The 1,153,433-nt window shown below is 36.2% G+C and overlaps 1 protein-coding gene and 3 long non-coding RNA genes across 6 annotated transcripts; 2 read left to right on the top strand and 2 right to left on the bottom strand.

The window, feature by feature from the left end:
• The first annotated feature begins 19,063 nt into the window (after window positions 1-19,063).
• On the top strand, window positions 19,064-973,784 carry CDH12 (cadherin 12). 3 transcript variants are annotated; one of them, XM_072825028.1, is made up of 14 exons: window positions 19,064-19,198; window positions 350,412-350,491; window positions 567,589-567,720; window positions 726,560-726,976; window positions 795,265-795,559; window positions 885,601-885,720; window positions 899,378-899,545; window positions 922,512-922,699; window positions 935,506-935,759; window positions 948,297-948,433; window positions 960,451-960,572; window positions 964,212-964,329; window positions 968,586-968,837; window positions 972,379-973,784. In XM_072825028.1, exons 4-14 carry the CDS (start codon window positions 726,746-726,748, stop codon window positions 972,876-972,878), a joined length of 2,385 nt encoding a protein of 794 aa, XP_072681129.1. In that variant the 5' UTR covers window positions 19,064-19,198; window positions 350,412-350,491; window positions 567,589-567,720; window positions 726,560-726,745; the 3' UTR covers window positions 972,879-973,784. The 3 variants fall into 3 exon arrangements, with proteins under 3 accessions (XP_072681129.1, XP_072681128.1, XP_072681130.1); XM_072825027.1 differs by lacking the exon at window positions 567,589-567,720; XM_072825029.1 differs by lacking the exons at window positions 19,064-19,198; window positions 350,412-350,491; window positions 567,589-567,720 and adding an exon at window positions 610,213-610,455.
• A 56,439-nt stretch (window positions 973,785-1,030,223) lies between these two features.
• Window positions 1,030,224-1,079,488, bottom strand: LOC140632727 (uncharacterized). The gene is made up of 4 exons (XR_012030420.1): window positions 1,079,252-1,079,488; window positions 1,073,760-1,073,841; window positions 1,042,662-1,042,844; window positions 1,030,224-1,031,342 (listed from the first exon to the last, which is right to left on the bottom strand). It is a non-coding gene; the product is annotated as an uncharacterized lncRNA (long non-coding RNA).
• Window positions 1,042,670-1,054,978, top strand: LOC140632726 (uncharacterized). Its single transcript, XR_012030419.1, has 2 exons — window positions 1,042,670-1,042,809; window positions 1,054,576-1,054,978. It is a non-coding gene; the product is annotated as an uncharacterized lncRNA (long non-coding RNA).
• Window positions 1,079,489-1,114,369: 34,881 nt separating the features above from the next.
• On the bottom strand, window positions 1,114,370-1,125,376 carry LOC140631639 (uncharacterized). The gene is made up of 3 exons (XR_012029171.1): window positions 1,125,301-1,125,376; window positions 1,123,739-1,123,895; window positions 1,114,370-1,114,471 (listed from the first exon to the last, which is right to left on the bottom strand). It is a non-coding gene; the product is annotated as an uncharacterized lncRNA (long non-coding RNA).
• Between the last annotated feature and the right edge of the window lie 28,057 nt (window positions 1,125,377-1,153,433).

The raw sequence follows: 1,153,433 nt of genomic DNA on the forward strand, positions 1-1,153,433 counted from the left end.
ACAGGAAAATAGTTTACAATTACTGGTATCACACATCACAGAAAAAATGAGAAACTCATTATTTTAGTCTTATTGAGCAGTATGTTATCCTAACAAGTTTTTAGAAGAAAAGGTAATAACCTTGTTCTTCAAATATAGGAATTGAATTTATCTTTCTTTTTATCTGAGACTGCAAGGGGCAGGATTCTCAATAAAGGGCACTTCATTAAGCAGAAATATCAATAGTGCTGTTTGGCTGTGATGTATTAAAATTCCAGGTATGCTATCAACCCCGAGTGGAAGTAGAGAAAGCTTCCTGCCAGCCAAGGGAGTACTGTTCAAACATTAGCCATTCTTATTTTATCTTCCTAAAATGAATGCAGAGAATTTTTGTCATTGTGATTTATTCTTTTATTCTATCCCACATGTATCTTTCCCTTCTCAGGACACAAAAGACACGTCTAGGTAGTCTGTTCCATTTCACACAATTTAACGCGTATTATTCATTATCTTGTATACGGGTTTTTGTTTTTGCCTAGCCATGCTCTAACTCTTTAGGGTCAGAGATTGTAAATCTTTGATTCCATGTAGAACCTATGATACTATGCTCAGATAGTGCTCAGAATAAATACGAAGAATAACAAATTTCTTGACTTGGGAAGGATTATGAAATAAAACTGTTTATCTTCCCCATGGAAAGCCTGAGACAGGTAAGTTTAAGGTTTTTACTCAAGATTTGTGAGTTTGTTTTCTGATTATATTCTTGCCAAAATAAAATTCAAATATATTTTGCTTTCACTGAAGAGTTTGCCCACATACTTTAAAGGAATCATTTCTAAAATGTCCCAGATCACAATGTATCAACAAGACAATGTGTGAACGATGCAATGAAATGATGCATCATTTACCTCATGATGCATCCAAATGCACCATGAAATATTTACTGAAACATCCAGAATTTTCAAGAATTAAAGATCTGAAACAAAATTCTCCAAGTAGTCCTCATTAAATAGCTATTGCTCAAAAACATTATTGTTTCTGGCATTCATTTGCACAGTAGTATTATTATTACCATTATTATTATTATTATTATTATTATTATTATTATTGAAGTATAGTTGATGTACCATATTACATTAGTTTCAGGAATACAATATTGTGATTCAACATCTCTATACATTATGCTATGTTCACAAGTGTAGCTACCACTTGTCACCACACAACACTATTACAATACCATTGTTACATGTTCCATCATTTCAGTCCCCACACAATTTGAATATTCATTAACTGCTGCACTTGTCCCTCACTCACAGCACCTAGAGTCATCTAAATATATCTCAGTATCTCAGTACCTCCAAACTTTTCATAGCTGTACCAACACAAACACAGGCACTTAGTAAATATTTATTGATAAATACTCAGATTGTACTTATTTAATACAAAAACTCCACTTGAAATTATTATTTAACTATAAGGATAGTTAAAAGCAATAGCCTCAGCTCATATTTCCCAATAAAATTTACAATGATGTAATGAGACTTTGACAACTTTCTGGATTTAATCAGCATACATGATTTTCATGAGATTTCCTTCAAAATGGATAGAAAACAGTAAGATAGATCACTGGGGGGAATATTGGCTTGAATGACTCATATTTGCCTCTGCTTGTCACCATTATTTCATTTCACAGCAGCTATGTATTTATTTTACTATTTTTGAATCTTTCTAAGTGTCAGTACATAACTTACCAGATTTCACTTTGGAAGAGACTGATGTAAATTTTAAGTGTAACCATGATGTAAAAAAACAAACACTGTGGGTCAAACCAGGTTTATAGTCAACTATTACCTTTAACATTCCCATTTCTATTCCAGAATTAGAGTAATCAATTATCTAAGTGTAGTTTTAAGTATATAAAGTAACATTGTTTTTTTCTTGTTTAGGACATGATTAACAATAGATATGCTTTTAGACTGCCATAATGATATCATTTACCCCTTTTAAAGAATGTTTCCTAATTTATCTTGCAAACATTACTTATCGGCAATCTCTATGCAACATAACTCACAGGTACGCACACATTTTTTTGGTGTAGCTGGTTTAGTGAGGTTACATAAGGTGAAGTAAATTCCATAGTTATGTTTATATTGAAAACTATTAACAAATAATCCTGATATATACTGACCCATAAAATCAATATCATTTAAAAAAGGCAAAAGCAATTTTCTAGAAATCACATTTTTTTTTTAACTAATTTTCATCAGTTAGCTTTTGGTACATTGTGTTATGCTTAAAAGCAGTCCCAACATTTCAGCGGCTTACATGTTAAGTGTCACTGTTACTTCTAAATCAGTTTTTTTTTTCTCTAAATCAGTTTTAACTCTGTTTTGTGTCTACAAACCAGAAAGCAGACTGAATTCACAGGCTCTATGTGGATCATGTGATGTGACTCTCACTAAGAGAGGGAAAAACAAGGACAAAAACACGTGATGGCCCCAAAAGCTCCTACTTGTATGTAGCACACATAATTTCTACTCTAATCCCATTGGCCAAGAAGAATCACATGAGCAAGCTTGCTATCAATGGCATGGCAAGAGATTCATCCCACAGGAAGCACCACTTGTCATATTGCAGTGGGCAGAAATGTATGATTCTTTGACATCTGAGGAAAGAACAATTTGGAACAGTTTGCCTATAAATTTAAAAAAAAGTAGACTTTCATACAAGCCAAATGAAAAATGGCTTCACAATAAAATAGCATATGGGATATTTTATGTTCAATGTTTGTTCTTCAAAACCTAAAGAAACTATTAAGGTATTCATATGAAACCGAAGGTCTTACAATTGACTTCATGGGGAAGCTTATTTTGAAAGCTTTTAGGATTCTTTTAGTTCTTGAGGTCAAAAATTGAATGACCTGAGAGATATAGATTCCTTGTAGGGCTCTGGAACACTTGCTATATGGATTTTATAAACATCAAAGATGTTAGAGAAGTTCATTTTTCCTCTTTTCTATTAGATCAAAAACATAGAACTCCTATGATTTTTGTTCCATCAAAATCCTACTGAAAAAAACATAAGTTTGGGTTCTTTGCACAGAAAGCTATCCTTTGGATACTTAAGGAGAAAAATCTGAACTATGAGAACTCAGACATCTCTCTAAAAAATACTATCAAAGATAGTAACACTGGTTGCTTTTGGAGAGATAAATTTGAATATTAGAATTCAGAGTTGGAGATAATGTCCTTTTCTTGTATACTATTTTGTGCCTTTTCAATAATGCCCTGTATATCTGTATTACCTGTTTAAATTATACAAACAAAAAAAACAAGTTAACATCTACATTGAATTACATACTTCCAGAAACTCTTTTTTTCCCCCACATCTCCCATCATTCTATTCATTTTACCTTTTTTCCTTTGATAGAAGAGAATGGATATTTAGTAATCAGTTGTATTTCTTATTAAAATTCCACCAAAAATGTCTTTTTATTTTTAGTTTCTGTTCTTTTCCTATTCTCTTTCCTTATGTCTCTTCTGCTATTTTTTTTCCTAAAATTATTTTATTCCACAAGTATTTTCAAATAGCTAATAACTGATCAGGATAATCTATCCTAAGATTCAAGAGATTGAAAATGATTGTCAAGGAGGCACTTCTGAGTGAATGTAAATAGTGTGGGAAAATGAAAGAAAAAGGTACATTCTAAAGAAGGTGATTTATTGCCAAAGTACAAATGTAAACTGAACGTGACCAGACTTGAGAAAAATATAGCTGCTATTTCATAATACACAAATAGATTATTTGTTTTGATGCAATTCTACACATCTAAAATAACTAGTGTACCAAATATACACTGTCATTCTTTACCACTCCCTCTCACTTTGTAAAAACACAATTTTTCCCCTTCTATATAATTCTAAGTGGCTGGAAAAATTCAAGTAATAATTACCTTTTCAATATGTGCATCAGTATGTGATTAAATAAAAATGATAATGATATATTTTCGGGCTGAATATAATTAAGTTGATATTTAAAACTTACAAAAAGGAACAATGTGGTATATAGTTATCACCATTATTGTTTTGGGTCATGTATTTAAAGCCTGCCAATGGGAATTCTTCTTCAAGCTAATTTTGCTTGTGCATGGAATCTTATGATTGCTTGTTATTGTTATGAAATTATTGTTGGTTTTATTTATACAGGAGCTGAAATGTTCTAAAATAAAACTGCTATCTTTTCCTCTTTGTATATTGACACTATGCAGTCAATATTAAAATCATCAATCAAGTTATCAACTACATAGATAATGTCAATAATGACAATTTCTCAAATGTACGAGCTACTGAACATTGCTTTGCAAATACCTTCAAAATCCTTACATATTTACCTAAAATAAGAAAATCATGTTAGCATTTGCTACATAACAAATCTTAGTGGCCTAATTTTATTACAGTGGCTTAAAACAACAACTATTTATCTATATCATGGTTCTGTAGGTCAGAACGCTGTTCCGGAGTAAGCTGGGGGTAGTTCTTGGTCCCTCTAGTCTAGGCCAGACTTTGCTCATCGTGGTCAGGTTTGCTCATAAGTTTATGGTCTCCTGGTGAATCAGTCACAGATGGCAGGTCTCAGATGATTTAGCTAGGATGGCATATGTTTTCCTCATATGGTTTCTATTTACCGGAATATATATATATATTCTTCACATGGAAGAGTTGGCAAGAGGCCCCAAGAGCAAAAGTGAACAATCTCCAACATGGAAGTATTTTTCAAGCAATTATCTGTGTTATATTTGCTCTTAACCATTGGTCCATATCACGTCACATGTCCAAGACAAGAATCAGAGTAGATGGAGGCTACTGAAGGAATGGATACAGAAAGATGTGAACAAAATGGAAACCAGGACTACCACCATCTACCACAGTTGTAAAATTAGTATAATTGTCAAACATGATAGCTTTCATTTCTCCTTCCTTCTTCCTTTTTCCTTTCCTTTCCTTTCCTTTTTCCTTTCCTTTCCTTTCCTTTCCTTCACTTTCTTTTCCTTCCTTCCTTCCTTCCTTCCTTCCTTCCTTCCTTCCTTCCTTCCTTCCTTCTTCTTCCTTCTTATTTTTTTCCTTTTTTATTTCTTGAATTTTATTCTCTGGTTTCACATAGCTTTATTTGGCTTCTTTACTGATCTAACCCTAACATTTGATTCCACATGTAAATTTTTTTAATAGTTTTATTTATTTGAGAGAGGGAGAGAGAGAGAGAGGGTGTGCAAGCAGGAGGAGGGGCAGAGGGAGAGGGAGAGGGAATCTCAAGCAGAATCCCTGCTGAGCACAGAACTACTCTGGGGGCTTTATCCCACAACCCTGAGATCATGACTTGAGATGAAATCAAGAGTTGGAAACAGCCTACTGAACCACTCAAGCGTCCCTCACATGTAATTTTTTTAAATTTACCTTCTGTTTAGAATACTAAGATTTCAGCCAGTGAAACTCAGTCTTTATTTCTCTCCTTAGCTGATTTTTATGTATAGCACTCAATTTATTCTCTGTACCAGTGAATGACTTATTCTGAACAAGTTCTTTACACCTGACATGGGTGCAAGCATGACTTTTCCCAAATCAGCATGTGCGAAATAAATCCTGTAACTATCTCCCACTGGGAACCATTAAGCTGCTGTAACGGTAGTTCAGAGTCAGCTTTCTCGCCTGTAATATTAAAGATCACCCTCCATTCCCTGAGGAATACTTTAAGTTGGGTACTATCTCTCACTTGGCAACATAAGTAGCAGCTCTTAGCAAAAATATTTTAAAAGGCACTCTCCAATATAGCCTGTCCTCCTATTACCACGTGCACTACAGCTCTTATCACAAACTGTGTCAACACATAATTAACCTACTGAATGGTAAATGCAGGGAAGGAAATATAGTGAAATACAGTATAAACTCTGACATTTTAATAAAAGTATACTGTAATTCTAAACATTGAAGTAGCAAAACAAAATAAAACAAAACAAAACAAAAAAAAAAGTAAGAGAAATTTCAAACTAGATTATCCATCCAAAGGGACATTAAAAAGATCATGCCTTGGGGTGTCTGGGTAGCTCAGTCTGTAAAGTGTGTGACTATTGATCTCAGGGTCTCAAGCGCCATGTGCGGCACAGAGTTTATTAAGAAAAAAAAAAAGAAATCCCAGGTTCCTGTGCCATTAGAGGAACTGTGGATATGGGAGAAATAAAATTACTGATTCATTAATTTTCTTCATTTGTTCCTAAAAGAGCTTATATTTATAGCAGAAAGTAATGCTAAGACATTTGTAGTGTGTAGAATTTGTCCTCTCTTACTTTAATTGATTTTCCACCAAGGTGCCAAGCCAATTCAATGAGAAATAGATAGCTTTTTCAACAAATGGTATTACACAGACTGGATATCCTCACGAGAAAAGATTAATTTAGCACTTACTTAATACGACAAATTTTTAAAACTCAGAATGGATCATACTCTAAAGCGTAATATCTAAAACAATAAAACTGGGGGATCCCTGGGTGGCTCAGTGGTTTAGCGCCTGCCTTGGCCCAGGGCCTGATCCTGGAGTCCTAGGATCAAGTCCCACGTCGGGCTCCCTGCATGGAACCTGCTTCTCCCTCTGCCTGTGTTTCTGCCTCTCTTTCTCTCTGTGTGTCTCTCATGAATAGATAGGTAAAATCTTTAAATAAATAAATAAATAAATAAATAAATAAATAAATAAATAAATAAATAAATGATTAGAGGAAAATCTAGGAAAAATCTTTGTTACCTCTATTTAGGTGAAAAGTTCTGAGATGGTAGTATCAATAGCACAATCATGTTAAAAAAATTAATTGGAATTCTTCAAAATTGAAAAGAAAAAAAAGTTCTACTTCGTAAGACACGGTTAAAAATTAAAATACTGAGATAAAATATTGGCAAATTACATTCCTCTTAATTTTCTGAATATGTAGAGAAAACTTACAATGATAAGAAGAAAAATTCCAAATAAAAATAATGCAAGGGATCCCTGGGTGGCTCAGCGGTCTGGCGCCTGCCTTTGGCCCAGGGCGCGATCCTGGAGTCCCGGGATCGAGTCCCACATCGGGCTCCCGGCATGGAACCTGTTTCTCCCTCTGCCTGTGTCTCTGCCTCTCTCTGTGTGTCTCTCATGAATAAATAAATAAATAAAATCTTTAAAAAAATAATGCAAAAATTGAAACACACGTTTCATACACACACGCAAATATATACATATGTAACCATTTATATATATACTTATACATATATATTTACACACATATATACACAAATGGTTAGTAGTCACATGGAAAGATGCTCATGCTTAACATTATTAATCATTAGATAAATGTAAATTAAAACCACAAAAAGATACCACTTCTTCCCAGTAGAATAGTTGTAATAAAAATGACAGACAAGACAAACCGCTGACAAGTATGTATGGGAAACTGGAAACCTCTTACACTGCTGGTGTGAATGTAACTGATACAATCACTTTGAAAAACTGTATGGCAGTTTTTTAAAAATAATAACTATAAGTGTAATATATGAAAAAAATGATTCCATTCCTAGAAATATTTTTAAGAGAATGAAAAAACATGTCCACATGAAGACTTGTACTTGACTTAGGAGCATTATTTATAATAGAAAGCAAAAAAAAAAATCTAAATGTTTATCAACTGGTGAATGGATACTCAGAATATGGTACATGGAACCAATAAAATACTATTTAGCAACATAAGTGGAATGAGTTACTGATGCTATAACAATTATGAAGCTCAAGTATATGCTAAATGCAAGAAACCAGATCAAAAGACCATATATTGTAGGAGTCCACTTCTACTAAATCTACAGAAAAGGCAAATCTATGTAGAGATAGATAAGTGATTGCTTGGGATTAGGTTGAAATTAAAAATTGGTGCCAGGGAATGCAAACTGGTGCCAGGGATCACATCAGGTGATTTGAATATTTTATTAAAAATTTTATTTATAAGTCATCTCTACACCCAATATAGGCTTGAACTTACAACCCCAGGATCGAGAGTCACCTGTTCCACCCACAGAGCCAGCCAGGAGCCCCTGATTTGGATATTTTAAATTTAGCTTGTGGTAATGGCTCCATGACTGTACAAATGTACCTCAGTTCATTGAATTGTACATTTCAAGTGAGTGGACTTTATGGTTTGTAAACTGTAATTAATAAAGGTACTAAAAAGAAAGGATATTGGGAATTGTGAGGGTTTCTTCAAAATGGAACTGTCAAGGAAATGAGAACTGGCATCAACGTATATGTGATTAATCTGATATTAGAGGAAAGACCAATCTTTTCTCCTCTAAAACCAACCATAGTTCCCACCATGTATAATAGCAACAAGAGAGAATAACACTTTTTCCTTCAGTCATGTCAATTTGGCACGAGTATGTTAACTTTTCCCTATCATTCTACCGTTTTGTAAGCATAACGATGTTCAGTTTCATATCTACGGATTAGGTACTTCTAGTGTCAGGGAACTTTTGTATTTTCATGCAGATGACTATATAATACCCGCTATTAAAAAGTTGACTTCTAAAAAATATATTTATTTATTTATTTATTTATTTATTTATTTGAGAGAGAGAGAGATGGAGAGGGAGGATGAGGTGGGAGAGGGAGAAGGGGGAGGGTGCAGGGGGAGGAGCAGACTCTCTGCTGAGCAGGGAGCCCTTTATGGGAGCATCCCAGGTGCCTGAGCTGAAGGCAGATGCTTTACCCACTGAGCCCCGGGTGCCCCTAGAGGGTTGACTTTACACTCCAACGTCTGCCACTAGCTACCACTTTGCCCTTGAAACCGAGCAGAATTAGTTGGGTGCTTATTCAACTTAAAGACCCATAAATTAAAAGCGCTTATTGTCTCAAGCTTTCCCCATGTTCTCCATCACAGTCTTGAAACTCTCTAAACATGCAGGATTTCTTTTTATCTTTTGGAATATTTTAAATATTTAACATTTCAAATATTTTTGAATATTTTGTCCTTTTGAATCTTTCTGTCCATTATACTCTAGGTTGTTTTCATTTTCTTTGGGCAGTCATATCTTACTTGCATCATTTAGAGCTTAGAGTGCAAGAAAATGCTTGTTTCTATTCAGACATGAAGCTATGTAGACAGGTTTTCATCACCCAGGACTTGGAGATCTTACTTAAGCAAAATAAAGAAATCTGGTATCCTAAAATTTGTCATTTTGTATCATAATGATATTCCGTATCCCTCAGAACTTTGCTCTAATCATCATCTTATTGCAAATGGAATGAAATTTGCTTGGCCATTTATCAGAAATTGTGCTTATCTTTGGGTTCCCTTGAAAATTATGCTAACTTTAAAAATAATTTTTTATCATGTGGAGCCCCCAGACATCTCAAAGGAAAGTAGGTTTGGGTATTGTCTTATTCGACTAAAAATCCAGTATGTGCATTCTAGCACTGAGTAGAATGATGCTCTATCTTTGTATTGTGCTGGTTTACTTTTATGTCTTTGTTTTGTTGTTGTTTTATGGTGAGGTACAATTATCCATCTCTCCCTCCTTCAAGAATTTATTGTTTTTGAAAGGAGTCTTGGGACGGTGGCTTAGCCCTCCTAACACAAGGCCGAGTGGATAATATTACTAAATAAAAAAAAATGACCTTTACTTGCCCAATGCCTTCATATTCTTTTTATTTATAAATGTAGCTTTATCCAAGATTCTTTGTTATGGAGTCACAACCTCAGGAGTTTCCTCAGTAAAATTTGAAACTGACCCCATACACAGAGAGCAAGGAGAGACCTAGGAAAGAGGCCACTCCAGATTGCTAGCTGGCAGGTTTAAAAAGCAAAGGAACTTAGAAGAGGCTCATTTCCCTCGACTAAAGAGTGGATCTTGGCACCTGCTGGCTCACCAGAATCTTAGCAGTTTATAAAGAGGCCTTACCTGGATTTAGCCACATACATCCTCTGATGGTCTCAATAACACACTCTCTTGAGGTCGTGCTTGCTCTCCGAAGGTCATGTTCTTGAAAACTGATGAACTGCATTCTTAAAAAATTGTGGGAACTGTGGGCAGAGCACCCATTCCAAGCACACAGAGGAGGTGAGGAACTGTTGATTGCCGGAGTCTAGCTCCCAACAGACCCAGAAGTCACCTTCCCTCTGACCTTCTCCAGCAACTATTTGTAGGTTTCTGTAGACTGGAGTCCTGCAATTGTTTAGTTGTTATCATTCAGAGTCAGCCTGAGTTGCAGGACCAAATAAGTAATATACATAGGCTGATGACCAAATTGATGTAGGTTTCGTGGTATGTATGTTTGACCTCAAACACCATTGCTCAGAAAGAAATCTGGAAATAACAGAGGGTTTTAGAAATGTCACAATCTCTTTTCATTTCTTTTTGCCTGTTTTTCCCCCCTCTCTACTTGCGTGTGGTTTTGAAAGGTATGATTTCTCCCTTTCTGATTGTTCCATTTCAATGGCAGACACTGACCAAAAACCCAATGTCACAACAAACAATAAAATATGTTTTTACTTAGGTATTTTTTATATATTTTTTAAATTATTTTATTTTTTTAACTTTTAAAAAAGATTTTTAATTATTTGTTCATGAGAGACACAGAGAGAGATAGAGAGAAAGAGAGAGGCAGAGACACAGGCAGAGGGATAAGCAGCTCCACGCAGGGAGCCTGTCGTGGGACTAGATCCTGGATCCCCAGGACCATACCCTGGGCTGGTGGTGGTGCTAAACCACTGAGCCACCCAGGCTGCCCTAAGTATTTTTTTTAAAGAGGAAAATGGTAAAGACAAATAAATATAATGTCTCCAACCCAATTAAAAAAATAAAGGGACTAAAAAAATACATATAGAAAAGATTAAAGAGCTGAGATGTTTACTGATAGATGAATGGATAAAGAAGATGTGGTAAATATATATATATATTTCATAAATATAGATATCTATATATATAATGGAATATTATTCAGCCATTAGAAAAGATGAATACTTATTATTTACTGATTGAATTTAAATTTTAAAAAAGAGAAAATATTAAAAATGGAAAACAGGATATTGATACAAAATACATTTTAGAATTATACATTAAATATGATTATATTAGTATATTCAATTTTGTGTATTTATATTCTTAGAGCATCCATTACCAGAGATTTATTGTAAAACCTACTAACTGAAAAATAGATTTTGTTTTGAAATAAGTAGATTTTGGGGATCCCTGGGTGGCGCAGCGGTTTGGCGCCTGCCTTTGGCCCAGGGCGTGATCCTGGAGACCCGGGATCGAATCCCACGTCGGGCTCCCGGTGCATGGAGCCTGCTTCTCCCTCTGCCTGTGTCTCTGCCTCTCTCTCTTTCTCTCTGTGTGACTATCATAAATAAAAATAAAAATTAAAAAAAAAATTAAAAAAAAAATGAAATAAGTAGATTTTGTTTTAAAATCAATGTAATATCTATAAGGGAGCAATACTTGTTAAACTAAGCAATTTTTCAAAACCAAAGGTGTATTTATTCAATAAAAATAAGTTCTATAGATTTTATAGAAAAAACATAAAATATGTTTTAATTTCATTTAATTTAAAAAATCTCAAATGTTTATCAGCTTACAAAATTTGAATCTTTCAAATTTATTATAGATGTAACTTGTATGCAACCAGAACATAAAGGTGTCAAATACAGATAATACTCAAATTTGGCGATTTATGATGTACTCCTAAGCTATTAACGTGTGCTTGAATTTCTAGAGTGCATATTCTCTGATAACTGTGAAATTTAATGTATTTATATGCTTATCTTATAATTTGTTTACAGTTAATTTGTGTTAATGTTACTATTTTTACCATGAAGTTGATACCCAGATATATTATTATATCATGGAGTGCCACAATGTTTTTCTCACTTAAATTTCCTTTGTAAAAGTGAATATTAAATTGGACTCTTCTTCCAAGTAGATAAAAAAATCAACTTTTGTTTTAAAGATTATAGTTTTAAGTAATTTCTCCACCCAACATGGGGCTAGAACTCATAACCCCAGACCAAGAGTCACATATCTACTGAGTCAGCCAAGTGCCCCCAAAATAAACAACTCCTAATTTTATATTCTATCTAACGTATATTGATTTAATATATATTTTTTAAAATTTTTTACTTATTTATGATAGTCACAGAGAGAGAGAGAGGGAGGCAGAGACACAGGCAGAGGGAGAAGCAGGCTCCATGCACCGGGAGCCCGATGTGGTATTCGATTCCGGGTCTCCAGGATCGTGTCCTGGGCCAAAGGCAGGCGCCAAACCGCTGCGCCACCCAGGGATCCCTGATTTAATATATTTATAAATTTTCCATAACACAAGTCCTATACTCTGACTAGGCTGGGTTTACAGAAGCTTCAAGCCTGAATATGTCAATCTTTCTTCCTAGCCCAGTCATACTCATCTTTTAGCACCTAGTTTAAAACAAGCTATATTTTGTGGTTTTTCCAAGTAACTCCTGGACATATGACTATTATTCACATTTCTTGTGTTTCCCACTTTCACATATTCAATAATACCCATGGCTGTTTCTAAAATATACCTAACTAGAGTTTTCCCATTATGGGAAGTAGAAATTTGTAGGAAGGTGAGAGTCGGGATTCTACTGACTGATGGTAGCCCACAGGCTAAGGAGACGTTATTGAAAGTAAATAGATAATTCAATTTGAGTAGGTGTCATTTTGAGAGAAAAAGAAAGAACGACTTTAGAGTGAGATCCACCAAGTATGAATCATGGTCCTGAATCCTGATACTGATCGTCAGTGTGACCCCGAGAGAAGGAAATTTCTTCTCTGAGCCTCAGTCATATCATCCATAAAATGGCAAAAAAAATATCTTCTTACATTATTACTGTGACACTTTAATAATATTCAATGCCAAACATACACAGGGTTTTAAAAATTAGTTCCTTCCATATAAGGTTAAGCCCCATGTGTGTTTCTAATCAAGACAGTGAGAAAATTATTGAAGCGGGTATGATCTCTGTTTGCAACTCGGCTGAATCTGAAGTTCGTTGTTTTGTGACAAAGCTTTCTGTATTTTTCCTTTTCAAATGTAACATTTATGTCTGTTCCTAATGGGGATGTATTTATAATCTTGAGACAAAACACTATTTCACTGTAAGAATACTCAGTTAATATACAGATGATAAAATATGTAGTTGCTGTAGATTCCTGAGGGCTGGAGCCTTTTTCTTTTGTCTCCAGAGATTATAGTGTTTATTATTTTGCCTTCACCATTCACCTCAACACAAAATAATGCACACTGTAGGATTCAACAACTGTTTGTTCATGGATTATTAAAATATCAGTTCATGAAGTAAAAAACATTATTTCTTAATAATCGAGATTTTTTTCCCACCATTGATATCAAGAACTACAGAACTGCTATATTCAGATTTTGTATTCATATGGCAGTAAAGAAATATTAAAGGCAAGCATTAGAGTTTAGTGATTATTAAAGTGATCTCTGGAGTTCAGCCACCATGACTCAAATCCTGACTCCACTGATTACCATCTTTACGATAAATACATGATACTTAACTTTTCCGTGACTGTCTTCTCATTTCTAAACTGAGGAAAATAGTATTATCACCTTCACACTATGAAAATATAAGTGAAGTATGCAGCCCTAATTCTGGCATCTAGTAAGTGCTCAGTAAATATTAATCCATTTATTAGTACTAACAGTTGTCGTAGCGATGACTTGCTATTGGGTGAGTAGCTGAGTCTCTTATTTCAAACTCTGTGGCTGTAGTTTCCCTCCAGTTGTTTCAAATCATCAGCTTACCCTAGATGATCTGGGTACTCTGCCTTAATCTGAATCCTGAAATATTTGGCACCATAGATTAGTAAATTTGCCTTCTTCTTCTACCCTTGGTTATTGACATAACTGGTATCCCAGGATATCAGACGACAAGCTTACATTTCCTTAGGCCCTCTGATTTCAATTGCCGCTGAGGACAATCCATGTGGATGTGATCTACTTTCATGTACACGGTGAATCCCCCAAGTGACCGTAGCTTATCTTCATTTATAGCTCTCAGTCTCCTTTTACATTGAAAAGAATGGTGGGAGTGCCTCCCCTGTGTATATATCTCAAAAGAGGGGTAGGCTAGAGGGATAAGAGAAAGGAGCTTCTGGCCTTTGGATTGGAAAATTCTTGGAGGTATTCTGTATACGTTTCTAGAAATCCCAGTGGAATCAAGCCATGCTACTCACAGTGGCCACTTTGATCAGGCCCATTGACCCTGGTTCTGGTGATCAACTGGTACACAAACCATGTACAAACGAAACTTTGATTCATCCTCTGCTTTAAAGAAAAAGCAAGGAAAGATGAATAATCTCCAAGATTTAAAATACTGAACGCTGATGTTTTTCTTCTTTCTGCTTGTCTACATCTATAGCCTCACTCAATAGCCTAATAAAGTCCTCTAAGTTTTTCCCATGTGATTTTTTTTTAGATTCTTTTTGTCTGTTTGAAACCATTTCAATTTAACAGTAAGTACTACATGTGAAATGGCAAAAGAAAGATGAAAGAAATACGATCTTTACCCTAGACATGCAAACTACCTGGTAGGCAACCTCATCTTTTTGTTGGTTTAAGGTCAGAGAAGTATGAGGTAGATTATAGGTTATATTTTTCCTCAAGATAATCATTGGCCCTTTCGGTTCTTTTCCTCTAGGAAGATTATACATCTTTGTTGTACTGACATCATACTTAGTAAGGTGTCTGTGACATTCTTTGGCCGAAGAAATATAAACAGAAATGATTTTCATCACTTCTGAGCAACAGTTATTGTTGTTTGAATGAGAATCTCCTGGTATCTCTGTTCTTTCCCTCTTCTATGAGTTTGGGGATGTCTCATTGGTCTGGTTGGGTCCTGGATTAAGGAAGCTGTGAGGCAAAGCTGATCAATCATTGTTGACCAACAACAGATGTATCGAAGAGATACAGATACGCGTTAAGAAATGGATACAAGGGATCCCTGGGTGGCTCAGTGGTTTAGTGTGCCTGCCTTTGGCCCAGGGCACGATCTTGGAAGTCCTGGGATCAGCTCCCACATCAGGCTCCCTGCATGAGGCCTGCTTCTCCCTCTGCCTGTGTCTCTGCCTCTCTCTCTGTGTCTTTCATGAATAAATAAATAAATAAATAAAATCTTAAAAAAAAAAAAAAAAGAAATGGATACAAATGTCTAGGGAGGAAGGATAAAAGCCTGAACCAAAGCAATGACAGTTGTGGATAAGATAAATGATAAAATGATGACTTTAGGAAGTCGAGTTGACAGAACTTGTTAACTCATTAAATATTGGTGTAAGTATGGCAATGCTTGAGTCCCTGGCCCATATTACATCGTATTTTAATTTTTCACATCCTTGTGATGAATTTTCCTTTCTCTTTATTTCTTGCCAACAGAGTAATCTTCCTACTGTATAATTTTGATGATGTCATTCCTTCTCGAAACAGTCTCCATGGCTCCCCATTGCTAAAGAATTAAGTTCTATCTCCTTAGCCTTAATTGTCTGTCATAATTCTTTTAAATATTTATTTCCTACTTTTCAGGCCATTCTTTCCTTAAAGAAACTCTACTAGTGTTATTGTTCTTTCCTCAAAAATGATGTTTGGGTTTCCAGTTAAATGCCTTGTTCTAGTCACTGCTTTTGCTTTGGCACAGTTTATCTCTAGTTACTTTAAATTTTACCTACTTATTCGAGTCAAGATAGACTGGGTTCCTATATGGTAACGCATGACCCTAAAATCTCAGTGGCTTACAAATCAAAGCCTTATTTACCTCTCAAACTACATGTTCATCCTAGGATAGCTAGGACTCCAATGTTCTCTTCATTCAACAGCCCAGAGTGATGGAAAAGTTTGTGTATGAAATGGGTATAAACTTATATTTATTCTTCAGTATTCGGCTTGAACATGATAATGTCCTCTCTATCTATATTTTGAAGCAAGACATATAACCAAGATTAGAAAGGAGAGGTGTATCCCTGCTCCAAGGTGAAGTAGCATTCAATTAAAAAACATATAACAATATAAGTTACCTCATAATTTGCAATCGATTCCAAATCCCATTGATTCCATTAATCTCATCCTGTCCATCCCATCTTCAATTGTTATTTCTTTCTCAATTCTTGCCAACAATACTAATTATATAGCTCGTCTTATAATGTGTTTGATAGGGGTCAACAGAGTTTTCCTAATGGGGGAGAGTAAACATTTTCAGCCTCAAGTCATAGGTCTCTGTGGCAAGTACTCAGCTCTGCCATTGTGGTGCAAAAGTAGTCATAGAAAATATGGACAAAATGGGTGAAACTGTGCTCCAGTAACAGTCTATGTACAAAAGCAGGTGCTGGTCAGCTGCAGTAATTTGCAGACACCTTCCTTAGAGCAATGACTCCCAAACTTGAGTGTGCGTTGGAATCACCTGAAGGGATGTTAAAACATAGATGTTTGGATACCACTTTTGGAGTTTCCAATTCAGTAGGAATTAGAGAAGGGCTTGAGAATTTACCTTTTCAGTAAGTTCCCAGGCGAAGCCTTAGCTAGTGGTCTGGAACTCACACACGGAAAACCATTGACCAATAGAACAAAGACAATGTTCTATATTTCAGTGACGTGTTCTTTGTGATCCACAAATGAATTCCAATAAAGGAATGCATGTTATTATAAAACTAAGCAGTAAAAAAAAAAAAATTGTTGATAATGATCATTTAGTTAGCGTATTCTTTCTTCACAAAAGCCAGGTGACTAGTTAACCAGAGAATGGTTCTGAATAAAATTTTACTGGCTACACGAGTGAATTAAGATAAAGTTAGCTTTCACCTTTTTTTATAGCAACACAGCCATACAGTGCTGTAAATATTACACTTTTCCATGGCTCCTTCACATGATGGACAGGTAACAAAATTGTTTTGTTTGTAAAGTCTCCCCGAGCTATTTCAACTTGTCACGACACACAAAGCTTGGCTACACCAAATGCATCAACCCATTTGTATTACTTCAGTGAAATAAAAAGATTTCAGAAAGACGCATTAATTTTATTCCTATTCAACAGTGACATTGAAAAGACATTCTTATTTGTGCAGTTGTTTGAGCTACCAAGCCTGCTCGTACTCACACAGATTTCTAAAACTGTGGAGATTTCTGTGCTCTTGAGAGTTTTGACATACTTAAGATTAAATGATTATCCCAGATTTTGCTGCATCCTTGACATATAAATGATAGTGACTTGGATTCTTGGAGAGAAAACAAGTGACTCCCAGGAACTTGTTTAAGCAAATTTCAGTACTTAGTAGCTCAGAAGTGAAACTGTTGGAGGAGGTCGATAAGAGGACGTGACCTCCAGTTGACCCGCCTGTCAGACCCAGGTCATCAGAGGCTCCTTACCCTGTCCTTGGGATGTCTTCAGGGGGCACTGTTCCCATATTAGGAGCCACTTCAAGACTTGAGAGGGTAAGGTGTTCTTGAGAGCATCTGGACTACATACATGACTGACCCCATTAAGAAATCCATATAAGCTTTTAAAAGTCTAGGGGGCAAGTGTCTAGATTTCCAAGTCTTGGGGCCACCAAACGCAATCCTCATCTGTAAGTTCCCTTGCTTATTAAACCTACCTCTGACCCACCTGGAGCAGCCTGGCTCTTTCTTTGGTCTCCCCAATCCCTCACTCAGCATACAGGGCCAATCTTCGAATTTCACCCACATCACGAATCAACAGAAATTTTGAAGGAAGATCATCACAGATAAACCATGCATGCATTTTTGGAATTTGGGAAGAGGTGGCAGTACTGCGTCCAGCAGTGTCACTTTTCACTGTGGGATCTCTTTAAATCACTGTAGTATTCTGTACTGTGGCGAGTAACCACTAAATAGCTTCCCTCACAGACATGAACGTTAATTCTAAAAAGCTTGTAACACATTTCTTCCCCCTTCCCTTATATTCCCTTTCACTATTATTTATATTCCCCAAATGAATGAGAACATATAATGTTTGTCCTTCTCCGACTGGCTTACTTCACTCAGCAGAAATGTGTGGGAAACATCAGAAAGGGAGACAGAACCTAAAGACTCCTAACTCTGGGAAATGAACTAGGGGTGGTAGAAGGGGAGGAGGGCGGGGGGTGGGAGTGAATGGGTGACGGGCACTGGGGGTTATTCTGTATGTTAGTAAATTGAACACCAATAAAAAATAAATTAAAAAAAAATAAAATAAAAAGCTTGTAACATATATATATATCTGTGCAGAAATTAAAGAAACCAGACTAACACACAGCCTGGACACATTTTAGCTCCTTAGAGAACCGGACCAGGTCCCAATGGCAGAGAAACAGGTAAATGGATTAGTAGAAATGTTTTTTTTTTTTTTTTTTTTTCTTTTCTTGATTGAAAAGAGAATTGACTGCTGGACTTGGAGATTCCCCCCCCCCCCTTATTTTTTCAGTTTAAATTCAGTACTTCAATTTGCCAACCTTTAGCATCACACGCAGGGCTCATCCCTTGCAGGGAAACCTCTTGGCCAAGGTTAGCCGCCAAGTAGCAGCGGAGGCAGCGTCTGGAGACCGAGACCCCTTGCAGCTGAAGGGGACAGAGCGACACGGCGGTTAGCAGCGGGAGGGGGGGGCTGGAGCGGCGCAGCCCGGGTGCCCCGCAGGCAGGTGCCCTCGCCCCGCCCCGCGCCCTGGGGCGCCGCCCCGCGCCCCCCGCCCGCCCTCCCCTCCCCTCCCCTCCCCTCCCCCGCGCACGCACCTTGCACCCCCGGGACTCCGCGGCTCTCCGCACGCGGCGGCTTGTTTGGGGGGCGGGGCGCGGCCGGGGGCGGGGGGGGGTCCCGGGCCCCCATTGGCTGCCGCCGGCCCCGCGCAGGGTGCAGGGGGCGCGGGCGGGTGCGGGTGCGGGCGGGGCCCAGACGGCGGCCCGCGGCCCCGAGCCCAGAGCGGGGGCGGCTGCGCGGCGCGAGGCTCCGGCGGCGCCCGAGGGGACGGGGACGGGGACGGGGACGGGGACGCTCCAGTGACTGGGGCCGGGCCGGGGACGGGGACGGGGCCGGGGACGGGGCCGGGGCCGGGCCGGGAGGGAGGGGCTCACCTCCGGGCGAGCTGGCTCCTTGCATCTGCTGCCGCGTCTGCTCCCGCCGCTGCCGCCCGGCCGCCAGGTAAGGCTGCCCTTTCCTTTCTCCGGCCTCTGGTCTGTTTCCTGCCAATACGGGCCGCGGGCTGCGAGCCCCGGGACGGGCGGCCGGGACCCAGCCTCGCCGCCCGCCGTGGCCCCGCGCACCCCGCACCCCGCACCCCGCAGCCCGCCCGGGTCTCGGTCTCGGTCTCGGTCTGGTCTGGTCTGGCCCCGGAGCGGGCGCGCGCTGCGGGCCCCGGGAAACTTCCCTGAAGTTCTCAGCGAGCCCCCGCCAGGCTCCCCCAGCTCCCCCAGGTCCCCCAGCTCCCCCAGGCTCCTCCAGCTCCCCCAGCTCCTCCAGCTCCCCCAGGTCCCTCAGACTCCCCAGCTCCCCCAGCTCCCTCAGCTCCCCCAGGCTCCTCCAGCTCCCCCAGCTCCCCCAACTCCTCCAGCTCCCCCAGGCTCCTCCAGCTCCCCCAACTCCTCCAGCTCCCCCAGGTCCCTCAGACTCCCCAGCTCCCCCAGCTCCCTCAGCTCCCCCAGGCTCCTCCAGCTCCCCCAGCTCCCCCAACTCCTCCAGCTCCCCCAACTCCTCCAGCTCCCCCAGCTCCTCCAGCTCCCCCAGGTCCCTCAGACTCCCCAGCTCCCCCAGCTCCCTCAGCTCCCCCAGGCTCCCGCAGGTCCCCCAGCTCCCCAGCTCCCTCAGCTCCCCCAGGCTCCTCCAGCTCCCCCAGGCTCCTCCAGCTCCCCCAGCTCCCCAAACTCCTCCAGCTCCCCCAACTCCTCCAGCTCCCCCAGGTCCCTCAGACTCCCCAGCTCCCCCAGCTCCCTCAGCTCCCCCAGGCTCCCGCAGGTCCCCCAGCTCCCCAGCTCCCTCAGCTCCCCCAGGCTCCTCCAGCTCCCCCAGCTCCCCCAGCTCCTCCAGCTCCCCCAACTCCTCCAGCTCCCCCAGGTCCCTCAGACTCCCCAGCTTCTCCAGCTCGCCCAGCTCCCCCAGGCTCCCCCAGGCTCCCTCAGCTCCCCCAGCTCCTCCTGCTCCCCTAGCTCCCCTAGCTCCTCCAGCTCCTCCAGCTCCTCCAGCTCCCCCAGGTCCCCCAGCTCCCCAGCTCCCTCAGCTCCCCCAGGCTCCCCCAGGTCCCCCAGCTCCCCAGCTCCCTCAGCTCCCCCAGGTCCCTCAGACTCCCCAGCTTCTCCAGCTTGCCCAGCTCCCCCAGGCTCCCCCAGGCTCCCTCAGCTCCCCCAGCTCCTCCAGCTCCCCTAGCTCCTCCAGCTCCCCCAGTTCCCCCAGCTCCCCCAGTTCCCCCAGCTCCCCAGCTCCCCCAGCTCCTCCAGGTCCCCCAGCTCCCCAGCGCCCCCAGCTCCCCAGCCCCCCCAGCTCCTCCAGGTCCCCCAGCTCCCCAGCGCCCCCAGCTCCCCCAGGCTCCCCCAGCTCCCCCAGCTCCCTCAGCTCCCTCAGCTCCCTCAGCTCCCCCAGCCCCCCCCCAGCCTCCCCAAGCCTCCCTCAGCCTCCCACAGCCCCCTCCAGCTCCCCCAGTTCCTCCAGCCTCCTCCAGCCTCCCCCAGCCTCCTCCAGCCTCCCCCAGCCTCCCCTAGCTCCCCCAGGCTCCTCCAGGCTCCTCCACGCTCCCCCAGGCTTCAGAGGCACAGGTTCAGTTACAGGGGAAGGGAGAGGCGCGCCTTGACCCAGAGGATCCTTACTTTGTGGGGCTGAATTTTCCAAAGGAAAGCATTTTGCAGGGGAGGTGTTGCACTGGTTGTTTTGTTAAATGGCTTTATCCATCTATTTTTTAATGACAAAATTCTGCTTTATTTTCAAAAAGCTTCTGTAAATATACCCATCCCCACTTTTTTTTGTTTGTTTGTTTAACTACAGTAACATCCCCACATCCTTCTCCACTGATGTGTATTGAGACATGTGTATTTTAAAACTTCATTCTCCGCAAGAGAACTGTAAAGCTATTTAAGTACTTTGATAAGGAGTCTCTCAGCATCCAGCTATCCAAGTTTCCTACCAAAAAACTAATTGGAGACAAGTGCAAGAGACACAGATGACCAGATCTGCTGTGGGTTATATAATATGCATTTTTTAAAGAATCTTAAAGGTATCAATCATTTGATCATACACTTAGAAAGCAAGACACATGTGCAGTATAGGGCATGCTGACAAATCTTTTTTTTTTTTTTTTCGAGACCTTCAGTATTTTGCAAACGTTTTCTCCCTTTTAAACATCATTCTTTCTCCGTGGAAATCACAGTGGCTTCAGAACCTCTGTATTCAGAGTGCTTGATGGCTCTTAAGACCTGTTTCTCTGTATGTACTCTCTGGAGTGAGAACTGACATACTTTTGGGTGATTCTGTGACCATTTCATGATTCTCAATTTCTTATCAGGTATTTTGAAACTCATTCACAAACTCCTCAGCTAGAAAATTACCTTACGTACTGAGGTGTGTGTGTGGGGGATTAAATAGAGCAGGTTCTGAAAATGTGTTTACAGCTTTAAATTACCCTAAACATGACCAAAACATGAAAATCCAGCCATGCCGACCAGGTATTAGTTGGCTCCGTCTTTTCAGCATACCCGATTGGTTTTTAGATTTATAAAATCCAGATGCATAGCTGAAGCTCATCATTCAATGGCATCATTTATTCATTAAATCATCCTAAGCAATTTGAGAATCACTTTAACTTCTATGTCTTTATTATTATTTCTAAGAAGGAAATTAACTGAATGGGTTTTTCTTATAAATATTTCCATGATTCCAGCAGAAAGTCTTTTCAGAATTGAAAGGCAGATGGTTACTCTTCCCAAGCCATAAGCAGTGGATTGACGAATTGTTTTGGAATGCTCGAGAGCTTAGCCACACACCAAGTAGAAGCTTCCACTTAACTGATTTAACTAACTGGCACGTTAGCTTGTTCAGTGACCAGATCTAGGGACAGTTCCTCTACCTGCCGTAGAAACTACTGTAGCAAAAAGAGGTTTCATGTTAACTTGAAAATCCGATTCCAGAATATATTTTCTCTTTTACTAATAATTCTTACTTCAAAGACTGACTTCCTCGTTTAACCCTGTAATTGTTTAGTGCCTTTCTCATTAACATAAAATAATCAAAAACAACAACAACAACAACAACAACAACGTATTTTCCACATTTTTTTTTCTTCTGTTGTGTTAAGCAAATCTCCAGTTTCCGGATTCTTAACTTCTACTGCTATGTACCATTTTCAAGCAGTAGGGGGTAGTTTTCAAGCCAAGAATGCTTTTTTTGCTACTGGACCTGATTCTTTCCAATGATCTGCTTAGTGATGTAGTGATGTGATCATTTTAGATAATTCAAATAGAGCCGAATTACAATGGGAGGGAAGCATCGTTTGTTTTATATGTGGGATCATACATATTAAGTTCTTATCACAGCAAAAGCAGTGCTTAGTTGATGGGGAAAAAAAAATCCCTGCTGATGCCTCACGTGACATACTTACATCTCAGTATGACTGCGTCCTTAAAGGATGGAGCAAAAACTGATCTCCTTAGACTGAGCATCTTTCGCATCTATTTTCGAAGAACATATTTCATGTAATAGGCTGTGATATTGATTGAGATCAATCTTTTATCATTTTGTGGTTAATAAGAATATCTGTCACTCACCTCTTAGAATGCTTGGTGATGAACATCAAATCACTCTTGCTGATGAAATGGTACTGCAAATAGTCTGCCGAAACTGTTCTTACACGAAATGTGAAATATTACTGTGTTTTCATACCTATGTCATTTAGATGTCATGTCTTTAAATCTGCCTAACAATTGTGATAGGAAGATGCATACAGTGATGGTTTTCTTCAGAAGTGAGCCATGTTTTCATGTAAAAATATCAAATCTAAGGACGGTGTAATAAAATGACTTACTAGTAGACTATTAGACGTGTCTTCATACTTCCAGAGGAAAAGTGTGATTGCAGATGTCTCATTTAAGGTAAGATATCATTTCTTTAGTCTCTTAACAAAGCTGTGTTTAAAGTCATTATGTCCTGTATTACCATGTCCGTGTTCCCACATCAACAGATAGTATTTTGCACCAGTTCGTGACTCTGTTTGTATTTAACTGGAAGTGGAAACTATTTTATCTTTCCCGTTTAACAAATATGGAATTTTATGTTGATGAATTGGCTCAATTTATATCTTGAAAAGTAAAATAATGAATGAAGATTTATGATTTTACTGGGAAATTTCCTTTCACTTTACTAATACATGATAATTGAGCAATTTGCACTCTTATGGCTTTTAAAAGCATTTTAACTTTTGGCTTTAAGGTAATTGCATTTTTTTTTTTCTAAATTACTATGCTAAAAGGGTGAGATGTCTTTACCAAACTTTTAAAGGGAAGTGCCTTGTGCACGCGCGTGTGCGTGTATTTATTTGTGTGTGAATGTGAATAATTCCGTCTGTGTTGAATATCAATAGTGGTTACTCAAAGCTATTTTTAAGCATCACATGGTAAGATGACTAATAATATGCAGCAAGTCACATTTTTAGAAAAGACTAAGAAAATTATGAGTACTGTAAAATTGAATAACAGATGGATTTCACATAGTGTTATTCTACTTTTTTTGAAATTCTGGTTAACATCCTAAGAATTCATTAGTTCAGTTATTGATTATCACTTAATTTAATAAGCTTTTGTTAAACTATGGGAAACAAGCCTTATATTTACTATTTTTGTGAATTTAGCTCCATTCAGGTTTGTATCACTTTATTTTATAACTCGTGGTATTAAGGGATCAACTGAGTCTTCAGTATGCCTCAGTTATTTTTTTTTCGCTGAAGGGTTATGGTTTTCTTTCATTACCCTTGCTCTGTGAACATCTAAGTCATTACTCTACAAATGGATTTATATCACCTAGAATATAAGGAATGTGCTATTTGAGCAATGTAAAAATCTTCTTAAAATATGTGTATCTCATGCATAGAGGTATGAAGATTCTGGTCAGAGAAGGAGAGGGACCAATTTGTGCACAGATACCCAATGGAGAAATCCACGACTCGTGTATCAACTCCTAAATCTACATGTTCAGATAGCTGAATGATGCATACTTAATTCCAAGTACCAAAGAAGTAGATATTGGGCACAGGCTGTGACTGTAGACTAACGCACAGAGTAGGATGCCAGTTACAGGCATGATTGATTATACTAGAAGTGTACCCTATACTTCGTAAGTTCTGTAACTTCTATTGACCGGAAAGTTATTATGATATCCAAAAAAAATGTTTTTCTCCAATTAAAGATGAGAATCTTGATTCACTGTCTGCGTGATGATGTGGGAAGATCAAAACTTGGGAGTCAGACGGTAGTATGAATCCAAATTTTGAGACTTATTCTGTAGGTACTTTGGGGTATATGTTTTACTTAGCTTTTTGATCTTTGGTTTCTTCTCTTGATTTAGTACCACATAGACAACATTCACTAATAGGTCTTTCTCTTTAGAAATTTCCATGACTATAGCAGTAGATTTGTAGAGATTAACTGCAGCCAGAGCTGGCTCCGTGGGTTAGATGAAAACATATAGTGGCCAGCATTTGTTATATGCTGTAATCTGTTTGCCATGTTGGGATGGAAGTGGTTCACAGGTCATTTTCTAAAAATAATTCCACTTATTTTTTGGCAAGAATGCTTTTTAATGAATAGGCACGGATGTTTCTGGTAGTTTAAATAATCAGCGAGTTTAGATTGTGATAAAACTGTTACCACCATATTTGGAGAGGTTTTTGAAGTCAAGAAAAAGGCGGAATAGATCGCTAAATAGAAAATACAGTCAAAAAAGAAAAAAAAGAAAAAAAAAGAAAATACAGAGTCAAGGGAAGTTTGTGGGATTACTATTTTTTATAGAGACTTGAGCATGTGACTAGGTGAGATGGAGATCATTAGAAAGAGAAAACAATATGAATGATGGATCAAGATCCTAGAGTGTGGGAGGAGGTCATCAAAAGGTTGTGACCTCCTCTTGAGCCTTGAGCCAGATCTGGGCAATCAGCGGCTCCTCTTCATCCTCTCCCCTGTCCTTGGAATGCACTCTCTGCCCGCCATTCTCACACAAGGAGCTATTTCAAGGGCATAGCCTTAAGAAAGTAAAGTATTATTGAGACCATCAGACCGAACATGTGATTGAACCTCATGAAGGCCTCTACAGAATCTTTTAAGATTCTGGTAGGCAGATGCGGAGATCAACTCATCTTGTGGGCACCCACAACAAATCTTGTATGTAGGCTCTTTTACTTGTTAAAATCCACCACCTACCAATCTGTCTTTTCTTGCCCCTTCATCTCTAGGAATTTCAAATTTAACCTGGAAAACTCTGAGTTTTTGAAACAATAGAAAGAAGATTAGAATTTACAATAACCAGGGCATAGGGGAGAAGATACAATTAGAAGGTGTCATTAATTTTAATAACACAAGTGAAATAGTCTCCAAAAGCCAAATATCAAATAAGCTTAGCTGACATTTCAACATTTATTAAAATATCTTGAATGCCAAAAAGGATTGTTAGGAGATAATCAACCAAAATGTGATGCTAATTAATTTATCTGAAGTAATACTTTTAAATTTAATTGGCAGAGATCAGGTGCCTGGTAAATGTTGAGAAGTAGAGGAAATTAACATTAAAAGACTGCCCATGGGGAAAAATGGTATTATGTATTTAAAATTATTTCGGGGCGGGGGAGCGCCGGGGGTTCAGTGGGTTAAGCAATTGCCTTCAGCTCAGGTCATGATCCCAGGGTCCTTGGATGGAGCCCCGCGTCAGGCTCCCTGCTTAGCAGGGAGCTGGCTTCTCCTTTTCCCCCTGCTCATGTGCTTGCTTGCTCACTCTCTCTCTCATTCTATCTCAAATAAACAAATACAATTTAAAAAAAAAATTCTGAGTAGAGAATATAGGAATACTTGGAGTAACAAGGAAATAATATTGTATCCAAAAGGAAATGTCCTCCTACAACTTTGTGAGTCAATATTTATTTCCATGAAAGGTAGCCATTACTCCAAGGGATGTGATTTCAGGCCGATTTAAAAGTAAGATTGTGCTGAAACTCTACTCTTCTTTAATTACTAGCAATAAGATTGTGAGTGGAAAGTGAAAAATAAGCTCTTGGCAAGGTTTTATGTTATATTTTTACTTAGGCAAGAATGGGAAGCCAAGAAGACTTTTCTGAAATAGAAGAGAGTCTCACACTAAGACAACTCATTATCTAAATCAATATCTGGTATTTGTACTAAACGGGCTACTAGAAGGTCACCCCTTAAAGGTCCTTACATAGAAGGAGGTTCGGCATTAGAATTGTGGCTGTTGCAACTAGAATTAGAGTTGTAAGTTGTCATCAAGTAATCTTGCATATACAACATATTCTTGTATATACTAAATATAAACAAAATAAATTTTAACTGCAGTATTAAAGAGACAGTTATTCTTAACACATTCTAATCTTCAGTATCTCACATGTTTATTTAACAAGGAATTTTATATGACTATCATTATGTAATACCAGTGATGAGGGGAACAATGGTATAAATGAAAATTTATACGTGATCTGTCCTAGCCCCGACGTTTGCACATACCTCCGGACCAGCAATATTGTAATGTAGGTATTACTTTTGAAAAACAAAAATGTCAGGCATATTCAAAATACACAATCATACCACGAGAACACCAGCCCATCTCATAGATTTTTGGCTATGTTATAAACTGTGGAATCTTTTTGGAGGGAAATTTGGCAGCATCCATCACATTTCAAAACCTAGCAGTTTGGATGCTCGCATTATCTTCTGCAGAAATATTTTCACGTGCTTGTCATTGTCTTCTGATTTTGTTCTTTTCTCACTGACCACTTTTTCTCATTTTCTGCTGAGTTCTCTTGTCTTCAGATCTATGAATAGAAACTATCAGGGTATCCCTGCTCACCTCTTTAGAAACTTACTGAAGAGGTAGTCCCATCCAGTAGCATAGGTTTTAATCCATTTTAATGACTCTTTCCAAATCTATGTCTTTGTCTTCAATTTTTGTGCTGAGCATGAGACCCTAACCTCCAGATGCCTACTCAGTATTTCTACTTACACGTCTGTATTTGGCTGCCTGGGCCGCCAGAACACAGTACCACAAACTGGGTGGTTTAAGCCACAGAAACTTCTTTTCTTATGATTAAGGAGGCTGGAAGTCTAGGATTAAAGTGCTGGCTGATTGGGCTCCTGGTGAGAACTTTCTTCCCGGCTTGTAGATGGCTGTTTTTCCACTGTGTCCTCATGTGACTTCTTGGAGCTCCTACATGGAAAGCATGGGAGTAAGTTATCTCTTCTCTCTTCTTACAAGGGCACTAATCCCATGGTGAGGACCCCACCCCTATGACATCATCTAACCCTACCTACTCCCCAATGGCCCCACCTCCAAAAACCATCATATTGGGAGTTGGCAATTCAACATATGGGCCCCCCCCAGAATCACATGCAATTCATAGCAACATGTAACAATCATATGACACATTTTTTAAAACCAAGCTCCTAATGTCTACTCCTCACCACAACCCAAATATATTCATTTTTCTAATCTGCTTCATCTCAGTTAATTAGGTAATGATTTGTTCAATTTCTTAAGAATTTACGGTGAGCACTAAGGCTCTGCTTTTCTCTCTTCTCTCCACAATCAGCACCAATATTAAATCCACCGGCTTCCTGGTCTTACTGTTAAGTACATCTTTAATCCAGTCACTTCTACTTGTACCTTTTATCCAACCACTATGTCCCAGTTTCCAAATAGGTCTTTCAGCTTCTATTGTTATCTCCTCCCCTCCCCCAGTTCATTGCATAGTAACCAGATGCAAACCCTTCAATATCACTGTTAAAGTACTTTCCATGGTTTAAAGACAGTACCTGGCTTAACCCTTTTCTTTTCATTCTCATTATGCTGAGTTTATCCCTGACACAGGGACTGCATTCACCCAACTTATCCTTCCCTTTACATAGATCTTGGTTTAAATATCCCTACTTCAGAGCTACATTTTTTTAATCGCTGTCTATATATAGCATTTCCTTCCCTAGAAGAAATAGCTCCACCTTTATCCACACTTAATTTTCTTTAAATAGGACCTGCTTCAGCTTACATGATGCTACATTATATTGTCTGTCTTCCCTAACAAAATGCAGACCACATGAGGAAAGCCATACAATAGTGTCTGTCACTTAGGAGCCCTCTAGAAGTGTTTGAGTAAATGAATAAATTAATAAATGAAAGAATGGATATGGGCACATAAATTTACTTAAACATACACATGCATATAAATAGAATTTGAATGATTTACATGATGATATGTTAAGAGTGGTAATCTTTAGGGAGGAGAGTGAGGCATTCTTGTGAATTAATGTGACTTTTTATAGTAATATATTCGTGCATATAACTTGGCCTGCAAATATAATAATCACTAACTGCTGATGCCGTTTGTGCCTGTGTTCAGTACTGAAACAGTGTTCTGTTAAGATTATTGAGGGAATAAAAGAATATAATTTGAGTGTCAGCCTACCAAAAAAAAATGGTCTTAAACTTAAGGCAGAATAATTTGGACAAGTACTAGTTATCTTTTCAACTCAAGATTCAATACTGTCCCGGATTCCCCATGGTGTCCACAATTAAAATAAACCTCCCAGGATACACTAAAAAGGGGGAAAAAGGGCCTTTAAAGATTTGTCTTAATTGGCTCTGAGATTCAGTTTTGTTATCTGGAGAGAACAGAGGAGAATCAGTATTAACACCTGGACTTGTGTCTGTGCAAAGTCCAGAGCTCCTAAAGTAACAATTAAATGGCTTAATCTCACAACCCTCCAAGGTTTAATTCAGTAGCTCTCTTCAGAAGGGCATTGCTAATTCTTCCTGAATTGCTGCTACTTCTAACCACACTGCCTTAATTTGAACAGTATTCAAAATTCCATTCTCCCTAATGGAGTTAATTGCATTATGAAAGTCGGTTTAGAGTGGAAACTTATTTCCTCTTGTGGAGTATCTCTCCACAGAGTCCTTTCTTTTCCTTTCAACTTGACACATATCCACATTGATGCAGGATAATCTCACAAATGCAGCACGCCCTGTTTAAACCACGTTTCAAAGAATATTCTTTAAAATATTTATATACACACCAAAGCGTGTTAGCTGTCCAAAGTGCCTACAATTTTGTACATGCTCAGGCCATCTTATCTGATAGACTCTTAAGTCCTTGGAACATTAACGAATCTCTGAGCTTTTGTACAGGTTGTGACCTATTCATTGAGAGGGCTGCTTCAATAAACGGAGGCCCACTTAGGTTAATGATGGATCATGGAGCTGTTTGATTTGCAGGGAGCTAAGTTGCCCATTATCCCCTAACATGCATGTGGGTCATGTTATCACAACCAAATAATGAGTCAGGCCCCTTCCCTTGCTCCTGTAGATTTATAAGTCATTACAGGAAATCTTAGTGTGCAAGTCCAATGAAGCTTTATGCCTTATAACTCCAGATGAATCATTTTTTGCCAGGAGTATCAAAATTTCAGCAAAGGCTCAATTTCTTCATAAGAATATCAGCTGCTTATTCAGGAGTTCAGCTGGGTATCTTCTGGAACAGAAAGGCAGACATTCTCTTTGTTTTTCCCCCTCCCTCAGTTAAGCATCCCTAAAATTGTGTTCACATTCACTGTCTGTCTTTGCTCCCTTGCGCACATTTACCCAGACATGCAGAGAGACAAGACTGGGACATTGAATCAGTCTTTCACTTAAAAAAAAAAAAAAAAAAAGTTAGGTCAATTATAGATGTCATATCAAGGAGCCAAAGATCTGTTATATAATGCCAACAATGGTGATTGCTTCCTCGATATGTCTGTTTTTGCTATTAATTATCGTCTCTTTAGAGGCACGTCTCTTTCTATGCTAAGAAATCTTGAAAGTTAAGGAAAATCCACTGGAAATATATTGTAAATGCTTCTCAAAGCATTTCTGTGATGCCCTCACATTGCATGTTTATCACAGTGTTTGCATGTGTGCATACAGACACAAATGTTAAAAGCAACTTCTTCAGTAACATCTCTACAGCTAGCTAAATGTTTCTGATAGAAGGCAATAAACCCTTTGGCATTAATCCTTCCTAAAAATGAAATACTTCTACGCTATAGAGAAAGCTGTATGAAATATGAATGACAGGAGAAAAACAACTTCATTTATTCTTGCTCGGTGATTTACGGCGCAGGGATGACAACCATGGGGGAGGTGAAGAATGGTGAATTCTTCTGGGTTTGATGCTAATTTTACAGCACTACAGAAAAAGAGAGCAGTGTGCCATATCCTGGATCTCTAAGTGAATTTATTTAAAGATGGTCCATTAGTTCATGTCACCATGGAGAACTAGTAAATTATGAGTGTTTTTACAAATAAACTTGGGAAAAATTCCCCAGTATTGTGGATTCACAGAGAACTACCCTGAAAAATTATTATATTCTGTGTCCCAGTCACAGAGCTATGACTGATAACTTTAACACAGAGCCAAGATATTTTTATTAATGGTTATTACTTAACCAATTTTTGTAAATGTATTTATTCTTCCATTTTTTAATGCCAAGGAAAGTTTCAAACTCCATGATAATAAGAGGCTAATTTTAGGCTGAAGAGGTAGAGACCAAATTCTCTCTACAATAACAAACACACAAACAATGTACCCGTCTTTCCCTGATAAAACTTAAAGAAATGTAAAAAGATTACAAAATGTATAAAGGCATGCATTTTTTACTTTTCCTTTGGCTTATTACGCATGATTTGAAAAGCATTTTAGGAAATGGCATCAAAAGGTTTTTATCATGGCACGAATCAGTTTGAGGATTTTTGATGACTCAGTACAAAAATATCAAGACTTCTAGTCTCTAATTCCCCATCATTTAATTCTTGAAATGTTTTCAACCTTCTCTGGTCCCATACTAAAACCTTCTGAAATGTTTTCAACCTTCTCTGGTAATTCAGCACTTCCAGTTTTATTATGAGATTCCACGTAGAGTTCTGGGATGACCGCTCACCTTGTAACTTACCACTCTAGAGATGTCTTATTTCTGACTTACCTTGTACCTTTGGCCTGAAAGGTGGTGGATTATTGGTTAGTACTGGATTCCGGGTTATTTACTTGACCCGAGCTGGTCCTTAACCCTTCTCAGTCTCAATAATGGTCAATACCCTTGAGGACTCCTTTGTGTGGGGCTCTTGTGGGCCGTGTCCTTCATGGACAGCCTTGTATTGGATCACACGGCCCTCCTATAACCCATCCTCTTCGATGTTCAGTGTCATAGGACGTTCATTTCTCTGATGTTACAGACAGCTTTCGCTTAACTATCTGTGTAGATATAATAATAGTTTTAGCCATCTGTTATTTAAAATATTTTTGAGATGACTTATTCAACATCTATCGCGAGTGACATGTTTACATTTTAAAAGAAGCCATCTGAAGGTAATGTTTAAGGATTAACAGGAGTTTGGGTTTCGATTATAGTTCCATGGATACTATTTTTGAGGATTTATGTTTCTCTTTCCTTTTTTTTTTTTTTACTCTTCACAAATAACCTCTTTGATGTTTTCATCAGTTGTCATCTAATATATTTTTTTCTTATAGATGGCGATTATTTTTCTAGCATTAGTATATTTTTATATTTCATTAGAAGTGAAATGCATACCCATGGGGAAGGAAATCAGTTATTGCTGGGTGTGTTAAACTGAAGTGTTCTCCCTTCCTGCTTACCTGCTATCTCACTTCCTAGAGATAACTGTTCACGCCAGCAGTTTCCTATGTATTCTTTCAGAAACTTTCTGCCAATTCATAAAAGCATGAATATAAAGAAGACTATTCTCTATATTTAATTTGTATCGTGATTATTTGGTCCAATTAATTTCTCTCTCTTTAACATCATTTCTCTCTCTTTAACATCATTTTATTTATTTTTTAAAAAGATTTTATTTATTTATTCATAGAGACAGAGACACAGGCAGAGGGAGAAGCAGGCTCCATGCAGGGAGCCCGACATGGGACTCGATCCAGGGTCTCCAGGATCACGCCCTGGGCTGCAGGCGGCGCCAAACCGCTGAGCCACCGGGGCTGCCCCTTTAACATCATTTTAAACTAGAATCCTCAGATGCCCATACACCTTTGGTTTTATCTTTTACCTCCCGAGCCATCCCTTCATAGTTTTATTTGGTGGTTTCTTTTCCTCTTCCCTTAATACTGAGGCAGCTTTCATTTTCTCCTGTCTGTCTACACCCACACACACGCAGTGATCTAATCCAAGTTCATAGTTTTAAACACCATATGTTGACAACTCCCAGATCTATGGCTACAGCTCGGATCTCCCAAATTCTAAATCTCTTCTACCCAACTGCTTTCTTGGCATGTGATACACTTGGATACCTAATAGACATCTGAAATTTACATGTCCAAAATGAACTCTTGGTCTTCACTCACAAGTATATTCTATTCTCAGATTTTACCATGTCTATTGATAAACTCCATGCTTTCATTCAAGCTAAAATTTCTCAAGCTCTCTTACATCCTCTCCTTCTTTCACATCGCATATCTCCTCTGCCAGGAAATCCTCTCTACTTCCAAAGCTGATGTAGGATCTAACCCATTCTCAGCAGCTTCACTGTTGTCCCCATGATGCTGGTAGTAAACATTGCTTACCTGGATACTGCAAGAGCCTCCCAACCCGTCTTGCTTCTAGTCCTCCAACGATTAGCCTCGACAGCAAGAGACATCTTTTGAAAATATGTTAGATCATGTTACCATTGTGTTCAAAACCAACTGCCATCTCCCCATTTACCTCAAGAGGAAATGCCAAGGGTCTCTCTGATCTGTGCTGCCTCGTTTTATTTCTGATCATTCTTCCTACATTCTTCCCCTTGTTCATTTCTGCTCACACAGTTCTTCTCTTGGCTTTTCCTGAAACTTAACAGGCTGACTCCCACCTTTTCCATCCATTCCTTCTGACTGGAATTTTGTGTCACAGATGCCGACTTGGCTAGCTGCCTTCAAGCGTCTTCAAGTTGCCCCTTCTCTATGAAGTCTATTCCTACTATTCTGTTGAATAGTAGTGCCAATTGCACAAAACCCTTAGGCAGCACAACCTGCTGTCTCCTCTTACATTGTTCTTTTTCCGTGTCATGATTATTGTTTATTTCTATTGCCTCTATAAGCACTTGGAGAACATGGATCTTTACATCTTATGTACTAATATATCTCAAGACATAAACTAGTGTCTGGCGGGCTAGCACATAGTAAATACTTGCCATCTTTATAAATAGATTTTATATACATAAATAAATGAATGACTAAATTGCTCTAGATTTCATATATGACTTTTGTGTGTTGTAAGTATATGTGACCATACTTTAGAGTGAGCACACATACTCAGTATTATTTTTAAAGAAAAGTAAAATCACAAATAATCTTACATATTTGCTTATTGTGAGATAAATGTTGCTCTGAGTTCTAGAACTAGGAAATGAAATCTCTGTGGTATTTAGTTCTGGTTTGTGTGTGTGGCTTTAACTTTGTGGTCTCAATTGTACTTGATGAATTGAAATCAGAGTTTTTAACTTGACTGTTCCTGAAAATTCCTTTTCAATGATACCTTTCAAACAAGGTAAAAATTACCTTCATTCACTGTTTTCTTTCATCTAATATCCATGTACTTTTAAGTGTTCAGCAGCTTACAAACCAAGGTGAAAGTGTGGATGTGCAAACAAGTGTCTCCTTATGTGTCCGTGTGCCCATGTGTTTGTTACTAAGTTGACTTAAAGCAAATTGGAATTTGCAAGTTCCTGGTGGTATAAGTCATTTCAAGTGTAAACTAGACATAGAAACACATATGTACATATACACATATATCCAGAGAGAGACAGATGGGGGGAGAGGGAGAGACAGAAATAAAACTTAAATGTTGTTTATGAAGGATAAGAATTATGTGCATTTATATGAATTGTAAACATTTTCCATTTATAGATATTTTATATGATATTTGACTCCTTAATTTTTCTAACTTGTTACAAAGAACTTAGGATATATCAAGAAAATAAGAGAAAGAATAAAGAAACCAACAAATGTATTTGGCAAAAATAACAAAACAAAACAAAACAAAAACATCATGTTGTGTTAACATAAAAACAACCATGAGAAACCCCCAAACTTTTTTTTTTAAAGATTTTATTTATTTATTCATGACAGAGAGAGAGAGAGAGAGAGAGACAGAAACACAGACAGAGGGAGGAGCAGGCTCCATGCAGGGAGTCTGACGTGGGACTCGATCCTGGGACTCCAGGATCACACCCTGGGCCGAAGGCAGGCGCTTAAACCGCTGAGCCACCCAGGCTGCCCCAACCCCCAAACTTTTAAATAGAAAAATTGCATTAAAGGCCAAAATATACATTTCAGGAAATGTCTTTTGCCTTTAGGCAAATTTCCCTTTATCTGCCTTAGTCCATTTGGACTGCTATAAAGAATTACATAAACTTAGTGTCTTAAACACCATTTATTTTTCACCTTTTTAAAAGCTAGGAAGTTCAAGGTCAAGGTTAGTCAAGTCCAAGGTCAAGGTGCTGGAAGATTCTTTGTCTGGTAAGTGTCATACTTTCTGATTCATGGACAGTGGTCTTCTTGTCCTCACAGGGTGGAAGAGAAAAGAGAACTCTCTGGGGTCTTCATAATAAGGGCACTAATCTCATTCACGAGAGCTCCACCCTCATTTCCACCTTCCGTTTCCCAAAGGCCCCACCTCCCATTACCCTCATATAGAGAGTTAGGGTCTGAAGATAGGAATTTTGAAGGACACAAGTATTCATTCTATATAGCACTTTCTTTAATGGAGGTGTTGTTATTGTTCTTTCAGTATTGATAAACTTGAATCAGTGTATTAATTATAATTAGGCTTCAGTCATGAAAGCAGAATGGACTCTAAATTTCATGAGAACAAAGGGTTATTTTTTAGCATGAATTTATGCAATTGACAGTGAGCTGGGGAACTGACAGTCTGGAAGGTGAGTGATGAGGATCAGAGAGAAGCGGCCTCCACCTATTCTGAGTGAAGCACTAGTAGAGATGGATCCATCACAGGTGCAAGGAAATCTGGGAACCCAAGCAGTGGGGCTATTGAGGAGGGAGATCATGATGTGTTGCTCCTATAGGGTTCTACAAGAAGGCGTAGTCTCATCTGAGCAACTACCTCTATGAGTCGATAACCAAGAAAATAGGGGTCGTTGGGCCTGAGGTTGCTATGTTTCCTTATGGCCAAGCATCAAGAAGAACAGCTAACGGAGGGATGACGAGGACCAGCCAGACCCACTTGTTCACCTCTGGGTCTGTTCATCAAATATCTGTCCACAATGGTCTTTGAGAATAATGGTTGTCGTACCCTGGGTCTTCCAGATTGTGCTTCGAGTCGGTTCTCATGAGAACCATCTGGAAAAGGAATCTGTAAAATCTATCCCCAGCCCTACAAAGTTGATAGAACCCAACATAGCAGGCATTCCTTATCAAGTTGGCATCCAAACATACCTCTTTAAACTTCGTTTAACTTCCACATAAAAAAGTTAGGAAAAGTGGGCTTCAACCTAACATGATAGTTCTATGGTTGAACATCTAAGTGCAATTTCCATGTAAGTTGTATTTTAATGTTTAATTGCTTATTATATTTAACCAGTCTGTTCCTACTCTGGTATAGTATATATATTAATAATGAAAAACAACATGTAATAAAATGCCCAACACTGCAATTTACCCAGAATGTACATGGAAAAAGATGTGATCTTTCATTTCTCTTTTCATGACGATAAACATATTTTAACATGACTAAAATGTCAATAACCTAATGGTATTCTCACTTATGGGTAATGCAAAATGTTTATCTGACATATGGCGGCAGGCTGAAAGGCTGAATAATATCCCTGAACCTTCAAAATATTATCATCGTGTGTTTGAGATTCTTTTATATTGAAGCTGAGGTTCTGAGGCTTTATTATTTTTCATCTCAGTTTTCCATTTAGTGAGCATTTATTTAGTGATTAATATATGCCAAATCCTGTTCTAAGTCGTATACATATAGCTAGAGAAGCAACGAAGTCCAGTTATATAGGACTTCATACAATTGTTTCATTATTCTTTACAAAATTTTTTCTTTAAGCAATATTTGTCCCTAATCCACGTATCCCATTGAATGATGGCACTGTCGGAGTTACAGAAGTTCAGATAAGGAACTTAAGAAAATTAGCTGGTGCAGTTCTGGATTACTCACAATCTTGAAGTTCCCATAAAAGCAGTGGGTAGAGAGATAGTGACCATTGTGGGGTAACTCCGTCAGTTATTTGGTTACTTGTAGTTTCTAGAACTTCCTATACTAAGAATTGTAGCAGTTTTGTTGCAGAGAAAACAAAACACTTATTTACTGTTTTTGAATAATCACCGAATCCGAAAATGAATTCCCATCATTGTTTTTGTTCACATTGCTATAACATTTTTAATTGAGATATAATTGATATAACATTGTATTAGCTTTAGGAGTAGGATATAGTGATTTGATATAGGTATATTAACTTTAGAAATAGAACTGCCAATTATTTTACCAGAAAAAAAAAATGGGCTTATTTGGGAAAAGCAAGAGATTGGAATCTGGGACAAGGCAGTCTGGCAAAACCATAGGCAAGTCCAACAAAGAAAACATTTTTTTTTTTTTAATAGAGGAGGAAGAGGAGGACGTTGGGATGGTTGTTTTGAACAAAAGCCCCTTAGAGAGAATTAGAAGAGCTTAAGGTGGTGACTTTTTCTCGTGGCTGAGTTGCAGGTGTGGTCAATTCCTTGTAGAAGATGAGGTATGCATACATTTTCCTGTTGGGATTTGTCATAGATGATTCTTTCTTGTTGAAAGAAAGAAAGATTCTCTACTGTGTCTGTAATTGACAGTTCTTGTAATTGGCATTGAGTAGTAGAGCTCCCTCCTCAGCCTCCCCTTTTAGCATTCCACAACCACTTTAGAGGGTTTCCCTTTATTAATTTTCACAATATATTGCAAAATGCTCACCCTATGAAGTTAGCATACGTCGCCACACATACTTACAATTTTGTATGTGTGCGATGAGAACCTCTAAGATTCACTCTTGGCGACTATTAAACATACAATATTGTATGGTTACCTGTCGTCAGCATGCTGTACTTTACATCCCCAGGTCTTTCTTATTTTATAACTAGAAGTCTCTACCTTTTGACTAGCTTCACCCATTGTTCTGAGCTGATCACCCACCTGTCTTTGGCAACCATTGATCTGTTCTCTGTATCTATAGGTTCATTTTTTGTTGTTGTTCATTTGTTTTAAGACTCCACATATGAGTCACATTATATATCGTTTGTCTTTTTCTAAGTTATATTACTTAGCATAATGCTGTCAAGGTCTATCTATGTTGTTACCAATGGCAGGATTTATTTCTTTTTTTATGGCTGGCTAATACTCCAGTGTGTGTGTGTGTGTGTGTGTGTGTGTGTGTGTGTAGCACATTTTGGTTTATCGATTCATGAGCAGATGGACACAGGTTACTTTTATGTTTTGGCTCTTACAAATCATGCTGCAGTGAACATGGGGTGCATATATCCTTTCAAGTTAGTGTTTCCATTTTCTTTAGATAAATACCCAGAAGTGGAATTGCTGGATCATATGGTAGTTCCAATTTTAACTTTTTGAGGAACTTCCATGCTGTTTTCCATGGTGTCTATACCAATTCGAATTCCCGTCAACAGTGCACAAGAGTTCTCTTTTCTCTACATCCATGTCCACACTCATTATTTCTTGATTTTTTGTTTCTTTGGGGTTTTGTTTTTTGTTTTGTTTTGTTTGATACTAGCCATTCTGAATGGTGTGAGGTGGTACCTTCTTGCACTTTCTATTTGTATTATTTGTATTTCTCCGATCTAGCTCTTCTCTGCCTAGTTCATGCAATGGTCTCCCTTTAGATTAGGCATCTATTCCTGGTCTAATTCTTGATTTGACATTTTTATCACACAAAGCACCTATGTATGTAACCTCTTTCAAAGGAGAGAATCGCACAATTGTTTGACAGACATTGTTACCATTGTCCAACAACTCACCTCCCTTCCTGGGAACAAAGGAAGATTGTAGTTTCAACATTGACGTTAGCTGGCCTCTGACTCAGTTTACCAAGTGAAATTTGACCTATAGGGACAATTACTTCTCTCTGGGAGAAGTTAATTGTTGCTGGGTTTTTGCTCTCTAGTTTTCCTTCAGCTGTCAGGTCCACTAGCAATTAGGGAAGCATGAGCTCATTTGGAAGAGAACTGATGAGCCATTGCATTGAGAGTGCTGCCCTACAGACTTGCCCACGTCCACAGTTGACTTTGCATGGGTGAGAAATAGAGTAAAGGGCCTGATCCTGGAGACTGTGGATGGAGTCCCACATTGGGCTCCCTGCATGCTGCTTTTCCCTCTGCCTGTGTCTTTGCCTCTCTCATGAATAAATAAAATCTTTAAAAAAAAAAAAAAAAAAGGAAGGTGAGACTAATGGTTTGTTAGTGAAGATCCTATAGTACGTGCAAATACAGTCCCCTTGACAGAAATAGGTACTGTTGAAATAATGGCTTTGAAAATTGTTACATTGAAGAGAGATAATGACAACTGAAGAATGATCACTGAGTAAACCCATCTCCTTATTAGTAAGATAGTTCACCTTGATCTAGTTCTTGATCTCTTAGGACAGTCTAGTTTCCAATAATTTATAGATCTATTAATAATTTGATTGTTTTACATTTCCAGAATATTTTCTCTGTTCAAGAATTAGAAGATATAACAGGCCTAAGAATTTTGGTCCTGAAAAAGCAAAAATTAAATATGTGTGAATAGAGTATGGGTAAGAATAGTAATAAGATGATAATTAGATACACATTGAGTGTTCCTCTAAAAAAGTTGTGCATTTTAACAGAGAACTAACAAATTCTTGCAGGAAAAAAATCTTCAAAACCCTTTCTCATTGCAGTATTTTGTTAAATAAAAATGCAAATTTTATTACAAGATTGTGAGGTTTTATTTTATGAGCACATTTGGTGCTTTTTCATTTGTTGAAGTACCAAGCTTTTATTCCATGGTGTCTTTATCTCTTCTTTTTCCTTCCATCCCTCCCTCCTTCCTTCCCTCTTTCCTTCCTTCTTCTAGATTTTCTTTTGAAATAAAGTATTCTAAGCTCTCCAGAGGCAGGATTCATTTTGTTTTTCTAATAAATTTGTCTTATCATAGCATTGTCATCCCAGTTTAACTTGGTTCCTGAAAACACCTCTCCATACAGTGAATAATACTATTTTTAAAGAGTCTTATATCTTAATCTCTTATTTAAAACCCTACCAAATTTTTACATTTTCCCTGAAAGTGTTTGTTACCATTTATCTCCATTCTTTCAGCATACTTCTTATTCACATTTGTAGATCTACTGTACAGTTTTACTCACATAATAACACACTGTCTTAACCTTTTTCTTATATAATGAATCCTTATTTATTGAGTGCTTACTATTTTCCATCACTTATTCCGCAATGAAAATAAGTGATGAACAAGATGGACGTATTTCGTCTGTCATAACTCCCCTTTCATCCCTTTCCCACCAGTTTATGGTGAATGACTCATTCTTTATAGAAGTATGGCATAAAAATGTGATCATTTAGATTACTTGCCAATAAAATGTTATATGATATATAGTTGAAAATAGTTGTAGTTTCTTATAGTGTCCCTAAAATACCAGTAATAATTTAGTTGGCTTCCAGGATATTTGATCTACTGAGTGGGTAATTTCTACAGAATGAATATAACTTCCTTTAATCAGGGCCATATTGAACTTTTTCTTGGCTTTGTGCTGAAAGGGAATAAGATTAGTAAAAAGAACTTTTAAACTGCACCTATTTTAAAATAATGGTTAAAAGAGTGCATAATTTTTGTAATGGATGTGCTCATTACAATTAACATACTTCAATTACTACATACCTGCGAGAGCTGTACTTGGAAACATTTTTTGTTAGTGTTGAGGTCAAATTAATTAAGCACTTGAGTTTTCTCAGTATCTCGTCATTCTTTCTTGTCTTCTCTATAATTATTATAAATTAGTTATTTTATTTCCCCATTGTGTTCTCTGAAAGCTACCACTCTGGCTTTCAAACACAGGATATGAAAAAAGGAAAAAAAAAAAAACAAAACACTTAACTCTGTTCCCCTCTCTCCTGGCACAGCTGAAATGGTACTAATGCTGACCACTCTGTTCCAAAACATAAGGATAATTCATTAATGAACGAAGAATTTCGCAATTATAAAGTGCAATCGACGCAGCAAAAATATTTTGTGTTCGTAGCCAAAGGTCAAGGATTATTAACTATAACACCTAATAGTCGTGCTGTCCAGCATATCTCATGGGGAAACAGTGAGTGCAGACTTAATGGAGGGTCATGTCCTTTGGTTCAAAACAACACTGAAGAGGATGATTATATGTTTCATAGGAGTGGTTGTATTTAGTGGAAGTTTATTTCCTAATGACTTTACTTGATTTATGAAAATAATTATGTATTGTAACATTGACTATTTGGTCAATGAAAAAGTGATTTTGCAAAAGTGACAAAAAAAAGTACTTGGCAATTATATGTCCCTGAAAGAGTAAATTGTTACCATAGAGAGTATTTAAAATATTTAAAAGTTTTGAGTACATTAAATCTGATACTGTGGTCTACAGTTCCTGCTATCTGAAGTAAGAATACTTCCATGTTTGTACTGACTCTGACTTTATAAGTTCTTGATAATTTAGTGAAAATATTTTGTCATGCAATTTGTAATGAGGAACTTGATGGTCAATCCTTTAACAATAAGAGGGATGGTTTGTCATTGTTAATTGTAATAGGACTTTCACATCAGTTTTGCATACTTTTAATTTAATTTAATTTAATTAATTTAATTAAATTTAATTTTAAGGATTTATTTATTTGAGAGAGGGAGAGAGAGAGGGGAGGGGGGAGAGGGAGAGCGAGTCTCAAGCAGGTTTCACACCCAGTGCAGAGCTCAACATGTGGCTTGATCTCACAACCCTGAGATCATGACCTGAGCTGAAACTAAGAGTCAGCCACCTAGGAGCCAGCCAGGCATCCTTGCGTAGTTTTCATTTTAAACAAATCATATAATTATTAAAAATCTGGCATACAAGGCATTTCTGCTGAGTCTCATCCATGTGGCAAGCCCTGTGCTCTGGTCTGAATTGATCCCCATGAAGGCAGTTTATCTTTATTTCCTTTGCCCTGCTCTCCAGTCAGTGTCCTACCAGCAAAGTGCATCGTGACACTGTCAGGAACATAGAGAATATTCTGGATCTTGTTACAGTGATTGTGTTGACTGCATTCCTTGGTTTTGTGAGACATTCCCGCTAGATTCTAAAGCTGAAAACACAATCCAAACTGTCAGATATCTAGTGTGGGGAAATATTAAAAAGTAGTTTATCCAGACTAGGACAAAAAAATTAGTCACACAAAGCCTAAATCAATTACTGGTTATAGATAGATTGCCTGGGAGATATCTTTTCAGGAGTAAACTTTGAATTTTGTGAATCAAGTGTTTGCCGATTAAAAAAAGACAATGGTCTTGAAAATTAAAATAAAAAAGCCTGAATGTTACTAAAGATGTTCATCAAATATGAAAGGATAATTATCATAGATTTAATTAGGATATTAGCTCTGAAGTCCCAGACCAAAAATATTTGTATAAAAAAATGTTTGTTGGTAATTGAGATGTTTGCTCCTTTCATCCTATCCCTGGGTCTCCTGCAAAACCATGTAGTTGTCAAGTATTGAAATGAATTACAGAATAAAGGAAGGGAAATGTATCATTTTAAATTTTGTCCTTATAACAAATATATTTAGAATATTTTATTGTATTCTATTAAATTTTTCAAAGTTCTTCACCCTTTTGTACCCATTTCTTTTTATTATCTTTCACAGGTATTTCCCATTGGGACCGTGATAATAACTCCGATTCCCATGCCTCTTGCTTGTCTTACCCCATACATTCTTTCTAAGAAAAATCACCAATCTAATAATTTTGATGAGCATATATATGCTATATATTCCTCAATGGACATCTGAGTTCCTTTCCAATGTCTTGAACTTCAGACTTTGCTGAGACCTAGGAATGAACCTGTGACTCCTTGTATTTACTCTTGTATTTACTCCCAGTATTTTCCAAAATATTGACTAATGTTTTTAAATGCTTATTTAATGTCAGATACTATATACTAAGTACGTATATTATCAGAGTTAATGTTTGAATAATCCACTGAGTGACTACATTTCCCATTTTACATTTGAAGATACCAAATCCCTGAGAGAGCTAAAGTTAATGGCAAGGTCACAAAACTATTAAGTGCAATAGCTGAGGCTGGAAGCCAATTGTGTCTGGTGCCAAAGTCCATCTTCTTAGGTATGATTTATACCTCCTCTATTTTTCACCACAGGCAGTAATAACATCTCTCATCCAGTCATACAAATCTGTAACCTGGGAGTCTCCCCTATCCTTTCTTCTCCTCCAGTTCCCCATCTAATCAGTCACCAAGACTAGATAAATTAAATTCTAACTATCTTTCAAAGACAGTCCTATTAATGCTTTCATATGGGCTCTAATAATTTTTTCTGCAAAATTAGTTTGTATTTTAGTGGGTCTTATTTTCTATTTTCATAGCTCACTTTTGGAGAAATTGATAAAATAATCTGTCCAGGAAGGATTGACCATGCCCTTTCCCTTGAGCTCATTAGTTTACTCTTTAGCAGCTTAATGGTGAAGTTTGGAGGCCCAACTGTGGTATCTAACATGTTCTATCCCCTATTTTTTCAGGCTTATTTGAAGCACACACTCACATGCACACCTTTATTCCTTCTCCTCTTCTATTTCAATTCTCAAGATGACTCCCATTTTTCTTTGTAATACTCATATTTGAATACACAACTTAATTATTTTCTAAGAAGCCTCCCTTGAGTTCTTCCCACGTTCAAAAAGAAAGGTGACATCTCATTGTTTGTGGAAATCTGTTCTTCCTTTATCTTATAACATTTGATTTATTGATTTGTCTCTCAACTTAGATTATAAGCACTTAAAGGAATCAGTAGGGACTGATTTATCTTTGAAACAGAATGTGGTATGAAGTAGGCATTCAGTTATGCCTGAACCGAACTAAAATATACTATACCAGTTAGGTAAGGTAGGTAATTTAAGGAAAGTTCTGTTGACACAGTTAATTAATGAAATGGAACTTTTGTTGATTTCATTTTTGCTTTTAGTATGTTTTGGTTATTAATATTTAATGCCTATCATATACATTACACACCAGTGGTTCAGTAAAACATAGTCCATACATATTTAAGAGGAGTGAAGAATAAGGCTTTTAAAAATTCTCTAACAGAATCCATTAAAACTAAACTAATACAAAATTAAATAATTGGACTTGGATTTTATTTTATTTTTAAAGAAGATTTTACTCATTTATTTGAGAGAGAAAGAGAGCCAGAGAAAGAGAGAGCACACAAACAGGGGGAAAGGGCAGAGGGAGAGGAGAAGCCCACTCCCTGCCTAGCAGGGCTTGATCCCAGAACCCTGAGATCATGACCTGAGCTGAAGGCAGATGCTTAACCAACTGAGTTACTCAGATGCCCCAGGACTTGGATTTTATTTGTTTTTTATTTTTATTTTTATTTTTTTTACTTTTTTTGGGACTTGGATTTTAAAATCAAATATGTTTTATATTAAATTCAATTCTATGGACAATTTGGAAAATCATTCAAAATCTCTGCTCTCTTTGGAATCATAACTAGGAAGATGAAACATAAGGGTGAATATAAACAGAATAAAATTATTTGAGAAGAAGGAGACTGGACTGACAGACTTGAACATGAAGGAAAACATTAAAAATAGATACCACCTCTTTTTTATGTAGAGTTTTTCTTTTTTAAAAAGATTTATCTATCTATTTTAAAGAGAGTGCAGGGGGAGGGAGAGAGGGAGTGAGTGCCAAGCAGATCTGCTGAGTACAGAGCCCGATGTGGGGTTCATCCCATGACTCTGAGATCACCACCCCAGCCTAAACTAAGAGTTGGGCATTCAACTGACTGTGTCACTGAGACACCCCTCCTCCCTTATTTGGTTTAAATTCCAGTTAGATGACACACAGTTCAATATTGGTTCAGGAGTAGAGTTCAGTGATTGATCTTTTACCTATAATACCCAGTACTCATCATAACAAGTGTCCTCCTTAAACCCATCATCCATCTATCCTATCTCCCACCACCTCCCTCCATCGACCCTGTTTGTTCTTTATAGTTAAGAATTGCTTATGATTTGTTTCTCTATCTCTCTTTGTCCCCATCCCAAATGTTCCAATGTTTTGTTTCTTAAATTCCACATATGAATTAAATTATATGATATTTGTCTTTCTCTGACTTATTTTGCTTAGCATAATACACTCTAGTTCCATTCATGCCATTGCAAATGGCAAGATTTCATTCTTTTTGGTAGCTGAGTAGTACTCCATTTTATGTATGTGTGTGCATTGTCTTCATCCATTCATCCCAAAATACACATTCCAAGGAGTACATGCACCCTGATGTTTATAGCAGCATCATCAACAATAGGCAAACTATGGAAAGGGCCCAAATGCCCATTGACTGATGAATGGAAAATGAAAATATGGTATAGTGGTCCCTGGGTGACTCAGTAAGTTTAGTATCTGACTCTTGGTTTCAGCTCGGGTCATGATCTCAGGGTCCAGGGATCAAGCCCCATGTTGGGTTTTGTGCTTAGTGAGGAGTCTACTGGAGATTATCTCTCCCTCCCTCTGCTCTCCTTTGCTGGTGCACACCAGCGCTCTCTCTCTCTCTCTCTCTCTCTCTCTGAAATAAATAAAATCTTTGGGGAAAAATGTGATGCACACACACACAATGGAAAACTGCCTCTTTGTAATGGGATATTTTTTTCAGTTCAAGAGAGAAGAAGGAGAAATAATGATATTTCAAAATATATAAGTAAATACCTCTGGTCAAAGTTCTGATTAGGTCTCATTTATACTATGGGATAATATTCATGTGCTAGACTATAGCCAGTTACTATTATATGTAAATATATATATGTTTTATATATATATAATATGTAAACATATAATATATATATGTTCTATATAAACAGCTAGTTTTGAAGTTTTTTAAACTATGTAAATAATAATTATACCGTTTTTACCATACCTACAAGAAAGAAAGAAAGAAATATTTTTTAAACCATTTTTCTAATACAATATTTAGAATAAATGAAAATTCGCTTTGCAGATTTACATGACGAAATTCATGTTTTATCAGAAATTAATTTTTTTTGCCAAATAAGTCTTTGATTTAACATTAAAAAATTTTTAGTAGTGATGTAATAGCTACATTTTATATCCTAATAATTGATACATATATTCTATGCTGATATAAATGCAGAAAATATCTAATGTTACAGAATATTTGGTTTTTCAAATTCATCCATATTAGCCATCTAGTGTTGTAATATTGCTGTAAAAGAGACCATCCATAGCAGGCATTTATTCTCATGCCCTTGTGTCTACCAGTTGAGTTTGAAAAAAACTATTTTTTTTTTTATTTTTAAGATTTTTTATTTATTTATTCATAGAGATGCAGAGAGAGAGAGAGAGAGGCAGAGACACAGGCAGAGGGAGAAGCAGGCTCCATGCAGAGAGCCTGACGTGGGACTCGATCCAGGGTCTCCAGGATCAGGCCCTGGGCTGCAGGCGGCGCTAAACCGCTGCGCCACCGGGGTAGACTGGCCTTGGCTAGGCAACTCTATTTCAGGTTCTAGTTAGCTAGGTTAGGTCATTGTAAATGTTTTCATCCTGGAGACTTGTAAATGACAATGAATACTTGGGTCAGAATCTTCACTTTATGAGAATAGAAACAGAAGAGGGCCATACTAAAGCAAAAAAGAACATTTAGCATGTCTCTTCTCTTCATGGTAGCCAATATCCCATTGGTGAAGCAAGACATATGGCCAACCCTAAGTCGGGTTGTAGAGAAGAACATCCCTCTTACCAGGAGGCCAAGACAAAGCCATGGCTATATAATTCCATGACAAGAAGGTATAAGTGGGACCACTAATTCAATCTGGTAAATCACTTCAGTATTTGGGTGGGAAATTTAAAATACAACCACTCCAGGTTTCTCATATTTAAATATTACGTATCTTGAAGATGTTGCAATTGTGAGATACTGTGAATTATATGAATTAGTTTTGATAATGTGTCAAATAGTTCTGAGTTTACCTGACCCTGAAAATAATTAGTGAAGATTGTATATGATAAACTAATTTCCCCAAAGTCTTCTAGCTAACAAAAGATGGAATTTAAAATCTACTTATGTTTGAGTTAAAAAATATACCTCCTTCTTTTCCAACAACTCATCTATTGTTAGAATTCCTTTTTCAGCAAACATATTATGAAATTGACCAAACTTTCTTTGAGTCCTTCAATAATGAGAATTCTTCTTGAAGCTGTGCTTGGACTTACAAAAAAATTGAAAATGGTCTTTGTCTAGTTTCTTTTTGTTACCATTTGTTTAAGCCCTATGAAAATTTACGGGGGAAATCCCCCTTTTTCCCATCAGAATATTTGGGTAACCAATATAATACTTGTTCAAGGAATGGAAATAGAGACACCTCTCAATTTCACTCTTTGCAGCTTTTGGCTTTCTAGCACAGAACACAGTGAAAATTATGACTTCCATCCACTGAAGATATTATGATCTAATAGCATCTAATAATTTGTCCTCAGATTATATTAGTTTGTCTGGTAACCATAAATATTTATTTCTTTACCTGCTATTCTTACTAATTTCTAAATCCTTAGGTCTTTCTTACCATACATTGCTGTTACTCACTCATTGAGATGAGCTTTTCAATTTATTTTAGGTTACCAACTATTCCTTCCTACTTTATGTTAACCAGAGGCATGTCTATAACTTCTAACCTGGATACACAGATTAGTGTTTATTTTTTATTTATTTTAGTTTTTTAAATATTTTATTTATTTGAGAGAGAGAGAGAGAGAGAGAGAGAGAGAGAAAACATGGGATCGGGGGATGGGCAGAAGGAGGAGGAGAAATCGACTCCCCACTGAGCAGGGACCCCTATGGGAGGCTCGATCCCAAGACCCTGAGATCATGACCTGAGCTGGAGGCAACTGCTTAATTGACTGAGCCACCCAGGTATTACCCCCCCACACACACCATAGATTAGCATATAAATAAAATAGGATTGATGGCATATCCCAGTGACATTTCGGTGAAACATCTAACACGTTTTTCTTTACTAAAAATCTATATAATTTTGGTAAGGCCATTTTTTCAGCTGCAAATTATCTAATTTAAAAAATACATTTTCCCAAATCTTTGAATTTTGTTCACTGATCTCTAATTTATATATATATATAATATTTACAGATAACTCTTTTTTTTGCAGATCCTCTGGCTTATAAGCCTTATGATATTTTTAGGATGAAGGTTTACTCTTTTTTTAAAGATTTTATTTATTTATTTATTCATGTGAGACACACAGAGAGAGAGAGGCACAGGCAGAGGGAGAAGCAGGCTCCGTGCAGGGAGCCTGATGTGGGACTCGATCCTGGGTCTCCAGGATCACACCCTGGGCTGAAGGCAGCTCTTAACCGCTGAGCCACCTGGACTGCCCAAGGTCTACCCTTATTTATGTCCACTGAAATGAAATTGTTTCATATTTCTAACCAAATTTCTACTATATTTCATCAGAATTTCTACTATATCTACTATTGCTGGTCTGTAGAAACACAATTATTAAATGTTAATAGTACCCAGAAAACTTGTAAAGTTCTCCAGTCTCCATAATATATTTAGAATTGTTATTATTTCCTAAAACTTAATTATCCGTGAATTACAAGTCTTTTCTTCCAGTGCTTATTCATTTTGCTTTCTCAATTGACTAGGAAACAAAACTTTCTGAATTGACTAGGGTCAATATAAGTGGCAATGGTGGGCTTCTTTGCATCTTGCATCTTGCCAGAATTTATATGCTTACTCTGTTTAATTCATCAGTCAGTGAATCGGACGTGTCCTGCAATATGTATCCAGACCAACCAATTGTTAGCACCTACAGATCACGTCACCACCATCTTTATTATGGATTTTTGCAGTGTTCTTCCTCCTTCTGCCCTTTCTTACCTATAATCTATCTTCAATACCACTGCTAGATTGATCCTTCATGATATGAGAGGTCACTTTCTTAAACCAGTCTGCTCAGGACTCTCCAACGGCTTCACATCTCATTCACAGTACAAGCCAGGTGTCTAAGAGGACTTACAGTGTTTAGAAGACTCAACATAAGGAGCACCTGAGTGGCTAGGAGATAAAGTGGCCTCTCTTAATATGAGCCCAGGTCATGATCTAGGGTCCTGAGATGGAGCCCCGGGTCTGGCTCCATGCTCAACATGGAGTCTGCTTGAGATTCTCTCCTCTTTTTTGCCCCTCCCTCCCGGCCACTCTCTTTCTCTCAAATCTCTAAAACGAAACAAAACAAAACAAAACAAAACAAACAAGCAAAAAAAAAAAAAAACACCACACACCCAAAAAACAACTTTACATGATCCACCCCTGCCCACTTTCCTTTTTCCCCTAAACCCCAACTAATCTTACCCTTATTTATTCACTGACTCACTGACTCTCCCATTTAACTCACTTCCAGCCATATTGGTCTCCGCTATTTCTTAATCAAACCAGAAAGACTCCCAGCTCACAGTGTTTGTACTTGCTATACACTCTGCTAAGAACATATTTTCATCAGATATTTGCTTGGCTTATGCTTTAACCTTCTCCAGATCTCTATATAAATATTATCTTTCTGCTCAGGAAGACTTACCTTGATCACCCTGTCTAAAAGTGCAACCTTAACCCAGTCACCAAATCTTTCCCAGGGATTACTTAATATATCAGGTCTGCTGTCTCCTCTTACCAAAAAATAACGTCTGTACCCATCTATCTATCCATGCTTGTCTGTGTACATGTACATGCATACCCTAAAGGTGTTTTCTTTCATTGCTTCTTAAATCATCAGTGGTCTAGAACTGAATATGGCTCTTGGTGAACTTTAAAAATAACTATTGAGTGAATGAAGAAAAATGAATGGGTGAATATATAACAGTAGATAGATCTCTGTCTGTCTGTAGTTGTTTTATAGCTTGCTATGTACATGATTAGAGTTCAGAACCTCTTAGTAGAAGTAAAACTTTTTTTACTGTAGCTCTCTTTATCAGCTAGTTCTTCACAAAGCCTTTCGACTGACCAACGTCACTACAAAATTTCTTTGTATTTTTCAATCCTTTAACTTTCATATTATTGTATAATTTATTTTAGGTATGCATCCTGTAAACATTACGGGCCAGTGTTGTGCTGTTGCTATTTTATTTATTTTTTAAAGATTTTATTTATTGGGAAGCCTGGGTGGCTCAGCGGTTGACCATCTGCCATTGGCTCAGGCTGTGATCCTGGCGTCCCAGGATCAAGTCCCACATCAGGTTCCCTGCATGGAGCCTGCTTCTCCCTCTGCCTGTGTCTCTTCCTCTCTTTCTGTGTCTGTCGTGAATACATAAATCAGATCTTAAAAAAATAAAATATATATATATTTATTTATTTTAGGGAGAACAGAAGTGTGAGTAGGAACAGAAGGAGAGGGAGAAGGAGAATTTAAAGCAGACTCCCCGCTGAGCACAGAGCCCAATACTGGGCTGGATCACAGAACCGTGAGATCATGACCCCAACCAAAATCAGAAGCTCAACCAGCTGAGCCACTAAGGCTCTATATTGATATTCTAGAATCCAAGTTGAAGGCCTTAGATTTTAATTGCTAACATAATGTCATTTGTTTTTCTATCTTATGTTGTGATTTCATTTACTCAACCTTTCTACAGTTTATTTCTACTTCCTTGCCTTACTTCATATTGATTCCTTTTAAAATTCATTTTCCTTTAGCACCATGGCATTTTTAAAAACTTCTCTGTAGTTTTTTAATGATTAATGGTAGGAATTTATCATATATACATAACTTAAAATATCTAAAATTATTACATGTTTATCTTCCTCCTGAAAAATACAGTTCTTTAGAACACTTTATTACTGACCATATTAATTTTCATTTATATTTTTTGTTATTACTTTTTAAAAGACATCTATTGTGATCTTTAACCTTACTAGAAATTATTATTATTTTTCTACATAGTCAAATTTTGTTTAAATTGACCCCCATATTAGGGCGCCTGGCTGGCTCATTGGTTGAGCATCTGCCTTTGGCTCAGGTCATGATCCCAGGGTCCTGGGATGGAGTCCCGCTTTGGGCTCCCCTCAGGGATCCTGCTTTTCCCTCTGCCTGTGTCTCTGCCTCTCTGTGTGTCTCTGATGAACAAATAAATAAAATATTTTTAAAAATTGAAAAATAAATTGACTCCCATATTTGCAAATTTCTTAGCTCATCATTCTTTCTTGTATGACAGATACTCCATCTGGAAAATCTTTCTTTCATCTTAAATATATCCTTGAGAATTCCATTTGAAAGGAGTTAACAAGTTTCATGATCAGTTACTCTTTGCTTGAAAATGTATTATCGCTACTGAAAAAAAGTTTTGCTGGATATACAGTCATGAATTACCATCCTATCTTAATGCTTTGAGGATCCAGTGTCTTGTATTTTTTTACTGGTGCTATTATTAGTCAGCTCTAATTATAATCTCTTTGAAAAGGATTACTTTTTCCTCCTGGAGTTATTCTAATTATCTCTATCTTTTGTGTTCTGAAGATACATCATTACACAAATTTATTTGCATTGGTTTTAATTCATTTCACTTGGGATTTATTTTACTTTGGATTATTTGGATTAGTAACTTTTATCAATTCTGAAAAAAGTTACTAATTTTCAAATGTTTCTGCCTCTGTTTTCTTCCCACTCTTATTGAATCTTCAATTACTCTCTTGAAACAGTTTTTCCCATTTTTAAATTTTTGGTCTCACTGTGTCACATTGCATATAACTTTAGCTATATGTTCTTGTTTGTTAAATTTCTGTTCAGTTTGTTAAATTTATGTTTATTAAACATATCTGTTTGCTGTTAAATTTCAAAAACATCTGGCGTTTGTATCTGGATACCTTATTTGCCCCTTAGTTTCCTAAGATTTTTTTTCCTGTTTTTTGTTCTTATTTCCTTTTCCCTTTGTATATTTTTAGAACATTGGACATATATTTTATATTGTATTTGATAGTTCTACATTTCTTTTATATATTTGATTCTCTTGTTGTGTTGCCTTACACTTACGGTGGTTTATTTCCATGTAGGGTGCATGTGTGTGTGAGATGTTTTAGTTTTGATATCCTATATCTTTCCATATCAAATGTAGGCATTTTCTGAGGTCTATGTTGGGGTAACTTTGCTCCAGAGAAAATTTACATTTCCTTGTTCCAGATGCCCTAATGGAACTCTCAGCCTGGACTATGTCATAACAAATTCTCAGTTGCAGATTTTTTGGATCACCCAAGTTATTATGGGTGCAAACATATATAAAAGATGCCTTTGGATACATTTATTTAAAAGAGTTTTCTCTCTTTTCTTTTCCTTTTCTTTTTTCTTGTTCTCTTTCCTTTCCTTTCCTAGTTATACTTAGCACCAGGTCTCAAGACAGGACTCACTGCTGAGTCTGAAATGTTGGGTTAATTTCCAGTTCACTTTTATGTAAAAAATTAAATTCCTATCAAACTTGTAATGTTAAGCAGGGCCACTTTGTCACTTGCACCTTTAGACCTATGAGCTTCAAAAAGACTTAAGTTCAGCTGGTGGCAGTACCACCAGGGTATAAACCTGATTCGATTTTCTGCTTACATACTACATATTTCTTGGTCTTTGATTATTTCTTGTTTTTCTTTTTCCAACTCACTGATTCACTTTTGTAAGACTTTTAATCGAGACTTTAAACATATTTATTAAGTGGGCCAATCATGTTTCTGTCATCTTTCTAGAACATATAAGTAGTAACCTTGAAATCAATCTCTTTTCTTACTAAACAACCGTTATTTCCCTTCCAGTTGACAAAGTATACAAATAGGTTACTGAAAGCAAATTACTAGTGATATATAATTCTGTAAAGCAGCGAATGGATTGTATTTTATATATATATATGTATATATATATATATATATTTTTTTTTTAAGTTCATTTACTTTTGTAGTAATCTCTACACCCAATGTGGGGCTCAAACTCATGACTCCAAGAACAAGAGTTACGTGACTCTTCCAACTGAACCAGCCAAGCCCCCTCTGAGCATATTTCTGAAACATATCAAAGTACTTTAAAACCTCACTTAACTATTGCTTCTGTTCAAGTCTCTGGTGGTAAAGGGAAATTATCCTTTATTTCAAAGAATTTTATTGTTTACTCCTTATGCCACCGTCATAAGGAATAAGCAGAGAGACTGCTAATGTGGCATCTTCTCTGGCTTCAGCACCCTTCTCCATCTGCCCTACACACAGAGATGCACATAGTCCCACACATACCTACATTCCCATGCACACACATATACACACAGTCATATGAGACTTAGGGAAATTAAGCAGAACTGTTTCAATAGAGAACATTTCTTGGATGTGAGAGAAAAAGATAGAAGGATGTTGAGAATCAGTGGATGGCAGTGGTGGTGGGTTGGAGGGAATCTTTGATGTGTAGTAGACAATGTGAAACAAATGGAACCATTTGCTCATAAAACTATGATAGAATAAAATCATAGTCTAGTAGAGCTGGCTGGGACCATGAGAGAATGAAGAAAAGGACACTGAGTCTGGACTTTGCAGTGAGTTTGAATGGCTTCCCCTACAGTGTGTTCTTACAGCTTCACTAGGACTGCAGTGTCTATTCTAATTGAAAACACGACTTTGGAGGGGCACATTGCTATTTGAGGAAGGTCTTTGATTCTGGTCTAGTTTCCTGATATTTAAAAGGCATTGTTGAATATATGCCACGCTTTGCTGCTGCTTGATTTTTATGTTCTATTTTAAAGCACAACCCACATACTACACAATCCTTCCACTCTTCATTCTTCAATACCTTTCACTTTCCATGGTCCACAAAATCTATTTCAGGGTTTACTTGGAACATAACTAGCAGTGTGCCTGCTATGAATTTAAGATGAACAGCCCTAAAATTCAAGAATACCAAATTTGTGCTTCACAATTCCTTTTATGAGTAAGTTATGATATTAGGCGATACATTTTTACATTTTTATAGGATAAAGGCTTAATAAACTACACTTATAAGAGACTTATTCAGCATATTATATGGCTGTTTCTTCTCGATTGTAAGTTTATTAAGATCACATGACTTAAACATAAAACATTACATGTGGACTTCTGGTTTATATTATTATAATTGAAATAGATTTTTACTACTTAAGAGAATGCAGTAACATCCAGAATTTTCTGAACCAATGTATAAGTAACAATGTTGAAATTAATTTTATTTTATTAAAACTACTTGAAACTCATTAATTTGACACTTAGCATTTTTGGCTTTTTAATACATTTTTCAGGAACAAATATATAGCTACTCCTCTAAGATAATGAAATCCTTAAAAGTAAGGAATAGCACAGGTTAGTGCATGTATTGCTCTAAATTCTAATATGTATTTTATCCAAACTCATATTTGTTTAAATATGAGTATTTGTTCAATAGTTTGTTAAAGTAAGATTGCAATTTTGTGTCTGTTTCTGTGTATCATACACTGTGGTATATTATTTTTATATATACAAAATATAGCTGTGCTAAAGATAAAAGGTATTTACTACTTCAAAGTAAAGTGTGTGGTTTTTCTTTCATGTTATTAACAGAAGCATCAGAGAATTCACAGAAGTGTTAGGTGAAATTTCTACAATTCATATCTTTTATTATTTCTTTATTATTATTTTTTTAAAGATTTATTTGTTTATTTTAGAACAAAAGAGTATGTACTGGTTGGGGAGTAGTGGGAGAGGGAGAGAATCTCAAGCAGTTTCCCCACTGAGCATAGAGTCTGACATAGGTTCAATCTCAAGACCCTGAGATCATGACCTGAGCTGAGATCAGAGTTGGACACTTGATGGACTGAGCCACCCTGATGCCCTGCTGTTTTATTATTCTCATTCCTTTTAGGGTTGGTGAATGTTAGCTCAGTCCTTGAATTTTTTCTGTCAATGAATGGGCAAACTTAATGGTTTAGATAAATTTCATGGTGCTATCCATGCCCTGAAACACAATGATCATTAGCATAAATGTAACATTCAATAAGTTATATCCTATCGTCCTACTAACAGTATAAATGGATCCAACGTTAATACCACCAAATATGGGCATAAGTAAATTAACAGGATTCTTTTGAAGGAAAACGAGAGGAGTGTTCCAAATTCCAAACCATTTGCTGTTTAATATGTTATTTTATAATTCTTACATATGGACTTTTTGGTTACTATTTTATGACTGCAGATACTACCTCTCTGAAATAATTCCTGGGGGATTCCTAAGGATATCAAGCCCTTTAATTTTCACGGCCTATGCATATTAGTCAAATAATCCTTGGCTTGAGTAGAAGTAAGGATTTATGTTTAAATCATGACACGCAGTTTTTATGTTCTTAACCAATGAAGGATTTCAAAGTTGAGATTATATTTATATTTTTGACTAGAGCTAAATAAAGATGGACTAGCTAAATAAATCAACATATCTTACAGAAATTAGATTAATACATACAAAATTACAATTAAAATGTCAACTGACAAATATTTGAATATTTGCGATCTGTTTTTATAATTAACAGGTGTTTTAATTAATTTTTCATGTAATCAAAATGTTTGTCAAACTACTGAAATTTTTAGTTCAACAATAGAGGTGTCTCTGATGAATGTAAAAGAAATACTTGGCTTTGCAAATGTAATCACATCCTTTTATTTTCAAAGATTGTAAGTCGTAAATAAAGAGGCTCATGTCATGGGTTTCTGATGTGAATAAAACATATTTGGACACCTGAGCAGAAACATTACGACTGGTAGCATTTTTCCTTTCGTGTAGAGATCACCTGAGAGAGAGGCTATTGGGAGGTCGGGAGAGATCGGATTGGATATGAATTTGATAAGTTAGTTTTAAAAGAGGGAAGTTCCTCCAAGTAGAAATGTTGAGCATGGAGAAGAAAATAAATGATTAAAATTGTCATGAAAAGGTTCTCCTCAGAGGAATCATTAATCATATCTCTCCCTTTCTTGCTTAGGTGGCAACTAGGTAGAGAGACGCTTGCCTTTTATAGTAGTTTGCTGTTACAGAGGAGCACCTTTCGCCCAAATAGCAGAGGATTGTTTACCCCCGTTGATTCCAAGTGTGGATCCATGTAGAGCTGAGTGGGTTCGTTCAGGGACTCAGGCTGAGGAAGGCTCTGGTGTAGCTGTGGCAGGCAAAGTTGTGTCAGTCTGTTGTCTTGGGCACATCTAATCGGTGCTAAAAGTGTTTGAAAAATTAGTATGTGAATGTAAATGTTTTGCATGGCAGCGAGTAAGTGGTCTTACTCAATAGTAGCTATATTGGATTAATCATCCAAGACGAGTAGATGCTTTCCTCCATGGTTCATGTCAAAACTGACAAATTGATCTTTCCTGGACTGTTGGCTGAAATACTCTCATTCGCTTTTTCAGCCTTAGTAATTAGGCAAACTCTCCACACCTAAGAGGCATAGCTATTCTAAAGCTGTAAAAAGGAATTCAGCACTCCAAAAAGAAAGAACCCTATAATTTTATGGATGGCCCTTGATTTGGAATCCTCCTGTCAGGGTGACTTCCTTGGGAGGGTTGATTGACTTTCCTAATTCTCATTTTTTTTTTCTTTCTGTTAATTTGGGATAATAACAGAACCACCATCACAAAGCACTAAAATTCAATCTGGTTCAAGTCTCTTAACTTTAAACAAATTTAAGAATTAGAAATGAGCTTTGAAGTAATGTTAGCAGGGGAGGAGCATGGAGTTTATGGGAGATGAACCCGATTTTATTCCATAGGAAAGATTTCTCACAACCCTTCCTACTGTATGCTCTGCCCATATGGGACTTCTTTCAAGTCCGTTAACCACTTTCATAACTTTAACATCTTTTTTTCTAAGCCTATAACAAAACTTTGTTCCTCTCCAAACTATAACCAACCTAATTTCTACTCTTTCAGGTTACAGCTTAGTCAGGTTTTCCTCTTAGAGGTCCTCTCTCCGGTAGGATATCTCCATGTACTTTTTCTTAGAGATCTCCCTATTGACCCTCTCATAATCTCCATCATTCTTCTTTTTTAAAAATTTATTTATTTGACAAAGAGAGAGACAGAGAGCACAAGCAGAGGGAGCAAGCCGAGGGAGAGGGAGAAGGAGAAGCAGGCTCCCCCTGAATAGGGAGCCTGACACAGGGCTTGATCCCAGGACCCTGGGGTCATGACCTGAGCCTAAGGCAGATGCTTAACTAACCGAACCGCTCGGGCGCCCAGTCTTCATCATTCTCAGTTATGATCACCCACTGAAATTTGTATCTCCTCTATTATAATTTACGTAAAGGAAAAGACTCCAGAAGTCACATTCGTTTTTGTGACTATAGTTTCTGTGCTGAGACCTCTCAGATAATAGATAATAGATAATAGGCTCCGAAATATAAGTAGTGGCAAAAGCAAGCATGATCTATTTAACTACTACATTGCAAATTCTCAAATTTCACTGTTGATTAAGCAGTTGCCCCCTGTGTGACCAGCTTCACTGGTGACGAATTGTGTGCTGCTTTCTCGTAGCTGGACCAGAAGCTGAATATGATCATCACCAACTTATTTTAGCATCCAATGCCAACCCACCTCTAACTGGCTTTCATTTTCTCTTCCTTAAACAGAAGTCAGACCCTCTCCTCCATGCCAGAAACCCTAGTTGGACAGTTAATATTTTCTGACAAGCCTGACATCTCTAATATTTTATTTCTGTATCCTTCTTTTTCCTCTCCCGAAAATTATCTGGGCGAAGATCATGTAGAATTGGTAGGGTTTTTCATTTATTTATCCTTACCGTTTTCATTATTACCATTCTTCTACATAAACTTTATTTGTATATTTAAATGATCTACTAATCATTGTGAGAAGTATTTTTTTATGTTTTTGATTTTTTAATTTTTAAAAATTTTATTATTTTTTAAAGGTTTTTATTTATTCATGAGAGAGAGAGAGAGAGAGAGAGAGACAGGCAGAAGGAGAAGCAGGCTCCATGCAGGGAGCCCGATGTGGGACTCGATCCTGAGACTCCAGGATCACACTCTGAGCCGAAGTCAGATGCTCGACCGCTGAGCCACCCAGGTGTCCCAGGAGTATGTTTTTAAATTAGACATATCAGATTAAACTTTAAAACTCTGTAGTTAGACCAGGTAAACAAAATCTGAGAACAGCCAGTGAAAACACAGTAATAATCATAATAAGCTGAAAAAAAAAAGATGAAAATAATTATGCGTTAGCTATGATTGAAACTAAATTGAATTTAGACTTTTTTCTTTTCTTGCAATTTGTATTTCCTTATGTTTAGGTAGTTTAAGAATAATTTCATTTTGGGGTCCCTGAGTGGCTCAGTTGGTTAAGCTCTGATTTGATTTCAGCCCAGGTCACAGTCTCAGGGTCATGAGATGGAGCCCTGAGATGGGTTCCATGCTGGGTGTGGAGCCAGATTAAGATTCTTTCCATCCCTCTCCCTCTGCTCATGCATGCACACTCTCTCCCAAAAGGAAAAAAAAAAAGAAAAAAAAAGGAATAATTTTATTTTACATCTATTGAAATAAGAAACTTTGCAAAGTGCAGTTAATAAATGTGCAGTGGTTTTTATGAGTTGGTTTGTAAATGCCAAAGCAGAGATATTCATAGAGCTATAAATCTTTTGGTAATTTTCTTATCTGTATTCCTGTAATAATTGAAATAGCACATACTGAATTCTTAGTAGCTATTTGCCTGTTTAATATGTAGTTCTTATGGCAATTTCTTTTTATATTTAAATTATCTTGGTGAGGCAGATGAGGCATTTTAATATGTGACTTAAACGTATGTTTATTTTTGACATTCCAAGCTGACGATGTGGCAATCTCTGAGTGGATTTACATCTGGGACTCTGTTGGCCAAGCATTTATAATACTTAATATATTTAGATTAAGAAAGGAATTAGTCTTTGTTCCCAGACATACTTTGTTTTTAATGGCCAAATCAGCAACTACTCAAGCATTCTTTAAAATCTCTGCAAACTTCCAAAAAATAAATAAAATAAAATAAAATAAAATAAAATCTCTGCAAACAGATTAATGTGGAAAAACAGGCTTTTGTTGAACGTATATATAATTTAGGAGAATAGGATTCTGAGAAACCTATTGTCTCTTGTTCCTTAACAGTATTTCCACAGATTTGTATACTTAATGCACACTTGTGGTCTCAGAATTTCTGTGGGTCAGGAGCTAGGGTGGGGCTTAGCTAGGTTCTCTGCTCCAGAGTCTCACAAAGTTCCAATCAAGGGTTTGGTATGGGCTTCAGTCTCATCGGAGGCTTGACTGGGGAAGGATCCAACTCTAAACTCAGGTGATGGTCAGGAGCTTTCAGTTCCTTGTGGGCTCTTTGACTTAAGGACTCAGTTTCTTGCATTTGAACAGTTGATCAGATTTGGCTCTTAGCTTCTTGCCGTGTAGACCACTTCATCGTGGCTTTTTGATTCCTAAAGGCCAGCAGAGAGCAGATTTTCTTAGAAGGATTAGTTAACATTATGTAACATTATGACAGAAATTATATCCTTTGTTTTATTCTGTTGGTTAAAATGAACTCACTGGTCTTGCCCCCACCAAAGAAAAGGGATCACCAAAGGCGGGAAAGCCAGGATGTGGGGATCATGGTTACCACCCTCGTGTTTTTCCACTACTGGAGGATAGTAGAGATAGAGATAGAGATAGAGATAGAGATAAAATTTCATGGTGGTAGACATAATAAGAACAGCTTTTTATACTATAGGTTCTAAAAGGTGTAGGATGTTTTGAGACAGAATACTTATTATTGAACTTCAGTATTTTTGCAACTTTTTTCACAATATTTGAACCTCACTTCCTGGGCATAATTAAAATTTAGAATCTGTCCATGTTACTACAATTCTATTTGTTACTTATGATATAGGCTGACAATTTCCCTTGATCTCCCAGACCACAGAACCAAGAAGATGTATTCCTATCCTATCAGCTCCATTTACTCACTTATGATCTTGCAAATAACTATTTTTCACTACAGTATGAGCTCTTTCCACTCAATCTCAATATTCTTGCTCATTTTTCCACTGAATTTATAAAGAAATTTGGCACCTGAATCATTGCCTTCCTCATTCTACCTAAGTAATTCCAAATTAGTGAGATCAGCAGCCTTGTGATGGTAGCCCCTTCCCTACTTTTCTTCAGCCACAGGGATCACCTTGCCTGCCTCCCTCATGGTTCTTCAATCTCCTCAGCCACAGGCATTCACTGTCAGTTGTCATCTTTGCTCTGTTTCATTCCACAATTGTTAGTCTTTGAAACCAGGATCTCTAAATTCTATATTTGACTGTAAATTTTATTCTAGTCTTTTTTCTCCCCAAATTGGTCTCTGTTCTTCAACTTCATTGAGATCTCCAGTTCTTTGCATCCTCTTTATTGCACTTTTCCCAGACCCCCAACATGACGCTTTAGTTGGATTACAGAAACTAATTTGTGGAAGTTACTGCTTCCTTTGCCAAGTTCAGACACTGGCACCTCTTGGTTAGGTAAGCTTCAGGGTGTACAATCTGTATGGTCACATTGGGCTTCCTTTCCAAAGAGAGGCCCTACATTTGGTTTAAGTCTTTGCTGTTCCATATTGAAATTCTTTTTTTTTTTAATTTATTTTTTATTTATTTATTTTTATTTTTTTCATATTGAAATTCTTAATAACCTTTTCTTTGAACTTGAGCTTTGTAATTGGTATTTAGCGGGGCAGTGGAACAGGTGCATTTGCAAAGGAGGTGTGCTCGGTGGTAGTGCACACATAAGATCAACTCAAAGACTAAGTGTTATAACTTCCACTTCTCAAAAATTATGCACCAATCTAATCTCTACACTACTTTGTAATGGAGCTCAACACTGCAGTTTACACAAGATGTCCTACTTTTTCGTGCTTTCATAGCCCTTTGTACAAGGAGTTAAATCCTTCCTTATCCCAATGGAAGCTAAGTTCAACTGAGAAATAGTTCCTTTACAACCAGCCCAGCAAACAACTGTGGATTGGGGTGAGTACTCACCATTAGCCCCTTAAGAGCCACTATCTTCTTTTCTTTTCTGTCATACTTTCTATTCCAGAAGGCTGACCTTTATGGATTATGCCAAGGATCTTCTCATCTTCTCACCGAGTACAACCAGGAAGAGCCCTGACGATAGGGAGTTTTCTTTCCTGTGTTTCCTCCTGTGGAAGACAGTGGTCTTATAATTCCTCTCTTCAGGGTCTCAATTTCTCCCACTTGTCGTCACAAACTGCAAGTGACTGCAACTGCAAGTGACAGTCACTTGCAGTTTGTGACTGTCCTGCTTCTGCTCACCCCAGGATCCTGCACTACCTACTGTGATGACCCTACACCCATCCTCAGTAAAATAGTGCCTCTGAAAATAAACATTCCTCACGTTGTTTACCTAAAAACAGTAAAAACATTTCCTTTTTGTTTTAGCCACCCCCGACATCCTCCATCCCCATGAGGTAAGAGAACTCATTTCTCTCTTTGTTTCACTTGAGTTCCTCATAGAAGCCTCCATTTTATCACCGGGTAAATAGTTGCCATAAATCATGGTAGCGGCAGTGGTGTGTCTCTCAACCTCAGCTCACTCTGAAACTCCTTCTCTGACCCTGGTCTGATCTAGTCGGAATCCTGTGTTATCCCTCTCTGCACCCAGGGCCCGTACAGGATGCCTGTGGCTCATGACATCAGCTTATTTGGGGATTTACAATTGACCAGGAACAGTGAATAGCAGATTCTTAAGACCTGAAATCTTAAGACCATTCCCCTCTGTTCTTCTGTCTATATCTAAAAACTCTCTTCCGCTCCTCTAGTTTTTGTATTGTATAACTCTTCAAATAAACCCGCCTCTTCTGTTTCTAATTGCTCTCATCTTCTGTCTCCCCTTGTCTAGGTTTTAGGATAAAATACTGCTGAGTAAGAAAGACTCCATCTCTCAATGGGCTTGCAGTGTTCTTTGAATTTTTATTTCTGCTTGAGTTCTCACTGTGAGAATAAAATTGTCCCTTGGAATATAAGATTTTTTTTTAAGTAGAAGATGGGAGAAATAATACAGCATTCATATTAATAACAGCCAACACAGATTTCTACATTTTAGTTTTACCATTAGCCTGAAGCTGCTTGAGGCTTAGGACTGTGTTTTATTCATCTCTGCATACTGAGGAATTAACAGTGTGTTGACCTTTGGGTATGCTTAATAAATCTTTGTTGAATAAAAGATACTAAAAAGATTATGAGAGATTCTTCATCACTAAAATCTGGAGCTTATCCCAAAGGCGATTCTTTCCTTTTGGGTTTCAACATTTTCTTTGTCTACTGCTGTTGAATAAATAAAAGCTAATGATTCGGGAAATACAAATCTCATTTGGTTCATCCTATGTTAAATTAAAGGTACAGAAGCATAATATAAAGTGTTTTAAAATATCCATTATAAACAATACTGGTGTTAACTCAATCTATCATTGTAGGTGACTTTTATAATACCAAATGTCATATAACAGTACAAAGTTTAAGAAATATATTATGGATGTTCTTGAATTGACATATTTATACTTTGATCAACTTTTCACAGAACATTTTAACTGTTTTAACAGGAAATATATTGGTAATTTTACGTAAATATTTTCTACCACTACTCTGTTGAAAGACACCAAGTAATTAAAATCTTTGGAAGCATTTTTTTGGACTTTAAAAAAACAAGTCATATTTTCTTAAATGTAAGAATTATTCTTCCTCAAAGCACAAGATTTATGTTCTGTAGTTCCTACGCAAGTGCTTCCCTGTAGCTTTTTATTTTCAGCAAACTAGAGCCATAGGTACTGAATTTTGGTCTACTAAAGAGATCACTTGTTTTAAACATCTTTTTCTATTTAATATTAAATATTTCTATCGATGTAAGTCTGCCTATATTCAGTTGTGCTTAATGTTTTATTTACCTTGAGCATGAAATACATGAATATGTATACTTCTAAAATGTATATGCACATATATTTAAAACTGTTTTATACACATATGTTTCTTTCAGAAGAGGTACTTTATAAAATCCCCTTATTTTATATTTTTACTTTAGACCACGTGTTTAGGTTTGACAGAAAAAAAACATGGAATTATTTTGTAATCAGAAGTCAAAATATACTTGTGTCTGGCATCACATGACTGACTCTTGTAATAGAAAAAGATAAACTTGTGATAACTTCAAGATAACAAGTGACAATTGATATGTCTTAATGAATAAGATATTAAAATACATTCTGAAATGTATTTACAAGGTTATTACTTCAAATTACATATACTTCAATTTCAGAAATCAAATGACAGAGGTATAGGATCCTTGAATTTTTTTTTTTTTTTGCAGTTTCTTTGCAATCAGATGGCTTTGCACAATTTATCTTACATTATTATTGTTTAGGTGTTTATGGTCTTTTATGACATATTTCCCATTGCAGCTACATGCTTTAAAAAAATAGCCAAGCTAATATTTTATACATGTGCCTCAACCTGGAGTTGAATATTTTGAAGATTTGCCTTTTTTTAGCATATCTATATAAGTTTATGATATTTATAACGAAGTAACTACTCTCTAATCCTCGTTCTGTAGCATGCAATAATAAAAAATATACTAAAACAAGCTGTTGCTTTTAAACTAAGTCCATTAAAATCTCATTTAACTCTGTTTTTTAATGTTCAACAATGTGAGCCTTTTAAAACTTCTGAAAAAGGACCATAAGGATATCATTCACCTTTCTTATTCATCAAGCATGATTTGAATCCATTATAGTATATAATAAGGTAGTTTGTAAAGCAGAGTTTGGTCTCTAAAGTATCATTTACCTCTGCCTGAAATGACTTCATTGTGTTTACTAGACCATTCAGTATTGAATAGGGAAACCATGGAGTAGATAGCATGAATGTGATTAATTCTTATAACACTGAAATGAATTCTTTATGCAGATAATGTGAATCACTGTAAACAATTGTGTGGAGTCTTTTATTTAATTTAGTGTTTTTGAAATTGTATTATGTGTACACACTGACGCAGAATGTTTTCATCCATTATGGTTTAAAAATTCGCACCAAAGTAACTCTTTCTGTTATTATTTCTTATTTTTGAGATTTATTTAACTATGTGTGTATATATATATATATATGAGTTAATAGTCTAAAAATAGATAAGCATTAATATGTACATGTATGCACTTTGAAGAATGTTTGAAATTTCAGAAAATAGAATATATGCCGTTTGTCATCACGTCACCGAGTTAATCCCTCTTAAAATTTTGATACAGTGTCTCCATCTTATTTCCTCTGTGCATATAATAATTGAATATTTAACAGCTTTGGAATTAGACTGCTATATAATTTCATGTTTAGCTCTTCTCATTAAAGACTTACCTTAGTGTTTTATCTTACACACATAAAGACAATCTAGTAAAATAATGTAATTGCTAATTTTTTGAGAGTTTTCATTTTGAAATATATAAGCTATACCAAAAAGGATATAATAATATAAAATGAATATATAATGCTCGAAAATTAACCAACCGTAAACCCAGAACTCATGTTAAAGTTAGAAAATCAACAAATGCCTTTTAAACTGTTGTCATGCCATTTCTCAGTTGCATTCTAGATCCTCTCCTTTAGATATAGGTATTCTGATTTTTAGATAATCCCTTGTGGTGTTTATTTTTTGTGTGTAAATTTTACATTTCATGTTGCAAATAATCTGATTGTGAGGTCAACTGCATTGACATGTGAAGGTATAGCATATTCAATTCCATGTTGTATCTTACATTATTATACAAATATATCTTGGTTTATCTGCTATTATGTCAATTTACATTTGATTCCTTCTGTTCTATTAACATAATGCTATGAAACTATATATGAAAAGATTCTCTAGGACTGAAAATTGCTACATCATGAGTTTGCACATTTTAAAATGTGTCAGGTCACATTACATTGTTTTCCCAACTTAACAGCATTTTACATTTCTACTAATAGTGTATAGCATTCCTACTGCTTCATATTTTTGCCTGTACTTTATAGCTTTAACCACTTCTAGGCAACATTTTGAGATTTAGTGTCATAAAAATAAATAAATAAAAACAAGAACAAGAAAGAAAGAAACTTCTCTTACTTTCCCTATCTCTATTCAATGAGTTAAATTTCAGTGTCTCATAAAATAGTGTATGTGCAATTTCACGACTATGTAGTACTAAATCGTATTCTATTTGTGACAGTTTTGTGTCAACTTGGCTAGCCTATAATACCCAATTATTTGATCAATCATCAATCTGGCTGTTTCTGCGAGGATATTTTGTGGATATAGTTAACATCTATTATCAGTTGACTATGGAAGATTACCCTTGACAATTTGTGTGGCCCTCGTCCAATCATTTGAAGGTCCTAAGAGCAAAAACAAGCTTCACAGAGTAGAGATTTCTGTCTCAAGACTGCAGTAGCAAATGCCTGAAATTCTAACCTGCTATCCTGCCCTACAGATTGGATTTCAGACTCAAGATTGCAGCATTACTCCTTCTTCAGTTTCCAGCCTCCTAGCCTGCACTATAGATTTTGGATTTGCCAGCGCCCAGGTGCATGAGCCAACCCTTAAAATCTCTTTTTCATTTTCCCTCCTCCTCCCCCTCTTCCCCTTCTTCCTTCTCCTCGTTCTCTTTCTTCTTCTGTATCTTCTTCTTTCTCTTTCATACACACAGTTTTAATTTCTATCTATTCAACAAATTCCAATGTAGAAATTGTAACGTGTTTCTCAGTTTTGCTATAAGAATTTTGTTTCTCTTTTAGTGTCATTTGATTATCAGGAATAAAAAAGAAATCCTTCTGAAGTAGGATGGATTTCAAGCAGGTCATATAAACTTTAAAATATAGCAATAAAAACATTTACTTTTCATAGTTCAGAATTATAAAAGCAGGAAATTTTTTTCATTTTTATTTAAAGTTTTAATAGCTCTTGATTATTTTTTTCTGTAAGAAACATGGACTGATAAATAGCTCTCAAAAAGTCATAGCAAGATTTACATGTTATAGAGTTTTGCAGATAAATACTCTGCTGTTATATAGCTACGACACAGAAATTTAGTTTGTATGTCAGGACTGATAACACCACACACATACTGTGAAGGGGTTTGAGAGGTTTATCAGTCGTAGTATGACGCTTTCTGGGGATAACAAGGAGGCTCCCAAGCACATTCAAAATAGCTTGAGAGACCAGGGAAATGAGTTTGGCTTCTGTGTGTTGGGGGGGGAGGGGCGGTTATGCAGTGTGCCCGGAGTGTGGTTTATCTTGTGTAGTTTGAACTTGCAGTGAATGTTAAAGAAGGTTGCATCAGAGCTTTCTTATCAGCTCTTGCAGTTGTGGGACAGAAGGAGAAGAGTTAGGGATAAGGATTAAGAGTTCTTAACAGTCAAACATAAAAAAAAAGTATAGTCCCCCTCTTCATTACATATGTGTTATAAGAACTAAGCATAGGGTGAAGCCATTGTACTTCATTTTAGAGGGATTTTCACTATCAGTGATTCCTGTAGCCTTAGCTACTCTGGAGTAATTGTAGTACCAAAAAGAACAGACACTCCTTTATTATCAAATTTTGGGAATTTTACTGAACTTAGAGTACATGGTTTTATCATTAGGACCTTCATATTCACAGGTACCATTTAAAAGAGTAAATTCTACAGGTTGATTCCTTAGAAAAAAATTGTAGCTTCTGTTCACGGAAATCTGGCAGACTAAATAATTTGAAATGATGCCTGATGGAAATTTTTGTAAATACAGTCATTTAATACAAAATAATATTATGAGTACAGAGAAGAACTTGACTGGGGAAACACCCATTTACAAAAAGCCATTTGAGGTGGTGAGAAGGTTGTTGATGGAGCTTCCTATAGTAGGGGGTTGTGAGGAGCTGCTGATTTTTGAAACCTAGAGACTTGGGATTTGATGCCCACTTAAAGCGCAGAGCTTGGATCTTTTTGATGAATTTCTATTTCAAGTTATACATAAACTTGTAGCCTTGAAGCAGCTGACAAATTAAAAGAAACCATAGACTAGAGATAAATTTCTTAACAGTACTTTCTAGTATAAAATTCCAAACTTTTCATTCTCCATAAATGTCGGTTATGTTAAAAAAAAAAAGTTTATTTTACGAACTCAAACTTAGATTTGTGTTTGTTGTGTGTTTGGGATTCTCATTTACACTACTCATTGGTCTGGTAGCCAACAAAATGAGAAATTAACACAAAATTAATCTAGAATTGATTATATCCCTGAAATGCCTGGTATAAACAAAGGGAAAGACACTCTAAAAATATAAACCCCAATCTGTTATCTAGAGATTGCTCCCAGAATAAATCTGTCTAAATATTGCTTCACAATTCAATATGACAAATACATGAGAATAGGAGAAAATATCTTATGGTAACTGAGGGTCCATGATGCGATAAACAGAAATAATCTAAATTATGATAAAATAAAACAAAAACAAACTCTTCAGAATTAGAGTTTAATATTCAGTTTGACTAGCACATTAGATAAGGGTGAAGAGAGTACCAATGAATTAGAAAAAAATAATTCTAAGAAATGACTTACAGTGTTGTCTAGCAAAATTAAGATACAGAAAATGAAAAGGATATTAAGAACAGAATTTGATTGTACATATATATTCAATAGAAATACAGCATAAAAATTTCAAGGAAATAAGGAAGAGGTAGTATAGATGGTGTAAATGAATAATAATTTCTCAGAAATTGGTTGAAAAATGGATCAAGCAGAGTGAATTAAAATAAATCCACATCTAACACATCTAAACATCAGATAGTATGACTGCAGAAGGACACAAAGAGGGACCACCAAAAATCACTTATTAACTAATAATAAGAAATAGTATACAAAGGACGACAACAAGGATGACATCAGTCTTCTAAATGGAAGCAGTTGTGGCGGAGATAAATGAAAACCATCTTCAGAATCTGAGAGGTAATTGTCAAAAAGGTTCACATTTATAGATAAATAATTATTAAGACCGCAAAGAAATAAACTTTAAAAAAATCAAATTCTGAGTGAAGTTACTACTGACATTCTGAGTGAAGTTACAACTGAAGAAAATATGTTAAAAGATATGCCTCAGAATTGCAAAAACTGAAGGAAAGATAAAGGATTCAAGACGTTTTGGTGAGCGGAATTGAGAAATACACAGGTAAATCTAAACAGGCAATGAATATTTAAAACAGCAATGGAATTAAAAGTTAATATGTTTCTCACTCTGTCCTATCCTTCTCAACTGCCCTGCCTTCAAAAACATCTTCATGTAAAAATAAATAAATAAATAAATAAATAAATAAATAAATAAATAAATAAAAATAAAATCAAGAAGGCTTAGGGCTTTAGTCTTTGAAACCTCTTTCTTTTTAAAGGCAGGAATAACAATTGGAATCACAAGTTGCCTTTCCATTAAACAAGGTCAGTAGATGAGAAAGATGGATATGTGTACATATAAACGTTGTAGAAGGTAATTCTATTTATAAATGCTATTCAGAAAGTGAGACACTGTTTGCTCAGACTAAAAGCCAAGACAGGATATCAACAGGATATTAAAAGACAATAAACTTACCAGCCGGAGGAAATCAAAGAGAACCAGAAAGCAGCCTAAAATGGACAGAAAATACTCGCTGACTTAAAACAAAAACATCTTTTTAGAAGTTGATGACCTGAAATCTTTTCAAAGGCTTCCCCAACCGGGCCTGTTGCTTGGTTGATGAAGGCCACGTTGTTAATTAATACCTTCGGCAGAAGGGGCTAATTCCTCTGACATGCTGAAGTATTGCAACTAGAAGTCTATGGAGATCAAAAGGGAAGAGAAACCTGACCTTGACCCATTCTAAACAGAAAGGAAAAGAACAATGTCCTTTAATCAAGACATTTCAAGTGCATGTGACCAATAGTTGCTGCCATAGTTTTCCTGTATCATTGACAGCAGAAAAAAAGAATACAAGTCAAAATTGAAATTATGATTATGGTAGTATTTATGGCAGACAGCTTGCAAAGTATAAATATAGCTTCTTCCCCAAGCTCTGGATCCTTAAGTCCTCATAGTTGAGTTAGCTACTACCCCCAGCGATGACCAGGCCATTTCTCTAGACCTCTCTCGGAAACCTTATGTCATTGTGTAATTACCAGTGTATCTGCTGTGTCTGACAATAAAATCTATTCAAATATTATTATGAATCAACATTTAATTACATTAAAATGTTCTCACTGTAAACCCATAGTTATTATTAAGTAGTCTTTCAGTTTGTACATTTTTATTAAGATTTCCAGAGATTGAACTCTGAGAGCAGAAATTATGCTTATTAATATGTTTTTGTTGTCTTGTATTTTTAAATGGCTATATTTTTAGTAGTTCAAAATATGTGAACTACTATTTTCTAGCATAAAATTAGTGTTTAAGAAATATTCACTAACTGAATGTACAGGAGCACTTTATAATTAATGGATAGAATTACCTGTTGGGGATTTCAAAAGATAGTTGTTTGGAATTGCAAGAAGTCAATTAAAGATAAAGATATTTTTTAAAAGTGTTTCATTACCTGAAACAATTAGTGTTTTCTAATAGTAACATCTCATCATCCCTAGTTAGAAATAAAACTTCAACAGCTATTCCTCTCTGCCTACTTTACTGTATTAGTTTTCAATCCATTACTTCTAACAAATTAATAGAAACATATATTAAGCGAAAATATTGAAAACACTCTATATTATGAAGTTAGAAATTATAAATTACTTACAATGTTTTTATATCTGGAACCTCGGAACTAGCCTATTCATTTTGGGGAAGAAAATGTTTTATTACTCTATAATTTGTAATGTTCCTATAATATTTTTATTTTCATCGTATATATTCTAAATGCTTTATCAAATGCTAAGAACTGTTCTTATTACAAATTCATTTTCCACAGAGAGAAGAAATGCTTAAGCTACTGATTCCATGAACCTAACATAGGGAGACAGTTTTTATCATGGTCATGAAATTTTTAACTGAAAAGCAAACAGAAGGCCTTTAGAAAACACTATAATTATTTGATAAAGGTTTCCATTATTATACTAAAAATATTTGTATAGAATATGTAAAATTACCAACTTGTGCAATAGTGTAAAGTTGATATTTAAGTACAGATTATATTGGACTATCTTGTGAATATTTTTTTTAATTTATTTTTTATTGGTGTTCAATTTACTAACATACAGAATAACACCCAGTGCCCGTCACCCATTCACTCCCACTCCCCGCCCTCCTCCCCTTCTACCACCCCTAGTTCGTTTCCCAGAGTTAGGAGTCTTTACGTTCTGTCTCCCTTTCTGACATTTCCCACACATTTCTTCTCCCTTCCCTTATATTCCCTTTCACTATTATTTATATTCCCCAAATGAATGAGAACATATAATGTTTGTCCTTCTCCGACTGACTTACTTCACTCAGCATAATACCCTCCAGTTCCATCCACATTGAAGCAAATGGTGGGTATTTGTCATTTCTAATAGCTGAGTAATATTCCATTGTATACATAGACCACAGCTTCTTTATCCATTCATCTTTCGTTGGACACCGAGGCTCCTTCCACAGTTTGGCTATCATGGCCATTGCTGCTATAAACATCGGGGTGCAGGTGTCCCGGCGTTTCATATTTTTGAGGTTATTTTGTTAGGGTGAGTCTGGTTATTAGGTTTTATATCCCTATGATTATTCAGAAGCATGTTTTATGATAAAAATCAAGCTCAAAGTGTGTGTTTGTTTATATTTGTACTTGTGACAATGTGTGTGTATGTATAGATATAGATAAATATTTGGATTTTAAACAATCCACAAATTAATGTTTTTAAACTATTATAATTTTTAAGTAGCATATATTTACCAATGATGTTTTCATCAAATTAATGGTCAGAAGATAGTTTATAGGCCTCGGAGGAAATAAGCAGTTGAGGTAATCAGATTTAATTGAAATTGAGTAGGAAGACTGAATGTAGAGGAATAATCTTAAAAAGATAGGATGAGATTAAACATTATACAGTAAAACTGAGCATGACTTGTGAATTTTTTTTTGAGGGAGGAGATTAGGAGAATATATAAGTGTAAAGTTAGAAGCAAAGTAGGAAAAAGTAGGAGGATAGAAAAAAATATTTTTTTTCATAGGTTTGCCTAAGGCTTCCTGAACAAACCTGGTGAGAAAAATGTTACTATTCTACAAGGAATAACACTGAAATAACAATGTGTCTAGCACTGTATGGAGAGAATGTATCATGTTATTTATTCCTCAGAAGTAGCTCTCTGATCCAGGACTATTATTCCCACTTTATATATGAAAGAACAAAGACTCACATTTTCTAAAACTCACTCAGGTTAAGGAATTCAAAATCTCGAACCAGATATTTCCATCTCTAACTATAAATTATCATCCAGTGAGACCTGGGAGATTAAAGGTTAAAGGAGGTAAAATAGTAAAATCCTCTAATATATAAACTAAAAGGATTTTTCCTGATTGTAAGCATTGCTCAGAATCTTTAATTTCTATACAGATGATAATTCCTTCTCAAATTTTTCTCTGATGACTTCCAGAAATCTTTTTTTTTTTTTTTTTTTTTTTTTTTTTTAGTTCTTGTTTCTTGTTCTGCTTTTTAGGAGTATATTCCAGGTATAATATTATCTGATCCTTTAACTTCACTCATGCAATCTTTCATTATTAGACCTAAAAACCCATTAATATAGACCAAAGTTTTCTTGCCTGGTTAAAATAGAACATAGTTCCTCCAGGGTATCGCCTACTAGTTACTAGTTTTCTAGTGCTCCAATAGGCCTTGCCCGTTTTCTGTGTCTGGCATGAATGATTCCAGCCTGTTCTCTCTTGCAGTGTCTTGTGTGATGAGACATCAGGTCAGGTTTAAATAAAAGGTATTGTTTTCCAAGACTTCTTCTGAGATATATGGATGTCCTCACTGACTATTTTACATACATTTAAGACACAAGGAACAGCATGGGAATTTAAAACGGAGGCAATATAACTTAAAGTAAAGATAAATAAACACAAGTAAGAAGTATATCCATGGAAATATGTAAAAATGTGATGAGTGTCAAATATAGAACAATATCTTTTCTCAGACTTAGATCCAAGTTTCATGTTGGTGAAGAAATCAAGACTGTGTGCAGTTTTAAAATGTGCGTAGAAAAATATGCTTGCAGAGACGCTGTAATATATGTGTGTCTTCAATCTCTCAGTCTTTGATTTGGCTCGGCTTCCTTTCCCACCTTCCAGCTTCTGCTCTCTCTGCCTACTGGCCACACCTTACGGTGTCATTTTCTCTTGCAGGGTTGCTAGTCGGCTAGGATCTTCCTGTGTGTGTAGACCAATTCTTTTAACCTACTGGTTTTTGAGATTAAGCTGGAGTCTGAGTTGGTGAATATGATCTAACTCCATATGGATTTTAAACGTGCCCCTTCGTGGTGCTTTCCTACGGCTGCTGTTACGAATTACCAGAAATCTAGTGGCTTAAAACAACACGTATTTCACATCTAACCCCAAACAACATCCAACTTTCTACAAGTCCGAGGTTGTAAAATAAGGATACTTCATTCTTTCAGATCAGAGGTCTTAAATCAAGATTTCATTCCTTCTGGGGTCCAGTAGAGAATCCATGTGTTTGTCTTTTTTCTTTTTTTTTAAAAGATTTTATTTATTTATTAATGAGAGACACACACAGAGAGAGAGGCAGAGACACAGGCAGAGGGAGAAGCAAGGCTCCATGCAGGTAGCCTGATGCAGGACTTGATCCCAGGACCCCAGGATGATGCCCTGGGCTGGAGGCAGATGCTCAACTGCTGAGCCACCCCAGTGACCCTGGTCCTTGTCTTTATTTCAGCTTCTAAAGGCATCGGCATTCCTTTGATTGTGGTCCTTTCCTCCATCCTCAAAGCTTTCACTCCCTTTCTCTTCTCCTTATATCTCCTCACTGACTTTGACTCTCTGGCCTCCCTCTCATGGGAAGTCTTGTGATTTCGTGGGGCCCACCAGGATAATCGGCCCACCTCAAGATTCTTACCTTAATTACATGTGCAAAGTCCCTTTTGCTATGTAAGGTAACATTCACAGGCTCAGGGCATTACATGGACATCTTTGCCTGTGTGTGTGTGTGTGTGTGTGTGTGTGTGTGTGTGTGTAGGATTATTCTGTTTACTGCACCCTCCTCTGTGTTTTTCCACAGCTATTTTTTTTATCTTCTATAAATTTTTGTCCCTTTCTGTGAATCTTGTGTTTAAAATAAATAAAAAGATGGATCCTTTCTTTCAGTAGATAAGGGCTATCCTTATTGTTCTGATCATCAGGTGGATTTCTCACAAGTCATCCTGCACAAGGCCTGTTAGACTCAGAACCCAGGCCCTGGTCCAGTGATATTGTGGTGAGAGGAGACAGGTCACGGTGATACAAAGCAGTTAGCCTGTAGTAACCAGAGTTACGTTAGCTACTTTCTTCTGATGGAGCTGGGAATTATGACACTTTCAGAGTTTAGTGGGTTCTTTTCAGAAGCTTTCATTTTGTTGTTGTTGTTGTTGTTGTTGTTAGTGAAATTGGTCAGTCACCTGCTTATCTGTCCAATTGCTTCTGGAAATGAAGATTGATTTGATGGGGAAGCTTTTGGGCAGGGAAACAAGCACTTGTGAATTGTGTGGACCTTTCTGGGACACATGAACTGTTTGGTACAGTTGTCGTTTTGGGACGTAGGTGATCATGGCAAGCCAGATGTGGAGAGTTCAAGAGGTACAGAAATTAGAGCTAAAGAGACTGAGTATGGTAGTGACACCCTGGAGAGAGTTAAATCATGCACCATAACAGATATCAAGGCCTGATAGAAAAAGTGTGGTAGTACTTAAATGCAGATTATCCAATCAGTGCACTAACAGCCATAGGAAATAAGTTGTAGCCAGTGTAACAAGTTGTTAAGAAGAGACATTGCCAGGACATAGTTAGCACCTATAACTTTTTTGCCTTTTTTTTTTTCTTTTGTGTGTGTGTGTTTCCATAAATGGGAAATGCACAAGAAAAGCAGGTAAAGGGTGAGGGCACATAATGAGTTCAGGTTGTATGTTTCTTAGAATTAGTGAGCATTTTTTAAGACTGTGTCGCAGCAGTTTACCCTCTTTTTCTCGACACAATGTTAGACAAATTGATCAAAGACAGGCTGTTGATGGATTTTGATCAAAGCATTGCCCTTGAAGATTCTGGTGACTAGGACACAAAGATGTGAACTAGACGGTAAAAAATATGGATTTATACCTAGGTGAAAGACCATACACAGTGGAGTCAGTTATCTAAAGAGAGGGTCCTAGCACATCCCTCAGGATCTTAATTCAGTCCTGTCCATTTCAGTCATCGTAACCCGTCATTTGTCCCTTAAACACTCTAGAGTAATTGTAACCACCAGGTTTGAGTGTGACAAAAGCAGGGAGGCTTGGTACGTACTTGGACTTTATATTACAGAATAAAGAATCCACAATGTTTTGGACAAGAAAGAGGGAAGGACCAAAACAAATAAGCATTTTAAAGTGATAAACATAAGGTATTGTCCCCAGGTCCCAAAAGCCAGCCGTACGAAGGATAGGATCACTTAGCAATCGCATGTGTCACAGAGATTGCGGATTGTAGTTGATGGTGAGATCGGTATGAATCAATAGCGAGATTAATTCCTACAGAGCTAATGGGATCTTCTGTTTCATAAACAGAAATGTAGTAACCAGAGTGAAGAAGTGATAGCCAGGCCGTGCAGGAGTCTTATCAGTTCTGAGTACCATCCCACAGGTGCTTGGTGAAATGAGAATGAATTAAGAGAATGACAACCCATGAAATGAAAATAATTGTTTGAGGGCCCTTAGATACCCAACGCTTCATAACTGCTTCATAGATGTTACCTCCTTTATCTAAAAGGAAAAAGTGGCATAAGTAATGAAGTGTGTGTGGGTGACATCAGGCAGAGTTATCTGCTTGTCCCCCCAGGGGCCTCTTTGGTACAATTACCCCGATGATCCTGACTGTGACTGGGCCAGAGTGGATCCGATCACAACAACAGTGGATCTATCTTTCAGGGCTGATTCGAGTTCACTAATCTCATGGACCCAGATTTTACCCAATTTGGCAAGGCCGGGTGTGGTGGGGGGTGGGTGCACGGGGAAACCATATCACTTCATCAGCACCTAAAACTGATAAGGGACCAGGACAGCATATTTTTGCCACTATCAACATCATATACCAAATTGCAATCAGAAGGTAACTTGATGCATCTATTGCCTTAATGGGTCTAGATTTGACATAAAACTATATAAATAGGGCACCCGGGTGGCTCAGTCGGTTAAGCGTCTCCCTTCGATTCAGGTCATGATCCCAGGGTACTGGGATCGCATCCCACATCGGGCTCCCTGCTCAGCGCGGAGTTGGCTTCTCTCTCTGCCCTTCCCCTTGCTCATGATTCTCTCTCTCTCTCTTTCTCAAGTAAATCCTAAAACAAAACAAAACAAAACAAAACAAAAAAAAAAAACAAAAACAAAAAAACAAAAAAAAACTGATTTATCACATCCTCACTTCTAAAGGTGCTTCAGTGGACACCACTGTTGTTTATATGATTACAATTAAGGAAATGCTCCCTGTTAATTCTGACAATACCATTGATGAGAAGATGCAAATCAATTTTAGAATACGAATAAAATGATGTGTCCTAAGATGGATGAACTAGGTCACACATAGGTCTTGCCAGCCTGAAGAAATGTTCATTCACATTAAAGAACATTTTCACATCTCTTCTCTGAAGCATTAAATCTGGATTGAACTCTCTGGCAGTGTTGTTACCTGCCTATAGAGATATCCCTTATCTTTGATGGTAGAAGCCCAATGGTTGTGGCCCCAAATAATGCCTAATAGCATTACTGTTTCCGTTCTACCTGTAAAAGCATAGACTTTGGTGAGGAATCTTTTCCTTGGTGACAGCCTCACCATCTATCTCTCTTCGGGCCCTAGGCCTCTTCTCTGGACTATCCCTTGTTGCTGTGTAACTAGAGGGCAAGGAGGAGAGTCAAATGCAGCTTAGACTTCCAGTTTCACCAAATTTGTATGAGAACGTAATAGTTAAGTCATTGATATGTAATGTTTCTAAGTGAATTAGTCAAGGTAGCTTACAATTTCCTTGTTCCTTGACTAAAGTGCCTGTAGACCTCAAGGCACCATCCCGGAAGACTGAAGGAAAACTAACGTTGAGGATGATTGAGGCTCTCTCTATAGGGTTAAGAGTCTGACACACTTACATGGTGTCTATCGAAGAGCGGAAGGTCCCTTAGATTTCATCCATTATGGTTGCCATGTATGTCCTCTCAGGAGAAACTGGCATGATCCCTGCCAGGAGAAGCTGGCAAGTGGTGTTCTCTTTGAGCCCGAGCAGGACACACCAGGTCTGTAACTCCTCTTCCTCTCCATCCCCACTAATCCTTGACCACAGGCCATGGGCCCTGGTCGTTGACACTTCGCATAATGGCTCAATTAATTTAAGTGTTCACAGAAGACAAGTGACGGTATGCTCAGGCAAATCTTGTTTGGGCCTGTGAACTTCCTTACCCACAAAAGTCTGACAAATCTTGAGAAACAGATTGCGGGGTAAAGAGAGTCCGAGACGTGGTGCAGAGAAATCTCAAGGGAGTGTCTCTTCTGCGTCTCTGTAGAATAGCTTTCTTCAGATACTTGAAAGATTGCCACGCAGAGGAGGGATTCACTTTTATTCCACACATTTCCCAAGGAGTGATATGAACCCATTGGATAGACTTTCTCTAAAGACCAGATCGTAGTTCACCCAACAAAGAAATGGATAAGTTGAAATTCGCAGTAATGGGCGGCCTGCCCTCTGGGTAGTGATCTCAAGATCGGTTCTATAAAGGGGTCTTCGGGGTTGGATTTGTTGGTGCAACAGAAGTGTGCTGAGCATCGGTCTGTACTAGATACTCTTTTAGGTGTGGTGATGACAGCCGAGGAAATGTTTTCACCAAATGGTAGTGACGTGGATCATTTTGCTAGGTTATCGTTCTAACTCGTAAGTCCTGATTTTTAGGTGGACAGATCTGCTTATAGGAAGGCTATTTAGAACACCTTTGCAGAATTATAAGGTTGTTGGTCCAGAATGGTTTTCTTCTCAGGTGTTAAGATATCAAATTCATCTTTAACCCGTCCTTGATTCTATTATCTGTTTTGGTCTTTGCTGTCTCTACCCTCCCACTTAAACCAGCCCCTGCCCCCTGGCCCCATCCTTTCTTTTTTAGTGGGAAACTTCGCCTCTCTTACATGTCACCTCCCCAATGTAATGCATTTTGTTTCTTCTTGGCAATGAAATGAACAATCATTTTACCGCAGTTTTAGCATTAATTTGTAATATTAATTCTTTTGGAAAATGCACCTCTCTTGTGGGCCATTTAAGTGCTCACGTAAGAACAGGCTGTTGCCTCTGTATGTTTGTTAAAAGTTCAGGAACTGCTGTTGCACAAAGCAACCGATATTTATGTCATTTCTGTGTCTGATAGAAGAGGGTAAGGATTCCTAAATTATTGATTACTTTGCTGTCTGAGGTTTTAGTCTATTTTAAATAAGTCCACTAAGTGAAAAAAAAAAGTAAAATTGGAAACTATTTAATATTTAATTTTTATTTTATTCTTAGAAATGAATATATTGCCATTATAGTTATGCTATCACTGGTAAAATGAACTCACTTAAAGGTTCATTTTTCATATTGAACCAACCAAACTTCCTTGTTATATTTAAAAAAGAAATCTTCTTTCAGTTTTAAAATTTCTGCAATTTGAGAGTTTATCATCCAACAAAACTAGCCTGTTGTAAATCAGGGATATAAAATCACAGAGCCTATGAAAAGTTGTGTCAAGCATGAAATTAATACTTCTGAGACACTTTTATGAGAAATATATTAAATCCAATAAGTTGCTTTGTTCCAGAACCCTGCAGACTTTAGTGAAATAACTGTAAATTTGTCTCTTTTAACTAAAAAGAAATATTCATATTAACATTTGTGTGCAGTAAGTTTTATTACACAGTACTGTTACATTTTAAAGAATCTAAATATGATTAATTTCTGTTTACAGATCTTGTATTCCTGAGCTATGTGCAATTAGGTCTTGTAATACAAACTTTTTTCTTTATTATATCACTTTAATTCTTAAACTTCAGGGTGTCTCATTGTTCTGTGATTTAACTGTGTACAGTATATGACATACAACTGGCATAAAACATATCCCAATTCTTTAACTGTAATATCAAATTAAAACTAAACTTCTCCAAAGTTTTATTTCCTCTCCCCTCCTTTTCTTCTTTCATTCCTTCCTCCTTTTCTCTTTCCCTTCCTCCAAAATTCCTGCCGAAATTTTGTAACTTTTTTTCCTTTGTCTTTTTCCTTTCTCTCTGGACAAACTAAGTCCCTAAGCTTTGACCTTTAAAAAACCATTTTAGGCCAATTTCCAGAAAACTCAAAATCCACTAATTTCTTTACTTATTCATCCAACAAATACTTGCTGATTCCCTGACATGTGCACTGAAGATGTAGTCCCTTATTAGTGTTTTGAAAATATGTATATTAATTGAGTTTTAAGGCATGCTGTTGTCCATGTTTGAGTCCATGAAGGGAAGCATGATGGAGCTAGAAGTATGAGCTTCATAACCAGACTCTCTCGGCTAAAATTCTGGTTCCGACAAGATTAATTTAATACTTCTTCATCTTCAGTTGCCTTATCTGTAGCAGCAGAATAAGAGTATTACCTTCCTCAAAAAAAGAAAGTGTGTGTTTATATGAATTTATATTTATAGAATTTTTGTTCTATGCAGTCTTATATTTGTATAATTCTACATATACTTCTAGATAAACTATGGATAGATGCTTAGACTAGTATATTGAGTATTCATTGCTTTTATGATAATGACCTGTGTTTTCTTTAACTCCATCTCTTCTCTTCCTCTATCCCACACCCCCTTCTGCCTCGTTGTGCTTGCTCTTTCTCTTCTTTCCCCTTTCTCTTTTCCTCTTTCTCGTCCTTAATCCTCATAGCTCCAAACACCTTAATAAATTTGTATCCCATAAAAATGAATGTAAATGTGCCTTCGTGATACAAAAGCAAGATAATTATAGCAAAAAATATTCATGGCTTTATGGCATGTTAAAGTGGCTTTCACAGCTAATAACTGCCTTCGAGAATAAACTGGCAGCTACCAAGAGTCTTTTGCATAAAGACTATGGTAGGTGGGGCATGCTAAGAATCTTGTAAGAAAGGAAATAAGAAAGTTTAGAGAAGTTAGAATAAAGCAGGGAAAACGGCCATGTGGCCTGGCAAACATCTTACAACTGTTTTAGCTTCATCCTCTTTCTTTCATTCCTTTGGATTGCAGTGGGCAGATTTGAGGTTGGCCCTCAGAGATCCTCCCACCATTCGTGCCCTTGTATAATCCCCATCACTTGAGCTGTGGATGATGGATTTACTGACTCACTTCTAATGAGTACAATACAGTACAAGTGTGGATATATCGTTTCCAAGGTTAGGCTCCTGCTTTGCTTGCCCCCTTTTGCTCTCATGCCTGCCCTGTGAGAAGTCAGCTGCCATGTTTTTTTGTTTGTTTTTGTTTTTTTAAAGATTTTCTTTATCTATTCATGAGAGACACACAGAGAGAGGTAGAGACATAGGCAGAGAGAGGAACAGGCTCCTTTGAGGAGCCCAATGCAGGACTCGATCCCGGGACCCAGGGATCACACCTTGAGCCAAAGGCAGACATTCAACTGTTGAGCCACCCAGACGTCCCAGCTGCCATGTTTTGAAGTGGTCTACGGAGATGTCCAACTGGTGAGGACGAATGACTCTGGACAATAGCCAGGGAGGATATGCTTGCAGCCATGTGAGTCCACTAGATTTTCCAGTTGGGCCTTGAACTTTCTGTAGATAACACCTGACACCTTGATTGTAGCCTAGTGAAAGAGACCCCGAGCCCACAGAAACCACAAAAAAATAAATTTTTGTTGTCCTAGGCCACTACATTTTGACATAATTTGGTACGTAACTGTGGATAACTGACACTCTCATGCTCTCTGTGGTCTTTCTTGGCATCGATTAGCACTAAAGTCCTTAAAAAGAAAAGATTCTGCTTGTTTCTTGCAAATGATAGTAAAATATGTAAGGTATATGGGTTGGGATGACAGCTCGGTGGGCTAGCAAGAGCAGTGTTACATTAGCGGATCAGGAGATCATCTAGTAGATTACAAATGGCTTTTAATTCACATGTAATGGAATTGATTGCATTAACATTAAGTGCATTAGAATGGAATGTCGTAGAATAAAATGGAATGGAATGGAAGAAAATCAACTGGAGAGTCAACAGAATCAAAAATGCTTGTTTTAGAAGTAGTCCGGCCGAGTACTGGGAGTGTGTATGTATGTGTTCAAAGCCCTGAGAACGTGTATACATTCAGTGATTTGCTGGAAGGACTTTCAGTACTCAGAGGCACTTGTACCCACAGCCATATTTTATTAATACAGTCAACAAGAACAGACGGGTTAGGCTGAGTCTGGAGGAATCCAGGCCCACACGTCCTGTGTTCCCTCGACCCCGACTCCCACTCCACACTCACAGACAAGTCACACAGGCTGTACTCCTCAATCCAGCAGCAAAGTAGAACAACATGTGTGCAGCCCAGGAAAGCCTGCTTGACCCTCAGAGTCCGGGGTTTTTACTGGGGACAGGTCATGTACCAGAAACTACCAGCCTCAACTCTTGTCATTTCAGACTTCAGGAACGGAAATCAGTTCTTCAGCAGCCCAGGCTGGTGAAACAGCTAGGCGCCCAGCTGCCGGCCAAGGGCCGACCCACAGTAGGCGAATAACGACTTCAGGCCTGCCGTGGTAATGCTCTCCTGCACAGGGTGTGTATACCTTTGCATATTCGATAATAGCAGCCCTTTTCTTATATCAGGCCTGAAGTAAAAAGACCCCTATATTCATTTTTGAAGAGTCAGTCCATGGTTTATCTCCCAACTTTTTCTAAACATCTGAGCTTCCTCATGGTATTATTTGCACCTTGATGAGGGGGTGTGTTAGAGTCTTACAGCCTCATGGGTTTCACTCTTCCTGCCCTGACAACCCTGTACTCTGTGGTCATAGGCATTAGACTCACATCTGCCCAACGCTCTGTTAGAACAGACCATATCATCATATATGCTTTCCCCTTTTTTAGGTATTAGCAAACTGTGGCTTGTGGGTAAATTTGGACCACTGGCTGCTTTTGTAAATAAAGTCTGAATGGAACAGGGCCACTCTCATTTGTTTAGCTATTGGCAGTGGCTATTTTTGCAATCAACCAGACTGGAGTAGTTGTACTAGAGACGTCATGGCCTTCAAAGCCAAAAGCAATACTAAACAAAATTGCCAACCCCTGCATTCAAAAAGCAAAGTGGCTTGCACAAATATTGAATGAATTATTCAACACCCTTAGATAATGAAAGATTGATAAAAGAAATAGCGATGACAGTTGATAATAAATTTTAGTCCGATACTGTTGTTTGTTTTCCTCACGGATATTTGTAAAGCAATTGTGATGTAATGACATTTGTTTCTCTCAAAACTTCGCCAGAAATATTAATTACTATTTTGTGTAGTATTGACTTAAGCCTCCACTAAACCTAAATCTATTAAGCAGCAACCTTTATACTGAGATCATAAGAAATAAATATTAAGAATAAATAACTAATGATCTGTTGGGAACTATTTTCTCAGAAATTTTATTATTTCCAAATGTCAGAAAAAAATATTTGGCAGATATGAGCAGAAGTAGCAGAAAATAACAGATTAATTGGAATGAAGTTTCAGTAGCAGTGGGCTCACTGAGAATTCAGAAGATTTTCACCTTGTCACTGTCATCTTATATTTAGTAAATAATAGGAGATTTGAAGTATGAATCAAACTTATAATTAGTAGCAACCAGCATGGTTCACTATTGAGAACTACACATTTTCCACAGGTAAGAATGAGCCATTTCTGAAGCAAAGAAAATAATCAAAAGCTCTTCTACCCATGTGAAGGATCATAGAATTTATCTCCTACATGCTAGTGTTTCATAAATTGCATAAAATCCTATTTACTTCCCTTTTAAAAAGTTTATTCACATTTATTTAAAGAAAAACTTAAAAAATGCTTTTAGCAGGGGCGCTGGGGTGTCTCAGTTGGTTGAGCATCTGATGGATGATTTTGGTTCTGGTCACAATCTTGGGGTCATGGGATCAAACCTCGAGTAGGGCTCCATGCTTGGTGTGGAGTCTGCTTGGATTCTCTTACTCCCTCTGTCCCCCCCCACACACTCATGCTCACTTTCTCTCTCTCTCTCAACAGATAAGAAAATAAAATCTTTTTTAAAAATGACTTTAGGGGGTGCCTGGGTGGCTCAGTCTGTTAAGCATCTATCTTTGACTCAGGTCTTGATCGCAGGGTCCAGGAATCGAGCCCCATGCCGGGCTCCCTGCTCAGCGGGGAGCCTGCTTCTCCTCCCATCTGCTCCTGTGTGCACCCTCGCTGTCCCTCCCTGTCAAATAAATAAATAAACTATTAAAAAAATAAAATAAAATAAAATAAAATAAAATAAAATAAAATAAAAGACTTTAATAGTACTGTGAAATAAAATTATCACCACAGAGGGCATACTCCAAAATGAATACACTGAAGCAATATTTCAAAATTTTAATTATGTATTGCTGCTTGCTAGTGCTTCAGAGACCAAAAAACTTTCTTTTTTGGTACTGCAGTTGGGGTGCTATATTGTAATGGATCTAGGAAAGCGAATAGATGAGAATGAAGTGGGATGAAATAGAAAATGATGTTTTCTTTTTATCTACATAAGATGTGATAGTTTTAATAGCAATTTGAGGAATATTTAGGAAGGAAAAATTAGTAGCACTTGGTGGTGACCAATGAGGGCGAGTTGATGAATGAAGGAGGAAAACGATTGGGTAGGGAAGTCTTTGTCTGAAGAAGGAAATGTTTGAAGTGGAGGAAGTTAAGAGAAGTATAAATATGAATTAGAAAGTGGCAAAATATAGTGAGAAAATGGAAAAACAAGTCTTTGGAGTCAGGACAGAGGCTTGCATTATCAAGAAAAATACTAGACTCTGGAGAGAAGCAGGTACATTGTAAATCATAGCCATAAATCTGCTACTAATACAACACTATTTGTACAGGAAGATGAATACAGGAAAGTATATTGCTGTTTATATAAGAAAATTATACAGAAAATGGCTATATTTATGAGGAAAAAAAGGCACATTAAATACCAATAGCTATATTGGCAATACATAGGAGATGAGTTATATTTAATTCTTAATAAAGTTATATAAGAAAAAGTTATCCTCCCCCCAACATAAAAAATGGGAGAAAATCTTGCAGGGAATGGCACATACATATGTGCTTGTGATTTGAAAAGGCTTGAGAGTAATTTATCAATAGAGAATTTGCTCTATTCTGATGAATAAAAAAAGGAGGAGGAACACTATAAAATGACAAGATGATGTCACTTCTGCGTGGGCACATACATAGCTTATTCAGATGAGTCTTGGAGACTCAACTCATCAAACTGAGGTTCTGAAGATGTCATTTGCTTCGCAATATTTCACAGGCACATATATTGCTTGAAAATGTTTCGTTCAGATCAGGACTAGTTACCGTGGCTGCTTTTTCTCTTCTTTATTTATTTATTTTTTGTATTGTTAGCAAATTGGGCACTTTTGTATAAATTTCTGATATTAGGTGAATAGTATTAACAATAGCAGCAATTCATTTTCATGTTGCACTTTATATTTTCCCGAGCAATTTTTGCGGTGATGTCATCTGCCTTTACCCTCTATAGAGTTCTGAGTTCTTAACTATAGAACACTTTTATTAATATCATGGTTTTTAGTTCCTCTCTCTGAGAAAACCCATTTTCATTGAATCATCTGGTTTTAATGAGGCCTACCTAACCCAGTTTTCTACATGGGTTAACAAAGCCAGAATGAGTCATGGAACTCAGCAAAGATCTGAGGGAATGGAGTTGTTGAACTTGTTTCTTTCTTTTTTTTTTTTTTTGGAAAGGGAAATGGGAGGAGAGGGACAGAGAGAGAGGGAAAGAGGGAATCTTAAGCAGGCTCTGTGCACAGTGCGAGCCCCACGCTGGGCTGGAACTCACAACCCAAGGTCATAACTTGAACTGAAATTGAGAGTTGGAGATTTAACCACCTGAGCAACCAGGTGACCCTGAACTCATTTCTATTAACTCCCAGCTTTGTCTTCACTTCAGGATAAAATTCACTGGCCTGGGTCTCTCGTATATTTATAAACAGAAATGAACTTTTCCATGGTATTTTATGAACCTTACTCTTGATAATAACATTTAAAGTGGCAGATGTATATTTATGAATGTGTTTCAGATATTTAAAAGGTTGAAAATGTGGGTGTAATTTCAAATTTTGGTGCTAAGTGAGAAAAATCTATCCATTTTCACATGAAATTATTTCCCGGACATAGTTTTTGCATTATATTATATGTAGTCAAATGGTATTCGCTATTTTTTAAAGCATGGGAAAAGGGCATCTGTGTCTACCTCAGTTGTATTCTTTTTGTTACAGAGTGACTCTGTTCTTGTCCCTGATGCACCAAAGAATGGGAGACCTGAGACCAGAATGGGGAGATGGGGTTTACCAGGTAGACAAGTATAGGCCCTTCAGGAGGGAGAGTGGGCCACTGTGGGAGCAAGAGGGACAGTGGCCCCGAGTAGTCAAGCTGCATCCTTTTAAGCCTGCTCTGTGTACCTGTATGTTTGGCTTTCATTGACATTTTTGATCGACAGCTGGTGGACATAAAAACTTTGGCCTCTGCACATGCACCTACTGATGATGCATTCTGTTACAGTTGTGTTTATTGATGTATTGTGCATTTATGAGTGTCTAATGAGCTTTTGTTGTGACCTTAAAATGTAGTAAAGGACAAGTTGCCCCTTTGGTGCACGTGCTCAGTTCTCAGATGTCCCCTGTGGTTTTGCGGCCAGCTGTGCCTAGGCCTTTCCTGCACTGTTAGCCCTTAGAGGTGGCCCTGAAGGAGTGGCTGTTATCCCCCGGGGGTTAGCACCGAGGGGGCGGCCAGCACCTGCCTCGTCCCTCCTGGCGTATGCCTGCCTACCTAACTGCCTAACCTGTTCATCCTCAACAAGCGAAAAGATCCAGCTATAATCCTTTTTTAGTCTATGTGAATGTTACTGGAGTGAAGTCCACCAGAGAAGTAACCGGGATGGCCTACAGCAACTACTGTGAACGAACATGTGATTGGGCCCACGTGTTTCCTTCACGCTGAAGACTTAAAGCGTGTCCTGTAACACATGATCGACACGTGCTGCTCCACCAAATCCAGCCCATACTTGCCCAAGTATGGGAAGTTGCCCAATTAGAGCAGTTAAAAAAAAAAAAAAAAAAAAAAGCAAACAAATGGAAATTCTAGAACTTTATATGCCACAGAAGGATATCAACAAATAGCATTCAAATATTGGACTGTCAATGAATAGGTAACCTGGATCATAGATGAAAATCTAAAGGTTCCAAGAAAAACATTTCTTTCAGCATATTCTTTACAGTAAACCGTTTTCAACGTCTTCTCTGATCCACATCCTGACGTTTGAGAGCCATTCTAGAACATGAATGTTCCTCACCTCACCGTCTTCCCCTGCAAATACATTATGGCTCAAGAAGAGGGGGAGAAATTAATAGGTTCGATTACTGTGCACTAAACAGTACAATCACACTCACTTATTTCCCAAGAAAAGCTGCCCATTGCTGCTGAGAATAAGAGCTAACAAAGGAAAATAGGTCAGTATAAGGGAAGAAATGAGAGAGGAAGGATTGGTTGGTGGGAGGAGATTTGAGGAATGTCAGTTTAGTAACTGCAGAGCCAAAGAAAAGAAACAGACCAGAAGGAGGAAGAAAGGAGACATGTGCAAGTCTCTGCATATAAATTACACTTACCCTGTGCTCCCAAGCACTTTTCAGTTTCAATTCTTGTTGCTAAACCAGAAGATTTGTATCAATTCCAGTCCATGCAAAAATATTTAATCTTTGGAATGATTAATGAGATTGAATGTGACCAAGCTTCTTGCCACAGTTTTGAGCAGCAAAGCGTTGCTTAGAAAAATCAAGCCTCATTTTTTTTTTGAGTGCAGCACTTTGCATAACATCATACGAAATTGGAATGCACACTTTATATTTATAGAGGATTCAAAATATATTTAAAAATGGAACAACTTGAGTATTTGAAATAATCAGCTGACTGATCCTTGATCATGCACAGTTCATCCAAAATTCACTCTTTTCATCAGTGTGTCACATTTATAGTGAAGAGAAAGGATTTATAGGAATGAATAAAGTTACATAGAGTTTGCTTTGCCCAAAGAAGTCTTATTGTGTCAGTAGTGATTGTGTGTAAGCTGACAGCGAGCTGTTTCTATTCCTGCTAAAATTACTGTTTACAAGCTGCGAGAGCAAATATTTCTACTAAAAATTTATGGAAAAACCTTTTTATAAAAGTTATAAACACATGTTTGTCCATGGATCATATATTTTAAAAGCCAAAAACCATCATTATAATTTTTTCTATAAGTGATTTTTACTTTGTTATAGAGAAGATAGATTTTGACTACATAAATACAATAATTTAAAAAGTATTTGTGTATTATATACCAGGATCCAATTTCTGGGTGAGGCCCTGATGTAGAAAAGTATATAAAAAAAAAAAATTGTGTCTGTTTTCAGCGATAGGGTTAATTATCATCTGAAGGATTGATAATGATTTTTTAGTGTTTTCATGAAGTTCTGTGATCGAATGGGCAACTCAGCATAAAACAAGTAATTAAGTTTATTTTATATGGTTGTGAAACTAAATCCATCTGACCTAAATCTCCATTTAATCTGTTCTCAAACATAGGAAATGTTCCTTGAGAAATGTGTGTGTTTATTTTTTTAAAAGATTTTATTTATTTATTCATGAGAGTCACAGAGAGAGAGAGAGAGACAGAGACAGAGACACAGGCAGAGGGAGAAGCAGGCTCCATGCAGGGAGCCCGGTGTGGGACTCGATCCCAGGACTCCAGGATCACGCCCTGGGCCAAAGGCAGGCGCTAAACCACTGAGTCACCCAGGGATCCGAAAATGTGTGTGTTTATAGTAGAAATACTGTCTTCCATTTCTCTGAAACATTTTTAAATATAAATAATGGAGATAGACATTTCTGCATTTCTTCGTTCTTTGTTTCACGACTAGAAGGCTTTGATAAACATCAAAGTGCTGCTGCTAAAAAATGTAAAATCATTTAGAACCCAAAGCAGACAGTAATTTAGTTCCTCCAGGATTGAAGCATATATAAATCATTGAAACCCATAACCATAAGACAAACTCCCAAAATGCATAATAGTTTGTTTGTTTGTTTGTTTTTTAACTATCATAAGTGTACTCTATTATTTTAATGAGAAGAAATTCTGGACTAACTTTCTGTCTTTGACTTTGAAGATAATACTCTTTTGTAAAATGTTTTTGTTCTACACATAAAATTGTAGTTTAGTGACCATTCAGTAGTTGAAAGACATTGTTAAGTAAGAAAATTGAAGAGAAGAACTGATTTAGGAATGTACTCTTAAGTACTTTAGTTTTTGAACTTTTGATCCCTTTGGGAAAATGACATTGTAACCAAATTATTTCAATTCAGCAAAATCTGTTAAAATTTAGGATCTCTAGAGAATGATTAAAATTTTTCAATCTGTGAAAGTGATCTAGGAGTAGAGATGGGTTCTCATGCAAAATGAAAATAGCCTATCTTCTTGAGTGAGAATAAAAATTAAAGAAATTTGAAGGTGACGAATATTTTCACTTAGATATATCTTACCCTGAGTGATGCCAAACACACTGTATAACTCAATCCACTTGTAATTTTTTATTTACTTACCTTGTATGTTAATTTTTTGGAGCAGAATACCAAAGCCTTCCCCTTGGAGTTGGACTTCTCCAAGACAATAACTCTGGCTTCTTGGGTACTCCCATTTCCCAACAAAGAAGAGATAATGCAGGGGGTAGATAAGAATGACCCAAAGGTGCAAGAAGTGTAAACTATCCTATCTCAGCCTATCCGTCATTTCCTCATTTCCTTTTATGAATATATCTGGTGCTAGCAATTGTAAATTCTCTGTTTGCCATGAAGAGCCCATCCCCAGGACAAGTGCCTCCATTTTGGAATTCTTCTAGTGACTTTTATCTTGTAAGTTGATTATTTGGAGCATGGAGATAGTAGCAAACCTGCAAGGTCGGAAGACCAAAGGTCCCTGACTCAATCACAACAACACCAAACTGAATGAAAACGTGTATACATATTTTTAAAATTTTGGAATTGTGAAAAATTTTCCAAACATGTTAATTAGACTCATAAAGGAAACTATTTAACATCTTTATTAATATATTTATGGTAAAATAAACATAAATAAGTTGAAGGGGAGTTCAGCAGTTGAGAAAGGGTTTTTTGATTCATACAAGAATTAATGATTTCCTTAAAAATATAAAGCATTCATGATTTCCTTATACCCAAGAATTTTTGGCAAAATTACCTGAGTCTCTACCACCAGCAAAAAGGGTAAATAATTTAAACAGACATTTCACACATACACAGTCAATAAGCCAATGAAAGGGTGTTCATGCATAGACACTGAAAATTTAATTCAGTGATTCAAATAATTTAAATGAAGTTATTTTTAATTCATATGCATGTCTATTCTGTAATAATAACAACTCACCTCATAAGACTTGACACCAAAGAAGAAACAATCCCATGAAGTACTATGTCATAGAAAAGAAAAATTGTAGTCTGTCTTAGTGAAAACACCAAAAACAACCTCTATAGAAAAAATACATCTATTGAGCAAGAAAAAAAAATGTTTATGTAAGTAACGGACGAATTAATATTGATGATATATATATTCAATGAAATGCATTAAAAGTTTATATTCATGGACTGAAAAGGAAGAGAAGACTTGATGGGTAGTAGCTGGTGGGAAAAGGAGAAGAGGATCTTTCTTTTCTTTTTTTTTAGGATCTTTCTTTAGAAGATTTTTTTCTCTTTCTATACTATTTCTTCTTCTCCTTCTTTTTCTTCTTTTTTTTTGTTTTTTGTTTTTTGTTTTTTTTTTTGTTTTTTTGTTTTTTTTTTTTGCTTCTCCAGATGGTAGGGTAACTCATGGCTATCCAGCACTTAAACTACATCTAAACATGAAGTTACTAGTATTTCTTAAGTAGTAGATGCTAAATACTGATTTTGTTGAATTAATTATTATACAATAAATAGGATCAAAAAATATAATAAGTGGTAGGGTACCAAAAACTTTATTATTATTATATTTATTTATCTGTGGTAGATTAATTGACTTACTACTTATTTTTAACTAGTCCAGATTCTGGGTAAATATTCTCACTGTTCTGTTTATATTCTCACTGTTCTGTTTACTTGCTGATTGTCCATGAACTTGCAAAGCCTTCCTGGAGAGAATGAGCACTGGGGTAATTATGAAGGAGTAATGGGGCCATGTGATGAACAAGTGTGCATGTACTTTGTAGCATGTAGAGACTATGCTATTGACCTTTCACTTTTCCTTTTCTTCCTTCCAATGTCTGCATAGGTCTCAGGAAGCAACTTATACAGTAAGTGCTTCTATCAGTAAAAGGAAGAAAATGTAAATGTTTGCCTCAATGATACTCTTATCCGCAGTTTCCTGTTGTCCGAGTACATTGGTTTTAGTTCAAAATCACTCTTTTAATAGTTCAATATTCTAATTCTCTAAATTAAGTCAAAATGAATGTATTAGGAGGAATGTATTAGATTAGTTAAAATGAAGTTTTCAGTTTGGCTTAGTGGCACGGCCGACACAGGCATCTTCCCTGTTCCTGGAATGAGATTTTCAAGTATATCTTTGTGAACCACCATGACCCCAAGGTAATGTTATGGGTTGTGATTTTGTGTCAGTGTTATATTGATTTTAGAAATGACACAAATCTAGTTTTGATTGTGGCATCCTTTAACCTGTAACTTCTATGTAACAATGATAAATTTTAACATTATAATGTACCCCATGCTGTCAAGGCTAATCCATCCAAGCACAACCAATAAGGATTTCACTTTACCTTGTGAAAAAACAAAACAAAACAACTGTGCTTCTTCAATTTAATTCATTGGAGTAATAATCATCCTTGGGGAAAGAATATATAAGTGTAAATATATAATCATATTCTCTCTATTTGCATAATATACGTATTAGCTATACATATTTATAAGTGCATATGTGTAGTATAAAATTAATGGACAACGTAATTATTTTTTGATATTTTTTACCTGCATACAGATTTTTGATTCTGAATTTCTCTTTTTTAATCCACAATATTATTAAAAGCAAGCATCTTTACATGTCATTAGGCTTCTTACTAGGCACTAGTATTTTTACAAGTCATCGCCAAGCATCATTCATACTACTAATGAAGTATTTTGAGATTGAGCTGTGAAATATATCAGGACTAAATAAATTTTAAATAACTTTAAATATTATTTCAATCTGTTTAAAGTTATGAATAACTTTAAATTAATATTGTGCAGGATATACTGGCTGTGGATCCTTAATCTACATTAATCAGGCATGATTTCTGCCCACCTTGCATGGCATTTTGCTCTCACATGCATTTCTCCCTTTCAGCTAAGTTTAAGTTCAGATTGTCATAGAAATATGTGTAACAGGTTTATTAAAAGATCTAAGATTTGTGAGCTACAAACAGAAATAGTCAATATTTTTCTTTTCCAATGGGGTTTCTCCTGCTATGGATCTTAGGGTTGAATCTTTTACTCTTAAGTGAAATCAGTGGAGAATCCACAACTCTTATTATGCATTGCTTCCCTTATTTGATCATTTTCAAATGAACTCTCAACCTTGACCCCTTACTTCTGGGAGTCCACTATACTTTTGAAGAAAGACACCTTGTTCTTCTCGGTGGTCGTTTGGAATGGGGTAAATTTCAGAGATCCCAGTCTTTGTTCCAGCATTGTGGAACTAGAGCTCACTTCTGAATCAATCTTCCTCATGCACTGTGCCAAAGGCCACCCTATTTACTTGATGGAATACATCATTAATAACTCCCTACGCTGCTTTTCTTCCAAATGTATTCTCTCCCATCTTCAAACAACATCCTCTTGTCAAATCACAGCGGCCTTCTTGCTGTTTCTTGAGTACAAACGACTTAGGGACTTTGGACTTTGTACATAGTTCCCTATGCCAGAATGATCCCTCAAACCTTCCCATGTAATTCTATTTCTTGTGTCAGGTCTTTACTAACATATCACTTTTAAAAATTATCCTCCCTAAACTAGCACCCCTACCAAACCATATTATACATTATTCCCTTATTTCTATTTTCTCATTTTATCTCACTGCTATTTTTGTTTTACCTATCACTATTTAAAATTATGTTATAAAGAATTGTGTTTACCTGTTAGTTTTACGTGACTCTAGAACTAATCATTTGTTTCCCCTGTATAATTCAGAGTTCTGCCAAAAAACAAAAACAAACAAAAAAACAAAACAAAACAAAATAACACAGAACCTGTGTATACATTGTGCATGTGTGTGAGAGAGAAAGAGAAAAAAGGGACTTGGGGAGGGAAGGAAAAGGGAATTAAGGAATTTAAGGAATTGGCTCATGTGACTGTGGTCACCCAAACTCAAAGATCTAGAGGGTAGACCAATAGGTGGGATAACCAGGGGCTTGAAGTTGCAGCTTGAGTCCAAAGGCAGTCCAAAGACCATACAAAAAGTGGCCTAACTTCTGATAAGGATGTATGCAGCTATATTGTATAAGATCCTGTTTGGTCTATAAATGAGAAATAAACATAATTGAAAGTTGGAATATTTCTATACCAACTTAAGTTCATCTTTACTATAATTTAAGTTGTACTTCCTTCAGTTACAAATAGGTGATATTTCTGCTATGCTTATTGTGACAATAGCGTTTTATATTATAATAAATAGAAATTAAGAGAATAGTAAAAAATGTTTCTCCAAGTTTACAGGATCATCAAAAACTGAAGTTAGATCAAGTCATTTATCTTCCCTTGTCATATTTGGTGTCCTCTATTCATTGAAAGAAAGAACTAAATTATCTTCGTTTCTTAAAGATCAGATATAATAGGCTTTTGTATAGACAGTGTCTTCTTTCAGCTTTGCTTTCCTTTTACTATAAAATTCATATACTCATTATTGTTAAGGCCCATCAGCCAAAGACCTTGAGGAATACACTTGGCAAATTTGAGTTTATTACTTGCTGCTGCAAGAGAGACTACACATGCAGAAAACACTGGGTTTCTCAAAGAGTAAGGATTGTTAGTATTGAATATTTGTATGGTTGAGGACATGGAATGAGTCCTAGAGTTAATCTTTTCTTTTTAAAAGATTTATTTATTTAAGAGATAGAAAGAGAGCATTAATGGGAGGAGGGGCAGACGGAGTGGGAGAAGGAAACCCGCTGAGAGTGAAGCACAACTCAGGGATCCATCCCAGGACCCTGAGATCTTGACCTCAGCCAAAGTCAGACATTTAACCACGTCAGTCACTCCTATTCTTATTTAATCTAAAGATGTTAGTACTAGCAAGATGTCAATACTGTGTGCCCTGTGGAAATACTAGTCTATTTTATTTTTTTTTATGATTGGAATGGACAAAACCCCAATTATAGCCAACTGAAGCCTAAAATAAATCTATATATATTCTCAAACATGAGAAATTTGTAGAAGTTGCTGACATAATCAAAACTTGATAAAAATAGAAAGTCAGAGATTTAGAGCTATCAGCCTTCTTTCCCTGCATGCTAACTCTGATTTCGCTTTACTTTACCTTATTATCCTGTGGTAGACCTCATGCACACATGTCTATGAGAAACAGAGGGTTTAGTCTTTCTTTATCCCAATACTGTTCATCAGTCTGTACTCAGGGACATGCAAACACCTGTGGTACCAGCGACCACAGAGGAGTCAACTTTTGTCGATTACCTTAGTAAGACAAATGAAAAAAGACAGTGTAACTCAGTGAGTGTATTATAGTTTATATGTTTTCTATTATACAAGGTTCGGTGTGTCTGTCTCTGCCTTTTTAGGCAAAGAAGCTTTCAGAGACCATGGCTTTCAGTTGGCTGAAATATAAGCCATAGTTAAGAGCTAGTAAATATACAAATTACTAGGTGTTCTTTCTACAACAAAAAAAATACTAGAGCCGTATGTTGAAATTCCATGAAATAGTGTAACAAAATACTAGAATAGTTTTGACTACTCACTACCTTTGTACCTAAATCTGCTCATTTGACAAGCAAGTGTCTAAGGAATCGGCTCATGATATTGCCTGCTTAGCCCTTCACTTTCTTCTTCAAGAGATATATTGAAGATATATTTCATGCCTATGGAAATTAGTCAGAGGTCATAAGAAAAAAATATTTTTACTTAGAGAAGGCTGTAAGGTTTTTTTTTTGTGGGTTTTTTTTTCTTTTTTTTATTTGCAGGGTGGGTGGGGAGGAGAGGTGCTGCTGAAAAATCATATAGAATTCTGATGTTTAAACAGCCTAAACAAAACAGAGTATATAGTTCTTTAATAAGTTATATTTCAAATATTTTAATTTTAGTCTTTCTATAATTTTTAATCTTACTACAAAATAGTGATATTGGAAAAAAATTAGCTATCCTGAATTGTGTAATTTTATACTGGGGAATTAAGTTTTCTAATAATTATAGGACAACAGGTTATCTCAATTATCTCCTTCATTTTATACATAGACAATGAAACAAAAAAATGAAGCCCAGGGAATATAAGTGATTGTTCATGATTAAACACTATCAGTGGCAGAGACTAGGGTAGATCCCATGTGCCCTGACTCCCAAAGTTGGGATCATCCCACCTATTTCTAGATACTCTCTTGTTTTTTTTAATAGGTGAGGTTAATTAAATGTAGCTTCTCTCAGTTTCTACTGAAATGTTTATGTTCTGAGTTCCAGTCACGTTGAATTCTGAGAAAAAAAAACAAAACCAAAAACACTTTATTTACTCTACAACTATACTAATACAAAATCACTACCATATGGAAAATTCACATTCTACATTTCAAACCCATTTAGGTAGTAAATGCTCGAGAGCTGTTTCCTTTCAAAATTGTGTCCCTCTGTCTTGGCTCAGTTCCTGGAACATAGTAAACACTCAATAACGATGGTTTTGAATGGAGTTTTTGAATTCAGAGTCAGTTCTATTCATTTCAGAATGTGTTATGATACATATTTTGTTTCCAGATGATAGAATTATCCTAACTATATTTTCCTTAGAATTGAATTAAGATTTTTCCTTTCTGAGGTTGTCTTGACTAAAAATTATAGAAGCAAATAAATTATATGAGTTTTGTGGCTTATATGGAACACAACCTGAGATTGAGTAGTTTATAATATTATTTTGAGTTAGTCTTTCACTATCTCCTTGGAATAGTGAACACAGGTTACAATTCCAAATACCGAGATCAAATTTTTATGTAATTTATTCACTAAATTTATAACTGCAGTACCTGATAATCACATTGAATTACATGATGAGCCCATTAAGAATACTTTCCCTTTTCTAATCATGGACCATAGTTTAAATGACTATGCTCTATATAGAAAATGTGAGGTCAAAGAGAAATACTGCCTTTAAAGATGGCAATATTCTAAATCCCCAGGTATAATTTATTATTTTTATATGAAGCTTTGATATAAGAGGAAAATAATATTTTCTGTAACTATAGTAGATTGTCATTCCCCAGCCTCCAAACGATATATTTTTAAAGAAATTGTAGGTATAATTTTGTTTAATGCTACTCATTGCAGGTGGCTGGATATAATTAGTGTTATTAATTTTGGTTCACAGCTCCTTGCAAAAAGCAGGAGAGGTACATTAAAAATCCATAAATAAATGTTCCACAGTGATTGTGTGCTTCATATTTTAGGTGGTTATTATATTATAAAATGTTCCTTTTTTAAAAAATAAACTCTGATTTAAATAGGTGGCTATTGTTGGCATAATCTGTTTTGCCATTCAGTGGACCTACTGTTCTCTTGAGAAGCTGCATCTTGATTTAATTTGTTTTTTCCATGTTTAGTTGAAAATGCAAAAGAACAGTTCTATCAAAATCAAAACATGATGTTTTCATGTTGAATTGCCATTGTAAAGGAGTCAGCTTAAAATTACTATTGATTAATAATGTTATGTTTACATTCTATTAAATGACATTCAGAGTCCAAGCTAATTTCAGTGTTTGATGCATTCACAGACTTCAAGAAAACAGGGTATTCATTTTGCCTTTTTACCATGCAATAGCTTAGTATTCAAAAGGCCCTGTGTTTCTTTTTTTTTTTTTAAGGCCCTGTGTTTCTATATAAATTATATTAAAGATAAAATCAATGCCTAGACAAAATGAATTATTTTAAAATCCACAAACACTAGACTCAGTATAGTCTTATTTTTTCAATATTGCAATTGTAGTCAAATACATGCAATAAGTATAAAAGTATAAAGTGTATTCTGAAATTTCTTGTGCATATAAAATGATAAAGACATTTAACAAGTACTGTGTACCTACCACATGTCTTGAGGAATAAAATACTACATATTAAGTTGAAGTCTCCTAGAACATATTTCATGTTCTATTTCTTTTCTCATTCCATCAGAATGTGTTTCTAGAGTGCCATTTTAATATATTAAAGTTTACAAAATGAACGTATAATTTTCCTATCTTCCTTCCATCTGGTTTTATAATTTAATATTATAGTCTAGTTATTGACCCATACTTACAGATGTAGTTCAGTTTTAGACATTTTGGCTGTTGGATAGTGCCATTGCAGGTAGTATGGATTTAGCCATTCCCTTGCTGATTTATTTCTAACTGCAAATGAAAGTGCTATAAAAGTTATTTTTTAAAAAAGATTTTATTTATTTATTCATGAGAGACACAAAGAGAGAGAGAGAGAGGTAGAGACACAGGCAGAGGGAGAAGCAGGCTCCATGCAGGGAGCCCGATGTAGGACTTGATCCCGGGTCTCCAGGATCAGGCCCTGGGCTGAAGATGGCATTAAACCGCTGAGCCACCCGGGCTGCCCTGTTATAAAAGTTCTTATACGTATCTTTCTACACCTGTGCAATTATTTTTCTAGGATATCTAGAAGTAGGATTTTGTGTATGCATATATACTGCAAATGCATATATACTGAAATTATTCCCTAAATTGGGTATGATAATTGACACACTCACTAGCATTGTTTAAGAGTTCCCATTGTTGTACATCCTTGCTAGCCCTTAGAAATTAGGTGAGTTTTTGGGGTTTTTTTTTTTTTTTTTTGGTTTTGCCAGAATTAAGGTTAAACTGCATACTCTTGTGATTTTAATTTCAATTCCCTGACTATAATGAGATTTAGCATTTTCTCAGGAGTTTATTGATGATTTGGCTTCCCTTTCTTAAATTACCTTCTTATACTTGTCCATTTTTTTAACTTTACTGTCAATTGTTTCATTTTAACTTTATAGGAATCCTTTTTATATTCTGTTTAATAATCCTTTATTTTAATGTTTAAACTTTAGTTGATCTTATGAGAAATTTTTTTTGTACCTTCATGATATGCGTATCTTGACAAAGAATCATAAATACTCTAAGGACATAAATGAGATATGTTATCTTTGCTTCCAAAAGTTTTGAAAACTTAGTTTTAATGCACATAGGTTATTTAAGGGATGTGTAATTGCAAAATGTATTTTAAATCTATTAAGGTGGAATTATCTTATAAAATGTTTTAGAAATGAAAATCTGGGGGCACCTGAGTGACTCAGTCAGTTAAACATCTGCCTTTGGCTTGGGTCATGATCCCAGAATCCTGGAATCAAGCCCTGATTGGTGGGGCTCTGTGTTCCCATCCTAGTACATGCATCACCAGAATTAAAATGATGAAACATGTGGGTAAAATATTTAATATTTTAAAATAAAGTACATGCAGTAAACTAGCCATGAGTATGTATGATATGTTTTGGTGAGGATGAATCTATCGAATGTTCTGTATTAAAATATGCCTCTTGTAAAATTTACCTGTCAGAAGACTAACTTCAGAACCATCCTCTCAGAGCTATAAATTTTACCTGGTCTGACCCTTCCAGAAGGAAGTTATGCATTCACACACCCAAAGTGAAAACCAAGCTATTTTCAAAAAGCTAAGTATTTGAATGACAGCCCAAAAGTAGTCAATCTGACATATTTCCTGTACTGTAACTAGTAATAATGATCTTACCCTAGAAAATACTGGTAAAAGTTACTACCTCCTGTCAAACGGTCTCTCACAGTCTTCCATAATCCCATGGATTATGCAGGCCCAAACAGCAAACCTCCATATTTAACCAGATGAGTGACTCTCCACTAAATCTATAACAATGAAGACTTTTTTACATAATTAATTACTATGGGAGATTAGGCATATCATTCTTCTCTACAACAATAATACCTTCTGGGAATTACACTTAAATTCTGTAAGTAATAGATATTTCAGAATTAACTCCTTAGTGTATCATCAGTGTCATTCAGCTGCTTCGGTTTCTAAGGGTATGCACTTTCTGTGTGGGCTTCAGTCAGTCAGTAATGGTAAACCTGAAGCAGTCTAAAACTCACTGATTAGGCTAGCAGAGATGGACCTCTACTTGAGCACTGTTATTAATCATGAGAATAACAAAGTTGCTATTCTGTACTTCGAGATTGATTGCCATGGATCTTAAATGTGATATTTTTATCAATAGTGCTTTTTTTTTTCTTTCAATAGTGCTTTTTAACACAAACAGAATTACCCTAGTGTTAGTTTTTATGGTATGCTAATCCCTCTTTCTAGTATTAATGCATTCAGTTTCATATATTTTTAATACTGTTTAATCTGTACCAATTTCTCAGACTTACTTTGCCTTTCATGATCTTGATATTTGTGAAACATACAGGCAATATATTTAGTAGAATTACCCCCAGTTAGAGTTTTCCAAATACTTTTTCATAGTTTCAAGTTAAACACTTTAGGCAGGGAAATCATGGGAGTGATACTGTCTTCTCATAGCAGCATCTCAGGAGGAATGTGGTTACAATTTGTCCCATCAGTGGCAATCTTCACTTTGATCCTTCATTAAGAGTTAAATAGTGCTTGATTTTAATTTTTTCAGTAGTTTCTCCAGTCAGTATTTGCCTTTATATTTAACTAGTAATTTAGGAGGAGTTTAGTTGAGATTTTATGTCATGTTCTTCATTACACCTTTACCCTCTAATTTCATTGTAGTAATTGCATTTTAGTAATTCATTCTACATTTATTATAATTCTACCATAAGGAAAAGAGTTTCTTCATTTCCTATATCTATGGAAGCTCTATATCTTAGTTATTGTCCACTCCTAAATACTGTGTGTTCTTTGTGGCTCTCAGATATTGTATTATATAAGTATTGAATTTTACTTGGTGAATGAATGTAGCTGAAACTTAGAAATGAAAATGTGTGATGAGTGATTAGAAAAATAAAAATATTTTTAATATTATTGCTCAGTGATTAGAAAAATAATAATATTTTAGCTACATTTGGAATCTCTAGCCAGTGGCTTACAATTCTTATATCATGATTAAATTATGAGTATATGATTACCATTTTCTTTCACATTATTTCACAAATTAATACTGTAATTCAAGTAGGAAGGTAGAAAAGTGTGCTTCCCTTTATATTTTGATACGGATAGCTTCTGATTAATTGTGTTATTTGAACTAGAGGAAAACATGTCATATTATTATTATTGTTTTGAATTGTGATGCCTGAGAAGGTGGCAAAGTAGGAGGATCCTAAACCCACCCTGTCTCATGTTTATAACTATATATCATGCACATAATTGTAAATAAACAGAGAACAATCCAAAGGCTGACAGAACAAGCTCCACAACTAAATACAGAGAAGTTGCATCTGCTTGATTAGGAAGGGCAGAAATGGTAGTCAGGACTAACTGAGGAGAGAAGGAGCTGCAGACATGGAGAGGGTGCAAAAATGGTCCTTTGCATCAAGGAGCCCACACAGGGAAGACAACTCTCCAAAACAACTGGGTTTGAAAACCAGAAGGATTTAGTTCGTATAACCAGTGGGACTTGGAGGCTGGAGCTTTGAAAATCAGCTGACTGGGCAATGGGCTAGCAGGGAGAGTCAGGGATTGCTGGGTCCCTGCTCTTAAAGAGGCAGAAACTTGCAGAGAGCCAATGCAGGAGCTAGAGTTTGCACAATGCATGGGGCAAACAGGTGAAAGATTGGTTTACGCTGCTTTTGGAGATGTTGGGAAACTTTTTTAGGAGCAAAGCTTTTCCTGCCTGCTCCTTGGCAGAAACAGTGTACATGCAGAAGGCAGGTCTGCACGGACACCTGCTACTTAACGTCCCAGCAGTCTATCCCACACATATGTTCCCCTGAGGACTCACTCAGTTCAAGCCTGCTGGCCTTAACCCTGGGCTCAGCACAAATTGTACCAGCACTATGCATGTCCTGCTCCGCCACCTCACACAGACACGGTGTATACCTGGTTGCCACTGCACTTCAGAGGATCTGGCCTAAGACAGGGGCTCAAAACATATTTTACTAAAACCACCCCACCCTGGCCCTCTGGTCATGCTCCTTCAGAACTGGCATGCGGGGTCTCACACCATAGGTAGCAGGCACAATCCAGAACAGGCAAAGAGTCAGTGCAGACATTTGGACTGAAGGAAAAAGCAAGTCTGATGCACAATAGCAGGATGCAAGCAACACACATAGGAGGCTCCCTTGAAGTGCCAGGTTCTGGTAAACGGGGACACTGCACTCCAAGGCACTCCAGGATTTCTTCTTCATAAAGGAGAAGACATAGCTGACTTTACAAACACAGAAGCAGACACAGAGAGGGAGTCAAAATGAGGAGACAGAGAAATATGACCCAGATGAAACAAGAGGACAAAATCACAGCAGGAGATCTAAGCAAAACAAAAAAGAAAAATTTGCCTGCTAGAGGATTTAAAACAATGATCATAAAGATACTCACTGGACTTCAGAAAAGGATGGAGGACATCAATGAGACCCTTAACAAAGAGATCAAAATAACATATCGGAGATGAAGAACTCAATAAATGAAATTAAAAATAGACTAAATAGAATACATAGTAGGCTACAGGAAGCAGAGGAATCAATGAGCTGGAGAAAAGGTAATGGAAAACTATCAAGCTGAACAGGTTAGAGACAAATACTGCATAATGAGAATAGACCAAGAACTCAGTGGCACCATTAAGCATAATAACATTCACATAATAGGTATCCCAGAAGAAGAGGAAGAGAGAAAGGGGGATAGAAAATGCATTTGAAGAAATATTAGCTAAAAACCTCCCAAATCTAGGGAGGGAAACAGAAATCCAGATTCAAGGGACATGAAGATCTTGTAACAAATTCAACCTAAGTAGATCCACAGCAAGACACCTAGTAATGAAAGTGGCCAAAAAACAGTGATAAAGAAAGAATTTTAGATGTTGCAAGAGAAAAAAAAGACAGTTCCATACAAAGGAAACCCCATAAGGCTATCTGCTGATTTTTCAGCAGCAACTTTGCAGGCTTGAAGAAAATGACACAATGTATTCAATATGATGAATGGGAAAATTCTGCAGCCAAGGATATTCCATTCAGCAAAGCTGTCATTCAGAATACGAGAGATAAGGAGTTTCCCAGACAAACAGAAGTTAAAAGAATTCATGACCCCTAAACCCTAGAAGAAATATTAAGGGGGACTCTGTGAGTGGAAGATGAAGACCATAAGTAAGAGTAAGGGCAATAAGAAGAACAAAAGAAAAAAAAAAAAAAAAGCACACCTGTACAAATCAGTCAAGAGAAGCATGTAATGAAAGAATGTAAAATATGTTACCAAATATCTGAAAGGTGGAGAGAACAGTAAATAATGAGTTCAAAGTTCCGTAACCATTAGCTTAATATAGACTACTATATGCAGAAGATGTCATGTATAAACTGAATAGTAATCACAAATCAAAAAACATTAATAGATATGCAAAAAATAAAAAAAAAATAAGGAATCCAAATATATCACTAAAGAAAACCAGCAAACTATGGAAAAGAGAGAGAAGGGGCAGGGAAAAACTACAAAAACAAGCACAAAACAAGTAACAAAATGGTGATAAATACATGTCTATCAATGATTACTTTGAATGTAAATGGACCGAATGCTCCAATCAAGAGACATAGGATGACAGAGTAGATAAAAACAAACAAACAAACAAAAACCAAGACCAATCTATATACTGCTTGCAAGAGACTCATTTCAGACTTAAAGACACATGCAGATTGAATGTGGGATGATAGAGAAACATTTGTCATGCAAATAGATGCCAAAAGAAAGCCAGGGTAACAATACCTATATCTGATAAACTAGACTCTAAAATAAAGTCTATGAAAAGAGTCAAGGACTTGACATACTAACAAAGGAGATAATTCAACAAGAAGATATAACAATTGTAAATATTTATGCACCCAATATGGGAGCACCTAGATACATACAACAGTTAATAACAAACATAAATAATCAAATCAGTGGTAATATAATAGCAGTAGAGGCCTTTAATAATCCACTTACATCAACGGACAGACTATCCAAACAGAAAATCAACAAGGAAATAGTGGCTTTGAGTAATTCACTGGACCAGATGGATTTAACAGATACATTCAGAACATTCTATCCTAAAACAGCAGAATACACATTCTTTTCAAGTGTACATGGAACATCACGTATTGGGCCACAAAACAAGTCTCAAAAAATTCAGAAAAACAGAAGTCATACCATGCATCTTAGCTGACGACGTTATGGAACCATAAGAAAAAATAAGGAAAAAGCACAAATACATGGAGGTTCAATAACATGCTACTAAACAATAAATGCATCACCCAATAAATCAAAAAATAAATTAAAAAGTATATGGAAAAACACAAAAAAAATGAAAGCACAATGCCCCCAAACCTTTGAGGTACAGCAAAAGTGGTTCTAAGAGAGTTTACAGCAATACAGGTCTACCTCAAGAAATAAGAAAAATCTCAAGTAAACAACCTAAATTTACATTTATTTATTTATTTATTTATTTGTTTGTTTATTTTTAAAGATTTTATTTATTTATTCATGAGACAGAGAGAGAGAGAGAGGCAGATACACAGACAGAGGGAGAAGCAGGCTCCATGCAGGGAGCCCGATGTGGGACTTGATCCCAGGTCTCCAGGATCACGTCCTGGGCTGAAGGCAGGTGCCAAACCGCTCAACCACCCAGGGATCCCCTAAATTTACATTTAAAGGAGCTAGAAAAAGAACAACACACAAAACCCAAAATAAGCAGAAGAAAGAAAATAATAAAGATTAAAGCAGAAATAAATGATACAGAAACTAAAAAGAAAACAAAAATGAAAACCAATAGAACAGATCAGGAGACCAGGCACTGGTTCTTTGAAAAAGATTAACAAAATTGCTATACCTTAGCCAGACTCAAAACAGAACAACAACAACGAAAACAAACAAATGTATAAATAAAATCACAAGTGAAAGAAAAATAACACCACAGAAATACAATTGCAAGAGAGTATCATGAAAAACTATACACCAACAAATTACACAACCTAGGAAAACTGAATAGATTCCTAGAAATAGAACCTACCAAAACAGAAGTAGGAAGAAATAGAAAATTTGAACAGATCAGAAAGGAGGTTGATTGAGTAATCAAAAAAACTTCCATCAAAAAGTCCAGCATCAGAGAGAGCTTCATAGGCAAATTCTATCAAATATTTGAAGAATTAATACCTATTTTTTCTCAAACGGTCAAATATTTTTTCTCAAATAATAGAAGAAAAGCTTCCAAATTCATTCTATGAGGCCAATATCACCCTGATCCCCTAACCAGATAAAGAACTCAGAAAAAAAAGAACTACAAGCCAATATCTCTGATGAACATAACTGTAAAAATCTATAGCAAAACACTAACAAAGTGAATCCAACAGTACATTTAAACAACAACAACAACAAAACATTCACTATAATCAAGTGAGATTAATTCCTGGGATGCAAGAGTGGTTCCATATTCACATCTCAATCAGTGTGATATGCCACATCAATGAGAGAAAGGATCAAAACCAAGTTTCATTTCAATTGATACAGAAAAAACAGTTGACAAACTACATCAATCCATGATAAAAGTCCTCAACAAAGTAGGTTTAGAGGAAACATACCTCAACATAATAAAGGCTGTATATGAAAACAACAACAACATAGCAAACAATGTATTCAGCGGGGAAAACCTGAAAGCTTTTCCTCAAAGATCAGGAACAAGGCAAGGATGTCCACTTTTACCACTTTTACTCAACATAGTACTGGAAGTCTAACCACAGCAATCAGCCAACACATGGAAATAAAAAGCATCTAAATTGGTAAGGGAGAGATGAAACTTTCACTATTGGCAGATGACATGATAGTACGTATAGAAAAACTAAAGACTCCACCAAAATCCAGAACTGATAAATGAATTCAGTAAAGTCGCAGGATACAAAATCAATATGCAGAAATATGGTCCATTTCTATACAACAGGATAATGGAGAATATACACTAATAATGAAGCAAAAGAAAGAGAAATTAAGAAAACAATCCCAAATTAAGAAAACAGTTACACCAAAAATAATAAGATATCTAGGAATAAACCTAACTGAGGTGAATGATCTATACTCTGAAAACTGTAAAACACTGATGAAAGAAATTTAAGATGATGCCAAGAAATAGACATTCCATGCTTATGAGTTGGAAGAACAAATATTATAATTAAGTCCACAGATTTAATATAATCCCTATCCAAATCATGACAGCATTTTTCACAGAAATAGAACAAAAAATCCTAAAATTTGTATGGAACCCCAAAAGACTCCAAATAGCCAAAGCAATTTTGAAAAAGCAAAGCAAAGCTAGAGGTATCACAGTTCCAAACTTCAAGATATTACAAAGCTGTAGTAATCAAAACAGAATGGCAGTGGCACAGAAATAGACCTAGAGAACAATAGAGTAGAAAGCCCAGAAATAAAACCATAAGTATATGGTCAATTAGTTTTTGACAAAACAGAAAAGAATATCGAATGGGAAAAAAAAAAAAAAAGTCTTCCCAACAAATGGTCTTGGGAAACACATGCAAAAGATTGAAACCGACCACTTTGTTACACCAAATACAGAAATAAACTCAAAATAGATTAAAGACATAAATCTAAGACCTAAAACCATAAAAATCCTGGAAGAGAGCACAGACAGTAACCTTTGACATCGTCTATGGCAACAATTTTCTAAATAGGTCTCCCAAGGCAAGGAAACAAAAGCAAAAATAAATTGTTGGGATTTCATCAAGATTAAAAAGCATCTGCACAGCAAAGGAAACAAAAACTAAAAGGCAGCCTACAGAATGGGAGAAGATATTTACAAATGATATATCTAATAAAAGGTTAGTATCCAAAACTTTAAAAACTGATATAACTCAACACCCCAAAAATGTATGATCCAGTTTAAAAAAAAGGGCAGAAGACATGACCAGACATTTTGTCAAAGAAGACCTAGCGAAGTCCGACAGGTACATGAGAAGATGCTCAACATCACTCCTCATCAGGGAAATACAAATCAAAAAGACCGTGAGATACCACCTCACACCTGTCAGAATGGCTAAACTCAAAAAGAAGAAACAACAAGGGCTGGCAAGGATGTGGAGAAAAAGGAACCTGTGTGCGCATTTGGTGGGAATGCAAAGTGGTGTGTCCACTCTGGAAAATATTATGGAGTCTCCTCAAAAAGTTAAAAATAGAACTACCTTATGATCCAGTAATTGTGCTATTGTGTATAACCCAAAGAAAAACACTAATTCAAAAGGATATATGCACTCCTATGTTTATTGCAGCATTATTTGCAATAGTCAAATAATGGAAGCACCCCAGTGTCCACTGACAGGTGAATGAATAATGGATAGAGAAGATGTAATATCTATCTATCTATCTATCTATCTATCTATCTATGGTGTATATGTACATATGTGCATATTTACACACAATGGAATATTCAGCCATAAAAAAAAAAAAGAATGAACTCTTACCATTTGCAATGAAATGGCTGGAGCTAGAGTATAAAGGCTCAGAAAAACAAGTTAGTCTGAGAAAGACAAACACCATGTGATTTCATTCCTAGGTGGTATTTAAGGAACAAAACAGATGAGCAAAGGAAAAAAAATGGGAGAGGAAAACCAAGAAACAAACCCTTAACTATAGAGAACAAAGCCCTGGTTGCTAGAGGAGAGGTGGGCGGGGCGGGGGAGGGATGGGTGAAACAGGTGATGGGGATCAAGGAGTGCACTTGTCATAATGAGCACTGAGTGATGAATTACTGTTTCACTGTATTGTACACCGGAAACTAATATAATGATGTGTGTTAGCTAAACTGGAGTTAAAATGAAAAATATGGTATCTCACTGAGTTATGTGAAGCATCAGTCATATTTTTATCATTCTATAGATGAAGAAAAGTAAGATCTAGAGAAGCAGTTCTCAGACTTTTGTTCTTTTACTGAGACACATTCACACTATAAGAATGTCCAAGTTTTCAACCTAATTCAGAGACATTTTTGGATTCGTAGGTTGCCACACAGACAAAAAGTAAGTTGTCCACTCTTGGCTGTAGGAAAACACACACATACACAAACACAAAGTGAGTCTAAGTTTATTGGACTTCGAGCAGTAAAATTGAATAACGATGTGATGATTCTTATTAGTGCCTTGGAAGTATAGACATAAACATAGATTGTTTTTTTTTAATGTCTTATGTTTTTAGTGTTTGGGGATGCGGGCTTCAGTGGGTTTTACTTTTTATTTTTAAATTTTTATTTATTGTTTTTCTTTAGTGGTTTTTAGAAGATATTTACATTCAGGGAAGTGGTTGTGAGTGAGTAAAGCTCATAACATAGTAATTTAGAAATGGTGTGTGGGAAAAGGTATGAATATTGAAGCAAGTCATGATAACTAAACTGCTGTTTGAGAAGAAAATTGTTTGCTCAGGTAAGATAACTGATATCCTAATACACATTTTGTTTGCCTAAATGGATAAACTCTTTGTCCAGATAAATCTGTTTACAGGGATTTCCTGAAGTAAACAGTAAAATTATTAATTTATACCCTTATCTTCTTAGAAAAGAATGTTCTGGACAAAGTAATTATGTCAGTTTGATACAAATGATCTAAGTTCTCAGTCCTGATCATTAAGCTGTGTGGATTCAAGGGGTCTCATCTCAATTTTCAAGGTTATAAATGATTCCCTGGATAAAAAGGTGATGATAAAACATTCTGCTTCACTCAGGAAATGATATTGCAATGTAAATCATTGAGAATGATGAATAACTCTAATTTTTAACATAAAATGAATTATTCACCAGTGTTATTTTAAATGAAAAATGCTATTCTATCAAATTATTTATAAAAAAACTTAAAACAAAATGATGTAATACTCTTTTTTAAGAACCATTGCCGGAGAACCAAACTTAAATGCCAATAAATTTGCATGATGAATTAAATTTCCTCTTTTCTAACATCAAGGGAAAGATCTGTTTTATAGAAATCTATCCTTACAATTATTATTACTCCTTCTACATAAGAATCATGTACTTTAAAAAACCTGATTTCCTGTATGTACACATATCCAAACAATTAAGGTTAAACACATATGCACACATACCTGGGCATGTGCACATACTCACCTAAGAACTACTGAGGCAGAGGTGCCTGGGTGGCTCAGTCGGTTAAGCATCAGCTCTTGATTTCAGCTCTGGTCATGATCTCAGAGTTGTGAGATGGAGCCCTGTGTGGGCTCCACGCTGGGTGTGGAGTCTCCTTAGGATTCTCTCTCTCTCCCTCTCACTATTCCCCTCCCTTGTCCCATTAAAAAATATATATATATTGAAGTATAGTAGGCTGGGTTTTGCAATTTCATTGCCAATGTTTTGGTTTAACTTTTCTTTTAAATTTTTTTTTGTTTGTTTTTGATGAAGTGTTTGACAAATTCACTTCTCTGAGCATACCTTTTTTTTTTTTTTTTTTTTTTTTTTGGTTTGTCAGGAAAATTAGAGCATTGAAATTTATAATCTTTAAGATTCCTTTTCTACCGTCATCCTTTTGTAAAGCTAGATTGTGTTTGGGTGTATGTGTCTATATGTGTGTGTTTGAAAAACTGTAAAATCTGAAATTCTGTAGAGGCTTACAGTATAATTATCATTAGGACACAGTGAGTCATAGACATGTTTTGTTTGTATTCTAAAACCTTTTGGAAAAAAAAAACACTACTCTTTCCTTTTATGATTTCTCATGAATTTTTTTAGAGCTAACCATAAATTCAACATTTTGCAGACATTTTTGATGACCAATTAAAACATCAATTTTACTGATATACGAGTTTCTTTTTCAGATGAGCAGACTCTAGGTATAGATAAATTGGCTTATACAAATTTCCTGAATCAAACAATAAAATATTTATTAGTTGCCACACATGTCTAATGTCAGGTATAAATAGTAAAGTCTCTTTTGACTGGCAATGTCATAGGACATTTGGCACGTAAGGTACAGAGATGATACTGTTGTTAAATTTGTATCATGGATCTCTGACGTGTTTCTTAATATATAGATTGGAAGATGGATGAACCCAGAAAAGTGCCATTTCCTTATGTAGTCATAAGTAGAGAAGGTTTTAGTTCAGTGAATCTTTTAAAATGTTTCCCAGGAACTTTAATTCAATCTGACAAATATTTACATAGCACTTAATATTGTAGATAATAATTCATTGTCATTACAGAGTCCTAGGTGCTTGCCTTGGGATGCTGGTCCTTCATAAAACTCTGCCAGGGTGCCACTTTTCCAGGGAGTTTCAGTTCTTAACCGAAATAAGAAAAATGCGTTGCTTTCAACAATCTTTATAAAGATTTAAGAATGACATATGTGAAAAATCTTTTAAATATGAAATGCTATGAATATAAAGCCCGGGATATAAATCAAGGAGCAGAATAGTTCTTCAGTCTTCCTGAACACGACGGCATCAACTTGATGCTCAGTTATCTTTGTCACCTGGAGCTTTTTGAGATGGACACCTGTAAACACAAGTGGTAAGTCTAGAATCTTGAAAATGTCATTAATTAAGAAATGAGAGGAAATATTAAGGAGAAGTATGAAAAAAATATATTTAAAGGATTACAGCATGCTGGAGCTCTGTTTGTGAAATGTGAACATGCTAAACAAATCACCAAAGCAGCTGATATTTGCATGAATAATGAAAAGAATTTTGAAAGAATGAATTTCTCATGCGAAACGAAATTATTGTCAATCATGGTAAAAAGATATTGAGTGGCTTCTGTGTGTTTTGTGGGTCTAGATATTTGTTTTACACACATAGTAGTTTATGCTATAATTATATGTCTTGTACATATTGAATTTCAATTACTGAAATGCAAGAGAGTTTCCACAGTACATATGTTTACATAATGAGGTCATTTTGAAAATAATCTTTTCCTGCTCTGCAAATAATATACCAGGATGTCTGACTTATTAATTTATTTATTCATTCATCTATCTTTCAGTTAGTTACTTGCTATCAGTTACTGTTTTAGGCATTGAGAATATTACAAAAGTCTCCATTCCTGGGCACTTGGGTGGCTCAGTCTGTTAAGCATCTACCATCAGCTCAGGTCATGATCCCAGAGTCTTGGGATGGAGCCCCGCATTGGGCTCCCTGTTCAGTGGGGAACCTGCTTCTCCCTCTCTCTTTGCCCTTCCCCCTGCTTGTTCTCTCTCCCTCCTTCTCTCTCAAATAAATAAAATCTTAAAAGGAAGAAAAAAGCCTCCATTCCCTCTTGAATCTTATTCTTTCACATAGATTCTGGACTTAAGAAACTGGGTTCGCTTATCAGCTGTGACACTTCTGCATATTTGCATTTCTGCAAATGGTGTGTCAGCTGCCAGTTTCCCAGTAGACCACTACAAACATTGTTGATCAAGCAAAACTTAAGTTTACAGGCATACCTCGGAGATACTGCAGGTGCAGCTCTGTACCACTACGGTAAAGTGAATATTGTAATAAAGAAAGTCAAATAAAGGTTTTGGTTTCCTAGTGCATACAAAGTTATGTTTATACTACACTGTAGTCTATTAAATATGCAAGAAATATCATTATGTCTAAAGAATGTACAGACCTTGGTTAAAAAAATACTTTATTGCTAAAAAATGTTGTCATCTGAGCTTTCAGCAAGTCCTAATCTTCTTACTGGTAGAAGGTCTTGTCTTGACGCTGATGGCTGCTGACTTATCGGAGTGCTGGGGTGGCCGTGCCAATTTCTTAAGATAGGACAACAGGAGTTTTGTTGCATCAATTGACTTGTCCTTTCACAAATGATTTCTCTGTAGCATGCGAGGCTGTTCGGCAGCATTTTATTTTATCCACAGTAGAACCCCTTACAGCACTGGAACCAATCCTCTCAAATCCTCCTGCTGCTTTATCAGCTATATTTATGTAATATACCAAATCTGTTTTTGTCATTTCAATATACTTCACAGCATCTTGACCAGAAGTAGATTCCATCTCAAAAAAAATTTTTTTTTCCTTTGCTCATCTGCAAGAAGTAACTCCTCATCCACTAAAGTTCTTTCATGAGATTCCAGCAACTCAATCCCCTCTTCAGGCTCTGCTTCTAGTTCTCTTGCTATTTCTGTCCCATCTGCACTTACTTCCTTTACTGAAGTCTTGCCACCCCTCAAAGTCATCCATAAGCAGTGGAATCCACTTCTAACTCCCATTAAGGCTAATATTTTGACCTTTTTCCATGAATCCTGAATGTTCTTTTTTTAAGATTTTATTTATTTATTCATGAGAGACAGAGAGAGAGAGAGAGACAGAGACACAGGCAGAGGGAGAAGCAGGCTCCATGCAGGGATCCTGATGTGGGACTTGATCTCAGGACTCCAGGATCAGGCCCTGAGCTGAAGGCAGATGCTCAACTGCTGAGCCACCCAAGTGTCCCCAATCATGAATGTTCTTAATGGCATCTAGAATGGTGAATCCTTCCCCAAAATTATTCAATTTAATTCACCCAAATCCACCTATGGAAGCTGACACCTCATGAAATGTGTTTCTTAAATAACAATACTTGAAAGTCAAAGTCACTCCTTGATCTACGGGCTGCAGAATGGAAGCCGTTCTTAGCAGGCCTGAGAACAACATTTTATCTCACTGTACATCTCTGTCAGAGCTCTTGGGTAGTCAGGTGCATTGTCAATGAGCAGTGGTATTTTAAAGCTTTTATTTATTTATTTATTTTGGAGAGAATGAGAGCCCACGTGGGAGGGGCAAAAGGAGAGAGAGAGAGAGAGGGAAGCAGAGGGTGACATGAGGCTCGATCTCACCACCCTGAGATCACAGCCTGAGCCGAAACCAAGAGTCAGGTGCTCAACTGACTGCACCACCCAGGCTCTCCAATAAGCAGTGATATTTTGAAAGTAGCAGTAGATCTTAACTGTGGGCTTAGAATATTCGGTAAACCGTGTTGTAAACCGATGCACTGTCACCCAGGCTTTGTTGTTTCATTTATGGAACACAGCATTGCTTTAGCATACGCTTTAGGGGTCCTTGGAGTTTCAGAATGGTAAGTGAACCTTGAATTCAATGTGAAGTCACCAGCCACATTAGCTCCTAACAAGAGAGTCTGTCCTTTGAAGCCTTGAAGCCAGGCATTGACGTTTCCTCTCTAAGAAAGTTCTAGGTGTCATCTTTGTGTAGTAGAAGGCTGTTTCATCTACATTGAAAACCTGTTGTTTATTGTAGCCACCTTCTTTAATGACGTGAGCTACACCTTCTGGAGAGCTTGCTGCAGCGTCGACACTGTCGCTTGCTGCTTCACCTTGCGCTTTTAGGTTAAGGAGATGGCTTCTTTCCTTCAACGTCATAAATCAACCTCTGCTAACTTCAGACTTTTCTTCCGCAGCTTCTCACCTCCGTCAGTCTTTGTAGAATTGAAGACGGCTGGGGCCTTGGTCTGGATTTGGTTATGGCTTAAAAGTGGAATGCTGTGGTTGGTTTGAGCTTCCATCCAAGTTTTTTCCACATCAGCAATAAGACTGTTTCCCTTTCTTATCATTCTTGTGCTCACTGCAATTGGACTTTTAATTTCCTTCAAGAGCTTTTCTTTAGTATTCACAACTTGGCTAACGTGTTTGGTGCAAGAAGCCTAGCACTTGGCCTATCTTGGCTTTGGAAGTGCCTTCCTTAGTAAGTGTAATCATGTCTGGCTTTTGATTTAAAGTGAGAAGCATGAGACTCTTCCTTTCACTTGAACACTCAGAGGCCATTGTAGGGTTACACACTGGCCTAATTTGTGTCATTGGCCAATATTATTGTGTCTGAGCAAATAGGGGGGACTGAGGAAAGGGAGGGAGACGCAGGAATGACTGTTGGTGGAACAGTCAGGTCACGTACAACGTTTATTGACTAAGGATGCTGTTTTATATGGGTACAGTTCATGGCACCCCAAAACAATCACCGTAGTAAAAGACCAAAGATTATTGATCACGGATCAACATAACAAATATAATAATGATGAAATTGTTTGAACTCTTACAAAAATTACCAAAATGTGACAGACACACACAGAGTGAGCAGATCCTATCGGAAAGATGGTGCCGATAGGCTGGCTTGATGCAGGGCTGCCGCAGACCTTCAATTTGTAAAACAAGCAGTGTAGGGAAAGAGCAATAAAATGACATATGCTTGCATTTAATTTGCTGCTGTAAGACATGTGACGTTAAGTTTATGTGTCATTTTGGCGAGGCCACAGCGCCCAGGCATATGTTGACATGCAGATGTTGTTGGAGACCTATTTTTAATGCGAGTAACATTGAATTAGTAGACTTGAGTAGGCAGATTAGGTCCCATGATGTGGGTAGGTCTTACCCAAGCACTTAAAGATCTTAAGAAAAGGACTGTTTTCCTCCGAGGAAGGGGGAATTGCGCTAACACAATGCCTCTGGACTTGAACTGCAACTTCACTTCTTCTCTGGCTTTCTAGCCTTGTGGCCTATCCTACAGATTTTAAGCCATGGCAGGCTCCCCACTCACATGAGCCAATTTCTTAAAATAAAAAACTCTCTCTCTATAAATACACATCCTATTGATTTTGTTTCTCTAGAGACCCTGATTGGTACAAGTGATAACACCATCTTGACAGAGTTTTTTTTTTTTTTTTTTTTTTTTTTTGACAGAGTTTTAAGAACATTTTGGAAAGGAGAAGTCAGGGACAAATGAGTACAGCATTTCATTAGAAATGATTTCTTAATCCGAATAATTTTAAGCAAGTCTTGCAATTCAAGGAACTAGTTTTCAATGCTCAGAGTTTATGGCCCAGTAGTCCTCTATCGGTGGACGTGTAAATGAGACACGTACTGGCAGGCCGGACACCTGCTAGTGCTGATAGCTATGCTATTTCAGTTAGTTCAAAGTCTTCAAGGAACACATATCTCTTAGAACAAGCAACAAAGTTTTTTTGCCTAATCTCAGGGTTTGTTGTTGTTGTTGCACAGAAACAGGAGGGAAAAGAAGTTTTTCCAGAATTTGTTTAGAACTAGGACAAGAGAGTGTGTCCTTTCAGTTCTAAGATTTATATGTGGGTATAAGAAGCTGGAGATAAAATAAGTAGATGAGTACGAGGCTTTGGAAGAAATAATCTGTTTGTGGTGGCCTCTTAGAAATCAGCCTGAGTATTTACTTCTGATAATTGCAAAGCCATCTCATCAGGGAATTACATGCTGGGTCACCAGTCAGAAAGCCAGGTTGCCAGTTCTGATTCCATGTCTCACCCACTGTAGGATTTAGTGAAGTCTCTTAACATCTCTGAGTTAGAGTTTACTTACCTTCATTATGGTATCTTGGCCCAAGGTCTTATTCAATTTTTCACATGATAGAAGTAGAGAACACATACTTAAGTGATGTCTCATGGAATGTTACGGAACGGAAGATTTGGGACACACCAGACAATAATAGCTTTCTCTGTAAGTAGTGACTGAAGCATATTGAATATAGAGATGCTTATTTGAAGCCACCATATCCTAGTCATTCAGTATACAGTTGAGTAGCCCTTCCACTGGCCACTATAAGTGAGGAAGTAAGCAAATGCCAGGCTCTTGTGTCCATGAAAATTCAGCCATTCAATGGATGAACAAACCTTTGCAATTGGAAAAGTTGATGTCAAATTCCAGGATTGTTAAATAGCACAAAGCTTACCCTGCTTGGCTAATACTACTTCTGCCTAATAAGAGAATACTACTTCTTATTTATTTATTTATTTATTTATTTATGATAGTCACACAGAGAGAGAGAGAGGCAGAGACATAGGCAGAGAGAGAAGCAGGCCCCAAGCACCGGGAACCCGATGCGGGACTCGATCCCGGGTCTCCAGGATCTTGCCCTGGGCCAAAGGCAGGCGCCAAACTGCTGCGCCACCTAGGGATCCCCAAGAATACTTCTTTTTATCAGAAAATAGGAACATCAGGTTCTGGCAAAACCTGAAAATATCTGTGTACTAAATGGTTGTTAGAGAACACGATGTTGAAATAGAGAACACGATGTTGAATGTTGACTTTTATAATTCACAATTTTCTCTCTCTCTCTCTCTCTCTCTTTTTTTTTTTTCATTCAGGACAAATTTTTGTTTTATTGATTTTCTGCGGGCTGGGATGCAGGGCAGCAAGCACGATATTGCTGCTACTCACAGGGTCTGTGGGCGAACTTGTTTAGAGATACTTTGTCAGAGTGGCTAAGAGATGGGCCCGTGCAGTCTGAAGTGTTTTAGAGACATTCTTCTTCATTTCGGTTATATGCTAGATAAAGAAAACGCTAGGCTGCTTGCTATCCATAATGTAGTTATTTGGTGAAATTAAGGTTGCATTGCACTGCATGCCCTTTACCTGTACAGGTCGATGGCACGTGGGTGACAGGGAGTCCCTGCCGCAGGAATCAGCGGCTGCCTCTGCTCTCCGCCTCCAACAGTGGTCCTGTTAATTATCCTGCCTTAGTGTCTGAGGCAGATAGCAATCTCTCCTAAAAAGCAGACAGATTTAAAGAGGCAGAATTAATTAAAATTGATTCACACACTCTGTCATGTGCAGCTCTGCTGGGGACCTTTCTTTCAGACCCCCCTCCCCGTTTTGTGATGTTGTACAACAGGGTACAGGTGGGAATCCCTGCCTTGGGATACTAATTATGGAGCTTGAATGGGATTAGCCACAGTGATTGGCAGTGTGATGCATGAAAGGATTTTTAAAATTTACTTCATTTAAGGGATTTCACGTGGGACCAATTCTTTCTTCTAACTTTTATAAGTGGTTATTGAGAAGTTGACAAAGCTGAAAATCCAAGGTCACTAAGGATTATCAGAAAACTTACAAACGAATTACACATTTTAGTAGTTAATTGTTCACGATCGTATGCTTTAGAAAGGCATAGGAGGTTCTGGGAAGAAAGATAACAGAAGTACAAGTGGACCGGTGCATATTATAGTTTTTTTTTTTTTTTAATGAAGGAATGTGTCCTATAGAATTTATTATACCTGAATATAGAAACTGGCTAATAAGAAAATAACTTGATGACCACATAAACTTTTTTATGCTCCATTACCAGTTTCTATCAAAAAAAAAAAAATGAAGCAATATCACCTTGAATCAAAACAGTCTAATCCTGAACACCATGGGTTATGTTTTCTTCCCCAAGGAAGTGGTTGATACACAGATTTTAGGCTGCTGTAGCAACAACAAAAAAACCCAAACAGGTAAGCAAGATAAATACTCTCTTACATGTCTCCAGTTTGAAGGCTTCAAGAGCGTGAATACTATCTTTGATAGCAGTCCAGAAGAGGGGTCCCGGGGCTGATAGTGTGCCATCCTCAGCACAGCTTTCATCTAGGAGCCCAGATCCTACCTTCACATCTGCAGGGAGGAGAAAAACTAACCTGTGGGAATATTACCTCCAGGAAGGAGGGAGGCATGCTTTGAACAGTAGGGCCCTATACTGGCACGTTTCAACTTTGTTCAAATACCATCAACCAGCCATTAGCCAAGTGCCGCTGCCCAGCCAGACGCCCGTTTTGATGAAGGAAGCAAATGGTGGATATCCAAGAACAGACAACATCCGTAGGAAATGAAAAAAATAAATAAATAAAACAAAATAAAGGAACAATTAGAATCAACAAGTTGAAAGACTTTGTAATGGCCTGAGTTTTCATTATATGCCCCATTTAATATATTGGTACCCTAATAAGAGTTAGAAGTTTCATAAGGAATGTAAATCATGATTTGGGTAACAGAATAAATCATGTGATATCTTTCTTTCATGTTTCACTGATGTTGAAATAGTATTTTATGTAAGATGCGAAATTAAGTGTAGGAAGACCTAAGGACTGGAAGAGGCCATTAGTCATTACGTTTATCTTTTCAAGTATTCTTTATTCTTAAAGTTGACTGAAACGTGTCATTCCTTATAACCAAATGAAGGTTTCTGAAGAGAATTTGTTCCTCCTTGAACGTTAAAATTATCACGTGTGACAGTGTTATTGCTATACACGTAATAGTGCTTCAGTCACTGCTTACCATCTGAACATGTGCTTATTCTTTCAAGAAGCATGTCTAAACTACTGAACACGTGTGAAAATCCGGTTAGGAACTTTGAGTCATACACAGGAAAATAAAAGCAGTAACAGGACCTGTTACTTCAGGGCACTTAAAAATCTGTCATTTTAAATTAAGGGGTTTTTCCGATGAAATTTACAGTATCAGATTTTCTTAAGGAAGTATTAGCGGAATCATTCCGTTCAAGAATCACAATTCTAATAAAAGCAAAGATCTACTATTACCTTATAAATATTGCATTTTTTTTGTGATTCTAACTTGCTTATCCCAAAACATAGCATAACAACTTAGAAAAAATTAAAAGAGTTTCTTCTCTTTTTTTTTTTTTTTTTTGCAGGCTACATATGAACAAGTATATGCCCAAAAAGTGAAAGGAAAAACAAAGCCTTGATATTTTAGAAATATAATCTTATCTAATTTCCTATACATCTGGATAATCACAGATTAATAATAGGAACCTTGAGAGGATCCTATATTTGATACAAAAGGGGAATAATGTCAACATGGCTCTGAATTTAAAACTTTTGTTTCTACCAAAAGTGGTTTTATTGTATAAATTAATATATTTTGGCTTTATTTTTTTACATTTTAACTGGATCTTTATGTAATATATTTGGAATGAAAGCAATTGGATATTGGGATTTTTTTAAGATAGCCATGAGTTAGAGAATGGTAAAATTTGCATTTATACCTCCTTGCAAATTGGAGCCCTGTGCCGAAAAACAGATGTGGAGGAAACGTTTGTTAGCTTTTCCTCAAAGTAGTATTGTTTGGGGGGAATTTTATATTTCCATACATACCCCTGACTTGGTTTATTTCCGAAGCAAAGAAGATGGATAGCTCTCTCTTCAAAGCAACCTGAGGTGGAGACTAGAAAACAAGAACAGATTCGTTGATCTTCAGAATGGTACTTGGGGGTCCAAAAGTCGAGTTCTGCAATGGAATCAGTTGTAGCTACATGACTACACGATTTGTAGCCACATCAATCGATCATTTGTAGCTGTAGGTATATACGAAGGCCGATTTTTCAAATTCACTCATTATTTTCACTTATACCACTCTCAATCATATAAAAACATGTTCCTTGATTATAACCAGTTAATACATTTAAACCACTTAGAAGGAACAACTGCTTATTTTCCACAAGTCCTATATCCCATAGCACACATGTATGGCAAATCACAGTGGTTTAGTAAAGTTAGTTATCAGCATTGAGAAAAGGAGGGCAGGGCCTTTGTGGTTCTAGTCTTCTGAGCAAATATGCCAGGAGGACTGAGGTCACTGGAAAATGTCAGAGAATGGACTTGAGGGTGGGGGTAGAAGCCATGTTTTGCTAACATGGGGAACTGGGGAACTAATTTTACAGTTTGCCCCCTCTGCTTCTCTCCCCCGCACACTCACTAGCTGGAGGATGTGACTTCCTGAATGCAAGCTGGATCAAGAGCAAAGAATGTCCAACATCTCTCACATTCACTAAATTGGGAGAACTCTGTAACAGGAAGCTTCTTTCCAGTATCTGGAAAACCAGACTCTATACCCAAATAAAAATGTGACTGTATGATTTAATGTGTCCTATCATTTTTTCTCATGGCACTATGCTATGAGATCATTTTACTTTTTTTTTTTTTTTTTTGATCTCCATCTATTTAGCCTCCCCACCCCCACCACCTCCCCTCTGGTAACCATTAGTTTGTTCTCTATAATGAAGGGTCTGTCTGTCTGCCTCTTTGTCACTTACTTTCTCTCTTTTCCCCTTTGCTTGTTTATTTTTTTTTTTCTTAAATTCTACATATGAGGGAAATCACACAGAATTTGCCTTTCTCTGACTGACTTATTTCACTGAGCATGATACTCTCCAGCTGCATGCATGTCACTGCAAATGGCAAGATTTCATTCCGTTTTTGTGACTGAATAAGATTCCAGTGGGGTGTGTGTGTGTGTGTGTGTGTGTGTGTGTGTGTGTATCACGTCTTCTTTATTCATCAGGCAGTGAATACTTTGGCTGCTTGCATACCTTGGTTATTGTAAATAATGCTGCTTTATAAACATAGGGATGCATGTATCCCTTTGAATTAATGTTCTTGTATTCTTTGGGTAAATATCTAGTAGTGTGATTGCTTGATCATAAGGTAGTTCTATTTTTTAACTTTATTTTTTAATCATAAAATATCACATTTAAATTTTCTAGTTTAAAATATAACAACATCCTTATGAAACATTTGTAATTATTCTGATGATTAGAACCGTGATATTGCTGTAGTCTTAGTCCCTTTAGCATGTAAGACTGTTACTGAGAAGGGAAATATTTGATTAACTGAGAAAGAAATTCTTTTAAATATTTTATGAAAGTACTTAGTCCTGCTTTCTACTATTATTATTTTTTTAAATTATAAAGAAGGCTATCATAATTGGATCATTTATTTTGTTAATATTAAAGTGTGCCTTAAAGGTTACTATTCAGTAATTCATGTTCTGTTTTTTTTTCATGTTCTGTTTTTAATGCTTGTATTAGTTTTCTATTTGCTACTGTAACAAATTACTACAGATTTAGTGGCTTAGACTAATGCAAATTATATATTTTTTATATATAGTTCTGCAGGTCAGAAGGTTGACTGTGGGTTTCACTGGGTGAAAATGAAAATTAAGGTGTTGGCAAGGCTGTTTTCCTGTTGAGGGCTCAGGGGATGAATATTTTCTTGCCTTTTCAGCTCATAGAGGCCTTCCACATTCCTGGGTTCATAGCCCTCTTCTTTCATTTTCCAAGACAGAACTCTTTCATTATTCTGTCCCAGCTCCATCCTCACATCTTTTTTCTGTCTTGTTGTTCCACTTTTCTGCCTTGTTGTTCCACTTATAAGGCCCTTGTGATTAGATTGGTTGGACCAGATAATCTAAGGCAATCACCCCATTATGAAGTCCTTAACTTGATCAAGTATATCAAAGTGCCAGGAGCAGTACATTCAATACATATTTTCAGTTTATCAATCAATATAAAATTTGGAAGGTTTATTTTTTTTAACTTCAAACAATAAAATCATTTTAACAATGGGATGATTATGTATCTAATAATGAAAATGACATTAGAAAGCTGTGCTAGGAAACTTTGATTTTAAATTTGTCACACATTACATATGTGGTGAGTGAAATGAGCAGTCATGAAAGAGGAATCGGTACAACTAACCTATTTAAAGGACAAAGAACAAAAGGCACTAGAAAACAGTACTAAATACCTACCTTAGATTCAGATTTGCTTGTTCTTCCAGACAGATCTAACTCCAAACCTTGCATTTTTTGGTAGAGATTATCCTCTGTAAATAAAGCAGAAGAACACATGAGAATGGAATATACATATATTCTATATCTGGAATATAATGGTCTATATATTGAATATAATGGGATATAGATATGTAGAGAATGGATATACATACGTAAGGGGGACCTATATTCACAATGTAGAGAGGAGTCCTCTGGGCCCCATTCCCCACCTGCTATATGCAGCTAATATTAAAGGGTCTCATGTGGGGAATCCCTGGGTGGCGCAGCGGTTTGGCGCCTGCCTTTGGCCCAGGGCACGATCCTGGAGACCCGGGATCGAATCCCACATCAGGCTCCCGGTGCATGGAGCCTGCTTCTCCCTCTGCCTGTGTCTCTGCCTCTCTCTCTCTCTCTGTGACTATCATAAATAAATTAAAAAAAATATTAAAAAAAAATAAAATAAATAAAGGGTCTCATGTGGGATGACAAGATGTAAGTATTTATGTAGATATATAACTTATCACTACAAAGTCCTGATCAGTGTCTTTGACTTTTCCATCTTCTCCCCTCCAGGCCATTTTCCACATGGCTGGCAGACGTGAGCAGACCAACTGCTGTTAGCTCTGTGCCCTCCGCCTCTGTGTCCTCCTCCTTCCTCCTCTTGCTCTGAATAATTCCACTCCTTCAGGTCTCACCTTAGACTCTGACTGCCTGGATTCCCTAATCCTCATTCTGCCCACCATCTGGCATACTCACCATTCTGTGCTGTTCTCGCCTACTGACTTGTCCAAATCCCCCTCGAATGCATAATCTCTGTGAATCCAGAGACACTGTTTTGAGTGAAGCTTGTTTCTAGAACAAGCTACCCTAAAAATTCACTTAGCAAACACACGGACATCCCCTCTCATTGACCAGTACACAGTGTAATGGCTTGATTAGTCAAATTTTAAAAATGTCTACATTGTTTACTAGTATTTTTTTACTGGTTCAATTGCCTCCATAAAATGATTTTCATTATTTTGGTTTGGTAATGGATGGTTGCTAGATTATTTTTGTCCTTGAGATCAATCACTAACTCATATTCAGTGCTTTTGACCTTAAATAGTCAATCTGGTTGGTTATATTTGAATTAGGCATCACAGGCTTAAGGACTGCTTAATGATACACTTGAAGTTTATAAAAAGAATGTATGGATGATGGTAAACATCTGTTTCCCTTTTCATTAGGGAAAAAAATTAGAAAATGGATGTAATAATTGCAACAGGCAGGATTCAAGTTAGATAATAGGGATTATGATTTCTCTGGTCTTTTGTTAGCAAAATAAATTGTTGTGGAATATTTAGAAGAGCAAATAGAATAGTGATGGTTCTTAAAGTTAAAATTCAGAGGACAGAAAGAGAATTAATCCAGGAGACATCATCTGTTCAACAACAAAAACATATATTCAACTATTTCTTTACCTATCTATTCCATCTATTTCATTTTTACTCCTGTACCGTGCACTATGCTTCTAATAGCAGTTGGCTTCTACACTTCCTCCACTTCCGTTTACTCAACACGTAATGTCAAAAAACATTTATCTTTTCTTTGTAACTTACTAGGTCACCCCTCCCCCCACTGCAAATGTTCTAATGCCTTTGTTCTGCATTTAGAATAAAATCCAAACTCCTCACCAAGGCCTAGAAGACTCAATGGGATCTTCTCTTTGTTTCACCAACTCATCTGCTGTCTTACTCCTTCAGCCCATATATTCAACCCATTGAATTTCTTTATCTTCCTTGAATTTATCAAGCTTGTTCATATCTTAGATTCTTTGTAATTGGTATTTATTCTACGTGATTGTGCACCACCAGGTCCTAACATGCCTGGCTGGGTGTCAGTCTGACCTTTGCCAAAACACCACCTCTTAATGAGATATTCGATGCTCATTTTATTCTAGCCCAGGCTGTCTTCCTTTGTATTCTCCCTATTAATTTCTTTGTTTATCTTCTCCACAGAAATTAGCACTATACAAAACCCTCATGTGTCTAGGTATTTGTGTGTTTATTGTTGTCTTCGTCTGTCTCCTTCAGGAAAATGTGTTCTCCAGGAGAGATGCCTTGTCAGTTTTTCTTTTACTCCTTCATCTCCAACACCTAAAACAAAGAGCAGGCCTAGCTTGATAAATGATACGTGTGGAGATTCTCATGTGTGGAATACCACTGGATTGGAGAAAGAAGATACAGAAGGAAATGGCATAATGTTTCATGAAAATCATTGTTAATACAGCTGTCATACTTTTTGGTTTCTTTGGAAGCCTAATTACTGAAGTCATTCTACTGTTAATTAATTTACTACATGGTACATTAAGGTTCCCCCCCCCAACATTCTATATTAACAGATATTAGAAGAATCTCCGTGGGTATTTGACTGCAAACATTTTCTCTAATGGGACTACCCATGGAGAAAATTTTATAAATCTATGCCTAAAACAATATTAATTATACCTGCCGTGAAGCAAAAACAAAATAAATAGCAGCTGTTGCTGTACTATAATACATTTAGTTTTTAACAGCTAGTACTAGGTTTGCTGCTTTTTCTTTTAAACATCTCTAGGTGGAAATGATAGCAATTAACTTCAACTACACAGCGTCTGTGAGCTGACTTGGTTTAGTCTTGTAGCTGATCACCTTTCCAAAGGGGAAAAAAAAAAAAAAGGATCTAGCATCTGCTAGCTAATTGTGTAGAGAAAACTATCCATGTAGATTTCAGTGTACCAATAGTCTTCAAGCAATGGTTATAGAATGATTATATACATATAATGACACTTTATTATCCCACAAACAGTAACTGTGTCTAGTAGTATTTTATCATAAGTGTTTCGAGTAAAATATGATCAAAATATTACTGTGAAGTCTCATAAGATTATTGGATGGGTTTTGCTAACTGGCAATATAACCAAACCGAAGAAACTTAGAATTATCAGTTAGCGCAGGACACTGGTTTGGCAGCAGGTGTATTTGAATGATAAGTGAAACTGCTTGCAAACACCTTCCAAATGGGTAGAGGAAACATTAATATTCTATGCGATTATTGTGTTCTATTTCCGGAATGATGGTAAATCTTCCAGAGATAATAACTAACTTTTTCTGTAAAATAACAACTTATATGACATCTAGAGAAGCGATGTTAGTTAACTTAATATGTGAAAATAGCCATGAATATAAAAGACTCTTAGCACTGTGTGGGCATGACAGAAAGAGACCAACTGAGACCATGTATTCTGGGAAGACAAAATAAAGTACTCGAAAGACTTTATATATCTTGGTCATGATGTAATGATGTTATCCTTCTAAATTTCCATGCTATTCAAATATTCTCAAAAGTGGACCACTAAGTTGTCTTGATCTATCTTATAAATATTCTTAGATGAGTGCTATCTTCAAGAAATTATATTTCCTTCTCATTTCTTCTTTGAGCTCTGACCCAAAATTTCTGTTTTCTGCAAATTAAACCATTTGTCTCTCCTTCCTTCTCCATTTTTAATACATTATTCTCAGCACCTCAAGTCATTTATTATCCTTTGAACTGAAATTCAAAGGTTTATTTATTTATTTTTAAGTATTTTATTTTATTTATTCTATTTTATTTTATTTTATTTTAATTTAATTTTATTATTTATTTTATTTTATTTTATTTATTTTATAGGGAGAGTGTGCATGCAAGCAGCAAGGTAGTGGGTGACTGATGATTAACAGTATTATCAGTATCCCAGATTGGACACTCTAGTATATTTTACATTATTCCATCTCTTCCACTGCCCTATATAGATTAGTCACGAACTCCTTCTCACTCTGACCTAGAAATATCTGTTTGGATGTTGGCTCTTTTCTGTATCCCCATTACCACATCTTGTGGCTTGTATGTTTCTTTTTAAGATTCTATTTTTAAGTAACCTCTACACCCAGCGTGGGACTCAAACTTACAACCCTTGAGATCAAGAGTTGCATATTCTGCTGACTAAGCCAGCCAGGCTTAGTGTGTATATATATATATACACACACACATATGTATACACACACACACACACACACACACACTTTAGTTTTATTCCATTACTATTGTCTTAATTAGGTTATCATATCCTCTTATCTGGAGTACTGCATTTTTTTCTAATTGGATTCTCTGCCCATTATTCTTGCCTATCCAATCTAATTACTTTGATGATATGGAAAGTAGATCAAGTTATAGCCATAGCTTAAAGACTTCAAATGACTTGTATTTTTCCATAGTTTAAAGCACAATTTCCTTTACGTGGTATTGAGGATCCTTGATAATTTGAACACAGTCCTTGTTTTCAGTGTTAGCTTCTGTGGTTCCCCATGTTACAGTTTAAATAGTGTTCTTCTATAGTTGCTTTCTTATCTCTGCAGGGAAAAAAAAATAATGCATGTGCCTTCCACTTTGCTTCCACAAATTAAATCAAATACATCTAGTATATATTTAAATATGCAGTTATATTGCAGTATACATTTTTCTCCATAGGAAGAATGTGTCCCGTAGGTTAAAAATAATGGTTTACCAGAGGGCTATGTCCAAGACATAAAACAGTCAAGGAGTATATGGTGAGTGAAAGAGTGAGAAACTGATAATTCTTATGAATTGGAAAATTGCATGTATAAGTCAGTATATGTATGTGTGTTTATGAAACTTAGAAACAGTGATACATAACATAATGACTAAGCACTATTTGTAATAGGATGTGTGTATATGGTAGGAGAAAGTATGTATTTCTGAACAAGAATCAGGTAGAGAGGGCTACTTCTCAGTACTCATTTTCATGCTCTACAGAATTCAGCTTTGCCTTTTGTTTCATGAAGTAATCACCCTAAATGTTTGGAGAAAAATGGGTACCATAGACACAGTGGATATTTAAAATATCTCCTCTCCCAGTTGGATTTCCTAGGGTACTAAATGTATTCTACTCATACTAGTAATACCAATTTGATCAACTTAAAAATACATATATCATCTTGTCTCTGCATAGTAAATCTGTAACATTTCTTCCTTCGTTTTATAATCTGGCCCCTATTTTGGCATTTGGAACTTTAAGACCATTAAATCATTCCCTCTAAACTAAAGAGAATTTGGGGAAGTATCTAGTACTCCAATTATGTTATTTTACACTTCATCAAAATGTAAAATGCTGCACGAGCTTTGCAAAACATTCATTAGGCATTCCATGAATCAGAGAAATTCAAGACAATAGGAAATTTTCAGACATCATCACCATATGTCCCCTTCTATTCTCATTTCTCATGTGGTCTCAGACGTGTCTCTCACTGAACCCTATTAGCGCTCATGCCTCTGTGCTCTGGATTATGCTATTGCTTCTGACTATACCTCCAACCTCCTAGCAAATTACAACTCATGTGCCAGTGTATCAGTTGTCTGCTCTAACACACCCACCCGAGCCAAATACTGCACAATTAACTACTTCTCGCAAGTATCTTAAAAACGTTCTGCTTAAAACCAGTAAATCGCCTTGCCTTCCCACATCAGGTATGCCTTCACCATGGTAATTCTGTGCTAAATCTCTCCATGTCCATCTCCCAAACCAGTGGATTTCAGATGCTGTAGCTCAAGCACACGGAACCTAGTGTGATGGCAATCAATAATTGATGAACTGAAATCAAAACACCCCCAAAAACGAAATCCTTGGGAGAGATTATTTTTGTTTTCTTTTATTTTTCCATTAAAATTCAATGAAACAGCATCTCTAGAGAAAATATGGTGGGAGGCTCCTAATGTAAATGTAATATTAAAATTTTGTCACATCATTAAAATATCTGCCGTATCTACTAATATTTCTCTAGGATTTCATTTCTGTATCTGTAATACTTGCCATTGAGTCTTTCATATATTCTAAAAACAGGTTGCTTTTGATCTTAAAAGTGTGCTTTTCTCCTTTTGAATTATAAAAGATAGCCCAAGCCTTTCATTAAGTGTCTGGAAATAGTGTCCAAAAGACAACAAAATGCATCTTTATTTCCATTCACACAATATTCTATACTGAGCAGGTCAAGGTTATGAGGCCTTGCTTTTATCTTTATCTTTTTTTTTTTTCCTCCTCCACTCAGGTCTCACAAATGTTTTCCTTGAGTTCTCATTTTCTGTGCTGCCAGTGTTATCTATATTTTGGGAGCACTTTGCTGTATCCAATCTACCCATTTATGTCTCTTATATTCCATCATCTTCTTTTATACAGAGCCACTTCCAGCCCTGCAAGTGTTTGAGCACTCTCTGATATTTCATTTAAAACAGCATGACACTGGAAATCAATTTGTCCAGTTTTATACAGAAAATAGAACTTATGCTCATCAGCACATTTGTCCATTTTCTTAAAAAAAATCTTTTTGTGTCTTGTGGTTTAGTTTTACACACATGTTATTTGAAGACAGTTAAAAAATAGTTTGTTCCTTGAAAAAGTTTTAAACATTTATTTCTTCTAAAGCATCCCAATGGCAAGGATCTTCATTTCGGCATTTCATCAATGTTGCTCTCAATGATTATAGTATATGAGTGGTTTTTTTATGGGAAACTGTTCTTCTCTTCTAATTTATCTAGATGGAGACAAATGCTTCTGAATTACTAGAATACACGAATATGGAAAATGGAAACGTATCCTCCTGCCACAGCTTGTTACAACTTTATTACTGAATTAATTTCAAAAAACAAAACCATAATTAATAAGAAATTATTGATTCATTACAAGGCAAAGTTAGAAACACTTGGGATTATAGATGATTTGAGTCATCTAATTTGTAACGCTCTTTTTGAAGAATAAGTAAGAGGACTAAACATTTTGAGCCACAAGACCTCTATATGAGGCTTCAGTTATAATTGAACAGCTGGTAAAGGAGGAAAGAAAGCCCACTTAAATACAATATTCATTTATTTAGACATCGGTTTTGAATGCTTAAATGTCACCATAATTCTAATAATTGCAAGTTACCAATTATGGATAAAGCCTCCCTGTAAAAGAAACTTAGGATGACAGACATTTTCATCACTTTTCTATTAATTTTCATGTGACCTTGCATTTGGAGTTTTAACTTATTCTTGCCTCATACTTAATGTTTGAAGTACCCATTGCTTTAAAGATTTGGAAGTATCGAGAGACATAGGATAGGACATCAGAATGAAGGTAGGTATCAGGTGATGGAGGTGAAAACAAGTTACCCGGTACCTCACCCCAGTTAAGCAATCATCAATTCTCAAGTGGTTCTGTGGAGAGCTGCATTGGGTAGGTTGCTGCTATCAGTGTCTATCAGATAATGAATATATGGTTCTGTTTTGTGGACTCATAGAAGGAGTTGTAAAAATTCTTTATTTTAAGATATTATTTTATTTAGAGAAAGAGTGCATGCACAAGCAGGGAGAGGGCAGAGAGGGAGAGAGAGCATCTCAAGTTGAGTACATGAGCACAGACGACTTGATATCACAACCCTGAGACCATGACATGAGCCCTGTTTAAGAGTTGGACACTTAACTGACTGAGCCCCACGGGTGCCCCACTGAGTCGTAAAAATTCTAATGTAAACATCTGAAACTAAATTTTCTTATTGAAGCCTACTATAGAATTCTACAAATGTACTTTACACAGAACTAGGTAGCATGCTGATTTGACATATTGCCTTATAACACTGGGCTGAAAGATGTTAATAATAAATAACAATTTAATCCATTGCAATTGTCAACCCATTAATAATTAGAAACTAAATGAAGAAGAGTAGATACACATAATACTTATGCTTATTAAATTTCCAAACAATAATGTGTGGCTTTAAGTATAGGTAGCCCCCTGCAACAAGTTGGCGTGAATTGACATGTGCACTCTTGTAATGTTTAACTGTTCTTGTTGGTGTCCCAAAGAGAAACAACTACACTAAATTCTCTACTTTGGCAAAATTGACAATATATCCATATTTACACCATTTTAGACAAATCTCTGTTAAATCAGGTCTAAACATAGAAAAACAGTGATATTTGCTCTATCTTCCTTATGTCACTTTTTTAGCACTTACTCATTAGAAGAAAGGGAAGATGACCTTATTTATTTTTAAATTGTTGCTATTGTTGTGGCGTTTGGTGGAGTGATAATTGGATATCTCCAAATAGCCTCTGAAGACCAATTAACAAAAGGAAGATATGCAGTGTGCCAGCCTGTGTTTCAATTAATTGTCCACTTTAGTGATACTCAGGAAACATATAACTTCCATATATGCAAATTGTATTCTTGCTATATTCTTACATCATACTTCGGAAAATATACTAAATATATAAAAATAATATACTAAAATATATTTATATCTTTCATTTGACAAACCAATTATTCTATTTCACATTTAGGTCAATTATTTTATTTCACACACTGTAAATAATTTTGACCTTTGAAATTGCTCTGTCCTTATAAGAATACAGCTTTGTTTCTAGAACAACAAATTAAACACTATTTTAAATTGTATGACTTTGATGTTGCTAGGTGAAAACATGTAATTTTGAAAACAGATACTCACACACGGATCTTTACTTTTAACGTAATTAAAATTAATCCCAGTTTGGTGCTTATTAGTTTGCTTGCCTAACTCTTCATTTGAAAACTTGATGTAATGATGCTAAATTTTACCTATGGAAGAACAATGAAGAGATATTTGAATAATAATGGCATGACATTTGTGATCTTATGATTTAGTGAACATGCTGCAAAGCAAAAATAAAGTTTCATTCTAGATAGGTCAAGGAAGGGTCAGTAATTCTAGAAGAAGATCCAATATTTAAATATATTTAATATTAGAATATATATATATATTCTATATATATATAGAGAGAGAATCTATATATATATATATATATAGAGAGAGAGAGAGAGAGAGCTATGCAGTAGTTAATTACTGTGTTAAACTATGCATTAGGTTCTTTTTAAGTTTTCTTCATACACAGATTAACTTATCTTTAATTCCTACCCCATCAAGTATATACTATTACCCTGGTTTACAGATGACACAGAGCCCAGGTACCTCTGAGCTTTCCTGGGGTCACACAGACAGTAAGTGATAGAACGCTTGCTTCTTAACCCTGCACACTTCAACATTATGGTGAAGGGGACTTTTCAAGGCCATGGCAAAAAAAAAAAAAATGACCAAATTAACAAGCATTTTTTAATTGACTGAGGGATTATGTGGAAAACCAGAGATTAAATGCTTACCTAAGAGCATGTGCAGAGATAGATGCTTAAGATTTAAATATAAAAACAAAACTATGGATGGTTATCTATAAAGTTTCTGGGAGACACATGCCTTTTAGGGTGATACCTTTAAATTATAAAATGTTCTCAACTATCAGGAAAAAAAAGAAGATTTCTCAATAGAACTATGGACTAAAATGTATAAAAAAGATGACATTTTTAAGTACCAATTGGAAATAACAACCAAATTCAAATTAACAAATATTTTTAAGGACAAAAATGGATTCGTAAAGTGTTAATTAAGAACATTGGCCAGAAGTTGATGACAAAGAGTCTGTTTTATAATACTGGTGTGATCAAGGCAGTATATGCTCTGGGAAGGCAGTTTGTCATCTAATGTCAAAACTATTAAAAATTACACAAATTCTTTGAACCATAAATTCTACTTCTAAGGAAGTATTACAAACACACTTCAAATAAGGTAATGTCTAACAGTAAAAAGTTGACTTAACTCCCAAACATCACATACCATGTAAGGAATACTTCAGGCAATAAGAGACAGTTACTAGAGGTTAGCTATGGTTGTGGTGAAATAATGTCAGCTATTAAAGAGTTTGATTGTTTTAATACAGATATTGTATTTTTTCATGAGTTGAGATAAAAATCACTATAACAGGGTAGGAATTTAAAAATGTATTGCTGCCTTTAATATGTTAATATATACTTAATATATAAAATATAATAAAGTTAATAATTCAATATGGAACTACTACGGACCATAAGTTAAATGTTCAGTTTAATGCTTTATGTATAATTATCTTAAATAATTTATCCTCCCCTCCATATTAACCTGAACACATAGTCTTAGAAATAAGAGTGCTAAAAATCTACATGAGTACAAACTGAAGAGAATAGCATTTTGTGTTAATGTATTAGCATTCAAGGAAGACAAATATGTCTGACATTTTTGCATTGTTTTTGTGACAATTTGTTAAGGCAATACTTCCACTGCCCAAGAGTATTATCTCGTAAGATTCTATGCCTAATGGAAAGAGAACCAACAGAATGTATTTACATGGGGAGATCTATGTATTTACATACATATCTGCATTTGCACATATATCTGTATAGACCTCTATATTTCTATATTATATAGAGAGATATAGATAGATACAGATGGACAGAAGGATAGGTAGGTAGATAGATAGCTGAAAAATATTTAGTATGAGGAATTGGCTCATGTGATTATGGAGGCTGACAAGTCCCAAGATCTTCATGGTGAGTCACTATAATGGAAATACAGGGGCCAATGTGTAGGTCTGAAGGCCTGAGGAACAGGGACACTGATATGGTTCCATCCAGAAGGCCCACGAGCTCAAGATGCAGGGAGAGCTTACGTTTCAGTTCGAAAACAGGCAGGAGAAAATTCTCTTTTATTCAACAGTGGATTAGCCTCTTTGTTCTGTTGAGGCTGTGAATTGATACGGTGATGCCCACCGACATGAGGGAAAACAATGTGCTTTACTGGGTTTACACATTTAAAACTTCATCTTATCCTAAAACATCTTGACCCAAAAACCCAGAACAATGTTTGACCAATATCTGGGCACCCTGTGGCCCAGTCAAATTGACACATAAAATTAACCATCTCATGAAAGAATGTAAATGTGTGTTTCTGTATATACGTATATGTGTGTGTATACTATGTATATATAAAATAATATAAAGGTATAAAATATGGAAATGTCATTTTCAAATTGGGCAATAGATTCTAAATATGTTTATTGATATGCCTGTGTTATTTAGTTTGAGCAGCCTGCTGTGTAGTTTTGGTAGTTCCTTTATTTAAATGTCCACAGTAGAGATTGAAGGCTTCCTGAGTAGAGAATTTTTTATAAGTTACCTGTCTGGCGGTCCTCTATAGAGACATGGCCAAGGAATCAACTTCTTATTCTTTCTTGAGAACCTTTACACAGATTCTCTGAACATCAGACCCACTGTGTTTCTTTATTAGCTTGCTTTCTTTAGAGCAAACCATGTGGACTCTTACTTTATTTTTTTTTCTTACTTTATTTTTTTGTTTGATTTTTGTTACTTTTCCACCTTGGTTTTCTTACCCCTTAAGACAGAGGCAGAGCACACTCTGATCCCTCAGGTTCTTAAGACCTTGATCACAATGAAGATAAACTTCTTGTGACACCTGGGTGGCTCAGTGGTTGAGCGTCTGCCTTCCGCTCAGGGTGTGATCCTGGATCCGGGGATCAAGTTCCGCATTGGGGTACCCGTAGGGAGCCTGCTTCTCCCTCTGCCTGTGTCTCTTCCTCTCTCTCTCCGTGTCTCTCATGAATCAATAAACAAAATCTTAAAAGAAGAAGAAGATAAACCTCTTATTTCTGCTGTTGTTTCTGTTGTTAAGATTCCCAGTCAAAATAATGAAATCTTATATGGAGGTCTCTGTTGGTGACTCCCCGATACTCATTCCAACTTAAGTCATGGTGAACCCATGCATCTGCTAAGGATTGGCATATATCTTTGACACAATGGTGACGAGTGTGGGTGTAGAAGGAAGAGTGTTAAGAGAGCTATGGGACAGTGTCACTACTTTTATGGAGGAGATACGCGAAAGTGTTGCTCCCTTCTTCCTCTGAACATTGCCACATCGGGTTATTACTCTTAACATTTACTGGTGTCATTTTTATCACACTGAGGGAGGCTAGTTAAGCATCTTTTACACATGGAGGCTAAGAAGCAGCCCAGGGAGTTGTTAAGATGCTACATCAGTGAGTTCTGGAGCCCACCCTACCTCTAGACATCATGGTTGGGAATACAAACCAATAAGACTTCAAAGATTCTTATTTCAGCAAGTTTGATTTGAAATTTTCTGATATTTGCTAATCCTCACAGATGTAATGCTAATAATAAAAATAGCAAATACGGGAAATAACCTACTTTATTTCATTAAGTGTACCTTAAATTTCTGTAAGCATACAGATTTAAATTAATAATATAAAAGCAAAGTCTCTATCTCATTGTTACAGATTTTCAAAGTGTAGACAATCCTTGGACCTAATCTTGGGTGTGTGTCAAAGCTTCTTTTTATCATCAAAGGTCCTCTAGAAATTCTCCTTCAAGTGGGCTTAGTTTTAGACGGGATGATACACTCCAAGGAAAACAATGGATGCTTCCTACATTCAAATATATAATTCACTCTTCTCAAAACCTTTCGAAATAGATCTCTTGAGTTACACTAAATGTCAGATTCAAATATTCTCTAAATTCTTTTCTTCTACATAAAAGTCATATTGTAGGTGATTTTGAATTAGAGTGGAGAAGGCACTTGAAATCTCATTGTTTCTGAAGTATGTTATACTTTGCTTTTATAAATAGGGCTATTTAAGAATATAGCAATATTTATTTAATGTGTTAGTTTTAAGACAGACGATCTTTCTTACAATAAGTCTCATATATTTCATTTAAGAGACCATTTAGGTTCTATAGATAATACAGTTTTAACCTAGCGAATGGTAATATACAAATGTTCTTTGAATTACAAAACTGTTCAACTAAATCCTTTAGCCTCTTAGCTCTAGGGAGATGAAATATTAAAACATCTGCTTAAGGAATCAGATTCCAGGATCTAGATGATTGTGTTTGCCATACCTTTGCCCCAGTTAGAATATATCCCAGGTATGTCAGCTGTAAAAATAATAATTTATATGGAGAAGCCAGTTTTGGAATCTATCTATATATATTATATAAATGTTACATTTGATAATGGCCAAAAATAATCAAATTAATAGAAATGTTTCCATTCATAGAAATCTTATTTTACTGTCACTTTGAGAATTTCAATTACAGCTAATATCTTTTGTGATTCTTCTATGTGATGTAGGTAGTATGCTTTGCCTCTGAAATAAAATTTCAAGGAAACCTACTATTTAGTGCATTACAAACATCAAATAAATATTTAACAATGACTTCTAACAGTCACTTCTATAAACAGAATGAGAATCACAAACAGTAGCCTCTAGAACAACTCACCGTAAGACATAATTGAAGTTGAGTTTTTCTTGTACCTAATGAATATGTAAGTAGAGATGGTCTATTCAGCATAACTACATGATTGTGTGCATATAAAAGAACAGCACTCTGATCATGTAGGAAATGAGGTTAATGCTGAACAAATTAGTGAAGTAATTCAAGCAAAGAAAATCCCTTAGAAGAATAATGAATGAGATCTATGTTGTATAAATAAGTGGCAAAAAATTAGGGAAATAGGAGCTTCTTTTCCTGAGAAATACGGTGTTACTTCAATTTCCAAGTACGTAAGACTGCACTGCAATGTAAGGAATCTGCATATAAATAAGGACATTTTGTTTCCTATTAGAGACTGGAAAGAATATTAATATCAATTATATATGAACCCATTCCTATTTGCCCAAAAGCAAATTATTTAATATTGCAATTGAGAAATCATAAATTCCATTTCATTTGACGTCTTAAAATATATTAATCCACGATGAAGACATCCAATTTAATGTCTACATGAGTTTCTACATGAAGCAAGGTCTAGTAGCATAATTTTATCCCTATTTTATACATCTGAAAGACTTAAGGAACTTTCTTAAGGTCGCAGAGAAAGTAAATTTCAGCATCATGTTGGGAACCTAAGTGCGCATAATCGCATTTTACAATTTCATCCTAGTACAAAATACTTAGTAACGGAGGCTAAACTGTTCTATTGGGGCCCTGGGGGAAGGGAACTTAAAACACTAAATACAATTTGACATGGCAATCAGTTGAATTATAATTTAGACAATATGGCATATCCCTTGGTAGGATAACTTCAGTTGCACTATCAAATCTGTTTCTTTTACCTTCTAAATTATTGTTTTCATATAAAATAGAAAAAAAATCAGGTGTATAATAATTTGTACCCTAAAGCTTTTTTGGTGCTTCAGTCTTCAGGTCCGACCAAGCACCTATTTAGTGATTATCCCCCAAGAAACACTCTTGAAGCATCAGAAATAGAAATATTTCAAAAGACAACAAATCAAACAGCAACAACCACAACCAACAACTGACAGGGGGAAAGAACAGCTATAAGCTCTGATGCATTTTAGGAAGACAGAACTCAGGGGGAACCACACTGTGGGATAGGAAGGATCAAAGGATCCCACTCGGAACATTTACAGGAGAAGGCTCTTCTAGAAGCAGGAACTGTTTATTGCAGAAAAACCCTGCCCTGAACAAATATGGACAACTCACCCAGGGAGAGCAGAGAGCAGAGGGATTTTTCTAAAAGTCCTTGGAATGACATTTTACATATTTCTCCACATCTGCCTCTGCCTCCCCACTCCAGTGTCTCCACCCAAAATGTGCAGGAGAATACATTTCCTCCAGATGAATCAAGAAAATGCTTTTTTTTTTTTTCTTAATGTTTGAAATTTAAACAACTTTTATTTAGGGAAAATGCTTCTTAATGAATTGATTTACGTTCATTGGAGTAGGGAGATTGGAGATTGGAGCTCAGTATAGGAACTTAATGTAAAATGGGAGAAAATGGGACGTCTGGGTGGCTCAGTTCGTTGACCATCTGCCTTTGGCTCAGGTCATGATCCTGGGGTTCCGGGATCGAGTCCCACCTCGGGCTCCCTGCATGGAGCCTGCTTCTCCCTCTGCCTGTGTCTCTGCCTCTCTCTGTGTCTCTCATGAAAAAAATACATAAAATCTTTAAAAACAAAATAAAATGGGAGAGCATGGAGTGCTTTTCCGACTCCACCTCTTATAAATACTCGAAGGTAGAGCCACTAAAGCAGTGTGCATCAGCAACGTAAGACCCTGGATGTCACCCCTGACCACCAGTGACAAAAGACAATGATGATTAAAATGCAAGACAGATTAAGATGATTCCAAATATATATTTCTTCATTAACATAATTATGGAATTAAGGTTCATCAGAAAGTTGAGGAAATTCAGCACTAAGAGAAGGTCATGAGGACCGTGAAACAAAGATTGGATCCCTTAGGGAATAACTAATATAAACAAGAAAAAAGAATCTTAAAGAGATTTGAATACATGAGAGGCAAGATGATCCAGTAATGAAATAAGAATAGGCTATTTTGAAACATGGTAATCTGAAAAAATTAAAAAATAAATAACATTTTTTAGAATTTTATAGATAGGTAGAGATAGCTAGTTATAGCTATACTTGGATATAAATATATAGATATAGGTAGTAAATAGGTCAGTAGGTCACTAGCTAGCTAAGTAAGTATGACTGCCAAAATTAAAATTAAGGAAGAATTTTTAAAGAAAAAGGCAGTCTTCAAATCCAAAGACTCACCCTACCCACCTCAAGAAGGACAAAATAAATAAAGTTCTTCAAAGTGTTTATTTCTTTGAGATTTCAGAACATATTATAATTTTGTACACAGACCTTGAAGTAGAAGAGGTATCTTGAAAAAAAAAAAAAAAAGAAGAAGAGGTATCCTGAGGATTTGGGCTGATGAACATTATGTTAGTTGCTAATTTAATTTGAAATGGGTGGCTCAGTGGTTTAGCATCTGCCTTCAGCTCAGGGTGATCCCAGGGTCCTGGGATCGAGTCCCACATTGGGCTCCCTGCATGAGCCTGCTTCTTCCTCTGCTTGTGTGTCTCCCTCTCTCTCTCTGTGTCTCTCATGAATAAATAAAATCTTTAAATTTTTTTTTAAAAATTGAAATGTAATCCTTAGTTTGCTTTGTAAATTTTCATAATGGTCTATTAGTTATTCAGAACATAAGAACAAAGGGTTAAAATAGAGTTATCTAATTATTTTTTAGCATAGTGTTGTTCAGAATATTCCCTTCTATTCATTTGATTCCTATAGGCAGTGGTGTCCCCTCTTTCATTCCTGATTTTAGTTTTGAATCTTTTCTTGTGTTATTTTTGGTCAATCTATTTAAATTATTTTTCAGTTTTGTTTCTCTTTTCACAAAAACAACTTTTGGTTTTGTTGATGGTCTCTGATGTTCTGATCTCAATTTCATTAGTTTCCTCTCTAAAATTATTTTCTTCCTTCTGCCTGCTTTTTCTTTAGCTTATTCATTTTTCTGTGTCTTAACATGGAAGGTTAGGTTATTGATTTGAACTATTTTTTCTTTCTTAATATAATCTTTTACAGCTATAAATTTTCCTTAAAAACTAGTCTGACTTCATCCCACAGGTTTTGTATGTACCTTCACTTTCATTTTTTAAAAGTATTTTTAAAACTTCCTTTGCTATATTTTCTTTTAACCATTGGTTATTTGGGATAGTTTTGTTTAATTTGACACATCTGTGAATTTCCCAAATTTCTTTCCCTTATTGATTTCTAATTCCATTGTGCCGAGGAAACACACTCTGTATTATCCAATCCTTCTAAATATATTGGAGCTTGTTATGTGATATATCATTTATTCTGGGCAATATTTCCTGTGCTTTGAGAAGAATATTCTGCTGTTGTTGGGTGGAGTGTTTTCTACATATCTGTAAGTATAGTTAATTTTTAATATTGGCCAAATCTTCTGTTTCCTTTGTATGGACTGTATAATTGTTTTCTCCATGTTGGATGTGGGGTTTGGAGTTCTTGTGAAGTATGTACATATATGTAATTGTTATATGTTATTGATATATTGACCTTTTTTAAAAAAAAAATCTGTCTCTGGCAAAAAGTTTTTGTTTTAAAGACTAAATTATCTTTTTTTTTTAATTTATTTTTTATTGGTTTTCAATTTACTAACATACAAAATAACCCCCAGTGCCCGTCACCCATTCACTCCCACCCCCCGCCCTCCTCCCCTTCTACCACCCCTAGTAAAAAAATAAAAATAAAAAAATAAAAAAATAAAATTACAGTTAAATGTAAAAATAAATAAATAAATAAATAAAAAATATAAAAAAAGATAAATCCAAAAAAAAAATAAAGACTAAATTATCTGATACTAGTGTTACCTACACCTTTCACATGGTTTTTCTTTTTTAAAACTCGTTTTTCTATCCTTCTGCTTTCAGTCTATATCTTTGAATCTTAAACATGTCTCTTGCAGAAAGCATAGTCTTTGAATCCAGTCACTTCTGACTGTTGATGTTGTTTAATTCATTCACACTTAATGCTATTATTGATGTTAGGACTCATATCTGCTATTTTATTTTTTTCTGTGTGTTTTAGTTACTTTTTTTTTGCTTTGTCTTAATGATTTCATTTTTAATTTATTATTATTTTTTTATTATTTCTTTAAATTTATTTATTTGAGAGAGTGAGCAAGTGATAGAGCATGAGTAGGGGGCAGGGGCAGAGGGAGAGGGAGAAGCAGACTCCCCCACCAACAAACAGAGTCCCATGCAGGCCACATTCACAGGACCCTAGGACCTGAGGCCACAGCAGTTGCTTAACCAACTGTGCCATCTAGGTACCCCGATGCTTTCATTTTAATTAAGTGAAGATTATCTAGAATATAATTTTAATTATTCAAGTGAATCTCACTATATTTTTGAGTCGTTTACTTAGTGCTTGCTGCATACCATATATATCCAAATTTATCAGAATCTACTTTAGATTTATTCCCATGTTGGGATGCCTGGGTGACTCAGCAGTTGAGCACCTCCCTTCAGCTCAGGGCTGGAGTAATCCTGGGGTCCCGGGATCGAGTCCCACATCGGGCTCCCTGCATGGACCCTGCTTCTCCCTCTGTCTGTGTCTCTGCCTCTCTCTCTGTGTCTCTCATGAATAAATAAAATCTTAAAAAAAGAAAAGATTTATTCCCATGGTAATAGAACTTAACTTCTCTGCATCCTTATTCCATATTCCTACTTTTTAAATATTACTAGTGTTATGGAAATTGTATCTGTATATCTTGAAACTCAAAATACATTCTTCTAACTAAATACTTTGTATAACTTTAAATCGTTTTCTAAAGCTGAGGAAAGGCTAGCAACTGATTGTTTATAGGGTCTGTTGTATTAACCTTCTATTTACCACTTTTGATTCTCTTCATTAGTTACTGTGAATTTGGGTTACTATTTGATGTTATTTCCTTACTTCTATACAGCTTAGCTTTCACCTTTTTATTTTGTGCTATAATTGTCAAATATATATTATGTATTATAGTCCTAACAATGCAGATGTATACATATTGTTTTATATAATTGTTTTTGAGCCAGTTTAAACAAGAAGGAGTAAATCTGCATGCATACTCTTTTTTATGATTACACAATCCCCTGTTCTGATTGATTCCTCTCCCACCAAATCTCTGCCTCTGCTGCCGAGATGAGTGTGGGGATAATGGTATGCTTTTCTGAGAATGCCCTTGATTGGTGAGCAAGAAATTGAGTGAGGGAGGAGCCTCTGGTTTCCTTGGTTTTGTTATTGTTGTTGTTTGTTTGTTTGTTTGTTTCTCCTAACATGGAAATTTGATGCTGTGAGTGAGTGGGAATGAGGGCCTTCTGGGCCCCAGTATTCTCAGCCTGTTGCCTACTGGGTAGAGCTTCCACCTTACAAATTGGAACTGAATGGAGGAAGAAATTCCAGACCTCTTAGCCACTCTTGTCTAGAATAGAGCCTCTGCTTGAGATGTTGAGAAGTGGGAATGTCTGTTCTGCCCTTTCTATGGAGATCCTGTAGCCCTGGACTAAAAGCCAGGGGGAAATGAAGCCATGTGTTCTTGGCTTCATGAACCACCCAAAATATATCTCCTCTTATGCTAAACCAGGGAACCGAGGAGGGAGTAGAGCAGGTCTTGGCTCAAATGCCATAGATCCTGGCTTTTCTAACACAGATTTAGTAGATTTTCTAGAGTTTTTTTTCTTTTTTCCACTTAAAATATGTCTTTAGGAAATTTTCCCACAGATTGTAATATTTTTATTGTTTTTCACCAGTAATAGTCATTTTATGATGAAGTGAAAGTCTACAGAATTCCTCACATGACCAGTCTGTATTGTTTTTCTAGAATTAGATTGCCATATAGAAGTTTTATGCTTGTTTCATCATATGTTTCTGTCTTTGCTGTTCAGAAACACCAGAAATATTTTTGTTTTCTTTTAAAATACTTATATATAAAGTAGTAAATTAGATTCTTAAATATAACATTTGCTCAGAAAATAAAGTGGGAAATGGCTATGGATACAGATTGTAGTGGTATTATGAAGCTTAGGTTTTTTTCTTCATTTTAAGAGAAATTAAATTTCTTAAGTTTAAATAAATTATAGTAAGTGTATTTTGTCGTAGTAAAAAAAGTAGGTCCTGGGGATCCCTGGGTGGCTCAGCGGTTTAGCACCTGCCTTTGGCCCAGGGTGCGATCCTGGAGTCCCGGGAACGAGTCCCACATCGGGCTCCCTGCATGGAGCCTGCTTCTCCCTCCTCCTGTGTCTCTGCCTCTCTCTCTCTCTCTCTGTGTCTATCATGAATAAATAAATAAATAAATCTTTAAAAAAAAAGTAGGTCCTGAATAAAGGTATTTTATGCATAAAATCTGCAATCTTTTTTTATGAAAGTGATTGTAAAATAAAATTACATGTGAAAAATCTTTCAAACCAAACTAATGTAATTATATTTTATTGACATTTGATGTTTCACTTTAACCTTAATTTCTGCCTTAAAAGATATATAAAGAGTAATGGATACTAATGTATAGTTTTCCTTGTATAAAACAAACAAGGGCCCAATAGAATTGGTGAATGAGTAGCTGAGCTTTTCCAAAATCCCCTATAATTATGTATGGCAGTTGTGGAACATGAAGATTTTTCTTCTTCTTTTCTCAGATTTGAAAAAAAAAATAATTAGAACTAGGAAAAAGGGAAATGTATTAGAACCAAAACCTTATTAGCACTCTGATATAGAGTATAAGGTGAATTTGTAACTTACTACTTTTGTATTACACTTTCACAATAACATACACATTCATGTTTTAATTCCCTATTTTGTGGAATGTCATGATTTTATTCCATTTAAATTTATATCTTTAACACATTAACATATCGTGGCAAAAATGCATTGTTTTTATGTGAGTTGATGACATTTCAAATGACATGTCCCTTTAAAATTCTATATTATTGCCTGTGTGTCATAATTTAAGAGATTACCATCCTCCAAAATCTGTAAAAGTTCTAGGATCTATGTCTCGAACAACAGCAACATTTCTCTTAGATGTCCGGCATCTACTTTATCAACAACCTGTAGGGAATGGTAGCAGAGAGAAATGTTGCTCTTCATTTTACTGGTTCAGTTATTTGGGCATAACAGTTTCAAGGTAGCAGTGTTGAGTCTGAGGAAGAGTCGTTTTTCTCAGGACTAAACCAGACATTGTCAATGTGGCTGTACTTTAAGAAAATATGTTTTCTTTGAAATTTATTAAGGCAGGTGTCCATAACCATGGGATGCAATAATAAATCAAACTGGAGTAAAGCAAGCAATAGACAAAGTAAAGTATTACCACTGACCTTAAATAATGTAATGTCTGCTCTCCTAAATGGGCCACAAGGCCCATAGCCATGGGATCTGCTGAGACACCTTGCACCACTAGACCTTGCTGTGCTTCCTCTTAGATCTTTTCTACTCTGAGCAATTTCTGGCTTCTACTCGATATTTTACGTTCTTACTTCTGGCTGGGCATCTCTGGCCGAGTTCAATGTATTATTTCCTTGCAGTACAATTTTCAGACTCTCCAGAACCATTTCTTCGCAGCCAATCAAAACTAATGCCCTTTATAACCATTTAATCCATTCCCCAAAGTATCTCATTTTAGCTGGAACTGGACAAATGCTTTCTAATAACTTTAAGCTGAATGTGGAGAAAGGAAATTAATGGGAAAAAGAAAAAAGATACGTTAAATTATACTGTGGCTTGGCATTTGTATGATTCTCAGTGGACTGAATGCATATATTTTTCATTAATTATAAATATTTCTGAAATAAAACTAAATGTGAACTTTGAATTTCATAATTGTATGTTCTCCTACATAAGTTTTTGCTTATTATTTTTGTTACTAATTTGCTAGCCAAAGATTAAGTAGGTAGAGCTCAGAGTATGAAATTGGGTTGTGCATGACATTATTAATTTTTTGGTATATCTTAAAGTGAAAATAGGGATATCAAAAGATCAGAAGGACTCAGAATTAAACATGTAAGATAAAATATATAATATTCACTGGTAAAAGAAGATACATAATACCAGCTGCTTTTTATAAAAATCAGAGGAAAGCCGCTGGGAAATAAAAGAAACATTTAGTAAAACCGTGGAATGGTTCTAAAATTTTACTATGAGACGCTTCTGTCTTTGCGTGTCTTGGAAAAAAGCAAAAGTGTAGTCTTAACTATACATTATTTCATAAAGAATGTATTGCTAGAAATCTCCCTAAATGATTATACTTCTTGAATTAAATTTCAAGTAAAGTGTTGCTTCTGCCTGAAGATGGGCTGTATTAACAGTACCTTAAAGTTCTATATTAAATGCACACAGAATTCATTCCCCTACAACTTGGACCAACTCTATGGAGCTTTGAAAATTCTTCTTGTGTGGAAAAGGATAATATGAATATAGCAAGATTATGTTGCTATGACAACTATGGCTTCTCTATTTCTAGTCTTTCTTGCATTTAAACTTTCAGCCTTCGGGTTGTATTGCCATTTTCCCCCTTAATCTATCTGATACATATGTGAAAATGCTGACGAAAGTATAACAAGGAAAAAATATTCATAGCAGTTTTTGAAATATTATCCCTCAATAAAAAGAAACTTTGAAGTAAAAATTGCTGACACCAACAGACCAAGTACTTTATTTCCAATAATATCACAAATATGTATGTGTATATAAGGAATATTATTAAAAGTATACCCTTTTGTTAAAAAACTTAGTCTTGGAAAAGAGCAAAGGCAATAACAAAATTAAATACAATAATTTGGCTTGTAAATACATTTTACCAAATAATGCAGGAAGGATTTTGTTCGATTCAACCAATAGATTATCTCATTTTGCTTAAAAAATTAGCATACATATATACACACATATTAATTGAACACATAATAATTGAACTAAATATCTTTATTTGTGGCATTCATATATATATGTATATATAATATATAATACATATATATAATATATACATGCACAGATAAATTTTAAAGTATAAATTATGTTGCTAGTACGTTATATAATGTGTCATATATAATCTCTACAATCATGTTTTGGAATGAAACTACTCAAATTTTTTAGACAAGGAGTGCCAGGCTCAGCCAGTTTAAGTAATTTATATAATTTAGGTAAAATGATTAAGTAATCGTTAGGTAATAGAAAATCAGAATTTGAGTCTATTATACGTATTTTGTAATTATTCTACAAAAATACATTTGAAACTTGGTTTAGTACTTCTGTCATTAATTTTTTGGAGATTTCCTGATAACTTTTCATATGGATATTTCTTCAGCTTGATTTTTAATAACTTAACGAATAAAAATGTTTATAGACTGAAGCCCAAGCTCATTTCTGAGTAATACATTGATTTTTCAAATAAACTAGAAATAAGTAATATTTTCAGTCACAGATACTTGAAATTCACGGATATTTAATCCATTGATTTTCTTATAGGGATAGATGGGTCAATTTAAATTTCTTTAGTAGTTCTAAAAATATTTCTTCCTTGACATTATTTATAAAGAGAACAGTTCTTCTATCCACTGTGTGTGTGTGTGTGTGCATGTGTGTGTGTGTTTACTTGAGTAGAAGACTACTGTAAAAGTATACATTCTGTTCCCAGGAAATTTTAGGACCAAAAACTAGAATTCAAAAGTGTATTCAAATATGGATTAAATATCTATATTTTAAGCTTCAGTGGTTTTCCATATAAATTTATTTTTTCTCCCCATGATTCTTAAAGATCTGTGTTTATATGTGTATGTGTGTCTGTATATACATACAGACACACATATATACATATTTTAAGAAAATCTTAAAAAAAAAAAGAAAATCTCATATAAGGTTTTAAGTAAGGCATTCTAACAGGTTAACCCAGTATCATTAAATGACAATCTCTCATGAAATCTCACCTACATTGTGCGTGTAGAAAGAGGTTTAATATAAAGATATTGTTCACATGCAAATCTGAAGGAGGCTGACAGGTTAAAAGCTCAAGAAAAAGTCATAGTTGGAATCCAAAGGCAGTCTGCTATAGAACCAGTGCTGCAGGGGAAGTTCAGAGTCAGCCAGGGAATTCAGTCTTGTTGGGTAAGGTCGACTTTTTGTTCTATTTAGGCCTTCAATTGACTGGATAAAGCAAACCCACATTATGGAGGGCAATTTCTTAATCTAAATCCACTAATTTAAATATATATCTCATGTAAAAACATTATCATAGAAACATCCAAAAAAAATCAAACAAAACAAATAGGCACCATGGTCCAGACAAGTGGACACATAAAATTAATTGTCACAGTTACTTAATATATTTATACCTCATATTTCTTATCTTTTAATGCTAAGGGAACATTTTTTAAAATGAGATAAAAGTCACATAATATAAATTAACCATTTTGGATTAGCAATTCAGTTGCACGTAATACATTCACAATACTGTACAATCACCACATCTGCCAAGTTCCAAAGCATTTTCATCACCCCACAAAAATGTGAACCCGCTAAGCACTTAATCACCTTACCTTAGCAACCGCCTATCTGCTTTTTGTCTATTCTGGATTATCTATTCTGAATATTTCATAGAAGTGGAATCATACAATATGTGATGTTTTGTGTTTGACTTCTTTCACTTTACATGTTGTTTTTTTTTAATTCACTCACACTTTAACATTGTAGCATGCATCAGTACTTCATTTTTACAGTAAATATCAATTGCAGAGCATACGTATATCATCATCTGTTTTTCCATTCATTTGTTGATAGGCGTTTGATTTGTTTCTGCCTATTGACTTTTGAGAATAGTACTACTATAAACATCCATGTACAAGTATTTCTTTTACTATCTGTTTACAACTTTCTTGGTATATACCTATTAGTGAAATTGCAGTCATATGGTAATTCTGTGTTTAACTTTTTGAGCAACTGCCAAACTGTTTTTCTAATGGCTGTACCATTTTAGCAATGCACAGGTGTTCTGATTTTCTCCACATCATCCCCAACATTTGTTTTTTTTCCCATTTGTCTGATGTAGACAGAATAATAGCTCCTCTCCAAAGAAGTCCATCTCCTAATTCCTGAAACCTGTATATGTCACCTTACATGGCAAAAGACTTTCAAATGTATTTAAGTTGAGGAAATTGAGATGAGAATATTATCCTGGATAATTAGGTGAGCCCAATGTGAGTGACCACAAAGGTCGTTAAAAAAAAAAAGTCAGAGAAGTGTGAGGACAAAAGCAGAGTGTCAGAGTCAAGAGAGCATTAATATTAATTACTGACAAAGTAGGGGCGCCTGGGTGGCTTAGTCAGTTAAGCATCTGCCTTCAGTTCAGGTTATGATCTCTGGGTCCTGGGAGCAAACTCCACGTCAGGCTCCCTGCCCAGTGGGGAGCCTGCTTCTCCCTCCCTCCTCTGCTCATTCTCTGTGTCACTATCTCTCTTTATCTCAAATAAATAAAATATTTTTTGAAAATTCCTGACAAAATAGATTTCAGAACAAGCAAGATAGGAATAAAGAAAGGCATTACATAATGATTATGGGATAAATTAACCAAGAAGAAATAATAATTTTATATATATATATATATATATATATATATATATATACCTTGAAAGAGAGTATCAAAATATGTGAGATAAAAAATCAATAGAAATTAAAGGAGAAATAGAGAAATATATGATGGCCATTGAAATATTCATTACCACTCTGTTAGAAATTGATAAATCAACAGATAAGAAAATCAATAAAGGTACGAATGGCTAACACTCTTAATTAACTTGATCTAATTTAAATGTGTAGAATATTCCAACGACAGCAGAAGGCATTCTTTTTAAACTCAAGAGAGTACATTCTAGGCTAAATACCTTAACAAGTTCAAAAGAATGAATACCTGCAAAGCATGTTCTCAGGCTATATTTGAATTAAACTAGAAATTAGCAAAAGAAAAATAGCTGGGAAGGAATCCCTAGTATCTGTAAATTGAACAATGTATTTAAAAATAACTCGTGGGGACGCCTGGGTGGCTCAGCGGTTTGGCTCCTGCCTTTGGCCCAGGGTGTGATCCTGGAGTCCTGAGATCGAGTCCCATGTCAGGGTCCCTGCATGGAGCCTGCTTCTCTCTCTCTGCCTCTCTGTGTCTCTGCCTCCCTCTCTGTGTTTCTCATGAATAAATAAATAAAATGCTTAAAAAAGTAAAAATAACTCGTGGATAAAAGATATCCAGAGAGACATAAAATTAATTGATGATTAAATGAAAATGCAACTCTTCAAAATTTGTGGGTTGTATCATCAGCTATCTGTATTAGAAAAAAAAAAAAGAAAAGAAAGATCTAAAATCATTCAACCTTAGGAAACTAAAGAAAATTAAATTGATCCTAAAGCAAGCCAAAGAAGAGTAATAACAAAAACTAGTGCAGAAATCAATGAAACTGAAAACAGGAAGACAGTAGAGATAAAAACAACGAACTGACCATTCAAATAATTAATACAATTAATATGATGCTAACTAGGATAACCAAGAAAAAGATGAGAGAGAAAGAGATGACTGATGTCAGTGAAGTGAAGTGAACATCCATTAATGTGGATTCTGTGGAAATTAAGATGATAGTAAAAGAATGCTGTGAGCAAATCTGTGGTTACAAATTTGATAATTTAAATGAAATGATCAATTCTGATAAATACGAACTACTCAAATTTACACAAGGAAAAATAGATAACATGAATAGATCTATATCTATTAAATAAATACATAATTAAAGACTGTACAAGTAAAATACCTGATACAGAAGGTTCCATTGGTGAATTCTATGAAATATTTAAAGTATAAATAATACCAATCTTCAACAATTTTCTTCAGAAAATAGAAGCAGAGGGAATACTTCCAAACTCATTCTGAGTCCAGCATTACTCTAATGCAAAATCAGATGAGACCACCACAAAAAAGATTACAGACCTATATCTCATGAACATAGATATAAAATCCTCAAAATGTCTTTGCAAATCAAATCCAACGATATAAAAAAAAAGAATTAGCCACCATAACCATATGTCACTAAATCCAGGAATGCGAGGCTACTTTAATATTAGAAAATCAGTTAATGAAATTCAAGATACTAGCATGAGAATTTTAAAAAAATTGTGTGATCATAAATATTGATGCAAAAAGAATTTGACAAAGTCTAACATCGATTCATGATAGAGGAGACTTCTTCGACTTAATATAGTTCATCTACAGAAAACTATAGATGGCGCCGCATTTAATGGTCAGAGAATGGAGGCTGTCCCCTAAGATCAAGAACAAGTCAGGTGTATCCCTCACTGCACCTACGTTGTACTGGAAGTATGTGCTGGTACAGAGCAGCAAAGGGAATAATAAGGTATACAAATTTGAAAGACGTAATAAAAGTTTTTGTCCCCAGATAACATGATAGTTATACTTTAATATTATGATTACCCAAATTGTTCATTTGTATATGAATTTACCCTTTTTTTCATGTATTTGTTCCCATGTATTTATTTAATTAAAAGTCACTAATGGACTTTGCCAATAAAAATATAATTTGTGAGTTTGGGAGACTATAGAGTATCTGTTCCTCTTCATACATCCTTTGTTTTTTTAATATAATTTACTAGATTATTTCAGAAACTCCTGCTGATCAGTGTGTGGATTTCTCTAGCCAAATGATTTTTTTTTAATTTAAAATCAAATGCCACCATATAGTATGACACCCAGTGCTCATCCCATCACGTGCCCTCCTCAGTGCCCCCGTCACCCAGTTACCCCATCCCCCTGCCCGCCTCCCCTTCCTCTACCCTTTTTTCGTTTCCCAGAGTTAGGAGTCTCTCATGCTTTGTCACCCTCTCTGATTTTTCCCACTCAGTGCCCCTCCTTTCCCTTATAATTCCTTTCACTATTTCTTATATTCCATATATAAGTGAGACCGTGTGATAATTGCCTTTCTCTAGTTGACTTACTTCACTCAGCATCGAACCTCCAGGTCCATCCACGTCGAAGCCAGTGGAGGGTGCTCGTCATTTCTAGTGGCTGAGGAATATTCCATTGTATACAGAGACCACATCTTTATCCATCATCTGTTGATGGACACCGAGGCTCCTTCCACAGTTTGGCTATTGTGGACATTGCAGCTAGAAACATCGGGGTGCAGGTGTCTTGGTCTTTCACTGCATCTGTATCTTTGGGGTAAATCCCCAGCAGTGCAATTGCTGGGTCATAGTGTAGCTCTATTTTTTAGCTGTCAAATGATTTTTTTTTTTTTTTTTTTTTGTCAAATGATTTCTTATGCAGTAGTATTTTCCTCTCCTTTACCCCCAGACTAGTGCATAGGTGCTATAGGAGGCAACTCCATAATGGGAGGAACATTCTGTTTTGTGGTGATGGCAAAGAGTGATTTCTGCATCCTAAAGCTATGAATTAGCTATATATGGGCAGAAGCTGTATACAAATTATTCTGTATAGTTTATAAAACAACTCTTCGATCCTGCCAAAACTTGAATGGAACTACCACCCTTCCCCAAACTAAAGACTAGAGCCAGGCGTTTTATTGCACTTCATTAGATAATGTGTGAAAAGCTATGAACACAGGAATTGATCTATATGTAGCTCCTTTTCTTCCTATAGATTAGGATTTCTCAACAGTTTTTTGCAAATGTCATCTTGGGAGTATAGTTTCTCACTTTCATTTTTCCTTATTTAAAAAATCATGAAAAAATTTATGATGTTGCTCTAAAAATGTTGGGAATTCAGGCGTCAACAAGTAACTCTACCATTTCCTATACCTAAATACAGAATAATTAAAAACACACAGAAGATCATCAGGGATCCATGACTATGGATGCCATGCACTTTCTAAGCATTTTTTAAAGGTTTTATTTATTTATTCATGAGAGACACAGAAAGAAAGGCAGAGTCACAGGCAGAGGGAGAAGCAGGCTCCATGCAGGGAGCTTGACATGGGACTTGATCCCGGAACTCCAGGATCACGCCCTGGGCCGAAGGCAGATGCTCAACCACTGAGCCACCCAGGCGTCCCACTTTCTAAGCATTTGATATTTTTTATTAGATCATTTAAATTTTACAAAAACTGGAAGAAGGACATCATAGTGTCATTTTCATCTTAGATTTTAGGAAACTGAAAAACAACGTGTTTAAGAAACTTGTCTAAAATCACACAGCTGTTCTATACAGGAGCTAGAAATAACACTCAGGTAGTGTGTCTTTAGAGATTTAATTTTATGTCTGCTAAATCCTTCACTGGAGATTGGGAAGCCCGTGTAGCTGTTGTCAAATGGGCATACCAACACTCTGCCAGTCTTCAAACCTGGATGGGGCGCTCTGCTTCAGCATATGATAGCAACTAGAATATACCTTTTCTGCAGGCTGGCCAATTCTGAAACAAAAACAGAATATGCTAAATTAAGTGTTCTTTGGTTGCTTCTACCGATCTTACTAATCAAAGTCTGTCCTTTTTAGGAAAGAACCAGTTAGGCCAAGAGTGTTTCTGAAAAACAAGTGTCTCCATAAGTAAATATGAGAAATTTGGGAGGAATGCCCCCTCAATTAATAACAAGGATATCTTATAACTTGTTACTGTATTTCACATGTGACTTTGACCATGCTACACAATGAGCTGAGTTCATTTTATAGAGTTGGGCTTATGAGAGAAGAGGAGAGGTTAACTTTACATGGAAATGATATGTAGTTCATCAATTTAAAGTTTTGTATTGGCAAAAAAATATGACATCATGTGTGCATAAAAATGAACCAACACAGCACTCATAGACGTTAAAAGAGGAAAAAGTGGGAGAAATGAATCATAACTTGACACACAGGATGAATATGCTGAACTAAAAAAAATAATGATTCACAAAGAAAATGACAATTTTATTTCAATAAAAAAAAATCACAGTTCATATAAATATATGTATTTTTAACTTTACTGGTTTTGTACACATTTCTTTCGAAAATATCCATAGCAGTAATGAATAAAAACTGAAGATGAAACTCATGCCACATTTTCTTTCTGAAAATATTTAATTGGTATCATAAAACTAAACAGTAATGACAAATGATTTAACCTTTTTACTCATTAATGACACTCTGTGAATAACTCAGATAGGAATGAACCTAATTTCAACCTTATTTGAAAGTTCATTTAAGGTCTACTGGTATTTAAAATTGTGTTTATTATTTACTATTGGTTCTTAATAGGGGTAGCTTTAGTTATTTCTCAGTGATTCTGTAGCCTTGCCAAGATATATCTGATACACAGATTATTTCAGATGATTTTTTAAAAGATTTTATTTATTCATGAGAGACACAGAGAGAGAGGCAGAGACACAGGCAAAGGGAGAAGTAGGCTCCGTGCAGGGAGCCCGACGTGGGACTCAATCCTGGGACTCTGGGAACATACCTTGAGCCAAAGGCAGATACTCAACCACTGAGTCAAGCAGGCATTCCATTTCAGGTGATTTTTAATGATTTACTTAATATTCACTTTGTAAGTCTGAAACAAATTGTGTTTTGTTAACCCCTTTGGAAGACTATTTTGAAAGGGGACATACTGGTTTCCTGGGGGTCCTGTAACAAAGTACCATAAACTGATGCCTTTGGACCTAAAATGTATTGTGTCACAGTTCTGGAGACCAAAAATCTGTGCTGACAGTGTCATCAACTTGCTTCCTTATGAGGGCTGTGCTGAAAGATGTGTTTCATGTCTCTCTTTTAGCGTCTGGTGGTTTGCTGTTCAGCTTTGACATTCCTTTGGCTTGTAGATGCATTACCCTGACTCTGCTCATTTTCACTTGGCATTCTCCCTCTGTGACTGTATTCAAATTTCTCCATTTGAGAAGGACACCAGTCATCCTGGTTTATGAACCTAACCTCCTCCATTATGACCTTGTCTTCACCAATTAGATCAGTGATAACCTTACTTGAAATAAGGTCAGTGTCTTAGGCGCTGGCACGTAGGACTTGATTGTGGACTAAATTGTGTTCCACCAAAAATTCATGTTGAAGTCATAACATGACCTCAGAATGTGACTATATTTGGAGTTAGGCTCTTTAAAACAGTAATTAAGTTAAAATGAGGTTGTAGGCTGAACCCTAATACGATATGATTAGCATCCTGGTAAGAAGAGTAGATTAGGTCACAGCTATGCACAGAGAAAAGACCTTGTGAAGTTGCAAGGAAAAGGTAGCCAACGACAAGCAAGGAGAATGGTTTCAAAAGAAACCAACCCTGGCAAATACCTTATTCTCTTATTTTGAGCCTCCAGAATTGTTAGAAAATAAATTTCTGTTTTTCAAGCTACCCAGTCTGTGGTACTAATTAGCAAACTGATATAACAAGCTAATACAGACTTAGCAAAGTAATACAGAGGTCAACATTTGAAATTTTGGTGGGTACAATTCAACCCATAAGAGGGAGTTAAGAGTTAACCTCTCTCACATTTTTCCTGTTTTTCCTTCATTATTGTTACTACGTATAATATATATGTACTTATATATACATATATAATATATATGAAAAACCATATTAACTATATTAAAATCATGTTAATGGTATTAGTTAGCTTATCTCATAATTTGTTTTTCCTTTTTTCCTTCAATATTGTTACTATATACATTTATATATAAGACATATATATAATACTTATATTTTATAAATATAATATTTATAAAGCTATATGTAATATATGTGGTTATTTATACTGGTTTACCTTTAGTTATGGTCAATACTAATTTCATGTATTAGTATTAAAAAATTGTATTAAGCTGTATGAAAACAATACACCTATGGCATTTTAATTGTTTAAGATGCAGATTATTTTAGTTGAGCAGTGTCATAGTTGTATGTAAAAACTGAAGGAAGTTTAAATTAGCAAGTTCTTATTGCAAATTGATTCATAAGTCAAACACAAAATTAGCTATTGCAATTTAGAAGGACATTTAAGTTCAGTTCAGTGTAAGACCCTCCAAGACCTGAACAGTCATAGTCCTTTTGCCTGTCACTTACAGAAGCAAACTTGAAATAGTAAGAGATCATTGAATATTGATTGACAAAAATTGTCAAAGAATGTAACTGAGATTATGCAGAAAGTTAAATTGGACCACCTCTGCTCATTCTCCAAATCAAATATTTTAGCCTTTTGACTTAAAATCAATGAAAGTAAAATGTATGTTTTAATGTTTATATTTGTATATATTATATATTGACAATCACTACTGATATATTTATTTCTCTACCTAGTGACAATACTATATCATTAAACATGCTCATAAACATAGCTATATGCTTACACAAAAATATATATACCCTCATGGTAGGATTTAAGTTATTTGGAATTGGTATGTTTATTACAACAGCCATGTAATACACATACAGGTGCTCAAATCAGTTACACACCAAGCTGCCGTGGGCTGGATTCTTGCCTGAGGGCCATGTAGGACATTTTAAAATAGTTGTTATTAAATAAGTTTCAGGTGTACAACATTATAATTCAACATCTGTGGATACTAGAAAGCAATCATCCCCAAAAGTCTGGTTACTATTAAAATCCTAATATTTTAATGACAATAAGATGCTTCCTGATTTCATAATCTGTACATCCATATTTTTTTTATTTTATCCCCATATTTTAAATAGACTTGACTTTCATACATTAACTACATTTGGCCTACAATAATTCTTAAAACATTGGTTCTCAAATCTGGTTTCACATAAGGATCACTTGTGGAGTTTTAAAGAAATTGATGACTAGAGAATTGATCCTTCTTTCTAAGGATTCTTGATTAATTAGTGTTTCGTGAAGCCAGGCAGAGAATTGTGAAAATATCTCCTAAGGATTATAAAGTGTATCAAGGTTCAAGAACCACAGTCTTAAGGGATGCTTTTGATGAAAATGAGTTAGAGGAGGATGGAAACTAAACAGATCTATGGGAGGAAGTGAGACCACTTGATTCAGGAGAGAACAGTTCCCAATTCCTAGCACCAATATCTTTTTAATGTTTTAATTATCAATTGAGCCAATAAAAAGTAAAGAATTTGACTACACATATATGAGAAAAGGATTTTTAGTGGCTATTTCCTCTATGTTTCAATTTTTGTCTTTGTCTATATTAGTGTATTTTTTTCCTTATAGAGAAATTTATGTGTAACAGGAAGAAGTTACTTCAATTCTAATAGAAAACTTTCAGGTGATCAAAATTATACAAAGCATCCTTCCTACATTTCATTTTATTCCCAATGATTTTTCCCCCATTGTGAGTTTCGACTCCTCTGAACACCAATTACTTAAGCTTTAGAATTCCTAACTATAAAATGAACGAAATATTTTCAACAGCTTTGTTCAAATCTCACAGATGGCCTTTTGTGCTTTTTTCTGAGTTCTTTATAATTATGTGTGACACTCTTCTTTGAGGATTGGTGTGAATGTACTAAAACATTATATTTCAACTTGAAGTCAATCATGTTCAACACGATTTGCCTTAAAAGCTGTGATCACATCCTGTGTTTACGTAGCTATACAGCTAAGAGTAATTTTTCTTACATTGTTTTATGTCTACTGCTGAAACATTTTTATAAAAATATTTTTATAGACTAGCAAAAAAAGTATAGAGCTTACCAAAAACTGACCCCAGGACAAGACAATTTGTCTCATTTAGGATAATGATTTTCTAAATATCTACTCCAGAGTTTTAAGAATAGTAAAAGGTAAAGAATGATAGAAAGGTATAATTTTGTGTGTGTGTGTGTGTGTGTGTGTGTATGCACTTGCTTTTTATTTAAATATCTGGTCATAACTCATCCTTTGGATTAAAGTAGGCAATATACAATGAAGTCTCCTATTTCTAAAGATGTGTGTTCTTTGGGAATTAAAATATAGATGAGTAGACTGCTTTCCATTTATCTGCATTTTTTAAATATAAATGCCTTTTTTTCTAAAGTTTAATAATAAAAAATAAACATTCTGAAAGTTAACTTTTATTATATATGGTATAGTGGTCAAAGCCACTGTATATATCTTAATTTAATTCTCACAATAATTCAGTATTTTAGATAATGTAGTTACAAATTAATAGATCTAAAAAATTAATCGTAAAGAAATGAGAAACTTTGCAAGAATTCATAGAAGAGTAAGTGGAAACCTGAGATTTGAATCTAATTAGCCCATTACACAAACTGATATTCTGATCAAATGGGGAAAATTGTGAGGGAAACTTTTAAAGTACTGAACAAAAACTTTACCTAAAGGAGTTCTGCCCTCAGTAATGAAAGAGTAAGTGTTCAGGCCAATGATTCATCTGAGGATAACTAGAAAAACTAAAAAAATATTTAAAAAATAAAAAAAAAAAAGTCTTTCTGAAGGCATTGATGGGTGGGGTAAAGTTACAGCCCCTGAGACACTTCCTGCCACACCTGGTCCCTGAGACTGTCCGTATGAGGAGATATCTCCTCATGTGTTTGCTCAGGTAAAATGGACATAATTAAGATGTAATTGAGATTAGTAAACATTGACTTTGAAGCAGGGGGATTATCCAACTGTACGATTTCATCATATGAGCCCTTACATTAGCCCTTCTGCAGAAGCAGAAAGCAGAGAGATTTGAAACATAAAGATAAATCATCGTGCCTTTGCTGGCTTGAAGATCCAGAGGACCATGCGTAAGGTATGAGAGGAAAATGACCTCTATCAACAACCACGGAGTTCGGAAAGGAGCCAGAAACTGAGAACCAGAGCCTCGCCAACACTTTGATTTTGGGTTTATGAGACTCATGCTGTCTCTGAACTTCTGACTCACAGAAACTCTAAGAGAATAAAGTTTAAGACTGGAATAAGTAAAAGAGCCACCCTGTGAATTCTAGCATGGCTTCAATCAATTTGAGTGTGCCAGTGAATCTCATTCTCTAAGATTGGGTTAAGTTAGTGGATCTTAATGGGTGGCAGGTTATTGTTTTCTATTTTTTGCTTTTCCCAAGGGACATTTGGCAATGCCTGGAGATATTTATGGTTGTCTCAACTAAGGGGATGATACTGGTTTCAAATGAGCAGACACCAGTGAGACTGTCCACTTTCCTATAGTGTATGGAACAGCCTCCAACAACAAATACTTATCTGTCCCCAAATGCTAATAATCCTCTGTTCATAAACCCTGTTTTAAGTTGATCCCATATAGCTACTGCCTGAGATGCCCAGGAGAAGCAAACACAGAACTTCTCTGGAATAATTTAATATTATGCCAGTCCTCAAGATATTACTACAAACAGTTCTGTGAATAAAATATCCAGCCTGAAGTAAAAATTAATAAAGCAATTGAGAAGATAAGACAATATGAATGACAACAAAAAGAAATATGACAATCAAAAGAGACCAAGAGAATTTCTTGGTGAATAAAAGCATGTAGACTTTAACTTCCTTATTGTACTCAAAAGATAAATTAAAAGATTGAAAACTTTGACAGAGAATTAGAAAATATAAAAAAAATCACATAGCAGAATTGTCAAATAGAATAATAGAGGTATCAAATAGAATTACCAGAATTACAATATGGTAACTAAAATTAGGAATCCAATCAGTGGGTTTAAATGTAGAGTGGAGAAGATAAAGAGAATTAATGGTGAGGAAACCCTGTATAAAAGAAACGTGGAGGTAACAAGATGAAATTCATGAGAGATATAAACTATACCGAAAGTAGAATTAAAAGAACTTACATATTTTTTTGGAATCCCATAAGGAGATGAGAAAACAAATGGGGCAGTAGTTGTGTATGAAGAGATCCAAGACTGAGATTTATTTGATATGAATGAAATAGTAACTTAAAGATTCAAAAAACTTAACTTTTAAACAGTATAAGTCCAAGGAAATTCACAATTACACAACTACTACTAGCAGTATGAAAATGCAGATAACAAAAATAAAAGATAATAAAAAAATACATAAAAATGATTTACCACATTCAGATGAACCATTGAGAACTGACTTCTAATGAGAAACAATGGAAGCCATAAGACCATTGAATGTCTTCAGTGTGATGAAAGAAATGAAAAAAACAAAACAAAACCCAAAAACAACCAACCACTTAAAATTCTCTCCCTATCTAAAATACCTTCTAAGGATAAAAGCAAAATAATTACATTCTCAGACAATACCAAAAGGAATTTATTACCAGGAGACACAAACTTAAATAAACATAAACTCAGATAAACATAGTACTGTTTTAAAGGAACACTTGGTTCTGAAGATACTTGAAGCAGTGACAAGGCATGAAATGGTAAATACATGGGTAAATCTAAATGAGTACTGATGAGATAAATAATGTTTTATAAATAATATACTCAGAAAAATGACATGTAAGTTATGGATGCACTAGATAAGTGTTCTAATTTTGCTGTCTTATCTGCCAGGAAGAGTTTTAGTACCAAATGAATTAACTTGCACTATCTTCTTTTTTAGGTAATTGTGAAAAGTAAATAGGGATTAAAATCTGAATCTTCCAAGTCTTTCAGAAATATTTAATCAAGAAAAATATGTAGGGGCACCTGGGTGGCTCAGTGGTTGAGTGTCTGCCTTTGGCTCAGGTCGTGCTTCTTCTCCTTCTGTGTCTCTGCCTCTCTCTGTGTGTCTCTCATGAATAAATAAATAAAATCTTAAAAAAAGAAGAATATGTACTAAAACAGACTGATCAGCAGTCAGATAATCTAAGCAATTGATATTCTCATTGATGTTTTGTATAATTCTACTTAGTACTGAATGGAAACACTTATGAAAGAACTTCAATATCTATCCATTGAGTTTTCTATTTTGCAAGTTTCTTTTTTTTATTTTTTTATTTTTTTTTATTTTGCAAGTTTCATCTTAATTCTTAGTAACACCCCAGATAAAGATCAAAATGATAAGCCGATGCTCATAATCCACCTAATGAATAATAGATATTTTCTTAGGTGCAGAATGATGATAACGTCTCCCATTTATTCATTTCATTTATGTTAAATTATATCTAAAAATTACTTTGAGAATGCTAAAGAAATGTATATGAGCATAATGTTATTTATTTTTAATATAATAAGTGTTTATAAAATAAGACAATGAATGAATATTAATGGAGTTTTTATATGAATGCAGAGTCTACTGCTTCATCAATCCGTATAGGTCCTGTTTGCCCAGCTTCTAGGATGGTCTGAAATTCTTTGTGGTCCTAGGAAGAAGGCTGTCCTCAGTATCTCCAAGAATTGGTTCCGTTATATTGAAGTAAGCATAGAACTTTTACAGGCTTTGAAGTGTTCTCTTCTGTGTGTCTGGATATCACTACACATCAAATAGGATGGTCAACATGCACAACCCCGAGACCACCAAATGCTGGTGAGGATGGGGAGCAGCGGAAACTCTCCTTCATTGCTGGTGGGGATTGTAACGTGGTGCAGCCCTTTTGCAAGACAGTTTGCAGTTTCTTACAAAACAAAATGTACTCTTACCATGAGATCTAGCAGTAGTGCCCCTTGTTATTGACCTAAATGAGTTGAAAAACGTAGATCCACACAGAAACGTGCACATGGATGTTGATAGCAGCTTTGTTATAATTACCAACACCTGGGTGTAGCCATGATGTCCTTTAGTAGGTGAATCAATAAATACACTGTGGTATGTCCAGACAATAGAGTAATATTTCAGAACTAAAGAAAAAAAATGGTATAAAGTCATGAAAGGCATAGAGGAACTTGAAATGTATAATATTAAGTGAAAAAAGCTGATCTGAAAAAAACAATATACTATATAACTACAACTATATGACATTTTGGAAAAAGCAAAACTATGAAGATTGTAAAAGCAATAGTAGTGGCCAACATTGAGACAGGAAGGAGTGACTAATAAACCAAGCAAAGAGGATGTTTGGGGAAATGAAACTATCCTATATGATGCTGTCATGGCAGGTACATGTCATATTATACTTGTCAACACCCATAGAATACACAACACCAAGAGTGAGCCCTGCTGAAAGACATCAGGGGACAATGTTGTGTCAGTAGAACGTTATGCTCAATTTTGTTGTGAACCTACAACCGCTCTAAAAAAATAAAGTCTACTAAACAATAAAAATTAAAAAATATATATATCATTTCTAAAATGAGTACATGTTGTATATGTCTTTACCCTTTAAAAGAGAATCAGAATCTGGGGTGCCCGGGTGGTTCGGTCTGTAAGCACCTGACTCTTGGTTTTGGCTCGGATCATGATCTAAGGATTGTGAGATCAAGCCCCACATTAGGCTCTGCGCTGACTGTGGAGCCTGCTTGGGATTCTCTCTCTCCCTCTGCCCTTCCCCACCACCTCTCAAAAAAAAAAAAAAAAAAAAAAAAAAAAAAAAAGAGAGAGAGAGGGAGGGAGGGAGGGAGAGAAAATCAAAATCTTTGGAAGCAGGAATTATAGACTTTGTGTATTACTTCATAAAATTCACACAGAATGAAGAGATCAGAGCCAAGAATGAAGCAGAGAATGAGCTACCTTCATAGGTAGCTGCTGTAGTAAACACGATCAGTGTTTCAGTTTCTTGTCCCACACTTAAAAATGTAATTCATCCATTCATTGTGGTATCGACAGCCAAGAGTGGAGGTTTGGATAGAGCTTTGCAGTTGGGAGAGCATGCTCACATAATATTTACTTATTTTTTTTTTTTACCAGAAGCCACTGAATTTGAGGGTGCAAGTCACAGACCTCTTAGGGAGGTGAGAAGATCAAAACTCAGAAAGAATTCATGTGTCATGTCCTATAGCTGAGAATTGTGCTCACATCTGGAATTTCTGTTCTGTCATAGAAGAGTCAGAGATGTTGATATATGTCTAATAAAAATTGCCTTAAAGATCACAGAATCCCAACACACTAAAATTAAGTTGGTACTATTTTATGTTACTGAGAATGATAAGCTGCGTCTTTTCATAGGCTCCCGATGAAACTAAAATGGGTAAAATTCTATCAGAAATCATTTGAAAATATCTATAGAAAACATTTTTTTAAGTTCAAAGTCATTAATACAGAAACAGGATTTTTTTTTTTGCAGCATTATCAAGGCTGAATTAATGATAGCAAGAAAATACAGTAACAGGATTTTTGTTTTTTTGCAGCATTATCACAGCTGAATTTGTGATAGCAAGAAAATATGTTTAAAAAAAAAAAAGAATGATTGATTAGGTGAGCCCTAATATCTCCAAAAGATAGAACGTTATGCAGCCATTTAAAGTTATATTTTGAACAATTTGTTGTGGCATCAAATTACGAGTTTTTGGTGGGGGGATGGGATACGTTAACAATGGATGACTGTAAATTCTCCATTGCCGTGATTATGAATTCAGACCCCAATTCCAGAGTGCCTGAGTTCACAGTCTGTCTTTGGCAGTCGCTCCCTATGTGATGCCAAGGAATTTACATAAATTTCTCTGCCTCAGTTCGCTCAACTGTAAAATGGAGAAAATCGTGGCACAGACTGATCATGCTGGTGTGAGGATTGAGGAGAAAATAGACAAAAAGAGCTTAGAGATGTTTCTTAGAACATGGTATGTTTAATGCTTTCATTTTATTGTCATCACCCTGTGGACTGAATACGTGCTTATTATATTTCTTTTCCGTCAGATTTCATTTCCAGAAACTATACTTTGAAAAACCAAAGGAAATAATCCCTAAGATTACTTCCCTCCTTTCCCCTTTCCCATTTATAATTATCCAAATAAATCTTGAAAAAGAACATGAGAGGAAAAGCAAACGACCTTTTCTTAAAGTTAAAGTCTCTGAGTTCAGAATCCACGGTGAAGGTTTTGGGCTTCGAGAACAATGATTGTGTCAGGGAGTGTCCTGCAATTGTAGATCTTGGTCTATGATAGAGGGGATTGTGTTGTCTCATCTGTCCATGGGGCCTTCATGGACACCTTCACTCTTTGCCCCAGACTCAACTGTTTTATATCTAGTATCCTTGCAGATGTTTTGTTTTTTTTTTTTCTTTTCTATTCATTACTAGACCCCAGTTTACTTTTTAAAAAGATTTTATTTATTTGAGAGAGAGAGAAAGTGAGAGAGAGCATGAGTCGGGGGAGGTTAGGGGAGAGTCAGAGGGAGAGGGAGAGGGAGAAGCAGACTCCCTGCTGAGCCAGGAGCTCAATGCGGGGCTCAATCCAAGGACCCCAAGATCATGACCTGAGTCGACGGCGAACACTCAACCACTGAGACACCCAGGCGTCTCTAGACTCCAATTTAAGATTAAACGTTTAATTAATCCTCCCTTTTTTTTTTAATAGGAAAGCACATAGACTACAATCCAGTAAAAGTTACTTTCTGTCTTCTACTTGTAATACAGTATAATATATCCATGAGGAGTGTGGGAAGCATGTGTGTTTATTCTTTTTTCTTCCAACAGCTTTCCACCTTTTGTATTTTTGTAAATTTTCAGGATTTTCTACAATGAGCAATAAGAAAAAAGGGCTATAAAATGAGAGCCGTGGAAACTTTTTAGAGGAAAGAATTAGCAATTACCTTCTTTGCAGTAGCGTTATATTTTCTGATCTCCCTCAGAGTTATCATCGAGATATGTTGAATTAAATTGCCCCTCAAACACGAAGTGCTTTTCAGTGTTTACAAGCTATTTTTAAGGGATGCCCCCAGTGAATTTCAGCTTCATTTAGGGTGATATTTTACAATAACTCTGTGCCAGAAATGATGCAACAGGAATAGAAACATCAGAATTATACACTTTGCTCATATACGACTCAAGGTACGTAAACACATATGGGCAGAAACGCAAATCTAGCATCAATTTAAGAGTTTTCCCTTCGAGAGCAGCTATTTTCATCTGTACACTCATTCTTCTTTCATACTTGATATGCAAGCACACACTATTTCCTGAGTGAATATGGATATACATCTGCTTCAAGAGGACATATGTATGAAGAAGCTAAAGACAGCAGCTATGTGTACTCGTATTTGGCAAGACATCTGGGTGGATTTATTTTACCTAATTTGACTGCAAAATTTATATGTTTCACTTGAATTTGTGAATATTTAAATCGATTGCAGGCTCTTGATTCTTCCCTGCCTTAGGATTTATTACATTATGCCCTATTTTCTGTAGTTAGAAATGAAAAATATACAGGCGAGTCCTTGTGTATTTTAACTGTACACATGTAAAGAAACCTCTCTTATATTAAGACCATGGGCTTTAAAATAAAGAGTGGTTATAAAATAGAGAGGCCACAACATAGCATCCTTATGTGACTCCGGAAGGGATGGCATTGGACCTAGCCCGAAGGTGAGCATGATACCACCACACACTCTTTAAGTCTTTATGTTTCACATCGTTTGCTTAAGACAGAACCATGATGACTACATGCCGGGTGTTGCTGGGGGTGCAGAGATTCACGAGATATGTTCGGGATTTCTAGGAGCTCACAGTGCAGGAGGCAAACAGATAAGTACAGCCCAGTCTGGTGGGTTCTCTAATGCCTGTTACAACAGGGTCACAAAGGTGAGAGGAGACACTCGGTATCATCCAAGGGCTGCTTTGATGGTGGCACAAAGATAATTGTTTTATTTTATTTTACTTCAAAGATAATTGTTTTATTTTATTTTACTTGGTCTTTTTTTTTTTTTTTCTTCAAATTGTAGTGCTGGGATAACAGCACATTGGAAGAGAAGGCACATGCGTAGTGCATTGTCCCAGTGTCTTGTGTGTGGCAGAAAGTAAGGCTGCCATGCTTGGTTCAGCCAAGGTAGGCTTTGAAAAGATTATATGACACCAGTTTCCCTTACAGGAAGCTCTAGCACCCAAGGAGCCTGCTGTCCATTATAGGAAATACACATGCAAACAGGTTATTGGATAAAAAACAACAACAACAACAAAAAGCTGAAGTCGAAAGTATTCATGCAGAGGGCTGGGAGAAGCACAAAAGATATAGTTGCTTCCCTCATGGGGTGGGGGTGAGGGTTGTCAAAGCACAGTTTAAATATATGATGTCTCTTGGTTTTACACACATTAATGTCCAAAAATATATATCTTAGGATTGAAGAAGTGGTGAAATTAAGGTTCCTTTTAAAGAATGTGAAATATCTTTGCAGGTAGAGAGGATGAAAGGTTTTCTGGGGTGGGGTAATGGTATACGCAGAGTTGTGAAATTGAAGAAAGAATATTGGACCTTTCTAAGAAAATTATTTTGTTAGTAAATTGGGTGTGTGCATGTGTGTACAAGACTATTGATAAATATGAAAGTTTAATTATGACACCAAAGGTTGTATAATAATAATACATTTTTTCCAGAAGAAAGTCATCTAATTGTTATATATTAAAGGTATCTCGAAGTTGAAACATCTATGAGGTTTTTTAGACACTTTCTGAATTGCAATTACACACAATACCTCTAAGTATATTCTATTTATTTTCATTTTTTATTTTAACAAAAACAGTCATTATACCTACCAGGTGTAGGAATGTTTTGGGTAAGAACTACTGATTTAGGCTTCTATCTCTCTGTTATTCCATCTGGAGAAGTTCACAATCTATAGCTATTTCTTCCCATCCAAAGTGAGAAGAGGCGAAGGAAGGTCACAATCAGAAAAGTTGTCTTTTCAGAATGAGAGACCACGTTTCTTAAACTTAACAGAAGTATTAAAACTAATACGTTGATTGGCAGTATGACATTTAATCCTCAAAAAAGTTATTTGAAATAGATGCCAATATAGCATTCATCAGGATGAGGATATGAAAGCTAAGTCGAAGAGAGACTAAGAAGCAAGTTCAAGGTCAATTGGTTCAAGCCAATAAATAGGGGAGGGAAAAATCTCAGATCTTGATGGAAACCATAGAGAGTCGGCTAAGCCTTTAAAAAAGAATAGTGAAGATAACATTTTAGGAAATATAAAAAATTCTCCTTTTCCCTGCCCTGTACCCCTCCCCTTCAGAAGAGTAGGTAATGCGTTGCCTCCTTTTGCACTAGGCAAAGCAAATCCAGAAATGATGGTCCATAGGGAGGAAATTTTATGATCCCAGTCCCCCAAGACTGCCCTCATTTTGGATATAGCAATAAGTTTGGGGGCCCCGAGATCACTCTCACCTTAGAAAAGCTGGATATGAATTTAAGAGTCCCTGCTAACCATCCTCAAGTTTGAGAATTCACTACTTGGACTTATAGAACTCAATGAAAAATGTATTTTTATGCTCAGACTTTATTATGGGGAAAGGGTACAAATTAAATTCGGCCAAGGAAAGAGACTACCAGGCAAGACCCAGAAGGGATCCAAACTTGGAGCTTCCAGTCATTCTCTCTCTGTGGGGTCATGGGAGCTTTTACCCCTTTCCAGTCATGATATGTGACAATATGTGAAGTACCACCAGTCACAGTCTTTGGTGTCTGGAGTTTTAACTGGAGCTTGATCACACACTGCCTTCTTGGCTGACCTGCACCTTCCAGCCTCCCCCAAAAGTTTGGGCTCCTACCTTTAGACTTTAAAATCCCGCATCAAATTAAATAAATAAATAAATAAATAATAAAATCTCGCACCATAAATTTAAATTTATTAAGACTTTCTGGCAGCCAAAGTTCTAGTAAAGCAAAGCTATTCCTATCTGGCAGGACTCCTATCTGGGAGTCTAGAAATCACTTCCTGGTAATCGAGGGCCAGCGTTCGTCACTATACTCGATGTCCCAGGAATTTAACCTTAAAAAAAAAGTAATATTTATAATGCCTTTTAAAAACCTTAACTTTAATTCCTTGATCAAAACCCAGTGAAGTGTAACCTGCAACAACAAAAATATCTGTTCCCAGTAGAAGCAGCACTAGAATTTCCAGGGTATTTTATTCTACATCTGTGTAAAGTGCTTCCATCCACAAACTACTAGAGCTCTCATTTTATTATACAGGTGAGAATGGGGGTGGATGGAAGGAGAGGTATGATTTTTTTTTTTTTTCTTTGAGAAGAGGGGATCAGAGGGGGAGGGAGAGTGAATCTTAAGCAGGCTCCAGGCCCAGCAAAGAACTGGATATGGGGTTCGATCTCACAACCCAGAGATCCATCATGGCCTGAGCCAAAATCAAGAGTTGGATGCTTAACAGACCGAGCCACCCAGGTGCCCCAGGAGGGGTACGATTTTCAAACTTAGTATTTACCAATTTATTTTTTTTCAGGACAAAGCATGATATAGCTCCCTCTAATCTACACTGAATTACTGAGTATTTATATTATTTTTTTAAAGACCTAAACCGATGTTCTTCCCAGGAGATGGAAATTGAGGACTTGATGAATTTGAGTAGTTTTCACAATAAATGTGTATCCAATAAACATCTGTTAGCTAAAATAGCCATTCCTAAAATGCAGGATGGAGTCAGAAAATGAATGCATTGTTTGGGTCTAGGGTTTTGCTGTGAATTAAACATACCCATGATTTAGAAAAAGCCCGCATAGTAGAAAAATCTCTCTGTCTAAAAAAAAAAAAGGAAGGAAGGAGGAAAAAGAAAGAAAAAAAAAGAGAAACTCTCTCAACTTAAACAGCATTCCATCTAAGGAAAATGCTTATGTTTTCTCAATGGAGATAGACACTAATTTTTAGGCATGACAAGGAAAAATGTTAACATTTAACCCAAAAGGTCTAAATTAGAAGACTATGAGAGTCCTGTATAGGGCAGCACAGGAAGGAGTTCCTTGACTGGAACCTCCAGGCAAACAGGTCTCCCTAGAATACTAGAATTTTATTACCCCCCACCTGCCCCTACACGCACCTTAGCAAATAATTCAAATATTTACCAGAGAAAGCACCAAGAAACATATTCTAGAAAACACTTTTTCCCCCCATATTATTTATCTACATCCCCTTCCTGAACTTGACAGCTGCTTTCTGTGGCTTTGCACATCCTTTCTTTTTAGGGCCTGTGTTCCCGCTACCTGTCTCCTCATTTCCCCGTCACCGTCCATCAGTAAAGGCTCCGCTACTCTCTTCCCTCTGATTTTGATAATACTTTGGTTTTCCATCCTCGTCTTCAGCTCACAAAGTTGTCCACGGAGCCGCCTCTATTTTAAGGAGTCAGGTTCTGTGCTCTGTTTTGCACTGGGAGAGACAGGCACCCTCTCTTACCCGTTTCCCCGGGCTCCACTCAATCCCCAGTCACAGTCTGGTAGAGAGTCTCAACCCAGGATGTGACGGGTGAGCCGCTGACTGAGGGAGGTAACCAGTACCTCCAAATAAGTTTTTCTCAGGGGTGCAGATGCACTCTTTGGATGGAACCGACTTAGAGTGTTCTTCAGTGAGCTGAAGAAATGCTATCAAATTATAATTCATGAAAACATGCTTAGGCAGCTGAGGTCATATCATCAAATTATTTTTCGGGGAGATGGAAAGGGTAATTAACAAGATTTCTTAGATTTATCCATTAATATCAGATGTCTGAAGGAATACTGTGATGTTAAGGCTTAATTTTTGAAAATCACCTGAGTGCCTGTGCTGATGACTAAGGAGGAATAGAACTTTCTAGAGAATAGATATACCGGATGGCAACTCTAATGTTATAGCACCCGAAAATTTGGAGACACCACTTGCACTTTGCCTAAACAGAAATTCACTTCTCTCGTGCATGGAATAGGCTTCTCAAGGGCTAGTGGTTAGGACCAGCATTCCATCTTGTGATGCACTTTGAATCCATTCAAGTACTCAAAAAATTCCAGATTAAATCCAAGAATTTAATTCCAAATAGCGTGGAAAAGAAATTATTTCGGCCTGAGTAGTTATTTTGGAACAGGTTTCCTGAAATAAATGCATCTCGATATGATTACCAGAGAACATCTGATTTAAAATATTATTGCAATATTAGATGGGCCTTTTGAGATAAATTAGCCGTTTATTTATTTAATTTTTTTAATTTTTTTAAATTTATTTATGATAGTCACAGAGAGAGAGAGAGGCAGAGACATAGGCAGAGGGAGAAGCAGGCTCCATGCACCGGGAGCCTGATGTGGGATTCGATCCCGGATCTCCAGGATCACGCCCTGGGCCAAAGGCAGGCGCCAAACCGCTGCGCCACCCAGGGATCCCAAATTAGCCGTTTAATGTGTGGTGTGGTGGTAATGAGTTCTTCACTAGGGCAGGGTCATTTAAAAGTTCATGGATTATCCTAGTTTCAAATTATCATTAAACTTGTTTTTTTTCTTCCTCCACTTCCTTCTTTCTTACCCATATTTAGCAAAAAGGTCTAAATGGGCTCCTCATGACCCGTCATCAGATAACAAAGTTTATTTCGTGATCATTTTATTGAGAAATATATCAGTACCACAAGTGTATACCAGTCATATGTGGAAAGGGCTCACGATTAAATGAGGAGAGATAGTCTTGCCCTGTGTGCAGATATCTGATTCCTATGACACACTCAAGGGCCCTGAGATCATGACCTGAGCCATAGTCAAGAGTCAGATGCTTAACCAACCAAGCCACCCAGGTGCCACCGACATCACATTTTATGTCAAACATTTAAAAAAATAATAATAATTGTATTTACCATTGTAAAATGTCTAACCCACCCAGATTTCAGGGGAAAGAAATGGAAGCCTTACTGTCAATAAGAACCTAGCGTCACTTAGCATTTACTGTGTGTTTTGCACTGTTTGAAGTGACATAAGGTTAAAATACTGATGCAGACATAGACACATGTGTATGTATACACAAAATTTATGAAATAAAATTTAATTTGAACTCAAAAGTTCTGCATAATAATGTGTGAATATTAGAAAATGTAGAACTTGCATAGTAACTTTTTCTTCAATAATTGCAAGTTAACCTAAGCCTTAGATTATGGATTTGGTTATGTGATGAATGGCCCTCACGTTTTCCTTTCAGAGAGCATGAAGTGATTTTTGTTTCATCTCCGTACTTAGTTCAAGTGTTTTTGTTTTTTAAATCAATCAGTTATTAATTTTTCCTTTGTTATGTCACAAGCTTTTTTTCTTAAGTTTTCTCTAAAGAAAAGGTTGACAAATTATTTAGGGAAACCAATTAAAAACATCCTCTACGAATATGTATATGGTAAATCCCATATTCCACTTAGTACAAATTCATTTACCAGGAATTCTTAAACATAGAGTCAGATTTACATATTATTTTAATGATTTACAACAAAATCTGCTTATTAGTGAATTTCAGAAATTTAATACAAACTTATAGAACTTAAATGCAAGACATTTCACACCCTCAAAAACAAAGAACTATACATTTTTTATCCCTTAAGTTTGAATTTTGTTCCTTAAAGAAGAACCTTCTTGAAGTCTGTGTGTGTTTTTTGTTGTTGTTGTTGTTTTGTTTTGTTTTGTTTTCGGAAGAGGGTGTCATTAAGCCTTTTAAAATATTGTCAGGTTACATAAGGAATGGAAAACCTTGTAGGACTATTTGTACATCCTTTGATTTCATATTAACTCCTTGCTGTTTTGTTTAATCACTTAATTTTCCACCATGGTTTGATGTCTAGAATCCATTGCAGATTTCTCTGTCATATTTCATATGACACTATGGCATATGTTTCTATTTCTTATTTTCTCCTATATTAAAGTTTTGTTCTTTGTCATTCATTTTTCCCCTGGATTTTCTTAATTTTACAAATAGTTGTTTGGGAAAGTACAATGATAAAGAACACTGTGTGATGCTTTAATGGATAAGCAAACAATTTAGAATGAAGACCGTTGATTCTATGTAATAAGAGCCTAATTGACACAAGATATTCATGCATAGTGACCAAGTAGATATTAAAGAAATAATAATAACAAATAAAGAGGGGCATCTAGGTGTCTGGGTCAGTTAACCTGCTTTTGGCTCAGGTCATGATCCTGGAGTTCTGGGATGGAGCCTCAGCATTGGGCTCCTTCTCAATGGGGAGTCTGTTTCTTCCTCTCCTTCTATTGCTCCCCCTGCTTGTATGTGTGTTTTCTCTCTCTCTCTCTCTCTCTCTCTCTCTCTCTATCTCTGAAATAAATAAATAAAATCTTAAAAAAAAAGATAATAAATAAATAATATTTCCACTTCTTGATGAGTTATTCCACTCCAGTAAAATTTCTACTTTTTGATGGGTTGTTCATTTTTAATTGTGCCAGTAACTTTCCAATATAATTTTTAGTCCTCGCAAGAATCCTGTGAGGTTATCATGAATTTGGTTTTGTTTTGTTTGTCTTGTTTTGTTTTGTTCTGAGGCCACGAACAGAATCCAAATAGGCACAGTTTTTCCAACCCCAAGTACCATGTCCTCTCCGTCAAGGTTGTCAAATGGAAAAGGCAAAAGGCCAGCTAACTGTGAGGTAGAATTGAAAATTCTCTTATTCTGTGATGGGAAGGTATAAATCGCTTGCACCATTCTGACTGTGTTTCCTCCTTTGCAAATTTTTAATGTTCATTGGGAGCCAGAAAAAGGCCATGACTACACTGTTTATATTAGGTAGGAACCCTACCCACCAGAAGGTTGAGATAAATACTATTAGGAAGGAATTTCACAAAAACAACTTCTTGATCCTAAGTAGAAATCTTATTCCAGAAATCTTTATGTAGCTCAATTGTCCACCGCCCCTCTCAGCTCCTCTGGCTGACAGTGCCCTTTGCTCCTGTGTTAGAATCTCAACAGCACCACATGTGGAATGATAATTTTATTCATTGTGATGAATAAAAAAATGTTTGGAAAGTCAACCCTTACTTTAAATAAACTTAAATGTATTTTATTTCTCTTTACTCAAATGAAGAATACGCTTAGAAGCAAAAACTAAGTATGAAACATACTGACTGACTCCTGGGTGGCTTAGCAGTTGAGCATCTGCCTCTGGTCCAGGGCCTGATCCTGGAGTCCTGGCATCAAGTCCCACAATGGGCTTCCTGCGTGGAGCCAGTTTCTCCCTCTGCCTATGTCTCTGCCTCTCTGTGCGTCTTTCATGAATAAATAAATAAATAATCTTAAAAAAAAAAAGAAAGAAACATACTTCTCAAAGTCAAACTAAGAGCTTGAGGATTTCTGAGGTAGACATTCTGTATTCTTGAAATTAATTTGAGTTCTGTGTTGATTGGGAAGTAAACTTGGCAATGAAACGACACAAAATAATAGGAATTTGATGGAGTATTCTCTTTCCTGTAACAGTCTAGGTTTAAGTGATCCAGTGGAGGTAGTATTTTAGTTCAGAATTGTCAGGAACCTGGGATGTTCTACTATCTTCCATGTGGTATGACTTACATCTTTGTGATATAAGGTAACTCACCTATGTCAAGATGCACTGGCCAGAAATCCTATATATAATCACACCTGAGTGCAAGGAGGCTAGAAAATGCAAACTCTACTCCAGTTGGCTATCTCCCAATGAAAAGAAAAAAGAGAATCAGTGTTCCTGTAAGTGTCATAGAACTACAGTTCTCAGTTTCTACCATAAACTAAGTCATCTGAGCTCTCAGTGTTCTGAAAAAAAATTACATTTTAAACTTTATGACTACTTTGCTTCAGTGGCAATTTGTCAGCACTATGTGGATTTTCCCTTTTTGATGGATTGTTCCATTTTTAACGTACTGACTTCTCTTCAGTGAAGGTGGAGTCTGTACATTTGAATTTCCTTGCAAATGCATTAAGACCTAATAGAAGATTGATTTTCATAAATAGTTCACTTATGTAAGAGAAGAATATGCATTCTTTAATGATGTGGTACAGAAATACACATTAGGTCAAGATTGTTCATATGTAGTTTAATGGGCTCACATTAAAATCTCTATAATTTTTTCTTATTTGATTACCAAATGAAGATGTGATAGATTGCTAAATCTGATGAGGTCAAGGATGGCTCAATATCTCCCTGTAGGGCAGCCCGGGTGGCTCAGTGGTTTAGTGCCACCTGCAGCCCAGGGTGTGATCCTGGAGACCCGGGATCAAGTCCCACGTGGGGGTGTGTGGAGCCTGTTTCTCCCTCTGCCTGTGAGTCTGCCTCTCTCCTTGTGTGTGTCTCTCATGAATAAATAAAAAATATATATGTATATATATATATCTCCTTGTAATTTCATCAGTCATTATATATTTTTCTAGGCCATTTTTTAGATGCATGCACCCTTAAAATTTCTGTACATTTTGGTCCAATTTTACACACTTCCTTCTGCCAAATATAGCTTTTTAAATTAAAGACTATTTGGCTTCTTCTGGTTATTTGTTTGAATTGTCATTTTCCATTCTTTTTTCTATTTTTTCCACCAAATTTCATGAGGATGGGGCTACATTTAGGAGCTTGCAGTGTATCCATCTGTTCTCCTCCTCTCCATCAACACTGGGGCCTGGCAAAGGCTGACCAGCTTTCTTGATTTCCCCTTTATTGGACAGAAAAATTTCCCCCAACCCACCATTTTTTTTTAAATTTTTTTTTTCATTTATTTATGATAGTCACACAGAGAGAGAGAGAGAGAGAGAGGCAGAGACACAGGCAGAGGGAGAAGCAGGCTCCATGCACCGGGAGCCTGATGTGGGATTCGATCCCGGGTCTCCAGGATCGCGCCTTGGGCCAAAGGCAGGCGCTAAACCGCTGCGCCACCCAGGGATCCCCCAACCCACCATTTCATAGTTGAGTGCCCCTTAGTGTTTTCTTGGTCTCAGGTCAAGCTGCCTCTTGCTGATGCCAAAGATTTCACCCCTTTCTTCTTTTGGCCAAGGGTCCAAGGCCCATGATCCTGGCCCTTGACTGTGAGTGGCCAGCGTGGCAGCAGAGGTAGTGGCAGGTTGCACATTCTGTTTCATTTTGTGTTGTGGCAATTTCCGGAATTTCTTGCGAATTAGTTATATAAACATACTTATCCAGAATTTCTAGGTGTTTTTGAATTTTCATTTCCAAGGCATCTGGTCATTTTCATGTCATGAACAAGAATCCTTGGATTATTTAGTGCTTTTGCTATTCTCTGATATGAGCAAACTCTATTCTTTATCTAGAACAATTACTCCTGCATTCATGATACATGTTTTTGTTTTGTCACCCTTAAAATATCTTTACTCAGTTTCCTTTACTAAATTCAGAAATAAACCTAGCATAGGTTTTGATGTAGGATGGCATCATCAAATTACTCTAAATAACTTCAGTTGTGTACCTCTGGCCACCTCCACATATTGGGCCATCATCCCTCTGTGATCCAGCCACACTTCCCTTGACTGTAGTGACTTTGCACATCCTGTGCAGCTGGACCTTTCCCTTGGAAATGACATCCCTTCCCTTTCACACATTTATTCAACCTCATTGGACACAATACTTTCTCAGAAGAAACATCTTTGACCTCCCTTTCATGATCAAATTACAACTATAATTTCTCAGCACAATTGAAGAGATCTTAGAGTAGCCGTTGATTCACGTTTACATGTGTCTGCATGTGTTTGCTCTAAGTGGATGTTGTGAAGGCATAGGCCCTGTGTGTCGGAGCCGTGTGTCTCCCTTACTCACCACGATGTCTAATGTGCGGTGAATCGTATATATGCATCAGTTTCAAAAACGAAATAATGTATGAATCTACTCGAATGACGAAGTGAGTGAATAGGCTTTGATAATATTTTCATCTTGAATGAGTAGCATATTGTGCTGTCACTCTCTCAGATGTATTTGTTTAAGGAGACTAGCTGTGAATACATCTAGCTTTGCTACTTCAGCATAATTTTGCACCAACCACCCAGTCATTTTGTTAAGAGTAGATTGGCCTTATTGTACCAGTGTTACAGCACCAATTAATAATTGGAGAAAGACTAGGTTATTTCCCCAATTATTAGTTTCCCTGAACTAGCAAAAGGTTTTTTGAGACTATTTGTTTTAGCATCTACCATACTTTTACGATCTAAAGATAACCCCCCAAATAAAACTTACAGCTAATTTTAACCTAGAAGGAACCAAGCTCTAACATGAAATATGAAATAGGATATAAAATTAAAGCAAATGTTCTGGGTTTTCATTTTAGAAAGGATGGGCACGTTACATTTCAGATTTGAGCCTGGAGCAACTAAATCAAATATTTTATATGTCATAATGGAAAAAAAATCAATTCTTTTCTATGAAATTTTCAAGAAAGATTAATTTCCTCACCAAACAGTAATTTCTTTTAGAAGGGTCACTTAATGTGATGGTGTTTTTTCTTGGTGATGTTTGTTTTATCAAGAATGACGTTGTGGTACAAAGACTTAGATACACCATTTCTTCATGGAACTCAATATTTAGAATATAGATGAGAAGTGGTATACAAAAAATGGTTAAAAAGTAACTTAGGAGGACATGGTAAATGTGGAAATAAGGGCACAATCATGGTTAAAACTTAACTCTCATTTCAGTAGAGATGTTTCTTTCCTATTAGTATTGCACAATGAAATTTCAGGGAAAAATTTACAAAGAATTTAATTTGCACAAATAATTACGTTAGCGCAGTAAAGGAATATTAACAATTAGTCTGCATGTTCCACATGAATATGACCCTGCAGAGTTTTAATTGAAGGGATTTGTGCATATTTAGTAGGCTTAGTGTTACGTCTTCTTCAACAACTTTGTTGTGTAGTATGGGTGGGTGTGATTAGGTTGTCATATGGCCAGTTCACACTGGTGCATCCACAATGAGGGTCCAGATGTGTGGTAGGTGCAAATGGGATATACTACCGAAGAAAAATATTATGGTTGTAGGAAAGACTGTCTGCACTTGGAAACTTGGATCTGGGAGGTATTTTTTTAAATGAGCCTGTCTTGTTCATGCTTAAACTTGTTTTGTTTTCCAGACACTAATGGGATATTAAAGTGAGATTTTTTTTTTCCCTTTCAGAATATTAGTGAAAAACCGTATTCACCAAGAATATAATGAGATCATATTATAAAGAAATTAAAGCCTTAGTTTCTCTGGCCTTGATGCCTATGAACAGCATTTAAAATGCCAATAACTTTTGGCCCAATAATTCAAATAGTGGAACTTTAATGTAATGAAAATTTATATGCAGAGATGCTCATTATAGCAATGTTTATAGTAGCAATATATTCAAAACAAGTATTTATCTGTGGACGAAGGACTAACTAAACTATGATGCATTAAAATAGTTGAACCTTATATACTCTCTAGTTGAGACATATAGCATTCTCTTATGCATGAGAGAACTTACATTACGTGAGAAGTTGAAATATTGAATGGGATTTGGAAGATAAAAGTGAAAAAAAATAAATTATAGAAAAATGAATAAAGTATAAAAAATTTATTTTGTTTACCAAAGCATCATTCATTATATATGATTTGCTTCCATTCCTTGAACTTTTTAGTTTGTGTATATGTTTTGTAATGACTCCATTGCTCTTATAATATGGTATATACATGAAAAATTATAAAAATCAGAGTATATATTTCAAATACTAAAATTGAAAAATATAAACACACTTTTTTTTAATTGAAGCTACCCAAAGGAATAATTACAAGTTAATGTCGTGTCATTATTAATAGAAAAATTTAAGAGAACACCCTATGTATACATACTTTAAAAGACATAAAATATGTAGAAATTAAACAGGATGGACATCTGTATCTGCCAGCCAAAACCTACTAATTTAGTTATTGCTTTAGAACTAAGCAGCATAAGCCAACTATACTTTATCTCAAAAGAAGTTTCTTTTTGCCGAAAGCGCATGTAAGGCTTTGAGATACCAAGTTTGCAGCAGACATTTCCCAGCTATCTGAAGCCTCTCCAAAATTAAATGACATAAATAACACACATCATATCAGCTTTTATGACAATTATTCAAGGAAAGATGCAAGTAAGCCATAATGTATGGAAATACCTTTCCATTCACCATATTACAGCATTTTGATAAAGTGTACCATTAGAAAAGGAAAAAAAATAATGCTGAAGAAATTTTCATCATTTTTAGTCTTATTAACAAACACATAAAAGTAATGATTAAATACCAAACAATGTGGTAATGTTTACTTTTTCTGTTTTATTATATCTCTTTATCCCTCTGTGCGTATTAAAAACAAACAAAAAAAGTAATTATCATCTCCCTTGGTGGCATACACAGCCTTATTTTTTCCGCTGTGCCATTTATTGAATTTAAGGACTGCTCTCTATTTTCCTTTCCCCAAATGCTTTAATATTGGAAGTGTTTTAATAATTCCCATTATGCGTTGCACAAATCGAGAAATATATGTGTGTGTGTGTGTGTGTGTCAGTATTTTTGTAGCGTAATCCTTTTTTCCTCCAAAGAGATTGTTTTGACTTTGTTTTATGAAATGGAAGCTAGAGAGTTTATATTGCTATCAATTTCTTGATAGCTGAGAGCGAGGTGACATGATTTTGGATTTGTTATAGAAAAGCAGTATGTTTTACTGACCTTGTTAATATCCTTGCTGCTCAACCATTCATTAACTTTGTAGCCCTGAGCAAGTATTTTTAAACTTTCTGCATCTCAGTTCCTTCTGTATTTTGGGGGGAATATAAATTACTACCACAGAGAACTGATGTAAAGGATACACACACACAATATATACATAATATATGAATATTCTTTTTTTTTTTTAATATATGAATATTCTATCAATATATAACATACATAGAGTTAGGCGGATCTATGCATTATACAAAGATTAATAATTTATTCGATTGGATTTTTTTTTTGTATAAACCAAGGAGACAACCTAAACCTATCTTCATTTCTAACATTATATATATTTATACGTGGTGTAAAGAATATGAAGTCTTGTGAACCCTAACTACAATATGTGAGACAAAATAAACCTGTAACAAATGCATCAGAAAATTCAGTTCTCCTAAAGGTGAAAGCCACAGCATATATCACTCGTCTGATAACGTGAATTCAATATCCCCTTAAAATACTTGGATTCCTAATACCCCGAAGAACATAAAAGATGTTGATCACCTTATCATCAATGATAAAATATCATTTCCAATTTTTTCCAGAATATTAAATAATTCTAGTCTCTCTCTATGAATGTAGGTGATTCTGAATCCCCTGTTATTAAAAATTATAAATATTCTAACTTTCTGTTGTTGTGAAGTTGCCATAGGTACTAATATTAGTTCTCCAAAAACCAGCCTTGAGGCTTACTCTTTCCCAGTCTCTCGCCGGTGAATTTCTCTTGCTGGACCTTTGGCACTTCAATAGCATAACCCTAATAATTTATGTAATTTCCCTGGGGAGTATTTCCAAATAGTTCTGCTTTAGCTGAAAGCACTTTTGATTGCAAATAACAAAGTAACTTGAACTGGATTAAGCAAATGGATTTTACCACAAGGAGATAGGACTATTTTACAGTCTCCAAAGGCAGTAGCGCTCCGTAGTGACATATTACTCCCCCCACTTCTCTGGGTATCCTTCTTGGCATGATCTCTTATGGCTTCTCTTTCTGCTGCTTTCCCCGACTTTTCTATATACGTGGCAAGTTTGTTTCCCATCTTTGGAGGAGCTGTTCTATTCAGAGGTGCTTCAGACAGAGATGTGGACGCAGAGTTATTTGGTGGGAAAGGAAATGGGGAGAACATGTTGCCTGCCTCTGTGCATCCAGAAGCTTGAGTGGCTCTGAGCTCTCCTTCCTTCCCTTCCTTCAGTGTGGGGGGGGCGGGGGGGAGGGAATGACCACAGAGTTTCCATGTTTAGAAATCCTCAGTTGCAACACTTTGGGAATCTAATGGTGAAAAACGTGGGGCGCCTGGGAGGCACAGTCAGTTAGGCCTTTGGCTCTCGGTGTAGGCTCAGGTTGTGACCTCTGGCTCATGAGATCCAGCCCCATGTGGGGCTCCCTTCTTGTCGTGGAGTCTGCTTCAGAGTCTCTCTCCCTCTCCCCCTCCTGCTTGTGCTCTCTCTCTAAAATAAGTAAATCTTTAAAAAGAAAAAAAAAAAAAATTGGGATCCCTGGGTGGCGCAGCGGTTTGGCGCCTGCCTTTGGCCCAGGGCGTGATCCTGGAGACCCGGGATCGAATCCCACGTCGGGCTCCCGGTGCATGGAGCCTGCTTCTCCCTCTGCCTGTGTCTCTGCCTCGATCTCTCTCTGTGTGACTATCATAAATAAATAAAAATTAAAAAAAAAAAAAGAAAAAAAAAAGAAAAATACTGTCAAGTTTCTAGAGGAGGAATTTTAAATACCCAAGATTAAACCCCCTGTCAGTGATGTGGCGAGCACCTGGCATAAAGAAAACAATTTTGAGACTCTATGTGTCTCTTTTTTGGTGTGAGGACAGAGAAAGGAAGGTGTGTCATGCTGAAGAGCCACTTCAGAGTATTTCTGCTCTATTAATCATAACTATTTGTCTGGGAGTCTTAATTTTAAAAAAAAAGCATATATACGTATTGCTTTGACTTTATTTTCTTTGTGAAGAACCGTTCCAAAGACAAGGGGACATTTGGGATAGAAAACCAGTTCCAGCTTTTCCTATGAAAATCATACTTTCTTAAAGTAGCATTGTCTTTTCTGTGATTCTCAGTCCTATCATTTCTCTTTATATATATAACTATTAAATATGTATAAGTATATGTATTAAATATCAAATATATATATATATATTATTTTGATTCATTTATGTATAGCAAGAATACCAAATTAACCCCCTAGTGGGGTTAAAAATGGCTCAAAGAATTTCGAAGATAAATTTTTTGCCGTAACTTTCTTAGCTTTGACTATCATTTTGAGGATATACAGCATCATATATTTCACAATTATAAAGGCTTGATTTAACTTTCCACTGAGACACCCTGTCAATAATTAATTTCGAGCACCTGTTCTTTTAGGAGAAAAAAAAAAAGATGCTAGGTATTGTAAAATCTCATTTTAAAATAGTTTTCTATTAACAAGGAGTCAGAAAACTCCGGTGAAGGCCTGTTATCATGGGATAATGTCAGACGGATGCTGTAGGATGTTAGTTCAAGTAAAATTCAGAGAAACGAGAAATCGTGCAAGGCTATACTGCTCAGAAAGGGAGGGATGGTATTTCCAGCTGGGAGTTTAGATAAATAAGGATAATGTGGTATCCAGGTTGGGGAAAAGATTATCTGAAGACACACAAAAGCACAGTGTGTATTCGTTTGAAGCAGAAAGATCCCTTTGACTGTAACACAGGTGCTTATACACAAACTGAGGGAAGAAAAGCTGGAAATGTTAGTAAGGATTAGAGCGTGCATAGATACGTGCTTTTAAATGGCAAAGATGTGGGAGGTTATCCTGTAAGAAATGGGAAGCTAATGAAAATCTGTGAGCAAGGGAGTGAAATAATAGGAGAGATACAGTAAGTTCATCTTCATTCTTTGGCAAGTGAAGTTGAAGCAGGGAAGGGGGAATAAGTAGAAAAAAGATTGTTGACAAAGAAAAGGTTTATATGTTTCACAAGGTTGTTTAGTATTAATGCAACAGGAAGTGATAAGGTTTTAGGGGAAAGATGGTGAAGTTTGGAGCACTACTGGAGAGTATTATGTCAAGGGACCAGGAGTCCCTTAACTCAACCCAGATGAGGTTCAAACTGCTCCAAAGATTTCTATAAGGAATTGCACAGAAAAGAAAAAAGAAAGAAAGAAAGAAAGAAAGAAAGAAAGAAAGAAAGAAAGAAAGAAAGAGAAAGAAAGGCAGGCAAGGCAACTTTTTGCTGTTATCGTGCTTGTGTCCTTATCTGCAGGATAAAGAGCTTTGATAAAACTGGATTGGGAACAAGGCAGATGGAAAAGAAAAATGTTTTCTTACTCCGTAGTCCATCCTCAAGGTGGAAAGGTGTCACATTCTCACCAGCTACATAAGTCCAAACAGATCTATGGGAGAAAGAGATATTATTGGTTGATCATGAGAGAGGGAGAATTCTTAGGCCATTGCACCATTTAGTCCTTATGAGTGTAAAGAAAAGAAAGAAAAAAAAAAGAAAAGAAAGAGAAAGAAAAGAAAAGAAAAGAAAAGAAAGAAAAGAAAGAAAAGAAAAAAGAAAGAAAAGGAAAAGAAAAGAAAAGAAAAGAAAAGAAAAGAAAAGAAAAGAAAAAAGAAAAGAAAAGAAAAGAAAAGAAAAGAATAAAGAAAAACAAACACCAGAGAAAGAGGTTGTGAGTGGTAGTAGAATTTGACGCACTTGACCAGGCAGGAAATGCAATCTGGGTGGTGGGAGATTGTCAGAATTTGCCTTGTTGTTCCTATCAAGATGTCGGGTGGAGGAGATGGAAGTTCTTAAATCTCTCTCTCTCTCCTGCCGTTGTCAGTGGGTGCAGGCCTTAGGCTGGAGAAAATATACGGCTAATAAAATAACCTTCAGCGTAGCTTGAGCAGTTGGCGTGTGCCTGCACGACCTAATGGTGACTCATTCAGCTGTCACTGTGCTATCATGAATTGTATGGGAAAATTGAGGAACGTAAGTGTCATATAACTTTCCATAGATCGCAAAGTTAGTGGAAGAGGCAGGATTCAAGGACAGACCTTCTAGCCCAGAATGTGCACTAAAGCCTTGATAATTTATTACATGACCCAGAAAGAACTGGGGAGAAAAACAAGAAAACCCTCCTAAAGCAAACTCGAATGAGCTAAGAAACGCCGAGCCCAAAACAACCTCTATGGTCAAATCACTATCAAAGAAATGAATTATTCATACATCCCTACACTCATGATGTTTATTTTGTGCCAGACAAGAGTCCTTATACTGAAGATACTAGAATGATTTCCACAAGCCCGTTTCTTGTTCCCAAAGACTTCGTATTCTAGAAGGAAGAAGTCCAAAAATAAATTATTTCAGAGTGTTAAGTACTGTGAATAAAACACAAATTTTATTCATTTATTTGAATATATGTATTGGTCACCTGCTATGTTCTTGACACAGACAGAGGTATTGCGACAGTGAAGGAAGAGCGACGAAATCCAGGCCTGGAGTAGCTTGAAGTCCCGTGTGAGGAGGTTCACAGTGAACAAGCAATAAACGTTCTATCTCAGACCTCAGTAATAAAATGGCAAAAAATAAAATAGGGAGATTTTAGGAAAGCTGGGAGCACAGTCAGGGAGTTGATATTTTAAACAGCATTTCCCATCAAGCCTCCACTAAAAACATGACATTTGCCTGCTAACCTCTAACATTTGAAACATTTTATGAATTTGCATGAGCGATGTGACAGAGGGTACCGGAAACAGATACTGTCTTAGGTTGGGTAGTGAGGGAAAACCTTTTCAGAAGATAATGTTTAAACTGAAATTGAAATGAAAAATCCTGGTAAGATCTTCGAGGAAAAGGCTGCTCCTAGACTTATATGGAACTAGCAAAAATAGGCAAGTCTTTGGGACATGAAAGGCATGAAGAATCTAGAGCAAATCCAGAGTGGCTGGATTTTACTTAGGGAGGATGAATGCAGTTTTAGTTGAGGTCAGGGAGAGAGGCAAGTCAGCTTCTGTAGGATTTTCCATGATACTGTAAAAAGTTTGATTTTTGTTGTTAGGACAATGAGAAGTCATTGAAAATTTTAAGCTGGGAGGTGACAATCTGATCTGGTTTTGTTTTTTAAAAAAACACATTGCTCTAGAATGGGGATAAGGTGATGGTGCTTAAGACAAAGGTTGTGGATTTGGAGAGCATTAGGACAGCTCAGGTTATATTCGGAGATGGTGGTATTTATGGGTTATAAATCAAGGAGGTTGTCAGTAATAAGGAACATTTGGGGAGAACTTGGTGAATAACATTAGCTTTGTTGTACATGAAGCACCTGGGTGGCTTAGTCAGTTTAGCCTCTGACTCCTGGTTTCTGCTCAGGTCATGATCTCAGGGTCATGGGACTGAGCTCCACATGGGGCTCTGCAACCCGCATGGAGTCTGCTTGAGATTCTCTCTCCCTCCACTCCTCCCCTCTGCTTGTGCTATTTTTTTTTTCTCTCTCAAATAAATAAATAAAATCTTAAAAAAAAAAAAAAAGTATATTGTATATAATCAGTTGAGTTGACCATCAGACATGGAAATGGATGTGTCAGCCGGGAAGTTGATTATGGAAGTCGGGAGACTCTAGAGAAGTCTGGTTGGAGAAATAAATCTGGAAGTTTGGGGTAATTGGATAGAATTATATCCATGGAATCTAATCAGATCACCTATAGAAAGAGTGCGTCCAGGAAAGGTTAATAGATCAATGACTAAACCCTAAAGGAAAACTCATAAAAGGGAAGAAAGGAAGGGTATTCAAAGGAAAATGGAAGAATGTGAGCTACATTTCTCCTCCTTAAGTGGAAACAAGTGAGAAAAATGTGGAGAGAGATGTCCTGAGATTATTTTACAACTTCCTATTCCTTAAAAAAGTGTTTTCAGCGGCAATATCAATACAGCTTCAAATTGGCTCACAGTTAAGGGCTAGTTTATGTCTCATGCATCTGGGCATCCAGACGTAGCACTGCTGCATTCAGTAGGTGAATGATGCCATCGGAGGCGTTTTTATCCGTTCGTTACGACCAATATTGGCCCAGTCCTTAGTGTAGTAAAAAAGGAGATGGCTTATAAGACAATAGCTGTAGCCGTTCCACCTGTGGTATCCGGATTCAGTAATACTCAGGGACAAGCAGCCCTTCTCTTGTGATTTCCACTTAGGAGATAAGAAACTTCCTCAGAACACACTCAACCTATTTCACTGTGCATTTCACAGGCCAGAGTTAATAACATAAACACATTTGAACAAATCCCTGGTGATAGCTAAGGTAATAATACTGAGAGCAAACCCAAGCCCTATTTGAGTTGAAACTGAGGCCAGCCACCCTGAACACATCCCTGGGTGGTGTAGGGGAGGATTCCTAAGCAACGTCACAGTTCTGGTGGGAAATCCGAATGCGAATCCGGAAAAGGATGCTCTCGTTCTGGAGGGTTCAAAGCAGATCATTTGTCCACTGACGTTTGAAGGTCACAGGATCATATTTGTGTATTTTGGCAAAAGATCTCTGACACTCTTCTTGGGACCAGATCACAGGCATGGAGCCATGAGTTCCTTCCATATGGGCCTATGTAGTATCTACACAAGGCTTCCCCAGGCACCACTGTCCTCCTGTTTGGTGGAGATTTTTCAGCTTTTTGTTTTTTTTTAAATGCCCCAAGTCACGTGTACTTTGGAGATTTTGGATGGCAGGGCCTTTTCAATGTTTTAATATGTCCGTAAATCTTAGATAGGACCCATGGGGAACTCTTTTGCACTAAATTCTACTTGCCAGTGAACTGTATTCATACAGATTCATTGATATCATTTCTAAATAATTGTTCTTAGCTTAACCCTCTGTGACAAAGATAACCATGATTCTAAAAATATATTTTCAAAATTTTTTTTAAGATTTATTTATTTATTTATTCACGATAGATGTAGAGAGAGAAAGAGAGAGGCACAGGCACAGGAGGAGAGAGAAGGAGGCTCCATGCCGGGAGCCCAACGTGGGACTCGATCCCGGGACTCCAGGATCACGCCCTGGGCCAAAGGCAGGCGCCAAACCGCTGAGCCACCCAGGGATCCCCTATATTTTCAATTATTAAATCACTAATGAGTTGTAGGATCTAGAAGATAAATACAATTGGGCGATTTTAGAACTCTTTGTGTTAAAGAAAACAAACAAAAAAACAGCACCAGATGTATAAATAGGTCTGAATTGTCTCCTTTTATTGCTCTTTTAGCTTTTGATGCACATGAGAAGAAATATGTAAGTGCTCACAGCCTTTTATTTCTTTCTTGGTCGCATCACTGCTTTGGAGGCAATACACCAAATTATTTTTCAGATCAGCACACTCGTGCATTCCATCCACAGCATACACCACTTACTTTCTGTCTTAATAAGCAATGCATATCAAACACAGAGGAATACAGGTGTCACAGCAACCACTGCCTGGCAGTCTTCGGTCATTATTCCTTTTCTCTCATACTCTTTCTATCTGTATTTTTTATATTCTCAAGATAAAGAGGCACTACATTCAGTGGGGATAGATAAAATCCCTCTTTCTTTTTCCAACATCAAGTGTGTACACAAGATTTAGTTTTCCTAATTGTTGATTTTTCTCTCTCTCTCCCTCTCTCTCTCCTGCACACATACTGCATATCTCTGCATCTAGAGATTCTGCGCAACTAGACGTGATGCTCTTCGGTATCATACTTTGTAGGTGAGAGTGATGATGATTAAAACTTGTGTGATTGACATAGTTAGGCGGATCCGTCCTTTGAGTCAGCCACGAAAAAAGGGTGCGTGTGATTGTCCCCGTGACTGCTACAGCTACTGTCAGGCTCCGGTGAGTTAGCATGAATAAGAGTCTGGAATTACGTAAGTCAGTAAAGCTCTGTTTTCCTGGCAAAATGCTTTCATCTATGTGGCCATTAAAAACGTGTGACCTGGGCAATAGTTTCCAAAATAGAAAGTGAGTTCTATCGTGTTAGTCTGCTCCGTTGCCACACACTGTATGGCCTAAAGTACAGAAATTCATTTTCTCTCAATTCTGGAGGCTGAGTCCAAGATCAAGATGCCACCTGGATTAATTTCTGCGGAGGCCTCTTTTCCTGGCTTACAAATGGTTGCTTCTTTCTTTATCCTCACAGGCCTCTTCTCCTTTGTATAGAGACATCAATCCTATGGATTAGAGTCTCACCCTTCTGACCTAATTATCTCCTTAAACACCTTATCTCCAATTACATTCACGTTGGTGAATGTAATTGGGGTGAATGCCCCAATTCACAGGTTGCTTCCACGTGTGAGTTGGGGCAGAGGGGGCATAGTTCAGTCCTTAATACCAATGTTTTGCCAAAACAATGGGACTTCTTTAAAAGTGAGTAGGTGATTAGATGAAACGCTCCTCCGGATACGTTCCCTCTTCTATAAAGCAGGGTCTAGCTCTGAACTTAAAATGCAATATCTCTGCATCAAGCCCTTTACACTGTCACCTGAAATCATCTCTTCTCTATAATTTAATATAATTTGCTTTAACTGTTCCGTGTGAAAAAAGCGTAATAAGACCACAGGAGCATGATGTGTCATCCAATGAGTTTTTATAATAGTACCCTAAAAAAATTCCCCGGCTGCCTGCCACATGGATCTGACTCTGGGTTCAGAATTAGTAGTCCAGCTCTAATGAAAAATGGTTTTTAAGTCACTTCAATCTGCTGCATGAGATGGGAATTATTTTTGAGGTTAACAGTTTTCTTTGAAAGTTATGTTCATGCTTTGCCAGGAAGGCCAGGGATCTGGTGTGGACTTCCTGCTAGTTTCTTTCAATAGCAATGGAATTCCTGGCATTTCAACCTTGCAATATTATGGAGAAGATGACATAAAACACCACATGCATGACTATTTTGAAGACACTAAAATGAGATGCTGATACTGTTGGAATGTGAAGTAAAAGATGTATTGGACTGACAGAAAGGACAAGAGGAGAAGTCATTCTAGCTCATAGAAGGGTGTACCTCAAAAAGAACGTCGCTTTCTTTTAAGAAATATTGTTATTAAGTTACCTATAGTTATGTGAGTGGAAAATATGTACTCATCTCCACTCTGATGATGTAAAAATGAATATGTTGAAAAAAATCAGCCTATGAAGAGGACTGAATAGGAAAAATAATGTATTGACACAAAATAAATGCTAATGGATATTTGACAGAACTTGATAGCTATGCCTGAAAGAACAGAGAATTTCTGTTCTCTCAGTAATATCAAAGGGCTTTTACTTTGATGCAAAAGAAAATGATAGTGAAGTTAAGGGGAAAAATAGTTTTTAAAGGACTAACCCTGGAATGAATTTTTTTTTTTTTTTTGGTGGAAGTAGAGACTAATAATATTTACAGATAAACTTATATAATTTAAAAACCAACTAAAAGAACCAGTTTTTACTGAACAAGTTTGTTAGATACAAAATTAATAATCATAAAACTATGGCCAATTAAAAGAGTAAGTGGACAAATTTAATTCATAAAACTTTCTTGAGAAAATAGGGAGAAATAAAACTTCACTTTTATATATATATATAAAATTTTCCTGAAGATTAATGAAGAAAATTTGAATTATGGATAGTAAGGTTTTAGATGTCACCAAAAATATTATCCAAATTTCAAATATTGCAGATTTAATCTCAGAATTCTAAGTGACTTCAGTTAAGTGTCAACAAAAATTGTTATTGTTTATTAAAAAGAATAAACAAAAAATTGTCAAGAAGTACATAAAAAACCTAGAATAGTGAAGATTTAATTCTGTATTATACGTAATTTAAAAAATATATTAAAATATTCTAGAGTAATGAATGATACTAATAATGGGAAATTGAGTTGGGGGCATAAGAGGTATAGGAAATTATACTGTCTTTTGATATAAAAATAGTGAATATAAAATATGAAAATATAAAAATCATTCCCTGAGACATTTATTTGAAAACGTGTTATAATTCTTCAATAATCTAATTGAAGAAGTACTGAAATAGAAATACTGTTCTGCACAAAAATGATAAGAAGCAAGTTTTAGAATTCGGAAGAAATGATTACATAGTAAGTGTACCATCTAAACAAGTAGGGGAACAATGAAATAATTAATAATTGTGTTAAGCAATTTATTATTTAGAATTGTTTGGAAAAATATTCTCCCTCTTAACATATCAAAATTAGCTTTAAAATAATTTTAAAACCCTAGTATAGGAATGAGGCCGTATCAATAGCATGATCAAAGTAGGTAATATTTTATTAGGTGTTAGGATGTAGAAGGATTTTCTAAGGAGAAAGTCATGGATGGAAGTTGTAAAGAAAATAAAATCATTATCTCAGCAATTTGTCATTTTATGTCCAAGCTTTAGCAACATTTCTTCTAACTTCTCTGGTAATTCTAATTTTGCAATTTATCCTTAGGTAAAAATATCCATCATATAGTTATTTTATTATTGAAATAATCAAGCATTTTAAAACAATGAAGTAGATAAGTCGTGGAACAGTAGACTATTATGCTACCATCAAGATAGTATAAAAATGTATTTTGTAGCAAAACAGATACATAAAATGTGTATAGGCCTACATAATATATATACTGTATAGCTTCAATAAATACATTTTGTTTGATCAATTATACAGTAGAAAGCTTGTCCTTTGGGGGCACCTAGGTCAGTTAGCTAAGTGTCAGACTCGATTTTGGCTCAGATCATGATTTCAGGCTTGTGAGATCAAACCCCATGTCGGGCTGTGTGCTGGGCATGGAATCTGCTTGGGATTCTCTCTTGGTCTCTCTCTTCTTATGTCCCTCCCTCTGCTCATGCCCTATTGGGAAAAAAAAAATGTGTTTTACTTAATAAGATATCATATTTTATCCATATATCTGATATATATATATCATTGCTTTATTTTATATATATCTATAAATTTATAGACAAATTGCATATGTGTACATATAGAGAATTTTTGAAGCCAACTGTATATTGGGTTTATGGAATTGTTTATGAAGCACGTTCATTTATTCTTTTTGCTCCAATTTCCTAAAATATTTGTTACTTTGGAAAAAAAGAGAACACAAAGTGAGGTGTTTACCTGAGATAAAATACAACTTCAGTCTAGGTCCACTTGTCCTGTCCTTCTTTTTACTATTCCCACGGCCATGGCATTGTGGCTGGGTAACTGGCATCCCCTGCCACTGCATGGCCTACCCCCCACACGCTGGCAGGGGAGGGGCAGTCATGTTTTTTTTGTCTGGTGCTCTCTGCCTTGCTCTTACCACTGTACCTGCCTTGTGAAAGGTGCTAGATGAGAATATGAAGAATAAATGAAGAAAGGCAAAATGACTTGGCCTGGGTCAATTAAACAGCACCAGGCTAGGATGTTTCCAAAAGGTAGAACAAACTTTGATAAGAAATCAAAGCATGGAGTAAGCCCAAAAGCAGAGACATATTTCGTGTTTCGAGTAAATTCCAATCTCAAGCTCACTTTAAGATACTCTCTGTAGGTGAGTATCTGCTATTAATCTTTGAGAATCCAACAACCTGAAAAATGACAGAACACAGGAGGCAGTTACTTACCTTGGGAGAAAAAGGTTAAGTTTAACCCTAGTTTCTATTAAAATTTTACAAATTTTACAAAGAAAATATTGAAACACATCACGAAACAGCAGGGAAAACACGAAGCAATCGTTAGAATCACAGTTTTCTCGTACATCCATTTATTTTTTCATAATGTTAGACCAGACCACTACTGCCCATCGTGGTGCGGCTCGCAGGGACCAATGATGCCTTGCTTGTTGCCCCCCCGCACACCATTTCGGGTTCATGGAAATCATCAACTAATTGGGTTCAAACCAAATCCCTCATACAGACACTGTTTTTTTTTTTTTTTTCCTCTCTTTCTTTCTTTTTATTTTCCTTTCTTCACTTTTTTATCCTTTTAAGCTGGCATATAAACTATTTGCTGTCTTTGATGTTTATTTCATTTTTTTTCCAAACTCTTTTACTATCCTACACCTGACATTCCCCTGTATTGGGTTGAGAAGGTGAAATTAAACAAAAATCCCACCTTCAGTAGCCTCAGGATCTACTCAGGAGCCAAGGAAACAACTAGCTGAAATGCCATTCAAAAAAAATATGTTGTTATGATAGACAGTGAAGAGGGAGAGAGAACATTTATTTATTCCTTCCTTTCTTCTTTCCTTCCTTTCTTCTTTCTTTACCATTTGTCTTTTTCCCCCTTTGATCCTATATGTAGTTTCTACTAATATATAATTAATTATAATCTCACTAACTTTTCAGGGTTTTAGGAGAAAGGAAACCCTCTCTGCTGAGAGCAGGAAGGAAAGCCAAGAAGTGATGTTTCCAATTTGTCTTTAAGGAAAAAGTGCACCACAAGAGATCTCAAAGGCTTTTGCCTGGAGCTTTTGAGGGTTTGACTTCTTTGAGGAAAGATTTGTTAGGTGCTCTCATACTCTGTGTAACGGAAATCATTATATTCAAAGTTTAAAATGTTTTTGTTCTATAATCGAAACAAACCTTTCATTGGGTATTATGCTCTAGCTTTTAACAGGAGTAATCCAGGATTCAAATAAGTGTGATGTTTGAAGTTGTATTGAAATAAATTGTATTACTACTTGTGCATCTTGCAGGTACCGCATGTCTGAGCCCAAAGTCAAGGATTTCCCCAGCAAATCTCATGTGGTGTGAGGAGCTACGCTATTATACTGAGGGACAGACTTCTCACCGTGTCTTGGTGAAAAGATAGTGAAGTGTGAGCTAGACGATAGTACTGTTAGCTAACATGGTATGTAGTGGGTTTAACAGGAACTAAAGAACACAGATCCACATGAAAAATCACTATTATGCAACTAAAGTATGTTTTTTTCTGTCCTAGTTAAAAAAAAAAAAAAAAAAATGACACTCAAAAAATGTCCTAGCCAAAAAATACAGTTTTTAAAATTTTCTTTAAAACATGTTTTATTTATTTATTTGACAAGGAGAGAGAGAGAAAGAGAGAGAGTGCTCAAAGGGGGGGTTTGGGGGGGTAATAACAGAGGAAGAGGGAGAAGCAGGCTCCCCGCTGAGCAGGGACCCCAGACACTGGGCTCCATCCCAGGATCCTGGGATCAGGACCCGAACCAAAGATGCTTAACGGACTGATCCACCTAGATGTCCCAGGTTTTTGTATTTCCACTTAAAATGTTATATGTTCAGCTACACACATGTAATTTTAGGGCATTTCCTGACCTTATTGAGTTTCTCACAAGTTATTTGTGTACTATTGCTAAGAGAAACAAGTACCCAAAACCTGACATCAGTCCTAAGAAGTTTTAGTAAAATACTGTGTGTAGCTAAAAGGAGATGAAGCTCACTGTTACGGGAGAGCTTGGTTCTTGCCTCACGTTGTTGAAGAATGAATCTCGAGGACACAGGATAGTGAGCAAAGGGTTGAATTTATTAAGTAAGGATACAGAGAAGGCTCCCAGGAGGGAGAGGGGTCCCAAACAGGCTGCCACTGGGGGCTTGTAGGGCTGGTCTTTTATTGAGAACCTAACCAGGACATTTATGGCCTTGAGATTTTTCTGTGCCCTCTTGAGTGAATGACATGTGGCTGGTTTTGGGTTGGTGAGTCTGTGATTACTTGGTGGCCATCAAAGGAAGATACTCCCTAACATTTTGGAGCCAGGGGGCCAGATTTACTTCCTCCTCTCTGTTTTTGTTGCCTTATCTCTGTTTCCTTGGGATTTATAGGAGCCTGACTCCAGGGCCTCTCAGTGTCCTTTTGGGGTCTTGGAGAGGCCAGAGGTATAGGAGAGCCTGACTCTGGGTCTTTCCTTTATCTTTCCCTGCCCAGCCCCATCTGTCCCTCATTCGTCAGCCACTGAGCAGGGCTTCAGTGGTGTTGAGTTAAGGTCTGGTCATCACAGCTTGAAAGACATTAACAGTGTTGCCCAGTGGAGAACCAGAAGGATCTTGGGTGATCTGGAAGCTGTCTCTGAGAAACAGAGGGAAGAAGGAGACAAACAGCAGAGGCCAGTGTAATGGGGAAAAAGAACACAGAGAAGAATCAAATTATAAATATTGACAATGACTGAACAATACCAGCCAATGATCTCTAAGAACCTTATAAAGGCCCCAGAGGTAAATATCAAGCTCAGAGGGATTAGATAATTTGCCTGAGTGGCACAAAAGAAAAGTTGCATGACTTTCCTAATCTTACAAAAAGGTTTTGCAGATGGCGTATCTTTGGACTCTCTGTCCATTTGGATGCGGTTTGAAGCAGTGGGGTTCGGAGCAGACAGCCAAGAAACAATCCTTGACACATTTTAGATGCCAAAAGGTGGTTTTATTAAAGCACAGGGAGAGAGCCTGTGGGCAGAAAAAGCTGCCCTGGGGTCATGAGGAGTGGTCCATTATAGACTTTCAATTTGGGAGGGGAGGGATTAGCACAAGCCTTCAAGGTATTTTAGAAGCAAGGCTTCCAGGACTTCAAGGGGGCTAGCTGTTGTTCGGAAAAGTCATTTATTGCTGCCTAATACAACGTTAGTCGTGAGACCCTCCAGATGTATACCAGTGGGCCATGTGCTTGGAGGATGGCTGCCAACATGTATCTTGGGGGAGTGGTAGAGATAAAGGAAGCTTCCAAAGGAATCTTTATATGTAAAGTAGACTCACAGGATCCTGGGGGGTTGGGCTAAGATTATCTTTTCCCTTTAGCAAAGTGGCAGAAGAGTTCCCAGTGGAAGGTCACTCTGACTATTTCAAGGACTTGTCAGTGGGCTGTGAGTAATAAGGAACTTTAATTTTTCTCTTGCCTTTGTTTCCCACAGCACATTTTTTCTTTCCACCATACTATTTGGTTCTTCTCTCCATGAGTTTATTTATTTATTTTTTCTCTTTTTTTTTTCTCCATGAGTTTATATCTACCCAGATAGAGAGATGATAGATAGATAGATAGATAGATAGATAGATAGATAGATAGATGATAGATAGATAGATAGATAGATAGATAGATAGATAGATATAGATGATAGATAGATAGATGATAGAAGATGATGATTGATAGATGATAGAGAGATAGATGATAGATGATGATAATAGATGATAGATAGATGATGATGATAGATGATAGATGATAAATGATAGATAAATGATAGATGATAGATAGATACATAGATAGATACATAGATATAGATGATAGATGATAGATGATGATGATAGATAGATGATAGGAAAATAGATGATAGATCATGATAAGAGATGATAGATGATGATGATAGATGATAGATAAATGATAGACAGACAGATAGATAGATAGAGAGATAGATAGAGAGATAGATGTAGAGCAATGGGATGTCTCTCGACCAGGTGGGAGCCCCCAAGTGTGGGGCGATGATGGAGTGGAGGCTGGTCGCACAGGTGGTGAAAGAATTCACCTGAGACCAAACAAAGACATCGATTGAAGACACCACGAGCGATCGGCAGGCAGGACAGCAGAGGAAAGACTGTCTGTCACAAGGTAGTGGGTGGGAGCTATTTTTAAAGGAGGAAGACGAGGAGGTATGGCAACATATGGGATTCTCTCTTTTTTGGTAATTTTGCCTAGTTGCTAGCCTATGGATATTTTGAAGTGGGTCGCCTGATGGGCCTGTCTGTATTCCCTTGCTCAAGCCTGTTTGCCTAAAAGTAGCCTCTACTATATATATGGAGAGAGTCATAGGATATAGGTGAGGGGAAATAATTTCCTACAAGGATATACATATGATATATCATACATATTGTAGGATAAAATAGAGTATATTATACACATTATATGCACTGTAGTTTCTTGTCTGGAGAGCTCTGGTACAGATATAGATGAGATGTATCTATAGAGAGGGACAGAAAGAGAGAGAGAGAAATGATAAGGAACTGACTCATGTGATGATGGAGGCTGAGAAGTCCCCCGATCTGCCATCTGTAAGCTGGAGACCCATGAAAGCTGGGGATGTACTTTGAGTCTGAGTCTGAAGACCTGAGTCTGAGTCTAAAGACCTGAGTATGAGGCCAGGAGTGCCAAGAGTGTGTGTGATATTATGAGGCCAAGAGGAGACTCATGTCCCAGCAGCTCAAGCCAATAGAGAGAGAAAATCTTCTCTTCCTCTGCTTTTTTGTTTTCTTCAGGCCTTCAGCAGACTGGAAGGTGCTCCGGAATTGGACAGGCAATCTGCTTAACTGCTTCACTTAGTTTATTATGATTAAAATGCTAATCTCTTCCGGAGAGAGGTACAGATATACTCAAAAATAATATTTAACCAGATATCCGAGTATCCCATGGTCAAATCAAGATGACGTATAAATTAACCAGCATGTTACAGGAGTTAATGAAATCCATTTCATTACATTTATTTGTACCTGTGACTTTGCTCCTGTCTATATGATATTGAAGAATCAAATCCGTGTTGTACTTCTACTATGATGCTAATCCCCAAACCCCATCGCTTTCAACTTGGCTCCTAATATATACAGGCAGCTTTTTAAATTAAATATTATTTGAATAGAACCGAATATTTGCAAACTAAAGTAAGATTTTTGGCCTGTGCCTGTCCAGTGTGAATCTCATGTATTATTCTAATTAATTCAATCTTACTTTGAGTGCAGAGTTCTTGCAGTTTATACAATAATCCCTCTGGAGCCAAACATATGGATAGAATTCTTAGTTATGTATTTCCACTTAATGTGGGAAAGTATCTTCCAATTTTAATGACTTTTATTTTGTTGTCTGTTAGTAAATGACCTCAAAGATATACTCTGAATGCTGTACCTATTCACATATGCCATCTTTGTAAGGCTTCTAAGAACAAGTATTTTCTTGGTACGTTAATTATAATATGACGTGCATCTATCCATGGTAAGCTGAGGCCCACGGGTCGTAAGGTGGCCATATGGATACCGCTTAACCATTTTCCATCACACAGTCCTTGATCCAGATATTCTTGTTCAACCTTATGTGCCCATTCCAGAATCTCTGTAATATAAAATGTTTGAAACCAGGACATTTTGCAAGTTCTCTCAGCACATTGCTGAATATTCTGAAGGGGGAGATATGTATTGTGATCTATCCTAGCATGTTAGGGACTGTCCGTGGTGTTAACGTCATTATGTATAAAGTGGTTGTTTTTACTTGTATCTGGGCTACCCTTCTTTTCTTTTTTGTAAACACTTATTTTAGTTTAGGCTGTGAATATTTTTCACAGCTCTAGTTACAAAGCAGACTTGTATTATTGCACTTTGAAATCAATCATTTAACACCTGCTCCAAAAGTAAATAAATGTTAATTGGCAGTTTTGTTATCATTCAAAACACCCTCTTCCTAATTAATTCAGGGTGAGAGTCTCAGTCATCATCCAGTTCTAACCCAAGTGCCAAGAGCCTTAAAAATACGAGATTTTAGTAATTAATAGCATAGAGCATTGACATTGTTTGTGTTTATGTGTTATGGTTTTATATAAAGTTATACAACATCCCATCATTTTGGGCATTATTTTTTCATCCAGTGCAACAAGAAAATATTTCTTCCATTTGCTTTTCTTGAGAAATCCCCTTTCAGTGGGATAATTACACACTCTTCTGATTTTCAGTGATGAGAAAAACACGCAGGTTGGCAGATGGTATTATTGGTCATTGAGAAAAGAATATATAGAAATACTCCATTCCTGCAGGATCCACTATTATTAGCTGACCAATGGATCCAAAAATCTGCACAAGATGAATTCAAAGTAGGGGGGAAAAAGAGTTCCTGGTCCAAATAACTTACTATTGTTTTTATTTGAAAGCTGTGAGAATAATTTAAATATGCATGCAACTCTATAATCAGTTTACATTATTTTAATACCCATAGAATTTATTAGGACATTTGATAATATTCATCTAGGGCTTTACATCTTGCTAGCATTTCCACATACCCTACCTCACTTAATTCTCAAGAAATTCCATATGGCTTTTGGCACTCCCATGCAACAAAATGGGCAAGCGTATGTAGGGGAAAACAATTCAGTCAAGGTCACATAGCTGGATACTTGGAAAGGCTACCTATGCCTTTGATTGAGTCACTTATATCTCTGATTGAATAGCTATGTATTAGAGGTCCCCAGGACTGCCTCCTGAAGTTTGATAATTTACTAGAATATACCACAGACCTCAGGAAAGTGCTTTGCTTACTGCTACCAGTTTATTAAAAAGGATACAACTCAGCAGCAAGACAGTGGAAAAGATACATAGGGCAAGCTGTGGTGGGGTGCTTCCTGGGGTGATCACCTGGAGGTGTTCTGTGCATCTCATCGTTCAGGGGGCTTTATGAAGATTTAATTACATAAGAATGTTGATTAGATCATTGGCCATTGATGATTAACTCAAGCTTTAGCGTTTTCCTTCCTCCCAGAGGTTAGGAGGGTAGGCCTGAAAGTTATGAACTTCTCACCTTTGTGCTGATGTGTCCTCATCCTGAATTGATCATGGCTCCAAGAGTTGCCCCATTAAAACAAAAGATGTTCCTATCACTCCTATCACTCAGGAAATTCCAGGGATTTTAAGAATTCTGTGCCAGGAACCAAGACAAAGACCAAGTATCTTTTTTATCATATCACAGTATGGGACACTGGTCATTTAGGAGCCTTCAGTATGCAAAGAAATAATGTTAGTGTTAGGCTACTATATCTATAGCTACAAAGGAACATAGTTCCATTAAAGAGTTGCCTTTTTCTGATGTTACAATTCTGATTCTTTTTAATTTTTCAAATTATTTATTTATTTATTTTTAAATATTTTATTTATTTATTCATGAGAGACACCGAGAGAGAGAGAGGGAAGCAGAGACATAGGCAGAGGGAGAAGCAGGCTCCATGCAGGGAGCCCGACGTGAGACCCCATCCTGGGACCCTGGGATCATGCCCTGATTCCGCAGGCAGATGCTCAACCATTGAGCCACTCAAGCATCCCACAATTCTGTATTTTTAAGTATGAATTACCTTATCAGGTATTTAAGTGGTAACTGAGAGACTCACAGGGAGACCATTTATTTGTGCATTTATTTTAGCAGGGGTCAGAAGATAAGAAAAAGCACATTTTGAGAACCAAATTCTTAAAAAAAAAAAAAGAACCAAATTCTTTCTACAACATCAGGTGACATACTGAGGAGACAATGCAGGGGACACGTCAATCCCTGGAGATTTGTTAAGAGGTAAAATGCAAATACTATATGTTAAACACATATAAAAATAGATATTAGAAATTTTATATGCATTACTGAATTCAATCCTGAAAATTACACAGGCACTTTTATCTATCACCGCATCCTGCTAAGGAAGCATAGTGGCATAGAAGAAGCAAATATCTTGTTCTTAATTAACCTGACTTTTTAACACATGTGGAGTAACTGGATGCTTATATGCAATATGTAAAGATGGACTCTTCCTCAAAAGTCTCAAAATATTAACTTAAAATGGATCATAGACCAAAATGTGAGAGCTGAAAAATGTAAAACTCTTAGACGTAAACATAGGAGTAAATCTTCATGAACTTGAGTTAGACAAAGACTTCAAAGACATGATATGCAAACAAAAAAAAAAAAGCAAAAGAAAAAAATAGCTAAGTTATATTTCATAAAAATTAAAAATATTTGTGCATCAATGAACACTAACAAAGTGAAAAGACAACTCCCAGTATCAGAAACATATTTTCCAATCAAATACATAAAACGTATATGTGGAATATAAGAAGAATTCTTACAACTCAGTGATGATGAGACAACCCCTTTAAAAATGGACAAATAATCCTAATATATTACAATGCCCAATAAGCAAATGAAAATGTCCTTTTTCATTAGGTGTTAAGGAAATTCAAATCAAAACCATGATGAGAAAACATTTCTCACCCACTAGGGTGACTATCTGCAAAAACAGAGACGATAGTGTTGCAGTTTTGGCAAAATTGGAATTCTCCTACATTGTTTGTGGGAATAGAAATTAGTATGCTGCTTTGGAAACCTAAAAGAAATAAAAATATGTATGCAAAAACTAGTTCATAATTGTTCACAATGGCATTAATGCTAAGAGTCAAAAAGCAGAAATAGTCCAAACTCATGCAGACTGATGAATGGATCAAGAAAATGTGTTTTATCCACACAATGGAATATTAGTTGACACTAAAAAAAAATAAATACTGAGACATGCTACATATGGATGAAACCTGAATAAAGCAATCACTAAAGACCACTAATTATTGTATGACTTGATTTATACAAAATATCTAGAATAGGGAAGTTTTTAGAAACAAAATAAATTAATAGTTTCTTAGTAACAGTGGATGGAGCATGAGGATAGGAATGACTACTAATGAGGACAGTTTTCATTAGGGTGATGAAAATGTTCTATAGTTCTACTGTGGTGATGGCTTCACAACTCTATGGATATATTAAAGCCATAGAATTTCACATGTTGTTTAAAAGCCATAGAATTTTGCATTTTAAATGGGTGAATTGTATGTTTTTTAAACTATGTATAATAAAGTTTCTTGAAGCAATTATAGGATATGAAGTCAAATTTTCACTTCAAATAACCAGATAAAATATGTGTATAGAGGGACCACCAAATACCTATATTTTTCATCAAAGGTATAAACAGCCTCATTGGCAAAATTATTTTTTTTAAGATTTTATTTATTTATTCATGAGAGACATAGAGAGAGAGGTGGAGACATAGGCAGAGGGAGAAGCAGGTTCCATGCAAAAAGCCTGATATGGTACTCAATCCCGGGACTCCAGGATCACACCCTGAGCCAAAGTCAGAAGCTCAACCACTGAGCCATGCAGGCGTCCCTCGTTGGCAAAATTAATTTTGCATTTTGGCTTTTGAGCCTATTGGAGGAAAAAACTGATGTGTTATGTCTGGTGTTATTCACTGAGAAACACTGTTTGGCATTGATTATGATTGAAGGTTAAGACGTAGACTGGTATTGATTATGATTGAAGGTTAAAAGCCATTGACTGGGGGTATGTATGTATATAGGCACATGCGTGTGTGTGTGTGTGTGTGTGTGTGTGTGAGTTGCATTGTTTATGTAGAAGTCTAAACTGAATGAAAGTCAGACATAACTGTTAAAAGTCTAGTACCGAGTGTTGTACATACAACCTTTTACATCCAGCCCTTCAATCAGAGCATAGGGGCTGAGTTTTCCTACTACAAATGCATTGACACTTTTTGAAGATACTTAGTAAGTCCAGCTTCTTGCAGATTTTTGTTTGTTTCTTTGTTTTGGACTCTTCCAGATTCTTGAAACCAAATAATAAGTTGCAGCCCATATTTTGCATTTTACCTGCAGTGACATTGTTTAGTTAAGTAAAAGGATCAACAGTTTTCACTTAGCCTTCGTGATACTTTGATGGCCGGGCCCCTGTTAACGAGCAAATGTCTAGACCTTCAGCTTTTAAGTCACAAGTGTTTCTTCTTTCCCCTGCTTTCCCCTTCCTCAGGCAAGGTGCTTATTCATCAGTTTTGCTGGTCGGAAACGGGGGGCCTCAGGACACTATGTGTATCAGAATGTCTGTGACTGTTCCTTGCTTTCTGTTTGGAGATCGTTGGAACAGTGGAAAATGGAACTGTTAGTGAAATACATGTTGGAGGATGTACGTTGACATCCTCAGCGTTGTCGTTAGCTGCAGTCCTGTCCTTGCTTTTTATTGACCTTGACCTCATGTTGACACAGAGGGATCCCATTGAATGACTGGAGCGTACCTTCCTCCTGCACGCCTGGCCTTTAGGGCAAAGGGACTCAAGGTTACTTCCTGCGGCTCGATGCTCCGCGTTGTCTCAGGTAAAGAGAGGCTGGCTCCCCAGGGCCTGGGTGGCTTGCTTACTGTTGGAACTCTATGGGCTGAGGGTATAGTCCTAAAGGAAACCTTCCCCTCTACTTTAAACCTGTGGTGCACAAGTTCCATTCCAAGTTGTTTGTCCAATTTCTTCTTGAGCAGGGAAGGTGATAGAAACCAAAGAAGGGAGGGAAAGATGCTGATTTATTTTAGGCACTTAGCTCAATTTGCTTTTACTTGTTTGGGAAATTGCTTTTTCGATGCAGAAAAATGTGTTGCAGTGAAGTAATTCCATGGGTTTGATGACACTGCAGTGTGTTTCTTCCCTGTATCTGTTATAAGGGTAAATGAAATGCACGGACAGCAGGATTACCATTATTTACTTCCCTTTATTGCCTCTCTCTTTCTTACCTTCTAGATTACATGTGTGTTAACTGAAGTTACTGTTCACACTTATTTAACAGTATTGACTGAAATAACCCTGAATCTCCTCCAGTGAGGACTGATTTAGCTACAAATCACTGTTCCAGCTCTAAAATCATTAATCAGCCTTAGGCAAGATCCATTATGTGGGATTTCAGCGTAGAAGAAATATTAACAGCTCCCTGGAAGAAACGTTACCTTCACATTGGCTGCGACTCCCTGCTGGAGCAGCAAATTACCCTCAAGTAATAATTATAATACATTAGTAGAGGTTTAATTTCCAATAAGTGCTGTCTGTTTAAGAAATGGCAATCTCACCATGGCTCAGAGAACAATAGATCATGTTATCAGCAAGAATAAACCTACATGGAATTAAATGAAAGATAATAAAAAATTCATTACAGTTTGAAAACTGTAGAAAAAGAGACGCCGATGTGAGTTTCTCAGTTGCATTTTTATAGAAAAACTTCATGTTTATAGATCATCTCACTGGATGACACTAGGTATGACTGTGAATTTTTCTTCCTTATTTGATAGCAAAACTGTTAATTTACTAGTTAACATCTAGTAGGATAGGTTAGCAATAGCTTTTTGCTGAGGGACAGAAGCTTTTGAAAAGACCAATAGAACTCCAGGGAAAACACATTCTTGAGCTAACTATGAACAGTGACCCACTTTTTGGATCTAAGTTAATATTTCAGTAAAAATTTTCAAAAGTAGAGAAAAATTCGAATTTTATAGGAGAAATTCTTACCGAGAGAATTTACTTAACAGGCAGTAGGCTATTTCTATGAAGTTAGACCTGTAAATAGTTTAGAAATATCACCGGTTCCTATGAGGTTTTATAATCATCTGTGTTCCAGGGAGGCTGCAAATTTCCATTTAAAATTTTGAATGCAACCTCTGCTGTGTACAGGGTTCCAAATTAGGGATTTTTCAAGTGTATGTTGCCTTCTACCTTTTATCGTGAATTGTAAAACAAGCGTATATATATTAAGGAGAGTTGCTTAACTTTAAGTGCAGTGAATTTGATTTACGGTGCTGTTCAGGTGTTTTTTGTTTTTTGTTTTTTTTTGTTTTTGTTTTTGTTTTTTTTTTTTTTTTTTTTACTAAACCTCCGTTTCTTCCAAGATTATTAACTATCTAGGCAATGCCTGTGAATACTGATGTAGTGACAGGGATATTCTGAAGTTTTGATAATCAGAAGTGTCTCGTGCTGAAGGGGTCCCTATCGTAAAGGCATTTGTATTTTAACAGCTGAACTCCGTTCTCATATTGGACAAGCTCTAGCACACTGCATAAACCAGATTATGTAGGTGCCAGTGCATGAAAATTGTTCACGTTCAGCGAACTATTGATTAAAAAAATTCAAAAATTAAAAAAAAATCCAAGATGATTCCATGACTGAGTAAAGTGATTCATATTTTCTCAACACAGTAAAATCTGTAGTTTGATTTATGTGTCCATGAATGTATGTGTTTGGAAGGTTTTTTTTTTCTTCTTTTTCTCTTCTACTGTTTGATGGATTTCATGTCATGCCATCACATATGGAAACCAAATATAAAAGAAAACCATCCTAAGGAAGCGCTGCCCTCATTCTATAGTAAATAATGCATTAGGATTGATGCATATAAAATTCACCAAAAACAAGTGAAAAAAAAATACACCTCCTCCTAGTTCTATCTATAAATCAGACTAGAAACCTAGCATAAGAATGATCATGTATCTCAAAATCTGAAACAATCACAATGTTTCAAAATGTGTCTTTAGCAGCATTTTTGGAAAACACACCTTGTGCCTTTAGTTACAGGTGTCTTTAGAAAGAAGAGTGTACAGAATTTTGTAGATGATTTAAAAAGTTGAAGTCAGTCTTTAGCTCTAAAACACCCACAAATTGCCCCTTTTATAGTTAAATATGCATCATCCCTTAAAAAAAACTCTCCCTAAATTCATTAAAATGAGGTGATGTGACAGGTCATGATTTTGCAGCCCCTGTTTCACCCAGCGTGTGATGATCCCCACTAATTACCTGAGAAAATATGAGTCAGGCATGCAGCTTATCAAAATGCTTTTACACCATGAAATTTTTTCCTTGGGTGAGAAGGAGATGAAACACAATTAAAAATGAACTTTACTGCTTCGTGCTCATTGTTAAGCTATGCCATTCAGGAATAAGAAGGAAATATCTAGATATTTTATATATGTATGATTTTTACCCAAGTAGACCCCTAAAGGCTTAATCCTTTTGCTTAACAGTTATTGCTGTTGTAAAACCGAGTAGCACAAAAATGTATAATTTCACAGCACTCCTGCATTATATGTGATGTTAGAGGTTGTCTACTTAGAAATAATTCAAGTGGTTTAATCATGCAGTAATTAATGACAATTAGCGGATTTCTTCGACACCTTCTATTTGAATGCAGTGCACATAAGCATATATATTTTGCATGTGTGTAACAAAAAGTCAACCTCAAAGTTTTTAAATTTACATTTTTTAAAATGCAATGAGTGCGAAGGAATCATACTTCTCGTAGAGGAGCACTAAAATACCATGGATCAGAGAAGGCATACAACCTTTGGTGTATATTAAATGTGTAGTGATGTGATCGCGCTCTGAAGCTCATGAGGAGTACAGAGGGTGAGGGTCAGTGAGGGGTGCGTTCCAGAAAGAATGAGAAAGAGATGAGATTTGATTAGGAATGCAGATGAAGAGTGAGAGGTACACCCTGTTTAACTCCAAAAGGCTCGCCGTGGCCTTTCAAAGTGTCTTCTGGAAGAATAACTGAATCAACCAATGTCCTAACCCTCATATCCTAAAAACTGGCTGCCAAGGACTCCATGCTGTCACAGGGTACAGTTACGGTTGTCGAAAGAATGGTAAACCTACAGTTAAACAACTGGATTTCATTCTAGATCCTGCCATTTTCCATCTTTGTATCTTCAGGCAAACTGTCATCAAAGTGCCCTGAGCTTGGTTCGTTCTTTCTTTCTTTCTTTCTTTCTTTCTTTCTTTCTTTCTTTCTTTCTTTCTTTCTTCTTTCTTTCTTTCTTTCTTTCTTTCTTTCTTTCTTTCTTTCTTTCTTTCTTTCTTTCTTTCTTTTCTTTCTTCTTTCTTTCTTTCTTTCTTTCTTTCTTTCTTTCTTTCTTTCTTTCTTTCTTTTTCTTTCTTTCTTTCTTTCCTTTTTTTTACTTTTTACCTGGAATAGTAATACTTAAACTCACAGGTGTTTTTTTTTTTTTTTTTCTAACTCAAAAGAGAAGAAATAGTGAATAATCATATGAATAATGTTAAACACAATGATGAACAATAATTACAATAACGGTAGCAATCATTTAGCACTCATTGAGCTGGTGTGCTAAGCCCTGCTCATGTATTTCACTCATTACATTACCAAAACTGTGTGAGATATTTAATGTAGTCAATGTTACTGTTTTCGTGTTAGAGAGAAAGAAATAGAGAAAGATTAAATTATGTGCCCAGGTCATTCAGTTAGTGAGTAAGGCAGGTCCAAGTCCAGAATTTAAACTGGTTGCTAAATGGTCCTCTCCTTGTTGGTTGGGTATTGTTTACACACTTGTAAGCTAGACCTTATAGGGCAATGTCATTCCCTGTTAACTGTCTACTCCTGAAGGGGCTTGGTTCACTGGTTAGGAAACATCAGCTGGACGAGATGAGATGGTGAATGCTTGCCACCTATGCACACGTGCGGCCTGGTGTTGTATTGGACCTGGCACATGCAGAAAAAGATGTTTTTTGTTTGTTTATTTTAGATGTAAACAGCTTATTTAACAAGGATAGCTCTTATTTTAATTTTTATATGTTAAGTGGATGGGTCTTCATAATTTTGCCTATATTAACATCTCAATGTGATGTCTTTCAAGATAGTAGCACCTAGAAAATGTATTATCATCCGGAATGTCAAGTGCTAGGGTGACAAATGATTATACTTCATATATATCCATGATTTTAAGTTATTATAATTATCAATTAAAGTAAAATTGGTATCATATGATATACTCTATGGATTCTTTTTTTTTTTTTTTTTTTACTCTATGGATTCTTTTTTGATTCAAATACTTTGCCCAAGAGGTCTGCCCTTTGCCCGAAGTAATATGATCAGTATGATCAGAAAAAGCCAATATTAGGAGACAATATACTAGGGGAATTTAGTGTGGTAGATAGTCTGCATATAGATTGACCCCTCAGTCGCACGTCTTTTTTACTAGAGAATCTTGGAAAAGACAAATCCAAGGTTTAAATTTTTTCTAGTGTTAAAACTTCGTGGTGAGAGACTATAACATTACATTTCTTAAAATTCATTTTCTCTTAGAGGAAGAAAAGAAGCAGAAGATGTTTTTGTTGTACGTGAAATTCCTATTTTTTTTTCGTAAATGCAAGATTCCTATAGGATTGTACATGCATAATAATTTCATTTCACCAGTTGTCCAGTTTTATTTACCAATAAATCTCTGGTAGTTTCCTAAAATTATACATAGTAGTTTTTGGTTAAAAGAATGATGACATCATTGCATTCATTTAGGAAATGAATTATTGTCATATGCTTTTAGAATGCCTGGGGGCATATATTTTAAGACACTGTGGTTATGGATTTTCATTGTAGCACACAGCTAGCTATTACTGTGAATATGCCTTCTCTGATTGCCCTATGGATAACCTCAAATATACTTCCATAAACTTGGAAAGTTTAACAGAGATATATTGATTTCTTAATTTAATGGAAAATGTCTGTGTAATATAAAATAATGGATTCATTTAATGTAGTTACATCTAAGAATACAGATCTCTAAAACTCATGCCTTACATGTACTTAAAGTGATTAATAATCAGAAAAGAGGTAGAAAGAACCTTCCCAGTTTGTACTGCGTGGTAAGACTTTAAAGAATTAGCTCTTCACATTTGGAATTCCTAACTACGGAAACTGTGCATTTTTATTGTTCTCTCCTTCTTCATTTGAAAATAATCTAATTGTAAACAAGTTCAAATGTTAGAAAAATATATTTGGTTTTTACTTCTGGGTTACCCCCTTTTGATCCCCCCCTTTTGTTACTAAGCAATAAAAGCAAAGTTTTTAAGGTGAGTGAAAAGTACGTTTTCTGGTTTAATTTTAGAGCTTTCTTTCCACACTACTTAGAATGGCATGTTTTGAGTGACTTCAGAGGATAGAACTAATGGTCTCATCATACATCATCAATTCATTCTTTATGAATCATGGCTTCATGTGATCTATAAAGGTGGGGAGTGCAGAGGATTAATTTGCCTTAATCTTTAAATAAAAAAAGAATACTTTTAACCTTAGACAATTTTATCCTTTTATTAGTTACATAATATCATGAAGGTTATTATTTCTGTCTATTCGACAGTAAGGCTAACGTTAAACTAAGATTTCATTACTAAAAGCAATCCCAAGAAAATATCTGGGCATCAAAGTTGCTTCTATGCACATTAAAGAATTTAGCACCTAAGAAACCTATTTAATAGAGTTTTTTTGTACAGTAGCTGCTGTTTTGCTGAAGGTTTTCTAAGCCAAGTGTATCCATTATGATTGGTTCGGGATTAAAGACTAACACCCAGTGACGTGTGGCTGCCTAAAGAAACAGTAATGCAGAGGTGTTTGCAGGAATGCAGAGTTTTACAGGCACTTCTGGGAGGCACAACATCTGCAGGTTCTGTTGGGGACCTCTTCTTCCTATTACTCTCTCTCTCTCTCCTTGTCTGTGGCTCCATTGAAGTGTCCACAGTCTCTGATTAACCTCGCTCAGAACATTTGGCTCAGGAATCTGTGGTTAGGGCACATAGTGAGGAGTAGCAGTAAAACCAATCCATAAATCAATATAAATCTATCACCCAACCTAAGTTTGCATCCACCATCAACACTCAACTCAGCTGCATTTAGCCACTCTGTTTTTGTGGTCAGTTTCTATTTTTAATCAGGGTTCTGAGCTACCTCAGAATCATTGAGGCGGAAAAAAAAACTTTTGATTACCTAATCTCTAATCTATGTTAAGATATCTGATAGGTTGTATAGACGCACTTATATCGGACGAGTCTAGTGTCTCAATGAGAGAACTACTATTATTTATAGTTAAAAAGAAGTAAAATATATACTGAGCCAGTAGTTTAAATTTTTTGAAAGTTTTTTTGTCCCCCCAGAAAATATTAACCCCAACAAGTTACCCTTGTGATATTCACCTAGCTAGTATGGGACTCACAACGCCATGGATGTTTATGCGTCTTGCTAACCTTCTAGAATCTAGTACAAGGTCTAAATCTGAGGATGGCTGTATTTCTTCTTTATATTTTTAGTATTTGGCAGGAGTGCTTCACAATATTCTGAGTGTCCAGTCTATATATGGCCCTGTGGGGGGTGGTAGGGGTACAGGGATAAGCAAATGGGTGTGGCCCATGCCCTTAAGTATGGGGGCAGATGGATGTTGACACGACAAAGCCCTACAAATAAACGGGAAGTTAGGTATACATTCTCTGACCAAAAGTTATATCATGATGTGAGCATTCATGAAAGGGTCTTCATAGTTCTTATCTAATCACTCCTGACAATGGTAAACATACTGCTTATAGTACTTTAATTTTCTGATGAGTTTTGCCTTCATCAGATTGACTCACTGTTTCAGATTATCTGGTTTGTCCCATATTATAAAAGTCGCACACCTTATGTTTCAACAACAAAACCAACAGTATTGAGGACACATTAATTTATGAATTTGAGGGAAATAACCACCAACTTAAAATTTGGTATAAAATATAATTAATGCACATAGTGTTATCTCTAAATATATTTTGTTTGGTGGTTCTGTTTTCTTATACTGCTTTTCTGTGTTCTTTAATGCATCTGAAGATCGTGCTTTAATAATAAAGCAGTACAATGTAAAATTTAGTAAAACTGTAATAATTTAGTCTCAGTGTCCCCAAAGCATGTAAACTTGCTTGCTTGAATTTTAGCCTTGTTTGGTTATAAGGAAATGAGCTTTTTAATAGGCTACAGGTATGTCTCTATGTTCGTCAAACCACATAAAGATACTGTTTTGCTAGTGTCTCTACAAGGAGAAAACTTGTTGAAACAGTTTTCTGCTACATAGACATGGGCTCCTAGACCTGATATTATTGGTTATGGAGATTCTGGGTAAGGGAATCTTACATTTTTCTTTATTTTCTATGAACTTGTTTACTCAAATGTGTTGTTTAGTATCCATCCAATAATTGACCTTTTCAATATCAGTTTCAGAGTGTGAGTATGAGAGAACTCTTTCTTCTGTATTAACACGAATCTTTAGAAGGACCTTTATGGCAAGTGATCAAGTTCATGGATGGAGAAGCGATGAAAGAACTCTGAGGATTAAGTCCATATTCACTTATATAAATGATTTCTAAAGCTACCTTTAATAAGTATATTTAATTATCTTTGGTTTGGGGGCATCTGGTGAACGTAGGTAAATTAGATACCCAGGTAATCTACACATTTCATTTTTCCATACAGTTAGAAGTAACCTTCCTAACAAAATCCCTGCAAGGTCTGTTATTTGCAGTGGATTTGCAAAATCCATTGCATCAAAAGTACATTAACATGAAATCTGTGTTAAAATTGCTCTTGGATACAAAATTTACCATTACTCAGTGAAGAAATAAAACTATACAAAGTTAGTATTAATCAAGTAAGCAGTAATGCAGGAAGCATATTTACCAAGGGCAGCCTTTTTAAGACTATATCGTCTTTTACAAACCAACAAGATAAAAAGGAAGTGCAAGGACTTTATATTCATAAAGTATTCCAGGAAGAACTTTGATTTTGCCAAAAGTTGTCACTCTACCTAAAATTATGATAGGTGTGTGGAAACAATATAATTGTATTTGTTGAAAAAGGAATATTCGAGTTTGTTTTTAGTGAGAACACTATGAAATGTTCTTAAGAAGGAGTTATCCAATTGACATTATAAAATCAAATTATATGTTGCATAATTTACACTCTAAGTACAATTAGGATCACAGAACTGGAAGCAGCACGATGAGAGCTGAAGTATTGATAATTGGCTGCTTGTGTAAAGAATTCATGAAATATGAAAGACTGGTTTATAATGAAGATTCTATCAGTGCAAGGAGGAAAGTAAAGCAATGTCCAGAGTCCAAATTATGAAGATTTTAGCTGTTTTGGAGAAATTGACGTTGGTTTTAGACAATGGTCAGAAATGGCATTAGTTATCGAAAATAATGCAACATTTTCGAAAACTTGGAGAACTAGGGAAATACATTCAGGCTTCATTCATATGATTAAAATTGTGTTTTAGTGAACAGTCGTGGACTATGGCAAAGTCCAGACCCCCACACATTTAAACTGGACATTGACCCAGTCATTTTCAAACTACTATATCTGTCCTGCCACACACGTGCTTGAGAAGCAATATCTTTATTGACTAAAGGCAGTCTTCGGTTGTGATAACATACACACCATCTTAGATGGTGAAAAAACAAAAATCGATAGTGGCTAATTGTCTAGCTTCATTTGTTGCAGGAAGAAGGGGTGGATCGCTTGTATACAAAAAACTATTGACAGTGAAGGTGTGAGATAAGGAAGCTCCGTAGATGGAACCCATAAAGTGGGTCCAGACAGTGGCTTTGGCAAAATAGACACAGAGCATGGGGTATGATTTTTGTTTGTTTCCTAAAAAACACCCACGTGTATCACAAAAGAAAAATAAATGGGGAAAATGAGGGTGCTTTGTAACAGTCACCGACCAAACACTTTCCTCTGCTTCCTTGACTCACAGTTAGCTTCCCTTTCTTTGTGGTCTTCCTAGAATGTTGCCTCTTGGCTGTATTTTGGCCTGTGGAATTTAAGAATGATAAGCAGTATTTCTGAGCTTTGCTCATAAAACCTTCCTCTATTCAAGTGCTCCTCAACCTGGGGAGATTTTGCTTCCTACGGCACATGTGGCAATATCCAGAGGCATTTTTTTTTTATTAGTGTATCTAATCTGTAGAGGTTAAGGATGCTGCTAAACAACCTACAGTACAAAGGACAGTCCCCACAACAGAGAGAATCTGATCCTAAATGCCAACCGTCCTGAGGCTGAAGAACCCTGCTGTGTTCTGTTTGCCCTATTGCTTCCAGTGTATTTCACGTCTAGAACAAACTTGAAAACCAGATATTGGGATGCCTGAGTGTCTCATCAGTTAGGCGTCTGCCTTCCGCTCAGGGCATGATCCTGGAGTCCCGGGATCTAGTCCCACACCAGGCTCCCTGCATGGATCCTGCTTCTCCCTCTGCCTGTGTCTCTGCCTCTCTCTCTCTCTCTCTCTCTCTCTCTCTCTCTCTCTGTGTGTGTGTGTCTCAATAAATAAATAAAATCTTAAAAAAAAAGAAAACCAGTTATTAAGAAAAGTGTGAGAAAAAAGTAAATTTCTGTCATTATACAAAAATATGTTAATTATGGTAGTAACCCTACCTTAACTAAAAGAGAAATAGGGGCACCTGGGTGGCTCAGTTGATTAATTAAGCCTCAGCCTTTGGCTGGGGGCGTAATCTGGGTCCTGGGATTGAGCCCCTCATATGGTTTCCTGCTCACTGGGGATTCGGCTTCTCCCTCTCCCTCTGCCTCTCCCCGACTTGTGCACATATGCATGCTCTCTCTCTCTCAATGTCTCTCTCAAATAAATAAATAAATAAAACCGTTAAAGCAATTTAAGAAAAAAAAAGAGAGAGAAATAGATTAGCTTACTCATATGCACATGAGTCTCATAAGGAACTTCCTTCAGTGGAAGGCGGCTGGAGGAAGAATTTTAAAATAAAAAATATAAACCTACTACAACACAAAGTGAAGATTCTACTTGATTTATAACATTGACCATTTTAATTCTTAATGATATGAAGAGTATTGTATGAGAGAAATGGAAAGAAATAAACACCCACATTGAGGTGAGTGCAAATTAAAATAAAAAGTCTAAAAAATAAAATAAAAAGTCTACAGGTTATTTTAAAAATATATAAAAACTTGAAAAGATATGTAGTCTAGATGGAATTCATATCAAGGAAAGATTTATGATCTATACCTTTGTAATATTTATCATGGAGAATACCCGTAAAATACCACAATTTCTGAAAATAAGATAGCTTAATAACCCTGTGGGGAATATATCAATATGATGAAATATTTTCTACCATTAAATAACATTGTTATTTAAAAATGCCATGCCAAAAAAAATAATAATAATAATAAATAAATAAAAATGCAATGCCTTATTATATAGAAATATATACATGTCCACTAAAAAGGATTTATAACCCAAAAGGAGAGCAGTGGTTATGTCTAGGTGATAGAGTAGTGGGAGACATTTTTATTGTTGTTTATAATTCTTCTTTGTTCGATGTTATGAAAATTACCATTTTGATAATCATAAAATCTTATTCTAGAAAGTAGCCTTTAAAAAACTCTGCTGAGGGGATCCCTGGGTGGCGCAGCGGTTTGGCGCCTGCCTTTGGCCCAGGGCGCGATCCTGGAGACCCGGGATCGAATCCCACATCGGGCTCCCGGTGCATGGAGCCTGCTTCTCCCTCTACCTGTGTCTCTGCCTCTCTCTCTCTCTCACTGTGTGCCTATCATAAATAAATAAATAAAAAAATTAAAAAAAAAAAAAAAACTCTGCTGAGTCTACATCCTGTTCCAAGTATGAGGCCTCAGAAAAGCACTGCAGGAGTTTCTTGCAGTGCCCACTAGTATTTATTTACTTACTTACTTACTTATTTTTGGAACTTTTTCCTGCGTTTTACCCTTGCTTAACTCCTGTCACAAACATTATGGCTGATGATCCCATTAAGAGGCCAAGAAAAATAACTTAATCAATAGTGAAAATCAATGCATGGAAGAATTGGAGAGGTGATATAACCAAATATATAATGTACAGTCTCCTGCACTTCATGATTCTGACCTTTTTCTGCACCATTAGAAAATTACTGTACGTTAGAAATAGGCTTTGCTGTTTCTAGCGCAAGACCCAAATCACATTGGCTCACGCTATAGGGAATGTATTTTGCTCATATGAGAAAACATCTTATTCATCTGTGTTGTCACCAGTGGCAAAATGGCCTTTTAAAAAGCTAAATAATATTCCATTGCATTGCACTACATTTTCTTTATCCACTCATGTGTTTATGGACACTTGGATTGCTTTCCTGTCGTGGCTACTGTGAGTAGTGGTGCAGTGCACATGGGAATGCATACATATCCCCAAGATCATCTTATCTATCTATTATCATCTATCTATCTATCTATCTATCTATCTATCTATCTATCATCTATCTATCAATCTATCATCTATCTATCATCCACGTATCATCTATTTTTCAGTTCTTTTGGATTTATACCCATAAGTGGAATTGTTGGATCATATGGTAGTTCTATTTTAATTTTGTCTTAGGAACCTCCACACTATTTTTCATAGCTGTTGCACCATTTCTGTTCCTCCAACAGGCCACAAGGATTCCAATTTCTCCATATCCTCATGGCTAAGTGGAATAAGCCAGTCACAGAATGACAAATACAACATGATTCCACTTAACGTGAGATATCTAAAAGAGTCAAATTGTATTCTCTAGGAGCAGAGACTACAGTAGTGTTTGTCAGGGGGTAGGGGCATATGGAGAGTTGCTGCTCAGTGGGCATATACAATTTCTCTTATGCTGCCTGAAGAGGTTCTAGAGAACTGCTACACAATATGGCATTTACAGTTAGCAATATGGTTTTGTGCCCTTCAAAATTTGTTAAGAGGACAAATCTCATCTTCAGCATTCTTACCATGCACAAAGAAAAACCCAACATATCAAGAAATAAAAAGCAGAGGGGCACAAGGAAACTTTGGGAGGTGTTCATATATTTATTATGATTTTGATGATGGTGTATTTTTTCCTGTGCCCAAACTCATCAATCTGTACACCTTTAATATGTGCAGTTTTTTGTATATCAAGTGTATCTCAATAAAGCTGTTAAAAAAAAAAAAAGGAGGAGGACAATGAGGAAGAGGAGAAAGAATAATAATCAGGAAGGATATGGTGATCCAGTTTTGGTTCTGGGCTGCACATTGAAATGAAAGCCCAGCAATGTCCACATGTTTTTACCCTTATTGTTAATCTACAGTATCAACTCTTCCTCTGCAATCAGTCTGTGGGTGATAAGGGAAAGACAAAAAGCAAAATGTTCATGCAGAATGAGCCTGTGCCTTTTAGAAAAGCTTTGCTGGGAACCAGCCAGACTCTGTTTACATTTCATTGGTCAGACCTGAGTCACATGCCCATTTTTAGTTGCAAAAAAGACCAGGAAAAATAGCTTTATTTGTTGCATGGATTGTCATCTCTAAACTTGCATCAGAAAGAAGGGGCGAGCAGATATTGGTTGGGCCACCAGCTCCATCTGCCCCAAATACACACTCTCTGATTCTCTAAGAACTCTTTTCTCAGCATTGTCCCCCCGCCTAGCTTTGCCCTTACAGAAAGTGTCTCCAGTCTTGACTTGGGATGTGTATTTAACCATTTAAAACTATTACGGTTTCCTTCAGTTTTGAATGAGCAAATTTGTCTAGCACTAGTTCCTGAGTTGTAGCTTCATCTTACAGGCTACATAAATGTATTTTGACCAATCCACAGATCTGTTTAAGGAGAAAAAATTAGAATGCTGTGTTTGAGAATTTACTCTTAATGAAAAATGGCTAAAAGGGAAAATGCAATTTTATATTCATCAGCTAGAGGAAAAGAGCAAGTGTTATGATAACATATTTGAAGACCTAAACCAGTAATGAATCCTGGTGCTTCAAGTTAAACGATAAACGCTGGCATGATTGAATATTGAGATACTTAAAAACTCTGAATAAAGAATCAATCTGTGTGTGTGTGTGTGTGTGTGTGAGAGAGAGAGAGAGAGAGAGAGAGAGAGAGAAGCAGGGAGGAAGGGAGAGGGAGGAAGAGGGATTGAAGAAAGGATGAGAGAAAGCACAAATGACACAGAAAAAAAATATAGAAGTGAAGTGAAAACAATTATACAAAGGTTTACTATTTCTATAATAAAAAGCATACGCTGATAATAAAATAAATTAGATGAAATAGCAGAATTTAAATGGGGGGTAAAGGGTGGAGGGAATGTGCATTTTTATGGAAAAAAAGACCAAGTAGTATTTCCATATTTGCTGAACCATTATGGAATTTTAAAACCCTGCATGATTTGAGCAATTAGAATGTTTTTCTTAATATAGTCTAAATATTCTCTTATAATACCCAGAATGAAATAATCCTTTTGACATTAAGTGCATTTCTTTCTCATTTCTTGGTACAAACCCAAAGGCACATTTGAATGGGAAAAGAAGTAAAAGCAAATGAAGCGAGTTGCTGGCAGTGTTTATTGTCAATATGTACATCAAGCCTGGGACATATTTATCCTTAGAGGACACTTCAGGTCTTCAGAGCAAATAGGTAAAAAGTTTCTTAAGTTTCTAGGAAGCCTTTTAACCATTATGTTGAAGGCTTTGACAAGAGTCAGTTCATTATGGACACGCTGGCACTCATCCAGCTCAGACCATAACTGTTCATTGTCACCTAGTTGCAAAGCATCACGTAGATCCGTAGAGCAGAAACCAGAGCAATGCAGACCAGATCGTTCTCAACACACAGAGCCTCAAGTTTCGGAGCGTGGACAGAAAGAGGCCCGAGCCCAGTGAGGCTACAACATCAAATCACTGTTGGCCTGCGTATTCCTAACAAGGGGTGGTGAAACGGCTGCCCCAAATCTCACACTAATCCGGTCGCCTGAGGCACCTGACTGTTTAGGATACAATCCCAGTGTGTCTTCTTATCAATGTATACTTCCACCACACACACACACACACACACACACACACACACACAAGGTTAGAACACAGAAATGGAAGAGGAGAATGGACAGTGATGATTCGTTGAACATTTGAGTTAACACAGCAGAAACCGTACTGCAAGGGATTTGGTCCCAAGGAAGATGACAAGATAATTATTTTCTTTAGAGAGACACAAAGTCCCCCTTGGAGTGCTGTAGAAAACAGAGGAAGTGCATATTCTTTAATTCTGCAGTTTCTCTTGCACATTCTGTGCAGAAGGGCCACGCATGCCAGCTTCCCGAAGGAGGAGTGAGCGGAAGAGGGCGAGGCATGGCCGGTGCCTGCACTGGATGATCCGCTCCAGTGCAGGCAGAGACAGGGAGTCCGGGGACAGCATCTGAAAGGTGGCCTAGGCCATGCTAAGCATTTTGTTGTTTATCTTTAAGAGCTACAGGAAACCACTTTTTGCAGCGTTAATAAAATGTTATCTCTTTAATGTGCCTGCACACATATAGAACTGTAATGCATGCATTAGTTATTTATTTTATTTGCCACTGAAGCGATTTAGACAATGTGTGTGGCCCCATTTCGGTTTGGAAAATTTCACACCTGGTGATGTGCATAGAACGTAGTGAAGGCAAGAAGGAATCCATTTTTAAAGAGGACCAATTAGGTGACTTTTGCAGTAGCCCAGGTAAAAGTTGGTTGAAGTTGGCCAGAGATGGGAACAGTAAGAAAGGTATGGAAAGCTGATAATAATTATCCCAAAAAACAAAAAACAAACACCCAACCTGACTTGAATATAGGCCAAATATGAGCGGTACTGGAAGGAGCCATTCAGAAAGGGTCCCAAGTGTGTGACCTGCATAGTCACATTTGTATGGGTTTCATTTTCTGAGATAAGAAATGTAAAAAGAAAGCAAAATGTAAAGGAATATCGGGTTGGGAGGTTTGGTAGGGGGTTAGTCCTCAAGATGCTGATTTTGAGGTTCCTATAAGGCATCTAGGTAGAGATGGATAATATGCAATTGAAGGATGAGTCAGAAGACACGTGGGCAGGCTGTTGGGAATGGAGTCAATTTCCAAGGAGGAGGAGATCACCTCAGGAGACTCTCTAGGACCAAAGAGAACTGGCTTAAAGATTAAACTGGCAGGATCCTCAGCATTTAATACCTGCTTGAAAGAAAAAGGGGCAAAGGTCGAGAAAGGTCTTCCTGAAAGCTAGATGAAAACAGAAATACTGTGCCAAGGAGAAATATTTTGCAAGAAAAGGAGATGGTTCAAGTGGTCAATGGCCAGCAGAAGGAAGAGGAAGATGGATGAGGAAAAAAAAAAAAAAAAGAAACAATTACAATTTCATGAAATGCGGCAAAATGAGATACCAGATTGTCTTAGTGTGTAGAAGCCTTTCTAAAGCAGAAGGAGTATGTCCAACTGATAAAATCCTATCAGCTCAAACACCCCCTATGTGGTGTTTTTATTTAAGGACACGGGCAAGAGGGAGAAAGATGGGTCAGAAAAGGGGATACTTGTTGAAAGAGGTTTTCACTAAGATAGGGATGAATGAAGCATTAGAAATACTGACAGGAATCACCCCCTGAGAGGAGGAAGTAGAAAATACCTGAGGAAAAGGTGATAATCCCATAGCCTAATGTTGCTGAGAAGATGGGAAACCAAAGCACAGATGAAGGAGAAACGTCTCCTTCCAGACACCATTACTTGCGTAAACAGAAGATTTCGAATTAAAAACCAAATAAAATAGCAAAACAAGACTCGTATGGTATATTATGAAGACCGTCAGAGTGCCTCAACCCTGAGACCTAGAGTGTATCTTAAATATTCTGTGTAATTGTTATTGAATTAAATATATTTAGGGCATATATATATATAAGTAATATATACAATTTAGCATAATGTGTATAATAACGATACATATTTAAGATGCATGGTTTTTTAAAGATAACTTTGGGATAATTGAATGAATCACCAAGTAATATAGAAATCCAGTTAGTTTTTAACAGTTATTTGGCCTACAGTAAAAAAACAAAACAAAACAAAAAAAGACAAAAAACCTTTTTCTTATTTCTGAAATTTGTGACCTGTATCGAGCTAAATTCTTTTTTTATTTTTCAAGTAATACAAAATGACTGTCTAAAAGTGCTTTTCCTCATTTCCTTTAGGCAAAATTATGTATAAACCCAGGTCGAAAAAAAAAAAAAAAAACAGGTCAAATTTCTCTGGGTTCAGATCATGAGTATGATCCCCAGTATCCTTGATCCCTGTCCCTGTTAACCTTAAAAATAACTGAACACTTCCCACATGCATCAGATACAAATTCACTCATATTAAAAACAGGGAAATTACTGTTGATTTCTCTCTTGACAATTCGAAGAAGGGAAAAAGCCCATGAAGCATATTTCATGACATAGAACAACTGTGAATCCCATTAGACATTTCTTTCTGGCCAATATTTCTAATTTGGCTTTCATCCTCTGATAGTGGTACCATCTTCTGGCCCTAATCTTTATACTCCTTTCCTCTCCATTTCTCGCCCCCTTCTCTTACATCTTTCTCCCAGAGACTTTGGGGAATACATTTTTCAACCAGAAGAATTGCTTTCCCTATGAAAAGCTTGGCTAAAATAAATTCATACAATCAATATGTTGAGAAGAATATAGAAAGACATCCTCTTGGTGGGCTAATTGTGGGACCAGGAGCTATGGGTTGGTGGGTGATTGTGATGGGAAGTGAGCCACCACGACTTATTTCTCTCCGTGCTGTATTATTGCCCATAGTTTCATGGAAAGAGTGTGAGCTCTAAAAAAACTGTTCTGTGAGGAATATTGCCATCGCATGTAGACATTTAGTTACATTCAAATTAAATCCATTTACATGAAATCTGAGATATTCTTCCTAAATTCCTAGCAAAGTGGCTAGAATACTTATTTGAACTACCTTGTTTTGCAACCTGCTTACATAACCTTAGACAAACTGTTTAACTGGCCTATTGCTTGGTTTTCTCATAAGTAGAATGGAGACGCAATGTTACACAGCTGTTAGTGGTTAAAGGAAACAAATGTGTGGGGGACACAGTAAATATCCAATTACTGTCATTATTACTGTTGTTGAGAATAGAGTGTCCCCATACAGATAAGGCAGTTATTTTAAAAAATATTTTATTTATGTATTCATGAGAGACACAGAGACACACAGAGAGAGAGAGAGGCAGAGACACAGGCAGAGGGAGAAGCAGGCTCCATGCAGGAGCCCGATGTAGGACTCGATCCCAGGTCTCCAGGATCACGCCCTGGGCCGAAGGCGGCGCTAAACCACTGAGCCACCCTGGGATCCCCAGATAAGGTAATTATTAATAACAAATCAGTGCCTATAAGCAAATGCTGAGATTATGCTGTATGTTAGAGGTTAGATGAATTCAGAACTCAACATTTACTGTTGAAGTAGAAAATTCATTAAATATTTCAATTGTATTTTAAGGCCTTTTTTTTTTTTAAGATTTTATTTATCTATTCACAAGACACCCAAAGAGAGAGACAAAGACATATGCAAAAGGAGAAGCAGGCCCCCTGTGGGGACCCTGATGCAGGACTCGATCCCAGGACCTCGGGGTCATGACCTGAGCTGAAGGCAGACGCTCAACCCCTGAGCCGCCCAGGCGTCCCTTTAATGCCTTTTCAGACTATGTTAATGTTTACCGAGCAACATATTACAAAGGATTTTATGTCCTACGGTTCTACCTTCTTCAAAAATGAACACAATGAAGCTTGTGTCATTTGTGTGACTTATACACCAGGCTGCATGTGTGACAAACATTGTCTAGGCTAAGAAAAATGTAGCAAGTTTTTAAATATTCAGATATGACCAAAATGAGTAATTACCTGATTAGTTTGGGGTTTTATATATAATTATGTTACTTGAAAAAAATATTAAGTAATAAAAACTCTATACCAAAAAAAAATTTAATGTGATAGACTGGAATTTTTTATTCTGTAAATTTGCTATACTAAGTAATTCTCAAAAGTCAAAAACTTCAAATAATAGGAACAAATAACAATTCTCTTTTAGTAACATTTTATGTGCCTAACACACTGCGCTATGCACACTTTACATGTGTACAGCGAATGCCCTGGCCTCACTGCTGACATTGAATTTAGTTTCTCTCTCTCTCTTTCTCTCTCTCTCTCTCATTACTCTTCCCCAACGCCCTCTTTTTTACTGGAATATTACCCATATCTGTTTTTGCCTTCTTTCAGCCAGGTTCCTGCCAAAAAAAAAAAAAAAATCCAAAATATTTGGGCTTAATAACTGATTATAATGTGTTTAATGTTGTAACATTTATTTAATCTTCACTGAATTAAACACAATTATTCTTATAACACATCATGGCTCTTTATGTGTGACCCTAAAATTTATATGGATGAAATTAGGACTTCAAAAGAATTATACACCAAAGTTAAAAGAAACCTATGGAGATTTTACTATATTAAAGTAGGTAACCAACTGTCATGTTAATCAAATGTTCTGAATCAGCAAATGTTATTAATGGGAAACAAAACATTATTACGGTGATCACTTATATGAGGCACTATACTTATTCTCAGAATAAGTAACTTTTAATTGTGAAGAGTAGTTTGCTTTGAAGAATATAGATTATTTACTACTATTCTTCACAGTAGACAGTGACAACGTAAAGAAGAAATTTCTGATAAAAAGCAATACTCAATGATAAAAAGAAAGTAAAAAAAATAAGTGTGGGGTTTTAGGACATAAGTGAGTTGTCATCATTACCAGTTGCATGACTGTCTTTGATCATGGCGAGAACTAGCTGTCTTATTTGTAAAATGCAAAGACTAACACTCAGGTAGTTGTCAGGAGAAAGTATGTGAGATTTTTTATGCATGAGATGGGATGATTGAATGAAAAGCATGGAATATGTATGACTCTGAGAAATACTTCTTTTTCTTTGTGCCATTTCACTGGTTCTCATAGTTTAGCTAAACATATTGTAATTTTTTGTTTAGGTCCCCTCCAATTTTTTAAATTTATTTTTATTTTTTTAAATATATTTTTTTATTTATTCATGAGAAACAGAGAGAGAGAGCAATCTTTTATTATCGTAAAGTTGAAGTGAGCATATTTGTCCATAATTTTTTTTTTCCTGCGTTTAGAATTTTTCGGGCTGAGTTCACAGAATAAAAAACCTGATCCCAGGTATGTAAATATTTTTTTTTTCAGGATTGTTAATGTAACAATAAATTACGTGTTATTTAGTAAATGGACAGGAGATTACGGTTGGTAAATTTTAGAACAAAGACCAAATGGGTTTTTGCCATTGTTTTCCCTGACCTTGTAAAGAGATTTACAATCTGTGTGTTCTCCCAATGGGGGAGAGTGACTATCTAGTTATAATTATGCAAATATTGGCAGCATTCAGAGTTGTTTCTCCTTTTGTGCCCAACAGTCCGATTGCAGCACATGAACAAACACTTCCCTGTGAAAAGATACGGAATCCTGTGCCAGAACTGCATCTTCAGGGAACAACTGACAACAGATTTCGTGAACTTTTTAAAAGATGTACTGCCAATTAGCGACATTAAAATAACCTATTTAGACCTTGGCTTTATGCAACCGCCATACAAGTGAAACATTCCTGTAGGTCAGCCTAATATTTATTATTTTCTCTCTCTCTGACATTTGACTTTTTTTTTTTTTAACAAAATGTTGGCCAAAGTATGTCATTTTTTCTTTTATAGGATTCATGTTAAGGTGCTAGCATCTCTCTTCCCTTTTTTTTCATATGTCTCCTTGGTTATGCCTTCCATGCCCACATAGTTCCCAGTGTCTGCAGGATTCCTGCACATAAAGTTATTCAGGCAGCCTCTCCCCTCTCTTCCCACTTCCTCTCTCTAAATTTATCTCTCAAAAAATTTTAAAAAATAAAATAAAATAAATTATCTTTCCCTCAATTAAACCTTGGGCTCCTTTGCCTTCATCCCTTAAGGCTCTGATCTTCCCTGACCCCAAATGACAACTTCTTCCTAGGTGATGATGGTAAGACATGGCTCAGTGTCTCTCAAACCTAAGTTTTAAATTTTAAAGATCATCTCTCCTCAAACCAGAGGAGTAGTGTTGACAATTGATGTCCATGTGGATCTTCAGCCTTTTTCATAATCCATATTCAGAATTCAACCAAAAAAAGTGTGAAGAGAAAAGAAAACTGTTATAGTTTATTCTCTACACGTGAAAAAATAGTTCTTGTTAAATATTATTTTATTTAAATGTCCATTTCTTGTATAAGTTGAATCAATTTGCCACTGCTAGTAATTAAGTTTTGGGAAAGATATCAGGGAGAGTCAGCATGGTGTGGAAATGAGTCCCAGAAGCCCAGGAATCCACATTTCTGGCCAGGCCTCTTACACTACATGTTAGAGTGACCCAATTCCGTATTCTGGTTCTTTGATCTATGAATTGAAGAACGGGTGATGTGATTTCTAAAATTATTTTAAGATCTTAAGTCCACAGCTAGGACGTACTTGAAAGCAAACTCATCTTAACTAGTTTCTAAGGTTAAAAACTGACTCTTGCATAGTTGACAATGCAATACAGTTCTTCCTTAAAAAAAAAAAAAATATATATATATATATATAATTATCTGCACTCAGAATGTGTACTTGGAAATTTTCTTAAAACTCTGCATTAGGGTAGCACCAAATAGAATAGTCTTTGATGAAAGCTTTAAGGAAAACAAAAGGGATGATGTTAAAAGAGGGATGGGTACTAATAATGAGGTTCTAGCGCTCAACCCAGATCATAAAAAGACAAACAAGGAAAGAAGCTAATTTCGTTCAGTATATTCACTTGGCTGCATCTAGTTCTTTGTTAAGCATGAGATTAAGTGGTGGAGTTGTAGCTCTGAAATGATCATGTATTCACATTGATTGTACCGTCTCATTAGCTTTCTATTTGTATAAACAAGGTTTCTTTACTTCCTCTAATTGCACATTAGAAGAATCAGGCTCTACTGGGAAGCAGAAATCCAAATTCTAATACAAGGTCTACAGAGATGTAATTGCAAAGAATTTAGAAAGCTGCCCAATGCAGATCCCTCAATTCCTTGAAGTAATAAAAACTTGAAGCTGGTTGTTTTTTTGTTTATGTTTGTTTTTCCTCCTGGAAAAGCAAAGTTCGTTTAATCAATGCATTTTAAGCAGTCATGACTACATCAAAAATCGTATTTAATTTTTAAAGGGCCACTGCAAACCAGTGGTATTATTTAAAAACTCGCGTTTTAAAAATTGCCTAAATGGAAGCACCGTATTTAAATCTGTGAGTAAATGAGGTGCAAAATATGTTTAAAAAATGAAGGCAATTAATAAAATAGCGAATTAATGTGAAGTGGTATTGAAGCCTGAAGGAGAAAAAATTCCCTCTCCATACTTTTCTGAGTTCGCAAACAAATTTGCTAAATTTTGTTGGCGTGTGTGTGTATGTGTGTGCATGGTTTGTAACATTATTTTCCCAAAGGAAATATTATCTTAGAACTGCTAGTGTCTTGGTAGATGACACTGGCACAAAATGGGTCAGTATCAGTTGCAGCTAATATTTATCATTTCTAACATAGCACTCTGATGTGAGAGAATTAAAAAGTAATAATTACTGCCAGTCAGGTATCAATCTTTAAATAAGAGACCAGGTTGCAGTTTTAATGTAGTGACGAATGTGAATTCTTGTCTGTTATACATCCTGCTCCATAATTTAACTGTCAACTCATAGTAATAAATGATTGGACCTATGCCACGCTTTACAGTTAGAGTAACCCTGAAATAGAGCAACTTTCCTAAATACATTTTGTGTGTATTTTTATTTTTAGTATACGTGCATTTGCATATAAAGGTGTGTTTACTTTTTCCTATCCAGTTTTTGTGTTAGTGATTGTAAAATGGGCTCTAAAGATCTATTTTTCAGGGGATCCCTGGGTGGCACAGCGGTTTGGCGCCTGCCTTTGGCCCAGGGCGCGATCCTGGAGACCCGGGATCGAATCCCATGTCGGGCTCCCTGCATGGGGCCTGCTTCTCCCTCTGCCTGTGTCTCTGCCTCTCTCTCTCTCTCTCTCTGTGACTATCATAAATAAATAAATTTTAAAAAAAAGATCTATTTTTCAGTGCTTTTGAGACATATATCTGATATAACCAATTATCTTTTCCTTGAACCAATTTAACTCTAGTGCTTTTTTTTTTTCCCCATCTACACTGGATTAGATCCTGGTCAGCAGTAAATTCCTATAAAGACCATTACTGAAACACATGGCAATATTTCATGATAGAATTTCAATATTAACTGTAACTTAGGTCACAGTGCAATATCATGTTAAAATTTCTGATTTGTACAACTCCACAATTGTAATATAAGGGGATATTTCTGTTTCTAGAAAATCACTGAAATTTAAGGATAAATGTGAATGATGGCTGCAGCCTAAATTTTAGTAGCTCTAAACAAGAATATATGCCTAGACATATATTTGTGTCACATGCGTGTATTTAGAGACCCAGTATGTATGTATACGTGCACACATACCCATCATCTATCTACTCCTGAGAGAGACAGAGAGACTATGAAAACTGCACAAAAGTTAGCAGTTGGTGCAAATGTGGTGATAAAGTGTCCACAGATATTTTTTGTTCCATTCAAGCAATGCATTTGTTTAGTTTTGAAATTATGAAAAAATTGCATATATATGAATAAGTACATATGTATTTTTATCCTGGCTCAAGTTTTCAGACAGCGTGTGCATAGTTAGAAAATCCCACGAGAGCTTTTTCCCAAGTATAAAACTTCTTTCCATTAAGCAGATACAATCCAAACTATCACAGTCTTCTCTAATTTGCTGACTGTCTTTGATAACAACACTGTGAATCAAGCATTATATCTCTAATCATGTGTCTGATCCACACTTTGAGATGTGGGTAATTTCCCCAAGTTCATAAATGGCGGAAGTAGACTTAATAGGCAATTGTAGATTCCTGTATCCTCTTTCTGTGCTTTTTTCCCATGTGTCTACTGTGTCAGACTTCCACCTCAAACAATACAATTAAAACATGGCTGAGGTTTGTTCTGTTCAACATATGGGGAAAAATTCTGTTTCATGATGAATGCAAAGGAAATTAAACAGATTTAGATCTTTGTTTAAATACTTTGTTCCAGTGTTATTCCCACTGATGTTTTAATTCAAGGACCTAATGTGAAAATTGCCCCTTTGGGTACTAAAGAAGCTAGATAAATTCATCTGTTACCCTCATTGATGATTTTATTAATAGAGATATATTTGAACTGCTGGACTCTAAATGAAAATATAAAATAATCGCCTCTTCACAAGCCTTTGCTTTGGAGAAAATAATAGTATCGAGGAAGACCATTTCCTCCAGTGAAATGTACCTAATTTATGGAGAAGAGCAACTCCCACTTTTGCTACATAGCAAGAATTTTTTGGTTTTTCCCTGACTCTGACTCATTCAGCAGATCTTGACAGAGCTATGAAGGAGTTTTATTAAGGGGTTGGGCAATAAAGATTCAATAGAACTCTTGAGACACGGTGATTTTTTTCTGATGTGGAAGGATGTCTTCTTTCTTAGAGACTGGGACCAGCTGGGATTATCCTATTTGCTGCCTTTGCATTACCTCCAAGACAAGCATAAACTAAAATGAAAGATTGGTGAGGATCGCTTTATTTCTTCCAGAATAAGGACATTTGTTTTATTATAAATGATTTCTTATCACACTTTCTTTTAGTCAGAATTGTAAATTCTATTGAATTTCAGTAGATATCTATAATATATCAACCTTCTACACACATACTACAGAAGCAAATGTGTAACTTTTCGCATTAATATCACAAACTAAAATTACATATGCAAAATGATTATTGTAGATAGGGTAAATTTGCCCCATCTCAGTGGTTCAGAACACCTGACTGAGGGACATAAACCCAAGTGCGGTGCCAATAAAAATATATAGAAATATATATATTTAGCAGGGACTCCCTAACTCTTCGTTAATCCACAGATAAGCAGAGAATCATGTAATAGGCACATGCTCCCCTAGGGGATCTCCTGCAGTAAAGGAGTTTTCCAGAACATCACTTTATTGCTGTGTTTATTTTGTTCACATGTCTGTATCTAGCTTATTTTTTTTTTTTGTATCTAGCCTTTTTTAAAACATAATTTGTATCTCAAGAGTGTAAAGAAGCTTATCAGTCCTTGAAATTCATTATGGATCAAAGAATATAATTTAGTGTTTTTAAAGAAAAACAAAAATAAAATTAGATTTAAGATGTGAAAAAAAAAACATTCACAGAAAGCAAATTATAGTGATTTTCTAATCTACATAGGAGATTCTGAAAATTTCCTAAGTGTTTTAAATTTTTCTTAGTAGTTGTAAAATTTTACCCAAGAAGCTCTGGATACTGAAGACTTCTACTCAAACGACCCCTAAATTTGATTGAGATTTTAGGGGATAGAGCCTAAATTGTTTTCTAGTGAAGTAAAACAGTGTGGAATGAATAAAAGTGTGATTTTATCTTTAGAAACAACATTTATACAAATGTTTGAGGGTCAGCAATGTTCTCATCAATTATCTTACAGGTAGGAAAAGCAATTTGGATTATTCCATTTTTAAATGAGGGGGAAAACCCCATTGAGGGCCAGAGATGCAGTGATTCAGAGTTTTTCATTTATTTACTTATTGAAATCACACCATACAACCTACTGGGGCAGATGCAAAAAAAAAAGTAAGAGATGGTGCCTCTCCTCAGGGCATATATCACAGACCAGGCATTAGAGTTGAGATTTTCATTCCTAATCCAGTGTTCTTTCTTCCAGAATCACAGATCCCTATTTTTAGTAACAAAAATCTATGATACTTCTCAGCTGGGATTTTTTTTATTTACTGAACTTTTATTTTTTGAAATTTATTTTTGAAATTTTATCAATATGATAGGAATATAGCATGAACTAATTCTATTACTTTTGAATCTAAAATGATTTCCCCACTACTCACATGCTTTTAACATCTATTCATGCATTAGCCCAAGGTGCATGGTGCTATTTCTTTGCCTCTCTCTGAAGCTCTCAATCTTTTAAAGTATGGTACCAAATGGAACGAGGTAGGTTGTCGCTTGTATTCTGGATAATTATATTTCTGACCTTTGCAGTGGAAGACAAGGGTAGCTCTTTGGGCAGTCATCTCCAATTGTAAGCGTCTGTCAACCCTGCAGTGAACTAAAACACCCATGTGTGCATGAATGCATGAGTACATGTCAATTGTGTCTCTTCATATGGATTGTGCAATTTTATAAATTTTAGCTGGGCACATGACACTGCTCAGTAATTATCCACCATTTTTGTGCTGTCCCCTTCTCTCTCGACAATTGTCACAACTTCTTTATTTTTGTGACATCTCTGATTCTTTCTTCCCCATTCTCATTTTCAGCTGTTGCCTTCCTGGCTATTGTCTTGTAGAAATTAAATCCATCAGGATAGATGAAAATATCTAGCCACTGACCAATATCTATGTACATTTCTTGTGTTTTCTATATTTTTTCTAGATGAGCTTTCTGAGTTTTCATCTGAAGCTGACTTCTCCATATAGGTTTGAAAAGCCAACACTTACATACTCAAGGACATTGTTTCAACATTTGTCTCCTTTCTCAAAACTGTTTTCCACTTGTGCTGAATGATTTCATTGACAGGTTTACATGCTATTATTCACTTCTTCACAACATAAAATGAACTAAAGGTGAAGTAAAATTATACAAAATAAACATTTATGTCCCTGTCCGATGCCACTACATTTCTTCCAACTCCTAAAACAGTTGCTTTTTTATTATTATTATTTTAAAAACCGTTGCTTTTACAGATTGCTCTTAGTTCCTCTCCTCTCATGTTTTTTCTTTTAACTTTTTTTTTTAAGATTTATTTATTTATTTATTTATTTATTTATTTATTTATTTATGTATTTATTATTTATTCATGAGAGACACGGGGGTGGTGGAGAGACAGGCAGAGAGAGAGGCAGTGACACAGGCAGAGGGAGAAGCAGGCTCCATGGAGAGAGCCTGACACGGGACTCGATCCTGATTCTCCAGGGTCAGGCCCTGGGCTGAAGGCAGCGCTAAACTGCTGAGCCACCCAGGCTGCCCTGTTTTAACTTTTTAAATAAATATTTATTTATTTATTATTTGAGAGAGAGAGAGCTTGTGTGCAAGCAGGGGAAAGAGCAGAGAAAGAGGGAGAAAGATAATCTCAAGCAAACTCCCCACTGAACCCGGAACCTGACTTGGGGCTTGATTCCAGGACCCTGAGATCATTACCTGAGCTGAATCAAGAATTGGACGCTTAACTAACTGAGCTACTCACTTTTTCTGATGTTTTTCTTTCACTACTTTCAAACTATTTTCATCTCCACAATCCACTGAAATTACTCCTGAAATGAATATCATAGTTCTTCACCACGTGCTGTTACCAGTTCTCAATACTCATCCCAACTTGGCCAACGAAATAGTAGATCACTTCTCATCCTGCCCCTGTCTTCACTTCGGGGTCACCAGAGCCTCCTGATTTCACTTCTCCTCACTTTCTGAGCTCTTTCATCTCCTGTGCTGATCCCTTCCTTTCCCTGATATGCTAATGTTCTAATGTTTTAACGACTTGGTCCTCTTTTCTATATATATTTCCTTTATTGGTGATGTCAGCCTGTCTCCAGGATATAATACCATCTGACCTAGATGATTCTTATATAGTATATACGTTTTATTATATACATATATATACACACAAACACATATATACCTTATATATATAAGGTAATAAGTAATATATATTTAGTATATATTAAATATATATTTATATTTATAAAATGTATTTTACATTTATAAAATATATATTTATATTTATAATATATTTATATTATATTTATATATACTTAAATTATATATAAATATAATATATATTTAATATATTTATATATTATAAAACTTATATACTATGAGTATATAAGTTATACATATATCCCCAGCCAAAGTATCTACCCTGAATGTGTGCCCCAAGGATTCAATGGCTTACATATGTTATCACTGAGATGTTGAAGAGACAGTTCAAAATATGTGTATGGTAGGCAAAGCAATGACGCCTCAAATGTCCACATTTTAATCCTCAGAATCTGTGGATATGTTATGGATATGTTACCTTACATAGCAGAAGGGATTTTGCAGGTAAGAAAAACTAGGGACATTGATGGGGAGATGATTTGGGATTATTTGGATGGATTCTATATTAAATCATATGGGTCCTTAAAAGGAGAGAACCTTTCTAAGCCGCACGGAAGTGTGACTACTGATGATCAGAGACACAACTTTGTTGAATTTGAAAATAAAGGAAGGGGGGGTCATAAGCTAACGAATGGAAGTGCCCTCTTGATGTTGAGAAAGGCTGGCAAATGGATTTTTACTTAGAGCCTCCAAAAAAGAAAAGCAGACCTACTGACACCTTGACTTCATTCCAGCTAGTTCTGAGGGTCTTTTCCCCTCCATAACTCTAAGATAGTAAGTTTGTATCATTAGAGTCATGAAGTTTGTGGTGATTTTTTTTTTTTTTTTTTTTTAATGAGAGCCATCAAATACAAATACAAGGGGCAGCCTGGGTGGCTCAGTGGTTTAGCACCATTTTCAGCCCAGGGCCTGATCCTGGAGACCAGGGATCGAGTCCCACATCAGGCTCCTTGCATGGAGCCTGCTTCTCCCTTTAACTGCCTCTCTCTGCCTCTCTCTCTCTCTCTCTCTCTCTCTGTCTCTTATGAATAAATAAATAAAATCTTTAAAAAATACAAATATGATATATAAAATTAAAACTTTACCTACAAATTGCTACTGGAATCAGTGACAGATAAGATGACTCATTTGCAAATCCTATTAATATCCTGAAATATTAGGTGTTATGTTTATTCTGTTTAGACTATGAGAGTTGAATTTATTTGAAGAAAGTGAGCTCTCTTTGAGTTTTTGAGCCATTATGAGTCTTCATTGTTCATTTTTCTAATTTGTGAGAAATGCTCCCCATAATTCTGTTTAATCAATCTAAATGTCATTGTACTTGAAAGATAAGTTAAAAGAAAAATTGTACACACTATTTCTTGCTTTTTTCATCAAATAGTGTTAACTTCTACCTTCAAAATATTGCTTTATTTCTTCTATATCTTTAATTTGCCTTATTTTGAATGAACTTCAGTTTGTACTTTGGGAAATTCTGTTACAAGGCATCATGGAATAAATTTAGATATATAATTTATTTGTTGATAATAGCTGCCTTATATGGCCATTTCCAGTTAATACTTGCACGCATCTCATCAATCAATATAATCATTACTCTGAGACTTTTTTGTTCCAGTTTTTAAAATTTCATATGAATGGAATTCTAATTACAACATCTTTTCTCTCTGGCACGTTTACTTAATAGTTTAATCTGTACTTTTTCATCTAGAAATAGTTTATTTTATTGCTATATAGTAATTAATTGTTTAAGAAGAGAAAAAAATGTATTCACTCTACTATGAATGGACACTTCTGGTTATTTCTTGTTTTGTCTGTTATAACTAAAACTTCTATTATCATTTGAATATATTTTGGAGGGCATATATGCACTGAATTCTCTTGGGTTTATTTTAGGAATTGAACTGTTCAGTCATAGGGTAAGCTTATGGTTAGCTTTGGTAGATCAAGCCAAACATTTTCTTTTTCTTTCTTTCTTTTTTTTTTTTAAGCCAAACATTTTTTTTCAAACATTTTCTTGAAGTGATTTTTTTTTACCACTTTACACTTCTATTTGCAACATGTCCAAGTTCCAGTTGTTCACATATTTCCTAATATTTGATATTGATAATATTTTTAAAAAAGTTAAAATCAGCTACTCTTTTTGTGTTTTTCATTTGCATTTTCCTGATGATGTAGTGATGTTGGGCATATTTTCATATAATCCCTGGCCATTTGGAATTTTTTTTCTGCATTGCCCATTCGTGTGTTTTGTACATTTTGAGTACACTTTTAAAGGGAAATATCCAATTGGAACTCCGTTTTTCCCTCCAAATATCAAGAAGTTATTAGCATAACCACTTTTTTTGAGTTTAAAATTATTCAGAGAGAACAAATATACAGAATATAATATTTGAATTAATATCATAAAATAAAACTCTTGAAATATAAATATTTCAATTAAAAAAAAACACACAAAGTACAGAAGAGCCATGGAGTATAGGAACAAAAAGCACACACACACACATTTATATTTATTTATATTTATATTTATATTTATATTTATATTTATATTTATATTTATATTTATTTATATTTATATTTATACAGAGGCTTGAATATTAAACTCCAATGTATAAAACAAAAATAAATTTGACTGGCTTTGGTTGAAGTCTGAGGAGATAGTGATCAGTATTTGCTTGACTTCTCTTCAATAAGTGATACTTGAGAAATTTCCAAAGCAGTAGTCTGTGTCTTGGTGATTGGTATATTCACCATCACTGCAATGTCCTGTATGAAAGTAATTAAGTGTAAGTAAGTCATGCATGAGAACCATGGTTAGACTTGTTTAAAATTCTGGTTCCCACATGTAGAACATGTTCAGGGATTTCTGTGTGGCTGAAGGAAGGGGATTGTGAAATGAGAGATGATGCTGAGTATAAATAAAGGCAAATAACAGATCATATAGATCATGTCCCATGGTAAAGACTTCCAGTATAATTCCTCAGTCAAAAATGCAAAAATAATTTCAGTATCAGGTCAAATATTAGGTCCTCCTTGAAAGATGGAGTAACATATACAAAAACAAAATGGATCTCATTTGCTTGGAGAAATGCAAATAATTCAGTATGGCAAGATACTAGTGGAATATGGTGGGTGGATTATAAGTGAAGTAATTATATGTTAAGTAATGAATGTTTTGAATGAACTAGCTATTCTGGTGCCTTTAAATATTTTTAGAGGTGAGGGGAGTATAAAGAAGGACCATTGAAGTTTTTGTAAGGAAGTGATAGTCTCTACGTTGCATTTTAGAGTGATCATACTGGCATGGCTTGGATGACGGCAGATCTGAACAGAGGGGTATTGGTGAGGAAGCTGTCACTAGCATCTAAGGAAGAGGTGATATGGAATTATCCACAGTGTTGTCAGGATAGAAAAAAAAAACTAAAGCAAATTGAGATATATTCATGAGTTATAAGTCTCTAAACATGATGAATGGTTAGTTGGTTGGATAAAGCCCACTGACATTAACAGTTAATCATGATACTAGTAAAGAAAGACAGAATTTTTGGCAAGATAAGGGGGAGATTAGAGAGGGTTAGTCAATTTTTAAAAGATTTCAAGACAAATTGCTCATTAGGAAATTTAATATTGTAATCTGAAGCTTAAAAGAGAAGTATTAGATGGAAATAAAAGCTTGGAAATAATACATTGGTGATATTTCAAACCACAAGAATGGATAAATATATCCAAGAGAGATTGTGTGTATGCATGTATGTACTTAATACATAATGGCAAATATGATCAGAATAAATTCAGCTGTTAAAGAAAAAGCAAGATCAGAATGGAGTACAGTGAGTTAAGTGAGCCATAAAGCCCAGAAGGGTTAAAATATAGCCTGATTACACAGCTACATGGGGGCCATGGTATAGATTTTGGATTTTATCCACAAACTGTTAAGGAAGTTATCGAAAGATTATAAACAGGGTTCTGACAGTATCTAATTTGCATTTTTAAACAGTTATTCTGGTTCTGGCTGCTTTGTGGAACATTGGAGGCAATGGGCTGCATCACAGGCATCCGGCATGTTAGGAAAGTATTGCTCTAGTGGAGGTAAGAGATGACAATGGAGGACAAAAGGGTTAGTAGTGGATTAATATGAGATTCTGGGTTTATTGTAAAGGTAAAGCTAATAGGACTAGTTGTTAGACCTGTCAGCACTTATGAATTCTGGGGTTTTTTAGTTTTTACTCAGAGTTACTATGTGAATTGCAATTGTACTGGGGTGGGAGGTGAGTACTTAAGAAGAGCAGGATGGTTGGAAGGTGATATAATTAAGAATTTAATTTTTAAATTCCTATTTTTCACCTCAGTGAAGATGTTAAAAAGGTAGTTGAATATATACAAATTTGGAACTAAATGAAGAGCTGTGGGCTGGTGATATTAATTGGAGACTACATTTAGGAGTTATTTAAAGCCTTAGGTCTGGGCAAGGTGACCCAGGTAATGAGTATGCATCGGGATGAGCATAGGTAGGCATGCACAGCTCTGGCGAAGCGAATAATGATGATTTTGGCAACGCTATAGGATATAGGAAAAGATCTACCAATCTGACAAAATCTATCGTTTTCTCTAGGATCTACAAGTAAGCTCTCTTTTCTGAATATTTGTTGGTTTACGGAAGTGAGTATATTGCCATATGTCCAGTGTCTCCCTCATAAAATTTCCATCTGATATTTCGTTCTACTTTACTTTTTTGAGGAGGGCATAGAGCCATTCAGCCCCCTCCCCACGACCTCTTCTGAATAACCAGTCTTAGTGCTCTCACGTACAGAATTTTCTAGGTAGTTCTCAGGAAGATTCAAATTTCTCACTGATTATTCTGCAGATGATTGTCTTTTGCTTACTCTCTGACCCCCTTAGAATTTCTTTCCTCACCCAAAGCAGTTTATCTAATTACTTCTTGCAAGCACATACATTTTGGAGGAATGATTGTGTATTTTCAGACATATATTTTGACTAAATAGAAATATGATTTTCATTCAAGTTTGTGCTCATGATATAGCTGTGTAACGGACATACAAAGTTTAAACATTAAATCTAATAATATTTAATTTCAGCTACATTCTTTAATGCATCCGAGGAGTACTGCAAGATGAAATGATAGAAAATGGTGAGGGAAGAAGAAGTAAGAGGTGAGGCAGATTTTATGGAGTTACTTGGGAGTTGCTCTAAAATGCAGCTCCTCAAAATACTGCCTCATAATTCAAGAACCAATTGTACGGTGTATAATTCAGTTTGACTGATAGAGCTGGAGATATGCCTCACTTACTCTTTGATAACAGTGAGCTAAAGAATGTCAAGAAGGAGGCTCTCTTTTTAATATATCACATGTAATTTTAACTCTGGAAAACACAGGTGTTGATTACCGTTGTACTCTTGGATGTTGTTATTATATCACCTCTTAAGTGCAGCACAGGAGACCATTTACATAATGAACTTATTCATCTATTCACTCTCAACCCTCACTATGTTGTTACCTTGTTACCGTCTTATCTCAGAATATCTGTTGCATCCTGTCTTTATCATCTTGGCCCTACTTCACATTTTAATCTTTCTCTATTTCATGGTTTCCATGTATATATGAATTTCAGCCTACTCAACAATCATCTGGAGCCTAGATTTTTGCCATCTACCATTTTCGGACGATAGCTTACCTTCACTCTTGTAGCTCTACTTGATTGATAGTTTTAAAATTCTCATTGCAATGGACTGAAGTTTGTGTTTGCCCAAGTTTATATGTTGAAACCCCCCAACCCCAGTATGATTGTATGCATAGTGAAGACTTTGCTGGGTCATTAGGTCCTGGGAGTGGGGGCCTCCTGATGGGATTACTGTCCTTAAAAAAAGAGACAGTAGGAAGCTTGCTACCCTTCTCTCTTTCCACCTCATGAAGATACAAAAAGAAACCAGGAAGAATGTCCTCAGTAGACACTGGTTCTGCTGGTGCTTTGATCTTGGACTTTCCAGATACCAAAACTGTGAGAAAAAAAGATGTTTTTTGTTCAAGATACCCAGTTAATTGTCTTTTGTTATAGCAGACCAAACTCAGACACCGATGCTTCAGTGTCAGAGAGCGAACTTCCCTATGATCTTCAAAACTTGGAACTTAGATCTTGGAGATATTTATACCTTCATAATTCTTAAATTCTTTTTGAGATTTCACATACTGTATGATTCATTCAAAAATGTGCGTGTACCACTTAAAAGTACACTACTCAGTGGCGCTTGGTATATTCACAAAGTTGTGCATCTGTGATCACAGTCAGTTTTAGAACATTTTATTTGCTTCCAGAAGGAACCGTGTACCACATTGCCATTGGATATTTTAATAGGAGAAAAAAACTAAATCAGAGAAGTAATAACAGAAGTGTGGTTTCTGAGTGGGGGGGGGAAGCAGTGTGCAATTATAGAGAGAGTTGTCAGGGAAGGCTGAGAAGGCCACATTGAAGTCAAGACTTGAAAGAGCTAAGATCATTTTGGCTTTTACACAGAGTGAGATGCTTTCAAAGCACTCTTCCATAATCTTTTAAACCTCTTTTGGGTGTGGTGGGTCTTGATGATGTAAAGGAACCAAGTCTCTCTCTCTCATCTCTAAGGAAGATGTCTTTGAACTAGAGTTTTCTGCTCTAGAAGGACTCACCTGGTAATAGATATGGAAATCCACTAAATATAAATATTAATTGTAGTAACTCTAAAAGCATACCATGTGGGTGTTGGCAGTGATCCCTCCTCGTCTGTCCTGTTCAGATAGGCTAACATCCCAGGGCTAGTTATGCTTGTAACCTAGTTGCAGTGGCTGATAAGGACCTGCCATTTCCTCCTCAGGAAGTTCTCATGTCAGTGTTGGAAAGTAGTGGCTCAGTGATGGGTGGGTGGCCTGCAGAGAGGGATGGCTCGTTATCCCAGATCATCTCCTACTTATTTCTCTCATTTGTGAATGGGGGGTGCAAGATGAAAGAGGGGTAACAGGCACCATCCGCCCGGGGTAGACAGAGTGCAGTGCTTAATAAGCAAAGAAGATTCCTTTCCCTTGAACTTCTAAATGCTTGTAGCAATTATCTTACCCTCGTAATTATTCTTTGGCAGGTGTCTACGTATGATTTTGTGTGCAGAGCACATTTCTAAAGGAGTGAGGAATTGATGAGCAGTTGCCCCTCTACATGGCACTATGATCATGAAATATTCAGCTTAAACATCTCCGATATTCCCAAGTACTGCTTTATTGTTTGTTTAGACAACGCCATCACAAAATACGCATTCAGAAACTATATGTTGTGATGCGTACCTAAAAACAGCACCACCAAGAACGTAATAAAAGGAACAAGTGTATACCCGGTGCCAAGCTTAAGATGGAATAGAAACCCCTCCTTCGCAGGCCCCTGAGCGTGTCTCTGCTGTGCTGTCCCCCCTCAGTGGCAGCCACTAATCCTGAATGTGTCATGAATCACTTTCTAGCATTTCTTTATAATTTTTATATGAAGGTGTGACTATCACTCAGCAATGAATTTTTTACTTTTCACTTTTAATTTTTAATGTTTTTATACATGGAGGCATACTAGAAGTACTCTTTTATGATTTAGTTCTATACACATGGTCTTGATATTTATCTGCTATACAGATACACTCACACACACACACATATGTATATCTAGGCACTGAAATAGACCGGAAGAATATAAACAAAGCATTTATATTTTGTATATGTGGATATATTATATATATTATATACATATATAGTTATATATATATTATATATATATGACTTCTATTTATACATTAAATATTCATGCATTAAATGCATGCAATAAATATTCATGCATTTCCATGGTGAGAATTGAGGTTCTCTTGGAGTGAATGTCTGGATTTATCATATGATTCCTCTTTAGTTTGACTAGGTCACGCCAAAAAAATGTCCTCCAAAGTGATTATAGCAAACTTGTACCATCATCAGTTCATGAGATATATACTCTCTAATTTAGCATTTTTATGTTGTTTTCAGATAAACCTAAGGTGTTTTGTTTTGTTTTGTTTTTTAATTCTGTTTAAGAAAGATAGTAATAAACTAGGCAGTCAAATGTCAAATTACCTAAATGCCATATGGTCCTTCTTATCTGTGAGATCTTAAGTTTTCAGGATGCTAAATGACACAGAGATAAAACTCAACTCTGTTTTCCTGCTACGCCCCATTCCTTTTGTTTTGCTGTGCAGTTTGGATTATTCTGTAAAGAAATATGAGTTTCTTTATTCTTCTACTCTCACGTGTGAGGCTACATAGTGCATGGAAGGAAGATGGTCATTGGCAAAGGAAAACATCCATCCGAGTCAAAGTTCTTCTACCCTTGGGCCATCACCTGACCTTTCATTGACTCGGCCAGTTCATCTATAAAGGGAAAGTAACAAGGCCTCTCCATAATAATGGTTGTTGTAAATACTGGAAATATTATATTCATAAGCCTGGCAGCATGCCTGATTCATTTCCAGCTGTTAATAAAAGGTAGTTAACATTTTTATTATGAGGATTTCATGTCAAAGACCTTAGTCCTCATTTTACCTGTTAGCTTCCTTGCCAGTCTCTTTTTTTCCTTGCCCTTCATTGTCTGGTTTTACTTTATCCTTCCACAGATAGCTTCACAATTGGGTAAAATTTCCACCTTATTTATTTATTGTTAAAGATTTTCATTATTTGAGAGGAAGAGAGAGAGAGCACAAGAGTGGTGAGAGGGGAGGGAGGGGGAGAAGCAGAGTCTCCCTGAGCAGAGTGGAATCCCAGGACCCGGGGATCATGACCTGACCCGAAGGCAGATGCTTAACCAACTGTGCCAGCTAGGTGCCCTAATTTTCCATATTTTCTTAATAGGCCTTCCTTTGAACTGTCTGTGCAGCCTGATTCCCACAATTTGCACTTTGTCTTCTTTTTCTGAGCCCTAGATTTTTTTTTTAATTTTAATTTAATTAATTAATTAATTTATTTATTTTATTATTTTGTTGTTGTTAAGCTAAAGTAATTGGCAGGAAAAAGAGTTCTCATTATAAAATGAGAAAAATATCGTGGAAACATTATGTAATTCTAGAAATGGTAAAAGATAGTTGTCAGTATTTACCATCTTCTACTGGGTAAACAGTGGACTCTGCATTGACATGGTGGGTAAAACAGACCCCTCAAGAAGCAACTCTAACTTATAAACTTGGCCTCAGAATACGTTGACCATTGTGTTTGGTCAAAATCATATGGTCTAGCGTGTATCAACGTGAAATGAAACCAGATTACTAGGTTTTAGTTACACCTGAGCATGTCTGAAAAACTACTGGGGAGGGTTGTAAAAAAGGCATTGGTAAGGACCCAAGGGATCTCTTAAAGGGTAATATGGCCAGATTTTTCTAAACCCAAAACAATGACCTCAAGAGAACATCAAACCCTAATTAATGGGGCAAGATGGAGGTGTTTACAGTCAATACTAGTTGGTATGCAGCCCCTTTGATACTGGTGTAGGTTGTAAGGTAACAGAACAGAAACAAAATAAAAAAAAATGTATAATAAATGTATACGCAATCTGTAGTAAACCCCTATAGGAGATATTGTTGTGTCGTCTTGTGTATATTAGACCTCTACTTTATGCATCAGTAGCACTGAGCATGATAGTAGAAAAGCAGCTGAGAATACTGGGTGAAGAATTACGATATTTGAGTTAGATATGCTTCACGTGGGCACTTCCATGGGCACCTGGAGAGGAGTGTCTGTCCTTAGAAGGGATCAGAAGTTTAGGAGCAAGTGGATGCCATAAGCTAATTAAATTTCACTTTTGAAAATAACTACAAGAGCACCTACGTGGCTCAGTCAATTGAGCATCTGCCTTTGGCTCAGGTTGTCATCCCGGCGTCCTGGGATGGAGCCTCACATCAGGCTTCCTACTCAGCATACAATCTCCCTCTCCCTTTCAAACAAATAAATATTTAAAAAGTTAAAAAAAAATCACTACATTTATATACATAATGGAGTCTACGAAAATTCGTCTTAGACTATGAAGATTAGTGGCATATTATATGGCCAATTCATATACAATTAAAAGTTAGCTGTTACACCAGTATCCCTAACATATAATTTTGATTTTAGGTGAACAGTTGCACTGAAATAAAAAAAAAAAAAAAGCACTTGCATCAGCACTTGTCAAAATTTATCCTCTGTTTCTACATTATGGTGGCAGGTAAAATAAGCTTCTTAAGAACCACTACAAATTATTCTAAAGTAAATTATTGGCAAGTCACAGATATTTAGTTAACAATACAGAGTTAAAGGGGCACCTTGGTGGCTCACTTGCTTAAGCATCTGATTCTTGATTTCAGCTCGGGTCATGATCTCAGGATGGTGAGATCCAGCCCCACAGAGGCTCAGCGGGGAGTCTGCTTCTTTCTTTCTTTCTCTTTCTCTCTCTTCTGAGAGAACATTCTCTTCTTCTGAACAATATTTCTGTTCCTCTGCGTCTCCCCCCACACTCTAAAATAAATAAATAAATCTTTAAAAAACAATCCATTGTTAGAAGTGAACTTTCAAAATGTTGATTAATCAGAGACTGTGATGTACTTAAGCCAAAGTTTATTGTTAAACCACACACACACACACACATTAATATGGACTCATTTTCAACTTAGAAGAAAGGAAACCCTTATAAGATAATATGGAGTGAGACCTTCTATAGAAATATGAGTGCAGGGAATCTCTAGAAATGAAATTTGGTAGACTGTTAGAACTAGTTGACAAAGAAATATGGTAAGTATAATAGAAAATAGTAGCATCAACATTAGAAAATTTAGAAGGAGCTTGATATTTACTAAGTTGTGTCTCTCCCAAATTCATTTGTTGAAGTTCTAACTCCCAATATGACTGTCTTTGGGTACAGACAGAGCTTTTAGAAGGTATTTAGGGTTAAATGAGGCCACAAAGGCAAAGATCTAATCCAACAGAACTGTTGACCTTATGGGGAGAGAGAGTCACCAGATATCTGTCTCTCCCATCCATGTGATGACACAGGGAGAAGGCCGCCATCTATAAGACCTGTCACCAGAAACAGACTATAATGCTACCTTGATCTTGGATTTCATAGCTTCAGAACTGTCAGAAAAAATTTCCATTCTTTCAGCCACCAAGTTATGTTACTTGTTACTTATTAGTCTGTGCATCCCGCACAGACTAACAAGGAACCCAATTATCACTTTAAAAAAAAAAAGTTTTAAAAATTTTACTTATTTATTTGAGAGAGAGAGAGAGAACATGAGAGTGAGAGAGAGAGCATGAGCAGGGAGAGGGGCAGAGGGAGAAGGAGAAGGAGAAGCAGACTCCTCACTGAATAGGGAGCCAGGAGGGATGAGGGTTGATACCGGGACCCTGGGGTCATCATGACCTGAGTGAAGGCAGATGCTTAACTGACTGAAGCACCCGGACTCCCCCAAAGTGCCAACTGGTTCATTTAGTTACATAGCTCTTCACTGTCAGGGCATGGTTATAACTCAGAACTGTTTTATTGCTCAAGCAGTTCTTCTTCAGGAATTGAAAACATATCCAACTTATGCCTGGCTGCTAACCTACCACTTAATTCTTAGGGCATGTATAAGAACTGGAAGGTTGGATTGATCGATTGATCAATTGAGCAACTGAATGAGTTTCATTAATTGTATTCCCACCTATCCTATCCCTCTTTTCTGACAGAATAGACCAGAAAGTAGAGTCTAATGTGGATTTTTCCACTTCTGTAATTAATATCTTTTATTTTTATCAATGGATGCATAAAAGACCTATGCAGGACATCTCCTTGACTTTGACAATTACAAAATATGTCTCTCTCGGTACAACAGTCTATTCCTTTAAACCTAGAAGGTTTTTTGTTTGTTTGTTTGTTTGTTTGTTTGTTTTTACTTTATTTCTTTTATGTATTTCCTTTTACAAGTTTGCTGAAGCTATTTGAATCATTGGAATGCTTAATGTGCTCAACTTTAATTTTTTTTGGCAAGAACTTAGAATTGACTTGTTTGTCTACATCACCAATAATGTACTGAATAAGTTGTAGAGCATGACATTGCCCACAATCCTGTGCCAGATAAAACCTACATTTCTTGTATATTCACATATAAGTATTCAAAAATGTATTATTGAAAAAAGAGATTTTATTTTCCCTTCTTCCAAGTTGTTTTACTGATTTATTGAAATACAGTGTTTGCAGCAAAAGGAAGCTCTCTTTTTAATCAATGATAGGCAGATCACACAAAATTCAGGGGCTCAATCAGGACACAAAAAAAGTAAATCACGATAGCAAATAGACATTAACATGAAACCAGGTAACTTCCCAGAGTGAATAATCAACGTTATTACAATATAGACTTATGGGCGGAGAAGACGATTGGGAGTCATCATTAAATGCTGGATCTATTTCATGGAGTCCTAATATTGTTAAATAATTGCAATCCCTTTCAATCTCCCTTGCACTTTTTTTTCCCCAATGCTAGGAAAGTCAGGTATCTCTGTGACCTTACTTTAATTTGATTTAAGCATCAATACAAAAGCTTCATAGGCACATTGTAAAGGAAAGTGATTTATTTTTCCATTATTACCTCTGGGAATTATGGGGCATCCTGGACATAAATTCCAATGAGAGTCCTGTTCACTTGGACAGTAACAAAAAGAAAAGTCAATTCTAGAGACAAAAACTCAAATAATAAGGTAGGGATGAAATTGGATTGTGTATAACCATTAAGTTATCCCTTTTAAGGTAGAATTTTTATCTGTACTTAGTTTTATATAATCGTTTCACTTTAACTTTGGCAAGTTCAGTAAATAGATGTTTTCTAGTGACCCTTAGGAAGCAGTATTTTGATGATGTAACTCTTAGTAAATTACATGCATTTCAAAAATTGTTTTTAATAAGATATAACAAAATGATGAAAACTTTGACTAGCTCTCTTGATGAACTCTCTACTGCTCAACTTATATTTCTGGTATTCTCATATTCATATATATCATGCTCAAAACTAAGATTAACCTGGTACCATAAATATCATGAACTTTCTTCTTTTACGAGTCAGCTATCTTTTTTTTTTAATACCAAGGTCATGGATTTCACTCTTAAATCATCTGACTCTTTTTTCAAATGAATGTCATTCCAAGGTCATAGGGAAAAGAAAATTTACGAATCACAGAAAATCAGAGCAAACGAAGCAGAAAGATATAGAGATCATGCCTCCTAAAGAAACTGCCCCACATGCTTTATCCTCATGCCAATGAGCAAATTGAGTTATTCTAATAGCCTAGGGACATGAAATATTTATACATCATTTAGCTCAAGAGTAAGCCATGAATGTCAAATCACTTATTTTTTATGTAATATTTTATTTATGAATGGGGGAAGGGCAAACTACAAATCATCATCCTTATAAAGTATTAGAGATTATTTACATTCACTTATTATTTTATTGATGTTAAGCTGATAAATGATATACTGCTTTTTTCCTATTGTGAACAGCGAGTTTACTCAGCTATTTAGGTGACAAATATTTGGGATCTTACTGCATCCCAGACCCTGTGCATAAAGCTGGGCTGTGAAGATGGAGGCCACATTTGCTTCTGGTCTAGCAGGAGACAGTGCTGTATAAATAAATAACTATATCTATTCATTCACCGGAATATGTGTTACGTTCCTCCTGTGACAGGATTCAAGGAGAAGCAGCAATGAACAAGGCTGAGAAGGGCCTCCTTCTTCTCTCCTGGGTTTATAGGTCAGTATGAGGAAACAGATAAACAAATACATTTTAAAATATGAGAAACAAGATCATGTGGCTTTGGAAGGCATCATTCTGGAGACGGTGCTTTGCCTGATACCTGAACTACTAAAGTAACTCTCAGTGAGAAGAACACCCTAAACAAACAAACAAACAACAGAAAGAAGAGCAGCCTAACAGAAGCTTTAGTTAGTGCAATGATCCCGCAGCAGGAATAAAGTCTTTAAGGAAAGGAAGCGAGTCCAGTATGACTGAGACAGAACAGGTAATGGTGAAATAAAGCAGTGGGGAGGCACATCAGAAAGAGCTTTAAAATAAGAGATTTTAATCCAGTTTCGAGTGGAGGCTACTTAAAAGCTTTGAACTAGGGGTGAAATGATTATCTTACATTTTACAGAGAAGATTCTGGTGGCTGGTGGAGGATGTGTTGAGCGATGACAAGAGAAAAAGCAGGGAGACTATTATTGCTAACAGCCCACGCAAGACATAACTTACGTGCTTAGATGACAGGAAAGATGAGAGAAGCAGCTGGGTTTTGTATGTATTGATCATTGATAAGATATGGGTATGTGAGGTGAAGGGGAAATTTAAAAAAAAACATATTTTTCAATGTTGTTGGTATAGTATGGAATGCACAGTTAATGTTGTGGGAGGAAAATGAAAACACTTTTCCATTGAAAATTGTAATTGGGGAGATGCCTGGGTGACTCCATCCGTTAGGCGTCTACCTTCTGCTCAGGTCATCCTGGGGTCCCACGATCAAGTTCCTGCATCAGGCTCTCAGCCCAGCGTGGAGTCTGCTTCTCCCTCTGCACCACCTCTTGCTCATGCTTTCTCTCTTGCATGCACTCTCTCTCTCTCTCTCTCAAATAAATAAATAAAATCTTTAAAAAGAGAGAAAATTATAATTGAACTATTGAAAATTCAACAGCAGCAAAAAATAGGATGTTAAACTATAGGTACAGAAATGAGCCAAAGATGGAGATACTACGGTCATGTAATTCTGGGCACTCCAACGTGATGAGAACCAAGAAATAGAGATGAGACGAACACTATAATTAGAACAAGTCTGTGATTATGCTAAGAAGTTTGGACCTAGCCTATAGGAATTCAGAATATAGAGAGCACATGTTTTTGAGATTATCAAAATAACATAAAAATAATATTAGATTTTTTTTGGTAATTATTTATAGTTTTCAAAGGCTTCTTATATATACTATTACATTGCATGATACTGTGGAACCAAAAAAGAAGAAATGGCATGCTCTCTCACAAGGTTTGCCAGCAAGAAGAGAAACTGCCATGGAAGTTGGCAAAACTATAACGAATTTCTGGGCAAAGTGTGATGGAGACGATCCATATCAAAAGCATCAAATGGAGATATGTTTTCACTGTGTGGCTGTCAGCCACAAAGCAGCATAATATTAAAGAATATTTTGTTACAACTCCCTTTGTTGTTGATTTTCTGCCTCTGCATCCCCCTTCCTCCTGGAATATAAACTAAAGATGGTGAAAGTTTTTACACATTTCGTTCACAGACGTATTGCACGCATCAAGCACAGAATCTGATACAGTGTTGATACTCAGTATATTCGATAAATTAGTCAATGTCTTTATCTGAGAAGAATGGAGAAGGAGCAGAGGAAGATGGTTTTATTTGCAGAAATTAAGTAAAAGAACGACCTCAGTTAAATCTTCCGGATTAATAAGTCAAATACATATGAGTCATATTGGAGACCCGGGAATGACATATATTTGACAACTGATGCACGATTTATATTTATTATTATTATTATTATTATTATTATTATTATTAAAATTCTGAGTTAGCTGTGTTGAGATGAGTCAGATTTAAACGATTCATGTTCTAGTACTAATGCAGGTCCTTCTGGGCACAGAGAGCCAACCAGAATGGAGGTACTTGGTGAAGACAGAGTCAAAATACTGAGTCTAACAACTGAAAATGAGAGCATGTTCACTTATAAGGATTTCAGTCCTTGGGAAGTGAAAAGCAGAAAGTTATTTCTAAATCCCACACGCTCACCTATGCAGAACACCTGAGAGCCTGATGACAGCTTGGGTCTCCATTGGCTGTTGGGGAGTCTGCGGGCTGCCTCGTGATAGTTGTGGGCCATGGCAAGATGGGTCCTTCCATGTGATTTGTGGTTCAATGAATAGGAATTTGAAAGAAAGGCTAGATGTCATCTCAGAAAGAGTAAGATTTTCCTCCCTGCATTAGTAATTATTGGCAAAGTTGGAACTAGAACTTAGGTTAAATGACTCTGCATAACTCTGGGGGTGTGAATGGGAAAGACTTTCCCTGCCTGCACTCTTCTCTGCTTCATGTGCTGTGCTGGGCTGCTTGGAATTTCTCTCCACGTACATACTGCTCAGCTTTCTATGGTGGGTCGTATTATTTTCACTCCATGAATCATTTTTGTGATTTTCATCTTCTTTAAAGATAACTACTACTTGGTAGTGGACAGTTTGGCTGAGCCCTCTGCTTCTCCAGGCGTCCTGACCTGACAACCATCACTCTTGAGACGGTGGGTCCTCAGTACTTCTTGTGTAGTATTTTGAGCACATCTCTAGCACCAAGATATATTTGTGTACGTATTAAGCTTTCCCACTAGACGCCGTTTCTTCATGATGATTGTATTGGCTAATCTGAATCTAAAACTCAATATAGTTTCTAATATATAGATGATTTATGTTATTGATAATTATCAATAATATTTGATTTATATTTCATAAATATTTATATTTATTATTACTATTATTTGCATGTGTGTGATAGAGAAAGAAAGAGAGAAATCAGTCTGGTTCTACCCTTTCGTGGTTCCATCAGGTCTTATTTCTTAAAATATAATGTTTTTTGCCAGAGGTATTTTCAAGAAAAATAATAATAACGACAATTTGAAGGTGAAGGAAGTAGTAGTATACAGTCTCCATTTGGTTTATATAGTTGATATTGCTGTTATTTTTTTTCCTCTCTGAATGCCATAGTAACTGACCAAAGAGGAATCCGTTTTCGCTAGTATATTCAATATGCTCTGATGATTGAGAGTTTAAACCAAGTGCAATTAAGAAGATAAACAACTTTTATGTCAACTAGAAAGACATAAAACATACCCGTTTGTTCATTTTTTGCAAGAAGCTTTGATGAGACCATGCTCCTTAATCATCTGCTGATTATGAGAGAGGAAGCACAATCTGCGCCATTTTGCTGTTCTGGTGAGGCAATTTGCTGCACTTCATCCCCCGACTGTGAAATTCAGTACTTTCGTCCCATGCTTATGCCGCACTTTATTGCATCTGCTGCTTGTCGTAGTGGATGTTTTAGTTTCTGTTTTGGTTTCCCATTCTTCATTCTTTGAAAGGATTATCATAAGCGTAATGAAGGATTTTTCAGGGTTAACAGGTAGCTGGTAACCTGTGGTTGGCATCCACCTCAAGGGTTGGGGAAGGTTGGTAGTGCCTGGAGAGGAGATTAGCACAAAGAGTTTTCTGATGCACAGAGCATCAATTAGCAGAAAAGTCATCGTCAATGACATCAACTTTTATAAAGATTACTTTCATAATAATAGTAGTAATAATAATTGTAACCTTGTGTTGTTTACTCAGCAATGGGTAGTATGTGTCTCAATACCTTTTTTTGATTGAGATATAATTGACTTACAACATCGCATTACATTCAGGGGCACAACATAATGATTCGATATTTGTATATATTGCAAAGTGCTCGCAATAAGTCTAGGTAACATCTATTACCACACAGAGTTCTATTTTTTTCCCCTGTGGGAACTTTTAAGATCCATTTTCTTAGCAATTTTCAAATATACAATATTTTGAACTATAGTCACCATGCTGTGCGTTACATTCCCAGGATTTCTCTATTTTATAGCTTGAAATTTGGACCACTTTTACCGTTTCATCCACGCTCCACTCCCCACCTCTGGCAACTGCCAGTCTATTCTCTGTGCCTGTGAGTGTGATTGCTGCTGCTGTCGTTGTTTAGGGTCCACATATAGGTGAGATCAAAGGTATTTGTCTAACTCCGACTCTTTTATTTCACTTAGTACAATGCTCTCCATGTAATTTTTGCATTGGCCAAATGGCAAATGGCAAAATTGCGAATGGCAAGATTTCCTTCTTTTTATGGCTGAATAATATTCCATCCTTCATCTCTCCTTTTTTTTAGATTTCATTTATTTATTCATGAGAGACACAGAGAGAGAGAGAGACAGAGACAGAGGCAGAGGGAGAAGCAGCTCCCTGCAGGACTTGATCCCAGGACTCCGGGATCACACCCTGAGCCGAAGGCCGATGCTCAACCACTGAGCCACCCAGGTGTCCCTATTTAATCACTTTTAAAAACAGCTTTATTGAGACATAATTCATACGCCATAAAGCTAAACCGCTTATAGTGTACAATTTAATGATTTTTAGTACAGTCACACAGTTGTGTGGCTGTATCACCACAATTGAACTGAAGAGTATTTTTATCACATTCTCCCAAAAAAAGGCAGTCACTCACCATCCAACCCTCCATCTGGCCCCTCACATTCACTAGTTTTATTTCTGTCCTTCTAGATATACTTCTCCTGGACGTTTGATATAAATGTATTCCTACAACATATGACTTTTTTGTGACTGGTTTCTTTCACTTAGCATCGTGCTTCTACAGTGGAGCATGTCTTAATACTTCATTTTTATTGCTGAATAATATTCCATCATAGAGGTGTGCAACACCATATTAATCCATTGATCATTTCTTTGGACCTTTGGGTAGTTTATGCATCTGAGCTGTGATGAATAATGTTAAGGTGAACATTCACAGTCCAGTGTTTTCTTTGGACATATGTTTGCATTTCTTTTACCATATTTAGCGGTGGGATTGCTAGGTCATGTGATAATTCTGTTTAACATTTTGAGGAACTTCCAAAATATGTTCCAAAACTGCTGTCCTATTTTATTTTCCCATTCAAATGTGTAAGGGTGTCAATTTCTCTACATCCTCACCAGCACTTGTCATGATCTTTCCTTTTGATGATGGGCACTTAATGAGTATGAAGTGGTTTTGATTTGTGTTACCTCAGTGTTAATGACGTTGAGCGTACCTTTATATGCTTATTGACAATCGTTACATTTTCTGGAGGGAAATGCCTATCAAAATTCTTTGTCAATTTTTTTTTTCTCTAATTGGGCTTTCTTTTCATTATGAAGATGGAAACATTTTTTAAATATTTTAGATAAAATTGCCGTACTGGATATATAATTTGCAAACATTTTCTCCCATTCTCTGGGTAAACGTTTCACTTGATGACGTCTTCGGACACAAAGGTTTTAATGTTGATGAAATCCAAATTATCTGTTTTTGTTTCTTTTGTTGCTTGTGTTTTGGTGTCCTATTTAAGAAGTTCTTGCCTAATCCAAGTGCACAAAATTTATTCCTGCCTCTATATGTTTAGGATTTTAGCTCATCTGTTTATGTCTGTGATCCACTTTGAGTAAATTTTTAAATATAGTTTGAAGAAGAATTCAAACTTCATTTCTTTGAATGTGAATCATTAGTTATTACAGTATCGTTTATTGAAAAAAAAGCCTTCTATCCCCATGAATTGTCTTGGCATCCTTTTCAAAATCAGCTAGCCATAAATATAAGGCTATATTTCTAGATTCTCAATTTTATTCCATTGGTCTATATGTTTATTCTTATGACAGTGCCATGCTGTCTTATGTTCTGCAGAGTAATACTTTGTGAAATGGAGATGTGTGAGTTCTTCAACTTTCTCTCCCCTTTTTAAGTTTTTTTTTTTTTTTTGGTCTATTCTAAACCATTACGTTATATGATCATCATAACAATTTCTGCAAAAAAGCCAGCTCCATTTTGATAGGTATTTTTTTTAAATGTTTTGATAATTCAAGAAGTATAATCTTCATATTAAGTCTTCTGATTTTTGAACAAGAGACGTCTTTTAGTTTACTCAGGGCTTCTGTAATATCTTTATGGAATATTTTATAGTTTTCAGCATATGAGTTTTATGCTTCTTGGTAAGATTATTCCTATGGAATGTAATCTTTTTATGTTATTTTAATATTTCTGATATTTATTTCCAAATAGTACAGTGTATAGAAATATGACTTATTTTTGTACACTGATCTTGTATCCTATAAACTTGTTAAACTTTTATATCAGTTCTAGTAGATGAGTGTGGATGTGGGTGCGTGCATGTCCATTCCTTAAGATTTTCTGTATAAAAGAAATAATTAAATAACTACCTCAATGCTTTTACGTGTAATAGTTTATTCCTGTTTCTGTTTCACATTGAGTCAGTTTTGGTAGATTGCAGATTTTTAAAAATTTCTTCATTTCATATGGGTTATTCACTTCAGTGGTATACAGTCCTCCACAGTGTTGTCTTATGATCCTTTTTGTTTTTAGAAGGTCAGTTGTAATGTGTCCACATTCTTTTCCTGACTGGTAATTTGAGTCTTCTCTTTTTTTTTTTTTTTTTTTTTTTTTTAAATTTTTATTTATTTATGATAGTCAGAGAGAGAGAGGCAGAGACACAGGCAGAGGGAGAAGCAGGCTCCATGCACTGGGAGCCCGACGTGGGATTTGATCCCGGGACTCCAGGATCGCGCCCTGGGCCAAAGGCAGGCGCCAAACCGCTGCGCCACCCAGGGATCCCGAGTCTTCTCTTTTAATTTTCTTTGTCAATCTAACTAAAAGTTTGTCAACTTTATTGATCTTTCCAAAGAACAATGTTTTGGTTTTATTGATCTGACTTTTTTTTTTTTTAGAAATAATTATATTTATCTCCTCTAATATGTCCTTTTCTGCCTTTAGCTTTGGGTTTAATTTGCTCTTTTTTTTCCTAGTGTCTGAAGATGGATGATTAAGTTATTTGAGATCTTTCATTAACTTTAATATGGGCATTTGTAGCTCTATATTTCCTTTGAACATGGACTTGACTATATCTCATAAGTTTGGATATTTTTGTGATTTTATTTTGATTCACCTCAAAGTGATTTCTTCTTTTATTTACTGGATTTTAGGGAGGGTCCTATTTAATAGGCTCATGTTTGTGAATTTTCCATCATTAATTCCTAATTTTACTACATTATTGAAGAAAAACATGCTTTGTATTGTTTCTATGCTTTTAAGTTTATACAGTTTTGCTTTAGGGCCTAGCATATGATCTGTTTTGGAGGAGGATGTGGGCATTCTTGAGAAAAATATGTATTTGTGTTTTAAGTGGAGTATTGTAGGATATCTGTTAGGTCGATAAGGTTTATAGTGTTTGAGTTCTTCTAATTCTTGGTGTCTATCAAATGCTGAAAATGGGTTATCAAAGTTTCCATCCATTATTCTCTAATTGCTAGTTACCCTTTCATTGCTGTTTGTTTTTGCTTGGTGTATTTTGTGCCTGGATTATAGTTCCACATAAGTTCACACCCTATGTTTTCTGGATGAATTGATACTTTTATCATCATATTCTTTGTATCTGTAATAACTTTTGTCATAATGTACATTTTGTCTATTCTGTTTTCTTCTTTTAAATTTTTATTGGCATGGCATAATTTTTTTTTGAAGACTTATTTATTTATTTGAGAGAGAGAGGGAGAACACAAGTGGGGAAGGGCAAAGGGACAGGGAGAGAGAGAATCTCAAGGAGAGTCCCCACTGAGTGTGGAGCCCAGCATGGGGCTTGATCCCAGTACCCTGAGATCATGATCTATGCTGAAATCAAGAGTCAGACACTCAACCAGTGGAGCCACTCAGGGACCTTTGGCATGGCGTGTTTGTTTGTTTGTTTGTTTTCTATTCTGTTACTTTGGATCTATTGATTTCTTTAAATTTAAATCGTATCTAAATTGTATCTCTTACAGATAAATAGAACCTATAAAAGTATTTTTAATGCACTCTGTTAATCTCTGTGTCGCTGCCTTTATATTGAAAGATTTACAATCTATATTTAATATCATTACTAATAATGTAGCACTTGCTCTGTCATTTTGCAGTTTGTATTCTATATTTTTAGAACTTTTTTGTTCTGCTTTTCCATTCCTTCCATCTTTTGCATTAAAATATGTAATTTCTAGCATAACATTTTGATTAAATTTTTTCATAGTAGGCCTGGGGATTACAAATACCATATTAACTACAGCAATCTTGTTCAAATATATGCAAACTTAATTTAATAGCATACAAAGCTTTATTCCAATAAAGCCCCTTCTCTTCCTCTTCTTCTATGGGATTATTTTCGAATTACATGTTTAAATACTATGAATTCATGCAATGATGTTTATAACTATTGATTTATGCCATTTTTTCAAATAATAAAATATTTACAAACCTGCAAAATCATTTGCATAGTTTTTATGTTCCCATGTAGTTACCATTACTCATGTTTCTTATCACTCTGTGTATTTGTGTTAAAATCTAGTGATTTTTGATTTAAGTATGAATGATTCCCTTTAGAGTTTTTTTGTAGGGCAAGTCCATTAGCAGTGACTTCTCTCAGTATTTAATTGAGATTTCTTCATTGCTAAAGGTTAGGTTTACTGAGTATAAAATTCTTGATTGACTACTCTTCATTCATTTTTAATATATACTCCCACTGCCTTCTGGTATCCATTCTTCTGGTGAAAAGGCAGTTCTTTTTTTTTTTTTTTTTAAGATTTTATTTATTTATTTATTCATGAGAGACACAGAGAAAGAGAGAGAGAGGCAGAGACACAGACAGAGGAAGAAGCAGGCTCCATTCAGGGAGCCCGACGTGGGACTTGATCCCAGATCTCCAGGATCATACCCTGGGCTGAAGGTGGCGCTAAACCACTGAGCCACCTGGGCTGCCCGAAAAGTCAGTTCTTAATTGAGGATTCCTTATATGTGATGAATCCTCTCTTCGGCTGCTTTCAAGATCTTCCTTCCTTTCTTTCCTTCCTTCCTTTCTTCCTTCCTTCCTTCCTTCCTCCCTCCCTCCCTCCCTCCCTCCCTCCCTCCCTCTCTTTCTTTCTTTCTTTCTTTCTTTCTTTCTTTCTTTCTTTCTTCTTTCTTTCTTTCTTTCTTTCTTTCTTTCTTTCTTTCTTTCTTCTGTCTTCTTTCTTTTTGCCTTTAATACTGTTTATTTTGCACTTTGGTTTCTTTATGAGTTTTTCTTTTTTAAAGTTCATTGAGTTCCTTGAGTGTGTAGATTAATATTTTTCACCATATTTAGGAATATTTCAGCCATTATTTATTTATGTATTCTTTCTGACTGTTTCTCTTCTCTTAAACTGAGACTCTCATTATGCATTTGTTAGTATAGCTGATGGTACCTCACAGGTGTCTGAGGTTTTGTTCATTTTATTCATATTTCTTCTTCCTAGTTCTTATCCTGAATACTCTCAATTGCCCTGTGTTCATGTTCATGGAGTCTGTCTTCCACTGGCTCAAAACTGCTTTTCAACAGATTTTTTTTTTTTTTAGTTACTATACTTTTCAACTCTAGATTTTTTATTTATTTTTTCTAGGAAATGATTTCTAACTCTTTATTGTTATTCTGTATTTGATGAGAAATTGTTTATAAACTGCCTGCTAGTTCCTTAAATATATTTTTATTTATTCTTTGAACATATTTATGATATCTCATTTGAAATATTTGTCTAATAAATCATCATCTCATAATTTTCCTACCCTTGCTAAATGTTTCCTTGACATTTTAAGTTTAACAATTTTACAATTGAACTTCACTGAACTTTCTATATAGTCTTGCATAAGTTTGCTCCTGGAGTTAAACTTCACTTGGCCATGATGTCTTATTTTTAAGTACATTTCCAGATTGGTTTGATACTAGATACAAAAATCTTAACAATGTACTCTTCACTGCAGTATTTCTCTCTTAAAATCATTTGGCTACTTTTTTTTTTTTTTTCTTTTGTAGCTAACAGTTATTACCTGGAAGATAAATCATCTTTTTTTTCTATTCCATAGAAGTGTTATATAGACTGACACTATTTGAACTTTTAATCTTTGGTAAAATTTTGTTGAAATGACTGAATTAGCACCTGAATTATTTTATGGCAGTTGGATAGGGGCTTTGCTATTGTTCCTTTTTATTTACCATTTATAGGATCATTCATATTTTATAATTATCTTGAATCATTTTGATAAGCTGTGTTTTGAGTAGCCTACATATTACATTTTAAATTTTCGAATTTAATGTTACCAAATTGTTCATTGGCATACATTGCAGTGATTGTAGTATGTCCTCTAAAAAAAAAAAATATATATCCTGGTATTGCTTATGCACATATTCTCCATTTTTCTTTTTTTTTACGATTTTATTTATTTATTCATGAGAAACACACAGAGAGAGGCAAAGACATAGGCAGAGGGAGATGCAGGCTCCCTAGGGGGAGCCTAATAAGGGACATAATCCCAGGACCCTGGAATCATACCCTGAGCCAAAGATAGATATTTAACTGGCTGAGCCACCCAGATACCCCTAAATATTTGTTTTTGCTGAACTTTGTGGGTCCTCTTTTTATGTTACAATTGTTTTTCACATTTTTTGACTAGTATTTTATTCCTTTAAATTTTTTTTTTTTAATTTTTATTTATGATAGTCACAGAGAGAGAGAGAGAGAGGCAGAGACAAAGGCAGAGGGAGAAGCAGGCTCCATGCACCGGGAGCCCGACATGGGATTTGATCCCGGGTCTCCAGGATCGCGCCCTGGGCCATAGGCAGACGCCAAACCGCTGCGCCACCCAGGGATCCCTATTCCTTTAAATTTAAGTTTAGTCTGAGGTTCTTTTTAAGATTTCTCAGATTGCATGTTTAGTTAAGTAGTTTTGAGCCTTTCTTACTTTCTAAGGCAGGCATTTATAGGTCTAATGTTCCTTTGAATTCTGCTTGCGGCTTGTGCTAGGCAGAATAATACCACCCAAAAGATAACCATAAACTGATTCTTGATACTTGTGAATATGTTATCATATGTGACAAAAAGGTGTGGCTGAATTAAAGACTTTGGTATCTAACAATCATCTCGTATTATCTGGATTGACCCAGTGTAATCAAAAAGGTGCTATAAACGGAAAATAGAAGCAGAGACTCAGAGACTTGAACATGTTATGTTGTTGGCTTTGGGAATGAAGAAGGGTCATAAGCCAAAGAATGCAGGTGGCCTCTAGCAACTGAAAAAGTCAAGGAACAAGATTTTCTCTAAGAGTCTTCAGAAGGAATGAGGTTCTGCTGACATGTTGATTTTATCCCAGGAAGGGTGATTTTAGAATTCTGTCTTCTAGAACTTACAGTTCTGGAAAATAAATTTGTGTTACTTAAGCAACTAAATTTGTATTAATTTGTTACAGCAGCAATAGCCAACTAATACAGTCCATTTACTGTATTCAAAAAACTCTTTTCCCAGTTGTCACCTTTAAATATTTTGCAATATTCATTCAAATATCTTCTTTTCACCATATGATTTCTTTTTTTAAGATTTTATTTATTCATGAGAGACAGAGAGAAAGAGACACAGGCAGAGGGAGAAGCAGGCTCCATGCTGTGGGACTCGATCCCGGGACTCCAGGATCACGCCCTGGGCTGAAGGCAGTGCTAAACCACTGAGCCACCCAGGCTGCCCTTACCATATGGTTTTACACTGTTTTTAATTGAATTATTGCACAAATAACATTTTTTTTCAAGTATAATTAGATTATGGTTAAATAATGGGCCTGTATAACACTAATATTAATGACACATATGATCTATAATTTGATCATCTCCTATTAATTTCATGGTTTATCTACCAGAAATAGAATATTGTACTCTAAAATAGGAAGGATACAATGTTCTATAAACAGGAGTACATTGAGTTGGTACTATTTTCTATTTTGATTTGCTATATTTTTGTTGACTTTTTTCTAAAGGAAGATTTTTTTTTTGCTCGAATAATTGACAAGAGAGTGTACTAAATTCCAGATAATATAATTATTTTTGTATATGATTTTATGTTTCTATTTAAGCTCTATTTTTAGACTATAATATTAAATGCATACACTTTTAGAAATGTTGTATCCTTCTAATAAATTAAAATTTTAATCATTATGTATAGCCACCCTCTCTATTTTTCACTTATTATTTTTTCCTCATTACAAAATCTCATTATGGTTCTCCTTCATGAGTAAATTCAGTGATATATTTTAAAAGTATATTTCAGTCCTTAATTTGTAGTTTCATGTTGAATGACCATTCATTCTGTGTATCTGTTCTTCTATGTTGATGAAATAAAAACTCTAATTTGTGGCTTCCATTCTGACTATCTCATTTCATTTCATAGCATTACACTTAACTATAATTAAAGGAAAATAAAACAAATATTATATTATTATATCCACCAAAATCTTGAAAGAATATTATATCATATATTATATTCACCAAAATCCTGACTGAGTAATGAATAATGAAAATATCATCATGAGAAACATAATTTCCTAGGTTTTCCCTGATAACATGATTCTGTTCAATATAAATATTGCAAAAATAACTATATGATAGCATTTTGCTTCCATTTTAAATGTATACAGTAAATTTGAAAAAAAATAATTTACCATAATTTCCTTGACAATTTAAGAAGTGCTTTGCTGTTTCTAGAGCATGCCATGATGCAAACAAGGATTAATTTACAATGTTGATAAAGCAATCCTGTATACAGTCATTAGGGAGAAATAGAACACTAGTAAACAGAAGAGCAATTATTTGTTCAGAAAATGCTGAATTAATTTGTAGTAGGTCTCGGTGTTATCAGGGGAGAGCTCACTTCATAGGAGAATTAAAGACCTGGTTTTAGTGAGAAGCATAAAATAAATGTTGAAAATTTGCTATTACATACAAGTCAAATAAATTGAAGTGTATGTGTTGGTATCATAAAAAAAGGGATCAGAAAAAAAAAAAGATTTAAAATATTAAAAAAGGAATTATACAAATCCTGGTTAATTTGTATAAGATACAAGATATAAAATTGTTACTCAGAAATGTGTATTCAGGATTCAGAGACAAGATCATAAAAGTTAAATTGAAAAGCCAAATGCCCATGTAGTTATGACTCTGGTCAGTGTTTAATATAAAATCAGCAGGAGCTGACATACTTTGGATCAAAGTAACAGAACTTGCTGTGTGGTCTAGGCAATCTGCTCAGACAAATGAATTTGTGCCTCTTTTTATAGCAATTATGCAGAATCTTTTGGTAATGTTCAACATATAAAATATATATTCTTTCTTCATCTGAAAAGCAGCACAATATATGAAAGGCAAAGAGATAGAACAAAGCAAAGAACCCCTCACTGATAGAAATTGAGTCTTTTCTGAGTCTGCCATTAGAAATCTGGCTCACCCAAATAGGAAAATCAAATAATGGAAATAGAAGAGGGCTTTAGATTTCACGCTTAGGATATTTTTTAAAAACATATCTTTGAATAACCTACAGAAGCAAGTAAAACACCTCACTCACTGACCCCTTAGATATTCAAGAAATGTGAGCTTTTTTTTTTTTTTTTTTCAAAACGTGGAGTAATATTCAGACAGCAAGGTACTCAGTTACTGCTACCAGTTGGGCAGCACACAATTCAAAGTTCAAGTGTAGTGCCACAAGAGTTTTCTGAAGGATGCCCTGGGTATTGACAGAAGCTTTGCATTGGTCTCCAGTGTAAATCCAGAACTATGTCTACAATTGCCAGCAGGAGCACATCCCTGACTGAGGCTGCTGTAGGTGTCAGTAATGCAGATAATAGGGGATTCCTAGCCCTGGGGCCCAGGCCTTGGAAAAATGCTGATAAAAGTCTGCAGTAGCCTGAGGATATAGCTATTCTTAACTTGCAATTGCAACAACAACAAAAAAGTAAAATGCTGTATGAAAAAGTGAATTTATCTATGTTCTGGAAATCATATTGCAATCATTAGTCTAATGGAAAATGATATATTATTCTGAGTTGTGCAAACTATTTTTTAACTTAAAATAGAATCTGGGATGTAAAAAAATAAAAATATCTAAAAATATATATGAATGAATGAATGAATAAATAAATAAATAAATAAATAAATAAATAAATAAATAAATAAGGCAACCCAGCTCAGATACCTTTTAGGAAATTGACCTGGTCAGGTTAAGTTAGTTTACATCTGATTCTCAGTGTCTGGATCTGTGATATGAGCATAATTTGTCTTCTACGTTCAGTTTAGCATCAATAACGCGTTGAGTACTTATGAATAGTCTTAGCTATTGTTGTCACCTTTAGGTTCTACTTTTGGCAACTTATGGAAACAGTGAGAGTAAGTTCCTGTAGTTGTAAAACTGTAGTATTAGGCCAAAGCCTGTGCTTTTTAGGAAACACAGATTACAACTGAATTTGCAAGTTATCCTGTAATTGGGTTGTGCATAAACTACTTCTCCCTCTTGCTCTCCTCGCGTGAAATGAATTATGTTCAGACATAGGTAAAGAAGGGCAAAGCCTATTTAGTGGGTATTGCTATGAGGAACCTGGATGTTGGTCAATATCAGGTTAAGAAATTGAAACCAGAAGTTCTGAAAATAGTACCTGGTGCTGATAAGATATACCGGGATTGGGCAAAGAGTCAAAATGTAGGTACCAAGCAGAGAATGTAGCTAATAGGCCGACTTCAGATAATCTTGCAACTTGTGTACCAAAGAGGAAAAATGTTAGGCATTTTAAAGGAATGTAGTTTCCCTAAATGTCTGATCTTCCCTTTCTTTCCATTCCTTCCTTTTCTCCTTTACTTCTTTCTGCCATACCAATAAATATTTATTATTGCTATTCTTTGACAATTTCTCTATTTTTGTTTTGATTTGTTTTGGAAGACCTAAAACATACTGAAGAGTAAAGAGAAAATATTTTAAAAATTCATAAAGTTCTTATCAGATGTTCGCTAGATATACTTTACTGGTCTTTTCCTAAGGAACCCTAAATATAATCACAAGCATCTTGATTTTGCATCCTCAAGTACTTCAGGATTCACTTCTAAAATACAAGGATGACCTCCTACATGTCACAATTACTTCTTACACTAATTCCTTAATGCCATTTAAGTCATTGTTCATTTTCAAACATCCCCTGTTTTTTTTTTCTAAAATACCTTTTTATACATTTTTATTTAAAACAAAACACATGGGGCATTTGGGTGGCACAGTCAGTTAAGCGTCTGACTCTTGGTTGCAGCTCAGGTTGCGATCCCAGGTGGTGTGATCAAGCCTCAAGTCAGGGTCCGTGTTCAGTGTGGAATCTGCTTAAGATTCTGTCTCCATCTCCCTCTGCCCCTTCTCCCCACACTCACACACTCTCTTTCTAAAATAAATCTTTCAAAAAAAATAAGCAAGACACAACTGAGGATTATAGATTATATTTTGTTGCTATGACTCTTCTCTTTTCTCCATTTTTTTCTGTAACATTGAACGCTGAAAAGAGCACCTCAGTTGACCAATAGATGTTTACTCAACACAGTGTAAATATATTTGACACTCATACTTCACAGGTGATGCTGTGCCTCACCTATTATTTCAAATTACAAGGCATCCAAATCTCTGGTCATCCCACTCATAATATTTACAAGACTAGTCATCAGTCAAGACAATGGCAACCAGATCCCTGTGAAACCTCACCTTTCAAAAAATGTATGATCTATGAGCCTATAAATAACATGTGAACATCCAGTTCCTCATTAATGCTTTACCCAAAGATTTCAGTATGTGTGGATGATCCACTTCCTCAGAAACCAAAAATGAATTTCAAACTTGCCATTCACCATACATGCGTTCATTAGCTGGCGTCCTTATATAAAGAGCATTTCCTCATCAGTTAAGCTGTTTGGTTAATTTTAAATGTAGTTTGTACACAAAAGGCAGTATGAATCTTTATTTTCATTTACAAACTTTTAGAGTAAGAAAATAAGTATAATAGCCATCTTTAATTGTAACTTTTTTTTTTGCTAGTTTATTAGTTTGTTAGTTTATTTTATCTTGTTTTGTTTTGCTTTTCTTTATCTTTATTTGGTTGGTTGGTTATGTCTTTCTGTTTAATCCATGAAAGGATATAAATTTTATTCAACAGGGAACTCAAGAGTAGCATAAGCACCCATTTGTGAAATCTCTGCTACTACCTAAGATTTCCAAAGCACTAGAAAACTTTCTTTTCCCAGTATTTCCAAATATAAAAGTAAGAAAGGTTTTGACCATTTTTTATGCATAATGAGTGGCTAGGTAGATAGGTATATATGGAAACAATATAGCACCACAGAGAAGGATTTTACCTGGGCCTGATACAAGTAGTGAAGCAAAAATATATTGTTTTCAGTGATTGATTGTGATTAAAAACAACAACAATAACCCAAAACTGTGGTTAGCGAATTCGAGATACATGCGACACTTTAATGTAAGAACCTAATCAAATAAAGGTGATGAGAGTCATGGAATTTTTGTTAATTGCACATGATTTAGAGTGTTGGTTTTCCATTGTATCTAAATGAAACTCTGTAATGGATTAGCCAGGAAAGGAGGTTCAAACACCAGAAGTGCCCACAGCCCTGTCTGTTTACTGCATGATCTGGTCTTTGCTGCATCTCCGTCAACTCCTTTCCATACCTCTCTTCCGCACTTAAAACATGCTGACATGTTTTTGATTTTCTTAAATTAGTGTCTTCCCAATTGGATTTTCAGTTATTTCGAGTTAGTTTATCTCTTTGCAACTGCAGAGCCTTCGCAAGGCTGTTTTTCCCCTTCAGATCATGTTTCCACATTCCCCTTTCCCACTGTCTTCTTTACAGTTGATTTCATCCATGATGGCTCTGGTCAAAATAAGTCCAAATAGGGAAATCTTTCCTGATTCCGTCAGGTGAGGTCAGGTTTCCAGCTTTATTAACAGCCTGGTGTTGTTCTGCATGGCATCCACTCAGAACATGCAATTATATAGTTAGTACATTTGAATAATGTGTGCCTGCCTCTCTCAGTTCTCAGAAGACCTGTGCCAGTTTCACCCCCCCCTTTTTTTTTTTTTGCAAGAAGCCCAAAAGAGAGCCTGTTGTACCATAGACATGTAATAAATGTGGGGTGAATATATCAGTGGAACCTGAATTCCCCTCTCTATTAGTAGCATCTATACTGATTCCTACTTTATACTTTATACTTCACAAAATATGGGAAGAGCAAGATTGGAGAGGAGGCAGGCTCTCACTTCCTCTACGTCTGCGTCAGACTTGTTTAAATCAAGAAGTATATTCTGTTTTATAATTAAAATGTAAAATAAATCTAATAAAAGATGTTGAACTTAAGTTTTGTAGCTATACTCTAACATTCTGGGAGTCTGTCTATTTCCGCACATGTGATGCATACCGTCCCTAGTGAATTAAAAGAAGATATTTAGCCAAAATATACCTCACCCTTAATCAAAGCAATCGCCTCTCTATATCACTCAGTATTGCGTTCACACTCATCCTTGCCAAGTTTTATTTTATTTTGTCATGTATGTATTTTGATCACATTTAATCTTTTCTGGAACAAGTCAAGACATGAATAAATACATACATAACACTTTGGAAACAGCATGTAAAGATGTTTTGGCAATCGCAGATCTATACTGAATATTTTCAAATATATAGGTTAAAGCACTGGTTTATTTACTATGTACTGAAAGAGATTTGCGTCTCCTAAATCATTACAACCTTGTCAGAGCACTTGAGTATTTTGACTTTCAATGTAGCTGTGAAAGTCTACAGAGGATGCCCGCTGTGTGGCTATACGGGGTCACAATTATTTAAAAATAATATTTACATATATGTCTGTGTGCATCGTAAGATTCAATAAAGAAGTATTAAAGTCAATATCAGTATGTACATTCACTGTATTTAAAAATAGTATTATCTTTATCTGATGATTCAATTTGGCACTTAAACCAAAACTTATTCTTGTTTGAAGTCCTCACATTTCAATCAGCCAAGGGTCAAGAGTGATAGATGTTTCAGGCTTTCCACTTCTGTCTCCTATTTACAGAGGTTCATAATTCAAACAGAAAATTAGCTCTTGGATGAAATGTGACATGTAGATTTTATGGATGCCATCACATTAAGATGCTTATCACCCACTTGCCCCCTTTTTTACCTCACCTAAACCGAAAGGATATGAAGGGTATGGGAAAGTTTACAGGTAAATTGAATAAAGAAAGCTATGTTCTGCTATATTCAGTATTCATTATCTGTGGCTTTTTGTAATTTAATTTCTTCCAGATTATTTCTCTATCTTAAACTGGCCAATATTTTCATCATCTAACCTTTAAATAAATCCTTTTGGGAGTATGTCAAGTTTGAGGAATATATATATATATATATATATATATATATATATATATATATATAAATTTTTTTTGATTGCTTTTTTTTTTGCTTTGATTGCTTCCAGAAAAGTCTATGCATATTATTGAGTTGCATTGGAAAATCTCACACATAAACAAGGGAGAAGGGTAAAAAATACCAGAGATCTAGTTAAGTAATATAGTGTCAAGGGGAACACACCAGACACTCAGAAATACTGAATTATAATCTTGATTCAAATACTCAAATATGTGTGACATTAAACATGGAGCTGAAATTCACAGCACCCTAACTTTATGATTATAAGATAGGTAGGCTCAGTCAATGGAATTTATATTTGTATCCACTGCTAGCAGAACATGGTTGCATAAAAGGAAAGCAATGAAAGAAAGGTAAATTTGTAAGTGAAAATAAAGGTATTTAGAGAGATACGGGATCATCAATATTGCCACATTTTCTTTACTTAGTTTCTATCAACCATCATTACCTCATAGTAATTAACAGAGCATTCCCGAATTCAAGAACGAAGTATAGATATTGTAGATATTCATACACTAGACTATAATAAGACAAGTGTTAATGTATAAAAACATACAGTAATATAAATGATGAGCATCAATTTTTGCTGAAAACTAATGGAACTTTCAAAGAAAATGACTTTTGAGCAAGTTATTAAAAAAAGAAAAAAGGAGGGACACCTGCGTGGCTCAGTGATTGAGCATCTGCCTTTGGCTCAGGTCATGATCCCAGGGACCTGAGATCGAGTCCCACATTGGGCTCCCTGCAAAGGAGCTGCTTCTCCCTCTGCCTGTGTCTCTGCCTCTCTCTCTCTCGTCTTTCATGAATAAATAAATAAAATCTTTAAAAAATGAAAAAGAAAGAAAGAAGAAAAAGTAAAGAATGGAAGGAAGAAAAGGAGCTCACCAGAAACAGGGTGTTGAAGAGGGTTTATAATAGTATGGCTATTTAAAATAGCATGATTTTAGACCATAGAGTGAGGGTTATAACACATTTTAAAGAGGGGACAGATTTTAAAGAGTTTTTATACATTATTAAATATTCTGTAGCTAGGTCTAAAGATGCAGGGATTCCATTCAGAATTTAATGTCGTGAAGAATAAGAATCAGATTTCCCATTTTGAAAGAATACATGACTTTAAGTTAGAATGGAAATTAGGGGCTAGGGAACAAGTTAGGAAAAGAGATGAGACCCCCAAAGGCTCATCTTCCATTCGCCCCTCCAGATCCACTCTTCAGCATTCTATGTCTTAATCTTTTCCCTAGAAGGCTGAGTTAAGTGCATTCTGAGGCCTCCTAATTTTCAAGTAGATTCTGGGTTCAGCCAGTGGGAAGTGGTGATAGGAGATTTGGCAACAGACATGGAGTCAGCTAAAAATAATTATTTGTTTGGCTATATCCCTCCTGGGCTTTTTTTTTTTTTTTTTTTTTTTCCCAAAGACCACTTAGGTCAAGCCACCTCCGTGTATTAATAGCCTCTCTGCTTTCTGGTAAGTGCTCTTCTCTTTCAAGCTGACTAGTGGTGAGGGCTACTCCAACGTTAACAGTCTAGGGTACTGTGTTGTCTCGGCTGACTTCCCTAAATCTTCCCCTAAAAATAGTTCCTGTGTTAAACATTCCAAATGTAGCAGATTCAGTGATCTTCCTGTTTCTCACTGATACCCTGACTCACACAGAGATCAAGATGCAAGGACAACACCAAGAAGGAGGTCAGAACCAGAGTTGGCAGGACTTGCTACTTACCCAATAGGTGGAATGAAATAGATACACCAGTGGAGGGTGATTTTCAAGTTTGTGAATGGTTTTGCAGGGACTCAGTACTTAATGGAGAAGGAGGAGAAAATTTAAGTGTGTACAAAATGGAATTGGTTTTGGGTTAGGTCGGTGATGCCACAAGAGCGTCCATATCTCAGTATCTAGGAGACATTTAGAAACATGGATCTGAAAATTATGAGATATTTAAGATGAAGATACATATTGGCACATTGTTAGAATAGAGTATGTAAAGTGATGAGAACAGTGACATTTTTGAGCAACAATGAGCACGATATAGTAGTTGAAGGTACCGAAGAGTCTGATAGTAATTCAGCTTAAATTAAAGAGCTTGGGTATAAGGTATATCTTATATACCCTCATCTTTCAAATGGGATGACATGCAGTGTTGTATGAATATGCTGCATATAAAATCACTTTCCACAGTATCTGAGTCATAGTAAGTGATCAAAAATATTATTATTCTTCTCTTCACGTTAAGGGAAGACTGGGTCCCATTATTAACCAAGTTTATTAAGAACATATTCAATATACTAGCATAGAAAAACATGTGATATGACAAAGACTACAATAAAAGCTAAAATAAGACATTAAAACTCAAAATCAAAACCCATTGTTCCATTGGGCTGATTGCAATTATAAACATGATGAAGACTTTAATTTCTTTTCTTTTTTTTTTTAAGATTTATTTATTTGAGAGAGAGAGGGCACACACAAGAGCGGGAAGGGGCAGAGGGAGAGGGAAAGAACCTTAAACAAACTCCCTGAGGAGCATGGAGTCCATGGCAGGGCTCTGTCACACAACCATGAGACCCTGGCCTGAGCTAAAGTCAAGAGTCAGTGCTTAACCAATTGAGTCACTGAGGCGCCCAAAGACTTTTATTTCTACATTAACAATAGCAAATATATATACATATATATGTATATATATTTATATTATATTATATTTATATATATTTATATTTATATTATATTTATATTATATATTTGAGAGAGAGTGTGTGCATGATCAGGGGGGAGGGGCAGAGAAGGAGAGGGAGAGAAAGAGAGAGACAGAGAGAGAGAGAGACAGAGAGAGAGAGAGAGAAGCAGAATCCCCGCTGAGCATGGAGCCAATGCCATGTGAGGTGATTCCAGGACCTCTTGAGATCATGACTGGAGCTGAAACCAAGAGCCCACTGCTTCACCTACGAGCTACCTGGGAGCCCTGGAGGCCTTGTTCTCTTTACTTAAATGAGCATGCAGCAGATCCTTTGAGATTACATAAAGTAGAAAATGAGATCACTTGAGAACTTTTGACATGATTAGAATGCAGAGTAGTATACAAACCGCATTGTCCTAGATCTGCAGGAACTGGATTGGTTTTATTTTTTTTAATCAAGTATTTTCCTTATATGCATTAATACTGAAATCATGCGTGTTTGTTAACCTCCCTTAAGATTCCAAATATATGATGATCCAGATGGAATCAAAACTTACTTCTTGCTTACCTGAAATCTAAAATAGGTGTTCCATTTGGTGGGAGGCTATCCTTCAAGGTATGATGCAAGAACTCAGTCTCCTTGCATCGTCTACCAATATGGTCTTTTCCTCCCAACCCTCCGCATCACACCTTGCATTCAAAGAGAGCTCAACAAACTATTTTCTTAAGCAAGGGCAGTTCTCTTCTTAAAGGAATTCTTATTTTATTTGCTTAAATTTTAGCATTCATTACCACCGTATCTGTATGGCGACTTCTATTTCTGTGCATGTTGAATTTTGCAGGCATTTTTGAACTTTTAAACTCTGGGCAGTGAGCTAAGAATTGAAAATGGAAAGATACATAATATATAACAGCTATTCTTAGAGTCTAGCAGGGAAGGCAAACACTTGGGCCAGAAACTTTAGTAAACATTACAAGTGCTACAACCAGAAGTGCCTTAGGAGTGCTATAAGAATACAGAGAGGGAATTTATGTGTCAGTGGTGCGCACCCAGGATGCCACGAGGAAGAAAAGATCTCCTATCTTAAGGAGTGACATGAATGAAGCACTGAAATAGTTTCTGTGCATAAGTATGAGCAAGTGGTTAAGAGGGCCTCCATTAACTTGGGGTGCACGGCTGAGATGATACCCTAAAGACTCTAATAAAAAAGAGAAGAAGAAAAAAGAGAAGATACTGACACCTTGGAGAGAGTAAGGACTGGGTGCATCTTCAAAGCTGAGAGACAGGTGACCACTTCCCCCATCTTGGTGGTTCTTTCAGGATTTAGAGAGATCAGATATCTCTCCTGACCTGCAACTGGGTCCCTTCTGGCTTTCTTGCTCTTCTGGGCTTTGGGATGGTGTGTCATGGTGGAGAGAGCATCGGAGCTCCCCCAGACGGGGCAAGGGTGTGGATACTACGTGTACTTTGAGCTCCTGGCATCTCCCATTGCTTCAAGCAGTACCTCCAACCAGCTCATGAGCACCTGGGTCCTGCAGCTCCAACCAGAAGAACCAGGTCTTGTTCCAGAATTCCATACAGATGTTCCTGGATGACCTGACAAAGAACAGCCATCTCCGGCTTCTGCTGCAAAACTCTTTGGCGGGTGGGCGCAAGATTCAACTCACCTGGCTGCTAATGAGCTGACACCAGGGCTGGGAGGCCTGCTTGCACTTCTGGACCACCGCGAGTCCCTTCTGGCCTGGAGTACCATGGAGGAAGGCATCCGACTGGTGCACATGGCTCGGCATCCTCAACTGGATCTGCCATGCTCTGAGGCCCCCCTCAGAAGACATATCCTGCAGCACCTGCCAACAGCTGTCCCTTCGAAGTTGCAGCTCTTGCTGGTCAGCCTGTTGGTCAAGGGCATGGCCAGGACCGAGTAGCAATGCAAACTGTCACTGAGGTCCACTTGGTCAGATAGAAGAATGAGCCTGGCCTTGCCAAGCTCATGCTGGGACTCAGCCCAATGCACATGGACTTTGTGGCCTGGCCCCATGGCCATTGTGTGCCCAAGAATAAAAAGAACAGCCCCAACCTTCTTTCTACACCCATCATTCTTTCAGGGAGTCGGGGAGGAACAACCAGTGAGCCATGGTCAGGCCTCAGCCGTGGCAAGGGGGCGGACAGGGAAGTAGGGGAAGAGAGGACACACCTGAGATAGATCATCTTCCTGCCAGGCTTTCACCTTGGTCTTCACCTCCCTCTTTCATGAGTGAAGATGGGAGAGAGAGATTACTTTCCAGGGGATGCCCCGGGCGCCTTTGTGTTCAGGAGAGAGGGCTCGGGGAATGTCATTGTGTGGCCCTCCGGAATATTGTAGTAGCCAAGAGGCCTTGAACTCTTGGCAACCTCTGTACAAGGAGACAAACGGCCCTTGAGTTTCCTGTGAGGAAGATCACAACCTGACTGGTGTTGCAGGAGCCCGGAGGAGAGAGAAATGTCCTCATCTCCAGCCACTCTCCTGGGGGGGGAGCAGCCAAAGCTGATAGTGGAACCAAGTGAGCCAGAGTCAGTGGCCGTGCCAGGTACACTGGGGCCTCTGGAATGAGTCAGGGCCTCAGACGTAAAGCATTTCATCTCCTGTTATGTTTGAACCTGTGCAGCAAGGTGGCCAGGCGAGGGAAAGTCCTCTGCCACATGGTCCTGCAAGCAGTAGAGGACAAGCTGGCACAGCCCTTGGTCTATAACATGAGACCATCTTGATGGTTTCCCCTTTTCTTTTCATCTTTCTTTTCTTTTCTTTCTTTTCTTTGTTTTTTCTTTTCTTCTTTTCTTTTCTTTCTTTTCTTTTCTTTTCTTCTTTTCTTTTCTTTCTTTTCTTTTCTTTTCTTTTTTTCTTTTTTCTTTTCTTTTTTTTTTCTTTTCTTTTCTTTCTTTTCTTCCCTTTTCTTTTTTTTAGTAGGTTCCATACCCACTGTGGGGCTGAACTCAGGGCCCTGAGAGTGCTGTCCCAACTGAGCCAGCCAGGTGACCTGACAAATTTACCCTTTCTGAAGGTCTTTAAAATTGCAATATTATTTTCTTAATCTTTTTTTTAAAGGATTACATGCGTGACCCTTTAGTTTTAATGATGCTAATTTCAGTAGTTGTAATTTTTTTTTAAGATTTTTTTTTATTTATTCATGAGAGACAGAGAGAGAGAGAGGCAGAGACACAGCCAGAGGGAGAAGCAGGCTCCCTGCAGGAAGCCCAATGTGGGACTGGATCCTGGGACTCCAGAATCACGCCCTGGGCTGAAGGCAGATGCTCAACCACTGAGCCACCCAGGTGTCCCAGTATTTGTAGTTTTTTTTAATCCTACGACTTTTCTTTTTTCTGGTAATGCTTTTCCCTTTTAAAGTGTACTTTTTTGCTGATCATATGGGGAAAGGGAGCAGCAGCCACCTCTGAAGGGTTGGGTTTCTTTGTGGGTTCATGAGTGGCTCAGGACAGTTCACTGTGGGTCAGCTCTGGGTTAAGGAGCGTGTGGAGATAGGGATCATAGCCGCTTTGTGAAAATGCACAGAGCCCTGGCAGCTAGTCTTCGTAGCCACAAGTGCTGGGCGTAAGCGAACCCATTACTTAATGGGCTCAGTGGCTCTTTAGCATGTGCATTTAAAAAAGCTCATATTTACCACCTGTAAAAATGTACTGGGTGTCAGTAACTTTCTAATTGTCATCTGCCATCCTCACAGTCACTGGGGTAGGTGCATCCTACGTGTCTAGCCCACATACTCTGATTTTCTTATGTTCGAGCACATAAGATGTGCTCCCTTATGCTCCCTTCCATCCCACAGCGATAGTGAAGCACCTGTGTTCCCTGGGGAGGCCAGACTCTCCAGCTGTGAACTGGATTGCCTCGCCTCTCACCCACTCGAGGACCTCTCATGGCACCCCCCCTCCTGCCTCACCCCTATCACCCTCTGTGGCCCTTTGCATTAGCACAAAGTCCCTCTCCTAAGGACACTTCCCATTTCACCAGTGAGTTCATTTCGTGCTCCCCTTGCCAGGAAAGCTCCTTTACTGCCTGTGATATTTATCATGGTTCATCTTCCATTCTCCTGGAAACCCCTAAAGTCACTCTTATACCCAAGCCTTCAGCAACCTGTTTTTATTAGAGTTGCATAGTGGAAGCACAAGGTCAGGTCGACGATCTGTTTATTTGGCTCCCAGCAGCATTGAAAACACTACATCACCCCCTCGTCCTTGGAACATTTCTTCCCTTGGCTTCTAGGTCAGCAGTCACCTCATTTCCCATTGGGCCTCAGTTTTTATTGCTGATACATCAGATCTCCCTGACATCCACTCTCCGAATGTCCTGGCACTCCCTCGTCGAGGCTGCTTCTCCTTCGTAGCTGTGTGTGGTATCCGTGTTTACTCCCACCCTCCGCCTAGACACTCAGCAAAATTTTTTATATTCTTATGCCACTGGACATTTTTACTTGGATGTTTCATTGGAATCCCAAACTTCACACATCCGATGTTTAATATCTCACTTGTACCAACATCTTAACCATGATTATTTTAGAATAGCAATAAAATACTTATTTATGTGAATGTGTCTTTTACGATTTTTTTTTTTTTTTTTTGTCTTGGCCACCTCACTCCATCCCTGCCTTTTTCTGTGAGAGAATCCCAGCCCTTTATACTTCGGGTGCCTTGCCCTTGTATAAGCTTTTTATTTGAAGAAATTTTTCTGCTTCTAAAGTGGACCAAATGATCTATAATCCTTTGATTTGCAGATAGACAGAATTTTCACTCAAGTCAATAGGAGCTGTGCTTGAGTAAGGAGAAAGTGATCAGACTCTTATATCTAACCTTTGTTTTCTGAGTCGAGCATATGTTTCTTCCGGAGGTGGTATTATGTCAATGGAAAACTCAGAGTCAATTATCTTCAAACAAGATCCTTTCTCCAATCAATAAAGAACATTTTCTTGTTTCGATTGGCAGACATGAGTTAAATGTTGGCACAGCATTCAAATACTTACCACTCTGTTAATGAGGGTATTATTATTATTATTATTTTGTAATCCCAAAGGAACTGGCATCACAAAATGCCAGATATAATGTAGTGTATTATGAGTGACAAGAGCTTTTAGCTAGAGTAATTGAAATGCACAGTTATTGACATGAGACTATATTACCTGTCATCGCATAAGGAACAATATTAACTTTGGGAAAAAATAGTATTCTAGTTAGTTCCTATTTGATCATTTTAATCATAATATTCTCTCACCTGGCACTTTGTTTTTTGGATCTTCTGCATGACTTTTATGGGTTCATTCCATGCAAGTCTTCGTTGTTACATTAGGAAGACAATGAATAGTTGAGAAGTTGTTCTTGAATCTGGAGCAAGTAATGAAACGAGAAGCAAGATTCGTTTTGCTTTCCTTTTGTTCAGTACTCGTTTTACTTACTGGTAGGATGATGATACTTCTCCTTAATTGTTGAATTGTTCTGACATACGGGGCTTCTTTTCTTTCACATGGCTAATCTTAGTGGCATAGCGAGATTAAGCAGGACACTGAGTCCGTCCGCGATAGTTACAAGAGACAGAAGTTCTTGGTTGAATGGAAATGTCTGGCACTTATTGAATCAACAAAATCAAAGCAGGTCATAGGTGAAAGAAGTTTTGCTATTTTAAAGAATAACACAAGCTCTTCTGCTTTCTGACAGCTAATTATTTTGACATACATCAGTAAATTATGAATTCTTTAATAGTGGGAGATCATTAATTGGAAGTTATTTGAAATGACCATCTTATTCAACTGCTAATAGTAAAAGGAAAATACATAATTTGAAATTCTACTTAATGGTTGATTTGCATATATGGTTATTACCCTTTGAATGTTCTTAGAGATCTTGCATACTGATTGTCCAATTGTACAGTTGTCATGCACACACACACGCACATACTTACACATTTTCTTTCTTTCTTTTTTTGAAAAGACTTATAATAATAGGGCAATGGGTTTCAGGATACGAACTCATTTTCTGCATTAAAAGGTAAAAACATGGGATGCCTGAGTGGCTCAGTGGTTGGGCATCTGCTTTTGGTTCAGGTCGTGATTCTGGGGTCCTGGGATAGAGTCCCACATCGGGCTCCCCATCAGGAACCTGCTTCTCCCTCTGCTTGTGTCTCTGCCTCTCCCTGTGTATTTCTCATGAATAAATAAATAAAATCTTTTTTTTTTTAAAGGTAAAAAACTTCAGAGTAAGGTTGACCTACAATTTAACCCCTTCTCTGTCCGTTAATATCAACCCATTTGAGATGCATATTTGGAATCTCTAGCCTCATTTGTCTGTCATAGCTCTTGAATATACTAACTACACCTCTATGAGGTATAAGGATTAAATATGATCACACATATATAGAACATATCCAGCGGAGTGACTTACAAACAAATGGCTAGCAAAAAATAGTAATTTCATTTTAAAATGGGAGGAAAAAAAATAAAAAATAAATAAATAAAATGGGAGGAAATTTCAGCCCAAATAAGTTTAATCTTTTGGTTAGTAAAGCCATAATGATGCATATTTAGTTCAACTTCTTGTATGCATGTGTAGTTCAATACTTACTATCTCTCCTTAGTTTACTACTTTATTAGCCCTGTACACTCTCATGTCAGAAACTCTAGGCACAATAGGTCTTCCTTCTCTTAAATATATGTTTTGTTTATTTTTTCTTAGGTTTGCTCTGAATGTATTCAATATTTCAATAGAAATATAACACTTAAAAACTTGAAAAAGAATATCTGCTCAATAAAATTCTTGTCACAATGCAAGTTCACAATAAAAATTCTTTTCTTTTAAAGATTTTATTTATTTATTCATGAGAGATACAGAGAAAGAGGCAGAGACACAGGCAGAGGGAGAAGCAGGCTCCATGCAGGGAGCCGAGTGTGGGACTCGATCCCAGGACCCCGGGATCACACCCTGAACCAAAGGCAGACGTTCAACCTCTGAGCTACCAGGCGCCCACACAATAAAAATTCTTCAGTGACCATATCTACCCTGATAATAGCTTCATTTTCAAATATTAAATATAAATAATTGTGTCATGTTGTGTGTGTAATACCATATACAACTCTATATGGTATTAGAGGGAAGACATTTATGAACCTATTAGATATATAATTTTGTCTGTATTAAATCTACTGGAATTGAAATCTTTGAAAGCCTAAATTTTGAAGTGGATGTGAATTCTGCATATTATGAGTTGTGCTTTCCAAATATATCAAGCGAAATGGGCATCCAGCTTATTAGTCCCCTAAAATATACAATTATGTAAAGGATGTAATTAAAAAGTGAAAAAAAAAACAACCCTAAAAAATACCAAAGGAAAGCTAGCATTGTTAATAATTATTTTTAAAATGGTAATAAAACCAAATGTGTATTCATAAGAGAACAGAGCATTAATTTATATTATAGTGACACATGGAGTAATATAAATGTGAAAATGAATAAACTACATCAACACTATAGTTAATTTAGAAGTATTGACTGGCAAAAAAAAAAAAAAAGTTACACAAACTACATACCATAATGCAGGATTTTTAAAGAACTCAAAAGTAAAATAAATAAATAAATAAATGCACCATACCTATTAAAACTGGAGATACATGGATGTCTTCTAAGACTGTAAAAATGAAGATAAATTAGAAACCAATTCTGTTATAGTCGTCACTCTGAAGGGTGGAGTGGAATCAAGGGGATGGGACAGGAGAATCGTAGGGAGGTAGATGAAGCAGCAGCGTCAGGGCTGCCGCAGACATGGGACGGTACTGTTTGCCAGACTCTGTTTCAGGTGCCTCACATAGAGTGACTCAGTTAATGCTCATAACCATCGCGTACAACAGGTGCCGCTGTCACCCCCATCATACAGATGACGCGACTCCAAGAGTCAGCCCAGTGTTACACAGCTGTTACCACAGAACCCACATTTAACTCAAACATCTGGACCCAGAAACTGTGTTCTTCATGACTGGGACAAAGTCTGACGTCCATATGATGCTCAAGTTAGCTTTATTAGTATGCTAGTTTATGAAAAATGTATTAAAGTCTGAACCAAGAAAGCAATATGTGGCTGGAAGTTACCATAAACCGTAAGAATCATAGCAATGGCATTTTTCCAGAGTGTTCTCTTTTGAGAAAAGAATGTACAACATATGATTCTATGGGGATCTCTTGTGTACTTGTGAAGAGTAAAAGACAAAGTACACTATAAATACCCTAATGTTAATATACATATTTGATACATACATATATTTATTAATGTTCTAGTGAACTAATGCTCATTTTCACCAAATTTCATACTTTCTAGCAGTATTTCATACAACCCGGGGTGTTTGACTCTAAATTGGTATGTTCTTTTACATTTTAATAATCCAGAAGTAGTTTATAGAGCTGGCACAAATGAAAATGCCTTCTCTATCCAAAACTATAAAACCCCAATAATAAGGTATGTAAGCAAATTTCAAAAAAAAGGGGAAGATATATTTTTATTGAGATTTACCAAATACACCACAAAAATTTATTGGGAGAATGACTAGAGGGGCTAGAAATCTGGGCTAGAAATCAAATATCAAATATTTGATTTTTTCTTAAATTTCTTTGATGTTTCATAGTATGTTTTTATTTTGTAAAGTTACTCTCATGAAGGAGATAATTCTGTGTAAATTACAGAAAATGCCTAATTCTCTATCCAGTGATATTGAATTCACCTAGACTAGAAATTCTTAAAAAGAAAAAAATTGTCAGGAACAGAGGGACACTTTGTGTCTTTCCTTTTGTCTTGTTTTCCACTTGCTTTGGTGTCTCCACTACCAACTTTGCCAATTATTAAATGTTATCGGTATTCTTTCCTCTAACCAAGATTGATTGGATGGTACAAAGGATGACTGTCAAGTTTCCAGCACAACAAGTGGATAATGAATGGTGTCATTTTCTTTGTCAGGGAATATGGTTAAATGGGTTTAGGAATGACGTTTTCTGAAATGTTGACCTATAGGCAGTTATAGGATAACCAATTGATAATATCCAGTAGGCCACTAATATATGGGTCTGCATCTTATGAGAGATCCTATGAGAGACATTCTGAATTTTGACTCAAGTGTAAACACAAATGAGAGCAGATAAAGCATAATTGGGCTGCAGACAGATCCAGCACAATGGAGGAAATAGCATTGATATTATTAGTTAGAATATTGACTTAGTCACAAAAAGATCAATGTCTGCCAGCTGTTGTGTATATTTTACTGAATCACTTAAGCTCTCTAAACATCAATTATCTTCCTGTGAGGGATGCAGAGGTGAGGAGGGGAAATGGAAGGATGGAACCATCTCTGATTATACGTAGGGCCATGTATATATTTGTATACATGTGAGGGTCAATGAAGATAATGTAGGTGAAATTTCCTTATAAATTACTAACTAATGTGTAAATTATACCTAAAGTGTCACACAAATGAGATATTACTATAATTATCATGAAATGTAGATTATTGGTAAGCCTTATCTACTTTGCAAAAAAAAGAAAAAAAAAAAACCTTGGGAAGGTATGAATTCAATGAACAATACATATTTATCTTTATTATTCTCAAGGATGTGTCAGAAATACCTCTTCTTCCTGAAGTCCATTTCATTCATTGAACCTTAAAGTTGGAAGTAGAACTTCAGGATAACATGATCCAAGCCCTTAATTGTATACACACAGAAGACACAGATTTGGTTTAGCTTATTGATATAATTAGAATTCAGGTCTCCTGATCTGAAGTTTAGTGCTCAAATTTACCCAGTGTGAAAATGGTTAATTGATGGAGAGTAGAGCCGGCTCTTCAAAAACTTCTCCATTCCTAATCACTCCATTCAATTAACTCCCATCTAGTTTATTTTTTTTAATTTCTTTTTAGTGTATTTTTATTTTGTAAAGTTACCCTTGTGAAGAAAATAATTCCTTACCTACAGTAAATGCCAAATATAGCTGAAAGACTGTACATGAAAATATTTGCATGATATTATGGAAATCTGCAGTTTCTGAAAGATGCCTCTTTGATGAATTATTCATCCATGTATCTATTCAGTCATTTATGCTTTTGTTTTTTTTATTGTTTTAACAAATATGTATTGACTATCAATTATTCGTGGGACATTATTTTAGGTGTTTGGGAACAAACACTCTTAAGAGATTGGCAAAACACAAGTTAAAATAAAATAGATGAGGAACGTGGAGATAGTAATATATGCTCTGAACATCATCTGTTGAGCTGGGTCATGAATGATGAGTCAGCCATGAAATGATCTGGTGGGGATGGGCGTGGGAGGAGTCCAAGCATAGGGACGAGAGGTACAAAGACATAGTATGTTCAAGTGAAGGATGAAAGCACTGCACCTACTGTAAACACACACACACACAAAAACAAACAAACAAACAAAAAAACAAACAAAAAACAAACAAAAAGAAACAAGCTATAAGTCTTCTCATCTCTGCAAACAGTATGTAGGGCCTGGTTAGTTAGAAAGATGTGGCTTACTTTGTGCATAAATCGCATGATTCATTAAGCTTAAATTTAGCTAATTAAACAAGATTTCTTAAAATGTAAAGATTTCTTAAATGCATACTATTTAAATTAAGTTGATGTAGAGTAAAACATGTAATATAAGGAGGAAGAAAATGTAAATATGGAACAGGGTTGTTTAACCTGAGAGAGTGATTTTGATTTGTGGTTATGTAAGTTTTTAGAACCAAGAATGTATAGGGGGAATCTTCGTTTTTTTTGTTGTTGTTTTATTTTTTGTTGTCTTATTCCTTATTAATGGAAAGACTAATTCAGTAATTATCCAACTTTGGTGTGGATCAGAATCACTCAGGGAAATTAGTTAAAATAGAGGCTTCGGTTTTATCTCAGTTCACCAGGCTTGGGCCCCTGGATCCATTCTATTCTTTTCAAGGTGGTTTTAATTGCACCAAAGTTTGGCATCCACTGATGACTATGTTGTTAGAGGAAGCACGGTAACAATTATTGTATTGTAGAAGATACAAATTGCAGGTTGTCTGATTTCTAGTTTGGAAAATAGAAGACATACTAATCATGAAAGAGGATTTTCAAGATACAAGAAGCTGTTGAAACAGAAGCTTGTTAGTAAGTTCCACATACTGCTAATACCAAATCCCAGGTTTAAAATAGGTAAAACCGCGTGTTATGATATCAAATAAGAAATAGTCATGGAAGCCGTGAATCACATTTTCTTGAGTATGAAGTAAGTATACTTGCACAGCTCCCATCTAACCCTCCATTGATGTAGGTGTTTTCTTCAATGAGTGGTCGGATAATTGAAAATTGACTATGTAGATTAAATTGGTCTTAGGCTCATCATGACCTGGCATATCAACTTTTGCAATAGAGTATCTATTGCAATTCCAGACATTTTTCCTTGAGATCATCTGCCAAAATGTCTGTGTACCTGTGTTTGACTTGGATACGACCTACAGATAAGATGCTCTAGCTGTGTCAGATACGCTTTTTAGTGTTTCCTGAGATCATATATGAAGCTCTATATTCAGTTTTATATCCTACATTAATCAAAGCATAAAGATGACTTTCTTGCATCAGAGAGAACCAACGTCATATAAAATAAAAGTTTATGAAAAAAAGTGTAATTGTGTTTAACCACATTTATAAAGTGGATTTTTGTGACAGTTTTTAATGTCACTTCTTTGCATAGACTTTTCATTAAAAATAATTGGCCATTTTTGTTTAATTATTTGAGTCTTAGTTAAAATTGGGGGGAAGGGACATAGTCACCTATGCAAAATATGGTGGGGAGGATTATTTTATCTTTAGGAAAATTACTGAGTTCTAGATAGTTGAAAATTGTACCAGACTGTTACAATGAAATGCCAATTCAGGATAGCTATGGATCATTAACCTAGGGAAGACTCATGGAAAAGTACATTTTCCACTAAATTTTAGAAGCATTCAGAGAGAATAGAGAACACCCAGTCCTTTTTCTCTTCCCCCCGCACAATGTGTTCCAGAAATAGGCTTCAAATATCAAAAATGCAATAAATCATTTTTGGCCCTATAAAAAATTAGGCCCATATAAATACTTGGCTTTTCCTCCCCCCATTTATATCAGTACATTAAAATGCTCATATCAGGTACTTCCTGTGCAGGTTCAGCTGCAGAGACTTGCGTTAACAAGTATTTGCTGAGTTGATTCTCTTTGCCAGGAATTCCTCTAGGCACACTTCTCAGTGTTATGCCCAATGCAAGAATTTGGGCTGTATTCATCAAGTATCAGATTTGTACGTTAGATAAATATAGGCATCCACTATTTAGCTTGTCAAGCATTTTCCTTCTTTGGGTATCAGGCCCTCTCTATCCGCAGGCCTTTTTTACATTGAACAGATATGAACACACTCCACACTATAGGATGGGCATGAGCCTCAGACTGGGCCAATTCAAACACACCTTCCTGTGGTCCTTCTAATGGGACATATAACAAATCAAGTCAAATCAAATCAATTACTTGGAACTATCAGACAACAGGCATTACATCAATATGTTGCTCAATTACAAATTGATAAACTATACCTGAGAGCACCACTATGAGAACAAACAGGAAGAGGCAAGTAAAACTGAAGCATTTGAGAGACAGTAATGGATGATATTGTCTGTATACTTGGGACCAGTCATGCCTGAGGCTGAAATTTCTTCCAAACTTGCTAGACCCAACAAATTCATTTTTCTGTTGTTGCTCATTTAAACTAATTGGAATTGAATTTTTGCCATTTTCAACCAAAAGAACTGTTACTAATTAAAATAACCCTATGAAGAGAAATAATTAAAATGTAAATTTTTAAATCTGATATAGGAGGACTTGAGATAGGAGAATAAATAAAAGCAAGCAGAGAGTTTTGACATAAAACTGGAAGGTTGTAATGATTAAATTTGAAGATAAAAAAAGTAGAAAGGTAATTATTACTTCAAAGATAGTAACTAAAAGAGGGAAAATGAAAGATGGGGCGACGTCTGGGTAGTTAAGGAGTGAGGAGTTTGTTTTGGGAACATTGTGTTTTGGTTACCCATTTGACATTAATGTGGGATTTTAGAAAGTATTATGAATGTATGCCTGATATGGAGGAGGAGTATTGCCCCCAAGTATATACATTTAGGATTTGTTAAATAGTTGATAAAATGAGTCCTTGGAGGTGAGTCAAATATATTAGTGTCTCAGGTGCCGAGGAGGGAGGGAGTCCCACAGAATAAGATGAAAATTGTGTAAACTCAATAGTGTAATTTTTTTTTTTAGTAGTAGAATTTAAGCAAAGTGAGGGTGAGTAAAAATTGCCAGATCTTGCCTTTAAATGTTATCATTATTTTCAATAATAACTGTAAAATGGGGAGAACAATCACCAAATTGCAGTAGATTTTGGGAATCTGAATCTGAAGCCAGCAAAGGCAAATCATCTTTTTAAATAAATATGGCAATGGAGGGGGACGCCTGGGTGGCTTAGTGGTTAAGCACCTGCCTTTCGCCCAGGGCATGATCCTGGAGTCCCAGGACCGAGTCCTGCATCGGGCTCCCTGCATGGAGCCTGCGTTTCTGTCTGCCTGTGTCTCTGCCTCTCTCTCTCTCTGTGTCTCTCATGAATAAATAAATAAAATCTTTTAAAAAAATCTGGAAATGGAGGAAAAATATCATATAGGGTAATACTTGAAGGCATGTCAGAAAAATTATTGTTATGAATTTATGGAAGTAGGAGAAGGGAGACATAGAGGAAAAGGAGAGATGTTAAAGATTAAAGCCACAGCCGAGAAGGAGGTTACATTTTCCATGATTTTGGAGAAGGCAACAAGCTTCAACCCTGGGAGGAGATGGGGGATAGTTTCATCTGAGCCTGGAGGGAAGACAAGGTGATGAAGAAAATTAGTTCTGAGATAGAAGATGAAGAGGAAGAAAAAAGCACTATTTACCTTGGCAAGGGGGAGGCTTGCTGAGAAATTGAGACTACAAGGCCAGTGGGATTTGGGTCTTGAGGTTTCAAAACAGCCATATTGGAAAATAGGAAAAGGCCTAGATGAGTTGACTGGAGGTAATTAAAAACAGAGGAAAACAAAAACTAACCCATGAATGTAATTGGGTTTCCACAGAAATCTAGGAACTTTGTAACTGAAACTTTCTGTGAATATTTCTCTTAATAATGTTGAGCTGCTGGTGCAATATCTGAGACATGAAATGATTGGGGTTTCCCAAGGTTTATTTTGGCCACACAATTTTGGTAGAAAACTAGAGTAGCAGAGAACTCAGGCTAATGGTGGAAGGCAAGGCTAAGTGTTTGATATTATGCACAAGATACAAGCTGAAAAGCTTGTAAAGGGCAGTAGCAAGAGAGCAATACACCAGGAGAGCAGGTGCATCAAAGGACAGGGTTGGTTAGGAGGGAAATCTAGATAAGGATGTGACACCAATGTCCAGTTCTTAAAAACTGTACATCCAGGGTGATGACAGGTTCCATGATGTATCTATTGATAAATAATATTCTATAATATCTATAGTCCTATGCATATTATAGAAAACTCAAGTTGAATAGGACTGAAATTTATTGTCATGAGGGGAAGTAGTATTCTTGAAACCAGGATAGCAAATGAGTTAAAAATATGTGTATTAAAAAAAAAAAAACATGTAGTGTGAGGTATTTCAGAAGTTGGAAAATAAAAGTTTGGAAATGACAGGATATGAAGGACAGAAAGTTTTCACAGATTGGCTACATTCAAGAGAATGTGTATCGAAAGAATCTTAACCACACATTCACGGTCATAAATACATTTACGAGCGAGTAATATATTCTAAACTGCAAAATGAGGAGTATGTCATTTTTTTAGTGTTGTCTAGGACATAACTTCTGTGATATTACTTCCTACAGGTCTTTGTTTCATTGAGAAATCTAAACACATTCTATTTATTTATTTATTTATTTATTTATTTATTTATTTATTTATAAATAGGTTATTTATTCATAAGAGACACAGAAAGAGGCAGAGACTTAGGCAGAGGGAGGAGAAGTGGTCTCCATGCAGGAGCTCAACGTGGGACTCGATCCCGGGTCTCCAGGATCACTCCCTGGGCCGAAGGCAGGTGCTCAACCGCTGAGCCACCCAGGCGTCCCTAAACGCGTTCTTTTTTATAGCTAAGTTTATTTTTACTCAATACTACCCTTTCTCAGTTGACTATACTTAAGTATTGTATCTTACATAGTGTGGGAGCATGGCACCCCCCAAAAAAGTCATAATATTCCACCTTTCAAGAAAGGCAGTTGACTTTATATTAGTTTGTGGTGTAAGCTTTGATAAATGACCTACATGCAAAGCATTTGTGAGAAATTGCACGTGGGGAAAGGGGAGTTTTGAGATTATAAACAAAACTGCATTAACACTGGGCTGGAGTCACTTAGAAAAGGAAGGCGATAGATCAGGTTTAAATGGGCACCATTAATGGGAGTTATGGGCACACATCTCAAAATGAATATACCCCAAAGAATTTATAGAACACCTCTCATAATTGGAAAAAGACAGATTTTACAATTATCCTCAGGACAAGCCGCCAATAGAATACAATACATAGCTTTAGTGTCAAGAGAAATGTATGAGACAAAAGGGAGACTTAGTTGAAATTGAAAGGAAGAAAAGAGGAAGAAACATGGAAACACAAATGTAACAGAACAGAGCTGCAAATAGGCCCTCACTGGAGTGGCATATATATTAAAAACATGTAGATGCTGGACTAACATAATGTTTAACTGCTATTTTTTTTTAAGTAAATTTTTCGCTAGAATAAAACACAAGAAGTTAATAAGCATTCCGGTCACAAAAGCAAATATATTAGATCTTTGCGATTCTTACTACTTTGAATACATTGTAAAGATTAATCTTTACCTGTGCTTGTCCAGGATTTGTTAAAAGTCACTAAAGAATATTTGGTGAGGAAAGCATTCTCTATAAAGCAATGTTTAGCTATTTCAAACTTGTAATCAGTTTTATATTAAATATTTGCATATTTTGTGGAAGAAAATTATAATCATTAGAAGATCTAAATTTTGGATGTTTTTTAAAATCACTGGATATATCAAATGGTAATTGCATGCCCCATTGTGTAATTCATACTTATTTAGTTGTATCAGATGTTTGAGGGTTTTATTTTTCATTTTCATCCTTTTTTTTTCTGTTTTTATTTTATGAGACTCATGATCTTCAGATTCAGTCATTTGAAACAGAAAAAAAGCCTACATATTTAGGGAGACGGCCTATTCCGCTACCTTAAAACTGATGTAACTGCATTCACTGCCAGTGTAAAATCAAATATCATTTAAATGCCTTAAGGAAGAAGAGTCTCATTTTCTTAAACTTTTTGTCTTATAATAGCCTTAGATTTATAGAAAGTTGAAAAGGAAGTACAGAGTTCCTATATGCAGCAACCTCAGTTTCCTCTGAATTCAACTCTTACGTTAGTATTATGCATTTGTTCTGATCAATGAATAACATGGTGACATCAAATGCCTACTAGAGTCTCAACTATGTGGGTAATACTGAGTTAGAACCCAAAAGAGAGATGTGGGGTCTCTATAAACTTGGCAGTTGTTATCAAAAAGGTGGTAGGTAATATCATGAGATAAGATAAAATAATCTAGGATGTGAGTTGTAGAGAGAAGAAACATGTGAATATATATAAGGGAAGAGAAAGGGATTGAGAACCAGATTTCGAGTACCCAGCATTGAGATGCCAGGAAAAAGAGGAATCCGAATGAAAATTAGTGCTGGTCAAGCAGGAGTTCAGTAAGTGGAGGAATGTCCTAGAAGCCAAGTGTTCCTTTCAGAAGGGAGTGGGCCCCTCTGTTACATGTTGGAAGAGGGCTGCTGATCATCCATCAGAATCATCAAGGCAGTGGTCCTGGATGACTTGTCGTGAGTAGTTTCATAAAATACCATAAATATAATTCATAAGAAAAAAGGCAAGTACAGAAGTGACAGCAAGAGTAGGTTTAACTGGAGGAGTAATGTACCTCAAAAGCCCGTTGGATTACAATACAACTATTTATGTTTATATCTACATATTGGTTGTGCTTGGCCGATGTGTGCTGGGTTGTTTCAATATTTATACCAGTCTTATTCTTGACCTGGTAAAACTGCAGGCTTCCGGAAGGGTTCAGTTTTGTTTTGCACATCTTCATTCTAGGGCCTAGGCCAAAGGTCCAGCGTTTAAAGATTTCATGTGCTTCTCGGGTTACCTCATAGGAATTCAAGAGAGCAAGAAGAATGACAGGAGAGATTTGAAAGCTTCTGCTTCTATCATGTCCATCAGCATTCCATTAGGCAAAGCGATGTGTCCAAACCTCATATGAACAGGCATAGGAAATGATCGCAAGCAAATTTGGAGGAGGTACTAAGGATTCATATAAAAAATATAATGAGATCTATGACAGGACTCTTAAATCAAGTAAACTTTTTTTTTTTTTTTTTCTCCTCTTTGGAATTGGAGTGCAGTGTTGTGACTGTGTCCTAAGGAGAGTGATTCCATAGAGAAGGGGAATGTTACAGTGCAGGAGCAGGGCTCATTAGGGGATGTAGATTGGGATGTAATCCAGTGCAAAACTTAAAGGGCTGAGTTTGAGTGGGATCAGGGGCAGTTAACACACTGTGGTCGGAGAAGGCATAGAATAGAGGTAAGGTCTGGGCAGGCTGGTGGATTGGTGGTCAGCTGACAAGTTAGTTATTTTACAATTAAATCTCTCATACGCTTTCTTCCTCATGTTTTTGTCTGGCTCTTATTCCTTCTGCCCCTGCATAATGACGTTTTCCAAAAATATGTCTTTGTGGTCTTTCTGTTACCAGGTACTGTCTTGCTGTGACCGTGTCATAACTGCAGTCATTCATCTATGCAAATCAAACCCAGATCAGTACGACAAGCCTTACATCATGTACGTTCAACCCTTGCAGGTCATATTGCAAGATAGCTTCCATGGCAAAGTTTGCTGACTCCTCAAAGAGCATATGGAAATGAGTTAAGAAACGTAGCTATTATATTTTTTCTTCATATTTTTTTTAATATTACTCTCAGTTTACCATTCTGTAGGGCATGAAATCTCAGTTTATGTTATCATGACTATTATTTAACATGACACTTAGTAAATGATCTAGATTTGTTGGATTTTAACATGTGTGTGATTTTAACATATTCATGTTAAATGTTCTAATTTCTTGTCTGTTGCATTGCTATGCAATAGTTTGGAAATGTCATGTAAGTATGCACATGTATGGGACACCTGGGTGGCTCAGCCGTAGAGCATCTGCCTTTGGCTCAGGGTGTGATCCCAGAGTCCTGGGATCGAGTCCCACATCAGGCTCTCTGCATGGAGCCTACTTCTTCTCCATCTTCCTGTGTCTCTGCCTCTCTCTCTCTCTCTGTCTCTCATGAATAAATAAATAAAATCTTTAAAAAAAAAGTATGCATATGCACAACAAACTAATTGAATAGAGGTCCCCCAAATGAATATTATATATTATTAAATAGTGTATATTATAATATTAGTATATAATATATTTTATATTATTTAAAGTAATGTAGTAGAATATTAGTATATATTATATATACTATATTGTTATATGGTTATACTAAATTTACTATGTATTATATATTTATATATGTATATATTATATACTAGATATTACACATGTAATATATAATATTATATATTATATATAATACATAGTGAAATATATATTATGCATTTTAAAGGTTTATTTATTTGAGAGGGAGAGAGTGGGGGGAGGGACAGAGGGAGATAAAGAGAATCCCAAGCAGACATGGGGCTCAATCCCAGGACCCTGAGATCATGACCTACACTCTAACCAAGAGCCAGCTGTCTAACCAACTGAGCCACTCAGGGGCATCTATCATGTATTTTAGGTATATGTATCTGTATCTAAAGACAACAGGTCTTTCAAAAATATTTTCACAGTAGCTGTTATGTTTAGTAGTAGCTATTGAATATCAATTAACAGAAAAATAATGTGTTGTTCTAGGTCCACATTAATCAGCTCAGAGAGAACAAATGGTAAAGAAGAATAGATAACTGAGAAAATTTATTTTTTTTGAGAAAATTTAAGGGAAAATTGTTACAAAGCTCTGAGGAGAGTTGAGGTGAATCAGCACATACTGGAGCTGTGTCCAGGTCTAGCCACAAGGAAGCTGGAATCACCTCCTGCCCTGAAGAGGTAAAGGATGTAGACATCACCGGACCCAGATTATAATGATAGTGCAGGCTTTTGGACAAGATTATTGGCCTTCATGAAAGATCACAGCCAGTCTCTGAGGAAATAGAATGGAAGATCTAGGATCATGAATACTCCAGCTGGCCTCGCCTTGCCTTCCTAGCTTTTTCCAAAGATTCTAACTAGACAAACACAGTAGAAGTCAGTGAACATAGAACCCCATTGATATGGTCAAAATGGGTCTCAAATCATCATGGGAAAGTGTGGAAAATTGATATAAGAGATATTAAGCAGAGCAAGGGTCAAACTATTTATTTATTGTTTAAGGTAATTATTGGATGTCATTGGCTATGAGCAATTTATTTCTCAAACTCCATACCTCCTTTGCAGAATAATTACTTTATGTTTTAAAATAAAATTTTTAAAAATAATTTTGAAAAAAATTCTCTAGACACCAAAAAGCTTATAAAAATAACAAAGCAGGTACGCCTGGGTGGCTCAGCGGTTGAGCATCTGCCTTTGTCTGGAGTCATGATCCTGCCGGGATCGAATCCCACATCAGGCTCCCTGTATGGAGCCTGCTTCTCCCTCATCTCTGTCACTGCCTCTCTGTGTGTGCGTCTCTCATGAATAAATAAGTAAAATCTAAACAAAAACAAAAACAAAACAAACAAAAAAAAACAAAAACAAAGCAGATTTGAAAAATAACAATGACAACAAAAACAATTGGAAAAAAAAAAAAAAGTGTAATGAATATATCCCTGGGCAGGTTTAAGAGCAAATTATCCCCAGTTGAAGGGACAATTATTAACTGAAACGTAGGTCAAAAGAAAGTTTTAAAATGTAACACAGAGAGAAAATGTCATTGAATATTCACAAAATAAGTTAAGAGACTTAGAGAATAGAATGTTGAGAAGTAACATGTAGGGGCAGCTGGGTGGCTCAGTCGGTTTAGCATCTGACTCTTGATTTCAGCTCAGGTCATGATCTCAGGATCCTGTGACCAAGCCCCATGTGGGCTCCGCACTCAGTGGGGAGTCTGTTTGAGACTATCTCTCTCTCTCTCTCTCTGCTGACCTCCAGCTCTCTCTCTCTCTCTCTCTCCCTCCTTCAAATAAATAAATCTTAAAAAGAAAAAAAGAAAGAAAGAAAGAAAGAAAGATGTAATATGTATTTACTTAGAGGCCCAGAAGAACAGAGGGAAAAAGGACCCATGGGCAGTATTTTTAAAGAGATTATTTTGAATCATTACCAAGAATTGTTTAAAGACACTGATCCATAAATTTAAGAAGCCCAACAAATCCTGAGCAGAATACAGAAAAGATTTCTAAGCCTAGTCAAATAATGATAATGATGCATTAAATCAAAGACCAAAAGAAAATCTTTAAAGTACCAAGAAAATAAGGAGAGAGTATCTTTAAGAACATGGCAGGTAGAAATATCTCTTATATCCTACCATCAACAATGGATGATATGAAGCAGTAGAATTAAACAGTCGGGGTGTTGAAAGAAAATATCCTCCAGTGTAGACTTCTTTACATGGAAAAGTCTTTCAAAGAATGACTAAACCATGCTATTTTTAGAAAACAACCACAATGAAAACAAACAAGAGAAGCTTACTGTACCAGAAGATCCTAATTAAAGAAAATAATAGACCCCAAATGGGGATGCTTGGGTGGCTCAGTGGTTGAGCAAGTGCCTTTGGCTCAGGTCCTGACCCCGGGGTCCTGGGATCAAGTCCTACCTCAGGCTCCCTGCATGGAGCCTGCTTCTCCCTCTGCCTGTGTCTCTGCCTCTCTCTGTGTCTCTCATGAATAAATACATAAAATCTTTAATATATATATATATATATATATAGAGAGAGAGAGAGAGAGAGACTTTCAAATGGAGGGGTCTAAGAAGCTTGAAGGAAGAGAGCCAAGATGTTTGTAATTGAAATGAAAGGTAGCTCTATTATAGAGTAGTATTCTCTTACAAGTATTTTTTTTTAATAGTAGAATTAAAAAACAACAACTTAATATGTCACAAATCAAAGGAGTTAAATGCTTTTAAAAATCTGTGCCGTCATGGTGCCGGTTAGGAGGGTAAAAATGATGATGATGATCGGTAAGCTATTAAGTGTAGAGTATGTGTATTTTCCTTTTGAGGCTACCTGATAAAAGAAAACTAACAGAACTTAAAGAAGAGAAAGAATGGAATGACGAAAAGTAATCAAGATATAAAAGGAAAAGGAAAAAGCTGTAGAGAAATACCACAACCAAAAACATCAAGTGCATAAAGTGAAAATGATAGGTTTCTAAGTCTATACCCTCAGAACTCATGTACTCATGTACGGGGCACAGATGAGAATATTCATGTCAGCACACTTCACAATTAGCAAAAATTCAAAACAACTGAAATGCCAATCCGCAGTGATGTTGCAGTGGTACTGCAGTTCATTTTTTTTTTAAACGACAAATTGTATAGCAATAAAAATTAGTGATTTTTATTAACAGCTTCCAAAAAATAAAAGAATTATCTTTAAAAAATAATAGCAGAGAGAAAAATCTCTAAAGAAAACAATATGATTCTATTTTTATAAAATTCAAAATTAAGAAAAAAGTAAACAATATGGTTCAAGGATACATTAGGACAGAACCAAGAAAAAAATTTAGCATATGTTTCACTCTAGGGGAAATGAGTCAGTTCTGATTGGGAAGTGACAAGTTTGTATTTCCCATGGGAAACTGATAATATTCTATTTCAACAGATAAGGCTTGGCTACACATAGTGTTTATCGTATTTGTAAAAATTGCCCAATAACAACTCAGTACATTTTCCTTATTGATCTCACTTAAAAAATTATATAGTTATGAAAACTTTTTGTAAACTACTGAGGAGTCCTCTTTCTTAATAATTCTCTTTTCCAAGTTAAATATCCTCAGGTTCTAAGGCATTTGTTTCTTCATCTAACTTCTTCCCAGATCCCAGCACTGTTCTGATGTCACTCTTGGCTCTGGTTGACTTTGGTTTTACCTTATCTCTCTAAACCTTGACACCCCAAGGAAAATAACCTCCTCGATATAATGTAAAGAGAACAATGGAGCTGAGTGGATTAGGATAGTTGGCTTCCATTAAGGGAATCTGTTATTATTTCATCTTATTTTAGCAAATTCAGCATAGTTTTGGCCCACCGTGGCAATCATGCGAAGTTAAACCCATCCATCTCTCTTTAAGCCAGTTCTTCTATCTGTATTTATATATGGAAATTTAAAAATATCAGTAACAGTCTTAAAATTGGTCTTCTTGGTCACCGTCATTCATGGCTATTGAAATCATCTGGAAACACAATTTGACCAATTTCTGTCCTGCTACTTTTCCCAGCTTGAAGTTCTCTTTGCATTTAACATATGCAGTTGCAATGCCTTCACTAAGGAGACTGATTGAAATGTTGACTACAAGTGGGTGTACAACAGAGTCTACAAAGAGAGCTTCAGAGAATCCTTTCTCAGTTGAGAACTTTGGTTAGAGCCCCTCCTCAGCTCCCCAACCTTCCCGGAATCTCCTGTGGAGGCTGCTGTTGGTGCTCCGCTCAGATGCACTGGGGTTCCTATTACTATTTCTATGTGCCTCTGTGCTTGCTCCAATGGGGGTTTTCCTGTAACAGTGCAGTTGTTTACTGGTCTAGGGAAGATGCCCAACAGCACCAGGAGCTTCATGGCTTGCACAGAGCCAGAAACACTTCGGGGTGTGTATCACACCGCGTCTACTGGCCCATAGCCAATTACTAACTTCAAGAGTCCATGGGGCACCTGTCTGGGTCAGACAGAGAAGCCAAGTGCCTCTTGATCATGGGATTGTGAGTTTAAGCCCCATGTTGGGTGTAGAGATTAAAACACAACACAACAAAACCCCCAAAACAAGAATCTGCAACCCACTTTTCCTGCCTCCAGTTTGACAAATTCAGATGCTATTTTGCCCATCCTTTCTTTAAAGATAATGTAAGAGAATCACAGTAGCTTTTTTGAACGCAAGATGCACGAGTGTGCTCAGTATTTCTTTTGCCTCAAACATTAATTACAGAGAAATCATACCAATAAGGGAACACAAATTAAAACCACAATGTGATCTGACAATACCATGTCCCACTAACAGAGAAGAGAAGTTTTAAGAATTTGGTCATAACAAGTGTTACTAAAAATGTGGGGCAATGGGAATACTCCTTCCTGTGGGAACAATGTGGGGTTATTTGGTAAAGTTCAAGATGTAGGTTCCATGCTGTTCCGTAACTTAAGCCCTGTGCATACAGATTTATACATTTATCAGGAGGCGTGTATAAGAAGGTTCAAGGCATTATTTTAGTGGAGGAAAAAGTGGAAACCATGACATTAACAGTAGAATGGATGAACATATTTTGTCATATTCATAAATGAGTCAGTGCTGCCTATGTCACTGTGGATGCGTTTCAATAATAGAATAGGCAGTTGATGGGAAGAAGGTTACGCAAGAATAGATAAAATGGGATGCCATTTACGTTAAGAAGAAAACACGCATAACTTTGGTTAGTAAATTCAGAAATGCATAGATATGCAGCAAAATAATATAGAATATAAAAACTGAGCTAAAGGCAAACAAAAGGGGGGTGTAGGTATAGGTAGAAGAAGTGGTGGGGAGTATCCTGGAGGGCTCCAGGATCTGGGGGTGTTCCTTTTGCAGCTAGATGGTAGGCACATGTATCTGTAATTTTTTTTTTAACTTCAAGCTATATAAGCATATAACCTATATAACTCTAAACATCATAATAATATTTAAAAGAAAATAAAATTTAGTCTAGAATTGGAATAACTTCTTATTAGTCGTTCATGCTTTCTAAATTTTCTAAGAAGTGATCTCTTCTAAGGCATCCTATAGTGTTACCCGGAATAAAAGTTGAGCTTAGCTTGTATGTAAAACATACCCTCTTTTCTTCTTAAAGTCTCTGATATTTCCCCATTTCTAATTGTTGCCTAATAGACCCCAGCCTGTCTTGCTCTCATAGATTTTACTGTGAATTTCAGTGCTGTCAGAAAGGATATTTTCAAGATGTAGAAGCGTTCAGGAGAGAAACTTGCTGAAACTCTTCCCTTCCCCATTTTCTAATAGAAATGTCAGCACAGGACAGCCCAGGTGGCTCAGCGGGTTAGCGCCGCCTTCAGCCCAGGGCCTGATCCTGGAGACCCGGGATCAAGTCCCATGTCGGGATCCCTGCATGGAGCCTGCTTCTCCCTCTGCCTGTGTGTCTGCCTCTGTGTGTGTGTGTGTGTGTGTGTGTTTGTGTGTGTCTCTCATTAATAAATAAATAAAATCTTTTAAAAAAGAAAAGAAATGTCAGCCCATACTTGTTTTGTCACAGGCATTTGGTAAGAAAACCTAAACATGTAGTCAGAATATTTCCAGTCCAACCTTTGGACTATGTCTCCCTCATCTTGAGTTTTCTTAGAATAGCAAAATGCATAAACAAAACAATGGATTTGGTACATATATAAATAATAAATCATAGCAAAACTATAAACAAAATTTATGTTACCAATCCAGCATAATACCTTACTGGCAAGGCAACGACTTTAATTGAAAGAAACAATTAGAAGACTAAAAAGGGGAAAGGATATTAGTCAGAATAAAAAGAATTCCTTCCCAAGAAAAATCTGTTGTTGACCTCATAATGTCTGACATGTTTGAATAGATTTATTCTCATCATTTTTTTTTTTATGATAGTCATACAGAGAGAGAGAGAGAGGCAGAGACACAGGCAGAGGGAGAAGCAGGCTCCATGCACCGGGAGCCCGATGTGGGATTCGATCCCGGGTCTCCAGGATCGCGCCCTGGGCCAAAGGCAGGCGCTAAACCGCTGCGCCACCCAGGGATCCCTCTCATCATTTTTTAAAAAAATGTGTCGTAGGACTAGAGACAGTGTCACCCAGGGAGGCATCCCCAGCAGTGAGGGGGAACCACTATCCATCAGCTCCCTGCTTTGAATTAGATGCCCAGCATAACTACTAACTGTATAGGGAAACAGGAGCACTTAGACAGTGAGGGGGTTGGGAATTTGAACCCTGATGTTCTTAAGCAGTGTAGTTGGTGGAAGTGATGGAAGTTCTAGGCCTTTGTTATGTCTCTAATTGTCTAAACCAGAGAGAAATGGGATGCATGCTGAGATAAACAGGATCACTCACAAAGCAGTTCCTTGGTTAAATCATTTTATTTAAAAGGCACTCACCACGGGAGAATACCATAATTTCACCTAATTGAACTCTGAACCTAAAATACAGCAACGCAAGAGGAGGAACGATTCAAGACCGAAATGATCAAATCAAATGAAACAACAGTTAAATTTCCTTTCTGGAGAAATAAGTATTCAAGCAATAGTTCTTAAAAAAAAAAAAAAAAAGGTGAGGGCGGAGAACAAGAAACAGTAATATGTTCTAGCCTGTTTCTGAACACACACTGAGCTCAGAGCCAGTAAAAAGGAGAGATTTTGAATTTCTGGAAATAGTAGAAACTATTTATGCATTTGTTTGTTTATGTATTTATTTATTTATTTTGTGGGAATATATAGTCAGGTACTTTTTTCTGAGCCTCGAGGCATATTGATAATCTGAAACCATATTCTATAAAAGACTTAGATTTGTCTTATGAGCACTGACACATGGTTTGAATTGCTACGACATAAAAGCGTGATGCTGGCTCAGTCACTAACCTGTACTAATATGCTGAGAACATGCCCCTCCCGTTCCATTAAAGAGAAACATTGATAGTTCCTACCAGGGTTTTAGACACGGCTAATCCAGACCTAGGAGGTACGATTTTCATGTCCCTCCTGGAACATGGGCCATTTTAGGATTAAAAAAAAAAAAAAAAACTGAAAAACTATCTCAAGTGAAAACATTGATATATTGATATTTAGGGCCATGGCTATTGAAGCTCTTCCTATTGGTTCATTGATTGCCCTTTACAGAAACAGGTGGAAAGGAGCTGATATAAAGCCTCCATGGAAAGGGGGATATGTAAAGGTAGCAAAAAATAAGAGTGATGAGGAAATCTGACACTTTTAAATTTTTCTGATACTGGGCTACAAAATACCTGCTTCCATGCCCTCGCTGGGTTGTTATAGATGCTAATACATTCAAATGAGTGTGGAGTTATGTCCCTTGTGATATTTGAGCATACTAAACTGTTTACAGAGGTTAATTTGGGACGATATAGGGAAGCAGTTTTCCAGCTGTAATTTAGCTTAGTTGTTCCTTTTAGGTTGTGAGGCAATCAGGTTTTCTCTGCAGTAAAGAACATTTGAGGCCGCGTCACAGATTATTTTGAATACAGCTTCTTTCTTTGATGAGCGCTGCGTAGATGATTCTGAAGATAGAAACAACTTGGACTAATATCAGTACTTCAATATGTTTTCTATTACCTGGACATGGTTGCTAGCTGTCTAATTTACCTAAATGATCTCCTGGTGTCCTCTGGAATTGAGGATACAATCTTATTCTCGCCATTCCATTAACTGCCTGTAATCTCAGGAATTGTTTACACTTTATCTAGTTTCCTTCTGGGCTGCCTCCCCCGTCGCAGCCTACACATTCTGGAGCTGCTTCAGGCTTATTACGATGATGTAGGAAGTTATTAAAATATGTTAATTTACCTGAGTGACATGACTTTAAATTTAGCCCTTACAACTTCCTGCCTTCCAGGCTGTCTACACTATGTAATACCTGGAACAAGATATTATATGCAATGGAATAGTTATTCAGGGGGAAAAAAAAAAGAGAAGTCTTTCCCTTGTAACTGTAACCATTTCTACGGTATCAGTCCTATAACTGAAGTAAAACCTGTAGTCGCTACCGTGTACTGAGCCTGGTGGCTCTGGGTCAAGCCGTCTCCTACACACTTTGCATGTTGTGTCATTATCTGTGTTTTATAGATGAGGGCTGAGTGGCTGATTGACTTTTACATCATAGAACCAATCAGAGACACAACCTGGAGTCCTCTCAGGCTGCCTGGCTCTAGGGTCAATGCTCCTATGATATTACTATCATAATATTTCCTTTTAAATGTTATGATACATAGAAAGAGAGGCAGTCCTCCTCTATCATCTATCTATCATCTATCTATCATCTATCATCTATCATCTTTCATCTATATCTCTATCTACCTATCATTTATCTCCATCCATCTATCATCTATCATCTATATTTATTTGTATCCATCTATCTATATCTGTCATTTATCTATCGTCTATTTCTCTCTATCTCTATCTATCTTTATCTACCATCTATCTCTATCATTTATATCTATCTCTATTATATCTATCTATTATCTCTATCAATCTATCATCTCTATCTATCTGTATCTATCTATCTCTATATCTATATCTATCTCTATCATTTATATCTATCTCTATCTCTATCCATCATTTATATCTATATCTATCTATCATCTATGTCTATCATTTATATCTATCTTTATCTATCATCTATATTTATCTATCTATCATCTCTGTCTCTATCTATCTTTATCTATCTCTATCATCTGTATCTATCTATCTATCTATCTATCTATCTATCTATCATCTATCTATCCTCTATCCTATATATGTGCTATGGAGATTATAGATAGATATAATTTTGTAAATACGATTCTAATGGAGGGTTTGGATTTGACCTTCAGGAAATGAGGAGTGACTTAAATAGTTTGTAAGTTCAGGGACTTGCTCAGATTTGAGTTCCAGAAAGAACACTGCTGAGACATGGAGAAAAAGGTTGGGAAACATCTTTACCTGGACGCACGTGGTCTCAACACCTCAGTTCTCACTTTCGCCTCCATCCTTTCCCTCCAAATCCAGCACTTGCTCCGTTGAACCATTTTCCATTAGCCCAAGATGCCAGGGCTATGATCCCCTTGGAGCTCTACATAGGAGGACTCGTCAACCCCCTCCATGCCACACCCAACTTTCCTGGCTGCCACCTTTCGGGACTTTGTTTAAGGGGCATTTCTTCTGATTCTGCTTCTTTTACATCTAAGGCTGGGTTAAGGATCCTGCTTAATACACAAAACTCTATGGAACATAATAGTATAGTGAGTATATTTTAATACATCTATTTCCCTGCTCATATAAAGGCACTAGGTGCCTGTTATTCATCTTTCTGGGGTGCTGTTCAAAATTTCTAACAACTAGTGGGGACAGACACTTTGGTACCTAACACCAACAAGAAGATGACCTTCTCTTCCCCAACCCGTCCATGCTCCTACCCAATCTGGTCAGTGAAGTTTGGGAGGTGTACATGGCTTGGTTCTCCAAGGTAAAAGAAGGCAGTGGTGAAGCCCAGAAGCCAGCAGGTGGGATCATTTAATGGGTGGCTGGACATGGTTGTCATGCAATCAGGAATTTTCTTGTCCTCCGCAGTGAAGCAGAGTCCAAGCCACCCCTGCTGGGACACGCATTACACTTTTAAGTTTATAGATAATAGGGGAAGTAGGAGGTTCCAGGGGAATAGCAAATGGGATGAGGGCTTCTGTGGGCAGCGGTTGTTTACCAAAATGTAAGGAAGTCCTTTTCAAAGCCACACAGATGCATACCAGCTGAACATCAGTTGTGCTCATAGCCCCAATTCAGAGTGCACAAAAGGCAATCAGCTCACATTTATGGAAGGATGGAAAAGAGGAAGAGGATGAGGAAGTTGGCTGAGTATGTCAATGGAGTGTAACAGGGCCAATGTCGCTGGAGAAGAGAGAACAAAGGGAAAAGTGAGGAAATGAGTTCAGAAAGGAAATCACACCACATGGCCTTCTGAAGGCCGTCATGAAAAATTCAGATCAATTTTATTCTAAGTGCAATAGGTTACCGCTGTGTTTTATAAGCCTACCATGTGTGTGCCCAAGTGTATTTGACATTAAATCATCTAAAAACTCAGAGAACTTTTAGCTATGCTAATCTTTGTAAGAAGAGATTGGACATGATTTGAATTTCCCTGTGAAGAGACATTATTAACAGGCTTGTATTCAGTAACATATTAGTAAATTCTCATGTTAAATGCTGCAGGACAGTTTGTAAAATGGCAGATAATATGGATCACCGTGAAGAAGCAATGTTTAAATATATTTTATTATTTTATTTTATTTTATTTATTAAGATTTTATTTATTTTTTTCATGAGAGACACACAGAATGAGAGAGAGAGAGAAAGAGAGAGAGAGAGAGAGAGAGCGAGAAAAAGAAGCAAAGGGAGAAGCAGGCTCCATGCAGGGAGCCCCACGTGGGACTTGATCCCGGGTCTCCAGGATCACACCCTGGGCTGAAGGCAGCACTAAACCGCTGAGCCACCTGGGCTGCTCTAAATATATTTTAAATTCCCATGTAATGCATTCAGAAACAGACGTGTCACAAATATCTCTCTCAAAAAATATTTATAAAAACAACAAAAAATCCTCAAATGATACTTAAAACCACTATATAAGTGTCTTATTTCCTACTGGCCCATAAATAAAGAGATAGCACTAAAGCTAATAAATGTGTTAAGTGAAAAACAGGAAAAAAAAAATCAGAATGGAGCTCCCTGGTTCAGCCAGAACCAGAATGAAGACACGTGTAGGATAGTGAATGTCCTCGAAGGTTAGGATAGGAATTGAAACCACAAAAATGTGCTTTGGGGAAAATGATCATTTTACAATGTAGTTGATTTTTTAATTAATGTTTCTGTTTCAACATAATGCTCTATTCCAGGAAATCTAATTCCTACCTGTAAGGTTTTCTCTGAGATTAAGTAGAAAATAGGAATTAAAGTTTTCTTGTAACCTGTCTCCTTGGCTTTGCCTTCCCTCTGTGAGGGGTTACTGTTGGGAGTATAGTCTCTGAGCTCCTTCTTGCTTCTAATTTTGAGAAAAGGAGGTAAGCAGGGGAAAGAGGAAAGGTAGAGCTTATAAAGTTTTATCACATCTGACAGAAATCCCTATTAAAAAAATGTCTTTTGCACATCAAGAGGAGTCAGTATTGCTCAGTCCCATTCAGTGTGACACTAGTTTCTTGCAAAAGGAAATTCTGTTTCAGTAGCTTAGAATGGGCACACTGTACATCTGACAGTACACACTCATACCCCACAGCCCAGCACAGGAAGTTCATGGTTTGGATTTTTGGGACAGAAGATATAATCCCTAGTTTCAAGGAGCTTATCTCACATTTTGCTCATCAGAGATCATAGGGAGTAAACAAGAATATTTGAAGAAAAAAATAATAAATGTCATGGTACATAGCATATATAGGGCTAAAGAGCCTGTTCAAATAAAGTAATAGCATTTTCACAATACAAATTACCTGAGTTACTGATATCAAAATTTTAATTTTTAGAAGTGAGTTCTTTCTTTTAAAAGCCCTTTTGTGTTGATAGGTACCAGTCAAAAAATGTATTCTGGTCATTATTTCCTTGTTTCTTTTCTTTCTCATTATTTTGAAGATTTATTTATTTATTTATTTATTTATTTATTTATTTGAGAGGGGGGAGAGAGAGAGAGAGAGAGAGAGCAGAGGGAGGGACAGAAGGAGAGGGAGAGAATCCTCAAGTAGCCGTCCCATGGAGCGCAGAGCCCGATGCAGGGCTCTATCCCAGGACCACGACCTGAGCTGAAATCAAGAGTGGGACCCTTAAAAAATAAAAAAAAAAAAAAAAGAAAATAAAAAAGAGTGGGACCCTTGACCAACTGCACCACCCAGGTGCCCCTTTTTCTTCTTCTTTTAACCTGTATTTCACCAAACACATATTAGCGTAGTGATGTATATCCAAATGTTCTGTAAACTTTACTGTAATTAATTTGTTCAATATGGAGAAATCCTCTCCAAAACTGAACTTAACACGTTTAAGTTTTGTATTAAATCCCCAAGATATCTTTGAGACCTTGAAACTGGATTTAAAAATGTAGATAGATAGAAAGATGATAGATAGATAGATAGATAGATAGATAGATAGATAGATAGATGATAGATAATAGATGTCACACACACATATATGTATCTTTAGGTATATAAATATATTGATTAACAAAAGGAGAGTGTTGTGAAAAGTTTTCCAAATAGTGTTCTGATAATAACTCCAGGTTTTATATTAGAGAAGCAATAAAACAGCTTTTAGTGGCTCCTATAGGAATATCTACTTTTTGTTAGTATGTGCTCCACCAGTAGTGCAAATTTTAAAAATTTCTTACATCAGCAAAACAAACTATTTCATGAATCTCAGAGAGGGATGTTTTGCATTGAGGCAAAAGAAGCATCACAATTTTGTGTTCTCTATTTTCATTACTCAGGTGTTTTTGTTTTTGTTTGTTTTTTGTTTTTTAATACAAAGCATTTCGGTTTCAAAACTGTGAAATCACTTGGGGATGGAATAAAATAAATTGATGCCTGCTGACAGTCCTGAGGATGTAAAACAGTGGTTTTCACCTGCTGTGTCTCTGGGAGATGAATGAGGATAGCATTCAGATATGTTTCTGAACTTGTGTAAAGAAAGGCCCTTTTAAGAGAGGACTTGACAAAACTATAGTTCTGTTTCTTGGATCTATTTTCATTCTTCCAGAACAAGTGAGATACAGAATTTACTTAGAAATCAGATGAGAAGAAGGGAAGCCGGAGTCTTAGCCCTCACACTATTTAATTGAAAAGCAAGTATCATTTTCTATGTATGTTAATGTATAAATGGAGTTGATGTTAACCTGAGACGCCGGCAAATCCAATATAACAAGCCTTGCTTTTTACAGTTCTAAAATGAGTTCAGAGTAAGGATTTCAAAACCTCGTTGCTGTCTGGAAAAAAAAAAATCCCCAGTGTAAAAGAATTAGAAGGAAAGGAACCTTGCATACACAATTATGTCCCACCAAATGCTTTTGTGAAAAGAATAAAATAAGTATGAGGTTTTCTTGTATTTAGGTAATGAGAAGAGACAGTCCCTTTTGATTTGATTACTTAATACTGGCATGTTTCTGTCAAATAAATTTTCAAAGAAGAAAAAAATACAGCTCCACCAGTAATTATTTTAGTATTAAATGTTAAAGAAAAAAGACATTGCATCTCATCACATATATTAGACTTTTTAGCAACTTGATTTTGTTTCGGTAAGTTAGACTTGCATGATATGAATAGGATATATGGCATTTCCTTGAATTAGTTCCTCTGAGGGATGAATCATATTTAAATGATTAGAAAGCCAAATATTTATTATTTAGTCATTTTATGTTATTCGGACCCAGTGTGCTCTTAGCATTGAGTCTCTCTCTTTAATCTGTTTTAAGAATATTGGTCTGAAGAGCTTTTATCCAACTTCCTATTGCAATATCACTTACGAATTATTGAATTTGGGTGCAGACACATTTACTATTTAACACATGAAATGACATGTCATGTCAGAACGGAGAGGGATTGTCTTCATTTTTCACAAGTATTTGAAACAACTCTAGCTGAATTTGGGGACCAGGAAGCTGCAAGCGCAGATTGAAGTAGTATCTCCTTCTGTCCTCAGGTTGACTCCGCCTACATCCTGTTCCCGAGATGCTCATGTCTCCATTTCAAAGAATCATAAAACTCTTGGAAACACTTAGCTGGACATGCAATTGACAGCTTGGGGTTCAAATAAATTTAATAAGTTCTCAAAGAAAGTAAACAGTGCATAAAAGGAAAATTACAGTGCAAAGCGTTTTTATTGTATTTCTTTAATCTTATGCTGACACTCTGACCGTAAACTCTCATTAGCATAGGTTTTTAGGCATCTTAAATTGCAAAAGGATTTATGTAGGGTTCAAAGAGCCATTAGAATCCGAAGTACAATCCATTTATTTTTTTTCCCAGTGCCTTAGTAATAAGTCAAAGCCTTTTACATTAAATTGTTATTTTAACATTTATGTGGAAAATTAGATTGAAATAAAGTGTCTTGCAAAATGGTGCATGTTATAAACACTGGATAAGTTAAGCAGCGAGAGTTTATCTGTGTTAAGCATGTCAGGTCTATGCAGGTGTGTGGTGGGGTTGATGATAAATCCAAATATGACATAGGGTGTAAGTGTTAAGAAATGTGCTTCACAATGTGTAAAGCGTGCTGATGCTACACCTGCATCTGGTGAAGTACACACACAAACATTTACTGACTACCAATCGCCAATCAATAAGTAACCCAAATTTTGGCAAAAAAGGTCTGTTCAACCAAAATTTACCAAAGCAAATGTTGTCACTTTCTATTTCTGCACTAAAAGAAAGAAAGAAAGAAAGAAAGAAAGAAAGAAAGGAAGGAAGGAAGGAAGGAAGGAAGGAAGGAAGGAAGGAAGGAAGGAAGAAAGAAAGAAAGAAAACCAAAGAAAAGCAAAGAAAAAAAAAATCTTTGTGTTTGATTATTATAACGGTTGTAGCAGCAAATATAATCTCTCCATGAAAATACTATTTGGTCAAATAATTTTCTAGGCTTTGAGAACTATTTTGAGAATGCATATAAAAATTGCCCTAAACTATATGTGGTTTTAAAAAGATGGGAGAAAATTGGGAGGTACCAATGAAATGGAAATACCTTGTGCCCTGACTTTGGGAAATGAGCCCTGATAAGGGAGGGACAAATGCCCATGCTGATCTTTAGAGCAAACACCATTGCTTTGAGAATCTTTTGAGATGGTATTTCTAGGTTTAAGATTTTCAAATCGACTTTCAGGTGGATTGTGACTTACCCTTAAATGGTGCCTCTTGAGTGCACTTTCTGTACAGCGGTTGAAAGTGACTTTGACATAGCATGACCAACTCAAGACCTTGGAATAATGATGCCAACTGAGGTATCTTTAAGAAGGTAGTTTTTTTTTTTTTTTGGTGCATAGCTATTACACTTAGCTTGAACATAATTATTTTTCGATATTACAGCAATTATATTAAAAATACTAGAATTTGTATTTAAAAAACATTCCCGTCATAGTGGCCTTACTGACTGCATGGATTAATTCTTCTGCAGTCCCCTCACTAAGGTCCTTAGTCACCCCTCATTTGTCCTGACTTGGTATCTGTGTGTCCCAAAACCAGCAAGAGGAAAATGGGCAGAGTTATATTAAACAGCCTCAACAAAGCACACCGCATGGCAGCCTGTTCTGCTTGTGAATGTCTCCTGTCAGCTGCGTTATTAAAACACACAAAAAATGCAACAACAAAATAGCAGACATCTACAGCACCATATTATCCAGCAGTGTTTTTGCCCACCCCCACCCCCCGCCCTGGGTCTAAACTGTTGAATACTTATACTAATTAATTTGGCATGTAAGTCTCTCACAATATCCTAATTAGGGCCTAGATCCTGAAAGTGCATCTGTTCACTTTGCTTATCAACAGAACACAAAGAGAGAGAGGAAAAAAAAAAAAAAAAAAAAAGATTCTGAGAAGCCTCATTCTTTTTTGCTTTTAAGAGAATCACAGCCATGTTTGTGTTACAGAATAATTAATTGAAAGACACATAACTTGTACAAATACTTTCAGGTTTTTTCCTTTAATATGTCTACTTGGCAGTCTGCCCATAATATCTATTGGGTTTTCTGCTTTCAGTAGTGGCATTCATCAACTCTTCCCCTTGAATGGAAGCTGGAGCCTACCTGAGACATCAGCCCAACCCACACAATTTACAAATAGGCCTTGGATGCAAAAGCCTTGGATGCTAATGACTTCCCTCACCATTGCAGAACTTGCAAAACAGCCATCCATAGGGGTCCAGATCCAAGAGCTCACCTTGACCTGATGTGTTTTGTTTTCCAAATTTCCATTCTCATTGCTTCATAGATTGTTGTTGTGTCTTGATGGCAAGTGAAATGAAATTTAGAATACACCTAAAATAACAACAACAAGTTCCTTTCACAATCACCAAAGATCCTGAAGCATTGTAGAGGATCGGGGGATTTCCAAACATCCTGAGCTCTGTGGACCCCCTCTCTCCACTGGGTGCTCAGCTTTGCCGGCTGCCCTCAGCTCTGATGTCCTTCCTCAGGGCGTTGTCACTCTTGAGTGAGGCAGCATGAGCACATACCTGGAAAGAGGTTTGCCCACAACAAGAGCTCTGTAAGTATGACTTTTTTATTTTTTATTTTTTTTAAAGATTTTATTTATTTATTCATGAGAGACACAGAGAGAGACAGAGGCAGAGGCACAGGTAGAGGGAGAAGCAGGCTCCATGCGGGGATCCCGATGTGGGACTCCATCCAGAGACTCCAGGATCACACCCTGAGCCAAAGGCAGATGCTCAACCACTGAACCCCCCAGGGGTCCCTAAGTATGACTTTAAATATGGCTTTTCTTCCCTCCTTTTCTTTCCCAAGGCAAAGAAAAATGACCTGTTTTGGATAACCAAAGTATATCATTTTCATTCTGCAAGATCCCTGATTTCTAAAGGTTTTTTTTTTTTTTTTTACTGTTTTGTTTCATACACTGATGAGATGGTCAATTCTTTATTCAAGTAAATGAGCTAAGAAAAAGCACGTAAATCTATAAAGAGTTCATTCCTAAAAACATCTTTAAGAATTTTTATTTATTTATTTATTTATGATAGTTACACAGAGAGAGAGAGAGAGAGAGAGGCAGAGACATAGGCAGAGGGAGAAGCAGGCTCCATGCAGGGAGCCCGATGTGGGATTCGATCCCGTGTCTCCAGGATCCTGCCCTGGGCCAAAGGCAGGCGCCAAACCGCTGCGCCACCCAGAGATCCCCTAAAAACATTTTTAAACAATTTTTTTTTATCATCTACTGGTGATTGCTTTCATGACTTTTGAATATCTGGACATACCTATATTTATTTATAAACCCCCAACAATGAGTTAACCTTACATATGAAAAACATAAAGATTTTTTGAATTTCTTCTAGCCCCCTCTTATTCTGTCCAACACAAGTTTGATGTTTCTGTCAGTCCTGTTCTTCTATTGGTGATCTCTGTCACATTAAAAATGTATATGCAAATATCGTTTCTCATTATTTTGTGAAGTTTTAGTGATTTCTTTTAACTCTCTGAAATTTGCCCCAATTTTTTCCCCTTTAAATTTTTTGTCCATTTCACTTTTATTTTTCCCATATTGATGAAAATACCATTTAGATTCCTTGTAGCAATTCTAAACATCTTATTTCATTATGACAAAAATGTAATTTAAAACAATGAAAACCAGGACACATGGTTTCACAACTTTGCATACTCAATTTTTTGGTTTTTAGATATTGGATGAAGGAACGCAGATGGATACACTTCCTTTCCTAGCTGCTCATTTTCACAAACTTGGCCCTAAAATGTTTCTGTCTTCCATGAGGTTTCTTTGACTTTAGCTTTTCCTTTTATTGTTTTAAACATTTATGATTTAAAATCTAAGAAACGAAATTCAAATTAATCACTTAATTTAGGAGAGTTCTTCTGGAATATCTCTTAACGTAATTGATTAAAAATATAATTATTTTCTGCATCCTTTATTGTCTCTCTTTCCTCTCGGGTCAAGATTTTTGTATGCATATTTTGGCATTTTTCTGGCGTTCCTCAACTTGCTAATTTATTTAAAAAGGAGGGACTGCATAACTGGCTCATCTTCCCTCTGTTGAGATGGTAAAAATGTTTCCCACTTTGATCTCCATATTCTGATTTTTTTCTGTGTGTGTTACTTTCATAAGAAAAAATAAATTCAATCCCTCCCAGTTTCCAATTTCTGTAAAGTCATCAACGTTTCATTTTCTTCACTGGTACAGGTTTTTCTTCTCTTGAAAATCTATATATTTATTTTAGCGTTAGGAGAGACCGGTCATGTCAATATCATTTTGCTTTTTATTTATTTTTTTTATTTTTTTTTTATTAATTTTTTTTTTTATTTATTTATGACAGTCACACAGAGAGAGAGAGAGAGAGAAGCAGAGACACAGGCAGAGGGAGAAGCAGGCTCCATGCACCGGGAGCCCGACGTGGGATTCGATCCCGCGTCTCCAGGATCGCGCCCTGGGCCAAAGGCAGGCGCCAAACCGCTGCGCCACCCAGGGATCCCTCATTTTGCTTTTTATTTTGTCATATTCACTTTAATAAATGGAGCTTGTATTTTTTTTTTTTATTCCCGTAAGTCCCTTTCATTTTTGCGTTGTCACCTGTTATCAACAGTTAAGTTACAGTGGTGGAATAAATGTCTTTTTACCCTACATATTCTTATGATTTCAATTTTAGAACACTCTATTTCCTACTTCTTATCAATAAAAAGATTGATCCATTCATGTTTCCACTTACCTTAAGATATCTCTACTTGGTAAATATTTAATATTTGCCATTCATTAGTGTATGCAGTAGGATCAAAGCACGAGTAATGCCCAGTTCCCACCTTAGAAGAGCTCACCCAGATGTGATTCTTATGCAAAACTCGACACACTCCTAACTTGAAATTTTATGCTCTGTATGCAGTTTGGAGATCCTGCATTCCAGATTCTATTTAGGTCCCTCTTGACTTCCGTTTCCTTTGGCAAAAATTGCTACTCTCATTTTTTCTATAAAACTCACTTAGCTCAAAGTTGGAAGTGAATTTTTGCCTATTTGTATTAGATAGCCTTCATATTCTGGGAACTCTCATATACAATGTGAAATTCCCACCAGGCTGAAAAATAGGATAAAGAATTACTTTCAACTTCCTGAGGTTAAAAAGGGGGGGGGGGGGCGGGGGGAATCGTGGACTGATTGTCTTTTTGGAGATCTAGCTCTGCTGCCTTTAATCGTTATTTGTTTGAATTTACATAATTATTTTATATATATATGTATATATATATAATTATTTCAAATTAAGTTATAGTAAGTTCCAATTATTCATTAGGTTAGAATATTCACTATTGAACTGATGAAGGGAAATGAGACATTTGACTACAGAAGGGGTTGTGCCTATGTGTGGGTAAGGAGAACAAGTTTTCCTGGCTACCTGGTCTTAGTCTGCGATACCTATAACTTTTATGAGACTTAGCCCACTGACAGCAACTCAGCCCACTTTTTGAATGTTGAATGTCTCCAAATATGGCCACTTTTTATCAAAGTCACTTTGAAACCCAGAAAGGTTAACAAGGATACTGACAAATGGCGTTGTTTAAAACCTTTATTTTTCAAACAAAGGAATTTATTTTTGAACCTAGGGATTTAATGTAAATAAGTTTAAATCAATTTGGTGTTTTCTTCATTTTTAAATGCAAAGTAAAAGAATGATGTGAGACGTCCTAAACAGCCAAAACGTAGCATTACCGTCTGTCTTTTGTGTGTCTTGCCACACAGCAAAATACCAAGTAGCCTCTCACCTCTGGTGTACCAGGAGAAGACTATTAGTTATGCGCAAAACAGCATTCTGCTCTAGGAAGCATATAATACAGTTTGCGGTTTAAGACTAAATAAAGCAAGCAATTTTCTACTCTCCGAAAATCCACAATGCAGAAATCAACAGTTCCCTAAAGCACTTTAATATAAAATAAACATCTTTATAAGGAAGATAACCCCAAATTTGACAGTTGCAGCACATTACATCATTTCCTCGGTCTTCTTATTTTACAAAGATTTCTAGAGGAATTAATTTTATTTTATTTTTTTAGGTTCCTTTGAGATCATCTTAAATTTGTAATATTATTTTTGCTGTGACTGTTTTTGTTTTCGACGTTTCATTAATCATATGGTAGGTGGGGAGAAAAATGTTTCAATTAGGTCTATATAAATAAAGCAAGCTGAAGTAATTTTAAAGGTGCTTTTATCAGCCCAAAGACTCCTTCATCCACACAAATTATCACAAAAGTACAGGTTTTCAAGGGGAAATACCCTGGAGAGTAACTGGCACGTACATAAGTACTAGATAGTATTTTCAGGTCATATTTCTGACTTCGGTTTCAAGCAGTCTATGCAATCCAAGATAAAAGACAAAAAGGCATTGTTTCAGAAAACAAGCAGAAATAAAACAAACATTTTATTGGGGCTTAAAAGAACTTTATGGATTGCATCATATAATATGGAAAAATATGAAAACTACTTTGATTGATAACCTTAGAGGTTCTCCATTGTTTAAGGCCAACGATACTTGAGAAACACTATTGTCAAAAAGCATAATGAGATACCAGTGGCGCATGCTAAGCTGGCTTGTCCTTCGGTGTTGTATGCACAGCTCTTAATTTTCATACTGTTAAAATTTCCAGAAGGACTGAGTGGAAAACACGGAAAGTTATCCATGTGGAATATTACAAACAATTAAAAAGAAATAAAAGCTAGCGTCACCAAGCGCCTCTGAGTATTTGGTTAGTTCTTATTTTTTTTGGAATGAAATAAAAGTACTCGCAACCCTATTCCAATTTCAAATTGGAAATCTATGTCCTTTGACATTTTTCTGATATAGGTTCATGAAGTAAAAGTACCATGGAGTCAAGAATTTTTACTCTGCCGTTCCTTTTGCTTTTGTTATTTGATTTCCTTTTTATCGGGATTTTTATACAGCCTAGCCAAGGGTTCCTATGACCTCTAAGTTGTTTTATGGGATAAAGTTACTTATCTGCCAGTTTCACTATCAGGACTGGAAGGATAACCTATTTATTTTTATTTGAACAACAAATCTACAGCTAGTTCCCCAGTACTGAGAACTTCAGGGCTTCAGGGAGTCTGAAGAGGGGTGTCAGGACCCGAGGGAAGGAAAGAAGGCAGTGCAGTCACGTAAGCCCTGGAGAACAAACCAGAGAGGCCTGGCTTCTCTTTTTTTCTCTTTTTCCATTACTAAATACCATTTCTTTAAATAATATTTCTATTGGGGCCCCCAGGTGGCTCAGGGGTTCAGGGTCTGCCTTGGACTCAGGGCATGACCCTAGGGCCCTGGGATCAAGTCCCACGTCGGGCTTCCTGCACAGAGCCTGCTTCTCCCTCTGCCTGTGTCTCTGCCTCTCTCTCTCTCTCTCTCTCTCTGTATCTCTCATGAATAAATAAATAAATATCTAAAAAAATTAATATTCCTATCACTTTACATAGTTGTCCATTGCTTCACTATAGTACGATGGAAGGATGAACTCAGTTGCACCTCTGCTTTCCCTATTACATTAAAAGAAAAGGTTTCCAGTCACTGTTTTGTAAAATGACAATCCTTCCTTTTCCTTCATTCTTTTCTCCTTTTCAAGCCTTTGATATATTAACTGCACATTCCTGTTTTAAAGATTCTCCTGAGTACATTAATGAGAGATTATAAATTTCTCTTCAGTTTCCTAAATTATCATCTTGAGTACTTGGATTTTCTCTCTTTGTTTATTTTTGAGTGTGTGTGTGTGTGTTTGTGTATTTTTTTTTTTTTCAAATTGCAGGCGTTCGGGATCTCTAGTCACTTTTTGTTCGCTCTTGATGTCTAAGAAAGAAGCCACACAAAGGCTACCTCTTAGTGGGTGAGGACTGTCTGCTGCAGACTTCACTTTGTAGTTGGCCGCCCAGGAGCCAGTCATGTCCTTGGGAGTCCTCCCAGATGCTGGAAGAAAATGGCTTAACGCACCTTTGCTCCAACCATTTCTTTTTATGTGTTTTGTAAGTCCCCCCCCCCCTCCCTGCCCCTCCCCAGTCGCTAACAGTCTTCTTATTCCTTTGAAATAAGTGCTTGGCTCCTGTCTCTCTGCGGTTCTGATCCTCCCTTTCAATTCCTCTTCTCTCCTCTGAGCATCATTTCCACCGTTTATTGTAACCGCTCCCTCTGCTTCAGAGGCCTTTCTGCTTTGTTTGGTTTTCAGCCTTATTGAGGTACAATTGGAAAATAAAGTTGTATACGTTTAGGTTGTACCAGGTGCATTTTTTAAGGTGCGCAGACATGATTTAATACAGGTATACACCGGAAATGATGACTACAAGCAATTTAATTAGCAGATGCATCCCCTCCCGGAGTTACCTTGATGTGTGTGTGACGATGACAGATAAGGATCTACTGTCTTAGCACATTTCGGGTAGAGGATACAACAGTATTAGGCACCAGGCAGTGTATTTGATCTCCAGGAATCATCCTAAACCTCAAAGTTTATATCCTTGACCAACATCTCCCGTTTACCACACCTGAGATCCTCTGACAACCATGGTTCTGCTCTGTTTTTCTGGAAGCGTGACTTTTTTAAGCATCCACATGTAAGTGAGATTGTAGGGTCTCTGTCTTTCTGAGGAGCCTGTTTTGCAGAAATTTCTTCTGCTTTAATCCTGTGCATATGCTCTCTTCCCTGGCCTCTGCCAACCATGCTATCTTTCCCATGAGCTCGTTTTTTTTGTTGTTTTGTTTTTGTTTTTTTAAATTCTGCTTCTTGTGTCTCCTCTTTATTCTCCTCATGATTATGGGGTTTTACTACTGTTTTTCCTTTATTCTAATTGGAGTAAAGCCTTAGGAACAGTGGAAATAAGCTCAGTCAGTCATTGCAAACTTGGAAGCATTTTGATTTTTTTTAGGACATAAATAAATTTGACAAAGATATTTAATTTATAAACTGAATAATAATAAAGAAAATTACATACTTGAAGTTGCTATCAATTCTGTTTCAAAAAAAAAAAAGTCTGTTTCCCAAAAGATTGGGAATGATTAACTTATATCAAGTACACTCAGCTGATCTTCATAATGCAAGCTTCTAACTTGGTGTATTATTGATTATTTTTCGTAATTTATGTAAAAACATTAAGATATGTCATTGCCAATGATTGTGCTGTTAACTATAATTCAAGTTAGGCCCAAAGGAAATAATGCAGATGAAATCTTGGCTTGAGTGTTCTCGAAGTTAGGAAGAGATTGCCCACTGAAATGGACTTTTATACGTTATATCCATGTTCTTGTTACTTTTTCGTTTCTCATTCTCCCATAGCCTCTTTTTGTTGGTTTATATGATCACTTCCAAATTCCTCTTTTCTTTGGGAGGAAAGCTGAGAATGCCTTTCTACGATATATAAAAGAATTACAATCATCGTTCAGGTTTCTATTCCAGCAGGACCTCCTGGGTTATGCCATCGTGGCCTCTCTCTACAGAACAGGGCGTGTTTCATCTGCTGCCTATTTTACCTATTGTGGAAATTCAATTGTTATATTCTCATATTTCTCTCAATGCATTTATAAATTTTTATAGGAAATAAATGGACTTTTAAATCATTGATTCCTGTTTTTAAACTTAGTTCTCTCTTGGTTTGTGTGAAAATATACGTATTAAAGAATGTGCATATCTGTAGCACGTATATTGTCATGAAAAGATGCACTGGACAAGTTAAGTAAGCAAGGGAGATTTTATTAGAGACCATTGCAGTAGAGGAGAGAGATTAAATCCAACGTCTCTGAAAAGAAAGGTGGGAGGACTTTAAAGACAGGGTTGAACTATTGGAAAAGCACTGGAGACCTCAGAGAGGACGTTGGTCACTGTGATGCAGGTATCTGTCTGTCAACTGGCCCTTAGAAGTTAGGCTTCTGCTCCTACGGAGCATCAGTGATAAAGGCTCTGTCTTTCTTGATGATTGAAATTCAAGGGGATGGTTCCCAGGCCTCCAGAAAGTCATTTGTCTGTTATAACACTGGGAAGAGACTAGAAGGAGATTTACATCTCAAAAGGTAGGGGAGAAATTTACAATTGCAAGTTTTCTGAAGTAAATGCTTTAGGAGAAGGGAGATCAGAGGGCTTATAGTCAGAAAGAAACCTGTCTAAAGTCAAGCTGAAGGGAATGTTAGGGCTATCTCTGTCAATATTTTCTAATAAGAAATCTGAACGAAAACTATATATATATATATATATATATATATATATATATCATACAGAGTGTATCAGTGAGAGTATCAACTCAGTCTATATAAATTCAGTCATCAATTAAAATTCTAAAACAGCCATTGGTTATCAGGTAATAAAATATTGGACCTGTTCAGACCTGTTCTCTCAACATAAAATAGTCTGGGTGGAAAGATATCTGGATACATACACTGAATATTAAGGGCACCCCTAGCTGATTCTTGAGAAAGTATCTTTATGTCCTAAGTCACTATCTTCTCTCACTTTCTTATGGAGCTGGAATATCCATCCATCAGGTTGGACTTGTCTATTTGTTTTCCATAAAAAGTGAATATCACAAATTCATGTAATACATATTTTACACATTCCATCGGGCAAATGCTGGGGATTAACTTTAAATAAAGTTAATTCTCTGACTTCATGGATTTTAAAAATCTGTCCCCCTTGCAATCTGCCCACAGAGCTGCTCTCTGGAGGTGTGAGTGCGCTGTGTCTCTGCCTTTATCAAAAGCAAGTGCACTTGTGTGAGTGACGCCCTTACCAGTTTTATCTGTTGTCTCTCTCTTCCTGTCCTGTTAAATTTTATTTTTGAACTGAATGTTGAAAATATTTCTTTTCTGAAACACTTCGGTATTTTTTCGTAGCAGATAAAGAGAAGACTATGATTGTTCCTGAACTATGCTTTGATATGCAAAAAGTTTATCAAAGTACGAATCTGACCTTTAGCTATTGTAAATCCTGTATGTGTGTGTATATATGTCTTTTTTAACATTTTGTCATTTTTTATTGTAATGCTTATCTTTCTTGGTCTTGTATTTTTTGTTTATATTTTATTTATTATATATGCTTTTAACAAGGCACCTGAAAATCTTTATGACATAATATGAAGTCTAAATATATGCTATCTTAAATAAATAGATGCTTAAGGAAATGCTGAATTGAGATATGGCCTTAAATACACATATACTATAAAGTCTATAAAAATCAATTGTTGGGCAGCCCGAGTGGCCCAGCGGTTTAGTGCCGCCTTCAGCCCAGGGCCTGATCCTGGAGACCCGGGACCGAGTTCCACGTCGGGCTCCCTGCATGGAGCCTGCTTCTCCCTTTGCCTGTGTCTCTGCCTTTCTTTCTCTCCGTGTGTCTCATGAATAAATAAATAAAATCCTTAAAAAAATTAAAAAATAAGAATCAATTGTTGAAGAAAACCATGAGTTGAAAAAGCATTTTGAAGTACTGGGGACAGAAACAACGACAAATCCAGCATCTGTGGTTTAATTATTTTATATTTAAAACCTATGATTCTAAAAAGCATTTTCAATGAAGAAGACACTGTATATTTTTGAGCTTTTATATTTTGCAGTGTTTTGTATTTCGGGCAGAACAAAAGGTTGGATATTCTTCCCACGTATAACTCATTTTGAGGGTATTTTTTAAAGAAATGGCACTTTATTTTCCATAAGCATACAGACTGCTGCTTTCATGGTGTGGTTGGTTTGTTGTGAAGACATGGTGTCAGTGAAGCATCCAAAGAAAGATTCAATCTGGAGCTCTTGGGTTTATTCATCTCTAATCGTTCTCCAGGGAGAAAATTCATGACCTTATTTGCTTTCTAGTCATATTTTGTAATTTATAAAGGAATACATGAGATGTGTCTTTCATATCAAAGTCAGAGAGCTCTCTCCTCTCTCTCTTCTCTCCCTCCCTTATGCATTCATTCATTCATTCATTCATTCATTCACTCCCTATCTATCTCTGTGAGAGAAAAGGTGACAAGAAGATACATTTAAGATTGAACTGGATGGTCAGGAAGGACAAATGGTACTATGAGTTCAATAGACTGAAAAATAACCTTTATTTAATCTTTTCAGTCCAGCAGTATTCTGTGATAGATTAACTGATATATCATCCATTTGAGATTTCCCTTCAAGATAAATATGAATCAAGTATACTCTTCTTGGGGAAGCAATCTTTTGTTTTAATTTTAATTGTAGTATCCTATTACTATGATTAAGTTCTTGAGAGTGGAATAACTGGAATTCTACAAGTAAGTCGTTTTAAGTAGATTTTAGAAGTTCTTGTTTGACTTTTATTTTTTTCTTTTCTACAATAAATGACTCATGTCACATCCCAGGAATATAAAAGAAACAAGATAATAATATCTGCGTGAAATTACATGAAGTCAATAGCAACAGTAACCTGCTTTATGCTCGCAGACATCATTACATAATTAAATACTCTATTGGAGCGAGCATTTTCTCAGACAAAGACATGCCCGGTCCTGCTGTGCTGCATTTAACGAGATAGTCTGTGGTAGTTTTAGACATTTTATTCCATAGTCATCCCTATGTCAATAATTGATTCATTAAACAAATATTGCCAATGTACTCTTTTTTTGTGATATATTAATAGACTTATGGTTTAGAGCAGTTTTAGGTTCACAGCAAAATTGAGTGGGACGTACAGAAATTGCCCATATGTCTCCCACCCTCTTGCATGAACAGCCTCCCCCATTATCAGCATTTCCCACTGGAGTGGAACATTTGTTCAAACCTACATCTGATGAGCTTACATTGACACGTTATAATCACCAAAAGTCCCTAGTTTACCTTACACTTCACTCTGGGTGTTGTGCTTTCTACAGTTTTGACAACTACATGATGACATGTATTCACCATTATAGTATGAAAACATTAGTTTCATTCTTTTAAACATCTTCTGTTCTTGGTCTATTCATTCCTTGGTTTTTCACCCCTTAACCCTGGCAACCATTGATCTTTTTACTGTTTCCATAGTCTGCTTTTTCTAAAGTGTTAGATATGGACCTTTTTCAAATTGGCTTCTTTCAGTTAATAAAACTTTGCTTTCCAGTTCTTTTCATGTCTTCATAGCTCATTCTTTTTAGTGCAGGCAATGATGTCCCATTGTCTAGATGTAGCAAAGTTTACCTACTGAAAGACATCTCAGTTGCTTCCAAGTTATAGCAACTGTAAAGAAAACTGCTGCAAACGTCTGTATTCAGGTTTTTGTGTAGACCTGTGTTTAACTCCTTTGGGTAAAACCAAAGAGCATGATTGCTGGACAGTATGATAAAAGTATGTTTCATTTTTAAGAAGCAAACTGTCTTCTAAAGTGGCTGCACCATTTTGCTTTTCCTCCAGCAATGCATGAGAGTTCCTGTCACTTCACATCTTCCCCGGCATGTGCTATTGTTGGTGTTCTGGATTTTGGCCATTATTATAGGTACATAGTGATATCTCACTGTTGTTTTAATTTGCATGTCCCTAATGACATATGATTTGGAACATCTTTTCATATAGTTATTTGCCATCTGTGTGTCTTCTTTGGTGAGGTGTCCAAGTCTTTCTCCTGTTTTTCTAACTGCCGGATGTGCAGTTGTCTCCTTCCTCCTGCCTGGGCTGGTGCTTGTCTAGCCTGCTCAGGCTGCCATATTGGAACACACTGACTGAGTGGTTTAAACAACAGACTTTTATTTTCTCACGTTTCTGAAGGGTGGAAATTCAAGATCCAAGTGCCATCAGGGTTGGTTTTGATGAGGCCTCTCTTGTTAGCTTGCAGATGGCTGTCTTCTTGCTGTGTTCTCACATGGTCTCTTCTCTGTGTTTGCACAGAAAGAAAACTGTGGTACCTCTTCATCTCCTTATAAAGACACCAGTCCTTTTGGAATTAGGACCCCATCCTAACTGCCCTATTTAACCTTAATTACCCCCTTAAAGGCCCTATCTCCAAATACATTCACATTGGAGGTTAGGGCTTCAACAGATGAATTGGAGGGGGAGCATAATTCATCCATAACAGTGTCTAATGCAGACAGGTTTTATGCCTTCTGAATCCACTGATGCTGAGTGTGATATAGAGTAGTTTTGGGAAACTGAACATTTGGTTCAGCCTAAGATAGATCCCCTGAGGGTGTTGGAGTAATGTTTATTCGATTTATACTTATATCATGCAATGGTGATAAAAACTGAATCATTCTCGTTTCACTGGTTATCAAGACCATTATCGTCTCAACTAAATGAAATGTTTACTATGTGTTGGGAATTAAACTAAAATCTTTCCTGGATTTTCCATTTGAATCCTGACAGTAATCTAAGGAAGATATCCTAATATTATTGGTACTGCACGTAGGAAGTCAAGCTTCTAAAATGTCATAGTCTTTGCCCAAAGCTACATGCCAGTGTGTTGCAAACCCAACATTTTATTAACATAACTTAGTTTATACTTTGATGGAACTCTTACCTAAATAATTTTGACCATCTAATATATCGACACTATAGCGATATGTATTCCAGAGATCAACTTAGATTTGTCATGCGTTTGCATTTATTACTCAACATGTTGATGATTTCCAACATTAGAGTGACTGGGTCAGTATTACTGACTTACTAGTAGTATCAAAGATTACCTTTGATCAAGTAAAAGCCTTCTGTATTACAGATATTTACACATATTAGTATAGAACACACCATAACTGTCATCTTAAAAGATAATAGAGATCACTACTAATTTGTAGAATAGAAAACTATGGTTTCAAGAGATCAAGCAGCTAGCCCCATATCACATAATTGGATAGAAGAGATGGGTTATTCATGTCCTTCCACTCATTTATCTGATATATATTTAATGTAGATAATTATCTATCGATCTGTCTATTTTTAATTAATTATTATTTTTTTGAACGGGATACTGGGAACAGAATAAAAAGCCCTACCTAGCTAAAGAATAGGGAAGGTAGACTGGGCAGAAAGATGGAATTAGGAGGCAGAGGCCATATATAGAGATTTACAGGACATGGTGAAAAGGTTGGATGCTATTTATTTACAAAGGAAAGCCAATAACTATTTTAAGCAGGGGAATGATATAATTAGATTTAAGCAGTTACATAACTACCTTGTAGGCTCATTGGAGAATGGTCAATAAGGACAGGGATAATAGCAAGAAAACCATCAGGTTTGCAGTATCTGGACAAAATAATGATGGTCATTTGCACTTTAGTTTTAATGGTAAATATCTTGAGTAGTCAATTCCGGAGATACTTTGGAGTCAGAATCAAATGGGTGCTTTGAAGCTTTCGATGTAAATTAGTATCTTGGATTTACCCTGAACATCTAGAGGGATTAAGTGACTTTTACTGAGAAGGGGAAGCCAGAGATGAAGGATAAGTTTTTGTAGGAAAATAGGATTTCTGAGTCGGACATGTTACATTTAAACTGTTTTCTAGGCAGTTGGATTTGTTAAATTGGGGATGGAAAATGTAAATCAGGAGTTTCTAAACAAAATCAGAGCTAAAGACACAAATGGTATTTAAAATCATGTCACTTGATGGAATCAGAGAATAAAAGAAGAATTAGAGGAGAGGATGGAGAATCAAACCTTTGATCTAGATAGGAAAAACCAAGACAGGACACAAAATTCTACTGAGATGTGAGTGGAAACAAAGAAAAGAGGGAATCATGGATTCCAAGGGAATGAAAGGTTTCAAAGGGTTATGATTAACTGTAAAATGTGGCTTTTTACAGTTGAATGAAAGGAAGACTGAGAAATGACCATTGCATTTGGTAAAATAAAGCTGTGGGTGAATTTGTTTGAAGGTGATTTCAATGAAGTAGTTGGATTTAAGTTCAATTTGGATAAGAATGGAGACAACAGAGTGGTGCTAGCAAATACCATTAGAACAGTCAAGAGTTTTGATATGTAGGAGACCTATATATGAGAGCAACAGTTGAGGGTATTTTGAAAAATGTTTCCCTTTAAATTAAACTTTGAGGCTCCAGGGTGGCTCAGTTGGTGAAGCATCTGCCTTGGCTGAGATCCTCATCCCAGGGTCTGGGATGGAGCTCTGTGTCCTCCCAGCTCTCTGCTCAGTGGGAGCCTGTTTCTCCCTCTCCCTCTGCCTGTTGCTCCATTGCTTACGCGCTCTCTCTATCTCTCTGTCAAATAAATAAATAAAGTCTTTAAAATAAATAAATCAAGTAAGCTACATTTGCTCTTTTGTAAAACCTAAAGCCTGTCAATCATTACTTTATATTATGAAACCAAAGTTCAGTTACCTCATACAGGATTTTTGGCTTGAGGATTAACCATGACACCAATACGAATAGTGTTCATCTATGAAATATCTGTAAATATCATATGTTTTATTTTTAGAGCTACATAGCCATTACTAGATGAATTACAATTATTACACTATGTCAGTACTTTCTTATTCACTGACAAACCTGTTACAAAGAGAACCAACAACCATATAACATTGATTTGTTTGTTCACTCAAAACCAAATCAACTTTCTTGAAGGACAAAAAGAAAAAGTTCATTAGAGAATATTAAGTGCCTTGGATATGGTGCACATCAATTGGGATTTGATACCTTACACGTAGCAAAGGTGAGAGATCCAATGATGGAGAAGTATATATTTTATTCCTTCATCTCCATCTTTCCAGAAAGGAAGGAAGGAAGGAAGGAAGGGAGGAAGGAAGGAAGGGAGGAAGGAAGGAAGGAAGGAAGGAAGGAAGGAAGGAAGGAAGGAAGGAAGGAAAGAAGGAAGGAAGGAGAAAGAAAAAAAAGAAAAAGAAAGACAGAAAGAAAGAAAGAAGAAAGAGAAAGAAGAAAGAAAGAAAGAAAGAAAGAAAGAAAGAAAGAAAGAAAGAAGAAAGAAAGAAAGAAAGAAAGAAAGAAAGAAAGAAAGAAAGAAAAGAAAGAAAGAGAGAGAGACGGAGGAGGGAGGAAGGAAGGAAGGCAGGCAGGCAGGCAAGAAGGAAGGAAGAGGAAGAACAGAGAGAAAAACAAAAATGTCCACATTTGGGTTTCTCTTAAACAAATCTCAAGACATGGATTTGGGATCAAATAATTTTGAGGAGAGGCAATTCTAGGAAGCACTATGATGCAGTGGGAAGTTGAGGCAGGGAGAAGATGGCCATGAAGGGTAGTCTCTTTGGCAACCTTCTGAGGTAAATTGTGGAACTTGCATCAGAATTTTCTCACTGAGGGATTAGGAATCCGGGATATTTATTTACTGCCTTCTGCCTCCCAGTAGTTGCCCTGCCCCACAGCTGGTCGGATGTGATACGGTGAAGTAGAGGAGAATCTAAAAGGTGAGACATTGCCAGCAGCGGGGCTACAACCACCTCTAGTCAACCTCTTCTTATGTGTTTCACATCACATGGGGGGTGGGAGACCAAAATTAATTTCTCTAACTTTCTAGAAGTTTTAAAACTAGAAAGCACTAGATATACTGCTTTTGCTGTATTTCTATATACACAAAAAATACACTGTGAAGATTCAGATTATATAAGGTAGACGAGCTATGGAAGTGTTGCAGGAGCATTAGAGAAGAGGGTTACAATGATGTCCTTCACACACTCTACCTTCTTTGTTTTTTTAAAGATTTTATTTATTTATTTAAATAAATAAAGTTCACACACACGTGGGGGTGGGGAAGGGCAGAGGGAAAGGGAGAGATAGGCTCCCTGTTGAGCAGTGCACCCGATGTGAGACTGGATTCCAGGACCCTGGGACCATGATGTGAGCAGAAGTCACGTCAGCTGGTTAAGCATCTGGTGCCCCCTACTTTCACTTATTATTATATATTTATTTTATATATTACTTTTATGGCAGGAACAAAAGTGAGAGAAATCTATGTGCATAAGAAAACTGTCTAAGCTACGTTAACAAGACCATCTAGGCCAGCATTTTTTTGTTGTTGTTAATTGACATAGTTTGTTTATTGTTGAAGTCTTTAAAGTTGAGGGAGTATATTGAGTGGCAGGTTAAAAGGAAAAATAATAAGTTGACTATTAAGTCAGGTTTTTTTTTTTTCATAAATCTAGATTCAGGAAGTGCGGTGACATTTATTAAAGAGGCTCAAAGAAAGTTCAAATTCAAGATCAAATTAATTATGCAAGTTGTTTGACAGAATAAGCAAAATAAATTATTTCAGTCCTTCAGACCCAGTGTAGTTATTTACCTGTAAAAACTACCCCAAAAAAGGTTAATTATTGAGACATATGGGCAGAGTGGAGGCAGAGGGAGAAGGTTCCCAGGAGGGAAATATGGTGTTCAAGAGCCGTATTTTCACTCGCTGCACCATTCATGATTGCAGTCCTCTGCTGAGTCCTTCATTTAGTCCTTCACAGAGTATTTATATTTCTTAAAGATTTTTTTTTAATTTATTCATGATAGACATAGAGAGAGAGAGAGAGAGAGAGAGAGGCAGAGACACAGGCAGAGGGAGAAGCAGGCTCCATACAGGGAGCCCGATGTGCGACTCGATCCTGGGACTCCAGGATCGCACCTTGGGCCAAAGTCAGGCACTAAACCGCTGAGCCACCCAGGGATCCCCAGTATTTATATTTCTATAAATACCTTTACCACCTCCAGACTAGTTACCTCTTTAAAAACTGGGTGAACTATAATTTATATGAATTAACCCACTATTGAAACATTGATCAAAATATGTATTAATTGATAAGTCATTTTCAAAACTGTATTTTTATATTTCTCTATTAAATAGGCTATATTATTAGCCTTAGAATGTGTTGCCACTTATTATAATTTTGTCCCAAATTTAGAATGCAACATAAGTAGAAAAGGGAACTGCTATTTACTAAGATCATCTTCAGGAAAATGGTATAGTTTAGAAACTCTAAGAGTAGTGTATTATCTGAAAATATTCTTTTAAAAAGAGATTTATTCTTATTAAATGTTTTTTTGAGGAACCTCGGTACTGTTTCCAGACTGGCTGTACCGATTTACATTCCCATCGCAATGCACAAGGATTCCCTTTACATCCTTGCCAGTACTTGTTATCTTGTCTTTTTGATAAGTTATTCTGATGGGTGTGAGGTGGTATCCCATTGTGGTTTTGTTTTTTTGTTGTTGTTTTGTTTTGCATTTCCCTGATGATTAGTATGCTGAGCATCTTTTCGTGTTCCTGTTGGTCATATGAATGAATGTCTTTGGAAGAAATGTCTATTAAGGTCCTTGGATTTGTTGTTATTGAGTTATATGAGTTCTTTGTATATATTAGATATTAGCCTCCTCTTGGATGTGTGATTTGCAAAGATCTTCTCCCATTCAGCAGATTGCACTTTTATTTTATTAGTGGTTTCCTTCGCCAGATAGAAGCTTTTTAGTTCAATGTACTTCCACGTGTTTATTTTGCTTTCATTACCATTGCTTTGCAGTCAGATTTAAAAATATATATATACCCAAAAAGATATATAAATATCATATATATTTTCATTAAATAAATATATAAATATTAATATATAATATATTAATAATACATATTATATAATATGTAATAATATGATAATATAATATATAAATATTAATATTAAATGAATATATATTTATTTTATATATATATATATATATATATATATATATATATATATATATATATAATCTTTATCTCCGGAAGCAATGTCAAGGAACTTATCCTCTCTGTTTTTTTCCTAGGAGTTTTATGGTTTGGGGTATTATATTCAAGTCTTTAATCCACTTTGATTGATTGATTGATTGATTGATTTTGCATATGGTTTCAGAGAGTGGTCTAGCTTAATTCTTTTGCCTGTGGCTGTCCAATTTTCACAACAGCATTTATTGAGGAGACTATCCTTTCCTCAGGATATAATCTTGCCTCTTTTGTCATAAATGAATTGACCATTTGATTTAGCTATTCCACTTCAGGGTAATAATTTGAAAAAACTAACAATAGCAACAACAACAAAACATTAAAAAAGATACATGATCCCCTATATGCTCTCCTATGTTAATTGAAGCTTTATTTGCAATAGCCAAGCTATGGAAACAACCTAAGTACCCACTGATGGATGAATGCATAAAGAAATGGGATATATGGGCAGCCCCGGTGGCCCAGTGGTTTAGCACCGCCTGCAGCCCGGGGTGTGATCCTGGAGACCCGGGATTGAGTCCCATATCAGGTTCCCTGCATGGAGCCTACTTCTCCCTCTGCCTGTGTCTCTGCCTCTCTCTCTCTGTGTGTCTCTATGAATAAATAAATAAAAACTTAAAAAAAAAAAGAAAAAAAAAAGAAATGGTATATATACAAAATGAATACTACTCAGCCATAAAAAGAGTGGAGATTTTCATTTTGTGACAAGGTGAATGGACCTCGAGAGTATTCTCCTAAGTGAAATAAGTCAAGCAGAGGAAGACAGACACTGCATTATTTCACTTATATGTGGAAACTAAAAGTCAAAACAAACAACATAAAATGAAACATAGACATAGAGAAGAGACTGGTGATTCTCAGAGGGGAGAGGGGTTAGTAGTTGGGCAAAAAGGGTAAAGGGTGTCAGTTGTATGGTGACAAGCTGGTAACTGGATGATCTTGGTGATCACTTTGTAGTGCTTGCAAATATAGAATTATTATGTGATATACCTGAAACTAATATAATGCTATACCAGTTATACCTCAGTAAGGGAAGAAGTCCCTTCACTGAGGAGAAAATGGGCTGACAGCTAATTAATGCATTTATACTCACAGAATAGCTTCTCAAAAGAGATATACCTCTGTATAAACTATTAAGTTGTTGTGTAATTATGTAAAGAAATCTCTTGTATTATACAGGGAGATCCAGTAAATAATGCACTAGACAGTCAAAAGATAACCTTTAGGAATAATTTTCACACTAATTCTCCCTGGGCAGTTTTGCCCTGTGACTATTTTTGTATTTTAATTACAAGAATTCCAAGGTTAGTTTTCCTCAGGACATTGCTTCTCACATATATTCTATATGAGACAGTTCGTAAATGGGCATGCACCATTCAAAATAAGTCAGTGTGATTTAAATTGCGAAAGTGGTCTCCTAACGCGTGACCATCTGAAGCACCTTACAATCCCATTTTCAAAATGGGTATGTATAGAGACAGGGAGGTGGATAGGCCTATTTAATCCATCTATCTGTGTCACAGATGAAACCCGAGTAGGTTAGCTGATTTGTTTTGCGTTTGCTTGAGATTAGAGTAAGGTCATTAGCCTTGGCTTTCGTAATACTCCAAAATACGTAAATGTTAAAATTAGAAGTGGAGCCCTAGAAAACAAATTTACTTTGACAGTCCGTACAAAAAGCTTTCAATATATTATGAAATATGTGTGTACATAGAGGTAGTAGAAATTCTTTCTAGAACAACGCATTACACTTTCTTCCTTCTTGACTGTGTAGCAGTGATGCACTTTACTAAATTGAGATGTCGAGCTGTAATACAATGTTGTCTAACGTAATATGCTCTGTGATTTATGGTGGAGTTCAGTGTAACACCAGTGGAAACATCAAAGAACAATCTTTTTTTCTCCAGGTTGCAATAAAGGTCTCACAATATTTTACTGATCATGAATACATTTAGCAAAACTGTAAAATTCAGACACAACGAATCTAGATGCTGTTTTACTGACATTATAATGTAACTCACCCATATATTTACTGAAACAAATATTTCCTATAATTATTCACCCGTAAACGTTTTTCTCAGTGGCTCTGATAATTTTCTTGTACTTCAACAATTACATAGGCGTCCAAATAGGCCAACTAGATGAGGAAAACAGAATGAGTATAATCATATTGAACATATCTATTTGTACATCATTTAAATGTGTAGAAGAAGGTATTTTGTGGATTAAAATAGAATTCCTAATGATGGTGCATGTGCTATCTGCAAGACGTCTCTTTATTTTTATAAATGCTCACCAAATGTTCTAAAATATGTGGTCGGAGGCTACAAATTGTAGCCGCTGCTAGCCTTACCTGGTCTTAGTGTAGTTTGTCATGATCCTGCTATTCTTGTTTCCCAAGCAGATCCTGAATTATCTAGGGGTCTATATTATAGCAGTTTTATCTGTCTTTACTCTGCCCTACATGTCTGTTAGTATATTAATTCTTGTCACACAATTTCAAAACAATTTCATGGCTTGAAGTGGCAAAAGCATGGCCTGCCACTGCTGAAGCTAAAGATAGTTCTAGCTGATTTAAATGCTGTTGCAGTTGCTCTTCTGTCTACATATCCAGGATAACCTAAGAACATTCTTTACAGGCGGAGTGGCCCCAGCATCGATGAATATTGAGCTCGCCATGGAGATGGCCTCTTTAAGTCTTTTGGACTACATTGCTCTGAGTGTCTCTTCACAACAACTGGTAATTTTAGGGTTAGGGATCTGTCCTCTCTCTTTGCACACACGTTCACCTCACAGGTAGCCAGGCCCGACTTGTAAAAACCCATGACAAAATTATGTGCTGGGGTGTTATATGTTGGCAAATTGAATTCAAATAAAATATTAAATAAATAATTAAAAAAAACAAAATTATGTGCTGTACAGGAAGATAAGTGACTGAAACACTGTGTTGCAATTTGCGTGCTAGTATGTGCCTGGGCAGGTATAGGATTTTTTTTTGTTGTTGTTGTTGTTGTTTTTGCCATTTCTTACTAGAATACAGTTTATACCCATCTTCTACCAATTTAAAAAAGTGAAAAGTGAAAATCACCTGTAACCTCTCATTCTGATGGTGGCATATAGGATATTCTGGTCATATGGTCACTGCCGGGAGGGAGGAAGTGACAGTTTGTGATGTGTTACAGGACAGAGAACTTTTAATGCACTCCCTGCTTACTCAAAGATGGATGAGCCAAGCTTCTCATATTAGGGATACTCGTTTAAACTTTGTACAGAGTGAGACACTCCTTGAGTTTATAAGGGGAAAGCTGGTCTCGTTATATGGTGGAGGGGGGGGTCTAGAACTATTCTGTGGAGTTAGTGGCTGCTGCCAGATAATTAAATCTCATTACATACGGAACTGATCTATCCTCATCAGTTATCTTCTTGTCATTCTTCTGTTTAATCTTTCGTCAGATTTTAAACAACACGAATCTTGGTTTGCGCACATTGTCTAATTTCATACTGGTGTGCATCAGTGCAAGGCGATTGTGATCAGTAGGGGACAACCCAGAGCACAGAAAATTGATCCGTTTTTGCCTCATCATTTTCTTTTCTCACTCCGTCTACATGCCTTTCTTTTTAATTCTTTGGTTTTTGGATGAAGGGGAAAAGAAGAGTCTTAATTTTTTTTTCAGGTTTGTTGAAATACAATTAACATAGAGCACTGTGTGACTTCAAGTTGTACAGTGTAATGGTTTGATGCATGTATATATTGCAAAATGATTAGGCAGGAATATAAGTTAACACATTCATCATTTCATCTGCTTACAGTTGTGTGTGTGTGTGTGTGTGTGTGTGTGTGTGGTGAGAATTTTAAAAATCTGCTCTTTAAAAAAATTAATAAATAAAAATCTGCTTTTTTAGCAACTTTCAATTTGCAACATGGTATTGTTTACTGTAGTCAGCGAGCTGTACAATTCATCCCCAGAACTTTATCTTACAACCAGAAGTTTGTACCTTCTGGCCATCTCCCCCCACTTCTCCAACCCTCCCCCCCCCGCCCCTGGCTCTGTTCTCTGTTTCTAGGAGTTAGTTCATTGTTAAAAGATGCCACGTATAAGTAAAATTGTACAGTTTGTGTCCTTCTCTGTCTGGCTTATTTAACTTAGCATGATGACTCATATGTTATCACAAGTGGCAAAGTTCCCTTCTTTTTTATGGCTGAATTCCATATATAGTTATATTTGGTTGCATGGATTTGTACATAACGGTTTCCTTAACCATTCATCCCTTGATGGACACATGTTTCCATGTCCTGTAGTGAACATGGGAGTGCAGATGTCTCTTTGGGATAGTGATTTAATTTAATTTCCTCTAGATCTCTATATCCGGAAGTGGGATTGCTGGATTATGTTCTATTTTCAATTGTTTGAGGGACCACCGTATTGTTTTCTGCACCAGTTTGTATTTCCATCAACGGTGCACAAGAGCTAAGAAGGAGGCTTCGGATTGTAGATTTGTGCTGAGGCACTAAGGTATCTGTCTTAGGGATGCCAGGAGCTGCTTGAATAAACAAACAAACAAACCAACAAATAAATAAAGTATATTTGGCATATTACAAAATCGCACTAGTGTGGGATTGCGGCTGAAGTTGGAAAATGTGAAATTCAGCAGCATCATTTTAGACCTAAGACGGCTGAGGTACAGCCATTAAACGTGCTTAGCATGGCACAGCTAGTTTGCATTCAAAGTGGGTGTGAGTGCAAATGTGAATGTGTGGTAGAAATGAGCCTAGAATGGCAGTGCCTCTCTTAAAAGTCTCCTTTCTGCATTGTAGGTTCTTAGAAATGAAAGCTGTGACGTGTACTTCTTGGGTATCATTTTAATATTAGCTTTTATTTTCCTTGTGGTAGTTCAGTATTAGTAACACCGCCGACTCCAGTGTCCATATTCAATGGGTATTAATCTAAGAGATCATAGTTCAATTAACAATTTCTATTTTTTATTTTTTAAAATATTTTATTAATTTATTCATGAGACACAGAGAGAGAGAGAGGCAGAGACACAGGCAGAGGGAGAAGCAGGCTCCCTGCAGGGAGCCCGATGTGGGACTCCATCTCAGGTCTCCAGGGTCACGGCCTGGGCCGAAGGGAGGTGCTAAACCGATGGGTCACCTGGGCATCCCTAATAATTTTCAAAAGAGTTTTTTTTTTTTTTTTTTTTTACTTATTTGAGTGAGAGAGAGAGAGAAATAGTGAGAGAGCATGAGTTAGGGGTGGGGGGAGGATAGAAGCAGGCTCCCCCCCTGAGGCTCAATCCCAGGACCCCAAGATCATGACCTGAGCTTAAGGCAGGTGCTTAACCCACTGAGTCACCCAGGTGCCCCTGATGATTAACAATGTTATTCGTGTAAATGACTGTTTTGAAATACCAAATATTCTTTTTTTTTTTTTTTTTTTTTTTTTAATTTTTTTTTTTTTTTTATTTATGATAGGCAAACAGTGAGAGAGAGAGAGAGGCAGAGACACAGGCAGAGGGAGAAGCAGGCTCCATACACCGGGAGCCTGACGTGGGATTTGATCCTGGGTCTCCAGGATCGCGCCCTGGGCCAAAGGCAGGCGCTAAACCGCTGCGCCACACAGGGATCCCTGAAATACCAAATATTCTTAACTCGATCATGAATTGGTGAACATTAACTGGAAAATTTAGGCTCTCATTGTCCGGTATCTATGTCATATCTGAATTTGCCAGGTTTTTTTTTTTTATTCAGGTTTTTATTTAGCACTAAACAGGAAAAGAGGTACGTTACAGCCTTTAAGAAAATATTTTAAAAAATTAAAGCAGTTTTGCATACATATAAAGCCAGAAGAATTCACATGCCACCCCTCTGGAACAGAGCCCAGCCACGTATTGTCATTGACAAAAGTGTGTAAGTTTAGTCTTTTTATGTGCGTAACATGAAGAAGTTGGCTGGTGATTCACATGTTTGTGTATATTGTCTTCTTTGATCCTGCCATAAACTCGGTTATGTATCCTGGCACAGGCTTTTTTAACCCCACTTGCTGCTTAGGAGACCTAGCCAGTACATAACGTATGTGCCTTCTGTCTCCCAGTAAGCTAGATGTGGAGATTGAGAATGAGCGTGATTCCCCTGGCTCTAATTTTATTGCTCTTTCCCCTTAATTGAAGAGTTGCAAGAACTTATAGCCAGAGTTTTCTTTGACCTTCTTAAATAAATTGCTGGTAAAATCATCTTATGACTTGAGAAGACTTACATAGGAAAATGCCTTATGAACAAATCATGTTTATTGCTCTTTGCCTATTTAGATGCTCCTGTCAAAAAGTACCAATGCCGATGAACGTAAAATTGAAGTCAAGCATCTGTGAATTCCACGCACACGTTTGCAGAGCGCTGTAATCTGTATCATAGGCATCATTAACTTAAGCAATTAAGTTCAATGTCCTAGTTTCTGTTGACAAGCGTTACTATTTTTAGGATTTTTCTTCATGTCTTCTATTGCTTCATTGCTCTTGCACCTCATGAGGAAAAAGAATCGCGTTTATGTTAATTCTTTTTAAAATTCCCCACTGCAGCCAAAGGGTGATAAACATGAACTGTCTCAGTAATTAAGTCAGAGTGCTACTCTTAAGGAAGTTCCACTTAGAAAAAGCCATTGCTAAAGGGGGTTGCTTTAAATGCAAACCAATTATTAATTTCAGGGCCACTTCTGGGGGCTCTCCTGATGATTATAAATCACTACAATTGGTTTACGACTGCACTAATATACTGTAAAATAACTTAGAAGAAATCATGATGGAACCACCATTTGGCAGTTGGAACCCCTTTCTCTTCTTTACACACTGATTTCTACCAATTATTCTACAGGAAATTATCAGATGGATTTTACTGGCAACCTGTGTAATTATTTACTAACATATTTTTTTTTTCTTTTGAAATCCAGGTAGAGTTTATGTAATAGGAAGTTGTATGTCAGCCAGAGCATTAGTGCTGGTACCAACGGGGACAGGAATATCACCTTGTCTTACTCGGGTTTGCAGATAAAAACTATTTTGCAGTTGTTAACATTGATCCAACATTATAAATTTGAAACCACGATCAAAAAGCTACCAGGTCTTAAAAGCAATAATGTAGTCATTTTTTTTCCCCTAAGGCATGCACCTCTTTCAAAGCTTAGCAAAGTGATCTATACAAGTAACGCAAAGGCAATGAACTTCATCCTTCAGCAGCTTTGCTAACCGGGCAAATAAAAACAGATGCCCATGAACCAGTTCTGCTCAATTCAAAAGTGATATATCAGTGAGTTATAGGGGGTCTTTGACATTGATCCTGGAAGAGTCCGAAGAAAATCCTCGTTCTAGTCCTAATGTTGGCAGCCCCAAGGCTTAGTTCCCAGTTTCTCTCGCTTGTCATTGGAGAGGCCAGGATGCCTCTCTAAGATACAGGTCCTCAGTCTGTCCTTTGTACCACTGGGGACAAGCAGGTGTTGAAATTCAGACTTTTTTTTTTTTGATTTTAAAATGACAGTAAGACACAGATGAGGTAGGTTACGTGGCATCACCGCCAGGTTGTGGGGCTGCTCCCCGTCATCCCATTATGATTCCACAGGGGACCAGGGCCAGCCTCACTGAGGAGCCACTTTTGCTCTCCAGTGACCTTACATGGGATCACGGGTTACCACCAAGGGAGTTGATGTTGAACTTTGAACAAATATCTTCGCTTGAAGGACACGTGGGATATTAGAATTTTAGGAAAAGCCCAGCTTGACAGTTCTAAAATTACGTTTGTTTTAGATGCTAGGGCTTTACATCATTTTGCTAAGCGTTGAGCACTTCATCTCACTCCTTCATGCGCAAGCAAAGAGGCAAAAGCGTGAAATGAGTTTTTGGCAAGGCTCCAAGGCCCTGCAGCAGCTGCGTGTCCAGGTGGGACTTTATGGGGCTTTGACTGGGGAAGTGTCACTCAAGTGTCTGACACCATTGTCTTCTCATGGCAGGAGGTGGGACATTTGATGGCTTAGTGGGCATGATAGCTACAATTAATCCTGCCAGCAGAAATGGCTTTTATACAGGACTTATTAGTCATTTCTAAAAATACAAACCGAAAGATCAGGAAACAAATGACTTCCCCTGGAGACCAGGAGACTGAACATCTCTTCTCCCTCACCAAGATAACCCCGCCAGAAGGGTGAGATCATTTTTTACATATCAACTGAGGAGTATTCAAAATATGGAGAGTCCCCTCTTGAGGCACAGGTGTGTGCAATTAATTAAGGTGTTGAAAATACTGGAGTGTGTGCACGCGTGCATGTGGATATACAGACGTAGAGACTTATATGCGTCCCGTGCTTATATCCATACGTAACCGACGTGCCATATGATAATTTTGCCTAACAGAATGAACGCCTCTTTTTTTTTTTTTTTTTTTTTTTTTTTTTTTAATTTTTGGGTCTTTCCATGAAAGGAGCTTGCTTGTAACTCTCGGTGAACAGGTGCCACGGTTGTCCAACTGAAGCTGGCTTTCCATGACACACGAATTCTTTAGATTTAAATGTAGGTGGGATCATATTTTCACCTCACCAGAGTGACAGCGTACTAAAAGTAAGCCCGCGTGAATCATTTTGTTCCTAACACATACCATCCCTTCTGAAGCACTCTAGGCTTGGAATTTTACAAATGAATTTCTTTGCAAAGACTGTAATTTGTATATTAAAAAATAGCTTCGGAGGAAGTTCTTTACACCACAGCTACTAAATGTGAAGGCAGCTGCTTTCAAAATGTGAGATATGTTCTTTCTTTCCTGGCTCCTATTGAATAATGGTCATGGAAAATTTTAAATTGCCAAAAAAAAAAAAAAAAAAGAACCAACAAAAACACCCCGTAAAAACAAAAAAGCAAACCACAACCACTACCACCACAACAAACCCTCAGCCTCTTGCAATGGCTTATTTGGAGTTAGGCACCAATCATAATTTCTACAACATTGCATCATTTTCTTCCTAATATAATATTGAATCGATGAACTGGTGATATGGACTCTCTCTCCCTCTCTCTTTCTCCGGGCATAGAATACACCTCATGGTATCTGATGCCATATCTAGAGAGACATGCCCATCCTTAGACTGTCTTGCGTGATTCTTCAGTAATTAAAAATATAAAAATCGCTCGATGCTGGAGAAATAAACATTTTGTCTCCGTCAATCAGCATGCACATGTTTGGTTGTTCACTTGGAATATTGGCTTAAAAACAAGAAATCGCAGCAGTTCATCTCATTGACATTCAATAGGAAAATACTGCTGACAGAATGTTACAAGAACCACAGTGGATCGAGGCCAAGAGAGTGAATTAAAAACAGTCTGATAGCTGTCTTAACATTTTACAAGGCAGGCAATATGATCAAGTTGTTGAGCTGACATCATGAAATCATTGGAAACCAAGACTGGGTTCTGGTTCAGAGATACGCTCTTCGTGACCTTGCTGCTTGGATGGCACGGTGCCCCTCCGAAGCCCTGGAGCAGAGCATCTGTACGGGTCCCCTCGCACACACTTTCATGGGTACCCTCGAGGACAAGTGAGCAGACCTTTCCAGGGACTGAGTTCGACCATCGCCTCCTTTATCTGCCCACTTATTTGTGTCTTTTTTAACCCTCTCACATTCATACCAGACTCTGATGCTTATTTTCACAGGACACCTCATCTTGACAGTACAGACCCCGTGGGCAGGCGAAGGAGGTGGTCTGCTGCGCCCACTGACACGAGCAGATGTTTTACTACCCTTTTCAGGAAAAGCGTCTGCTCCGTCAGTCCTTTATGCACTCACACACTCGTTGATTAACGGGCAACAAAATCAAAATTGAAAATAAGCACACAGTCGGTAACTTGCTTCTTTTTTTATTGAGCGATTACTGTGTGCTCGGCATCATTCGTGGGGCTGTGCAGATACGGCCTCAGCTCTCAAAGACCCCACGTCGGTGAGGTATCTCTCATGCAAATCACTTACTTTGTGTACCTTAAAGGAGGGAAACATGCCCTTTTCCATTCATGTAATGAAATATGTGTATAAATATAAGCAGATGCTGCTTTGGTATCATACAGAGTATCAGTATGCGCGTGCGTCATTTACTCTTCTAAAGGACTCACCCCCTGACATTTTGGTGCGTGCAAACTCCACTTGGGCCTACGTCCAGATCTCTACCCATGTGTTTCAATAACATTCAAGTTGCCACATCTGTTATTATAAAAGGGATTGTTAGTACAACTCCTGACGAGAGGTCCGTGCTACTCTATTTTAACGTGTCCATACCGGGGCTGCTCCTCAAACATTTTGATATCTGAAAACAACGAGACACTAGTTAAGCATTACGTGTTCCATAAATGTTTTAACAAATAGTATCAGTTTGAAATAGATTGGAATTAAGCAAAACAAAAGAAAACTCGTCCTTCAACACGGAGGGTTTAAGAAGCACGGATCTGGACGGGTATTTCTCAAGTAGGTGTGATTTTTGCACCTCCCTTCACCCTTGGGGACATGTGGCAACATGTAGAGGCCTTTTTGGTTGTTACTCCTGGGAGATTGGTGGTAGCAGTAGAATCTAGTGGGTTGAATCCAGGGCTACTGTGAACACCCCACGATATACATGGTAGGCGCCCCCCACCAAAGAATTTTCTCGCCCAAGGTGATGATACTGATGAGAAAACCTGCCTTAAAACTGGTCAGAGGAGTTTGGAGTGTGTAGTAGAGAGGCTATACCATCTTTGTTCATGGTCTTTGAAGACAGAGTTTCCCTCAGAAAAAAATTTAAACAGTTGCTAAGGAAGTGATAGGAGAGGGGCCTGCTATCCAGAGAGAGAGTTGATCGACTGAGAGAACATTGCAGTAATTTAAGGGTGAAGAAGGAGCAGGCCACAACTTGAAGAGATGGGGTTGGGAAAGATGAGCCAGGCTTTGAATGTCTGTCTTGTTGTGTGCCGCTCGGCATCCTGCAATACACAGGGCAGCCTTCGACAGAGAATCTCCCAGCCCATAACGTCTGTCGTGCCAGGGTTAGAAAGCCTGGTGTTATGGCCTGAATGCTTGCGTGCCCATGAATTCATTTGTTGAAGCTCAACTCTTAACTCTTAAATGACATTTACAGTTGGGACCAACAGCAGGTGGTTGGGGTTAGATGAGGTCCTAGAGTGAGGCCCCAGAGTGATGGCATTCGTGCCCTTGTAAGAAGACAAACCAGAGGGGTTTTGTTCTCATTGTCTTTCTCTCAATCTCTCCTCCCTACCCCTTGCCCCACCATGTGAGGAAACAGCAAGAAGGTAGGTATCTCTAAGCCAGGGAGAGAGGTGTCACCAGAATCCTACCAATTCTGGTTCTGATCTCAGACTTCCAGCATCCAGATCTGTGAGAAATAAATCTCTAGAGTTTTAACCACCTCGATTTATGGTATTTTGCGATGGCGGCCCAAGCCGACTAATACAGCTGGTTTAGACAGTTGCAGAACACTAAACGTAACCATCTTCCCAGCCCTTAAGAAAAGTCTTAAGAAGTGATACCAGCATATTAACCCCCTTGAGATTACATGCACAGATTATTTTTATTTGGAATTAACCTTTCTCCTAAACCAGAGATTTAAGTTTGTTTCTTCTGTTTAGCTTCATTCTTCAAGCCGTCTTTAGCAGGTGCTTTATTAACATCGCAGTTTAATGGCAACATGCTCAGCCAGTGGATACTTGGATACGAAGAACATTTCGTTACCAGTATTTAAACCCATTACCTTTTAAATTTTGCCTGATGTGCACATTACTAAAGTTTCGGCCTGCCCTAATGCTCATTTTCTACTAACGGCACAGTAAGAAAATGTCTATGTCTCAAGGTCATAATAAAAGGTGCTTATTTGGTCTGCAAGAATTGGAAGCAGAGGCCCTTGGTGTGTCAGCACTGATGGGGTCAAAGCCCAAGGGTTAGGGCTTTAATCTTTTTAATGAATTTTGAATATTCTTTTTAAAATTCAGTGTTATTTCTATAGGTCACACAAAAGGCCATTTATATCAGGAAAACCATCAAAAAGAAAGCTAAGGAGAGGTCTTTGTGCAATCAAGTGGACTCTGAGCTGAGCTAAGCATTGGAATGTGCAGCTTAAAGTTCATATAATTAACCTGCGACGTAAATAAACAAAAAAAAATAGTTAATGGTCCCCAAGTAAATTGAGTTTTCGATCACTAGTTTAATGGCTTTTTCTCTACATTTTTAGTTACGCACGTCTTGCAAATTCAGGTGTTATGTTTATATAGTTTATATACTTAGAATTTCTAAGAAAAAGGTAGCATTGTAGGTAGGCCATTCAGTATGGCCATACTTTCTCAAGGTCATATAAGATATTGGCTGATGAAAAACATTAGCACCATTCCCAACAAATAAATAACTACATTAGGACCTGTAAAAACATCATTTTCAATAGCTGATAAATAAAAATGCCTTAGCTAGGTGACAATAACAATTGCCGACATTGATGGAGCATGTGCAATATGGTAATTACTATTTTAACCGCTTTACATCTACTATATTAAAAGCCTCATAGCAACTATGCAAACTAGATACTCTCATCACTTTTTGGGGGGTCAGGAAAGAAGCTAAGACAGAAAAATGATGAGATTGCTAACCCAAGATCAGAGGCAGTATCTAGGCGCTGAGGATCGTGATGGGGTAAAATTCAAAGTGAACACAATGCAAGAATTTGCTGCTTGAGAACAAAAATTATATATTTTCATAGCCTCCCCCCCAACACACACCCAACATTTATCACCCAAGTGCCTGCAGATGATTTAGTATAAAAGGGTTGTGTGGTCCAATAAATTCTGGGAACTTCCCATTTTATATTTGTCTCCTGGAAAATCGTAACACATTAGGTTACTAAGGCTTACTTTTCCAATTCATAATTTAAAAAGACTTTACTTTCTCATCAGCATACTGCATTTCAGCTTTTCAACTCCTAGTTCTCAAAAACCCTTTTATCTCACCCACACAATAGTAATATCAAGAAGAATTTGTGTTTTGAGTCTATAGAAAATACTTTGAAATTATATTGAGTTAATGAATGTTAGTCTAAAAGCACTGTGTGTGATCAAGTGCAGTAGGAATGCTAACCTGGCCTAGGTTAAAGAATCATAAAATATATGTGTCTATAAAAGTCATTCAGCATAATGGGATTATATAGCAGTACACGTCAAACAAACAGTGTTCCCTCTCCTTTGGCTATGTAAGTGCCAGTTACCCTGTTTTAGTTTGTAGGACTAACACACCACCCCAAAACTTAGTGACTTAAAAAACCAGGACTACAACACCAATAGGGGTTAATGTATGCAGGTAGGTGTGTGTGTGTGTGTGTGTTGAAATATTTATTCACTTAATATGTATACATAAGATTTATTATGTGGAATTGGCTCACACTGTTTTGGAGGCAGGAAAGTCCCATGAGCTGCCATCTGCAAGCTGGAGACCCTGGGAAGCTGTTGGCATCGTTGAGTCCAACTCCAAAGGCCTAAGAGCCGGGGGAGCCAATGTTGTAAGTCTCGGTCTAAGAGCAGGGAAGTGCCCGTGTCCCAGCCTAGTCAGACAGGAAAAGGGGTGAATTGTCCTTTCCTCGGCTTTTTGTCCTATTCCAGCCCTTGAAGGAATAGAGGCGGCCAAGGGCAGTCTGTCCTGAGAAGACTGATTCCAATGCAAGCTTCATCAGCTGTATCCACACACCAGAACTGCTAGCGCTCGGCACCCTTGCTCCAGGAGATCTGAGGCATGACCATCACCAGTACGGGGGCACTCAGTTGTGCGCATTTTCTGTTTCGTGGAGTCCTGGCTTCTCTCACAATCGTGAGACCCTTCTCCACTTTCTCTCTTTCTCTCACTCTGTCTCTGTCTCTCTCTTTCTTACTATCTCTCCCCCACCCCGCCCCCACCATGCGGCGTGTCCATCTCCAGGAGTCTGGCTTGGACATACTCATAGCATGGTGGCAGGTCTCCAAGAGGACAGGAATGTTTAGATTCATATAGGTGTGCACGTATTCATTGCTTGCATATACACGTACCGCCTATTCTGTGCTTTTGGGCAAAAATTATAGAATCAAAAATAAAGAATGTTTTAATGAATTGGGACATGTTTAAAGCATAAGGGGAATCAGCCAAGCAAGGCTTTTTTATTGCACATTTTATGTGATTTTGCTTAGTTCCAAAAAAAAAAAAATGTTTCACAAAAGCAAGGACCGGAACCTTTACAACTTCAAATATGAAAAATGTGAATATTAGAGATGTATATATTTTTGAAATGAATATATACACACATGTCTTAATCTACACAAGTACCTAAAAATTTCTCTAATTTAACTTTATAAAATGTGCTGAGTTGTATCACCTTTCTCAAAATTCTTAAAATTCACTAATAGCCCAAACTTTTCAACTGTACTCCGAAAATCCCTTAGGGTTTTTTTCTTTTTTTTTTTTTCCTATGAAGTTGTGACTGGGGCTACCACACTTGAATTCTAAACCAAGAGAGAAAGGAAATGTTTTTAAAACAGCTGGTGAATGGAGAGAAACACAAGAGAGACATAGTGCAATACCCGGGAACATGCATTTTATTGTGATAATTCAACAAGGGATTTTTAGGATACGCTTCTTTAAGGCATCAAATAATAAAGTGATTTGCCCCGTATATTTTTTTGTACTATGATGACAGTAGTTTTGTTTAATATCTTTTTAGTTTATGTATTTTTATTATTGGATGAAATAATGGCATTCTGCAATGCATAAAATATGCTTATTATTTGATATTTTTACAGAGGAGGAGGGGCAGAGGGAGAGAGAGAATCGGAAGCAGGCTCAGCCCAGAGCCTGACCTGGGGCTCGATCCCATAACCTTGAGATCATGGCCTCAGCCAAAATCAAGAGCTGGATGCTTAACTTTCTGAGCCACCCAGGCACCACTTACTTGATATTTCAAAATTCTGATTACACTCGTTACAAATAGGTCACAAGTGCTGCAAGAGCTGTGTAAGCTTTATGGTTTCGATTTCCATCAATTCTAACACTTTTGGGGATCAGTTCTAGGTTTTTGTCACACCATGTTGATAGCAATTCACACCTGAGACTTTGTATACCAGAAGTCATCAAAAAATTTGAGAGTAAGGAGGACTCAGCATACTATAGATTTACAAGTCAAATCTGGATCTGTGCTTCCCTGTGGTGAAATTAAATCAAGGCTTCATTCAGCAGAAATGTAAATGACCAGAATTGGAGCTCAAATAAGTTATTTTTGAGCTCTGGGAGGCCTCCTTTAAAAAAAAAAAAAAAAAAAGACCAATGTATCCTAGATTGATTGAACCCAGATTTTTCACCAATTGCAGAATTTTTTTATTATTGCATAAGGACAAAAACATGAGATATTTGTCATGTGATTATCAGAACTGTCTATACCAACACAGATCTGCTGGTAGCAGCCGTCCTGCGTGTGTTGTAGTTTCCCAGGTAAAATCCCCTTACTATGTATAAAGGAAGCTTTCAGAAAGTTCAGGAAGCCCAGGCCAGTTGGAAAGGCAGCATGTGATTGTGCCAAGGTAGGAATCAGAAAGCCTGGTGGAGGGCACCCGGGGGGGGCTCAGTGGTTGGGCGTCTGCCTTCGACTCAGGGCATGATCCCGCGGTCCTGGGTTCGAGTCCCACATCGGGCTCCCTGCAGGGAGCCTGCTTCTGCTTCTCTTTATGTTTCTATCAGGAAAAAATAAATGAAATCTCTCTTTCTTTTTTTTTTTTTTTAAGGAAGCCTGGTACAATATATTTGAGAACATCACTTACTTTTTCTCTCCTTCTTTTTCTACCTTGTCTTATTTTTTGTCTCTTATTCCAGACCTCTTGCACAGCGTCATGTAGCTTGTCCCTCAAAGTCTCTGAGGTGTTGACCCCTTGCCACACGTATGTACTTCCTGCGTTACAATACTAGAGAGAATCCCCTGGCCACCTGCATTGGGGGGATTCAGTCTTTGTCCTCAGCTCTGCTTGGTGGCCTGAAGCCCGGAGACCCCCTGTGGCAGGATTCCAGGTGTCACCTCAGGGTCAGTCATGGCCTGGGAGGAGCTGTACCCGGGCCCTTTGGGAAACTAGAGGGAGTTCCAGCTCCGGCTGCTTCTTCCACGGGCTTTGAGCCAACCGGGCTATCTTCACATTTATGTGTTCCCTTAAGTTGGAAGGTACCAGTTGCCTCCTTCCTGAGTCCTTTCTGGATTCTTTGGTGTGAATTGGACTTTCTCTTTATACCTGTGCATGCAGATAAACTAAGTGTTTTTTCTCTGATGTACTCAATCCTTTATCATTGCTCTTTCTACTTTCTAGCATGCCAGATTTTGTTACTGTTTTCCATCATGTTCTTTGGAACCTTGTGGGTGTATTTTTTGTCTTTTAAAGAATAATCTAATTTTTTAGGAAGGAGTAGAGATAACACATGTTCACACCACTATTTTTAACCCTCATGTCTAAATCTCTGAGTGTTTCTTTACACCAGAAAATTTACAAGATAATTGAAAAGTGAGCTTGTAAGTTTGATAGAAATTTATACTTACATATACTTATAGAGTTATTTGAATTTAGAAAGTCAACACATTGACAAAAGTGAAAAAAATATTGCTATTTCACGTACTGGTTGTTGGGTCTACTACTCTTTATGTTGATTTATATGAGCTTGATACTCTTATCTGTATCTATTTCATAGCGCTAATATTAGAAACTCAGGATAATATTATTATTTTAATAAAAACACTGTTATTACTGAAATGCTAATTTACATATTTTTACATAATATATTACACAGTAGAATACATACATATTCTAAGTTCAGAGTGATACCCTCACCCCCTGCCTTCCCAGGAACATGGTTTTGCTGATGAATGCAGTGGAGATTAAGGTGAAAATATCCAGCAGTTCATCTTAATGGATGTGAAGGATACAACAGAAATTCAAATTGAAAGCATTTATAAATTAGCAATGCTGTTTTTTGTCTTCTGTTTATAGTTTTTATGATATTTCTAATAGATCATTCAATTATAGACCTAAGATGAAAAACAGTGGAAAGAATTAACGAAGAGATAAGCACTGAGAGGGCATTGTAGCATTTGTCACAATTCTCATCCATCCTTTCTCACTGAAAAGCCTGACCTTCCAAAAATGATTACATGGACATGTGATTAAACACGAAAATGAGACTGAATTGTACTATTTATCTTAGGGTATTATGTTCATTCCTTCCAGTGGCTGGGGAGGTGGGCAGCAGAAGATGATAATGAGAGGAGTAATTATTTAAGAATATGGGGGAAAAAAATATCCGACACACATATACAAAATCTTTTTTTTTTATTAAAGATTTTGTTATTTATTCATAGAGACACTCAGAGAGAGAGGCAGAGACACAGGCAGAGGGAGAAGGAGGCTCCATGCAGGGACCCCCACGTGGGACTCAGTCCTGGGTCTCCAGGGTCACACCCCAGGCTGGAGGTGGCACTAAACCGCTGCGCCACCGGGGCTGCCCTACAAAGTCCTTCATGACATGTGCATATGGCTGCATGCATAGGCTCTGGAAGAAATATTACGGTTCTGTAATGAGGAATATAAATTAAAAAAAAAATTAGCTCAGGCTTAGGGAACTTTTTCAGAAAGAAGAAAATAGGTAAATTAAAAAAAAATAGGTAAATTACTTTGTTATTCCAATAATAAACCTATCTGGATTAATACAAAGAGTAATTAAAAATTTGAGAGGAGCTATTTACTATTTTATTTGCACAACTACAAAAAACGAGAAGATATAGTTATGCTAAGGTTTTTTTGTTACTGATGATAAAACTGAATTTTAAAGTGTATTATTTTTTTCATCTCTGTTACTTTTAAGATGGTCTAAAAAATTCATTCAGCCTTTTGGGGGAAAAGTTCAGTTTAAAGCATTAAATATAGCCTTTTTTTTTTTTCACTAGAAAAGAAATTGCACTTTAAAGTTCAAACTTAGCAAACTAAGCATTTTAATGAGGCAGGTATTTCTATTGGGCCAAAGTTTATTCAAAGAACTAATACTTCCATGCTTTTAGCAAAATGTTAGACGTGTTTAAATTTTGCCCTTCTAAAAACATCTGAAGCCGATATATTTTAATGGACCGTTAAGATAATTTCTTATCTTTTCTTTCAAATGAGTCCATATAAAATTCATCTAGGTTAATGTGGGAGTTAAATGTATGAAAAGACAAATTTGTGACAAAAATGAAAAGTGTATATGCTCTTATAATTATTTCCCTAATGTTACCTTTTCCTAAAATTCGATTGCCCGGAATAAAAATGAGCTATTTTCAAGGTGGAATTTTATTAAGAATCCCATTCCTGCAAGATGCATCCTTCAGAGGGGACTTGCTTATTGCTTGGTGGTTTAAATTTTACTTACAACTGACACCTTTAACTTAATAATAGCTAACGGTTTGAAGCAGGAATGACAAAAGTCTAAATCAAAATAGTTGGGGACTACACTGGATGGGGAACTTGAATCGTAACAGGTTAATTTAATTCTTTTAGAGTTGTCTTTTATCTGTGATGTGCCCCAGTGGGCTGCCCAGGAGAACTTTCTCCAGGTAGCATGTTTGACAATCACCAGTCTATAATTCTTCCAAGGGCCCTTTCATGCTGACCCTGGTTATCAGATCCTGGAATAGAATGATCATTTTGCAGTAGAGAGCCAAATTTTTCTTCCTACCCCCAGTCAGTGCCTCCCAGCACCAGGGTGAAGATGACTCCTGCCTCTAATGTCCTGCCCCAGTCCGAAGGGGACTATGATGGTTAATTTTGTGTGTCGGTGTGACTGGGCCAGGGAGTGGCCAAATATTTGGCTGAATATTGTTCTGGGTGTGCCTACCAGGGTATCTCTGGGTGAACTTAACTCTTTGAATCAGTAGACTATGAAAAGCAATATTGTTCCCCCTAACGTGAGTGACCTTCATCCAGTCAGCTGACGGACTGAATACAACAAAAAGGTCAGACTCCCATGAATGAGAGGGAACCTCCTCCTGCCTGATTGCTTTGAATGGAGATATTTGTCATTGCCAGTCTTTGGACTGGAACCAAAATATTGGTTCTTTCTGCATCTCTAGACTGCCATCCTGTGGAATGGAGCTGTACCATTGGTATAGCATGTATATATTGGCACATATAGATAATCTGACATATATATGTGTGTGTGTGTAAAATATATTGGTTCTGTTCCTCTGAAGAATCTTGACTTCTATATATTTTGGTACAGTGGTTCCAGAGAGATGGAATTTTAAGGATGAGTCTTCTGAATTGGTTCTGGGGTTTCTGGAATTCATTCTCTAATCCGATTAGATTTAAAGATTGTAAAGCCACCTCAGTGGCAGAATTGATTAAGCCGTCAGCTCTTGGTTTCCGCTCAGGTCGTGATCTTAAGGTCATGAGATGGAGCCCTGCATCAGGCTCTGCGCTGGGTGTAGAGCCTGCTTAAGATTCTCTCTCCCTTTCTGCCCCAAACCCCTCTCTCTAAAATAAATAAATAAATCTTTAAAAAAAGATTCTAATGACTATTTCCAATTGCAGAGAGCACACTGATGGTCTGTGGTGTGATCAGGTAATAGAGATACTTGAAATATCTCCTTAGATACTCCTAATTCACCACTGCTAAAATGTAAGGATCTCAGGGACTGTGTATATGATACTTTCAAACACTTTTCTCAAACTAATGAATATAGAGTTGATGGCTGGTGACCAATCATCATCACGTTGCCTAATGTCACTGGACAAAGTAGGAAAGTAAAAGATGAGCTCAAGGATTTGAATTCCCAGCTTTAGTGACCCACAAATGACCTGAAGACTTCTGTGTGTGCCTTGAGGAAACCTTTATCTCCTGTAGCCACAATGCTGAGATTGCTGAAAATCAAATGCAGATTCTCACCCTGGAACCGGCCGACTTACAAATTGAACTCCCAGCCCTGCAGGGGGTTTACTGTTAAAGTGAATCATTGAGAAGGAAGGAAATCCTGAAAGTTGGAATGGGGATGTGTGGGGAGACCTTATGAAGCTGGGGATATTGAGCTTCTAAATTCTGAGGAGTCTTCTTGGTCAATGAAGAGGCCTCTCCACCCTTAGTGTAAGCAACCTCTCCTCTCCTCTCCTCTGAGGGGATTAATCCTACATTGCCTGAGGAAACGGAATGGTCTCCTCTTAGATAAGTGCCATGCAATGTTGATTCTCCTCAGGACCCATCTCTGCCATCCCTTTTTGCTTATTGATCTATAACTGGGACTCAAGTATGAAGAGGCCCTTAAAGTTGAGGTGCACAGCATGGTTCACAAGAAGATGTGCTTCATACCAAAAGAGTAACTTAAGTTTTCTAATTTATATAAACAGAAGCCTAGGGAAAATATACAAGAAAGGATATTCAAGGGCATGGGATAATGGTGGAAGGAATATAATATTGGATCAGGCCAAATTTATTGTAATAACCTCACTAAAAAGATACTCTGCTATCTTTAATGTTGTATTCTGGGGAGTTAACAACTTGGTTGTTTGGCTGAAACATGAAGGAAACTGTAGCCCATGATCTTGGAGTTGAACACGCAAGATCTGCCGTGGTTTAACATATATGAAGGGATTCAAATGCTTAAAGTTCACAATGTTATAATGGGTTTGTCATTTAGAACCTGCTCGAATATCCAGGAAGTATCCACAAGACATACCTCTCACCACAACTCTGAGAAATACAGTTGCGAGAAGAGCCCGAACATCCTTAAACAGCTCTGTAACTACTCTTCTCTATAGGCCAGATGAGGTTAACATATAAGGCAGTAGACTGAGTAGAGATTGCCCTTCTAATGTGGGTGAGCCCTCACCTAATCATTTGAAGGCCTGAATAGAACAAAAAGGCTGACTCTTTCATTAGTCAGTGGAGGGAAGTGGAGGGAATTCCTTCTTGACTTCATGGACTAGATCTTGGGATCTTGTTCTTCTCCAACCTTTGGACTTAGATTGAGATATGAACTTTTGTTGTATCTCTGGCCAGAATTCTTCTTGGCCTTGAACCAGCTGGTGTTCACATAGAACTTACATCTGTCTTGGTTTTGAGGCCTTTGGACTTGGACTAGAATTACACGTTGGCTTTCTCGGGTCTTCAGCTTGCCAACTACAAATCCTAATGCTTCTCACATCTCCAGGATTTACTCAGTGCTCATCTAGGTCATAACTGCCTAATTTTCACTATATTGTAGAGTCCACAGTCTGAAGGAAATTCATTTGTTACAGAGGTGATTTTGCTTATAACCTCTCAATATTGACTTTACTAATGGGTCCTGAATAGGCTGCACTTGTTCCAGATGAGGTACTATCCCTCCTCCCTCCAGTCAGAAACACAACACTATTCTCCAGGCTAAAGTTTGTTCTTTAAGAAGGAACCCACAGTAGGAAAATGTATAAACAGAGAGTGAGAGGAAGTGTTTTGTGGGAAGCGTAAAGGACAATAACCAGCATGTATAATAGAACATTCTTAGCCATACAAAGGGCATCTTTCATGCACTCTCATGTCTATATATACTATTCTCCAGATATCATATATTAGCTCATTGAGGAACCATCTCCTCAAGGGCGTACCATTGTTTCCTGATGTAGATGGTTTATCTGTTCACCAATATCCTCTGCCTCTCTCTGACCAGAGACCTCTCTGAGAGACCTTAAACCTCTCTCAGTTTAAATTGGTCATAGTCACGTGAGTTGTTTTGGCCAATGTAATATAAGATGCGGTATGTGTCACTGGGAGGACATACAGTGTGAGCAAGGAAGATTAGTTTGTGTCATAAACCATTCTAATTTGAAGACCTGAGTTGCAACCATATAGCCTTCTCTATCCCGACTGACTCTAGAGCAGTGCTCCCTTTCTAGGACACCTATTTATTCAATACCCTTAGTTCAACGTGAAGCCAAAGGAATTATCGTTTTATGTTCTCAACTAAAAACCTCATAATAATCAACAAATAAATGTGTATATATAATATGCATATCACACGTTTACATTTCTATAGTGAATAAATATAGTTTTGGTGCTTAATCATTTTCAAATATGGCAGAGGATATTAGATGATGGGATAATTGTCATAAGAGATGCACAAGGTAGTGATTCCCAAAGGAAAGGGGTGGTGTCTTACTGAGGAATTAAATGAAAGCAATCACAAGGGAACTAGTATTTGAGATGACTCTGGAAGAATAGGTAAAATTTTTCAACCCTAGAAATTGTACATTAAGTATACACTTCAGGTATTAGAAATAGTGAGAACACATTTTAGAAGTGGGACGGAATGCTTCAGTCTGGCTGGAGAGTGATGAGTCAGTCTGATTCAAGTACAGAGAAAAAGAAATCGGATATGTCATCCAGGGCATGCTGGACAAGCATGGGTGTTGGAACGGGAAGCTAATATCTCTTTTATTTTTAAAAAGATTTTATTTATTCACTTGCAAGAGAGGGAGAGCGCAAGCCACGAGGAGGGGCAGAGGGCAGGGAGCCCCAGTCTGGGCTGGATCCCAGGACCCTGGGATGATGACCTGAGCCGAAGGCAGATGCGTAACTGGTAGAGACACCCAGGTGCCCCGGAACAGAATAGTTCATTAAATGGGCTTAAAAGCCATGAACAATGTTTGAGGAAAAGAGAATTACATGATGAGAAACCTGAAAAATATTATCTGCTACTGCTAATAGGGCTTAAATTTTTAAGCTGGTGAGAGAAAAGGTTAACAAAGTCAGTAATGGAGTGGAGAAGCTCGACGATTGAAAACAGCAGCACAGGATAAGAAAGAGAACATTGAATACAAATTATATTGCACGGGTAGTACATGCAAGGTTGGATATCTGGGAAAATAACTATGAAAAAGAAAGAAAAGACTTAAAAAAAAAGAAAGAAAGAAAAAGAAAAGGCCAACAAAGGAAAAGAAAAAGAAAGGGAGGGAAGGAGGAAGGAAGGACTCTGAAATCGGAGCCATAGATGACTAAGAAAGATTAAGAAAGATTGGTTTTCATCGTGGGACTACATGGACTGGGTTTGTTTTAGGCCGGATTGCATTTAAGCGGTTGGTGATATATTTATGGAGAGATGTCAGACAGCCTGCTAAAAATGGAAGACAGAGAATCTGGAGCCTATAGAGCGTATATAGCTGTAGAATCTGCATAGAATAACATTTGAATACATGAAAGTAGATGAAATTCCCATGGAGAGGACTATGAGGAGAGAACAAATGTGACATAAAATCAGCACCGCCACTTGGATAAAGAAAGCAGAAATTAAAAGAAGGCTGTCCCTGAAGGGGTCCAGGGAAAGAACAAACTGAAGGAAAACCCAAGAAAGTATCTCCAAATCAAGAGAGATTAACAACATGAGTTGCCACCAAGAGATCCAGAAACCTAGTGCTAAGTCCAGGTGGGGGTTGGGCTAGTTTCCCCAGAATGGTTGGAACCCTTGAGAGGTCAGTTTCAGCAGACCCAGGGGGGGCCGAAGCTAGAGCTTCGGGGACGTGGTGTAGGAGGGGGTGGCACAGATGCTCAAGAACGGAGACCATTTTTTTTTCAAGAGGTTTTGTCATGAAATAGATGGGGAGCAATTGGAAATAACGTGAGAGATGGAAGGATTAAGATCAGGCCAGAAGAAGCCGGGGCATGTTTGTAGGCCGAGGATTGGAAGCAGCCGTGTGAAAGAAACAAAATCATAGCTGAAGACAGACTTTGGCAGTAGTGGGAAAAGAGGGAAGCGAGAAGGTTGCACAGGCTGGTTCAGGGAAGTAGGGGAGGATTATTTTGCAGGGAAAAACAAAAGAAAAGAATGAACTACTTCTAAGTTATTTGGAGTAAGAAGAAGTGAAGTTATAGGACCTCCCATAAAATGGTCTTAGAGTCTAGTGAATAGAAAACAGGTTCATTGCTGAGTCTAATGAAGGTGTGGAGAAAATCTGAGTTTTTGGAGGAAAGTGGAAATACAATATAGAGAAAGCTGGTCAGGGATCACTGAAATTTGCAGTGACTGCAAATAGCAAGTCACAACCCCCAGCAAAGCTTAATCAGACCAGACCCAGAGTGAACAATACACACAGTTGAGTAATATTTTTAAAAAGGTGGTGGTGGTAGGGGTTGAATCAGGCAGGTTCGGAAATGATATCTGATGCTTTGATTTAATTTGCCGTGGGCGTGACCTTGGTCAGTCTACATATTCATGCTGAGCGTCAGACTCCAAATCTGTATTCTGGGGACAATACTTCTTCCTATTTGTGGTGTTGTTTTCGTATCACTTCGGTAGAGTGTATAACTCTAGCGCTCAGCTCATATTTAGTTGCCTTCAAGTGGTGACTGTCTGACCCCAGTTCCAAACCAATGGCTCTCCTCCTGTGAAAGCTCTTGTCTTAGGCAGTTGCTACCAGGAGTCATTTGAGAAATGTCATCCTTTCCTGATGCACTTAAGGAGACACCGTGCTCATTGTTGTTCACTGTGACTCAGACCATACTGGACTCTGATGTATTTAAGCCCTTGTCATCAATTTGGTTGTGTCTTCTGGACTTAGACATGGATTAACGCATCATGAAAATGAGTCTCAGGTTTGACAGGAAACACATTTTGGGAGACCTCAAATTCCCTTTAGTTTAGGAGTCCGTAAATCTATGACCTGCAGCTCCAATCTGGCTGGCTATCTCTTTTTGTGGAGAAAATGTCACATATGCAGTACAGCCACGTTCAGTCAAGTATTGCTTTTTTTTTTTTTTTTTTTAATTTTTTTAACAGTCAGGTATTGTTGATGGCTGCTTTTATTTTTAATTTTTTAAATTTTTTTATTTATTTATGATAGTCACACAGAGAGAGAGAGAGAGAGAGGCAGAGACACAGGCAGAGGGAGAAGCAGGCTCCATGCACCGGGAACCCGATGTGGGATTCGATCCCGGGTCTCCGGGATCGCGCCCTGGGCCAAAGGCAGGCGCCAAACCGCTGCGCCACCCAGGGATCCCGATGGCTGCTTTTACACTGCAGTGGCTGAACGGAGCGGTTGCAACAGAGACCTACTGCAAATGTTGACCTATTGAATGTCTAGCTCTTTAGAAAAAAAGTTGGCTGACCCCATTCTAGGTCATAAACTAATATTGCTAGCAAAATACTGCCTAGCTATCCTAGGTCACCATTGCCATAATTAGCATTTGTATTTATTCATGAACAATCTCTGTCACTTTATAGGGTGGTAGATAATGCATGGATTAGGGTCTTCATTCTTCTGGAAGTCGAATAAGGGTACATAATACATTTGCTTTCTGTATTGTTGACGAAAGACCTGACCGTACATACGGGCGCCAAAATTTTAATATTGTTCCTATTTACTTTTTTACTTATCACATTCAAAGAAAAAAATGTTAAGCGTTATATGCACACACTTCAGAGCTGCTAAGGGACTAGCAAAAAAGATTAGTTTTAAAAATGCAATTAATATACATTACTAAGAAAAAATATCATTAAATATTCATATAATAAAATATTCATGTCTATCAGTTATTTCTGCTTCCCCCATTCAATTGCCCATTAAGTTGTAAACACAGATAAAGTTCAAAATTCTAATTGATAAAGGCGGGAACAAAATACTTCCTGTAGGGATTTTTCTTTTTAATGAGCTCTGTGTTACTAGAAGCATATTAGGGACATGACACAAGCTACCCCCTTTCCTCCTCCCATCTCCTCTGGATAAAGAACTATTTGTTAAAAAGAATATGCTCTGGTAAGAAAGAGAAGGGATAAAGAAAGCAAGCTTTATTGCTTGTCTTACAAATAATGTAACAGAGCAAAGGCATCTAAAAGGTAGATAGCAGCATTGCACAATGAATAATTAACCCAAACCAAGGGCGAAGTATTTATGTGTACCTATAATAAAACAAATGATGGTCCTTTTAATCTAGTTCATGTCTAGCTACCAGATATTTCATTATATTGTATGTCTTAGTCACACATGCAGTTATCTACAAATGACTACATGGTCTTTCTAAAACATGGACCAGGAAGTCCCTTTTGCTAAATACTAGGATCACGGAAGGGCTATGTGTTCCTTCCACGTGAATTGACATCATTAATTAAAACCCTTATGTATTGAGCTCCTACACACCTTTGTACACAGTGTCCTTTATCTCATGCTCCAATAAATATGACTCCATATTTCTTTTTTTTAAGATTTTTAAAATTTATTTATTCATGAACGACACACAGAGAGAGGCAGAGAGATAAGCAGAGGGAGAAGAAGGCTTCCTGCAGGGAACATGATGCAGGACTTGATCCCGGGACCCTGGGATCATGACCTGACCCAAAGGCAGACGCTCAGCCACTAGCTACCTAGGGGCCCCTCCATATTTCTTTCAATGCTTTAAGCCAGTTTGGATTAGTGAGACCATACGACTGTGTTATCCATACATGTATGCATGTGATGATATGTACATTGGTCTTAATGGCCCCTCCATAATTTTTCTTAGAGTTAGTTGGATCTAACTTATTTCATGGATTCCTTATAATGGATGTCCTTACGTATAACGAAGACTTTGGAAGAGCAAAACCTATTTCATTGCAAAAAGCCACATGTATATTTATCCATACCTGTCCACGTGTGGAAATATAATGTCCCAATCTGCATCGGGGACATGTCAAGTTTCCATTATATTGATGCAAATCTAATTTAGATAAATACAAAGAAATTATTATTTGTAATTAAGTGAATGATAAATATTATCTTTATTCATGTTGTGTTTTTGTTTTTCTCTTGAGCTAGTTCTGGCTGGGATTGCAAAGCCCCTCATTCACGGGCTTGCTTACGAGCTCTTCTAAATAATCTGTAGACAGACTCCTATTTCTGCTCCTAAATCTCACAGCAAAAATGTAATTTAATTTCCTTTTGTTACAGCTCTTTTTCAGCACAGAAGGTAAATTCTAACAAAGTATGATTTTTATATTTCTTAATTCAGAAAAGAAAAATAACGCATGCCTATCATTGTATAAGCACAGATATACTACCTCTATAATGTATGGTGTGTGCTATATTCCAGAGCTGTAATTTACAAATAAAAATATATATATATATGTATTATAATATAGATATATGTATATACGGCATTTAAACCTCACCACAACTCCATCAACTAGATAGTACATCCATTTTATTTGCAGTAAAACGGTGATTCCATGAAACATTAGACGCTGTGCCTTGAGGCATTCTATCATCTTGGCTCCAAAGTTGACAATTACCATAGATTGACAGAGTTAATTAAAAGTGAATATGGATACAGGGAAGTCTATAAGTTGGAGGTGAATGTTGGTAACATGAGAAAATCCCACTGTATATCTTCAGTGTTCCTACTAACGTAAAAACTGACATTATCTGGAAAAAAAAAATGGTAATGAAGAGATAGATATTTAAAAGAAAACACAAATAGGTTTAATGGAGCAGTACAACACTTGGCCCTGCCCTCAGCCTGTGCCTTGTGGGGCCCTCCTCCAGTGCTTCTTCCAACTCTGATAGTATGTCAGGACAGGGCACAACAGATCCTGTCCCACACATGTCCCTGCCATTCAAGTGTCTACCTCAAAATCTTTTGTCTCCCTCTAGTGACATGGCATAGCTGGTACTGGCAAAGCCATCTTGGCAGAGTGTGCCCCTGGAAGTTGGCAAGGTCACCCTATGCTAGGCAAGGTCCAGGCCTCATGGCAGGCAGTCCTCCAGGGTTGACTGAGCCTGTCTCCCCAAAGGCTTCTGAAGACCAATGCTCAGTAATCACAATGGTATTCATTTTCTCTCTTGCTTCCAATCAGTGTGATGACTCATGTTACTCAGGATTCGTCTTGTGCTGTGTTGGACAAGGGACAACAATTCCCTGTGCCCATGAGATCGCTGTTTTTGTTCTGCTATAGTCCCTGCCTATCCTCCCATCTCATGACAGGCTGAGGAGTCAGGGGTGAGGCCAACACTGTAAAATAAAAGATCATATTCTAGAAATTCAAGGATTATGGACTACCAATCCAAGAAAAGGCATGGTTGGAATGTGTCCTGTTCTGCATTTGTGCCATAAAATTCCAAGCAGCAAATTTAACATATCCAGAAAAAAATAAAAAAATAAAAAAAAAATTAAAAAAAAAAACTTTAACATTTCTTCCACCTACTCTAGAAAAGAGTTGCATTCATGGTTTTCATTATCAAAGTACAGACACAAACAAGTTTTGAAAGAGTCACTGAAAGCCAACATTTGTGGACAATACAATGGGTAGTAATGACATAACGTTTATTAAGGAAGTAGTATTAGGAAACTGCACAGGCAAGATCAGCATAGTTTCAACACAAATGGACTCCCAGGCGCCATGGTGAGTGATAATGCTGCTGCTACTGCTGCCCTGTTGTGGCAGAAAGTGTGCAATGAACCAATAAATGGTGCATTTCAGTAAAGGACACAGAGGTGGTTCTTGGATGTGAAAACGGAGAAATAGTGCTTGGACACTGGGGATCACATGCACTGTTGTGGGAATAAATACAGCGGTATCTCTTTTCTAGTCTTATTTTCAATCTTTATCAATAAATCACTGTACCTCACAGAAGCCCAAAGATTTAGCAGGATGGCTTTTAATCAAAGTGTTTGTATAGACAGAGGCCCGTGAAAATACCTGCCTGGACCCTGCACACCTTAGTGGTAACTGCAAGGAGTTGGTGTAGGGAATGATCATGAAAGCTGATGAAAGATGCAAGGACGCATGGAGGGCCCAGCTGAGGTTGGAGGCCAAGAATTGGGAGTGACATTGGTCTATAAAATCATGACCCAGGGATCCCTGGGTGGCGCAGTGGTTTAGCGCCTGCCTTTGGCCCAGGGCGCGATCCTGGAGACCCGGGATCGAATCCCACGTCGGGCTCCCAGTGCATGGAGCCTGCTTCTCCCTCTGCCTGTGTCTCTGCTTTTCTCTCTGTGTGACTATCATAACTAAATTAAAAAAAAAATAAAAAAATAAATCATGACCCAAATGTTTGGTTGTTGAAACAGGAAAGAATCATTTTTGCTTAGTTTCTAGTAAAATGAAAGTGGGAAACAAAGGGCAAGGAGAGAAAGAGAGAGAGTAGAGCCAAGGATCATTAACTTCTACATGTGGTATCATGACTGTATGGGGGTGGGGGCTTAAATAGAAAAAGTAATGGTCTAGTGTCCTTCACAATTTATGGCAGCAGACGCACACCCTATTTTGATGTGGCTTTGCTGGTCACCACTGTAATGTTTCAGCAGGTTATTTTATTTTAAAACCATCCCCAAAGGAGGTTTGTTCCCCAGATCTCATTGACCTCTACACATTTGACTACGTTGATACCTTCCTTCTGAAACTCCTCTCATTTTTTATTTTCTTGAAAATTCATGTTTATCCTCCAAGATTTACTTTAAATTTTTAATTATTTGTGAAAAACCTAATTCTCTTTGCTGTTTCAGTTAATTTCTGCAACTCTTTGTCTCCATAGAACCTCTGTTACGGGACTTGCAATATTTTATTTCCAACATTTGCCAATTTATCAGTTTTATCTTCAATGTTGCACATTTCCTCAGGTCAGAAATTATATCTAATTTATTTTCCTATTTGGTATCTATTCTATTATCAACACTTTGCTAAATGAATAATAGAATAAATACTGGAAATAAAGCTTGGAAAACAAAAAATGACCTACTCTGTCTCTTTTTCCCTTTCCTTCTCTCTGGCCTTTTCTTCTTATATAACAGAGAAAAACAAGAAGGGTGGTATTGTACTGTCCAGTTCAATAAGCATTTAATATTTGATTCTATATATGCACTTTGAAGGACAACATAACTTCCAGAAACACATATGCACAAAACACAAGAGATATATTAACTTGAGATAAAAATTCAAATTACCATTTTGAATAAATATATTTATACTGACATTAGGAAACTTAAGATTTTGAGACGTAGAAGTAATAAGAACTAGAAACTCTAAATCTTTTTTGTTCTTTTTTTTTAGATTAAAAATTAATTTAGACAGCACACACACATGTGTGCACACGTGATCTAGGAGTAGGGAGAGGGACAAGCGGACTCCTTGCTGAGCTGGGAGCCAAATGTGGGGCTCAGTCTTATGACCCTGAGATCATGACCTGAGCCAAAAGCAAGAGTTGACTTAACTTTAATTGACTGAGCCACCCAGACACCCCAAGAGATTTTTGTTCTTTAAATGAAATAGCAGAATGCCTATGTCCTGGGATTCTAATATTACTAATTTATTGTTAGAAAAAAAGGTTGCAAAAATTCTAGCTTTAACAAGTGTCCTAATATGTAAGTTATAAAATATAGATTCGATATCAGGAATTTAATGGAGTTTAATAAGCTCATTAGTCCTGTGGTTAATTTTATAGTTTTAAATAAATTTAATTTTAATAATATGATTTCCTTCCACATGTGGAGGCTCTAAATTATTTGCTTTAACAAAGGTTTTCTGTAGTTTCTTGGCTAATAGTGTTAACTTCATTTTGGAATTGATATTTTAAACTCCCTATGAGCATAGGATTTTCAGGTGAGTAAAATGTGACTCTGCTATCAGAATGATAAATAAAAGTACAGAATTTGCATTTTATAAAGATGAAAAGTTTTTAAGTGTGAGAAAGCAAAACTTTAAATATAATACTATTTAAATAAACGTTAAGGAAAAATATTTTTTTTTTCATTAAGGGTATTTAAACATTATTTGTAATTATATATATTAATACCAATTTTCAAGCAATCTTAAATATTTTTAAAAATCTAAATACATCTTCTTATATTTTAAAAATATTTCCTTATTTTTTTGGGGGAAGGGCCTGAGGGAGAGGGAGAAAATCTCAAGCAGACCCCTACTGAGCACAGAACCTGAGGTAGAGCTGGATTCCAGGACCCTGAGATCATGACCTGAGCCCAAATCAAGAGTCAGAGGCTCAACTGACTGAACCATCCACCAGCCCCTAAATGCATTTTATTTAGAAAATATAAAATATTTAAAAAGTATATTATATTTAGTGGTTTTATCTTTCATTTATTAGTTTGCTAGAACTAATACTCTTTTAAAGATGCACATTATATTCCTTTACTAATATGTAACCTTACTATGGGTATTTTAAAAACCTTAGAAAAAGGTGAAGATACACATAATTCAGTGATGGAAGGAACATCATTTTTGTATGTATAGAATTGTTCTCATCTTCTTTCTAGTATTTTTTTGTCCATTTATTTTTTTAACACCTTTCTGATGATTCCATTTCTGTATTTATATCTTGTTGTCCCTTTACTTATTTTCTAGTTGATGTAATGAATATACCATATTTCAATTTTGTTAGCATTCCCTTATGTGTTTGTAATTACAAATGTAGAGTTCTCTGATTACCAGAAATTAGAGTACAGCAATTAACTTCTTAATAAAAATGAAAAATAAAATGCTTAATTTTCATAATTTATTTTACTAACTCCTAGACTTTTTTTGATGTAATAGAACCATTATGTCTCTTCTTCAAAAACAGCAAATGGTGGGTGCCTGCGTGGCTTAGCATCTGCCTTGGGCTCAGGTCATAGTCCCGGGGTCATGGGATCAAATCTTACCTCAGGCTCCCTGCTCAGTGTCTGCTTCTTCCTCTCCTTTTGTTCCTCCCTGAAATCATGCTCTTTCTCTCTCAAATAAATAACACATTTTTTTTAAAAGCAAATAAAATTTATATTACATATCTGTATTTAGAATCATTCATACTTATTTCCCTGTCTTTGATTTTTTTTTCCTTTTTTGTATAATTGTTTATGCCTAAGAGTCACTATTTTGGGTCAACTGATATTCATCTGTTCATGGCAGGATAGTGACAAATCATTATATAGGTGGCCTGGACCGATTTATATTTCTGCCAATACTATAGGAATGTTCAAATAGTTCCGCATCTTCTCAGCACTGGTAATTTTTATAAGTTTTATTTTTGCCAGCTTAGTTGTCAGTTGCATCTTACTATGGCCTTAATGTATTTGATCTCTTTACTAGTAGGTTTGAGTATCATTAAATAGATTTTAAAAGTCCATTTATATTACTGTTTTTTTCTTAAATATGTTTATGAGTTGCAACTAATTTAAAATAGAGTGTATTTTTCTAGTTGTATTTGAGAGTTACTTTATATAATCGGAGTAATGATCATTTGTCATATCTATGACAAATATTGTTTCTCAAACTGTGCCATGTCTTTTTATCTTATTACATCTCTTGGTGAACAAATAATTTTAACTGTGTTAAAGAACTTTATTAGCCTGTCTTTGTATGGGTAGAATGTTTTAGTACATTTCTAATAATTTCCTACCCCAAGTTAATAAATACATTTTGTTTTGTCAAAAATTTTATACTACTTATTGAAAAGTCTGTGATTCCCTACTAGTTTTTCAATTTTTTTTTCTGTATATCAGGTGTTCACATATGGGCATGTGTGTATGTGTGTGTTCTCATCTGTTTCATCATTTTTTTCCCCATAATTCATATGACTGTTGTAAGCCATATAAGCCTTAGTCTTGCATAGGACAAAACCATGTGCTAGTTAATGTGTGAACTATTCTCACCTTTATATTATTTAGTATCACTTTTACAACTTTGGTGAAAAACCTTATTTCTTTTGCCCAGAATTATTTGAATTGATAGACTCTTGATACTGATTCAGTAAGGAAGGTGTCTCTCTACATGTATTTAGTTCTTATTTAACAGTTATCAGTCAAGTGTGACAATTACATCAGAGAAGATTTCAAAAGACAAATTGAGGCATATTAAAAATTTTAGGATTTTATTGGAGCAAAAATTGCTTCAAATTTGGCACCACCAAACCAGAAGTCTGGGACTTCTGGAACAATCTGTCAACAAGAGGTAAGGGAGAGACTTCTAACAGAGAAAGTGCAGAGGCCAAAAAAAGGACATTACCTGATTGGTAATAGCTCAAAGCCTCGTTGGCTCTTGGTGATTGGTTGTCCTTGGGTTCAATTTCTTAACCTTGAGGCATTTATAGGCTTCATTTTTGGTTTGCTCAGGGAGGCCGCCATGGCATTTGAGCCCCATCAGTCTAATGACCTCCTTGTTTAACTGGACAAAGGTATTACACCTTTTTTGTTAAATATATTTCTAGCTATTTAATGAATATTTATAAGATAAATGCTTTTTAAATTGCACTTTTTAAATCTTGTTGCAGGTCGAATGGAATGCAGTTATCTAAATAAACATCGTTCGGAAACTTTCCTAAAATATTTTATTAGTTGTGATTTTTCAATGGATGGTTTGATGAATGAAACTTTGAGCTTCTAGTGTAAAATGCAGACTGGCCTCCAAAAACTTTTAGTGTTCTACTTTTATGATCCTGTCTCTGCTGTTTCTTGTTCTTATCTTTTTATCTTATTGAAATATATAGAGCATCTATTATGTTGTGTGATTTTAGACCAGAACCCATTATATTTGTTATAATTCAACTTCCAAGTTTTCTTTGTGGTGGAGGTTGTGAGGTCTTTTCTGCAGGGATTTGTTGTCATCTGGAAGGTGTTATATAGCCCATTCCACTTTAAATCCAAGTTTTGATGTAAAGATTGATTTTGAACCAAATAATGTAAATGAATTCTCCAAATTCAAATGAGAGCTGCCTTCAACCACACATCCTCAGAGCAGACTTGTAGTGTTTTTTTTTCTTCTTTTGATTTGTTGTTGTTGTTGTTGTTTTAAATCTCCAGAACAAAGATAAAGCTGCTTTGTTTCCTCCTTTAAGAAAGCCATTTTTTTCCCCCTAAGTGATAGCCTTCCTGGACTCCAGTTTTCTGCTTTTTTTTTTTAATTTGCCACTAACTCTGCCAATACAGAGCCTTCATTCACAGAACACTTGGGCTGCCAGCTTCTTGGATTCTTAATTAATCTCTTGTCTACAATATTCACTTACCTCCCTGTACTTGTCTGCCAGCTTGGCTCCTCACTGTCGACTCTTCTTTTATTTTTTTTCAGGTTCATCCACTCATTGAAAAATGTGTTTGTTTCTGTGTGTATTATCATCTTGTTTTGGCTTAGTTTTTTACTAACATGTTTGTCTATTACAGTAAAATTTCTATTCCTCCATTTTATGGGAAATCATTAATATTATTTTAAATGTTATGATACTATCAGTTACCCTAATTCGGACAAACCTATTTTTATACTATTCTAGTCTTTTAATGATTTATCTTTTTGTGTGTGTGTCTTATTTGGCCTATTAGTCTCTTTGAATGTATTGAGTGAAATACTCTTGTCATTTTAAAACGTTTCTTCCTTCATTTCTTTAGCACATTGGTTTTCTTTACATGTTCTGCATTTTAAGTACTCTATTCTTAAGTATTACTCATTCTTTCTCAGAACTTCTAATGTATTTTGAACACAGAGACCTTAAATCAAGCCAAATATACATTGCAAAAGTCAGTATGTTGCTCTTTGAAACATGGGTGATGCTTCAGTGGTCCATGATCTGAAGTTAGAAATCTGGGGACTATGATATTCATTGTCATATTTATTATTCAGTGGGTGTGGGTCAACACCAAGGTCCTGAGAGAGTGCCTATAAGGAAAAACCTCTTTTTTATCCCCCTGCATAAGTAACCAATCTTACACATCTGTTTTTCTATTTAATTGGGCCTCCTTTGCGAGTAATAACTGTATCAGGAGAGAACTTGACCACCTGCAGATGTTCCATTGGTTTGGCTGTGGTTTATTGGTGGACCTCACAGTGTGGTTGCTTCGAAAGTTCTGGAAACAAAGCCTTTAAATAATTTCTAAGTACAGCGTTCCACAGAGGCGCCTCGGTTTTTAAGTCTTTTAATTTGTGAGATATTAGTGGGATTTTATCAGAGCACTCTACCTGTTTTTCATTATAACATTTTTGGCAGAGATAATTACTACAGGAATCTCAAGCTTATTTGTGAAATAGACACATCTCATATTTTGGCAGAGATTTGTCTCTGATCCCTTTCATTACTATCCAGCATTATATAGGTTTTACTTCTTTTTAAATATTTTTTTCATTTTGGGAATGCTATTGGAAATAAGACATATGTTTATGTCCAACTTGCAATCTTTGCAGTGAGTCCTGTCACCTGATAAAAGGTAACTACTAGTCCTCAGCTGATGTTAGTCCTAGGTTTTCTTACCTTAGTTGAAATGACCTCATGAATTGTGCTCTTTCAAACTTACTTGCTTTGAATACTGCCTGGGGTCTTGTTGAAGCACTTACACCACCTGTTTTTTTCACACTTCCCTCCATTTATGGTTTTCTGGTGTCATTTATTTTCATTGCTGTACATCTTGACCACTACCCTGCAATGAAGCAGGTTAGCTGCTAATAAGAGGATTTATCTTTATGGCAGAAGCAGCTAAAAGAACACACAAAAAATATCTGATCCTTAGATATAGCCTTTTTACCAATAAAATGGGTATCTGGTCTTATTGCTTTGTCACCTAAGAGCCTTTACTAAGTATAATTCTCCTGAATCCAGTGTCATCCTCTTTTATGAAAGTGCATGGCACTGGCCCACCATGTTTTCAAATATTTATGTACTCATAACTCATCTTAGTAATACTAATCTGTTTTGTGATTGTTTCTCCTAAGTTAGGTGTATTATTCTTTTATTTTTTTTTAATTTTTATTTTATTTTATTTTATTTATTTTTTTTCTTTTTTTAGGTATATTATTCTTAATCATGATTACAATATACTAAAAAAAACACTTTATTTGCCTTATCCAGCATCATACATACTCAACATACAACATAAATCCCTTGCATGCAATTATATGCACACATGCACGTACAAACCAAAAATACTGAAAATGTTTTCCAATAAATTGTAAGTACAAATATTTTTATGAATTTAATCACTGAAATGAACACAATAATTCAAATATATAAAGTAATTAGTTATATTTGCATTTGTTATGAATCAGGTGGTTTCAAACATGTCGATTACTTTGGGAATTTGAACAAAGTTACAGTAAACATTCTTGTGCCTTTCTCTTTGCACATATGTGCAAGGCTTCATCTAGCATGGTTATAAGGAGTGAAATTGCTGGGGCAGGGGTTGCTTGCATTTTCAACTTTACTAGATACTGCCACATGGTTTTTCAAAGTGGTTGTAACAATGTTCACTTCCAACACTCCACATCCTTGCTAATTATTGATCATATCAAGCATTTTATATAATTAAAAGCTATTTTTGCCAATCTAATTGAAGATGGAACAGTATGTCATTGTTATTTTAATTCGCATTTCCCCCATAATAGCTGATGGAATCCCTTTTTGGTACTCTTTTTGGAAGTCTTGTTTTCCTTTCTGTAAATAGTTGGCTTATAATTTCAATATTTTTGACTACTGAAATTCTTATATAATCTATACTTGAAACTTAGTTTCATAAATTGCAAATATCTCCCTGGAATCACATAGCTTCCTTTTGTTTGTGAAATTTAATTTTGAATACATTAATCTTAAGTAAAATTTGTCATTATTTTGCTTTGTGCTTTTAACATCTTTGTTTCAAGAAAGCTTTTTGATTCCTATTTCATAAAAATATGTTCTATATTTTCTTTTATAATCTTAAGCTTTTATTTCCCTATACTGAAAGTTATTTTTGTGTATGATCTGATAAAGGAAACAATTTTGCTTTCTTCTTTTAACTCTGAAAACTTTAAATATATTATATATCTCTTCCAAAGTGTTCTATTATTTCCAGTTCTTAAAAAACAAATTTTCCATTCCATTGCTTCTGGTGATGTTCATTCATGTGTTTTGCTTTCATTTACTATTTTTTCCCTGCGATGGGAGTCCCGTGCCTTCGATTATGAAAGAATACTTTAAAGACATTTTTGTGTTTGCTCAGCTGAGACTCTGATGCTGTCACCAGTGCCATAATAATTTGGGTTGGAGTCTCCATATTGTACATGTGTGTGAATCTGGACCTCCTATACACACACAGACTATGCTAACCCTATGATTTCTCCATGATGACCTCTTTCTGTGATCCTCGGTGAGCAGCTAGTATTTGTGCAGCTTCACAGAACTGATGTGCAGAAGGGTTTCTCATTCCCATCCCATAGACGGGACAACCCTCCTTACATTTACCCATTGCATGCAAGTGTCTTGTTCCTAGTTCCTTTAGTTCATATGGCGGCAGTGCATGTGCCCTTAACAGAACTGGGAATTGAAACCTCACTGAAGCCATCATGCTTTTATTTATCTTGGATAATTTCGAACTCCTCAGCTCCTACTTCTCTTACTTGATTGCCAGTTCCTTTTTTTCTGTCAGGTTTCCTTAAAAGTTGACCTGGCATGAGCTATTTTGTAACAAGTATAATAACTTCTAAATGCAGTATGTATTAGAATTTACAAGGTGTTAATTTAAATTTGTCTACAGGTTTATTTAATTAAGATTTTTCTAAAGATCATGGAGCTATAATTCAGAAACTTCAGTCCTGTAGTAGTATTCAACGAAGCATAGCATAATGGTAGATTGGCAATGGTCCTAGTCTACCAGGAAGAGAAATGATCAATTATTTAAGTTACAATATAAGTAATATCTATCCCTCAAAGCAAGTTAAAATTATGCCTGTGTTATATTGTCTTAAACCGTATCTTAAAACACTCTCTCATTGTGTTTGATTATATTTCTAATACTATCAGGGCTACACACATTGTGTTATGTGAAATCGACTCATGAAAAAAGTATTTTGTTCTAGTAATGTTCTCTCCTCTATGGAAGGAGATAGGAAGGTGGTCTGTGGTAGGCTGAAAAATAGCCTCACAAAATATAGCCATATCCTGATTCATGAAACCTATGAATTTTACCTTTTAAGGCAATAAAGGGTCTTTGTGAATGTGATTAAAAAGATCTTGAGATGGGAAGGTTATCCTTGGATGATTTAGGTGAGCCCAAAATGCAATTACATACAGATCTTCCTGAGCAACATTTTAACGAACCCATTACAAGTTGAAAATATCGTAAGTCAAAAATGTATTTACAACTCCTAACCTACAGAACATCACAGATTAGTCTGGCTTACCTTAAACACACTCAAAACACTTCCATTAGCCTACAGTTGGGCAAAATCCTCCAACACCAAGTCTATTTGATAATAAACTGTTGAGTATCTCATGTAACTTACTGAATAGTGTCCTGAAAGTGAAAAACAGAAATGGTGGTGTGGGTGCAGAATGATTTCCAGTGTATCACTTGTTTACCCTCATGATGGGATTGTTCACTAGGACCTGCACTTGCTGCTGTCACCCAGCATCATGAGACGATCCTACACATCTCGCTACTCCAAGGAAAGGTCAAAATTCAGGATTCAAAATTAGGTTTCCACTAAATGTGTATCACTTTCACACCATCACAAAGTCAAAAAATCTTAAGTTGAACTGTCCTCAGTTGGAGACTAACTATAGCTATAAGCACAGGGAGTTTTAACACACAACTGAGGGGAAGCAATGTGAATGAGGAAAGAAAGATTTGAAGATGCCAGCCTTGAGGATTGGGAGGGTGGCCACAAGGCACAAACCGTGCTGGCAGTCACAAGAAATTAGAAGAGACGAGGAAAGAATTCTGCTCGAGGTCCTCTGGTGGAAGAAGAGTCCCACTCTCCCCTTGATTTCAGTTTTCTGACCTCTAAAATTGTGAAAGAATAAATTTCTGTTGCTTTAAACTAATACGTTTGTGGCCATTTCTTGTCACATCCACAGGGAATTGATACAGATTTTGGAATTTTTTAACCAACATTTCTAATATAATTTAAAGGTTTGGGATGGCTTAGAATTTCTTTCTTTCTTTAATGGTTTTTAATCTTAAGGATTTTGTCTGAGAGGTAAAACTGCTGTTAGTTACCAGATCTTTCAGTCTGCTCAGGCTGTCATAACAAATTACCATAGACTGGAGGGCTGAAAAAGAAAACCTCTATCTCTCATAATTCTACAGATTGGGAACTCCCAGATCGAGATGCTGGCAGTTCCTGGATTCTGAGAGCCCTCCTTCTGGTTTGCAAATAGCCGTTTTCTCCACATGGCAGAGAGCAGGGAGGCAAGCTCTCTCCTGTTTCCTCTTATAAGGGCACTAATCCTTTTACTTTCCAAAGCTTCACCTCCAGATACCACCATATTGGGGATTATGACTGTAACATGTGAATTTCAGGGAACATAAACATATGGTTCATAACACTATAAAAACAGAAGCATTACAAGAGTTGATTTTTACTTCCAGAAAACAACCCATATGGATTACCAGTCTAGCCTATTGTTATATTTTCCAGTCAATTTTTGTGATAAAAGTAATAAATGCTTTTAAGTATTACAATTACAGTTTAGTTACAATGTTTATGATTACAGTTTAGTTACAACATTTAATATGCAGATATTGATTTTAGCTATGTTATAAATTCATTAAACATAAAAATTCTCGGGTAAAATTAATTTAACTCAGATGCTTAAAAAATTTAATTATATGGGGCACCTCGGTGGCTCAGTTGGTTAAGCATCTGACTCTTGATCTCAGCTCAGGTCTCGAGCTCAGCGTCTTGAGTTTGAGCTCCATGTTGGGCTCCATGCTGAGTGTGGAGCCTACTTAAAAACAAACCAACCAACAAATAAAAAACAATGAGCTTTTTGGGAGCATCAGGCCAGCTTAGTTGAAAGAGCATGCAACTCTTGATCTCAGACTTATGAGTTTGAGCCCCACGTCTGGTGTAGAGATTATTTAAATAAACAAATACTTTGAAAAAACATATGCAACATAGGCATAGTAATAGTATCTACTATTAGAAGAAAATATATTAGTTTTTATTAAATAATATATGTTTCTATATGCGCCTTTTTTTTGTATTAGTGTATGACACTTGACTAAAAATTCAGGCAGCTATGGTTGTGTGCACATGGCAATGAAGACTGTTTTTTAAAGTATAATGAACGTCAGTAAGAATAAGTGATAATACATATCCATGGACTGTCTTAAAGATTCCTCAGAATCAGACACCAGAAAAAAAAAAAAAAAAGAATCAGACACCAGAGATGTATTTTCTAATTTGTATGGGCATCTTTCTTTGAGTCACTCCTTATATATTACCGAGATAGGAACATTTCTAGCAGAAATGTAAGGTGCATTTTCAATATTATAGTAAGACCTAAGACACTATTTATTTGAAATATATTATGTGATTAGGGTCAGAGATATCAGTATAAAATAGTGGTTTCCATAAGAGAAACTTTTATGGATAGATATGTATACATGCCAACAGAAATACATATATTTCCCAGGTCAGCCCACAGAAAAGGGTTAGAAGCAATGGCGCCCCCATAGCAACAGGCACACTTAGTGCCTAGACAATGGTTTCTAAACCATTCACCAGTCCAAGAAACCAGGATCCCTGAAAATATTGCTGAGTCTAGGGCTGAGGCAAGAAATACATAAGATTAGCATGAATTTGCTCCAAGTGTCAGAATATAAGGAACTGCTCAATAAACATATTTGTATGGAATGTCAAAAGGTCACAAAACCAAGTGAAAGAGTTCAAAAAGGCCAAAGCTGGAACCAAAATAATCGGTGTACAAAATAAATATCCATGAATTCATACTGATGTAGACAGATTTCTGAATGAATTAATGACTGATTGAATACACAAACAAGCAAACAAATTGGGTGAACAGAAAAATCTTTCTTGCAGAAGAATTCCAAATAAATCTTGAAAATATTTCCCACTCCAGGAGGTGGAACTTCATTCCCTACCCCTGAGTGTGGACCGTGTTTGTTGACTTGCTTCCAAAGGCACACTATGGAAGGAAGACCAGAAATCAGGCTGGTGTCGTGCATCCTCAATGTGAAGTTATGAGAACGACACTACCTGTATGGTCCTCCTCCAAAAACCAGCTTAAGGAGAATAATTAGGACCATCCATCCCCCTGGTCCAGTCATGAGAATATCAGGCAGATTCTAGTTAAGAGACATTCTGTGAATGTCTGATCATTACTCTTCAAAACTCTCAAGATCATCAAAAACGAGGAAAATCTTAAAAAAACATCATCTTCCAGAATAGGCTGAGGGGACGTAAAGGCTAAATTCACTATGATATGTGGAACAGAAAAACGGAGAAAAAGGGAGAAAAGGGAGAAAAACTCATGAGTCAGAATAACGTATCAGTGTTGGTTCATTTGAGTCCGTATATCGCAATGTATCACAAGTTACGATAATTAAATCATTGTAATGTAAATGCTAACAATAGAAAAAATGGATATGGGGCTTATGAGAACTCTGACCAGTCTGTGCAACTTTTAAAGTATATGTGAGCTATTCTAAAATAAATGTATATTATTAAAATTTTTTTGACATTACAACTTTATGTATCTTTGTTTTCCCAGCTCTGTCTGACTCTGGGAATACAGTCTATTTGGAACTCAGTAAAATGCTGGAGTTTTAAAGGATGCCAGCCTTTTCAAAGGTAGGTGACATTTAACTACTGTTAACTTATGTGTTGCTGTGTCTTAATAATTCAAAATTCAAATTCTTTTAAAAACATTTACTTTTAAAAATATTTTATGAGAAATAAAAATATTCAAACATTTATATGCTTATAGACAGTTGACATGAACCTGACATGACCATCAAACTTAAGTAGGCATTTTTTTAAGCAAGAGTTCTATATATTTAAGCTTCTTCACTGAATTTTTCTCACACCGTTTCAATTTACATGCAGATTTGAGAAGACCTAGTGGCTATGTGCCTCCTTAAGAACAGAAATTGATTTTCTCCTTTTATATTTTTATGACACATTGCCTACTCCCTCATAATTAGTGGATATTACTTTTGTTCAATTGGACATGTCTCATTTCAAAGGCAAACTTTAGATGAAGCTCTAACACAGGAAACAAAGAGACACTGTCTCAAATTTTCTTGTCTTTATTAATATTAATATGGCAGGCTAGCTCAGTTGTTTCTTGGGCAGGTGAATTGTAGGCTGCTTTTCCTTTGCTGATGGCAGGAAACTGAACTCTGAGATTTAGACACTTAGAGTTAACCTTCTCGAGATGGTAATTAAAGCACTGCCTTGACACTCCCTGCTTGGTAATTGCAGCATCTGTTCTTAGGCTCTAGTCAAAATAAGCTTCCCATTCTCACTTCTCAATCAGTGATCAATTAAGATTAACCATTGATATAATAGCTCAGAAAGAAAAGGTTAAAGAGATAAGGCAAATGTAATTAAACTAGTGTGGCTTTATGGATCTTGCTGTGATATTTATTCAACTCTCTCTGCATATTCACATTTAATACATGAGAAACTAAACCGTTTCCTTTTGTTTTTTAGCTTTTCTTTGATGAGACCTATTTATTCAAAAATTATTACAGTTTAATCTAGTTTTATAACATAATCAATTAATTTCAAGTATCAGATTTGAGTAAAATCCATACGAATTTTAGATACAATTTTTCAAGAGTAATAATTTGAAATGGAATCAACCATTTGATATCAAATACTAATTCCTTTTGCCATCTATCTTACTTTTCAATTTGTTTTCATCAATATGCAGAATTTCCATATGGAAAACATCTTACTTTTACCTTGTAAAATTTTCACATTTATATAGAAAATTTGGATACTTTTGAAATCTCTGATCTCGGATAATTTTGGAGTGGGGATTTCATTCCAGATCTCATGCTCAAATTGGTAGTATAAGAGAGCCTCCTAGTTCAGAATTAATTCCAGTAACCAGCAAAACCGATTCCCGTTTTGTCTTTTTTACAAAACCATGATTTCAGCGACCTAAATATTATCTATGATACAAGTATGAGTAATCAAAAATTAATACCACATCATACTAATTATTAATGCAGGAGTTTACGTCTTTTTCTTTGAAGCATTAAAATGTCCAGAGATCCAACTAAAAAAGAAGCACACTCTTCTCAAATGTCCTTTGGTTCTCTCTGTGCTATCACCAAAGTTAAAAGGAACATATAGGAATTCGATCATCATTTTATATAAAAATAGTTTAAATATAGAAACTTGAGAAAGGATAACTTTAAAGTAATTAGAATCTTCACTTGTTTTCAATGAGGCAAGAATTCAAATGAATGCAGAAGGCATTTGTAGAGAATGACTTGAAATTGCTTTCCTTTTAATGTGAGGGTTTTCGTGAACTTCAGGTAAGAAAATAGACCTGAAAGTAATCGCAATGAAATGATATCCAAGAGAGTGGATAGATAGAGTGGTAGGTATCCAAGAACATTGAAGATATAGGTTTCCAGCCCAACAAACTTAGTATTATAATATTTGTCTTTCATTAATTCAATTTTGAATAGAGTAATGCTCTGGGGCCTGTTTAAAATCCTACCATCTCCTTGCATAAATACACTTTTTGAACAATCAAAGAATAAGCAATCAATTTCTCTTCCAGAATTTCATAAAGTTTAGTGTTTGTCCTACTTGTCATTTACACTCATAATTACTTAACAAGTAATTAGATTAACTTACTACAAATCATCTGAAAATGAAAGACAAGATAAAGGAAATGATTCTTTTTTCATATGGCCAGCCCATACTTTGATTACTTAATAATTTTGTGTTCCAATATGAAAAATGTTGTGGTTGCAGAGAAGTTTGGATGAGATTTCTTTGTATGTTATGCTTGAAAGAGGAGGGAAAATGCAGAAATGATGCATTTGAACTGGACTTTAAAGCTAAGTGGCTACAAGTACGTCAGGAAAGGAGGATAGAGGTACATAAGGCATGAAGGTGTAGAATAGTTCATGTGTGGTGACTTTTAAGCCATTTGGACAGTTAGGAAATGCAGTGTATATCAAGTGTAAGCACATTTGTAGATAAATCTAGAAGAGTAGATACAACAAATGAACCTTGAAGAAAGTTTAAAAACTTATCTGGGCTGTGAGGTTTGTTAGGATATATGGAGCTATGTTTGTTGTTGCTACTTATTTTTGAGTGTGGAGAAACAACATGATCAGGGTGTGTGTGTGTAAATGTGTGTATTTAAGAAAATAATTGCTGGCAATGCATTAAGGGATTATATAAATGTATATTTTATATATATATATATATATAAATATTTGCCAGATCTTTAGGAAGTACCAATATCATCTTACTTGTGTCTAGACTCTATATTTTCTTAGACAATTACTTGTATGTAATCAATATTCAAAAGGCATTTGTTTATTTAGAGATATATTTAGTTTAGTGTAGAAACTAAATCAGATCCTTCAAGATTCCTTTAATACTTCATTTCATGATGCCAAGGGAAAAAGGAAAGTTTTGGAAATGAATACGGAGACTGACACAGAGGTAAACAAATATGAGATCTGTCTTAAAAAAAAAAAAAGTCTTTAGGGCATTGGTATGAATATCAGGTCTTGACACCAAGGAACCATGCCTCTCAGCAGTGATGAAGTGAAAAGGAAACTGATGAAAACACAGAGGGAGCAACAGATCTGCTCAGCCAGGAGTGGATTTGAGCATTTCTGGTTTTAGTGCTCACAACATCCTGCTGAGTTGACAATAGGGTTCAAAAAATGAATTGCAGAGCCATCTGTTTAAAAAAGAAATGTACTTTGTAAGGCATTACTAGAAATCATTTTGTAAATTTTGTTAGTGAGGTTTTCCCCTGATGGGTTATTGTTTGCACTGCAATTAGCACATTTGAAAAAAAAAAAAAAAAAGGTGCTGGGATATTTCTAATTTGGGGGAACTGTCAAAGGCTAGTCATTTGAGACATGCCTGTAAGGATTTCACAATGGACTTGTCATTAGGAATTATGAGTCGTCATCTGCACAAAATAATAAGCAGAGAAAATAAAGGAAAATACTGAGGAAGTTGACTATTTCTTCTTAGACTCTGCTTGACTTCTTATTCAGGAGAAAGAATTGTTCCAATTACTCATGATTGCTGCAAGTTTCCAGGATTATTAAAACAGGTTTACTACAAGCGATCACAGTAGAAGAAAAACAAAATCTAAAGAGGTACTTCGATCTTCCACAAATTTTCCTGTACATAATTTTTTTTTTTTTAAATTTCTTTGTCAGTATTTGGTTCAAAGAACCATAGGCCACAAGATGCTCTTAAAATCTTGCACCCTCCAAGACTGAAAGGTCGCTTAACATGTGTCTTTATTGCACGGCACATATCTTTAGTTAATTTTAAAGGTCACTTTCCTTCTGTGAACCTGAAGGTGGAGTTCCTTAACTAAAAAAGAAAGATATAAATACACTGAAAGGTTTTTCTGTTTTGTTTTGTCTTCTAGCTTGAAAGTAATCCTGTTTATATGTCATGCTGCTTTGATGTGTGACAGGTCCTAATCCAGGTTGTGGTCCTATCATTCAGGTTAGCTTAAAATTTCTTTAGGACGTAAGCAAGTAAAACTGTACATGGTCTTTGTTCTAAAAAAAAAAAAAAAAAAAAAAAAAAAAAATTCCTGCAGGAGAGATGAAGAGAATGCTTGGTTCTGGTCTATGGGACAACAATCCATAATTTACTTTGCAGATGTCTGTGTAATTTAAGCAGCAGGGGGAACAACCACACAGTTGTAGCTGCTCTGGGGAAAGGATGCCAGGAGGCTCATAAATCATGGTAAGGATTAAAAGCAATGAGTATTCATCTTCTTAGCCTCGTAAAGGCAGTATTGGAAAGCCAAGGGTTAGAACGTACAGAGCCTGGAATCTTCGTGCAGGGATAAAAGGTGTCAAAGTTTTTCAGGCTTTTCTCAATTAACACTGACCTGCCATTTGCAAGTCAGCAGAACATAATTTTAAAACTGGTTTTAAAAAGCCTCCTCTCCGGAGAGAAAATGAGTGGGCGAAATCAGAGAGGGTGACAAAGCATGAGGGACTCCTAACTGGGAAACGAACAAGGGGTAGTGGAAAGGGAGGTGGGCAGGGGGATGGGGTGACTGGGTGACAGGCACTGAGGGGGGCACTTGACAGGATGGGCCTTGGGTGTTATACTATATGTTGGCAAATCGAACTTCAATAAAATATATATGAAAAAATATAAAAGGGATAAAAATAAATGAAAATAATTTAAAAATTAAAAAATAAAATAAAAAGATAAAAAGCCTCCTTTCTTTCCGCATTTCAAAATAAGTGATCAGATGTATTTCTAGGGCGGATGAAAAATGGAGTCAAATTGTAAAGAAAGGCCAATCATCTTCTTAGATTAAAACATGTTTCGTTTTGGACGGTATCTGGAAAGTGACCTTAAAATAGCTCATCTGAAAAGACTTTATCATTTAGCTAAACATTTTTGATGTGAAATGTCATGAGGAAATTCTAACTTCACAATAGTCAAATGAAGGAGATATAGACAGCTGGGTGTCTTCTATAACATTTAGTAAACAAATGGCCTGTTACTAATTGTTTATATTTGAAGAATTATTCTAATCAAGGGTCTTTGGATGCAAATGAGTGAGTTGTCCACAGTGACAAGTTTCATTGTTTGTTGTTGTTGTTGAAGATAAACACTTTAATCGAATGTTAAAGCTTTTGAAAAATACCAATTTGCTAATTTTTTCAGTATTGTTTTAAATCAGTTCATGATATAGCCGAACTTGGCAATTTTATAAAAACACAAGTAAAGAGCAGAGAATAACAAAATTGCTTATTCGAGGATAATTATGAGCTTATTAAGGAGACACAAATAGACTCCAGTTTCTGATTCCCTAGTTCAATATCAAATATCCCTTGGCAAGGATTTATTTTTTTATCGTAGCCGATACTTAATTATCTATTTCAGTTAAGAGGAGCGATGGTGTGAGTAATCCAGAGTGGCCTATAATTAAAAATATATATTTGGCATTGAAACATATTTTGTGTCTTGATTTGAACATGATTTCATCTGACATTTTAGAAAGTCTTAACTGCCCTTCTTTGAAAACAACCAGAGTAACATAGCAGACATTTGAATTTGGGCTACTTCTGCACCGAATGTAACCTGTTCTACACCCCGTGATGGGGACAAATAACCTTTCTTGCCGTTTGGCAGACACTACGATGCTACTCCAGTTTCCTTCCAATACCTTTTTAGCTACATGTTCCCTTCCTCTGGAAGGGTGATCCAGGACCATGTGTTTCCAGACAAGCTTGTACAATGATTTTTTTTGAGTCAAACAGCTTTGTTGTATTGTGTGCCGGTGCATTTGGTTGTTGCTTGATCTATTTTGGGGCCACACCACCCTGCATATTCCATTAACAGTTTAAGAGAAGGAGGGTACAGAACTTGGGGACTCAGTGAGGCTTCTTTGCCTTATATCCAGTATCACTGGTATTGATTTTTTTTTATTTGGTGGTGCTAAAGATATGGTGGATACTTAATATGTGTTGTTGGATTAGACATCGACTAAATCACTTTTGACTTCATATTACTTCATATTATTACTTGCTATTTAACCACGAAATCGTGGGTCCTAAAAACAAACAAACAAACAATCTCCTAAAAATCAAACAAAAAATAATAGGCTACCAAAGAGCAAATATTTGCCCCTGAATTACTTTCAGTAATTATTAAATAGGGAAAATTGATTAGAGAGAAATGATATTATTTGTTAAAGGGATCTCAGTAGCATTTTAAAATGCTGTTTTATGTTTAAAATGCCTCTGTAGAATGAGTGAAGTAGAACAAAAACTAAATTACTTTTCCTCTTTATTTTATTTTTCCTTAATAATTTTCCTCTTAATCTACTTAAAGCATCCGAATATGGGGTTGGGAGGACTATAGATGATATAGAAGATGATACAGATTCACGGATTAGTTTACTCAAAAGTAGTTTTGAAAATAGTCCAAATATTAATTTGTGCCCAGAACTCTTCTCCAGGTAGTGGATAAACTTATGAAAAATACCATTAAAAATTAGTAACCACCATTGGTATTTTCATTCTAGCAAAGAGAAAAATAACCCAAGTAATGAAATTATACAATTTTTAATTTATATTAAGGTTGTAGATAAAATTCTTTATAAAATTCATAATGCTATGCAGAAAAATAAGTCAGGATGAGGGGTAGGTAGTTTCTGTGTTGTAGAGGAATGGAGAAATAATATTTTGCTAATTCTAAATGTATATTTGGAGAAGGTCCTCCCAATTAAATAATATTTGAAAAGACTTGAAGGAGAAGTTGGAGCAAGCCATGAAGGTACACACATACACATATAATGCATGTATGTCAGACATAGATGTTCATCTTAAGACATTTTAAATGATCAGTGAAGTAATTAGCAGAACAACACAAGATCTAACTCTGGAAATAGAAGAGAAACAAAGTGTAGGAAAACAACCACCAAGGGTATATTAAAAATTATGAAAAAAGCCCAGAGAAACTTAGTATGAATGTTTTAAACTTTTGCAATGTAAGTCAGCTGGCTTGAAACGGAAGGGGACCCATGGGTTTCTGGCATCAAAGAAATACAGAAGAAGGAGAGTATTCCACTCCCTTCAAATCCCAGAGAAAAACAAAGAAGAAACCCACTTAAACGGGTTTATTACAGGTCAGACACTGTTCTAAGCATCTGCAAATGTTATATGCAAACTTAAACTCACATCGTCCTTATAACAACCCTCTGAGATGACACGAGTTTTAAGTCTATATTATCCTATGTTATAGATAGAGGAAATGAAGCTTGGAGAAGTTAAATAATTTGCCCGCATTAATACTACTCATAAATGGCTATCCTGGATTCCAATCTAGACAATCCAGTGAAAAGATCAGGCTTATAAATTCTACAATTTGGTGCCACATTACGACCTCTAACTCCTGGAACCTTAAGCTGTCCAGGTGACCCATTAGGGCCCAGTAGAGTAGATGCTACTTTGTTAACCATATGATAGATAATGCATTTCGTTTTATGTTGCTGACATGAAAAATTTGTTTTTGACTCTGAGTTTACATGCTCTGGGAAAAGTGGTGAAACATAATGTATATTTATTTTGACCTGTGTCACTTTGTTATAATCTTTCATTGGTAATTTGAAATGCGTATGACAAATGTGTTTTAGGACTTTTGAACCATGAACCACAAGTATGTCTTTATTTGCTTTAAAATGGCATAGAAATCCCAAAGATAAACTGCTCTTTACACCTAAATAATCTGCATGCCCCCCCCCCCCGTATTTTAGCTGCATAGTTGGTTGTAATAGGTGCTATAAGAGGGGTGCCCACTAAGGGTGTTTTTACAAGAAAGTGAGAAGGCTACACCACTGAAACTGTACCAAGGGTTTAGGATCAAGGGAAGAAATCCTGAGGGTGGTTTTGGAATAAGATAAAGAGTCATAAAGAAACTCAAAATGGTGGTAAGAGTCAGTGAAAGTCCGTGTTGCCAAATGGGCTGCATATAAAGACAGGAGGTATATGATCAAGAAATGGTGATGGAATTCTGTATGTTGACAAATTGAACACCAATAAAAAATAAATTTATTAAATTAAAAAAAAAAAAAAAGAAATGGTGATGGAGGTTTTCTGACCAAAGAAAATGAAACACTGCCAGGCTTTTAGAACTGCCAAAAATGGTCGGATCTCAACTTAGTTGCCTGGGTACTCTAAAGTCTTTGTAAGAGCCAGAGCATGGCAACAGTGGAAATGAGTAAAAACACTTCACCTATCTTTCCACCCAAGCACCATCGCTGAATATTGAGATTTTTATGGGGTTAGAAGAAATCATACTGTGTCCTTAGTATAAATTAACCAAACAGTTCCATCAAATTTATGGCAGGTACAAATTATAACCTTTCCTATGTTCTTACCTTGCTCTGATTTTCCAAGAACTATAACTTGTGATATCCAAAGAAGAGATCATCAATTTACTTTGAGGCTTCTCATAAGGTAGTTCCATCAATAGGATATACAGTAATTCAGTCTGAAAGGCCCTTGTACCTGCATCTAATCTACATTATCAAAAGTGTATTTTTAAACTTCATCTACCTATATTTTTCACAATAATCATTTATCATCATTACATGTTATTATAATAATATATATACATTATTTAAGATTAGTTTTAGCCAGTGCCCCCAAATGATAAGGAGGCATATTTCCTAAGAATTCTTTTCATAATTGCATGGATTGCAATGTCACAGACTATATTTGCAGTGAGACTTAAATATGTAATGACAATATTATGTCTGTTTTCAGAACCTATATGACATTTCCCGTGAGCAGCCTCTCCTTCGGTTTAAAATTTCATGATGTCCAAAAATTTAAGTAGTGTCTGAAAATGCATATCAGTATCTTTAGGGTATTGTTCATTCGGTCTGTCACATCCTTCCCTGGGCTTCCCTTAAAGATGCAAGGAGCTCATGGGATCTTGTAGAATTGGGAGCAAGAGGGCTCCTTGGAACAGTGATGAGCCTGTCCTGTGGAATGATTGGCATCTGCTCAGTTCCTTTGAGTCCAGTTGCTTCCATGAACAGATTTGTTATATATTATTGATATTTTTGGCTAATACACATGTCATCTCTTCTTCTCAGTTCATTGAGGTCCTTCCTCTGTTACCCATGCTGCTTCAACCTCATGAGTCTTCTGAGGTTGCAGATTTTGAGTGTAGCCACCTTGTTGCCTTTTCGAGTGCCTGAGAGCACTGAGTTTTGACTCATTTTCCCCTCGTGTGTTTGGCTGTACCCATTCGATGACTATCTTCGTATGTTCTCCATAGCCAGACTTCACTGCCAGATGGAAGCTGCTACTTCAACTGTGGACAGACACAGGGTCCTTGGAAATCAAATACATTGTTTGTACATAATGCATAGGGTCTCATGCCCCTGTTAATTGAATTAATATTTACAAAAATACATCCTCCTCTTCTAGCTTAATAATTCTTTCCCACACATGGATAGCCTATTACCACAGTGAGTGTTCCAAGACTTTCAATGAACATTTTTTTCAAGGCATGTTTATATCAAGAGCAGTAAGCTCCTTTAAAGTTTTTGCTGCATATGATGAGACAGATGGAGAAATTCATTTCTTTAAGCACGATATTTATTGCATCTTTCTATGTTATTTGAAACCCATTCCTCCTCTTGCCCCTAGGGGATGTCTGTCATCTAAGCACATGTTTGAAACTAGATAGAAAGCATATGCCCTGTGCATCCCATGAGGGAGACAGAAAGGGTGAAATATAGGATAACTGCATCTTCAGTTGTGCAAAAGGGAGTCTCTTTTTTGTGACTGAAATTCCTTGCATAGTGCACGATGCTGTGTGGTAGCCTTCTGGTAGTTTAATTATCATTGCATTTCATTTCATAACTAGAATGGGTCTTCTGGAAGCTAAGGAATATTGAAACTTGGCATAAATGTCTCTGGGGTGTAATTATATCTAAAATCGAATTCTTAGGCCTTATCACAGAGTACTCCTTGTGTTTCAGAGCAGCAATAGGTAACTCTAGTGACAAATTTATCCTGACCTTATGTGTCTTACAAAGCTCTTCGCGGTCTCATTTTTGTTTTGCTGCTTTATTTAGAGCCACTCTTCACCCGGTACTCTGTGCTAACACATACACACTACAAAACCTCCAGTTTCTCAGCTACAGCCTGACAGGGCTTTCGCATGCTCACACTTGGCCCAAAACTCCCCTCCCCTGCTGTCCACCTGCACATGCCTTCCCTCCCCATCTCACGACTCACCACTCAACTGTCCCTCTGTTCTCTGCGTCTTTCTTGTCTCCAGAATCTGTGGCAGGTTCATTAGTTTGGCCATCCCATCACATTGGATTCTAGGCTGTTTGTTTTTCTGTATTGGATAATAAACTGCAGGTATCATGGTCTCCTGGCCTCATCTCAAGCCCTGGCTCCACGCCTTCCAATCGCCTATTCTCAATCTAGTATGTTCCTGTTAGACTGGCCTTCTTCCACTTACTCGGTCTCCCCATCACCCATCACCTCAGGATATCCATATACTTTTCCATCTTCAAAGCGACAGTTTTATCCCCTTCCATCCATAATTACTTGAGAAGAATTTTACTCAATTTTCAGATCACCTCAATGGATACTTATTTGGGGAAAAATGAAGGTTAAGAAAAAAAAAATCTGATTTAATTGAGGTGAGCCTAAATTGTGAGCAACAATTACATTGCATTAGATGTTTGGCTTGTAATTTTGGATTTAGAGGAATGATTATCACTGACTTAAGGGCCTAGAAGAATTAGGTTAGTTTAAAAAGAAAAACATGTTAAATACACCATAAGACTTTAAGAGGGGTTCAAAATTCAATCTTATAAAATTAGTCACTGGAGCACTGCATGGCAATGCGATGGTGGGAGAAAGGAGTAAACATCAGTCACGTTATTTCGGAACTGTGTTATCAAGGGATACATTATCATGCTGATTCACTCCAACAGACTAGCATAAATCTGAGGCTCATTAAGAGATAACAGGAATCTCTATGTTAAGCAGAAAGTTGATTTTTATGAAGAAGTACCTGTTTGAAAGTATGTAAGCTACGGTGGGAGGAGCTGGTGCTGTCTAGACGTCCTGGAATGAGACTCAGAACACCATCAAAGGGATGGGCAGCCAAAGGGTTGTCTCCCTTGGGACAGGAAGGAACGTGGGGAGAAGAAGGTACCGACAGCTCTGGGATAATTCTTAGTCAAAATCCCAAAACTCCCCACCCACAGCTGACTGCAAGAGCACATGGCCTTCCCCACAACCCATGTATGGGGAGTTGCAGCTCCAAGGGCTGGCTTAGCAACACACCCTCCGGCCAGATGGATACCACTAAACTGGCTGATTCCACATCATCGTCCTCTCTTTTCCTGCTTAACTTGGTTCACAGCTAAATGCAAGGATCTCAGAACGCGTCTCATTGGCAGAAAACAAATCATGTGGAGTCTTAGCTTGACAAAATGTGAAAAGCAAATTTCACTCTCTAGCATCTGCCGGATGTTAAAGCAACACTCGAAGGCAGTTGGTTAACAGTTCTTCAGCGAACCAGTACCCTTTACGTTAAAAGATATTTTTTCAAATATTACTCTGAACCCTTCATAGGTGCTATTTTTTGTTGAGTAAAAAGTGAGTGAATATTGGCAATTTTTTATTATTTGAACGATGTGCATATAAATGTCATATATATGTTATATATATGTATATAATTTCCTTAAATGGAAACCGTTGTCTGTGCCACCCAGACCAGCCTGCTCCGCCTGCAGCTGCACAGCTCCCCACCGCCCTTTTTTTAAAGCCCCATTCCTGCTCATTGTTTTATTTCTCTTGTGCTGTTCCAGTCCCTGAGTACATCAGACATAGGGCTGCGTTAGGACGGCATAAAAAAGCATCAGTTTCACCTCCCAACTCTGCTAACTCCTCCAGTGAACATACACATGGATAATGGTCTTTTAACATACCTGGCAATTTAGAATCTTTTCTTGAATACGTTGAGAATGTCTAACTCCTGTTGGAAACTTTAGCTCTTTAAATGTAGAATCTGTATTGTCAAACCGTATCTTTTTTGTACTTGGTAGGAATGGTGTAGTAGACACATCATATTTAATTAAGCAACAACCTCCAGTTTCTGCAGTGGGGGGTTTTAACATCATTGGTTAGATCTTTTGTTTTATCTTGCTCTTTTTCATCATCTTGAAATACCATATTTCTAGGCTTCTTTTCCATTTCTGGTTTTCCTGACTCTAGATTAAAACCTATATCTTCACTGTTGACATCCTGGATATATTCCCTGGTTGCACAAGCTTCAACATTTTCTCCATATTTGACTTTTTCTTGACTCTTCATTGCTAGAATGCCTGCAATTACATGTCGTGTTTCTTGGATAGGCTGAGCCCCTGCCAAAATAGTTTTCTCATAGATTGTGATGATATTTTCAATAGGACTTGTGAGTGGTACAATAGGTGCAAGGCATCTCCTAATCTTAAGTTTTTTGGCATCTGGAATATATATGTTATATATATATAAATACATATGATATATATAAATGTCATCGGTCATGAAAATAATGAAAAACATTAGTTGTTGATAATAGGCCGTTGGATAGAGGTAAAACAGTATCTGTAAGTTTTGAATGTATAGTCTGAACCTATAGAAGCTGAAGCTCACAGAGAAAGAATAGTCATGCAAGTACAACTAGATCCAATGGTACTGCATTTTGATTGCCTTCTTTTCACCTTGGTAGAGGGGGTTCAGCCCCAGGGTTACAGCTATCGCTGAACACACAATACCTGACACTGGGCAGATGCCATGGGCAGCAGTTTATTAGGCGCACATACCCATAGCATGGAGGGGGGGACACTGTGCCATACGGGGGCCGCGTGGGGGGCGTACTTGGGAAGAGTAAACAAGCAAGGGCTGTGGGAGGCAGGCTTGGTAATAACAGGATTAGATGATCTCCTGTGCCTGCAGGAGTGACTTTGGTGAATAATCCCGTGGGCTGCTGGGAACTGACATTTGCTCCCTGGGGGTAGTCAGGCACTGTGCCTGATTCCTGTGATTAGGACAGTTGTTTGGCGAGTAGACCTTATTCGTGGGCCCACAATGAGAGGGGGAAGTTGCCATGAAGACGTTCAAGGCCCTCCTGGTTCCTCCCCCAGCCTCATGCCAAGGAACACACAGTAGCAGGACTTAATTTTAGGCCTTTTACCACAAACGGTGGTATGTTCGCATACATAATGTGAATATAATTCTTTTTTTTTAATTTGGAAGTAAAGACAATTGATAAGTTTCAGATTTCTTGTAGGAAGTGTTTTAAATTGACATTTAATAAGATTATAAATTTAGTTCCTTTCTCTTGAGCCACATTTCACATGTCCAAGAGCCACATGCATGTGATTAGTGACTGTTGTATATAGACCATCATTGAAACGAACAAATGGGCACTCAAATAATTAACATTTATAGCCTAGTGGATGCAGAGATTAAAACTCGGTTCTAAACTTACTTAAACTATCAGATATTTATATTTCTTGTTTGGGATCATATGGTAGTTGGGCTAGAGATGGAGAAAACGATACCTCTTTACAAGAGAATACATCAGAGGAAACACATATGTAATTGGACAACCAAATTAAAATTATACAGAAATAATTCAGGTGAAGTGAGAAATTCAATCTTCTCTACCTAATTTTAAAAAATGTTATTCTAGTTTCAGTAATAATGGCATCTTAAAAATAATGTGTGCTCCATGAACCTTAAATCTATTCTCAGGGCCATGTTTAGTGCCTCGCAAATATTGGGTACATGAATGAAATTGAGCATGTGCATCCGTTCATCGAGTTACTCGTTCATTTAACAGTTTTCAGCCATGCAGTCTAAGCACAATTTGGTTGCCTTGGGATATTTTTTTTTTAAGATTTTATTTATTTATTCATGACAGAGAGAGAGAGAGAGAGAGAGAGAGAGGCAGAGACACAGGCAGAGGGAGAAGCAGGCTCCATGCAGGGAGCTCCACATGGGACTTGATCCTGGGTCTCCAGGATCACGCCCTGGGCTGAAGGCAGATGCCCAACCACGGAGCCACCCAGGTGACCCTCCCTTGGGATAATGTTGAATGAACTCGATATGTGTCTGCTCCCCTAGAGTTTTCCATTGTGATGGAGAATGACAGAAAAATCAATGAACGAATTATGACTCTATAATAAGAAATGATTAGAGATTCATAAAGTACAATGAAGTCAGGCAAGTTGATGTGATTGGTAGCATCTGGGAGCTTCACTTCTGATTGGCGGTCAGAGTACCTGTCTCTGAGATGAAACCATAAGACGATGAAGTCCAAGAGATTGTCAGGAGCAAATATGGCAGATCTCGTTGGCACGATAAGGGGCTTGGGTCTTCTCTGTATGACCAGTGGTTGTTAGACTATTATGCAAGGGAATAGTATGATGAGAAAACCCAAAGTTACTAACTTCTGAGGAAAGCAGAGAGGGAAAGTTTGTTTACAGGGGTAGGGGACTGAAGATGGACAGCTGCACACTCGTGGACTCCAAGCCTAGGGTGGGAGATGGTCCAGCAAAGACGAAGAGATGACCCAGAGACAGTGCTCGAGAGCCACGTCTGTTGGGGGAACTTACGTACAGGGAGCCTGGGAGCAGCAGACCGGACAAAGCATCTGCTGCTGGGATCTGCACACAGCAAGCTTCTGTAGCATAGCAACTTGGCCTAGCAACTCTCTGCAGCTTCTCCCTCCTTGCATGGCCAGAGTTTCAAGGACATCAAAGCTTGACATCGGAACACTCTTTGTGACAAAGGAGATACTCCAGGTTGGCCACCCCCTGAGCCCCTGACTTTGAACGCTGAACATGTTCTTCTGCATATTATGCTTGATGGGGAGACAGAGGGAGGATGGGATCTTTGTATCTCAAGATAGTGATTAACAGGAACATTCTGTGCTTGCTTGTGCAAGCTAGCTCTGCAGCGCGTACCGTGCACCCCACCCCTGCACCCCCGCATGCACTGGGTGGCCTACATATTCCCTATGCACCCCTGTCCCTGGGGCCAGGTGTGCTGAGGGGCATTGCAACCAAATCCCACAGCAAAAGGACAAGCCACAGCATCGAAATGTAGCACAAATAACTAAGAAAACTATAGAAAAACATTTCTCCAGGGGAATCTAAGGTGTTTCATAGGCACCAGAAAAAGCAAGTCACCATCGTCCAATAGAATTCAGGTGTTGTTGTTGTTCCGGGCTAACACCACCCGAGCTGGGGCTTCTCTCTAGGTTGGTAGCACCGCATTGTTTGCCCTCCTCTCTGGTATGAGGTGGAACAAACCTGGAAAGGGTAGTAGAGGTATAGCAATGCTCCATAAGGTCATCATGACCATGTCCTTTTTGTAATGAGAGGCCTGGGGGTTACGCACTTTCCCTGTCTTTGGTGGAGTAGAGCACAGAAACGGGGTGATGGTTAGGTCCTGTTTTATCCCTGTTCCCGAGGGGACTGGAAACCCCAGCAGACCCTAGGTGACCCGTGTATTTGTTACGTGCCCCTCGGCCACAGTGTCCCTGGGGCCAGGTATGTGGAGGGACATTGCAGCCAAATCTTGCGTGCCATCCCCAGGGCCCTTTAATGGCATGTTTCCCTAGAGTTAGATCTTGTGGCAAGGTGACCTTGGGTCCCTACCTGTGGCAAACAACATCCTTCCTGCGTGCTGCCTCATTTTTATTCTTTTTTTTTTAGATTTTATTTATTTGAGAGAGAGAGAGAGAGCACAAGCAGTGTATGTGTTGCAGGGGCGGGGGAGGGGCAGGCAGAGGGAGAGGCTGAGCATAGAGCCCGACATGGGGCTCGACCCCGGGACCCCATGATCATGACCTGAGCCAAAGGCAGACAGTTAACCGACTGAGCCAGCCACGTGCCCCTGTGCTGCCTCCTTGTGTTCTAGGGGTGGCATCAGGTGTTTGAGGGGGTAGAGAATAGGCACCAGACCAATTGGAACGTACATGGTTACTTAATACCCGTGTAGCTGTTGACAGGTAGCATGTCTAAAAGGTCAACGAACCGGATATCTCCCCAGAGTTGTTTCAGAAATCCGTCCATGCAGACTGTGTGGTAGATGGACATGCCGGTGGAGGCCCTGAGCCTCGCCTTCTCTCGCATTTCACGTCCTATAGAATGGGGGATCCCTGGGTGGCGCAGCGGTTTGGCGCCTGCCTTTGGCCCAGGGCGCGATCCTGGAGACCCGGGATCGAATCCCACGTCGGGCTCCCGGTGCATGGAGCCTGCTTCTCTCTCTGCTTGTGTCTCTGCCTCTCTCTCTCTCTCTATGTGTGACTATCATAAAAAAAAAAAAAAAAAAAAAAATTTAGAATGGGAGCGTCGGTTGGTGTCGGTGTCAGGGGGAGGCCTGTACACCGCACGCACTTCCAGACCACAGAGGGTGCCTTCTGCGCACTGCGCCTCCCAGGGAGGCTCGCAGGAGGCCTACGTTTCAGCACACGTCACAGCACGACGTCAGCTATCAGAGAGGAGCGAGGGACTGATGTCAACATCAGGGGGCCGCCTTCCTTCTTGCTGACTGTCTAGTGTCTGTTGGCAAAGGTCACGGTCATTCCCAGGCACAGGTTGGGCACCGTTGGCAGACGGCTACCGCGGCTTTGTCATGCAGCGGTAGCAGTAGTCTGCAAGGTCCATTACCCGCAGTGTCCCATCTTCGGGCCCAGCCAGGTGGCGGTGTCTTCTGCTGGCGCATCGTCTAGGAGGCAGACACAGGCCAGCTCATGAGCCTGTGGATCGCCAGGTGGGGCGTGTGCCGGGTGTGCATCTGCATGATACACGGTGATGTCCATACCTTGTAAGTGCGTGTCCTCCCACATGCTGTTGCCTTAGAGCGGGTGTCCGCTACCGCTACCATCCAGTCCTCTGCGTCTCGCTAGAGAGGCCGTGTGGTCAGTCCTCTGGGGGATGCCCGGCTGTCTGTCCAGAGAACAGTCGGCAGGCTCCTGGAGCCAGCCAGTCCATGCTGCTCACAGTTTGGCCCTCTGAGTACCATGTCCAGCGCCAGAGTCTACCCAGAGAGTGTCAGCTGGGGGTCGGGTGGCAGTAGCTATCCAGGTGCAGGGCTTGCCCCTCGCTGACCCTTCAGTGTCCCAGGCATGCTCAGGAACTGCTCTGTTCCTTCCTGCACAAAGGATGGCAGCTGCGGTGGCTCTTTCAGAGGTGACCTAAATCACCGGGCCAAGAAAGGACTGTAAGGGGGGCTCTTTGTCGAGACGGTAGGCTGTTGCAAGTAGGCATGCCGTTTGGCTACAGCTTAGGTTATAAATAATCATATAAATGCCTCTGTGATTTGGGCTTTTGGAATGTACCCTTTAGCCATCCTGCTGTAGGATACAGAGTGTGAACAGTCCCTGGGGTCCCTTTGGGGACACCTTCTACTTTCTGTAAGGCATGATTAGTAGCACACAGCTATTGCTCTAAGACACTACATTGTAGGGGGATCCCTGGTGGCTCAGTGGTTTAGCATCTGCCTTCGGCCCAGGGCGTGATCCTGGAGTCTTGGGATCAAGTCCCACATCGGGCTCCCTGCAGGAAGCCTGCTTCTCCCTCTGCCTGTGTCTCTGCCTCTCTGTGTGTCTCTCATGAATAAATAAATAAAATATTAAAAACAAAACACTATATTGTGTCTCAGCTCCTTCCCACAATTGTGACCAGAAGCCCAATGGTACTTGTTTGTGTCCTTGCTGTTACCACAAGCCCCATCCAAACCTTTCTGGGGAACTGGCTGCCTCCAACTTCCATGGCCTTCCCTGTACAAGGGCACCGAAGGCAGATCTGTTTAATGGCCACCTTGGCTTGGTCCAATGCTTCAGTGTCCTCGGAGGACCAGGCCCACTGGGCTTCCATTTTTAAATTGCTCTATAAAGGGGCCAAAGCGATAGAGCCAGGCAAAGGATACATGGATGCCCATTCCCTAAGAGATCTAGGAAAGTTTGCAACTGCTGTGGGGTGTTAAGACATGGGCACGCCTGCATTTTTATTAATAGCTGCTGCAGGGACAACTTCTGTTTTACCGGAGCACGTAACACCCAAGTACTTGGCCACCAAGCCAGCGCCCTGGTTTCCTGTGGATTCACAGCCCATCCTCTCCCTCTTGATGCCCCAGCAAAGCCAGCAAGGTGTCTTGTAACACTGGCAAGTCTTTGCATTTTGAACATTGCCTCGTGAGTTGATGCGCTCATCTCACTGATTTGGGGAAGGAGAAGAAGGATTGGTCTTGGGCCATCACCCCTTGACATATTGAAATTTTTTTTTAATTTTTATTTATTTATGATAGTCACAGAGAGAGAAAGAGAGAGAGGCAGAGACATAGGCAGAGGGAGAAGCAGGCTCCATGCACCGGAAGCCCGATGTGGGATTCGATCCCGGGTCTCCAGGATCGGGCCCTGGGCCAAAGGCAGGCGCCAAACCGCTGCGCCACCCAGGGATCCCTACCCCTTGACATATTGTGGGGCCACACAGGTAGCCTTGGGGGAGACTTGAAGGGTTTCTCATTGTCCCTCCTACATAAAGGCAAAATGATCTATCTTAGTGATCAGAAACCTGGATTTGTCAAAGTCTTTTCCATGAATATCCTGAAACATGGAGTACTTTTGCAGGAATATATATATTATATTATATATATTATTTTAATAATATATAATAATATTTTAATTCAATAATTAAATTATTAACAATAAATTCATAAATAAATTATAAATAAATAATAATTTTAATTTTAATAACATATATTATTTTAATATAATATTTATAATGCATTGTTAATAATTGATTTATAAATTATTAATAAATAATTAATAGTTTTGATTTTGATAATATCTATTATTTTAATATTTATAATGCATATTAGAAAAAAGAATATATGACATATAATATATTATATATAATATTATTATATAAAATAATATTATGATACAATAATTATAATTATTAAAATTACTAAATAAAATATTATAATATTATAATTATATATTTATAAATATATGAAATTATTATATTATTATATTATATTTATATATATATTATATATTTTTCTTTTTTCTGCCAAAGTGTCAGGGTAAGACAAAGACTCCATAAATAACAAAAGACTTTAAAACGGCCATTGTTAAAGATCTGGTGAGTTTCTTGTAAACCTGGTAAAGACAAAACATGGAAACTTGGTTTCTCTGGGCAGATAAAGGGAAAAAAAGTCACAACACAGTAACGGACCTTTGTTTACAATATCTTGTCAAGAGAAGAGAGAAAAACCAAATCCTAATCTTATGCCAGTGTATTCTTAAGATGTATGAATTTCGATCTTAGTCCTGACCACACACAAAAAAGTCTTCTCCAAAGATTCCCCTTCACAAACCTTCTACAACTTTCTTTTTCTATTCAGATTTTGACCTAAGTCTTCCCTATCTAAACAACCAGTCTTATTTCAGGACAAAAATTACTTTCTTTTCCCTTAACCAAAAAGTACTGTCATTCTTCGGCACACATTTCCTATTTTCCTACATGCAGCGTCGCTTTCCTTGTCATTTCCAGCTGTCTTAATTTTAAAGAGCCTCCCCCGCCATGCCCCTGCCCCCCTTTATTTTTCTTCAGTGTCTGTGGGCCACGTTTTGGTCATCTTCAGGGGTGTTTACATTTTACAGCCATGATCAGATTTACAACTTCAAGGGACAGAGAGGGGAGGTGGTTTCTTCTAGGAGTTTTAGGGATAATTAATTATATTGAAAAATTTCCTTCATATCAAGTGTTAGAAAACGTGGGGCATTTTGTCTGTTTTCTCATCAGTTCCTCGTCAGGCTGTGTTGTGAGTGCCCGGATCTTAACCAGGACACCTTGTGCCCTCCTAGTTTTGGAAAACATCTCACTGAGGTCTCTAACTTATCCTGCTCTCCCATCTTGTCCGCCAGTTGGTCCTGAGGCCATCAGCCAAGGGCTACTTTCATTGCCTTTTCCAATCTTAGCTAGTCTCTTAACTCCCAGGCATGAGCCTCAGCCTCCAGCCTGGCATTGCTCATCAGATCCACTGCCCATAGTGGAGGCCAACCCACTGTGACTACCGTGTGCTTCCCTCCCTGGCCGCAGAGCACGCTTCCTCCAAGTGCATTAGGCCACCTGGCATTTTCAGGCTCTTCTCATACTTATACTCACAAATATCTGATATGCAGGCCACCTCCCTCCCTGACAGAGGGCAATGGCCAACAAGGGACTTCCCCATAGAGTCCCCCTTTTACCCTTTCCAACATCTTGGGTTTTCCTCTGGCCTCTGGGCTGGCTTGCTCATTGGGTAGCTGCACCCCCAACTGACTCTAAGCCAAGGGTGGGAGATGGTCCAGCAAGGACGAAAAGATGACCCAGAGACAGCGCTCGAGAGCCACGTCTGTTGGGGGAACTTACATACAGGGAGCCTGGGAGCAGCAGACCGGACAAAGCATCTGCTGCTGGGATCTGCACACAGCAAGCTTCTGTAGCATAGCAACTTAGCCTAGCAACTCTCTGCAGCTTCTCCCTCCTTGCATGGCCAGAGTTTCAAGGACATCAAAGCTTGACATCGGAACACTCTTTGTGACAAAGGAGATACTCCAGGTTGGCCACCCCCTGAGCCCCTGACCTTGAACAAGTTCACATGTTCTTCTGCGTATTATGCTTGATGGGGCGACAGAGGGAGGATGGGATCTCTGTATTCTCAAGATAGTGATTACCCAGGGACATCCAGGATGTGCTTGTACAACCTAGTTATCCAGCGCTTACAGATGACATCTGGAAGGCGTTCGGCATGGAGACAGAAGTAAAAGAATGAGCAGTATTTTGACAAATACATTTAAGGCAGGACTGCCTAATGGTAGAGGGAGAAAAAAAAGTGAAGGAGTTTTAGGAAGATTATTTGGAAGAGGTGAACTTCACGCTTAGAGTGTTGTATTTGCCTAGAAAGAACACTGCAAGGTCACTGGGTGTCTTGTTACCTTCACTGCTGTCTCCTTGTAGAGGACGTGTTCTGCTCCTTCTCTTTTGCTACACCACACGCTGAATTCTCCAGTGGGAAAATATTCTTCATGGCACTGCCGTTTCTGCTTCCGCAAGACTGTCCCTTGGTCACAGCTTTCAATAGTCAGACATGCCCTGTGTCATTGGCTGAATTGTGTCCCTCTCCAAATTCATGTGCTGAAGCCCCAACTCCTAGTACCTCAGAGTATGGACTGAGGATAATGTCCTTAAATAGGTAATTAAATTAATGAGGTCATTGGAGAGGGCCCTAATCCAATACTCTTGTGGCCTTAGAAGAGGCACTTTGGGCACAGACAGGAGCAGGGCTGATGTGAAGATACAGGGATCACACAGTCATGTGGAAGCCAAGGGGAAAGCTCTGGATTAGATCCTCCTGTGGGGGCCCTCAGAAGGAATAAACCCCGCTGGCACCTTGATCTGAGACTTCGAGTCTCCAGAACTGAGAGACAATGAATTTCCGTTGCTGAAGGCACCCGTCTGTGATACTGCTACGGCAGCCCTATCGCACCATCCCGATGAACTTTCGTAAATCCTAACAAGGGGATCCATTTATATGGAATCCAAGGAACTTGATATTCAAGGGGAGGAAGGAAGGAATGACTAGAGCTGAGCTCCCACACACCCTGCCCACACCATCAGTCTTTGAGGAGTTGACTTCTTCTATATAAAACCTGCAGGGTTCTATGACGAGAGGTACTCTTATTACGTCCTTCCCATGTTTTTACTATAAAAGAAATCTCTTTCCTTATAAATGATATCACATTAATAGCAGTTAGTCATTGAAGGAGGTTTAAGATGTTGGTATTTCGTAGAAAAAAAGCTGGCAAGCTGTGCTCATGCCACTATATTTTAACAATTTTTGATTAAGAAAATTCCAAAGTTGAGAAATCTGCAGAGGACCATATTTTTCTCTTTTTTTCCCCCATTATAGATTTTCTGTCTTTGTGGATCTCCTCTTATGAATGGTAGATATTTATTAGCACTTCTTATTTCTTGATTTTCCTCCTCTCTGACCTATATCCTAGTATGAGATGTCTGGTTACGAGGAATTTCTTGGTTTGACTAAAGTATTGCTATTCAGCGCAGTAAGGAGAAAGCAGTGCTCTATGGGATGTAGACAAAATGGATTGCTTTGAATCTAGGGCAGTGCAATTGGGATTATCAGGGAAAGGATGTAAAGCAATGATATGAGAGAATAAATACTAACTTTATATAATATTCATCTTCCCCTCATTGCAGCCAAGCTTGACTTGAAATTAGTAGTGTAAGTTTTTCTTGTGAGTGATGAACATAACGTCACAACACTGTCTCTACGCTGTGGTTGAAAATCTTTTTCCATGCAGTTGAAAAAGTGAAAGCAATATATTTGCCATTATTGTTCCAGCTACTAAGATTGTAATAGTTATATTCGTAATAATATAATTTAAAATCATAATTTTTGTGTCTCAACAGGCAGACTCAAAGAGCATCAAAGAACAATATGAAGTTAAGGATTTGACATACACTTAAGTAAAAGTGCTTCACTGCACACAAGGCATGGTGAAGTAGTCTAATAAAGTTAGGATTTTTTTTTAAACATTTTATTTATTTTTTCATGAGAGACACAGAGAGAGGCAGAGACACAGGCAGAGGGAGAAGAAGGCTTCCCTGAGCCAAAGGCAGATGCTCAATCGCTGAGCCACCCAGGCGCCCCCAAAGTTAGGACTTTTTAAAGTTATAGTTGCAACTGTAAATTTGCAGCCAGTGCATCTGAGATTTTAAATAAAATCATGTCCTGTTAATATTTAAAATCCTTACAATTACTTTTTGTGGCCATTCCTTTAATATCTAAGGTATAACCATAAATATGCCAATAATAGAAAGGTCACTTTAATTTTAATGTCATTATATGACAGGATGAAAAAGTTGTTTTCAAATGGCCTTTCTTTTTAAGATTTTACAGAAAAGGCTGCTGTTTTGATGGTACCTGGGATCTATTTTAATCAGGTACGGTAAGACATGCAGAAGTGAATGAAAATGACAATCATAAAGGAAGAGATTTTTACTCAGTTCCCTGGAAACGGAAGGTAGAGCACATCGGGCAGGGCCTCGTGGGGAAGCACCAGGGTTGGTCAGCAGGTAGAGGGAGCAAGGGAGAAATGTGGGGAAAGAGAACACGTGGAAGCTCTAATAGTTCCCACAGGAAGGAATGGGTGAGACACAATGAGCAGGGATAGAATGGGCTAGTGTCTTAATCATAGGAAACAAACTGAGGGTTGCTGGAGGGGAAGGGTTGGGTGATGGACACCCCCGTCCCTTAATGATGGGCATTGAGGAGGGCACGTGATGTGATGAGCACTCGGTGTTATACAAGGACTGATGAACCACTGAGCTCCGCCTCTGAAACCAATAATACAAGATATGTTAATTAATTGAATTTAAATAAAATTTTTAAAAATGCAAAAGAAAAATAGAATTGGCTAGTGTGAATAATTTCCGTGGGCTCTGAAATGTAGGGGTTTTCCTTACTTGCCTAGTACCTGGCCTCGGGTGGCTAATGGCTCAGGATGTAGAAGCCCAATAAAGCAGGTGGTTACTGGTGGGCTTCGGGTGGCCTGCATAGGAAGAGTACACTCCTCATGAGGTGTTTGCTGTTTTTAGAAATGTGCTATGAGAAGCAATACCTCCGGGGTGAACAAGGATCAACAAACAGAATATAGACAATAAAAAGCATAGTTCATACAACTGCATTCACTTGCTTTCCTTTACAAAAATTGTGATTTTTAAAATCCATATTTTTTATACAGTCAATATATTAAAAAAGAAGAATCACTGAGATAACAGTAAGGTAAACTGGCACCAGTGAACTAAATTCTTATTTTGTGCTGTATTAGACATGAAAGACCTTTCGTTTATGATTTAAACCATAGAGTCACTTTTGCTGAATAATTTAAAATAATGAAGGAAGAGCAGACAAAGAATATTGTCAGAATTTGTTTGAAGACTTACTTAGCTGTCAGCGTCAGTACTTTTCTGTATCAGCTTTGCCAAATCATGTTAAGTTGGAACACGACATCGATACGTTTCTTTGTGATAAAGGACTTTCCTCTGAGTTACATCGTTCCCAATTCTGGAACGCATTATGTGATTTTTTGTTTTTACCACTAAGTCTTTACTGTGATGGATGTTGTACGAGAAGTAGTTATCAAAGGCAATTGGCATTTATATTACCAGATACGTCTTTTACATGAAATAAATGGTACATTGATGCGACCAGGCAAATATATGATTTTGTGAAAAACTAAACTTTAGTATCCAGGATTTCATGCCGATTGTAGATGCTGTTTTCAGATGCTCACGTACTGTCTGATGTCGGTGTGAGGTGTTTGCTTATATGTGTAAAGACAACAGCACCTGTGTGCATGTTTGGTTTTGCGAGCCCTGAGGGAAGCAGCATTCATCTTCTTCAATGCTGTACCTGATTTTTAACCATTAACCGAAGAATAGACATTTCTTTATAGGACTTTTTTCATCTCTAATATCTATCACTGACATTTCTGCAATTCCTAGACTCAGTATTTGGCTCAGCTTTATGTTTATTTTTTCCTTTTGACTGTTTATTTAATGTATTTCTGTATATTTTTTGCTTTATGTGTTCTCGGTATTCCATTTCTTTCATCTAGAAGCAGAATTAGAGTAATTCCCTTCAGGACACTTCTGCTTTTTTCTTCTATCATTCATTGGCAGTCTAGGTGACTTATATTTTATTTCTACTTTTCACCCTATTATCCACCATCTACTCTGTTTTAACAGTCAATATTATTTCTTGTCTGATTGCTTGATAAAAAATCTGCTCATTTTTTTTTTAATACACATTTCCTCTTAAATAGTCATTCATTGTCCACTGCCGTGGTGTTATCTGACACCAAAGTTAGGGCAGGAAATCCTCACAAATACTTGCCCTCTCCAAACATCAAAGTCTAGATGTAGAAATTGGAAATATTAGCCTCCTCGCTGTAAAACCCAAGATTAGGTATATGTTAGCATCTCCCATAGTTGGTATATCTGGTGATAAGTAAGGTTGTTCAGTTCTGCATCAGAAGGGTATAAACTTTCAGCCAGAGGATGAAAAAGTCTGTGGATCTAATTTAAACATGGTGACTATAACTGATGACAGTGTACTGTATGATTTAAATTTGCTAAGAATAAGAACTTCAATGTTCTCATCCTCCCCACCTCCCCGCCCACCAAAGGAAGGGTGACTATGTGAGGTGACAAAAATTTTAATTAATAGATTGAGAGTATTCTTTCACAATATGTAACTATATCAGTCATTACGATGTACATGTTGAATGTCTTACAGTTTTTTTTTTTTTAAGATGTTATTTATTTGAGAGAAAGAGAGAGGGCACAGGAGCAGGAGGAGGGGCAGGGGGAGAAGCAGAGTCCCTGATGAGCAGGGAGCCCAACGTGGGGCCGGATTCCAGGACCTGAGCAGAGTCACACACTTAACCCACTGAGCCACCCAGACACCTTACCTTACAATTTTATGTCAGTTATACCCCACCCAGTAAAGCTGATTTTTAACTCCCTATAGGAATTTAAGAAAAGAAAGTTATTGGTCAAAATTGTTAGTTTTCACTTCTCATCCTTTTGCCTCATCAGTAATTCTAACCTTGGTTTGCTTGAAGCATATCCTTGTTGCCCTGGTATCCTCTTAGCAAAGCACTTTGTAAAGTATTACAAATGTATGAGTAAATTTAAAAAAAAAATAGAAAAGTGGGTATTACCTTCATGATTTTGCTATGATTTATCTCTTATAACAAAGGTGTTTTCCTCTATTTCCTGGAAAGCTAAAAAATGATTTCTTATGTGTTGTAAATGTTTTCTGAGCCCATGGAAATATATTAATTGAGCTAAAATCTTAGAGCTATATTTTATTTTTTTTATTTGTTTTAATTTATTTTATTTTTTATTGGTGTTCAATTTGCCAACATATAGAATAACACCCAGTGCTCATCCCATCAAGTGCCCCGCTCAGTGCCCGTCACCCAGTCACCCCCACCCCCCGCCCACCTCCTTTTCTACCATCCCTAGTTCGTTTCCCAGAGTTAGGAGTCTCTCATGTTCTGTAAAGCTATATTTTAAACTGAGGGGTAAGGACGCCAGGAAACAAAATGGAAGATAAAACTACAAAAATAGTAGTCCGATTTTAATTTAATCAAAATAATTTGTTGAGAAAATCTGAAGGATGTATTTTTATGTTGTAATAGAAATAAACGTAAGAATAGAGGAAGGAAGCATGATTCTTTTTTAAAAAGGGCTCACAGAGTAGATAAAATATTTGTAAATAATAAATATTCTGTGAATAGTTCGGTAAAATAAATAATCGATAAATTTTTGTGCATCTCAACAATATTCATGTTTATTGTTCATTTTATTGATATATCAACTAAGAGATGTACACTGATCTTTCTTTACAAAAAGCAAACTTGCACCATACATTTTTCTAAAACAGGTAAATTTTTATTTCCCCTAGTATTCTTTAGATACTTTAAACTATGTATCCAAAGGCTCTTGATGACTAGAGTGCTATATTATCATGTAAATTAAAAAATGGAAGAAATCTACACCATGAATTTGTATAAACATGTTTGTGAAATATAAACAATTGGTAGAATTTGTACCAGTTTTTGTGAAGTTCACACACATCAGCAGTAGCCTGGATGACCATATGTTTTGGTAAAAGTAAAGTGTACCTTAATTCCTGAAAGCCCTCACAGATTTGAAGAGCTAGACAAACGTGTTCATGTTGTCTAAGTTCACAGTGATCACTTATTCTTCCAATTTCAGGGTGTATTGTCTACATTTTCCATTAGACAGATCTCACCATGCTTTCAAAGCTTTTATGTCTCACCCAGAATGACCACGATATAGTAAACGCAGTGGTGTCAGCAGAGAGATTTCAGATGTAAATCCAGCCAGAGCTGGGCCTGCTCTATTAACACTCCAGTTTACTTTATTTTTATTTTTATTTTATTTATTTATTTTTATTTTTAACACTCCAGTTTACTTACCCACAGTTATCTTTCAAATAAATCTCCTCTGGTAAATCCCCTTTTTAAGACTTATCTGTGGAATCTCTGCTTCTTAAGAAGTCAATTGTTTATCTTTTTATTTTTTTATTATTTATTTATTTACTCCTGAGAGACACAGAGACAGAGAGAGGCAAAGACACAGGCAGAGGGAGAAGCAGGCTCCACGCAGGGAGCCCGATGTGGGACTTGATCCCAAGACTCCAGGATCATGCCCTGAACCAAAGGCAGATGCTTAACCATGGAGTCACCGATGTGTTCCAAGAAGTCAATTATTGATACAACATCAGGAATTAAATGCTACTTTAGTATAAATATATTTTACAATATATAATTTTACTTTAAAAACTATATCTAAAATGTTTTAGATAAATGAAAAGTCAGTAGAAGACAAAAAAAAAAAAAAGTAGATGCCACTCTTAGCCCAGACTCCAAAGATAACATTCAATATTTTGCTTTGTAATTTTATTTTCTATGTGTTCCCTCTAATTTCTAAGCTTAGCAATGTTCAACTCCATAAATTAGATACATCATGAATCATATAAATAATTGTTTATTGTAGAACAAAGTCTGTTCCTGCATTTGGAGTTTCTCGCCTCATATGATTCCTGTTTATCACTCGCTTATTCTTATATCTGTACCTAAGACTTGCCCAATCTTCAACAGGCCAACTTCAGTTCTGTGTTAAGGGTTCCATATTGCCATTTCCTTCGGAGGTCACTTTTCCAGCAGATGTTCACCCAGCATGTTCCCTTACTGTATCTAGATCTCTGATCAGATGTCTCATTGTTACAGAGGTCTTTCATCACTGTGCAGTTTTAGAATAGCAAACCCATCAGCTATCTATACCCTTCCATTACTTTGCTCATTTGCTTTGCAAAATCTTTATGAGAGCAGAAAGCAGGTCCACTGCTATGGCTCACCCATTACCAAAAACAGCTCCTGGCATTCAGTTGTTACTGAAGGGGCGCCTAGGTGGCTTAGTCAGTTAAGCATCTGCCTTCAGCTCAGGTCATGATCCCAGGGTCCTGGGATTGAGCCCCACATTGAGCTCCCTGCTCAGCAGAGAGTCTATTTCTCCCTCTCTCTCTCTGCTCCTACCCCACTCTCCCATTGTACACTCCTAATCATAAATAAATAAATAAATATTTTAATAAATTAATAGTTACTGAAAAACAAAGGAATATATCTTTTTTTTTTGGTTTTCTTTATTTGTTTAAGCTTTGTTTCTCTAACTAAATCATAAGAAAGTTGAGGGTAGCAAGAGTGTCTTACATTCTTTACGCATCTCTTCCCATACTTGGAAGAATGGCTTGACGAGGCATAATTTTTAACATGGCATAGCCTCAGTCAGTAGTTAATATTTTCAAAAACTTTTCTTTACAAAGTCAAATTTCCTTTTGTAACCATAATAGTTTATTTTTGAAAATACAAAAAAAAAAAATTAAAAACACAAAAAAAAACTGTAGACCCTAAAAGGAGCAAAGAGATGAGAAAGAGCAGTAATGAGAAAAGAGAGATATGTCTATCTTCCTATATACCTTCTGAAAGTCACTAGATAATTTTTTTTAGGAAAGTTGAATGAAGTACCAGCTAAGCAAATGAAGCATTAAATTGTCAGAGGGTGTCCATCACTGAAAGAACACTCTGGCCATATGGATGAATTGACTGCATTAGTTTGGACATTTTATGATGGAGATATATCAGTTCATCATCTTCCAAGGTGAATGGTATTTGTTGGGAAAATCTCTGACACAATCATATTTATCACCTTGGTAAAAATTTGATGATGGGGAGTCAGTTTAACATATGATAGGAAGTAAAAGAAAGAATGTTCAGAGGAATGTATTTTAATAGCTTGATAAGGAACAAATTATATAATTCTCTTATATGGACAAAATTAAACCTCAATAATATAGTTTAAAAATTGCCTAAACTATATTTCATTTAAAAAAATATGGAATGTGGAGAATTACTGCTTATTATTGATAATTTTATAAAGAATAGATTCAGTTACATAAGGAATACATTTGAAATCATTGGTTTGCTTTTAAGAATGTTTTCTTCTGGTTTTAACTAGTTATGTTCCAAATAAAAGCCTATAGAAGAGAGGTATACTGCTTTTTAGATTAAATTGGAGATTTTTTTTTTTTTTTTGACAAGAGATATAGGCTAGGTGGAGCTAGGAGAGCAAATGATCAGCTGATATGTCTAGCATGCTGTGAGGTACTTCATAGTAATTTTGTGAAGAATGAATACTCTTTTCACAAAAATTTACATATATATATGAATTCATATATAAAAGTCCTGTGGAATGTAAATCAAGGCTCCTCATTTTTTTAGAATTTGGTTTTCTCATCAATAATAGCAGCCTAGTAAATAATTTTTAAACTTAGTATTCTAACATTTAATCTTTTATAGATTCTTTTCTCAAGTAGTCACTGTCCCAACAGACATCAAGATTTTATAGGTAATCATTGTTTATGAAATTTGCATAGGCTTGATTGATTTGCATTAATTTTATTATTACAATTATGGTGATTAGTGAATTTAAATAGGATGAAAGCAATAACCAAATATAAGCATAGGAGACACCAGACATTACCTACAGAATTATTATAGAACAGCTTTAATTCTTATAGTAATTAATAACTAGCAGGGATGAAATAAAATACTCTGTCTTGGTTGCTTAAAATAAGTCTTAAGGAAATGTGCTGTAATTTAACTCATGCTAGAAAAAGATTTGTGTTTCTTTTTTTTGTTTTAGTGACATTGCACCCAACTTTGCAAATAGAAAGAAGATATATAAAGAGCCTTAGTTATTTTCCATTACTCTTGGGATTCATTTCTGTCTATAGTCTGGCCCATGGGCATTCATAGATGGAAAATTTTAGAGCAGACCTAGTGATCAGAGGCAACTTCAAAAACTATTATTTCAGGAAAAGCTTGTGTGCTTTTGTGAGTTTTACGCTTGTGCACATTGGGCAAAACTCACAAAACTGAATCCCAAAGTGCATTTTAAATGTACTTTGTGAATATACCTAGTGAATTTAAAGGTGCTTAGTGAAAGTGTCTAGTGAAAAAGAACAGCTTTTTTTTTTTTTTCAAAAGAAAATCTGGTATAACAGAACATAACAGCAAGACCATCTTAGAATATACATTTTTGCTTAGTTCTAATTTGCACGTGACCTGCCAATCTTGTTCATTTTGTGAGCAAAAATATCAGGAAAATATAGTTGGTGAAATTTGCTCTGGATTCAAATACATTTTAAAAATCTTGCCTGCATATATAAAATCTAGTTACCTTATTTTTCAAAGGAAGGCTAGTATTTTTATTTTGGAATATTTGAAAATCAAGTCATAGAATCTTAGTAATTTTTCTGAGGATATTCAAGTAAAGTCGTGGGAGACTGAGTTTAATGTGTTTATCTTTGGTTTGGTTTCGGTTTTGCATAATGAACACATTTTGTTCTCTTTTTCCTATATGGATGCCAGTAAATACATATCACAATGTGTAAAAGTTAATTAAAAAAATAAAGGTGCACTCCTTTCTAAATACCAGTCTTTGCTATATTTTAATGAATTATTATAATTTTTACTGAAATGTGACTTTCATTCAGTTTCTTACCCTAAGATTTATGTCAATATCCATTTTCCAACAAATAGACACCTACTTACCTGATGTTTTAAATGTTTGTAATTAGCTCACAAAATTTTGAGGTGTGAAACCAGGAAGTCTCAATTCAGGGTATCAGTTCCAGTCAACACATTGGTAGGCTCTGTCTCCCCTGCACGTTTCTGAAAGGCTGGCCCTGCCACAATTCTATTGTGGTTTCTTCCTCTGTATCTTGGGTCCCCATCACTGACTACTTTGTATGGCATATTATTTGTGTCTTCTTTTCTATAGGGTCTCCCTTTCCCACTAAACTATTAGCTACATTAGATCAGAAACATATTCCTGTTTTACTATTTTATATGAAGTGATTAGCGTAGTCCTGGGCACTTAGTAGCAGATTAGTAAATGGCATTTTGTGTTTGTTCATTTTGAATAAAAGCATGTTGAACACACATTTGCTATAGTCTATCAGAGACTGTTCTGGAAATTGAGAGTATAAAGACTAAAGGAACCATATTTCTTCTTATTGTATAATGGGAGAGAGAATTTTTAAGTCTATAAATAAAGAAACAGATAAAACTTTCGTTTTGAAGAATATTAAAGAAAGCTTTTTCACTACTAAAATTTGGTAGAGTAGTGGATTAGTCATTAAAATAATACAATGAAAAAAAAATCCTACAGCAGGTTGTGAACGGTATGTTTAAAACTAATTGTAGGACAGCCCGGGTGGCTCAGCGGTTTAGCGCTGACTTCGGCCTGGGGTATGATCCTGGAGACCTGGGATCAAGTCTCACGTCGGGCTCCCTGCATGGGACCTGCTTCTCCCTCTGCCTGTATCTCTGCCTCTTTCTCTCTGTGTGTCTCTCATGAATAAATAAATAAAATTTCTTAAAAAAAACTAATTGTATTATCTTCAGAAGTTGTATCTGAAACAAGAAGTGTTCACTGTAAACACTCTCCTCGGGAATACCAGGGCACCATGTTTCTGCAGTCTCTGGTTTTGAAATATGAACCTGTTGTTTATGATTGCTTTTCTTTTTCATGTATTCAGTTAATGGCCTCTAAATCACTCAGTGGAAAATAAGAACCAAAAACATAAACTTGCAAGAACACTTTGAAATATTAACATAGTTAATTGGATTTATAGTATCATTTTCTATGATAAAGAGCAAACTGAAAGGCTTTTCCTCCTTTTTCATTCTTCAGTTATGCTAGAAAAGACCTTTCAAAATTATCTAAAGGATAATATCTATCTATTAGCATTTTTACAAAAAGGAAAAGAAAAATAACATCCAGAGAAGGATTTATGATATATAGAGTTTAATTGTATTAGTAAATGGATGTGCTATGTGATTTCAAATCTATAATTAACAACAAATGGGGCTTTCTTTTCCCCATCAATTCAGTCCCTCTAGTAACTAGACTTTTGAGTCAAACCAAGACTTTTAGGCTTGGATAATACAAGTCAATGCCCCATCATAATACATTTGCTTTTGATCTTATTTATTTAAGTACTCTGAAAGAGTGGCTAAACTTGCACTTCTCTACTTGAACATACACTTCTCTTTCAGATATTATTAATATATTTAGCTGCAAATGATTGTTTCCTAGATTGATCTAGACTGCTTAATAAAATTAAATGAAAATTATTTTTCAACTTGAATATTTAAAGTACAAATACCAATGGAAATTTCATTTTTCTTGCAATTTTCAAATAAATTTTGACTTGAAAACTGGATTCCTCCCTGTCAGGAATATGCTAGAAATAGTGAATCTCTCATGGTGTAAAACGTGAGTCAAATCCATGGCTTGGATTAAATGTGTCTTATCATGTTTACAGTGATGTGATCTTATATAGAAAATGCTGGGAGATAAAACTGATAACACAAAGGTGAACCCACTTTTGCCATTTTCAGACAGCTAAGTTCTCTTACCAGAGTGGGTTTGTGGGTATGACTCAAGACGTGAAACCTTTGCATTATCTTTGTAGCACCATTAATTGCAACCAGTACAGTTGAAAGAGTTGATGCCCTAAGAGTTCTTGTTGCTCATGAGGTTTTTGTTTGCTGTCTTTTGTTGTTATTCTGCATGTTAGCTCTGAGGATGGCCCAATAGTCCTAGTAGGCCCAGTAGTGTGTGTGTATGTGTGTGTGTGTGTGTGTGTATAAAAGTGTTGAAATAGGTGGATAAAGCCTAATGAGTTCCTAGGCTTCAAGGAAGAAGGCCCTTCTGCAGGGCCTTGGGATAAGCTTTTGGAAAACCCTCAATCCACCTCAATATACTCCTTACTATGTATCTGCCACCTTCTCCAGTTATAAAAATAGGTAAATAAATGTTTGATTAGGACTCTTCCATTTGGAAAGCATATGAAGTAAGAGATTAAATCATTTATAATACACTATAAAATTCCAAATATCTAGTACACTGCACCTTATATAGTGAGTGTTGGATAATTACTACATATAGGTTTGATACACAAATTTGAAGATACATTGAAAATTGCATTTTAAAATACCTCAATATGTTAATTATACTCTTTTGTGTGTTATCTTATACAATTAAATATATTGATTCCATATAAAATCACAGAATATAACGGTCAATTTAATCTCATACTTTTAAAAGATTTTATTTTATTTATTCATGAGAAACACAGAGAGAGGGGCAGAGCCATAGGCAAAGGGGGAACCAGGCTCCCTGTAGGGGACCTGATGTAGGACTCAATCTTGTGACTCCCAGATCATGCCCTGAGCTGAAGGCAGATGCTCAACCACTGAGCCACCTAGGCTTCCCTAATCTCATCTTTTTCAATGATACTAAGTGGTTATGAAGTGAGAAAGGCAATGGAAAAGGTGGAGAAGGGAGATGAGTCCAAGTGGCATCTCACAGGTATCACCATCAGTATTACTGATTTATTAATTAGGGAAGGAGAAGAGAAAAGACCGGCCTGCTTACTTTACAAAATGTGTGGCACCCCTAAATTTCTTAAGACATGAATTTCATATTCAGTTTGGATTAATCATTTCATGAAATCAATTTAATTACACTATGCAATGCACCATTTAATAAATAAAAATGATCTTGATTTTATTCTTAAGCTCAATTGTCTTAAGGATACTAAAATCAAGTAATTTACATAATAAAAATTATAAAATTCTGAAACACATATATTATCAATTTGTTTTTTTATTTTTTTATTTTTTATTTATTTTTATTTTTTATATTATCAATTTGTTTTTTTATTTTTTATTTTTTATTTATTTTTATTTTTTATATTATCAATTTGTTTATGTAAGTATAGACTTAGGTTGGAATTAATATTGCAGTTAATGAAAAATAAGCAGGATTTCCAAACATGGCAAGTAGACAGCTGATAGACCACTAAATGCATAAGTCAACCTCATTTTACCTCAAATATTTATAAAGATAGATAAGTAGAACAGTTATATGAAGAGAGGCATAATTTGAAAAGCAATTATACAGGTGAATGCTTAAATTTTTTTCATAAAATAGCTAAGGATTTAACATTTAGATGGAAGGCAAATTTTCATTACTATTTTTTATTAGTATATTGATGGCTGAGAGGAAAAATAATCTCTAGGAAATTCTGTGAGTGATATATTAAGTGTTATTTTTGCAAGACCAGGTAAATTACAGAGAATAAAGCTTCTTGTATTTAAAAGTGATCTGAGCTCAGGCAGTCCAAGATAGCAGTGTAGGAAGGTCCTGAATTCACCTCCTCCCATGGTCATCCCAAATCTACAGCCACATCTGGAACAATTCTCTCTGAAAAAGGACTAAAATGTAGCTGAGGAGTCATTTCACAACAAAGAATAAAATGATTACATCAAGATAAGTAGGAAAGGAAAACTTATCGTCTTGTTAAAAACCCCAAACTCACACAGAGAAGAGATCTCACAAGCTTGGAACTTCTCCCTGAGGAGCAAGGTATTGGTGCCTCTCGTCAGGCATCCAATGCTTGGACCTGCACCAGAGAGACATTGGCTCTGAGATCCAATGGTGTTTATGCCCAGGAAACCCAAAGGACTGTAGGAACTTGAGATGTTCCTTGTAAAGGGTTTGCATGCAGACTTACTTTCTCTAGGACCTAACACAAAAACAGATCTTTGAAAAGTACCTAGATGATATGTGAAGAAGATTCATTTTATAATCATCAAGCATCTGCTGGAGGGGCAGGCACCAGTCAGGATTTTCTCCAAGGAGAGAGGTACTCAGGGGATGCTATTTTGCACTCTTCCTCTGTCTCATTAGAGGGGACACACACAGACACAGTAACTTCCTGCTGCGTCACTAAGGACACTGAGGACATCTCTTGGTCACCTGGCCCTGGTGGCCAGGGGATCTTGTGTTCTGTGCCCCACAGGGCTGTTTTCCCCGATTGGTTGCCAGTGAAAAGTCCTATGTATTAGTGCTGGAACTTCATCCAACAAGACAGGCTTCAGGTTTGACATGCATCTTGAGGCTATGGATGTACTCTTAGGGAAAAAAGACAGAGAGACATCATCTTTGCACCCTTCTTTGGCTTCACTAGAGCTTGTTGGTACCTCTAAAAAGGAACTTATATACTCCCTTCAGCCTGGTTTCTCCAACTCTCTCCCAGGGGCTCTCTTCCAGATCTCCATATTTGGAGGCTAGCAGGGTTTATGATTGTGATCTTACAAGACTGTAGGATGTATGCATTTGTGTACTTTAAAAGTTTCAGCCTAAGGATTTGGCATCCAATCAGCCTGAAGCTCTGTGCTTATAGAGATCCCTACTGACAAGTCTTGACAGACCATCAATAAGTGGGATTATACTAAGAATAAATCTGGCTACTTAAATGATCATAAAACCTTTAGAGATGGGGATCCCTGGGTGGCGCAGAGGTTTGGCACCTGCCTTTGGCCCAGGGCGCGATCCTGGAGACCCGGGAATGAATCCCATGTCAGGCTCCCAGTGCATGGAGCCTGCTTCTCCCTCTGCCTGTGTCTCTGCCTCTCTCTCTCTCTCTCTCTCTCTCTATCATAAATTTAAAAAAAAAAAATTAGAGATGACCAACAGCTATGGCAAGGTTGAATGATAAGTTTGATTTCTGACACAAAACCACTCCCTACAGGGATCCTTGGGCGACGCAGTGGTTTAGTGCCTGCCTTTGGCCCAGGGCGCGATCCTGGAGACCCGGGATCGAATCCCACGTCGGGCTCCCAGTGCATGGAGCCTGCTTCTCCCTCTGCCTATGTCTCTGCCTCTCTCTCTCTCTGTGTGTGTGTGTGACTATCATAAATAAATAAAAATTAAAAAAAAGACCACTCCCTACAGAGTGAGTATGACTGCTATTTCACCTAATGCATAGCAACAAAATGCAGAGAGCCAAGCAAAATGAACAGAGGAATATGTTCCAAGTGAAAGAGCAAAAGAAATCTCATAAAAAATACTTTATTGAAACAGAGATAATCTACCTGTTAAAAAATTCAAAGGGATGGTATTAAAGATCCTCGCTAAACTGTGAAGAAGAATGGAAGAACACAATAAGAACATCAATAAAGAGAAAAATATAAGAAAATACCAAACAGAAGTCATAGAGCTGGGTCATACAATAATTGAACTGAACAATATATCAGATAGGATCAAAAACAGACTACGTGAAGAATAGACCAGGGACCTCGAAGACAGGCTACTGGAACTCATACAAAGAAAACAGCAAAAAGAAAAACAAACAAACAAAGGAGGATAGTTTTAAGGGATTTAAAGGACAAAAGCAAAATAACATTTTGTGGTATAGGAGACATAAAGGAGAAGAGACAGAGAAATGAAAAGAACTGTTATTTGAGGAAAAAGTGTCTGAAAACTTCCCTAACCTGGGGTAGGAAATAGACATCAGGTCCAGGAAGCACAAGGAGCTCCAAACAAGATAAACCCAAAGAGATACATACCAAGATGCATTAAATTAACATGTTAAAACTTGAAGATAAACCTAAAAACAGCAAGATAAAGGCAAATTGTTATTTACAAGAGAACTCTTAGAAGACCATTGGCTGATTTTTTAGCAGAAATTTTGTAGGCCAGAAGAGAGCGGTGGGATGTATTCAAAGTGCTGAAAGGAAAACAAAACAAAAAAAATTCCAACAAAGAATATTCTGACTTGCAAGGGTGTTATTCAGAATTGAAGGATAGATAAAGATTTTTCCAGACTAGCAAAAGCTAAGGAAGTTACTCACTATTAAATCAGGCTTACAAGACATGTTAAAGGGCTTCCAAAGCTAGCATATAGGTTAAAAGACAAAACTAGTAAAATTAATTATAACTATAATAATTTATTAAGGGACACACAAAATAAAAAGATGTAGAATGTGACATAAACAATACAAAATAGGGGGTTAAAAGCACAGAGTTTTAGAATGTGTTCAAACCTCAGATGGTATCGACTTAAAATAAACTTATGTATATAGGCTATTACATGTGAACCTCACGATAACCACAAAGCAGAAACCAATAGTGGATACACAAAGGATAATGAGAACAGAATCTAGACATGCTAAATAAAGTCATCAAACCACAAGAGGAGAAAGCAAGATGAGAAAAAGGAACAGAGAAGAACTATGAAAACAGAAAGCAGTTAACAAAATGGAAATAAATACATACATATCAAAAATTCCTTTAAATATAAATGGACTAAATTCTCCAATAAAATGACAGAGTAGTTGAATGCATTAAAAAAAACAGAAGACTCATCTATATGCTGCACATATGAGACTCACTTCAGATGTAGGGTCATACACAGAAAGAAAGTGAAGGGATGGTAAAAGGTATTATGTTAAAATGAAAGTGAAAAGAAACCTGGTGTAGATGTACTTATATCACACAAAATAGACTTTAAAATAGAGACTCTAATAAAAGACAAAGAAGTTTATTATCTAATGATAAAAGAGTCAATCCAGCAAAAGGATATAACATTAGTAAATATTCATGCACCAAACATAGGAACACCTAAATCTATAAAGCAAATATTAACAAACTTTGAGAGAAATTGACAGCAATAAAATAATCATAGGAGATTTTAATACTCGATTTCTTCAAGGGATAGAACAATCAGACAGAAAATTAACAAGGAAACTTCAGCCTTAGAAGACACATTAGGGGGACTCATTAGATATTCCATCAAAAAGCAGGAAATTACACATTTTTCTCAAGTGCACATGGAATGTTCTCCAGAATAGATTACATGTTAAGCCAAAGAACAAGTCTCAATATTTAAGAAGACAAATATCATATCAAGAATTTTTTCTGACCACAATGTTATGAAACTAGAAATCAATTATAATAAGAAAGCTTGAAAAACAACAAAAAAGTGATTAAACATGCTGCTGAACAACTGATGAGTTAGTGAAAAAAGTCAAAGAAGAAATTAAGAAAAATATCCTGAGACAAGTGAAAATGGAATTACAACATTCCAAAATCTATGGGATATGATGTGATTCCCAAGCAGACCTAAAAAGGAATTTCATCATGATACAGCCCTACATCAAGAAATAAGAAAAATCTCAAGTGAATAATATAACTTTGCACATAAAGGGACTAGAAAAACAACTGGAGTCTGAATTAGCACAAGGAAAGAAATAATAAAGATCAGAGGAGAAATAAACTAAGAACTGGTTCTTTGATAAGATAAACAAAATTGGTAAGCCTTTAGCTAGACTCACCAGTCAAAAAAAGAGAGGGCTCAAATAAATAAAATCAGAAAGAATCCCATTTCCAATTGTATCAAAAAGGGTAACCAAAGAGGTGAAAAACCTTGACAGTAAAAATTATAAGATATTGATAAAATAAATCAATAAGACACAAATAAATGGAAATCTATCCCATGCTCACTGGTTGGAAGAACTAACAGTCTTAAAATGTCGATATTATAAGAAGCAGCCTACAGATCAATGCAATCTGTATCAAAATTCCAATGGCATTTTTCACAGAACTAGAACACACAGTCTTAAAATTTGTGTAGAACCCCAGAAGTCCCCCAATACTCAAAGTCATCTTGAGAAATAACAAACCTAGAGGCATCACACGTTCTGATTTAAAACTAGACTGCAAAGCTAAAGTAATGAAAACTGTACAGTAATGACACAAAAACAAAAACTAGATCAGCAGAATGGGATAGAGAGCCTAGAAATAAAGTCACGCATATATGGTCAATTAATTTATGACAGAGGAGGTAAGCATATGCAATGGCATTTGGACTGTCTCTTCAATAACTGGTGTTTGGAAAACTGGGCAGTCACATGCAAACAAAAGAAAGTGGACCACTTCCTTACACCAAACACAAAAATTAACTCCAAGTGGATTAAAGACTTGAATGAATGTAAGACCTGAAACTTAAACTCCTAGAAAAAAGCAAAAACAAAAACAAAAACTCAAAACAAAATAAACCCAAAACAAACAAACCAAAAACCCAGAAAACAAAAAAACAAAGGTGGTAGCTTCTTGACATTGGTCTTAGCAATTAATTGTTAGATCTGACTCCAAAAGCAAAGGCAACAAAAGCAAAAATAAGCAAATGGGATTACACCAAACTAAAAAGCTTATGGACAGCAAAGGAAGCCATCAACAAAAAGAAAAGGCAGTGTATTGAATGGTAGAAAATATTTGCACATTGTATATCTGATAAAGGAGATATAATCTATATCTATATTTATATTATTAATTATAACTAATTAATCATATAAATTATTATTTATATATATAAAGATATATAGAGGTATATAAAATCTATATTTATATAGATATACCAATGTATATAAAAACTCAAACAATTCATCAATAGCAAAAAACCCAAGCAATCCAATTAAAACATGGGCACAGTATTTAAATGGGAATTTTTCTAAAGGAAACAGAGATGGCCAATAGGCACATATATAGCTCAGCAGGGAGCTATACAAGGATGCTCTACATCACTAATTGTCAGGGAAATGCAAATCAAAACCACAATGAGGTATCATGTAATACCATCTTGAATGGCTATTATCAAAAAGAGAAAAAAAGAACACATGTTGACGAGGATATGAAGAAAAGGGAACCTCCTTGCAGTGTTGATGGGAATGTAAATTGGTGCAGCCACTATGGAAAATAGTATGGATGTTTCTCAAATACCTGAAAATAGAAAATAGAATTACCATATGATCCAGCTATTACACCTCTAGGTATTTATGTGAAGAAAATGAAAACACTACTTAAAAATTACATGCACCTGTATGTTCCCTGCAGCATTATTTATAATAGCCAAGCTAAGGAAACACAGTAAATGTCTATTGATGCGTGAATGGATAAAGAAGATGTAATATATATATTATGTATACTAATATATATTGATATATTAATATATTATATATAATATATATTATATAACATATTTTATGTAACATATATTATGTATACTAATATATATTAATATATTATATTATATATATCCATCTAATGACAGGCCCATTAGCGTTATCACATCCTTTCTGTTCTTCACAAAACATACATGAAAAAACAAAAAACAAAAACCTCTTCAACAGCATGCTACATACTTTGTGACTTATTATTAAGTCTTTAATTAAACAGCCCAAATATATTCCAATATTGTGTATTATGTAAAAAGAGGAGCTCTGAATTATAATTCTGTTGTTTCGTCACGTAATAGCCATGTCACTTTGAGCCAATTACTCAAATTCACTACATCTCGAGATGTGACTTTTCTTTTTCTTCAAATCTGTGGACTTTTATCATTTTTTGAATGTCGCTCTATGATTTCTTGAGAGAGTGCAATATTATTGAGAAGAATATAGACAGAGACTGACACTGAGAAAAAGAAAGTTCTAATTTATATTATATTTACACCAAGTTACACTACATCAGGCTTAATATTCATGACCTTAAAAATTGAAAAAAAAAAATAAAACACATGTGTGTATACTAATTTAGGAAGGTTTATAATATGTATAATCATAATGGTTAAGACAGTAATTCCTTTATAAAGTTAAGGACACTTTCTATGCATTCAAGTTTTTTGTTCAAAATTTTTAGAATTAATATAAGGCAGACTTAGTTTTATATCCTATCTTCTCTCCCCAATTTTAACAACATTATTTCTATATATTAATTCATAAAGGTTTTTATCCTTGGGCTTCTTATATACTTTCCAAAATGAAAAGTGTTTAACTTAGATGAGCACTCTGTGACTTTTATTCATTTAATATTGTGTATTAAATACCTACCATGAAAGGTTTAAAGTATTAGGATACAGCAGTGAAAGAAAAAAAGTCAAAATGCTTCTTATAATTTAACTTATATTTTAGTAGGCCGTAGGCAAACAATATGTTAATAGATGCTAAGTGCTCTGAAGAATATAAGTCAAGCTCTGTACATACAGAGTGATGGATTAGGAAGTGGATCTATTTATATAGAATCTGGGAAGCCTTCTTGAATAAATTGATATGTGAGCAAAGATGTAATTTAAGTGAGGAAATGAGTCATATCCAAAATTAAGGGACAACATTTGGAAGAGGGAATATCTAGAACAAAGGCACAGATGTAGAAATACGTGTGCAGTGTTCAAAACTCATCAGTCATTGTGGCTGGAACATAGTGAGAAAGGCCAGAAAGATGCAAAAGTTGTTGAGGTTAGAAGGTTGAGAAAAATTCCAAGGACAGACTGAGTAAGGCCTCAAAGGTCCTGATAATGAACTTGGATTTGATTACAAAGATCCTTGTAAAATAGAAAGTCATTGGAGGACATTGAGCAAACATGACTTACATTTGAAAAGTATTGCTCTGGTTTCTGAGTGATGAATACAATATGAAACAGGCAAATGTGAAAACAAGAATTGGTGGGAGGCTAGCATAATAATCCGGATAGAAGTTGAAGATATTATGGGCCTGCGTGATGTTGCTGGATATGGTAAAATTTTGAACGTCTTTTGAAGGTTGAGCCACATGGGCTCATGACAGAATGGAGGTAGTAACAAAATAAAGTATCAAAGGTAACTCCACAATTTAATGTGATATATGGGAAACACTGAGGGCAGAGGTGTTGGTTTAGGGAAGAAAATCAAAAATTAGATTTGAGAAATGTTGAGATGTCAATTCATATAATGAATCCAAGCAGGCATGTATGGTAGCCAGTTGGATACACATAACTGAATTTAGGGAAAATACTCAGGTTAGAAACTAAAAGATGAAAATTGGAAGAATATAGATTATATTGAAGGCCACAGTATAGGATGAAATCAACCTAGGAATAAATATGAAGAAGATAAGGGGCCCAAAGACTAAGTTCTGGGGCGTTTTACATTCAGAACTAGTAAAAAGTGGGATTTGAGAAAGATTCTGTCCTTGACCAAACTTAGGCAGGCCTCCATAATGTCTTTGGCTTTTCCAGCCTAGTCTTGACAAGAATCTTGCTTGTCAATTTAGTGGGGATATTTCCATCCTTGATACCTTATCACCCTTGATGTCTGATCAAGGTCTTCATCCCCCACCTATGATGTATAAGTCCTTGACCAGCCTTCAGCAGGAATCATGTTAAATCAGTTTTGCAAGAATCTCTCTAACCCTAATCTCTCCTTTTAGTAATTTCTACCCACTGAACCCCCTCATTCTGCCCTTTGGCTGCAAATCCCCAGCTGCCTTGACTGTATTCAGAGTCAAGCACAGTCTCTTCCCCCTCATGCATTTACCTTTATTGCAATAGTGGTGCATAAAATATTCCTTACCATTTTAACAAGTGTCAGAATAATTTTTTTAATAGCCTCAGCAAAACAACCTAAAATGACACAATCTACAAAACTGGAGAAAACTGAAAAGAAGGCTCAGAAGAGTTGACTTCTGGAAATTAAATACAGAAAACACTGCAGAAAATAAGGTGTGATTGATTTGTGGTATGTGGTGCCATTAGAACAAGGTAATGACAGACCTACTGGATGTGAAGTCATTGGTGACCTTAAACAGACCCTGACCTGACGGAATGGGGATAAAATATTTGGAATTTGTTCCAGGGAAAATTTGTGTGTTTTTAAGATGAATTAGAGATGTGTAAAAGATGAATTAGAGACAGAAGGTAGAAGTTTTATCTAATATTAGAGCAAGCACAGCCTTGTATGTAGAATGCAATGTGGGATGAAGGAAGTATTTAGCTTGGGGCACCTGGGTGGCTCAGACGGTTAAGTGTCCAACTCTTGATTTTAGCTCAGGTCATGATCTCAGGGTCGTGAGATCGAGCCCAGGGTGGGGCTCCACCCTCGGTGTGGAACCTGCTTAAGACTCTTTCTCTCCTTCTCTTTCTGCCCTATCCCTCCCTGCCACTCATGCTCTCTCTCTCTCTCTCTCTCTCTCTTTAAAAAAAGAAATAATAATAAGAAAGGTGTTTTATAAAAGGAAGTATTAGGCTTGCTTTGAGATGGAACATCATAATACAGAATACTTTCATATCTCTAGTAGTGATTCCATAGGGACTAAATAAAAAGATGGTGATGGAAATATGGCAGACTGTTGTAAAAGTAGAAAGTTTGTGTAGAAGAGAGGTTATAGGATCCCACGCACGAGGAACAGATAGGCTCTGGACTTGGAACATGACCTTTCTTACATTTTGCTAGAATGCAAGGCAGAGAAATACACATTTATATGTACAAGCAGGGAGTGTGTAGATGGGGTGTGGGGAGAGTGTATAACTTTTCTTCAGAAGTCTTCCTATTTTCTAGAAAACAGAAAACTCATCAGCTAAGAAGGAGACACGTACAAGAACCTTTTCTCTTTGGTAAGAAAAAAGGTTCTGTGATTCCTCTCCTTTGTGAGAAAAGGAAGGAAATGACTAGAGAAATCTAGTTGGATTCCAGGTAGCACTAATGGTCCACTTCAGGGAGATGCTTATGAATTGAAACTAGGAACAGTTATTGTGATTCTGTCTTTTTTTCCAACAAAATGTAGTTTTACGGTTGCAGCTGCAGAGTGGCAGGGATGTGGGATAAAGTAAGAATTAGGGTTTTGTCGATGAAGCGTGGGGGAGGGACAAAGGATCAAGGATGCCGAGGGCTCAGAAATACCTTGTATTCAACAGCTGAAACGGGGAGACATTCTATCTCTTGGTCTCCCAAATAATCTGAGAACATTATCCATCTTAAAAATGGAAAAGAATGATTGTATCAATTATTCATAACATGGAAAAATGAAGAGCAAAAGAGTAAAAATTTTAAAGTACCCGTAATAGAAGTGCAACCAAATTAGGAAACCGATAGCTTGCTGTGACCTTCATTGGTTCAGGATTCTTTTAAGGTAGTTACATAAGGGAAAAACTTCGGAATCTAACACCCAGATCTTCAAGGAGCTTGCTTATCAGGGGAGGTTCCTTTTGCACCCTGAGATTCAAATGGCACAGTCTGTCAGGGCTGGTGTTAGGAGCAGCAGGTTGTGCTCTTGGGGTCTCATTAATTATTCATCATGACAAAGGCTTCCAAGCCTGAAGACTTTACCTTGTCTTTGATCTTTTCACTTTGGCCAGGGCTAACCCAGCAGTTTTCATTCTCTTGTCTTAAGGGTTCCTGTCTTCCAATAAGTAAATACATACGTACACACATACGTAAAAGAGACATGCAGACTGAGTGGCAAATGGGAAAGAATTGCCTCACAGCCTGAGGACTTATTCCAACTTGGAAGTTTTGACAAAAACAAATGAGAAATTTCTCAGAGATTATGAGAACTTTTTGTACTTCCTGTCCACAAAAGTGTCTAGACACATTCACCTCGATCGCAAAGCCAGCCTCTCCACATCTATGATTTTCTCATAATGGTAGAGGGAAGAAAGCTTTTAAATAAATGAGCAGTGAATATATCTCAATTAACAATTGGTAAAATTACATATAGATGAGTAATACTGGAAAATAAATATTTGTCTTTGAATTGTTATGAGTTGAATTGTGTCCCTTCCTTAAAATGTATTTGTTGGGGTCCTGACCCTCAGTACCTAGGAATAGGACCTTATTTGGAGATAGGGCTTTAAAAGAAGTAATCAGCTTTAAAAAAAGTCATTAGGCTGAGCCCCAATCCAATAGGTTGTGTGCTTTTAAGAGGAGGAAACTCGGATACAGACCTGCATAGAGGGAGGATTAAAGTGGGTTAGGGAGAAGACAACTATCCATCAAGGAGAGAGGCCTGGAACACTCTTCCTTCACAGCCCTCGGAAGGATCAAACCTTGTTGGCACCATGATTTTGGACTTCTAGTCTCTAGAATTGTGAGACAATAAATTTCTGTTGTGCAAGCCTCCCACATTATAGTGCTTTGTTATGGCAGCCCTAGCATATTCACTTGGAACCCATTTAATTTTCAGTTGAAAACTATTTATGTGTGTTCCACTCCACAATGGGTATAATTCAAGGTGTTCTGTGGAATGACATGCCTTTTAGAGTAGCAAGTTTACCTGTTTGTTTGATGATGACAGTTGTCCTAGCCACTCACTCTCAATAACTTTGATTCCATTGGTTTGAGTTAGGGTCCAAGGAAGAGTACTCCAGGTAACTGTAATCTTCAGGCGAGTTAGGGAAATTATAATTTACTAAAAGTTGTATAAGTAATGTAAACAGTTACAAAAATTCCAGATGTGTGAAAGAAAGAAGAAACTGGTATATCACATGATGAAACTTTAATTATGTCCAATATATTAGACAGTGTAAACATTTCACTACTTTGGGGAGGAGATAAGAGTATGTATATCTGTATCTATACCTAAAATTCTGTCATATATATGTGCGTCCATGTATCTATGTCTGTACTTATTTATTTAAGATATATGTTGGACACACAATGTCTCACCATAAATTTCACATTAATGGAAAAATTATGATGAAAAGCTATTATTGTTTCAAAACTATATCCCTAATGCTAAAGACATCATTGGCATCCACAAGTATTAAAAACTGGGATACAAATGCTCTTATAAACATCTTGATAAAAGTGAAATGAGTTTTATTTTCACGAAGGAGGTGGGTATGTCATGAATTAATGATAACAATTGAGATTTCTTATTGTGTTTTCCAAATACTGAATGTTATATTTGGAGAATGAACTACATGCAAATTGAAGCACAAAGGTGTTTCAAATATTTAGCTATGTTAGATGGTTTATCAAGAGTATATTTGGAAGCCTCACTATTAAACATAAAAGTTTGAATGATATACATGACTGTGTAATGACTGTCAAGAGCCTTTAAAGTGAGAAATTTGAAGATTAGTTGGAGAGCTATTAATATATTGAGTACTCTCTTTGTGAAAGCATGATTATATAGTTATAAAATCACAAAGATCCAATATGCCAAAGGGGCTAAAGGGGATGGCCAAAACTATCATTTACTTTAGCTCTGTGAACCTGATGTGCATTCCCCAGCTATTCAAAAGAACCAAAATTGGGGCGTGTGGGTGACTCAATTGGTTGAGCATCCTGCAACTCTTGGTTTTGGCTCAGGTCATGATCTCAGAGTTGTGAGATCAAGCCCTGTGTCAGGTTCCACACTCAGTGCGGACTGTGCTTGAGATTCCTTCCCCTGTCCTCCCTCCCCCGAAGCACATGCTTGATCTCTCTCTCTGTTTCAAACACATATATAAATAGAATCAAAAGAACCAAAAGCTTTCTCTCTGTGAGATTCTTTAGATACTTAAGAGTAGAATGTCTACTGTTGAGGTGTTGAGCCTTAATTCACGGCAAAGCCATTTCGACTTGAAATATCCTGAAGACAAATGCTAAAATTAGGAAATTCTAATCTATATTTTGGAGGCCTACAATATCTGACTGAGGAATATGAGTTTTTCTTTGTGTGGGGCTCTGTGCTCAGTGCAGAGTCTGCTTGAGATTCTTTGCCCTGCACATCTCAGTTCAGGTACAGGGTGACTGTCCTCCCATAATCCCCATGTGCTCATTGCCTCACTAATTTCCAAGAACTAAAAAACAAATGCTCAAACAAAAACAAACAAAAACCCCTCGAATCATTCACACAGGAAAACAAGGAAACACTGTGTTTCAATTGTTACCAACCTCTGACCAAGGTATGTAGATGGAAATGTGTCCAGGTCCTAAAGCAAGAGAAAGCTTTAGCTGATTGGAAAAAAAAATTAATAATAATGAGATGACCAGTTCAATAGAGTTAATTTAGACAAAATAAGAATAAAAACTGATCTAAATTGTGGCAAGAAGGCAAATTGTGTGAAGTCCTGTGAACTATGGTAAAGAGTCTGAATTTTATGATGGTGGCAGTTAGGAGTTGCTGGTGGGTTTTAGTAAAAGAATGAATTAAAAAAAATAAAAAATAAATAAATAAATAAAAAGAATGAATTAATCTGGTCTGCATCACGAAAATGATAAATTCTGGTGTACATGTAGATACCAAGAAAGTTCATGGACTATTACAATTTAGGTATAAGTAATTGTATTTTGGGATTATGGTGATAGTAAATGTTCACAGTCAGTAGTAGATGGACTTGTATATAGTGTATATAGAAGGTGGGTCCACTGGATCTTGGTGGTGAATCAGATGTAGGAAATTCAGGGAAATCAGGAATGAAGAATGACTTATAGATTTTTCACATGACACACTGAGTACATGATGATGCCATTTGGTGAGATGTGATAATGGTATTGGAAATAATTATGGGAGACATAAGTCTGGAGTTCTGCTGTGACATGATTGTTTGGAATATCTGTGAGGCATCTAAATTGGAAACATAAAGTAGCTGTTTGGATATTTGATCCAGGAGTTAGGTCAGGGCTGGAAATATAATTGGAAGACAAATATATTAGATGATTATATCACTAATATATAAATTTCCAGCAAGCAATTAGACTAGATATATAACAGAAGGTCTGGCTGGAAATCAGTAATGGATTTATAGATGCAAGAGGATTCCAGAAACTCAGAGCTGGAAGAAGATTTTCAACTTTTTTGATGTCCACTCAATTTTTGAATGCAAATTGACTTTTCTCACTGCATGTCGGTAGGATATCTGGAACCACTCATCCAAAGTTTTTACATATTAGAGAAATGGGGTAACTTGAAGAGAGAGAGACTATAGAGTTGAGGAAAGGGCTATCCTGGCAGAAAACTAGATGGAAAATGACATCTGCTAACATGAAGAATTGGGTCCTGTAAGAGAAAATAGTCTTGTCACAAGAGCAGAAATAGAATCAATCCCACTAATGTGAAGGGAAAGAAGTTTAAATGAATGACAATTGCTATAAAAAGTGAGGAAGGGTAAGAGCTGATGAAACACCAAAAAAGAAATGAAAAATACATTTAAATACTTGTGGAAAATATTTGAATTTTAACATAATAGAATTTTGCTACATAACCTCTGCTATGGACTAACTATGCCCTTCCCAAACTCCAACGTGGATCCCATAACTCCTGATATAATGATGTTAGGGGTAGAACCTCGGGGAGGTGATTAGGATTAAATCAGATTATGAGGTTGGTTTCTTCAGGGTGAGACTAGTGCCTTTATGACTGGAAGAAGCGAACGAGGGTTCACTCGTTCTGAGGAAAGGGCGTGTGAGGGCACAGCTAGAAGGTAGCTCTCTCCAAGCTGGAAAGAAGGCCAGGAACCCAGTCCTTGAGCTTGACTTCCAACCTCTAGACTGTGAGAAATAAATGTCTTGTTTTAGCTACCCAGGCTGTGGCATTTTGTTATAGCAGCCCCAGCTGACTAAGACAACCATGGAAGAAAGTTAGACTAAAATAGGAACATTCAGGGGGAATTAGTGAATATACATATATTTTTTTTTCTGAAGAGTATATATTCTGAATTTTTTAAAAGATTTTATTTATTTGAGAGACAGACTAAGAGGGGGAGGGGGAGCACACAAGCAGGGGTAGAGGCAGAGGGAGAGGGGGAGGGAGAGGGAGAAGCAGACTCCCCACTGAACAAGGACCCACCAGATATGGGGCTCCCAGACCCTGGGATCATGACCTGAGCAAAAGCAGATGCTTAACTATCTGAGCCACCCTAGATGCCCCTCTGAATTTGTTTTACAAAATTATCTGCCTTTCCAGCACCTGGGTGGCTCAGTCGGTTAAGCATCTGACTCTTGGTTTTTGCTCAGGTCTTGATGGCGGGATCATGACATGGAGCTCCATCCTCAGTGTGGAGTTGGCTTGGGTCTGTCCCCTTTCCTTACTCCCTCTGCTCTCTCTCTCTCTCTCTCTAAAGGAAATAAAATCTTAAAAAAAATTATCTGCCTTTTTTATTGTCAGTGTAAAATTATACTTAGTTTGAAATCATTAAACAGTAGAAGGGGTAACATTAAATGTATCTAAGTAAGTTAATTTATTAATACATTGATAAATAATTCATTAGGTGATTTACAATTCAATAGCTTTACTTTTAAGAACTTTATGCAAATCGTCTCAAAACTTTATTTGCAGTTTAGTTGGGGGTCTGATAGCTTTCCTATATTTCTCATCTAATGTTATATATACATATACTGCATATATATATTCAGAAGAAAATTGGGGAAAAAAAGTCAAAAGGGTTGAAGGAGGAGCAGTATACTGGGTATATATATCTTTGTATAATGTAACCTCATATCGTAAAACATTTTTTAAAAAATATTTTATTTATTTATTCATGAGAGACACACAGAGAGAGGCAGAGACATAGGCAGATGGAGAAGCAGGCTCCCTGCAGGGAGCCCGATGCGGAACTCGATCCCAGGACCCTGGTATCATGACCTGAGCCACCCAAGTGCCCCCATAAAACATTTTTTGTGTATATAGTATCACTATGAATACATTGGAATTTATGGAACATTTTACAGTTCAGATCATTTTCATTGAGTATTGTTCAAAAAAGAATTAAGAAATTGATCATGAGTATTTGGGGCTGTGTATGAACATAGTGCAAGTCCTACTATTCAGAAGCGTTGTGCCATTTACACACATATACAAGCAATTATGGAGTGATCCGTTACAGTTGCATGTTGCCAGCATGGGTTAGTATACTTCACTAATTAGATTAGCAAAACAGCTATTATTCATTACTTTGTCTCATGTTTCTCTACTTTTATTTTAAACAATTTTCTTGATCTATTCCTAACTGCACTCTATCTTTTGCTAAATTGTATGTTTGTGGTCTGGCTGGTTCATTTACTAGAGTCATAGCTGTTTTCTTCTTATATTGTTTCTTCACTTAATGATATATTATTCTCTTGGCATCTCTACTGAAACAAATTTCCCACCATCGATTCTGGTGGTGATTTTGAAACTCCCTTACTAATTCCCCAAGTGACTAAGTTAACAATATTTATATGGAATGAGTTGGTGGACTTTCGCCTGGTAGTTAAGTTTTGTTTTGTTTTGTTTTGTTTTTTGTTTTTTTGTTTTTTGTTTTTCCCATTTATTTTCTTGTACTTCATGGGTTTGCCTGAAGAGTGTGCTGTGTCTTCTCTAGCGGTTTTGCAGGTGCCTTGTGTTTATAAACATTACTGTGGGCAGATTTTATTTTTAATTCTGATAGAATCCAATGGATCATATTGATTCTAGTTCAACTTTTTATGGTAATGTCTCCCAAGACTCAGTTTTTCACAGGGGCAGGTAACACCTGATGCTTTTCTTGTGACTATTTTCCTACCTTTGGCTCAGGGGTATTTTTCTACTTGCCACTTAAAACACTGAAAGTCTCTCTCACTCAGTCTTGTGGAGAAAACCCACTTTCATACCTTCTGAAAAATGGGCATAGCCTTATACCCAGAGTTCCACAAATTTCAACTTTGGCTCTTACAGTATGTACCTATTCCTGGTTTTAACTCCTCTCCTTCCCTCTCTCACATCTCTGGCATAGATTCCCTCTTTGTTTCTGATGACTGGTTTGTGATTTTTGCTTTTCACTCAATGATACGTTTTCAATGTTTTTGTTTTATTTGTCAGACTTTTTGATGGTGGATTTTCCTATAATATCCCTAACAGTTTTTTATTGTTGTTGTTGCTCCAGAATGCATTGTTGTTGGGGTTATTTCTGTTATTTCTGTTAGACCTCAAAGAGTCATAAGCTATCATTCTTTCAGTGTTTGATAAATAATCCTTATGATATATTTCAGTTTGTTTTCAATGACACTTTGATCATCCGGAATGAATAGATGCATAGTATGAGATTATTTTTACAATGAGGTAAGGTTTTGAGTTGGTTTCTCCCAACTGTTAAGAAATATTAGTAGTATTTATTGAGTACCCTTTCTGCGCTCTTTCTTATGCTATCAATATTTTTATATAGTGTTTCATAAATTTGTGTAAAAATAGAAAGATATAATGGTAAAAACCACAAAGCCCATCAAGATCATCTCCTAGTTAACCACAATTGAAATAAAAAGGTGAATAAATAATAAGCAAATAGAGGCCAAATAATGAAAGTAAGATATGAAATTTCCTATCACCCTCCACTTTGGACCTTCGCAAAGGTTTATATGTGTCATTTATATTGAACTAAAAAAAATATTTTCACAAAGGCAATCCTAGTACACACACTGTTCTGTACCTTACTGTGTTCACTAATATGCCTCAGAATATATGCATTTCTTTAGCCCTTAAGATCATTCTTTCATGGACTCATAGTTTTGTTCTGTTTTATTTTATTTTTGGCTTTTGACCTATGGATGACCTATATCTTATTTAACTGGTTGTCCTCTCTTCAATACATGTTGCTTTTTCTAGCAATAGCCAAAAGATTATCCTGTACTAACATCTTCTTATGATCATTGGATCAAAATAAAGCATACTGAAATATTGTTAGATATTGTCAACTGTTCTATAAAAATTATATCAGCCAATTTAAATTATCAACAGAAGATTGTGAACATTTCATTTCTTATGCCTTTGATATTACTGGATATTATGAAACTTCTTAAATGTATCTCCTGTAAGTGGAAAGTTAAAATAACATTTTTGTTATAATTTACATTTCTTAAATTATGAATAATTTTTTAGTTACACTTTAATAATTTCAATGAATGAGACTCAAAGTTAAATAAAGTAACATATAACAATTTTTATTTTATGTTTTTATTTTTTAAAAGATTTTACCCATTTATTTGAGAGAGAGAGAGAGAGCGTGAGAGAGAGTATGAGCTGGAGAGAGGAAGATGGAGAGGGAGAGGCAGACTCCACTGAGTAGTGAGCCCAATCCCAGTCTCGATCCCAGGACTCCAGGTCATGACCCAAGCCAAAGGCAGATGCCCAACTGGCTAAGCCACCCAGGTGCCCCACATACAACAATTTTTAAATTCATATTTGGCCTTTCAAAAGAAACAGAAAAAACTTCTGTAGGTTTTCCAGTGTCATTTCTAAAATTTTAGTACTTTATACTTGATATTTACAATTGCCTCTAGTTTCCACTCTTGCCTGTTCCCTGTACTTGCTTTATCTAATTTTCCACTTTTTTTTTGGGGGGGGGGAGTCATCTATTTTTAATTCATAATTATTTCTTTGCTTTGTCTTCTATATCAATTATTTCATTGTTTTTTATTTTATATTATTTTCCTTATTATTTTTCTAATGTACTCCACAGGAATATGATTTTCTTCTCCACATGCTGCGGTTTAACAGCAAAGTAATTTCCTGTTTCTATTATTATTGCAGTCACATGCATCTCATTCACCCATTTGAAAACTTAACAGAGATTCTTAGTCTTTATACTTCCTTTCAGCTACTCCTGGCTCACAGAGTAATTGAGTTGTTTGTATGATGTATTATTTAGTTATTTATTTATTATTTGATTAAAGGAAGCATAGATAGACAACATTTTAATGTTGGGATATATTAATTTTTAATTACTTGTAGAAGATTGTATAAGATATATAATAACTGCAGTCTTAATTTTGGCATTAAAGTAAGAATAAAGTGTTATATGACTGATAATTCATTTTAAATTTTATAGTAAAATTTAATTACATACATAAAACAAACCAAGTAAATGATGGGTAAATAAGAAAATTTGTTTAATAACCTGTTATGATGAAATGTCTTTTTAAGATAAAAACGAAAATATGAGTGATATATAATTAATATTTAAATTATGAGGGAGTATGCGTTATACTGTGAAAATTCTTAGAGAAACACGTAAAACAGTTGGGGTACTAATTCTGTTGCTGAGGGTACAGTTTAGCCTCATACCATGATTATAGCAATAAAGTTAATGATATCATTACAGTCACACCAACATTTTTATAGTGCTATTAAATGGATATACTTACTCAAGGTGCATGAAAGGGAGCAGGTTTTAATAGTTTAAAAAATGATGTTTTCTGCCATTTAGATTTTTTTTTTTTTAATTTGAGATGAACAGGAAGCATGATTAACTATAATGGAAATGGATTAAAAGGAACAATTGAATGAAAGCACTTTGGAGCCTCATGTTAAATATAATTTTAATTTGAATGTACAAAGTGAATGTTACTGAAATATAATTATAAACTAACATGCAACATTAAAATGTCTAAAAAGATACATTTTATATTAAATTTGAAAATGTTAGTATCAATTTTGTGATGTTACCTTCCTTTAAAACTCAGACCTACTGGGGCACTGGTTGCTCAGCAGTTGAGCGTCTGCCTTCAGCTTAGGTCGTGACCCTGGGGTCCTGGGATCAAGTCTTGCATCAGGGTCCCCACAGGGAGCCTGCTTCTCCCTCTGCCTGTGTCTCTGCCTCTCTCCCTGTGACTCTAATGAATAAACAAATAAATCTTTAAAAAAATAAAAATAAATAAAGCACATGCCTACTAACTATGCAGCAGCAATTGTGTCAGCTAAAATCTGTGATACATTCAAAGGAGGTATTTACTGGGATCCCTGGGTGGCGCAGCGGTTTAGCGCCTGCCTTTGGCCCAGGGCGCGATCCTGGAGACCCAGGATCGAATCCCACGTCAGGCTCCCGGTGCATGGAGCCTGCTTCTCCCTCTGCCTGTGTCTCTGCCTCTCTCTCTCTCTGTGACTATCATAAGTAAATAAATAAAAAAAAATAAAAATAAAAAAATAAAAAAAAAAAGGAGGTATTTACTCTTTTAGAAGCAGAATGGGTCACACTTAGTAAGGTGTTGTTATAGATTGAATTGCTCTGCAAAAAGATTATGTTGGATATTCCCCAGTACCTATGAATGTGGCCTTTTTGGGAAGAGGATTTTGCAGACATAATCAAAATAAGATAGTCATTAGGGCGGATCCTAACCCAACATGATTGATGTCTTTAAAAGACAAAAAAAAAGGTAGAGATATTTAAGGTAAAGGCAGCTCATATTGGAGTGACGCATTTGCATGCCAGCTAACTCCATGGTTGCCAACAAAGCACCAAAAGCTAAGAAGAGGCAGGGAAGGATTCTCTTCTAAAGATTTCAAAGAGAGCATCGTCCTAATGTCTTTGATTTCAGATTTCTAATCTCTAGAACTGTGGGGCAATACATTTGCTGTTTCCAGCCACCAGAACGTGGTATATTTTTCTCACGGCCTTAGGAACCTAATACAGACATGGCACATTTGGCATATATCCCCTGGCCGTTATAGGGGCACTTGTTTGACAAAGGAAAATGCCTTGGCTTTGTATGAATTCTACTCATGCCCAAAGTTTCAGAATCTAGGACTGTTTCTGAGGTTTCATGTGAGGAGAAAAACTCCGAATTTTCAGGAGATAATTAACAATGTTTTTCTTTTACTTTAAAATCACTTCACAGCACTAAAAAAAGAGAGAGAGGGAGAGAGAGAGAAAGAGGGAAGGAAGGAAGGAAGGAAGGAAGGAAGGAAGGAAGGAAGGAAGGAAGGAAGGAAGGAAGGAAGGAAGGAAATCCATAAATGATTTGGTGGTTCAGACCCACTGGGTTGAACGACCGAGCTCACTTAATTCTGTTGTGCACCCTCTTGATCTACTTTGCTATGATTACCATACTTGTCTTTTTTTACCTTGAAACTCCAACAAAGGTCAACTGCACAGAGATCCTGTATTCTTGGGTGACATATATCTCAAGTTGGAGAAAATGTGTCAGGATTTTGCATAAATTTTGTCAGAATTGAAATTTGCATGAGCTAATTCATTTATATCATGAATATAACAGAGGAGATTTAACCTTCCTAAGTTTCAAAGTCTTGCACAGAAATGTTCTTTCCACTCAAAATCTTTTAGAGCTAGAAGGAGCTGGTCATAGATATACTAACTAATGGATAATTTTATCAGGAAACTGTTACATGTTTAGATATGTGCTCTTTGATTTAAGGATATATATTACACAGTGAGACATGACTTGGACTTTTGAACAGCACAAATTGAGTAGAGGATACAGAGCTAACAAATAAGGTGTGTGTAAGTACACTAAGGGGTTCATAGGATTTGGAGAAAACCTCACTTGAAGCCTTATATATGTTAGCAATGATTGCAGGAGTTGTTTCCTACTGGCTTAGGAAAGATTAGTAAATTCTCAGAATTTTTCAAGATTACTAAATTTTCAGAAATTTTTCAAGGCGGGTGTCAAACACAGCCATTATTAAATTAACTACATATTTATAATTACATATTGTATAAAACATCAATTAATATTAAAAACGCATTCGTTTCTAATTATTTTACTACATTTTGCTATCGTCTACATTTTTGAGGGTATTTTGTATGTAATGCATATATACGGCAGAAATACTATACAATGGGCTGCTATATATTTCTTGGCAAATCTACACTGTACAGTGATGTCAGGTTGGTAGCTTGAAGATCACCATTCTGGGAATTACAAAGTAGAAATTGGCAAACATTGCTAATTTGCTTTTGTTTTCCTTTTTTGCCCCCAGAGAGCCACTTAACATTAACCAGTACCCTGCACGGTGCTTTCTATGGTGTGCTCAATTTCTCAGCTTCCATGAATACTATTTATGTTTCTCCTTTTAAAATCCTTTTCTTAAAAAATAAAAAAATAAATAAAAATAAAATAAAATATATTTCTTCACTTAACTTTCATGGTATATATTACATCCCTCACTTTCCTCCTGTCTCTCTGGGTGTTCCTTTTTCACAGACTATCAAAAATTAGAAATCTTGATCTCAGTCTTGGCACTTTTTTCTTGTCCTTCTCAATATAGGTCATTTCAACCATTTCTTTGCTTTTAAATGGTATTTATATGCTGATCACTTCCATATTCATGTTTATGTCTCAACCTTCTGCTTTGGAATCCTTAAATCATGTGTATGGATTTGTGTAATTGACATTCTCTCAAGTTTAGTCACAGCATGGTTCTCAAACTTTACCTTGTGTTGAAATCAACTGGAATGTTTGCTAAATGCAAACAGTAGGCCTCAAACCCCAGAATTTCAGACTCAGTATCTCTGGGGTTGGGCCTAAAAACATTAATTTCCAACACTCCTCCACGTAATGCTAGTGAGCCAGGACCCACACTTCGAACAATACTTGTTTACAGAGATTAAAATCTATCATTTCTAAAAGGTATTCAGTTAACCAGCTACTCTCTTTTAACCCATCCTGGGAAGTGGTAATAAACTTATTTTATTTTATTTTACTTTAGTTGGTTTCATGCTGGTGGAAGCCTCCATCAACTTTCAATTGGGACAATAGCACTGGTTATTTTCCTGGATGTTTTACTTCTAATCCTGCCCCCTAAAAACATTTCACATCACAGCCAACATTAACTTTTAAAGACCCACATTTGATTTTATTTAATATTCCAAGGTTTCTCTTTCTTTTTAAAACTTAAGTATGACTAACATTCAGTGTGGTATTCATTTCAGGTAACACTGATTCTATACATTACTTAGTGCTCACCATGACAAGTGTAGTCCTCATCGGGCACCGTGCAAAGTCATTACAGTACTATTGACTATATTCCCTATGCTGTACTTTTCGTTTCTATGACTTATTCATTTTATAAATGAAAGTTTGTACCTCTTAGTCTTTACCTATTGCACCCATTTCCTGCCTCTGAATAAACCATCAGTTTGTTTTCTGTATTTAAGAGTCTATTTTTTGTTTGACTTTTTAGATTCCACATATAAGTGAAATCATAAGGTATTTGTCTTTCTTCATCTGGTTTATTCCATTTAGCATAATACCCTTTAGTTCTGTCCATATTCTTGCAAATGGCATGCCATTCATTTTTATGGCTAAGTATTATTCCATGGTGTATATATATTCATTGTGTGTGTGTGTATATATATATATTTCTTATATTTATATATGTACATATACACATACATATACACACACATATAATATACCATTTCTTATCCATCCATTCATGGATAGATATTTGGGTTTCTTCCATATCTGCTATTGTAAATAATGCTGCAATAAACATAGGAGTGCATATATATTTTCAAGTTAGTGTTTTCATTTTCTTTGGTTAATTATGAAGTAATGGAATTACTGGATTATATAACATTTTTATTTTTAATGTTTTGAGAAAATTTCATACTATTTTCCACAGTGGTTTACATTCCAGTAGTGCATGAGGGTGCACTTTTCTCCACATCTTCACCAACACTTGTTATTTCTTATCTTTTCCATCCTAGCCATTCTGATTCATGTGAGGTGACAGCTTATTGTGGTTTTGATTGCATTTCTCTGATGATTAGTGATGTTGAGCATCTTTTCTTGTGTCTGTTTGGCATGTGCCTGTCATGTTTGTATGTCTTCTTGGCAAAAATGTCTATTCAGATCCCATGCCCATTTTTTTTAAGTGGCTTGTTTGGGTTTCTTTGGTATTGATTTGTATATATATATAATGAATTTTGGATATTAACCCCTTATCAGATATATCGTTATATTTTAAATAGGATCTACACAGGTCTTCATATCTCCACCCTTATTAACCTCTCAAAGTCCCCCCCCTTTTTTTTTACACCTCATTCCTTCACTTGACTACTGTAAAGCTCTTTTGAATAATTCAAGCATCTCTCCTCACTTAGAGTCTTCTCACAGCTGTTTCTTCTCTTTTCTTGTAGGGTTCTCATTTATATTGATAGAATCTCAAAGACAATTTAAAAATAAACACAGAATATTCTTATATCAGGGAACTTAAATAATATTTTACTATTGAAAAGTACTATTAAAAAGTACTATTCTTTTAATACAGAAATCCTACTTCACCTTAAAATGCAAACTGGGCTAAAAACTTAATGTGGCTTCTTAATTTCTAATGACTAAAATGAAGACAAATTCAGATTTCCCTTCCCTATCACCACCATGGACTGCAAGTATTAATGAGAGAGCAGGAAAATTCAGGGATATAAATTATGTTTTGACCACAGCATTTTTCTTTATTTTTTTTAAGATTTTATTTATTTATTCATAAGAGACAGAGGCAGAGACACAGGCAGAGGGAGAAGCAGGCTCTCTGCGGGGAGCCTGGTGCTGGACTCGATCCTAGTACCTCAGGATGATGACTTGAGCCAAAAGCAGATGCTCAACCACTGATCACCCAGGTGTCCTAACCACAACATTTTTCTTACAGTGAATATACACTTAAGAACTTACAAAAAGTGGCATTTTCTATCTTTCACTTCATATTCTACTTCTAAAATTGAATATCATATTCAAAATATTAAATATCTTCCTTATTTTGGTTATGCAATAATTTTAAATATAGATGTTCATGGATTAATTAAAACTGCAATTGCAATGCCGAAAATTGTACCTTCCTTCAAAATTGTCATATATTTATATCTACGGTGCTAAGCACGCCTTCCCAACAGGTGATAAATCAGTCTTTGTTAGCCATGGCAGGATTGAATTTTACTTAAAATAAATGAAAATCATTGGTGAATTTGAGACAGAGAAATTATATCATGTAATTTATGTTTTAAAGACTCGTTTGGCGGGGTAGCCCCGGTGGCTCAGCAATTTAGCGCCGCCTTCAGCCCAGGGCATGATCCTGGAGGCGCAGGATCAAGTCCCACGTCGGGCTCCCTGCATGGAGCCTGCTTCTCCCTCTGCCTGTGTCTCTGCCTTTCTCTCTCTCTCTCTGCCTCTCATGAATAAATAAATAAAATCTGAAAAAAATGAAAAAGTAAGGAATCATTTGGCTGGGAAATATGGGGTGAGAACGGAGGGAAGATGCCAAGTTAAGAAGTTATTACAGCATTTCAAGTGCAAGATTCTAGTAGTACTAAGAAAGGAAATAAAAGGAGAGAGGAGAAAATAGGATTTGGAATTACATTTGGAAAAAATATGCTAAAAATTGATACAAATGATAAGGAAAGATGAATGATTATATAGTCTCTATGTTTTTGTCTTGAGGAACTGGTGTTCTTTGTCAATAGAAGACTTTGAGTGAACAGACTTAGAAGAAAAATAGATCCACATTTCTGTTTTGGCCATGGTCATTTTTAGCTCTTACATGCTTATTCACCTGGAAATATCAAATATAAATCTAAAACCTGATATATGGCAAGAACATGCTATATATTATGTGACCACTCACTTGGAAGGTCACTTGGCTTTGAAGAGCTAAAAAATAATACAGGATATGCTTGTAAAGTAAATATTAGCTGATTTCAATGAGCTTCGAAAGAGGCTATTATAAAAACAAGAGGTCATTATAATTTTTGAGTAATGTCATAGACATAATTGTGAAGTATCTCTAACCAGTTTCTATAATTAAAGAGGGAAGTTGAAAAGGGTGTTTAGTTCATTCTAACTTCAATATGTTAGTATTATAATTTTATCCTTTTATAATGAGGCAGTGTTTTAGACATTTAAAAAATGGCTACATTAAATCATGAAGATAAAAAAAAGGAAAAAAAAAGGAAAGGGGGGGCTTTCAATAAATAAAACTGTAACCCTGTCCATATCAATGAACTGAAAGGAATGTGTTAGTGTCCTCATGTAGCATGATTCCTCTCCTGTCTAACATGGCCAATATTTTTATTTTTGCAAAAGTGATTTATATTTTTATTGCCTATTTATCATTAAAAGTAGTAGGTATTCATATCTGATATCAAATGTGTTCTTTCTGTTTCACCTTTCTAGTATTTTCCCCCATTAAGAAGGATAAGTATTGAGTGAAAAGTTAATTACAACCAGTTTCCAAATGATCTCATTTGAATATAGCCAATCACCTAATTTTCAAAGTTATTTCCTGATTATACATCTTTCATTTCAAAGTCAGAAGGAGAGCAGGTTAGACACAGTTGGTAAGTTTTTATGTAAGGAGTCTGAAGACCCCTAAGAAACAGTATTATTTTGAAAAATACTTGTGATCCAAGTGAAATTGATATGACACTCCCATTTTTACAGTTCAGCATGTCTGAAACTTTCAAAAACTTTGAACCCTCCAAAGATCCTCGTACACTTTGTCAAGGGAGTTAATGGGGTGGGAAATGAGAGGAGAAAGCTGTGGTGCACTTTCCCTAAAGAGGCATGTTCACATTGCATTCCAAACAAGGAATTTCAGATTTCCTTAACTTGTATATGAAAGAGGTGCGTATTCTGCTCAAGGATCAGTGAAGACTTTCATTCATTCTGTCAGTGCTGTTTATTTCTTGTCAAGCATTATGCTGGATTTTAGTATAAGGCAGACATTGTAAAAGGTCTGTCCTGTGACACTGAACAAAAAGAATTAATAAAACAATCAATATATTGATGGCATTATATATTATCAACTGGACGCCATTCTTCTTTATCTTTTAAAATTCTTTTTCTTTTCGTTTTCTGCTCTTTGTTACTTTTTGTTGTTGTTGTTATATAAAGACATTGAGGTAAACAAGAATTCTCCTTGTGACAGTCACACAACTGTACTTAGTACCCAGGTGATATTTATTGAAAAAATGAGCATCATAAGGCATTTATGGATCCATTGTTTCAGTTGCTGTGGCCCAGTAGCAAAAGAGACCTCAAATTCTTGTATGTTGTTGAAACCAAAGTAAATATCTTGAAAAAAGTATAGGAGATATAGTTCTTTGCATCTAAGCTGAGCCTATTTTCTTTACTAAAGAATTAAAGTACTAATTTTTGAAAACTTAATGGGAAAAGTGCTTTTATGATTTTTAAACATATCTTAGTGCTGCCTCATTCTAATGTACTTGGAACCGTACAATCAAAGGGAGTTTAAAATTAGTGTAAGAATTCAGGGATTTAGGCATACAGAAGATTAAATCCCTTGTTATTGTTCTGCATTATTTAAATTTCTTGACCATATCACAATAATTTACCGGATAATGGCATTTTGATCTGTACTTCTACATAACTTAATTATTGTTGAGTGACCTTTTAAGAAACTGAAATTCATTCTGATTATCTGGCTTAGAATGTGCCTGTTTTATTTATTTTGGGGGTAGGTAAGGGAAGGATAGAGGAAATTGAACTCACTGATGTAATTTTTATGCATTGACTAATGCTGAAGTTGTATGATATATTGGGGTGTCTGGGTGACTCAGTCAGTTGACTCTTGCTTTCAGCTCAGGTCATGATCTCAGATGGTGGGAATGAGCCCCATGTTGGGCTCAGCGTGGAGTCTGTTTGTCCCTCTCCTTCCCTCTCTGCCTCTCCCATCTTCTCCCTCCCCACCTCAGATGCATGCACATCTCTCTCTAAAATAAATAAATAAATAAAATTCTGGGAAAAAAAAACAAAAAACTTTTATGATATATTCCCTATATTGACCTAAATATAAGGATTTAATTTTCCCTTATTGTTATTTTTTTCATTTACTAATGCTTAAGTGTGTATCCTTTAATATCATTATTTTAAATGAAATGGCTTTATTTTAGATAAGTTATAGCCAGTGGTAAACTTATTTCCCAGATATATTGTTGTTTTGTTTAATTTTGGTGGTTTGCAGATACCAAGACCAATCTTAGTGATAGCTCAAAACAATTGATATTGGCTGTTTCAATTCATTGATTATCTGGTGACCTAAAAAGGTACATTACTAACTCCTCCTATTCCATGATTAAAATCTGAAGAATACTTTCAGATTTTAAAAATATTTATATTATATATATATATTATATAATATATAAATATATATAAATATATATAATTATATATTATATAATATATATATAATATATTATATATATGGTCATAGCTTGAGTACAAATGATTCTGAAAAATATATAATTTGAAGGCATAAATCAATCCATTGCATGAACATAGCTATATTCAGCAAATCCAAAGTGTTGTTTCTTTTTTTTTTGCTTACCTATACGCCATGTGTAGGTTTGATTCTTTCTGGGTTCCTTCTAGTCAAGAACTTTTCTAGACCATAAGGAAATCTTTTCATCTTTTCATTGTTATGTTTGTTTATAAATATCCTGTCCAAGCTACACGCAAATAACCTCCTACAAAGGAGTTGACCGAGCATTGAAGCACAGGCTTTTTTATTTCATTTTTGGTTGAAGAGAATGTAAATCAGTTATCCCCATTTTCTCAAGTAAGACCACCCAGATAGTGCTAGCAAAACTGTTGATGGCGCTAAACCCATGGGAAGTTATAAAAAGATTCAAAGTTGAAGTAGTCAGATAACTGTAGATTCAGAGAGAGGTTTTTTGAAGTGCTTCAGTGTTGTAGGCCCACAAACCTGGGGAGAGTGGGTTTAATGTCACTGCTTGGGAAGACTGACAAGTGTCTCCTAAACTTCAAGGACACGACATAAGTCAGACTCAAAGCATTCCACAAGCAGAGAGTTTAGGGTTGACAATTGTTCCATGGATAGAGTAAATAGAGGTTGCTTGAGGGGGGATTGCTTGCTTGTCCAGCATTTCTCAGAATAGAGGATGCCTGTTTTCCAAGGAACCTTGGATAGAGACACCCTGGATTGTTTGAGCAGGGCTACGTGACATCAGGGGAAAGAAGCTAGAAGTACCCTGAGACGTTAAGAGGCCTACCAGACGAGATCGGGTGCGATCAGGGTGGTATGGCCGTATCAGAAAGGGAGACAGAACATAAAGACTCCTAACTCTGGGAAACGAACTAGGGGTGGTGGAAGGGGAGGAGGGTGGGGGGTGGGGGTGAATGGGTGACAGGCACTGAGGGGGGCACTTGACGGGATGAGCACTGGGTGTTATTCTGTATGTTGGCAAATTGAACACCAATAAAAAATAAATTTATTATAAAAAAAAAGAAGAGTCAAACTCAAGGAAAACAAGAAAAAAAATGAACAATAGCTTCTGATTTTTATAAAAAATAAAAAAAAAAAGAGGCTTACCAATGACATGCAAGTAACTCACCAGTTTGTCTGTGAAAGGACACATCTGTCCATGTAGAGGAAGCTTCAGGTAAGATCCTCAGGTGATTTTAGAATGGAGGAGGGAGCTCTGAGGAGTTGCCACAGTGCCACCTGAAGGAAAGGCCAAGCTTCAAAGAGCATTCATGCCCACAAGGTACCAATGCTAACTTACCAGGACAGCGCCACAGTAGAGCTTTCCTGCCCTTCACTTGTCTCTCCTCCAAGTTTCACCCCCTTTCCATCTTTGGAGGTGGTGAGGGAAATTTGGATGTAGGAAGAAAAAGGTCGACATTCTTTTTTTAAAATTTTTGTTTTTATACATGACCGGATCTATTAATTACAAAAATAGACTGAACTAAAGTAAAAGTTTCTCTTGACTGAATGAAGCAGACATTTTAATTATCCAGAATATTCCTTGTGACATGCCCTAGATTTCATCCAAGGGGAAGGAAAGAATGAATTCTACAGAATAGTAAAGTGGGAATGGGGGTGGGGAGAGAAGGGAGTTGTATTCTGATTATGTCCTGTGTGGATAGTTTGTTCATCCGTGTTTATTCAGCTCCAGGATTCAACTGGACTCTTCATTCATTTGGTGTGTGTGTGTGTGTGTGAGTGTGTGTGTGTGTGTATTCACAGCAAATAACTATTAGAAAATCATTATATCTGAATTTCAGTGGCATTCCATAGTAAACTGAATTTAGGCTAAAGTTATAGATTCATACTATTTCTATTAGATATTTTTTCCTCTTAGTAGTTGTGTGATTTTACTTGGTTATTTTAATTAAAAACCCCTATTATCATTATTTTATCTCTTATGGCTCTTGATTTGGTTTGAAAGCTAAAAGCAATTCAATCCCATCATTGTTCTACATTTTCTTGAAGTCCTTCCAACCTTACCTCCTTTTTTTATATATGCCAAAATGCTGGCTTGCATTTAAAACACACCGACACATACATATACAGTATACATGTGTATGAATATACATCTGTGTGTATGAGGAAGAGGTAATTTATTATTTCAGAAAATGAAAAGACTTTGGAACCAAAACCAGTTTTGGAATATAATCATTTCAAATCCCTCATTTGATGGCCAATGTCTATTTAACCTGTACTAGTTCAATTAGTTGCATTTTTTCCTAATAATTATGCATTAATGTATACAAGCTAAGTGGGATAAATAAAACTTTATTCTAAAGTATTTGTATCACGGATCGTGATAGCTTGAAATGTATTTTAAATCAAATGCAAGCATGGAATCAAATCCCTTTACATTTTCTGGTTCATGTTTTGGAGGTTGAATTGATTAATAAATCTCTACGGCTGCTTGTCTTACATTCACAATATGCCATTTATTCGAAAACTGTCATATGAAACTTCTTAAGAACCAACTTTTACGCATAACTGGTGCTACTTTTTATTTTCGTGATAGTTTTAGGATTTAACAAGTCACTATGGGCTCATTTTACATATGACAGCCTATGCCTCAGACTTCAACAATTAGTCATTAATTTTTAAGGCTGCCTTGAACCTTCTCCACAAGATAATTCAGAAATGTATGGCCTAGTGTTGGTGTGTTAGCCTGAATAGAGTGTCTGTGGATAGGAAACACGTCACGGGAAAATCATTTGAAATTAAATGATAATTTTCAGCTAGTTTTCTTTTTTTCTTTTTTCTTTTTTTTTTTTTTAGTTTTCTTTTTTAAATAAGAAGATTGCTCCAACAGTTATGCCAACATGCTATCTAACATGGACTTTTTCACTAAGTCTGCTTCTGAACACATAAGCATTGTTTCAACAGTGAAGGGTTCCAGAAAAATAATGTTCTGTTTGAATGAACATGAACTAAAATTGACCTGTGACATGCTTATGCCACTCAACATGCTGTCTCAGATACAGTGTATTGGGATTGCTCACATCGCACTAACTTAAAATAATTAGACTAATGATTCAGTTACCTTATATATACTCAAGTCTGGAACCAGGCATTTTCTTCACACCGTCAGTGGAACACTGATTCCCCTTCACTTCTCAACCACTTCCCATCAAAGATGACCTGTGATAAAACTCTAGACACCTTATCCATTCTTAAGACTCTGGGGGCACCTGGGTGACTCAGTGGCTGAGCATCAGCCTCTGGCTCAGTTCATGATCCTGGGGTCCCGGGATCCAGTCCCACAACAGGTTCCCTACAGGGAGCCTGGGTCTCCCTCTATCTGTGTCTCTGCCTCTCTCTCCGTGTCTCTTATGAATAATAAATAAATAAATAAATAAATAAATAAATAAATAAATAAAATCTTTTTTAAAAAGACTCTCATTCATTGATTCACTGCAAATAAACCTCATTATCCTTTCCTAGTGGATGGCTACATGTAGAGTGTAGACTTAAATTGAGATGCCTGATTATACCCACACATTATCACAGCAATATTAACAGAATAAAAAGCAGAGAGAGCACAGAAAGTTTCTTGTGTCACAATGAGACATAAATACAAGCCACTGAGACCTTATTCATATCTGGGACTCATAGTCTTCATATTGCCTACTAATAATGCAAAAACATAAAAGGAAAAGAAAGCAAAGAAATGAAGAGTGTCAAAGTAGAAAAATGTGTAAGAAGGGTCAGCAAAATCACAGCCAAAAGGTAGTAACACATATAGTGACTTTATGTCACTTTCATTCACCAGTGTTTTCCTTACTGAAACAAGCTTTTATAATTTAATGAATAAATGAGCAAGATACTATGAGAATGACATTTTAAATATAGCCATTCCATTTGTCACTTAGGATCCTATTTTAAAAAACTCTTTGTTATTTTTAGACTTCCTTGGAGAAAAGATCTCTTGGCATTTCCTCTTTCTACATCTGCAAACCAAGCGTTTAAAGTTTTTATTGCTAACCCACATCTATAAGTAAAAATATGTCTATGTCCATGGTCACAGACATTCTCAGACACATCATATAGGCTAACAAAAATGCAAATCCCACTTTTATAACAATTCCATTCTCAAAAAAATGTACACTATGATATATATCAGTACTACTTGGTTGTTGGAAGCAATAATTCATCGTTTCTTTTTTGGTGTTTGAGTTGCTTTCCTTTACTATGTAGTTATTTTGCTACAAAAATATTTAATAAGGAGACATTTTACAACTAAAATTATACTTGGAATCATGGAAAACACAACATAATTATTTGAGTTTGAAATCATAGCTAGAAAGCCAGAAGGAATCATGGAAAACACAACATAATTACTTGAGTTTGAAATCATAGCTAGAAAGCCAGAAGAAAATTGTCCTGATTCTCTAAAAAAAGACATTCACAGGAAAAATGAAAAAAAAAAAAAAAAAAAAAAAGGCAGTAAGTCATTGACTTTTGAAGGTATATTTGAGCCATATTTTCTTTTTCCTAGCAAACCTAGATTTGAGTGCCAACTATTAACCAATGTCTTCACACGAATAAATTGTCAAAAATTAAAAGACTAATTTTGGGAGTATAATTATTATATGTGAAGCATTTTGGGGACAGTTTTCCTGATAATATAAAATATTTGAACTTTTAGTGTTGTTTGACTATGGGATTGTGAATTTAATCATAACTACAATAAATCATCCTTCATCATAGTAGCTGTGATTTCATTCACTATGGGAGACAAACTGATTTTCTTAAAATCTTAAATTAAGGGATAAACATCATTATTTAAACTAATCTGATAATATTCTAGAGGTAACAAATAGTGAATTAAAATATTTTAGAAAACAATTTTTCAGATAATTGGTTTCTATTAAAGCTGTGATAAACATCCATGTTTCATATTAATATCTGGACATTCTTTTATTTGTATTTCTTTAAATTCTTCTTTCATAATTCAGGATTACATTAGAACAAAAATAAGGAAGCATCAAATATATACCTATATTATGATTTTACTGTTACGTGTGTACTTGTAATAAATGGAGAACAGTAAAAAACATGTTAGTTCAATGAATGTTTGGTTGGAATGATTAGAAAAGAATGTTTTACAGGTTAAAGCTACTGACTGGTTTTCATTTATGCAACCAAAATCCACAATTAAAACATTATAATAATGTAAAAAATATATTTTAAGCCATTTTGTAGATTTTCAAGCACGTGGTATTGCTGTGTTCCTCTTATTCCAGCAATTGTATATTTGGATCATACAGAAAGAGATTCCATCAGGTTATATGAGTTGCCTTCTAGAACATACTTTCAGATAAATATATCAGCATCTTAGCTTTAAAAATAACTCTCAGCAACGGAGTGGCTGTCAGTTACTTCCCAACAAAGAATAAAAAAGTAAAAGCACAATAATTAAATACATGGGTATATATTAACAACTATTTGGAGGTCTATATATTTTGGAGCATAGAGCAGATATTATCAAATCATTTACAGAATGAATAGCAGGGGGATCCCTGGGTGGCTCAGCGGTTTAGTGCCTGCCTTTGGCTCAGAGCGTGATCCTGGAGTCCCAGGATCGAGTCCCACGCTGGGCTTCCTGCATGGAGCCTGTTTCTCTCTCTGCCTGTGTCTCTGCCTCTCTCTTTCTCTGTCTCTGTCTCTCATAAATAGATGAATAAAATCTTTAAAAAAAAAATGAATAGTAGATCCACCATAAGCAGTTGTACTCTTCTGACCTGCAAAAAAGTCATGTGGCCTAAGGCTTGAAGCACCAGCTGAAATCTAACCTGTGCTCTGCTCCTGAGGCTTTGCATACTCATAACAACAAAATGAAGCATATTTTTCTAAGGTTCCTTTATGACAGGCTGAATAATGCCTCATACCAGACGTCCATGTCCCAATCCCCACAGCCTGTGAATATTTTACCTTATGTGGGAAAAGTCGCTTTGCAGATGTGATTAACTTAAGGATCTTGATATAGGAAGATTATCCTGGCTTTTCGAGGTTGACCCAATATGATCACAAAGGTCCTAATAAGAGGGAGGGAGAATGTCAGTGTCAGAGAAGGTGATGTGAGGATGGAAACAGAAGTTAGAGTGATATGGGAGCACAAGGCAAGGAAGGGGCAGCATTTTTAAAAGCTGAAAGAAGTTAAAAAAACAAAACAAAAACAAAACCTGGAGACTCTAGAAGAAACACATTTCTGCTGATACACTGAGTTTAGCCCAGTGAAACTGATTTTGGAATTCTGACCTCTAGACCCATAAGATAATATACTCATGCTGTTTTAAACAGCCCTTTGGGCAATTTGTTAGGCAGTGGAAACTAATACAACCTTAGAGACTAGAATTGACTTGTATGATAGAGGAGGTTCAAAAGGATAATGATTTCCCATTTTAAATGGACTGTGGCTGTCGTGATTAATTGTGGATAATATCTGTTCCAGCATCTTGCATTAGCAGTCGGTAAATCTCGATCAAACATACGTCTTCCTGCATGTTAATTCATACGTCACATTTCTCATTCATTGTAGTTCAAGGAACAACTCAGTTCCCACTTCTTTATGGAGCTTTTTCTATTATGTAAACTTCCTTAAAGAATCCGATGCACAAGACTTTAAATTTGCTTCCTATTCTATGCTACATATACTTTGGTGGCACACCGTTCTACATATGTCCTCCACCACTTTCTATAACACTAGTCTATATTTAAGAAACCAGTCTCATGTTCATAAGGATGAATATCAGATAAAACTTCCTCTTCTGTCTGATGTCGGTCTAGGGGCAAAACTCTTCCCTTCCATTTGCTGGCCAGTATAATAATTAATTTGACATAGGACAGATTAACAGGAGAAAACAAATTTAATTATGTACATAGGGGAGCCCCCACAAAGACATGAAAACTCAAAATCAATCATGCATTTGAGGTTAATTAGAGTCCTGAGCTAAGGAGGAGAGACTAAGGGTCTGAGACTTCAAAGGAGAGGAAGACAATTCACAGGGAGTTGAGAAGAGGAAAGGCACAGTCAACAAATACATGCCACACCAGGCAGGTAAGTCTTTCTGATATAAATAACATTATCTCTGCTAATAGCTGTTTTCCTGGTACAGGCTCCCTATCTGAGGTCTTTTAGGCAATTAAAGGAGAGGTAATAAACTAGAAAAAATTAAAAAATAAAATAAAAAATAAAGGAGAGGTAAAAAGTTTTTCTTGAGTCTGCTGGGTCTTCAGTGCCTTCATCTCAAAATAACCCACATACCAAAGCGATGCATTTCAGCATGGCACGTTCTGCTCCCCTTCATGGGTGTGAACTCTGAGCAGAGTTGGCGCTCATCAATATTGTGAGGAAGAGGTCAGTGATAATAGTTATTATTTTGCTGTTGTCTCAACGGTGACAGTTACAAGTCTAAGTCTAAACAGGAAAAGAATACAAGCAATGAGTTGTTTTCATAGAGCTCCTTTGTCACAGGAACATCAACATATGTTCGTTAATGAAAAGAATCTTTAAGCTCCCTGCAAGCTCCCAGATGATCCTGCTTAGTTCAGGTTACATTTAAGAACCCATCAAATTCTTTCAGAAGACTTAACTTTAGACTTTCACATGAGGTTTTGACCATACTGTTCACCATCCTTTTAATTCTGGAGAATGCCCACCCTCCTGCATGCTAATTTGGTGTATGTAGTTGATAACCAACTCAGGTTTTCCGATTCTTTTCTGAAAGGAGATTTCAAGGCCAAATTCCGAGAACACCATACAAAACAGGATCTAGACTTAGGTATTCTGGAGATGTATTGGAATGAGGCCTTCATATTTTGAAAGACAAAATGTCTGCTTTGCCTCCATCAAGGTTGATAGCTTTTAGTTTCGGAATGTCAAAGAACTTATCTATTTTGTAACATAGAAATTGATAGAATTGATTGTTCATTGTTGTTTTATTCTGAATCATTCACTAAATATATGCAAAACCCATTTGACCCATTAAATCATTTCCATGTTACAACAAATTTTTACAGATTATTAAATGATCTTGAATCTTATAAACATTTTCTTGAAACAATGAATTTTAAGGTATTTATTAAATGTAAGGAGTAATATTTTCCCATTATGTATGCCTTTTGACAAAGTAAGGAGTCATTTTTTATTACCGGATAATATACCTTGTCACTGTCCAAAACATTCTTGGCTTTAACTCTAAAAATTTAATAACTGTTTGTATTAACCAGATAGTAGAGTCAACTTATATGTCCCAAATTAATATTGGAAGTTATCATTTTTTAATTCTTTCTTTTATTGGCTTATCCATGGTCATCAAATTAACCTGATCCTCAATTTACATTGTGCTTTGTAGACATAAGCAGTATTAAATTATTTGTCTTAATTAAATCTCTCCTCTCTAAGATGAACCTAATTTCTTACTGTCTGTCACTGGCACAGATAAATCAGAGGTTCCTTGTCATTTTTACATTACAATATATTTATGACTTTTAAGCTGAATGGTAATACTAACTAGATTTAAATTTACTTCTCAAGTAAATTTTTAGTTTTGAACTTTTTGTGGATCTTTAAAAATAATAACTCTCTTTAAGAATAAAGAATTCCAAAAAAAAAAAAAGAATAAAGAATTCCTGGGGAGGCAAGAGGCTGTCAGTTAAACATCTGACTCTTGATATCAGGTCAGGTCATGATCTCAGGGTTCTGGGATTTAACCCTTTGTTGGTCTCCATGCTCAGCAGGAGTCTGCTTGAGGATTCTCTCCCTCTCCCTTTGCCCCTCCCCCCAATAAATAAGTAAATAGTTTTTTAAAAAGAATAAAGAATTCCTAGATAATTACAGAAATATAGACATACCCAAATGGAAATACGCTTAGTATTTCAGTTTCAAGAAGTGCTATTTATTAGTTTTGTATGAGAGGTTTTGGATAAAATCAAGCATGAGCAGTGCTGTCTGGTAGAATTTTCTATAAAATTGGAAAAATTATTTTGCACTCTCCAGTATTAGTCATTGGTCACCTGAGACACTGAACATTTGAAATATGCCCGGTGTGAATAAGGCCCTAAAATTTTAACTATATTAATTTAATTTAAATTCAGGTTCAAATACCCAGAAATACCTGTGGTTACTGTATTGAAAAATGTAAATCTAGAATAAAGAATTGTGAGCTATGGTTAAATGGTTTAGATCTGAAATGTTGCTTAAACTTTCCACTCACTTAGCCAGTTAGTTCTATTGGAGACACTCATATCACCTCTCTAAGCTTCAGTGTCTCTATTCAATCAGTGCATATATATTTTTTAATTGAATATCTACTAAATCCTGTGAACTTTTCTAAGTGCTGTGGATACAGGGATCATTTTATCAGAATTGGCATCTCTAGGGGGAAATGATGCTAATGATGCTATAATTGTTTGGTTAAAGTTGTGAAAAAGATTTTGGAAAGAAAATACAAAGTCTAATGAAAGCATATGAGACTGGAGACCTGACTAGATCTGATGGATCTGAAAAAGCTTTCAGGAGGAAGTGATTTTTGAATTTAGCTTAGAATGAATGTTAAGACATTTCTGTGTAAAGAAATGAGGTGCACCTAATTTGCCATGCACTTTTCTAGTTACTAGACATTCAAAGGACTTTTACTACCCTTAAAAAATTGTGGAGTAACAAAAAAAAAAAAAATAAACAATTTAGGGATTGAGCTATCATCAACCCCAAACAAGTGTTGCATTAAGTAATCTTTATGATAAAAAAGATGATTTTAATGTTCCAAAATGTTTAGAAAAGCTGGGATTTGACAAAGATAAATTTCTAAGTGCTAAGAATTATTGGAATCTTGGGTATATTTAATATAAAACTTTATTGGCACCTTGGTTATATTGGAATCATGGGTAATACAAATCTTGGAGAATAACTTAACCTAGAATTTTTCCCATAAATCTTGTAACCATAGCAAGTTTTTCTTCTCTTCTTTTTTCCTTCCTCCTTCTTCTTATTCCTCCCTCTTCCTCCTTCACCCCACTTTCTCCTCTTCTTTCACTTCTCTTCTTTCTCTATCTTCTTCTCAGTGAGGATTCTTAGCAGCATAGTTCCCATCGTGGAGTTCTCCAAATATAATTTCAGAAAACTCCATTATATTTACATTCATGACGTATGTAATTTGAAGGTGAGCAATGGAATTAAAAATCTGAATAAGATTTAATAAATCTTCTGCTAATTGGCATTGTGTACAATCCATGATATTATATAAGTAATATAATGACAGGATGCAAGGAATATGAGATGGTATTATGATAGACTGTGTTGATGATTATCCTATTTGACTGAAAATAATAGAGGTAAAAGATCATTTGTGGAGTTAATGTGATGAGGTCTATTTTTTAAAATTTTTTTGATGAGGTCTATTTTGAATATGTTTTATTTAATGCTTCATTAATATTTAATGAATACATTTTATTTAATTTATTTAATGTAACATACCCAAATGGAAATATCCAGTAAATCAACGGAAAAGGAGGGTCAGTCTAGTCCTTTCAATGTAGGACTAGAAAGAAAATTAAAATGGAGGAGGAAATTTGTATTAGGTGTATATTTTAAGATGTCAATGTAGGGGTATTTGTGGAGAAAATATATGGAGAGATATTCTTGGTAAGCATCAAACTCTAAGCTACGCAGACTATAATGATTTGAGGGGAAATTTCTCATCTGATCTGACTTTGCCTTTTCTTTCTTCTCTCCATTAATTTCCCCAAATTCTATCTAATATGTCCACATTTCAACAGATCTTAACATTTCATAGAGATTGTATATTTTGAGTAGCTTTATACATGGACATGGCATCATTTCTGATCCCTTTCTAATTCCTTGATCCTTTAAGAGGTATTTATTGCAAGCTTACTATAAAGGATGATTCTTCTAGGGCTCAACAAACTTATACCATGAGAAACGATTTTGTGACCAGAAAGACTCAGAACATAGAATGCATAGTCTATTTGGGGAAACAGATTCCTTTACAAAAGAGCAGAGCTACATACCATTTAAGTTTCATTTTAGGTTTCAAAGATTGTGATTCCAAATTCTGAGTTTTAATACTCATGCTCAGCTCATTAACCATTTGATTTTCAAAAAACCACTTCCAAACTATAAAACACGTGCACACCCATTAGTTGAAGGGTACAGTGCCCTGTGGCCAGACTGTCTGCATTTGAATTCCTCCCCACCAGTAAGTTCTTAGTTTCCTTCGTAAAGTCCTTAATTTTCTTAACTGCTAATTCACAAAACAAATGCTACTATTTAACTTATTTTATAGTTTTGATGTAAGCTTAAATATATCTGTATAGATTTTGTGACATAATAGGAGATTGATAAATGTTAGCTATTACTTTTATTTTAAAATTCTCTTGTTATACTGCTTATTATATTGTGGTTTTTCATTTACACATCTGTTGAATTCATCAGATTGTGAATTCCTTAAGCAAAGAATGCATTCATATGAGCTTTAGCATTTCTGATATCATACCCAGTACTCACTGGGAATTGAATAAATTGTGTGTTGAACTAATGAATGATTGCACAAACATATAGCAGAATGATAATGAATGCTATTTGAATGTGTGATTATGAAAAACAAACTATTGTTGAAAAAAAAGGTGAAAATATGAGCTTATTCAAGAGCTGGCTTCAATTCAAAACAAAGTTAATCAAGGAGAGTATAAGAAGAAAAGAATGGGAGAAGAACTCTAAGCATAGGAATAGAGACCAACATAAGGGTAATCAAAAACAACAAAAAAATAATTTTCTCTATATCAAAAAAACAAAGTGTAAATTATTTGTTAAGCATTTTGTATCTGTCTATTAAAATATTTTTGAAAATGCAATCAATTAAAATAGCAATGACATACTACTAGGTACCTGTGAGAATGGCTAAAATCTGGAACACTGACAACACCCAATTCTGGTGTGGACATGGAAAAATAAGAAGTCTCATTCATTGCTGGTGGGAATGAAAAATGGCACAGCCACTCGAAAGATAGTTTGGCAATTAATTTCTTACAAGAGTAATCAGATGGATCATAGGATCCTGCAATCACGCTTCTTGGTATTAATGCAAAACAGTTGAAAATGTCTGTCTACAAAAACCTGCACACAGGTGTTTAGGGTAGAGAGATTGGTAGTTGCCAAAACAGGGACGCAGTCAAGGTATCTGCCAGTAGGTGAATGGATAAATAAACCGTGGTACTTTCAGACAAGGGAGTATGAAGGCAAAAAAGAAACGAACTCACAAGTCATTGAAAGACATGGAAAAATTTGGAGACGTATTACCAAGTGAAAGAGGCCAGTCTGAAAAGAGTTCACATACTGTTTGAGTCGAGTAATATGACATTCTGTAAAAGGCAAAACTATGGAGACTGTATTAACTATGATTTTAAAGCCACTGCAAGCATATGCATGTAGGAATATTTCTTAATATCATACATTCCTATGTGTTCATTTAAATAGGTCATGTTGTCACATGCCAGTGAGAAATGTTTACTTCTCACTCTCTTTCACTTAAAATCAACATACTACAAAGAAATATCTAAAGAATTCTTAATATACAGGAGCTCAGAAGTGAGCTCCTTGCTAAGAAAAAAAAAAAAAAAAAAAACAGTCCCTAAATTTAGCTTCTTGGTAGGTGAGAAGCACAAAACCAAATCATTGCTGGCTGCCACATTATATACGGTGGTAAACAATTCCATTTGCCATAATTTCTACTGTGTGATAGCGACTTATTCCTGGTATAGATTCTCAATTGCTTAGTAACAGTCTATTGCAGTATACCTGTGCAGCGTTAACATATGCAATAAAAAACCAGGAGGAGAGACAGCTGTGGTCTTGCAGTTGATTTTTCAATAACTGCAGCACTCAGAAAAAAAAAATACAAAACTGAGAAGAAGGAAAAATGCAGGTTAAATAAAGCGACTTTTATTTTATTTCTTACTTTTATTTTTTTAGAGAGGGAGAGAAAACCACGGGGGGTGCAGAAGGGCGGAGGGAGAGGGATGGAGAGAATCTTAAGCAGGCTCCATGTCCAGCTCAGCATGGGGTTCGATCTCACCACCTGGAGATCATGACCTGAGCTGAAGTCAAGAGTCACTTAGCCAACTGAGCCACTCAGGCACCCCTAAAACTGGACTTTTAAAACCTTCTAATGAATTTTGTTTCTCTTAATCTACTCAAATGGGATGTGAATTCTTACTCATTTTCCAAATGAATTTTCCAAAACTCTTTTATGTGTGACAATGTGTTATTTTCTCTTTTCTCTTTAATTTGCATGAGATGGCCACCAGTGTCCTGTTTTTCTTTACCTGAGAGATGCATCGCTGAAAATTCTTTTGTCTCTCTATAAGCCATGAAGTTCAAGAGATCTTCATGAGGTTTGAGTGATCACCGTTATTACCATGAGCACTCTTTGAACACCTCAAATAGCTAAAGTTTCTGGAGCATGCAAAGAGTACATTGGAAGTCAGTGGGAGATTACTTCCAACAAATTAATTTAGCAGAAAATTACTTCCCTACTAGGATTGCAAGAATTTGAACTATTTTCTTAAGTAGTGAAAGGATCTTGAGGATATGTAAAAGACCAATGTAAAAATAGCCAGTCTTTATCATGATAAATGGTAGATACTGTAACCAGTACATTACCCTGGGATAATTCTGGAAGTATCTTTGCATTGAGCTCTTATTAGTGTCTTTCAGTCTTTAATATCTCATTATTTGGCTATCAGTATTAATTGGATACTCTTCATCTCTTATTCAAAGATGCTATGACTTTGAACAGTCCAATTAATTATGCAGTGTTTCAATGTCCTAGACAAAACTTAGTAACTTGCAAATATATCAGAAGAACTACATATAGATTTTGCAAAAACCACAAAATTATGTAAATTCCAATATGGATAACTTAGCATGAAGTATCTCTACTTCAAAAAAAGGGTAATCTCTATAGGAATTGTTACACTGGTCTAATAAATCCAACTACAATGAAAATAAATAACAGAATGGTACAGACAGGAGAAAGGGAAAATAAAAATAAGAAAATACAAAGCATCATAGAAAGGTATGATCAACTAGTAAGAACTAAGAACTTTCTTTCTTTCTTTCTTTCTTTCTTTCTTTCTTTCTTTCTTTCTTTCTTTCTTTCTTCTTTCTTTCTCTTTCAAGAAAGTTTTCTCTGGAGGGTGAGTTTATTGTTTTTAATTTTTTTAATTGGAGTTCAATTTGCCAACATATAGCATAACACCCAGTGCTCATCCCATCAAGTGCCCCCCTCAGTGCCCGTCACCCAGTCACCCCCACCCCCCGCCCACCTCCCTTTCTACCACCCCTTGTTCGTTTTCCAGAGTTAGGAGTCTTTCATGTTCTGTCTCCCTTTCTGATATTTCCCACTCATTTTTTTCTCCTTTCCCCTTTATTCTCTTTCACTATTTTTTATATTCCCCATATGAATGAGACCATATAATGAGTTTAAAGCAGCTAAAAGAAGTTGGGATGTTGATTCACAAAAAGAACATTTATGGCCAAACAAGAGGCAAATTAATAGTTTCAGATTATAATGAAGATATTTTATGTGAAGATTGGTATTAGGTTGGTCTGTTCCTGAGTTATAGTCAAGATATAATGTGACAAAATGGTGTAAGGTTCAAGAGAACATTTGGAATCTTGAAGAACATGTGATTTTGCTTTGAGATATTTGGTATTGCCAATATATTCTTAAGGGAAGTTTATCCTTTCAGTTTAATAAGGAATTGCATTAAGTCTGGTAAGTGGATTTACCAGAGAAGAGAAGAAAATGCTTTAAAACCAGGACAGACTTTGATCCCTCAGCTAGTCCATTCTGCATCTTGCATATTAGTGTGATGGATTGACATCTAGCTGCTCTCTTGGACCATGAAGACAAGGATTGCACACTAGCAATGACAGACCATAACCTAGAAGATACCTTCACGTGTGAGGGCTTTTTGGGGAGCAAAGTTGCTATACCTTCCTTGGCTAACCTATATCTACATGTTTATGTCAGAGGAGAGTTTTGTGTTATGGTCAGTTGGGTGCATCTACTTCTCAGAGTTAAATATAATCATGAATTCTACAAATACATTATGAATGCTGGCCATTGTTTTCTATGTCTTTTATATATTTCATTATGTGCATTTATATTGTAATATGTATTACACTGTAGGCTTATAAAGTATCACATCTGTGATACTTTATAAAGTATTACATCTTTACACACAAGAATACTGGTTTTCTTGCTCTATAATAATTAGAAAACTTCATGGAATAAATAGTTTCTTGAAGTTCTTTAAATGCAATTTAGCAAATGAAAGTCATTTTACCTACTAAATATCTTGCAGGCACTTACCATAGGAATACAAAACAGACAATTGAAAAAAAAAAAAAGAGAGAAAAGAGAATCCAAGCTCTGTGTTAAATGGCTTTAGTTTTATGACTAAGAGATGTAAGGTAGGTCAGATGGAAAGTATCCCATTTATTCTCTGAAGGGAACCATCTTTCCATGAATCAATGGCAGCTACTTAATAGCTGCCTGCCTATTCAGATATCTCTACAAGGGAGCTGAAGAAGAGGGGAAGGAGAAGCACAGGGAGAGAGGAAGGTAGGGGATGGGAAAAGTGGAAGAAGGAGAGAGAAGAAAGACAAGAAGCTAGAGAGAGAGGTTGAAGTGGGGTGGGAAAGGCGGAAGGGGAGAAATTATGAAATATCAGGATGAGTTTGCTTAGGAGTAGGATGCATCAGGAAAAACATCCAAGCTCTATGTGGTAGTTTTGCCTAAAAGTCCCATTTTCCCCAATTTTTAAAAAGATTTTATTTATTTATTCAAGAGAGAGAGAAAGAGGCAGAGACACAGGCAGAGAGAGAAGCAGGCTCCTCGCAGGGAGCCTGATGCAGGACTTGAGCCCAGAACCCCAAGATCACGCCCTGAGACAAAAGCAGACGCTCAACCTCTTGAGCCACCCAGGCGTCCCTCTCCAATTTTTCTGAATGATATAATACAAGCGAGGAATGCCTGTGGTAATGTGATCAACTGCAATGTGAAAACATAATAGACCTCTTGTAATGATGGAGGTCAGTTGTCTGGACACAGGTTGATTTAGTATAATTACATTTAGATTCTTTTGAATGACCAGGAAGCTAAAGGAATTCATCTTCCCCATTGATATTCATATCATCTTCATATTGATATGTATATCAATATACATATCAATAAATATTTATATTTGAGGGTTACTATTTTTGTAGATAACTAGAATCTTTGGGATATATTATCCTATCGTTTTGTGTTGTATGTACCCCAGGGCATCTTTCCAGTTTATGAAGTCAAATAGCAAGATATTTATAAATATAAAAGGAGTGTAAGTGGACAGTAGGTATGATTCCTTCCTTCCTTCCTTCCTTCCTTCCTTCCTTCCTTCCTTCCTTTATACTTTATAAAAACTTATGCTTTGGTAGCAAAAAAAAAAAAAAAAAAAAGCAATAGCATATAAGAGAAAATAGATTTGAAACATAGGTGAGGCCAAACTGAATAAAACAATTTAAGAGGAAAGTAGCTTTTATGTGTCTTAAACAATAGTTTTACAAATTTATACGTGTAGGAGCTAAATTTTCTAGAAAGTCTGTGTTGATAGAAGAACATATGAATATGTGGCTAAATTTAAGCAACATACTTAATGTGTGTGTATGTGTGTGTTCCTCAAAGTAAATTTGATTTTATGGGAATGGTAAATGAGAGTATTATTTCCTTTAAGTGAACTGATCAAAATGATAGTTGTTTTATTGATATTTTCATTTGTAAGGAATACATATTAAGAAACTACAAACTTTTCCCCATATGAAAAAACAGAGAGGACAGTCTCAACTAATACAGGTTAGTTGTGCTAGCTATATAATGGATTAAAGCAAGTATCTTTGTTCAAGTAAACTGAAAAACTATTTTATCATTGGTTGTTACATTATATTTCATATTAAAAATGGATTTTGCACTTAATAACAAAATATTTCAAAGTATTTGTAGAGCACCTACTTTATATAGTAGCTCGGCTACTATATAGGAATTCCCAGCCAGATCTCTCAGTGATCCATTGCAAAAGAACAGGGTATAAACAAAAATTGTTCTATGAGAAAGTAAGAGCTCTTTTAACAAAATAATTTCAATTCTTGGAAGTTATTCTAGAAATATAATCCCACAAATTATACAAGATGTATTTATAAGGACACTTATTCATATACTACTTTTAAAGCAACTGAAACCACACACATGTACACACGCACACACACACACACACACACACACATCTCTCAAATTAAAAAACAAAACAAAACTCAGTTTCTACATCCACAAAACCATAGCAGTAACAAACCTATACTGTGATTCCTTTAAAAAATAAATAGATATGGAAATGCCAGTGTCCTAATGTCTTACAGACTCTAATACCAAGTGAAAAAACACTTTGCAGATATTACTGACATATAACACATGAAAGGAATACTTATTTTTAATTTAATTTTCTGGGCATTATATCTACTTGTTCTGTAGATCTCAAATTTTATATTGAAAATGAATTTTAATAGTGATTTTTTTCCAGCTTGTACCTATTAGTAGTTTTAAATTGTTTATATTTTTTCTCTGGTTACATTATTTATGCTTGTGGTTAAAAAAAATCAACTAATATACATTTTCTATTAAACAGTCTATAAAGAACAGAGACAGAAAGAACAGTGTAAGAAATTGAATGAGGAAGACTAGATAAGAAGGGCAAGGTGAGGATACTCCAGGAAGAGGGAATGCTTTGAAAGAGGAATGCAGTCACATACAAAGAACACTGAATATGTTGTAAAGGTAGAACGTAAAATGTGTATCAGCTTTTGTTTAGTAACAAAACACCACATAATTCAGTGGGTAAAAACATAAATCATTTACTTACTTCCTGATTCTGCAGGTTGGCAGGTTCACCGGGCTCAGATGGGCAGTTGTCTGGTACCACTCATGCTTCTGTTCTCAAGTGCCTCTTAGTTGGGGTTGGCTGACTTTCAGCTGAAGCAGTAGGGGTGATTAGGTCATATGTCTCTCATCCTCTAATAGGTTAGCCTGGGCTTTTTCACCTGAAATCATTCACAAAGTTCTTAAGAGAAACGAAAAAAAAAGACAAGCCTCACTCAATCCACTGCTTACATCCTGTTAACTCTGACCCCTTTGGATGATACAAGGCATAGTATCAAGCCCAGAGTCGGAGTAGGACCCCATTCCTAGATACATGGTGAAAGGATGTGGATGCAGGGAGAGAAAGAACTTGTGATCATTTTTACAGCCCACAGTCTGGTCCTATGGTCACAGATGTTTCAGGGACCCCATACAAGCATAATACCATCACCTCTTCTGAGTACCACCAAAGTGTCATCCAATCAAATAGACCTACCCCACATTGGAAAAGTCCAGGACGGTGGGAATCAGAGAGGTCCCTGGGCCGTAACTATTCTAAAATTCCTTAGATCAGGCTTGCCAGGCTTGCCTAGGCTGGAGACATGGATTTTTCTTGACTAGATTCCGGTTCTGCCCCCTTAGAGTGGCTTCAAATCCCTTGTCTTCTACTATTTTTTAGGATTGGTTCTTGAATCTAGCAATTCTCGAGTGATGCTTGGACATCTGGGATACCCTAAGACTTTTCAAGGGGTCCTGAGATCAAAACTATTTTTTAGGGATTTATGTTTTTAATTTATTTGAGAGAGAGAGAGAGAGAGAGAGAGAATAAAGCAAGCCTGTATACGCATTTCTGCTAGCATCCCAGTAAACAAAACAAATCCTATGAGTGGACCCAGAGTTATTATGGAAAGCAAGTTTCCCAGAGGGAGAGATGGATACAAGAAGGGAAATAATCTGTTTCCTTTTTTGTAACTTACCAAGAAGCGATATTGATTTTGAAATTATCCCTACCATTATTCTCTAACCTTGTGGACAGCTTGTTCCTTCTAAAACTGTGACTGGAATTACTTCCCATAATTGCAGTCAGTTTTCAAATACAAACAATAAGGTATCAATTTCTTTTTTTTTTTTTCATTTTGCTAAGGTTTATTTTTACGCATTTTGAAAAATCCTACCTACACTAGTTAAATAATGAGCGAGAAGTCTAATCATTTGTAAAATTTTTACCATTATTTTTACATATTATTTTCATGGAAACTTGCATAGTCTAAAAAAAAAAAAACAAAGGTTATACTTGCATTAGACATTTTTACCCATCCTGTGTGTGAGCTGACATATATCTTAGTAAGAAAAAGGACTAATCTGAGATTTATCTGCTGAGGCAAGAACAATGCATTAGTTACTAAATAAGCAAGCTTCATTTTTATTATATGCCTCTGATATATAGTCACTAATTTTATTGAATATATCTTTTAATTAACTCAGGATGTTTTTGAATGGTCTGAAGTTTTTTTTTTTTTTTTTTTTTTACTTTTCTATTTCTACTAAAGATGTTATCATTAGAAAAGGTAGAACTAAATAGACTACATTCCATTTGACTTTTGAAATATATAATTGAAATACAATAATTACGTGTGGGACATTAGTATTAGAATTGTCAATGTGCAAGTGACTTTTGTTTGTTCATTGAATCAGTGATTCAGTATAATAGGTATAGTGATTCCTACATAGTAAGACTGTTCATTCCAAATATATGAATTACCCAGAACAGTATTAACATTTGGAAAATTTTGAGCACATTGAAAAATTAGTTTTTGTGAGAACCTTCTTTTTTTTTTTTTTTTGTGAGAACCTTCTAATTCAGCCATACCCTGCTAAAATTAAAAAAAAAAAAAAAAAAAAAAAAAAAAAAAAACATACCCTGCTAAATTTTTAAGCTACCCAAACTTCTTTGTTCTTGAAAGTTTCTGCTATTGACTATCAATTATTGTGTAGAAGTATGGCATATATAATGTAAAATCTCTAGTTGAAATAGGAATTTGACTTTGCCATATTGAGCTTGTGAATCTTTATTCAAACTGCAATATCATAATCTTGGAGTAATTTGAATAAATGAGTCCCTCTGCCATTAAAATAGTGATTGAGAGGACCCTGCCTGGCTCAGTCAGCGAAGCATGTGACCCTTGATCTTGGAATCATGAGTTTGAGCCCTACACTGAGTGTAGAGATTACTTAAAAATAAAAACTTGAAACAATAATCGATTAAAAGTTGATCTCACATGTCTAAAAATCAGTCTGCATCCTTCTGATAACCTAATCAGCATGAAACTGAATGGCTTAGTTGCTTTCATGTATGTCCATTATATTAAGTGTCTGTGCTGATTATTTAGGCTTATGAGAACAGATTTTTTTTAAGGATTGTATTTATTTATTTATTTATTTATTTATTTATTTATTTATTTGAGATAGAGAAAGAGACAGAATAGTGACAGAGAGCATAAGCAGAGCGGAAAGGGAGAAGCAGGATCCACACTGAGCAGGGAGCTCGATGTGGGGCTCCATCCCTGGAACTGGGATCATGACCTGAGCTGAAGACAGATGCTTAACCTATTGAGCCACCTTGGTGCTCCATGAACAGATTTTAAATATATTTTAATTCCACATGTTCTTGCCTACCTGAATTAACTCAGATATTTTCAGTTTGAAACAAAGCATGTGAAGTATGTCCATTTATGTATCCACATAAATTATATATGTAAATTATCTGAGTTTGAATTTGGAGACCAAATATAATTAGTTACCAGGCTTAGGGAAATTTTTATTAAATAATATTTGAAAAGTAAAGAAAAAATATAAAATACTAGTGGTATATGAAGAGAGAGAAAAAATGTAAAATGAGCTACAAAGAACAGGAAACTTAAATTCACTTGGAATTTTTCCCCCAAATAGTGACATTAACATAATCAAAAAAATCCCAAAGAAAATGAAGCTGGGAAATGAAAAGACAGAGAGTTTTAAATAAAATAATAGAAAGTTGTTAAAGTAATGTGAAGATACACTGTGTGATATGAATACCTGTATGTTTTGCTAATGTAAAGAAATATTATTACTGTAAAACTTTGCCTTAAGCAAACACAACATGCCATAGCTATTATTCTGTGACTTTCCATCACTGCCAGAGTCCTTGAAATAGAAACGTGCAACTACTGTGTCTGCCTCTGCACAGCCCATTTATTCACATTGCAAAGCAATATAATCTCATTTGTTCTTTCCATTGAGGCCTTTGTCAACAAGTTCACTGTGACTTCAAGTCGGTGTAGTCTATCATCCATACCCTTCATTTCGTGGGGCATTTTAGAGCTCTGATCATCTTTCCTCTGTAAGTCTGATCTCCCAGTGTTCCTCTACTGCTTCGTCCTAATTTTCTTGTAAATTCTCTAGCCAGGCATGCTTGTTCAAGTTTTCTGCATTATTTTTCCAAAACCTCATGAACTCTGAGTTTAACACTTTCTCCCCTGACTTTTCATGACAGATATAATCCCGCCAAGATCCTTGCCCCTTGCATGGCTCCGACAATCATCTAAATTCTGGTGAATTCAAATCAGTATCTCTGCTCTCACATTTTTCTTAATGTGTGGAAATTCTAATGGATAGGAATAGTAGAGTTAAGCAAATATAGTTTTGAATGAGATATTAAAACATACCAAGAGTGAAGAAGGATTTATCTATCTAAAAGAATGGCTATTAATGTAAGACCAGAGCTAGAATGATGGTTGATGGCTTTAGGGATGTGGCTTGAAGGAGAGTTTTTGTTTATTTGTTTGTTTATTAAGTAGGTTCCACGCTCAGAGGGGAGCCCAATGTGGGGCTTGAACTCATGACTCTAAATTCAAAACCTGGGCTGAAATCAAGACTCTGTTTCTTAACCGACTGAGCCACCCAGGTGCCTCCTAAAGGAGGATTATTTTGATATTGGAATATCAAGCATTTTAATATTTTGATGAAAACAGCTAAAGGAAGAGAAGTACTGAAAATGCAATAGATTGTGTATGATTGATTGCATACCACAAAGAAAAAATAATAATAATAGGAACCTACACAGAGGTGGAAAATTGGCATTAGGCACAAGGAACATCATTTCCTCCAAGACAGAAGGATGAAAACAAGGATGCTTGTTTATGTAGAGCCTGTATTATCAGCCAGGAGTAGGCATGGATTTCTCATCCTCAACAGTAGGAATCTTCTTATACTTATTTTTTCTTCCTTTAACTAAGCCACATTTTTCTTCTCAATAATGTATATAGTAAATGGACCCAATCCTTTTTTTAGATGATGTTTGTTAAGGGTACATCATAAGGGAAAACCTACACATAGTGAAGATATTTATAAACAATGTAAGCCACAGTTAAATGACTATTGTAGTAAATAAAATGTAGTTTTTAGTTTATATTTTAGTTTATATTTCTGGCAGCATTTTACTTTTATGCACTATAAACTTATTCACAATAACTTTCTATGAAGATAAAATAGCAGATTACAGGTCAACATTAATTTAATACACATTACATTTATTAAGCACTTAGAATTTATGAAATATGATTCAAAATTGCATTAATATTATATATTAAAAGTGATTGTTAGCCCTAATCTTAGCTGTCAGTGATCCTGTAAAATAAATTGAAAAATATGCACACATTTCTGAATTGCAATCAAACTTTGAATTCTGATTCAATTGACTACCATATGGACCCAACCTGGGATTTTTTCTACATGTTTTTATAGTAATAGTATATGAATATTGTGATTGATACTTCATTTTAAAGCACAGCAATGACTGTGTGTGTGTGTGTGTGTGTGTGTGTGTGTGTGTGTGTCTTATCCCTATTAGAATTAGAATAGTGTGAAGTAGCTGATTCTTATGTATAGTAAAGACTGGAAACTTTGATCAAGGGAATACTGATATTTTCTTTCAAAAGATGACGGAAATTTCAATGTTGATGGGCATCTGGGGATGGGGATGAAGGAAAACATTTTGAATTCAAAATGGTCATGCTTTAAAAACACATAGTACATGAATGTGTGCACTCTATTGTCACTTGTCAACTGAATACGTAGAATGCCTTTAGAGAAGAAAACCAAAACATTGCAATTGAGATACATTGCAATATAAGATTAAACCATTATCCAATTAATCTAACCCAGTTGTCACCTCAACAAAAAGATTGATGAGGTGTTCCCTGAAGACTTCATGAAAATGCACATAAACCTATCCTCCAAAGTCATTATTTTCCCAGGATGCTATATAAGAACCAGGGCTATTGTAATAAAGATAACATAAATTGAAACTGTCTTGTCTGAATTTCTAAAATATAGTAACCAAAACGTCAGGTCAAAACTACGTAAGTTAAAAAATAAGTGCACTGTTCAATAATATTAGTGAATGAATTACATTGATTTGAAGGTTACAACTCATGCAATTTTTAGTTGTCCTGTTGCAGGAAATCATATTTAAAAGTAGTAACATAGAGTCATCTTTTGAGGAGTTGTGCTAGCCAACATCTCCTTTAGAAGCTTTATGGCTTAAAATCACAAGGCTAAATGGGTGTTGGGTTTTAAAGAGGACACTTGTGATGAACATAAAAGGTTGTATATAAGTAGTGCATCACTAACTCATACACCTAAAACTAGCATTACACTCTATGTCGACTAACTGCAATTTAAATAGAAACTTGAAAAAGAAAAAAAGTGAAAATTTAATAAAAAAATAAACTCACATGATGAAGTGAACCAAAATTACCTGTAAATCCGATGAACTATCAGAAAGATAAAAGTAGGAAGCCTGCCTTTTACCATTTGCTCGTTAAATCATGTGAATGAAGCTGAGTTTATCATCTATAAAATTGACATGAGATAACTGGGTTAATTCCTACCTGGTTGATGCATTATGATAATCACTAGTACTACACAGTCACCGGACTATGGGTTATCATTTGTTATAATACATCTATTAATGGAAAAAAGTTTGTACTATTAACTGTATTTCATCCATTTTTAAATTATTGTAAATTGATTTTTAGAAACAAAATTCAGCATCTTATTTTCTCCCTTTTTATCTTCTTTTTAAATTGTGTATCTTTTCTCACAAATTTATTTCCAGATACTTTTCATAATTAGAGATGGCAACATTCTCCTTCAATAGAGTGACTTTATTCCAAAAAAGGTGTTCTTGCTCTTTAGACTCCATCTTTATTATATCAGACCCGCTTTTCTTTCTAGTTTTCTTATCTATACATTGGCCAACTGGAAAGGCATATTGGTGTGGCACATTCAAAGTCTAGCACCTATTATGCTACTCCTTCCCTCATCATCCTTCTTTTGGCAGATGTTGTCTCTGTTTCATAAAATCTAACATAGACTATCTCTTCTCTATCCAAAATGTATTTTTTAAAGAAATTATCATCTAATCTAGCATTAAATTTCTTCATTGGAATGAACACTCTCATATCCCGCCATTTTTGCTATTCATAATCCAAATGAAATGTCAGTTTTAGTTCTGGTAAGTAAAATTGTAATAATAACAACAATAATGTTATTATCACAGTTTGCATAAAGTAATGGTGATAGTCTGTGCTTTTATCTTACTTGCTGCGTGCTAGCCACTATTCTCAGCATTTAACTTCCAGGTGTGAAAAATAACACTAACTGAACTGACCCAGACATTCTTTAGCAGCATTACCACATCTTAGCCTCAACACTGTTAGTAATACCATACTCTAGGCAATCAATATCATGGTATTTAGGCTTTGGCCTACCCTTCCTTTTAAATATTTAGTCTATTTACTCTTATTTTCAATGGTCATCACACCATTGAGCTTTTATTCATTTGTGTAAGAAACATTGAGTAGAGGTAATGGATTTATCTTCAATTATGAAATAGAAGAAAAAAATTCAAACCTAGCTTAAAGCAGAGAAGTGTACAATTCTCCATTAACATGGATTTTATCACAAAAAAGAGCAAAGATACGTGACTGTCATCTTGTGCTTTATTTTTTCAAATCAAATAATGTCTTTTCCTTAGCTCTGTAAAATACATTAGTTTTTAATCAGTTTTCTGTTGGGGAAATAAGAAATATAAGTAAATAAAACATGGATATATTGTCCTCTTTTTTTGTTGTTGTTCTTGCATTGGATCATGCTATGTTATGATTGTGTACCTCAAAGAAGTGGACTTAGAAAACAGAGTGAAAGCATATGTAAGAGGTTTCTCTAAGAGGAAGAGAAAAAAATTTTCTAAGTGTCACAATAGCTTAGCTGCTGTGGAAATCTTTAATTTAGAGAAGAGAGTTCCAAGACTATGCTCTCTTACTCTTTGAGAACTTACATAAGGGACTTTTACACTCTTATTTTTTCCTGCACAAAAGATACCTTGAAATATTTATAGGTGATCCCTAGAGATGTATTTTAAGTACTGTATGTGTAGGTAGCTTTCTGGAACTTTTCATTAGTGTGTTAGAACAAATATCCCAGCCTACAGTGTATGGCTTCGTACTTTTGGTGATAGGTAAATCAGTGTAGCATATTGTAGAAGGCTGATAATAGATATTCCAACAACTTACTAATTATTGACTGAAAAAGAGTTCACGACATCATGTAGTGGAAACATTATTATCTGTCACCATCATTGAAAGAAAATGGGGTGAAGATAGAAGAATAATTTTACCAATGGAATCGGTTATCATTTCAGGGGCTTTTCAGAACGTGATAGAATCTGCTTCTTCTAGGTATTTTGATTTAAATGATATTGGATCCAATTTAGCAGTGAGGCTATAGTGCATATTATACTATACTATACATATACTATGCTTACATATGTGTATATAATGTTATTTTGTATATAATCACATAATTTTAAATAACCCATATATATCATATGACTATATATTTATGTACATATAATATATTTTTAATAAAATATACAATGTGAATCTTACAATGCTCATTGGCAGCAAGCTGATGTTTCTGATTGCCTCTGTTGTTCCAGGTCATAAGGTTGCCAGATATTTTGAGGAATGTATTAAAAATGATTTTGACAGCTAGAAACTTGTACATTGGATAGTTGACCTACATTGGGACCAACTATTTTGAAGAGTAAGCACAGGGGAGGAGGTCATGTATTTAGAATCCTTCTGTGCTAGATTAGACCTCACTAGAGTGTTGCAGACATTGATTTCAATTATTCTTGAAATAAAGTCAAAAGTCTCTGAAATTCAAACTATCTGTAGCTTCTTAACTTTAAGGATTTAGGTTGTTTAATTAGTGGGAGGTCTGCTTGAAGATTCTTTCTCCCTCTCCCTCTGCCCTTCCTCACAGCACTCTCTCCCTCTCTCTCTCTAAAAATAAATAAATCATTAAAAAATTAAAAAGATTGTTTATGAAAGCATTTTGTAATTTCCAACCACCCTATAAAGAAATGCTATTAGTGTTGGCTTTGCTCTTGTTTTTGTGGACTTCCAATTCATTAGATGAGTCTATGTAATAGTTGAGTCCATTCTGTCACTATTAAGTCACATTGATTGTAACTGAATTAAAAAAAATACATTTTATTTCCCACTCTGCCTACCATTTTCCCACTTTCTATATCTTAGATAACCCTGGTAAGGATTTAAGTTTTAATTTTTTTAATTAATTAATTAATTAATTAATTTCCATTCAGTTCCTGTCTTTGGCTTGGCATAATATTTTGGTTGAAAACCAGCACTTTACTTCTGCATTGAAATAGGTGAGAGCTTTTGAAGGTTCATAAAGAGTTGTCAACTAAATATTTTCAGAATGCTGAATTAACCTTGTAAAAATTATGGACAGTTTTGCTTATTTTCAAAAAATTTTAAATATATGTATTTTTTCAGTATTAATTCCCAGTGCTATAGAACAAAGTCACTATGAGGGTTTAAACAACAAAGTTAGTAAGATACATAACCAGCCTTAAAAAAAAAATAAATCCCTACTACCTTGTAAGCAAAAAGATTGTTAAATATTTTTGACACATAAAGTGAAGCAAAGTACTTAACTTTAAAATATGCTTCGTGGAAAGACACTGATTTTGACACTTAATAGTTTGTGATATCTTGTAATTGTTAAAACACCATGTGGTTACTAGGAATGCAAGGGCACACATAGAAATACTGGCATTTCTTAGATGCATGCCTCTAATTGCAAAGCTGTTTCCTCAAACACACACTTCCTTTGTAATTATTCTTTCCTTGCTCATTTCTACAGGTATTGTAGTGTACAATATATCATGTTAAAGGTCTAGTCATTACTTTGATGCATGAGATTCATTTTACTGGTTAGAAAGGCATGGCTGTTAGAGCAGTTTTAATCAAATACATAATTTAGGCAAGTATGTAAGAACATTTTTTTCTGCCCATTAATGTCCTTCTATGATGTTGCCTCCATGTATTTTAGCTAATAAAACAAACAAACAAAAAAGAGCAAAAAAGTCAGGCTGCTTGATTATAAGGATAAAATAAACTGGGAAGTAGAAGCCAAGTTCATATTTTTTTTATATCACTAAAATGAATATTGAAGCGTATAGCGTATAAAAGGTGTAGAGACGTAGAATGTACAGGAATTACTGAAAAGGGAACCAAGGATTTTTATTCTAGTCCAAATTCTACTCTAATCTATATAGGTGAGCTTCTGTGTGTCACCTATCTGAATATCCTCAATTAAAAATGAAGGATTTAGATAGCCAGACCTCAAAAAATTTGTGATATTTGTATATAATTTTGTGATATTATATATGTATATATAGGCATATATATTTTGTATATATATGTACATGAATATGTTTTATATAAAGGCATATAAAATAAAATACGTATCATCTATAATGCTAATCTGATCTCTAAGGTTAATTACTTAGAGCTTTCTAATATGTGCTTGAATCGATTCGATATTGCATGCAAATAAGTATGATAAAAATTGATTCTGTAATTACTGTTCTGGAAAGGTTCAGTTGCTCTTTCTTTCCTACCTGGCATTCACCTACCAGAAGGACTTCAAAACAACATTCCAAGTAGGTATTATTACTATGTAAGCATTATGTAGTAAAATATGTAGTTGACTATTGTACTGCATTACACTGAATTATACAATCATTAAAATTTAATGTCATTTGAAAAATCAGAGGCTAGGTGAAGCAACTAATGCACTGAGGTATGCCTCTAATGACTGGTTCAGCAAGAACTAGAACAATTGCAAGATCCTAAGTCCCCATCATATCTTACCACCGTAACATACATCTTAGTTTCTTTTTTTTTTTTGTTACATTCTAGTTTCTTTATTTATTTTATACTAGTGATGAAAATCTAGTCATACTGATTATAGCAAATTCATGAACAGTACTAAGTCCTCAACATAAATGATGAATTACCCTGCTGCCTCTTGGTCTTCACAAGGCTGTGTGCACATTACTTCAATTAAGGTAGTGCCATTTATGATTGAGATTTCTGTGAAATCTTTCTTTGGTGATATCCTGACTCTGATCATAGATACCATGGTTTGTTCCCTAGTCAAATGCATGTTGTAACTCCTCTGGGGATTGTGGTTGCTTAGATTTTTTTTTTTTTTAAGAAAAATCTGTATCAAGAACATATTAGAATGATTACAAACTGAATGAATCCCTTCATGATCTGTTCAGTCCATTGTTACACATTGAACTGCTCAAAAAAGTAAACTGTTTCTCCAGAGATTATTTGGAATATTAATTATCTGGTGTCTTAAATTCTTGAGTACAAAAGCTAACTTTATTTCCAAACAGTTGTGTGACCCCAATGAAATTATTTAAACTCTTCAAAGCTTCATGTGCCCACATGTAAAGAGAATGTACTGTATATCACCTTGCTAGCATTGCCATAACAATGACCATAAATGAGGTGGTGTAGAAGCATCACTTACAGTTCTAGAGATCATAAGTCTGAAATCTAGGTGTCAGCAAATTTGATTTCCTTCTAGAGGCTGTCCTCTAGGAGTTGTCCCATGCCTCTCTCTATGCCCTTGGTGGTGGATCCATTACTCTGGATACCCTTAGAGTCGTCCCTCCTTTATTTGAAGGTTAACACACATGTGTTCAGCTGAGTAACTCTTTACCTCCCTGTAGAATCCCAGAAGACTGACAGTCTTCCTTTCTTATATTGAATCTCTTTCTCTTTCAGTCTGGGCTGGTGGTGTTTGGGCTAGTACAACATTCTCAAAAACTTTGCATTTTCTATGTATGTTGAGGAGATCCACAGCATTAGAATGACAATTGTGCCCAAACACTTCCTAAATAATGTTGTCTCTATTACTGCCTTTATTAAAATGGTTAATTGGATACATTCATCATACACATAATCTCTTCGACAACAGCTTATCACACTCTTTATCTTGTCTCCAGAGCAGGCTTTACAGTGACATCCTTTGCAATCTGAATAGGCTAAGAATCTCCTAAATCAATTTCTGGTTCCTTCTTGTTTAACAATTATTCATCAGTTTGTCTCTCTCTTCTATTTTGCTATAAGCAGTAAGGAGAAACCAGTCTACACCTTCATCATCTTCTTTAAAAATATTTCTGACAATGAGACACAATGAGATACCACCTCACGCCAGTGAGAATGGGTAGAAATTAACAAGACAGGAAACAACAAATGTTAGCGACGATGTGGAGAAAGGGGAACCCTCTTGCGCTGTTGGTGGAAATGCAAAGCTGGTGTGCCACTCTGTAAACATTGTGGAGGCTCCTCAAGAAGTTAAACTATCCTACGACCTAGCAATTGCACTCCTGGGGATTTACCCCAAAGATATAGATATAGTGAAATGATGGAACACCTGCATCCCAATGTTCATAGCAGCAATGTCTATGATAGGCAAACTGTGGAAGGAGCCACAATTTCCTTTGACAGATAAAGAAGACGTGGTGTGTATCTATATATACAATGGAATATTACTCAGCCATCAGAAGGGATGAATACCCACCATTTACATCAACATGAGTGGAACTAGAGGGTATTATGCTAAGTGAAATAAGTCAATCGGAGAAGTACAATTATCATATGTATATGTTTTCACTCATATGTGGAATATAAGAAATAGTGAGAGTGACCAGAAGGGAAGGAAGGGAAACTGAATGGGGAAAAATTAGAGAGGAAGACAAACCATGAGAGACTCTTGACTCTGGAAAACAAACAGAGGGTTGCAGAAGGAGGGCGGGAGGGATGGGGTAACTGGGTGATGGGCATTAAGGAGGGCACGTGATGAGATGAGCACTGAGTGTTATACTATATGGTGACAAATTGAATTTAAATTAAGAAAAAATCGGGACACCTGGGTGACTCAGTGATTGAGTGTCTGCCTTTGGCTCAGGGTGTGATCCTGGGATCTAGGATATAGTCCTACATCAGGCTCCCAGCAGGAAGCCTACTTCTTCCTCTGCCTGTGTCTCTGCCTCTCTCTCTGTGTGTCTCTCATGAATAAATAAACCTTTAAAAATCATTAATTAAAAATATCTCTCTGATAAATGTCTAAGTTCATCGCTTATAGCCAATGAATCCCCCATGAGTAGGAAACAGTCCAGCTAAGTTTTCTGAAATTTTATAACAAGGATCACCTCCCTCTTGATATATAACAACATGTCCTTTATTATATTTTGTGACTCACCAGAAGCACCTTTAGTGGTCATATTTCTACCAACATCTGTTCATAACAATCTGTGTTGTCTAAGATGATGGAAACTTTCCCAGTGATTCTCACCAGAATAGTCATTAACATCCATGGTTCTACCAATCATCTCTTCAACCTTGGGTTTTTCTATTATGTGCCCCCAGTTCCACCAGGCTCTATCTATTACCTAAAACCAAAGCCACCTCTTCATTTTTAGGTATTTTAAGTATTTGTTGGAGCAGTAGTCTACTTCATGGCAGCAAAATGTGAATTAGTTCCCTAGGGACGCCATAACAAATTGTCACAAATTTAGATATCTTAAAACAACAGAAATATATTCTTTCAACATCCTGGAGGTCAGAAGTCAAAAATCAAGTGTTGGAAGCATTGGTTGCTTCTGAAGAATCTGTTCTATGCTACTCCCTAGCTTCTAGTGGCAGAGGCAACCTTGACATTCCTTTGCTTGGACACCCTAGACCCATTGTTCTAATCTCAACCTCCAACTTCACATGTCCTTTTTTGTATTCACAAAAGGAGGCTGTGTCTCCACATAGCCTTCCATTCTGTGTATCTTTATCCCCTAATTATCTATCTTTTATAAGGACACTCTCATTGGATTTAGGGTTTACCTTAATCCAGGATGGTCCACCTTGAGATCCTTACTTTGGTTAAATCTGCAAAGATTTTTTTTTCAAACAAGATCACTCTCAGTTTCCTTAGGCATATCACTCAGGGGTTCAACCCACTAGACACTATTATTATTTGTTGGTTGTATAATAGTTTGAAAGTTGAATAAAGTAGTAGAGCATTTGGCATGCAATATACCTCAATAAATGTTATCTATAATTAATGTTTACCTCCAGTTTAGTTTAGTACCATCATTTCCTACCACAACTGTCAAAAGTATATATTCATAAAAATATGAAACTACCATAAAATATAGTTCCCTTGTGTTATAACTAAATCATAATGTTAAACATAATGTTGAACTTAAGGAAGACATCTGTGATAGATGACATTTTTACTGAATGAATATTCTTATAGAAATAAAGACTAGGTTCTGTGGGTTTTTAATGAAGGGGGAAATGTGATTGAGGTGTGGGTTCTAAGTTTTAGATCTTAGGTGGGAGGAATAAGTGATAGATGTAATTAAAACTTTCATATTATGGCTGTATTATATGGAAGGGATTTCATGCACAGAAGAAAATTTCCAAAATGTCCAAAAAAATGAGAAAAGGTTAAAGGTTAAATTTGTCTATTTAATAATTTAATTTTCTAGATCCTTTAGTTATGATTAAGCTTGACTAGAAATAACAAGAATCACAGATAATAATAGCTTGATGGAATAGAACTTTATTCCCTTCATGGAGGAATTCAGAAATATAAAAATTGAGTGCAGTGTGGTGCTCTGGTCCACAAAGCACAAAATCCATTACTTTTATCTCATTCCACCTTATACAGCCTCCATTCCCAAGGTGAACTCACTTGCAGGTTGGTCGGTCCACCACAGCCATCTCATTTGCATTCCAGTCATTGGGAAGGCTTAGGTCAAAGAAGAAAGGACAGAAGTGACATGCTAACTGTCATTTTAAAAATGTTACTGGGTATAACTCTACTTACTTCCTAGTGGGCAGAACTTTTTTGCATGACTACACCTGCAGTAAAGCTTAAAAAAAATTGCTACCTGGACGACAAAATATCTGACAGTCTAATGATAGGAAAGAAATGAAGCAGGGCACCTGGGTGGCTAAGCCAGTTAAGCATCTGCCTTCAGCTCAGCTCATGATCTCAGGGTCCTGGGATGGAGTCTGCTTCTCCCTCTCTCTCTGCCCATACTCTCTCTCTCTCTGTCTCTCTCAAATAAATAAATAAATAAAATCTTACCAAAACAAAACAAAAAAAGAAGTGAAGAAAATACATAAAGTTTCTGCCAATAGCTGTTTAGAACCTTACACACCTGAACATGGCATTTAATTAATTAATTAATTAATTAATTGCTTACATCCAACATTCAACTTCTCTTCTAAGGGCAAAAAAAACCTTAAAATCTCAACTCGTTATTTCATTCAATTCAGTTTCCAAGATCACAGTGTGATAGACAGCCCCCCATCAGGTCAAATATACAGCTTTTTATTGTGCTCTGACCTCCATAAATAATGACCTCCAGTCGTTTTAAAGAACATACAATTAAAACAATTAATTAATTAATAAAAAAACAATAGCAGCAAACTGAATTCAACTCACTTGGTAAGGAGATACACTAATACAAAAAGAAAAAAAATTAAAGTACTTAATGAAGTGGACAAATTAGAGGCATCTCATTGCTAGAAAGGATGGAAAGTATGTTATGTGACTTCTTCTTAGTTATGCTAATGAGATTGAAAAAGTGTTGTCTGGTTAGGAAGAAATAAGTCTAGGGGTCTGCATAGGAAAGATTAAAACAAGAGCCATTGTTCAGTGGTCAGGCCAGTGAGGTTCTGGCATAGTGGGGTCAATTAAAGATCATTGTACTTTTAATAGCTTTTCTTGGTTATAATGGTTGTGATAAAACACAGCACTCAGTTTCAACATTTCCTATTCAAGTACTGCTCTAGATAGACACATTGACTTTATACATGTAAATTGAAATGCGAGTTATATGTCCCTAACACATTCGGTATCCAATTGTACTGAGATGGTAAGTAACCCATTTCAAAACCCGCTTTCAGAAAAAGGAAGAAGGGGAAGCACAAGGCGGTCATTACTCTGGGAAGGAATTGAAGGCTCCTTGCACTGGCAGTGTAGTTAATTCCTGTTAGACCATCTGTTAATCGCTGGATTTGCTTTCTGGCAGGAGTTACCTTTTTCATTGTCCTCTATGGCCTCTGGATCTCTCTTTCTGCAAGGTTTATTTTTATCCATTATACGCTCTGTCCACATGTGAGGTTGGCAATGAAACAGATGTCCTTTTTAGAGCCTGAGTGACTTTAAAATGACAATTATATTGATGTAGGTTTGTTGGCCCAGGGGTTGTTTTGAAGGGTTGCAAACTACACTTGTAATGGTTTTATGCTTATTTTTTATGTTTGTTCTTTGCAATACAGTTCTCAAAAAAAAAAAAAAAAACTTAGAATACTTCTGACACATTTGCTCTTTGTCACATCCTTTTGCCTGTTCTTATATACCTATTAAGTCTGAAACTAAAGAACTTGAGGTGTTACCATACTTGTAAGAATAGATAGACAGACTGATGGACAGGTACACAGACACACACATATATCAGCAGAAACACCAGATACTGATCCAAGATAAAAGAAAAAAAAAAAAAAGCTTTTTATTTATTCCCAGAATACCTAGTGCTCTCTTGCTATTTTCCAACACCTCAGTCCCTCATGGGGCCACACAATAAAAGCCAAATGTACCCTGAGTGTACAGGGTGGTCTGTACCACAGGATAGACACTCCAAAATTATGAATCTTGAAGCTTATCTAGGTGCTGACACAATCCTCATCCCATCTGGAGTTAAGAGAAAGAGTCTTTTATTCTGAAACGTCAACAGACCTTCTTTTAGAGAAGGAAGAGAAATTTCCACAACCAGGAATGTAAACCTTGGCTCCTCGAGAGATAAGAAAGGCTTTATTATACGTTGAACAGGAGCAGATGATGTCTCTGGTGAAAGGAGAAAAAAAAAAAAAAAAGACTCCGTATATCTTCCACCTTTAAAATCCAAAGAGCAGATGGTATGGAGGGAAAAGCAAAGGAGACATTTTCTATCATTATGGTATGTAAATGTCTGTTGCTGAGGCTGTCTAGACCAAGCAGAAACACCAGCCGACCCAGAACAGACTGCTTGAGGCTACCACCCATCATCTCACTAGAGGAGACTTGTGTCTGAAGGCATACATGGTGTGGCCTTCTTTTTTTTTTTTTTTTTTTTTCTAATTTTCTGATGGATGACCAGAAATAAGTTTCAAGGGGTGGTGGTGCTGGTGTGAAGCAGTGATCCAAATTAGCGGTTTCACCCAGGCTGACTTGTACTGTGTGGCTGAGAACTCCTAACCACAGGTCCAGGAAAGAGCTCTGAGGCTAGGCCTTATCTCCTGCTGAGGCTCTATCTACCTTGAGAGCCAGCGCTTGGAGCAGTTTCCCGGAGAGGTACAGCAGCTGTTGACTTTCCAACCCAGCAATGTGCCGTATTACTGGACCGCTGTGAAGATGTAGACGCTGCCTTCAGAGGAAGCCTTCGTTAACTCCTCTTCATCTCTCCCAGCAAGTGGTTATCTATGTGCTAAGTTTCTCTCTTTCTTACCAGGCTTGCCTCATAGTGGCAAGACGAGTAAGTGCACAATATGATTTTGGTTATCTCTGTATTAGTTTTCTAGGACTGCCGTAACATGGTAGCTGGCTTACACAGCAGAAATTCATTTTCTCATGACTCTAGGTGCGGGAAGTCCAAGATCAAGGTGTCAGCAAGGTCGGTTTCTTCTTAGGCCTCTCTCTCTGGCTTGTAGATGGTCCTTTTCTTTCTGCGTCTTTGCATGGTCATCTCGCCCTTCTTAATTTCCTTTTGTGAGGACACTAATCATAGGAGATTAGAGGCTAATCTCATGACCTCATTTTAAATTAATTACCAAAAAAATAAAAATAAAAATAAATTAATTACCGCTTTAAGAACTTTATCTCCAAATGCAGTCATATCCTCAGGTACGGGAGGTGAGTACTTCATCAGAAGAATTTGGAAATACATTTCAGCCCATAGCAATTCCTGATAATGTCTTCTTCTTAGACAACTTCACCAGTTATGAGATAACTGGTGTCTTATGAGTTAAAAGAGAGATAATGTGTCTTATGAGATAAAAGAGAGTCTTGAACCCTGCTTTACTACTGCACCATTAAGTCTGTGACATGAGTCCTTGCCATCTGCGGTCGGACAACATCCATTAAACCAATGACACACGTTCTGTTACCCTCCCAGTTGGAAATTATTAAGAAATCAATATTACCCAAGATTCATTTCATGTATAAATGGCAAAGACTCCCATATACAAGTGGTGCAAGTAATGCAATTCTCATTTACAGGTTCTGAGGTAGGTAGCACCATCTCCTAAACCAGCTCAGCTCGGTGTGTGCCAAGGGACACAGGTCCTTTTTAATCTCATTGCTTCTCTCCTAGTGGCTCTATTTCTGAGTATGACATTATGTCTGCATTCCAGCCAGTGGGAAAGGATCAAGGGTGAAAAGGGCTTTGCCATTATTCTTTCAGAGAATGAGTGTGGGATCTGCTACACGATATTCTACTTGTTTTCTATTGGCTGTGGCTTGATAACAGAGGCACACCCAGCAAGGAGGCCAGTGAGGCAAGACAATGTTGCTTTTCTTCTGGGGGACTAAATGCCCCACTGAGGGAGAGGAGGATGAATGTTGGGTGTTGGGAAGCAACCAGCAGACTCTGATACACTGAAGTTTGTGTGCACGTGGGAGAAGAGAAAATAACAATGATTATTCGTTTTAATGCCATGGTGATCCAGAGAGAATTCGAGGAAATTAGAAGAGAGAATATAAAGTCATATAGGAAGACCAGTGGTGGTGGAGATATTTGGGGTTGGGTGGCAGACAGTGAGAACGACTAGAGGAACCTTTGTTTCAGCCAGATTTCCTTAGTCCTCATTGCCTCCTAATGCTGACCTCTGTAGCTCATCGCTGTTCCTTCGTACACCAGGAACACTGAACAGAAAGACCTTTTTCTTTCCCTAATAATATTGATATGGTTCTTTTGTTCCAGTGATATTTTTACCCAAATCCTTTGTGGATTTTTTTTTATTTTTTTGGGGGGGGGGTGTAAAGAACAATAACAATATACATTTCAGTTTAAAGAAACTCTACAAAAATGTAAAAACCAATCACCATCAATACAAACCAATCTTAACTTCTGTGAAGGTGAATCCAGTAGAAAGTGGAGGACAGAAGTGAAGCGAGATTGGGGTGCCCCAGTGGCTCAGTTGGTTAACTGTCCAACTCTTGATTATGGATCAGGTCATGATCTCAGGGTTGTGAGGTCGAGCCCTGCATCAGATTCTCTATCTCCCTTTCTCCATTGCCCCCTCTCCCCCACCCACTCCTGCATGCTCTCTCTCTCTCTCAAAAAAAAAGAAAAAAAAAAGAAAGAAAAAGAAAGAAGAAAAAGAAGAAAGGAAGGAAGGAAATGAATCTAAGATAGGGGATGAGGGAATTCAACCTCATGTTGAAGACTGGAAGGGAGTTGGGTGCTTTCTGGAGCACAAGCCACATAACCTCATTACCTTTCCCTTCTTAGTCTCCTTCCCCAACTCATTCTCCTCATATGTGGAAGTCTGGAGTACTTCAGGCCAGCTTAACACTTCTCATTAACACCATTTGAAGTAGGATACCTCAAACAGCCCTTATCTTTAAATATCATCTTTGTATCCATGTCCCCTACATTTATTTTCCCAGGATTGGCATCTCCACAGATCTTCAGACCCATGTATCAAACTGCTTACATCCCATTCCCACTTTAATGTGCTGGGGGCATCTTCTATTTAGTATACCCACAATAAAAATACTGATTCTCAGCTCCCGATAATCAAAAATATTCTATCTCAGTTATGTTAGCACAGACCCTCACAGAAAGAGAACTCAATATAAGACTAAATTGCAAAGGTTTTATTAGAGAGGATTAGTTTCCTGTTGCTGCCATAATAAATTATCACTAACTTGGTAGTTTAAAACAAAATCAATTTATTCTCTAAATATTTTGGAGGGTCTAAGTCCAAAATCAATGTGTTTACAGGGTCTCACTGCCTACAGACACTGTGGACAAATTCCATTCGTTTTCTCTTCCAGCTTCTAATGGCCATTTACTTCCTTGGAATATGGCCACACATCACTCCAATCTCTGCCTCAGTGGCCACACTGCCTTCTCCTCTTCTCCCTCTCTTTTTCTCTTCTATCTGGCTCAGGTTCCTGTGCCTTTCCTTTAAAATGACACTTGCTTTTTTGTTTAGGTCCTATCCAGATAATCCAGGATTATCACTTTATTGCAAAATCCGTATTATAATTACATCTGCAAAGACTCTTTTCCAAAATAAGTTAACGTTTACAGTTTCCAGGATTTAAGATGTGGAGATGGGAGCCACCACAGAGAACCCCACAAAATTCACGTGTATCCCATACACAAAATGCACCTAGAACATCTACAAATTCCCAGAAGCCTCAACCCACTACAACACAAACTCTAAGTTCATAATATCCTCTACATATCCTGAGGTTAAAAATCAAAATCTTATTTAACTCCTAAATCAGGTATAAATAAGACTCTGAGTATGATATATCCTGAGGCAGAAGTGTTCTCCACTTGTGGACCTGTCAAACTAGAAAACAAATTATTTGCTTACAAAATACAGTGGGGGGGACTAGCATGGGACACACATTCTCGTTCCAAAAGGCAGAAATTCTAAGTACTAAAAGGTTCACCAGTCCCAAGCAAGTTTTAAATCTAGCAAGACAAGTTCCATTAGGTTTCAAGGTCTGAGCATAATCATTTGTGACTTAACTGCTATGCTGTCTGCACTTGTGTCTCCACCTTTTGGGTCCAATGATCCATCTGTTTCTGCCTCAGAGTCATTCTTCCATTTCCTCGAAGGAAGACACATCTTTGCAGCTGAGTATATACTCTTGTTGCTTGCCTGTAGGATTTTGGAAGCCCACCAGCTTTGTGCCATATCCCCCTATCTTGTTCCATCCAGTCCACACTGGTGGGATCCCTGCTGATGTAACATTCTCAACAACTTTGTGGCTCTCCTGTGTATCTGCCAATAATCAGACCAGTGGACAAGAGGGGCTCGCCTCAGATCATTCCTGGATAATCTCATCTTCACTCCTGGCTTTCGCTAAAGTCTTTGAATTGATCCATAATTTATAAACTTTCCACATAAGGTTGTCCAGCCCCACTCTCAGATCTCCCTCCAGAGTGCACTTTCCTGCTAGTGAATTTCCTAATTTTAGCTTCCTTTGCAATTTGGACAGGCTGAAAACCTCTACCATCATCCAAGGCTATTGCTTTTTGAACAGTTCCTTCCTCAGTTTATCTTCTTCTCTCACATTTTACTGTGAACAGCAAAATAGGTAAGTGTATCAAGATGCATCTTCAACACTGTGGAAATCTCCCCAGGGTATCACTTAAAAGTTGTTCTTTCCATCCAACGGGAAAACACAATTCAGTCAAGTTTCTACACATGAGATAACCAGGCTTGTCTTTCCTCCAGTTTCCAATTATGTGTTTCTCCTGTCCTTCTGAGCCCCTCCCTGCAGTGCATTTAACACTTGATGTCCATCAATATTCCGATTATGAAAATACATTTATTCTCTAAAACATTACACACTGTCTCTACCATGCTCTGTAATTCCATCTAACTTTTGCCAGAATGAACTTTAGCATCCTTTTATCTGCCAACAGTCTTTTCAAAAGCAATCCAGGTGTGCTTCTCCAAGTTCTTCCAGCCTTTACTCATAATCTGAGTCCAAAACCACATCCACATTTTTAGGTATTTGTTATAGCAGTGCCCTACTTCCAAGTACCCAAAGCCTGTGGCTGCCATGACAAGCTATCACAACAAATCAGTGGCTTAAGACAAGAGAAATTCATTTCCTCACAGTTTTGGAGGCCAGAAGTCTTAAAACAATGTGTCAGTAGGGCTTCATTCTCTCTGGTAGCCCTGCAGTGTTACGGGTGGAGTGGGAGAGGCTGCTTCCAGTAATTTGGGGAACTCCTCCCACAGGTTGGGAGTGGGGAGTCTTTGACCCTACGAGATTAGTCCTGGAATCATCATGGCACGCTTTGTTCATGGAGGTTGTGCCCACAATGCAAATGCATCATAATGATTCTAGACATTACCCTGAGGCAGAGGTGGAACAAGAGACCACTTGGTCCACGCCTTTGGCTTTTGATTTCTCAGGCCCAAGGTGTCGGAGGCCGCAAGGTCAGGGTGTTCTGCTCCCAGGTTTCCAATATGTAACTTACTTATCACTGTCCTTGCCTCCAGCCCATGTCTCTACCATTCCCCTTCAAAGACTTCGGACTCTTCCTTGGGGTGTTCCTTCCACCATTCTTGCCCACCTTCTACCTAACTACAGATACTCTCTATTTCATCTCTTCCAGTCTGTTGGCCACTAGCATTTCTGTCTTCTTTGGTTATAATCACATCACTCCACTCATTGATTTGGTAAATGATGTTTTCCTCTTTTCTCTGTTTTCTTCTCTGCTATCTATCTCATATTGCCCTCTACCTTCCTGTTATAAGGGCACTTGTCATTGGATTTAAGACTCAGATAATCAAGAATAGTCCCCCCTGTTTCAAGATTCTTTTTGAAATCTGAAAAAAAAAAAAAAAAAAAAAAAAAACTTTCATTCCTCAAAAAGTGATGTTCCTTGGTCCCAGGGAGTAGGATGTACAGATATCTTGTTGAGAGCCATCATTTAATACACTACTTGTAAGAAAAATCTATGTAAGAGAAAATAGCCTACCTGCAAGTGATTATAGCCTACCTGCAAGTGATTGCAAAAATAATTGGACCACAGCCAAAATCTCTCTCTAATTGTTGCAGGAATGTGCAGTCTTTGGTGCTTGAGGTTCTTGACCATGCTGCTTCATAGAACAAAGAGGTAGACCAGAGGAAGAGTGGTGGGCAGCAAAGCAAAGTTTATTGAACAAAGTATAAAGTTCCCAGAGAGGGTGGGGGCCTGAGAGGGTTGTCACTGGAGTTTAGGGCTTTTTATGAACTTTTTTGTGAACTCTCATAAGTGATCAGCATGCACTAAGTCATGCCAATTGGGGGCTTTGGTCCTGTATCTACCTATTAGGTTGGTGTTAGGTGCTGATGGTCTTTTTTGGCTGACATCTGGGGGTCTTATGTCTTAATTGCCTCTTGCTCATGATAGGGACAAATGCTTTGTGGTTAATCTTCTTATTTCTTATTTCTTATTTTGCAGAAGTCATTTCTGCAAAGCCTGTTAAAACAGAATGCTAATGTGGTCCTGTCTAAGCTTCAGAACAGGATGTTAGTGTTGTTTTATCTTAGCTGTCCTGACTTCATGCTTTCTTGTTGAGTACCCTGGCCCTGACTACCTAACTGTCCAATTAACTCCTAACATAATAACGGAGTGTGGTTAGGAAGTTTGAGAGCAATATAAAGATTTTCCAAACTACTCCCTCAACCACACTTGGTCTACTGCTGTCCCAGCTCATACCAGCATTACTGCTCATCTGGATGACCGCATATAACTCTTCTTCCTACTTCTCTGTAATCTAAATGATGCTTTCTCTGGTGGTTTTAATCAATTCTAGTTCTTTTCTTTGTTCAACAAAGACCTTACTGAGATGAACCTTAGATACCTCCCTGACCTCACAATTAGAGCTATAAAGGGAGGAATAAATAATATTTCCTTAACATCACTGAAATCGTGCTCATTTTGTGCCATATGGGGCTAATCGTTTTGAAAATAATAGTAATATTAATTTAATGTTCAAAGAAGCATTATCTTCATTTAACAGATAAATACATTGAGATAGAGTTTTCATTTCTTGTCCATTACAAAGCCAGTAATGGTACAAAAGTAGTTGAGAGATAGACTCGAGGATCCAGCAGATTGAGACCAAGTGCCAGCTCTATCATCATTGCCAAAAGGTTGGAGAATGGAGCGTATGTGTGATCCTTGCTTTCCTAATATTTACATTAGAGTAAAATAAGCCTACACAACTTGAGGCTTCTCTGCTGGCTTGGAAAGTACCTAGAAGAGAAGAGAACCCAGAGGAATTACTCATTAATGTCCAAGTTCCTTCCCCAAACACTGTTCAATGTCTCCCTTACTTTCCTGGACTAGACTGAACAAAGAGATAGAGCGAGAGACCTGAAAATGGTACCTTTGCATGGAAACATGAGGAGTGAAGAACACATGTTTTTGCCTCACAGTCCCCAAAGTTGTTCACTATCTCTTCCTGCCTTTAGTCATTGCCATTTGCTGAGTTCTCAAGTTATACGATGAAATTCCATTAAGTTTTGGCCCATAGTATTATTTTTTGTTTAAAATAAAAGAGCTTGCTGCTTAATAAAAAGTGGTCTGTTTTTTAAATTCAAAATATTATGTATAACATGGACATATCAAGCTGAAGTTTCCTGCTATCATTGGTCTTATTTGATTGGGTTATATTGACCATGATATTTATGAAGTGGATGCTTGAGTTTTTACATGATTCTTATTTTTAGCTCTAAACTACACAGTGAAGGGATCCCTGAGTGGCTCAGTGGGTTTAGCACCTACCTTTGGCCTGGGCATGATCCTGGAATCCCAGGATCGAGTCCTATGTCAGGCTCCCTGCGTGGAGCCTGCTTCTCCCTCAGCCTGTGTCTCTGCCTCTCTCTCTCTCTGTGTCTCTCATGAATAAATAAATAAATAAAATCTTAAAAAAAAAATACTACACAGTGAAATATCAGAACATTTTTCTTTCTTTTAGGATTTTATCAGTAATAAATAAACATTTTATATTGGTTATTTAGGACGGACATTGATACCATTTGTAATGTATTTCATCTAACGTATTTGGTATTTAAGTACGTAGTTATAAAATAATCAATGGGCATAAAAATCAATCAATAAAAAAGAAAAATTATGTTATTAATGTGGAGTGAGAGGAGTAAGACTCAGGGAAGTTTCTTTGCACATAAGGCTCAAAATAATTTAAATAGAACTGGTGGATTCAAATTTTTATGAGGTTTTAAAAATATATGTGCACTCAAATGACTGGCATTCAATATATATTTATTGAATAAATGAATTACTAATGAATGATAATAAATTACTTGGAGTTTATCTAAGTATTCCTATTTCATTTTGCCTTTGGGTTTTGAACAATCCGTTCGTACTGTTTAGAATGACTTTCCCGGAGTCTCCCTATTTATCCTTCAGGTTTCATTTTGAATGTCACCTCCTGTGGTCCACATCCCCGACAATCCCAGGTCCTCTTTGACTACATTCTGCGCGTGGGTCTATCATAGAGAAAGATGCAGCACTCCGTTCCCAGCACTACCATAGAGTGACGTCACTCCGTTAACAGAGCTGCAAATCTCTGTAATTAACTGTGTCATAGGATTTAGCATCATCTCAACCAAACAAGGCCTAATCCAACTCTGCCTCTTTAGTAACTAAACTTTTTTTGCACATTAACATTTGAGTCATGTTTTTAAAGTCAAATATTAAGGTTGCTATTTTTAAGTTCCCACAGTTTGGGGGCATAACATATATTTAAGATTGTAGATTAAAAAATACTATGCTGCAATGATTTATATGCAGCCCCATGTGATGCTTTTCATGCAAGTAAGGTTTGCCCTTGTGTTCTTGGCCATGATTCTGTCTTTTCCACTGTTAATATAGCAACTGTCAAACCAGCTGCTGTCCTAAACCTGAAGGATACCATTTTTTAAGCAAGTTTTAACAAGTGGCTTTTAGGAAAACATATCCACAAGTATATGCAGAAAAATACTGAATGATGTATGTCTCTAGGATGCTAGACTATCTCTGAATCTGTATCTCTGTCTATATCTATCTACGTTTTTATATTTGGTCTGTAATATTTTTTATCTCAAAACAAATTTCTATGACATTATAAAATATCATGATCATTATGTAGTTTTTTTAAACATAAACATTATTTTTTAAAGGAAGAGAATTTAAATTGGTGTTCTCACCTACATTTTATTTGCATACCAAAGAACGCATTCATATTTTGCCTATACTGATATTTCAAGCAAAACTCACTTCCTCTTGGATAAGAGTATCATTTGCTCTTTTACTTACAACAAATTACGAACGTTACTTATTTTTCAAACTGAAATTAGAGCCTCCGTATGACCCTACATGGATTTCAACCTCCTAAAGATTGTATATGTATATCTAATGTACACATACATGAAACTTGGCAATACATAGTATATTTTGTCATACATAATCTATTTCAGCTTGTTCTTATCTATAAGGTCTTTTTCTTACTTGAAAAGTAAAAGGAAGTAAGGAAAAAGTGGTATTGCTAAGGTCATATTAATCTATAATAAATTAGCTTTAATGTGCCAAATAGTAAGTCCACCCCAAAAGCTCATCACTTTTCATTTTATGTATTCAGGTAAATGAGTCTGGGAGACAGATAGCCACCTAGGAGGACATCACTCTTGAAAGCCCAAATGTAGCATAAAGGAAATGGACATTAGTTGGAGCTTACAGTAATCTCAGAGGATCTTTATAGATACCAGCTTAGTCGTAAATTGACAAAGAACCTTGTTTGCCCTCAGCTGTCAAGAATCATAAGAAAAGATGTTTAAAATGCTTTGAAAAACTTTAATGGATGGCCATTTGTTTAAACTCCAGCTGTGGTACTTTGCTTGCATGATTTCCCTTTCTTGGAAGTATTACAAAAAATAAATATAAGCCCTCTAGCTATAGATTTTCATAACTACTCAATGCTTCTGTAATCCCAAATATTGATCAAATTGCATTTAAGAGTTATCAGAAGAGTTATTTTTAAATAACATCTCTTCCCAAAAACATTTCATATTTAGATGTAGAGTTAAAGCTATTGTAATTTTAAGATGTTTTAAAATTAATTCTATTTTTTAAATGACTACTGTACATATGTCATAAAATTGTTTGTTGTTGTTGAGATGCTTCAAATTGGGACTTACTAAAAAATACTTCGTATTAAAAATAATGAATGCAGATCTTAAAATATACTTTTTTCCTTGTCTTGGAATTTGTAATATTGATTAATGTTCTTATCAAATCTTAATATGAAATAGTTTTTTAACCTCTATAATCTCAGGAAGTTATGCTTCTATGTTGGACATTAATTATTTTTTTTTAATTCTCAAATGAATTGTCATCTTATCTCTATTTAAACACCTCTTAAAATAACATGATTTTATTTTTTGACAAAATATATTATAAATGAATAGAATTTAGTTTTCTGATCTCTTTACCTATATTTGTTTCACATGTGAAAGAACACTTTTATATGTATTTTGATGATTTTGAGTGTAAAGTAAAATTCATGTGGGGAAAGGAAGCTTTCAGAAAGTACAGAAAGCTTAGGCCAGTTGGAATGGCAGCATGTGATTGTGCCAAGCTAGGAATCAGAAAGCCTGGTAGAGGGCACCTGGGTGGCTAGTGTTTGAGCATCTGCTTTGGCTCAGAGCATGACTCCAGGGTCCTGGAATCGAGTCCTGCATTGGGCTCCTCACAGGGAACCTGCTTCTCCCTCTACCTCTCTCTGTGTCTCTCATGAATAAATAAATAAAATCTTAGAAAAACAGAAAAACCTCATAGAGATGGAAGTACTAATTTTTGAAGTCAAATTCAAACTTCCTCTGTGTTCTAAAAGTCTGATCCCACAGTGATGTCAACTTTCCAAATCGTTGTAGAAGTGACTCCCTAGAGATGTGTGTAATTCTTAGTAGATTCCAACTATTGTTAATCAAAGTTAAATGCACTGGAATTATTGCAGTAAGAATGAATATCATCCTAAACAGTCTATTTCTTCAAATGGAGGAATTAGGGGAGAGTATTTATAGGATTGGTTTTGGAGCCTGGACTGGGATGCAACACTGATCATTTGCTGTGTTAGGCAAAGGTTATCACACAATGGCTTTGGATTTCTGGGCAAGGGGTGAGTTAGGTTTTTGAAATGAATATTTTGAAACAAGTTTCGTCTTGCAATCTGTTTAATTGGTTCATGCTGTAGAAACTAGTGTTTCTTTGATCAAAGTAGTTAACAGTTGTTTGGTTTGGTCTTGGGATTGTTTAACACAGGGACAAAATAATCTATTTTTGTCAATTATCAGCCCCCACCTCCCAAGCTTTTAGGATTTTTAAGCCTAAACTTAAAGTATGGGATTGCAATGAGACCTAATCAGTATAGATCTCCACCATTGTATATTTTATGTGTAATGTATAGAGTGGTATTGTGGTAAGTTTTTGAAGGTAATTGTTTCAATATCTGTGTCAGGATTTTCTATTCTCTGTGCTGGAAGATCATTTTTTGGATCATTTGATTGGCTAGCAATTACATAGGAACATTACATTCTCTTTGAGCATTGCAGCAGTGCACATACCTAGAGAAGGATTATAATCAGAATTTGTAGTTCACTCCTAAGGAAAAAGCCAAGAAAGCTCATATTAAATTACAAGAACCATTTACTTTCCATCAGTCCAAAGAACCCATAAAAGTCCATTTGGGAATATTAGCCAAATTACATAGTTTTTTGTAATTTTTTCTTTCATAATTATTTAGTAATATTCAGTGTAATAGATAAGTCTATAAGAAAGTAAATACAATTATCTTACCCTAAGGCAGCATAAACTCTACCTCAAATCGACACTATTAGTTCTTTAATTGCCCTATTGAAACACTGCTTATCCAACTTCATGAAGCTGTTTGATAGTATTTTGATCCTAGTGACAAGATCTAGTTCTACTTTTCTCTGAACTATAGCATGAAGTAGTCTGCTTACTTCCATGACTCATAAAACATGAAAAGGAGCTTTGGGGACAGAAATTGGTAACACAAACATTCCTTCAGTGGTTGAAGTTTGTGAATTCAAATGGAGGTTGTTTTGTTCTTTTTATAGGTTAAATTATCTAAAGAGCACCCTCTTTCCCTTCTCTCCCACCACATCCACCCCAGCCCTCCCCCCATTCTCAATTACAAGAAGGAAGGGACAAAATAAATTCCAAGTTATATTTCAGACATCCTGAAACGACCATCACTCTATTGAGAAAACATCTCTACTCCAATGTGTAGACACAGCCAATAGGCTCTTATGCCACAAAGCCAATGCCAGTCAGCAGAGCCATCCATCAGTGATCTGTCTTCAGTCAAAGCCACTCCGGCAAAACCAAAGGCAATTCAGCTTTAAAAGACAGCAGGTATGAATTTTAGTAAAGCCAAAGCAAGGAGATTCAGAAGCAACAAGCATAACAAAAAAAGGAAAGCATACTTTCACAGACAATACCTTTAAAACAATAATTTTTAGGAATGTAACTTTTTTAAAGCACTGTTGGAAAAAAAAAAAAGCACTGTTGGTCAAAATAACAGGAATATGTCAAAGTTCGAAGAGTTTGTGAATATTTTGGTGTTAAAGGGAACTTCTTCCACCTAGGCATAGGATAATTTGGCCAGTTTACAGAAAAGAAGCCCAAATTCTAATCTCAATTTCTATAAACAATCCAAATCATAATTTGTACTCAGGCCTTAATGAACATATTAAATTATGAATGATTCTTTCCATATGGAGTCAACTTTGTCAACACAATTTAATATAATTGTTTCTCCTAAATTAATAATTGTGTGTATTATAGACTAAAGTAAAAATAATTCACATTTCCAAAGTTTTTACAATTATGGCATGCTCTCAAATTTGTCTTTTATTATATTTTGGCTACTAATAATTTTTTAAATTAACCTCAAAGTCCAAATATGCCTATGTATGTACACATACAAAGTTATATAAGTATGCAAATAGATGGTATAATTAAAACTTTTAATTTCATATTTAAAATATAGGCAGTCTTGTCACAGAATTGAACAGTACAATGCATGTACTGTATTATTGATTTTTATCTTAACGAACAATAATAGACTAAATATTTTATATCCCTACTGCAATTTCTCTGTGAAGATTTACATATTATTATATTTAAAGAAACTAATGAACTTCTTTTTCCCCAGATACAAAAGAAACCCAGAGAGCAAGAGAGCAAGAGTTGTTCAAATAACTCTTTTAAATAAACACATATTACATACCACTGTATTTTCTAAGGTATAAGAAATATTGTACTGGACATAATTAAACAGACAAGGAAGACTTTATTCTAGAGATCCAGACTATTGCAATAGAGGAGAGAGATTGAACTCCTCTCTGCTGAAACAAGGCGGGAGAGTTTTAAGAACTGGGATGAGCTAGTAAAGTACTGCAAGACCTTAGCTTGGAAGTTGATCAGTGTGATTAGGTCATCTATTTACTGATTTGTACTTACGGATCTTAGCCTCTTTTCCTTTCATAGAAATTGGCAGATAGGAGCTCTGTCTCCCTTGATTAGATTTCAAAGGGATAATTCCCAGGCCCTTGAAGGAGATATTATTCCTCATTTGTTAAATCTGCAAGAGGTAGAGAAAGGATTTACCCAACTAAGAGGGAGAGAAAGAGTATCCAACCAAAAGTTCCCTAAAATAAATGATCCTAGAAAAGGAAGGCCAGAGAACTAGAATCAGAAATAAACCTGCCTAAAGTTTAGTCAACCTGAGGGGGACATTAAAGCTATCTTGGAAAAGGTTGCAAAATAAAGAAAACTATGTAATATATATGGTGTGTGTGTGTGTGAGTGTGTGTGTGTGTGTGTATATATATATATATATATATAGTGAAGTATAATTATATTATAATATATTTATATAAATATATAACTAATATATAAATTAATATATAAATATTTATATAAATATATAATATATGATGTCTAATTATATATATGTCTAATTATATATGTGTATATATACATATATGTGTATATATACATAGATACACACACACATACATCCCTGCATATATACATATTATATATGTGAATATATATATTTAAAGAGATCTGGCTTATCATGGTCTATTAATCTTTAGCTAACCTGTACATAGAGATAAGAAAGAAGAGCAATATAAAACTATGTACTGTAGCTAATATATATATATATTTTTTCTTTTATGCTTGGAAATTATCCAGATTTCCAAAGAATTACAATTTAATATTAGTTTAAGGTCTTAAGCTTGACATAAAACCCTTGAAATAACATTTTAATTCAATATATTGTCTTTATGATTTGTAGCATGATAAGAATTTATAAGATTTCAGTCTTTTTAAAAAGACATCCCTAAAAAAAATAAATAAATAAATAAAATAAATAAATAAAAAGACATCCCTTAAAAAAAGGCATACATCATTACAATTGTGTTTAGCTTTACACAATTTTTTGGTTTGAAATAAATTTTATTTATTGCTTAATTTATCCAAATTGTAGAAACCATGATAGACTATGGAATGCATAGCACTCCTGTAGTTAATTTGAAATATTCAATTCATTAGAAATAAAATCTTAGTCTTATTAGCTAATGTATATTGTACCAACATTATTTTAACACCGTTCTACCATAACAAAGAAGAAATAGAGTTTTTTCTAAGCTAAAATCCAATCACTCTGATTTGCTCAAAATGTCATATGTTAATCAGGGTTATTGTATGAACTATCTTTAATGTAAATAAACCTCTGTGGCCGTACATGAAAACTTTTGAAGACATGAATTCATACTAAGAGCTCTAAAGAACCTAAGTATTACCAAGCTCACAGTTAAATTCTTCCTTCTGAGCTTCAATTTTAGTAATGGATAAAACTACTAGAGATAATTTCTTCTGAAAAGTCTGTAATATTTATCCAAACTACAGAACAAAGTTTCCTAACAAAAGACAAGAAAAAAAAAAGTGAAAGAATTTAGAGAGAGCTGTCTTCAGACAGATATGAAATAATTACCATAAAAGTCTAATTTTCTTTGTGCTCAAAGTTTGGGAGAAAGCATACAGATGATAGGGAGGGAGGGTTGGAGAGAGTGTGCACTTACATTTCAAATAAGATTTAAATTTTTTTTTTGTTTTGCTTATACTTAATCTCCTACAACCATTTTTATATGGAAAATTCCCCAAAGTAACCAATGGAATTTAATATTTTCTTGATTTACTCATGCTAGTTAGAGAAATATACTCATGAATTAAGGGATTATTTTGGCCTGGGATGTTTAGTTGTTAAAGAAAACCCATGAGAAGTAACTGCAATGCTCAGTAAGAAAATAAGCCGTCAGAGACTGAAATAGTATCAGAAATATTTTTCCAAGTTCATCCTACACTTTAACCAAATGAAACTATGTGGTGATGTCAAAATACAGACAGATGCTCCCTTGCCAGGACTTTGCTTACATTCTCTCAAAACAATATCCCAAGCATGACCTTCTCCATCTCTACCATACAGTAGTTGTCCCAACATTCTCAACATTCATTATGATCGACACTTTTTTCCCCTAAGTTTATATCCTATTCTGTGTAACTCACTGGATTGGTATTGGCACATTTGTAATATTTCCCTCACTCTTCCTAACAACCTAGTTAGGATGTAGTAGTTAATAAATCTTCCCAATTATAGTGCTAGTCTTCTGAGAGCAGGAATTCTATTCAGTTTCATATCCTCAGTAACACCAATACACTTTTTGTAATTATTTGTTCAATTATGAAATTTTAATACTGAATTTAGCCCAAGATTGACTCAGTCCCAGCGCTTGGAAGTAATATCTATTTTCTTAATATAACACTAATACTAAATTCTGATTTTACTACTTTTATAAAATAAAGGAAGGCTTCTGTTAAAAATGGAAGGTTGCATAGAGACATACTAGCTCTTTCTGCATACTAAGAAAGTCACTGAAATGCTTTATTAGTGGTATGAGTCAATTAGCAAGGAATTTGGAGAGGAAATATCATCAAAAAACAGTTGTTTTTTTTTTTTTTTTTTCCTAAAGATGCAATGTTGATGCACTAAGTAAAGCTTACCTAGTGGACCTGAGAAATTCCTAAGACTTGAAACTAGAGGAAAAAGCCAAGAAGCCTCAAAGTGCAACACTCCGTGATTGATGTGGATGAGTGCCTCTGGAAAAGTAGTGACAGTGGATGTGCAACAAGAGGATTAGTTGAAAAGTCATTCTTGTAATCTCTATTAGATTCTCTGATTCTCTTCTTGACTTCATATTACTACATAAAGGTCCTCCCTACTCTGGACAGAAGAATGAAGGTTGATTCTTTGGAGAAATTTCTTTGGTGTCTGTGACTTAGAGAGAACCAGATATATTTGAGGATAGATGTCTAAAGTAAAAATGAAGGGCTAAATTAAGAATGTATACACTGAAAATGGAGTGCCCCCAATCCATTACCTATCCAAACCCAATAACCATGATTCAGGGTATTACAGTCTCCACGGGAAGTCTTTTCTAAAACTAAATATAGCCAAATTCTCACCAAGAGGTGGGGGATAGGACAGTGTACCAGAATGCCCAACATCTGAATAATAAGAAAACTCATAAAAGAAAATAGAAAGAGTATATGGGAATAAAAATCAAAGAACAAGAAAGATATAAAATGTCCTGGGAAAATGTGAGTTTTCACATTAGAAGAGATCACTGCACGGCTAATCCAAAGGTTGAAAATGTTCTTTTCAGTAACAAATTATCTATTTACAGACTATTTTTTGAAAGATTATCTGAATATAGCAGTTTTTATGCTTTTGAAATATTGAAAGTAAAAAGGTTATGGACCGAAAGCATAATTTTTAGTTGACTACTTGAGAATTTGAATGTGTGCATAATAGTTTCACATATTCTGAGGGAGGAGAGTCAATAACTACACTTTTATTTCAATTCAATTCAATTTTGATGAGCATATATAAGAATGACACTTTTCCCCAAGGGAAAGATAGAATAGATTACAATTGTGATCAACTACATCAATTTTTATTCTCTTATGCTAAGATCAATTACCTTTTTTTTTTCTATTTAAATGAACATTGTCATAATTTGTCTTCTTTATTGTCATAGAGAAAAAAAGGGGGGCAACTCAGTATCATATCCTCCAGCATTTCTTATATAATACCTTCTTGAATCTCATTTACATCCTTTATGAATATATTTATTGTACTGAAAGCAGATTACCTAATGTTTTCTAAGTTGTTCAAGGCAGTGAGCCAGGAGTTTTCTAACTTATAAGCATATTGATTTTGACAGTTAAGAGAATTTGAGATTTCTGTATTAATTACTCTGTTTACATAAAAATGAGCTTTATGTCATTTGTGCATTCTTATTATGCACATTTGCAAAATTATGGGGCAATTATATGAATTGCTAAAACAGTAAGAGATGCCTAATTTAATTTAACAAGATGCAACTACATCATTATTCATATATCATAAAAATAAGATATATTAGAAATTATAATAAACTGTTCACTTTAAGGATGTAGTTCTTGATTTGTATGCTTATCTGAAAATAATTATTTCATGAAATCTATAGTAGTTTACATTTGTCCTATGCATGTTGTATCAGAGTATTACTTGATAAATACAGATTACTGTGACAAGCTAGTGTTCAAAGCATTATATTACATTACACTGTATACATGACCAAGTGTCAGCAAAGGCATTTTGAGTTGATGCCATTCTTTTCAGGTTTTTTGGAGAGAGGTATAGTAAAAAAAAAACTTTGAGAATAAATAATTTAGAAGGGAGAAGGAAATCTGGCTATGTTAAGGCTTTCTAAAGAAATAATTAGTATGACATACGCTAAGAAGTCCCCAGTGGGGCTTAATCAGTTTATGTTAATGTTGCTTGAGGAATAATGATTTGTCATAAGTGTGTTAACTCCGAAGTCTCTATGCCTCAGCTCTTCTATGAGTTTATATTTCTTTACCTCTGTCCAGCTCTTTATCTCTTGTAATATTGCATTAATATTAAAAAAAATAGCTTTTTTTTTTAATTTTAGCATTTCTAAAGTTTGGGTGGGCCTTCACAATTTAGCACATGAATCAAACACATTCCACCACAAGAGTCTTAATGATGGTCCCTAGGAAGGTGTGTTATGATTCCCAATACACTATTAAGGAAATAAATGCTGGCCAGAGGCTTAAGGTTGTGCAGCAGATAAATGGAAGACTTAAACTTTTAAGCGCAGATCCGTTAACATTGATTTCAGTGACATTTCCGCAATGTCACAGGTGCTACTATTTTTATCTCCCACGTGAACAAGTCATTTAATCATGTCAAGGATCTGTAGATCTGTTTGTTTCTTGTCCAGTGGGGATTCAGAGTAACTTGAACCCTTGAGATAATGGAAATTTTGGAAATACTCTTTGTCATTCTAGCTAGAAATATCTAGGGTGCTAGTTTCGTATCTACTGACTGTATCTCTCTTGCACCCCCCTTCCCAAAACAAATGGTAACTGAACATTAATTTTTCTCCAAAACATTTTGTCCTAGGATGTGATGACTTTTTATAAGTCATATTTTACCACAATTTGACAGTTTCCTTCTTAAAGGCAGCAAAACAGTGTTTTTTGGTTTTTCATTTGTTTGTTTGATGCTTTCCTAGGACCACAGTGAGTTTCTTTTTTCTCTTTTTTTTTTTTTTCACAGTGAGTTTCTTACTACAATTCTGTAAACCACCCATGACTTGTCCCAGCTTCTGAACAACCATCTATGTTTCTCATGCTACCTATGATATTTACTTCTATAATGCTAAGTGTTTTTTTTCTTCTTAGTTTCAATATGATACCAAAGAAATGACTGAATATTGTGACCTGGCAAAATAAATATAATTTCTAAAGAGAATTTTGGTAGCTCTAGGTAGTAGCTCAATACCGAGTGAATTTGAGTCAAATGTCGTATAATTCTCCAAAAGTATAATGTAACTCATCTGTTGCTATTGATCTTATTCTTAAGTTTAAAAAATATTAGTGACTCATATGAGGAGATGCTACCCAGCAGCAGTAAGCAGCAAAATATATACAAGAAAAGTTATGTTGAGTGTAAGTACTTACAAAATAATCCCCCCTTTGTTTTTGGAAATTGTATTAGTGGTCATTTTAGGTGATTTAAATCCTAATTTATAGTTCTTTATTTATATCCATCAGAACCAAAAGTTTATTTTTCTCCAACTCTATAAACTATATGATTTTACTTATCAAAACTACTTTTGCTATATATGTCTACTGTAGTTGAGTTATGATACCGCTTGTTCAGTTAATGGTAGCATTCCAAGACATTCATCATTAACCAAACCAAAAAATACTTCATAAATATTTGCAATGAAATAGTTTTGGGGCAAGCTGTAGTAATATATGTGATCTATATTTATCAGAGGAAAAGTATGAATTTTAAGAATGAGAAAAAAGTCCTTCAGCTGTTTCCCTTCCAATACCTTAACGCATTTTGTCTTGAATTTCAATAGCTTCTGAATAGCAACTGATTCTATCTACACCTTCGGGGGTTTTACATGTACATGTTACAACTCCATTCTGGGATGATGAGGTTCAGGACCAAAACTGAAGATACTAAAATGTAAACATCATGCATATTTTTTCACTAAAAGTAGTGGGGAGAGGGCTGGAGTTAAGTGTTATTAATTATAAAATTAGATTTTCTAAGCCTTAATAAATATTATACCCTCAAAACTATTTTTCTCCATTAGTGTGTGAAATGATATTAGCTTTATAAATTAATCTTTGCAATATTTCCAGCAAATTTTAGTAGATTAACAATATGACATCATACAAATTTCCAAATGCATTAGATCACCTTTGGTATTATCATGCCCACTAAATGAAATGAAGCATAAGCAAGCTCTTAGCGTTAGGAATTTAGGGTGTCATTCATGCCTCCTCCCTTATGCTTTGAGAAGGTATGATGCAAGTGTCACTAGTCAAATGAGAAGTGATATATGACTTTATTAAGTATGTAAAATGCTCTGCATCACTGGCCATCAGGGAAATACAAATCAAAACCACAATGAGATCCCACCTCACACCAGTGAGAATGGCCAAAATTAACAAGACAGGAAACCACAAGTGGTGGCAAAGATGTGGAGAAAGAGCAACCCTCTTACGCAGTTGGTGGGAATGCAAGCTGGTGCAGCCACTCTGAAAAATAGTGTGGAGGTTCCTCAAGAAGCTAAAACTAGAGCTACCCTATGACCCAGCAATTGCACTACTGGGGCTTTACCCCAAAGATACTGATGTCGTGAAATGATGGGACACCTGCATCCCAATGTTCATAGCAGCAATGTCCACAGTAGCCAAACTGTGAAGGAGCCTCGATGTCCTTCAACAGATGAATGGACAAAGAAGATGTGGTCTATGTATACAGTGGAATATTCCTCAGCCATTAGAAAGGACGAACACCCACCATTTACATCCACGTGGATGGAACTGGAGGGTACTATGCTGAGTGAAGTCGATTGGAAAAAGACAATTATCATATGGTTTAATTCATACAGGGAATATAAGAAATAGTGAAAGGGACTATAAGGGAAAGGAGGGGGAAACTAGTGGGAAAAATTAGAGAGGAAGACAAACCATGAGACTCCTAACTGGGAAACAGAGTTGCGGAAGGGGAGGTGGGTGCGGGGATAGGGTAACTGGGTGACGAACACTAAGGAGGGCACTTGATGGGATGAGCACTGGGTGTTCTATATGGGGCAAATTGAATTTAAATTTTTAAAAAAATGTGAAAAAAAAAGAAAACTGAAAGCATCATATTGGAAATTTGTCGCAGGGAATGAGGTGTGAAAGGTATAGACTGTATTGCAATGAAGATGCTCAGTGAAAGAGGGGGAAATAAGACCTTGACTATGCAGTTGTAAAACATTTAGCTCGATGAATTCAATAAAAGTAAAGCTTGTGACAGCTTTTTGTGATTGTCCTTGCTATCTCTCAATCTAGATGCAGTTGAGGAACCAGTTGGCCCTCGCTGCACTGGAAGCCATCTTATTCCACTCCTTTTAGACTAAAGTTAACATTGTTCATACCAGGGAAGTAATGAAACTGTGTCCTTGATACATTTGTTGAGATGCTGAATCTACTATATTTTCGTAGACTCTGTACCCACCCCTGGAAAAAAAAAATAAAGAATATCAGTATGTCCTTGATATTATTGAATTGCTGAATGAACCCAAACTGAAACCCACAGAGTCACTCTGGGAGCAAACTATGTATACTCACTTAAGATACAGCATTAAGGAAACTGATAGGAAAAAAATGTTGGAAGTTGTGCACTGAAGTCTGCTTACTATCTTTGGTAAGGTTTTATGATACCTCTAGTGGTTAAGTTATAGGCCAGTGCATTGTAGTTAATGACCCAACCGATTCAAATGTGAATTTCTATTTAACTGTGATGCAGTGCATGTTGGTTAATATTTATCACCCCCCCCTCATTAGTATGCTAGCCACCCTAACCTAAGTTAGCATCATCTCTGGACTAGTTACTTGTAATAGGTCTTTTTCTTAACTAATTCCAAATTAGTCCTACAATTAATTTCTTGAATTGAATCCTAGGTAAGGAACACTAATCTCATCATATCTAGTTCCAGCTTAAAATCTACCAAAGGTGTTCCAAATCTCTAAAGATACAGGATGGAATCCTTTAACATCCTTCACAAAGTCCCTGAATGTCTGGCTCCTTTTTACATGCTCAAGCTCATTTTTCTGAACTCTTTTACCATGTTCTTTGCTCTGACCAAAACATTATTTTTTTTTTCATTTCCTTGAGGGTATCTGGATTCCTCATGCAATAGCTAGCTGCTTGCCACATGCAATTTTATATATCTAAAATAAACATAACTGCTTTTAAAAGCCAGTTAATTTACTTAATGAGTAGTGCCCAAAGATGCTTATAAAAAGATCAATGTCCATACAGATTAGCTACCATATTGATAAAAATTCTACTCAAAGCCCTAGCCAAGGTAGCTGTATTTAAGACTAGTTGGTAATAAAAAAATAATCAGAAGGGATCACATGGAAGACTTAGTGTAAACTCAATCTCTTGTTTGAAAGTAACATCTCAAGTAACATCTTTTTTTACTGAAAAAGTAAAATCATATTATTTTAGAATTTGGAAATAGAACTGTTAATTTCAATTATGGGCTAAATTATATTACTTATAAAAGCAGCATGTTAAAATTAATACAATTTTGCTTTGATTGAGCTTTTAATACATATATATATAAACATTTAACATGTGTTGTACATTTATTGGAGATCTTTTTCTGCTTTAAATCACAACTATTTTCATGGAATTTCTCAGAGTTCAGTAGTTCATCAAATACTTCAATTATGTTCTTAAATTACCACCTAGAAAAAAAATTACCACCTAGAATAAATTAAACTTATTAAATTCTCCTGCAACTAAAAACAAAACTCTTAGAGACTACTTCAACCTGCAAAGAATTTTCTTCGTTATTAATTGTCCTGTGTCCTGTGTTACTATACTTTACCTTGAATTATTTTCTGATTAGATTACTTCCTTACTATCCTTTTGTTATACTTCTCTTCAGTTCTTTACTATATTTTCTGAAGAGAAGTCTAATTTGTGTCCATGTGTGCATGTGTGTGTGTGTGTTCACTCATACTGTTTCCCAGAATGGGAAGCCTTTTTGTTAATCTTGAAGGCCTTGTTAATTATTACATTTCCTAGAACTTGGCCAGTTGTTTGCCTTTTAGATGGAGGCAGAGTAGGTCAGATTTTCTACTTCTTGGTCATGTCCTTTCTACATGTATGACCTGCTGATTTAGAGTTGCCTTCAGCTTTTAATCTGTTTCATCAAAGTACACCAAAGTTTCCTATTAAACATGGCCATATTTTCTCTCTGGTGAGTCTATGATCTTGATTAGCACAAATATAGGTACATAACATATGTCAAGATTTTTTTTTAATATGAAGTATTTCTCTAGTAAGAAAATACTTAAGGGCACCTGGGTGGCTGAGTCAGTTAAGCATCTGCCTTGGGCTCAGGTCATGATCTCAGAAACCTGAGACTGAGTCCCCATCAGGCTCCCTGCTCAGCGGGGAGTCTGCTTCTCCCTCTCCCTCCCCCCCCCCCACACTTGTGTTTTCTCTGTCTTAAATAAATAAATACAATCATTAAAGGAAGAAGAAGAAGGAAGAAAGGAAGAAGAAGAAGAAGAAGAAGAAGAAGAAGAAGAAGAAGAAGAAGAAGAAGAAGAAAAGAAGAAGAAGAAAGAAAGAAAATACTTAAAAGGTGTTATCCAAAGAACTTGAGAAAAATGATTAAGGATTCCATAAAATGTTCATTTTTAGAAACCCAGACATTATAAATCCTGACCAAGGAAGCTAGAAATGGTTTGAAAATTTATTCCCTGGCAAAAAACAAAACAAAACAAAACAAAAAATACAACAAAAAAACTTATTCCCAAATTCATTTACATGGCAGATTCTATTGTTTGTCTACTCGAAAATAATCACTCAACTATGTTCATCTCTTCTTTGCTCATGTTTATCAAAGGGCCCATGTTACCCGGGAGTGAAGGTTAAATGGCCCAAGCCCATTATGATAATCTACTTTTTCCTGGTGGTGATTAGCTGAAGAACGTAGTGCAAGGAGACACGTTTCTCTGGTTAGCAGAGGAAACAGCAAATAGACTTCTGATTTTATGACAGAATCATTTGAACAATGTTCCTGAGGAAATCTTTCAAGTACATTAATAACTCCTGCTGATTAAGTAATTTTATTTGGGATATTTTTCTGTTATTGCACCTGAAGTCACCTAAACTGACATTCTATTTTAGGGAACATTATGATTGATTACAAGTTTTGGTTAATAGTAGTTAGTAACTAGTTAATAGTAATAGTTTTTTTATTATTATTATTCACTATTTTACCTTCTAAGGCATTTCACATACTCTGATGGTAGCTGTGAGTGATTTTGAGTGTTTGAAACTAACACAGAGGACAAATTTAAGTTTTAGTCATCAAATTCATGAGTTGAGTGATGGAGATTTCATGTTTGAAGATCATAGTGGGATGGTGGCATTTCTTCAGTCCTTCAAAGGGAGTGACACTCTCCTTTTGTGCAGCAAAAATTGATTACATTAACTTTAAAGTGCATTTAAGAAGTTAAATAAAGCTGTGTCCTTATAATCAGAAATCTTAAGGACACGTGTTGATTATTTTTTAAGAATCTTATATAAGAAATTTAATATGATATTATCACCAGGATGATACTGTTATGGGGTTTTTTATTTTTATTTTTATTTTTTTAGAAAAAATAAGTGGGAAAATATATCCTAAGTGCATTTAAACAAAGACTAATTTTTCTTTTGAGTTATTGCAATTTTCATTAAATGCTCTTTATTATTAGAGATGACATTATATTGTTTTCTAAAATAAAGTTAAGCAAAAATGTTTTCTTACTAGCTTTGGCATAGGAAGCAGAAGACAGTGCTTTGCCCTTAGATATTTAACAGAGGTTTGAGGGATACCTATTTGCAAAAAAAAAAAAAAAAAAAGAATAAAGTAAAGAAAGAAAAAAGAAAAGGAATAAAAATAACTTGAGACACTATTTTAGAACAAAAGTTCTGTAAATGATTTAAATATCTGACAAAAATATAAAATTCAAATATATACCATAAATTTTAAGTTCAAATGTTTATATGATTGCTACTGATTAATAATGAATATGTATTTGCTTTTAATTTCACAAATACAAAACAATTTGTCTTAATATGTTTCTACAGAAACAGAAGGTTGAAGAAATCATTTCACGTTTTCATGTAGTATCAATATAAATGTTTGGAGGTTTAAATTAATTTCATATTTCTGGTGACAATTCATAGAGAAATAAAAGGCTAATGTAAATATGCAGTTCATGTGTTTGTAGGGTAAAATTATGCGTTCATCTGCCTCATTTATAGAAATATTTGTTTTCATGGATATAATGTGGTATATGAAAACAGTGGTAGATACGAATCTGGAAGGAACCCCCAATATTTAACACATTTTACAATTCTTGAATCCAAAAAGCAACATCATAATAATGAATTCTATGAACATTTATGAATCTTAAAGTACTTGAAAAAGAAATAGATGAATCCTTATATGACAAAACTGCTATAGTATAATCTTTATTTTCAGAGAGGAATGGATTCCTGTGTTTGCCTGATAAGAACATTAAAACATGAAATATAAGCCCATAAATAAGCCAAATAGAGGAGGTAGGAGGATATGGAAATGTCCGACTCTATCCTAAGTATGGACAAACCTGTGACCCAAAATGTGAGAGAACCCTTGGTATTCTCTGTTGTCCCAAAGTATCACATTTAGCAGTAGGTTTCCTTCCAGGGTAATACAAATCTTTTTCTTTTTTTTTTTTTTAAGATTTTATTTATTTATTCATGAGAGAGAAAGAGAGACAAAGACACAGGCAGAGGGAGAAGCAGGCTCCATGCAGGGAGCCTGACGTGGGACTCGATCACAGGTCTCCAGGACCTGTGCTGAAGGTGGCACTAAACCACTGAGCCACCCGGGCTGCCCAAGTAATACAAATCTAATGCTGAAGCTACCACCGACTAATGTGTGTTTTATTAAGTATTTGTGGGAATACAGGATGAAGGAATACATAATACCGAAGACAGCAAACTTTATCAAATATCCCCCACAGATATTGCTAATCACTGCTTTCCTGCTTGTCTCCCTAGCACTGAGTTTCCTTCTCCACCAGCACTTCAGCTTTCCAGCACTTCCTTTTCCCTGCCCAGAGGAAGGACATAGAAGTAATTAGGTCAATGAGGTCACTAGGTACCGGGAGCAAAGGTAGGCAGAAAGAAGGAAAAGGTATAAGAAGGACAAAATAAGATTTTACTGTGTGAAAAGATTAAAAGCAAAATTAAAAAAAAAAATGTAAACAAGCAAACAAAAGAGCTTAATAGTGCCCTCTGAATTATTTACTAGAAATAATTCATTTGGAATTTTTTTTTTTCTGGATAGATACACTGAATGTTATTTCAGGCTAGTTCAATTAAAAACAACTGTTGGATGCTTGTTGAACAAAGAATAAAAATTTTCATGTCTTCCTGCTCTTTTCCTTTTTTTTTTGTTTTTGTTTTTGTTTTTGTTTTTGGTAATCAGTACGATAGCTTGGACTAATATTTGGTTTCTTTAATTTTTTTTAAGATGTAATTATTTTATTCAAAGAGAGAGAGAACATGAGTGGAGGGGAGGGGAAGCCAAGGAGGGAGAGAAACAATCTCAAGTGGACTCTGTGCTGAACACAGAGCCCCAGGCGGGGCTCGATCTGCAAAACCTGAAATCCTGACCTGAGCTGAAATCAAGAGTTGGGAGCTAAACCATCAAAGCCACCCAGGCGCCCCAGTTTCTTTCTTTTCCATTTGACTCTAACAAACTGAAGCTGACTGACAGAATAATGATGTTGATGCATTTTCCTTGATGAAGGAAGGGGTTAAAAATAATAGCTACAAGGGAGTTGCTGAATTTTTGTAGATCAATCAATTTTGAAATCAAAGTTATGCTGGATTTCTTCAAGAAGAGAGCTTTTCTCCGCAGAGATTTAATTAATCTGGCCAGTTAACTTTCTCTATGCATTCATAGAACTTCTGTCCTTTTTCTCATGTTGTGACATTTATTAGCGTCTTTTTATCATATCCTTATTTAGACATATTATTTATGTCCTTAAGGCATATAAACTCTTTGAAAATGACAGATTTACCTTGTGTAATCCAGGAGCTGGGCATCTAGAGGTCATTTAATAATAGCATTGAATAAATGTCTCTCAGTGAAAAAAATTGCTTTCTAAATATTACAAACCAAATATATCATTGAAAAACTAGAAATGATATGATTTTACTGGAATGGTAACATTTATCAGCTAGGCCCAATTTCTGTAGATATTTGAAGAGATTAGATCCCGGGTTTCATATTGTTTCCAATTTATTTTCCCCTGATAAGGAAAAGCAAGATCCTCACCTTCAAAATTGTATATCCTTGTATCCCTAGAATTCTACCCACTGGCCATATCTATTGCTGGAAGGAGGGATACACATATTAATAAATAAAAAATGAAATGCCCAGTTATTGTATTAAAAATACAAATATTTGAGTTTTGAATTTGAATAAACTCAATCATCTTGAAGAAACGGAGTCAGTTCCACTGTTCACATTTTAATTTGAAATGTTGAAGAATATGTTTTTATTTAGGAAGCAGGTAAATATTTTTCTACCGTTGCTTTCTCTCCTCAATGAATATTTGCATTGATGTCAGTGTAGACAAAAGTTTGAAATAGCTGAATTTTGTTATTGGCCAAATCTCATCTGTTTGAAGCACCCTCTCTGACGTAGATACACTTGTGCAAATTCTGCGCCATCATCACATTCACAATAGAGTGATTCACAAAATTCCCAGACCAAATTCATAAAATTCATGGAGACAGCAGATGGTAAGGTAACATGAATGAGTTATTCTTTTATGAGATTATCTGAAACCATTCATTCATCCATTCAGTTGTTGAGGAGTGACTGTGACTAGCAGTCTTCTAGGTACCAAGAACCTACTTCACGGCTATGCTACAGCTGTGTCTTGGTTTGACCCTCCCATTCTCCATTTATTCTCTCAAATGTAGCATTTTCTATGAATGTAAGCCTCCCGATTTCCTGCTGTAAATTACCACTTAGAAAAACTCCCATGTGGAATCCCAACCACCAAAGGTTCTTCACAAATCTGTCATGAACTAGGGTAAGTGATTTCCCAGGAGATACACAAAATTAGGTTTATAAATCAAATCTCCTTGTATTATATATGATTCACCTAGAAATCTTTTGGGTTACTATTTTAACTCCTTAACTACAGTTTATTAAACCATAGTTTGTTTTTTTTTTTTCTTTCCATCACTCCTGTGTTAAGGTACATAGGCTTCCCTTTTTTCCTCTTCTGTTTTTCCTTACTCATCTATCCTTTGTACCACATAATGGAGAATATTCTGGGGGGAAAAAAAAAGCTATATAATTTCATTTCTTCTGAGTCATGCAATACCTTTTTGGCCCAAAGTAAAATACTCTTGTCTTTTAAACCTGGACTATATTAAATTAGAAGCCACAAATACATTTCTTGGTATCAGTTTCAACACCTACTTTATTGTGAACCACAGACCATGAGCATGAAGGCAGTGTCTTTATACTGCCACAGGATAAAAGTAATTTTTTATGAAAACCATCTGATAAAAGCAGCATGGTGGTTGGCAGCATATGAGAAGCCTACTAAGGAATATCTATTTTCCTTTGTCTAATTTACTCTCTAATAATAGATGTTTGGTTTTACTTGGATTGACTAAAGATGATGCAGATATTGACTCCATTTCTACTCAATATATTTTGTCTAAATCAATATGATATTTCCAGATTCCAAAAGATGCACTTTTTAAAGCTTTAGATCTGTGAAGTTCTTGTTGCTTTGAAGAATTATTTAAACAACAAATGTATTTATGAGCATACAAATGCAGCACTTATAGGTGAATGTTTGTGTCCCCCCAAACCCATAGATTGAAGCATTAAACTCCAAGTGAGAGTACTTCAAGGTAAAGCTTTTGGGAAGTATTTAGGTTTAGATACTGTCCTGAGGGTGGGGCCCTCCTAATTACATTAGAGACCTGATAAGAAGAGACCAGATCTCTCTGTGCCTTGTACAGAGAGACATTTGCTGTCCTGCAAGCCAGGAGGAGAGCTGCTCTAAGTACTGAATCCGCCTCCACCTTGCTCTTGGACTTGTTAGCTTCCAGAACTCAGGAATGAATGTCTGTTGTTTAAGCCATAGTGTATATGATATTTTGTTACAGCAGTTCAAGCTGAGCAAGACAGCAATGAATATTTTCTGCCATATAATGGCAGCAGTTCTTCAGCTTCCCAAGGGCATCCTACCTTTAAAGGGGGAAAAAAGAAAAAAAAAAAAAAAAGAAAAGAAAAAGAAGGAGCTTATTAAGTCTCAATGTTTTACATTTTTGGAGATAATTTCATCAATAGAGAATATCTATGAGAAAGACTTTTTAGAAGAATGGAAATGTCTTCTTCATGCCTTTTAATAGACATCACACAAATATTTTTCATACTCTGCCTGTATAACAGACCCAGTTGGCATATAATTAAATGGTTGTTTTCATTCTCTAAGATAAGTGTTTCTCAAATGAATTAACTGCCATTTAAAGATCAAAATATTTAATAAAAATGTAAATACACCTGGAAAAACATATGCTGATAAAGGCCATCTGCATTTCTCCATTAACTTTGCATATTGATAAATTTAAGAAACTTGTAAGGATATTTCCATTATTCATTTACAGACTCAGTTAAGTGTTACATTTTAATTATTTAACCTTAGTTATCAATTTTCTCTTCACAGTCTCTAAAATTTATCATTTGAAAATACATATCTATTTAACTCAGAGTTTCATCTATTGGTATATTATAATTTTTTTGGTATATTATAAATTTTAAACATTTATTTAAATGTCTTCTAGGTACAAACATAAGTGCATAGAAATTTTTTTTGAGTAAAATGTTTATATTCTACATTAATAGCAACTTTGTCAGTTTCAAATCTGATGAGCCATCATCAATATAAGCAGAATTCAATGATTCAGTTTATATATACTACCATTTATTTATTTATTGATATGGGAAAGCAGCAGATGAGACTTTTGCTTAATTAGTCTTACTGTTACCATGGGTGGAACAAATAATACATTTAGTTAAGTGGTAAATGAATTTTCTCTGTAAACATTTTTTTCAGTTTTTGCTGAATTTAGTAGTTCTGTGCTATAGATGGCAGGCCACATGATATTTGAAAAAATAGACTATTTTTATTAATCTTTGTTTTAAATCATTTATGTATATTGCAATTGTCAAATTATCCAGATTTATGACACTCCAGACACTAAGTCAGGTATTACATATAGAATAAGCCTGAGAACACCGGAATTTGTCAAGTTCATTAAACGGAAGACATTTTTATATTAATTGAAGTCTCTTTTTTATAATCATGACGATGGTTACTATTTTATGCACTACGATATCTTCTATTTGAAATATGGAGCTTATGTTTGATATGGATCTTTTGTGAGCAGACAACTTTGAGATCTATGCAATCACTTTCAATATGTCAGTTTTAAAATAGTTGTCAACTGCCCACCTAGATAGAAACAGAGGTATAACTAAATACCAGAAATCGGAAATAATTGACAGTAGCCACAAGAGTAAATAATGCACTTATCTCTCACGGGAATACCCAACCTAGGCAGTTTTGTAATTCTGCTGTTTTTGTCTGTTTCTGCCATTCTCACTCTTGGCTTATCAGAAATAACTATATTATCAGTTTGTCTTCCTTCAAATGGCAGAAGGAATAAAAAAAATGTTTCTATCTCTCTGCATATAGACACATATTTAGAAAAGGCCCATTCAACCAAAGTCTTCCAGTTGCTCAGAAATTAAATTAATTAAATTAACTCCCCTGAAGCTGTTTTTCTTAATTATTTTAGTTGCTACTGATATTTTTTTCCATTAGAAGCAATCTTTTTTTTTTCCCCTTATAGCATTAATTAACATATCCAATATGGTCTCTAGTTATTTGTGTATACAGTTCATGTCTCCAAGAGAATCACTTGGTCCTTGAGATCTGAGATTTCATCTCAAAGCTAAAATAGTATTGAGTTTGTTTAGAGTGTTGTTAATGAGATATGTACCAAGATATGCTTGGAGTTTATCATGGTTTGACACTAATCTGCAATATGTTCTGAACCAATATACCAATATATGTAAATTATTTAAGACTCAGTCTGATATACTCACACATGTGTGTATACCCATTATGTTTGTATACATAATGGCCATAGTTTCCTAGAACTGCTATGAAGATTTCTTTAAAAAGAAATGTGGTAAAGCACTTAGTTTAGTTAAAAGGAAGAAATATTTTTGAGTAGTCATCATGACTAATTTTGTTGCTTTCTTTTTCTAAAGTTACTGTCTCCTGATAGTAGATATTCAGTAACTGTGTATTAATAACTGATGGATATGTGTATATATTTGCCTAATATAGATAGTGCTTTAAAATAAATAAACACAATCTGCTTTTGGCAAGGGAAAAATAGATGACATTAATATTTGGGACTAATTCTGCAAAAATTATGTGGCTTAGTTTTACACAGGCCATTTCGATAATGGTAAATGACCTAAAGGCATAGTTTGGCTGGAGAGAGCAAAACAAGGAGATGGAAATAATGAAGGAAGGATGGAAAGCACAATATGTGAAAAGAGTTGGAGTTATGTAGTGGGAGATTGGCGCAGATAAGGATACAGACATATGGTTAGTGATAAAGTGGTCAAACTTAATATTCAGTTTGACTTGTTTGTTATTCTATGTGTAGCCTTCATCTATCTTCCCAGATAGGTAAAGTTTGCTATATATCAAATATGAATATTTTTATGTGTTTGTTTGAAAACTCAAATTAAATTGGGTTAATGTAGATAATTACTATATGTCAGCTGTAAGAGGGAGCTCAGCAGTTGCTGTGATTAAAAAATTTGAGTGACCCTGAAAATTAGTCAGTCTGAACATTAGTAAACCTACTGTGAAAGCCAACCTACACTACTCCAGAAAGTGAGATAAGATTCAAGAAAAGTCTATTTCATCCAAAGGACAGTGCGAATTCAGATGATATTCAGGTTATATATACATTGTAAAGAGAATAATAAACATATTTTAAAATGATCCTTGATTGATTCAAGTAAGTGGTATAATGAAACCTGTGTTTATCTAAATGTTATATGACTATCTTTTTTTTTTTTTTTTTTTTTTTACTTTCAGTGTCATATATGTTAAGTCTTAAAATATGCATGGTTTTATGGATCATTATGAGATGATATGAGACGTTACAGATCTTATTTAAGTAATATTACTATTCTCCTCCCCTAAATTTACAGAAATAACACAAGTAGATTGCCTTGGTTTTACTAAGCTTAAAACAAAAACGTTTCTGAATTTGGCTTTAGTTTATATATATAATCAGTTTTAGGCTTTGGAGAGGAATGATTTGCACTTAACCATGCTGAAAAGTTGTTTGATCATTCTAGTTACTTTTATTTTATATTTGGTTAAATTAATATTAAAGGAATGATCAATGGTTTCCTGTTTTAATAGGGCATCCTCAGTAAGACAGTAATTTGATATGTGAGCTGATGATCTATTTTTTTTTTAATTTTTATTTATTATTTATGATAGTCACAGAGAGAGAGAGAGAGGCAGAGACATAGGCAGAGGGAGAAGCAGGCTCCATGCACTGGGAGCCCGACGTGGGATTCGATCCCGGGTCTCCAGGATCGCGCCCTGGGCCAAAGGCAGGCGCCAAACCGCTGCGCCACCCAGGGATCCCTGATGATCTATTTAACTGGTGGGAAAATCCAATCCAAAAATTATTTCTGTGCTTTTATATAAATATATTCCCCAGGTTCTACTATGTAATCAGAGAATTACAGCTCCTTTTTTTTTTTATTTATTTTTTTTTTATTATGAGCATTTGTTGCCTGATTCAAACCTATGCTCATGTACAACATCCTAAGGGATGCAGTGCGAAGAATGCCAAGATTGAGAATATTGGATACTGGATGATAATCTGGATAAGATCTGGAACCAGGATCTTTTTTCTTAGACCATTGACATGGGACAACCAGTGCTCATTTATGTAGAAAAAGACAGTTCATTTAAAAATATACAGCTACACTTTCAATTTTAAAAAAGATTTTAAAAAAGATGGTATCTTTTTAAATCAAAAGGGTAGATGGATGCCAGCATTTAATATGTGAAATTCTGTCGAAAAAAAATACCCAACGACTTAACCAGTGTTTTATTATTATTTATTTGTTTTTTATTAGGACTTCAGGATTATCAGGAATCTTTCTATGTGACAATTTAAGTTCACTAAAGGCAAGCTGTATTCTGATTTCCAGTGTTGCTAGAGCAAGTTTAAGAGGATTATTACTGTAGAATGAGAGAATCTCCCCTGGCAGTAAATTACCTGCAAACAGGAAGATATTACCCATGTAATCTCTACTTCAAAATGCAAATTTATTTACTAATGAAAGTAATTATGATGTCCAAGTGGAGCAGACATTTAAAATAATTTACAACAATGAAATTAACTCTACTTAAAATGAATACCTGGCTATAAATCATTCTTTTTATAGGTTTATATGGTCTTTCAAGACTGCATGGTCCATGTATTGAGCAAAAGACACTAGACTGAGAAGTCTATGGTGTGAGTCCAAGCTCTGTTGGGACTCAGTTGGCCTTAATTCATTCAGTTAGATTTCCAGTGACTTAGCCTCCCCCTTGTTGAACATCGATATCCCTAACCCTGATGATAAAGAACAAGAGAAATAATGCTAATGAAACTGTTGGAAGATTATGAGAAATTACATGGATGATATCTGTTTGTTTTATTTAGGATCATGAAGTACAGTGGGAAGATTAAAGAAAAGCTTTTAAATACTTTTATATGAATCTATAAACATCTCTTTCTTTTGGTCTCTTAAAAAAATATTTTCCCCCTATTAAATTCATCTGAAAATGCTGCCTCGGGAGTTGGCTGTAACTGGTGCTACTAAATTTGAAATAATATACTTCTCAATTCTTTCACTATTCCTTCCTGCACGGTCAGCCACCTAATACAGCCCGAGTATCCTTCAGAGAGCTTTGCTTAGTGCCAGGACCAAGCAGATAATCTTGCTATCAGGAGTTCTCTTCTAATTTATATGTGCTTTCTGAAATAATCTGTTATCTTCTGTCTGAGTGTTCAAACATCTAGGATGTACTATATATTACTAACCACAGAGACAAGTTTGAAAGACAATCCACATTCTGTAGTGGTATTGCCAGGCTACGTATCAAACACGTCTTCATTTATTATGAGAGATAGCCTATGTGTGATGATTTTGGAGTACTAAGACACAGATGGAAAATAAATGTTGTTACAGACATCAGAAGTGTTACACCATTAGGATCTTCCCAATAATGCTTACCTGCTTCTATCAATTGGATGCACTTTCTAGAAAAATGAAGCCACATAATTGATTTTTAAACCCTTTAAAAACTTGATGTTATTTTTTCAGTATATATTCTGTCTATCCCAAGTCTTTCAATCCTGGGGAAATTGTTACTAGTTCTCACACTAGGTAGACTAACTCAGTAGTTTTTACATGTGTGTTACTAGTTCCAGTCCCATTTAGTATATTTCCCAGGTGTCAGAAGGGAGAAGAGGTCCACGTTGTTCTGCTGCACTTCACATAAGTATTTTACAAAGCACCTCACCTCCAGTGTTTATGTTAATTTTGAACCGAGAAGCAGATGCCAAACTGATTCTTTTTGGTGACATTCTAACCATTAATGGTATCCAGAACTTTTTATTTCCCAACTCTTGGTAAAGAAGTCTGTGGGTGAGATTTATAACATTGTCTTCTAGCTTCTATTTTTTCTCTCATTGGTATTCTTTACAGGGCTCATATAAACTCAGCAAGTCAGCAGGCTAATCCTGTCAGATTTCAACTTTTTCTTTTCTCTGTAATTCTATTGCTGCCAGAAAGCAACTTCTGCACTGTAGGCTTTATTTTTTCCCTTCCTTTCCTGTTATTTTATTTTTTTTTCTTTTATAATTCCCTATATCAGTGTGTCTCCTAACACTAGACAACGTATAAGAAGAAAAAAAGGGTCAGAAATATGAAAAGAAGACGAGCAACTACTAACTCAAACTACTGAGTAACAAAAGACCAGTAGACAAGAATGGATTCAATTTTATTGACAGCAGATACTAGGGATAAAATAATGCAGCTTTCTGAAAATGTAAAGGGAGAGCTAGATAATAAAGGGAAAAAATCTGCTGGATTCCCAAGTACAAGAACATGGCTAAAAATATTAGACCAAATGCCAACCAGGGCTTTCAATAGCAAATATTTTGATTTATTTGATGTTACTTGATAAGTTGGAAAGTAAATAGGGACATCAAAAATCAAAGTTGATATGGTGGTGAGATAAAATATACTCTCCTTCATTCAGAGAATTTTTCCTTTCTTTCCCAAGTGAAATGTTTGCTGAATTATTTTCTATCCAATTATTACTATCTAGGTCATTGAATCTAGTAGTAAGAAAAGATGTTATTTGTCAAAAATAGTCTAAAGTATTTCATTTTTACCATGAGTGTAAATTGTAAAATTCTAAATTAAACATATTTTTGAAAATAATTTATGCACATTAAAAAATTGGAAAGACCCTGCCCTTGTGGAATATATATCACTAAGTGATTATAATAGATTTCTATATGGGGGAATATCTTAAAATAATATTTGATATGAGTATATTAAAAACCATTGCTATTATTCTAAGTTTTATGATGCTGCAACTATGATTTTTGTAGTGTATGTAAATTGGTAAGACATTTATATGCAGCTTTGAAGACTTGCATTTTAGAAAGTATGATGGCGTCTTATTAATTTATTAACTAATTAACTTAATTTTTTAATTTAAATTTAATTAGCTAACATATAGTACATCATTATTTTCAGATGTAGTATTCAATAATTCATCAATTGCATATAACACCCAGTGCTCATCACATCATGTGCCCTTTTTAATGCTCATCACCCATTGCCCCATACCTCTACCTACCTCCCCTCCAGCAACCCTCATTTGGTTTCCTTCCGTTAAGAGTCTCTCATGGTTTTTTCTCCCCTTCTGATGACTTTGCATTCTGCTTTCCCTCCCTTACCCCAATTTCCTCTGCACTGTTTCTTATTTTCCACATATGAGTGAAACCATATAATTTTCTTTCTCTGATTGACTTAAAATGGCATATGACACGCCATTTTGAAATATTATAGCTTTTGATTCAACTCCTCTTATCCTCAAATGAGAACTAATAATCTTAAGCCAATGTAATAAGGCACCTATTTTTATTTCATTCTTGCTAAGCCAACTTACTATTTAAAAAAACCCTTCTATACACTAAGCTATTCTAGTTGAGCTCTTTTGACAGGACCGCCATCTTTGCTTCACTTGTCCCTACCCATCAGTGCTCAAAGCATGACTTTAGCTCACCCTCATTTTCATTTTTTTCTCTGCTTCCATTGTTCATCAATCTAATGTACCTAAAGACACGGCCTTTATTTATTTTTATCTTTGTTATTTTGTGTTTTTCTTCATTAAAAAAATCAATTTAATTTAGGAAGCTCTTATAGAAAACTCTTGTAATTTCTGTGCAGTTTTGCTGCCATTGAGGTTTTACAGCTACTTGGATATAACATACCACTGTGTAAGCACACAAAAATGGTTGAAGTTAAAAACCTTACCCTATAAACCCAGACTTTTTGCCTAATTCCTTATCTTGAGCTTCCTATTAAAACCTTGTTCAACATGTAACTTAGGCAAAGCCTCTTTTGAGGGTGTAGTTTGATAGCCTTGAGAACCCACTACTCTACTCTGTGAAAACCCTATCCTCTGTTTAGATTATCTCACCATTAGCTACAAATGTAAAACCTAAAGGAACTTAAGATAATAATTCAATAATAATAAATTAGATTAAAATTAGATTTCACATTAATTCTCAACATTTTGACTGTCTTGACTGCATGCTTAGCCACTTGTCTATCTGCATTTTGATTTTAAACTTACTATAGCTGTGAATGATTAGCAGTAATTGTACACACAACAGTGGGAGAATGTCAAGCAGTATTTGACAGATAAAAAGTAATTAATTTTTTCTCCAACTTTCTTTAGTAAATAAGGTCACATTTTGTAATAATATTCAGTTAAACATTGGCTAAATCCTGTACAGATCCTTTGATATTGAATAAAAATATGCAACTAAACTATTTTATGATACTCAAATTTAAAAGAGAAAAGTTACCCCTTCTGGTTTCCTTCATAATCTGTTCTACTCATAAGTTTACGTCCTAGTACATCGGTAACTGTGCCGTTCTAATATGACATACATTTTAATAAAAGAAATGGAACCACCATTATGTAAAAATACAATAAAGTCCAACTCTTTTTTTTTTTTTTTTTAGTTTGTTTACTTTTATTCATTCTAAGAGAGAGGGAGTGGGAGGAGGATCAGAGGGACAGGGATAAGCAGACTTTGTGCTGAGTACAGAGCCCAACATAGGGCTCAATCTCATACTCTTGTGATCATGACCTGAGCCGAAACCAAAGTTGGACACTTAATAGACTGAGCCACCCAGATGCCCCAAGGTCAAACGGTTTTTCAAATAAATTTCTCCAGTCTTTAAGAACATTACTTATCCACAACAACAACAACAAAAAATTGTTTAGATAATAAATTTAAATATTTTATTGTGATACCTATAATTTATATAATTTCTGGAGTAGAATAAAATGAAAATCCTAGTAAATCAAGTGTCTGGAATCATAGATTCAGTATTTTCTATGTATTTCATCTGTTGTTGAAATTATTATTTTAAACTGAGTTAATTAACCAAGTAATTCAATTTATTTAAACTAAATTATTTAATTAATTAAAATGTATAGATGTGTGTATATGCTAATGGTACTCTGTATTAAATAAAATAATAGGAAAGGAGCCCTTGCTTTTGGGAGATTCATAGTCTAGACCTGTGTGCATACTCATTTATTTATTTGTTAATTTTTTAATGAGCTCTTGATTCACACATTAAAAGATTAACTAAACTAGGTTTATGGGGATTATAAAACAGTGGCATATAAATGAAAATACAAGGTTTTAGGAATGCAGAGACCATATTTGGGGATGTGTAAATCATCAATCTTGTCTGATGTAGTAGGAGCAGAGAGAGGTAAAGAGAGAAAGACTTTTGAGAAATGCCTTGAATGTCAGGCTAACATATCATATTGATGCCATATTGAACCAGGACAAAAGGGAATTGAAATTAGGAAGAATCATACTCACTGAGTAAAATGTATCTTAAAAATATAAAACTAAAGGAGCAAGTCCTATACATAGAATTGAATTGTGAGTAAGGCATATATAAATAGAGAAAAATAAATTATAATTTCAGATTGATAGAAATTCAGATATTGTATGCTTTACACCATTAACAAGAGATTACCATTCTTTTAATCTGGAAGGACCTCCACACAGCGGTCCCCTATGGAGGAGATAAAGGCATTTATTGAGTGCCTGCTGTCTGCCAGGCTCTATGCTAACTCTACCTCCTGAGATGTATGCCCAGGGTACCTCTCTGGTTATTGCTGAATTCTGTGTCCCTGATGAGTGCCTGGCATAAGGGACATCTCAGGTATATCTGTTAAATAAGTAGATTAATTCAATCTACATACTATCCTGCTAGGTTGATACCATTAGTACCAGTTTACATATAAGACAACTAAAACTGAATACTCAGGGTAAATGAGCAAGCAAATCCTAGGTTAATGATTTGATTTAAAAACATCCTTGTTTTCAAGTATAAAAGTCTGTCTCTTCATGGTTTTACATGCATGGAAAAAATATATAGACATGAACAATCATTTAACGTTGTTTAGTTTATTCCCACACTATCTAGTTCCAAGGAAAAAAAATATATTTCTGAGTTGAAGCTTTAAATAGCAAGCAGAATCTAAGTAAAAACAAAAGCCTTTTTATTCTAATCAAATTACTGTTGCACTGACTTGGTTCAGCAGACAAAACAACTTCCCACACCAGAAATAAATGAAACTGAATACATGATTTCAGGAAATTGACAGTAACCTCTTTGCCATCTCTAATGTTTCGGAGAAGGGTTGTCACTCTCTCTCCTCTGCTTCAGAAGCTCTCGGGCTTAAAGGAAGCTGCGAGGTTTATTTCAGCAAGACGACAGGAGCCAGGGCTAAGGGCAGCCAAGTGAGATTGTCCAGATCCTTACTCTTTTAGAGCTGTGGTAGTTTCTGCTGCCTATAGCCTTGGTGCCGGACTAGACCATACTGTACCAACAGCCTCCTCCACGATAGTAGCTTTCAGATTTTGTCCCTCGCCACAGAGTTGTCAGGCCATCAGCTTCAGTTTTGGTTATTGGAAGAGGAAGCATTCTAAAGCAGCACCAAAGCTCCAGAGGCAGAAAGCTTAACCCAACTTCATGACCTGCAGTTCAGCAAAGCTACAATCAGTGCCGGAGCTAACAGTAGTACTAACGATACTGCAACTACAAATAATGCTACAAAAAATGTGAATCATCAACCATCATATGCCTTAAATAATGTGTAGGTTGTAAATAAACAATAATAGTACTGGTGCGCCTGCCTGGCTCAGTCAGTTAAGCATCTGACTCAAAGTCATGGGATCTAACCCCGTGTTGGGCTCCATACTCAGCGTGAGGTCTGTTTGAGTTTCTCTCCCTCTGACCCTCTCCCTCCTTGTGTACTTGCTCTCTCTCAAGTGAATAAATAAAATTATTAAAAAAAAAAACAGTAATAGCAGTAAATATTTATCCAGTACTAAACATGGCTCTGGTAGCCATAATCTCTTTTATCCTTTGGAAATGAATCCAAGGTACATATTAAACTCACTTTATAAATGAGGGAAGTCCATCTGGAACTGATTTTCTGGATTATTCAAAGTAAGATAACTAGCAGATGGAAATGGGAAACTCAACTCCAGCTTTCCCCCAGTTTGATTCTTTGTTGTTGTTGTTTCCTTTCCAGTTACCTAGAGGTGACCTGAAGTATACGCACTCTAATCTGTAGTGAATAACATTTCAAAGAATCATTAAGACATAAAACTCCCCGGCTTTAAGGGTTTTGACTTTCCATTGACCTTTTCCAGCAGGTTGTACTATACATGAATAGATGCCTTTTAAAAGAGCTCATAGTGGGCAATCGACCCCTGAACAACATTCTACTATCAGGCAATGTCAAGGGCCCCTGGAGTGAGTGCCATGTTTCATGTTCAACTTCCCTGTGATGCACCAATTCCCAGGTTGATATTTCCTAAACGAGGTATTTTTAGTACATTTTTGAAGTATGATTTTATGTCTCTAAAACCTGGAATCTATTAACTGAGGGTTACATTCATATACTTTTGTGTGGAAAGGTGACCTATCTGTGACATTTTTTAACAGTAATTTAGGTGGTGTTCTCTCTCAAAGTATGTGAAGCTAATGAGAGGAACAGTTTGTCTTAAATTGGGACCACAATGAACCAATTACTGAGGTAGATGGAAGGGAGAGAAATCTGGAGAGAAAATAAACTTGTCATTTTAGAAATTCTTTAAGAAATCATGTAAATAAACACAAAGATATGAAAATGATACCCTTTTCAAAAGTGGAATAAAATGGATTTGGTGAACTAGGAACAGTTGAGATTGATGTTAATCTAAAGTAAATTTCTACAAGGTCAATTTTTTTTTTTTAAAAGTATGCGTAGAACCTTAAGATACAGTGCAGAAGAGGTGCCTGGGTGGCTCAGTTGGTTAAGCGTCTGCCTCGGGCTCAGGTCATGCCCCACACCAGGGCTGCCTTCTCCTCTCCACTTGTCTTTCCCCTCACTCATGCTCTCTCTTGCCCTCTCTCAAAATAAATAAAATCTTTTAAAAAAAGAAAAGTTGCAATGCCATAACCACTAAAGCCAGTGTTGGTGTCAGAAGAACATTATTGCAAAAGTTCCATCCTCCTTTTTGATAGATTCCATAGAGCACACAATCTTGAAGTTGCTATGGTTATGTGTAGTGTATCTTGATCTCAGTAAATCTTTGACAAAGTTTCTTTTGATATTCTCTTCTGAAATATGCAGAAATGTGAATTTACAATTAGGTGGTTTTAATTGGTTGAGCAAACATACTCAAATAGAATCAATTTATGAAATTACAGTCATCAATCAAAGGTTAACAAATAAAATGTATTTAATAGATTCATATTTATTAATGTTAAATAATATATTTAACATTAGCATTAGCAAGTTACATGAAGATCCAGTACAGTTTTAAAAATCTGTAGCTGAGATAAATCTAGTTAAGACTCTCATGCCTTGGACTTTAGAATTGTGATGCAGAGAATTTCTCCAGATTGGAGTGATTTATACTATTAAACAAGGCATAAGAGATCTTTCACATTAAATTTCAAGAGGACCAACTTGACAATTACAGGACAGGGGCAGGACTGGTTTAATAGCATTTCCTGTGAAAAAGTACCAAAGGTACTAGGATTAATTGACTGCAAGCTCAGTGTGAGCCAACAGCATGATATGAAGACCAAAAGAAAAAAAAAAAAAAAAAAGAAAAGCATTTGAGCTGCATTAATGAATGAATAATTGTCAGAATAGGAATGCCATGGACCTTTTTACAATTTCCTCCAGACATTAGTGCTAGAGTGTGCTGTTAAGTTCAGCCTTCTGTCTAATTTTGAAATTAGCAAATTTCAAAATCAAAATTAGTAAGGATGCTGGTAATTTTAGAATCTATGTCAATTAGAGAGATAAGTCATCTTGGAAAAGATCATGTTAATGAGTTTTGATAACTTATCTAAATGACTCTCAGATACATAGTAAGGAAAGGATAAAGAGAATTTTAAATTCGGTGATACACACACATATCTCTGTTCAGGAAGGAAAGGATAGCACATTGCCTTGTGAACTGGTTGTCACTGGAAATATCTACAAATATCAGTGATGTTAATGATATGTCTTACAATTATAAGATATTTTATGCCAGAATCAAAATAACCTTGGAAAATACATGTGACTATTCATGCTTTCCTTTTTTCCTTTTTTTTTTTGCCTTATTGAGATATATTTAACAAATAAAATCATAATATATTGAATGTGTACAATATGATAATTCATAAACGTATACTTTGTGAAAGGACTTTCACCTTTGAGTTCATTAACATATGCAGCACCTCACATATTTGCCTTTTTTGCAGGTAAGAATACTTAACTTCTTCTCTCTTAGCAAATTTCAGTTATACAATACAGAATTGTCAATTAGAATCATCATGTAACACATAAGATCCAGAGACTTTATTAATCTCATAACTGAGAGTTTGTACCCTTTTACCAATCCTTCCCTATTTCTCCCACCCTCCGGCCCCAGGCAACCACCAAATCTACTCTATGTTTCTATGAATTCAACTTGCTTTTAGATTCTACATATAATTGATGCCATACAGTTATTTGCCATTCTCTGTATAGTTTACTTCACTTACCGTAATGTCCACCAAGTTCACCATGTTCTCACAAATGGCAGTATCTCCTTCTTTGTAAAGGCTCATTACTATTCCATTGTGTATAAGTCTCACATTTTCTTTATCTGTTTGTCCATTAGTGGATACTTAAGCTGTTTCTATTTCTTGGCTACTGCAAATGATGCTCCTGTGAATATGGGAGCATAGATACCTCTTTGAGATCATGATTTCATTTCTTCAAACATATACCCAGACGTGGGGTAGCCTTAACACATAGTATTTCTAATTTAGTAGTTTTTAATGTCCTGAGGAGACTCTGTATTGTTTCTCATTATGGCTGTACCAGTTTACATCCCCATCAACAGTGTACAAGGGTTTCCTTTTCTTCACATCCTTGCCAGCCCTTGTTATCTCCTGTCTGTTTGATGATAGACATCCTTAAATGGGGTGAGGTGGTACTTCACCCTGGCTTTGATTCACATTTCCCTAATGACTAGTGATATTGAGCACTTTTTCATGTACCTATTGGGTATTTATTTTTCTTCTTTGGAAAAATGTCTGTTAAGATCCTTTACCCTTTTCTAAAATTGGGTTCTTTTTTGCTATTGAATTGTACAAATTCCTTGTATATTATTTATATTAGCTCCTTATCAAAGAGGCAGTTTACCAATATTTTCTCACATCAAGTAGGTTCCTTTTTCTTTCACTGATGGCTTCCTTTACTATTTCTGTGAAACATTCCCTTAGGATTTTGAGAGGGACTGTATTGAATCTGTAGATTTCTTTGGATAGTGTGGACAATTTAACATTATTAATTTCTTCAATTCATGAGCATGGAATATCTTTCAATGCATTTGTGTCTTCCTCAGTTATTTTCATCAGTATTTTATGGGTATCAGTGCAGAGATCTTTCACCTTCTTTGTTAAAGTTATTCCTGAATATTGTATTGTTTTTGATGCTATTGTAAACACAATGGGTTTTTCTATATTGATTTTGTATCTTGTAACTTTACTGAATTTGTTTATTAGTTCTAATAGATTTTGGTGTAGTTTCTGGGTTTTCTATATAGAATATTATCTCATCTGCAAACAGAGACAGTTTTGCTCATTCCCATTCCTTTCCAATTTGCATACCCTTTATCTCTTTTTCTTAACTGATTGCTGTGGCTAGGACTTTTAGTACTATGTTGAATACAAGTGGCAAAAGTGAACATCCTTACCTTTCTCATTGGATGAATTTGAATGCCATGTGTTTGAATTTGCCAGTCCTTTCTTCTACTTGTTATAGCCCAATGTTGAATCTGTCTGTTGAATTTTTCAGTACTTAACCTTTGACTTCCATTTGATATTTTCAAAATACTTTCTTCCTCTTTGTTGAAAGTCTTATTTTGCGCATGCATTAGTTTGCTGACAGGTGAGCATCTTTCTGAGTGTCGCTCAGAACTCTCTACTGGGTCATTACATCTCTCCATTTCATAAAGATTGGTTTCTGGAGATGTATCTTATTCTTTTGTTTGAAACATATTCTTTGTTTCTTCATTGTCCTTAACTCTTTGTGTTGATTTCTGCACATTGGAGAAAACAGCCACCTCTCCTCGTCTTAGTACACTAGTTTTGTGTAAAAGCTGAACATCATTACTCATCCCAATCCAAGCTCTCAGTTGCTTCTCAAACCTTTGTGATTGTTCATGCCACCATCTCATCACCTTTGGACTTGGTGACTCCAAGTAGTTGAGTATGAGTTAAGACTCGTCAGTGTCCAAATCGGAGGATCACAGTAGCACCTAAATGCAGGCCAATTAGAAGTCAGACTCCCAGTCAGCAACTGGGAATGCATGAGCTCAAACTGGTGCAGGAAAGTCTGTGATAGCATTATGCTGAGCCCCCCTTTGATAGCAACAGTGAATGCTTGCATGCCTGTTAACTACTTCTTTTGTTTACCTAATACAGCAGGTATCATGAGTGAAAGGCATGTTGGCTATCAGAGTTAAGTGATCTGGGGGCCCATCCCTCAGGTAGCAGCTTAAAAGTTTGGGGTGGTAGATGTGTGCTTCAGGCTTTTCCATTTCAGGGAGAAGCTGGGAATTGAGAGTTCCCTCCTGAATATACAGTTATGTTGGGGGAGGGGAGGGTTTACGGTAAGAGTATGTTTCAGCTTTTCCACCTGTTTTGAGGTGGGTATTTTCTCAATCATTCAATGTATAGGAATCACGCACCTAGTTTTTGGATTTCTCTCAAAGGGAACTTTTCCATGTGCAAATGTATATTGTGTCCATGGCAAATGGGAAATTCAGGAACCTCCTATATCACCAGCTTAGTCCAGAGTGGAGTTTCATGTTTTATAAAAATGAAGACTGGAGAGTGCAAGAAGGTAAGCCATTTTTTTCATGTTCACATATCTAGTAAATAGCTGTTCTACAACCATCCCATCTGTAACTCTCCTTTACTGGCATAGAGGTCTCATAGTTACATAACTGTCAGCTATGGGTGGTTGTTGCTATACATGAAATCTGAATCTCATGCTACCTTAAAATCTCATAATGAATTGAAACATTTTAAATTGTGTTATGGATTAAGTGGTCAAATTAATTCCATTATTGATCATCAAATTAATGACTACATTAATATTGCCATTTTTTAAAAAAAATCTATTTATTTATTTATCTATTTATTTATTTATGAGAAACACAGAGATGGAGGCAGAGACACAGGCAGAGGGAGAGTCAGACTCCCTGCAAAGAGCCTGATGCAGGGCTTGATCTGGGGACCCCAGGATCATGCCCTGAGCCAAAGGCACATGCTCAACCGCTGAGCCCCCTAGGCATCCCTATTGACATTTTTTTTATAGATCCACCTACTTAGTCCTGATATGACATTTCCAACATTGAAGTAAATGCAGAAACAAATTCAGTTTTTTTTAATTTATTTTTTTTTAAGATTTATTTATTCATGAGAGACACAGAGAGGCAGAGACGTTGGCAGAGGGAGAAGCAGGCTCCCTGCGGGGAGCCTGATGTGGGACTTTATCCAAGGACCTCTTGGATAAAGGACCCCTGTCACGACCTGAGCCAGAGGCAGATGCTCAACCTCTGAGCCACCCAGGTGCCCCCAAATTCAGTTTTCTAGCTTTTCTAACGTGGTGAAGATAAGATTATGGTGTAGGGATTTAAAGTGATTAGTATGTATAATACAACAAGAAAACAAGTACTATTTCCTTGGGGTTCATAAAAATAATTGAAAATGTATATGGTAACTACACATTTGTGAATAAGCTATCTTTGATGTCAAGGACCTGAAGCCCAATTTTTCCTTGTGACAAGGCAATTAGTTTTGGATGGCTTCCTCTAGACATTTTTCCCCACTCTTATTAGAACTTTATTTCCGCTAACCAGAAGACCATAATTTATTTTTCAAGCCCTTCAAGTTGTTTTCAGGTGATTTCCTATATTTAGCCTTTCCCAAAGTAACATTGCTTTGGGTATTTACAAAGTATGAACAGTTTCAACTTGTTATCCTCTTGAATGAATAATGATGCAGTGCACTAAGGAGAAAATTAACCTACAACATATGCCATGGTAAATTGAGCAATTAACACTAGATTTTTGTGTTTAGAGAGACTTTACTGTTGCTGGATAATCCTGAAAAATTGGAAGTGACTTTCAAATATGTTCAAGATGTGCTTTAAAAAGAATTGATACTTATATGTGCAGAGTTAGCTTTTTGACTGACCCATAGTAATCGTTACCAAGAGAGAGGTATACAGCTTATTTTTCCTTTCATCATCCTTTATTCTGTGTTTTGTGTAAGGGATATATTTTCCCTCTAAACTACTTAGATTTATTTTGGTCTGATTTAGAACTCTTAAAGATGCAGGACCCTGAGTATATAGAAAACTTCCCATTTTATTCTATATCCTACCTTGAAAATACCAGGGAATGTAAAAATCTGACAAAAATCAGAAGTAGCGGGCCTATCTCCTAAAGTATCAAGAACAAACAATAACAAACATTACTGAATTCTGTTCGATTTGCCCATGTCTATTTTCCTACAAGACGTGAAGACACATCATTTATTAATAAATAGTGTTATTGAAATCTCTGATACATACTCTAGTATGTACAAGAGTTATATAGCAGTTCTGATCATCTTATGATGCAATATTAAGTAGAACAGTACTCTTCTTTCCTTCCCCTAAGTCCTGCTCCCAGACTCAGCAGTGGTCCCTCTGTCTCTGTAGAATGAAAAGATTTGGAGAAAAAAAGCACTAGGATTGCATGAAGAATTCTGGGTTTGGTTCCTGGTTCTATCCAGAGGTATGATTGCCTGAGAGTGAAAATATCTTATGAAGAAGTTTTTGATATAATGAAAGGTAAAAGCTGCACTACTTAAACAACTTTTATCTGAAATAGTAGCTTCCTTGATATTGCTCAGGATATTTATCACCTTCCCTCAGTAAATACACCACTGCTACTGTGCACCTGAATAGCCACAAGAAGATGAGTAAATGGGAACTACTAAATAGCAAATGAACCTACTTTTACAACAATTTGTCATTACAGCTTTTTATTGTGGATCCATAATGAAAACCATGTTTGTCTTTGTATCACATCTTAATATGTCCAACACAGTCCTCCTTTCCACAGTCCAAAGGGCATTCCTTATAGATTAGCTTTGCTAGCTTGAAAACGTGTTCATTTATCTTTTCGGTAACTACTCAAATACAACATAGTCTATATTGTAAGTCTGATCATTCTTTATGTTGAAAGATTATCTGTTCGTTTTTTTGTGGACAGAGAGACACCACGATATCTGAATATTGAGAAATTAAGCAGTTCTTAAAATGGAACAATTTACATTATCCAAAACTCAAAAATACACAGGTTATAGTAAGACTCATCCACACAGGCTAATAGAATGTTTTTAGATTTGTAAACTAAATGACAGGCTGCATGAAAATCTGGAGACAAAAATTAACCTCAAGTAAAATCTCTCATTTATATCACAATTATAAGGAGACCAAGGAATTGAGTATTAGGACCCCAAACGAGGGACACCTGGGTGGGTCAGTGGTTGAGCATCTGCCTCTGGCTCAGGTCATGGTCCAGGGTCCTGAGATCGAGTCTCACATCAGGCTTGCTGCAGGGAGCCTGCTTCTCCCTTTGCTTAGGTCTCTGCCTCCCTGTACCTCTCATGAATAAATAAATAGAATCTAAAAAAAAAAAAGGACCCAAAAGATTCTGAATAATGGTTTTTGTGGGAAATTGTATTTTTAGAATCCCAAGTCATTCAGAAGAATAAATGAAAAATAGACTCCAACCCTTCAATAAACTGAGATGGAAAAGCTCTTGGTGACATTTACTGTTCACATCTATAACAGTTTACAATACTTTAGAAAACTTTGCAAGACCAATATACAAAATAGAATTATTGTCCATAAATATTTGACTTAGCTTCTCAAAAAAGCCTTGGGAGGCACTCAATAAATATTCGGGAATACCTGAAAGAATAAGTAAATGAATATTTTCACATTAATGACAACACTTTGAAGAACATTTTCTAGTTTGAAATTAGTAGAGTTTGAAAAACAGTATTTTCAGAAAATATCAATAAATATATTTAATACATTAATGAATACATTAATACATAAAAATATTAACCATAAGTTTTGAAAGGGAAGGCTTTGGGAAAAAGCATTTTTCTTAAGAGTGCTAATGCCTAATATACATATGCATTTCAAGTAGTCTCAAGAAAGTTGTTTAAAAGACAGTCTGTAGATGTAAAAATCTCTAGAGTAAATTCATTTCAGTGTTTTTCTTTCTGAATATTTAAAATAAGATAGTTGAACAGATGTCTTTGAAAAAATATGTATATACATAGACACCTATATGTGAAGAATATAAGTAATAAATAATTTTAAGTTAAGGAATCCCAAAAATCTATCATGAAAAATCCTTTGTATTTATATGTGTAATGCCTCTCTCTCATTCCTCTGCTCTTTATTTTAAAGGAAAAATAAATGTTCAATAATACCCTGATACTGGCAATCTGTTTTCTTTCATCTGTTCTTTGAGGGCCTGCTGGAGGCTTGTGAATTTTGTTTACTAAAATCATTGAATTATATTTTCACTTTTCCAAATGAAGTAAAGCCAGATTCTGGTGGGGTTTTTTTTGTTTCTGTTTTTGTTTTTTTTTATACTTACGTTTATTTACCTCATTTTTTACTTTGCATGTTCTCTGGATCACATTTCTTTCAGGGTTATATTCCTTCATGATTTCTTTCTCACAAATCATTAGTTTTCATGTGCTCCTCCTCATTCTCCAAATTAGCTCAATTATTTCTCCTTAAAGAAAAACAAAACAAAAACCACTCCCAAACCAAACATTTATAAGCATAACTAACATTTTTTTTTGCATCCTTACTATGTATCAAGCATTTAACCTGAATTAACTCACTTGCCTTTCACAGTAGTTGTACGAGATAGCTGATACCTTCTTTGACTGATAAAGTCATTGAAATACAGAGAACTTAAGTAATGCTCACCACACTAAAACTTGTCAGAGCTAGGACTTTGAATCCAGGCTCAGATGCATTTTCTTGTTGAGTCACTTAGCTCTGCTTTACCCAAGGCGGAAAAAAAAAAAAAAAAAAAAAGAAAGAAAGAAGAAAATTGCCTGCAAGATTCCTTTCCAGACTGGGCTATTTTTATACAGTTCTATGAAAATGTATCACAAATGTAGTGGCTTAAAATATGAGACATTCATTATGTCACAATTTCCACGGGTCAGGAGCCCAGATATAGCTTGGTTGGTTCCTCTGCTGAGCAATCACAAGGCGGCAGTGAAAGTGTCATGGGACATTGTTTCTTTCTCAAACTCTACATCCTCTGTGAAGGGCACATGAATGTTGGCAGCATTTAGTTTCTTAAAGTTGGAGGACGGAGGCCACTGCTTTTTAGCTGATGTCAGCTAAAGATTGCCTTCTGGTCCTAGAGGCTGCAGCAGTCTGTTACTTCCCCTGCACATGGGCTTCCATGGGCCTCCACCCAACATAACCGCTTCCTTCTTTCAAGCCAGCAAGAGAATGTCCCTCTCCAGTCAGCTACCAGGGGGTCATATACCATTACATAATTCCAGAGTGATGTCACCCGCCATATTCTATTGGCAGGAGAAAACCCGAGATCTTAAGGAAAGGGGTTGTATGAAAGTGCAATTTCATTAGGAAATGTCTTACGATTTTGCCCAACACTCAGACCTCCCCACCCTCCAGAGCTTTGGGCCTTTTGGTTCCCTTGTACTTCAGCCTCTAAAGGAAGAGGCTCTATGTGCAGCCTTGGACTTTTTTCAACTTCTCTGTGAGTTCCATCCTATTCAGATCTGACTTCGACACTCAGTTTGGTAGCCTGTTCTGTTTTGGTTTTAACCTACATTCTATTTAACCTCCCTCTAGCATTAATTTTGTGATATTATTGGACCACCCTAGAGAATCGATTATCAAGGTCGGTTTTATTCTAAATTGAGTGTTAATTCATTGAGCTCAGAATATATTAACTACTCAATTTTCTTTGAATATCTCTGTAAATTCTCACTTCTCGTATCCTAGTTTATCTGTCCCGCCATTCCTCCTCAGTTTTCTTTAAGAGCATCCTGGTGTGGATTCAAGTATCCTTTCAAGTCTCTGGGGCTTCTCACTCTTTCTGCTTCCTTGGAAGATTCTATATGCAAGAATTCCTACAATCTAATCCCTAAACCCAGATTTCTCTAAAAGGCTGCCGCAGATCTGACCCCAAAACCAGTTTAGCATCTTCTCTGTTAATCCTTCCCCATGACCTTCTCCTCTCCTGTGGCATTTTTTTTGACTGCCTTCTTTTGCCAGATGCACATATTCAACACCTCCATTTTTTTTCTATTTATCTCCTTCTTATTTCTATGCAGACATCAAATCCAATAGTTTTACCACACAATGGCTCTTCAGTCTTCTTCCATATCATTCAGTCACTCTTCTCAGTTGTATATGTTTACCTTGTAAATATAAACACTATCTCAAAAATAATTGGAATTTTTGTTTTCCACATGTAAATATTCAGTTTTATTTGTAGAACATGGACACAAACCAAAGTCTGCCCCAATCATCAATGACTGAAATGTATGGCTCTCTAGGAATATGTATTGGCATGAGTTGTCTTTAATAAATGTGTATAGAACAAATAAAACAAAATCTAGACAAGCCTGATATGTCTTATAGACACAGTTTTTAAGAATGTTGAATATTGAAACCATTTGACAATAACTAGTAACCACATAATGAACAGTAGTAGAGCTAAAAAGTCTAACCATATATTAAAAAAAAAAAAAAAAAAAAAAAAAAGGGTAGCCCGGGTGGCTCAGCAGTTAAGCATCTGCCTTCAGCCCAGGGCCTGATCCTGAAGATCTGGGATCTAGTCCCACTTTGGGCTCCCTGCATGGAGCCTGCTTCTCCCTCTGTCTGTGTCTCTGCCTCTCTCTCTCTCTCTCTCTCTCTCATGAATAAATAAATAAAATCTTAAAAAAAAGAAAACTGATTTGGTAAGGTAGAAACAATCACTTAAGTCTCAAATAGAACTTTAGGAAATAGAGAGTTTGTGAGCCTCAACTTTGTGTAATTTAATAATCTGTGGAAAGTAATGCCCATTAGGCCTTTCCCTTTTTTCTATCTAAAGCCAACCTCCCATTCCCATTTCCAAATACCATAAATTAAGCCATAGTGACTATATTATTAAATGAGATGCTCATGCTTTTCATTACAGTACATAAATCTACTTTCAGATGTACGTACGACTAACCTACTAACATATTAAACCATTATAATCTATTTACATTTATTACAGAAACATATTTTTGGAATATATTAGCAGATTGGAACTGAGCAAAAGCTCTCAAGGACAGGTCCCAGGACAGGATCATTTTGCTTAGGTCAAGACTGCTAAAAGTCTAAAACGTATAGACTAGGGAGAGGAGAGGAGAGGAGAGTGACCCAAAAAATTTTAGCAGGAGATGACTCATAACACAATAGTAAAACAGAGAAGGGTATAGATTTTCAAAACTTGAGTGGTCATGGTAACAAGAGGTTAAAGGAAAAATCTCTTTTCCTTTATTTTTGCTGAGGATCAGCCTTCTATGACCTTCCAAAGGAATGACTTATTTAACATGGATAAATCTTGAGAATATACAGAAAGTGTCAGTCTATTTTATGTAAATTGCCTCCAAAATGCAATTGCAATTTCTCATAGGAAACACACTTTACATACACATAAACACATATAGAGAGATACACATAGACACATATTTTATCTTTCAGTCAGTGGTCCTCTGGGTAAACTACTATTTTAATACAAAATAATAAAATACTGACAGTTCATGAAGAATATTACCATTTTAATGGATGTCACTTTTTTTTTGCTTATTTTTATAATAAAAAAATGTGTGTGTGTGTGTGTGTGTGTTATGCGGGGAAAATGCAATTCTTCCCTGGCAAATCTGGAGATATTACACGTTGACCTTTCATTTCACGGAGTCCCTGAGTTGGGGGACAAAGCCATCTGACCTCATGTGACACCAATTAGACATTTCTATTGTATAAATGTCTCATGTCAACCAGAAAAAATATTTTTCTTTATTCTTTTGTGCCCTTTAGGAGAATGATGTCTTTCCTAAAAGGAAGGAGAAATAAACACTGTGAAAGGAAATGGTCACTTCATAAAAAAAGATTTCGCTTTTCCCTCCTCAATGTATTTTTTCTCTTTATTAATCAAAAAGAACAAGATTCCAAGACTCCTTAGACAGTATGATTTGTTTCAACTCTTTTGTTGCTTTGCATACCTGAAAATTATTTTTCCAACCAGACTTTGAGACTGCATATGTAGCTGGAATAAGTGAAATGCAGCCTATATTACAGTGTCTTGAATATCTTGAAGCACTGAACCTTGCACTTTTAATATGATCAGTAACCATGGTAGAGCTAGAAATATGACTTGATGCACAGTATATTTTCATTGTCAGATATAGAGGCAGTTTTGTCAGGGTTTCACAAGTACAGCTTTTCACAACTGAAAAGGAAACATTTATTCCTTGTGTCTCTTTCTTGTTCTACAATTCAGTCTGTCTGGGAGAGTTTGGGCCATGTAGTTGATGCAATGTGCTGTTAGATGCCTGGAATGTTAACACGGTTATTCTTTGTAGTTTCATGGGTTGGAAAGCCAACTGGGAAATTGAAATCCTGCAGAACTAGATAAATCCTTGAATAAGGGCGTGAGTTTTATTTTGTTTTGTTTCCAAATACTGACATTAGGAGGGAAAGGGGGAAAAAAAAACCCTTAATGTATATAATGTTTCAAAAAATGTAATATTTCACAGTGATATATATGATATTACCACCTGCAATTGGATTTATTACTGCCCATTCCCTGTAGGATCATCTTCAGTCTGAATTTCTCACTCATTAATCCAATTTATTTATCTTGATGAGTTCCATTGCTTGTGATTACCTGTGTTTTGGGGTTAGTTACACAAGTGAAAAGCTTCACTCAGATTGGAGAGTTGGTCTACCTTCTAGAATGCTGAGAGATGATACTATAAATTTAGATCTTTCAAATTGTTTTGTCTAGTTAATGCGATATGATGGAAATAAAAATTTTGATTACTTTCTGGATGCAACATATATACTTTCTCATAATGGTGTTATATAATATCAACCTAATAAAACTATTATAATTTTATATTTATAAATACTATCTGATTAGACTTTCCTCCCCTTCTAAAACTAGACTTTAATGCACTTTCTAGCTTTTTGTTTTGTTATTTAGTATTATGAATTTTATTTCCTGTGTAACATAAAATGAATACAGCCTTGAGTACAATCAAAAGAAGATTTATTATTATTATTATTATTATTATTATTATTATTATTTTGCTATGACTTATATTTTTACATTATTTGTATATAAATACGAAAACAGTTCTTGGATTTTTGCCAAATTCTAAATGATATATTTTTAGACCATCAGCAGGTGTAATCTTTCTACCCAGAAAAATACCACTATCATTTTCTTACGGGTTAATTTCTGCTGCTGAGACATGTGCACTGGTTTTCACTGACATTGAATTATTACCTACAGCTATAAATCTTGAGTCAATTTTCTATGAATGGCATTTTACAGATATAGGTTATATTAAGCCTACCTCCCACTTAGATAATGGTCTTCCCACTATGCTTTATTAAGTTGGCCAACTTTGGTTTATGTTGTTTAATGTAAACTGACCTCTAAGTTTCCTGTAAATTGTTATATTTGATTATAAGCTATAGTGAAAGAAACCTCATGATCAGATTTGGGATAAAGAAACTTGTGTTCTATTCTTAAAGGACAAATCAGCAATGAGGGTTTAAAAATAAAAGGTTATATCCAGTTATAATTATATCAGTGTCCTCTTTTAAGCTGAAAATAATAAATATAAATATACATAAATATATTTTCCCTGCTATTTAAAGTTAAGCAGTTAAATAAAACACTTAAATATATTTTATGAGATAATACCATTTGATTATTTATTGCGTATGAAAGTTTAAAGTATTTTCATACATATTATTTTTTGTTAGATTAGGGCTTGAGATCTACTCTTAGTAAAGGTAATCTATGGACTCGATAATTAAGTAACTTCTCAAAATCCGATTTACACAAATGTTTGTTATACATTTCAACTTATAAGGATTACGCTGTCACTCCATAAATGAGGTAGTGTAAACAAAGGTGAATTTAGAATATTTCTTATGTGAGACACCTGAGTGGCTCAGTAGGTTAAGATTCTGCCTTCAGCTCACATCATGATCTCAGGGTCCTGGGATCGAGCCCTGAGTCAGGGTCCCTGCTCAACAGGGAGCCTGCTTCTCACTCTGCTTCTGCCTCTCTCTCCCCTCATGTGCTTTCTCTCTCATGCTCTTTCAAAATAAATAAAACCTTTTTTTAAAAAAAGCATCATATGGATGGCTGAATAATATTCTATTGTATCTATATGCCACATCTTCTTTATCCATTCATCAGTCAATGAACATCTGGACCCTCTCCATAGTTTGACTATTGTTGATAATGCTGCTATAAACATCAGGGTGCATGTAGCCCTACAATTCTGTATTTTTGTATCCTGTGGGTAAATACCAAGTAGTACAATTGCTGGATCATAGGGTAGCTCTATTTTTAACTTTCTGAGGAACCTACAAACTGTTTTCCAGAGTGGCTGCCCCAGTTTGCATTCCCACCAATAGTGCAAGAGTGTTCCCCTTTACCTGCATGCTCACCAACATCTTTTGTCTCCTTTGTTGTTAATTTTAGCCATTCTGACAAGTGTGTGCTGGTATCTCACCGTAGTTTTGATTATTTCCCTGATGATGAATGTTATTGAACATCTTTTCATGTGTCTGTTGGCCATCTGGGTGTCTTCTTTAGAAATGTGTCTATCCATGTCTTCTCATTTCTCACCTAGATTATTTGTTTTTTGGGTATTGAGTTTGATAAGTTCTTTATAGATTTTGGATACTAACCCTTATCAGATATGTCCTTTGCAAATATCTTCTTCCATTTCTTAAGCTGCCTTTTAGTTTTGTTGACTGTTTCTTTCCCTGTGCAGAAATCTTGATGGAGTCCCAATAGTTCATTTTTGCTTTTGTTTCCCTTGCTTCCAACAACACAAAGTTGTTGGAATAAGAAGTTGCTACGACCAAGGTCAAAGAGGTTTCTGCCTGTGTTCTCCTCTATGAGTTCGGTGGTTTCCTGTCTCACATTTAGGTCTTTCATCCATTTTGAATATATTATTCAGCCATGAAATGAAAATCTTGCCATTTGCAATCACATGGATGGAACTAGATTATGTTAAGTGAAATAGATCAATCAAAGAAAGACAAGTATCATATGATCTCACTCGTGAAATTTAAGACAGAAACAGATGAACCTATGGGAAAGGAGAAAAGAGAAGAAAAAAAAAAAAAAGAAAGGAAGGGGGGAAATAGGGAAATAAGCCATAAGTGACTCTTAATGATAGAGAACAAACTGAGAGTTGATGGAGGGAGGTGGGTGAGGGATAGGCAAGATAGGTGATGGGTATTAAAGAGGTCATTTATGATGAGCAGTGGGTGTTGTATGTAAGTAACGAATCACTGAATTCTGCTCCAGAAACCAAAATTGCACTGTATGTTAAGTAACAAAATTCAAATAAAATAATAATTTAAAAATAAAGTAAAATACTTCAGATAGAAACATAAACCTAGGGTATCTTTTTCTCAGAAGTGGTAAATGGTCTTGCTTTACACAAAAAATATGTGTTGTTTTGCCAATAAGATAAAAATTTGACAATTGTAAACAAAATGTTGGAATTTACTGATCTATTTCCTGACTTCCTAGTTACCATTTAGTTTGTAGTAAAATTTGTATCTCTGATTTTTTTATGACCTATGAATTTTTCACAAAAATGAGGGGATAAACTTTCTACATTATAAGATCATCATTGCAATAATTGTCTTGACTAACGTAATCTGATCATTACTGTGAATTTTTTTCCTTTGTATTGAGAAAACAAATGCATTTTATGCTTGTGCAAAATGAACAAACTGATAAAACAACACTTAATTTGACTATTGGAGGAAAAATTACAATAATGGTATGTTTATTTGAACTAAATTATTAGGAAGTGGATTTCATGAGAGTTAATTTGATGGGCTTCATGACTCTGAAGTTAACTCCTATTATGTACATTTTCAGTTGAAGAAATGAAAGTTGTAAGAAAGCAAGTAATTGATCTAAGCTTAAAGCAATGCTCTGGAAACAAACACTTGTTTGTTTCGAGTTTTTATTTTTATTTATTTATTTTTAGTTTTTTTAAGATTTTATTTATTTACTCATGAGAGACAGAAAGAGAGAGAGAGAGGGAGAGACAGAGACACAGGCAGAGGGGGAAGCAGGCTTCATGCAGGGAGCCCGACGTGGGACTCGATCCTGGGTCTCCAGGATCACGCCCTGGGCTGCAGGCAGCGCTAAACCGCTGAGCCACCGGGCTGCCCTTTATTTTCTAGTTAATTAACATGTAGTGTAATATTGGTTTTAGGAGTACAGTTTAGTGATTCATCACTTACATTCAACACCTGGGGCTCACCATAAGTGCCCTCCTTACTATCCATCACTCATTTAGCCCATTCCCCATCCCTGTCCCCTTCAGCAACCCCTAGTTTGTTCTCAATAGTTAACAGTCTCTTACTGTTTGCCTCCCTCTGTTTTTTTTTTTCCTTCAACTATGTTCTCTGAGGCATTGAGATGTGTAACACACATATGAAAAGATGCTCAGCATCACTTATGATCAGAGAAATACAAATTAAAACCACTAAGAGATATGACTTCACACCTGTCAGAATGCCTAAAATTAACACAGGAAACAACACATATTGGCAAGGATGTGGACAAAGGGAAACCCTCTTGTACTATTGGTAGGAATGCAAACTGGAACAGCCACTCTGGAAAAGAGTATGAAGATTCCTAAAAAAATGAAAATAGACCACCCTATGACCCAGCAATTGCACTATTAGATATTTGCCCAAAGAATACAAAAGTACTGATTTAAAGGGGTATGCACCCTGATGTTTATAGCAGCATTATCAATAACAGTCAAATTATGGAAAGAGCCCAAATGTCCATCAACTGATGAATGAATAAAGAAGTTGGGATCTAGACTATAGACTTGATGTATGACACATTTCTGCTCCCTCTCCTCTCCATAATTTATTTTTTCTCCTCTCCATAATTTAAAGCAAAAACCAATCAACACTCAATTTTGTATTTGTGTGATGCAACTCCCTATCTTTTTATTTTAATCTTGTTTCATTATTCCATCATTTTCTGCCTCTCCCAGATCTTATGCATACAGACCACCAGTTAGTTGGAGATACATAGCTTCATTCTTTCTATAGACACTCATTTCAAATTTAAGACTTTATACCCTTAGTTTCCATGTTTCATATTAAATAACTTCTGCCAATAAATATAGAACTTATAATCTTCTATTTGAATTTCTGAAAAGATGAGTATTTATAGTCAAAGACCAATAGATAAAATTTATTTGATTTTTATTGTTGTAGCTAATGAAAAATAAAATCAGTGTTCATGAATCTAAAACTGCTCTAAAAAAAAGCCCTATAGAAAAAATGTAAAAGTCCATGTAAATAAGTGTTCCTTCTCTAATATAGCTTAGGCTGACATTTTTGCATGTCATAAATTGTGTTAAAATATTTTTATAAGACTTACAATATACCTGATTAAATATTTGTATTTAATGTAAGTTTTTATTGTAATACTTTGAAACATATGGTGATTAGAAGTAGGTCTAGTTTAATTTCTATATTTTTAAGAGGGAAGAAGCATGTAACATTTCTTATGAGTATAGAACTGTTCTAATTCTGAAATGTTTACAGATTTGAGGCCGAATGTACCACTGTATAAGTTAAGCTTTCTGAAGTGATACACATCTCATGAGTGATAAATCATCATGCCGTTGCTGATCAATTACAAATGTGACTGTATTGCAGCAAGCAATTGTCTCTTGCCTAAAACTGATTAATCTTCTTACCTGACAAGTCACTTCACAATTTTAAATGAGAACCGAGGACCAAATATACAGATTGGTTGCACTCTTAGGGTGATTGATAAGGATTTAATTATAAATCATATTTTAATTCAGTTACTCTGTTCAACCAAGTATAACTTATGAAATTTAATGTATAAAATATTAATTCATGCTATAATTGAGTTTGTAGTTTTACAAGGGCTCATTGCCCCAGAATGCGGTGGGTGACATCAAAAAAGATAGCTCACTAACCTGCCCAGTGAATGAGCCTAATAAATAAATCCTGCATCATCAATATAAAAAGCCTGTGTCTGCAGTTTTCTCACTGCTCATCAAAATATAGCAGAGACAAAACCAAAATAAATCTGACTTCAAGTTCTTTAGAAAGACAAATTCAAAGTTAAAATGCATATGGACTTAGTAACTGATTTTTCAAACTGTGTTTGTGTGTCTCAGGGAAGTTATCATCATCATCATCAATTTATATGTATTGAGTTCCCACTGGGTATTTGGCACTGGAGCAGACCAAGCAGAGAAAATGATGATTTAAAAAAAAATATTTCTGGGGTCCTAACCTTCACGAGAGTATTATTTCATGCATTCATAAATAACATTAAATCAAAGTAGATTACCATTTGTATTTTTAAACCAAAATACATTTATAAACCTTGGAGTATTTTTTTTAAAAGGATTTTTTTTTCTGCTTCTGATAATATTTTCTTTTAAAGAGTGGCCTTAACTCCAATGAAAGAATCCTAAGCTGATGCCTTGGAGAATCTTTTGAAGGCATATTGTTATGCTTCTCTTTCAGCGAACCTAAATGGCCTTTTACTTTTCATTGTCTGCTATGGTTTTTAAGTGCTTTTTAAGTTTTCCTGACTCGCATCCTACACAGGAAGCTTCAGTGAATACACAATGTGTGGTTGCCAGTCAGGAAAGTCACACTCATTAAAATGATTTTCTGAGGTTGCCCATTTATTTGCTATTTATGAAATGCATATCGAATTTGCTTATTGTGTAAAAGTCAAGGACTGATTGTTCCGTTAGGACTGGAGACAGCTTTTGATCTGAAATTTAGCTCTCTACCTTCTTTTGTCCTATCATCATAAAGATTTTCTTATTCTGCTCTTAACCTATGTTTGCTTTAAAGATAGTGTGCTGCTTGTGATTGTACAGCAGGAGGCTGTGTGGATAAAGACCTGCTCTGAGCTACTAAAAAAATTAAGTTAAAAATTAACTCAAACTATCCATCAACCAAATGCTGTTGAAATATAAGCCTGGAAGGTAGTGATGCCTTTAATATTTGAATCTGTTGTTCTGTAAGACGATAATTTTCTTCTTATCCCCTATCGGTTTTATGGCCCTTTTACTAAAATTCAAGTTTCATAGAATGAAAGCTATTTTATTATGAACCTTTAGTCAAAACTATTTATTTACAATTTATTTTCTGCAAGCTAGTGTGGGGTAGTACGTAAGCATTTGGAATAATTTCCTTACCCTGTCTGAAATTATTGTACAGTTGGACTATGATGTACTGCATTACTATTATTCAAAATATGTTCTGACCCTCCCTTCAAGAATTATAGACTTACAGCATCTTAGATGGGGGCCCTTCTACCAGTCTGGAACCTAGAATGAAGATAATGATCAGCGATGGACATGAGCTGTAAGCAGGAAATAGACCTTTCTCTTAAAAGTCCCAGATCATTGTAAAACTTAGCCTCACTAATTAATGCTGGGAGAAAAGTCAAAGATTTCATGCCAAATGTTTAACCTTAGATCTCTTTCTGATACAGCATTAAATACTAAGTACATGTATCTTCAGTAAATAATTACCAGTGATTTGATTCCTGGGATTTTACTTGTTTGTTTGTTTGCATTCCACTTGGCTACGTTCTACTTTAAGGATATTCAATATATAATCATTCTAATTAATTAATAAAAACTTGGGATCTTGGTATGCCTGGGTGGCTCAGTGGTTGAGCATCTACCTTTGGCCCAGGGCTTGACCCCAGGTCCTGGGATCAAGTCCTGCATCGGGCTTCCTGCAGAGAGCCTGCTTCTGCCTCTGCCTGTGTCTCTGCCTCTCTCTGTGTCTCTCATGAATAAATAAATAAAATCTTAAAAAAAAAAAAAAGAAATAAAAAAACTTGGGATCTGTATTTAATAAAATACTTTAATGAATTTACTTTAAATAGAAAAAAAAGCCATTCAAGTTTTAAAACAATGAACGTACAGATATTAAAAAAAAAAAAACAAAAAACAAAAAACACCAAAAACCTGCTGATAGATTGGACAAGGCCTTGCAATTTTCCCATCCCAAGGTAATCGAATACATGGACTTTATATGTAATATCTTTTAATTATTTTTTTTCTTTTAATTATTATAGTAAAATATATCAATTTTATATCTCCCGTACCTGAAACATAAAATCACTTATAGTTAATTTCTTCACTTTTAATATGTTTTCTGGTCTCTTCGTAGATGTCAATTGATCGTTGTCACTTTCTATTTTTTCTCACTTTATTTTTTTAAATACTTTATTTATTTATTTATTTATTTATTCATGAGAGACAGAGAGAGAGAGGCAGACACAGGCAGAGGGAGAAGCAGGCCCCATGCAGGGAACCCAATGCGGGACTCGATCCCAGGACTCCAGGATCACGCCCTGAGCCAATGGCAGGCACTAAACTACTGAGCCACCCAGACATCCCCAATTTTTTCTCACTTTTCCACTTTTTCAAGTCAAATGTTCTGAAACTGATCAAGAAAAACAAATCTCAACCCTTCCTCCTGGGTCAGAATAAGGGAGGACCCAAGTGGCTTTAGTTCTGAAGGAGTTGCTTTAGTTTAAGGTTGAAGGCTTGAGAATATGGTACCAAATATCTGCCTACTGCTCAACAGATGTAAGCCTCAGTACATTTCAATCTCCTTTCCCTTCCTTCCTCTTCTTTTCTTTCTTCCTCCTCCTTCTCCCCCTCTTCCTCCTCCTCCTTCTCTCTGTCCCCATCTCAAGAAATCTAAAATGATCACAATGGAAAGGGGGATGTTTTATTAGCCTAGTTCATGTGTCCTTTGTTTTGGTATGAAATGAAAATTGAAATGAAGGATTTATAAATATAGTTTATGCATATGTTTGCAGAATATTTTATTACCTAATTGCCATATGTTTCTATTACTTTCTATTTCCATAATTAAATTCATGATTTTATTTAGTTCTTCTGATCTACCATACTCTGTGGTCACAGCCCTGAGCAGTGGAGGCCTGTGATGCCAACTATATTCTTTTTTTGTTTCCTTGTAGTAGAGTTGACACACAATGGAACATAGTTCCAGGTGTTCAACATAGTCATTGGACAAGTCTATACTCCATCTATATTCTTATAAGCTGAGAAATTTACCATTCCAGACAGAAAAATACTAAATGCCCATAGAATGCCACTAATCTGTGTAATGTCTTCTGTCTGTAAAAGACACATCCCCTTTCCTTCCCACATCGGACTTTGATCCTGAGCTATTTTCTTAGTTCTCTCATCTCCTTTCTAAGGACTAAGAGACCTTGACGTCCTAACTTCCTTGGGAATTTTTGTTTGTTTGTTTCTTCTATACTCCACTCATCATCCTCTCCTATTTCTAGAGTATCATATGATTCTATTTTTATTCTAATTCATATAATTGGGACATCCATCTGCATTACTTATCCTTCCTTTAACTCACGGTGCTGAATTAGCATCTCTAAAATATTTCCTGATTTGCTTTAAATCTAAGTCAGTCTGACATTTCCTTTGCTGCATCACGCCAATTGGGTGTGTGGTGAAATATATATATTCCTCTGAAAACCAAGGTTATGGAGAATCAGTACATGAAATTGTCGTAAATTATCTTATATTTTTTCTAGGCCCTCAAAAATTTGAGATTTGCCCCCGCCCCCTGAGAGCATAGACATCTAAAGTGTATGATTTGTGTATAAGACCATTAACAACATTTTTTCCCCTTGTGGATCTATGTTTTTTTATGATTGATTTACACAGGCCTGAGGATCTCCATGTATAAATAATTTAAAAAGTTTCAACATTTAAGAACTATGTCTGTGCATATGTAGATGTACGTATATAGGGATCCCTGGGTGGCGCAGCGGTTTAGCGCCTGCCTTTGGCCCAGGGCGCGATCCTGGAAACCCGGGATCGAATCCCACGTCGGGCTCCCAGTGCATGGAGCCTGCTTCTCCCTCTGTCTATGTCTCTGCCTCTCTCTCTCTCTCTGACTATCATAAATAAATTAAAAAAAATTAAAAAAAAAAAAGATGTACGTATATAAGTGTATGTGTATGGACAAAGGGCAAGTGGAAAGGGATCCCTTCTATAGGTACAGAGCAAGGTTGGCCTGGAAGAAAATCTACCCTGAATAAGAATCAAATCTGACACAGCCCCTGCTGGCCTGAGGGCCGAGAGGACAATGGCTTCGGGTCCAGTTTGAAGCCTATTACTTGAATTGCCTCAATCCATACTCACTAAATTTTTGTGAGCATTCACTGGAGGAAAAAAAAAATTGTAATGCTTGGGAGGCTGTGTAATCTTCAAATGGAACTTTGATAAGTGATACTCATATAGGACTAAGAGGAGCTCCCCCTGCACATTTCACATGGAATGAACTTTGATTCCGAGCTGACAGTTTGATGCAACAGTGTGCACTCATGCCTGGATGGTGGGTCAGCAAAGGCGGTGTGCTAGTGCTAATCCTTGCAGGAGGCGGAAAGCCAGGAATTGGTGATATCGGAGGCAGCCTGAAAAAAAGGCAAATTGGCCAGGTTTATTTGTGCCCTGTGATCTGTCTATAGACTGTGAAATACCAGAGTCAAAGTGAGCTGCATGCGCCTCTTAACAAGAATCCCTTTGTTCCCTCTGGTTAATGAGACCTAAACACAGGAGGACTGTTTTCTAATATGACTTGATTTGACAGTCTGCTTGGCTCAAAAAGTTGCTCTACTGACCGTTTTCAAAATTAAGAATTGAAATTTCAGTCCTTTAATTTCCTCAAAGCAATCAAAACGATTTTTTCCCCTATTAAAGTATTACGTACTGAGTACATTAAGATGGGGAAAAAAGAGGAACCTGTGGACAGGTTCAGACAGTGCAGCATCTGCTTTAGTTCCTTGGATGGTTATGCGACTTGCTTAAACACTGAAGTGCAGTTCTAGGCCAAACACACTGACGAAAAGTGAGTTTTGCTGTGTGTCAATGCACTGGTGCCAGTCACAGCTGCCTTCGGTAACCTCTTCGCTGTGTGCGTAGAAACGAAATCTGAATTCGCATCTGGCCACTTTGTATGGGTACATTTTATATCATTAATTTTATTATGATTACATTAACACTGTTAATGGCATGAACAAGGATTATGTGTTGCCCAAATGTTTATTATACCTTGAGTTTTCCTTATGGCTACAAGGCACAGAGTAGATAATTATTTAACAATACACAGGTATCCCCCACTTGTCAAAAGTCTCTGTTAAGCCACTTGGCTCTTATGAAAGACCTACATTTAATACCTGTTTTCACCAACCAAAAGGAATTCAAAGATTTTCACGTTTAAGAAAGAAGGTGAAAAAGCAAAAACAGTGTGCTGCATTAGTTTTGGGGGGAGCCTTTATAAAGGCAGCGCGCACCCGAGCAGCAAGGTGGCCCTGTCCTGCTCCTCCCAAGGATGCTACACTTAGTATTTCAGCATCCGGCCACCTTGTTTTAACTGTGTCTGTGCGCTTAGCTTTATCTTGATAGATTTTGTGGAAGCATTAGTCAGACGTGTCCTGAGGTATCAGAAAAGGCTAAAATAGGTAATTTTTTGACTGAGGAAGTCCAAAAATTTTTCTTTTAATGTAAATTAATGGCAATTGCTTCTTCACTTTACACCATTCTAGCTTACAAAAGTTTTCATAGGAATATTGTACATCAAATGGTGTTGGGGGGGATCCTGTATGTAAAAATTTCTCATTGTTTATATATATAAACAATATTTGACATTTATTTGACAGAGAAAGAGAGACAGAGACAGAGACAGAGAGTACACGCAGGGGAAGCAGCAGAGGGATAGGGAGAAGCAGGCCTCCCCCTGAGCAGGGAGCCAGACTCAGGGCTCAATCCCAGGACCCTGGGATAATGACCCAGCTAAAGGAAGATGCCCAATTGACTGAGCTACCCAGGTGCCCCATACATATTTTTTAAAAGTTAGAACAACCAGCATTTTAGGAAGTAGGCATCCAGATTACAGTCAGTTCAACAAGCATTAAAAATGTATGACATTCTGGGACTTTCTCTTCTTGGTATTTGCGGTTTTATTACTATTTATATATGTGTGTGTGTGTGTGTGTACATGTGTATGTATATTGTGGGTGAATATTTATTTTTCAATTAAAATATGTAAATAATATGTGTAATAAATTCACTTTTTCGCTCTAAGAGATGGTGTCTTCTGACTTGTAATCTCCCTAAGCTTCATCCACCTTCTTCCTTTCATTTCTTATTAAGTAGTTGGAAAACCATGTAAATACAACCTCATCAACCTGATATGCAATCTAAACTCTTTGCATATGCTGTTATTTCTACTATGATAAAGGGGTAAATGATTTTTTTCCTTATACAAAATATTAAATGAGAGTCTGCTTTCATTCACCATACTGTAAACAAATATACTATAAATATTTCCTTCTTTTTTTAAAAAAATATATTTTTATTCATGAGAGACATACAGAGAGAGAGAGAGAGAGGCAGAGACACAGGCAGAGGGAGAAGCAGGCTCCATGCAGGGAGCCCGACGTAGGACCGGATCCCAGGTCCGCAGGATCACACCCTGGGCCGAGGGCGGCACTAAACCACTGAGCCACCAAAATATTTTCCTTCGTAAACCAAAAAAAACTCAATGATCCCAATGACCTCAATGATCTCTCACATTTATGATCTTTCTTCACTTGATACTATTTTTTTTTTTTTTGGAAGGTTCTACTCCATCTCATCAATATAAATTTTTTATCCTCTTGGGTAACCTTCTGCCCTTCTTCTCACCTTTGTGTTTTGGAATCCCCTTTCACCCACACTCCAATAGCTATAAGCTCTTCTTAGATGAGGTACCATCTAAAGCCATATGCATTAGTGTGTGAGGGCTGCCGTAATAAGATACCACAGACCTGGTACCTTAGCGGAAATGTATTTTCTTGCAGTTCTGGAAAGTGCTGAAAGTTCTGGATGAAAGCAAGCAGATGATGGCCTTCTCACTGGGCTTCACATGGCGTTTTCCCTGTGCAAGTGCACCCTGGTGTCTCTTCTGCTCCTTATAAGGACACCATTATTCAACCATATTGGATTAGTGTCCCACCCAAGGTACTGGGAGTTGGGACTTACAACATATGCATTTTGAGGGGACACAATGCAGCCTATAACAACATCATTAAAAAAAAAAAAACTGATTATTCTGGGTTTATGTCCAGGCTATTCAGATCCAGATTTATATACATTGTCTCTTGCCATTGCAAGTTTGATATGTAGTGCCCGTCTCCAACTCAGTATCTGCAAAATGGAACAAAACAACACCCAGAATAGCCTCTATTCATCTCTTGAATAGATGATTGCCATAGTGTCCTAATAGCTTACACTTTCTGCCACCAACCCCCACCCAATCATATATTCTTCTTGAAGCAGAGTGATCATTTATTTTTTTTTTTTCAGAGTGATCATTTAAATAAAATCTATATAGCCTGATCAATCAATCTGGTTTGCCTGAGACAAAATGTTCATAGAAAAACAAAACTTCATTGGTGCCTGCGTGGCTCTGTTGGTTAAGTGACAGACTCTTGGGTTCAGTTCAGGTCCTCATCTCAGGGTCATGAGATGGAGCCCGCCTCAGGGCTCAGGGCTTCGGGTGGAGTCTGCTTGGGACTCTCCCTCCACCTCTCCCCACTGATCTCTCTCTCTCTAAAGTAAATAAGCAAAGAAAGAATGAAAAGAAGGAAGGAAGGAAGGAAGGAAGGAAGGAAGGAAGGAAGGAAGGAAGGAAGGAAGGAAGGAAGGAAGGAAGGGCAAAGAAAAAAAGGAAGGAAGGAAGGAAGGAAGGAAGGAAGGAAGGAAGGAAGGAAGGAAAGAAAGAAAGAAAGAAAGAAGAAAGAAAGAAAGAAAGAAAGAAAGAAAGAAAGAAAGAAAGAAAGGAAGGAAGGAAGGAAGGAAGGAAGGAAGGAAGGAAGGAAGGAAGGAAGGAAGGAAGGAAGGAAAGAAAGAAGGAAAGAAGGAAAGAAAAAAGAAAAGAAAGAAAAGAAAAAAGAAAGAAAAAGAGAAAGAGAAAACAAGTCTTTCAAGGCAAAAACAGAGCATTCCAGGCAACCAGGATGAATTGGTTACCTTAAATTCATATTATGTCGCTCTGGTCAACAAACCTCCCAAGGGCATTCATCTGACCAGAGTTGCCATCAGGATTATTTTAAAGATCCATGTACCACTCTCACTTCAGCTTCTGCTTTTCTCTTTCTCATTTGGTTTTGACAAGATATTTAGGAAAGCAGGGAACTTCCTCTCACCACAAAGGCTAGCTTCAGAACTCATCGCCTCCATAAACAGTGTTCATACCCACCCTGCGCCTTCCTGGGGCAGAAACCTCAAGAATCTCTCAGGCGATGGTTTGCAACCATGGTCTTCCTCCCGCCCAAGTGACACTTTTCTCCAGAAAACTGGAGACGCTTGGCAAAATCTGTTAACAGTTTCTGTCGCCACAAGTTGGGAAGGGGCGCTACTGGTAGGTAGTGGGTGAGGCCTGGGTTGCTGATTATGGGCCCAGTCAGCGCCCCAACAAGCTCCGCAGCCTATAATAACAAGGGTGCCAATAAACACTGTCCTAGGAGGTGGAATGACACAGGGAGACCTGTTCTAAGAGAAGGATAAAATATCTTTTAAGCATTTGAAAATACATTCTTGTTATTCGTGTTGACTTATTACGCACCGACCTCTCCACCTCTATACCTGGTGCTTCTGAATATGAGGGGAAAAGACTGCATTCTCACCACTACAATGTTCAGAAAGTAAGTGCTCCACAAATATCTGTTGAATACACGTATGGAGAAAGAAAAGATATATGGACATTTGGTAGGAAGCAGAAAACAACTAGTTTCCAAAGAAATAAATAGAGAACCCCCCCCCCAACTTGACAACATGCCGTATATAAATTTATCATCATTGTCATCGGTTTGGAATCCCTGCAGGATCCCAAATGCGCGATAAGGCACCATGAATGAAGAAATTCAAATGCATAATCTCACAAAATACCCTTTTTAGTTTGTAAACCCATAAGTAGAGTGAAAAGCCAAAAGCAAAAAAAAAAAAAAAAAAAGCCAAAAGCATAAGAACACATGAATTTTTTTTTCTTTTTAAGAACACATGAATTAATGAATAATGGTGAACACTTGTATTAATGAATAAATAGGAAGATACTATACAAAAGCCAGAATATGAAGGTACATTTATTTTTTTATTCTTTTTTCCTAGAGTCATCTAATTTTTTAAATTAATGGCTTTAAGCTAATCATCGATTTACATTTGATTGTAAGAAATAATAGGTTCCATGAAACTTTTACCCAGTTTCCCAAAACATCAGATAATATTACAGTGAAATGTGACAGTCAAAATATTTTGACAGGAAGGCACCTGGGTGGCTCAGTGGTTTGAGCATCTGCCTTTGGCTCAGGGCGTGATCCCGGGGTCCTGGGATCGAGTCGCATGTCAGGCCCCCCTCAGGGAGCCTGCTTCTCCCTCTGTCTGTCTCTGCCTCTCTCTCTCTCTCTCTCTCTCTCTCTCTCTCCCCCTCTCTCTGTCTCTCATGAATAAATAAATAAAATCTTAGGAAAAGATAATTTGACACACACCACATACAGAACATTTCTGTGATCTCCAGGGACATTCATGATGCGCTTTTATGGCCACTCTCGCTTCCAACCTGCCTCTAGCCCCCTTAGTCAAACCTAGAATTATCTATCTATTTTCCATTTCAACAATTGTGTCATTTTTAGTTTGAAGGTCATTATATAAATGGACTATGAAATATGTAAACTTTTGGAGTTGGCTTTTTTTTTCCCACTCGACATAATTCTCTGGAGATTCACCTAAGTTGTGGCATGCATCCATAGTTTGTTCCTTTTTTAATATTCTATGGTACGGATGTACTTCATTATGTTTAGTAATTCATCTGTTGCAGAACATCTCAGTTTTTTACAGTTCTGGGCAATTATACGTTGAGTTGCTATGAATGTTTATTTGCAGATTTTTGTTTGAGATACATTTTTCCTTTCTCTTGAATAAATGCCCAGAAGTCCGGTCTTTGGTCATGTGATAGTTCCATGTTAGTTAGTTGCTTTTCTATTTTTATTTTCATTTTTTAAAAAATTTATTTATTCAAGACAGCCACAGAGAGAGAGGCAGAGACATTGGCAGAGGGAGAACCAGGCTCCCTGCAAGGACTCGACCCCAGGTCCCGGGATTGCGCCCTGAGCCAAAGGCAGGTGCCCAACCACTGAGCCATCTAGGCATCCCATTAGTTACTTTTTAAAAAAACATTTATTTACTTATTTATTATTTGAGGGGGGAGAGTGGAATGAGGGCAGAAGGAGAGGGAAAGAATCTCCAGCAGAGACTCTCCACTGAGCATAGAGCCTGACTGCAGGGCTCCATCTCACAGCCCTGAGCTTGAGACCTGAACTGAAATCAAGAGTTGACGTTTAACCCACTGAGACACCCAGGTGCCCCATGTTTAATTTTATTTTTTAAGAAACTGCCAGTTGTCTGGAATGATTATACCATTTTACAGTTACACCAGCAAAATTTGAATGTCTCTGTTTCTTGGGAGCCTTGCCAAAATTTCGTACTATCAGTATATTTTATTTTAATTTATATAGTTTTGTTTTTCAGCTTTAGGGAGGTGTATAGCAAATTGCACATATTCACCATATACATTTCGGATGATTTGGGGCATATGGATACATACCTGTGATGCATTTCATCATTACAGTCAAGGGCATAAACAAACATATTCATCACTTCCAGAAGTTTTCTTGCTTCCCACTACCCCACCTTCCCCTTTATTTTTCTTTTGATAAGAACACTTAGCATGAGATCTAGGCTCTTAAGAATTTTTAGTGAAAATTGCTGCACTATTAGCTATGCTAACTCTAGGCACCATGTCTCAGAAGATCTCTACGTCTTACTCATCTTGTACAACTGCAACTTTATACCCATTGAATAACAGCTCCCCATCCCCATTCTCATGGGTGCATAGTGATAACATATTATTATTATTTAAATATACATTAAATTAGTGCTTCTTTTAACATTTTTTTTATTTCTTTTTTTAATTAATTTATTTATTTATTTTTATTTTAATTTTTTTTTATTTATTTATGATAGTCACAGAGAGAGAGAGAGAGACAGAGACACAGGCAGAGGGAGAAGCAGGCTCCATGCACCAGGAGCCCGATGTGGGATTCGATCCCGGGTCTCCAGGATCATGCCCTGGGCCAAAGGCAGGCGCCAAACCGCTGCGCCACCCAGGGATCCCTTTTTTTTTATTTCTTCACTGAAACTATCTAGCCCTGGAAAATTCTTTTGGGAGAGAGTTTTTAATTATACAATCGATTTCCTTAGAAATTTAGAGGGCTATTCAAACGATCTTATATTGGATAAGTTGTGGTAAATTATGTTTTTGAGGAAGTGGCCCATTTCATCTGAGTTGTCAAATGTATGGGTTTAGAGTTGTTCATAAAATTTGCTCATTACTTTGATGACTGCGAGTTCTGATATGTTATCCCCTGTTTCATTCATGATATTGATAATTTGTGGCCTTTATTCTCCTGTCTTTGTCAGTTGTGCTGGAAGTTTGCAGTCATTTGAATGAATGTGTCAAATTATCCATTCTTGCTATATTTATTTCTGTATGGATTCTGTTTTCAATGTCATTGATTCAGGTTTTATTCACATTATATCTTTCCTTGTGCCTGTTTTCCTTCTTTTTGGGTTTATCTGACACTTCATAGTTTTCGAGGAGACAGCTTAGATGATCAATTTGAAGTCATCTTCTAATATATTTATTCAGTGCTATACATTTCCCCAGTAGCAATGCTTTACCTGTTTCTAACACGTTTTAATATGTTGCATTTCATTTCAACTTGGTTCAATATATTTTGTTATTTCCCTTGAAACTTCCTTTTGACCCATGGATTATTTAGAAGTGTGTTGTTTAGTTTCCACCTGTTCTGAAATTTTTATTCTATTTCACTATTGATTTCTAGTCCGATTATTCTCAAAAACACATTGATATTAGCAATTTGAGGAAGGTTGATTTTATGGGTCAGAATATGCAAATATAGATGTCTTGCCCTGTTATACAGATAGATCCTGTTGGTTGGTGGAGTTGTATTCTGTTCAGATATTCTATCAATTATTGAGGAAGGAATGTTGAATATCATGGCAGTAATTGTGAATTTTTCTATTTCTCTCTTAGCACTATCAGATTTTGGTTTCACATATTTTTGCAGCTCTGTTTTTTGTTGCATAAAAATTTAGAATAACTGTGTGTTCTTGTTGGATTGATCCTTTAATCATTATGTGTTGTCTTTCTGTCTTTGTAATTTTCTTTGCTATAAAGTCTTCCTTATGGAATATTAATATAACATTTACTATTTTAGTTTGATTAATGTTTACATGATATTTTTTCTATCCTTTTCCTTCCTTCCTTCCTTCCTTCCTTCCTTTCTTTCTTCCTTTCTTTCTTTCTTTCTTTCTTTCTTTCTTTCTTTGTTCTTTCTTCTTTCTCTTTCTTTCCTTCTTTCTTTCTTGTCTTCCTATGGGTTACTTCGATATATTTTAGAATTTTACTCTATAGTGTTTTTAAGTGTATCTTTTTGTATAGCTTTTTATTGGTTGCTCAGGGTATCACATTATCTATTCATAACTTATCACAATCTATTTATGTGACATTTTACCAATTAAAATGAAGAAATCTTACCTTCCTTTGTGTTCCCTAGTTTCCTTCATTTATAATATAATTGTTTTAAATATGTCCTTTCCATGTGTTTAGAACCACTCCAGACAATGTTATAATTTTTGCTTCAACCACTTAGAAGACTGTTGAGGAAAAGTTAAATGTAGTATATTTTCACGTACTTTTATATTTCTATTGTTTCTTTTCCTTCCTGATGTTCAAAGATTCCTTCTCTATCATTTCTTTTTTAGTTTAAGATCTTCTTTTAACCATTTTTGAGGATGTGTTGTTGGCAACAAATTTTCTTAGTTTGCCTTCACCTAAAAATATTTTGGTTAAAAGATATTTTGATTTCTGTGTAATTCTTGTGGTATATATTTTACTAGATATAGAATTCTGAGTTGATAGTTTTTTTTTTTTTCTGTCCGGGCTCAAAAACTTTTCTGACCTCCATGGTTTCTAATGAGAAATCTACTTCGTTCATCTTAGTTTTTTTTTTTTTTTTCTCTTATGCATAAGATATCCTTTCTCTCTTATGATCTTTTTTTTCTTCTGCTTTTAGTTTTCAGAAGTTTGGATGTCATGTTTTTAGGTGTATTTATTTCAGTTTATGTTGGAGTTCATAGAACTTAGTGAGTCTGTAGGTTTATGCCCTTGGCCAAATTTAGGATTTTTTTTTTTTTTTGTCTTTGTTGTTGTTGTTTTGTTGTTGTTGTCATTGTTTTTTTTTTTTTTTTTTTTTTTTTTTTTTTTTTTTTTGTTGTCATTGTTTTAAGCACCTTTCCAACCTCAACTTTTTCTCTCCTCTCCTTATGGGACTCAAGTGATGAGAATGTTAGATCTCTTTATATAGTCCCATAGGCTCTGTTCATTATTTTTTTTAGTTGATTTTCTCTGTGCTTTTTAGGTAGCATAATTACAATTGTTCCAGTTCATTGTTTCAGTTCATTGATTCTTTTATCTGCCATCTCCATTCTGCTTTTGAGCCCAGCCATTGCATTTTTGTTGTTGTTGTTTCATTTTTAGCAATTTTTTTTAAGATTTTATTTATCTATTCATGAGACACACACACACAGAGGCAGAGACATAGGCAGAGGGAGAAGCAGGCGCTATGCAGGGAGCCTAATGCCGGACTTTATCCCAGGACACAGGGATCATGCCCTGAGCCTAAGACAGATGCTCAACCACTGAGCCACCCAGGTGTCCCAAGTTGTTTAATTTTTTAAATAGCAGGGACTTTCATGGGAGGGGGGGAGGCTGTGGATGGAGTGGAGGTTGACTTCATTACCATCAGCAAGGATGAAATCCAGCCCCTACTTAACCATTTCTGACCTAAAACTCTGACAGGAAGATTGGGGCACCTCATTAGAGCCTGACAAGTGTAGAACTCCTGAGCCCCTAACTTGGTCTTTTCTGGCATGGATGATACAAGGAAACTCTTTCTTTCTTTCTTTCTTTCTTCTTTCTTTCTTTCTTTCTTTCTTTCTTTCTTTCTTCTTTCTTTCTTTCTTTCTTCTTTCTTTCTCTTTCTTTCTTTTTCTTTCTTTCTTTCTTTCTTTCTTTCTTTCTTCTTTCTTTCTTTCTTTCTTTCTTTCTTCTTCTTTCTTTCTCGTTCTTTCTCTTTCTTTCTTTCTTTCTTTCTTTCTTTCTTTCTTCTTTCTTTCTTTCTTTCTTTCTTTCTTTCTTTCTTTCTTTCTTCTTTCTTTCTTTCTTCTTTCTTTCTTTCTTTCTTTCTTTCTTTCTTTCTTTCTTCTCTTTCTTTCTTTCTTTCTTTCTTTCTTTCTTTCTTTCTTTCTTTCTTTCTTTCTTCTTTTTTATGTGTAGTTATGCCAAAATACAAGTACTTATTACCTAAGATTTTCTGTCTTAGCTGACTCTTTTATGTACTTTGGATAAAAAGCATGGATGTTTTTTGGGCTTTCTCTGTACCCAATGGCCTTTCTGGGACACCAGCTCCTTCAGCTTCACTCTAATATATATGAGGCTAAAAGAAAATTAAAAAAAAATTAAAAAATAAAAAAAAAGAAAATCTAGAACACACATCATTGTGCCATTTCTTGGGTTCTGAAATCCGTAGTTTATTCTCCTTTTTTCTATCTCCCTTTCAAGGGTCTTCTATGTTCACTTTATATATAATGCTCAAGACTTCTAGTGTATTCAGTGAGAGGAATAGGAAAGCATACATCTACTCCATTTTTCTGGAATCAGAAGTCCAATCAAGTCGTTTAATTTTAAAACTTGACATTACTCTAAGAGTTCAACACTCCAAAAGCTGAAGTCATTTTATACCTTAGAAAATCTATAGCAGTGAAATGAGCTGCTTTGTCCAGGGACCAGGAGGAACTGGCTAATAAAAGATCATAAAATCAGTCAAGAACTTTTTTTTTCTTCATTACCACTCTGTTTCTTTAAAATCTAAGAGAAAGAAAACTAAAGATGATTGTATAGTTCTACTAAAGTCAGTTATCATCACAGAGATTCGGATATAACATAGGTAACTTTCCTTTTCTTTGTCCTCTTCTTTATCACCTAGAATAGCTATGGAAGGCAAACACTTGATCTCTAATACCTTTAATAAACTGTTAGTGTAGTCCTGCACACCTGTCCTGATACCAGGAGATATAAACCTGAGCTTCTATTGTCTCTTATTCTTTTTTTTTTTTTTTTTTTTTATTGGTGTTCAATTTACTAACATACAGAATAACACCCAGTGCCCGTCACCCATTCACTCCCACCCCCCGCCGTCCTCCCCTTCTACCACCCCTAGTTCGTTTCCCAGAGTTAGCAGTCTTTACGTTCTGTCTCCCTTTCTGATATTTCCCACACATTTCTTCTCCCTTCCCTTATTTTCCCTTTCACTATTATTTATATTCCCCAAATGAATGAGAACATATAATGTTTGTCCTTCTCCGACTGACTTACTTCACTCAGCATAATACCCTCCAGTTCCATCCACGTTGAAGCAAATGGTGGGTATTTGTCATTTCTAATAGCTGAGTAATATTCCATTGTATACATAAACCACATCTTCTTTATCCATTCATCTTTCGTTGGACACCGAGGCTCCTTCCACAGTTTGGCTATCGTGGCCATTGCTGCTAGAAACATCGGGGTGCAGGTGTCCCGGCGTTTCATTGCATTTGTATCTTTGGGGTAAATCCCCAACAGTGCAATTGCTGGGTCGTAGGGCAGGTCTATTTTTAACTGTTTGAGGAACCTCCACACAGTTTTCCAGAGTGGCTGCACCAGTTCACAGTCCCACCAACAGTGTAAGAGGGTTCCCTTTTCTCCGCATCCTCTCCAACATTTGTTGTTTCCTGCCTTGTTAATTTTCCCCATTCTCACTGGTGAGGAGATGGAAAAATATTCCATGCTCATGGATTGGCAGAATTAATATTGTGAAAATGTCAATGTTACCCAGGGCAATATACACGTTTAATGCAATCCCTATCAAAATACCATGGACTTTCTTCAGAGAGTTAGAACAAATTATTTTAAGATTTGTGTGGAATCAGAAAAGACCCCGAATAGCCAGGGGAATTTTAAAAAAGAAAACCATATCTGGGGGCATCACAATGCCAGATTTCAGGTTGTACTACAAAGCTGTGGTCATCAAGACAGTGTGGTACTGGCACAAAAACAGACACATAGATCAGTGGAACAGAATAGAGAATCCAGAAGTGGACCCTGAACTTTATGGGCAACTAATATTCGATAAAGGAGGAAAGACTATCCATTGGAAGAAAGACAGTCTCTTCAATAAATGGTGCTGGGAAAATTGGACAGCCACATGCAGAAGAATGAAACTAGACCACTCTCTTTCACCATACACAAAGATAAACTCAAAATGGATGAAAGATCTAAATGTGAGACAAGATTCCATCAAAATCCTAGAGAAGAACACAGGCAACACCCTTTTTGAACTCGGCCATAGTAACTTCTTGCAAGATACATCCACGAAGGCAAAAGAAACAAAAGCAAAAATGAACTATTGGGACTTCATCAAGATAAGAAGCTTTTGCACAGCAAAGGATACAGTCAACAAAACTCAAAGACAACCTACAGAATGGGAGAATATATTTGCAAATGACATATCAGATAAAGGGCTAGTTTCCAAGATCTATAAAGAACTTATCAAACTCAACACCAAAGAAACAAACAATCCAATCATGAAATGGGCAAAAGACATGAAGAGAAATCTCACAGAGGAAGACATAGACATGGCCAACATGCATATGAGAAAATGCTCTGCATCACTTGCCATCAGGGAAATACAAATGTCTCTTATTCTGTAGGAAATAAGCAGTACCATCTAAAGCCACTTAGAGTCTATTGGAATAGCAGCTTGATTTGTTTATGAAGCATAGTATAATAGCTAAGACCTGGGTTTTAGTTCTAATTCTGTCTGGGGTTTAATCATGATTATTATGTAGACTATGAACTCCTCCAAAGGTTTCCAGTAATGACTGTCTCCAGGATTATTAAAATTATTAAATGAAAGGATGTATATTAAACCCATACAATAAGTTGTGTACTCGGTAAATAGCAGACATCAAATATTATAGTACATATTAGGGGATTTTTAAACTATCTGGAAATTGAAACAGTACATAATGTGAGAATCTTATGTTTTTTAGAGACATCATCTGTGGTCCCTGCTGCTGACCACTGACCAGTCCTGCAGCTGTGCATCTTGTCATTAAAAAGAAATTACGTTAAAAATTAGAAATCCATTATAACCATTCATTCAGGGTATACCCACCCCCATAATGCAGTCAACATTTTTATAAAGAACATCCAACTTGATGACATATTCACAAAATAATCCGTTTTAGTTCATGATCTCTAAGCATATAATTTATTTTATTAACTACTATATTAATATTTTTGCCAATAATGTATTTCTGTAGAATTTTTTTTTTCTGAGGCAAGCAGCATATATCTACTTCTAATAGTGTATTTTGATATCTGTCCTTGAAAAGTTTCAAAAGATAATTAATCCAAATATTTATGTATTTACTACTTTTAGCTTATGTTTTATAAGTTGGTCCTTTATGAACATAAAAGTTTCGGGGACTTTTAATATTTAGATTATAAACACCACTAACACATTTAATGAAATGAATTTAAAAAACTGGAATATATATTTTAAATGTATATTAGAGCCTGCCTAATTACAAAAATAGTTTTGGGAAAATTTAATAAGTTCTTAAAATACAATAAAATAACATAAAATAAAGAAATAATATTTTAATAGAGTTGAAAAAAGAGAGCTGGCAATAAAGTAGAGGGCTTTCTAGCTATAAAATATGCAAATAATCCAAGAATTACATCCACATAATTAATCAGAATACCATCTGAGTTGCCAAGGAAAATAATTTTCATTTTCATTACTGGGTGGGAAGGAACATCTGAGACTTCAGATGGTGAGTAAGGGTGACTTTGCCCTAATTCATGAAAATCAGGACAACACATTCCAATATGATCACATTAAAAAGAGCCCAGGGAGCAACCATGTCGATAAAAGATGACTACGATTAAAACTTGTGTTATTTAGACATTGTTATTGACACCATAAGTATCACCATGTGCTCTGCAAGCTGCAGTGTGCCCTCAAGGTGGTCATATGGATAACAAGATCCATTTTTTTCCCTTTCTATTAGATGGATGCCAGGGGACAAGCTTGCCTGAAATAGAAAGGAAATTTCAACATGTGAAAAAGGAAAACATCAAACAGGAGAGTTATCAAATTAGAGACAAAAGTTTTGATCAGATGAGCTACAATAGCATGACTTATTATATTTTTGCCTTTGTTCTTTTACTGTTGTTTATTTGTTTATTAATGGGAAGACTTGGGAGCCAGAGGATTCAAGATAGGCTTTTAATTTGGTTCACTCTCCCCAAATTAGAAAGCTTGCTGAAGTAGTTTACTTTGGAAGAATGTTGACTGGCAGAAACTATATAACAAAGTACTTGTTAGTCTTTGAGGGACCCACTTGGAAAGAGATCCCCTTGATGACCTACTCTAACCTTAAAACATTATAGAATCAAAAATTATAGTTTGAGGCTCATCAGCTGCATCTGAGAGTTTGACACATGCACTTTAAAATATATTTAAAGATACCATACTTTTATCCATTTTTATCTACCATTTCCTCTCTTTTTCTCTTTTTTCTTTTTTTAAAGATTATTTATTTATTTATTTATTTATTTATTTATTTATTTATTTATCTTTGACAGAGAGTGAGAGAGAGAGAGCACAAGCAGGGGAAGCTGCAGGTAGAAAGAGAGAGAGAAGCAGGCTCCTTGCTCAGCCCGAGGAGCTCAAGAGCTGAAGGCAGATGTCTAACCAACTGAGCCACTCAGGCACCCCTGTTGTTTTTTTCTTTTTTTTTTCTTCCTTTTCACTTTCTATATTATTATGATTTTTTTTAATATGTTATTTTTTGAGAGAGAGAGAGAGAGATTGGAAGTGAGCAAGGGGCAATGGGGAGAGAAAATTCTGGAGCAGATTCTGTGCTGAGCGTGGAGCCTGATGAGGGGCTTGATCCTGAGACCCTGAGATATTGACCTGCGCTGAAATCAAGAGTTGACTGCTTAACCAACTAAGCATCCCAGGTGCCCCTCTCTATGGTATGAGTTTTAAGCCTATGCTTTTTTATTGTTGTTCTGTTAATCTTCTAAATTCTTGGGATATTTAGAAAAATACACACTCTTGTATTTCTTCTTACCTGATAGTGTCTGTAGTCCTGGACCATTTACAGTAACACTTTTCCATCTAAAATACCCATTAATAATAAGAAATCCAGCCCAATCTTGGAATAGAAAGGAAATTTAGTCAACATCTCTTTCTTTCTATGCATTTTGCCTATTCCAGAAAGAATCTTAGATGACTTCCAAAGAATCTAAAATAAAAACAAGAATAAAATTATAGAAATTAAACTTTCACTACAAACTATAACTGGGAATTGAGCTGAAACTGCATACTGTAGTGACCCATATTAGTTATCTGAGTTAGAATAGAATTTGTTAACAACCTTTAGAAAATTGATGAGAGGGGGACACCCGAGTGGTTCAGTGGTTGAGCGTCTGCCTTTGGCTCAGGGCATGATCCTGGAGTCCCGGGATTGAGTCCCACATCGGGCTCCTTGCAGGTAGCCTGCTTCTCCCTCTGCCTGTGTCTCTGCCTCTCTCTGTGTGTCTCTCATGAGTAAATAAATAAAATCTTTAAAAAAAAAGTTCCATATAAAAAAATTGATGAGAAAAAACTCTTTTTTTTCATCACAATCTTAAATGGCCTTGCTATAAAAATAAACTAATTGTCCAGGGAAAACATAATACTTCTTGATGTAATAATTAGAAAATAATAATCCCAATTAAGGCACTGTAATAAAATGGAATCATGCTTCCACAAATACTTATCCAGCCTATTGTGTGTCAGACATGAATACTACATGCTTGGGATTCATAAAAAAAAAAAAAAAAAAAAAAAAAAAAAAGTAAAACTGTCTTCACTCTGGGCATCCAGATTTTTTCAACTCACTCCAATGTCCTCTAAAGGGACTTAGAATGAGTTACCTAAGGCACCACCCCACAATCACAACTTAGCGAAAGCAATTATTATAAAGACAGGCTAGACTGTGTCCTTGAAAATCATTTAGCATCACAATTCTTATAGTAAATTTTGGCTGACATTGATTTGAGATTTTACTCCTAGCAAATGCCAGAAATACAGCTCGTCTATGTAGCCATGAGAATTGAGAGCCATGTTCCTTAGGAATAGTCAAGGTGGGGTTAGGGTTATAATCCTTTTATGGAGGCTTAAAATTTCAATAAAGCCTTCAGGGTGAGCTGTGGGCATGTCCACATTCGGGACTCAAATTCTCTTTAGAAAATTGTTTTGAATCAGCTTCACCCATAGAATTGTGGTGAGCAAGGATTCCAGATTGACTCTATAAAGTAACTTCGTTTTACTTAGAAATAATGTCATATTAGGATGTAACTAAATACACTTGAATGGAAATAGCATCTTAATGAAACACCCATAGAATTTTACACTGAAGAGTGATATTCTATATATATTTTTTAAATCCGACAATTAAAAAAAACCATGGCAAAGATTTTAAAGTTGTAAGAATTTTAGTGCAGGGGCATGGTACATCTATTTTTTTTTTTGCCATCATTTTATTCTTGATATTTAACACATTAGCTTATGAAGCACTCAGGTACTTGATTTTCACACATATCTTTGAAATAACTTATTAAAAAGAGGCTAACAATGTTGCCAGTAGGTAAAAGAGACAAGTCCATTCAACTGATACCAGAACACAGAGTTGTAATAATTATATTTTATTGAGCACAAATTGTCCAGAAACTATAAGTGACTTCCCTTTCTAATGTCTCTATGTGTTATCGCCAGTATTTTATATACTAGGTAAATAAAACTCAGGTAAAGTAACTTTCTTGATGTCACATGGATGATTATTTGGCAAGTAGGTTATTTAAAAATACTTATGTGACTTAAAACATCTCATTTTTAACCAGTTGATTTTCCCCTCCTTCTCTTCCCCATTCTCTCTCCAACCTCCCATTGTTTTCCTTAAATCTCAAGACGAAACTTATTGTCAGTGCCCACATGTACTAGGCACTTCACCAGGAACTGTTCCTACAGATGTGACACTTATATTTCTAAAGAAGCAAGGTAAGAGGTGCCAACGTTTTTGCTTGGTATGGAGCTAGTTCAAAGAAGGAAAGTATAAACTGCTGCTGGTGGGCAGTGTTTTGTTTTGGGTTTTTTTTTTTTTTTTTGTGGGCAGTGTTCTTATAAGAGAGTGAACCCTTACCGGGCCAGTATGAAAGGATGTAAGAAAGAGCCAGAGCAAGAGGATAAAACCTTGAAGATCATGGCACAGAAAGAATTATTGCAATTCTAGGGGACAGTGTTTAGAGAAATGGGAGTCAGGGGTTTGGGTTCTCCCTCTGACCCTCCCTGTCTTTTGCTTTCTCTCTCTCTCTCTCTCTCTAATAAATAAAGAGAATCTTTAAAACAAACAAAGAAAAAAACCCCAAGGATCTCACCTCAACCACCATCTCAGTGTCTACTCTCGGAGAACCCCGTCTATGATAAGGCCCATGGAACTCGAATTGAGGCTTCGTTATCAAAATTGGAAATACCAAAGGGGAAAGCAGTAGTAAAACATAGTTCATTCAGTTTTAGAGTATTGTGTTGGGAGGAAACAGTGGGTGAACAAGATGACCTCTTGCACATGGAAAGATATTCAGGGCTCTAGCTCACGAGTAAAGGGTGAGTGGAAATTTGCATTTGGGAAATTATTTTTAAAAAATCCAAAATATATTTCATATTTTTATACACCGTAGAAGTAGTTCCTAGCCTATTTTTCCAAGATTCTAATTAAAAGCAACAAAAAATTCATTCTGCGCTTACTATGCGAAGATTTTAGAAATCTTCTCATTGTCTATTTGAGTATTTATAAATTAATTCTGCTGTGCCACTTGGCATCGTGGAATGTTGTTGATGGCTTACAGCAGACAAGTCCAAACTGAAGTCAAGATTCCATTCCCTGAGCAGCTCTCTCAGGATGTGGCATCCCTTATGTCAAGCTATTTTCTTTATTGCCCAATTTATACATAACTGACAAGGTGTCCCAATTGCCTGGTTATGATATCCTTGCTTCTTCTTTGATGGGAAAGTGATTATGTTTTAAGGGGCTTTCTACACACACATTTGTCAGCTTTTAGCTCTCGCTCATGTCCTCAGTTAGTTATAATTGATGCCCAAGGGTAACTTGTACATTTAAATGAGAACTGTTAGTGATTATTCACATCATATCATCTATAAACACAGAAACAGATACAAGAAGGTTTATTTCTTCACCTTCATATCTCCTCCGTGTGTATTTGAATGCTGAGTGGCATCCTCAAGCTGCCTTATTTTCTATTTAGCCCTTTTATGCCTTTTTGATTTCACATTTCATTAGTTAATAGTATTGGATTGGTGCCAGGTAAATAAGATATCCCTGTATGACTTTGAAGTTAGACGTAAGAGTGCATAAGATGACAGGCATCTGCTACTAATAATCAAATGGAAATGACTTATGTGGACATTGCCATGCACACACACACACACACACACACACACACGTGCACACGCTGTGTCTTAGAAAGGTGATATGGAGAGATTGAGCCTATAAATGGTACTGAGTAGTTAGATATTTGACAGGAAGAATTAGTGTAAACAATGCTATGCCCTCTTTTAGCTCTTTTATCTAATAAAACAGGCAAAGATATTTAAAAGAATGTAATGGAGACCCTGTGTCCTAGTGTGCCTAGAATAGTCCTCGTTCCTGAGTATTGTTCCTACACAGTCACTTACAGCATCCCTTTAATCTTCCCAAGTATCCTGGCTTGCTTATTAAGTCCTGTGGCCACTTTACCTAGAGTACTTCTAGGTTATCTAATAATTTAGTCTCTCAGTAGGCTGGGTAGCATGTGACCTGTCACAAACTTTTTATTAAATGATTCTAGGGGCACCTGGGTGGCTCACTCTGGCGACTGCCTTCGGCTCAGGTCACGATCCCTGGGTCCTGAGGCCTAGCCTGGCATTGGGCTCCCTGCTCAGCGGGAGCCTGCTTCTCCCTCTCCCTCTGCCCCTACACCCCTCACCCACCACCACCACTCATGCATGCTCCCTCTCACGATTACTCTGTCTCCCAAATAAATAAATAAGTTCTTTAAAAATAAATAAATGATTCTAATCTATGAATCAAAATATTATTCCTAGAAGGCAATAATGGTTTGAATGGTTTGACTGTTACGGAATATCTATTATAGTTTATTTTGGAAAAATGGGACATTTACCATTTAAAAATTAAAAAGGTCTTAAAATATGTTAGTTTCTGAGTCTTACATCATCAACGTGATGGTACCACACTCCCTGATCCACAATGCAGGAGATTGTGGTATTGATCATTTGCTCTGAAGCTTCGTTGGGACAGCCCCCTTCAGCTTCAGTATTGTCTACCAATGTGCTTGAACATAACTGAAACATCATTTTTTGAAGTAGTGTCTAGGTGTGTAAGATAAAGAGTGAAGAAATCAAGGTCTTGCTTGATTTCTGTGGCACAAATCCTTTCAAAATACCCATGATTCTGGAATGCTTGGAAAACAAAGATGTTAGTGATGATAAATGCCACTGCATTTGCGAATTCATACTGGCTTTCATTACTGCTGACTTTATAACGTAGAAACCATGATACTGGTAATAAAAATTGTATCTCTATAGTATGTATTTACTCAGAGTTCTTCCTCTAATTCTGTAATCATCACTCTCCACATAGAAATATGCTCTATCCTCAGTGAGTTTGTGCATTATAATTTTCAAGATTTTAAAGTAAATATTTTACTGACATTATAAACACTCTCAAGTGTTCGATGATTGTACCTTCATGAGTCATCAAAATAATGTGAATGAAAGTATTTATTTAATTTAGAAGTAATCAATAAACCTAAGTAACAGATGTTTTTCAGTGAAATGACTTTTAGACAGAAATAATAATAGGTTTGCATTATGTAGACAAGAACCATTTTTTTTATTATTATTATTTTGAAATCACTGCAAAGTCTCTGACCTTTTAAAAAAACATGTTTTTTTCATATATTTGAGACATTCGTTTCTCAAGGAGTTGTCGTCCTGTCAATTATGACAGTTAAATCAAACTTACTGTCTTCCTGTATCTAATTCAAAATATATTGCCTTAAAATATTTGTATCCACTTAAAAAAAATCTCTAGTTTTCTTTCTCTTCTTTCCTTCTCAGTCAGCTATTGACAAAAGCAGTGTGCACTTCTTGTCTCCCAAACCTCAACCACACTCAGATTTCAACATTTATGATCCAGATTAGCCTTCAATGTTTAAAACTGAATGTTTAAAATTATTCCAATGTTTAAAATTAGTCTATGATGATTGACAATTAGAGAGTTAAGAGAAAGAGAGAGAGAGAGAGAGAGAGAGAGATGTGAATGCTCTTAAGTGATTTGATATTTCTAGAATATTTGCCATTGATGGATAATTTCTTCTCAAAAGTTTCTCCTCTTTTCCATGTTAGTGAAGTGTTCATTTTACTCATTTCTAAGGTCTTTTTTAAATTTGCTTTTCTCTGTTATGTATATTATTGAAAAACCTGTGCCATAATATTTTTACTCTTTTATAAGCCTATCCTCCTTTGAGGATTTCATATATTCTGAGGTTTGAACTTCTATGTAGATGATTTCAAACTCTTTAAACTCTCTTAAAGTGAGAATTGCATTCCCAGCTACTTCTTTGACATCTCCTTCTAGATAGAGTCCTTGTTAAGCAACTTAAATTCAATAATACATGGAAAACTCAATGAATGTCCCTTTCCTAGAAAAAAAAATGTCTATTTAATCTACATTCATTACACGTTTTCCCAGTATTCCAGGAAGGCTCTCTTGGAGTCTTCCTTGATGACACCTTTTCTTTTTCTTGTTCTTTTTTTCTCTGCATACCCTGTGGATACTTAATTGCCAACTTATATAAACTCCATTATGCCATACTTGGTTTAAATATTTCCGTATTTGTAATTTCTTGACATATGAACTAATTTGCCTATGCCTCTGTGTGTGTGTGTGTGTGTGTGTGTATTTTCTCCCATACTTATACAATCTGCAAGGTACTTTGTACATTTCTTTGTTACTTTTTTACTCTTGTTTTACTCCTATTCATTTTTATCTTCTTGACTGTTTAAATGAATTCCCTTTTCACACATTCAACTACAAGCATTTGTATAATATATAAAATGGACAAGATAATAATATCTTGTATTTTATGAATTCAATTATTTAATTTGAATAAATCATCTTAACATATATGCTTGCATAGAGTGAAATATGTTTCAGTAGTTAATAAGCCCCATTATTATAAAGTTAAGCAAGTTATTCACATGTTTATGTTCTACTGTATTTTGCACTGTATTTTATCATGAGCTAAACTTCAGTTAGCTATTTTGTAGAAAGTGATTTTCTTCATAATCTTTCAATGATAACTTTCTTCCCCTGGTGCTTTAGTCACATTTGTTTATGCATCCACACTACATATTTGATGACAGTAAATGCTTCTTATTATCCTTGTCATCGAAAAGGACTAAATGAGTTCTGGGCATGGCATCACAACCAGTTCCAGGTGCATAGGGTGTCCTTGAAAACTGTTTGTTGAATAAATGGATGAATGATTTTTTTTTCTCCTGGTAGTCTCTAGAGGACAAGGACAATATTTCTATGTGTTATAATAGCCACTGTATTCTAACATCTGACTAACAGTTTTCTAATAAGCATGTGTAGAATTTAAATAGTCTTTGGTAGAAAATCTTGTTCAATAAAAATATTCAAAACAGTCTCTAAAATAAAAGGCAAAATTTGGAACTCTAAAAAAAATTTAAAGGACAAAGAAATTTTTAAACTTTTCTAACTGCTATTGAGAATGAAATTAATTTTAGTTTTCATTGTATGGCCATGGCTAATGATGTCAAAATACTATTTATCCTATCCAAAATAATCAGTTTTATTATTGATACATTCAAAAGGTGTTATATAAATACTATTTAATTGAAATTGTATGTCTCTGTATATATAATTATATATATATATATATATAATATAATATATATATAATTTACCTTGGAAAAGAACTTTCAAAAGAAAATTGATAAACGTCAAAAATGCTATTAATTTTCTACTTCAATTCTATACATCAGCACAATATTAAACATATTTAAAAGATGAGTAAGTTTTATACCTGACCATTATGAACTCTGCATGGAAACAGCATTACACATACAAAATACAAAGATCAGATTGTTAATGGCCGCATTCTTGATTTTGAGAAATGTTTTGTAACATTTCACAACATTATGGTGAAATATATTATACTGAGAATTGATCATTATTGCAGCAAGTTGAAAATGTATAGTTTCAAAATGAATGATTGTGATTCACATTTTCAGTTGGAATCTGGAATAAAGTAGGGCTGATAATCAGTTCTCTGAAAGTCACAGCTGTAATAACCTGGTAGGGAATTCTCAGAGTAGTTCACGATCTTGACCTTTGGAAGGTGTGGATTTAAGGGTGGATTTAATTTGGAACTACAGATGGAAGATGCATCCACTTTCCTTGGCTAATATTGGAGAGTAATTTAAAAAATCAAGAGGAACCAATTATGAGTTTCGCACAGAAGAGAGGAACCAGTGTATACATATTGTGGGTTTTTAATAAATGTTGTTGTCATAGCTGTAGCTCTCACATAGCCAGAGTGCACACCACAGACCCAATGGCACCCACACTTTTACTTTGTGGCTTCTGGCTGTCCACATCTTTAATACAAATAGATGTACCTTTTAGACAAGGCTATTTTTGTGTGAAGTAATTTCGTTTTCATCCAAATGTCATTCTCTTAAGCTTCTATTCACTCCTACCACCATTCCAACTTACTTAAAAAAATGAATTCCATCTAGTTTGGCTTAAATGAATATATGTGGATTTTAAAATGTAGGATTATAACTTCTTAAACTATTACCGTCCTTTGTACCTGCATACTCCAGTGAAAGTCAGTTGAAAATCTAGCCAATTTACTTGGGATTTATTTTTCTAAAAAGTGTGTGAATTTGCAAAAGAATAGGAAAAAGAATAAAAATGAACTTCAAGTTATTACTACACTATCTCCTTTCAGCAAATTAAAATTGTTTCCTACTCTAGTATCAAAAAAAGTAGAAAAAAATACTTTCCTTCCAAACAACAAAAGACAGTTTGACAAAGTGAATAAAACACAACTACTGATTTCTCTAACAACTTGAAAACCAAGGTATAAGGAGTTGACTCAGAGTTCAGAGTCCTAGAAATTTAGATCTGAAATGGAAGAAGCATTAGAAGTCCCACCTGGCAATCTCTCTCAGCTAATAGGAAGCTGAGGCCAAAGAGACCTAGTGACTTACTCAGGTTCACAGTACCACATATTCAAGGTCTTTTAAAAAAAAAATTATTTGTATTACACTATTCTACTTCTTATGTAATCATTTAAATGGCATTTATTTTTATTTTTTACTTCATTTTTAATGGCATTTAAATGCATTTTTAATAGCTGTATTTTGTAATTTTTACAAATTTGTTCAGAAGTAGCTTAAGTACTCCAAAAGATTTCTAAGTCCAACTTTACCTCTTCTTTACCGCAAACCATTCGCTGGCCCCCCCATCTTATTCAGAAAAAAAGCCAGGGTCTTTCCAGTACCCTACGTGGTCAGAGATGATCCATTCCACCCCTGTTTTCTTTTAGCCCATCTCCTATTTCTCCCTCCCTCAGCAATTTGCTCCAACTATATTGGCTGCCATACTTTATGCAAACATCTAATCACGCTTCTGATTCTAGGGTTTGTACTTCCTCCTTCCTTTTCCTAGAATGCTCTCCCCACAGATATAGGTGTGATTCAATTCCTTGCCTTCTAGAGATCTTTAAGTCTCACATTCTAAATGAGTCTTTTCCTGACCAGCCTACTTAAAGTTTCTCTTCTATTTTATTCACTGATGTATCCTTACCCTCAAAAACAATGTCCGGGTCATAGGATGCCATCAGTCTTTTTGTTGCTGAATTCATAAATGAAAAAAATTATTAGTTTTTATTAAAGATAAAACATAAATTATGTAAGTCCAATAGGGAATGTCAATCAAATACTCTCTTTGAAGACATAGAAGAATTGCGTATTGAGTTGTTGGCGAAAAACAAATGAAATCTTGGAATATTTAAAACCTTACCAATAACGGAATAAACTATTTCCTATTTTATTCTATCCTATAGCATTCTTGCCACCTTTGGTCATTAAAGTGGGCATCCAAGAGATATTTATATCTCTCTTTCATCACTGGTATAAACAACTAACGGAAGGAATGAGAACAGTGAATACTTAAAATCTTAAGAAGATATAAGTTATCTTCTGTAAAAGCTGTATGTACTCTGGAACTTAGTTCAATCTTTGGAGAAAAATAAATAAATAAAAATAGTTATTTGGAGATAAAAATTCATTCAAAGCTTCCAGCTCCTGAATCCATCACTGGAAGAAGAGTAAATAGGCCAAATGTGGTAGCTACATCTTAATGGAGCATTATGCAGTAGTATCGACCAGCAGACTGGACCCATCCTTAGATGTATACATAGAAACATGGATAGAACTTTAAAAGAGGCTAGTTATCAAAAACATAAGAAAGAAATTATATCTATATATGCATATATATGGCATTTGTATATTTGTGTATACATATATGTGTACATACATATATGTAAACACATATATGTGTGTCTGTGTATACAAGCATGGCATGCATACATATGTATATAATTACATATAAACAGATATGTAAATATATGATCTTAAGTTTTAAATGTATATATCGGTATTTTTAATAGAGGTATTTTACATAAATTTATCAAATTTAAAAACATGATGAAAAAAAGCGTGGTTTCAAAACATGGTTAAAAATGGATTTTGAAAAATTCTCTGCAAGCAAAACTTAGTTTAAAATAAATCAGAAAAAGAAAAAAAAACAGAAGAAAATAAAATAAAATAAAATAAAATAAAATAAAATAAAATAATAAATCAGAATGTTTCCCGATGATTGGAAAAAGGGACAGAAGATAAAGAGATAAAAGAATAAACAAGGAAAGGAAGACATTTCAAGGACAAATGATGACAGTGTGCCCTAATCTGAGAAATGTGATAAACTAAAATCAATTAATCAATCAGTGTTGCCAGTACAATTAAGACTTTCTTATTTCTGAGAAACAAAATATCAAATGTTTATTAATGTAATTTTACACTTTCATAGTTATTTCTATTAAAAACAGTACTGTTGGCCTGGCTGTCTCACTTGGTAGAGCATGTGACTCTTGATCTCGGGGTTGTGAGTTTGATCCCCACATGTGGCATAGAGTTTACTTAAAATTTAAAAAAAATTAAATACAGTACACCAAAAACTATATTTAATAACATTTTCCATTTTTTTCTTTTCAAAACATGCACTAACCAAATGAATTTGATGTGTATTATACCAAAGTTTTAATATAATTTGAACCCTTTTTTCTAATTATTACTTTGTAATTAAATATTTAACACAGACTGTGACCTCCCAATTTATTGGTGCCCTCCAAAACAAATGAGGAAAGTTTCTTATCTTCAGAAAGTATATATGAAAGTTAACAAAATAAGAATATGCTTTTAGAAAGAAAAAAATTATTTTGGAAAAATTAATAAGCAAAGTGTTGTTAGATAGCTGTATAAGAAAATACCTCTATAAAAATACCTATATATGCATTTAAAACTTATACATATATACATAATAAAATGTAAGATATATATATATGTATGTGCACATATATATATGTACACATATATATGTATATAAATTTTGAATTTGGTTATTTTAAATTTGTCTCCTGAACCCGATCACCTGAACCAAAGGAAATAAGTAAATGGAAATGATTCTTAGAAAACTGGGTACCAGTTGTAAAAACATCCTGATTCCATTGAAAGTTCTCTATCCTATAAAACTCTTGTTTTACAAATGGTATATTTCTTCCATAAATTCTCTGGTTCAACTCTCTCTAACAGCCTCACCATGGGATAGGTATTGCACCTTTCTTGCAAGCAAGGTCAGGGCTCAGAAAAGATACAATTGTTCTGTTAAAAAAAAAAAAAAAAAAAAAAAAACAGGGCATTTAATTTTGTTGGTAATTTCTAATCAATATAAGCTCATTCTGCAGATAAAGATTCTAATTTTAATCTTACATCAAATAATATTTTAGATTATTTAAAATAGGAATTAATCAATATTCAATTAATTTTACACCACTATTTTTACAAAAACAGTTATAAAACTAGGTAGACAGAGTAATGGAAGTGTTGCTATAGGTTGCTGAACACCAAATAGCAAGGTTTTGGTTTTCTCTTTTTTACAACCAACAGTCAGGGGATAATTTCATTGTTTAAAATCAACATCTCCCATCTATGTTTAAATAAAAGATTTATTTCAAATTTGAAGATAAACAGCAATTACACAGAGATTAAATGATTTAACTTAAAATCAACAGTCTCTTATCTGCATGCTAAAATCTCTTTCCATCTTCATCTTCAATCCAGCAATTGTAAATTGATGCTTGGAAGACATTTAAATTCTATTCAATGTACTTAATAATTGAAGGTAAATTATGAATGCAAATACAATTTGTGTAGTATAAGTCAGGTTTAGAAGCAGCTGCAGGAAGCACTTTTTCACTGTGTATGTTATTGATTACCTTAGATCAAATCTAGGATCATGGAAGGAATGCATAAAAGTCCTAAATCATGGTTGTGTTCTTCTCAGATATCAGTATAAATCACATCTTCTTTTAAAAACTACGCATAATCTAACCGATTGGTATCATTCAACTCATTCAGAAATACACGCACATGCACACGTCACTTTCCAGTCAAAACATAAGTACAGAATAATCATGTGCTTTTCAAAAGGCAATACTGACATTTTGTATGCTTTAATAAAGCTATTTATTCCCTCTGTGATCATACTTTCATAGTATTATACATAAGAGTGAAGGCCTGCTGTTTTGTCCTCAATATTTCTTTGTCTATTGAATAACACGGCAAAACTTTATTGCTTATTATGTTTACTGAGGGGGCACCTGGGTGGCTCAGTATGCTGAGCTCCTGACTCTTAGTTTTAGTTCAGATCATGATCTCAGGGTCGTGAGATAGGGCACTGGTCTCCATAAAGGTGTTAGGTGAGGAGTCTGAGATTCTCTCCCTCGGCCCCTCCCCCCATGTGTGTGCTATCTCTTTCAAATAAACCTTAAAAAAGAAAGAAATATTTGCAGAGAATGGTTTTTCTGAAATCATTTGAAAGCTCTTAAGTCAGAACTACACTCTCCAAACAGATAAGCACAACTTAATTTTCTCCATTAATACTCAATTTCTCTAAGATGCATAGCACATGTACTTGAAAAGTCAAATTAATTACAACAAACTAATGTCTATCCAATAGTTTGCTTGGAAATATCTAATATTTAGTAGTTTCAATACATTTTTTTCTACTTTGGAGCTTATTCATTACAGGAAGTTATAATAAACTACAAAATAAAACCTCTCTGATTTGACAATGATCCATCACAAATTGAAAATATTTCACCTTTAAGAATATTCATGATCTAAACCAAAATCATATTGAATTGATCCTAATTCAGCTAATAGCCCTTATCCATGATGTAGATATAACACATATTTATTAACCCTTTGCCATTGAGTGGAACAGTTATTTGCACATACTAGCCACTAAAATAACATTTTAATAAGTATATTTGTATATATACCCAGAGGCATTTATGCTTTTATTTTTTATAATTTAAGTTACTAAGCGTGATATTGCTGGGTTAAGTATAAATTTGCAATTTGGAGAGAAGTCTCAGATTTACTTTCAAAAGCAGTGTGGCAGTTTGGACTCCACTAAATAATGCCCATTTCTCTGCATTATTGTGCACAATAATAAACACTTGAATCTTTAACCAGATGATGTTTGGAATAAGGAAACTTGTGGTTTTCATTTGTAGAGTCTTAATCAGGAATGAGGTTAATTCTAATATTACATTATTTTCATGACTTAAGTTTCATCCCTTGAAATTTATTATCCATAAATTAAAAGCAAAAGAAAATGAAACAAAAATTGCACCAGATGGAACAGGAAAGAAAGACTTTGCTGAAGACTCTTATAATACCCAAGAGAGACTGATTTCAACTTTAATAAGACAAAGGAGGAGAATTTTTAAGCACTAGAGTGAGCTACTTGAAAAGTACTCGAAGACATTTCTGGAGAGATTAGTCAGTGTGATTAGACCATCTGTGTTTAATAATGGATGCTTATGGAAGTTAGGTTCTTATCTTCCCACAGAGACTGGGAGAAGGGGCCATATCTCCCACTCCCAACTTTATTGAGATATAATTAACATATGATATTGTATGCATTTAGGGTCCACAACCTGTGGATTGGACACATATATATTGCACAGTGATTGCTACCATAAGATTAGCTAGCACCTCCATCCTGTCACATAATTCTTTTTTTTTTTTTTTTTTTTTTCTGGTGAGGACATTTAAGATATACTCTCTTAGCAACTTTGAAATATATTATACAGTATCATTAACTATAATCACCATGCTGTATATTAGATTCCCAGAGCTTTTTAACAAGTCCATCTTTCTTAATGATTACGTTTCAAAGGAGTGGCCCTCAGGTCTTCGAGAAAGGTACTCCTGGTTGTCAACCTAGCGAGAGGCTGGGAGAAGAATCATTTCTCAAAGAGACAGAGAAAGAATTTGCAACTGTAAGTTTCCTCAAGTAAATCTCTAAAAAAAGAGAAGCAAGGGGGCCGATAATCAGGGAAAACTTGTCTAAAGTTTAGTCAAGCCAAGAAGAACCATAAGGGCAACATTGCTGCCATGGACAAAATGACTTGTGACTTGACTACATCCTCTGAGTGTAAAGTACTTGCCTAAACCTCTCCCCTCAACCACCATGTGGATGAGAAATTACTATCTTTTAGTCTTTGTCCTAGTTATAAATTTTGCTCCGATTGATCTAGCTAGCTAGCTGATTATCTATCTACCTACCTACCTACCTGCCATTACCTACCTACCTATCCATCTATCTAATCTTTTCTCTCACCCACTTTTAAGTTTAGACTATTAAGTATTTACTAAGAGTGTAACACCTCTAGTTCACTAACTTTTAAATAATACTTATATGAAAAATTCTAATTATATTATTGACTAAAATGTGTATTTATAAATATCAAAATCATGGTTTCCTTTTTTTTTTTTTTTTAAATTCATGGTTTCCTACATGGTTTTTGTATCTTTATTCTCCATTTCCTAACAACTCTGTATTCTATAAGCTACTAAATTAAAGTACAAAAATATTAATTAATTAATTAATTAACTAATTAATTAAGGTTCTTTCCTTAGAGTTGTCCAAGGACACATGGGAAAGCACAAACTCAGAGTTTTTCAGTGTTTGATACTAGCTTCCTTTTTAGTTTAAATATAGAATTATAACAATTTTAACAATCAGCTGTTATAATCAGAATTATAACAATATAGCTTTTTTGAACAGCTGATACCTTATTTCCATCACCCACAGACATCCTTCAATTACCTTTATGTAGATGACAAGTTTCACGGTGCATATTTTGTCTCTTTTAGGAAAACTTTTCTTTCTACCCCAATTATTTTAAGGATTTCTTTCCCTTTTGTTTGGATTAAGGATTTGTGTCAGGATATTCTGTAATGTGTGTCATTTTTCATTAATCTTGTCTGGGACTTGATAAGCACTTTAAATCTCCAGGCTCAGAGAAAACATATCTTTTGTTTGATTTTCTTTTTTTTTTTTTTTTTTTTCATTCCTTTCTCATTCTGGAACTTTTTCCTCCATGATGTGTTATTACATGTGCTATGTGATACAAGTCTCTTAGCACTTCCTTATTACTTTCCATTCTTTGTTTTTCATTTATGTTTATTTTTTCATGTTTTTATTTAAATTCAATTTAGTTAACGTATACTGTATTATTAAGTTTCAGAGGTAGAATTTAGTGATTCACCAGTTCCATATACCACCCAGCACTCATTACATCTTGTGCCCTCCTTGTTGCCCATCACCCAATTACCCTATCCTCCCTCCCGACCCCTGCCTGCCCTTCAGCAACTCTCAGTTTGTTTCCTGTAGGTTAGGGTCTCTCATGGTTTGCCTCCCTCTTTGTTTTCAACTTATTTTATTTTCTATCTCTTTTTATACTTCTTCAATATTAAGTGCTCTGTGATGCTGCAGAACATCAATTCAGGTTTTAGTTGTGCTTATCCTACATTTTTATGTAGTTAAAGACATTATAAATTCAAAGTTTATTATTGCTAAATATTATGCTCACATATGTGGTCCATTTCTTCTGGGTAAAAATGGCAGGGTCCTCCTGACTACGAAGAATGTAAGCAAGTCAGTCCACTCTTGTAGCTACCAGCAGGTGCTCAGGGTCAGTAGGCTCAAGCAGATCTGCCCAGAGTCAAAAGTCTAACCAGTAGCTCTTCCACAGGTGGCAGTTTGCAACCCAAGTGTCCTTAGACAACATGAAATTTGTCTTTATACCTGCAGGAAAACCCTCTCCCCTGCTTCTAGTTTTAAGTCCTAATCTTAAATCTCTTCTTAAGGAGAAATCTAATCTCTTCCAGGGAGAACAAATCCTTTTCTAGAATATCCTAAGAATACCGTACGTTTAGATATACTTTCCATAGAAGCAAAAGGAATCACAAACATCCTACCCAATCCCTTTACTTTCCAGAATCCAGATTACTATAGATCATCATTATAACATTAAAAACGTTGCCTTGGAGTGAGATGGAAAAGATTTTCTTGACTAATGTTGGAAAATATTTGTTCAGAGCAAGGAGAGCAGAGTGGTCAGATTTTTCAAATACCTATTCTCTTTGTACTATAAATAGATGTGAGATAGTTTTCAAACTACTTGGCATAAACACAGCAGGGGTATTTCTAATATTCAGGGTTATGATAGATCTTTAGTTTAACCCATGACAATTTCAGGCCAGAACATGACATCAACCAGCAAGCCTTCCTCTAACCAGCTCCTGTCTATATATCTCAGCAACCTGTCAAAAACACAAAACGTGCACAAAACAACAGCTCACCCAGATCTGTCATTGACTTATTATCCTTCTTTTCTCCCAAACCCATCTGGCATTCGTAAGTGTAATAATATAAGTAGAATAGAAAAGAGATGCAGATAGAGATATAGATATGAAATTTAATTTTTATTCAAACAAATGACATTATTTTGAAGGAGCATCAGGTAAACTATGTATATATCAAATGCATTCAACGTTAATACCATAACTGTACACTTACATCCATATGTAATTTTAAAAATGGATCATTTTTACCCTAGATATTTTTCACTTCTCTATTAAGCAGCAAGATTTTTGCTAGTGCCTCCCACCCGTAAATCAAGACAAATAAGATTTGAATAGGAGACATAGGGAGACACATTTGCATGTGTTGTCAATGAACCAGAAAATGAATCTGACTTTTACATAACAATCAAACATTTTAATCATGGAATCCAAGGAGATTGTCTTATTGTGCAGTAAAATCTGAAATTACATCTGAGGGTACTCAGAGAGTCATGATTAAATAGAACTTCTACATAACCCTCCATGCCATCCAAGACTCATTTAATTGCATGGGTCAAATGTGAGTATTCAGCACTCAACTAAACATTCAAACGTGGGCTAAACCAGAGAGCCTGCACTTAGAGAAGAGCTGTGTCCTAGAAAAAGAACTGAGCACTGTTCTCTAGAAACTCATTAATAATTATTGTCTTGGTAACAGTTTCTCAGAATATACTATTATAAACAACGACAAACCCAAGTTAATTTAAAACTAGTTTATTTCATATTTTATATAGGGTATATTTGACATACAATATTGTTATTGTAAATTTTGCTAAATTAATGTTTATTTGTACTAAGCAAAATTTATATTTTGAAATATAAATCGGCATTTATATGATCAAATTTAAGCCTCTTTCTGAGTTAGTTTAACAAAAACAATATCAGAACACCTAGTGGAATATTAATGAATCCGAATATTATTTAGCATTCTTTGGATTGTAGGTAAAAGACAATAAAACGACCAGACTTATGGCAAAAGGAAAATATTATTATATGGATTTAGGGATGTATTGTGGGACCCAAGGGCAGAACTTTGGCCATGTAGATAGGTAGAACAAAGTGTTAGAGGCAAACCAGAGGCTGTTTGTCTTCAATGCCCACGGCTGACTGTATCTCTACTTCATTTTCCTCCATGGTCTACCCGCTTCATTTGTTTCTCATTGACATAACACCCTGAATGGTAACCCCAGGGTCAAGTATAAGACCTCTTCCATTGCAATGCTTGTTCAACTTTCAGCTCCTCCTTGAAGCCCCACCTGGGTATTAAAACAAATCGGATTTTTTTTTTTTTCTTTAATGTCTCATGAGCCACTGAGGGACTTTCTAACTCTCAGGGACAGGAAGGTAGAACATCCAGTATAAACTGCATTACATCTCAAATGTATCAGTATCACCAAATCCAAAATATAATGTATAAACAATGGCTTTGTTAGAACTGATTCAAAATACCTTTTCTTTCAAAGAAGCCAATTCAGCCAGATATGTGATCATATCAACTCAAAGGGTCAAATTAACCCTTACTGCAAATTATTGACTCACTAGTTGATCTAAGAGCAGAAAAGAATGTGTGATTTATTGGTTGAAAATGCTGTGTAGACTAACTTCTTTCTATGAGAGGATTTCTGTTACATTCATCATTCTTGACATCCCTGCTTCACATTTCTTGTAGACCTCACAAAACATGGATATTACTTTTTGTTCCTCACCTTGACCATTTAACATCATTGCAGAAGATGAAACCTGACTCTGCTTTTCTTTAACCTCGTATGTCTAGAATTCCATTTTATACTTTTAGGTTTATATAGTAGAAGTGTTATAAGGTAAAGAATGGCCCATCTACTTTAGGTGCCAGCCAAGATGGATGGCTTGTCTTAGATGATACATATTTTTTTCAAGCCAATTGAGTGTCTGATTAATTGAAGGGGGAGAATTATTGCAAAAATTGCTAGCATGCCATTTATTCTCCTTCTGTTTCGCGTGACTTGCCTTTGTGAGAATTACACTTTTGATTTGATTTCTAGCTGTATTGTTTTGTCCAGAGCATTACATCTAAGACATTTTGATTCTGCAGAAATTGGCAAGCAATGTGTAAGGTAAAATGCAGAAAGAAATCTCTGTGGCTGCAGAAAATAAACAACCAGCAAGGTATCTTATGAAGCAAGCTAAGAATATTTATATTGTCAGTATGGTATCAAGTTTCTTATTAATGTTATAAGATAAATGGCAAAGTAATAATAAAGATTGAGATAAAATCATAAAGACAATTCGAAGAAAAGTCTATGTGCGTTTATATTCTATATGCCTACACACGTGCAGGAAAGTCACCCCTGTGACTTTCACTGGCATGCCCTTCTCTGCTTCGTTCAGAGGCAAGAAAGGGGCTAATGCATAGCCCCTTTCCATAAATAGCTGGTGAATAAAGGAAGAACCTGACAATCTTTTAATGCCCTTTTCAAAATTTTCAGGGTACAGTGAAAAAAAAAATTTGAAGATTTTTTTACAACTGAAAATTGACTTTGATAACAAGATCAACATTTTAGAAACTAGATTCTTCCTTTGAATGCCAATTGATGTGGGGTTTGCATAACTCCATATAATACTAATAATCCATGCATCTGATGGGTATTTAGTAAACATTCCTTAAGTGTTCAACAAGGGGCTAACAGTCTTATTGTTAGTTTTCTCACTACCCTAAAATAATTATTCATTTTCATATTTCTACATGTGGGAACAAGGCTTAGCATATCTCTTCCAAAGTTACACTGAATAAATCAAATATTTGCCAGGAAGCATGTAATTAAAATATTGAGGAAATGTATATCTAGGTTTCCTACAGTGTAACCATTCATATACATGAAATTCTGAAATTAAGCTGTGAACAAAGAAAGAACATGTACACCAGACTTAAAAATATTCGCTTATATTTATAAGTCTTGGAAAAAAGTTATTCCTCCTGTAACCATGACCAAACTTTTTGGGGAAAAACTACATTTTCTCAATTTTTAAAAATAATGGTTATGATGGTTATAAAACACATTTTCCTCCATTATTTTTTAAGTGGCAGAACATTATTTACTTATAAATTACTGCCCACAGCCTCTCCCATTTGGAGTGAGAATTACTTGATTTTTGGGTGACTTTATTCCACAACCTTGTAAGATAAATAACCTATTTTTTCAATGCATGCTATCTTGGCCTCAATAAGAGGCTTTAAATTTTAATTATTCACCTTTTTCCTTTATTTAATTTTAATTGTACTTCCATTCATTTTTTTTTTCATTTCTGATTTCCTTCTTTCTTTCTCCTTTGTATTTATTTTTCTTTTCTTTTTCTCCCCCAACTTCTCTGCCTTTCTCCAGGCCTTCTTTTTGTTGTTGTTGTTGTTTTATTTGGTTTATTTGCTTGCATCCCTTTGTTCTTTCTTCTTTGTTCTACATTTTTTAAAGCAAATCCTTAAATAGAATGGGGTTAAGTCCTGGCAGGCTGACTCTAAACTGTGTCTCAATCGTCCCCCACCTCCTGAAACTCATACCTTTCATGGAATCCTCTTCTTGTGAGTGTGGGCTGACACTGAAGTTTGTTTCTCCCCAAGAGACTATGGTGAAAGTTTGGAGTGTCATTCTCATAATTATGTTACATAAGATTGTGACTTAAACTTGCTAGCGGACTCTCTCAACTGTCCCCTTGGCTTCCATGCTTTGATGTAACAAGCTCCTAGCTGTAGGGGCCCATATGGCAAGGAACTGGTGGTGGCCTTCAGCTAACAGCAAGCAAAAACTGGAGCCATTTGTGTAACATCCTTCAAGAAACTCAGTTGTGCCAAAAAATCAGGTGAGCTCATAAGTAAATCTTTCCCTAGTTCAGTCTGAAAATGAGACAACATAGCTAACTAACATCTTGATTGTAGGATATAAGAGGACCCAGTTAACCTGCACCTAAATCTGCCAACTCAAAGAGATTATAAGCTAATAAATACCTATTGTTTTATCCCAAGTTTTGTGACATAATATTTTAGATGGTAATAAATAAAAAATACATATTTTTTTCTGTGTTACTTCTATATTAATCCTTTTATCATATTTTTAAAAGATAAATAGTCCTTCAAAGGCATATTTTTTACTTCTATTTGATAGAGACAAAGAGAAAATGTTGGTACACTGCCATGCTTTAAATTTTTAATTTTTCTTTGTACTGAGTTAGCTTGAACACAAAATTGATTGCCAATAAAAAAGGTATAGTCAGTAACTCAGTTTATGTATTAAAACACTTATAAAATTAACAATACACTTTATTTTGAATGATAATCATAATTTATATAGACCTGATTGTGAGTTATATGTGCACACAACCAATTCTGATCAAATTCTTAATTCAAAAGAATACTACTTTTGCTCCCATATTATAATCCACCTAATTTTGTATGTGTGTCATTGTTGAACAAATAATTTTAAATTTCATGTTGAATTTTGTTACTGAATATCCACTAATACCAGCTCTGTTACCTATGAAAGATTGAAAAGTCTTGAATTTTTTGATACCATGGGCTGGATGGAAATACTGAATTCTAAATCTGAATTAGCAAATTTTCTACTTGAAACACATAATGACCAGGGCTGGGACCAGGGTGAGGCAAATGAGGGGGCTCTAAGGCACAACATCTGGGAGACACTCACACTAAGAGTCACACAGGTGTCAACTTTCATTTAACTGGCAAGATCTAAAAAAATTTTAAAAATTAAAAAATATAACTGGCAAGATCTTTTTCTATTACATGGTTAATAACTACCATTACTTCACTTTTTGTACATCTATCAGAGACTGTAAAATAAAAAAAAAAATTAAAAAGAGTGTATTTAATTTAGAAGAAATAGGGATCCCTGGGTGGCGCAGTGGTTTGGCGCCTGCCTTTGGCCCAGGGCGTGATCCTGGAGACCTGGGATCGAATCCCACATCGGGCTCCCGGTGCATGGAGCCTGCTTCTCCCTCTGCCTGTGTCTCTCTGCCTCTCTCTCTCTCTCTCTCTCTCTCTATCATAAATAAATAAAAATTAAAAAAAAAAAAAAGAAAAAAATTTAGAAGAAATATTTTTGGTAAGATATGGACTTGCCCACAAGGACATATATAAATATATCTCCCATGGCTGCATATTTTACAGGTAGTCTTGTAACATAACCTTCTTAACAGTAACTGACAACTTTTGAGTAGATGTTAATGCTTCTCCTACAACTTTTTGTCTTGTGTTTTCCATGTTACATTATTGTCAAACCCCTGGTAGATGTCATACAAATAATTTGTGCAAGTCTTATATTCATGACCACCTTTCTTAATAAATAAAATTTGATACTTTCTTTTTCACCTAACATGTGCACATTTGACTTATTGATGCCAGATGGTTTATTGTAATTTTTAAAAGGCTTAACTGAACAAAATAAATGTATAAAACAAATAACGATTTGGGTTCTTTGGAGATTTATTTATTTATTTGAGAGAGAGAGAGAGCATGAGCAGGAGGGGCAGAAAAAGAGGGAGAAAGAATCTCAAGCAGACTCCCTGCTGAGCAAGGAGCCCCACGCAGGGCTCCATCTCACCACCCTGAGATCACACCCTGAGCTGAAACTGAGAGTCCCATGCTTGATTGTCTGGGCTCCCCAGGTGCCCCAAACAAATACACATTTAGATCTTCCAGTCAATGAATAAGCCATATGGAAGGAACATATCCATCATGTACCCTATCTGTTCTGTTCAAATTAGTTTATTTTTTCAAGTGTCTCTACTATGTGATTCAGCCCCTGCTTCATTCATCTATTTGAGTAATCTAGAACTCCACACTTTTGCCACTGACCTCTCCAAGTGCAGCCTGAGTCCTTCATGTATCCCCTGGTTTGCTACATTGGGTTGCAGATATGTGGTTCAGACTTCTGCTCCCCAGCCCCGGAGAACCGAGAGCGTGCATACCCCTGTGTATTTGTGTTACCAGCATGTGTCCTCCATGGTGTCTTTTAAAGTGCACAAGATTTAGAAAGGCTCAGGAAGAGATATGGGTTACCATGGTTCGTCATTCACCTTCAGCCCTGTGTTAAGGTGAAAACCGTTTTTGGCACATGTCTCACAGACCACCAGGCAAGCCTGTGCAGAACCTGTTATTACAAAGGTCATTTATTAATAGGAAGTGACGAATCATTTTAGATTGTTCTGTTGTAACTATATAATCCTTTGTTTAAAAACCCTGTCCAAATACATAAAGCCACACAGGACCCCGTGACAGCAGGCACAAACGTAGATTGCTGCAACCACACAAAAGATAGTTTATGAGGTCCATAAAGTGAGTCTGCTTATGCCTAGTTTACAAGGAAAGTATCTTAGAGAAACTACACATCCAGATAATTAGTAGTATAGCTAATAATCGAATTTCGGTTATATAGGTCCAGAACCCACATTTTTTTTTACATTCCACTGTTTTACAAAAACTTGAAAATTATTTAGTAGATGCAAGTTTATTGCTTATTAGTTTTTCTTTAACTGTAGCTTCCATTTCTACTATATCGCGTTTTCATTGCTTTTCATGCATAGGCATTGAAAATGATCATATATAGCATATGTAACAAGGTGCAGTGCATATTGTGACTATTTGTCTCACACTGAACTATATCCTCAGAATTATGTCCTTTAGGAATTCATGAGATGTAGCCAACATTTTTTCTTTGCCTTTTAGATTTAGAGAAATCATACACGCTAAATTAATATAAATAATTTATCAAAAAGACTGGTTTTTATTACCTCAATATAATGTAATAAATTGTAATTTACCATCCAAGTTTACTTGACTCCACTAGTTCGTAGGAAATTAGTAAAAAAAAAATAATAGGGAAAAAGCATTAAAAATCATTAAAAATAATTGTTAACATCAGAGATATTACACATAGTTTCATCAAGGCATAACTCCTACTAATTCTAAAACCTAACACCTGCTAAAAGTAATCTGCAAAGCTAACATATTATATAACTTCCATGGAGCCTAAAGCATGCTTCATATTCAATTTATATTACTTTTCAGATGTTTCCAGGTTTTATTTTTTTTTTTTTTATTTATTTTTTTTTTCAGGTTTTAGTCAGAATGCCAGAATGTCTATGGGTGAGGAAACATATGAATGTTTAAGTGCAGATAAATATTTATATTATTATGAATATTTGTCTACAAGTCTGAATATAATATATATCAAAATAATATATGTGACTACTTTTTTTGCCAGCTATTTTAAATAACAAGGGTTCAGGAAATTTGAAGTGGAAAGATTTTGTTTGTAACTTGTGCTGTTTAGCACCTTTGGAGGTACACTCAAAGACCTTGTAAACTCATCCAAAGAGATTTGAAAAATGTTTGTACGTTTCTTCTGTTGCAATTTTAGCTTTCTCTGGTCTCTTTAGATAACATAATGACCCCTACAGCTGCTTTCACCTCTGTTCTTTGAAAAGCAAAATTATTTAGTCTTTAAAAGTAAGATAGGAAACTATGCAACTAGAGAATGAGGTATATGTTTCACAATCCATCAAAAATTATGTACGTTAAACTAAAAACTAGAATTATATCGTTGAATAATACGTATATTATATTTAAGAAGGAAGATATCCTACATAAGTGAATTTTCAGATAACTGGATTTATCTGTTCAAGTGCAAGAATCTAACTGAAAAAAATTATGGCTATGAAAGATTTCTAAAATGCCTTACACTCCCCTACTTCTCTTTCAGCAGAGTCAAGTGATTTGTGTCTTGTCATTTGTGTAACTCAGCATTTTGCAAGGAGGGAGAGTTAGATACTCATTTGAGCACTGTCTACATTGTCTCATTTATTTGATTCATTTTCCCATCCTTCTGGCTGACACAGGTTCAGTAGTTAGGCCAGGTGGTAGAGCCAACAAATCTTCAATAGAATGTAAAGTGTTGGCAAAATCAACAAAGCTCAAATCTTAAATGTCATACTAGCATTTTCATTGGCCTCATTATTTTACTTTATTCAATTAAATGAAAAGTGAGTTGGCTTGTGCATTACTGATTTCTATGATCAACTGTTTCATTTTTTAATTACAATATACAAAATACCCTTATCTTTTAGTAAGGAATGTTGTACTGTTCTATCATTTGCTATTTGGCAATTAGGTCAAGAATATTCTTTCCTCTCATCTATTTGTAAGTGAAATGCCCCATCTTTCAGTTTTATATTCAAGTGCCCACATGCCAATCATTAGAAGAAGTGCAATCTTTATTTCTGCAAGGTCATTCCTGTAAGTTTTAATATCCAGCTAAACCGGTGTGCTGCACACTTGTGTCCAGGATGGGGGAGGGATGCCCGTATCACATCAACCATAGTTGGGTATTTTAGCAGAGCATCCATCTTTTATGAAAGTGACTGGCCAAGGAGGTGTCTCAGAGAAGGTGCCCCAGAGAAGAACTCTCTGGTCAGAATGACCTGTCCTACCCACACCACCTTCCCAGGATATGTTCAGTGATGCAAGATTTCTGCTAAACCAGCCAGGACCTTCATAGCCCAGGTCTTCTGTAGTAGGACAGGTTGAATGAAGAAGGTTGTGGGGTCCATCATGAGTGATTGGTGACAGGAGAAAAATGAGCTCATCTGGAGCTAGTTTGTGTGCCACTGAGAGTATAGTTGGCCAAGAAATACAGGTCATCATCATAGAGAAGCACACCAGCTTTAGCAGAGCTATCTAACAAGGCTCAATAGCAGTGGTTGGGAGCAGGTTTCAAAGTTTATTGTCCACGTAGTAGTTAGTGGGATCAGTCTGCTGCCTCAGCCAGCAGTACAAGTCTTAAGGATAAAGAAGCAGAGAGACCTGAGTTAGTTTACAAACACTGAAAACTGACTTCTTGAGTTGAAATTCTAGCAGTATAATTAAGCTCTCCTATCCTGGGTGAGCAATTTAGACTTTGTCTCCTTTTTCTCATCTATGAAATGGGTGTAATATTTGTAACTATACTCATAGGATTATTGTGAGACAAATTGTTAAAATGAAGTATCACAACAGTCCCTGGTACATTATAATTACTCAGTAAATATAACAATAATGATGATTTGCTCACATGTGGCATTCCTGGTTTTAATGTTCATTTGCAGAGTGAATGATTATTTCTGCTCATGGCAAGTGAGTAATTCCTTCAATACGTATCACCTACATGATGAATTGCAGATTATAAATCTTCCATCAAGAGCATGGGTTGCAACAAGTACTTGCAGTTGCTTCTTTTGATACCAGCACTTGTTTATATGAAATGAGATATCCCCAAACATGGAATATTAGTTCAAAAATTTTTGAACTGATAAACACATTTTTATGGCTGTTTTTTTTTTTGACTGATTTATCTTTATTCCTCCACACTTCAAACAATTATTCATATTTGAGTTTAAGGTACATTATGAGGGTTCTTTTATCATCCATCTCTTGGATCTTTCTTTTAATCTCCTTGAGTATCTAAAGATAATGCTTACACTTTGTAGGATGAAGGGAATCATTTAAATGGCAGTCAGAAAGTACAATGATGCTTTTCAAAACAATTTAATCTCAGAACACTTAAAGCTTGATTAATAAAACCTCAGTCTAAATTACTTAGATAGTTATTAAAAGTAATGAATGTGGTCCAGACTTTACATTCAGTTCCAAGAATAGTTGTTGTCATATTGAAGATCTGTAATACAATATGATCCTTTTACGGTTCTCCATATTTCATTATGACACATGTTAATTTTAAGCATGAAATACATTTGCTTTATAGGGTGCTTCTTTGTCATGGTGAGAAGAGCCAAGCAGGCAAAAAAAAAAAAAAAAATGATGCAGAGATTTCTCTTCATCTAAATTAAGTATTACACCTTTTTCACTGGCTTTAGGAAATCTAATCTCCGTAGTTCTTTCTATGCTTTGATGGAAGCCACATAGTAAAAACACTCTCATGCCTTTTTAAGTTACTCAACAACATGAATGAGTTTGGGCTGGTTGCTTAATCACTGAATATGCAGATGAATAAGGATGTGTGTGTGCCTAGGTTACAGAAAATAGCAACACAAAAATAGTAACAATGATACACATAAATTTATATTTATGTTTAATGTATTTGCCATACAAATAAAGAAAAATCAAGAGTCCAAGTCTAGAGTCTAAAACTGTGCCAAAATTTCAGGCTTGTCAAATAAATCTTATATATTAATTTCAAGAAAGGTTCTAAATAGTAAAGTGTAAAGTCAATACGTGGTAAATTGTTTTTAAATAAATGAAAAGTTCAATGAAATTCAATTATAAAAATGGTAATATTTATTTGTTATAGTTTGTAATGTTAAAATTACCTTGGAAATATTTAATTGGATCTTCCTTTACTCCTTTCCTATAAAACTCCATGTCCTGTTTTCAAAACGTATACTTTAATTGAAAATATATGGCAAATACTTAGCACAATACTTGGCATATTATAAAAGCTAAATAATTTCTCACAATTATTAATTGCCATTATTGTAGGAATAATCGAAATAATGCATATACAATGCATAATAAAGTACCTGGCATAACAAAGTCTCCACAAGTATTAGCTATTATATTCTTATTAAGGATTTATAACTGTGGCTCTAAATTGAAAATAGTTTACATATTCTTTAAAAGCCCCAAGTTAATTTTGGTTGATGAATATTTCTGATATCACTTTAGTGCTATGATTTTATACAGTATAAATCAAGAAAAAATAGAATGCCTCACTGAAACAGATTTCTATTTCCTTACTTTTTAAGCTCTTATTTTAAGGGAAGGAATATAAATGAGTAGATACAGCAAGGATGAGGAAACAATCTAATCAGTCTTCTCATTTTGTTCATAAACAAAAGTGAAGCAACTGATTTTGGAGACATTCCTGGCACAAACCGAGAGGAGGTAAAAGATTATTTCTGTCAAAACAACTTATTGGGGTAATAAATGCAAAGAGAAATAAGGCACTAAGAATTGTCACTGTTCAAATGGAAATATACAAACTATATCATAGTTACGATAAGGCTTAATTAATGAAATTGTGCGCATAAAATATCCAGAACTGTAAATAGTATTATTTGGTTTCCCACCCTCCTTAAGGAGTGAGATGGCCATTGCTTTCATTACTACTTGAGCTGTTCACATAATATGAGACAGGTGAAAATCCTTTGTAGTCTATAAAAATCCTGGTAATAGGGATGTGAAGTTTCTGCCAATCATGAGAAATATGACCTTCCTTCGTGAAATTCAGAGCCTATTCAGAGCCTTTTACTAATTTTTTATTAGAGTTTCAGTTAAGGCAAGGATTTTCTCAGGGCCAGAAACTGCAAAGTTTACCTTGGATACACACTGTTCTTTGCTACGTTTGAATAGGAAAGCATTCCTAAAAGAGCAGAAAGCTCCAAGTCTAACTGAAAAAAGAAAAAAAAATGCATTTGAACATATTAGAAGAATGATTTAAAAAATGAAGCTTTCAATAAAATTTTATAAATTCTTCAATGTAAGATGACACTATATAAACAAATTTAAAAGTCAAGTCACCTATGCATGATCTCATTATGCACCTTTTCTCCAATTTCACTTCTGTAATTATATTAATTTACCAGAGCTTTCATAACAGAATGCCACAGACAACACAGCTTAAACAGAGAAGTTTACTTTCTGACCCTTCTGGAGGTTAAAAGTGCAATGTCAAGGTATCAGCAGGTTTTGTTTCTTCCAACACCCCTGTCCTTGGTTTGCAGCTGGCCACATACAGAGAAAAAAAAAAAAACATATGAAGACCCAGAATCCCTACTGCATGTCCACATTTCCTCTTCTTACAAGAATTCAGATTTGATGGAGCCCACCGAAAGGGCCTCGTTTCAACTCAGTTACATTTTTAAACACCATATCTCCAAATACAGTCACATTCTGAAGTTGGAGCCTAAGGGTTAGGGTATAAACATAAATGCACAATACAATCATAAGTTAAGATGATTCAGAACATAAAGATATATTTTATTTCCAAGTTTCAGACAAACAGTGAGAAAAAACAATCCAACACTGATAAGTGGGAGAGTAGACTAAATAGGATCTAAAACACTCAATCCTATGTCCAGTCCACTTAAACCCAAATGAAATTAAGTTCAGTACCATGGTACTAGTGCTTGTACTACTACTGGAGGTAGGAAATAGTTGACAAGAGGAAATACTTCAAAGTTTCCAGCTCACTGCTGATGTCGTGGTGAGTAGAAGCCCAGACTATTCCTCCAGCGGGTACGTGGGGATCAGAACTGAATATCCCAGGCCCTAGAGCCTCTGTGGTCTGCAGTCACCATGGGCTGGCTATGACTTCTCTCTTCTTTGCTGTCACCAAGACATTTTTCTGTCTTTTGAACTTGGCTATTTAACACTTCATATGTTATATTTTATCCAGCACATTCCATATGTTTTTAGTTTTTAGCAAGATATGGATTTTGTGTAAGGGCTTAGTCTTCCTAAGTTGTCCCAAGTGTGATTTCTCTCTCTCTCTCTTTTTCCCTCTTTCCTTTCTTTTTCCCATGGGTTGTTTAATATTCTTTTCTTTATGTTTTATGGTCAACTGGAGTAGTATCGAGGGGCAAAAACCCATACCTCATAGCATAATTTGCACTTTTTGTTTTTCCAATTACTTTTAATATGTTATTCAATATACAGGTTGTCTTTGAATTAAAGAAACCGTTAGTGGAGATAGTGAGCACAGGATTAAAAGTATAGGGAGTTATTTTTCTCATGCTGAAAATCTGGTCTTGAATCTAAAAGTATATTTCACTTATTAAAGAAAATTATAATGAAAAAAAAAATACTTGTTCACAGTACGAAGAGCAGGCTGTTTGGCAAAGAGAAAGATAAAATGAAAAGAAAGTATTTTCAAAACTTTTGCCATCAGACATGAAATATACTTGAAACTGATCTCTAGCATCCCTTTAATTTCAGCAATAAGAATGGAAAGATGGGAATGTCCTGGCAGGAGGTCTCCTTCTGTCATTTCCATCCTGAAAACGTCAAGTTCCTAATGAGTAGAGTGGGATCCAGGACGAGAAAAATAAAACATTAAAACAATAAGCAGAATTCCAGATTTCCAGCCTTTCCCACAGATGGCTTTAATTTAGAAGATACCTTTATGTAAATGGTGACTCAGACGACAAAATAAAAACGCTACTTTAAAACATATGAATATGTATGCAATTATCCATACTGAAATAAGTAGGACCAATCACAATTTTATAATTTGAAGTATCCTTCCAGGAAATGTTTCTGTCCTGATGGTGGTGATTTGTTTTTTAAATGAACATTAAAATCGGTCCCAAGCTTGTACTAGACATTTATGTGGTATGAACTTCAGTGTTTCTGAACTATTTCCACTGAACACATTTAGTATCTTTTTGCTTTTTATTTAATACCAAAAAATGAATTATTCATCCAAAGAGAGGTACGTAATTGATCGCATCATGTTCTGTAAGCGGAGGTTCGTTTCCGATGAAGGATGGGGACCTTGTCTGGAGTTTCTCATGTCATCAGCAGACTGTCTGCCTTGCTCCATCAAAGATCAAGGCATTCGATTCTATTTTGTTTTTTATGGCTTTACATTGGTTTGAACATGGAGTAAATTGCTCTGATATGGATAATATGAGAAAAAGTCTAGGTAACAGAAGTTAAAAAGCAATATGCCTATTTGAGAGAGATGCTGTATATTTAGGGGAAAATCCTACTTAGGATGCAAACGACCAGGCACAGGAGATTCAATAACACATGGGTGAAAACAATGACTTTAAACTGAGGGTTAATAGCATAAAAAAGTGGGGAGAGGGTAGAAACAGCTATGATATCCTGTGCATTCTGTGTTAGATACTATGAAGAATGGAAAAACCTAAACCACAGTTACACGTATGAATTTTGTGTTTTCCCAAAACACTATTTTTAATCAAGCAATAATAATAACACCGGCTAAATGAGAGATGGGAAGAGAATACTGAGAAAAAGGGAGGCTTGCAAATTCACCTGCGATCACAAAGCATCTAAGTAAAGAGCTAGGACTGAGGCCCAGCAGGATGCTCCAGCGCTGGTGCTGTCAACCACTAGCCTCACCAGTCCTTCCAACACACCTGCATGTGCACCCACTCACTCCCTCATAAAATGTGCATAAGGAGATCACATTTAATATAATGTACAATACGATGTAAAGAAATACCCCATAATTATTTAAAACATGTGAATTTTATGTAAGAGGTGCTCAATAATTACAAGCTGTCATTTTCCTGGAAAAATAAAACCTAGTTAATTTTAAAAGATATTCTACTTGCCAAATAATACTACCCTGTGTTTTGCAGATAATAGACGTTAAAGAATTAAGAGCAACGCATAATATAGTTTGAATAATTAAAATTGGTTATTGCCTCTACCTTAACATCTTATGAGAAGCAATAGATTTTTTTTTTCTAAAAGGAAAATTAGAAGTGTATGTTGTTTTATCCTGTTCAATTCAGACATACTATGTCTTCTTATATATTTTATAATTTGGACTAAACTTTAAAACTTTTCCAACTATACAGATAATACTTCTGTTCTCCATTAGAGTTGGGCATTTGCTTTCTTTTTCCCATGCAGTTCTAGCAAACAGTCTATTGCCCACCGCTTCTCCAAAAGTTTATCCTCTAAAATGCAGTGTACCCTATTTGTCTAAGATGGTGTGGGTAAATTCATAAATACATATACACACACAAATGAGGATGTGAGATAGAGAGAGAGGTGGCGGGTGGTAGAGAAAGAGAGAGATTACTTTGAAACTTCTCTTCAAAGCCATCACTGGGTTCATTTTGAATGACCATTAGGATTTAAGGCAATGTTTATGGATTTAAGGCAGAGTTTATGACTTTAAGGGAATTCCCTTCAAGTCCCTTTACATACTCCCCATTCCCTGTCTACCAAATACATGTTCATCATGCCCAAGAAGTGACAAAGGATTGTTTCACTTCCTTAGATGGTCTTAGAAAGCACTCAATTGATCTTACCTAAGCACAATGTTTCTGTATAATAGTTGGAAAACTTAAAATTTTAAGAAACGAGAAATGCAAAGTAAATGTAAACAATTTTGTTTTTTTCACATGGCACATCTACTTTCAGGCTCCAGCTCCGGTTTCCGTGTTTCTCATGGTTTTATCCACTGCCATATACCATATTTTGATATCTTCATTCAGGTGGACCTGGCATATCCAGAGATTAAAAAAAGTCTTTCTTGCCACCTTCTTTTAAAGATCTAGGGACCCTTATGCACAAACAACAACAGAACAAACAAGCAAAACATCTTTTTGTCTGCCATTCATTGGTTAGAACTATAAATAGGGACCACTACAATTGGTCAACGTCAATCAGATTTTTCCCCTGGAGCATGTTATACTATATTCTAACCTGAATCAACTGATGGATTTTCCAGAAGGCCTATACCTTTTGAAAATAATGGGTTCCCCTAGGGGAAAAAAAAAGGGGTGACTATTTGGCAGGCAGCATAAAGTGTCTGAAATGAGATATTATTCAGTGGTATTAATGGGTTTGAAATAAGTTTGTCTGCATCAGTCTAGAACTAAGCAGCCTAATTTAGTAATCGTATAGATCAAAAACCAATGTGTTAATATTTTAATTTTCACCTGGTCCTGTTGGATTCTAGATCTCATGACCTATTGACCAACATTCACTATAGATTTTGAGGTACTGAGAAATTAATTCAGATTCCTAATAACCAGTCAATCAATAGAATGAAATTATTCAGCTAGTTCCTCCAAGAATAATGGATTTTCCTCCTTTATTGCTTTTCCAATCTCTCCTTCCTGTCTCTACAAACACAAATACAATAGTCATGCATTAGTAGTGAAAGATATGCTGCAAAACAAAGCAGCTTCAGAGACACTGGAGCTGGTGATGGGAAGGGAGTTAAATTGACTAAATTTCTTAACTACAAGTATTTTATTTTTGTTGAGAAATTGCAGACATGTATATAACTGGTGAGGTTTTTTAAAAAATTTTATAGCTTGGAAATGAAAGTGCATAAAAATAATATATATGATTTACTCTGCATGCATCTCAGACAGTCTAAAATATGATTCAAAGAAATCCAAATTATGTTTGACAAAAGAAAAAATGTAGTGGCTCTTTGAGATAATGAAATCCTTTCTTTTTTTCCCAAAGTAAATGGAAATGTAGCGAGTTGAAACAGTTCTGTAGGAAAAGGAGGTTTTACTTTTGTCTAAGTTGCATATAAGTACTTTTCTATTAGAAATACCCACTGATCAGTAGAACATATGAAATATGTTCCCTGCAATGATTAAATTGTTCTCCATAATCTAAATGTTCATTCATTTTTAAAATAAAATGGATGCATAATTTAAATCTCCAGATAAAATATGAATTATTAAGACTTTTACATATTTCTCCTCTCAAAAAAATGGGTTTACATAGTAGTGGCATGCAAGGAAAGACAGTAGGCTTGTGCATATTGAAATGAATTTAATTCTAGTGTGAAATGTTTGGCGCTCTTTCCAGTATCCTCTCATTTCTAGTTGAATCTATGCAAACTTCCCAGAATAATACTGTCTCCCGGACAAAAACAGTAGACCACCCAGATCACCCCTAGCTGTACTGTCATAGGAAAATGTTCCTGAGATACTGTGTTAGATATCTTAACTTCTCTATCCCCATTATGAGACGATGAGCTCCTTGGTAGCACAAACTATTTATTATCATTATTTCCACAGCATTCATAGCACAATGTTGGATATGTGTGTCAATATGTGAAATGAATCTTTACGGAAAACATGAAAGAAAAAAGGGAAGAAGAAAGAGACTTAATTAAGGATGATCATTTTTTTATAACCAATATCATGTGACTTATTAAATATAAAAAAAAGTCTTAGAAAAAAAGTCTTAGACACAGTGCATTTCAAATATTTTCTTCATGGTTTTAAAAACTAAAATGACTCGATTTTATAAGAAAAGTAAAGTTGGGGGGCACCTGGGTGGCTCAGTTGGTTAAACATCTGCCTTCAGCTCAGGTCATGATCCTAGGGTCCTGGGATTGAGACCCACATTGGGCTCCCTGCTCAGTGAGGAGTCTGTTTCTCCCTCTGCCCCTCTGATTGTGCTGTCTCACACTCTCTCTGCTAAGTAAATAAGTAAAATATTAAAAAAAAAAAAAAAAAAAAAGTTGGGCCACATTTGGGAGATATTAATTCCCCACATATATTTAAGCCCAACTACTGAAAATATTGTACAGATAAATAGCTGTTTATAGTTACATTAATTTTAAAGAGATGTGTATGGACCGTGGTGAATTTTATAAGTAACAATTGATGCAGCTGACAATTAGTAGGTAAGCAACTTGATTTTTATATAAGAACTATTCTTGCTTTGAAATTGTCAACAATTTTCCACAAGGTCCCAATTGTTTAGAGACTCCATAGTTTGGCAGTCTCACTGAACCATGCATTTCTCCACCAGCACAGCATGCCGTCCATGAGGCTTTGTCCGTGCAAGTTCCTTATCTGGGGGTAACCTCACATTTACAGGCAGCTCCATGCAACCTCAGAAATCTGAGCCTGGCTTAAAGCCCACACACAACATGATCACACCAGTCCTCAGTGTTGTCTGCTGGGTGTTTACCCAACAGAGACTTCAGGGGACAGGGCCTAGGGCCTGACAGGTTTGCATGGGGCAACAAAATATTTAGACTCTGGAAGAAAATCCAAATGAATCTACAAATCTGTGGTTAATGTTTAATTAAAAGTGGAGGAAGCATAGATAGCATTATGTCAGGTGGCACACACATCATATTTAATGTGAGGTGTAATACTCTATTAACATGTTAGATATGTCACTGACTTAGCCTCTAAAATTTAGTTAGCTCAGGGATGAAGGAAATATTTATGTGACCCTGTTTGTAAGCTCCTCAATCTTTAGTTGCACTAATTCTATCTGCATGTATTTTATTTTGCTTTATCCATCTTTATATCTTACCTTCTGTAGTATCTTAGAACCCTTTGAGAATAGGAAACACTTCTTAACTCCTGTCCAGAGTAAGTCGAGGCTCATGTCCAGACACCCATTGAGTTAATTTCTGTTTTAGCACATATTTCCCCAACTCGTATTATAGAAGTTGTTTTCATATCAACCTTTTTCAATTGATTGAGGGTTCCTAGAAAACAGAAGACACATCCTCCATCTAAGCTAGCATCCTTTAAAATGTATAGATTTCAATGAATTAATTCATTGTAAAAATAATATAGCTAGATAAATGTAGCTGAGTGTTCTCTATCAGTTCTATTTCTAAATAAGAAAATTAAATGTGAGCAAAAATAATTTTGCTCTTTAAAGAGAAGTTTGCAGTGTAATTACCACAAAACCAGTAGTTAAGTATTCCAGAAGTTGAGGAAATTATAACTAGATTGTTAAAAATATAATGAAATTGCATCTTAACTGATTATTTCAGACAAAGAAAAAGTGTTTGTGTTAGAATCAGTCACCGTAATTTCTGCTTAAAAAGTATCCCATTTCTCCTATTTTCAATTTTCTTCCCCACAGATATTTCTCCTAACATTCTAAACTTGTGCTGACTGATGTTATACATAATGGTCCTCCATTGATATTTTGTGTGTTGCATTTTGTCAGAGACCAATTCATGTATCTCCAATGTCCTTTGCCCACAACTCTTGTCTGATTTAATTTGTTGTCCTTGAAGTTTGGTGGCTAGCTTCTCGGGTAGCTGGGAAAACTGCAGGCTAACAGAAACTATTCAGAGAAAAGTTATTGTGAAAAGATTGCTCTCAGTTCCCAAACTGAGGGTCATTTACAGTAGCATGACCTTGACAAATGTCTATAAGTCAAAGAATGCCTTGCCATAAACGATTTGGGGTGACAGGCCTATAACACATTGCAGACACAGATTGGATTCCCAGCGGGCCCCAGGGCAGCGCACACATCTTGCCTTATGCAGGTGATATCAGGACAGTTAGAGTTAAGGAAAAAGAAATTTATTTGTGATGTGAAGAAAGCAAAATTTTATATTACAACCAAGTAAGTGAAAGATGATCTTGTAGTCAACTCGCTATCACATTTTAGGTCAAAATCTACCACCACATACCTCAGAGGGCATTCACTGATACCCATTATATTATAAGTGATGACTTTATTTCTTTTTGTTTTCTTTTTTTTATGGGTTTATTTATTTGAGAGAGGGAGAGAGAGTGTGTGTGCGTGAGAGCCTGTGAGTGGGGGTAGGGGCAGAGGGCGAGGGCAAGAGAATCTCAAGCAGACTCCCTGCCAAGTGCAGAGGCCTTTCTAGGGTTTGATCTTAGGACCCTGATGTCATGATCTGAGCCAAAATCAAGAGTCAGAAGATTAACCAACTGAGTTTTAAAAAAATCAGGTGCCCCTGATTTTCTTGATATAATTAAAGTTCTGGGGGAAAAAAAAACAAAAACAAAAAAACACTCCTGGACTTTGAGAGCTAAGCATGAAATAGGATTGGATATAGCCTTTTTGTAATGAATCAAGACCCCAAATGCCTACTCAGACTTCACTGAACTGACTAGAAATAGAGTGAGAGAGATAATTAGCTCCTGTGCCCTCTTTATGATGTATGCTGTCATCGCCATCAGGATACTTCCTTTCTGGTCAGGGCCTCATTGTCTGAATATAATAAAAATCACACACTTCCTAGGGAGCTCTTAACTTTGTGGGATGCTGACCCTTTCTTAAAATAATATTTTTAAATTCATCAAATGAGATACTTTAGATTTTTAAAAAATAATCTAAAAAAAAGCAGTATTTGAAACGTATGACATAGTAAATAATATATGCATGTCATTACTAATATATTTTTAGAAAAATGCAGCCTAGTGGTGGGCCTAAGAATTACTATATGTGACTATCAGCAGTACTTTGAGATAGTTGCAATAGCTTTAGGTGAAATGAATTAACTGGGGTTGTTTTAGTGTTAAAGTCACAGGCATTGACACTACTACTATGGTTTGTTGACTAAATATTTAATTGAAGGAAATACTAAATTTCAGTTGGAGATTACTGAGAACAAAGATGTGTTTTCCAGCCAAGGTCATGACCTCTCAGTTGTGATCTATGGACCCATGGAGTAGGAGACAAGCCTTCACATTTAGATTCTCTTGGATAATCAATTCTCTTCCCCAATGTAATCACCATTCACCATTAATGATCTGAGCTATGATTATGTCTTTAATAAGTTCAGTGAGGTGTGATTCATTATCAACCTATTCAAATGTTCAAAACTATTGGCACGTGAAGATTCACTATCTAGCTGTCATGATCATTCCGGGCATCTCTTCTAATGATGGCCTCTGACAAATACCTCCACACCTTAGACAATAAAGTTTAAGCTAAGTTGAGTTTCTGAATTTTTCTTTTAAATACCTAACATTTTTTTAACTCTGTACCTGATTTCTCTATTTGTGAATATAATTTTGCCATCTCTAAATCTAATAAATTTTATTACAAATGCAAGTTAATTTACTAAAGAGAATATGGAATTAATAAAACAGTATGGAGATAGGTTATGAGAAAAATGAGGAAATAAATTTATTTAAACATTTAAACAATATTTAACTTCACAAATGATTAAAATATGAGTGAGGTCTCATTTCACTACTATTTGGTTAGAAGTGCATATTTGTACATGTGCATACTTACACACATACCTAATTTTATACTGACGGGGATATAGATTAATAATTACATTGAGTAAATAGAATACAATCAAACCATATGCAAAATAACATTTTGTTTCACTAATACCACTTTCATTCCCTCAGTCCTGAGGGAGTAATAGGAAACCAATAAACATATTATGTGAAAATGTTCAAAGCAATGCGGTTTCTTAAAAGGAATGGCAGGAAATAACCATTATTTCTAATAGCAGGGAAATAAGTTAAAACAACGGCAACTAGTGAATGGCATCTTAAGATGAGAAATATGTAACATAGTGGTGAGGAACACATTATATAGATCTATTGCCCTGCTTTGAATTTTGGGTTTACTGTCTCATAATCATGAGACCTTGATCCCATTTCCTAAACTCACTAACTCCATGTTTGCTCTTGTATATAAAGTAGAGTTAATAATAATACTTAACTTGAAAGCTGCTGTGAAGATGAAATAAAGATGCGTGAAGCACAGAGTAAGAGCTATGTAGGTTTTAGCTATTATTACGATTATGATTTTTTATCATTATTATGGCCATGTAAACACTATAAAGTTTTCAAATAAGGATGTAATAAGATCAAAATAAAAATTGTATCATTACATCTTTGATAAGAACATGGATGCATATATTTCCAAAAGGAATGGAATTACAAAAAGACACGGATGTGAATAGGGTGATGAGATTTTGTTTGACTTTTAGTATTCATGATGGGGCCTGACTTCTATTTAATAATAAACTCCTGACTTCAAATTCTTTAATAATAATAGCTTCTCTATGTGAATGGCTTCTCTTGAATTTTCCGAATGGCAATACTCTTGTTGCAATGGAATTCTCTCTCTCTCTCTCTCTCTTTTAATTTTCTCTACTCTTTTCATATCTTTCCTGTATTTTCTTTATTTTTATTTGTTTCTGCTGTTGCTTTACACACAAATAAACATTAGTGTGGTTTGAGAATACTTACCTACACACTCTGTGAATGATTTTAGTAGGAAGTATCTTGAGATAGAACATTTTTCTTTCCCAAAACCTTAATTCCTGCATCCAAGCATGGTATAAACCTGCTTCTAATTGACCATGTCTTTGCTTTTGGATGAGTATCTAAAGAAACACAACATTGATATAAAACCATGCAGTGATATCATATAAATTGCTCTTTGCTGGTGAATTCAAAATTGTGTAGAATTAGACAAACATTTGTGGAGTTTTTACAGTATTTTTCAAGTGGTTTTAGAAGGTTGTTGACACGAAAGTTTCTTTCTCTAAATAGAGCCTTAACATATTTTACATAGTTGTATATGTAAAATACTGAGATACTGGGTTGTTGTTTGAGGGTAAACCACCTGCCATGAAGGATATTTATTTTATGACCACATATGTTAGTGTTGGTTGTTTGGAGGAAAGCCACCATTTTTTTGCCTTCCTTCTCTCCTAGAACTATTCTTTCAACACCTGTGTGGGACATATGCAAATTAACAAAGACAACTCAGCCGCTTGAAAATAAACATCATCCAAATGGTTGTTATTATTATTCTGGGTGTATATATATCTTCAGTTTTTGATTTATGTTTGCACCGTTCAGAGGATTGACTACATTAATTTGCTTCGAAATTGTAAAACAAATTTGCCTCAGGCTATGACCTTATACGCCAAGATGATCTCAGCGTGATTTTTGCAGTTGAGTTACAAACCTTTGAGAAGTTTTTATTACAGAAATGCTAACACCAGTTCAGTTGTAGCAGTGTGCATGATCTGGCTACAGTTTTGTTCAAGAACAGATAACAGGCAAAATAGCTATTAAGAATGAGTATATCTTGAAAATAATAAGACAAAGGTAGGGGGGAAGAGCTGGGGAAAAAATGAGGACAGGAAATAAATTAACAAGGAGAAAAATGAGATAACTGGGAGGATACCTAATCAATCTTTTTGATATTTACTTTTAAGCCAAATTATACATATGAACTATACTCTTCAACTTTTGGGAGGGAGTTATATGCAGTACTTTGCGTGAGGTCTGTTGAAAGATGGTCATCTTGGAGTTTGTGATTAAAAATGTTCTGTAGAATAAATAAAAATTAAAAAAATAAAAATAAAAAAGGGATCCCTGGGTGGCGCAGCGGTTTGGCACCTGCTTTTGACCCAGGGCGCGATTCTGGAGACCCGGGATCGAATCCCACGTCAGGCTCCCGATACATGGAGCCTGCTTCTCCCTCTGCCTATGTCTCTGCCTCTCTCTCTCTCTCTCTCTCCCTCTGTGACTATCATAAATAAATAAAAATTAAAAAAATAAAAAAATAAATGTTCTGTAGCAGGTGACACATTTGATTGTTTCGAATTCTGTTGAAGTGCTAAGGTTTTAGCATTTCTACAATTGAATCATTTGTTATAATGCTCCTTGCTTTATATGTATACAGTTTTACTTAAGTAGAATGCATGTGTACATATTTTTTGTGGGAAATAAATTTAATTGTGTATGCACCTGTGATATTTGCCTAACCAAAATTAGACTCTCAGTTTTATTCATGAGAGACACAGAGAGAGAGAGAGAGAGAGAGGCAGAGACATAGGCAGAAGGAGAAGCAGGCTCCCTGTGGGATGAGGGACTCGTTCTTAGGACTCCAGGATCATGACTTGAGTCAAAGGCAGGTGCTCAACCACTAACTCCCTCTTTATTTTTATTTTTCCCCTTTATTTTTAAAAAGGTTTTATTTATTTATTCATGAGGGACACAGAGAGAGTAGACTCTCAATTTTTGTTGTGCTATTATTGTAAGAGAAATAATAAGCTAGGTATCTACTTTAAAATTACATTCTATGGTCAGAGTTATCATCTCCTTCAAAACATTTCCCCACTTTATAAAAATAAAATTTAAATTTCACTAAATGATGTAGAATATATCACAATCCTAAGGCTTAAGCATTTCACCTTAGTCAATTCAGTGTCTTTCTCGTTGTATATTTGTACCCCTATTCTCCAAGGAGTAAAATAATTTAGTTTTTCTTTACTCCCTTAACTCTCTAGCATTTGCACACTTCTAGTAAGTCACTTTTTAAAATTCTTGATTAATCAATGAATTTTATAATTCCTTATTTTTCTTCCCATTTGCAAGCCCTAGTTCACTGTTACAGGTGTCCAAGTAGATCTGAGTAAATACTAGGCAAGTACACACTCTTCTGTGTTTATATGTCTATTAAGACTTGATTTTACACCCAAAGGATATGTTTCATCATACCTGAAGTTGAAAGGGTCATTTTCCAAAATTAGTCACAGCTTTTATTTACTGGGCACTTATTATTTGTTTACTGGGCATAACATTTACTCTTTGATGAATTTTATCTTATTTAAATCTCACAATAACTGGATTTCCAGATGAGAAACCAAAGGACAGAGCAACTTCATAATACACTCATGACACACAACTGTAGGTTGATATTGTCTGGATTTTAATTGATATCTGTTAATTATTTTCCACGCTGTAAGTTTATTAAAATCCAAAACTTGGTTAAGTATTAAAACATTATAGATAGTTTATTAAACATTCAACTCTCAATTGTTATAAAAACTGAAGGTGTTTATCTGGAATAGTGAAGCATCTTTTAGGTTCCCAAATATATTATAATCAACCACAGGTGTTTAATATATAAACATCTGAAAATAATTGTAAGTATGCAATTATAATTTTATGCCCATAATGTGTTTATCTTAGGAGCACCTGCATTCCTTAATATAAACACAGAAATACTGTACTCTTTGGCATAAAAAAATGAAAGGATAATTAAAGACAAAAAATGAAACCCTGTCTGAAGGATTAACTCAGTGATCTGATTGATCTTCTATGTCTTTTATGATGTTAAAATATCTCCTTTGAAGGTAGTAACAGGTACCTGTCTTGTTTTAATCCTGAGAAATTTAAAATTAACTCTGTGCTGGAAAGATTTACATTTTTAAGTAGTTCTAGGGACGCTACTAAAAAGAACAAGGTATGCTACAGGTAAACCCGGTTCTTTGTTTCTTATGTATCTCTTCCTAGAATAAAAAATTCCTGGAAATTTATGGGGTCACTTTTGGATTAAAAAAAATACACATGTTGGATGGCTCAGTGGTTGAGTGTCTCCCTTTGGCTCAGGGTGTGACCCTGGGGTCCTGGGATTGAGTCCCACATGGAGCTCCCCACAGGGAGCCTGCTTCTCCTTCTGCCTATGTCTCTGCCCATCTCTCTGTGTCTCTCATGAATAAATAAATAAAATATTTTTAAAAAAAGGATACACATGCTAACTTTTGGAAGAAATATTTCTAACTATGTATTTTTAATGGTGCTAGTGCCCTGTCTCTTCCATCTGTTAAAGAACAGCTTTGTTCACCTTTAGGGTCTTCTACTACTAATCTCTGTGTATGTTTTATTATTAATTTGCCAGAATTTTGATCTGAGGATCTTCTATTCGGTCAACTTCAAAGATTACCTCAGCAGAGGCTGAATTAATTACACTTGAATAGTTTGTTCTCCAAGGCCAATATCTTAAAAAATACATCAGTGCTAGTTAAAAAAAAAAAAAAAAGAAAGAAAAGAAAAAGAAAAAAGAAAAAAAGTATTTTGCATATCTTAAATTACCTGCAGATCAAGGGATAATATGAAAGAAAAACAGCAACAAAGCAAGTATCTCAGGTATATTTATGAAAAGGCACAGATAGTTTCATTATTCTAAATTTCAGCTGATAAGCATAGTTGTTTCCTTGGGCTTAATAAATTAAAACCCCAAAATGACAATGTTTATATATCCACTTTCCATTGTGATAGATAAATTGCTCATAATTAGAATAATGACTACTGACATTCTCATTGTTTCTTTTTGAAATGTTTAGAGCTGGGAAAATATTTCTAAAATCTGAAATAGCCATCTTATTTATAAAAACAAAAGTTATTTTTTATAACTGTGATTAGACCAGACCCACTCTTCAAACCAGTATTAGCAATCTACTGGGGCATGGCATGAGAATTCTAAAACCTCCTACAGGATATTTTCCCATACATTTTTCTTCTTGTTGCCAATAATAATAATCACTTGTCTATAAAGAATATGCATATATCTAATTTTTTTGAAGTCATATACTGGGCATTTGAGAGTCAAAATTAATTAGATGAGTACTTCTTAGATTATCTGGGTGAAGGACATTTTGCTTGTTTTGTTCTAATTTCCTATTTGTCATGAGCTAATAATTGGGTTCTATATAGTGTTCAATGAGAGAAGTCTACTGATCACTGTAACTTGTGCTGCTTGCCTAAAATATGTAAGTTAAGCACGTTCCAATGTGCATTTGTTGGTAGAAAAAAAATTCAAATTGAATGAACCAAAAAAAAAAAAATTTAATGAACCCATTGATACTGATTACATCCAAGCTTTGATTGAGGATAATACAGTATGTGATGTGATACATTCACATGAGATTATTTAATAATATTTTAAGATAAAATATAACATTTGGAATATTACATGATGTTTGAAGTATAGCCTAGAATAAATGAAGGTGACTATCTTTCCTTCACGAATACCACTATTTGCTTTAGTTTATAAGTGATAAACAAATAAAACTGCATATGATCTACTTATTTAGGATTCTTAAACTAAAATTAGGAAATTTTCAATAATGATACTTAAAGTCAAATGAAGTGACACGAGTACCAATTTAATTGAAATAAAAATTTATCACAAAAATGCTTGTCTGAATTATCTAATAAATTATATGCTCTAAATAATTATGTATCTCCCTCCCTGTGCTTTTCTTCCTTTGCCCAAAGGTTTATTTTTATATTTCATTCATATAGTTCCTACAAACACATCTTATTTACACTGAATCCCAAAATATTGACTGTAACTTCTCACCTTCCTCAACAGTCTTTCAATCTAGTTCCAAAAATTTCTGAGATCCAAATACTCTCTTCCCCTCCTCTTCAGTTTTTCCTTCTCTCCCTTAACCTTTCAATTCTTATGCTCTTCTCTCTGGGTGGAGGAGGCTAGAAATTGTAATTAGTTATCAATGATGCATTAACATGAGAATAGAGTTTTAAAACACAAACTTGAAGGTCATTAAATGGCAGTAATTACTGAACACATGCACTATGCACTTACAAATATTTTATTGTCTTTCACAAATATCCACAAATTAGAATCATAATGAGAAATCAGTTGCTGGAGGGAAAACAAACTTGAGAAGCAACTTGTCTGGATTTTGCAATGAAGCTACCTCATTGGTTTCTAGGCCTGCCCCAGCTTTTTTCTTCTCTTGCTTTTTGTTGTAACCTGATTCTGCAGGAACTGTTAGGCAATATGCTTGAATAATTATATTTAGATAAACAAGAAAGAAAAATACCATAATTTCAGGGATTGGACTAAATGAAGGTATAGAATGAAAAATTTCTTTGAATGAACTCTTCTCTTCAAACTGACGGATAGGAAACAATTAAACTAAGATCACAAATGAGGAAGAGTTCTTTTTTTTTTTTTTTTTTTTTTAGAAAAAGAGGGCAGAAAGAATAATCCACTGACACTGAATAGAAAGCACTGAAGCACTGAGGCCCCTGGAAAGGAGGACTACTGGTACACATCAGAGAGGGAAGCCAGTGGGGATACAGCCCAGAGACCCCGAGGTATGTGGAGCTTGGGGAGGCTTAAGATTGAGGCAGGCAGTGGTTCAAGCAGGGGAGAGTCCTTGAAGTCGGGAAGCAGGGAGGTAACAAAATGAGATTTGATATTTGAAAAATAAATAAATCATTCCATCTGAAGCTGGGAGGACGATTAGAGAATGGTAATGTCTCCAAATGTAGCTGTAAAAGGATTTGCTGTGATCCAGGAGAGGCACTGGTGGATCTGATGGAGAAGGGAAGAAATGGCAGACACTGGGGGAGACTGGTGGAGGGAAAGTTGTTAAAGCTTGTGATGATCTGGGTCTAGGCTGGAAGAGGAATAGTAATCTAAAAGATAAGCCCTGGGCTTCTGATGATTATTTGGAGGTTGACCATGGCATTCAGCGAGAGAGGGGTGTTGAAATAACAATTTTGGATTAGACAAATAAAAATAAAAGTCCGAATAGAAATCTGTATTAACTAAAAAGCAAGTGTTGGAATCTAATCTCTAATATCTTCTTAATCTTTCTTTTTGATATGCAATGACATATACATAATGATGCTCCAAAAAATTATGGTCATCACACATGGGCCAAATAATGTTGTTCCATTTACTATACATGCTCATTCTAATTTTTTTTTTACTTCGACATTTTAGAAATTAAGGATGCATCTGACATTAGATAAACAACATTAATATTGTAGCATTTTTTTTCTTTTTCTGTGTTCTTTTATTCCCAGAAAGCTGTTCTTCTTCTTCTTCTTCTTTTTTTTTTTTTTTTTTTTTAAGATTTATTTATTTGCGAGAGAGAGTGAGCACATGCAGGGATGGGTGAGGGGCAGAGGGAGAGGAAGAGAGACAAACATAAGCAGATTCTGTGCTCATCATATAGCCCCCCATGGGGCTTGAACTCAGGATCAGGAGATCATCACCTGAGCTGAAACCAAGAGTCAGATGCTTAACTGCCTGTACCATCCAGGAAACCCCTCCAAGAAACCTGTTCTTGAGTATGACATTCTTAGGGAATATGACAATTGAGAACCAAGAAATTTATTTATTCATCAACTCACTTGAGTAATGAGAAGTTAGCATAAAAATCATCAAATCTATTTGGTTAGATACTGTTTCAAAGAAGGGACTTAATTGTAGCGTGCCTGCATGTTAAAGAAAATGTGTTATTTTTAAGCTCTGATTATTTCTGGGATGGTTTAAAAACTACCCAAACGTTCATTATTCTACGCTATGTTTGGGAATATATTTTAAAATATTTTAATCACAAGAAATGAATCTGGGTTTTTTTTCCTGCTGTTTGAACAACGTCCAGCTCACTTAAAAATATTTCTTTAAGTAATATTTCCCCCAACGTGCTGAAGTAACACACTTCTACTAAGATTATTAATGTACATTATTAATGTACAGTGATAGTCGATGCCATTGTTTTCTGTGGTCGGAGCACTTTTGGTTTAATACAAGTATTTTTTTTTAAGAAGATTGATTAATGTTTATATGGATACACCATGTGTCCCACGCCAGCCTAAGTCCAGTCCTTAAATCAAGTTATTTAATAAACTCCATCCCTGCTTTCCAGATAAGGGAAGTGAGGCAATGAGAAGTTGAGAAATAAACTCATTTTGGTGCAGCAACTCAGTGGCAGGGTAGGAAGAAATGAGGAAAGCTCCTGCCCCCTGCTCCTTACTTGCCAAGGTGTGTACTCCAGCACCAATGTATACTGATAGCTTTCCAAACTCAGTAATTTGCTTCCTAGTCTTGACCAGATTCTCTACTTCACCGAATCGTGTTCCTCTCTCACCTACACCTTATCTGAACCTGTGCACTCTCCATCTGTTGAAGACACCCTTCCTCTGGTGTTAAGAATCACACACAGAATCCTACACATCTACGTCTTACCCTTCCAAAGTAACTTCAGCCTTTTCCAGTGAAATCTCAGCCTAACCCGTTTTAAGACAAGGAATCAAGACAAGTACAAATAAAAGGAAGTGTCAGCTCTCATCCACCTTCTCCAGCTACTTACTATGTAGTCTTCTCTCCTGCCTTGGGTCATTAACCTCTATGTATTTGCACTTCTCAACTTTCCAGTGCTTTGTTAGCCTAAGAAATTGTTTCAATTTGGCTTCCTCTTCCAGGATTTTTTATGCTAAGTTATTTTCCAAGATGTATTACCGTTTTACTCATTTTACCCTACCTCTCTGCAGCACCTCCCTTCCTAGGTCTCTTCTGTCTTTCCTGAAAGTGCATTGTCATCTGACCTTTTCCCCCTTCCCCTGCTGTAACCCATTGTGTCATTGCTACTTTCTGCAATAGTATTTTTTTAACTGTTCCCCCTTCCATTAAATGCAAGCCCTCTCTTGCCAATTTACCACAAAGCTGCCGAGACATATCTGATAGTGCCTCTTGTCTGTTTGAAAATCCCCAGGATGAAAAAAAAAAAAAAAAAAGAAAATCCCCAGGATGGATATATTTTGCCATTTTTAGTTTAGAAACAAAACAATAATACCAGGTTTTATTTTTCAAAGATGGCGATGTGAAAAATCTCTCTTCCAACATGCTCTTCTTCCAAGGTGCTCTTGACATTTATTACACTGAGAGATGAGGTCTAATTTTCCTTCCTGTGCATATAGGCTAGAGTGAGTGACTAACCTCTAACGAATAGCATGTGGCAAAAGTAACAGTACATGACTTCTAAGGCTGGGTGATAAAAAGGTGGTGCCCATCATTGGAATTCAGCACCGACCTGTGAGGGTTCTGATCAGAGCCCCAGCGAAGGTCTCAGCTGACAGCCAGCATCACCTGTCCAATGTAGGAGTACAGGAGCCTTTAGATGATTCTGAGTGCTGAGGCCAAATATGCAAAGATAGGTTGCTCCTTTCAGGCCCTGTCCAAACTGCAGATTCATAAGAGGTAAGTCCTTTTACTGTTTAAAGCCAGTAACCTTTAAAATACACACACACACACACACACTTTTAGCTTAATCCAATGCTCTCTAGTGCATCCTAAACTCAAATTATATAAAGATCATTAAGGTCTAAAATTCCCTATAGACAGCATATTTATTCAGATCTCAAGGATTTTGAAAATTCTATTCAGTTCTTTCTGAAACACTTTCCAACCTACTCCATCCACTTCATGGAGCTATTATTTAGGTCTCCATTCATGATACTTCTTCTAAGTGGCTCCTCGTTCTCGTCTAATGCAGTTTGCATTAGAATTCCATTCTTTCTTTCATCTTAGCATCATACATAATGCGATGTAGATGTTGAATTAATACAGAAATTTTCATTGCATTGCAATTAAAATATGTAATGTACCAAAATACGATAAAGATAATATAGCAAAATTTCTTTGTGAGCCAACCTTAGTAATTAACATTAATTTCAGAATCGTAAGTACAAGCTGATAATGACAAATGGAGTGATGTTAGCTCTGCTGTGTTTATGTTTCCTATCCTCTGGGGAAATAAAATTGGTTGATGATTCCATTCATGAACTGTGATCGTATCATTTCAGATACCTAGCAAGTAACTATGGTACTGGCATTTTGTTGTTGCTTTTGAATTGTATTAAAAGGAAACCATCTCCTTGGGGCTCTTTGATGTGCAGAAATGTTCTTCTCCTAGATTTGAGTTATTACAGATCTAGGTTTGTAAACTTAATCTCTACACAGTTGGTCTCCCCCGCCAGCACTTTCATTATTTCCCACCCCACCTCCACTTCCACCACCTTACCTTATCTCTTTTCCCCATGCAGCTGTGTCCAATCACACTTGGGAATGACCACTCCACAGTCTTCTCTTCACTGTCCTAGGAGTTTATTCCCTCTGGGTATACCTGTGACAAATTGTTATGCCTCCTTTAACCATGACAGATAATTCACAGGGGGCCAGGGAAGAGCTGTACGGCTCCAATATTCACAGCTGTTTTATGAATCCAAAATTAATTGACACTATGGTTCAGTGAAACTTTTTTTTTTCAGGTTTTTTCTCCAGTAAAAAGGGATTTCGGTCATGGAATCACAACTGCATTGCAATGTAGTATTTTCTTTGGGCATTCACAGAAAAATCATAAAGAGTTTATAGATTCATTACTACATATAAGTCCCAAGTTTTAAATTTCGTATTTATGGAGTGGAAAATTATAGAAAGAAAGGAAAAATAAAATGTTGAGTAAAGTTGCATATAATGAGATTGGATTTCTGTATAACATTTTTATTGAGAGCATTCTTCTGCTCATTGGAAATATAAAAGATTAAAGAAAACACAGTATTTCATGATAATGTTTGTTATTTTTCTGATAAGCAAAGGAGCATAACTCCAAATTTGGAGTACATAATAATTTATAAATCAGTCACAGTTAACACAAAGCTATCAAATTTGGCGAATGTGAAAAAAAAAAAAAAAACCCTCCAAAATACTATTGACTAGATTCCTCAGCAAACATAACAAAAGTATGATTCCAAAAATGAGTATTTTGGTCCCATCTTAAGTTTCTCTTTTTCATTTTCATTTATATTTCATTCTTTGGTGTTAGTAAAAAATGTGATATCCAGAAGTGATCATGTTCCATGCAATCAAGTGAAAATAGACTTTTCTGCATGTATTTATACGCAAATACCCTTTGTATAAGACAAAGGACTACAGAGGTTGCAGACACATTATTTTCTCTCTGATTTGAAATATCTCCTGAAATTGTTCAAAAACCCTGAAAATACTCCTGGGAGTCTCTTGGTATTTAGGGTTTGAAATATTAATGATTAAAAATAAGCCAAAATTGGAAAATAAGATATTCTTGATATTAAAATGACCCACCTTATAAAAGGTGTATTACCAAGTTTAAGCTCTTGGGGCATCATGGAAAGATGTTGAATTTTTCATGAATCTGTGCAAGATTTGTTCATTTAAATTTTGAGCGTGTATCTGCTGATAGATCTGTGCATGTTTGTTTAGAACTGGAGCAAACATATCATTTTTGCTTTGTATAACTATTCCATAATAATTATAAATACTCCATAATAAAAGAGTGTACTAGACATTAAATGATATAAAGAAGTTTCTCAGTCATGGTATTTATTAATATGGAGGCAAGTTGTAATGTGGTGGTTTTCCCTGATGCTCAAAGAGGTGAAGCGTTATGAAGCGTTAGTCTGAGTGGAAGTTGGAATCACTCATAGTAATGATTCCATGGGAAGAGAAGGCAAAGTAGCTGTGTATTTAGTGGATATTTGCTAACTCTATTAGGTCATATTTAATTTTCCACTTTAGAATTAATTCTGGTGCAACCAGCAAATGTCTTTGAATGAGGATGTCATATAAAGCTTACTTAACCTCCCTGAGTGTACTCTGAACTGATATTGAATGTCTTTTTAGCATTAAAGGTATATATATATATATATATATATAAAATCTATCTTAGGTACTTAATTGTGTATAACCTTGGACATATGTTACAATTTAAATATAGTCCAGAATTTTTATTTATGTAATTGAGATGATTAACTCAAACAGCTTAATCATTCTATTAAAGTCTTTGAAATATGAAATATTAACCTGTTATTTCTTTGCATGCTAATTTTAATAATCAAAACTTGACTCATTTTTTGAAGAATATAAAAATACTTAAGAATAAAATAATCCAAATAATGTTTTACAGGTAAATGATATTTCTAATAAAAGATAAATATAACTTTATTTGGAAATATCTATACTTAAAAAGCTATCCTATGTCATTATCAAAGCCAGGTTCATAAGTCCTTAGGGAGAAAAGGCATTGTATTCTATGGAGCACAATTAATAATCACCTAAGGAGTTACGGGTTTAGCTGAAATACACAACTTGATTTTTACAAAAATAAAATGTTGAAATTTTAGCATTTTTCTGTTTTCTCTTCAAAGATTTATCCAAAATGACTTAAACATTTTGTCTTTGAAAATAATGCCCGAAGAACTGAAATTACATTGTATTTTCAATATTGTCTTCAATCTATATTTCATTTTCTTCAGAAATGTAGTTAAACGAGTTACTAAAGTAGAACTGAAATCTCAAAGTTTACATTGTAGAATGGGCTTTTTTCTTCTTTATTAGTTCAATCTCTTTTAATTTCTGTGACTTATGTGTTGTTCAGATTACCAGACATTAGAGCTCAATGTCAGCTTTATATGGAAAATTGAATAAATAATCTTAGACTCTAAAAATGTTAAGGCTGGCATTATGTCTTACTGATCAATGTATTTTCTTTGGCATCCTATACAGTGTCATTAATAACCATTTATATTTGAATTAATTAGCACTGAAATATAATGACAGACCTATTCAACTGGACTTCAAAAATATAATTCTTCTTTAAAGCATTAAATATCCCCTATATGATTGACATCCCCAGGATGGTGACATAGGAGTTTTCTGAATCTCTCTTCTCCTTTAGATGCACTGATTATACAGATTCACTCTAATCAGTTCTTTCTGAAAGAAATTCAGAAAACCAGTTGAGTGATTCCTACACATCTGGTGTTTGAGAAAATACCCACTTTGAAAGAAGTAGAAAAGCCTGACATGCTCCCTCTATAAACTTTGTTCCTCAAAGAGGGCCTTACAATTGGAAGGTAAGGGCCACCTGTGTGACTCAGTGGTTGAGCTTTTGACTTTGGCCCAGGTCATGATCCCTGGGGTCTGGGGATTGAGCACTGCATCAGGTTCCCCACAGGGAGCCTCCTTCTCCCTCTGCATCTGTCTCTGCCTCTCTCTCTGTGTCTCTCATGAATAAATAAATAAAACCTTTTTTAAAAAAGCACTTGGAAGGTAACCCTCAAATCCCAGCTTCTCCCTAAGGAGCATAGGATTTGGATCATACATACTTTTAGGATCAATTTAAAAGCTCAACTTTTAAGTCTGTCACCTAAGCAATGGATCTCCAGTTCACCTATTTCTGAGAACCAGGGAGGCTTGATTTTATGAATCCCACAGCACTATAGCGAACAAAGAAGCGGTTGTTAGACAGTTGTGACTATTTATAAAGTATGATGCACTCCAAATTTGGACTTACGCTTTATTACTTATCAGAAAAATTAAGTTGTTAAACACTTCTCAGAGCTATGCCCCCTTACCTTAGTACAGAAGGAAGAGATAAAAAAAAAAAAAAAAAAAAAAAAACATGTATTACATAGTTTGTTCCTAGAAGGAGTTTGTATCCTACACAAGCTGCTGCCTGACAGTTCAGCTTCTAACCTGCCTATGTTTTAGAACTAAGTGGGATCCTCCAAGGAACCTGAAAAAGCTGGTGGGCACTTCCCCTGCCTTGTACTTCCAACTGGCTTCAAAAATAAAATGAAGCCCACCATTGTCTCCCTGAAAGGAGCATATCCACACAGCTGTTGCTCCCACTTTTGTGACTGCCACCCAAGGGACAGGCCCTCTGATCAGAGTGTAAATAAATGAAGCAGAAACTAGAAAAAGAGTAGAAAAGATCAATGAAATTAAGAGGTTTTTTAGATAAAAATGGACAAATATTACCTGGTTAAGAAAAAAGAGGGAAGATAAATCAGAAACCAAAGAGTAGACATTATAACGGACAACATAGAAATACTAAGGATCATAAGAAACTACTATGAACAAATTAGATAATCTAGAAGAAATGGCTAAAGTCCTAGAAACATACAATGTCACAAGATCGAATCATGAATAAATAAAAAATTGGAATAAACCAATGACTAGTAAGGGAATTGAATCACTAATCAAAAACTTTCCAACAAAGGAAAGTCCAGGACAAAATAGTTCCACTGGTGAATTCTATGAAACATTTAAAGAATACCAAACTTTTAATCTCTTCAAAAAAGATTGATTAGGAAGGAACCCTTGCAAACTGATTTTATGATTTTATGATTTACTGTGAAAACAAAGTCATACAAGGATAGGAGAAAATAAAATTATAGGCCAGTAACTATGATGAATGTATATGTTCTTCAATGAAATAATAACAAACTTAACAAATTTGGGAAGTACCTCAACCCAATGAAGGCCACATGTGACAAGCCCACAGCTGCACCACAGTCAAGTGTGAGAAGCTAAATGCTTTTTTTCTAAGATCAGCAAGAGTACAAATGCCCACTCTTACCACTTTTATTCAACATAGCGCCAAAACTGGAATCCCTAGCCAGATAAATTATGTAAGAAAGTGAAATAAATCATCCAAATCCAAAAAAAGAAGTAAAATTGTCTCTGTTTGCAGATGACTGATATTATATGTGGAAAGCCCTGTAGACTCCACCAAAAACTGTTAGAATGAATAGATAAATTCAGGAAAGTTGCAGAATACAGAATCAAAATAAAAAATCAGTTGCATTTCTGTATATTAATAACAAATCGTTGGAAAGAGAATTAAAGAAACAATCCGTTTTAATAGCATAAGGAGGGATCCCTGGGTGGCGCAGCGGTTTGGCGCCTGCCTTTGGCCCAGGGCGCGATCCTGGAGACCCGGGATCGAATCCCACATCAGGCTCCTGGTGCATGGAGCCTGCTTTTCCCTCTGCCTATGTCTCTGCCTCTCTCTCTCTCTCTCTCTGTGACTATCATAAATAAATAAAAAATTAAAAAAAAATAGCATAAGGAATCAGATATTTAGGAATGAGTTTAACCAAGGAAATGACAGATATGTGGACTTGAAAACTGATGAAACAAATTAAAAAGGACACAAATAAGTAGAAGATATTCCATACTTGTGGATTTGAAGGACTAAGTGCCTATACTACCAAGTAGAGTCTGCAGATTCAATGCATTCCCTATCAAAGTTCCTAGGGCTTTATTTTTTTTCACAGAAATAAAGAATGCAATCCTAAAATTTGTATGGTATCATAAAAGGTCCCATATAGCCAAATAAACCCTGAGAAAGAAGAACAAAGTTGGAGACATCACATTTCAGACTGTATCACAAAAATATAAAAATCAAAATATTAAAGTTATTGACATGAAACCCTTAAACACATAAAAGCTTAGGTGAATGTAACACAATAGAGGGCCCAGAAATAAACCCATGCATATATGGTCAATTAATATTCAACAAAGATACCAGGTATACAATGGAGAAAAAGAATATTCTCTTCAATAAATGGTGTTGGAGAAACTGTGTAGCCACATGCATAAGGATGAAACGGGCCCCCCATTTTACACAATACACAAAAACTAACTTAAAAGAGATTAAAAAACTAAATATGAGATGCGAAACCACAAAATTCCTAGAAAAAAAAAAAAAAAAAAGAAAGGTAATCTCCTTGACAATGATCTTGGCAATTAACCTTTTGGATCTGACACCAGAAACAAAGGGAAAAGAAAAGCAAAAATACACAAAAATAAAAAAAAAGGTGATCATATCAAACTAAAAGGCTGCAAGCAAAAGAAGTCCTCAATAACAGCAACAAAAGGCAAGCTCTAGAATGGCAGAAAATATCAGGAAACCACATATCCAATAAAAGGTTAACATCCATAATATACTAGGAACTCATATAACTAAATAGCAAAAAAGTGAATACCCTATTTCACAAGAGGGCAAAAGACTAAGACATGAAAATGGCCAGCAGGTACATGAAAAGGTGCTTGACATCACCAAACATTAAAGAAATGCAAATGAAAACCACAATGAGATGTGATCTTTCACCTACTGAAATGACTATTATCAAGAAGAAAAGAGATACCAAGTGTTTTGTCAGGATGTAAAAAAAAAAAAAAAGGAATCCTTCTACATGGGTGGTGAGAATACAGATTGGTGCAGCCACTGTGGAAACAATATAGGGGTTTCTCAAGAAATTAAAAATAGGAATACCCCAGGATCCAGCCATCCTACCTATCCTAGCTAATCCTGCTCTCTGAGTAGGTATTGAAAGAGATGAAGTCTTTGTTTCAAAGAGACATCTAAACTCCCACATGCATAGTAGTATCATCCACGATAGCCAAGAAATGGGAACAATCTAAGTGTTCATTGATAGACAAATGGATAAGGAAAATGTGGTATATGTAAAAAATATATAATATATGTATTATATATAATATGTATTATAAAAATATATTCTACATTCACAATATATACATTATATATAATAATATTATATATTAATTATATATTATATAATATACATATATATTTTTGTGGCCTTACACAAAGGAAGTGCTGCCATTTGTAAGAACATGGATAAATCTGGAGGGCATTATGCTAAATGCAATAAGCTCAACACAGAAAGATGAATACTGTGTAGTTTCACTTCTGTGTGGAATCTTCAAAAGAAAAAGTAGAAGAGCGCTTGCTGAGGATTTTGGCAGGGGCTGACGGGGGTTGTGTTAGATGTTAGTCAAATGTAGAACCTTACAAAACGTGTAGTGTCTGGGGGTCTAATGTATAACGTGGTGATCCAAGTTGCTAATATAGTTGTAACTGAAATTTGCTGACAGTATGCTTAGCAAAAAAGAGAGAGAGAGAGTAAATACGTGAGGTGATATGTTAGTTCAAAAAAAATAGGAATCCTTTCACAATTTATACATATATGAAATCATGATGTTGTACCTTTTAAGCATTTTACAATGTCATTTGTAAATCACAATTTAATAAACTTTAAAAAATACCTATTGTATAATTTGTGTGTAAATTGGTGTTAATCATCTTATTGCAAATATAAAAACTGTACGCTAAATGAGACATTAAGATAAACTTTCAGGTTCAACTGTTATGTCACCGATATAATGCTGCCCCTTCTTGCGGAGCTACACCACCAGTCTCCCATCTCCACACCAAAGCTAAGTTGCACATTTATCATTGGATGTTCTAGGTCATAAATCCTCTTACTATTCTCATTCAAAAATAATTGATTTAGCTTATGTAATAGGAGGGTGGTGAATCTGGACAATCTCCTTAGTATACAGTTACTAGTCATCTATCCACTTGCTAATTCACACCTATAACTAAAACTGGGGCCAGATCTCGCTGGAGAGCCCCCAAAATGAAAGATCCTCTCCCTTCTCAGATGTAGATATTAAAAATGTGTTTACCTCAGAAGCACAAGGTATTGATATATATTCAACTCTAGCTTTCATGAATATTGTGCTCTATAAGAAGAAAGTCTTTCAAAAGAGAAAATCTTTTGGAGTGCCTCCATCGAGAAATAAAATAAAGACAAGTAGATCTAAGAGAGCGTTTATAGGGGATTATAGACACCAGACAACTGGGAAAAAAAAAAATAGGAAGAGAAGTCAGAACTAAAACTTGGCAGCAGGAAACCTTTACCAGAGGAGACAAGACTGAAGAAAAAAGGAGAAATAGTTGATTGAAGCCAGTAGCTGCGTAGGGGGTCCTACAGAGTCGGTGCTCAGCTACCTGCGGAAAGAACGTTTCCTGAATGACTGGAGTCTCAGAGGGCTTGATAGGAGGATAATGGTTGGTTCAGATGGAGCTGGAAAGGGCTGGAGGCTAGTAGCACCTGTCATTGCTTGGGATATCCTGCCTATGCTGGAAGGAAAACAAGGAAGACATTCTTTTACCCCTTTTCCAAAGCCTGCTAAGTGCTCCCAATCGTCATTGGCTAGGAAGTCAGCTGGAAAGAGTTAGGAAATGAGGATCCCCAGTGATCCTGGTCCCAACATTGCACGCAGTACAGACTAGGGAAGAGTGGATATAGAGATGAAGGGTTAGAATATGGGCACCTTGGCTTTCTGTTCTTTGGGTAGGACTATATTAAATTCAATGAGCAGAAAGCTAAGTACCTGAAATTTATTGGCTCTGCCTCTTGCTAAAATGCCTGCAGAATTTTGATTTAATACACAGCCTCAAATGAAAAACAATGAAAGAAGTGGCATCTTAGAATAAAGGAAAATGCATGCATACATGTCTGAGAATCCACGTATACAACTTGCCAAAATAATTTAATTATTTAGTGGTTTAATAAATTTCTTTATAAATGTTGGAATAATTTCATATTTTTTCATAATAGAGCACCCACTATTTACCGTTTAAAACATTCCTACTGATTGACTCCTATTTAATACAGATGTAGGAAAGTGTTGGCTAGGAGTATGATAGTAAGTTTGGTAAAAATACATAGAAATAAAACACATAATGGATGTCAGTGATGCTACTTTTAGAGCTTATTATAGAAACAACATTGGTTGTTATAAAAAATTAGGTGAGGAAATATGAGTAAAGATATCATCACTATACGTATCCCTATAAATGATGGTAATAGCTATGGTTAAACCTCTTTGTATATAATGTAAATATTATGCAAATTTGTAATGACCCATGAAAAAGAATCTGCATATTTCACACTTAATTTTACTAAATTAAATATACAATTTATGCAAAGGTTCTTTATTGTTTTCTTTATTGTAAGTCAAAGGCTAAAAATTTGGTTGGAATTAATTTAAGCTATTTATATAATGCATTTTATAGATATTTATCGATAATGTTTTAATTAACCCTCTTGTAGCCATAATGACAAGTAAGCTAGAGTTAGTTGTGTTGATAATGACTCTTGTAATTGTTCTGACACGAAGCAATTTTAACAGGAGGGTCTTTACTCTTCCACTATGATTTAGTTGTAGCACAACAAACTATGAAATGCTAGAAAAAAAAATAAGCGCATTACATAAAATACATTCCGAAAACAGCATTTTCTAAAAATAGTAGTCACCAAAGCATAGACCATAAAGATATGTGGCAAGATTAGATTGTATAATCTGATTTCATTATAAGGCAACAATTCAAACACGCGTGACACCAAACTGTTCCAGAACTGCTCTGATCATAAGTTTTAGTTAAGCCATTCATTCAACATGTGGGCCCTGATGACAAAAATTTAACTTAAAGTTGTTTTAAATCTGAATTTGAAATTATGATGAGCTGGAATAAAGTTGTTATTTCAATATCAAATAGGAGTTTAGTTTTGAGAATGTGGCCTTTGTGGGAAAATGTATTTTTATCTGTCACCAATAGTTTAAATATAAATAGTCTTTATAAAAAAGAATGTATGTAGTAACGCTTTCAAACATTAGCTTCCTAATGTTATAAATTGCAATCCACAATAAGAAAAACAGTTTTACTTGGCGTGTCTACAGTTTTTAAAAATTATGCGAAATAATATTTACCCTTATAAGATCAAACTGTTACTGAAATGTCTTTCTATTCTAGTCTAGTGTAGTCTACACTACTGTGTTCTATTCTGTTCTTTCTATCCTCCAACTATTCCTCTTTCCCTCCTCCTCACTACTACTTCCTCTCTTTTCCTTCTGTATTTTTTTCCTGTTGATCACAGCCTATGGTGTGAAAAATTACTATTGTAAGTATATGCTAATAATTACTTCAGAAATGTTATTAGTTCATTTTCTTGACCATAATGACACAAATTCTGCTTAAATTTTTAAGTGAATTAGAGGAAGGATTTTCTGTGTTTGTTTCTGTGTTTATGGCTTCATGTTTTGAATTGTCTTCTTGCTTATCACAGACCTGGTGACCATTACTTTATCATTTTTGTGTCACATAATTAGATGACAGTTATATTGCACTATTATTCTAGTGCTCATTGCTAGGTATATGCAGGTAATATTGGTGAAAATGATCATAATTCAGTTGTCTAAACAAAAACAGTAAGGTGTCAAAAATCATATTAAAAATTATTGTGTATCGTTTTTGTAAGTTTATAAGTATTTCAGAAAGAATTGATGGAGGTGACTCTGGAGTTAAGAAATCCTAAAATGGGGTTGGAATTTCTAAGAGTAAATGAATTTTCTTGAAATTTATGTATGCCTTTGTCTATAATGATGGGAAGTAATCTTCTTAAAGATTTATTTATTTATTTATTTATTTATTTATTTATTTATTTATTTATTTATTTATTTATTTATTTATTTATGAGAGAGAGAGCACACAGGGAAGGACAGAGGGAGAGAGAGAAGGAGATTCCACTAAGTGCAGAGGCCTGTGTGGGGCTTGATCCCACCACCCTATGATCATGACCTGAGCTGAAATAGAGTCAGGTGCTTAACTGACTGAGCCACCCAGGTGCCTCTGATGGGAAGTAGTTTTTAAAGAATTCTTCTAAGTAGGTGTATGCTACAATAAGTTTTTATTTTTATTTTTATTTCTTTTTAAAATGTTTTAATATAAGTAAAATTAATATACAGTTTATATTAGTTTCAGGTGTACCAATATGATTCAACAATTCTGTACATTTCTCAGTGCTCATAAGTGTACTCTTAACTCTCTTTATCTATTTCACCCATTCCCTCACCACCTTTCCTTTGGATCCACCAACTTGTTCTCTGCGCTTTGAATCTGGGTTTTTTTTTTTTTTTTGGTCTATTTTTCTTTGTTTCTTAAATTCCACGTATGAGTGAAATCATATGGAATTTGTCTTTCTCTGACTTATATCACTCAGTATTATTCCCTCTAGTTTCATCCATGTTGTTGCAAGTGACAAGCTCTCGTTCTTTCTTATGCCTGAGTAATATTCCATTGTGTGTGTGAATGTGTGTGTGTGTGTGTGTGTGTGTTTATTATACACACTTATCCTGTCATCTATCAATGGACATTTGGTTTGCTTCCATAATTTGGCTATTGTAAATAATGCTGTAAATAAACATAAAGGTACATATATCTTTTCAAATTAGTGTTTTCATTTCCTTTGGGTAAATACCTAGTAGTGGAATTACTGGATCATATGATAATTCTCTTTGTAATTTTTTCTGAGAAGCACCAGTACTATTTTACACAGCGTCTGCATCAACTTTCATTCCTCCAATAGTGCATTAGAGTTCCTTTTTCTCCGCATCCTTGTCAACCCTTGTATTTCTTGTGTCTTTGAATTTAGCTATTCTGACAGCAGTAAAGTGGTATCTCATGGTGGTTTTAGTTTGCATTTAACTGATGATCTGTGATGTTTTTAATATATTGTTAAATTTGGCTTGCTAGTATTTTGTTGAAGATTTTTGCATCATATGTTTCAGAGATAATGGCCTATAGTTTTGTTTGTTTGTTTTATTATTTTTTTTGTAATATATTTATTTTGTTTTGGTATCAGAGTAATGCTGGCCTTGCAGAATGAATTTGGAAGCTTTCCTTATTCTTCTAATTTTTGTTTGAATAGTTTGAGAATAATAGATAATAACTCTTTAAATATTTTCTAGAATTTACCTGTAAAGCCATTTGGTCCTGGATTTTTGTTCATTGGGAATTTTGGGTTTTTGCTCGTTTGTTTTTATTACTGGTTCAAATTTATTGCTGGTAATTGGTCTGTTCAGTTCTTTTTCTTTTCTTTTTTTTTTTTTTCTTTCTTTCTTTATTTTTTACCTTTTTCTGATTTGGTTTTAGAAGGTTATGTTTCTAGGAATTTCTCCATTTCTTTCAGGTTTCTAACTTGTTGGCATATAATTTTTCTTAATATTATTTTATAATCATTTCTGTGGCATTGGTTGTTATTTCTCTTCCTTCATTTCTGATTATTTTTTTTAGTCCTCAGTCTCTCTCTTTTTTGATGAGTTTGACTAAAAGACATCAATTTTCTTGATCTTTTTTTTTTCTTTTATTTATTTTTATTTATTTTTTAAATTTATTTATGATAGTCATACAGAGAGAGAGAGAGGCAGAGACATAGGCAGAGGGAGAAGCAGGCTCCATGCACCGGGAGCCCGACGTGGGATTCGATCCCGGGTCTCCGGGATCGCGCCCTGGGCCAAAGGCAGGCGCCAAACCGCTGTGCCACCCAGGGATCCCAATTTTCTTGATCTTTACAAAGAAGCAGCTCCTAGATTCACTGATCTGTTCTATTTTTTGTTTGTTTCTTTTTTTGTTTCCATTTCATTTATTTCTTCTCTAATCTTATTATTTCCTTTCTTCTAGTGGTTTTGAGTTTTCTTTGTTTTTATTTTTCTAGACATTTTAGTTGTAAGATTAGATTGTTTATTTGAGATTTTTCTTGTTTCTTGAGGTGGGCCTGTATTGCCGTAATCTTATAACTTGGAACAGCTTTTGTTGTATCCCCCAAATTTTGTTTTCTTGTTTTTTTCTTTCTTTGTTTAAGATTTTATTTATTTATTCATGAGAGACATAGAGAAGTAGAGACATAGGTAGAGGAAGAGGCAGGCTCTCTGCAGGGACCATGATGTAGGACTCGATTCCAGTACTCTGGGATCACGCTCTGAGCTAAAGGCAGCCACCCAGGTGTCCCAAGATTTTGGATTATTGTGTTTTCATTTTCATTTGTTTCCATGTATCTTTTAAAATTTCTTCTTTGATTTCACGGTTGTCCCATTCATAGTTTAGTAGCATGCTATTTAGCCTCCATGCATTTGTTCTCTTTCCAGATTATTTTTTGTGATTGATTTCTAGTTTCATACTGTGGTGGTTTTAAAAGATGCATGATATGATTTCAATCTTTTTGAATTTGTTGAAACTTGTTTTGTGGCCTAACATGTGCTCTGTTTTGAAAATATTCCATGTGTGCTTGAAAAGAATGTATATTGTACTGCTTTTGAGTGTAACGTTCTTATATTTGTTAGGTCCATCTGGTCCAGTGTGTCATTCTTTGGTGGTTTTTCTCTCTGGATGATCTAGCCATTGATATAAATAAGCTGTTAAAATTCCCTACTATTATTGTATTACTGTCAATCACTTTATGTTTGTAAATAATTGCTTTATGCATTTAGGTGCTCCCATGTTGAGTGCATAAATGTTCACAGTTATTATATCCTCTTGTTGGATTGCTCCTTTTGTCATTATGTAGTGTTCTGTTTTGCTTCTTGCTACAATCTTCATTTTAAATCTTCTATTTTGTCCAATATAATTACTGCTATCCCAGCTTTCTTTTTATTTCCATTTGACATGCTATAATATTTCATATCAAGGAAGATAATATATTGATTGTAAGAAGCAGTATTGGGATGGATATCCTCCTACAAATGTTATCTAAATAACTGGAATCATATTAATTGAACTGAGTCCTAAATTTTTGGTTAAAGTAAAAAGGACATAAAAAGAAAAAAAGTTTTATTCTGCTCTGGTACTCTGTGCATCTGATGCCTGTTAGCTTGTCACTAATAATGGATTGTTTCACTTCATGATACAAGAAATTCAATTTACCTTGAAATTATAACTATGCTGGCAGTTCTCTCTTTATAACTTTATATATATATATATATATATAGAGAGAGAGAGAGAGAGAGAGCAATGTTCTCTATTTCAAAATGGGCAAGATAATTATAAAAGTGCATTTAATGAAAATATATGCAATAAGGCTCTCATTTGATATTGTATTCTATGAATTTTGGATTTCATGCAAAATATATGTTCCTCTTGGCACGTTTGAGTTTGTTCTGGTTATACTCACTTTTAAAATTAGCAAGTTTTCTTTCACACCTATTGGATAAAAAAGTTTTTAATTATCTGCCTTATATTAGCACTGGCAAGAGAATCTTCCCAATGCCTTTTCTTTCCCTCCTACAGTCTTGCCCCTTTTCAAAGCAGTTCTTTTAGTAAGGCCGACCAAGCTTCACCGGCTTTATTATGGCCTCCCTTTCAGGAATCACAAATATTCTCATGGATTTTGTTTACACTGAGAATTGTTGGAATGGTATATAAGACACACAAGATTGCTAATTATCTATTTGAATTCTCATAATCATCAAGCCCTCAAATAAAGATGGATTGCTTGACTACTTCTCCAGCTGTTTTCTCCAGGAAAACTTCATGTGTTACACGGGCTTCACCAGGAAAAGACATACAAGTGACAAATGACAGTGTTTGCCAACTGTTAAACACATGCAAACCCTTGGAGAAGTTCTTCCCAGTTACAGCAGGGTGATAGCTCTGTTGTGTAGCTTGGGAACGGAATCTATTTTAAACGTTGCCCGGAGAGGTTGGTCTGCTCTTGAAGCTCCTTCAAGAGTTGGCATTCAGAATAGGGTCAGTCAAGAAGGTTGCTGGCTCCATGCCTGAATCTTCTGTTTTGTTTAGCTCAATTAGATTCAAATACACAAAACATGCCAGTGAGAAGAGAAGGTCAATCATTTGGAAATTATATTAATCCTATCTTGGAGGTAATTTTTGCCATGTCTAGTATATCTTCACTATGAATATGAAAATTAAGGAGAACACTATAATAAACTGCCATTATATGGAAAAATATATTAGAATCAAGTCAAAAGCTTATATATAATAATAAGGCATCCCTGGTGTTATAAATTGGCCTGCTCAGCATGTTGCCTTCATCATCTTCTGTTTCACAGAGTGGATTCTCTTTCTAAACTACATGTGTACCTTGTCATTATCATGCTTTGTAAAAGGCTTTTACCTTAAATTTTCACAAGACAAAGTGAAGTATAAATGGGAAACACTTTGGGCAGATCACTTGAAAAGCCAAACCACCAGTATTAATTTATTTTTTCAAACTCAATATGCACGACCCTCTTTTTTTTTTCTCTTGTTATTCCTTTATTTTATACTATCCCTATTTATTTTTTATACCTCCTATCATCCATTCCGATATAGGAGCCTAAAAGTAGAGAAATAATAACAAAATTAGTATTTTACCAGAAGAGTTAAAGGAAGACTATATAAGATAATTTGTTTTTTAACTCAAGATGTCAATCTGCTTCTGTTTATTATATATACTAATCATCACATGACATATCCTATTATACTGATGTAGTTTGACTTAGTGTATATCCATACATTCATTTCTCCCATGGCTTATAAGTAAAGTTTTAGGTTTTATCAGACAAATTAAGGCAAATCATATAGCATTTATGCAAGATGAAGGTCTAAAATGCAAACATGTAAATAATGATGTATTATTTCTGGAGTTTGGTCAGATATTATTTCATATGCTTATAAATAACTTTGAATGTATCCTCATCTATGTATCATGAGCTACCTGTATAAGTCTCTTCCAAGTTTTTGATTGGGATGTCAGACTTTGTTGATTTGTATGAACATTTATATAAAGTAAAATAATAATAATGATAATAATAATAATAATAATAACAATGCTTTGTCTTTCAAGTGGGATGAAAATATTTATAGATTTTACTAATATTTTTAATTTATTATTTTAATATATGTATTGATGCATTTGCCTATGTGCTTTATGGCATCTGAGTTTTCTGTCTTAGAAAAGTATAGGTAGAAAATTGAATACACACACACACACACATATATATATATATATATACATATTCACAGATATTCAAATAATAGATTTAAGGTAGCATAGGTATAGCTCCATCTGTATTTGTAAGGTTTAGTTTTATTGCTTTTTTTAAATTTTTCTACATAAAATATATTATTTGGGATAATTAAATATCCTAAACTGATACTTAGATGTGTTTTTTTGCAGACAAATGAATTTGGAAACCTACAAATTCATTTTTAAAAGGAGATAGGAGGATCCTTGGGTGGCACAGTGGTTTAGCGCCTGCCTTTGGCCCAGGGCGCGATCCTGGAGACCCGGGATCGAATCCCACGTCGGGCTCCCGGTGCATGGAGCCTGCTTCTCCCTCTGCCTGTGTCTCTGCCTCTCTCTCTCTCTCTCTCTGTGTGACTATCATAAATAGATAAAAAATTTTAAAAAAAGTAAAAGGAGATAGGTAACTCATAATTTTTATTTTCTTCATTTAAAATTTTCCATATCAACTTGTAAAATGGTAGACATTTTGTACATTTTTTTGTATAAACTAATCCATAGTGATCATATAAACAATAATAAATGACACTGTTGGGACTATGGATTAACAATTTTTTTAATTGATGGAATTGTGACACTTGGGTCATGTCGAAGTGTACTTATTACCACGATTATTGGACAGAACAGTGTCAACCAGTTTAGTTCCAACTAAACTTCTATAAAATATGAGTCACATTTCTGTGTGTTGTCTTGAAATTTATAGGCCTTATCTAGTTTTTCTTGTCCCAGTTTATATCATTCACTATCAAAAATATAACCATGACATTGATAAAATGTTGCTGTTCATGTTGTTCAGAAAATACTGTATCTTAGGAGAGTCTCTCTATAAAACACCATTCTGACTCCGAAGAAATGGCATTTGGTGTTTGATCACTCGCATTAATATTGTTTTATTTTTATATCAAACAGTAAAGCGGCAGTAACATTGAATTACTGATGACATTTTTATTAGCAAACTGTGGACTTGAGATGATGCTTCTAGTTTACTGGACACAGTAGCAAGCTAACAAGTTAGAGTGTTTGAAACATTCAGGGGCTTGTACATGAGCAAAATTGCCTTTTGGCCACACCCACGAGGTCATTTAAGATAGCCACATATAGAAGGAGCTGGATATTTCTTATAGTAGAACCTCAATAAATATATATTGAATTGGAGGCATAGTTACTAGAACTCCAAGAAAGAGACAGAAAGGCTGAGAAAGATAGAGAAGGAGAAGGAAAAGAGGGAGTTAATGAGGGAAATGGAGAGAGAGAGAGAGAGAGAGAGAGAGGAGTTCTCAACTATGTAGATAAAGAATTTTTTTTACAGGGTATTAGAAACATCTAGAAATTAACTATTTCCAGCTTTATATTCCAATACAAAAATAATATCATTGGACACTAAGAATAACCAGCCATTAGAAATTTGTAATGTTATCTTACTAACCAGTATTTGGTGTCATTGATGTTCTCCTAAAGGTCACCGCTAGATGCAGTGGTTCTGTGTTCATTAGGTAGTTATTGGTAGGAGATAAGGACATTTATATTTAATGTACCAAATACTTTCTATCACTTAGAGTTCTTTAAATTTTTACTTTGCCAGTCGTTTCAGGAAATGACTTACGGTTCTGTGATTTTATAACTCAAAGTTGCTTCCAGGATTATATAGGATATATTTCCAAATAGCTTTTAAAACAATACCATTGTTACATACAGTTCTCTGGAAAATAATTGCAATTCACAAAAGATGTTTCTATTGTCTTGAATAAAAAATTAATGACATGTTTATTAAGACAAAATATCAAATAAACAAATTGGAAATAGAAAGCAAAATAGTGATTTATGTTTTTTGATTATTTAATATAATCCTATTTATGAATTACAATGAAATGCACATTTTTCTGTGGTCCTTAAGAATGTAAATGACTAATCCTTACAGACTATGTTTAAAGGGCTTTTATCAAAAAAAAAAAAATAGTCCCTATTTTAATTTAATAGTTTAGGGATTCTTGGAAAATATATTCTGAAATTTCTGAAATACCTGTATTCATGTTTAGATTCTTGCTTTTCCAAGAAATTTACCTGTTTTTTTCATGTATGATGTAAATTCCTACCCCCTCATTATTTCATTCATTTCATCAAATTATTTTTGATTGTTATATAGATGATGCATTCATAATGGTGAGTTGACTTTATTTTTGTCATTCAAGCAGGTCAAACAAAAATGTTGTTTTTATTTCCATATATAGTAAACTTGATTTTTTTGTGATTTTTCTATTCTGTTTATTTAGGCACCACTGTTAATATCCCATAAAATGTATAATTTATGGTGAAAAAACATACTTGGTTTTTATGTCTCTATAGGGAGATAGGAATAAATATGCCTCATGGTGCAGTAGTTTTCAATAAAAGGTTTACCTTGTGAAATATGGTTTCCATATGTATCTCTTGGTACCTACTAAATAAAGAGTTGTTTTAGCACTAGCATTTTTCTTACATGCTATTTTAATGATACTATAGATCTTTTTCATTTAATTTTATTAATAGTATTGAACATAAAATTCCCTAATGAACAGTTTTGGAATACCCATTCAATTAAAAAGAAAGAAATAACCATTAAAATAATTAAGAAAACCAGAGTTATTCTTCATAAATTTTCTAGACTTTGTGTTTAATCACATCCCACCCCACAGGAAATTTGAGCCAATAGATGTTGTTCTATTCAAAGCTCTCAGTCCAATTTATAAGGCATAATCAGTACTGTAAAGTGAGAATTTTCCTCTTTAGTGTTAATTTCCAGATAGTTCTGTTACATACTGATATAACACAAACATTAAAATGGAAAAGGGTCTATATAGATAACAATTTCATGGTTGTGGTGAAATGGATTCTGTGTGTGTGTGTGTGTGTGTATGTATATGTGTGTTTGTGTGTGTGTACACCCCATACAAACACATGTGCACACACGCATAGTTTCTCAGTATCATCAAGATTATTATCTTAAGGATAACTAGGTTTCTCTGCTACCTGAAATGGAGCATTCCCATGAAAGCTTTCAAAAGCCAAAATGACATAAGGAAGCAATCCCCATTAATTTATAAGGAAAAATTTTTGAGTATCCCTAGACCCTAAAAGTAACCTATTTTAGGCTGTTCTGATCCTTCACACATATCTTGCTAATGGTTGCACAAAATCAGTAGAGATAAAGCACAGATGCTCACAGACCCAGTTCAAAGCTTTGGGGACATGGTGCTAATCTAAGGTGACTGAACGTGGTTCTCAGAGAGGGAGCTGGGCTGGGCCTTTCTCGTTGCTCCGGGCGTGCACTGCCTCTACAAGAGTTCACGGCAAAATGAATGCTGAACACTATTTTCAGTCTTCTTTCTTTTTCATAAAAGCAGAACTCCTCTTCAGATTTCTTTTAGTTATCAAAAACCAGTACTAATTGAAGTCATTCTAAAAGCAAAGTGACCTAATGTGAACTTTCAAAAAGCAGGGGCTACTTATATAGTCTTGTTTTCCTAATGTTCTGTGTGAAATTCAAGTCACAAAATATGGCATTGTTATGTGAAAACAGTAAAAGAACACGCTAATGTGGCCATTTCGATGTGATTTACTATTATTATTCCATTTTATTTATTCATAAATCTGCTAAAGATGATAAGTTAGCATTCCACCCATTTCTTACAACAGGGTTGAAAAAGTAAAAGAGATGTGCAAATGCTTTGTGCAGTCTTCTCCCATGAATCATCTTGGTTATTAAAGAATTATGAACTCATTTTTGTGACAATAGTTTGTAAACAAAACAAACTACTTTGGCACAAATCTATTTTCTAGTGAATGGAAGGAGTAAGAATATGAACAGGGCAATCTGTCTGATTCTAATGTAATATTAAGAATATTGGGAAAACAAAGATAACATTATTATGTATTGTATCACACCAAAAAGGTAGCCCAAACAAGCTCCCTTTACTATTTGCTCACCAGTGTGCCATTTGTCCTTGAAAAGCACTGAATAAAAAGCAGGAAATCATCTCTCTTTCCATTGTTTTTTTTCATGTATGCCTTTGTATGTGTGTGGATGTGGGTTTTCTACATATTCTTAGCAACAAATTTCTACATATCCAAAACAGTCAAATCGTTTTGAGCATATATTTTATGCTTGAATTTCCAAATTATCTTGAATTGATATTCTCAATCAGTTTATCTGTAGTCCCACTCTCATTCATTTAGTGACAGACATTACTTTTTCTCACTCATTTTCATTAACCTTTGAAATGTCACTTGGGAAGATTAAAAATTAACAATGAAAAAGAGCTTATTATTTAAAATATAGCATGGATATAAAGTAAAGTGTGTATGTGTGGAGGAATCAAAGGAGGTCAGCTCACATGGCATTAAGACTTTGGGGGCAGCCCGGGTGGCTCAGCGGTTTAGCACTGCCTTCAGCCCAGGGCCTGATCTTGGAGACCTGAGATCGAGTCCTGCATCGGGCTCCCTGCATGGAGCCTGCTTCTCCCTCTGCCTGTGTCTCTGCCTCTCTCTCTCTCTCTCTCTCTCTCTCTGTGCCTCTCATGAAGAAATAAATAAAATCTTAAAAAAAAAAAAAAGTTGGCATTCTTGACTCTGCTGACAGATTAAATGCAGAGAATATCTGGAGTACAGAATGAATTGTAGATATGATGACCTAGAATTATTTTGGGAGAAATACCTGAAAGTTTAGAAACTAACAGGGAGTTAATTTTCCAAAATCTCGCAAATATCATTACAAAACATATTTTAACAAATAACTGAATACTGGGCATTCCATGTGAGGCATTCTTGTAATTTATATTATTTGCATTTACTTTCATGCTCTTTTAACATGAAACAAAGCCCAGTTCTTATCTTAGACATAATACCTTGTAATTTTTTTTTTTTGTGAAAGCAGAGAAAATAAAGTAAATTTAAATTGCATGTGCACTTGATCTTAGAAATGAAAGCAAGATGATTGAATAGAATAGGTATAAGTATGCATTTTTACTCTAAAAAATGAGAATGGAACACACCATAATAAATATAATCCAGGGAATTGCATTACTAAAGTTGGAATTGTATTAGTAAAAAGAAGGAGGCCCCTCACAGTGACAGTGAACAAAGGAAAAGATTTGTAAATATGCTAGAAGGAGGTGATAACTGCTGCTATAAATCTGATACTGTAAAATTCTTAAAAACAAAACAAAAACAAAAACTAGTGGTTTGATTGAAGATCTACTCAACTGAAGAATTATGGTGCCTGTAATTATGGATGGACAACTTAAATATCCCCTTCTGTAAAGGCAGTTTTATTAATATAACTATTAAACCAGGTTTATATATAGTGAAACAAAAGTTGTTTCTTTCAGGAGTTCATTGTATCTCTAATTACGTTGTGTTTATTATGGAACCTATAATTTTCATTAGAAGAAATAATTGAAAGAAAGAATGAGGTTTTTGTAATTTTTTTTCAGGATATGATGAATTTGACATGTAGAAGTGGTGACCAGCATTCATCTCTCATATCTGATTAAGGGATTTGTGCTTTCCCAGGGCACATTCAGGCTAATTAAAATCATGCTTGTGTTTTCATTAATGGGAGCAGAACAGTAATTCTTCAAGCTTATGATAAAAATGTATACTACATGATATGAAATTGAGTTCCCCTTTTGATTATCAGAGGTCAGGAGAGTAAATGATTCAGTTTTCCTTTATGAAAAATGTGTAATGCATGTATTTATTTATTATCTGTTTATTTTTTTTCCCAGAGCATAAAGGAAAACTGTTTATACACACGGAGATAATCTCATTTTTCATTTGGAAAAATACCCACTATTAAATATTAAAATAGTAACATTGAAATTATGCTTAACTCAATTTTTTTCTTATTATCTAACAGAAAAAGATATGTACTGTACTGTGATCTAAAATGTGAACACAACATGTTCTACTTCACAATTACATTTGGCCAATGTCCCTTTCAGATCCCTTTCTGTTTAGATCTATTTTTTAATAGACATATCGCTACTTGTTATTAAAGCTATATTAGTAATAGTAAATAACAACTACTATTAAGAACTAAGTATTACTGAAGCTTTCTTGAATGTGTTACTGAAATTAGCCAAAGATCCTAAATGTAGGTATTGTACTCCCTATTTGACAAATTTCAAAACAAAAGTTTTGAAGATTTACTAACTTTGTCCAGCTTTGGAGTTCTCATTTCATACCCAGCCTAATGGGACCATCATGCCCATATGAGGGTTAATGTTGGAAAGTCAACACCACGGACAACTAGAGGACAAGGGAATCCTAACCTTGCCACAGGTTTTAATATTTTTGAAGTTTCTCAGGCCTTTGAACAAATGAACAAAAATAAATTATAAATAACTGTATAAAATGTCTGTTGTACTGCAATGTCTTGTTTTCTCACACAAAGGAATGTTCTTGGAGAATCTAAATTATACTAGTTGAGGAAAAAAATTGTAATAGTTGAGGCTTCAAGTGTAGTTGTTCTTCAAAATTCTCACCGTGAGTAATTTGTTAATTAACTTCAAGAAATTCTGGGGGAATTCCTCCCAAAATGAAACAAAACATTCCTTGAGCAACCTATTTCCAAAATGCCCCAAATGAAGTCATCATTAATATGCTTCTAATTCTAAAAGATAATGTATATGGGACCTTATTCACCTACATAAACTGGTTCATTTAATTATTTAATCTCTGGATCTTTCAGTATTCAGATGATCCCCCAACCCCAAATAATAGATATTTTGCCTGATTCATTGAAGGAGAATACTAACCATATTGGGATTAAAACAAATTGGGGAAAGCCCAGACCTCTGGCCAACTCCACTCGAGATCCATCCAGGTCCTGTTTTATAATTCATTGGAAGACAATTGGGAGGTCTTTCTACATCACCCCAATTTTCGTAATCCTGATTAATTTGGATATGTTAAAATATACAACATGTCACATATTACCAAAAATTAAAATGGAATAAGAATACAAATGGCTATTGTCATAATGCCTCAAAATATTATCTTAAAAATTGGAAGTACCCGGTCTTACTCTTGTTTTCTACCTGTTACATTGAGTCAACACATTATCAGAATGGGGGAAAGGGCTAGGGCTAGTCCAAGCCACGTCATTAAAGGTCAGTTGTTAAGGTCGTCTGTGGCAGTCCATTCATTCATGTGATTAACTGTTTCATTGTGAGCACATATCATGTACCTGGAATGGTGCTGAGCACTTGTGATACAACAAGAAATAAAATGTGCTATCAGTAGGAAAGAGACTCGAGTGAGTTGCAATGGATAATGTTAGTTTTCTGATGCTGTGTAACAAATTACTACTAACTTCACAGCTTAAATGAACACCTGTTTATTATCTTACATTTTGGTATACCAGAAGTCTGGGCAGACTTACCTGTGCTCTTTATAGTGTCACAAAGTGGAAGTCAAGGATTTCCCCAGGCTGGCCTCTTATCTGGATGATCTAAGGGAAGATTCCAACCTCATTCAGGTTCTTGGCAGAATAAAGTTCCCATTGTAGTAGGATTGAGTTCCTATTTTCTATCATCTGGGAGTTTCTCTCAGATAGAGGCTACTCACAGGTCGTTTCCACGGGGTCTTCTCTATTTTTAAACCAGAAACAGGCCCCTCCCTTTTCGAATCTTTGACTTCGTCTTTGTCTTCTGTCCCCTGTTGGAGAAAATGCTCTGCTTTTAAATGGTGCATTAAATTAGATTAGGTTCACCAGGATAATATCCTTATTTACTTTCAATTGTAACTCTAACTACATCTGCAAAAATTTCTTTTACTATTATGAAAGAGTGAGGATCGTTGGGATTATTGTGGAATTCTTTCTACCACCGACACAGACAGGAGCAAAAATACAGAGAATAGAGAAGTTAGCCTTTGCAGAGTTCTCTTTATACTTGCATTTGATGCTGCAAATATCTCAGTCATGCAAACATCTAAACATAAAAAGAAATGTTAAAAAAAAAGGAGATTATGAAAAAGTGAGAAAGAAGGGGACCAAACTTCTCTTTTCCCAACCGAACCTAATTAATAATCTATGTCTGAATCTGTTATTCCTTATTCTGTTTCATGTTATACTCTTGATCCCTAGGTGTTTAGTTTTTGTTGCTGCTACTGTTTGTGTTGTTGTTATTGTTAGCTAACCACTATGTATTTGATGTTAACATTATAAAAGATTTACTTCCCTTTGGGAATTTTGCAGAGAGGTTTTAAATCATTAATCAAGTGAGTGTCTAGGTATATCAGTTAGGGTTACAGCAGAGAACAAGAACCAGTAGGCATGTGGATTAAGAATTTGATTGCCAGGAATTGGCTCATGAAAATGTAGGAGCTGGGTGGGCAAGTTCACCATTTGTAGGGCAGGCCATCAGAGGGCCGACTGAATCTCGGCGGCCCAAGCAGAGCTGCTGTCTACAGGCAGAGGGTTTTTATTTTTTTGTTTTTTGTTTTTCAGCTATGCTCTTCAAGACTTTCAGATGATTGAGTCAAGGCCACCCAAATGATTTGGGATTATCTCCCCTACTTAGAATCAGCTAATTATGAGCTTTAATCACATCTCCAGAATACCTTCATGGCAACACCTAGATTACCGGTTGATTACAGAGCTGGCGACTGTCACCTGGCCATGCTGACATAGAAAAAACACCATCGCTAGTTCTTGTCTTTGCTTTTAAACTAAGCGATATGCTTACTTTCCAAAGTGTCATCATGTCACACTCTGTTGGAACCAGAGAGGTTTTTTTGCGTTGATTTCCTCAAATGCATGTTAGAACGTCCAATACAACCATGCAGAAGTGTGTGAGCAAGTTCCTGGGGGCCTGCTACGTGACTTGGCCATCATGGTATTCTAGGAATAATCAGCCTCTTACATTTTTTTTTTCCATGAACAAAATTAGCAGACATCAATAGCACAAAGTAACACTATCTCTATATATTTTATAAGCTCATTTTGCCATTACAGTAAGTCAACTCACACTTCAAATTCTGGAGCTGGTCATTGGTGTCCACAGTCAGAGTAGTAGAGATGGTATCGGGACAAACGCAAAGCGGCACAATCCTGCATCTTCTTTCTACTTGGTGCCGTGTTTGCCCATAATCCGAAGAAAGGTCTTGAATATGGCATGATGAATAAGGCAACACTTATTTATTTGCCAGACTTTTGTGGTTACCTTGGTTCTCCAAGAGAATCTGTTGTTTTTCTTTCTCTGAGCCTTCCCTAAGATTACTTCAGTTCATATATCATACTATAGAATGACAAATTGATACTTTCTTTTCCCTAGGTAATTTCTTCGCGTACAAATAAAAGAGAAAGAAAAGGTCATTCATTTATCTACAAAAATGTTCAGTCAATAAACTTTTCTCTAAAAACAATGGCATTGTCTTAAAAATTTCAAGATAAAAATATGAAAAACCCATAGTAGAGCTATAATCCTTTTTAGTGATTTTTAAATGTCATTTCAGTTGTAGTACCAACAATTGCTGTCACTATCTTTAATTCATCATTTATTCATAGAGAATATAAAGGCTTGGAAAAGTGGGAAGACCAAATGATTTGTTTTAATTGCTATATGAAAGAGTATATTGACATTTTTCTTGTTTTTAGATTTAATAAAAATCTCCCATTTACTTATATTTGAGTAAAAACTCAAAGTTTTTTTTTTTTTTTCCCCAAAGTTTACATCCTTAGGCTAATTTTTTTTTTTCCCTGAGGGAAGAAAAAAACATATTAAAGAGCTATGCTTGTGTATGTTTATAAGCTTAGAATTCCTTTCTACATTATCATAAATAAATCATAATTAAAACCACAAGATCATCATTGTCTGGACAGGATGTACAACCCTATTGTTATGAGGAAGAATGACTGAATGACTTTGGTATGCTTTTTGAAATGCTATGAGATATACTGTGTGATTATTTCAATCCACAGATTTTACCTATGGAGAAGAAAATGTAAATATAAATCTATTTTACTGCAAGACATGATAACTTTATTTTGAAAGGGATTGAATTTGACAAGTGTTTAACTGAAATCAAAATATTAATGTATATAAAATATAGAAATTATTTCCACTATTTTATAAATTTATGGGTATCACTGTTATTTCATAGTGTGTTCTGTGCAAATCAAAATTTATGTTAAATCTCTTCTATACGAAACACAACTCGAGTAAGAGATGCACAATTCTTTTTTTTAATATTTTATTTATTTATTTATTTATTTATTTATTTATTTATTTATTTATGAGATACACAGAGAGGCAGGGGCATAATAATAAGGAAATAATAAGGAGATAAGGAATAATAAGGAAATAATATGCATGCCATCTCTTTGAAAAGTTTGTAACACTATAAACACATAGAGCTGGACTTCCGAGCAGACTCGAGCAACTGATGACTTTCAATCCCTAGTAAGCCAATTCCCAACATTATTGATTTGAGGAAAGTTACCCTAAATTAATCTAAGTACTCTACCTAGCAAAAACTTTATATAACCTACTTCTTTGTAAGAGTTGAGGTCCTGCTAAGAAGTAGCTGTAGTCCCTGATTAGCTCAATGTCCCTGATTAGCTCTTACCTGCTTCCCTCCTGGAAAACTGCCTCCATTGCCCTTTGGCACTGACAAATTTCCTGATAATAATTGGTTTCTTCTGGAATGTTCCTCTTATGGGATTTACTGTCTTTGTGGTTCAATGGTTTTGAAAATACTCGCCCCCTCATCTTCCTCCTCAATTCAGGCCGTGTCTTTTATTGCCTGGATATTTCTTCTCAAGTCAACTTTGATGGGTATGTCAGTGTTTCATAGCCCTTCCCACACTAACTGGAAGATCTGTCTTTTTTCTGACTTAATCTCCTCCTCAATCATCCAGGATACTGAGGGGCCATTGCATATTGTGCTTGGGTGGGTGAAACCCCAACACTGAATTCCAAATAGATTCGGGCAGAGTTCCTAATATAAGGATTCCCCTTTGCCTACATGAATGTCGTACATCTCACTTGTTTGCTTCACAGCAATGGTCAGGAAAACCTAAGAATGAATTCCTTCTAGTAGATGTTCCCATGTTTTATACCAGGTCATAAAACCCAGTGGTACAACAGGGCTTCTCTGTTTACTTTGTCTGTGAACCACACCAGCAAAACTCCCTCATAAAGAAGCATCTGTGTACTAAATCAAACAGAAATATTTGTATTACACTACTAAAATTTTGGTTTTTATTGATGCCTTCTACATAGCGTCAAGAAAAGAATATGTCAGTTTTCAGTTTAGGGCCACTTCAAGACACCCTCAGCTTCAGCCAGCTTCTGGATAATTCTGTGTCTCTTAGTGACTTACACTCATTACCAAACCTCAGGTCTACTGAGCATTCAATATTTACCCCTAAAAGATGAGAATTTTAACACATTTTTAACACCTTTGACCAGCCTGTGTATTTCCCTAGCTTTTCAAAAGTTGAATTGAGTAGATGATCCTGAGATGGCTGGTCCCATATGGATCCTCAGCTAAGATGTTCACTCAAGGATCACATAAAAACTTAATTCAGAAAAGCATCAATTTTGCCATAAAGTTGCTCATTTTGAAAACAATCAATATTCACCAGAACAAGTATAATAATCTCCCCCTTAATTGCAAGTATCAGAGAGAAAACATAAAGTTTACATGGTAATAATTCTGGAATAAGTAGAATTATTTCAAGTTATTTATAAAGGGGTTACTCCTGTTCTTATTAAAATTTTTATGTATTTAAATTATTGCTAAATGATCATGCTTTAGAGTAAGTCTTATAGTTATGCAATTTTTTTCTTAATTAAAGCCACTAAAAGCAGAGTATAGCAACTTAGTTTTACGATAGTCCATCACCTTACAACTAGTTGTGTTTGTCCTCCACTGTTAATATAATGAATTGTATGCTTTAATTATGAACAAATATGTAAATTATGAAATGTTAATTTTCTCAAGAAATGTTTATTAATAATATATAATTCTTACATTTTCAGATCCATAGGACTGTGTTTAAAATTAGTAAAAACAAAACAAAACAAAAACACAAACCTTAAGTTGACAATTTTATGAAATGAAAAATAACTCATTTTTAAGTGGAGAAGGGTACATACACAGACTGAAAAACATTCGATTAAATTGTAAAGTTGTTTTGTCATGATGAAAGATGACTTGCATAAAAAGGCACCTTAAAATAACTAGGGTTTCTCCATTAGAAATCAAGCCCCTAATTTTGTGTCTTTAGATAAGAAAAATAACACTATGTGATAAAGGTAAATGGTCCTTGTTTTGTAGCTCCTTTGAGATAACTGCCCTGAATAAAATAGTTCTGGTGTGGTGACTTGTGATAGCTTTTAATATACCCAAGCAGGGCAGAAACATCTGGAAGCCTAATTCCCCGAAGAGTTTCCTGTGCTGGTTTTAAACAGAATAGTAAAATGATGGAGCAGGTAAACATCTGCCAGTTACAGGAAACCAGTATTTTGTTCAATAGGGTATTATACTGTGTGTTCAGCAAATATTTACTGAGGATCTATTTTGTATCTAGTAACTACATTGAACACTGTGAGAGCTATCAAATAGTATAGGTCCTTTTATATAAACACATCATGTTGAAATTTGGAAAGAAGTCAGATTAGTCCCAGGAATGAAAATCTAGAGATCAGGAAATTATTTTCTGATAACAATTAGAATAAAGAGCCTGGCTGTTTTCTTTGAAATGGTTGGAAGTCACTTTATAGGCACATCAAGGTGAATTTTTAATTATAGGCAAGAAATTTACATTTTATTCAATAAGCAACTGGGGAGTATGGAGCTTTCCTTGACAAATGAGTGACATGTCAATTATTAAACTTTATAATGAATAATATACCTTCAGTTGTTCTTAATCACGATCAATAGGCTATGTTGGGAGGTAGGGGTAATAGCTTCTGGAATCAAGTTTGAGATATTATTGGCCACCTAACCTCTCTGTGAGGACTGCAAGAAAATAATAACCCCCTATACCACTATGGGGAACATAGCTGCAGTCCAAAAGCTGAAATATAATGAGTTCGACTAAATTGTCATGGTAGGCCCTATTAGCATTAGTCACTTAGAGCCAAAGCCAAAGAAAACACACTGCGTTAATGATATTATGGATATGCCGGGGTGGAGGAGAAGGAGCCCTTATCTTTTACACAGCATACTGAAATATTTACAGATGGAATAATAACAGGTCTAGGATTTGCTTCAAATGTATCCAAGAACAGAATGAGAGAATATAGAGGAAATGAGATTGGCCACAAATAGCCAAAGGATGAGGCTAGATGATGTGGACATAGATGTCTATGAATACAGTGTCTTTTACTTTTTATATTTGTCTGAAATTGTGTAATGGAAAATTGGAAAATAATAGAAACTAAATGAAAGGAAATGGGCTCTTTCTCTATTTCTACTCCAGTACTCACCACAAATCTCAGGTTTCACCCCTTGAATACAGTGACCCTTCCAGAGCTCATTCAACATTTAAGAGCAGATTACACAAAAGCATGAAAGGGACTTTGCTCAATACTAGAATATTTATAAATATATATATTTTGTGTGTGTGTGTGTGTGTGTGTGTGTGTGTGGTTAAGGCTTCTTCCTACAAGCCATACTCTGACATGGTAGCTGCTCTGTTTTTCTATGGGATTAGAATCAGTTTTATTGATTTTACCCATCCTTGATGAAATAAGACAGAGTGAAAATGAGAATACAGTCGATATCACTTCTCACCCCTAAGGAGTTGGTACTGATGGTTTTCAGTTGGTGCAAATTCCAGTATCACCTAAAACTGACCTAGGAGAAAATCAACATCCGCTCTGAAAGAAGTCATATATCTCTAACTTAAAGTATTTAAACTGAACTTTATGAGATTATGTAAATTATAGCTGGCCCCTTCACCTTTACTTATTACAGATATATACAAAAAAAAAAAAAAAAAAAAAAACAAAGAATTGGAAGAGGAAGAGATAAGTAAAACAAATGAAAGATTATCCTTTTTCTTCATTTCCCTCTAGCTTACACTTCTTACATACAGGGGCCGGTGAGTTAGCCTACCAAAGCTCCAAAGTCAATCAAGAAAAAGTCTTTAGTTTCTCATGATGCATAACCTTCCTTCAAAAATGTGCAAGTAGGCTGTTGTATATTACCGCCTGCTTTTTTCTATAAAAAGACTATGAAAACGTACCCATGTTCAAAATAGATAGATACAATATGTTGATGATGCATTCATTTATCAAATTTTCTTATTTATATTTAATCAGTACTTCAGTATCTACAGTTTTTCACTATTAAAAACAATGAGATACTGTGCAAAATGTTCTCAATAAACATCTCCAGAGTCATCCACTTTATGTATACACAAAGTGACATTTTTGTTACAAATGTCAAAATTGTTCCCTTGAGATTCGTAGCAGTTTATATGTCCAATGGCAATTAGTTATAATGCTATAATTATAACATAATTGCCAAAAAAGAATGAAGTGGTATAATCTTATTTTACATCTTTAATGGGAAAAATAGCCTCAGGATTCCCAATATAAAACAACACTGTGACATGTTTAGACTACGTCCAATTGGACATGATCATTATAATTAAAAACAAAATTTTCGTTAGTGTTTCCATAGTGTGTATATTGCCAATTAATGAAAAACAGCCATTAGCATTTGTTCAGCCTTTATTTTCTAGCAATTACCTTTTTGGTATTTGATGTCTATTAACTCATAATCCTCTGCCCTCATATCCATGAATTCTTTTCATACTATCTTACTTTCCTTTCTTATCTGAGGAAACGAAGGCAAATGTGGTTTAAGCAACCAGCCCAAAGGTTCACAAGCACTGTGTGCTCCTGTGGTGCTGCTGTGTTGTTTTAACCCCAGGGAGTGAGCCACCCATCTTCCTTGCTATTTTTTTCCTTGCTATTCTTATCACAGTTTTTACCACTGCACCATTATTACAAAAACTTCAATCCATATATTCGATGCGCATAAGGTAGTAAAAGTGTTATCTTAGACTACTCACCAGTAGTCTGGTGAGTAAAGCCCTGTATTCTGTGGATAGTTTAAATTATTTTAATAAGGAAAACAGAGTCAGCAAGACAGATAAAAGTGACCTATTCTTTACGTTGTGGCAGCAAATTATTGACTTTTGCAGAGACTGAGAAAGAACAAGTGGGCACGAGAGGAAACTGGGTATTAGAGTCAGCGTAACCGAGGGTGGAAGGAAATGCAGCATTCAGAAGTTAATGAAATCACCATAAAACCCAAAGAAAACGTTCAATTTAGTAATAAGAGTAAGTAAGAGTAAGGGGGAGATCCTTTTAGAGCCACTGTGTACCAATATCAGGTTTATGATGCTATATAAAGTATTTTCAGCTTCAGGCCTGTCAAATGCAGTTAGAGCCTGAGAAGGCTCAATTATTTTTCTGTAATATAGAGTCACCTGCTGTGGCATCGATGCTGAAGATACGCTATGGTAAGACTTCAATACACATTAAAGAGAAGTTAGAAATAAATGGACAATGATAGATGTGTATCAAGAAGTAATTAAGCATTTCACAGCAGCCATTGTTTGAAATGGAATGGCACTTTATTTCCCTATATAAAATTTTACTGAACTATTATCTGGATAGGTACTAGGACATTAAGTTTAAAGTTGTCTTAAACTGTGATTGAATGAGGGATGCTGTGTACAATGTAAGAAACCGTTAGAAATACAAAGTGGGTGATTTTGTGCCGTCCTCAGTATGGCTTCTTTAGAAAATAGGACACAGAGTTCAAGGTGTGCACATGGTTATCTTAGTATGGATATGAGATAGCATTAGCCGTGTAATTGCATTCATGTTCTATTAAAGAAAAATTGAGGGAGATACGTAGTTTTGCGACTTTATGGAACTTTAACATATAAAATAAGCTGCACATATTTAAAGTGCACGTTAGATGAGTTTTGGTGGATGTGTACAACGGCCAAACCACCACCATCATCAAGATAGGGCACATTTTCATCATTGCTTTGCCATCCTTTTGCCATCCCCTTTCATCATGCCTTGGCTACCCCCATCCTCCATCAATCCCTTTCCTGCCTTCTTGGTTGAATTTCCATATTTTTAAATTTCTCCTAAATGGAATTATATACTCGTTGGTTGTGTGCTGTCTGCGTCTCACTCTTTGGAGTCAGCACAAAGACCTTGTGGCCCGGTTGTTGAGTACATAGGTGGTGTGTTCCTTTTAATGGATGAGTAGTACCTCATAGTAGTTCGCTCTGTGAGTGTACCTGTTGGTGCATTTGGATGGTCTCTGTTTTTTTTTTTTTTTTTGTTACTATTGTGAGCAAAGTCAGTCATTTGTATATCAGTCTTTGAATGGAGATTTGCTTTCTCTTCTTCAGAGTAAATACTTTGGAATGAAATATATGCATCACACAATGGGCATCTATTTAACTCTTTAATAAACTGCCAAAATGTTCTCCAAAGGGATTCTACCATTTTGTATTCCCACGAGTAGTGTGTGAGGGTATAATCCATGGTCTGCATCATTGTCTGTACTGAGTATTGTGTTTTTTTTTTCTTTTTCTTTTTAATTTTAACTATGTTGATAGATGCATGGTAGTAGGAATGACTTTAAACAATTAAACATTTCATTCTGAATTAGAGGCTCCGTGTAAATTAGGATTCGCTAGTTCTAGTTTTTAGTGAACAGCAAATTAATCAGCTACTGTTTTTCACTTTGCTGCTCCCAGGTCTTTCTAACGTCCATAACTTTATACTCTGGACCTTCCCTGCTTTCTGACTACCCACAGAGGGGCAGAATATCTGCTTCATAAAGAAATAAACACATCTTTCTTTTTTCTACTAAGTAAACTGTTCATTACATGGTATTTTACGTGTATTTCTTTGCTGACTTGTGTTTTAATCACTGCTAAAAATGTGTGCGGCTTGGAATTTATATCCATAATTCCAGACAGCATTCGTTTTCAGTGGTTTTAAGTAAATTTGATATGAATTGAATTTAATGATCTTAAGGTTGAATATATTATTTACTTCATTTTGTTTGCACTTAATCATATCTACAAGATGCAAAATAAAATAAATCTGAGCTAACAGGAAAGGGGTGAAATGCCAAGCAATTGTGTCTACTGAAAGCCATTTGTTTTCTTTTAATTATGTCCTGTGCTTGCCTGTTTCACTTTAACTTTATACTAAAGTGTAAATGTAGAAGGACAAACATTATATGTTCTCATTCACTTGGGGAATATAAATAATAGTGAAAGGGAATATAAGAGAAGGGAGAAGAAATGTGTGGGAAATATCAGAAAGGGAGACAGAACGTAAAGACTCCTAACTCTGGGAAACGAACTAGGGGTGGTAGAAGGGGAGGAGGGCGGGGGGTGGGAGTGAATGGGTGACGGGCACTGGGGGTTATTCTGTATGTTATTAAATTGAACTCCAATAAAAAATAAATTAAAAAAATAAAATAAAAAATAAAAAAAAATAAAGTGTAAATGTGGTTTTAAAAATACAAAATATATAAAAATAAAAAAATAAAAATACAAAATATATTAATGTTATATGTTCATTTTTCAATTATGTTTCCTAATTTAATTCTCAATCATTTTAATTAAACCACTTTTCATTTTAAATGACCAGGACAATGAAGAAATAGGCTAAGAATCCATTCTAGTTGTAATGTAACAATAATGTCCCTTAAAAGAGATGTATTAAAAAATAAAATAAATAAAAGGGATGTATTGTAGTTACTTAAAAAAAATAGCAACTTTTTTTCATGTACTCCATGTGCAATTCCAAATCAATGACTCGTGGCTGATTCTTAAGTTGCTTGAGCTATGAAGACAAAATTATTTTCCCATAATGTCATTTACAGAATAAAATAAAACTTGCATGACAGAGTGGGAGAGGGGAGAAAAAATGGTTTGCTCACAGCCTTTTTTTCTTGACTGCCTGATTATTTCTGAATTAAGTAGAAAGGATATCCCAAATTGTTACCCAAATAGGTAGCATAATTTAAGAGCTGACTGAAATCTTAGAGATAATATATTCTAATTTCCTCACATTTTCCAATGACATTTTTAAATGGAAGCTTTTTATCATTATTAGTTTTAATTTTTTTAAAGATTTATTTACTTAAAACTGTATTTACTTATTTGAGAGAGGGCAAGAAACTGATATATATATATATATATATATATATATATATATATATATATAGAGAGAGAGAGAGAGAGAGAGAGAGAGAGAGAGTATGAATGGAGTGAGGGGCAGAGGGCAAAGCCTGATGCAGGGCTCTGTCCTTAGACTCATGAATCATGAGCTGAAGGCAGATGCTTAACCCACTGGGCCACCCAGGTGCCCCAAATGATTTATTTACCTATTTTAGAAAGAGATTGAGAGAGAGAGAGAGAGAGAGAGAGAGAGGAGTAGGGGCATAGGGAGAGAGTCTCAAAAGGACTCCTCACTGAGCATGGAGCCCAATGGGGGGCTTGAGCTTATGACACTGGATCAGGACCAGAGCTGAAATCAAGAGTCAGACACTTACTGAACCACCCAGGTGCTCCATTAACGGGAAGCTTTTTTAAGTGGTTCCAGGTTATAAAGCTAGTGGTGACAGAATTTTGAGTGTAGTCCAAGCTTTCTAATACCCAGTTGAGCTTTCTTTATTCCCAGAAGTTCGCAGTATTTCAAACTCATGAGTATTGGGTGCCTGGGTGGCTCAGTCAGTTAAGTGTCTGCCTTTGGCTCAGGTCATGATCTTAGGGTCCTGGGATCGAGCCCAGAGTCACACTCCCTGCCATAGCGGAGTCTCCCTTTCCCTCTGCCCCCACCCCAGCTCGTGTTCATTCTCTCTCTCTCTCTCACAAAAATAAATAAGTAAATCTTCAAATTCATGAGTTTTTTTTTTTTTTTAAGATTTTATTTATTCATGAGAGGCACAGAGAGAGAGAAAGAGAGAGAAAGAGAGAGGCAGAGATACAGGCAGAGGGAGAAGCAGGCTCCATTCAAGGCTGGGCTACCCAGGCTTCCCGAAAATTCACAAGTTCATATGAATGAAATTGCCCTCATTCATGTGAGCTGGCTTCAAAATGGGGACAATTTACCTTAAAGGCTGTTAAATTCAGCCATTCCACTTCTCTCCTTACACATAAGCAGAAACAGGTATAATATATGAGAATGTTATGTACACTATATGAGAATGGTAGTATTCAGCAAACATTCCTGTGTTAGTATTAGCTCAGTGCTGCTGCTGAAAGGTCAATCTGTTATTATATTGTTAGGCTGCTTGCTTGTTTTACTTATTTATTTCTTAAATTTAAAACCATTAACACTAATGTTTTGGGATTGCCTGTCTCCTGATAATTAAATCACCCCAAAAAGATGGAGGGAGGTAATATTTGAATCTGAAGTCTGGACAGAAGAAGATGAGATTGATGTAAGAATCATAAGACTGATATTTACACAATTATCAGAATAGAATAGAATGGAATAGAATGGAATAGAATAGAAAGCCTTCTTGATCTTGACTATTATTACATGAGAAAAATATGAGAAATCTAAGTGGAGAAATTTCGGGACATACCAATCACAACCTTCCTACTAGCTCAGAGTATTTTTCGTATTTATTACATGATAATCTCAATTCTCACTCTTTAGCACAAGCCCAAGTAAATGAAAGGAAGAGTGGTTTTCTATTAGAGTCTTTATTGATGGCAAAATGACTCAGACAAACATTTTTTTAGATTTGGTGAAGAACAATAACCTTTGTCTGGAAAGGAAGACATCAGATTTTCCACTAAGTATCAAAGACCAAAGGACAATTACTTGGCTCTTTTTATTCCTAATTCCCCATCATTAAAATATGAATAAAATACTTATCGTAACTTATATCATAAGATTCCCGTAAAAATCAAATGAGATAATAGGTGGGAAATTTCTTGGCAAAGTTTAAGGACTGAATTAATTTGAGTTATCATTATTCTTTTCTTTTAGACAGGATTTTTATTATTAGAAGCCTTGAAAAAGTGTGGTTACATTTCTCTGTAAGATTATGAATGTGTCTGATAATTTCAGCAGACCATAGGAAATGATGGAATCAAGTGAGGTTTAAGAAACTTCTAGATAATGCATAAACATGGTGGAAATGAATTCTTCAGGTCCATCATTCCTATGAGCAGTTACTTTCTTCTGCTGAAGAAATGAAATATCACAGGACATCAAAATCTTGGCTTATTATATAATTAAGTGTTCTTGACATAGACATGTGTTAGGGTAAGGTCATTTTCCTGTTTACAAAACAATAATTACCATTTTTGAAGAAGGAGAAGAGATTGCAAAAGGAATTTTTGTGTGTGCTGATGAAATTACATTGTTTGGAAGTTCTAGATCATTTATTTTTTAGGCTAAAGAAATTTCTGTTGTTGGTTTCTTTTGCTGCTAAAATATAGGTAACTATTGTGGCTAAACTTTTATAGGATAATATTTTGTTAGTTACAAGACTTCATTTTTTAAAGATACAAATGTGTATTTTTCACATTAAAAAAATAAGAAAAGTTTCCTATTCTTTTAGAAGCAGGTATTTTTTTGTTGCTGTTGGTTTTAATGTTTGGAAATTTCCAAGCACGACGATTTTACTGTTCAAGTGACCTGAGCTTTAATGTCGGATTAGCTCTGTACTGGCTGGGAGGCACTGATAAATTTAGTTGCTCCTCAGAATCTTAGCTTCACTCATAAAAATCTTAAAAAATAATAATAATACCTGCTTGATAGGACTGTTCTAAGCATTTCATGACAACTGTTACAGTTAAAGTGCGTGCAAAACACCTGACATGTGGTGACAATTGAATGCCTAATATCTAGAGTTATCACTGCTCCATCTTCACCATACTTACCCCCCCCATACTTATTCTTTGTTACTCATTTTTTTTACTTCTTTGTAAAATCAATTATTTGTTCAACTTGGGTTAAAAAGACTACCACAGAACCACTGATAGCCTCTGCAGGAAATATATAAGGTAAAAGACACTTGGAGCCTATGAGAACAAGAAGACCCATCATTTAGAAGTAAGATCGGTGCAAATCCTATGCAGTCGGGGCTTTCTGGGTAGAAACGACCTACAACAGCACAGTGTCAGCTGACCTTAGCAGACACTTGTTAGGGCCCAGCTTGTGCAGTTTTTCAAACAGCATTTTAAGTGAGCAGTGATGCTAATTACTAGGGTTCAAGAAAATCAGCACTGTCTTAATTAAAAAGTTCTAAAAAAGAGGTTGCTTTTTTAAGATCTTCAGAACGGGGCTTAAACCAACACAAGAACAGAGTGCTTTCATTGCACGGCCACCCAAACATGAGAACCTTGGAATCCGTCAGATTTTCAGTTACAAGTGCTGTGTTAACAACTCGTCAGGCTCCTCACGGAAGAATTTGCCGTTGTGTTTCCTGTCGACTATTTATTTACAATTTATGTGCATCAATTTTGATTTAAGCAGCCTCTTTTCTACTGGAACACTCTAAGGCCAGTCTATAATTGGATAATGGATTTCCTGTTTAGCAGCCCCAGAAGCTACTCTCCCTCTCCTGGAGCATATGGACTGGGTTTCTTCGCCTTCACCTCTCCCCCTCCACCAGAGGAGGGAGCAAGAGTCCTCCTCTGCAAGGCACACAGGCTCAGCCTGGTCCTGGGGCTTCTCACCTGCGCCTCTGCTTTATTCTAGGATCCGTCCTATTATAGAAACTCGGTGATGCTCAAGTTTTATTTTGTCCAATAAGTTACAACAAAGAGCTTGCATTTTAATGAAATCCCTTTATCTTTCTTTTTTTTTTTTTGGAAATGTATTTGGGAAACGAATGCTCTATAATGCGTTGCGCATCCCTTTATTGAAATGTGACATTTTTCTAAGATAGATGTTAATATTGAAATATTATGATGCAAAAGCGCCCCCCCTTCTGTCTGTCTTACAGGCACACGTCAAGGGAATGCCATATGTCCCTAGTGAAACCAACTTGGAAAAGCAGAAATGCTGAACATATCACACAGTACCATTGTGAGGGGACATTTGTCAGTTTTCTCCCTGGCAATGAGATTTTTCTCACCCTCAAGACATGCAAATGACTTTTTTTTTTTTCATCTGTTCTTTTTATGTCATTTGGATAATCTTCCCCTATGGAAGTGAGGGCTGTCAAAAATTAACCACTTGGGGCGTCAGCCTTTAGCTACGTGACCTTTTTGAGAAACCAGATCTCTTCAGGGGAGTGGTAACTTTTAGGGCAGAGCTGCCCAGGTGGCCAGTGGGCAGGTACCAGCAGGTTGTTCCCGGCATGTGACTGTATAAAAACGTTTGACATTTTTTGGGGGGAAAAATAAATAAATAAAATAAAACGCTTGGCACTTTGGATGCCCTCATCTTCTGGCTTGTTCTTGTTTTAGGAATCACTGTTTGCCCTGATAACGGGAGAGAGGATTCCGTTAGGTGTCCCGCGGTCACTCAGCCTCATGGTATCCTGCAAATGTTTCTGCAAAGCCCGCTGCTCACTTAAAATGCTAATTTGCAAGACCACGTACCGGGGCAGGGCCGTATTCTCGGCGCCTTGGTTTTGAGCATCCCCGTCCTGCAAGCCAGCCTACTGAGTGCCAATACTTTCAATACATCAGAGAGTCGCGCACTCCGGAGGGCTGGGATCAAGCTCCAAAATCCATGTGACGTAGAGCTGGGTTGAAGAGTGTGCCAGGCTTGGAGCGGAGGCAAATGCAGCTCGTGCGCTCTCTCTCTCGCTCTCTCGCTCTCCTCTCTCTCTTTTTATACATCCCATTGCTTTAACCATTTTTCAGCTTGAGCCTTTTTTTATTTTATTTATTTTATTTTATTTTTTTATTTTTTGCAAATCAGCCCTAGCAGCCTAACTGCCTCCGCGGACCTGCCCCCTCGCAGGGTGCCCGGCACCTGAAGTCCCGCGGGCTGCACTGCGCGCCGGCGCGCATCCCCGCGCTCCTCGCAGCCAGGCTTGCGCGCCCCCCCCCGCGCGCCCTGGGCTGACCCCCCGGGCTGGGAGAGGCCAGATTCCCAGGGGAGGCCCGGGGAGCCCCTTCGCGATTCCCCGGGGGAGGGGAAGAGGGGTGCCCAGCGAGCCCCCGGGAGCGCCCCCCGCCCCAGCAGGTGCGTGGCCGCGGGGACCCGGCGGGAGCCTGACGCGGCGCTCAGGGAGCCGGTGCACCCCGTCGGCCCCCCACAGCTCCCCCAGGGGTCCTCGCCTGCTGCTCGCTGCCCGCAGGAGCCCCGGAGCATCGCAGGCTGCCCTGGGCGTCCCCGCAGCCCGCGGTGGGGCGGGGAGAGGGGCCCTAACCTGACCGCGGGGAGCGCGCGGGGGTTAGGGACGCAGCGCAGGCGGCCGCGGGCAGGTGTCCATGGCCAACTTGGGCCCGTCCTCCCGGTTCCCGGCTGATGAGACGCGTTCCTCGCCGGGGTCGCAGGGAAGAGCTCCGCCAAGGTAAGGGGGCTGCGCGGGCCGGGCTGCGTCGCCCCGAGTCGTCCGCAGGGAAAGTTAGGGACCCCGGGGCCGGTCTGCACTGCAGCAGGCACCTGGCTGCGGGCGAGGCCGGGGGTGGGGGGAGCAGGGTCCCCCCGCCTCGCACCCGCGCAGGACACAGGGGGACACGGGAGCAGGCCCCCTGCTCCCTCCCCCAAGCTGGTTAGGGACCTCAAGAAGTGTGCGGGGCTAAGGCGGCTGCGTCCGGGTTGCAGGGGGTGGGGGGCTGCACAGGAAAAGCTTCCAAGTTAAATGAGATGGGAAGAGAGGGTTTGCAAACGAGAGAGCAAGGGTTTTGTGCAGCTTTCTGCTTTCCCGGTGACCCCGGGCTCCCTCCGGGTGGGTGAAAGGCTTTAGGGCTGATCCCTGACTGTTGGAATAGTGTCCATTTAGGAATTAAAATCTCAATGGTAAAGTTTCTGATGTAGCTGTTCACACACACACACACACACACACACACACGCCGAAAAGGCATTATTAGTGTGCTGATTTATAGTTCTTGCACAAGGGACCGAGTTCTTTCATGAAATAGATGAACAAAAAAAAGGAAAGAGAAATTGGCTTCTTTCTAAAATGCTTATTATTTATTTTTTTTTTTTTGAAAGGACACTTCTCCAATAAGGGATTAGGTGTTTGCTGAAACGTTGGCTTTTATGTTTGAGGTTGCTCTTTGTTACCAAACTAAAGTGAATGGAGGCGAAGCTTGATTGTGCACAGTTTAGGGCAATTATCTAGGTAATTAGGATGAGCCAGTCCACATTATTTCCTCTCCACCTGTCTTTCCCATGAGTTCGTTAAGAATATCCGGAGAGAATGGAGGAATTGTTTTCGCTTTTCAAAGTTAGGTTTAATTATCTGGACTTTTTCTTTTCTACTTTACTTTGCACCTATAATCTAACGGTTTTAGCCCATATTATGGTAAATTTCTATGTAATCAAGAATAATAAAGTAATTCTATCACTATAATTATATACGATGGGTTGATTTTGCCCCCTAAGCCTGTGAGTGAATGATAGCAATCACTTAGCCTGTTATAATGTAGTACTTCAACATGATTTTCAAATGATGAAACATTATTTAAAATATAGGCACATGTCATTATAATACACAACTGAATTTCAATAACTAATCTCTTATGCTAAGACATAATCGAAATATCTAATAAGTATCTAGCTGCTTTCCTGTAAAGACGTATAGTGGTATCTTGAATGTGCTTTGTAGAATGAGCACTCATATTTCATGAAATGGTGATTCCACCTTCCTCCTATGGGTATCCTGAGATGTAACATTTCACAAAGATGTCAAAACACTCTTTATCTTAATTGGCTATCCTTCTGAAATTCTCTAGAGAGCTTTTCAGGCTGATGTCGATGTTACTACTTCTCTCACAGGAATATAATATTTTCAGGATACCCATAGGCATTGACATGTACCTGCTGGTTGTCTGTATGTTTTTAGCCAAAGCCTGAAGACATTTATCTACCTCTGTTGCATTGAGACTTCTGTTTTCTCCAGGGAGTTGGTTTCTCAGCTGATTTGAAGAACCTGAGAGAAATGTGTTGACTACAGTTCATTGCTACTGGGTTTGGAGCTTCTCTTCTTCTTCTTCTTCTTCTTCTTCTTTCTTCTTTCTTCTTTCTTCTTTCTTCTTTCTTCTTTCTTCTTCTTCTTTTTTGACACTGATAAACAGAAAGAGGCAGCATTAACCAAATAAGGCCACATTTGCAATCCCCACACTTGTACATTGCTTAAACTATCTCCGTAGTATAGACTATCCTTGGGCCAAGTTCACAACTGATGGTGGCGAACTTATTATCCTACCCAATAATCTTTTATTGGAAGCACTTTCTTGATGTATATGGCCATTGAAAGATGTGGTATAGTAGAATAAAACATTTACGCCTAAAAAATGAAGGCAACTGTGGCTCTTATTCAAAAAGTTATACCTAAAGTTTTTAAAGGGGTTTTATCATTGTAGATGTTGTCTTCATTTGCATTATACAGGCTGAAAAGAAAAAGGAAAGGGAGAAAATCTTGGGTACAATTGAGAATTAGGAGCAATAGCACCTGAATCCTCAATCAGATTTCCCTTTTTGTTTTTCTTCCTTCGCTTATTATATTATCCCCAAGTGCCACCTTACCTCTAGATTCTATATTGAATCCCATTTTTCATTTATTTGACAGTAATTTATTCCCTCTGTGAGATCAGAAAGCATCTTATAGGATAAACTCACTTAGCGTAGACAGTTTCAAAATTCAAACCAAAAAGTCTGTTAAAACTTTCCTTATGATTTATAACCTGCTTTTCAGTATGTGGTAGTTTCAATAAAAGACGACTGGGAGAGGCAGTGTCTTACAGGTTTTCTAGATACCGAACAGCTGGGATACAAACTTTGAGTATATGATTTTATAATCAGGTCAAAATGATAACATCGAGGTTGTTTACCCCAATTCTCCAAAGGGGAGATGCGGGCAAGGAGAGGATAGGTAACTGAAGCGAGGGCAGGCCGAAGTTAGTGGACCCCTGATTCACGCTTAGATCGCGCTGTGTTGAAAGATCCTAATATTTATGCTCTACCTTGTTATCACCTAGTATGTGGTGACCCTTTCCGATGTTTGACATGACACTCGTGAATATTTTAAGACGATTGATAAGATAGTACAGCTTAATTATATTACCTACAAAATAGTTTAACTCTTGATTTACTCAAAATAAGTGACTTCATAAATTCTGCAACTGCCACTGTTTGAAACGAGCATGTTTTGTTCTCTTGGTTCTAAAAGAGGTCAGTGCACAAGCGTTTGCATCAAGCTGACTCTGATTACTGTGAACAGATAAAGCTCTCTACTATATGGATAATCAGCACTGAAATGTAGTATCAAGAGGAGGAGATATACTCTCACAATAAAATCAAATTATAAAGTAGAGATATGAATTCAATGCCACTTACTCGAAATGAGATTAAAAGGAAGTTAAGGAGAATTCATGTTCATGGCAAAAGACATTCACAATATTAGAAAAGATAAAGGAACTAACAGTTGGAATTGAATGTTGGAAAGTGGACTAAAAAGATTAATACTTAAAGGTACAGAAGTGTGTTTGCTCTACCGACTTCATATAAATCTTCCTGGGTGTACACAGAGGTTTGCTATAGCTAATGTTGCTGATTTGTGACAATATTATCCAAACCAAATTTTTCTTCCAGTCTATGTCAAAAAGGAAGAGGTCTTACAAAACCTGGAAAATCTATCATGATTGGCTGTCGTATCCAAGGATGTACTGAGATGGTAACTGGAAGTTAGTTAGGCAGCATAGTTATAAAATACCATGTATTATGCTCCAACATGTTCTCAAACTTTTAAAAAGTTAACGGTGTAGCAGATATTGTGAATAATGGATGCAATAATGATTAGAAACACGATCAATAAATATATATGTGTATAATATCCAACTCCCAGCCTACTTACTTTCCATTCTCTAGGGGTTATTTTTGGCAAGTGATTGGCTTATCCTAGTTGTGTATAAGAATAACAGGAAAACTAAGTATATATAGTTAATCTCCTTTATTACTATCCCCCCAAAATAAACATGATCGTATTAAAAAGCAGTATTGCAGAGGAGTCTGTTATGTTCATGATACATACATAGGTCTCTCCATCCAGAAAATGTGCCTGTGTCTAGGCCCCCACGTAGGCACAGTAGATTTGACTTGGAGATGTTAAGAGAATCTTCTCTAGGATGACCAATGGTTACCGTGTGGATTACAAAAGAACCATGCCAGTACGGGATACTCTTTACTAGATAATAAATACCTGACTTGGTGACCTTTAATATGAAATTAATATGTATAACAGCAGTTGACGGACGGGCAAGAGCAGACATTGAAAAACACAGAGATGGTAGCCTGCAGAAACCATGAATAAGCTGACGTCATGAGGTGGGTAGGAAGGAAAGAAGAGCTTAATTCCCTTAGGTCAGTTAGAAGAGATGCATGTGCTGAGTCACCATAATGGCTAAGCACAGGAAAGAAAGCCTCTCCCTTGTGGAAGGGCAACGCGTCTGTGTCATCCTACATGATCATTCAGACACACCAGGCAGTGGTGAGGCATTTTCCTGTTTTCCACACTTTTCTCTGTGGTTGTGGTCTCATTTACTAATGTAAGCTGAGTAAATCTTTATTTCTTACAAACTAAAAGATTGTAACTGGCCCCACATCCTAGGTATTCATGGTCTCATTAGGAAATGCATAAGGGCAAAAATCTGTAGTGGCTGTAAGTACAGGTTCTGGATTCAACCACCAACATAGGTTCAAATGACCACTTGAAGGTACTTCCTGGCTCTGTGACCTTGGACAAATCAGTAAAGGTGTTTACACTTTGTTTTTTGGTGGTTTTTAAAGTGGATCTAATGATAGTATTGTAATCCTGTAGCACTGTTGTGTGAAATAAAGGAGATAATTCGTATCATGTAATGACTCAGGTGATCAGGAAATTATAGTTATTATAAACAAGAAACCTTGTTATGAGTCCCTCACTTTATCTGTCAAGTGGGGAAAATTAGGGATATTATCTCTCCTTAGCAACAATGCACACTTGGACCTGACCAGAAGCTCCTGGAGCCACTTCTTGACACTGCATTTATATCAGTATTTGGATTTTAGGAACATGTAATTTTTTTCTATTGGATTTAGACAGATGAGTGGATGTTTCTTGAAAGAAAATAATTCAGTAGACAGTTTATAGAAAACCTTTTGTCAATGGTTTGCATGCACAAAACCAGAGCTGAATAGTAGAGCATAAAGATATTGTTGGGGTGCAAAACTGGAAATTTTTCCTGTTTCATCTTTTGCAGAAGCTTATTGACTCCTTGCTTAAATGAGAAACCTAATTCATGTTGCATTTTTTTTATTATGAGCATAATAAATATTTGGTGGAATATTTTTTAAATGTTTTGAAGATGATTATCTAAATGTTTATTTCCAGAGAGACTCAAATTTATTTTCTCTTCTCCATGAACTCATCCATATTTTACTATGGGATTTTAATCTTCTAGTTATAAATGTTAAAATTGCGTATATATGCAAAAATATTCCAAATTTTACATATTGATTTCGATTGATTCAAGTAAGAAGTGTAGTGAAACTATAGTTTTTGCAAAGGAATTCATTGTTTTCCATCCTCCAAAGCCACACATTCTTGTATTTTTGGCATATATAGGAATCAATGTCTATGTGTCTTACAACAGCAGCTTCCTGGTCTCATATCTAAAGTATTGATTTAATAGGTCTGAGAGAGAATCCAATAAACACAGTTTTGACATATGAAGGTTATTGTGATAAAATCAGAGTATATAGGAATGTGGCCTAATTACTGGGTTTTAAACAATTTTCCAGGTAATCCTAATATTCAGACAAAGTTGAGGATTACTGCTATAGATCAGCAACTCCAAACTTGAATGGGCATGAAGATTATCTAGGGCTCTTGGTCAAGTGGTTTTGGAGCATTACCTTAGACTATGCATTTCTAACAACCTTCCAGAGATACCAGTGCTGCTGACTGGTGAGAAGTGCTGTTCTCATTCTGGCCGCACTCTGCCCTATGGTTCCCTACGGGGTACATTTTCTAGGCCCTAACATAAGACATGACTTACAGCTCAGTTTACCTGGGTCACAGGTTGATGAAACTTCTCAAGAAACTTTCCATTGCAGAAGGGTGATGAAGGATCAAAATTTAGACTTTTTTTTTTAATTTATTTTTTATTGGTGTTCAATTTACTAACATACAGAATAACCCCCAGTGCCCGTCACCCATTCACTCCCACCCCCCGCCCTTCTCCCCTTCTACCACCCCTAGTTCGTTTCCCAGAGTTAGCAGTCTTTACGTTCTGTCTCCCTTTCTGATATTTCCCACACATTTCTTCTCCCTTCCCTTATATTCCCTTTCACTATTATTTATATTCCCCAAATGAATGAGAACATATAATGTTTGTCCTTCTCCGACTGACTTACTTCACTCAACATAATACCCTCCAGTTCCATCCACATTGAAGCAAATGGTGGGTATTTGTCATCGATTCCCACTTACCTACTCTGGAAATAGAATGATTGTGTGTTTTAGAAAGCAACATATCTAGGTAAGCATTGCAAATACTTAATTATTTTCAGTTAAGGTAATTGTTGGGGGGTAATTGTTGCTTTCCATTTCCACTTACCAGTGCGTAGAAATTTTTGGCTTTAGCACTACCTAGGATAACTCCATACCAGAGTTCCAAAGTTATTGGAAAATTCTGACTTCTTGAACTACATTTCAGTTCTCTTCATCCTAGGAACACGGTCCTGAGGCTTCATTATTTATCAGTTCCACTTTCTTCTCTCCCCAAACTAAGATGGAAAGGATATTGATTTCAGCTCTCTCTTCTATTTAACCTTTTTTTTTTTCTATTTCCACCTGCAACATTTTCTTTGTGTTGCTCAAATCTATAAAACATTAAGGGAAATATCATATTTCATTAGTTTAGACACACATTTTAGCTAATTGATATTATCATTTTAAAATTCCAAACCTGCCCATTGAATTCCCTATTAATCCTCTTTATTTTTTCCTTCCAGAATGTTTGACATTGCATTAACCATACACCTGTTCATTTATCTCCCCTCTCACATTAAACATGAGAATGTAATGTCCACAAAGGCAAGGTTTTTGTTTCTTTTGTTCATAGCTGCAACCCAGTGCCTAGAAGAATGCCCGGTGTGGAATAGATTCTCAGAAAATATCTATTGAACAAAGAATGTATGGGCATTCTAAATGAATCAATGAATTACGTGTCCCATGTGTCAGGATTGAGTCAAGTACCTAAATAGCCATGGTTGTCCTTTTGCTTAGAACTGTAAGATTCAAGCACATTTCTCATTTCTCAAAAAGCTTACCTTCATGCATTTAATTTACTCCATCACTATTGTGTACCTCTTAAGTGTCAGATGCTCGGCCAGGTGCTAGGGACATATGTTGATAAGCCCCAGTTCCTGTTCATATTTTGTTGTTCTTGTTGGGGAGATGGGGAGTCAGATGAGAGAAAGGGCAGTTACAATATTCTCTGGTGTTCAATCATGGAAAATACAGACAGGGTGTTATCAATCATGGATTAGCTACTGACTTAACTCTGAGGGACCATAGGATACTTCTGAGAAGTTATCTGAGCTGTATATTGAAGGACACCCGGCATTTAGACAGACAAAGAGGCGGGGATGTAAGCTCCTATAATCATAGCAGTTATACTATGTGCAAAAGTGCAGAGATGTGATAAGAGAATCCCTACCACCCTCCAGGACCACATTAGTTCCATATAACATGACAGAGTAATGCTGTATGTGTGAGAAGAGGCAACTTCACATCTGCCTTATGTAAGGAGTTTAAACCTCAACCCAGAAACAGTGGGATCCCATTAAAGCATTTGAGAAAAGGAGAGGCAGATATATGGGTGCTCTATTCTGAATCTTGCATTTTATTTTTTACTACTTCAAGTTGCATTATATATATGTGTGTGTGTATGTATATAATATGTATGCATGTTCTATATAGTTTAAATATTTATATATTTATATATATTTGTATTTATATATAATATGTACATATATACAAATTTGTATATATATATTTGCGTATATATATATATATATGCAAATTAAAAGAAACATGAAAATGAAAAACAAAACAAAAATACACCAGAGGAGAAAATTCCTTTTTGGTGGGACTCAGGGAGAAAGAGTAAGACACTCTTAAAATGCTGTGCCAAGGATTATGAAAGTTCAGAGGTTGGAACCAAAGAAGGGGTTGAAGGAGGGGAGATTCGGCCAACTCTGTATCCCTGTGTGACTTGTTGGGACTCTATTACATGATTCGGTGAACCCATTTATTTCAGTTTCAGAGTTTGGGGAAAATGGCAGCCCACGGATGGCCATCTCTGCTAGTACTGACATGGAAAAATGTTCACCTTGTCTTTCCTCCAGACTCTAATCTGACAGCAAAGGCCACCTTCTCACCTCTACCCGTGGGTAATCAAACTCAAGATGAACTATTCAAACCTTATGTCACTCATATTCTCAGGAGGATAACATTTTGGCCCTTCCGTTTCAGAAGTAGAATGCGAGGTGTTGCTCTGGCATAAACTGCCTCTTTCCTACTGTACTTGATGTCGTTAACGGTGGCTGAAATTAAATAGACGCTATCTTTAATTGCAGATGTTTTCTCTTACCACCCTCTTACCACCAAAAGAGCACCCCCTCCCTTTCTTTTTCTTTACTGCTCACCTGACATTTAGCCCGTATTGCCTGATGATGGGTTCTTCAGTGGGACTATCAGCTCTGTGAAGATAGAAACATTATTTTGTTCATTGTGGAAGCCCCAGGACCTAGATTATGGACTATGCTATAGTTCGTACCTATACATTATAGGAAGGAAATAAAGAAGGAAGGAAAGGAGGAAAGGGAGAGGGGGATCAAAACATCTTCCCATCTTGACCCCCAAAACCTTCTTATTCTCTCTGCACAGTCTCAGTAAGTGACCCTGTAACCTCTCCAGTGGGCCACGTTAAAACCCCAGCTCTCATCTTTGCCTTTCCGCGTCTCCCACCCTCCATATGCAGTCTAGTTCTTTCAGGTCTGCCATCTAAATCTCTCTCACATGGATTTTGACCTTTGCCTCTCCACGGTTCAGCCACCTTCATCTGTGACTTGCTTGTGGCCTCTATGTTACACTTTCCTTTCATAAAGTAATGCCCCTTCCCGCCAGAATGGTGACCTCTCTAAATACAAACTTGATCTTATTATCCCTGTGGTAAAAGCTTCCCTTGTGATGTCCCATCTCTTTTAGGATGTAATTCAAGCCTTCATGAGGCATCCGTTTATATGCAGGGTCTGGAGGCTGCATCCTCTCTAGTCTTGCCCAACGTCCACTAGTCTCTTCTGCAACCATCTTTTGTTCCCTCAACCTTGAGGTTTCATGGTTTCCGCCTGACATATTAATTTGACTTTTTGCCTGGCTTAATGTCTTGACCCTCAGAACAGAAGATGGCACTTCCTCCAAATACTTTTTGGCCGCTAGCAGTCTGGTTAAAATGTCCCTCCTATCAATTTCCATCACACACTCTATGCCCCTTTCTCTCCAATCACGGAAACTCATTACATCATTTAATAAGACTGAATTCCAAACTCTGATGGCAGGCTCTCTGCCTGTCCCGGTCACCCCTGTATTCCTGGGGACAGACTTGAACGTACACAAAGCATTTGGGAAATGCTGAATTCAAAAACAATCATTTATTCCTAACCTTGTCCCTTCCACTTGGGCACTTAAATTCCTGCCATTCTGAATAGAATTGTGCTCCTCTATGTCACCTCTGCAAAATGTCAATAACAACAACAACAACAACAACAACAACAACAACAAAAAACCCACAAAAATATGGTAACAACTAGGCTAATTCAAAAACTTGCCATGCCTGGAAACCCTGAAATTTGTTTAATGCATTTCATACATTTTATCCACCTTGTGGACTATGTAGATATCTTATCCTATAATGAACAGCAAAAATTGTTCACACACGTTTGGTAAAGGTCACCTATTTTCAATCAGCACCTTTCTGTGTAATAACTGGGTGACATTTCTCATCCATTTGTGTGTGATCAATGAACATGCATATTCTAACTCAGAAGTCTGTTCTCTTTAAAAGTACCCCTCATGTATCTTCTTATTTCATAACGAGATGGTATTTAGTGCAGGGAAATTATACTAACTCTTATTCTCAGGGCTTGTGATCTTTAGAGGACAATAATTGGTAGGACAAACAATAGAAATGGCCTATACTGGAGAATCAGTAGTCAAAAAGCACACCCAGAATATTCTTTGGTGACTTACGTTTAAGGAATAATTACACTGGTATATTTAATATTACTGTAATTAAACTGTACTTTATTACTTGTCTTTTAGATGAGGCGAGGTGAAACGCTCTAAAAATCAATACGGAGTAAACAACAATATTAATTCTGGAAAATATTTCTTTCGTAGATACTCAGAGGCAATCTTCCTTGGAACCATAATCCTCAAAAAAGAAATCACAATCCTTGCAGAAACAGTTTAGGTCATCTGGGTCTAGGTCTCTGGATTTTTCTTAAAGATTTCAACAAGGCACAAATGACATTTTAAATAGCTTGTCAGGAAAGAAAGTGATTTTTAATGCAGATCCACCAAATATAATGTTTTTTATCAGTGCTCCCAAAGGCAAACATCTGAAAGGCAGAGAAAAACATAATACCAAGATAAATGTTGTGAATACTGTCTAAAGAGGAACATAATATTCAGATATTAGAGAAATATCTCTTGTCAGGAAAAAAAAAGAAGAGTAAACAGGTTTAATATCCCACAATTCTATAATTTACTCAGAAGTATAATTAGACATTGGGATTTTTTTCCCTTACCAGATGCTAAGCCAATTTATTTTTAAGACATTTTAGGGAAAAATCCCCAAAAAACAACCAAAAAAAAAAAAAAAAACCCAGACCCATTTATGTTCTGATCAGCAGACATGGGGAGAGGAGCCCAGCAGAGTTAAGCAGCAGGGGATGCAAAGTTAACAAAAACTCTTAGGCAAAGTAATGAAAGTATTACACCGATTCCTTCAAAGATGTTGTGTAGCGATGTTTTATGTTACTCTTGGTCTTGGTCAACTATCGACTTATGAGGTTGCCAGCTCCTGTTTCCCACTACTCCCTTCGAGATATTCTTAGTCCATATTTTTACAGATTTTATTTATTTATTCATGAGAGACACAGAGATAGAGAGGCAGAGACACAGGCAGAGGGAGAAGCAGGCTCCCGGTGGGGAGCACGACGCGGGACTCGATCCCAGGACCCCGGGATCATGACCTGAGCCGAAGGCAGACACTCAACCACTGAGCCACTCAGGTGCCCCTTAGTCTAGTTTTTATGGACTCTTGGGTTATCAGCTCCTCATGACAAGGTAGCCACATACCTGTAGACCTAGAGACCTTTACTGCCTGTAGACCTTTACTGTCTTTTGTTTGTGTGTCTTTGGCGGCACTATTCTACTCTAGAAGTTTGGTGATTGGTATGAATAACAGCAGTAAAATGAAAATGTTTGCTTCTCAAAGTCATTCATTCATCTTTGGAGGAAACTGGGGAAAAAAAATTCCTCCATTTTAAACAAAATTCTCTATTCATAGGTACCATACTCCTCAGAACCATATAAATCAAATATTGATCCTTTGATATTCAATTTGTTCTAAAAAGTGAGACTATAAATTAATGAGCAAATCAATAAGCAAGATAAAATTCTTCCATATGAAAAGCGCCTACTGTATCAAAGGTCCCTGGGCTCTGCATCCTTGCTACTTCATTGCTTCCTCTACAGATAGTGTGTGAGGTGTGTGAGGTCACATACCTCTCTAGTGTCCCCCTTGGATACACAGCAGCTTGAGGTTACTGAGAGACCATCCATTTTCTTTCCTCTGACCCACACCAAATAACCAAAATTAGGCCCCACTTCCCTGTCTGCTTGGTCTCCAAGAAAATTCAACCTTCTCAGGGTTGATAAACATCTCAAAATGTTGAGGGTTGGTAAGAGGGTGACCCTGTTAGTGTTACACTCACAGAAATGTTAAATAGGTTTTGCCATCCAAGAGAGGAAATTCCAGAATGAAAAACATTTCTGTTCTCCTGGAGCCATTACCAATGAAAGTAAAAGACACCTTTGAAAAAAATCAGCCTTGAGACTTGAGTAAGAGCTACTTGCTGGACACAGCAGAATTGTGACAGTGAGGTAGCAATAAAAACTAGAATTTCCATAGGTCCTGCAAGTACTTAAGTCTGACAAGAGCATGACAACGCATGCAAATGGAAAAAAGCTCAGCATCGAGGCTGCCAGACATAATTCAAAAAGCAAAAACATTTTGTTGGGCATTATGCTCTTTTAGTGTTAGTCATGATTGGTATATAAAAATAAAAAATACTGAAGAATGTCAAAAGTGCCTGTTTGTCGTGTTTTCTACTAGGCAAATTGTCAGATAACATAACTATCTATCATCTGTATACCATGCTCACAAAAGGTGTTCGTTTGGTGTGCAAGATGCATTTGAAGCCTAATTTCAAACATATTAATAATTGTATAGAATGAGGACATCTCAGTGGCTCGTTACTTAAGCCTCTGCCTTTGGCCTGGGTCATGATCTTGGGGTCCTGGGATCAGCTCCGCATTGGGCTCCCTATTCGATGAGGAATCTGCTTCTCCTTCTTCCTCTGCCCCTCCTCCTTGCTTCTTCTTCTCTCTCTCTCTCTCTCAAATGAATAAATAAACATCTTTAAAAAATAATTATATAGAATGAAACTAATAAAAATGTCATAGAATTATTCACTTAGGCAACATTATGAGTGCTTTTTTTTTGAGGTGGAGGGTTAGCTGAGAATGGGACCCTTCTAAGGTGCTAGAAATAAGCACTTTCATGTGAATAGTGATTACATGGATAGATAGGTAGGTAGACAGACACATACATAGTGAAATTAAAAAAAAATAAAGAAATTATCTATGCTACATGGTTAGTTAAGAATTTTTAAAAATATTTAATTTATTCACTAATGAGACACAGAGAGAGAGAGAGAGAGGCAGAGACATAGGCAGAGGGAGAAGCAGGCTCCATGCAGGAAGCCCGATGTGGGACTCGATCTCAGGACTCCAGGATCACACCCTGGGCTGGAGGCAGACACCAAACCCCTAAGCCACCCACGCATCCCAGGAATTTTGTTATGATTATAAATAATCTTGTATTTTTTTATTTTCAAATATGATGGAGGCTGACTTTTATTATGACAGAAATAATACTTACTTTCTTGGGTTATTTTTGTCATAATGAATTTTATCCTGCCAATTTGCAAGTGAAGAGCACCATGCAAAGTCTTTTATAGTCTTCAAACTAACTGCGCAGAAATACGTAAGAATAGAAAAGAACAAGTGTGTAAGAATTTTCTGCAAGAAGCACACAAATTCATTAATCAGAAGATCCATGTTTGTTTTGATAGCTTATGAATTTTAAAGGTAATGATTTTGTGTACAAGGAGGTCATCTTGGGAGAGTCTGAAGCAGAAATGAAATAATTGCCCCAAACTTTTTACTGTACAGATGTATTTTAGCAAGAAGTGATAATAACATCATAATTTTAGATGAGGACTCTGTAATAAGGGCACTTTCCGGATACATGATTTCATAAAAAGCAATAATAAAAGCCAATTTAGAATAAAACAGAAGAATTGCCTAAGCAGATAAAACTGCTGAAATCTACCTCTTATCCCAAGTATCTCCCTGGAGCATTCGGATAAAATCTACACTTCCCAGTATTAGTTCCACCCTTTAATCTGGGGGTACTAAGGGCACTAGTGCTAGAAATGCAAGTAGCGGGATGCCTGGGTGGCTCAGTGGTTAAGCATCTTACTCTAGATTTCGTCCCAGCTCATGGTCCCAGGGTGGTGAGATCCAGCCCTGCGTCCGTCGGGCTCAACATTCAGCAGGGAGTCTGCTGGAGATTCTCTCTCTCCCTCTGCCCCCCCCCCACTAAAATCATTAAATACATCTTAAAAAATACAGAAATGCAACTAGCTGTTCCGTACTAATCAATGCCTTACCATAGTATGTTTTCATCTCATTGGTGTTGAGAAAAATGGGACTGGTGCACTCTGAACACCAAGCGTTGGCGGAAAGAAGCAAGGTCTATTGTGTGAGATAAAGGGAGAGAGGACCCAACAAGGACCTACAGTGTGTCCCAAAGGCACTGGTACATAACCCGAGGGAGAGAGCAGGGCACAGGACCCCCGGATGGGGCACAGAGACAACTAACCGAGGCTCTGTGAAGAGTTGTCCCAGCCGGATCTGCAGGTTGGAGTAGATTCCCTTATTCCTTTTTGCAGATCTCCATTTTTATGGGCACCTGTAAGATTTTGGAAGCTGGGATCCCTGGGTGGTGCAGCGGTTTAGCGCCTGCCTTTGGCTCAGGGCGGGATCCTGGAGACCCGGGATCGAATCCCACATGGGGCTCCCGGTGCATGGAGCCTGCTTCTCCCTCTGCCTATGTCTCTGCCTCTCTCTCTCTCCCTCTGACTATCATAAATAAAAAAAAAAGATTTTGGAAGCTGTGTAAAGCCTTCTACATACTTGAGGTCAATTCAAGCGACCGTAGATGTGCCTTGCCTACCAGTTGCTACCTGGAAAGGAGCCCTACGGACAGTAATAGAGAAAATTCTAATTTTTCCTTAAAAATATGTGTATATACATATAGCCTATGTATGTGAAAGTACAGGTGTATATACATACACACATATACATGCATATATGTACTTTTATTCATTTAAATATGTATATATTTAAATGAATATATAATATTTGTTTGATATTTGAATATTTGAATATATATATATATATATATATATTTATTTATTTATTTAGACACACTGTTTCCCCAAGACTTCTGGAATATAATGTGCAAAGTGAGATGTGGCATGTTCTTATTTATGTTATTTAATTCCATGACATCTAGAGTCAAATCATGTCATGAATGAATAGTTCTCTTATTAATAACAGGTTAATGCTGAGAAAATGTGATTAAGTGTGTATGTGAGGGAGAGAAGGAGAGAGGGAGAGAGAGAGAGACAAATAGGAAGAGAGAAATGCCATACAGAAAAATGAGTATTTTATCCCCAGACTTTTATTCCCTCATGATGAGCTAAATTCAGGAACAAGGAGAAAAAAAATACTGGTGGAACATTCTCCATTTTGCAGAGAATTATGGAAGAAGAGAAATCTTCACAAGAAAGAAATCTGGTGGCATTGGAGTAAGAGTCAGGGGACTTTTTCCTTCTTTGCGTGTAAGAGGCATAAATCACACATTTTAATATCCCATCTTTGGTGGTTTGAGGATTAAGTGAGATAAAGTGTGGGAAAGTACCTACCATGGTACCTGGTGGACAGTGATGGCTCAAGGAAACAATTGTTTGTCCTTTGCCTTGCCCAACCTCAAGGGGCTCACCAGCAAGCACCACCAGGACTACGAAGTGCACCTGGAAGGTGTCGTGATGTGAACTGAACATAATGGGATTTCCAAGTTCAACAGATGGAAATTTCAATCGGACTCGATGACTTACTCCTTGTGCAGCTTTAGGTGATTTTCTTCCCTTTTCTTTCTCGAGCATACCGATAATCTCCATGACCTCAGAGGTGGTTCTATAGTGAGATGGCGTAACAAACGAGCTTAGCAAGGTGTCGGGCCTGGAGCAAGCGTGCTGCTGCTGTAGATGTTGTTATTATATGAACTGGATGGCCCAGGTCCCCATATTGTGCTGGCATTCCCCATTTATTCTCTCAAGCTCTCTAGGTTTCAGGGTTATTAGGATCTTTACCCATGACCCCAGCTCCCACATTGATAGCCCCAGGATCTCTAATAATTTCGAGCTAAGAAAGCCGTCATTTGCCCAGAGGATGAAAAATTAACTTTTGTTGAGACTGGTGGCAACTCAAACATGGAGGCCTGAGATCGTCAAAGACCATCTTGTTCTCACCAGTACTGCCTTTGTGGTGGCTCAGGACCCACCGCCTTGATACTCAAGTCTCCCTGGGCTGTTTGTGAAAGCTCCCAAGGTGCTCACTCTTGCTCTCAGAAACTAGATTCTTGGGTTCCCCCGTCTGACCTCCTGCCTCTGCCAGGCCAGACCCCTTCTGCTGATATCTCTTGGGAGACATCAACTCCTCTGGGCAACAGTGTCCCCTGTCCTGGTCTCCATTGCTCACAGGTTTGCAGTTACAGGAAAAGAACACTCCCTTTGCCTTTATCTCTTCTTACCTACAGCCTGAGCATGGGCTTTTCTTTAAGCCACACAGCACTTGCAGACCAAATGGCAAGTTTTTCATAAAGCAAAGAAATAATGGTAGGGAGAAAGATCTAGAAGACAGAAAAAACAACAAAAATAAGTGGCAGGCAGCATGTCAGCTCTCAAGCCCACAGGCCTGGTACTGGAATGTGTCATCTCTCTTAACCCCTGCTTGTCATCGGCCAAAGGTCAGCTTTCTTTTCCCAACTGGACTGCGTTCAAGTAGCTCTTCTGGCACAGAGGCCAGGACGTGGCTCCAGCAAAGGGTCAGAGACATCACTCCAGACTCCATCCTGGGTCTGATTGATTTTGGAACCCTCATTTCCATTTCCAGATTGTAACTTGTGTGAGAATGTCCACTGATCTCAGTGTAAAGCAAACAAGACAAACAAAAAAAAAACTTCTTTACTTCCACCCACTGAGCTATTCTTAATAGAAAAAGTAGAAGAAAATAATCTCGTCTAAATTCATTCTGTATTAACAATTCTTTAATGACGTCTTGTGCGGGCTGCCGTTTGTCTAAGAAGTCGAACTGGATTAGCCTAGGCTGTTGGCTCTTTTGCAGGGAAACGGTGCAGTGGAGTCTGATGGTCCATTCAATAGTCCTCCTGGGTCTTTGCTCCTGGAAGACAATACATGAACAATCATACAAACATGGATCTCCCCGAGAATTTGCCTAACAAATTTGGCTGCTTAAAGACATTCGTACACAAAGCAACAACCTGAAAAAAAAAAATGTAGCTCTCATCCCAAATACCAGAAAGATTATTACCTTCTTGTTCTAAGCGATGCACATTCAAGAAGTTGGTTGACATCCATCGCAAAGTAGAATTCTGACCCAAGATCCACTTGTAATCTTCAATGCTTGGGAAAGTGGCCGAGAAAAAGAAGGAATGAGTATATGTTGTTGAAAGCGTAAAGGAAATGGAAGTTTTCCCATCATCTAACACTTACAGCTTCAGAAAACACTACATTGGAATTTGGTTTCAACCAATTTACCCCCTAACATCTCTTTTTTGCTCTTGTTCAGAATTCTGAATGTGCTTTCTCCTAGAAACGCCAGGCCCCAAATTTGGGAAGGCACAATATCTTTAGTTCACGTTGGACGTTCTATGTACAAATTGGCAAGAACATTATTCAAAACCAAACAAAAGACCTCTATATACGACTCGAACTTATGAGTCTGATGAGCCAAAACACGTTTGTCAAACGTACCATTTTGCCCAGCAGGCGTATTGGAAGGATGAGTACCTTCTGTATTGTCCTGTAGGGTAACTTTCCCCTACACTTCCTCCCTGTAGTGTGGTCCTCTGTTGTACTTCTTAACTCCCTGACCCTATAGCCCCATCTGCATAGTTGCTGTTTCTCTCTTAAAGTCAGGCCTTCATTCTTTTTTTTTTTAATTTATTTATTTTTATTTTTTATTTATTTTTTTTCAGGCCTTCATTCTTTTAGGGACTCAGCCTCCTTGTCAATACCCTGGCCTCCAGTCTCCTCTTCCACGACCAATCTCTCCCCAGCTATGATCCTTGTAACCTTGCCACTTTCTAACATGGAATATGAGGCCACGTCCCCAGCTTCTCCCATTCCCTTCCTCTCTGGCCGTCCCTTTCCCTGTGCAGTGCTCTTTAGTCGTTGTGAATCATTCGCAGCCACGCGAGGGAGCACGTCTGTGCACCTGCCCGAGAACACACACGTGACCTGAATAGTTTCTTTGTCCTCCGTGCTGTCCATGGTGCTTACATGCCTGCACTTCTTCTTTTTTTTTTTTTTTTAAGATTTTATTTATTTATTCATGATAGACACACACAAAGAGAGAGAGAGAGGCAGAGACACAGGCAGAGGGAGAAGCAGGCTCCTTGCAGGGAGCCTGACGTGGGACTCGATCCCAGGTCTCCAGGATCAGGCCCTGGGCTGAAGGCGGCGCTAAACCGCTGAGACACCTGGGCTGCCCTGCACTTCTCCTTCTTAGCCTGTGTGCCTCCATCACGTTCCTGGCTAATCCCCGTTCTCTCTTGGAAACTCAGACCTGCCATCACTTTCACCAGGAAGCTCTTCTTCGTCCCCAGCCATCAGCCTAATTCGACTGTTTGACTACAGGGGCCTCATTACTTATTGCTTCCTAATTTTCTCTTTGTGGCTTTGTGTCACCTGATAGATTATAAACTCTGTGCAGGCTCAGACTGTGTCTTAAGTATGCTGAAACCTCAGGGTTTTGTGCTCTGTTTGTCATGTATTAACACTTGAGTACTGATTTTGTAGCACACGAACACGTGGATGAAAGATTCTTTAGGGACTGTTGATACATATGATGCCAAGTTGTAAGTGCTGAGTAATGACTTTGGGGACCTCTCCCACCTATAGTCGTTGGCTACATGTTTTGGCCCTTTTGAATGATACCATCTTATGCTTCATAGATTTAATAGTGGAGTCTCTTGTATGTCAGAAAACTGGGCTAGATCCAAGGTAATGATAAGCTCAAATAATCAGCAAACACCATAGACAGGTACAAGTGGGGAAAGTGCTCTCTGAAAGAAACGTGAGTGGTGCTGTGAGATATAGAAAGGAAGGGCCTGGCCTGGTTTAAAGCCAAAAGAAGCCTTCTTGGAAGGACCGGTGTCTGAACAGGGATCTGAGGATGTGTTGTTAACTAGATGGAGATGGAAGGAAGATGGTGCTAGGCCGAGGGAAGACGTGCTTCATCCCAAAGCAAATGGGACGTTGGTGTGCTCAAAAGGTGGAGAGACATGGGGTGGGCGGAGCAGACGTGGAGGGGCGCAGCTCTGTGAGAGGAGGCTGTGACGGTGTGGGAGACAGAGGCTTGGAAACGGGCAGGAATGGGGGAGGAAAACTCTTATGTTACTTTAGAAAAATACCAGGAGTCCCCCCACATTGTGGTGATGGAGAGAAACGGGCGTGACGACTGAGTTTTGGAGCTGGGCTGGGGTGGGGGGGGGTGGACCTTCACTGAGGAAGGGCTGGTCAGGGCGGATCAGCTTCTGTGAGGGAAGGAGCTACCTGTGAGTAGAGGAGAGATCTGACCCGTCTGCTTTGAACTGTTGATTTTTGGTGACTTTTAGCACCAGAGTTGTCCCATAGGACCTTCTGGGAATCACAGATGTGGGCAGGATGTGAAGAGAGATGAGAGAACTCATGACCCAACCATAAGAAATTCTAACATTTGTAGTTCTGTAAAGACAAGAGAGGAGAGAGGGGTCATCCTCAGTTTTTTTTTTTTTTTTTTTCAGTTTGTTTTTATGTATGTGGTTTTATTATGTTGTAAACTTTGTGGGAAAAAAAAAGGAAAAAAAAGAAAAGGCACCTTTTTTTTTAAATGTGGTCACACAGTCCCAAAACCATGCAGCAATCAAAGTGGGATCTCTAAAACAAAAGAAAACCAAACAAGCCTCGTATATGAATTGAATTGAATACTGATCATCTAAGAAATCACTACAGGGACGTCTGGGTGGCTCAGTGGTTGAGCGTCTGCCTTTGGCTCAGGGCATGATCCCGTGGTCCTGGGATCGAGTCCCACGCCAGGGTCCCTGCATGGAGCCTGCTTCTCCCTCCACCTATGTCTCTGCCTCTTTCTTTGTGCCTCTCATGAATAACTAAATAAAATTTTTAATAATAATAAAAAAATCACTACAAAATCTGATTAAAAAATAAAAATTATACATCTATACATAGTGTCATTTTTTTAAAAGTACGTTCATTCTAGGGGAGAAGCGAGGGGTATTTTTGTTTTTTAAGTAAGCAGTGTATAAAGGATGATTTTAAGACTATCTCCGTTTGAATTCAATACAGACCCGGTGGTCATCACCCAGGACAGATCATGATGACTCAATATGAGGATTAATCATGAAAGTAATCCTGCCCGTTATCTAATTATTCAAATCTTAATTGTGACTCTGCTGGCCCAATTAGTCAGAACACAAGGCTGATGTTAAAGATGGGCGGGTACTCAGCATCTGTGCCTAAGTGAGAGGCATCTGTTGCCAAGAGGTTAAGCGATGGAAAGTGTCAGCTCACCAGCTGTGAAGAGAGCAAGGAAGGCACCGGGAGCCCATGGGTGACTTAGCACACGGGGCTGGGGCGGGTTACAGGGAGGGCGTGTGTGCTCCGCAGGCATCCTGAACCCCCAGGAAGACGCAGGGCGCCAGCCACGGCTTGTCTCGCTCTTGGGTGCCACCACTAAAAACAGGAAAAGAAAAGAAAAGAAAAAGAAAAAGAAAAAGAAAAAGAAAAAGAAAAAGAAAAAGGAAAAGGAAAAGGAAAAGGAAAAGGAAAAGGAAAAGGAAAGAAAAAAGAAAAAGGTATGAAGATATCTCTATTCCTTGTTCTTTGCCAATGGATAATGTCATGAAAAGACAGGAGTTAGCAGCACATTTAAAAAAAAATAAATGTATTTTTATAAATTCCTTAGGATCATTGATGGCTTCTCACATTTACCTGATCCACATTATGTCTCATAGGAGAAATTGAATTATCCAGATGAAATACCTTATTCTAAGTATAAATAATAAAATAATAGATTCCTGATTGGTGGTATTGATTTTGACTTTAGTAGTCTATGATATATAATATCTCTGCATCTCATATATTTATATACTGTTATTGATTTTGACCCTATTACATAGGAAGGATTCTATTAATAATGATATTGATTTTAAATATATGTATTATTAATATTTATCAACCTTTCCTGTTGCTTTAAAATCTGTATTGAACGATGATCAATTGTTGGGGGAAAGGGAAGCAGTGTATAAAGGATGAAAAAACTGATTAGAACTTCAAGTATGTCAACTTTTGACCTCGCTGTGGATTTGCTTTCACTGAGTGTCGGCGGCGCCGTAGGTTCAATTTTTATTAATTCACATTCACATTTTGGGATGTGCGAACGGGAGAGTGTTTACATTTATTGAAGTCAGAAAATGTTAATTTATGTGAAACGTATACACATCTTGCTTGTGAGCGTGATGGAAACGATTTCAACTTTTCACATTGGTTTCACAGAAGAAAAGTGCATTTCGACAAAATTAAAAGAGTTTGGGGAGCTTTTTCAGCATTGCATCTTCATGCTCCCTTGTTATTGAATCACAATAAGAAATCCTGTTAGTTCTCTGCTACTGAGCAAATTGCTTTCCACAATTATGGTTTATGTTTTAATGGGGATAGCTTCACATTAGGAGAATTATTCCAAACCGGCATTGCTTCTCGATGCCGCGCGGAGCAGCACCCTGCCTACTTTACAAAATCCATGCCTCCCATGTTGCCTCTGAGGAAAATATATAAATAAATGCTTGCCAATCTTGCTTCTGAGAGAGGTTTAATTGAGGATAATGAAACATCCCTAGCTCCAGAATGGGAGTATGATGGCCACAAAGCCCTTTAAAATGCTAGTAGGCAGAAGGCGTTTGTAGAAGTTTTGTGAGATGATGCAGCATGGTAGTAAGTGTAGGCAGGTGACAATTTGTCAGGTTTACCTGCAGTGATCAGACCTATTTTCCCGTGTTCCGATGCCCACTTGAATGAAGGATTTAGGATGACACAATGTCGGCACCTTCAACACTAAGCATCCTGCCCTTTCAGCTGTAGGGCATCTGCTCACCACCCATTAAAAAAGGGGGGAATGACCAGCAAGATGCAGAACCATTCATTATATGTGACTTGATGTTTCTTGGTCCCACTTCCTGTCCCCGTTTCAGTTGTGTTTTGCCCACAGAATACCTCCCTCTTTTAAATCACAGTGACAACACGAACAGCACGGGTATGCTTTAACTAAGCAACTTACCAATTCAAGGGGCTTGCCTCAGCTGTAAGACATGAACTCAGAAGTGATAAAGCATGGCGCTGCTTCAGTAAAATGGAATAAGAAATCACTTTGACAGAGCCTGGATTCTGGTCTGGGTTGCTAAATGTGGTTTTTTACCTCCCTCACCCTCTTTTTTTTCCCTCTTTCAAGGTCGATGTTCTTTATTTTATGTGGAGTATATCTTAAGTGACAGCCCAGGAAGAAATGTCGACAGCCCAGGTTAATGCATTTGGGGTCAACACGGGCTTCAAAGTGAAGGGAGTCAGCCCTCTTGAGATATTCAGCGAACATTCACAAGTTTAAAAGGAATCTTGATTAAATGGCCACCGAAACGGTCAATGCCAAGAGCTATGGGAGGCATGAAAGGAACACTTTCAGTTGCTTGTTAAACAAAAGGAACCTCTTTATTTTCTTTTGACTGGGATACGGTGCAGAGGTGTGGTTTAGAATGCTTTCCTGCTGCAGCCTCTTCCTCCTCAGGGATTTATAAATGGGATATTTTCATTTCTGAGTTGAAAGTGTTGGCCTCTGGGACTTGAAATGACAAGTGTCTTTGCCCACCTTCATCACCTGCCAGCAACTTGAGCACCATCTGCCAAAGTGTCAGGTACTGGTCTATAGTTCCTAGGGGACTTCACCTGACTTTGTGTAAATGTTTCCTGAGGGTAATCATTTGCAAATCACATGCATTTATTGCTAACACCACTAATTTATAAAAAGAACACCTGAAAAAAAAACAAAAAAAAAACAAAGAAGAAATCATGAGTTAGTAGCTGAAAATCAAGAGCGGATCCTGATGATTCATTTGTATACGAGCTTCCTTTCTTTTATTGTGAAATTCCTGATTCTCTATTTTGTTTTATAGATTTACATTTCAAATACATTAAAACATTCTGGGACACTTAAACATGATATGTGATAGCATCCTTAAAACCTCGGTGAAATAATTGTCCTCACGAAATCTACTCAGACATTTTTCATTAATACTTTTTGTATTATTAAATACTTTTTAACATACCTTTATTTCTATCTTACTCCAAATTAGAAGGATAAATATTCGAGGGTCTATCAGCGGTGTCATTAAAAATTAATTTGCTACTCTAATGTGTCTCATGAAGGTTCATAAAAAGCTATACATTGTGTCCACGAAATGGCTGTTGTGTCTCTCGAACTACTGTAAAAAAGATGTGTGAACAGATATTTTCACTTTCTTTAGCTACAAACATTCAGCAAGTTCTGACTGATTGTGGACCGACTTCAAAACTTTTCTCTATGAAGTCAAATCAAAAGGAAGTGGACAAACAATCGGACGTGATTACATTGTGATTCAGGGTTTTCCCTGAATGACAATAGTTTTGACTTGTAGAAAGCTCTACATATGTGTGTGTTTTAAATTGACTTTGAAAGAGCTAGTGTTACTTTTGCCTAAATTTTATGCTTCGTGTGCAGGAAGGCACTACGAAATTAAGGTTTCTAATGATGTTCAGCACTTAACTCTGCTGGAGAGATCCTCCTCAAAGGCCCTTAAGGAGAGAAGAGTCCCGTGAGGGGATGCCCAGATGAGTTTCTATCAGGTTTATTTAGAACCAAATGAACGACTAAAGTGTGTTTCTTCAAAATGGTCAGGGAATTAGAAATGTGTTCAGTTTGACTGGGATCTCCTATCTGTTGCTCTCAAGTCCCTCAGCATTATTTTACATTATTCTTAGCAAAAACCACAAAGCATTCACCTGCTTCTGTGAGCCTTAGAATATACAAACGGTTGTATACAGATAAAAAAAAAAAACCCTCTTCTGTGTAACGAATGTAACTGGCACTGATCCCTCAACACCTCCTTCATGTCATATTTCAGTGATACATTATCAAGGCAATTCTTGCAGCGTATAAAATAAACACCTTGCTGCAGTGTTGGGTATTTCTTTTTTTTTTTTTCCCATGGAGCCTCTTCCATTACCTTATAAGAAAATAAGCACCAGCGTTCTCTCACTTACACACCTAAATTTGCTTGAGATGAGGAATGGTCCACGTTGCATGAAAAGAGACTTCCTGTGAATGTCAAGATAACGATCTCCTTGGTTCTATGGTGCACAGCTATTTCTTTCAGACAATTTAGGATTCGGGTTGCACGCCGGTAGCTCCTGTGTGCCGTTGCTGCAAGAAGCCTTGATATGTGCATCAGAAAGAAGGAAGGTGCTGTTCTTTTTCTTTTTCTTTTTCTTTTTTTTTTTTTGTTCTTTTTTTTTTTTTTTTTTTACAGAGGAGCAAAATGGAATGTTTTATTTGGAAGAGGAGGGAGGAAGAAGATTTATAAGTAAACATCTTGAGATAAACAGTCTTGATAAAATAACGTAATGAAACAACCAAAATGAGTATCTTGAACGCTGATGATGCGTGAGTTTTCCCATTTTAAGGGAAAACTTCAGTTGGATCCAATTTCTAGTTGGAAAAATGACGAATGCTGGTTTCCCACACTAGGAGTGTGACATCCCCAGCAGAGTGAGGAGCACGGCCAGTTGATACCTTGACGTGGCCTATTTCTGTGCCTGTGAAGCCAGTGTGGGGACTCTAGAAGACACACTGTTCAAGAAGACTTTTTTTTTTTCTCTCTCTTTTTCTGGTTAATTATCTCTTTTCTATGAGAAAGGGGGTTTAGAATTTACTGTGTTCATTTTTGTGCATATACATATATCAAAAGCAATCATTCTTTATTTGCTTTGGGCGACTAGTTGTGTAATTACTAGGAAAGGAAACTTCAGACTTGGGGAAAATGTCTTGCTATAGCTGTTGAGGAGTGAATGAAGTAGTAGCTCCAGGCAAGGGGTGTTTGTTTATGGTCCTGAAATTATATTCTCCCTTGAACTTCAGCCCAGTGGAAGGTGGCCATTGTAATGTTTTTTAGTGACAGTTCGACACCGTATAATTTTGAAAATGAAACACTATTTTTAGTTTCAAAAAAGAGGATTAATTTTATCCTCCGTCCACTATATTCTTTCAATTTAGGACTGCATCGACAAGAATGGTGTTATCGACTCTTAGGAATGCATCACATGCAAGGCGTTTGGGTAGACTGTCTTATTTCTTCCTCCCTGCCATCTTAGGAGTAAGGGTTATTACCCACTTTGTAAGTGGAGGAACTGAGGTGAGAGACATTTCAGGCACCTGCCTAAATTCAAACCCTTAGGGATTCGCAGAGCTGGAAGGTCAGGTTCGTGTCTCTCTGATTCCACACTTTGTGGTTTTTGAATCACTAAGCTATTTAGACTTCCTTTCTAAATTATCCGTCCTTCATACATTAGATCAGAACATTTTTTTAAGAAGCCATTAATACTACTTTCTATTCTGGGCATTGTCACGTGGTATCCTCCTTAGCTATTTGTTTCCTTACTATTATTCTTTTTTTGGGGGGTAGGATTTATGGTTTTTTTTTTAACTTCTTTCTTGATCTTTTCAGTTTAATGTCCTTGCAGAATGCCTTTTATCTTTCTGAATTTTTAACATTCCACTTGAACCCCAGTCAGTTCTGTTTTGCTTAACTAATTTGTCTGTGGGTTTGGATGAGCGTCTCTCTGCTGCTGCCCCACAGTACTTTCCTCCCATTGCAGGACCAGGAAGTGACCTTGGGGGCTAGCATGAGATATAATGGGTGCCGTGGAAGGTTAAGACATTTGGTTTTATTAAATATCACAAGAAAAAACATCTACCCTCCCCCCCCAAGCGGCCACCAATCTAGCTGCCGCCATATAGTTCTTTCTTTTTATAACCAAAAATATTTAAAGACTAGTTTCTATTACAATTTCTGGTGCTTTCTATCCCATTTACTTTTCAGCCTAATTAGCTTAATTTCTGCCCATCTGAGTCCAATGAGGATACACTTGAAAATTCCAGACAAAAATTTAATCACCAAGTATGAGGGACCATAATTTTTTTTAATCCTCATCTTGATGCATCACTCTTTTCTTGAATGCCTTTTCTTGAATGTCCCATTTGCTTGTTTGCCATTACCCAACTTGCTTTTCGTTTTCTTTCCACATTTGTATTTTTATCTATTTCTTTGGACTCAAATCCCTTCATTTTTTCTTCTGCAATGTAATTATCCCCATGGCTCAGTCTCTTAAGTGTTCTCAGCATATGACTTTATCTACCACCAGTACCAAGGACTCCCAAACTCATTTCCCCAAAGTCCACCACTCTCGGGACCACATGCTTATCTCCATATCCTTCTAGACTTCCCCATATCCAAGGAGTCAAATTCAGCCTTTGTAAAAAGCAACTAAGACTTTACCACAAACTACTCCTTCTCTTCTACATCTGATCACTAACTTAGCCAATCATTTGCTCAGATGGCTTCTATTTTCTCTGGTCCAGCTTAGCCAACCAGAAACAAACCCTACATCAATATCATAAATATCTCTGCCTCACATTTTCCTTTTTAACCCAACTGCTGTTGCCTTGGTTTGTATCCTTCATCGAGGCAAGAACCTAGATGTAAAATAACCTAATCAATTTCACTATTTTTTAGAATAACCTCCCTCACTCCTCCAGTTTCTTTTTTCCTGCTGTATGTAATTTCTAAAAACAAAAATCCTACCCCCAATCCTACCCTGAATAATTATTTTTAATACTTTTCCTTCCAACATAATAAATTTTTATCCTTTTAGGTGGACATTTGTTGATTGAACTATCTACCAAGCTAGATAGTGAAAAATTGATACTGGCACTGAAACAGCCCTAATAGGCTAGGTGAGAGGAGCCTTAACCAAGTAGCTTAGAAAAAAAAAAAAAAGTAAAATTACAACTTAACATATATTAAGAGCATATACTAGAGATCTGAGAAACCTAGGAAGTCAGGCAAGGAGACGTTAAGTTTACAACTGGATAGGGATAAAAGCTAGGTTAGAGGGAAAAAGATTTCAAAGAAAGGAAAGAAGAAAGAAAATGAAGGAAGGAAGGAAGGAAGGAAGGAAGGAAGGAAGGAAGGAAGGAAGGAAGGAAGAAAGAAGAAAGAAAGAAAGAAAGAAAGAAAGAAAGAAAGAAAGAAAGAAAGAGAAGAAAGAAAGAAAGAAAGAAAGAAAAGAAAGAAAGAAAGAAAGAAAGAAAGAAAGAAAGAAAGAAAGAAAGAAAAATATTCCTTAATAGGAAGAGGCTCTGAAAATTTAAGAAATGAAAGGCCAATATATTTGGACACAGAGCACAAATAGATTATAACTGACTGTTCAGGGATGTAAAAACCAGAAGTCTGTTTTTTTTTGTTGTTGTTGTTTTGTTTTGTTTTTCTAAAATCAAAGGAAATTGAATGAAAAGACTTAAGGGCTGAGGTGAAAGTGATATGATTAGAAAGGAGACTGGAGAGGCAGGGTGGATGTGGGGAGGCAGCATAGAAGGTATTGACAAAAGACTGATAGCGTGGGATATGAGGGCTGTGATCATTATGGAAAGAAGCAGCAAGACTTAGAGGGGATATTTTAGGAGTACTTTCTTAATTTTGCTTAAACGTATCACTATACTTGTTCGTGGGTTGTATAGAGGAAGGGAGGAATCAAAGAGAAGGAGATATCAAGGATGGCTCTTAGATGTCTAATGTGCAGAAATGGATGAATGTAGATGCCATTCATTGAAATTAGGGACCAGGAAAGACGACAGATATTGAAGGGAGGAACAGAGCCAAATGATGATGTCTGCTTTTGTGCTGTTAGATTTAATGTGCCTCTGTGAAATAAAATATAATGATACCAAAGGGATAGTTGAGTATATGGAATAAAACTGAAAGTTTCATGCTGTGAAAAAAACATATAAATAAAACCAAGATTGAAATATAAATCTTGGAGATGTTGGCACACAAATGGTAATTAGAACTAGTTATAAATGTGATTATATATGGAAAGAATATAGATCTCAAAGGAGAGAAAGCCAAAGATGAATCTCTAAGAATTTCATTATTTAATGCTTTTACGGAAGATGAGAAGCCTAAGAAGTCTGCAAAGTGGGGAGGGGGTGGAACAGTAAGAAGAAAACCAGGTGAGTGCCGTGAAACGCAAGTTAGAGAAGAATTCCAAAGCTAAGGGAGGCATCAAGTATCTTTAGTGATATGGAAAAAAAAAAAAAAAAAAAAAAGCCAGTACATGGGTGACCTTAGCAACAACTTTGGTAAGTAATAGGAATCCAAAACAAATTAGAATTAAGTTGAGAATGTTGGTGAGAGGGAAAGAAGTGGACAGAAACTCAGAGAGTACATATGCTTCTTGATAATTTTGCCTGTGAGGGAGAAGAGAGGATGGTGTGCTATCCCTTAGAGGGTCTGCTTATTAATTTATTAAATGTATTTGAATGGGTTTAGATATACAGGGGAAAGATTTAGCTAAAAATTCAATGTCAAATATATAAAAGGGAAAAGTGTAGTTCAAGATGCCCCAAATTATATGCTACGAGATATCTAGCAAAATATGTGACCCTGATGGGCAAAACAGCCATCTCTAAAGAACTAAATTGTTATAGATTCTGTGGGTAACTGCAGGGTGTGTCCTAAAGGCGTTCCGATTTTAAGACTTGAATTGTCCATCAAGTATTAAAAGCTTTGGTGAAAGGATTGTTTTACATAGGGGAACAAATGATTCACCTGCCATAAAAGGAAAAGTCAAAAAATATAAAAGGCAATTGTAGATGTAAGTGAATCTGTATGTCTGAGGAAGAAAGGTGAGGTAGTTCCCAATGTATAGATCTAATTTTCTCGACTAAGTAGTTAAAAAGATCATCTCCTGAAAGGGGAACTGAAACTTGGGAGTACTGAGGAAAGTACCTGTAAGTACTGAGAAACTGTAGGGTGGCTTAGATGGAAGAAGTAGCAAGATTAAGCTGGGAAATAATTGATGATCTAGGTGTTTCCATGTCATTTACGATGTTAAGAGGTGGGGCAGATGCTATGAGAGGGGTAAAATCTCTGAGAGTTTCCACATTTCTTGATAAATGGGGAAAGTGAACAAGATCTGTTCTTTTTAACGTAAGTCATCCTCAACTATCTTTCTGCCTTGGACTCACAGTCTTCTATGTCAGGCTTTTCATGCAACCACCCTAGTTTCTCTGCACCCTGAATTTCCTCCCCAGGTTTGCATGCTAGTTACTTCCTCTGCTTAATAATATCTGTCCACTCTGTTTGCTGAAATAATACTACTTGTTCTTGAAGACGTACATTACGTAATTTTCCCACTCTTCATACCTCCCTAGGTCTCTAAAGTCTAGAACGTTGCAAGTGCTCAGTTAATAAGATGGAAGGGCAAATTTGTTCAGTACGTTAATTTAGGTGGGACTCTATTTTAAATTTGTTTCTGAGGGTCTTGTTTAATTCTGAAGTACTGTTGATTTTCCTTCAATGGGAATACTAATGGCCAAACTGAGAGACTTTTTAAAAGTATATTGTAGCACACAGGAGCTCGTTTTGCCGTGTTTGTTTGTTTAACTTTTACCTGAATAACAATCTTTTAAAGGTAATTTATTGCATTTTTTAGAAGAATTGTAATTTGAATTTTAGATGTGTATTAAAATAATTAACTTCTGAAACATTTAATTTGTCTTCCAACTATGAGCAAAACATCATAGTCTATATTTAATTTCAATTAAATATTTTAAGACAAAGTCCAAAAATCTTTGTTTTCTATTTATAGCACTAAATCTCTTATTATTGGATAAATGCAATTAACCTGCTTCAAAAAATAGTCTATAAAGTTTCATAAACCCATTTATGATAACACAAATAATCACATTCACCAAATTAGTTTTGCTTTATTGTATTCATTACCTTTGGAAAAAATATCACAAGGAATAGATGCTCAAGCACATAGAGAGGTGAAGTTCATTTTGTACTGATGAATGTACAATTCTGAGGTGCTATATTAGTCATTAGCTTCCTATTGTCATGGTTTGTTGACTGCCTGGTGTATGCTGGTTGCATTCAGTTAACGTGCCTGTCCTGTGTTCAGGATTTCTCTAAGTCCTCAACATTTGTAAGATCATTTTTGACCCTAAGAGTTGTTATCACCCTCATATTCTAGATGGTTAACTGTGTTTCAAGTGCATGTGCTTGGATTTGGACTCAGATCTGTGTGAGTCTTTACCTCACAATTTTAACCATTGTTCAAGATTGTCTTTTCAGAGTGAAACCATTAAAGAGATTTTTCAAATGCAAATAATTTTAGTGTTTGTAATTGTTAAAGTGTAATCTAGGGGCACCTTCAGCCCAGGTCCTGATCTGGGGTCCTGGGATGGGTAGAGCCCTGAGTCTGACTCCCTGCTCAGTGGGGAACCTGTTTCTCCCTCTCCCTCTGATCCTCTCTCTCTCTCTCAAATTAATAAAATCTTTAAGAAAGTGTAATCCATTCATGAAATCAAATTTGAAAGTAGGTTATATATAAACTAAAAAAACAAAGTCCTTTAATCCCAAACTCATGAATGATGTTAAGACTTTGTTTTCTATTTTCCAACATTCTGTTGGTAAAAAAAAACAAAAACAAAAACAAAAACAACAACAAAACAAAACCACAAAACAACATACATAAACTGTGTCTGAGCATTGTGAAGTTGGAGCAATTCATTAAAACAAGGGATCCCTGGGTGGCGCAGCGGTTTGGCGCCTGCCTTTGGCCCAGGGCGCGATCCTGGAGACCCGGGATCGAATCCCACGTCGGGCTCCCGGTGCATGGAGCCTGCTTCTCCCTCTGCCTATGTCTCTGCCTCTCTCTCTCTCTCTGTGTGAGTATCATAAATAAATAAAAATTAAAAAAAAAAAGTTTGCAGTATTTAAGAGCAAAGGGCCCCTCCATGGGCTATCAGAAGAGTAAGAATTGATACAGACTTTCACAGTGGCAACTTGACAATGTATGTTAAATGTTGACACATGTACCCAGCAATTTCTGTTTCTAAGAATCTAAAGGAAATAATCAGAAAAATTTACAAAGATGTTGGAACAAGATGCCCATTGCATTGAAGTACTATTTAAAACAGAAAAAAAAAATGGTTTTGAACATCTGAAATATATATGCATTTAATAAGAAATTTCCTGCAAAAATATTACTATTTATAAATAGAGATAGTTATAATTCTGAGGATAAATAATATCCTCTATAAAAATAATGTATCACAGTAACCCAAGAAAAGCTTTAAGGAACATATGAATAATTAAATCAATGACATCTCTGCACATCCATGGTGCTTGAGTTGAATTTACTCTCCTGTGGAAATTTTTCATTTGGAGAAGGTGGCGACCCATCTGGAGGAGTTTAACTTTGGTCTCTGATTTGCTATCAGATTAGAAATTAGCCAGAAAATGAGAGGTATTAAAATTCGGCTAAGCAGAGAGGAATGACCAGTTAAAACTACAAAGAGGAGAGAAAGCCTTGAATATTTGCAATTATAGCTTTTTTAGGTCTTTTAAAAATTACTTTTTAAAAGTTAACATTTGCATAAAAGAAGTAAAGACAAGACATAAAGAACAAAGTTATCCAGAATTACATTTTGGTGTTCATGGAACATGCTGTGGAAGTAAACCACAGCGGATAGACGTAGCGAGGGGGTGCCTGGGTGGCTCCACTGGTGTAGCATTTTCCTTGGGCTCAGGTCAGGATCCTGGGGTCCTGGGATGGAGCCCCACATCGGGCTCCCTGCTCAGAGGGAGTCTGCTTCTCCCTCTCCCTCTGCCACTCCCCCTGTCTGTTCTCTTTCTCTCTCCCTCTTTCTCAGATAAATAAATAAAATGTTAAAAGAGAAGAAAAAGAAAAGAGAAGAAAGAAAGAAAGAAAGAAAGAAAGAAAGAAAGAAAGAAAGAAAGAAGAAAGAAGAAAGAAAGAAAGAAAGAAAGAAAGAAAGAAAGAAAGAAGAAAGAAAGAAGGAAAGAAAGAAGAAGAAGAAGAAGAAGAAGAAGAAGAAGAAGAAGAAAAAGAAAAAGAAAGAAAGAAAGAAAGAAAAAGAAAGAAAGAAAGAAAGAAAGAAAGAAAGAAAGAAAGAAAGGAGAAAGAAAATTGAGAAAAATGCAGAGGAATCAAATCATTCCCTTTCACTATCAGTAATGATACCAACATTTCCTATTGCCTTTAAAAAAATAATTTGTAGATAGTGAAATGTTATTTTATTTTCAGAATTAAGAGTTGACAGAGCCATGTTTATTAATGCTAGCCACATATTTGTCAATCAAAATAATCTATCCTATCTAAAAATGTACAAAGAGTTGGAAAAGCTAGCAGAAAAAACTTCTAATGTTAAAGAACATGTGAAGCAACCCCTCTATAGGTAGGGTATCTCTAAGTGTTTGGCTATTTAGTAGGTGGGTGGCTCTTCTCACTTTTTTTTAGTCTCATGGAGCAAGGTTGTGCTAGGACAGCAGTCTTGACGACTGTAATCCAGCCATGTGTGCGATTAATTTCTAAATGCAGAAATCAATCTGTATATAGCTTTAATCACTTTCAAAGCTATATACAGATCCAACAGAAAACTAACTTCAAATTAAAGTCTGCACTTGAATATGGATTTTCTTTGAATAGTTGGACTTTCAAGGAATTCATGGAATTTTCTAGGTCGATGCTATATCTGCTTGTTGTGCTATACATTTTAAGCTTGGGATTCATACTCCTCTCCTTGTGAGGCAAAGTACTACAAATGTGATTCCCATGTGCAAGTAAGGGGAAGTTTCGTCTTTTTTTTCTAATATATTCTCATTTTATTAAAAAAAATACAGTTGGGGTGCCTGAGTGGCTCAGTCGGTTAAACATCTGCCTTTGGCTCAGGTCATGATCCTCGGGTCCTGGGATCGAGCCCCAGCCCCGAGCTGGCTCCCTGTTCAGCGAGGACCCTGTTTCTCCCTCTCTTTCTGCCCCTTCCTGTATTTGTGCTCTCTCTCTCTCTCTCGATCCCTCTCAAATAAATAAATACAATCTCTAAAAAATAAATAGAATTAGCAACAACCACAAAGCAAAGGAATTTCTGTGTAAAATAAAATAGATTCTAGAGAAATGCACAGTTTGGGAATTTGTTGATTTGGCTGTACTCTGACCATGTGATTTATATAAACACTCCGCTAATGAGTATTTCTTCAGAGCCTTCTGCACTAAATTCCAAGGGTGCGGTAATAAACTAGAAAGTTAAATTCTTTGTTTTACAGCATTGATACTCCATGAAGCAATAAACAAGTAAGTATGTATTATATAAGGTTATTATAAATACTACAGAATAAAAATTAAGATTAAAGTAAGGAGCTAGATTATGAATATGTGCCTGTGTGTGAGATTCATTGGTAAGAGAAGGCTTTTCTGATCCGCTGGCCTCTGAGTCAAGATCTGAGGGAAGTTAGAGGACAAAGCATCAAGATATCCAGGCAAAGGGTGGCCCAGAGAAATATGGCCCGAGGATAATGAGAGAAGCAGAGAGGGGCTGCTGGATTGTGAAGCAGAAGAGATAGAAAACAGCGGATCCTACAGGGACTTAGTGTGGATCTTGCTCCTGATAGATGAGGAATGGTACGGCGGGACTCAATGAATGCTTTGGCTTTCCCCTGGGAGATTTGGTTTGATGAGAAGGAAAGTGAAGGCAGAGAGACCAGGTGGGATGGCAGTCAAGGTCGAAAGTGATGGGAACTTGGAGTAGGGTATTTGTAAGAAAGAGTTGGAGCCAAGTGGAAGTACCAAGAAAATATCTGAGATAGAAACTACCAGACCTGCTGCTAGACTAGATAAGGAAGGGGGGGAAATGATGGCCTCTAGCATGTCATATGAGAAACTAAGCTGCTGCTGGTTTAAGTGAGCAAGCAGGAAGAAAACAAAATATGCGATAATGGAGCAGTGTCACTCATAAGCGTGACCACCCAAACATACTATTTCAAGTATAAGAATGACAGTTTCTTTTCTTTTTTTTTTTTAAATTTTATTTATTTATGATAGTCACACAGAGAGAGAGAGAGACAGAGAGACAGAGACACAGGCAGAGGGAGAAGCAGGCTCCATGCACCAGGAGCCTGATGTGGGATTCGATCCCGGGTCTCCAGGATCGCGCCCTGGGCCAAAGGCAGGCGCCAAACCGCTGTGCCACCCAGGGATCCCAGAATGACTGTTTCTTAAAAGATGTTGACTAAAATATCATAATTGGTAAAAACTTACCTTAAAACAGACTTTCTTTTTTTAAGATTCTTTATTTATTCATTCATGAGAGACACAGAGAGAGAGAGAGAGGCAGAGACACAGGCAGAGGGAGAAGTAGGCTCCACGCAGGGAGCCCAAGTGGGACTCGATCCCGGGTCTACAGGATCATGCCCTGGGCCAAAGGCAAGCACCAAACTGCTGAGCCACCCAGGCATCCCAAAACAGACTTTCAAAAGGAAAAAAAAAAAAAAAAAGGGAAGAAAACAGTGAAGGAATTTATTTGGTTTTAAGTCTTTCATTTAGCATGAAATGTCAAGATTTTGTTTCTACATTTAGATGTAAGACTGTTGTCCTATACTGTGGAGGCCACAGATACACCACTAGCACTATAAGACAGGTGTGTGTGTGTGTGTGTGTGTGTGTGTGTGTGTGTGTGTAAAATATATAAATTTGGGAGGAAAAGTATACAAACGGAGAAGTGGGATATGACCCCCCCTCCCCGATCTCTCAGCAATCCGTAGAGACTACTAAGATAAAATAAAGCTGGGCTGTAATCACTGCAGGAAAGACTGGAACAGAGAGACCCCACTCTTGTAACGGTCTGCAGATATTTAGGGGGAGGGATCAAAACATTTAGGAACTTTATTAAGATTCGTGCTTCCTGGTTGAAGAAGTGGCCCCATTAAAGGGAGAAAGTTCTGAGCTCTGCCTCTGGTATCATGTTTTTTCTTCAAGTAGTTTAGAAGAGCTGAACTAGTAGCTTGCTAAATTACTGGAAGGGTGAAGACAACGAGCTCCCGGGGCATCCAAATTTGTCTTTCCTCATTCTGATTAGACTTCATTCTCCCACTGGCATTTTCACTTCCCATTGAAATGTGACCTACAAAGATGCCACCTCTATTAATTCCTTTTTCAGGATTATCCCATTCAATTTAAAAATCCTTAGCTGCATTTTCTTCAAAAATTAACACCATATTCTCTTTAATTTTGTTACAAAAGTTAACTTTTTATTCTGAGATTTAGCAAAACTTAGGAAATATATATATATATATATATATATATATATATATATATATATAATCTCATCCCATTCTCAGGTTTTCCACATTTTATAAATCAATTTTCCCGTTAATCCTAAACCTCTGTTTGCCTTCAGAATTTGCCAGAATGACCTAATAGACATAGGAGAAGCTAAAGTTTTTTTTTGCCTGTATTATAAACATAGGTTTTCCCCCCAAATCTCACAGTGAATAAATTGTTCACTACTTGTGCAGAAGAAAAATATGGCTATACATTATATTTTCCTAATTGATGCTATCACTTATGGGTAACAAAATATTGGTAATTGTTAAGCCAGTGAAAAGAGAGTCTATTCAATCTAAATAAAAAGAATGAGTTTATTTTCTATATGATTCACAAGGCCAAGGGTTTTGTCTTTTATCTGAAATGTCTAATTAATTGAGACATAAGTATTTTTATATTAAATAATAAATCAGTTATTATATATCTAAATTAATCAATATTTTATTGATATTTTCAATTTAACTCTAGGTAATTAGATATAGACCATTTATAACAATAACATTTGTAGGGAGAAGAGAAGACTAATATAGAAACTAAATAAAGTCATTAGAGCATTGGGATGGTTCCCAGTGTCTTACATTCATAAATAGTAAAAATTATTTCATAATTAATACAATTTATGACATTTGATTAAATCTTCCAGCTTTGTTGGGACATCTGGGTGTCTCAGGGTTTAGGCATCTGCCTTTGGCTCGGGTTGTGATCCCAGGATTTGGGATCAAGTCCCACATCGGGCTCCCTGCATGGAGCCTGCTTCTCCCTCTGCCTGTGTGTCTCTCTCTCTCTCTCTGTGTGTCTCTCATGAATAAATAAATAAATCTTAAAACAAAAGCTTCCAGATTTACAAAGTGAGTTGGTATCAGGAGGTTATGTGTATATAAAACATATTTTTCATATTTTTTATTATTAATGACCATAGTGTGAGGGCTTTTGTTAATTACAAATCCACATTAATATAGCCTTTTTTAAGTTTACTTTAGCTCAATCTTTACTTGTCCTTAAGACAAATGGTATTGACTAATTCCTGTGGTTCACTTAATAGAACATGTAGAACTCCATTTATATTCATTATGGCCTGGATTAATCATCCCATTTCTTACCTAGAGCTATGTCAAAACAGACTCCCCAACTCATGATTTACATCTGATTTCTCGCTGAATTCTAGACTTGCAGTTTTGATAGAAAGGAAGACTGAACTTTATGGTCTTGACAAGCTTTTGGAAATATTGTAGATCTTGAACTAATTAATAACAATAATTTTGTTATATTAACGTGCACAAAATACTAGGCACATAGTAATACTTCTTGCTTGTGTGTTTCCTGCTCTAATAATAATTACTATTCAATCAGATGAAATTTGAAGGAAGATTTTTTAAGGGATTACAAAGGTATGAGGCGCTGTCCTTGGTGCTGAAAATAAATGGAGACTTCGTGTGTTTGGAACAATGATGAAACCAGAGGATTGAGTTGAAGTTGGAGCCCATTTTAGTTTTTAATTTGTGATTAAACCTATTTATAACTTCAACTTGCTCATCTACAGACTGAATGTAGCATGGATTATTGATCTAACCACCTTAAACGTTCAATGAAAATAATTATATATATGTACTTCACTCTCTATATATTTTCTCTCTATATATATATGTATGTGTGTGTATATATAGTATTTTGTGAATTGCAAGTCATGAGATCAACCCTTCCATCAACCCTTCCATGATGGGGATCCCTGGGTGGCACAGCGGTTTAGCGCCTGCCTTTGGCCCAGGTCGCGATCCTGGAGACCCGGGATCGAGTCCCACGTCGGGCTCCCGACATGGAGCCTGCTTCTCCCTCTGCCTGTGTCTCTGTCTCTCTCTCTCTCTCTTTCTCTGTGTGACTATCATAAATAAATAAAAAAAATAAAAAAAATAAATGTTAAAAAAACCCTTCCATGATGTATTTCATAGAACACTGGCTCTGCTATGAGTCAACAGCAGCAACATAAGTGAAGCCTGGTCAAATACTTGGGAAATGCAGCATGGTATCTCCATTCCACTCGAGTGGCATGTTGCATATTAACTTTTATAGGCTCAACAATTTTGTTTAAACTAAAATTCTCTAGATTTATTTAACTGAACTCCTTTATCATACGATACCTATTAGCACTGCAAAAAAATTATTGTACCATGGAAAATGCAGAGGAAATTATACATTATGTAAATGTTAGTTGTGTCTTTATTTTTATAGTCTAGTAGGAGTAACAATGTAATTATATGAATAGCTACAGCACGCAGCAGACTCTCAGTATAATAAAAGCAGTACAAATGATATCTTGCCATCTCACAGAAAGGAAATGTTAACCGATGTTGTGAAAATCAAGCGATTCTTTAAAAGATTTCATGTAACTATTGTGGAGGATTAGACATAAAGTTTTCTAAAGTCCATTCCAACAGTAAGATAGGTGGGCATGTATGTATTTGTATATACACACATGCATCACTAAAGCTATGCAAAATAAAAATTGGAAAATCAAAATGTAGGTTCTATATTAGAGAACAGAGCCTGGAAATGAACAGACTGGTTAGGTGGAGTGTTTTGTTTTTGTCATGTGTGTGTGTTTTATTAAACTCCACATTTTAATATGATATGCAGAAGAATATGCACATCAAACATAAATGTCATTGGGTCTGATTATTAAATCTTATGTCCTGTCTGAATTGAGCTTGAAGAAAAACGGATTATAGAATCATAGAATTAGAAGAAAATTTAGTTTAATTCAGTGCAACAGAATCTAATGGACTAAAATTTTCTGTTGTTTTGTTATATAAAACGTGCATTGAGACATGTTTAAAATTAACAGCAGTTAAATATGTTCACTCTCACATTAGGAATACCAAGTATGGGAAAGACAAAAAGGAAGTACATTCAATAAAATATAAGGATAATAGCAAACTCATACTATTGTCTACCCAATAGACATTTCCCTTTCTTCCGTTTAAGGGGATGATAATTGTGTTCATGAACCACATTCAGTCATGAATCCACAGGATCCAAGGCATGAATCCACAGGATCATGGCAATATGTGAGGAATACAGAGGAGAAACATTGAGTCTAGTCTTTGATGAGGATGTTGAGATAAGGAATTGAAAATTAAATGACTTTATCTCTGGATTTCTTGTTTCAAGAGAGAATGTATTTTATGGTTTTAAACATACTGTTTTGGGGTTTTATTTTTATTTACAGCCCAAATTATCCTAGATGATGAAAGATTAAAGAAAAATCATATCTATTCCTTTTCTAGACACGATAAAATAACTTCATATAACATGTCTTTATTTTTCATGCACTTAAAAACTTTGGAACACCAACAGTACACTATTATACCAAAAGATTAGGAAGCAAATGGCAAGCTTCACATGGAAAAGGATGCTCAGGCTGTTTGATTCTGACTCCCACTCTTGCCTTCTTATGCTGCAATTTTACCTTAAGGTTTTGTTGGTGGTGGCTCCTCCTGGACTAATTTTACAGAGTTTCTCTTTAGTGGGCTAGTTAAGCAAATAGTATATAACTGAACTCTTCCCTTTTCTTGAACAATAGATAAATAACTATGACATGAATGTAAACCTAAAAGGCATAAAAGGCATACAGTATTAAGGAGTGGTCAAGCATGGGTGATCTGAGGTAGTTTTTCCTTTTTTTTTTTTTTTTTGAGGTAGTTTTTCCAAGGATTGTGTGTTGGTTCTACCATTTATTAGCTGTGTGGCTTCGGGAAGGTCATTTAAGTGTCAGTGTCCCACTTCCCCCATGTATAAAATTAACAAACGACATTTATACACAGAAATATTGGGAAAACGAAGTACTTATGTAAGTGCCTGGCAGAGAGGGAGCACTCTTACACATGCAACTGAAAAACGATATAGAATGCTGTCTTTCACTTAGCTCACTCAAAAAGTCTAACTATAATCCAAAGGATATATATTTTAAATCAATGTGTATTGTACTCAAATTATCAGAGGAAATAATTTTGCTCCTAACCATGGTACAGTCAGTCACTGATATTACACTGAAGCAACATCTTATAATAACAACACTTAATAGCCATATAGCACATTTATTCTAAGTAGCTGGAAGCACTTAACAGACATTATCTAATTAATCATTACAGATCCCTCCATGGTAGGTCAGAGTTATTATCTCACTGTTAGAGATAACGATACTGATATACAGGACCAGTGAGCTACTTGCAAAACCTGAATGATTGCTTCAGCATGTAGTCAGGAATAGATGCGAAGGTCAAGGATGCTGTTAAGTGCACCATGCTAGTTCTTGGACTAGACATTCTTAAATTATTTTCTTTTAAATACTACATAAGGGTATCTGCTGATCATGAAGCCCAATTAGGGGCTCCATCCGAGGACCCTCATGATCTGAGCTGAGACCAAGAGTCAAATGCTCAACTGACTGAGTCAGCCAGCCACCCCAGTTGGTCCAGTTTTAAGAATATTTTTAATAAGCAGGAGAGTTACATAACAAAAAAATGAAACCCTTATAGAAATTTGGAAACACTGGAGATGGGCTGATGAAAGAGATATTAACAAAGAGCAAAAGGTGTACTTTTAGTACCCCTGAGTCTGGAGTTGAATCCTAAATATAACGCTTCTTAAGCCTATGATGTCAAGTAAGTTAATCTGCTTTCCTAAAACCTAGTTTACTAATGTGTAAGGCATGCATAACTCAGATAAATACATGACGCAGAACATAAAATGCTATATCCCATATAAAGCAATTAATATTGCATTTAGTCAGTACTATGCATTCAGTAGTCATTTCTTTTTTCTCATTTCCCCTACACCATATAATGTGGGCACAGATTCAGCCCCGAGGAAGACTGCCTATCGTGGGTATAATTTAGACTTTGAGGAACAGTAGATGCAAATTATTTTTGTTTCAGGTGTTATTTTCTGAGAATCAGACTTTACTGTGCGATTTGTCAAGGTCATTGTGTGAAACAATTCTGTATGCATTCCTGGAGTCAGAGGTCTAAACGGGCTGTATAACAGTTTGATGGAAAAGGCACTATGCAAATCTAATGCACGCTGTCATCATTATGGATAAGACTTTTCATTTTCAGACTCTTAGGAGGTTTGTCGTCTATAAGAAAGAACTTTGACTCAGTAAGTGGGTTAGTGTGATTGATATTTTACTCTGCAAGAGAGCAGAACAGTAATGAGTTTAACCTATAAAGTGTAAATTATCTATCTCTCTATATTTATAAATATGAGAAAGGGATAAAGTAAAAATGAGGAAATATGAAGGAGCGTGTGTGTCTGTGTGTGCATGTGTAGACAGAGAGAAAGAGAGCCAGAAACAGAAATAGAGGCAAAGGAAAAAAAAAAAAAAAAACAGGAGGAGATTGAGATTGAGAGCCAAAGAAAGACACCACAGAAAAATGCAGACAGACAGGACAGACAGGGAAAGGGGAAGACAGGCAGCCAACAATATGGGGGAAGGGAAATAGTCTGTGATTTAGGCAAGAGAAATAGAAATGGGATGGGCAGATAGAGGGGCAAAGAGAGAGAGGGAATATAAAATGCATCCAAAGTAGCAGTGCTTTATTTTTGTCTGACATAAGAAAGGATCCTTATTCTTCCTTAGTGGAGTGTAGTTATTGTCAATGGGAGGTCACCAGGGAAGATGTGTGCCTCACAGCAAGGACTGCTGTCTCTTTGTGCTATTTATTTGTGCACTGTATGCCCCACACGCACATTATTTACCTTGATTATTCTTTGAAGGAATGTATTAGACTTTTTATTTTTATATATGACATATATCAGACTTTGTACCACATAACTCAAAACAGTACTTGAATCATGTGCAACACAAATAATATGTGTCCATATTTGAGGGCTGCAAGGAGAATCAGGACTGCAAGAAGTTGAAAAGCAAAAAGCACACAAAAGCCAATTTTTGCTCATTTGCTTTTAATTGTGAAGGAATGAAAAGGACATAGGAAAGAAATAAGCATTAATATTGCCGCAAATCTGCATCCATCTGTCTTTGGTTCTGTAATGCATGCTGAATAAATTGTTTTAAAATTAAATGACCTCCTCCTTCAAGTAGCTCAAGATAGCCAAGTCTATCACTATATAATTAGTCAGAGAATTGAGCTCTAACTATGAAATAGAATCCAGAAAAAAAAGGGGGGGGCAATATCTGTGGAGACCAGTATATAATAATGGGAGATGAGACATGAAGAAGAAAATCACAAACTTTAATTTGTCATCCATTAAAAATTGCTACATCCTTGCAAATATCCATGCTATCTCCATGCATATAAACATACAGCACAATCATCCCATAAAGTTAAGAGGCGTGCTTCATCAGAACAAAGGTGTTATTGGTGCAGAATGCACAATGGCTAGAAAGAAAGAAAGAAAGAGAGAGAGAGAAAAAAGAGAGAGAGAGAGAGAGAGAGAGAGAAAGAAAGAAAGAAAGAAAGAAAGAAAGAAAAGAAAAGAAAAGGGAGAGAGAAAGAAAGAAAAAAGAAGAAGAAGAAGAAAGAAAAAGAAAGAAAGAAAGAAGAAAGAAAGAAAGAAAGAAAGAAAGAAAGAAAGAAAGAAAGAAAGAAAAGAAAAGAAAAGAAAGAAGAAAGAGAAAAATAATTCTTTTCTCCTCTGACTATCCTCAGCTTCCCACCTTCATGGCCTAATTCTCTTGTTCTTGTTCAGGTGCCATAAGTGGCCATTATCTGTATTAGGAGGGAAATAATGACTTTTAGAAACAATGGGGAAGTATCCGTTCTTCATGATGGTGTTGTGAAGAGAGATTGGGGAAAATCAATGTGATTGAGAAAGTAAAGGTTGATGCCACCCTTTGGGTCAGATATATATTCACGTGTCAGAGGAAAGCTATTACAAATGGAATATGGATTTTTAAAGCTTAACTGTAATGTCATTAATGAAACCAGACCCAGAGGAGCCCTATCAGAATACTTCATAAAAGAAAATACCCAAACCTACATAAAATGAGCAAATCTCGTTTTCATCATGCTATCATTACCTGTTTATAGCACTATAAATGTGTAGTATTTATATGTTCCAAAGTAGAATTAGAGATTTAAATTATGTCTTTTAAAAATAGTGCCATGTTTTATTTTCTTAAGGTTGATTCCAGACCTACAGAAGAGAAATGGGGCATGCCAGAGCCATTGAGTCCAAAGAGCTATATATTTGAAGAACTTGTCATGATAAACAAAAATCAAAGCTTTTAAAGTTATAACTCCCCAGAGTACGAGCAAACCAAGGACACCAATACCATTACCACTGTCAAAATCTGTCCATGGCATTAAACTTTTCAATCTGCTTTGGGTTGGCAGTGTAAGGTCATTCTAATTCCCTTGGGTATCTTTCTTTCAGCAAGGCATTGGCTCCCCGTGAGTAATTTACTTGATTGGGATTTATATATTCCGATGCTTAAAAATCATACCTGTGACCAGCAGCCCCAGAATATAAACAGAGATTCTAACACATTGTCTCACAAACTGTATCTATTCTCAGATCTGTTTTCTCCTGCTGGTTGAGTCTGTCTATTCTAAAGAAATCGAGGTCTCTATTTTCTTATCCATATGTATGTCTCACGCCATTAAAGGTATATGACTATGAAGGGTGAGTGATGATTTTGACGATTTTGAGACTAGCTTATTAGTGATATAGTGATGATTTTGAGACTAGCTTATTATTCTCAGTTGGAAATCATGTATTTTCTTTCAAAAGTACTTCCATATAGAGCATAAGGATTGAGGGTCAACAATTCAAGTTCCATATGAACCTCAAGGTATTTAGACAGTATGACTTATCAGTTAAAAGATTTCTTAGATTTCATTCAAATTAACATTTGCAGTCTTTTTTTCTTTTTTTTTTTCTTTTTACTTTTTAAAGTTAGTATATGCAAGGTAGAGATCTAGTGATAAGTCAACTAAAAGCAAAAGGATCCCTCCGTGCGTGTCCTTCAATAACCAAGGCTGGGGATCCCTGGGTGGCGCAGCAGTTTGGCGCCTGCCTTTGGCCCAGGGCGCGATCCTGGAGACCCGGGATCGAATCCCACATCGGGCTCCCGGTGCATGGAGCCTGCTTCTCCCTCTGCCTATGTCTCTGCCTCTCTCTCTCTCTCTGTGTGACTATCATAAATAAATAAAAAATAAATAAAAAAAATAACCAAGGCTGGAGGAGGGAGAGGACAAGACAGGATGTTTTGACAATGGTACATAAAGAGGGAGAAAGGAGAGAAAATACCACTTTTCAACAGTAAATATGGTAATTTATTATCCAGCTACCTCCATGATGAAAATGACTATGATAAAACCTATTAAGATAATGAAGATATGCCTATGATTATACATATTTGTCTTAAGAAAATGTCCTTATTTTAATTAGAAAATGGTGCATGGGTGTACCTTTCATGAAAATCAGTTCTGTTTTTTTAAGATCGTAGTACAGTTTTTCTCTAGATACATCTATCAAAGCCATATTATCTCCTTACACAAACCATTCCTCTCTCCTTTCTCCCTCAAATTCACCATGTCCCAAAAATCTACTCTGGGAAATGTATGGACCTCTTAGAGCATTCGTATGTTCAAAAGCTAAAGGACACCAAGGCCAGCAATACAGCTGTGAACCAAGTTTTAAAGAATAAAGTTTCGTTGTATATGTAAACTTTGAAATACTGCAAATAAAGCTATTATGAAGAGACCTGGCACTTCAAAACTGAGGGGATATCATTATAAATCTTGCCTTTATTATTTTTCTGAAGCAATAGTACAGTAGCTAACACAAGCGATCATTAGGGCTAGTTTGTCAGTATGTAGTGGATCAAGCAGTTAAGTGTGTCAGAACATGCATGTGTGACAGTGCACATGTGTGTACTTTTGTTTTAACATGCATTGTGAGCACACAACCCCAAAAAGTATATACCGTGTAATCATGATATTAAAATTGGGTTTACAAGGGCTAGTACTGGAAAATACTGGAAAACAAGCCCGCACATGTAGCGCAACAGACACTAGGTTCAGAAACACTCTCATTGAAGCTGGATTATCTCCATATTTTTAAAGAACACATTCATTCTGCTTCTTATATTTGTTCCTGTGGGAAATTTAATCTCTCATTATGTGAATGTAAGGTCTTCACAAATGGATACTTCAATGGAAGGCAGCTGTGTCGTGCCTGCCTCAGAACAGCTTGCTGTGGACCAACTGAAAACACATGTACATCACTTAAAATGACATTGTGATAAAAGCTCAGTAAATATTTTTTATTCTATTATATCTAAAAATAATGGGGTTTGCATGGAAGAAAGAGATAAAACCATTCTCTCCTCCAAATGGTGCCCATGACCAATACTACACCAGAACACTTTTGCAAGGTACAGTGAGTGGGCTGCTTCCAGGAACCACAGCATAAGCCAGGGTTATCAGAGGCCACATTTAGTGGCACTAAATAGACTTTCCTAAGTTAATGTAGGTGTCTAAATAAGATGGCCTTATTTTATTTTTTTAAGGAAATTCATCCCAAATTGCAAAGAGGAAAACTATGAAATGGCCATACAAGAATCCATTCTAAAGTTGTAATCTCCCTCTGTTTTATAGATCCAGCTCAAAATATTAATTTGAATCCAATAGAGTGGGACACCTGGGTGGCTCAGAGGTTGAGCATCTGCCTTTGGCCCAGGGTGTGATCCTGGAGACCAGGGATCCAGTCCCACATCGGGCTCCCTGCGTGGAGCCTGCTTCTCCCTCTGCCTGTGTCTCTGCCTCTATCTCTCTCTCTGTGTCTCTCATGAACACATAAATAAAATATTTTTAAAAATGAATTCAGTACAGTAAGTTGTAATACGTATTTTGTTTACATCTAGACATTAGTTTTCATGATTACAGAATAAATGTTAGTGTATTCAAGTCTCAATATAATAAATATCCTGGAGAGAAAACATAGGAATAGACTGGAGTTTAGACTCCTTGCCACATTTTTATTTGATTTGTGTTCCATATAGATTCACAGTTAATTGTAGGTGAGATTCGAATAGGTATACTAAAGACTTCATTATAATTAATGCCGTTGAATTTATTTTTAATTCGAAGATATTTCAGCATTGTCTCCTTGGTTTTTATTTATTTTTAAACTAAGCTATTGCACCAACTAGGAAAATATATTCTAGACATTTATTATCATATAATAATATAAACATTTATTTGACATTTAGACCTTATACATTTTAAAGGTTAGAATAAAATAAAGGGGATTTTTTTTCTTAGATTTATGGACGGCAACCTAAATATCTTTCCCTCTTGTATATTTGTTGGCAAATGATCTGTATATCCATCTTAAGATCATATTTCACCAATGACCTTGATGGGACAATTCAATTTTATTTGGTGAATGTCAGGTCAAATGCATCAAATATGCCTCCGTGTATGTTACTTTCATTTCCTGGTGTATGTATAGGTCTGAGGATCTGTGAGAAAATATTATCATTATGTGATATTCTTGAACCCTAGGAACACCCACAAGATTACTCTTCTCAGTTGAGACATAATGAGCTCCTCTTTATGACCGGGTTCAATCTTCCTTCCTCACGGAACAGGTAACAGGAAAGAGAGAAATTGCTCAAGATGCAAATTATGCAGACTCCTGTGACCCAGGTGAACCAGACCTTACAAACTGCCTGTCAGGGAGATGTAAATTTCTCAGAAGCAACTAGATCACTTGACTCAAAGGAAGTTATTGATTTTCCTGCAATGTCTCCCATGCAGAAATGAAAGACAAGTGTGTGAGGGAAATACCTTCACATCTTTCTTTTGTTAAACTGCCTTTTTCGCCGATTAATACTAGAGTTCATACAGCATCGAGACATTAAAAACATGTTTTCTCCATTTTCAAAAAAAAGGAAACAAAAAAAAAGGGAGACAGAGACATTCAAGAAGGATATGATCGGGAAAATTCTAACAACGTGGCATCTCCATCTATACTTTAATCGATACACATTAACACGAGCTGCATTATGCATATGTAAGAAAATGCTTGCCATCTTAGCAAAAAATGGCACAGCAATTAAAATGTCAAAAAGGCTAAGAAGACAGTGTGAGATTAAGTGCAGTTATAATTTCATTTTAAAACTTCTCAATTCTCTAGTGCTCATTGGAGTGTTTGTTTTCAAGGATTTTAAATTTTGAAACACTTGCAAAACTCAGTCACTCAGTATCTTATGTAAAAATTACATATATTTTGATTGCCTTTATTCTCTGGCCAAATTACCTGATGGTCTTTTACATTTTTTTTTCTCTTCACGAGTTAGATTAAAGGCAGAAAGTATTCCGTTATTTATTTTCCTTCCTTACACAAAGGTAGCTGTGACCCCATAAGACTCAAAGAAGGACCCCCTACCATTTATTATTTGGATAAGACTTCAGAGACAAATGTCACTCGATAATAAAAATCACATTCACTAAAATGTATTTGAAAAGTCTGTCAAAAAAAAAAAAAAAGAAAAGTCTGTCAATTCTCTCTGCCATGTTTTCTTTTTTTTTTTTTTTTCCCCCATTCAGGTAGAATTTAAATTTACCTTCCTTTTATTAGTTGAAGCACTTAAGCTCAGCTTGTTTGCTGGCTGCCTCTGAGTAAGCTCAGGTGATGTTATGGCAAAGAGGGAGCATGCTTGTCCACTGAATACGGTTGGAGGCAAACTTCTGATGAAGCACGTAGGATAAAGAGCATGCTCGTGCACAGTTCTTAAGCCATGCCACATAATCTCCACTTTCATTGTTCTTGGTGAATGCATAAGTGAAACCGGGAGCTGAATATTTAATGCTATCTTTTTTTTTCCCTCCTTTTTTGTCAGTAAGTAAAGATGCAAACCTGCACAGCTCCACCTCGGGGAACCCCAAGGGGTACATTTGCACAGGGACTAAACCATCCACATCAAGCACTGAAGAAGCAGGGTAATGAGACCTTGACATGCTACCGGCTGACATATAGGTTTTATTAGATTAAAAGCTCTGAAATGCCCATAAGGCAGAATGAGTCGTTGCATATTCTCCAATTCTAGAAGGCAGAAAAATGTTCTAGTCCATAAAACAAGTGCATGCAGCTCATGGCTGTAAATCTTTTTTTAACCAGTATTGCCTTTGTTTCCTTCTATTGTAGGGAAGTATATTTCCTTAAACATATTAATGATGCTTGTGCAATATTTCTTATTTGATATCAATTGTCTTTCCTTCTGTAAAACTTTTAATGTTATTTTGAGAGATTTTTGAGTGCTTTAAAGCCTGCTATCTTTTTTTTTTTAATTAAGATTTTACTTATTCATGAGAGAGACAGAGAGAGGCAGAGACATAGGCAGAGGGAGAAGCAGGCTCTCTGCAGGGAGCCCAATGCAGGACTCGATCCCAGGACCCCCAGGATCATGCCCTGAGCCAAAGGCCAAAGGCAGACGCTCAACTGCTGAACCATCCAGGTGCCCCTACAACCTGTTATCTTCAGTGATTGCTTCCAGGCCTCAAACCTGCACAAAATACATCATTCCAAGAAAATCATTGTGTTTCTAAAATATAAAGGGTTTTTAATTGTTAATACTGTGATTATGTGGTAAAAGATCTTTATATCTGCTTAAAACTGGATTTCTAACCATGAGTGTCTACTAATATTTTGGGTCAGGTTGTAATTTGTATTTTTTTTACTTGAGAATTAAGTTTTCAGCTCTTCAATCACACAGTGACCTCTTTTGTTTATGGTGGCCAATAACCTGACTTAGCCCCTGGGACTTGCCTTCCACGGTGGTACACTTCTTGCATGTTCCCAGGGACTGTGACTATGACAGATGTGACTTCCGCAGTTTGCTCTGGTAGAGGGCGGAATCGACCTTAACATGGGACATGATTTAATCACACAATCCTTTTTTTTTTTTTTTTTTTTTTTCTAAAAGAGAGTTTTCTCTGGTCGGGAGCAAAAGAGGAATTAGATTTGTTGTGTGGTACAGGTTCAATGAGATGGGGAACACGTGGCGTAACCTGAACTCAGCCTTTAGAGGATGTTGGTCTAGGTGACAGCAAGACCACAGGGATCTCAGTCCTGCAACCACAAGAAAATGAATTCTACTGACAGTCTGAGGGGATAATAGAAGCAGATCTTTCCCCTGGTCAAGCCTCCAGGTGATGACGGATTTGGACAACACTTTGGTTTCAGTGTTATGAGACCCTGAGGGGAAGACCTAGCTGAGTGTACTGGACCCTTGAATAACACAAAGGGCTTGATTGTAAATTTGTGTTATTTTAAGTTGCCAAGTTCATAGCAATGTTTTATATCCCGATAGACAAATAACGCAATGCTATGTAGATTGAGGAAATTCGGTGAGGGGCTCTATTTCTTGAATTTTCTAAGTGGTTTCTTAAGTTAAAAATATCAGTTTAATATATACTGAACCTTTCCTATATGCCAGGCACTATGTCCCTATTCTCATGTGGTCTTTACCCCCACTTAAGGGTGAATAAGCGGAGTCAGTCTTGGAGGGCTTAAGGAACTTTCTGAAGGTGAGAATGGGTACTCAGTGTCAGGTCCAGAATGCAAAACTAAGCACTTTGATGGTACTATCCACATACTTATGTCTCCCTTCAGGACTTAGTAGAACTTAGAGCCCAGGGCTCCAGTTACATATTCTAAGAGGAAAACAAGCAGTGAAAACTCGTGACTGGAATAAGAACACCACCTCTTGTTAGAGATGCAGAATTCTAAAACTAAACCCAGACCTGCTAAATCAGCACCTTCATTTTAGTCAAGAACTGGAGGTGAAAAAAAAAAGAACTGGAGGTGATTCATCTGCACATTAAATTTAAAGATGCATGTAAATTTCTTCCTTGACACGATGGTCCTAGGCAATAGGGCCCAAACACCCATATTGTCTCACATTTCTATAGAGCAGTGAGAGATTAACAAATATATATATATATATATATATATATATTTTTTTTTTTTTTTTAAGAATTTAATTATGCCCAAATGCCCAGCACATTATTTGCCACGTAATAGGTAAATAACAAATAAGAGATGTCTTATTTTTTTTTTTCTTTTTAAAAATTTATTGGAGAGAGAACACAGTGAGGTGAGGGTCAGAGGGAGAAGCAGGCTCCCCGCTGAGCAGGGAGCTCGACAGGGGGCTCAGTCACCGGACTCTGGGGTCCTGACCTGAGCTAAAGGCAGACTCTTAACCGACTGAGCCACCCAGCAGCCTGTTTGTTTTTTTGTTGTTTTGTTGTTGTTAAAGATTTTTCTCAATAGCCTGTGAATTAGTGTTGTTACTGTGTGCTTGCTTCTTTCTCTGAGGATAGAACCATATTGATGAAATTGAAGTAGAATATTGTTTTATTTTCCCCAAAATGTAAGAGTATTCTCTTTATGCTCTTAAGACGTTTTTTGTATCATAACTATGTGTTTTTCAAAAGTTGAGACCGTGAGATCAGAGGCTGTATAAACGGGAAACACATTATTCTTCAAGTCTTTTTATGTGGCTAAGGAGTATGTGACAAAATCCTAATAATTAAATATATTGACTTAAACTGGTTTTAGTTATACTCTTTTAAAACCTACTTTTCCTTTTTTTTTTTTTTTCAAACTAAATCATCGTCTCTCTGCATACTTAATCTTCACTCTTGGAATGGCTTCCGAGGGGAAAATTACTTTTAAAATAATTTTCTCTACAATTGAGAAAATTACAATCTTCTAATGTTATGTATTTTAGCTGAGGTCTAACAAGCTTTTAATTTGGGGATTACTTGTTTCACTACTTGGAAATCAAAATTACTAACAGTGGAGAAAAGCAAAGCAAAATAAACAGCTAACCCCTTCTCTGACTTCAACTTTGGAGAAAAGATTTTAGCCTAGTACAAAAACTATTTAGAAGGCTAAAACTCATGGAATGGTTTCTAAACTTCATATTTAAAAAAAATAATAAATGCGTAAGATGCTCTAAGCCATTATTTCCCAAAGTGAGTTCCTTGACTTAATAATGTCTCCTATTTATTGCTTATTATTCCTTTTTTTAGTAGTGCAAAGTTCTTAAATTTATTTTAATTCCCTTCATCAGAATTCCTTTCATCAGTTTGGAGACAGTATATTGTTCATGAACAGGGTTTTGGTGTCTGATTGCATATATATATATATATAAATATATATTAAAGATTTTGTTTATTCATGAGAGAGACAGAGGCAGAGACAGACAGACAGAGGCTCCTGCAGGGAGCCTGATGTGGGATTTGATCCCAGGACCCCAGGATCACAACCTGAGCTGAAGGCAGATGCTCAACCACTGAGCCACCCAGGTGCCCCTGACTACATATATTTGAAACCAAAATTACCATTTAAAGGTGGTGTGACCTCTGGCAAGTTATTTGAAATAATCCGTGCCTGATTTTCCACATGATCAAAATGAGTCTGTGCATGTATAGATTCATACTGGAATAGATACTAAGAGGGTTAATTCACATTAGGCACTAAAATATAGTCCGTGCTTAACACACATTAAGTATTTGTGCAAAGTGTTGATATCACATTTCCTTACCAAGAAGTCTTCTCATTCTTTGAGCTAAAGCCAGGACCATCGTGTGTGGTTGTTCAGTGTGTGCGTTGCACAATGGCATCTTGTGGAAGGAGGCTTTAAGGTTGCAGTGTCATCTCTGCTGCATCACCAAGCCACATGCTCTTTGGCTTGAGCCTACTATGGCCGGTCTGTTTTTCTGATTTGTCTATGTAGGAGGTACAACTCTTGATAAGCAAGGAACTAGGAAAGGTACAACTCTATTAAAAGATATAACCAACTACACCTCTGTCTGCCTTAACTCTGAGGCCTGAAAAGGGTTTTATCTATGATTCAGTAACAAAAAAGACTGAGTTTTTCTTGGCCACTTCATATCTAGAAGAGATTTTATTTTTCTTAAATACTTAAAAAGCAACAGTTGTCTCTGATAATGAATGACAAGCATAGATGTACACAATTTTATATATGTTTAAGTTATGTTTGTTTGCTATGCATATTAACAGTCATTGAATACTGAATGTATAGTATGGTGGGATGAGCGACCATAAGGATATGATTTTGTGTACTTGACTGTGAGGGGCTTACTTTCTTTTTCAGAAGGCAAAACCGGTATGTATAAAATAGTAAAACAAATGAGTTTTAAATATGTAACAAATATTAACTCTTAAAATGACTTTGTGAATAATTCATGATATTTGTCAGGTTAGAAAGCCAGAGGAAAGAAAGGAAAGAAAGAAAGAAAGAAAGAAAGAAAGAAAGAAAGAAAGAAAGCAAGCCAGAGTAGACAGGGAGGCCAAGCACATAATGAAAGAATGGAGAGGACAAATTTTACAAAAAATTTTACAAACAGAAAATATTCATAACTGAGTTGATATTAATACAGATATGAAGAGTTAAGGGTATCTCTAAGGTTTTAAGTCAAGGGTCATTGGTATGAGTGTGTGTGTGTGTGTGTACACATGAGTGTATTTTTGTGAGTATGTTGTATGTATTTGAATGAAAAATTTATTGAATAAATGACTTTACAAATGAATTAGATAAAATTAATCAAAGTGGTTTTGTTCACTTACTAATTTGCACTGTATTGAGTTTGGAGACCATCAAATCAGATGTGTGGAAGGTGTAGACAGTCTACTGAAACTCAAGTCTGAGAGTTTTCTAGAGATCACAATGCAGAAGAAACAATAGAACTAGACAGCCATGGAAAACATGACTTATTTGGGGTTAGCTGAGTGATTGTACTTTTTTTTTCAAAATTATTTTCAAATTCTTGTTAAGGATGACTTGAAATTGGGTCTAGAAAAAGCATACAGGGCAAGACATAAGAAATAAGTACAGCAAAGCATTATGGTGGAGACCATGGCAGGAGATATCCAGTAAAGCCGAGGGTCATAGCTCAGAGCAGTGTGCTATATAATTGAACATGCAATTTGAAATCATACATCATATTGTTTTGAATTTTGTTACCCCAAAAGATATGTTCATGTCCTAACCCCTGGTGCCTATGGATGTGACCTTTTCTGGGAAAAAGGCATCTGCAGATGTAATCAAGTTGATATAAGGTCATAATGGATGAGGCTGGGCCCTCAATCTGTAGTTGTGTCTTTAAAAACAAAGAGAGGGATATTTGGATACAGAGACATAGAGGAGCCACAGTGAGAAGAAGACCGTATGACAATAGGTTAGATATTGGGAGTGGTGTAGCTGTAAACCAAGGAACACCAAGGATTGTTGGCATTCACCAGAAGCTAGGAGAGAAGCATGAAATACTTTCCTTAAGAGCCTCCAGAAAGAACCAACTTTGCTGACACCTTGATTTTAGACTTCTGGCTTCCTAAACTGTGGGAAAATGCATTTCTGTTATTTCAAGCCACCAAATTTGTGGTAATTTGTTATGGCAGTTCTAGGAAACTAATACAGACATCCTCAAATGCGTTTATATCTCTCCTGTGTGATAATAGTTACTTCTCAAAATCTTAGTACTATGGTGGTAATTACTTTGCAATTTATAAATGGATCAAACCCACACATTGTACACCTGAAGCTTATACAGTATGATGCGTGAATTATATCTCAACAGAGCTGGAAAAAATAAATAAAAGTAAATAAAACTGAACCAAAATCCATGATAATTTCAGTGAAAGAAATGTAGAAAGTGGCTATACATAATGCACAACTCAGAAAGCTGTGAGCCTAAGTGTGACAATATAAGAACTTAAAGTGATGTCTGAAATACAGAAAATGCTTAATAAATGGTAGTTTTTAGTTATAGAAGTAGCAGTAGTGACAGATGGATGAAGCTCAAAGGTGTAGGCAGTTGACATAAGGAAATCCAAGCAAGCATCATACATCCAGTCACAAGACAAGTCTTTAAGTACTTGCTAGATTTGTAGGTGGTGGTGATGAAAAGAGAGCTGTATGGGAACAAAATCCCAAAGGAGCTGGCGTACCAGTTAGGAAATCAAACAGCAAAGAAAAAAGAACATGATTTGGGGATGTGAGGGTAGAAATCAGGGTATGAGACAGCCAGAATGGGAAACCGGAGATCATAGAACTCTACGATTGTACCATGGATTTCCTTATTACTGTCCGATAGATGCTATTCATAGTTATCTCTTGTCTGGCCTCGGTGGCTCAGTCAGTTAAGAGTATGACTCTTGGTTTCGGGTCAGGTCATGATCTCAGGCTCGTGAGATCAGGCCCCAGGCTTCGCACTCAGGGCCGAGTCTGCTTAAGACTCTTTCTGGCCCTCTCGCTGTGCTCTCTGGCACATGTGCATGCTCTCTCTCTCTCTTTCTTTCTCTCTCTCAAATAAAATAAATAAGTCTTTAAAAAAACAATAATCTCTAAAAAAGATTAGGTACTTGTTATGAATAACCAATGTCTGTTTCTAGTGATTATTATTATTATTATTAATTATTATTATTACTTGATAGAGCAAATCCTGGTGACTATAGCTCCCTCTTTGTGCTGGATTGGGTACATATGACTTCTGCTGAGTCCATTAATAGTTTACCTTGGAGTTTAATGTCAAGTGGATGACAGGGAAAGAGAAGACAAACATCATGAAAAGAGAATGAGAAAGTATTGTCAGCTGAGTGAAAAGTTGGAGATGCAATGCCTAACCGGCTCCATGAGATAAAAAGAAACTGGCAATCATCATGAAATGGCACTGTTTCACTAAGAAAATGGCCCTGGAGTTAAATTTGATTGAAAGGTCTTTTATGAAATAAAAATAGGGTACAGAATCACAAATAATAACGGGTACGGGAATAAGCTGTTACCTAATTTTTACAACTGATGAATTTCTGGGAAGCTAGGACTGGATGCACAAGTTAAGTTTTCATAAGAACACGTTTGGAGAAATAATATTGTAAAAATGTACCTATAGATACATTTCTTATACGTACCCGTTTGCAGTAAACACCATTTCCGGACCTCCCTGAGGTTATGGCCAAGTGGGTCCTATTTCATATGGTCTCGGCTTGTTTATGTGGATGTGTAAATGGAAAATTCATAGCCTCCCAGGAGGTTGTTGCTTCTCAGCGATACAAAGTAAGGATGATATAACTGTTCAAGGAAGGACCCATCTGAGCACATCACCTTATTATAAGAGCAAACCCACCTATCTTCCCACTTTGAGTACATAATTACTTTTTATCTCTATTTCTTAATAGAGATAATAATAGTAAAAGTAAACATTGATTTAGGGGCATTTTCAATGTTTAAAATGTACTTGAATAAAAACACATATCTCCCTCTCACTCACACATGATCTCCTTTCTAGTTAGAAGTATGCTATGGCTCCTTCCCTCAATTGGGGCAGCTAACGGTCAGTAATAATGGGAAAATGCTATAAACATAATGGAATAGGGGGTGTGGAATGAAAACTTACAAATGACTTTTTTGTGATCAAGTTATTGTGTCTATGCCTTCTTTTGAAAAAAAATTACACAAAATGTATATTCATTTTGTGTTAAACTCTCTACGCCCTTTATTCGATCTGTTGTTAAATTATATGAAAAGTTAAAAATGAAATACTGATTGATATAAAGGAAAACATGAAAATACCTATCCCAAGAATGCTTTTCTGGCTCTCTCAGTAGTAGATGAGCATTAGTAAGGTGATGTTATAGGGACTTTCACTTGAATACTTAATATAAGGTATATCATATGCGTTTCATTTCATTGCTACAAGATTAAGAACTTGAATATACCATAAACAGGAGAATTTACATTATAATGGCCACTAAGAGTATGTCAAAGGTGTTTTGGGGTTGCTGCTTATTTCATTAACAAATATTGACTGGAATTCTAGTGTTAAAAATATATTGAGTGTTTTGCATTTCATTAAAATTGTTCGCAGCCACTAGAATCATATTTGGGTAAAGTGTGTACTGTATAATTCAAACACATTTTCCTGTTTGAAAAATGTATAAATTGTAAGAAGGTTTTTAATTTTTTTTGTTTTATTTTGTTTTGTATGATGAATAGAGGTTGGCAATCACAGTGTGTCTATTGTAAGGCACTGAATTGGAGTATATTCAGATTGAATTTCTGAGCTATGTTGTACTTCAGAAATTTCTATACTTCTAGCCTCAACTCTTAGATCTCCTCTTTCCCAGCTCATCTGTGAATCAGGTAGTTAATTCCTTCATCAACACATTATTTCATTCTGCCAAAAAAAAAAATATTTGTTTCGGGATCCCTGGGTGGTGCAGCGGTTTGGCGCCTGCCTTTGGCCCAGGGCGCGATCCTGGAGACCCGGGATCGAATCCGACATCGGGCTCCCGGTGCATGGAGCCTGCTTCTCCCTCTGCCCGTGTCTCTGCTTCTCTCTGTGTCTCTCATGAATAAATAAATAAAATCTTTAAAAAAAAATTTGTTTCATACCCACTGCATCCCTACCATGTGCCTGACATGAAACTGCATTGATTCAGCAAAGTACTTTCTGCTACAGTTTACACTGTTTTAGAAATGAAATACTTTACTGAATATGTTTATGCTCATTTAGTCACCATTGCCATCCCCTTCTTCCCTTGTCTCTATTCCTTTACATATCTAAGTGGTCTAAAAAATGGGAAGATAAGTGTATTTATTTTAGGAAGAGTTAGAGAATAGCTATCTATAACAACTCATCTTGGGTAAAAGCATCACAGTGTGAATAACTAATTTAGAGCTTTACTTATTTGGAATCAATGTGAATTTGTTCAGTACCTATTGAAATCAAGGAGACAGCCTGAGTCACCATCATTTATATTATTTTAGTAAATAACCAGAAACCTCCCTCATGAATAAGGTGAAAAATCTAAGGGAAAGAACAGAGACTGAATGAAAAGGCAATGTGATACCATCATTGATTCTCTAATAACTAGTTTATGACCTTAAATAAATGTTGATAACTTAATTTTATATATTGTATGGATGTACTTACACACATGCATACATAAGTGTTTTTACATAATGGTATATATAACGGTTTTAATATATGATTTGATCACAAACAGTAATAACCATTTTCTCGCAAAAGATGACTCTCTTGACATGGGGTTGAAGAAAATTGAGTTTAAATTACCATGTTCCCAGGGCTCCTGAATGGTTTAGCCAGTAGAGCATGCAACTCTTGATCTCAGGGTTGTGAGTTTGACCCCACGTTCCAGGAAGAGATTACTTAAGAAATAAATAAATAAGTCACCATGTTCTCGGAGTCTCTCAACTCTTTAGACAAAGAATTTGAACTGCTTAGAGTTTTAGCGTCTTCCTCTGTACAAGTCAGCTCTAGGAGTCCACTTCCCACCTAGAAATTCAGTTAAATTTTCCAATGTTGCCATAATCTGGTTTGATTTTAAAGAATATATAGTTTATTTGACTGGATAGTACTGAAAAAATATATAAGCTGTAAATATCATGAAACTGGAATAACACAATAATTTCAATTGACACTCTAATGCATACATAATAAGAAAAGTAAAAAATGATTACCATCTGAATCAAGGTAATTTGAATATAAATGATTATCATTTGAATAAGGTAATATCTGTTTCTAATTTTATATTTTACTTTGTAGAAAGTCCAAAAATATTAACTTAAAATGTGAAAAGGTTGCCATTTTTTTTTTCAATTGGAAAATAGCAGTAAGGATGGTCATAAGGTAAGACAATCAGAAGTCTTTAGTGATCATTCATCATGTTGGGATGCATACAACAATAACAAAAAAGAAAAGAGCCTGATCTTGAGGAACTTGAAATTTTGATAATTCCAGAAAGAGAGAATTCTTAGGAAGGAAAATACATAAAATATGATAGTAAGCACTGATAACAAAATGAAAGCTAGAGCGAGATGAATAAATGACAGGGTGTTTGAAGAGGGTATTTGAGGCCAGGCTTTAATAAACTGATTTGAGAAAGGATTTTCCTGGCAGACAGCAGAGAAGAGTCCATGTCATGAGGCCTGACCTATTAGAAAAACAGGGAGAAGGTCAACAGAACTAGAGCACAGGAGGCAAAAGGGAAAGAAAGGACTCAAATTCAGAGACACAGAGACAATCTGGATCTTGTACTCCTTCAGCTACCATGAAAATTTGCCAAATTTCTTATTCCAGGTGTGATGGGATGCCAGTGGAGGGTGGCAAGCAGGGGAGGACATAATCTGATTTATAGTTTTCAATAATTACTGGCTGGAGTAGGAAGAAATCATTTTAAGGAGAAGAGCAGGAGACAATTTAGGAAGCTACTATAGTAATTCAAGTGAGAGAGGGTGGTGGCCTGCTTTAATGTCCCTAATGTGCAACGTGGGATGGGACGAGAGGTGGCCCCACAGGGTGATAGGGAAAATCAACAGTTTGCTGATTAATTCTTAGATTAGAAATAATGAATAAGTTCTATAGATCTTAAAGAAATATAGACAAAACCTTAGCATTGTTCAAAAGCTTGTAGGAATGACTTGGAAGAAAGAAACAGGGGCACCTGGGTGACTTCGTCAGTTAAGTGTTTGCCTTTAACTTGGGTCATGATCCCAGGGTCCTGGCATTGAGCCCCTGCTTTTCCCTTTCCCTCTGCCTGCAGCTTCCCCTGTTTTGTGCTCTTTGCCTCTCTCTTTGTCAAATAAAAAAATAAAAATCTTAAAAAAAAAAAAAAGAAAATGGTGGCACAGAAGAGATTGGATAATTGCAGGAGAAAATCTGTATCTATATATCTATAGTTACAAAACATTGGATGCTGTAGGATAAAAATACACTATGTAAGTAATTTGGATTTTTTTCTTAGCTGTGCTTAGCTGTAATTAATTTTCTCTAAGAATCTAGGTAAAAATATTAAATTTTATGTTTAAAAATTTTACTTGTGCTGATTTTACACATATTTCATAATCAGATCAAATATTTCAATAAAGTTTCTCTGAAACTTTCTAGTAATCGCAATTTAGACATCCTTTCAGATATTCATATGTATCTTCAAATGGTGAGAATATTACCTGAGAAACAACTCTGTGTCCTCCATAGACATTCAAGGTGATGTTTGAGAGGTCAAGATAGTAACATGAAAAACATTTTCAGAAAAGAATTTACAATCTTGTGAAATGGTTATATCAGACAATCTCATGTTTTTGATGTCAAGTAAATTTAACTTAATTTAGATAGAATTGCAATGCATTTATCTACATTTTCCATAAAATCTACTTGACATTTCATTCTGAATCTATATGTTTAATCACATAAACTTAATTTTGGCTGTGTTTTGAACTGTTTCTGGCATGTATATATATATATATATATATATATATATATATATATATATATATCTGATGTCAGACTATCACTCACTATGCAGTAGACAAGATTGTCACTTTTACCTTATACAAATGTTGTGAGTTGAGAAGAAATATTTATATAATTCTTAGTAATTAATCTAAATAAGTAGAACACTATAATTGGTTAAAATGGGATATAGGGCAGATACCTCTTTGTAACAAATGAAATGCATCACACACTTCAGTCCCAATTTTCCATTTTACCATTAATGCAAAAAATTTAATTAAATTTTGGACCATGGGGCCTTGACCATGACTACAAAGATAATTGAAAGAGTTCATATCTGTGTCTCCATTATAGTTGTATTTAAAATTGTAAATATTGCCGTTTCCAATACTAGTCCATTAATCAAAGTGATATAACCTGCTGGTAAGATAAATCAAAGATCCTTTTCAAATATTAGTTGGATACGTTTAACATTAACTCAAATCTGCTTATTTTTTGGAAAGGTACTTTAACCAAGAGATGTGCTTTTCAAGATTCGCTGCTAGTTGGAGCTTAGAAGTCAAATACATTTCTGAATCAGTTAGTGGATGCAGAAAGAACCTATTATGTTTCTAGAGGAAATAGTGTATTATTTCCTAAAATTTTGGGATCCCTGGGTGGCGCAGTGGTTTGGCGCCTGCCTTTGGCCCAGGGCGCGATCCTGGAGACCCTGGATCGAATCCCACGTCGGGCTCCCGGTGCATGGGGCCTGCTTCTCCCTCTGCCTGTGTCTCTGCCTCTCTCTCTCTCTCTCTGTGACTATCATAAATAAATTAAAAAAAAATTAAAATAAAATTTTGCTCTTACTAGGGTAAAGGAACTGACCTCTTATAGATCACAGTCATAGATTTATGCATGAACAGAAGTGGTCTAAGAACACTAGGAAAAATATATAAATGCTCAAGTGTAGCCTAATGAACAATCAATAAGCCAATAAATATTCTTAGAACATACACGATACAGTTGATGGTCCTTTCCTTGAGAAGGGCTTCCCTGTAGCTCTGTGATAGCCTTTTCTCAGTGTTTTTGTGCTTGCTTGTTTGTTTCTCCTACTCAGGAGGCAGTTCCTTCCCAGAGTCCCATGCTAGTCCCTCTTTCTCTATGCGGCACAGCATTTACTTTCTCGTACTACATAGTGTAACTCTGGATGATCTCATTTGGCCCGTGGCTTTAGCTGTCATCTGTGCCGTGATGAGCCCCAGAATGCCATCTCCTGCTTACATTCCACTTTGAAATGTCAGATCTATCACCTCCACTTGCACATCACGGAAGACACTTCAAGTTCAGCATACCCCAAATTCGAGTCTTATACTTTACCTCCGCCTCATTCCTTCTTTAGTGTTCTCTGCTTCCATCAATGTGGTTTCCCGTTCCACAAAACCCGGAGGCTGTGTTTAAGTGACAGATTCCAGAGCCAAACCACTAGACTTTAAATACCAGTTCTACTAAATGGCAAAGTGACTAATGTTACTTTGGGCAAGTTATTTGATCTCCCTGTGCTTCACTTTTGTAATCTATGGTATTGGAATAATAATAGCACCACTTCATATGGTTAGTGTGAGAATTAAACAAACTAATACACGCAAAACACTTGAAATAGTGGTAGGTACTGACAAGTGCTATATGAGTGTCACCTATTGCTTTTATTGTTGTTTTTCACTTTATCTTCCTTGACCCAGAGCCTTCATATTTGATCAACCACTAAGTATTCCCATTTCTGACTCCAAAACATTTTCCGATTCTGTTCTCTTTGTTTTCACCATGTTGGCCAAATTCACCGTAATTGATACTCTAGTTGCAGATTTACTCATATCGGTGACCGCTTACTACTGCTTAAGAGCTTCCCAATATTCTTAGAGAAAAGGAGAAAATATTCAGTAATATAAAACCCCTGCTGTGCTCACTTCAGGATACATATATGAAAATTAGAGTGATACGGAGATCTGCTTACACAGATATGACGTAAAAACTTTGCTGACCATCCTGCCCTTAGGCTACTCTTCCTCAATATCTACTACTTAGTTCATATAATAGCATGCTGGGGACTCAAGACCTGATCTAATTTTATTCAAAATATTGACAGTAATAAAGAAAGGTGTTGATTTTTGCTGTACGTTTTTAGAATACAATTCTTAACTTACAGATGCACACGCATGCACACACAAAAATACGTATCCATACACACACACACACACATGCAGGGGGTGGTCTATAAAATATATACCAAAATATGACTGGACGTATGTGAAAATGGAACTATACCATTTTACTTTATACACTTCTTTCTTGTTTGAAATTTTCCGTCCAGCATACCTTTTAGCATTACTTGTGTGATCAAAACTTTTAAAATATAGTTAAACATAAGATGAATATAAATTAAAATATAAATAAGGAAGCAGAAATACGGATTTAGTTCAATATACATTGTATGATAAGTATGCAAAATATATCTTTAGCTGAGAAATCGTCACATAATTACCTTGGTTAAAGGTAATGTGGGACGCCAGCATATCACTAGAATTATGAGCATCAATAGTTGTACGATTTTAATCGCTAATAGTTAAGCCTTGCTTTTTGATGCTGATACGTATGTAGGTTTCTCTGCTTCAAGCCATCTCAATTAGCTATGCAAAGGGGGGAAAGTTCCAGGGATTTGTTTGGCAACATGTTTCTGAAAGGCCGTTTGATGCAGCTGCCTTCCATTTGTTTCATCAAGAGACTAAGCAAAACTAAAGTAGTTCTTCATGATGAACTGGCAGGAAAGTGCCAAGATCATTTTATTGCTTAACAACTTGGCAGTAGGAAATGTTAAAATATTACAATCCCTCATATCTATGAACTGAGACAGGCTTTCAATGGATGGCTCTCAAACTCATATGTGATTAAGATGCAGCCACATGGCCTTGGCTTATAGTTTGGGCTGATGGGAGGAAGATAGAGAAGTTGGATACTTTTAAACGTATTAATAGCAATTTCTTAGGAAACCCTTGCTGGTTTGAGCCAAATGCTAATCTAAGAAATTAAGCTGTCTCCATTTTGATGCTGATAAACACTGCAATCCCCATTGATCAATGGGATTTCCTTTGCATTTGGGAAAAGAGGGCTACGTTTATTGAGAAATTGTGTGCCAAGTAAAATCCTGAGATAAACAACTTTATAGAAGGCAAACTGACAGTTTACCATACATTTCCAGAATTTAAAGAGCTGTTGTGGTTTGTTTTCTTGTCGTGCAAATTGTGGAATGGATGAAAGTGACGCAGAGTGATGACACCAGCTAAATGGAAACATGATGTTGACAGTTACTGCAGATGCCTTATCACAAGGTTCTGCTTCCTGCAGACTTCCCACAATTGAAGAATTTGGGCTCCTCTTTGCTATTGATACTAATTTTGCCAATTGATGAGTGGTTTTCTGCTGTGAATACTCACCTACCAAAGAGCATATGTTAACTGGTCACTGCAGTCTTTTTGTTGTTGCTTAATATGAAGACTGCTTTGATAATTATTATAAATCATAAGAATTGAATTAATAAATCACAATGTTGTTAACCTTCCAGAATTATTATTAATTGTTTTTAAATGGAGGGAAGTAATATTAGAGGAAAAGAAGAGATGACATAATATTTACCAAAACCTCAAATTTTTAGAAGATTAGTTGTAAAAGGTATCTGGTTACCTATTTCGTCTATAGGATTTCAGTTTATGATTGATATTAAGATGAACATTTGTTTACCAACAAGATTTCCTTGAATATATAGTCTCTCTGTGAGCATAGATGCATCCTACCTATTTATGTTAATAATTGAAAATAAAAAGGGATTTGTCGTGTCAAAAATTGGAGAATAAATTGACAGTGAATCAAAATATTAAATTTCAGCTTTTGTCTGCTTGGGTATTACAATTAGCATCTTGTAGAAATGGCTCAAAATCTGATCTTACTCATGTGCAAACATGCATTTAATGTGTTAAAATCAAACTAAATTTAAAAAGGATTCCACTGAATGCAAAGAAAATGAAGTAAAGACCTTTATGCTAAATATAAAAGAAATACCTTTATTTTCATTTTGTTATAATTTTCCCAAGTTTGAGTTACTTTAAAACATCGAGACAGTCACTTTAGGAACAGTTTTTAAGAAGGAAAAGCAACTAATATTTTCACTAACATAAAAAAATTCAATGAATCTACTTATAAAAAAGCATTTAAATGTATCTATTATTTCAGAATCAGTTTGTAGGAATAATTGTTTTTAATCTCCCTATATTTTGTATTATAAAATTAGGCATAATAAAACTTCCATACTTTTCTTCATATTTCTAAAACTTTCACGTTGCAGATGGGTTACATAAGCCATTTGCAAATGAACAACCTTTAGAACTCACAATTCCTGAGCCAAGCTAAAACACTAAATTATTTTGTTTAAATTGTGCATGGAAACAATAAAAGACCGCAAGCACTATTTTTAGTATTAGAGGACAAGGAAGGTTAAGTTGAATTTAAATAGCAAATAAAAGTTACACAAAGGGAGCAAGCTTTTAAAGTGTGAAATATCTCTAACTCTAGTGGAAATTTCATTGCTTCCATATGAATAATTTTTCCATCAACATTTATTTCAGTCTTTTTTTAATTCAAATTCTATACCTTAACAAAATATCCCTTAAATTCGGTGTCTCATTCTTTGTTTAGATAAAATGGCTAATATCTTTCAAAATTATCAGTTTATAAAATGCATGGTGGTATATAAAGAGAAATAAAAGAAGGTTATTCAGATAAATTACAGATATATCTATAACCTAACCTTAATGTGAGTTCATTGTCTGTGCATCGGGCCCAGTTTTGTTCAAGCAATTATTAGACTGCTTTATTTATAGCACCCATGTGCCTCTTTTGGACAATGGGTTCTCAATAAATTATCAAAATAAAATAACAGCACAAGAGCAGACCTTACTTTAAAAATAGATGCCATCAATTACAATGGAAAGTGAATAGTTAGGTGCAGATTTAAATGGCACCAATTGCTCCTGGGAAGTTGATGGGACAGATTGAGAGGAGCATACGTCCGTGAATGTGCATGCTATTTTCCACAATTAAAATCACAAATGTTAAGGGGAACTTATAATAAAGGAGAACAGTCATTGAATCTAATTGTCCATAATCACTGAGAAATACACAGTAGTATATTTAGTAAATGTCCTAAAGCAACACTCAGACTGCCAGAGTCAGGGGTGAGGTGGGGAGGGCGAGAGAGCAAGAGGGAGAGAGAAAATAAATGAATGAGTATCAGTCCTACGAGACTCAAAACCCAACATAAAGATTCAGAATTCTGTCAATTTTAGGTCTTGTCTAATATAGTTTGCATGCACAATCATACACCCTGGACCATATAGAACTTTTAACTAAAGTCTGAATGCCAATTCCTACACAGAATATGAGAACAAAGCCTAAAATTCATAGGATATGTATCGTCAAAACTTAGAACTAAGTTGTAAAGCAAGTTCTGAGTTGTAAGAGGCTTTTAGAAATAGCAAGTATACTTTGCAAATTATACTGGAAGATTCTGGTTACGGAGAGTTTCACATAGTGACATTCATCACTAAGACTAACAAAGGTTCAGATTTTAGAATGATGCATAAGCTTCTGATCTTTTTTTTTTTCCTTTGGTGGTGTGAGCTCATGTCATCCTATTGACCATTTCTTGTCATCTTCCATACAATTCCAGAATCTGTTCTTTCTGCCTTGGATAAGATTTTAGGATCCAAATGATATGACCTGAATCATAAGAGCAGATTTTTGCTTATCTTTCCAATGAATTTTTTTTTCCCTCTGACTCCATAAATACATTACTAAGGTAATGTTGGTCCCTGGATTTAAAACTGAAAATAAGTGATTACTATGATACCACAATGGTAGAAAAATTCTTCTGAGAATAGTAGGAATAAAGACATCCGATGGCCAGTGGGCTTTATATATTGTTATTATGTATGCATGATTGGAAATGGCCATAAGCATGTGCACAAATAGGTACAAGTCCTTCTTTATACTGATACTTTGGGTGCCACATACAGGCCTTTAAAAGGTGTGTCTGGTGAACACGATTGTAGAGTGGTAGGGTTAGCCTCTGATGGGCCCCAACCCACGTTAGAAAGAGCTGCTTCATATGGGGACACCACACAGCTAGCTGCTCCTCTGCTCCCCATATCTACGAGAGCTCCTATTGAGCAAATCTGGGAGGTATGCTTTTGCCAATAAATTCAAAGGTTTAAGGTGATGACTCTGCTTGGAAAGCTTTTCTCCCTCCAAGTGTCGATATTGCCAACTTCCTCATTTTTCAGGTGTCACGGCCAGCGTCTTACCGTTTAGTTGAACTTGCATCCTCCTCCTCCTCTCCTACCATCACACCTGCCACCCAGGCCCTTTTACCTAATGCTTTATTTTTTCTATTTTTTTCACCATTTACCCCTTTCAAATACATCAGTTATTTCACTTACCTATGTATGTTATATATATCTATAAAATATATATAATTATATTTATATTATATTATTGTTTAATATATATTAATATATAATAATATATTATTGTTTTTTGTTTGGTTGGGATTTATTTATTTATTTATTTATTTATTTATTTATTTATTGGCTATCTTCCTCCTTCAGGAGAGGACTGTCTTCTATTTATCCATCCTTCAGTACTTCAAAGTACTTAGGAGGAAAAAGCTGGATAATAATATGTACTCATTAATATTGTTTGAAGGAATGAATGAAAAATATCAAACTCCATGTGCATTTTAAAACTTTCTTACTAGATGGGAAAGAAGATTACTGCGTATGCTGAGATCTTTAACATGACTTGTGTTCATCTTCAGATGTGCTTCCATAGCTATGTCATCTGCTATTAAGATGTTAAGGAAAATACACTTTTAAAAAGTTGGTTGAGTCATTTTTACTCACCAGTATTGAGTTATTTTAAAACAAAGACAAAAAAGCACTTTGGGTGTTTCTGTCTTGGTTTAGTTTTAATTTTCCCTTTCCTGTGTTCATCCCCTTTCCTGTGAATAACCATTCTGTTAAACAATCCCACAGCATCCACTTCCAGCCACAGAGCTGCCCTCACATTCTTTGTAGAAATGAAAGCTCAGTTAAAGACACAACTTTCTTTTATGGTGCAATTTGTTTGCTCTTAGGCTGGATCCCTCTCTTTGCCATTTGATTTCCTCGATTGAGCAATTTATGACAGATTTTTAAGGCCTACTGCCCATTACAAACAGCAGGTTTTAAAAACTCCATCATCATCATAAGCTTAATGAGTAAATGGCTGAAAGCTCTGCAGCTTGGTGAGGGGAGTGTGTCGGGGTTTGACTCTGACAGCCGGCTTGCTGTTGCTGTAATTAATAATGAAATGTAACATCTCGTGCTTTTTATGTGGATACAGGGAAAGTGACAGGGATTATGGAGAGAAATAAATTTACATCATGACTTTATAAAGCATCTATAGCTTTAGAGGCTCAATACATACACAATTACTAGAAGATGACAGTTTCCAAAGAAAGTAGTTACCAAAATATTCAAAACTCTAGGCTGAAGAATCAGGACATTGTAAGAATTAAAAAAGAGAGAGAGAGAAAGACACTTTCTTTTATCTTGTCCCTCCTTTCCTGCTGCTTAATTTTTTTTTCGATCTAGCTGCTTATAAAAAGATCAAAGATATATCTTAGTCGTCTCCCTGAGTGAATCTATTTCAGTCAATGTCACAGCCCACTCAATGTCACAGCTCACTCACTTTCCAACAGTGACAAAAGTTCCCATCACACTCCCCTTCTCAGCAATTCCGATGGGTCCCCTAACTGCACCCCTCTCCTTTTAGGAAATATTTTATCGCAACAAGGACAAGCTGCGGGGTTCTCTGCATGAATCCTGCACCGCGAAGCCAGAGGTGTTGACAGTTAGTCATGCTTACGGCAAGCTAATAGTCCACAGGCCCGATTTTTAGCCTTGTTCTCCCTCTAAAGTAGTGCATTGGGACACTTTGCTTTCTGTGCACATTAGAAGCGGTGTGTGGAATCCTGCCATCTTCCTGTTCATGAAGTCAGAAGGCGCCACAATGTCAAACTGGTCATGGCAGCTTTGTGAGTTGTCAGGAAGAAACTGTAGACAACGACAATAAGACAGAGGGTTATCTGAAGTTAAGAAAATCACATAATACTGACTCTATATAATTATTTATGTATTTGATTATTCTTTCTTGGTTTTCCCCATGTGAACTGTCACATTGTTGACATGGCTACTTAGGGAGGGATTGTCCTCATCTTAAACCAGTCTTCCATTTCTTCTTTCTTTCTTTCTTTCTTTCTTTCTTTCTTTCTTTCTTTCTTTCTTTCTTTCTTTCTTCTTTCTTTCTTCCTTCCTTTCTTCTTTCTTTCTTTCTTTCTTTCTTTCTTTCTTTCTTTCTTTCTTTCTTTTTTCTTTCTTTCTTTCTTTCTTTCTTTCTTTCTTTCTTTCTTTCTTTCTTTCTTTCTTTTCTTTCTTTCTAAAACTTAAATTTAATTTTCCAACATATAGTATAACCCCCAGTGCTCATCCCATCAAGTGCCCCCTTCAGTGCCCATCACCCAGTCACCGGATCCCCACACCACCTCCCCTTCTGCAACCCCTTTGTTCGTTTCCCAGAGCCAGGAGTCTCTCATGGTTTGCCTCCCTCTCTAATTTTTCCCCACTCAGTTCCCCTTTTTCCCTTAAAATCCCTTTCACCATTTCATGTATTTCCAATCGATCTGAATACCTTACCTGTGTATATGAATAATTGAAATGAAATTAACAATCTATGAACAATGAACAGTTAGTAATTAACAAATTTCAACATAATTAAATAATTACTTGAGATTAACATTTAATGGCTATTGTTAAAATAATTAATGATATCTTATGCTGAATTAAATAATCTGGTCGGGCAGACTAGGATGCTTTATTTTACTTGTTTTTATCATTGACTGGGGTAAACGTTTAGTTATACATATGTGCATAGATACTCATGTATAAACCTTGCAATGGACTGAATGTTGTTTTCCCCAAAATTTCATATGTTGAAAGCCTAATCCCCAATTTGTGGTATTTGGAGGTGGGGCGTTTGGGAAGGCATGAGGTCGTCAAGGTGGAGTCCTCATGAGTGATTCCTACAGGAAGAAACCCGAGTTCTCCCTTTCTCTATGAGAAGACATTGTCAGAAGACGGTGGTCTGTGAATTAGTGAGTGAACCCTCACCAGACACCAAGTCTGCAAGTGCCTGGACCTTGAACTTCCCAACCTCCACAACCATGAAAAACAGATGATGGGTGTTTAAGCCACTCAGTCTTCGGTATTTTTGATACGGCCAACTAAGACAATGCCATATACTATGAACAATTCGACCCTTTTATGAATTCAAATCAAACTATCTCTTTTGCATTCAGGCATGTAATTGCAGGTAATTTCATATGTAGGAATTGCCTTTGTTCTGAAAATGGAACTTACGTGTTATTATTTTATTTAGGATTTACAGGTTAAGAGTCCATAAAAAAGTTAGCTTAGAATGTGTAACTAAAAATACTTCATTTGGATTGAATTACAAATAAGAGTCTGTTTTACCTCCTCTGCCTCATAGGCTTCAACTTAACTAGTTTCTAATGTGTCAAAAGTGCCAAAACTTTCCCATAAATTTCTGAAGTGGATTTAGGGCAACGTGTAAGTTACAACTTGAAACTGATAGATACAAAAATTCACTAATGATCACTCTCTACTGTCTGACTACACCACACTCTCCAAGACAAACTTGCCAAGTTAAATGATCAAAGAAGCCTTCAAAAATTCTTTTGAAGGACCGACTGGCTGGCTCAGTCTGTTAAGGATCTGCCTTAGGCCCAGGTCCTGATCCCAGAGTCCTGGGATCAAGCCCCTCACCCCCCTCCTCATTCGGGCTCTCTGCTCAGCAGGGAGCCTGAATCTCCGTCTCCCTCTGCCATTCCCTTCACTTATGCTTACTGGCTCTCTCTATCTTTCTGTTAAATAAATGAAATCCAAAAGAAAAAAAAATTGAAGATACTGATACTTTCTGCTTACATGATACTAGTGAGAATGAGGAAGCCCCCTCAGAAATATTAAATATCCTTTCACTCGTTTCTTATGAATCTGCCGAACAACTTCATATTGGATTTGATCAATCTCTAACTCTTTATGCCAAATTTCAGTTTGTGTGTTTGGGATTGGTCACCAAAGTAATCAAATGGATACTTATATTTCAGAGTTTTACAGATTTTGAAAATGAGATAAAATCTTTCCAGGAGAGAATATTTGTTTTTAGAAGAAAACTTGTGATAGGTGAAAATAAAGCATATTTGATCAATACCATGTAGCCTTTGAGAAAAACGGAGCATTGCAGTATAGGCAGGCAATATGAGCCAATTCCAGACTTGGGGAATTTGGTTTAATTGGTGGCTGGAAGGAAGTTGGAAGTTGGAAGGAATTTGGTTTAATTGGTGGCTGGAAGGAAGTTGCAGAGCTAGTTCCATGAAAATAACATGTAATCATATAAAACTAATACTTGCCACCCTACCTCTTTTTCAGTGGTCTCCTTCTTTCATAGCATTTGAGGAAAAAGAGCTTTGCATTTGAGGAAAAAGAGTCCTTGGAACTTTCCTTCTTTGACCTGATTGTAGTCTGGAACTCCTTCACTATTATTTGCCTTCAAAGCTACTGTCTGTTGCTTCCCTCCTGTCATCCTCAGCAAGCTTGTTACTTTTCCTCTGTTTATGCACAGTACCTTATGGCTGCTGTGTGTCAGAGGACTCTGAAGTCTGGGAAATAAAAATAAGAAGCCAAAATCAAAACTACTTTAAAATGAAGAGATCATGTAAACACAACATTAAAATCACCCGGTAGACATACCTGATTGCCTAGGATTAGCTCCCTGTTTGCAGTTCTCTTTTCTCTGTTCCACTTCAGAGAATTTTATTTTCTCCCTTCCTTATTCTCTCCTTCCAACCAAACGGTCAGATGCCTCAAGTGGGGGCTTTGGCTCAGCAATCCAGTGATTGGCACTTCCAGTCAATGCCTTCAATGTGGGGTGTGTGTGTGTGTCTGTGTGTCTATCTATCTGTCTATCTATCTATCTATCTATCTATCTATCTATCCATCATCTATCTATCATCTATCTTTCTGTCTATCATCTATCTATCTACATGTGTTGACTGAAGACATAGTGTGAGGAAAGTTTTTGAACACAACATAGCCTGCAAATATTTTGCAGGCAGGCCCACCATGGAGATACATGCTTTACATTTTTGTAAAGAATGGTTTAAATTCTCTTTTCCATAGCTTTTTGCCATCTAATTATGTCCACGTATCCCTAAGCAAAAGGGGCAGTTTACAATGGCTTTCAAAACAACCCAAACTCCCCATCGCTATAGTAGAGAAACAGTAAAGGATCTGGGGTTGCAGTATTTCTTGATAGTGGGCCAGATCTGATTCTCCAGGCAGGACTTGCCACCCAACAAATATTTCTGTAAATTGAAAGGAATCAGTAGATGAATTCCTCTTTCCTTGGGTCTGGAAAATCTGAGGGTGCTTCTTTTAGTTACATGAAACAGATGGAAAAATCCTCCCACATGCTGCCATAGAAATAGTCCCTTACAAATGAAATTTGGCCGCTGAAAGTGTGTGCATGGATGAGAGAAAAAGAGCCAGGCTCGGGATCTTTCCTTCTCACCAAGGAAGCAGATGACCTAGAATGATAGGAGTAGAGCCATTTAATCACTCAGGAGAGAAATTTTGCCATTCAGGTTCTAAAATTCGATGACCATTTTGAGACAGGCATGCAGAAGGTAAGCTGCTGATAGTAATAGCTAAGCCCAGTTTATCCTATCCCATCAACTATCTACTCAAGTTGAGTCAGGGCTATAGTCAGCGCCACACAATTAATTGTCTGAAGAGCCTACATACCTAATTCTTGATGAAATATTTTGTATGTATATGGTATGGTAGTGGCATCTAATATGGTATGGCAGCTAATACATTGGAAAACTAATATCCCATCTAAATATAGTAGCCAGTGCTGGACTCCAGATGCCAGCTTTTCCAGTTTTCTCAGAGATTGTGATTGTTTTTTTGAACTTTCATGTTAAAGCTCTTAGTTAAAACATAGGTCTACAGCGAAATTTGTGCAAGAATGTTCATAGTAGCTTTACCAATATTAGCCCCAAGCTAGAAGACCCTCAAACATCCATGACCAATTGAATGAATAAATTGGATAAAATGGATAAATTAAATGGATACTATTCCTACAAAGAAATACACTGAGAAATAATAAGGAATTAATGATTCATAAACTCAGGGATATGGATCAATTTCATGAGCATTATGCTGAGAAAAAGACCAGAAGAAATTAATACTTATGATATCACTTACATTAAATTTAGAGAAGGGAAATCTTATCCATAGTAACAGAATCTAGGTCAATGGTTGCCTGTGGTCAGGGCTGGGATGATGAGGGCACGAGAGAACTTCTTTCAGTCATAGAAATATTCTATATATTAATTGTGGCGGTGGTTACTGGGGAGCAGACATTTTTGGAACTCATGAAACTATATAATTAAATATAAAGTTTACTGTATGTGAACTATACCACAATAAATTATTATTATTATTAGTTTTTAAAATTAAAATAATATATTAACTTAAATTTTTTAGAGACTAACATGGTAGGTACTTATATTTATATATGAACCTACTAAGCCTCAGTGATATCTACTGGGATCTAGTATTAAAATCTAAGTCTACTTCAATGCATCTAATTTTTTCTTTTTGTACTCAGGTTTTTGAGTACAAAAACATTTCCTTGGGCAGCCCGGGTGGCTCAGCGGTTTAGCGCCGCCTTCAGCCCGGGGTGTGATCCTGGAGACCTGGGATCAAGTCCCATGTCGGGCTCCCTGCAGGGAGCCTGCTTCTCTCTCTGCCTGTGTCTCTGCTTCTCTCTCTCTCTCTCTCTCTCTCTCTCTGTGTGTGTGTGTCTTTCATGAATGGATGAATAAAATCTTAAAAAAATAATTTCCCCTTGGATGAAAAAATAAAAATAAAAGCTTTAGTTTTAAGCTCTCATCCTACTTTTTTGCTTTTTCCACATAAATTCCTTGAAATAATATGTAATATTTATTGTTTCTACTTCCAGAATTCATCCCATTTCTTACATGCATTCTAATACCCATTTCTACTTTTTTTATTGAAACTTATTCAAAGAAAAAGTCCATATGAAGTCAGCATCTCCAAAGATCCTCAACTTTTTCAGTAATGGCTTGTGGTTTTGTTGTTATTGTTGTGGTTTGGTTTCGTTTAGTCCTTCAGAATCTTTTCTGCTCTTGACTGGAGAGTCCAGGTTCAGAACTTTAGATTTCTGGTTCCTTCAAATGTCTGGGATTGCCTTTTCATGATGCTTTTGCTTGGCTCTTTAAACCCCTCTCTGAATCCAGGATTCTAACAAAAGTTTCTTTCTCACATTCTTTTCGCTTATGTCTGTGCTACTGCTTTCTTTTTTTTTTTTTTTTTTATGATAGTCACACAGAGAGAGAGAGAGAGAGAGAGAGAGAGGCAGAGACACAGGCAGAGGGAGAAGCAGGCTCCATGCACCAGGAGCCTGACATGAGATTCGATCCTGGGTGTCCAGGATCGCGCCCTGGGCCAAAGGCAGATGCTAAACCGCTGCGCCACCCAGGGATCCCTACTGCTTTCTAACTATTTATCTCTGGCCTTTTCTTGAGCCCATCTAACTGGTACAGTGTGGTGTCTTGACATTGTACCACAAACTCAGTGTATCTCAGATTTAACGCATCATATCTTCTACCCAAGACACTTTGAACCTCAGATTTAATCTTCAGCATAGTACTGAACACCTCCTCTCTTATATCTATCATGCAGCTCATTGTAATGAAATCTTAGTATATTTCTTTGAATATATCTCTCATCTCCACCATATATCTATAATTGTTCTGGTAAACAGTTTACATTTATGATTAGTGTTTTTTGACTTTTTAAATTTTTTTTTTTTTTTTTTTTTACATTTACAATTAGTCTTAATCATTATAATAGTGCTCCGCTTCTCTAATTTATCCAACACATTCCTGCTAGGTCATAATATCACTAAAGCACAGTTCAGGTTACATCTTTTATCTGCTTCCCAGTTTTCAATGGCTACCAGAATTTTTTTTTTTTAAGATTTTATTTATTTGAGAGAGAGAAAGAGACAGAGAGAGAGAGAGAGAGAGAGAGAGAACACAAGCAGGAGGAGGGACAGAGGGAGAGGGAGATTCCCCACTGAGCTGGGAGCCCAATGCAGGCTCAATTCCAGGACCTTGGGATCACAACCTGAGCCAAAGGCAGGGGCTTAACCATCTAAGCCACCCAGGAGCTCCTCAATGGTTACCAGAAAATTTAATTTGAATCAAACAAAGGCAACTAAACAAATACACCTTGAGAACTGAATAACACCATGCATGCCCTCAAGGCCAGGCATGGATAGATAATAGAGCATGCTCAGTGTCCTCCCCAACTTCAAAGATCTTCAAAGATCTAATTTTCATTTCAAAAAGCAATTTTCTCAGTTATATTGCCCGCAGATAATTTTTCAAGAATGCTTTGAAATAAACCCACCGAGATAATTTTGCCCAGAGCTTGCCCAAGTTTGTATTTTTCTAGGATTTTTTTTTTTATTACTACCTGGAATGATGATAATATTTGCCCAAAGCGTAAAAATTATGTGTTACTTGTAGGGCACTTAATGTAGGCCATCCTGCCTAGCATTTTACACACATGACCACCTTTCACTTGCCCAGCAATTTGTGAAGTCGGATTTGTTATGTCCATTTTACAGATGAAGATATGGAAGCTCGGAGGTGTTGCATCCCTTGTTTTGGTCACCTGAGGAGTAAAAGTGCACCAGTTGGCCACTTCACACACCTCACTTGGCTACGCTGCCTTGCATTTTGTCCTCCTTTCCAGGTTTGCCACGTATAGGATTCATTCCTATCAGTCATATATGATTCATTCCTCATAGAACTTCATTAAACATCTTTGCTCCTTCCAAGTTAGAAGGCACGATTCCTTATCATCTCAAGGAGATTTTTTTCCAGTGTAAACTTTTCTGTCATTTTTCACTTAGAACTTACATTCTAGCCATTTGTGTACGAGTCGCTGTCTCTACAGCATGCTAACAACTTGAGCACAAAAATTAGGCCTCTTGTATCATAAAGTTCACCTTTGCACAGAGAAGAGAGTAAATATTTATAAGATAACAGGATGTGCAAATGCGCATACTTCTGGCTTTCTGAGAGCATAATTTAGAAGACTTTGTTAAGAAAAAAGGAAAAAGCAGTCTTAACTGCTTTTGTTCAAATGTAATTCTTAGTTTATAAATACTACTGCCTCCTGTAAAATTCAGAGACCATGGTTCTCAGTGAGATAAGAGAAGTCCACAAAATTCCTCAATGAGAGATATCTTGGAGGAACAGGTATAATTAAAAAAAAATATTACTCCGTTTCATTTCTGTTATCTTCTATCCTAACATTAAATTCATGATTATAGTGAAGGCTACTTATAGGAGGACATACTTGTTTATCCTGAGAGATCATGTGCTAAAAATGATTGGGTGACACCTTTTCCTTCTTGTCATTCGTGTGGCATAGGAGGGTTTTTTTTTAATGTATAAATAATATCTACCTTTAACAGAAATAATTTTATGTCCTGTAAGTGGTAAAAAAAAAAAAAAAAAAGAAAAAGAAAAAAAAAAGAAAAATTGAGTGGACCATTTCTCATAGGATTACATTTTGCTTGGTTGACAGTAATAAAAAGTCTCTTCGCCATGTAAATTTGTCAATTTAAGAATAGAGTCCATTATCTTATTGAGTTTTAGCTTGCACCCTCAGCATCTATTAAAGTTCAAACTCCACCTTGCCCTTTTCCTCCTCTAATTGGCAGTAGGCAAGTAATTTCTGGTCAAGATCAGGAGCTCATCTGCCCATCTAACCCTGAACATCAATCCAACAAAAGAGCAGATCCCATTAGCATCAGACTTGTGACTAATAAATGCAAAGGTCCGGTGAAGAGCAATAATGCACTTTGGCTCTTCCATCAATCTCTGGCACCTCAGAAACTAAGTGTAATGAACAGTAGGTCACAACCTATAGCTTTCATAAAATGTCCCAGTAGGGATAGCATATTATACATACAAAATGGTAACGTCAGGTCATTTTATCAGACATTTTTCGAGTCCGTGTCATTGCGTATCTAATTCTACTAGTAAACCAAGATTCAGATATCTAATGACTACTTATATTACCTTCATAATATCTCACTTAAAGCTATTTGCAGGAATGCATCTACTACTGATTTCTATCCAAAGAAAGACAATGGCGTACCCCACAGAACAGATGACATCACCCTCAGATAATGTGACATTTAGCAGTTTTAAGATTAATTTGCATAATCATGTATTCTGAAAGTGTATGAATGAAGTTGACGTTTTAGAGTGCATGGAAAACTGTGAAAGACATGAATATTGCTCAACTCTGAGGGCCTAAGGGGAAGAAAAATCAGATTATGGGTAATGTGTTATGGTTCAAAATACATTAAAGTCACCCTTGGATTTCTTTACTGAATACTGTTTCTCCCACAATACTTTTCCATTTAATTATTTCTTTTTCACCTACTTTCCTCTTTCATTTATTTCTTGCATCTTTCTTTCTGTAGTGTCCCCTTTACATGTGCTTATTTGAAAAAGCACAATACAGTTGCTTTTGATAAGCTTAGAAAGAATCTCTATGGAGTGCTATGAATATGCAATACCCCTGCCCACATACACACATTTTGAGAATTTTTATCCTTCCCTGTAAAATTAGCTAGAAGTCCCTCTTTTAACACATGTTCTTTTGTTCCTTCTTTGTTTGATTGAATTTTGTTTTTCCCTTGGCACATCTTTTAACACTGGAATGAATCCATGTGTAGGAAACATTAGGCAACCTGTTTAATAGCCTTTTTATATGGCACTGGGGATAATGGCGGAAAATGGTCATTTTCTTAAGATCTTGACAATTAGCAGTTTGACACTTGCAAAGCCTATAACCAGCCCTTCTGATGCATTTACCACTTCTGTAAGTGGCCAGGGTGGAGGTAGGGGTGAGGCTCAAGAAACGAGAGACTCTGCAACTATATTCACTCATGGAATAATTGCCCACTTGAGCCGAATGAATTCTGGAAGTGGATCAGGGATATACAGGAAATACTCAATAGCAACGAACTTGAAATTTGTAAAAGTACAATAAAATTATGTGACAGCTATTGCTTTTTTTCATTTTATCCAAAATATATTCAAGCTACTCATATGCAAGATAAACTGGATGATTTCAACACAATTTGCGCAACCTTGAGAAACCTATGCTGATGCCCTTCACGGGATGTATAGAATATCTGCCATTCTTTTAATCTCAAACCAAAGAAAGATGTGATGCTGCCAGTAACTTTTTCTTAGTGCCTCATAATACCTAATGGTCGAAAGTAGGTACAGAGCAGAACACATTAGTTTTTATGTCTCCACAGGATGGAAGGGCCACTTAGAGAGCTGATGGCTCCAGGTTGCCTTTAATATAATCTACTGTCCCTGCAACCAGAATGACTGAATGCATTTCCCTAAGTGCTTCACTTAGCACCAAGGAGCAACTTGGAGTCTTTGGAGAATGAAATCCATTATTTTAATATAGATAAATAAGTGTCTACTTTTATACACTCAGTTCTACGCATACTTTAATTCTAGACGAATTTATTAAAACCTTTGGTATGCCTTACATTAAGAAATAATGTGAATTCTGGAAAACAATTGATGATATAAAAATGGTTTTGTACATTTTGTTTCTCAAAAACAGAATGAAATGAGCAAGAGTTGTGTTTTTTTTTTTTTATTTGTTTGTTTTTAATTGCAATGAAAGCTGAAAAAAGTCCAAACTTGGATCATTGTAAAATTCAAGATGTGTCATCCAGACCCCGGTATAATCTTGGAATAAATTTTTAAAAAGATTCAAGAAATCCATGTGGGGCTTCTTCTTGCAGAGGGGGTTGTAATTTTGCAGGAAGTGAGAAGAACCGTCACAGACCTCACTGATGTTCTTGAACTGAGTGCAGGGGTGAGGCATGCTGGCGGGTAGAGGATGGTCAGGGATGGTTTCCCTGGAACTCATTTCAGCATGAATTCGGAGGAGCCTCAGGTCCAGGACAGAGAAGGAAGGCAGTTCCTCACCGATATTATTAGTAGAAATTGAATAAAGTCTAAGGTAATCCACTGGTTCAGCTGGGACTAGAACCAACAAAGAAATGGCTGAACAGGGCAAAACCAAACCCACCTCAAACAAAACAAACGAAGGGACCCTTATAAATGTACTTTTATTTTTATTTGGCCTCTTTTCCCCTTCTATTTTGTAGAGCAAAAATACAGTCATAAAATTGCTCCATCATGGGGCCACATCTTCGTTACCCTCTTAGCTGAAGATCAGAATAAGTATCTCAGAACAGGTTGTTCTGAGGGGAAGAGTCCCACAGCGCCTACGGTGATCAGGAGAGAATACAAGATTGTTTCTTCTGTGAGCCAGGAACAGCTTACCTAGAACTTCACCCAGTAAAGATCACACCTGGGGGAAGATGACTTTTACAAAGATCAATAGAGAAGAGAACTTATATACTAATTAACTAAACAGAAACAAAGAAGAAAAGCAACATAGCAATAAAAAAAGAAGATAGAGTCTGTTTCCCAAGAACACATATGAGGAAGCCAGAGGAAATTGTGCCAATTTTTGCTTCCAGTATCATCGAATAAAATATGAAACCCATGGATAAAGAGATCAAAGTTTAGAAGGAAAGTGTAATGAGGTGCCAAGGGTATGCATAAATCTAAACAGGTAAATTGGTGATAAGTTCAAATTATTGCAAGAATTAAAACAGGGGCACCTTCAGCTCAGGTCATGACCCCAGGACCTTGGGATCCAGTCAGCATCAGGCTCCCTGCTCAGCTCAGTGGGGAGTCTGCTTCTCCCTTTCCCTCTGTCTCTCCCTCTCTCTCAAATAAGTAAGTAAAATCTTAAAAAAAAAAAAAAAAAAAAGAGAGATGAAAACAATTGAAGAAGTCAAGGGAAATAATGTAGCTTATTGTTTAAATACCTCAATTTGGCATAAGACAAAGCGACATTCGGATACTAAGTCGGCTATTTATTACATGGATGACTTTGTCCAGATTATAAAGACTTTCTAAATATTCCTGTCCTCATCTTTTAAATTAGCATAATAAGAGTTCCTGTTTATTGGACAAACTGAGAATTAAATTGCTCCATGAAAATCACTTATCACAGAGCAAGAAGCAAAAGCAATGCATTTTTTTTTTAATTTAAAGATTTTGGGGGGCACCTGGGTGGCTCCATCGGTTAAGCATCTGCCTTAGGCTCAGGTCATGATCTCAGGGTCCAGGGACTGAGCCTCTCATGTAGGGCTCCCTGCTCAGTGGGGAGTCTCCCTCTCCCTCTGCTCCTCCCCCTACTCATGCTCTCTCTCTCTCTCTCTCAAATGAATAAATAAATAAAATCTTAAAAAAAGAGATTTTGGGATTTTGCATGTTCATTAAGATTTTATTTTTCAAGAGTGGTTTTAGATTCACATCAACTTTGAGGGTGAGGTACAGAGATTTCCCATACACACCCTTCCCCCACATGTGCCCGGCTTCTCGCATGAGCAACATCTCCAACAGGAGTGGCACATTTGTGACAGTTGACCAACCTACATGGACACGTTGCTATCGACCAAAGTTCCCCATTTACATTAGAGTATCGTCCGGGGATCCCTGGGTGGCGCAGTGGTTTGGCGCCTGCCTTTGGCCCAGGGCGCGATCCTGGAGACCCGGGATCGAATCCCACGTCGGGCTCCCGGGGCATGGAGCCTGCTTCTCCCTCTGCCTATGTCTCTGCTTCTCTCTCTCTCTGTGTGACTATCATAAATAAATAAAAATTTAAAAAAAAAAAAAAAAAAGAGTATCGTCCGGGTGTTGTGAGTCCTGTGAGTGTGGACAAATGTTTAATGGTATGTATCCTTCATTAGAGTATCACACAGCACATTTCCACTACCCTAAAAATACCCTGTGCCCTGCCTTATTCATCCATCCGCACCCCGACTCTCTACCCCCTGGCAACCACTCATCTGTAAACTGTGTCCGTAGTTTCGATTTTTCCAAAATGTCATTTGGTTGAAATCATACAGTGAGTGACATGTTCAGGTTGGAATCTTTTAGTTCGTAATACAAATTTAAGCTTCCGCCATGGCTTTTCATGGCATGCGAGCTCCTTTCTTTTTAGTGCTGAATAGTATTCCATATTCTCTACGCGCCACAATTTATTCATCCACTCGTCTACGGAATGACATTTGGCTTACTTGCGAATTTTAGTAATCATGAACCAAGCTGCTATAAACATCCATGAGTAGGTCTCTGTGTGGGCACAATTGTTCAGCAACTTTGGGTAAACATCAAGAAGCACAACTGTTGGATGGTATGGTAGGAATATGTTTAGATTTGTCATTCAGATTTTTTTTCATCCTATCATGAATGAATGAGATTTTCTGTTGTCCCACATCCACATTTGGTGGTGCCAGTGCTCTGGGCTGTGGTCCTGCTAGTAGTGGGCTGGTCGTATTTCACTCTCATTTTAATTTGTGTTTCCTTAATGACGTGATGTAGGATAATGTTGACTTCGTGGAGTGAGTTAGGTAGTATTCCTTATGCTTCTGTCCTCTGACAGAGATTAGAGAGAATTGATGCAATTTCTTCCTCAAAGGTTTGATAGAGTTCACTAGTGAAGCCACCGAAGGCCTGCTGCTTTCTGTTCCAGAACATTATTAACTATTGAATGATTTTCTAACAGACACGGGTCTACCCAGATTGTCTATTTCTTTTTGCATGAGTTTTAGAAAATTGTGTGTTTCTATTGATGAATTGGTCCATTTTATTTAGGCTATTGAATTTGTGGGCATAGAGTGTTCCTAGTATTTCTTTATTATCCATAGCTATGTTCCCTCTTTGATTTCTGATATTACTTATTTGTGTCTTTTTTTTTTTTTTTTTTTTTTTCTTAGTCACCTGGGCTAGAGACTTACTGGTTTTGTTGATTTTTTTTTTTTTTTCAAAGAACTAGATTGTGATTTCAGTGATTTTTCTCTCTTGATTTCCTGATTTAATTTTATCGATTTATTTCTTAATTTTCATTATTTCTTCTCAGATTTGGATTTGATTCTTCTTCTTTTTCTAGTCTCCTAAGGTAGAAATACAGATTATTGATTTTAGATCTTTCTTCTTTTCAAATGCAGGCATTCAATGCCATAAATTTCCTTCTAAGCACTACTCTGGCTGCAACCTACACATTTTAAAAGGTTGTGCTTTAATTTTCATGCATTTCAAAATATTTTTAAAATGTCTCTTATGGGATTCCTGGTGGCTCAGAGGTTGGATGTCTGCCTTTGGCTCAGGGTGTGATCCTGGGTCAAGGGATCGAGTCCCACATCGGGCCTCTTGTGAGGAGCCTGCTTCTCCCTCTGCCTGTGTCTCTGCCTCTCTCTGTGTGTGTTTCTCATGAATAAATAAAGAAAACCTTTAAAAAAATAAAAAATAAATAAAATATCTCTTATGATTTCTTCTCTGATCCACGTGTTATTTAGGGGTGTGTTCAGTCTCCACTTGTTTGGGGATTTTCCAGTTATTATACTGTTAACTGAGCTCTAGTTTCATTCCATTGTGGTCTGAGAACAGACATTGTATGATTTCTATTCCTTTAAATTTGCTAAGGTGTTTTCATGGCCCAGACTGTGATCCATCTTGGTTAATGTTCCATGCAAGCTTAGAAAGAATGTCTATTCTGCTGTTGGTGATGAAAAAGTCCATGGATGTCTGTCGTGTCCAGTGGACTGATGTGGTTGATGACATCAAGCGCCTTACACTAACAAAATAAACATAATTTTTCCTGCTCATCACTTGTATCGTCATTGTCCTTCATTTCCATGTCTATGTAATATAATTCATTCTTGGTAATTTTATTTTGAAAAAAAAAGTGTTTCTTTTAGATCAGTTAAGAAAAGGAGAAGTTTTTATTTACCTTCATGTCTTCAGCGCTCTTCCTTACTTTATATAGTTCTGAGTTTCTGAGCTATTTTTTTTCCTCCTCTCTAAAGAACTTCTTTTAATATTTCTTGCAAGCCAGAACTACTGGCAGCAAATTCCCTCAATTTTTGTTTCTCTGAGAAACTTCTTAGTTTTTCTTCACTTTTGGAAGATAATTTGACAGGGTATAGATTTGTAGGTTGGGGGTTATTTTCTCTTAGCACCAAATATTTCACTTCATCCTTCATTCTACTTGCTTAGTGTCCTTTGACCTTCCTGGACCTGTTGTTTAGTATCTGACATTAATGTGGGAAAATTGGGGTGGCGGGTGCTTGGGTGCCTCAGTGGTTGACCATCTGCCTTTGGCTCAGGTTGTGATCCTGGGGTCCTGGAATTGAGTCTCACATTGGGCTACCTGCAGGGAGCCTGCCTCTCCCTCTGCCTATGTCTCTGCTTCTCTCTGTGTGTCTCTCATGAATAAATAAATATTTTTTTAATTGGGAAAATCTTTAGTCATTATTACCTCAAATATTTCTTCTGTTCCTTTCTCTCTTTCCCTTCAGATATCCCCATTACATGCATGCTATACCTTTTACAGTTTTCTCACAGCCCTTGGATATTTTCTTCTGGGTTTTTCTTTTCAGTCTTTGTTATCTTTACTTTTCAGTTCTAAGATTTTATTGATATATATACTCTAATTCAGAGTTTCTTTTCTCAGCAAAGTCCAGTCTACTACAGAGCCCATCAAGGGCATTCCTCATGTCTGCTACAGTGTTTTTGTTTTTGTTTTTACCTCTAGCACTTTTTGAATTTCTTTTTTTAAAAGATTTTATTTATTTATTTATTTATTTATTTATTTATTTATTTATAGAAAAAGAGAGAGAGAGAGAGCGCACAAGCAGGGGGGCCAGCAGGAAGAGGGAGAAGCAGACGCCCCCCTGAGCTAGGAGCCTAATGCAGGGCTTGATCCCAGGACCCCAGGATCATGAGCTGAGCCAAAGGCAGATGCTTACCTGACTGAGGCACCCAAGTGCCCCTTTTTGTTTTTTTTTTTAATAATTTCTCTCTACTTACATTGCCCTTCTATTCTTATATGCTGTTTACTGTGTTCATTCGAGTCTTTAGCATATTAATCCTACTTTTAAATTCCCAATCTAATAATTTCAGCAGCCTTGCCATGTCTGGTTCTGGTACTTGCTCTGTCTCATCATGTTGTGTTCTTTGCCATTTGGTCTGACATGTAATGTTTTCTTGAGAGCCAGACATGATGTCCTGGGTGAAAGGAACTGCTATAAATAGACTTCTAGTAATGTGTGGTGAAGTGGGAGTGGAGGGGCAGAGAAGCATTCTGTAGTCCTCTGATTAGGTCTCAGTCTTTTTAGTGAGCCTGTCTCTGGACTCTGAATTCCCCAGTGTTTCTCAGTTTTTTCCTCCCTTCGGATGGCACTGATGGCTAGAATAGACACGTGGAAGCTCAGAGCCAGCTGGAGTTAACTAATTACTTTTCCCAAGTAAGTTAGAATCTGTGATGTCCCAGGAGGTTAAGCTCTAGTTAACTAGTTTCCCCCGAGGGCAGACTTTGTTAAGAACAGAGTGTGCTGGCATATTTCAAAATTGTTCCTCTTCCTGCCCCTGGCTGGAACCCTGAGGGGGTTTTTATTAGATATTTTCTGTGGGAAACTGGTGATGCTCCTGAAGGTACATGTCACAATATTGTGTGGGGACTGAATGCCCTTTGGGGTTTTGAAACCTGGGGCCTGTCCATACTGAGACACAGTCGTTTTCAGGTTCAGGTTTTCCTGTTCTGGAAGTTTCCTGGGATTTGGGGGAGCGGGGGTGTTGCTATGGTAAGCTGCGACTCCCTGTATTCACAACTGTCCTTCTGGGCTTGGGGGCAGCAGTTTGCCCTGTGTCCTCTCAGATGTTATGGATCCAAAAAGAGTTGTAGGTTTTTCGGTCTGTTCATTTCTTTACTTGTTGTTAGGACAGAATGGTGGCTCCTACAGCCCCTTGCTTAAGGAATCAGATACCAGAAGTTTTGGTTTATTTTTCCCCCCAAGTTTTTAAATCAGGTAAAGAAAGACCCATCATTTGTATGCCCAGTAAACATCTGAAACCTGAGATATTTCAACGAATTTTTGTTCCACTCATAAGTGGACAACTGTGGGGAGGGAGCGGAGAGAGGTTGCCCACAATTTAGATATAATTATGGAATCTGAATTCTAAGTTTGGGATTAAGTGAAATGTAAGCTCAGTGTTCTGCTGTGGTGATTTTATAATTTTGTGATAATTGCCACCTCAAAAACTAGACTTATATCTATTTTTGATAGATAGTCAAAAAAATATTTTTAAAGCAGTTTTCTGTTTAATACCTAAATACTTTTTCTTCTCTTATCTCATTTGGGATTGTCCAGAAAAAAAAAAAAAAAAAAAAAGCTTATGACTATAAAGTTATCGAATTTGATAAAAAACAAACATGTGCATTTGAGGTATAGAAGTGGCTTGATCAAATTGAATAAAGGGAATGACACCTACGGAATAGGAAAAAAATACATTTTATTCCATTTGGATTCCAGATCCTTTTATACTTGCGACAATCTAATGAAAGCAAAATAAAACCATGCAGGAAGCTATTATATCTGGTTATCCTTCATAAATTATTTCCTTGCTACACTAATTTCTTCACATTTATGTATATTTAAAAACAAGTAAAATATGTTTATTCATTAGGATAATAAATCATATAAAATCCATGCAAATATTCTTTTGTATTTTCAATAAAAATATGTCAAGATAGCATTTTATCAGAGTGGTTTATTTCTTGTTTCTTTACATATTTTTTAATTTATTTTTTGCTTATGAACTTGAATAATGAATTGCTTTAAGAACCTCAAATGTAATTTCCCTCATATGCGAAATACTTCAACCAATGATAAAATGTTGGCCCTTTATTCTCCAGGCATTTTGGCATGTGCCTATGTTTTGAAGAGCACCTGGCTAATTTAAGTTGCACTGAATATGTATATTTGTTTGCCTGTCATGATATTCCTTTTAGTTCTCAATCCTGCTGTCAAGGTAAAAATTAACTTTGTGTTTACATAGTCCAACACAACTATGATGATACTCAATAAAAAGATGTCTAACCTCTGAGAATTTGGATCCATGAGGAAATAGCATCACTGGGAGTTTCAGCTACCAGAAGAGAAAACGATGACTCAGTACTGTACAAAACTGAAGGAAATAAACTATCTGAGATTTTTTTCCCCTTGATTTCCTAAGGGTGCAGAAATAATCAATAAGAGACAGCAAGGCAAGTCTGCTACATCTTAGCTCTGCTGTCAGAAAAGCAACCTTTGTCTTTGTGAAATAGAGTTTTCCTGTTCAAATGCAAATTGGTCTCTTCTTTAATGGAATTTTTATTAGCATCCTTTATTTCAAGAATAATACTAATGTTTAACCATGATAATCTGTAACCTCCAAGCAACCCAGAGACTCCAATATGTATTTGAAGTTATAGCCATTTTAAAATTAGAATGTATATCACATTTCCACTTTCCCCCATAAATACTGGCTCTACGTTGTGTGAGTGAATAAAAAAAAAAATCACTGCATAAATACTTTGTAGAGATTGGTAGTTCTTGTGGCTGTGAAGACATAAAGTATTACAACAAGAACCTCTAATTTATTGATTCAAAGTCAAGCGCTCCTTTCAATGAAATTTAGGAAACAGAAGATTTAGCAGTGCCCAATATGGCACTGTTCTTTGGTGATATGGGTACAATAAAAGCAAAAATAAATAAATAAATAAATAAATTAAATGCTCTCAACTTCATATCAAGAAGAGAGGGGATTTGAAATTGAGCAAGATCTAGTATTTGCCTTCCTCCTGACATCGAAATCTTCATCTGATGCACTTTACTCTCTCTGGGCTTACAGTATTGATTAGAAACCAAGGGGTGCACAAAAGAAGTAAAAAGTCAATCTTGTTACTATGCTCTCATTCTGACCACTCCTCTTCTCATCATTTTCACTGTCAACACTCAACTTTACGACTTCATCTATAACTCCCCAACACAGAACGCTTGGGTGTGGCCTGCAACACTAATTCATACCCATTCCCCTCCCCACACACACATCCCAAATATACAACCTGTCTTTGTTATAGTGAGAAAAGCAATTAGGATGATTGGAGTACTACCTTCCTTAAAGAAGCTACATGTGACATGTTCTGAGATAATAAGAGAGGGTAAAAAAGAGGAAGGAATTAATATAAAGTAAATAAAAGTTTGTGGATAAGCCAGAGAAGGAGAAAGAATATTGTTTGAAAGTATAATGATGAATGTTCCTTGTCATTTTAGGATCCTAGAGAATAAGAAAAGGCTGAAATTCTCATAAAACGGTTTATACTATGTTATTTATAAAAGGAATATCAGTAGAGTAAATACATAATTAGAGGCGTTGAAGTCAGTCTTACAATTTTTAGTTTTTTAAATGCATTTGCACCAGGAAGCCACTGCCAATGCCTTAATTGTGAAGTGATGTATATATAGTGGTCCAGACCAGAATCACAAGACATAATTGTGACTTTTAGTGAGATGGTGGTTGTAGCAATTGAGTTAATAAATGGACCTGAGATATACAGAGGTTGAACCAACAGACTGGGTGACAGATTGAAATTGTATTTTGTGGGAGAGAAAGTGGTAAAGAAGCTTAATTTAAGTGGCTTCTGGCGTGTACAGCTTCTAAGAGGGAGGCACCATCCACATGGATAGGAATCAGTAGAGGAAAATGAAGTTTAAGTTGAAAAATCATGAATTTGGTTTTGAAGTATCTGTGGGTTTTGTGACTTTGTGCATCGAAGTACATACACTAAATAGACATAGTTGACCTATGTTTCTTAAGAAATAATTGAAAAAGCTACAGGATGATGGCTTGATTCTGCATGGTTCTGAGTTGAGGTCCCTAACGAGGAGTCATTTCTCCCCCATTTTCTAGATATATGACCATAGACAAATTATTTAGATTGCTAGTGTTGCGCTCCGCTAGCTATAAAATAGTAGTAATGATGGTACTTAAATGTATTGAATTATTAGAAAGTTAAATGATATAATATATGTAAGTTTGGCACACTAGAAGTACTTACTAAGGAGAATTTGTGATTATTGGCATTAATGTTATTACTTTTACACCGATTACTGTGCATACGTGTCTACCTCTCATGCTGTAATGGCCTCAAGATCAGGGGTTTTGTCTCATTTATCCTTGTTGTTCTTACGCTGCCCGGCACGAAGTACTTCATTAACATTTATGGATTTAAAGTGAATACCATTTTTACTCATCGTTTAAAACTGGGTTATGTCCAGCTTTTTAAATCAAGGGTCAATAGCCCATAGCAGTGCTATACTTTCTAAGGGAATAGGATAGTCCTTGGATTCTAAGCACATATTCCAGGACTTGATTTTATATCCTCTCACTCATTAAGCATTTTTTATATATTTATTTAAGTCACTTCGAATTAATCAATGATGTAGACCCTGGCTCTGTGTCTGAAACTTCTTTCATTTTCTTCAGAGCTACTAGAAAAAAAAAAAAAAATGTAGTATGTACCAGAAGCTCAATAAATGTTTCGTAGAACTATAGCACATTAACACCCACATGAAAATTAGGGTTAGGGTTACTTTTTATTGTGTAATGATGACCAGACAGCGGTCCAGAGAGGCTGCCTGACTTGAGTGAGTCTATAGACAGAAGCAGGGCAGAGCCAGGCCAAGAATTTGACCTCGTTACCCCTACCTCACACACCACCACGACATATTGCTTGTCTGTTCACCTCTTTCTCAACAAAGACACACGGAAGCAGGGTAAAACAAAGCATCAGTCAAGTCTTAAAGGAAAGTAATGATGGAAGTGTCCACTGGCATCAAAAATAAGTGTTGCAGGTGCACCAGCAGGGCTGAGTGGAGTTGGTGCAAGTCACTGTCCCGGTTCTCTAGTGCCGCTATAACAAGTTATCACAAGTGTAGGGGCTCGCAACAACACTCTTTTGTTGTCTCATGGTTGTGTAGAGCAGAAGTCTAGTGTGGTGTGGCTGACACTCTGCTTCAGGCATCGCTGGGCCAAAAATCAAGGTAATGGCCAGGGCTGCACTTGTCCTGGGCTCAGTGTCTTTCCCTAAACTCCCTGGTTGTTGACAGAAATCGGTTCCTGGCAGTTGTAGGACTAATGTCCTCATTTTCTTGACACATGTCCCCTTTCCATTTACACGGCATCAGTGGCATGTGGTATCCTGATGCTTTGAATCTCTCTGCCGCATCTTTTAGACTTCCTTTTGTGCTCTAAGGTGAGAAGAAAGGTCTGCTTGTGTGATTAGATTAGTCCCATTCATTTAATCCTGGGTAATCTTCCTATTTTAAAGTTAACTGATTAGTAACCGTACATCTGCAAAAATCCGTTTTGCCATGTAATGGAACTTGTTCGTTGACTATGACACCAGAGGGTAAAAATCACAAGGCCCAAAATTCTACCTATCTCAGTCCTAACCCACGGTTACATCAATGAAAAGTAAAGGGTACCAGCCCTGATACCAAGTTTGCTGCATTTCTAAATGATCAACCAAAGGCAACCATGTATCATCCCAATACTATAGCCAATATATAGAAATTGAACTGGATATTTTATGAATGGAAGATACAAACAGAACTGATAAAAAAACAAAACAAAACAAAAAAAGTCTCATGAAGCAAGTGATGGCGGTAAAACACCTTTTCAGCTACAATTTTTATAACGCAGGTCCTGATCTTATCCTATATAGTTTTGAAGCTGAGTAGAAATCTATGCTTGTAGCTTTGTGAATGTTCTAAATACATGAAATGACAGGTTCTAAAATGAAATTAAATCATCCAAGAACAAAGCTGTATGCCCTAAACATGGCTGTTAGAAGCGGACAGTGTGTTCCTGTGGTTAAAATGCAGAGCACTACAGAGTCTGTGTATAAAAGGCAGTCCTAGGAGATAACTGAAAGTCATGTTGTCAATATTATCACGAACATTAAGACTTGATATTGTTTGAATGCTATCAAGTAACATCTATGTAAATAAAAGAGTGTTTATCTGGGCGGTTAAAAGAGAATGTAGATTACCCTGGGATTTACAGCTGAAACCAAGATGTAAACTTTAAATCTCTTTGTTCCTGGATTGTTGGCCTCAAGATTGTTCTCCAGAGATTGGCAGTTGCTGCAACCAGCAGGTGATGCTTCAAAATCTTCACCTTTTTTTTTTTTTTTTTTTTTTTTTTTTCAAATCCATTGGGTTGTTTTCTCTGGGAATCGTTTTACTTCTTATTCACCTAGGAAGGTGATTTGAATTTTTACTTGCTTTCTCCCTTTAAGAGAGATTATAGCAGGCAGTTTACTACTATCCTGGATTTTTTTTTTTTTTTTTTATGTGGGCCAATGGGAAGAAAGAAATTGCTATAATGTGCAATTGAGTAGATTGCTGACGCGCATACTGATTCCCAGGCATGGGCATCACAGCACAACTATTCCCTCCAATTGAGCAACAAAACATGAAAAAAAACGTTTTACTGCTTTATTTATTTTTTTTTTTGAAACAATATCCAAACATTCATGTTTCACTTTGTTTGTTTGCTTGTTGTTTGATTCTCACCGCAGTAAGCAAACTACATACTGAACTAAGAAATCACCTTTATAGTTCTTGTCTTTCCAAATCTTGTCCCTGGTGACTATTTTCTATAATTAGACACGTTTTATAGATATAAACAATCATCTAAAGCTCTAACATGATCAAAGGCAAAGTAGGATATGCCTTGAGTAAAGACTAGAGATGTGTTTATATGTCACTAGGAAATGATCATATAGAAAATGATATTTTATACCATGTAGAAATCACAAAGAGAGGAAGATTTCAATTATGTATCAGTCACACTCTAACCAGGAAAACAAAAAGACATTCAGAATATGAGAAACAGGTAATTCAATGCAGAAAATTGATAACAAGGGATAGAATAGCTGAGAAGCCAATTGGGTATCGTCAGGAAGCCTGGCAAAAAGCTATTCCCACTCTTGTAGCCTAAAGGGACAAAGGGAGGGATGTGCTATTTCCAAAGCTCTGGGTCCAGGTCCCCACCCCCCACCCTGCCAACTGTGAAAGCTGGAACCAACGGGCTTCTCCTTGGAAACTGGAGTCACCCCCTCGAGATGCCACTTTGACTTAGTGTTTGAGGGGAAGAAATATCAGGCGTTTCCCTCTTGCTCTCAAAACACACTCCAGGGGCACCTGGGTAGCTCAGCGGGTTGGGCAATGGACTCTTGGTTTCTGGTCAGGTCTTGATTTCATGGGTTTTGGGATGGAGCTCCATAAAGGGCTCTGCACTAGGGGGGAGGCTGCTTAAAGATTCTCTCCCTCTGTCCCGCCTCTACCTGTGTGCATCCTCTCTCTCTCCCAAATGAATAAGTAAATCTTTAAAACACACTCACACACTCCAAATACCTCCGTCTGAGGCCAGGGAGAGGAGCTAACTGCTGGGGTGGGTGCTTGTAGATCATCCGTAAGTGCCTCCACCAAACAAGCCAAGCAAAAGAGAGCAAGAGTTAGGCAGTGACTGATGGTGAGGTCATGCAGGCTAAGAATTGAAAAAGCCGAATCTAAAGGATGTTGTTGCACAATACTGCCAACGAGTACCTCTGGCACATTGTTTACCGTAACAGGATAGTCTTCATTTATTCTTGGCACAAAATAATAACTTTCTGTCTATGTCCTTCTCTGTGTCTCTCTCTTCTCTTTCTTTCTCGTCCTCTCATGTCTCCAAAGTTTAAGGGTGGTGGAAGGAAAATCACCATTCAGGGCTTTAAGATAATATTTTTTCTATCTTTTTCTCCCCCTCACAAGTTTCTGTACCCATGCACTCACAGGGTATCTCTTAATTTATTGGTGACTCAGTTTCTCAGCCATATATGAAAAAAGTATCATAGAAAACAATCCCTTTAATTTTTAAAATCCGTAAAAAACTAGATTATAAATTTTTATCAAAGTCTTCTTTGTTCAAAAATACTTTCCCCTAAGTAATGGTACACAAGTTAAACCAAGCTAAAATATGTAAGAAGTTACATACAGTAAGACAATAATATCGGGCAGCCCAGGTGGCTCAGCAGTTTAGTGCCGCCTTCGACCCAGGGCGTGATCCTGGAGACCCGGGATCGAGTCCCACATCGGGATCCCTGCATGGGGCCTACTTCTCCCTCTGCCTGTGTCTGTGCCTCTGTGTGTGTGTGTCTCTCTCATGAATAAATAAATAAAATCTTAAAAAAAACACGATAATATCTAAAAATCTAGAAATATAGTTTACTGTGAAACGTTAGCATTGGTTACTCTGGATAGTGAGATTGTAAAAGTGATTTGTAGATTGGTTCTACTTCTTGCTATGTTTCTAAAGTTTCTAAAGTGAAAATGTATCATCTAATAGGGAAATAGAGAAAAAAAAATAATAATCAGATTAGAGCTTAGTATTTGCATTTTCATGTATATGTTCTTGGTTTTTATTGAAGTATTCTTAAGAGACAACATATAACCCTTCATATAACAAATATCAAGCAAAGGAGAGAGAATACTAAAAAGTAGTGCTAAAAATCAAACAGCAGTACGTCAAGTATTTATTTTTTTAGACTGGGATCTTCTCCTCCCTCAGGGAGAATGTCTGTAAGAAAGCAAGAAGTAGTGAAAGATTATTAAAATAAGAATGACCCCTGCATGATCTCAGAGGACATTATAGTACAGAAAACAGAAAAAAAAAAAAAAAAACAGATGAGAGAATGTGAAATTATTCTGTTTTGATGTCTATTTAAATAACTGCTTCTTTGGTCATTATTTAATCTTAATATTAAAATAACCACTGCTATCCTTTATTGAAAGCTCGCTATGCTAGTCTCTGATGTATATTATCCCACAACAATTCTATGAAGTGAAAAGTTCTATTAAATTGTTCCTTTAACAGAAATGAATGTTTGGAAAGATTTACTGAGAAATAGTAGAGAACGTGCAGCCAGAAAGTTACGGAGCAAGTAATCACATGCAGGTTTTTTAACATCAAAACTTTGCTTTGACCTCTAAACTATATGCTTCCCTGACACCACTGCTAGAAAACTTGCTTAATTATTTTGATATCTATTTTATATTTTATTTTGATGTCTATTTTAATCCAGATTTGCTGAGCTTGGAGATCTAAATATCATAGTACTTGAAAGTTTTTCTGTGCAATCAGTTGTTGAGAAAAAAAAAAAGAAGAAGAAGAAGATGATGATGATGATGATGATGATGATGATGATGATAGACCATCCAATTAATCTTTAAGAGTAAGGTTTGGTAACTTTATCCACCTTTTTGTTCAAGGTAGTTTATTTTTAGGTTAGAGACCGATGCAATCATCCCATTAGAAAATATAACTGACTCGATAGCTTCTTGTATGTTGCAAGAATGGTTATAATTGCTAAAATTAAGAGAAATATGCAAAAAAAAAAAGAGAAAGAGAAATATGTGAGTGTGTGTGTGTATATACACATAAGAATGTATCAAAAATACCAGACCTCTGTCCTGAGGGGAAATCCTCCCAGGCATATCAGAAATTCTCATATTAGAGTGTCTTTTAGGAAAAACTAGGCAAAGCACTTCAGCTGAGTTAAAGTCTACTCTTTTTGTTCTTTTTAAGAATGAAAAACTTTGACCTAACATGTACATTTAATATTCTTTTTCATATTACCTAAAAAAAGAAATAGCAGAGAGGCTTAATCTCCCTGATACTCTCGAATGATCTCTAAATACATTAATACATTATAATCTCACAGGGAATGACCTAAAGGAAAATGAAGTGAATAATAGGAACAATATTAAATGATTTTTACATCTCATCGTGACTTTAAAATGAAGTCTAGAATCGAAATCCATGTAACCCTGGCACTTCCATGTATGTTTACACAGGCAAAGGCATTTATTCCAAATAGTTGTTGTGTGACTGTTATAGACCGTGTGTGTGTATTTATACATTTAAGGTTTCATATAGATTCGATAGGTTCGTAGGAACTTTCTCTTTGTTTCTGATGGGTGGATATGGAGTGACTTTCACAGGCAGGGCCTCTTTCAGCCAGTGAGAGCCTAGTGTGTCTTCCCGACAGTACCTAAACGAGACGTGTATTAACAAGAATGGCTTCTGGGGTGGCACAATTACAACGCAAAGTGTTGGAAAATATGAAGCATCTCTTGACCAAAATTGAAGACAGATGGTGAACAAGTATATTATATAAAAGTGCAACTGCACAGGGAATATTCAAGTGGGCAGAATGTGATTATGTAAATGAAAAATTCACTTGTAACCAAGAGCGCCAAATACGTAGTGAAACTCAATTGAATTATTCAACAAAGTGTACAGAACGTTCCTGGATTCATGGTCCCAGCCTGAAGGGTCCGTCTCTGGGAAAATGCAAGAGCAGCTACACGTGATCTGCATTCCTCTTACCTCACCTTTTAATATTTCATTTGTTGTAGAATAAAGGGTGATTTCTAAAGGCACACCCCTCTTTTGTATAACTCCATCTTATCGGTGTTCTTATTTTGTCAGATTGGTACGGTCATCTCAGGAACCAATTTGACAATTGAATGCACATTTAGAGGTAGCCTGTTACCTCCAGAGCGGCAGTACTTGGAAAGAGGTTGTGGGAAAAGGACAGTGGGTAACTTCCCTCATCCACTGTGATACGGTGAATCTTAGAGAATGTATGTTTGGTCATCTAGATGGCCAAAACTTCGTCCACAGGTCCTGGCTCACAGCTCTCAAAACGCTTGGAATTGTCTGTGACGAGAGCCCAAAAGGTGTCTCTTGTTATCTCCATGAGGTGACTTTTGGAACATACCAAAGGATGGGAGCCTGTTGCCGGAAAACCAACCACGTGATCAGAGGATTGAAATCCTCAGTCCCGCCCCGACTCCATCTCCCAACCTCCAGGGAGAGGAGAGGGGCTAGACATTGATTGCTCATGGCCAATCACTTAATCAATAATGCCCATGGAATGAAGCTTCCATAAAAACCCAAAAGAAAAGGGCTCCGAGAGCTTTTAGATTGATTAATAGGTGCCAATGTGGAAAGAGAGAATCTTCCCACATACTTTGCCCTATTACTCATCTTTTTCAACTGGCGCTTCCTGAATTATATCCTTTTTGTTTTTGTTTTTGAATTATATCCTTTTATTATGAACTCGTGATCTAGTATGTAAGATGTTTCTTTGATTTTGATGAGATGCTCTACTAAAATTAAACCCAAGAAGGAGGTAGTTGGAAACGTTGATCTATAGCCAGTAGAGCAGAAGTACATCGGTAACCTGGGCTTGTGGCTAGTGCCTGAAGTGGGTGTGGAAGGGTAGAAAATCTTGTAGGATTGAATCATTAAGCTGTGGGATCTGATGTTATCTCTGGGTAGATGGTGCCTGAATTGAGTTGAGCTGTGGGACACTCAGCCTAGTGTCCGAGAATTCCTTGGTTATGTGTGGGTAAACCCTCTCCCTCTTGCCAGCCCTCCAACACACTTCGAAAGTAGTCTCAGAACTGTACCACCCACCCATTCAAGAAAATACCAGGAATACAATGAGTTAGGGAACATTTTGAGGTCCTCAGATAGTGTGATATAGTTTCAACTATCTATGATGGATTCATGGTTGTATACTTTGGATAATCTGATAAATGTCTCTTAACATCTTTAATAAATAAAATATACTTGTTTGTGATATGGGTGCAAACTCAAATATTAAGAGTTCAGTGTGTCCAGTTTTTCCCTCTTAATTACCGTTAAGAACTGTGTGAGGTCTTGCCCTGCTTGCAAGTTAACACGTTAGCCTGCCACAGTTTCATGGATGCAGGGAGAAGGCGTGAGACTCATGGGTCAGAGACAACAGGTTGGTTACTCGCAGTGATGGCGGGAGCATTGTATCAAGGCTTTCTTGTGCCATTCTCAAACCTTGAGTCTCATAGGGTGATGTGAAAAGGACCAAATGACACCTGCATCTGCAGCGAGTTGAATTAGAAAATTAGAATCAGGATGCCCGGGTGGCTCAGCGGTTGAGCGCCTGCCTTCAGCCCAAGGTGTGACCTGCGGTCCTGGGATCGAGTCCCACATCAGGCTCCCTGCATGAAGACTGTGTCTCTCTCTGCCTGTGTCTCTGCCCCCCCCCCTCTGTCTTTCATGAATAAATAAAATCTTAAAAAAAAAAAGAAAACTAGAATCATGTATAATGGGCAGGAAGCATGTTTGACTTTTGCTCTAGAGGGAGATATTATCTCTGTCTCCCAAAACTATAAACAGATATGCCCCTTGCTCCAGGAAAATACTCTCTTTTCCACCCCTAAAAGGATGATCTAAAAAGGGCAATCAGTGCCTCATTTGCAAGATGTGCAGGAGCACAAGAAAGTATGAAGATTTGTCTTCCTCAAATTCAAATATCATAAACAGTATAACATGAAGTGTAATGATCAGACCCTTCCAGAGCAGGGGGTATTTTTCCACACGTTTTAATGATGCTCCTTTTTATCAAGTATTTGACTCAAGATATTCTGTTAATTGATTTGGTAAAATTTATAAACTTTGTTCAAATGTTACATTCCAAAACCTAAAAATAATTCTCTAAGTCGGCGATGTGTTTGTACTTTTAAAATTAATATAATACTTATATATGAAACTTTCATGTTCTTCAGGGAATTACTGACAAAAAAAAACATTAATTAATGCTCCAAATCCCTTCCAAATTCATTATGAGCCTACTATGGCATAAGATATATTATTACAGAGAAGTCTTCTACAGCCTGTCACCATTTCTCACTTGTGTTACCCCTCAGGATGATATTGCTTGGGAGTAAAATCTTTCTAAGAATTGGAGTTGCCCACATAATGAGTTTCTAGCTACTTTGTTCTCTAGTCAGACCCCAGGTGTACAAACCTGCATTGACCATATGCATGAGGCCATATGTTTATTCTAGAATATGCTACGCGTGTCCTTCCTATCGTCTTTCCATACTTCGCCTTAGCTATTGCCATAGAAATATTTGTGTCATTTTGATGACTCCGGATTCTTACGTGGTAGAAATTATTTTTGTTATTTTTTTTTCCATTTCATGTGTTTCACTCAACACCATGGTGTTGAGACCTAGCTATGTTGCAGCATGTAAATCTAGTTCATTACTTCTGATCGCTTTATGGTATCTTATCCCTGTAACACATTTTATATCCCTGTTGCTGGGGTGATGAACAGCTATGTGCCTGCCTCCATTTACTTTTTTTTTTAATTTTTATTTACTTATGATAGTCACAGAGAGAGAGAGAGAGAGGAAGAGACATAAGCAGAGGGAGAAGCAGGCTCCATGCACCAGGAGCCCGACGTGGGATTCGATCCCGGGTCTCCAGGATCGCGCCCTGGGCCAAAGGCAGGCGCCAAACCGCTGCGCCACCCAGGGATCCCTCCATTTACTTATGTATGAGCAGCAGAGTGATAACAATCTTCATGTATATCCTTATGGGAAAAATAAGTCATAGTTTATATACATTCACTAATTAAGATCAGTACCCTTTACATTATCACCTGCTCCCCTTGTTTCACATCTTCTTCTTGTTAATTATTATGAATTTCTTGGAAGTTATTGTTATATAGTAAGGCTTTTAAGTATAATGTTCCTTCTTTCCTTTCCTCCTTTCCTTTACTGGGGTAATTAATCTTTTCATTTTGGAGCCACATGGATTTGAGGCCGTCTGTATTGAAAAGAGCCCAGTACCTATCAATTAACTCAAAGTTTTAAGTCTCAAAATAATCCATTTCAAAAAGAGTGGAGACGTGATACTGTGGCATGTCCTAGAGGCTAGCTTTGACCTAATTCATGCACTTGAACTTGGCTTATGGCCGACTGAGACTCAGTACAGTGCGCAGCTAGGAGAAATGGGAAAAGCCAGGGCTGTGCATACCCGAAACCTTCCCGGTTGCTTCTCCTACCATCTGAGTTTTGCCAGAAGGCTTCCCGAGGAGATGTTTAATTCTCTCATTTCAGGATTTTATTTCTACTGAGATGCTTATAACCTAGGTTGTGAGGCCTTGCACCAGGCAGCCACTGTGTGGTACACATGGGGGAACAGGAAAGACATACACAGACATACAGTTGTCACCTACTAGATATATAGTATTTTTTAGTGCAAACTGTGAAAGAGGCATTCTTTTTTCTAGAACATAGAGAACCCTTGGATTTTTCGGACAGCTCAGGCCATTAGAGGTATGGAGCTCTTAGAATAGGCAGGCTAATCTCACTGTATCTTAATTAACTCATTTGTTAAATATGGATAATTTAAAAGAAAAAGTAAGATTTTCATATGTATTAAAGGACTGATCCGAAAGAAGAGAAAAAAAAAATAAAAAAAAAAATAAAGGACTGATCCTGTAATGTTTTTAGAAGAGTGTCCAGAATATAGTCAAATTCAATAGACACTAACTCTTACTGTATTATGACATCATTACCTGTGTTGGTTAAAGAAAGACAGTAGGACAGTCGGCATTCTAAAACTTTGGCTGACCAACCTGCGTGATGCTGGTGTTGGCCATCATTAGAAATGCATTGTCATAGTCTAGGGAAAGACCCCCCCCCCAAAAAAAAAAAAAAAAACTTTGGCTGATTGCCTACCTCATTCTATATATATATATATATATATATATATATATATATATATATATAATAGATTCCAGGAGGGTGGAAAATTAATATAAGAAGGAAACGAGAGTAGTAGGTGAAACATCAGAAAGTTGACCACAACACCCAGGAATCTTCATAGAAAGAGTAACAAATTCAACCATGAAAATTAGAAATTTCTGTTATAATAATCCGTAGACATTATTAGACGTAAACACATATTCTAACCTACAACTATTCATCTTATGAACATTATATAGTACCTGGAAAGCTTTTACAATTTAAAAAGAAAGAGATGTGCTGTCCTGTGATGAGCTGAGTTGTATGCTCTCCAAAAAAATGATATGTTGAAGTCCCCCCAACCCCCCACCCCAGAATGTGACCTTCTTTGGATACAGAATCTTTATAGAGGCAATCAAGTTAAAATGAGGTCATTAGGGTGGGACAACATGGCTGGTGTCCTTCTAATAAAAAAGGAGGAAATCTGGATACAGAGAGAGACGTACAGAGGGAAGACGACATGAAGACGCAGGGAGGACGTCATCTCTAACCAAGGAACCCCAGTGGCCACAGAAGCGAGGAAGGAGGCAAAGGTTCTCCCTCATAATCCTCAACAGAAACTAACCCTTTGACACCTTAGTTTCAGGCTTCTAACCTTCCAAAATGTTGAGACAATAATGAATGTGTTGGTTAAGCCTCTCAGTTGGTAGGACTTGGTTACAGCCGCCGTAGGAAATTAATAGGCGCCTCACTGAAAAATGAACAGAAACAGTCACAGTTAATTATAAATGAAAACCAAATGCCTTACCTATGACATAAGATGAGAAGCCTCTGAGATAATTTATAAAGTGATATTAAAACAATTTTACCTAATCGCTTCTTGGCCTTTTGGCCAAGATCAAGTGTAAAGCAGTTTTACCTATTTTTCATCTATTATTAAAGATCAAAAAGTTTAGGAATAAAGGTTTTAGAGGTTAAGAGGCTACAGGTTCTCATGTACGTGCGGTGGGAGTATAAATCGATGTGTTTACTTTGGAGGACAATTTGGCGATAAAAGCTAGTGTTTGAAATACACGGGACTATCAAGATAGATGTTGATTGTAAGGGCTTTCAGGATACACTTTCCTTCCATGGCAGCCCTGATAATAAAGCTAACTTTTAACTTCATTTTCTTTCTCTGTCCATCTCTCCCTCTTCCTCCTCATATAATCTGACTCCAAATGAAACAACATCCCTTTCCTAAGAAACACGTTACAAAGACTGGGTAACATACAAAAATGAACATTCTCCCCAAACTTCTATCCTGGACCATTTATGATGATTCTAATTCTTATATGATCTATTTCAAATATCCCCAAAGAAACTGACTGCAGCTATCAGAGAGCCAAAATTCTACAAGTATTTTTTAATGTATTTACAAAGATAACAAATAAATATCTGTTTTGTATGCTATCCTCGATATAATGGGCAGCTATATCTATTTACTTGCAGGGTTTCTAGGATTGATTGATTAGCTTCTTGATCTATAAAGCTGTAGGTTTGCCATTAAATTTTCTCATAATATTCCATTGTGAGTTCACCTAAAGTGTGACTTCACTGGAGATTGTTTCTTTGTTTCATTTCAATGAATGTTACCCCTACAAATGCATTATTGATTTTTCTTCCAAACCATAATGATGCAAAGTGCAGTAGCTTGACAAATTTACGTTTATTGCCCAAAACCTGACTTGACAAGCAGGTTAGACTTCCTTTACTTACATAGCACCTTTGTTTCATAGACTTTTATGTCACTGATGTTGCATTTGGATAAACATTCAATATGAAATATCATATGAAAATAATGGAAAATATAACCTTCCAATCAAATGAGAGATGGAAACACTGTCCTTTTTACTGCTTTTTATACATTACCTTCCATTCAGAATCAGTGAGTTTGAAAGCCTAGAATTATCCAGATTTTCGAACAGAATTTATGAGTCTTTAAAAGCAATCTAGTTTCTGGATTTTAGTAATTGTTTAATAAGCAATAGGCAGGTAACTGCATAAGAAGCACTAAGGACTCTGCTGGCAGCAGAGAGGGGATGCAATGCAATTTATGAAATTAAAGAAAAACTCAGCACCTGTCCAAGTCAATATTCATCTACATGTTCACACCAGCAAATAGAGGGCAGTTTGTTTATCATTTGAGAAAATCTGTGCTGGCAAGCAGCTGCCTAAGTGTTAAGACACCCCCCACCCCCCGCCCTCTTCATTGGGTTAGCCAAAACAATGAAAACCACTTGTGTCGGCCCCTGGAGTTCACGTAACGTATTTTTCACCTATTTTCAGAGCATGACAAGTCCTAAGAGAGAAAGAGACGGGGTGAAAGAAGAAAAAGAATAATAAAGAGAAGGAGAGGAAAAAAAAAGATAGAAATGTTGTTAGATCTGCTGCCTTGAGACCGGATCCATCAAGATCCAAGCTCAGAAGCTGTCAGGGAATTATGGCTATTGTTTCACTTGCTCTGTCACCCACCTGCTGTCTCTAAGTACTGAAAGTCGGAGCAGGCATCTGCTGAAACACTGTATTCATTAATCATGAGAGCAGGGAACATGCATAAGTCACACTGGGGACATTACTTCAGAGCCTCTAATGATGTTGGGCAGCGCAGATTGGGGTCTCTCCCTCGCACCGGGATGGGCTGTGCTTTCTACTCCATGCTGAAGGGTATCCATCCTTTCAAAGCAATCAAGGGACATCATTTAAAAGCTCAGGTCTCAATTACAAAGAATGAATGTTGTGGATGGAGGAAGCTTCCTGGGTGTCACAATGTCTTACTTCATGCAGGTTCCAAAGTGTGTTTGTTTGCGTGCTTTTCCCCAAACATCTCACGTCTTTGACAGAGAATTAAGAAAACACAATGGTTTCATGGAGGTGTCAAGTCTGACATTCATATCCAATTATCAGGTCCCTTAAAAGATACCTTTCTGCTGTACCTCTCGAAAGATAGCATTTCAAGGATCTTCAGGTATTAGAGGTCAGCACATTACGGTCTGCCGGCCAAATCTGGCTTCCTACCTGATTCTGTAAATATAGTCCTATTGGAGCACAGTTGCAAAAAAAGCAAAAAAAAAAAAAAAAAAAGAAAAAAAAACAAAGTGAAAATATATATATAAAAAAATAAATTTAAAAGAAAGAAACACAGCCACCATTGGTTTGGTTACATATTGCTGATGACTTCTTTCAAGTAACAGTGGATTAGGTACATATGTCAGGGACCTTAAGGCCCCCATTTATATATATATAAAGATTTTATTTATTGAGGGAGAGCAAGAGAGAGCATGAGTGTGGGTGAGGGAGGAGGAGGGGCAGAGAGAGATGGAGAGAATCCTCTGGAAGCTTCACACTCAGTGCAGGGTCAGTGTGGGGCTGGATCTCACGACCCTGAGATCACAACCCTGAGCTGAAACCAAGAGACAGGCACTTACTGACTGTGACACCAGGTGCCCCAAAGCCAAAAAATATTTCTTATTGGATTCTTTACAGAAAATATTTGCTAATCCCTGGATTATAACATTAATAGAAGTCTGTCTCATATACAGATCCCAGTTTCCTCATCGACATTTTATACCATTTCACTATTCATATGAAATCTTTTTGGAGATAATATTTTACTACTTCCTTAGTTTATGAGATTAAAAAAAACTAAACAAGTATCCCCCACCACCACCGCCCCACCCCCATCCAGGCTTCCCTTTTTGACAGTTTCTTTATTATTCTATTTACTTTTATTTTCACTGTTTCCATTTGTATTTAATGATCTTTACAACGGTGGAAAATTCTTCTCGGCTTACTTAAAGTCTGAGATAGATCTGACTGTTGTCCACAGGAACCCTGGAGCCCTCAACCTTCCATGTTATGGGAAAATGATATAGGCAATGCTGCATTATATATTTTCTAATGAGGCCCTGATATTAAGAAAATTTGGAAGTCTGCAAATAAAAAGAATAATAAAAAGAGTTATGTTCCACAATCTTGCATTTCAATCTAAATTTCTTATAATAATAGACATACAGCACATACGCACAGGGTACATGATCAATGTTTTAAATATAGGAATTGAAATATTCAAATAATTACATCAGCATCGTTTTTATTATCTCTCTAGGGAAAGGACCATATGGATAGAAAATTGTCAGTTTTGTCGAGTGATAGGCTGCAAGTGTTTCAAATTGTGCCCAGATAAATATAATAGCTGCTGAGTAAATATTTGTATGCTGAAGAAATGACCAAAACTCTGGAGGTCAACATAAGTAATTTAAATTTTCTTTTTATACTATAGTTACAAATTTTTGTAAACAAGAGATATCTCATTTTCACAGGAAACGTTAGTTATTTGATAAATAACATAATGATATAATTTGGAAATAATTCTCTAGTAAAATATTATAACAAAAGAGATCAAGAATACATTTCACATGGCACAGCTGGTACCTTGATAAAAACTATATGTATTCCTCAACAGTTTGAATAATTGAATAATAAATAAAATGTATGTCAATGAGTGAAATTGTAGAGTAGCAACCAAAAGAAGAAAAACCATCTATGTTCCCTGTGGTATAAGAAAGTTAGGAGGGGGCCGAGCGCCTGGGTGGCTCAGCCTGTTATGCACCTGACTCTTGATTTCAGTTCAGGTCATGATCCCAGAGTTGTGAGATCGAGCCCCGTGCCAGGCTCTGTCCTGGACATGGAGCCTGCTTAGGATTTTCTCTGGCCTTCTCCCTCGCCCTTCCCCGACCCTGCTTGATCTCTCTAAAAAAAAAAAAAAAAAATGAATAATAATAATAATAATAAAAATAATAATAAAGCCAAAGAACCATGACGTACAGGGATATTTTAAATATTTTTCAAATTTATTTATCTGAGAAAGAGAGAAGGGGAGGAACAGAGGAAGAAGGACAAGTAGACTCCATGCTGAGCGTGGAGCCCGCTCTGTGGCTCCATCTCACCACCCTGAGATCATGACCTGAGCCAAAAATCAAGAGTTAGACTTAACTGACTGAGCCACTAGGTGCCCTAATGTTTAGAAAATCAACAGTGTAATAGAGTAATGTATAATTTAAACATTGTAAAATTTAAAATTGTAAAGATGGAGTGGGTTCTGTAAATTAAAAATAATAATAATGTTGCATATAGTGGATAAAGAAGCCATAGCAATGTTGGGAAGACTTTATATAGAGAGTTATATAATATTTCTGAAGATCTGCATTTGAAGTTTTGCAATAAGAAACATCAAGAGTTAAACTTAGAGAAAAATCTGAGGTCATTCTAAGAAAAATAGTGTCTTGTCATCCTTGTGCTATCTATCTCAGTATCATCTGGTGTCACGGAATTAGAGGATATTTGCTGCTTACTGTCTCTCTTCTGTAACAGCTCTCCTTCTTTGTCTCCCCACCCCACCCCTATTTTTCTACCAGAAAAATTAAAATCCCATCTCTTTTTTTATGGTTCTGAATGTATCTCTCATTATCTCTCAAATAAATTGCAAGAAAAACCTTCTCTGTTATTTCATTTAAGGATTAAAAATCATTGTAAAAAAGTGGTTAGTTGGGTTACTCCTAGGTGTTTCCTCAAGAAAAATGAAAGCATATATCGATACAGACTTGGATGCAAAAGTTCTTAGCAGCTTTATTTGTAAGAGCCCAAAACTGACAACAATCCAGATGTCTGTCAGCAAATAAATGGATAACCAAATTGTGGCATATCCCCATAATGCAATACTATAAAATAAATTTTACTTAGCCATAACAAGGAAAAAATGGTTAATAAGTACAAGCATTTTTAAATTTGAATGCAACATTTTTTTTTTCAGGCAGCTAATGCTCTAGCATTGGATTCTGCATTATTTTCAAGAGTTAGTGAAAGCTTCCTAGCCAGGGAAGCAGGGCCTTGCCAAAGGAAGCAAATTCTGAATCATGAATGCCTCCTGGTAAATCTTGTGTGAATCTGTGTCTCGGGACTGGAAAGGTGACAGCCCTGGATGCCAGTAAATAAGTGTCTGTAGACCACACAGTCATTTTTATTCTCATTGTCTTGACCTTACATGCCTTTCTGTGCAGAGTCTGACCCCAAGTTTGGGGTTGTTGAACTAAGGAAGCGGACTTTAGGGTTTCTAGCATCATGGATAGGTAAGTTTTTGGTAACAAATCCAGTAGTCTGAAAGGGTACCGCCCGCCCCGACTCCCCATCGCCATGGCCTCAGAAATACAAATGTCGGTGCTATCCATCCAGGCCATCGCCAGAGTAATGGGAAGAGGGAAAAGAAGGAAGGATTGCATATAGTCAAAGGAGTGAAGTCTTGATCCATTCCCTTGGGAGGAAGCGGAGCTCCTCAATGTTGGGTCCTCCTCTTCAATTTGATGGAGGTCTCCAGCATCTGCACAGGGCTAGGTATCGAACAGAACCTTCTTCAGCTGGGAGATGTGTACTCAAGGCTCGAACCCCTGGAGTTTGGCTGTCATATGGGTAGTGATGAGGCCCTGGTCTGGTCCCTTTCAAGGAGATCCAAGGGCAGCCCTTGCTCTTAGTGGTTCCACATCAGAAGGTGGGAGAAAATTGCAAATGTCAGTTTAGAGGAGATTTGCAGCCAGATATTTGAGGACACGGGAACAATTCGGTATCTAGTTCAGTTTACAGGTATGTAACACAAGCCCCAAGACAGTTAACGGGATTATAAATTAAAATGGCCAAAGTTGCAAACAATTTTTCTCTTTACAATTATCCCCATTTTTTTAGCCAGAGATAACCGTAGTAAAACTAATTTGTTTGCATTGAACTTGGCCTGATTATTTCCATTAACTGCTGCGAGACTAGTGATTGACCATACACGTTCTAATTTTGAGACTGCTTTGCTAGAACTTTTCACAAGGAGTCTCAGATTGAACGCTCAAAAGCCTTGAGGCCAGAAAGCCAAGAGAAAGACTGGCCATTAGGTTTACCTATAATATCATTTCGGTTAAAGCCTTAGTAATATAATCGATGTTTCCAACTGTGTCCTGTTACAAGGAGAACAGATTCTTATTGAACTTAATGCAAGTAGCCAACTGTGATGCCATGGAAAGAATACTCGAGAGTTTCCCAAATTCTGGGAGGATCAAATAGAGAGGAAAAGTAAATGGTTTTGTCATAGATGGCTTAAGAAAAGGGTTTCCTTAAATCTAGAAAAACAAAGCATCAAGGAACTAGCAGTGTTTTAAAAGAGTCATAAATATTATGATCACTGTCTTAGCTAATTCAGCCCGAGGTAATTAATATTTGTTCTGTCTGGATCCAGGTTTCCCCTGAGTTCTGGAAAATCCTATCTAGTTCAGGTTTATAATCTTAAAATTATCAGAAATGTAATTTGTCAGAAGTCCATGATTTTTTTCTAAAATGAGACAGTCTTGTAGGATTGTTCTTGTAGAAGCATCAGAGCAAAACAATAACTCTGTGAATGACAAAAGATTTAAAAATGACTGTGGTTAAAGATCTGATGAGCGTTTATTATAATGCAGTTGATAAGGAAATTTGTTTATTTCTGTGGCAGGCAGCATTTTAAGATAATAACTAGAATGATAACATTGTATCAGGATATGTCAGAATTTTAAGAATTTCATGCAATTTTGGAATGCTTATATGCATATATACTTATACAAATATAAGGCAAACAAGGTTTGGTATTGCTTCTTATTTGCCAATAAATTCTATGTAATTTAATATATCAAATACACCGGATTTATTTAATCTCCTTTTTAGAAGAGAGAACTTTTTTTAAAAATTCAAATATAACAAACCAATAGTTTTAACATAGTTTTAGGTATACAATATGAGGATTCAACATTCTATACATTTCTCAGTGCTCATCAAAGTAAGTGTACTCAAATTCTTTCACGTATTTTGCCCATACCCTCACCCATCTCCTCTCCGGAAACCACAAGTTTTTTCTCTGTATTTGAGAGTCTGGTTTTTTGTTTGTCTCTTTTTTTCTTTGTTCATGCGTTTTGTTTATTCAATTCCATATGTGAATGAAATCATATGGTAATTGTCTTTCTCTGACTGACACATTTTACTTATTTAGCATTATACCCTCCAGATTTATCTGTGTTTTTACAAATTACAAGATTTCATATGTATATATCTGCACAGTGGAAAATAGTATGAAGATTCCTCAAAAAATTAAAAATAGAAGAAAACTAGAGTTACGTATGCCCTAGTAATTCCACTAATGGGTATTTACCCAATAAAAATGAAAAAAACAAATTCAAAAAATAGCCAAATATGAATGCAACCCAAATGTCCATTAAATCATGCTACAATAAATCAAGAGGTATATTTATGTTTTTGAATTTTTTTTTTCATTTTGGGGAGTAAATTCCAATTAATATAATTATTGGGGCATATATAATTGGATTTTTTTCCTATTTTTGGTTTTTTGAGGAACATTCATATTTTCAACAGTGGCTACACCAATCGTATTTCTTCTCACAGAGCATAAGGGTTCCCTTTTCTTCACATCCTTGCCAGCTCTTATTTTTTGTCTTTTTGATTTTAGCCCTTTGGACAGGTGTAAATTGATATCTCATTGCATTTTAATTTGCATTTCTCTGAACATTAGTAATGTCGAGCATCTTCTGGTGTGTCTTGGAAATCTGTGTGTCTTCCTTGGACAAATGTCTATTTGGGTCCTCTGCCCATTATTAATTGAATTCTTTGTTTCTTTGGTGTTAATTTGTGCAAGTTTTTATATATTTTGCATATTGACCCCTTATTAGGTATATCATTTGCAAGTATCTTCTCCCATTTAGTAGGTTGCTTTTTTTGTCTGGTCAGAGAAAATACTGCCTATGTTTTCCTCTAGGAATGTTATTGTTTCGAAGTCTCTCAGGCCTTTAATCCATTTTTTAGTTTATTTTTGTGTATGGTATTAGAAAGTGGTCCAGTTTCATTCTTTTGCATGGAGCTGTCCACTTTTCCTAGCACCATTTGTTTCAGACACTGTCTTTTCTGCACTGTATATTCTTGACTTCTTTTTCTAGATTAATTGACCATATAATCCTAGATTTATTTCTGAGTTCTCTATTCTGTACTGTTGATCTCTGTGTCTGTTTCTGCACCAGTACGGTATTGTTTTGATTACTACAGCTTTGTAGTATGTCTTGAAATTGAGCTTGTGGTATCTTTAGCTTTGCTTTTCTTTTTCAACGTTGCTTTGGCTCTTTGGGGTCTTTTGTGGTTCCATAAAAATCTTAGGATTATTTGATCTAGCTCTGTGAAATTTGTCACTGGTATCTTGATAGGGATTGAATTAATTGGTAGATTGCTTTGCGTAGTATGGCTCTTTTAGCAATTTTGTTTCTTCCAATCCATGAGCATGGAATATCTTTCCACTTGTTTGTGTCATTTTCAGTTTCTTTCATCACTGTTTCATCGTTTTTGGAGTATAGGTCTTTCACCAACTTGGTTAAGTTTATTCCTAAGTATTTTATTATTCTTGGTGCAATTGTAAGTGGAACTGTTTTCTTAATTCTCTTTCATATCAATTTTTTTTCCAGCTGTTCTAGGAGCCTCTTAAATGCCTCATATCTCAAAGTTAGTTTTTTTTTTTTTTCAAAGTTAGTTTTATTTTTTTATTTTTATTTTTTTTAATTTTTATTTTTTTTTAATTTTTATTTATTTGTGATAGTCACAGAGAGAGAGAGAGAGGCAGAGACATAGGCAGAGGGAGAAGCAGGCTCCATGCACCGGGAGCCTGATGTGGGATTCGATCCTGGGTCTCCAGGATCGTGCCCTGGGCCAAAGGCAGGCGCCAAACCGCTGCGCCACCCAGGGATCCCTCAAAGTTAGTTTTAAGTCAAAAGGACTTTACTCAGAATTTTGGGAAATTTGTCAAAAATATCAAAAGGTTTGAACATTTGATGAAATTGAATCACAGATTATTATGAAATAATATTTAATTATGTATTTAACCAAAGTGACCAAAAAAAAAAAAAAAGATTTTAAAGGCAAATACAGAAGGTTACATAGTTGTTATCAAAACTTATCTTTTAATATTAAGAAGATTCAGTGTATTTAAGTAATCAAAAACATGATTAAGATAATATGAAACACAAGACATTATTTTGGTAAAATATGAAAACCTTGTTTTCTGGTTAGATTAAGGGCAAAGACAAACGCTTCATAATCTCTTATTACAAAGAGCAGAACAATAGTACAAGAAAACTTTGTCATTTTAACAGAGAAAACCATAGTTTAATTTTGTACCAGCTTACTTTGGATATTAAAGCTCATTCACTTAATTAAATTTATTCTAATTTTAGCCAGCCCTGACCCTCCCCCTACACACATTCCTTTCCAAAGATTTATTTTGCACAAGCCTTCTATGACTTTCTTTTTCCTCATTAAAGCACACATTTTACTTTGCTTCCATGTGGAGATGTTTCCTTTATTATTTCTAGTAGCTTTAATTACATATATTAATTAGAATTCCTAACTCTTGGAAGCCTTACTTTCTGGTGAAAACTAGAAGTAAACAATTGTGAACTGTTTGTTATAACAACATTTTTTAGATTGGCAAATTTAGAGATACATTTAATAATTTCTAGAAGCATATGATCTTTTTCAGTTTTCCAATGTAGCACCAACACACCCAAATGTCCTTTCATTTCTCTGTAATAAGAAGCCAGAAATAGATAAACTTTCAGTATTTTTAATTTTTGGAAATGATCTAGGTATTTAAGGACTACCCATCATCTAGTTTAACTTAGCTAAAATCTTAAGGATTTAAGCCATCAAAAAGATTTGAGAAACTATTTAACGAGACATAAATATTGCTGAAAAGTTCATTATAAACTTATATCTATTTAATTAAATTTTTCTTAATAATTATTTTTAAGTTACTGATGGAAATTTCACAAGACACTGAACAGCTAACCATCTTAAGTTATCCTTTTTGCCCACAAATTCTGTAAGAGATAACATGGACCTATTTGACCTTTAGTAAGCCTAGATAGAATAAAAATATACTTAATGCTGATAACTCTAAAGACATACCTATTTTAATTAAACCAACATACTTAAACTAGCTCTAATACTGAATATTTCCCTAGATCATGGGAACATGCAATTCATTTGGATTAAGTTTCTATTATATTTCTGAGAACTTGATTTTATAGAAGCACTTAATTTTCCTTTAATATAATTAAATACAGCTCTTTTGCCAATTAATTTTGACAGTATCACTTGGAGGCAGGAAATACCACATACCCACAACATACACAGACACATGAGCATACAGATAGACACAAAAAGAGACCTTATAGCTTCCATTTTAAATTTTTTTTATTTATTTATGATAGTCATACAGAGAGAGAGAGAGAGAGAGAGAGGCAGAGGCAGAGGCAGAGGGAGAAGCAGGCTCCATGCACAGGGAGCCCGACGTGGGATTCGATCCCGGGTCTCCAGGATCGCCCCTGGGCCAAAGGCAGGCGCCAAACCGCTGCTTCCCGGAAGCCCATAGCTTCCATTTTAAAACTGCTACCACTGGGGCTCCTGGAGCAGGTGGTGGAGCATCCGACTCTTGGTTTCTGCTCCTGTCATGATCTCATGGGTCCTGAGATCGAGCCCCAAGTGGAGTCTGTGCTCAGCATGGAAATCTGCTCTAAGATTCTGTCCCTTTGCCCCCCTCCCCCCACTGCAGTTGTACTCTCTCTGTCTTACTTCCCTGGAGTGTGCATACCAAAGAGTTGGTCTGGATACCCCGAGTAGAACAGGTTTTATAAATGTCTACAGCTTCCAGGACCACAGTTCGTATAAGTTAAATAAGCCCATGTTCTGGGGGGACACTCAACTCCTTGGACATAAGGGATTGCATTTCTTTTAGTTAGGCCTTCAGGTTTCTCAGAACCAAACTAATACCTGAGAGGGACATGCCACAGTGTTGAGAATTAATTGTGGGGCGTCTTACAGTACCTCCAGATTGCAAGTACATTTTCTTGAGGTTGGTGGGCAACCTAGTGTCAATCTGATGCATTCTCTGACCAGCTTACCTCCTCATAGGAATCTTTTTCAGGTAGCCAGCACTCTAATAGCTTCTGAATGCTTGACTTATGCCCACCATTTCTTGCAGCTTTTTGGCCTGAGTCCCCCATTACCACTAGCCTTTACTGCACCTAGTCCAGCTCAGATTGGACCTAGTCCAATACTGGCCAGTAACTACCGAACAATCGCCATGGACCCTTGGCCTGGAGAAAATGATTGAACCAACCTACCTCAACATATGTAGAACCCTTGCTGCCACCCGCAGTTACCAATGTGGAATCTGGACAAGGGTCTTGAACAAATAATAGAACTAAACCACCAGCAGCTCCCAACAGGGAATCTGTGCACAGAATCAAGGGCTGGGATTTTCCACTCAAAACCCCAGGAATCATAATTTGAAATACGTTTAGTTCTTACTGTGGAATCTGGGGACTGGGGAGAGCACTGAACAAGAGACCCTGAAATGAAGACTGCAGACTGGTTCCAAATAAACAGGGAACTGCAGCTGCCACCAGCTGGGTTTCTGATCAGACGGGGATCTGATTGGAAAGTCCATTCGATCAGGAGCTCAGTACAGAGACTGGAGCTCAGAACAGAGAAGGGCTTACCCATGGCTTGTCCAAATGGTAAAAAGATAGTAAACTCAAAGTGGTAGCAGGGTACCATGCCTGAGTTTCTTGTTGTTCCCAAATGTCCTCAGAAGTTCACTTCAGATTCTGTGGCTGCCACCAAATCTCTTAAAAGACAAAAATTCAACTGAGTAACTTTAAGTATGCAATTGGCCTTATTCAACCAACCATTCACCCATAGGGCGGCATCCTATCTAGCAAACAGAAAGGAGCTCGACCAAATGGAAGGATTTTATAGATAGAAATGGGGCAGGGCAAGGTTATTAGGAAAAAGAAAAAAAAAAAAGACAAGATTATTTCAAGCAAGATTACCTTCCCTTAGGAAAAGGCAGGGGTTGGAGTGGGGGGAGGTTATTGAGCAGATTATTTCACTAGTGCTGAGGGATGTACCAGTCTGATGGAGTTAAAATTCCACTTCTGAGAGAGGTTGAAACTGCAATTTAGTCCTGGTTGGCTGTCCTGGGGTTAGTTTTGTTTTTGTTGCTTTGTTTTGTTTTTCTTTCTCTCTCTCTCTCTCTCTCTATATATATATTTTTCTATATATATATATATTTTTTAATATATATTCTTTTTTTTTAACAGTTTGCAGTAGAGAGTAACATCTGGACAAGTCAGACAGCAAGGATCAATGAACTCCACAAATTAAGCTCCTAGCATAATTGTCGCCTTGAGACATCTTTTACTCCTAAGAGTCAACATAATTGGTTTACTGTCTCTGCTTCCAGTGTCAAATTCATAAAATACAAGAGTTAGGATTAAAGTTTTGTTACATCAGAGAGGGTAAATTTGTTTTTGATGGGGCCTTCCTGGGACCAAGAGAGGTGCAGTAGGGAAGGCAATGTCATCCCCAATGACATTCCAAGAACTACTTTAATTTCTGAACAAAGGTTAAATATTTGATGGAAAAATGTCTCTGTTAAAACCTTCAGAAAATTTTTCTAGAGTCAAATTCTTGAACCATCAGATTTGCCTCGAATCTTTAAAGAATTATGGATGATGATGAGTTTTACACAATATGAAGCAGAAAATTTTAAATGCAAAATTAAATCACATTGAAAAAAAAAAAAGCCCTACATTTTTAAGGTAAAGAGTGACATGAAGGCAGGTATACATATTGCTGATATGTGAATAATTTCAAGATTACATAAATTATTTTGTCATCTTTTTAATATGGAAAAGAAGACCTCCCTTTGTATTATTTCAAACTAACATTTATTTAAAAGACAGAGTAAGGGAGAATAAATATTCTTTTTTTCTTTAACTTTAGGAAGTGCCCTTGAAAGATTTCTTAATAGGTTTCAGGCATAATCACCGCTAGAGTTATTCAAGATGCAGGTAGCCTTACAGTGATGCTCATAATAAAGACTCATTTGTAATAACTAACACACCTGTCAGCCTAATAAGACATCTTCTAACAAAGATAGGCCCTTTCATTGTAATTTATAGGAAATAGACCTTTTATCAGGAGCTATTCTTAGAAGCACATACAGCCCAGATTAAGGTAAATAGCGGTGGAAACCACAGCCTTTGGCTTGTGTCTCAGCTTTGGAGACACACTTAATGGGTATTTCACATAGAAGTATCCCCTCCTTTGATATATGAGCATTAAAAAAAAAAAAAAAACTCTCTTCTGCTAAAAGGAATGTTTGACTCCAGAGACTCGTCAGTTTTGGAAAGTCTTTAGAAAGCCACTTTGGCTCCACACAAGTTTAGGAATGAGGGACAAATATAAATCTTTAAACACTATGCCCGAAATCCAATATATGGAATAGAATACACCTCTGGTGATGTCCTTCATGACAAATCCATCTTCTTTAAGGTTCCCGTGTTTCCATAGGGTGCTGACACCTCAGAGTAAGTCTGCTGTTCTTGCTGTTCCAACAACACCGTTGGTGCTGGGCCCAGTGGTCCCAGCTTGGCAGCTCAGTGTGGTTTTTCCTTGTAATTTAGGCTTTGTTTCCTGCCTGGGGGGAGTTGTTACTCTTTCACTTAAGAACCGGACTCTTTCAATCTCCTTACATTGCTCTCGTTGTGATAAAGCACTTTAAAAGCTGACAACCGTGGCCGGAGGCTGGGATCTGCTGGGAGCAGCATCAGGCGCTGGAAATCCTATCTGTTCAACTGTTCCCTAAAGGACCGCTGTGTTAGAGCGTCCGGGAATGGATTTTAGGATTATACAGCCATAGGGTGAGTTAGGAAGCACACAGGCACACCTGTTCTAATTGAATGATGAATTAAAAAAACAAACCCATGATCTCATCATGTATGTGGGCCACACTGAGCCACGAGGACCTTGTTGATTGTGTCCCTACAATTCACCTGCTACTTAGCAGAAAGCTGTGCAGCGAACAGATCTGTCTTGATCCAAAGCCCCCCCCCCTTTTTTTTTTTTCCAAATTCACCTGTTTTATTATGCTTTGACTAAGTATACCGAGGCTGGAAGCGAGCCCTAAATTCGGAGTTGTCAGGTAGGCCTTCCAGGCTGCCCCCCCTCCCCCAGCAGCCCCCGGCTCGCATGCCCGGGTCACGCTGACTGCGAAGAAGCCTGCGCAGCTGGAACCCGCCTCACCTTCCTCTCCGTGTGACACCTGCTCGGGTCACCTGGCCTGCCTAGCACCTTGCAGGGTGGACTCGCTGGGCTGCGGCACGGTTTCTGACTTCTCAGCCACCATCCATCCAATTCTTTTAACACGCTAACCTTGCCAATTTTTGCATTTTCCCCCAGTCTCTGCCTAGAAATTGTCTCCTTTCACATCCTGGTGTATAAACAGGGAGCCCCCCCGCCTCCCCCCAGTCTCCTTACTGAAAAGGAACACAGTTGACCTGAGAGCTTCAGTTCACCACCTTTACAGAAGATCTAAAGGAGCCAGAGTAAGCCGAAGCTGCCCTAATATTGAAATAGCGGTTTAGCTTTGGAAAAAAATAATTTGGAAGCGGCGTCTGTAAGCTCATGTTCCTTCTCATGCTGGGATTTGAAACCCCTGGAGCTTTCAACTATTTATGCATTCACTAACCCGGGGCAGAACAGAGTGGCATCTAAGAGGATAAACCCTGGAATCAGACCGTCCAGATTCAAGCCTGCCTGCCTGCCACGCGCTCATTCGCGGGCCACAGCCACGCCGTTTAAGTATTTCATTTGTGCAATGGGCATAATGACAGCACCTCCTCCACCGAGGTGCAAATGCACCTGCATCTGTAATAGAAATTGTTACTAGGGTTGTTAATAAAGTCTGAAGGGTTTGGGCAGCGGAGAGGATGAGGCTCATGCAGAGGTAGATCATGTAGGTCCTGTTAAGCTCATGTATATCGGATTAAAAATCTTAATTTCAAGACGTGCTCTCTTAGCAACTTTCAAATCTATAATACCCCATTGTCTCCAGTGTGTGGTGAGAAGACTTTATGTTGTTTAATTACAGATGTTTCTACCACACTAGGATATGTGACCTTCTTTAAAAAAAAAAAAAAAAAAGCTTTGTACTCTGTAGAATTTATATTAAAACGGCAGGATTTGGAGCATCTGGGTGACTCAGTTAAGCATCTTCCTTCGGCTCAGGTCGTGACCCTGGGGTCCTGGGATCAAGACCTGCTTTGGGCCCCCTGTTCGGTGGAGAGTCTACTTTTCCTTCTGTCTTCCCCCTCATGCATGCTCTCTCTTTATCTCAAATAAATGAAATCTAGGAAAAAAAAAAAAAAAACACAGGATTCAAGGGGAAAAAATAAGATTATGTGCAAATCCCTAAGACTTGTGAAGTCACCCCTAGCAATCATCATCCTAAGGAAATATCAGCAAAAAGAAACAACAAATAAGTAAATTTCCCCTTCAATATAAAATCTTACTTTAAGGAGAAAAGAGAAAGTAATTTGATGGCAGGAGTAGAAGTAAGATTAAGCTCACTTAGAGAAAGAGGAAGCAGCGGGGGCTGACGTAAAAGTGGAAGAGCACGTCATGCTGACTTAGAATGTGTGTCCAAAAAAATAAAATAAAATAAAATATAAATAAATAAATAAATAAATAAATAAATAAATAAATATAAATATATAAATAATGTGTGTCCAACCAGAGTCAAAGGAAAGTCAGAGCGTGATCGTTAGGGAAATTCCACCCCACCCTCCTCGGCTGTGGTTTCAGCCTTATTACGAGATGCTGTGCTTGGCTCTTGTGTCTGGTGATGGGAACCCTTCACGTCCTGAGGCATTAGCTTGGGCAACAGCACACTTCTCATGTAATAATCACGTCCTCCTCTCCTTGTGAATCATTTCTAGCCAATCCCCTCACACTATGGACACACGGTCTAGCGTAACAGGAGGATGAGGTACACAGAATAGGATTTCTAGACGATTACTCTAGAGGGGGGGATCAAAACTCAGAATTTGGACACCCGTGACCCCAAAGAGGAAAGGGTGGCTGCAACCAGACTGGGGGCAGTGAGGATGAGAATACACCCAGAGGACCAACATCGAATATTTCTGATATAAAATGAAAAAGACACTTGCTTGATGACATAACCTGCGGTGTCAATGCTTCTCTAAACTCTGAGTCTGTACTTCACGTCCCCGAGAAGTGGAGGAGACACATTTCATTGAACAGGAAAGCAAAAATACAACCTAATCACCTCTACTAGCCTAGGTTTGGGAAGTCGGTGTCCCCACCCCCCATTGTTTTCTATTCATGTTGATTGTGGCCCCGACTGTTCTGCATATGCCTGGGCTGGGGTTGAAATGAGTATGGGGGATCCCTGGGTGGCGCAGCGGTTTGGCACCTGCCTTTGGCCCAGGGCGCGATCCTGGAGACCCGGGATTGAATCCCATGTCGGGCTCCCGGTGCATCGAGCCTGCTTCTCCCTCTGCCTGTGTCTCTGCCTCTCTCTCTCTCTCTGTGACTATCATAAATAAATAAAAATTAAAAAAAAGAATAAAAAAAGAAATGAGTATGGAATGAAACATGGGAGAAACGGAAAAGGTTAAGAAATCAGAAAACTTTGGATATTGATGTTAGTTTTTTAAACTTGAGGACAGATGAGGAAACTCTGTGCCCCGTGTCTACACCAGGCTTACTGAAAATAGTTGCAAATATTCTCTGACCTCTTAGCCGTATTGTCACATAGACCTGATACAGTTCATGTTAGATATTGAGTTTTGAATGTTAAGAATAAATCATTTAAGCGGGAACCACAGTTGGTGATTTAAACTCTTGCTTAAATCAGGGCTGTCCAATAACAGAATAGTGCAAACCACAAATGTGAGCTGCATAGAGAATTTTAATTTTCTAGGAAACGCATTAATAAAGAGAAATAGAGAAAGTTAAGTTTAATCTTTTCTTTAGTTTAACCCAATATATCCAAAATATTGTCATGTCAACAAATCATAAATATAAAAATTGAGATATCCTACATTTTTCTATTTTGGTATTAATTCTTCGAGATTCAGTATATATAAGTTAAAAAAAAATCTCAAATTGCCACATTTCAACTGAATAGCCGCATATGGCTAGTGGTTGCCATATGGCACAATAGAAGTCTACATTAACTTTTTATGAACATTATTTTGCCAGAATGAAAAGCTGCAATCAAATATATGCCTACTTATGTTCATGTATGGAACAGTCTTATCCCTTCACACAATAGAAAAACCATCATATCCCATTTTATTTCTTTTGGGGGGAGTGTTCTTATAGAACGCCTTCAAAGTATAGCTACCTTTTGGATATTTCCCATCTCATAAGTTATTTCAGTCATGGTTCCCACATTAAATGATTAAATCTGAATATGTGTGAGGAATGCACTGTGATTTTTGTTACATTGTATGTAACTGGATAAGCATTAAACTGAATCGCAGCTGACAGGTTGACAAGATGCCATGTTTCATAGATGTTTAATTAAACATATATTGATTTTGATGTTAGTTCTCTTGTTTGGGGAGCATTATATATAATTTCTGGCCTCCAACATTTTTGGCTCTTGAAAACCTTCCAATTTTAGGCTGTAGGCATTGAGCCCCGAGTGCCAAATGCATTAAACCATGTTGGCTCGAGCCACATTCCCCCCATGGCTGCTCACACAGTATAGGCTGTTCCTGTTCCTTTAGTTGTCACTGCAATTGTCACCTAAAACTGGCTTTTGCTCACTTATGTTTTGCCATCGGATATTCTGTGTGTTTTTTTTTTTTTTTTCTCTCTCTCTTTTTTATTTTTTTCCTTCACAGCCTCGGTAAATTTGCTCTTTTTTATGTATTTGTTTTTTTGAATTATTTTCTGTTTCTGATTCAGGGAGGCAAGGGCTCTGTGTATTTTCTTATCTACTGTCTAATAAAGGATTTTGCAGACACTCAATAAACCCTAGATGAGTGAATGGAAAAAAGAATTGCTTGTTGTAGGGAAGAGGTTAAAGCTCACTTTACCTAATTGCAGAACAGAGGTGTCTATCTGGTAGGCCAAGCTGCCCACCTCATACAGCATAATCCCCACGTATCCAGGGGAGGGAAGCAATTTTTTTTTAAGTTAAAGCTTATAAAGCCTTATAAAACCATCTGACAGTTTATCAGTCATTTATATTTCAGCAATTTCATTGACTTAACATTTAGTAATTTATCTTGTTCTTTCCTGGATGGTCTGATTCTTTCTATTCTCTAACTTTAGGGACTTTTTTTTTCCTTAATTTTTTTTTTTTCTTATTCTCTAAACATGTGGTTCTTAAATCTTGGCCTATTTTGCTTCTTCCAGGAGATATTTGGCAACGTCTGGAAAAATTTTTGATTGTCACAATTGGGAATAGGGTAGGATGCCACTGTGATTTATTGAACAGAGGAAAGAAATGTGGCTACAAGTCAAATGCACAAGATAGCTCGCCAGTAACAACGATCTAACCCCAAATATCAAAGGGTGACATCGTGAAACCCTTCTGTCACGTATTTCACATTAAAAATAGCCACCTGTGTTTTATTCTTAAAGTGATTATGAAATTGAAAAAAAAATTGCTTCTATTCATGATATGGACTTTTTGCTTCATTCTAACTAGAGCTTTTTCAAGTCTGTAAAAAACATAGTTTATCCAAGTTTGCAGGGTGAATAGCAGTGATGATGCAATGTCACTTCTCTACTCTCTACTTCTTGAAATGTTGGCAGACACAACGGGGGTTTTGATGACTCTCATCGTGTAGTTCTGTCGATTTAATGTATCTTTGTTAATCTGTTTTATAGGTCCCTGTAGATGGAATGTAATACAGCCGAAGCCTTTTCATCCAAAGGATTAATGCCTGCATTATCATTTCTGCAATAAAACAGAGAGTTAAGTGGTGGAGGCCACAGACACCTCAAAGCTGGATTCCACAATTCGACATTAAGTGCTGGAGTTTTTGTTACTCTGCTGTAGGAAAGCCTTTGCCAATGCTTACAAGGAACTGCTTATCTCTGCTTCTCTGGGTCCTGTTTGATGGAGGCCTCCTAACACCACTCCAGCCGCAGCCACAACAGACTTTAGCCACAGAACCAACAGAAAATGTTATCCATCTGCCCGGGCGGCGATCACATTTCCAACGAGTTAAACGTGGCTGGGTATGGAATCAATTTTTTGTGCTGGAGGAGTACATGGGCTCCGAGCCTCAGTACGTGGGAAAGGTAATGGCGTGTTTCTTTTGACAACCGCTTGATAGCAAGGGGGATTATGCATTGTGTATTGTGTGTGGATGTTTTGCACAGGAGTTGAACAAACCAGTGCCTAGAACACTGGAATTGAAATCCAAGAGACCTGGTTTCTCTTCCTGACTCAGTGGCCTGGGTAAGCTTTGGAATATCCTTTAATCACCCTTTACCTCAATGCTCCCTGGTTATTTCAGGGAGATTAGTATATATTTTGTTCTTTTTTTTTTTTTTTTTTTACTTTAACATTCTTTGCTAACGACATAAAGTTAAAATATAAAGTGTCATTAATTAAAAGTGTTTTTACTGCACACTGTTGCTCACAGACATTCCAGAACTGATTACCAATAAGAGACGTAGGAAAAAATCCCCAGGCGTAGCTATTCCGACCTGCTGTTGATACTCTTGAACAACCAGGATGTCTCCCTTCCCCTGCCCCTTAAAAACATGACATACCATTTGAAATGTGGCTTTGAAGTATTTGACCCAGCTTGCTTATACTTTATAAATAATTTATTGGTTATATGTTTTGCAAGCTATTTATGAAGCTATTTATGGCCAAAGTGATACATGTTGGAACCCAAGAACATACACCTCAATCTTCAACATAACATGTCACTTTTAAATTTTATTGTAAGCTCATAAAAATTTATCTTTTTTTTTTTTCCACAAAATAATGGATGGCAACTCTTCATTTCAGTACATTCATGCTTTACTGCTATTTTCCTTACATAAAATGTTTGGCCTATGTCTAGAATGGACATATTTTATGAATGCCAGCAAAAAAACTTTTTCCCGAAAAATGAATATTTTATTTTTATTTTGTTAGTTAACCGTTTTTAAATCTTCTAAAAGATTTTGCCATCGATTTAATAGAAACATACATGCTTGAAAACAAGACAGAACATATATGCTTAAAGAGAGTTTAGAATAAATCCAAAGACAGGAATGGAAAAGTATAGCAGGGGGAGTATTAGGAAACTGACCTAGAAGACTGTATGTATTGCACATTCCAGGCCTCAGAGCTTTCTGGAAGCCTAAGCTAATGAGAAACTTGATGGGTCATGATTCCAGTGGTAGGTCAAAAGAAGCAAATCCATTCAAGATTTAAATAATTTGCACTACATTTTTGGAATTTACTTTTTAGAAATGTATTTAAAGAATATTGAATAATACAGTGGAAAAGGTCTACAAATAGAACCTTTGTTGAAAATAAACACATAGCCAGGGTTTCCCTGAGGCATATGGGGCCTCAGGCAAATATTTTCTATCTCTATATAAAATTTGAGTCATGCCAAGTCAGTCTTTGAGTACCATTCTGGCAGCCCAATTTTTACTGATTTTTGTCAAAAAGATACTATGTCATTAGCTGAGGCAATCTCCTTGACAGACCACCTACTAGGAATCAGAGCCCAGCCAAATGGCCCTGGGATCTATGGTATTGGCTCCGGAGCTCCACAGGGCATCTGATAAGCCCCAAAATCAAGTAGAAAGTCAGAGAATGCCTTCAAGGGGAGAAATGGACACTATGGCCCAAGGAGTTCCGGCACAGCCCATGGCACCTCACCCAGATGGCACTGCTGCCCGCAAATAGACTTGGAAAAAAGAGAGGTCTCAGAAAAATTTTGAAGAGAATTCTCCAAAACATGGAAGCCCCCCCCCAATATTACTGTACATTGCTTTTGCTTCTATGATTCCTAAGATCGTGAAATACAATAATCTCTATGGTGAGATGATTTCATGTTCTGGCACACTTGTTTCTTATGAATTAATGAAATATAAGAATCAAGTTTTGAAATCTAAGACAAATGGGTGGGTAGTGTAGCTCTAAAACTTTGCCTCAGGGGTATTAATATTCTCAACTCTGCTTATGATGGAAACTAGACATCCGGCAAGTGTATAATGAGAAAGTCTTCTCTCTGGTTTTGATTGAAGCAGATTCATAGCCTTTAGTTGCCTGAATCCAAAGTGAGAAGATTGTTTGTTGAAAAATTAATGAAACCAACTTTTATTCTATCTTACATAGAGTAGCACTTCACCCAGGAGTTGCATATCCAAGTTTTGTTTGATACCCTGGAATCATACCTTTGTAACTGCTACTAGTATAGTATAGAATGGTATAGTATAAAATTCATCCAATTCATTTAAAAGATAAATTAATATTTATGCACCGATTTTAAAGGAGTGTATCTAAGATCTAACTATCATTAAATTAAAACAACATTATTTTCAGTCACACGTTTGTAGCGTGTGATGAAAACCTGTGGCTTTCTCACAATGTATGTTCCTAATGCAAATGAAACAATAGTAGCCGTGGTTTCCTTTCCACATGGAAACTATTTAAAGTTTAATTAAGTTTGTCTTGATGAGTCTAGTTGTGGGAATAGTAATATGATAACATCGGGAGCAATTCAAGCCATTACACGTATGTGTGTAAACATATATAAATATATTTATGCTTCTGTTCTTTTTAGAAGGTCATTGAGACAGTTCGCAGAAAAGTAAAATATTATAAATAATATAGATCTCAAGGCTAAGGAAGAAGGCAAATGCAAAAGTGCCAAGTATAGTGGTCATAGTGGATCAGTAAAATAACACTGAACTACTATAATTGAGCTGCACATTTCATTTTATGTTTTTTTTTTTTTTTGCAGCACCAGCATCTCTGGGAAACATTAATTTGTACAGTTCCTATTACAGAAAGTTCCACTTATTGGGAAAAAAAATCTATGTCCCTAGCTTCTAATCTAAAAAAAATTATACATGTGGAAATTTATAGTCAGGATCCTGAATGGCCTAGTGGACGTTAGCATCAACAATGGTTACATTTAAAAAGAGCTGATGTTAATGTTGACACTCTTTCAAGAAAGACCACACTGTGGTATTGCTTAAGATGAATATGACTGGACTTTACATACAAAGAAATCACAAAGGTGTCCAGAGGTAAAGCCAATGATTTTCTCAAATAGACATTTTGGATTTACTACAATACCTGGAAAAGTGTAAGACACTATATTGCATAGTAACACAGAAATTAATCTGATCAGCAAAAACTAACTCAGATACTATCAATTGCTCAAAGTTCCCAATGAAAACAAAACAAAAACAAAACAAAACAAGACAAAAAAACATATTATTTAAGACACACACAATGTATACTACACATACTCGTAGAGTAAGCTGGACGCTTACACCAACATATATAACTGTGTGCCTATGCCTTTGCCTTTGAGTATGTTATATCATCTCCTCAAAGCTGTGTATCAAGAAAACGGTGCCCAATTATCAGCAAAGAATAATTTAGGAAATTGAATTGTCATTTCAGATGATCTTCGCTAGCAGTAATTCTTAAATTTAAATTATTTAAAACGGCAAAAAGATTAAAAGTGGAAACATATATAAGCTCGAATTCTGGAGGTATCTGTTTATTCAACATCTCTTTTTGCTGAGAATGCATTACAATTTGAGAAAGCGTTAAAGCTGGTAGGGATCAATCTAATGAGAAAGGTCCCTAGGTTACATTTATAATTGGTAAGCTTTATTACTGAGTGCTTACTTTGGGCACTGTTTTAATTGTTTTGCATACATACAATGAAGTAATCCTCAAAAGCACCATGGAGAAGAATTCTGGTTGCCCCATTTCACCCATCAGAAAACTGAGATACAGAAAAGTCAGGTAACTGTCCCAGGGCCCAATAGGCAGGGAATGTTGAAACTAGGATTTTAAGACAAGTAGCTTAGCCCCATTGCACCAGAAAATACCACAGTTCATTATCTTATGAGGGCATTGAGAGCTAACGATAATTTTGATACTGTTGAAAGCACTGTAATGGAAATCCTATTAGGGATGGTGCAGACAAAGGCAAGTCTATGACTATGTCCAGAAGATAGAGGAGTTTAAGGAAGCCTTCACAGATGAGGGAGCACCTGAGATGTGTCTTAAAGGATGACTCCATTTCTTCAGAAGAGAGAGTCTGAGGGAAAGTTTTGTAAGCATTGAGGCTTGAAGATTCAAGGTGAGGCTTAGATAACCATATTTCAATATCATCAGAGAAGGTGAAGCCAACCATTTAGAGTAGGTAAAGAGAGAAGGTATTAGAGAGGCTCAATTTTGATACCAAGATCAGTTTTATTTATTTATTTATTTATTTATTTATTTATTTATTTATTTATTTATTTATTTATAAATTGAGGTAGAGTCGATATATAACATTATATTCATTTCAGGTGTACAGTATAATGATTCAATATTTGCATTGAAGCTGGATGCTTCATCTTTGACTTGCAAGATGATTACCACAATGAGTCTAGTTAACAGCTGTCACCATGCATCATTTCAACTTTTTTTTTCTTTTGGTTAGGACTTTCAAGATTTACTCGCTTGGCAACTTTCAAATATTCAGTAGGGTACTATTAGCGATAGCCCCATGTTGTATATCACAGTACTCTTTGTTCTTAAAGGTGTTGTGATCCACAAAAATGTCTTGGTGGGGGATTTACATGGACAGAATAGCCGTTGTAGAATGAGCACTCAGAGTGCCACTTACAAGACTCTCTGGAGGTGGAGGGACAGCCTTGAAGACAAGCACATACCAGAGAAGGTTACAGTAGGCTTGTCTAGGAAGCAATGAAGAGAAGGGGATATTAGAGTTGAAAGTTTGAAAGGAAGGCAGATTATAAAAGATTTCAAGATATGTCCTTCATGGGGATATAAAGGATGAGACAAAACATTGATGGATAATTGCATGTAGAGAAAGAAAGAACAGAAGTGAAATAAGTGACTGAGATTTCTGACGCTCTTTCACTCGTATCTGGTATAGGTCTGGGGCTAGAGTAAGAAACAAAATGATCACTGATAGACATTACGTACCCATAGTTACTTTAGTTTTATTTTATCTTTAAAGGTTTATTTGAGAGAGAGAGAGAGAGAGCGCAGGAAGAGGGGGAGAGGGAGAAGGAGAGAGAAAGAAAATTCTCAGGCAGACTCACTGCTGAGCAGGGAGCTGGACACATGGGGCTCTGGGTCCTGAGATCATGACCGGAGCCAAAATCAAGAGTTGGCCACTTAATCGACTGAGCCACCCAGGCGCCTCGCCAAGGTACTTAGACGTATCCAGGTGAAGTATCTCATAGATATTTAGACATGTTAATCTAGAGTTCACAAAAGAAGCCTATGGTAGAGATACAGGTAGAAGAGTAATTGGTAATACAGGTGGTAGTAAAAAAATCACATAAATGGGTAACCCTCTAGGAAAAAATACAGAGAAGGTATGTGAACCCTGGCTTCTAACTGAAAGGCAAGCAAAGAAGAATTAGGTGGATCTATTTAATAAGAAGCAAAGCACAAATATTAAATAGTGTGATGGAAAACAAACTAAAGAATAAAGTTTTGGGGAGTAAGAAATGGCAAACAGATGTTGAAATGCACAGGTCTAATTAAGTACTGACTGAAAAAGTCTCTACTGGTTTTGTCAGTGAGCCCGAGGTGACCTTTGTCAACATGGTTTCAATGATTTTCTCTAGACCTTAAAGAAAGAAGAAAGGATTGCATACAGCCAATAGATTCCAAAAGTATGGTCGAAAGAGTGTGATCTATGCCCTCTTCATATGCCTGGTGCGATCTGATTGGCATTCTATTAGTTGGGGGTCTCCAGATAAACAAGGCCAACAGCAGATGTGCGTGTACATGCATGTGCCTGTGTAGATATGGGAGAGGCAGAGAGCGAGAGATGCTTATTTTTAAGAAATTGTTCCCCTCCCCCCATGATAGTGGAGATTCAAGTCCAAAATCTGCAGGGTAGGCCCCCAAGCAATAGAATTTCCTTTCTTTTCTTCTTTTTGTAACTACATGCAGAATATAGTTTTGCATTAGTAAAATAAAGAATAATAAGAAAAAAGTAAGAAGAGATAGCATGACAGTTTATTAAAATAGATCTAATTGTATGGCAAAAATAATTTGTCCATCCAGAATTTCTTCTAAACTAGCATAAATAAATAAATAAATAAATAATAAACTAACACAATATTAAATATATATATAATATATATTTTATAAATTAACTTTAGTTGACTATATATATAGTTAATATAAATATATAGATATTTTATTTGCTTCTATCATGCTAACATGATACTAGGATGATATTTTGATGGCTGTATATAACCCTCTCCGCCCAATAAAAATATAAATTATAGTGTAAAGTTATAGTAACACACTTAAAACACATTTTCATGACTCAACATTTATCTATCACCTATCTATCTATCTATCTATCTATCTATCTATCTATCTATCTATCATCATCTATTACCTATCTATCTGGCTCATGAGTCATGTAACTGCTGCTGCTGCTTCTTTTTCTTGTTTTTCTTCTTTTTTTGTCCTGTAGCTTTTTGAGAAGCCTATAACGTAGTTTTCATGGTGCAGTTCACTCCTAAAATTTGAGCTTTTTTTTTTTTTTTTAAGGTTTCATTTATTTATTCATGAGAGACACAGAGATTGAGGCAGAGACATAAGCAGAGGGAGAAGCAGGTTCCCTGCAGGGAGTCCGATGCAGGACTCGATCCCAGGACCCCGGGATCACGACCTGAGCCAAAGGCAGACGCCTAACCGCTGAGCCACCCAGGTGTCCCTAAAATGTGAGCTTTTGATATCAGAGTAATTCTTGTTCATTTGAGAGTCACTGTTTCCTAATACCAACACAATCTTTTTTTTTTTTTCCCAACGCAATCTTTAAACAAAATGAAAAGCATCCTCTTGACTTCTGCCTCACTTACATACCTGAGAACCTTACAGTATATTCAAGTACTCGAAATCAAGGTCTCATTTCTAATCCATTCTGCTGTCAAATGGCTTACCCTTGATGCTAATCAAAGCATCATTAGCTACCTGCTTTTTCTGTAGCAAATAAACCAGAAGGAGCCATTCTCACTCTCCTTTAAAGCCTTTTTGGGTAAACTTGATATTTTGTTCCACGTATTGGCCCTTGAACATATCCCTCGTTTTATAGTTTCTCTCAAACAAGGAAGCTGCGTTTGAAGGAGTCCTCTTGGACACGACTAGATAGCAACACATTAGAAGGAAAATTGACACAGGATCTGAACAAATAAATAACACGATATACTAAAGTTCTTATCAATCAGTTAACACCCATGGTGTGTCAGTTCTCTCTCCTTTACAATTTATTTTATTGCTTCTAGCATACTAGTTGCTTCATAATAGCTGTGCCATGAAGGTTTAATTTGTTTACTTGAGTCGAATTGGCAGGACCTTGAATGAAATCCAACGATCTCTAAATCAACATATGAATCCCTACAGACAGTATTTCAAAAACAGCATGGACAGCATGAAGATTGGAGGCTCCCTTTTATTCTTTCCTACTTCTCCTCTCGTCTCCCAGCTGTTTTTCCACCCTACCTCTAATTCCCTTTCCATCCTTCTGTGTCTTCTAACCAATACTTTGTACTGTCTGTGGATGTTGCTTGACTACAGGTACTTAAAAGCCAGGATAAAGAGTTAGGAGACTTTTATTCCAATTCCAGATCTTAGAATAATGATCCACATGAAACTACTTAAGCACACGTGTGTCCATTCACCTGACGAATGATATAGGGGGACATCACATACTCAGATTGGAATTTCATCAGACATATCTTAGATGCATTTATCACAAACTTTGCAATACAGTTCGTTGTGCGTGCATGTGTGTATATGTTTAGAAAATTTTCTCTATAAAATACTAGTTGGATTTGGGGGAACAGTGCTCTCTGTGGCTAACACTGATGAACCCCTACAGCTTGCATATTATATCAGGTGACAAAAGTTAGGACCCAGTGGAATGATCGGAGAAGTACCTGGAAAGGCCACCTGTATGAACATCACAGAAAAATAGGGACTATGGAGTGATCTGAATAATAAAGATGCTGGATTTCATGTTCTCCTCTTCTAACAGCATTGAGTTTGTGAATATATGTCACAGTTATGCCACTCAAACATACACTTGAAATATAAATGGATTATTTTGACACACTTTTAACATAATATATATGTATGTGAGACTCATTCTTCTTTCTTAACTCTGAAAAAGAAGAAACCACTGTCATAAAAAGTACCATCTATATATACTTCATTGTTCGTGAGGCACCACATAATTCATTTCTACTGACATTTAGTCAATACAAATAACGTATGAAATTACTATGATAAAAGCGTATCTTTTCTATTCCTGAATTTCCCATAGAGATTGTGTAAAGGGGATTTTCCAGATAGCATATGTGAGTGTAACACATTGGAGTAGACTTTTAATGCAAACTTACACACATAATTAAAGCATGCTGTTGCTTGTTGTTGTTGTTGCTGCTGCTGCTGTTGTTGTTGTTGTTGTTTTACATCAACCATTAAGAACTGTTAGTCTCCTACAGTTTCATGACTGTTGGAAGAAAACTTGAGATGACTGGGTCAGAGATAAGGACCCTACGGCTCCCAGCACAGCAAGCAGCATGAGCATCTGCTTAGTGACTCAGTTCCCATTGCCCCAAGTACCATATGGGCAAAAAGAGACCCAGATGGATGCGCGCACGTTTAGTGGGTTGCATTTATGGAGAGGAAGCCTGCTAATGCCTGCCCTTGTTTGGGAGGGAGACATTATCTATATTTTACTGGGTAGGGGAAGCATGTCTGCCCTTTGCTTTGGAGGGAGACCCTATCTCAACTTTTCAAAGTTATCTGCTATGCATGCATTCTTGAAAATATAGTCTTGAAGAATGGATGTTTAGTGCTTTCTGTGCAAGGCCTGTGGGGTTGAGAGAGACGATGAAGAATTGTCTCCCAATGCTTGTCATGTGTTGCCTTACTAAAGTGACAGCGTGTAATGTGGTGACATAGTGAAGTTAAAAACAATTTAAAATTCTTGAGCAAGCTAACTGAATTGCTTCACAGGTAGTCAAATGATGGCTCCTTCCCTTTCTACCTCTCTGTTTCTCTCAATGTCTCTTTTTCTCTCTCTTCTCTCTCTCTTAAGCTACTTAGAAAAAGGAAATCATTCCTCTCAGAGCATGTATTCTCTTTCATTCTGAAGCCAGACTTAGAATTATAAATATAAGGAAGGGGTAGGACTCAAGCCTAATTCTGGCTCTTAGCGATGTTAATCTCACAAATTAACTCTCTTCTCAGTAAGTAGTAACCTTTGCAGTGTACCTATGTAGTTTTCCTATCTAGATGATAGAAAATGACGTATTTTTCAGCCACTGGTATGATAAATTGGGAGATAGCCTCGTAATTACACTGATAGTCTCACTCCTTGATTAAAATGTCTGAATGACTTTCTATCACAAACAATGATTTATGATGATAGAAAGTGGGGAGTTACATAGAATTAAATTTCTTTTTATTTGACAAAGTATTCAGTGCTACTAATTTTTGAAATGACCTGAGATAGTTTGGAATGATTTACAGGATGTTATGGTATTTTCGGCCATTTATTATAAAGAACTTCAGATTGTAATCCATAATGTTGTTTTCAAAGTGCTGGGCGTTAAAAGAGGACAATGATATTTTCCTATGATGTATAAAAGGCTCTAAATACAATTCTCTGTTGAGCAGACATAGAAACTAAACAAGGAATTGGTAGCATGGAAAGATGGAATTGGAGTTGTATCAACCCTGTCAGGTACTGTTTTGACTTTTGAAGTCATCCCCAAAGGACCGGTGTTGTAGCTTTAAAAAGCAAAATCAGTCAGTCAATCAATAATAATGATAATAATAATAATAATAAATTAAAACACAAGGAAAAATGTACTTTGAAAATAAAGCCAGTTAATAAGAAACGGTTCAAAACCGGGGTTTGTGGATGGCTCAATCAGTTAAGAGTCTGCCTTGGGCTCAGATCATGATCCCAGGGTCTTGGGATCAAGCCCCATATCTGGCTTCCTGCTCAGTGGGGAGTCTGCTTCTCTCTCTGCCCCTCCACCTTACCTCCTTCTCCCCCTGCTTGTGCTCTCTCTCTCCTCAAATTAAAAAAGAAATCTTAAAAAAAAAAATGATTCAAAGCACAACTCCGTAGTATTTTTTTTGCTTTGTATAAAATATTTTGAGCATCAAATAGGAATATATATATATATATATATATATATATCTTACTATCCACTACATGAAAATGATCAGAAAAATTTTTAAAAATCTCTATGCCCAACATGAGGCTCGAACTCACAACCTTGAGATCGAGTCCCATGCTCCACAGATTGGCCCAGCCGGGGACCCCAGAACGTCTTTTGTGTCACAACTGTCTACAAATTAGAACACTGAGCGTTTTCCTTAAAGCTACAGTTGTGCTCATGTAGTGCCAAAGAACCACATAGAAACTAGAAATAGTTCAATTTTTTTTCAAATAATTGGGAAATCATTTTTATATTAACAGAGCTTCTTAACCCTTATAAATTGTGCCTAACTATAAAACTGCAGTTGAAAATAAAAATGAGATCAAGGTAACCTAAGGTAAAGATGATGTTTTTGGGGGACGCCTGGTTGGCTCAGTGGTTGAGCCTCTGCCTTTGGCTCAGGGTGTGATCCTGGAGTCCTGGGGTCAAATTCTACCTCAGTTTCCCTGCAGGGAGCCTACTTCTGCCTCTGCTTGTGTCTCAGCCTCTCTGTCTCTCATATAAAAATACATAAAATCTTTTTAAAAAGATATTTTTCCCTCTCTCCCACCTCCTTCTTCCTTCCCTCTCTCCTTCCTTTCCTTCCTTCCTTCCCTCCTCCTGCCTTTCTTTTCTTCCTGAGAGCTATTCCTTCCTTCCTCCCTTCCTTCCTTCCTTCCTTCCTTCCTTCCTTCCTTCCTTCCTTCCTTCCTTCCTTCCTCCCTCCCTCCCTCCCTCCCTCCCTCCCTCCCTTCCTTCCTTCCTTCCTTCCTTCCTTCCTTCCTTCCTTCCTTTATTTTAATTTAGGTAGAGTGGACACACAATGTCACATTAGTTGCAGGTGTACAGCATAGTGATTCAGCATCTCTATGCATTATGCTATGTTCATCACAAGTGTGGCTACTGTTATCACCAAACAACACTATTCCAACGTCATTGGCTATATTCCCTATGTTGTGCCTTTTATTCTCGTAACTTATTCTTTCCGTAACTGGAAACCTATATCTCCCATACCCCTTTACCCATTTTTCCCACCCCCCATCCCCTTCCCTCTGGCAACCATCAGTTATCTATATTTGTAAGTCTCATCCTGCTTTTGGTTTTATTCATTTGTTTTGTTTCTTAGGTTCCACATATGGTTGATATCAAATGGTATTTGTATTTCTATTGTCACAAATGTCAAGAGCTCATCCTTTTTATGTCTGCTTCATGTTCTCTCCCTCTCTCTCTCTTTCTCTCCACACGTACCACATCTTCTTCATCCGTTCATCTATCAATGGAAACTTAGGTTGTTTCCATATGTTGGCTATTATAACATAAAGAATGGTAAATATATGTACAAAAATACAGTAGACTTATAGATAGCACCATTAAAGACTTCCAAGATTTTCTAAACATTTTTTCAAATGCCAAAGAATCACTGCAAGGGACATATTTTGTTATAAATTTTTCATCCTTGGCTCCTCAGAGGAAGCAGAGCTGTAAGTGACACATTTGACCACTTCACAGCCTTTTATCAAGTGGAACTTCATTGTTGCTCCATGAATCAGCAAGGCTTTGTCTTCATTGTTTGGGGAAGGGAGTAGTAGAATGTGGAGAAGATAGAAGAAAGCCATTTTAGTGTACAGTGATGATGAAAGATATCTATGTCCCCAATTATTCCTTGTCCGATTTAACATGCTCCTCAGAACCCACCCCCTTCCCTGATGTCATTGGTTTATTTTTCCTGGAAAAAAGAAAAGTATCAGACTTTTGATACTAAGTCTGGTTAAGGAATCTTAATTACACTTTTTTTCCCCTTTACTATTGATGAGTACCTAAGCAGCTTTGAAAGTGCTTCCCTAGTTAATGGCTGTCTCTGTTCATGCTATCCTTTATTTCAAGGTCAGGGAGTTCTAGAGAACTGTTTTGTGTAATAAGGAAAAGCTTTAGATCTGGGATTGGCAAACTATGGCTTTGCGAGCAAACCCAGCCTGTTGCCTGTTTTTGTAAATAAAGTTTCATGGGAACACAGCCGTGCTCATTTGTTTATATCCTGTCTATAGCTTTTCTCACACATAATAGCAAGGTTGAAAAGTTAGGGCAGAAACTGTATAGCTCACCAAACCTGACATACTTACCATCTGGCTCTTTATAGAAAAAAATGTGTTGACCCTGATTTAGGTAATTACATTTGACGCAACAAGAACTCTACCTGGATTCAAGCCATTCATTTGTGGACATTCAGAACTGCTTTCTCAGTCCTGTCTCAGAAAGATTCAGGGTTCTCAGACACAAAGGCTAGTTGCCAGAAATGGGTCTCCTGAGAGAGAATCATAAGCAGGTGCTGTGAAGGAATCATGGGCTCTTTGTGGTTTGGAATAGCCTCACTGCCTTAGTATTCTCATCTATAAAGTATGAATGGTATGGAAGGGAAAATAATAAAGTTGTGTAGATTACTTAATCCACATACGGGACAGTATAGGTAGATTCCCAGCCAAGTGGCATTAATATTTACTCTGCTACCCTCATTCCACAGGGTTTCTTCTTTTTCCCCCTCAGTGCAGAAATTAGAATATTTCTGGATGGAATATAGGGTTTTGGGCTTCATGAAAAGTGTCTAATCAGAATATATTTCTTCACTCCTTGGAACAAGAGAATCATGCAGGAAGAATCTTTCATATTCTCTTAAGTAAGATATAGACTCCCATTTCCATGGTAACTCCTTAATTCCCCAAGAATGTCCAAGCACCACAAGTATGCCCGAGTCCCAAGCTCGTGTTGCTTTATCCAAGTGTCTCCATGTGTCTGGAGCAACAGTGTCCCATCCCCTTGGACAATAGTCACAGAAAGAGGGGAGATTATTATTGAAATTCATTAAGCTCACAGAGTCCAGAACACAAGGATGCTTGTCATAAAGCACAGATGAAACAAGTTCATTCAAAGTTAACAATGTATTGGGAAAGTCAGGTAAAAATAAAATATATTCATGAGAACAAATGAATAAAATCAAGGCCACGGAAACTTATAGTACACTAAAGATTAAATAAATGTTAATATTCCTAGTGGAGAAAAATAATTTAAGGACTTATTTAAAAGGCTGTTTTATTCTCTCTGGTGAAAGATTTGTTAGGTATAATAGCTGCCCCCTTTGTATTCATTACAATAAATAATTACAAGTGAATTTTATAATTTATGTAAATTTTAAAATCATGCATTTCGTGAAAGAAATCTAGATCTCCTATTTTAGAATGCCAGTGTTTAGGTTCAAAGCTTAGGAGTATTAGTTATGACATATACTTTTATTAATATGTACAAACATGCACTCATTAATTTGTCAAGATTATTTCTATTTTTTGCCTATCATGATTGGATTGTTCTGTAACACAATCTTTGATTAAGTATCAAACTCTAGTTATTATATGGGGCACTGAATATATTTAATAAATAATTATTTAATTTCTTTTACTATTCAATGTGTTCTGAAGGATAGTCTTACATGTACTTCTAGAGTAATGCCTTTATTAATGACTATGAACACATACTACTGTGTGAAATTTTTTTGGATCACGCATTGATCAAGAGCAGCTATTAATAACTTAGTAACTGAATAGGGAACTATTCTAGTTCAATTAAGTAAAATAATTACTTACAGAAAAATACTTATGTATGCTCTCAATACGTGATGCTTCCTGAGTGAAAAATTTGGAAAGAACAAAGAAGGTACAGATAAATAGATAAGAGCTGGGATTGTGAAAATTTTAGGAGGAGTAAAATGTGAGCTTAGATAGAAGGCCAGACTGGAAATTGTCAGGAATAAAAAGTACAGGCTTCAGTATGCTCCCCTTAAGTACTAGGTTTCAAAAATCTAGACCTACAAAATGTGATGATTCTTACTTGCTATTTTGAGATTATAAGAAAACAAGGCTCCACGTACCAGTTGACTGGGATGTCCAGTTCTTTCCCGTGTGGCTCACACACATCATGAGTCAATCCCCCGGGCAGCTGCTTCTGCAGGGAGTGACGGGCAGGCTGCAACGATATCTTCATCCCAGGATGATCAGGCCTTGCAATGCAGGGCTCTGCTGACTCTCCAAGGCCAGGGCTTCTCCTTCTGAGGCAAAGCAATAATCCGGGAGGTTTATTTCGGGTTATGCCCAATGTCAGAGTAAAATCACTAATAGCACCCATTTTTACTTTCAAAAATGTTCCTGTTGGATGACAAATTATAGGCCTACCTTGGTGTGTACATCTTTTAGACAACTGCCTGAGTCTCAAAGGCTACGACCACATTGTTATGGCTCTATTAAATCACACACGTGCACACAGCTATTTTGCCCGGGGCATGCCCATTGCAGTTGATTGGCAGAGGTCTCAAATAAGCTGTTTTCTGGGCCTAAAATAACATCATCCTCCCTTGGCCTACTATTGGTTTTGACACAAAACTTTCCTGATGATTATGATGATTTTCCTATTAAGGGCGCCTGTTATTCTTATGACCATTTAGCCCTGATGAAGGATTTTCACACACTGGACACACTTAATCAAATGACTAGCCTCCACATTACTCCTAGAAAATTATTCTGTGTTTGGCTTTTTTATAAACTTTCAGATGAAACAGATAACTGGAAGAAAAGCTCAGTCTAAGTTTAACAGTCAGTGTTGGCTAAGACTCGGGCAGATCCTGCCAAACCAAAATGTCTTGCTAGAACACTTTGCCCTCACGTCAGTGGGGAAGTTCTGTACCATATAACTGTGTAGCTAACGTACACCATCTACTCATTCTTTCTAGAACTAAGAAAAAGTTTGGTCAAAAGATAAATCCTAGTCTTCTTCTGGGAAAGCAGAAACCAATTGGGAAGTTCTTTGTTGGAATTTTTCTAGTTTAAAGTATGTAAATATCAAAGCCCTGCCAGATACCCAGGAATATTGTGGTGGGAGATCATTTGACTCTAAGTCCCTGGTTTCCTCCAGCTCTGAGTTCTCTTCAACTTTTATACAATTTGAGTAGATGAAGTTGGATTAAGACATATCAAGTGCAGGTGGCAAGTCTAGAATTTTTTTTTTTTTTTTTTTTTTTTAGAGTAGACTTTCTGGTGTTTAGCAAGTGACCTATATTATAGCTTTGAGGTCAAGTACAAAGGAAGCTGAAAAAGCATCCTCGACCTAGGTCTATAGTTTTTGCAAAAATTACATTATGATAGATGAGCATGACCAAGGAAAGGACAAGAATTTTTAAAATAACAAGTTCTAGCGCTATAGATTCCTAACCCAATTTGATTATCCTGTTGCTCTCAGAAAATATTCCAGCTTCTGAGAAATAGCACAAGATAATTTCTAATAGAAGTGGAAACTTACTCTTACCGGCTGCAAAATAGTAATTCTGGTGTTAAAAGGCTAAGAACCAAGGCACCTGGGTGGCATCTGACATTTGGCTTTGCCTCCTGTTGTGATCTCATAGTTCTGGGATTGAGTCTTGAGTTGGGCTCTGTGCTCAGCGTGGAGTCTGCTTGAGATTCTTTCTCCCTGTTCCTCAGACTTTCCTGCTCATTATCACTCTCTCTCCTCTAAAATAAAATTTAAAAATCTTTAAAAAAGAGAGAGAGAAAAGGACTTAGACATTGTAGACTATGGCTTTGATTCAAGGCTTAGCAGTGTTAAGAATGGGGTACATTTGAGAACTCATGTGAGGTTATGGGCTAATAGAGTCCATGTAATATCACTCTATCGAGTGTTATATAGGTGAGATGAGATATACTATTAGCGGTAATTACACTCATCATTTCATGTTTTCTGCTTTCTATGTGGAAAGTATTCAGGAATTATTCATCATTAATTCTCTCTCTTACCCAAGAGGGGAATAGTGTTGTTTTCTACGCATTGAGGATAAGAAAGTGGAAGTGAAGGTCAGTCATTTGTCACAGGTAAACTTACAAAATTGGAGAGCTGGGATCTGAAAGTAGGTGTCCCTGACTATAAAGCCGGAATAGCAGTCACCGTGGCAGAGGGGAGGTGTGCCTGCCTGTTAGACATTTGACATTTGACAGTGTTTAAAATGCTTTCTGACACAGAAAGCATGTTAACCAAGAGTAAAGTGAGCTCCCAAATGAAACCGGGCTCTTGCGAAAAGCCCTGGGAAGGCACGTAGCATCACACATATTATTCATTCTCATGATGTCACTTTCCAGGAGATAAAGAGATACTGTTGAATGGGCTGTAACTTAAGACATATGTTAATTCAGTCCCTGAAGAAGGACATCACAATTACTCAATTATTGGATAAGGAACATCCAAGGGAGTTTATGTTTCAGTGGAAATGAAGAGCTTTGGAGCAAGGCTTATAAGGCACCACTCATTTTTTTCTAGACAAATCAGAAATGCAGAGTGGTACTTCAGATAGTCTTCATTTATCTGGGATGATTTTTTTTAAATAAGAGAATTCTCATATTTCTTAATTGAAAAACAAACTAAACAATATAACCATTGAATAAATAAATGTATTAGAGATCAGAAAACCTTCTTCAAATATCTCCTTTAAAATGATGATGCAAGTATAAAACATTTTGCTATGCAAATATTGGATGGCAAAATATACAAAGATATATTTCTAAGAGGTTTTGAGTTCTGTTTTGAATAGTCCCCTGGTTAGAACTTATGCTGTAAATTTGTTATGGGGTTTTTCTGTATACTCATGTGACAGAGTGTTTTAAAAGCTAATTCTCATGCTCCAACAAACTTTAAGATAAGTTTAACAAATGTAATAAATGTTTATTAAGAGATTTCACAAAGCTGGACAAAGAAGTTATGTGGAAAATACTACACATATATACTGTTTGTCAAAACAAGTTTTGAATACAATGTATTGGTTGCCAAGGAAAAACAAATCTTGCAAATCAAAACAAAATTAGTAAAATTTATTTATTTTCTTAAAGCAAAGTGGTGAAACAGGCAAGCAAAAAAATAGCCTCAATGTGTGTATGCAAAAAAAAAAAAAAAAAGTCAAAATTAAATTTCAGGTCTGCACCTCTACACAACTGGTTGTGTGCCTTTGTGAATAGAAGGAAGGCCAGAAGGAGGTAGGGTGGGCTGTCATAGATGAATGATTCCCAAGAAAATATTCACCAACAATGGCTGAAAGAAGATAATCACACCTAGTTTTAGGTTTCCAGTTGTGTTTATTGAAGTGAAACCAATGAATTGTAAAATAAAACAACAAAAGTCCTGTTCCTTCATTGTCGTGAGGTATGTGGGAATGATGTTGCCAAGATATACTTTAAACAAGACTAGGAGAGATGAAAAAATCAAAGCAAAATAAAATTTAATAGATAGCATTGTTGATTTTTACTTGTGCTTTGCCTGTGCAGAGCGAAGTGCTGAGGATGCTTCACGCATCACTTCCTTTACTCCTCACAAGATTTTCAACCACAGGGTTAGGAAATGTATGAAGCTGTGACCCACATGTTTAAATCCCAGAGCAGAGCTGCAGTTAAAAGAAAATATTCCAAAAAAAAAAAAATATTCCATATGATAAGAGAAAATTTCATAGTATTCAAATCCTTTATTTTCTGTTTTTGGAGACAATGACCAAAACACATACGCCCCCAAAGTAATATATACATATTTTAAGTCTGACAAGTTTCTCTCTAAAATCATCTGTATACTTTTCCTGAAATATCTCTTTTTAGGCCACACCCTTCTCAATGTCTGAGAAATGTTTTGCAGTTCTTGTTCTCTTCCACTAAGTCCTCTCACCCTTGTTTAGTCTAATTAGGCATCACAAATGCCCAAGAAATAGTTTCCTATTTCGGGGTCAAATGTAAAGATGAAGGGCAGAGAAATGAGTGAAGTGATCCAGACCAGCATCATCTTTGGAGGCTAATCGAGGAAAAGGTTGGAAACTCTTCTACTCTAATAACTTATACCTTGTCACATGTGTATTATTATCACACAGATGACAAAACAACACTTAGAGAAATGATGTAGGGTAGCCAAGTCACATTGCTTTTGTAAGTGGGATACAGTAGTCAGGGGTAAGTCCCCTGCCTTTTTGAAATGAGCCATATTGATTTGGTCTATCTAACAATAACAACAACCAATGACAACAACCGGAAAGTTGACATAGAATCATCTCTATCTTCCCAGTTGCGTATTCTTTATATACTGTGTATAGTGTATATAGTGATACTGGATAATTCTTTATAGAATAAAAATATTATATTTCATTAAAGATGGTAACTCAGTAAGTTTAAAAAAAGATTCTTGCTTCGAATATAGATGAGTTGACTTTGTGATAGTAAAGTAAAATGGTAACTAGTCTTAATTATTGTGTGTCCTATATAATAAGCTTAGGGTTAGAGAGTTCAAATAATACCATGAGGGAGGCAGTGGGAGGGTCCCTCTTCAGGTGGATCCGTCATCAGGAGGAGTCATCCATGTCTCTGCAAGTTGTCAGATTTTAGTCTATCTCTTCTTACTTAAAGTGGGAGTCATGTGGGGTTTATCACAGTTATGTGGAGTAACTGTTATAAGAATAAGAAAAGCAAAAAAAAAATTTAAAAAAAAAAAGAATAAGAAAAGCAGACTTTCTGATTCCTGCCTGCAGGAGCATGAGCAGTTCTTGGGTTAGAATATGGGCATCTACATTTTGAACAAGAAACCCTCATGAATCAGATTTAGATGTCATGATAATCAAACGTTGAGAGACTTTGCCGTAGAGTTCAAAAAGGACAGTAGTGATAAAATTTTCTCTTATATGTTAATTTTAAGATCAGTGCACATGGGGCAGATGCAGATCTCCCGATATTTGTTGGTTTAATGGTTGGACTCTCAACAGGGAATTTTCGTTTGCAAATCGTCAGCTTTTTCCGAAATTCTCCATGGGAAACAAAGTCTTGAGAACAGACTGTAATTTCCTCAATTGCTCGTAATGTACTACAGAGAAGAGTTTGCAATTGTCACAGTAATCCAATACCAAGTTAATTCCAGGTGTGTGCAGCTTAAAAGGGTGTTGCAGATGGACTGACATAGTAAGTAGAAAATACAGATAATGGTTGTTTAGGAGTGTTTCCTGCTGAGATGTACCATAGAAAGTTTAACTCAATCTTTCTGTTAGAAACAACACCGTTAGCCAGTAAATTACTAAATTTGTGAAATTTATCTAAGCAGATATGTGTGCACGTGTACTGTGTGCATCAGGCTGTATTTTAGACATTGGACACAGTGGTTGGAGTTCACATTCAAAGATGTTAGAAATTCTAGAAGCACAATACTAAACGTTGAAAATTAGTATATGAACCTAGGTTACTGATATGAATGGTTCCAGAAATGAGTGGTTAATTTCGATGCAGTGGTGGAGTGGACAAGGGATTTGGAAAGGCAGGTGAGGAGGAAGAGGTTGGACAAAACCGGGTTGGCTTTAAATAGTAAGTGATAACTGGCCTCAGTTTTTGGTAATAGGAACTTAGTATTTAAATCAACATGCGAGGGACAGGAAAGGAATGCAGATACCACAGGCCACATCTGCAAAGCAGGGGTGCAAGCCTCCCTAGGGACCGTTGGTGAACCTCTAAGATGTTCGGAGCATCTGAAAAAGAATAAATTAAGAGTTTAGGAAAGAAGAGAAATGATGTAAAAGCATTCTAAATGAGCCACCTCGTGAAGGATATTCCGTGCACGATAAGGCCCTTGGTTTGTGTTCTGTAGAAAACAGAGTGCATTTTCTAGATGGTTTCAAGCAAAGGAGGGAAATTATCACATTTTCATTTCAATAGACCTCTCTGGCGGCAACATAGAAGTACGTTGACTATGCATTGAGCTAGAGGAAGGATATCCCAGGGGAGATTGGCACAGGCTTCAGGACTTAACTAGGGCAGCAGCAGTTAGCACGCAGAGAAAAGAACAAATTAGAGATGTATTTTAGAATTTAAAGCAGCTGAACTTGGGCAGGGAAGAAGGAGGAGGACTCAGAATTACTGGGTGACATGATTTGGTGTGTAGTGGTGCAATGACATAAAGTTCGATCAATAGAAATAATTTTTAAAAAATCATTTTGTAAGAGTTCCTAAATCCTGGGCCCCAGACTTGTGTGGGTGATAGATATCGGCACTAATTCTCAGCATATGTATATATCAACCCCAGCATATGTATGTATCAATACCGGCCAGGGGTATTTAATTCATAAATTTACCAAACCAACCTAAGAATTTGTTGACAATGATTGAACCCATACTCTGTAATGAGAATTATATGCAAATTACTCTAGAGTTAATTCAAGCATAAATAAAAGCAACAAACTACAAAGTGTATACTTCATGATGTATAACTCATAAATAATGGAAAAATTATTATAGTTTCTGTTTAGAATATTAATAGATTTATCTTTCTCCTAGATATGCAGATCTTCATTGTTGCATAGATGACTGGTACCACAGTTCTCTGCTGGGTTGGCATTTCCTTTTTTCATGGTCCTTACTGTTAGTTGAAGAATGTTCTTGCTAATTCTGCCTGAAAGTGGTTCTGAAACTTTTATCAATATTTTCTGTACAGGCTTTTAGTTTTATTTGTTTGTTTTTTATGCTTTTCATATTTCAGACTCTTTGCCATGTTACCCAAAATGCTTCCTTTGGTAATACGTCCACACTCTCCTTCATTTTACTCTTATGTCTCTCTTCTATTTCTCCTTGTCTCTCCCTCTCTTTCTGTCCATCCCTCTCTCCCTTCCTTCTTCCTGACTCTTCAATTTCATATCTTAGGCATTCAGTTTTTTTCCCTCTTTGGCTGTGTTGTCCTCTCTGATTAATAGATTACTCGTTTATCAAGAAAAATTATGACTAGATTTTAAACTAAAATTATTTCTTACTATAGTAGCACCATTATAATCTTCATATGCATTAGCACCTTTTAGTGTCAAATGCCCAGTATGTAACCCAAATGCCTCCCAAAAGAGGAATGTATTGTGCCCAAACTATGAATTATGAAGAATGTACTATAACATTTTAAGCATCATTAGTAATCTCTTGACTTCTTCTTGTGTCTTCACCTCTGCTTTTCCTGATTTTGTTTTGTTTTGTTTTTATTATATATGACTTCATTCTGTTAGATCTTGTCTCTGCAAGCTGAAAACAATAAGCACAGTCATTTCATCTTATATTTATTTTTACAGCCTTGTAATGAAAGAGGAAAGAGATGCCTTCCTTGCCAGATCTAGGTTTTCTCTCATACCCGATGTAGGGCCAATGTGTGTCCAGGGAGAATGGGGTAAAATAATTTATCTAGTCTGTGCCATATAACTACCCCGAAAACAAGGGCATCCCAACTGGCAACCCTCCTCACAACAATATTTTCACAGAGAGGCAAATTTGAAGTCTCTCAGAGGAAGGGGATGATAGGGATGAACTTTAAAACAAAATATACATTTTATGCTGCAACATTCTTTACCACACTAGTTATAGCTCAGGGACATTCAGTGACACTACTTCATAGACATTTATCCTGTCACCCATGGAAAGAGAAAATGCTAGAAGGATATTGAGTTGCTACAATATAATGAGATGATGAGAATAATTTTAGATACGTTGAGTTTGAGACGATGACCCATCAGAAGTTCAGTGTGTTAACCAGACTTTGGATTTTGGTCAGACTTAGAGATAATACACTTGGAAATCAACAGCACAGAAGGGACAGTTAAAAACACGCAGACTCAAACATCTGCAAATGACAGAGACTCAGCTTTGAATCTCGTTTACCTGAGTTCTTGGCACAAAGGTGTGGTAGATAGCTAGGACAAAGAGTGTGTGGACTCATCTTTCAAACTTCCATTGATACTTGCATGTAATAAAAAGACATATGGACTTGGATCAGGTTGCTGAAATGTTGGACACCACTGAGCAGAAAAATCTGTGGACTGTGCCTGAGTAGCTTATATTTTCAGGATTTAGGCTTAAGGTGGATGAGGGAGATGTCAACGAATAGTTAAGAAGGGGCCTCAATGAACAGCTGTTCCTAAAGAGACTCTCAAACATCATCTCTTCTTTGCCTTAGCATTTGAGCAGGTGGGATTTCAACATTTAAGCAAGTGGATTGCCAGCACATTCTTGAATAAGCATGAGAAAAATGAGGAGATGTGCTCTAGTTTTTGGAAGATGTTTCCAAGGTGAACACTTCTACCTCCAAAAGTAAAAGAGAAGGTAAAGGAGAGTGAACCACAAGGAATAATTTTCTCTGAATGCAGGTAATTTTACGAATCCAGTTTTGTGTGAAACTGTCTCACACGGTGGTGTTAGTATCTTTCAAACATGTGCTACTGCACCATTCCCCCCCCCCTTTTTTTTTTTTTAAGATTTTACTTATTTATTCATGAGAGACACAGGCAGAGGGAGGAGCAGGCTCCATGCAGGGAGCTCGACTTGGGACTTGATCCTGGAACTCCAGGATCACACCCTGAGCTGAAAGCAGACACCCAACCGCTAAGCCACCCAGGTGTCCCAACTATTCCCTTTTTCATACCTATTTTATCTTTTGATTATTCAGGGTAATACAGCCACATTACAGATAAAACAAAAACAGACAAAAGCAAAACAAAACAAAAAACAGAGCTAAATGACCTTCCCAAGTTTATAAAGCTAGTAACTGTTTATCAAGATGAGGATAGAAATCTTTGGATTTGGGGTTCAGAGCTCTTTCCAACTTATCAGAACTGATCTTTGCTTGGTTACTTTGGATTAACTACTGCTAAATTGTCCCAAGGCTATAAAATCAACATTTTGATTAAATAGATAATGTCCTTATCTATAAAACTTGTTACACCATGCAAATGACCACTTGTTTTTATAATTGTCCAGATTGTTGGTCTGATTATAAATGTAGTCAGAATAGCTACACTATTTGAATAAGTAAACAGCCAATCGTTTTCTCCCTGTTGTTTATAATTCCGTGATCCTGTCTTGGCATGCTGTTATATTGACACTGGCTGGACTGCTTTCTGATACCAGTGAATTTGTTGGGTGTATTAGTTTCCTGTGGCTGCTGTAACAAATTACCATGAATTTAGTGGCTTAAAATAGTGCAAACAGTATTTTACAGTTTTGTAATTCAGAAGTCTGACAGGCATCTCAGTCAAGGTACTGGAAGAGCTGCATTTCATCTGGAGGCTCTCAGGGAGACTCTGTTTCCCAGCTTTTAGGGACTGCCTGCATTCCATAGCCTGTGGATGTGTCTTCCATCTTCAAAGCCACCAGAAGCCTGAAGGGTTTTTCTCTATTATTCTGATTCTACAGTTTCAGAGCCTGACCTCCTCCTTTGACTCTCCTAAGGAGGTTTGTGATTACATTGAGCCCACTCTGAATATTCTAGGATAATCTCTCCATCTCAAAGTAATTTAGTCATATCTGCAAAATCCATTTGCCATGTAAGGACTAGTCATCAATTCCAGTGATTAGAATGTGGCTTCTTCAGAAGGGAGAATGCATACCTTGCTGGGTTTTGATTTTCCAGGCATTTTCATATTTTATGTCTGTGCTAATCTATGCTACCCTTGTGCTGATCCTACTTCTCAAATTAAGCTATTTTATGCTCTTAGTTCTCTCAGTTCTGTTTTAGAGTTCATCTACAAAAATTACAGTTGAGGATCACAAATAAATATTAACTTTTCTCATATACTCCCCCAAATCAATATTTGTTCCCTAAGTGATCAAAAATAAAGTCATCTTAGATTGGGAAAAATAACTTTATTATTTTATCAGACAAAGAGTTATCTCAAAGCTGTCCTTTGATGTCTTTGGCTGAGAGATACAGTTTACAAAAATCTATTATTAAAATTTTTTTCACATGAAATCTTGATCAAGGGAAATTTTATAGGGCCTTAAAACATCAATTAAAACTTGATTAAATTTTACAGCCCGTAAAGGCTAGTAATATATATTTTTTTTCTTCTGGATGACAAAGAAATATGTCCTGAATCCATAAGGCTCATTAACGATGTCATAGCCCTAAAAGTCTGCATGTAGTGATTATTCCAAAATATCTCTTGGAAAACAAAAAAAACTCTAAACTGAGCCCAGCAACTGCACACTAGCTTTCTGTCTTACCATGAATGACGATTCATTAGTGGAAATATTTTGCCACTTAGGACTTTCTGAAATGGTCTCCATTTCCTGATTTTGACTGGGTTCTTTCTTGGATCAACTCATCATCTGTTCATATTCACACCATATTGGAAATGAAACCTGTAATTGTCCAGCAGTTCTGGATATAGTCCCTGGATACACCAGTATGCACTTAGCCACTGCTTTCATCTTCAACATGTTACATGCATTCAAATCAAAGCATTCAATCACTGAAAGCAATAGGTGCAGTGTGAAGTAGTAAGCTAAGGCTCAAAAAATTGATATTTTCCTCCTGCAAGAGCACAAGTGTCAATTGATAAACAGTAAGCCAGAGGAAAAAGCATTTCCATTATTAGTTTAGTGCACCAATCATGCCATCTAAGGTATTTTTTCCTCCACAAATGTGTAATAGAAGACAGTTAATGGTCCTTCTATGTCAATGCCAGCTACCTCTCTCTAAGAGTAGGTAGTTGTTTCTCGTTTAACCTTAATTGATAGGAGTGGTGGATGCTCAGAATCAATCAATGGATTTCTGTGGATTCAAAAAAGGATTCTCATATAATCCTAATGAGTTCTGGCAGCTGGTGTTTGTATTGCTTAACAGCTGTCATAAATATATTGAAGAATTGAAACAGTGGTCAAGTTTCCCTTTAGAATTTTTGAAGGCTTTTAGTTTTTCATAATGTTAAATCAAGACCAGATTTTTAAAAGAATCTTTTTCTAGGTCGTGTGTGTGTATTGTAAATGTAAAAAACAAAAGTGATTATTTTTATTTAAAAACAAAACAACTTTTTTTTCCTTCATCAATATTGAATTGCAAATTGAGGTCGGATCTAGAATGCCTAATGACTGATTATCTAATTTTCTGATGTTCTGTTGGTAATTGCATTTTTAGATACATTTTATCCCTATTACATTAGCCATTCTCATTGTATTAAATAATAAACCAAAAAATATTATGTAGTTCTTTACAGTTTTCACATCATGTTAGCATACTTCATATTTGTTACTGCTCTCTGTAAGATTGGATGTTGGTAAGGCAGTTCATATTATGTCACATAATAAGGCTAAGGCCAGAAAAATTAACTTACCTACTCAAGGTTAATGCTTCTAATAATTTATATAAATTGGATCTTTCCCCTTGATCTGCTGATGACTAATAACATGGTCTCTCTACTGTATCCTGCCACTTGACTAGATCTTTCTATGTCAGAGGGGAAAACGCTGCAACTCCAAATCATTCTAGTTTTTCATTCCATTCCAATTTTCCCAGAACACAGAGAATGAAGCCTAACCTTTTCAGCGCTCGGGGTGCTGTCTAACCAGATACTGGGATACTAGTGAATAATTATACAAAAGCAGATATGGGAAGTTTACATGGACCATCTGGTATCAATTACCTATTTAGAACACTGAGAAGTTTTATTTGTGTTTATTTATTTATTTGAGAAGTTTTAGATTACTAAAGTTACCTCGATCATAAGTGACATTCTAGGCTCCAATATAACTTTCATAATTTGTTTTTTTCCTTCAGAACCCATTTTTCTTGCTTATCTGGAAAATTGACAATTGACATATTTTTTTTCCTGACGATCTCCTCAAAAGTAATATATTTTTCCAACTATGAAAGTTTGATTTTCTATAAAGCTCACTTTATATTAGCCAGACTAAAAATAATGTCCTTTCTACTTAAAAGAATGAGACTAGAAAATTCTTTTACAAATTAATGTCTTTACTGTAGTGTAAAGCCAGAAAGAACAGAAATCTTAACCTTGTCATGGGATCTCGACTGCAGGTCATGTCTCTGCAGGTGTCCTGCTGTGGTATATTCTTTCCTTCCACGGGCACTTGGACACACACCACCTAACACATGATTTTACTTGACAACAACAATAACAATGATTCGTTCTCACCCTAGAGAAATAATCAGAATTCACTTACTGATGAAATCATTTTCTAATATTTCATTCAACAACTTTATTTATATCTGGGTTGAGGACTTACAATGTACCAGGCACAGAGAAAAATATTCACACTCCATTGATAGGAGCTCGGAAAGACGGTGTTCTTAATGGAAGCATCACACATATTTATAATTACAAATTGTGGTAAGTGCTACAAAGGAGATGTCAGAGCTCTGTGAGAAAGAACTCAGCGTGGGCACAACTGGGAAGGAAGTTGAGAGTTGTTCTTGCCACTTCATTAACTTGTAAGGACTATTTTATCTGAAGCTAAGTATTTCCTCTCTTCCTTCATCCTCAGGTTTCAATATCCATCTTTGTGATTTCTGCCTGTGGGAGAATTGTTACACTTAATGATACTGGAATGATACTAGTATTCCGATTGTCATGATGATGATTACATATTATTTTTATTATTTTTATTATTGAATTAGAATTCTTACAGAGGCATTTTTTTTCTTTTTTAGATAACCATCAACATCATAGTCGATATTTCTATTCAGGGCAGATCCAAACTGGTGTTTATAGAGAACTCATCGTTCTAAAGTTGACACAGAAATAAGAGATCTCATATAAATGCCTCTCTCTGAGTAAACTGTTCTGCAACATGTTGGAAGAAGATTTTAAGTCTTTATCGATTCAGACACAATTGAGATAATAGAAAACCATGGGCTGAGGCAGTTGCTGTGAAAGAGTTCAAACATGAATCTAAACAATTGTGGTGGAGCCACATTTGGGACAATAGACTTACCCCCAACTTTGCCTGTGTCAGCCTTATAATGCTGAGACCGCAACGGGAGAACATTTCCTGGCTCACATAAATTACGGCTACATTTTCACATACAGAACTTGGGTATCCCAGGGCATTCGGCACAACACACTTTTCTAAAATTTCTACATTTATACTCATTATAAAATTATAGCTCTTTTGTCATTGAAAATGTAAAGTAAAAAAAAGAAAATGTAAACTAGTGTGAGCTCTGAGCTTTTTTTTTTTTTTTTTTGAAATTTATATGGTCTGAGCATGTGATAAAAATATTCATTTTGGCAATAGAAAGACTTTGAGGAAATTGTCCCCATTTTCCTGATTTCTGTTTGTACCCCTCTGACCTACCACGGCAAGCCTACACACCTCTCCTGTGTGCCCCATTGCCCCTTGATGCTCTACACTCAGGGCTCTGCACTAGGTTCGTCCTCCTTACTTGAGATGCAAGGTCCTGAGAGGCAATGAACAGGATCATCTTTCTCAAAATTGAATCCCTTGCACTTAACATATATTAGGAGTCAAGGGGTACTTGCTGCGGTAATACTGTTCTTTCATTCCCTTAGGCTGTAGAAATTACTTTCATGTTCCATATCAGTAGTTGTAAGATATACTTTTTATTTATTTTTTAAAAGATTTTATTTATTTCTTCATGAGACAGAGAGAGAGAGAGAGAGAGAGAGAGAGGCAGAGACACAGGCAGAGGGAGAAGCAGGCTCCATGCGGGGAGACCAATGTGGGACTCAACCCCAGGACCCTAGGATCAGACCCTGAGCCAAAGGCAGACGCTCCACCAATGAGCCACCCAGGGGCCCCCACAATGGAGTTTTAAAGTTATATTGTTGAAGATGAATAGTTTTATTTTCCCTAGATTTTTAAGAAGCATTCTGTGTCCTTTTAAATGAGAAAATGCAAATGATTTCTTAAATTGAAGATTATTGTCTGCTATTTGTTATCTAAAGTGGAGCCGAAGAGGCCTAAGCAGACCTAAAGGATTATTGTGATATGTTAGGTGAAACAATCTGGAAGAAAAAGGGACAAAACACTATAATGTATTATGCAAGGAAAGTGGATAATTATCTTCTGTATCTGTAGCCACGGCCTAATAGAGTTTTACAGGTAATAACATTATATTTTCCTTCACAAAAATCTTAATCACCATTGACCTTCCATTTAATTAATAAATTTGTCTCTCCCCAGTACTAAACATTGCCTCCCCAGACCAGCTGGAACGTATGCAGATCATGAGTGACCCTTGTGCTCCCACCAAATCCCAGACCCTTTCCAGTTAGGTGGTGGGATCACAGCGGGAGTGATCCACTTAAGAACAGTCCAGTGATCCTTCACATACTTCTTTCCCTGCCTCAGTAACCTGGAAGGCCTGTGTTGAGAGGACAGAGCCAAAACAGGTTCCATTTTGAATACCACATGGATAATTCTCTCCTGTAATGCCCCAGACACACTTCCCACTCAGTGTGAGTTAAACCTTTGTTGTATTTAACCTTATGTGTTTATGACTTCATTTATTAGCACAGATGACCCAAGCCTGTTTTTAATATGCTTGTGAAAATATGTTTTATCTTCAGGGTACCTTTAATTGCTTCTCCACTTCGACTTCCATAGTGGCATGCTTTCTAGCTTCGTAGAAAGCTGCATATACATATCATGGCAAATGAGAGCTTCATGAGTCCAGAGGCTCTGTCCTAATCATTGGAATCTATAACTAAATTAGCAATTTTTTTTTTTGCTTATTTATTCAACACGTATTTTTGAGTACTTCTTTGTGCTGGTTATTAGGCAAACTGTGGTCTGTATAATTAAAAACTCGCACAGTACTGAAATGGATAATACCCAAGCAGAGTGCATCCTTTAAAGAAAGTTTATTAGTGTGAGGAAAGAGGCAGTTCTACAAAGTAGAAAGGCATGTGCAAAGGGTCTGACTCACACAAGATCCTGACTTTGATAGAAAACGAATGCTAAGGGTGGTTGGTAAGCATCAGGGATAATGGCACGAGATGGAATCACAGAAGTCAAGAACAGATCACGCATACTGTGCAGAACAAGGAATTAGGGTGCTGTGCCATATGTAGTTAAGACTTATGGGAGACATTGAATGAGGATGCAATGTGACCCGACTGCTACTTTTTAAAGCTCCTGTACTTGCTGCTTGAAATTATTTGAAGGTTGGTTAGACTGGAAGGAAAGAGATTACTTGGATTATTTTGTATTACTTTGGATATAAGATAAATGAATATTTGTGGCGGGAATGGAGCTAAAGACAAAAATATCAAGTTCATATATTACTTGGGTGCAAATCAAACAGTATGTACTGGTCGTAATTTACACTTGGGGAATCAAAAGAAGAGAAAAATTGAAGGCGGCTTCTAGGATTTGGCTTTTAGATTGAATCAAAGTTACGTAGTGTGACCAAGCAAACTATAGGATAGAAGGGAGCTTTATAAGCGTTAATATTTAGAGATTATTTAAAAGAGAAAAATAACCGAATCCAATACCTTGCCTTATCAATTTCATTCACGATTTAATAAAGTGATACCATATCAATAGTAGGATGTCTAAGTGAATAGCCACATGCCTATTGTAACTCCTTGCTCCAATGTCAGAGCCAAATTGTCAGGCTGCACTTAGGATTGATCAAGCCAACACAATCGATAGAATTTTTTTCACTCATCTGAAGCCATTGACTCCCGTATTCAATTTGAGTGATGTTTTATTTCCTATTCTCCAGTGTATTGCTCTTTTGACTAACATTTTTTCCTCCCCTTGGTGTGTGATTTGCTCTCTTGATAAAATGAGATCCTGGAAAGGCTCACTGAGAAGTCCTTGGTCACAGCTCTCCGGGCCATTACTTGAGCAGCTTTACGTGGTGGTGTCTGTGGCCAACTGGCTCGTGAGGCTTGCGTCAGCGATTCTAAGCAGGTTATGGGAACCAAGTGGCCATCCTTCGGTAAAATGTTCCAATCTCCTCTTACTACTTCTGTATCCGATTTAAGGGTGACTCTTTTCCTACCTATACATGAAGGGTAGATGTATGTAAACCGTTCTTAAAAGCTGCATTAGAGTCTCATTCTCACGAACGTGATATGCGTCTGTACGTTTCCAGCTTTTCAGGTTGTCTTGTTGTCTCAGCACTTGGCTGTAGTCACCTGCTTTGCCCACACCTGAGACTGCTTGCCTCATATGTCTGCCTCTGGCAGATCCCATGTCCCCTCTTCTTTCCTCAAGAATAACACCCACCCCCTCCAGCCCAGGATAGCAACACAGCACTTAGAGATCATGGTAGTAGTACCTACCGCTTACAAATGTTAAGATTATTTAAGTAAACGCTTCATATAAGGGCCTCCCCATAATCTCTGTGCTACAGATGGAATTGTTTGCTCCCCCAAATTCATATGTTGAATCCCCCAACTTCGATAGCCTATAACTGTATTTGGAGGTAGGACCTTTAGGAGGTAATTGGGATTAAATGAGGTTGTAAGGGTGGGGCCTGAATCCCGTAGGATTTGATGGCTTTATAAGGAGAGAGAGAGAGAGAGACAGAGAGAGAGAGATCTGAGCATGCACACACTGAGGAAGACCATATGAGGATACAGCAAGAAGGCAGCCAGAAAGAGAGTCCTTACCAGGAAGTGAATCATAGGCAACCTTGATCCTGGACTTCTGAACCCCTACAATTATGAGAAACAAGTTTCTGTTATTTATGCCACCCCGTTTGTAGTGTTTTGTTAAGGCAGCCTGAGCAGGCTAGTCCACTCTTCTATACAGTAGTTATCCCATAGTGTGTTATGCCTGGTTTCCTTAACCTTATCTCTCTGGATGTATCTGAAATTCACATTGGATCAAACTATTTCGTGCTCCCAGAAGATTATTCTAGTCTTTCTAACCAAAGTGCCCACATACGTGCTGTTATTGTTGTTGTATTTTGTCTGAAATGTTATGCATCATTTTCTATGCTGAACAAATGATACAGTTCTAATGACCAAAACCATGGCCATGGACACTCAGCACAAACATTTCTTAATGATTCTTTAAATTTATTAAATTATATATATATATATATTTGTCTAGTATATATATATTAAGTATATATATTTAGTATATATTTAGTATAATATATATTATATATTATATATATTATACATTACATATTTAGTATTTATATATATTTATATATATATAGGTTTGCTTCTTTATCCCCCACCTAAACAGAAGGTATATGAAGGCAAACATATCATCACAGTTGTAGGTCTATCTCCAACATACAGAACAAGACTGTAGCAAGGCAGGGCAGGAAATTATATGTATATATATATAATCATATACATATACATTATACATATAATCAAATATATATATCCCTATATATAATTATATATGATCATATCCATGCTATTATATATATAATGGTATGTCAAAATGATAAGATCTGGAAACATTGAAACATTTCTGTTTCTCAGTAGATCATTGAAACATTTCTGTGCTTAACACTACAATAGCCCTAGTGTTCTATAATCATATTTTGATAAATGATCACTGATTAACTGGCATCCTTTTTTTTTTTAAGATTTTATTTATTTATTCATGAGAGACAGAGAGAGGCAGAGACACAGGCAGAAAGAGAAGCAGGCTCCCTAGGGGGAGCCCAATACGGGATTCGATCCCAGGACCCCAGGATCACGCCCTGAACCAAAGGCAGACACTCAACCGCTGAGCGCCCCCAGGCATCCGCAGACAGTCTAGTTTCTAATCTCAAGAGTATCTGTACATGTCCTTGTGTATTTGTTAATTTATTCATTTATTCAGCAAATATTATTCAGTGCCAACATGTCTCAACTCATGGTGACCCAAATAAGGAATATCATTGCCATCCTGGCGCTCATATTGTGTTTTGAGTTACATTTACCCAGTTCATCCTCATAAATGCAACTGAGATCATATAACTTTTCTTACAGATTGTGTTAAGACTTATTAACAGCAGGTGTTTTGAAATGGTAAAGTAATAAACATGTGCGTAATAGTCTTTTTTGGGGGAGCTCTCATAAGACTTTTTGAGACTACCCTATCATCAATCTTTATCGTGGAGAGGAAAGAGAGGGCAATTGGATTTTTAAAACTCTCTGTGTTAAGTTGCTTTTGGATTTAAAAATCGAAGCACTTCAAAGTAGCTTAATCAAGGAAAGCAAAGGTATTTATCGGACTAGCACAGCCCTTTCTTACTATCCAAGAAAAGCAGATAACCTGGACTAAATAATGATAAAAGGCAAACCAAGGGAAAAAAAAAATCAAACCATCCTCAATAATCCCTGCAGCTGCTCATCTCAGTCCCTTCCTCTAACCCTTGCCTTTTATGTGCTTCTCTGTGTGGCATTCTTCACCCCCAATGTTTACATCTACTCCACTCAATAGAAGGATATTTCCTGAGATTAGTCTCTTTATGATCTTGCCCCAAATTCACAGAAAATAAAACCATTTTGAAAATTAGAAATATATATATATATATATATATATATATATATATATATATAATTTAAATGGAGATCAGAGGCTTTATACAGCACATGCACCTTGAGGAGCGTCTGGAGACCACATAATTCCCTCAGTAGCTGGACACGAGTTTCCACTGAGTGAAGAGAGAGGGCGTGTCTGGCCTCATGGTCTAGCACAGGTTGCAATTTTCTTCCTCTTTTACTACTATAGTTGTGGTTGGAACAATTGGATTTTTGTCGTTTTTGATGTCTCTTGTTTCGGATCATTGGTCTCGTCCTTTTCCGAACACTCTCAGGACAGTTCTTATTAGAGCTGTTTCTGTGGGCCTTCAGGGTTATGTATAAGTCAAGATTCAAAGGGAAAATCATTATAAAAAGGGGGTTCAGGGAAAAAGAAGAGAGAAACAAAACGAAGGAGGCAAGGGCCAAAGCAAGGCCACCTACGCTGTCCACGCTTAATCCAGTCAGATTCAGGTGGTGATGGAGGGTCATCGAGGAGAAACAGCCTGGGGTCTTCTTTGAAAGGAGCAGTGGTAGTTTTCATAGAAACTGAAATGGGCTGGCAGACGAGTCTGGCACAGAGAGTAAACAAGATCCATAAAAGTAGTTTCACTAAGTCCAGTCACTGAAGAAAAATACTGACTTCTTAGGCTAACACAATGACATGTCAGTCAGAGATGCACGTAGGTACAAAGGTTTGCTTCAGAGAAGAGTAGAAATCACTCAAGGGGAACTGGATAGATGCAAGCATTGCTGTGTGAGATATCCCTACCCTGAGCGAGGGTTGTCAGCAAGAGAACATGGAACATCTCCTACAAGGGATTCCAGAAAGGGTGCAGCAGAAACTACAAATCTCTACAAAGCCTACATCCACCTGACTGCAATCACTCAGTAGCACAAAAGTGATCCCTTTACATTTTTTTTAAGAGTTTATTTATTTATATGTGAGAGACACATACAGAGAGGCAGAGACACAGGCGGAGGGAGAAGCAGGCTCCCTGCTGGGGCCCCGATGCAGGACTCGACTCCAGGACCCCGGGATCATGACCTGAGTCAGAGGTAGACTCTCAACTACTGAGCTACCCTGGCATCCCAAGCCATTTACATTTTTAAACAAGGGCATGTCCATTATTATTGGCCACCTACAAAGATCACATACTGAGGAAACTCACGTGGCTTCTTTTATTTTGGGAACAGATTCAGTGATCCCAAAATATCAGTGAACAGCAATTTCAAAACAATTACATCCATACTTAATCTGATTCAATCTAGCTATTATCCATGGCCACAGCTTAATAACAAATTATTTATAAAATATTCTACATAATGAAAGAGAAGTGGAGTTCTACCAAATAGGTGGATATTATGCAAGTTCCTAAGTCCACTTCCCTTTAAAAACAAATTGCATTACAGGCATGTGGTAGGAGATAAAACTATCCTTTTCGACTGTTTGTCAGCTTTTCTTTTTTTGACCATCCATGAACGTTCAATATATTTTAAGCTGAACGAATATATACCATTTATTTGCCTCAGAAATCTCTGGTGTAACTCTCTGCCATGGTACTTCACTGTAAAAGAACAAAGTGAGTCAAAAAGAAGAATATATGCAACATTATGCTGGAACTCTATAAAGCCACGGACGTTATATCATGATTATGTATTTAAGTAGCTGAAAGTCATTTGTAGTCTTAATATGCATGGATGATATAATAAAGGACATGATGAACATGGGCCTCAAACCATGTCTGAGCAAGAGATAATGGTGACATTTGTCTAAATGTTGCATATATTCAACACATTTTGACAGATTTTATTAATGCAAATGGTTTTCAGAGAATCACTGTTCAGTTTCAGACATAAAAAATGTAAATTTTCATTTCTCTAGTTGAATTACATTTCCCTCATGCTATGTTAGCACTAATTTTAAAAGGAATTGGTGCAATATGTATATCTCTACTTTGTGGTAAGCTATTGTATTCTGAAGTTTTGAACATATTACTTTCAGAGCAGAAGTATGCAACATAAAAATGTGTACCAAACATGCACTGAGTAATTTTTTTTTAAATAGGAAAAACACAGTATGTGAAAGACCCTCTTTTCTCTTTGCAGCGGTGCTTAACTGCAAAGCTTGCTAATGTCATCTCCTAATTAAACAAAATCAACTGTGAGAAAATTAGATTGATTCACAATTCATGGTTGAGCAAACATTCCTTCAGTTTATTTCCTGCTTAAGTCTTTGGGAAATTTCCCTTTATTTTTGCTTCCTTACATTTACAGGGAAGGCTATTGGGATATTCATGAATAAGCTTCTATTTGTAGGATTTCTGCTTCAGCTGCATCATTTGGGTCTTATATATGATATTTAACATTTGAAACATTCTGCATAAATATGCTGTCTTTTGAAGTGTGTATCTCATGTTTTTTGGTCCTTTTTTTTTTTCCTTCTGAAATTCAGTACTATCAACCATAGATGTACTTTGGGGCCTATAGCATGAGAATCTGAATGTGCTTACTGCAGATTTTTTTAAGTTAAGTGATTTGTGGCAGACCAGATAAGACAGGTCACTTGGAAGGCAAATGATGAGGTTATTCAGATTTAAACTTCTTTCTTCCATTGTGAATTGTTTTGTACCTACGTGTCTGTTTACATAATAGGATGACTTGTATCACGTGCTGTTATTCAACACTGATTCATTCACAGCTAGCACAGGCCTGACCTGACCTACCTTAAGTGAGTCAGTATTCACTAGTCCATCCTAACCTAATCCATCAATAGAAAGCTTTATTCATCCACCTGCATTATGCATTCATGGGATAAATGTGCACATGCAAGCATATATACATCTTTATAAATGCGAAGTATACAAAGTCATTTAATATAGCAGATAGATTCTGTGTGCATATATCCAAATATGTATCCTGAAAATATTTATATATTTTTTATTTTTATTTTTTTAAATCTAAATATTTAAATGAACAGGTACTCAATGAGCTTTCATTATTATCCAGACATAAATCGTATTTCTTTTTTAATTTTTTTAAAAAAAATTTTATTGGAGTTCAGTTGGCTAACATATAGCATAACACCCAGGGCTCATCCCACCATGTGCCTCCCTCAGTGCCCATCACCCAGACACCTCAACCCCCCGCCCACCTCCCCTTCCTCTACCCCTTGTTCATTTCCCAGAGTTAGGTGTCTCTCATGTTTCAGACATAAATGGTGTTATGGGATATTCCAAGCCAATACAAGGCCAGAGCTCTTCCCTTATCTTATATGCTCATGATTAAGGCAGTTCCTTTCTCGAGATACAGAATCTCTTGTCCTTTTCTTTCTTCATGATTCTTACAAAAGCCAATGTTGAAAAAAAGAAGTATATTAAAATAAAAGAAAATTAAAATGCAATTCACAAAAGGCATATGGATCACACGTAAAAAGCTTTATTATAATATAAAAATCAATCAGCCTTTGGAAAAAAATCAATGAAAGCTTAAAAGTCTTCTCTCAAAGGATCTTATAACCAGATTTGTTTGTTTGTTTTGGTGCGTTATCCCAAAAATAGCTAAGAAACGGGAACTTAACCTGCATTCCTGTTATGGATGATGTATCACAGTCAATATGAGGGGACTTAATACTAGAGATTCTTAAGCATCTCATGTGTTAGGTAATATTGGAATTTAAGAAGAAGCATGCCTGGTCCTCTGGATCTGACATGAGCTCTTAAACACGTAGATCCCTCACTCTGTATTTGGACACATCCATTTAATGTGACCACCTCTCCTGACATCTTGTAATTTGGTGTAAATTGTGGCAAAATATCCATGGGAATTCACCTCTATCAAATAAAGAGATGAAATTTGTTTCTTCATATGAGATCAAGTTTGCGGTAGTAAATAGTTTTTAAAATAATTTAAAACAAAGTTACAGCTAAACGTTCATGTACATTATTTCATTTTGGTCTTGCAATAATCTGCAGGAAAAAAAGGGTGAATATTGTTATTTTCATGCCACAGGGAGAAAACACAGTTTGAAAGTAATGAAATAACCTGCTCTAGGTCACATATCCCATAAGTAGCAGAGGCTAAACTGAAATCAAGGTTTTCAGGCAGGCTCCCAATTTTCTGCTTTTGATTATTATATAACCCCACCAAGTAAATACGATGTATTAAAGGTACAGAAATATCTTTCATGCTTTTATGCTACTACAGTCCATTTATGATTCTCTACAGAATTGCACATGGACAGTTCAGCTGTCCCGTAATCATCAGGGTGAAAGCATTTCACCTATAACGAGCAATCAACGGAAAGTCCAACAAATCTGACACTTTTAAAAAGAGAAGAAATTTAATTTGTAGGCTGGGGAGACAATGATGAACTATGTCATTCTGCCTAAAGAATTCAATTGAAATTAAAAATATATCAATTCATCATTTTTGTCTTTCATACCAGAAATCATTTATTCTCCTTGTCAACATTGTGATGCAAGTTTTCTGTTCTACCAGCATTTAAAATAATTTGAAAATTATATTACAGTGAAATGTTAAGTATTTTTCACTTCTCCTTTTTTCCCCTCTATGTTTAACAATACAGTGTAAACCATGGCAAAGGGAATTTCCATGTCTTTATAGACGCTGTGTGGCATTTGTTGGTTAAGCAGAAATTCCTACAGCAGACATTTTCAGATATCTCTAGATGTGTGGACTGATTTTTAATAACTAAGTAGCAAATCTAGAATAAAATGTGCATTTTCACTATATAAATACATGTGTAAATTTTGAATGCAATTATTGTTTTAAAAATATTTATTTATTTGAGAGAAAGAAAGAGAGCAGTGGGAAGGAGGGAAGGAGAGAGAAATTTAGGCAGATTCTTTGCTGGTGGTGGAGCCCTACACGGGGCTTGATCTCAGGACCCTGAGATAGAGACCTGAGCTGAAATTGAGAGTCAGACACTTATCTGATCACACTACCCAGGTGCCCCTGAATGCAATTAATTATTAAACCATTAATCTGATAATAGAGTTGACTTTATTGAGATAAAAACCAGCCTGGACCATAAGCTTTAGTAGTCCTTTGAAATAAAACATATTTGAAGAAATGGTTTTGTTTTCCAATCTCTAGATTTTTAGATTTGTTAAGCAAATGTATGAGGGGTGCCTGGGTGGCTCGGTCACTTGAGTATCTGCCTTCATTTGGCTCAGGTCACGATCCTGGGGTCCTGGGATCTGGGATCAAGCCCTGCATCTGGCTCTCTGGTGAGCAGGGAGCCTGCTTCTCCCTCTCCCTCTGCCTGCCTCTCCACCTGCGTGTGTGCTCTCTCTTTCTCTCTCATTCTCTGTCAAATAAATAAATGAATAATACAATCTTTCTAAAAATGGGAAAAATAAGCAAATATAAGCATTTATACGGTGGCAAATACTGCATGCTTTTTGATATTATGTAAAATAATGAGATTTGAATTGTCTATAGAAAATCTTTTTTGGTATATTTGCTTATTTTATATTTTATGCAAGAAGGGATACTATATCTTATATTACATATAATTTCACAGAATGAAATAAAATAAAGTTAATTGGGTGAGAACATCAGAAAGAAGGGAAAATTAGAGTAAGAAAAATTCTGTGGAACCAGGGACTAAATTAGTGTACAAAACTGAAGCCAGAGAGAATTACTTTTTAGAAGTGGCTTCACATGAGGAGGCTCTAAGTTTCCTATTTATCTGCATATGGAAAATATAACACAGAAGACTTTCTGGAATTTAAATGTACACACATATACACACAATTGTTCTTGCTCAGTTGAAAGACAGTTTCTTTTAGATAAGAAAATATTTCCCATTAGGCTTTTTGAAGAGGGTATCCAGTAATGAAAATAATGACCATCCACAATACCCTTAGAGTTAAAAGGAAAAAAAGTCCTTATGTCCTTATGGTAAAAAAATCTGGTAAGTTTTAAAGAGCATTTTCTTGTAATATCCTGCCTCTAGGTCTTTGTAAAGGAATTTTGCAAAAGCATTTCTAAAAGATCTTGATTTTGTGTGTTGGAGGATTAATGCTCTAGCCAGGTCTGGTTTTAATCTAAGGAGGAATTTCTAATATCAAGAGGAAATGGTGGGCCTGCTAACCTTTCCATAAGTATTAAACGGGAGCACGCTTGTGGTTACTTCCCCCGAAGAGGAACTAGAGTTCAGCGAATCTTTATTGTATTAAATTGTAAATCATACCCTTAAGAGATAATCCAGGACCTGGTAAGTACACATTTGTGAATCGAAGGTCACTTCTCTGCTCAGAGAGAGATTTCAAAAATTTCTCGATGGCAAACATTCCCTCAAAGGCTTTTGTTTTTTGGTTTTTGTTTGTTTGTTTGTTTTTGGTCTATTTTTGGTTGTCAAATGATCCTTTATTGAAATGTCTTTCTTCTTAGTTCTTAACTAGCTGGGCGGTCCACTCCACCACTATGGATGTCATCTATGATGTCACGAGGGTGACAGTCCCCAGACTGGGCAGTCCCCAGGATCTCTCTAATGTTCCCAAGAGTTCACTGGCTGAAGATCGGTGCCACATCCGTGGGGCAATATTGACAGTTACTTTTGATTAGTGCTATTTCCATGGTGCTTAATGGTTTTCTGCTTCTTTCTGTCTCTTGGTGGTTCTTTGAGAACTTTGAAAGTCAGGCCAGGGACAGAAGGTACCCCTTCAGCCTGGGCCTGTCTGTTCTGAATGGTCAGTGTCACTGTAACCCTCAGGCCCCTCTAATCACCAGTTGCTTTGGTGATGTCATCACCAACCTTTTGTGGAGATGGGCCCAGGGGGCCGATCTTCAGGGCCGGCCGGACATGGCACTGACTTCTCCACCAGTGCACCGCAGGTAGATGACTTTGACCCCACTGGGGTCACACTTAAGTGCTGTCCTGGAGGCAGCATGGTGCAAGTGGCTGATGTCAGATAAACCCGGATTTGGAAGGACCAAAAACTGTCACACCTTCACCTCCCCCTGGGGGAAAGCCATAAGCCCCTCAAAAGCTTCTAACACATGAAGGAATAGGGATTAGACCCCAAAATTCTGAAGCAGAAAGACACAATATTTTATATTTTTCCTATGGGGAAATGGACACACATTTTTATATTTACATATAGAAATGATATACATATAATTTTAGATAGTAGGTGAAGAGAGAATTACAGCTAAATAAATTAAATAATAAAAGAATATAGTTAAATAATAATAATTAATAAAAATACAGTTAAATCAAAATGAGAAATAATAGAGAGGATTGCTGACTTAGGGCAAGGGAAGTTTATTTATTGGGCACAATTGAGAAGAGTGAATGGAGATGGACAAAGCTGTGTTTTTATCTATGAATGGAAAAAACAGAAAGTCGGAGTAATAATGCATGAACAGTTTGCACATTTTATTACTAAAACTATCAAGGAGAATTAAAGGGGCAAGAGATTAGCTAAGATATAATTGGTTCTGGGAACAGAAGCAGTAGAGTTTCATGAAGCAAAGAGCACTCGTGATTTAGGTGAAGTAGGGCACTCACCCAGAATAAAAGCCTTGGTAAGTCAACCCTGGTTAAATCCAAAACTCACAAAATACGCATAGTTAAAAGGTTAATGGCCGTCAATTGTAGCCCAACCTTCTTATGGTCAGAGGAAAAAGGAGAAAAAGATCTTAATGTTTATGTGAAAACTGGCATGGAAAAGAGTGAAGACGAAGAGTAAATTTTGCAAAAAAATTAATTTTATTAGCTTAAGATGCAGTCACATATATGCATCATTGAAATTTCAGAAAATATTAGGCAGGTCCTGACATACCTTCTAATATGATGGTAAAGCAATAGTTTAAAAAATTTAAAAGAAAAAAAAAAAGAATACTAAAGATAAAAAAGAACTTAACATATAAAGTTCTCACTAATACATTTTAATGTTCTTAGCCAAAGAGTCTGGTTCATTATTTTTAATTGATAAGGAAGAGATGGAGTTAAACTTCATTTCTAGCATGTAGGCAACAAAAACCTCCCTCCTAGAATACTTAGCATTAAGAATAGGGGCACTTGGGGGGCCCAGTCGGTTAAGTATCTGCCTTGGGCTCAGGTCATGATCCTGGGATCTGGGAGAAAGCCCTGCATGGGGCTCTTTGCTCAGCAGGGAGTCTACTTCTCCCTCTCCCTCTCCCTCTGTGCTCTCCCTCTCTCTTTTTCTCTCATGAATAAATAAATAAATAATAAATAAATAAATAAATAAATAAATAAATAAATAAAATCTTTAAAAAATTAAAAATAAAACAATTTTATTATTTTTATTATCTTTTTTACTTCCCTTTGGTGAATTTGCAGTCAATACGAGTTGCAGCCAATACCAGTCAATACTGCACCTTGTTGAGTTGATGTTGCTCTCAGGTAAATGCTTGGAAAAGAGAGAATCAGCAAATAACATTGCTCTAGAGAATTATGCTTGTCTTAGGAATAGCATTTGCCACTTGTGTCAGTTCTAATTACCAAGATATGATTGCATGTTCAAGAGATTTTAGGGGAAAAGGCATGTGAGGGCTCAAGCAGAAGGTGCCAGAGAAGACAGGGAGAGCCTCTGGATTGTGATGCAGGTCTGACAACTGTGAAGGAAGAAGGCTGTATAGGAAGACCCTTATAGGGCAGCACAGTTCTAAGAAAAATGTCGTTCAGACAGAAGGGGGATTCTTTAGTTAAAGCCATAGGAGGCTGCATTCTCCAAGATCTAGTACTAGTAGTTGTACTTGTTTGTTTGGGTTTTGTTTGGCACTAGTAGTTCCATCTTGTTTAGATTTTATCTGGGAACATCCTGGCAGAAGTATGGCCTAAGTGGTGTGTCATCAGGAGAGCAAGTGCAGGATCAATCAGTCAACTCAGATGCCTGAATCAGAGTCTGTTGAAGGAGACCTGGATGGGGCACGTTCATGGCCATCAGGCGCATGTAGCCTAGAATCTGATATAATGTGCTAGACATGGGCATGAGCTAGAGGACAAGGATATTGGCTCCAGTGCCCCAGCAAGGTCAGAGTTCAGATCAGCAATCCAGACTAAGGGTAAGACTTTCAAAAATTCAGAAAGTTCCACCCCACAGAAGGAGATGGAACATAAGCTTGCCTCCCTTGGAAATTGCCCTGTTGGGTGAAGGAAAGAGAAGGCTCCTCCCAGAATTCTTATCCATGGGCTCTCCTTCACACAGAGTGGTGGTCCTAGAAAAATTTCAAGGAAAAACAGAGTTGAAAAACTGGTCTTGGGTTGGAAGTGATCCCAGGTACCTGGGAGACTCTCTTTCTAGCTCTCCTTCTCTCTCTCCTCACACACGTACTCACATACACAGACCCATAAATATTTCCTCCACAACTGAACATAAGGAACATGAAAAATAATAATAATCTAGAAAAGCCACACGACATCCCCATATGTCCAACAGGTGGTGGAAACAAACCCACACTTACTCGATAGCCTACCTACTGTGTGATCTGGTATAAATGAAAAAAATCGAGGAAGAATTTCTAATTTACCCATTATCTTCTCCCGGCTGCCTGGTTATTCCCTAGTAGTTTCAATTTGTTGCACTATAAAAGCGTTCTCTAAGGATTCTCCACTGGATTTTATTGGTAAATAACAATGGAATTAAGAAAAAAAATAGAAAGTATTTATGCTTCAGACAAAATAGTCTCCTCAGCCCTAGATTTTGCATAGCAGTTGGTGCAAACACTAAAATGTCTCATTTTTCCAAAGTAAGGATGGCAGAGGAAACGATTACTTTGTGGTCAGTGCGTATCATCTTCATTTTATATTAATGCATGAGAAGCCTGAATCCAGGCTTTGTCTTTTATGAGCATTATTGGTTTCCTTATCTCTATGTACTTCATCTCATTAGATTTTTCCCAATCGATCTAGGAATAGAGATTTTTCTAAAATACCAAATCCATGAATTTGAGCGCAACATGTCATTGAGGCTGTTTCTGTTCTCAAAATGAGTTTATGATTCATAGACCAAGTTTTCCAATATTAAATAATGTGAGTACAACAGATAATGATACTAATATCAGTAATAATAATAGAGACCCTTTAGTGAGGAATTAATGCAAACTTGTTACTGTGCAGACTCCTTCTATGCATTATCTATTGTAAAAGCCCTGTGTGCTGGTTACTGTTAGTGATCACATTATACAGATGAGGACATTGAGACATAGAAAAGATGAGAAGACTAATGAAGGTAATAAAGGATAGAACCTCAAACCAAAGCCTTGGGCTTCTGACTCAAAGCCCAAGCTTTCATGTCTTAGTTTGTAAATATTGCATCCATAGGTCAACTTACTAAAGCCTTGAGACACGCGATTCAGTACGTCAGTGTTGTCACATTTAAATTATGAGTAATATTTATGTTCAACAGACTGGAACTTAAAAGCAGAGGTTGAGATGAGGGGTCTTATTTAAGTGTGTTTATAAAGGATCGAAGCTGTGAAAGTAAATGATGTCCTGAGAAAGCATTTCTTTTAAGGAGAAAAGGGAGGCTAAAACACAGACCTGGGTTATCCCTTAGGTGGGAAAGGGGGGTAAGCCTGCCAAGGGAACCAATGAGAGCATCAGTCAGGCAGACGGAAACTGAGGTCACAGTAGTGTCTCAGAAGCCGAAGAAGGACTATTTCAAAGAGAAAATGGTAAACAGCATCAAAGGCTGGTATGAAGAGGCCTGAAAACGTGTCCATTGGGTTGAGCCAGTTTGAGCACATGGATGACTGTATGGAGGTGCTTTGAGGACAGGCCAGGACTGGAGGTTCTAAGTGAGCTGAACAGGTTTAGAACGACTAGGGCAGAGAGAAGAGGAGCAAGTTGACTAGATGTACACTTCTGGGTTATTTAGGAAGAAAAAAAAAAAAAGCTGGGACTAACAGTCATAGATTTATTCATTACTTCAAATTATTTTAAAGAATCCCAGTGAGCAAGGCACTGTTCTGATTTGGGGCACATTTGGGTATAAAAACAGACAAAACATCCTTTTGTCTTGGAAATTAAGGTCTAAGCAGGGTGACAAAAAAACAATGAACACCTATTAGCAGGTAAGCATCGTTATAGGATATTTTGGAAAGGAACCCATGTTACTGACAAAACACAGGTAGGCCGGAGATGGATCAGGAGTTGGAAGTGAGAGCATTTGCCACGTGAACGTAGGATTGGCCCATATGCCTAACTGTTGTGATATTTGAGCAATGATATCGGCTGGAGAAGTGAGAATTGGCCGTGTCGATATCTGGGAATGGCACCGTGGGCAAGGGAACAGCCAATGCAAGTTCCATGAGGTGCGAGGGAGTGTGCTTAAGAGCCTGTGATCAAGGTCAGGGTAACAGGAGCTTAAGGTAAGGGAAGAGTGGGAATGGGCTCTGGGGGGTCAGATAGCAGAGGGAATTGAGGGCGATTTCAAGGATTTCAACCCTTTTTATATGGCCGACAATGTGCACCGTCCCTCCCTTGCTCCAGTGGTCCTCTGTTTGTGGGTTGTACTCACCCCAAGTGGGCATCACAATTGGTTTTGACAGTTACCACAAAAACAGTGACAGAAGGATTAACTTTTGACAGATGTCTTATGAAAATGCAGGACCATATGTTCTCAGCTTGATATTAAACATAGGGAAGAAAAGAATAGGTGTCTGTATTGGAAGGAAGAGAGGGGGGATGGACTGGCAATTTGGTGAGGATGTTTGCAGTCCTCATTTACTGATAAAAAAGATAGATATGTTCAATCGGGATCTGGAATTTGAGAACTTTTTTTCAGCATTGGACCATACTGGTTCTTCTCAGTAAATCACTGTCATTTCTAGAACTAAATTAGTACTTGGAGATTCTCAGAAAAAAAGAGGAGGAAAAAAAGAGATACTTCTGAACAAAAAAGGTTTTAATAGATCCTTAGGCTTTAAGTAATATATTTCAAAACAAAACTAAATTCTCTTCTGGAATTTGGTTTGGAGTAAGAGTAAATTTCCCCCCGCCCCCGTCCTACTGAACATTCATTCATTTATTATTTTCAGAACACTAAAAAAAGGAAACATTTATTTACCTAATATGTACACAGAATTAAGATAAATATTGGGAAATATTTTCTTTAGGAAGCTCTAAGAAGCTCACAGTTCAGTGATGAGAATGTCTGGTGTATGAGTAGTGGAGGTATAATATGATGTGTAGTCGATAGAGACAAATTCAGCAGAGACATGAAGAATTGGACAGGGATTTTAACAGGATACAATACTGGATGAAGATGATTTACCAAGTATTGTAAGATTGCTTATAATATTTTGATTATGAAACCCATCTCTCAGGACCACACACTAAAGGCAAATCAATATGGCAGCCAACTCATTGTTCTTAATTTTGTTCTAATTAACCAAGAGAGAGAAGTGATAACGATGATAATGTGTCACTTATATTGCAATACATAGACACACTTGTGAAGAGTAAAATCAAACCGGTCTACAGAATCCCATATTCTACTAAACCTTTTGATTAGAAGCAAAATAAACTAAAATGTATTCTCATGTACCTTGTGCAGCTAAGGAGAAATTGTGTTTCTTTGAATGGGTAGAGAAGAACTAAAGTTGCTGTGTCTTAGATCTCCAGCTCTGACTTTGAGCTGGTTGGACAATACTTTTCTGGAAAATCAAGTCCTGATTCTATGATTTACTATTCAAATTATTTCTTCATTTATTATCTTCACATTTATTTGCCATGTTGTAGTAAAGTAGTTTTACTTTTTAAAGCATATGTCAGTTACCCACCTTATGAGCCCTGTCAATGCAACACTGAGATTATTCAATGAAATGATTCTTTCCTGTAGGGTTCAGAAGGACGACCCACTGTGAATGCAATTGAAGCCATTTCAAAACTTGATTCCCAATAATAATGTTTATACTGTCATTTTCTCCTTAGTTTTCTTTATGTAAAAGACCCACAAGTGAATGAAATTGTTAGCTTTTAGCTTGCTGGATCTATAAATGGAATATTTACTTTGAGCGTTAATGATTGACACTTAAGATTGTTTGTTACTTTGAGGTGCTTCGGTGGCTCAGTTGGTCGGGTGTTTAGTCTTGATTTGGGCTTAGGTCATAATCTTGGGGTCGTGAGATTGAGCCCCATGTTGGGCTCCATGTTGGGCATGGAGCCTATTTGAAGTTCTCTCTCTCTGCTGCTCCCCACACCTCTACCCCTGTGCTCTCTTTTTGAAAAAAATTGTTTCAGGTACTTTGATAATGGAACAGAAGCGCAAGGAGAATAATCACATTTTAATTAACAATGAAAGCCGACTGCACTTACTAATTCCACTTAAATGCACCTCTGATTCTCTCCCCAACTCAAATATTATTCACATGAATACTTGGAGAAAATGTGAAGATTACAGTTCTTCTTATACATGTTTAATATGCATGCATCATCCTGAAAATGTTATATATTATATAAGGCAATTGTTATTCATGAATTTATAGAAACAAACCCCATTCTGACTGGCAGTAAGGCCTTTTGACACTCATATATAGTAAGCACATAGGTATCATTAAAATGAAAAATATTCACTTTTTAGTCATATATATATATATACACTATATATATATTTTTTTATTTAAGTATTTTTCTTCAACTACATTACTTGTGAAAGCACAACTTATAATGTCCAAAACAAGGCCATTTAGGCCAATATCCATAAGTTATAGATGCACTCCAAACTTTTCCTTAGAGTACTCAATAAGTAAGTGCTTCTATTTGTATCCATTGTGAGGCCATTTTCAGAGAATAATACTTTAGTCAGGATGTCTAAGCTTACAAAAATGTTCATTATATTGATTATTTTCAGTATTACTGTGCACACTGAATTCTGCAGGCTGCTGTAATATTTTGTTTCATGATATATCTCCTGGCTAATGAAGGCATGTGAAAGGTTATGGGCATTTTTTATACAGTTATGTACTAAAAGAATCTTCATATTTGCATTTTCCTAAAATACTACTTTTGCTCAAATGTATTATTTATAGATGCTCAAACATACAACTTAAAAATAGACAGTTGGTAATTGGTTTGATTGGATTTTAACTACACAGGAGAACAGATATGGAGAATAAAGCCAATAAAGAACTAATTTCCTTATATTTAAAATATATGTTTAAAATATATATCTTATATTTTGTTAGGAAATATAGTTAAACAATGAAAATTGTAATGTTAAAATGCAAGCTTCAAGTCTTATCTGATTTGCTGCAAAGAGGGTAGCCCTGTGTTTCAGATGCAGACAGTTCCTCTTTAATTTTCTTGTCCTTTAAAATTCTTTACAGACTGGTTGTTTCATTATTTATTAGAGAGTTCATGATAATGTTTTCTTTGCATAAGATATTTATTTAGGAAAAAATACAACAAAGAATGGCTCAATCAAAAATGTTTATTTTTCATGCTCTATTTATCAATTGAATATTTATAGAACAAATTAAATCAGTTTAAGAATTTATAGAGCAGATTAAATCAGTTTAAGAATATGTTTTACATAAATGTGGTTTTTGCTGTAAATTGTAAATAATTTTTACAAACATAAATAGTGTTGCCTGAAGAAAAATATCTACTAAGTCAGAATTGGTTTCAGCTGCATGGAATAGAAATCTAACTATAATCTCTTAAATAAGTAGAGATTTATTTTTCTTGTATAAAAAGTAGTCCAGATTTGGACATCCTGGGTCTGGTATAGCAATTCCAAGATAGCATCAAAAATGGCCTTTTGATTTTCCAGCTCTTCATCTTAAGTTTTAAGCTTTCTTCTCCATGCTCATAGAGTACCTTCTGTGTGTCTAGTTTTTTTTTTTTTTTTAAGATTTTATTTATTTATTCATGATAGTCACAGAGAGAGAGAGAGAGAGGCAGAGACACAGGCAGAGGGAGAAGCGGGCTCCATGCAGGGAGCCCGATGTGGGATTCGATCCCGGGTCTCCAGGATCGCGCCCTGGGCCAAAGGCAGACGCCAAACTGCTGCGCCACTCAGGGATCCCTGCTAGTCTTTGTGTCAGCAAGACATGGAAGAGATGAAGGAACAAAATAGGAAAGATGAAAGAAAAACACCAAAAGTACATACCGATGAGTCTGTCCATTTAAAAAAGAAATTCCTAAAAGCCCAAAACATTCTTTTAAAGATTTTATTTATTTATTCATGAGAGACACAGAGAGAGAGGCAGAGACACAGGCAGAGGGAGAAGCAGGCTCTATGCAGGGATCCCGATATGGGACTTGATCCCAGGACCCGGGGATCACACCCTGACCAAAGGCAGGCCCTAAACCACTGAGCCACCCAGGGGCCCAAGCCCAAAACATTCCTTTCCCATTTATGTCATTAGCCTGGATGGAATCCCATTTCTACCCTTGGATTGCAGGGAGGTGGACTTTTTAAGTAAGCATACTGCTAGTGAAGACACAGCCCATTGATAATAGAGACTATGCATATGGAAGGATTCTATTAATAAGGGGAAAGGGGAGAGGGATATTGGATAGACCACTAGCAAGGACTGCCGTACTCATGATCAGATCCCCAAAGGCTAAGATACCATTAAAGAGATTGCTAAGAGGATCAGTTCATGTCGCTTCAGGGGCATCACAGATAGCATATTACTTGTCTTTTATGATTTAACATCTACTGAGGTGCTCACAGGAGTCATCATTGACAGAATGCTGCAGTGATTAAAGGTAGAGACTGTAAAGTGTGGAGCCATTTACACCTGCATTGGTCCACCGTGTTTCTTAAATAGGTAGGGCTGGGCAAGTTATTGAGCACCTCTTGACATTTCTTTTCTGATTTATAAGATGGGAGGAATTTTAGAGTGAGCACATTATTTTGCATGGAGTAGAGACAAAATTATTAGGCGACTTCCCATTTTTGATCAAAATTCATGTAATCAATAGTGATTTTCAGTGACTGAGTAAGATATTCAGGAGGAATAAAAGTGAGTGTCAATGAAGTTTTGATTACTTTTTTTTTCTTGTAATGTAAGTAAACAATACTTAAGTAACTATCAGTTGATTTTAAGAACTACGGCAGGCCTTGTTTTAAGCTGAGTAGATATTCAGTAGAGTGTGAATGTACTTTTGTAACTAAAGAATATAGTGAAATGAATTGCACATCGACCGTGTTCCTAGTTATGGCAGGAGAAACATTTTTGCATTATTCTGGGCATCACTTCAAGGTTAAATGTGATTATCTTTGCTGCTTCCACCTGGCAGGGATGCCAGGGTCCTCCTGGTTGCTCCAATCTTTCCAGCCAATAATAAGAGGCACGTTGTGACTGGAGATTGAATCAGCAATAATTGTGTCACCTTACACTTAGAAACGGGATGGTGATAAATGGATCCTGAGTTACCACGGCAAGAACCAAGAATCAGGCCCTTGCTTTTTGGTCTGGGTTAACCGGATAAAGCGCCCACCTATGTCACATCCTCCTGCTCTCTCTGAGACTTACACATAGCCTTCGATTTATTTTGTCTGCGGAAATCATTTGATGTCAGGCAGATCCAGGCTCAGTATCCCATGTGGCATTTTTAGAGTACCCAGAGATGTTGGCTCAGGCTATCAAATATGAGTATAAAAGGACAGAAGAACATTAAGCGTAAGAAGAAACAGAAGGCAAGAGTTTAACCATGACCAAACCTCTATAATAATGGCAAAAGAGCAGGTTGGCTCAAATAACAATGGAGATGTGAATATAGACAGCAGCGGTTAGAAGGAGATAACAGCTAATGCTCAGAATTGCTGAAGTTCTACATTGCACTGACCTCTTTGCTTTTGCTATTTTATTTAATCTTCATAGCTGTCACTATCATTCTCATTTTACACAAAAGAAGTTAACCATGCTGGCTAAAATCCTAATACCAAACTCAGGCAGTTGAACTCCAAAGTCTGTGCTTTTAGATGACATTCTATATTATATCCACATAAAAATAACAGGGACATTAAAAATAAATTTTAAAAGAAGCCTTAAACTATCGCTGAGTCCGTTGCTTTGAAAAAAAAAAAAAAACAAAAAACAAAAAACAAAAAAACAAAAAACAAAAAACAAAAACCCAACCTTGATGGATTGACCTAGCCATGTTTGTGACAGGAAAATCCCATGGCAGGCAGGCACCTGTAGGCTGGACTCGCAGTTCCAAAGAGATGCCTTTTACTGATATCGTTCTCTAATGGTAAGATTTATCACAGACATTATGGAAGTCATTTAATGGCTACAGTGTTCTTTGAGACATGTTCTGGGAATATATGTTTCAGGCTGCTGCAGTTCTTTTCAGATCAAATCATATTTCTTGTGAAAATAGTGTAGTGTTAACTGATGGATCATCAAACCTGAAGGGATAGTTCAGTGGGCTTGTATTCTGAACTGAAAAAAAAAGTCAATTCTTATTTGCTCTTAGACTCATGTTTTGAATCAAATAATATTAGATGCAATAGGAATGTTAGAGAAAACTGCCTCAAGTTTGCCTGTCAAATGCCCATGCTTCATTTTTAAGGCCAGGATAAAAGTATTTGACAAAAAAGGATCTAGAGACTATTGAACAATGGTTTTCTCGTGATGGAACAGTAAGTCTACATTAATTGATACTTGAAAAAGAAATGCTGAGCCTCAGCTAAGAAAGCATAATAAATAAAAGTTAGTTTGTTAAAAGAGAAAGAAAGAAATCAATAACTACTCCTATTGTCTTAATAAAGGAATGCCTGCAAGAGTCCTGTTGAAAATGGTAAAAGGGGGAAGCACTTCAAATGTTAGCACTGGGAATGGAAATGCAAGGCTCTTAAAACCCCTTTTGAGATTGTTTAAGTATTTCATTTACTATATGTGATGCTTTAAAACAATACATTGGATGTGTGTAAAATATAGTGAATATAAGACTTTTTTTTTTGTATGCGTCCTACTTTGAAGGAAGAAATCTTTTCTTCCCATGACTTCCCATGTGAGTATTGTGTGGGGTAATGTACTAAAGGGTGAATTAACTTCTCAGAAGACCAACTGTGGTTCACCATGGATGTTCACTCCAATAACAGAAAACAATAGATTGTCTGTATATGTTTACTTTTTTTTTAAATATTTTATTTATTTATGACAGATACAGAGAGAGAGAGAGAGGCAGAGACACAGGCAGAGGGAGAAGCAGGCTCCATGCACCGGGAGCCCGATGTGGGATTCGATCCCGGGTCTCCAGGATCACGCCCTGGGGCAAAGGCAGGCGCCAAACCGCTGCGCCACCCAGGGATCCCATGTTTACTTTTTTTTAAAGATTTTTATTTATCCATGAGAAACAGAGAGAGAGAGAGAGAGAGAGAGAGAGGAAGAGGCACAGGTAGAGGGATAAGCAGGCTCAATGCAGGGAGCTTGAAGTGGAACTTGATCCTGGGGCCTCCAGGATTACACCCTGGGCCAAAGGCAGCACTAAACCACTGTGCCACCCGGGCTGCCCTATGTTTACTTTTTTTTTTCTTTTTTAAGATTTATTTATTTTAAAGGAAGAGAGAGAGAGCACATGCCCAAGCAGTAGGTGGGAAAGAATATCAAGCAGATTCCCTGCCAAGTGCAGAGCCCAATGTGTGGCTCCATCACAGGGCCCTGAGATCATGACCTGAACTGAAATCAAGAGTCGAGCACTTAACCACCTGAGCCACACAGGTCCCCCAATTTTTTATTTTTATTTTTATTATTTCTTTTATTGTAAGAGACTATTTACTCATTCTTCTTACTAAGGAGGGCACTTGATGGGATGAGCACTGGGTGTTATACTATATGTTGGCAAATTGAATTTAAATTTAAAAAAAGAAAAATGAATCTTAAAAAAAAATAAATAAATAAAGTGCTGGCCCTGGCAGTATTTTGAAAAGATATAATACCCAAGAGATTTTACTCAGGCAATTCTAAATAAGTAGCCTGATTTTCCCGCTATGTTGGAGAAAAAAAACATGTTTTTGTATTTCAATGTGACTTGGTGTTACAATTACAACATCAAATCATTAGGTCTTATTTCAAGCAGGAAATGATTTGAGTTCTCTGTACTACATAAAATTGACTTGGAATATAATATGAAAGAGAAAATTCATGTTGGTGCTAATAGTACGAACTATTGTACACAATCTATGGAGGCGGAACTAGAATTGCATTGTCATTGGTGTATATGTGTGTATGTGTGTATTTGAAAGCTTAAACTTTCAGATTTCATAAAGAAAGAATGTTCTAGTTTTTTCCCCTTATTGACAGTAGTTGCTGCTACATGACTAAATGTTATTACTTTTTTTTTTCTTTCCTGTGTATACAGGTAGTGCTTATTCTAATTAAATACACAGGGTTAGGGAGGAGGAAAAATAACTGTTATACAGGACAGTGATGAGAAAGTAAGAATAAAAAACAATTTTCACCCCAATATTGAAGTTCTTTTCTCCTTCACACATAGGTCTTGCATTATAACCTCAATCTATCTGACAGAGAGAGTTCAAAACAAGAATAGTCTATTTTGAAACTTACTTTTTATAGAATGTTTTCCTGCAAAGCAAACATGTCCACAGCCCTCAGATCACTTGTATCATGTAATAAATTCTAAAAATTTTATCCCAAAATTGAAAACATCATCATGTGTGAATTCATTGTAGATTTTATAAGTATTCATATATAATCAAGTACACTACTTATTTATAACCTATTAGCTCAGGAATTTATGTATTTACTTGGTTTACCTATTTGCAGTATGAAGAGAGATGACTAGGGGCACCTGGGTGGCTTAGTGTGTTAGAGGGGATAGAGCCCCACGTAGGGCTCCCTGCTCCGTGGGGACCCTGCTTCTGCCTCTACCCTTCCCCCTGCTTGCGCTCTCTTTCTCTCTTAAATAAATAAAACCTTAACAAACAAGAAATGATTATTAAATTATGTGTTATTTGACATTTTGATATCTACTGACAGAGTGACTTGTGTCCCTATAAAGACAAAAATTGTACTCCATGAGCCAACTATACACAACTATTTATTGTGTGTAGAAGTAGGGAGCTGAGAATCTTCTTTTTATATTCCAGTGACGTAATTCCAGTTATATCATGGCATTTCTAGCAATTTATCACATAGTTTCCCATGGAGAAATATCACTTTTCGCCTTATCTATCATTGTTTACTTCAAAACTGTATCATGTATAGTAGACTATTTACAGGCAAGATAAATTATATCGCCGCTTTAATTTTTCAGGTTTACTACTCTCGCTGGTGACATAGAAAATGAAAAGATTTAAAATCCATTTCAAGCATGTAACTATAATTTCATAAAATTTTATGTTCCACCATATATAACGTGTGATAAAAGATGTGAAGTACAGAAAATATTCACCAATATCGCCTCTTCATGACTGTGAGTTTGAAGCCTTTTTAATAGGGCTAAATGTTCAGGGGAAAGCTTCCCTTTTCTCTGTTGAAAAATTGATACAATAGTTTCCTGTGAAATTAAAAATAAAATGAAAGAGGAAGTGCATTATTTAGGCTAAGTTAGAACACCTGAGTTTGGTTTCCAGGCTCCCAACTTTGGAGCTATATCAGACAAGCCCCAGGCTCCTCATTCTCAATGCAAAGAAGGAAAGGATTATTAATGATGTCAAAGGAGATAATCCTCATAAAAATAACTAGTACATTTGTATAAATTATTCAGATAGAAAATATTAGTATAATTACTAATAATCAAATGATCCCATTTCATTTTATTTATATTGTTCTCCGCACACATACCGCAGTCTGATCATAAAACTTCCGTCGACTACTTTTCACTCCATGTTATTTTCCCTGTATTGCTAATGGAGCTTGAAATTGATGGAGTCCTTTCTAATCCTGGCATCAATCTATATTCTCCATCCCTGATGCTTTTTAGTGCTACTGACTTCTCCCTCCTATCAATGCTGTCACACGTTTACATATAAAATCTTGAAATAGAGTTGATGGAATTTATCTTATCTGAAACCATCAGAAAACTAAGGTTTTTTTTTTTTTTTTTTTACTTTTAAATGTTTTGAAGTTTATAGATGCAAAACATTTTGATGTATTCAACATTATGAGGCAGCTTTCAGGAGCCAAGTTGCCAGAATGTTGAAGCAGATATTTCCACTGCACATAATGGAAAGAACTGTGCAGAGAGCTGGATAACCTGGTTTCTATTCTGATTTCTGTAATTAACTAGCTCTATGATATTGAGGAAATCACTTAGCCTTTCTGTTTCTCAATTTCCTCCTTTGTGGAATGAAATAATTAAAACAATGTTCTCTAAGGTACTCTCCAGTTTCAAAGGCCTGATTTTATGCCATCAGAGAAGCCATGCATGAAGACCCTTTTTTTCCTTTTTCTTTTCTTTATAAAATCTTGTTCTTACCAACACAAAATATACAAACATTGTTTTTGGAATATCTGATCCCAAGTGTAATCTGGCTTAATTCTAGCCTATGATCAACACAATGGGTAGATAGCCAGAGTGGTCGGTCTCTTCAGTTAAGGATGTATGCAATGGTCTGGACTGGCCCGTTCAAGAGTCATGGTAGAAATAGTTCTAGGACACAAAAGATACAGCTTACACCTTGGATAGGCAGCTTTTATTTATTTTTTTTTGTTTGTAAACTGATATATATCTGAGCTGACTGTTCAAATGTCTCATTACTCTCTTTCCTCTGAATAGGGCCAATAAATTTCAAGCATCATTAGCAGCAAGTGTGTACTCAAAACCAACAAACGATATGCCAACCTCTCAGAGAAGGGTTCAAGATATAAGATGAGTGGAAACCTTGTTATATCTGCAAACATTGATGGATCATAGAAGCAAAAGTACTCAACATTTTATAAGGCAATAAATGCAGCCTATTTTGAACTAAAATACAACATTATTTGTGTGTGTGTGTTTTTTTTTTTTTTTTTTTTTTTTTTTTTTTATGTGAGAGGAATCAAAACTCGGGATTAAAGAAAAATTGTGCTCAGCCCAAAGTGTTTCCTCCCAAAAAAGGTAGAGGATTTGGCTTAGGCAGCAGTTGAATTGTGGTATCATAAAGGTTCAAGCAGAGAATTTCAAAAGCATTGTGTGGATTGCTACGAGTTTCCCAGTGTGTTCCTGTGATTCTGAATTGGGGAAGAGAATTGGGAAGGTACTGCGAACCATGGCCCTGCTTCATTCCTTCTATATTCTACACAATGAGTAGCTGCTAAACTTTCATTTAAGAAATTCTTTGTTTAGAATAAATCCTTAGAATGCATGGCTTGGAGAATACTGGTATGGAATGCAATACAATGAATGAGTCTATGCATTTGATTAAAGTTTAACTAACTGTCATTATTTGAATGGCAGGAACAGAGACCTTTCCCACAAAGTAAGTGTCTATAGAGAATGAGACCACACGTATCATTTGACTTCTCACAAGGTTTGACTTGATAAAAGCTCTGCCCTCAATTCTGAGCTCAGCATAAAAAGATCAATGGCTCAGATTCCCTTTATCCCAAAGTTAAGATTGGCAGATATTTCACTTTGACCTAATACAAAACAGAGTTGTCTCAAATTGCATAAGGGATGAAGAGGTAGCAATAGTAAATCTGCTGCACTTTGGTGGTTTTTTTGTTTGTTTGTTTGTTTGTTTGATGACCTTAGATGTAGAGGAACAGATTCTACCTATGTTGATCTTTGAGGCCTTACTGATGGACTTGTCCGCAAATCTGTGGCACTTGAATACAATTATTATTCAATAAATGCTTATTTCATGGAAAAAGAAAGTGGGTGGTTTTATTTTGGGATTTCTTTTGTTGTTGTTGTTTCTTTTTTTTTTTTTTGACTGGAAAAAGCAAGTTAAGGGTAGGAGATTTATGAGTTCATTCTATGAAGAAAAGTCCAATTTCAGGAATTGATATGATGTTGTCAGAAAGACTGCCTCTCTCCGTCTCTTATTTCTCTCAATCTCCTTTTGTATTTAGACTTAATTTTCTCCTATTTTCAAGGCATCCACATTATGTTGTCCAGGGTGCAAGGTGAGGTGAGTAGTAGTCAGCTACTTCTTTGACTGGAAAGGCAGATGCTAACATTGGCCAAACCTGAGATCTATGTCCATAGTATAGTCAAAGGGACAAATATTACTAGATTACAGGATGTGTTTGTATGGGATCATTCATACAAATGAAAGAGCAGATGTATTTACTAGAAATAGTAGAGTAGGTATACAGGCAGGGAAAAATTAAATAAGCAAATAAATTATGTGTCAGAAAATTGAGGCACTATGACATAATGATTAAAAGAAATATATAGTTGGTCATTCAGATGATGAAATGTGTTTCTCAGATATAGTTGGTCTTCATCCACAGTTACTGAAAATGCTTGAGAGCCATAAAAATGATGTGAGTGTCTTGTTATTAATTAAGGTGACTTCTGGATCCCACCAAAGGGCAAGGGCTGGTTGTAAGGAGGACCAACCATTTGATTAGAGGGTTGGAACTTTCAGACCTACACTCTGACCTCAAGGAAAGGGAGAGGGGCTGGAGGCTGGACTAGTCAATGGCCAATGACTGAGTCAATCATGACTATGCCATCCATGATGGCTCCTTAAAAACCCAAAAGACTGAGTTGATGAACATATGGACACTGGGGAGAGTGGCATGCTGGAGAGAGCATGTCAGCCATAACCCATCTATGTATCTCTCCATCTGGCTCTTGATTCATATCCTTTATCATGTTGCTTAGTAAACTGGTAAACATAAGTAAATGTTTCCCTGAGTTGTCAGAGCAAATTAAAAGAACCTAAAGAGTAGGCTGTGGGAACCTCCAGTCTGTAGCTGATCAATCAGAAGCACAGATGTAGGAACAGCCTGGAGCTTGCCACGGGAAGTCTGAAGTGAGGGTGTGGGGAGGTAGTCTGGTAGGACTGAGCTCTTAATCTGTGGAATCTGATGCTATCCCTAGGCAGATAGTGTCAGAATGGAGTCAAATTCTTAGACATCTTGTTGCTGTTTGAGAATTGCTTGGTCTTGCATGTGAGGGAACACTACTCCACGCATTGGATTCAGGAACCCTAAAAGAGTTGGTGTCAGTACAGGCACATAACCAAGAAATCAAAATTTCTCTTTAATCAAAAGTCATGCTTTTTTTTTTTTTAAATGAAGTAACAGTAATATTAGATTTCTCTAATTATACGTACTAGTTTTCCATAACTGTAAAACAAATTCCCACAAATGGAGCACTTTAAGACTCACAGGTCTGCAGGTAGAAATTCACAGAATAATGGGAGTCTGTGCCCAAGGCCTCACAAGATTGAAACCAAGGTGTCAGTTGGATGTCAAGCTCTTTCTTGAGGGGGAGAAAATCAGCTTTCAAGCTCATTAGACTGTTGCCAGAATTTATTTCCTTGCTATAGACCTCAGGTGCTCTTGATACCACTAGTGGTGATGTGGGACAGCCCTCAGCTCCTAAAAGTTGGCTCTCTGTATCAGCAATTTAAATTGAATCGGGACATGAGTGGTTGTTTTCTTCTAAGCCAGCTGGAGCTTGTGTCTCTAACTTCCTCTTTCTATCCCTGTGGGGGGAAAAAATCCTCTGAAGCTTTTAAAGGGTCATATGATTAGAGACATAATCACCCACCCAACATGATACAACCCTAAGAATTAAATCCATGTGATTTTCTGTTTTGTTTCTTAAATTCCACATATGAATGAGATCATATGATAAGTTGATAAGTGTCTTTCTCTGATTGACTTATTTACTTATAGGGGAAGAGAGGAAAAAATAGATGAAATCAAAGAGGGAGACAAACAATAGAAGACTCTTAGTCATAGGAAACAAACTATGATGAGGGGGTTTCTGAGGGGGGCATGGGGAGAGGGGGTAACTGGGTGATGGGCATTAAGGAGTGCACATCATGTGATGAGTGCTGGGTGTTATATAAGACTGATGAATCACTGACCTCTACCTCTGAAACCAATAATATATGCTAATTAATTGAATTTAAATAAAAATGTGCATAAAACAACAACAAAAATAATTAAATCTGTAGTCTTCACAGTCCTGGGGATTATTCCCAGAATGTACACTAACAGGAGAAAAACTTTGGACAATATGGTGGAGTCTAGCCAATCACACCATATTTTGGAGTTCGACCATAATTGAGAATTACGGCTTGATTTGGATTCAATTTTGTATTGAATATGCACAAGTTTATGATCTAAAATAATACAATGAAGTATGATTGTATCCTGCTTAGTCTCAGAAATTCTCTATATAGCCTATCTTAATCAGCAGCCAAAGATGTATATAAAGAGGAAAAAAAGTTAAAAGTAGTGAAGGAGATCAGTAAACAAACTCTTTCTTTTTTTAGATTTTGGAAATAATGCAACTCTGCAATCTATAATATTCATGTAAGGTTTAGGAAGATTGCTACACACACATACACACAATTCTATGGATTCCATGAATTATAAGGAAAATTTAATAACAAAGCAATTCAGTTTCTTCTGAAAAGCAATTAAACTTTGAGAGATTTATTCATTATTTAAGGTCTCAATGTCAAATTAAGCATCTACTTTTATAATCCTGAATTCATTAAAAAAAAAAAAAACTTGACCTTTAAAAATGCAATAGGTTGAAATCGATTTATTTCACTCAGGCATCCAATAATATATGTTTGCTAAAAGCAGTCAAAATTGAGGTTCCAGCATCTATGAGAGTTGTTTGAATTTTTCTTTTTTTTTTTTCTTTTTTCTTTTTTTAATTTTTATTCCTTACTTTTTTTCCTTTTAAAGTCAAAGTCAAAGCAGAACTATTATCTCTTTGGAAGTTTCCTGGGAATCCTGCTGCCCCTACTGGAAAACAAATGAACCCAGAGAATGAGTCCTTCCTTAACGTGATTATAATGAGAGATTTTAGAAAAAATCTTGGTTAACCTGTATTTAGAAACAAGATGCAATTTATTGCATTTCTTACATTGAATAGATACTATTTTTGTTTCTCATTAGCACATTGCAATTTAGCATTTTCATACTATTGGACAAAAATGAATACTTAATGTATAAATTATCATGCAAATAAGATAATATTTATGACACTGTTACAGGATATAAGACTGAGAGATATGAATTCTTAACAGTAAAATTGACATGAAACAGCTTGACTCACAATACAAAGACAGCAACCTGGTTAAGTACGTGGATTTATTTTTTCTGCATTTGTGATATTATACTTTCAAAATCCATTTAAAGTAGTTATTTTAAAGTGAGGAAAAGAAATAAAAGACTTCAGTGAGGTGGCTTTGTGCTTTCACACATAAAGCAATTCCCACAGTAATGCAGGCTGCAGAAAATGGGTCACCTTCAAACCACCTTTGAAATAAGCAGATAATATAATTTTCAGATTGCGTTCTTAAGAGCATTGTTTTATAGAATGCATATCTATTTGGTCTTTTATGCATTTTGAAAAAATGTGCATGTGTGAGCACAAGAAAGCACATACTAATATTTTGCTTTCCCCTCCCATTTTTCTCTGTCAAATGCATGTATGTACACATCTAAATATTCTCATACAAGTGCAAGTAGCTGAGTATTTGATTATTAGTTCATTGTGAGAGGCACATGTGTGCTAAAATCTATTTCTCTACTGAAATGAAGTTTTCCATTGTGTTTTTAATCTAATGGATTTCTATATGCTTCAAAGCAAATTATGGTATAAGATGCAGAATCTTTGAAAAAATATTTTTCATGGAAGTATTTTGTTGCCATAACAGTAAATTATATTTTCTTTAACACAAATTTTGTTCACTTTTTTCTAATTGACCATTAATTGTTCCAAATATGTAATTGACATTTAGTATATTATTGAGATGATTCCTAACTATAGATATGATATGTATTTGTATTTTCAATGAAAACACAAATATAACATGCTTTTTAATTATATGATATTTATGCTTATGAAAAACTTCTATAAGACAAGTGTGATTTGAGAGACATTAAGCTGTAAAAAGACAGTGTTTGGGTTTTTAAAAAAGATTTATTATTTATTACTATTTAAAGATTATTTGAAAGAGTGAGAGAGAGAGCAAGGGGAGGAGAAGAGGGAGAGGGAAAGAGAATTTTTTTTTTTTTTTACTTTTTTTTTGAGGGGGGGAAGAATCTTAAGCAGACTCCCTGCTGAGCACAGAGCCCAATGTGGGGCTCGAACTCATGACCCTGAGATTGTGACCTGCGCCAACATCAAAAGCGGTGCTTTATTGACTGAGGCCCCCAAGTGCCTAAAGACACAGTGTTCTGAATATCTTTTTTGCTATGATCCAGATTGTTGCACATTGGACTCCTGTCTCCTTGAGAGCAAGTACTGCTAGGCTCTCTCTTCTAGTGCCTGGTGCAATCACTAACGGGCAGTCCAAAGTGTCCATTAAGTCCATTAAGTCATTAAAGTGTCCATAAAGTACAACCTGGTTTTGCTCACCAAACCGATGTGTATTACGAAACTAGTATTTGGGTAGTTTGTATCTGTGGCTAATCTGATCCTCTGACCAAAAATTTAATGTTTGTTTCTTTGTCTTTTCCTCTTAAGGGAGACCTAGTTTTAAAAGTTAAGGGAGAAAATGACATTATATGGTTCAAATTCAAAAAGAACTGACTTAGTTGAAGTGCTAGTCTCACAGATGCATGGAGTTAGACTACCTGACTTGAGCATTCACTTTGTGTCTTTCTATTTGTGTCTTGAGCTAAGTCAGCGTCTCTGTGCCTCAATTTATGCATCTGCAAAATGAGGAGGATAATGGTAGGGTTGTCCTTATAGGGTTGTTCTGAGGATTAAGGTGGCTTTAGACATATAAAACCATTAGAAAATTGCCTGAAAAAAGTAGAAGCTCGATGGTGTTTTCTATCATTATTTTGGATCCAATTAGTTTTCTTGTATCTATGAATACAAATTCATGTAAATGGAAACAAATATTGCTATACTGGGCTCATTTGGATGTAAATGGAGAGACAGGAAGGGAAATAGACATCAGGAAGTTTGATTCTCAACAGTATCCTCCAAATTTTATGATATAAATATTAGAATCCACATTTTATATATGAGGATTCTGACATCCAAAGAAATTTACTAACTTATATAGTAACATCCAGGTAAGAAGTAATGAGTTTGGGATTCTAAACCCAAATGGTTCATGTTCATGATCATGGATTTCACATTGTTCTATGTTTTACAATAGAGGTAACGTTTGGGTCTGTCTGATTGATTAGAGTTATTAAATACATATACAAAGAAGTTAGGATAGATTATGTAGCTTTGGAAAACTAAATTTTACATTTTGAACTATTAAAATTTCATTACAAAGAGTCCATTTATCCTATTTATCATGCTAACATATCACTGATTAGTTTGAGAACTAAATAAAGCTTCCAAGATGTGTAACATAGTGCCAGGTATTCAGTAAGGGCTAATAGCAAGAGCAATAACTTGGAGCAATAGTAACAAGTAACAATAAATCAGTGAATGATATCTACCTATAATAATGTATAATTATTACTTAAATCTCATCTTAAAATTTATTTTAAACCAGGATAAATCATGCAAATCTACCAGGTATTCTGAAAAACAACCACATTTGAAATCCTACATAAATTCACTTCCATTTCAAATAGAGATTCCATTACTGAAAATTTGATAAGAATAGTTTATTGTCAGGGGATGTTTTGTTACCTAAAACCTGGCTTTGTGAGAAATGTTTTACAGCGTTGGAAACGTAGGGAAGAAATTATTTTAACCTTCTTCCATATTTTTTCTCCCAATTCCAGGCACCACGCCAATGACCTCTCCAACTTCTCCAGAAGTACCTATTAATATGTTGTGACACTCTCAAATGATATAATGTGATCTGGGTGAGCTAAAGTTGTAAAATATGACAATCTAAAGGAAGAGTTAGGATCCCCCTCATATGTAGCCACACATGCAATATTCAAGGAGAAAAAGAAAAATGAAAGAGAACATCGGGTGAAAAGTATATTTTTTTTTTCTCTAACAGGATGTATAATATATCCTAGCACATCAGATTTTGTTGCTCCCCAGCATTGCAAACAGTCTTTGTTCTTTGCTCTGCCTTGGCATACCTCTGGGGAGGTGTGGGCCTTTTTGAATGGATTTCTACTTCCTTAAATAGAAGGTGAAATACTTCCAGATGATAAATAGCTTTGGGTCTGTAACCCAGGCAGGGGAGTTCTCGACTCACTTTGGGCTGTTAAAGAGAATTCCCAGCCTTGTAAAGTGGTTCCCTCCTGCTCAAATGGCAACAATCAAGCTAGGAAGAACAAATGAGTCCCCGCAGGGAGGAGAATGGAGTAGAATGTCAAATATTCTTGGACCTTCAGTGGCTTCAGACAGAAATTTTGCATTATAACATTACCCAGGCAGAGTTACAGATCATCTTTTGGGTCTTGTCTTCTTTTGTCAATAAGCAACGCACTGAACATAATCAAATGGCTTTGTAAGCCAATAAATACAGTGGCCACTGTGATGTTTCTGAGGACAGGATAAGCCTGAATAGAAAATCAAGCAACCACAAAAAAAAAAAAAAAAAAAAAAGAGAGAGAGAGAGAAAGAAATACAGAGTATTTTATAAGTACACCAAGGAGAAGAGGGCAAAAGTAGTCTGTTTTCTACGTAATGAAATTGTTTCAGCCAAAGAAAACTGCATAAAATTTTCTCATACTAGTTTTGGCTACTTTATCTGATGGATCCTGTATGTAAATAAAAGAGTCATGCTATTACTTCCAATCACATGCACTGACTGTTGAACCATAAAATTAAGCCCATCTATGGGCTCTGTAATCATTCGAAAACTGATAATGAGTCTGACAACCTACATGCCACTATTGCACCAAAATTAACTGAGGCATATCCTCTACAAGGAACTTTTCCCTTGCGTTGAATGTGTTCATGGTGAGGACCAGCAGAAGATGCCATCCCTCACCTTACGAGGATCTCTTTATTAAGTAGGGCCTACTTCTATGCTCAGACATATTTTGAGACTAAAAAGATATTCTAAGCCAGAAAGGTAAAGACATATCAGGAACTTTCGTATTCCAGCAAATTCAGAATGGAGACTAGATCCCTGAAAACATCATGATAAGTAGATAAGTAATTATTAAAATGCATGAACCTTCTAAACTTACAGAAATTAAAGACACAGAATCCAACTGCAGTATTTGAAAGTTGCTTTGATCTATGCTCAAGATATAGAGAAAGAATTAAAAAAGATATTTGAAGAGACCAGTGGTAAAAATTGAATAGGGGCTGATTATTAGATGATGATGGGTATTTTAAATAATTTTCTTAGATTAGATAGTGACATTATAATTTCATAGGAAATGGGCTTCATTTGCATGAAGTTGGTGCTCCAGTATCAAGTAGTTAATTATGATGTGCTTGGAACATTAAAAAGTCTATAAAAATAAAGCAAAATACTCAGAACGTTGATAATTGCTTAATCTAAGTAGTGAGAATATAGATTTTTTATTGCATGATTCTTTGAGTGTTTTACTTGGTTTGAAGTTTGATTTAAAATATTCTTGGTGAAGGAAGATGGTGTTGGGCCCACACATGTTCATTCTTCTGCTGAGACCATCAGGAAACAAAAATATGAATCCATAATCTTGATGAGAATGATGTGGAGGGCAGGTTTTAAAATAGCGTGTGATGTACCGTGGTTCCTTACGGGCACGATTAGTGATTTGCAAATACATATATACAGCAGATCCACACAAATTTTGGTCTTCAGAAAGAAGCTACATTTTCAAAATCATACGCTTCTCCTTCCAATATAAATCATATGCTCCCCATGCCTAGTAACCACCCCCTATCCTGGCAAATAGCAAATGAAAATAAAATCACTGCTGGACATAGTAATGTAAAAAAGCATTTTCTAGTTTGTGTGTATATTCAACCCAGAAAAAATAAGAATAAATATTTTATTTTGTGCCACAGTTTCTAAAATATAATCAAAGAGGCGCTAGTAAACCCTTAACTTTAGATTAGCTTTCTCAAAACTTTTAAACACTGGGATTCAGATTTGCTTACGCTCTGAAGCTGGTCCTCTGTATCTTTTTAAAGCCTCTCTTGGCATCTCATTTTCATGCTCCATCTAAGATGACTTGGGAAACATCAGAAAATAGCAACACCACTTCCACAAAACAACTGCTTGGACAGTGCAAATTTCGATGTCCATCATTTATGGAACTGTGTTCCTGGGAGAGATTTTAAATGTCAATACTAAAGATAATATTATTGGAGTTGGCTGCTACAGTCAATACAGTGAGCACCTACTCAGAAATAGTTTTTTAAAAAAATAATCGGAATAAGAGACATTTCTTGCTGTTACTTTTGAATTGTTATAACGGAAAATGATTCTATCTTTGCGGAATCATTAGCTTTGTGGAATGTGTAGCTTAAAGCCCTGTGTAAAGTGACATCATGTGATTTGTCATAGTTAACACAGTCCAAAGATAAGGCAAGGCAGGAAAAGTCCTTCTGAAACCCTCCCTCCTTCTTTATGCAAACTACACTAAGAAAAAGCTTCACAGTGTTAGCTCCGCCTGAATTCCATTGCCGAAAGATTCAAGAAATGAATTTCATTCTAGAGATAAATTCCCGAAATCACTGAAGTTTCCAATTTTGTTTGACGCATAAAAATTAGGTTTTTTTTTTTTTTTTCCAGTTTTGATAATTACTCCTTTAGGGAACTGAACAGGAGAACACACACACACACACACACACACACACACACACACATTCATCATATTGTTTATGAAAGGATAAGCAAGGGCCATTAAATCATTAGAACTTCCATGAGTGAAATAATGCACACATTAAAAAATAATTTTGGAAAGGGGCACCTGGCTGGCTCAGTTGGTTAGAGCATGTGACTGTCACTTTTGAGGTTGTGAGTCTGAGGGTAGAGGTTACTTAAAAAAAAAAAAAAATTATTTGAAGAATTTCAAGTGATACTAAAAAAAGATCATGGTATTTCATTATGGAAAGTGTTGATTTTTTAATATCATGTTATATGTATATATAGTCAGTATTATAAAAATATAAAAGTATATATAAAGTATATATATTTTCATATGTATACTCTTGCAGTTATATATATTTTTGTTATTATAGCAATTATATATAAATGCTGAATATAACTGAAAGTGTACAGAAATGATAGAAGTTTTCTACAATTCCCACGTCAGGCTGTCCCTTACTTAATATTAGAACTGAATTTGGAAAAAAAATATCTATTTAAGTCAATCATTCATGGGCCAGTTCAGTCAACATTGGCTAATTTTAAATATTGCTTGTCAATGCAGGATATTGCAGGTGGTCTCCTATGAGGTATTGTCATGTAATGAACTGCTTTAAAAATTCTAATCTTCTCAAGAGTTTTACATCAATCAGCTTCATTTTTAGTTCAAAATTTTCACGTATTTTCACACATTTCTTTTGAAGCTTTAATCTCTACATAACTCGGCTTTAAATTAGAAGGAAAAGGTAGAAGAATAAGGAGGAACAGCAACTGAATTTAATTTCGATCTTGGATAGAGTCGAAAACACATTTGCTTTTCTATTCTTATGTCAGTTCAAAAGGAAAACAGTTCTGATTTTAGCTAAATGAGAATTTTTTTGTAACTCTACTTGGATCACATTGTAAAAACCTTCTCAGAATTTTCACTCATTTCCCACAATATTACCACATATTCTTTTGAGCCATTGGCAAAATGGATGCAGTTTATAAAGTGTTTGCTTTTGCATTGAGCTTTTGCCTGTCTCATATCTTTAGATAAATTTAAAAGCAAAAGCAATACTCACTGTGTTGAATATCTTTAATAGTATGGGTGAAATACATTAATTTGATATTCCTAAGTCCAAATACATTTATCTACAACTTGATTTTACACTTGAAACTTCCTGTGCTTCATAAGAGTTTGTAAAAATAAAATAGGGGGAAAATTCTTCCTCCCATCATTTATAGCAATTTTTCTTAGACTTGAGTAAAATATGCAGAAATTTTAAAGGAAAATCAAAATCATGTGCCCTCTTTTTGTTTTCTTATTCTCTTAATTATAATACTTACTTAGGCATCAATTCTTTGTTATGCTCTGATGCAAATATACTTGCAGAGCAAGTTTTGAAGTAAATACAAATTCACAAAATGAATGCATTCATTTTATAACATTAATTTGAAGGATGATTTGATTTTACTGAACTCAAACCAGAATGTTCAGTTTAAGGACAAAGAGGTAGCCACTGTTGAGTTTGTTTTTTTCTGTTTTAATTTTGCTAATACCAATACACAGAAAGCCTATTTGCAAAAGGATATTTATATAATTTAAAATATTTCAAAGCCTTTTTGGTGTGGGTGGAAACATTAAAAAAACAAAAAGAACTCATTCTTACCCCCAATTTTTCAAGAATGCTGTGCTTGTATGCGAATTTGGAAGCATAGCCCAAATGACTATGGACACTAAAAGCTTAACATTTTTAATTTGGCTGATCTGTTGACTGGAAGGAGGTTTTATATATTCTATTTTTTTAAAGATTTTATTTATTTATTCATGAGAGACAAAGAGAGAGAGAGGCAGAGACACAGGCAGAGGGAGAAGCAGCCTCCATGCAGGGAACCTGATGCGAGGCTCGATCCCGGGACTTCAGGATCAGGCCCTGGTCCAAAGCCAGACGCTCAACTGCTGAGCCGCCCAAGCATCCCTTGAAGGAGGTTTTAAATGTAAAAATGCAGACACTGAAATCAGATGGCCTGACCCAAATAAGAAAAGGTTAAAACATTTTAGATCAGAATCAGAATAAAATATAGTATTTATAAGAATACATATGCTATATAATTTAAATGCTGTGTATGTTATTATTTGTAAAACATATGAATATGCATATTCTTGGAGAATTATAAATAATGTAATATATTATATATGTATACACACATTATGGAATACTTTATGGATTTGAAGACTATGTTCATCTTCTATTACTTCTTGGACTCTAGTTTGAAAAACATTGAACTACAGTATCATACTAATTATTTACCTTCTTTTTAAAAAATATTGTATTTATTTATTCATGACAGAAAGAGACAGAGGCAGAGACACACGCAGAGGGAGAAGCATGTTCCACTCAGAGCCTGATGTGGGATTCAATCCCGGGACTCTGGGATCACACCCTGAGCCAAAGGCAGACGCTCAATTGCTGACAGACATCCCAATAATTTATCTTCTGCTTGGCCCTTTCCCCCACATTAATTATGTATATCTTATTACATGCTATGATATAGTGAATAATAAATGTGTTGAAGAAATTAGCAGAAGCTCAAAACTTTTCTATATTAGGAGATTTTAAATATATAGAATGAATTAGAGCAAGCCGTTTGTGAATTTGAAAGGATAATCAGTGCTTCTATCCAACATTTGGCTGAGCAATATTGAATAACTCATTGGAAGTCAGTATGTTAAAATGAGACACTCTACTACACATATCTGAAACCATCTGGCATGCCAAAACTCTCCTCTCCTTTCAAACGAAAAGGTTCAATGTTTTCTGAGTTCTTTTACCTTCTCTCTCAACTGCATTCAGGGCATTGATTTTTTTTTTTTTTTCAGGATATTCAGCAGGATTTCTGATTTGGTATTGATGAGCCCATTTATGTTTATTACAACAATAACTTAAAATGAAATAAGTACACTTAAGATTAATGCATTTCATTTTGTGAAAATTGTATTCCCCAAAAATGTGGAAAAGAAGTAAATACAGATGTTCAATTTACGTATGTTCATGTATTCGAGGGCTGTCCTCAGACAGTCTCTGGAATCCATTGAGAAATAAGATGGGTTGATAGAAAGATGAATGGAAGAGGAGACATGTGATCTATATATGTGATGAGTCAAATACAATTGATCCTTGAACAGCATGGGTTTAAACTTCATGGAGGTTAAATCTCATATGCATTTTTCCATAAATACATAAACTTATGTTATCAATAAATGTATACAATTACTATATTTTCTTTTCCTTATGCTCTCTTAATAACATTTTCTATAGCTGACTTTATTGTAAGAATACAGTATATAAGGGGTGCATGGGTCACTCAGTTGTTTGAGCGTACAACTCTTGGTTTTGGCTCAGGTCATGATCTCAGGCTCATGGGATTGAGCCCCGAGATGGGCTCTACAGTCAGCGAGGAGTCAGCTTGGGATTCTTTCTCCTCCCCTTCTACCCTTCCCCTAGCTCATACTCCCTTTCTTTCTCTCAATCTCTAAGATAAATAGATACATAAAATCTTAAAAAGAGAATATGGCATATAATATATATAACATATAAAATATGTGTTAATTGACTTACTAAACAGTTATTTTTGGTAAGGCATCCAGTCAACAATAGGCTGTTTGTAGTTAAGTTTTGTTGGAGTTAAAGGTTAAACAGAATTTTCAATTGCACAGGGGTTGAAAACCCTAACCCCTGCCTTGTTCAAGCGCCAACTGTAGAGTAAAAGGTAAATGGTGTAATCTCTGGGATATATATATATATATATAAATGTTTACCACATATTTTTCTACTTTTTTGTGTGTCTTTAAAATGTTTATATTCAAAGATTTAGTAAAAAAAAAAAAAAAAAGACGAGGAAGACAAAAAAAAAATGAAAAAAGAACCATAAAATTTTTCTTTGACTTTTCTGATAAAAATTTACAGTGCAAGCACCTTTACTCTGGGACCATCCCTTTAATAGTGTTCTCTGTCTCTCTTTCTCTTTCTCTCTCCCCATAAAAGCTCCATTCTGACTTAGATAAAGGAGAGGGCACTGTTAAATACACCCTCTCAGGAGATGGCGCTGGCACCGTTTTTACCATCGATGAAACCACAGGGGACATTCATGCAATAAGGAGCCTGGACAGAGAAGAAAAACCTTTCTACACACTGCGTGCTCAGGCTGTGGACATAGAAACCAGGAAGCCCCTGGAGCCTGAATCGGAATTCATCATCAAAGTACAGGATATTAATGACAACGAGCCAAAGTTTTTGGATGGACCCTATGTTGCTAGCGTCCCAGAAATGTCTCCTGTGGGTGAGTAGGCAAGTCGAAGTGTTGTCAGATGCTCTGAGGCCTCTTCAACATTTATTTTTTGCACGTTGATGTAAACGTCTTATTTGTAAGCCAGAGGATGATTCTTCCAGTATGGAAGATACAATTACTTTCATTTATGTTTTCTTTCTTTCTTTCTTTCTTTCTTTCTTTCTTTCTTTCTTTCTTTCTTTCTTTCTTTCTTTCTTTCTTTTTCTTTCTTTCTTTCTTTTTTTTTTGTCCTTTCTGCCTCATTCTAAATATACACATAGATACATAAATATCTAGGATCTATAAAATTAGTCACTAGTTTCCAACCTTTGCACTCACCTGAACTCACAGAAATCCTTTGTAATCAAGTACTAGACTCAATGTGTACTAAGATCCATTGTCATTGCGATTCGAGATGCTGATGTGGTGCTGAAGGTAACTACCCCTACCCACAGATGCCAGCGAGTGATTCTTGGCTCAAAGTAAATCATCCAAAGCATATATCACATATGAGTCTGGAAGTTGTCCAGAAAGGAATGTGTTGCATCCTTTGTAGCTATAGATAGAGATTCCAGAAGGATGATATTGTTTTTTGTTTTTTGTTTTTTTTTTTACTGCAAGTAACCCATGGTAGTTACACCATCAAATCAAGAAGTAAATATCATTATCATTAGAATGATTAGGATGAATTTACAATTAGGTATAGTATCACTACTCTTCTTAATAATTTAAATTTGATATAGATTCACACTTCAGAACCAACCTCAATTTGAAAGTTCTAGGATGTGTATTTTGAGGTCAGCGAATCAAGGATCACAGCTTTAACGACAACTTTAAATAGCTGTGATTCCAAAGTCACCGCTGCCAATCCCTTATTCTATTTCAAAGTAACTTCTGGTGTTTGGCAGTTTTGTAAGATAAAGCTGCCCATCGCTTCCAGGTTACAACTTGAAACTCGTATGGTGAGCCATTGCTAATTTTCCTGGCTGACGTTCCTCAGAGAGCTGCTGCTGGCCCTACAAACCATCCCAGACATGTAGAGACTACACTGAGGGCAGAGGCAGGTTAGTAGCTTTAGGAGTTTGTCCCATGGATTTACCACAGATTCACTTGAAATTATGTCTATGACCTTACCCGGTGTTCAAAGGTCATATTCTCTCCATGACCTGAGGAACCAGCTCAAAGTAGTTTACTTAGATTTTAAACATTAGAGCACACGGGTGCAAATCTGTTATTCAACTTCTGCTACATTTTTTTGAGCTGCACTTGTATCATATATATATATATATATATTATATGATATACCGATTGCTAGAGATGTAGAAGTACAATTGGGAAGAAGTAGATCTTATTAAAAAGTAGGCCCCGGAAATGGGGAGAGCTAGTTTTTTAACTGTGTCTTGATTTTACAGGGAGAGGAAAAAGGAAGGTGCTGTTCTGAAAAAAAAAAAAAAAAAAAAAAGAAAAGAAAAGAAAAGAAAAGAAAAAAGAAAAAGCAAAACTTTTAAGAAGACAATGCTCAAAAAAAAAAAAAAAGAAGACAATGGTCTTTCATACCTAAATGGTTTAAACGAGGGCTTACTTCATGTAAATTGGATTATTTACATGAATTTACAACCCTCGGTGACTATTATAGAAACAACATCCTTAGAGCAAACATACACATAATTCTGCATTATTAGAAAATTCTGTCTTATTCGGTAAATAATTAGGTCTTTTGTTGTGCCAATTGGGATAAAGGGATGAACCATCATGCAGAGGAGTTCCCAGCTAGCACCCGAAGAGAGACATGAACCTGGAAAATCAGGGTAGGTAAGTGAGAAAACAAAGTGGCCCCAGCTTTTGCAGTATTGTGGGGAGACATAATTACCTGTGCTCTCTTCAAGTTTCAGGAGGATCTAGGGAAGAATAGGTTATTTAAAATGTTTTGTGGTATGGCAATACTGAAATCTCTCATTGGTTATTCAAGAGATTCCAGTAAATAAATACTTCACCAGAGTTTCAACACACACTCTCTGCTTTTTCTTTCTTCTTTCTTTCTTTCTTTCTTTCTTTCTTTCTTTCTTTCTTTCTTTCTTTCTTTCTTTCGTTTGTTTAAATAATGGTAGAGCAGTATTTCTTTTGAACGTGATACCACACTGCATGCCATGGGTTCTCCCAGGGATTATTGGACTACCTTTACATAATATGCTTTTTTTTCGAATATATACTAAAAAACTATAAATGCCACTTATGAATTAAATATTAGAAATTATGGGACATCTGGGTGGCTCAGCGGTGGAGCGCCTGCCTTTGGCTCAGGGCGTGACCCCAGGGTCCTGGGATCGAGTCCCTCGTCGGCCTCCCTGCATGGAGCCTGCTACTCCCTCTGCCTGTGTCTCTGCCTCTCTCTCTGGTGTTTCTCATTAATAAATTCATAAAATCTTTAAAAAAAAAGAAATTAAATATCTACCACGTACTTCTTTTGCCATTCCCCACAATCCTGCCTATGCACATAACCAAAAATATAGGAGACCCAGTGAGGCTTGTGACATTTGTTGTTTCTGCTCTTACCTGACCAACCAACCTAAAGCTAATGAACAATACTGTGCATCCATCCAAGCATCATATTCACGGCCCTAGAGCCCCTGAGCTCCATTCCGAAGGTCACCCTTCTGACCACATGGAGGTGGTCACTGCTGTAAGTCACTTAGTCCAACGATTACTCCTCTCGCTCTCTTCTTTTCCTGCATCCCTTCTGGGCACGTCCTGTCTCTTTGTCATTTTCTCTGGAATATCAAAATTGCTTTTGGTCAAGAGCAGATGGAGTTTGCCATGGTGTAGGAGACAGTACCGCTGCTGTCACGGCTTGTCTCACTGCCGGCCTTGTGTATCTGTGTGAGTGCTCTCTGGGAAATAACTGTCCCGTCCCCGTCCCCATAGCTGACAATGTTGTTATTGACAGTGTTGGAGAAGAAGCAACCGATTTACAAATAATAGTAAAATAGCTTGTTTCAGAATAGAGACCAAGACCTATTGGGGCATCAAAACAGTTTGTGATGCAAATGTGAAGTTAGCAATAGTGGACTGTGTGTCTGAAAACGTGACACACTATTAAACATGGACCGGCAATGAACTAAAGTGAAAATTACAAAGAAACTGTGCACAGGGGAGTGGTGGTGAGCAAGGTGGACAGAGATTGGAGAGGAAAATCGATATTTAAGACTTATCAGACTATGGAATATATTCTGTTCCAGAAAGTTGAAGGAAATTCCAGTGAATCTGTGACTTGTTTAAGGGAAAGGCCACTCTGTTACTAACTCGTGCTACGTCCACTAGGCTACAGAAGTAATATTCACAGATAAAGTGCTTTTCCTCTGACCCAAGGAAATTACTTAATGATCCAGATATTCCCTAAATCGAACTTCCTCCTCGGAGACAGATTGGGACGTTATAAATGTGATCTAATTCTTTAAGATCGCTACAGTCACAGTGAGCTCCAGGCACAGGCCTCCTTTAGTACCGGTGGTTACGCACGGATACGGGGTGCAGGTTCAGTAACTTTTCCTAGAGAGCTGACACGTATGACATCTTTAAACTTCTTCATACTTGTATTATCTTCCTCGGCCTGAACTAAGCCATTTGAGGCAGCTGATTGGGTTATTCATAACCAGGTCTCTATTACACATCTGATAAATGCCAGTTGTGAATCACAATTTATGCAATAAGACCTACCATTTCCGGAGCAATAGTTAGCAGCCAGGTGATCCAAACCGTGTTTTATTATTTAACCATTACAATTATTTCATGCAGTGTTGTTGACTCTTGGATCATCATTTTTACATGAAAACTGAACTCTAATTTCAGAAAGTAGGTATGGCTCCCAGCAGCTTCTTTAGAACAATTCATTGCAATCAGTTATACTTTTTAGTAGTGGCTCCTAAAAATGTCTTTGGGCCTTAAATTTGGCTTTCAACCTCAGATGAGCTGGTTAAGACCTTGAAATGCTTACTTTATTTTATATATTATTTTATTTTATTTATTTTATTTTTTTTTATTTTATTTTATTTTATTTATTTTATTTTATTTTATTTTATTATTTTTATTTTATTTATTACAAAACTGAGGATGGGGGACCCAGTTTAAAACAAAATCTGAGAACTAGGTATCTCTTATTCACTGACTTTAAAAGAAAAAAAAATAGTGTAAGAGTAAATAGAATAAGAGACACCTAAAGAGAATTACACTGCTGGCTTATTAAAACATTAACATTGTACCCTCTTATTTTTTTTTCCCCATGAACTCTATTTTGTTTTACATGAAGTTTAGGGAAAGGTGCTAAGATGAAATTTTTGGTGGAGTTTTTGGGAGGCTTTTAAACAGAATATTTTCTATGTGGCCATACTTAAATAGTCCAACTCCACAAAGGAAATAGTAAAAATGATGACTGTACCTAACATTAAGTCATTACACAATTATTATAATTTAGAGACTTATATAAATATCCAAACTTCCTTGCTTTCATGGAAGTGCCATAGGGGGACAGATCAAGAAATCACAAAGCAGATGTATTATCTTACCAGATGAGCTAGCCGTGGCCACAGAGAGCAGCTTACCTGCTACAGTAGGAACGGGTCAATTCTCATTGGCCTCTCTCTGTGTGCCCTATAAGCAGTATTTTTGCCAGGAAATTGGAGACAGAATGTTAGCTGTTTTCTACAAATAAAGACATTCTCTATGTAGAACCAAACTGTGATTATTAAAACCAGGAAATTGACCTTAATGATGATGGCATTATTGCCATCTACCCCTTAAACCCCACTTGTGCTCTATCTGTTGTTTCAATAGTATCTTATATAAACACACTTTTCAAGGTCAAAATCACATGGTGCATTAGAATGCCGTATCTCGCTAGCGTCCTTCAGTCTGGATCAATTCCTTACTTTTTCTTAATTTTGTGACAGGTTTGAGGATTCCCTTCCCAGTGACTATTTAGAATGCCCCATGTGTTTGCCTGATGTTTCCTCACGTACAACTTCAGGATAGGCTCTTTGTTAGGTTCATCACAGACACGATGCTGTATTCCTGCTGCAACTTATCGAGTAGAACAGGATTTTGATTTGTCTCATGACTAACGATGTTAATTTTGACTACTCGACCAGCGTTGTGCATTAGTTATCTGTTGCTGCACAATCCACTAGCCAAACACTTAGCAGTGTAAAACAGCAAACACTTATCATCTCACAGGATCGTGGATATCCAGGAGTGGCTTGGGTGGGCACCTTTGGCTCAAGGTCTCCCAAGAGGTTGTATTCAAGCTGCTGGCTGGGCCTATGATCTTTTTTTTTTTTTTAATATTTGATTTATTTATTCATGAGAGACACAGAGACACACAGAGAAAGAGAGGCAGAGACGCAGGCAGAGGGAGAAGCAGGCTCCATGCAGGGAGCCCGACCTGGGACTCGATCCAGGGTCTCCAAGATCAGGCCCTGGACTGAAGGTGGCGCTAAACCACCGAGCCCCCCGGGCTGCCCCTGGGCCTATGTTCTGATCTAGAGTCTTCATTGAGAGGAGATAGGAATTGGCCTCCAAGCTTACTCAAGTGGTGACTGGTAGACCTCAGTCTCTTGCTCCGTGGAACTCTCTGCAGGGCTTCCTCACAACATGGCAGCTGTGTGGCCCCAGGAAGGGCTGAGAGGGAGCTAGAGAGAAGAACATCTCTGATCAAAGCCACAGTCTGTATTTATAACCAATATTTAAAGCGGCATCCTATCATTTCTGCCATTTTCCAATGGTTAGAAGTACGTCCAGCCCAATTCAGGACACGGAATCACCCGAGAAAACTTCTACAAGGCAGCTGAGATCATTGAGGGCCTGGTTATAGTCCACCTACCACAGTGTCCCATCTGGACCCCTTTAATCCATGTTGCTCTGTCATGCAATATGTGCTCAGCCCCCTTTCTAGGACCCTGGGATCTTTTTCCCTCATGGCATGAATCCAAAGTCCAGAAACTCATCATATAAATCAAGTGCAAGAGCAAATGAGATTCCCTAGACTTATTTCCTCTTGATCCGCAGACTTGTGATGCTAGAGAAACCAGCTACTTACCCCCACCCTGACACCTAACACACAGGGGTGAGATAGGCATGAGAAAACTCCTGTAGACATTTTTGAGAAAAGAGGGAAAACTAAATAAAGGAGTCACTGGTCCATCATATTCCTGAAGTCTAGTTGGCAAATATTAAAAGCTTGTTGATTAGGTTCAAGGCCTGAGAATATTTGTCCATGGCTCTCAGTTATTACTGTCTGGGCTCTTGGTTCTACCTTTTGAGTTATACTTTTTAATTTTTTTTAAATTTTTTTTTATGAAATGCAGCACGTACTTGCAACTAAGCAGCACTCTTGGTCGGCTTCCTGCCAATAGAATTCAAAGTGTTCAAAGGCCTGTTCTCACTGTACAATCTCTGACTCTCTGTCTTCAGTTCACACTTTTGATATTGCTACATATAGAACTCTTTATTTTGTCAGTGGCAAGGGTATCCCATGAATCTTTTGGGGGTTCACTGAATTAGACCAAAAAAATCCCTTCAAGATAAATCCTGTCTACCTTGGACCCCACTGAGGGACCTGAGTGACAAAGCCTTCACATGAATTAGAACCCTTATTGTTTGCTAGAAAGGATCTTTGAGTCATACTCACCCATTTATCTCTTAAGAGCGGAATTTGACTAGACAGTAAACCAATGGGCCAGCTTTGATCTTTCTAAGATCTTAACAAAAAGATTTACAGTAACCCCATTGCTTTATCTTTTGACTGTGCTTTTTGTGTGCTCTGGACTTGATTTTTGCCTAGAAACCATTTCTTAATTTTAGCATCATTTGCCATCTGGAAAGACTAGTAATCTTTAAAACCAGCAAGACCTGGATCCTTTTTGTTCCAAGGTCCCTGGGTCTTTTTCTACTGTTCAAATAAATGGGGGCCACAGTTTTGCTAAATTTTCGGCCCCTGCATAACAGTGATCTTCTAGTTTCCAATAAGATAACCTGATTTTCCTGCAAGTCCTCACGCGCAGCACCTTCCAAGTCCCACATCCAATAGAAGAGTGTGTTCAGTGCATTTTATACTGACAACTTCCTCAAAGCCCACGCTGCCCGACTGCAAAACCATTACCACCTCTTAAGTGTTTGTTATAGCAGCACCCCACTACCAGGTACGAAATTGCTATTTTCTACTACTATATAACAGATTACTGCAGGATTTAGAGGCTTAAGACTGCAAGTATGTATTATCTCTTGGGTATCTATCTGGGTCGTGAATTTGGGCTCAGCTTAGCTGGGTGCCTCTGCATCAGAGTCTTGTGTGGATTTAGAGTCAAGCTGGCAATAAAAAAAAAATGTGGCTTCATCTAAAGATTCACCTGGGTGGGGGGGTTTCCAGTCGTGAGGTTGTTGTCTTGTAATTGATATCCTGTCACTTCTGCTCTATTTTATTTGTTAGGATCAACTTGATAAGCTCATTTTACTCTCCAGGGAAAGGAATTAGCTGAAGGACTGAATAGTGGAGTCCGGCGTAGCTGAGGATCATCTTAGAGGTTGTCTACATTAGAAAATGATCCACTGTAAACCTACTCTTTATCTTTCTGTAATTATTACATATTTTATCAAAAGGTTTTTGTTTTGTTTGGTTTGTTTTTTTTGGTCAAAATGTATTTTGAAACCAGGGAAACAACCTGGTCCTCATCACACGTTCAGCTTACCCATCTATTAGTTTATGTCAATGTAGTCTCAAGGTTTCTTATTGATTAAATTGGTTCTAATGTATTAGCACCATTACTGATTTTTTAAAGACATTTATTTATTCATGAGATACTCAGAGGGAGAGAGAGAGAGGCAGACACAGGCAGAGGGAGAAGCAGGCTCCCTGCAGGGAGCCCGATGCAGGACTCGATCCCAGGTCTCCAGGATCGTGCCCTGAGCCGAAGGCAGAGGCTCAACCACTGAGCCACTCAGGTGTCCCATCCATTACTGATTTTAATATTGAAATTATTTCAGTTTTAGCCTTAAATATAAAGTGTAAGTAAAGGCACTTTAAGCTGATTTTTTTTTTGTGCCTTTTTAATATGACATCTTGATTATTTGAAGACTCCTTTACTTTCTGGCCCAAAAATATATATTTAGGAATTGTCCTGCAATTTTCCTTCCTCAGCTCTGGGATGAACTATTTCTCCAAGGGGCTTTCTCCCTACCCTTATGGCAAATAATATTTAAAAGCCAAAATCTGGTTGCTGTATATATCCTGTGCTATTGGAAAATCATTGCTCTTAGGCCTTCTCAGGGGGCACAGCTATACGATATATGTATGTGCATATACATATATCATACTTATTTCTGTATCATTCTTTTTTTAAGATTTAATTAATTAATTTGAGAGAAAGAGAGAACAGGATCTGGGGAAGGGCAGAGGGAGCGACTGAGGCAGGCTTCTCCCTGAGCAGGGAGCCTGATGTAGGGTTGATCCCAGCACCTTGGGCAGATGCTTAACAGACCGAGCCACCCAGGTGCCCCTATTTCTGTGTCACTCTAAATACATTGAAGACCTCGATTTCATACCAATATCTCCTACTCTACTCTAACACCACTCTTCTAGGTTTTTTTTTTTTTTTTTTAACTTTTGTAATTTACAAGTCTTTTTTTCTAAGAGTGAGAAATCTGGCCGTTGTTATCCTTATTGTATTTTGTTATTTGATCAAGCCCCCTGGGTGCAACCAGTCTTTCACCCCCACACAACCTCCAGACACCTTGCAGATGCTCTGAAGACTCCACTCCAACTTTGAAAATCTGCACTGTCTGTTTCCATTTTCATCCCTATCCTGCTATGGAGATTCTGTGCCCTTCACTAGGGCTCTGAGTCCCCATCCTAGGCTGCATTTCCCACAGGTAACATGCCTTCCTCATGCCCGCCAAACTCCGCGTGGACACCTTTCTGACTGCTCTGGCTGCAGTACCTGGCTCTGGTCTGTTGCAGCTCTGATCCAACTGCTCCACCCCTATAACCCTGCCAGCACAAACGCCTACCTTTGCCTATCCCAGCTAGGCTTTCAGATGAATTATTCTAGAAGATAAGCAAAGAACAAGGGTCCTCTTGGATTCTTAAAAGAACTTAACATGTTTCTAGAAGTGATTATCGAAACATGCATTGTGTTTAAATCAACAGTCCTTCATTTGACTTGAATTTCCTTCATACTTTGTTGAGCTGAGTCCAAATTTTGATATGAGAAGCCAAAGATGACCCAGGAAGGAGATGATAAGGCCACGTTTGCCAAAATATTGGTTTTTGAAATTTGTTTTCCACATTGGAGAGTAGCTTTTCTATTCATTACTGAGAGACAGAGGACAGAACTCTCTTTTAACATGTTCAAATGTGATATGTAGATGTTAAACTTAAGAGTCCAAATCCCTGCTCTACTATTTCCTAATTGTGAATATATGCATAGGTTATTTGTCCTCATGGTGCTTTGGTTTCATTACTTTCAAATGAGGAATAAAAATACTGAATTCTCAGAGTTCCTACAAGCAGTAAAAGAGAGAACTTATATGCAACATTTACCACAATGCCTGGATAAATGCAATCAATAAATGGGGATGGATCCTGTTGGTAATTTGTTGATCATTCTCGAAACTAGTAGGAGAATGGCTTACTTACAGAGGTTCTAGCTAATTATCCTTCTCCTATTTTTTTTTCCATATAGTCCTTCTGTCTGACACGTGAGCTCGATATTTACTGTTGTTTTTGCTCCAAGTTATACCAAGGCTACTTAAAAACATAATAATCTTTCGATCCCAATTTACATTTTCTTAGGTGTGGAGTACTCTTCTATCTTAATTTGTGGCGACAAGCTGTTGATTTGTAAGAAACCTCAATTATCAGATTGCACTTTTGCTTTCCAATCTGCTGAGACGCTTTAACACATTCGGGTGAAATTGAGCTAGGCCTGGTGATCCCTCCGGTGTCAGCAGCAGTGTCCACAGCCCACAGCATGGCAAAACTATTTTCAGGGCCATAGGATGTTATGACTGTGTGTTCAGGGAGCATTTTATTCCTCCGTTTGATTCCTATGTTTTTATTAGTGGTACAATTGCAAAGGTAATGCTATTGACAGTTTTTGTGTGGCCTTGAGAGAAGTGTATGAATTGTTTTAGTAGCAGCACAGTGACTCCCTAAACATAAACCATGCTGCACTGATAGCTGCTTTAGCAGCCACTGATCAGCAATAAATGTTAAAAATTAACAAGAAGTTCCTTTTTTTCCTAACCACCAAATGACTCTAAGCATTAAATATATGTTAGCAGGAGTTGCTTCTTGGCCACTGAGTGGTTCAAAACATTAAACATATTTTTAAAGTATTACTCTTTCCCCAGCCTCCAAGTGGTTGTAAACATTAAATATGCTTTATAAAAACTGCTTTGCCAGCTACTGGCAGGATAGCTATGAACATCATTTTTCTTTAAAGTTGCCTTCCAGCTATAGGACTGTTTTTTTGTTTTTTTTTTTTTTTCTTATTTGCTCGATTCTATTTATTTTTTTGTACACAAAAGCAGGCAAGAGGGAACCTTGGCCCAATTGTCTCTTGCTTTATGATAAGTGATTATGGGAGCACAGTCACACCCATATAAAACCATGCTGGCATTAGGAGTTCTCTGAGGTTCAGTTGCTTCTACTGGGTATTCCACATAGATGTCAGCTACATCTTCCAAAATAATTTTTGTTTCTGCTTTCCATTGTGCGATTGCTTTGAGGTATGAAGATGGGTATAATCTAAGCTTAGTGTTAAAGAAACTAACTTCAGGCAACCAGACATGGGTGGCTTATGCCCGTTGGTCAAGGTGAAAATATTCCATCGGGAAAACAGACTCAAAGACAGGCAAAATGGCAGGACTCGTAAGTTAATGAGATCTTTAACCCAAACATGAGGAAAGACTTGAAATCTATGTCTGGAAATAACTCAAAGTGACAACTGTATGCGATTCAGACAGCGAAGAGCATGTCACTCTATGAAAGTCCATCCAGGAATTAGCCCAGAAAATTTGTTTTTTTGAACGACTTTCACAATGAAAATGAGATGTGGCACTTGAGTCCATCAAAAACATGAATCTGCTCTATCATTCAAGGCATAGCGATTCATCATCAAGCCAAATAATTACCCAGTAAAGCTTTATTTCTACAGGGTCCAAGTGTTTTCCAAATCATATAAAATTGCATTTCGTCAAATGTCTTACTCTTGGTACATATACAACGGATTAAATATTTATGGAATACCCATGGTGTACCAGACCCTTCTAGGTACTGGGGTTAGAACAATGAGGAAAACAGGCAAAACTCCTGCTCTCAGAAAGTTTCATTCCAAAGATCTAGTGCAGGGGCAGCAAACTATGTTCCGTGGGCTACGTCTGGCACATCAGCTGTGTTAGTGGAACACAGTCACACGCCATTTACATGTTGTCTGTGCCATTTCACACTACAGTGGCAGTGTTGGCAAAAAACCAGATGACCTGCAAAGACTAAAATATTTACTGTCTGGTCCCTCACAGGAAGTGTGTTGAGCCATGAAGTAGTGGATTGAGTATCAGAGGAAGTGAAGATATTGTCAATATTTTAAATAAATGTATGAGAAAGAGGAGTGTTTACTCTAGAAAATACCTCCCTAGGAAGAAACAAAAATTATAAAAAAGAAAGAGAGGAAGAAAAAGAGGGCAAGAGCCAGAGGTAAAATGTGGAGTGGAAGCAAGTCTCACCAGCATTGGCTCCCATTTAGTTTGTGCTGAAAGGATTGGTTTGACTTGATGATAAGCACTTAAGCCTGGTCTTAATGTATTTAAGGTTTGGATATTGTATTTTTTTTTCCTGCAAAAATAATTCTTCTTTCAATTATGTAACCATATGTATACTTTTTTTTTTTTAATTAAAAGAAAAAAATAAAGCCAAAACTAAGAGGGTAGAAAGAGAATAACCTCCAGATTGGGTGGAAAAAGTCCTTCCTTATTTGAAGTCTCAGGACATAAGTGGGCAAAGAAAAACTGAAAATTACTGGAAGCAAGTTTAAATCCCAAAACCAGCCTTAATGACTGCTACCCAGTAAGTATTATAAGAGACTTTCTCAGAAAGTGAGGTTCAGGTGACTTTATCAAGATTGGCACTATTTTCGGTTCTGATCACGAAACTGAAGCTTGGGAGAAAAAAACTCAGCGGCTACAGTTTTACAAATACTTAACAAAAATGAATATCAAAATATGGTACAATTTGTTTAATTGGCAACAGTACTAGCAGAAAAAGAAACATGTCAATTGAACTGTCATCTATGTTAATTTTGCCTCTGAGAAAAACATTGTAATGGGATAATTTCATGAAATGCTTTGATGGCAAGAAAGTGCCAAAATATGATTAGCTGCTGCGCAATTCAAATTAGACAAGAAAGTAATTGATGGCAGCCTGAATATGGAGAAGTTTTGTTCCATGCCTTTTTCTTCTCTTTTTCCATGTGTTTAATCAAGGATATTTTGTTTGACAGTGAAATGATTTATACTAAAAACATTGTTATCACAAGAAATTAGTAGAAACTTCACTCTAAAAGGAGAAAACAAACTACCATTTTCCCAAATCTCTTAAAAATGAAATTCCTGTCTGAAAGAATGTCATTTTCACAGAAATAATGTGTTTTTTTTTTTTTGTAACTGATATTAAGTACCTAGTTAGCTAAAGGCCATAATTAGAACAACTCATCCATATGATTGTGTTTATATTTCTATTGTCAAATATGTTCACTTGGTATTTAAGCTGGGTTATCTCTTATTATATATAATTCTACTCTGTCACAATGGATACTCTCGAATTTTAAATAGTCATGTCAGTTTTACTACCTATATTTCTTATCCCTAGCTGTTTAAAAAAATGAATCTTGTATAAACCCAAACTAACAGAGTTCTAAAAATCAGAAATACAAATAGGATCATGAAGAGTTCATTTTCTGTTTGATCTTTGCGCGAAAGGTTGCTTAAATACAATGTATAGGAATTCTCTTCTGCATTTTTTAAAATGTGATTTATGTGTCACCTGAACGATAATAGATCCTTAATCCATATCACCAAGAACACTGTCTTCTTATGTTAATTCCTAATAATGGAAGCAGGTTTAGAGTTTCTAAATATGGGAGAGCTTTTAGAGTTAACTAGTGTTGAGTGTTGTCTCATAAGAATAAGATTATTTTATTGGTTAAGCAGCAGGAGAAGGAAGACTTTTTAAGATTATTCTTTGGGCCATACATTGACTTCTCATGGGAGTGGCTTGTGGAAATAAAAAGAACGAGTACAACTGAAAAAAGTGAGGTTAAAAGAGTGTTTGCTGCACACTGGTAAGGAGCAATTGTCCTGATTTTAGGAATACAGACTATTATAGGGAAAACTAAATAGGCTTTTGAAGACCAAAGATCTGGATTCAAACTTTGATGAAGTATGGGGGAACATTTAGAAAAGGGTTTCCTTTTTGTAAAGCTTAGGTGGAAAGTACTGTTTGCCATTAATAGTATGTTTTAAAGGATTGAAAGATATAATTTGGAAAAAAAAGAAAATCAAATCATAAGCCCTAGAAGGGTTTCAATAAATGCTAATCATTTCCTCTGCCCTTCCCTCAGTAGCTTTTTCTATGAGGTTTTAGATTTGGGGAGGGTTAGAGTCTGAATACTTTTCTTTCTTTGTCCTCATAATTGTTCCAAGTAAGTCGCATAAGAAGGACATTTCTAGAAACATCTCCTTTCATGACTACATATATTTTTTTAATTAAATACCGTTCACCCAAAATATTTGAATATTTGTTTTGAGACTCAAAACATAGGAAAACAAGGTATGACATGTATAAAATATCAGGAAATACTCTTGTAGAAATATGTGTAGTGGGTGTTAAAAGTAACATCTTAGAGTTCAAATTCATGAAGATGCACTGCAAAACACATTTATTTCACTTTTGCTCCAAAAACAGCACCGAAATAGCAGAACGTAATGCTTATAAAATATAAACATAGGAAACATGGAAATCTTCTAGTGGACCAAAGAGCAAGGAATTTCTAAAGTATAAAAACGATGTCAGAGGGACTTCTGGTTTGGGCCACAACAGAATTATTGGCATTTGGCTTGACTTTTCACCATAAACAACATAAAACTGGACAACGTCTATGAGGCAACAGTTTTCATGTATATGATAAAGAAGTCAAACTTCTCAACCTGGAGGGAAGAGAAAGACATAAAACAAGACCCACAGTTAGCTGGATTTTGACTAGGGGCACTTTTGCTACCACAACACTAAGAGGAGTCTAAGAATAATGAGTCAAGACATAGAGATTACAGCTCGGAGCTGCTCAAGAGACTGCAATTTGAGACCTGCTGAAGTGGCTGGACTTTGCGTAGAAAAGTAAGGAGAGGCACAGAGAAGCACTGCAATGCCAGGGTGAGGTTTTCACATGGGCTTTCACCAAGGGCTGAGCTATGCACGAACAGAATCAGTGTCTGCATGGCTGTAGGGCTGAGATATCAGTGGTGACACTGGACGGGGAGATGTTGAAGTCACTGGCTAGTACAGAAGAGATGTCATGGAGCATCTCAGACACTTATATTTGGCACCAGAAAGGCTATGCATTAGGAGTCAGGGCCCTTTCTTTCAATAAAGGCTATGCCCTATGTCTAAGAACAAAAGAGAAAGGGAATTTTCTTAACAAATAGTTAAAATAGGTCTGAAAAATTCACAAGTATCTGCCAGTAATTTGCCTGCCCTCACAGGACTGACTATTTTAAGACCCTTTATAGAAGATAATATTCAGATTTTCTACAGGGTATTATTTAAAATTCCCAGCATGAAATAAGAACAAATAGAATGTATTCAAAAAGCAAGAAAATTTGATCAGTAATCAAAAAAGTAATAATAGACATGATGACTTAGGTGTTGAAGTTAATATCTATTATAAATATATTTTGAGACCAATGGAAGAGATTGCCATAATGATAGAATAACACAAACATAAATTATGAAAAATGGACATTCCAGAAGTAGCAAGTGCAATATACACAATTAATAACTCACAGGCAGGGCCTAATATCAGATTGTAGCGCCCAGAAAAGCTACAAATGACATGAAATCAGAGTCTGTGAACTTATCCAAACTCAAATAAAACGAGAAAATGGGTTAAATAAGAGACTAACATGGGATGATATCAAGCCATCAAGCATATGTAAAATTGGAGTCAAAGAAAGAGAAGAGACAGAATGGGACAGAAGCAATATATTTAAATAAATAATTGCCAATGCTTCCGATTTTTAATTAAAAATTACAGTGTAAAGATCCAAGAACTTCAAACAAAAGCAATATACATGGAAAGGCTACAACAAACTAGAGAATAATTTAAAATATCCATTTAACCTATGGTAAGACTGGAAAAGAAAGAAAAAGAAAGGAGTAACAGCAATATATAATAAATAAGTAAATCCCCAAACAAATAACATGGTAGATTTAAACACAACCACATCGGTGAGAAATAAATGTGAATGTAGTAACTTGCATTAGTGTGTTAACGTTACTGTAACAAAGTACCACAAACTCAGTACCTTAAACAGCAAGATATTATTTTCTGCCATTTCTAGAGACTACAAGTCTAAAATCATGGTTTTGGTTTCTCTGGTGAGCCGTGAGGCAAAATCTGTCCTAGACTTCTCTTCTTGGTCTTTAGGCAACTGTCTTCATGTTCACATGTGTGTCTGTGAACAGAAACTTTTCCTTTTTATAAGGACACCAGTCATATTATATTGGGATCCTAATGATCTCATTTTAACTCAAGTACTTCTGTGAAAGATCTTTTCTCCAAATAAGGTCATCTCCTAACGTATTGAGGGTTAGAACCCCAACATATACTTTTGGGAGTAAACAATTCAATCCATAACACACTAACACTAAGAGGCAGTAATTTAAAGACTATAGTAAAGAGGAGATTAAACTATATACTGTCTCCTAAGAATGCACTTTAACATATATAGGTAAAAATAGGTCAATACAAAGTGAAGGAAGATACACCAGGAAAACATTAACCATAAGAAAGAAACCTTTAACGTATAATCAGAGATTTTAACACTCAAATTTCAATACTTAATATATAAAAATGGACGATTTCAACACTATCAACCAATGCAATCTAATTTTCATTTGTAGAACATTACATACAAACTTGCATGGGAACATTTTAATCATACTGACATGGAACATATACAAAGAAGAACTGTGCATTCTAGGTTCTAAAACTATAAATTGCATAAGGTTAAAATCTTGAGATGAAGCAATGGTCTCTACATCGTTTGGGATATTGGTGAAATTAATGTGTATATTTGTGAAAACTCAATGAATTGAACACTTAAGGTCTATGCATTTCACTGTATGTAAGTTCTAATAAATAACAAGTAGGAGGTAGATGGATGGATAGGTAGATGATAGAAAGATAGAAAGATAGATAAAAAATAAGAAAATCAATCAATCAACAAATTAGTAAATACAGTATAAAAATACTGTGTAAAAAAGTTAATCCCTCTAGAAGTGAGTAACCCAATCCTCTACTGGAAAATAAATATAAATGTTACTTTTCATTTGAATCCAAAAATAGCCACCACATCACAAGTAGAAGCAGTGGAATTTTGTTTATCCTGTAAGAGTAGCTCAAGGAATTTATTACAGGTGATCTTCCTTCCTACTCATAGAAAATATATTAAGTCTTTACTTTTTAGAAGAAAGCACTCAATTTAGCTTTCTAAATTATGAGATCCAAAGTAGGTGCTTTTAAGCATTAGAGACCAGTAAGAAGAACAGATCCTGGACACTGGTGAGCATGAGGGATGGAGACGCTCCCAATTTCAGAATATTTGTATAATGAGTGCTGAAAGGAAAGCTCACACCAACAGAGTTTTTTTTTTTTCCCTCTGCAACTATTTTAAGTGTTTTCTAAATTTTTGCACAGTGAGATATTTATTGCCATCTAATATTGTTCAATATTCAGTCCTGTGGGCTTATTTTGTTTTATATTGTTTCTGTTGGTTCTAGTATATTTTACCTTACTGTATTGTGTCCTAAGAGAATAATGGAAGATCCGATTGAAGATACCTTTATGAAGTATTTGAGATTGCTTCTACCTGGTCACTACAAGAGTGAGGCTACCTTGCACGATGTTCAAGTTTTGAGATTAACTGGGTCGCACACACTCAGGTTGTGAGATCCAAGGTAGCCCTGGTTTCCATCTAGTTCATCTTACTTTGAGAAGTGTAGTGTTTGGTGATATTAATCTTCTGGAGAATTCCTGTTAGACTTAATAACGTATTTTTTTTTCTTAACATTTTACACTTAGGCTTTTGTTTCTTTCTTGTTCACTTCCTATGGATTATTTAATGGTTGAAATTAAAATGATGACACTTCATAAGAAGTATGATATCATATTTATCCCTATTTTCACCCATTTAGATGTATTTTTTGTGTGCATGTGTGAAGTTCCACACCTTCTTCTCTTATCATTCCTTTTCTGTTTTAAGAACATCTATTAAACATTCTTTAAGGGTAGAACAGATTCTTTTAGTTTTTCTTCAATGCAAAATTTCTTTGTTTCCCTTTTATCTCTGGAGGATATGAATATTGGATGTAGAATTCATAATTCATAGATCTTTCTTTGCAGTACTTCAAAAATCTTGTCCACTTCTTCTGACCTTTATGATTTCAGATGAGGAATCTACGGTCACTTAAATTATTGTTCTCCTATAGGAAATGTGCCATTCTTCTTTGCCTGCCTTCAAAATATTGATGTATTCTTAACTTTCAGAAGTTTAATTAGTATTAGTGTTAGCATGGATTCTTTTGATTTATTCTATTTGGGTTTACTCAGTTTCTTGAATATTTTTATATCTTCCTTCAAATTTGGCAAATGTTCAGTTACTATTTTTTTAATGCTTCTTCAGTCCATACTCTATCTTCTCTCCTTCTGGGACTCTGATGATAAAGACTATAAACTCTTTTGTTATTGTTCTACATCTGTTTTTATCTTCCCCAATTTTTGGTTTGTTGTTCAGGCCAAATAAATTATAGCTGTATGTCTTCAAGTTCACCAATTCTGTCTTCTATCTCTCCTTTGCTATTGAGCCCATCCACTGAGTGTATCATTTTTATTAGTACAATTTTTGTTGCATAACTTACACTTTTTTATAATTTCCAAATAATCGTTGGAAATGATTGGAAATTTTACTTTTACTTGCTTCAAGAGAATGCAAAATTGCTAATTTAAATATATTTATTATGTCTGCCTTAAAATGCTTGTCAGATGATTCCAATCTCTGAATCGTCTTGATGTTGATGTCTGTTGATTGTCTTTTCTCATTTAAGTTGTGAAATTCTTAATTATTTGTGTAAACAAGTGATTTTTTTAGTCATGTACTGGGCATTCTTGATATTATATTAGGAACTCTAGATTCTATTTAGTCTTTGTTTTCCTTTTTCTTTTTTTAAAGTAAACTCTACCCCCAATGTGAGACTTGAACTCAGAAGCCCAGCACAAGAGTTGCATGGCACTACTGACTGAGCCAGCCAGGCATTCCTCTATTTAATCCTTTTTTAAAGCATTTAAAAAATATTTCTGTTGATGCATAGCATGAAGGCGGGGAAGGTGTGCATGTTCAACTTCCTGTTGGGCTCTACTGATGTCACTCTACCAAAAGTGGGTGCTGACTCATACTGGCCCATTGCAGACTGATGAGGTGGAAGTTCAGATGCCCCCTCTCCCACTAGCTACTTCCTGGTGAAAGTGGGGCAGTGACTCACACATCTCTGTTGCTTCAACTGGGTATATATACTTAGTTCCCTAAATCAGTCCACTGACATAAGGGAGGGGGAAGTGGGAACTGAATCACACCACTTGTTGCTTCCAAGGAATAGGGAGGGTGCTAGGCTATGCCAGAATTGGGGTGGATAATTGGCGAGATTATTGAAAGGTCTTGTGTTTTAAAGTACTCAATTTCATGGCTCAAGTAATGCATGTCAGTGTATCACCATATAATATATTAGAAATAGTATTACATATTTTGTTCATGATGTGGACCTTGGGGCAGGACTTCAATCCCAGTTTCACATTTAAATATGAATATATTTATGCAATAAAAAATCTTCAGATGCCAAATTAGATGGGTCACCCATCTGTGTCTTAATTTTCTTGTCTTTAAAATGGGAAAATTGAGAGCTCATAGAGAGGTTCTGACAAAACAAGAACAGAATGTCAAGCAAAGCATTTAGAACAATGCCTGGCACTGTTGTTAAATTTCCTTAGATGTTAACCTTAGTTACAAGAAGGGTAACATGTATCTAGTTTTGATCTCACAACCCTGAGATTGTGACCTGAGCCGAAATCAAGTCTGATGCTCAACTGACTGAGCCACTCAGGCTTTTTTTTTTTTTTTTTTTTTTTTAGTAGTAACATTTTCTAAAAGATTTTTTTAAATTTATGTATGAGTGTATTTATTTGAGAAAGAGGAAGTATGTGTGAGCAAGGGAAGGGACAGAGGGAGAGGAAGAGTATCTCAAGCAGACTCCACACTGAATATGGAGCTCGCCCCTAGGCTGGATCCCATGACCCTGAGATCACGACCTGAGCTGAAACCAGGAGTCTCACGCTTAACCAACTGAGCCACTTAGGTGCCCCGATTAGTCCCATATTTAAATTTTGTGGATTTTTTAGCATAAATCGGCATATCATTCATAATTTGAAACATCTGGGCTCAAAACTTAAAGAAAAAAAAGAAATTTCCATACAATGAAAAATTTCCAGTTTACATGGTATGTAAATGAGTATCTTAATTTCTATTTATTCATAAATGTTGAACAATCACAGAAACCATTATCTTGTTCCAAAAATTGTCAAGCAAGGTGCTTTTCTTTTTGATGTCTAGATAGTGAGGTTATTTTACATTTTTCTCTTAGGGATTATGTTGCTATCCTAAAGCTTGCCTTTGGCTGGAGTCCGCTGCCTGCAAAATTTTCCTTACGAATAGTCATAGAAAGATATGGCAAATTAGTGCAGCTTCTAGTAACTAAAATAACCTGCAGCTAGCTTGCAGGCAGCAGTGAATAATAAAATAAGTGTACTAAAGTTCATTTTAGAACTTTAGTCCCTTTTGAAGTGAAGCAAAAATTCATAACTGGGAAGCCTGTGACTCTGTCATGAGCATAATAGATTATTTCAAATACAAATACAGGCTTATAGACTGTTTACAGACAATTCTGAAATTTATGTCATAATCTCAGATGATTTATTTTTTTCAAACGTAAGTATAAAGAATAGCAAGAGACAGATTAAGAGGGAGAGAGTCAGAGATAAAGAGGAAGAGAGACAGAGACATTTACAATAATCGCTTTCAAAAGAATAATAGATTTAATTAGAGCCTACATCAGTTTCCTACTAACTTATTTATTCTTGGGAGTGTGTGTCTGTGCGTGTGTGTGTAGGGGGGGTAGGGTGATGGCAAGTTTCTATAATTTGACTATTTTTTGAAATAGTTGTGAACTTCACAAGTTAAGTGAAATAAACTTGAGGGTTTTTTTGCATGTGGAAAATGCAGTAATATTTTCGCATTTGTGTCAAATACATATAAATTGTAAAGATTTTATTTTTTTCTCAAAAATAATTGAAAATAAAATTAACACATTATAAGCAAAAGCAAACTCACACCCCCTCCAGGATGCTATCTGAAATCCTAAGGAAGTTTGGCCTGTTTTGGAAATTTGAGACTTACTTTCAATAATTCATGGCTACTTAGAAAGCTTTTTATATTTTTATTTAGCATGAGTATATAATCAGATCACTTTCTCCGTAGCTTTTTCTCAGATAATAATGATTATGGAGAAAGGAAAAATACGTATTCATTAGGTAAAAACCGGAAAAGCATATCCAAAGTAGAAATAGTTTCATAAGCACTTAGAATTAATATTGAATAGGTATTCAGGTTTTCAGAGTTAAAAACTCCAATGCATACTTCTATTTTTTCCCATTTTATCTTAAGTATGGCTATCCATACGTAATCCTTGTCACATGTTTTTATACAACTCCCTTCTTAATACATTTTAGTAATTGAGATGCCTTATTTGTGATTATTACTAAAATAATTCTTAGTACTCAGAAACTAATTTTGTTACAATGAATAAAAAATGCTTTATTTTTAATAAGAGGAAAAAAGTATTTTCTTGATCGAAAGAAATTGGAAAAAGTCATGTTAAATTTAATTGTGACCCTGCTATATGTGGAAACTTCACTAAAATATATATTTTGTCTAACTTTCTATTAAGCCCTAACCAAATATTTAAATTTATTAGCTTATTTGCATTTTAAAACTATGATTATCTTATATGGTTGAGGAGATTCAAAGATTCAGAATATATAAAACTCAAAGTGCAGCTAATTTGTTTTACTCTTCATGTACTCTATACTTTTCTGATTGTATGTTTGCACAGATGATATGTCAACATTTTAGTAAAATTCTTATCAAGGTATGGATATTATTTGCATGATGTTCTTTTGTTTCTTTGTCAGTACATACACAGTTAACTCAGTTTTTAGAAGGCGCATATTTTCTAGCACCTTGATATACTATAGTTTATTTATCCATATCCTAATTAAGTTGTTTCCAGGTTTCATTATTGCAGTGTTTTGGTGAAAAGCTTTCAACATATATCTTTATGCCTTATAAAAGAATAAAACTGTTTCTATATTGCACCTGGAAGTGTGATAGTTACATTAGAGGGTATATACATTTTCAGTTGGTTAGATATTTCAAAAATTTTCTAAGAATTTTTCCAAGAATTTTTGCTCATTCAATTGTTCCCATTCTAAACCTGGGGGAAGAAGAGAAGGAAATAGAGAAAAAAAAAAAAAAAAAGAGAAGAATTCTACTTTGTATGTGTAAAAAGAATTAGGAAGAATTTCTTATAAATCCTTTACAAGAATTTCTTAGAAAAAGAATTATGAAGAGCCAGAGAGAAAAAGTATTATTAGAGGAAATGTGTAGTCATCAACAACTGAAGTTATTGTCTTGTCCGATTTTGAACCACTCTTCCTGCTTAATATGCTTCCAGTTTTCTTCCCCTGTAGGTAAGGCCTTAGTGACTTGACCCTCGGAACTTACACTGTTCGACTCATGTCACCCTGTTGTGCATCTAGATCATCATAAAATTCTCAGAACTTCCAGGAGCTCAGGAAACTCCTTTATGGTCATGATAGTGACGTGACTCTTTTCTAGGCCTTTTTAATCTTCTACTGTTATGCTTTTAATTGTCTTTGCTGAAATGATTTGCTCTATTCACATGCCAGTTGATTACCATAATGTCCTAAAAACCCTGTTGAAGTGTATCCTCTTTGCTACGATATTCCTGACATCAATATAAAACAGATTTTACATATCCTCCTTTCTCATATCCCATCCCTCTGCGATTAGCAGACCTCCAACACAAGGCTTATCAGGCTTTGTAGATATTTTAGGTTAAATGACAATATCCTTTATGCCTCTTAAGAGGCATACTTTATCTTCGTATGCCTATTGCTTAGCACATTGGCTGAGACAAGGTATATGGTTGCTATGTGTCTGCTAAATAAATAAGTAAATAAATGAAAAAAACAAAAAACAGGTAAATGACTGAATGTAAGGAACTAGAAAGTGGAAGACAGACTTAAAATTGTTTAGACATTTTCCCCCAATTAATTCAGAAATATGAGAACGAAAGTCAAGGGGGAAATGTTACATTTCAATTTACCAGAAAAACATTAGTTTGATCAAGAATCATCTCTGCTTGCTCTACCCTTTCAGACTTGTAAATTTTTAAAGTTTGCCAAACTCTGCATAACTGTGACTGGACAAAAATAAGAATTTTTAAGACACATAAGATATTTTTAATATAGATAACTACAGAAAATGAAAACAAATATATTAAATTATCCCGTGATCTCATCATTGAGCAAACACCATCATTTTGAAAACTTAATATATAGTAAACCATCCAAATATGATTGGAAAAGGTAGAAGAGGGGGAGGAAAGAGAGGACAAGAATGAGTAGAAGTAAGAGGAAAAGAGAAAGAGAATAGATGAACAGAAGTTATTTTATACCTTTCTTTATACATCAATAATGTGTCTGTCTTTCTATATGAACATATACTTTCTCATTCTTTCAGAAATTTGAGTAACCCACTATGTGATTCCACCATATAGTGGAACAAACCCCTGTGGATGGACACTTTATTTTCATTTTTCTTTAGCTACTCTGACATACAATACATTAAATTTTGTCCGGGGCGCCTGGGTGGTTCAGTTGGTTAAGGGTCTGCCTTCAGCTCATGATCCCAGGGGCCTGGCATCCAGCCCCACATCCGGCTCTCTGCTCAGCACGGAGCCTGCTTCTCCCTCTCCCTGTGCCTGCCGCTCCTCCTTCTTGTGTTCTCTTTCTCTCTCTCTCTGACAAATACATAAAACTTTAAAAACTATAATCTAATTTTAAAAATTAGTTTATATTTTACTAAAACAATTTTACACTCATTTGGAACTTTGCAGTTTAAAAATAACAGTCATGGATTATTTAACCTTTACCTTAGCTCATGGCTATAGATAGAATGTGTATAATGCAGCACAGAAAAGATGCCTGATAGAGATTTTAAAGAAAGGAATGACTAACTGAATGGTTACATGTACTTTCTGGAGGAGGTGATTGAGGATTAGCAAATTTTCACATTTTTTTTCTCTCATGCTGAAAGAAGATGTTAAGTAGTCAAGACAGGAGTAGAATTCATGTCTTTGGACTCTTTATTTGTTTGTCATTCTTACTATCCTAATTGGGAATTTATGAGTTTACCCATGTAGGTTATGATGTATCTCAATTACCTGGTCAAAGAAATTGACATTGTATAATATTTGGCAACAATATATATTGATTAACTTAATGCATCACGTCTAACTATGGAGCACACAGAATAGCATTATGCGTAAATACAAGGCAACTCTTCAAGCAGAAATCTATACTTGGGCAACTACTGTATTTCTATTAGGGTAGTAACCTGTGCTAAGGTAACACGGTACATCATTATCTGGAATAAATTGACGCGTGATTGCTAACATTTAGTTGTAAGATAAAAGTCATTTCCTTTCCCCCAGCATGAACTCTGAGATATGCAGATCATTTTTATTCCTTATTTCTCTTCTACTGGAGGAATTGTCTTCGTGAGCTACGAGGATCTTTTTATATTATTAAAATGCTTCTTCAGGGGCCCCTGGGTAGGTCATTGGGTGAGCGTCTACCTTTGGCTCAGGTCATGACCCCAGGTCCTGGGATTGAGTCCTGTTCTCCCTCTGCCTATGCCTCTGGCTCTGCCTCTCTCTGTGTTTCTCATGAATTAATACATAAAATCTAAAAGATAAAAAATAAAATAAAATAAATAAAATAAAATAAAATAAAATATAAAATAATAAAATAAAATAAAATAATAAAATAAAATAATAAAATAAAATAAAATAAAATACTTCTGACCAAAGTAACTCCCTAGGACTAATATGACGGACTGATCCTTTTGAAGAGTACCGAGTAAAATGCCTGTTGTTTCAGTGAAGGGTGATGTGCAAGTGTTACTCCAGTATGGAATCATTAAGCTAGTAAAAACTGAACTTGAGGAAGTTGAAGTGACATAATGTTTTTTGAAGAAAAACACCCCATGACACAATTTGCTGCTTTCAGGCGATCCCTTTGTCAAATAAATCTTACGGCTGGGCTTAGAATCCATAGATAGTGAAAAGATTTAGTGGCTGTGCCGTGCTTTTTGTTAGTTTTATCTTCCATCTGATTACAAAAGTTTCACCTGACAGTACACTGCCACGTTTGAGTTCAGTGAATAAGCATGGAATGAACTCTCCCTGCCTTACCACTCCCCCTCCACCTCTTTTTCTCAACTGTTGCCATAGATAATCTTCTCCCCTACGTGTCTGTGCTCAGGTCCATTACCATCTCTTATTCTTAGGTCTGTGTTTTCTATCCTTTAATTTCTTTTTTTTTAAATTTTTTTTTGTTTATTTATGATAGTCACACAGAGAGAGAGAGAGGCAGAGACACAGGCAGAGGGAGAAGCAGGCTCCATGCACCGGGAGCCCGACATGGGATTCGATCCTGGATCCCCAGGATCGCGCCCTGGGCCAAAGGCAGGCACCAAACCGCTGCACCATCCAGGGATCCCATCTATCCTTTAATTTCTAAGTCTGGAGCAACCTCCTATTTCTCAGAATTTTCTTCTTCCTACCTGCATTAATCTACTGCTAGTCCCATTAATTCAATATTGAGTCAAAGGCAACCCCCCAGGAGTATTATTTGCTGTAGAAGATTTGGTTCATTTTCCAGCAACTGTTGTTTTTAAACCCCTCCTCCCACATTGTGATGATTCTTGATATGCTCCGATTAATCTTACTTAATTACTTGGAAGTACTGTTTGTTAGAAGCTTGATTTACTTGATGTGCATTTTGGAATACTAAACCATATCGCTCATGCCCTCCCTGTTCTTGAACGCACTCTTTGGGGCCCGGTGGGGTTTTCATTTTAGTAAGAAATAAGGTGCATTTGGTCATACAACTTATTGGTCTCATATCTAATTTTGATATATAAGAAATAGAAGTAAATTGACGTTCAAAGTCATAAAATTAATGATAATAGCATAAATAAGACGGCATTCAATTAAATAGTAATAAATTGGGGATACACGCCACAGTGTTTTATTTACTTCAGTTTTAAATTGTCTTGGGGATTGTGATCTAAATATTAAACTCTTATGTGTGTCAAGAGAATGTTTTCCGTTTGTTTATATATTAGCTACTCTACCCAATGAATATTAATGATAGCCTGCTAATGTTAAATATACTGTTTTCCATATTTTTCTCTAAAATTGAAAATGGTTCTGACAATGCATACACTACATATAATGATAAAGCAATGAAGAGTTTGGTTGTACTTTTTACATTTTATATTTATTTTTAACCCACATTACTACTCTGGCTGAGATTAGAAAAGAAGCAGCAAAAATAATGAGATAATAGCAGAGAATGTTTATATTTGATAAGAATTTGTGCATGACTTTGTCTAACATTGCAACATTTAATAGTGGCTCTTTTATTATTTCCTTGAAACAATATGACAATTATATTTTGATGGCAGGTGGAGCAGTGGGAGAAAATGACTAGAAATCACAAAATTCTGGGTGTTTCAAACTTGTGGTGTTAGACTTATTTTCACAGAAATAGCTGAATATTTTTTACGCCAAAATATAATGATGATTATTTCATTGCACAATTTTGATTTTTTTTTATTTTTTAATTTTTTTTAATTTTTAAATTTATTTATGATAGTCACAGAGAGAGAGAGAGGCAGAGACACAGGCAGAGGGAGAAGCAGGCTCCATGCACCGGGAGCCCGACGTGGGACTCGATCCCGGGTCTCCAGGATCCCGCCCTGGGCCAAGGCAGGCGCCAAACCACTGCGCCACCCAGGGATCCCTAATTTTGATTTTAATAGTAATGATATGTTACACTTGCTACTTTCTTACAAAGGTGTTTCTTTATCCAGAGATGGCATTACTTCATTTTCAAAGAGAAAATGGAGTCAGTGAACATTGAAGTTCGTTGGTAACTGGGCTAATTAATAGAGAAATTAATATTAAGACTAAAATTTTCTAGAGTCTAGAAAACTTCACTTTTATTATGTCTCCGTTGGAATTCCTTTTTGTTAGGTAGTTTTGCTGGTGCAAATTATATTTGTCAAGAAAATAAGACAACTATGGTGTGCCTGGGTGGCTCAGTTGGTTAAGTGCCTGACTCTTGGTTTCAGCTCAGGTCACGATCTCAGGGTCATGAGATCAAGCCCCTTATCAAGCTCTGTGCTTAATGGGAATCTGCTTGAGATTCTTTCCCCCCTCCCTCTGCCTCTTCCTTTGCTCTTTCCACAGCTCATACCCACTCTGTCTCAATAAAAATAAGTAAATAAAATCTTAAAAAAAGAATATAAGACAACTATCAATTCTTCAAATAAAAATTTCTACAATATTATGATTAAAAACACCAGAATTTATTTTTTGTGTTCTCCTATTGGGTGTTTGGTACACTGTATCCTAGAGATTGTTTTATAAAACCGAACACTGGTGATAGATAATGGACATCAATACCTCTGGTAAAATGCAGTGATTGCAAAACCGAAGAGTAAAACACAACATCTTTTGTCAATCCCAGGGTGCACATTCTAATTGTTTATCATCTGTGCTTTCATAGCATTATTCTGATTTTGAAAATCTCTATGACACCTTTACATTTAAATCAATATGAATGATAAATGAAAACTTTATTAATTAACTTAAAGAAGAAAAAGACACCATTTCACTTCTCCTGAAGGTTATTCTTAGTAGACAAACCAAGGATAAAAATCTGAAAATGACTGGTCAAATTATTTGGTAGCCTAAAGAGCAGCTTGTTTTGAAATCAATGTGTCCATGTATTTAAAAAACTGGACTTAAAATTGGGGAAAAATTTCGACCACAATGTAGTAGTGAACTTCTGCAAAATTCTCATATGCATAGATTTTCTTTATTTTTTTTTAATTTATTTTATTTACCAATCTACAGGTCAATCCATCTCTGGCAGATTTATTACATATTGAAGGAACAAGTGGCATTTTGATTCTTTCAGGAATAACGTTGTTCAAGTGCAATGATTAGTGAATATTTCTTTTCATTCATTGATCCATTAGTTCATGCTAACTTAACTCCTAGCCCTTTGGGATCTGAACTGCCACTGATGTTAAGTTTATTCTCAAATTACTTCTTTAAAAGTCTATTCTAGGTAGTTTCTAATTAGAAACCCCCAGATGGAATGAATCAAGCAGCTGTAATCCCAGCTGGGAACAAGGGTGAAGAAAATGCTCATCTTTTTTTTTTTTCATTTCTTAGCTTTTTTCCCCTCTCTCACAACTTCCAGTATTCTCATCATTTTCACAGGCTTTTGAATACTGTAAATCATTGGATCATATGCTCTGGAATACTAATAAGATATCCTGTTCTAGCCCTAAAGATGTAGGTTCTAGGGATATAGTGGGCCACCTGGACCTTTGAATGATCCATCTGGAAACTATTTAATAGAAAATATGCCCTGTATTATAAGTAATGCCAACAACTCTTTACACACTTAAAGCTCAAGACTTTTCAGAGTCTACCTATTTTCCTCAGCTCTCCATGGTCTTCCCAAATCCTTTAAAAATTCTTTTTTAGGTCTTTTAGGTTATGGGATGTCATTCAGTAATCCACTAGTTTGTGTCTATCTTTTAATATATAGATATTTGAGATCATTGCTTCATAATAAAAATAATCTATTTACTACAAAAACCACAAATATCAAGAACTTTTTATGTTCTTACTGAGCAAAGCTGTTAGTTCACATGTTATTTCATTAGTCCTAACAACTCTATTTTGTATCCTTCCTATACTATATTCTTACTCTGCAGATGAAGAAAAGAAGCAGGAGAGAAATGATATGATCTTCCAGTAGCTAAGGATTGTGGTAGAGCTGGGAGTTATCCTAATAATAGTGAACAACATTTATAGTGTGTCTGTGAAGAGTCAAACACTCTCCAGCTAAATTCTCAATAAGTATGTTATATTCAAGACCGCCTTATAATGTACTTCCAAACATGGATATTTTGATCTAGGACAAATGTCAAGTAGTGGGATGATGGGAAATGGCTGTAAACCAGCAACAACTCTGGCAAAGCAAGATGTAGGATCACTATGATTCCATCTTGCATAAAAACTTTTAGATGCATGTAGAATGGAAAAATACTTAAAAAAAAAAAACTTCACTCAGCAATCATAACTAGCAAGTAGTAGTATCACCAATGTTTTTTCAGTCAGACTACATGAACTATCCTCCCTACTCAGGGTTATTGGTCAATTGCTTTCAAGGTCCCTTTTTTTGCTCCAAACTTAAGTACCCTCCACAGCTCACTAAAGCCCATCCCCCCTTTCCTACCCTCAACCCATTAAATTAGTGATTTGAGAGGTGTTTCTACAAGATCAGAATTGTTTCTTGTATTTGCTTTGTTACTAGCTAACTGATAGTTTCTAATGTGGTTAACTAACACTGAAATACCAGTGAATTGAATTGTATTATCTCAAAGAATACTATTTGTATTCAAAATGAATGATTCCGGGTAGAATTTCAGGACAGCATTTTGGGCATTGGGAATTTTCAGGCTACATGAGGTAGTATCATCAGTCGTATTGGCTCATGGGTGCATTTCCAGACAACAAATCATAATGACCTGAAATTGTCCAGTTTTCTTGTCTTTCAAATATATTTGATTAGCTTGAAAATTAAGCATGTATTAGTTGTGATTATACATGCTTTTATTGGAATGTTCTCCACCTGCTACCACAACAAAAATAATTAGCCTAAATTCCTCACTGCCCACTAAGCAGAGGAAAGAATAATAAAAAGATAGAAGGAAGGAAAGTAGGAATCAATTAAGTACAAGATGAGAAGGAAAACATGAAAAAAATGGCTGTAATATCTTGGAATTGCTGGTACATTCTAATCTCAATCTCTCTCTCACCCTCCCTCTTTCTGCCTCTCTCTGTCTCTCTCTCACCTCACCATCCTCAGTTCCTCCATTAACATGCCATTTGTTTCCTGGCTAGTCGGACAGTAATGTATGTATTATGAAAAGTACCACTCTGTGTAATTTCCCCCCCAATCACAGATTTTGCACATAATTACTCCTCTACATTCTGAAATGGAAAATGTTTTATCTCTGTGTATCTGAAAATTCTTTTATAACTAGGAGAGAGGAAGAAGTGTAGACAGTTAATTTTCACAAGTTAAAAACTACATTTGGTTCTGTTTTCCAAAAAAGAGAGAACCTTTCTCACTTCATGACCACAAAGACAGCCACTTGATTTCATATGTTTGGTGTTGACTGGGAAATGGAGTACAGAAAACCTTCCCATATGGGCCCAATTTTGAATATCCCTAAGGCCTTTCACTTGCCCTTTGCTCTCTAGGAGTGCTCTCATTACCATAAAGCTCCTATTTGTTTCATCCATCTTGAAAATCTGTGCCAGGAGAGTGAATTCTGACATATATGGTATTATATGATCCAGAACTATAATTTCTGGATGAGCAAAACATGAAGAGGGGAAATCAAGAATGATTAAAGAACCAGGAAAATGTCTGCTTTAAAAGAAAGAACATAAAAATTAAAAGAATGGGGCTCCGGGTGGCTCAGTGGTTGAGCGTCTGCCTTTGGCACAGGTCTCGATCCCAGAGTTCTGGGATCAAGTCCCATATCAGGCTTCTTACAGGGAGCCTGCTTCTCTCTCTACCTATGTCTGTGCCTGTGTCTCTGTATCTCTCATGAATAAATAAAATCTTCAAAAAAAATTAAAAGAATGGTTTACACAACAAATGTTACTGGCATCCAAAAATGCAATATATGGAATGTGCATTTTGGTATTTTCTGGATTATTCAAAAGACTAGTAAAATTGCACTGGAAAGATAAAATATCTAACAGCACTAATCAGTTTATTAGCAGTGAAATGAAACATGCCAAAAGTAAATACACAAGATTCAATTAAGAATTAGCATATATGATATTTTTATTTTTATTTTTTGCATATATGATATTTTTAAAAAGCTCTTGATAAGATTAACAAAAGACATGAGCATATATTTTAAAGAGGGACATGAATGGTCTATAAATCTGCATCACCATATAGTGGGGCAAACTCTGTCTTGCCTCCACTTCCTCTCCTTCTCCAACTCTTTTTTTTTTTTTTTTCCTTCTCCAACTCTTGACATCCATCCAAACTGCTCCTAGGAACATGCAATCCATCATGAGGAATATCTGCCTCAATCTCCTATTTTCTTCATCATCTTGCTCTAGCCCATATGGTGTCTTCCCCAAGTCTATTTTTTTTCCTTGAAAATTCCTATCAAGTGATGGCTGAGTTTTTTACTGTAGCCTTCGTGTTAGGAGGTCTGAAATTGAGAATGAGTGTTTCATTTTCCTTCTTGTCATTCTCAGGCCATTTTTTTTCTCCTGTTCTCCCTAAATCCCCTCAAAACACTTGAATATTTACCTTAAAGCCCACTCCTAGTCCCTTCCCAATACTACCTGGAAGGGGAGAGAGAATTGTCATTATCTGGAAACTGGACTGAAATATTCATTGGTCTGGTCAACAAGTCACAGCACCTTCTAAATGTGTCCAAAAATGGCTCTATGAGGAAGGTCACCTTGTCTATATAAACCTCATCTGTAGAATTTAAGCCACATCAACAATTATGTCATTGAATTGCCTAAGGCAACCCAAAGTAGGGCAGTTTGATTCTCAGGGCACTTCAACAGGATCCCAAGTCAGTGGGTAGTGTGTAAAATTCAATTTGCATTTCTCAGTTGTGGTCTGCAAGAAGCCGGGTTGCTTCCTGAGCAAAAAATATGCACAACACATCAAAGAATCTGACATATGTTTTTTTTTTTTTCTAAAAAAAAAAAAGGTTACAGATCAATCTGAACTTTCAAGCAAGATGAAAGACTGTAACATCTAAAGAAAGATGACAAGATGTGTATTTTCATGACAAAATATAATTTAAAACCTCTTCAGATCCTCCCCCACAAGATGCCAGAAATCATTTCTTTTTTCCCCCAAAAGCATATTATTGGAGTCATAATTCACATTCAAGAAAATGGAATAGAAAGTCAGAAAGATATAACACTCTACTTTCAAGTGTTCTGAATGTGTTTCCTGGCCTGCTTTTGCTAGAGTCATGGGGCAGACTCTGGGCATATTCTTACTTTTACTAATTAAACATTAAATATTGCAAAACAAGTCCCAGTGATATAAATAGTATCTGTTATTGCATATGGGCGACCAAACTGATGCTCATAGTTCTTATGTCTGCATTTAGCTCCAGGACTACAAAAATAGACACAGAAGAGCCTAATCAAAGAAGAACCAAGTTGGTTATAATGAAGGAATAAATGGAAATAGTTCTTACATGTGACAGTGCCATTTTATGTCATGGCAGTTGAAACCTACTAAAATGTGACATATCACTTTTCGTTGTGACCAAACGTGGCACATTGTTAAAAAAAAAAAAAAAAAATCCGAGGATTTTGATGGAAAAATACTCATAGATGGAATTTGAGAGTCACATTCAGAGACATTCATACCAATACCAGAGGCAGGAATCATATCCCACCAGAATGTTATTGTCAAGTATAATTAGAGTTTTATCTCATTTTCTATTATTTCACTTATAAAATGAAGGGCCTACTTAGTCAAATGTTTTAGTAATACAATGTTTTAGAGAAGACTTGAGAGGCAGTTTCCTTTATACTCAGCCACTGTTGAATATATTCATGAATTTTTTTTCAGTTGTCTATTTTTTTTTTTTCCACAAGGAAAAAAGCTGTAAAATGGATTGTGATTTTCAGGAGGAGTCGACATATACTAACCCAGTGTCGATGTGGCCTCAGGAACATTCAGGATTTCATCTTCCAATCTTGGGTGCTGTAGTCATACTCTAAACATTTTCTTCCTTTGTTTTTTTACTTCTTTCTTTCTTTCTTTCTTTCTTTCTTTCTTTCTTTCTTTCTTTCTTTCTTTCTTTCTTTCTTTCTTTCTTTCTTTCTTTTTTTGTGTGTGTGTTTTGTTCAATTTCCCCATACAGAGAAAAAGATAAATTGTTAAATAGTTAAATTGGATTGTATACCTTAGAAAGACGTGCAATTGCATCTTCTATTGTATATGAGAGTTCTGATTACCTCCATCAGTAAGAGCATTAGTGAACTGTGACAGACTGACAATGAATTTCTAAATAATACCATTATCTCTAGTATCAACGGAAAATTCTGAGAATATATGGCATTAGTAAAATCTATGTAAAACGTGGCCACATTTGAATAGTTATGGATTGTATGTATTGAAAACAAAATTTTCAAGTCAACCCCAAACTTAACTCACATAAAAGGAAGCTATCACATCCTTGCATTGTCCAGCATTAACATGCTGCAGAAGGGTCTGTCTTCCGGTTTTATGAAATAACCTCAGAGGAGATAGAATGTGGGTTAAGGACAACAGCAGGACAAACCAATCAAAAAGTGCTTTGATCAGGGGGCGCCTGAGTGACTCAGTTGGTTAAGCATCTGCCTTTGGCCCAGCTCATGGTCCAGGGATCCAGCCCCGCATCAGGCTCTCTGTTCAGCAGGGAGTCTGCCTCTTCCTCTGCCCCCCACCCTCATGTGCTCTCTTCATCTCTCTTTCTCCTATAAATAAATAAATAAATAAATAAATAAATAAATAAATAAATAAATAAAAATTATATATATATATTTTAAGTTGCTCCGGCTTTAAATAAATTATATATATATATATGTATATTTTTTTTTTAAGTTGCTTCAGTCAGTTGTGAAACTTACTAGAATTTGGAAATGATGTCAGGGAGCAAGTGAACAGCTAGCAATTGGACGCATCCTCCCATCTCCGGGCATTCTTATTGTCTCTTTCTTCCCCCGTTCACAGGGGAAAAGCCCTCGATGACTGCAGTTGTAAATTTTAGTTTTCCTATTTGGAAGTTTGCATGAGCAATAGCATTAGCAGAATTATTGCAGTTTGAGCATTGATCGCTTTCGATTGGAAAAGTAAGTGTGAGAGGAAGAAGACAAGAGGCCAGTTCTTGTCTGGCAATCCAAAGCTCTTCACTTTCTCCACTGTGAACACAGCATACATCTGATACAGCGTAGCTCCTGGCAGCCTATCTGCATGTTCTAGCAATCAGATTCTGTACAAGAGAAACTTTGGTTCGCCCGTGTCAATGGTGATGAAAAAAATATATTGATTTGAAACCCTATCCAATACTGTGAGAAATGCATTCATAGGAAGCAATAAGCATGTAGTGGCTAAAAGTACACCAAAAATCTCTGTGACTTTTAAGCGCTGTCTTTGAAGAAACACTCCAAACGTGTAGAAGCACATTGACAACAGAATGACCCAGTGTTAAAGAGCAAAAGATTTGTAGGCATGAGTGTTCTAGAAAGACTGCTGCATATTCTCTACAGAAATCAGTATAGAAACCAGAAACAGTCTAGCTTCCAGAAGACATGGGAGCAAAGGAAATTTAAAAGCTCAGGTATGTGAAGATCCGGAGGGAAGGCTGCACTATTTAATTTCGTTCTGGGGGAAAAGCCAAGATTTACCAGGACCAGAAGGAAACTAGTCTCACCTACTCTTGGGAATAGAAAGAGAGACGAGATGGGAGTGGGGGCTGTGTTGTAAGTTAGAGCAAGAGCTCATCAGCGTAATTACTAACTAGCATTGGGGGAGATTAATACACACATTTATAAATATGTCTATAATATAATATGATTATATTTATAAATATATAAATATAATCTTTATTTACAGAGAAATTTCTTAGTGTGTTCATACAAATGCAGGAGGCCGCGTCTCAAAAAAATCATAAACCAAAGATTCCTGCATGGGTAAGACTTTTTTTTTCTATTTTAAGATCTTTATCTTTAAAAGATTATGGGTAAGACTTTTGAATTAGACTAGTTGGGATGTGTCTTCCAATCTCCAAATTCTCTGATTCATGTGCCATAGCCTGGCGTAGCTATCTGATAAGGAAGGGGGGACCGTGGTACAGGCAAGGCATTGGAAGCATAACTCATTTAGCAGCTTGATAGAGAGAAAGATGCCGTAAGAGGATTTTGTGATAGCAGAATCCAAGCAGTGTTTTTCCCTCCTTTATGCTCCCTGGAAGTAAGTAAGTGGATTTTGAAAAAGACTGTAGCAGGGTGGACTGTAGGGGGTTTCCAGCAAGGGTATAGAGAGGAGCATCTACAGAAAGGACACAGCAACAGCATTTACACTCACCTTCCTGCCAACCAGGAAGTTCCCCTAAGTGTGTTTCCCTAAGTGTGTCTGTTCCCCTAAGTGTGGCTGAACTTCGCAGGTAGATGATATTCCCCTTGAAATATATGGCTTTATGCCAGCTTATCTTCTATGTCGACCTCAAAAGTCTCCTGGGACAAAGACTTGGACCTCTGGATTATGAGAAAGGGGAGAGGCATGAGCACACTCCTCTGTGTACTCGCTAGGCTTTTTGGTAAGCAGATGTAGATTCAGTGGCCAGAAGTCAGCACTCCTGGAAGAGAAATGATGTAGGACCTTGAGGGGCAAGGGTCACCTTGAAGGTGTTCGCAACAGGATGTCTCATGTTGCCCCGAAAGCAATCCTGTAGCATAAACTCATTCACTGGCTGGCTCTGAGATGCCCCCTAGAGACCCTGCGCTCTGAAATTCTGTGGCCCCTCCTGTGACGCTTGCCTTGTGAATGAGGGATAAAACGCCCAAATAAACGCTCCCCAAGTATTTCCAGTTTGCTGATGCTATTTCCTTGGGGACTTGCGTGAGCTCTTTCAGGACTATGGGCAGGTGGTACCAAAGGCATCGATAATCAGTGCTTACTCAGGGAGCAGAGATCGCAAGGACTTTTTTTTTTTTCTCCCCATTCCCCTCCAGTTGTCAGTGTGGGTGCAACGCATGCAATCACTATAACCGCTTGGCACTTACACACCTGCTTGTAAAGACCCTCGTGTATCTCCCTTCGTGTTTAGGCACAGTCTGAGGCTTTTCCAAGAGTTGTCTCAGGAAATGCAGGTAAGGGGGCATTTGCTAATTAGCAGATGCCAAAGGAAGGAAAAGCAGCACTTTTACAAGGTGAAAAGCTTTGAATGCGCTTCCTTGGGTCTCCTTAGTGGTCCCAGGTTTCTGGGGATCTTGCTCATTAGGAGGTCAGCACAACGCACGCATAACAGACCTGCAGTTCCTATTTCACAGGGGGACATCCAGAGTGGCAGATTTTTTTTTTTCCCTCAATCATCTCTAAAAGAGGAAAAAGTAAGTGGCATCCCTGAGGTCTGAGAAAACAGAAAGGAATGTCTTTCTGCCTCTGGGGACTGACCCTGGCGCACTTGGTGGTGATTTAGCTAATTCGAAAAGAAGCTCCTGGGATGAGATGCTAATGATCTCTCACACCTGCTCTTGGCCTCATAGGGTTTTGAGTCTCTTCAGTAGCCAAAAGCAGAGTCCCTCTGTAGCAAGTAAAAGAAGACATAGGTTTGCTTAGAAAATTGCATAGAAAATTGCTGTAAGAGGAGCTAAATGAAAGTTCAGGGGAAAAATAAAAAGAAAGAGCACATCCACTTCCTTGTAAGAATCAAGTAAACAGATTAGTTTTAGGACCAGATGGAAGCCACGCAGGATTATTTATTTATTTATTTATTTATTTATTTATTTATTTATTTATTTATTTATTTATTTATTTATTTTTGCTAAACTTATCTTGACGTTATGGCTAGTGTGTGGATAATGCTAACCATATATAAATGTATCTCATTTATGGTTTTAAAGTCTAAAAAGGAATTGAGGATAGTAGCACGCAAAGCCATATAATTCTGTACTTCCAAAATGTGGGGTAACATGCCTGGTGCCTCCTTAAGTTTCTTTCCTCTATTCCTCACATTTCCTAAAAATAAAGTCCTCAACAAATGCCGTTGATCAACTTCATGTGCCTCAAGGACAGACATAGAGATGAGAGATGACAATTTTAATGCTTTAGAGGAAAAGGTTTTTCTAGATGTAACCGCTTCCTAAAATGTGAGCAGCAGATGTAGAATTAGGGGAAATCTGCAATTTGCAAGCATCTGCTGCAGAGGAGGTTTTCCTTTGCTGAAGCAAATTTGACTAAACATTCATGATCCTCTCTCTTTGCCTCACTACTGTTCCTGTGTCATCCAGTTACTTCCTACGTGATTTGGCCTGTTGGAGGCACAGCTTCCAGCTCGCGACGGTACCATTTTTAAGACGGCACGTGTTGCTCAGACTGGCTTCCCATGCCAAGCCACAGAAAGACTACGTTGACTTTGAGTTATTCAGAGATCCAGACTTACCAAGAGTAAGCTTGGTAAGCTTCTAAGATTTCACAAATTTTCTGATGGAACTAAGTTATCTGATTTTAGAGGCAAACCAGACTTTTTCAGTTAAAATCTTTCTACTTATTGTGGTGGGTAAGATTCTTGCCATGTCCACTGGCACCCGCCTTCCACCAGCGTTGGGGCACTTCTCTGGTTTTTGTCTTCTTCACGGAGGCCTTGCAAATGCTACTGGGGCATTGTTTGGGCTCAATGATATTTTGTTCAATCAATAGATGAATGAATGAATGAATGAATGAATGAATGAATGAATGAGTGTCTTCTTAGCACTCTGAACACTTTCACAGTCGATGTTTGATATATGTGCCCATAATTATAGATTTTAAATAATGTATGTCATTATAGCACTCAAAGGAAAATGAGAAACAAAGTAAAATGAATAAAACATGTACAATATTGACTCATTTACTTCTTACAGAATAGGTATGAGGATATTTGCCTTCATGTCATCATTGCGAGCATCGGGATAGACAGAAATCTTTCTCTCCTTAAATATTTGAAGCCAACTCATTCACAAGCCCTGACTTTAAAACCCTCACCAAGTCTGACAATGAGAATATTTGTTAAGGCTCGATTGTCATGTGAAAGGGTTATCATGATATTTCGGGTAGTAAATATAGTATTAGTCAACATTTTGATGCAGCTGGGTGATTCTCCACAGACTGAGTCAACTTTTAATTGTGTATTTATCGGTTTTTCCTGGACTCAGTCCATCTACAAGTCCTTCTGCGAAGCGAGTAGTGACATCTAGTGGTAACAGTAAATTCTGCAAAAGACTAAGGGTGAGGCCTTGTGGAATTTGAGGGTCAATTTGTTGCGTGAAGCCCACGCCTTTGCTAAGAGAAGCTAAAAAAGGACTTGCATGAAGAAGAAAAGAAAATAGGCAATTTAGGACATAATGGCACATCTTCAGTAGAATTGAAGTATCATTACCGTGTTTGCTTTCTGTACGATACAGGCCATCTTAAATTGTCAAATAGGGAAATAAAACACCCACTCGATTAAAGAATAGCTTATCCAACATAAAGGGGTCAGAGAAAGACCAATATTATACGATTTCACTCATATCTGGAATTTAAGAAACAAAGTAAATGAACACAGAGCAGGGAAAAGCCAGAGAAAAATCAAGAAATAGTCTCTTAACTGTAGAAGACAAAGGCATGGCTCCCAGAGGGGAGGTGGGCAGGAGGATGGGTTAAATGGTGATGGGGATTAAGGGGGGCACTTGGGATGGGCACTGGGTATTGTATGTTAAGTGTCGAATCACTAAATTCTACACCTGAAACTAATATTATACTATATGTTAACTAACTGGAATTTAATAAAAACTTGGGAGGGAGAAAGACTAGGCTTATAATTCAATCATTCCCTTGAATCTCTGATTTGGTAAGGAATATTTCATAATCCGGCACATACTCTAGGTAAATATGATCACGCGTTTCAGCGAAAGCCGCAGCAAGAGAAAAGTTAATGTGGAAAAATAGCTCAGTTGTGTTCAACGTTACTGTCTGGGGAAATAAAGCCGACATAAAATAGAATCATTCCTACATTGGAAAATAAAGGAACATTGAAGGACAACAGTATTTTCTTGTTGATTTGTTAAATACTTTGGATTTTATTTTTTATTATTTTTATTTTTATGTATTTATTTTTAATTTTTATTTTATTATTTATTTTTTATCAATTCATCTCTTTGTGGTAATTATCATATTGGTTTAATGGTATATGGGGGAGGCTTTAAAATTTAATAGGAGCAAACAGGTAATGCTTGCCTTACTGGTCGGCCAAAGTTAAAATTTCTATTTTTCAAACATCTTAGATGTATGTCTGTCAATATGACTTTGTACAACTGAGACGTATAGAGGCTATATGATAGAGATACTGATAATCAATAATGAAGTAACCAGAACCAAATGTTAAAAAGGTCCTAATTTAGATAATTATATACATTGCATTTGAATTAAGATAAATGACCATATCATGATGTAATTTATACCAAAAATGTTTTTGAATGCTTTGTTAAGACTAGGAAACTAGAATAAAGTAACCTTTTCTAGTGTGTTGTGATATGAATTAAGTTTTCTTTTGTAAAGATTTTATTTATTCATGAGAGACACACAGAGAGGCAGAGACAGAGGCAGAGGGAGAAGCAGGCTCCCTGCAGGGACCCCAAAGCGGGACTCGATCCCAGGACCCCAGGGTCACGTCCTGAGCCAGAGGCAGAGGCTCCACCACTGAGACACCCAGGTGCCCCTGAACTAAGCTTTCTAACCAGTGATTTTGTAAGTGTGTATTAGAGGAAATGAAACGTGTAACGATCTCCTCTAAGTGACATTGTATATCAGCATATCTATTTTCATATTATATGTGAAAATGCATCCTAAAGATATTAAAGGATTATTTTCAGTTAAAGGGCAAATTCATGACTTTCATGAGGAGCTAAAATGAACAAGTGTTAAAGATTTTATTTATCTCATTATTGAAGAGGGGACCAGTAAGATGTTACGCCTGGTATAAAGGAGATACCAAAGGAGATACATTTATATGCAGCAAAGTGATGTTCCAATGAATTTGGAAGTCTGGCTTATGCACGGGGCAATAATCAGTTGCACACCAGCAGCCGTCAGTAATTCGTATTTCTATGGACAAGAAACATTTGCATTACTATCTGTTTTCTCTAAATTAGCTTCTATTTTTCACAGAGTTGTTTAAAATAGCCTAGCCCAAGATAAAGTCTACACCCTTAGGATCAGATAACCCCTGAAAGCCTCAGCACCTAATCTATCTTGCCTATTCCGAAGCCTATTTTTTTTCCTTGCAACATAGACTTAATAGGCCTATCACATATACAATTAAAGATATTTAATAGTTTTTACTTGTATCTCGCACTGAAAGTAATTTCAATTTACAGGTTTGAAAGTGACTATACCTGAGGAGCCTAGGAAGCTCTAAGAGGATAGTGGAAACATCTTGAAATTGTCAAAGAAAGATTAAACGTTTTCACTTAATATTCACTTAAGAGCTGCAGAGGCCTGCAAATAAAACTGTAGCAAAAGCCTGTCCTACTGTGTATTTTCCCACTTTGCAAGTGAAACTGGAAAACAGTCTCCTACTTCCCTAATGGGAAGATCATTGTACTGATTCATGCAATAATCATGACAATATTCCTATGATCGATGAGCATCTACAATAGAATACATGATAGAATTAAAAATAAAACAGAACTATTAGTACAAAATATCTTTCTCATTAAATGCCAAAATTTGAAAGATGATCACCCCTTTCTTTCTAAAACTAATCTCCAGACACAAAATGTGGAACCTTGACAAGCACTTTCCTCATTTTTTTTGTTTTGTTTTTTTTCTTACGATTGAAAGAGTGGGTTTACATTATAATGGCCTTCGAAAATTTTATTCATTATTTTTTGGCTTATTTGTTGCAGTCGATGAAAATTTAAAATATTGCAGCCACATCGAGCACCAAAATAAATCTGGCGATGTAACGTTAGATAAAATATCACATAGTATGGATTATACTTGGCGTGTTTGCTTATTCTTCCCTCATTTTTGGTAATTATGGTTGTTCTAAGCCTACAATTTAGGTCTTATGATAAAAATATATATATTCCATGAAACATTCTACTCAAATACAGCTGAGCCCAGATTTTGATCCTTCTAATTAGAAATAATCTCACTCCTAAATTACAACTCCTAAATGTTTCTTAAAACATAACGCTTTTTCATGTTGTTGTTTTTTTTTTTATTTTCTCCATGGCCAACCTGCAAGTTCTGTGAGGGCAACTTGGCACTGTTGGAAGTTCATGCGGGTTGTGTAATTACACAAATCTGTATTTCAGTTTTGTTTTGGCTCTTCCAAGCTCTAAAACCTTGGGCAAATTATATAATCTCTCCCAATCACAACTCCTTCATAGATAAGATGTGAGTAAAATATCTTTCTCCCAGTAGCTCAGAAGAATTTGATTTTTAGACAATATTTTCAAGCTGATACACTGGTTCTAAATGGTAGATGCTGAAGAGCAGTTTCTTGTCCGCAGACTTTAATATTCTTTTGAACAGTAAGGACTCAGTAGATATTTATTGGATAAGCCCCTCTATAATATACAAAGCAAAATCAAATCTCCATGTATTTTTCATTTGGTCTTTGAGTCTATCATCTCTTAAATGAGGCCGAGAATATATTACAATGGTTGAGCTAATGCAACCTTATTGGGCAAATTTAAATGGAAGCATTGAACCTGATAGCACATCTCTGTTTAGAAAAATAGGCACCGAATGCTGTGTCCACGTACTCAGTAGCCTTGGGTGTTCCATAAAGAAGAAATAAAGTCAGACTTACCAGAATTAATTGAGTTGATTTTAGGTGATTTGGCTATTCGACAGGATAGTTGATCAAGTAGATCCCAGGTCATATAATAGACAAGAAAAAGTATATTTCCTTGACAATTTATCTGCCATAAAATAATGGGTAGGATGATTATCTATGTAAATATGAACCCTTATTTCTGTTTTGAAAATACAGTCACCTTCCTTCTTAAGCTCTTCAAGCATTATATTTCAACTAAAAATGAGTATAAATTAAAGGCACATGTCCAATGTTTATACTTACCACCCATTTGAACTCATTTTCCCTTCCTCTGAAGTATATTAAAAATAGCTTAGAGGTAGTTTCAGAAAGTGATAGCAAGGGAATAGTAAGTATATTCTATTAAATACTATTTCGTGCTCTTTTTTTAATAATATAAATGAATAATTATTAAGACTCTCTAAAAATCATTATATAACTATATCTTTAAGGAAAAAAAATAACTGCCAGAAGAACAAATGACTTTTGCATGTATAAATTGCTTTTACAGAAAGAAATATTAAAAACCTAAATAATTTATCTTTCATTCCTTAGTGGCTCAGAAAGACGAAGTAAAGAAAAGTAAACTGCTTTTAATAGTTTTTATCTTTCTAACCACATTGGCATGAGCCTCAAGATTCTTTCCGAAATTCTGAGATAATTTTCAAATAAGTCGGAAGCTTAATATTAAGATCAAGCTTAGATATTATCTTGCGTGTTTCAAGGGCACCCAAACGTCAGTAGACTCTCATGCTTAGGTGATGACTGTGTGAAAAACTGTGAATGATGGAAGAAATGAAAGTATGAGGTGTAGAAAATATCCAAAATTGTATGAAAACAGGGATAATTGTATAGATTAAACCATTAGTGTCATCAAAACTTTACCTTTTGCAGCTAAACATTCATCAAATTTCTTTTGTCTTTGGGTTTTTAGGAAGTGTCAGAGGAATGATATGCGCCTCTTCTGAGCAAGAGTCTTCCAGGAAGTTCACGTAGTAGGGAAACTAAACAAAATTCTATTTAGGGGTCATCGTTCACTATTTTTGTTTCAGTAACTTAAAAATTTTTGTGTAGAATTAAGGCATGCTTTCAAAATCCTACGTCTGCTAGGACAGGCCATTTTAAAATCAATTAAAATCTTTTAACATTAATTAATCATAGAGAAAATATTTCACACATATTACTTAGAAGACAAGTGACACAGTTTCCATATTCTGAAACAATTGTTTCCCAGTGTTGGGTAAATCAGGTCATTTTGTTGTTGTTGTTGTTGTTGTTGTTTTGTCAGAAAGGGCCTAAGTTGTGTGTCATCTGTAATGTCTCAACGTACAGAAGTATTTTCCCTCTCAGCCTCCATCCTCTAAGATGACAGAGCCCATCACTTTCTGTTTATAAAAAGTCCATATTGAAGTGACTTTGAGCCTGAGAAAATGAAGTTAGAGTCACTAACACTTTTGCTCCTCTCCCTGATAGAGTATTTACAGTGTATCCTATAGATGCAATGTACTCTGAGTGGGTAGCATGTAGTTTGGATCTAACAAAGATGGAAGGGATGGAAGTGATGACATTTAGTCAGGAATAATGGGTGATGGATTTGATAAGAGGCAACATCGTGCAGGAGCAGAGAGGAGAGCCAATTGCACCAGTTAGGATTCTCCACAGAAGCATACCAATGGGACGTATGTATGCTCTAGTCCATGTATTTCATATATATATATATGAAATCTCTGTATCTATCATCTATCATCTATCTATCATCTATATCATCCATCTATGTATCCATCTATGTATCCATCTATCTATATCTATATCTATATCTATATCTATATCATCTATATCTATATCTATATCTATATCTATATCATCTATATCTATATATATCTATCTATCATCTATCTATATCATCTATCTAACATCTATCATCTATCTATATCTATCATCTATCTATATCTATTTATATCTATCATGTATCATCTATATCTATCATCCATCTATGTATCCATCTATCTATATCTATGTCTATATCTATATATATCATCTATCATCTATCTATACCTTTATCTATCATCTATCTATCCATTTATCTATCCATCATTTATCTATATCTATCATCCATCTATATCTATCATCTATATCCATCTATCATCCATCTATTTATCTATCTATCATCTATCCATTTATCTATCCATCATCTATCTATATCTACCATCCATCTATATCTATCATCTATCATCTATATCTATCATCTATCTTCTATCTATCATCTATATCTATCTATCTATCTATCTATCTATCTATCTATCTATCTATCATCTATCTATCTATCTATCTATCTATCTATCTATCACCTATCTATCTATCATCTATGGAAAGATGTATTTTAAAGACTTGGCTCACATGATTGTGGGGGTTGAAAAATCTGAAATCTATAGGTTAGGTCATCACATTGCCAATTAAGACAGGAGTTGAAGTGACAAACTTCAGGCAGAATTTCTTCTTCTCCAGGAAACCTCAGTTGTTGTCTTTAGTTCTACAGCTGATTGGAGGAGGCCCACTTACATATTGAGGAGAATCTCTTTCACTTGAAGTCAACTGATTATATGTATTCATCAAATCTACACCCTCCCTTCATAGTGACATGTAAACAGTAGTGTTTGATAAATAACTGGATACCATGGTCTAGCCACGTATAGAGATAAGATTAACCATCACAGTGACGAACTCTGAGTTGGGAGGGTGGTAAGAGTGGATATTTGTTTAGAGATTAAGAAATGTTTGAATTGTGTGATTAGTACAACAAAACATGTACAATTAGGCAAGGTAGACTGTACTTTGTTAGAGGTGGGTAGACTGGTGCGGGGAGGATGCCTGTGGGTGAACCGCAGGATGAGTACTGGAAAGGTAGTGTGATTCAGCCTGGGAAGGACCAGAAAAGTCAATTTTCCTGAAGGCAACCAGTAGCCATGAGAGGTTTTCAGCAAAAAAGTATCATAATGAGAAAAAGTCTAATATTATTTCATAGCATAGACTGAAGACTAAAAATTAGTAGGGATCTGGGTTTAAGGCTACTTTGTTACTTTTTACATTCTGAGTGAGAGAAGATGTTTAACAGAATAATTAATGGTAATAGCATTATGAAGAGAAGAAGGTAAATATAAAAACAAACCCCCCAAAAAACCTAGGGAATTGAACTGCCAAGATCTGACCAGTTAAATGAAAAAGGCAGAGACAATTACTGAGATTTTTGAAAGAAACAAAAAGGAATAATCCCTCTCCTGACCTGAGTTTTGACCCAGTTGAGAATAGGTGAAGGAGGAAGGCATCTGGAGACCAAAATACCACATCTACTTCCTAATAAGATTGATATTAAAGAGTGTAGGTTGTAATCTGCAGAAAGGGAGTTCTTTAAATATGAAAACCTGGATTTAGACAGATTTGGCCATTAGCAATGGTAGGCTGGGTCACAACCTCTACCATCATCCCTCCTCTCCAGTGTGCCAAGATGATTGGCGGGGCAGTCAGCAAACTCATTCCCCTTCCTTGGGGTGGAGGACTGAGCAAGGGTATGGGGGTAGGGAGCAGGGTCACTACAAGGGAACATCAAGAGTAGGTAAGATAATTTATACACCCCCCTCAGTGATAGTTTTTCACAGCACATGTATTTTCAGGGAGTGCCATAGATGGAATGTTTCATTCTTTGTATTTTTAAATTTGATTCTCATTTGCAACCCTGTGTGTGTGTGTGTGTGTGTGTGTGTGTGTGTGTGTGTGTTTAAGGGTAGGAATAAGTGGATAAAACAGGTTAGAAAAGGGAAAACAAAAAAAAGAAAAGGAAAAACAAGAATAAAAGACCCGGGAGGGGGTGGTTGGGGGATAATTAAGTAAGGCTTTAGTACTTTTAATTAGCAAAAAAATATGAATTTTAACTCTCAAGTATATACTCTATTACATCATAAGAAATCATCTCTATAATACCGATGAATATAAGCCTAATTTATATTTGTATATTCATGTATCTACTCAATAAATATGTTTGAACGTCTGCAAGTGCCATCTAAGGGTGATGCTGGCCTTAAGAGCAATATTACTATTACTAGTATTAAGGGATAAATTGAGGGATTCCTGGGTGGCTCAAAGGAGCATCTGCCTTTGGCCCAGGGAGTGACCCCAGGGTCCTAGGATCGAGTCCCACGTTGGGCTCCCTGCATGGAGCCTGCTTCTCCCTCTGCCTGTGTCTCTGCTTCTCTCTCTGTGTCTCTCAGGAGTAAATAAATAAATAGAGTCTTAAAAAAAAAAAGGATAAACTGAAGCATATTAAAATTTTTTAAAGTGTTCATTGGAGCAAAAAAATTGATCTGAATCAGGCAGCAGCCAACCAGAAGCGTTTGAGGCAACACAAGCTGGGCAACACAGAAAACATGGGAGCAGTGTAAAAAAATGACTGATTGGGGCTAGCTGAAAGCCTGCTTGGCTGTTTGTGCACAGTTGTCCTCGGGTTTTAGTTTTGTAACCTGGAGGCCTGCACATGCTGAGATTTTGGGCTCCATGGCATTGGTGCCACATCCTGGGCCTCCCAGGTTACCGTGACCCTGGAGCTCCTAGTGGTAGTAGCACACGGAGGTCATGAGGGGGAGGAGGAGGAGGTGCGGATTGTGCCCACAAGAGCTCACAGTGCTGCGTGACGGGCCAGCCAACACCCGCATCCACGTGACGATCGTTGTCTCCTGCGTGTTTAGCACAGGATCTGACAGTTAGCAAATGGAAGACGAGTTGGAACGACTTGGACGCAGGGAGATCAAAGTTACAAAACAGGTTTTATTCCTTTCTCCCCCGCCGTCGTCAAACAAGCTTTCATTGAAACATATTTCTTGCCTTTGGATTAGAACTTGAATAGCAAATGAGTCCCATTTGTGGGTTTTCCAAAAAAAAAAAAAAAAAAAGTCCAGTTGTCAAAAGTTATTTGCATGTGATTCACATCTCCCCTTTTCTTGCAGATCAGGCCTTATTGGAAACCAGCTTTGCAAAAGTAGGGAGGATATAATTAGTGTCTTCTTCCTCCTTGCTCCGACACCCGCCTGCTTCCCTGCTAACTGACAGTTGTTTCCGGGCCCCTCAGAAGTGGGGCCTGAAATGGTGGGGGATTGAAAGAAAAAAAAAAAAAAAGCAAAGATTTAGGGGAGAGTATAAACTGTTGATTGCTGCTGTCTGGGTAAAGCTGACTCGAAATCCAAACCATGACTGTCCCCCGTCCAGCGCCTCTGCGGTTCCCAGGAGGTCCCCAGTGGGCATAATGACTCAGTCCTCTAGCCCACGACTTGGTTCATTTTGTTAGCATTTGTTTTTGAGGGTACCACGTACACAGCGTATCTCTGTAGGGGTTCATGGCCTTTAGATATTCTTTTTTCAATGAAATCCATCTCAAAACAACTCCAGCATGATTCCATTTTGGAGCGTCCACATGTGGCCCTTAGAGGCGTTGCCTTCACCCCGCCCGCCTTCCAAGGAAGAGCGCTCCCTCCTGCTAGAGTTCCCCCTTCTGTCCCTGGCTTGCAAGCCCATCTTTATCAGCTCTCCTTCCCTTAAATGTTTCTTTTTTTTAGGTGTGGTCACAAGATTTCTCTAAGCTCCAGACTCCCCAGTACAACAGCCAGGCCTTTGTGTGCCTTGAGCACCATGAGAAGAGAAAGAGAAAAGCTGGAGCATTGCGGATGGTCTCTGTGACCGGGCTGCACATTGGCCATCCAGGGCCCCTAAAAGCCACCAATGCTGTGTTCCACCCCTACACGTTGGGCTTTCATGTTTCAAGTAGGGCCTGAGCATCTTTGATGAGGCTACTGTGTCGTCATGGTCTCTAAAGACACCCTTCCTACTGACATCCCCAAGAACGCTTCGTCTTTAGATGACCATGGCTAACGGTCTGCCTGTGGCCCACTGGTGTTGGATTACCCTTTGGGCCGACTCCCCATAGGGGGTTGCAGAACTTTACCCGTAGGGAGAGTTTGATACCTCGTATCCTCAGCACTGGGACTTCAGTTACAACTCGGAGAAAGCAGGAGTTCCATTTAAAATCCTGTTGTGTAAAATGTCTGTTGAAGTGACCTGAGCGACGCAGAGGTGATGGAGAGCATTAGGAGTTATATAAGTTCCTAGGAAAAAGATGAGGCTGCTTAACAATTTTCTGGTCCATTTCTTTTCAGTGTCTCATTTTGGTTTTGCTCAAAAATCATCCCATGCCCCTGGTTTTGAATAGCGTATCTACCGTTGACCAAGGCCGAAAAGGATCAAAGCTGACCATCTCAAAATGACACGGCTCGATTCTTGATTTTTCTCTTGGAATCTGTAGCAACTGGTAATTTTTTTATGAATATATTTTTGGGATTCGTCTGTCTCTATTTCTCCCTCTCTCTTTGACTTTTATAATGAGAATTGCACACAAACCCTTGCAAAGTAATTTTCTTTATAAGTCTCAGAGTTTTGTTAGGCAATGAGATTTCGTAATCAGGGTATTTAAAGTAGTTCATTTCACATAATATAACAATATGTTCCAAAGAAGTAACAATTTTCTTCCAGGTGGAAAAAAAAAAAAAAAAAAAAAACAAGAACAAGCTTTTAGAGATTGAATTAAGCTTCAAAATAAAATGAAACAAGAATTTTAGAACACCCCAGTGGGCTCTGAGAACGCAGTGCCTACACCTGGCAGTTGGTGGAAGTAGGATTCCTTCCCTCTTCCTACTAGTTCTTCCTTCTTCTCCCGTCAGCCCCCCTTTTTTGATTTTCTCTCCTTTAAAATATGTCAGTGTGGTCAGGTGATCTCTCTGAGCCCCAAACGATACATCGATGCTTAGTATTTGAGTAGTTATATAAGGCACTTTATATAAAATAATTTTGCTTCCATTTTCCAGCTGAGATGTGGTTGTGAGCAAAAAACAAAAGCATGAATGTTTTCCATGTCGTTAGAATAAACTAGGCCAAGTTAACATGTTATGGAACCTCAGGTCACATTTTATTTATTTATTTATTTATTTATTTATTTATTTATGTATTTTTTTCAGGTCACATTTTAAAGTCATATTTTATTAATTTTCATAAGGGACCTCCCCCCCCAAAAAAAAAGGGACCTCCCTAATAAGAACATAAGCTCTGGATGATTTCAAATATTTTTAAACATTGTTAATAGTTCTTCTGTCTCTTGTAACCAACTTTTAAATAATAATAAAAGATTGTTCACAATAGTAACTTATCAGTTCATACAACATCTCCTCTGTTAATAGTCTAATTGAACCTTAGGCCAAATGTTAACTGGTGATCAATAATTAGAATGTTAGTATTTTAAAATAAGCATTGCGCATGGTCTCTAATTTATAGCTGGAGGGTGATTTTATTTTACTTTTGTACGATGTATTTTGATTTGATAGTTCTTTTACTACTGGAATTTAGGTTCTGACTTTAATGACAATCTCAGGATTTTCCTAAGAGCTACTTAAACTAGGATAAATAATGGAATGGCCATGAGTGGAGAGAATGGAGAGAAATAGTTATTCTGTCTATCTAGGGCCTTTTTTTTTTTTTTTCTAAAGATTGTATTTATTTATTCACAAGAGACACAAAGAGAGAGGGGCAGAGACAACAGGCAGAGGGAGAAGCAGGCTCCATGCAGGGAGCCTAATGTGGGACTCGATCCCGGGTCTCCAGGATCACGCCCTGGGACGAAGGCAAGCGCTTAACCACTGAGCCACCCAGGGCTCCCCTGTCTGGGGCCTTTTAAAGGGAGGTGGGCGGGGGTTTGGGGTGACTGGGTGATGGGCACTGAGGGAGGCACTTTGCAGGATGAGCACTGGGTGTTATGCTATATGTTGGCAAATTGAACACCAATAAAAAAAAATAATTAAACCTAAGTTTTGTTTTAAAGGTGATTTTCATGGTAAACATGTTAGTAAACCACTTAGTTTTAGAAAGTTAAGAAGTGGATAACTATGGAACGCAAAACAAAGAAATCCATGAAATACCATTATTATGATGAAAACTTTCATATTTTCTGAAAGCTTCTGTTTAGTACTTACTATGCCATATTTGATGATGATGAACACATTGGATTTCTGGCAAATGGTGTAAAATCTATACTTTCTACTCCAGTGTTGTTTGAGTTAACTTATAAAGGTTATTCCTGATTTTCCATCTTTCCCCTACTTTTATTCTGTTACCAGCCAGAGATTACCAGCCAAAGATTTTTTTCATTTACATGTTTGTTTGTTGGGTTTTGGTGGATGTGTTTGTGTTATTGTTTTTATTGTCACTCTTGCTAACTTTATTCTACCTCCATGTGCTGCGATGTAAAAAACAATTTTCTAAACCCCACCTAGAATGTCCAGAGAAATATTTGCAAAAGAAGTCTTTTTTTAGGTTTTTAAAGTCTTTCTCATATATCAGAAAATAAACAAATACAAACATATAACTTTACTCTTGGCAATATTTACCATTTATCAATAAATTGATGTATTATTAATTTTAAAAACTCCTCTTTCCTCCAGAATATAATTAAACAAAAGGGGGATATACAGAGGTATAACCTACCACATTCAGATAATTATAAGGAAACCCTCCTGTTCATACTCAGAATCTGAAAGTAGAGAAAAGGGGATTAATATTAGCTATCTTAATCTGCATAGTTTTGTTTTGTTTTGAATGATCTGGACTTGATAAGCTAAAAATAAAATATAGCTATATTTTATTAAAAAAACTAAAGAGCGTACATTTGATACTTGCTTAGGGGAAAGAAGATAACACATACGTTATTTCCGTTTCTTATAAAACGTCTTTGAGAAATGATTTCTTTTAACCTCTTTTTAAGAGGTGTATTACTAGGCTGTTGCATGTGACAAAGTGGAAGCCTTCCAGAAATATCCCTCCAGAGCATTTTGGTCCTAGAAGTTACCAGTTGGGTTTGCAAACCGTGGAGTCCTCTAATTTCCATATCCTTTGGCTTCTGAGTATTGAGGCCTCCGAAAACCATGTAGGACCTGTCAATCACCCTTCCCTTAGCACAGACCTTTGTTGTAGATAAACTTCAGTGGAGGGTTCACATGAGTTTTTAGAAGGGGGCACTCTGCCCGGTGGTGGCCTGTCCAAAATCCCAGCATCTTCTTCTTTTGGGGAAAAAAAAAAAAATCTTACTTTTTCTTGAGACCAACCTCTTCCTCCCTTCCTCCACTGCTTGTGTTGTGGGTCCCAGCAACGTCAGCTCCAGAGGTAAAACAGATTTGGCCAATCAGTTTTAAGTTCAGGGATGACAGTCAACACATGCCAAAGTAAGCAGAGCCAGTGAGTCCCTTTTCTAAGGTTTATGTTAGAGCTATTTTGTACAAAAAGGACATTTTGTTCCTCCTGTAGTGGCCGACAGAACCAATATAGACCTGGAGCACTGGCAGGCCTGTTGTCTCTGTGTCTGCAAAATGGGACCCTGCAGTTGAAGACCGAGCCCTGAGATAAAAAGCATGAGTCCCGAAGACATCCTTGGAGCCTCTGGTCTAGTAGTGTGCTTGAAGCCAGACCACTCTTGACTCTTAGGCTATGTGAGTCAATAAAGTCCATTTCCCCCTGAAGGCAGTTTGAGTTGATTTTCTATCGCTGGCAGCCGGAAGGTTCTGAATAATGCATCCACGATGCTCTGTCTGCAAGTACGTACACATTTTCCCAATGGCAACTCATTTAGATAAGTGGTAGCCTGGGTGTTAAATGGGGAATAACTGCTAAGCATACTCCTATAGATAGTAAAATAGCTGAGAAGCATAGATTTTTTTGTTTTTTTCTAAACGGAGGCAATTTAGTCCTGTGTCAAATAATAGCTATTTTCTCTCTATTCCCCAAAGAGATTTCCATTTGACCCCGTAGCATTTGGAATTCCATACCAATCAAGTACCTCTTGAAATGGGTGAAGAAAAAGCCCTTTAAGGTCACGATTCCTAGGTTCCATTCTATGATGATGTCATCACCAATGAACAACAAGATGGGAAAATCTCGGGACTGGGACATGCTTCCTCCCCCCACCCCCTGCAGCTAAATTATCTTTTAGTCTGAGACCATTCCTTAATCTAGGGGGCTTAGACGTGTCTCTAAGGAAATGAGCCTATAATTTGTAGTAGATTTTCGTAGTGTTTATTTTGCTTTGTTGACTGTCCTTATTCACGAAAATAAATTTGAACCATCATGTTACCGAGCCCCAGGTTTTATTTGCCTTAGAGTTGTTGTTATGAACATGATTAAAATAGACTGGTTTTAAAAACCTCAAATTAGAGGACCCTGTGTTTTATTGCAACCCAAAATCTCTTCTTGATTAAAATTGCGATGTGTGACAAGTCATTCTTTCTCTCACCACCAAATGGCGCAAAATTGTGAGCCCAAAGTAAAGTTTATAAAATTGTCTTTGCCTGTTTTCCTGGAGATAGTCTAGATTTACACTATTCCCCTTCAGCACTGCCTGATGCAAGGAGTTTGGAGTAGCCTCTAGTCTGGTGCGTGCCCTATGGGGCATTAAGTAAATCTGTTACACACATGCAGACGTGTGATATAGTGACAGAGGCATGGACACAGGCTTCAGTGCTGTGAATAATCATTATTGGAGTTATGACAGATCCCAGATTCAATAGAAAAACTCAGGAAGGGAAGGCCTTGGATGGATGGAATAAAGCTTCTTCGGGAACTTGGGGAGTGGTGATGTTCAGACAGGGCTGTCTCAATTACGGAGCAACAGAAGCGTAGTTTTTCTTTATCGTTTTTAGGTGATCTGTTTGTTATAAAAAGAGAATATAGAAAAATAACAGGCACAAGCAAAGGAAGGACGATGATTTTTCAACATTGAGTTCATGAAAACTGTTAAATCAGAAAAATCCTAGCAAAACCCAAACAAACATCTACTCTTTTTCTGGCCACCCTCATCTAACCTCTGCTCCTAACTCGGGAGCTATCCCACAAGCAGTTTCAGGAGACAGGCGAACAACCATCCTGCACCCACCATCCAATTTCAAAAGCATTAAAAAACAATAACAGCCTTTCCTAGGGATTTATTGGTGATAAAGGAAGAGGAAGGAATAACATTGCATGGAGATCAGCACACCTTCCTGTGTTCATGACTGCTGTGATGGGATCTTATCTGCTCTCCTACTGCAGGCAGAAGATGCTTCTCTGCTCCTTGATTTGTGGCTTAGTGATGTGACTTGCTTTGGTCAATGGGATGCTAAGAAGCATGGCATGTCCCGCACAAAGAAAAAAAAAAAAAAAAGCATGGCATGAGCAGGGACGTGATGTGCATTCACAGTTGGGTTTTTCTTGTTAAGCTCTGTAAATGCCACAAAGAGAGCTTGCCCAGGTACCTGTTTATACATTAATGTGGGTCCCAGAATAAAGCCCACTGGACAAGACCATAGCCCAACCCACGAGTGCAACCAAATACAGGTAGATCTACACATTGAAACAGAACTTCTATGAATAGCCCAGGTTACATTGGTAGAACCATGACCATGAGAGTAACTGCTTATTGCCTTTTGCAAATGAGTTCTAGGGTATTTGTTACACAGCACTGTTGTGACGATAGCTGTTACAATTGCAATTCTAAGAATTCCCTTTAAGTCTCTACAAACGTTCAAGCCTGGCAGCTACACAAATCTGCACTATCTATACTATTAGGTGAAATTATCTCTGTGTTTCCCCCATGCTAGAATTCTATTCTTCTAGCCAACTACCTTTTAATTAAATAACTGAGGGCCCTTCCAGCTTTGCAGATTTGTAAAGATTTTTTTTTTTTTTATTCATGAGAGACACAGAGAGAGGGAGAGAAAAAGGCAGAGACCCAGGCAGAGGGAGAAGCAGGCTCCATGCAGGGAGCCTGACGTGGGACTTGATCCCGGGTTTCCAGGATCACACCCTGGGCTGAAGGCGGTGCTAAACCGCTGAGCCACCTGGGCTGCCCGCTTTGCAGATTTGTATCACAACTTTTCCTCAATGGGAATACTTGTAAGGCCATCATTAGGGAAACACAAGCAACAATCCATCTTCTCAATCAGTCAAGGGAGAGAATATGTAATATTTTCATTTTTCATTCATTGGACCAGTTGCAACGTACTAGACATTATTCTAATCTATGGAAGGTATAAACTCATTGGATCCAAACTCCTACTTATATACCAATTTTATAACAAAAACCTAAGTCTTAGAGAGGAGGATATATATATATATTTTTTTTTCAAAGTAGCAATATATTTATTTACAAAATATACAGTTTCACAGAAACAGCTTCGCTCTATACACATAAACTTTATAATTACACAGAACCATGTAAACGATGTTAAGTGTCTGGCCCGGCCAATGCCAATGAGAGGTGCTTACTTTTGGGGTGACATCTTTCCCTCTCCTCACTTTATTAGCCACCAACCAGGAGCCCCTAGATGGGCCATGCCTAATTTGCATAAAGCTGATTGCAGCTGCCCAGCTCAAGTGAACACAAAAACCAAGGTGTCTTGACTTCCTAGACACCACCCACAGGGATAGATATATAGATAGATAGATCACAGACTTTATATATATATATATATATATATATATATATATATATATATAAATAAAATTCTGGTACTCAATTTATTTGGGTAGAATGTGTTTGCACAGATAATCTTCCATTTTCCAGCAGAGGGCAGACAGTAGAATCTGCTACAGAAATGTGAAAATAAAAACCCAAGCCAGGAGGAGCAGTAGAAATTTTATCCTGAATCCCTTTTTTTACCAATATACTGACCTAGAGGCCTCGAGTAGTTCTAAGATTTTGGTAAGGAAGCATGCAAATGGGTGTTCTTTGGTCACCACCTGGGATAGAGCTGTGATAGGAACTCCTAGATACAGAGTAATCATATTTTACTTTCAACTTTAAATTGGTTGCAGCAATCACACGCTTTTCTGAAGCTATTTCCATCAAGCTTACATTGCATGATACAGATTATCCCAGTGCCCACCTGCAGTCCCCTCCCTTTGCCAACGTGGAAGCAAATTATATTTCATGTGCTTGCTTTGCAGTTTCACATAGAGTCTCCACTTAAATCTTACCCAGTGCTCTCAAGATTAGTGAGAAAATCATGCCCTCTTTCTCCTTCCCTTTCCTATCTGGGTCACTGGCTTTACGCTGCCATATCTTACTCCACCTTTCCTCTCCAGCCCCACTCTCCTATGCCCACTCAGACATAAGATGTCTCTGGCAAAAAGCTTTCAGGTTAATGCTTCCTTATTTGGGTTTAAGAAAAAAATTTTAACCCATTATTCCCGTTATCATTTTCAACTAGTAGTTACATTACAGGTCTGCAACGATGTAGGTTTTCCGGGGCATGGTGGGATGCCATTGGGATTTCTATAATCAGTCTTCCCTCTAAATAACAGTATTGAAGTAGATTATTATTTTTACATAAGACTGAGGCTGTCTTTTGTAATAGCCAGTTTATCACCTTAGCTTGCTGGTTTTCACGGGCGCTGGGCTCTATCCAGACAAAGCCATCATTTCTTACTTCATATTTGTGAATAGTGAGAGGGGTGTTGGGGGCAGGTGGGGGCTTAAAGGAAATCTGATTGTAGCGCAGAAGTGTTGCATCAGGTGGGACACGTCAACACTGGGCACACACCTGTAGACTCAAATAGCATCAGGCCCCAACGTTCTCATCAAGTTGCCTAAAGTCTGTAATTTAATAAACACAGTGAAAATAAATATTTCCTTTTGGGGACTGGAAAAGAAAACAAAGACCATCTGAAGGGTCATGTTCTGTAAATCATGCAAGACAACAGAGTCAGAGAGGGACTCATCTGTGATTATTATTCAGCAGCACCTCTTAACACCCTTCCTTCCCTGGAGAGGGAGGTGAGAAGAAAAACTTCAGAGTTGTCTAGTTCTCTCATTTCAGTATCTGTGTATTATTCTACAGCTAATAAGGTGTTGCTATCTTCTAAACTATGTGTCAAAACCTCATTATGTTGGACATAGAGCATCACAGACTTCCGTCTTTGCTGAATATAAAAAAAAAAGTGTGCTCAATGAATAAATAGGGCGAGGATAGTGCAAGGAATGGCTGAACTTACAAACAAAACAGAACAAAACAAAATAAAGCAAAAAACAACAGCAACAACAACAAAAAAAAACTCTGAGCGGTCTGCTTCCTATAATTATATACACATCCGGGAAATATTCTATTTCAAGAAATTAACTTAAATTTTTGAACACTGATTCAGTTTTTCTAAAATTACCTAAGATACTAGTTTTTAAAGAGGATTTAAACATTACTTGAAGTTTAGATGTGAAAATAACTTTACAAATATAAATGCTACGTGTAGTAACATGTTTATTTATTATTTATTTATTTATTTTTATTTATTTGTTTGTTTGTTTATTTAGAGACAGAGATCATGCACACGTTTGTGCCCATGAGCAGGGTGAGGGACAGAGGGAGAGAGCAAGAACCCTAAGCAGGCTCCGCCCTCAGTACAGAGCCCAACAAGGGACTCGATCTCATGATCCTGAGATTGTGACTCGAGTCAGAAATCAAGAGACAGAGGCTTAACCCAATGAGCTCCGCAGGAGCCCTGTATGTTTATTTTAAACAAACATTCAGTTATATCCATTGTCTTACTTTTTCCTTTGTGTTCTTTTTTTACCCCAAATATTGATCTTGAGTATTGAATATTTACCAGGCAATGCTCTAGACACCACAAAATAACAAACAAACATTGAGAAGCTCTGAGCTTATATGAGGGAAACACTGACAAAAAACTTAAGTAAATGCATGTTAGATCAGATGGTTGCAAGTGCTATAAAGCAGGCCAAAGGGAGAGGGAGAAGGAATGACTGATTGGTAAGTATTTTATTTTATATTTTAATTTTATCTTTTCTTCCAGATTCATTGACATATAATGGATGTATAACATTGTATAAATATAAGGTGCACAGTATGACTGTATATATACATATGCATACTTGGACACGCATATATGCATACATAACATATGCACACACATAAACAGGAGTGTACATACATCATATATGCATATGTGCACATATATACACTTAGATACATAGAATGTGTGTAGAACTCGGGGCCCCTGGGTGGCCTAGTGGTTGAGCATCTGCCTTGGGCTCAGGTTGTGATCCCCGGGGTCCTGAGATCGAGTCCCTGCATTGGGCTCCCCGCAGGGACCCAGCTTCTCCCTCTGCCTGTGTCTCTGTCTCTCTCTCTGTGTCTCTCATGAATAAATAAATAAAATCTTTTTTTTAAGAAGCTTTTTTAATTTGACGTAGTCCTTTTTATTTTTGTGTTTGTTGCTCATGTGGTAGGTATTTTAAAGATAATGCTCAAGGAGGTCTCTCTAATGAGATAGCATTTGACTTCAGACTGGAATGAATGAGTCAATTTGTATACTGAAGGAGAAGAGTTTCCTAGCTCAAGAAAACAGAAAAAAAAAAAGCAAAGACCAAGAGGAGAGTGCATTTGACTGGAATGAGGAGAGTCCAAAGGAGAATGGCAGGAGGAATGAGTGGTGACCAGAACCCAGCAATTGCAGTCAGTTGCAAAAGTTCTAAAAACCTAGAGTTAGAAAATGATAGAGCAGATTTAGGTACATGGACTCATTTTCCAACCTACCAAGGAAGAAAAGACAGACTCTGTGAAGTCCAAGATTTGTCTGTTTTATTCACTGCTTTATTTCCAGTGCCCGGCGACTGCTTAGTCGGTACTTTATAAATAGCTGGGGAAGGTCCCTAATAAAACCAGGATAGGGTCACAACTGGTAGGCTATCGTTCTCCTATCTCCTTTTCTATTTAAAATGATTTTATCTTTTCTTTGTTAATTCATCTGTATGTCTTTCGTTTGAGTTTTCGAGCCTTCGCTTTGAAGCAAACACTTTGAAAAGACTGTAGGACCAAGTAATCCTCTAGAAAAATGTCAGTTGTCATCCACCTTCGCCCCCTTGGTTTCCTGTCTCACCGATGCCTCCCTAAAGGCACGTCCCCCTATATTTTCCCCCCATATTTACTTTTGTTTCTCAAGACAGAAGTTTGCTGACATTCAGGGCATATATTATTATGACTGTGCAAATACTTCTTGGTTTCCTGCAACTTTATACAGCCTTGAATTTTATAGGGGAGGGATGTTCATCTCCTGGTGAATAAACCACATTCTCCATACCATAGCTTTTGCCTTAATTTCTAGCCCTGAAGAGGTCTCCTTTAGTCTTTTTCTGACCTGCTGCAATCTGGTTTGTTGGCTCCGCAGGATCGCAGCATCCCGTGGCCATGAGTTCTTCCCTAATAACCGTGTTATTTTTATTCTTTCCACCTGTCTGGTGTTCACTCCCCCATTTCCTGGAACTTCTGACCTCCTTGTGCCTTCATGTACTTCCCTGTTTAGGCTGAGCACACACACCTTCCCCAGTTTCTCCCTGTGAGAGGACACATGGTAGGTAAGATTTTTGAGATCTTGTGTCATGAAAAAAAAAAAAAGGCCAAATACCATGAGACACACATGGCAAAAATGTAAAGTGAGATTTATCGGTATGATTTAGGGCAGCAAAGCAGAGTGCAGTTCTAATCGTCCAACTGAGAGGGGACCTGAAGTTTGACTACAATGGATGCTTCCCCAAAATGACCACAGAAGTGGATCCCTGATGTTTCAAGAATTCCCAATGTTGAGTCTAGCTTTGGGTCTCTCTCTCTCTATCTATCTATATCTATCTCTATCTCTATCTCTCTCTCTCTCTATCTCTATCTCTATCTCTATCTCTATCTCTATCATCTCTATCTCTATCTATCTCTATCTCTCTCTTTTTCTTTTTCACCTTGTGGGGCTCTTAGTGAGAACACATTAACCAGAGATTGATGTTTTTATTTTTAGGGCATAAGTTGGAAAATACATTGTTGATTATTCCAGGTCCCATTTCTGTTCTGTTTCGGGAACTCCTTTTTTTTTTTTTTTTTTTTTTTTGGGAACTCCTTTTATTCAGATACTTGTCTTCTCATTTTGGATCCTGTTTCCCTCTGTCTTTTTGCTTTCTTTTCCTGGAGATTTCCTCAACTATACCTTTTAACTTGTATTGCTCATCTGTATATCGATTTATTGTCTCTCTGAGCTGATTGTTCCTTCTGGAACACACTCTGAGCAGCAAGGATCTGAGAAAGGATCTCATTCCAGCTTAGTAAGCCTTTACATTTGTGTATAACTTGGAAATTTATTTCATAACCCAAAGGGTAAAGACTTCTAGGACATACCCTACAGAAAACAAGACACAGAGATAGAATTTAATAACACTTCTTTGTTTTGACTGCAATAATTTAATGGATTCCATGTACTTATACCTTAACCTGTCCACTTATTTATTCAATAGATATTTCTCGAGGGCTTACTATATAGGGCAGGCATTATTCTAAGCTCTATATATACCATAGCTAATGGAAACCAAAAAATTCCCTTCGTCGTAGAGTATTTGCTTTATATTCAAATCATGGTGATAATAGTTCTAAAAATATACAGACAGAGCAAAATTGTTAGGAAATATTGAATGCCTGCAGTTTGGGAAACCTCACCATGGATGTAAATGATGGAAGGCCTGTGACGTTATATGCCAAGGTCTGGATTAGGTGCAAATAAACTAAGGTGAATAAAAACACCTTTCTCAGGGACTCAGAGTTGCTGGAAAAAATCATATGTGGAAGTGGTTGGTTGAAGTGAAATTGGAGACATGACAAAGACAGTTTCCAGAGAGATACACTAGTGATCGCTCACCAAAATTTGATGGGCAAAGCAGGAGCAATATTATGCAGGTCTGAAATCAGAAAGCACTGAAGCAGTAGTTTCAGGGATGTAAATCAAAGTAAATTGAGATATCACTTTTAAATTCAGTTGGGAGAGCATGTTGGAGAACTAGAACCATTCCAATGAGTTTCTGACAAAAAAAAAAAAAGGATACTTGAAAATTTGAATCTGAAACTATCTACCTAGATTTAAAATGGTTGGAGACTTGAATGAGCTCTTACTATGTGTGACTCAGAATCACACAGGTTAGAAAAATAAACCATAATGGAACATAATTACACAAGGTGCCCTTTCTCCTGTTTCACCCACTTTGGGAATTGGAATCTCAATCGTATTAATTAATTTGATCCGAAGTCCCAGGTATTGTCTATAGTGCATAGAGACATTGTTTTCCTTTAATATTGGCCTTTAGGAGACCCAGATGTTTTCGTGAAATGACTGAAGCTACGTTTTGCAGTGAAAACTGTGCAACATGCGCTACAAGATGTACCACCTCACTAGAGATGTGGTGAAAACCTGGAAGAAGCCTGACGAATGTCTCCTAGAGCTGAGTCTAGATCAAACTGTTAGATTCATGCATATTGTATTTTATTTATAATTATATAATCGATGACATTTGTTCCACAACATTTACGGAGGATTTGCTCAGTGACGGAGACTTTGCATGCAGACACTGACGAGAACAGTCTGGAGCCTTTTGTTCACAATGTGGCATGTGTGTTGTAGGCTATGATGTTTATTTATTTTCTGAAGAATTTCTCATCTTTAGTTAGGCACAGTTTTTAAAGGAGCCTGTGCCTTGCTGCAGACCTCTGCTACTCTTGAGTATTTAGCACCATTTAACCTTCTCACTGTGTTCACTCAGGCTCTTTAACATCTCTTGGCTTGGGTTATGATGGCCCTGGGGTTGGAGGCAGGGCTTTCATCAGTTTTAAAATATTTATTTATTTATTTATTTATTTATTTATTTATTTATTTATTTATTTATTTACTGGAAGTTCAACTTAGAAGTGATCACCCACAGTGAAGAACACAGAACTGTCATGACACTTTCTGTGCCGTGTCCAACATAGTTTTATGGTAGACAGCACCCAGGTCCCTACTGGTTTTTCATGCATCGATGTGGTTTTACTCTAATAAATGGTGAAGAGTGAATAGTAATATTTAATATTTTAAAATAATAGTAAGTGTAATAGTGAGTAATAATATCTATATAGACAAGGGTAATGTGAAATGATGTAAAGTTATGTGATACAGCGATTAAATAGATCAGATACCTGTCTTATTTAGATTTTTTATTATCTGGGTGATGGTTTCAGAAACAATATATAACATATCAAGGTTACTTGAATGGCCACTAAAAGTATTTGCTTTGATTCTCTTCCTTCCTTTCTTCTTTTCTTCCTTCTTTTATTGTCTCTCTCCTTTCTTCTATAGATATTGTCTATACTATGCCCTAAGATAGGTATTAGAATTCATGGATACATACTCTGGGATTTGTGACTATACACTTTGGAGAGCTGGTACCAAAGTAGTGTACTTTGGAAATAAAAAGTGTGCAATTAACATTGTAAATTAACTGTTATAAATCTTCAAAAGTGATCTCTAAGTCCCATAACTATTTATGTATATTTTATTAGCATAGTTATGCAAATTAAATATTAAATAATAATCTGAGAAATTAAAAATTTCAGACAAATTCCCTTATCTTGATTTTCTCATCTTTATAATGGGAAGTCTGATGAGTTATTCTGAGAACAAAAATGACTAACATAGTATTCAATTATATAATAAAAATGCAGCACTTGGTTTGATTCAAAATTAGTCAATGTTTAAGAATATCAGAATAATGCTAATAGAAGTAGTTGCTAAATAGTCCTTTTAAGTTAAACTTGCAATAACTTTTTATTTGTATAGATTCACCTTCTATTTCTTTAAGAAATATTTTCATAGATTCCTGGACTGCCACGTCTCAAATGCCTCTGAAAACGGATTTGCCATTAGACGTGCTCAGATATTTGAGGCCTTTTGAATTTTAAACCAGTTCAAGTTTTACGATTGCTTTTTCTCTGCTAAAGAGTACATATCCTTGCCTTTTACAAACAGTAAACTTGAAAGCTTGTAACGTTAGCCTCCTCATTAGCAAACTCTTAGTTAGGTCCTTGGTTGACTCTATGCAAAACCTGTTTTTATTACCTTATATCAAGTATCTGCTTTTTAAGTGACAGTATGCTAGGTCCTTTGGTTATGATGAGAGATGAAAAGAACCCAGACTTCCCTTGATTTCAAGAGATCTACAAACCAGGATGTGAAACTAACTGTGCACCTAAATATCTATAATGTGAGGTGGTATGCAATAAATACTGTAATGTGAGTAAAGAGTGTTTTGTAAGCACCGGGGAGTAGAAAATTAATTCTAGCTAGAAAGGTCACCGATAAATCCATGGTGGTTGCAATACTTAAATGTAGATTTCAAAGATGGGTAAATTTACAGCAAATAGAGACAGTGTAAAAGGGAAGAACCCCCAGGTGAAAAGAAAAGTATGAATTAAATCATAGGGTTGGAAGAACCATATCTGAGACGTAAGAAGTGAAGTGTTCCAGGAAAATAAGACAAATTGTGGAAGATAGACTGGATGGAGAGTTTGGGTCATGGAGAAATGCTTTTTCTATTATAGATTCTAGCTCTCACATCGAATCATTTTTCTTTGAATTCTCATGATAAGACTCAAGTTATATGGTGACCACTTCTTCCTTCATTTTTCATGATTACTTCCCTCCAGTCAGCTTGACATTGTCATTCACTTATCCGTTTTCTTTGATAGAACTTAAACGGTCTCTTCCCAAATTGTTTCTTTAAGAAATTTTATTCTACATTTCAGGGCCACAGTATGGATTCCTCCCACATTTTTCCCCCCAAAATAAACAAACCTTTTGATTAATTCTGATTAAACAGTTATTGAATATTCAAAACAGTACTTTTACTACATAAGGTCATACCTGCCATTTAGAAGGAACATGTCAGTTTTATGATGACTTTAACAAAAATACCAAAGCTATTATAAACATTAAGTGTCATATAACCTATGCAATTTTCTTTATACTTTTGATGATGTTTCCTATAATGTAATGATGGTATATATGTATTTAAAGTTCAATCTTTTGGAAGTATCTGGTTATGAACAGGAAGAAACATTCTAATATGTTGTGAAAGATACATTTTAGGAAGTTATTTTTACTTTTTTAAAAAAAGATATCTCTGATATGTGTTTTCTAACTCTGAATTTTTATCCTATGAATTATTCCAGAAATATTTGTGAAACTTAGTATAAAAACCTTTTCATTGCCAACATATGCATATGTAACTAACATGTAATATATTTATGTTTCCATGATTATTTCAGAGTTGGCTTAAATACAATCAAAATTTCCCGTATGATTCCATGGTCCTATCTGTTAGTTTAATTTTAGGTAGCTCAGAAACTTTGAAATTTATGGAATAAGCTAATGGTCTGTCCCTAAAAACTTAAGATAGCCTTTGTCAGTAAATTTTCTTTCAACCTAACAGAAATTCTGTGCTTCATTTCTCTTCAGTAACATCAAGGTATCACTTGGAAGATTTCGTTTGTTTGTTTGTATGTTTGTTAGCAGAATATAAAAGTGATCAATAACGTAAGCTCTGAGAATACCAGAAGCTTTCTAGCTGTCCAGAGTCATCTTCAGCCAATATTTTTGACCAATGAATTTCAATTCCAGGATTGACACTGAAAATTTCTCTCAACCAGATTTGTAAAGAAAATCTGTGACCTTTAGTTGACAAGGTCATTGAAAATCACAATGCCAGGCTGTGTGATTTTATTTACAAATAAGATTTTTTTTCCCCCTGCTTCTTATTGAGCAACATTTCAGTTGATTATATTTTCTGGCAATTTCTATTGCAATAACACTCATTTTATGCTGATCTTTTTCAAAAGAGAATTTCTTTTTTTTTCAAATTCAGTCATAAACATTTTGCATCACATTGCATTTTCTAATTATGAATACAGGAATAAAAACAAAGTTCTGCTTATTTTCTTTCTACTTTTTTTCCTCCAGCAATATTCTATATTGAGACTTTTTACTGCCACTTTTAGAAGAATTATATTGACCAAAACAAATGAACAAATAAACCTTGAAAGTGAAAAGCTACCATATGGTTAACATCTCATGGATTGATGGTCTTACTTGTCTACAGTGTCTGGAAAGCAGGGAGTTTCAATAACTTGAGCTATCTGTCAAGTGCTCAATAGTTACTTTTGCCTCACACATTTTTGGTCATTTATCAATGTTAGGTAGTTGATGTTCTCTTGATTTCAAAATGACAGCCACATTATATTTGTTTACACATCAGTTGTGTTGTGGATTACCTTGAAATGCACTCAGGGCCTCTACCAAGTTTAGTCTTTAAAGGTTGTTATGACAAGGGCGCCTGGTTGAGCATCTGCCTTCGGCCCAGGGCATGACCCCGGGGCCCCAGGATCGAGTCTCACTTCGGGCTCCCTGTGTGGAGCCTGCTTCTCCCTCTGCCTGTGTCTCTGCCTCTCTCCATGTCTCTCATGGATAAATAAACTAAAAATCTTTTTTTTTTAAAGGTTGTTATGACAACCTTGTGTTTCTAGGTGAATGTTGAGGCAAGATGCGGAATTTTGATAATCTGCTGAGATTCATTATAACCTGCATCGTGTTGATGCGACAGCTTCTGAAATAATCTACAAATACTGAAAAGCGTGTGCCATCTCCTAGGTGCCGGTGCTGGGAAAAAAAATTCTTTTCTGCCACTTCTTAATTACCCAAGCTGTGAAGATAATAATCTATGCTTGAAAACAGAGTTGGTATTAAAATATATGGGTTGTTTGTAAGAAGGATGAATGTAGTATGATTCTCCAAGATCACACATGTATGTATCCGCATTTTTCATCTGGGCCGTTGGTGACTCATTTTTTGTTTTGTTTTGTGTTCTTTTTACCAGAATAAGTGATGTGTGTGGCTGTCTGTCACTCCAGTTAGCAGGGCAGAGCGTGTGCCAGGGGTCAGCGCTCAGGTCCAGCACAGAGTAGAGGCCTCAAAGCCAGTTCACCTTCCCTCACGCTGTCCACTAGCTCCCAAGGGAAGGCAGTGGTTTCGGCCTGGTCCCTTCTTTTCCGGATGCACAGGTCACAGCTGAGGCCTGGAAATTGCCCTCAATGGGGGTGAGGTTTGGGGAGGTGGCCCGTCCAATGCTAGAGTGGGCTCCCACACTCCCTTCGCCCTGCAGCTCGGTGCAGTCTTCCTGAGTTGACCGTCACACACGATTTCTAGAAGGGAGCCTGCCCACCATCTCCTTTATAGTCAATGCCATACACCTGCTGTGGCACGGCTCCAGCCTCCCTTGGGGGGCAGGATTGGGCCCCCTTCCCTCAGAGGCCTTGGGTGGGGAGCAGAGACCCCTGTGGGCTCTGACACATGGCTAATGGCCAGAGCTGGTGTGTGGTCAGCAGCTCAGGGCCCTGGGGAAGAAAGAAAGAGCAAGCGGCAGTGTGCTCACGAGGTGATGCAGGTCCCACGTTGTCATGTGTGGAGCTTGGGAGAAAATCCCTGCCGCTCTAGTAGACTGAGGCCTGTCTCTGGAGCAGTAGGTTAGTTAACTGGAGAACGAGGCCTCTGTGACCTGCTCCGTCGAGGAGGCTGCACGCTTCCCTGCTGACCCCGGCTCTGTTCCTTACACAGCGCTACCACAAGCCTGCTCATTTCTGGTTCTTTCTTCCCACCTGGAAACAGAATGCCCGTCCTTGCTGTAGTTGTGCTCTAGTCAAATATGTCAATTAACCCCAATAGCATCCCCCCTGGAAAGAGCAGAACGAGGAAGGGGGGTGGCAGGGGCCCCTTCCAGCCCTCTGGGGGAGTCCCTGGGAGCGGCTCGCATCTCCGTCCTCTCCTCCCTCCGGCACAGGCCTTTGTGCTCCCCTCGGCCCTGCCCTTTCACAGCAAGCAGAGCCCCATCGCCTCAGAGTCAGCCAGTTAGTAAGAGAGTGGCTGATTAAAAAGTGCCAATGGTTGAAAATAGGCCTTTTTTTTTTTCCCAACTTCTTTACTATATAGATTCATTTTGCTGCACCTTTTAATTCACTTGGGTGAACGTTAGCAACCATGTAGGCGTCTATGTGGGAGCTAGTGGAGGGATGAGAAGGAATCACAACTCACTCAGAAAGAGAGAGTTACACAGATAATGTAGGATTTCTTTATGTGCGCTGAAGAGATAGAGATAAAAAAGCAATCAGCTCTTTCTCAGTTTCGGAGGTTGGTCAGAAAACCCCTTTGGAGGTCCCGAATGCATTTTAAATTCATAGGAGAAGCAATGCTCTTTGTGTGATTTGGATAGAAATTAAAAACAGGTTTTACCAGCGTGTAAGAAAATCAGGTTACATTTCAAATTGCATGTTTATTTTGGGGTGTGTGTGCATGTGCGTGTGTCTGAAATGCATTTCTACACCTATTAAATACCTACCGCATTCTAATTTAACGTGTGTGTGTGTGTGTGTGTGTGTGTGTGTGTGTGTTTGTATTTAAGTATATTTTACACATAGTAAGTACAATATTATATTTCAAGGTCTCCTTCTTTCACTCACCGGATGTACCAGCACCTAACAAAGCACCAGTGGCAACCGTTAAATAAACAGTTTCTGGGCTGAATAATTAATTAAAGTCTGCAACTCTTGAATCTGTCCTCTATGATGTAAGACCTGCATTCCTGGGTTATAGCTAATGGCAATCAGAGAAAAAATCGTATTTGCAGCTCACTACATGCTTCAGAAAACGTTCCCACTCCTCTGTTTCTCTGACGAATTGATCGCTTTATAAATCTACGCCCCTCCAAAGCCAGTGGTGGGGAAGGGAAGGGGGCCGCAGTTATTTCCAAACGTCACGTTTGCCTCCTTGTTTTCTGTGCCACAGTAGATACGAAAATATGCAGCATTCACTGAAAATGCTCTCAGTGGCAGAGAGAGACTACATGCACACATCTGTAGTGAGCATCTATCCAAATTACAAAAAAAAAAAAAATTGGAATTCCTATTTTTGAAAAGTTGAATAGTTCAAAAAAACCAAAAAACCCTGATTTTGCAGCGTTGCACCAAAACTTCCGTGACCCTGCTCGATGCAGAGGGTGACTGTGGGAGGCATCCCCGGGTGGCAAGAAAGCAGCAGCCCAAAGGCTTCTGTGGGGTGGTGTCTGGGCTCCCAGGGGACATGAATCCGCATGTGCCCACTTCTTACCTTGCTGGCCCCGTGTGGGCCTGTGTTCCCCACTGCCACACTCTTGAACTTTCCTTTTACTGTGGCCATTCGTTTTTTTGTTTGTTTGTTTGTTTTTATTTTTTCAGATTCTGTTAGTGCAACTCCTGAACCCTGCCTTGTGCCCTCCACTATAGCTTAGACTGAATAGTTCCTGCAGACACCCACTGCCATGACCCGTCCATGCTCGAAATTTTGCAATTAACTTGAAAGGTAGTGACCAAAACTGTTCTGAGTCACACAAAGCGCAGTGCAAGTGGGGTGCCTGCTAGCAGGTGGCGGCGTGCAGAAGAGGGGGGCAGGCACAGGATGCAGAAGAGGGGGGCAGGCACAGGATGGGGAAAACCTGGGTGAGCAGTGCTAAGGGCACCGATGGGGCACCTGGGCGAGAGGCACACGCATCCCCCCAGCGCTTCCATCCAGACCAACTCCCGTGCAGCCTCCTGCTTGCTCAGTTACTCTTTCTGACCACGGGTCTAGACCGTATTAGGAAGCTTTGGGATGGGATTATTCCATGAATTAAGTTGTTACTTAAGTAAACTCACTCAATCGGGTTTAGTGAGGAAGAAAGCAGACACGATTGAGCATTTGCTATTGCTAAGACCCTTTCAGGAAGCAAAACAGTTTCATTGAGGATCAGAGGACCATAGGTCAGATCCCAGAGAACCAGATTCCACTAGAGATTCCAAAAGATTTCTCATTGTAGATAAATTTACTTCGGTACAAACATTTTAATAAATAATAAATAAATAAATAAATAAATAAATAAATAAATAAGTAAATGCACACACACATATATATCCATATATTTATGCCCATTTATCTAAATCAAAATAAATATTTTTGATATATGACATGAGCTTTGGCCACAGGAAGAATTTGTGGGTTTTAATATTCTGGTGAATAAAATTAAGATAGAAAAGGAAGACTTATTTCCTTCCCAATCCAAATGAATCTCTGAGCTGGAGTAACTGGCTGCATATGATTGGGGAACCTGAGGAAAGTGACAACAATGAAATATGCCACTTATTCCCACTGCCATCCTAAAATCACCATCCACTCTACAGCTATAGGATTCTCTAAGGAGGGGTCTGTTGCATTCCAGGAAAAATCATGTTAAACCAACAAGACAACTCATCACCATGATTGATAAGCACATTGCTCCGAGCCTTGCCAAGTATCTACCTGACTAAACCCAGAAGCTTTCAATCATTGGTTTTCTATTCTTAAACAAAAGCAAATAGAACGACTAACATCATCCACAGGAGTCATTTCAAAATATGCACTTTTTTTTTTAATTTCCAAAATAGAGTTCAACAGTATAATCATTCTTACACTTTGCTGAAAATGGTAGGAATTCAAACTTGATTTTATTAACCTGAAATCAAAGAAATTATAATGGATTTAAAACTGAATGCCCTATGTCAGCCTGGCATAATAGTCACAGGCAGCTGAATTTCTCTCTGTACAGAGATGGAACAAGTCCAAAAAGACTCACATTAGTAGCCACCAATTAAGTACAAATTTGGGGTTTTCCTCGTTTTCTCTTCTGTCTTGCTGCTCCCCTCACTCCCTCCCTGCCTCTCTCCCATCCTTCCTTTGGCCCTTCCTCTCTAGTTTTGACTTGATCCCCACACACTTGCACTTCCAATTAATGAGGTACCTTTAGCAAGGAGAATTAGGTAAAAATAGAAACTGTAACCGTGGAATATTGATTTGACCGAGGAACACTTTCACTGTCCCAAATAGAGATAAATTCAGCTACTTTGGCCACATCCAAATATAGATGATTTAATCCAAAGATTGACTTCTGACGTTGTTTGGTCTGTGGAGAGGCCCTGCAGTGTTATTTATTAGGAAAAGGAGCCACAGAAAGGGAGGCACACACCCACTGATTGATTGTACTTGTGTTTGTCTCATTAGCCCCATCATTCACCTGCCCTTGTAGTTTGTCCAGGTAAGAAATACTTGATGGAGTGAAGATTTTTGGTTTTTTGTTTGTTTGTTTGTTTTGTTTTGTTTAATGTTAGGTAGAGGAAAGAACAGTGTGTTGATAATGAGGGAAGAGCAAAGAATAGTGTGTGGATAATAAAGGATATCATTTCCTCTCCCAACTGTGATAATGGTAGACCGGGTGAGGGGTACCTTACTGAACATTCTCTAGCTGTTTTCTTCATTTCGAAAAATGGAAGATCAAAAGAGATTTTATCTTAAGCAACGTCTAGCTTAAACATAGACTCAAAGCTGAGTCTACGAAGGATGCAAATGTTAGCATTTCCTGTTGAATTTTTCCCAAAGCAAAACTGAGCTAAAACGTCCACATTTGTAAGTTGACTTTGTTTTAGGTGGATATAGGAGATTAGAATATATTATTAAATACCTAAGGAGATTGGAATACATTAGCAAACACCTAAGGATATATTTTCTGGAGCTCTTAATCTTCTTCTAATTCTACTTTATCTCAAACGTTATGCTACCTTAAAATGAATGAGACATCAGGTTTAACATAGAGCTGTACTCTGCAACACTCAGACAACTCAGGAGACGGCCAATGCGCCATTCCTTTGCAATATATGGACATATTATAACGTTTGGACTTACTGCCATCACTTATTGGGATTCTAATCTACACTCTATGAATGCATAATGGCAGTTTATATGATTTGGATAATGGTGACAGCAGACATGCCAATTGTGAAAAAATCAGATTTTTCTCTCTTTCAACTTACATCTATCTTTTTTAGATGTTTCTTAAATATAGAACTACTGCATATTAAATGTTTTTTTTACTTTAAATTTTCTGTTTTTTTTTCTGAATAGTGCTATTTACATTTACTTCATAAGCTGTACTTGACAATGTCCTTTTATTTTTGGTACAGTCTTATAAAACGAGCTTTATCAAGCTGTTCTACTTTTCAAATACATAAGGGATCACAAACATTTTGGTACTTTATGTATATCTCCATTGCAAAAAAAAATCTATGTAGGCCAAGTCACTTTATCTCTAAAAAATTGTGCTTTAATGGATGTGGGATATATCCATATTTATTAATACAGAAATGGAGATAAATGTAAAGCACATAGTTTTTAGTCCTTCTCCATTGAGTTTGAAGCCCAGTGTAAGTTAGATAGTAGAAGCACAGAGAAATACACCAACTGAAATATCTTCTTAACTGAATAATCACCTGGTAGACTGAAGTTCTCTTTGGGCTTATTTTTCATTAACCAAATGATTGACTTGTGTGTGATTTTACAAATTTACTCAAGAGTTTTAGTCATCAAACAGCTATTCACTCATTTAAGCAACCATTAATTAAATATCTCTGGTCGATGCTGTGCTGGGTGATGTGCCCTGGATGGGGTGAAGAGTGAGGAAAATAAGTCTTAAGTATGAAAGTACAGTGGTTGTTTCGTTCTTGAAAGAGAAGGAAATACACAGACAACACACAAGTGTCGGTGTTTATTGTAATTAGGCAAAGAGAAAATAAGGTATTTCTGGAACGATTCATTTAGGTGCCAGTCATTTAATCTTGCTTTCCATATTTCCTAAAACAGATGAAGCTTGCAGATTTATATTTTGTTGGTCAAATATAGTTTGTACTGTAAGAGGAAGTGTCCTAGACTACACCTGATATTTTACCTCATTTTGTAGGCAGTAAAAGTCAAATCTTGCCCATGTTGGGTAATTGATATGCCAAGAAAAGTAACTCTGGCCTCTGATGCTACCACAGAAAGGGTTTTAGGCAAAGGCAGGTGTTCATCATCTATATAAAGAAACAGTAGTATTGCTTTTACAGATATGGTTCCTTCCTACAGCAGAGGGAAAGAGAAAACAGAAAAAACAAACCATGTTTTTCTGTAATGTCTAGAATGCAAAAGAGCAGGGGACTATGTCTTCCTGATTTTGTTCTGCATTTAAGATGCTGGTGACGTGTGTTATCAAGGCCGCACACATGTGAATACAGAGACTGGGAAGAGGCTTCTTTAGGTAAAATATTTTGTTTCACATTATTTCGGTAAAAGCAGCTTCGGGAGTCTAGCTTCAAAGCATATTCTGGTAATATTTTTCTTTTAAAAGATAAGCCCCACAAAAGCAACGCTGGCCTTTCTCTTTACAGGTGCGACAACTATAGCTTTGCTAAAACCAGCGGTGACAGGGACGGGAATGTGTTCAGTGGCTAATGGGCCTCCTGATGAGAACTGCAATGTTCCTCCGCAGTGAGCCAGGAACCAAACCTCCCTGCTCCCTACTTTGTTTGCTAAATTATATTAATATTTAAAAGAAAAAATATCCCTTACATGTGTTGGGGTTCAGAAATTAAGACTGTATGTATTTTTAGTGATCCAGTTTTATTTTTTTAGAAAATACTGGTCTCAATTTTCTCTCTCCATCATTAAAAAACAGTTTAAGAGATAAAATAGAAAAATGTGATGTACAATGAGGCACATTGATCTTATATTTTTCTGATTAAAAATACAAGAGTAACATCTTAAATATATCGATTTCATGGGATTAAATATTGTGTATTTATTAAAAATATGTTGTACAATAATATTTAAAAACTGATTATCCCTATATATCATTACATTTTAAAAGGAGGTTACATTTACTGTCAATAGTGTCTCAAGTTACTTAAATCCATGTAGAAATGACAATAAAACTTTCAAGTGTTATCAGAAATGGCTTCCAGATTTAGGGTCATGAGTGACTTTAATTTCTATGAAGACATGTGGCTTCTATATTCAGATAAAACATTTCAAAGTATTCTCTAAACTGAGGGAAAAGGTAAAATAGTGATAAGGTAAAATATTAATATGAGGTGACACCTTAGATTTTGCAATTAATTAGTAATCATCTTCCTTATAGCTTGAAAAACTAAGTCTCTATTGTTGGAAGAAATTTACATTTAATAATCTGATTTTATATTAATCCAAATTATGGAAGAAAAAACTGAAAACTGTATGTTCTCTCTTCCTATTTCAGATCTGCTTCATAACTAGGTCGACTTCGATTGAGAACCTAACTTTTGCATGGACTGTAACCAAATATTTGCCTGTAAGCTGCAGCCCCAGTAGCTAATCTAGTCTTCTTTCTGCACTATCCTCAGCGTATCTGTTTTTTATCTTACGTGCTCAGACTTTTTGGTTAGACCAACTGCTCAGTTCATTGGCCTACTGATTAGTGCTAATACAAAAATCAGCGCTAATGGTAATGCAAAAAAATTAATGCTAATGCTGAATGAAAACCTGGGAGAGAGGAGCAAAACTGGATTTGTGGCCATCTCCACTTAGGCCATCTGTTCCCAGCTCTGCTCAAGAGTAGTTTTAATCCTAACTCTCATGCCCCCACAATATGTAATTAATTATTAAAGGAGTTCATACAGGTTCTAGTTAATTTAGTACAAAGAACAGTCTCACTCAAGCTGGTACTGATTTTTCTACAACTTGAGACTTTATTTCTGGGTGGCTGCAATGACATTTAGCAGCCTCATGGGGATCAGAGTAGGTACAATTCGGAGTGCATGGTGAAAAACCACGTTATACAAGGAATAGTTGAAGGAGGTGAATGTGTTCAGTTGGAAAAAGAAATGATAAGGAGGAATAATATGAGGGCTGCTTTCCAGTATTTGAAGGTCATCATGTAGGCTATAAATCCTTAGTGTCCCCAGAGAGCAAAATGGGGACAATTTAGTGAAAATCACAAGTGGCCAGATTTTAACTATGTGAAGAATATCGTTTTAATCACTGGAAGTGTCCCATCCTACTACTGATTACTTATTAGAGATAGCATTTGGTTTGTCTGTCTTTTACGAATATCTTAGCACAGTGCCTACCTGCCATCTTTTTATTAATCTCTTGGCCTGTCATCTTAAATACTGGTGAAGTGGAGCAAGTGAAGAATTGGAGATTAAAAAACTAGAGATAAGAAGAATTGACTTCTTCATGATAATATTATAAAGAGTATTCAACAATTTCATTATGGATAAAGATTATTGTATTGGGTTAAAAAAAATCTTGTTACCATTGTCATCTCCAAGTATCAAAAGCTATTTTGTCTGTTGGTCAAAATAACATAAACAATTTGATTGAGGCTTATGTTATGTTCTCAAGACACTTTTATTAAATGTGTAGATTGAGGACCTTGAGGGAGATACTAGTGCACATGTTGACCACATTTGAGGGAAGGTGTTCATTTCTACTTTTCTGGTATTCTCATCTATCACTTTTATCACTTGGGCAGTTTTCTTCTAGCATTTCTTTCCTCTAAAACCCATGTTTCAAGTTCAGAATTCAGTTGCCTACGGAGCGCAAACCTTCACCAATACTCTAAAGGTGTAGATAATAACTCTCATCAAGCCATTTTTCCTTTGATTATGTTAAACTTACATTTTGGCTGTCCCATTGTTCTAATTGTTCCATCCCTCCTAAGGTTTGATGGCAAATTTCTTCAAGTCAGAGATACAACATACATAAAATGGGGCACATATTTTACTTTTGCCCCGGTTGGTGCACCAAGTTGATCAATCATCAAAAATGAGATAGGGAGGGGCACGTGAGTGGCGTGGTTGGCTAAGCATCTGACTCTTGGTTTCGGCTCAGGTCTTGATCTCAGGGGTGTGATAATGAGCCCTGTGTGTGGCTTGACACTCAGCATGGGGTCTACTTGAATATCTGCTCAAATGACATTAAAACACAGATCTAAAGTCATCACCCTTGTGTAAGCTGTTAATATTTGTAGTTGCCTTTGCTTTGCTTAAAGGAGCAGGGCTGTGGAGAAGGCAGCTGCTAAGGACAGGGTAGAAGGCATTTGATCGGAGAGGCAGCTTAAAATCCTCCTACATATAGGTGTTAGAAGGTTCCATGATACTGTTACATAGAGATGGGGGCTGTGAAGCTACATGGTGCTTAGAAATGGTAGGTCATGTCTATGATTTGAATATGGACTTCAAAGCCAATCAGATCTGCAAACGTGCACAGTGTTGTTATTTGATATATGAGGTACTGGAAAGTACCTTAGCCTCTCTATTCCTTAGATTTTAATTTTGAATTGATGATCGCATCTTCTGGAGATTGGTACTATTCTCACTATTTTGCTGACAAGGAAACAGGCCTTAAAGATGCTAAGATAGCTGTTGAATCAAAGATGGGTAGCTAGCTAGCTAGATTCCTCATGAAATGTGAACATGTGAACAATGAACATGTGAACAATATACTTATACAGACATAAAAAAATACATGTGAACAATATACTTATACAGACATAAAGAATTCTTGATTTCATGAGTTACATCATATCACTACTTATGCAAACCTAAATGGTATTTCAGTGGTATTAATATTGATTGGTTGGTATTAATACTCATTGCTTAAGCTCTAAATAAGACGCCACAAAAAACTACAAGAATTAATAAATACAGTAAAATACAGGATATAATATCAAAGTCCAAATACAGTTTCATTTCTGTCAGTAACAACAAACTGTCCAAAAAATTTATGAAAACAATCCCATGTGCAATCACATCAAAAAGAATAAAGTATTTCATAATAAACTTAGCAAAAGAGATGAAAGACTGATGCACTGAAAGCTACAAAACATTGATGACAGTAATTAAAGAAGACGCACAGAAATGGAAAGACATCTTGTGTTCTGGGATTGGAAGACTTAATATTGTTAAAATATCCTTACTACCCTAAGTGCTCTGAGAGTTAATATCATCCCTATCAAAATCCCAATGGCATTTTTTATAGAACTGGAAAAAAGTCTTAAAACTCATATGGAACCCCAAAATATGCAGAATAGCCAAACAATCTTGAGAAAGAAGAACAAAGCTGGAAGCATCATACTTCCTGATTTCAAAATATCTTACAAAGGTGCAAAAATTAAAACAAGCAGTATATATTTTAAAAGCTCATTTCTAGATTAAAAAAATTAGAAATAAAATTTTTGCAGCCAGTATTGCCAGACCACATGGAAGAGTTAGTTACTTTGAAGGGTTCCAAGTGTTTCCTGGAGGTGGTCCAAGGTAGGGGCTACAGGCTAAGGCTCTGTTGTCAACTGCCTGAGTTTTCAGAGCTACACAGTTTACTAAATGTAATTTTGCATTTGTAAAAATAGAACTAATTATACAAGGTAAGGTGGTTTCAAGCTTTAAGTGAAATAATGCATATAGAATTTTTTTTGCAACATTTGACACTTTGCAGTAGATCAGTTTATATTAATAGGCACATTACAACCATTTTTTTTTTATTTTTAGGAAAGAAGAGGAAGCTGCAGATGAGAGTAATTTTCTTATTTCCACAAAAAATTATAAAATAAGCACAATAATTCTTTGAATATTCGTTCTTAAGGGCAGTTTTCTCTGAGTTTGTTGTTGCTTCTTTTTTATTCTTATATTCTCAGCACTTAGTGTACTGTTAGCTGTCCCAACAACAGTCCTTAATTGATGCCCCATAAATGAAAATCTATGGAACTTTTGTTTCTTCCCAGAGGGTATCTGAAGAGGTCTCCTGGTATTAAATGTGTATCCTTAGGGTCACTAGATGAGTGGCTTGGGGTTCCTGTGTTTCTGTATTTGGGGATTATGGAAGGCTTAAGTCTTCACTTTAGTGTAAAAATCTCACCCAGAACTAAGAGATGGAGGCCTAGAGACACTGAAGCTTTCCTCTGAGATGGACTATCCTAAGAGACAGGGTTCACTGGGAGCCTCAAACATTTTTAAAAAGCAATATCTGTAAAACAGATATGTGTAAAATAAAGTAGGAAAATGATCCGCATCAACAGACATGACCTAGGTTAGTGCCCTAAAGTCACGGACTGGAAGGAATCCATACTTTGGAGCCTCACTCCAATGGAAGGAACCATGAGAGTCTCTAGACAGGGTAATGCAAGGAAACTGTAGCAGCAGTTAGAGATGACTTTACCTGAGTCACAAACACTCATGGGTTGGAGTTAGGGAATGGACTAACCCGCCATCCAAACCCTTAAAGGCTGGAACCTTCTGCTGACTGTAACCTCAGGATGGATTCTCTAAAGGCCTAAGAGGAAAACTTAGACCCGAGCCTCATTCCCAGCATGCTTTAAGGACTGGTTTGCCAGGTGGACGACTGGCCAGCTGCTGGATCCTTACACACAAGGACATCAAACACTTTCCTGAAATTTATCTTCACAAAGCTTCTTCTTCTTCTTTTTTTTTTAATGCCACTAACGGATAATTTGTAATTATGCCCCCAAATTGTCCTTCACCAAGTTTCCAGTCTACCTTTTAAATCAAATAGGAATAGAATTTGTGACTTTATGATTCTGAATACTCTTGTGCTCCTGGAGCATCGTCTCCTGCTGCCTGCCCACTTTTCATTTGGTCTCTTCTCTGCCTCCTCAGCTGGGTCATAAAATAAATTCATGGGTAACCCCGTCGAGCTATAACTCACTCTCTCTTAGACTTTTTAATCCCTTTTTATCTTTTAATCTGCACTCTATTTTATGGCTGGCTTGCAACTTAAAAGCTCTTTAAAAAATAGTATATATGAAATTTTTCACATAATGTGATATATTCACCAAAATATTGAAAAGGAATCATTCGAGTGTAATGGAAGAAGCTTCATGGTAAATAATGGAATTAAAAACTAAGAGGGATAGCTTGCATTTGGAAATAATGGCATAGTTAATTCTACTTTTGTCAGCAAACTTGTATTTTTCAAGTAACATCTATATGTCTCATTGCTTTAAGCAACAGGAATTCCTCCAAATTACTGGCGTATATTGTATAGTGTGGCGTCCCATATAGTGTGCCTTAAAATTATAGCTTAGTGGCATAAGAGTTCCTGGCTTTATTTTTACATGTTACTGTGAAAAGTTCAAAGTGGTTAATAAACAGATTGCTATTCTACAAAGTAATGAAAATGTATATGTTATTTTTCTTTTGCAATGAGTTTTAAGATTCATGCCCCACTTTTAAAGTGTTTTCTTTTTTAATAAATGAAACTGTACATCACTATGAGAAGGATAACTCTAACTCCTTAAAATTTAAATCTTGTTTCATTCTCAAGATAGGAACATGTGATATGAAAATTTCATAGAAAGTTATGTGAAGGGACGCCTGGGTGGCTCAGTGGTTGAGCGTTTGTCTTTGGCCCAGGGCATGACCCCGGAGACCCAGGATAGAGTCCCACGTCGAACTCCCTGCATGGAGCCTGCTTCTCCCTCTGCCTATGTCTCTGCCTCTCTCTCTCTCTCTTTGTCTCTCGTGAATAAATAAATTAAATCTTAAAAAAAAAAAAAGAAACTTATGTGAACAAAGTTGATGAATTCAGTAGTTTAACTTGATCAGTGATCAATTTAGTTAGTTTCTTCTGTCCCAAATCACAATATGTGTTTGTATAGTGGAATCTAAAGATCTATTCAAAAACTACATCTATTCAAAAACTACCATTTTATGGATAAAGAAAATGAGATTGGATTATTTGGCTTTCTCATTGTCAATTGTGCATCCTTTGGGAGAAATTCTATTAGAGAGCATATGAAATCTAATAAAGTTTGAGTTTTGTTTAGCTACAGTGCATTCCACCCCGACAGCTGGGTTACAAGGAATCTAGCAAAACAAGTAGGTTTCTGAGTCTTCTATTTTTGTAGCAATTACTAAAACCGAATGCCAGTTTAAATCATCATAGCTTTCAACCACAGCAACATAAAAGGAACAAAACTTTAAAAAATTAAACAAAAAAATTATAATTTACACACAAATGACATACCTTTCTTGATTAGCTAAGATGGTTTAAACAATAAATGCTATAATTATTGTTACTTCAGAGCCAAACCCACTGTGTACCATTGTACATTGGTTTCACAAACATTTTTGCAAATAGTGCGATGTCATCGGGTCATAGTGTCTTTGACGTGGTGAAATAATCCACAATCAAGCTCACTTGGTTCCAGGTAATGTGAACTGCTATTTATTACAAGCATAATTTTCAGTAGATATGACCTCAATATAGTTGTTGCTTTTGCAAAAGTCCATTCCTTTCCTTGAAACAGTAGAATTTTACACTCTTCTGTAGACTTTGCAGGGCTTGGTGTGTCAGGATAGCCGAAATACTAGGAGTTGATTTCTTGTATTCTTTTGGCACTGGTTTTAAAGAGTTCTCAAGGCACTTTTGATTCGAAGCTGCTCCTTTGGTTTCTGTAACAGACGGCAAAGCAGCACCACAGTCATCACTGTTGACAGGAGGGGACATTGAACCTTTTGCCTCAGTCAAAAGATACTATAAAGGTTTCATTGTTAATGTCTAACATCAGCTAATCAAAAATATTTTCTAGGCCCAACTCATATATTTTTTAAAAAATTATTCATTCAAGAGACATGGATTAAGTATCTGTTATGTCCTATGCTCCATAGTAGGTACTGGGAGTCCAAAAAGAAATGTAAGCAGTCTTTATTCTGTTCACCATGCTTGCTGCCTTGTGGAAACAGCAGAGATGTGAAACAGACACTCTAAGAACATATGGAAATGAGTCTCTGAAAGAGGAGCTAGTGACACCAGTGCTCACTTTGGTCTGAAGTTCACCTGGGTGAGAAAGGACATTTCTGACACCCATGAAGAGCAGGATATGAAGTAGCACTAGCTTGTAGGGAAGTAATATTGTATAGAAGCAGCAAAAAGGAGACAGAGATGGCAGCAAGAGATGAACCTGGAAAATATAGGCAGAGGCAGATTCCCAGAGAACATTAGAGAAAGTGCTGAGGACAAAAGTCAAATTTACAATTTGAACACCAAATGTGTCCTCAGTGTATAGGGTGGATGGTCTGTTGCGATGGCAGGCCACAGGGAGATTTTTAAATATTCTAACATTATAATTCAAGTGGGAAACAATAAACTTTTGAAGAAAAGTAGTTGCAGAATAGAGAGAACAAACATATATTAGCAATGCTTACTCAGCGAAAGACACTGGCCTGGTTATAAACAATACGTGATTTAAAAAAATTGAGAATGTGCAGCTCCTGGGTGGCCCAGTGGTTGAGCGTCTGCCTTTGGCTCAGGTTGTGACCCTGGGGTCCTGGGATCAAGTCCCCCAGCAGGCTCCCCACATGCAGCCTGCTTCTCTGTCTGCCTGTGTCTCTGCCTCCCTTTCTGTGTCTCTCATGAATAAATAAATAAAACCTTAAAAAGATTGAGAATGCAGCCAAGAAATTGGGTATATCTTGGTCTAGTTAATTTGAAATTTTGTTATGTCAGAAACTGGACAATAAAAATGATGATCCAGTCGCTGGCACCTAGAGGCTAATTGGAATGAAATTGTGGAGTTAGACATGCAGAATGAGAGAAAACCTGAGGTGCATGAACCTTTGAAGGCCAGGGAAAGGAAAAGGAGCCTGCGGAGAAGACTAAGAAATGGTGATCACAGTAGAAAGGGCAGAGACAAGAATAAATAATGTTGATGAAACCAGCCATAGTTGGAAGCTAACCAGGAGAGAGGTTTTTATCAATCTCTTACATGCCTCCAGACAAAATAGGAAACACGAGGAGCACCTTGCACTCTTGGCAGGAAAGACCAGTAAATGGGTCTGGGAGCAGTCCTGGAAAGCTGAAGGGGTGCATTTGTGAGTCTGCACTGCAGTACCAGGGAGTACGAGGCTCCGAGGACAGCAAGACTTCGGTGAAGGGAAGTCGCTGATGAGGTATCCTGTGAAAGTTAACAGTGAGCAAGTCTGTCGTACGTCCAGAAGTAGACTGGATTACGAGAGGTGGCTTGGGCGCAGGCAATCGTGGAAGACACATGAAGGAGGTGATATACATGTAAAAGCTTTATTTATATTTTGCAAACCCTTTATGAAATTCGATATGTGTTTTTAATCCTCACATGAGAGGCTAAGAGTTGTCACCCACAAATTAATTGGCAGAGCTCTGAGTTTTGTTGGACTGTCGGTAAAACAAACTTCCAAAAGATGGGGTTTGGAGAAGCTGGGGAGTTAAATTTTAGAATGAAAAAAAAAAAAAAACAGATGGATTTCAGACTTGGAACAGTCTTGAAGGAATTCAGATGGTAAGTTGTGATTCATGGCATACCCTTGAAGGATTTGGACACAGCAATAATATGTTCAAATCCTATAAACGAAAGATTAATCTACAGTAATGGGAAAGATATCTTGAAAAGCAGTAAGATTGGATTTTGTTTCAATTTGCACAATTATTAGAATTAGAAGGAAACAATAAAATATTACCCTTTCATTATAAAGTTGAAAAAATTTAACAAAAACCACTTTGATGTGGGCTCCTTACGTGCCAGTTACTATGCTAAGCAATTTACGTGCATTAACCCAAGAGTTTATTCATAAACGAGCTCCATGTAATCCCAAGTATTTATACTCCATCTTTCAATCTGAAGTAACAGGCTTAGAGTGTTTAAGTGACTTGCCAAAATTTTGTTAACTTGGAAGTAACAACAACGACAAAAATCCCAATCCCACTCAAGGTATAAAATCTCATGCAAAATGGGATTTATGGGCTCAAATTATCAAAACGTGTGGAGGTTGAGCTTCAGCCAGGTTTCATCCAGACTCCTCATTTTCTTTTCTGGGATTCCCAAGTTTGTGGCCTCTCGTGTGTCACTGTCTCTACTCACACTTCCCTCGAGGTATAGAAATGGCTGTAGTAATTGCAGACCTTTGCACAACAGCTTCCAGGAAAAAAGAGAAAGAGCATTTCCCAGACATTCTCACCAAACATCTCTGGTTTTATAGGGTTGAGATGGGATATGTTTACACTTCATAAACATTCGTCATTAACCAGAAAAAAAAGAAAGGAAGAAAGAAAGAAAGAAAGAAAGAAAGAAAGAAAGAAAGAAAGAAAGAAAGAAAAAGCTTGCATTTGTCAGTTTATACTTGAGCCAAAGGCCCTCATGGGAGTTAAGCTTCTTCTCGCATACATGGAAATGTGAGGGTGATAGTGATATATGAATACTCATATAGACAGTTTTAAGGTAAGGAGGACTAAATGGGGGAGTGGATTACCATACCATCCACTAAAATTACATTATTATCCTTACAAAATTGAAATAACTTGTAAAACAATCATATGCTTTTAATTATAGAGCTAGTTCTAGGATCCAATACTTCTGGTTTACACACACACATACAATTTGTATTTTTTTCTTTTCCTAATGATGAATAGATAAGTGGACAGGAAGATAGATGCAGATATATAGACCGATTGATAGATATATAGATACATGATGGAAGGATAGATGGGTGGATAGATAAAAACAGTTAATCCCTAGATAGCCTTTGCCTTAGATGACTGTGCCCAACGATAGGCTAATGTAAGTGTTCTGAGTGTGTTAAGTTAGGCTAGGCCAAGCTATGACGTTCATAGGTCAGGAAGGTGAAATGTATATTCATTCAACTTAGGTTCAACATAGGATGTGTTTATCAGGATGTGACCTCCTCGTAGGCTGAGGAAGGTCTGTAGATGGGTAGATAGATAGAGATCCTCTTTTACCCTTCACATGGCTCAATCATCCAATCAAATAAAAACCAATTTTAAGAGTGTAGAGTGTGTGTTAAATAACTTAATCACATTCGTAGTTCTTAACATCTTGGCTAACTGCATTTAATGAAAAGCATTTTTTTTTAATCCTTCAGAACACGATACGACACAGAATAAATGCAAAGCTTAGAGAAGTAGAACTGAGAGCTGCTGAACGAATGATTTCCAGACTCATATATTTCACCATGATTTCTATGGAATTTCCTGACAGCATCCAGGAAAATAGTTCCCAATTACATTGGGCACAAAGGAGGCAACATGGTGTCATCACTAGTCATTGGAATTGAGAGTGTCATTGGGAAGAGTCATTAGCATTTTTACTGGTGTATGCGGTACAGAATTCTTGGCGTACAAAGGAGAGATAAAGTACTCATGAAAATGGATTCACTTATCCATCAAAGTACATTTGAATCAAAGGTGTAAATATGTATAATCTAAAATATTTAGTATGTATCTAGAACGAAAGCTTTATAACCTTAGAGTGCTTTTGGGTCCTTGGACTGAATTACCAAATTGTAAGTGAATGCCAAGGCATTAGATGTGCCGAGGGATGCTGTGCGGCCAGGCTGAGCAGAGTCAGAGTTGAGGGCAGTATAAAACCCGATTGCTTGTTCTTATCCTAGAAGCACAGTTCAAGAGGACATATAACCCACCCCGGGGAATTTTTATGACACATACCTTTACTGATCTTTAAAAGTTCTGATGATTTCAGGCAGGTTTAACAAGTATACAAACTCTTTTTTCCCTTGGGTCTCTGAAAAAGTGAGACAGTCTTGTCATAGTCTACTCGTTTGTATTTTCATGTATTTTGAACACATATTCTAAAGTCACATTTTTCTAGCATATAGGAGATAAAAGCCCAGATCAACATATGAACCTTAGAATGGGGGACTTGAGGAGTATGCTGCGTTACATATTTGGGTGTTGTCGCCCTATGTGTGCAGCAGGAGAACAGAGAGTAAGTATGTGCGTGCTTTTGGTCATACACTTAAATAGCACATACTATGTGGAAGACTTATAATTTCTTCATCAATATCAACTCATTTAATGCTGCCGGAAGACGTTCACTATTTCTCACTTTCTCTTCATAGGACGAAACTTAAATGGAGAGGCTGAGTAGTTACCTTGAAGTCATCCAGTTGGCTAGTGGTCAATGTAGGACTTGAACATAGGCTTTAGGTCTCCAGAAGCAAAAACAATAATCACAATGGTTGGAACGCCTGGTTGGGCATCTGCCTTCAGCTCAGGTCGTGACCCCCTGGGGTCCTGGGATCGAGTCCGGCATCAGGATCTTTGTGGGGAGCCTGCTTCTCCCTCTGCCCGTGTCTCTGCCTCTCTCTCTGTGTCTCTCATGAATAAATAAAATCTTTTAAAAAAACAGTAGCCACAATGGCATGCAATGCAGTCTCTCCTAATTGGCGGAATTGTGTAGGACTTGGCTCATCGGACTCATCTACAAAGACTTTACAACTTTCTGATAGTGGCACACTAAATAAATAAATAAATAAATAAATAAATAAATAAATAAATAAATAAATTTAAATTAGATTTCCTGGTGGAGGCCCAGGCATTGCTGTTCTCGGTGATCCTTGTAAAAGCTTTATCTGCAGCCCTTGTGGAAGGTAAGGAGGCTAGAGGAGCCATTTACAACTTCAAGGGGCAAATGCAGACAAGAATCCATAGAAGGAAGCTGAGAGCCAAGTGTTCCTGAGTAGTGCAGAAAGGTCGAATGCAAGATGGGTTAAAGACCTAGTTGCTTTAAAGACTAAACTCACCTGCTGTGCATCTGTGCTTATTTTTACTTTATAATTAGCCTAGCTTTCGCAGACTTCATGTTCCAACGTGTCATAGTATCCTATTCCTTCGTAGGATCTCTTACGTGCGCTCTCTGACTTGATCCTGAAAACCCTTCTGCTTTACATTCTCTGCTGCTTAATGTCTTTTTTATGTAATAAAATGTACATTTATTTCCCAGTCCTATTTGGAAAGAAATGTCTGTGTATTTCTCATTCTGCACCTTTCTAACTGGAATTGCATTATTTCTTAGTTATAATGCAATGCATACATAAGGCAAAAGTTGAAAGAAAATTTTATGTCTCTCTTGATAGGATTTGTCTGTCTTTCCTGACTTATATTTGGGTCTCGAGGAGGGTTAAAATCATTCAGAAAAAAAAAAATCTTATATTAACTCCCTTTGGGTATGCATTTCATATTGTGGCTAAATCTTGCTTTTATGTGATTTTTTTTTTTTTTTCTAATGTAAGGTCATTCATTTTGGTTCTGCTTTCTTAAGTGAGAACAGTGATGTAGTTTAGAAATTCAAGTTAAATGAAACTCACAATGTAGTGTCAAAAATTACCCTAAAGGCCATAGATAGACTATGGTATATATGGTATGTGTGTCTTTTGTACGTTCATACCAGTATTGTATGTATCCAACCAGTGAGCATTATTTGGGACTTATGTCATGGCAACCTGGATGTAAAAAGAGCTCCAGGTGGCAGGGTCACTTGGGCAAGAATACAGAGCCATGAAAGAGCCTTGGCTCCATAGTAACTGAGTACGTACCGGCTCCATATGGGGTCTCTGGCAGCAGGGTCAGAAACTAAACCACAGAGATTCTGAAACTGGTTCCTGTCATGCAAATGAGTTTAGGTGATTTTTCTTTCAGTAGGAATAGAAACCCTTTAGGGCCTTTTATTTTATTTTATTTTTTTTTCTTTAGGGCCTTTTAAAAAATAACTTATTTTTTAATGAAGTGGAGCAACATGATCAACCTTATGTTATGGGACAATAAGTCTGTGCGAAAGGAGCTAGAGGAGGGAAAAGTTAGGATGCCATGCAGCCTTGCAATTTTGAAAGTGAGGAGCCAAACCAGTTGAGACAGTTGCAGGGGTGATAAAAAGGAAAGGACATTTTCAATGAATAGACTATTTTTATACATCTAGGGAATTAAAAAAAGATTTTAGAGAAGCCACATGTTAAATATAACTCACTTATTTTTCTTTCTTTTTTTTTTTAAGATTTACTTGTTTATTTTAAAGAAAGACAGATGGAGAGCACAAGCAGGAGGATGGGCAGAGGGAGAGGCAGAAAGAGAATCTCAAGCAGATTCCCTGCTGAACACAGAGCAGGACTCCATCCCAGGACCCTGAGATCATGACCTGACCCAAAATCAAGAGTCGGACACTTAACGGACTGAGCCACCCAGGCACCCCATTATCTGTTTACATTTTCAACATATTTCTAGCAAATTTTTTTACACCCCGAGTGTAAAAATGCATAGACTATAAAAATATTATGGTGGAGGTGCCATTTGCCAGAATAAAGTTATGCAACACATTGCTTTTTATGGTTAAGAGTAATACCTGGTATATTGTGTGTGGTTCTGAACACTTGTTGATTGAAAGAAGGAATGAGTCAATCAGCAAGTTAGTCTACTTGGGCAGAAATCATGAGTTCAGGCTCAGTTCTACTTCCGCCTCTACTATTTTGTATGAGTGTCTTTTAGAGTCAACAAGAGGGACACCTGGGTGGCTCAGTGGTTGAGCATCTGCCTTGGGCTCAGGTTGTGATCCCAGGGTCCTGGGACCGAATCCCGCATCAGGCTCCATCTGCCTGTGTCTCTGCCTCCCTCTGTGTCTCTCATGAATAAATAAATAAAATCCTTAAAAATAAATAAATAAAAATAAAGTCAACAAGAATGATTTTAACATTCCTGGGCTTCAATTCTTTCATTGTAAGATGCAGGCACTGTGTGAGATTATTTTTTTAAAAATTCATCCTTGTTGATATTATTAATCTGAAGGAAATCAAATAATTAGAGTATGACTATCACATGACCTACATGTGAGCAGAAGTAAGCTATTGTGGTTGTATTAAGAGAGCCAGCAAAATTAAAATATAAAATAAAATAAAATAAAATAAAATAGTAAAATAAAGTAAAATAAAATAATAAAATTAAAAAAGAGAGAGCCAGCTGGCCCATCTGCTCTAGGTTCCAGAACTCATATGCCCGTTGGATAATTAGGAAGAAGACATTAATTAAAACCACTGAGTATCATGAGCCACATTTATAGAATATTTTTGAGATAAGGATACCTACATCTCCACACCCATTCACATACATACATAAAGGAAAACCACATAAAAGGATCACAAAATGAAAAAAAAAAGACTACAAAGTCAAAATAAGCTAGTAAATACACTTTTAATAGATGGACAGATAGATATAGACAATGAAGGTAAAATGGGTCAAGAATATGAATACCGTGTATATATGTACACCCAAGCACGCAACATAAAAATGACCAGTAAACATAAGGTGTTTAAACTCACTCACAATGTAAAAAGTTACAAAGAACAATGAAGACTGATGAGAATACTGGGAAAAATGCCAGGTTGGCAGGAATGTAAACTTGACAATATATATTGACATGTCTGACTCCTATGCCTTTGCACCCAGCTATCTCAGTGGTAGGAACTTACCAATTGCAGATGTGTTTATAATAGGAAAAACAACAACAACAACAACAACAACAAACAAATTCTCTGAAGTGTCCACTGAAAGGAGATTGGTTAAATATAATGATTATAAACTTTTATTATTTTCATAATGGTTATATGCTTTTATAACATGCTTGCCCAATATATTGTTTAATATAAATAATGTAAATAATCATGTGTAAAGTATGGTTCAAGAATATGTGAATAGTTCCATCTTGTTCATGAAAATAAAAATTGAAATATAGGTTAGAGGGTAAGTAGACAGTTATAAGATAAGGATAAATAGATGTTGGAGGGGTATAAAAAAAACCTTTAAAAGGAGACAAATTACCCACATGAATTAAGTGAATTAATGTTTATTTTTCTCTCATTTATGTGGAAAACACTAATAAATGGCATAGAGTTTGATTTACTAATTCCAACTTGAGAATTCAGACATATAGCTCATGAGGTCAGACCATGCACACAACCCCCGAGTGGTTTAATTATTTCTAACGACTTCTCTCAAAGTAATGAGCGTGTATTCAGCAATTCAGGGTCTCGGGGCCTTGTTGTACCTTCTGGGGCTTCTGAGTGGCATGAGTTCTCATGAACAAACCAACAACACCCCTCCCTGCGTTCAAGTCTCCACATATATGAGAGTTCCCAAAAGTTGCTTTCCCTTGATCACCAGATAAGGTCCCTCGCGTTGTCACTCCCTGTTTCCTCACACAGTGATATTTTCTTTCTTGGCACTCCTCAGAATGGAAGATCATGCGTACGTATGTATACGTATGGCTATCTGTACACTTGTTTATTTCAGGATCGGTTCCTTTTCTGATTCCTCTCTGGACCAAATATCATTCTTGAGAATTTTGGCCTCTGAGCTTGTTCCTCATGCTTCCCTAGCGTCATGCTCAGTGTGCCGGGCATATTAGAGGAAATCAGTGGCTATTTGATAGATGAGTGATTGATTGAATTGGCGAATACATCCATGTACACTAAAGATCATATCCAAATTGGTTCTCATACTAGTTCACAAATATTTATTTTTTTATATTTATAATTATGAAATATTTTATTTCAGTGAAACTCTTATAGAGTTGCAGTTTGTATCAACTAGACTTCTCCTAGTGACTGTTCTTTCCAGGTCACAGCTCTGTAACGAGCAATGTTCACTTACTCTGTTCCTTGTTCTACTATGTATGTGTGCTTATAGATGTATTGACTTATATCTTACGTAGAGAGAGTGTTGAAAATTTAGAATTTAACTATTGCTGCAAAATAAATGTTTAAGTGATTACTGTGATTATTATTAAAAATTACATGAATGGACTACTGGTCAGAGCAAATGGGAAATATAAATGGCTCAGGACTCTCAAGTGCATATTCCACACTCCGTCTCCACCTGGGTAATAGGAATGGTTTCTCTGTGGGTTACATTCTCTCTGCACACCCAGGTTTGGAGGGGTTACGTTGTTGTCCCTGAATTTGGGTGGTAAGAGAATAAATCCCAGGAGGACTACTACATACAAGCAGACTACGCCACACTTTGTGGCCATCATTGACCATGTTGTTTCCTTGTTGCACATTAAACACGCTCTCTGGTGTAACTCCCTGCTTCCACCTCTTGGAGACTCAGTGTTCAGTAGAGTCAGGAACTGCTGTGCTATCCAAGCGCTGCGGAAGGTAGTATTTTGGGATTTGCATGCTTCAGATGATTAACCAAGTCTTCCCAATGAAGGGAACCTTTGTCTTCGCATTAGTCTTTAAAAAGTCATGGAGCATCCAGCAAAACAAGCTGATTTGATGTTTAATTGTGCTCCTGTGAGAACCTATAGAGGAAGATGTAAGAACTCTCAAATAACTTATGTGGTTCTTTGTGAATAACTTTTTCTCTAAACCAAAGATAATCTCTACTGTAACTGAGTGGGAACTCATTTTTTAAAAAGTTTTAATTTAAATTTCTGTTCACATCTAGTGTAATATTAGTTTCAGATGTACAATCTAGTGATTCAAAACTTACGTCCAGCACCCGGTGCTCCTCACAAGTGCGCTCCTTAATCCCCGTTATCTATTTCACCCATCCCCCACCTACCTCCCCCCTGGTAACCATCAGTTTGTTCTCAATAGTTAAGAATCTGTATCTTGCATTCCCTTCTCTTTTTTCCCTATGCTCATTTTTTTCCTTAAATTCCACATATGCGTGAAATCATATGGGGTTTGTGTTTCTCTGATTTATGTTGCTTAGCCTAATACTCACTAGCTCCATTCACATCATTGCAAATGCCAAGATTTCATTCATTTTGATAGCTGAGTAATATTCCTGTGTGTGTATGTGAGAGACAAAGATATCTTCTTCATCCATTCTTCATTTGATGGACTTTGGGGTTGCTTTCATAATCTGGATCTTGTAAATAATGCTGCTATAACTATATGCTCAATAAGAAATACAAAGATGAAAAATATCATATCTTTCCTTTTACATTTTTGTTTATAATATTAATATGAACCTTACCTAAGTATAGAGGAAAATATTTTCCTCCAAAAGTGCTATTAAATGTCCTATGTCAATCACTTTTAAAATTTAAACTCATATATTTAAAGCAGTGAATTAAGAAATATTCCCTAAAAGGGAAGATATTATCTTATTCATCTTTGTCTTTCTTATTGAGCATATGGTGTGAATTAGGTGAAAATTTATTAAATTTGTGAGTAAACATTTCTTAGTAGATATATAACATCTTTTCCTTCAAATATATCCTTAGGGAAGAACAACCCGCAGCTTTTAAACTACAATGTTTATGCCCAGGATTAGGGAATTATTTAATATTTGTAGACTTTGCCTATACAGCACATGTGTAATGCAGTGATAGGAATGATCCAGGTCATACCAGAAAAATCACTGTGTGACAGAAAGGAGGGAAGAGGGGAATTTAGTCTTTCATCTGTTCGTTCCTAGAACATAAAGGAGAACATCGTTTTGATGAGCATTTAATATAGGTCCTTAATGCCTATTTGTGAAATAATTATTAATGATGATGCAAATATTGATAATGATGCTCATGATGGTGAGGGTGGATGATAAGGGATGCTATCACTCTTGACATCTCAAAAATGTTTGCCTACTTACCTTCTAGAAGTTTCCTTTCCTGGGAAAGATTGTTGAAATAAAACTTATCATTCATATCCTGAGATAGTGAGAATTCACCAAAAGCATTCTGAAGATAAAGCATTTGGTATTGAATACCTAGTCAATGCTATTTCGTATTGAATGTCTACTGAAAGTTATCATTATTTTTTTTTTTCTTACCATCCTAACAAACAGACAAAAAGGTAGAGGGGAAGAAACATTTCATTCTCTCAGCTTGCAAGTAAACCTTTAAGATTTAGTTTGTTCCACGTTTGTACTGCCTTAAGGGAAAAGCTTGAATGAATAAATGATTGAAAGGAGAAATCCTTTGTTCCCAACATTGAGCGGTTACTTTCAATGCCTCCAAGAGTCAGAGCATTCTGTCCATTGTGTAACTTTGGGTGTTTTATCACCCCCTTTATGCTCAGTAGAGATTTCCTTCTAGCCATCAGCAACAGAATTGATTTTATTTATATTGAACTTGGTAATTTTGATTTTACTTTGTTCTCAACTTAGTATAGTAATACTGAACAGGATATTTAGACATAGTCACAAAGCTCTTAGAGAAAGACTATGACTATGTATATATAAGACAAAAATACAAGAAAAATCGCCTTTTAACTTCTTAGTCAAAACACAAGAAAAGATGCGGAGAATTTGGATTGTCTTCAATGTTTTCCTTTGTCACTGAATCCTGAGGTTAATCCTTGAAGCCTCGAGGTGCTCCTGTAGCTATAATTGCAATTGTTTTTGGTTCCTCAATTTCTCAAATATTCTGTTCTAAGTAAAGTCTTCCTAATGCTTTCTTGTAGTTGTTGATTTTTAAATAGCAGTGCAAGTTACTTATGACCTCTAAGGTTCAGTAAGACTTCAAACCTTTTAACTTTTGTATTGATAACCTAATCATGAAATTAAAGCATCTATAGTAAGCAGATGAGCTAATGTAAGCAGTGTCATGTGTTCTTTGGTGTACAAATCAATAAAGCTATCATGATGGCTTTCAGTTCAATCATCTAGCTACTGGAAAGCGCACATAGCTTTTAAAATAGATTTTTAAAATATGTATCATTTGCACTAACAGCTATATTGTTGCTCAACATTTTGCTTATAATAGTTACATCATTATCAGTGGCATATTTTCACAGAATCATTGAGTAATGCCAAATTCCAAAGACAAATGGAGTCCAGCAGATAAAAGATATGACCTTGAGCTCTGTAAAACAAAGATGCTAGAGTCATCCTGTCTTATTTTCCAGGTGCATATGTGCTCCAGGTCAAGGCCACAGACGCGGATGACCCGACCTATGGAAACAGTGCCAGAGTCGTTTATAGCATTCTTCAGGGACAACCTTATTTCTCTATTGATCCCAAGACAGGTAAATTTTTTATTAGAGACAACATTATCACCACCCCTTTCAAATATTTAAACTTTAATTAAATCTTGGCATGGGAACTTACCTATTCTAAAAATGCAGTAAAAATTCTGTTTGCTGTACATTAAGCAAAGGAATATAGGAACTTACCTCATGGCTGCAGAACCGTTTCCCCTGGATTGAGCTTTGTGTAAATGTGGGCCATTTCACATATATGTGTCAAGTCCCAATCCCAAGTTAGGGATTCCCCATATGATTTATTTTAAATTTTCAAAAGCCTGGGCATGTTTTATTTTTTTTTTATTCTCCTGGATAAAATAGCTTTTTATTTCATATTTTCTTGTATGGGTTCAATTATATGCAGTTTTGGGTGTTATCAACATGTGTTAACATCACGGAGCTTCTACTGCTGTATTTATCAGGGATTATGGATAGTTGATTGGGATTAATACTGACTTTTGCCTCTAGCAGAAGAGAGGAGAGGGTTGGCAAACTTGAAACACTCAGATCACTAATTCTTCTGGTCTATGCTTTTGAAGCTAGTGTCATTTAAAAAATATTTATTTTTTGAGAGAGAGAGAGAGAGAGAGAGAGGAGAGAGAGAGAGAGAGAGAAAGAGAGAGAGAGAGAGAGAGAAAGCAGGAGGAGCCATAGAGGAAGAGAGAGAAGTAGGCAACCTGCTGAGCAGAGGTGTGAGGCTCAATCCCAGCATCCTGGGATCATAATTTGAGCCAAAGGCAAATGCTTAACCAACTGAACCACCCAGCTCCTGAAGCTAGTGTCATTTTTAAGTCAAAACATTTGAATGGCAGTTTTCAGGGCCAAATATATATGAATCTTTGGGAAGTATAGAAAGGACAGGATATTACACACATAGAAGATTTTATATTCCCTTTCAAATAAAATGAGGTCCCTCTGTTCTAGAGAATCTGGTTTTTGAATGCTAGATAGTTTTTAATGAGATCCAGCCATGCTGACCAGTGATCAGATAGATGTTCCATGACACAGTTAAAACAAAACTCCACAGTGACAGCTATTTTATAAGGTCTTATATGGTACATTATAAGATATTGAATATTGAATTCAATATTATTCATTACATTAGCTTAAAAAATGAAATAAATGGTTAGCGTACTAGACTAATGTTACTTTTTTCAATTTGTGAGTAAATTTTTAAAGAGTGATATCAAGTTGAAAAGGATTAATTTCACACCGTATATGCAAATAGGCTAACCATTTCCAAAGTAACACTTCCCCATCAGCGTGTGCTAGAATCTGGAATACCAATTAGATGTAGGTTAATTAATAATTAGCCATGTTTTAATGTCACCTAGACACATAAAGTCAATCAAGTTGAAACAGAGAACCTGTGGAAAACTTCCTGCAAACGAACCTGCTATTCTCTCATTTCTTACTGTTCTCATTAACCCCATAGAGGGACAGAAGTCTGCAAAAAGTTATGGGAATAAGGCAGGAAATTGCTCCCTTTTGTAAACCTAAAAAAGAGTAGTTTGTAATGGGGACAGACAGCATCAATCCTTTAAGATGGGAATCTAGAAAGGTTAAGGACACAGAAGTTCTTTTGGTTTGGAAAGAGGGTCAGAGACCAAAAGCCAGGGTGTCAAATGTTAAGACTGAATGCATGATAGGGAAGTTACACCTGCAATATGAGTAATTCTCAAGAAGTATGACAATGAAGATAAGATATTTGGGAGTATCAGTGTTAAGGAACTTTGGTAGTTGTCGCTTAAGTGGGGAATCATATTTATAGAAAAAAAAGGAAAAATTGTAGGGGAAAGAATTTGGGGAAAGAAAATTATAATGGCACCAAATTCTAGAAGGATGAAGATGGTTTGGACAACAGGCTGAATATATAGACAAATAGTGAAGGGAAATTATGTAAAATATAATAAAACCTTTTTTTCATATGAAAACATTTTGGGTTATTCCTTCTATGTTTAACCCATCTTTTTTGCAATTTGACCATAATGGATAGTCTAACTAGAAACAGAGGTATGGGCAATATAGTGTCTTAGATCTCTCCAGCCTCTGAGAAGTGCTTCTCAGAGTCAGAGGAGGTGGAAAAAAGAGAAAGGAAGGTATGTAGAGATAAGTGGAGAGGGAATTCAGTGTTAGAGTACACTTAAGTGGGACGTTGTGATTAATTCTATAGAATGGGTGAGTTTACACACTCAGAGTAAGTGTGGGAGAAGAAAGATGAAGAGCATTGGGTGTTATATGTTGACAAATTGAAATTCAATTAAAAAATACCTTGACACTAAAAAAAAAAAATGAAGGAATTAATAGGGATGAAATGACAGTAGATGTAGGCAGTGTCTAGCTGAAAAGTAAGAGAAAAACATACAAAGACGAACTTAGGCATAGAGCACAGATTAAGAATGTAATCATTATAGTGAAATTAATACGAGATGGACAATAATTACATCAGTCGAAACACTTCCTGTCCCCTTGGCTTTACTGGTTCAATTTCAACTTTAGATGAGTTCTAACGTCTTTAGAAAGTATTCTCTTCCGGGAGAGTGTGGATATTCATACTATGCCTTTAATAACTACGCATTTATGTTTTATGTAATGCTTATTATTTAGAACTAAAGGTGAAACAACTCTGGCATAAACAATGAAATAGATTTTTTGAAGCATTGATTTTCACTGGAGACAGAAGTCTTGATACTAACAATGCCTCAGACCACTAGACAGGAAAAGAGTGGATGATGAGGCACTTCATTAATAGAATGATAACTAGTTCTTCATGCACAGAGACCATTAAGAAGACTTTTTGTCAAATTTATCACCTTGTGGTACATAAGAGTAAATCAAAAATCAAGGATAATTGCAGTTTCTCAGAAATAGTATCCATTTGTTCCAGCTATATAGCTTCCTTTTATGATTCCTTTTGTCGTTATTAAATAAAATGCATGAAAAACTAATATTATCTAAAATTTTCCACTTTTGAATGTAGAATACACTTAAAATAATTTTTAAAGGGAGAGTCTCATCAGAACTTCTGGTGCCTAAATATTTATGAAGAGATAAATATAGCCATTTATTATTCATTTGGAATGAGAAAATAAAACACATTTCCTTGGTCATATTGCTTTTTGACAAACATTCCTAGCATCTCTATCCGAGTGAATACAGCAAGCTTTTTTGTAAGCAGTATAATTTGATGCTAGTTGTATCAAATAAGCTCAGAAATAGTAGTTCTCTTAAAAATTGGCTAATTTGGCAATTATTTGGTTTAACTGTGAAATTATTTACTGTGAATTAAAATTCACATACGTTCATAAAAATATACTTTGAGTGATTATTAAATATTTTTGAAGCCTCAGATGTGATAAATCTATAAAACATTTTTTAAAAAGATTTCTTTATTTATTTGAGAGAGAAAGAAAGAGAGGGCAGGAGAGAAGGGGAAGGTTAGAGGGTGAGAGAATCTCAAGTGGACTCCCCAGTGAGCCCAGGACCCTGATCTCAGGACCTGAGCTCAAACCCTTGATCGGACTTTTAACCAATTGAGACTCAAGTGCCCCAAATCTATGGCATTAAATCGCATTTATACTCATCATACTTATTATTTATAAAATATTAAAATATGTGTCATATTAGCATGTTATATTATGCATATTTTATACTTAATGTTTTTATACAGTAGAAAAACATCTATAATTTTTTAAAGGTTTATTTATTTATTTATTTATGAGAGACACAGAGGGAGGCAGAGACACAGGCAGAGGGAGAAGCAGGCTCCATGCAGGGAGCCCGACGTGGGACTCGATCCCAGGACCCCGGGATCACGCCCTGAGCCCAAGGCAGACGCTCAACCACTGAGCCACCCAGAGGTCCCAAAACATCCATAATACATAAAACATTAAACATAGGCATTATGTTTGACCCAGTGCGTGGAATCGGGATGCTAGACATCTCTATAGTATTGATGATAGATTTAGGAAAACAAATATGGCTACAAATGATTGACCTCATGTCTTAATTTACATTTAAAATCCTTTTAAAATACTTAAGTTGTTCCCTAGATGATTTCAAAAACTAGTCTGAATTGGGTAACCAGATATTGGTATGTTGTGTATTACGTGGTGACGGTGTGTTCTATTTTTCCACATGATCTGAGCCCTAATTGAAAAAGTGTCATTATTCATTTTACTTCAGCAGTTTTTTAACTTTAAATGTTTTTGTTGTGATAAAATACATGTAACATAAAATTTACCATATTAACCATTTTAAGTGTACAGTTTGAGTGGCATCAGGAACGTTCACATTGTTGTGCAACCACCACTGCCATCCCTATCCAGAGTTTTTTTTTGTCAATATCTTTTCATTTATGTGAATTGTCAAAAACCATGTATATTTATAAGTCTTTATGTATTTATATATGCTTTTACAGATCCATATGAAAACAATTGAGTGGGGCCAGCACTGAACGCATGAGCTACATTTTTTCCCTTTTATTCACATTCCGATATTTCATGCTCTGTGGTTCCATCCTAGCGTCTGTTTAGGGAAATCTGATAAATGTTACAGAGAGAACTGACATTTTCTGAAGATTTTTACTCTTTGAGTCAGACTGTCTCCTTTTATTCAGGAGCTGTAATCTCCAGGCCTCTGTCCTGCGTGAAACTTCCTGTCTTTCTGTTATTTGTTCTTTTAGGTCTTTAACAATGTGTTGGTGTTTTTATCCCTATAGTGTAATTAAAGCATGGATGAGACTATATTTTGAGCTGCTTTTGGTACTGCCATATAAATATCTACAGTATTTCATGGCTTGAAATGCTTTGGATATTAAGTCAGGTTTGAAAGTTTGAGAGATTCAGACACCTCAGTGCTGAGATGCTGACGAAAGAAAGAATACATTCTTTTTCCAAGAGCAAAATAAGAGTGCTTGTCTACACACAGTCGTCATGCCTTTCATACTTTTTGCATTTAGACAAGGTCTGATTATGGACACGGGGAGAGCAAGGAAAGCAATAGATACTAATAAGTATAAGGCTGGAAAAATAGGTCAAGGAAATGGACAATCATTAAGCTCTTGTTTTGCATATTACCTATTTGGTAATGTCTTGCACATGTGTAGTGAAATCGTGTGACTAACAATGTGCTCCTGTGAATGATTCACCTGTATCCTGCATCGTCTCACTCCCCGAGAACTCTGCGTGAACCTGACTTGCCTTATTTTAGAAATCATGGAATGCACATTTGAGCAGCTAGACCTGAGAATGTTTGGCCCTAAAAGGAAAATACTCCAGGGGCATGTGATGCATGACTTGGGCAAGTGGTAGAGCTGTTATGCAGTAGAGGAGTGGCTGTATTCGCTGCTGCTTGGGAGGAAAAAGGCTGTCAATGGTTGGTGTGAGTTGCAGGAAGAAAGAATTTGGGTTTTATATACATAGAAGAAGATGTCAGTATTTGTCCGTAAATTAGAGGAGTGCCTCATGAGATTGTGAGCTTCCCATTAGTGGGAGGGTGAAAACAGATGATGAACGATGAGCTGGTGGTGCTGGATCTATCTGTTCATTTGATGCATATTTCTCTAGAAACAATGGCCTTACAGGTGTTTTGCTCCTCGGATACCAAGATGAGTCTAGTAGATCCTCAAATGGATCCTCCTCTATTGGAAGGAGGCCACCAGGTCCCCAGAAGATTACAGCTGAATTCTGTAGGATAAAATTCTCTGATACATAGTATGGCTGGTAGGCACTGATGCAGGCTGAGCGGATGGCTTCCTGAGGATAGAGACCCTGAGAAGTGACTTCTGAGTCCCAAAGTGTAGTTAAGGTCTACTCTAGGTGGGAAGAGGGTCTCTAGATTTCCTTCCTCCTGAAGATAACCTGATAACTCTTCTTGTCCTTAAAATATGTTATTGCATTATTGACAACATTTTTAAAAAATTATACATGTCCAATGTGCAGTGATAGACACAACATTTCTGTTAATATTTTTAAAGATTGAACTAGCTTTTGAAAACCCCATTTCACATCTTAGGCTCACTTAAGACTGTAGTGAAAAGAAAACTCAGTGGGTTTTCATATCAATTGCTGCAAAAGCAGGTCTTATACAAGTATTTTTAAATACAGTTTAGCTGAGGAATTGAAAAACAGCAAATTTCCATTGTCAGTGCTAAAGTTAAGGTTTCCATCTTTAGCTCTAATTATTTTTTTTCTATTCCACCATCTATTAGCAATTCCTAAAAGGTTTGAGCGTTAAAATATATTTGCTAATGCTTCCTTCAGTTTTGTATTTTTTGTTTTTTTTTTTGTTTTGTTTTGTTTTTTATGATAGTCACAGAGAGAGAGAGAGAGAGTCAGAGACATAGGCAGAGGGAGAAGCAGGCTCCACGCACCGGGAGCCCGACGTGGGATTCGATCCAGGGTCTCCAGGATCGCACCCTGGGCCAAAGGCAGGCGCCGAACCGCTGCGCCACCCAGGGATCCCTAGTTTTGTATTTTAAAAAGTTAATCATGACATGGCCAACACTGGAGTCTGTGATCTACTAAGATATATCGTTTTCAGGGGTAAAAATAGTATTTAATTTTTTTTTATGATATACAAGCTATCATGCACATAGATTTATACTAACCACTCCAGGTCACTCAATATCATGAGTATTCTCATGATCAACCATCAATAATGACCAAAATTACTAGTAACATATTCAATTATCATCTCTTTTGAAGGATGTATGGTAATTTTCCATGATTTACCTAAGCTTATTGCTATATGTTATTTTATGTATTTCATTAATATTTATTGTGTGCCTACACATGCTATACATTGCTTCAGAACTAGGTCTCCTACCAGGAAAAACAAACAAACAAACAAACAAACAAACAAAAAACCACAAAGGCAAAATTGCCTACCTTCAGGAATATTCATGTTATTTAGGGAAATACAAAATGAACACAAGTAAGTGAAATACATTTTATTTTGAATAACAGTAAGGGCTAAGGAGGAAATGATAAAGTAGAGAAAGAGCATAGGGAGTGCTGGGGAGGGTTATGTGTGGTAAGCAGAATAATGATTTCCCAAATATGTCTACGTCCTCATCCTTGGGACCCATGATTATGTTATATTACATAAGGAAGGGGAATTAAAGTTGCAGATGGAATTAGAGTTGCTACTCACCTGCAGATAAGGTGGGGAGGTTATCCTGTATTGTCTATATGGGCCCAGTTAAGTTACACATGTTCTTAGAAGTGAGAGAGGGAGGTGGGCAAGTCAGAGTCCAAGAAAGATTTGAAGATGCTGTGCTGCTGCCTTAGAAGCAAAGGAAAAAAAAAGTCAGGGGCTAGAGAAGTCAGACATCTTTTGGAAGACGAAAACCCTCCAGAAAGGAATGCATCTAGCCACAACCGTGACTTTGGCTTTCAAGACCCATATTGGACTTCTGGCCTCCAGAATTGTTGGATAAGTCTCATAATTGTCTTTCTCTGATATGATCTCATTCATATGTGGAATTTAAGACCTAAAACAGAGGATCATAGGGCAAGAGGGGTAACAATAAACAAGATGAAATCAGAGAGGGAGACAAACCAGAAGAGACTATTAATCATAGGAAACAAACTGAGGGTCATGGATGGGGGGGTGAAGGGATGGGGTAACTGGGTGTGGGCATGAAGGAAGGCACATGATGTGATGAACACTGGGTGTTATGTGAGACTGATGAATCCCTGACATCTATCTCTGAAACCAATAATACATTATATGTTAATTAATAAAATTTAAATAAAGTTCAAAAAATAAAAAGGGGGGGGGGAAGAGGAAATTTGGAGGGAAGACCAAGTGAAGACATAGGGAGAAGCTGGCCATCCATAAGCCAAGGAGAGAGGCCTCAGAAGAAACCAACTCTGCCAACACTTTAATCTCAGACATCCAGCCTCCAGAACTAGGAGAAAATACATTTCTGTTGTTGAACTCTGCCCCTGCCCCTACCCCCCAAAAGAGGATAATAATTTGTATTGCCTTTAGGCCATTTGGTCTGTGGCAATTTGTTACAGAAGAAATGGGAAACTAAATCAGCATAGAATTGTAGGTTTCAGAAAGACCAACAAAGTCCTATGAAAAGGGCTTTGAGAAAAGATGAAGGAAGTAGAGGAGTTGTTCATGCATAAAGCACAAGAAGAACATTCCCCACAGAGGGAAGAGACTGTGCAAAGCCCTGGTGACCAAAGGAGGGGGTTGTGAAAGGTAAGATCAGAGCGTTAAGTGGGAAGGTGGAGATTATGTGAAGCGTTTACTCTGAGTGACTTGGATTTCTGAGTAGAGGAACAGTGTTAACGTGGTTCACACTCTTGCCTCGCCACCATGACGTCTCTTTCAAGAATAGACTTGGGACTCTAATCTTGAGTGAGTGGAGAGCAGACCCCATCACTGCATTGTTCCTCTCTCGCTCCCCGTAGTCTCAAAATAATAATTGACATTTTTTTCCAGCTTGATTAAGAACGAATTGACATACAACACTGTGTACGTTTAAGATTACAAGGTGTTGATGCGATGCCCTTAATATTGCGAGATGATTACCACCACAGTGTCAGCCATCACCTCCATCTCATCACATAATTCCCATCCCTTTTCTGGGGTGAGGACTTTTACGAGCTACTCCCCTAGCAGCTTTAAAGCCTATCATATAGTCATATGCACTATAATCATCGTGCTGTACAGTGGATGCCCCGAAGGTATCCACCTCATAACCGGAAGTGTGTACCTTTGACCATCTCCCATTGCCCCCACTCCACAGTTCCTGGTAACCACCATTTTACTCTTTTTCACTGAGTTCATCTGTTTTAGATTCTACATATGGATAATATCATAGAATATTTCTTACCGCTCTCTTGTTTCACTTAGCATAATGTCCCCAAGGTTCATCCATGCGGTGCCAAATGGCTGGGTCTCCTTCACTCTCCTGACTAATTAACATTCTGAGTCTGTGTTGCCTGTGTGCACACCATATCTTCTTTATCCAATCAACTCTTGATGAACATTTAGCTTGTTTCTGTATCTTGTTTTTTTTTTTATGAATAATGCTACAATGACCACGAAGGTGCAGAGACCTCTTTGAGATCCTGTTTTCATTCCCCTTGGGTATATACACAAAAATGAGATCACTGGAAAATATGATATTTCTGTTTTTAATTTTTTTGAGGAACCTTGGCGCAGTTTTCCACGGTGGCTGCACTAATTTACATCCCCACCAACCGTGCACAAGGGCTCCCTTTCCTCTGCATCTGCCAACACTTGTTATCTCTTGTCTTTTGGCTTACAGCCATTCCAACAGGTGTGAGGTGATAATCCTTTGATTGTCATTTCTCTGATGATGATTGACGACATTGAGTACCTTTTCCTGTCCTTGTTGACCTTTTGTATAACTTTTTTTTCGAGAAAATATCTGTTCATTTCTTCTGCCCATTTTTAAATCAAGTTGTTCATTTTCTTGTTTTGTTTTGTTGCTGTTGTTGTTGTTACTGAGTTGTATGAGTTCTTTTCTATTTTGGATATTAACCCTTTATCAGATACATGATTTGTGAATATTTTCTCTCATTCCATGGATTGTCTTTTTCATTTTCCTGATAGTTTCTTTTGCTGTGCAGAAGCCTTTTAGTTGCGTACGCTGGTTGATTTTCAAGATGCTTCCCAGAGAGTTCATTTGTCTTTGAAATCCCTATGTTATGTCTTCTTTTCCTCTCTGTGGTCTTATTTTACCTGTCCTTCCCATAGCGATGTCCTGCAGCCTCATGGACTCTTCTGGTATGCTTTGGAGGGACCACCCCTACTCCTACAAAGGACTTGCCTACTTCCCTCCCTGGGTTGCTCTATCTGGTGTTCTTTTCAGGTCTGTCTCCTCCACTTCTCTGACACTGCAACTTGAAAGCCTTTTCCCAGAGATGACTTTCCTGACACCACCGTCACTTGATTTCACTTCCCCTATCACACGAATCACCATCTGAAATCAGCTTCATTGTGTATTTCCTTATGGTCTCCTTGACCCTCACCTGAACACATACCCATTGCAGGTACATTTCGCCAAAGAACCTTGCACAGAGACTGTATCGATTATTATCCACGTTGAAGCAGAGGACACCCAGTTCGGTAATTTGAAATTAGTTTCACAAAAGACTGTTTTTTTTAAGTGCAAACAGACTGAAGGGAAACCATGTGGAATGCAGTTGAATCTGGAGAATGCATAACAGGTGGCTGTGCTGAGGACATTAGGAGTGAGGACACGGTAGGGGCCTGGAGACCTGTGCGGTGCGGGGCATAGCCAGAGACCATGTGGGTGTGGGGCTCTCCATGCAAAGAAAAACCAACCTCATTCTCTTCTGCCATTCGATCCCTTGCCAATTGGGCCCATCCCAACTGAAAAGCCAGAGAGCAGAGAGAAGTCTAGAGAAGTGTATGAGGTGGATCTAGTGTATGAAGTGTAGAAAAGGGTGTACAGTGGCAGATGGAGGAGTGTTCACCATTATACCATGGAATTTAATGACGCTGCCTGAATGAAACGCGTATTTTAGTGCAAATGCTGAGTCCATATCTGAGTCCTGAATTCCAATCCTCAATTCCAAAAAAAAAAAAAAAAAGAAAAGAAAAGAAAGAAAGAAAAACCATATACTAGATTAGCATGTGTAATATTTTATGATTTTTCTTACAAAATATTGCATTATTTTCATCTCAAAATATTATCAGTGTTAAACCGATTTTTGCAAAGTAAGCTGAGATACCTCAAGACTAAGGGGCTTGCATCCAACATGAGGGTCACTGCAGAGAGAGAATGTGTCCCGTGGCACAGCGGTGTCCTTTGATATATTACATGTATAACTCTCTTGACTGTGTAATTCCATTCATATTGGCAGAAATAAAACCCCACTATTTCTTCTCTTACTTGTATTTACTCTAATATCTCAATGATGTATGCTCGGAAGTTCATCAGGTACAAGACATTCAAATCATACCAGGATTCAGTGTACACTTGCCTACCCACTTGTTTTTTTTTTTCTATTAAATAAGGTTTGGTTCAGAATTAAAGCTAATTAATTCAATCTTGTGGTATTACTGCTATGGAGTATTCGTACTGTCCTGCAAAATTCAATTTGCAAGACTCAGCTATTATCATGCAAGGCTACTGCTATGTTTTTATATACAAGTACTAAGAAATAGGGATGAAGGCATGAACTTAAACCTCAGACAGGAAATAACAGAATGTGGCACTTCCTTTTGCGGGTTCTGTTCTACTCTAGAAGCACTTGAGCTCCATCCTTGGTAACGTTGCTCCTCCCTCAAGACCCTGCAATCCGTTTTTGTTTGTTTGGCTTCAGAGATTAGGTAGTTGTTAAACTGGGTGGTCCATAAGAAGAGGAACTACTTGGAAAAGAGACTATTCTTCACCAGGCTGTTACAATAGGCCACAATGTTTTAAGATTCTCTTCTCACGTTTGAATTTTGTAATTTGCCTGATTTCCCAGGCTCTACTCTGAAAAAGATTCTACAAATGCCATATTTTATTTCTCTGAGGTAGTGGCTCTTGAGTGGAAATGGTGGTAGAGTAGAAGCAGCATATCATGGTTATCAGTGCTTTTATTTGGAACTACGTATGCAGTCCTTTCCTCTCTCTAAATTCGAACAGATGTCATCCATTCCAGGGACATGACACTAAGGGAGGGCTAAAAGCACCAGATAGGTCACCTCTCAGACACAGGTTGGAACAGGAGGGCAGGGCAGTGACGTCTTGATGATAATTGTAACGACTTACCAGAAAAACAAAAACAAAACAACCCTAGTCTTAAATAAGTGTGATGATGCCCATGTCCTCTCTTTTTCATAGCATCTTAATGTACATGCATATGATATATAATATAAAGTATAAAATTTAAATTTATACATTTTCATATTAGAAATGAACTGAGTAAAGTAAAATTATATATTAAAGTATAAATATACATGTATATAATTTCTATATTGGAAATGAACTGGGGAAAGATAAATCTAGTCAACAACAGGACACTAGAGCATGCATGTAAATTAAACCCAGATGTTTATCTAGAAAATTTAATCATTCGCAGGCAGGCAGAATTCATGTAACTTAAGGCATGTGGGACCAGGGCACTGAAATGGCAGAGATGAAAAATCTTAACTAAGAGACTTGGGGGTGAAACATTAAGGATCCGAGCTGAAGAGAGGAAAAACAGATGGAAATAATAGAGTGTCGGGACCAATGCATGGGTAAACAGCAGTAGCAAAAAAGTAGAGCTCGGCTCTTCTGCAACCATTTCCTGCTGAGGGTCAGAAGAAATCTCAGATTAGAGTTAATTCTTAATTAGCAACAAGACAGCATTTGGTAAGTCAATAGTGGAAGGGGCAGAAAAAAATGCGAGTAGATATTCTTTTGGGGTTTTGGATGCTATGCTTTGTGTCGGTGACCAGTATGTATATTTGTTATTCATATATGCTACGTTACTTAACAAACAACACTATTAAAGATACAGGGGTTTAAGACAAATGCTTTGCAATCTCTCTCTAAAACCATTGGCTATAGGTTGGAATATAGTATAAAATTTATTCATAATTTTACTTGCAACAGATCCAGGAGGTTTTAGTTATTTCACTATGAATAAATATAAATATAAATTAGTTCTATCCTTGGAGACAAGGGCAGAAAATGAGTGGGATATGTCGATATGCATATACACTGCATGATTCATGATTGTGAACTTAATTGTTTATATGTTCATTCATTCATTCAGCCAGTCATTCAACTAGTCAGTTGGTTGACACCTTCTTATTGAGTGCCTACTAAATGGCAGACGCTGCCCTAGATGCTAGAGTAACTTGGCGACAAGAGAGACAAGGTCCCTGCAGTGGCATTGCTTAATGAGATCTAAGTGAAATTTCTGTGGCTAGAATAATTAAGAAGAATCCTGAGGGATGAAATAAAATACCCGGAGAAGATATTTTGTGTGTTTAAAATGTTAAAGGAGGGCAGCCCGGGGGGCTCAGTGGTTTAGTGCCGCCTTCAGCCCAGGGCTTGATCCTGGAGACCCGGGATTGAGTCCCTCCTCGGGCTCCCTGCATAGAGCCTGCTTCTCCCTCTGCCTGTGTCTCTGCCCCCCACCCTCATGTGTCTCTCATGAATAAATAAATAAAATCTTTAAAAAAATAAATAAAATGTTAAAGGAATAAATGTATTTCAAAAAATGAAGATTAGAATGGAGAAGAAAATAGCATTCTTTATATGAACCTCACACTCAGTGTAACCACCTAGTTTTTGAGTACATATTTAATTGATCTTGTTTAACAATTTCATTTCCTCTTACAGATAGAATCATTCCTTTTAAATCATGTCTGACCTGGTTGACTTAATGAATGGCCACCTTCTAGAGCTGATCCATTGTTTTTGACCATATCCTACTATGCAGCACAGCATTTCATTATACAGCTGTTCCCATAACATGTTTAATTATATCTAACTATTGGACCTTTTGAATGTTTCACTTTTAGAAAGGTACATAATTTTGTTAGTATGTCTTTGCTAGTGAATCCGGATAGATGGATAGACGCATTTTCTTGTTGCAGACTATCTGATCTCAGAAAACGGAATGTTTGTAATATTTATTTTATTTATTTATTTTTTTCCTTCAAGGTGTGATTAGAACAGCTTTGCCAAACATGGACAGGGAAGTCAAAGAACAATACCAAGTCCTCATCCAAGCCAAGGATATGGGCGGACAACTAGGAGGGTTAGCCGGAACGACAGTAGTCAACATCACCCTCACCGATGTCAATGACAATCCACCTCGATTCCCCAAAAGTAGGTGCTTTCCTGTTGAGTTTAAGTTAGCATGGCCTAAAAAAAATAAAAATGAAAATAATAATAATAATAATAATAATAATAATAATTCTCACATTTCATTGAATGTTATAGAAATCATAATACTTTTCCAGACACTTTTGGTCTTTAGGCAGCAGAAGCCAATAGACAAAAATTAAATGACTTAAGAGTTTCATTTTCCATTAGAATCATGCTCAGCAGGACTTTAATATAAAATAATACAAGTCAGTAATTTAACAGAGTCTTATGTTATTGATTCTTATTAAAGTCTTCTCAATAGGTTAGAATCTTGCTCCAATTTCTTATTTGAAAAAGTAATATAAATATGAACGTTCCATTGTGATTTAAGACTCATATTTATGACACATATGCCATCATAGTATTTGCTCTATCATGCTATTGGCATAAGAATTCTCTGCCTTTTCTTTAACTACTGTACGTGCTGAATCATTTCCATACATTTCCATGTAAGCATCAGATGATATTATAGTGATGCTATTTAACATTATTTTAGTCTTCTTTTATTTTAGTTTTGCAATAGGTGAAAATTGTTATAGTTCCTATGATAATAGAATGGTTCACACCTGTATTTTCTCTGTAACTCTGTGCTTCTTACTGAAAATGAATACTTCTCACTTGTGTTACATCTAGTTTTCTTTCGCGGTATTACTTTTAACACCAATCAGTACCGGTTTCAATTTCTGGTACATTTCCAAGGATTAGTTCAGTGTTCCTGGGACTTAGAATACAGAAACTGAAAGTCTCTATCACTGGTTACACAAGGAACTTGACTGAAGCTCTAGATACTCATTTGGGTGAACAGTTTAGGGAACAAAAACAAAATGATTTTCCTCTTCTGATCTCAGTAGGAGAGTTTGAGTTCATTTGCTAGAGTACAGAACACTGAGAATATGTAACCAAACGGATATTTTATTCCTTTAGCTGTATGGATTTTTATCTTTCATTGCTTTATCATTTTCTCTCAAAATCATCAACATGCATTTTCTTAGTGGGGATATTTTACTTAGTGATCAGAAAGTGTAATGGCCAAATGTTATGAGTAGCAATTAGAAGTCATCATACTTTAGCAAATGAGATATATGTGACAAATGGCTCATATAAATATGCTATAATTAATAATGCAGAGAGAGTCTTATGGCAACACTTTTTCTTACTTTGCTATTAAGGGAAACAGATCAAATATAAATATTAAAAGAGTAGAAAGAAATCGTGTATTTGATTCTCTAACATTTGACATTGATAAAGAATATGTTCCCAACTCAAAAAATATTGATTATTTTTATTTCTTTATTATTATTATTATTATTTTTACTTCTTAGTTGTGACAAGCTATAATAACTAAGTGAGGGGAATAGTTTGGGAGACTATTCTACTTTTATATAAAAGATATCACTTGGGTCCTGTTTTGCATTTTTTGGATGTAAATTATGTTCATCTGGGGTATAGGAAATAGAGCTATTCCTACGTAGGATCAGTATTCGTATTCGTATTCGTATTCGCAAGGATGGTAATGAGGCTCTTCAGTGGAAGGATACACTTGCCATTGGTATGGATGAAGAGTGGATTATAAAAATTGGACAGAGATCCAGACAAACAATCTAGGGTACAGGGAAATGAAAATATCTCCATGAGAAAGAGGCTAAATTATACTTAGGAGGCCAAGGTGGTGTGCTCAGATCCTATTGAGACAAGAGGATCACTAGATCTTACCCAGTGAAAAGAGAATCTGGATAAGGCAATAGGCTTATTTGGGATTGATTCAAGGTCAAACACATAGGTGTGAGGGCATCTAAATGAGAACCACTGGGGAGGAATGTGAGGGATGAGTGCGCTAGAACTTTTGGAAAATGTACCTGTTCTGTCAGCAACTTTATTGTTATCTTATTCCCTATTCACCAGGACACTCTGTTCTATATTTTTTGCATTTTACTGTTAAGAGAACTGAGGCCTTGGAGAGGTTAAGTAACTAGCTTGAAATCAGCAATGTGAAGTAGCAGATTTCTTTTTTTTTTTTGCTCTGAAGTTCAAATTCCTTCCAGTTTAACATAACATTAAAATGAAGAGTTATTCTTTTCTTTTACCTGCCACTCTAAAACCATACATTTTAGAATACCTGCAAAAAGGTCACATGGCATCTGTTGAATTGTCACTATTCCTAAACAGAGAAATGAGAGGGCAAGGGAAATATACTGAGCAGCTCACCATGATCAAATTATTTTTCCTTGTATTACATGCATTTTTTGAACTATAGTCTGAAAGTATAACAGGTGTGAGAGATTTTTGAATCATTAGAAAGGAGAGGTTTTTCACATCTTTGCATGAATAAGAAATTAATCCCCTTGAAATTCCGCATGCCATTGTGTCAAGCCCTTTTTACTGTATTGTCATCTTGAATTACATCCTTCAGAGAAAAAGACAGAATGCATTTATACACAGAAAAGCCATTTCTTTAGAAGTCAATGCTCTTTTTGCAAGAATATTTCTTATGTGAAGCAATTAAACTGCAGACGTGACCTAACATTACTGCCCGAAACGATGGCCTTTTCAATGTAAAATATATGTATATAGGTATAGAATATGTATAGACTATGTGTATTCTATACATAAATAAGTGAATTCACACAACTAGCTCTATTTGTTCATGCCTGTCAAGCAATTGTTCTAAAAACAAAGCAAAACAAAACAAAAATAGAAAACTTCCTTCGAAAGAATTTCATGAGCTACAATTTCTCATTGCTTAAAAACACACAAGACAATTTCTTAAAATTTACTAATCATTCTTTTTTTTTTTTGGCTTCAGGTGTGTACATATGTGTATGGGACACTGTTAAATACTCATTTCCATCCATTTCCTTCTCTAAATCTGTTCAGAGATAAAAAAGAGAACTGCATGGCACGTGCATTCATACCATGCATGTGTAAGCAGTTAACTGTTTTCTTGTTGCAAATGAGATGCTTCCTGAGACACCAGAACTTCCTACCACTCTGATATGATGATGGTGACAATGATCCTGACTAGTAAATTACTATGTGTCATATACTCCGCCAAGTGATTTGCACGTGTATTCCCATCTTAGTTTTATAATGACTGTATAGTATCTTCTCAATTTTAGAAATAAAGTAGCAAGGTGCATTATTAAGAAAAGTTAATGATATGAGTTAAGTTTTTAAAAGTGAAAAACGTGTCCAGGATTATGCAGCCACGAGGGAGAGTCAAGACTTAATCTTACGTAGTGCCTTCAGGTCTCTCTTTGTCAATCTCCCTCTTGACAGGCAGTCTGCTTTTGGTGCCTGTGTTTAGCCTAAAATCTCCTAGAGATAACCCAGAAAATTGTCCACAAACAAATAAGAAAAAAGAAATAGTACCTGACATGTTAAAGGAACTGTACCTGCCGTCATAGAAAGGTGAAATAGTTTCTCTGCACAATCTTTCCATACAGTGATAAAACGACCATCTACCAGCACTAAGGATACCAGCAGAGGTTGTCCATCTATTAAAATAATCTAATGAAAAATGCTGATGGTTTCCATTACTTGAATTTTAAATGACAAAACCATCCAACAAGCTGATCTAAATAATACATTATGAGATCAAATCAATTAAGTGATGTGGTTAATTCACATTAGGCAAAATACTCATGCTTCTCCCACTTGGTCTCTTTCTTCTGTATAATAATTTTGTAGTGAAAAATGAGAACAACTGAAGTGAAAGAAAGCACTCTATAGACAACATTGGATGAAAAGAGATTCTTCATTTATAGGAAATGTACAGAACTGTAGTAAGAGAGTAAGAGAACTGTTTGCAAGGTAAATGCATTCAAACATAGAAATAAGGACATTAATACTTTCTCTGAGAACATTTCTTAGATATTTTAAGCAATATTTTAAAGTGATTCTGATTTAATAAAATATCTACCAAGCATGTTTATGTTGACTGTTGGTAGCTCTCAGGATTTTGATTCAGTTAAAAAGTCAGTAATATATTATTTGCACAATTATTACCAAATAAAACATACTTGTCTCCAAATCATAAAGTTTGTTATTTTAATGAGTAAGACATCTGTAGATATTAGACTTTACGGCAGGAAAAGTTGTTATTGTCGTGAAAGTAACATAAAAAGAACGTAAATAAGATTAAAACATTAAATGCATCAGTCAAAATACCTACTGCATAATAAATAATGTATGATCTTTTTTACACAAACTATCAGACAGATACAGATCTATGCATAAAAATACATGTATGCGTCTATATATTATTTTTTCTAATATAAATTCAGAATATAGAAAAACTATAGAATGTCCAGGTTTAATTATTGAATCATTAAAAATATAAATGCCAGTAACTATATATTTATTTAGTGTGAGATATTGATGTGTTTAATTAAAATATATATTTCATTTTTTTCATCCTGTAATTACTTTTTTGACATCCAGGTTAAGATTGGATTTTTTTATTATTATTATTTTGAAATGTATAATATGGAGTTGTTCATTTTTAAAGCAATATTTATTACAATATATAATTCATAAAAATTTTCATCAGAACCAACATGAACCCAATTATAACCAGATGAGGACACAAAGTCTACTTCTCTTTACCATTTAGCATTCTTAATTGGAAAACTGTAAGTTTTTAGACAGAAATTTTCTGGGTAGAAAAAATGTAATAAATCTTTTTGACTAAAGAAAAAAAAGCTAATTGAATTTTGACAGTTGACTTAGATCCAGTCATAGAAAATATACCCTCCCATGCTTCCCAGTGTTCAAGGGGATTGTCATGGAGATGACTGAGATACACCAGTTCCAAGATTTAAGTTTATTTATATGAACTATATGCAACCTGAGAGTATACATGTAAACACTATGAGAGCTCACGACTTTGTATGTATTTTGTAGATGTTAAGTTTTTATAAAGCTATAAATTATATATAAAATATAAATTATATAAATATAAATTATATATGTATAATATATGTATATTAATATGTATGTGTGTTATATATTAATATGTTATATATATAATATATAATATATATTATATATATATATATATATATATATAGCCTCAGAATCCATCATGGAGAAAATATGTCCTGGCCTCTGAGTGCAGAAAAGACATTCTCTGCTGCCCAGCATGTGTCTGAACATGGACACACGGTCAGGATCACTTCAGTCTTTGTCATTCTCTAGTTGTTAACTGGCAGGACGTGAATCGTATAGAACTCACATCCCTCCTTCCTTGGAGACTCCAGCTACTGGCCTGCAGGTCAAGTACAAATAACTGATAACACCCAGCAAGTTCCTAAATCATGTCTCTGAGGGTGAGGCAAAGGCCAAATTTCTGCTTTTAGCACCATCTCCAATCTGTTATCTTAGGGGCAGGAATGGAAAAGAGAAAATGCTGACAAGTACTCTGAAAAAAAAAAAAAAACAGAAGAAGCATGACTAAAATAATGGGTCTTAAGTGAAATCTACCACTTGGGTGAGGAGAACGTCTTCTGGCTTATTCAAATGTTTGAGATTGGGAGGGTGGGGTGGGTCATTTTGGTCTCCAAGATTAATGCTATAGTAATATATTATTTAGCATAGAGGTTTTGACTATAAATACGAGTTGAGGCTTCTTTGAAAACAAGTGAAGATTTGTATGGATTTTTTTTTTAAAGATTTTATTTATTTGAGGGCACCTGGGTGGCTCAGTGGTTGAGCATCTGCCTTCAGCTCAGGGCATGACCCCTGGTTCCTGGGATGGAGTCTCCCATCAAGATCCCCGTGGGGAGCCTGTTTCTCCCTCTGCCTGTGTCTCTGCCTCTCTCTTTCTGTGTCTCTCATGAGTAAATAAATAAAATCTGCAAAAAACAAAAAAGATTTTATTTATTTGAGAGAGACAGAAAGACAGACAGAGAGAGCATGAACAGGAGGGGCAGAGGGAGAGGGAGAAGCAGACTTTCTACTGAGTAGAGATATTAATATGGCTTGAACCCAAGACCCTGGGATTAGAGCCTAAGCCAAAGGCAGACACTTAACCAACTGAGTCACACAGGTGTCCCAAAAGGTGAAGATTTTAAGTAGTAACCCAAGAAAGCGATAATATATTAATGTGTCAAGATAAATTCATGTGTGCTTATGTTTCTCAAATTTGCTGATGGTACTGATTTAGTATCAACTTTAGAACCCGTTTTAATTCTCACAATTGAATTTTTACTAGTATTTATGTAACTTCAAATAGATGACTCTTGTAGCATTCTCTGACAAACATTTTACCTGGTCTTGGGCTCTCAGGGGCTTATTTCCCAGAGGTCTCTAGGATAGGGAGAAAATGCAATTTTCAGAAGTAATATTTTGTATATTATTCCTTTTTTACCAAGATTATGTAGATGCTATATATATATATATATATATATATATAACCTTTTAGGGCCTTACCTCCCACAGATGTAAAGATTGAAAAATAGACAAAGAATCCTTTGATATTGTGGCATCCATAATACGTGACAATTATATAAATGACCCATATTCACAATTTATGTATGTTGTAGTGTTTTATACACGTTCCTGTGTGTGAGTGTGTGTGTGTGTGTGTGTGTGTGTGTGTAACTCCTCACTTGCGGGGAGAAATGTTTAAAACAACCTGAAAAACAAAATTGTAACTTTAAGAGTTAGGAAATATTGCACGAAGAGCCTACTTATATTACCTGGGTCTCATAAAGAGTGTAGGCATAAGCTATAGAAACAGTCATCACATTTGATGACTCTATTTCTATTTTTGAGAAGCAAGCCAAGACATAATAAAACTAGCTTTTTTACTAAGTGAAATAAACACTTCTACTTTAATTCCCAAATGGGTCATTCGTCTGCTCTGACAAAAACGAGCAAGAGATAACTACTATTCCCTGAGGATAAGGCATGCAAATGATGACCTGAGTGGTTTTCACCACAGTGCTCCCAACAGTTCTCAAATCACATTCGCCTGAAGAATCCTGTGGACTCCTCTGCCCCAGTGATGGAAGCTCTGTTTCAAGTGACACAGCTTGGACCCAGACATCTGGGTCTCCGATAAGTCACCTGGTCGATTCTGATATAGGTAGTCTGCAAAGCCTAATTTGAAAATCGCTGGTTTACTTACTGTGATGAACCAGCAAGTGCTGAGAAGGCATTTCATTATTCATTAAATAGAGCTAATGAGTTGATTGCTTCATATTGCAGGAGAGTCCTTTTTGTCCATGCAAAGTGCCATGCCTACAGATGTATTCAGGTGAAATCTGAATATTAAAACGTATTTATTTTTTGTCTTTTACAACAAAACGCTCCTAGACTCACACTTCTTGCTTAGAAGTCTCCCAAAGAGCTTACAGATGCCAGGTACCGGTGTTTGAGGCTAACACAGGGCTGGATCCCGTTGGAATGCAAGCTCAGTGAATGCGAGCTCCAGTTTCTCCAATGAGAAGGGGAGAGTGTCACTAGACTCCACATAGGCAGATGCAAGCAAATAAAAAACAATTACCACGATTTAAAAATCATTTCTCATTGCTATTATTGTCACATTAATATCACACTCTGTTAATGGGAACATGAATCTTTTTTTAGGTGATGCTGAAAGCTCTTGATGACTTACTTGGTCCCTTTCCCCACGAGACAAAAGGCACCAGACTGCAGTCAGGACACTCCTTGGCCCCATTACCTGATTTGCAAAAGAACTGAGCTTATGAGCTACAACATGTATAGGTCTTTAAGAAATCTTTTAGTTTTAAATTTTTCTGTGAATCATATGAAATCAATTTTAAAATTGAAATGATATTAAAGATACTGTGCTTAACCTTACCCATATTATTGGCAAGAGTAGCAATATCTAAAAACAATGGTCCCTATGAATATCTTTTGGTCCCTATAAATATTTAAAATATTTGTTAATATTAATCTGTGCACTTTCCAGCTCACTTGAGTCATTTTTTTTTTTACAATTAAAATCCCAAAGAGGTGGCTTGAATGTTTTGTGATCATAAAATCCACAATTTAAACCTGAGACTTTGCCTATGATGTAATAAAACTCATAGGTTCCTAAATAGGTAACTAAGGTAATGAGAAAGTATTCCCATCTCCACCTTAAGAGAGCTAATGAGAGCTAAATAGAGCTAATGAGTTGATTACTTCATATTGCATGACAGTCGAAATTGGGAGAAAAATTTCTTTTGTGACAATCTCCCACCAGACAGAAAAAGTAAGTAGATGCCAACCACAGCATTTATCAGATTTAAATAATAAAAAAATCTCTAGGTCTCTGGCTGCAATGCATACATACCTCTTATTCATTAAATCTTCCGATCTGCATGTCCTCAGTTTGCTTTTCTGCATTGTCCTGCTAGAACCACATTATCTGGTTCCAAGGTTTTTTCCAGGTGGTCCAATTGCACTACTTTATACAGAATATGGTAACGATTTTAGTGAGGACCGCAGTGAACACTTACTGCACATGTACTATATAAAGGCCTCATTAAAACTGCATATTAACTTCTCCAATCCCTTGGAATAGGTGGTGTTCATTTATACACATTTAGAAGGGGAAACTGAAAGAAAGAGAGTAAGAGATGGAGCCGAGTACTTTGAAGTTACATGTGTGATGGAGAGGAACGCAACTGGGGAACATGTTAAAGCTGTGACTTTTAAATATGTACATTTATGAAAAATATAGATGACAAGCTTCCTACCCCAGAACCATTCACGGAAGCCGTGAATGTGAACATGGGGCATTCAATCTACTTCCCTACTAATCAAACTGAGAAGATATTCTCTCCAAGACCATGAGGATTTCTGTTTATCCAATTTGTAGAAGACAGAGAGCCTAGGCTTTGGGGAAGGTACTGATGGAAAGCTCAGCTCTACCAATAACTCACTGGGGCTTGAGTAAGCTAAATAACCTCTCACTGTCTCGTGTTTTTTACAACACCAAATTAAGATAATAAATAGGGGGATCATATATCCTGGTTTGCCTGAGACAGTTCCAGTTTTCACTTGAGGTCCCAAATTAATTACAAATAGTGATTCCTTTTACTCTCAAAAGAGGCTCTGTTTGGCTAGTAAATTAAACAGACATCTTAATAATAATATACGGCGCTTCTGGGAGGATTAACTAAAATAATACAACTGAAGTATCCAACAGTAAAAGTGTTTTTTTTTTTCTCCTCTCCTCCCTCCCTTTTCTCTCTTCTTTCTTTTCAAGCTTCTCTCCATTTCTCTGTGGTATCCAGCTCTCCAACAAGAATATGTCACAGGCCCTTTTTGTATCATTTCTTTGTGTTTTTGCTTTCCCTTTATCAGAATTTCCAGTCAATGGAAATAGATTGGAATCAATTTCCAAACACGGATTGAAGAGAGAAGTAGCTCAAGAAAGAGCTCATGTCTACATTTGTAGTTGAATTTACCACCAGAAAAAAAATCTCAAGACTGATTGTATACCTTTTATACACATGAAAAAATCAATTTCAAAATTTCTACCTCCATAGAAATATTTAGGAAGTGGATTATAAAATGATCTTATCCAAATCAAAACAAAATTAAGTTAAAAAAATTCTACCACCAAAATAGTATTATCTTTACCCAGGGATATTTGCAATGCCTATTTTTATTTAAATACAATATTCTTATTTTATTTCACTTTAGCCTGGTTAAAACACAGTCGTGGGATTAAGCTAATTTATGAAGTCTCTAGTTGCTTAATACTTGACAAATTACCACAACTCTCCTTTATGGACAAGTAAAAAATTCTTTTTCATGTGAGGTCTTAGGCTTATGTTATTAAAATATTTGGAGGACTGTAGGCTGCCTTAATAGGCTAGGTTGATTCTTATCTAGACTAATATTCACTGGCTTGTTTGTAAATTATTTTACAGTAAAGATTCATGATGCATGTGCATTATAATGATAATGTTATTTTAAAACTTTTTGCCCAGAATAAAGTGTATATGCTTTGATTGTTAATATCATTGCCACAGTCTTTTTTTTAAAGCTTGTTTGTTATTTTTACATTGTATGAAAATCACATTAATAGCCAAAATAAAAATTCTAGCAACTTTTATATAATCATAGACACACACACACATATGTATATATGTACTTGGTCTTGATTTTTTAAGAGATAAAAATTGAATGCGGTATCTACTTTTTTTTCAGCGAACAATGCATTCAATTAAGACAAATATTTCAATGTATAAATAAAACTATAGTGAAATTCCCAAATAGGAACATGGTGAGACTAATTATTGGCATGACTAGGAATAGGATAAATAGATCTCACTGGAATTATTGGGAAAAATATTTATGAAGAATATAGCATTTGAGAAGAAATGTAGCCTAAGGATTTAACAGCTTAGAGGGAGAGGAGTCTGAAACTGCACAACCCTGAAATGCAAACATGCATTTATATATGTAGGTGCATGCTTTTCAGTCAAGGGGCAATAGCATATATCAGCATGTTAGAAAAATAACTTTGATAACCTGGTGAAGACTGATGTAAAGAGTAGATGTGGAGCAAACCCAGGGAAGTTGTCCGGAAGAGATGAGTAGAGTCAGAACTGAGAGAGGTTTCAGCAGCAGGAAAGGAAAAGACTCTGTGCCCTATTGGATTCAGAGGACCAATAAGATGAAGACCATGTGAAGACATGCTCTAAGTAGGAAAGTGGTCTCCCTGTTAACATGCTGAAACTGAGTGGAGATGAGCAGGAAATGGATGAAATACAGGGGCACTGAAAGTGAAGTCAGAGTCGAAGAAACATTTCTAAGAGATGTAAACATAAAAGTAATTAATGAGGTCGGAACCATGGATTAAATTAGTAAGATTCAAGAAAAAAATGACTATCTAAATTTTGAATATAAGAAAATTCAAGAATAAGAAGGAATAAAGGTATAAGGAGAAACTTAAACACAACCACCTCAAACCTTTAATACAAAGATTTCCGGCAGTGGTGATAATCTTTTACTGTCTAGATGAAACATCCAAAATTCAACATATATTTCACAGGGTTTAAATTTCTCTGTTTCGTGTTTGCTTTATTATTGGTCTTAGTTATCATTGATATAGGGAGGAAATTGAACTTTACTATTTCTTTCTGAGAGTTAAACAGACTATAAGCAATAACCATGGACAAATACATTTTGTATATAAGAAATCTAGTTTGTTAACGGATATCAGACACAATACATTATAGCGTTCAATGAATAATGTTCCATTGATTGCTACTTTTATTGAAGTATATATGCAAAAAGGGCTACATCTTTTTTTTTGTCTGTATAAAAAAGATTTAAAAATTTAATGTCGTCTCTCAAGCAGCTCTGTGTAAAATGGGGAGATTAAGTTAATGGACAATTATACTTCTTGAAATAAAGTAAATGATAGACTTATGCACACAATCACACATAAATGTATAAGATGGGCATCCAGATCATTACTGAGGAGATCCGAGAAGATTTAGAAGGAAATAATATCCACATTGATTTCTGAAATCTGTAATAAGAGTCAGTGGGAGAGCAAATGTGTACCAACATATTTAGATGATGTAAAAACATAATGTATTATTTAAGGGATTATATGCCTAGAATTGTGAAAAATGGAAGTGTAAAGACAAGAACATTTTTCAGCAAAAATGGCTTTAAGCTACCCTTGAAAGAATGAGGAATAGAGTTTATATTCAGTAAGGAGAAGCAGGCCAGTGAGACAATTTAGGAATAAAAACAGAGAAAAAAAATGAAAGCATAAGAAATATCCAGACTAAAATAAAGGCAATGACAGGAAATTTAAACAGTTGTCTACATGTATGATGCACAAATACATGAAGAATATTCAGAGATAATAATTGCAGGTTAATGAATTGGATGTTATTGAAAAAAAATTATTTTGGCTAAAGTCCCAAAATGTTATATAGGAAGAAACTTATCAAATTTCACTTTCCCAGGGACACCTGGGTGACTCAGTGGTTGAGCATCTATCTTGGGCTTAGGTCGTGACCCCGGGGTCCTGGGATGGAGTCCCACAGGGGGCTCCCCCCAGGGAGCCTGCTTCTCCCTCTACCTGTGTCTCTGCCTCTCCCTCTGTGTCTCTCTTGAATAAAATCTTAAAAAAGAAAAAACGTTTTTCACTTTTCCAGACTATCTTCATAATGTTTCAAAAATGCATCAGTAAGAAATAGAACATTTGGGTAAATAAATATTCCCAGGTGAATTTAACCTCCAAACATTTTCAGAAGCTTAGTTTATGAGGTGTCAAATTTATTTATAATTGGTAACAAAAATTCCAGTGTTGTCCATTTTTGTGAAACTAGTGGCCAGTATCACTGAGAATTATGTGTGCCGTGTTCTGTTAGATGGATCAGAAATTACATACACGGAGACAAAAGAAAGGCTTACATATTTAATGGAGGTTTTAAGGGAATATTAAATGTACTCTGTAAAATGAGTGAACAATGGAAAATTACTGATGCACTTGAAATGTTGTGAACGCTTGCCAGGATCTCCATCATGTTTAGTATTATGTAATAGGGATAGCGGTTATATAGATCACATATATTAAAAATACATATTTTTGAGGATCAGAAACACTTGATTCTGGCAATCATTGAATAATACAAGTGGATTATGTTTCATAGTTCATTTAGAATGAGTTTGGTTGGGATTTCCAGTGCAATCTCTTGAAAAAAAGTCATGTTATAAAGTGCAATTAGTATTGCACGGAAATATAGATATGTGCTTATTGGATCTATAAATTAGCAGAACTATAGTATTAAACATAATAATTGTACTTGAAAAATTTGATATTTGAAAGCTGGAAGCTATGTAGTAAGGAAGGTATCATTGAAAAAACAGAAAGAGATGTAATAAACGTCCCTTCCTTTCTTGGGTGCAGAAACAAGTAATTTTAATTTTAGAGACACATCCCCATCTGAGAACCATTTAACATCTACTGTTCTTTTCTCTACGTCTTCATTGATTTGACTCTCTAAGCATTGAAAAAAGAAACTTTCCCCAAGTCTATCCAAACCCAATTGACTCTTAATTGGGATTTGCATTCATCAGTGTAGCTGAAATTAAGAACAGTTTGAATTACTTGCATTTTAAAAGAGCTTATTCCTTGGGGCATCTGGGTAGCTCAGTCAGGTAAGAGTGTGCCTACAGCTCAGGCATGATCCCAGGGTCCTGGGATCCAGCGAGCTCCTCATAGGGGTTCTGAGACCCAGCCCCATATCAGGTGCCCTGCTTCTCCCTCTCCCTCTATCCCCCTTGATATTTGTGCTCCCTTTCTTTTTCTGTCAAATAAATAAATAAATAAATAAATTCTTTTTTTTTTTTTTGTGTGAAATTTTTAAAGCTTATTTAACCCAATATTGTCTCTATTTTCATGACATTCAGATAGTGAAACCAGGTGAGATGGGCAGACCAAATGAGGGACTTTCGATCAGAAGTGCCACTTGATTGGTTCATCTCACTGCCTATGAGTGAGTGGTTGTATGTACCCAAATTTCTTTATTTGTAGGCTAGCAGAGTGGTGTGGAGCTGATGGCACTGATCTTCAGAGCCAGTCGTGCACATCTCCCAAGTCTGTTCAGTGACATCACATTGGCCTGACATCAGGCATTTTGGGAGTTCTTTCATCCCAGAAACTGAGAAACACTAAATATCTGGGCTTACTCATGCCTCTTCTCCCTCCTTACTCTGATCTGGTTGTTAAACATTTACTGGGACGTTACTGACTGGGAATCATAATAGTATCTGTCTCATACTCTTAATGTGAAGATAAAATTAGTTAATAATGGGAAAGTGGTTAGAAAAATACCTGGGAATAGAAATCACCATACAAATAATTGCTATGACGATAGTGATGATGATGATGATGATGATGATGTGTCTATTCTACCTAAAGAGTAATCTCCATTTAAGTTCTTTCTTTCCTTCGTATTGACACTCATAGATTTTCTGAACTTTCATAATGTCCTTGCACCAGTCTTCTCAATGATAAAAGAAATTGTGTTTCTACCTGAAAATGATAGAAATGACCCTGTCATATTTCCATGCAATAGAACCAGAAAATAGAGTGCCAGCCAGGGAAGACAGGCAGAGAAGACCTAGGAATGGCAGTTGGCAGATTAACTGTAGTGATACAGACAAACTGTGTGAGCTTTTTAATTTGTGGGATTGGTACTGAAGGTAGTGGTGAAAAATGGCAATACGTGTTAGATTCAAGTGATTTTAGGAGGTAAAAAAAAATTTAAAAAATCAACAATATTAATGAATTTGCTATGAAGAGGGGGATTCCAGTTTGTGGATTTGGAGGGGTGGTAATATTATTTACTGAGACATAAGCTAGGGCAGCTTTTCTAGGGTGATGGCAAGTCTACAAATCCAGTTTTGAATATGTCAAGGCTGAGATACCTTGGAGATATCCAGGTGAAATTTTGCATAAAAATAATGTTTTGTCAAGGATGAATGAAACGCAAAAAATGTATACAGACTGGAATTAAAATATAAAGAATGGCCAACATAAAGATAGATTCAATTAGCTAGACGAGGAAAGCCCAGATAAAGACAGCTTGAGACAATGGCTCTTGATGTGATTGCGAAGTAGAACATGAGGGAGTTTAAACAATTCTGTGGTTCAAGTCTAAACTCAAAACAATTAAATTGGAATCTCAAAGGTGATCTCATTAATATGATATATTGGGACTTTCCAATTTCCAAAACTAAGGTTTGGGAATTAAAGTGAACATGGGATGGTCTATTACTAAAAGGTGGACAGAAACATTGGCTCACCGTAGGCTTCATTTGAGAAAAGACAGAACTTACCCTCACTGAAAATAAGTCTGAAGGAGCAGTGGAAGACAAAGAAAATAAACATGTTTGTATTACATCTTTCATGTTGTCTTTTTAAATTAAGAGTAATACTAGGGCACCTGGGTGACTCAACAGTTGAGCACCTGCCTTTGGCTCAGGGCCTGATCCTGGAGTCCCGGGATCGAGTCCCGCATCAGGCTCCCTGCATGGAGCCTGCTTCTCCCTCTGCCTGTGTCTCTGCCTCTCTGTGTGTGTCTCTCATGAATAAATAAATAAATGAAGTAAAATAAAAAACAAATTAAGAGTAATACTGATGTGGGATTGTTTGAAGGTTCAGGGAGCTGAGCTATCTCCTATGTGATATGAGTCTATTTTTTTCTGTGAAATGAGACAGAGTAACCAACTGAGATGGTCTCCAACTTACGACGGATCAACTTACTTTACAGTGGTAACGGCAACTCCTATTCAGTAGAAATTGTAGTTCGAAATTTGATCTTTTCCCAGGCTCACTGTACGTGGTATGATGTTGCCTCATGACGCTGAGGAGAGGCAGTGAGCCACAGCTCCCAGTCAGCCGTGAGATCACGGGGATAAGCAACTGCTGCATTTTCAACCATTCTGATTTTTCTTTTCACCTTCGAAACAGTGTTCAGCAAATTATGTGAGATGGTCGACACTTCATTATAAAACAGACCTTCTGTTAGATGTAATGTAAGGTAGGTGTTCTGAGGATGTTTAAGGTAGGCGAGGCTAAACTATGATGTCTGGTAGGTTAGGTGTATTTTCAACTTAAACTATTCTCAACCTACAATGGGTTTATTGGGACCCAACCCCACTGTAAGTTGAGGATGACCTGTAATAAAAAAAAGTAAAGCAGAGATTTGTGGAAAATAAATTAGTTTAAAACAGAGTTCCTAGCAAATAATAATAAGTTACCTTTGCAAATTTGTATGCTTTGCAGCTAATCTTAAAAGTGCATTTGAGGTTAGTAATCAAAATTCACAGTGCTATCTAGCTGCTTCTCTTGGGTTTTCCTCAGTCAATTGCACCTGCTTGGGAAAGAGGGCAATTGTCATTATCAAGGGTTGAGTTTTACCACATTGCCACAATAGCATGAGCAAGACATATAAGCCATCGGTTAATATGATAGTGAAAGGACATAATGTGTTTTTTTTTTTTGACATAATGTGTTTTGTTGGATGAGGAAAGAAAAAAAAAAAAGCAACAGCACAATGATAATGAATTACTGGATGTAAAAAGATCAATACAGTGACATTAACTAACATTAAAGTTATTTATATTTGATACTAAAGTTGATATTTACTGTCTCTCTATTAATATATATTTATGTTACCAAAGTAGCATAGTAGTAGTAATTGAATAAACAAAATAGGAAGGCTGAAGATTATGATAATGTTTGGCTTTGTCATATTATTTATACTATTTGGAATGTTTCCCACCAACTGATTTCACAGACCCAACATCATCCAGTTGACTCAATTCAGATTCTCAGCTTAACTGCCATAAAAAGTAGATAGAATTGTGTAACTTGCCTGGTGTTACTTAGCAATTCTACTTCATTCGTGTGACTGTTTAGTTAATACCAACCTCCCTCACTGTGTAATAAATGCCATCCGCATAAATATAGTTTTTGTTTGTTTGTTTTCTTTATCATTCCATGGAGGAAGTGACTAAAATCTGCAGTTGAATCACATATCAATCATCTGAGTTATTGGAAGACTTAACAACTAATCTACTACCCAAAGGAAATTTGAAAAGGACAATCCGTTATCCAGCCCTAAATTTTTGTATTGTGTATAGCTACCCAGAACTAGAACGTTTAGAGGGACGGATTTCTCCTATCTCTGAGAAAAGAATATTTCTATTATTATATAGAATTTATAGAATTTTATAAAATTTATAAATCCATCAATATCTTGGATATTGTGTATATGGCATTTCATGTTCATGGACATAGTTAGGTTGAAGTCTAACCTAAGCAATTATAAAAGTTGTAAAAAGATGCAGTAATCTGGCCAATACAGTAAGGTTCCTGCTTCCAAGTACTGGCCACTTCCAACAATGGGTTCCTCCTAGGCCCACCCCAAGAATGAGCAGGACTGGAGGTGCCTGTCATTACTGAGAGATTCCATTCACTCTATGCTTAGATGCTTGAGTAAACTCTAGTCTGAATCCAACTTTGTTATCAGGATGGATTTTCCTTGTGGACTGTATTTCTATTACTTTAATTTGGACGTATTGAAAATATAGCTTCAGGCTTTTGAGGAAATAGAAGGCATAAAATGTTCTTCAACCACCCAGATATTTTTATTCTTGAATCCTTCAGTTTAAAGATATGGGGAAAATGTTTCAGCTAAAATGAAAATAGCTTTTCAGAACTTTTCGACCACCTCCCTTTCTTTTATCTCCATATCTCTGTTGGCAGTTTCCTGTTGACGACTGCCATTCCTACAGGAACAGAGTATAAGACAGATATGGAGATTATCTACAGAATTACTATATGAAAAGCAGCCAGTAATAATAGATATTAGTTAGGAGTTTCATGAATTATTATATAAGTGACACCATCATCATCCTCATCCTCATCATCATCATCATTCCAATTTTACAGATCAGGAAAAAAGATTAAATGTTTTGTCTCAGGTCACAGAGCTAAGAAGAGGCTATAACAGGATAATAATTTATAGAAAGCTCCTTTTTACTCATACAGACATACTATTTGCTTCCATTTCTTTTTTATTTTCTTTAGATAGAGTGAAATAATTTTGTGTCCTATTATTATATTTGCTTAAGAAACTAAAACAATAAAATCTTGATAAAGCAACATTTTATTTTATTTTACTTTTTAGAGATTTTATTTATTTATTTGAGAGAGAGTGTGTGTGTGTGCTGGGGGGTGGTGGGTGGGGCAGAGGGAGAAGCAGACTCCCCTCTGAGCAGGGAGCCCGATGTGGGGCTCCATCCCAGGACCCTGGGATCATGACCTGAGCCGAAAGCAGATGCTTCACTGACGGAGCCACCCAGGGGTCCCACAACATTTTATTTTTATGTGATTAGATGGTAAATTACATACACACACATGTGCGATCACTATTTGAATGTTTGAATGTTTGAGTTGAATCACCGAATCAAAAACTTAATGGTAATACACCTTATTTTCTAAAGTTTAAGCATAAATGTAGCATTTCAAGCGATTATCTATATACATGGTCTCAAATATTATGTTTTCATGTTCCTAAAAATCTTTAACATTCTTATCAATTTGAAATAATGTCCACTTAAACCTTCCAATATTTTTGGTATCCTACTCTACTCAAATACACATTCACACCTCTGAATTAATTACTCCTCATCTAGGGCACACTCAGTTCTGTGTGTAGTTGAATGTTGACTTCTTTTTTTGTTTGTTTGTTTTATTTTTATTTTTATTGAATGTTGACTTCTTATACGTTGTTTTGAGTGGCATTAGTTATTATAATAAACCTAAAATAGAATGTATTTCAACCTACTGGAATGGATTGTTCTATCTTTTTACTTGCCATTCCTATTACTGAATGATGTTATAGGATTATATAATTCATTCACTTAATATCATTTTCAGGCCCTTTAATTTTTATTTCTCAGTAGATTATAGCATATTAACTTATGCTTTGTTAAATAATTATATCTCTCTTGGTATTTCCATCAGCACTTGGAAATTTTTCAAGGAAAAAAAGGAAAAAAATGTTGTATATCCTTTGTCCTTAGATATCAGTGAATGCCAGCTGACACACACACAAACCTGGTGTGGGTCCTAATCGAAGTATATTTTTTTAAAAACAACATGCTTCCTGAGAGGAGACCCATGTGGCCAATAAGTAATAGATACTTTTACCTTTGGAGCTAATAGGGAGCCTTATCTATAAGAAGATTTAGAATCCGATCACTGTCATTCCACTTAGTTCACTGCATGCAATTTTCGCCTTTTCCATGGGAACTTTTTTTTTCTTCTAAGCACAGCATGTATATTTGATAAGTATGTAAGTATATATTCTTATTGACTCTGAGCAGTTTCTTGTCACCTGTTTTATTTCTTAATCTGTGTCGTACAGGTAGTGCCATTAAGATGTTTCATATGCATCAAGAGTTGGGCCCGTAGATGTTGGCACCGTAATTACATAGTACATCATAAGCCATCCAACGTTGGCACCGCTGAAGATTGCTTCAGTTTTGAATTAATCTGAATGACCCCAGCTTTATTGCTGTCGAGTTTCTAGAAATGATAAAATGTCAAGTCACTGGAAATAAACCGACAGAGCCTTAAAAAAAATGACATGACTAATGCAACGTTTCTCTGACTTGTTCCATAGTCTGTAGACTTTATTACTCACTACAATATTTGATTTAGAAATGCTTGTCTTAATGAATGTGTCTTCCGCCTTAGTAAAATGTGCCTGCGATATAAAGAACAGGAAACGCAGTGCTCTGTATATCTGTGTTTTATGTACACTAAAACCGCAATACACAGAAAAGATGTAAGTGGTGAATCACTGTTTCATGGCTATTATATCTTAATTTTGGTGGGGCATCTTGGTGAATCTATTGAGTCAGTCTTTTTTGAAGAATGGCACTATTTCCATTTATCACAAGTTTTCCAACACTGTTAGATCATTATAAAATTTGTGGGCATACCGTACGCTGAGAACTTTTTAAAAAATGGTTATTTAACTTATATTGACATCGTACTACAAGCAATAGCTATCTTCATGTTTATTGTTATTGGCTTCCTAAAACGTTCTTTTATAAAACACAAAACTCCTGTCTCGGCCTATTGTCCTGAAAAGGGGAACTCTCATTTGTAGTCTGCATTATCTGATGTCCTTCAGATTACCTTTCAGATTTAAAGATTCTTCTCATATTGGAGGGTCTCAATTCTGGCCATGGTTTCGACTTTCACTAACCATAATCTCCTGATGATGATGCCAGGCTAGATGATTTCCCTCGATCCTTTAAATTCTCTTAATTGGATTTCTAATTGTTCAAATGAAAATCTAACTAATAAAGTGAATGTGTAATCTCAATCGACACCCAATGAACGGAGCAAGTAGAGAGTAAGCAGAAATAGTGCAAGCCCTTCCAGTTGGATGTCCACGATTTCCCAAAGATTCCATCCAACCCTTCCCCATCTAAGTCCTCACCACCATCGCCACCTTGCACTGCTGGCCGTGTTTGAAATTTGAAATCCATTACACGAGGCAGATGCCTATCTCTTTCAAATCTGTCTGCCAGCTGTGTCTTTGATAATTTTTTTCATCTTAAATTTCCTAACTCAATATCCTGTTAGAGGAGGATGTGCAGTACATTATTCAACATAGACCTCTGTTACTCTATTTTATCAGGGAGAAAAAATTTAAGGCCTTTCTTAACACCTATTGATGTACCATGACCTTGGAATATGGCTAATTCTAGTACAGATTCAAGGCTTTTGGCGTTTGTTCAATTTCTTTTGTTACAGTCACAGGACAAGAGGCAAAGGGTGTCGACATGGATTTGACAGGTGATACTTCTACTTAATAGGCATTAAGAGAGAATGAAAAAAGGGAAATGAAGAATAACAAGTGTGAGAAGTTCAGGATAGCCTTAAATGAAGGTTGCGTAATTTCTTGCCATGCCAAACAAGAATTCAGGCACCATGATATTTGCTAGTGTCTCAGAAGTGCTTTAATCAGAAGACGGTTTGATATGGCTGTTGTGAAACTCACACTCTCTAGAAAGTAGACTGCAAACGTCACCTTAGGTTCTGCTTACGCAGTCATGGCTATTGGAACTCAGACAAATTCCACTTGGGTATTTGTCTATCCCTTTCTGGTAGATAATGTGTATACGTTTTGACCTACGTTTTCTTTTCTTTTTTTTTTTTTTTTAGATTTTATTTATTTATTCATGAGAGACGGGGTGGGGGGGGGGGGAGCAGAGACACAGGCAGAGGGAGAAGCAGGCTCCATGCAGGGAACCTGATGTGGGACTCGATCCCAGGACCCCAGGATTACTCCTTGGGCTGAAGGCAGGTGCTAAACCTCTGAGCCTCCCGGGCTGCCCTTGACCTATGATTTTATTCCTCCTCTGCTCTGGTTGCTTCAAGCCCAAACCCAACTTTAAATCCTGCCAACTTTAAGCATCTATCTCTCTATGACAAGCCACTATGTGATGTGTTCAGGGAATGAAATCTTATAAAACATCATCCTAACCTGTGAAAAGTTGCTAGCTTGATCAGTTTATGTAACTTCTTTAACCAGAATTCTTTTGTGATGTCTATATGTAACACTCCATTATTACAGCTATTATTATTATTTGCCTGTGTTCTGATTTTTCTATCATCTATCTATCTATCTATCATCTATCTATCTACTTATTAGACTTTTAAATATGTTCTTTTAGAAATATTTGACATTTTCCCCTTTCAAGGCAAATATGCTGTTAATTAATTATCAAATTAACCAACAACTATTTTGGATCACTGTAAATGTGTACTTTCTCCTTTACAGGGAATCAAGCAAATTTAGGTAGGTATTTAGCTCTTTTTAGGTTAAATAGATGTCTCAATGAGGTCATGTCCATTGAATGTAAATAAGGGTGATTTTAACATTATATGAGCAAGTGGTAGATATCTTTTACGGGTGGTGGACATGAGCGATATATGACAAGGTTTAACTGCTACTGGGGCTGATGAAATGACCACATTTTGAGACCGTGAAAGAACTACAAGACTTATAAAATAATTCGGAGTAAATAGGAAAATATTTGACAAAATCTCCACAAGGCGTGGTTATCTTTTCTTCATGTTCCTTGAAGCCAATCGCTGAAATATCGTTATATAGTTTGATGAATGAACTTTACAGTTCAAGAATCATATTAAAGGCCTTCCTAATTTAATTTATGTAATGTAACCAGAAATTTTAAACGAATTAATTACCCTAGTTGCTCTAACTGTGGGAAAGTACAATCCAAAATACATTAACAGAAATTAAGACTGGAAATCAGATATCAAAATTTAAACTTTGTATTTTCGAAATTTCGTTTTGCCTTCACAGTTTTATTTCCTCCCATACTCCTCCTATCCTTATTTTGACTTAAACAGACTGCCATTTAATCAATTAGTATTTATTTTGATGGCAGATCAGTAAGATAGCTTATCTATTTTTTCATATTATTCTACTCAAAATTTCTAAGACTCTTTAATAGATGTATATATTTTCATTTTTAAAGGATATTATAAATTTTCTGGAGTCTAGTATATTTTACATAGATAGGATTTTTTCTAGGTTTTTCTGACTCAGTATCAAAATCATAGTAATATAGGTACTCCACCTGGTGGTATAAAATAAGCATTCCTTATTTCTTTTTTTTTTTTTTTTTTAATGGGAAAAACTTTTATATGTTAATTTTAAATGTGTGTAAAAGTACCGTATAGGATACTCAGGAAAAATCTACTAAACACTAAAAAGAAGTTGAATATTAGTCAATAGTATAAAATACTTAGATCTATTACAGGTTAAAAGTTTTAACCAAACACAATTGTTTCATAGGCTGTTTTTAGCTTAATGGTTTATACTTACTGGGTAAATACTGTCTATCTATGTATGGGATATATATATATATAAGGAAAATATATAATATATCTGTATATTAGGAAATATAACTGTAATTTTCCATAAATATCTGTCAATCATCTTTATTTTGTCTCTGTCTTGTATCTTGAATTCTATGTTATTGTTACCAATTAATTAAATAGATTTTCCTGTCCCTCCATTTGATATTAGGTACAATTTGAGGCTGTTAGTATCTAAAATACTTCCTCAAAGTAGTTTAAATTTGACACACTTTACTATTTATAATCTCCAATTAAAAGTCTAGAACAGGACCTATTGGAGTGAGAAGTGAAGTTATTACTCTTCATCATAATTCTTAACTTGACGTAAATTCCTTTTTGACTTTGCACTATTATGTTCTAAATTGATTTACTTCATATATGTATATTTTTCAAGCCTAGTAATCTTACTATACACTTTACTAACTCCACTGTCGACATGAATTATACATTTCTTGTCAGGTATCTTCCATCTGAAAGTTCCCGAGTCTTCTCCTATTGGCTCAGCCATTGGAAGAATAAGAGCCGTGGATCCTGATTTTGGACAAAATGCAGAAATTGAATACAATATTGTTCCAGGAGACGGGGGAAATTTGTTTGACATCGTCACTGATGAGGACACACAAGAAGGAGTCATCAAATTGAAAAAGGTACATAGATGAGGTTTTGGACAGTTGACTACCCAGTATTAATTGGGGAACACAATGACTGAAAGCTGAAAATGAGAAAAATTTTAATTTCCTTCAACTAACAGTATTTTAAATAAAAAAAGACAAAGTGACTCCCAAGTATTCACTTCCTCAGGCACTTGTATTCTTCAATTCAATAAATACATGCTTGTTTGTTTGTTTTTAAAACAGGTCTATTAATTTGATTACATTATTAATTTTTTTTCCAGAATTTAATTATAATTTAATTTTTTTTTTATTCTTACAAACTGAAACAGAAAAGGCTAACTGAAAAATAAGATGTAGAAGTAAACCCCACCAAGCTTGGTCTTGCCCCTCTCATGACGTTTTTGAGAAAATAAATATCGAATTCACACACTTGGTGAGAGTTTATATCATAGGGGAAGATTCTCTATGTCCACGACCCTTACTACTGAGGAAAGCGAGAGATGAGCAAGAGTAATGTTGGTCTTGAGGGGGTTTTAGAGAGGATTGATGAGAGAGAAGAAAGAAGAAGAAGAAGAAGAAGAAGAAGAAGAAGAAGAAGAAGAAGAAGAAGAAGAAGAAGAAGAAGAAGGAGGAGGAGGAGGAGGAGGAGGAGGAGGAGGAAGAGGAGTGGGAGGAGGAGGAGGAGGAGTGGGAGGAGGAGGAGGAGGAGTGGGAGGAGGAGTGGGAGGAGGAGGAGGGCAAGAAAAAGAGGATGAGAGGAGAGGGAATGAGACAAGAGAGAAGGAGAAAGAGAGGGAAGGAGGGAAGGACAGTGGTAAATGGACTGGTAAAAGAAGAGAATTGCAGAAGGGAAGAGCACAACTCAAAATATTTGAGGAGTTATAGTCTGTCTCTTGTTGGGTAGTGGCGTGAAGAAAAAGGAGACAACTGTGAAACAGAAAAATTACAATTATATTCGAGGCCTGTCGATTGTTTCCATAACAGGGGAGCAAATTATAGGCATTTTCAATAATGGAGCGCAGGCAAGAGTGAAACTCAGTTAATTTAGAACCGCTGTCCCCTCTCCTTCTACAGGGAACATTCTATGTAGCCCAAACTGCAGTGTGTCATACGCGTTTAATGATTGTGATAATTTTGGCCTACAAGAAGCATTTTTACAGTCACTCCCATTAATTGGGCTGCTGTTTGCATATTTGCTCAGGAACTCTGAATTGGAAGAAAGAAATTATATATATGGCTATAACAATAACACTGAAAAAGAACACATTTTTCATTTGGATTATTTATCACCTTTTTTTTCCACTATTGCACATAATTTTTACCTTTTCTAGAAATTACTTTAAACACGTGATCTCGGGCTGCCCTGGGGGCTCAGCGGTTTAGTGCCACCTTCAGCTCAGGGTGTGATCCTGGAGACCCGGGATCAAGTCCCATGTCGGGCCCTTTGCATGGAGCCTGCTTCTCCCTCTGCCTGTGTCTCTGCCTCTCTCTCTCTCTCTGGTCTCTCATATATAAATAAATAAAATCTTTAAAAAAATAAAAATTAAAAAATAAACACGTGATCTCATTCAGCAAATATACTTTTGTGTTGAATTTTCAAAGTCCATTTTGAAAAGTATGTGTCATATTCTTATCAACTTTACTTCTTTATTGTTAGTTCTTGTTTTGCCTTTTTTTCTCTTTTCTATTCAGTAGCAAGTCAATAAAATCTTATCACTTTTTTTTCTTAAAAGATAACTATACTTAAATGACTTACAAATGTTAATTTAATGGAGCAAATACGAATTCTCTTAGTAATAAGAAAAATAAGAGAAAATATTTTATCAACAGTTCATAAAATTTAAGTATGAAATTAAGTAAATTTACAAAGTAAAATAGAGATACAGAAGAGTCAATATGGCGTATACACTATTTTAAGAATTATATATATGTATGTATACTTATAGTTATTATAACTATATTTTATATTTGCATGTTTTATATTTGCATTTTTATTTGCACACATTTATCATCTCTTCCAATAAATAATTAGTATGTAAGTGTCAATCTGGGAAAATGTGTGGCATTCTTACTTATTTTTTAACACATATAAAAACGGAATGGTATGCCAACTGTAGTCTTTATATCAAATGACTTAATATTTGAAAGTAATGATTTAAAAAAGAGAGTAGTGATTTAGTCACATAAATCAACTTTTTGTAAGTATTCATTTACTATACATCTTAACCATAGTTGTAAAGACAAGACTTTTCCCTTTTTAGCTAATGAAAGAATCACGAAAACAGTCATCGTTTGTTTTTGCTGCATTTACTTTATTTAACTTTTTGAGGATTTTCCTTCTAGTTAACTAGATTAAAATTGAGATCTGTGAAATGATGACATGACATGAGTAAAACTGATTTACCTAATGGAGAAAAGCGGTCTGAAAAATACATCTCCCAGTATAAAAAATACATTTTCTTCTTGTACTGGATGAATAATTGTCCACGTCGCTGACATAAAGTTTGTTAACTAAATAAAGTTCAGTGTCCATAACTAACCTTCACTCCTTCATTCAACAGGTATTGATGGGGAAGCCACTAAATCCAAGAGCCCACTCTGGATTCTGGGAATAGAGCAGTAAACCAGACAGATCCATTCCCTCTACTCAAGCAGCCTCCACTCAGTTGGGGGAAGACAGCTGTTAAGTCCAAAAGCACTGTGAGCAGTGATAAATTCAAGCTTGAGAAATGTAAAAAAATGTAAAAAGTGTAGGGAGACAAGTGCGGGGAGGTGGTGGCTCTCGTGGTGGGGATGTTCAAGGAAGGCTTCTCTGGCAGCGGGGAATTTCAGCAGAGGCCTGAAGGAAGCAAGAAAGGAACCATGTAGTGGTTCTGAGTGATGCATGGTCTGCAAAGATGGGGCAGTTGCTGCAAGGAGGCCAGTGGGCTAAGTGCAGCCAATGAAAGGCTCCCTCGCCAGAGATGGGTCAAAGATGCAGAGAAAGGGCCCTGCTTGGAGAGCCTTGAAGGCCAGGCCAAGGGCTTGAATTAGATCCTGGTGCAAGAAGCCTGGGGTGACTGTGGATCTAAGTGGCCTTTACCACCATGAAACAGGGCTGAGGTGGTTTCCTGAGGAGACTAAGGACTAGGAAACGAGGAGAGAAATAGACTAGTTAAAAGGCTATGGAACTGATCCCAGAAACTGTTGATGGAGCCATGGCCCATGACTTCCGTAGTAATCAAGGTTGCGAGAAATGGTGAGACTCTGGCTAGATTGTAAAGGAACAGCGAGAACATATTCTCATAAATATTCTGATCATCTGGCGAGTTACCCGAGCGTTTGAATGGATTTGTTCTTGGCGCTGTAATTTGTTTTAATCTCTCAGTGAGGAACCACCAGAGGCGATCCCTATCTGTTAACCTACAGCTCTGGTGGGAAAGAAAACTGCAATTTGCGGAGGACATCTATTAAATCTTTACAAAAGAAAAATACTCCATGAGAACACTTCCATAACAGAATTCTAAAATCACCTATCACCCATCTACCCACACACCTACCTACCTACCTAGCTGCCACATATATTATATTTTGTGTGGGTGAACAAATATGTGTAGATAGATGACGTGAGTAAACATGGTGGTGTGATTTCATAAAAATAAAACAATTAGAGAAGTATTCTGTTGCATAAAACCCATGAAAAACTCAAAATTAATTTAAATGACTGTAATTCTTTAGAGGGTTTTTTATTTTATTTTATTATTATTATTATTTTTTTACTCGGGGGGGGTGGTAGAGACTGTATTATAGAATTATTTCTGCATATATCCTATAAGTTCTCGGGAAAGTTTACCTTGCACTTAACTTTAGGATTCCTGGAAGAATTAAATGTGTAATTAAATATGTAAACATCCATAGGAGTGTTTCAATTCCAGGATGATCTTTTAATTAGTGTTTTGAAAACTTTCCCTTCAATATCTCAGCATAAAATTGCAAAAAAGCCTTTAAATGTAAAACAAAGTCACATAGGAATTATGTTGTTAATGCGTTCAGAAAGTCCAAAAACATATATTCTCCCTTGAATATGTCATTATTTGTTAAATGTCAGTTACTTCCATTGTTTGGCTAACAGCATATGGTGCTCCTTGTTTTCAGAGTTTTTCTTTGCTTAATTTATTTAATAATCCATGAAAATACTTAAAAGTCCTCTGAAGCACATATTCTCATTATTGCTCTGTCTCCAAAATCTTCATCTGCCCTCCCTATATTATTTCCCCTCTCTCTTTCTGAGGAGGGTCAAAGTGGATAAAAGCGATGGCCAGGTTTATATGAGCTGAGAAGAATGAAAAAAAAATAAAAAGCATTCTTATTAATTTATTTTTTAACATCAGCTTGGATTCAGTTTATGAGCACTATGACAGGATGTTATTTCACTGTGTCACTTTGAATTCAGAGTAGCGTCATGAAACTTGATAAATCTTCTCAAGGCGCAAGCTATTTTGGTAAAAGATAAAACACACACACACACACACACAAAACTACTCTCTACTTACATCCTATTGCATTGAGCAAAATTTAAAGGAATAGAAAGGATCCTATTAAAGGATCCTATTTGTTCTTACATGTTATGGCATCAAAAACAGTAACATCAGAATAACAACTTTTTAAAATTTTTCATCCCATCTAAAAATTGGGAGATGAGATACATTTAAAATGAGAGTATAAGGGACGTCCTGGGTGGCTCAGTCAGTTAAGCCTCCGACTCTTGGTTTTGACTCAGGTCATGATCTGAGGGGGGTGAGATGGTGCCCAGAGATGGGCTCCGAGGTGGGCATGCAGCCTGCTTAAGATTTCATCTTCTCCCTCCCTTTTTCTCTCTGGTCCTCCCCCACTGCTCTTGTTCTTTTTCTCTTCCTCCTTCATAAACAAACAAACAGATAAATAAATAAATAAATAAATAAATAAATAAATAAATAAATAATAATAAATAAATAAAATTGCTGAATTTAAGATGCATTATGTTCCTATTTCATTCATTTAGAGAAAGAGAGAGAGAGAGAGACAGCACGGGAAGGGGGAGAGGGAGAAAGAGAATTGTAAGCAGGCTCATGACCAGTGTGGAGTCCAACCCGGGGCTCAACCTCACAATTCTGAGATCACGACATGAGCCAAAATCAAGAGGTGGGTGCTTAACCGGCTCAGCCTCCTAGGTGTCCCTCGGTAATTTCATTCCTAATTGAAAAGGTTAGTTGAATACATTTTACTCAGTAGTTTTTTTTTTTTTTTTCCTACTGGATAACTGAGAATAAATATGTATTTATTATATACTTACTTATTTGGTATAAATATAAAATGACATGAGTTAAAAATATTCAAGGATTGAAAATAGAAATACATCTGTAGAAGCACTGGATTTTTCTTGTCACTCTTTAGAAATCAAAGCAATTAAAATCGTGGGGGGTGAATAAGTTGTGCAAAAGGACAATTTTATTATCTTGCATAATTTTTCTAACAGTTCTCTACCATTTCTACCAAAATGTCTATTGCTAACTCGTAAGTAAAGATAATGTAAGTGTAAGGAATGATGAAGGGATTTCTTTATTTTTAGATAAATGAGGCTTCTTGATTTAAATGAAAAAGAATTCTTACTATTTGATGTTACTTGGAAATATTATTTCATCCCGAATAAATGTAACTATAATCATACTATTTCCAAAGCAGAGTTCCTTTTTTTTTTCCTTTAAAAAAGAAATAAATAAAGGGCTTTATTCTCCAGGATTTTTTAGTAAATAGGTCCCAGGGAACTCTTCGTATTTTACTGAGGCCCTGTTAGTAAACCTCTTTCTTTTTGCAGCCGAATGGCAAGGAAAGGCGTTTGCACCCAATGATTTGGTAGCAGAGCACCATCGTGTGGTTAGTTTTTGAATAACTCAAAATAAAACACCTTTGCAATAACTTGCTTTATGTAGCCAAACATACACCTTCGTGTACTGAGTTTAGAACACCCTCTGTTCAGCTGGCCGGCCCGCATGCGTGTGCTGGGAGATGAGAAAGTGGTGTCCTTTGATTCTGTAAGTTCTACGTCCCGGGCTCTGTCCACACCTGTCATCACCTCCTTTCCACATCTTACCTAACTCCGCTCACCAGTCTCCCAAACCCTAAAGGGGCTCCCATGCTGAAATCACCAAGGTAGATTGCTTTGCTGCCTCGCCGTCACCTAAAGCTGTGTGTCCTATGGTCTGCTCAAGCTCTGAACGACCAAATCCCACCTCTTCTCCCAACGAAAGGGCTCCTGGTCAGCTCTCCTCCCGCCTAGATAAGGCTCCAACTCCTTCCCAGGGTCTTAACCCCCAGATCTCGGCTCTTTCTTGTGCTGCTTCCATTGCCATCAGCCTCCTCTTGCCCAATAAGACATGAAGCCTGGCCCCTGATTTCTCCAGAACATGGGTTAAAATCTCCTTCCTCTCCTCCTCCTGGGTTGACGTGCACCCCCATGGTTATTCCTTCTACGACTGCAGTGGCTGTTCTCAGAGTGTCACCCTTGTCTTTATTTAACTCAGCCTCTCTGCTATGAGTAATGATCAAATCTCACTCTATTAACTTATTTTTGTGCTTAAATCCTTTTGTTTGTTTGTTTGCTTCCATCATTAGTAAGAGACAGAGCAAATAGTGTATTTTTTGTTATCATCTCCTGCACACACACAAGCTACCTTCCATCTGTAGCAAATTCACTGCAATTTCTAATTGCAATAACCAAATAGGCTATTTGGTTAATAATTTGAATAATTTGAATAACCAAACAGGCTATTCATCCTTTTGCATAGAAAGACACAGCCCTACATGAGCATCTTAATTGATTCCCTCCTTTTTAAAAACTTTTCCCCAAACCTTACGCCAAAGACTTCCATGAGTCCCTTCCATGAGGCCAAGTTGATCACTTCTTACTTTCTTCCCAAATGTCAGCATTTCTGCTAAAACACCTATGAGACATGAGGCACTCACAGTTTAAGACACCGATTATGTCTACTATATTTTAGCTGCCTAAAGACACTTTATCACATCTATATTTGCGTGGTCATGACAAAGGAAATGCTTGAAATATACAGGGAGTGTAATTTTTTGTTGACTAAAGAACAAATATGTTAGCTTACTGGTTTAATTTATGATGCATCATTATTATTATTATTTTTTGGTTCTCAGTACTATGCAGAGTTTAACGTATTTTATAAATGATATACAAATGGCAGCTAAGAAACAGAAAAGAAAGATAACTTTTTCAAAATCACACAGCTTGCAGTAAATTATTGTACATGTTTGAAAGGCGTATTAACTATTGTAAGGAACCATGTAGGTTAGAAGTGAAATGTGAGATTGGTTATTTGAGTCAGCTCAAGAGATAATTGGCCTCCCTAGATAATCATGGTTTATTCTGTGAGTGCATACAGAGCACGTATTTTGCTTCAGCATTTATAAGGTTTAATGTAATCTTTCATTTTTAGGGAATATATTACCTGAGAACCTCAACTAGAAGCACTAGAACTTCCTTCAATATTCTTTTTCTGTTTTGTTTTGTCTTACTAAATTGTCACTGAATTAGTTACTGAATTTGTTCCAAAAAATATTGTCACTAAAATATGGGCATAGAACTAATAATGCCCGTGATTCTTAAGTTAATTCGTTAAAACTATCAAAATTTTGTAGTGCTACAAAAACCTGGAGTGTGACTGATGCATGGAAAAATTAAACGCGTTTCTAATAAATAGTTCTGTCACAAATTTATTTAGAAGTAGCTTTTATGAAATGTATGTTTCTTTAATAATTTTATTTAGGAAATGCTTTTTTTTTTTTTTTGGTCTGGTCATTCTGTAGCTTTTTAAAGATTTTTTGTTTTTAATTGTAAAACTAAGATGCTGTTGAAATTTTCTGAAACCTAAAATTCAGCTTTTAAATAGGGCCATGTTTGATTTTTTTTTCCCCTTTGTTGTTGGGGCGTTCTCACCTAATAGTGTAACAACTTTTATCCCTCAAACTTCACTACTTTTTAGTAAGCTGTGGAGTTGAATTCTTTCCTCAGTGGTTTTAGGATACACACAAACTTGCCCATCTACCCCCAACCCACAAAACATACATCTGTCTCCCATGGTTTACATTTTTCCATAGCATTCATTGTCAACTACCATGCTACATATTTTGCTTATTTCTCATAGTCTTGTCCATCAAGGCCTAGAAGCTCCGTGCAGGTGGTGATTTTATCTGCTTGGTTCAGCATCATTATCCTCGGTAATGATGTCTAGAACATGGTGGGATGTCAAGGAATATTTATTGAAAGGAGGAATGAAATGCATCTGGACTTTTGCCCTTGCTCACCTTCCATCAGGCTAGTTTCCTTCTGACTTCACCATACCTGGTTCTTCTCATCTCAGTTCCTAGTATTACATCCTTAGAAATGCACTTCCTATTGGCCCTATGTAACTATGTTCCCTCCTGTCCATTATCCCATTTCTCCCCTAAATCTTAACACTAACTGAAAATTATGTACTTACTTTTTGGTTGTTGTTCTGGCTCTCCCTCTCTACAATGGAAGGTTCATGATAAAATGAACTTAATTTAACTCATTAACCACTATGTCCTCAACTCCAAACATTTGACTCAATCACTCTGGTTCTAAATCAATTTGAATAAATCAAAGAAGTTGGTGCAGATATCACCTATGGATGATTTACTATGTAACCTGAGTTGTGGTAGAATTTTAGAATAATTTCTTATGGAACGGAAAATGCTAGTAACAAATAAACTGGTTACCATGATGATCATAAAACTCAGTTTTGGCAAACTTAATTTTCCTTTAAAATGATGCTTGATCTGAAAGTCTTATCTTTGTGGTGCACCCTGGCATAACGAGCTCTCTTTACGAGATCTTATTGCTCTTGTCTTTTCATCACAGTTCAGCCTGGTACAAATCTGTTTTCTGCTTGTCTTGAAGAGCATCTACCCTGTTTTGGAGAAGGGTACAGCCCTCATTTGGACTGATTGAAAATTTTCCCTTCCATTGACCAGGAGGAACTATGATCTGATTGAGAAAGTAGAGTCTTATCACTAAAGGATACATTCCATTGAGTGATGACTTCCCTCTGTTGGTGAAATAATACAGATGCAGCTTAGTCATAAAAATTGAAGCAATAGAGCAGAGTAGAAAGTCAAGAGCAATGAAAGCACCGCTATTGTGGGTAAGAGACCACCATGATGGCATCCTCTGCTGAAATCTCAGCTCTCTCAGGCTGAGATCCAGGTGTAGGCTGGGGTGCAATCTGATTTGAAGCTTTGAGATGTTTTCCAAGCTCAGGGGAATTGTTGGCAGAGTTCATTTCTTGGTGTCTCTCTGCCTGAGGCCTGTGTTTCTTGCTAGTCATTGGCCATGTTTCAGCGTCAGCTCCTGAACGCGCCCCTTATGCACTTGCCAGGGGGATCCCACACTCCCAATTTTACTTCTTCAAGGCCAGGAACAATTTATCTGAATTACTTTTTTTTTTTTTTTTTTTTAATGACTCACATAATTAGGTCTGACCCCTCAACTCAAATTTCCCTTTTGGTTCACTCAACTTCAAGTCATGAAGGCCCTTTGTTATATTTGCATATTTTGTTTTTCCATCAAACTTGAATTCCTGGGGTGATATCTGAGGCCATTCACATGCAGCTCACAGAGTCAAGGGAAGGGAATTATAAGGGGCAGAAATCTTGGGGACATCTTGGAATTCTATGAAAGCTGCTGTTTTGCTAATTCCTCCAAATAGATCTACAGCTACATTTCCACAAAACGTTATCTGGACCCATGTTAAAATCCTGAAAAATCCAAGGGAGCCATTGTTTTGCATTTTATGCCACAATCGCATATTCCTCCTTGAAATGAAAAAAAAAATGCATTTACCATTTAATATTGCATGTAGTTTTCCATGAGCTGGATCTTAGCAAAGTAAAAGCAGAGAAAGTGTCTAAAAATAAATATGCAAATAGGTGATGTTTGCCCAATTCCTCCTTTATACCCTGAAAAGCAATGAAATATACTATATTTTGCTTCTCCATAGTCACTGATTTTTTGTTGTTGTTGTTTTTTGTGGTTTTTTTTTGTTGTTTGTTTGTTTTTACCATACTGCTCCCTATAATGCCAATTGTTCCTTGGAAATTTTGGTCTTACTAACTTTCCTTTCTTGAAACAGCCTTAGGAACTCAATTAAATTCTTTTTAATCAATCATTTTCTTACTTTTCTGGAAAGGTTCACGAAATCCAATGGGCCCCAAGCAATGTTATAAAGGTTTCTATTTATTGTGCAAGAGCTAAATTAGCTCAACTTCACGATAATGGAATTCTGTCATAGAATATGATTAGTTTTCTAGGAATAAAAAATAATCTTGTTTGTTCTATACCTATCTCAAATATTAGAGTTTTTGTTGGTTGTAAAGTTAGATGAGTTTTATTCTTCAGCACCCTCATCCTCAAACCCCAAATGTAGAGGGTAGTTAACCAGATGGTTTGGATAAAGTCAACTAGAGAGAGGTCAGTGTTGATTCTGTTTGCTGTTTCTGAGCTACTCAGTTTTATAAAATGGCATTGCCCAGGGGTCAGGATCATCAAGAAGTAAGGCCATGTAGGATGTCATTGTGGCATTTGTCTTAGAGTTTTTTCCAATTCTTTGATCACTGCACAATACAAGTTTCCAGTCTCAAAATAATCTGTATGCACAGAGTCTCATCTCACTCCCTGACCACCAAATATTTGTCTGCTATGAAATGTCAGAAATTCTTAAAAGGCATAGACTATGCCTGATAATATTCTGACATGAGGAAAAAGACAAAGTGTGGAAAAGTTTTCAGAATTCTCCTTCTGTTTCTGGACCTGAAATGGACTTTGAAGTGGGAATCAGTCGGTCAGGTGGGTGTGGCATGTTGATCAAGGAGGTGAATGAAATGTAGGTTTTGTCTAGAAAGAGTCTCCCAATCATGAAAATAAGCAGGAGCATGTTAATGTCTAGGGGAAACCAGGGAGGGAATAAGGAAGCAATTGGTATCAGCTCCTATCGTCTAAGACAGAAGTTAACTTTGGGCCACAAAAAGGAGTAAATATAAGCCAGGGCAGCTCCATTAGCTTTCTAGGCAAAAGGACCCAAGGTGATAGAATCAAAATAGTCTTACATGAGAAAATGGGGGTCAAAAAAAAAAAAAAAAAGAAAGGAGGAGAGGAGAAAAGGGGATGATGATGATGATGATAGAGGGTCACTAAGATGGAAAATTATATTGCTTAGCATTCATTGAGTATTTATAGTTCACCAAAACTTGATGTTATTTATATTTTGTTCACATAAGCAATAGCTATAATATCAAGCATGCCATGTCATGCATGTCATTCTTTACTGTTGTTGGCTTAAAGATAAATTGACATTCCTAACAGGAAAGTGATGGAAATGGAAGAAATCAACATATTGATGTAATAGGTCAATAGGTGCGAGGCAAGTAACTAAAAATATAGAAAGTAAAAAAAAAAAACATTGAGCCCAAAGCAGATAAAAAAGCACGAATAAAAATTGGATGAATTAGATAAAATAAGGGAATAATTACAGGGATAATACATATAGATTTCCCCTGAATGAAAATTATTATGGACAAAACCTAAACACCACATCTAGAAGGTATTACTGTTTGCTCTAATAAGCTCTGTGGAATAGTGAGAGGATCTCACAGTGTTTTTTTCTTTTTTTTTTTAATTTCCTTTTTTCATCCTCAGAGAAAATGCATAAAACAACACTCTTGTCCTTAAGAGAGAAATATGCCTCCTTTATTTCCCCCAGGTGTGCTGCGGCAAAAAACCAGATGTGTTGACAAAGCAATTAGCCAAGTCATTGGAGTCACACCAGAGGGAATTAATTTAGAAAACAGAAACTTTTAAAGGTCCCTGAAAATCTCTCTGTTAATGTTAATTGCGTGTTGTGTTAGTTTTTCATAGGTGATTAGAAGTCAGGCCATTGACCTTATAGTTTATATAAAACACCACAGCAGCACCATATTTCCAGAATATAGTATTTTCAGTTATTGGGACCATGAAACTACTAGTCAGCATAAAAGTGAAAAGAAGTAGTAGTAAAATAATAGAGAATCGGTGACTTCATGGATGAATGACTTCCAAATACTATGTTTCACAATTTCCTTTCATTTGATCCCATATGTTCAAGGTAAAACATTGGTAAAATATCCTGGAGATGAGTTGCAATGCTTACTAATTATATACACATTGCTGAAAACGCCAAAGACGGAAACACTTTGTATAATTACTACTGTGTATGTTTTAAAGCTTGACATGGTTCTTTTTTATTGAAAAGACCCAAACACTCAAAAATGTCTAATAAAAAATGATATTATTGTCAAAATAAGAAGAAGGACCAAGAAAAAAATATATATTTTGTTTTACCCAACTTGTAACTGGAACGTAGACCGTGTTAACTCCAATTTCAATTTCGTGGTTTTAATCACAGCTTGATTCCACTAGAGGTCAGCATCGTATAAGACTAGAAAATGCTGCCCTTAAAATCTCTTTGGCAGCTTTAACTGCTCAGATGAAACGAGTAAGCCCTACGTAAGCACGTGTGTGCGCTTACCTGCCATTTTAATACGTGCAACTGATTATCCTGACAGGTTACCTAGACTATTCTATGAATGGGTCCCTCTGAGAAGGTTTCTTTACCTGCTAATTAAAAATTTTGTCACCCCTACAAAATTGATACAAACTTGCCAATGCTCTGAAACCCTGTGCCCCATCTTCCCCGCCTTCTGTGTAAGTGCACCTCTTCATTTCTGATTTGTCCTCATTTCAGCCATTAGATTTCGAAACCAAGAAGGCATATACTTTTAAAGTGGAAGCCTCCAACCTTCACCTTGACCACAGATTTCACTCAGCCGGACCTTTTAAAGACACAGCCACAGTGAAGATCAGCGTGCTGGACGTGGAAGAGCCACCAGTTTTCAGCAAGCCACTCTACACCATGGAGGTTTATGAAGACACTCCAGTTGGGACCATCATTGGTGCTGTCACTGCACAAGACCTAGATGTGGGCAGCAGTGCTGTGAGGTGAGCAAAGGAAACGTTTTAGGTTCTGTGGGTCAGAGAAAGCAAATAACAAAACGAAAAACGCTCTATCCAAACCTGGATGAATTGATTCAGTTTGGTGATGGGAGACTTGAAAGCGTGATAATACTGGATGAAAAGCTATGGGATTTAACCAAAAACATCTGCTGTCAGTCCCTGCGACCGGCTTTAGTAGCGCTGTGATGTTGGACGTGTCGCTCAAGCGAAACAATCTTAACTTTTTAATCCGTGATTAAATCTGTGTTCAATCTGTGATTTCCCATGATTAATGATACTACGCTACTTTCACAGGGCCTCAAATAGAGTAGACATGTAATACATTTTTCAATCCCTCCGAAATCTCTCTCACTAAAAGTTAGTGTTTGATAAAGATGGTTTTGCCATTTGGAATTTGCAGTTCATTGTTTTCACTGGCAGTTGTGTCCACTGATAAAAGCAGGTAGTGCCAGTCCTAGGGTAAGACGGATTATGGAATTGCTCAAAGCCCAGACTTTACAAAGAGCTCCTATTGATATAAGGATATAGGGTATGAGGGTACTGTGTAGGGAGGCCACAGAGCTGTCAACAGAGTCGAGAAAATAATCTCTGTCTTTCTTCCCACCCCAAACCCATACATTCCATTTGTACTACTACTTAAATAGGGTGGGAGGTGCCCCAGATCCTGCCACATATTTTGAGACTTGCTATTGATTCAACTATGTTTCTTCTGTATGGTTAAATTCCGTGCTAGCTGTCCACATCCAGCATATATATAGGAATGAGGCTGAAAAGAGAGACACACAGAGAGAGAGAGATTGATTGAAACGGGAGAGACAGAGAGACATATGTGATTTGTTCTGAATCTTCCACCGCAGTGCGGTTGAACCTTCATAAACAAAACCAGACCAAAGAAAAGTAGGCTTTTAATACAAAGACATTTTTGACATAGGGAAAATATATAGACACATATCTCATAAGATTTTATGCCATGGGGCAATAATAACAATTTAAAAAGGCTGAATGATTTAAATAATAAATCATTCAGTGGTTACCTCAATATATTCATAGCATATAGGAAAAATCCTAGGACAGGGCAGGAGAGCATGCAAGGTCTGCTCTTTGTATTCACCTGAATCCATCTCCCAAAGTCCATCTGGGTAATCCCCTTCTTGAAACATCTCGGTGGTCAAGAGAGAACTTTAAAAAAAGCACATTTGTCTTGGGAAAGAGAAGCAAAAAGGCAATTAATGAGTATCCCTACAGGTCAGGTCGAAGGCTGGCTAATTTACTCATTGGATTCAAGTTGTTGGTCTCTATGTCCACATTACAAAATGATATCCTTTCGGTTTAATTCCAGAAAACTATATTTATTACCAATCTTTGTAGGGGCATTCTCAAGAAATCAGCTCCATTGGTAGTTATTATATATTAACCCGTTATCATTCATCAATCCTATACTTGAGGCCCTGGGTGTGCTGCTGATAATCATGAAAGTGGAAAATGCCTGGTGAGTAGATTTACAGGTAATTTCAAGAGTATAAACAGTTACAGAAGAAATATGGAGGGCTGTAAAGAAAGTAATAAGAAGGTAAATAAATATGGATTGAAACTCTCTATAGTTCAATAACTGAGAATTTTGGAACACAGTGAAATACGATACCTAGAGAACATGCTAAGTTGTTTAATTTACTGTGCATTCAACTTTGAAGACTGAGAGAAGCATGATAGAGTCAAAATATTAATAAAATGTGATTTTAATGCAATACATTAAAAAAATAATTCAGGGAGTTTATTAGTAAAACTACCACCTGGTGAAGGTAAGGTGAGGGTTACAGACTTCCAGATATAACATCATGTCTAGAGTGAAGACCCTCGTGTGAGGAATAAAGGAAGCCTGCGTCTTAGAGATACTCTTGAACTACAGGACTGATTTTTGGGGGTGGTGAGGGAGGTGGTATTACTGTCACAGCAGCTCGTGTCTAACAAGACCTACTTTATGTGGAATAAAGTAACATCCCCAGTCTTACTTCTAATGGATAGCAGCCTGACTCGCCAAAGCTGTAGACACAGATGGATCTAATTGATCCCCGGGAGGGGTTGTCAAAAGACAGAGCTGCTTTTGAATCGGCATGAAAGCTGTCTTACTTCCATGTCCTTGGAGTAGACAATAAGCTTGAATCATGTCAGTTGAGGAAACATAGGGTATGAATTACCTTTTTTTTTTGTTTGTTTGAAAACATGTTTGTTCACTTAAGAATGATAGTAAAACTATGTTGTGAAAAATAAGCATCAAAAAGTGAAATTACTTGACATGTTCAGGTACGCTCTCTGCTTGGTTTTCTTTTGCTTAACTGTCTTTTCACAGGGCTGCTGTGCGAGGTAGTAATGTAGGGCTCTGTTCTGCCATCCCAGTGGGTATTTATTAATATTATTATTTTATCATCACTGAGCCACAGCAAAGAAGCAGAGTGCAATGGCATTCAGCAAAGACTGAAGCAAGGTGGAAGAAAGATTCCGTTACGAGTGATGACTCCTCATGCGGTTGACCTTTGAACGGTGTGGGAGTCAGGGGCGCTGGCCCTCTGCAGTGGAAAATCCCCATATAATGTGACCCTCCCCCGAATCTTACTACTAAGAGCCTACTGTTGACCAGAAGCCTAATGGATAATGAAAACAGCCGTTGGACACGTATTTTCTATGATAGATGTACTATATGCTGTAGTCTTACAAGAAGGTAAGCCAGAGAAATAAACATGTTATGAGGAGAATCCTAAGGAAGATAAAATAAATTTATAATACTGTACTGTATCGAAGAAGACCCACGTGTAAGTGGACCTGCATAGTTCCAACCTGTGCTGTTCACACAGAGGATTTTTAGAGTGGCGAAAATACCCTGTATGATGTTACAATGAATTGAGATGTTGGGTGAGTTGGGTGAGTAGACAAATAAGCTATGGTACATCCAGGCAAGACAGTATTTAGCACCTCAAGAACAGTGACCTAAGGACGCCTGGGGGCTCAGGGGTTGCACATCTGCTTTTGGCTCAGGTCGTGATCCAGGGATCCTGGGATCGAGTCCCACATCAGACTCCCCACAGGGAGCCTGTTTCTCCCTCTGCCTGTGTCTCTGCCTCTCTCTCTGTGTCTCTCATGAGTAAATAAATACAATCTTTAAAAAAATATAAATAAAAAGAAATGACCTAGTAAGCCATGAAAAGATATCTATGTTATTTATGGAGGTTTATGTTACTATGTATGTTACATAGGAGAAAGATGCCAATCCGGAGTGTTTACAGGCTGTAGGACTCCAACCATATGACATTCTGGAGAAGTTAAACTAGGGAGCCAGTAAATAGATCGGTGGCTTCCAGAGCTTGGCAGGGGTGAGGGTGGGGGAAAGATGAAAGAGCACAGAGGATTTTAGGTGTTGCCTTTCTTTAATATTGTCAACTACAGGGTGGATCCTGTTGTGAGGAAGAGATTCTGATGGGTGAGTGACTTGAGAAGATCATGTCTGACCCTTGTATATATACTCAGTTATCTCATTGGGAGGAGCTTCTTCTGAGTTTCTGGCTAATGGTACCCACAGAGATCAAGGAGAGATTGCAGATAGGCAAATCCAGTCATTGATAAACATACGAATTCAGATACGGCATTAAGTGGTATTTGGCTCAGAACTGGCATTAGGCAATCTGGAAATGAGATTCACTGAACTCAACTTTTCTCTTTACCTTTGCTCACACAATTCTATTCCCCCCATTCCCTCTATAGTTTCTCACCTTCTATTTCATCGCCTTCATCCTAGACTTGTGCCATCTTAGGTGGCGAAGCCATAGGTATACTTGTCACCTATTCTAACTCACTTCTTCCTCCAAATATTGTGTTTTTCTTATCTTTTATATTCACTAAAGACATCAGCCATATTGAAACTCTATCATTTTTGCTTATTTGAATGAATACGTATTCACTTTTTGACCACCGTCCCCAAAATGCAGAAAAATGAAAAGATTCTTGAGAGTTGGGGATATTTCCTTGTTCTCTCACATTCTACATGCAGAGTTTAATTTTATTTTAATGTTCTCTTGATATATTTATCCTAATATATAATGAAATATAGAATGTATATGTATCTGTGCATTTGTATTTTTTTCAAATTGACCATAAGCAGATCTGTTCTATGAATATAATAGGTTTTGGGTGCCTGTGTGGCTCAGTTGGTTAAGTGACTGACTCTTGATTTCAGCTCAGGTCATGATTTCAGGGTCTTGGGATTGAGCTCCAGTCAGGTTCTGCACTCAGTGGGGAGTCTGCTCAAGCATTCTCTCCCTCTCTCTCCTTCTTCCCCTCTCCCCCCTATTTCTCTCTCTGAAATAAATAAATAAATATAAATAAATAAATATATAAATATAAATTTAAATGTAAAATTGAATAATTTATAAAATATTAAATAATTTATAAAATATAAATTTATTATTTTTTTATTTTTTTAAAGATTTTATTTTATCTATTCATGAGAGACACACACAGAGAGAGAGAGAGAGAGGCAGAGACACAGGCACAGGGAGAAGCAGGTTCCAACCCGACATGGGACTTGATCCTGGGTCTCCAGGATCACACCCTAGGCTGAAGGCAGCGCTAAACCGCTGAGCCACCGGGGCTGCCCATAAAATATAAATTTAAATATAAATATAAAATATATATATATATATATATATATATATATATATATATATATATATAATTTGTTCTTTTTGTTTTTAAAGGTTTGAAGACCTGGGTATTTAGGGCTTAATCTATGCTATCTTAGTACAATACAGTCAAGAGCATACTTTCTCTCTCTCTCTCTCTCTTTTTTTTTTCTCTTTTAGTAAATGGTTTCTAAGTTCCATAACTTCTATAAATGGAAATAATGGAGGCTAACTGTCATCAGTACATTTGCAAGTAGAAGTCATACAAAACTCAACTTTGCACAAATAATTCTCTTGAGGATCCTAAACATATCACAGTAATAGTAAAAAAAAGTTAAATAGGGCCAACTCCCCAGGTATAAATGCATTAGGCTGCTACTGTAGTGTCTAAACTCCACACTTCCTTTTTACTTGATCCCTAAGTTTCTCTGAAATAATCCATACTATCGGGTTCCATCTGCTTTTCCTTCCCATGTCTACCATTTGTACACAGTATCTCTATTTTTTTTTCATTTAATATGTTTTGTATGGTTCATGACATTATTTCCCCTGAATCCTTCAAATGATCTAAATGTTGACTGTATATCTTTTAGTGGTGCTTAGTCCTAGGTATTGTTAATAGTTGATTGACTTCACTTAGAATTAATAAAGTAATTAGTGAAAGATAGTTTCTGATAAAGAGACTACCACACTATTTCTTTTTCTTAAAGTGATCTTTAAAAATGCTTCCTGTGGAAGCATTGAGAGTAGAGTTCAGGTTCTCATTTTGTGTAGCTCAAATCACTCTTTCGTATTCTAGTTTTTATTATTTAGCAGAGAGCAAACTAATTTTATATTATGGCCTGTTTTCTTAGAAAATACTGAAGATTCAGATAGCAATGGGGAGATAACATTTTATCCATAAGGTCATATAAAATATTCATTAAGATAAAACAGTTAATCCTTTTTGAGTACTGCTTACCTTACTTATCTCTTTCCTTTAGCATTCGTAATGTGGATTTTAATATATACATTTGCAAAAGACACATCTGATAAAGGACTTTTCTCCCAAACATACAAGAATTCTTTAAAGTCAGGATGAAGGAGATGAAATAGAGGGTGAGAAACTATTTTAATTGAAGGTATTGGAATTACGTGAACAAAGGTAAAGAGAAAAATTGAGTTTTAGTGACTTTCCCTTTAGATTTCTTAATGCTAGTTTTAAGTTGTGCAACTTATCAGTGACTTGATTTGTATGTCTGTAATCTCTCCTTGATCTGCTTGGGTAGCCATTAGTCAGAAACTCCTCAGAAGGTCCCCTCAGTGAGACAGTTGAGTATATATTATCTTCAGACATGCTCTTATCCAATTATCCATCCATCAGAATCTTCCATTTACAATGGGATCTGTTCTGTAGCTGACAATATTTAAGAAACACGACACCTTTCTTAGCAGTACCTGCTTATTTTGATTGCAATGGAAATGAAGGAAGCATTTCCTCTAAATTGACACCAATGGAATGATTAAGAATAATTCATTTGAGATGTTGTTGGTCAAGAACTTAACTTGCTATGAAGAATGAGAAGATCCTTTGTGAATAAACTCGTTTTGCTTTTTTCCTCAAATGGCCGATCCATTGACAATCTGTAAAAAAGGAGCAACTGCAAAGGACATGTACCAAATGGACAGGTGTTTATTTGCTTTTGTGGCAATTAACTGTCAACATATAGGTGACGTCATAATAACTAATTTGTTCCTGGCTTTGAGCTGAGCACTTCGGCCAGATTTGTTTCAGCATCACAACTGACATCATTTTACAGAGGGAGAAACTGAAGTTTAGGAAGATCCAATTATGTCTTTAGTTAGACTGAGAATAGGATTTAACCATAAGCAACCAGATTCTAAAAGTCAAACTAATTGCTCCCCGAGTTCTTTTGTTTTACGTATATTTTGCTTATGCATTAAGAGATATTTGAGGTTTTTTTTAAGATTTTTTTTTTTTTTTTTTATTCATGAGAGAGGCAGAGACATGGGCAGAGGAAGAAGCAGGCTCCATGCAGGGAGCCTGATGTGGGATTTGATCCTGGGACTCCAGGATCATGCCCTGGGGTGAAGCAGGTGCTACTCCTCTAAGCCACCCAGGGATCCCCCAAGTTCTTTAGTGTAATTGAGATACTCACCCAAGTTTTTGAGTTGCTTTTTAATTTTAAGATTGTTGAAAATATAATTAAATTCCAGAGTTTTCAGTAGCTTATTAAACAAAATTGATAAAAAGTCAAAACAGGTCAGTAAAAATGTACCATATTTAATTCCTTAAAATATGATAATTGTGGACCTTATTATATACTTGAAAGTATTCTGAACATTTCACATGTTTCCCTGATTTGAACCTTCCAACAACTTTAACTAAATCTGAAAACTGTTTAATTGAACTATGACATTTCTCAGGCTGGGAAAACAAAACCAAATTATACAGTTGTTTTATTAATATTTTTGGGGGTATGTATGGAAATAAAATCTTATTATTTGAGATTCAGTAGCCTTTATTGTCCTGGACAACCACAAAGTTCTTATAAAGTTTAGAAATAACTAAGGGTTTATTGATAAAATTCAGTGGATCTGTGATACAGACTTACAGGTCTAATTTTTATTTGGAATGGATCTTGACATCAATGATGAGCCTTTATTTTTTATTTTTATTTTTTTGAGCTTTTATTTTTAAACAAATTTCATATTATTCTAGTTATTTGCTGAAGGAAATATCAACGGCTAAGTGTCCACATAGCTAGGATGATAAAGTATTTTGAAGGCTTCCTATTGTTTCATGTTAAGTCCTCAAAATGACAAAACATCCAAGTTATATAAAGAATTATAAAATTATATATATACATATATATATAAAGTATATAAAAAGAATTATGTATTCTTTATAACTGACTTTTTGAGTTTACCTTTTGCTGGTTCCAGTTCTTTGCTTTAACTGAAATGCAAAGGATTCCCCCATGTAAGTTACATACATTTTATAGCCCATTCACTTCTATGATTTCTTTAATTGCTTTTGGAAAATAGCTGTTCCTCACCTTTATTCGAAATTTCATATTATTTTGATTTTTCAAAAAGATCAGTTACTTTAAATATATCATAGATATGAAACCCTCTCTTTAGAAAATATTATAAGACTGTTCGATGACTTGGGGCATCTGGGTAGCACTGTCGGACACTGTTTTCAGCTCAGGTCATGATCTCAGAGTTGTGAGATCGAGCCCTATGTTGGGTTCCATGCTCAGCACAGAGTCTGCTTAAGACTTTCCCTCTGCCCCCCCACCCTACCCCAGCTTGCACACTCACCCTCTCTCTCTCTCAAATAACCGAATCAATCTTAAAAAAAAAGAAGAGTATTTGATGAGTTAGAATGAAATCTTCAGAGTGTAAATGAGCCAAAGAGTAAACAAATTGCGAGGGAGATAGGAAGCTGTTATTAGAAAGAGAGGGAAATAGGGCCACCTGGGTAGCTCAGTGGTTGAGCGCCTGCCTTCAGCTCAGGTTGTGATCCTGGGGTCCTGGGATCGAGTCCCGCTTCGGTCTCCCCGCGGGGAGCCTGCTTCTCCTTCTGCCTGTGTCTCTGCCTCTCTCTGTCTCTCATGAATCAATAAATAAAAATCTTTAATTTTTTTTTTTTTTTACAAAGAAAGGGAAATAAAAGCTGTTTTCTAATGTGGTGCCTATATTTGGGTCTTAAATGGTAAATGACTCTAGTTAAAATGGTACCTTTCTTCAGAGACATTTGGCCACAGCTAGTAGGGAGAGTGAATAAATCCAACTGTGACCTCAAACAAAAGGCATTTGATTCAGTTCAAAGGAGTAGTTATGTTGCTCATACCTGAAAAATACTTCAGAATTAACATGCTTGAATAATCAAAGATACAAAATAAATAATTCCGTGCTTGAAACGTGATCAGGCCATGATTAACAACAACAGGTGGAGGTTCTCATGAAATAATACAATTCATACATAAAGTACAAAATGCTAGGAACAGAACAACAAACTTGGTGAAGAATCCTTCCTACTCTCTAGAAACTTTCTGTGTCATTAACAAAAGAAAATACAATTATTTTGCTATTCTAATTTGAGAGAGACTGTAAATGCCAATTAAAACCTATAAATAAGATAAAAGAAGTAAGAAGATAGAATTTTGTAACAAGGAAGCAAGAAAACTGCCTGCAGGGATTTGGCAAAAACAGGAGCCAAGGCGTGATCACGTTATTTGTTTATTTAGTCGTGCGGTACTGTCCTGGGTTATAACACATGAGAAAACTGAGACTACCTGTTTAATATTGAAGCTCTTAACTTTGGAACCCAAATTAGATCAATATTTGCCTAAACTTGACTTTCTTCCCACTACAGCAGGCTGCTTCGGAGTTTCTGAGAAATAAACCAAAGTCTGGGTATAAAATTTTGGGGGAAGATAGAGTTGGCATCCAGGTATATAAAAAGATATAAAGTCAGAAGATCATATATGGCTATTTAAAAATGACTTTATAAATGAGAAAATTTGGGGGAGCCTGGGTGGCTCAGTCAGTTGCTCATCTGGCTTCCGCTCAGGTCACGATCTCGGGTCATGGGCTGGAGCCACCTTTGCAGCTCTGAGCTCAGTGGAGTCTGCTCCTCCCTCTCCCTCTCTCTTTGCCCCACCCCTCCTCATGCTCTCTTTGTCTCTCTCTTGAAGAAATAAATAGAATCATTTTTTCTAAAAACAGAAAATCTTAAGTAACCTGGAGGGAAATAAAAGTACAGCTACTATAATTTTAATAAACTGTAGATTATGGTGTATTTACCTTTCTTTAAAGATGTGTTTTAATCATATTATGATTGAATATGGAAATGGAAATTTTTTTCCATTTTTTCCCAAATGGAAAATCTGAAGACAAAAGGGTTATGCCTTTTTTCAATCATAAATTTATAAAATGTTTAGTTTCACTTCAAATAAACAAGCGAAACTTTCTAAACTACCTAAGATACAACTTTTAATCTTACTAAGAGGAAAGTTAGAATGAGGAGGAGGATTAAGAAAAAAAAAAAAAAAAAAACCCGAGAGGAACTAATAGGAAACTAGCAACTACTATTTAGGATTTCGAAAGAAATGTTGAGATTTCTAAGAAAAAATGTAATTTTGATTCTTGATGAAGCAATTCTAATCTACGTGTTGCTGTATGTGGCTTAGGTTCTCAATAAAATGTTTATGGAAATAAATTTAACTGAATTTACTTTCACTTAATTATCTTTCCCAAGACGACAAATTTAAAAACAAAACGATAACAAAAAACAACCAGTGACTAAGAGAAGAGAGAGGGAAGAAATTTTGATTATTTCACATTAACAAAAGAACATTTCCTACCTTGACCTGAATCATTACTCCCCCGTCTTTATTGCTTAAGGAATGAGATGTAATACTTTTAGAGTAACTCGGTACCATCAAGTACTTTTTATAAAATGTGTTTGAGAATTTAGCTTTTCCATTAACTGTGAGAAAGTTATTAGGCAAATTAAAAGACACAATTTTAAGGAGAATGCTTACCTAATGAAGAGAAGAAAACTTTTTAAGGCATTTCCAAAAACTCATTTGCAGAAAAGTAATAAAATTGTACTCTGTCAAGTGGTCTGCACAGATTAGGTTAATGCTTTAATTTTTTTTATTTCTATTCAATTGTTAAAACAGGTTTCTTAGCAACAGTGGCTGCATACTCACATGAACTATACATGTTTCGTTAAATATAGATCATAAACACCTTTTTAAAAAATTTAAATCTCACCTACTCGCCGAGGAAGGGTAAGATGATTCAAATTCTGTATTTCAGAGTTTTGCCCATTTACACTGGTGAGTGAGGCAAATTAGACCGTCCATATTTTGCTGTTGTGATTAATCAAAATTAAAAAATCACCGTACGCTTAGATTGGCTGGGGACTGTGGCAAACCTGAAGCCAACGCGTGAGCTATGCTCTGGGAGGGTCCACCTCTGGAAGATGATCTACACATTTTAGCACAGGGGTCATGTCTTCTCTGAAAACATCTAGGAAATATAGGAGCAGTTCCATTTTCATTTGCATTGATGGTCATTTCTTAATTGCTATCTTAGGCAAAACATCACAGTTTAAAGTGGTGCTGGGGGCCCCTGGGTGGCTCAGTGGTTGAGTGTCTGCCTTCAGCTCAGGGCGTGACCCTGAGGTCCTGGGCTCAAGTCCCGCATCGGGCTCCCTACAGGGACCCAGCCTCTCCCTCTGCCTGTGTCGCTGCCTCTCTCTCTGTGTCTCTCAGGAATAAACAAATAAAATCTTAAAAAAAAAAAATTCTCATAATGATCACATCCAGAGAAGGGGGTTGCCAAAGCATCAGGAGGTGATAGAGCTCAAGATTAGATGCTAGATAATAGTGAATGAGGGACAAACAAAAACACTGTTGCGTGAAATAGGGCCCAGCTGTTTGTGGTGTGGGTTTTAGGGGTTTGTGTGGGAGCTTTGCAGTCCAGGTATCTTAACGTGGCTTTTTGAAGCACGTGGATTGACTAACTTCACAGTGAACAACCAGACCCCTTTGTCTGGCCTGGGGATTTAGAGAGGTCGCTGTCCTCATGTCTTCTGCTTGTGTTGACTTCACTGTGATTCCCAGGCTAGAGTAACTGTGCTAAATGTATTGCTCATTGAGCCTTTTGGGAAACAGAGCCCTTGCACATAAAATGTTCTATTTAAAACTGGTAAGACTGAATGATGATAATTGTATGGGAAACATCACGACCTAGTTCAAGTATCAGCTCTATAACTTTCCAACTATGTGAACTGAGGCAGATTCCTGAACATTTCGACGCTTCTGTTTTCTCACAGGTAAAATGGGGAGATGAAAAATACATATTTTTAGGGCTTTGGTGGGGCTTTAATAAGGTAATACATGTAAGCATGTAGAACAGTGTCCGGTACATGCTAAGATTTCAAAATGTTTATTACTATGATGGAAAATGTGTGTTGGAAAAAGATTTTTTTCCACTCTATCTACTACATAAAGATTTATACAAATTCAAATTTTTTTAATTAATTTTCTTGGGTTATTTTAGTCCAGTTTTTTTTTTCCCCCACTCTATTACATAAAGATTTATACAAATTCAATTTTTTTTAAATTAATTTTCTTGGGTTATTTTAGTTTAGTCCAGCCGCTTCACATAAAGAAGGTAACATCTATTATTATCAAAAGGGTTCCCTAATAAAGAGGATAAAGAGACAATATTAGCCCACTTCACTATTTTGTTGTTGTTATTTACAAAGTTGTCTGATACGCAGAGTAATAAAACAACCGTGGCTCTTTTCTATGTGTTTGAGGGAAATACTTCTGTACAATTGCCACATTGTTGATTGCAAAATTGCCCCTTAGTTTTCATAATATGATTTTTATTTTTTTCCTCTCTATGGAAAGAAACATTCGACCTGTGTTCTGGCCTGAGTGACTGTCTCCAGATGTCCCCCCCTCCCCAACTGCCCTTCCCACAGCCACCACCAAGGAATCTTTTACTGCTTGGAAAAGTTTTAATATTCAGGAGGTTAAGGAAACCCATGGTCAGCTTTAGAATTTTAGTCTCTGCTGAGCTTTCAAGGTGTCAAGACCCTAAAATAATATGAACAGCAGGAGTACTAAATCTTTTATTATTTCCAGTTTCCCCTTGAGCATACTGACTTTGCAATAAAGAAGCTGTCATTTACACCCTTCTTTATTGCCAGGTGGGTAAGAGCTACAGGGAGAGAAATCAGGAGCTGTGTCAGGTTAGCCTGACTGCCATTATGATTCATGTGTAATCATTGCACATTTGCATCTCCTCTTTTTACACACAGGTACTTCATAGATTGGAAGAGTGATGGGGACAGCTACTTTACAATAGACGGAACTGAAGGAACCATCGCCACTAATGAACTACTAGACAGAGAAAGCACCGCGCAGTACAATTTCTCCATAATTGCGAGTAAAGTTAGTAAGTATGGTGTGGACAGGATCAATGTTGCACTGCGGGTCCTTGGACTGAACACTCGTAGACGAGTCCCTGCTGAGGTGTTTTTCAGTTTTGGCCTGAGAGCTGAGTGGTCTCCTGGGGGAACTCAGAAACCCGTTCCTTCTCCTCGCAGCCGCAGTCCAGGGGAATGGTGACAGCTGCCAGGGAGCCCTGTGTGCAGGCCCGCGCGATGGCTCGCAGGGCAGGTCTCGGGTGACCTCATCCCTTGCCACGCGGTCCCCCCAAGTATGCACCGCGTTCCAACTCCTCTTGCACGCCCACAGCCCTGTGCGTGTGACACTGGGAGCTTCAGAGGCCGGGCGGGAGGGACTGATGCTGACACAGAACGGCTCATTCTGAAATATTTTCTGAAACGAATGAGAGCATTTTAAAGATCGCCCCTCTTCCTTCCCTCTCCTTTTCTTCGAATGTAATTTGAATGTTTTGCTCTTTATCATTTATTTATTTATTTATTTATTTATTTATTTATTTATTTATTTTTCATGAATGCCACTGCAGGAGCTTTAAGTGCTGTTCTTTAAGGAGCCGCTCAGAACCGATAGGATTGTTAGAACTGATCCCTTGTGTTGATTTCTGCTTGGTCCAGAAGAGAATCCTCTAGACAGAGAGTGACATAGGTCTTATATGTTCGGAGGGACAATCGGGGATACTCTCAGTTTCCTAAGGTGACAGATTCGGGGGAGAATGGTGACATTTGGTCATCAGCCTGGTTCTTTGCACAACGAAGTGCATCTCCCCATCCATCTGCTGATGGTCTCTTGCGAAATCCCTTCTGAGTATTTTTCCTTTTGTTTCCTTCTCATTTTATTTGGTTCATCTGGTACAAACACTCTGGCAGCTAATTTCATGTTTCCACGTAGGTAGGGAAGAGCTAACTGTGAGTGTATCTGTTGAAGGGTTTCGTTCAGTCTCAACCGAGTGGGATGTAAATATGAAACAGTTTTGTTTATCTTCAGCAATTGCTTCCAAACATGAGTAGTCAAACACCTATTCCCAGGTCTTAATGATCTCTTCGGCTGATTTCATTGCTTTTTGGTTATTCTAAGGGTAGGACAACATAAAAGAACTTGCAGCTTCCACGTTGTTTATTGGAACCTTGACCTCTCATGTGAGTAAAGTGACGGCCCTGCGGCTTCCATACTAGAGAGGTGACACACTGATGGTTGTGGTCACGTTGACCATCCCAGTTCAGCTCGGCCTTCCTGGCACACCTGCCATGTGTGCGCGGAACTGTGTTGGATTGGAATCCCTAGGCCAGGCCATTTGCTGGCTTAATACCACCATGTGGCCTCCACCAATGCCACATGAAATGGAACGTGCACCCAGAGCAATCCTGCCCACATGCTTGACTCACGACGTTGTGAGAAAGACTTAAATAGTCATTAGTCCAAGCAATTTTGAGGTCATTTGTTGTGTTACGCAGCAATAGATGACTGCAGAACTCAATGACACTGTAAGCTGGAACTGTGACCCCTCGCTTGTGGGGGTACAGATTCTCCAGCCTGTTAGAATGGCAGAGACAAGTGGGAAATGCAAATACGTCAGTCTCTCTTAATCTGCCCCCATGTACTACTCCATTCCTTGCCATTGCTTCTAAGGCTAAAGTGGACTGGCAGTAAAGGCAGTTGCCCAAACATTGTCTTCTCAAGTGATCTCTGAGTTATTTGATGTGGGGGGCTCTGGGTATCCCACCTGCATGGGAACTGGATACGGGTACCAAAACAGTAGACCTTCCAACTTCTTAACCCCAGGATCCCCTCATATAGAGGACAGTCTTCCTGGGTGAGTGTGTAGCAGGATTTCTCAATTTTAGCTCCTGTTGTGCCCCTTGACCCTGAGGAAATTCACACGTCCTTGTCCCACTGAACAGGTACTTCACAGGTTGCTCTTCTCCTCAGTGGTTTCTCTGTCTTGCCATAACCTTCCAAATCTGCCCTCTGTGCTCACTTAGGCTCTGATAGAAGATCATCCAGTCAGCTGCCTAAGCAGATATGTCATCAGGAGAACAGAATGCCAGTCTTTTTAGAGGACATCTGTTTTCTTTATGGTATTTTCCTGGTCTCCTTTCACACTTGGCATCTTTCCCCCCTTCTGCACTGCTTCCTATTACAATTATATTTGTTGCTCTTTATTCCTTTCATGTCAACTTTCAATTATTTCACTCATCCTGAATGTTGGGGAATAGCTTAGCCACCGTATTGTAATTAGAAAATAAACTTTGGTTTTCTAAGATCTTTGGCAAGTGTGGTGAAAATAAATTAAGTTATAGAATATAAGACCTCCTTGAACCATTCACTCTAATGACCTGTACATAGCAAATGACAACTAAGCAGAGGGTAGTCTCTTCAAATAACGTATTTGTCACAGACATATTGATCATAATAAAAGAAATTATTAAAAACTATCTAATCTTACCTAAGCCTATTCATGCATGCACAAAAAAAAGTGCATATTTTTTTTGAAATAGGAATAGGAGGCTTCCATATCTTGAGTTAGATGAAAGCCTGCAGACATCCATTAGTAACCTGTAGCTCTGGAAGATCTCCTTCTCCCCAATGGTTATGTAGGCCACACAAACCAGCATCACGGTGTGAGGGTACTTGCAGTAGCTACTCTGATCCCTCCAATAAGAGACTTGCACTTCAACCACTTAGAAAATGGAAGGAGGGTATGCACTTTTGCAGTGGAAGCAAGTGTCACTGATCCTAAATTTTAGACTTTTCATGTTTAGAAAAATCTATTTTTTAAGCTATCAATATGATTAGGACACATGCTGGCTCTAGTGTTTATGTAAATGCGAACTAGGAACCCCTAGCATGTGGATTCTCATTAGTTATGTTGACTCTCACTGGGAAATGTGCAGAACTGGGCTTAGACACATAATTCACATGTGTATATATTCATATATACATATATATACACACCTATATATATACACATACCATAAATAAAAAATCCATATATATATAAAACCTTATCCATATATATATGTATGTATATATCCATATATATAAAATCTTATACAATGTAAGAGTGATGTCAAGCTATTATTTCTAAAATAGGTACCCGTGTTCTGTTCCAGTGCCTATGAAAGGACCATTGTGTAGATTTTAGGGCCCCAAGGATGTCTGCTGAGGTAAATGCTATTTATCCATGTGAAAAATAAATAGGCTGAACACATACCACATGGTAATTAAAGATTTACAATAAGAATGGCTTATTGTAGGGTTTATTTTGCTTGAATTCACAGAGTTTAAAAGTAAACTCTATTCATATTCTAATGCACAAGGCTGTTTTCATTGATCAAACTAGCCAGCTGAGCAGGAAACTATCATCATGGCGAATGACTGAGAAATAGTTTATACTTGTGCTGCCAAGGAGGAAAAATTATGTAAGTATACCTTATTGCAGATTGAGCTAGCATGTGTTTTGGCCTGACCTTACATAAAAAATCTCAGGCAAATGAAATGTTACAATGATTGAACAACTTCCAATTAATTAAAAAGTAGTCATTAATCAGTGTTGCTGTAGTTGGAGATCCAAATAATGTTATTAGACTCCTAATAATTCTTTTATGCACTACTGCTTTGCTTTTTATGATACTAATCTTGAGAACTTTAAAAAAGATGGAAGCTCCAAAAATTCACTTCATTCAAATTATTAGAAACCTTCAATACATAGATGTTTCCAGTATTTTTTGGCATTATTGTAACAAATGTCATTAGGCAAAGATAATTAAAATGATCTAAATTAAAGCTCTAGAACATATTTTATATAATTATGAAATAAATGACATCAGAGACAATTATTTTCTTGGTCAATCGTTATCCAGATAGCAATGGATTATTTGCATTTTTTGTGAAAGAGGTCAAAAATCAGTGAACCGACTCCCTCACTGCTATCTTTGGGGAATATTTTCCATGTAAATATATCATTATGAGTTGAGATTAAATTATTGGTTGATTACTTTTTGAAGTTATTTGGTCTGCCGAGCTATTTTGTTATAACTCCTTTTTACTCCAACATAATGCAAATGACATCATTTTCATATGTGCAGAAAAATTAGACTCTGACATTATTGCCCATTATTCAGGCTAAACACAAATTCATACATTTGTTTTCATAAGTTTATATAGAATATCATCTATGTGCAAAACACAATATGTTGTGAGTTATGAGAAAAAAATGAGACCGAAGTCCATGCTTAAGGATAATAAGGTTTAGGAATAGTTGGAAATTGCCCAAAATAGAGAATTTTGGTAAGCTATAACTATGCAAATTATGCTTAATTCTAGAGACTTTGGATTTAAGGGTATTCTTATTCAACCTCCAGGGGGAAGTTGCAAAAAGTTATAAATTACCGGAGTGTGGTCATTAAGTGATAATGGGTTTAAACACCAGAAAATAGATTTTGTTGTAGAATTTACTGAAGAATTTCACCTGCCCGCATGCCACATAGTTAGCTGTGAAATGATGCTCTGAGACCAAATGAGAAGTACCTCATTTTTCTGAAATAACAGTAAGTAATAATAATAAAATAAAATAAACAATTCTACTAGCTTAATATACATTAAATCAAGATGAGTGTTATGGTCTACACAGTGAGTGTGAGGAAATAGAAGCTCAGAGGTATTTTGTTTGTACCCCGTGTCACACCAGGAGTGCTGACCAAGTGAAGATGGGAGTCCTGGGCTCTCATACTCTGATACAGAAGGTCACGGGGACATTGATCACTTGCCTAAGCTTGTTAGATATATTTTAAGTAAGTTATTAGTTGAAAAAAAAAAAAGTTATTAGTTGAGCTAGCCAAGGTGGTTTTCATATGCATAGATAATTAAAGTACAAAAGAGTAAAAAATTATACATTTGCAATGTGCATAAAATCAAATTGAAATTTTTATTGGTCTTGACATCTATCTATCATCTATCATCTGTCTATGTTTGACTGCTTAGTATTACAATTCTATAGTGAATTTGCATGTTTCAGAGATTTGATTGTACTTACTTACATCTAGTAACTACTTGTATAAAATCACCTCTTTTTTTATCAATTCAATGATGGATTTTATTTGCTCTCCAAATACTAATTTAATTTTGCTGTGATTAAAGGAAGTCACTTGAGAAGGATTTTTAAAGTTATAGAGAGTTTAATGTAAAGTTTTGAAATGGCATCTACAGTCTTTTTTTTAATTATTATTATTATTATTTTTGGCATCTACAGTCTTATTGACCATGGGTGAATTCAAGGAAAATATGAGGAATATCATGGTGCCAGTGGTCCACAAAAGTTTTCTGTTTTATCAGCTGTATTATACCCACCATAGCTTCTCAGTTTAGTCTGGTTTTGAAAGAATATCTACTCATTGATAATATTCAGTTTTCTAGAATGCACTAGGCTCTGTGTTAAACCCTAGAGGTTTTAAGATGAATATGAAGTAACTCCTGCTCTAAAAGAATTCAGAATATCTAAGGCTTTGTGTTATTGCAAATATTTAAAATTAATGATAGGTTTCCTCTAGTATTTTCATTGGGGAAAAAATTGATTGGCGGTATTTTTAAAGGTTCTTTTTTCTTTAGAGATCAGTTTTTGTCACCAGCAGCATAGAAAGTAATATTTGACTTTAGCATAGGTATATATGAATAATTTAAATCCTCTTTATGGATTGCTCGGTCTAGATACAGATCATACTACTGTAATTGAACAGAGCTATTATTAGAGATGGTTCATCTTAACTTGTAATTTCAAAGTGAATTGATTCAAAGGGAAAGGAGAAAGAAAGCTTGTGTTACTTATTCAGTGTTTCTTGCACTCTTCACACTATAATTCATTTTTTTTGTCATAAAAAACTAAGATTTCACTCTTGAAGTTATTGTAGTTGCAATTTAGTACATACTCACAAAATTGAATTTTTAACACTGATAGTTATTCAAAAGCAGATGTCATCTTTAAATAAGGAAGCCTAATAGCTCCAGCATATTTTAACATACTAGCACCTGTGTTTGTTAGTGCTTCACAGTTTTCAAAACATTTTCAATTACATTTCTCATTGGTTCTTGGAACTCTTCTATTATCTGGCCAGCATTTATTGAATATTTAATACATCATTTAAAAAAAATCTTACCACTTGGATTGGAATGCCTGGGTGGCTCAGTGGTTGAGTGTCTGCCTTCGGCTCAGGGCATGATCCTGGCGCCCCTGGATTGAGTCCTATATTGGGCTTCCCACACGGCTCTTGCTTCTCCCTTTGCCTATGTTTCTGCCTCTCTCTGTGTCTCTCACAAATAAGTAAATAAAATCTTTAAAAAAAAAAAAAAAAAAAACCTACCACTTTGACACTTGAATGTAAGCTAGACTTTCTCAAGCATGGTGGCCTTGATAGGAGCAGAGACATTACTCTTTGAAAGTAAGTGATCATCACATACATGGGCAGATCTCAGGTGGTATGGCTTCTCATTTGGATGAGTTGATATAAATCATGGAGTAGTGACAAACATAGGAAGAAGACTTGGATTCTAGCCTTAGGTCTGACAAAAAAAAAAAATGTAGGGCAAGATTATACCAGTTTTCTCACCCATCAGTAAGCAATTATAGAGCTGTAATTTTCAGACTTGTAGAACATCACGATACTTTGTCAAATAAAATCTTATGTGGAATCCCAGGATACTACATTCACGAGAACTGTGGATAAAGCCAATGACTTTTCTTTGCCCCTATAAAACTCCTTAGCATTGAGGAGGATGGCATGAGGAACATGCCATCTTATCAATTCTAGCTTCCTTTTTAAATTTAAAATTTAGTTTTCCCATCCATGAGCATGGGATGTTTTTTTCAGTCTTTGTGTCATCTTCAATTTTTTTCATCAGTGTTTTGTAGTTTTCAGAATACAGGTCTTTTCCCTTTTTGGTTAGGTTTTAATATTGCCCCATATGTTAACTAAGTGGAACCTTAAAAACTTTAAAAAATAAATAAAATTCAGGGCTTTTTTTTAAGATTTATTAAGCGTTACAATGCTAGTTACTAGCGAACCATTTCTACAAGAGATTTCTTGCTGTAGGTTCCAAAAATGGGCATACGTTTGTGTCTCTCCCTTCCCATAGGTTCTTCTGACATTGGGGTTGACATTCCTTCCAACAAGAAGTGGTTTCTATTTTCCTTTCCCTTGAATTCATATTTTTTTTAAAGATTTTATTTATTTATTCATGGGAGACACAGAGAGAGAAAGAGGCAGAGACACAGGCAGAGGGAGAAGCAGGCTCCCTGCAGGGAGCCTGATGCGGGACTTGATCCCAGGACCCCAGGATCACACCCTGGGCCGAAGGCAGGCACTAAACTGCTGAGCCACCTGGGGGTCCCTGAATTTGGATTTAATAATGGGCTTATTAACAGTAGTATTTTGACTTATGTTTATGAGTGATATTAACCCATTTTTTGTTTTGTTTTGTTTTGTTTTCTTGTGATGTTTTCCATTGGCTTTGGTAGCAGGATACATAGAATGAATTTCCTTCTCCATTTTCTGAAAGTTTGTGAAGAATTGGTATAATGTGATCTTTAAATCATCGGTAGCATTCCCCCAGGGAAGGCATGTGTGCGTGAGTTCTGTCTCGATTGGGAGATTTTTAATTACAACTTGATTTTAATCATTTGCTTAAGTTTATTAAGGTTTTATTTCTTTTAAAGGTCATTTTTGGTAATGTGTGTCTTTCTAGGAATTTGTTCAGTTCATTTATGTTGACTAGATTTTTGGCATAAATTCATAATATCCTTTATAGTATTTTAACTCATTTTTAAAAAAATATTTTTATTTATTTATTTATTCATGAGAGACACAAAGAGAGAGAGAGAAGCAGAGACACAGGCAGAGAGAGAAGCAGGCTCCAAGCCTGATGTGGGACTCAATCCCAGGACTCCAGGATCACGCCCTGGGCAAAAGGCAGACGTTAAACCACTGAAGCACCCAGGGATCCCCCCTTTTTTTAATTTTTTTTTCCTGAAGTTTTATGTATTTAAGTATCTCTACATCCAACAGGGGGATCAAACTCACAACCCTGAGATCAAGAGTCACATGTTCTTCAGATCGAGCTATCCTGGAGCCCCATTTTAACTCATTTTTTATAAACTCATCTTTTTACCTTCATTCTTGTTTTTGTAATTTGGGCTTTAACTGTTTTTTTTCTTAATTTTTTAAAGGATTTTATTTATTTATTTATGAGAGACACAGAGGGAGAGACAGAGATACAGGCAGAGGGAGAAGCAGGCTCCATGCAGGGAGCCCAATGTGGGACTCGATCCCAGGACTCCAGGATTATCACCTGAGCAGAAGGCAGACACTCAAGCACCCAGGCACCCTTTTGTTTTCTTAATTGAAACTGTACTTAAAAATACTACTAATACGGCAATTCCAACTGAGACGGACTCAGAAAGCCGAGGGAGCTCACTGAGATATCATCAAGTGATAAAAAAAAAAGAATATCTAACAGAACATTTTTGAAGGCAAAGGGGATAAAAGCAAAATGATTTCTTGATTATATTATGAGCCAAAACTATTAATAAGCTGGTTATCAAACATAAGTAGCATGCCTCTCTAATAATTTGAGTTTAAATGATTTGACTACAAAGAACATAACAATCCGTTGCATAAGATTTTGGTTATTTAAAATTTACTAAATTTTTACTTGAAATTGCCCTCTAAGTATTTGGTGATAACTACTTTCTACATGGCAAAAATGTTGATAATAATGATCATGCTAAGTTGTGATTAAACAAATTTCATCGTCACTGTCCCAAATAGAGATTAGATAGACAAAAAAAAAAAAAAAGTCATTATTTCCTCAACCTAATTTTCTGGATGATATACATAAATGAAAAAATCCATTTTACTCTTATAAATCATATTGTCTTCTAAAATGTTCGGTGCTTTAGTACAGTAGTTCTTGAACAGATATGTTACTACTTCCCCAATTGGCATTTAAATATATAAGGTCACATTTTTAAACCTTCCTCATTTTATGAAAAAAATCTACAAATACACTATAGAAGAGATAATACTATGATGAAATCTATAACCCATCACTCATTTTTTGACAATATAAAGTGTTTTTGTTATTATAGTTTTTCCCCAATCCTTAACTGGATATTTATATTATAATTGCCACATAGATGACAAGTGACATTTAATTATAAGTAATTCTACAAGTGCTCCAGGGCACAGAAAACTCTCACACAACAAATATTTGTCTCAGCCAAGATATCAAAAGCACCTTTTGGAGAAACATTTTTAATAATATGATGTTACAACAGTGATTATATTTTTGAGACATTATACATGTGGCATATTACTCATTGGGAAAATGTTAAAATCTATATATATTACAGGAGAATAAATAACTTAAAACTATCAAAAAGGAATTTCTTATAGGAGGAATTGTGCTAAATTATTTTTAACACCATGTTCATACACTATAATGGTAAATCTGTATTGAGGGTCCTGGGATTGAGCCCTGCATCTGGTTCCCCACTCAGCAGGGAATCTGCTTGTCCTCTGCCCCTTCCCTGCTTTTATACTCTCCCTCTCTCTTTCAAAAAAACAAACAAAATGTAAAAACAAACAAAAAAAAAAACAAAAGGCACAAAATTCTCCTCTTTGTATGGCCTCAGGACTTATACTTTATATACCATGTAAAATGGAAAGTGGAGACTGATTTTTATGTTGTCAGAGGTTGAATAGGCTAAGTAATTCACATGAATTCACTAATCTGTAATGTTAATTTGTTGTTTGTTTTTTTTTCAATAGCTAAATACATTTCTGTTACTTTCCAATACACAATATACAATAGATTAATACAGAATATACAATAGATCTTAAGAGCATGAACTTGGAACTAGAACCCCATCTTATTACTTCCAACTTGTGATTTTTAGAAGAGTCATATCTTCCTTCTGTTCCTCAGAGTTACACATGTAATAATGGGATAAGAATAGTATCTATAACAGAGTTACTGTGAACCCTACAAAGTTAACCCACGTAACATGTTTTAGAATATAAATATACTATAAGCATTATAAAATATTAGGCATAATTTTGTTTGTCTTAGATTTTGTTATTTTTTATAATTGCTAATCCTTTCTTAGGAAAGCAAACTAAATTTAATCAAATTGTTGACTTTTATCTGCAAATTATGCTTTAGGCATAATTAAGACCAAAAATAGATACAGAGCTAGATAACCTCCAAGAAGTGCACACTTGGTAATAAGAGCAATGTAATTTACCAAAGGTGATGTAACACTTTGTAAAATACCACCTCTTATTTCATACAGAAAACCTATGAATTAGGAACTATCAACACTGTGTGTTTCACAGAAAGAAACTGACATGAAGGTAGATTAAATAATTCATGAAAACAGCCAACATTTTCTACCAAATAAGATAATTCCCTGTGGCTCATATTAATTTTTAAATCACAGGTACTTTCTGCATCCTTCTCCATTGTCACCAATGCACCTTCAATAAGTACACCCCATATTCCAGAATATACCATTCATCCTCCATTTGTGTTATCAGTGTGTGTACTGGTACACGATGATGGATTTCACTGTGTCCTATATGAATCTGTGAACATTTATAATGATACTGTTTATAAGGCCTATTGTTTTCTAATAAGTTTTAGCACAGCAGGATAGTGGAGGCTCAGCCGAATCAATCATATGTTGAGGCTTTATAAGTTTCTTTAAAAGAATCCAGATAGAGGTCTAAAATAATACTAATATTATGAATCTTCAGCAGCACTGCAGATGAAGAATTTGACACATCAACCAATCAACAGAGAAGATATGGTGGCATGTACATGGTATTTGGATTTCCATAGTCTTGGGTTTGAATTTTAACTTCTCATTCCCCTAACTGTGTGACTCTGGGTAAGGTCCTTCAAAAACTTGTGGCAGTTTATTCATCTGTAAAATTTCGTAGGTAAAAATTATAATAGATAGGTAAAATGTACATTTTTATGCTTTACTAACTTAATTTTTTGAGTCTTCTTCAACAAATGACTGGGAGGCAGGTAACATACCAAGGGCTAGGGCTAAAACTTGTGATTTTGGCAGACACTTTTTCAAAACAACCTTTTTTTTTTTTCTTTTTTTTTTTTTTTTTAATGTACTGTAGAAGAAAATCTTGCTTATTCTTTCTTAACACCAGCAAATAATTTCAGGGTGTATCCTAGCTTTCCATGATCTATCTGTTCTACTTCCTTAAGTCTGTTTTTAAAATTTTTGTTTATAAAAAACCCTCTCCCCTTAATTTTCCTTGTAATTTATCATCCTTTTCAGGAAGAATCATTTTAAGAGAACTTTTTAAATATGTAGAATATCCTACCAAATAAAGTTTTAATTATGTGGACACGCTTGGAAAACATGTTTTGTGCAGTGAAGAGTACCCCTATGGGTGCAGATGGGTTCTGTGAACTAACTCTGGTATGATAGCTACATGTTTGGTAAAATACTAGCCAAATGGTTGACCTTAACTTTGGTGGTGAGTGAATTTCAGGGATGAACACTGGTATGGTGCACTGCTGGTGCTTGGACAGCAAAACTTTGATACCACACTTACCCATTCTTTTATCATTTATATTTGGCACAATGTCTCACAGCTTCCCATAAAAGAAGCATCATTTGGATCCTTTATAATGGCTGTTTAAAAAAAAAATGTCTAAGGGATGCCTGAGTGGCTCAGTTGGTTAAACCTCTGACTCTTGAGTTTGCCTGAGATCATGATTTTATGGTCCTGGCATCAAGCCCTGCATTGGGCTCAGCACTCAGCAGGGAGTCTGCTTGTCCCCCTCTCCCTTTGTACCCCTTACCCACCATTCTCTCTCCTTCTCTGAAATAATCTTTTTTAAAAAATAAAAAAATAATACTATTTATTATAAGAGCAATAATTGACTAGATTTTGTCATTGTCTTTACTCTTTTCTATGTTTTCAACAGGTAACCCATTATTAAGCAGCAAAGTCAACATATTGATTAATGTCCTAGATGTCAATGAATTTCCTCCAGAAATATCTGTGCCATATGAGACAGCGGTGTGTGAAAATGCCAAACCAGGACAGGTATCTTATCAATATTGTTGGCTAATAGCATATCAAGACCTACTGCACGCACTCACCCCCACACATATAGATATCAACATCAATATTGATAAATAGATGGATTTTTCCCCCTGGATCATATGCTTACATAAAAAAAAATCCCACAAGAGATAGTAAACTCGTAAGGGTGCACTTATGGTGTAGAGGTAACATCACAAGGGATAAAGTGGAGATGGCCTAGTGAACATTCTTTGTATAACTGAAAAGTTTAGGATTGCAGATCTGCTATGTTTTCCAATCTTTTACTATGGAATTTTTAAGGAATCTGTGACTAGTGACCTGAAAGCGAACAACTTTAAAGTGAATTCTTCTAAAGTGTTTTGGTTTGCTCAAATGCCTTATGAAGGTGTACAGAAAAGCTCAGTAGCCCATTAAAAATGTAAGGTTTCTTTCTCTTGTGGCCTTGAGTGGAACATCTGGGTTATTCCAAATCTCCGAATTACATTTTCCTTATAAAGTTAATGCTGCTCTGGTTCTAGTAGAAGATGTCATGACGGGGGACCACGTGGTTATGAAAGTTACTGTCAAAATCCTAGATTTAATGTGAGTGTGTTGGGTAGCCAGTTTGTTTTTTTTTTTCTGGACTATTATAGTTGAATGAATAAAATAATATAATGTTATAATATGATATGATGATATGATATGATGAATGAATCAAACATGAGCAAAGGACGAGAGTATTGTCATGAAATAAGAATATGATTAATCCAGTACTGTGCAACTCGGTTCCAAAGGAAAAATATATTAGTATGCTTGGTTCGCTTTATATTTTAATCACTTCAAAATAGGATTACTATTCATTTAAATTTAAATTTAAATTCATTTAAATAACTATTCATTTAAATTTGAAGTTTTAATTCTTACTTAAAAATATTAATATTTGAAAGTTATTTACATTGTAAAAAGCTATTTTTGATCTTCAGTATTTGTTTTAATTTGAATGTTTTATACTGCTTTGTAGTAAATCTGTCCCATAATCCTAGTCCTGTGATGTCCACTAGCTATGTAACTATTAAATTAAAATTCAATAAAATTAACAGTTTTCTTATTCATACCAGCCACATTTTAATTGCTCAATGGCTGTATGTAATTTTAATTGCTCAATGGCTGTATGTAATAAGTAGCTTCCATTTTTTGACCACGTAGATATAGAATATTTCCAGTACAGAAACCTCTAGTGGACTGTGCTACTCAAATCTTCACTGATAATTTGGGGAAAACACTAATTTTATTGCAGCATGACTTATTTAGTTGGATTTCTCAATGGATAAATTTGCATCCTTAATTTTAAATAGACAAATCAATGCATTAAAACAAAGTTTTAGCCCTTTATCACCTTAAATATATTGACTATTTACATGGGATAAGGCCAGTGTCTACTTTAATGCCTGGAAGAGTAGATGCTACATAAATATTTAAATAAATAATAAACCAATTTCGTTGAGAAGTTACAAGAAGTTTTCTGAAATTCCACAACTTAGCAATTTCTCACTTTCCAGATTCCCCCAAGACCCAATCTTCTGTTTTTTTAGATAGTTGGTGATACTAATTATCTTATGTCAATCAGACTATTGTAATGCACAAAATAAAAGTTCTTTGGAAATAGAACTACATTTTACGCTTCTGTACTGTCTAGTAAATTGAAGAGTTTAAAAAGTTGGGAATAGTTGAAATGACCTGAGATAACTTGGCTTTCTTATATTTCTTCAAAGCGTTAAGCAACCTGTGGGATACTTGAAGGCTTTTCTTCTAATAAATACCTTTTGGGTTTTCTACTGGGCCACATTTATGTACAAAGCACAGCCCTAAAATGTTACTTGAGTTTTCAGGGAATATGATATGTGAGCATTTTCTGCTTTTGACTCCAGCCATTTTGCCCATTGTCTAGGATCTATGCATAGGAACTGTCTATCTCTTCCAGCCTATTCTTGAATATGTATGCATGCATATATACGTATTTTTACATGTATGTATTACCTATCAAGAGACAAAAAAGAAAAGATGATACTATCTAAACCAACAACCATATATATAGTGAATTACTGAAGTATGAGATTTTTTTTTTCCCCTTAGGGCAATGACTCCCAAGTGTCAATTCCAAATAAGTGCCAATTTATACCAAAACTTTCTTCTCTGTCTGCTATTTGAAAGGACATTGCTTCATTCTAAAGATATGTTCTTGATATTCTTTGATGTTAAATTAATTTAGTAAATGATTGCGCTTACGGATAGTAGTAAAAAGCAAAACAAAACAAAATACCTGACAAATCAATCCCCTAATAATTTACAGAAAATTTATGGATAAGATATAGTGATCTGACTGAGCATATTGGTTTATGTGAAGGAAAGTTGAAGTTTTCTAGAATTGTGACTGATTCACACTGAACCAGGGAACTGAAATTCTCATTAGAAAGCCAATTTGTCAAATTAGAAATTACTAATATGGCACCAGGCACCCAAAGTCACAGTATTTATGCTTATGCGTGAGTGCGTATGTGTGTATGCATGTGTAAATAAACACAACTATGGGGAGGTAGATCATAGTAATAAGATTGAGTTTTAACCAAGGAATGAGGAATGGAAACAAAAAGTAGTAAATAAATCACATATTTAAAAAAATAAATCACATGTTTCATGGTGTCAGTATTAGAACACATGATGTATGCTTTTGCCCGCGGTGCCCAAGATACAGTACCTGAAATGTGAGATCTTCCTCTGGCAAATTCAAATGTAGTCTAAGAGAGTGATCACCTAAGGAAGTACTCTGCTCTCACTCTTTGCTATACACATTTCCTGAAATTCTTTCTGATGCAAAGCCATTGGATATGTTAATAAATACAACCTCAGAGCTAGTATAATTTGCTTATCTATGTAGTGAATTATCAATTTCACAGTTTGGCTCTCAGAAGTTATTTTTAATCTCCAAATTCTTAAGGGCATTTTCTTGAAGTATCAGAATTTTAACTACTAAATACACAACCTATGGAAGCAATTTGGAAAATATTTTGAAGCAGGGTTGTTGGTGCTTAATTCTTAAAAAAAATATGTTATGAAAATACAGTTAGTATTCTTGCTTATTGGAGGAAATCCAATATAAGAACAAAATCAGATATACATCTTTTGTATTTCTCTTTCTCATCATTTTATTTATTTATGAAAATAAAACTCTCACAAACATAAATATACTAAAATTTTGCTATTGCAAGGGCTTTTTAAATAATCAGAGATTTTTCTTTCCAGTAAGCATTTTCATATTTAGGTTAGAAAGCATTTATTGTATTTAGTTTAAAATGCAAGCAAGTGCATTTTAATTTTATTTTGCTTATTAGTGAAAATTTTCAATGCTGTTTTTTAGTTATGCAGATATTGATTTGGAATTGGCCCATACCTTATAATTGTTATATGCCACTATGAACTGTAAATGTTTGGATATTTGATTATAAAAATTATTTGTAAATAATTGGCCCACTGATTTGAATCCTAAAAATGTCATTTCTATCTCCTTGCATGCATCATTGACTAAACCTATTAGCCTGGTATAGGTAAAGTTCCCTTTGAAACTCATGACTGACTTCAAGTTTCATCTCAACTTTGTTTCAGATAATTCAGATAGTCAGCGCTGCAGACCGAGATCTTTCACCTGCTGGGCAGCAATTCTCCTTTAGATTATCACCGGAAGCTGCCATCAAACCAAATTTTACAGTCCGTGACTTCAGAAGTAAGTTTAACCACATGGAAAACTTACCTCTTATCATGTAACTTTGTAAAAGGACACAAAGGTAGCAATCAGGGTTATTTCTGAAAGCATCCAAGTTCATAAAATATGGAAATCCATATAGGAGAAATACAAAATTCTATAGCTAGCAGTAAATCAAATATTTGACCTATATAGGTTGTATCTAATGAGGCAATTTGCTTCCATTTATAATGTGGACAGTGTCTTAATGAGTCAAGCAAAAATAGCCTATCTGGGAAATTGAATACTTTTCTATGTTTTAAATATATCATTTGTGCCACATGCTCATTACTTCCACACACAAATAGGTGACTTCTTGGTAACTGGTTCATTTGAGTAACACAGGACAGTAGGCTAAGAATACAGGCTTTGTAATTAGAGGTTTTCCTTCCCACTCCATTATCTTAAGTGGCAGATTCTCAGTGTATTAAGCCATAATTAATAATTTTAAACTCATAGTTGAAATTAATCAATCTCAGAGTATTTATATTAAATAAAATAATGCATGCAAATCCTTTAACACAATACCAAGGGGATTTTAGTTATCACTTCCCCCATCAGATCTGCGCTTACATATCTACCACCAATACTGCTACCATCACCACCACTGCCAGCACTACTAATACCTTCACACCTGCTACTGTTACACTCATTACAAAAATACAAAGGACACTGGATTGAAAATATTAAAGCTAAGTACTGGTCAGTTCTTACACTATTAGTTCTGTGACTGTGGATATTTTAATCCCTTCTAAATTTCCATAGTTATGAAATTGGGATTAAAGACACCTGAGTTCCTAAGATTGGAGAGTAAAAAGTTCATTTCTTACCAAATGCTGTGTTTGCACAGAACAAATAAACCAACTGTGCTGAGATGATGATGATGACGATCATGATGATGGACAGAAGTCAAAGGGCGTCTGAGAAAATTTACTTTTCTGCAAATATTTAGAGGAAAGACATCAGACATTTTGTCTCAGAAGGAAATTCAGTAGGATTTGCTTCACCTAATACTGTGGTGTGAGGAATGGCTGTAAATGCAACAGGGCCCCAGACATGAAGAGCCTTATAAGTAGAGAGACTACATATTTTGTTATGAAAACTAAAACAATTTGGAGAACAGAAATGGACACCATCAGTCATCTTAATTAGAACAGTTCACATAAAATAAAGCTGTCCGAGACAAACCAGACCATATGGTCACCCTAACTACAGGCCATTTAAAAGGATTATAACTTAAATCCAATGACTTCAGAAGCCTTTGAAAGGTTTATGATAAACACAGTACGTTCAATTTGCATTAGGGACATCAGTTTGGATGCAGTGTGGAAAAGATAATGGAAGGGTATAGGATTACTTCTGATGCTATTGCAGGAGTGGGTGAGAGATTCTAAGATTTGGATAATGGCTGATGGAGATACGTGGAGAGAAGTAGAATTCACAGGACTTGATGCTAGATTCCCTAGATTCCGTATGTAAATACATTGGATAAGAAGACTAATCAGACTTCCAGATCCGTAGCTTGGGCAACAAGATAGATGGTCACATCATTCAGGAACATTGACTATTTTCCTCATTGTATCTTTGCTGGAGAATCTATATTTGATTAGTCATGATAATATGAATCAGATCATTTTGCCTCATAGCATATTTTTTTTTCACAGTTTGAACACCGTTTGCTATTCATATGTCATTTACTATATTCCCTGTTTTATCTTAAGTTATATTTTAAGGGTAAGTGTAAGTTTCTAAAAACTGAATGGAAACATTGCTTTCACCTCACATATTTACTTAAAAAAAAATCCCCCCTGGGGGTAGAACATTTAAGTTCTACTCAGCAAATTCCAGTTCTGTACCACAGTGGTATCAACTGTAGTCACCATGTTATACATTAGCTCTTCAGGCCTTTTTCATCTGATAATTAAGAGCTGGTATCTTTTTACCAATCTTTCCTCATTTTCCCCACTCTCACATTTCTACTGTCTGTTGTTAGGGGTTCTTTTTTTCTTTAATTTTTTAGATTCCACATATAAATGTTACCATGTGCAACATTTCTCTTTCTCTCTCTGGCTTATATCACTCAGTATAATGCCCTCCGGGTTAAGTCATGTTGTCACAGATGACAATATTTCCTTCTTTCTTACAGCCGAATAATACTCCATTGTGTGCATATATATTTATGGTTTATATGATATAAACTACCTTTATTCTTCAGTAGAAACCATTTTAAGAATGGACATGAGGTTTAATATCTTTTTTCCCCACCATGAACAACACAAAGAATTTTACATGGTCATATATCAATAGTAATAATAGAGTGAAAATAGAATAGTCCCCCCTTTTCTTTTGGGGGATGTGTTTCAAGACACCTACTGGATGTCTGAAACCAAACTACAGGTAGTACTGAACCCTGTATATATAAATGTCTTTTACTCTACACACATACCTATGATAAAGTTTAATTTACACATTAGACACAGTAGATAATTTACAGCAATGATAATAGAATCATTATAACATTCTGCTCTAATAAAAGTTATGCAAATATGATCTCTCTCTTCCTTAATCCATCTTGTACTGTGCATACCCTTCTTCTTGTGATGATGTAAGACGATAAAATGCTTACATGATGAGATGAAATGACCTTTGGACCACACATCAGAAAGTGGATCATCTGCTTCCAGGCCACTGTTGACTTGGGGCAGCTGAAATCAGAGAGAGTAAAACCATGGATGGGGGGGAGGGGCCTGCTGTAAGCATAAACAAAAGGGTAGGGCGCCTTTTGATATAATGCATTCAGGAACGTTGAATCCATGGCTCCTCGAGTGCAAATATATCAGCTTCTCCAGCCCCTATTTTTATTAATAATTTTCACCCAGGTTTCGAACTTCAATCCTGACTGTTCCTTTTCCTCAGACACAAGTATTCAATCAGTTACTGAAGATTTCAATGTTAATTCAACTAGTATCCATTTCTTTATTCCCTCTGTCATCATAAGTACCCGACATTACTAAGTCTCACTGGGAATATTATAATAGACATTTGGCATCTTGATTTTTTTTATTTTCTCAATTTAAAAATATCCTCTATATAATAGCAAAGTCACTTCCCCATGGAAAACAGTATCCTCAAGTAGAGTTTCTTCAACTTAGTGTTTCTACTGAAATGAGTCTAGAGAAACTGCCTAATTTTTAGCTGTTGAATCTAGAATACACAAAGAGATGAATGGAATATTACTGAGATAGTAACATTTTCTGACATACCTCTATTTTCATGAGTAATATATATTTCTAAAATTAGTTTCCGTGATTCCAAAGTGGATATCTTGTAAGGCTATAAGAAAGGAAATATTAATACATTTCTTCAAATAGAAAAATATTTCTAGGAGTTACTTTAATAGACACAAAAAAAGAAATGGTGTTATGAATAAAACCAAATTCCCACTTCTATGTGTAGGAAGTAAAGGAAGTAAAGAACAAATGCATTCAAAATAATACTTTTAATTGCAGCATTATTTGCATTTATATAAAATTTGAAATTTTTATTGCCTTGAATTATTCTCAGTAAATATTGCTCTTATTGATTTTGTCAGTATTAAAAAGAATTATTTTTGTACTTATATTAAAATGGTAATTATTATAATTTATTATGTTTAAAATTTTTAATGAATCTTGATGTTTGTAATACACTTTTCCATTTTTCTTATAACAATTGATATACAAAAGTGAAAGATATATATATATATATATATACACATACATACATATATTTTTTACCATATTATGATACAGATCTGGGAAAAATAAAAAATTACTCAATTGATATTTGTCATATTTTAATGAATAGATTTTTACATGAGATCTTTTATAGATTCATGCTTTGTAATCTCTGCTCTTCTATCATGTAAGAAAACACCCACATATGTATTTTTTATCAGAGATTTTGATGTTAAAAAAATGGGTCACACAACATACTTCTAGTCTTACAGTTTTATATTCTTTGTGAATTGAAAATGTAACTCTCACACCAGACAAGATTAATGTTTCTTCTTTTCCTAAGGATTATTTGGATTACATTTGATTACCTTTGGCAGCTTTCAAAACAGTAAAAGAAAGAATTAAAATACGGATGCATTTTGCTTATGCAAGAAGAGCTTCCTACTGTTTAACCAATACCAACTTTAGGATTCGAAGCAAAGCTTTTAGTAACCCTCTTATCATAAATGTCATGTTTTGTAGACAACACAGCTGGAATTGAAACCCGAAGAAATGGATATAGCCGCAGGCAGCAGGAGTTGTATTTCCTCCCTGTTGTAATAGAAGACAGCAGCTACCCTGTGCAGAGCAGCACCAACACGATGACTATCCGCGTCTGTAGATGTGACTCTGATGGGACCATCCTGTCTTGTAATGTGGAAGCGATTTTTCTACCTGTGGGTCTCAGCACTGGGGCTCTGATTGCGATCCTACTGTGCATTGTTATACTCCTAGGTTGGTTTCAATATTAATCACATATTCTCTCTCTTACTCTCAATCTCTCTCTCTCTCCTCTGTGCCGCTCTCTTCACAATTTGCCACGTCAGTTTTTCTTCATTGAGAGTCACACCTGGCTAGAAGGAAGATTATCTACATTGAGTATTTTAATTTATATATCATCAAATTAATGATAACTTATTAATCTTCTATTTAACACCTCACGTGTATATACCGTTAGGAATAAATAAATGACCTCAAAACCACAAAGCTGTGTTCCAGCCCTTAGGGATCATCAACTAAGAAAACAGTTTGCTGCACTCACCACTGTGTGAAATTTTCTATACTAAAGATCCCCGTTTACAGCAGTGTTTCCTTAAAATGGTTTTTACATTCCAGTAATTATGGCTGCCTAATGGGATATTGTATAATTTTAAAAATATACTGGATGCATAGCAGCCCTCAAATGTCAGTTTGATAAAGGAAGAAACGAGAAAGAATAGGAGAGGAGTGAATGAAAGTGAAAGCACCCTCCAAGTTTGCTTTTTTTTTTTTTCCTGTTTAAACTGTCAGCCAGAAGTAGTTCTTGACTCCATTTTTCTCACATCTCCTCTCATGTCCAAATCTACCCATTCCCATCAGAATATAGTGCACCGACCTATCTAAGCAGCACTGCAAAGGAAAAGGACTGAAGTAATGTATTCTGTAACATCTCTGTAAGAATTAATAAAAATCTGCTTTAGGGGTTTCCCTCTTCCATCACTTCTGTTCAGCTGGGCCCTCTTTGCTTATTAACTTTCTGGCAGTTTCACAACATGAGAGAGAGCTTTTCTGTCTTGGCAGGCATTTCTTTACATTCAAATTGCAACAGACGTACAATCGGGCACTGGGGATCCGTGTATGTATGCTTTGCAAATGTAGATACCCTACCTTTGTCTTTAAGACATAAAACAAAACAAACAAACAAACAAAAAACCCAGGATGTAAAGCGAGGAGTAACGCATGATATGACAGTTTATACAGAACATTCTCTAAGTCAGAAGCTCCTGTTAGTTTGAAGGTTGAAGTTCTAGTCCAGTTTGCATGGTAGAGATATTAATGCCACACAAGTACCTGTGGGTACAGGGGAAAAAAAAGTTTCCTTTATATCCTTATCATTGATAATAAGTCATCTCTGGCATCTGTTTGTGCTGATGATATGAACCTTACAAGGGAAGATTCAAAATAACATTCCCACACCTAAAGTTGACTGCCATCAGGTAGGTGAGTCACCTCAAATCAAGTCTTTCTTCTTTCTTTCTTTCTTTCTTTCTTTCTTTCTTTCTTTCTTTCTTTCTTTCTTTCTTCTTTCTTTCTTAAGATTTTATTTATTTACGCATGAGAGACAGAATGAGAGAGAGAGAGAGAGAGAGAGAGAGAGGCAGAAGCAGGCTCCATGCAGGGAGCCCGATGTGGGACTCGATCCCAGGACTCCAGGATCGCGCCCTGGGCCAAAGGCAGGGGTTAAACCTCTGAGCCACCCAGGGATCCCAAGTGTTTCTTTTAAACGCTTCTCTCTTGTCTAGGAGCCACCTGAGCCCCAGAGTGTTTATTTCCATATCAACCTGGCATGATTTGGTGGGTTCCCGGTGCTCACCTTTGGCCTCTTTGGCCCCTTTACAGTGTAGCAAGTAATCTTCTCAGGTCAGCAGCATCCTCCAAGTGCTTCCTGAGTATCCGCGGTGCTCTTTCAACTCTTCCAGCACATGGATTTCAAGTATACAGCAGGGAATGGGTGGTTAGCCCTGCCATGGGGTATACCCAAATATCCAACTATTCTTGGACTTCCTTAACCAATCTCAGACTCCTGCAGATCTTTCTACTTAGTCTTTTTTTTTTTTTAAGTTTTCATTTATTTATTCATGAGAGACACAGAGAGAGAGAGAAAGGCAGAGACACAGGCAGAGGGGGAGAAGCAGGCTCCATGCAGGGAGCCTCATGTGGGATTCGATCCCGAGACTCCAGGATCACGCTCTGGGCCAAAGGCAGCCGCTAAACCGCTGAGCCACCCAGGGATCTCTTTTCCACTTATTCTTAACCGTTTTCATACCTTCCCCAGGATGAGGGGAAGCAAGAGCATCTTGTGGTGCCCTGGTATCTTTTGGGGAGCCCTCAGGCACAGCAACTAGTAATGCCTTTCTCAGCCAGAGCAACTCTAAAGCCATTGTGTATGCAGGGCATCTCTATGGGGCTTGCACTTTCTCACTCACTCCCCCCGAGGTGAGCTATAGGCTTTTTAGTTTTTGGATTTCCTTAACCTCCGGAGGAGTGCAGTGTGTTAACTGTCTCTCCAAGGCCTGTTGTACAGAAGTTCTCCCTGTATTTCTTTCCTCCCTTCCAGTTGGTCAAGCTTTAATTTTGGAGGAAGAGGAAATAAAGGAGCTTTTGCTATCATGCAATCTTCTCTGATTTCTAATCTTATGACAGGGATCTTCCAGATTCTGCTGGAGTAAATCAAACACACTTTGGCTTTCACCATATTACCATCTCTGTGGAGAAGAGAGGGTTTTATGATGAGCAAAGGTGAGCACTGACTTAATCATTTGGACCCAGGCCCATTCACTTCTAGAGGAAATAAATGCTTTCTTTTTTTCTTTTTTAAGATTTTATTTATTTCTTTGAGATAGAGAAAGATCGAGAACACAAGCAAGGAGGAGGAGGAGAGCATGAGGGAGAGGGAGAGGCTGGCTCCTCACTGAGCAGGGGACAAACCTTTGTGATTTATAATGACCTGAGCCCAAGGCAGAGACTTGACTGACTGAGCCACCCATGAGCCCCATAAATGCTTTCAATTTAATGGATTGTTGTGCATCAACTAGGAACAGAAAGAGACTTAAATTCTGAGAGTATATAAATTATTCTAAAATATTATCATGCTTCATGAATGTAAATTGAACACTTCTCAATATGGCAAGACACAGAATTGAAATAATTAGGGGTCTTGGCTGACATACTTTATAAAACTAAGGCCCTTATATTCTATACTCTTTATTCCTTCCTTTCTGCTTTCCTTCCTTCTTTTCTTCCTTCTCTTTTTAAAATGTATTTCTTTTTAAAGTTATCGTCACATGAAGATTTGGGTTTCTTTTGTTAGAAATACAAGTAATGTTGCAACTGGGATATCTAGCTCTGAGTAATATGTAAGTGTTACTTATGGGCTATAATATGCAAGTTTTATTACACCAACCCTGTACAGCTCTCTGTATGCTTAGAACAACCATTCTTTCAAAAAATTCATAGCGTACTTTTTAGATGATAGTAAAGTCTTTACATATAAGTTAAATGCAAGACTGTAGTTGCTTGACTTTGTGACGAATTTTGCTGAAATTTGTTAGCTCCAATTTCAAAATGAAGTTGAGATCGAGACAAACACCAAACAATGTAAACATCGATCTGATCCTTATTGCATAGTGTGTTTACTTTGAAAATAATGTGTCGGTCAGCCCTGATCAATTTTATGGAGGGATGACCTACATATTCTCAATTTTTTATATATTCTGCAATTTTTGTCTTGTTCTAGCCATAGTTGTGCTGTACGTAGCTCTGCGAAGACAGAAGAAGAAAGACACTCTAATGACCTCCAAAGAAGACATCAGAGACAACGTGATCCATTATGATGATGAAGGAGGTGGGGAGGAGGACACCCAGGCGTTCGACATTGGTGCTCTGAGAAATCCAAAAGTGATTGAAGATAACAAAATTCGCAGGGATATAAAACCAGACGCTCTCTGTTTACCTCGTCAGAGACCACCAGTGGAAGATAACACAGACATACGGGATTTCATTCATCAAAGGCTACAGGAGAATGATGTGGACCCCACCGCCCCCCCATATGATTCATTGGCAACATATGCGTATGAAGGAAATGGATCAGTAGCAGACTCCCTTAGCTCTATAGACTCTCTCACCACAGAGGCTGACCAGGACTACGACTATCTGACAGACTGGGGACCCCGCTTTAAAGTCTTGGCAGACATGTTTGGGGAAGAAGAGAGTTATAACCCTGATAAAGTCACTTAGGGCAGAAGCCAAGGATAAAACACAACCAAAAGGAGAAATTTAAAAGAAACACAAATAGAAATCTCTCTCTCTCACACACACACACATGCATACATGCACGTGCACACACAGACACACAGACACACACACCAGGCTTTGTAGGACACAATCATTTGATGATCTGGTTTCTAGCAAGTTGCTGTAGTTATCATATTGTCAGTTTTGTTTTACTCTGCCAACACAAGATAAATCCTATTACATGTACTTGCTTGGTTTTGTTTTGTTCTTTTGGATACACACTGAGACAAGCTCAGGCCTATTAAATACAATTTACTGACATGACAACATAGAACGGAGATAGCTATGTGGCATCACGGTGGAAGAGTGTTAGATTTTTCTTAATTCCACTAAAGTGCCTATTGAAACTCTTATCATTTAAAATGGTGTACAATACACTCTGCTGTGATGGCATTACAGGATTCAGAGACACAGAGGACAGAAAACAAAGACACTGTCTTTATGTCAAGGAGCAATAGCAACATGCTGACTTCTAATTCCTTTTGAGGAAGACAGAAGAATACTTTCTGAACTCCATCTTCTTATAACTCAAAGGGTTTTTTTTGTTTTGTTTTGTTTTCTTTTCTTTTTTAAACTGTATGCCAAAACACATTTGTTTTTCCTACCCTTTCAGAAAGTGGAAATAAACGCGATAATATAAAATTCATTATGTAAGTCCTGAATTTTAAGAGCAATGTTTGACCTTAACCTTAGTTCCTATTAAAGGTGTTCAGCAAAATGTTACTTTTTTCCAAAAAAAAATAAATAAATAAATTTCAAAAAAGGAAATGAAAAAAAAAAAATCCCTCTTTATAAAGAGAGGCCTCAGGGCTGAAACTCCACATTAAATAAATATTGGTTTTGTCTTAATACTGTGCTGGTGTGTGGAAAGTTGGTTTTAACAAATCACCAGATGATGGAAGTCTTCAGTCAGAGACAAAATTTTTAAGTTGTGTTTCTATGAAAATTTTTAAGGAAAAAAGTGCCATTAATTTAAACGTGAGAAGAGAAATTCATTACACAGCTTCTCAGAGTTTCTTGTAAACTAGTGAGTTTTTTGTGAGCAGAGAAAATAAAATACATATCAAATAACACAGGATGGATTTATAGCATGTCTAAAAATATTTATTATGTTACTAAGCAAATGAAAAATCAGGGATTTTAGAAAATTCAACCAGTGACTAATTCCTAAAATAAACAAAAATGCAAAATTAGGCAGTGGATTTATTTATTTAATGAACATGGATTTCAACTTTGTAACCATTATTATTTTATTAGATCTCACAGTTGCTTCTTTAAGCGATCACCTAAAAACAATTCCAATACAAATGACCCCGCGCAGCTCCTGTGCTCTGTAAAGAAGTGTTACTTTTTAATTTGATGCTGATTTCTGAGAAATGTTAGATTTTATAAGCATACCAGTAAACTACCCTCATACACTTTACTTTCAAGTGAGTTGTACACTATCTAGAAATGCACTTCACAAAACAGAGAACTATGAAGTGATAGTATATTTTCTTAATAATATAATTATACAAGTCACTACTCAACTATTGAGACTATCTATAGGAAAAAAATAAAAATTGCTTATAAGATCGATCCTGAAACTGCGGTCAATACCTAGCTGTATTTATGAAATATTTATGAATCTATTTGTATTTGCAAAGTTGTAAAGTAATTCACTCACGGGAAAAATGGGTAGAAATATGAATAATATAGGCAAATTATATTCAGTCCTATTCATTCTTAAGTATTCAAAAATATGTAAGCAAAAATTATGCGGTGGCAATTTGGCTGTTTGCACTTGCACTTCACGTCCTTGTTTTGGTGTCGTGTAGTTGCACACCTTTCTTGTTTTCCCTCATAGAAACAATTACTGAACTTCTTCCTCTCAGCACCCAGATTTTACTTGTGTCTCATCTCTGGGAACCGCACTAGAATATTCATGTAGTGTAACAATTTGCGGCATGATATGCCTTGGGAAATATTTATGTAATTTTTTAAAGCTGGCAATGTCATAACCATACTGGAAAAAAAAAATTAAGGCGACTTCTGGGTCTGTCCTAGCGACATGACTTGCTATGCAGTGATGCATGACCCCTTAAAGAAGGTTAATATGCAAGATCGCTTCCAGCTGACAACATGATTCTTGTCAGGAGCTACTGCATTTTGTATTTTGCTAGAGAATCTAACTGCCTCCGCACGCTGTCATATATAGGAAGCAATGATGGCACAAAGAAAACTTGGGAAGGGCAGGTCATTTCAAACCACCTGCCTGAGATGTTAAGCAAAAAGGTGAAATGGGTGAGTCTGACTTTTAGCAAACTAAGAAGCTTTAATTCAGTACTTCTAGTTATTTTTGCTACACGCTGCAATAGTTTGCTAGGGCTGCCATGACAAAGCACCACAGGCTGGGTGGCTTAAACAACAGAATATTATTTCCTTGTGGTTCTAGAAACTAGAAGTCCAAGATCAAGGCATCAGAAGGATTGGTTTCTTCTAAAGGCCTCTCTCCTTGGCTTGTAATTTCTTTTTCTCCTTGGCTTGGCCATTTTCTGCGTCTTCACATAGTCTTCCCTCTGTGCTAATTCCTCTTCTTTTTAGGGCACCCAGTCATACTGAGCCCACTCACATGACCTTGGTTTACCTTTTTTTTTTTTTTTTTTAATTTTTTTTTTTTTTTAATTTTTATTTATTTATGATAGTCACAGAGAGAGAGAGAGAGGCAGAGACATAGGCAGAGGGAGAAGCAGGCTCCATGCACCGGGAGCCCGACGTGGGATTCGATCCCGGGTCTCCAGAATCGCGCCCTGGGGCCAAAGGCAGGCGCCAAACCGCTGCGCCACCCAGGGATCCCGACCTTGGTTTACCTTAATTAACTCTTGAATGCCCTGTCTCTAAACAGTCATATTCTGAGGTACTGGTGATTAGGACTTCAAAATATCAGTTTTACGGGGATGCAATTCAGCCCCTAACAGTCACACAGATGTTAACAGAAAATTTAAATATATGTGATTTATAGGAAATAAGCAAAGAAATGTGAAAAGAAATAACTTTGAATGGAAATCATTTCAGGTACAATAGGAAATCTGAGGAGTGATCTGGTGAAAAGGGATCTCTCAGTGATCATAAATTGGAATGATTATGGGTTATATTTTAGTCTAATCGATACTTGTAAATTGTTTCTAATTTTTTAATCTTTTAAATCTTTTAAAAATTTTTAATAAGCAGCCCCTGGCCTTCATTCAGGAAATAAATGGTATTAAAAAAGGCTTAGAATTTTCAGGGAGAATTTTGGCTAATAATACTAATCATACAAAATTTCTTAATTACATTACATATTTACCTTTATGGAAATATATATGTACATATTCTATGTAACATATGTATGTAATATATATATATATTAAATGCAACTTTTATGCTTTAAAAAGTATTAAATCAACACATAAAGTGAAACAGTGTGATATACTAAAAATATTTTAAAATTGCTTTTCTGGCAAATTCTATCACTAACTGGAAATATACTATTGGGCAAGCACCTTTGCCTCATATTCCATTCTTTTTGGTAAAAATAATTTGTTGCCCTTGGTGTTATCTCAGTTTCTTCTGTAATTTCTTGATGCTTACATTCTAGTAACAGTTACAGAAAGTCTATTAAATCATTTGCATATTGATTACATAAAATTAAAAGAATTATAGAGATCTTTAAGATATAATTAACAAAAACCTTTGAACTATGGATTTGATTAATTATACATTGGCTCATCATGTACCACATCGGGAGAGCCAGGCAAACATTTCTTAAGTCATAATTGTCAAAATTCTTCAGCAAGACAATAGTAGAATGTGCACAGAAAGAGAGAGAAAGATCCTGAGCCAAAGAGGAAAAACAAGTGATGGGAAGAAAAGGTTAGAATTGTGTGTCCTTCCTGTCTTTAAGAGGAGACATTTTAGAAATCCTTAGAAAAGGTTTAGTGACTAATGTACTAAAGTGAGAATTTTTAAAAAATTTATTTATTTATTCATGAGAGACACATAAAGAGAGGCAGAGACATAGGCAGAGGGAGAGGCAGGCTTCATGCAAGGAACCTGATGGGGGACTGGACCCAGGAACCCCAGGGTCATGACCTGAGCCAAAGGCAGATGCTCAACCGCTGAGCCACCTGGGTGCCCCGTAAGATGGGAATTCTTAAATTCAGGTTTATTTGCAGCTATATTTAATCTGGGCCCCAAACTAAGAAAATTACTAAGATGTGAGTAGCAGCATCAGTCTCTTTCCTAAGAAAAAAAGGACTGGGAAGGAGATAATTTTACAACCTTGTGGTTGAAAATTTCTCTTGCCTCCTCCCCTAATTCATAGTTTAAATAGCTACACAATTCTTATTTGGATTAAAAAATATTTTGGGCGTATTTCCTATCATATTCTGGCATCCAACCCAGCTGACAAAATAGAGGGATGAATGTATCACCCTTTCCTTTTATGTGATATATATTTTTTTTCCTGATGATATTCAGAGTTCTTATCCTTTGTGTTATAGAATTCCACACTAATGTATCAAGATGAGTCTTTTCTCATTCTCATGATTAGATACCCAGGGTGTCCTTTCCATATGGAGTCTCATGTCCTTTAGTTCTGGAAGATTTTTTTGTATTTACTATCTGATGGTTTCCTCCACTGTGTTTTCCTCTTCACTCTTTGTGGGGTTTTTTAATTGTTTGTTAGACATCTTGGGTTTAAGAATTAATTGCATTATCTTTTAACTATCTCTTATCTTATGTTGTATCCTGTTATCATGATTATCTTTTCATCTTTGTTTTTCAGGTTTGTTTGTTTGTTTTTGTTTTGTTTTGTTTGGTCTTCCAGTTCTATTGATAAACTTTCCAGGGATATTTTTTTTTCTGATTTCAGGAGCTTGATATGGTTATGTTGTTGTGTTCCATCATCTCCTGTTGCTCTGCTCTTGTTTTTAGATCATTTGTTTCTTTACTCCCTCTGATAATGTTAACTCTAGCTGTCTTAAAAAAAAATGTGTGACTTTTTTCCCCTTTGAGATGCACATATCAAATAGAATAGGGTAAATAGATGTATAGACATTCATTTTAGTTAATTCTATTTTGATTCATGTCTCATTCTAGGTCTCTGCCATATTTGATATGTCCAAGTCCTGACACATTCGAGGACTATAATGAGAAGACAAGTTCTCTACTGTGCTGCCACACTGGTTTTCTCATTTGCAATTTTATACCCGATTTCATTCATCACCATTCCATTAGCTTCCCAGTAATTTACCCAGAATCCTTGTCTGCTAATAGGCTATATGCCATCTCTCCTTTGTTGTGGAGATGCACTCACACGCAAACACTCACACAAATAAATATATATGCATATATGTATAATTTAGAAATATTTTTCTATAGAGAAATAATGTTTGCATCTCTATAGAGAAATAATATATACATATTATTTATATGTTTATATATATTCCCTTATCATTAGGTCATGTAATAACTGTCTCAGAATGAAAGGAATTTACCTATATAAATGTAATCCATCATAATGACCCAAAACTTTGAAAAAAACGTTTTTCTCATGTATATTGTTACCAAGCAGGTAAATTTAGTTTATATATGTACACATGCATACGTATACACACAAATATATATATGTAATTAGATGGTTGATAATTCCAATTTGCAGTAAATTTTGGACTGCCACCATTTTTTTTTAAGATTTATTTATTTATTTTAGAGAGAGAGCACAAATGGGAGGGATACAGGGAGAGGTAGAGAGAATCTCAAATAGACTCCTTCCATGTAGCATAGAGCCAGATGTGGGACTGGATCCTGTGACCCTGAGCTCACGACCTGAGTTGAAACCAAGAGTCAGACACTTAACTGTGTCACCCACATACTCCTTGAACTGCCACTTAATTCCTTTATTCAAGTCCCTTATGTTTCTTAGTATAGTAGATTTGCATAACAGTCAGAATCATTAAATTTCTCAAAAGAACTTAAACTGCAATAGGAGCTTAATTGTATTTTTTAATTGCGCTTTAAGATTAAAGAAACAACAACAACAAAAGATTAAAGAAACAGAAAGCAAAGATGTCCAGACAACTTGTGCAAAACCAAGAAATAGTAATGTAATGGGTGGCAAAGCTCTTCAATTGTGAAGTTCAAGTAAATCTAATCTTGATTTCTATTCTGGGATTCTTCTCACTGTTTTTCCAACTCTTACACTGTTAACATGTCACATTTCATTGATGAGTGTAATTAACACAAACTCTTGGGTATTCTGGACCACATTACAACACATTATTGTACTTCCTTATTGTAAAGAAGAAAGAACCTAAACATTGTTGATTCCTATCAGTGTCTTACTCAAGAACAAGAGTTTTAAGACATAAGAGTATCCTACAATACAGTAAAAAATTATACAATTGAAAATTTTGATCTATCTTACCAAGAAGCAATGTGTTTAAAACTATATCAGTGTGCACTTCTTAATAAAGATTCACATTAATTGCCTAAGTACGGTCTTAACTTTCCCAAACTTTTCAATCTAATTATGTCTTTTTTTCCCCTTCTTTTCACCCTTGTGTCACTAGTCCTTATTATCACTTAAATTTCCAATGTCTTTCTTTTTTTTAAGATTTTATTTTTATTTTATTCATGAGAGACAGAGAGAGACAGAGAGAGGGAGAGAGAGAGAGAGAGGTGGAGACACAGGCAGAGGGAGAACCAGGCTCCAGGCAGGGAGCCTGAAGTGGGACTCGAACCCAGGACCCCGGGATCATGCCTTGAGCCAAAGGCCAATGCTCAACCACTGAGCTACCCAGGCATCCCAAATTTCCAATTTCTTTTTTTTTTTTTTTTTTTAATTTTTATTTACTTATGATAGTCACACAGAGAGAGAGAGAGAGAGAGAGAGAGAGAGAGAGGCAGAGACATAGGCAGAGGGAGAAGCAGGCTCCATGCACCGGGAGCCCGACGTGGGATTCGATCCCGGGTCTCCAGGATCGCGCCCTGGGCCAAAGGCAGGTGCTAAACCCCTGCGCCACCCAGAGATCCCCCCAAATTTCCAATTTCTAAATGCAATTTACTTACGTTTCTCACAATCCATCGTCCAGTGGTATTCGCCATATGGTATTCACCATGATTGAAAATTCCAATGTGTTGTCACTGACTATTACCTGAGACAATTAGCAGTCCTCCCCTTCCCCTCTTCTGCTGTCAATATTTTTAAAACTGTGATAATAGTAACAGAAAGTGCTGCTAATCATTGAGCATATATTCTACAAAAAATATATAGCTACAGACATTTGATGCTCACCATAACTTGATGAGTTAATATTATCCTTATTTTACATGAGTTTAAACTAAGCTTAGATGTGTAAAGTCACTTGACTGTTTAGATGCATTTAACACATGATGGAGCCACTACCTTAACACCATTATCATATGCACACTCCATCCTTTTACCCATGGTATACAGGATTCTTCATTTTCCCACCTCACTCACTTATAACTGACCACTTAACAATCTGAAATCTTGTTTTTCTTTCTACCAATGCCTCTTGAAGTAACTCATGACTTCATAATTGAAAACCTCAGTGATACTTGCTTTCACTGTAGAGTTAAGGACACCTTCATAGCTCATCTTCAAATTTCTGTTTCCACCTCTCAGTTCACCCATTTTTTAAATCTTTTAATTCCTCACATACCCCTCACACAGTTTATATAAATAATTCCACAAAGTTCTCCCAAAAGCTTTCTTGTCTTTTAATATTTCATGTATTTTTCATGTCATTGACATTTGGAGATTCATTATAAGTATGATTCTCACTTTTGTATAAATAATATTCAAATAATCCTCAAATCTGTATTTATACGTTTTTTCTTTTTATGAGGTGAAAGAGTTTTACTTGCATATATTTGCTAGTTTCTGAACACATCACCTAGTCCATCTATTGGCTTCAAATTCATCAGATCCCAGTCTAAATCTTCCTCTTTCAGAACTTAGTACTTCTATTGGTATAGTACTATATATTATATATATATATATATAATTATATATAATATGTCATATATAATTCTATTAATAATCATTTATATACTTAATAACATATACAAAATAATTGTTTTATTTATTGATCTGTTTAATCTGGTATATTCATGAATCTCGTTTCTAGGTCTGATAAGCTCTTCCTGATAGATTCTTTCATTACTTTATTATTTTATTATTGAAATAACCTTTTTAAAAAATAAACTTTTAAAATTACTAAGGCAGTACAGAAAGTTCCCATGTGCTCCACACCCAGTCATACTAAAAACATCTTATATTAGTTTGGTGCCTTTGTCATAATTAGTGATAATATTTACACCTTTTTATTAAAGCCCACACTTTAAGATTTTTAAATTTTTACCAAATGTACTTTTCCACTCCAGGATCCCCTAGTTGATAGCACATTACAGGTAATTATCAGGTTTCTTCAGGTTTTTCATGTTATGATGGTTTCTCAGACTTTATGTATGTATGTATGTATTTAATAATCATGACAGTCTCGAGAATTACTGGTCAGGCATTTTGTAGAATATCCCTCAATTGGTATTTGTTGAGTTTTTCCCTCAAGGTTGGACTAGTTTTTTGGTTTTTTGAGAGGAAGACCACAGAGTTAAAGTCCTACTTTCCTCACATCGTATCAAACAAATGTGCTATGGAAAAGATTTATTACTGTTGACGTAACCTCAATCATCTCTCTGAAATGTTTTATCAGTTTTCTTCCCTGTAAATAATTCATTTTTCCCAAATCCCATACTGTACTCCTTGGAAGAAGGTCACTCTGTGCAACCCACAATGAAGGAAGCGTAAAGTTATCCTCTACCTTTTGGAGACAAATTACCAACATAAAATATTTGGAGTTTTTCTGCATGGGAGATTTGAATATCCTTCATCTACTTATTTGACTAGGAATACATAACTGTATTTGATACTTTGGTTCGTAATCCATGACTATTTCAGTTAGTGCCTTTGCCATTTGCATATCCTCATTACTGCTTAGTTTTTGTTTTGGTTTGGTTTGGTTGTATGTCTTGAACACTTTCTTACTTTTTGCCACTATAAGCTTCAGGCTCATCTTGTATGTTTCCAGCCCTAGATCTAGAATCTGCCTTTTCTCTGAAAACCTTGCTTCCTTTTGTGAGAAAATTGAATTACCAAAACCTGGATGTTAAGTTACTGAGATCTTTGTGTTTCTAGGTCCTCCTAGGTGGCAAAACAAGGGTATATATGTATCTAACAAGTGTGTGTACATAGTTAGGTAGGTAGGTAGATAGATAACTCGATATCTAATCATCTGTACTTTTATTAAACTAAAACAGTGCATTATATAAATTATATATAATAATTGTACGTTATATATAATCATTATATACTGCCCTCTCTCTCTCACTTATATGTAACTTCTTATTCCAGCACTGAAAAACCTACTTTCCAATATTTGCTATTTAATTATTTAACTCCAACTCATAGATATAGTGGGTCAGAAATGATATCTCATATTCTCATGCAAAACAACATTATCAGAGTTATTTGACCTTTAGTGTTGCAGACCGGACTCATTTCCGAAACGACTTTGGTCCCAACGTTTCACTCCCATTCCCTTAAGTAAGGTTGTTCTATCCATTTGTTAAACAGATGATTTTGTCACACTCTTCATTCAATCATTGGATCATCTAGCCTTCTAAAAAATATTTTAAATTTTTTCATACATTAAAGTTTACTGTTTAATGCTGGAAAGTTCTTTCTATAGATTTTGAAAAATGCATGGTATTTTGTATTCATCATTACGATTCCATATAAAATAGTTTCATAAATTAAAAAAAAAAATCTCTGTTCTTCAAAATTCTTAACAGCTCCCTCCCTGAAACCTTTTGTCTCTGAATATCATTCCATTGTATGGATGTACCACAGTTTATCTATTTATCTATCAAGGGACATTTTGGTTGCCTCAACCAAAACGTTGCAATTATGGGTAAAGCTGCCCTAAGTGTTTGTGTTCAGGTTTTTTGAAGAACATATATTTTCAAATCATGTGGGTAAATAGGAGTTCAATTGTTGGATTGCATGGTTAAACTGTTTTCCTTTGAAAGAAACTGCCAGAGTGTTTTCCAAAGAGGCTATGCTATTTTGCACTCCCCCCAGCAATGAATGACAGCTTCACTGTTAATTATTCTTACCAACACTGGTATTAGTATAGATTTTACCAATTTAATGCAGTAGTACTTCATTTTTTTTAATTCCTGTGATGTTTCTTTTTTTTTTTTTTAATTTTTATTTATTTATGATAGTCACACAGAGAGAGAGAGAGAGAGAGAGAAGCAGAGACATAGGCAGAAGGAGAAGCAGGCTCCATGCACCGGGAGCCTGACGTGGGATTCGATCCCGGGTCTCCAGGATCGCGCCCTGGGCCAAAGGCAGGCGCCAAACCGCTGCGCCACCCAGGGATCCCAATTTTTTTTTTTTTTTTTAATTCCTAAAGACAAAATATGTTTGGCATATCTATATCTTTATATGCCATGCCAACTCTATATCTTTTTTTGTTAGGGTGTTTATTCAGTTTTTTTTTTCCAAATTTTTCATAGTTTTTATGTCTTTTTCTATCTTTTGGTTTTAAGTGATCTTTGTGCATTTTGGATACAAATCCTTTATGAGGTACACACTTTATAAATATTTCCTCCCAGTCTGTGGCTTGCTTTTCAATTCTCTTAAACTGTCCTTTACATACCACTTTTAATTTTAATAAGGTCTAAGTAATTAATTTTTTCTTTCACATGTCGTGCTTTTGTCATTGTATTTAAATGTCATCACCAAATCCAAGATCACTTAGATTTCCTATGTTTTCTTTAAAAAAGTTTAATTATTCTACATTTTAATTTACATCCATAATCCATTTTGAGTTAATTTTCATAAAAGCTATATTGTGTGTGTTACATGTATTTTATTTTGTAGCATATTTACTTTCAGTTGTTCTAGCACACCTTGTCAAAAAGGGTTTCTATTCTTTACTGAATTGCCTTTACATTTTCATCATAAGTTAGTTGGTTATATTTGTGTGGGTGTGTTTCTGTGCTCTCTATTCAGTTCCACTGATCTCTGTGTACACTCTTTTGCAAAATTAAGCTGACTTGATGACTGTCACTTTATGTAAGTCTTGAATTCCGGGAGTGTGGAGTATTTCAACTTTGTTCTTCAATGTTGACTATTCTAGGATTTTTCCTTTAAGGCCAATTTTTTTATATCTACAAGATAGCTTGCTGGGATTTTGGTAGAAATTGCATAGACTATATAGTTCCAAATGGAAGAATTTACATTTAACAATAATGAGTCTTCCAATCCATAAACATGCTTTCTCTCTTTTAATTTAGGTGTTCTTTGATTTTTTTCATAATGTTTTTGCAGATTTCTGCATACATGTCTTGTACATAATTTATTAATTTATACCTAAATATTTTTTTTTGTGTGTGTGTTTTATAAATAGTATTTTTCAAAATTTAAAAGTCTGGTTGTTGCAGATATATAGGAAAGCAATTGACTTCTGTTTAAATTAAACTTGTATTCTATAATCTTTCTATATTTACGTATTCAGGAATTTTTTTGTAGATGTCTTATTCAAATAAAGAAATTTTTATTTCTTCCTCTCCAATCAATATATTTTTTATTTCATTTTCTTATTGTACTAGCTAAGAATTTCACTATTATCAACAATGTTGATAGCAGACATCCTCCCCGTGTTTCCAAACTTAGGGCTGTATAGAGTCCTTCACCATCGATGATGTGATGTTAGATAAATATTAAAAAAAAAAAAGATATTTTCATCAATTTGGGAATACTTCCCTTTATTCCTATTTGCTGAGATTTTAAAAATCATGAATGGCTGTTGGATCTTGTCAGTGTTCTTCTACATTAAATTTTCTATATCGAATTATTGATACGGTGGATTACATTAATTAAATTTTGGATGTTGAAACAGATTGAACCTTGATGGAGTTACACTTGCTTGTGGTATATACACGTCATTCTAACATCAAAACCGGGCACATTGTTGAAATAGAAGAAAAAATACAAAAATCCTAAACAAATGTTAGCATATCAAATTCAATTCTATGTAAATTACGGTAGTCTCTATTTTCCCTGATTTTAAGCCATTTCTGGTTTTGATATTGGGGTAATGTCGGTCTCATAAAATGAGTTAGGTATTATTACTTCCTGTATATTCTGAAAAAGATTGTAGACAATTGGTATCACCTTTTCCTTAGCTCTTTGGTAGAATTCTCCAGTGATTGAATCTGTGTCTGATACTTTTGTTGTTGTTGTTGTTGTTATCTTCTTAATTATGAATTTAATTAAATAGATACAGGGTTACCCAGGTTATTTTTCCTTGTGTGAGTCGATGTAGTTTATTTCTTCAACTGATACCTTATATCTTAAATTATCAGATTTGTGAGCATAGAGGTTTTCACAGTACAGAAGTTCCCTCTTGTCCGTGGCTTCACTTTCCAGTTAAACTTACCTGCAGGTCAGAGAAGATAAGCCTTTTTCAGATATATCCTCCGAAGGTCAATAGTAGCCTAATACTATGTCATAAAACTTCATTTTACTTCATCTCATCACATAGGTATCTTATCATCTCATATCATCACAGGGAGAAGGAGTACAGTACAGATTTGAGAGACCATGGGCACATAATTTCTATTACATCATATTGTTATAATTATTTTTATTTATGTTGTTGATAATATCTTACTGTGTTTCATTTATAAATTAAACTTTATTATAGGCATGGGGTTTTAATAGGGTTTGGTACCATCTACAGTTTCAGACATCCACTGGGAGTCTTGGAACAGATCCCTCATGGAAGGGTTGGGGGGGTGGGTTGTTCCCATTTTATCATTTTGATATTTATACATCTGTAGTGATGAATGCCCCCTTCTCATTTCTGATATTATCTGTTTATGTCCTCCCACTTTTTATTTTTTCCTTTCCTGGTTAGTCTGGTAAGAACTTTGTCAACATTACTGATCTTTTCAAAGAACCAGGCTTTGTTTCTATTGAATTGTCTAGTTCTTCTTTAAAATTTCATTGATTTGTGTTCTAATTTTTCTTAGTTTTAATTCCATTATAATTAACATATATACAGTCATATCAGTTTCAGGTGTAGAATGTAGTGATTTAACAGTTCTATGCATTACTCAGTGCTCAGCATGATAAGTGAGCTCTTAGTCCCTTTTACCTAGTTCATTAATTCTTATATTTTATTTATTTTAAGCTTAAATATTTTTTTTCTCATAGGTCTCTAAGATACAGCTTTAGTTTGTTTCTTTCAGATCTTAGAAAACACTATTTCCACTCCATCTCTTAAACTTCGATAAACAAGATTTTTGTTTTCATTTAGTCCAAAATATATCTTTAATTAACCTTAAAACTCCTTCAATATGTGTCCTACTTAGAAGTGTTGCTTAATTTCCAAATATCTAAAGATTTTTATAGTTATATTCTTTATTATTGATTTATTTTAATTGCATTGTGAATTGAGAACATTTGCATGCTTTTTAAAATTTATTAAAGTGTGTTTTACAGCCTGGAATGAGATCTATATTGGTGACCATTCTATGTCACCTTGAAGTGATGTGTATTGTACTGTCTGAATGGAGTAGTCCATAAATGTCATTTGGATAATAATAGTACTGCTTAGGTTATGTATATCTTTTCCCCCTCCAGATTATGAAATCTTATGTATTACAAAGTACTGGGATTACAGGTGATTTTGTAGGTTATGTATATCTTTACTGACTTTCTTCCCTGCTTGAGCTAACATTTACTAACAAAGAAATGTTGAAGTCTCTTATAAAATGAGTAAATTTTTCTCTACTATTCCTTTAATTTCTATCAGTTATTGCCTCATCTACATATTTAATTTTATAATTATTTTTGAGAGTTAACTCTTTTTTTCAATGCCTGGGAAATGCTCTTCTTTACCTCTGTTAATCTTCCTTGTTCTGAAGTCTGCTTTGTCCAATACTCATATAGTTATTACAGCTTCCTTTTGGTTAGTATTAGCACAGTATCTGTTTCTCTCCCTTTGCTTTTTTCCTATTAGAGTCTTTATGGTTTTAAAGTAGTTTCCATGTACATAAAAATATCATTGTGTGTGTGCATGTAATCCTCTGAAAATATCTGACCTTATATCTGACCTTAACTAGTGTATTTAGAACATTATACAGGAGCCCTTATATGTGGTGGGAGGTGTTGAAGAGGGGGAATGTTCTATAATCTTCTGATTAAATCCCAGTGTTTTAATAAGACTATGTCTCAAGTGTGAGACCTTCATAAGTATTTGTTGAGGGTCACAGGTTTTTATTTATTTTTTATTATTGTTTTTTTAGATCATCCTGCCCCATGCCCTTCAGTGTTTTCCAATCTACTTTTTTAATGTTTTAATTTGTTGCATGAAAAAATTTCATTCCATTCTGTTATATACTCTCATATGTTGTTGCTGTAATTTTTCCATATAAAATATGTAGTTAATATAAGGAACCAAATTTGCACTTCACTGAAATAAACTAGAATAAAATTTAATGGATGAGAACTTAAGAAAAAAGAGATGAAACGTTTAATTTTTGTATTTTTCCACATAAATTTTTAAATGTGGTTGCTTATGTGCATGTGTATTTTTACGTACATATATATCACTCAAAATATTGCAAGTGGTGTATCTATACTTTCTGAAATCCAACAGTATTAAACAAAGGACGTGATGTTTTAGAACTGCTATATACATATCTGTTCAACTACAATATAGAATATCATGTTACCATTTAAGAAGGTAATGTGAGAATAACCTTTAAATCACAAACACACACATATGTCATTAAGCTGATGGACACAAAGAATGAGCAGAGCAAAAGTCCAGCCTTTCCTCATTATAGTTTATAATAAGCATTTATTGTAACATCCCTTAAATTCTTGAAACAGTGAAAAGGTCATATGCAGAATAAAATGATAAAAATTCTTTAGGTGCCCAGCATATGAATGTTCCAGCTGTAGACACAGAAATGGAAAGGAATGTGAAATCATTACTTTAAAATGCTGGTTCATTATGGCATCTGTAAACCAGCTTGATAAGATTAAGTCACCTTCAGAAAATATAGTACAAATATATTTAAATCATCTGTCCTTATAAGGTTGTTACATTTGGGCTCAGATCATTCTTTCTCTTACAAATATTACCTTGTATATATATTCAAGTGATATGAGTAATCTACAAAGTAGAGAAACCTGTAGAAATAATCAAGTGGTCCTTCAATAAGAAAACGATTTAGAAATTAGTCTAATTATTTTCGTATGTATATATACACTGAAAGATGATTTGAATAAACATTCAGTGATAATATAATGTATTTCACTCACAGCTATATGTCTTCATACTTTTTTTTTAAAGATTTTATTTATTTATTCATGATAGTCACAGAGAGAGAGAGAGAGCGAGAGAGAGGCAGAGGGAGAAGCAGGCTCCATGAAGGGAGCCCGATGTGGGATTCGATCCCGGGTCTCCAGGATCACGCCCTGGGCCAAAGGCAGGCGCCAAACCGCTGCACCACCCAGGGATCCCCATACTTTTCATCTACACAATCCCTCTGAAATTATTGCCTCTCAATTTATAATGCAAATACAATTCCTCAACCTAATTAAATAACATACCTATAGTCACATTGCTTGTAAGTGACAATTATATGGAGAAAAGCAAAAACAAGCAAAAACAGCAGCAACAAAAACAATAGCTCTAAAAGCTCCCAATTGTTTTTATCTTGCAAAGAACTATTTCTACAAAAATATAAAGAGATATATATGTATATGCTCTTATGTCTATTTTCTCACATCAAAGATGCTTGGCTTCTGAGGTAGGCCATTCTATCAAAAGAATCCTAATTTTAAAGAATATCAATATATTAGAAAAGTAAACCTCTTTCTTATTGCACCACAGATGTCATATTTCACCTGGTAGTTCACTAAAAACAAAAGTGCATTTTCATCACATTTTTAGTTATAGAATTTGAACCTTTAATTTTTTTTTCAAATGTGAACACTGAGACACTGAGAAGTTATATAATTTCCCATGGTCTCAAAGCTAATAATTTTCTGAACTCTGCTACGGACATTTGTTAGACTGACTCCAATGGTTAAGCTCTTTCCATATCATTTCTCTGTCTCCTCTTGACATACCTAAGCTTGATAATCCCTTACTTATCTCTAGCCTATTTCATTTTCCATTCCGTATGGAAGTTGTTTTCAAATTATCTGCTAAGTTCATTTCCAATCACTGCCACACAGCACAATTCCTATATATCTTCCTATGTATCTCTGCAGAAATCCATGCTTCCAGCTTTACAGAGGGGCTATTAATTCTGTTTATTCCACATATTTCCACCCATTGTTCTTACCTTGTCTCATATCTTAGAGGGACTATTTAGAATATTTTCAGGAATGCCATACTACAGTGCCTTACACAAGTATATAGTATCTGTGACCTACAGGCGTTCTGGAATTTAAGGCATGAAGTTCCAAAGAGTATAATTTTCAGGTCAATATACTTTGTTTGATTCTTATTCTTATACAAACTGACTTATTTGTCTTTGGTTTTATTTTGCCTGATATCAAGTAGTTAAGAATTTCAATCTACTCTAAGCAATAATACAGATTTATATTGTCTTGGGTGCTTTCATTGTGATTCATTCATTCTTTCAAGAAATATTGATTGTGGATCTAATTGGCACCATTTAGGGAAAAAGCTACACAGGAGAGACTTATATTTTGTTTTTTTTTATATGAAAAAGGCATATTATATAGACAAGGCAGGTTATAAAGAATTTTGAAAAAAAATGTCTATCGTTTTTAAAAGTACTCAACCCCCATCATAATTAATATATTTCCAATCATTCTTCTTTAAATTACCACAAAGTGAAAAATGAGCCATTCAAACATGCTTTAATGCAACCCTCTTTCTTTTCTAAGCTATCAGGGTCTGGCCATTATGATTACTTAATAAATTTCACAAGAGTATTTAAGAATAATTTTGTTCTGGGATTCTTAATAAATTATTACAGTCTGCATCAGCAAATAGACTGTCTTCATAGTTGTATAAAATGATGAACTCACTTATCTAACTAGATATAAAGTTTATTTTCAAAATAATCTGCAACAATGTAATAATATTTCAATTTAATTATTTTATTTTTATACTTTTTCAACATTTTATCTATTAGCCGGCATCTTTATTTTTGTTATCATTCAAAAAGAATTCATACAACAAGTATTTATTGATGATCTACTCTGGCAACACATTACACTAAATATTGGAGAAATAAAGTTGTCAAACATTCACATTCCCTGATATCCCTCCACCAATACACACGTATGTATGTATAAATAGGTATATATCAAATAAATGTATAAAACTGACATTCTTCTAAGTTTGGAACCTTCGGAAAGGGAGATTCTCTATTTATGCTTTATTCTTATGACGAATCGATCGTTTTCCTCTATGCATAGTACATCTCCCTAGAATTCATAGAAGGTAAACTATAAACACCATGCAACACCATCATTATTTATGAATTATATAGTTGTGTAATTAAGGGTTCTACTTTCAGTTAATTATTTCAACCCTCAACCTTTTTTGCTTTTGCTTATTACACATAGATTTCAGTGACCTTTTCATTCAGAATAAGGGACAAATAGTATCATTTCATATTATAACCATTAATGAAAAAGAAAGTGAATTTTAGGAGGACAAATAAAACAACCATCTGATAGCTGCCTTTTCATAGATCTAAACTTTAATATATTGGAAAAGTAGTAAACAAAGCAATGGATTTTGATAAGACTATCTGAATACGAAATTTCTTAGCTAGCTTACGAAGAGAGCATGGTATCTCATACAGTGTCAATCCTTCCCAACATCTCAACAGTTTCCCTTTCCTTGTGTGTCAAGAAAAACTGTTCAAGAAACTCTTTTACAGTTGTGGTATTTTTGATCAAAAATATATTTATTTTGTTCAGTGATACTTTGAATTTTAACAAGGTAGATAGCAGGGTGCCTGAGTACCTTAGTCTATTAAACATCTACTCTTGATTTTGGCTCAGGTCATGATCTTGAGGTCATGAGATCGAGCCCCATGTCAAGCTCTATGCTCAGCACAGAATGCCGTGCTTGGTATTCTTTCTCTCCCTCTGCCCCTTCTACCACTCACACACACTTTTTCTCTAAATAAATAAATAAAATCTTTTTTTTTTTTTTTAAGGTAGATAAAAGCACCTGTTTAGCCAAAGATGATGTAGTACAGTTTTAGTTCTGGAGTTGCAGACACCAGCATGCTGGGTATTTTAAAAAAGTTGAAATTATTTTTTGTAATAATAAGAAAGGATTGTCTTGGATCCCTGATGTGTGATAAAAAGCACTTGTACTGAGTGTGCCTGAAATTTTTATAATGGGTGAATCTGAAGAATTATAACATTGATGACACCCAAAGTCATGTGCATCCCTAGATCCATGTCCTGGGGGCTTCATCATGTGACATAATGTCACCATTTGGAAACTTAAAAATGTAATGCAAGGTGGGACTTGAAAATATACTTGGAAATTGGGACAAGCCCCTCTTTTTTTTTTTTTGTATCTGATCACCATATAAAGGTGCTTGGGTGGGTTCCCTAAAAACATGTGGCCAGTAGCAAAATCCCTGGTATTATAAGAAAGACTGTCATGAACACCAAGCTCAAGTTGAGTCTTCTGATCACTGCAGTCTCATAAGTGACCACAGGAAACCACTGGAAGAACCAACCAGCTTGCCTGGGCCAAATTGCTGGCCCACAGAATAGTGAGGAAATAAAATGTTGTAAGCCACTACATTTTAGAGGAGTTTGTAATCTACAAGGTACTACAAAGACTTATATTTAGATAGAGTCATAAGTCTAATATGACTATAATGAGATAAATGTAATACTAAATAGCATCTGCTTATCACTTTATATATAACACATATTCACTGTGATTATTTTATTTGGCCCCATGACTTTCTAAATTCTTATTGCATTTTTTGTTGTTCATTTGTCTCCTGCCATATTGTAGTCCTAAATAACTAAGTACAGTGTATGATAAAGTAAAAGTACTCAATGGGCCACTGAGCAGAATCACAGATATGTACTAACCTTCAATAAAATACATTTATCATTTTTGGCAATAATTAGAAATGCTTTTGGCAAATAATTTGAATAACTTGCAAGATAGTATTTGAGTTTATTTGGGTAATAAAAGAAAAATTGAATATTGTACTATACAGACTAAAAATATTTATCTATGTCAACACTCAGATATTTGATAAATTAGCTCTTAGCTACTGTGGTAAGGTGAAAAATATTCTCCCCCAAAGATATTCATAGACTAATCTTTGGTATCTGTGAATGTTATTTATAAAAAAAAAGCTTTTAATGATTAAGCTAAGGATGTTGATATGAGATGTCCCCAAATGCAGTGACATTTATCCTTATAAAAGAGAGGCTGTTGGAGATCTGAAAAACACGGAGGAGTAGGCTATGTGAACACAGAGGAGTAGGCTATGTGTACACAGAGTGAGTGAGGTTTGAAGACGCCAGCCTTGAAGATTGGAATGATGTGGCCACAGGCAAAGAAATCAGGCAGTAATCAGAATTGGGAAGAGGAAAGGAACAAGTTATCTTTTAGAATCTCTTGAGGGAGTGTCTAGACCTCAATTCTGGAGAAGGGAAATTAACTTTGGACTTCTAGCCCCAATGACTATGAATGCAAATTTCTCTTGTTTAAATCTGCCAGATTTGGGTGATTTGTTATAGCAGCTGTAAAAAAACTAGTGGAATTCTAATCTATCAAAATAGTTAAGCAAATTTGGAATTATCTTCCAAATTTACATTAGAAAATTTCCAAAATAAATACAACTAAGGACTCATTAATGTAAGTAAATACCTGGTGAACACAAAATGTTAATAACCTGGATTATCCACTGTTGTTTTAGTATTTATAAAAAAAGGTATTCGATGTCTTAGGTTCCATTTAAATGCCTGTTAATAAAAAGTTCTGAGTAGGTGATACATTCAGAGTGGTGAGTCCAGTGCCAGTTCAATTATAATCATGATATTATTACTATAGATTTTCAATTTTTTTCAATATTCAGTATTTTTAGTATGAGGGGAAGCAAAAATAAGATGTAAAGTTTTCATTGGGGGATTGACATTTATATTTGAAAAGTTTACTCTGGCTGGTATAAGGGAAATATTATATAGGAAAGAGTGGAATCTGGGAAAATAGGAGATTGTTACTGTATACCAGGTAAGGATGATTACATTTAATCAATATACCATGAGTATATTAGCCTCCAGCTGTTGAAAATTTGGGTGATTTCTGGTGTGGGGCTATTAATAAAGCTGCTATGCAGACTACTTAAAAATCTATTTGTGTTCTCTGTTTTCATTTGTCTTGTGTTAATAACCAGAAACAGAAATGGTAAGTCATAGGATAAGTGCATGTTTAATTTTTTTGGAAACTGCCATACAAATTTCCAAAGTATTATATTATTTCATACTCCCCCTTCTTTTTCTGAGATTTCAATTAAAAAATCAGTAATCACTATGTATTTGTCCCAAAAGTCACACAAGGTCTGTTTTTTCTTGTTTTTTTTTTTGTTTGTTTTTTGTTTTTTTTTTCGGTTTCAACTTTTTTTCTTTCTATACATTGGTTTGGATGGTCACTCCGTGATTTCAAGTTTATTGATCTTTAGTATTTTTAGTTATTTAGTTTTTATTGCATTTAAAGTTTTCTTCGGGGCCAATATCTGCTCTCTAGTAACTTCAGTGAACTTTTAAATTATTTAATGAATTAAATTATCCACTGGGAATTTCATGTATTCATAGTTTCCATTTCCCAATTGAATTTTTCTAGTTTTATTTTTTAAAAATTAAAATCTGATCATATTTTAATAATCTTTTTATATGCTAATTGCAACATATTGTCATTTCTGAACCTTTTTTATCATTTGGTCTATCTCCTGGTTGTAAATCACATTTTCTTGCGTTTTTAAAACTTTGGTAATTCTGATTGCCTGTGGAACCTAATGAATGCTACATTTTTTTATGTCTAGATTTTGCAGTCTTCCTTAATAGAACATTGTGTTTTATCCCATTGTTCATTTATTTGCAGACATCACATATTTTTGATGCTAATGTTTATAGACTGTTGCAACAATTACATTGCCTCTACTTCAAGACTAGAACAGTATACTCCTAACCTAGGTTATTTCAGGGGTCTCTACTGATACCTATGGTGTTTCTAAGGGTCTCTTAACTCTGACTGCGTAGAACTCAAATATTTCTTACCATATATGAGCTCTGCTGCTTGTACAACTGAGAGTTACCCAACAATGATCCCTTGCCTAGTTTTGTGAAGTCTTAATGTCTGCATGCACGGTGTTGTGTTGCGGTAAGAGCTGAATGGAACTCCTTTTTAGATCCCTGCAAGTCTTTCTCTCTCAACTACCTTTTTGTCTGGGACCTTGGATTACAGAACTTTCACCCCTATTTCCATTCTCTGACTTCTGAATTCTTCTTTATTGTGCTCTTGCCCCAAAAGTGCCTCTAAGCAGAAAACCTGGATAATTCAGGAGCCTACTTCATTTTGTTCTCCTGCCAGCAAGGATTAGTCTTGCTTCTTTTTTGTTCTCCCCTTATGTCTGAAAATAGTTATGTCTCACTTTTCTCTTGATTATGGTGGTTTGTGGTAGGAGGAGGACTCATCTGGTACCCCTACTCTATTGTAGCCAAAATAGCAAGGCTCCTAGCAAGACTCCTAGCTCTGGGAAACGGTGGAAGGGGAGGTGGGCGGGGGGTGGGGGTGACTGGGTGACAGGCACTGAGGTGGGCACTTGACAGGATGAGCACTGGGTGTTATTCTATATGTTGGCAAATTGAACACCAATAAAAATAAATTTATAAAAAATCTTATTAAAAAAAAAAGAGAAAAAAAATAGCAAGGCTCTGAAGTAATGTTTTTGACCAAATAACAAAGAATGGATCCTACAGGTGGGGAAAGGGTGAGTCTTAAATAGGATCCAGAAAGAGTAATCCAGAAATCTTGAATACTTACAAAACCAAACATATAATATTTTCTTATAATCCTCCTCAGTTGTCTTGTTTTGTTTTGTTTTGGAGGTGGGTCACATACTATTTCTTACCACAAGCCTTCTGACAGCAGAGCATCTCCTTTTTCACTTTCCCTTTCAAATTCAGTATCAGATTGTGTAGCTCTCCATGTACTTACCCTATCTGCCCCTTTCTCTGCTTTTCATTGTGACTGTTTTAGCAAGGCTCTCCCATTACATCTTGACTAAAATATATACAATATTATCACTTGCTTTATTATTACACTAACAAAAAGCATGGCTTGAAAGTAACGACTTTAAATATGTTAGTCCATTCAGGCTGCCATAACAAAATGCCACAGATTGAGTGGCATAAAAAACAGAAGTTAAAAAAAAAAAAAAAAGAAGTTAATTTTCTCACAGTTCTAGGTGCATAAAAGTCCAGTCAGTTTAGTTTTTGGTGGGGGCTTGCCTCCTGGCTTATAATTCTGGTTCTTTCCTTACATGGCCTTTCCTAGATGCCTGTATGGATGAAATGGAGGGAGTTGTGGGAAGAGCCAGCTCTCAGGTGTGCCTCCTGATAAAGAGACTAATACATCAGGTCCATTAAGGCCTAATTTAACCTTAATTACTTCCTTAGTATCTCATCTCCAAATACAGGCAGATGGGGCGGGGGAGGGCTTCAACGTATGAATTAGGCAAGGGGAGGACATGGGGGTCATAATCAGTCTCTAATAGACTACTATTAAGATTTATAACACCGGGGGGGGGGTCACGGCGGCGGAAAAAAAAAAGATTTATAACACCATTAAAAATATTTTTAAAAAACTAATATAAAATATTAAGACTTTCAATAATGGTTGTATATATGAAAAACAAAACCCAAAGTTTCTTTACAGTTTTCTTCACTGATTGGTGCATAACAAATCATCTTTTCCTGTAGATTTAGGACATGATGATATACTTTTCTTTCATTTTGCAAATCTATTAGGTATACACATACCCACATAGATATGAAAATATATAAAATTATAAGCATATTATATTAATTACATTCATTAGATACCAAATATGTAAAATCTATGTCTCTATATATCAGTACCAGAATAATAAACTGATTAGGCTATAACTTTCAGATAACATTGAGAGAGTAGAAATTAAATTATCTTTTCATGTTTACAAAGTAAAGCCTCATAAATTGACATTCATAATCAGAATTATTTCCACATGTTTCTTGTTACCTGAGCTCTGTGATAGATTATTACTAAATGAATGTGATGGACTTCATCCGAGTTCTACATAATTTATCATTGCCTAAAAATTCAAGGACATGACTGGAGAAAATGCTGAGAATATAAAAATTGGGCATGTGATTATCAGGCATGGGTCTTATTTAGTATACCAGAAGAAATTTTAGAAAATAAAATTATATGTATGACAGAGCATTTTTTTAAATAAAAATTTGTAAAACAGAGAAAAGAAAACATTAAGGAACTTAGAATACTATCTCATTGCACACATTAAATTCTAACCACTAGTTTAAGAGACTACAAACAAGAAGAAAGTACAGAAAATAACAATGAATATATCAGTAGAAATTTTCGTAAAATTTTATGTTAATTTCCACAGAATATATTAGAGTAAGGTCAGCTGAAGTTAAGAAGGCAATCATGATTAATCATAATAATTTATCCAAGAAGTAATAAATTTCACAAGTAAATTTTTTATTTTACAATCTTACCTTTCCACTTAAATCATTTGTGATAATTATAAAATCTACTATACTTACTTACTTACTATACTTACTATACCTGTAGCTAACGATATTTTTCATAAAGTGGTAATAATGTGATTTTACACAGCTAGGAGTATGAACCTCCAATATCTGTCTTACTTAAAAAAAATATATAAATAACATAGATGTATATATGTTTATATATGATATACAGACAGAATGCGATTGTTAATAAATGCAACTGATGCTAATTAAATGTGTTCATTGCACAAAATAAACTGATTACTCAACTTTCATGTACCTCCTTTAAGAAAGTGATGGATGAAAAAAAAAAAAAGAAAAGAAAGTGATGGATGATTTAGCTGAGAGCATTGTGTGAATTGTAACACCTTTCAAACCAGTGGTATCATTAAATTACTGTGTTTCAAATCTTGATCATTTTTGCAAACCTCTTCAGTCTTTTCCTCTTCATCCACAACCACGTGACTCAGGGGGGAGCGCGGCGGCTGCAGGGGCTCGGGGCGGGGCTGGGGGGGCGCAGGCCTGGCAGGGGTGGGCCGCAGGGGCCGCCCCCCTTATTTCCCTGGCAACGCTCCTTGAATCTTCATCTCCCACTGGGGGGCAGGGGTGCGAGGGAGGTGGCCCTGTGCAGGGGGGGCACCGGGGGGCAGGGGTTGAGGGAGGTGCGCCCTGTGCAGGGGGGGCACGGGGGGGTAGGGGTGGAGGGAGGTGCGCCCTGTGCAGGGGGGGCACGGGGGGAGCAGAGGTGGAGGGAGGCGCCCCTGTGCAGGGGGGGCACGGGGGGGCAGAGGTGGAGGGAGGTGCGCCCTGTGCAGGGGGGGAGCCGCAGGGGGGCAGGGGTGGAGGGAGGTGCGCCCTGTGCAGGGGGGGCACCGGGGGGCAGGGGTGGAGGGAGGTGCTCCCTGTGCAGGGGGGGCACGGGGGGGCAGAGGTGGAGGGAGGCGCGCCCTGTACGGGGGGGGCACCGGGGGACAGGGGTGGAGGGAGGTGCGCCCTGTGCAGGGGGGGCACCGGGGGGCAGGGGTGGAGGGAGGTGCGCCCTGTGCAGGGGGGGCACCGGGGGGTAGGGGTGGAGGGAGGTGCGCCCTGTGCAGGGGGGGCACCGGGGGGTAGGGGTGGAGGGAGGTGCGCCCTGTGCAGGGGGGGCACGGGGGGAGCAGAGGTGGAGGGAGGCGCCCCTGTGCAGGGGGGGCACGGGGGGGCAGAGGTGGAGGGAGGCGCGCCCTGTACGGGGGGGGCACCGGGGGGCAGGGGTGGAGGGAGGTGCGCCCTGTACGGGGGGGGCACCGGGGGGCAGGGGTGGAGGGAGGTGCGCCCTGTGCAGGGGGGGCACGGGGGGCAGGGGTGGAGGGAGGCGCGCCCTGTGCAGGGGGGGCACGGGGGGCAGGGGTGGAGGGAGGCGCCCCTCTGCTGGGGCGCGGGCGCAGGTGCCTCAGGCCGCAGGACCGGCCCCCGACGCGCGGGGCCTGCAGGGCGGTGCCAGGGCCCCCGGTGTCAGCCCGACCTCGCGGTCCCGGGGACCCGGGTCCGAGCCCAGCCCCCCGCGGAGCCCCGAGCACCGGTGGGGGCCCGGGGGGGGGGACCCGGGGGGACCCGTGTGCCCGGGGGCGGGGCGGGCACAAGGCCCGGGAGGAGCCCCGGCGGCCGGCGGAGGGGCCGGGCTGACCTGGTGGCCTCGGGCACCTGCCGGGGCCCAGGGCTCGGGGACTGGGCGAGGGCGCAGCGGGACCCCGGCCTCCTGCCTGCTGCGGGCCCAGCCCCCCCCCCCCCAAAGCCGGGCCTTGCTGGTGCCCTGCGAGGAGCCCCGTGCCCCAGGTCAGGGGGCGCAGGTGCGCTGGGCGGGACAGACCCGGAGCTTCCATGGGCCTGGATTTCGTCCACGGCCCGCGTAGCCACGCGCCGCCTTCTCAGAGCTGCAGATCTGTCAGGTTCTCTGACTTGGGGCCGCAGGGGATCGACTCAGAATGAGTAGCGGCGACACCGAAGCAGCCTCTCATGGAGACATTGATTGGATGTGCCACTTTTTAAATTACTATTATTTTTTTATGTCATAGAAATGTTGCATCGTAACCACTTCTCTGTGTCTTTCCTGACCTCAACGTGCTTGAAAACATCGTTTCTCGTCCCACATGCCCCCCTCTGTCCACCAGGATTGATCCCAACAGACTGTAGCTTAAAAGAAAGGACAGAAATGTTTGTACTCCGGTTGCTAGTCAGCCAATGCTGAGATTTCCTTGTCCTATTTTCTTGTGTTGCTTACACATAGACCCACACGTACACCTGTTCTTGCTTTTGATAAAGATCTATGGCAATCTCATATTCAAAAGTATCTATGATTTTTTTCAAAAATATGATTTTTTCTTCAAAAGTATCTATGAGTTAAAGAAGAAGAGCCGTTTTCCTCGTACTGTCACATAACATGACTTACGTATATATAATATTTTCCAAAACCACGCAGCGTCAAAGAGATGATGCGTTAAATTTCCTACCTCACGTCTTTTTCCTGTTAGGAAACTGTGTGCTTTGCCCTTGAACTAGGCCCTCCAGACCCCAGCCACCAGGGCACAGCATGTCCCCTTGACGGCCAGGCCCTCCAGCTGTGACCAACCCATGAGACCACATTCCCATGCAGATTGCTGCAGGGTTGGGAACAGACTAAAGCCATGAACAAAGCTATTCTAAGGCTTTTGTCCAAATTAAAAAAAAAAAAAAAAAAAAAAAAAAAAAAAAAAAAAAGAAAGAAAAAGAAAACAAAAGAAATAAAGAAAAAAAGAAAAGAAAGGAAAGAAAGGAAAGAAAAAAAAGAAAAGAAAGAAGAAAAGAAAGGAAAGAGGAAAGGAAAGGAAAGAAGGAAAGGAAAGGAAAGGAAAGGAAAGGAAAGGAAAGGAAAGGAAAGGAAAGGAAAGGAAAGGAAAGGAAAGGAAAGGAAAAAAGCAAAGAAAGAAAAGAAAAAAAAGAAAAGAAAAGAAAAGAAAAAAGAAAAGAAAAGAAGAAAAGAAAAAAGAAAAGAAAAGAAAAGAAGAAAAGAAAAAAGAAAAGAAAAAGTGTTCTTGGGTTCTACATGGTATGACCTCAGAAGCAGCTGAGCCCCGTAGTCACCATGGGGTATGAGATGACCTGCTCATGGGACCAACACAGGAAGGCCAAGCAGAGAGAGAGAGAGAGAGAGAGAGAACCAGGGCTGAATCTCGATGCCATTTTTGAGGCTAGAGATGCCTTTTAGATTTTTTGTTTTAGGAGCCCACGAATTTCCTAGTTTGCTAAAAAAGATTATGCATTGGGTTTTTAGGACTTTTCTGTAGGTGAAGAAATTTTAGATTAACCGCGGGAAGTGATTTGTCCTTTGTCAAACAGTGACAGCGTTTGTAACTAGACTTTTGTCTCTTTAGAGCTTTCTCAGCTGCTGGTTCTCAATAAGGGTTTTAGTTGCGTGACGGGAAAAATGTTGTATATGCGAAAGTTAATGTCCCCTCTGTAGTAGACCGTGAACACGATCAAAGAGTTGTTTTATGAAACCCACTGTTGTCTGCTCCATTTTGTCTTATTATTTTGCTAAAAGAGTGATCGATTTGGAGTTCCATGTGATTAGGAATAAAGTTATATGGAATCTGAACTTCACTTTATTAAATTATGGTTGCTTAAGATACTACAGAAAGTTGGGTTTTGTTTGCTGGTTTGTTTATCCTTTGAAATTGTTCAACATTTTAACCAGAGAGAGGGAGAGACACTCAAGTGTTCTTGGTACTAATGACAGCTATCCAGTTATGTCCTACCTTGAGGTAAATCAGTTAACAGGTTTGGATTTCCGTATTTGTATGGAAAATCCGAAAAAATGATTGGATTATCTATAATCGATTTTGCAGTGTTATTAAGGTTAGTGTTAAAACCAGCATGTTATTAAGACCGTGCACAGCGTTACCACGCACCATGTTGCTATTTCAGAGCGCTCAGAAACTGGACAGGTGTTATTTGGCCTCTGATGGAGGACCTTTAACAGATCCTAGCCAACCCTTAACAGTTTGGAAAGTTTATATAGAATTTACGATTTTGTACCGTGTAAAGAAAAAAAAAATTAAGAATGTGGAACTCTGGCTTCAGTGGAGCAGCATGACCATATGTGAAAAATTAACCGCAGCTAAATAGCAGATGTGCCATTTAGTCAGGGCCTGCGTTCTGGGTCACGGTTCACACACACTCCTATTTTTTGGAACTTACTGATTATTAATAGCGTGTGAAGAGTGGCCCTTTTTCAGCCCCAGCATTTTACCAGCTTACTTTATTGCCCGGATCCTGAGGGCATTTGGATTCGTGACCCTATAGATATGCATTGACAAATATGGACAAGCTCTTGCTCATGAACGCAAGAGCCAGGCACGCCGTTGCAAAATTATATTCCAAGTAGGGGTTTGAGCAACTTTGAGCATTGAAACTGCGCCGAGCAGCATGCATGGTGGCTGCAGGGCCTAATGAGGTGATCAGTGGGCGACACTGATGCAGAGCTGCTTACCGGTCAGAAAAGCAGATGTATTTGCCAGCAAGCGGTGTGGGCAGAACAATGCCCTGGGGACAGGGGGGCACTATAGTACGTGACGTAAACTATGGGGAAATCACAGCGACAAAAGAGACCTGCTGTGGTGTAGAAGACGGAGATTAAGCTGAACACAAAATTATATGTATGATTTGATTGCAACTGTGTTTAACGTACTCCACTAAGACTGTGGCAAAACCACAAAAGTAAAGGATTCGGGTCTCTTTGGATTTTTGTTCCTTATTTTAATTTTCTTTTTTAAAATTTTATTTATTTATTCATGAGAGACACAGAGAGAGGTAGAGACACAGGCAGAGGGAGAAGCAGCTCCCTGCGGGGAGCCCGATGCAGGATTCGATCCTGGGACCCCGGGGTCACGCCATGGGCCCAAGGCTGATGCTCAATCGCTGAGCCACCCAGGTGCCCCTCCTTATTTTAAATTTTATTTAATATTCTCTATTTTGTGATAAAAGGGATCAAATGAAAAATAGAAAGTAGGCCATCTTATTTGAGAATAGCCATCTTTATATTGCTGAAGTATAATATCTCAATGAGTTTCATTTATTTATTATATAGAATATTGTAGACCTACTATGTCATAACCTGATCAAACATTCATGACTCAATATGAAAAATATTAAAATATTATCAGGGTGACTTATGTTTCAGAACAGTATTTTCCAAAAGTTTTTATACATGAATTGCACAATAAAATTGTCATCTTTTCAGTTTAAAAATATGAACATTTGCGCATCCATTTGTAAATCCAAATTATAAACTTGCCTTGCAGTTAATTTATCTATGAAGTATTTGTAATACCTAACCTTTGTTTTCTCAAGTCTAAAACCGTGTATCAGCAGATCCCATCGTTTATTGATATTTGTAGACCATTGTTCTAGAACCAGAGGACCTACCATGCAAAGGCATGTGCAAAACTTAGAAATCTCCCTGAGAAACACAGGTATAATGAAGAAATTGCAAGGAAAGTATCAAGGATTCCATGGTGTAATACAAAGTCTAAATCATTTATGGGGTGGTATTTGAGAAGGCAAATAAATAAGACATTTTTTATTCATTGAAGCTCATGATCATTTCCAAGATCGTTACAAGAGAAATGAAAATGTTATCATGTGTATTACTGTTAAATGATAACATCAGTGATGTGGGATAGGTTGTGAACCCTGCTATTTATTTATTTGTTTATTTATTTAAAGATTTTATTTAATTATCCATGAGAGACACCCAGAGAGAGGCAGAGACACAGGCAGAGGGAGAAGCAGGCTCCAGGCAGGGAGCCGGACGTGAGACTCGATTCCAGGACCCCGGGTCACGTCCTGAGCCAAAGGCAGCTGTTCAACCACTGAGCCACCCAGGAGTCCCTGTTCTGAGGCGTTTTAAGCAAGAACCCGAGAGACATTTGGATACATGGCCTTTGTTTTAATTGCACAACTCCAAGTTTACAAAGAAGCCTGCGCTTGCTTCTGCATTGGCCTGGGGAGTCTGGAGGATATAAATGAGCACTGGGCTCATACCTGGGAGTCTGCCAGTATTCTGCTCAACAAACATTTATTGTTTTACTTTTAATCACGGACACATTGATTCTAAGATATTCAGTTGTCCATTGTCGCTTAGTTTCCAATTTTGTCAAATTTTCAAACATCTGATTCAGATTTCATGTGCTAAAAAATGTTACTGCGTCTACTGTACATCACTGTTATTCTGTTTACAGGCAGACTATTCTTTTTAGCTGAAAATAGTTTATATTCAGATGTAACATAGGCATGTGAAGGACTATGAGGAACGTCGATACCTCCTGCAGTAGATGTGGATTAGGGACCAGTTTAGTATTCTTAGAAAACTGAGAGGTCAAGAAGAGTAAAGGGGAAAATAAATTAATTAATTAATTAATTAAAAAAAAAAAAAAAAGAGGAAAGGGGATGTAGATTCCAAGAAAGCCAGGGTTTCATTTCCTAATCAAGGAAGCAGAAGGGAAAAGGGAACTTCTTAGAAGATCAAGGCAGTGGATCACTGGAGAGGGGAGGTAAGGGCTTTGAGGGGTGTGTGTGTGTGTGTGTGTGTGTGTGTGTGTGTGTGTCCAGGCTCGACAGTAAGTGTGCACTGACATCCAGTCAGTTCTAGGTTCCATGCTATGCACTGGCAGGGCTCCAATTCATTTACAAGCATTTCATCACAGAGGCTGCTCAGGGGTCCTGCTCAGGGCTGACATTCTTGGTATGTCTTCAAGTGCAAGTTGTGTTAAATTATTTACCAATTTATTTCTGTTCCCTTTATAAACTCCGCATGTAGATAATCTGGTGTTTGTTTAAGTGACCGCCCGGGACCCGAAGCTTAATTGGAAGAGAATTATGTATGAACTGGCCTGATTTTGATAGTAGAAATGCTCTGCACTTGACAATAGCGATGGTAAATAGGATTGCAGGAGTCAAGACCTAAGAACATCAGCACCTAGGACTTCAAAGTTCCGTTAAGCAATAGGAATATTAAATTCTACTCCAGTCAGAGTTTTCTGTTCATCGTTCATAACTGTATATATCACGCCGAAAAATTGGTCACCGGTAAATTATATTGTAAAACATGCAGAAAGCGATTCTTCAAAATAGTTTTAGTATTGAAATATAGACAAAATATTTACAGCAATTGGAAAGGCTGTATATACCATGCACGCATGGCATTTTAAATAAAATAAATACCATGCATCTGTTTATAAATTATCAACTTGCATTGCAGTTAATTTAAATATGAAATAGTAATAAAACTTAATCCTTTCTTAAGATTACATGTGAATAGAAAATTTAATAATTTTGTGGGGTTTTTCGTTTTGTTTTGTTTCTATTTATAGACCGCAGTTCTAAAATCCAGAAGACCTATGATGGGAAAGATACATAAGCAGCTTAGGATCCGGCTGGGGAAGGCAGTTACGATCTCTTAATGCAGAATTGAGATCCGTAGGAGGAACTGAAGGCAGTGGTGGCGGATGGACTTGATAAGAAGATGAACATTTTCCTGGGCACGCTTCTTAGGCTTGGCTTCTTACCATTTCTGCCCCTTTGTTGCCCCCGTCCATCTCTTTAAACCCTTACTTCTCATAGGAATGATTCATTCTCAGATGCCCCCATCATCTTCCCTTTGGACTGGGTTCAACTCTTGATATATTTATACCATTCTTTAAAAGAGAACTCTGTTAACCTCAGTGAGATTTGTGAAAGAAATCATGTATTTTAATCTCTTCTGCAAGACATAGCTCCCCTCTCATTTTGTGTAAGTTGAAAAGTTATCATTTTCACAGACTTACCTATTCAATGTCCCTTAACATCAACCTCATTTAGTGAATGGAAAATAAATGGATTGTACATTGGCCTTTGATCTGGTTCCTCAGGATTTTAGGGAAGGCTGATCATTCTATCAGAGATTGTTCCTGAACAAATGGTGATATATGGATTTGTCAGTAAGAGCACACCTTTCCAGGTGGTTTCTTTACAATTAATTGTAAAGAATATATTTTTCAATATATTTTTCAAGAATATAATTTACAATTAATATCATAGAATATATTTTCTTATGCAATCTCATGAAATAATACTTTGGTATTTTGAAAACAAATTGTTGAGATTTTTCATCATGAGTGATCATGTATTACTTTGTCTTTGTCTTTTATTCTTTTAATATGTTGTATTAGGCTTACTTTTAGGGTAGAAACCAATCTTGGATTTCTAGGGTTAATTCCAAAAGTATGAAGTCCTTAGACAGTCCCAGCAATTCCCACATTCTTACATACATCTAACACAGAAAATATATAGAAATATAATGTCCAACAATGTGCACAGGACAATTCTTATACAGAAGTGTAAATATAAAAATCTGTATTTCACCAACCTCACTTTGCCACCACTCACTGTCTCATGTACAATGTAACTTTTCTTTAGTGATATTCAAATGATTTCATAAAATACACTTCTACTAGGCTGAAAAGACACATTACTTTTCTAGGTATTTTTTTCCAAATATGACATCAGATAGTAAAAAAACATAAAATGATTTCAATACATGATCATATCTTTTTATTCACAGCAGCACTCTGAATCTAGCATTTTTACATTGCTGAATTGAGGTCGAATATTAAGAGATGATGTACCAAAGTGGCATGTTCATCATTCTAAATTAACTCAATAATAAATTGGAATCCATTTGGAGAAGGTAATAGAATAAGTGGTAAATACTCCAGTTTCACTCTTGTATAAGATGGCCTTTGTTCTATATTTAATCATAACTTTAGATATTTATCCGTTTTCAATGCCACCATCATTTTCCCTTTCAAGGAAAAAAAAAAGTATGATGTAAAATAAAGTTCTGACTTCTTAGCATAAAAGAATGAACCCCATTCTTTTAGGTATTAAAAATTTGTAATAAGGCATTAAAAATATGTAATATTGCAATATTATATAAAAAAATATTGCAATATTATAACATGTAATATGGCACAAAATGTAAATAGCAAGAGAAATAGAATTTGCAAGATATGTTAGTGGAATTTTGTGAAATCAGTTCTGCAAGGAAATTGAGTTGATGTCATTGCTGATTTGCTTGGTTACCAACCCTGTGGACTTCTGAAGTATTAAAGTGCTTGGAAGCCAAGCATCATCAGCTAAAGGATTCATGATCGAGGAGCAGAGTTGTTCCTTGGTTGATTTTAAGTTACACCAAATACCAAGTTCTAAGGGATAAAAAGCAGAGAGTAGCTAAATTCTGGGAGGATGAATATTTTCAAGTCTCCCTGGGTTGAGGAAAGCTTCCATTACTACACTGCTTAAGAGAAGCCAGAATTTACAAGACTCGAAGGAGTAACTAGGGACTGATTCTTTCTCTAGTAGACAAGAATGGAGGAAGGAGGTAAGTAAACTGGAAGCAAGAGGGATGGTTTAAAATACAACTCTGGGAGCGGAGTAAACTATGAGGTATTAAAGAGATTGAAGAAAAAAGAAGAAAAGATTGAAAAAGATTGAGTGTGATCAAGTATGCAAATCAAAGATCCTCTAAAGGTATTAGCTGTAAGGCTGATTTTTTTCCCCTTATGGTTCAACAGGGGTTGCTAATTAGACACTGTTTTGGTTCCCACTCCTCATGCATCATGATATTTGGGAAACGTAACCTTTTAATCATGATTTATTTAAGCCTCCATTAGATAAGTGTTTAGCTTGTAAATGGGTGTCATGGTAATGGCACAGAGCCTAGTTTCTAATCATGAGGATTCTTGCCAGAGAATTGAGGAAAGAAAGACTATCTCCCCCACCCCAGTAATCCTTGAGCGAGAGATACCAGCAAAAGAATCTCCCCAAAACAAGGACCATAGGCTTATTCAACACTCAATATTCTAAAAATGGTAGAACTCATGACACCGGGATTGCTGAGATAAGCATCCCAACAAAATAAATATGTATTTAAGAATAATTACTTTACTTCCACAGCACATCATCTGCAATAGCAATTTTCAGGCAAACTCTTGATGATGTATTTTGATTCGAGTATTGAGGATATGCGGTGACTCAAATTTGAACCCTCACCTTTGCTGTGGGAAAATTATACCCATCCTTTGTAATACCAGTTTCTTAAATCTAATACTGAACACACTGGCCTTCAATCTTTCTTTTTTATTTAAAATTAAAAAAAAAATCTTATCAATTTATCTGAGAGAGAGAGAGGCTGTGAAAGAAAGACAAAATGAGCATGGAGAGGGGCAGAGGGAGAAGAAGAAACAGGCTCCCTGCTGAGCAAGGAGCTTGATGTGGGGCTTGATCCCAGGATGCTGGGATCGTGACTTGTGCCAAAGGTAGATGCTTAACCCACTGAGCCACCCAGGTGCCCCTCAATCTTTTCTAAATGCATCTTGAACTCAAGATCCAAGGCGCTAATCTATTCTGTTCATGTGTTCATCAATATTTTTTTAATATAGAATATCCATACAGACTAGTTTCATTTATTTAAAATTCATGAGCCCAGTGCCTTTCATCAGTGATCTCCTAAGAGGAATCCTGAACATTTTCTCTATGTTATTAAGAATTCTATAATTTTGGGCACGTGGCTGGCTCAGCTGGTTAAGCAACTGACTCTCGATTTTGCTCAGGTCATGACCTCAGGGTTCTGGGACCCAGCCCTGCTTCGGGCTTTGCACTTAGTGAGGAGTCTGCTTCAGGAATCCCTCTCTCCCTCTGCCCTTCCTCCCACTCTCACTCTCTCTCTCAATCTCTAAAATAAATAAATAAATAAATAAATAAATAAATAAATAAATAAATCGTATTTTTTTTTTTTAAAGGAATTTTGTATTTCTGTTAGGTCCCATTCCCTTTTAAAATTCCCTATTTCCTTCACGGAGAAAGAGAAACCCGCTTCCTAATGGCCACATCTTCCAAACGGCATTTTCCAAACTACGTGGTCTTGTCAAGGATCCCTAATCTCAAAGTAGACTATTTTACTTTACCTGTTCCCACCTTCCTTAGTGTCAGATGGCAGGAGGTGGAAGCCGCCGACTCGTACCTCTGGATTCTGTGATCTATGAGCACAGAGCACGTATGGAGAACTTGGTTCTATTTAGTGCCCTGTCCAGTCTAGGCTATGATAGGATAAGGTCTGGCACAGAATAAAGTGTGTCACACACAGGTCACCTACACCACCAGTTCAGTGATGTCTAAGTACACTCTTACATTTTCTTTTTTTCCACAGCCTATGGTGGGACTTCCAAAATTAGGACAGGGTGTCCTAGGTGTTGTTAAACCTAGTACTCAGACCACTGACGTCTGATTCATACACATATTATAATTATTATAATATATTATAATACAATTATTAATACAATAATATATTATAATACAATTATTATGATATAAGTTCCAGATTGCCATTGCTTTTTTACTGCTTTCATCTGCCCTCGTCCAGCTTTTCCACTCTATTTTCTTTTTTTTGGCTAATAAATATAAATTTCCTTCTCTCTCTCAATTTCCCTGTAACATCTGGAGTTTGGCGTGTGCATGGTTCTCTTTCCTCCATTACTCTTCTCTTTTGCAATTGATTCTCCAAGCAAATACCACATATCTTTCCATAATATAATCGGTTTGCTCGGTTTAAGGAAGAGATTTGTGCAACCTTCCCAAATATCCTGGGCAAAGTTTATTCATTTTGCTTTCTGAAGTATGATCTATCTCCACCACGAAAGTCTTGCTAGATGCCTGGGAAGGTCTAACGTGGTGCTACCTCCCGTACCACTGCTGGTTTCAAGCCCTCCTGGGGTGCTCAGTGCCTAACCTTGGGGCAAGCTGGTGCCTGCCCTTCTCCAGGAAAAATTCAGAGATCTTTAACCATTAATGTTGGATAATTCAGAATATATAAACTACCTTCCATGGGTTCCTTCCTATAATAGATTGCACAAAAAATTTCCTGAAGGGATCAGAGTGATAAACTTATTCAGAAAAGCACAGTTCCAACTTTCTAATTGGATGGTTTCTTCCAGATACGTATATTTGTGCCACTGGCCACGACGCCATGATTAAAACCGGCTCCAAGGCATCCTTTTTCTGAAAGAGTAATAATCTCGACACCATTACTACTTATGTTCTATTACCATCCTCAGCACCATTCATTCTCTCCCGAATTAGTTGGCTTCCAGGAACCCCCTCATTTGGTTCTAGAAGGGGTTTTAATTCCAGCAGAACTGGATCCAGTGCCAAAGTTTAATATTCCCATATATTGAGGTACTGCTCCCACAATTCCTTAATTGCGCCATAATATGGGCCAGGATATTTAGTTATTGCTGCATTATTAGAAATCTTACTACATGTGAGATTGAGTGTAAAAAGTATTCCAAAAAATAATACAGTGTTTGGTCTATTTCCATTAGGTCAAACAGTGTTCACTTCACATGATTCTCTGCCTACCTCCTCTTTCTTTGGTCCTTTTTCTGACACTCTTCTCCCATGATCCTCTAAGTTTTTTTTATTTTTTATTTATTTATTTATTTATTTTATATTCTAGTTGTCCTCCTTCCCCCACCTCCACCCACCACCTTCCCCTCTCTCATCACCCAGTTTTTTTCATTTCTGTTCTTTGCCTGGGCTCTATCCTGGATGAGGAAAGTCAGAATGTCCTACCCTGTGGGTCTGTGAAAGCGACTCTTATTCCTTTGGATTCTTCAGTTAGAATAATCCGTATGAAAAACAAGCTTTTCCTTGTTCATACTGGCCATGTTTCAAACCTCCATCTAATTCTTCAATATTGTTTAAGTTCTCAGAGAAGGCAAAAAGTTTGGTGAGATCAGAAGGATAAGATATCCTTCTGTCACATATCAGTTTTCACTATATTTTCAAAAAGTGAGATAATATGAAAACTTTGTAGACATAATTATATTAACAAAAGCATTTGTGAATGCCTCAAGTATCCATATCGTATACAGAAAACTAATCATTTAGATTAAGTGTAATTAGCATATATCATTATTAATCATAGAAGTCGAGCAAGACTTTAATTTTTATTAAAATTGTGAAAAACTTGGATAGATAAAATTTATAATCAATTATCAATTTAGATGTCTTATGTAAAAATTATGAATTTTAATATTCTATCATTAATTTGCTTTTTATTTAGCAACCTTTTATTTACCATCTAGATAAGAATGGTTCCAGAATTTATCTCACCTCAATAATTAATTGAATTAGTTTTTTAAATTAGGTGACTATTTTTAAGTTAAAACATATATTTTGTATCCAGAATTATATTTGTTTTAAATGCGACACATATTTTTTTTAGTTTCATAGCTTTCTCTTAAGAACATATAAATAGCATTTCATTGAAAACCATTTTATTAACACTGAGGTACAGCAGGTGATTTTATTATGAAATTGGTCAAAGATTAAAAATTCTTCCAACAAAGGCAAAGATAAATGGGAGATACTTCTATTTAATTTTGATTGTGGGACTTTGCAATATATTATAATCATTGTTTCATATTAGAAATATGAGCTTTGTTCTGCCAATTTCTTTAGAAGACTATTTTCCTTCTTTTGGTTATAGTGTTGTGGGTTTCAGATTAAGTTGCAGCTATGTGATGTGCTGTTAAATAAAAATTCAACTTCCAGTAGGTTTAAAATAGAAAGTCACTGCCTGACTCCAGGCTCTCTGCCTGGTAATTGCAGAAAGAACTTCGTTAGGTCCATGTAGAATGAATGAGCCCAGGCTCTCTGAAATGCTGTGCAGACAATCCATCCAGCTGAGAAAAGACTTTGAAGATGATTGCCTTAGGAATTCTTGAACACACAGGCCGAAGGAGTGACTCTAATTCAAAGAATGCAAACCTTCTTGATTTTTATGAAGATAACTACTAGAACCACTGGGAAGTAACTACTTCCTACGGGACATAATTGGCATTTTAAAAACATTTTATCTGACTGGGTTAGCAATGCAGGTTGAAATAGAGACCAATTTACACTTGTTGGAGTTTTATAAGCACATCTATGTCACATTTAAAAATAAGGAATATAAGGACCATGTCCTGAATTGAAAGTTAAATAGTAGCATAAGCCAAAGATTAAAATGGATGGCCAACGTTATGATGTCTTTTCATATCACATGTTAATCACATACATATTTTTTTTCAATTTAGATAACTCAAATGACAATGAAGGAAAAAGTTTAAAACAGTAAAGATTGTAAGACCACAGTTTTCATAGAAACTCATAGTTATGCCCCAGTCCCCATGTTTCCTTCTTCCTTACGGGGTCTTTGATTATTTTATGGATAAATAGCTGCAATTGAGGTGGTACCGCACTCAACCTGGGGTTAAATTCTGGTAAAGGGGATCTTGCGAGAAACACTGAGTAAGTAGACGCTGTTCTCAAAGCGAAGAGAAATGACTTCTTTGTTCTTTTCTCCTCCTTCTAGCTGAGTAGTGTGGAGTTCATGGTGAAGCTCATAAAGCCTCCGCGGAACTCCCAAGTGGAAGTCATATGTAGAATTGAGTAATTAAATACAAGATCCCATGCTCCCCCTTCCCTAGATTATCTGTTTCAGATTGTTCTGTGTGACAGAGAAACTTCTATGTTCTTTCAACTGTGGGTGTTTTGATTATCACTCCCAGGCAAATTTAATCCTTAGATGATGCACATTGTATAAAATCATGCCCTGCTCACTCATTACATTTGTCAATGAATTTTAATATAATAGTTTTTAACGGACATAAAATTAAACTGCCTCTCCTATCATTGGTCCTATGTATGGACTCAATCTTTGACCAGTTTGAATAAGATACTGTATTCCCTTCACTTTTCTGAATAATCCTTTCAAGAAGTGGTCACTGAGATTCTCATCAGAAAGCAGGTTCCATGCCTTAGGATAAAGGACCCCAACACATGATGAGGCTTGAAAGGTTAAACAAAGTTACACCTGCTACTTTGGTTGAGAGGAATATCTCATAGTGTGATGAACTAGGAAGCTTTCTAATTAGTAGAAAGCAGCTACTCTGAGGGAGATGTGGTCCACATTTCTCTTTCCCTTGAAATTCTCCATAGTCTATCTGCTAATGAGAGAGAGAAAGAAAAATCAAACCAGAGAGCCAAGATGAATGTGAAGTTCCTTTGAAGTCATAAGTCTCCTACAGCTGGAATTTTTATTTAATTAAAATCCAAAAACTAAATGAGTTTGTCTTGTGGTTTGGTCATGACAGATATGCTACACAGCAGTGATTCTGAAACTGGAATGTGGCACTTGAGAGCTTGTGCACACACTGATTGCTGGGCCCCGCCCCAGAGTTTCCATTTAGTGAGTCTGGGTGGGGCCTAGGGATTTGACATATTCCCAGTGTCAAACCAAATCAACGTGAGTTCATTCCTTGTTGAGTCAGCTACTCAATCAGGTTGAGTTGTCACACAAAGAAAACTTTTATTTGCAGCAACTAAAGAGTACAGGCGGAATGGATTCCAAAGGGGAACCCTCTTGCACTGTTGGTGGGAATGTGAACTGGTGCAGCCACTCTGGAAAACTGTGTGGAGGCTCCTCAAAGAGTTAAAAATAGACCTGCCCTATGACCCAGCCATTGCACTGTTGGGGATTTACCCCAAAGATACAGATGCAGTGAAATGCTGGGGCACCCGCACCCCGATGTTTCTAGCAGCAATGTCCACAATAGCCAAACTGTTGAAGGAGCCTCGGTGTCCATCAAAAGATGATGGATAAAGATGATGTGGTCTATGTATACAATGGAATATTCCACAGCCATTAGAAACGACAAATACCCACCATTTGCTTCCACGTGGATGGAACTGGAGGGTATGATGCTGAGTGAAATAAGTCAATCAGAGAAGGACAAACATTATGTGGTCTCATTCATTTGGGGAATATAAAAAATAGTGAAAGGGAGTAAAGGGGAAAGGAGAAAAATTGAGTAGGAAATATCAGAAAGGGAGACAGAACATGAGAGACTCCTAACTCTGGGAAACGAACAAGGGGTGGTAGAAAGGGAGGTGGGCAGGGAGTGGGGGTGACAGGGTGATGGGCACTGAGGGGGGCACTTGATGGGATGAGGATTGGGTGTTATTCTATATTTTGGCAAATTGAACACCAATAAAAAATAAATTAAAAATAATAAAGAAAATCCATAAGATCATGAAAAAAACAAAACAAAGCAAAAACAAAACAAAAACAAAAAAACAAAGCTGTAATTCCCCAAAGGAGAATGAATAAGTTCCTTTTGTTCAGGGTTCAGATGAATATTTAGATAGGGAAGACTTGTCATTGTATGTAGAGGTGGGATTAAGTTTGCAAGTTTACCTTAAGGAAACACACCGACATATATATTGTATGTTATGTAAATGGAGCTGAGGCTCCTCTCAGGTGGAGATTTTAGAATTATAATGAAGTAAAGATATGGTAGGTCATTCTGGAGTTCAGTCCATAGTTCATCTGTGTAGGTACAAGTGTGGGGGGTTATAGCTCAAAAAGGTCTGGGTGATCTGGGCCATTAAGGGACTTTGTCAGGGAAGTTGCCATCATCTGAGGGTGGTTTTGTGTTTCATGTACCTGGGTTAAGGGGTAAGAAGGAAAGAAAAGCTTAAGGATAAATGTAAGACAAATTTAGTGGAGTGGGCAGTAAATGTCTAGTCTTGGGATCTAACTGGCGATACCAGGTAATGCTGATAATGTGGTTCCATGGACAACATTTTTAGAAATTTTTCTCTAAAGCTCTGAGGATTCCTGTTTAGTAATGCAAATGAGTATAGATTGCAGGGTAAAAGGGAGTGCGGTTGTCATGTCTGTGTTCCAGAGAATTCGTATGTTGAGACTGCAACCTTTCATGTGTTGGTATTAGGAGGTGGAAAAACTGGCAGGTGATTAGGTCATGAAGGTGGAGCCATGAATGGGATTAGAATTCCTTGTGAAAGAAAACCCAGAGAGTTTTCTGCAAGTTTTTACCATATGAGGACACAGGAAGAGGATGGATGGTCTGTGAACCAAGAAGTGGGCTCTTCTCAGACACCAAATCTACTGGCACTTTGATCTTGGCCTTCCCAGCCTACAGAACTATGAGAAAATTTCTTTATTTTTATTTTTATTTATTTATTTTATTTATTGCCGCTCAGACAATGCTCATTTATTGGAATAGATCAAAAATAGTAATACAGAAAAAAAAATCTGTTAATGGGGATACCTGCATGGCTCTGCAGTTAAGCATCGGTCTTCAGCTCAGGGCATGATCCCAGGGTCCTGGGATCGAGTCCCACATCAGCCTCCCTGCATGGAGCCTGCTTCTACTTCTGCCTGTTTCTCTGCCTCTCTCTCTCTCTGTCTCTCATGAATAAATAAATAAAATCTTTAAAAAGGAAATCTGCTAATAATATCAAAGATCATGCTATAATATTTTTGAAAATATGTGGCAGTTGTGTCAAAAATGGACTGAATTAAAGTCGAGCCATTTGTATTCACAATGAAAGCCTGAGTTTAGGTGCTGACATCAGATAAGACAAAGTCAGATTAACCTAAAAAAAAAAAAAATGTATATGCTAGAATGACTAGGATGACCTCCTACTGCTGGCTCTTCTGACCGGCCTGAGGATACAGACAAAGTGGGAAGTCTATGTGAGTGTAGAGTATTAAGATAAGCTTTTTGTAGAAGACCAGGTACTGGACTGAAGCATGCATGGAATTATGTGGGGTGCTTTGAAAAAATTCAATTTGAAATCCTCACCTAAACCGCTGTTGAAGTTTAGGGGAGTGATCTCAGTTCACTTGAAAGTAAGAATCTTAGGTTATTTTGGTGCAAAGGACTGTAGACTCTGAGAAACAGTGTTCTTGGAAACAAACAAACTAAACAACAACAAAAAAATAACTTTCAGAGGCAGCCCATAGTACCTGGCTCTCCATTCTCTCCCGGCAGTGGGATCACTCAAGAGTTAGTGCCTCCTTCTTCACATCTTCTTTCACTTAGTTTCCTGCTTCTCTGATAAGGACCTTGTGACTACATTGGGTATCCATCTGGGTATTAAGAGGAAAAATAAGCCAAATAAAATAAAGGCACAGACCTGTGTGGACATTCCACCAGAGAAAATAGACAAGTATCTATTCACAATCAAAGATGTTCAACATCATTAGGCATTAGGACAATGCAAATTAAAACCAACTTTGGATAGTACTTTCCATTGACACTAAGGACTATAATACACAACACTGTTAATACTAAGTGTTGATAAGAATATGAGGAACTCCCCCCCACAAAAAAAGAAAGAATATGAGGAGATCAAAACCCAAAAACCCCATACGTTGCTGCTAGAAATGTGAAATTTATATCCCTTTGGAAAACAGTTTGACAGTCTCTTAAAGGTAAGCGTATATTTGTATACGATCCAGGATTTTACTCCTAGGTATCCACCCAAGCAAAATTAAAATCTATATTCACGCAAAGACTTATAGCAATGTTCACAGGAACAAATTGAAAACACCCAAATAGTCATCAACTGGTAAATAGAAAAAACAAAATATAGTCTAACAATACAGTGATAAACTCTCAGCAATAAAAAGAAACAAGCCAAGGATAAACCTAACAATGTCGATGAGTTTCAAAACCATTATGTCAGAAGGAAATATCAAATATGAAACTATTTCAATTATTTCGTTTTATTTAATATATCTTCAGTCATTTTCAATGACAGGTATTAAAAATTTAGATAAGGATATAAAAATACACTAATCCACATCGGAAGAACCTAAAGGTCATACACTCTTAAAAACAATGTGAAACCAGTTCCCCAGCTTCCTGCTAAGAGCAGCTTTTTCAGGAAACACATTAAGAAGCTTAAATTTCTAATCCTTCAAACTGACTGGGTGCTTGAAATGTGGAAATGCCACAAACCAGTAAATTGAAACTAGTCCTGTATAACATAAAACCCATGGAGAGAAACCACAATTAAGAAAGTAAAAGATTTAGAAGCAAGGCTTATTTTTAACAAGTGCTATCAGGTTACAAAGCGGGCAGACAATGGAAAGAGCTGAATAAAAAAGAGAGAGAGAGAGAGAGAGAAAAGAAAAGAAAAAGTGTCTTTAGGCTCTCGGCGCTCCTCACTTTCCTATTACAAAAATATTTATTAGAATTAATTGTTTTTAGACATACTGTGAAGCTTAGTGAAAATCTTTTAGTTTTACTTCCTCTTAAATATCTATGTTTCTTTGCCAATAGCCGCTCTTTGACTTAGCTTGGAGCCTCCTGATGTAGGGGTTGTATAACCTGACACGCCTGGAATCAAATTCAGATTCAGCTAAATGAACTAATCCAAGGCAAATAATGATAAGAAGAAGAAGCTTCAGTTTTCTCATCTCCTAACGGGCATAGTGACATTCACTTTGGCACGGTCGTTTTTGGGGGAGGGTGTTGGGGTGTATATTTAATAGTCTTCGCAGCAGCATGTGTTTAGGGCAGGTAGGATTCTAAAGTAAGTAAGCCCCACCTCCCAATATTCCTGGCACTTGCTTAGTAGACCACACATGAAATAGGGTGCAGCTATCAAGGGATTTTGCAGATGTAGATCCAGGCCAGTCGACCTGTAAATATTCATCCAATACAGATGGGCCTGGCTCAATTAGGTAAACTCTTTTAAAAAGCAGAATTGGCTCCAGCTGTTAGCAGAAGAAAAGGTCAGATTCAAAAAAATAGGGAGGATGTGATGCACCATCACTGCCTTGAAGATGGAGGAAGTCATAGGATAAGGAGTCATGTGGGCCCTGGTGGCGGAGCGGAGAGCGGTTTCCAGCGGGCGGCCATCAGGGAAGTTGGGATCCCCAAATCACAAGACAAGGATGTCAGCCAACACCTGAATGAGCCTGGAACTGGCTTCTTCCTCCAAAGGCTCAAAGTTATGTGACACTAAATGAAGGGCCCAGCGGGGCCTACCTAGACTTCTAGGCTATAGGTCTGCGGTACAGTAAATGGATGTTGCTTGAAACCACTAAGTTTGTGGCAATGTGGTAAACAGCAATTGAAAACAAATGTAACGTTTAATAAAAGAGAGTTCCTCCCTCCCTTTTGTACAGGTAGGTAGAAACAATGATTAAAAACTTTTTTTTTTTAAGCACACTCTGCTAGGTGTGATGCTTACCTAGTGATAGTAACATTTATCATAATTATTTATAAAATCGTAAAACCTCTTTATAGAGCCCTTTTAATTTCTTACAAGTGTTATATGAAAAAGATTCACAGCCTATTTTAATACCTGTTGTGCAGGTAATGTCATTCTTACCATCAGAGTAGTTTAGTATATGAAGTCCTTCTGTATCCTTAGCTGTGTTTCCATTGGATAATGTGGCCTCCACATTTCAGTAAATACAGGAAATTTCAAACGGGAGGTATGTACTCATAATGAACATATTTAGAGTCATAGTAAAGCAAAATCATAATTTACCTGGCGAGTTTTTTGTGTGGTTAGATTGATTGCAGATAGATAATTAATATTTGTCTTATATCAGGCATATGTAGAGATACATCAAGCCGGAATACAGCTGTTTCTCACCCATTTCTAGCTTCTTCCTATTTGATACGTTGTCCAAGTGGGAGTCAAAGAGGACACCTGAGTCTGTGCAAAGGTCTAGCTTTGGTAGAAATGTATAACCTAGTGAACACCTTTCAGTGTTTCCACAATACAAATACACAGCTACAAAAATATTTGAAAAACACTGCAGCAATGTAGATCCAGGTCTAATTAATTAACATTATCTGAAAAAGTTATTTCATTTGCTTTGACCACTCTTGCCTTGTCCCCACCTGCTGCAGCCCCTGTCATCGTGGCTGCCTGGACTGCATATCACCTCAACCCTGAATAGAGGAGGTCTGGGGTTACTGAGACTGAAGTAATTGATGGCAAAACGAATCCCTGGAAACTAATGGGTAAAGATCAAGGGAAAAACAAGGAAGGAGGCTTGCAAGTCAGAGATAGCAGAGTGACTGGAAAGTGCAAAAAGCTGAGACCCTTGAGCAACCTGAGAATACTGCTGATGTCAAAGGAACCAATAGGCGAGTCAAGAGGAGGGGAGTGGAACAAGGCCACCAGAGGGGAGCTGAAGAATCAGAACATGGTGACCATTTGAGTAAAGGTGATGAAAATGATGGGGGGACATCTGAGGACAAGGTGCGAGCCCAGGACAAGTCCTTGAAAAAGGCAGAGGGACCTTTCTCTATGGACTCAACTGCCTCGATGTTCATACTTTGCTGAGGGCAAAAGTCAATATTAGCCCCACGCCCAGGATCCTCTGAGTCTACTTCAACATATAAAAATTCCTTAAGACATTTCCTTTATCTCTAAACCCCCAAGATATGTGTTGGCGATCATCCCCCAAGCACATGACCCACCGATATCCATCTGAAGGGTCTCCTGACTCAGGATTTATTAGATGGTAATAAGTGACCATTTCCCAACAATAGCCAGTCCCCTCAAGGTCCTGGAAACTTTGCTCCCCAAATTCCTCCAAGAATACGCTATCTTCAAACCCCTCCCAACTCCCAGGTACATAATCAGCCTCCCCTCACAGGCCCAGGGCAGCAGCTCTTCCTGCCCACGGGTCCTGTCCCTGTGCATTAATAAAACCACCATTTTGCACCAAAGATGTCTCAAGAATGCTTTCTTGGTCGTCGGCTCCAGACCTCACCCATATTCCAAAACTGCATCAAAGAGAACACAGAAGATGTCTTTGGAGAGACTCATTTTCCCTCTGTTTTCAGTTTGTTAGTGAAGATTCTGCCTTTGTGGTAGAGCAGTGGCTTTCTTGAAGAAAAGGACCAACGTACTGCCCATGATCCCAGCATCCAGCGACTGCCTGGGCAGGGGAGCCCCAGCCAAGGTCACCAGGAACCTATAAGAGAAGCCACATTCCACGTGGAAAATGTTGATCTTGAAAGAAAGAATGTTGAGCTCAAACAACCACCCGGCAGGAGGTAGGAAATCTTGAGTTTAACTTAAATATTCTGAAAGATGCAGTCGATGGAATACTGGTGTTGAAGAGGAATTGTACTTTTCAAATGAAAAAAAAGTTTGAGGAGGACGATAGAAGTGAAGACTCCAGAACAAAAGCCCTCAATCCTCTCTGCACCTTAGAATTGTCCCTGAGTAAGGGCCAGGCAGGGCTAGGTCTGGAGAGATAGGGACTGGGCCACGGAATCCGCCTCACAGAAATCCGAAAAATGTGGAGATGAAAGGAAACCAGAGGTACACAAAGCAGACCACCCCTGTCCCAGGTGCCAGACGTGAGGCCTTTGTTATAACAGCTACTTGTGACAACAAAAAATTACCACTGGACCCCAAGAAGGATGTAAGCCATTAAAAGTGCTCTCACTGGGCCTTACTCAATGGCGGTACCAACAGAGACGTTGAAAGGATTTAGGTGCCAGGGTTGGCTTTCAGTAGAAGCCCAGCCTAAAGGCCCTGTGCGGCAGCCAGGTCGGGACCCCTCTCACGCCTGAGAGTTTTTTCTGTATCCTTGCTTGCTCAACTTCTATTGCTTTGCTCATTCTCCTTTGTCCACAAGATTCATTCTTCAATTCCATGAAGACAAGAACCTAGCTCTCCCTCTTCACCCCCACGGCATGTTTCCTCAATCCCACAGACCAAACCTAGGGTTATTTATCTTAAGTGGAAGCTTATTTCAGAAGTAAAAAACCTATTTTTAACAGCTTATCTATCATTGGTCTAGTAATAAGGAAAAAATGGTTTTAGTCCCATAATTTATGGTAGCCGATTGAGAAACTTTAGGTGATTTACTTGTTTAGTCTTCACATTCGTATTTTATTTATACAGTGAAATGTTTAGTCTATAGACAGCATCTTTGGTATCTATCTCTCTATCTCCCTATAAAGCATATTTTGGAATCAAATTGCCTAGGGGTAAAGGTGGGGACTTCTTTCATTTTTTCCTTTCTCTTTCTTTTTCTTTCTTTCTTTCTTTCTTTCTTTCTTTCTTTCTTTCTTTCTTTCTTTCTTTCTTTCTTTCTTTCTTTTTCTTTCTTTCTTTCTCTTTCTTTCTTTCTTTCTTTCTTTCTCTTTCTTTCTTTCTTTCTTTCTTCTTTCTTTTCTTTCTTTCTTTCTTTCTTTCTTCTTTCTTTCTTTCTTTCTTTCTTTCTTTCTTTCTTTCTTTCTCTTTCTTTCTTTCTTTCTTTCTTTTTCTTTCTTTCTTTCTCTTTCTTTCTTTCTTTCTTTCTTTCTTTCTTTCTTTCTTCTTTCTTTCTTTCTTTCTTCTTTCTTTTCTTTCTTTCTTTCTTTATTCTTTCTTTCTTTCTCTTTCTTCTTTCTTTTCTTTCTTTCTTTCTTCTTTCTTTTCTTTCTTTCTTTCTTTCTTTCTTTCTTTCTTTCTTTCTCTTTCTTTCTCTTTCTTTCTTCTTTCTTTCTTTCTTCTTTCTTTCTTTCTTTCTTTCTTTCTTTCTTTCTTTCTTTCTTTCTTCTTTCTCTTTCTTTCTTCTTTCTCTTTCTTTCTTTCTTTCTTTCTTTCTTTCTTTCTTTCTTTCTCTTTCTTTCTTTCTTTCTTTCTTTCTTTCTTTTTCTTTCTTTCTTTCTTTCTCTTTCTTTCTTCTTTCTTTCTTTCTTTCTTTCTTTCTTTCTTTCTTCTTTCTCTTTCTTTCTTCTCTTTCTTTCTTTCTTTCTTTCTTTCTTTCTTTCTTTCTTTCTTATTGCAGGACCATGGGCCAGTTATGTAACTTTCTTTCTCTCATTTACCTCCTCTGAGAAAAGAGGGTAATTTCTTTCTTTTTTTTAAAGATTTTATTTATTTATTCATAAGAGACACAGAGACAGAGAGAGGCAGAGACACAGGTGGAGGGAGAAGCAGGATCCATGCAGGGAGCCCGATGTGGGACTCGGTCCCAGGACCCCAGGATCATGCCCTGGGCCAAAGACAGACGCTCAAACGCTGAGCCACCCAGTCATCTCAAGAAGGTAGTTTCTACCTCACAGTAGAGAATAAATAAGATAGTGTATGTATATGTAAACAAACAATACTTGGAGCATATCAGTCCTTTAACCAGAAGCTCATATATTTATACGAATTTTAAAATATAATGATAGAATATAGATGTTCCATATTCTCTTCAATAACAGACACATTTATATAGCATAGTATAATATGTATCTATATAATTAATAATATATTACATACATTTTTCTAATATATCCTAAATTTGTATATCACTTATGTTAAGATTTGTTTATGTGATACCAGCACTCAGAGTGTGAATTAGAAATCGACTATTTTTTTTTTTGATTTTTAGGTGATTCTTTTTTTTTTTTTTTTTTGAGAAAGTATATAGTACCCTCATTTTTACTGGTTTTCCAATATTTCATTTTTTATGGTAAAAAATATCTATTTACTTTTAAATCTAAATGAAAGCCATTCTTCAAATTTGTTGTAGGTAAGGTACCAAACAATGAGAGCTTAACATCAATCTTACTAAATTCTTTTGCCTACCATAATCTGTTTGACACTATTAACACAAACAGTATCCAGGATCATTTGGTATGCATTTCAGATGAAAATTCTATTAGTTTCTTTTCGAAATTGAAAATAGTTAATCACAAACTATTAATGTACTTTAATTTGATTTGCTATTGGAGAAGGTAATTGCTCTATTTTATAATCAGTTAGTGAAATAGTTACAAACAGCAAAATTGAACAAAGAAGGATGTTTTCTCTAATTTCATGAGCTTATAACTGAGAAAATAGATAATTGAATGACATTTTTAATTTGAGTACTCACAGCACCAAATTATTAAAGTATCAGCCTTAATAATCAGAGTAAGTATAAAGGGCTTACTTCTGCTTTTCACAAAACTTGGACATTTATTTAAAAATATCAAACCTGGATAGAATGAGGTCAAATACCAATATGTATATATCTCAATAGATATCGCTGCAATATTAGAACGACTTAGTAAGAATCACTGGAAAATTTAGAATTGGAAATAATGGGAAAAGATTATCCTTGTTTGTAAAAGTACTGATGTGCATGTCAACTGAAAAAAAAAAAAACTTAATGTCATTACCTTTGTTTTAAATCAAAGAAATAGGGGATCCCTGGGTGGCTCAGCAGTTTAGTGCCTGCCTTTGGCCCAGGGTGTGATCCTGGAGTCCCAGTATTGAGTCCACGATCAGGCTCCCTGCATGGAGCCTGCTTCTCCCTCTGACTGTGTCTCTGCCTCTCTCTCTCTGTGTTTCTCATTAGTAAATAAATAAAATCTTAAAAAAAATAAATAAATTGAAGAAATATTTGCTTCAATATCTTCTTACCTTAGATGCATTGGTTATTACTGATTTTTTTTTTACTTCATTAAAATATTTACCATATTTGGTGAGTTATAATACTAGAAGTGTTATGGTTTATCACACGGTATAAAAGGGACTGGAAATAACTGAAATAATGGTAAGACTTTTAATGGGAACCTGGATGTAATTGTTTGGTGAAAATGAGCAAATATAAGCAGTTTAATTGGCTTTAGTGAAGAGTGTTTCAAGGAAGGTGAATAAAACAAGGTGACTGAGATTTATGGGTTATATAAAGAAGAGAAAATGAGGGTAGAAAGATAATTTCAGGCAGGTAATGAATATCAGATTAAGGAATATAGCTTTTATTAAGTGGACATGGGGAGAAAGTAAAGTCTTTTGAGAAGAGTAGTGATCAGGTTATTGCAGTGTTTCCAGTAAGGGTGAGAAATGATGATTATTGAGGTCTAGAATGTAAGCTAGGAAAGCATCCCTTCCCTCTCTACATCACAAAGCAATGTAGAATGAATGAAAACCGATGTCTAGATTCCTAGAACTATCCCAGTGAACGAAAGGGCTGCTTTAGGAAATGGGGCAGGAAAGAGAGGGAATGCTGTTTTGGGCTTTCAATATTCGCACAGAGAAAATAAGAATGAAATGATACAGAAGTGAAGAATGATCCACAGCCACTAATTCTTCTTCCAATATGTGTTTGGAGGCCGGTGAGGATGGGAGATTATAGGGCACACACACACACACACAAAACTAGGAGTAAACCCCCTGGAAGCACAGAATGCGAAGATGGTAAAAGTAAATCTGGCATTGAGACAGAATTAGTCCCAGGACACGCATAGTGTGTCCTAAGCTGCAATAAACCAACACATAATTTTTTTTTTCAGTGACAAGGTTGAAAAGGACAATAAGTAAAAAAAAAAAATGCTATTTTGTTTGTAATTAGAAACTCACTTTTGATTGAGTAGAAATGAAGAACTAGTTGAAGTTTCTAAAATGAATTTCTAGAATTTTTATTTTATTTTTTTATTTTTTTATTTTTTTATTTTTATTTTTTGAATTTCTAGAATTATACGTATTCCTTAACATACTTTAACAATTTCATCAAATGCTGGAATAAGAAAAGAGAAAGTCAGAGATGTCTTATGCTTTAGACTGACTTGCTAACCATTTATTGAATCAACTATAAGACGATTGACTTGTTGATGGGAAGAACACCAGGTTTGTCGCACTCACAGTTTATGAGTTAGATTGAAGGAAAGATACTAACTAGGTGACCTTGTAAAAATGTTAATGGTATTTACCATTAGAGAGATACTGGGAGCTCCTCTCTGGAACATGCTTCGAGCAGGATATATCTAGTCTCTGTGTGGCTCAATGGAAAACCCAGAAATCATGGGTTTAGGAGTCATGGCTGACAGACGATTAGGTCATAGTAATAGAAACATATTTCCATTTAATGAGCATTATACAGAGAAGGAGTTTTGAAATCAAAACAGTTTTTTTTTGTGTGTGTGGCCCATTACTCAAAACCTCTTCTATTAAGAGGTAATGACAACCTGTTTCAATAAAAGATAAAGAGACCTGCTGGGGGTGCCTGTGTGGTGTGGTGTAGTGGGCTAAGCATCCACGCAGGGTTGTGAGATCAAGGGCTGCAATGGGGTCCACCCTCAGCAGGGAGTCTATTTGAGATTCTCTCTCTCCCTCTCCCTCGGCCCCTCCGCTCCTCTCTCTCTCTCAAATAATAAATAAATAAATCTTTAAAAAAAAAGAGAGACAGAGACATTCTTAGAAGTTGCTTCAGACACTTTTGGTTCCTCCAGAAAAAGAAATTTCTTCTGTTTCTTCCTTTTCTCTTTGATTTGTATCCTTAGTAAAGGTTGGTGTGAACACAGCCACGGGCCTGATTCGACGGTTAACCTTTGTTTTAACGCAGGGAATTATCTGAGAGTCTTCCACAAATTAGTATTCATTTTATTCATTGAGAATGAAGGCAATGTGTAGTATTATTTTAATTACTATTGTCCAAAGTGCACATATGGGGAAAAAGAGAGTATCCTTTTTCTCTCCTTTTGTCCATCTTTTGAAGAATTATACTTTCATGGGGATTTCTTCTTTACCTGTTCACGTAATATTTATATTTGACTCAATTATTTTGGAATTGCTTTGCACATCTCTTAATTCAATAAACCTGACCCAAGATCAACTGAGTTTCACTGATTATCTAATACATCCTTAGCATTTTACACACAGAAATAAACCTCAGAACACTGTGAAAAGAATGGCTGATTGATTTTACCCATGAGACTAATGAGATATAGGAAAGTTAAGAAAAATATAATTTAGTTAGCCTCAGCAAATCTGAAACCGTTTTTGCCCTAGGGTTATATCTTCCTTCATATTTTGCAGTTAGTAGAAAATCGTGCATATTAAGTCACAAAATCCCCCATGTTTTCGCCTATGGTCTCCTTTTCATTCTACTTCACCTCCTGCCATTTTTGGCTTGGTTTAATTTTCATCTCTTCTTCTTCTCAGTCCTGTCAGACTGGTCTTTTTTTTTTTTTTTTTTTTTTTTTATCCTACTTGTGCCACCTACTCAGATCTTCATAAATATTTTGGTTTCATTAAATAGTCACCTGATATGTCTCTAAATGCAAAAATGTAACTTCTAGGGAACTATACGTTTGCTATCTAGAGATCTGAGGTTATGTGAGCAGCAACTAGTTTTCCCTAATTTGGTCCTTTCATATATCAAGGCAGTCTAATTACATCACTGCAATAAATATCCCACGTACCTTAAATCTCAAAGATTTGGTGGTTAGGCAATAGGCTTTTTCCCTGTGTCCTTATTCCAGAATCCAAGTGCCGTTACTTCTTTTATTTTTTTAAAATAATGGTTTTCCACTATTTCATGCATTTTGTGATTCACCACCATAACACACAGTTGTGTATTAAGCGTTTATAAACTATAAACTCATTGCTAGGTGCTTTGCTATCTTTTTAGAGTTAAAAAGTGTATTCATTTGTGTGATATGTTGCTCCAATATGTTCAAATGACTATCGCACCTCACTTTATAATTCTTTTGGCTTTAAAATTTATTTTTTTCAAAGATTTATATATTTATTTGGGAGAGAGAGAAAAAAAGAAAGAGAGTAGTGGGGAAAAGGAAGAGGGAGATGGAGAGAAGCAGACTCCCCGCTAAGCACAGAGCTGGACCCGTGGCTCCTTCTCAAGGTCATGAGATCACGACCTGAGCCAAAAATAAGAATTGGGCCCTTAACCAACTATGCCAGCCAGGCACCCCAGTTTTAAAAATTCTTAACAAGAAAAGCAAAGAAGAATTACGTGCTAATGGGGATTTACTCGTTATACACATATCTTAGACATCTTCATATGTCTTCATATGTTTATTCATAAATTATATGTACACATGTCAAATATACCTTCATGTTTATGTGTACATTATGCATACGTATAAGACATATAAAAGCATAGTCATAGTATGTGTGTATATATGCACTTATACATGCGATGTAATAATAGGAACTTGAGAACTTGATCTTTTAAAAAGTAACCTAAAATGTATGGTACTGTTGAAATACCAATTTTTAGCTATTAGATGATTTACTTTCATTTGCCCACTAACTATCCTAGATATCTCACTTTGAAACAAGAAATTTCAGCAAATAAACTCCTGGGGAGTTTTACTACTCCTTGATCTTCTAAGCAGAGATGAGCAAAACTCAGATCAGCAATATCAATGCCCATAAGCTGTATTTTAAAAGTGCTTAAAAATGAAGCTTATGTATAAATCTACTTTTTGGGTTAATATGTGATGCTCCATGTTAATATTATGGGCTGATTATGTTCTTTAAAATGTAATATGTTGAGATCCTAACCCCCTTGTACCTCAGAATGGAGGTAGAGTCCATAAAGAGGTAATAATGTTAAAATAAGATCATTAGTGTGAGCTCTAAAACGGTATGACTGATGTCCTTAAAAGAAGGGGAAATTGGGGCACCTGGGTGGCTCAGTGGTTGAGCATCTGCCTTTGGCTCAGGTCGTGATCCCAGGGTCCTGGAACTGAGTCCCACATTGGGCTCCTGCAGGGAGCCTGCTTCTCCCTCTGTCTGTGTCTCTGCCTCTCTGTCTCTGTGTCTCTCATGAATAAATAAAAAGGAGTATAGTGTTCTACATATCTGAAAAAATATTTTATATATTACAAACAATAATAGTATGAAAAATAATCTGTATGTTTGTACAAATACAAATCTGAGTACTAGTTTATAACTAAATACATACTTTATCAAATAAATGATAATATTTTAAAATTTGGCTTCAATTTGTGAATAATGTGAAAAGGAAAATAGCTAATGATTTGAAATACATTAGTACTAATTGCTCTGCAGCTCAAATATCTGGAATCAAAAGGAGATCTAATTCGGTAAGTTAGAATACTTGCATGTAGCTTCATGTAATTTAATTAACTTTGGAAAACAGGGCATTCTGTCAGAGAATATAATCACTTAGTAAAATGAACAATGGTATAAGCATGAAAAACTCCAGTTAAATTTCTATCCAATTAACTCAATTCAATGGTTTTAATAATTTGGTTCTTATTGATAGGTGTATGTGTATGGTTTATGGTGGCATATGTATAAATGTGCATTTGTATATTTACATTAATACACAAACATATTGGTGCTACCTACTAATTAAGGAAAGAATGAATAGATCTAGGTTTGACACAAGTCTACAACATATTAATGAAAGAGTAATATTTGTTCAGGAAATATAAATGCCTTTGGGAAGGCATGTATCATTTATCTACCAATAATATTGCATTATTGTGGAAGCTGCTTCATCTCTCCAAAGTTATTAATAATATATGCATTTTAATAACTTCTCTGGGGATGAAGTTAAAAGTTAGTAAACGAAATTAAGACTTTTAACGTTTTCCCAAATTGATAAAAAAATAACTTTAAGTATGGCTAAAATCACATCAAATAAATGTAAAAAAAATGGCACCATCAGAAAAATGCAAATGTGCATTGCCAATTGTTCCCTCCAAAATAAATGCAGCTAATATATTTAATAGGCCTTTAGCATGAGTAAAGAGGACAGTTCAAATGCCATTTGAAAATTCAAATGAAATAGTATGCTTACCTCCATTTCATTACCAGTTAGGCAAACTGTCTTTAAAATACACTGTAAATAAAAACACTGCCTTAAAAAAAAAACAACACTGCCTTATTTGCCATTTTTGGACCTTGTGTGCATGTAAAAATAGAAATATCCAACTAGTCTTTGAAGCCAGACAAGAATGGATAACCTCCTGAAGTAGTGAGTGTATCAGGAGATTCTCAAAAAGCAACTATAAGCTATTCTATCTTAAGCTATTCTATCCCACACCTGATCCGGGATATTGTAAAGGAGACATACATATGTACGTATACAATTGAGAGATCAGAAATTAATTATATTTATAGATCTCATTCCCTTAAAAACAGTTGGATCGGATTGTCTCCTTTTCCCTTTAGCAGGAATATAGTTTAACCAGAGAGAATGGGTCAAATAAAATATTTTCGGTTTGGGGGTAGGGTGGGGATTTCTTTCTTTTTGAGTGAAGTAAGCGCTGAAGTACACATTCATGACTTTTGGGTAAGAGATCAAAATTACAAATGGTCTTACTCTATCAGTAAGAGGATGCTTTCTATGTATGCTTCCTTTCCTGTTTCAGGTGAAACTGTGAAAGGGAGGGAGGAAAATGATTGTTGAAACATGCAGGAAGATATTTTGGAACTGAACATTGAAAAACGAGATGTGCTGTTCTTTGAATTGAAGTATCTGTAACTAGTGCACGAAAAAGTCTTAGAAGAATATTTTGGCAAGCTCTCGTGAATCTCCAAAGCAAATTGTAGGCCTTGGGGATGAATTTTGATTATGTACTGGATTTCAAACTAAGTTGGAGAAATTTTAATCAAAGCTTTTGCTTAAAATTGAGTTTGGAATAAGTGGACAGCACTAAGGAATGATTATGAAAATTTCAGAATTGTTGCTAGGAGGGTATACTGCGCAATTTCAAGATGTCTCCTCTGTAAGAATGACCTCCATTTTAGCAGTTCCTATGCTTCTCCATATCAATGATATTTTAATTTTATTAGAAAAAGGAATTTAAAAAAAAAAGAAAAAGGAATTTATAGATATCTTTATCTGTTATGTCAGGCGCTCAGAAATAAGCATGTGAGGCCAAGATATTTACTGTCATCTATTGGGCATTGTTGAAGAAACAGTACAATGGAGAAGAAATATTATGATTAATGTTGAATTTTGAGTTACCAAACCAAACATTAAAAAATGTTTCCCATATTTCCCAAAGGAGTTTGCTATTTTGTAGTTTACAAAAATACATATAGTATTGGAACATTAGAGACTGTCAGGATAGAAGCAGTAGAGTCTTATTAAACCAGTAAGCCTGAACATAGAAATGTGTGCAGTGAAATTTGGCACAGTTTTTAAATTTGGATAGTGAAATTAGCTTATAGCTTTCTGGCAGCCAAAGCACAAAGAGAATTGGGCTCAGCTACAAGTTTCAAAACTTGTAACTAGAATGTTGGTTTTAGGAACAAGTTTCAAAATTCATAACTTGTTCATAAAATTAATATACCAGTACACTGAGGAATCATAAGTAGGAAAATGGTGCAATTCTGGCTTCTGGCTTACGTTAGGTGGAGATGCCAACAGAAGGAAAAAACAACACCATTGCCCAGAGATAAACAAGGCAGTATTGAATTCACAAGGTTTCTCTAGAAACCTATAAATAACTGAAATTACTTTCCCTTATAACTGAGTCAGTTTGCTCCAGGGAAAACTGCTCTTCTTGATAGTTTTCAGCAAACCAGCTTGCCAAGGGAGGGAAAAATAAAACAAATTCTTACACATTTCTCTTTCCATAAACTCCCTCCATTAAAAAAAAAAAATGAGTACAACTTCATTTTGGTGACAGCCTACGTGACTAATTTCTCTTAACCATGAATAATTTCAGTTTTACATGTGAGTGTATTAAATATCAGTTTTTCAACACTTCTCAGAAAAGGAAAAAATTGTATGTTTTATTGACAGCTGAGAAAGTTAATTTTGGTTACTTCTTTAATAAAGACAATCCTTAGTGATTTTATATGACATATTCAATAGTGTTCTTATAATAAGCAGAATAACATTTTCTGTGTACAGTTATAATATTCCTCAATCAGCTCAATGACATAACTACAGAATATATTTCCAGAAAGCAGTTTTATGTAGGAACAAGCTACTTGTGCTGTTGTGCGATGATCAGCATGATTTCACAGCAAGATTTGGACTATCTCTATCTATAGCTGTAAAGGTTGAGTTTGAGCTAGATTCACTTGGACAGTTTTTAAAGTGCAGATTCTTTTTTCACACCTTCTAATTACAATTCTACTTCTTAGACTTACTTATTAACCAAGATTTTTAAATAACTAACAACATAAGTCTGATGCCTATGGTGCCAGGACAATAAATTGGAAAACACTGATTAGGGTTAAAAAAAAAAAAAAAGTTGGAGGAAGTGGGATTTTTAATTCTGTAAGAAAATATTTTAAAATGATTTTCCCTCCTAACTGAAGAGTTTATTAAAATATAAATAGTAGCAAATAGATTATACTCTCAGTCTTGGAGTTGATATAATCTGTGCTCAAGTTAAAACATATCTATTTGTTAAAAAGTCAAAACAGGAGATAAACTTGATATCTTTAACATAATTAAAAATAAACCTACTCAAATCCATCAAGAGCAAAGCAACATGACACAAAATTCACTTTGTCAAGGTGACAGGATATAAGTTTGAAAGTTTAAATACAAAAAAACAGTAAATAGAATGGTTAATAAAGAGATTTTATTTCTACTGCAAACAAATGGAAAATGCAATAAAAGCATAATTCTATTTATAATTGAATTTCAACAAAAACATGAAATGCTTAGTGATACATTTAATAAAATACATGTAAAACTTGTCCATTTAAAATTATAAAGCTGGTTTATATAACTTAAGATTTAATAGATGAAGACACATACCATGATCATGGATTAGGAGGATCAATATTGTTTAGACATCAAGGTCTCCCAAATTGACCTTTATAGTTCAATTAATACTAGTCAAAATTTGTCTAGTAGGGGACTATCTTTGTCCAAAGAGATATTTAACCTTTAGTCTCAGCTCCTGTGAAGTAATGTCCAAGCCTTTGTATTTCCTACCTGATAGGAGTATCTTTGTTTAGTTGGAGGCCTATGGCTTCTCTGCATAATCTCTGCTAACAATGTGATTTATAGTGGAGAACGTTGAGCCACATCATATCAGTTTGACCCCTAAAGGGTCTGGAAACCAAGGTCAACTGTGTGCATGAGCAACCATTTCTATGTGATCCAGCCCTAGTAAAAACTCTTGACACTAAGGCTAAGGTAAGCTTCCAAGATTGGCATAGTCTACTTATATTGCCTCATATTATTGCTTGGAAAAATAGTTTCTTCTGTGCAAGAGTTCACTAGGAGAGAACAACCGGAAGCTCTATACCTTGGTATCTCCAGGGCTTTGCCCTATGTGCCTCTTCCCTCTGCTGATTTTCATCTGTATCTTTTTGTTGTAATAGACTACTACTATGAGTAGAACCTGAAAATAATCATGTAGACCATGAGATCTGTCCTTGGCATCAGAAGTGAGACCTTTGGGACTATATCAGCTATAATAGTGTTTCCCCAACATTCACCACTCACCCAGAACCTTTGAGTGTGAACTTATTTGCAAATAGGTCATTATAGATATAATGAAGTTAAGATGAAGTCTTACTGAATTACAGCAGGCCCTAAAATCCTATATGAATGGCAATCTTATAAGAAAAGGAAAAAATTGGCACAGAGACATCAATTCACAGGAAGAATAACACATAAAAATGGAAGTAATGATTGGAATGATGCATCTACAAGCCAGAAAAATCCCAAGGATTGTCAGTGACCATAAGAAGATAGAATGAGGCAAATAATTCTTCTGTAGAGTCTTCAGAAGGGTTAGGACTGTGTTGACTCCTTCATTTTGAGTTTGTAGACTCCAGAACTGTGAAAGAAAAAAAAATATGTTATTTTATTTTATTTTATTATTTTATCATTTATTATTAATTTTTAAAGATTTTATTTATTTATTTATGAGAGATACAGAGAAAGAGGCAGAGACACAGGCAGAGGGAGAAGCAAGCTCCATGCAGGAAGCCCAACGTGGGACTCGATCCCGGGACTCCAGGATCATGCCCTGGGCTGAAGCAGGTGCTAAACCGCTGAACTACCCCAGGATCCCCAATTTCTCTTATTTTAAACTATGCAGTTTGTGCTTACTACAACAGCCCTAGGAAACTAATATAAAGACTCCCAATTTAACAGAATTTCATCAAGAATTTTATAGAAACTATTTTATTCTAAAATATTTATGGAAGCACAAGTGACCCTCCAAAAAAAAGCAATTTTACAAAAGAAGGAAAGAAAGAAAGAAAGAAACTCCAAAAAAAAGCAATTTTACAAAAGAAGGAAAGAAAGAAAGAAAGAAAGAAAGAAAGAAAGAAAGAAAGAAAGAAAGCCAGCTAAAGGGGTCACACTAATTGATTTCAAGACATTCTATAAAGCTACTTTAATCAAGACATGGGATGCCTTGGTAGCACAGTGGTTGAGCATTTGCCTTCAGCTCACGTCTTGATCCCGGGATGTTGGGATCGAGTCCCACATCGGGCTCCCTGGAGCTGGCTTGTCCCTCTGCCTGCATCTCTGCCTCTCTCTCTGTGTCTCTCATAAATAAATAAATAAAATCTGAAAAAAAATGATATTGGCATAAAGATTTATATTCACATCATTGGAAGAGGATATAATCCAGAAAAAAACTTACATGTATATATAATCAGTTGACTTATTTTTATTTTTATTTTGTTCGATTGACTTTTTAAAGTATTATTCCAAGGCAATTAATGAAGAGAAAGGTGATTTTTTAACTAACTGTTCTGGAAAAACAGGAAAGCAATCTGGGGGAAAAAAAAACAACCTTTGCTTGTCTTACATCAATATAAAAATTTACATGACATGTAGATCTAAATGTAAAATGTTAAACTATAAGACTTATGGTGGGGAAAATACATAGGAGAAAACTGTGTCCTTGGAGTAAAAACAAATTTCTTCGGATGCACAAAGCACACACACACACACACACACACACACACACACACAAGGAAAAACTGATCCTGTAAAACTTGAGCACATCTACTATTTGAAAGACTTAAGACAAAAATAAGTCAGAAGTGGAAGAAAACATCCTCAATTTTTATATTTGGCAATGAAGTTTTATCCAGGATAGATAAATAATGCTTACATTTCAGTAATTAGAGCACAACAATTAAACAAATACAAATGGGTCAAATTTAACATGAAATTTCACAAAAGAATATATTTTTTCATATGCATAGCCTATAAGCACATATAAAAGTACTAAGCATCCTTTGTACTCAGAGAAATGCACTGAATTTCAACAACACTGTGATGAGATACACTACGCACCCATTAGCATGTCGGAAATTAAAGAGGGATAAGGTGGCCGGAATGTGGAGTCACCACAGTACATGTACATTACAGGTAAGAATGTAAAGTAATACATCAGCTATGGAAACTATTTTCAAGTTTTTATTATTTTTTTAATAATTTATTTTTTATTCATGAGAGACACACAGAGAGAGACAGAGACACAGGCAGAGAGAGAAGCAGGATCCCTGTGGGGAGCCCAATGTGGGACTCGATCCTGGGACCCTGGGGTCAGACCCTGAGCCAAAGGCAGACCCTCAACCTCTGAGCCACCCGTGTGTCCCATCAAGATTTTTTCTAACTGTACAAATACACTTAACCATACTACCTGTCATTTTAGCCTTAATCTCATACACAAGTCTGCACGTGAATGTCCACAGCAACTTCCTTTAGAATAGTCTCAAAGTGGAAAGAAACCAAATGCCTGCCAGCAGGTGAATGGGTACCAAACATACAATGGAATGCTACCCAGTAATAAAAAGGAATGGCCTATTGCATCCATGCCACAAAAAGGGGGAATTTTCAAAGAACGCTGCTAAAAAAACACATAAAAAACAAAAAAGACCGAAAAATAAAATAATGCTGCTGAGTCAAAGAAGCTAAGATGTGATCCTATGTTTATAAAATGTTATAAAATGTAAATACACCTATAGTGAAGAAAGCACTTACATTCCTCCAACTAATGAAATAAATCATTATCTTTGTGTAGTCTAATTTTTAGTTTTATGTATCATAAGATCATTTTAAACACATCACTAATATACATACTAAATAACTGAGTAAGATGAATATCTCTGCATATATTCATGGGTATCAAATTTGTTCTTTACTCATTTGCAATCTTTCCAAGTTGGGAATTAAAAAAAAAAAAAAAAAAGAAAGAAAGAAAGAAACAACTTTCATCTGTAAAAGCAATTCAATAGAGTCACTAAAATGTTCAATAATTGACTAAAATTACTACTTTAAAGCTACTTTATAGGTTTTCTCAAGATAGACACTAAGAGCGAAGCACTTCTTTTTTTTCTTATAGAATCATAAAACTCTTATCATCACTTTATCAATTTATAATGATTTTCTGACAGTAAAAGGCAGAGAGGGAATAGCACTACCACCCTAATAACAGTATTCAGGGCCACTGAGAAATTTTAATACTTACAAACCAAATTATGGGATTAGAGAGGTCAGAGGGAGCAAATTGTTTTATACTCTATACGTCTCATTTTGAGAATCTCATGAACTAAAAAATCACTTCAAAGCATTTATAAAATGTGAAATTTGTCAGACACTGCAATGGAATTTTATTTTTAATTTATCAAGTCAAGTAATTTTTTTCTCTTTTTTTATGTACCTCTTTAGTAGATTATTATAAAAAATCTAAACTATATATCACCAAAATTTTCTCATTTACTTTATGATTGATTTTCCTTAGACTTTGCTTTCTCTAGACATTAAATTAAGCATGTTTTGAAATAATGAAAAATGAAATGCGTGGGTGGCTCAGTGGTTGAGCATCTGCCTTGGGCTCAGTGCATGTTCCCAGGGTCCTGGGATTGAGTCTCACATCAAGCTCCCTACATGGAGCCTGCTTCTGCCTGTGTCTATGTCTCTCTTTGCATCTCTTATGAATAAATAAATAAAATCTTTAAAAAATACAATAAAATAATGAAAAATATATTTTGCTATTAACATATTCAATACACATGAATACTAAATCCAGTAAATAAAAACATTGAATTAAAGTACTCAGTGTAGTTAAATTATGTGTCAACTCATTAATTGTTTATAAATAATTTATTTAGTAAATTTAGACAATCTAGGGTATGTTTCATTAACTCTTCCAAAAAGGATAATTTCAGTAAGTCTTCAATGTTTATTATATTAGGGTCAGAGTCCTTGGGCAAACATTTGATTTCTTTTATGAAAGTTTTTATTATTTCCTCATTTATATGTATAAACATTGTTTTCTTGCTTGCATATAGCAGAAACATTTCCTAACTTTTTCTCTTACTCTCATTTTGAAATGATATATTGTAAAGTCATTATAAAATGTTATCTGTTTATATATCTGTGTTCCTGATTATATAAACTATAAATGCTTACACAAAATAATATTGAATATAGAGAAAAATTAGAAAATAGAAACCTATCATGATGTCAATAGCCAATTACACTTTGTATATAAGTGCATAGGAATGATAGTCGATGATTTTCTGATAGCAAAAAGGACAAGAGGTTTTTAGTTTTTAGTTTTCTACTTGCTGGTATAACAAATTACCAAAATCATACTGACTTAAACTACAAAAAATTGCTATCTTACAGTTCTGGTGGTGAGAAATCCAAATAATTCCAAATGCTCTCATTGGACAAAAATTAAGGTGTTGGCATGGCTGCATTTCATCTGAAGGCTCTAGAGGACAGTTCATTTCTTGCCTTTCCCGGATACTGGAGGCCACCAATGTTTCTTGGTTTGTGGGCCATTTGCATCTTCAAATCCAGCAATCTCATGTCCCTGACCCTTGCTACCACTAGCACATCTCCTCTCTACCTCTCTTCTCTCTCTCTCTTATGTTTTTAAGGGCTCTTGTTACACTGAGCCCATTCAGATAATCCAGGATGATTGCCCCATATGATGTGTTTTTAACTGAATCATTTCTGCAAAAAAAGTTGTGGATATATGGTAATATATTCATGGGTTCCAGAGGTTAGGATGTGTACATTATTGGAGACCATTGTTCTGCCAACCTATACAAAATAAAAATAGTCATTGGAATTAATATAATGATTAAGGGACTTTAAATGAAGCTTCTTGTCAAATTTTCTTTTTTATTTCATTTAAAAAAATTAATCATAGTTTTTTTCTACTGTTAGTAGTCAAATATCCTGACAGATTTGAGTATTTCTTAGGATAAGCATAAAACCCTTTCTCTCTCCCCAAATGTTCTATAAAAATTTGCCATTCACACCAATATTGTGTCGGTGGTACCTGGAGAATAAAATTAAGGAGTGTTTTTTACATGGTCATTTATGAGAATAAATTTGTAAAAATATCATTAAGGAGAGTAGTGGTGGATATATATGATTAAAATGGAAGGAAGGAAGGAAAGGAGGGAGAAAGATCAAGAACAAGTCATTAGATCAATCATTCCTAAAAATATTTGGTAAGGAACAACATTTCCTTTAGAAGTATTTAGGTTATAAAAATTAAGTATTTGTGTCATGGATTATAGTTTCTCTCTCCCTCTCTCATCCATCTATCTATATCTATCTATCATCTATCTCTTTATCTGACATCTTTCTAACATCAGTCTCTCCTGTAATACTTACATTTATACATATACTAGAGCCATATCTTCCCACTCAGAAGTCATACTATTAAAGATAAACAACTTTTTTTTTTTTTCCCCCAGTAAGTCTCTCAAGTAAGTGCATACACAAACACACAAGTGCATAAAATCCCTTTGGTCTGCAACACAGTAATATAAAGTTGCTCTTTGAGAAAAGATAATGTGAAAATAGAAATATGAACATCTTTTAAGGAAAGAATTCAAATTTAATTAAATAACAACTATAAAGCTAGTCACCTGAACATAAATGTATTTTATTTATACACACACACTGTGCTGTCAGGGAAACAGAATATATGGCTAGGGAAATAAAAGCCTTGCTTAGCTCTCATACTGATATAAAGATCTCTTGTAATAATAATTGGACCATGTTTTCTTCTTCCAAGTAACAAGTGAAAGTTTTTCCTCTTCTTTTTTTCTTTCCATAAGGAGAAAAGAGATAAATACTCTTGCCGTGAAACCGTTTTTAATATAGACAATTTTACCAATTAAAATGATCAACTTTATTGGCCTAGATATCAAAATTCATGGAATATGACTTGGATAACTGAGAAAAAAAAAGAAATAGTAAAGCTGGTGGGAGTTAGTGATAATTATTAATTATCTCAAACATAATGAGCTTCCAAGGATTTTACTATTGGATTTGCCATTAGTTTCCTGCTTTGTTATAAAAGCTATATAACATCACAATATATGGTGTATTGTTACTTTTATTGTTTGCTATTAAGATACTTAGGTTGCTTACATTTAAAGAAAATTAGCATAGCTCTAGAGTTATCAACTATATACGTGAATCCGTGTCTCCCCGCGCCTCTGGTAGATCCCTAGTGGAGATGTAATTGAAAGTGCTCTGCTGAGGGAATTGCCTTCAGGAGAAATCTCTATAAGACTGAAGAATACAGTTACAGCAAATGGGTACAAGATGAGAAAAAATACAGTCTCAGATAAATCAGGCTTAGTCACAGGGGAATCTGGAACATAAATCACACTAACAAGTCGTCTTTAAAGTAATGTGGCTGGCCTTTTGTATTCTGATATTATTCAATGTTGAAAGCAGGATGCCCCTGCCCAAGGAAGGGGTGCTCCTGAGTAAGGAAGTTCTTCTCAGCCCACAGGCAATGGTCCTGATAAAGGAGATAACTGAGTCCTTTAGCAGCCAGCACATGACCACTGAGAAATGGTGCCCAGGGTCTCTGTCAACAGGCATTTACTATGGCTCACCTCTTGTCCTGCTAAGAGTCACTTTTTTCTAAATTCATTGCATTCAGGCACAGCTACTCTGGGATTCTGGATCATTACATGGGAACAAAGAGAGGATTAATAAAATGCATATAGCCCTCACTGCTGCAGTTGATCCTGGGGCCTTAAAGGAGAACCAACATTTCCCTTCTCTATCACCCATTTAAATTACCCTGACTCCTCACTAGTATTTCTGTTGGTCAAAGTGCAACCAACTTGGTTGGTGGAGATCCACGGAGGTCTGAGACCCTAGCAAGTGTGACTTTACCAAGTGTGGTTGTTCTACCTCCAGACCGAAACTATGTCTTGGATCACCTGAGTGACAAATGTACCTTTCCATGTACATACTACGTAACAGCGAAGCAGTCTCACCTTCCCATGATGATTAAGATCAATTGCACCTGCTGTTTGGTAATTCCCTTCTACGCCTCCTAAATTACTGGCATGAAGGTTCCAAAGGAAACAGATGGCAACTGTATGTTTAGAGAGATTCTTGGTCTCCTCTTAGAACATACAATGCAAATTCCTAAAGTGATGGTGAGCAGTGTTCTTGCTACCTCAACTCCTGGACCCTGGATCCACACATTCTACCTGTGAGGGATGATGTCCAGTAATGGCCATTAGCTTCAGAATTATACAGAATCATGGAGCACAGCTTCCTGTTCCATGTGGACATAATTAAGTGTGCGTGTGATGGGATTCATTCACCAGCGTTCTTAAAGTCTTTGTTAGTGCCAATCATCTCTGCTATTTCTCCAGGATGCCACCGCCACCTCCTTTTTAACCCACCAAAGTGGCCAAGGGCAGAGGTACTGTATTGTGCATGTTTCAAGGATTGCTATTTGGCTTTCTTAATGGCAGAACCAATGTAAGGGACCTAACTGCTAAACATGCCCATTCTGATTTTGTTCTAGGTCAGGAACAATAACCACTGTCACTTGCTGGTTCCAGTGAACCTATTCTGAGAAGGACCTGAACCAGGGCTCCATTGGCTATGTGCCCCTTCACTAAGTGGGGGTCATGGGGTGCTTTGGGTCCAAGGACTTGAGCATAAACTCAGACCATGTAAACTGTAGTCCCGACAAGGTGTAAGTATTGCTCTTTCCCAAAGTATGTTTATTTTAATAAAGGGCTATGATATTTGGAGAGGAAAACTGGGAAAACATGCCTACACCAGCCATGGTATTGCAATGTCTTTCCTCATGGAGATCTAGCATCTTCCTTGGTAGATGAGTTCTATATCTGAGAACTATTATCTGGGAACTGCCTAAATATCTGAATTTCAAAAAGATATTTCAACATATTTCTGTGGCTCAGCATGCTTTGCAGTTATTCTGATCTTGCTGTACAATAATTATGCTCATTTTGATTCTGTTAAATGAGGTCATTTGGATTTTGCTATGCTAGGACTCCATCATTCTCATGGCTACCAAAGATCCAGTTCTGTAAGAGCATCTCCTACTGTAAACTTAATTCTATAAGAACTTTTTCTTAATTTAAACTTAATTCTTTTGTTGTGAGATGGTAATGATATCAACCAGTCACATATCTTGAAGTACCACATATGTTAATGAAGATTTCTAAATTTATATGTTTGGCAAGGACACTTTCTTCTTTCATGAAGTAGAAGTCTGCAATTCCAACTATCTACTCAATATTTCTCCTTGGATAGCCAGTAAACATTTCAAAAGGAAGCTATCACATACTGAAATCATGATGTTCTCTACCCTTCAAAAGTGATCCACCCGTTCTTGACCATCTCATTTAACGATAATTTCATCATTTTGATTTCTAAAACCAAAAACTTTAGAGTTATCTTTAATACTTCTCTTTTATCTCCGTAATATTATCTATTAAGATCTCTATGGAGAATACCAAAATATAATGGGAATCCAATAACTTACCTTCTCATCTTCCCTACTGCCATCATTATCCTTCATCTGGATTATTTAATACCCTCTCAGTTGGTCTTCCTTCCATATACAGTACCCTTCACTTCTCTCAAGCTTACCCTCAAATAACAGTTAGGGTGATCCTTACTTTCATTTTTTTAAGATTAAAAATTAATTTATCTATTTTAGAGAGAGAGAGAGAGAACACGTGCATGAGTTGGGAGAGGGGCAGAGGAAGAGAGTCTTCAAGCAGACCCCCTGCTGAGTGGGAAGCCTGATGGGGGCTTCATCCCACCACCCATGAGATCATAATCTGAGCCGAAACCGAGTCAGATGCTCAACTGACTGAGCTACCTAGGTGCCCGTGATCCTTAAAATAAAATCATCTATGTCACCCATCTGCTCAAACTAGTCATTATGTTATAATTAAAATAGCCACAGTTTACTATTTTTGTGTAGCAGTCCTGGTTACATCTGCTTTATCATTCTCCTTTATTTTTTTAAACAAAATTTATTAATAGTTGTGCTTAAATAAGCCAGAAGGGATTTGGTGCATCTCTACTCTGCATTTTTACCTTCTGCCTTTTTCTTGTCTAGTGTTTGAAAATGTTTGTTCATAGAACAGAATTCCCAGTTTTACACCTGATTAAATTTCAGACATTTAAGAATATCATGCCTGTCACTTACCAAACTTTTCTAGACACAGCGTAAGAAACAACTTTCCTACAAGAACAGCATTTAGTTAATTTGCTGATAAAATACACTGAGACAGGAGTGTTTATGAAAAGCTAACTTTACATTTTCATGAACTGGTGTGGAAGAAACGTTCCCTAGAACTTCAAAGGACACTTAGCATGTATGAATACATAAGGGTACCTGTAATCAGGTCGAGTAGAAAATTTTAGTTTATAAATATGTGGAAAAAGTGCACAGAATAAGTGATGGGGTGCCTGGGCGACTCAGTTAAGTGTCCAAATATTGATTTCACCCCAGGTCATGATCTCAGGGTCATGAGATTGAGCCCTGCATTTGGCTCACTCTGGGTGTGGAGCCTGCTTAAGATTCTCTCTCTCCCTCTCCCTTTGGCCCTCCACCCCCTAAAAAATATTAGTAGCTCTGCTGTAGAGAAAATTGGGAATGGCAAAGGATCATGCTAGAGTGGTTTTATTATTTCTTTTTATTAAGTAAGTATAAGTAAGTAAGTATAATACTTACTTTTTAAAAGTAAGTATTATTACTTTTTATTAAGTAAAATAAAACACACGTGCACACACACAAAATCCATTATCTCAGATTTTAATTAAATGATTCAACATCACAAAAGTGTTAAGTGAGTGTTGTTATGAAGGATGGAGGGAGATGAGGAATTTAAGGATTTTATGCTCATTTGGAAAATAAACCAAAGTTCAGTTTGTCCTAAGAATTGCTCACACATTTCATTATGCCAACATTGACCTTGCAATAGTTATTCTGCTGTCAAATTTTATTTTTCTTATATAATTTAAAAAAAATTTTTAAATCACAACCTACTTGGGGCGTCTGGGTGTCCCAGTTAGTTAAATGTCTGCCTTTGGCTCAGGTCATGATCTTGGGTCCTGGGATCCAAGTAGACTCAGCAGGGAGCCTACTTTTCCCTCTCCTTCTGCTCCTCCCTCTGCTCATGCTCTAAAATAAACAAGGGGGGCAGCCCCGGTGGCGCAGTGGTTTAGCGCCGCCTGCAGCCTGGGGTGTGATCCTGGAGACCCAGGATCGAGTCCCACGTTGGGCTTCCTGCATGGAGCCCGTTTCTCCCTCTGCCTGTGTCCCTGCCTCTCTCACTCTCTCTGAATAAATAAATCTTTTAAAAAATAAGAATAAAATAAAATAAACAAGGAAAATCTGTAAGTAAAAAATAAACAAATAAATAAATCACAACATACTTACATCTACTTTAAGTCAGCCAATAAATGAATTCTTATTTTTCACTTCCGACACACCAAAATTTCTTTTAGGTGCACAGGAAAAAGGGGAAAACCATACAAAGTCCATGGCCCCCAAAAGTTTAATCTACATTTAGTATTCTGTATGGATCTAGAGGTAGTATACTGAACCTTAAAAAAATATTACTTGCCAAGTAATCTCAACAAGTACTAACACAGCAGCTGTCTGATACAAGTCCATGGACTGGACAAGGCCTACAAAAGAACCAGTGAGCTTAAAGGTAGGTTGATCAAAATTTCCCAAACTGAAATACAAAGAGAAAAAAAAATAATCTTTTAAAAGATAATACAAAACCCAAGAACTGTGGGATGCTTTTCAAAAGGTCTAACATATATGTAGTAGATGACCAGAAGGAGAAGAAAGAGAAACTAGAAAAAATATATTTGAAATTTTGATGGCTGAGAAACTTGTAAAATTAATGACATGCATTAAGTCACGATCCAGAAACTTTAGGAAACACCAAGCTGGATGAATACTAAAAAAAAAAAAAAAAAGAAAAGAAAAAAAAAGAGAGAGAGAGAGAGAGTCTAAGGCACACTCCCTGCTGAGCATGGATCTCACCCTGATTTGGGGCTCCATCTCAGGACCCTGAGATCATGACCTCACCAAAGCCAACAGTCAGATGCTTAATCGACTGAGCCACCCAGGTGCCCCAAGATAATTGCTTATTACCTTTGATGTGTGTGAAATCATCTGTCTAGATATTGGAGCAATTTTTTTTGTTTGTTTATGGGATCCATCCTGCTTCTTCAGGTTGTCACAACATAAGTAAGGTTGTGAAAAAAAATAAAAACAAAACAAAACAAAACAAAAAACCTCATAAGCTCAGTCTATTCATGAGAAAAAAGATCATCATGCAAATCCTGATTGAGGGACACTGTGCAAAATATCTGATCTATGCTCCTCAAACCTGTTAGGTGACAAAAAAACAATGAAAATCTGAGAAAGGTCACAGCCAGGAGGAACTTGGCTGACAGGATGACTGAGCATAACATGGTGTCTTGGAGCAGAAAAAGACAACAGGTAACAACTAAAGACATTTGAATAAAATGGGGACTTTGATTAATAATAATGTGTCAATATCGATCAGTTGGCTGTATCCGTAATAGTTAATAGTAACACGTATACCATATTGATGTAGAATGACAATTCAAGACATTGGGTGTGATACACGGAAACTCCCGCACCGTTTTTCTCATCATTCTGTAAATCTAAAATTGTTTTACAGTGAGAAGTTCATTTAAGCATAAAGTAAATGAGACTGTCCAGAAAAGAATGTGGAGCATTCCATCGGGTGTCATTCTTCGTAGGTTCCTTTGCGTCACACAGGTGATGACTATGACTATGTGATGACTATGAGCCCACCTTGTAACGGTCCAGGTAAACACCATTTTCAGAAGAGTGTGTGGGTGGGCCGCGGTGGGGAGTTAGTTGAAGAGGCAGGGCAGAGGCCTTGAGAAACACCAAGAGATGAAGAAGAAGGATGGCTGGGGAATAGAAGAGGCACTGCAAGGTGGGGATCACGGCCCCCTTCTGGTTCTCAAGACTCTGAAATGTGAGACGGAAATTCTCAGTTATTTAAGAAACATTCTTATTCCTGGCAACTCTCATAACAAATAGCAAATGGCTTGGTAGAGTAAGATGCTTAATTTGTATCCGTAACATTTACATTTTATTTTTCTTACAGACTCTTTCATGTAAATTGGTCTTCACGTAAATCGGTACAAATAAAAAATGGTGTGATTCTTAATATGCAACTAATTGCTGCTCCATTTAGAGCCAATGTGTAAAAGTTTGAAGGCAAATTCAATTTGTTAACTTAAAAACAGTTGGAAAAGTACTAACATCCAAGTAGAACAATTGGCAGGGTGTTGGGGGGGGCGAATGCATGATCTGTTGGTTCAAAAATTAACAAATTCAAATCTCGAATAAACATGCATTGATCTTAGTACAAATTTCTGTTTAAAATTCCAGCTTGTGCTGCAAAAATGATGTATCTGTTTCTAAGTCTTCCTATTAAAAGAATTCCAAGCCTGATATTATGCAGATTTGAAACTGTTTTGGAAAATAGATGCTCTCATAAATGGCAAGAGGCATAAATAATACAAATTTTTTTGGAGGGCGTATTTTTCACATGTACCCAAATCCTTCAAATCATGCATGCCTTTCGGTTCTGAAATCCAAATTATAAGAATTTAAATTAAGAAAATTGTTAGAAAAGTGAGATTGGGTCTATGTTTAAAAATTAAAAAAAAAAACCACCCTCAGATCTATATATCCATTGGCTGTATTAATGATAGGGTGTACAGCCGTTCAGGTGAGGCATTATCATATGAATTCCAATAAAAAGATGGTATTTGTGAGTAGAGAAAAATCTGAACATCATGATGATGATGCCAGCTGGCAGCTGCTGAGCACTGACGTGTCAAACGGTGGTTTTGCACGTAGGTAACACGTATGGGATCACACAATTCTCTCCACCTGCCCCCACCCCCAAGTGAGCAAGTATTTTATAAAGAAGAAAACTGAGGCATGGGAAAATCAAATAACTTATCCAAGGACACAAAGCCAGGACTCGTGGCTGAGGACCTATCTCAAGCCATTTGACTTTGGATGCCAAGGTCTGAATCAGGATCCTAATAACCCCCTAGATGGACCAAGGATGCCCAAGATGACTCCATTTGTGTTTTAGAGAGAATCAGCAAATGCAACATGTGTCGCGAGGCCCAGGGAGCCATCTGTCATCAGAGCAGAAATGGCCATGGTGCATTGGCACATCCATAAAAAGAGATTTTCTAACTCTCCAGTCCGAGGAGAAACTTCTTTTACTCATTGATAATGAAGGCTCCTGAAGCCGACCGATGAGATCTATTTTATAAAGACAGAACAGGCAAGTTTTTGGTTCCAGTATATCATACATCACAGGATGAGCTTTGATTTTTGCAATATTTATTTTGTCTCTGGCTAAAAAAGAAAATTTCATCTTGTCCACGGGTTGTCTAGGAGCAGCATTTGATTGTTAGCTGAGCATCTGCCAGACACTTTCCTTCAACAAAGGAGGAGAAAAATGGACTTTTGAAGTGACTGTGTTATAGTGCAGTTAGCTGGGCTCTTAGAGAATTCTTTCGGGCTGCGTTTAAAGAAGTGTTTGGTTGGATAATAAGGACTTTCCCCTCTCTTGGCCACAAAAGCGCTTGGTAACTAGACTGATGCGTTTATAGGGGTCGATACTGAACCTTTTTCTTTTTTTCTTTTCTTTTCTTTTTTTTTTTTTTTTTTTTACTTTGTGAAAGTGTTTGGGCTTTTGTTTTTCCTCAAGCTTGCAAATTTTCACAGTTACATAAATTTTAACATGTTTTGCACTGCACGGTCAAAATGTAACTGAACGGAATACTGTGTAGGAAATTCCATTTCTAAGTGAAGCAGGACTTCAGTTGTCTTTCGCTATGTTAAAAAGATAAATAAAAAATAAATAAATAATTAAAAAAAAAACATCTCTCATAGGAATCGGTGGATTGAAACAATACTTTTTGCTACATTTGAAGATTTTCTGGGTCAGGATCGCACCTGGGTGATCGCTGAGCTCTGTGTGGGGTAAACTAGAATTCTAAGCAGTGTTTCACTGACAGCGTGTCTGGTCATGGGAAGTCCAAGGTCATGGAGAGACATCGCACGGAAGCCCAGGGCCTTTGCAGGGCCCCACTCACCCGGGGCCCAGAGCTCCCATGCACCTGTCCTTCAGGTAGTCAGGCATTTCACAGGACCTCCGAGGGGTGCACACCTCCAAGACAGAAACTGCCAGATTTATTTATACTTTCAAGAGAGAGTGTGCGCATGGTGGTGGAGGGGAGTGGCGGCAAAGGGAGAGAGAGCGCCCAGACTCCCTGCTGAATGCAGAGCCCCTGGCAGGGCCTGATCTCATCTACCCTGAGATCAGGACCTGAACCAAAATCAAGAGTTGGATGCTTACCAAACTGTGCCACCTAGGCACCCCAATAATTTGTTTTTGAAAAATTATTATTGTTATTGTGAGAGTTGTTCTGGTTGATTTTAAAATGGTGCTGTTATTGTCCAGGGGTTAAAGACGTATAATAAAATTCATCAATGTGTACATTGAGGCGTAGAGTTTTGTAATTTTCACTAAAAAAATTACTTAAGATTACTCATTTTAAAAATGTCCCTATATTCTTACAGGCATGTAATCTGATTTTTGAGATTCTGTTTGTCCTGGGATTTACTTTGATGCAAGCAAGTGGTAGATTTAGAGTTTTTGTTTTTGTTTTTGTTTTTTTTTGTCGATGAAATTGCTCTCAGGCTCACAATTATAGATGCAAACACCTATGCTTGTGTGCTCAGAATTTACTGTTTCACATCAATACAAAATACAGAACCATAAGTACTGCAGTAAATCTAATTAGTATGCTAAAAACTCGCATGCCATGATTAAGCCTTTCTTGACTAATGTTCTGTAATTGTAATTTATCAATTTATTTCAATTGTTTATCTTCTAAAATCATATTACTTTATAATTATCTTTTATTTTTATTTTTTATTTTATTTTTATTTTTTTAAGATTTTACTTATTTATTTGTGAGAGACAGAGAGAGAGAGGCAGAGACATAAGCAGAGGGAGAAGCAGGCTCCATGCAGGGAGCCCGATGTGGGACTCGATCCGGGGACTCCAGGATCATGCCCTGGGCCAAAGGTAGCTGCTCAACCTCTGAGCCACCCAGGAGTCCCTATCTTTTATTTTTAAATTCTACTTTCCAATGCTTTACGTATATTGAGAGTGGCAGTTTTGGGGCACGTGGGTGGCTCAGTTGCTTATGTGTCTGTCTTGGGCTCAGGTTGTGATCCCAGGGTCTGGGGATCTAGCCCAGATCCGGCCTGGGCTCCCTGCTCAGCCAGGCGTGTGCCTGTCCCTCTCCTCCCCACACCTGCTCTCCCCTCTCTGTTATCTCTGTCTCTCATCTCTCTCTCAAATAAATAAATAAAATCTTAAAAAATAATTAATCAAAAAAATAAGGGGCGCTTTGTCAGTACCAAAACACTTTGTTTATTGGTCTTTTTGATTTCTGATCTTAACTTGTATTAGAAAACAAGCGAGTAAGCAAGCGAGCTGCCTCTCAGGGCTAATGCTGAAGGCCAAATGTCTGTAAAGTGGTTAGTGGGATCCAATTTGCTTGAAATTATTACCAGCTTTATATTCATATAATATTTTCACTCAGCTTGGGCCCTGTCGAAAATCAATATTGCAATGAATTCTATTCTTCGCTACGGTTACTCATCGAAATCCTTCTCATTCTGGCCAAGCTGAGTTCAGGTGGTTCAAGACACCCGAAAAGATCTGATTAAATGAAACAACAAATGATGGATGTAAAATGGAGATTGCTATTTCAGATGGCGGGGATTCACGGGATTGATACAAACATCAGTAGACCACAAACGTGTTTATTTCAAAAGTTGAACATTTAATTCTAGAAGCGTTTCAGAAATTACTTTTTTTCCTCCAGAGCTTGGACTAATACTCACATTTTAAAAAGTTAAAATGTGAGTATTAACTTAACACTGTTTTTACTCAGGGGGTCCAGTTATTTACCTGTGGATCAATGCCAATGCCATCCCAAATAAATAATGTCGACTGTCTGATTCATTCCCCATGATACTTGAAGTGCAATGCCGCATTTGGGTTGGAAGCTCATAAATCTTTGAGGTTGGGTGTAGAGATTCCTAAGTACACTCTGATAGCATTAAAGATGAGATTTGAGGCTCTCCGACTACAGCACTATAGTTTCTCTGTAGATGATACTATTGCAAATGACAGCCTACAAGTAACCTAATCAATAATTTAAGTGTTCTACCCTGGACCAAAATATCCACAAGGAAGGAATTCCTAAAATAATACATTTGATGTTTGGATAAAAGAGATTTGGTGTTTCAGAGTTGTGGTTCATCCCCATTGAAGTGCTGTATTTGCAAACTCTCCCACATTCATTAATGATTTAAAAACATCTACTGTCTTTCAGCAATATGTTTTTCCATTATTTATTTCCGCCAAGGTGGGGATAATTAATTTCACTTTTTTTTTTTCATTCCAGGTTGTGATTGAACAAATATATTTTATGGCATGTAACCGCATATCATTGTTTTGGCATATTATAAATTTCTCTCACCTGACAGGAGTCTTGAAATTGTGACCCTACAGTTCATTGTTAACTATTTTCCTTCAATATATTTGTAACTTATCAACTAGCATTTGACCAACCTCATCTACTTTTTAATTTAGTTTCAAGTGAATTATTAACCTAGAATTACGAATCATGAAGTTCTAAGGGAAGAATAAATAAAATTTTAAATAAAAGCATATGTGTTAATTTCCATTAGAAAAGAAAGAAAAAACACTGTTTTATAATAATTTTGAGCTTACCCTTCTGATGGAGTATTAGCAACTTTGAGGTGATCAGTGTCACCTTTTATTTAAATTAAAAATATTACTATGGTTTCCTTAAGACCATTTTATAAAATCATGGCAAAAAGAAAGCCAATTGCATGAGATCATCAGAAATTTAACTGCACTTAATTTTTGCAATTCATGTAAGTTTTTCGGCTTAACTCCTTTGTTTTTTCTGTTTTTGTTTTTATTTTCTTCTAAGACTAAAAGTAGTGGTGTGCCATATTAGTCAAGGAAAACTTAGAACAAGTTAACCCTTTTGTAACAGTAGGAGCATCATTTAATCAATTGTGACATAGGCAAGAATGATTCACATTGTGGAAAAGATTAAACTTAATAATGCTTTTGCCCATTTGCAAAGATATGAGTGTGTTTATGCTTTAGAAAAATACAATCCTAATTTGTTTAGAAAGTTTTTGTTGATTTATGGTTCAATGCAATGGAGCAAGTGTTACCGATAAACACATAAGTATGTTTGGAAATGAATCAGAAGGGTGGAGAACAAGTGCGTTTTTGAAGTCGCTTTTTAATATAGTGGCTAACATTTTTCATTTTCAAATATTTTTAGTAAAATGTAACCTTCATGTAGGGAGAAGCACTTGGCGTAAATATACTAGGCAGCTAATTTTGATAAATTGAACACCCCTATGTAATGAACACTGACACTGAAATGCACAATACCTGTGCTTCAGTGTCACAATCAGCTTAATTAACCATGGGTAACAATTATCCTGACTTTCAATCTGCAGGATTCGTTGTGTTTGCTCTTGGGTGTGGTTTGCACGAATTTAGGAAGAAAATCTGTTTTCTTTTGCACAATATCTGCTGTGAGGTTCCTCCACATTGATGAATGCTATGTGCATCATTTATCATCTCACTGCTATAGCATAACCAGCGTACTGAGTATGGTGAGCTTGCACATATATTCTCTAGCTACCTGGCTGCTGAAAAAAAAAATGCACTGGAGACTATTTTCATTTCTTCTTGCTTTTTAAGAATCATACTTTCTTCTGGACAAACTTCTTTTGTGGGAAGATTTAAAAAAAAACATTAAATTTCTTGAATAGGTATCAGATTATTTAAATTATTTATTTCTCCTATTTATTTAGCTTTTGTCTATCCATTTCATCTAACATGTGAAATTTATTGCCATAAGGTGTTCATGTTATTTCTTTACTATCTTTTTAATGTTGGAAGAATCTATTAGGGATATCGCCTCTCTCATTCTTATTTTTTTTTCTTTAATTTATGGTTTTTCAACTCTTTTTTTTTTTCTTTTTCTTAGTCTGTCTAGAAAGTTATCTTTTTTTTTGCTGTTGTTGTTGTTGTTAAAATCTTCACAAAGAACCAGCTTATGGTTTTTCTATTGATTTTCTATTTTGTAGTTGTGTGATTTTTTTTTTCCCCAGAGACCTTTGTTCTTTCCTTTCTTCTTTTTACTTTGGGTTTCATTTGCTTTTCTGTTTTGGTTTATTATGGTGGAAACTAAGAAGCATTTCTTCTTTTCTACTATGAGCATTCAGTGCTGATAATATCTAAGCAGAACTATAGTTGAATATAGTTGAATTTGTATATGCTGGTTTTCATTTTCATTAAGCTCAAAATACGTTTTAGTTTCTCTTTTAATGTATTACTCGGTTTATGGGAGAGTTGGAATCTCATCATTTTTTCCCCAAATATCAGGGATTTCCCAGATATGTTTCTGGTACTTATTTCTAATGTAATTGTATGTGGTCAGGTAAAAACTATGTTGTTTGAATCTTCTAGCATTTTTTGAGGCTTACGATTTGACCCATATATAGTTGATCTTATAAATGCTCCATGTATATCTGGAAACAATGTGTATAATGCTCTTCTTTTTTGGAGTATTCTATAAAAGTCAATTAACTAAAGTCGATTCATAATGATGTTTAATTCTTTCATATATTTACATGTTTTCTATTTTATTGTTCTATAAAATATTGAGAAAGAGTGTTGAAATATTACACTATAATTGTGGATCTATTTCTCCTCGACATTCCGTCAATTTTGTTCATATGTTTTATTTTTATTTATATATTTATTTTTGATGTTGCATGGAGTTTTGGGGTTAGCTTTTCCTTTCTTTTTAAGAATTATTTTAATTCTTGTGTAGTTAACATACAGTGTTATATTATTTTTAAGTGTTAAAATACAGTGATTCAACAGTTCCATATAGTACTCAGTATTCATCATGATAAATCTACTCTTAATCTCCATCACCTATCTCACCCATCCATCACCCATGTCCCCTCTGGTAGCCATCTGTTTGTTTTCTACAGTTAAGTCTCTATTGGTTTGTCTCTTTTTTGTTATTGTTCTTGTTGCTGTTCATGTATTTTAAAGTTTTAATTATAAGGTGCATAAAGATTGCTATGTATTTTTGAGAAGTCAATCCCTTTTTTTCTTATAAATGACCATTTTTATCCCTGGTTATATTCTTTGTTATAAATCTGGTTTCTTTTCTGACATTAGCAGTTTTATTTTGATTATTATAAACATTTTGTACCTTTTATTTTTACATACTGTCTGTCTTTATATTTAATGTGGGCTTTTTGTAGGTAGCATATAGTTGGGTTTTGCTTTTATCCAATGTGAAAATCTATATTATTTGTGATGTTTAGGCCTTTTATATTTAAGGTGATTATTGATCTATTTAAAGTTATGTTTAAAATTTTAGGAAATAATATAAGGTAATGCAGAATTTGTTAAGAACGTTTAGAACTAAAAATTAAGAAGGAAACAGTTAAATGTTGTTGAAAGATTTGAAAAGCCATTTCAAATTATTTCAAATGATGAACCAAAAGAAAGCCTGAAAAGAAAACACAGAATTTAAGACAAAATAATGATGATAAAACACCAAAAGGAGCAAAGCATAATTTCTGACACGAACAGAAGATTAAACAGTTGATATAACCCCTTAGAACATTTGTATCCATAAGAACAGAGTCCTGAAATATAAAGTAATATAATACATGGAAAATTATCAAAATCTATATTTTAAATATTAATATATTCTAGTAACATAAAAACATATAATATTGAGTAATGCTATTAACAAGCTTGATTATATAGACCTAGGTATGATTTTGACATAAAAATAAATGAAATATTTGTTAAAAAGCATTCATTGGATGGTCATGCATATTGAAAAGCCTGTAGGCCATAAATTCCCAATAAATTTTGATAAAATATTTGAGAGTAATTTATAATTTGGATGTCCCATCTTCTGTAATACTTCAGTGCTGTTTGTTAAAAATAATGTCATTCGCCTTCATAACTGCAGTGTAACCATCTTCATAACTACACTATAACCATCATATTAGGAAATTAACTTTGACATATTACTATCATCTATTCCACCAACCACATTCAAATGTCTCCAATTGCACCAATAATGTTCTCCATATAAAAAATCCAATCAAGGATAATGAATTCCATTTATTTGTCATGTTTCCTCTGTGTTGCTCCTGTTTGAAAAAAAATCCCTAAGACTGTTTAATTTTTGTAACATGGCTTTATAAGTTATTGGCAAGTTTTGTTTTACCTGTTATTTGTCATAATATATTTCAAGTATGCTTTTTTTCAAGAATATCACTTCATCCTTTCAAGTGGTATACAACTTTGATTTGTTACATTAGTGCAGAACTAATTTTGATCACTTGATTTGGTTAAGTCAGACAAGTTTTTCCACTGTAAGGTAACTGCCTCTTTGTAACTAATAAGTGTTTGGGGGAGAGCTATTTTGAGATTATACAGTTTGCACTTTCAATGGAATTTCCACCCATGGTCTATACATCCATTGGTATTCTATGACAAAATTAATCATTTTTTACATTGAAATTGGAATTGGAGTCTATACATCCATTGGTATTCTATGACAAAATTAATCATTTTTTCATAATTGCTATATAGTGATTTTCTAATTCCAACTTTTTTACATTTATATATCCTCTCTTACTAAAAGAAAGAACATGTTTTTCCTTGACATATATACATAAATATATATATTTATTTGTCACTACAACTACTTATAACCGTCTTTCCATCTTTCTTAAGAAACTTTGATTCCTTTATGGAAGAATGGAATTAGTATCCAAATTCTCAGTTTTTGTCATGCTCCCAGTTCTCATTTTTTCAAAAGACATCACTAGGACACGCACACACGCATGTGCACACACACAGATTTACATTATGTGTTTTTCCTATATCTATCTATCTATCTATCTATCTATCTATCTATCTATCTATCATTTGGCTATCTATTGAAAACCATGAGTTTACACTTGTATCTCCAATTCCAATTTCAATTCTATCTTCCTCCCTTCTCACTTTTGGGTTCCCCTACTGTGGAGTACTATAGTGACACTCATTGTTCCCCCAAAGTAATATGTTTCACAAATAACTACTCCATTTATTTCCAAAAGCTTGAGCTTTTTATCCTCCTAAAGTGGGTTAGTCATCTAAATAAAATTCACTTAATTTGAAATTTCTTTGCAGTGATTCTAGCTCACTTTTGGTATCTAACATCATTCAACTTAATATTTTAGTCAAGACTTACTTTTTGATCCTCCAGTTCCATATGTATTTGCTACTTAAATAGTAAAAAATCTTACTCTATATTATTCTTTAAAAAAAGATGAGGGATGCCCAGGTGGCTCAGTTGGTTAAGCATTTGTCTTCAGCTCAGGTCATGATCTCAGGGTCCTGGGATCCAGTCCTTCACTGGGCTCCATGCTCAACAAGGAGTCTGCTTCTCCCTCTTCCTCTGCCTCTCCTCTCTGCTCTTTCTCTCTCTCTCTCTCTCTCTCTCAAATAAGTAAATAAAATCTTTAACAAGAAAATGGAGGTAAAATATCAGAAAAATTTCAATACAATTGTTCCATGGTTTAATATATTTCAAAGGATGGTGATCTGAACCTGTAAATATTCTTAACCACATTAATAGAATAACATCATATTATTAATAATTGTTTTTACCTTTATTATTCTTACTGTATGATATCATTTTAGACTACTCCATGATTTGGATTCAAATTGGGTCTGTGTTACAATTTAAAACATCTCACACTAAATTGATAAGGGAAGCAGAGCTAATAGTTCTTTTTTACCTGAATAAAAGATGTAGAATACTAACCATGCAACACACTAAATAATATGCCATTTATATGCGTAATGTGTGCAGAAAAGCCCACAGTTGATTATGTTAATATTGCCCTAAATCAATAAATGTGGAGGAAAATAGAAAAAAAAAACTATTTCCAATTCTAAATAGAAGTAACAAAATACCATAAAACAACTTTTATTCATTTTATCACTTTTTAAATAATTTATTATTTTCCCAAGCTTTTAAAAAATACTTATCACTCCCTTAATATATGTTACTCTATTTTTCAAACTCTCATTGAAGGAATTATGTTTTTTTTGTCATATTATTTTTAAAAGATTTAATTAATTTGTTCATGAGAGACACAGAGAGAAAGGCAGAGATATCAGGAGAGAGAGAAGCAGGCTCCCCAGGGGGAGCCTAGTGCGGGCCTTGATCCTAAGACCCCGGGATCATAATCTGAACCAAAGGCAGACATTAAACCACTGGCTGAGCCACCCAGTTTCCCCGTTTTTTTGTCATACTCTTTAAAAAAATTAACCTGTGAAAAAACATCTTTAGAAGAGACATCTGAGGCAAATCACAGTAAGACATACATGCTTTCATTTTTTAAAAAAATTAAAAAAAAAAAAAACCTCTGGTGCCTTATTCTGGCATTATCTATCTATCTATCTACCTATTTATTTACGCGTCCTCATTATCTATATTAGCTTCACCGATGTCATTTTGTACTACTGAGATTTCAACAACTTACTCCTTCAGAATTTCACAAAATAAAATGTGCAATTTATTTTAGATGAAATAAAATTAAGATTATCAAATATTAGAAGCTGTGTGGATGAAATGCCAATTCAGGAGTTTTGCATAGAAATTTCCTAGTTCACGTAGTCCTTTCTTGCAGGTAATCTTTTTAAAAAAATAAATATATTTACTTATCTCGAGGAGGGTGGCTTGAGTGGGGGAAGGGGCAGAAAGAGAGGGAGGGAGAGAATACTCAAGTAGACTCTTCGCTGAGAGCTGGATGTGGGGCTCTATCTCAAGACCCTGAGATCATGACATGAGCTGAAATCAAGAGTTGGCTGCCCAACCCAATGAGCCACCCAGGTGCCTCATGCAGATAATCTGAGTGAGTCTTCCCTCTACAAAGTGACGGAGGTACCTAGGTTCCTTCTATTCTATTGTTCTGCTGTTCACTGGGCCCACAGCATCCAACTAATGGTAGGTGAAAGTGATAGTGCAGTTGTCCTGCTTCAGCAAACTGATCTGAAAATGACATGCATTTCTCTCCATTCTAAAATAAAGAGAATGAGTCATGTGGTTGTACCTAGATTCAAGGAATTCTAAGAAATGTAGGCCTTAGTGAGTGGCCACTCATCAACAACTACATGCTATGGACGGGAAATCACAAATCTTAGTTGAATAACCATCTTTATCTGAAACATTCAGATTATCAACTCTAATAGCTAAAAACTGTGCCTCAAAACATTATTTTCTGCAATATTAAAGAACTAGGATACGGTAGTATTGTGATTGAAAATTTAAACTCTCTTCGCTCCACATCATACCCCCAAATGCTTGTGTTTAAGCTCCTCACCCTCTATGACTAGGTCACATAACTATTATTAACATGTGCAAAGGAAAATATGGGCAATATTTATAAATTGCTGCTTATAAAAATTTTAAATGTTCACTTTTTTTCACAGGCTGAATTCTCTAAGGAACGAAATCTGTAGCAAATGGATTTTAATTTTATACTTAGGAGTACAGAGACAAGGGGCCTACATCACCTCACTCAAGGATGGAAACTAGTTGCCATCAGAACTGGAGGATTGGAGCTCTCAGTTCCAGTCTCCTGACCTAGCAGGAAAGAGGGGCTCTGGATTGAATCCATCACCAACGGCCAATGTTTTGATCAGTCATGCCTATGTAATGAAGTCTCATAAAAACCCAAAAGGACAGAAGGTGGAGAGTATCTGGGTTGTTGAACAAATGGATATGAGCATGGAAACGTGTAACCCTTTCCTGTACCCTGTCCTAAGCGTTTCTTCCCCCTGGCTGTTACTGAGTTACATCTTTTTATAATGAACTGGTGATTTAGTAAGTAAATGTTCCTGTGAGTTTTGTGAGCCACTCTGACAAATTAATCCAACCAAGGAGAGGTCAATGGAACTTCTGATCTATAGGCAGTTGGTCAGAAGCACAAGTAACAACCTGGGCTTGGAAGTGATAATCTGAAGTGTGTGTGTGTGTGTGTGTGTGTGTGTGTGTGTGTGGCTGGGGGCACTCTTGTGGGACTCAGACCTTGACATGTGGAATCTGATGCTATATCCTGGTAGATATCAGAATTGAGTTGAATCCTAGGAACCAAGCTGGTATCAGAGAATTGCTTGGTGCAATCAGGAATCCACCCTCCTCCCCCACCAAATACATACATTGGAACAAGATATGGAAGTGGAATCATTCCAATGATGTTTTTCTTAAAAAAAAAAAAAAAAAGCATCATTTTTGCTAATGTTTGAACTCATGATATTTGAATAAAATATATAACCACAAATACTTCTTGTACATTCTTGAATCAACATATTCAAGTAAGTCCTATGTCTGGGATTGGAATGTTTTATTTAAGAATCCATAAAGAATTTTTGAATTTCCCTTATATTGTCAAATATATACAGCATACCACCTACACAACAACTGCTAATATTTCAGTTCTAGACAAAATTGCATTGCTTATTGTATTTAAAATAGTCTATTATGGTACAAGTCACATGGTTTAAAATAAGTTACTATCACCACTTTGAGTTATTTGTTCTCTAGCAGACACTGTTAATAAAAAGCTTCCCATTACATGTTAAATAAAGCGTTAGTAAGATTGACTTTTGGATAAAGGAGAGATGACCTAATTAAAATTCATAATAGACAATGTCAGTAACCTCTCTTACTTTCAATGATAAACTCTCCTTCAAGGATAATTTTGAGAAGCAGATATGCCTGGTTGGTAGGAGCTGTTTTCTTCCCTTTAATTCCAATTAGAATGTAACATTGTTAAAGGCTATAGATAAGTTCAAGTGGAAATTGTACCTTTGCTGGAGTTGTTTGTGTAGCTAAAATGTCCAAAGGCTCAATCTGATCGGTGTAGCAATGGCCAGAGGAATGTAAACAATTACCTCCCAGATGCAAAAAAAGAAAAAAACAAAAAACAAAAACAACAGTGTAATGACAACCAAAGGGCCTTCTGGCTGTTACTATTCAAAATATTTCTGCTCTGAGTTACTGAACCTCCACGTGCCCCAGTCCATAGTCTGCAAAGCTTCCTGGTAAGCCTCACTGCCTATGTGATACGGACTATAAACCTCCAGGTTCAGGTGAACAAATCGTTAAGAGCTCCAAAGACATTCTCGATTTGCCATAAGTATGATTTAATGTAGAAAGAGTAAAAGGTTTTTTTCAATAATCTGCTGTGTCATTTAACCCAGAGGTGGCTGACACTCCATCAAACTCACGTCTGTGTACCACAGGGCCACCTACAGCAGACACCTGTGGCTCTCCGGGGGCTTTATTTCTGGCCAGGTGCACATGCATCACCTGCTCCATTCATGTTTGGAGTGTCATACAATTAAGGGCCTGAGTCATGTAGGAGCCACCAACCCATTGCAGAGAGAGTTGGCTTCCTTGCCCCCAAGAGGGTAACTCTGAGGCGTGTGCTACATCCGTCGGAGCTCGCTAGCATGACCATATCTCATTCACCAACAGCAATAATCTTTCATAAGGCAAGCTTCACTGGCTTTCTTCCTTCCTTATCCCCCTCTCTTCTCTTGCTACTGGATTCTTACCCAATAAACCAGTTGCACTCCAGTCATTGTCACAGACCCGGGCTAAGAAATGTAACTCCTTCGTAAGGGGTTCCCTGGGTTCTACTAATGCTATCTGTCTTCCAGGACTCATAATCTGACTGAACGTGAGATGTTCCTCTGCTCATTAAGTCCAAAATATGTTAGTTTTTTTTTCCTGTAGCATTTAGAACAAATCATTTAATTCTTGTGTGCAACATCTGAGGAACTAATTGACTTTCACTGGAGAGATATATTATAGAAAGAAGCTATCTTGAAACCTGAGATCCTATGTAGGATGATAAAATGGTCACACTGTTTGTGACATATATGAAATGAGACTGACTGAGGGAACAAAATATTACAGCATCATTCTCATATTCAATCTATATGATCTTTGACTGACATGGAGGTTGACCTTTGCCTCCCCCCTCCCTCTCGCCACCACCATCACTCTACTTTCCCTTCTATTTTCGTCCTATTTGTGGAACAAAGCCTTGGTTATTTGATTTGATCAACAAGAAAAATTGAAGGTTATTTTTTTAAGAGTTTCTTCAACAGTAGGGGGAGCTTTTAGCTTACATGGAAGAGAATAGTATTTCTAATTGATTTTCTTGGTAGGGAAAATCAGAAAAATGAAACATTATGGTTCTTTCAAGATATGTTTTAGAAGAATTAGGCAGTCTCTGATTCCATTTTCATGAATGACACGGTAGCTTTCAATTTGTTACCCATTTAAGGAACACAATAGAAAAAGAAGTATTGCTTCTTACTGACCTTACTGATGTGATCTGGTCTTATTCTTGAATTACTAAATGTGGCTTATATCCTGGAGCAGTCAGAATATTCTAGAGCTCTTGGAATTATGTTACAATTGTCAGCTTTTTGTTTCCTAAGGAAATAGAGTTTAGGCAAATGATAGTGAAGGAAGCCTACCCTGACCCAATACATTATTCAATGAATGGATGGATGGATGGATGGATGGATGGAGGAGTAAAGAAAGTGTGAATTACCTTAGTCCTCAAAGAGTGAGGCCAATTATTATACACATACATACATTTTTATGCATTCTGAATTCAAAAACCTTCTGAATAAATAGTCAATTAACTGGAAGGAAAAGACAAATTCTTATAGCGAAGTTTTTCTTATTTCCAAGATGCTTCCCTGCAGAATGGGAATCTATATTGCTTTTTCTTTTCAGCTAAATAATTTATTGTCTCATTAACTACCTAGGTTTGAAATTGTGTATGAACATGAGTCACTAAAATCATACTCAATGACCTGATATTATAAAAATGCAGACTGGAGAGGGAGAAAAAGCTCCAGGGAATTTTTTCTTGCAGGAAACCATATTCTCTCCTTGACTATTTTTGTGATATGAATTACAGAATCCTTTGTTTAGAATTCCTCTGACACAGCATTCCTTTCTGTCACTATTTAAAGAGGCAGTGTGGCACAGTGACAGCACCACAGCTTTGCAGTTATAAAACCTAGGCTCACAAGGGAAGGATACTAACATATTGAATATAGACTATGTCTTAAACTCCTTCTTAGGTGTGTGCATTTATTATTCCGTTTAATCTGACCTTCTGAACATTATGATGCACCATAAATCATGGGTCCGAGCATGGTTTGGAAATAATCTCTGGGTTAGAATCCAGACTCTATCACTTCTAGAGTATGTAATCTTGAGAAAGTCACTTAACTTCTCTGTGTTTCAGTTGTAAAACTGCAAAAAAGAGAAAAATGGTGACGATGATAGTAACTACATTGCAGTGTTATTATGGGGATTAAATGTATTCTTTGTTTCTAAAATACTTACATTATTATTGGGCAAATAATGAGAACTACATAGTGTGGGTTTCTTTGGTCCACAATTTTAAAATTAAAAGATTATTAGAGTGATAATGGCAACTGTGTATATGGGATATTTTTCTAATGAGTGAATCATGCATTAGTGAGAATTTGCATCAGGATCTGTTTGAGTAGGTAGGGTATCCCTTGCTCTGATATTAGGAAATCATGAGGCAGTAAACTACACAATATTCTAAAGACATGAAGAGGCAAAATGAGAATTAAAGCTCAGTGCTTGTGACACGGAAGACAGTGAAAGTATATTTGCATGGAAGATGAATGGGTAAGTAAGTTAATAACATGTCTGAATTCTGACTCTTTCCATTATATCAGGTTGCTTCTGGTTCAGGCAGTGTGTATATCAATTGAAGAAAAGCCTTTGATCTCCTTTGACAAGTCAGATGAGTGGTATCATCTATCCTGTCAACCACAACCCTATTACAGATCTCTTACATGACAAATGAGGTGGGTTATGAGAAAGTCCTTTAAAAATTGTGAAACACCGTTTTCAGTGTATGCTGTTATTTGGCAGGTGATATGGTGTGTGTCTTAAAACAAACCTGGATTTGAATCTTGCTAGGCTTGCGACTTTGATAATTACCTAACCTTTCTAAACTTCGGATAACTCAAGAGTAATGACTGTAACAGTTTCTAATTTGTACTGAAAACTGAATGAGGCAGATAGCATATGTGACGTAGCTTTCTTAATCCTCACTGGGGTGCTAATCAACACAGTGGGTGTTCAGTATCAGCCAGATGTTATGATCAAAATATTGTTGTTTGTAATCCTTATTGTTGCTTAGTAAGAGACATTGGTAGGCCGCATTTCTTTAGAGCAATAGCATGTGTCTGACATGCATGCTAAGATCTCCCTATCCTATGACCATGGCAGCCGTTGCTCACTCACTGTGATCTTCCTTTTCCTGCTCTGGTGGACAACAACTACTGACTGGAATGGTACATGGGATATAAGTTATTTGCCATCTTTCTCCCATAAGATTATTTTCATGGACTGTACTAAATATGGAAAATGAAGATAATGAATGATCCAAATGCAATTTTTTAGGCAAAAAGTAATCCAAGATGATGGCATGGAAAGTCTTAGTCCTCTTCCCATCCCCACCCCCCGAAGTACTAATGTAACAACAATCTACAGGCCAAAATAACTTTTGGAGAAATTCAGATTCCTATTAATAGGTCACAGTACCCTCAGGTAGCACAAAGTTGACTGTGAATAGTCTCACATAAGAGATAAAAAGAGTAATTTGATTTTACCTATTTCCCTATCACAAGCCCAAACAACTTTGTACTGAGAGAAATCAGCTTGCCTGTGACTTCTTCCTTGAGGAGAAAGAGTGGAGCTTGACTCCAATGCCCAAGGCTGTAGTTTCTGTTTTACCTTATCCAGACTGCTGACAGGACTGGCATAGTTTGTATGCCTGGGGGCAGCTAAGAACAAAAGAAAGTAAAGGACAGCTTGCTGCAGCTGGCATTGCTCTGGGAAACTGGGAAAAGGTATAGAACCTCAAGCTGCTCTCCCAAGAGAGGGAAAGGAATGGAGTATCCTCCAACATCCAACCTTGCGGTAAGTCAGAAAACAGATAGGGAAAGTAATTATAGATTCTTAAAAAAAAAAAAAATCTGTCTAGTTAGTATTCCACCGGCATAAGACCAGAGAGTACAAAGTGATGGCAATATTTATGTTACACAAAATAGATTTTAAGCCAAAAAATGTCACAAGGGAAAAAGAAGGTGACTTTATGACAAAAGTTCTAATTCATCAGATAAATATAACAATTATAAGTATATATGCACCCAACATTAGAGTACTCAAATACATGAAGTGAACATTGACAGAACTGAAAGAACTAATTGATAGGAATACAATAATAATAGAAGACTTCAGTACCACATGTTCAAGAATGGAGAAAATACGCAGACAGTAAATTAATAAGGAAACAGTAGACTTGAAAAATCCTATAGACCAACTGGAGCTATTGCAGAACATTCCACCCAGTAGCAGGGGAATACATTTTCATCTCACTTATGCATAGGATAGTCTCCAGAAGAGAGCACATATTAGGTCACAAAACTAGTCTTTACACATTTAAATAGACTGTAGTCATATCCTCTCAGGCCATAACGGAATGAAACTTGAAATAAGTAATAGTAGAAAAGCTGGAAAATGTATGAATATGTGGAAATTAAACAACACATTCTTGAACAATCAATGGGTAAAACCTGAAACCCAAAGAAATATTAGAAATATATTGAGACAAATGAAAACCAAACATGGCATACCAGAACTTAAAGGATGCAGCAAAAGCAGTACTAAGAGGAAAGATTATAGCAATAAATGTCTACATTTAAAAAGCAGCAATATCTCAAATAAACAACCTAACTTCACACCTTAAGGGACTAAAAAATAGGAAGGAAAAAAATCAAAATTAGCAAATGGAAGGAAATAAATATCAAAGGATAAATAAAATAGATAATAGATAATTTAAAGGATGCCTGGGTGGCTCAGCAGTTGAGTGTCTGACTTTGGCTCAGGGCGTGATCCTGGGGTCCTGGGATCAAATCCCACTGTCAGGCTCCCTTCATGGAGCCTGCTTCTCCCTCTGCCTGTGTCTCTGCCTCTCTCTCTCACTCTGTGTCTCTCATAAATAAATAAATAGAATCTTTAAAAAAAATAAAAAATATTTAAAAATCAATGAAATTAAGAGTTGGATATTTGAAAAGATGGACAAAATGACAAACCTGTAGCTAGACTAAACAAGAAAAAAAAGAGAAGACTCAGATATAAAAAATTAGAAATGAAGGAAGAAATATTACAACTGATTCTATAGAAAGAAAGGGATAAATTCCTAAAAATATACAACCTATTAATACTTAATTATGCAAAAATAGAAAATTGGAACAGACCTGTAATTAATAAAAATATTGAATCAGTGAACAAAAATGTCTCAAGAAAAACAACAATGAACAAATCCAACACCAGAGGATGTCACTATTTCTACCAAGATATTTTTTAATATTTTATTTATTTATTTACTCATGAGAGACACAGAGAGAGGCAGAGACACAGGCAGAGGGAGAAGCAGGCTCCATGCCAGGATCCCCATGTGGGACTCGATCCTGAGACCTGGGGATCACACCCTGGACAGAAGGCAGGTGCTCAACCACTGAGCCACCCAGGCATCTCTTTCTACCAAAATCTTAAAGAAGAATTAACACTAATTGTTCTCTCTTTTTCAAACTCTTGCAAAAAATTAAGAAGAGGGAACACTGTCAACCACATTTTATACAGACAACATTACTCAGATACCAAAGTCAGAAGAAGGCAGTATAAGAAAAGGAAATTACAGGTCCATATCCCAGATGAGCAATGATGCAAAAATCCTCAAAAAAAAAAAAAATAGCAGTACATTAAATTCAGCAGCACATTAAAAGGATCAAACATGTGACCAAGTGGGATTTAACACTGGGATGCAAGAATATTTCAACATAAGAAAATCAATTAATGTGATACAACATATTAAAAATATAAAGTTTTAAAATCTCATGATCATCTCAATAAGATGCTGAAATAGCATTTGACAATATTCTACACACTGTCATGATAAAAACACTCCAAAACACAAAAAGATTAGAAAAAAATTACCTCAACATAATTAAATCCATATATGAAAAGTTCAGAGTCAATGTCATATTAAACAGTAAAAATTGAAACCTTTCCTCTAACATCAGGAACAAGAAAGGATGCCTTTCTTACTACTTATATTCAATATAGTTCTGGAAGTCCTGGATAGACCAAGGTAGGAAAAAGAAATAAAATTCACTCTAAACAGAGGGGATCCCTGGGTAGCTCAGTGGTTTAGTGCCTGCCTTCAGCTCAGGGTGTGATCCTGGAGTCCTGGGATCGAGTCCCACATTGGGCTCCTTGCATGGAGCCTGCTTCTCCCTCTGCCTGTGTCCCTGCTTCTCTCTCTCTCTCTCTCTCTCTCTATCTCTCTCTGTCTCTCATGAATAAATAAATAAAATCTTTAAAAAAAGTCACCCTAAACAGAAAGAAGTAAAAAAAAAAAAAAAAGACTTCATTTATTTATTCATGAAAGAGAGAGAGAGGCAGAGACACAGGCAGAGGGATTAGCAGGCTTCATGCAAGGAGCCCAATGTGGGACTCAATCTCAGGACCCCAGGATCATGCCCTGAGCAGAAGGCAGATGCTCAACTGCTGAGTCACCCAGGCATCCCAAGAAAGAAGTGAAATTCTCTCTGTTCACCAATGATATAAGGTTATATGTAGAAAACTCTAAATATTACACACACATACATAAACACTTTAAAAAATTCAGTAAAATTGCAGGGCACTAAAATAAATATACAAAAATCAGTGTGTTTCTGTACACTAACACAAACTATCCAAAATGGAAATTGGGAAAGAATCCCACTTAAAATAGCTTAAAAAGAATAAAATGCCCGAGGAAGTGAAAGGTTTGTACACTGAAATCTATAAAATATTTATGAAAGAAGTTAAAGAAGACATAAATAAATGCAAATACATCCTATGTTTATCGATTGGAAGACAATATAATTAAAATGTTTATACTACCCAAAGTAATCTACAGATTCACAGCAATACCTATAAATAGACATTTTTTAATATAAATTAAAAAAAAAACTAAAATTCATATGAAATCATGGAAAACCTTGACTAGTCAAAACAATTTTGAGAAAGAAGAATAAAGATGGAGGCTCCTCATACTTCCTGATTTCCAAACATGTTACAAAGCTATAGCAATCAAAATAGCATGCCAATTGCCATAAAGACAGACCAATGGAGCAAAATGGAAAACTAAAAACAACAACAACAACAAAAACCAAAAAAACACCCCACACATAATTATCAAATCATCTTCAACAAGTGTGTCAAGACCACACAATGAGGAAAGGATAACCTTTCAGTACATGGTGATGGGAAAAGTGTATAGCCACATGCACAAGAATGAGATTGATTTCTTATCTTCCACTATATATAAAAATAAAAACACAATGGACTAATGACCTAAATGTAAGATGCAAAACTTTATGACTCCTAGAAAACATTGGTGAAAATTTCATAACATTGGTCAGGGCCATAATTTCTTGGATGTGATTCAATAAGCACAGGCAACAAAAGCAGAAACAGACAGGTGGAATTACATCAAACTAAAAAGCTTCAAAAAAAATAAAATAAAAAGCTTCTACACAGCAAAGAAAGCAATCAAAAAAATGAAAAGGCAATTTATAATATGGGAAAATACACTTTCAAACTATATATCCGACAAGGAGTTAATATCCTAAAATATATAAGGAACTTCTACAACTTCACAGGAAATAACATAAAATAAAAACCAACCAAAAAAAAAAAAAAAACTTGATTACAAAGCAGGCAGAAATCTTAATATATTTACATTTCTCCAAAAAGCATATGAATGGCCAACAGGTACATGAAAAGAATTTAACATCAGAAATCATTGGGAAAATGCAATTCAAGACCACAATGAGGTATCACCTCATACCTCTTAGAGGGGCTAAAACAAAGAAAGAAAAGATTCAAGTGTTGGTGAAGATGTGGAGAAATGGGATCCCTTGTACACTATCATTGGGAATACAACATGGGTGTAGCCACCATGGAAAACAATATGGAGGTTTCCCAAAAAACAAAAATAAAAATATCAGTGGATCCATCATTCTTACATCTAGGTATATACCTCGAAGAATGGAAATTGGGGTCTCAGAAAGACATTTGGACCCTCATGTTTGTTGTAGTATTAGTCATAATGATCAAAACATGGAAACAACTGAAATGTTCACAACAGATGAGTGGATAAAGCAAATGTGGCACATTATTCACGCTTCAAAAAGAAGAAAATGCTACCCTATGCAATGAAATAGATGAACTTGGAAGACGTTATACTAGGTAAAATAAGACGGTCACAGAAAGACAAAGACTGTTTTGATTCCACTTATACATGAGCTGTCTAAAATGGTCGAACTCTCAGAAACAGAGAGTAGAATGGCAGGTGCCATGGCTGGGGGGAGGGGAATGGGGAAGAGCTGTTCAGTGAGTATATGCCAGATAAATAAGTTCTAGAGATCTGCTGTCCAGCGTTGTGCCTGTAGTTAACAACACTGTATTTTGCACTTAGAAATCGAGGAAGTATGTCTCCTGTTGTGTTCTTGCTACAATAAAAAGGTATATGTTAATTGATCTGAATAGTCATAAACACGCTAAATAAATCACCAAATTTGAAAAAAAAATCAATGCTCAAAACATTCAAAATTTCTTTAATCTTAAAGATACATATTTTTGAAGGTTTTATGTATGTCGGTATGTATTTGAGATAAAGAGAGTGGGAGCCAGGGGAAGAATCGAGGGTGGGAGAGAGGGTGAGGGGAAGAGTGAAGCAGACTCCGTACTGAGCACAGAGCCTGCTGTGAGGCTCCACCCGGGGTTGGATCTCTGGATTCTGAGATCACGAGGTTGAGTCACGACTTGAGCCCAAAACCGAGTTAGATTCTTAACAGGCTTCGCCACTCAGGTGCCTCAACGGTGCATTTTTGGTGCAGGTGTGAGGATTCCACCAGTAATTGTTCAGAAAGTGATGATTTTTGAAATGTTTTCTCATTTAATCCTCCTTATACCAAGAAATGTTATGTTTTCCAGACAAGGAAATTGATATTTGGAAAGTAACATATTCAAGGTCACATGACAGTTAAAAATTGGAGCCCAGGACCTCAACCTTGCAAGCAGTACAGAGTAGCAAGTCCTCATGTAACCTTAGGATTCCCAGGACATGAAGAAAGTCATGCCTATTCATTAAGGGCTTGAAAACCCAGATCAAACCCAGTCTCCTTGTCTGCAGCCTTATTTACATAGTCTAAGTTTTTTACTCTCCTTCCATTATTTTCTCATTTTAATGATCATTTAATAAATATTTAAATAACTATTATGGATTGTGACTTTAAGTCACAATCTAATGGTAAGAGTTATATTCTAGTGATTATAACACAAGGAAATGACATAAATGCAGTTAGCTAGGTTCAAGTATTCCAGGAGGATTCAGAGGCAGCAAAGGCCACTGTGACTTGCCTGGTTGGAAGTAGCTTCTTACCTAAAATGACATCCGAGCTGAGATCAGAAGGGGTGATAGACAGGAAGGACAAAGAAGGATTGTGAAATGATAAGGTGTATTATAGTTTCCCTAGAATAACTTGGATTCATACTGCGGAGTTCTGGGGAATGAAACTTGATAAACATATTAAGGAGACTCTGGGCACAGATTTGAATTCCGTGTCTAGATTTTGGATTTTGTGGTTGGAGTTGATACCGTGCTGAGCAGCTGAGACCCACCCTTAGGAATGAGAATCAAGTGTCCTTCTGCTGGGGGGTGTTGGTGGCAGACTTCACGCACCCATCAAGCTCCCTCCTGGGGCAGCCTGTGTCCAATGCCTGGTTATCTGGCTATAAAGTTTTGGCTCCTTTACCACAGGTCAGGAAAATGCTGATGAGTTAACTTAGCTGCTGTGAATCATCACAGCCTTACTTACTTTGCCGGGTCCTGATTACTTCTCTCACAGCTGGTTATCTGGGAGGGCTCCCTAATGGGCCCCGGCACTAGAACCCAGGGCGTCATAGAATGTTTAAGAACAAAAAGTACATTGAAGAGTTTAGTACGATTGTTTATCTTTCGAGATGGCTCATTGAGTTTAAGCTTTTACTATGCTTCTTTTTTTCCCCCAAAGCACTAATAAAATGATATCAAAGGAATAATGTCATAATAGAAAAAAGAACTAAAAGGGGACCCTCATTTTCAAAAAGATATTTCTATAAACTTCAGCTAAACAGAAAATCTGTGAGAACCAGCACTATGAAAAAGACCACAGTAAAAAAAGAAATAAAAATAAAAATAAAATAAAGAAGTATTCCAAGATAAGAGAGGAAGGGGACACAATGGGAAAGAAGGCAGATATCGCGAAAACAGGAGGCAGAAATTCTTCAAATGCAATGTATATTTTAAATGTAAAGTGATACGCGTTAAAATGATTAAAATAATCATTTTCATTGAATGAGGAGAGAGATGTGGTTTTCAATCTGTGAACTAAATCCTCCTCTTTCATAAAAGGGCCTCAAGATGATCTATTAAATTACTAATTTAGAAAATATCATTTAAGTGTGTAATCCCCCAATATAGGCCTATGTCCAAACAAATATTGCTGAGTCAGAAATGGACTGGGACCAGAACACGAAGGAAAGATCCTCTCTCCTTTAGCATAAGCTCCTCGAAACTATTTTATATTATTTTTTTATGTGCCTGCATTTGTATGACAATATTTAAAATAAGGGACATACTGATACAACAGCCACGACTGATACATTTAGAACACTTGAGTGTGGAAAGGACGCAAGTAGATTAAAGACTTAAGAAGTCACTAGAAGTTCAGCCAGGTAATTATGATGACAATGGGAATAGAAAGTACCACTGTCATTTCTCAAGGTCAGACACCAAGGTCAGGCATCTGACACTATAGGAGGAAGGCGAGAGGAGATAGTGGGTCAGTCAGAGTAGCAGGTTTGAAGGATCGGTGTAAACACTTTTTGGTTTAGATGCACGTAGAACAGATGCTAAAATAGGCTCAGCAGGCCACCGGAACTGTGAGCATGATGTGTGGGAAATAATTAAACCGCAGATCCTATTGTGTTCGTTTAAAGAGAAAACAATCTTGAAATATTAATCGTGGTGTTTGTATATGTCCTACTCCTTCCCTTTTCATTTGAAGGGGTTGAAGTACCTTGAAAAATGCCTGGAGTTATCATAGCAGGAATGGCAAGAAAAGGACACAGCTTGTATTTAAAAAAAGAATTGTAACCAGGTCCTGAAGTCAAAGTAGTGCAGACAGAGGGGATGCGAAGATCCAATTAATCCCCTAGGAAACTAGAAAGAGCATGGAGAGGAAAAGAAAGAAACATCAGAGGCCCATGTAAGAGTGAAGAGGAGTCATATGGGATCTGAATGGGGTGGAGAAGATGATGGGTCATGGAGGCCATGAAGGAAGTTGAGGGTCAAAACTGGGGGCTGTAGGGCTTTGGATGAGAGCATCAAAAGACAGCAGGACCTTATGGAGCCAGACGGGTGGGAGATAAAGTAATGGCTTGACAGTGTTAACTCTCCCGTCAAGGTAGCAGCTTACCTCCCCTAAACAGAGACTGGCAGGGCTTCACCTTCATACAGGAAAAAAAAAAAAGAAAAAGGTTTCCATCAACCATTTCCCATATGTCACCAGAGACTCTTTCAACAGAAAGATGTGCACCCATGCTGTGATTTTGTTCTGCTTAGCACGAGGAAATGCCTCTTTGCCTCGGCCAAAGACCCTCGTGAGCCTCACCAAAGCACAGAAGTCCTTGACTTCTGAAGGGACTGTGGTAGGATGAGCTTTGGAAGATAGTGGGTCTGGGCCTAGGGGGACACACACTCATTATCCTCTGCCATTCAGTGGTTCAACTTATACTGGTATTGTCACTTGATTTTCCAGTGTCTACAAGGGCTGTCTTTCTCAAATTTAGTAAAATCTTAGTGGAAAAGAACGATTCTTGTGTAACTATCTCATGCCCTCGTGCAGAATGAGGTCTACCATGAATACTTAATCACAATTATTGACTTAATGTGGTTAAGTGTAGAAATGCGGAGAAATGTTAGTTAAAGAGGTGCCAATGTCAGTTATATAAGATGAATAATATTTGATGTTTTAACGTGCAACATGGTGACTGGTTAACTAATAATACGGTGCTGTATACTCAAAATTCAGCGAGAGGAGGTCTTAGATATCCTCACCAGGAACTTGAAGAATGAGAACTATGCAAGGTGATGCATGTGTTCACCGACTATTTCCTGGCATGTACATACGTATCAGGTCATCAGGTCATAGCCTTGAACTTACATGATGTTACTTGTCAATTATATTTCAACAAATCTGGAAAAAAAAAATCCTACACATTAGAAAATGCCAATATATTTCTTGAGAATTTTTAGAACTCCTGCATAGTGTTAGACTCCATTCCGAAAAGACTGACTTTAAAAATAAGTATAAATACATGAAAAAAAGTATTAGTCTCAAAAGGACTGTTCTCTCTCTTCCTTGTTTTCCGCTTACTTTGCTCAGTAGTTCTCTCTGTGAGAACAGGAAACTCTCTTCCAACATAAAAAATACCCAAAGAAAGAGAAACTGTACAAACCAGCTTGAGTTAGTCTCTGAAATATTTCAAAACCTATGCTCACCTTTTTTTCCCCCCTTCCTTCTTTAGGTATTCACTTCCTTGGTACCTCATTTTTCAGTCTTTCTTTGATTTATATTTAAAAGCCTGGGTGAGATGAATGCTTTTGGAACTTAAGTATTTTTAAGGCAAACTTTGCTAGGGAAGGGATTAATAGGGATCAGTAGGGGGAAAGCTGCAGCGTTTGCTGACATAGTTCGAGCAGTGGTGCCTGCGCCAACTCATCCTGGCTGGTGCCAGCTGGCCAAAGTGTGCTACGCATGGGAATCTCACGTGTCAGAATTGGTATCAGGAAAACTTTTGAGAATGTTTTGTTGGACATTTTAATTTTAGATTAATGGATAACAAATGTGTTGCTCTCTCTCTCTCTCTCTCTCTCTTTTAGTTAGGACACGTTGGTCTCAGGGACATTTTATTCTATTTCTAATATAAGAAAGAGCAAATGTCAGGATGTTTTGACCCTCATCTGCCCTTTTATTCAATCTCTTTGGGAACTCAAAAGAGGCCTCTGAGATCAATATCTTATACTTATATCTTGTTATGATGTTTAGATGATGGACTCCGAATTTAGCGTGAGTTACTTTTCTCTCTGCTCTCTACTAAGTTTGTGAATTTTGTTTGTTTCCTCTTCTAAAAAATATGATGGATATTAATAGTGCCAACTATAATGCAGGATTTTCAGTACTGAGATAAATCATTGAAGGCTCTAGTTCCTAGCCTGAGCATATCGACACTCAAAAATCTTGGTTTTGGAAGTATTATTGTAAAGTGAAAATGAAGGCTGGAGGAATGAAGACATTTACCAAAAAGTTACAAAAACAGCATCACAGTCCAGTTGGGTTTCAATGTCATTCTTTTGATTTCAAATTTACCTTCAAAGCTTTTCTTCTATATTCCTTAGCTCAGAGAAGCTCACATCTTTTTTTTTTTTTATCATTCTTCTCAAACTATGATTTATGTTTTTAAATTTTCATAAATAATAATAGTCAACAGGACATAATACAATCTTATAATCCTGAGTAGAATTAATCCATGTTTGTAACCCTAACATTTTGAATTAAAATGTGGAACCCATGCTATAAACATGAAAAATATTTAGACTTCTATATGTGTTGGATTTTAAAGTCCTTGAGTAGGTGCTAATGTATCATCGATGCCAATACAGGCCATGATGTAGTATATTAAGAATTCAATAAATACCGCAAAATAGATTTTCCCTCAGAAAATACATTAATGTTGGTAATCTAATGATTTCTGTGTGTTGCTACACCATGAGATTGACAATGAACATTAACAAGATCAGTATCAAGCTATAATTGATTAATTACCTGCTCTCTAATATAATAATACTATTAACTTTGAGTTATACTTAAATGAATTATTTGAGCTCTAAAAATTACTGAAGCAAAAGATTTTCAGGAGAATGTATGACATAGATAACTATCCAAATTAATAATAAGAAGCTTTTTCCCCATGTACTTGGACAACCCAATTTCAAAAAAAAAAAAGGTGTATGTGAAGAGATAAATATGTAATTTTTTGTTCAAGTAGTGATCAGCATGAACTGGAAAATCATGTTACGCCCTTCTAGCTCTGTGACCTAAAATTGAAGGTTAATAACTGTCCTTACTCCCCCTCAAAAATAGCTTTAATGTGGCTGTATTCCAACATGAGGAACATCAAATAATTCATATGGACTGATTCTTTTTATAATTTATAGTGATTTTTTAGCAATTAAATTTGTGATAACTTTAATATATTAGCAATAAGTTTTGATTTATTGTAAGAGTTGCTTATTTTGAAGTGATTTTAATGATCATATATGATATTTTTAGATTAGTTTCTGCTTAAAAAATATTGTACTTCGTTTCTGATACATGGACAAGAAAGTACCTTATAGTAACATAATTGAATATGGAGCTGCATGAACAAGCAGCCATGCAAACTGAAATAATTAGGGAACAAAAGAGGATAATGTGCCAAAAGAAACTTCTAAAGGTTCTATATACCCAGTTGTGTAAGCCTGACTTGTAAGAATGAGACTTGAATCTCTCTCACCCTCACACAGCACAACTAAATTTTCACTAAGTACGTCGAGTTTTATCTTCAAAATCTCTCTCCAGTGCATCTGTTTCTATAGTATAAAACCGGAACAGGCTAAAATGTCTCTTGGGTGAACAAATTCCAAATCGACTTTTTTCTTCTTCTACTATCTTAAAGGAATCCAAAGTGATATTTTTAAATGGAAATATGAATATTTCATATCATACTTTTGCTCAAAAGGCAAAAAAATATATATCAGCTTCATTCATTCATCAGGAAAATTCATCAGTTTCCCAGTGGCCTTACGTAAAAGTTCAGAAATTTTATCATGGTCTACGAGGTCTTGAATAATCTGACACCACCTCTCAACTCTAGCTCATACACTTCTCTTTTATCTCTCTTTTCTCTCTTTCTGAAATTTCCTTCAAACATGATCCCTGTCACTACAAAATATTTGCAGATAGTCTTTCATTTCTCTCAAATTTTATTTTTCTCACTATTGTATCTTTAGTGCTTTGTATTGTGCCAAAACCATAACCAGCTCTTAGTATACATGCATATATTTTTAATGGGATGATTGCATGGATAATTGAAAGCATGGGTGAATAAACTAATAAAATACAATGAAGTGCTATTTGCAAATTATTAATCCACCTTATGCATTAGACTTGCGGTGGCTAAGAAAATCTGTGTTGATATAACATCATGCCTGTTGCAGGGTGAGACCTCAGGAGGCATGATGTCTCAGCTTCCTCTTTTGAGCTTTATCTCCTGCCATGAGAAAGCATAGCTCAGGTACTCGGGATCCCAGAATGTGGATACATATGGTGAGGACTTGTACCCCAACCACAGCTTAGAGTCAAGTAGTTGATCTGAATTGAGCTCAGCTGACCCAGAGCTGACACACAAGTACATAAGTGAGAAACAAATCCTTTGTATAAGCTACTCAGTGTTCAGGCTGTTTTCAGTGATAGCTGAATAATTTATAATTTTAATAATAATTTATAGTGGGAAACAAGGCCATCTATTGAAATTAGATAGTATAATATTAACATATCTTAATTATATCTATAATATGTATATATAATTATACCATGTAAACATAAATACCTGTGATAATATGTAATATGTAAATAAATTACCTATTGCTATCTAAGTAAGAAAACCATTCTGACACTCATTCTAAAAGCTTAATTAAAACTTACAAAAAATGTGTTGAATTCCTTTACAGTTGTCAAGAAGATTATTTTCCTTATTTTAACTCCCTACATTTCTTTCAAGTTACAGCCATATTAAACTTAGAGTACTGTTTCATTCTTTGTAGCTAAATATATGCATTGGAAGAAGTTGAATCTTGTGGATTCCTTGAAATTCTTGCTTTCATCTTCTCAACCATATACCTCTGTTTGGCGGAGAAATATCTTTGAAACATAAACCAAGGCTAGATTTTATTTTCCCTTGTCCTCTTCCAAGAATTGAAGAGTAATTGGAACAATAAGCTTATGTTCTGTAGCTCTCACTGTACTGCTTTAGCGGATTGCTATTACTTTTCATAAGAAGGCAGACTGTACAGCGGTTACCCACAGGGCATGTGTTTCTGATGAATGGCAAGTGTGGGATGCCTCAGTCATTAAAAACTCCGGGCGGAATCTATTCCTAGAAACGCATGCTGATGCTCACAGGCAGTGGTGCATAATAGTAAGAAATGAATAAGAATTATCTTTTTTTTCGCTAGCATACACATTTCAAGTTTTCCATAAGGGTATATTTTAGGTTCACTGGTTTCTAAATGCTGCATCATATCAACATCTAATTTATTAGTCTCCTTTCAGACTTCTTTGAACTGCAAGAGACATAAACGTCATTTAACCCACTTTTATAAGATGTGTGGGGGCTTTAAAATATATTGATGCTCAAACCCATTCCAGACAAACTTGGATCATTGGACTTGGGCAGGAATATAGGTTTATTGAAGCTCTCAGGTTAATTTTAATATGCATCCGGGTTTGAGAGACTTGATTCTAGTCTAATCCCTTTATTTCATTGAACGGAAACTAAGGCCCAGAGAAGTAGTTTGGTTTATTCAAGATGACTAAGGAAATCACTGTAAACGTTAGTGAGACCCATCAAGTTCCACAACATAATATTTCTTGTAATGTAAGTGCGTCCTCTTAATCAGCATTATTTTTTCTTTTTTTTAGCATTATTTTTTCTATGACTTTTTCCATCCATCTCAGCAAATATTAGCTCAAAGTCTGAATTCAAGCTTATATTACTGTTAAACATACAATCTTATTTTATTTTATATACACATATAAGGTATGTATATACACACCTATAATTTGAGTCAGTAAATGTATTTCAAAAATGTCAAGTTCAAAATTAAAACTATTTCATGTATAAATATAATGTGAAGATTTTTAATGACGTACCATGTAGTCCTTTTTACACTAGTATAAACCACAATTTGACTCATATTTACTTGGTCACATGGCATCCCCACATAATAACTGAGAGAACTCATAAGCAGGTCTGTTGCATTTGTTTTACATATGATGAAGACTAGGGAGGAAAAAAGTAAAAAGCAGAAAGCAAAAAAGGTGAGGGGGGTTGCTTACAAATATGAAATAACCCTCAAAATTGTATGATTTTGAATATTATATATGTGTGTATATATGTATGATATATATGTATATACACACACACGACTGTAAAAAATAAATCTAAGTAAATATGGAAAGGGAGTCTGTAAGAATACATATTGTCTTCATAAGCTAACCTCTTTCAGATTAAGAGAGCTATAACTAGTGGTGAATTAAAGTAATTTTTAAGTAGATTTTACCAAATCCTGCTGTGGTCCCGCTTCTCTTCATAGAGTCACAATAAAAGTAAAGCAAAAAAACTGAAAATGACGTATATTTGACCTATGAAAAAATAAGAAAACAAAGAGAATTAAATACAAGTATTCACAATTAACTTATATTTTCAAAATTCCCCTCTTTCTAAAGAATGTACTGTAATTTAATATTGCCTAATTCAGTATATGGTATTATCATGGAACTTTTTGTTTTCCACATATCCTATTAATACACTTAGTTACCAGGAATACAGACATTAATATCTCAGGATAGTGAATCTCCCTAGTAAGTGCTCCCTGGGGAAAAGCAGCAATTTACACTGTTAAACAAATGGATCATCTTATTAATGATGATCATGTTAACAACACTACCAGAATCTAATGTTATCTACACTCCATGGCTGGAAGACTCAGAAGTGTCCAAAAGATCCTTTCCTTTTTTGCTGTTTCTAAATGTATCTCTCGGAAGGCTGGGGCTGTCTAATGCCCCTTTCACTGCAACAAGGTCATTTTTAATGAACAAAAGTTAATTAGGCCCAAATGTATCTCTTTTGGTGCAACTGGTGCTATCACAATTTGAATAGTCTCAGACTGCTGGGCATAGGGAGGAAAAATTAGAAGTGTATCTCACTAGCAATGTCAATCGAGTATTTTTAATGAAAGAAATTCCACTGGGAGTGGGAGGAAAGAAATATGAAAGGCCTAGAAATTATTTAAGGGGAAAGAGGACAGGAAATTTGCAGAATGAGTATCAGAAACCTAAACAGTGGAAATAGAATGATTATGGAAGGCAATTGAATATGAATGTTGAACACAGATTCCAAAGCATCACTGACAGCAATTGTTGATGTACTAATTAAACACGCACACGTACACACAACGTTGACGTAGAAGCACTTTGATGGTCTCAGTTAATCCATATGTCAGCATAACCTTGATCTGATTTAACTGAGTTTACTGGTTCACTTATTACTACGATATGTTAACAAGCTTGCCTTTTCTGTTTCTTCTAAAAATTAGTCCTATCATTTTTCAGTTGTATCTTCAAATTGACCTACCAGTTATTTGCCACAGGAATATGATTACCTGTTAATGAGAACTAGGGAACTAAACAGATCATGAAGATGGATTTTTATATGATAATAGACATGGAACTATGAACTAGTTTATGTCTACAGATTGAACCACATAAAATTGCTCTTTTGGGTCAAAAATTGTCAATTATCAGCAATTCTGTGTGATTCAGCACATCATGGGGGAGAACTGATTTTGAGAATGATGGAAATACTTAAAGACCTATCTAAATCACCTAAGATTTAATTCTATAAGGAAGACATCTCAGTACATGCCTTGGCAAAAATCATTTTATAGTAAGTGTTCTTTCAAAGAAGTTGTAAGCAGCTCCTCTCACCAACCCAATTCTGCTGACTAGGACATTGAATTTCAAGTATTCTCCAGATTCCTTTGATTCAGCACCCGGTACACTGGCTCTTACTCCTCTTATCTGCAGCCTCTAGAGTCATTGGAAAACAACTCTCCAGCAGCCTGGTCTCGTGATGTCTGCCTTCACAGCCACGTTTTTACTCTTATTGTTTCACTGACAAATTTCACCTGCGAATTCTTGAACTCTGGGGTTTCTTATATTCAAAACAAAAGAGGTATGAAGTCTACTTTTCAAACAAAGTAAAAATTTACAAAAAGAATCAAATTGCTATATATTTACTTAAAAATGTGAACTTAGAGATTTGAAATAAAACTTTAAGAATCATTATTAATCCTGTAGTTCATTTTACAGCACCCTTTGGAATTGACACAGAGGGTGATGGTGAGGGCCATGATATGGAGGGTAGATTGGACAAATAGATCAATGGGTTTTTTTTTTTTCACACTTGAAGAAGAGGATGCATATAAATGGTAATATTTTAAATAAGCAAGGAGTCAAATCTCTAAATGAATAATGAATAAATAGAAAATCTTAAAAATAGGTCTAATTATTTCATGTTTTCAATAGAATGCAGAAAAAACATAAAGTATGTGATAATATTTTCAAACTATCCCATGTTATGACTAAGTGTAAATAAAAGAAAAAAATGTTAACTTACATGAAGAGATTTTAAATAATTTCGAATTTGATTTAGAATTGGGAAAAACAGTAAGTCATAATAACAGAATAGAGGGTATCATTTCTAAACTAGAATTGTTCTGCTTATATTGGTTTCTGTTGGTAAATTCCAGCATATTACTTAACCACTCTGTTATTGGATTTCTCATATTTAAAGTTAATAGGTCAAAAATTCAAGACTCCCTTAACAGTTCATAAAGTTTGACTATTATTCTATGCTATATAAGCAAAGCCATTTTAAATTACTCCCTGTTGTTATTTTGATCAAGCATATTTTTTATTGACATAAATTTGTTAGGAAACTCTAGCAATACTAAATAAGGTACTTTTTCTATTATTTTCCATTGACTGTTCTCAAGAGTAACATGTTGGCTTTCTCAGAAAAACCCAATATTAATAGCACATCAAGAAAGAAAATAATCAGCGTAAATTCATCTTGAAAGTTACTGTCTGTAATGCGGATTATTTGTTGCTCCACAAAATAACAGGCTGACGTTTATGGTTCCTAAATCAATCCAATATTAGAAAATAATGTTCTTTGTAAATTCAGGTAGAGAACAGTGCTGAATTCTCAAATGTGTATTACGGCTTTTATTTACTTTATCTAGCTATTTATTTTCTGTTTACAACACAGACCGAGTATAGTTGTCAAACACATTTTGTGTAGATTTTGTAACTTGTTTTAGTACATGTGATTTCATGAATCCATACATTTTTACTGAAAAGCCCTATGTCTAAGACTCTCTGCACTGGACATTTTGGTGATAGGACATGTGCTCTATTCCTATGTGATAATAAGAAACACAGGAAACGGTGCATTCCAATAAAATGTATCATTGGCATGATACCAAGGGACTACTAGAGACACTAAATAGAATGTACAGAAGAAAAGAGAACACCACCAGAGGCAAACCTGACACGACTGGATTTGCATAACATTCCTGAACTTGGGCTCATTTCCAGATATATAGGCCCAAATAGAGAATAATGAGCAAGGAGTGTATGTTAAATGTATGATGCACCGAGACAAATAAGCATTCAGAGAAAAGCAAACAAACAACACCAAAACAACCCCAAAACAAAACGAAACAAAACCTATAGGAGTGGCAATGTTACCAGTACAGCCTGGACTCAGGTAGTTGGTTCAAATCCTCACTCTGATCAAAATGGTATGACATTAAGGGGGTAAACTTCAGCTTCCTCATTCCTAAGTTTATCTCATTTGGTGATAATAGTGTGACAAATAAATTCAATCATTGTATAGAATCAAGGTGATTGGATAGTGTCTGACTTTAACTAAAAAATAATTGCTAATAACCATCATAACCTTTTAATGAAGCAACTTCAAAGACATTTGCTTGTGACAATGTTGAAATACTAGGCTCAAGGGTTTGGGTATTTCATCAAGATTGCCTAGAAAATGAAACTTTATTTTTTTTTTTTTAAGATTTTATTTATTTATTTTAGACAGAGAGAGAGCACTAGCAGGGTTAGGGAGGGGGCAGAGGGAGAGGGAGAAGCAGGCTCTCTACTCAGCAGAGAGCCCAACATCTTGATTCCAGGACCCTGGGATCACAACTTGAGCTGAAGGCACATGCTTAACCAACTAGGCCACCCAGACACCCTGAAATTTTTTAAAAAATGTTTAATTGGAAATTTTATTTTGTGTCACCATATATTAGTCATTAAAAGTGATTATAGCAGAGTAGGTAAAGAAAATAAGAAGCAAAAATAAAATAAAATAAATAATAAAATAAAATAAAAAAATAAAATAAAATAAAATAAATAAAATAAAATAAATAAAATAATAAAATAAAATAAAATAAAATAAAATAAAATAAAATAAAATAAAATAAAATAGTTGAGCAATACTGGTGACTAAAACTGCATAGGGCCACGCACCTGCATATGGAATGTGATGGGAATTTAGAGTCAGGGCTGACTCCAAAATTTAGAATGAGAATGACTGAAGGGAAAGACCTTTGACAGAACAGACGAAATCATAATGAGGAGCTGGTTTGGGCAGAAAGGCAATGATTTTAGTTTGATATATTTTATGTTTGAGATGACATCTAAATGTCAGCATATCTGCCAATTTACGTTAGAGATGTGTTTTCATTGTGTCAGGTTACTTTCACCATATTGGTTGAAGCCTCATGATAGACACGGGGACACTATACAAACAAAACTGAGAAAATAATCTCATTTTACAGATGGGAAGTTAAGGAAATTGAGACCCAGCCAGATGAATTACCCGCAGAGCCAGTTTCCCTAACTCCCAGGACATTACCCTCCTACTCCACTTTGTGACTCTATGGAGAACAATATTAGGATCTATGAGAATGAGCTCAGATGTTAGGAAACATTACCCAATTAAAGGTAATCTCCTGGTCCAGTATGCCTACTACTTTAAGGAAAAATTTTAAGGAGAAAATATAAAGAGACCATATCCAAATGTCATTACTTAAATAATTTATATAAAACATTGCATTTCCTTTGTAAGAAACTCATTTAGTAAGTATTTAGGAAAATGTGCAATTAAAGTAAGTCTATTATGTGAAATAAAGAGTTTGTTAACTTAAATAAGGAAGTAAACTGAAGCAATCTAGTATTGCCAGAAATTGAGTATGTTTGGGAATAGCAGAATTGCAATTCAGGACAAGTATGCTCTAGCAAGCCACAGGCAAAGCCGTTGAGGGTTTGAGGCAAGCTGTATTTGTGGGCAAATACCACAAAGTTGGGGAAGTCCAGCTGGAGTCCAAGCAGGAAATTCACTGGCTTGAGGAGGGGGAGAAATTCTTAATGTTCATGGGTCAGGAGGTAAGACTCTGTCTTCTGTGAATGAGGCATTTACAGGAAATCAGTTTCTCAGTTCTTAAGTTCTATTCTTTTGAGGGTTGTATGTGTGAACGTCTCCATTTCTTTTTCTCTGGCTCCATTTTAGATTGAAATCCTTTCACAAGTTAAAAACTTCATACGTTGAGGCACCTGGTGCCTCAGTCAGTGAAGCATCCAACTCTTGGTTTCTGCTCAGGTCATGATCTCAGGGTTGTGAGATCAAGCCCCATGTTGTGCTCTGTGCTGGGCAGGGAACCTACTTAATATCTGCTCTCTCTCTCTCTCTGTCCCTCTCTCTCCTTCTCTGCCTCTCCCCCCCCCCCTCTCCCTCTCTCTCTCTCTCTCCCCCTCCCTAAACAAACAACTTCACACTTCCAAACACTAGATTTCTATGTGCAAAGACAGGTGATGCTATCTTGATGGAACAACGGGGATGTGGATTCAGTAGTTCTGTGTTTGGGCTTGTTCATGAATTTTTTTTTTTTTTTTACATGTTCTACAGGTGATTCTTACTTACCAAGAATATTGAGAACTACTGTATCCTGGGAAGAGGGAGACCTTCCAAATAAATGAAAGTCCCATTGTTTCAGGGGGAGAACAAAATACCGTCTTCCCCAAACTGTGTAGTTCAGCACCAAAGACAGTTCAAATGGTTACCAAGGTTACACTAGACATTTTTGGAAAGCCTAAAGTCTGATAATTATGCCCCACAATGTTAAGCTCGTTAAGTTTCTTCTCTACCTAGAAACATACTTGTGACTCTCTGGAATCTTATCTTATTACAGATTTTACTTCTCCAGGAATTCTTTATGACCTCACATAGGGTATTAAAAACTCCTCACTGCTCTTGTGATCTAAGTATTCACAGGATCCCCTCGTGCACACTTCTTTTCTCAAATATTTCTACTCTTTTCTCCTATATCTTTGTAATGTGATAAACACATGCCTTATGGGATTACTTTCTTCACTTCCTGCTTCCTCCTGAATATCCCGGGCCTCTAAAAGGAGGGAATCTGATAGACTGAAGATTTGAGTCTCTCTAAAAATTCATATGTTGAAATCCTCCCCTCTGATGTGATGGTATGAGGAAATGAGGCCTTTGGGAGGTCATTAGGTCTTGAGGGTAGAGTCCTCATGAGTGGGATTAATTCCCAGAATGAAGGAATGCCAGAGTACCCTCTCACTTTCTTTCCACCTTATTGAGGACACAAGTGGAGATCAGGAGTCTACAACCCAGAAGAAAGCTTTTACTAAAAATCTGGCCATACTGGCACCCTAATCTCAGACATCCGGAATCCATAACTATGAGAAATAAATTTCTGTTGTTTACAAGCCTCCTAGTCAGTGGTTTTCTGTTGGAACAGCCCAAGCTGACTAACACAGGGCCTATTCAGAGTAAATTGATATTTGCCAAGGGTAGCCACTCCTTAGGGACCTCACCAGCACTCTAGGGAAGGAGAGTTGTTATAATTCCTACATGTAGGCCACATGTGGAACCTGTCGGATGGGACATCTGACCATCTTACAGTATTGCATTGGAGCTCATATGTACCAAGGTTCTGGAGAAGGGTGGTGGTCAGTTACTACACAAGTTATTAGAGAAGAGCAATTCAGGAAAAGTCTTTGAGGCAAGATGATACCCATCATGCTGAAAAAATATGAAGTGTGACTGAGTACATGCCGGACGGCAACTTGCTCGATTATCTCCACGAATGCAGCCCAGAAGAAGTGACTGCAGTTGTCCTGCTGTACATGGCCACACAGATCTCTTCTGCAATCGAATATCTAGAGAAGAATTTCATCCATAGAGATCTTGCAGCCCGTAACTGCCTAGTGGGAGAAAACCATGTGGTAAAAGTGGCTGACTTTGGCTTAAGTTGATTGATGACGGAGACACGTATACTGCTCATGCTGGAGCCAAATTCCCTATTAAATGGACAGCACCAGAGAGTCTTGCCTACAATACCTCCTCTATTAAATCTTGCATCTGGGCTTTCGGGGTACTGTTGTGTTTTATTTTATTTTATTTTTTTCATTGGGCTAGATGATTTTTTATTTTTTCTATTTTTTATAATAAATTTATTTTTTATTGGTGTTCAACTTGCCAACTTACAGAATAACACCCAGTGCTCATCCCGTCAAGTGCCCCCATCAGTGCTCATCACCCATTCACCCCCACCCCCTGCCCTCCTCCCTTTCCACCACCCCTAGTTCGTTTCATAGAGTTAGGAGTCTTTCATGTTCTGTCTCCCTTTCTGATATTTCCCACACACTTCTTCTCCCTTCCCTTATATTCCCTTTCACTATTATTTATATTCCCCAAATGAATGGGAACATATAATGTTTGTCCTTCTCTGATTGACTTACTTCACTCAGTATAATACCTTCCTGTTCCATCCACATTGAAGCAAATGGTGGGTATTTGTCGTTTCTAATGGCTGATGAATATTCCATTGTATACATAGACCACAGCTTCTGTATCCATTCATCTTTCGATGGACACCGAGGCTCCTTCCACAGCTTGGCTATTGTGGACATTGCTGCTAGAAACATCGGGGTGCAGGTGTCCTGGCGTTTCATTGCATCTGCATCTTTGGGGTAAATCCCCAGCAGTCCAATTGCTGGGTCGTAGGGCAGGTCTATTTTTAACTCTTTGAGGAACCTCCACATAGTTTTCCAGAGTGGCTGCGCCAGTTCACATTCCCACCAACAGTGTAAGAGGGTTCCCTTTTCTCCGCATCCTCTCCAACATTTGTGGTTTCCTGCCTTGTTAATTTTCCCCATTCTCACTGGTGTGAGGTGGGATCTCATTGTGGTTTGGATTTGTATTTCCCTGATGGCAAGTGATGCAGAGCACTTTCTCATGTGCATGATTCTAGTGGGATGTCAATCCCAAGGGAAACTACATAGACATGAAAAAAAAATCATGTTTGAGTTGAGTAAAATTCTGAATAAGAAATTATACTCGAGGGACACCTGGGTGGCTCTGCTATCTAGCATCTGCCTTTAGCTCAGAGAGTGATCCCAGGGTCCTGGGCTTGAGTCCCATGTTGGGCTTCCTGCATGGAGCCTGCTTCTCCCTCTGCCTGTGTCTCTTCCTCTCTCTCTCTCTCTCTCTCTCTCTCTCTCTCTCTCTGTGTGTGTGTGTGTGTGTGTGTCTCATGACCAAATAAATAAAATCCTAAAAAAAAAAAAAAAAAGGAAATTCTAGTTGAGCATGAGTGTTCTAGGTAAAGCATGTTTTGGGGACATGGGAATCCCCATGACCCAGAGAGTATAAGTCAAAAGAAGCTAATGGTTTCACACGTACCTAGAGCAGCGTCAAATTCTTAAATAACATAGTAAAATGTCCAGCTAGTTAGAGCACAGAACATACTTTTCTGGAATGTTGATGTGGCTCTTATAAAACGGGCACAGCTAGGATTTGTTGGTTTAAGTAAAAATTTGATAAGAATGGAAAATCAGAATCCTTCTTTTTGGGGTTTAACAGTTTTAATTTAAATACAATGTCACGAAAATCTGAAAAAAGAAAATGACCTGTATTATGTTGTCTGACCTTGTTTTCATCATTTAAGTCTAAACCCACAAGGCTGAGGAGTTTCTGTGGTTATCCCAGGACCTACAGGATCCAACAAAAGTCTTTCAACTCTCTCTGGGGTTCCTAATCACAAGACAGTCAGGCTATCTTCAGGCAGTCTGTCTTCATTGGCCGAAGAGAAATACGCCAGCTTTGGACTGAGGAGGGGGCTTAAAGAAATAATAGATGGTAAGAGGATGAAACATGAGAACAATTCTTTTTTTTTTTAAAGGATTTTATTTATTTATTAATGAAATACACAGAGAGAGAGAGAGAGAGAGAGAGAGAGAGAGAGGCAGACACACAGGCAGAGGGAGAAGCAGGCTCCATGCAGGGAGCCCAATGAGGGACTTGATCCCAGGACCTCAGGATCAACATCCTGAATCAAAGGCAGACACTCAACCACTGAGCCACTGAGGCGTCCTGAGAACAGTTCTGATTAGAAGAAAAGTGAGCAGACGTAGAGAAAGAAAGTTGCCCTATGTCCTTTCTAGTCACTTTCTCATAGGATCTGTTGCTATCATTTTTTGAGCAATAAAGGATTATAGGTAGAGGAAAAGACATTGAAGACAGAAGGACAAAGTAAAACCCTGAAGTCTCATGTTGTTTAAGCTGCAATGTGTTTTATCACCTGAGAACTGGTTTTGTCTTTCTTGCAGATACACTCTCAAACACTCTTTGCATTACATTTACATTACTTGAAACACATTTTTGTCACCTTTGTAAACCCTTGAGGCTTTTGGGGGAGGAAACATAAGGCATTCAGTTAGCCCTAATGGAGAACTCTTTTAAGTGAAGGTGTGAAGACCTGTGGGATATGTTAGTCACCATGATTAGACATGGTCTAGAGGCTGTTAAATAATCAAATGTTCACAGAATAAAGGTGTGTATGATCACCATAGAGGATTACACGTACACACATGCAATTTTCTTTTTACTTTTAAAGCTCATGTTGTGTGTAAATGCCTTGCATTATGAACTTTGGCAGCTTCCTTAGCATGTCTGCTAATTCCTGTGAGCATTTACTTTATAGATCTTATGTATCTACTAACTCTAATTAACTTTGAAATAAGAATATTATTGATAGCATCTCGTGTGCAATTTAGCATCTGGCAGATGGTAGATAAATTAGCACATGTACCTTGTTCCATGGGAAAATGTATAAGCAATGTGTTTATTAGTTGAAGGGTGTATGGCTAAAATTTGTGACCCAAACACATATTTAACCCAGGTCAATTAAAAAAGAATCATGAGGGCAGTGGTTCAGCGCCACCTTCAGCCCAGGGCCTGATCCTGGAGAACCGGGATCTCGACCCATGTCAGGCTCCCTGCATGGAGCCTGCTTTTCCCTCTGCCTGTGTCTCTGCCCCCCTCTCTCTCTGTGTCTCTCATGAATAAATAAACAAAATATTTTTAAAAAATTAAAAAAAAGAATTATGCACACTTCCTAATTAATGCTTTATGGGAAAAATTTATATAAGTGTGATAAAATGATATGTTAAAAAAGTAAACTTTTCTAAAGACTGTGTATCTAATTTCTAAAATACAATGATATATACCATATAGAATATTGACAAAATGTTATTAAATAATGCATTCAGGGTAATAAAACCTTGCACAGTTCCTATCATATGCATGATGTGAGAAAAAGGAGTAAATGAAGCAGTCTCTGTGTTTAAGGCCCTGAGAGGCCACAAAGGCAACAGACAGTATTGAAACTATTCAAAAGTGTCACATCAAAGATAGATAGATGATCGCTAGATAGCTAGATATAGATATAAATACACATACGTATAGATGTGTATATACCCATATAAATATATTTACTGGGCAATCAAATTATATAAACCTTTATTTTTTTCCTAAGCTATGATCATATACAACATAACAGAATTTAATGTTCCATGTTTGGTATTTTTATCTTTGAACTAGCAGTTCTCGGTTTATTATCTAGGAAATAATTGCTTGTGTTTTACGTAATTGACACGTATCATGATCTTCCCAAAGAGAAGCATTTCAGTTCTAACATGATATTGAATTCTTTATCACCAGCATTTGATATTTTTAAGTAATCTTGGCCTCAATGTAGCTAAACACATTTTAGGATACATACTTCTTGGACAGAAGTTTTCAACCTTTTTGAAAACTTCCTTCTGCCTGAAAACAACCAAATCGACCGAGAAACATTTATATGACCTCAGAGTAATCTCAGCCTTAATGCCAATCACTTAGTGGTTTATGATTTTAAAAAGGCACTTCATTCTAGTTCAGCATTTTGGTTTGTTTTTCCTTTTTTATTGACAGCTTAAAATTTTTCTTGGTCAGTGGTTTGGCCCTGCCTTGCTGACGAATTAGAGATAGTTAAGAGATGGCATTCATTCAACATAAAGGTAATATTTTGCTTTCATAGAGATAATATTCCCAATTTATTTTAAAAAAAAAAGCTTTTCTTATTTTAATGGCTTTTCCAGTAGTGGGGATGTTTTATTTTTCACATTAAAAAAATTATATGCATATTTTTTATTGAAGTTCGATTTGCCAACATGTAGTATAACACCCAGTGCTCATCCAGTGGGGATGGTTTTGTGGCTGAAATTTCTCTCCCACTTTACCAGTTTCCTTCGTAAGTGCATAAACAAAATAAGTTTGGAAATAATACGTGTGCCTGTGGTGTACTTTATTTGTCTTAATATTGATGTACCTGATGCACAGATTTAACCTCAATGTGGGCAGTGCTATGCCTTATGGAATGCCCTTGTGGTGGTATCATTTTCCTAAGAAGCTTTTTCTCTGCAAGTATATCCTGTTTCTTGCAGTCTCTGCTTCTCCCATTTGTCAAAAGGTCTTGTGCCAACATTTTACAGAAGCCTTCATTTTACTGAGCATGTCAGAAAGGAATACAAAATGGAGGTACTACAACCAACTAGAAGGTAATTGTGATAATCCAGACAAGAGATGGCCAACACCTCTCTTAAGTACAGCAGTAGAAATTAGTTCAACAAACACTGATCCACTACCTAGAGGCTAAGTACTATTGGACTGACACTTTGAGGATCCCCACGTCAAATACAAACAGAAAGCATAAGAAAAGCAATAGCTATTTTCAAACCCCTTACTTTCGGGTAGAAGTTGATGGACAAAACACGTGATGAGTTCACAACACCTTAGGAGATAATGAGCGCTGGAGGGGAAAAGAGAATGTGGGGAGGAGGGATGCAATACTCAAGAGAGTAGTCAAAGAGAGTGAGCTTGGAGGGAGGTAAGAGAGTGAGCACTCTCACACCTGGTGGGGAGGAGTAATGTTCAGGGAGAGGGGAGTGCAAATGCTCAGAGGTAAGAGCAAGGGACAGATGTCTAGAAAGCAAGATGGCAAAATGGCACTGAGGAGGTAGGGGGAGGTTAGTTCAGTGACCTGGGAGTGGAGACTCAGACTGTTGTGAGCCTTGTGTCTTCTGATTTGATGGGATTTAAATTAAATCTGAGTGAGAAGCCACTGATGGTTGGAGTAGGGGCCTGAAAAAGATGACACTCATGTGGTTAATTGTACATTAAAAAATTCACAAAATATGCAAAAGCCTTGACAATGCTTTGGAAGGAGTTGAACAGTGACCCTGAAAGCCTTCGTACACCTCCCCCGACGAGGTTTACTGGTGATCTTACAGGCAACGTAATGAAAAGATTTAGACTTCACCTTTAATATAGAATAGCAAAGTACTAAACATCACCTATCACTGGAGATGCACTCGATCTTCCTCTCGTGGTGAAAAGCAGAAGTATCTAGAAAACTATACGGCAATAAAGTCCAGTGCAATTCTTTCTCAGCAAATACTGCTGTAAAAGTAATTGGAAGTATTGCTGCAACTTTGAAGGGAAGAGACATTAGGACAAATTAGCCTGTGTGGGTGATTTGCTATATTCCCGTGAGAGTACAGGTATTTCTAAGATGAATCAGCTGAAGGTATTTGCTGGATTCTCCTTCAATAAGGAAAGAAATGAAGAGTTACTTTTTTTATGAGGCACTCAAAGAAAGATATATCAGAGGCATATATAATCTCAACAGTAAATGACTTCTTCAATAAAAATTGTATTTTAGGAGAAAATTGTATACATATAACGAGTGATTGAGTACCTAGACAGCATGAATTTTTAAAAAGAAAGATGTATTGAACAAATATTGTATGCAGTAAGGAATAGGTACTTTCCTGGTTAGTGCTAGGGACTATCTGTACATTTTGTAGGTGAAATATAAATATATAAATGACTATATATATAAATAGATATAAATGACTTTTTATTTAACAAGACTCGTGCTTTGGATAATATCCTATAAGTAGATCTTATATCTGAGTTTAACGAGGAACGTCTTTTATGTTAGCCTGACGGGTTTTACTTATTAGACCAAGCTATGCAAAATGTTAAAATAATAGATCTAGCACCATGCCCTGAGGGTCAGTAATTCTGACTCAGTAGGACAAATGGAGGGATAATATTGCAGAGCTAAGAATATTCTATGGAACATCCTACATTTCTCATTTTCTTATATCCAGCTGGTGTTGGTATTAGCTTCTGTGCCGGAAAAAAGTAAAAGTATCTCTTTTGGCTGTGTTCTTAAAGATGACACAGGACCACTCTGGATCATTCCTTGGACGTGTTGATGAGTATATTTTGGAGCAACCGCTGGAAATTTCCCTTTCAAAACAAATACAATTTTTGGTGTTCTGAAGACTTATTTTAATTTTATTTATTTATTTTTTGCTTTTTTAATGTAATTTTTTAAATATCATGTATATATTAATCCTCTATGGGGGCAATGGCAGTACCTGTCAAAATTTAAAATGTGTTTATGTTCTGCCCAAGTTATTCAGTTTCCGTTTCCAGGGATTTTTTTTGTTTAGGGTGATTCTATTTATCTCTAATCTATTTTTATTTATTTATTTATTTTTATTATTTTTATTTTTTATTCAATGAATTAACATAGAGAGTATTATTAGTTTCAGAGGTAGATGTCAGTGATTCATCAGTCTCCTATAACACCCAGTGCTCATCACATCACAGGCCATCCTTAATGTCCATCACCCAGTTACCCCGTCCCCTCACCTCCATCCCCTCCAGTGACCCTCGGTTTGTTTCTTATGATTAAGAGTCTCTTATGATTTGTTTCCCTCTCTTATTTCATCTTGTTTTATTTTCCTTTCTTCCCCTATGATCCTCTGCTTTGTTTCTTAAATTCTACATATACTGAGATCATATGATAATTGTATTTCTCTGATTGACTTATTTTGCTTAGCATAATACCCTCTAGGTCCATCCACATTGTTGCAAAGAATAAGATTTCATATTTTTTAATGGCTGAGTAGTATTCCATTGTGTGTATTGTATTCTTTTCCCATTCATCCGTCAATGGACATCTGGACTTATTCTGTAGTTTGGTTATTGGGGCCATTGTTGCTATAAACATTGGGGTACAGGTGCCCCTTCAGATCACTACATCTGTATCTTTTGGGGAAATACCCAGTAGTGCAATTGCTAGGTCACAGGGTAGCTCTGTTTTCAACTTTTTGAGGCACCTCCATGCTGTTTTCCAGAGTGGCTTGCATTCCCACCAACAGTGTAAGAAGGTTCCCCTTTCTCCACATCCTGGCCAACCACTGTCATTTCCTGGCTTGGTCCATATTAGGCATTCTGAATGGTGTGTGGTGTCATCTCACTATGGTTTTGATTTGTGTTTCCCTGATGCTGAGTGATGTTAAGTATTTTTCATGTGTCTGTTGGCCATTTGTATGTGTTCTTTGAAGAAATATCTGCTAATGTGCTGTCCATATCTTGATTGGATTATTTGTTCTTTGGGTGTTGAGTTTGATAAGTTCCTTATAGATTTCGGAGACTTGCCCTTTATCTGATAAGACATTTGCAAATATCTTCTCCCATTCCGTTGATCATCTTTTGGTTTTGTTGATGGTTTCCTTTCCTGTGCAAAAGCTTTATATCTTGGTGAAATCCCAGTAGTTCATTTTTGCTTTTATCTCCTTTGTCTTGGAAACATGTCTAGCAAGAAAGTGCTGTGGCAGAGGTCATAGAGGTTGCTTCCTGTGTTCTCCTCCAGGATTTTGATGGATTCCTGTCTCACATTTAGATTTTTCATCCATTTTTAGTCTATTTTTGTGAAACTGGAAATAATCCAGTTCTATTCCTCTGCATGTGGTTGTCCAATTTTCCCAACACCATTTGTTGAAGAGACTGTCCTTTTTCCATTGCATATTCTTTCTGGCTTCATCAAAGATTAATTGACCATAGAGTTGAGGATCCATTTCTGGGTTCTCTACCCTGTTCCATTGATCTCTGTGTCTGGTTTCATACCAGTATCATCCTGTCCTGATGATTACAGCTTTGTAACAGAGCTTGAAATCTGGAATTGTGATACCACAAGTTTTGGTTTTCTTTTTCAACATTCCTTTGGCTATCTGGAGGTCTTTTCTGGCTTCGTACAAATTGTAGGATTCTTTGTTCCAGCTCTGAGAAAAAAGTTGATGGTATTTTGGTAGGGATTTCATTGAATATGTAGATTGTTCTACATACCCTAGACATTTTAACAATATTTGTTCTTCCAATCCATGAGCATGAAAATTTTTTCCATTTCTTTGTGTCTTCCTCGATTTCTTTCATGAGTGTTCTATAGTTTTCTGAGCACAGATCCTTTGCCTCTTTAGTTAGGTTTATTCCTAGGTATCTTATGGGTTTTGGTGTAATTGACTCCACCCCAAAATTGCTAGAACTCATACAGGAATTCAGCAAAGCAGTGCACAGAAATCAGTTGCATTTCTATCCACTGACAATGAGACAGAAGAATGAGAAATTAAGGAATTGATCCTACTTACAATTGCAACAAAAACCATAGTATTCTGTAGGCTTAGTAAATATTGGTGAATATTATTTAGGTATACTATAATAATCTGAGCTTGACTTGCTTCCTTCTTTCCTTCCTTCTTTTTTTCTTTCCTTTTCTAATTATCTTTCCTTTTCTCATTCCCTACCTACCCACTTCATTTTCCTTTTGTAGTTAAAAAATAATTCTAAAAATATCCAGGTGGAAATTTCTACAGGCTATGCTAGGCTGCATAGCTATCCCTCATCCCCTCAAAAATGACCATCTCTGAAACATGGTAATACATTTATATTACATGCCAGAAGGAACTTTGCAGATGTGATTAAGGTAAAGATCATGAGATGGGACCACCAGTATCCTGGAATACAATTGAAGGCCCAATGTAGTCATAGGATTCATATAAGAAGAAAGCATGAGATCAAGTCAGAAAAAAAGAGATGTGAAGACAGAAGCAGAAATTAGAACAGCAGGTGGAAGCCCCATAAACCAAAACATATAGTTGGTCTCCAGAGGTTAGGAAAGTCAAGGATGCAGATTGTCTTCTAGAGCTTTTGGGAGGAACTCAGTTGCACTAACACCTTGATTCCAGGATTTCTGACATCAAGAATTATAATATAATAAATTTATGTTGTTTTAAGCTATAAAATTTATGTTGATTTGTGATAGCAGTAATAAGAAATGAATACAGATCTGTATATGGAGCTAGTGCATGAAAGTTTGAGAACTTGGTGAATCTAGGACATGTTAAGAAATTCACTATGGCTAGTGTGTTGGATGCATGCAGAAAAATGACAAGTTATTAGCCTTCCTGTGTACATTTCTTGACTCTGTTTTGGGTTCTCACATACAATTTTTATACCTTATTTTATTTAACTGGTTATTTTTCTATACTCTCTGATGGATGATCAGTGCTGTTTTAATTACTGTTATACCCCTAGCACCACTAAACCACTATCAAGATATTTTTTAGTGACTGAAATAACTGAAATAATGTATTCCAGTTTGATCTTGGAAAAGGGTCAAAATACTTATATTGAATGTCAGAAGTACTATAAATGTGCTATTTCCTATAATAGATATATTTTCTCAGTGACAGTGAGTATATTTGATCTTGCCAATGAAATATTTCTTAGTTGGTTGTAAATTACTTGAAGCTTCATGATTTCTTACATTTCAGGTGTCCTTCCCTTGTGATCTACCTTTCCAAAATGGCATCAGTATCTTGTTTTTTTTTTTTTTTTTTTCATATCACTGGGATGTGCTACACCATCTCACACTGGCCTCAGGACCTCCTTATGGTCATAGAAGCAGTGTTGGGTTTTCATCACAAAAGTTTGCTTGCTCATGACCAATGCCTAATGATTCCCTTCTTGTGACTCTCTGTAGTTGTCATGAGTGTCACTGTCGTGGTGGCCTTTTCTTGTCCATGTATCTATCTACTCATCTCACTCCTCCTAATGTGGACTTTTCCCAATGATCTCCCATTGAGCATTCTCAGCTCTATTATCTTTGCCCCACAGGGGCAAATAGGTTTACTGACCTATTTGTTGTGTGTTGTCTAAGAAGAAAGAGGGGAAGTATTTCAGGGCCATCTATATAAGTACTTTCCTTGGCATCAACATTCTTATGCTCAGACATCATATTAGATTAATTGTTGGGGGACACCTTGGCAGCTCAGTAGTTGATGGCATCTGCCGCAGCTCAGGTTGTGATCCCAGATCTGGGATTGAGTCCTACATTGGGCTCTCTGAGGGAAGCCTGCTTCTTCCTCTACCTGTATCTCTGTCTCTCTATATATCATTCATGAATAAATAAATGAAATCTTAAAAAAAAAAAGATTCATTGTTAGGGCACCTGTAAGATTCTTTAAGAAGAGTAGTCTTTCAGCACTGGAGGAGTGGAGGAATGAAATCAGCCTCCTAGGCCTATAACCAATTTATTTTCAGCCAAACCCTTAGCTAGATCTGGGAATAGAGACAGATCTTTTTTTTTTTTTTCTTTTTCTCTCCTTGTCCCATCTTTTAGAAACAAAAATGGTATCCATTTATCTCTTCTCTTTTATCTGAATACTGTCTGAAGAGCTATACTTTTCCAGCTGCCTTATAGACTAAAACAGCAATGAAACAAAACAAAACAAAATAATCATCAACAACGAAACTCTATGGTCTGAGACTATGAGACTCATACTAACATATAAAAAATTCCACTTTGGGAATTCTGAGAAATCTTCCTTCTCTCTATTCAAAAAATATCTGAAGCATCTAAATTGCTTTTAGGGTATTTTTCTTGCCTGAGCTTTTAGTTTACCACCTCAATGCTATCTTAATATTCAAAGAAAAACAATGATCCCCCTATTATCAATCAAGTCCTGCCCTTATCATAGACCCTGGAATACCTTTTATTTTATGGCTAATGAAGCCTTAAATATGGTAGGCTCTAGAAATTCTCTGGAACAAAAATATTGTGGTTTAACATCTTCCTTCTATAAAAACTTTATTTGGTAGGTGGTTGAAAGTTATTGAAGGATATTGAGCAGAGGAATGACATAGTCATACCGCAGTTTCAAAAAATACTGTCAATATGTTGAAAGGTTTTATTGGATTACTATAGCTCTAGAGGCAAGGATACCCATTCAACATTGGATCGGTGATCTAGATGGGAAGCAAGAGGGTTGTAACCTTAGCCATGATGCTTCAGATACAGAGAAGGTAAACTTGAGCTATAATTTGGAGATAATGTAGTAACTCAGTGAATATGGCAGAAAAAGAGCAGTGAAAGTGTGTGCCTCTGATAATTCCTTGGCTTTATTAATTTTTTTTTTGATATAGGAAATTGAGGAAAAACTTAAATTAAAAAAACCCTAATTATAAAGTAGCCTCTGCCTATGTGCATTATCAATGGGATGGAAATCCGGATGTAAACTGAGAAATGGAATTTCAGCAGGAAAAGTGAAGACTTAGGAAATGTAAATGTATAGGATAAATAATTTTGAATTTAAGGAAATAATTCATAGCAAAAACTATTTTTTAGGGCTCCTGGATGGTCAGAGGTTGAGCATCTGCCTTGGGGTCCATGATCCTGGGGTCCAGGATCGAGTCCCTCATTGGGCTCCCTGCAGGGAGCCTGCTTCTCCCTCTGCCTGTGTCTCTGCCTCTCTCTATGCATCTCTCATGAATAAATAAATAAATCTTTAAAAATATTTTTTTATGTTTCTCTGGAGAAAAGAAATTCCCCCCTTTTTTATAGCAGGAACACCAGTTCCTAAGTGACACAAGTCAATAAGCAGACAGGTTTGACATATATTCACTCTGGTCTAAAATCTTTTTATATGTTCACAATTGTGGGAACAGTTATTTGCCACTTTTTATATTTTTATTCTCCTCTGTGTAGTTCTCATAGCTCTATTATTTCCCTCTGTACTTACCCCCTTCACCTTTCCCTCGTAAGCACGAAGTGTTTATGACATGGCCTCAGGTAATTGCCGTGTTATAAAGTCTTACAATCCACCCGGCACCTACCCATATCCTGCATATAGACGTCTCCATCTCTAGTTTTCAGACGGGGCTACAAGTTATAGGCCTAATAGCTGGGTAGGAATTGGGTAACTAGTTCATTTTATGTGATGATTTTTCCCTCATTTTTGTGTGTGCCACCTGGACTGCTTGAAGTTGTACTGGCTATCAAGTCCTACCCAAAAGATTGAAGGAATTTTTTGAAAATATAAGCATAGCTCACAAAAGTCTCACAAAATGGACAGGTGACCTACTTGTATCCATACTTACTAATTAATAAACATTCATCAAGATGTATGAAGTACAAGTAAATATTTTACGATATATACAGAAGAAACAGAAGTGGTTCTTTCTAAATTTGACACAAAATTGTTTCTATACTTGATCTGCACATTGGTAACCCAAAATGAAATGAAAGGCAATTCTTTTACCTTTAATATTTGTGACATTTGCTTTAATATTGAACAAGTTTAGTAATTGTATATTGTAATTGAATGAATATAATATTCCTCCGCTATAATACAATCACTATAATTTCTGATAGCACGTTTAGATGGGTGCCTTTATTATAAGAACCAATCAAAGAAAATAAGAAAAAGATCACATACACTTTATTAGTCAAAAAATTGGAAGGGCATTTTATATTTTAGCTTTAGAGGAAGCATAATTTGATGACATTTGAATGTTCCCTCTATTTAGGACTTTGTCATGAAAATTACCCTATTTTCTATGCACATTAAATGTTCTTTCAGAGAAAACATAAAATATTCCTGGATTAGTTCCCAGGTGCTGTTAAATATGTCCATTCTGCCTTGTAATTTGTACATCATTGTCTCACGTGGTGTTATTTGTGTTATTGATGGACCCATTCATTCTCGGTTGTAGGCTTCCTGTCTTTGTAAATTCTTTAGATGATCCTGCTTGTAATTACCCTTATGCTGAGCCCTTTCACTGTTATTTGAAGAAAGTTTTATAAATCACATTATGCATACACAACAGCATTGCTGTGTGTGGATTCTATTCTGTTCCATGTCTGAAGCCTCATCTGAATGTTGAAAAGAGGAATAAGAAATAGCCAGTGGCCAATTCATCTCCACATCTTTCCTCTGAAGGTAATTTCAGGGAATCTTTTCTGTCCCATTAATAACCTCCTCGGAGCAGCCTTATTGTTTAGGGTCACATTCATCCCTGTCTAATTTGCCTTAAATATTATGATTAGTCATCCAAGTTGTATGTGGATATCATTGACATTTCCAGATTTACCATATCTGGAATAATGAATTTCACATGTGTATTATTCTGTTTAGCAGAGATTCCAATTGCTTTAGACCTTTTATAATCTGTTGGAATACTTTCAGTTTTAAGAATTATAAGACTTTGGGACACCTGGGTGGCTCAGTGGTTGAGTATCTGCCTTTGGCTCAGGGAGTGATCCCAGGATCTGGGATTGAGTCCCACATAGGGCTCCCCACATGGAGCCTGCTTCTCTCTCTGCCTGTGTCTCTGCCTCTCTCTCTCTGTGTGTGTCTCTCATGAATAAATAAATAAACTCTTTAAAAAATATAGGACTTTGAATTTATTTATTTTATATTTTAAAATATTTTATTTATTTATTTATTTATTTATTTATTTATTTATTTGAGAGAGTGAGTGAGAGAGAGAGAGGGAGAGAGCACGAGCAGGGTGAGAGGGAGAAGCATACTCCCCACTGAGCAGGGACCCCCCCGACTGGAGCTGGATCCTGGGACTCTGGGATCATGACTTGAGCTGAAAGCAGATGCTTAACCAACTGAGCTATCCAGGTGCCCCAGACTTTTAATTTACTAATTAATTTCATACATTTGCAAGATTGCAATTAACTTTTTTATTTTTTCTATTTGAAATAATTGGTATTTGAAAACCATTATTTATTTCTTAGTATTTGTATAGTTCCAGTTACCACAGTTCTAACATTTTTTTTTAGCTGAGGTCCACTTGAAAGAACTTCATTGTTCACTCATTCTTCTGGGATCCTATGGGATGTGTGTATATAGAGAATCTTTAAAAGTGTTTCTTACCTCTTCCATAAATCTAATGAAAATCTAAACTAAAGAATAATTGAAAGGGAGGAAGCTGCTTTGATTAAACGATCATAGTATTTTAGATATGGGAGTAATTTTTGGTAAGGTTCAACATTTTCTTAGGAATATATTATTACTCGAAGATACAAGGAAATAAGTTTTTCTTACTTGAGATATAGTTGAATATATCTCAATAACTATGATAAGTAATGAAAAATATGTACTTTAAAATATTCTATGAGCTTTTGATTCTTTAAAATGCTTAAATATATTGTGATTCCCCAGTACAGAAAATGTGATAAGACATATTTCCCAAAGCTAGTTTTTTGAAGACACTATTCAATGATTCACCTGGAAAAAGAAACAGCAAGACATAACAATATCTAGCTGTATATAAGAAAAGAACTGACCCCAGTGTTGTTCAATAATGTGTGTGTATTACCTAACTCACTAGTGGTAAAATTAAGATAGTACCTAGGCTTCTTGAATCCAATGTTCTGGATTCTCACCTGTGTCCCATTATTCTTAATAAATTTGATCATTTAATTAATAAAACATGAATTGAGTACTGAGTATATACCCTGTAGTAGGCACATTGCCAGACTCTGGATATAGTGTCTAGTGTCTTTTTTTTTTTTTTTTTTTTTTAATGGAAAAGAGAGAGGGATTACCTTGTTCCACTTTTCATGGAGCTTAAAGTACAGTGAAAGATGGGGGAACTAACTGATGACACTATAAAAAAAATTACCACAAACATAGTGACTTTAAAAGGACACAAATTTATTCTCTTACAGTTCCAGGAGTCAGAAGTCTAAAATCAGCTTTATTAGGTTAGAGGAAAGGTGCTGGAAAGGCTGGCTCCTCTGGAAGGCACTGAAAGGAAATCTATTTCCTTGCCTTTTTTTTTCAGTTTTCAATGGCTACCCGGATTCTTTGGCTTGTGGATTCTTTCTCAAAATGTATCATTCAGTCCTTGCTTCCTATTGCTATCTCCACTGACTCGTAATTCATCTTCTGAATCTTATAAAGGACATTGTGATTATATTAGACCCATTTGGATAATCCAAGTGGCTAACTAGCAAGTTAGCATGATTTCACTGTCACATGTAAGTGAAGTCATATAGTATTTGTCTTACTCTAACTTTTTTCACTTACCACGATACCCTCTAGGTCCATCCATGTTATTGCCAATGGCAAGATTTCATTTTTTTCTATGAATGAGTAATATTCCTGTGTGTGCGTGTGTGCATACCACACATATTCTTTATTCACTTATCTATCAATGGACATTTAAGTTGCTTCCGTATCTTGGTTATTGTAAATGTAAGGATGCACGTATCTTATCAGATTAGTGGGTTTTTAAAAATTGTTCATTGGTTTGTTAATCCTCCAACTTGAAGGCCCTCTTTACCTTTTGTGAGTTTTTTACGTGGGATTCCCATTAAGATGGGAATCTTAATGTACTCTCTTCTTTATATTATTGTAATTTACATCTATTTTCTATCCCTTTACATTGTATATATTATCCCCCCCAGGTTTATTGAGATATAATTGGCATATAACAATGTGTAAATGGAAAGTGTACAGGGTGTGGATTTGACTCATTTATATATTGCAAAATAATTACCATGATAGCATGAGCTAACACCTCCATCAGTTCATGAAATTACCATTTCTTTTTTTGTATGTGGTGAGAACACTTGAGATCTACCCTCCTAGCGACTTTCAAGTATTTATTATAGTACTATTCACTGTAATCACTATGCCGGACATTAAATCCCCACAACCTAACTGTTCTATAACTGAAATTTTGCACCCTTTGACCGTTTTCTTCCCAAGTCCCCAACTCCCCAACTCCTGGTAACCATCCCTCTACTCTCTGTTCCTTTTAACCTCTTTTTCTTTCTTTCTTTCTTTCTTTCTTTCTTTCTTTCTTTCTTTCTTTCTTTCTTTCTTCTTTCTTTCTTTCTTTCTTTCTTTCTTTCTTTTTCTTTCTTTTTCTTTCTTCTTCTTCTTTCTTCTTTCTTCTTTCTTTCTTTCTTTCTTTCTTTCTTTCTTTCTTTCTTTCTTCTTTCTTCTTTCTTCTTTCTTTCTTTCTTTCTTTCTTTCTTTCTTTCTTTCTTCTTTCTTCTTTCTTTCTTTCTTTCTTTCTTTCTTTTTTTTGTTTTAGATTCCACATATAAGTGAGAGGATACAGTATTTTTCTTTCTCTGTCTGACCTATTTAGCTTAGCATAATGCCTTCAAGCTTCATTCATGTTGCAAAGGGCAGGATTTTTTTCTTGTGGTTGAATAATATTCCATTGTATATATTTACTACATCATCTTTTCTATTAATCTACTGATAAACACTTATATTGTTTCCATTCTTGGCTATTGTTAATAATGCTGCAATAAACATGACAGTTCAGATATTTATTCTAGACCCTTATTTCATTGCTTTTGGATATATACCAAGGTGGATATATTTTTTGAAGTGTAACATGATTTATTCACCTTAGTCTTTCTCAAAGCACTTAGTATAGTGTTTTAGAAATAGGAGATGGACGTTAAAGATCGGTACAATTGGTTAAACCAATGATATATAGATTCATTATCAATTTACTTGAAAATATTAATTTTTCAAGTAGTTAGCCACAACCAGATGAGATGTAGTGAAGCAAAATGAATCAGAAATTGCTATGGAACACAATAGAAAAATAAATATGAACATTAAAATAGATCACAAATAAAAGTATCAAAACTAGTTCCACAGGATTTAATAAGATTGTTAGTAATGATAAAGTATTAATGAGATCTCTCAAAATATCTTATGATCCATTTTCACCATTGGATGAGTGTCTGGAGTAGGCGGGCATAGGCATAGTTGGGGAGAAGATTTGAGGCTTGATTAATGCAGTGGATTCTACAGCTGGCTCCAATCAGAGTTGAGAAGACATAAGAGGACAAGTGAATCAAAGCCAGTCTATAATAGGCTTATTAATCCAAGGAGATAAATGGAGAATATAAATCAAAGTAACAATGTATAAAACTGTGGCCTATAAAAATCAGAAGGCAAAAATCTAAATATATATGCAAAATTAAGGTAGGTTTAGCTATAGATAGTTAATGTCCATGTTATTGATGTCGACATCCATTTTGCTGATGTGCCTAGTGGTTATGTTGGACAAGATGAAAGGAAAAACGTTGAGGAGAACCGTATCTCTTTCTTCATTCTTCTCCTATATCAACCAATACAGGAATGGGATCAATGGGATTGACAACTAATTTTTTGGATTCTCAGAAAGTTTTCCACAAAATTCAAAGTTTAGGAATCTCTAGCACAAATACGAGTCACCAAGTAGTTAATTTTAGGATATGGAAACACAAATATAATTAGCCAGATAACCTAACTACAGCGATGTTAGAATAGTTATGGGATATAAGCTGGAAACTTACTACTTTACCACAGACAGAGAAATCATTATATTAATTTGAATGTTTATATAACGTACTGTATTGCTTAAATCTTTCTACACAAGTGGCACAAAGTTATAAATTTGGTTGACGTACCTATTTTCAATATACCTTAATATCAAGGAGTTAAATCCCCTATGACCAAATTTCATTCAATCACCAAAATATTTCTGTGGTTGGGATGCATGCTTTTCTATGAATATTTACTTAGTGGCAATTATGTGTTGTCCACAATTTCACAGACTGGTAAATTAAGTCTAGTCTATGGCTTTATTTACATGCAAACCTAGATGGAGAGACAAGGTAATGGCCACGTATAGTTTAAAGAAACTGCAGAAGGCATTATGAGAATAAAAGAACAAGTGTGTTTTCCAGATTAAAAAAAAAATATTTTATTTATTTATTTATTATTATTTTTAAATATTTTATTTATTTATTCATGAGAGACACAGAGAGAGAGGCAGAGACCCAGGCAGTGGGAGAAGCAGGCTCCATGCAGGGAGCCCGACGTGGGACTCGATCCCGAGTCTCCAGGATCAGGGCCTGGGCTGAAGGCAGCACTAAACCGCTAAGCCACCCAGAGATCTCCCCAAAATTCTTTTAAATGGAGTTGATACTTTATGATTTTCAGTTAGAAAGAATAATTTCCTCTCTTATGGAATTACTTTGATAGGAATTCATCCATAATCTTGTTTTTTGTTTGGTTTTAATGAGTCTGATATAGTAAATTGAGCCCACAAACATCGTTTTAAGTATCTTTGTAGGTTTCAGGTTTTTTGCACCACACACACACACACACACACAATCTCATTCAAACATATACGTGTACACACCTTGCATGTGTGCTTTATAACGTTCAGTGTTCCCATTAGTACCTACTCCCTTGTTCCTCAGAATAAGCCTCTTGGATAGAAAGGAATTGTAAAGGGGAGATAGAAGCTAAATTCTCCCAAGCTATTTCTTGCATCTATACACCTCACTCACAAAGAAAAGTGCAAGAAAGCAGTTCATCTTCAAGTGAGAAAATGCAACAATAGCATAGGTATTTCATGCCATTAATGAGTGGTAATTTACTAGTTTATAAGAATAAAGAAATCTGGACTTTATAAGAGCATATTTGCATACATTCAATTGACACCCAAATAATGTACGCAAAAAAAAAAAAAAAAAAAAAAAAAGCCAGAAAGCAATTCACATTCAACAAACTGGTGTTAAAAGAAAAGTTTAAAACCTTGTTAGGGAAACAACTGACTTAAAATACCAGTAAATATAAATAGGCGGATCATAGCTACAAATAAATCAAGTGGCTTAATATTCATTGGTTGTGAGGAGTCACAACACTGTATATAATTAGTTATCTGGAAAAAAATAAAGATCACCAGCTAAGGAAACAGTGATATATCCAGACAAATTCAGGCCTGAAGTATGATCAGTTAGATCATAAAGGAAAAAACAAATATCTGTCATTCTATTCTCCTCAGGGAACGATTAGAGCTGTTAAATCTGTGGGCTATAGTATCAAACTGGGTGATGCCAGCTGATTAGTCCCAGAAGTTCTAGAACAGCTGGCTGTCACCCAGAGTTCACTTGGTAGTGGGGGACCTAGAGTTTCAACTGCACAATAAACTGACGCATCACAATTGACCTGGAAATAAACCTGGTAAATCGAAACAGGTTTCATGTTTAAGAAATTGTATATGTTTAAAAAGGCAATATATTAACACTGGAATCTAAAGTAAACATATCAGGAACTTTAAAACTAAAATTGGGGTGGAGGGAGCCAAAAAAACTCCCCCTTTTGTTTCATAATGGAAAGGGAACAACCTGTGGTTAAAAACTAACTAGATGAATCTTTTGTAAGATAAAACATCAAGCTCTGAGACCATAGCTGGAAGCCAATAGGACCAAAGAGGAAGTTACACTATTTTTTTTTGTAATCAATTGACAGAAATTTGGGAGTGTGAAGGACAGAGAGAAATGGGAGACCTATATCGGGTAACGCAACTGACCTTAAGAGAACTGGTGAGAAATTATTGCCAGGCAGATCACCAAAGGAAGATCAGACATTCTCTTACATATTTTGCACTGCTGTGATGCAAAGCCCTTGCATTGCCCCAGATTTCCATTCTGATCTGGCACATACATCACTGTCTCTAATAGTGATAACGTAATAGTAATAATAAAGAAATGAGGAAAACTTTATCTTATCTGGGCCAGCTTGGGGCAGAAGAGGAGAAGTGGAGTGGGGGTATAACTACCTGGTTGTACTGGAAATGTAGAGTGATTTAAGAATAATCTTCTCTTTAAAATGAAAGACTGCATTTTACCACAATATTTTTTTTTTCTAAAATGCTCTATTTCAGGAAATTGCATGGCATCCTCCAGTGCCAAAAAGGGGATGCATGTTAGACTTTTCTTTCCTTACATTTTCTCTAAGTCATATTCTACAAGTTTGTTTTCTAACATTTTCTGAAATTTCAAAACCCAGTGCTTCTGCTGTAATGTCCTGGTTTAATGAACTATTTTGTCATTCATGGATGGATTAATTGAATGACTTTGATCACTGTTGGCTTCCATACAGACTTAAATTCTTCCTTCACATGACTGGGAAGTGAGCATTCTTGAATAGCTAGCTATCTAACACACTCTTTTGGTTACAGTCTTTTAGGGCCTCATCATTTGCAGCTCTACTTTTTAAGTACTGCTCTGGGGCCAACTACTAGTTGAGTAAAAGGGGCGATGGGATCTATCCAGGTAGATGGTTCATTTCATTTTTTTAACATTTTTATTTATTTATTTATTCATGAGAGACACAGAGAGAGAGAGAGAGGCAGAGACACAGGCAGAGGGAGAAGCAGGCTCCATGCAGGGAGCCCGACGTGGGACTCCATCCTGGGTCTCAGGATCATGCCCTGGGCTGAAGGCAGTGCTAAATCGCTTAGCCACCCAGGCTGCCCAGATGGTTCTTTTCAATTTGGATTTTAAAATAAATTTAAGAAAGTTTTTAGATTGTGTCTTAGGAGATGTAATATGCTCATGTGAATGGTCTGTTTGTAGAAAAGATAGATTTGGAAGAAATTATTTTCCATGATTACTTTGTCCATTAAACACCTTCTTCCCTTTTCTGTTTCACCCTCAATTAATATCCCATAGAATCCTACTTACATGAACACTGTAGAAATATGCCCTGTGCCTTAAGTATAAATTCAAAGTTACTTAGAATGGTATAAAAGGCCATAATCTTGCCTTTGGCTAAAAATCCAATTACATTTCCCTTTGCTCATAACCTCATGATTTATGTGTTATTAATGAAAAATGTATTTAATAATCTGCGAAAAAATCCTGTTTTGTGAACTCTAGACTGGAAAATCTCTTATCTCCCCTTCTTCTGCCTCTTTTTTTCTTATTAAACTGGCTTAATGCTCTCTAAATTGAACTTTCTGCAAGCAAAGAATGTTTTATAGCAGCACAATTCAACATGGTAGATGTGAGCTACCATGGTGGCTGTTGGGTCCTTGGGGTGTAGGTAATATATCTCAGAGAGTGAAATTTTAATTTTTAAAATTTTAGTTAATATAAAGATAAGTTAGAATAGTCACATGTGTCTAGTGGCTCCGTATGAGACAGTGTGGCTCGAGCTATTTCACTCAGGCTATTAACAAAATCTCTACTGGCGACATACACCAGCTTCCAAGCTGAAGATGACCTGACATTTCTCTTTCCTCAGTGTGTCTAACCACCTCTTTCCGTGTTCTTTAATCTTCTAGTGTCTGACATCACTTTTATTTCCATTTTTTAAGTCCTTTCCTTTCTTAGAAAAAAAGGTTTTAATTCTTACCCTTCTTGACTCAAGGTGCTTCAGATTTTAACTGGCTGGAAATGGAACTCTTACTCAGCTTTGTCTCTGCTGACTTTGACAGGGAGTACGAAGATGCCCACTCAGGGGTCACTGGGGTGATTTCCTCAGTCATGCATGTAAGGGCATTTTAATCTCTCGTCTCAAACCCACCTCAACAACAGCAAAAATATCTTCCTATACAATACATTTTACTTTTATCTTAAATCTTCTTATTTATAAAAAAGTATCTAGAATTATAATGATTAGTAGAGCTTGATACTTCAGCTGCTAGGCTTACTTTGCATGAATTGGCTCACTCATTCCAGAAGCTCTACTTTGGCATGAGATACAGTTGGCAGCTTTGGTGCTTAAATTCCTTGTTGACAGAAAGATGGGTGAAAAAGCATCTTGATTCCTTATGCTAGAAATAAACACAATGCTACTTTAGAAAGACATGCAATTCAAACTCAGATTAGTTCTTGGTATTAATGTCCTACTGGAGGCAAAATGAAAAAGGCTTGTTTGATTTCTGACCTCATATGTTGAGTATGGAAAAGGAAAAGTGGTCATTAAAATATTTTAAGGAGTCAAAATGAGAGTAAAGTAAAAACATGATTTATGACTAAGCAATTCCTAGAATTATGTGATTTAAAAAAAACAAATTTGATTTAACTATAACAATTATTCATGGAATTATAGACATCAGGGAATATTTTTATCTAGAGTTACATTTCTTGGCTTTAAAATAAAACATGAAAATATAGCCAATTCAAAGGTATTGTATTTTTTGATACATGCAGGAAAAAAAAAATCTATGCTTAAATGTGAACTTTCTGGAGATTGAAAAATTGTATCAATATAGATAAAAGAAAACCACTATATAATGGTTCAGTAACTATACTTTACCTCTAATGATGAAAATAAAATATGCTTGGTGGGAAAAAAAAATCTTTGAAGGCAGAGTCTCTGTCCAATGATCTGTGACCTGAAGATATACAAAAGGACTGAAGCAAAGTAGGTGTTCTATCAATGATTTCTAAGCCAGTGACAGAAATAATGATTGAGGACTAAATGTAGAGTCAGAAAGCAGAGTCCTTTCCGAGCTGTGCTGTCAAATGCTGTTATGATCTGGGCAAAATTCTGTATCCTTCAAGCCTGAACTTCTTTATAATAAAAGGACATTTTGTCCTCGGGAAAAAAAAATAATTTATTGTATTTGCGTACTGTTTTGTTTCGATTCTTATTAACACTCATGAGCCTGGAGAAAGTGGAAGTTTTTAGGGTATTATGAAAATTTTCTCAGACTGTGATCACAAGTTCTGATATCTAACCTCATCTCTGCTGCTATATGACCTTTTATTTTTATTTTTATTTATTTATATATTTTATATGACCTTTTAAAGTCACTTTGGTTTTTTTTTGTTTTTTGTTTTTTGTTTTTTGTTTTTTGTTTTTTTTTTTTTTTTGAGTCACTTTGAACCTTTCCACCATTACTTTCGTTTAGAATTGTTTCCACTATCGGTTCTTACACTAAGAGTTGGTGATTTCTAGGCGATAACCTGAATCAGAAGCACATAGGACTGATGAGGATGCTGTAACATCACCAAACATCTCTTTGTAAGACCTTCAGGCTGGTGATAGAATGTTCTTAAGAAATGAATAAAGAGGCACCTGGGCAGCTGAATTGGTTAAGCATCTGACTCTTGATTTCAGCTCAGCTCAGGTCATGATTGCAGGGCTGTAAGATTGAGCTCTGCCTTAAGTTCTGAGCTGGGTGTGAAGCCTGCTTAAGATTCTCTCTCTCCCTCTCTCCCTGCCCTCCCCCAGCCTAATAAAAAAAAAAAGTGAATAAATGATGCAAATCACTGATGTACATATTCTAACATGTCATAAAATTATATTCGCTGTTCCTTTGATGAGGCAACCTGTATCAGCCCATTTAGCAAAAGATAGCTAATACTGAGAAATTTCAGTTCTGTAGGAGGTCAGGTATTTTCTATGAATTTCCCCACGATGATAGTGAGTGCCTTCACCAAATTCTGCTGGAGCTCAGTCAGAGATTTACACAGCTGAGAACTTCCAATTTTCTGATATTGCTTGCTATCTAAAAGCTTCATCTTTCTCCAGTAGAGTTTCGGAAGATTAAGTCTTAATGGCATGAATTATATTATATAAGTTCCTATAAAGATATGAAATTTTAAAGAGTAATTTCAGTGTCAATTTAATTAATCCTTCAAAGCTCATACATTTTCATGCAATTAAATTAAATTTTAAAGATCTGTTTCCTTGGTCACTTCATTTGTAATGTGAAATCTTTGTAAAAAACTTTGCAAATTTGAAGTAGAAGTCTTTTTTTTTTAATTGTTAAAAAATCATTTGCTCTGAGAAAAAACAAAATAAACAACAAAAAAGTAATTTCCTCAGAATTCTTTCTGAGATAGTTATTCTAAACTGAAGAAACTGTAAGGTACTTATTGTATTGTATTGGAACGCAACAAAATATTTCTTTGGTGTTTTTTTCCTACTATTCCATTAAATATTGTGATGGTCATATTTATTTGCCTGTTTTCAACATTTGCAGACACAGAATAAAATTACTGTAATTTTCTGAGCCTCCTCATAATCCTATTATTGAATTCTATCATCTCAAGTGGTTTATGCGATGGAAAAGCCAGTAATTATGACTGTATCATTAATTATTACTTGCCATCCTAAAAATAGAAACTAAGAACCTGGAGGTTATTGGCTTTGGTTAAAACCTTTCAGCACCAATGTAGTCTGTGCCCTCACATAAGGAGATGCTGTGTTAGAAAAAGATACTAGAAAAAAGTTGGAAGCTGAAGAATGCACTAAACTTGCCTAATGGCCATAAATACATACTCACCAGTAAGCCATGTACACAAAGGCCTAATCTGTGAATATAGACTGAGAACTTGACTCCAAATGCAGTCACATGGCGGGTTAGGGCTTCAGTGTATGTGTTTGAGGCGACACGATTGAGTCTGTAACAGGACACACTGAGCAAAGTTAAGAGACATCCTATAGAAGGAGAGAAAATGTAAACCATATATCTAATAAGGGTCTGGCATCAAAAACATACAAAGAATGCTTGTAATTTTATAACATAAAGACAACACAATTGAAAATTATATACATTATATTAATTAAAAATTTTAAGGAGCACCTGGATGGCTCAGTGGTTGAGCGTCTGCCTTTGGCTCAGGGCGTGATCCTGGGGTCCTGGGATTGAGTCCCATATCGGGCTCCCTGCATGCAGCCTGCTTCTCCCTCTGCCTGTGTCTTTGCCTCTCTCTCTATGTGTTTCTTATGAATAAATAAAAACATATTTTAAAAAAATAAAAATTTTAAAATCTATTAATGTCATGTCATTATTCCATGTGCCTATGCACCTGGGGAGAATTCAGTCATCTGAAGGTAGGGAGAGTGGCTTTTGTGATAGGCTGGCAGAAGTCTCTAGTAGTCCTTTTGGCTACTAATGTCTAGATATTTGCTTTTCTGAGTATATAACACATCCATCCTTCCCCTAATGGAAGCAACACTAATGTCATTCATTTACTTCTATCCATTAATAGCTAAACCTTCAAGATCTCTGAGTGACATGGAATTCCCCCCAACAGATCCAAATAAGACCTGGACCTATCTTGAAATCTACAAACTGAAATTCTAGATACAGGCCCCATGTACACCCACAGATATTCCATTGAGAGAAGAAGAGTCAGAGAAACACACTAGCGGATAGCCGGTTCCCCTGCTTCCTAGTGGCCCACTTGGGATCCCCCCCAAAACAATTTCAAGGACTTTTTTACGGTTCAGAGTTTGAAAAACAAAAGCATCTTCTCTATAAACTTTTGTGAATTGTTTGCACTTGTGACTGTTTTAAATTTAAACTGAGTGTTCAAAGCCAAAACCAAAATAAAAATAATAATAAAAACAAAACATGAAAAATAAAGACTGCTCTGGCCAGAATAAGTATCCTAGCTAGCTCACAGTGTAAGAACTTGATTCTTCCTTGGGGACACGTTTTTCCCCATTGTCCATTGTGACCCTGGATTTGTCTTTGGGAACATTGGAGAGAGGAGACGGGTGTACGCTTATTCAATAGCTTTCTCTGGCTGCCATGTCTCAGATACGCGTTGTGGAGATTGCCATTCTTGGGGGTTATAAAAATCTTGTAGCCCATTTCCTATTGATGTCATTTGGCCATGGAGAGTGTTTAAGGCTTTTAGTTACAAGTCAAAGTAGGTTTCTTTAAACAAAATTCCCTGAAAAATATTGGAAAAATCTTAGTTGCTTCTACCCAATTGTATATTCACGTAATCACAGTCAAAGCCTTTGTCCAGATAAAATTTTTAAAATGTGAATGAGATTTCTTGTTTCTTTTCTAGCTTCTGGGTTCTGTTCATCCTTCTTGTGATATAGTAGCCATGTCTTTGTAGAGAAGAGGACAAGACTGCTAAGGCTGTAGTTATGTAGACTCTTGCCTGTTTCAGTTTGAGATAAAGGTAAAGCTAGATATTTCCAACTTCAAAGTTTGCCTATCTCCTGTTTGTAGATTCCGGGCAGAGAAAATCTCCTTTAATAAGCTTTGTTTCCTTTCTTTATCTGTTTTCCTTTTACCTCAAACATAAATTAATCTATCATTTGTAGGACTCTTCTGAAAAAGTGTAAAAGCAGTGAACATAATGCAAATTTAAAAAGTAATCTCAGGGGCACTTGGGTGGCTCAGTGGTTGAGGGTCTGCCTTGGGCTCAGGGTGTGATCCCGGGGTCCTGGGATCGAGTTCTGCATTAGGCTTCCTGTGGGGAGCCTGCTTCTCCCTCTACCTCTGTCTCTACCTCTCTCTGTCATTAATTAAAAAAAAAGTAATCTCAACATTTCCCTAATATGCCTGAAATTAACATGTTATTGTATTTAAAGATAAAGCAGATGACTTACTCGCTGAAACATGACAGGGTTACCAGCTTCCTAGCCTGTAATAACTATGTTTTTACCCCTAACCACTCTGCTAATTCCATACACCAAATCCATAATTTATATTTTGGTTTTTGCAGAGTAGCATTCCTAGTACCATATTCTGTATCTGGGTGGACAATGTTTGTCTGCGAATTACAGATATATTTTAAAAATGGCTTAAAACATAGAAGTTTAGTTTGCTGTGACAGTAGTAGTCCCACCTAGTATTTAAGTTGGCCATGACCGGGCTATTTCCCACTTCCTTTCTTACCATGCCCATTATAGCTTTATATCCTCACAGTTCAATATGAAACTGTAGCCCTCAGGTGGCTAATTTCGAATTATGCAAATATAGGTCTCAGAAGCCCTTTCGTACATTTTTCAAGATGGGTTGTTATGTAATATTCCAACTTTTGTTCCTTTGGTCACATGCTGTTCCTCAATTCAAAGTAGGATGAGAATTGTATCTTCTATTTCAGTTGGCTTTGATGTCGGTGAAAAACTAGAGATGTGGGATAATGGAAAAGGCCACAGGGCAGAGAGCCAGTAGCCTCTGCATGGGATATCTTATTGTTCTTTAACTTTGCCACATTTTAGAATCATTTTAACAATTAGTGGGATGACCTTTATATGATATTAAAAGGTTGTAAAAGGGGCATGACCCCCCTGACTTCATGCTTTTTAAACTTTATTTTTCTTTTATAACTTTTACCCATCATCATGCATTCTTCCTCATGATATTTCATGAGCCTGACCTCAAATATAAGAAGAATATTAAATAAGTGATCATGATTATTCAGTTGGCAGATATTTCAAAGGTAGATGTAACATGGATTGAAGAAAATGAATTCCATATAAATAAAGGAAACCAAAGTATGTGACCATTTCTTTGCTGATGTGATGATGATTCGATCTGCTAGGTTAGTTTTAAGTCATAAAGATAACAAAAATACATATGATTTTAATATACAATTTAGCTAGTTTTACTTAGATTGTAAAAAATTAAAACCTAAAAAACATTTTATGTATATCATGTATATTTTATATGTGCATTAATAAGTTTTATATTTATATATTCATGTGATGTATATTTTATATCTACATGTCTATACATGTTTACATTATATATACTTATAAATGCATGTATATTTTATATACATACAATTTTAAAAAGTTAACTTAATACATGAATAAGTCCATGCATATATGAAATAATTTCCTGTGTTTCTTTTAGAATATGTGTCACAAACTGTAGGAAGACAAACCCCAACTTTATTTCAGTGAATGAACCAGTTATTGCACTCTAAAGTGCAGCAAATGCTATGACAAGAACCAGACCACACGAAAGTGAGTATGTTCATGTGCCTACTTTTAGGGCCATATCTACTTGTGATTCGACGCACAGTTTGCGGTTTTTTGATTCTGTGTCCTCCAACATTCTGCCTCCAAATAGTCTTAAAATATTTTCTTACTATTAAAGTACATGAACTTGTTAGAACTTCACATAGCATTTATGTGAGGGGAATACCTGCTTGGCATTTCTGGGAAATTGATTTTATTTTTCCCCCAGACTTTTAAGCCTGAGAGGAAAATCAGTCCAGAATTTTGGAAAATAGGAAAAAAAAAAGATAATTATTTTTTAGACATTGAAGCTTAATAATCGATAAAGAAAATCCTTTCGGATCAAGGATTTCACTGGCATCAAGTAGAAAAGAACAAAAAGCCAGCCAAACAGAGTTGAAGGTGAAGGGTCATCTTTTCTGGAAGGCTGGAAAGGAGTCCATGAGGGAGAAGCAGTCCCCAGTAAGATCAAAGTGCAAATGATGGTTTGGAAAAAAATAATTGAGATCATATCAGGAAAAAAAAAAAGATTTCTGTAATATATATAAAAATTCTCCATATTATTGAGAAAAAAGTGAACAGTGCAACTACAACATTGGTGAAGCTCATGTGGACTTTTGGAAAAAGAAACACAGATGAATCGTCAGTATACAGCCACGTGCTTATGATCACTTCTCGTAAAATAGATGCAAATGAAAACTAACATGATACAGTTCAAGAACTAAGTGATGACAACTACTGGAAAATTTGATAACACATAATAAACTCTAACCCCATTAAAAATTGCAAAAACCTTCCCTTGGCCACTATCCACACTTAATTTAAAAAGATAAATTTACTCCACAGCGTTATCAACATCTAACACACTCTACAGTTTATTTTATGGAAAATGCACATGCATTTGTTTATGTTTATTTGTCTTAAATAAACCCCATATGGGCTATATGAACACGGTTCAAGCTTTTTCTAGATCACCACGCCAATCCTGGGGCCAACAGAAAAATGCTTCTAGGCCATTCCTTTCTCTCCTCTTTCCCTCCTTCCTTCTCTCCACTTCCTTTCCTTTGTCTTCCTGATTCTCTTACCTCTAACTTCATCTTTCTCTTTCTTGCCCAGGTCAGCCTGGCACAACACTTCTCTTTCAATCACTGAGGAGACAGCTTCAGCACAAAAAGCAGAAATCCAAAGCTCACTCTGTTGTCAAGAGCCAAATGCTAAAACCCTGTGCTGGGCTGGGACACAGATCTTTAGAATTTCCTTCTGTCGCCGTTTTATAGGTTGAAGTATTTTTTTATCAGTGGAGAAAAAGAGATAGACAGCTGTTGTAGCTGAGCTCTGCACAACCTTCACCACACCTCAATAACATAAAATACAAGATTAATTTAGAAGCAACATTCCCCTGTCACTAGGGCTAATAGTAAGTTTGAACATTTTAATGATCATGAAGTTGAGGCAGGAAACAAATACGATGGGTCTGTTTGTCAACCATGATCCTTCTCAACTGTTCTTGTCTTTCTAAATGAATGGGGATGAGAACTAGAAATCAAAATCAAATGGCTCGTAGTGAAGTCTTTGCCAGTTTCTATGATCAGTGATATTCTCATCGTTGAATGTAAGTCTTCATTGATCAGTTGGAACATTTTAATTTTAGAGGAAATGACCAGAAATGTTAGCAAGTCCTATAAAAATAAAAAATTAAAAAAAAAAAGAAAGAAAAGAAAAAAAGATCCCAGTAAGCAGGCTTTGGAGGGTTAGTGGAATGCAGCAATTTCAAATAAGCTGGTCCAGATAGTCATGACTGTGTTCAATTATGTAATTATGAAATACTTAGTCCAGAAGATCCACTACATTATAGAATTTTTTAAAAGTCAACTTTTTATTACTATTTAAGGGATTATATTCAACTGGGAAATAATTTAAAGGGTTTTAAAAATTGATGCACTATGTATATTTAAGGTGAGAAATGAAGCATTTTAAAACAACAGAATTTCATTTTTATTTAAACTTTCTTGAAGGACTCTTTGAAGACAATAGAGGTAAGAAAGAATTGTGGCATAGGGCCACACAAAATAAACCAAACTACCATGAAACCCATGAGAGATAGGCCATGTGTTAATGGACAAGGTTTCCTTTCAAACCAAGTACTTGTGTACGTGTGTTCCTCCGTTACCTCAGATCTTTCTAGATGTTTGCTCTGTTTTCAAAATCTCCCCTCAACTATCCTCAAATGTGACAAGTAATTTCAAAAGAGGATTAATGTGTAAAGGAAGAACAGACACTCCTTGATTTGGTGATAGCTTTCTGTCCTTAGAGTGGAACCGATGGAGATAAAGATTCTTCAGAGATCACTATAATCTTGAGCCTACACGCCATGGCAGTGAGGTCTGTGAGGCTCCATTTTCCCACAGCACACATGATGACTTGGATGATTTTGCTAACACTCACCTTTCATCATTGATCATTTTTCGATGTCAGATATAAATATTTTCTTTTGGAGAGAAAAAAAATATTATCATGTACCCTTTGTATAAATGTTTTCCTATCTTAAAAAATAAGTTGTTAAATTCAAACATAAAAATAACATAGCCCATTAAATTCTGGAATACCATTGAAAGGGAGTATAACCTTGTCAGTCTCGCTATTGTGTATGCGTTTAGAAGACCTAGAAATCTTTTCTGTTTCAGTTATGTTTCTTTTATTGTACTGTTTCATTCTAGAACACATTGCAGGGTTAACAGGTTTTAAAGTAACTCATAATTTTGTGCACATCTCTGCCATATTATTACAATCTGCATTCTGTTTAAGGTTTAATTTTAAAAATAATTGCCTCTTATTAAAATCCCCCACATTACATTATTGCTGGTCATGCAGAAAATTACTTTGCTGCAGGAAACAAAACCATCCAATATAATCTTTTCTCCTTATAGCAGAGGAGATAATTGGATTAATCACAAGTCAAAATCTTGGAAGTAAAGTACTTTGTTGGCTAAACTGAGCCATGCCTGTCATTTAGAGATGACAGATAATAGAGCCTCAGTGATGCTAGATAATCAAATGCAACTGGTTGCCATAATAATGAATATTTTTAAAATATTAAAAATGTGTTAATTATCCACTGAGTATGAGAAGCTGGATTAGCCCCATGGGGAACTAGTTGCCTTGTTAAGACATCATCATATAACCATGACCATGTAGGAAACTTTCTGCTCAACCTACCTGATACCATATTGTAAATGCTAAAAAGCACTTTATACAGTAGAAGAGGTCTTTTATACTGTGAGATTTGATACTGTGAGGATAACATCGGATCCTAATACTGTCCAGTGGCTTGATTCCTCAACGATTCTCTTTGTTTTTGTTAGAATTAATGATTTAAAAAAAATACTTTTTAGAGCAATGCCTATACTGATTTTTAAGAATGCGATAAAAAATTTAACAAAGCTTTTTACTTGAGAATATTTAGGCATATGTTATTTTGAAATTTTAGATATGAAAGGAACTTTAAAGGATTTCATATTATCAATGAAGAAAATAGAGGCTGCATTACTTATGGAGAAAAACCATTAATGAAAATGTCAGAATGAAAATTCATGTCAACCATGCTTAGGAAAATACTCATCGTACTGCTACTCAAGTTCATCTAGGATAATTGTAAAGTGAATCACTTAGTATATTCAGGAAATTATAGGAGAAACCTCATAAAAATTTAACTGTAGCACATATTAAGAAAAATTCACACATTTCAAGTGTACGACACAAAATGATGACACCCTGGTGACTACCACCCAGGTCAAGACATAGAATATCACCAGGAAAGCTTTTTTGTGTTCCCTCCTGATCATTAATCTCTCTCCTCCCAAAAGAAAATGACCGTCATGACTTCTAAAGCTATGAATTAATGTTATGTATGCAGCATGTATTATTTTATGCTTTGCATAATTTGCTCAAGATTATGTTAGTGAAATTCATTGGATATGACAGGAATGTTTTTTGTTTGTTCGTTTGTGTGTGTGTGTGTTCAAGTGTATAGCTTTAGTTCAGGAGTTATACAATTGTAAAACAAATTATCATATAAAGGATTCCACAAATTAGTGATGGATTTCTTATATTATTTAGTTATTGTGTCTAATGTAGTTACAAACATTTTAATAAAAATCTTTTTGATCAATAATTATGCCTTTGATTATATACCAAGGAGTAAAATTGTTGAGGCATAAAGAATGTTTATGTGTAAATCATGTAGAAAATGCCAAAATGTCTGGCCAATGTAGTCATACCAATTTGCAGTCTGATCACAAGTGCGTAATAGTCGTCTTTCCTACAAATCCTTGCTGAACAATAGTATTGATAGTCTTTTTAATTCTAACCTTTTGACTGGTATGTAATTACTACATTTCCAATAATTTGAGAAGTTCCTACAGAGCATATAACAAGACAGACCATATCCTGGGCCATAAAACGGCCTTTACAAATTATAATAGAAATAATAAAATCTATTTTAGTACCTTATTTATGTAATTCAATTTAAATTGACTATCACTATAGTTGGGTTAATATCTACCATGTTGGTTTCTGTTTTCTTTCCTTTTTTTTCCCCAATATTTTATTTATTTATTCATATGAGACACAGGGAGAGAGGCAGAGACATAGGCAGAGAAATAAGCAGGCTCCCTCTGGGGAGCCTGATGTGGGACTCGATCCCAGGATCCCAGAATCACACTCTGAGCCTAAGACAAATGCTCAACCGCTGAGGCACCCAGGTGGCTTGATTCCTGTTTTCTATTCGTTGCCCTTGTTCTTAATTTTTTTGTTTGGCCCTCATTTTAATTGTGGTTTTTATTTGACTCCATTGTCCTCCTCTACTAGCATATTAGCTAAACTTTTTTGGTAAAAAGTTTAGTGCTTTCCCTTGTTTCTACAAAACACATTTTAAAATAACGCTTTATGTAAACAACTTTTCAAAATAACTCTTCCCTTGTAGTACAAATATCTTATAATTAGTATAATTAATTTCTCCCTCCTACACCATGTGACCTTGTTGTTAAGATAATTTTATTTATCTGCTATAATTAATTAACAATATTATTTAAATATCATTACTTAGATCAATTAAAAATAAAAAGAAAACAATGTATTTTACCTCATTTATTTTTTTGGTCAGCTTCTCCTCCATTATTTATGTAGAGCCAAGCAAGCAGACCTAAGAAGCTTTATCTCTGTGGATGCACCTGTATCCAGATTTCAGATTACTTGGTATACTGTGAATGTTTGCTTTTCTGATGGGGCAAGAAAAGTTGATGATTTTCAATTTATTCAACTCTTTCTTGTTGTTATGATGGGAGTAATGACTTCCAAACTTTTTATATAATGGAGATAAAACTAGAAATCTTTTAAATTCATTTTTATGAATTTAGAAACTGCTGGCCTTAGCAGTTTACTATAGTCACTTAATAATACTAATAGTTAATACTTAGATTATTTTAGATTTTGTGCACATTTACTTATGCATCTCTAAGTATCCACATTTTCTCGTTTTTTCAGTCTTTCTTTCTTTCTTTCTTTCTTTCTTTTTTTCTTTTTTCTTTTTGTTTAAAAAATTCTATTTATTTATTCATAAGAGACACACAGAGAGAGAGGCAGAGACATAGGCAGCGGGAGAAGTAAGCTCCATGCAGGGAGCCCAGAGTGATACTCGATCCCAGGACATCAGGATCGCACCCTGACTGAAGGTAGGCGCTAAACCAGGGAGCCAACCAGGCATCCTTCTTTCTTTTTCTCTTTTCTTTTCTTTTCTTTTCTTTTTTTCTTTTCTTTTCTTTTCTCTTTTCTTTTCTTTTCTTTTTTTCTTTCTTTTCTTTCTTCCCTTTTCTTTTATTTTCTTTTTCTTTTCTTTCCTTTTTCTTTTCTTTCTTCTTTCTTTCTTTCTTTCTTTCTTTCTTTCTTTCTTTCTTTTTCTTTCTTTCTTCTTTCTTTTTTTACTCTTCTTTCTCTCTCTCTTTTTTCTTCTTTTTTTATTTCTTTCTCCTCTCTTTCCTCCTCCATCATAATTCTTTCATTTCTTTATTGGCTAGGATCTCAGCCCAGTATTTAATATAATCTAAAGAAAAAATAGAAAAATATTTTAGCTGAATGCAAGTAAAATCTTTGAAATGTGTGGGGTGCAGGCAAAAGAATGGTTAGATAAAAATTCAAAACTATAATTGCCAATAATAGAAAATAGGAAAGGAATTGAAAATCAGTCATATCAATGTCTACCATTAGAAACTAGAAAACAAATTTACATAAGTAAGATGAAGAAAGAAACTAAAGACAAGAGCAGATATTTATGAAAAAAAATTAACCAACAATAAAGGGAATAAATAAAACCAAAATTTTAATTTTAAATAAATTATTAAATTTGGTTTAATAACCAAATTTATTTGGTTATTTGGTATAACCAGTTATTTGGTATAAATAACTGGACTGTAAGCAAATGTAATGAAAGTGTAGATCCAAAAACAAAAAAAGAGAAAGTGTAGCTCCTACTACATATATAAGAAATAGTAGATATTAAGATAATATTGTTGAACAACTTTATGCTTCCAAAACTAAAACATTTCAATAAAATTGGCAATATCATAAAAGGCACAAATGATCAAAAATGATTCAAGAAAAAATAGAAAATCTGAATAGTCCGTCTTCTTGAAAAGGGACACAATTATTCATTAAAAACTTTTCTATAAAGAAAAGTCCAAGCCTACATGAATATCTTGGTAAGTTCAATTAAATATTAAGGAGTAAATAATATAAATCTTATCTGAGAAAGCATAGTAAATGTTTTCTTATTTCATTTAATGAGGCAAAAATTACCATGACACCAAAGTTATAAAAAGTACTAAAAATATTGTTTTTAAAGTTAAGTATGTATCTATTTACACAGTAGAAAGGTATAAACATTGATATTTAAATAGATGCAAAAACATAAAAACAAAAATCTTTAGCAAAATATTAGCTAACAAAAAACATATAAAGAATTAGGTTATTATAAATAAGTTGTAGGTCTCTGTAATGTAATATTCGTTTGATTTTGGAATAGCAATAAATGTAATTCACCACTCTACTAGAAGTCCTAGCATGTGTGATAAAGAGAAATTGAAAAACATGTAGAATAAAAACGAAGCAATAAAATACAATCTTCATTTGATATGATTGTTTGTGGAGAAAATCCTAAGGAATCTGTAAAAAAAAATATATTAATAACTAGAATATTCCATAAGTTCACCAGAAAAAAATTCAACATACAAAAACTAATTGCATTTCTATCTAGTAGAAAGACTAGAATATGGAATAAAATATAATTTACAATATCCAAAACATAATATATTTAGAGAAACAATCTAGCATGTGTAATACTTCAAAACTGAAATCTCCAATAGAATTCTGAGAGAAATAAAAGAAGGCTTAGTCATTTTCATTGACTTTAAGACTTAATATTATTAATCTGTTGATTTATGAAATCTGGACCAAAGTTCGAGGAATTTTTTAGGCAGATTGCCAAGATGATTCTAAAATTTATATAGAAATTCAAAGGACCTAGAAGAGCCATACCAATTGAGGAAGAATGGGATTGGAGGCCTTAGCATTTGACAACAAGTCTTACAATAAAATTACAACAAAAAGGTAAGGTGGTATCTGTTAGGAAAGATATAGAAAAAAGTGGAGCAGTATAGATAGACAGGAATAGGTCCACAGATATTTGATCGTTTGATTTTTTTTTTTTTTTAAGTAGGCTCTAGGCAGGACATGGGGCTCAAACCCATAGCTCCAAGATCAAGAGTTGTACACTTCACTAACTGAGCCAGCCAGGCACCCCAATCATTTGAATTTTTTGAAGATGTCAAGGAAGGCCAATGGGCAAAAGGAAAGTCTTTTCAAAAAATAATGCTGGGACAACTGTATAAGGAAAAAAAAAAAAAAACTTTGAAACTCAACCCATGCGTAAACAAAATTCCTGCAAATGGTTCATAGGACAAAATGTAGATATTACGATTATAAAACTTCCGGAAAAAAAATTTAAACTTTTAAATATGCAAAAACTTCATATACAAATATAAAATAAAAAGATAGACTGTTTTAAAGTCATATGTAAAGTATACTTAAAGATTATTTCTAAAAATTAAGCCATTGATAGTTATTGCAAATTACTAGAGAAGAAGACATGGACAGTAAGATTGAAGAGATCCAAATAGGAAAATAATGAAGTGTCCTTGTCAGAAGGTCTGGAACAAAGCATGTATTACAAAGACAGCTACCCCATGGGGAAAATAAAAACATAAAATGAGATTGAGGTGGAAATTACAAATAACTTTAAAATGCACGAGATAAAAAAACGAGGCAGGACATTGGCTTAATGCTAGCATTAATCTCATGCTATGTTTAGCTTGTTTAAAAACAAAAAAAGACAAAACAGTCACATCTGAATAATTTATGGAACAGACCCATTGAAAAATTTTACTTGTAAAGAATAAGACATGTCCTGGTTAATAACTTTTCCTAAAGCTATTAAGATTTGAATGAAGTTAGTGTATTCTAAACAAAATGGGTTAGAGATGGAGCTGATAATGAATCATTTTTAGTTCAACATTGTTTATAATTCAAATTTTCCCACCATTTGTGACCAATGGGCCCATGAGTAACTCTCTCAGAGAGAAAACAGCAAATTTTGATGAACAAAATCTACTAGACAATTTTGTTAAGGTTTCTGTGTTAGGTTCTGAAGCATTGGCAAACTTGCTTAAGATAATATGCAAAAATGAGACAGGAAATGAATACTTCTTACTCTTGATTTTTTGGGAGCATATTGAAACATGGAAATGGCAAATTTCCCAAGGAGGTGGAGATTGGCCCTTTTCAGTCAAGACAACTAGTTTACATGATACAGTGTTTTATTACTTCTTTGAATTGTAAAGATTATTTAGTGATATTTTGAGGGATAAGATTTCCTAAAAAGTAGAGTGAAATACCATCAAGGGATTTCTGTTTTCTTTACGTGACTTTGGACATTAATACCCTAGGCCATAATGAAGAGATTGGTAATGGGTAGGAATAGTCAACGAAATTACTTCTAACACTGATAACTCTTTTTGGAATCTGACAATAAATCTAAATTAGGCAAACGGAATATTTTTTATTTCTAATTATAAAACTTTTGGAAGCAAAAATGTGCTTTTGAACCTGTCCATCCAATAGCCATGTAGGAGTAGCAGCACGCCAACATTCCAGATGATTCATTATATGTCAGCATACATTCGCAAAGTGAATTTTTGCAGGTATATATTTGCTAAAATGTGTGCTAAAGAAAATCTCCACAGGGTCCTGCCTCCCCCACATCCATTTATTTCCATTAATGACAATCTGTACCCAATTTGTGGACAACACACTCTTCATAAACTCAGTTTCATGTTCATCAGTAGGTGAATATATATAGGCTGATTTTCCTTTTACTTCACTGCAAAATCAGAGCAGATGGATATGAAACAAAATATTTCTCTGCTTAGCTAGAATAGCAAATTCATAACAGTATTTCCAAATATTGAGATAAGTAAATTGCAATCAAAGTCTCATGGTTTATGCATCTTCTGTTCAACTAAATCCATCAATTTATCTTTAAGATTTACATTGTTATCTCTAAAAAAACACTTTTTTTCAGTTCTGATGTTTATCAATTATCTTTACACAGTAAGAAGAGATGGTAATACAGATGTCATAGTATCAACAAAACATAAATCTTGCCTGTGTAACGTAGTACAGAAGTGAGGGCTATTTCAAAAACCACTTTGCTGGATTGAATTTGAATTTCAGTAGATTGGAGTGATTCTTGTTTTATTTTTTAAATTTAAATCATGTTGAATTTTTGCGGTTACTTTGTAGAAAGAATATAAATCTTGAAAGTATTTTTAGAGACTTATTTAAAGTGAGGAAACTTTTTTTTTTATTAAGAATGAATGTCAGAAACTCAAACAAATGCAGAATTTTTTAAGTGTTTGCTGAGATTTAATTAAAATTATATTTTACATTAGAATACTGCTATGAAATTCCATATGAATGAAAATAGCTATGAACATAAATATTTTAGAGCTGAAAAAGGGATCAATTTTTCAGTCACTAATACTTAATATATGTTACATGAGTAAATTTACACATAGAAATTCATAGAAAAAATCAGAAAATATATGCTAATATGTTGATAATGATTTTTTTAAGTAAATTCAGCTTAAGAATTTTGGATATCTGTCAAGAAAATTGAATTTTATGTTTAATTTGCATGTGCTATTTGTTTAAATCTTTGTTCTAGAGATATACCTTAGGCGCTTTCTAATCACTACATGATATTAATAATATCCAGAAAACAACAACAATATTAATAGTCAATTATTATTACAATCTGATGAACATATATCTTCCAATAACACTAAATATTGATTTATTATTTCAGCCTCGCAATAAACAACAGATAGTATATTTAGTATAATTATCCATTCTTTGCCAAGGACCTGAGCTACTTAGCGATGGCCCTAGCATCAGGCAGCCAGACTCCACAGCCCCACTATTCAGAGAAATACACACTGTAACATGTGCAACAGTACTACTTACATAAGTCCTACCAAGTTTCGGCTTACCCTAAGCGCTGCGCCACACTTGAACATTGCCAGGTAACCCAACAGAATTGCTGACTTTCATTCAAGGACCCTTTGTCTCTTGATTCAACTTCTTAACCTTATAAAATGCATTGTGGATTTAGAAAAAAAAAAAAAAACTTATCTGACTCTTCCAGCACTAGATCATTCCTTCAGCTTTGACCCAAAGAAGGTCCTCACCTGCCCTTCTTCTTTACCTGAACTTCTCTCTGTCTACAGCCTCCTAATCTCTACACATCTTGGAGTTTCCTCTATGTTTTGTTTCTTCACCATCACATTGTTTTGCTCTGTGTGTTCAATTATGAGGCTGCAGGCATCTGTTCTCAAAGAATGTACTTTGTGAGACCCACCAGAAATACATCGGTACGTGGTCATCTACAGTGGTCATGGATATGACCGTAATCTGGTTCCTTTATGGGGAGAATAGCAAACATCTTGGAAATGAGCATTTGACTACTTCATCCTATTCCAGTGTCATTGTGTGGGGCTGTCCAATCTGGGACGTTTGTCATTTATGGGCTGTTCTGTGCGTTTTATACCAGCCACTGGATGTCCTTCTCCAACAGTAGCCTCAGTAGCTTAGATTCTTTTCAAGAGAAAACCCAGACGTTGGGTCCCGTTGCTGCAGGAACTGATTTGTAGAAGTATTTGGAGACGGTACAAAGAGACAAAGGCAATACAAAATACAACTCTCCCTCTATGTTTCTATATTTCTTTTTCATTCCCCTTGGAATTGCATTTGCAGAATTTCTTGGCTGGTTGCCAGTCCTATCCTCAGACGCCTTAAAGTGCTCTTGACAATGCTGTTCATTCATTATATGAATACAAAAACAGGGAGCAAAAGCTGGAAACTTAGCTCACTGATAACTGCTTCTTTATTTTCCTGAATGTTTCTTTGCGAGCATAGCCAAATTTAAACCATCCTGGTTTAAATTAACCATTTCTGGAGCAGTGGCTTTCTGGGTGGATTTAGAAAATGTCCACTCTGCCATTTTGACCCCATCCTTCCAGGATTGGTCTGCATGGGTATTTAATTTTGATGTTTTTTTTTTTTTTTGATGTTTTAAGCATGATGGTTTTGACTCTCTGCTTATGAAATCAATTATTTCTATCATTTTCTACAGAACTAATGAATCTTCAGAGAAAATGTATTTTCTGAAGCTAAATTTTCCATTAAGGGTTTGATGGCTACATCAGTTTTTGGTAAGTTGTATTTAAAATATTTCTATTTACTTTCTCAATATAATTTTTATTGTGTTTATAAGTATTTTCATCAAGATATTGAAACATTTACAACTATTATTTGATTCATTTTTTATTTTTATTCCATGTGAAATTTTTGGCAATTATATTTAAGTTATTGTGGGTTTGCTATTCTGGGTGTTACTCATATCGAGGCTAATTGTTACAGGTAAAAACACGTGCAGGTTTATATTTTCAAAATACATTTTATTCTATCATCAGTTTTGCATAATAATTCTTTTTTCAAATATGACTCTAAGTATTTGTATTTTTATTTATTTTGGCGTACTCTGTTTTCCCAGATAACCACCATCCCCTTTACCTTCGCTACATTGCTGTATATGAAACACAATCATCTACGTTTTTATTTTTATTTATTTATTTATATCACCTGAGTTTTTAAAATGTATTTTTCTTCTATGATGCTATGTAACATTCATATTATTTCTTGTTAGTATTTTTAAGTTTATTATGCCCTCTCAAACACTTTGGTACTGTTATGGTTGCTAATTATTACTGTGTATATATTATAATAATTGATTATGCTATTTCTGGTGATACGGTCTATGAGTATTTTGTGCTATGAAGTAGATAAATGATAATAATTAGTTATTAGTTCTTAACTATTGCATAAGAAATATATATTTTTTAAGATTTTTTATATTCATGAGAGACACACACATTAGAGAGAGAGAGAGACAGGGACGGAGACACAGGCAGAGGGAGAAGCAGGCTCCATGCAGGGAGCCTGACATGGGACTCGATCCCGGGTCTCCAGGATCACAACCTGGCTGAAGGCAGCGCTAAACTGCTGAGCCACCCGGCCTGCCCATAAGAAATATTTTAACTTTTTTTTTCATAACATAATCTATAACTAGTTTACTTATTTATTTTTGTTTACTTATTTCAGTCGTTATCAAGATGTTCACTATAGTTTTATTTTAAATATTTTGGTTTAATGGTATATATAATTACCAGAGTAAACGTAAAATTGTTAGTCAAATAATAATGTCATCAAATAATAATGTCTAAATGTCTTTGGGTCAAAATATAGAAGTTAAGATATTTTATAATCTAAAGCCATAGATTATTGATTCATGTTTCAGTAAGGATAATTTTAAGCAAAAGGTATGTCTCAAGAAACACTGTCATTTTTTTAGATTTGCTAAGGATACTATCTTTAAATCACTTAAATCTGTGTGAGAAGCTGCTCATTGATCTTCATGTAACAACTTTCCAAGACAACTATGAGTTAACATGGCCTAAATATTTTCAGAACATGCTTAGAAAATATTGTCTTTTAGCCAGAGGACCTCAGAGAATTGCCATGTGCTAATTCTTCCTTCTCCAAGGAAAAATGGAATCAAACTTGTCACTAATTTTCCTAACACAAGTTGCTGCAAGTATGTTTGGATATTTAAACCCTAGAGGTAACTTTCACATGTTTCAATAAAGCAGAATAAATAAAAATCTGTACTGCTCGGTAACATTCTTATAGTATCTTTATTATAGTTGCTATTTTTAAAATTCTTTTCTCCCCAGCTTTATGAAGATGTAATTGGCATATAACATTGTGTAAGTTTCAGGTGTACAACCTGTTTATTTGACACATTTATATATTGCAAAATGATCAACACCACAGCAGTAGCTAATATCTTCATCGAGTCACATAATTACCATTTTAATTTTTTTTGTGTTGAGAATTTTTAAGACCTGCTGTCTTAGCAACTTTCAAGTACATGATACAGTATGTTTATGTTTACCGTAATGATCATTACTGTGTATTAGGTCCCCAGAACTTATCAATCTCATTTGTTATTTCTCTTCACATTTCTAGTTTTTATTAGGAAAAAAAATGCTTCTGTGACTTGAATAAGGAAAAATATGTTGTAGTAATATACCATCGCTGTCTGTAATTTCTGCCCAAGTGGAAGTGATTAAAAATAGGACACCTCTTTCTTTTGAATCTATTATCATATTTGGCTTCCCTGGTTGGAGGGTGTTTTTTCACTTGTCTACGATGACTAGGATCTATGGGTATATGATGTTCCTCGAATCTATGTGTCCTATATGTTTTAGAGTTCTCTTTTTCCTAACTGTTCCCCTTACTATTCCATTCCCCTGTGACCATTAAACTTTTTACATAAAGCTCTCCCTGGGAAAATTATCTTGGGGTTTCATTCTCCTGATTGGACCTTTATTGATACAGTAGAACATCATGATTTATTGAAAGTAAGAACTAAAAAAAAACCTAAAAAAAAAAAAAGTAAGAACTAGAATCAGTGGCAATATTGAATGGTGGGCATTTGTTACAGAGATAAGTCATCCCCATGTATGGCTGCTAAGAATACCAGCCAATCTGCATGCACATGCTACTGCTCACACACAAGATGAGTCTATCCATATTCCACTTGACCTTGGACCAGCTTGTGACTTGTTTTGATGGATAAATTGTGACAGAAGAGGTGTACTATCGTGGAACCCACCAGGCATGTTGTATGGCAGCGCCATGCTAGATTATTGTATTAGTAAAGACCAGGTGGAAAGTCCTTTGGAAAATAAAAGACCATCATCTCCCAGTCTTTCAGCTGAATGAAACTTTGTAGAGACCCCCAAGTGAGACCAGCCAAAGAACGGCATAGCTAAGCCTAGGAAAACTCACAGAATCATGAGAAATAATAAACTGTGATGTTGGATTGGTTTGTTAAGTGGAAACAAAGATCTAAATCAGCAGTTTAGGAACCGTGGCTAAATTTGGATATTATATTGTCAGAGGCCTGAGTCAGCCGGGTTGTATCAGTCAGGCTTCTCACAGCTCTGACATTTATTTTTCTCTCTTCTTCAAAACACTTTTATCTAAGGCAAACATTGTTTAAAAATCCTACATAAACTCTCAGGATCCTACAGTAATTCTTATCACTCACCTGATAATACCCGTAATTAGTTGAAATATGTTGCCAATTTCTTGTAGCCATGGCAGGTGTCATGATAACCTAGTGATTGCAGAAATTAAACAAAATACAGAGACAAGCTGCACAAAGATAAATTAGATGCTTTGGAGGACTTTGGTGGAAATGCTCCAATCACACAATATAACTTGTTAAGAGGTTAGATAACCAAGGATGATAATAGCAGGTAGAAAAATAGGCAGATTACTATGCTCCAATTTGTGAAAGTGTAAGTAATGATGCCCTGCCTGTGGAAAACATTTAAAATGAAAGTCCAGGAAATCAGTGAAGAGCATCTCCATGCTTATATTAATCATTTTGATCAGATTAAACACTTGACAAGATGACTCACCTCCCATTGAAATTTAAATAAATTTGTTTCGTTTTGGTTTTTTTAATGAACTCTACCTTGCTGGAAACTTTTAACCAAAGACAGGCAAAAGCTAAAGTTCATAGAACCGGGTAATGAAGAATTTGCTCAGCCACAGTGACAATTACCTACTCTAGATGCAGACTAGTGTCATCTCAGGGCTCATTAATTTTGGAACTCCAGAAGTCCAAGGTCTTGATTAGTGTATGTGATCACTTCTGCTTGATGCAGCTGCTGGAGTGGAGTTGCTCACAGTCGCAGCCACAGAAACATTGGCGAGGATGCCTTCCAAAAGCAAGAGGCCAAATTGTAAAAAACAAAGGAAAGGGGTTGTGATAGGTTGAATCATGTTACCCCCCAAAAAGATATTTTGAAGTTCCCAATACCATTGAATGTGACCTTATTTGGAAATACCGTCATTGCTGACATAATTAGTAAAAGTAAAATCAGATCATATTATGGTAGAGTGGGCTCCTAATTCTGTAAAATGGATATCTTTATGAGGAGATGATCCTATAAGGCTAAAACTCAGAGAAGTGCCATGAATGATGTTTGAATGACGTCATGAATGAAGTCTGAATATTGGGGTGTTATATCTAAAAACCAAGGAACATCAGAGATTGCTGCCAAATCAGCAGGAGCCATGAAGAGGCAGGGAAGGACTTTTGTACAGATTTCTAATGGAGCATGGCCCTGCTGACACCATGATTTCAGACCTCTAGTATCCAGAGCTGTGAAACAATAAATATCTCTTGTTTGAAGCCATGCTATTTGTGATATTTTGTTACTGCAGCCCTAGGAAACTAATAATAAAGTTCAGTTGCTGCCTGCCAACAACATCAACAACTTAAAATCTCTTAGTGGAGACCACAAATTCTATGCCTAAATTCAAATATTTATTTGTTTTTTGTTTTTTAATTTTATTTATTTATTCATGAGAGACACACAGAGAGAGCCAGAGACACAGGCAGATCCATGCAGGGAGCCCGATGTGGGACTTGATCCCTGGACTCCAGGATCACACCCTGGGCTGAAGGCAGGCACTCAACCACTGAGCCACCCAGGGATCCCTAAATTCAAATATTTCTGATGAATACTGACTTTCAAAAATATTTGGGGAGTTTTGGGAAATGGATTATATTAATGAGCAGGGATACTGAAGAGAAAGAATCTGGGAAGGCAGAACTTTGCCAAATGTCCTGATTGGACTTAGAGAACCAAGGTGATTTTCTGTGGAGGCTTTCCCATTCTTTCAACTGATACTGAAATCATTATTGTGATTCTATAGGGAAAAGAAGAGTTCTTATTTGAAAGGATGAAGAGAAACAGTGTAGGGACTTCCTTGTACATATTAAATGTCAATCCTTGAAGTCCTCCTCTCACAATAAAGTCATACATATTAAGTCATTATTGCCATATTTTAGAGAGAGTAATGTTTTGATTCCAACATGGAAATCATAGAGGTGGGTTATGCCCAATGGTAACATTATTCCAATGATGATCTCATTTTGTCTAGTACAAAAATCAGATGAGTTGTGGCCATTATTTATAGAATAAAATTAGATTCATAATTTGTTTTAAAAAATGGTAGTAATTTGGTAAGAATTGTGACCATATTTTTACATTGAAGGATGATTCATAATTACTGCTGATTGGAATGCAGTCATTGATTTGGCTTAGGTGATCTTACCAGTCTCTGATAATGCTGGATATCAAGAGCAATTTGTTTTTTTTCTTGCAGGGCCAGCAGTCTGATTTACTGTTTGTTCAACCACCTGGGTATTTAAATTATCTGGCATGATGTCATAATTGAGTAAGGTGGGCTTTAAACAGGTGGCCTAAACCTAATTCAAATGCTAGAGTTACTCATTGTATTGAGGCCATATTAACAGAAAGTAATTGTGAAATAATTGTGTTTGAAGCTCTGCCTTTCTTTACTGATTTTGTTGCAGAAATGGATGGGATATTAAGCAGAAAATAAATTAGACAATTGTCTACCAGACAATATAGCCCCAGCAATCCAAGCCAGATGTGTCACAGCCAGATAAAAACTTTTATTCTTTAGTCTCTTAAACATCATAAATAATGTTTAAAAACCATTTTGCTTATTTCATTTCTGGAAATGGCATTTCTCACTCCTAATGTAATTGTTCCCTTTCAACATATTAATATAATGCGTCAAAAGAAACAGAAGTCTTGAACAATGTGGTGTCAGAGTCCAAGCGTGCCTTCTACCTTCTGGCCTCACTTATTCACTCATTCAACAGGTATAAATCATGTACTATACATCAACCACTGTTCTAGAAACTAATGCAATAATTACAAACAATTAAAATATCCATAAGGAGATTATATTCTAAGTGAAGGCAGAAACATATTTTTTAAAAAGTATAAATACATCATTGGAAGATGTTAATAAATACTATAGGGAAAAATTGAGTGTGGTAGTGAATTAGAGAGAGAGATAGGAGAGAGACACTTCTTTTATTTTTTTTATTTTTTATTTTTTAATAAATTTACTTTTTATTGGTGTTCAATTTACCAACATACAGAATAACACCCAGTGCTCATCCCGTCAAGTGTCCCCCCTCAGTGCCCGTCTTTTAAATATAAGGTGGTCAAGAATGGCTTCACTGTCAAGGTAATACTTTTTTTTTTTAATTTTTATTTATTCATGAGAGACACAGAGAGAAAGGCAGAGACACAGGCAGAGGGAGAAGCAGGCTCCCTGCGGGGAGCCCAATGTGGGCCTCAATCTCAGGACCCTGTGATCACGCCCTGAGCTAAAGGCAGATGTTCAACTGCTGAACCACCTGGGCTTTCTGTCAATGTAATACTTAAGGGAGATACTGCAGTGGTCAGAGAGGCTAGATTGAAGAGAATGGGGGTGACCAAAAAATGAAATTTCTAATATTAATGGATATGGTACATACAGGATAGGACAAAGTCTGGGTCCCCTATCTGTCATTACTTCTGACATTGGCTAGTCTCCCAGGATAACACTAGCATCAGTCATGAGTTACTGTTTCTTCATAGTCTAAAAACTTTGCTGGCTTTCTTTAAAAATGTTGTCAAGCTTATGGCTGTTATACTAGTATTGCTTCTCAGATCTTAGGCGATGATGAATCAGCTTTGTTAGGGAGGTTAGATTTAAAAATAGTTCTCATAGCATGTGTGTACATTCAATTGTACTTCTTACTAATATTTGTTCTTATATATTATTTCTAGACTATGGTAACAGACTGTCCAATTGTTCAGGCCTTTGGCCTTTTAGTAATCATGATGATTGATAGAGACAAATTTATGTGAACAACCTGTCCTAGGCTGACTTGGTTGAGGTTATGACAAATTTGAAACCTTTGTTTCCTATATAGATTCTCATGTAACCTTTGTTAAAGCTTCATACTAAATCAATATTTGTTGGTACTCTGACAAAAGCAAAAGTTTTTTTGAGCAGCTGAAAACTCAAACCCAATAGTCTATGTTTGGAGGAAGAATTGCTGTCCAGTATCTTTAAAATCCAATTTAGGGGACACCTGAGTGGCTCAGTGGCTAAGCACCTGCCTTCAGCTTAGGGCATGATCCTGGAGTTCTGGGATCGAGTTCCACATTGGGCTTCTTGTATGGAGCCTGCTTCTCCCACTGCCTAGGTCTCTGTCTCTCTCTCTCTCTCTGTCTCTCATGATTAAATAAATAAAATCTTTAAAAAAAAATCCAATTTGGAAATTTTAGATTTAGCAATGAACCTAATGAACATAGTTTTATGGAGCCATAGAAAATAGCTACAGAGCTGAAATCATTTTGTACAGATGAATTGTTGAATTGCCTGAGTTGAGTTGGCCACACCTTTATAGAGACCTAAATTTTTAGGGAAATAATTAATCTTACATAAATATTTAGGAGGCTCTAGTTGTTCTTTCTTTTCCCAATTTAGATCTGGTGTATCACATAGATTACTGCCAGTTCTTAAGATTAAGATTATAAACTATAGATTTGCATATATATATATACATATATACATATATATATACACATATATACATATATATAACTATAGTCCTGGATCTACTTTTATTTTATATTTTATCTTACTTTGGACCAAATTAAATGCTTACTGATAACATTCACCTGTAGCTAGGTAACCATGAACCCAGAAAACACTTAATAGATCTCTTACTAAAAATTAAATTAGTAGATTCAATTTTGGAGTATAATTAGAAATATGCAAATACAAATAATAGGTATAATCTTATATTTCTTTGAACATACAAAGGATGTCCTGTGCCAAAGTTCATCATCCATCTGTTTCTAAAATATGGAAATGATTGCAGGGAAATGACGTTCTAGGAAACTTTCACTCCCATTTTGGCTTTGAGGAGTTTTGAATATTAATGTGCAATAATTCTATTTTCTTCAATAAAAGTCGGGATTGATACTTTCACTAGTAATTGTTGGTTCTCAAATTAGCCCCTGTCCACACAGGGAAAGAATAGATGTTAGAATGAGGCAGACCACTCCAGCTTGGTAGATGGCAGGCTCAGAAAGCAAGGAAACTCACATACCAAGCTTATCTGGAGTGGTCACAAGATGGGTAGATCTCCACACCTACTACCAGAATCTTAAAAGTTTACAGAGAAGTCTTAGCTGGGTTTGGTTACATTTACCACCCATAGGATCTCAACACCTTACTCTCTTAGGCTTTGTCTTTCAAATGGTTCCCATTATGGGAACAACAGGTAGAAAACTTACCTTTGAAGGACAGGGTGAGGGTGAGGAGCCTCGGATCATCCAAGTCCAACTGGCTCAGGGGTCAAATGGTAGTCACTCCCTCTTGATTACTAGACATTTTAAAGGCACATTGATTAAACGGGCCTTTGCATTTCTTCTCAATATACATTGCTTAAGAAAGTAATTTAACTTACAGTCTAAACAAAATAAGATTTCTCTGTTAAATGAAGTATTTTACCCACTGTGTTTATATGGATTAAAGAAAATAAAAATAAAACATGTAAATTAATTTTAAAGAAACTTGAAAGAAAAGTTAAATTATTTGTGGACAGAGATGAATAATGTGGCAAGTATAAGTGCATACCCAGGTGATATAACAAAGCAGTTACACCATCCAAATTTATCTGTCCTTCCAGTCTCTATCCCATTGGTCAATAGATGTTAGGAACAGAGGCTCTGGGGTACTTGATATTAAGAAACTGAAAAATAATAATTTAAAAGCTAATAATCAAGTATTTAGAACTGGAATAAGAAGTTTTAGCTAACAGATATTTACTATCAATCTTGTATAATTTTAAGCTACTTTGTAAAAGAAATTTCTTGTTAATGTGGTTGTGGCACCTTTGAATGTGCTTCTAGGTTAAATTCACTGTAATATTTAGTTATTAATTGTATCAGACAATCACACAAATGTATTTACTCCTCTATTTGTTCCAACAGTGTGTCAATTAATCCTTGATTAAATAAAATGTAAATAATATCTAGTGATAGCACAATGTATGTATGGTGTTTAGTGACAAGAGGAAAGGATGGAGTACAGGGGAGGAATGGGCACAGTGACCTAAACTTCTTATTAAGCAAATATTGCTAAAAAAAAAATGAGAATATAAGGATAAATATTTCACATACCATTTCAATATTAGGAATAGAAGTTTAAAAGACGATGAAAGAGATGTTGGGATTATACATGTTGTAGTAAACGAGTGGTGACTAAATGCCAAAAAGCAAAACAAGTGCAAGAGAATACAGTGAACTTCTTGGTTGGGAGGATTCAGGTGGCACTGCAATTAGCTTGAGTTATAATAATAGAGGGTCTTTGATGGGACTATTTTAGTGAAAAAAAAAATATGTGATGACTAAATTGTTCACAAGTTAGAAGTAAAACATTATTATCGCAATGGTTTTATCTATGTGTAATTGCATTTTGAATGCAAAAGAAATTTGAATGAGGAAGAATTTGAGCAAGCAGCCCCCCACCACACCCAGCCCAGTTCAGTCTCACTCCATTATGAGAGAAAAAAATGAGTTGGAGAAGAGCAGTACAATTTTTTTCCAACTTCCATCGGAAGGTACCAGAAGGATCATCTACTAACAAGGAGCTTGCATTTGTGAACACCTGGGTGTGTTGTTATTTCTGTGAAGATTATGGACAATGCCTGACATTTAGCATTTTTGCTTATATGGAGATTATGGCCAACTAGTTTATAATGGATTTGTCTTTCACATCTGGAAAAAAATCACTAACATATACCCAATTCATTAGTTAGATCATGGAGAACATGGCCTCTTTTGCCAATTTTAAGGAGTGACAAATAAAAAGCATTTAGTTCATAAATAAATGCATCCAGAGTCAACTCTTCCCTAATGCAGTGCATTGTTTTGTTTTATTTTCTCTTAACTTCCCATCTTCTTGGCAGGAACATCTTAAACTTTATTTTTAATCTGACCACTGTCCAGAGGTCCAATATTATCTCTCTTAATTGCCCTTTTGACAAGTATAGTGGATTTTTATGCCATTAATCCTGATTCCAAATATCTAAAAAGGACAAATAAAATAAATTCTCAAATTCATCTGAATATGTTTCACTAGATTTAAAATTTGCATTTTGTTTGTGGAAAAAGTAATATGCAATGAATTCCTTTAATGTTTAAAACATGTTCGTAAGAGGGGTATAATGACATTATAAAATATTTAACTTTCATTTATTGGGATATTTGACATTCAGTAGTAAGTATTTTCAGATACTGTTTGTAGGAACCATGCTTTAAGAGAATAGCCTTTCCATTTCTCTCTTAATTTGATATTTTAATAAAGTTACTGGTTTTTATTTGAGAACTGCAATTTTTAACTTTGGTTCAGGAAAGCAGTTTTTATAATCTATTTTTCTAAGCTATATATCTGAAGCATGATCCAAATTTTAATTTTTATTTGGTCTATGTATTAAGTATAAAAAGTTTGCTTTTACTTGCTAAAATATTTAAAGTAAATTAAATAATATGAAACAAATATTACTTGGAAAAAGTTTAATATTCTTATATATTATAACGCTATTACATTATAGTATTGAAAAAATACATCATTACATTTTATAATAAAAGATATAATTGCATTTTATAATATGTTAATATAAAATGTTATTCTAAAATAACTTTATATCGGGGCACCTGCTCAGTGGTTGAGCAGATCTGCCCTATGGTCAGGTCATGATCCCATGGTTCTGGGATTGAGTCCCACATTGGGGTCCCCACAGGAAGCCTGCTTTTCTGTCTCCCTCTGTCTCTGCCTCTCTCTCTCTGTGTCTCTCATGAATAAATAAATAAAATAGTAAAATAAAATAACTTTATATCACATTTCATGTAAAAATGGTGAAGGAATCTTTAAAAAATTCCAGTAATGAAATAAATAAATTACAGAGATGAAAAATATAGCATGAGGATATGATCAATAGCATCGTAATAATGTGGTATGTTAATAGATGGTAACTACACTTACTATGGTGAGCAACAAGTAATGTATAGAATTGGTGAATCACTAGGCTGTAGATCTGAAACTATTATGACATCATATCGTAACTCTACTTTAAAAATAATTTTAAAAATGTGTAAGATATTTTATGAATATATACTAATATGTAACAACAAATAATTGCAGTTTTGCTGTAAGTGAAACTATGATACTGAATGTTTTAAAAATTTACATATTAGAAAAATCTCTCAACCCTAGTACATATGTGAGTGAGTTTCTAGGAGACCAGAAACATAATTTTTGAGTCCAGACATAATATGAGCCTGAATGGAAATACTGCAGTTACAGGGAGTTTAGAAAACAATGGCTTAGTATATAATTCCTTAAAAAGATAGGATCCTTAATATTACAGTGATGGCTAGATGTAGGTTTAGGGCAAATTCTAGGATGACTCTCAAACTTTTCATTTAACTGAACTCATGTTCTCATTCACCGAAATACTTCACCATTAGGGATGTTTATTTTTTATTTATTTTATTTTATTTATTTTATTTTTTTAAAGATTTTATTTATTTATTTATTCATGAGAGACAGAGAGAGAGAGAGAGAGGCAGAGACACAGGCTCCATGCAGGAAGCCTGACATGGGACTCAATCTCAGGACTCCAGGAACATGCCCTGAGGTGAAGGCAGGAGCCAAACCGCTGAGCCACCCAGGGATCCCCATTAGGGATGTTTAAAGAGTAACCAATATCATTGCAGAAGGTAAGGAAGTGGAGAGACCTAGAGCTAGAGAAATGATTGTTTGGCTTTGAATTTGTTGAATTAGAGATTCTATGGAACACATTATAGCTGACAAATGTGTCAGAAATCAGGCCTGAAATAGAGAATGGGAATTAGGGTGGACATTAGCATTCACGGTTGTCTAGGTGCCTTGCTGTGCTAATGGCTTTACATGCATTATTTTTCTTAATCTTCCCAAAAATCTCTTGTTAAATTCTAAAGTCCCATTTAATATTTTTATTTTTTAAAAAAAAATATTTATTTATTTATGAGAGACAGAAAGAGTGAGGCAGAGACATAGGCAGAGGGAGAAGCAGGCTCCACGCAGGGAGCCCAATGTGGGGCTCGATCCTGGGACTCCACAATCATGCCCTGGGCCAAAGGCAGGTGCTAAACCCCTGAGCCATCCAGGTGTCCCTAAGATTTTATTTTAAAGTAAACTCTATATCCAACTTGGGGCTCGAATTTACAACCCCACAATCGAGAGTCCCATGGTCTATCAACTGAGCCAGCCACGTGCCCCCTAATATCCTGTTTAAGAAATGAGCTCTCAGAGAGACATGAATATAAAGACTGCTTCTGGAATTTTCCTGCAGAATTAGAAAATGAAGTAGTAAAAGGCAAATCTTCAATTCTAGTCCAGGTCCCTCTCCTGCAAATTCTGTTAGGGTTCCTTGAGATGTACTGTTTACATTCATTGGCGAGGAGAAATGGAGCAGCTGAAATAGAGCTCTGGGAAACATCCACATTAAAAATGTAGAAAGGAAACCCTCCAAAGCAAACAACTTTAAGAATACCAAGAAAGGGGTGAATTTCAAGAAAAAAGGGGAGTCGGAAACATATACTGTTTTTCAGTGAGTTTGCTTTTGAAAAAGAAGAAGAAAAATGGAATGTATTGCATAGCACAAATACCATGACAATGGAAGCCTGTGCCACAAGTTTGCAAAAAAGTAGAGTTTTCAAGTTATGAGATGGGGGGAGATAGAAGATTGTCAAAAATGTTTGATTTTTTCACGAAAGTTGTACGTGTCCTTGGTTTTACCCAAGTCAAAGCAGCAAGCGCTCCATGAGACTGCCTTCAAATATGGGCAATAAGCCAAGCTTCCTAATAGTGATGGACTGGTATTTAATTAAAGTGAATTAATTCTGATTTTTAATAAAGTAGGACAGAAATAAACACTGGTGAAAACAACTTCATTCTAAATGTGCTAATGTTTATTCAAAAGGTTATAACTCTGATGGTCAAAAGGCTTAGGAATATAATTATGTCTATGATAGAGTAGCATGTGAGAGATTGATTAAAAATAAATCTGAGGTAAATGGGATAATATTAATGCTTACCATTATCGGGGAGAGCCTATTATGATCAAAACTTAACTACAGTATCTAATTCTAATAATTGCACAAGTTGATGGCATTATTCCCATTTTAATTTAAGTAAATAATCTCATAGATGCTAAATAATTTCTATGGATTCACTCAGCTGGGAAATTGTACAACTGGAATTCCAATCTAGTTCTGTTTGGCTGAAAAGCCCGCTGTGTCTAATATAACACACAGGAAAGAAAAGATCCTGATCCCTGTGGAAGATGCAATTCTTTTTCACAGGTACAATATAAGTGCAACATAAACTGAATTTCTCTTCTTAAAATAGTCTAGATTTACTTTCATGGAAAGTTTTGCATGGAGTGTATCAAAGAAAATTTTACAAATTAAAGTTTGAGAAATACACTGGTATAAACCAGTGAGTCTTTGATGTATTTGGAAATCAGAGAGCAAAGATGTATTTCTATCTTTACTATCTGTTTTTACTTTACCTCTGATTCTATAGGGGCAAGTATCAAGCTTTTCCTAATAACAATTACTATTATTTAACTTTTATGTATTTTTAATTATCATTTGTCTCCATATTCAACTCTTTGTCATTAAACTGTGAATTCCACAAGTCTGTCTAAATCAGAATAATAGAATAATATTCAAAATTTTCTCAGCTTGCATAAGCATTAGGATATATAATTTGTTTCATAAATTTACAAGTTCGGGTCAATAAATCTGAACCTTTTTTTTTTAAAGATTTTATCATTTACTCATGAGAGACACACAGAGAGAGGCAGAGACACAGGCAGAAGGAGAAGCAGGCTCCATGTAGGGAGCCCGATTCGGGACTTGGATCATGGGACTCCAGGATCACGTCCTGGGCTGAAGGCAGATGGTCTACTGCTGAGCCACTCAGGCTTCCCTGAACCTTGATTTTATAACCCATAATGTAAACTCTCCTATCCAAGCCCCAACATTATATATCAATCACTGTGGTAGGCAGAATAAGGGTCCCAAAGTTGTTCACATCTTATTGTTCCCAACCTATGACTTCTTCCTTGCTTGACTAAAAGATACTTTGCAGATGTGATTAAAGTCGTGAAATTTGAGATGAAGATTATGCTGGATTATCCAACTGAATCTAAAGTAACCATTTGACTCCTTGGAAAGCAGAAAACCTTTCCCAGCGCTGTTCAGAGAAAGCTAGAGGACAATGGAAGCGTGGTCAGAGAGACATTGTATTGCTACATCAATGGCTTTGAGGGAGGAGAAAGCTGTCCATGAGTCAAGGCATTCAAGCAATCTCTAGAAGCTGAAAAAAACAAAAGCAACTGATTCTTCAGAAAAGAATGCACCTGTGCCCACACTTTAATTTTATTTTTATTTTTTTGTAGATTTATTTTATGGGTATTTTAACCAGTGAGAACTACTCAGACTTCTGACAACAATAATTGTAAGATCAGAAATTTATGTTGTGTTAAACTACTAATTTAGTGGTAATGTATGCCAGCCACCATAAAAAAATTAAAAAATAATAAAACAACAACAACAACAACAACAACAACAACAAAACTAATATAACTACTTGAAGGCCTGGTTTGTTTTTTTGCTTTTTTGTTGTTTTGTTTTTTGTTTTTTGTTTTTTGCTTTTTTTTTTTTTGTTTTTTGTTTTTTTTTTGGCCTTTGTAAAACCCAGAGTCCATCTCATCTTTCAAGAATCCCTTTGAATTTAGGAGAAGCTTCCTGGAGCTGATATTCCACAGCTGCCTCTCATGTATCTCTGTAGGCTAGACCATGACCTTGGCCACTGTATCATTGCTTGCTTTTGGGGACTCAAGAATTCATCCAATTTTCCAGGTAATCTCCCTGCCCCATGTAAGCCCCAGTAGAAGTACATAGTCTGATGATATTTTTATCTTTACAGCTCTGTCATTTCCAAGTTCTCATAATACTGCAGAAGACTATGTATTGGTGACTTCCACTTAAGATTTTGAAAGAAGTATTGAGAAAGCAATGGTCTGTAGACCAGGAGTACCTAAGAGACAATATTAGATATCACCTTTTCTGAAAACCCTTCAGCCATTCTACAGCTTGAAATATGTATTAGATTAATATTTTTGTCTTTTTCCTCATGTACCAAACCCAAATCTCAACTTCCCTTACGTATGCATTCGAGAGAAAGCCATTAAGTTCTCTTCTTGTAGCCTGTACTTAAATTTCACACAAATTATTGAAGGAGTCCTTCTAAATCAGAGCATTGAAATATTATATATATCAATATAATAATTATATATAGTATATAATTACATGATAATATTATATATAAATGTATACATATACTTTACAGAGAATATTCTCAAGTTTTGAGCTCTATATTCTTTTCTTTTTTAAAAAATAACAGCAAAACCTATAGGAAAGTGCTAAAAATGAAATGGAAAATGCCCAGAGCTCAATAATATTCTCCTTTGCATTTCTCTATTGCATTTCTTTGACATCTTTACTCCTTTTATTTCTTTGAGCTTGAGAATACATACCCTTTGATAATTTTTGCTTTTACATTTTAGCCATGATGAGACTCCTACATTTTATCCATGGTAATAGTTGAGGAATGACAAAATTTCAAAAAAAAAAAAAATTACGTTTGCATCCTAGGATGGGGGGTGGCATTACTAAAAGCAAGTTTTAGTTGCTCCCAATTCCAAGAGAATACAAAGATAAGAAATCAATCATATTTCTATTTTGATACTTGAGATTTCCCAGGGGTATAAACAGAGTGTAAAATAGTATAGACATTCTTGTTATTATAATTCACAGGGAGGTGATATCTTATCCTGTTGGGAGACAATCAGAAATGTTTTGTGAAGGAAGTCAATTACGTATCTGTAGCTAAGATTCAATAGTTGGAAATAAGTGAAAGTGAATTACAGATATAAGAAACAATGACAATAATGGGAATAAGAGATGTGAAAACAAAAAACCTGTATGTAATACAAATTGGTATCCACATTCATATGAGGTTAAAGGTTGACAAGCCCTTGACAAGACCCTTTCTAATGACCCTTAGGGCTAATCTGAACCTTTATCACGAGTCTCCCTCCCTCTCCAGCATTATTCTCATTCTCTAACAAGAGCTTGTTTACAATTCACGGAGAAAATTATGACCATCAAGAAATATTTCCTCCAGGTTCTTAGTTCTCTACCTATATCAGTAGCCCTACCTCATTGTAAATACTCTGGCAACTATTACATTTTAATTGCCCAGTCTAGTATATATAAATCCGTTTTACTTACCAAATGCCTCTATTCTTTTGAACTTTACTGTTTCTTTCTGGAAGCTTTCTGCTCCTTGGAGTTGTCTGACCTCACACTCTATTTTTCTTCTAAGTTTCTAGCAATTTTTTTTCTAGTTTTCTTTCTTGTTTCTGCCTGTATAAGTAGAATTTCACCAAAATTCTAATCTTGAGATTCATTTCTTCTTGCATTAAGTATTCTTCCCTGGATTATTGCACAAAACTGATTTTACAACCTGACACTAAAATCCAATAATGTCCAAACCTACACCACACTGCAGAAAGCTCTTCCAAGCTCTATATCCTTAAATAGTATATTCACCTTGACATCTCTTCCCCAAGGATCTACAGCCCTTCTACTCAGTATTTGGAAGCCATCTGGTTAATATAATCACAATCTTTATTTTACCAATTTTCTTCTTTGTGGTACAATAAGAAAGAGATAAGCTTATTGTTAGCTAAAAACATCCCATATTATTATGATATAATTTCTAGAATAGATGAAAATTTTTGACCAGATAGATTATGTATAACCAAACAATCTATCATCTCATATTAAGTATAGTATATGCCCTGGAAGTGTGATAGTGAGGGCAAAATCAGTTAGAGGCATTTCTGTATCACAATCATAATAAGTAAATAAAAAAATATATTTTTAAAAAACTTTAAAAAGGGGATCCCTGGGTGGCTCAGCAGTTTAGCACTTACCTTCAGCCCAGGGCATGATCCTGGAGACCTAGGATGGAGTCCCACATTGGGCTCCCTGCATGGAGCCTGCTTCTCCCTCTGCCTGTGTCTCTGCCTCTCTCTCTCTCTCTTTTCTGTGTCTTATGAGTAATTAAAAAAAATATTTTAAAAAATTTAAAAAAGAATCATAACGAGTTCCCCTAACGATCCTTTAAAATAAACGTGTATTTCACCTTCACATAACTTTGTGGCCACCAGTGACTTGAAGCTTATCAGTTTCAGTGAGTCCCACTTAAATCTGGTTGGAGAAGAGAGAATACCAGAAAAAAAATTCTTTTTATACTTCTGACATAATATATATATATATATATATATATAGAATTGTTAAACTTGAAAACAACCAAATTATGTAAAACATAAATATGTGTAAAAATACATAATTAGAGATTATTGCTAGTGATTTATGAAAAAAATAGACTTCTTTTATGTAATTTGTTATTATGTCTGTTAAACTTTTAAAGGAATTCATTCATTTAATGTCTATTAATTGTATACATAGGATATTTAATTAATATATGTTGACCAAGCATATTCTGAAGCTAGTAGTGCTCGATATAAAAAAATAAAAGTACTTTGAAATCGTGTGCATTCTGTTCCAAAAATTCACCTTAGCAGTCCTTAAAAGTTCTCATATGACAGTCATCAACCTGAATCTGTGCAGTTAGAAATAAAAAGTAATAATAAAAAAAAAAGTTTGTTGCTGACCTGATGGTATATATTCTTTCATTTTTGTGAGTCTATTGAAGTTTCAATCCTAGGAGAGTTTGATGACACTATAAGATATCACCATTGGGAAAAGCAGAGCAGGTCAATTGGGTGGTTTATACAGGTAGAACTAAAAATAAAATGAAATATTTCTCTATCCTTAAGTGTTCAAAGATTGCATGAGTGAAAATTACCAATTTTATTGACTAGGGTTTCGTACTCAAGGACTCCCAGAACTTGCACTTTTGATGTAGTAGAACCTGTTTGAAAGGAGAAAAAGAAGTTTTAAAAGTAGAGACAAGTGATATTACAAACTGATTTGTTGGAGTCTAGCTTGCTCACAGCCTGGATCCCTTACCCATAGTGACTGGTCCTTGTTCCTGCAATTACCTTTTGTAAAATTTAAGTGGTTTCTTTTTAAATTTTAACGATAAACCTGCTAAATATCTTGAAAGTCTTCTTCCTAAAAATACCTTTTTGGTATGATATTTAAAGAACTAAAGGACATCTGAATTTAGAAACACTGAAATGACTTCAAAGTGAACAATGTTATATTCAATATGCATTTGGAAGAAAATATGAATGTACATGTTTTAATAGGCTCCAGATTCAAAGAAAGTATTTATTTCAAAAAATGTAATTAACCTAATGACCAGGTATAAATTCATGAGCAAAACTCAGTCTTCTTTTCTTTACATATTCAAAAGGGATTGCACTAAAATATATTCTTTCATTAAAATATTTACTGAGTCTGTGAAATACCCAGGTATTTTGATGTATTGTTGTCATTAAGTGTTTGAAATAAGTCTGAGATCTAGTGTTTTTCCCTAAGTTAATTTCTAACTCGAAGTATGTGTTATCTTTGTAATTAAGTAAAATAACAATTATTTAACAGCAAAATATATTGGTAGATCTTTTTATTAAAGAAGAAACTAGGTAGGTGCATTATTTCTTTACTTTTCAAGTCCCTGAAATAGAGCAAGCTTCCTTGAATGGGATTTTAATGAATGACACTCAAAATTATATAGAGTCTCTATTTTTATTGTTCAGACTTAATCTATTAAATAAAGCATCAACAGAAGAAATACATTCAATAATGCGCGTTACTTATCTTCATCATTTAGAAAAAACAATCTTCTTGCCTGTTATTTTTAAAAAGTCTATGTGTAATTTCTATAAAACCCATTATGTTGACGACTAAAAGGACAGAAAAATTATCAGTATTTGAAAGAAAGTGCATTCTCTTTATTTCTAAGTTAAAAAAGAGTGTCATTATGTTTAAAATATAATTGATATTTATTTCATAATGCCAAAGGCTTTAATAATCATTATATAAAGAAAGTATACAATTTCCTAAATGAGGAGCAGCTATTAGCCATTTTATCACTCATACTATGACCAAACTCTTATCATCAGCTAAAATTTTTATATTATTTATACATCTTAATAACACCCAAAATTATGAAAGACGAAATAATATGAGGAAATATGTCTCTTTTTAAAGCACAAAGAATTTTGGGTAAAATGTTTTAAAATGTTTAATTAATTCTAATAAGTAAACTCAAATGTAATGGAAACTCCTTGGAGTTATAAATACAAAAAGGAATGGATAGAGGGTGGGGCTATGAGCTGATGCTGCAGTTATAAATGGCACAGTGCTATATTTTACTTCTCTAGGTAATCGGGAAGATGGTTTTCATGCCTATGAAGGTACACCAGATGAGAACCTGTGTTTGTATGAATTGAAAACATAGACCTGGAAGCTGAAAATAAAGTTAGGACTCATGAACTTACACAAACTTAGAAAAATCAGAAGCAAAAATATTGCTACCAGCTCAGTAAAAACATGAGGATATTTTGCTCAATTAACCTGAGGTTTAAGTGAGAGAAAATGGTTTCTATTGAAAACTGAAACCAGGCATCTAATCTATAAATTGATGTAAAGATCTTTTAAAAATATATTTATTTATTCATGAGAGACACAGGGAGAGAGGCAGAGACACAGGCAGAGAGAGAAGCAGGCTCCATGCAGGGAGCCCGACGTGGGACTCGATCTCGGGTCTCTGGGACCATGATCTGAGCTGAAGGTAGGAGCCCAACTCCTGGGCCACCCAGGTGTCCCTGATGTAAGGATCAAATTGACAGTCATGAGATCTCAAAATTCAAAGTCAAGAAACTAATAGCAGATGAAATGCTTTTAGAATAGAGAGATCCTTTCAATACCCACTGCAGGGGAGCACACTACATCAAACTCCTCTGAAAGAACAACTTTCAATCCTAATGCTATCAGATTTTGGCAGAATATATTTCTTAATACATATGACTTAGAGTCAGCAGACAAGATAAACAGTAAGATTATATATTTGGTAATTTGTGTATTAAAAACATAAGTTATAAAAAATAAAAATAAAAATAAAAATAAAAATAAAAATAAAAACATAAGTTATAAACTTTGAAAAGACATCACAACAGACATTATAGATATGAAAATGAAACTTTTGAAAACTTCTATGAAACTTTGTGCATATAAATTATAGAATTTAAATGAAATGGATGAATTGCTAGAGAAATACAATTTGCTGTTAGAAGGAAAATAAATCATCTAGAAAATCCTATATGCATTAAGGAAATTGAATCTTTAATTCAAAACACACTTATAAAAAAAACTTTATAACCTAGAGAGTTTTCCAGATAAATTCTTCCAAACTACTAAGGAAGTAATTACCTAAGATGATGAAAACAAAATAGAAAAAGGAAACACTTTCTGATTAGTTGTTTGGTACTTATTTTCTAAATTTAACAAAGATATTACAAAAATCATAACCACACATCATTCTCTCTAATGAACGTGGATATAAAAATAATAGCATGCTGAATCATAGATACATAAAAATGACACCTCGTCATGTTTATGGTAAATTTATTTCAAGAATGTTTGGATGATAAAATATGGAAAATTAATCTATACAAGAGCTTACTAGAACACATTCTCTCTGCAGGTAATAGATCTCCAAAGAAATGAGAAGAGGGTACTAACTGACATATCTTAGTTCTGTTCTCCCCAAATCAATCACCAGAAAAGATAAGGGGGCACAAAACTGGAATCTAAGCTACACAGAGTTATGAAGCCAGCACTCCAACACAAGCCTATACTTCATAACCAGTTTCTAATAAATTCAAATTTAAAGCAATTTTTAAAACAATGGGAATTTTTATTTGCCTTTCTATTTCCTTATTATATTTCTAATCAATGTCTGTTATAGGTTTCTCAAATGTTTGTGAAAAATTTTCCTTGGTGTCTTCTTTGAGTAGACACTAACTTCAGCATGCTACCTTGACTTCCAAGTCTACTTTGTTAATGTTTTAGTGTTTGCATGAAAAATAAGCCCAGGAATCTCAGCTCAACCATTCTATAAGCTAACTAGTGTGTAACAGGGAATGTGCTATGACTCTATATGACCTAATGGTTGATGATCAAAGATGTTTTCGGCTCCACTAATAGACTGAAACATGCTGTTATTAGAGACTATTTTCTGTTTATAGTTGGGCAAATATTTCTAGTTTACTCAGTAAAATATTATTCAATAACTAGGGAAATGTTTGTCCACAAACATTTGGATACATACAAGGAAATTTTATGTTAATAATTAGATTATGTTAAACAATCTCGCTAATGTAAAGAAACCAAAAAGAGACTAGATAAATCTGGTCTCAAGGATTTCTTTAAGACCCCAAATACAGGACTCTTTAGTACGGAAAAAAAAACAACTGTTCCCCCCCCCTCAAAAAAAAAAAAAAGGAATATAATGATATAGATGTGGTTTGGAGTGGTGGGGTTCAGAGCTGATGGTCAAGAAAGAATTCTTGAGATGCTTTTGGTGGAAAAAGGTGTTTTTTTATTATGGTGCAGAGGCAGGACTTGTAGACAAAAAGAGTTGTACTGGAATTGTGAGCAGTGACACATTATATAGGATTTTCCATCCTATGGAGGGGAGGATGACATTAGGGTCCCAGGAAATTGAGTCTATTTCTAGAGATTGATTTTTTCTTGAAAATCTTTAAGATATTACAAACTGATGAAGACTCACGTCCTGCAGGACTGTGATCTCTATCAGTTAATCTTTGTTTTTCCCTTTCCTTTGTTCTAAGGGAACAGGAGTGACTGAGGAATATCACACACATCCTACCTGGGGAGAGGACTTATTGCTGGGTTCGGCTTGTGCTTTGCCCTCAGCTTGCCTTTACTCCCTCATCAGTATGGTGTAAATTAATTGTGATATATCTAACACAGTTTCTGTACCTTTCTAATGTTCTAAAATATGAAAATTCAATATTATATGTAGATCATGTTGATTTTAACAGATACTAAAAGTATCTTTTAAAAACAATATTTCTTTAAAGTTGACCTGAAGAGCCATCAATAGATGCTAAAATTGGAGGGCTTATTTTAGTTAATTTTGATAATTTAAGAACACTTGGAATATTTGGGGGTAAGATCTTTATACATTATCTAACTTATTTTTCTACAAATAGAAAAAATATATATATATAATATATAGAACTCAGTTTTTAAATTCATAAGATAACTTTAAAGGAAATTTGGGGACTACCTTAGATATACATAGATTTAAGACATATAAGTACTTGTGACCTAGATATTTTATTTAATTGTAGTTTTTAATAATAATAAGCCCTTCCCTGATTCTTCATCTGACATGTAACACATATGCATATATTTTAATAAGCTGGTCATAAATTTATGAGGAATAAATAACTCTGAGGACATAAGTGACCCAACAAAGAGATGAAAATAATAGACGGAATATAGATGAGATACAGAGTTGCTTGACTTGTATTTTCAAAATTTAGTTTGTCAGTGATACTTTCACATTGTTCATGCCTGAATGTATTTTTCTTTCTAGGTTTTGAATGTAAGGCTCTTCATATTCAATGACTAGTCAAGCAATAAATAAATAATGAAGAGAAAATAGTCTTACTTGAACATATAGATTATTTTCCTTAAAATCCCTTCATTTTTATGAGGTCACTATAGGCACTTCTGTCTGTCAGGCCCAGGGGCATGCTGGTACACTTTCAAAACAACTCTTCAGTTAGAATTCTCTTATCTCTGTAAATAACAACTTGAGAAAATTAAATTAAGTTCACCATGCCTGTTATCACCAGAAAAGGAAGTTTAGACAAATTTCACCTGGTGATTTTTAAAGTTTTTCTTACCAAATATAACATGTGAATAACTCTTATTATTCATTTCATTCATGGGGCTCAGTAATTAAAGTAATTACCCAATTAACCATGTCAAAGTATTAATTTCCACCTCTTAAGTCAGAGTTTTGATGTCTTTAGTGAGATCCATTCAATGAAGTAACTAATGTCTCATATACTTTTCTCCATTTGAGGTAATATAGTGAACACACAGTTATTGTCATCAGGAGAGTTTATTATCTAGGAAAATGATGAGTTACAATCAGCAACATTAAATAACCTAATGTAGTAATAAAAGCAAGTCAAATGCAATAGTTATCCTTGCTAATTAAATACAATTCATCAGAAAGTGATAGTGATTAAGTGAAGGAATGATTTGCCATGAGCTATGTTGATATTAGAAAAGTGTAATCTATTTATTCATGATCCCTGACATTAAAAGGGCACATGCTAAAACAAAGAACTAAAATTTATGTTAAAATTTAAAATGTCTAAAGGTAGCATAGACTATTTTAGGTATTTTCTCCTTGATTCATGCAGTTACACTGATTGCATGGCAATCAAATTTATTTAGTTTGACAATGCACATTTATTAGTCTTTTAGCATTTATTATGTGCTGAATTCTACATTTGCCTTGGGTTAAAAAAAAATCAAGGCACACACTCAGAAAAGTTGAGAAGTTTACTCATGGTCATACAAACACAATTACAGAAATTATTCCTCAGTTGGACCAGTAGAATCTCATCATAAAACATTATTTAATATTATAGAAAGCATTACATTGTGAATATGTTGTATTTCTGTTTTCAAAATTCATGAAAAATCTTTGAAGAATTTCTGCAACTTGCTGGTTATTCATATCTGAGCATATATACACATTAGAATAGTTTTCTATGATACTTTTTGACAAAAGAAGACTATAACATTCTTATACTAATGAGAGTTTTATTTTTCCTTCAAAGAAAAAAAAAGACCCACATTGAACCAACATGTCTCAAAAATAGCTAAATGTAATCTTTACTAAATAATAATTTATTATATGATTTTAAGAGTAACTATGGCATGTTTATTTTATTTATACAATGTGTGTAAGCTTTTTCTTTCTGGGTATGGAATGCATTAAAAACACATTTGCAACTTATACTCTCTTGATCCAACAAAAAAGAGAGGAAAATTAAAATCTTAATATTGTTTTGATGTTTGATAATTAACTAACAAGTAGAACTCAGGCAGGATATATTGCATCTGAATAAATAATAAATAGCTTAGGGGATTTCTCATGATATATATTTTTATTTACAATCCTAAAATAGCCAATTCAGCTCTTACTCCACTTTAACATTTACCTTTGAATTAAAAGTAACTTGAAGGAATGCATTTTCGAAAGTGGGGAATTCTATTTTCAGATGAGTAACTCGATGTGTAATTCCAGAGTCAAATTCTAGGTGATTTTGACATTGGCTAGATATATTGCTCAGATTATATTTTGCTATGTGTTTCAATATTAAATGTCAGTAGGAATAACTTCATGATATTTATTTTGCTATATCCGAGCAGATCTTTTTATCGTTGTAATCAGTACCTGGCTTGACAAAATTATCCATAATTTTGTGGGAATTCCCATAAGACCAGTCTGGTTGTGAAAGAATCTTAAAGATGTAGTTGATTTTTGAATGTTTTAGAAAAATGTTACAGATGTCAATAAGTTAAGTAGCTTAAAATTGTAGTGTATAAGTAGAGTAACTTATGTGAATGAGCTTATGTGAATGGTCTTTAAAGTATGAAGTAGGAATGAGAAGAACTTTGGTAATTAATCATAAATACAACATGTTCCTCAGAAGAGCTAAAAAAGAAAGCATAACTATATTTTACCTAACGTGCTTGTTAGTAGACTTTCTAGTTGTTTTTGACTCTTATCTTTGTTCTTTTCATTAGAAAGTAGTGTTCTATCACAGTGTATTAGAATTCATTTGGTATTCTAATCATCTTGATTTAATAGAGTGCAAACTTAATTATATTAATATTTTGTACCTTTAGAAAATGTGCAAAAGCAATTTTTTCCATGGTGCAATTTCAGTGCCTAGCAAAGCATTTTGTAACTCGCTGATATTTCTTCTGAATTAATTGTAAATAACTTAAGGTTATCTTGAGGATAGTCCTTCCTTTATTTTAGGTATAATTTCTCTTACAGAATATAGTATTATATATGTTTGCAACATGTTCATAGGTGCTAATTTGCTACCAATAAAATAGACTCTCATCTTTAACATTTATTGACCCTATTCTTACTGTACCCAAAGATGATCATATTGATGATACACAGATTGTGGCATAAAGCTCATATAAAATCTGCATTTGGAATGTAGATGTGGACGTAGGGGTAAAAGGGATTTTTTTTTTCCTGCTGTAAAAAAAAAAAAAAAAAGAAAATTGGTATTTTTACCTATGCTATTGTTTTAATTTCTGTTTCCAACTAACTGACTAAGATATTTGTAGAAGAAACACATTCCACTTCTAGTGATACTAAAAGGAAGTAGAATTGAGAGAAATATTTCTCAGAAAAGACAGCACAATGCATACTGTGAGACTGATTTATCTTTTCTGTGAAACATTGAAAGATAATAAGCTCTAGATAAGTTAACTAATACTAAATATTAAATGGTAGATATACTTACTAGGTTTGCTTTGTTTTGTGTTTTAGGTCACTAAAATCATCTGGGTTCAAACAAGCATGAGAAATGATAGCTCTTGAAAAAAAAGAAGTCCAGAGGTAATTAAGCATAAGATTTGGCTGGTCACGCTCTTCCCTATTTTCCTCAATCTGGTTTTTAATATGTTTTGTTTCACCGCTCCCTATTCACAGCGGGAGATTTACCCTCCACTGAAGAAAATCGAGTTTCTTGTGACTTGGTTAAAAATAAGTTACTCTTTTTCCCAGAAGCCCCCAGCTTACTGCTCCATGGCAATGAGCTTAAGTCTGCACAGCTCAGAGCCAGTTATGTGGAAGAGAGAATACTTGAACACTAACAATATCTGTGAAAGTGAGGACTAGGAAGTGGATTGCGAACAGGCAATCAAACACGCTCACAGGATGACAATTGTGTATAGATTAACAAAAGGTTGTGCAATGACATAGATTAAGGATAGTTGGAACGCAGGTAGGCAGGGACAGGACCCCTGCACCTAAGAGGAAACCACGCTTGAAAGGACTTTACATCACCCTGAAGGAGCCCTCCACCTTTCCACATGCGAGAGATAGAGGACAAAATCCTAATTGGATGACAGGTGCAGGGAGAGCTAATCAGATTAAAACAGCCCACCATAGAGCCCATAAAAACCCCTAGACTTAGAAATTCTGGTGGCAACCTTCTCGGGTCCCCCTCCTTCCTTGGGGGCTTTGTACTGCCACTTTGCTATCGCTCAATAAGCCATGCTTGGCTGCCCATCATCCTGTCTGGTCTACATCTTCATTTTTCAAAGGAATGTGACCAAGACCATGGGCCCCATTGGAGAAAAAAGCCTGTAACAACATGAAGGCGTTAAGAGTGAAGGTGATTTTGGAGGAGATGGATCTGAGAGCCTGAGCCCTCAAGAGAGGGCAGAGATCCCTTGTTTATGTAATATGTTAGTTGGATATCCTCTAAAATAAACATATCTCACTTCTCTCAAAGTTATATCAGCATAGTGTATTCTGAAATGTCCACATTGCATTTTCCAAGAGCTCGGAATATTCTGAAAATAGGCATGATGCGACGTTGCTATAACTTTAAGCAGAACAATCCCACCCAATGTAATGGGAATGAAAGGCACTCCAAAAGTTAAATATATTAATCATGTAGAACTTTAGGTGTTATATGTTTAAAAGTACAATTATGAAATAAGCACGCAATTAACGACGTTTTAGAACTTATGGAGCCTAATAAAAGCAGATGAGATTATCATCATCATTCCACATGATGTTTCTGGGATATCAAATACTTCCCCAGTTATTTGCAATAAAACATAACTAGAGGATAATATATGTTTACAATCCGGTTGGGTATTTTAAATTAAATCTTATCCAGTCTAAATAAATAATTGTAAATTAGTAGAATAGGTTACATATTTGGTGTCATTCATGCCAATGGCAAATTTTAACAGTTAGTTAGTTTTTGCATGAACACTCTAAAAGATATTGCACTGCAATTACACTCCTATAAACATACACAGATTTGCATATATTTTCGATTTCAGTTGTATCTATATTATAATGCAGAATGCATATCAGGTTATTTGATCCTTGAAACTTATAAATCACATTTCAAAAACCAAACAGAATATATTCTTGCTTTTTAAAGATTTCACCATCATTCAATGCTTTTCTATTACCTAAACCATAAATATAAGTATATATACATTTATATCAAAAATGTTATTTGAAATCATTAAATCAACTGGGCAAGCTAGACCAATGGCTTACGTGGCTTATGACCTAAAACTCAAAGAATATCAACATTCAATAAAAATGTGTGCTTTTTATCTAGGTTCATCTATAAAACACGTCTGCAATATGCAACTGAAGAAAATGAATTTTGTTGGCAGTATTAGTAATTGACGATGAACTTTTAAAATATTACTCTTAAATGCCTATCTGGGTTTTAAAGAAAATTAGCACTTAACATCTCTGATTGGATAGAAACACCCCATCATAAAAGAGAAAATTACCTGTTAGTATTATTGTATTGAGTCAAATTTAATTAATCTAATAAATAAAAATTTGGATTTTTCTAATAGGTTTATCTGATATTCTCAACTAAAAATATTTTTTTTCCAAATACTAGATTTTAATAGATAGATATCAGGTGAAAAACCTTGTTTATAGCTCCATCAGACTCTAGCGACCAGATGAAAGGTCTTTTAAGATTGATTTAAGTGTGATGGTAGAATGATCTGTTTTTCTATCAAAGTTTATTGGGCATCCACAGAATAATAAGACATACTCCAAGTGCAGCCAATAAACATGCCAAGCCAGCAATGCTTTATACTTCAAATATTGAAATAGATAGGGGAGTTCATTTTTAGTAATGGCCAGTCTTACACTTCAACCTCTTAACAGTTAGTTCTAATGAACTGGAAGTTATGTGCAACACATTTAAATATCTCTACTGAGTCAAATTCATTGCAGTTTAAAAATGTTTTAGCTTAACATGTTTATTTTTTATTTTCACTTTTGTAGCCTAAAAATGTTAGAACTTAATACTTCTTATCTCTATCTAGAGAACCATCACTTTAAGTTAAAAATATTTCTATTTCTGAATTAAAATATTATAATGTTAATTCTTTTTACTATAACTGTTCGATGTGCAAATGCATAGATGTTAAATTTTCCCTTCTTAATCTGAGTGTGTCTGAGACAGATATTATTTAGCAATGCAATTTATATGATGTAAGTATGCTTTGTTAAATGCTGCTACAAAATTTGTGGAGTGAGGCCCTATTCATCCTTGATTATACCTTGAATATGCTTCCCTGGAAGTACAACACAACCATTCAGACATACTGAAACTACTGCTCAAACTCCTAATACTGAGTTAGTTCAATATTAGATGACTATAAGAGAAATAGAAGCTTTATTTTTATCTATTTATTATTTATTTATTTATTTATTTATTTATTTATTTATTCATTTATTCATTTATTTATTTTAGAAGCTTTAAATAAAATCAATTTAATGAGTCTGAATGTAAAGATTAACCTCAGGAAATGGTCTTGTTAAGGATCAGACACCCAAGGCAGTGTCTTCTTATAATGACTTCAGTTAGTAACTGTTTTGTAAAATTTCCACCCTTTTGGGTTTAAATGGCTTAATTTTCTTGTTCTAAAATTGGGGATTATTATAACTTGGAGCCTCTACAAAGCAAACCCCAAGGCGGAGGGATTTTGAGCTAATAATTTATTGGAGAGAAATATGTTTATTCGCAAGAGTGAGAAATGAGTGGCTCAAAGTATCAACAGTTACATATAGAGGTGCTCAGCATCACTAATCACCAGGAACATGCAAATAAAAAATACAATGAGATATTGCCTCACAACTGTTAAGATGGCTATTAGCAAAACGAAAAGGGACAAAAAAACATAGGCAAGGCCATGGAGGGAAGGGGACCCTTGTGCATTAATGGTGGGGATGTAAATGGATGCAGCCACCATGGAAAATAGTTGCTGTTTCCTCAAAAAGTTAAAACTGAATATCAAAATAGAGCTACCATATGATCCAGCAATGCCACTTCTGGATATTTGTCCAATGGTAATGAAATAAAGATCTTGAAGAATTATCTGCATTCCCATGTTTATTGCAGGATTATTCATAATAGCCAAGATAGAGGAATACCTAAGTGTCTGTCTATAGATGAATGGATAAAGAAGATGTAGTGTGTGTGTGTGTGTGTGTGTGTGTGATGTGTGTGTGTGTGTATATATATATATACATATATAATTACATTATATTAGCTGTGAGAAAGAAGGAACTCCTGACATTTGTGATAGCATGGATGGACATTGAAGTCATTGCATTAAATGAGTAAATCACACAGGAAAGACAAATCTTTTTTTTTTTTTTTTTTTTAAAGATTTATTTATTTATTTATTCAGAGAGAGCGAAAGAGAGGCAGAGACACAGGCAGAGGGAGAAGCAGGCTCTATGCAGGGAGCCTGACGTGGGACTCGATCCGGGGTCTCCAGGATCACACCCCGGGCTGCAGGCGGCGCTAAGCCGCTGCGCCACCGGGGCTGCCCAGGAAAGACAAATCTTGTATGATTTCACTTATATGTGGAAACACCCAAAATTATAGCCTATAAACACAGAGAGTATAATGGTGATTGCCAGGGTGCAGGGGTTAGAAGAAATGGGGAGATGTTCATCAAGGTGTACAAACTTCCAGTTATAAGATGATAAGTTAAATTCCAGTGATCTAAGTGTACAGCATGATGACTATAGATAACAATATTGTAAGTTATCTGAGCAACTTTCAAGTTGCTAAGATAGTAGATATTAAGTATTCTCACTACAAATTATGTAAGATGACGATGGTGTGAACTAAACCCACTTTGGTAATCATTTCATGATATATTTATAGTGTATCAAATCATGACCTTACACAAGCTATATGCCAATTATATCTCAGTAGAGCTAGAAAAAAAGATTTTGCATTTCTTCAATAATACTAAATAACTATCTCATGTAAATATGAGGTAAAACATGGCCTTTAAATTGGAATAAACATTTGAAGTGTGGAAAAAATATAAGTAGCATCAGGGAAAAATGATTAAATAAGTCTAGAAGATTCAGCACATAGAGCCAAACTTAGGGGAAAAAAATACTATAAAATAAATGCCTAAAATTTTTTTAAAAGTGAAAGTTTAAAATAAACAAATATAATAATTCATTTTAGATGTCATATTTTAAAGACTAAAAAAGAAAGAGAAATCTAGAACACAAAAAAGAAAGCAGATTGCCAACATAATCCTGTGTAAATTTTTAAGAGATAATAAAGAATAATATGCACTGCTTTACATAAATGTTTCAAAAATGTAGGTTAAGTGAAATATTATTTAGGAAAATGTAAGTTTCTTTTAACAAAAAAAGGGTAAATGTTAAGGAAAGTTTTAAAAGTAAAAAAGTAACTTTAGAAATGTCATCAGAATCAAAGGACTTTACAGTCTAGACCTGCAATTTATATATACTTATATATTATTATATGTATTTATATATTATATGGATGCATATTTACATTTTACGTATCATTAAATGTTATAAATTTTATATATTAAGATATTATAATTATCATATTATCATCCCTAAAATACTTTGAAAATAAAGCTGATAAAATGTTTTTTATACTATTTAATAATCTAGAATAACAACATGACCTACATCTAGTAAAACTAATGCAATAAGGCGTACTTCAGATTAACTTTCATCATAAATATAGATGCAAGATTTCTGAATAAAATCTGTAAGATTTTAGTGTTTATTAAGAATGCTAAAATGTGATCAATTTAGCTTGTTTTGGAAACACAGGGTTATTAAACATTGGAGAGAGACATAATTCATCATATCACACAACTCTGCGTTGAAATTTTTGACCGGACAGGTGAAACAGATGATTTTTCTAAAAAAAAAAAAAATGAAAATTACCGAAACCCAGAAATGTAGATTGGCTTTAGTGTCTCTCGGTATGTCTCTCACGTAAGTTCCTTGGGTCAAGACAGAATGGCAGACATCCCGCAAACACTCAGGATGCGCTCGTGGAATTAGTTCATAAAGAATGCATAGACTAACCAAAGAAAAATAACTAAAGAAGCAGGGCTTGTAGAACAGAAGACATTTCTTTTAAGTTAATAGCCTTCAGACAAAAGTATCTTTAAAATTGTTTTCCTCAATTAATTTTACAATACAGTTCACTTCTTTCAAGTCCCTACTCTCAATCAGTTTTTGTTATTTACTCCATTTGTTCACATAGATTCTAATTGTGAGGGAAAGAACACAGTAGCACAATGTTCTGTTCAGTTTTATAATAATCCTTTTCCTTCCTACGTTTAAGAATAAAAGTATAACTTTCCAGTATCCACCATGTGCCAACTTTAAAAATATGTAATGTATTCCAATATCTATATTTGTTTTTTTTCAATATCTATATATTTGTGTTGAAAAATATTTCCCTGGCATTTATTTTTTTGGCTTAAGGAATGATGACATATCATTAATCATTAAAAATGTCCTTAGGAATGATCCAAGATTAATAAACATTCTATCAATTCTGGTGCTTTAACAGGTGATATGAAATTCTAGACACTTTATTGCCTATTTACTAATGCTGTAAATGAATATGTTATTACAAACCAATCGATTGCAACCATGTGAGAAGATACATATTTGCTACTTAAAAGATTTAGTCCCATGGTTTGTAGGTGCCGCCTCCAGGAGCAGTAAGTATCTTGGTTAAATATCTTTCCCTCTTTAAAATGTCAGATATCAGGCCACACTAACTTTATAACACTTTATTTATTCCATCCCCACCCCCAGAAGTAATTATCTGTAATTTTAATGTGAATCATCATTGCTTTTTAAAAATGTGTTTGCATTTCTATACAGGTGACTCTTGGAAATATATGGGTTTATTGTTCTGTTACTTTGTTTATAAAAATATCTTCTTTTTAATGTAAATAATAAAGTTTCTAAGGAGAAACATTTTAAAATATAAATTCAGCAACCTGTGTCTTTCCAATCAACCCCTTTTCTCAGAGAATGTTCCCTCCCAGACAAATGAGATGCCCATTCTCTGCAGTATCTATTATTTTTAAAACAGTTCTCTGCACAAATTCATTGGATTTTCCAGTCTTTCGGCTACAAATCTATATTGCTTACTAAATAATTTGGATGTATAAACTGTTTCTATTGCACTTCAAATTCAAAGTGATACTTGCTGTCCTTACGTTTAAGAAAACATCTCATTTTGAACACTCACTTTACTAGTTATTGAAAGATAGTTTTAATAACACGGATCATCTTTCATTGATTACGTACGATTCTCCAGGCATTATAGAATGCGAGTAACTGTGTATCATTTTATCTGATAATTCACAAGACGTGTGAGATATTAAAAACAAACAAACAAACAAACAAACAAACCCTATTCTCATCTCAATATCAGTGAAGAAAGCTCAGGTTCGGAGAATTGCAGGACCTGCTCATGGTCAGAGAGCTCCTGCGCCTGACGGGAGGCTATAAGTCCAGGCCTTGTGATCCAAGGTCCCCAAAGCTTAAATATCACCCTATTTGTCTCCAACGCAGCAATCTCACCTTGTTTTCTGAAAAACTTGGTAAAATTTTTCTTTTTAAATCCCCATTTTGTCTTAATAAAAGTGTCAACCCTGCCTGAAGCATGTGCTTGTGCAGAGCTTCGGGCTTCTAGAACATTATTATTCAATATTTCTCAGTCCTAAAAACAGAATATCATCTTAGCAGTTTCCATGTATTATCTGTTAAGGGGACCTCAGACCATCTGCAGACATGTGAGTCATTTCTTTTGATATATTATAGTTGATACGTGATATATTTTGATATGTTAAACTAACTAGACTGTGTTGAAAAGCCTCTGGCGATGCCCTTTAATAGAAACTAATGTGTACAATCACAAGAACGACAATGTTAAGAGCAACATGCAAAGGAGTATATGGCCATCAGTGGCTTTTAGTGACCAGTTAGTACCCGGAGGAGAGCACTCACACTAATCATCTCTGGGCTGG

This window comes from Canis lupus, chromosome 4, assembly GCF_048164855.1.
Source record: "Canis lupus baileyi chromosome 4, mCanLup2.hap1, whole genome shotgun sequence".
In the NCBI taxonomy this organism is placed as follows: domain Eukaryota; kingdom Metazoa; phylum Chordata; class Mammalia; order Carnivora; family Canidae; genus Canis; species Canis lupus.

Coding starts and splice junctions, on each gene's coding strand:
- CDH12 (XM_072825028.1), top strand. CDS start 726,746: ATGCTTACAAGGAACTGCTTATCTCTGCTTCTCTGGGTCCTGTTTGAT. Junction 795,560..885,600: donor CCCAGAAATGTCTCCTGTGG/GTGAGTAGGCAA, acceptor CTTATTTTCCAG/GTGCATATGTGCTCCAGGTC. Junction 948,434..960,450: donor CATAATTGCGAGTAAAGTTA/GTAAGTATGGTG, acceptor TGTTTTCAACAG/GTAACCCATTATTAAGCAGC.